Source organism: Mixophyes fleayi, chromosome 8, assembly GCF_038048845.1.
Source record: "Mixophyes fleayi isolate aMixFle1 chromosome 8, aMixFle1.hap1, whole genome shotgun sequence".
Classification (NCBI taxonomy): domain Eukaryota; kingdom Metazoa; phylum Chordata; class Amphibia; order Anura; family Limnodynastidae; genus Mixophyes; species Mixophyes fleayi.
Genome location: NC_134409.1, coordinates 107,547,586 through 108,412,166, shown reverse-complemented (window position 1 = coordinate 108,412,166; position 864,581 = coordinate 107,547,586). Strand labels below are relative to the sequence as shown.

The 864,581-nt window shown below is 40.3% G+C and overlaps 5 protein-coding genes and 1 long non-coding RNA gene across 21 annotated transcripts in view; 1 reads left to right on the top strand and 5 right to left on the bottom strand.

Annotated features, from left to right (window-relative positions):
* Positions 1–25,205, bottom strand: part of ACAD9 (acyl-CoA dehydrogenase family member 9) — a 39,677-nt gene extending 14,472 nt beyond the window's left edge. The window contains exons 1-7 of the mRNA XM_075183136.1: positions 24,954–25,205; positions 13,209–13,302; positions 10,907–11,008; positions 7,810–7,916; positions 5,545–5,645; positions 2,944–3,022; positions 1,928–2,102 (exon numbers count right to left, since the gene is read on the bottom strand). Of these exons, the coding sequence (XP_075039237.1) occupies positions 1,928–2,102; positions 2,944–3,022; positions 5,545–5,645; positions 7,810–7,916; positions 10,907–11,008; positions 13,209–13,302; positions 24,954–25,112 (817 nt within the window). The 5' untranslated portion in view covers positions 25,113–25,205. The remainder of the gene's footprint in view (positions 1–1,927; positions 2,103–2,943; positions 3,023–5,544; positions 5,646–7,809; positions 7,917–10,906; positions 11,009–13,208; positions 13,303–24,953) is intronic.
* Positions 25,206–77,305: 52,100 nt separating this feature from the next.
* Positions 77,306–570,022, bottom strand: IQSEC1 (IQ motif and Sec7 domain ArfGEF 1). Of its 15 annotated transcripts, none has more exons than XM_075183120.1 (16): positions 569,171–570,009; positions 473,872–473,901; positions 286,389–286,445; positions 136,263–136,542; positions 128,360–129,618; positions 114,348–114,509; positions 106,170–106,292; positions 103,013–103,179; positions 100,393–100,532; positions 98,636–98,665; positions 96,089–96,214; positions 94,009–94,108; positions 87,413–87,586; positions 86,428–86,604; positions 80,330–80,379; positions 77,306–79,475 (listed from the first exon to the last, which is right to left on the bottom strand). In XM_075183120.1, the coding sequence occupies exons 1-16, from the start codon at positions 569,419–569,421 to the stop codon at positions 78,918–78,920; spliced, it is 3,684 nt and encodes a 1,227-aa protein (XP_075039221.1). In that variant the 5' UTR covers positions 569,422–570,009; the 3' UTR covers positions 77,306–78,917. The 15 variants fall into 15 exon arrangements, with proteins under 15 accessions (XP_075039221.1, XP_075039222.1, XP_075039223.1 ...); XM_075183121.1 differs by having other exon boundaries at positions 87,425–87,586; positions 569,171–570,007; XM_075183134.1 differs by lacking the exon at positions 80,330–80,379 and adding an exon at positions 86,198–86,241 and having other exon boundaries at positions 79,340–79,475; positions 569,171–570,022.
* Positions 570,023–595,284: 25,262 nt separating this feature from the next.
* On the bottom strand, positions 595,285–665,904 carry NUP210 (nucleoporin 210). Its single transcript, XM_075183118.1, has 40 exons — positions 665,458–665,904; positions 661,932–662,068; positions 657,376–657,507; positions 657,201–657,297; positions 655,338–655,492; positions 653,556–653,684; positions 652,043–652,201; positions 650,941–651,009; positions 650,163–650,269; positions 649,524–649,664; positions 645,214–645,351; positions 644,318–644,473; positions 635,056–635,251; positions 634,673–634,818; positions 631,504–631,725; positions 630,845–631,018; positions 629,735–629,927; positions 629,420–629,526; positions 627,797–627,901; positions 626,067–626,168; positions 622,645–622,773; positions 622,153–622,280; positions 621,895–622,030; positions 621,388–621,450; positions 620,910–621,089; positions 620,560–620,640; positions 620,093–620,224; positions 617,806–617,964; positions 617,490–617,581; positions 617,020–617,194; positions 615,513–615,688; positions 613,690–613,910; positions 609,701–609,837; positions 607,975–608,098; positions 602,719–602,865; positions 601,461–601,711; positions 600,143–600,350; positions 599,813–599,920; positions 599,656–599,727; positions 595,285–597,789 (listed from the first exon to the last, which is right to left on the bottom strand). The coding sequence occupies exons 1-40, from the start codon at positions 665,616–665,618 to the stop codon at positions 597,683–597,685; spliced, it is 5,652 nt and encodes a 1,883-aa protein (XP_075039219.1). The 5' UTR covers positions 665,619–665,904; the 3' UTR covers positions 595,285–597,682.
* A 5,817-nt stretch (positions 665,905–671,721) lies between these two features.
* LOC142099566 (uncharacterized) lies at positions 671,722–675,875 on the bottom strand. Of its 2 annotated transcripts, none has more exons than XR_012678573.1 (4): positions 675,349–675,875; positions 672,100–672,658; positions 671,932–672,012; positions 671,722–671,845 (listed from the first exon to the last, which is right to left on the bottom strand). It is a non-coding gene; the product is annotated as an uncharacterized LOC142099566 (long non-coding RNA). The 2 variants fall into 2 exon arrangements; XR_012678574.1 differs by having other exon boundaries at positions 675,477–675,875.
* HDAC11 (histone deacetylase 11) lies at positions 675,824–702,430 on the top strand. Its single transcript, XM_075183117.1, has 10 exons — positions 675,824–675,917; positions 688,976–689,124; positions 690,472–690,572; positions 694,552–694,668; positions 695,574–695,616; positions 697,128–697,204; positions 697,908–697,970; positions 698,753–698,849; positions 699,909–700,087; positions 701,156–702,430. Coding segments are annotated over exons 1-10 (990 nt in total). The 5' UTR covers positions 675,824–675,915; the 3' UTR covers positions 701,318–702,430.
* A 12,666-nt stretch (positions 702,431–715,096) lies between these two features.
* LOC142100260 (inter-alpha-trypsin inhibitor heavy chain H3-like) lies at positions 715,097–798,384 on the bottom strand. Its single transcript, XM_075184191.1, has 18 exons — positions 798,335–798,384; positions 792,580–792,742; positions 791,849–791,959; positions 785,643–785,768; positions 780,107–780,217; positions 776,984–777,152; positions 773,225–773,341; positions 766,361–766,542; positions 765,220–765,405; positions 761,030–761,169; positions 754,308–754,450; positions 741,915–741,953; positions 740,719–740,757; positions 730,573–730,686; positions 725,890–726,094; positions 724,858–725,030; positions 721,522–721,624; positions 715,097–715,235 (listed from the first exon to the last, which is right to left on the bottom strand). Exons 1-18 carry the CDS (start codon positions 798,382–798,384, stop codon positions 715,097–715,099), a joined length of 2,310 nt encoding a protein of 769 aa, XP_075040292.1.
* Between the last annotated feature and the right edge of the window lie 66,197 nt (positions 798,385–864,581).

Genomic DNA, 864,581 nt, shown 5'->3' with positions numbered 1-864,581 from the left:
AAGTTCAAAGATAATTATAAATTAACATATGGAAGACTTTTTTTATGCTGATAGATCCCAGGAAGAAAAGGTCTGAAATTTATTAAAATAAATAATTTTTTGACCCTCACATAAAACGAGAGGTGTGATAGGGCGACAAGTAAAGGGATAAATAGAATTCATGCCAAACGGTCTCAATTTTGGATCTCTATTCGAATCAGAACTCAACATTGAGCCAAAGGGTTTAAATTAAGTTTTCAGGAATTGGAGACGTTCTTGTGAATAATGACCTTGACTAGCAGAAAACATGCAGAGGAAAGTTATATGACATAAAACTGGTCTCCGATAGGACATAAGTAATTATCACTGAGAAGCAGTTTACACAAATGTAGCATAAGAAGACTGAAAACTAAATATGAAAACTAAACTAAAAATAATTTTTTTTCATTGTTTTAATTTAAAAAGAGGTGTATAACGCAACTTATTATGAAGGAACACTAACTATGCACACACATGTAACCTGGTGATTCTGTTGGTAGTGAAAAATGTTCTTTTATCGAGCACATATAGACAGAAAAACTGGTAGGGAAGGGGGGGGGGGGGTTCTTGTCTTTGGTAAACCACAAATGAAAAGTCAGCCCAACGTTGCAATTATACATATATTATTATTATGTTTTAATCAGAATATTCTATTTCAGTTACAAGTCAGCTAGCTTATGACTCAAGCAGCAGATAGGGGAGGTCAAAAGCACCCAATGGGGGGTGCAATTAGCACCCAAACATATCATTCAGGTATACTGGAACTGTGCCTCCTGGTGACTCATGTTCTATTATAGCTACAGATACAGAGCTTGTTATAAACTTAGCCGCTGATATGACAAACCTGCAGTATTCTGTACATTCACTAGCACAATGAATCTTCTGACTCTCAGGCATGGTTTGTCTATCACAGACTCCTCACACATTATATGAACACACAAGTGCTCTCACAGCACTAAATACCTTCCCATTGAGAGATTAACAGTGTGAAATCAAACATACAAAAACAATATTATACTTCATTAACCTTCCAAGGTTATTGAACAAGTTCAGCCCGGCAGACTGCACGTCACACAGATCTTGGAGCAATTAACAAGCGGATCACGTGGCTATAGGAATGAATATCAGTGCAGTGGGGGCAGAACTATTGGAATTTCAGAATAAAATATTAAACTAATGAATAATTCTATTTGTTACTGAAGTACATTTTCAAAAGGAAGCAACATCTCATTTAATATCAGCCCTCAGCCTTATCCAGCCAGTAGCAGCCATTCACAAGTAATATAATCTTCTGGTGTATTCTAAAGTCCAGACATGAATTCTTTTACTGCTGTCTCCATATTTTAATTGATAATGAAGGTTTATACAATGCAAATACATTGTTAACCCCACTGAGCTTGAATCCCCAAGCAATAGGACTGCCAGGGTCCTGTGGCCTGCAAGACCCTCACCACATCCAATTATCACCTGACAACACTGCACACACCTGTTCATCTTCTCCAGACTAGCAACATCATGGAATAGAAGGTCCCAGCAGGGGAGAGACTCTCCCAATTCCTGGGGCCCCATATCCATTACTCCCACTAATACTTGGAATGAAAAAATATTGCAAGGGGTTCACCATTACTTTTAACACCAGGGGGTATATTTACTAAACAGCAGGTTTGAAAAAGTGGAGATGTTGCCTATAGCAACCAATCAGATTCTAACTAATTAATCACTTTGTAGAAAGCATTAAATAAATGACAGCTTGAATCTGATTGGTTGCTATAGGCAACAGCTCCACTTTTTCAAACCTGCAGTTCAGTAAATATACCCCCAGGTATTAGTCCATTTAAGTCTGAGCATTCATCTGACATGAACATAAGGAGAAGTATACCAATATAAAGGGCACATCTAAGCTCCTTACTGTTTGATCCTCTGATTCCTAACTTATCCTCAGGTTTTCCATGAGTAACACCACCGAAGGCTCGTTCCACTATGAAGGCTGTTATTTTATCCTTTGTGACGCCATCTTTATCCACCACGTCTGTCCGTGCAAACACTGTGAATATATCCGCCAGGCCCCCGTTTGATATCCAGATCTGGAAGGAGGATACATTTTGTTCCCTTTTAGATTACATACACACATAGGGCCTGAGTCATTAAGGAGAGCAAAGCATAAAAAAGGAGTCACTTTGAACCTGGGCAAAACCATGTTGCATTGGAGGGGGAGGTAAATTTAAAATGTGGGGACAGATTTATTGTTGGGCTAGGACATGTCCTAGATCAACTTTAAATTTCAGTGTAAAAATAAAGCTATTAAGTATTTGTGTGCTAGATGAAAAAAAAAAAGCCACTATTTTCTTATGTGCAAAATAATAAACTAATTTGCACCCCTTGTATTGTAACATGGTTTGTCCTGGAGAACATTTACTTCTTTTTTTTGCCTTACTTTCCTTAATGACTCAGGCTTATTTAGTATATACCATGTGATGTCATGCTATACATCATGTCATTATTCACATCATTTAGAACTCCACAAATAAAATAATGTGCTTAATTTGCCATTTCATTCTGACTCAAAGATAATGGATAATAATAAATGAAGTGTTATAACGCTTAGTCACTGTGAAAAGGCGTCCTCCCAATTTAAACAGAGGACCCATCACTAAGTAAGGACAAATAAAAGTAGAAGTGGGTGTGGTTCTGAGCAATGTCAAATAGATCACACTCCTAACCGGCCTGTAAGACGTGGACAGCATCCAATAGCTGGACACCTGCATTACAAATCTGCCCAAATCTATCATTGGTAAATAACGGTCAGACAGAAATTCCCCAGGAAAAAAAATATATACCGGTATATTTAATGTTTGAGTCAAGTGTCACAATATTTCCACCCTCTATTAAAATCAAGTACACGAAACAAAAAGGATATTTTTATACCTTTGAACCATTCAGAACATAGTGTTTGCCATCAGCACTCAGGGTGGCTTTAGACTTTATTGATGCAGCATCGCTCCCGCTGGGAAGAGAACACACATTAGTACGGAGGAAACTTTACATACTTCATGGTCTGACATGAAATGCTGTATTGTGCCCAGGCAGGATGTGACAATCTGTCACCCTTCAACTGTTGGTGGAGTACAAGCTACACAACATCAGTTATCTACTTCTGTACTAAGCACTGAACAAAATAACAAATCTGTCCGTCTACAATAAAACGGGCAAAGCACTTAAGTAAAAGGCCAGAAGTGTCCAGAAGAATTCAGTGGTTATCAGTTATCAGTGACATAGAGCTCAAGAGACCAAGGATAAAAGGAACCTGAAAAATGTTGAGACAAAACCCAACATCATTTACACCACACAACTTACATTGGTATAGGGCAACATATATTTAGACTCATTGGGCCTGATTCATTAAGGATCTTAACTTAAGAAACTTCTTATTTAAGTCTCCTGGACAAAACCATGTTACATTGCAAAGGGTTCAAATTAGTATTCTGTTTTGCACATAAGTTAAATACTGACTGTTTTTTCATGTAGCACACAAATACTTGATAGCTTATTTGTACACTGAAATTTAAAGTTGATATTTGTGTGTTACATGAAAAAACAGTCAGTATTTAACTTATGTGCAAAACAGAATACTAATTTGCACCCCTGACATTGTAACATGGTTTTGTCCAGGAGACTTAAATAAGAAACTTCTTAAGTTAAGATCCTTAATGAATCAGGCCCCTTATCTTAGGCAATTTCAGTATTAACTCTACAGTTACAGGGATCTGTAGCAATTGGAGCCCAATAGCCTAAGATAAGTAAATCTAAATTACTATAAAACAACTAAATGGGGAGTCTTCATTTGATATAATGAAGTTAGTAAAAGTCACTTAGTAAAACTCTGTCTCCCAAGACAAACCAAGACTAACGTGCAGCTGATCTCACAGTAAGTAGCAGCACAATTTATAAATGCACAACCCTACATCACTGTCCCCATCCAGTAACACACAAGTGTGTGTAGAGCACTGAGGCTGATCGCACCCACTTACAGAGGTTGTGTGGCTTTGTACAATACCTGCTATTTATACACCTTTCTCCCACATTTGTACTGTTTTTCCTTTAAATAAACTCATCTCTAAGTTAGCTGCTGATGACAGAAACAGAGGGCAGCTCATAAGACATGAAGGACTCTTGATCTGACTCTACACCCCTAACGGTGATTCTCTGCTGCCTAATTGGCAGCATCATGCAACACACAGATTCATTACCAGGATAGAAAACAGTAACCCGCAGAGCACTGCTAAAAATAGTCCTCTCTCCTGGATGCATATAGATCTCCAGGGTAACATGAACATTTACATATCCACTGCAGAGAAGCTCTGAATGGTCTGAGTAAAATGTACGTCCACCCGCAAACAGCAAGTCAAACCCCCCAACATGCAGCCACATTCCAAGAAATGCGCTTTCTGGAAAGCATGTAAAGCTACAGAGGGCCATGTTGGCAAAAGAAAGACCAGCCACAGTGCTCACTTCATGGCCAATAATATAATTTACAGAATTTCATTTTCAAATGGAAAAAGTTCTAAATTTAGATGCATTTCTCATCTGACTCAAATGTTCCTAATGCTTTATTAGGATTCAGGTTGAGGTGACACAGGCATTTTACAGATCAGTTTGTGTTTCATGTGGAAAGAGAACATATTTCATTATTTTGTGCCTGGAATAAATAGTTAATGGAACAAGTTTCATTATTCATCATAATTTGTGCACATTGCAAATTCAAACAAACAAACCTTATTTTAAAGTATTGAGGAAAAACAAAGCTCGACAAGAGAAAGCTGAAAGTTACAATCCAATCCTCATTACCCATCTCCTAGTATACGTTATTGTGACTTAATCCGAATTATATATTCGCTCCCACTTATACTTATCTGGCGCACCCATCATCGCACTCTCTCTTCCTGCACCAAGATCTCCACCACTTTCATCTGTCCGACACCTCCAAGCTTCATACAGACCTTCCCATCTCCATGTCCATTGTGCTTCAACATTTCTAGGTCCTAATCGCATCTCTTCCAACAAACTCTCCACTTCCTTTGTGGATCCCCAAGATCTCTTTAGTCCTGTTTCCCCTGTTCCCCATCCAAACGTTCATATTTTTTCTTCTCTCACTCATCAATTGCAGTTCCTCAAGCTTCCTACGGTCATCTTTCTTCCTGCACCATCTTTTCACCTCCTATTTTTACTATACCCCATTCCAAAATTCCTCTACCCACTTTCTCCTGCCCATTCAGATTTCCACCATACATCTTTGACCTTAACCCTCAGTACTATACCAACATAGTTTATCCTGCCCACTCTGACCTCTAACATTATTTTGTCCCTATTCACCCCAAATGGCCACATAAATCCAACATAGGCACCTCACTCCCACCCTAAATTTTCCAAGGTCCTCTACTTTCTGTTGAGCATCGTTCCTATTTTGACATGAAAGCATTCACATCAAACAGAAAATAGATTTTAAAGTAGAATTAAACGTTACTTTACCTCCCAGGCTCTGTGAGGCAAAATGCAGCAATGTGTTCACCGGATGCCAGTTTAGGCAAATATTTGGCTTTTTGCTCATCATTACCAGCAATCAGTATTCCCTGAATACAACCACAATAAAAGAGAAGTAAATTGTACAAATCTTCACACTGAATAACCTCCCATCTCTCAATGGATCATAATAAAATCATGTGTCCATGTTATTAGGGAACACGATTTAGAGGACTATTACTTTTTGGAACTAGCTTAACAACCTCTCATCATAAACCAAACACATGAAGGATAAACAGAACACAAAATATATAATAACACCGTTGTGGTTAATGTAACAAGCAAGACTCCTTTCATAGATTTTTTTAGAGAAATTTGTATATGATCATTCTACATAATTGAGGTTTAATGACACAAAAGTAATTCAATTTCCCCTGAATCCTGAAGGTCTGGGTTAAGAGATAAATGTATGTAAACATAAATACACACGTATATACACACACACACACACAAAAAGAAAACTAAATATAAAAAGCAACTTATTCCCCGATTAAAAATAAATAAAAATAAAATCTACTGTAATAATAAATAACATAATAATATTTTTTAAGTGCACAATATACCTTCAAGGCATCGAAACACAGCCAAACAAACCACTACAAACCAGACACATCATCGGGGGTATATTTATTAAACTGCAGGTTTAAAAAAAGTGCAGATGTTGCCTATAGCAACCAATCAGATTCTAGTTATTTATTTAGCACATTATACAAAATAACAGCTAGAATCTGATTGGTTGCTATAGGCAACATCTCCACTTTTTCAAACCCACAGTTTAGTAAATATACCCCATTGAATAACTTTGTGCCTGCGTTCTCAATCATTGGTTCATTTCACTATACGGCTACTTCCGCAGTGTGTAGGCAACAGACGCACTTTAAGTTTGAAGCAGTTGGTTAATACATTCTGACAAGTCAGACACTTCACACATTCCCAAAAGTGTTAAAACATCAATGAAATACTGTTAACCAGCATCTATACCGATAGAACATTCCCTATTGCACCATAATAAAAAAAATAAAGAAATGTAACGCTATTATTTTTTTTATTAACAATGCAGCCCACAAGTAATCGAGTGGACAACACCCTAAAGCTACACTGACAGCTACGTAAAATATCTTACCAAGGTGAACCTCACCCTAGACAGAGCCCCGGGGGCTGCTACACGCTGCTGCTTTTACCGGGACTCCACAGTTCAGTAAAACAGATCTGACACATCGGTTTAGATAACCAACTTTAAATGATGGTGGTGGGGAGATGTGAGCGTGAGGCCAATCACACTGCAGTAAAACCTTTCAGTAGCTGGTAGCGCAGTTTTAAACAGGGAAAAGAAACAGAATGGAAATCGGAGGTCTGTCATTTTTCTAAACCCCAGGAGGATGTTAAGTGTGCGCGTCTTCCATCCATATGCCCAATACTACAGTATTTTGAGGACAATCTTTATTGCCTATGCCAGTATTTGAAAAGACTTCATTGTATATTAAATGAAGCTAAATTTTAAAAATTTTCGGTTTAGATGTGAGCCAGAGTCTATACACACTGGAAAGGAAAAACGTTTATGCTTTCTCATTAAAATAGCAAGCAGCTACATAAGCCACCCCACAACCCCATGAAATGATTGACTCCACAATGTATAAGAACCAGAGCCGGATTAACAATAGGGCTAAAGGGGCTTCAGCCCAGGGGCCTCAGGCAGCTGGGGGGCCCGTCTACATTTATCGGGTCTCTGACTGTCACTTGTTCAAGGAAAATGGTAGGCAGCTAACAGCAAATGTTATGCTGTTAACTGCCTGCTGTCGCTGTAGGACTTACCGTGTAATTGCTACAGGGAGTGGAACAACAGAAGGAGGTAAGTTCACGGGGGGCCTCATGGGGGGGGGGGGGGCCTCACAGTATCCTTAGCCCGGGGGCCTCCCTTCCCTTAATTTGGCCCTGATAAGAACAGAAGATGAAGGGGGAATCCATTCAAATAATAATAATAATCACTGCAAAGTAACAATCTTTAATAATGTTAACAAAAAAAAAAACACACACACACACACACAAATTGTAACATAATGCATTCCACATGAAGTGTATAAATTGAGGAGTAAAACAACATTATATTATAGTATGTACTTTTCACTATTGCTAAACCATACCGGCACAGTCCGTATGTCCACTTATTATATTAACACAGTGGATTCCGTAACGAGGTGTCTCATGACCTTGTACCTTTAGTCCTATGGCTTGGTGAGCGGCTAAAGTGACAGCAATCGCACCATCCAGTGAAGTGATCTCTCCCAGTCGGGCGTACATAGTGTTTGATAGTCCGAGTCCTCCTGCAGGGAACAATGATTCCTTCTCATCATGCCTAGGAATTAACTGAGCTGAGACCTTACAGATTTACTTCCTAGAGAACATGTATTTGAACATTTACTGCTGCAGAGAATCCGTTCTATAGTGACCCAGCAGTCATGACATCACATAAGAGTGGCTGTGGTTCCAATAACGGCACAGCCTTCAATGACAGTGCCTAAGGGTGTAGGGCAGCCAACACTCTGCCTGGGGAACAGGTTCAACAATGACTTTAGCAGGAAGCATAACCACTGTAAGCATCTTACAGCTGTCCTACAAGTACGGAATCACAACAGATCCTACGGGGGAGATTCAATTGCTCATTTCGCCTCACACCTCTATGGGGTGTGAGGAAAAATGAGACACCTGCGGATAAATGAATTTAACCCTTAGAATGGCATTAAGAGAAGATAAGTGACACAGTGCATGTGACCATACATACATAATCAGAATTACCTTCAAGTGATAAGGTGGGAGTAGTATTGTACAGTTGTAAAGATGTGCAGAATAAGAACAGATTCTGAGAATTACACCCAGCATACGCATTAAAAATAAAGTTATACTGTGCAGTTAAGTGGAGTTAAAGACCTTGCAAAGTTCTGCACCAGGGTCCCGGATTCATTAAGGATCTTACATTAAGAGGATCCTTATTTCAGTCTCCTGGACAAAACCATGTTACATTGCAAGGGGTGCAAACTAGTATTCTGTTTTGCACATAAGTTAAATACTGACTGTTTTTTCATGTAGCACACAAATACTTGATTGCTTATTTGTATACTGAAATTTAAAGTTGATATGTGTGTGCTATATGAAAAAACAATCAGTATTTAACTTATGTGCAAAACAGAAAACTAATTTGCACCCCTTGCATTGTAACATGGTTTTGTCCAGGAGACTGAAATAAGGATCCTCTTCATTTAAGATCCTTAATGAATCAGGCCCCACGTTTGTAAACCAATACACTGTTAGCCCGAAATATTTTATTTGGAGGATGTCCATATTTACGTCATTGTTTGTAGAATGTTTCACTGGTATACCGTAGTATTGATGCACAAGACAGATTGTTACACAGGGGGGATTCCTCCACCTGTTTTTGTTCTTGAGGGGGGCCTATGCTTGGGGGGTTAATAGAGGTCAGGAGGTGGTGATAGTATTTAGAAAGAGGAGAATATTGCCAGCTGCTGAGCTGCTTTTATGCTGTATATAGAGAACTCCAGCATCTCCCGGTAGTTATCTGCTACTGTTAGCAAAGTTAGTTTTACACAAAACGATGCCCTTGGCAAAAATCATGGTGGGGGCCCCACACAGACTACAACTGGACCGGTCACATTATACAGACTATAATATATATCATCTGGGCAGCATGTGGAGAGGCATGTCAGGAGATGTCAGCGGAATGTGTTGAGGTCTGAGTGGCATATGGTGGAGTTTTGGAGTACATGTAGGATCTGAGGGCATATGTGGGCATTTTATGGCAAGTGGTGGTATTTTGTGACAAGTGGGGTCTGAGGGCATTGGGGGAATTTTGGAGTAAGTTGGGGGCATGCGAGTGCATTTTTAACTGATAGTGGGTGCAGAGGTTGTTTTTGGGGCTGTTTTTACATTCAGAAATTAAGATTGTTGTGTGTCTCATTTGAAGGGTGGAGGGCCACACTACCCTGAAGTATATACCAGGATGCCCCTCACTGACCTGCCCCATCCCCTGGAGAAGACTGTGACACATTTCAATAGGTCTTTTTGTTTATTGTTCTGTACTGTTATACCCTGTATAGTCTACTGTTTGTACTATGTGCGGCGCTGCGGAAACCTTGTGGCGCCTAACAAATAAAAAATAATAATAATAATAATAATAATAATAGGGTAGACAGTAAAGTAGAAAAAGTTGAGTGCAACTAGCCCTTGGCTAGTTTTATTGTGAAGGATACAAATAAGCAATAGTGAATCCTAAGCTCATGTGGTTAGAACATGTAGAATTCTCCCTCTCTCTAATTAAAGCGGGACCAAGCGTCCAGCACACACTAAATAACCTTCGCAATAAGCAACATTTCCCAACTTCCAGGTTAGAGATCTCTAACTAAGGTTTACCTTCTCTAATTTCCCACAAGCCGAGAGACACCACAAACTAGAACTGCCTAATGGAATGTTGTGCAAAAAGCAAATCACGCCATCATTGTCTTAATGTGCTAATAAAATAATTCAATGTCTTTGCAAAAGTGAGAAATCTGTCAATAACTGTAGTTGAACCAAATAATTGTGTTGGAAGTGTTAACATGTTAAAATGCGCTTATTGTATTAAAAACAAGATGGAGACAGTGACTAACAAATATTCATTCGGTATGGCAATTTGTGTTAAGCAAGATGGAGGATAAATAAAATTGTTTTTCATAAAAACTTAATAAAATCTAACACTCATATTTGTAGTGTACATATTCACATTTATATTGAAAGAAGAGGTGGCTAGTTTGTACCCTTCAAAAATATATTGAGTCTTGGAATCATTGATCCTAATATGATGTTATAGTATGTTATCAAATGGTCTTTAGCGAACAAAATCTATGGGTAAATAGTTATGTTATCAATAGTCCAAGTTGTGTGTTACTAATGTCATCCTGTTCTTGATCTGATTATTGGCTGCTATCTGTATCATTGAAATCAGCTTCCAACAAAAATTTTATTGGTTAATTAGGATATGAAGATTCTATTGTGAGTTTAATGACATGTGAACACTAAAGCATGTGCTCTGGAGACCAGGACAAGTTCTAGATCACATTAAGACATATCAGGGGGGAATTCAATTGGCCTGCGCACTATTACTGATATTACGGTAATAGTGTGCATAATTACCGTTAATACGGTAGTTTCAACGCCGGCTTTGTGCAACTGAATTCCCCCCATAGATTCAATATATATCAGTGCATTCATTGCCCAGAGATGTAAGAAAGCAGTGTATCCTGGAACAAAGTCAAACGCTTACCATACTCTTCAGGAATCTGCATGCCAAACAGGCCCAGGTCCTTTAACCCTTTCAATGTTTCAGGAGGGATTTTTGCATTTTGATCAATTACTTTAGAATCAACTGAAAATACAAGATATTTTGTGTAAAAATGCAGAGAATTTAACCATGTTTTAAATACAAAAAGTTTTTTTCTACATTTGTGTATATTTAAGGCATGCTAATACGTGTACAAATAAAAATAGACATAGTCCCATTTTTCTTTAAAAGGATGGACAAGTCTAATGTTTATATTGTAATTTGGGTTTCTCTAAGTAGCCCTGGCAGAGATGCATAATACAAATCGTAAGAGAAGAAGGGAGGACACATTTCCATATTAAGGACACCACATAATAAGCAAAAGGTCCTTAGAGGACAAAAGAGCCGTGAAGAAGTTGGGCTTTGATATTAAACTAGAACGATGTAACACAGCAAACCATTTACAGTTAATATAAGTTGAAGATATGAAATTTGGATTAAATGTGAACTGTATTTTAAGAACCATCCGCGTTTAATCAAATTCTTTTGACATCTATTATGGGATCACGAAACACAAATGTGTTGGAAATCACTGCATATTTATTACTGTAGATTCATAGAGCACCAATCACATTACGTAGAGTTGTACAGAGAATATTTATCATTCACTTCAGAATTTGGGAGGAAATCGGAGCACCCTGATGAATCCCATGCAAAATGGGCAGAACATACAAACTCCTCACAAAAAGTGCTCTGGTGCTAATGGAACCCATAGCCCCAGCAATGTGAGGCAGCCATTCTAACCAGTGTGTAATATCTACTTATGGAACATCTGAGGGCCTTACTAAGAATCTCTGCTTCCATATTACTTGGATGTAAGCCGTCTCCTATGGGCAACGTTATAACCTTCCAATCCTGCGTGACCCCAAAGTACAAACCATTCCTCCTTGCACCACTTTGTTAAACAAATTATTAAAGTGTATGATGTGAAGCACCTCATCCTCCTCCTTCTTATGACCAGGCAAAGCATCCAAGGACACTGTCTGTCCAAGGTCCATTCCTAACAGACAAAAAGATCTCTGTACTGTTCCAACACTACTGGTAGATAAATCATTGGTACCAACATGTACAACAACATCTTCCTTTCCGCCTTGACTCACCAATTCCACAATATCTACCATGCTCTTCCTCTCACATGGGTTAGGTGCCGGCTCAGTTTCCTTCATGACCAACTCCCTAGTCAATACCTCCTATGATAGAGTTCCCTGTGAAAAGCTTCCTAGATTCAATGGACTTTTTTTGGAGACATCATTATTTCTCAATATCACTTATGCTCGGTGAGAACACATATATTCTATAAGAGGTACAGTCACTGGGACATGACTACAATTCACAGTCCTATCTGTTCCTGATCCTAACGGCTCTTATACTAGGTGCTCTCTGTGGGAGTGGAAAAAATTGAGACAGAGAGTGTATTACAATTTACAACTGTAACCTAATGGTCTCCCTGTGCAAATATGAAAAGTACATATAGATTGGACAATCCTTACATCTCCAGAATGTTGCACGATATATACAAATGTCAAACAGCCATTGAACTGTTGGTGTTCTCCCCAGAAATTTTGCCAGCCGGGTGGCATTAAGAAACAGCCGGGTGGGGGCAGTTGTAATACTATGCAATAATAATGAAAAATGTTGGAGGTTACTTCCCACACCTGCCAGGACTGGTGGTCAGTGGTCTAACACACACTGCTGGCTGTAGTGCTCACATAGTGCCTGTTATAATCGGAGAAACAATGGTTTATTCTATTATAACAGGACTCTGTTGGGCTCCAAGATCCGGGTGGCAAATAAAGCCAGCCGGTTGGTGGGGAGATCCCTGACTGTTCTAAACCTGGCATACTAACAATAACCATGATATTACAGATGGGTAAAGTCATAACTCTTCTTAAAAGAAAAGGAAACTGCAGTAAATAATGTAATAAATGTATTATATACAAAACTTTTCCTTTGTCCTTTGTAGGCTCAAGACAAAAGGCAGGCAAATGGCAAAACACTAATAAAGTGGTGATGAATGGTGGACAATCCTGGCTGGTAACATCTGATCTGTAACTCACATGACAAAGTTTGGACCATAAATCTCCAAACTATACTAAACCATTAAACACAAGTTTTGCTTTCGGAATTTTCACTGATATGAGGACACTTGTCGGCATCCTTCATAAGGAGACATATACATAGACAGCCGTGCAGTGGTCTTAATGTCATCTCTGATTCCTAATGGACAGGCTGCTGAATATCTCACCTTCCTCACTGAAGAACTTATCCACGGGGCCTACAAGCTGATTAATTTCTTCCAGTTCGTCCTTACTGATCTCTGGATATGGAAACACTTCTTCCTGGTACACAAAAAACATTCAGATGAGCAAAGTCACAGCAACGTAAACATTAATCTGATCAATGTGCCAAGAAATACAAGCGAAGAGTCCACTTATTGGCCTTAGGAAGTGTCCACTGTAGGCTATTGAAAGACACAGAGTCGCCTATAAGGTTTCATGCAGGAAATTTGGATTGCGCATAAAAGAAAAAAAAAATTCTTACCCCTATGATCCCATTTCTCAAATATTGCATCTTAGGCTTTAACAAGTTTCTTAATGTCCATGTTTATTAGCAGCTCTTTACTATAAAGCAAGTAGCAACACTGGTTTAGGGGTTCTTTATTATACAAAAATCTAGGACATGCACACCCCGTTGTGCCCAGATTAACATACAAATCTAATCTAGTATGTATCTGATTTACTCGCATATACTAGGGCAGTGATGGCTAACCTGTGACACTCCAGGTGTTGTGAAACTACAAGCCCCAGCATGCTTTGCCAGTAGATAGCTAGCTGATAGCTGGCAAAGCATGCTGGGTCTTGTAGTTTTACAACACCTGGAGTGTCACAGGTTAGCCATCACTGTACTAGGGGGAACTCAATTGGCGCATTACTTGAAAAACGAACGCGGTCTGCGCACTATTACCGCTATTACGGTAATAGTGCTCGTAAATACCGTTATTACGGTAGTTTTAACGCCGACTTTTTGCTTGCAGCTCAGGGAGCCGGGTTAATATTACCGTTATTACGGTAATAGTTATTATGCGGCGGTACTTCGAGGGGAATTGAATTCCCCCTTAACCATCATTTTGTTTGACTCGGCAGATATACTGATAAAACCTTCATATATTATGTGACACTTCTAGAATGTCGTGTGTGTAAGAAACCGAAGTACTCTGTAGTGCTGGAAAAGTCATACATCAGTGTGAAAATGATGACCTTCGCTTTAACTGTACCCTGAACTACAGTCAAGAATCCTATGATCCCTACAATATACTGAATTGCTCCCTCCATGTGATACAAACACAACATGGAACCATATACTGCACAGAGCAGCATGACAACACAAAAGACCAAGGGCACAAAGAAACAGGAACAAGGCAGGAAGGTGTGTGATGGATTTCAGTGATTTGCTTAATCAAAAGGTGGTTGTCTACACTCTCCGCACCAACGTCCCCACTGGCTACTGTGGGGACACAACCAACTTTAAATTAGGTTCTTGACTCTCTACAGTGGTATATGCAAGACACTCTATATACATCTTACAAGTCACACATTACAAAATATCCCACATTGGTCAAGGTTACACTAGCTTCTCCCCACACATCAAACTACGCCCCTCCCCGAAACACCCGTTTGCTATATTAAATACCAATACACTAAAACCTGAAGACCCACTCATTACACTGCTACCCTCACTCTGCACTAACATGATGCAGTGCAATATACTGTATGTTTGATCTAGCTGTGTAGAAACAGTTATATCAAACATACATTGCACTACATCATTTCTTCTCTTTTACACACCAAACACTGGTTTTCATCCACAAACCTCTCAATTGTATATCTGTACTGCCTCCAACATCACGCCTTCCACAATCAGCAATAACCATTCATGGGGGGAACTTCAACTAGTCGCGTTACTGTAAAAAGTAATGCGGCCTGCGCAGTATTACGGTAATAGTGAGCTTAAATTCCGTTATTACAGTAGATTCAACGTCGGCTTTTTGCTCGCAGCTCCCTGAGCTGCGAGCAAAAAGTGGAGATAAATTTACCGTAATAACGGTAATAGATTTAATGCTGTGCTAATTCGGAGGCAATTGAATTCCCCCCCATAGGGGCAGATTCAATTCCGCCATGTTAGTCTAGGAATAATGCAGCGTTAACTGTAGTGACGGCAATACTGCACACTTTTACCGTAGTGACGGCAATACTGCGCACTTTTACCTTAGTGACGGCAATACTGCGCACTTTTACCTTAGTGACGGCAATACTGCGCACTTTTACCTTAGTGACGGCAATACTGCGCACTTTTACCGTAGTGACGGCAATACTGCGCACTTTTACCGTAGTGACGGCAATACTGCGCACTTTTACCTTAGTGACGGCAATACTGCGCACTTTTACCGTAGTGACGGCAATACTGCGCACTTTTACCGTAGTGACGGCAATACTGCGCACTTTTACCGTAGTGACGGCAATACTGCGCACTTTTACCGTAGTGACGGCAATACTGCGCACTTTTACCGTAGTGACGGCAATACTGCGCACTTTTACCGTAGTGACGGCAATACTGCGCACTTTTACCGTAGTGACGGCAATACTGCGCACTTTTACCGTAGTGACGGCAATACTGCGCACTTTTACCGTAGTGACGGCAATACTGCGCACTTTTACCGTAGTGACGGCAATACTGCGCACTTTTACCGTAGTGACGGCAATACTGCGCACTTTTACCGTAGTGACGGCAATACTGCGCACTTTTACCGTAGTGAAGGCAATACTGCGCACTTTTACCGTAGTGACGGCAATACTGCGCACTTTTACCGTAGTGACGGCAATACTGCGCACTTTTACCGTAGTGACGGCAATACTGCGCACTTTTACCATAGTGACGGCAATAGTGCGCAGACCGCGTTATTCCTAGAATAGCGCAGCCGAATTGAATCAGCATCATAGTGTCCTTATTCTAAGACCTTTCTCAATAGCTGCTTTATACCATGTAACCTTCACAGCATTTTGGTAATGCTGTCTAACTGCTAACACCTGTGTACACAACTAAAGACATCCAAGGTCACTTTTGCTGTTCAATAAGATGTAGACCAGTCTTATCCAGACCCCAGCATGTCCCATGAAGGCTACACACAGGAATAAGGAAACATATGGCTCTCTAGCTCCAGCAAATCCCATTGATACATTGGGATTTGTAGTTCTACATTAATGGTAGAGACACGGACCACATAAACCTGTTAAGGATTACAATGCTTACAATAACAGCAAGACAACAAATTAAGCTGCTTAAAATATTAAATTAAAACGTTCTTTTCCCATTCATTTCACACCGAGATACCACCCCAAACCCAATCCATTATATATAGGTTAGTGGATATCAGTGCTGTGCCTGCTAGTAAGTCATTAATCTCACAGCATGTGATCAGTCTTCTCATGATTACAGTGCCCATGACCTGCATATCTACCTGAATCACACACGGATATCAACACTTTATTAGCCTAACATACTCTGCACGATGCAGAACAATATGTCCCTAACCTGAATCCAACAGCTGCCACTGAGAGTGTACAAGCCACAGACCATATCAAACATTACTAGCATGTTATGTACTGCATGAGACATAGACTTCTTCAAAGGCTAGTAGCTCGTAATTAAACAAAAGCAAACAGAACACACAAATTTACAGAATATTTACAATGATGTCAATGTTCTCCCCAGCACTTATTTTACGGGTGCTACACCCCGTTGTTTTTACTTGCCACCCGGCTTTTGTAGCCCAACAGAGTCCTATTATAATAGAATAAACTATTGTTTCTCTTATTATAACGAACACTACAGCCAGCAGTGCTGGCAGGTGTGGGCAATAACCTCCAACATTTTTCATTATATTTGCAAAGTATTACAAAGTATTACAACTGCCCCCACCGGGCTGCTTCTTAATGCCCCCCTGCTGGCAAAGTTTTCTGGGGAGAACACTGGGTGTTCTAATTTAAGCAGTTTAAATCAAGTAATGACCTTAAACCTCTGCCAACAACGATTCCTCATATTACCAGTCAGCAATCAATGTTTTTTTCACATACATTTCCCAGTATGCTGCGTCAGTGTTCCAGACAGACTGTGGGAATATTGTTTTTGTTAATATGTGCAGCTTAGTTGATGGACAAATCCAGCAGACCATGTCAGCATGCTCCGTAGGCAACGCAAGGCTGCTGGACTACATATCCAAGGATGCCCTGCAGCCCTCCCTCTCTCTAGTGCACATTCCTATAGCTATTAATGAGCTTCTAAGGGGAAATGCCACCACTACATCACAACAGCCAGCTATGTTGTTATGGTCCATTGGGTAGGCTTCATCAAGAAAGGGATGGAATAAAGACGCAACCCTTTTAACAAGAGACTACTGAGACCACATCATGCCCATTTAATACAATATGGCTTGATTTATAATGTTACAGAAAGACGGAGTGCAAATCGAATTACAGCAATTTAATAGGTGGTGGTAAGCGATTTCATTGAGCTTGTGGTTTCCACTGCTGTTTGCTTTCAAGTGCTGTTTGTTTAAAGTGTGGAGTTAGATCCAGTAAGGATTGCTGTGCTGTGTTGAGAGAGTGATATACATTGTGGAATTATTTTGAGTGTTTATTGAAGGGGATTTGTTTTTCTGTGTGTTTATTAAGTGTTTTTTTTGGTTAGAACATTAGTTGATACAGCTGGTTAGTGAAAGCTCTATTTAACAGGTGGTGGCAAATGATTTCATTGAGCTTGTGATTTCCACTGCTGTTTGATTTCAAGTGTGGAGTTAGATCCAGTAAGAAGTTGAATCCAGGAAGGGGTTTAATCTGGTAAGTGGCTAGCAAAGGTTAGTACTCAAGTTCACTGTAGGCAATAAGAAGTTAGATTAGCCATAATAAGATGAGTGGTAGCAGGCTTAATGATCTCACTCAATGCATATATTGTCATATGTATGCACACTTGGAGCAATTGTTCCAAGGTTTATGCCTCTATGACAAATGCGAGAAATTGGTCTCTTTGGAAGCTCAGGTAACTGATCTAAAGCAGACCATTGCAACATTGAGAGAGATTGCCAACCTGGAGCAGAGTTTACAGCTCACCGTTGATGCGTTAGCTGAGCAGGGTGGAGCAGAGACAGAGGATGATGCACAGGAAGGCAGCTGGGTAACAGTTACTAGGGGTAGCAGAGGGAGGAAGAGGCAGGCCAGTTCTGAGCTAAGCAATCCCAGCAGATTTGCCTGATTGGATGAAGATACTGTGGAAGGCAGTTCAGAATTGGTAGAGTTGGGTGAGACTGCTTCCTCTAGCAACCAGGGGAACGGTCTCTCCAGCATAGAGGGGACCAAAGTTACTCAGGGACCCAGGCAGATTGTGGTGGTAGGGGATTCAATTATTAGGAAGGTAGATAGGGCAATCTGTTACCAAGATTGTGCATGCCTAACAGTGTGTTGTCTCCCGGGTGCTCGGGCTCGGCATATTGCGGTTTGGGTGGACAGATTGTTGGGAGGGGCTGGGAATGACCCAGCGGTTTTGGTGCATGTTGGCACCAATGACCGAATTAGAGGAAGAAGGGGTGTCCTAAAGAATGATTTCAGGGACACAGGTTGCAAACTTAAGGCAAGGACATCCAAGCTAGTATTTTCAAAATACTACCTGTGCCACGCGCTAGTCCAGGAAGGCAGCGGGATATTAGGGAGGTTAATGCGTGGCTAAAAGATTGGTGTAGGAAGGAAGGTTTTGGATTCTTAGGGCACTGGGCTAATTTCTCAGTCAGTGGCCATCTTTATTGTCAAGATGGATTGCACCTGAATGAGTAGGGGGCTGCAGTGCTAGGGGAGTGGATGGTTAGAAGATTGGAGGAGATTTTAAACTAGGCTTCGGGGGGGGGGGCGGGGCAAGCAATTATTTATGGGATAGACATTTAGAGTAGTAAGGAGGAATTTAACAAAAATCAAGAGGGTGGAGAGGGGGGAAAGGGAAGCATAGCCGATAAGGAGAGGCCCTTTTTAAAGCAAAAATAAATACCTAAGGGAGGCAATAGACTTAAGTGTATGCTTGCAAATGCAAGAAGCCCGACAGGTAAAATGGGGGAGTTAGAACTAGTAGCAATGAATGAGCAGTATGATATTATAGGTTTTACGGAGACCTAGAGGAATGATACACATGACTGGGCAGTCAACTAGGAAGGTTATACTCTCTTCAGGAGGGATAGGGTAAGAAAAGGGGAGGAGGAGTATGTCTTTATATTAAGCCAGAGTTAAAAACAAGAATTCAGGAAGTTATTTAAGAGAATATTGGTGATAATATAGAGGCATTGTGGGTGGAAATATCCAGCGGAGGAAAAAGTTCAAGGGAGTTGCTGATACGGATATGCTATAAACTGCCAGATATTAGTACGAGTGAGGAAGACCAACTTCTACAGCAAATTGAAAATATTCAAGTAAGGGAACACTTGGGAATTAGAGATCATAATTTGGTCTCATTTGAAATTAGTTTCCAGAAGCAACAGTACAAGGGATCAACTAGGACTTTAAACTTTAGTAAAGCAAATTTTAATATGCTAAAGGAGTCTATAAAGTGCATAGACTGGGACAAAGCCTTTGAAGGAAAAAATACGGAAGAAAAGTGGGCTGTCTTTAAAAGGTTGTTGGAAACAAACACGTATAAGTTCAGTCCTATGGGAAATAAATGTAAAAGAATTAAGTCTAAACCAATGTGGCTAAATAAAAAGGTAAGGGAAGAAATGCAAAGTAAAAAGCGTGCATTTAAATTGTTTAAGTCTGAAGGGTCTGAGGAGTCCTTCCGTAGGTACAAGGAATGTAATAAAACATGCAAAAAGGAAATTAGATTGGCTACATTAGAAAATGAAAAACAAGTTGCAAAAGAAAGTAAGACAAACCCCAAAAAGTTTTTTAAATATAAATGGTAAAATGATTAAAAAAGATAATATAGGACCCCTAAGAAGTGAGATGGGTGAATTGATAAATGATACTAAGGAAAAAGCAGGAGGTATTAAACACTTTCTTTACTTCAGTATTTACTACAGAGGAACAAATAGTAGGAATAAAACATAAAAATGGAAATGAAACCGTGCCATTAATTAATACTTGGTTGACAGAGGAAGAAGTCCAAAGGCAACTGAAGAACATTAAGATAAATAAAGCTCCAGGTCCAGATGGCATACACCCAAGTGTTCTTATGGAGCTAAACTCAGAAATAGCTAGATCGCTATTCTTAATTTTCATAGATTCAATTTCATCAGGCTCAGTACCAAGGGATTGGCGAAAAGCAGATGTGGTGCCGTTGTTTAAAAAGGGGACGAGATCACAACCAGGGAATTATAGACCTGTAAGCCTGACATCAATAGTGGGGAAACTACTGGAATGTATATTAAGGGATAGTATTCAGGATTACTTGGTACGCAATAAAATTATTAGTGGGAATCAGCATGGATTTGTGAGGGATAGGTCATGTCAAACTAATCTAATTAGTTTCTACGAGGAAGTTAGTGGGAACTTAGACCAGGGCAGCACAGTAGATGTGGTCTACTTAGATTTTGCAAAGGCCTTTGATACAGTGCCACATAAGAGGTTGGTTTACAAAATAAGGGAACTGGGTCTAGGAAACAACATTTGTACTTTGATCAAAAACTGGTTAGAGAATAGGGAACAGAGAGTTGTGATAAATGGAACATTTTCTAATTGGTCAAAAGTCATAAGTGGAGTACCTCAAGGTTCCGTGCTGGGGCCACTGCTTTTTAATATATTTATTAATGACCTTTGTGATGGTTTAGAGAGTAAAGTTTCTATTTTTGCAGATGACACTAAACTCTGTAAGGTAATAAAATCAGAGCAAGATGTAGTTTCTCTACAGAGGGACTTAAATAAACTGGAGGATTGGGCGGCCAAATGGAATATGAGGTTTAACATAGATAAATGTAAAGTTATGCATTTAGGGATCAAAAACAAGAACGCAATATATAAATTAAATGGAATTAATTTAGGAGAATCTATAATGGAAAAGGATTTGGGAGTGCTCGTAGACCGTAGACTTAGCAATAGTGCTCAATGTCAAGCAGCAGCTGCAAGGGCAAATAAAGTATTGGCATGCATAAAAAGGGGTATAGATGCAAGGGAAGACAGTGTAATTTTCCCACTGTATAAATCGTTGGTAAGATCTCATCTTGAATATGCAGAACAGTTCTGGGCACCACTCTATAAAAAAGATAATCTGGAACTAGAAAGGGTTCAGAGAAGGGTGACAAAATTGATAAAGGGTATGGAGTCATTAAGTTATGAGGAAAGGTTAGCCAGTTTAGGCATGTTTACTTTAGAAAAGAGGCGTCTAAGAGGAGATATGATTACTATGTACAAATACATTAAGGGTCAATACAGAGAGCTTTCATGGGAACATTTTACCCAAAGGACTATACACAGGACACGCGGTCACCCCCTAAGGTTAGAGGAGAGGAAATCTCACAACCAGCAATAGAAGGGGTTCTTTACTGTAAGGGCAGTAAAGATATGGAATTCACTGCCAGGGAAGGTTGTGATGGCAGATTCAATAGATATGTTTAAGAAAGGGTTGGACAAATTTTTAGCGGAAAAGTGTATCCAGGGATACGACCGTTAATTAAAATGAAGGATAGTAGTGGATATAGGGTAAAAATAGGACTGCAATATTGGGTCTGGGGGAATTTTCACAATTGAAACAGACTGGCAGTTGCTTACTCTGGATCAATTTTAAATATAAATGCAGGATCGCAGCAGATCCAAAATAGGTTGAACTTGATGGACTGGTGTCTTTTTTCAACCTCATTAACTATGTTACTATGTTAATATTCCCTAAAGAGTTTAATTCCCATCTGTGATTAAGACATGGGTCATTTTACACTAGGGAAACAATGGAAGGATCTACTATTTTGCACGTAATATTTGAAGGTATATTTTGTATGCCAGTGATAGACAACTTGTTATATATACTTCATGGGCAGCAGACGTGGCCCCCTGACCTTCTAAAGGGCCGCACATTACCCTTAATTTCAAGAGTTAAAGAACAGTCCAAAATGCCCTCACTTGCTCTAAAATTCCACCACATGCCACAAAATGCTAAAGTAATATTACTGCATTCATTACCTGCCTTATGCACAGATTTAGAGGACTTTAATTCATTAGCTTTTACATGCCTGCATTTATTTATTTTTCATTCTTCTACATCAGGAGGAGTTGTTTCTTCCTATGGGCCTAAGAAATGACACATAACTGACCTCAGGACGGAATTGGACACAATACAAAGAAGATGTGCCGTCTATACAGGGGCAACAAAATTCCACAATATAAAAAAAAAAATATATATATCCGGATAGATTATATATAGATATATATATATATATATATATATATATATATATATATATATATATATATATATATCTATTACTAAAAATCAGGCAGATGCAGCTATGTAGTTAGCAACAGTTGCAGGAGGGTCTACGAAGGTGAAAACAACAATGTAAACTGCTCCTCTCACATCTTTAAGACCAAAAGCAGAGAAACTTAGTTGAGCAGCAATGACATCACTGGTAAAGTCACTATTCCATACAGTGCAAAATGCATTAGCTTCCAAACTCATTCATAAATACATGTCATATACGTACCATGTACTGACAGAAAATTGTAACGGAAACAAGAAATTAAGAACCCTCAACAGCTAATACATGAATGGGCACACTGCTCATAATCTGCATGCATTGTACCACAGCCAGAGTTTAAGTAACGTTGTTATATAAAAAACACTACTTTACTTAAATTTAAATGGGGGGGATGAGGAGATGGAGGTGGGAGTACCCATCCACACACTACCACTGACTGAATCAAAACCCTTACTGCCAGCCAATCACACATAACCAGCACAACACACACACTTAGATCACAGCATCGATTTGGGCTATGTCAGATCAAGAAATAATAAAAGAAAGTTTCTTTTTTCAATATAGTAAAGTGGTGAACACATTTTTTGGGAGGTTTGCAACTGTTGCATTACTCTTAAACAAACCAATTACATTACTCAACAAATGTGAGGTAGGCCTATTGTTCATATCAGTAATGCAGCTAAAATCCTAATCACTCAGGAATGGAAGAAGCAACTTTCCCCTTGTCTCCCGCAAATAGAGATGCTCCACTTAACCTCATATGCCATGTCTCCTCGTTGGAATATCAATCCAGCCTGCTTGGTGATAGTGTGCCTGCCTTATACAAAACATGGAATCTTTGGTACCAATCCACACTTCCACGCTTCTGGGTACCATTGGAGAACTCAGTCTCCCCCTATTCACTTATGCACCCTCCCATTGGACTTTTCCTATAAGTAAAAAACTAAATATATTTAAAAAACTAATTTGGATAATCAAATAAGTGAATAGTAACCAAGGCAGTATGCCACCTGTAACTACCTCTCAGCCGCTAGTAATTTAACACGTGTTACAAACTATTAATTCATCTGTCAGGTTTGCTGTTATTTTGTTTTGTTCAATTGCAAGTTGTAATTTTTACTTCCATTTATTGTACTCACCTATTAAATAAATAAACTATATTATTAATTTATGGTTTTTTTTTCTCCTGTTGGTATAATGGACACAAGTTATCACATCACAGGCCCCACTCTTGTTAAGTACTTCAGCAGCAACAATTCTAGTACTTTTCATGCAAGTGGACACTGTTTTTGAGCTGGTTCAAAATTCAAGTTCTCTTATGGAGGGGGAATGACCATGTACACAATGGATGGGCAATATCTTGTTCTTCGAGGGCCGGACTTACGACATCCAGACTTCAAGGGGGCCGTACAGAGGAGGGAGTGTGACCTCCCTGCGTTGTGCAGACAAAGTCACCTCATGCGAAAGTCATTTGCCCCGAAACTTTGATTATTTTCTGCTTTAACAAAGCACAGATTAAGGTGGGGAGCAGCAGTCTGGTGGTCATAGTTAAAGCATACTTGCCAACTTTTCCCCGTTGGCTTCAGGGAGATCCCGGGGGAGGTGGGCGAGCGGGGCTTGATGAGTCGCATCATTTTGGCCCCACTTCCTAAACGATTGGCACAATTTTGGTCAATAACAGAAGGGGAGGGGCTAAGATGATGCGATATTTGCGTCATTAAGCCCCGTCACTTATCTATTGCGGGGGCGAGAACCGGGACGTTGCCCTGCTCTCCTGGGAGGTCTCCCAGAAATACGGGAGTCTCCAGGACATTCCGAGAGAGTAAGCAACTATGCGTTATAGAAAAGCAGCTAATGAATCTCTAGAGACTGAAGTGTCTTTTACATTTCTGTCTCCATTACTGAAGTCATGTTGTCTTATCTGTCAGTCTTTGATTAAATCTTGGTCTCCATGAAAATGGCCACCTCCATAGGCATCAATACTTGGACATAGGACACAATTTCTGAACTGTGTCATCATGACACAGATGGCGACGCCAACCACTGGCTGAGCATCAGGGAGAATGCCAGACTCTTCAGGGAGTGAGGGAGATCACCCCTATTTCAGGGTGTCTCCCTGACATTCAGGGAGAGTTGGCAAGTATGAGTTAAAGGCTCAGCGGGCCGCTTGCTTCCCACCACTGATGTATACCAAGAATCAGCCCTGAAAATTCACCTTCTCTCCTCTTTTATCTTATTAAAATAAACTCACTCCATCATATGGAATCTTGTTTCCACACTGCACAGAAGTTTCACAATTGTACTACTCCATACTTTGCTAGGGATTATCAGGTTCTATGCACTAGTGTAATGTATTATCTGTGCCCTATTGTTATTGGAATATTACCTGGTTAATAGAAACCAAGGCATTAAGTTCCCTACTATGAGGGTAATGGGGTATTATCATGTTGATGAATTATTACTAGGCTCCCCATAGAGGGGACACTGAGGTCTTACCTTGCTAATAGACCCCAGGAAGAGCTGCTTGGCGAAGGCTAGGTTCCGTGGGTCAGTATGGAAGTGTCGCCGTATTCCTACCGGAGTGACCCGGACAGGCGCCCCCCAATAGCGGGCAACCCGCCCCAGCCGGACACACAGTCTATTCACCCCACTCATGTCAATGTCAAGACCGGCAACCTATCAGCCCTATCATCAGCAGGCGACCCATAGACTCACTGCGCAGCCGGGGCGTCACGTGACACCGGTGTCACAGGGAAATCTGCATCCCTGCCAGTCACACCTAATACTGCGCATGCGCATTAGGGGACTGCATATGTCACTGGTTGGTGTTACTTTCGTTTCGTGAAATTGTCAATCACATTACAGCAGCCATCAGCCAAACCCTGATAGTTATCGCGTCCATTGCTGCCTATTCAAACGTCGTCTGTGTGTATTAATTCGTATATAATCTAAATATTTAAATAAATCTGTATTTATTTAATTTCACCTTATTTAATTTACATTTTTTATTGTATATATATATATATATATATATATATATATATATATATATATATATATATATATATATATATGTGTGTGTAGGGATTAAAAAGCAAAATGGATATGATTTTTAACCACAAGTGCAATGGTAGCATTGTGGTCTTGACCACTACAGTCAATAGGACCATGTAGGCACAATTTATTAAAGGAAGTGTACATAAACTAATATATATGATTTATTAACGTATTAGTAGGTATTAGTGTGTCAGCCCCCTCCACCTTCATCCTACGTACCTCTTGTTCATGCTTCTGTTCTGTTAAACAGTTCTGATTATAATGAAAGCTAAACGAGTGACAAAGATTGCTGTGACCAGGGCCGCCGAGAGGGGGGGGGGCCGAGCCCTCACTGCTAATTTTTAATTATTATTTTTTTATTTTTTTACTTGCGATCTTTACTTTTTATTTTTTTTCCGTGAAGGAAGGGGGGGGTGTGTCTCGTTCATTGGTGGGGGGAGCTGCTGGAACAAAAAAAAAAACCATACTCACGTGATCGCGGCGCCGGCGTTCGTCCTCTCCTCTCTGCTCCATTCACACTGACTGTCAGGTGTGACGTCATCAAGTCACGCCCGACAGTCAGTGAGGAGCGCCGCAGCATGAAGAAAGAAGAGAAGACAGAAGAGAAGAAAAGAAAAGAAAGACGCTAACAAAAGGTAAGTAAACAAACGGAGAGGCAAGGGGAGGAAAGGGCCAATGCTATAAAGAAGGGGAGAGAGAGGCACAGAGTAATAAAGGAGAGAGGCACAGAGTAAAAAAAAGGGGGCAAGCAGCATGTGTGTGTGATGTGTGTGTGATGGCACAGGGCTTGTTGCAATGTAGTGTGTGTGAGGTAGGTGGTGGCTAATTAATGGGCGCTATTTTGTTTGTAGGGTGATGGTGAGGCAATTTAATAGTGGGGACTATTAATTTAGGGTGAGGGTGAGTTGCTGTTTGCAGAAAGGGAAATAGGTTTATATATTAAATGTGAATACTATTATTTTAATGTTGGGGCTGGAGGAAGACCTAATTATTAATCGTGGGTCCTATTGATTTAACGCCGGGGCTGGCTGTAATTTTCTAAATATAGCCATTTATTTTCCAAATAGGTCCTCCAACATTCCAGGATACGGACAAGCCGCAAATAAAGAAACCAGCAGCCACAGGTGGTGAAAGTGAGAAGAACAGGTAGGACAGAGCAGCATAGTGTGTGAAATGTTGTGATTCTAGTAGGGACAATGCCAATGTTTGGTGAGCCCAATGTAAGGCGCAGGGCAAGACTGAACTCTTTCTGTACACACTGCATTCTTTCTATACTACATAGTGGTGCTAGATGTCCTGAAAGTCAGGAGTGCTTGGACAAATGTCACGCTCCGGTGAATTCAGGACCTTATTTTTTATGTGCTAGCCACGCCCCAATGGTGCATTGCCACGCCCCCAATTGTGTGACCACACCCCTGAAAAAAATTGTGCCGCCTGCCGGCGGAGCAAAATATTTTAACTTACTCAACTGTAAGGGAGGCCCCATGAATTTGTTGTACTGGGGCCCTGAATTCCTCTTGGCAGCCCTGGCTGTGACCCTTTTAAAAAGCCAAGTGGTGATGAGATGGAGCTTCCCATTCACAACTCAGGCGCTGTCTCTGGTACTCGAGTTTATCTCTCATCACAGCAAAGTCCTGGAGTCTCCCTCTTGGAACCTATACTCACACTTGACACTCAGCAACTAGCACTACTTTTCACCCCCCCCCCTCTGGGGGTCTCCCTGTCTTCTGCGTCCTCCTTTTGGGCCCCGTCATTTGCGGATACTCCCCCCACCCTCACTAGCTGTGTATTGAGCTTACTGAGTTACTGTGCTTTATGTTTACTGTACTGTGCTGTCTCACCTTGTATTGTAATTCCTTTTTGTCCCTGTACGGCGCCACGGACACCTTGTGGCGCCCTATAAATAAAAATTAATAATAATAATAACCCCAAAGTCTATCGGCAGAGCATTGAGATAGAATGGACCAAAAGAAAACTTAAAATCTGAACTAAAAAGATTTGAACTCAAACTAAAAGGATTTTAAATGGAATGCCCCGTGCCGTACACAGGAGTGTTAGTTGTAAAAAATTAAAGGGTTGTATAAAAATGATAGTAGACAGTAATTTTAGGTGATGTTTATACTTTTGGCAAAATGCGCCTTCCTATCACAGACCATTTAGCAGAAAGTATATTTACAGACAAGACTGAAAGGATGGATACTGGTGTGCACCAGTGCATGTGCTGTGGACAAATAGGCACTTCTTTCGTGTTTTGCAACAGCGCTTCATAAAACAGCTTTCTTTACCTTTTCTGAGGGTAGGACATGTGGTACAAATAGATTAATATACATTCTCAGTATACATAATTGTGATAGATCATGGCAGCTTACCCGCCTGCTGTTGCCTAGAAAGTAACAGTTGGTTAGATATTTAAAATTCTATTTAGACTATGCTTTATTTTTGAATCAGGTGTGAAGGATCTATCTGGAGGCCGTAGCTGCAATTAGTGAATACTTTCTGCCCCATCTAGCTGGTGGGTATGGGAAAGCAATTCCAGAGGAGCCCCCACCCCCCTGAATACAGAGGTGTGTGAGGGTCTATGGACCCGTAATAATAAATAGCTAAACAATTATACAGAATTTGCAGAACAAGATGCATGAACTTGATATGACCTTCTTTGTGGTTTGCAGTAGTCTACAAATTTACCATTCTCTGAGTAGAAATAGTTATTTTAATATGCAAGCTAGGCAGAAAAAAAGCTAAATGATATATAACTTTGATATATTAAGAAGATAAGTTCACACCCACCTACAGCACTGGAACAAAAGTTTTACCGCAGAATAATAAGAAAAGGTTAAAGAAATATCACACCTTTTTCAGACATGCTTTTAGATTTCCAGAAATATCTTTGAAAATAATTTTCTGCTTTGTATGCAATATTGTTAAATCTCAAATATAATTTGTTGATGATGCTGTACACCTTATAGGATTTTTCCTTTAAATAAACACGCCAAGAGTCCTCTAATCAGAACAGAATCATAACTGCTTGGCTTCATTCAACCAATGTGTCAAGTCGTATTTCCGTTCTCCAGTTAACTGAGCTAACATCTGAATGGTCAACATTGAAGGTGATTAATAGAAGTATCAGTGCACCCGGATACCCCAACATTTCTGGGTGTTTGTCCGGGATGATCCAGCATCTGTGCATCTGGCAAGAAACCTCTACAGATCGGTAAATACTACTGTACCAAAATCCGTACGGTGAGTAAGTGAAAGTTGTAGATTTCTACCTCCTTACTCTGTTCAGCATTTCATTTTCTGCCATAAGGAGGTCCAGCTATGTTAGATGAAAAAGATCTTTTCTTGAACCCAATGTTTGATCATTTAATTTAAAAGTATATGGCCACATTAGATAATAGAAAGGGGATTTGTAACTACTGTACTCGCTGTGTGATTTTAAGAAAATATTGTATATTTAGAGGACCTAATTTAGAGGCTGAAATAAGAAGAAATAGACAATTTGGTTATGTATAAAACAGACCAGAGTATTACACAATATATGAGAGCTGTCTCCACAGAAGATGAAGATTTCCCATATAACCCATCAGTGTACTCCCAGGACCAAGCTCAGAATATACCCCCGCCCTATGCAGAGGCAGCTCCCCTCTAACCCAAACTCTTCCTAGTACCAGGTTAAGAAGAACTGACCCCACCACACATAGATGGGAGATAGTGCCTCATCAAAGTCAGCAACCCTAAGTGCACTGTTCAGATAGGAAATGCCCAGTGTGTGTGAGAAATATTTCTGGAGAAAGTCTATACTGCACATACTGTGGTAATAAAGTCCCTCAGGGATTTGCAGGATGGAACACCCCTCAGAACCTCACATTTACAATGCCCACTGATGAGGAGACTCTAACTTCTCCATTGAATCACCTCACGAGAGCAAAGTATACAGTTTGCAAGTGTGGCCGTGTGAGACCCAAAGGCCATGAATGCCCAAGCAGAAAAACTACTATATACCCAGTACAGGACTTACATGCCCTCCAACACAAGACAAAGAAAGATGTAGAATACTGTCAAGCATTCCCAGTACAGGTGAATAGAATTATGAATTATGCTGGAGATGAAGTAAGACAGCTTCAAGAAGTACACAGAGCATGGTCATCTTCAGACATGCATAATATAGTTACTAAAGCTCCTGATCCCAGAAAGAATCCCACAGCATTTGGTCAGTATATTACAAGAATTCATGTCATATGGACACCCAGTTGGGTATAGAATACAACCCAACTGGTATCAAATTCTCCAGTCAACAGCACCATTGCAAGAACAATTGACAGCTGCCATTTTGATGCTTGAGATGCACAAGAAACAACCAGTTCATACCAAACTTATACCACAATGGTTGGAAGAAGTACCAGCCAAACTATGGTCCAAAGGTAAACAAGATGTAGGGCTGCTCAAGATAGAACCAGTAAAATTGACTTTGAAGCCAAATATACACCCTGTATCGATTAAGCAGTATCCTTTGGCGCAAGCACAAACCAAGGCTATAATAGAGCAAATAAAACAATAGGGGTACTAAAGAAGTGTCGATCATCCTATAGCACCCCACTCTTCCCAGTCAGGAAGAAGGACACGGACAATGGGGTACAATACAGAATGGTTCATGATCTAAGGGAAATCAATAAGAGCTTATTGATCAATACCCCTATTGTACCTAATACCCATACCCTGCTAAATCAGATTCCACCTAATGCAAAATGGTTTTCAGTAATTGACTTGGCAAATGCCTTCCTCTCTGTTCCTATCACCGAAGACAGCCAGCTTCTTCTAGCCTTCACCCATGATGGAAACCAATACTGTATAAATGCAGTAGCAGCAGCAGCAATACTAAAAGAAAAAGAAGCAGACATGGTCTTGGATCATGCACTTGTCATTCAAGTTCCACATGCGGTCACAGAAATTCTCAATCAAGCAAGAACAAAACATTTGTCAGTAGCAAGATTAGCCTTGCTTAGTGCATCGCATGTCACAGTCATTAGATGCACAGTCCTTAATCCAGCAACCCTCCTCCCCATTGATGATTCAAAAGAGGGGAGTAAGGGCCCCCCCCTTACAATAGAGACGAATCATCAGATAGGAGGTATGAGCATTTGAGTGAAGTAACTGAAAGGTCTGAAGAGGAAACTAAAGTACCTGAAGAAATGCACACACAAAAATTTTCACATGATTGTTTTGAACTCATGAAATCAGAAACTTCAGCTTTGCATAATGTGACTGACACATTTCTTTTGGATGCAACCTTAACCCTTTATGTAGATGGGTCCATATATTATGTGGATGGAGTTCCATATACAGGGTATGCCATCACCACTGAAGATAAAGTACTCGAGTCAGGAACACTATCTGCCGGATCATCTGCACAAGAAGCAGAATTAATAGCTCTAACCAAGGCCTGCATACATGCAGAAGGTCAAACAGCCAATATATATACAGACAGAGTTTTTCAGGGGTCAAATGGAAAACCTATTAAACATGCAAACCTGATTAATGAACTATTTAGAGCACTGGAACTCCCAAAACAAGTAGGAATTATAAAGATACAAGACCATACCAAAGAGCAAACTCCAGAAGCAAAAGGAAATCACTTGGCTGACCAAGCTGAAAAAATGGCAACTGTGGTACAGAAGGATACTATATTCCCTATGGATATAGATGAAGAGAAAGGAAAAATAACATTCCCAGATCTACAAAGCTTCAAGATTTTTCAAACTCAAGCATCAGAAGAAGAAGAAAAAGAGAAATGGCAGAAAGAAGAAGCACAACTCAATGATCAAGGAATATGGTCAAAAGAAGATAAGTGGTGTCTACCAAAAGCTTTATACCCAGTAATGACTCAGATTGCACATGGACAGGTACATCACTCCAAGGAAGCCATGACCAATAGAGTATGGAAGCATTGGATAGCTCCAGGATTCAACACAGCTGCCACCAATTATGTAGCTGCTTGTTGGACATGTGGGATACACAATCCAGGACAAAGAGCGGAGACACCTGGGGGAACATTTCCAAGGGCTCTATATCCCTTTCAGAGATTGCAGATTGACTATATACAACTTATACAACCTATGAATATGTTTTAGTGGCCACAGATATCTTCAGTCATTGGCCAAAGGCCTGGCCAGTAGGAAAGGCAACTGCCAAAAATACAGCAAAGAAACGAATCTCTGAAATTATATGTAGATATGGAATGCCTGAAGTTATTGAATCAGATAGAGGTACAACCTTTACAGGGGAAGTGATGCAGCATATAATGAAAGACCTAGGGATATCACAGGCTTTTCACACCCCTTATAGCCCGCAAACCAGTGGGCGGGTAGAGAGACTTAATGGAGACATTAAATTAAAGTTACAGAAAGTTATACAGGAAACAAAGAGAACGTGGTTAGAATGCCTGCCAATAGTGCTATTCAATATCAGAACAACACCTATGAAAGGGCACAGGCTAACACCTTATGAATTATTATTTACCAGTGTTCCCAGGACAGGTTGTTATTTCCTACAAAAGTTACAGCATAGCCATGGGGATTTGACAGGCTATATGCAGGAAATATGTAAAACCATGACTAACATCCATCGGCAGGTCTTCTCTTCCATTTCAGATCCTGATTCAATTAGTAATACTCATTGCTTGGTTTCAGGAGATTGGGTGTATCTAAAAAGACACTTCAGGAAAACCTTTGATCCCAGATACAACGGTCCTTATCAGGTTTTGTTAACCACGCCCACAGCAGTTAAGATACTTGGATACACGCTTCTCACTGCAAGAAACTGACTGTGTCCATAAAGGAAGCAAACAAAGCACATCCCAAGGGGAGTGAATTGAAAATGTATATGTTAATAATTATACCATTGATTGCTTTTGCATATCTTGATTGTAACCAAGCAGCTTTCATGGAAAAATGTGCATAGGGATAAAAGGGAGCTGCATGATACTCTTACAGACCCATGGAATAATGCACTCTTACAGATGCATTATCTGATGGCTGATGCAGGGAAATTAAGTGATTGTTGGATATGTACTCACTCATCCATCTCCTCTCAAACCATGCTTTTCCTTGCTAACACCTGCAGACTTTGATGAAGGTAGACTAGACCAGTCAGTAAGTAATTTAACACTGGGAAGGTTTAATAATACTAATGTAGCATTGTACATGTTAGGGTGGACAGCTGCACCATGGTTTGTGGTAAAGAGATTGGGGAACTAGATCAACTTAAAGGTAATGGAATATAGTCTTGAACACAGTGACTACAGTCAGTTCATTAAACACAAAGCCAAAGACTCACATTTAGGAGAGACACCAATAACTTCTGACACTATTATAATGCACAGTAATTTAAGTGGACAAACGGGCTTAAAAGGACAGGTGGGCATCAATATCACAGGAGATTCCATCCTTCGAATATGGAACAAAACAAGATTTGTAACAAGATGTGGGAATGACAATAACAACTGTGACAACTCTTCAATGTGCCAAGAGCTAATGAAAGGTTTTTGTGTTCTAAACAGTTTGGCAATACGGCGGTGGTATATATGGGACATGGCTATGGGAGGCCATCTCAAATTACCAGGCAAACTATACTATGTGTGTGGAAATCAAGCCTATAAATTTTTACCAGATGGAGGAGCTGGGACTTGTACTTTAGCAGAATTATCACTTGCTATGTGGACAGTAGATACCATAGATCTGTCTCACAGTTCTGTCAGATATCCAGAAATATCTTTGAAAATAATTTTCTGCTTTGTATGCAATATTGTTAAATCTCAAATATGATTTGTTGATGATGCTGTACCCCTTATAAGATTTTTCCTTTAAATAAACATGCCAAGAGTCCTCTAATCAGAACAGAATCATAGCTGCTTGGCTTCATTCAACCAATGTATCAAGTTGTATTTCCGTTCTCGAGTTAACTGAGCTGATATCTGAATGGTCAACATTGAAGGTGATTATCAGAAGTATCAGTGCACCCCGATACCCCCAACAGGTGTTTGATACAATAACATGTGGGCAGACTCTAGTGCAATGGTGTGGTGGAGTGCAAATGAAATATTGGGCGACAGGTCATCTCAGTTCAAACAGAAGCAAACTTTATTGGACTCCTCTTTCCCTCCCGCATAAAAGAACATAACAGAACATAACAGTTGCAGGTAAAGGTTATATGACCACTTCAACTCCTCCAACACACACTTTGCAGCAATAAAATATTTCTGACAGTTCACGCACCTGATGTTGTAGGAACAGTCATTACACAGCATCAGTAGAGCCAATAATTTTCACAGTCAGACAGTAGGCACGGTCCAGAAGTTCTTGCACTACGCTCGTGCGCACAATCCCCTCCATCAGGATACCTTTTTTCCAACTTATAGCCACGTACCATCAAACAGCGACCCCCCATCAAGGTATGGGGTACTTTCCAACGGTGCACCTACTCCTACTGTATGGAGCAATTCCCCTCTATCCAGGGACCTCCCTTCATCCCTCTGCTGAAGCTACATTTAACTATTTGGGGGAACACTTCCGGAATATTTTATAGATGTCACACATCCCGATCTTCAGGGATTTCTGCTCTAAATGCTTGTAGTTACACACAGATTCACAGTACTCCCCTGAATGCAGGTTGCTACTGTACTGTATAATACTTGCCAACTCTCCCGGAATGTCCGGGAGTATGGCAGCCTCCCACATATGCCGACTTCCTAGTGAAGTGGGCAGAATTAAATCCAAAATGCCACGATTCCCTGAGAATCGCTGCATTTGACACCGCCCCCCACTGTAAAATGACATGTTTGTGTCATTACATCACAGGGCCAAAATGATGCGATTTTCTGGCAATGGTTGTAAATAATCTTGGCAGGTAGCAAGGCTGAAGTAGCTGGATATTCTGGCAGTGTTTGTTAATTAGTGATGCAGGTAACAAGGCTGAAGTGGCTGGCTTTTCTGGCAATTCTCGTAAAATAAGCAGTACAGGTAATAAGGTTAAGTAGCTAGATATTCTGCTAACGTTTAGAAATATAGCTATGCAGGTAACAAGGCTGAAGTAACTGGAAATTCTAACAATGGTTTAAAATATACTATGCATGTAAGAATGCTAAAGTAACTGGATATTCTGCCAATACTTGTAAATAAGCTCTGCAGGTCAGAGCCGTAACAAGGGTGGTGCGGGCGGTGCCATCGCCCAGGGCGCAAGCCCAAGGGGGCGCAGCAGCCGCCCGCTACCTAGCCCTATCTTCTGCCTTTTACCTCCGAAGTGGTGACTGCGGTGACACCGAGTATGTGAAAGAAGTACATCTCCCATAAGTTCCCACTGTTATTGTTGGAGCTATAGCCTGGAAGTGTGCGACTGTCGCGGATTATTGACCCTGGTGGTTGCAGGGAATAATTCTCTACTTCCCGGCATGGACTCATTATGGATGTCGGGCTGGCGGGGAGAGACCCGCTTTAAATCGCGCCGCGGAGGATCACGGGAGATGTAGTTCCCGCTGCAGCATGTTGTCCGAGTGTTGTGTTGAATACACAGAACTTTATTGTTCCCGCGCACAGCGAGATGGCAGGGTCGGAGAGCCGGCTGGTGTTTTTGCTGCTGTCCCGTGTCAAAGTGATCATGAGGAGCTTGCCTGTATCAACCAGGACGCGCTGATCCTCACCACTAATGCCACGGTACCTGGGGATGACGTCATTACGTGATGTTATATGAATGTGATAGTAATGGGACAGGTCATGTGATGTCACCGGGTGGAAGGGGTAGTATGAGGTTTGGGCAAGTAATGTGATGTTCCCCTTCTAAAAAAAACTAGTACCATGGTTATCCTAACAATAACAAGTTACTATGGCAAACAACCAAACGAGTGGTACTAGTATTGTCAGTGCCAGGATGGGGCATGTTATGTCATATTGCCCAGTACATAAGATAGGGGTGGGGAGAAATTATTTACTCTGCCTAGACTGTTTTCTAGTTCTACATGCAGACCAAAAATTGTCCACCTAGAATTTTTTTTTAGGAGGGGGGCGATTTGGGCTACTACCCTTTTTTTGCTGAGAGAAGCAGTGGGCATCCAGTGGCAGCTTACTATACCCGTGTTACCGGTGGCTGACAGACAGGCACAGTATGCTGCTCGGCCGCGTTGATTGTGTTAAAACACTAATCAGAGCGTCCAGACAGGATTCTCTGCCTGCCTGTCAGCCACAGGGACCATGAGTATAGTGAGCAGAGCTGTAACTAGGGTGGTGCGGGCGGTGCCGTTGATTGTTGATAAAGGTCGGTTTGCCCTTCCATACAGTCATCAATACAGTTAATTTATTTGAATCCCACCACAATATATGTAAATATATATGTGTGTGTGTGTGTGTGTAATCATGCATTTGCAAATATGTGTAACTAAAATGTCTAGTTACGGCACTGCTGCATGTAACAGGTTTGGAGCAAGACAAAACCAGGGACAGCAGAGTCCAAAAACAAGCAGAGGTCAGGGGTTCTATTTTCCAAAAATGGTTGTCTTGAATCCCCTTCAATGCAAAACATTGATGACATTTTTTTAACAGCAGATTTTGGCAACTGCTTAAAACCCAACCATCAAGGTTTCCATCTCAGCTACAGCCATATTTACAGCATTGAACTTATCAAGTAATCCTTTAGTGAGACTTTTATATAGGCAAATTCAGAAGCTCAGGACCAGAGTCCATGACCTAGTTCCAAAGTGGGATTTAAGTCCTTTAAAGAATACGTGACCAGTTATTTTAGCTGTTGTTTGAAGCAGAGATGAAAATGTTGTTGTTAAAAATGTGTTTACCATTGCTCCTGTAAAGTAATTAGGGAGGCTGCAAGCTCTAGCAGTTGAGAAACTGAATCTATCTTTTCCCCAGACAGAACCAGGCCATTCTTCCTTCCAAAAGTTTCTTGCTTTGTCTACATCAATCAGGAAGTTGTATTACCATCTTTCCTGCACCATCAACAATAGAAGAACTGATATGTCACAACTTTTCTATCAGTGTCTGAAAATGTATGAAAAGAAAACATGTCATGTGGTTCTAAAGTATCTGGGCCTGAGTCATTAAGGAGAGTAAAGCACAACAAAGGAGTAACCTTGCACCTGGGCAAAACCATGTTGCATTGGAGGGGGAGATAAATTTGAAATGTGGGGACAGATTTATAGTTGGGGTAGGACATGTCCTAGATCAACTTTAAACTTCAGTGTAAAGCTATCAAGTATGTGTGTGCTACATGAATAAACAGCCAGTATTTTCCTTTTGTGCAAAATAAATAGCTAATTTGCACCCCTTGCATTGTAACATGGTTTGTTCCAGAGAACATTTACTACTTTTGCCTTACTTTCCTCAATGACTGTACTACAACTCAAATTAATACAGAGATTCAAAGTGCCAGTTTGGCCCAGTTAGAAAGCTCCCCAGTGCAATGTAATCTTTGTTAGGGGCTAATTTTGTTCCCACTCAACACTGTCGTCTGTATTTCTATTTCACATTTCTTAGTAATTTATATAAAAGCAAACCAGCCTCTAAAACCACTTTAGCCAGGTAGATTAAAGGTGCTATTTAAGTCTGTTAATTAGCCGAAAGGAAATCTCTGCATATACTGGTCCAAATCAGATTGTTAGGGCTGCCTCTTGGAGCAATCCTCAAACATTCAAAAGACATTATAGGTACATGCCTGGGCCTCGGATGAAACAGGTTTTGGGATGTCGGTACCACAATGAACAACTATCCTTCAAGTGATTTCTTTCTAACCCCCTTATGCAGTGTTGTTGCAGGATGTAAAATAAAACGTTAATTTATCTTAGAAAATGTTTATATCTTTCAGTCCTAGCAGCAGCACAGGCTGCGCCCTACTATAACAGTTTGTTCTGCATCAATGAATCCTGTTGTTTTTAATATAATAACATGAGGAGCTGGTGGAAAAGGGACTGATTAATGACGCACATCATTAATCCATTTGTACCAACTGTGCTACCTGAAGAAAGACAAAGGAAGATCTCTTATGTAGTGCTGCTGCTTAGACTGAAGTAAAGAACATTTTGCACTTTTTAAAAAATGCACTGAATTTTCAGTGTTGTCTGATCTTCCAAATTATTATTTTTATATGCATTTGCAAATATTAACTGTCACAAACTCCCAGCATGCCTCAGATACAGCAATCTGAAATAGCTAGCCATGACTGGAGTCACCTTAGTCACTTACCGATGAATGCACCTTTTCTGCCACCACAAAGGATTTACAATGGAGTCCTTACATTCTCCAAAACCACTTATAATGTTTCACACTTAAATCACATACACATGTAGCATGAGCCTCACTTGGCTCTGTAAATTCACAAAGAGTCACAGAGAATATGCTAGATTGAATGTTTTAACCCGAAAAATGTTTTCAAGGCTTAAGTACAAAACAGTTGATAACAAGATATACAAAATAAGTTGCACAAATAAGTTTCAGAAATAAAATAGGACATAAAACCAGAGTCACTAACTTACTAGTTTAAGACTTGGCTTGAGAGGAGTACACTTTGGGAAAAATGGCACACTCTAACCCAGGCAAGTCTTTTAATAGATTGAACAACATTACTGGGTAGGCAGCTGATTTTTAACCTCACACTGCTCTCACTCCCACCTTTGGAAATTAACTTTCCCAATGTGAATTCAAAATGAGTTATTTATTTCCTATAGGTCTGGCATCTCAAAGGGCAGGATTTCTCACCTCTTTGCTTTGCCTGGCTGGTCAGACTGTTTGCACAAACTCTGTAAAGCCTCAGAGATGTTACTTGTCTGGCCTGGTTACTTTCAAAAAGACTCTTGACACTTGCACAGGTCAAAATCATGTCATTCAGCAATGCACACTTTGATATACAAAATACATAGGGGTATACATGAATATTCAGGGTAAAGTAACAATCAGTGATTAGGTGCAATACATAATCGCCACACACTTTATAAATCCAAACATACAGATAGCACTATATATATATCCTACATTGATTCCTCATGTTACTTCACTTAAACTGTATTCCTAAATGTTAAATAAATTGGGCAGCACGGTGGCCTAGTGGTTAGCACTTTTGCCTCACAGCACTGGGGTCATGAGTTCAATTCCCGACCATGGCCTTATCTGTGTGGAGTTTGTATGTTCTTCCTGTGTTTACGTGGGTTTCCTCCGGGTGCTCCGGTTTCCTCCCACACTCCAAAAACATACTGGTAGGTTAATTGGCTGCTATCGAAATTGACCCTAGTCTCTGTCTGTCTGTGTGTATGTATATTAGGAAATTTAGACTGTGAGCTCCAATGGGGCAGGGACTGATGTGAATGACTTCTCTGTACAGCACTGCGGAATCAGTGGCGCTGTATAAATAAATGGTGATGGTGATGATGAATTTGGAAAGCTCTAGATAATCTGAACTCTTATGGGAACACTAAGGACCGGATTTATCAAGGTACACATATTGAGCGCATACTGCATTTAGTATTAAATGCACATATTTAGCCTTTGTGCACTCCTGAATTCATCAAGGCACGGATCTCAAAATACGTGCTCTGTTAAAATCGGGTGTAGGTCTGCTTTGCTCTACTACACAAGATGCTGCAGGATGCATCCAATCAGAGGTTGGAACTAGCGAGCTGTGGGCCCCGGTGCAGGTAGGCGGGCAGGAGGGAACCAAAGCCCCCGACCCTCTATATTTGCCATGCAACAGGCCCCATTATATCTATGGGCCCCGGTGCACGGCACCTGCCAAACTAATGGTAGTTCCGCCACTGCGTCTAATAAATATGTGGATAATAAATTCCAAAAAGAAAAAAAGAGTTTGTCACCTGTTAATAATATAGGCATTAATGATAAAACAGTTATACTGTAGAAAAGTGTTTTTTTTTTAAGTTTTTTCATGAAATACATCTATTAGGATGTTGCCAATATCTACTGAGCATAAAATACATTTTTACAGTTGCTAGTGATTGCAAACACATGTTATAGCATGCATATGAGACTGTCATCACTACTGATCAGGACGTAGATTAGCCCTATAGATAGAGCAAGTGATACGGCAGAAAAACAAATAACTTTGAGATGGCCAGACCTGGAATCGGAAGTGGCTTTAATTTGGCATGCCCTTACTGTACACGACTACAGCAAAATGCCTCTTACCTTCCCCATTCACTCCCCAAAATCATAGGCTGTAGTCAGTGTCCTTTGCGTTGGAAGACGGAGTTGACGTTCAAGTCCGTATGTCCCGGATCTGGGCATGCGCAGAGTGATTTTGCATGTGACATGCTCAAAATCGGCAGATACATGCCTTAATGAATCAGGCCCAAATAATCTGTGGATATTTTTTTAAAAAATGTAAATGTTTAATTATTGTCTGATGTTGTATGGTATGATGTTTTATGTTTTACATTATAAACATACTATGCTGTCACAAAATGTAACTTTGGGCCCACAAAATCCTTACTAGAGAAATGGGGATGTTATGGGACAGAGTCAAGGAAGAGAGATGTACAGCTTATAAAACCACTCTTCTCCCGACTCTCTCCAAAGGGTTTGCTGGTGTCCAATATTTGAAATAGCAAAACTTTAGATTTAGACACTTCCACACGACTCAGCAGACTTCTGGGTAAAATGTACCATAAAATACAGCTTACTACTAAACCCAACTACAAACAGCATACAGCACTAACTAGATACTAACTTTATATATGATGCTGTAACAAGTTTAGAAGTCAGGTAGCCACAGTTGGAAGCCAGTGGATGAGTGTTTTCTTTCTGCCTAATACAGCAGTGACCATTTGAAGTTAAAAGAGAGTAGTATCATGTGGTGGTAGGATAAGCTATTATGACAAGGAGGGTTTTAACAGAGTGCTTGAAAGTTTGAAGGTTGGGGGTGAGTTTTGTCAGGCAGGGAGCTAGTTTCATAAGAGGGAAGCAACACAAGAGAATTATCAGTGGTAGGAATGAAAGATAGTAATTAGAGAGGAGATGAAGAGCAAAACAGAAGCAGATATAAGACAGGAGAATATCTTGTAACAGGGTCAGAGATTATGAGCTGGGATGTTGGCAGAGCCTTACCAAGAAATGTTAGCACCTGGTGCAAGAAGAAAATGTGACACCCCCCCAAACTCTCAGTTGTAACCAAATTAACATAAAATATTAATTCCCTGGGCCCACCTTCGCATTTGCAACCTGGACGGCTGCTTCTCTAGCTCAGCCCTAATTATGGTCCTGGGTGTTGGTAAGGGTTTTAAAGGTGAGGTTGAATATCTTGTAATGGATTCTAGAGGATAATGGGAGTCAGTGTAGGGTTTTGCAGAGTGGTGTAGTGTATGTAGATCAGTGAAAGAGGAAGATGAGTCTCGTCGCTGCATTTAGAAAAGAATGGAGCAGAAATTAATGGGTGAGCGGAAGTTCAGAAAGGGGGACTTGCAGTAGTCAAGGTGGCACAAAATTGATATGAGTTATGGTTATGTCCTGTGGGAGAAAGAGACATATTCTAGCAATGTTTCGAAGGAGGAGGTGACAAGACAGCGAAAAGGACTATATTGTGTGTATGGAGTGAAGCAGAAGGCAGATTCAAGGGTGATACCAAGACAGAAGGCGTGGGGAACTGGGGAGTGTGTCATGTTGCCAATGGTGAGGGAGACTAGAGATGGGTAAATACCCTATATAGACAAAAGTATTTGGCCACACCTGTTAATTATTGAATTGAGGAGTTTCAATCAGCCCCGTTGCCAGAGGTGTATAAAATCAAGCACCTAGCTATGTAGTCTCCATTTGCAAACATTTGTGATACAATATGGGTTGTTCTGAAGAGCTCAGTGACTTCAAGCATGGTACTGTGATAGGATGCCAGCTTTACAATAAGACGGTTTGTGAAATTTCACCCCTGCTGGATATTCCATGATCAACTATAAGTGATGTTATTAGAACATGGAAGCATTTAGGAACAACAGCAACTCAGCCACGAAGCGGAAGACTGCGTAAAATCAGAATGGGGTCAACGACTGCTTAGGCGCATACGGTGTAAAAGTCGCCAACGCTCCGCTGATTCTATAACTGAAGAGTTCTGATCTTCCACTGGCATTAAAGTAAGCACAAAAATTGTGCGGTGGGAGCTTAATAGAATGGGTTTCCATGACCCGAGCAGCTGCATGAAAGCCTCACCAAGACCAATGCCAAGTGTCAGATGGAGTGGTGTAAAGCACACAGACACTGGACTGTGGAGCAGTGGAAACGTGTTCTGTGGAGTGACGAACCATGCTTATCCGTTTGGTAGTCACATGGGCGAATCTGGATTTGATGGATACCAGGAGAATGTTACCTGCCTGACTGCACTATACCAACTGTGATGTTTGGTGGAGGAGGGATAATGGTAGGGGGCTGTATTTTAGGGTGTGGGCTAGGCCCCTTGTATCCTGTGAAGGCCCTTTTCTATTCCAACATCACTGTGCCCCAGTGCACAAAGCGAGGACTGCAAAGATAATAGTCAATGCAGGAGATGATGAATTAAAGTTTTTGCAGTGTCTTGTGTGAGACATGTGCGTATTCTGGAAAGGTTGTTTAGATGTATGTAACATGATTTAGATATAGAGTCGATGTGGGAAACAAAGGATAGTCCTGAGTCAAGGATCACACCTAGGCAGCGAGCTTGTGGGGTGGGATTTATGGTCATGTTGTCTTCAAAAATAGAAATGTAGGTAACTTCTCTTTTGGTTTTTAAAGATTGAGTTTGAGTTGGCGAGAGGACATCTAAGATGAAATGGCAGAAAGACAGTCAGTAATGCGGGGATGGTAAGAGATGATACTAAAATCCAAAGGAGCTTATTAGTTTTGCAAGAGAAGTGGTGTAGATAGAGGAGAGCAGAGGACCTAGTACAAAGCCTTGTGTACTTCAACTGACAAAAGAAGTGGAGCAGAGGTGAATCCAAAGAAATTAACAATGAAAAAGCAATTAGATAGGTAGGATGAGAACCAGGACAGGACAGTGTGTTGAAGACCTAGGAATTGTAGCATTTGTATGAGAAGAGAGCGGTCAACAGTGTCAAATGCAGCAGAGAGATCCAGGAGAATTAGAAGCACGTAATGGTCTTTAGATAAATCTTAGTGTCACTCACCGGACCGTGAGTGCCTCTGCGCTGGTGCGTGGTTCTCTAGCCTTCCTGCCGGCGCCTGTCCTGAGCCGCGGCCGTCCGCCATCTTGATGGACTGCGCATGCGCAGCATCCAAGAACTTATGACCTTTGCTTTTAATCTAATTGGTGGATCAGGCACCTCTCCATATTTAAGACACCTGTGCTCATTACATCGTTGCCTGATCTTGAGTCTCATTCCCTGTGAGTCTCTGAAGGTGTTTCCTGTGTTCTCCTAGTGTCTTCAGCTTCCTGCTGATTACCTGTGCTACTCATCGGTGGTTTCCATACCCGCTACAGTCTCCTGTATCCTACTCGTGTCCTCAGCTGGCTTCTGGATTACCTGCTCTGCTCATCAGCGGTTCTCATACTCGCTACAGACTCCTGTATCCTGCTGGTGTCCTTAGCTGGCTTCTGATTACCTACTCTGCTCACCTGTGGTTCCCATACCCGCTACAGTCGTTCAGCGTCCCTGCTGTGCCTGCATATTCTCGTGGACAAGCTTCTCTACTCATCAGCGGTATGCTTACTTATTATTGACTATCAACTGTTACCTTGCATATCCGCTTAGGACAAGCCTTTCTACTCAGCAGTGGTATCCATACCCGCTATAGACTATTGTTGTTACGCTGCATATCTGTTTAGAACAAGCCACTCTACTCAGCAGTGATATGCATACTTGTGATTGACTATCAGTTATTATCCTGCATATCCGCTCTGTGCAAGCCTCTCTACTCAGCAGCGATAAACATACCGTTATAGACTATTGTTGTTACGCTGCATATCTGTTTGGAACAAGCCACTCTACTCAGCAGTGATATGCACACTTGTGATTGACTATCAGTTATTATCCGCATATCCGCTTGTGCAAGTCCCTCTACTCAGCAGCGGTATCCATACCCGCTATAGTCTATTAGCTGTAACGCTGCATATTTGTTTGGATCAAGTTCCTCTGTGCTCTCAGTGTCTTCATACCGTTATTGACTTTTTGCTGTAACGCTGCATATCAGTTTGGATCAAGTTTCCCTGTGCTCTCAGTGTCCTCATACCGTTATTGACTTTTTACATGTTTCCACTCATCCGCACCTGAACTTCTCACTTACTAGCAGTGGTACAACTTGCTGTACGCAGACCACTGACTTCCCTGCTTCCTACCTGCACTTGGACAAGTCTTCTCACCATAGCAGTGGTACAACTTGCTGTACGCAGACCACTGACTCTCCTGTTACCTCCTTTCACCTGCTCACGTCCAACCTGGTCTCCATGGTTCAAACCTGCCTTTCCACTATAGATGCAAGTCGCTGACTCATCTACCAATATAGCTGCAAGTCACTGACTATCTACATTTGCATTGGCATCCTCTCTCCATCTGCTGTTATATACGTTCCTCTATTCACCCTGCTGCCAGAGGACCGCTGTGCAAACTCTGCCTATCTGGTAAGCATAGTCAACTGGTGAAATCCTGGGCAAGACTCCTAGTGCCCGTGACACTTAGCAGCAGCAGACAGAATTGCAGATTATAAGAAAGTATTACTTTGTGTTAAAAATTATTTGTAAAGATTTGGTTATCCTTTTTTATAGGAATTGAATATCCCAGGGAAGGTTCTATTTGCTTTCTATTTATAAGAAAATATACTTGTATTGGAAGCTTGTTGTCACTGTATGCACATTTTTAATTATTATTGGGGTTCCCTCTCTCTCATCTTCTCTCACTCTTTCCTTCTCTCCCTTTCTCTCTCTTTCACTTTCTCTCTCTTTATCCCCGTCTCTCTCTATCTGTCTCTCTCCCTTCACCTCTTTCATTCTCTCTCTCTCTCTCGTCAATCTCTCCCCTCCTCACAACCCCACCATTTCTCAGATAAATGCATTTCCAGCTGTATGGATAATACTTTAAACTTATAACTTACAATGAAACCAGAAACCCACAGTAGATTAATCCTCTAACCACAATCATAAATTAGGCTTTACCACGCACTCAGTGAATAATTTTACTATAGAGCCATTTTAAAACAAATTACACAACTGCAGTGAAATAAAAGGACATATTGATTTTCTGGGAGCATTTAGAAGGTCTTTCAGATGTGCTATTAGCAATATGTCTTTCATTCATTACCCAAGAGCAAGGGGTAACCAACCCTTTCTCTTTGAATCTGGTGCCACAGTAACTTGGTCGGCTCATTATAGAAAGAATGGTTACTAGACAAATAAATTCAAGGATAAGAGTGGCCTGAAAATGATAGATTTATATATTACCAAGCTAAACATTCTATTAATTCATAAACTCTGCAAACAGTACCACCAGGACAATTTACTCAAGTAACATTGCTAATGTATTGCATACTAATAATTAAGTACCTGCTGCAGTCAATAAATGATCGTGTCTCTATAAGGTATCCATGCACTTTTACTTATAGTATGGAAGTGCATTAAACATAAAATTAGTATATTTAATGTGGTTGTTCATTTCATAACAATGGATTGTGTTCCTTTTAAGCAGCTTTATTAAAATGTCATCATATTTGATGTATTACTGTGTGTAGGCCACTGGATGTTAAAAAAAGAATCAAACTAATTACAATTGCACAAACAAAACAAGTAAAATGCAACATTTTATAATAGAAAACCAAAAGGTGAGGGGTGTCCAAAAGTAGAGTTGTATAATAAAAATATCTTTATTTATTTTCTGCTTATTAAAACAAGATGCCTCTTATTTCTGGGAGATGCTCCACCTAAAATGAAAGATATGTAGTTTTTGGTGGTATTCAAGGACTAAGATGAAAAGAGTCTTAGTACATTGGAACTTCCGGAGGCCTGATGACTGTAATGGTCCCATGCTATTCTTCTCATTTTCGAAGGTAAGTAAGAGTGTATTTTATTTTAACTTATTGAACTCACAAAAGCCTACGTTTTAAGTTCTTTAAATTATTTAAGGATTTGTTTGCAAGTGAATGTACACTCCCTCTGCAGCCATCTTGAACTACCACCATTATCTATATTTGGCTCCAAGTCTAGCCATTGGGACAGAGAAGAGAGCTGTGTGGAAACACATACACTGCACACATCCAGTCTTACTACTTAAGTACTTGAATGTTTGGAACATTAAGGGGTATATTTACTAAACTGCGGGTTTGAAAAAGTGGAGATGGGGAGCAACAATCAGATTCTAGCTGTCATTTTATAGAATGTACTAAACAAATGCTAACTGCAATTTGATTTGTTGCTATAGGCAACATCTCCACTTTTTCAAACCCGCATTTTAGTAAATCTAGCCCAAAGTGCTTTTGCGTCAATTCTATTAGGATGCAGTTCATAAAGTAACCAGCAGATGGTGTCAGAGAAATTCCAGAATACATTTTGACAGTGGCAAAATTACTCTTAGTGCAAAATAATACATAGAATCAGACAACAGATTTTTATAACCTTTTATTTACATTAACACAATGTGTTTCAATCCTATTTTAAAGACTCATTTTTCAGAATAGTGTATACACTGTACAAACAAAATAAGGAAAACAAGAGGGCGAACCAAATTTCCGGTGACACAGAGGATAACGGTGCCACCTAACTTGCTCTTTTATACAATGTTAATCAGGGTATATACCCACAATGCAGCTAAGGGAGGTTCGTGGTCATACCCCATGTTTGCTTATCTAAGGCACTTGTCCTCTTTGGTTAATTGGTTAATCAAATGTTGAGTTAGCAAATGAACACACAGGTGAAACAACACTAATATATGAGAGCTAAGCTTACTTTTCTTCTGTGTAGTGTGATCACTCAGACATATCATGTACAGAAAGACCACACAACCTTTATGGTGGAACAAGTCACATACAAGAACAGCTGAGCTGAACTGAAGACAATCGGATATATAGCACTGACCAATATAATAGAAGTCATTTTGCAGTTTTACCTGTAAGCCAGTAAGGAAGCCAGTGGTTCGGATTTTGCTGCCATTTAAAAACTAAAAAGCACTGTACACTAATTTAGAAACAATCATGGTTACACACCCAGACGTTGGACACTTCTGGTGAACAATCCTTTAACGCATCAGTTTAACAATCAACCTGACAAGCGGAGTCATAGGCGACTGGGCCGACTCCCAATTACATGTATTACTTGAAGTTTTAGCTACATGGATTCAGTTCTTTCTACTTTGTTCAGAGTGGATTGATGTGCAGTTCTGCCCTAAATGCTGCCCCAGTTTTATGTAACTTGTCAGCTTGTGACAGCGCTGAGTTAGTCCAGTAGGAGAGAGAAAAATGCTGGAAAGAAGCATTTACTGCTAACGGAAAGTATAATGACTTAAAAGAAGCAGTCATATTATTTTAGCCATAATTGTTTTAGGAAAATTCCTGGTATTATAGAAATGTAATATTTATGATATGCAACAATGGTAAGGATGAAACAATATGATGTGACATAGATGTTTTGTACCATGTACAGGATGTTTTCAACTCCATAATAACAGCGATTAGAACAGTTGATACCCATATGGCTAGGTTTACTAAAGGTTCTAAAAAGGAAAAGATGTTACCCATGGCAACCAATCAGATGCTATCTATTATTTTGTAGAATGTACTAAATAAAAGATAACTAGAATCTGATTGGTTGCTATAGGCAACATCTCCACTCTTCAAACCCGCCTGAAATTCACAGCTTGATACATTTACCCTCAGGTATTGGAACAAGTGCATGGGTATAGGGAACTGACGCCTACACCAACATTTTCTAGAATGTACTAGAAGGTATATTATAGCTATAATCTTTTCCTTTTCAGAAATGTTAGTAAAGATTCCCCTTATTCTCTAATAAGGGGAAGGTATTGAGCTCCAATAATATATTATATATTATATATATTAGAGACCATATCATAGAGTCAGAAGCTACTGCAGCCTTATTGAGGGACCTTATAGCAATTCACTATATTAAGATCGAAAAGGAATCCTTGGGGAATTGAATATTCATTGTGAGTGACCCTATTAGAGGGACAAATAATGGCTGCCGCAGTAGATCATGGTGGATGAATATGAATGTAGAGCAGCACATTTGCCAGTGAATGAAAAAGATTTCCACCCAGCTTGAACAATAACGTTTATATATCAGTATAAGGGGATAATGATTGCAGGTTGTATGGAGTCTGTTCAACTTTACTATGCGTCATTTTTAGTTTATTCCATTTCAATTTTGAAAGATGGACAATTAGCGTGTGTACAGAAGAGCATTAATAAAATCTACTGACCAAATCTATAAAATCATTTTTAACACAAAGTAATAATTTTACCCCAAAATAACAGCAATATACAATAGAATGTGAAGATACTGGTGCTTAACTGTGTTGTGCTCTATAATAGTCCATGGTTAAGAAGTCTCCCCTAAAGTCCATATACAATTCCAACAGTGGTAGTCACTCCTCTGTTAAGGTATACTAAACTCCTAAGTATTGTAAAAAAAGCAAAAACAAAAAACGAATATAGTGTAGTCAATAGATACAAAACCCTATTTTACAAAAATAATACACTTCATGCAGATAGATATAAGACGTACATACCCAATGCAAAACGAGTATTCTTCCTTCAATTCCGCTGTGGTTTCCAATGCCCAAAGTAAATAAAGGACATATATGCAGGCCCATTTTCAGTGATCACCGCTCCCAAATAGAATCAAACTTGCAAAGGATTCAGATTAATACGAGCATGAAACACCTAAAATTTTTCATTGTAAACAGAGATATTCAGCAAATTATGTTCTTTATGCAAGCAAATGTAATGTGTTTATGTACAACTTAAAATGAGTATTCTTCCTCCAATTCCTCTGACCAGTGCTCAAAGAAAACAAGGACACAGAACACATGTCTATAACCAGTGACCACCGCACCCAAATAAGAATTGTACTTAAAAATTATCTATGTGGGTGAGAGAGTGAAACATCTAATATTCTTCAGCATAAACAGGAATATTCAGATATGCTATAATAAGCTATGTTCCTCAGAAAGAACATACAGAGAAACACATCCATAGTGTATTAACTTTAAATCATATATAGTATCCTTATTACAATGGGGCATTTTCAATATAAATTTAAATTAAATAACCAACTCCCTACCGGGGTGGTCACAATCCCTTACTAGACTTACTAAAAAAGTATGGAGTCCAATCTTTTATAACTCCACATTGTCACACTTCAGGGTCCTCCACTGAAGTGTTTCAACTCTTTCATCCTCAATCATTGGTCCTGTCCAAGTAGGATTGTAACTAAGGGGTATATTTACTAAACTGTGGTTTTGAAAAAGTAGAGCTGTTGCCTATAGCAACCAATCAGATTCTAGTTATCATTTATTTAGTACATTCTACAAAATGACAGCTAGAATCTGATTGGTTGCTATAGGCAACAACTCCACTTTTTCAAACCCGCTGTTTAGTATATACCCCAAGGTGTATACATTTGTATCTAAAATTACTCTGCACTCAGGATGTAAAACTTTGCATTAAAAAATCCATTTAATGTCTATATTGTCCAGTAAGTTATCAATTTTATTATTTCTCCAATGATTTCTAATTATTTGAATTCCACCAAAAATTTTTTAGATGCTATGTAGTTGTTATGTACGCTTCTGAAATGTGATGATAGTGAATGTTTGTCATAGCCTCTCTTTCTCTTCATAGTCTCTCTTTTAATGTGTAGGTAGTTTTATAAATGTATTGCATCCCACATTTGCATTACAAAACATACGTGCAATCTTAGCAGTTACAAATTTTTGCAGTGTAAGGAAAATCTTTCTTCTTTCACCGACAGCAAAATCTACACATCATACACATCCCACACCTGTGGAGGTCTGTAATATGAATATATCCTCCATCCATAGATGTAGGTACATTGCTCTTAACTAAATGGTCCATCAAATTAGCAGCTTCTCTGCATATACATTTTGTTTTTTCAGGTTTAATTTTTCACAATTTTTGGATCTTTAGAGAGACCATACCAATATATTTTGATTATTTTGTTTAACTTCCTTATATTGCTCATTAACCCGATAATAAATGGAAGGTTCATTTCCTGTTGTGTAGACTACTTTTGAATAAGTAGGATCTATCAATCAATATTTTCCATTTCTATAATGGTCTTATTAATGATATCTGCTTCATAGCCCTTATTGATGAACGTATCCTTTATCTTCTCTGTTGTGTTTAAACGATTTTCTTATCGGAACAGGTCTGTAATGGTTTTTGCAATTTATTTGCAATGTTCTTATATTCATTAATGAATTCCAATGACTGGTGGTCACATGACAATCAGCAACTATGGTCAGTAGAGTGAACACCAATTTGATGCACCAGTGAACCACTTGATGTCATAAACTAGTGTTTTGCAAGATGGATAAATCTCGGTGGCTGGAGGACACTAACATCCAGTACTAAGTCTCTGTACCAAACTCAAAAATGAAGTGTGGTAAACAGTATGAGCAAAAAATAAAGGCAGACCAGGTTCATTATTATTATTATTATTATTATTAATTTTTATTTATAGGGCGCCACAAAGTATCCGTAGCGCCGTACAAGGACAAACAATGGCACAGTACAAGGTGAAACAGCACAGTACAAGTAACAGTAAGCACTATAACTCTGGGGGCTCAGGCACAGCATGAAAGAGAGGGAGGGAGGGGAAAAGTGAGTATAGGCAGGTAACTATGGCCCAAGAGGGTGGGCACGGATGACAGGTTGAGAGTCACTGAGGGGAGCGGAGAGAAGCGTGAGGAGACAGAGGGCAGAGGGACTGAGAGGAGGTGAGCTGAGTAGCTGGAGAGCGCAGTTAAAAGTGATGGAAACAGAAGGTAGGAGAGCCCTGCTCAAAGGAGCGAACAATCTAAAGGGAGGGGAAGACAGACAGACACATGGATGAGATGGAGAGACAGGAGAAACGGAGACGGAGTCGAGGAAGGGGGAGAAGGGAAGAAGGGATGAGAAAGAGAGGTAGCCGACCGGTGGGAGTTTAGGCATGAGACTGGAAGGCTTTAAGGAAAAGGTGGGTTTTTAATGTTCGTTTGAAAGAGGACAGATTAGGGGAAGTTCTGATGGAGCGGGGGAGCTTGTTCCAATGGAGGGGAGCGGCGCGGGAGAAGTCTTGGATACGTGCATGAGAGGAGGTAATCAGAGGGGAAGAGAGGCGACGATCGTTGGACGATCGCAGTGAGCGGGAGGGAGTGTGAATAGAGATAAGGTTAGAGATGTAGGGAGCAGTGGAGTTGGCGAGGGCCTTGTAAGTCAGAGTGAGGAGCTTGAAAAGGATTCTGTAGGGGAAGGGGAGCCAGTGAAGGGCTTGGTAGAGTGGAGATACAGAGGTGGAACGGCGAGAGAGGAAAATAAGCCTAGCAGCGGCGTTAAGTACAGATCTAAGGGGAGCGAGATGAGAGAGGGGGAGGCCGATAAGGAGAAGGTTGCAGTAGTCCAAGCGGGAGATAATCAGAGAGTGGACGAGAGATTTGGTGGCATCCTGGGAGAGGAAGGGCCGAATGCGGGCAATGTTGCGAAGCTGGAAACGGCAGGATTTGGCGAGAGAGTGAATGTGAGGGGCAATGGAGAGAGAGGAGTCGAGAATGACACCTAGGCAGCGGAGTTGGGGAACAGGGGAGATAGATGAGTTGTCAACAGTGATGGAGAGGTCAGAGGGGAAGGAGGTACGAGAGGGAGGAAAGACAATGAGTTCAGTTTTAGCAAGATTGAGTTTAAGAAATCTAGAGGACATCCAGGAGGAGATGGCAGAGAGGCATGCGGATACCCTGGAAAGAAGGGTATCATGAATGAAGCTGGTATGTTCCTGTGATCTGTTCTATAGCTAGGTTGTCTGCAACATGGGTATCATTGTATAGTTGCTGTATAGAAGTTAAAATGTAGATAATGCACAGGTAGGTATATAAGCTGGAATCAAGATAGCAGACTAATGTCAGGTACACAGGTAACAACAAAGTGGTGGTCAGCGTCAATCCAGGGTTTGATATACAGGTAGCAGATAAGCAGTGGTTTAAGTTCCAGGCCAGGGTCTGGTACACAGTTAGCGATAAGCAGTTGTTAAAGTTCAAAACCAGGGTCTGTTACACAAGCAGTTTACGTACGTTGGTCAGAGTTATAGTCAAGGTCTGGTACACAAGCAGCAGATAAACGGATGACAGATTTATAGCTGAGGTCTGGCTCACAACAACATAGAAAGGGTGGTCACAGGTACAGCTAAGGTTAGGTCACCAGGAATCACATTGTCAGGAATGCTGGATGCTGGTCTGAATGAGACTCAAGCTGGCAACTGCATGCTCACATTGTCAGATATTTGTAGCTGCAGCCCTCTCCCGGCACCTGTAATGATGTCACCACCCATTCTTGTTAATCATTACCTCTGGGTTCTGTTACAGATCTCTGATCAGTGCAGACTATGTCAATCACACTCCGCATTACACCTGTAGCAGCCTGGACGCCAAATGAGCAAAAGCATGTGAGTTGTATCTCTTAGAAAGTAGTCCACAACACATAAATGTCTCTATGCTGCCAGATACTAAGAAAAGGTACTAATGACATAGTTTGTGACATCTGAAAGTAATAGCACTCTGAAGGTGGTTGGTAACTGTACCTAAGGCCAAGTTCAAATATTCTGTGTACAGGGATGACAAGGAATAATCAATAACTTGAAACAGGGTAAATGGCAAGAATTCATTAAGGTGTGAAGTTAAGAATTAACTTTAGCAGCCATCAAGGTTAATACTCAAGATTTGGCAACAGTTAGGCCAAGGGATTGTAACAGTTAATGCTAATAAATACTCAACATTTTCTTTGCTCCAATGGCATCTATAAATATATGCCAAGCTACTATGCTATTGGTAATATATTGTCAAGCATTACACACACATATAGATAGATAGATATCTTTCCAGTATCCCATAAACATGTTGGCATAGCTAGAGGCAAAATATGTGCCCATAGCTGTGCCAAATTGCTGCTGAAAGTACTGATTCCTCAATACTGCCATAAACTCAATACTGCCATATATGAAATTTTTCAGCCCCCTCTGTTACATCTCCCTGGTCAAGTTGGTACATAACGGCACCTAAGCCAACCGATTGCACTTATTACATTGATGTTTCCAGTACCCTATTGCGTAAGAAATATCTCAGGTGGTCAAATAAAACAGATAAGAAGGAATTGTTCTAATAAGAAAATTGTTTTAACACAAGCAGAGTAGATAAAAGATCAATTCATCAATAAGAGCTATGCAGAAGATATTATAAATAAGACCATTAAAGAGCAGTCTAGGAATACACAACAGGAAATTAACTTTCCTTTTATTAGTAGGTTTAATGATCAATATAAGAAAGTTGAAAAAATAATTTAAAAACACTGGTATGTTCTCTCTAAAGATCCAATAATAGGAAAAACTACCGGTTCTATAAAGAAGAGACTGATAAAAATATAAAAAAATATATAAAATAGGCTATGACAAACATTCAGTATCATCACTCTTCTCAGAGTACATAACACTGCCTACTAATGGACTTAATTCTGATTTTGAATTTAAATTGTTTTTAAATTGGTTCTTGAAAAATGTGTCATCTCCCATTGCAGAGGTGCCCAAACTCAGTCCTCAAAAGCACCAGCAGTTTATGTTTTCAGGATTTCTTTAATCATTCATAGAATGCAAACGTTTTTGTTATCATGTTTACATTACGGAGTGTTCTGAGTCACTTCTGCAGATATATATATATATATATATATATATATATATATATATTTATAGTTTCACGAAAATGAGGCTTGAATCGCAAATAAGGAGGCCTCTTCTCGTGAGAGCCAAAAGCATTAGTGAAATTTGAACTGCAATGTGGAAGTGGCTGCCTAATACCACCAAACTTGTTTTGATATTTTATGTACTGAGTGCTGAATAGTTTTTGATACAAATGTATGCACTTACAATCCTAAGTGGACAGGATCAATGATCGGTGATGAAAGATTAAAGTAGCAGAAAGTTAGGTCTTGGGTGGGGTACGACATATCAATGCCGAGTACCCCAACAACACTTACCCCGACAGGATGACTCCAAAGGGCTCCTTCCCAACGATCAGCGATGACGACTACTCTTCAAAGTGACTTTAACTAATGACAATAAAGTAAGACACGGGCTCCACTTCATGACGCCATTCACAATAGCGACGGTATTATCGCTGTTGTTAAGGGGGTATTGTAAGAATGCGTCCATGTACAATGTAGAAGGCTTTCTAAAGTACATTGTACATGGGCGCATACTTATACTTATGTAAACGGTCAATGAATAAATCTTTGTCAGCAGAAGTCACCTCCAATATGGGAGCATGCTGAGTGTTGTACCAACACTCACAGGATCGCAGGGGAGCCCTGCACTGCCGAACAGGTTTTCCAGGTGCTGCAGAGAGGAATCTCCAAAAGCTGGTCACAATGGACACCGAACAGATAAGTGAAGGGCCGCGCTAGGGACTCAGAGGAGTATGTAGGCAGGCTGGTAATCACATGTGGAATGAGCGGGCTCCTGCAAGAAGGCCCGAGCTGATGGAAGGCACACCGCAGACTTGGGAGGGAAGGTGGTTCAACTCAATCCCACCAGGGTCCAGGTGAGATGTGCAGGATTCCAGTGGTTGGCCAATGGTAAATTAGTCACTGAGGAGCTGTATAACCGGGAAAAGGTGTGGGAGCTCCATTACCATGTGTCCATGCTCAATGGTCACCAAACCATGCCCAAGGTTTGTTATTTACAAGGTGCAGTCAGCACAGGTGTTGGTGGACATGAAATTTAAGGTATAATGTCTCCTTCAGGCCGGTGGTCATTTAGTTTCTGCACAAATAATCAATAGCTGTAGTAATACACGTTTCTCAATCCTCACTCCCCTCTGTATCCGAGTTCCGAGTTTTGTCTGCCACTTATACACTTGTAATGTAATCTTTATTAGGGTGAGGAGTAATGCTCTGCAGGAAATTATTTACGGAAATTGGTGGGACTTTGTGTGCCTCTGGGGGCCTCCATTCTCTGCTGCAATTTGGTTCTAAGTTGCTGTCTCACTAGGGTTCCTGGGCATAGGAACTCACAATTCCAGCTGCTCAGTGTATCATTGCTGTAGCTAGGACTGATACTGCCCATATCTTAACAGAAGAACAGATACAACTTTTGGAATTGTGCATGGACTTTATGGGAGAACTCTTATACACAGACTTTTATAGAGAACAATATAGTTAAGTTCCAGTATCTTCACATTCTATTGTATATTGGCCTATGACTTAATTGATGACTTATTATGGCATGGACTAGAGACTATAGGGTAAATTTATGAGAGGTTACTTAAAACCACCCATTCTCTGCGACTTTCTGTCATTATTTAAACCGGCAATTTTATTGTAAACAAAGTCATTTGGGTTTTGCCTGTAATAAATTTGTCTTTTTACACCTATATCTGAGAAATACAATTTTTCCGACCATATCTTTTTGAATATGTCCAAGAGTGTTCTTTTATTTAGACAATTTTGAGGGCCGAACTGTTTAGACCTTTAACCAATGCGTTAGTATTCTCCAATGAGATGGGGTTATATATCTATTATGTAACAAAAGCGCCCTCCCTTGAGCACTTCTGAGACCTTCTGAACCCACTTGTTGCAAGAGCTCCCTGCAGATATCAGCAACATGGACAACTTCTTGTTGCAAATCCTTTGGTGGTTTATTGTTACATCACAATACAACATCACACGTGAGGACAACACCAAGCAACCTACATCTGGGTATACGGCTTTAACCTAACTACTAGTCGGCCACTAACTGGCATCGGTTGTAATGTACAATTACACTGTACAGATCTTTATAGTCGAGACTCCTCCCACAGCCTTGGCTTGATTGAAAGGAGGCACTCCCACTTTGCCTTTAAAAGGAAGTCTCCTCAGGTGCTCTGTAACTCCTATTCAGACACCCTCCGTCATTCTGCTGTAGCTGTGGAAGACACTTTTAAAGCATGTAAGTAAAATTACATTTCACATTTCAGCTTGTAACATATGTCTCAGAAATGTATGTAACTGAACATAAACACAGTGCTACACCTGTATATAGCTTGGCCTGCAGCCTTTTACCTGCAGACTTTCAGCTCCATAGTCAATTCCACCCTGAGAGGCCCATGGCAAGCCATACCCATTGCCACAATTATTATATTATGTTATAGTCTTTTTCTGTCCATCAAATTAGAATGATGTCCAGCTTTCACCTATTCATCACAGATCTTATTTTGGCTATTAATTAGCTCTACATGGTCTTTATGTACTATGTATCACAAAGTACTAAAATTATTTGGATTTAAACATTATTTTCCAGATTTCCCTAACTTTTGTTCTCCAGACATTTAATATTTTTTGTCTTCCGATATACTAGGGCAGCCTAAAGTCTACAAAATATTTTCACCAAATTTTAATCCTTGTTGGCTTTTGTGAATGTTCTACACTTATTTTCGTTTGAACAACTCTAAAATAATGTAACTCTGGACTAATGCCTTTGATAAATGACATTAAAGCATCTCTGTTACTATAGAAACTAACTTTATTTTGTTTCAACTGTAGTATGTATTTGCTTTTACTCATTTTCACTCAATTAAAAACCCCAGTATGAAAGTGTAAGCAACGGTTGCATACTGTGAGTTAATAGCTTAGCGTGTGGGAATTGAGCCTGTGAGTATTAACAAGTCCATTAACAAGAATATTCTTACACATGAAAATGATTTCGTAAAATAATATGGACAACAGGCAAGAAGATTTAACAACCTGACATGGTACACTTATAAATAATTCATGATAGGTTGTATTATATAGTATGCCGCACTATTTTATTTTTTATACAGGGAAATTGGTTAGGAATGTAATAAAACCAGTAGTCCTAGTTGTAACAGAATTGTCCTGTAATTGTCCTGTAATTTTGGACACATGCACGCAATTTTTACTACTATGCATGTGAATTAATTGCAGTGCAACCAGACTGCATGTATAATTAATATTTGTCAGGATTTACATGGCTGACCCCATCTTTCTACATGAATGAATGTATGTGAAGTGTAGCACATTGAAATTTGTGGAGGAGTCAAGGTCTTTTGAAGGACATTGAAAGAAAAGACTGCCCACAAGTTCAGGGCAATCAATATGTTGATTCTTACATCAGGAACAGGTACAACTATTACCCACTGCAAAAAGTTAAATAATACCTTCATTAAATTCCTAGGACCACAATAAATTTGTACTATAAACATCCTGTTAAATTTAGAAAATTTCTGGTTTTGGTTTTGGATTCCGATTTTTTTCTAAAATCCCTATTTTTTTTTTTGCTAAAATCACATATCTTTGCTTTTTTTCCCCGTACATTATTAATAACACTAATTTCAAGTCATTTGCAGTCAATTTTAAACATCTCATAGGGCACAATATTATTTTCATCCACTTTCAAACAAAGACTGCAGCGACCTGGCTGGATGCTAAGCAACAGAGCAATGACACATACACACGGCAGTTCATAGCACATCTAGGAAACATTGGCACACAGCAGTGGCAGAAAAGAAAAGATCTGCAAGATGGAATTGTCCTTGGGCCGTCCCACCAACCCTTATGTAATATATTGAAAAGGACATGTACAGTTTAAAAAAGCAAGTGCTCCAGCGACAAGCAGTGCCACTTTTGTGGCTGAAGTGCTTGGTTTGTTTGGGCCCCCACATAAAAAGCTAACAATGGGCTTAAGGCACCTAAGCAAACAGTGCTGGTAATGAACTCTACTGTGGCAAGTCCTGCACCAGTGGAAGCAGATCTTGCCAGTGATAAGAAGAAGGCCATTGTCATGCCAAAAAATTCACCTCTTGTGTGTGGAATTATTTTTACACAAATCCTGACAACAGTTGTCTAGCCATTTGTAGCAAAACCACAGTCAGTAGAGGTAGGGATCTTAACCAACTAGGAACCTCATCCATGTTACGCCATTTGAAGCGAGTTCATGGAAAGCTTTTGTGAAAATCAGAAACTTATGCTAAAAAATAATAGCAAGCAGTCCAGCATCAGCTACCTCCCTTCTCTCAGCTAGATCCCAACACCTGCAATCTACACCCCCAACACCTTCATCATCAATATCCTCACAAGTGATCGGAGTTAGTCCTGCATCCAAGTTTCTAAGGCGAGTTGACTCCTCCCCTATTCAGGACTCCTCAGAAGAATCCTTGAGCATTAGGCCCACTGCTTTTTCTCTTGCTGCTGGGGGTGGATCTTCAACTCAGAAGCAGACCAAGAAGAAGTCTACTAGTAGTTTACAACAATTGACTGTTAAACAATCCTTTGCAAGAGAAAGCAAGTATGAAAGTTGTCGCCCAGTCGCAAAGCGGATCCCAGATGCCATGGCGACTATGCTAGTATTAGATCTGTGTCCAATATCCACTATTAATGCAGCTGGTTTTAGACAGTTACTTGAGGTCTTCTGTCCCCGTTACCAAATTCCATCACAACACCATTTTACTAGAAAAGCTCTTTCTCACCTCTACCAGAAGGTTTATAAAAATGTAATTATAGGGCTACAAAATGCCTTTCTACCTACTGTACACTTAACCACAGATATGTGGACAAGCGGAACTGGGTAAACTAAAGATTATATGGTTGTGACAGCCCACTGGGTTGGTGATTCGCCTTCACCAGCAGCATGTGCCCAAGAATGTCACATTTTTCAGAGGCAGGCTACTCTGTGTATCATCTGCTTCACCAAAAGACGTATTATTATTATTATCGTAGATTTGTAAGGCACCACAGTACTCCACAGCACCGTACAGTAATGAAGACAAGGACATACATAAAACAGGACATACGTAAAACAAGAACAGACAAAATGAATGGAGACATGAGAACAAAGGGTATGGAAGACCCTGCTCATTCGAGAGCTTACATTCTAAAGGGAAGAGGGTACAGCTGAAACAAGAGGAGTGAGTGTGGCTCAGAGTGGAGATTGGGATAGTTGTGAGGGTGCATTAGTGTGAATAGTGTTATTGAGGATAAGGTCACCTCTAAAAAAGAGATGGGGTTTCAAAGAAAATCTAAAGATTTAAAGGCTGTGGGAAAATCTGATTGAGCGTGGTAGGGAATTCCATAAGTGGGGAGCAGCACGGGAGAAGTCTTGAAGGCAGAACTGAGAGGTGGTTATCAGAGACGAGACAAGGTGCAGGTCAGAGGTAATACAGCTGACGACCTGTTTGAAAAACTAAGGGATGTCATTGCAACATGGCTTATCCTGCTTGGACTCTCCTGAGGATATGTGATTTCTGATAATGCCATCAATATTGTTAGAGCATTACAACGGGGTGAATTACATCATATTCCCTGTTTTGCTCACAAAATCAACTTGGTGGTACAGAACTTTTGAAAAAATTACAATGACATGCAGGGGATGCTGTCTGTGTCCTGAAATATTTAGGGTCATTTTCGGGATACTGCAACAGCATGTAGGAGAATGCAGCAGCTGCAAGAAGAATAGAATTTAGGGGGAATGTACTTTAGTCCAGCGCAGTGGAGAATACTTTCAGTGTTGTGCAAGGTGCTGGAACAACTCAAACTAGTCACCTGTGAAGAGAGTGCAGACACTGTTACCTTGAGTCAAATGATTCCCCTAATAAGACTTTTTGTAAAAGCAGCAAGAGAAATTGAAAGAGGAAATGAAACAAAGCAATTCCACTAATTATGTAGGACTTGTAGATTAAGTACTTTATTCGCTTCGCCAGGATCCAAGAGTTATCAACATCTTGAAATCGGATCATTACTTTTTGGCAACTGTGCTTGATCCTAGGTTTAAGAGCTATGTCTTTTCTTTCTTTATAAGTGATTCAGATATCAAGAAATGCAATGAGCTCCTGGTCAGCAAGCTGACAGCTCAAGTGGTAAATGACACAATGACGTCTCCTCAATCAATTTCTCTGGAAATTGCTGCTATGAAAAAACTTAGCTTTCCCAAGACACCCAGTGGTGATGCAGATGAGTCTGCGCAACATTTTGACATTTGGTCTAGTCTAAAAGAATTACCCAAAAATCATGACAGCTCTTCCATAAAATGAACTACAAATTCCATGAGGAAGGCCATTACCAGCAATTACATCAAAGTACAGACTTCTGTGATGGTGGATTCTAGCAGGGATTAATTAGTATTGTTTGATGATGGTGTACACACTGATGAGGGTGAATATGATGACAGTGTAGATTGCAGGTGCTGAGATCTAGCTGAGAGAAGGGAGCTTGCTGATACTGGTATGCTTGGTAATATTTTGGGTAGAATGGCATGTTGGCAATTTTATGTTTTTCCACAGTAAACTTTCACCTTTATTAGAGAGGTGTTTTTTTCTTTAAAAAGGTACAAGCTTTTTATTTACATTTTTCTCTGACTTAAAACCACTATGCACTTGAACATAGGCTTTAGCGCATGAGGTAGAGGGATTAGAATCATCATGACTGAAACTGGAGAGTGACAAGAACAATGTGACTGAAGACTGGAGAGTGACAAGGACACTGCCACCCCTCCTGTTTCTGTGTGAGCTATGGCACAGTAAAATGTGACTGGAGACTTTTAATAACACTGCCAGTCCTATTATTTCAATTTCTGTTTCAGCACTAAACACTGTCACCTCTCCTATTTCTGGGTGGCTATGGTACAGTGCAATATAACTGTAGATTTTGAAGAACACTGCCAACCCTATTATTTCTATTTCAGCAATGGCAATTATCAATGGAGGTCTCCTGTTTGTGTGTTAGCTATATAACACTGTACAATTTGACTGCAGATTTAGACCGAGACTGCAAGCCCTATTATTTCTATTTCAGCAATGGCCATTAGCAATGGAGGTCTCCTGTTTGTGTGTTAGCTATATAACACTGTACAATTTGACTGCAGATTTAGACCAAGACTGCAAGCCCTATTATTTCTATTTCAGCAATCACGATTAGCAATTGAGCAATGGAAACCTTCTGTTTGTGTTTTACCTATATGACACAGTACAATGTGACTGCAGATTTAGAACACCAAGCCTACCAGCCCTATTATTTCTATTTCAGCAATGAGAATTAGCAATGGAGCAATGGAGCTCTCCTCTTTGTGTGTTACCTATATAGCACAGTACAATGTGACTGTAGATTTAGAAGACAAAGCCTGCCAGCCCTATTATTTGTATTTCTGTAGCGCCTGCGGGGAACAGGACAGACGCAACACAAAAGAACTTACCTTGTAAACGATGGTCACCTCCAGTCCGCCTCCGATATCCCAGCTGCGATCCGATCCCAGCAGATCCGTAGCCACAACCCTTGTCACCTCCAACCACGTCCCTCTAAGAAAGAGACAGAGATTACGGCCGTGCCTACCAGGTAAGGGCTATCCGAGAATCCGGCAATGAACAAGGACACTCTCAGTCCAAGCCCCCTTGCCGCCTCCTCACTTTGCTCTTGCCAAGGCACGGGGGACTACAGGCACTTGAGACCAGGACTAGTCCCGCCTCAAGAACCTCGCACACCACCTGGTGAGGGCCTAACCGAAAGGGGGAATCAAGCGTGATACTCACCGGGACACTCCCACTTACGATCCGGTTCTCCTGTACCTCCCTGACACCTGCGGATGACAAGGAACACACAGCCTCCCTCTGCGCTCTCAATGAGACTAAGATGGGCACCCACAAAACTAAACTGACTACAACAGCGACCCGACCCTAACAACGCTCTAATGGTCGACAACGCAACTAAGTCAAACAACTATGACTAACTAGGTGTGGTGCACTAACGGAACTGCTCACTAACCACTACGGGGAACACCAGCCGGTGTTCACGGACTAAACCGGAGGGCGGTTCCTAACCCCCTCACCCAGGCCGTACCAAGAAGCTGCCTTCTTGCTATGGGGTCACCCACGGATCCTAAGGACCGGCTGCACCAGGCCCGACTGAGGCTCACTGGAACCTGCGTACAGACTGCCGCCCCGGAACAGCCGATCGAAACTGAACCGCCCGACTGCCTGCACCCAGATATCAAACACGTATCCCACTCCGGAACCGCCAGGAAACCTGCACAGAACTGAGGACTGGGACACTCAACCAGAACCACAGGACGCCCCCTGGAACTGCGTTGAGCTGTGCTGCACTGCCACTGACTCACTCAGTCACCCCCTCTGGGAACCAGCGTGACCTCAGGGACCTAAGGGACGGGAAAACTATGTATGTTCTTCCCTGACTATGTGTAAGCTGGTAACTACACTTGTCCCCACAGCACGGGTTAGCACAGGAAAAACACAGGGAACAAGAGCCTACCTTTAATGGGGGCCTGACGTCTTGCCCCTGGACACAATTATGTAGCACACCCAAAGATACAGTAATACAGACAATACTCGCCGCACAGACAGAATACAGTAATACAGTATCTCGTACGCTACTCACCAGAGCACACCGCTGCTAGCCAACCAGCCGGTTGCTACAGCACCCACAGGAGCCTCCGCTCTACTGTACCTCCTAACTCTGTGTGCTCACCTCACACAGGACCGCGCCTATACTCACAAGGCTCTCACGCCTCTAACACACCACCAGGGCCTTATGCCCTACACACCATGTGCCTCGTGCACAGCTACTCACAGAGCCTTGTGCTCTACTTACGGGCATTAGCCCCCTCTCTAACTCAGGGCTCTGTGCCCACTAACTAGGGCCTTGTGCCCTGCTACCTAGGGGCACTAGCCCCTGCCTACTTAGGCCTTGTGGCCTCCCTATCTGACTAAGGGCCTTGTGCCCTTTTCAGCCTATGGGCTTCCAGCCCCTGCCAAGGCCCTGTGACCTTTCCTATGGCCTCTAGACCACTACCTAACTAAGGGCCTTGTGCCATTGCACCTGGGGCCCTCACGCCCCCTACCTATCCAACTAGCAGGGCCTTGTGCCCATTTATCACAACTGGGCTACTTGCCCAGTACCTAATAGGCACCTAGTGCCCAACGCCCTGGGCCTTGTGCCCTTTAATACTTGTGGCCTACTGGCCCACTACTTTATAGGGGCCTAGTGCCCAGTTCCCTGGGCCTTGTGCCCCTAATTTACTGCTCCACGGGCCTTGTGCCTGACCGTGGCCGCGGGCCTAGTGCCCGAGTTAACGCTGAGTCGACTTACCTGCTCTGCGCAGGAATCTCAGCTTGCCACGTCGTCTTCTGCCTTCTTTTCCGGGTCTTCCAGACCCTCCAGCCGGCGGCGCCTCTTCTCCTGTTCGACGCGGGTCTTCTCACTGTGGAGGCGGGGGCGCTCTCAGCCCTTACAAGGGCTCCCCACCGATGTTCTCTGCTTCGGCGGCTTTCTTGCAGTCTTCTTTCTCCGCCGCCGCTCCAGACGTCTGCTCCTTTCCTCCGCCGACGGACTTCTCTCAAAATGGCGCCGCCCGGCGACTTATATAGTCCCTGGCGTGACGTCATCAGCATGCGCCGCTGCCGCATGCGCTGATTGGCTCGCCACGGCTCCAATCTTTTCAACAGCCGGTTGCGAACCGCGATTGGCTCGCGTATCCGGCCGCTGATTGGCCAGCGGGGAAAGATGAGCCCTGATTGGCTCATCCTTCATCCGCTGCCAGAACCTGCAAGAAAGAAGCCATACTCACCGCCGCTGGAGCGCTGGATCGGTAAGTAACTTCTTTCTTCCTTTTTCACCCTCTTGCTGGGCACAGGAAGCAGGAACGTCTTCAGCCCCTCCAGGGGCGCAGCAATGCCGGGCGTCTTTGCCCTCTTCTCGGGCACCAGCTCCCGGGCACCCGGGAACTTCTTTACATTTCAGCAATGACTATTAGCAATGGAGCTCTCATCTTTGTGTTTTACCTATATAACACAGTACAATGTTACTGCAGATTTAGAAGACCAAGCCTGCCAGCCCTATTATTTCTATTTCAGTAATGACAACTAGCAATTGAGCTATGGAGCTCTCCTCTTTGTGTGTTACCTATATAAAACTGTATAATGCGACTGCAGATTTAGAAGACCAAGCCTGCCAGACCTATTATTTCTATTTCAGCAATGACAATTAGCAATGGAGCTCTCCTCTTTGTGTTTTACCTATATAACACATTACAATGTGACTGCAGATTTAGAAGACCAAGCCTGCCAGACTTATTATTTCAATTTCAGCATTGACAATCAGCAATGGAGCTCTCCTGAATGTCATTGGAGACTATGGAGAACACTGCTACCCCTCCTCTTTCTTTTCTAGCTTTGAAGATGCCCTACTACACTAGAGACTGCCAATAACTGTGCTACTCCTTCTTTGTCCCTCTGTGAAATGGCGCTGGATCGCCGTGGAGGATGGTAGTTATAGAATCCAAAACTCGTGAGATCCGACGACATAACAATGACGTTTTGCCTCGTTTTCAATTCCGAGGAAGCGGGAAAGTACTGAGCCGGCTCGGCTCAGTACTCGGATCTGCTAAGTTCGGGTGTGTTCGGTTCTCGGGGAACCGAACCTGAGCATCTCTACTTTAGATATGTCAGTTTTTAGTAATGGGACATGAAAGAGTACACTGGACAGATTTCATTGTGAATACCTTAGTTATTGTAAATGTATCCACAATACCTACAACTATACAACTACAATAAGAAAATCCTTATTCAGCCCACACCTCAGCTATAACTCATTACATAACTCCACTTACTCAGTTGTCATCCTCAGACCATCACAAACTATTACTTGTGCAAATTTGCTACTGTTTGTATTGCTGACTTAATTGATTTGACTATTACATATAACATTTTCAGTCACACTCTCTCACTTTTCACTTATACACATTTAACACTTTATTGCATTGAGGGTGGTCATGGTATTCCCTTCCTTGAAATGACGACGTTTATCTCCTTCATTGGGATGTTCTCCATATACTGCATAATCTGAAAATAACACTTTTCGAACCACCTTGGATTTTATACTCTACAAGAAAATGTTCTCTTTTGAAACTTCTGAATACCTGATCAATATAGCACAGTACATCTATAGCGTCATGAACACATAAATTACAAAACACGATTATAGAACAACACAACCACTGAAATGAATATGTCATACATCACACCCTCTTGACAGTGCATACAATTGGCTGTTAAGGTAAATGCAGTTTTGGCATTTAGCATTTTATCTACAGGAGTCCCTGGGTTATTCTCCACTACTGATTAATTGCTTTTTCTGAGTGACCCCAGATACACAGTATGTGTTCTAAAAACAAAGGAATTTATTGTATAAAGACATTGCTGCTGTGAGTAGGTCCAACAAATCTGTCGGGTGACCATGGCATTTTTTTTAAACTGGTGACTGTCGCAATTCTAAAATAAACTGGTGAGTTCACTTAATCTGATGAAAGAGGCTGCATTGCCCCCAATATAATTCAATAAGGAATTTAAAAAAAGAAATCGAGGTTGAACGGAAAATATATAAATCGGTGGTCGAAGAGGAAATCTCTGGATATAGTTGACTCCCACAGGATACCATAAAGAGTCAACTATATCCAGAGATTCTACTGGGAGGATCAAGTACACTCATTATACAGTGCTGTTGAGAAAGAATATACTCTGTAAGCATATAGAACACAAGGGAGTTGGTGGTGTGAGACACTATATTGAGAATAATTCATTCCCTTCTTTCACCGCTGGTTATTTGGAGGTCTTCAGTTTAATCTTGGGACATTCTTTGGGACTCATAGTGTATATTTGTGTACTTAACTTGATTGATCTGCACTATTATTTTGCCTTTTTATTTACATGGTGCTCTGGTATACCTGCGAGAATACGAGTGAGAATTTCTACTCATCTTTATGTACACATCCTTGAGCGCTTATTGTACGTATTATTTTCATTTGTTTATGTGTTTTTGGATTTAGTGGGATCCTGTGTATATGTACTTTGCAGCTCGGAAGGAGTGCTATTGTTGAACTGTATTTTGTTTTATTTTTTTAGTTTTACAATGACGCCAGTCAGAGAAGTGGCGGTATAGTATACCAACATATACACCAGTTGCGGACCTACCAGTGATGCAGCAGATGCGCTGTACTGGGGCCCATGGAGATAATGGGGCCCGCTGCACGAGGAACTAGCGAACTGTGGACCCCGGTTCCCTCCGCCCCATTTCCTTGCATCGGGGCCCACAGCTCACTGGTTCCACCTCTGATATACACCCCCCCACTTCGACCACTGTATGAAATGGTAAATATCTACACATTCTTTAAAGTAGAATAAAGTTTCTATTATCCAACTCCTGTTATGCTGAATACTACGCAGAGGCTTGTGTTGTTTGTCACTGTGTAATCCCCGAGAAAGCTCATACTAACAAATATGACATTTCTTGTACCATATTTAAAGTCTGTATAAATATTACTTTGTAGGGAAAGTCTATTTGTTGTGTGTTTATTTATTTTTCTATGGAAGAGTCGCATTAAACCTGTGAGTTGACAGCAGGAGCCGCCTGAGAAGTAAAAGGCTTTCTGTTCAAATAATTGATTTGGCCTTTTCCAGACACAACAGGAGACAGCAAAATATTTCTAACAAATGCAAAAAGCATCACCAAATGCGACACTAATGAAATGCAAAGTGTTTCATTCCCTCTTTCCTGAACCTTGAAGAACGCAGGAAGAAAAAGGTTTCTATTTGAATAAAATAATGCAATGAGGATTCTATAGAATTCTGCAAATCAGAGTGAATGAATATGAGAAAATGTTTTTACTCTTTAAATCTTTATTCAAAGAGTAAAAACATTTTCTCATATTCATTCACTCCGATTTGTAGACTGTACTAAATAAATGAAAGCTAGAATCTGATTGGTTGCTATAGGCAACATCTCCACTTTTTTAAACCCGTTTAGTAAATATACCCAAATGAATCACTGCTGCAGCATATTAAACACGACGTCCAAATGAACCGATAATGAGAAGAAAGAGTAAGAAATTTTCTGATTATAATTAGAACTGAGGTGCTGATTAATATTAGGTTTGGTTCCAGTTTAGCCTATTAAAGCACCGACATCCATGATCACCATAGCAGTAGCAAATCAGTTTATAATCATGCATCTGTTAAAGTACTTTAAAAAGAGGTGAAATAGCTTTTTCTGTTTTTATTTGTTCTGGCGGTGTGGTGGAAATAATAGATTTTGGTTGTGGAACACAAGCGTCATTGTAAATAGATAGTGCTCCCTCCATTTAGCTTCTATTCCAGTAAAACAAATTGTTCTATTTATTAAAAAGCAAATAGTCCTATTGCCAGCGAAGGCAGCCACATTTTTAATGCATTCATTTTTATAAAATGAAAAAAAAAATACTTTCCTTTTTTTAAAGCATTATAGTGTAACTGAAAGCCCAAATCTGTGCTTCTCGTTCCATTGTGCTTGCGTGAGCTAAACAAATGACTGCAGAGACTGGCCGGCAAACTCTTACTGCTCTGTGCCAGTATTGCTGGGCTTCTAAATAACACTCTGCTGCATGACAAAAATGCAAGAGACAATTGATCACAGAAGCTGCTCTACGGGCACTTTTAATAAATGTGTTGGATTACCCATTGTCTCTTCTGTCCTACCTGAGTTACAGATTCCTGCTTTCTATATCACAAACTCAATTCATAAAAAGTAGTCAGTAAAAATCAGACCCCGCCTGTTGCTACTAATAATAGACACAAAAGTGCTGCATCCTTTTGATATAGTATAATTGTAAACACTTTATTTAGATATACTATACAATTTTCTCTTACCAGAGGGACTTTAAGCGTAGCTAATTCATACTTGCCAACACTCCCTGAAATAGGGGTGATCTCCCTCACTCCCTGAAGAGTCTGGCATTCTCCCTGATGCTGAGCCAGTACAAGACGTGGTTGGCTTCGCCATCTGTGGCATGATGACACAGTTCAGAAATTGTGTCCTATGTCCATGTATTGATGCCTATGGAGGTGGCCATTTTCATGGAGACCAAGATTTAATCAAAGACTGACAGGTAAGACAACATGACTTAAGTAATGGAGACAGAAATGTAAAAGACACTTCAGTCTCTAGAGATTCATTAGCTGCTTTTCTTTAACGCATAGTTGCCTACTCTCCCGGAATGCCCAAGAGACTCCCACATTCTGGGAGACCTCCCGGGAGAGCAGGGCAACCTCCTGGTTCTCGCCCCCGCAATAGATAAGTGGCGGGGACGGGTCTTAATGACGCAAATATCGTGTCATCTTAGCCCCCCCCCCCTGCTGTAATTGGCCAAAATTGTGATAATCCCTGAAGCCAACGAGGAAAAGTTGGCAAGTATGAGCTAATTTCTTTTTTTCTAACCTCTATTTAAAGTTCCTGATCTTATTTTCTTTAATCAGCTTTTTATTGGATAATTTAGAAATTAACAAAGGTAAATTAACAATATCGAACAATATAAGGGGGAAAGAGGGAGAACATAAGCTACGCGTCTAAGGGAAGGTCAGAAGGCGATTGGGAAGGGTAACTGTATACAATCTTTTGGAAGACTAATACAGTACAGGATACACGTTCATGTGAGTGAATGGTGTGATTCAGATAGTGGATAACAGTGGTTGGGCCTCACAGTGGTCGATCCAGGGTGCTCAGGTGGTTGCGAAGCCGTTGGGAGTATTATGTACAATGGCCGTGACTTGTTCCCTGCAATACATTAACCAGATGCTATTGATTGTTGGGCAGCACGTGGCTTACTGGTTAGCAATTCTGCCTTACAGCACTAGGGTCATAAGATTGATTTCCGATTATTATTGTTCGATTATCTGTGTGGAGTTTGTATGTTCTCCCTGTGTTTGCGTGGGTTTCCTCCGGGTGCTCCGGTTTCCTCCCACTCTCCAAATAAAACATACTAGTAGGTTAATTAGCTGCTATTAAATTGACCTTAGTCTCTCAGTCTGTGTGTGTGTATGTTAGGGAATTTAGACTGTAAGCTCCAATGGGGGTGGGACTAATGGGAATTTAGACTGTAAGCTCCAATGGGGGTGGGACTAATGTGAGTTCTCTGTACAGCGCTGCAGAATTAGTGGCGCTATAGAAATAGCTGATGATGATTGTAGCAGATAGGGGAGGTGGTTCTATCTCTCTCCAGTTGGAAGCAATTTGACATTTTGCTGCGTTTAGGATGTGCTACGTAGTGTTCAATATGGGTTCGGGTTAAACAGAGTAGAGAGGGGACTCGGGTAGTTGGACACTGGTTCTGATCTCATATTGTTATAGATACTGCTTGTGCTTTTAGCTTTAACTATTAAAACAGTATATTAAAATGTCAGTAAATTCTTTATAAAATAGCTAGTAAAAATATTAGCAACCCTGTTAGTTATTGTAAAAACAAAATGATGTTTATTAAATTGTTTCACGTTCCTGTTGTTTTAACAAAGAGAGCGACCTGGGACAACTTATACACAGGCATGCTTGCTTTCGTACATTCAGCATCAGCTTTCAAACTAGAGATCATTGATCTTTATGGTGACAGCTGATCTCTATAGTGAACGCAATGCCAGTACATACTGACAGTTTTCCGAATGCTTGACGGATGATGAAAGCTGCTTTTTGTGTACCGACCATGCATTCACTAGAGTGATCAATAATCTCTATTTTGACATCCATCAAAGCTGCAGTGGCTGAAGATCAGACTGACGCATCTCTGGTGCATTGCAAGTGTCTGTATTCATCCTTCCGCTGATTGATCTTTTCTTACCTGTGATCCTTGTGTTTCACTGGATCCTGCTGGGCTGTCTGTGGCTGGAATGAATTGACCATTGCTGGAATTATTGATACAGTTACCATATTTATCTAATTACATTTATTTTATTTGACTGTATTGAAATTATGTTGAAATGCATGCTTATTTTGACTTAAACTTTACATAAACAGTTAAGATAGCCCCTTATGTTGCTATGGTTAAAGTGGAACACTTTATGATTAATTAGTGGGAGCCATGATGGCACATTAGTAAGCATTGCTTTCCTAGAATGGCTTCTGGTTCAATTCCGTCCAGGGTGTTATATGCACGGAACTGGTATGATTTCCCTCTGTGTGCCGTGACATTCTCTTATAGTCTAAACCAGGGTTTCCCAAACCCAGTCCTTAGGGCTCCCCAACAGTGCAGGTTTTCCATATCTTCTTGCTGGAGCACAGGTGTATTCATTACTGACTGATACATTGTAACAGATCCACAGGTGGTGCTAATTATGTCACATGTGATCCAGAAAACCTGCACTGTTGGGGAGCCCTGAGGACTGGGTTTGGGAAACCCTGGTCTAAACATATACTGGTAGATTAATTAGCTTCTCATCAAATTGGTCCTAGTGTGTGTGTGCATCTATGAGCCTGTGGTAGGGAATTAGATTGTAAGCTCTGTGAATGAATGATTGTATAATATTGGTGCTATAGTAATAAAGGTTTCTACTAATACAACAATTGCAATATGGCATGCTTATTTAGTATGTTATTAACTTTTATCTGTTCTCTTTTTTGCTGACAGATCTCACTAATACAGAAGTGGAAGTTGCTCAATCAATTTATAGGCTCATAGCAGGTGCTTGAAAGGGTGGGGTTATCCTAAAGGTACAAACAGCTACATCTGTCTGATGAAATGGAGGAAACAAATGCAACAGGCTTTCTGGTGCTATAAAAAGAAATAGATATTAACAGGGAGTTAACTTGTTACTTTAGCTATTCTAAATGTTAATGTTACATAAATTAGTTATAACCTCTAACGATTTATATTGCACAGAAAGTCAAAGTCTTTTTCATTTAAAAAATACATTTACTTTTTTCACTTTTTTATTTTTGTCACTGAAATTCCCCCCAAAGTTCTCATTGCATCAAAATAGCTTGCGCCTGCAGACTCATTTCCACCTTGATTGTCTCCACAGCCTGTAAAGTGCTTTATGGGCTAGATCTCTTTCTGTGTGTCCTCCTTTCTCCCTAATATTTGCTCATTTCAGCAGTGTCCTGATAACTTACAATCAGTGGAACTTCTGTAACTGTTGTGAGTGCAGAACTCAGAGATGTTTACAGAAGCTCCCTAGCAGAAGATCCTGCTGATTGTAAGTATAGGGAATACTAACCAAGATAGTTTAAAAATATATGCTAATTTAACATGGAAAACACTTAAAAGATATGTGCTCGAGTGTGATTTAAATGTCTCCACTGGGGGAGAGAGATGGAGAGATTCCTATGTAGCGCACATGGTTGTCTTAACAACGGACCATATGACGGAACAGAACCATGACATATAGAACATGCTCTATTTTCCCGACCTTGTTTGGTCATCCTGTACAGAGTAAGGATGGATGTAACTAAGCTGTGCAGAAGCCCTAATACAATGTTATTTTCATGTTGTTTAAATTTACAGTGTACAGATTGTCTACAACTGAAATATATTTGAGGCTTAAATTGAACAAAAATTAAATAAAACACAGGTCCTGTACTTTAATGGTTAAAAATGTTCCTAGTGAATAAAACCATGAGAATGATAAGGATTGTGGTCATCAGTGATATATATATATATATAGATATAGATAAATATATATATATATATATATAGATATATAGATATAGATATCGATATATAGATATAGATATAAATAGATATATATATATATATATATATCACCAAATGTAAAAGATCTTAGAATGAAATCTCCATTCAGCGAGCAGGAGGATCAATCTCACATTCTGGTGTTTCTCCAGCTGTGAAGTCACTGGACACAGCAGTACATAAAGGTTTCCATGACGATACATGATGTCAGTGGATGTGACTGACAGCAAAACAACATGTATACGATCCAATGCAGATCTCTCTGTAGGTCTATATTATACAGGCTTAATAATTACTTGGAAACCAGGGCAGAGTAAAAAAGTAAATAATTGCTACTGCTGGGAGATAATCATGGCATGAATACAGACACTATCACCACGTTACTCTCCTAACACAGTCACTGTGAAGAGCCCTGATTATCAGCAACACTTGTCACATAGACTTGGTGGACCTCCCAGCAGTACAATCTTCATCCCCACAATTTACTGAATTTGACTGTAATGTAACTTTTTGCTGTTTAAATACCCAATTTATACTTACAACAGCTAGAACATAATAATAGTTGGTAAAATTTGTATCTAGTATTCTGCAGTCAGTACTGAAAAAGGGACATTTCCATGTACATTTCTAATCTCTAAAACTATGCAGGAATAGTATGAGGAAAGAAGGGGTCATTTTTAAATGTAATATAGTATATTTTAGGCATAGTATTCCAAATTATGGATAATCCATTTATACAGAAAACAAACACATATATGAACGGGCAATGAGGAAAACACAGCTGCAGAGGTGAATTCGCAATCAGCCAATCTGAAGCGGCTGATTGGCTGGATCCGGGGCTTGTTGCCGGCGTCTGCAAATAGTCTGTTCGGCAGAGACAGTGTGCTGCCCGGCTGCTCTGATTGTGTTTAAAATGAGACAAACTCGTAGGGCCTGAGACATTAAGGAGAGCAAGGCATAAAAATGAGTAACTTTGCACTCGGGCAAAACCATGCTGCTTTGAAGGGAGGTAAATTTAAAATGTGGGGACAGATTTATAGTTGGGATAGGACATGTCCTAGATCAACTTTCAATTTCAGTGTAAAAAATAAAGCTATCCAGTATTTGTGTGCTAGATGAAAAAACAGCCAGTATTTATCTTATGTGCAAAGTAATAAACTAATATACACCCCTTGCATTGTAACATGGTTTGTCCCAGAGAACATTTACTACTTTTTTTTGCCTTACTTTCCTTAAAGACTCAGGCCTGTAATGTTTAAAGTAGCAATTTTCAGCAACAGATAATTGCTGTAGAAAAATTTCTCATAAAAAAAAATGTGGAAAAACGCAGCTGAAAAATTGCCAACATGACACTGTCCTAAATGTACATAAAAAGGATAGTAAAATCCACTGTTTCTTTAATGTATAGTAAGGACGCTTTCTTCCATTGATTTCCAATGTTTTTCACATTTCATTATTTATTTGTCTAGTGACATATCTGTATCACAATATTGTTATAAATTAAACTGGATTCACCAAAATATGAGAAACCATATTTTGATGAATACAGTTTAATTTCTAGAAACACATCACCTATCACACATACATTCTTGGGACACATATGGCCTAGCACAAATGTATCACGTGGGAATCACAGTTTTATGCACTAGGAAAATATATATTGTACATTGTTAATGTGTATGTTGCCACTTGAGCAACAGGATCTATTATCTGTAATACTGGGAACTAAGGCATTTTTCTGTTTGGAGCACCATGCCACAAATATGCTAAATTACATTTACAATTAACTCTGCTTTCTCCACATTGTCCTCTATCACCCCTACCTGATCAAATTGTTAGCAACGCTCCCTGAAATGGGTGTAGAGGGAAAGACAATTGGGGCTGGATTTATCAAACTTTCTAAAAAGGAAAAGGGGAGATGATGCCCGTAGCAACCAATCAGATTCCAGCTATCATTTTCTAGAATGTAGTAGATAAATGATAGCTAGAATCTTATTGGTTGCTACGGGTGACACCTCTAATATATATTAGATATATTAGAGGTGTTTTTATATATATATATATATATATATATATATATATATATATATATATATATATATATAGTACATAATACAAAATAACCACCTGCTGATCAACAAATGCCTTGATTGGCTGGCTAAGCATTATGGGGGATCCGCAATAAATGGGATCCAGCAACAGGCAGAGCACCTCAGATTAACTTGTCCAGGTCTGTTTACCTTATTTAAACTTGCGTCAAGCATGGAATGTCACAGAAATACATAACACTGTCATCTTTTATGGTTTATTGAGTTAGTCCACATGATCACAGTTATAGTTGTACATCGATAGGGTTTGTTACTACTTACAAACAGAATGCATATTAAAATGAAAGCACTCCTCTCTTTCCATTAGTTACAAAATGCATCTTGTGCCCCATCAGAAACCGATCCATCTAATGGGGTTCTAACAGTCTACTTTCAGGAACTAATCTTCAGATTGTTCTAGAATGCAATGTTTATGTCAGGATTCTAGTAAGAGATAGGTACTGTATGCAACCTCAGTATAACTGCAGACGGAATTGTAATATACACACTATGTACAATGTTCAGTCACCTATAGCTCCTACTTGGTCCTATATCCACAATCCCACCTTTGTAATCTTGCAGTTAGTTCCTTTTTTGTATATATACAGAGCAGTCGCTTCTTTATTTGCAGGCAAGAAGTGCAATGATATTTTACAATGAAAACATAACAAATTCATGCGGAACTTCAGGAGACACAGCAAGTCAACAAGTAGAGATTCAATATACATATATGTATAAATATTGGCTGCCAATTTCAGCTTATGTTAAGAAACCAGAGGTCTCCGCTACATGCAGCACCATGGGGAGTGTCATTCTACAATACATGTACAGTATATTATTATTTTGTTATTGTTTACAGTGTACATTTCATTCTTAACTTAAAAAATACATATACATTATTTGGTCATTCCAGGAAAGATGAAGCTTTTTTTTTTCTTTTTTTTTCATTTTGTTGTTTTGCTTTAAAAATAACTTTATTGATACCTTTTTGTAGCAGCCTGTCAAATGTTTTTAATGTATGCCAATTTGTAGGTATATTACTATAGAAGTAAGCGACAGAACAGTTAATAAGTATAGACCAAACGAACAACACAGTGACTACGGGGGAGATTCACGCAAGGTGTCTATGGAACGTCCCCAGGACACCTCGGAGGTGTGTGAGGAAAAATGAGTAGAGATTCCTACCGTAATTGTGGCAATGTGCTCAGCACAATGTCTGCACACCACATTGCCGGCAATTATATCTCTTACTAAATCATACTTACTTTTGAAGGCAGCTAGTCCGGGAGGGGCGTGGCCATGTGTGGTGTGCCGTTAGGCTCCGCCCCATCAATCCTATGCAAGTTCGGCCAATCACAGCAGGGGGTGGGGCCACGATGCAGTGTTTAGCCCCGCCCCCACCTATCTTCAACAACGGAGACAGCTTTTTGCCTGCTCTCTCGGGAGTCCGGGAGAGCTCACAAAAATTCGGGAGTGTCCCGGACATTCCGGGAAAGTAGGCAATTATGTCCTAAATTTCAAGTGCCATGGAAATTTTTCTTGGTATTTGCAATAGCTTTTTAGTACTATACATTAATACCATCTACTCCATTTTTAAAAGGACCAGAGGACCACTCTGTACATTTCAACAGCAATGACATCACTTATAACATCACGTTGTGCCATTCTGATTTGCAGTCGATTACTAAGAGGCGGGGCTTCTCTCACCAAGTACCCTCAATAGTGTTTACCTATTATCCCCTTGTGCGTACAAAATTGTTTAAATATCTAGTTACGTGTATATATTTTTAATCAATAAACCAATGACTTTTGTAAATATTTTATTATTTTCTAATACACAGAGTTATATGTACCACACTGACATACTTCTAGAGGCACCAAGGCTGGTACACCTACCACAGGCTGTTGTAAGGCAAATATCTGCAGAATACAACCAATGTGCTCATGGGCAATGTGATCTCTATACAATAGCAAAGTGTTGCTATGATATCAGACTGGCTGTTGTGCCAATTATGTTTGAACATAATAAGTTAGCAAAAGGTATATTTGGGATAGTGTACAAATTTTAAATAAAACAAGCATGTGAAGATTGATCTTTCCTGGAATAACACATAAATTACATATAATGTCTACTATAAAGTACAGAGGTAAGAAGGAAAGGCTACATATTTTAATATGTTAAAACCTTACCTCGGCTAATATGAACAATAATACTGATATATTTTGCAATATACACTATTTAGAATGTAGTATCAGAATATTTACTGTAGATGACATGCAAAACAGATGTTCTTTCCCTTACTAGTGAGTTCTATATACTATGTAGAACAGAACTGAGCCTCTGAGAGCTTTAAACAACAAAAAAACAATTTGTGCAACTATGATATCTGCAGTTTACAAGAACATTTTATAACCCACAAGGAACACTGTCCATGCAGAATACAAGAACACTTTATAATCTGCAAATAACAGTTTCTAAGAACACTCAATAAATAACAAAAAACAGAGTCTCTACAGTTTACAAGAATATTCTATAGTGTCAAGGAACAGAAGGATGTTGTGGTGGGAATTTTCTATAGCCTGCAAGCAACAGAGACTCTATACATCAAGAACATTCTATAGCTTGCAAGCAACATAAACCTTATACCTCTAAAGCATTCTATAGCCTGCAAGCAACAGATGTCCTATACATCAGGAGCATTCTATAACCTGTAAGCAACAGATGTCCTATACATCAGGAGCATTCTATAGCTTGCAAGCAACAGATGTCCTATACATCAGGAGCATTCTATAACCTGCAAGCAACAGATGTCCTATACATCAGGAGCTTTCTATAGCATGCAAGCAACAGATGTCCTATACATCAGGAGCATTCTATAGCCTGCAAGCAACAGAGACCATATGGCTAAAGCAGTAGTCGAAGTGGAAATTTAGAAGCAGCAGTATGGACATTTAGAAATGGTGGTATGAAAACTGTAATGGGAATGTAAGTGAATGGAATTTTATAATTTTACAATGAAGGTAGTAAGATAAGTGGCATGGCCTACCACTGTCTACACCCCCACTTCGACCACTGAGCAAAAGAGCATTCTATAGCCTGCGAGGAATAGAGGCCATATACATCAGGAGTATTCTAAAAGCTGCAAGCTACAGCCGAGGAGCATTCTATAGCCTGCAAGCAACAGAGGCTCTATACATCAGGAGTATTCTAGAGGCTGCAAGCTACAGACGAGGAGCATTCTATAGCATGCAAGCAACAGAGGCTCTATACATCAGGAGTATTCTAAAGGCTGCACGCTACAGACGAGAAGCATTCTATAGCCTGCAAGCAACAGAGACCCTATACATCAGGAGAATCTTGGAATCTATACTGATTGTTTTGCTTCTCACATCATGACATAGTTGCCAACATTTGAAAAAAATCAGGGCCATTTTACTAATGGTAATGGGCATCTATGAAGACAAAATGTTAAGCATGTATGCAAGAAGTTGATCAAACCACTGGACAAGATTCTAAAAATTCTAGTGTATTTTAAATAATCATATTCACTGGGGGAGATTCAATACGAAAAAAGTACGCGCAATGTGTCTCCAGAACGTCCGTAAAGACACCTCACGCGTATATTTTTATATAGCAAAATATCCGCTCATTTTTCCTCACGCCCCATAGAGCTGCCAGCAGAAATGAGCGGATATTTTAACCGTACTAACGCTAAAAAACGCGTAGCTGCGATTTTCTCGGGAACATTGCGGAAAATTGAATCTCCCCCATTAAATCTTAAGGTGGACAGCACATGGAATAAGAGCAGACACTGCAGTTAGTCAATATTAAAAAAATAACTGGTAATATACACTAACAGGGACAAATCTTCAAATCTTAGTAAAGGACATTTGGCAACTATGGCATTCTGTAATCTGCAAAGTTGCACAGTATGTATGACACAGTCTCTGATTCTTGCAGGTACAGAAAGTAGACACAAACTGTTCCATGAGTCAACCTTTTACTGGCATGTGTCTCAGCAACATACGTGTTTGCTGTACGTTGCTCATTACTCTGAAAGCTTAGGGAACAAAGACAGAAAACAATGTTGGGACATATATTTTCTTGCAGATTCAAAGGTAAAGAGTAATGATGCATGTTTTATATATATATATATATATATATATATATATATATATATATATATATATAGACGTATTCAGAAACAATGGTAAACTCTGTTCTAATCGGCCTACTCAGAGACACACAAAGTGTTTAGTTACTGTTCTGCTGGTATTACTGAGATATATGCAATGGGGGATGGTACAAAAAAGAAATGCATTGATTCGGTTATTCATCCTTGCTACAATGAAGAGCATCCTTCATACCGGTTTTAACCTTAATCTCCTGGGAATTGTTATTTTAAATGCAATTTACATCCTGGAGAGTCAATGAAAAGCAAGAAATTTAACATGATTACATTACACCAAGAACAACTCTGGGTACAGTTACGATGACAATTGATGGATAACAGAGAGAAGAGCAGAAACTCTCCGGGACTGAGATCTCCGGCTTCGGGAGGGTAAACCATTATACTGAAATCTCCAGTGAGTAGCACTTGCCAACAGAAAATAAAGTCAACTTGGAAAAAAGAATGAAAAACACTGCTAAAAAAGTTTGAAAATACATTCTCTGCTATAAAAAGGTTTCAAATGTCACGATCATAGTTTGAAAATCAAAATGAATGGTGGCAGCAGGACACTGCAGACAATGGTTCCGTGACTTTTGGGTTATGTGAGTACATGAAACACACATCTAGTTCTATGTGTTTACAAACCGTATGTATATATATATTTATATATATATGTATATAAAAAGGTAGATAATGAAAATTCACAGTTCTTACAGCCATTAAAGTGTCCGAGAATTTGTATGATCAATGGTCAGTTACTATATAAACTGCATGTTCTCCCTAGCTAGCTTGCTTACCTGAAATACGACAGCATAATACTGATGTGTATAAGATTAAGTTTTAAAATAAGAATAAATTTATCCTTTGTACAAGCAAAGTGTAACCAGGACAGTTACAGAGAATGCTATGATAATTGGCACATTTAATTACAGATTGCTTGATTTTAGGAAAATACTGTAACCTCTTCATATATTTACTCTCCCGTCTAACTACAATAAGTGAAAATGCTTGTGAGTCCATATTGCTAGAATTGAAAATAAAATATTTGTCTTTTTCAAGTACGATTATTTAAGGTACTAATGTGTACACGCAACGCAGTATATTATTAGGATGCTAAATGTCTCTGTGTACACGCACGCAGTATAACTAAGAGCATTGTATAAATAGTATTATAAACCACACTAAAGCTGGGTTTTTGTTTATTGTCTACACAGCAACTAGGTCGTTCCCTTGTATACTTACTAATTCTATATTGTAATCAAATAATAAATAATGGTCAGTTTTTTTTACTAAAACTTTATTTATACCATGAAATTGTCTTTCTCAGTATGAAAGCAATGTATGTTCTCACATGTTAAGGAGACATAATTCTTATTTTCACCGACTCTTAACTCCCTGCTGGAAGTTCTATTATAATGACACGTCTAAACTATTGTGCTAATTCCACTGTGTTTAGGTTTCGTGCTTGTGGATGTAGAAGGAACCTGCTGAGTGTGATGCTGCGGTGCATGCTGGGAATGAGCTGAGTGGCCGGAGTGAGTAGGCAATGGTTGGTGGCTGGAGTGGGGGTGCTGTGTGTGAGGGTGCTGGATGTAGGAGGCGTGGGAAGAATGTTGCCCGTGTGGGTGGTATTGGTGCTGCTGGATGTGTTGGGGAGGGTGGTAGTGATGATGATGGTGATATGGGGGTGGGTTTTGCTGCATGTGGCAATACTGTGAGTGTTGTGCGTGCACTTGTGCCTGTGTCTGCCCCTCAGCTTGTCCCGCGTGATGACTTGTCGAGTGTTGTTGATGTGAAATCAATGTAGGATGTTGCTGTTGTGGCGGTCCAGCTACCAGGTGGCCTTGGGAAGATGGCTTCCCCCTCTTACTACCAAACAAAGAACCTAGGAGGGAGGAAGAGTTAGGTATACTCTGACGAGAAGCACATTCCCGAGTTGAGGTGGCTCGTCTGCGCATGTGAGGACTGCTAATGATGGACCCCTGAAAAGAAAGTATAGAAAACAATTACTAGATGTGCGAAAAGCTTTTAAAATTTAAGAACAAAAAACACCCACGACTAGAACTACAGCTACATACCTAATCTAACACAATCCCACTAAATAACACTTGTTTGTTACACTGTAGCTTTAAGCAGCTCTGGGAATAAGCTGAACCAATCATTACAATCGTATTTTACCATTTGCACTGCTAGACCTTATCTACAGGATGACTAAACTCGCACTAGAAATTAGCTAAACCTAATGTACTACGTCTAGGCATGGGCTTAAGGGGATGGTCATTAGGCAGTCATGGGACACAAGTTACCGGAGGTGAACACACAAAGATAGGCGGCTGAACACATGACCAGTGTAAATTAATGGCTTCAAGATGAATGAAATCTCATGAAATCCACATTGAGTTAATTATTATATTGATGTTTTTCTGTCTACCTAGGTACAATCTCTGCTATCCTGTAAATATAGTTGCTTAATTAACAGCTTTATAGTATTCATCATTAAACTGACAGATAGGCATGAAACAGTCAAGAGCTTCATTAAAAGTATAAGATAGTGAGGAAAGAGTGTTAGCAGCCAGCTAATGGTCCAGAACCACTATGAGAAGGAAGCAGATAGTCATGTGTGGTGAAGTCATGCTACAAGGAGCTAGTAGGATTACAAGGAGCCGGAAGCAGCCATAGTGTCCCCACAAATCATAAGTGTTTGTTTGGAAGATACAGAGTGAGAATCCCAGGCATGCAATATCTGAGGCAAGCAGAATACAGAGGAACAAAAAAGTGTTCAAGTGAAAGGAAAGGTTTCAAATGCATATCACATCCAGCTAGGCATCCTACTTACTTCCATATTGCTGTCTAGCGATCCTGCACTGCTGCGCCGCCCACGCTTGCCTGCCCAGGACATGCAATACCATAGATTAGAGATCAACACAAGATCTGGGTAACACAAGCCCCTGACTGACAACCTGCTTATTACTCACTAAGCAAGAACACTAAACAGAAATGCTCCCCTACGTCTGTCTAAGGAACATGGCCTCACGTTTCACAAGATGTGTAATGCCAACTGTTTACCCACGAGTGCTGTGGTAGGCACACCAAGATCTCCAGCTATTGCTGAATTCCAGCTTCAATCATGCTCACCAGAGCTGTTGGCAGGGCATGCTGAAAGTTGTAGTTCCACAACGGGTGGAGAGCCACACGATGGCCAACTGCACACCAGAAGGTTATGGGTTAATTGTTTTTTTTTGGCATAAGACCATCTAGTAAATGTGACCTTTCAGAATGACCCAATGGAATGAGCCACTAAGTGGACGGACACTGCAATGATCCTAACTATTTACATAAATACATAGAAAGATAATGCCACATCTCTTGCTCTAGAATCTTAATGGTTCATTTTCTTTATGTGATTCATTAGACATTGTATCCACTGTAACTACTGTCAAGTCTGAAATATATTCTCAGACGGCAGCAGATTGATTTTGAGACAAGAGGATGAGATAGTCACACACAGAAATCTATTAGAATATGAGAAATGAAATGTCGGCTTGTTATCTAGCATCTCTACGTCAGCAGAATAAGAGCTATGAGCACAGTCCGGGGCACAGGCTATGGGTGAGGCAGCTAAGCTAGCGATGTCAACACAAAGTAGCTTACTTGCACGGAATTTGCCGTTTCTGAACAAGAAAATAAAGGCTGCAAAACGACACTGGGTGATTAGTGATGCAATGAATGGAAATGAAACATCTTTTCTCATAAACAATATGTTTTCTTTATAACGTTCATTCGTTCATTTCATTTCAGGGTGTTATTTGTTTATTGGTCCTTTCAATTTTGCCATAGTTGTACTGATGAAATGAGTAAGATAATACCGAGGTGTATTTATGTGTCTGTGGAAAGGATAACTATTTTTCTGCCTTTCATTGTAGCTTCATAGAATATTCTGAGATTGTAGTCTTACACATTCACTGTAGAATGAGGAAAGGAGGAATTGCCTAGTGTACAAGGCCCCCGAGACGTTATAGATAAACGTTATAGTCTTGGATTACACTTACTGAAAAAGATACTTATAATCCACAACTTTAAGAAATTCATATCACTATTGTAAATGGCTGGAGATCCTGGGCCTGATTCATTAAGGATCTTAACTTAAGAAGTTTCTTATTTAAGTCTCCTGGACAAAACCATGTTACAATGCAAGGGGTGCAAACTAGTTTTCTGTTTTGCACATAAGTTAAATACTGACTGTTTTTTCATGTAGCACACAAATACTTGCTAGCTTATTTGTACACTGAAATTCAAAGTTGATATTTGTGTGCTACATGAAAAAACAGTCAGTATTTAACTTATGTTGAAAACATAATACTAATTTGCACCCCTTGCATTGTAACATGGTTTTGTCCTGGAGACTTAAATAAGAAGTTTCTTAAGTTAAGATCCTTAATGAATCAGGCCCCCTAGGTCTGATCATTTTACATTCAAGAAAAATAAAACATTCATGCCCACCGATGCCAAAGACTAACACATCTCTAATTTTAGATTTTAGAAAGAAAGAAAAAATATATATATATTCATTTCAGTTAGCTGGTTGGTTTTGAATAAATGCCAATGCCAAGATATCTCTAGAAGAACAGTCATATTCTGTATTCTGGAATACACCCCTGTAGAAGAATTATATGTATTCTAATCCAAACCTAGATCCATTTCCAGTAACACAAGCCCGTGACCAAGTACGTCAGTCTACTATGAATATATTAACGGAATATTAAAAATCAAACTATAGACCTAAAACTCTCATATGTTACATAAACACTAAAATATATTCCTGCTGTAATGACGCTGATGAACTACAACAGTATTTTACACCATATTCCACATATACAATACCAAAAACACTCTTAACACGAATGCATTCAAAACCAATAATACACATTGTATCTATAGTCCTATACTTGCAATGATGTCATGGGTGTGTCCATGTAGATGTAGGTACTGAACAGAACTGGCAAGTGCAGCCAAACAAATCAAAACAAAGAACAATAATATTCCAATAACTTAGCACTAACAAATGCAATAAATGATAATAAATTAAAATGTAATTTATTTCTAGGGCAGTAAATATTTTTCAACCAATTCAACCAATATATCACTTTCAACAGCTATGATTATCCTTGAATAGCCCACACTCACATAGCAAATTAATGGACAGAGTTGAACTCCACATTTGATTTAACTTTACTGCACATTATATAGGACTGTTCATCCCAAGGTTTGCCTGTAGCCTCTTTTTTTAGGACTGGACATGGCATGGCAATCATTTGTTTCTGCAGTCCCCATGTACTGTCCTCAAGTTCTCCCCTTGCTCTAACAGATGGGGGGGAAAGTGGTTATTTTATCTGGGTGCTTCGGGACAGGTACCTTTCCTCTCTTTCACAGCCCAGCATTATTTTGGATAGAACCCTATCTCAGGCTGAATTAGTCAAGTTGAGTATAAAGCCTGATTGCTCTGATCATGAAGGGAGGAATAACTGGGCTACAAAGGGACTGTGGCAGGGACATTCATTTTACCAGACACAAAAACAGCACAGAGACAGGTCATTAGGTTCCTGGCAGGGATTTCAACTCAGTAATATTTCTGCTATGTCAGTTCCCTCGTGTCAGGTGTGGGGAGTTTCATCTGCTCCAAATAGGCAAACAAATATTTAATGATAATGAGTGGTACTAGTGGAGAGTAGCATAACTTCCTTGAATGAATTAACTAATTATGCACACAATGGATGTTCTGAAGATAATAATTCTACAGCCTAATTATTTCAGTGACTCACGGTGCAGTTACCTTAGTATTGGAAGAGATGTGTAGTGAAGACAGACCCTGATTGTACTGGTACTGCAGCATCCAATCAGGTGCAGCCTTCACTAAACCCCATCTCAGACAAAAATCTAACCCCATGTTTTTCCAGTGGTTGAAATCCACCAGCCATCTGTCTCCAGTCCTCCAGCACAACATACAGTGGGCCGCTGCAGCTATATAAGGAGAATAGTGGAAGTCACAGGGGAGAGACCTTCACTTTACTGCAACATGCACTGTGGGTTCAGAAAACTACCTAAGGAGACATACTGTCTAATCTGCTATGTGTGCGCATCGTATGTAGAATTCAAACCCCAATAATAAAATGGTGCAAACTGTTAGGCTGTAAGGCACATAACAGAGACTCTTGTTAGTCTTTCAGGAGGTTATTTCATGCTGCACATTCTGAATGCAGTTACTTTAGATGATTTTTGCTGAAGGAGAACTACCATACTGGAATGTCATTTATTGTCTCACAACTATCTACATAATGTAAAATCATCATATATGTAAACCTCTTGGTAGGACAGTTATCATTAGCTTGTTGCCTCTTCAAAAGACTTTAAGTGGCGTGTCTCATTAAATGAATTCCATATACTAAAGGAGAAGACAAATACCACTAGAACTTGGGTCCAATACATGGGAACCTATGGTTCAAGAGACAGTTAACCCCACTGGTGTCGGCACAAAGGGTGGGGTACGTGTTCCCGAACATGACAATGGCAACAACGATGGGCATCTAAATTATAGTATGTCTTTATTTCATCTATGTCGTATTCTAGTCATCGCCATTTTGAAGTTGGTGTCGGCATTGTCATGTTCGGTAAATCGACTACCACGGGCACAAAAGCCTGGAGGTGTGTGAAAGTATACAACCTGAACTTAGCGGTTGACATGGCTTCAGTTCAATGTGTGTATTATCCAACTTGTCCGTGCTTATACTGGCGGGAGCAGGTCTTTCCTGAAGCACAACTAACATGACCCCCAAGGTTCTACTAGTGGTCAGAAAAGGTATATCCCTGCAAAATGCTATATTCCCCTGCAGCTCTACTTTAAGTCACAGAAGATGTGTTGCCATTCCAACATGTTGCATATGATCAATGCAACCAGGGAAGATAAGTTCATCTTACATTTATATGTATTTTGATGGAAACATTGAATGGGTTGACCTAACATGGTGCAGGCTTTTAAGAAAGAACAACTAGCTCCCTGATTTGAACAAATTTGCAACCAATAGCAGGGGGTAAATGTATGCATCTGCGGGTTTGAAAAATGGAGATGTTGCTATAGCAACCAATCAGATTCTAGTTATCATTTTGTAGAATGTACTAAATAAATGATAACTAGAATCTCCACTTTTCAAACCCACCAGAAACTCTGAGCTTGATACATTTACCCCCAGATCTGCTTTGTACAGATGGATATAAATTAATCTGATAAAGAAAACAAGAAAAAGGTTCTGTAAGTTATGAAATATTTAAACCCATTTGCCTTATTCCTTGGTCTGCTTGTCTTGTATTTATTCAGATATCTAATTTATTTAACTTAAATAACCAAAATATCCTCTATGTGAATCTGCGTCACTTAAGGTAAATAGTGAAGAGAATAGATATTAGACTGGGATGACAGGGACTATTAGGGACATTTAAACTTCGACTATAAGGTAGAAGGAAATATACAGCGCATGGGGAAGGGATAGGACTGGGAATATAATGAAGATAAATTACGTCATGAAGGTATAGATGGGATAATGTCATACTCCAGCACAAAAGGTGATAGTGTGTGGAGGATACAATGATCTATGGTGGACAGGATAATTTGGTAGAAAGGCAAGATAACAATCTGGTTGGTTAGCACGGAGGAGGGGATAATTATGTGCTATAGGGGACCAGATAAGGCTGTGAAGGTGTTGACAAGCAATGACATCTCAACAAAACCTAGTAATGGATATTACAAGATGACTACACTGAAAATGGTGCTGTGAAGAAGTAACAGAGATGTAGATGGATATAGTGGATTAATACACATGTCCGGTTCATAGGAAGATCAACTAAATAGTTTAAAACTATTTGGGTTGGTAAAAGTATGCAAAAAACACAAAAAAAAAACATGGTTGGGTAAGGTGTATGGGTGGAATAAAGACATACAGCAGTATAGAGAAAATAGCTCTTCAAATATACTGTATTTTAGATATATGCAGATAAATGAAGGCGCTTCTACTGCTCCTCTGAGTTCTGCTGTATTGTAATTACTTTCCTACGTAGAGTATGAGGCAACTACAGCCATATGTTTTACATTACAGAATAAAATAATCACTATTTCAAAACAGGGTATGTTGTTTAGCTATCTTGCTTGAAAACAGACAAGCAAAATAATAAATACACCTGTCATTAGAGCCATATAATTGTTGCAGTATTATGACATTTCTATTTGTATGTGCAATAATTACTATTTGTCTCTCTGTGTTCAGTATTCTTGCATATATATGCCTTGAGCAGAACGTATACAGTATAGTGCTATCCTGATGACAGGGTGTAATCGGGCAGTTTTACGATGGATAACTCCATCAACAGATTATTAATGTTGATAAAAGATCATGGTCCACTTTTCAGCAGTCATGTGACTTGCAGTCAGCTCAATGTCAATCTGCTGCGCTAGGCGCAATTGATGTAAGACAGAAGACATTAGAAAAATGGGCCAGTATCTAGTACAGCTTTGGGTGGCAATTGTGAATTTAGACGGGCTTCACTCCATTTCATTCATCGAATGTAATGCACGGGTACACGAAAGCACAGGATACACATGAAGCGATCGTTACATGGACCTGGGTCTGTCTGCATCTAAATCTACAAATCCACTTACGCTTTCCACTGTCTTCACTCTCCGTTACATGTATACATAGTAATCTACAATAGTTCATTTTTTAAAATAATTAAACAAAAAAAAAAAAGGAAAAAAAAAAGGAAATAAACCAAATAAATACTCATTTCAGGGTTACGGCTGTATACAGCACAAATTATGGTATATTTAGATTGAATATACATATTTGTGTATATTAAGCTCATAACCAGGTATAATATGAGGAATCTTACCTGCTTCTGAGAGGTCTCTAAGGGAGCTGCTGAGAGCGCTGCGTTTTAGGCCCTCGCTGGTGGCATAACTGTCATCTAGACATGTCCGGTTCAACGTGCCGTTACCAGATTCTTTTTTCAAACTTGAGCACTGAGACATACTCGGACGCACCACTCCTTTCTGCTTCTCTAGCTCCGCTGAAGCAAACAGAATGGGCATATGGGAGATATTAGCTGGATTACAGACACTTCCCACCAAATGGATTGTCATTTCGAAACAAGAGAATGAGACAATTTTCAAATCCTGATTTCAGGAACTCATTGTTTAGTGCTTCACTGACTTGAGTTGACCAAGTCATTCTTAAATAACATGACCTGTACACTGGGGTGGGCTTATGGGGCAGACTAGCACAGGTATCTTAAATAGGCAAAAATATTTTAAAAACTGTGGCTTAGTTTCTACTTGTTGCATTACTACTTGTATTACACAAGGCTGACATGTTCAATCTTATAAACATCTAGTTATAGGGTCTCAGTGCCACAAATCCACCAATAGGAGGCTCTCTGCCCTATAAACCTATTGGCACAATGTCCAAAAGAATGCAGATTTAGGGGGTTTGCATCACAGGAACAATAAAAATAGTAGACTATTGTGCTAGGGAAAATAAAAAAAAATATTTTGACTATATATATGTGATTAATACATATGAAAAATCCCTTTAATGATGATGAGGAGAAAATAAAGTGATTTGAATATAGAGTGATCATTAACTTCTGTTCAGATTGTTAATGTGTAGAAAGGTAATAAAATTGCTATATATTATTCACTTTGCACTGTAGTCCTTTTTCATCTGTGGTTTTATTGACAATATGATTAAGACTATATTGACTATATGACCTATAGTCACTTTCTTACTGATTACATCATTAGAATACACAATATTTCCACTATACTCTTTGTGGCAGGTGAGGTTAGTTTTCTTGAATAAAGTCATAGGTTATATACCTTTGTACTTACACTCTATTCTGTACTTTTCCATTTCTTGAACTTCTGCAATGGATTCTCTCAAATCGTCGGTAAACTTCTTGCGATCTTGTGGATTTGGTGCATTGAAGTTTATCAGAACTTTTATATCAGCTCCCGGGATTGCCGATGTGAGTCGGATGCCATTTGGGTAGTCTGAAATTGATAAGGGATTATAGCCAATAGAGTTACGTTTGTGGTCACGTTCTATGACTATTGTTTGTGTAGCCTAAGAGGAAATATCGCATTTTTAGACTACTGTTTCTTAAAGCAATACCACCACCAGATGAGTGCACTGCAGAAACAAACCCTCTTTATAACACTTCACCACTCTTACAATTGGGTATATACGCTTTAAAAAGTGCATTAAAATATTAATATCATTGTGTTACGCTCTTTATAATGTCACAATACAAAGTAATTTTTGATTGAAAATACAGAGCAGGACCAATGTGGAAGTTATACAAGAGAAAGTGAAAGAAAAAGAGGACAGGTTGGGAGTGGAAAGGAAAACATTTTTCAGCACTAAAACCAGGATTAGTAAATGGTGACAAACAATTGAAAGTTCACTATAATTTTTTTTCTTCTGCTAGTGACCTGGGGCCTGATTCATTAAGGATCTTAACTTAAGAAACTTCTTATTTCAGTCTCCTGGACAAAACCATGTTACAATGCAAGGGGTGCCAATTAGTATTCAGTTTTGCACATAAGTTAAATACTGACGGTTTTTAATGTAGCACACAAATACTTGATAGCTTATTTGTACACTGAAATTTAAAGTTGATATTTGTGTGCTACATGAAAAAACAGTCAGTATTTAACTTATGTGCAAAACAGAATAGTAATTTGCACCCCTTGCATTGTAACATGGTTTTGTCCAGGAGACTGAAATAAGAAGTTTCTCGAGTTAAGATCCTTAATGAATCAGTCCCCTGGTTAGGAATAAGGAGACTTATTTTATGCTGGGTAAAATGTGCCACATGAATATTTAGCAAACTAGTAGTCCCCATTTCTCCAACCTCATGCAATTTTCAATATTTGTTCTTACTCTATATATACAGATCTTATCTCTAATTTTCTATGCTGGATGCAATAATCATTATCTGTTCTTATACTATATATACACAGATCTTATCCCTTATTCTTTGTGCTGGGTGCAATTCTCATTATCTGTTCTTACACTATATATACATATATTACCCCTTATTCCATTTGCTAGATGCAATTCTCAGTATCTTTTCTTTCACTATATATACAGATCTTATCCCGTTTTCTGTGTGCTGGGTGCAATTCTCAATATCTGTTCTTACGCTATATATACAGATCTTATCCCTTTTTTCTGTATGCAGGGTGCAATTCTCAGTATCTATTTCAACACTATATATACAAATCTTAACCATGTGACAATGCAAGGGGTGCAAATGAGTTTATTATTTTGCACATAAGGAAAATACTGGCTATTTATAATGTAGGACACAAATACTTGATCGCTTTATTTTTACACTGACATTAAAAGTTTAATTAGAACATGCCCTACCCCAACTATAAATCTGTCCCCACATTTTAAATTTACCCCCCCCCCCCTCCAAAACAACATGGTTTTGCCAAGGTTCAAAGTTACTCATTTTTTTGCTTTATTTTCCTTAATGAATGATGCCCCTTATCTCTTATTCTGTATGCTGGGTGCAATTCTCAATATCTGTTCTTACGCTATATGTACAGATCTTATCTCTTATTCTGTATGCTGGGTGCAATTCTCAGTACCAGTTTATATTGTTGGGGTGTTTAATGTAATTTTATTTTTGATTTATTGACATAAAATATAATAGATGTGCACCATAATAAAGTTGAAGTATATTGTCACTGTGCTGTGTACAGATAGACTTACTCAGCGACATTTTATTGGATAAGTTAGATAAATGAGTTGTATTAGCTATAGCTGTCCTGGCATTTGGCCCAATGTCCGGCCTAAGGTGGCATACATTGTCACTACTATACATCCCTCCATAGTGTCAGTGCCACCTATTTCCATGTTTATTTCTGCCTCCATACCAAGGCTGGACATATTACCCTGTACAGTAAGTGGCACAGCGGCCCTGTGTGATAGTGGGCCCAGAAGGACGGGGAATACGACACAAAAGCTCTTTTCCCATCCCACCCCAATATTAGTATTGTGTTAGGAAGACCAGAGGTTGAATGCATGAGTCTCAGGTAGTATTATGCCATGGAGATATGCTGGTGGCAGTGATGTAAGCCATGACTGGTGCATGTGCTCCAGACTGCTATTTATCACCGCTGTTTCTCAAGTTTAGTGTGGAGTTAGGACTCCAGGGGGCAGTGTCTCCAGAACGTCTCAAAGGCACTCCGTGGTGATATAACCATAGGGGCACGAGGAGAAATCTGCGATGTTAAGGTACCATAGTACCACAAAAAGTCCACAGCCACGATGTTTGGAGGAACATTGCGGCTAATTGAACTCCCTCCAGGTATCTTTATTTCTGTCCTGGGTACAGGAAAGTTAAGAACTGGCTGAGAGGAGTTATGGGTCCCTGTAGGCGCTGTGTTCTGCTGGTTATGTGGGCTGCCTAAACCACTGGTCTGCTTCTATTATAAAGCCACAAAACACCCAAACAGTATTTATGATCAGGGATCCTCTTCAGTTCATGTACTCTGTCCTGTGTAATTCATGAGCCTTTTGGAGAAACGGCAACTCCTCAAATCTGCTTTTATTGTCTATGGCTACAAGGAAACTGTAATCTTCACGTCCTGCTTTTGCTTCCCCATTCAGTAGATGCTGAGTGGATTGGTTTTGAAAATGTTGCTCATGTCTGGTCTGTAGTATATACACAAGAGGCACCAATTGACCTATAATAATAGCTTATAGTGTCACCCTGACTTCAACATCCCAAAAGAGAGATAGAACGGGAACATAATTAACATAGTCTCATGAATAATCTGAAAGGCGGAGATAATTCTCTATTCAAGAGAGACCAGGGACTCCGTGTTGTGCAAAATAAACAGGGATAGTGGGTCATTTGTGCTACACCAAGGTCACAAACAACATATAATAGTTATGAGCATGGACAAGAATATGAATGTAAGCATTGTGACAGTGAATTAGAATATAATAATAGCAAGGCCTATTGAGGAATACTACTGTGTACTACCCTGAGATCCCTTTGCCTGCCAGACGAATGTGATATCTGTGGTCTAACAGACTGCAGAAACATTTTGCAGAGACCCCGCTGCAGCTTTTGTGAATAATGTTTAGGATTGTAGCGTAACCTGACATTTCCAGAAACATTTACTGCACTCACACTTCAGGCTTCTTCAGGATTCATCTCAATGTTATAGTAGCCATGCTTCAACAACCAGAGGTCAGAGACCCAACAGTTGCCTGGCAACTACTTCCTCTCTATACTGGTGGTTTCTGCGCCTAAGTATATCAGCTACAGGAACCCGGTGTTTCTCTGCTTCACCTGCCTATATATGTCACAAGCCCTGGCAGTAGTACCTCATGTGCCTGTACAATGGCATAGGGACACTTATGTGGTTAAGACCAGTCTTACAGAAAACTGTCCAGAAGGTGTAAGTCAGATTGCTGCATTAGCTTCCAGGCTGGGAAAGATTAACAGAGAGATTCCTGGGGCAAGAAATAAACCACAACATTTCATGGACCAATTTGAGAATGGACAGGAGATGGAAACTTCTACACGTTCCGATTGTGACTGACATGGGTTCCTCTACCAGTGACAGGTATAGTGGATTTAGCTTTTTCCTATTTTTTCACACACATTGATCATTGTATAATACATTCCTTTTTTCCATACTGCTATTTCTACAGTTTACTAGCACAAGACTAAGCTATCCCTGGTGTCAGCGTGCACTGTGCTTATTTATAATGCTGCACTTACCGGGCACTGTACTCACCCTTGTACTGTTGCTAGAGTGCACTGTGCCTATTTATAATGCTGCACTTACCAGGCACTGTACTCAACCTTGGACTGTTCCTAGAGTGCGCTGTGCTTATATATAATGCTGCCTTTACCGGGCACTGTACTCAACCTTGTACTGTTGCTAGAGTGCACTGTGCCTATTTATAATGCTGCACTTACCGGGCACTGTACTCAACCTTGGACTGTTTCTAGAGTGCGCTGTGCTTATATATAATGCTGCCTTTACCGGGCACTGTACTCAACCTTGTACTGTTGCTAGAGTGCACTGTGTCTATTTATAATGCTGCACTTACTGGGCTGTACTCACCCTTGTACTGTTCCTAGAGTGGACTATGCCTATTTATAATGCTGCCTTTACCGGGCACTGTACTCAACCTTGTACTGTTGCTAGAGTGCACTGTGTCTATTTATAATGCTGCACTTACTGGGCTGTACTCACCCTTGTACTGTTCCTAGAGTGCACTATGCCTATTTATAATTGTGCACTTACCGGGCACTGTACTCACCCTTGTACTGTGTGCAGACCAGGTCAAACACAAATTCTTATTTCCCTAAGCCAGTCCAGTACCAATATAACAGGTCAGGTGATAAAGAAAATCTCCTTTCTTCTATTGTTATCACATACTGTACCACCTGTACTTAGTATTAAATATACTGATAAATCTACATGATATTTGCTCTGATATTCTAAGAAAACAATTGGCATTAGTCAATATGGAAGCATACGCCTACCCTTCCCGGGAAGAATTCATCATTTGATAAAGGTCTAAAATTAGCTGAAAACAATAAAACATTTCTCGGATATTCTATCCTGTACAACTTGCAGCTCCATCTCAGCTGAAACATGCAATGCTGCCTCCAAATGAAAAATTAATCATTAAGCCCACAGTTGATACATCATTTGTCTTGGGGGAAAATGAGTCTGCTCCATCATTGTCATCCCAACCCACAAAACAGGTATCATCAGCGGCAGAACAGCAGAATTAAGGGCATGGAGCCCAAACTAAATTGTCTTTGCCACAAACCACTGTGCACAGAGGCTACAACGCTCAGCCTAGTCCTCAGCTAACAGGTGCCAAGGTCATTGTTCTGAGGAACACAGCAAATGAAATACAGCCCATTGGTCATTTGAGCTCTGTCAGGACTATTAGCTCATGGGCTGCACATCTTACAAGCTCGGCCATTAACAAGTACTTAAGTAAGGATGCACTCTATTAACAAGTCATAAGATGACTTATTTTGCATATCTGAACAATAAGGTGTCCCATTCCAATATTATAGTGTTTTTAAGGGTGCTGAGCAAGGACAACATTATTGCAATCTACATTAATGCATAAATAACTGCAATTAAAACAGCACCAAGTATAAGCAAATGACAAATATGATATAACTAGACCACTGTGATGGGTATACTCTCTAAATGACTAGTACAATGTATTGTTAATGAACCTAATTATGTTAGGAATGGCCATTTAATTAAGTAATTAAAGACAGCCTGTCACATCTGACTTAACACCTGTTTTCTATTGTGCCTAGTGTAACAGGTACAGGAGTCCTGTATTATACACTATACTCAATCTAAGCTGTTGACTTCCTCCAGCTTGCGAGTGGTGATATAGGCCTCTCAGGCAGTCATCATATTGACGTATATGGTATGCTTTCTCCTGAGAGAAGGAAGAGTAGGAAAATGCTGTCTATATTGTACACATGCATAGTGCACTAGGCACAAAGTAAACCAGGGGCTGGCTAGATTTACTAAACGGCGGGTTTGAAAAAGTAGAGATGTTGCCTATGGCAACCAATCAGATTCTAGCTTTTATTTATTTAGTGCATTCTACAAAATGACAGCTAGAATCTGATTGGTTGCCATAGGCAACATCTCCACTTTTTCAAACCCGCAGTTTAGTAAATATACCCCCAGGTGTTAAGCCAGACATGGTCCTCTGTAAACGCATGGCTGCAGATGGGAAGTGTCTTCCAGGAGCAAGAAAGAAGGTCAAATATAAACGGAGGCAGAGGGAGTGCAACAATCCTCTCTTCCCCCAGCACAGGCCTGGCCAACTTCTGGCTCTCCAGGTGTTGTTTAACTACAAGCCCCAGCATGCTTTGCCAGCAGATAGCCAGTCCAGCGTTGGCAAGGTATTTTGGGACTTGTAGTTTTACAACACCTGGAGAGCCACAGGTTGGCCAGGCCTGTCTCAGCACATCTTTCTCTGGTATTTACACACAAACTTCATATAGTTTAAATATTAATTCCCATTGTGATTTTACCTTTCTAAGATAAAATACAGCACTGTGGCTATTTACAAACAATGTTCATGCACGTGTCAACAGAGCCCTACATTAATCCTTATACCATTTATTTGCATTCTTAGTGAAACAAATGACGAAAAATTTTCTTTTTCTTTTCAGTATAATGCAAATGAACTGAAGACTGAAATAAACAATTACGTGCTTAGATATATTTGTGTGCTTTGCATTTATCAGATTGTATTATACACTGGCATACTACAGTAATAGTAAACAAATATTGGGATAATGTTAGTATTCTATTCAGAATCAGATCGCTCTAAAAATGTATTCTGCCCATCTACAACCCGCCGGAGCCACTATAACACTTACACTGATTTTCAAACAGGATGACTTGCATTCCGTACAGGGAAAATGACTGTCTGAAGCTGTAGGTTACAGAGTTTTTTTTCTTTTGGAAGATTTTTGTTACCTGGAATGTTAAAGATAATGGTACAATTAGTGTTACTTGAGGAAACAGCTCTTGGACTACAGATAATCTCAGACTGAAATCAGCCCCATAAATTCTTATCAACAACTCATACCTACATTAGTGAGCAATGTGACATGTGCTGTGACATAATAGGTCCTAGCTTCCAGCATGGCGTGTACCACGTCGTCAGAGCATATACCGCTGTTACATTTAGTGGTCAGAATCTCTAGCCAGAATTACTCTATAAAACCTCTATGTCCAGTACTGCTCTGTCTGATAAGGATGTGTCCTATCACATAATCCATTGAGCTACTTTGGAGAGAGCTGATAAATTCCAAAGAGTCCATGACTTGACAGCCACCTGAAAGGATTTATTAACCTGCTCGCCTGTTATCACTCAAAAAGTCTTTAGTCCAGCAACAGGCAATGTGTTCACACCAGATACCTTGTATGTAGTTCAGTGACAGCTGGAAAGTCTGATGTTGCCTCAGTCTCCTACCCAGAATTATTCTGACATTATTTTTTGTAAGAGAGATTTTATATCCCATAGATTGTAGACTTGCGAGCAGAGTCCTCTTACCTATCTGTCTGCATGTATTACCCAGTAGTGTCTTATAAATGTTTGTTCCCAATTGTAAAGCGCTACGGAATTTGCTGGCGCTATATAAATAAATGATGATGATGATAACCAGTGTCTTCACAGAACACATTGTTTCTGCCAAAACTAATGAAACAGTCAAAATGAAGTTGTAACAGCAACGTGTCACAGATCACTTATGTTATCATTAATATATCTGTTATTATGTCTCCTTCATTTAATTTGTGTAACATACCCCTGGAAGACAGCCAGTAAAGGAGTAGATGACACATGATATAACAAATAAACAAGTTGGATTTATCAATTCTGTTTCATATAAAGATGTGTTTGACACCACAATCTCAAACTACTAAAATGTGCTGTTTGGAGGTCACTGCTCCTTCCACTATCCAATTCTCAGTCTGTGGCTTCCTGCTTACCACATATTGTGACACTGCCTCAGCTACATTGTGTCCTGATTAAAATAATCGCACAAGTGAGCAGGCCATTGTCTCATACAAGATCCATACACTCACTCCTTAAATAATCTGTGCTGCTTTTACTATGCGTTTGGGCACAAAACAACAACCAGGAGATGACACATAATAACAAACATCTGCTCTGACCCTAATCAAAAGTACCATTAGCTAAATTTACCAAAGTGATGTTTTATATACATATTGATAATTACTCAGTACAGGTAACACGATTAATCTTACATTGATATAATTACAACAAGTAAATGCCACTAGTAATGCTCAATGTCTGAAACTGCGTCTTTCCAGATTTAAGAAATAAAATAAGAAGGCTAAAAATAAATGAAAAATAGAAAAAGGTAGAAAAAAAATGCTTTATTTAATTAAGAAAGCATTTTTGTCTGATGGTAAAACAAGCTAGGAGGACCGCGGTGATACTTGTACTTGGAAAGCTTTGGCGGACAGGGAGGGATTCACAAAGGGGGAGAATCCCTGAATCTGGTGAAATAATTTTTGCAGGATTTAGGGATTTTCCCTATTATATAAATAGACGGCACAGTCTCCTGCCTTTTCTATTTATCTGCAGCATTTACAAAGCTATATTTGCAATGCCGGCAGCATGAGTCTGTCGTAAGTGTATAGATTAAGACGAAGAGGCATCTCTTTGATCTCTAAATCTATTTTCAGGAAAGGGATGAAAGCACCAAAGTGATGGTGATAAAACTTTTAGCAGTTGCGGAATGCTGCGAGCTGTATAAATAATATGTCACATGATTCCTCTGCCGTTTCTTTCCATCATAATAATGCGAACGCGCGGCTCTTTTCTCGAGCGCTACTGGCAAACAATATTAATAATAAAATACCCTAACTAAATTATGCCTGAAACTGACATTTCCTCTGATAAACTCATTTTAATCCAATACATACCACTAGCAGGTCGTTGAACAGGAAGATTTCTCTCTGATGTAAACCAAGCTTCTGCGGTTTGTTTGGATCAGGGACTTCAAAGAGACGACAGTAACAGACCAGTCTTCGGTGTGGTAAAGAGAGGACCTATAGGAAGACACATTGTATGTTGCACATCAAACTGTCACAGTACAGGAGGAGGTGTATATAATATATATATATATATATATATATATATATATATATATAGTCAATGTAGATTATCTCTTAAATCACTTTATCGTAAATGGTCAACCACCAGAAAGTTATTCAAGTACGTCATCCATGATACTCCCACAGGCAGCAAAGATTTTACTTTAGCTAAAGGTTATCTGTACTTGTTTTACCCACAAAATCAAATGATAATCAGTAAGTTCTGCATAGGAATATCATTATTAGCTGTCCTCGAAAACTGGATGAAATTGGTCTCATTGGTCTCATAGCCTTGTCTTCTCTCTTTTGGTTCTTCAGCGCTTGAGGTGAAATAACTTCACAAAAAAGAGTTACTGAGTAATGGGAGTACTTCTCTTCATTCCCCATAGAAAAGTCTCAATTATGTGATGTATTCCAGCGATATCTCCATTCTGTTTATTTAGTGCAACACAAATACATTAAAGCAATCCTTGCCATAGCCAACCAGCTGTGAGACTGCATACACACGGTATGTCTCAGTGTTCTTATACACTAACTTTCCGCTCCGCCCAGCTGCTTCCTGAATGTAGCTCAGGGCAGGAGTCAAATTGCACCTACTGTCCTGTATGAGGAATGCACCTGTAATGCTGTAATTAGTGCTGGCCATAAAAAAAGACGGACAAGTGTATTTTTAACAGTCAAAGTCAATTACAACATTCTTTTTGCACGTCCTCATAGAGGACAATTACTTCTTTTTGACTTGTAAATGGAAGAACACTACTCAAAGACACTGAGAAGGGCTGTGTGTGCGTAGCCTATAGCTAGTCACTAGCTACTTTGTTTCTAGCAATGTGGTGGCTTTGAACACGTTTGTCCGAAATTGACAGGTGTAAACTATCATCTTAAATTCTGTTGGCCAATGGATGAATCAGCCCATGCATGGTTTTCAACAGCTAACAAAAGGCCCTTTGAGATCTGTTTTTCAGCCCACTGGACAAAAACATTAGATCAATGTAACATGGCTCTCCTTGCATGTGGCCAGTTTGACCACAGATCTAGAGTAACAAAGGACAAATTAACAGATGCCCACACATGTGGCTAACTGTAGAAACACAAATGTAAATTCCATCTGTATATTGCATACATTAGTACTCGATACTGAATGTCAAGGGGAGTCACACAGCACAAAATACATAGATACAAAACACAACATTCATATGTACTAAACAGGGTATCTGAGGACCTGGAAGAGGTGTACATTCAAAACAACATTAAAACATCATTCACTAACAACAGAAGCACCCGTTTGAATGGTATAATTGAATTTAATATAAGTAAAGGGGAACAGCATGGTTTTAATGTTCGTATTGTTCAGTAGTTTGTGAAATAATTCTCGCAGCTGTAATAGCGAATTTACACCTAGAGTTTACAGCAAGACACTACACTCTCTCACACTGTATAGACATTTCAACATTTCTTTATAACATCTAAAGAATACATCGCTTTGGCGTGGTAAGATTGTTGCTTACAAGGTACATAGACCCATCCAAAACTACAGTGGAGGCATCCATTCTTGAGCATGGAGCCTATCAATTCATTACAAATCAGTGTCAGTGACATTACTAAGGCCCAGAGGACAAACAATGTCACTGTAACATACCAAAATAAAAATTATGTAATTATATATATATATAATTATTTTTATTGATAACTATCATACATCATCTAATAATATATAATCATCTAAGATATTTTGTATATTGATATACAGTAACGCTCAATAAAAGCTCTTAGTCTATACAAAGCATAGCTATTGCTTTGGGGAATAATTATTTCTAATCAGATACGTGTCATTCTATGCCTGCAAAATACTGCTTGATCTCGGCATAAAAATTCATTCATTTCTTGAATTTAAAAATGCATTAATATTGCAGTTTTTTAATGGGGTTGCAAGTAGATGTGTTTGCATACACATGCTCACTGACCCATATAGGCGAGATGTTCCCTGGCTGAGGTATGAAATTCTGTATTGTTCCTTCCAAAGGTGCCTTTTGCCAGCTTTACCTGACATATATTAATACATTTTAGATAGAACCCGGTATAACCTCAAAATGTAACTTATTTTGTGTTCTTACTGCGCATTTGTAATTATTAATAGAACTCTGTGTCTACACATTTTTTCTTATCTCCTTCACTACTTATTTAGCATGCTCTTGGCCAAACAATGATGAGATTATAGATCTGTGTTCTAGGTGGTGGTTTGCAGGTGCACAGATGCGGAACGTTGGCGTGAAAGCTACAAATTCAAGTATGTGAGGATGCAGGAACAGAACTGAGAGACATTAAATGAGTTCTAGAGAAGATTAACTAGGAAGTGTTAAGGAAACGAATACCTACACAGCCAAGTCCATGGTGTAGGGATCCGATCTACAGTAAAAAGACACACATAAATTAATTAGCAGTAAAAACATGGTAAACACAGAATATACAGTGACAACACAAATAACTCTGCTAAATAACTCCAACAAACGTTATGAAGGATTGGACGAGAAAACACTAATCTCAAAAACTCTTAACGACACATGTAAGAAATGAACAAGTTTGACTATATTGCTCTACTACTTTTCAGACTGAGAACTCATATTTGTTATTTTTTTTAGGGAACTGGTGAATTCCATTGGTAATCTCTAGCTGTGAGGAACAAGACCATGGTATTTCCAAATCTGGTCTGTAGGTTTCTCGAAAAAACACCCCAACTTTAGCCAACTTCCTGGCTAATTTTGCTGCAGTAAATGGATTCAGGTTTCCACCCTAAGTATGGAGCCCCAGGAAGAGGTCATCTCTGATGTCATTGGTTAATTATTCTCTGTAAAGAGCTTTTTAATATGTAGGTGCAATATAAATGACAATAAAAATCTCACCTACACTGTGAAATGACCAGATGTAGCAATAATATGGAAGAAGTAAATGACCACATAACTATATTTCTTTAATAGGTGGAGATACTGATCATTAGAAATATTACACAGTTCTAAACTCTCATGTATTAAAAGGGAAATAACACAAACAAGTGAACTGCTTGAACAGGTAAAAAACATGACCGTAACAAAGGCCATCACTTTATCCAGGTATAGCAAGACTTTCTGGCGCAGTGTTGAGGGGACTTACATTGCGTTTGAGAGGATAGTGTGAAATGTTTGTAACAAGATTTCATGGGAATCACAATATAAGAGCGCGTATTAGTTGTGCTACAACAGTTACAACACACTGAAGTAAGACTGTATCACATGCTGTAAAGAACTGAGAAAACCAGCAACACACAGCGGGAACACAGCTACTAGGTAGTGACCACTGGAAGGTTGGTTAATACATAGGATGATGCACTCTACAGCAGTAAAGGATGTGGAATTGGTAAATATCGTTTGGGAGTTGAGAAACCTCTTGATTTAGAGACGTGTCTATAGTGAGCATAGTACATTATAACGTCATATAACACTCAACCTTTTCAAAATGGATTCGAAAACAATATAAAATATTTTATTAGCCACGTAATATTGTGGAAATAATATACTGACATCTAATCATGACCCTATTCTAAACAATATTTGTCTAATTAAAGTCAAATTGTACTGAAATTAAATTGTGTTGAGTAAAATCAGGATGTTTCCACTATTTAAAATGTATTACAGGGCAAAATATAATGACTTGTACGGCACTGCTACATAGTCTTCCAGTAAGATGAGATAAAATAATGAAAGATAGAGCACTCATTCTCTACCTACCTCCCAACTGCCCCCATCTAGGTGGGCTTGACATCACCATGATGAGCAGGTACCACGAGCACCTGCCACTGGTGCATGTGTCAAAACTTTTGTTAAGGGGACTGGAGGAGGGTTGGGGGCAGCCTAGTGCTTTGGGGGGCATGGAATGAACTCAACATGGTGTGACCATGGAGTGCTTATGTTGTCCTGATTACTTGCAGGACAATGTTGAGCGGTATGCCCCTACACAAACTTTTAAATGACACTTTAAATGGAATACCCTTTCTCAATCAAAGGGAACAGTCCATTAAAATATATACTTTTCAATCACATCACTTTTGGTTACTATTACTATGTACTGCTAAGGCAAATAAATAACTTTCAATAACTTACCGGTTTCTTGCCTACAATAAGTTTTTCAACCTTCTGAACTTGGGAGACGTGATCTTCATTCGTCTTGAGTTCACGCTTACGGATGCGCTCGTAAATGCCTATTAGCATCTCCCGTGGGATGTCCTCACCATCGTCTACACCTGCAGAGCGACAGTTCTCATTACTAAATGTACGCAAACATTACAGCTTGATGCTACTGGTGTCTGTGCAAGGTCACAGCCAAGGACAACATACACATCATTGGCTGTAAGATAGGTGCATCAGTGTGAAAATTATATTCACATGGCTTCCATCACTTACTTGTTATACATTAATTACCAATCTTTCCAGTCTTCAATATTTAATTACAAAGAGATGTATATGTATTTAACACAGGCATGCCCTTCCTTGGGACCAGACACTGATCTACAAATCCGTTCTGCCCCCACCAACAGTATGCGTCCCACCCGGGCAGCAGGTCATAGTCCAGGAAATAGGAGAGGCAGGCAGAAGAGTCTGCCTCTGAAGTGTACAGATACAATGGAAGAAGGTACATGAGGGCTCTCTTACTGTAATAAGCGGGTAATCTTGCAGTATCTCCCTGTAATTTGCAATATTCATCCGTCCTTCAATTTTAACAAGATGCCCAGTCCCCACTGAGGAAAACCATCCTCACAACATGATGCTTCTACTCCCATACTTCACTGCTGGAATGGTGTTTGCTGAGGAATGGACAGTGATAGATTTGTGCCACACGTAATGTTTGGAATTGGGGCCAAAAAGCTCAACTTTTGCAGCATCTGAGCACAAAACCTTATCCAAAATTTTAGCTGGGTTACTCTGATGTTTTGAGGTAAACTTCAGAGGGTAGACATATTAAAGGGCGATTTTTGGAAATCTACGATATTCAGCGACTTTGACAGCTAAATTTAAACACGTGGCCATTTTAAATTTAGCTGTCAACGTCGTTGAATATTGTTGATTTGTAAAAATTGCTCTTTAATACATTTACCACAGATGTGCTTTGATGGGGCTTTTTTCTAGCCACTCTCCCATATAGCCAGATCTTTTGCAGAGCTCTTGAAATGGGTGATTGGCAGTCATGCACTTAGAGGGTGTTTCAAATTGTCCCTAGATAGGCAGGTCCCATCCTCAAGACCAGCCACTTTAGTGCCGTGGCTCTACAGATCTGTCCTGCCACTCCCATCTACAGTGTGCATCCCACCCCCTTTTGTTGCAGAATTCCATAACGCAGTGTGCAGAAAATAGAAGAGTCTGCAGAGCCAGATGGAAGAAGATACGTGTGGGGAGAGGAGTGGAAGAAAAGAGAGCTATTACTGTAACAGGAGTGGAAGCTGGGTATTAATTTAAAGCTGAGAGTGGGTGATAATCATTTAATAGTGGGTAGGAAATATTAATTAATTGGTGTGGGTAATTTATTTCATAGTGATAACTTTATAGTGGTTTCATAGTAATGACTATTATTTAATTAATACTAGGGTAATTTGGGGCTTGTTAATTTAATGTGGGGTTGAGCTTAGGGAGAAGGAGGGCTGTTTATTAATTGTGAATTTCCATTATTTAATATTGGGAAAATTTGGGTGTTATAGGTTTACTTATTAAATGGGAATACTTATTATTTAATATTGGGGCTGTTTGATGGGAAATATATGTATTTATTAACTCTGAATGCTATTATTTTAATTTTGGGGCTAATTGGGGGGAGGGATAGATCTATTTATTAAATGTGGATACTATTAATTCAATGTCAGGGCTGATAGGGAGAAAATAGTATATTTATTAAATGTGAATACTATTAATTTAATATTTTGCTGGTTTTAGAGAGGGAGGCCTAATTATTAAACGTAGATGCTACTGATTTAACATAAAGGCTAGCTGGGGGGCGGGAGGCTTAAATGGTTTGCTCACTGCTAGACTTTCCATATTTTATGTATCTCCTTTTTTTCCAAACAGGGCCCCAACATTCCAGGATCCAGACAAGCAGCAATTGAGCTTAAGAGATCAGCAGCCGCAGGTAGTAAAATCTACAGGAACAGGTAGCAGAGAGCAGCACAGTCTGCCAACTGTCCTGATTTTGTATGACTACCTCGCTCAGTCAGGACTTTGTCCCAAATGCAACAACAGTTAGGATGTATGTCTTGCTTCACACTGAACTGCTCGTTAAAGGCAAGCAACATGCACTACAGTTAGGTGCAAGCAGCTCGCCCTTAACACGCAGTACAGTGTGAAACAGAACATACATCCCAACTATCATTGCAGTCACAAATGCAAGTTTGGACTGAGCGGGACAGTCACGTAAAATTGGGACTGTCACACTGGAATCAGGACAGTTGGCTATCACTGGCCATGTATTTGAAGTGGATGGGAAGAGTTGGAGAGCAGCCTGGCACTGTCTCAAATAATAGCCACACCCCTTTAATACACTCTGGTGGTGTTGAAGTTTTTGTCATTACCGAGGTGATCTGTCGGACTATTTTCAGGCATAGTTTTCATGCAAGACATTTTAGCTACAGCTCTGTGTTTAAACTATGAATATAACAATGCACTCAGTTTAGTGCTACTTGGAGTGTTAAATAATAGTATTTGTGAGGAAAATTTAGAGGAACAGAGTGTTCTTTACCTCTTAAATTCTTCACAAAATCCTCTAGTTTCATCTTACGCTCGGGCTTGACATTTGGACTGTACATGTCGGTGTTCAGGAGGATGATTGCAAATGCCAAAATGAAGATGGTGTCAGGGTTCCGGAACTGTCTGACAACACCTGGGTTACAGATGCAGTACCGCTGGCTGAAACACAAGATCATAACATTAAGTACATGTCAATACAATTCTACTAGAGTATTAGATGAGCTGACTTTGCTCACAAAACCACATTCCATGAATAACAAATAATGTTCAACTTTCTCTAACCAGACTCTCTGCTCTCACGCCCTTTAAACAATATTGTCTTACCATTTTCTCACCTAAGGGCCTCGTATACTCACTGTACCACTCACTGCTAACAATGAGTGATGCTCCTAAATCCTTTCACAAAACAAACTGGGAAAGAAACTTAGGTGAGGACCTGGATGATGAGGACTGGTCAGACATATGGGAAGGAGTAACCAAATTCTCCATTAGTGTCAGAGTCAAAGAAAAACGCATATAAGCTCTTGTACCGATCGTTCCTTGTTCCGACCAGGCTTCAAAAATTCTATCCTAATTCCTCACTTCTTTGTTGGAGAGACTTCTTTTTTCATAAATGGTGATCCTGTCCATCCATAGAGGATTTCTGGTTGGGGGTTCGAAATCTTGTTACTTCTTTAATCGCCACCAACCCTGCCTTCCAGCCGAAATATGTACTACTTCCATTTCCTGATCTTTCCAAACATCCCAATAAGTTTATGAGACACATCCTATGTGCAGCCACCTGCTTGATAGCCAGTGTCTAGAAGAGGCAGAATCCCCCAACTATAGATGCTCTTATGAAAAGAATCTGGTCCATCCACGAAATGGAACAAATGACTAGTATCCTGTGATATTCATTAGTCTCTTTCTATAAAACATGGACCGCATGGATCCTGTTTAACAATGCCCCCCTCCCTCACTTTTAGCTCTCCCCCATTCATTATTGAAATACATTTTACATACTTAATTTTCCACTGATCTCTTGTTGCCCGGGAGGCCGCCACACCCTCTTCTCTTTTTTTTTTCTCCTCCCCCCACCTTCCCCCCCTCTCCCTTTTATTTTTATCTAAAACAAAAAACAGGCATCAAAACATCACAACCCTTCTTTGTGATCATCGTGCACTTGAAGATAGCTATTTTCACTGTCTACTGCACATTGTACTATTGTTTTCTGTCTTCTTTGTGTAAGATAGCCAAAGGGTTTTTGTACAAATTTGATGCTATTAATAAACTGTTATTTTCAAACATTAACAAAATATACAACTTGTTGTACATTATAGTGTTGGTGTAGACAATGTAAGCAGCCCACCCCATGACAGGCAAATTGTTAATGAACTCTCTGTAAGATCACTGAGTGAGGAGCTTCTGCAAATTTGAATCAGGAGAGCGATGTCCTACATCAGGGTTGGCTAACCTGTGACACTCCAGGTGTTGTGAAACTACAAGTCCCAGCATGCTTTGCCAATATATAGCAGCTTATTGCTGGAAGGGTATGCTGGGACTTGTAGTTTCACAACACCTGGAGTGTCACAGGTTAGTCAACACTGTCCTACATAATCATTACAGGCTTGGACTCTGTAGACATCAGGTGAATGGTGTCACCAAAGAAAATAATACATGATGGGTATACTTGCTATAGCAAATTCCCTTTTCCAGGTTTTTGAGTTAATCTGGAGAACGTTTCTCTGCCTTCACATCCCCATATTAAATTTAAGAAAAATGAATGGAACTGGTCTAGAAGAGCTGGCACTCTGATTATTGCACCACAAATACTATCCTGTCACAGATGGTGGGAACTGTCTACCCAACTAGACGGACAGGTATGAGGGCTCCATATGGTTGTTTATCAACTGGAAATAGATACTGGTAGTTGTCTGACAATAGCGGGGAAGCACACATTGCCCAAGGTTGCTGGAATGGTTTCTCATATGTTGTTATCACTGATTTTCATTTCCATATTAACTTCAACACAAATTAAAGATACACAGCTAGGTTTTCTTTCAGCTTTGGGAGAGTATTATCAATACTAAATCAAAAAGTGGGGTATGGTTATGTGTTTAATCTTCTCCTATCAAATACATATATATTTTAAAATTAGTTCCTGGTAGGAGACTCTGTTACTTGTGAATGATCCTCCTATTGTCCTTGATGAAAATGAATTATGATAAATTAGATTTCTGTCACAATTTGTGTCTCTATATATACATTTTTTGCGTGGTACAATTTAATTTTATTGTGTAATTTTTTTGGAATACATATACAGTAACGGGGCAGGGTACTTTACAGATTTATTGTTTCTGGATTGTTTTTCCTTGACTACCTCCTGGAGAGCAGTTCAAGTGTCAAGAGCAGGGGGGGTTGTGATGCACCAAATCGCTTCATTTCGGCGATTTGCGCCATTGATGGTAATGTTCACTAGGAAGTGGGTGGGTTCCAGGAAAAAGACCTCCCGGGGGTCTGGGAGAGGTTCATGAAATTCATGAGTCTCCTGGACATTCTGGGAGGGTAGGCAAGTATGCACAAGATATGTGACAGTACTTATAGACACAAATAATAGTTTCTCAGGTATTCTTGATTGAATTATTGGAAATAATACTGTCAGTGTAATAAAAACAGTTTGTAATAACTTCAACACAAAAGAAAAAACAATGTATTCCCCAGTCAGTGTTACCAACGCACCTCTCTACATTAGAGCATACTTCAGCTGCTGATGAGATGTATTTCTCATGCCTGACCTTCACCCGCAGACACTTTATTTCCAGAGAGAGCTCATCTCTCCCCAGTGTTTTCACACATGCTGTTTAAATTCCAAGTGACCGAGCTCTGACCATCTGACTCTGCTTAAGTCAAACTGCAAGAGCTTAGGAAAGCTTAAATCTTTTATTAACTGTATGCAGCTCAAAATATTACGCATTCCTGCTAGGCTGCTCTCCTGCTACCCTTGGGAACTAGCTCTAAAAATGTCAAAACATATAAGCGTTTTACCTGTACATGTATTTTCTAAAATATATACAACGCTATTCACTGTGACAATTATTTTATGTATGCAGCCTACAGTTGGTGCGATTGAAACAGAAAACACAGGTATGAGATAAATGCTGAATACATACCTAAATGCTTCAATGAGTCGCTCTACTTTCTGAGCTTCTCCCTGGACCCGTATATGAGCCTGGAACTTCCTTAGCGCTTCGTCTAACTCCATTGCTGAGAAATCCATCTCATCAACCACACAGCTGGAAGACAGAATTACAATTGCTTAGTTCAGCCTCCCAACTGAGAAAAATATAACTGTTGGAAATCATAAAAAATAATAATATTAAACACAGTATAAAATATTATAATATTACTTGTTATAATTCAATTATAGAACATAATTGTAAAAAAAAATCATAAGGATACACAATTAATGCTACCGGTACCTAATATAAATGGCATGAGGACAACTACAAATAGCATAAACACCCATCATAAATAGCATGGGGGACTACCATATTATTGAAATGTGGAGACACCATAAATGACATGAGATCTACCATAGTTATTGGAATGTGGCAACACCATAAATTACATGGAGATCTATCGTAATTATTGGAATGTGGAGACACCATAGATGACATGGTGATCTACCACAGGTATTGGAATGTGGAGATACCATAAATGACATGGAGATCTCTCATAGCTATTGGAATGTGGAGACACCATAAATAACATGGAGATCTACCATAGTTATTGGAATGTGGCGACACCATAAATTACATGGAGATCTATCATAATTATTGGAATGTGGAGACACCATAGATGACATGGTGATCTACCACAGTTATTGGAATGTGGAGATACATAAATGACATGGAGATCTCTCATAGTTATTGGAATGTGGAGACACCATAAATGACATGGAGATCTATCATAGTTATTGGAATGTGGAGACACCACAAATGACATGGAGATCTCTCATAGCTATTGGAATGTGAAGACACCATAAATAACATGGAGATCTACCATAGTTATTGGAATGTGGCGACACCATAAATTACATGGAGATCTATCATAATTATTGGAATGTGGAGACACCATAGATGACATGGTGATCTACCACAGTTATTGGAATGTGGAGATACATAAATGACATGGAGATCTCTCATAGTTATTGGAATGTGGAGACACCATAAATGACATGGAGATCTACCATAGTTATTGGAATGTGGAGACACCATAAATGACATGGAGATCTCTCATAGCTATTGGAATGTGGAGACACCATAAATAACATGGAGATCTACCATAGTTATTGGAATGTGGCGACACCATAAATTACATGGAGATCTATCATAATTATTGGAATGTGGAGACACCATAGATGACATGGTGATCTACCACAGTTATTGGAATGTGGAGATACATAAATGACATGGAGATCTCTCATAGTTATTGGAATGTGGAGACACCATAAATGACATGGAGATCTATCATAGTTATTGGAATGTGGAGACACCACAAATGACATGGAGATCTCTCATAGCTATTGGAATGTGAAGACACCATAAATAACATGGAGATCTACCATAGTTATTGGAATGTGGCGACACCATAAATTACATGGAGATCTATCATAATTATTGGAATGTGGAGACACCATAGATGACATGGTGATCTACCACAGTTATTGGAATGTGGAGATACATAAATGACATGGAGATCTCTCATAGTTATTGGAATGTGGAGACACCATAAATGACATGGAGATCTACCATAGTTATTGGAATGTGGAGACACCATAAATGACATGGAGATCTATCATAGTTATTGGAATGTGGAGACACCACAAATGACATGGAGATCTACCATAGTTATTGGAACAGGGAGGCACCATAAATGGCATGAAGACCCGCCATACAGAAAATGTAAGGTCGAACCACCACAAATGACATTGAGATTCACCATAATTAGCATAGGAAACCACTGTCTGTAGTGGTCCAATATCCCCTTGTCCAAACAAGCACTTTAGAAATAAACCCAACAGCGTCATTTTGAACATTCTGAGCATCATCAACTGCACCAGATTGGAAATCATCAATTAAATTAGTAATTTAGTCCCTATTACCAGTACAAAGATATTTTGCTTACTGTTATACATTTACAACTAACGTATCACCTTACAATTGTCTTAAGTTTCACTGGACCAAGAAAAATCTCTTTAGCTGAATTAATGTACAGAGTTTTTTTTCTAGCAGAGAAAAAGATTGGATCTAATTATACGTAGCTCTGTCATCCAACATTGAGCAATAATCTCAACAATAATTTCACATGAACGGTTTCTAATCTTCTCAGAGTGGTCATTTCATTTGTAATGAGATCATAAAACACTAGTTCACCTGCAGAATTGGTTATTTCCTACCAAAATATAATTTTATATTGTTTAATAACACACTACACTTAAGACAGTATCAAATAGCCAAGTTAATACAACGCACCTTAGAAACAAAATGTTTCATTTAAGTTCATCTAAGCAAAAATAAAAGTATGTCAATATATTTTCTAGGTCAGTCCACTATAAGGCAAAGAATTAAGGGAGGGAGGAAAGGAAGAAAGATGGTAGATGCACAGAGTCTGTTATGTTCAGGTCAGTGATGAAGTCAGTTCTGTGGGATCCGGACAATGTGAAGTATTAGCAGTTTAAGTGTTTGGGTGATAGAAGTTCCTGAAGGGATTGCAATATGTCTGTATACTTTAGTGTGCAAGAATTTATGTTCCCACTGCCTTGGTGCAGGTTTTAGAAAAGGGACAATTGAATAAAGCAATGTTAAGTGCTGTGACTCACAGTAACCAATCAGATGCTCGCTGTCTTTTTTCAGTTTGGAAAATAGAAGCAAATATATGATTTGTTGCTATAGGTTACAACAGATTTGTGCATATAGCAACATTTCATTACAGAATCCCCTAAATGAGAAACCTGGCAAGAGAGAAAAGCCTTATCTCCTGTGAAAACACTGGGCTTTCCCCTATGTACCGAACGCTACTTAAATATAGCTGATGGTAGGGATTGCTGGGGTACGTGTGCCACTGTAATCCACCTTTCGCTATCGCCATCTCAGGATGGTGATAGCAAAAGATATCAAAAGAAAAAAATTATTTGTTTGAATATTTTTATTGAACAATTTTATCCCCAAATCACGGCTTCCAGTTCCAGAATGTGTCAACCGGCAAGCCAGGGTCAGATGCACCAAGACTGGCTGGTGAAGCGGTAAGACTACTCTAACTGCTGCCAGCCAGTATTGCCAGGCAGCTGAGTAGATTTCTTGACAAATCATGGAGACAAGAAAATTGTCCCTAATGCCACCTTTTAGTAAATAGACCGGCTAGTGTGTATTCTTACAGAATCCTTCTTGGGTGGGACACTTGGTGGTAGCATTTTTATCTGGACTTCACCCCTGGGAGTATATTTACCAAGCTGCGGGTTTGAAAAAGTAGAGATGTTGAGATATTATAGTTATCATTTATTTAGTACATTCTACAAAATGATAACTAGAATCTGATTGGTTGCTATAGGCAACATCTCCACTTTTTCAAACCCGCAGTTTAGTAAATATACCCCTAGGTATTCATACCTTCCTCAGTTATTGCATCAGTTTTGTTCTGAAACATCCACCTTAAAATTAATAGAGAAAAAGTATTCTCTTGGATTGTGGTGGTAAATGGACGTTTAAAATATATTCAGATTAGGAGAATGTTTTGCACACTGCTTTGCCTGCAACAAATGCATGTGAAATGAAGCAACACTGGCGGCTACCATTTGTGCTAAGCAAAGCTGATGTGTTTCACAGGGAGATATGGTCATGCTTCTATAGCAGACACAGGAATGATCAGCTCCTTTGCCTTTAGCAATGACTTAAAATGAATGTGTTTTTTTATGACTGTAAAAATACCCGAGAATCAGGCAAAGAAGTAAGAAAGTATTTTATGAACTTCATTTTGTCTTTGATTGATAACTGTTAGTATATTTGCTCCCTGCTTTATACTTGGCAGGCATATATTATAAAGAGGCTTTGGACAGGCACTGATCTGTATTTTAACTTTCTTTGATGCTCTAAGACAGAAGTAAAGATAAGGAAGTAAAGGTGTAAATGCTGACAAATCTCCTTGTATAATAAATATGAATTGATTGTCTGCAGATAAGTAAAAGGTATGGTTTTATATATATATATATATATATATATATATATATATATACACACACACACACACACACACACACGTATATATCTACTATATAAAAGCCTAGTAGGCGTGTGTCTGTGTGTGAAAAAAAAAAACCAAGCTGCAGCGCCACCTGCTGGGCAGAGTTATACACTGACCTACTAAATTCTTAGTGTGTGTGGGAAAAAAAACTCAGAAAGGGCTGAAATTTGGTATACTAAGATGTTTTTAATTTGTTACTTTAATTTGTTAATTGTTAAAAGTGTTTATAAAGATTTTAAAAAAATATATATATATTTCTTGAAGGAGAAGTGACATTTGGGAGTGGTTGGTGGTTGCCGGGGGTGACAGTTGGGAGTGGTTGGTGGTTGCCGGGGGTGACAGTTGGGAGTGGTTGGTGGTTGCCGGGGGTGACAGAGCGAGAGGAGTGTGATACTCAGGACCACTGAGAGAGATCCCTGTGTCTGGATAGACATCTGGATAAATGTGGCGATAAAGATGAAGGATGAGGTGATGGACAAAAATGATGAGGTGGTGACATGTGGACAAAACCACATTAAAAAAGGACGCTTACGTCGGGAAGTAACGCTCTTCCCCTGAGGAGGCCTGGCCTAGCCCCAAATGCATGACAAGAACCTTTTTAGCACCTTAAGTAGCTTGATTTGACTAGAATGCATGAGTATCATGCACGGGTTAACTTGTATATATATATATATATATATATATATATATATATATATATATATATACAAACACACACACACACACACACACACACATATATCATACTTACCACATACTTACCTACTTTCTTCAGCTCTCTTCCGGGAGCCAGCCAGTGGAGGGGGGCGTGAGGGGGCGGGGCGGCCAAAATCGCGTCATTTCGGCCCCGCCCCCTGTGACGTCATGACGCAAATTGCGTCATTTGACAGCGGGGGGCGGGGCTAAACGCCGCGATTCATCGGGAATCGCGGCGTTTGGGATCTAATTCTGCCCACTTCACTAGGAAGTGGGCACTTCCTAGTGAAGTGGGCAGAATTCGGGAGATTGCCACACTCGCCCGGGAGTCCGGGAGACTCTCGCAAAATGCGGGAGTCTCCCGGACATTCCGGGAGAGTTGGCAAGTATGACTTACCAACTTTCGAAAGTTGGTTTCCGGGAGCCTGCCGGGGCAGGTGGGCGTGATGGGGGGGCGGGGCTCCAAAGTGTGCGTCACTGGGAATCGCAGCGTTTGGGACCTAATTTTGCCCGTGGGCACTTCCTAGAGAAGTGGGCAGATCCGGGAGATTGCCACACTCTCCCGGGAGTCCGTGAGACTCTTGCAAAATGCGGGAGTCTCCTGGACATTCCGGGAGAGTTGGCAAGTATGATATATATATATATATATATATATATATATATATATACACATACATAAATACATAAATATATATATTCAACCATAGCTATTACTTATCTTTACTTAACTATGTATGTATATTTATATAGTTAGATATAGATATAGAGGTACAATAACCAACAGTCATGCAGGTTAGTATGTGTAAGCTTTAGTGAGACAATCATTATTGCCACACTAGGGTAGTAGGATTGTTTGTGACTTCTTTGGCTCCCAGCTTCAAGTAAATCCAGCCCATTATTTCAGTGGTTGATCCAGCTGTCCATTAGTCACAGATACTTGTATACAGATCTCTCATAATGGAATAAATAAAGGTGCTATACCTTCACTATCCCTGGAAGAAAAGGAAGAGGTGGAGTGGAATGTGAATAGTCGGAGGAGTATTTTGATTATCAAAGGAAATCTAAAAGAACAAATGCAGTAATTGATGCCTTCCCCAAGCTTATGTGAGCTTTAAAAGCAGATATCTTTCCAGTCCTATTACTCTACATGTACAGTATTGCTGTAATCCTTCTTGTCTTTTGTCTGATGCCGTTGTCACAGTTACAATCATCTGCAGAGCTCCGAAGAAAGAAAGATCATTTAACCATAGTGTCTATTTTACTGAAATGTCTCCAAGAATAGCTAAACACCAGCAGAACAGGGAAAAGACAACACATTTTATATCTAATAGATCTTTTTAAAAGCCATATTTGTCAGAATATTCTGCATTGTATCAACACCTGACAAAGAGGCCATTCAACATGTCTCATAAATTGGAAAAAAATAGCTGATGTACCAAACAGCAATGTACGGTGGAATTATGGGGCACAGCGGGGCACAGTGGAGCAGGTTGGGAGAGAGCTTTAGAAAGGATTGGATTATTGGTGATTCTGTAAATTAGTTATCTCCTCAAAGGCGACAAGGTAATTAGACTGTTCTTGGGACTCAGTGGTCATCCTGGAATGAGCCTGCAGGAGATTGACAGCCCGCTAAAAGCCATTTAACAGCACAAATCCTTGCTAAATGCCAGAGCTGGGAGAACTCTACAAATTAAGTTATAAAATAATAAGACAGTGAGATGCAGTTCAAGGACCCAGAGCATCAATTGCAGCAAGCTGAGATTTGTTCTTGATGGTTAAATATGGTTCTGAGATGTTTACTGTCAGCGGTTTGATGTGTATCAAATAATTGTCAATGTCTGAATCAGGGGCAGGCTGGGCTGGGGGGCAAGGGGGTATCTGCCCCCTTTGCCAGTCCCATAGTGGGCTACCTTGGACTGGGTCACCTGCATTTTTTCCCTTTAAAATGTTCCTAATAGGCTTTTGATCGAGTCTTGCACCCCGGACTAAAATTTGCCAGCCCTCTCCTGATCTGAATGTAACTTGAAGGTACGCCTCACTCATATATATGTGCCATAGAACAAGATGAATATTAGGCAGGATGAACACTAACAGCATTGATCATGGTGACTGCTTCTGGAAATCAGGGTGTTGGAGAAGCTTTTTTTTTAATTGAACCAGGTTAAATTGATTTTATATACTACATAAAATGTGATTAGATTGATGAGATTGTACTGACTGCTTAATAAGGAGTCAGCGGGTCTTTAAATCACTCCCCAGCTGAAATAAATATATCCATCGAGTAGTTCTCATGATAATGAACACCATGCATAGGATGCTGGCTGCTTTGTACAGCTGGATCAATTCTCCACAGCACGGACAGGAGAGCCTGCAGGGCTTAAGGCAGCAGCAGCTCTTACTGAACTATATCTCCCATAATGACCAGCGACTCAATGGCTACTTTCTGATATAATAAAACTATTAATATAAAAACATGTTCCTGTAATCTATAGTTGTTCTTCTGCAATCATCTATCAGTAGTGGATATAATAGGCCTAATTCATTAAGGAAACTAAAGCAAAAAAAATTGTAACTTTGCACTTTGGCAAAACCATGTTACATTGGAGGGGGAGCAAAATTTAAAATGTGATGTCAAATTTATATTTGGGGTAAGCCATGTCCGAGTTCAACTTTAAATGTCATTGTAAAAATAAAGCTATCAAGTATTTGTGTGCTACATGAAAAAAATATCTAGTATTTATCTTATGTGCAAAATAATAAACTAATTTGCACCCCTTGTATTGTAACATGGTTTTGTCCAGGAGAAAACCTACTCATTTTTTTGCCTAACTCTCCTTAATGAATGTTCAATAACATGTATAGGAACCTTGAAATAATGAATATGTGAAGACACCACAAATTAATAAATAAGACAATTCACAAAAATCTAATTTAGAAAATGGATAACTTATAATGAATACATTATTATAATGAATACCTCCCGGTAACAGTCTCTATTTTGGTGGGACAGTCAAATATTAATATACTAAAGCCTACAAACGTACCAGACCTATCAGGGTGAGTCACAACAACTGCCCACCACTGCACATATTGGTAGACTAATTATAGCAAATCTAGTTTGAACCCCCTCAATGAAGTGTTCAAAGTCTACAAAAATAAGGGAAAACAAAAACATTTTTACTTAAGTTATGCCAAGGTATGGAATACTTCCCTTATATATATATATGAACGTTACAAAATGCCCTTTCACAAAACAGCTAATTGTGATAACTGTTAGTTTATTGTACGGCCCCAAAGAATTGCAACATGATATTGAAAAACCCATGGCAGCTCATTGGTACAATAATACTCACTCGAGGACATCTCTGTTGAACTGTTTCTGCCTGTTGCCCAGAAACTCTCCAATCATCTGTCGGCTGAGTCCCTTTCTCTGCAGGAGAAAATGAGCCACTCCAACTGGGGTGTCTGGTACAAACCCTCGTTCAATAAGATACTGTACCCCCTTTTCTGGTTTCCTATGAGAATAAAAATATCCAAAATAATTAATTGGAGAGGAATACATTGCTATTTAACATTTTATGTGACAGTTATTGTTCTGGTTTAATTAAAATATATAAGAGTATGCTGGATTAAAATGTAATATTTTTATCTTGTTTGAATAATATATTCTGAGTGACTGTACAACCTATACAAGTACACAGATAAAACATCATAAAAGTATATTAGTAAAAATACATGCCGTCAGTGCTGGGTGGATGTGGACCCATTGTGCTCCAGCTAACCTACTGCTGTACACTTTTAATAAATGTTCACAATCTTTCATTCCTGATCATTATGATTATGATACTTTAAATGCATACTTGCCAACTCCCGGAAACTTGCTTCCTGGAGTTGGGGGCGTGACTGGAGGGCGGGGCAAGGCCAAGCGCGCCATTTTGCCCCCCCGCAAAACCGTGCTGTACATCGCGGGAGGCGGGGCCCCCTCCCGCCCTCCAAAATGGCGTGATTCACCGAGAATCACGTCAAATGACGCGATTCTCGGTGAAATCTTGGAGCCCGGGAGACTGACCCGAATTTCGGGAGTCTCCCGGACTTTCCAGGAGAGTTGGCAAGTATGTTTAAATGGTGATAGAAAATCAGCACTATCGCCACATTTTAGTAAATGGACCCGTGAGTCAGAGGGAGTAACAGCGTCAAAACCAATAGATAATCACAACTGAAGTGCATGCCTGCACTTATGGTATAGTGTAATCATCAGCTATGTATATAGCACCACTAAATCTGCAGCATTGTACAGAGATCTCACTCACATCAGTCACATTAAGGGTCATTTTTAACGGTGTCCCAAAAACCCAGTATGGAGGAGTACATGACAATAAATAAATAAATATAAGTATTTATTTCTGGTGCAGAGGAATGTAAGATCACCATGATGAAGCAGGTCTAGCTAGGCCAGTGGCTCAGGGCAAATTTTTCTCCTGCCCTTTTATTTAACCAGCTGAACATACATATGAAGCCTTTGCAGTTCATGTACAACACATACAAAGCCATTAATGTAACATACACACATGGCATTGCATAGTTTAAATAAGCTTGGCCCTGTCACAATATAATTGAGGAATGACAACAAAGTCATTTTTGTGTTAGCCCTATATCATAAACGGATTTTCTCATAGTGACTCAAATATCATTGTCCTGTTTAAAAGGAAATAGTAAAAATATTTTGTAATCTGTAACTTGATAATTAGAATCCTAAATTTGGCCACTTATACAATAAGCACCGTTTGCAAATCACAAAAATGTGGATCTGCTTCTTTAATGCCAGAAGTGCACTTTCTTGTCCGTCAAGTGAATTTTAGAGATTTCTCTAGTTGTTTGAACCATAAAAAGGAAATGCAGCAAGTTCTGAGGGTTTACAGATCCACCAAATAATCCACAGGGTGGAAAGAGTGAAACTTCACTTCAAAGTCCAAACTACTAGTGCTTTACTACTACTACTACTGCATTACTACTACCACCACCACTTTACTACTACTACTATTACTGCTTTACTACTACTACTACTACAGCTTTAGTACTACTACTACCACCACCACTTTACTACTACCAATACTGCTTTACTGCTATCTACCACTTTACTACTACCACTACATTACTACTACTAACAGCGCTTTACTGCTACCTAATGCTTTACTACTACTACAGCTTTACTACTACTACTGCTATAGCTTTACTACTATTACAGCTTTACTACTACTACCACCGCTTTACTGCTACCTAATGCTTTACTACTATTACAGCTTTAATTTTACTACAGCTTTACTACTATTACTACCACCATCACCACTGCTTTATGGCTACCTATCGCTTTACTTCTACTACTGCTTAATTACTACTGCTTTACTACTACCATTACTGCTTTACTACTACCACTAGCGCTTTACTGCTACCTAATGCTTTACTACTACTACAGTATTACCCCTACTAACACCATCACCGCCTCTTTACTACTACTACTAACATCTCCACTGCTTTACTACTACAGCTTTACTACTACTACCACCACCATCACCACCGCTTTACTGATACCTATCACTTTACTACTACTGCTTAATTACTACTGCTTTACTAATACCACTGCTTTACTGCTACCTAATGCTTTACTACTACTACTACTACTACAGCTTTACTACTACCACCATCACCACTGCTTTACTGCTACCTATCACTGTACTACTACTACTGCTTTACTACTACTAACAGCGCTTTACTACTACCTAATGCTTTACTACTACAGCTTTACTACTACTGCTACTACTACTACCAACATCACCACCGCTTTACTGCTACCTATCGCTTTACTTCTACTACTGCTTAATTACTACTGCTTTACTAATACCACTGCTTTACTGCTACCTAATGCTTTACTACTACTACTACTACTACTACTACTACAGCTTTACTACTACTACTACCACCATCACCACTGCTTTACTGCTACCTATCACTGTAGTACTACTACTACTGCTTTACTACTACTAACAGCACTTTACTGCTACCTAATGTTTTACTACTACAGCTTTACTACTACTGCTACTACTTCTACCACCATCACCACCGCTTTACTGCTACCTATCGCTTTACTTCTACTACTGCTTAATTACTACTGCTTTACTACTACCATTACTGCTTTACTACTACCACTAGCGCTTTACTGCTACTAACAGCGCTTTACTGCTACCTAATGCTTTACTACTATTACAGCTTTAATTTTACTACAGCTTTACTACTATTACTACCACCATCACCACTGCTTTATGGCTACCTATCGCTTTACTTCTACTACTGCTTAATTACTACTGCTTTACTACTACCATTACTGCTTTACTACTACTACTAACAGCGCTTTACTGCTACCTAATGCTTTACTACTACTACTACTACTACTACTACAGCTTTACTACTACTACTACCACCATCACCACTGCTTTACTGCTACCTATCACTGTAGTACTACTACTACTGCTTTACTACTACTAACAGCACTTTACTGCTACCTAATGTTTTACTACTACAGCTTTACTACTACTGCTACTACTTCTACCACCATCACCACCGCTTTACTGCTACCTATCGCTTTACTTCTACTACTGCTTAATTACTACTGCTTTACTACTACCATTACTGCTTTACTACTACCACTGCTTTACTACTACTAACAGCGCTTTACTGCTACCTAATGCTTTACTACTATTACAGCTTTAATTTTACTACAGCTTTACTACTATTACTACCACCATCACCACTGCTTTATGGCTACCTATCGCTTTACTTCTACTACTGCTTAATTACTACTGCTTTACTACTACCATTACTGCTTTACTACTACTACTAACAGCGCTTTACTGCTACCTAATGCTTTACTACTACTACTACAGCGTTACCCCTACTAACACCATCACCGCCTCTTTACTACTACTACCAACATCACCACCACTTTACTGCTACCTATCGCTTTACTTCTACTACTGCTTAATTACTACTGCTTTACTACTACCACTGCTTTACTACTACTATCAGCGCTTTACAGCTACCTACCGCTTTACTACTACTGCTTAATTACTATTGCTTTACTAATACCACTGCTTTACTGCTACCTAATGCTTTACTACTACTACTACTACTACAGCTTTACTACTACCACCATCACCACTGCTTTACTGCTACCTATCACTGTACTACTACTACTACTGCTTTACTACTACTAACAGCGCTTTACTACTACCTAATGCTTTACTACTACAGCTTTACCACTACTGCTACTACTACTACCAACATCACCACCGCTTTACTGCTACCTACCGCTTTACTACTACTGCTTAATTACTACTGCTTTACTAATACCACTGCTTTACTGCTACCTAATGCTTTACTACTACTACTACTACTACAGCTTTACTACTACTACTACCACCATCACCACTGCTTTACTGCTACCTATCACTGTAGTACTACTACTACTGCTTTACTACTACTAACAGCACTTTACTGCTACCTAATGTTTTACTACTACAGCTTTACTACTACTGCTACTACTTCTACCACCATCACCACCGCTTTACTGCTACCTATCGCTTTACTTCTACTACTGCTTAATTACTACTGCTTTACTACTACCATTACTGCTTTACTACTACCACTGCTTTACTACTACTAACAGCGCTTTACTGCTACCTAATGCTTTACTACTATTACAGCTTTAATTTTACTACAGCTTTACTACTATTACTACCACCATCACCACTGCTTTATGGCTACCTATCGCTTTACTTCTACTACTGCTTAATTACTACTGCTTTACTACTACCATTACTGCTTTACTACTACTAACAGCGCTTTACTGCTACCTAATGCTTTACTACTACTACTACAGCTTTACTACTACCACCATCACCACTGCTTTACTGCTACCTATCACTGTAGTACTACTACTACTGCTTTACTACTACTAACAGCACTTTACTGCTACCTAATGTTTTACTACTACAGCTTTACTACTACTGCTACTACTTCTACCACCATCACCACCGCTTTACTGCTACCTATTGCTTTACTTCTACTACTGCTTAATTACTACTGCTTTACTACTACCATTACTGCTTTACTACTACCACTGCTTTACTACTACTAACAGCGCTTTACTGCTACCTAATGCTTTACTACTATTACAGCTTTAATTTTACTACAGCTTTACTACTATTACTACCACCATCACCACTGCTTTATGGCTACCTATCGCTTTACTTCTACTACTGCTTAATTACTACTGCTTTACTACTACCATTACTGCTTTACTACTACTACTAACAGCGCTTTACTGCTACCTAATGCTTTACTACTACTACTACTACTACAGCGTTACCCCTACTAACACCATCACCGCCTCTTTACTACTACTACTAACATCTCCACTGCTTTACTACTACTACTACAGCTTTACTACTACTACCACCATCACCACCGCTTTACTGATACCTATCACTTTACTACTACTGCTTAATTACTAATGCTTTACTAATACCACTGCTTTACTGCTACCTAATGCTTAACTACTACTACTACTACTACAGCTTTACTACCACTACTACAGCTTTACTACTACCACCATCACCACTGCTTTACTGCTACCTATCACTGTACTACTACTGCTTTACTACTACTAACAGCACTTTACTACTACAGCTTTACTACTACTACCACCATCACCACCACTTTACTGATACCTATCGCTTTACAACTACTGTTTACTTACTACTGCTTTACTACTACCACTGCTTTACTACTACTAACAGCGCTATACAGCTACCTACCGCTTTACTACTACTACTACTACTACAGCGTTACCCCTACTAACACCATCACCACCTCTTTACTACTACTACCACCGCTTCACTGCTACCTGTCACTTTACTACTACCACTTTACTACTACTACTACCCCCACCTTACAGCATCACCTTCCTCTTTACTACTATTACTGCTTTACTACTACTACCACCATTGCTGTACTACTACTTATACTACCACTTTACTGCTACCTACCACTTTACTACTACTGCTTTAGTACTACTACCACTTTACTACTACTACAGCTTCACCACAGCTTTACTACTAGTACTACTAATGCTTTACCGCTACCTATCACTTTACTATTACTACCACAGTGACCACCTTACTGCTCTACCTATCGCTTTATTACTACTACCGCATTACTACTACTAGCGCGTTATACTACTACCACTTTAATAGTACTTTTACTGCTTTATTATTATTACAGCTTTACTACCACCACAACTTTACTACTACCATCACTGTACTACTGCTTTATTGCAATTTACCGCTTTACTACTACTACTACAGCTTTACTACTACCACCATCTCCACTGCTTTACTACTACCTATCACTTTACTACTACTATCACTTTACTACTACTACCACCACCACCTTCTACCTACTGCTTTAGTACTACTACTGCTTTACTACTACTACCACCACTTTACTGCTACTACCTCTTTACTATTACAGCTTTACTACTACAACCTCTTTACTAGTACAGATTTACTGCTACTACTGCTTTACTACCACCACTTTACTATTACATATTTACTACTACTACAGCTTTTCGACTACTGTTTTACTACTACTACCTCTTTACTGCTACTACCTCTTTACTACTACCTCTTTACTGCTACTACCTCTTTACTACTATTACCATTTTTTGACTACTACCACCACTGCTTTACTACTACTACCGCTTTACTACTACCGCTTTAATTCTACTACCGCTTTAATTCTACTACCACCGCTTTAGAACCACCCCATTCATTAACTTCAACTTCTACAATTTTCTCTAAAGTAGAACAATGACAGGCAATAGGGGTAATGCGCCTTGGTAAAATTATTCAAGAAATCCCAATAGATGGTGCGTGGACGTGATTTTGCCTCATATACAGTATATGGACTGCTTGGTTTCGCCATCTTAAATGAACCAAAAAGAAACTAAATGGGACATAAATACTGTTTTTATTACATGTGTCACTTTTGTATTCATAAAAGATTTTATTACATTGGTTGAAGTGCAGACTGACATGTAATTGTCAATTGAAGTGCAGCTGGAAAGTGCACAATGTATAGAACAAGGCCCAATCTCAGCCACTTAAGAGGTTGTGGAAAAATCAAGTCTTAGTGAGTGCAGAAACAAAGCTGTGAACCCTGCTGCAAAACAGGAGCCAGCTGCCCCCCAAATACACTTTCTATATCCCTTTCTCTCTGTTACATAATCTTGTCCCACAAAATAAAATATTGTTTATGTGTGTGGGTGCCACTCAAACAAAGCATTTCTTCATACTGCCAACCAATAATTTGTTTATTTTATTAATATTTATATTATTATTATTATATATTATTATTATTCTAACAAGTGGATCTTGAAGCCAAATTATGGACTTCCAGTTCCACTGCGCATGCGTAATCCAGCAAGCTGGCTCACGCATGCACAGATCCCCCTATACTGGCCCAGTGAAACGCTGTACAATTCTCAACTATTCATATTCTCTGAGCATTTAAAATCCTGTACAAATAAATTGTATCCTAACCATGTTCAGTGGTACAATGTCTGCCTAGACTGCACCATAGATGATGTGGTCATCAGGTATCCCTGGAAATGCAATTGACATATTGACATGGCACCTGTGATTTGCTGCATCTGTGGAAAACTATCTTTTAACCTCTGAATATTACACTGACCATGACACTTATGGACTTGTGTAGCAGAATGATTCATTGGTGTGAAAAGATGGAAATAGCTGTTACAACCCACCAGGGCTAGCGCTAACATTAGATGACCCTAGGCGGTTCCCTGGGAAACCAAAGGTCAGGAAGCACCTAAAAAAATTAATCATTGACATACTGTCACTGATCCTTTGTTTGTCATGCCCCCACGGCGCCCCCACATAGTGCGCTGACCGCTGACCTGTGAAGTTGTCAGCTGCTGCTCCGCCATGTCAATGATACCTTAAGAGTGTGGCGCTGGGCTATGATGTCACAGCCAAGAGCCGCACTCCCAGTCTGAGGAGCAGAAGATACATCCCGCCTGCTAAGGTAAGAAGCAGAGTGGGTGAAGGCGCAACTCAAGAGTGGTGCCACTGCCGTTAGTGGCATCTCCTCCAAGGGGGGTGGAATTGGTTACCGGGTAGGGTGCCTACAGAGCTTCTACCGTACAGAGCTTTTATCAGCATACCTCCCAACATTTACAAAAAACAACATTGGGATAAAATAATGGCTGCCTAAACCACAACCCACATTGCCATGTAGCTCCACCCACTTCCTAGTAAGTCACAATGGAACAGTGCAGAGCGTTTCTCTATAAAATATGCATTGCATTCTACAGCATTAATGTAGAGTGACATTAAAGGGCTGCTGGGGGGAATAACACATATAAAAGTAAATAAACTAACTACAAAAAGGAAATAAGGACCAATACTTTTTTACAGGCATAAATGGCAGCAAATGATGAACGCGACATTCACACACCACAGAGCAGCCTCTATAGAGCCATCTTCTGTGTTTAGCACCAGTTAAATTAACCATCAGTTCTTCTCTCTGCGGTTAATGCAGCTGATTTCTGTATTAGATGCACGGGTTTGTAGAGAACAAGTAACATTAGGAATATCATTTCCAGGCGCACAGGCAATTGATTTTCAAGGACAAGGTGACCTACAAACATCCTCAGACTACACAGAAAACAATTTCACCAATGAGGATAGATAACTAGAGATTAAAAGCTTTTCTTTTTCATTAAAGCGCTGCTTCTCCAAAAGGTTTCAGCTTGATGTTAAAGCACAGATATATTTTCATATGTTACAGAGGGTGAGCTGTATTGTATATTGCAGTGACTATGGTTATTTCTTGTTTCTATACTTTGCTTTCAGTGTACACAGGACAGTACATCTGATATTAAGAGCATAGTTGCCTACTCTCTAGGAATTTCCGGGAGGCTCCTGGACTTCCGGGAGCGCAGGCATTCTTCAGGAAGTGATGAGGGAGGGACTTAATGACACGATGTGCGCCATCAAGCCCCGTCCCCTGCTTGAAAATACGTGAAATTTAGCATTTCTCAGGGGGCGGTGCTATGCCTCCTCCTACCCCGTCACATGACCTCTGCTCCAGGATCAGATCTCCCGAAACAGAGGTTTAAAATGTTGGCAAGTAAGATTAATACAGCTGTCATACTGCCGCCCCAGCAATATCTTGGGTATATGAACCTGGGATATTGTCGGGGCGGCAGAGGCTCTTGCTTGTCAAATTCCCGGGTAGACCCTGTTCATACTGAACACGGGTCTACTCGGGTGTCCATGGCAACATCACAAGAGGAGTTTTGATTGGCTCCTCTTGTGAAGGTTTTTTTTCCCCCCCAAACTTTAACATTATGTCTGGTGAAACCCGGGTTGAAAAACCCGGGTCTCACTATTCATAGTGCGGGCGACCTGGGTCGGATCCGAGAATACCCCAACAAAAGTCCAAGGTCTAATTCCCGGGTCAGCCGACCCAGGAAATAGACCTGGAGTCAGTCATACTGCAGCCTCAACCCAGGTAAAAACCTGGGTCAAGGCTGCAGTATGAAAGGGGTATAAGAGACATCATCATGGATTGTAGGTCTGCCTTCAGAATCATTGCGCTGCAGGATACCTGCCAGACTGTATTTGCTCTTATTAGAGAACATCAGTGTAGGACAGATATTCCTGCTCAGCCTGTGAAGTACTATAGAGAGAGCCACAATTAAAAATGCGGGAGAGTTTAAGGAAACTCTCTAAGCGGCTACGGAATATGTTGGTGCTATATAAATAAATGATGATGATAATGATGATGGGTAAATTTGCAAATTATCCTGTCCTTTTCTGGATTGCTTGTTTACCATTTACCATGTAATGCCAGTTACAATTTCATTCAAATTTTCAGTACATTCTACAATACATAATAATGTTATAAAGCTGCAATAACAATATGTCCTTTTAGAATTAATAATTGCTCTTTTTAAAGCAGCAGTCATACATAGATGATTTTTTTTTATTTTAAACAACACGTTAAGTATCTTTTAAGCATGCACCTGAGCTATCCTTCTACAAATCATTATCTCTTTCTCAAAAGCTCTCTGGTTGACAAATTTTATTGGACGAAAAGGTGGTGACAGCTTTGGGGGCGGAGCTAATGGTACAATTCTTCAAGCCCCGCCCCCACACACCTGACCCCCGGACCTCCCGGAACTTAACCTGCCAATGTTGGCAACTATGTCATACCGGTTGTTAACAACCAAAAAAAACAAACAAAACACCAGCCCAAAATATACCACCAGGAGGATAAAAGATTAAAAAACAGAAAAAACAAACTGGCAAGTAAAAGCAATTAAATTTATTTAGGACAAATATTCCATGGCTCTACATAAAATAACAAATAAGGGATAAATATGAATTTATCCCTTTGTATATTACCTTCCACATAAATTGATTAACACACTAAATTGTAGGTGTAGTGTTTCGGCTCCCACAGTGGGTTTGTTATCATTCTTTTAAATACATCTTTATTCACTAGTTTTCTTACTTATTACATCTATTTCATTTTAATATTTCGCCTAACAACCGGTATGATCAAGTATTCAATAACCATTCATACTTTTTTAAATTGTTTATAATAAAGTTCTTCTTTTAAAAAAATAGAATTAATAAAATTTACAAAAAAAAAAATAGAAAGTATTATTTTACTGGAACAGAAGCGCTCATGTAACCATCCTTGACTCGTGGATATCCTCCATGATAATCCATTCTTTTGTGTTTACTAATATAATGTACGCAGCACTGTACCATTATATACTCTCATATCATACAGTGACCGCAGAAAACTAATTGCACCATAGTAAGTGAATGCATTACTTCTTTTTTCACAACTAATAATGCAAAATGTACAATAAGCACCTAGTAGTATTAAGTGATAGCACAGAACAGGGGAAAAAGATTCACATCATCCCAGACTAACTGGAAAATAAGATATAATGTACCCAGTTGCATCCAATGTGCGATATAACATAATATTAACATAGGATCACTTCACTCCTGTTACTTCCCACTATCTGAGTCAACAGCATGGATTTTCCTAATCTAACTGAATATCTAAAAGCATAACATGAGCATGACAATAAAGTGTACTTGAGAAAGGGTTGATTGATGTGAGGACCTGAACTGACCGGGACAGGCTCTGCTGGGGAGTGTGACAACAGCAGATGGTGAAGATCCTCTTTAATCTGCCTTTCATGTTAATATCTAATTGATCTTGTCATCGTCAGGTAAGGCTGGTTGGAGTATTCAGCTTAGCAAGAGAGTCTCATGAGACGCCGTGTGTGCAAGGAGATGCAAAATCTGCTACCCATAACAAACATTATGTTGCATGCACAGACTTTTCATATAGTGTTGCTCTCTATGAACTATGCATCAAAGCACAGTGGCTAGTATTGCAGTCTCACAGTGCTAGGGTCATGACCAAACCTATGTGGAGTTTGTATGTTATCTACAATATTGCGTAGATTTCCTCTGGGTACTCCAGTTTCCTCCCACACAGTCCAAAAACATGCTTGTAAGATAATTGGCTTCCAACAAAATTGAACCCTAGTGTCTGTACGTGTGGCAGGGAATTTAGACTGTAAGCTCCAATGGGAGAGGGACATGTGAATTATTCCATACAATAGCCTAGCGGTTCCCAGGGAGCCGCGGCGCTGTCACAGGGGTGCCGTGATCGCCCTCGAAAAAAAAAGAAGAAAAAAGAAAAGAAAAAAACTTATCAATTCAGCGCCGGATCCTCCTCCTCACTGGTCTCTGGGTGTGACGCCATCATGTCCGACAATGTCAGTGAGGAGCAGCAGCAGGGGGACATCAGGACAGAAGACAGCAGAAAATGAGGAAAGAAAGTAAAGGAACGGAGAGTGAAGGGGGACAGAGAGAGACACACTGAAGGAGGGGGACAGAGAGAGACGCTGAAGGAGTGTGACAGAGAGAGATGCTGAAGGGGGGGACAGAGAGATGTTGAAGGGGGGGGGACAGAGAGAGATGCTGAAGGGGGAGGACAGAGAGAGATGCTGAAGGGGGGGACAGAGAGAGATGCTGAAGGGGGGGACAGAGAGAAATGCTGAAGGGGGGGGGACAGAGAAAGATGCTGAAGGGGGGGACAGAGAGAGATGCTGAAGGGGGGGACAGAGAGAGATGCTGAAAGGGGGGGGACCGAGAGAGGTGCTGAAGGGGGGGACAGAGAGAGATGCTGAAGGGGGGGACAGAGAGAGATGCTGAAGGGGGGGACAGAGAGAGATGCTGAAGGGGGGGCAGAGAGAGATGCTGAAGGGGGGGGCAGAGAGAGATGCTGAAGGGGGGACAGAGAGAGATGCTGAAGGGGGGACAGAGAGAGATGCTGAAGGGGGGCAGAGAGAGATGCTGAAGGGGGGGGACAGAGAGATACTGAAGGGGGGGACACATAGAGATGTTGAAGTGGGGGACAGAGAGATGCTGAAAGGGGGGACAGAGAGAGATGCAAAAGTGGGTGACAGAGAGATGCTGAAGGGGGGGACAGAGAGAGATGCTAAAGGGGGGGGACATAGAGATGCTGAAGGAGGGGGCACAGAGAGAGACACTGAAGGAGGAGGGCAGAGAGAGACACTGAAGGAGGAGGGCAGAGAGAGACACTGAAGGAGGAGGGCAGAGAGAGACACTGAAGGAGGAGGGCAGAGAGAGACACTGAAGGAGGGGGACAGAGAGAGACACTGAAGGAGGGGGACAGAGAGATGCTGAAGGGGGGGACAGAGAGAGATGCTGAAGAGGGGGACAGAGAGAGATGCTGAATGGGGGGACAGTGAGATGCTGAAGACGGGGGACAGAGTGAGATGCTGAAGGAGGGACAGAGTGAGATGCTGAAGGGGGGACAGAGTGAGGTACTGAAGGGGGGACAGAGTGAGAGCTGATGAAGATGGGGACACAGAGTGTGAGATGGTGAAGATGGGGACACAGAGTGATATGATGAAGGGGTGTAGTGATATGATGAAGGGGCACAATGTGATGGTGAAGGGGGTCTAAATACATCTTACGTCATTTTGACTCAACTACTTAAAAAACAGGACTACCCGGTAATTATTTTGGCTTAGGGGTGCCTTGGAAAAATTATGGTGACCCTTAGGATGCCTCGAACTGAGAAAGCTTGGGACCCACTTCAATAGCCTATTCCAAACCTCTATATGCCAGCCACATCTCACTTGTAACCTCCAGTTTTATAGCCCTGTTGTTACAGATAAATTACCTCTGTCCCCTCTCCCCCTGACTCATATAACTGAGCCCAGCAGTGTTTAATAACAACCGCACAATATCAGACTGCAAAAACAAAATTCAACAGCTATATGCCGGGGGGTGTAGTTCTGGAACCATGCAGCCCTGGGAAAAATTTACCAAGTATGGGGACCAGACTATCAGGGAAAAACCCCCTTCAGCTGCACTCTGAAAACTCTTCGTTGGCATGACATGAGATTGGCCCACCTTCATTTGGGATAACAGGGAGGGGCCAGAGATAAATTTATGATGCAAAGGGAGACAAAATATTATGCCAGTCTTTACTAGTCTACTGTGCTCCCATTGGGATTTATAGGGAATATTCTTGTGAGTTAGGAGCCTGTGGATGCTCAGGCTGATGGCAGACTCGATGATGTGCATTTTAGACTGGTGAACTCAGCATTTACTTACTGTACTTTACAAAGTAGGAGGCATAATTACAGAGTTCCTGGAGGACATATAAACTCTGAAGGATGCAGGCAGCTTTGACTGTATTAACTTTTTTGCCACTTTAGGTAAGTATAACATGACAATTTATTAATCACATGTAGATTCTCCTGCTCAGCCCCAGTCTTCAGTGAGTCAAAGTCTTCACACCTTTCCTTCAGCACTGAGTGAATGATGTGTCCCCCAAGGTGATTATCACCAATGTGCTATACAGTGGTAGCACTGAGAAAAGCGAGATGGGTAGCTGTCCCATCCTCTATAAGAGCCAAACATTTGATAGCCTGACTAAAAAGCCAAACACATGATTATTTCATTGAAATAGTGTTAGAAAGAGGGACAGAAGTATTAAGTGTATACACCTGTTTTTTTTAAGTGTTTGGGTTTAAATATTACCTAAAATCACAAATAGCTTAAATTTGATAACCAAGGTTCAGGAGGTGATGACCTGTAATCACAGTGATCACAATGAATATGTTACATAAGCAATTCACGTCATGTATACTCACTTATTGAAAAGATTCAGCCCGATCCTATAATGACGTTTCCTGATCACATCGTTACTGAATGCGGGTGAATCCCAGCTGTTCCGGGTTTCTTTGTGATACGTCTGCTTGCTAAGGGTCTGCTCTCGAAGACTGTCTCTTGAAGACTCTGAGCTGCAGTTTATGGTATCATTGGAGTTCGAAGTACTATTTATGCTGTCGTTATCACCATCTGAATAATCAGATTCAGATTTACTCTGTCGGTTTACGGTGCCATTAATTATCAGCTGTGCATCAATAGGCCTTGGCCGATGACGGGTTTGTTCATCTTCCCTAGTGATTATTTTGGTAGGAATATGGGGGATATGTTTAGGACTTCCTTGCTGACTGTGAATCCCTCTTTCATACACATTTTGTCTTTTGATGGATCCTCTTTCAGAACGATCACTAAGGTCTACCGAACTGTCGCTAGGTGGCTCAATAGTAAGTAAAGGGAGATGGTCTATTCTTGACCTGTGGTCCTGGCACTCCAGTGATGGGGTGCTGCGACAGCTGGTATCCGTGTCTAACTTATCATCCTTGTGGGTCATGGACCAGTACTCTTGAGAAGAGTTCCTTGATCTAAGTCTCAAATCCGATTCAGTGCTGGACGGTCTGTCCACGGAGTGGGAGAGAGGAAGAGGAGGAGAGAGTTCTTCCTCGTCAATATATAGTGTAACATCGCTGTACGATGCCGTCATTTCATCGAGTTTCCTGTGATCCAGATTATGTGCTGGCTTAATCTGACTACAGCTACTTCTTTCTAGTTCCCGACCTCTAACTTTATCAGATGCTTGCACTTCATCTGCATGTAAACTACGGCAATTTAAAGCATCATCAATGGATTCGGCAAGGGATTTAACTTGCCTGGAGAAGGCATCCTCTAGTTCTGTGATAGCATCAGCAAAGTCACTGGATGGCGCAGGAGATTTTAGCGAAGTCGGTTCACCAAGATCCCCACAGTCAGATTGCACAAGACGGTGCCCTAGTTTCGCCCCATCATTAGACAGCGACACCTGCTTTCCTTCAAAATAGGAACTGTGGACTTTCTCTGGTCCTTCAAAGGAGAACTGCATTCTCATATTGGATAACACAATCCGTCTTGACATACGATTTTCTGACATGGAACTTCGAAGCCTCTCGAAATTCTTGTTCATCTGATATTGCCGGAACGCTGTCTGTATGGTGCGCGCAGCATGTCTGGTTATGAGACGGCCTCCATATTTGCGCTCCAGCATTTCCACCTAAAAGAAACACAGAAAAAATGAATGTTGTGCGGTTCTAACACATACAAATTCACTCTTTATCCATTTAGAATTATCAGCCAATATAAGTGCACTACATACAGTGGCTACAGCCATCTTTTGGACTGAACCAAAACGCTTTATAATGTGAACTATTCATTTTTTATGAGCAGGAACGGGCTGTCTTAGAGCTGTTACTATGCGCAGGAAAGGGCTGTCTTACAGATTTTACTATGAGCAGGAACGAGCTGTCTTAGAGATGTTACTATGCGCAGGAACGGGCTGTCTTAGAGATGTTACTATGCGCAGGAATGGGCTGTCTTACAGATGTTACTATGCGCAGGAACGGGCTGTCTTACAGATGTTACTATGAGCAGGAACGGGCTGTCTTACAGATGTTACTATGAGCAGGAACGGGCTGTCTTACAAATGTTACTATGAGCAGGAACGGGCTGTCTTACAGATGTTACTATGAGCAGGAACGGGCTGTCTTACAGATGTTACTATGAGCAGGAACGGGCTGTCTTACAGATGTTACTATGCGCAGGAACGGGCTGTCTTACAGATGTTACTATGCGCAGGAACGGGCTGTCTTAGAGATGTTACTATGAGCAGGAACGGGCTGTCTTACAGATGTTACTATGAGCAGGAACGGGCTGTCTTACAGATGTTACTATGAGCAGGAACGGGCTGTCTTACAGATGTTACTATGAGCAGGAACGTGCTGTCTTAGAGATGTTACTGTGAGCAGGAACGGGCTGTCTTAGAGATGTTACTATGAACAGGAACAGGCTGTCTTACAGATGTTACTATGAGCAGGAACAGGCTGTCTTACAGATGTTACTTTGAGCAGGAACGGGCTGTCTTACAGATGTTACTCTGAGCAGGAACGGGCTGTCTTACAGATGTTACTTGTTAGTGAAGGGATAGGTACATTGGATCAGACTATCTTTGTGATGTCACTGGTTACTTGTGAATTGATAGGCTGCATTCTTAGGAAAATTTGGTTTAGTGTACAAATTAGACGCCTCCACTGTGTGTAGGTAACAGATCCACTTTAGACATGACACAGAAAATAATTTGTACTGTGCAATGCAGTATTCATTTAATACAACATTTTACACCAGTATCAATAAAAATTAATTAACACACATGGATGAAAGGATGCTATTGGCAAAAGGTGAGAATATATTGAATATTTGAGAAAAACAATTCACTGAACGCTGCCTTATTGATGCCATTGTAAAAAAGAGAAAGTGCAAAATAATGTGATTAAATCACCACGTAATGGTGAATTTGGAAAACAGAGAAATCTTTTAACAGTCTATTTAGATTAGTACTATGGGCAAAAATAGATTGCTCAATGCCAGCCTCCAGCTATACAAGCCAGGAAGGCCATATGATGATTTATATTAAAAACATGTCGGGTCTGCCCGTTTTTTAAAACATTAGCTGAAGAACACTTACACAATTTCCCCAATATATTTGGATAAAATAAATTTCAAACTGCTATATATGAAACATTTATCCCTAACACTCACAAATAAAACTTTGCAGATTACAGGTGAGGGCATAATTCTGGCCAAATGAGAAGGCAAGCACAGGAGGAGATCTGGGGCCGGATTCATTAAGGAAATGAAAGCAAAAAAATTAGTAACTTTGCACATTAGCAAAACCACGTTGCATTGGAAGGGGGTGGTAAATTTAAAATGTGATGGCAGATATCTAGTTGGGATAGGGCATGTCCTAGATCAACTTTAAATTTCAGTGTACAAATAAATCTATCAAGTATTTGTGTGCTACATGAAAACACAGCCAGTATTTATCTTATGTGCAAAATAATAAACTAATTTGCTCCCTTTGCAATTTTAACATGGTTTGTCCAGGAGAAAACCTAAGCTGGGTACAGACTACACTGTTTTCATCCAATAATCGGCTCAAACAGCCGACATACGACCGCTCGTTCAAAAGTCGGGTCAGTGTGTGCAGTGACACGATGGTCAAAAGTCTGTCCAAATGGACGATTATCGCCTCATTTGGTTGGTCATACCGTTAAATATTTTCGTTCCAATCTCGTTTCCATTGTGTAGTGTGTATAAACTTCCGACCCATCCACAACAGTGAGTACGAAATTACAGTCATTGCTCACGACAACATGGCTGTAAAAAGTCGCTAAAGGGACGTCCGTTCCCTTTATCGTCCTAAACAAGGCTAGTGTGTATGCAGTCCATGGACCGAGCGATCGGATCATCGATCGCATGTAAAATCGCTCTGCATAAAAAGTTGGTCGAAATCTCTGTAGTGTGTACCCAGCTTTACTCATTTTTCTGCCTTACTTTCCTTAATGAATCAGACCCCTAGTGTTCTGTTAATATCTAAATCAAGGTAAAAAAAGGCCATAATTAAAAAATTTTTTTAAATATAAGAGATTTGGTTGCTAGTAATACAACATCATTAATGTGTTTATAACATAGAAGTATTCACTGTGTTACATAATTGGGGGATCTTCTATTTCTGTTGCAGCGTCTTTGCTCCTGCCGGGTCTTTTTTGGACAACTTCATCCTGTGTGAATGTGCCGGAGTGGAGAGCACCGACTGACCTGTGCAGGACAATGAGGTACCCACCGCAGTGCCTGATAGTGGGACCCTAAGTATGTTTAATTTTCAATTTAGGATGGAATTAAATGTTATGGGGCCTTATCATATGTTTGCTGTGTGGTGTTAGGCTGTAAAGGTTATAAGTTCACTGTCCTCCTTATCACCGCATCACAGAAGCATTGTAACATAACCGCACAGCAAAAGAATCTGATTAATTTAGATTTGCTAATCAACAAATGGACACTGACCACCATCTAATTATGGATTCAATAAGAAGTGACCTCAAGTAAGAAATTAAATCTGGTCAAGACTGCCACAGGTGAACCTCCACTGTTGTACTTCTTTTTAAGCTCTAAACCCCAAAAATACTCGAAAGTGATAACTTCACTTTTCAAGCTGGGGAGTTTCTGTGATAATCAGTGGCGCTATTTAAATAAATGATGATGATGATGATAACCACCTGCTGTTTTACTTAGCTACAGGTTGCTTGTGATGTGCTATTCGATTCCAAAATGGTCTATCCAAAATACTACATCACTAAACTTTGTTGGCCTTCACCGGAAAGTCTTATTCTTATTTTATGCTGATACAAAAATGTTGATACCGATAGTAAAGTCGTTGAAGAGAGTCAATAACTTCTCTGCGCTGTGATGAGAAGCAGGAAGATAGTAATACAGTGAATAGTTTCTACTAGTCTGGCACAGATATTTGTCTGGATATTTCTTCATTTTAAACAGAAAATAGAGACACTATGGGGCCTATTTATCAACCATTTTAAAGCCTTAAATACTGTGAAAACTGCACTTTTTGGTAGGCAATTTTAAATCTAGGAGCAATTTATAAACCTTATGATGACCTTAACTAAGTGGTGGGAAAAATTGGGCCGCTGAGCCTTCACCTGCAGCCCAGCTGCTCCTGATCTTATCAGAACAGGGGCAGCAGTAAGATCACATGACATACATGGAGAATAAGGGAGTGTACGGTCATCTTCTTTCCATCTTTGTGGTCCCTTTGAAGCCTGGAGGGCCAAACATGAAGCCCTCCATCTCTTTCATGTTACCTCTCACTGCCTTAACCTGACTCCTCTTAGTTTTCCATCCTCCTCACACTTTCTATTCACTACAAATTCAAGTCGCTTGCCCACAACTTGTGTTTCACTTGTTCACCTTAACATTGTGAGCACTGACGCGTTTCACCCTTTTAATATCGTTCTCTATGGGATCGGCGAAATGGAACAATTTATCAAGCTCTGAAAAGCTTAGCTTTTCACAGCTTGTCTTGCCTTGCAAACGCCATCTGAGGATGGTACTAGAAGATATTACCTATGGTTAAAGCTCCACCAGAGATAAGGATAGCAATCTGCACATACACAAGAGTTTAAGCCATGCATACACAGTTCTCATATACAGGGCGGGAGCAGATTTCTCTCTGAGAAAGACTTTTTACACTGGACACTCGGGGGTAAATGTATCAAGCTGAGAGTTTTTCGTGCAGGTTTGAAAAACAAATCAGATTTTAGCTATCATTTATTTAGTATATTCTACAAAATGATGGCTAGAATATGATTGGTTGCTATAGGCAACATCTCCACTTTTCAAACCCGCCGGAAAACTCTCAGCTTGATGCATTTACCCCCGGGGCGGATATGTGTTTCCAGGGACAGCCAGGAAAGGGTGATATAGTTCACTGAAAAAATAATATCATATTGCTGCAATAAGCGACACAAGAAATGATAATTAATGGGCAGAAAATGCAAAATATGATAAATAGAGCTCTTAGTAATTTAAAGCAAAAATGTAGAATTGCAGTCTTTTGTTGGTATAACACATGTACATGACTCTGTAACACATTTTCCACTATCAGAATTCTAAAATGTGACAGAAATTAACTCTAATGTCTGCAAATGCGACATCACCTTAAAGTACTGTTTATTATGACATTTTGAGCGCCTGCATCATTGGTTTGACCTTTTACCATTTTCTCTTAAAACACCATTTCGCACACCCACTATTGTTATTATCATTCAATATTTATTAAGTACCAACAAGGTAAGTAGCATTGTAAAATTTCTAACAGGTACACAGATGTTACTGAAAACTAATACAACCCAATATAAAAAGAATTAAGTGGTGAAACTAGTGAAACACATGGTGTGGGCAAGCGGGATGTAACTATGGTGATTAGAAAGTGTGAGGAGGCTGGTAAACTAACAAGAGTTAGGTTAGGGTTAATAAAAGATGAGCTTTCAAGTACTCTCTACAAAATAATAGCTAGAATCTGATTGGTTGCTATAGGCAACATCTCCACTTTTCAAACCCGCCGGAGAACTCTCAGCTTGATACATTTACCCCCTAGAGACGTAGGTGAGGAGGTAACAAGAAGTGATGAGCAACAGGTCTTGGAATGAGCAAAGTGTGCGGTCGGATGAATGGTTAGAGATGAGGTTGCATAAATAACATGGGGCAAAAATATGGATGACCTCATAGGTTAGTGATAACACTTTGAATTTCATCCTTAGGATTGGAGGGTGCCAGTGTAAGGATTGGCTGCGGGGAACAGCTGAGATGGTACAGTTGGTGAGGTGGGTAAGCCTGGCAAATACATAGTGGACGGCAGTGGAGACCGACTGCAGACGCTAGATAATAGAGAGTACAGTAGTAACATTGTGATGTGAATGCATGGTGGAAGTGTTTATCAGAAAGGGATGTGATTCCAAGATCACTTGCATGCATAAGTTTCAGTTCACGATTGTACAGTACAAAATTCTGTTCAGAATGTAGAGGTATAATGGAAATGTATTGATAGAATAAAAACAATACAGTACAATTATAGTGCTCCTCCCGAGCGACCCAGCCCTTATATATAGAATTCCACTGATTCCCAATATTAGAATATTTTGTAAAACTTATACGTACATTAGGCGCTCATGGATGTACACATAGATGTTGACGGAAATCTTCTCTTATATTCCTACAAATTCAATGGTTTACATGTAAACCATTCAATTTGTGGGAATATAAGATAAGATTCCGTCAACATCTATGTTCACATCCATGAGCGCCTGATGTACGTATAGGAAATGTATTGCTGCTTAGCACTGGCTCACAGTGAAACTAAGGAGGCTGTCTTCCTTCTCCGAGATACATTCATGGGGCTTCATTTAGGGTTATGAGTAAACCGAGCATGAAGCAATTTTGCACCTTCTCAAGCCCATGTTGTGCTGCGGGGGCATACTTAAAATGTGTGGACAGATATAGAGTTGAAAGGGGAGGTGCCCTAGCTCAACTCTAAATCGCAATGTTAAATTACAACTGCCCAATATTAGTGTGCTCTATGCAAAAGCGGGCAGGATTTTCCCTAAATTCCAAAACAAAATGACATTGCACCCACATTCCACATGGTTATCCTGGTGTAAATTTCCCCCTTTAGCACCATTTACTCGTTAAATGAGACCCATGGTGTAGATAGTAACCAAAATGCGCTTCCATCATATCGCTAGTGCAAATAAATTGTACACCTGAAGTTATTATCAGGCAGACAGCTACTGCATCGATTGTACAAACATTAACTAAAAGATAAACATGTTACAGTATAGTGAATAACAACACACAATATTATGCAGTAACAAAGAGAAGCAGCAGACCCGAAGGCCTCGTACACACGGGTGTTAATTTTAAGCTTATTAGATATATTTTATCACTGATAGTCCAAGAAATATCAAAGCAAATAGACCTAAGCACACATCATTTTTGAAAAGCACTTGCTTCGTGTCAATTTCAACGCTGCCTGCGGTGTTCGTTATGCTGCAGGGAGCCTTTCATACCAATTCATAAAAATGCTTTTAACACTCTGTTAAAGCGAGGACAAAGTACACGGTTTTAGCTATGCTTTTAACAAGTGTCGTTTTTTAACAGCCATGTGTACGAGACTTCATATAGTATTTTACAAGCGTGGAGTAGATTATAAAATTTAATTTTTCATCTACTGAAAGTCGTTCTGTTGGGTACTTTTCCCCTGTATAACATCATTTGTTAATAGTGTATTACCTGCTTGTCCTGTAGGTCTGAAGACAGCTCATAGCTCTCGGACAGTGATCTAGAGCGTTTAATGGCCTCCTCCTCAGCTTGCTTGCGCAGAATAGATGTGGAATGCTGTAGTTTGGGCCTTCGCGACCGCTGTCCTGGAGACACGGAATAAATCCCGTAGGAAGGATGGTCGTACTGGTCAGGACTTATGGATGAGCTGTGTGTTATTGCTCCTTGGTGGTAACTTGATGAGCCGTCTAAGGAAGCGCCTGTTTCATTTCCAGGGACCTCTCCTTCAACACTAGACACAAATAAATAAAACAGGCAACCGTAAGTCTCAGTAACAACAAGACTGCTTTATAATCACACATGGCATAAACAGTCCTAAGACATCCTGAACAAGGCTTTGGAACAGTTAGATCTAACCTGTTTAGCCTCCCCTGTTCTGATCACAATAAAGATCCCCACACTGCTACTTGTTTTTAAGACTGTATAAAAGTACAAGTTAAGAAGCATTTTAAACGGAACAACCATTATCTCACCTGTTACCTCAACATGACGTAAAATATGTTTCTTATTTCGCTTCACTGTTAAATGGAACAAATTTAACACAATGACACAGAAAGCAAGAATGTATTGGGTGTGTTAGCGGACACTTGTCTTATCCTGAGGTCAAAGTACTGACTGATCCAACAATGAACTAATTACTTTCTATACTCGTGGACTTAAAGGAACACTGTCATGAAAGTCTGAGTTATTTTAAGTATAGCATATCATCCTTTAATCAATATTACACAAACAATATAGGAAGTTAATGTTTTCTTTGTTTTATTGATTTAAAGTCACTGCATGTGTAGTTTGACTGTGTAGTCAGTCTCACTTGGAGATGTTCTATGCTCCTTCCTGAGTTACCTAAAGTTTTATAGCGCAGTGAGCTTGAGGGAGAAAAGCAACAGGAAGAACAACTATAGCTATGCACTGTAAAGGACAAAATCTATGTTTAAGCCTAAAGGGCCTATTTATCAAACATTTTTAGTCTTAAATCATGTGAAAATGGCATTAGTACCTATAATCCTTATGAAAAGCCCCGCTGCCCAGGGCACAGAAATGGTGCATGCGTAGTCTTACTGGCAAGCATGCACACTATATTCAGCAGGGGAGAGAACCTGGAAATTAGTCTTTCACAGCTTGGATCAGAAAGCAGCAACAGGTATCCCACTGGGATCCGCAAGCAGTGACAGGTGTCACACTGGGATCAGCAAGTAGTGACAGGTGTCACACTGGGATCAGTAAGCAGTGACAGATGTCACACTGGGATCAGTAAGCAGTGACAGGTATCACATTGGGATCAGTAAGCAGTGACAGGTGTCACATTGGGATCAGTAAGCAGTGACAGGTGTCACATGGGGATCAGTAAGTAATGACAGATATCACATTGGGATCAGCAAGCAGTGACAGGTATCACATTGGGATCAGCAAGCAGTGACAGGTATCACATTGGGATCAGTAAGCAGTGACAGATATCACATTGGGATCAGCAACCAGTGACAGATATCACATTGGGATCAGCAACCAGTGACAGGTGTCACATTGGGATCAGCAAGCAGTGACAGATATCACATTAGGATTAGCAACCAGTGACAGGTGTCCCATGGGGATCAGTAAGTAATGACAGATATCACATTGGGATCAGCAACCAGTGACAGGTATCCCACTGGGATCAGCAAGCAGTGACAGTTGTCCCATTGGAATCAGTAAGCAGTGACAGGTGTCACAGTGGGATCAGTAAGCAGTGACAGTTGTCACATTGGAATCAGTAAGCAGTGACAGGTGTCACATTGGGATCAGCAACCAGTGACAGGTATCCCACTGGGATCAGCAAGCAGTGACAGGTGTCACATTGGGATCAGCAAGCAGTGACAGGTATCCCACTGGGATCAGCAAGCAGTGACAGGTGTCACACTGGGATCAGCAAGCAGTGACAGGTGTCACATTGGGATCAGCAAGCAGTGACAGTTGTCACATTGGAATCAGTAAGCAGTGACAGGTGTCACAGTGGGATCAGTAAGCAGCAACAGGTGTCACATTGGGATCAGTAAGCAGTGACAGGTGTCACAGTGGGATCAGTAAGCAGCAACAGGTGTCACTTTGGGATCAGTAAGCAGTGACAGGTGTCACATTGGGATCAGTAAGCAGCGACAGGTATCACATTGTTAGGCAGTCTTTGCCGGAAACAACTACTTATCGGATGCAATGTCTTGGCAGGAGTTAATTGATAAATTACTATGGTAATGTATCTTTTATTACTGCAATTTTTTTTTAGTAAGATATGTTATTTAATGGCCTTTTTTGGGAATTCTTCATAAATAGACCCCTAAATGTAAATGACACAAAGTAAATAACTCCATTACACATGTATTTGTTGGATATTGTGTAACATTTAGCAATATTAGCTCAAAATCTATTCAAGTGTGCGGAAACATTTGTAGTTGTATTTATAACATATACAAGTGAGGGGGGAAAAAAATCACGGAAATACATTTTTATTTAGCACAGGAAACATACAATGAATTGGCCAACAATACAAAACAAACATAAGTAGAACTCTTAAGAAACAATTGTCTTTGTCATAATAAAATGAAAGGTCAAACTTCCATCTCACCTTCCTGAAGTAATAAATATCATAAAAGTAAATTTGTCACTTATGCCCACCATTGTCGCTGGACAATGGTCCTCTACATCAGGCTTTACTGATAATCGTTTCTTACCTTAAACATTATTGGGTAAATTTATCAAGCTGCAGATTTGAAAAGTGGAGATGTGATCTATAGGCGCAAGTATCAAATTCAAGCTGTCATTTTGTAGGGGTTGGGTACGTTACACCGACTAACATATAACCGACAAGGAGTAGACACACCGATTACTAAAACAGTGGCATGCTTTAAATCTCCACTTACATTAACACAGACAGATGGCAGTTCCGAAGATACTGCTATGCAGAGTGCTATAAATTGCGGAAATCTAGTATGCCGACACGTTAGTTTTACGTCAGAAAACACACCGACATTTAGACTAGTAAATTTAAAGCGGCAATGGGTGGACCCTAACCCTAACTGTAATGGTAACCCTAACCCTAATCCTAAACGTAATCCTTACCCTAACCCTGAGATGAAATAGTGTATTTTGCATTGCCACTTTAAGTTTAGAAATGTTAATGTGGCTTTGTTTTCTGAGGAAAAACTAACAAACTCTCATCTATCTGTGTTAATGTAAGTGGAGATTTAAAGCATGTCGCTGTTTTAGTAATCAGTATTTATTTGTCTATCCGCTCCTTGCCGGTTATATGTTAGTCGGAATTACCACTGATTTTGTAGAATATACTAAATAAATGATAACTAGAATCTGATTGGTTTCTATAGGCAACATCTCCACTTTTCCAAACCAGCAACTTGATACATTTACCCCTATATCTGCTAAGAGAAGATTATGGAAGTTGTGTTGCTGCATTTAGGAGTCACAGATACAAAGAACTGAGTAGTTCTCAAAGGCAATATTACAACATTCAGCAGCACATGCAAATTGAGGCAGGAGGCACTACAGGTCAGGGTTTGATGCAGGTTTCTTTGTGTAACCTGCTCGTTTCTAAGAATTGCCTTTTATACAATGTGTTTTGTTTTCTGAGGTAGATTTGTAAGAGATCAGTCCCATTGACGTTTTATAAATGTATTTCTGAAAGCAAAGAAGCTGTTTGATGCCTTCTCCTGCACATTATTGATCCGTTATGGATTACCCCATTACAAAAATGCCTTTCATCCTGTGGTACTGTACTTCAGCTATAACCAAATCTTTTCATCTCCAGTACTACAGCATCCTCGGAAATTGAAAAAAATGAATGTGTTATCGCGGCATGAAAGTACAATACTGACATCAAAGAGCATGGAAGCCCTACTCATTTCAGTAATAGCTGACAGCATGTGGAGGTCAAGATCCCTACTTGAATTTATATTTATATATACACATCTATATATATATATATATATATATATACACACACACACACACATACATGTACACTGTAACCGTATATGTGTGTGTTTGTTACTACACTGTAACGGTATGTGTGTGTTATTACACTGTAACTGTAAATGTGTGTGTTAGTTATTACACTGTAACTGTATATGTGTGTGTTATTACACTGTAACTGTATATGTGTTTGTTATTACACTGTAACTGTATATGTGTGTGTTTGCTACTATACTGTAACTGTATGTGTGTTTGTTATTACACTGTTACTGTATGTGTGTGTCATTACACTGTAACTGTGTATGTGTGTTTGCTACTACACTGTAACTGTATATGTGTGTGTTATTACACTGTAACCGTATATGTGTGTGTTTGTTACTACACTGTAATTGTATGTGTTTGTGTGTTATTACACTGTAACTGTATATGTGTGTGTTATTACACTGTAACTGTGTATGTGTGTTTGCTACTACACTGTAACTGTATGTGTGTGTGTTATTACACTGTAACTGTGTGTGTGTGTGTTATTACGTATTTTAGGTTGTAGGACAATCTATTTTATTATCCGTCAACTTATTATATGTATTATATATGTTTGGAGTAACTTTGGGCTTATAACACCTATGTTTATTTACATATTTGAAACACGTTCTACCTATCACCCACGCTAACCCTTTTTATAGGAAATTATTTAAATCGCAATATTGTTGGATGCGTTGCAAACAACCATACTGACAGCACAATAAACCTGTCAGCCCTTCTGGATATAAATGAAGTAAAAACACAATTAAATATGAAAAGCACCACCATATGCAATAACACAGTTATTGGAGTGCAGGCAATTCTCTGCATTACCCTGTACGCAGCACCCTGTGCTTGCAATAATAGAGATATTAAATGCCAGACTAGAGAATGATTGTAGCTCTGTACTGCTTTGAATTTCTATGAAAAACGGCTCAGATTTATGTCTTTCCTCTTGGCTGAATTCTCATTTCTGGGCTAGCTAGTGCCTGGGGGATTCACACAGCCTGATAATGAAAACTCCACCACAAATATTTAATTCTTTTATCACTCTACAGCTACAGAATGTATCATTTTTCTTCCAGAAAACATTACTGGGACAGTTAAGTTTTCTGTGCAGTCACCTTCCTACTTCCCTGTTGTCTCTTTCACTAGTGGAGAATGGGGGACGAGGCAACATAAAGTGTAACAGTCATCAATTTAGAGACAAAGTAAATGTTTTTGTTCCAGCGAACCACAGAAGGGAAATAAAACAAAACAACCTTTGAAAACTAGACAACTGTAAGAGACTTAACATATCTTTATCACATGTAATACAGAGTACATAGTAGAGTACAAACAGAGGTGGAGTATTTCTATCCATAAAGTAGATTATAACAGTGTCTATTTATAGATGCATATACAACCTGACATTCTTTATAGGTACATTCACTAATGTTCTTCGATTACTCCATTCCCGCCATACTCACTCTTTCCGCTGCTTATCTTCCAGTGTGTAATGACACTACCTGCAATAACTGCTTGGTTACACTACTCTCCTATCACCTGTCACAGACATAGGAGGGCCTGTGGGTAGTGCTAAGTACACAAGTACGGACACAACACCAGGCACTGTACTGGGATAGGTCTGGTTACAGGTTACGTGGTGTGACATCATGAGACACTTGTGATAGATAAACTTATAGGGTGATTTGGGAATTCCATAGAGGATACAGGATATACATAATACTACTGCAGATAATGCACATGGATGACAAAAACAACATATTGTTCTGTGGGAGGAGATATTACAGGGAATACACACATCAACAGCTGCATGCTGTTTAACCCATGCAGTGGACTTTAAGGGGTATATTTATCAAACTTAAAAAGGAAGGGTGGATGCGTTGTCCATAACAACCAATTAGATTATAGTTATCATTTATTTAGTACAGTCCAGAAAATGATAGATAGAATATGATTGGTGGCTGCGGGCAACACTTTCGTGTTTCCTTTTTAGAAGGTTTGATAAATCTACTCCCAAGTCTTCTTCATACATGTGTCCGTTTCATTCATATTCAATGCATTTTGTACACATGAAAACCACATAAAAACTGCATCAAAATTTCAAAACATTTATTCCTATAGCTCCATTCACATCTTCACATGGACAACACAGAGTGCTGGGATAGCCTTTTTTATATGAAGAGGAAGCTAACAAGGGAGAGAGCGTAGTGGAAAATGACCCTGTACTCGGAAGCCAGGTCAACTTACTAGCAAAGAGGCTCTTTACTGGGTGAGAAGTGTACAAGGCACTATACAATGTACTAACAAAGAGACCTGGTCGTCACCTGGTGGAAATGTTTGGTTTTGAGAGGAAGCTTTAAAAAATCACAAGAAAATAAATATTTCTACAATGTCTTTTAACATAATGTTGTGTCTCCTCTATAGTAGTAATTAAGCAGCCTGGTACACAATGTTGCTTTAGAATTATTGTATAGTATGTTTCAGTAAAGTGTAGGTTGTAGATGAGTATAGATATCCATACTTTGTACTGTTGGTGTAGCACTGTTTAAGTATCAGTACTGTGTGTGGGTGTAGTGTACTGTAGTTATAGCATTGCGTAAGTATCAGTACTGTGTGTGGCGTTAGTGTACTGTAGCTATAGCATTGTGTAAGTATCAGTACTGTGGGTGGCGTTAGTGTACTGTAGTTATAGCATTGTGTAAGTATCAGTACTGTGGGTGGCGTTAGTGTACTGTAGCTATAGCATTGTGTAAGTATCAGTACTGTGTGTGGTGGTAGCGTACTGTAGCTATAGCATTGTGTAAGTATAAGTACTATGTGTGGGTGTAGTGTATAGTAGGTGTAGCACTGTGTAAGTATCAGTACTGTGTGTGGTGGTAATGTATTGTAGGTATAGCACTGTGTAAGTATCAGTACAGTGTGTGGAGGTAGTGTACTGTAGGTGTAGCACTGTGTAAGTATCAGTACTGTGTGTGGTGGTAGTGTATTGTAGGTATAGCACTGTGCAAGTATCAGTACAGTGTGTGGAGGTAGTGTACTGTAGGTGTAGCACTGTGTAAGTATCAGTACTGTGCGTGGAGGTAGTGTACTGTAGGTGTAGCACTGTGTAAGTATCAGTACTGTGTGTGGTGGTAGTGTACTGTAGGTGTAGCATTGTGTAAGTATCAGTACTGTGTGTGGAGGTAGTGTACTGTAGGTGTAGCACTGTGTAAATGTCAGTACTGTGTGTGGAGGTAGTGTACTGTAGGTGTAGTACTGTGTAAGTATCAGTACTGTGTGTGGAGGTAGTGTACTGTAGGTATAGCATTGTGTAAGTATCAGTACTGTGTGTGGAGGTAGTGTACTGTAGGTATAGCACTGTGTAAGTATCAGTACTGTGTGTGAAGGTAGTGTACAGTAGGTGTAGCACTGTGTAAGTATCAGTACTGTGTGTGGAGGTAGTGTACTGTAGGTGTAGCACTGTGTAAGTATCAGTACTGTGTGTGGTGGTAGTGTACTGTAGGTGTAGCATTGTGTAAGTATCAGTACTGTGTGTGGAGGTAGTGTACTGTAGGTGTAGCACTGTGTAAGTATCAGTACTGTGTGTGGAGGTAGTGTACTGTAGGTATAGCACTATGTAAGTGTTAGTACTGTGTGTGGAGGTAGTGTACTGTAGGTGTAGCACTCTGTAAGTATCAGTACTGTGTGTGGAGGTAGTGTACTGTAGGTGTAGCATTGTGTAAGTATCAGTACTGTGTGTGGGGGTAGTGTACTGTAGGTGTAGCACTGTGTAAGTATCAGTACTGTGTGTGGAGGTAGTGTACTGTAGGTGTAGCACTGTGTAAGTATCAGTACTGTGTGTGGAGGTAGTGTACTGTAGGTGTATCATTGTGTAAGTATCAGTACTGTGTGTGGAGGTAGTGTACTGTAGGTGTAGCACTGTGTAAGTATCAGTACTGTGTGTGGAGGTAGTGTACTGTAGGTGTAGAATTGTGTAAGTGTCAGTACTGTGTGTGGAGGTAGTGTACTGTAGGTGTAGCATTGTGTAAGTATCAGTACTGTGTGTGGAGTTAGTGTACTGTATGTGCAGCACTGTGTAAGTGTCAGTACTGTGTGTGGAGGTAGTGTACTGTAGGTGTAGCATTGTGTAAGTATCAGTACTGTGTGTGGAGTTAGTGTACTGTATGTGCAGCACTGTGTAAGTGTCAGTACTGTGTGTGGAGGTAGTGTACTGTAGGTGTAGCATTGTGTAAGTATCAGTACTGTGTGTGGAGGTAGTGCATTCTTGCCTACTTTCAGGTAGTGCAGTCCGGGAGAGGGGCATGACTTGTGGGAAGGAGGGGCGGGGGGGGGTACAGTGAATCGCATCATTTTGGCCCCACCACCCGCGACGGAAATGTTTTGTCGCCTGGGCGGGCCAAAATGACGCGATTCACCGCGAATCGCGCCATTTTGGCCAGGGAATTGCGGGATGCAGGAAACTTGCCTGCTCTCCCGGGAGTCTGGGAGACCGACCCGGAATTCAGGAGATTCCCAGACATTCTGGGAGAGTTGGCAAGTATGAGGTAGTGTACTGTAGGTGTAGCATAATTGTCAGCCTAGGGGCTGATGATGACGAGAGCCAGCACTTGCCAACTGCTTCTGATTGGCTGATTCCACTTCTAAAGCTGCTGGGTGCTTTCTTCAATGATTGTAAACATACCATAGCCATACTTACCAACATTCTGAACTTCAAATCCGGGAGCCTGCGTAGGAGGTGGGCGTAACGGGGGGCGGGGCTCCAAAATGCACGTCATTTTGGACCCGCTCCCATGACGTGATGACGCAGAACGCGTCATATGACAGCGGGGGGCGGGGCCAAACACCACGATTCACCGGGAATCGCGGCGTTTGGGACTTAATTCTGCCCACTTCACTAGGTCCAGATGCGGGAGATTGCCACACTTGCCCGGGAGTCTGGGAGACTCTCGCAAAATGCAGTATTCTCCCGGACATTCCGGGATAGTTGGCAAGTATGACCATAGCATTTTGTGTTTTCTTTTTAAAAGAACAAACATTTTCCTTACTTTCATGCATATGTGAGAAGGGAGGTTATATCTGCTGTATATTATATGAAGCCTAACAGCAAATGCGCTCATCCTTATGGAAAAAAATGTTTACAAAGTTTTATTGAGCTTACAAGCTGGTTCTGTGTGTGTGAGTGTAAGTACACCTGCCATAAACCTGGTACATATACTACAGTGCAGAGCTGGAAGCATTGTCCAGCTCAGCTTATGGGCTGAAATACTCTTTTTTTTGCGTGCATATTTTGGACTTTAAAATGCATCCCATTTGCATTCAACTCTGTATCAGGACCATTATGACTATTAAAGTCATACATTGTCTGTTTATTTTGTATGTATTGTTATTCTCAGCGTACAGTCACATATAGGTATCATTGAATATATACAAAGAAATGCAGCCATGAGATCTATTATCCAGAAACTCATTAAAACCAGAGAAAGTAAATAAATACTGCTTTTCGGTGACAATATAATTCATTCAGAAATGATCAACAAGTCACTGTGAGGACGGTAGAAGGTAACATGAGGAGGGGTTGCTTTGCACAATACAAGGAAATACTGTATTTTATTGTTAATCATGACTTACGGAAAAACCCTTCATCTGGGAAACCCAGTAACTTAAGCATTCTGGATAACAAATCTCATAACTGTATGCAATAGATATTTATGACACTTTTGTTATACAACAGAAATGTGTTTCAGTGTCACGTAGGAATCTTATGTGGATTAGCCATATAATTTCATATACAATTGATTGTCTCTTGAAGTAGTGATTATAATAAGCTACATTTGATATTGTATTAAAATTAAAATAGTAGAAAGTAACCACAAAAAAAAAGAAAAATAATAATGTTAGTCTTAGCATTTATATCATAAGTTGGTTAGGTCCAGTGGTTAATCCCAACTAATACAGAAGTCTGTAGGACCAATTCAATTCGGCTGCGTTATTCTAGGATTAATTCGGCCTGTGCACAAACGGTAATACAATTAGCAGTGCGTTATTCCTACACTAACGTGGCTCTGAATGTAATACTTGAATAATAATCAATCGGAACATCCCCTGGCAGGGGCGCACGCAGGGGGGGTTTCTGGGACTCCAGAAACCCCTCCCCTCCATTAAAGAAGTGCTCTACATATTGGCACTGTACTATATAGCAGCTGCGGCGCTGTCAAAGAAGCGTCCGCTGCGGTGCTGTATTGTATACAGGGCCGCCGAGAGGGGGGGGGAGCGGGTACATTTTACCCGGGCCCGGCCATGCCAGGGGGCCCGGGCCGGGCCCTCTCCGCTAATTAAATTTTTTTTTTTTTTTATAATTTTCTTTTTTGCGATTTTTATTTATTTTTATTTTTTTTCCCGCGGGGGGGGGGGGGGTTATTCGTTGGTGGGGGGAGCTGGAAGAAAAAAAGAAAAAGAAAAAAAACGATACTCACGTGATCGCGCGGCGCCGTGTCCCTCCTCTCCTCTTCTCCATTCACACTGACTGCCGGGCGTGACGTCATCAAGTCACGCCCGTCAGTCAGTGAGGAACGCTGCAGCCAGCATGAAGAAAGAAGACAGAAGAGGAGATAGAAGAAAAGAAAGGAAAGAAGTTGACAGAAGAGAAGAAAAGAAAGGAAAGAAGTTGACAAAAGGTAAGTAAAGAAACGGAGAGGCAAGGGGAGGAAAACAGAGATGGACAGTACTATAAAGAAAGGGGAGAGAAAAACAGAGGAGGGAAAAAAAGCAGAGAGCCACAGAGGAATTAAAAAAAAAGTGGGAAAGAGGAACAGAGGAGAAAAAAAAGGAGAGAGGAACAGAGGAGAAAAAAAAGGAGAGAGGAACAGAGGAGAAAAAAATGTGGGAAAGAGGAACAGTGGAGGGAAAAAAAGGAGAGAGGAACAGATGAGAAAAAAAAGTAGGAAAGAGGAAGAGTGGAGGAAAAAATAGTGGGAAAGAGGAACAGAGGAGAAAAAAAAGTGGGAAAGAGGAACAGATGAGGAAAAAAAGTGGGAAAGAGGAGAAAAAAAAGGAGAGAGGAACAGAGGAGAAAAAAATGTGGGAAAGAGGAACAGTGGAGGAAAAAAAGGAGAGAGGAACAGATGAGAAAAAAAGTAGGAAAGAGGAAGAGTGGAGGAAAAAATAGTGGGAAAGAGGAACAGAGGAGAAAAAAAAGTGGGAAAGAGGAACAGATGAGGAAAAAAAGTGGGAAAGAGGAACAGAGGAGAAAAAAAAGGAGAGAGGAACAGAGGAGAAAAAAATGTGGGAAAGAGGAACAGTGGAGGAAAAAAAGGAGAGAGGAACAGATGAGAAAAAAAAGTAGGAAAGAGGAAGAGTGGAGGAAAAAATAGTGGGAAAGAGGAACAGAGGAGGAAAAAAAGTGGGAAAGAGGAACAGTGGAGGAAAAAAAGGAGAGAGGAACAGAGGAGAAAAAAAGTTTTGGGGGCTATTGAATGTTGGGGTGAGTTTAGGGAGAATGAGGTCTATTTATTAAATGTGACTGAATTATTTAATGGCAGTGATGGTTGCAAGAAATAGGTACTGCTGGGGCTGTTTGCAGGAAGTTTATTTATTAAATGTGAATAGTATTATTTTAATGTTGGGGCTGGAGGAAGGCCTAATTATTAATTGTGGGTGCTATTGATTTAACGCCGGGGCTGGCTGTAATTTTCTAAATGTAGCCATTTTTTTTTCAAAATAGGTCCTTCAACATTCCTGGATCCAGACAAGCCACAACTAAAGAAACCAGCAGCCACAGGTGGAGAAAGTGAGAAGAACAGGTAGGAGAGAGCAGCACAGTGTGTGAAATGTTGTGATTCTAGTAGGGACAATACCAATTTTTGGTGAATGTTGTGCCCAATGTAAGGTGTAGGCCAAGACTGAACTGTTTGTGTACACACTGCATTGTTTGTATACTACACTGTGGTGGTAGATGTCCTGAAAGTCAGGAGTGCTTGAACATATGTGACGCTCCGGCGAATTGAGAGCCTAGTGGTTTTTATGTTAGCCACGCCCCAATGGCACGTTTGCCACGCCCCCAAATGCATGACCACACCTCCCAAAATTTTTGCACCGCCGTTTGGCTAGCCACGCCCCTGAATGTATGATCATACACCTAAATTGTATGGCGGCGCAAAAAAATTTTGGGGCTTACTTGAATATGAGGGGGGCCCCATGAATTTGTTGTACCCGGGCCCTGAATTCTTCTTGGCAGCCCTGATTGTATACAGCACCGGCGCGGACGCTTTTTTGGCAGCGCTGCGGCTGCTGTATAGTACAGTGCTGCCTAAACAGAGCTGCTGCACATGCGCAGCAGCTCTCTCACTTTTTTTTTTTTTTTTTTCGGTGGAGGGGAAACCCCCCCATTAAAAATCCTCCTTGAGCCCCTGCCTGAGATTGTCCTTTCTAGGGCACAAATGCTATCACCAGCTTGCATATACAGTGATTTACCCTGCCAGTAAAGTACCTGGCACAGTCCAAAGATATTACACAGTACTGAGTGTCACGGAGAAAGAAAAGTTTTATTATACTGATTTAATGTGCTAAACAGAATTAGCGAAGCTTCCTTCAGGCGCAGTGCCCCCCACAGTCATGACAAAGTATTGCTGCTGTCAGTGTCAGTTCCACTTGCATGAATCACCATTTGCTGGCACTTAGCTTGCTGTGAATATCTGATCATCTGCGTTCTTAGGCCACTGAGCTGTGAAATGAAGCTCAATGAAAAACACTGCATGTTCGTCTAATATTTCCCAATAGATAATGTTACAATACTTCTGCCTGATATATGGTTATACATATTTTCTTCTTATTGAAAATAAACCTAATCTTTGAAATAAAACTAAAAGCAATACATGTGTACTAAAACTCCACGTAAGAGCTATTTAAGCCGCTGGAAGTGAGAAATGGGCACATACCGTCTCAATCACTAAAATGTGATTGATTTAAAACTAATCAAATAAAATTACTTTTGGATGCAGTTTCCCTGACCATGTGACCACTCATTTTGTCCAATGCAGAAATGCCTTTCTGTATGTGTGTGTGTGTGTGTGTGTGTGTGTGTGTGTTTGTGTGTGTGTGTGTGTGTGTCTTCACCCAAACGGAGTATCAGAAATCAATTGATCTATGTTTTTGTAGGAAATTTTTATTCTGTAGGTGTCAGTCCAATACTGTGATTCTTATTGTCCCTTCTAGATAAATGTCCATACACCATAAATAAAAGCCTCATCATATAGAGTGATATATATACCCTGTAATCCTGCAAGACTAATTTATCAGCAGGAGCTCAGCCATAGTGTAAACAGAGGGAAGACTGTTCCAGCACCTTATGAATAAATGTCTGACAGCAAGAAAAATATTTCCATCCTAGCTCATATGGTTAAATCATTAAATCCCAGACTCCCAACACAGAGCTCATTTCATAGAAAACCCAGCAATTTGACAGCGGGGCTAAGTCTTAGCAGGAGTTGCCAGGAAATGTAATCTAGACTCCAATATGTCTGCAAGCCTGGTATAGAAACCGAACCCTATGAAAGCTAAGGGTTACGTCTTCATTCTTACAGTACACTTAGGCCATAAAAACCTGCAGCTGGCAGGAATTAAAAATCTGTCTAATGAGCTTCCCAAATCTCTAGTTTTAGAATGAAAGCTCAAAGTGGAAGCTAATTCTGGAATAGTGCAGAGTAACATTCCTCGAAGCCTCCTACAGTTCTTCCAACAGCTGAGCCATGGAATGCCAGCATTCCTCCTAAATAAAGTAGCAGACTGATAAAGCAACACATCCATCAGCTAGAGCTGTAAGCAAGTGTGCTGGCAGCTGGCAGCCAATGAGACCTAATATAGTATTACTGCTTTTACAACATATTTAAACATACATTATCTCTCCCCCTGTCATTATACTGGTTGTGTTTGAAATACTGTCAAATTAAATAGGTACTTTTTTTGGGAATATTTCTGATGATTTATTGCAAACTTCATTCATATATTTTTGTAGCTCAAGAAAAATTTCATCATAGGATAATTAAGGAAAACAATGAAAACTTGTAGAGGATAATTATAAAATGTCATTTATATGCAGAATCATATAATTAGGAATAGAAGAAACCTATTTTGATGGTACAGGTACTGTCATTATTTGTACTAATATTTTGTATAGTCTATTTATGAACAAGTGGCGAGAATGGGGATTTTTTTCTTATTGTGGTTTATTTCAGTGATAAAAAAACTTATCTCCACAATTTATCATTAAAACCTCATCAAGGCAGATACTGACCAGTGATAACTTCATACTTGCCAACTCGCCCGGAATGTCCGGGAGACTCCCAAAATTCGGGTATGTCTCCAGGACTCCCGTGAGAGCGGGCAAGTATCCCGCATATGGAACTCACGCATCAAAATGACGCGATTCGCAGTGAATCGCATCATTTTGGCCCCGCCCCCACAACGAAATGATGTTTTCTCGCAGGGGGCGGGGCCAAAATTACGCAATTCACCGCGCCCCGCCCTCCAACCACACCGCCTGACCGGGATCTCCCGGAATTGCCTTCTCAAAGGTTGGCAAGTATGAATAACTTTCCACTTCTCCGTGTCAGGCTGTGAAGATTTTGGTATGTGTGATCACCATAGCCAGATCACGCATACACAGCGGAACTTATTATTTTAAATAAGTTAAAAAAATAATTTTAAAAATATTGATGATTGAAAAAAAAAAAATCTTTATTAACAAAGCAGTTTTCATTCATTGTCTTTATCTCAAGATGGTGATAACAGCTTAGCATGGGGAAGCTTGTTTCGGGCAGTGACCTCTTGTTGTATTGGGCTTTTTGCTATATCATCACCATCATTTATTTATATAGCGCCAGCTAACTCCATCGCGCTTTACGATTGGGAACAAACAGTAATAAAACAATACTGGGTAATACAGACAGACAGAGAGGTAAGAGGGTTCAGCCCGCAAGCTTACAATCTATTGCACTATGATGAATAAGCCCCGTAGAAGTCACAAATATGTTATTTTGACCCTATCATTCCTGAATATCAGTAGATTTTACAATGACTTTTCTCCTGCAAGTAATTTCTTTCTCTCCTAACTTTATCTGCTACTTTGAGTGCAGACTGAATGGAAAAGAAAGATGTTGCACTCCATATTGCAAAGGTTTCCAATACAAAGGACACCAATGCTGTGTTATCTTACTTTCACCACTGCTACTGCACTTGGTCATCACTGGGATGTCACTGAAATCTCACCAAATACCACCTTTAGAAGTCAACTATGCAAAATGACTTAGACATTGGATATGACTGTAATACAATCTGGTTGTATTTTACGTACTTGGAATAAATCTTAGTCATAGTTGCCTACTCTCCCGGAATGTCCAGGAGACTCCCGAATTTTTAGGAGTTCTCCGGGACTCCCGAGAGTGCAGGCAAAAATCCCGGATCCTGGTTTCGGCGTTGTTGAAGATGGCGGGTGGGGAGGGGGGGGCTAAATGCGTAATCGTGACCCCGCCCCCTGCAGCGATTGGCTAAAATTGCCTGAGATTGACAGGGGCGGATGCTAACGGTGCACCGTTCGTGGCCTAGTCCCCCTCGAAGGACCCCCTCCCGGAAAGCTGCCTGCAAAAGTAGGTAAGTATGATCTTAGTTTTTACAGTATGTAGAACAAGAAAAGTTAAGTTGTGCTGTTGCTGATTTATAAACAAGCACATTGTGCAAGGACTACAGTTTCCAGGGACAAAGCTTTAAAATGAACATTTGGGTCAGCTGATAGCTATTCTAATCATGTTTCTATATAGTTATATAAGTACAGTCATTTCAGAAGCACTTTCTAATATCTTCCATGGGAGCTACATATGCTGAAACTTTATTGGTATTGTCAGATAATTGCCTTGTAAAGCCTGCCTGCAGCCCCAGGCTTACAGTTGGCAGCACCCCGATACCTTATTATGGAAAAAAAAGTATGGTGTTTTCTGCTTGCAATCATTGTATTTAAAAAAGAGCAGTAGCTTATTGGTTATTTATTCCTTTTTATTTGAGCTTGAGGAGTCAGTGTACCGGACATTTGGCTGTTAGGCTCAGGTCACAAACATCTATGGAAACTCTGCCCTGTTTATTCAAACCAGGAACATTTTTCATGTTTATTTCAGAGCAGGATGAATGATTGGGGAGATTTGCATAGAGAAACACAGGATGCTTTGTGACCCGAGCCTGGCAAGTGGATGGAAGCGCTGTGGATGGATGGTTCAGATGCAAATATCTGACTTTAGATACAGAGACAGCAGTTCTGCAGCCACATCATTGGTACACAAAACTGTAATAAAGCAGACATACAGTAAAGGTGTCTATACTACAATACTGCGGAGCACTGTGGCATAACAAATCTGCATTAATAATAATAATAATATTGATGGTCAGTTAGGCCATTTTACCATTCTGGCCACAAATGGATATGTGTATACAGGCACGCCATCAGGGGGGTACAGGGGGTACTGTTGTACCACGCCTGGGCTCACCAGGGGGCCCGGTACAACAGCGCAACACAAACTTACCTGGGGGCCCGCTGTCTTGCAGTCCGCTGGTCTCCGCTACTCTGCGCTGATGTCTTCAGCCTGGCTGTCAGCCAGACACCAGAATGCGATCGCAGGGGTGGAGGAATCATTCCCCTGCGATCATGTGATCTGGCTGTCACGGTGACCGCTAGGCTGAAGACATCAGCGCAGAGTAGCGGAAACCAGCGGACTGCAAAACAGCGGGCCCCCAGGTAAGTTTGTGTTGCGCTGTTGCTCATGGGGGGGGGGGCCTCTCTAGGAAGGGGGGGGGGGGCATACTGGGCCCCATGATTTCTGATGGCAGCCCTGTGTGTATACGCCCATAAAGGCTGCTATCCTCATGGACGTTTGATCAGGATCTATCAAATGTTGTTTGGGACAGAAGGTAAATGTGATTGTGCACTAATGGTGCCATGTTGGATTTGGGCCAAATGCTGAATAGTCAGCTCTTTAAGGCTTGGATATGTATTGAATAATATGAGATGTGGTGTGTCATGAAACTTAATGTCCCTTATATCCCCCATATTGAGCACGCTCCAGATCATGGCTGTCTTTATTTCTTTAAAAGGTAACAGCTGTGAAAATTGGATCTCCCCAGCTTTACTGCAGCTCCCTCTCCATGGGTGCTGATTTCAGTTTTTAAATAAAATCATGTTTTTACTTTTCATTGAATTATCCATTGAAAGAAGAACCACGCCTCCTGGTGTCATATCAATACGATATTTCAGGGTTAACATGAGCCTGGTTTGTTAAGGAAAATGGCACCCTTCCAAAAAAAGTCAAATTTATATCCACCCTCCCTGTATGGGGTGGACACCTTGGTAAATGGGTCAGTTGTTTCCAGCCTGACCTAACTTAACTCACAAGATCACAGGTAGGGAGCAGCCAAAGAGGAACAAAGATGTAAAGGATGGCAGGAGGAGAGGTGACAACAGGGCAGAAAGACACAATGGGAGGTGGAGCTGGTCAAGGTTCCGGACAAACTTCTCCAGGACTACAGCGATAGAAGGATCATGCATTGGTATATGATGTCACTAGTTTGCCTCACTGAGGCAATCATGCATGACACATAAATAGAAACACTGCAATACAAGCACTCCATCAAACAAAACTAAAGAATTGTTAAATAATTCAATATTGTTCTGTAAGTGAGGGTCTAAGCAACTGGAAGACACAATGCTACATAGCATCACAAACATAGTAACAAAGTAACCAGAAACAGTCCTCATATAACACACCCTGCTGTATAGTACACATGCACAATACACCAAAAGACACTTCCAAACATAGCAGGTACATAAAAGACATTCTAGACTTCTTGTTAACCAGAGATACAACCAACAATATTAGTGATCACTAAAGCTTCCAGTGGCTATAAAACATTGCAGAATACATGACTTGCTCTTGGTCGGAAGATGCTGAGAAACATTAGTCTGATCCAACTGCAGGAACCGAAGTGGCCGAACACTCTTTCAGAGCTATGTAACTGGTGATAAATCTGAACCTGTCTCGCACTGAAACCACTACAAGCACTGACAGGCATTGTCGGGCAGCACTAAATATTTTTGTCAGGTGGCAATATGTTTAGACTAGTTGGATGTATGCAACTTCCCTTCATGTAGCTTACCTCTCAATATTTGAATTGTAACAGTCAGAGTCGATTGAAAAGAGGGTATGAACATGTCACACTAGGTGCATGGCTGTGTCACGTTGGGGGATACCACGTCCGCTGGAGGGGTGCCTAGCCGTTCTGTAGAGCTAGGCCTCCCTCAAGCACTCTCCCCTCCCGTAAAACATGCGTATGTGTACGTGGTGAGCGAGACATCCTGGCTGAAGAAACATTGGGATATAGGTATGATATAGGTGCATACAACACCACAGTCTTCCTGCATCATTATGACAGGAAAATCACATCAATACTCTGTTATTGGGGACCCTGCTCTTCCACTAACTAACTCGCAGTCGGGGTCTTCTTGTCTTTACTAGAATTTAACACTCGTAAAAACATGCTCTGTGAATGTAAGCCATTGGTTCTAATAAAATCATATCCATTAGAATTTGCAACTCTGAAGCATTTTTCTGACACTGACTGCCTTATTTATGTGCATTCACTACAAGGGACCTCCATTGACTCCCCTCACCCCCACGATCATGGCATTTAACTCAACAGCAGTGGGTAAGGTTCATACATGCCAACTTTTATGCGCTCCCGTCAAGGAGATCCTGCCAATATGCGGCTTCACAAGGAAGTGACGAGGGAATCCGGGAGGGTGGGCAAGTATGGTAAGGGGCCTTAGGATCTATTCTGCACATTAAGAGAAAAAGCTCCAGGAAGTTGGAGTTAGTCTTTAAGTGTCCTATATGGGTATTTAAAGTACTGAAGATATGAAAAAGTCTATAATCATCTCATTAAGTCAATTGTTGTGTGTTATTTTTAATTGGCTTCTTAATGAGGATAAACCTTAGGGCCCCCAGGCTGTTTTTTTGTTTTTTTTTTGCCCTGTGCACCTACCCTGTAGATATACAAAAAGTACTATATATATTTTGTGTATAGTCTAAACAGGGTTGACAACTGTTAGTACATTTGGTGACAGTCAGGGCCGGATAAAGGGAAGGGAGGCCCCGGGCTAAGGATACTGTGAGGGGTTCCCCGTGAACTTACCTCCTTCTGTTGTTCCACTCCCTGTAGCAATTACATGGTAAGTTCTACAGTGACAGCAGGCAGTTAACATCAAAACATTTGCTGTTAGCTGCCTACCATTTTCCTTGAACAAGAGACAGTCAGAGACCCGATAAATGCCGGCGGGCCCCCCAGCTGCCCGAGGCCCCTGGGCTGTAGCCCCTTTAGCCCTATTGTTAATCCGGCTCTGGTGACAGTCAATAAAAATGTACTAACAATCTCATCAGTCAGTACTGTAAAAGAATGAGTCAATAAAAGTCTGACCTGCCATAGACACTGCTATCCTACTGTATGCTTGTGAGCTCTCTACCTACAGTCTCTAACGCTTCCTACTTAGATGGTGATTTTGCGTTTGTTACATTTTTTACGTAATATTGAGTCAGTAACAAAAGTTTAAATGTTAGAAAATATTGATAATGTCAAATATAAAAATATCTGCAAAAGCTGTTGTATTGTGAAAGGTAACTGTATCTTAACAATAACTATACAGTCAACTGTGGTTAAGAAAGCAAGAGATCCCTATGTACATCGGTGTCAGACTCTTTAAATTCACCAAACCAGTGACAACTGCCAGGGAGGAGTAAATATATATAAATATATATATATATATATATATTATATATGTGACATTTTTCAGCAGGACCGCACATGTAAATTTAGTTTCCTCCCTGAAGGTCAAGTGCATGAAATCTTGTTTAGTAAATGTCTGTGGCCTTCAGACTCCTTTTAATAACCATAATCTTGACAGCTGCAAGAGGAATGGACGTTGTTTCCATTAAAGTTAACTTTCGTGGGAGTTATATGACTATCTTCAGGAAATCATACCCTGGACACATTTTCCATTTTAAGGGACTTTCTGTAATGTGAACCACAGACGCAGGGTGATTTTACTGACATTCTTTGGAGAAGTGAAATATAGGACATAATGGTTTCTGTCAATTGTTTTAATTTGGACGTTACCACTGTAAAACCAATGCCAGGGTTTCAGCATCAATAGAGCAGTTCTACAATTAATCTCTTTAACTTTTTTTTTATGGTCTTCCCAGGTCTTCTGATGAAATATTTGCATTATGTATATTCCCTTAGGATTTAACTTTCCATTCTGTTTTAGGGGCTTTGAGAAAGGTGGCTCTATGCTTAATACATAAGGTTTACAGATTTTGGAGTAGACTGCACAGTATGTAACATACATGTATGTAACATTCCTCTATCCATCCATCTATCCTGCAAAAGTAGCAACTTCAGAAAAACATGCACGGTGTATTGTCATTGGACAAAAACAAAATGAGCCAACTGGATCATGACCAATGAATATAATCCAGTATTTGCCAATAGGGTTATTCATTTGCTAAAGAATATCTATTTAACTACCGCCTGACTGTTTTCTTTGTGCAGTACTTCACTAAATAAGCTGGACATTTTTAGAGAGTTTGGTAGCCCGGACACACACATCTTGCCATACAAACGTTTCTATTGAAATGCAGATCTTTGGGGCAGCACGGTGGCTAAGTGGTTAGCACTTCTGCCTCACAGCACTGGGGTCATGAGTTCAATTCCCGACCATGGCCTTATCTGTGTGGAGTTTGTATGTTCTCCCCGTGTTTGCATGGGTTTCCTCCGGATGCTCCGGTTTCCTCCCACACTCCAAAAATTTCTCTGTACAGCGCTGCGGAATTAGTGGCGCTATATAAATAGCTGATGAAGGGATGTCAACGTTTTCTTAAAGGGTTATTTTTTTTAACTCGAAATACATTTTTTACCATCCCTTCTCCAAATAGCAGAAAGGTGCGAGTACCCTGCTCCACCACCACAAAACCGTTCTTTGTCCAGCTGTAGACACTTGTAGGGGGGAAGGTTCAAACAGATCTGTGATAGCTACTAACACGATAACGGACTGAAAAAGTCAGCGCTGCTTGAATTACAGTAATATGCTGAAGGAACTGTTTAAAGGCAATACAAATCCAATGAAACAGAAATATTTATATCCCTTGTTAGTGCCTTGCTATTTTCAGCATTTTACCTTGGCAATACATACTTAATATCTTAGATGTAACAGTGTGCTGTGCTTACAGAGAAAAGATCAAATGGCTGAATAATCCGGGAGATCACACGGCTCCCTGTAATGGCCACTTCAGTTCTGGGTGCCAAAAACAATACATCAATTATTGGAACCTATATACTACAATCAGTGTTGATCTAGGTACATCAGGCGTGTAGAATTCTAGAGAAATTGGTTTGCTGAATTACAGTTTTAATGTGCAATAAAAATGGAACTGCTCTGAATAAACCTTATACTTTGGAACCTTTCTCTATCACCAGCCCACCATACCGTTATGTGGTAATCATAATTACACTCAGTCTTCTGCAATCACACAATAACTATGCAGATCTAACTTGCCTATTTTCCAGGAACATCGGGGAGTCTCCCAAATTTCGGGGAGTCCAGGAGAGAAGGCCAATCACCCTGATTATGCCTCTCCTTCATTTACAGAGGCCAAGCGGGGCGTTGATGATGCTATTTGCATCATCAGGCCTCGCTGGGCAGGTTTTGACAAGGGATTCGCATAAGACGGCATGCATGGTTGGCTTAGGGGTTAGCACTTCTGCCTCACAGCACTGGGGTCATGAGTTCAATTCCCGACCATGGCCTTATTTGTCTGGAGTTTGTATGTCCTCCCTGTGTTTTCGTGGGTCTCCTCTGGGTGCTCCGGTTTCCTCCCACACTCCAAAAACATACTGGTAGGTTAATTGGCTACTATCAAAATTGACCCTAATCTCTCTGTCTCTGTCTGTCTGAGTGTGTATGTTAGGAAATTTAGACTGTAAGCTCCAATGGGGCAGGGACTGATGTGAGTTCTCTGTACAGCGCTGCGGAATTAGTGGCGCTATATAAATAAATGGTGATGATGATGATGAAGACGGCCCCAGCCCCCTTGTGCAGAAAAAAGCTGGGTCATGGCCCTCACACTTGCACTTTGGATCTCCCCTAAGTATTTTACTGTGCTTTTTAGTTACTAGTACATGTTCTCTTTATAAATCTTTTTAATTGCAAGTTCATTTGGGCATGGCCGTCTTTACCTTCACCTTCATCTCATTTGTATGTAACTTTTTTTGTATCAATGTACAGCGCTACATAATATCTAAGAACCTTAAAAATAAAAATAATAATTACAACAATATTAATAATAAATAATCAAATAAATGTGCTTGTAGCCTGCAGCCTTTATCTTTATGGCATCTGTAGAGTAGGCACGTGAGGTGCTCAGTTCTCACTGGGGTGATGTCTGGGATAATGTGAGATTGATGATTTAAAGTATTACCCCTTGACTATCAGAGCACCATTATTATGTGTCTAAAAAAACAAAAACTATTTTACCGACTTGTCGTTTTCCTCTAACTTAGCGGCCAACTGTCCCTGGTTTAAAACATTTGTCCCTGGAATTGTTTGTCCTTAAAAATTTCCTTATTTTCGATTCTGAATGACTGTCCAATTATACTCTACTTATCATCATCAGCTATTTATAAAGCGCCACTAATTCCGCAGCGCTGTACAGAGAACTAATTCACATCAGTTCGTGCCCCCCTGGAACTTACAGTCTGATGTCCCTAACACACACACACACACACACACACACACACAGAGACTAGGGTCAATTTTGATAGCAGCCAATTAACCTACTGGTATGTTTCAGTGTGGGGGGAAACCGGAGCACCCGGAGGAAACCCACGCAAACACAGGGAGGAACTCCACACAGATAAGGCCATGGTTGGGAATCGAACTCATGACCCCAGTGCTGTGAGGCAGAAGTGCTAACCACTAAGCCACCATGCTGTATAATTAATTCAGTTCTCACTATATTTATTACCTGGGATTAAATTTCGGAATATTTATTAAAGATGAACATTTAAAATGCAACAAACTGCATTATTGTCAAGTTTAGTAAGTGACAGGCTCACATAAAAATAAAAGCAGGTCAGTAACTAGTATTTTATTTGCTGCTAAACAAATGCGGATTCATTTACAATATATTTTAACAAGGTCATATAGACTATAGTAAAATACATTTGGAAACGCCAACTTTGCTCCGCACAATTCCTGGATGAAAAAAAGATAACAATAAAGCAACTTGATTTATTTAAGAAAAACAAGTCTGAAAACTTCCACAGTCTCAAGGTCACCTACTATGACCTTGTATGACCTACTATGACCTTCTTGTAGTACAAAAAACTCTAGAGCTTTCCAATCTTCTCACCACCCATAAAGACCACAAAATTTAAGGGGATGGTCAGCAAATTCCGTTTTAATCTGAACAGAAGGGATGGCTCAGCAGCTGCTCTGGATTACTCAATCCCCGGCTATGCCGACGTTTCAAATTTTCCACCATAATACACATAAAAAGCTATTTACTGTGTGATATACCTGGAATATTGCCGGCTGAGTCATGGAAATGATCAATGCATAGTTTTGTACACTATATTAAATTTAACGCTGGCTGTGGAGCAGGCAGACAGTGAATACACAGTTTGAACCTAATGGTAGGGAGCTTAGAGTGAGGATTCAGCCCCTGGACGAACACTTCCTGCTCTCACCCCCAGCACAGACCCTGGCACAGTTTACACAGACTTCTAATTGTCGTCACCAGAATGAGTTCACTTCTGAGTAACATACTCAATTAGACTTAATTAAGAAAAATAGAATATCTTCAACTACAGATGGGAAACCTGTTCACTGAAATCCACAACAACATTTACTTATAGTTTTAGGTGTGTTAGGGGACAGAAGTTGATCCCAAACTGTTATAAAGTAGAATTATATCATTCATAATGTAAGAGAAGCAGATTGGCGTAGGAGTTATTCCTTCTCATCCCCTTTAAATGGATGTGAAGGGCGGTGTGAGTTGGGGGACCAATCAGAAGCTGCAAGCTCCATAATGTGTCACGAGATTGCGACTTTGGACTTCCCGCTCACAACTCAAACATCCTCCGTTTTAGGCCAAGATTGTGAGATGAACTATGGACCCCACTATGGGCTGTAGTGAATGGTGCCTTGGGTAGGGTGAAATTCTCACCCTACCTGGGAGAACTGTTTTGAATACAAACAGGCCCTCCTCCTTCTTGAAAAACACTACAGGCATTTTGGCATGTTGCCGTGATAATTAGGCATGTATTAGATGGCTGTAGATGTGTTCTATTCCTGTCGATGGCGTGTAATAATAACCAAAAGAACAATAACTTTCCTAGATGTCTTGGAAGTTTTGAAATGTATTTTACAAGCATCTTAAGTGTCCTCATGCTTCATATATGCTCAAAACATGCCTGCTGGTCGTAGCTTAAAAGTAGCAGGAGCCTGTTAAAACTGAGTATACATGTGATAAAGCTGTGACTATGGAGAACATATTTTCCTATGTGCATCTATCTATGGAATGACACTGTGGGGAGCCATAAATGGCTAATAAAAGACAAATATGCACTAAGATGCATAATAAATATAAATACAACACTCAACATTGCAACTTCTACCAAACCATGGGAACATTTACATAAGGGCTCATCCACAACAGCAGAATACTTGCTTTGCAATCCAAGCAGAACACAACATCAGAATACCACTGAGAGAATACCGCTGGCGATGGCTCTATGGATCCCGCACTGGGAGCACCGGTTTGCCACATGGCTAGCAATGAAATATGCGGCAAGAAATTAACCTTGAGAAAATGATACAGAAACTATGTTTTCACTTCCATGCAGGCCCGGCGCTCCCATTAGGCAAGGTTAGGCACTTGCCTAGGGCGCCGGGCTCTGGAGGGGGCCTGGAGGGCGCCACAGAACTGGAAATTAATTTTAAAACTGTGCGGCGACCGCTGACCACACCTGTCACGGCCGCCGCACAGCATTCAGATGCATGGGGAGGGGGGAAGAGGCTATTGCTCACCACCGCCGCCTCTCAGCTCCGTATCCTCCCCTCCACTCACTAGTGTCAGTGAGTGGAGGGGAGGAGACGGAGCAGAGAGGCGGCGGTGGTGAGACAAGGTAAGAAAAGACGGGGTGAGGGGGGAGGAGGGAGGAGAGAGGAGGGCGCCGATTTTTGGGGGGGGGGGGGTGGAGGGAGAGGGCGCCAAATTTTGCGGGGAGGAGGGGGGGGGAGGGCGCCGATTTTGCCTAGGGCGCCACGGACCCTAGCACCGGCCCTGCTTCCATGCCACACATTTTATGACAAGGCACAGCATAGATCAGTATAGACTGAACAAATGAACCCTAAATATTTGCATTCATATGGGCTGACACTTATAAATACTGAACTGATGACATCATTAGGTACCAATAATAAGTGCTGACATGAATAGGGATAGCTTAAACAAATATAATTAAAAGGCATTTATCTCTGTCCGCAGGGTATAAGCTTTATAAGTGATGTATTTTCACAGCAAGGCTTTTGTCATTTATACTGAACTCCAGACTGAGACTAAATAAGTAATAGGATTTAATGTAATTGAAAGAGCGTAATATTTTATTTATCCCTCTATTTCTGAATGTCAGCAGCAGGAGGGTCACACGTCAGTTATTTGTCTGTTTGGTTTATTTAATGGAAATGAATTATTTATTGTTGACATGTTACTTAGCTGTTGCTGTATGCCCATCAAGTCATGAAGACTTCCAAACATAAACTGACAAGTCTCTCCAGTGTGCACCATTCCGCTATAACACCCGATCCTATACTGGACGTGTGGGAAGGGCGTATTTAGATCACTTGTGCCGACCGACGGACAGATTAAGAGATCTTTAGGAATTCTGTTGGGTCAGTACAGGTATGGGGGATCTTTTATCCAGAAAGTTAAAAAACAAACAAATAAGCAGAAAAAAAGTAAATAATTATTGTTGCTTCGTGATCAAGTCTGACACAGACATTATCCCCAACTGCTTGTACCATCTACAGTTACTGTGAGGAGCACTGCCACAATGCGGAGAGCAATGCAAGGGCAATGTTTGAAAATACACTGATTTTCAAATGTGTTTTATTAGATCTTAAGCATGGTGGCCCTAATCCATAAAACCCAAAGGCCCAATAATTCTGGATACACCTCCACCCCATATTCTACAAATATACTTGTCCCACACCCAAGACAAGTTAAGAGTAAGCACTGTACATTGCAGATGTAGCTAAAAAAAAGTATTGAAACACACTATCATCATACAAATTGATACATTTAGGGGTTATAGGGGGCATATTCAATTAGCCACATTACTCACAAAAGTAACGCAGCGTTAAATTTATTACCATTATTATGGTAACTCTAACCCGGATTTGATCAGAAAGCCGGCGTCAAAGGTACCGTAATAACGATAATTACGTGCACTATTACTGTAATAACGGTAATAGTGCGCATGCAGGGTTACTTTTGACAGTAACACGGCCAATTGAATATGCCCCTAAGAATATTTTACTGCAGTCACATTTATCAAACAAAACTGGTTGCAATAAACTACAAATTCTATGAGTTCAAAGTCCACATAAGTAAAGTTATAAGACACATAAATGACATTACTATAGAAATATGAACAAATATATTGTAATACTCAGAAAGCCATATGTAAAAGCTTGTACACCATTATAGGACATACTATAATTGACATTGTATGTAATCTTCTTTTATACCGTACTATAAATTACAGCCTTCTGCTATCAGCCATATTAAACTCTTAAAGACTCCTCATAGTGTCCTGTAGTTGGTTTGCATACAGAACATATGAGCGCAGAGTGGGATGTACACCAGTGTGCCTAGTATATCACTCACGTGTGCCCAGAAGTGGGAGCACACATGTACTAATATGCAGCGTTGTGCGATTCTGGAACTTACACCTCTCTGTACATGAAGAGGCAGGATAGGGGAGGAATGGGAGTGCAAACACAGGCAGGGTACACTAAAGGTGCAAAATTAGTGGCGGTATACAGATGATGATGATGATGATGGTGTGTTCATGCAATTGCGGCTCAATTAATTGCCTATAAACGCCTATATGCCAAGTCTCGGTGCTCTCAGCAGACTGTCACTGTCACATATCAGCAGTTATCCGCTAATCAGTAGTGGGTGTGTTTCTCTGCCAATGACTAACAGTTACCTTTACTCAGACCACAGATGTTGGAGATTCATTAACTGATGCATGGACACAAACAAATTAATTTGATGCACAAAGGATGTGTGCATGTGTTACCTGCTTTTCATTTATCCGTATGATTATGTCAAGGAGGCATAAAAATGTATTGCAGATAATTTTAATAATACTCTTTGGGAAGCGCAAACAACACAATGCAACCGCACACGGAAAAGTAATGTGACACTTGTTACATATGTAACTGTATATAGTGTACGTTTTCTTAGCATGGCAATTTCAAAATATAAGTTGCAGTAATAAAATACTTATTCTAATTCCATCCTGAAACATGCCATGCCCATACTGGGATTTCTCGTGGTATCAATGATTCTTTCATGTTTCACAATCTTGTGACTCACCAGAATGCAGCTATTTTCCTCTGACAATAAGCGTTTAATCACGGAATGTAACTTCATCCCTATGCATTGTCTGTATCAGTGCCTCTAGTGCTTCTTCCTAAGTTATGATGTTTCTATGGCTTTCCATTTGGGTTCTTACTGGAAGGTGCGCTATAATGTTGCGCACTTGTTCTTTTCCTTACGGTAGCTAAGTGGTTAGCACTTCTGCCTCACAGCACTGGGGTCATGAGTTTAATTCCTGATCATAGCCTTATCTGTGAGGAGTTTGTATATTCTCCCAGTGTTTCAGTGGGTTTCCTCTGGGTGCTCCGGTTTCCTCCCACACTCCAAAAACATACTGGTAGGTTAATTGGCTGCTAACAAAATTGACCCTATTCTTTGTGTGTGTGTGTTATGGAATTTAGACTGAAAGCCCCAATGGTGCAGGGACTGAAGTGAATGAGTTCTCTGTACAGCGCTGCGGAATTAGTGGCGCTATATAAATAAATGGTGATGATGATTGTTCATCATTTCGATGTGTATATTTGTAATCTCAGCATCCTCCTTTGCAGATGTGGCAGTGCTGCCATCAGGGTTTTCCAGTATGTGTTCCAGTGGCTTATGGTCGGTTTTCACCCACAACCATAAATATAACAATAGAATTTCTCTTATCCCACTTTCCTTCTCAATCTGTGTTGGTGTCATGACAGATGATGTATAGCCTGTTGACTGGCCTTCCCCTCAGTACCTTATTTAAAAAACTTTATATTTTCCCTAAGACCCCTGTCCATTATATCAAAAGTGTACACCAATAAAATAAAAACACAACATTTTAAATTAACTTTCATTCACTACTTTAATACATATTAAGATTTGTTCTTTCTTAATATTTCACAGTCTAAGTTAAAAAAAAAAAATCCTCATAAATAAATACAAATAAAAAAATGACCATAGCCGGAGCAATCGGGGCTCCCTTCACCGCCCAACCAATAGCAAGTGTTTTCCTACGCTAGCCAGTTGTGATTGATTACCCAGGGTCCCCTTCACCAGACAGCCAAACAAAAGCGTCAGCGTGGGAAAACACTTGGCCGGGCCGTGAAGGGGAGTCCCGATTACTCCTCGGGTCCAGATTAATTCTGGCTATTGTAATTTCTTGTCAGTCTGTCACCTTCCCCCATTGGTGCTATGACAGATCAAGAAAAGTACATTTTATTTTCCATTTTGAATACAAAGAGTGAAGAAAGGAGAAAATAAAGTTTTTTACATAGTTAATAAAAGTGCAGAACAAGGGTTTTGGGGACACATTTATTCTATTAGACTTTATTAAACTTTTATTTTAAAATTCCATATTTTCTCCTACTATTTTGGTATAATGGGCCGTATGTCTTATGGCTCCCTGTCCATTATACTAGTATGCATAATAGCATAGCATATATATATATATATATATATATGCATATATATATATATATATATATATATATATATATATATATATATATATCTATATATATATATATATATATATATATATCTATCTATTGATATATGTATATATACACACACACACACACACACATATACCCCCCCCCCCCCCAAATCTCTAATCATTTCAGAGATGTAAAAAGCAGTAAACAAACAATAAATTATTTTAATCCACGGTCTCCTTTGTGAAGAACGGATACTGTAGCGCTACTTGATAAATAAACTCCCTCATGCCAAAACGTGGGGGAGGATCCGTCGGCTGTAGCAAGCAATACTTATTACTGGCGGTAACCTCTTTAATATACAGGGTGAAGCAAAAACAAGCCCTTTGATAAATTGGCCCCCAAGGGTCTTTAGTCACAGTAAAAAGCCTGCAGTGAGCAGCCAGAGCGTGAAGCTATTTATGATCTGTGTGTAAAATGAAGAACAGTCGCACATAAAAAAAAGTGGGCAGATACTATTTTTGACTGTAAATAGCTTCCAGCATTTGCCTGTAGCTCTAAATAGCAAGAGGAAAAATAGTTTTAATAAATTATGTATCTAGATACAGTTGATTTTTATTTACTTAATAATGGAATCAATACCCTGTGTGGGTTTATACTGTATATTATTATTATTATTATTATTATTATTACCATTTATTTATTTATATAGCGCCACTAATTCGGCAGCGCTGTACAGAGAACTCACTCACATCAACTCTTCCCACGACATCCATATACACACATGTTCTGACACCAGGGAGGAGTGATACATGTGCCTAGTCAAAACCAAAAACAAATGGCAGCTTTGTCAGCTTAATATTTATTTGTGCAAAGGTGGAGTTGTCTGGTCAGTCTTACAAGGGTGCTCTGTGAGGACACCACCCTTCCCAGTAAACGCTCTGAATTTCTACAGTTGGTCTGTGTGTGTGGTGTACACACAGAGATATTCTATGTCAATGTGCATACAAGCCTTAGGCATGCAGATGTACCACTGGGAAGACAATGTGATGAAAAGATTGAAACTGACAGACCAGACGTGAGGACCATCAGCCCTATTCTCTCTCACTCTCCCCTTGTTTACTTACGGTCAATCAAGCAGTTTAGATAATGACAGTCACTTGGGAATGTAGGCTTAATAAGGATGGTGGACCACGGGTAGCTGGTGCTTAAACATGACTCTGAAAGAGCCCCTTACCATTGGTTGCACTCTAGTAATGTGTGCAAAGACACAATAATCCCGTCTCAAAACACCAGGGGGTAAATGTATCAAGCTGAGAGTTTTCCGGCGGGTTTGAAAAGTGGAGATGTTGCCTATAGCAACCAATCAGATTCTAGATATCATTTTGTAGAATGTACTAAATAAATGATAGCTAGAACCTGATTGGTTTTTCAAACCCGCCGGAAAACTCTCAGCTTGATACATTTACCCCCAGGCAAATGCACATAGTGGGAGAGTAACCATGTCTGTAAGTGTCATGCAATATTACACAGGCACATTTGCTGACATTTAATAAGTCACTAACTCTAACATACAGAACTTTTTTCAAACCAACAACCCAACACTGCTGCACTGTATATAATTAGTTACAAATACATTTTTGCCTGAGAATCCTGGAGAACAAGAGCATCAATGCTAAGAGTGGAGTCCAATTAAGTACTTTTCTCTCTCTGTTGAATACTGATTACATGATACAATTAGACTTCTTGTAAAAGCTCCAGAGAAAACAGTATTTCCACAGCAACCACAGTCCATCCACTGCCACCCGTCTTTCTCTCACAATCCTTTAATATGTCTTCAGGAAGTTGAGATCAATCAAAGTTTCAGCTTTGCTGTTAAAATCTCCTGGTAAAAAGTATACCCCAGCCAGAGCTGCAATCACTGGCAGCAACGTTTTAGGAAATGTTTAGAGAGACTGAGATCATGATGCAAAGAAAAACAAGGCAGATTTGGAAAATGTTAGCTAGTTGTTAGGTAGGGACGTCATACTGAAATAAAAATATTGTGCTAGTTAGTTGTATTTATAGCCTGTGCCCATTACTGAAAGATAATTCATTCAAGCTTTAGCCACAGGTTTGGTTTGGAAACTGCGGGGAAGATATCCTTTTTAAAATGGTGTTTCCAATTGGCAACTAAAATACACCATTCCAAAAGTACAGGGCGATCTCATCGGGAGTCTAACACTGGAGACCAACTCCACGAAAGAACATCTTGGGATGAGGCTTTCTACACAATTAATATCAGTTTGGGGACCGGCGCATGAGCAGTGAAGCCCCATTTGGTGTTCCAATGCAAGTTGGTGGCCTTCATAGTGGATTGACCAGCCTCATTGGACACCATAGCAGCTGCAAGGGCTGCATTGGTGGTAGTTTTAGCAACATTTTTAGAAGTTATAAAACGAATAAAGTTATAAGGCTGCACTGGCAAGTATTTGCCTGAGCTTTCTCGTTCTATTAAGTGGTTTATAATTGTCTGTGATCTGTCCCTGGGAGCATTCTCATTTTTAAAGGGATTGTTTTAAACATTTACTGTAAATGATTGGTTGGCTTGCACTCAATCATACGCTGCCCTCTACAGCAGTATATGCATTCTCTCTTTCAAATATATCGAAGCTGATCATTGTTAAAAAGAACGATCAGCAATTCTCAATAATATAATATTAAAGTATAAGTAACAGTAACGGTACAATCATATTTAATTGTAGTCCTGTTTGCCAGTACGACAGTGTGCGACAGGATGTTCAGTAATGCAACGTCCCTGAACACTATTTTAAAATGTTGGCGGCTGCTCTCCAAGGCAATGTTTGTGGGCAGCACAGTGGCGTAGTGGTTAGCACTTCTGCCTCTCAGCACTGGGGTCATGAGTTAGATTCCTGACCATGGCCTTATCTGTGTGGAGTTTGTATGTTCTCCCCGTGTTTACCAGGGTTTCCTCCAGGTGCTCTTGTTTCCTCCCACACTCCAAAAACATACCAGTAGGTTAATTATCTGCTATCAAAATTAACCTTAGTGTCTGTGTGTGTGTGTGTGTGTCTATGTTAGGGAATTTAGACTGTAAGCTCCAATGGGGGCAGGGACTGATGTGAATGTGTTCTCTGTACAGCGCTGCGGAATTAGTGGCGCTATATAAATAACTGATGATGATGATGGTTCCCAGCCTTCAATTGACTCTGTATAAATCGTATATTGAAAGGTAGTTGACAGATACAATTATCCTTTGTATCACGTCACTGCAATAAATCAGCTTTGTCAGCTGTATCATACCCACAATAATTCTAAACGTGGTTACTAAAGTTCCTGCAGCGGTTTAGAAGAAAGGAGAACTTCAACTTCCTCAACACCCATCCAAATAGCTGTGTTCACTGAAATCATGAACCAAAGTAAAACCATTGTTCAATACCATATGATCGGGAAAACCACAAACCTAAGTTCAACATATTTGCAAAGAATGGGTTCTAGGGGTGAATCACTAGAAATAGCTTTTCCACCTGCTTGTGTCTGTGTCCCAGGTGTTCACTAACTGACTGGCTGTTGGATGCGGTACACATCAGCCAAGCGAAAGTTACACCTTCAGTAAATAATCCTCTATGTTGTTATCAGAAATAACCTTTATTGCGTAACACATTTTGCTGTATTAACCATATAAAAGACAAAATATCGCACAGGTAGATACAAAAATCACACAGCAGGAAATGTCAGAGACAACACATACCAAACAACTAAACTTTAGATTCTTTGGTCTCAGCAACGCGTACAAGAGTAACACAACATTCCTAAACTTTAAAAAATAATTTCCCAGAGGATATTTCATAGGTATTTACACATTTATGTCTATTCATAATTCATTTTACAATATACAAATTATTCATAGATGTGATATCTGCGGCTGTTTTACTTAAAACTGAGAAGTAATCATTACCTTGATAATATTTTGCAGCATATAGTCCTACATACAATAAGTAATGAATGGTTGCATTGGATAGACATACAGTATAATTGAATCCAGACTGAAGAGTGTCAAACACGCACACTAATAATCTTTAGGAAGTTTCAGGACACAACCAACAGTGTGTTATTAATAGAGCAAAGTTATACAGAGGCATCAATTATACATTCCAATGCGCACACAGACAACTGTAGTCTAATATACAGTGCACAGTGTCTTATAACAGCGTAATGTTATAGAAATGATCATCCCAATGTGTACAGTGACATGCTTGTTTGTTATGTGCAACAGATTACATTCTGTAGTGTTTATCTTAGATACATTGTATACTTTGTACAGATAAATAAAATGTGCTTTATGCAACAATATTATGTAGTGTTCAGTGGTTATGTATACAGAAGTGTTATACATTATAATTTTGTGACAATTTGTAAATAGTGCTGTGTCTTATATACAAAGCTGCTCTGTACTACGTAGTTTTATAACTGTATTAAAATGAGTTGAATATATTTATGTAGTGCTGTGTTATTGTGTCTTGGTTCTGTGTGTGTATATATAGTGTATTATCAGTGAAGACTGGGTTTCCTGAGTGCACTGTGTGTGGTGTGTAGTATTGTATACATTATTTTGGTTTGTATCTATGTATAAATATAGTATATTACCAGCTGTCCAGCTCCAGCTCCAGCAGAGACTGGGTCCTCTCGGAATTACACTGCAGGCACCACATGGCTCGGTGCAGGGACAGTACAAGGTGACAGTGTCACATCACCCCGGCTGGGACCCCAACATCCTGTATCCCCCTGACCCTCCTCTTACTGCTACTGCAGTGATCCGGAAGAATCAGCTGAGAGGTCCACCCTTCCAGTCCAGGGGAGGATGGGGGGATGGCTGGAGAGCTGGGATAGGGGGGAGAGGGGGAGGAGAGACACAGGATTAAACTGCTCTCATTTGCTGCCCATCGCTTGTGCTTGTGTTTTCCTAGTGAAGGAACAGGAAACTGCTACATAGAGTAGTTTGTACTGGGAGAGCCAGGAACACCGCAGTATACACTGGGAGAACAGAGTAGTGAATGAAGTTCTGAAAAAACTATATGTAGGGACTGAATTCCCTTAACTGCAGAAGCTGGGAATCAAAATAAATTCAATTCTGGGACTATGTCTAGTTTCAGGCAACAGGTTGCTGGCATTGTGTGTGTGTGTGTGTGTGTGTGTGTGTTAGGGAATTTAGACAGTAAGCTACAATGGAGCAGGGACTGATGTGAGTGAGTTCTCTGTACAGCGCTGCGAAATTAGTGGTGCTATATAAATAACTGATGATGATGATAGGGAAATGTTCTGCAGATCTCAAGAAATCAGCAGTTTAATAATCTTTGTAAAAGTGAAACTATGAGGCTGTTACAGAATTATTAGTCAATACATTTAGTTTCTGTAAAATTCAATCTATTAACACTATAGTGTATGCTGGTGGAGATATTATACTGGAAGATGACTGCATATTCTGGGAAAACAATTAATACTGGGAGATAAGAGATGTGTATACTGGAGTAGCAGAGCATGGTGTACAGTGAGAAGAGAGCACGATGCACTCACAGAACACTGCGTGTTGAACTGGGAGCAAATAAGAACACATCCGAGCAAATTTGCTCCTGGACAAACCATGTTGCAGTTTAACGCTGGGTAAAAAAATGAGTGATTTATCATGTAGCACAGAAATACTGGTCACATTGTACAGATAGAGAAAAGCACATTAACCCTGCCTGCTCTGAGAGAGCAGAGCATGTTACACTGATATATAAGTAGAGCCAAGCAGTTTGTATTGGGAGAGGTGAATTACAAAGCATGCTGTTCTGAGAAAGTGGGCCACATTACCTTGAATGCTTAAGGAAAGAAAATGACTTTGTACTGGGAGAGCAGACATTGTTGTATTGGGAGAGTAGAGCAAACTGTAATGGCTGCACTTGGAGAGTAGAGCCCATTGTACCAGGACAGAAGAGCACATTACGAGAACATACTTGGTGAGGTCTTTGCGTTACCGTAGTTCCGCCGACACTATAAAATGGTAAAATTCACAACATTGAATGGTGGGGGGCGGGGCTTATTGATGCGATTAAGCCTCCCTGGTATTCAAAGCCGTGAATTTCTGAATTTTTAAAGATCTGGGAGGTTTGCCTACTCGTCCGGGAGTACTCCCCTGAAAATTTGGGAGCCTCACAGAAATTGTGGGAGAGTAGGCAAGTATGCAAGAATAGCACAGGGAGAGCAGAGTACATTGTACAGGAACATGTTACATTGGATGATGTTCTGGGAGAGCAGAGTACGTTGTACAGGAACATGTTCTATTGGGTGCTCTGGGAGAGCAGAGTACATTGTACAGGAACATGTTACACTGCCTGCTCTGGGACAGCAGAGTACATTGTACAGGAACATGTTCCATTGGATGCTCTGGGAGAGCAGAGTACATTGTACAGGAACATGTTCCACTGGATGCTCTGGGAGAGCAGAGTACATTGTACATAAACATGTTCCATTGGCTGCACTGGGAGAGCAGAGTACATTGTACAGGGACATGTTCCATTGGCTGCACTGGGAGAGCAGAGTACATTGTACAGGAACATGTTCCATTGGCTGCACTGGGAGAGCAGAGTACATTGTACAGAAACATGTTCCATTGGCTGCACTGGGAGAGCAGAGTACATTGTACAGGAACATGTTCCATTGGTTGCACTGGGAGAGCAGAGTACATTGTACAGAAACATGTTCCATTGGCTGCACTGGGAGAGCAGAGTACATTGTACAGGAACATGTTCCATTGGCTGCACTGGGAGAGCAGAGTACATTGTACAGAAACATGTTCCATTGGCTGCACTGGGAGAGCAGAGTATATTGTACAGTAACATGTTCCATTGGTTGCACTGGGAGAGCAGAGTACATTGTACAGGAACATGTTCCATTGGCTGCACTGGGAGAGCAGAGTACATTGTACAGGAACATGTTCCATTGGCTGCACTGGGAGAGCAGAGTACGTTATACTGTCAAAGTGCAACTGATTTTAATATGGATTCTAATTAATTAATTTTTGTACTCTCTATTTAACCGCCGACATCCTGGAATACAGTCTTTGTTTATTCTATTTGGAGGTGAGGCGTTAACCAGCATCTTTCACATTAAACAGCTTCAGGCCTTGAATTTTTGTTTTGTGTAGTGAAAAGCACATGAAACATGTGAGCAGAACATGCTATGCTGGAAGTGTGGTGCACATGTTACTGTTCGATAAGATATGTTGCACCGGCTGCACAAGCAGAGCAAACATGGACCAAATTGTTTGAGCAGAAAGGGTGTTATAAGGTTCCATCTCTGGACATTCTATTAATATCTTTGCTCAGACTCTGAAAGACAGCAAGAGAGATTTGCTTCATTGCTATTCCGCTCCAGCCACCACTGTATTACTGCAGCATGTTCTACCTTGGAACTGTTCCCCCCTGACCCACTAGCTTTTGCCCTCCTTTCCCACCCACCCTACTGCAGAACAAGCTTTTATCTGCTGCATATGTGTGGTCACAGCATTCCGAATTATAAGGGGTAAAACAGTCAGAGAAACATTATCATGAGACCGAGCACTGGAGGCAGAATTACATCATTTTTGCAAGCTAAATTTAGTAACCAGACTCTCATGTGTACACTGGTCTGAAATATTATTGCAATAGGCTGGCTAGACGTTCTTTGTATATTCTGTCCATCTTAACACTTAAAGCTCCATCCTGTTCTCCTGAAAGGCAATAAAACATGAAGACATACTTCCAAATGTCTTTCATATTTAAAATGATTACAGAATCATCTTCTTAGCTGCTTTATGGTGGTTAGTGATTGCTGCATGTGCAGTAGTCTGGAATTATTCACTACACAGGGATAGATTCATCAAACTTTCTAAAAAAGGAAAAGTGAAGGTGTTGCCCATAGTAAATAATTAGAATTTAGCACATTTTCTAGCATGTACTAGATAAATGATAGCTAGAATCTGATTGGCTGCCGTGGACAACACCTCCACTTTTCCTTGTTAGAAGATTTGATAAATCTATACTTAGCAACTTTAATAATTAAAGGTCTGGAAGATCCCGATCAGGGGGAGTCTCGGGAGGGCGCAGGACACAGTCAGTCACGTCATCCCTGCGATGGAAATGTCATTTTGTCATGGGGACGCGGCCAAAATTACACAATTCGCTGCAAATCACGTCATTAAGCCTCCCATTCTGCCCACTTCACTAGGAAGTGGGCTGGATGCGGAAGAATTGCCTGCTCTCCAGGAAGTTCGGGAGACATATCTGGAGAGTTGGCAAGTATGGATAAATCTACATAAATCTGCTCCAGGCATTTTGTGCAATATGGTTCTATTTCTGCCTAGAAAAAGGATCTTTCAACACTGGGAAGTGTCCCTGGGGAAAGTTTTGGATCACCACCCTTAATTTCAACTGATATATTTTAATACTATAATACTACTTGTTTAAGTCCCATTTATGTCTCCAATAAGCCACAAGAGTAAGGTGACACAAGAGTAGGGGAAGGGGAGTGTGTAACATTTGTACATCTTTTTGTACATTGCACCATTCAGTCCTTGAAGTGCATCAGCTTTGCCATCACTGGAATAGGCACACATCTATGTCTGCCACCTTTAAGGAATTTTAAATATGATGTTGTTTTGCAGAGGGGGAAAAGTGTCTCTGCAGCCATCCACTAAGGTGGGAACTCCCCCCTAAAAGCCCAACCTCCATTCCATTTAGTTATCTCCTCACACAGCATAAAATCTAATTTTTTATGTACGTACAGAGTACATGTTATGCTGGGTACACACTACAGGTTTTTCACCCAACTATTGTGCCAATCACACGATAAACGACTGTTAGGTCCGATATTGCATTACTGTGTAGGCTCCAACGATCATGTTTTATTGTACCAAAGCAGATCGTATCGTTTCATTTGATTTTATAACCGGACTAAAAATCTTTTTAAACCATGGAACGAAATCTGCCAAATTCTGCACTGAGTATGCACTCACGACCAGCAGTGTAGGCAGATCTTCATAGAGTTTACAGAGTCACAATCTTGTCAGCTGATGGTTACGACAGATGAAGAGAACAGATCTGAAGGTAAATTGTGTAAGTGTGAACGTATGAATCGGCATACTGATCAGGACATTCAGTCGTTGGTAAAATCATTAACGATATTGTATCAGGAGATATTTTCTGTAGTGTGTATCTAGCCTGTGCTTTACTGCAATTAACCTTCATTCAACAAGGAATGCACAGATCAACCCAGCTCCCATCAGGGGTGAAATTGTGCCCCCAACAGTCTCCGACAACTTATTGTGCTAAGCTATAAACGAACGAGAAAATAATTAGTAACGAAACATCATAAAAGCAGAATAAAATAATGTGACACAATTACAGATAATATCCTTGTCAAGTAAGCAGCTCTGAAGGATGAACAGATCAAATCTACCAATCTTCTAACTTCCAAAGTCGTGTAAACAAATCAGGTTCTACAGACCTGAGGCAGGTTATCAATCCAACCAGGGGCACTGACTGGTTCCCCTGTAATCGTTTCTATTTTACATCACACAGCCACAATGGTATAACCCAAGGAACCGTGTCATTTATTTATGTCAGAGTTTTTTACTTGCAGTTTTATCATATAATTTAACTGCAACATTAACTTCAGAAATACAGAGGAAAATACTGAACAGGTGATCAAGAAACCCGATATTGTAGCAAATTAAAATCACACTTACCTACTCTCCTGGAATGTACGGGAGGCTGCCGAGTTTGGGATGTCCTCACGGAAGAGCAGGCACTCTCCCGGACAGAGGCGGCACTTAAAGCACCACGTCCCCTCCAACACTATCCTGCTGACCTCCACAATTTCGTAGGCTAAACCATACCTTCCAACTGCCCCTATTTAGGTGATTTGTGGGGACTGTCACGCGGATCAGGACTTTTAGGAAGTTTCACGCCCACACTCTGCCAGTGCATGTGTTGGTAACAGGTGCCCCTTCAATGTCACCCATACTGAAGAGCTGGGCACACCTGGAGGGGGGTACTCCTCAACGTGATATGGCCATAACTCCTTTCCCTAGTTGAGAGACTTGCCTAAAGAAATATTCATGAGAATGAAGCTGCACTAAATGCTAGTGACTAATAGATTTTAATTAGACCTCATAATTATTAGAAAGAACCTTATTTTGTGATGTCACTATTTTCAAGTGAACTAATGAATCTTGTTTTACCCCTTGTGTAAATGACAGATGTCAGGGGATTTACAGGGCACACAGAGCATTTAAACTTGCTATCTAGACCTGCTCTTCTCTCCTTGCAACCCACATCTCTAACCTGGTCCCCAGTCTGATAGTTGACCAGTCTGAAAATGCCCTCTCTCCTGTCATCAGGTTCACTGACAGCCAGCAAGACTAATACAAACTGTTCCCAGGTAGTTAGCTATGACATGAGAGAGCCCACAGGACAGTTGCGGTCATATCATTCATTACACTGTACAGGAAACCCAGGGGAGCCGGATCTGTATAATTAAATAGAATTTAATTAGTATGGAAAATCATGGACATGGACAACTTTAGCATTTTCTCCCAGCTACCAGATCTCTCTCCTCTGTGATTGTAGTCAGTCATATCACTAACAGAATATTCCATTTCCCTGGACTTTAAATATATGTAGATATCATATCTGAAGTACATATTGTGTTTACATATCTTTTTTTGGGATTATAATAATCAAATCTATAAACAGACATTTCCATAAATGTCATCTTGTGGCCAGTGATACAGAGGTGGAACCGACCCCCGCTGAACCATTACACTGACATGCATAAAACATGTGACTATTGATGGATTTTACCAGCTAAGAAAAATGCTTTACTTTTTGCAGCTAAACTATGTTCATGAATATGTAACAGCTGCTCATAAATATGTAATATCTGTATACGGAGTGTAGGAGAAATCTAGTGACTTCAGGACATTCATTAAAGCTAGTTGATTGATAATAATTTGACTAGCTTCACAATCTTTTTAGCATTGAGTTTAGCTGCAAGAGCTACAAAACTATTTATTTTGGTTGCTTTTCCCAGATTGTCCAAACGTATATTTTACAGTGGAAATGTCAGTTTTAATTTATTTCCCAGTTCACTGCATATCCAAGAAAGCTTGTACCTCTTCACTGGGGCATATTCAATTGTTGGTGTTACAGCCAAATTTAACGCGCCGCGCGCACTATTACCGTCATTACGGTTATAGTGCACGTAAATACCGCTATTACGGTACTTTTCTCGCTGGATTTCAGTTGCACAGGGAGCTGCGAGCTGAAATCCAGCTTATTATTACCATAATAACGGTAATATTTTTTTCGCGGCGGAAAACGCTGAGAATTGAATATGCCCCATTAATTGCTAGCAAATCTGTAGGTGGAGTCATGGCTGATAGAGGCGTGGTCTGGGTGGTTCATGGCTCAGCCTTGGAGCCAAAACCAAAAGCGTAAGGATTTTTCAATTTGTAACACCTGCATATGCCCCAACAGTTGCAATTATTAAGAAACAATGTAACTCTTTATGTGGTCAAAATGGGTAAACTATACCAATAGCCGGGTGAGGCTTTGCGAAAAATTGGGTTGCATGGACAGCTCAGGGTTGTGGCTTAATTTGCCTGTTCTATCATAAGTTTTTGGAAGCAGGATCCTAATTCTTTTTGCATGTCCGACTGCCAAGAAATAAAAATATTTTTACTGATTTTTTTTTTTTTACTTATCAACGGCCTTATTAGCAATATAAAATGAAAATATATCAAAATGTGAAAATACAAATCTAAAAGACAATTGGGCTAGACAATAGAACATACAGGGGGACATTTTTTGATCAGTTTATAAAAACCACAGATGTATGAAAGTGTGAACTGATAGAATAGCGGTAGTAAAGCACAGTTTTCAAAAGTGCTACATTACAATCGCCCTCCTGACTTTTAGCCATGTTTAGATGACAGAGTGTGACATGTATCAAGCAGCGGAAGACCCGTCAAAGAAATAGATGTGGTTAGGAGAGGTGAGATTGCTGTTTGAGCTATCTTGCCATTCAAAACAAGAGGAAGCACCACTTAATTACGGGGCAATCATTATTTATTGATCATTATATTAAGACACAACATTATTTTTCATAATATTATTTGATTGCTAACAGGGGGAAACACTTATTATTTAATCATTGGAGCACTATTTATACTGCAGACTTGTGGCACTACAAGTACTACCATGCACTTATGCTCATGTGCACATTGGGCAGATTTGGAGAAGTGACCTGTTAGCAAGGGCATGCCCAGGTTTTTAGACTAACAAACAAGCTACAAGGTTGTACTTTTGAAGTGCCCTTACGTTTCTGGACAGCACCTGGTCACATGATCTTAGCATGTGATGTTGTTATATTTGTATAGTGCAGAGGTTGACAGGACTGGACTCTGTTTGGGTGTTACTTATTATATCATGTTAAGCCTTAAATAAAGTGTTCTCTTTACAAACACAGTTCCAGTGTCTGTTATTCCTCGATTGACTATTACCCCCAAACTGCAGAATATACTTCAAGAGACTATGTGAGGGACCACAAACAGTCAATAGCAAGACTAGACCCGGTGTGACAAGTGGGAGTGCAAACAAATATCTGCAAGTAACAGAGCTAAGAATTGTGAGTAGACCTTAGAATTGTGAGTCACTTTAAGGAGAACATAGTGTTTACTATACAGGACAGTTGCACTGATAGAAAGTCACACTTCCTAACTGTCCCAATTTCAGTGGGACAGACCCGAAATGTATGTCTCTCTCCTGCTATCCTGCCCGGGGACATGTTTGTCATGTGGGTGAGAACGTTGGGAGAAGGGGCAATAGCTGCCTAATGGGCAGCTTACCCCCTTCCCCCCACCACATTGATATGTGGCCATGACCCCTGCCTCGCTACTGGGGACTTGCACGTTGGGAAGTATGGAAAGTGTGTGTTAACAATGGAGCAGTTTAAACCTCCAAATCATTTAAACCTCCAAACTATTTAATATTCTCTGGCAACCTCAGCAGAAGCTGGGGGAGATGAGAACAGAAACCACAATTATGTTTTACTGGAACTGGTGCTTCCAAATTCCCTGGAGATCAGAAAATAGCCATTTTATTACACACGGCCTGGAGTTATACAACACTATGTAAATACAGTAGTATATGATAATCCTTAAGTGCCCATAATGAATAATTGTTAGTATAATTCAAATTCCCTGCAATCATGGTCATGGAAATAGTGTGTTATAAAGCATACTTGCAACTTTATAGCTCTCTGCTCCTGGAGATCCAAGAGGGAAGGTCAAGTGGCAAAAGCAAGAGAGTCGTCCCGCCGCAAATTAGGTAATTTTGGCCCAGACCATATGGCACAATTATTATGGCACACATCACTGATTGAGCTGAAGCTGACAGCTAAAAAACTGTGTTTTAAGACACTGAAGATCTTATACAGAGACAAAACTGTATCCAGCATTACCAACCCGCTTTGAAAGAAAAGCTGCTAGCTGACCCTGACTTAACATTAGCTGTATCCATCTGCAGAATTAAAGAGACTACTGATGCCCAAGTAGAAGCTATGGGTGCATGTGAGTGGCCAGTACCAGCTAAAGCAAAGTATGCCGAAATCAGCCAATACACGCAGAGGCGGAACTAGCTATGGGCCCCAATGCAGGGAAGCAGGGAGGAGGGAACAGCTCGCTAGTTCCGATCCTCTGCATCTGCCGTACAGCGGGCCCCATTATCTCCATGGGCCCCAATGCACTGTACCTGCCACACCAATGGTGGCTCCTCCACTGAATACACGTCAACAACTGCAGCCAAAGCAGTGTTCAGCTTATAGAGTAACATGTCATAAAAGTGGAGGAAAGCATCACTTTGCAATACGTTGCAGATCCAAACTGCTTATGTGCATATTAAACAAAGGACATGCAAATAAGTCTCTCTCTTTATTGGTGTTTCACAGACAGTAAACTAATTTACACACCACAAATAACTAGATAATACTCCTAGACACTCTTCTGTACCGGCACAACTATCGCCATCCTGTGATAGTTCTAAGAAAGCGGCGGTATTTGTTCTGCATCAGGAAGCCTTCACTGATGATACTCAGCGATAGCCACCGGCAGCGGAAGTCTTTAGTAAGTCTGCTAGAGAGGTGTATCAGCAGACCCATGCTGAGGCAGTTGGAGACGCTGAAGACATTTACATAATAGCAGATCACATGATTGTAGCTGTTTCAACCAAGCAGGATCATGACGACATTTTGATGTCAGGAAACGCAATAAAAAGTTCAACAAGGATAAAATACAATACTTTGTGTAAGAAGTGAAATACATGACCTGAGGGGGTCAAGCCTTATAATAGCAAAATTGCAGCAATTTTGAACATCCCTTCCCTCAAGACAAAAAAAGTTTAATGTGTTTCCTGGGTATGGCCGGTATTTAGCACAATATAATCCCCTTGAAGCATCTTTGTCTGCTCCTTTGAGAAAAACACATATGGTAGTTATTTTGGCGCACTCAAAAACCTAAAAATACAATATCACAAATCAAAATATGGCCTTAAGATATGTCTATAAAGAAGAAAGTAACAACTTTGTATGCATTCAGAATAAAAAATGCAAAAGAATACAGGACAGCATTACTGAAAGATAACTACTTGCTGTAGTGTTTGCAACAAAAAATTCCATCAATGAGTTTGTGAAGCCAGTGTGAAATATAGTCAGGTCACTGACCTCCGTTCTCTCAAGGTCATAAGTCAGTCATCTGCCTGACTACAAAGGGTGTTGCTGCAGCTGTAGAAGGGTGATTAGTTTATTTCTTATACTTTAGGCAAATTGATTTTTATTGCTGACAAACTGTAATCAGCAGGTAATACCAAAAGCATAGATAACAGAAAAGAACTTTTCCACAGAAGCATTAAGTTCTGAATGACAAAAATCAATAAAAACACAAAAAGGATGATATTCTAACAGCAGTTACGGAGATGTATGAGAAGAGGTGGCTAGTTTAGAAAAAGCAAGTGCCCCCTAACTTACAGACATATTCGCCACTGTTGCCGTATCTGACAACCTACTTATATCAGGTGATCGAGTTACGATTCCAAAATGCTCCAGGCCTAAAATGTTAAAACAACTTGACACTGTTCGTCATGGCTTGACTATATGGTGCTATGACCAAGGACCAGTGGCTGAAGTGTGGGTGTATACGATGGTATGCCCGGTGGTAGTCATTTACTCGGCTGACAGAATGCCGACACACCTTACCACGTCGTAAAAATAGCCATGACTATAAAGGCAACAAGCACTAAATCTACACTTACCATATAACAGACAGACATTATTTCCCCCACAATTAATTACCGGCACTTGTAAAATGCAACTTTCACAAATGTCTCCAGGAAGAAATTACGTCAGTTCTAAAGGCCAGAGTGAAATTGGCGGTTTTAAAGCAGCAATGGCCAGACCTGCCGACTGTATAATGTAATCCAGGCAGCGGGTCCGTCCATTGCCGCTTTAAAACCGCCAATATCACTTTGAACATTACAACTGATGCGACACCGTCACAGTTTCTATACTGACACTTTTAAATATCCATACCGCTAAATTTCCACCCCGAACCCTGTCAAGGACATTGAACAAATGGTGAAAAAAATGTGCAATTTGTCAAGAAAACATACCAACGAACCAACGAACCAACCAACCAACCAACCAAGCAATCAAGAAGTCACATGGGATACCCAAATTTCTCTTGTACAAGTTAGCAACTGACATTTTTTATTTTAACGGAGACATGCATTTTTGTTGATTGTTGGCTATCTCTCTAAATAGCCAGAAACTACCAGATAAAGCATCCCATATGATCTGATGAATTGAAGTCTGTCTTTACAAGACATGGCATTCCAAGGGAGATGGTTTTCGACAACATGCTTTTGCATTCCGATGGGGAAATCAACTAGTTCACTCTATACCTGGATACCCTTAGTAAAACGGGCAAGCTAAAAGGATGATTCAGATTGTAAAACACCTTTCCACGAAATCACTCAACAATGGTGTTGACTTACATTTAACATGTCTACATCTAAGGAATATACCAAACTCTGGTACAAATTGTACTCTTATTTAACTACTGTTGGAAGGAGTGCTGAGAAGCACTTATCCATGAATTGGCTTAGACTCTTCACAAATCCAAGGATGTCGTTACATTACGGTGCCAAAGATCTGTCAATCTTTCAACCAGGAGACAGAGAAGGATGCTCACTACCAATGGATGGCAGCCAGCTGTAACTGTAGGACCTACAGCACAGTCACAGTGATATAAGATAGTCACACCAAGTAGAGCTTATTACCTGAGGAACAGATGTCATTTGAGACGTGACACAACTATTTCTCTGATGTGGAAGAGGAACATGTACCAGAAGGATGCAAGCAGTACATCCAGTGTGAAACTGCATACGAACGCCTCAAGAAAAGTGTTCAATCTACAGAACATACTTCAAGTGCCTATATAAGGGACTGCAAACAGTCTATAGCAAGACTGAAAAATTAAAATACCTGACACACTGTGAAACAAAGCCCTGTTACCTCCTTACTGTCAATAATTGTTTAATAAATACAAATCAGGACCAGACAAATAATAGAACGTCAATATAGCCAACTGATCAGTTTGGAGTCAGCCAATTTATGGTCCAAATTAATATTCATGTAGACTATGAATTTACTAGGAAGCTGTGACATCATTAAGGCACGTCACGTACAATGTTTACAACGCAAGGGAAATTAATTGATAGGCTGCCTTCTTGTGAACATGGGATCAGTCCACATAATGTCTGAAAACACCATGTGACAAATTATCTTTAACAGGGGCAAACGCAGGATTTGTAGAGGGGGGTTTCCACACCACGCCACCACTGGGCGTGATCAGCATGCATGGGGGCGTGGCTATGATTTTAGACAGTGCTTGGCTGCTCTCCAACTCTCCCTATCCCTATAATATACATAGGCAATGCAGCGTGCACTACTGTTAGGTGCATGCACCTCTCTCTTTTTTCGAGCAGAGCCCTGTGAAGTGGGGGCAGGGTCCAGCCACCTCAATTATACAGTGTCCCAGGCTTGGAGGGGGGTTCCCAGGTACTAGGAATCACCCCCCTCGGTTTGCCTATGCTTTAACAAGGGGGGTTGTCAATAGTAATAATAAACATGCAAGAACTCCTAATCATAACTTTAAACCTTTGCTAGGGATTGTATGATGCCATAGTGACATAAAATTCCAGGCGAATGTACAAACTTTGTACATTCATTTTTGCACTGTGGCCATGTCCTAAAAGTGTATTTCAGTGTAAAACAATGACATTTCTGACTGCAGATTGCCTCCAACCAGTCTCTAAAATGTCATTGTTTTACACTTAGCTTAAGTAATTACTAAACAACAAGGAGCTAAATATGACTGTCAGTGCGACACTTATTCTTCCATAAAAAGTACCACGTACTCAAATACAGCTGTAACCCATCCAGAAACAAATAACATCCCAATATGAGGAACACCCAAATGTGAAGACTCCATATTTACCCCCCTCCTTCAGTTCTCATCACAGCACAATCCTTTATAGTGGTGGATTCCATATACGGTTACCACCTTTTGTGGAAGAAACACCGGCCTCTCTCTGTTATGCTTATGCCCTATTAATAACATTGGCGCAGAGCCACATTTTTCTGGCCAGGTGGCAATCCTAATTCTATATTATATTCCAATCAATATCAGAACTTTCTACCAGTTGTACATTATTCCGGAATCTCTTAACATATTTACACTGCACTGTAGGATTCAATAATTCCCTTATTATGGTATAACAGTGAAGTAATCAGTAATTTGGGGTCTTCAGTTGATTAAAAAGAGGGAGGGTACAGAGCAGAGACCCAGTTAAAGGATAATGGTTATTTAAAAAAAAAAAATTGTTTATATGTTATAATTAAATGAGGATCCTCTGATTTCTAGATGTATGATTTAAAAGTTATTACAAGTTCCATGAATACTGTTATTATCTGCTGTTATAAATAAAAAGAGAAAAAAAAATGAGTACAAGAGTTTGTAAAAGAAAAAATGAATCTTCCTTTTAAGTCAGACTGCCTTGACATTTTATGCATACATCCATTTACAGTGAAACACTGAAATATTTCAGACAATGCATAACTTTTTTTTGCTGATGCAAGGTTTTGACAATACAGCAAGTCAGGAAGGAAGATGTGCTGTGTTCTAGGAATGCGAAAACACAACAACTGTAATCAGCGAAATACATGTGTTACTAATCTACGCCTGATATATTTGTTGCAGTTTAATAACTATTTGTGTCGCTTCTCTCACCTGCGCTCCAGTTACTGTTAACGGATCTCCATTCTTGCATTGTGATATCTTGCTTTACTCAGGATTGACATTTGGGTGCAGCACAATCCTTTGTGAGTATAGTCTGTGTTGCATTGCGAGCAATGGGAATTTCTCATATCTGCTGACACTATCAGTTCACTGCCCAGAGTCAACAAGCCATCCAACATCCAATCTCTTAATCACGCTGCTCCAAATGGTAATATTCCAGTACAAACCATAGTGTTTGCAGAAGTCTGGGGGGGTTTGTGTAACAGCAGGAAAATGTAAAGAAATGCAAGATACATAAGATATATACAATGTAATATATATAGAGAATTTGTTTCAGCCTGATGTTGAACTGCTACAAGTTGTTAAACACCAATTTTCTCATTGCTGCATGGAAACTGCACAGGACAGAGACACTGAAATAATCTAACAAGAATCAGGGTACAGATTAGTACCATGTTTGTAGAGCCCATCTCTCTACAAACACTATGCTAACCTGCTGCAGTTTCCTTAATACCTCTATTATATTACAAGGAAAACGTAACACAACTAAATGAAAACCATTTATCCTGATTATGTTATTTAATATTTGGCCAGCTGTGTAGTTCTCTTAATAAAATCCATATCCTGCATAGACAATATACAGATAGAGTGGAGTTTATCGCAATGAATGACACACAATTACATTTTATTTTTTTCTATAATTAACTTAAATATCCTAAGCTAGTCACAGCAACACTAGTCAGGTCTGTCACAAGATAGCACACATTCTCCACTTAAGCCTTAAGGTGTCTATATACACTGTGATTTGGACGACCAATTAGGCTGTTTTAGACATGTCTATGGGCATAACAAAACCGCCAATCCCAATCAACATTGATGGGGAGCTGTCAGAGATTGAAGAGGAAGGATAGTAGATACACAACTGCATACGGTCATTGTCCACCCGTTCTAATGTAGCTCCTTCAGACCCAGATGATCATCCCCAATGCTGCACGTCGGGGGTCTTTCAAATTTGGCAAGAAATGCCTATGCACGTGAATGGCCAAAACTGACAGAGACATGACAAGCTCTACAGATGGAGAGCTCTGCCTCTGATAATCACCAGTTCTTCAAATCTATTGACTAAGACAGCGCTGTTGACATTTTATATGGACGCATAATAGTTGTAGCTACAGATTCATTAGCCAAAACCTGACCTCACCAAGTGAACTAATTCCAATGTGGAAACCGTTTGGTGACTTATAATTAATGCACAGTCAGTTCTAAAAACATTTTTAATTTTAGGTTTCCCTAAAGTCAAATTGCTCAAATTTCCGTTCTGTTTCTGTCCTGCTTTTAAGGACCTTGTATCAAGCAGCGGCGGCGTTGTCTAAGCCTGTGATAATGTTACATGGGTACTTTGTGTACTTGCATGTTTTATTCTAAATGAACTTGGAATTTACACTCTATATTTTCCTGCACAAAAAGACTAGTGTAAGTCCCTGTCACATGAGCATTCCTGCACGCCAAGAACCTTCTTCTATGGCTTTTTATTTAAATAACAAGTTGGGTCTGTAAAATAATGAATATGATGACCAGGTCTAGAAGACATAGGGCTAGATTTACTAAGCTGCGGGTTTGAAAAAGTGGGGATGTTGCCTATAGCAACCAATCAGATTCTAGCTTTCATTTATTTAGTACCTTCTACAAAATGACAGCTAGAACCTGATTGGTTGCTATAGGCAACATCCCCACTTTTTCAAACCCGCAGCTTAGTAAATCTAGCCCATAGAGTGCAAACTTTGCATTTTAGTTTGCCCATAAAAACGTTGCAAACTCAGAATGACATTATGTGTTGTGAAAAGTGTATTGGTGTACGGCTTTAAAACAGGTCTAGCAGGTGAAATATTTACAAAATAGTCTTTATAAATATGGTTTCATATGTATAGATTTTATTTACCACTACTGTTTATTTTCACTTCAATATTCTCTAACCTTTTCCCTACTTGTATATCACTGAGGGTATTTTTCAGCAGACCTATCACTCCCTGTACTGTACATAGTATTATCCCAAAGTTCCAGTCCATTTACCATGGATACAACCACTACCATCTTGAACTAAACTAATATAACTGAGCCTAGAACTTCTGCCAGAATAAAACGCTACCATTTTGTACGGTTCTGCACAGGACAGGTTACTATTTAACCCTCTTTCCAAAGTGAATGATCTTGCTCTAAAAATATAGTTAGTGAAGTCCCTCAGAACTCATCAAAAGTCCAACAGTTGGGGAATCACAGATGGACCAACATTGTTTTTTTGCCATCTGATCTGAAGTATATAGATGTCTGCTGGGAATCATATAGACTATATGTATTACACACAATGGTCATGGTTCCATTGTGGCTGAGTCTGGGAAGCATAGTCTACAGTCCTTGGGTGTACCGGCTACATTTGCATTTACTAATATGTGAGGGGCTGTGTCATAAAGTTTACTCAAATAAAACCAAATATAAACAACAGACAGCAGCAGAGTAGTGTCACGTAGTATGCAAATTATGAAGAATCATATACATCTTGCTTATCTTTACAACAGCATCACAAAAAGCATCCTTTAGACTATTGGTGACTTACGATTCAACCACTAATATACAAACACCATTCTAAACATATCACAGTTGTGAACATAGTCCGCCCACTTCCTCACCTATATACCTGACATATAGCAGTAAACCCTTGACCATCATCATTATTTATTTATATAGCGCCACTGATTCCACAGCGCTGTACAGAGAACTCATTCACATCAGTCCCTGCCCCATTGGAGCTTACAGTCTAAATTCCCTAATATACACACATAAAGACAGACAGAGAATAAGGTCAATTTTGATAGCAGCCAATTAACCTACCAGTATGTTTTTGGAGTGTGGGAGGTAACCCGAGCACCCGGAGGAAACCCACGCAAACACGGGGAGAACATACAAACTCCAGACAGATAAGGCCATAGACGGGAATTGAACTCATGACCCCATCGCTGAGAGGCAGAAGTGCTAACCACTAAGCCACCGTGTGACTGTCATTCCTCTCCTAACCTTCCCACCAATGTCTGTCTCCCCCAGTAAACAAGCTATAATGTTGAAAACACCTCTGAATGTTTATAATATTTTGACTCTTTTGTTATTTAATATTTGTTTTATTTATATTTAATAATGTCAAATGAATACAATCCAATGTTTGTGATTTACCCGTTAACTTTGAAAAACAATAAAACTAACTGTTCAAGAAAAAACAAAAAATCATTTGGAGATGAGAGTAATATGATTTTACCAACACAAGTTCCCCCACCCCAAGAAATATAAAGAGACCAGCAGAATACCACAGATAGCTGTTTACTCCTCTTCGCCCCTTTCTGCACATACAGCCCTCATCTACTCCTCAGAAATCTGACTTCTCTGACCAGTAAGTACGTGAACATTAATTGTTATGATATATTTGCGGAAATTATTTGTTAGGCACATTCCTGAACAATGACAGCAACCAGCCACAACATCTCCCAACTGAAATTGCATTATTTTCACGTCTAGCTTTACAGAACCTGTTTTCCAAGGTACAATGTACATCAAGCTATTAAATGGTTTTACCGTGTGTTATTCCACCAAAAATTATGTTTTCGACTTCTTTGCTTGTTTATGAACCTGTGAATTATTCATTTTTTCATGGATTATGTTGTTTTACATCCCTTTTTGCTGTCACTGGGGAACCACATCAGCAGATTTTCTCATGTTTTTTCAGCTTTTCATTCATGTATAAGAAGCATATGTAGTGTTCTCCCCAAAACCTATTTCCTGGGTGCTCCACCTGGCTGGTTTTATTTGCCACCCGGCCCTTGGAGCCCAACAGAGTCCTATTATAATAGAATAAACCACTGTTTCTCCTATTAGAACAGGCACTATGTGAGCACTACAGACAGCAGTGTGTGTAAGACCACTGACCACCAGTCTGACCAGTCCTGGCAACTGCGGGTAATAACCTCCATCATTTTTCATTATTATTGCATAGTATTACAAATGCCCCCACCCAGCTGCTTCTTAATGCCACCCGGCTGTCAAAATTTTCTGGGGAAAACACTGATATGAAAGACAAGTAGAGTTTTACATGACAAAGTCAATCGCTAAATGTATGCAGATTATTTCAGGGTTTCTATAATATATATACTGCTCAATAACTATCAAGAATTACTCATATGAACAAACCATTACTGCGATCTTCTGGCACAAAGATGAACATGAGTCTCTAGCTACGCTCTACCCCACTCAGTTGACAAACATCCAGTGGATAACCTCAAGCTATGAATTATAGTGTGTGTGTGTGTGTGTGTGTATGTGTGTGTATGTGTGTGGCTGCCCACTGGCAAATACACCAGAACGGGATGTACTCTGCACTGTACATGGAAAATCATTTCTCAAGAGCTGGCAGCAGCAGCTGGGAGGAAATGAGGAAGCAATGACTGTGTTATTATCTGGGCGAGGAGGAAATGCTGACCATCAGATCAGCCTGGAGCACGTGTACAGGCAGCAGAAGTGCTTACTAGAGAAATATTACATTATCAGTGCTTTTGCAAGGACAAGTCATTTTCAAAGTTATTTATCATGGTCTCCTGGCCTGAATATAAAAGCAGGGTAATAAACTAGCACACTGTTATTTGTTGTAAGAACCTATTCACTGACTAGATCTCATTAATACTGCAATGTAAAACGGTTTGTCTTGGCAATGGGAGGAGCGAGGAATCCTTGTAGGTCTGTTTCCAGCGAAGGTAGCCATCGGCCAGGAATACTAGGGAAAATAATTGAAGATGTACTAGGTGTGCCACATGTTTATTGGTTATGAAGGATGCTAGTTTGTAATGTACAAAGCCATTGTTCAAATCAGGGATCAAAAAGAAAAATCTTAACACTATGCAAAATGGAGAAACTGAAAAACAGTTGTAGATTATTTATTATTGTAATTCTATGATTATCTCTCCTTACTAGAACAATAAAGCAGAACCCACCTGAGGGACCTTACCATAACCAATATGTAGGTTCAGCCAGTAGAGAGAGCTGATGATGTCACGCATACACTCAGGAGACTATCACATTGGCATAGATTACCTGGGCCTGATTATCCAATAGGCTGACTAGGCTGCAGCCTATGGCGCAAGGCTTTTGGGAGGAGGGGGGGTTGCAACATTTTTTAGAGTGCAAAATTGCAACAGGGAAAGGTATAAACTTAAATTAATTTTAAAATATAAGAGAATATTTGCTCCCCAAGTAAAGAGAGAACTTGATGTATTCCCATGATACAGGCTGGAGACAATGGGTCATCCTTAGGCAGGTGCTTGAGCGAGTAAAAGAAAAAAGGATGGCGACAGGCGTAGGCCACCATCAGTTGTGCTTATTCACCCCTCCATTCTGCTATACTGTTCTGATATTAATGTTAATTAAATAAGTGACAGATATTGCGATTACTCTTTTAAAAAAGCCAAGAGGATCTAAGTTTCAAAAACACAAGAACATAATCATTGGTAGGGGTGGGGTGAAGGAAGTCAGATTTTAAATTAAGGACAAGTTCCACATATTAGTCTAGTGTGGAAGGCGAGGGGGCACTACAAGCGTATTAGCCAAAGGGAATGTATCTTGGTAATCCTCTGGTTTCAATATCCGTGATCTCCAAAATTCCTCTTGTTAGCAAAAATATTTTAAAAAAAAAAGGTTCCTTGTTCATTCACAGTATTTGCTTCTGTTCCGAAAATAAAGATAAGAACAGAGACTTTTGGGAGCCGGCATTATTCATATAACAGCATAACAAAGACAATGGGGAAGGAAAGAGGCGTTGGGTCCAAAAGATAAATTGTCCCAGTGAGCGAGGGACAGTTGGGAGCTGAAATAATTTCATAAATAACTGATCAATGGCATTATAGATGTGATATACAGCACCTAGCAGTCTGGCGAGCAGCACATCCTGCTGTAGCAGAGGGATTAGACCCTTTTCAATGGCCAGCGACTGAAGGTAACAGCTGAAATAACAGTCTCATTATGCTGGTCAAACAAAGAGACGCAGCGCAGGACCAGGACACTTTATCTGCATTGTGCTTTCTTTGATCTGACATTTTCAGCACACAAATGTCTGAAATAGTCAATCAATCTTTTCTGAACAACTAACAAACATACCTACCTGTTATCCTGCATAATGGGAACCAATTATCTGCTCTGTAATGCTTTTTATTGTTATTTTCAAATTACATTTCATTTTCAGGAGTCAATTGGCCTTTTGCAAAGTAAGGAAGAAACGCAGCTAAAGGAAATTGTTAGCTTTGTGTATGTAGTGAATGCAAATAAAATCCGATAAAACTAGGTTCCGCTAACGCGATTATTTCCTTGTTACTTCCTTGTTCATGTCCTCTGTGAATAAAGAATTCACTGTCATTAGAATACATAAGTTTAAAGTGCATTCTAATATAAAAAAATATATATATAAATCACATAACAATACCTATACGCATCAAAGAGACTTTCTAATCAACCTGTGCTATGAATTATTTAATGTCAGTACAACCAGCAACTTAAATATTCAATGAGCTGCAATAAAGGTGTGTGATACAGAAAGAGGTTTTAAGGGGCTTCTTACTTTCATCGTTTAAGTCTGCTGAAGTTATCTGCAAGAATTTACTCTGGTCTTGGAAAATAAGATTCTTTTCTCCCTTGATATATTAGGAACATACATAATCTAGTGTGGTTGGTGACTAAACATGTAAGATATTTGCACACAGTAACCAGAAAGACGTGATGAATGTGACTGCCATATAATTCCTCCTACTGTACAGCAGAAATAACACAGTTGTGTTGTGAGCTGTGATATCACCTTCAGATGAGCACGACTTATAATGGACAAAATAAGCTGGCTAAATAAGTTGCAACATGGTTGGGCAATCTAATAGTTTTTTAAACAAATTTGTCATCAATTGTTCTGTATGTGAGGCAGGGCCGGTGCTAGGGTCCATGGCGCCCTAGGCACTTTGTCAAAATCGGCGACCCCCCCCCTGCAAAAATCTTCATTCTGTGGTGCCCTCCAGGCGCCCTCCAGAGCCCGGCGCCCTAGGCAAGTGCCTAACCTTGCCTAATGGGAGCGCCGGGCCTGATGTGAGGTCAAAAGCAACACAATCTTCTTTGAGGATAATAAAAAAAGAGGTTAAACAAAGACCCAATCTGCCATGTGTGGGGTAATATGACCCAGAAGTGTAGGAGCACATGCTTTGTACTTTGATTCACTTGTTTGGCCCTTTACCTGAACATCAGGATAAGTAAAATATAGGCACTGGACTGATTCAACCAATTAGCAGTCATGTTGAACGGTCAGTTCAGAGTGTGTGTGTTGGCGCACTTAGAGGTATATTTACTAAACTGCGGGTTTGAAAAAGTGGAGATGTTGCCTACAGCAACCAAACAGATTCTAGGTGACATTTGGTAAAATGTATTAAATAAATGATAGCTAGAATCTGATTGGTTGCTATAGGCAACATTTCCACTTTTTCAAACCTGCAGTTTAGTAAATATACCCCTTAGTGTTATGTTACAGAGGGACATTTTTTTTTATCTAGCCCCCAAATATCAATCTCTTACAATAATCACACCTCCTAAATGATGATCAAGTTCATTAGGGTTTCTTAGAATGCTAATAAAAAGTGTAATTTTAACCCAATTTTTCGGATCTCACTGGATCTTTTGTCAAGGTTGGATCAGAGTATCAGCTGTATTCTGCATCTAAAAAGTCCCCTGAGTGCTGAATTTGCTAGTTAGTAATTGTGAATAATCGTGAGTAAATCTATTTGCTGAATGTAATAAACAGAAAAATATAAAACAGTAAATTTGGCATGTGCAAAAGCTAAAAGGTATAAGTATACATACAGACACATATAAAACACAATATATTTTGCCAGAATATGAAGTTCACCTTATATAAGTAACTTGATTTGTTTCAAATGGAAACTATATTACAGGAGGATGATTCATTATTCCTTATAATATATATGATTATTACTAGTCTCTTTGTGGTTCAGTTTTTACAGCTCTGCTTAAAAAGGTGGGGTACATAATTCCAAATATTATTATTATTATCATTACCGATAATAAACAAGTTTCAGTGATCATCATATCCAGCCAGGTGTGTTTCCACCAACATGTATGCAGTACAACACTTTCAAAATAAGCCATGTGACTAAAGTGTCATCACTACTCTCCAAATATAAGCAATTACATAACTGGTCATCAAATATACAGATATTACAGTATACAAAATACTTTACATATACTATTTACAAAAGACAATACCACGCACACACAGACACTGATGGCTCCACAGTAGTCAGTATATAGCCACAAGTTCTATGCTTGCAGCATCCTATTGGTCCATGCGGCCTCTTAGCAGGGTCACACAGCCGGTACTGTAAGACAAATGGCTGCATGGCAAAGACAACAGGGCTTAGGTGAGTGGAGCACTAGGTAGGCCAATGTCCCTGATGTTACTGAAAGCCTACCTGCCAGGGACTGCTGTTTTAGCTCACATGCAGATCTGTCTGCCAGCACCTTATTTGGCAACATTGTTATAGATCAGCAATAAGGCAGGATATTATGATACAGGTTAGTTATAAGATCTAGGTAAGCTGACAATGAAAGTAGGTTTCACATACAGGAAATATTAACTTACAGATCTAACTTTTTTTGTACAAAAATGATTTATTGCCAGATCAGCAAATCAATAGAGCAGACAATGGACAAAATGCTCATAATGCGGAAAAATATCGCACAGTAGGAAATATCATGTAGTATGTATGATCATATGTCTAGAACTGAAACTGATCTGGGAGTAGGAGAAGGAAGGAACCAAGGAAGGTCAAGCATGGTGGCAGACCGCTGGAGGGTTTTTTGTTCCAAGAGAACTTGCAAGGGAGATAGGTACCTGGCCGTGAGCTACACACTCTTCAGTTACAGCGAGAGCGGGAGGCAAATATTGAAGCATCACTGCCCAAGATTCCCATTCTAACCGTAATAAAACTTCTTTCAGACACATTAACTATAGACATAAATGGGGTCTTATCCAGAAGCCAATGATCAGGTCTTAAAAAAACAAAAAGGAAACAATTTAGTTATATATACAGACATATTTACTAAGTGTTTCCAGCTACAGTTACTATGAGGAGACTTCCTAAACAATGTAATAAGGAGAAAGCTAGAGGCATTGTGTGGGGAATTCCAGAGAATTACAGAGAATAGATCCCATATACATACTGGGATTTCCTGCTCTTACATAGGAAGTATACTGTAGGTGGAACATCAGGGTTCTAGGACTCTGGCTTAGGACCTTCACTAAATGGAATAAATAGAAATATTTCAGCTCTGGCAGAATACAGAAGCCAGTGACATCACTGTATCAGACCACGTAACTAGCTCACAACAATGTTCCCCAGAGTGCTTTGTGCTTTATACTGTGCTGTCCCACAGTTAGGAATACTATAGTTTTTTCCCCTGCACGCATGTTCTATCTTGTATAAAAAAAAGCATGTGTACTGTATACAACGTGCATCTGAATTTATTTTGCCAGCCTGGTAAGATTAGAACAAGTCATACTTGCCAACTCTCCCGGAATGTCCGGGAGACTCCCTAAATTTGGGCAGATCTCCCGGACTCCCGGGAGATTAGGCAAATATCCCGCAAACGGCCTCTTGCCGTCAAAATGATGTGATTCACGGTGAATCGTGTCATTTTGCCCCCTCCCCCCCCCCCGCGGCAAAACCAGTATTTTATCGCAGGGGGGGGGGCAAAATGACGCGATTCACCGCGCCCCGCCCCTCCCGCCCCCCTGCCTGGGATCTCCCGGAAAGACCTCTTAAAAGGTTGGCAAGTATGGAATAAGTTGTTTAAATAAATTGATATCTGGTTGGGTGGGCAGTTTCCATTATAGTTGGTCTAGTCTGGTACAGGTGGTGGAGCTGGTTTTGTAAATACTTAAAAAAGAAGGAACTATTTTTGCTTTTGGCAAAATACATCTAAAAATTATTTAACAATGACAGATCTCTAAAGTAAGGATGCACACAAACAATATGTTATTTATAGCAAAACCAGGTACATTTTAGTTTCAAGGCTCCTTTTGAAGCTGTTAAGTACTATTACTGTTCTGGTCTGTATCCACCTACAGTATTAGGAGTCCATGGACTATTGCTATAAAAAATGTTTATTTTTCTGAGACCTCTCTCATCATACAGTACAACGACCCTAAACAACACAGAGTGAGTAGCCAAAGTCTACTGGCTTGTCTTTTCTATATAAAACAACACTGTTTATATAACATTGATGTAATTAATTACTTGAAATAGCACAATAAAAAATCCAAACTGAGAAACACATTACTCGGATACCAATAATGACCCATTAATAAGAACAGTCTAATACATACCTCTTTAATAGTAATGCTAGTTATTTTGTTACACTATGCATATTAGCAAAATAATATATATATATATATATATATATATATATATATATATATATATATATATATATATATATATATATATATATAACTAATGCCACAGAGCAGGAATCCCTAAGAATCTGCACAATGACAGAAAGCAATAGGCCTAATACATGGGATTTAATGAATCAAATCGCATCTTAATATTTCTTTTTTGATTTACACCATCACAGATACTTTACAGATATCAGACCCTACTTATAATGGCTTGAGAGCAGTCAGACAAGGGTTAACAGACAAACAACAATACTCCGCATTCATACAGAGTCTCCTCCACAACATGCAAAACAGCAGACATTGCAGACGCTCACTGCTGCTAAACTGCTCTGCTAAATCATTGTGTCTCCTGCGGCACAGTGTCCTGCACTGCATTAGTCACCTACCTCTGACTCCATCCTTGGGAAGGCTGGCGACAAAGAGAGAGAATCAGCCGCTCAGGTGGAACAGAGCCTGTGTCACTTTGCAGTGGATATTCCGTAATGACACAGGAAAAACAACGCTTTGTGCTTGAATAGGAGGATGCTGCTAGGTCAGTCCCAGATTGTCGAGCAACGTGCAAGATGCTCCATTCTGTACTGATCAGCACATTTACCATGTAACATTGTGGCGATGGGCAGGACTGTATAGAGTCTTCTGCTCAACCGCTCGTCCACTATAACCAGGGTAATTCCCAATCCTTATGATGCTTGCAGACACTAAGCAACCTTATTGCAAGGTCAGAGGCCTTTTTCATCCTTGCAAGACATATTCCGGAGCTTAAGAGATTGGAGCTGAACTGTACATAACGGATGATTTAAGTCACATCACGTGACTTAATGGAATTAAATGAGTCTTTGCTTCACGAGGATGGTTACTTAATGGAAATAAACTGCTATCTGTGCCTCAAGTGTTTACAAAACCAGGTGTAAGGACACCAAAAAGTTTAATTTTGGAAATACAGAAATAATGTCTTGGTGTGAGAAATGCCCTACTGACAAAAATAAGTAAATTGTAAAGTGATAGGTACAGCTTATTAACATAAATAATTAACACTATGACAGCCAGGGCACATTGTAACAGTGAATGTTGATTATATATGTAGATAATGATATCTAATTTACAATAATACTCTGTGACACTTACCGAATCTTGCCATCGATCCACATTCTAGGGTGCTATCTGTCTGTGCTCCGTGAATTAGGAAAATCCCATTAAATATGCAGCAGTGTGATATGCAAAGAGATCCTTTGTAGCTTTGAGTTCATCTGATTTTGCTGTACTTGACAGATAAGACTTCCACCTGGGTGTTGTGTCTGACTTCTTTCCAGAGCTCAGTGTTTGTGTTGTAGAGTTGTGAGAAGTTCACAGATATGGAATTCTATAAATGTCGTTGGCTCAGTCTGGACTTCCTTATAACAGGTTTAGCTACACAGGACGTTATCAACAGCAGCCCTGACAGTGTCATGCACCTAAGTGCAAATTCAGCTTTGTATTCATAACCAGTGTTGTAAAGCTGTCAACTTGTGTTTATAAATAATGCATGCAATGTCTTTACAAGCCCAAGTAACACCTATCATTGGTATATATGATGCTAAATAGATTGGTGTTATTGCCACTAGTTTATGTGACATCAATATGATCATATTGCTATAGTTAGGGACAGGCTAGAAGAAATATATAAATTAATCTGGAACAAAGTATTAGTGCCTCAACGCTTATTATGGTGATAAAAAAACTTACTAATAGCCACAATATAACAAAAAAATAATACTGGAGCAGCTGAATGAGCGACCCTCAGCAGCTTTGGTGATAGGGGCCAGAGAGGTAAGGGTTAACTTACAAGTCTTTGCAGATATTTTTGCTAATGACTTTAATCCATACTTGCCCACTCTCCCGGAATTCCCGTGAGGCTCCCGAATTTCGTGGAGTCCTCCCGGAAGAGTAGGCAAAGCTCCCGCATTTGTCGAAATTCACGGCATTGAATGGAGGGGCGGGGCTTAATCGTATCATTAAGCCCCACCCCCGCTATTCAATGCCGTGAATTGCAGCATTTTATAGTGGGGGCGGGGTTATGGTGACGCGACGATGTCACATTGCCCCCTACCACCCCTTGTCACATGACTTTTCCCCCGGGGGAGAAATCTTAAAAGTTGGCATGTATGATGTAATCTGTTATCGCCATCATGAGATGGAATTAACAGAACATGTATTGCACCCCTGGATGTATAGACCGAAACTAAAAGGCAACTAGGCCGTCCTGCTTTCCGACCACAACATTGTTTCCATCAGGTTACCTTACCTCACCCCCCTCCCCTGAACCCAAATACACATGCACATGCACATAGTGAAATGTAAATACTCTCAACTCGATCCACTTCACCAATCAGATTCTAGTTATCATTTATTTAGTACATTCTACAAAATGACAGCTAGAATCTCACTGGTTGCTATAGGCAACATCTCCACTCTTTCAAACCTGCAGTTTAATAAATATACCCCATGTGTTGAGCAGTATGCTCTTTAAGATCCGTGCAGGTGAGCACCACTAGTATATGTGCCCAGTTTAGGACAGGCACACGTCACAGACCCTTAAAACTTAAAAAACCTCTCTAACACAGCAAAAACAACTCTCCGTCCAGTAGATGAAAAACAATTTTGATTAAGCATGTACACAAAAGCATAATATATATCCGATGGACAAAAATTGCACCAATGGGCATTCAATCAATCAAAAGTGGTTCAGTAGTGCTGGAGACTCATCATCATCATCATCCGCTATTTGCTCCTACCCCAGACCACCAATAAATAATTTGGCTTTCTCAGGAGTATCTATGCATCTTTTCCCGATCTGCATCCATTCACAATTATGTGAACACGCACCTACTGCAATCAGCCTACAATGAGAATGATTTCACACACGATGGGCTATGTCAGTGTTGGCTAACCTGTGACACTCCAAAAGTCCCAGCATACCCTTCTAGCAATAAGCTGCTATATACTGGCAAAGCATGCTGGGACTTGTAGTTTCACAACACCTGGAGTGTCACAGGTTAGCCAACACTGGGCTATGCAAACTGGTGTAGTATTTACTCTGTATCAGCCCAACAGTCTCAAAAGATTCAAACCTCAACCACGGACACTGAGCAGACCTGACACCTGCAAAAGTGTTCCTGCAATAACAGAACATGCATTGCAGTTGTGTAAGTCCTGCCGCAATACTTGTCCAATAGCCTATATCAGCATTGGATAACAACGGCATTAGCAGTGGTAATACTTAAACAAAACTACAAAAAGCTCCTGCAATTATTAACGGCATTCTGGCTTTTCACCCATTGATCAGCCTTTGTGTTTTACTGTACAATAAAATGTCCACTATAAATAGTTACATTATTCCTTGTCATATTTTGAAACATTTGGCATTTCACAATAATCCTGAAAGTTATACACCTAACAGAATATATTTATAAAGTGTTGGGAAAGATATCCCTATATTCTGACGTCAGATAACACTATATTATGTTTAATGTCTTTCAGTTGTAACATGCTGACCTCCCAGTCCGGGCACTGGTCCATTTATTGAATGAATTGCTGCATTTACTGCATCCAGAAGCACTATGTGGTATATTACAGAAATACAAATGGCTAATGACTACAGGCATCACTGAGTGTTGCAATCGGAACCAGAGGTCAAATAAATACAGCTATTAATTTAATAACTGGACTGGAGACCATAGGGGCACAGCAGGCTGCAGACGTCTATGGGGTCTATGTGTTAAGGCACAGAGATTGCTTCTCTATCCTCCATATTTTGCCTCCCTCTGGCTAGTGAAGCAGGGGTAGAGGGAGGACACGCATGTATGGTAATGACATTTGTCATTACTGTGCAGTGTGCGGCACAGTTCTGTCCCCACCTCCTGGCAACAGAATCCACTGTCACCTCTGACATGGTGAGGCTCATCTCTACTCCGTTTTTGAGCAGTGCTATGTATTTGTAATAACTAAATGAGAGCCCTATGTATGTGTGTAAAGTTTATGTATGTGTGTAAAGATATGTTCTTGTATGTCTATTTCTGTGTTAAAAGTGTATTATGAGGAATAATGCACCTTGTACCGTGAAATATAAATGACTTGCAGCCTTGTGATTTTATACAGTCACTGAATTTCTCTGTCACACAGCGGCAGACGCAGGACTTCTAGAGAGGGATTTCCAGGCCATGCCGCCAATGGACATGACCAGTATGCATGGGGGCGTGGCTATAAATTTAGACAGTGCTGGGCTGCTCTCCAACTCTTCCTATCCCCATCATATACACTGGGCAATTCCTATCCCCATCATATACACAGGGAAATTCCTATCCCCATCATATACACGGGGAAATTCCTATCCCCATCATATACACGGGGCAATTCCTATCCCCATCATATACACGGGGCAATTCCTATCCCCATCATATACACGGGCAATTCCTATCCCCATCATATACACTGGGCAATTACTATCCCCATCATATACACGGGGTATTCCTATCCCCATCATATACACAGGCAATTTCTATCCCCATCATATACACAGGCAATTCCTATCCCCATCATATACATGGGGCAATTCCTATCCCCATCATATACACAGGCAATTCCTATCCCCATCATATACACACGGCAATTCCTATCCCCATCATATACACACGGCAATTCCTATCCCCATCATATACACACGGCAATTCCTATCCCCATCATATACACACGGCAATCCACTTCAAGCATACAGTGCACCAGCCAGGGAGGGGGTTTTCCAGACACACGAAACCCCCCTAGATGCATGCCTGCTGTGATTCTAAAATCATTATAGTTTACACCAGTGGATCCCAAACTTTCGCAGTTCAAGCACCCTTAGGGTCTCCATAATTTTTTTAATGCACCCCTAAGCCAAAATAATTGCCAAGTAGTCCACTGCCTCGCTTACCACCGGCCCTGCTGCGGCACCCCTGTGAGATCGCCGCGGCACCCGTACACAGTTTGGGAACCAGTGGTTTGCACTTTGCAGTCTATATTTTAAGGTCATGATATTAACAATAACACATTGTACAAAAACAGTTTTGCTGAAACATGTACACAAAAGCATAATGTATGCCCGATGGACAAAGAAAGCACCAATGGGCCTCAGCAGTGTGATCACAAACAGCCAATCAATCACATCATCTGCTATTTGAACCTACCCCAGAGCAGCAGTAAATAATACGGCTTTCTCAGGGGTATTTATGCACCTTTTCCCCGATCTGCATCCATTCACAATGGTGCAAACGCTGCAGGCCACAAAATCAATTTAGCTAAATTATAACAGGTCCTCTTTCTGGCAGTGAAACAAATAAAAGTTCTTTCTGTAAACAAATTAACTTAAAAGAACATGTTAGACGTTCATTTTAATCGCATGCAACACAGTTGTTCAGCCAGAGTTATGAGCATACAGCCATGTTTTTAATCTGTTAATCCTCTGTTCTGATTTTTTAGTTCTGATGGACAGAGGAGAGAGTGATACTCGCATAGAGATCATTGATCTCTATGGAGAGATGCCAGCACAGTACACACAAGAATTCTACCAACACGTAAGGCTGGGTACACACTACAGAAAATTTCTCCCGATATAATATCGTTACCAACGACAAAAAAAAAAAGTCCATATCACCATGCTGATTCATGTGTACACACTAAACACATTTTACACGATTTACCTTCAGATCTGTGCTCTTCATCTGTCATAACCATCGGCTGAAAAACTTGTAGCGTGTACCCAGCCTAAGACGAAGCTCCTCTGTTCTGTAATATGCTTTGGCAAATATGAATGTCTGCGCTCATTTTCATAATGTGATAGTGGTTGCCCATTGTTTATTTAAAAAGCTGTTACACACTCACATTGCACAAACCCAAGGGCCACTCTACATAACCCACTTTCAGTATGAAGTTTGCCATTCATATTTTGAAATCTAAGGCTGCTGGCAGTTTGGTTATTCAGCAACCATTGTTTAGGCCGAACAGCACCAACTATGTACAAGACTTCCCGAGTACAGTGGCGCACACAGGGGGGGTTTCTGGTTCTCTAGAAACCCCTCTTCTCCGCGAACCAACGGTACTGTACAGCAGCCGCGGCGCTGTCAAAGAAGCGTCCGCGGCAGTGCTGTATTGTAGTATAATACAGCACTGCCGCGGATGCTGCTTGATAGCGCCGCGGCTGCTGTAGAATTTGAACTCGCCGCAATATTTTTTTTTTTTCCGGGGGGGGGGGGGAGAAACCCCCCTTCTAAAATCCTGCGTTCGCCCCTGGGATATGTAATGAAACAACTCCTGTCCTGGGATGCTGCAATTGGAGAAAGAGTCATGTAACGTTTAATGCATGTTAATCTCTCTTAACCATCTCTAGGATTCACTGATTTCCATAACTACTCTGAAGCCCCAGGCACTGCTTGTGCTGCACTTGTTAGTGAAGTTTTCCTATAATTACAGGTCAGTTTCTATCACTTGTACATTACCTGAAAACAGCCATTCCACCGAATCATATGATAGTAATTACCAGCAATCTAGAAATAGGCAGGAATATGAGGTAAATATATCCCAATGAATGACAATAATAGTAATCCCATGAAATGTGAGAGGTGTATACAGAATATCATAAAGTACTCTTGCTTTCCTTGACATGTGTATTTTGCATTACATACATTTCAGCCTGAGGATGTGACACAAGTGCCATTGGGATATTATCTCAGGTCCAGTACAACTAAGAAATATAACCAAAGCAACAGCCCCTGTGTATATCTGCTCATCACCCGTCTTATGCATGGATGCTTATCACTCTTCTCACAGCTAAGCCTTAAACCCTTTCTGCTGTGTTTTTTCATGTAACACACAAATATGTACTTTAAATTTCAGTGTACAAATAAGCTATCAAGTATTTGTGTGCTACATGAAAAAACAGTCAGTATTTAACTTATGTGCAAAACAGAACTCTCATTTGCAGCCCTTGCATTGTAACATGGTTTTGTCCAGGAGACTGAAATAAGAAGTTTCTCAAGTTAAAATCCTTAATGAATCAGGCCCTAGATCCCTAAGTGAGACGTGTAGTGGCTCCCATGCGTCACGGTTTTTGCAGAGCAGTCCACTTATTTCCACACAAAATCGTTAACTGACAACGATTATTTTCCCATACTCCACCTCCTGATACAATTACGCTAAGAGGATAGGTTCCTATTATTGTTTCACATTCTTTGGAACATTAAATAGAATATAGAGTGGATGTTATCACCTTAGGTCACATACTTGCCCGTTTTTTAATTTCAAAATACTGTAAACCTTATTCAGGAGTGGCACAGGATGGCGGAGGGGCTGCATATAGATTATATATCGCATTAAGTACAAGCTGGATGCCATTCCAATTCCTTAGAGGCTCATTTACAGCCCTGGTACAATGTATTGATTGTCATTATCTGCACCAAGAGATGGATGAGTTGATGATTGATGTTCTAACATAAAAAGGTCATCTCATACCATTATATCAGTGTCTGTAAAGGACATTACTACATGCCACCCTCTACTGTTCTGTTGCTTTGAATAAAGTACGAATATCTTAGTGAATAGGGGCATGACATTTTTTGGGCATGGTTTTGGCGGATCAGGCATAGCCGAAAATGTTCTGGGAATTTTGGGAGGTATGTTACCATAATGCAGCTAAATCTGTCTCCCCCCTTTCACTTGGATAGAATGCCATAGGATTGGAGAAGAGATACAAAGAAAGTTAAAAGACAAAACCATTTATGTAGCAACAATAGACATAAGAAACATGTATTTTTGGATAAACATAAATAAACATTTAAACTCAACAATCTCTAACAAAATTTGGATTCTCATAATATATTGCAGCTATGGAAACCCACACTTTCTAAGGAGTAGCATATGAGATTTCTGTATCATTCAAGTCCTGGGGGATAAATGTATCAACTAGCGATTTTTGCAAATCGCCGATATCCTGAGACTTTGCATAGTAAATTTAAAGAGACAATGGCTTTAAAGGCAAAAAACTATTAATTTACCATGTAAGGTCACCCGGATATCAGCGATTTGCAAAAATCGCTATTTGATACATTTACCCCCTGGTATTTCTGATCCTTCAGCAACAAAGAACTAGCACCAGTGGCGCACGCAGAGAGGGTTTCTGAGTCTCTAGAAACCCCCCCTGCGCTAACTAAGTGGCCACTGTCCGATACAGCAGCCGCGGCGCTGTCAAAGAAGCGTCCGCGGCGGTGCTGTATTGTATACAGCACCGCCGCAGACGCTTCTTATACAGCGCCGCGGCTGCTGTATAGGACAGCGCTGGCGAAACGTGGTTTTTTTTTTCGGTCGGCGGGGAGAAACCCCCTTCCCCTCCGTACGCCCCTGAACAGATACAGAATAAGTCATTGTCCCAGTAATAATTTGATTTGCATTACCATGTTACCTGTGTCTGTGTATATATTTGTGTTCATTTTTGTTCTTTCTGTATCATACGTTTTATAGCATTTTAGTTGCAGATGGAAACGCACAGGGATTTTAAAACTCACAGTTTATAATGAGCACTTAAAACCCTCTTTGTGTCAGGCTCTCTCGAAATATATTTAAGTAGAGGAGCGTTTCTATTGCACACTTTGAGGAATGAAAAGTGTCTATGTGACACCACTGTAAATGGCATGGAATTGACTTCTCGAAAAGTCTTCTTCTCAAAGGAATCAAAACCATTATTCATAAACTAGTGAAATGGATATGTCAGGACAACAGTTCTCAGGGAGTATAATTATTATTGTTGATTTGTAGTAGGGAAAGCAGGACATACATAAAAGAGGGACATACAAGGAACACAAAATAAATGCAGACATGGAAGGCCGTGATCATGAACATACTTGTCAACGTCAAGAGGACTAACGCATTTCGAGACCCATTTTGTTGCACTTCCATATTCCACTTCACATAAGATAAGGACAGTGTCTATGTCACCTGACCCTTATGATATTTTAAGCCTCTAGAGCAGGGGTAGGCAACCTGCGGCTCTCCAGGTGTTGTGAAACTACAAGTCCCAGCATGCTTTGCCATTAGATAACCACCAGATAGGTGGCAAGGCATGCTGGGATTTGTAGTTTCACAACACCTGCAGAGCCGCAGGTTGCCTACCCCTGCTCTAGAGCATTACCCTCTTGCTCTTCTACATGTGTGCAGAATAGGCATGTACCTTGAAGAAGCCTGGGAGAATCACCCAGGCCCACCACTGTACATCCAATGTGTTTTGCAGTATGCTTCATAATTTACCTTCACGATCCTCTACAACATAGTCCCACTTTAATCATGTTAGTGCATTAGTTTTGCAAACTGCCGAAGGCTAAATGATTATAATTATGGAAGCTTAAGGGGCTCAAGGCACATACAAAAGGCTGGAACAACATAATTGTCCGTCTATTCTGAGCAAATGATCCTAAGCATCCAAAAGACAACTATTAACGTCTGCACAGATAGTCAACAATTATAAAATGCTCTTGTTTATTCATAATCTTATCACAATGGTCAAAAGTCATCAGCAAACACATACTATATGGTTGCAGTATGCAGGACACTGTTGGTTGTAATAAGGTCATGATTCCCTCTATATTAAAACCTGATGGGGACATGTGCAGGTCAGCACATGTAATATAAACTGTTCTCAGCATGAAACAGGTCACTGTAGCAAGTTGGTGATATCTCTGGCAATGTCATTTGTTACAACTTTCCACTGTTGCTCATTAAGGCATCACAGTCTGTATCAGGTGTATCACAGGAGATGACAGGTCAGTAGCACAGTGCGGTCCATTAGTCAGGTTTAAACTGCGCCTCTAACACATCAGTACTTCACTGAAATGATGAGATAAACCATTCTGCAGATAGACCTTCATTGTTCTGTTTATATTTCTCAACAGAACTTTGTATTTCTTATATCACAAACTGGTTTAGGGCATGTGGACATGGGTGTACAGACCGCATCCCCATCTGCTTGAGCTGTGTTCTGTTCAGGTGCTGTTAAACAGGACAGGTTGCAAGTCAAAATAAGCTTTAAAAAAAGGGATCATTGAACCTAATAAGGATTTAAAGGGCTGCTCACATGGCCAGTCATGGCATGGAAAGTGTGTCCTCAAGCATTGACACAGTGTACAGTATTTTCTAACCTATATTCCACCTTCAATCTGTGTGCCCATGTGAACAGCCCTTCTGATACCTAGAGGGATCAATCATCCCTTTTTACAGATTAGTTTTATTTTTCGAAATACAGATCAAGGAAAGGGGCAACACAGCCTACAGACATGCTTACAAACCGATTCCATGGATTTGCTTCTGAACATTACAAGAAAAACATTATTTAGCACATTGATGTTTTTTTGTTAGTTATTGTACATAAAGTCACAGTTCTGGTATCATATTTCAAATAGCAGTTCCAGATATTTTTTTAAAAAAAAGGCTTTAGGGGGAGCATATAGCATTCCTGGATAAGGTCAAAAATGTACGAAGTACTAATATGTATATGTACAGCAGGCAGTTGTGAGTTTGCAGAGTCTTTATATATTCCTTTAAATGAAATGAGTTGCCAATGTTTTGGCAATCCCACATCTTTATGTCCTGTATAGTAAATATCTGAAATGGTACATTCAGCACTCACTAGCTCAAACTGTAAAGGTCAGTTTTAGTATTCTATGGGGCATATTCAATTGTCGGCGAAAACGGTAATAGTGCGCTGAAAAACCATTATTACGGTAGTTTTCTCGCTGGATTTCAGCTCGCAGCTCCCTGAGCCACGAGCTGAAATCCAGCTAACTATTACAGTAATAACGGTGGTAGTTTTAACGCCGCGGAAAACGGCGACATATGAATATGTCCCAATATGTACGAGACAAATGCCTCATTATATAACACACAGTGATACGGTGTTAGTGGTACAATAGAGGAGAGACTAAAGCACCTTTACAAATAAAGCAACAAGTAATAGCCTTAACAGCTAAATGTGCAGCAAGTCATAATTAGGCTTAGTGCCTTGGAACCTGCTGATTGCTTCTCATAAAGATACCTATCAAACTGTATCACTTGTTTCTTTTCTTTTTAACAAAAGTTCCTCAATCTGTCATTATCCAATCCTTTACAGTAATGTGTTATTTAACTTAAGATTGCTGGGTCTTGGGGCTCACAGTGAGTACGATCTCCCTCAAGTTCAATTTTAAGCTCCCCCTATAATATAATTCTCCAGCATCCAAAGCCCAAATGGTCAATTACTCAGGGTACAGATATAGTCAGTGTAAATTTAGACTTAGATCCTCATTTGGGGCTATGGCGGTTCACTAGAACCGTGAATTCCCGGCGCTTTGAGGACCTATTTTTAAAACGGCACTTTCACTAAAGACAAAGGCCCATAAATTGCATCATTTTGGCCCCACCCCTACGGCAAAATCCAGCGATTGCGTCACTGTGCCACGGGGCGTTGCCGAAATGCCACGATTCGCAGCGAATCATCGAGGCCCTTGTCCAACCCACCTCACTTTAGGTATTATTGTGTTAAGTGCTGGGTTGAAAATCTCCACCTTGCCCACTTGTACATGTGAACACATTTACAGCATCATCATCATCATTTATTTATATAGCGCCACTGCTTCCGCAGCACTGTACAGAGAACTCATTCACATCAGTCCCTGCCCCATTGGAGCTTACAGTCTAAATTCCCTAATATACACACAAACAGACAGACAGAGAGAGAGAGACTAGGGTCAATTTTTGATAGCAGCCAATTAACCTACCAGTATGTTTTTTTTGGCGTGTGGGAGGAAACCGGAGCACCCGGAGGAAACCCACGCAAACACAGGGAGAACATACAAACTCCACACATGGTCGGGAATTGAACTCATGACCCCAGTGCTGTGAGGCAGAAGTTCTAAGCACTTCGCCACCATGCTGCCCCAGCAATAATACAGTCAAGTGGCAATCACCTCACATACTCACAAACAATGCACAACTATGATTTTGTATAACTATATAGTCAATTGTGCCCTTAAAGGTCATTTATGTTGTAAGAAGTAATTTTGCCTCCAAAATGGACAACCTGATATTTACAGCTCATCAGAGCTTATTATACCACTATAGTGTTGATATTGACATAATGTCACTTAAAAATACCAGTATCCAAATTTATCATGCTGGGACATTACAATTAATTGCCAAATAGAGCATAACGCAGTGGGGACAGGTCTGACAAATCACTAACCTGCACTGAGTTCTGTACATGAGATTCTTGCTGGTGGAGGCCTGATATCGCTACCAGAAGAAGAAGGGAATCCAAGAGGAGAGACGTTTCCAAAACTAGATATTTCCCTTAATCCCTTAATGAGGCCAGAAACTGGTCAGGCAGGTTCCACAGACAAAGACTGACACTAATGTGTTATATTGCGAGCATGAAAGATAGAATGGAATGACACATACAGGACTGTACATGAGTATGTATTATTATTATTATTATTATTATTATTATTAATAATCTTTATTTATAAAGCACCGACACATATTACGTAGTGCTGTGCATTGTGGGGATGATAAAACAAAAAAATATGTACCGAAAAATATGTACAGTGACATAAAACAGAAGGTACAGATGACACTGTCTACATGTGAGATGACTCACATGAGCTTACAATCCAACAGCTTTATAAGGATATGTAAGAAATACCAAATACACTGGGACAACTACAAAACAATCTTGTAAAGTACCAATCTCAGGCCACATCTAACAAAACCTAATTCCATCTTTGTACCTCCTGGCTGATCCCATTTCATACTCACAGAGTTCCTGGTGATGACTTGTCTCTCTTATCCTATCTTTTCAGTTTTGTGACTTGGTTATAATACAGACATTTCATTTCTGGCTGATGGATATGAAAATTCTGGTGCTCACATGACGGACATGTTGAAAATGCTTTGATTCTGTGCCTTGTTCGTCTATGTGATAATCTGAGATTTACTGATTTCCATCGCTGAGCACAGTCATCTTATGACTCATTAATAAAAACACATCCATGGAAACATGGAATTTTATTTTCAGTGCCTGGCGGCATCTATAATACCGCTTAGCTAAAGGCAATTTAGCCCTCATACGAATTGGTATAACAGAGTAATAATTATAATTAAATATGTCTAACTGTTCCATTACATTATAATTGGCATGAGATGCATCATGCTGTTAAAATGTCAGTCTTTCATAAAACGCCAACATGATTTCCATTATTTACAAGTGTCACAAATACCAGAATATCACTGTTATTACCAGGATGTTACAAGAGGGTCAAATCTGCTGTGTGTGTGGAGATGTGAGGGCTCGTAATTTGTGAATGAAAAATGATGATTGAATATACAAAGTTCAGAAATCACATCATATTATCAGAATATAAAGGGATCAGTTAACAAAACATGGATTTAATTTTAGTTAATCATGTAGTGGAGATTAATTAATGGCTAAATGCTACCATACTGGCTGAAACTTCAGGCAGTGGTTACAGTCGGTGGTGGCTGTAAACACCGACACTGTTTACTCCTAACCCTAACCCCTAACATAAAGGTAATACTTACCTGGGTCCGTGTGTTGCCACTTTAAAAGCCGAAATTTTCACACGCAACTGAAGTCATTTGGAAGTGTCGTGATGTCCTCTCATCGGATTTCCTCTGTGTCTTTTTACTGGTAAATAGTTAATTTTTCTATGTCACTCTGTTCATTATCGGAATAATTATATAGGAGTAAACAGTGGCGGTGTTTACAGCACCGATAACTCGTACTACACCCGTTACAGTACATAGTTATTAATGCTTGGTCTCATCAGCCTGACTGCGACTTCCACCGTCATCAAGGATTTACACAGTAAAGTGGACCTGTTGTCTTCACACTGTAGAGGCAGCCATTTTGTCGGTTCCATGAATATATTAAGGAGAATGTGGCCTACCAATTCAATAACAACCAGTGAGGTTCACTTCACAATTCCATGTCTGTTTAATGATTTCACTATTTTATTTCCCTAGAAATAAATATAGTGATAAAAATAAAAAAAATATTAATAGAAAAGAAGATGTCTACATTGCTGCACATGACTCTGTGACCTTTAAAAGGTTTGCAATCTTGTTTATAATCAGCGGAGAGCTCATCAGAGTTCTGCAATAGTTTTCCTGACGTTTTAATTGAACCTTCTGGGCGGCTGTTGGCCTTTTAGAGAAATATAAATCTGTCATTTCAAACTTGTGCAGAAGCCCAGATAAGTACCCTCAGGGACCTGCCACCCTGCAAGAGTTTTATAGGCCCAGTGGCAGAACAGATTTTCCCATAATGAACCAATTAAGCTGGTTACTGGCTAAGTGATGACATTCTGACCTGCTCCAAGCCCCTGGCATAAGGACATTAATATAGTCACTGGGGTTACTTCTTCTTTACCTGCCAGAGGGCTACCAGGAGCATGGATATGTTCCTAAATTCACTGGGCTAATTCCTACACCCACTGTACATTATATCTTACAACAGGAAGCCTAGAGGGACAAGTAATAGACTTCTGTTACACAGACCCATACATGTTATAGCTTTATTTTTCACATTCTGAAGAAATATAATTGCAGGACAGTCGCACCACTTAATGGCTTCACACTGACTGCTATACTGATAACCATCTGGGAATAACGGGGGACTGAACATCAGTTGGGAGACAGGTATGAATTGGAAATTATATCATTCAGTTCAAGAATTTGGTATTTACAGGTGCACCCATGAGTTGGATATAAGCATCTATAAATAATATGTCATTTGTGATGTTACATATTTATATAGTGCAATCGCTATTGTGAAAAGAGGCCATTAAGCCAAACGCATTTAAAACCATGTGTTTGTGTCTGACATGTACTTACCACTTCGGGGTTAAGTCTCCAGAAGGAACAGCCAATGGGATCCAATGAGCACTTTATATATTGGTAGATGTGGCCGAATGTCACCTCTTCCTTTCCTGGATCCGGATACCTCCCCCCCACCCCCCCCAGCAATTATGCTTTGGGTTGCGAGATATAATCTGTTTTTCTTCCCTTACAGATGAGGCGCAGTTTAATAGGGGAGCATCGCAGTCAGCTTTCAATTAGCAGATGGTACTTACTCGGCTTGGTCCCTTGGTCACTGTCCCCTTCGAAGTCATCAGACTCTTTGTTTGTCTAGTAAAGAAAACCCTGGGATGCCTAGTAAGGACATAACATTGTTGGGTCCAGAGGGGGTATTGTCAATTATTGCCGCATAATAGTACCAGTCAATAGATAAGGTATAACCAGGGTTGGTGGAAATGTGATCTTCCACCTTATTGGTTCATACAATTTTAGCTGACTGCCCTCCTCTCGCCGCCACCTCACTTGGTTCACTGATAATTGTAAATAAACTGTGACCTTCTTCCAAACTTATGTTGGTGTCAGTGTCATTATTTATTGGTTTAGAGTTTAAGTTACGTAGAGAGTGTAAGGTGAAGTGGATTGGGTACATGAAAGGAGGAATCAACACTATGCATTTTAAACGAAATACCAGAACATTTTGACTGACCCCAGACAACAGTGCTTGCATCCTGTACAGTGCTGAATATATTACTATTCCTATAATAACTAGCCTAAACACAGGTTAGCTGTAAGAAGAACAGTTCTCTTTCAGGCCAATCCCAATAAAGAGCGGCCCAGGTTGATATATCCTCTATATATGGCAAACTCTGCAGAGACCTCATTACATTTAAATAAATATATATATATATAATGGGGGCAGCAGATAGATGGAGGAAGGGGATAATAACACTCCAGTTGTTTTGTTACTACTGCTTGACTAACATAAATGACTGTTCAAGTTATTCTAACAAACGTCCACATTCGATTCATGAATTTAATCTTTTCTGTGCATCCCTGAGCACATATCCTGCATTGCAATGCAGAACATTGCTTAACACATGCACTTTCTCATATTGCCAGCAGGGGGAGAAAGGAGAATAGAACAGGCCAAGAGAGCTATACACGAATAAAGGAAATAAAATACAAAAGAAAAAAATATCTGTCTGTGACTGTAGTACTGTGGGGGTATCAGGACAGGCCATATCTGCAAACCCTTGGTGGTATCCGGACATTTATACCAGTGGGTATGTTAGGATACTTTAAAACAAAGATTATCAAGCGCTAGAGAACCAATAGTGAAAAAAAAATCTAACGTAAAATAAATATCAATATCAATAATGCAGGACTCCTTAATCAGTATTCAAATAGGGTTAATGCCAACTCTCAAACAAACAAATTGCAAAAAAGAGACTAGAACAGTACTACAAAGAGTAAACTGTAAATTGTTCCTAAAATATATAATATTAAAAACTAATTATCTATTCAAATATTAAAACTTTTATCCATTCTCTCATCATCTGGGCAGCACTGTTGACTAAGTGGTTAGCACTTCTGCCTCACAGTGCTGGGGTCATGAGTTCAATTCCTGACCATGGCCTTAGCTGTGTGGAGTTTGTATGTTCTCCCAGTGTTTGCGTGGGTTTAATCTGGATGCTCTGGTTTCCTCCCACACTCCAAAAACATACTGGTAGGTTAATTGGCTGCTATCAAATTGACTCTAATCTCTCTGTCTCTGTCTGAGTGTGTATGTTAGGAAATTTAGACTGTAAGCTCAAATTTGGCTGGGACTTATATAATTGAGTTCTCTGTACAGCGCTGCAGAATTTGCCGATTTTTGCGGGGGGAGGGGAGAGGGCGCCGATTTTGCCTAGGGCGCCATGGACCCTAGCACCGGCCCTGGTGGCGCTACATAAATAACTGATGATGATCTCCCTTCTTCACTATTGCAACCTCCTGATATCTAGCATTCCTGAAACCCATATATCCACACTTCAATCCATCTTAAATGATGCTGCAAGACTGATATTCCTCTCTCACCGCACCACATCTGCTGCACCACTTTGCAAATCCCTACACTGGCTTCCTGTGTCCTTCAGAATCAAATTCAAATTACTCACCTTTACCTATGTAGAGGACTTACCTGTCCGGGGCCGTCGTCATCCCTCGGGCGGCGGTCCCCTCCGTTCAGCCGGGACGGTGAGCCAATCAGGGCTCACCTCCCGGCCATTTCAAAAAGAAACATGGCGACGGACCAATCCGGGCCCGCCATGTCATCACGTGGCGTCGCGTCGACGCTACGTGATGACGCTAGCGCGGCGCCGACTATTTAAGTCGGCGCGCGCGCCGCCATGTTCAGTTCGACGGCGGAGAGAGTCAGAAGAGGACGTGTCGCGGAGAGCTGCGGGATCAAGACCAGAAGACAAGCCAGCGGAGACCAGCAGTGGCGGCAGAGAGCCCTTGTTAGGGCTAAGAGCGCCTCTGCTGCCTGAAGACCGGCGGGATCAAGAACCGAAGACAGCGGAGACCAGCAGTGGCGGCAGAGAGCCCTTGTTAGGGCTAAGAGCGCCTCTGCTGCCTGAAGACCGGCGGGATCAAAAGCAGAAGCCGGCGGCAGAGCAGAGAAGCAGCGGCAGGCGGGGAAGGAGTCCAGGAGAAGCTCCCCGAAGACAGCCCCAGGTAAGGCCTTGCCAGGCAACTCCTCTCCCGGGCCCACGCCCGCAGTACATACAATAAAGTCGGGCACAAGGCCCGTTGGCACTCTATAGTAGGGGCACAAGGCCCAGGGACCTGGGCACTAGGCCCCAACGTGGTAGTGGGCCAGTAGGCCATTAGTATATCTATATAAAGGGGACAAGCCCCTGTTAGTTAGAGAGGGGGACTCTGAGCCCCAGGTACAAGGGCACAAGGCCCTTAGGTAGTTAGTGGCCTAGAGGCCATAGGAAGGCCATAGGGCCTAGTTAGGGGCTGGTAGCCCATCTCCTATTAAGGGCACAAGGCCCTCAGTTAGTAAGGAAGGCCACAGGCCTCAGGCAGGGGCTAGGACCCCTAGGTAGTAGGGCATAAGGCCCTAGGGAGTGGGCTCAGAGCCCTGGGTTAGAGAGGGGGCTGAGGCCCATTAGTCAGAGCAGAAGGCTCTGTGTGTAGCTGGGCAGAGACCCATGGTGTGTAGGGCCTAAGGCCCTGGTGGTGTGAGGTAGAGGCGTGGGAGCCTCGTGAGAGTAGGCGCGGTCCTGTGTGAGGTGAGCACACGTGGTTAGGAGGTACGGTCGAGCGTAGGCTCCCGTGGTGCTGTAGCAACCTGCTGGTTGGCTAGCAGCGGTGTGTTCGGGTAAGTAGCGGCAAAGTACTGTAGACTGTATCTATTTATTCTGTCTGTGTGGCGAGTGTAGTTTACATTACAGTATTTTGGTGTGCTTTCTAACTGTGTCCAGGGGCAAGACGTCAGGCCCCCATTAAAGGTAGGCTCTTGTTTCCTGTGGTTTTCCTGTGCTAACCCGTGCTGTGTGGGGACAAGTGTAAGTAACAGCATACACATAGTCAGGGGAGAACACACGTAGTGTCCCTGTCCCTTAGGTCCCCGGGGTCACACTGGTACCCAGAGGGGGGTGGCTGAGTGAGTTGGTGGCAGTACAGCACACCTTGAGGCAGTTCCAGGGGCGGCCGTGGTTCTGATCAAGGGTCCTCAAGGCCGGTTCCGTGCAGGTGGACCTGTGGTTCCGGACGAAGGGACACGTGTGAGATACCCGAGTACAGGCAGTCGGGCGGTTCAGTTCGATCGGCTGTTCCGTGCGGCAGTCGGCCCGCGGGTTAGTGTGCTGTTTTACTGAGCCTCAGCCGGGCTTAAAGAACCCGTACTTAGGGCCTGTGTGTGACTCCATAGCAAGAAGGCAGCTTCTTGGTAAGACCTGGGTGAGGGGGTTAGGAACCGCCCTCCGGTTTAGGCTGTGAACACCGGCTGGTGTTCCCCGTAGCGTGTAACTATTAGTTCCGTTAGTGCACCACATTTAGTAGTCCTAGTGTTTGACGTAGTTGCGTTGCCGACCATTAGAACCTTGTTAGGGTCGGGTCGCCGTTTGTAGTTAGTCCAGTTTGTGGGTGCCATCTTAGTTCACGGAGAGCGTAGAGGGAGGCTGTGTGTCTTGTCATCCGCAGGAGTCGGGAAGGTGCAGGAGAACCGGATCGGAAGTGGGAGTGTCCCGGTGAGTATCACGCTCGATTCCTCCTTTCGGTTAGGCCCTCACCGGCAGGTGTGTGAGGCACTTGAGGCGGGACTAGTCCTCGGATTAGTCTTGGCCTTCAGTGCCTGAAGTCCCCCGCGTCTTGGCAAGAACAAAGTGAGGAGGCGGCAAGGAGCTTGGACTGACCGTGTCTTCGTCCCTTGCCGTAGTCTCGGACAGCCCTTACTTGGTAGACTCGGTTTAACTGTGTGTTTCCCTCTTAGGCGTTACTTGCGGGCGTCCGGAGAAAACCCAAACCGGGACCGAGGTGGGATCCAGTCATCCACGCGGATCGTGGTAAATTCGGAGGTATTAGGAGGTAGTCGCCCTGTGAGGCACATCTCCTTTAGGGACCTTACATTTTGGCGTAGTCGGCAGGATCCGCGTTCGTGATGACGGATTCACGACCAACCACGCCTCCCCCCGAGCGCAACCCGCCTAATGTGATGGCCGTGGGTGCCGCGTTGTCCCACCTGCCGAAGTTCGATGGAAAGAATCTTGCTTTCGCCGACTGGCAGGAACGGCTGCATGGCACAGCCCGGTTGTATCATATCACCGGTGCTATGAAGGTGGAGCTGGCTCTGAACGCCCTGGAAGGGGATGCCAGGAAGACGGTTCTTCTTCGACCCAAATCAGATAGGGACACCCTGGACGCCATCTTCAAAATCTTGGGAGGATTGTACGGTGACACCTCCTCTGCGGCAGTTCTGAGGAAGAGGTTCTTCGGGCGTGTGCAGAGAGAAGACGAGAGTCTAACCCAGTTTGGCAACGCTCTCCTAGAATTGGCGGGAGAACTCTGGCAGAGAGACCCACGGGGGTCGGCCGCCATGGGAGACTCGGATGTGCTACTGCGAGACCAATTTGCCCTGGGGCTCTGGAACGTGCCACTCCGGCACATTCTACTGGACAAGGTGCGGGACCAACCTCACCTGGCGTTCCAGGAAATACAAGCGGAGGCTGTGTCCCGGGACAGAGATGATCACTACGGGCCTTATGCGGTAGCGCCCCAGCAAGTCCTGCTCACCAGTAGCCCATCCGAAGCAGAGGCCCAACCGTTGGAGAGTTGTGTGAAAGATCTAAAGGAAGCTCTCTTAGCCATAAAGGAAGAAGTCGCCCAACTGCGGCAGGAAGTCCGTCGGCCGAGGGATCGCCGAAGTGAAGGGGGACCTATGGAGGAACGGCGAAGCGCCCCCAGGTCCCAGCAGGGCCCAAGACCGGGCGTTCGCTGCTGGAGATGTCAACGCGTGGGACATTATGCCCGAAACTGTCCCGAACCTCCAAACCAGGCACCGTTAAACTAGAGTCCCTCGCGGTGAAAGGGCCACCCGCGGGGGAGATGGGGGCAAACCCCAACTTCACCAACTCTGCTGATTTGGTGGGGGAGTGCCCTACCGTAGTAGCCACGTTAGGGGGTAAACCACAACAGTGTCTGCTGGATACGGGGTCTCAGGTGACCACTATGTCGGAGCGGTGTTTCCTGGAAAACTACGCTCACCTGCAGAAGAGCCGGGCCCAAACGTGGATTAAGCTGACCGCCGCCAACAATTTGCCCATCCCTGTCGTGGGAGTAGTCTGGTTGGAAATTGAAGTATGCGGACAGACCTTGGGAAAGAAGGGCATTCTGGTGGTTGGTGGAAAAGAGCTTCGTCATGGCCCGGTGATCCTGGGGATGAACGCCCTACAAAATTTGGATCAGGCCTTATTCCACGCCAAAGGGGCTCGATACTGGAGAGAGTTGGACGTACCCCGGCCCGTGCAGCAGGTTTTCCAGAGAATGGTACGACGGTATGATGAAGAACCGACTGAGTCGGGACTGGAGCTCCTTGGCTACCTACGGACCAACTATCGACAGACGGTCGAAGTACCCCCTGGTCAGGAGGTGCTGCAATATATGGAAGTGAGGACAAACCGGAGATTAGAGGGAAGAGTGGTGTTGGTGGAACCGATCAGTCCGGAACGAACGGCGGAAGGACCTCTTGTAGCCCGTGCGTTGGCCAGGGTACATCGAGGAAGGGTACCCGTGCGGTTATGTAATGTGCAGGACCATACTCAGACGATGGGGCCTGGTACGACTGTCGCTCGAGTTATCGCCGTAGAAGCAGAACAGATTGGAGATGACCGGCAGATACGTCTCAAACCCGCGTCAGGACAACAAGGGGGCCTGGCGGTCCAGGTGGAGGGTGACGATAGCCTGTCCCGCGAGTGGAACGGCAACACCATTTTGGAACAAATGGATGTTTCCTTGGAAGGGATCGAGCCTCGAGATGTTACCCGTTTACAGCAGATATTGTGGGCCAGACAGAAAGTGTTCTCCCGAAGTGAAGAGGATTTTGGGTACACGGAGGAACTGGAACATAATATCCGTACCGGAGACAGTCTGCCCATTAGGGAGAGATATCGGCCAATCCCGCCCAAGTTGTACCAAGAGGTCAAGCTGATGATTAGGCAGATGTTGGATAGCCACGTGATTACCGAAAGTAAGAGCCCGTGGGCAGCTCCTATCGTCTTAGTACGAAAAAAAGATGGCGCTATCAGGTTCTGTGTGGACTATCGGCGGTTGAATAGTTGTACTGTCCGCGACGCGTATCCATTGCCCAGGATTGAGGAGTCGCTAGCTGCGCTAGGAAAGGCGAGATATTTCTCCACTCTGGATCTTGCCAGCGGATACTGGCAAGTACCAGTGGCGGCAGAGGACCGGCCGAAGACGGCCTTCATCACACCAATGGGTCTGTTTGAGTTCTGTAGGATGCCGTTTGGGCTCACTAATGCTCCCGCCACCTTCCAACGGTTAATAGAGAGATGTCTGGGAAACCTGAACTTCGACGCTCTCCTGATCTATTTGGATGATATCATCATCTTCGCTCCCACGGTCAAGGAACATCTGGATCGTCTCGACGTCGTCCTACAGCGCTTGGAGAAGTTCGGCCTGAAGTTGAAGCCGCGAAAGTGTCATCTTCTGAAATCTCGGTTGGAATACCTGGGACATATTGTGTCCCGGGATGGGGTGAGCCCCACTCCGGATAAGGTTTCTGCGGTGTTGGACTGGAAGATCCCTCGAACGGTGACGGAACTGAGAGCATTTCTGGGGTTAGTGGGCTACTATCGGAGATTCATCAAAGACTTCGCGAAGGTGGCTGGCCCGCTACACGAATTATTGAGGGGCGTTGCCACTACGGCTAAGAATCAAGCCATAACCTGGGGAGACGCTCAGGAAAAGGCTTTCATGACGCTCAAAGAAGACCTGACGACGGCTCCAGTGCTGGCGTACGCTGACTTCGAAAAGCCCTTCGTTCTGTATACTGATGGAAGTCTCAAGGGCCTGGGGGCCGTGCTAGCACAAGTCCAAGACGGCAAAGAACGGGTCATTGCCTACGGAAGCCGGAGCCTGCGGGATTCAGAAAGAAACCCCGATAATTACAGTGCCTTTAAGCTGGAGTTGTTAGCAGTGGTTTGGGCAGTAACCGAAAAGTTCACGGAATACTTGACCGGCGCTGAGTTCGACATAGTGACCGATCACAATCCCTTGGCCTACTTGGGCACGGCCAAGTTAGGGGCGCTGGAACAGCGCTGGATGGCTCGGTTGGCCAAGTTCGGATATAAGATCCGGTATCGACCCGGAAAGGCTAATGGAAATGCGGATGCGTTGTCCCGTTATCCCCTGCAAGGGCCGGAGGGGCCTAGTGATGAGGACAGAGAAGGGGAGGAGATCCCGGATCTGACCCAGTTGACATCTCCTGTTTGTGCTCTGAGTGTGCCCAAGACGACCGTAGATTGGGCCGAACGGCAGGCTCAGGATGCTCCATTGCGGTGTGTCCGCCGATGGAAGCAACAGGGACATTGGCCCTCTAGTGAAGAACGGCGTCGACTGTCCATAGCCGGACGACGGCTATTGCACAGATGGGATCAACTGGCAGTGAGGGAAGGGGTGCTAGTTCGCCGAGCCTACCTGGAGCAAGAGCTCCGTCCTGTATGGCAGGTGGTGGTGCCTGAGTCCATGGCGCGGGACTTGGTACTGGAAGCCCATGAAAAAGGCGCTCATCTCGGGGCGGCCAAGACCCATCAATGGCTACGCAGACAGTACTGCGTACCTGGCGCCAAGGCGTTGGCGGAAGAGGTCTGCCGAGCCTGTCCACGATGTGGGGTAAGTAAGGCTGGAGAGCAGCATGCGCCCGTGCAAACCATTCAGACGGGGCGACCATTGGAGCTGCTTATGATTGATTACGTCCTGGTTGGGGAGTCAAGTAGTGGTCATAGCTACGCGTTGGTCATGACCGACCACTTTACAAAGTTCACCGTCGTTGTGCCCACACGAAATCAGACGGCGGAAGCAGCTACGCGCGCCATTGTGGAGCACTTCATTCGGAGGTATGGGTGCCCGGAGCGAATTCACTCGGATCAGGGAGCCTGTTTTCAGGGACGCCTCATGGAGGGTCTGTGTGACACTTATGGGGTACAGAAGTCCCGGACCACTCCTTATCACCCTCAAGGTAATGGCGCCTGTGAAAGGTTCAATCGGACCTTGCTGCAAATGCTCAGGGCTCTGGAGGCTGGGCAAAAGAACCGCTGGCCGGAGTACGTGCAGGACTTGGTGTGGGTATACAATAACCGGGTACATAGTACCACCGGTTATACCCCATACTTCCTTTTGTTTGGGCGGCCTGGAAGGGAGTGGCGTGATTTGGACTTGTCCGTCCCCGAAGAAGCGGACAGATGGACTCCCAGCGGCTGGGTGACCGAGCAGAAGAGGAAGCTGAAGATTGCCGGGGACGTGGTGAGGGGGCAGCTACGGTCCAAAGTCCATCACGGGCCAACCAACAGCACGGCTTCCCCCTTCGTAGTGGGTCAGCGGGTACTGGTAAGAGTTAAGAGGTTGGGAAATAAACTCAGCGATCGGTGGGAAGTGTTGCCACATGTAGTGCAACGGCGCATGGCTCCTGACCTTCCTTTGTATGAGGTGGTTCCTGCGGAAGGGACTGGAAGACCGCGGGTGCTACATCGGAATATGTTACGTCCCTGTGGTTTTCTGGATTTGCCTTCCGACGTCCAGGAGAGAAGTGAGCCAGATCCTATACCCGCCCCGACGGGGGTGGATTGGTGGGCACCAATGACCGCCAACGACGTTGTTACTCCAGATGCTACTCCAGTGGACCTGGACCTTCCGACACCGCCGCTTCAACCCAGAAGATCGCAGCGGCCAAACTTGGGCCAGCCTGGAGGACGTTATACTGACCCGGATTTCGTGTGGACCAGGGTTTTGTCGGCAGGGACTGCCGACATTAAAAACGGGGGAAATGTAGAGGACTTACCTGTCCGGGGCCGTCGTCATCCCTCGGGCGGCGGTCCCCTCCGTTCAGCCGGGACGGTGAGCCAATCAGGGCTCACCTCCCGGCCATTTCAAAAAGAAACATGGCGACGGACCAATCCGGGCCCGCCATGTCATCACGTGGCGTCGCGTCGACGCTACGTGATGACGCTAGCGCGGCGCCGACTATTTAAGTCGGCGCGCGCGCCGCCATGTTCAGTTCGACGGCGGAGAGAGTCAGAAGAGGACGTGTCGCGGAGAGCTGCGGGATCAAGACCAGAAGACAAGCCAGCGGAGACCAGCAGTGGCGGCAGAGAGCCCTTGTTAGGGCTAAGAGCGCCTCTGCTGCCTGAAGACCGGCGGGATCAAGAACCGAAGACAGCGGAGACCAGCAGTGGCGGCAGAGAGCCCTTGTTAGGGCTAAGAGCGCCTCTGCTGCCTGAAGACCGGCGGGATCAAAAGCAGAAGCCGGCGGCAGAGCAGAGAAGCAGCGGCAGGCGGGGAAGGAGTCCAGGAGAAGCTCCCCGAAGACAGCCCCAGGTAAGGCCTTGCCAGGCAACTCCTCTCCCGGGCCCACGCCCGCAGTACATACAATAAAGTCGGGCACAAGGCCCGTTGGCACTCTATAGTAGGGGCACAAGGCCCAGGGACCTGGGCACTAGGCCCCAACGTGGTAGTGGGCCAGTAGGCCATTAGTATATCTATATAAAGGGGACAAGCCCCTGTTAGTTAGAGAGGGGGACTCTGAGCCCCAGGTACAAGGGCACAAGGCCCTTAGGTAGTTAGTGGCCTAGAGGCCATAGGAAGGCCATAGGGCCTAGTTAGGGGCTGGTAGCCCATCTCCTATTAAGGGCACAAGGCCCTCAGTTAGTAAGGAAGGCCACAGGCCTCAGGCAGGGGCTAGGACCCCTAGGTAGTAGGGCATAAGGCCCTAGGGAGTGGGCTCAGAGCCCTGGGTTAGAGAGGGGGCTGAGGCCCATTAGTCAGAGCAGAAGGCTCTGTGTGTAGCTGGGCAGAGACCCATGGTGTGTAGGGCCTAAGGCCCTGGTGGTGTGAGGTAGAGGCGTGGGAGCCTCGTGAGAGTAGGCGCGGTCCTGTGTGAGGTGAGCACACGTGGTTAGGAGGTACGGTCGAGCGTAGGCTCCCGTGGTGCTGTAGCAACCTGCTGGTTGGCTAGCAGCGGTGTGTTCGGGTAAGTAGCGGCAAAGTACTGTAGACTGTATCTATTTATTCTGTCTGTGTGGCGAGTGTAGTTTACATTACAGTATTTTGGTGTGCTTTCTAACTGTGTCCAGGGGCAAGACGTCAGGCCCCCATTAAAGGTAGGCTCTTGTTTCCTGTGGTTTTCCTGTGCTAACCCGTGCTGTGTGGGGACAAGTGTAAGTAACAGCATACACATAGTCAGGGGAGAACACACGTAGTGTCCCTGTCCCTTAGGTCCCCGGGGTCACACTGGTACCCAGAGGGGGGTGGCTGAGTGAGTTGGTGGCAGTACAGCACACCTTGAGGCAGTTCCAGGGGCGGCCGTGGTTCTGATCAAGGGTCCTCAAGGCCGGTTCCGTGCAGGTGGACCTGTGGTTCCGGACGAAGGGACACGTGTGAGATACCCGAGTACAGGCAGTCGGGCGGTTCAGTTCGATCGGCTGTTCCGTGCGGCAGTCGGCCCGCGGGTTAGTGTGCTGTTTTACTGAGCCTCAGCCGGGCTTAAAGAACCCGTACTTAGGGCCTGTGTGTGACTCCATAGCAAGAAGGCAGCTTCTTGGTAAGACCTGGGTGAGGGGGTTAGGAACCGCCCTCCGGTTTAGGCTGTGAACACCGGCTGGTGTTCCCCGTAGCGTGTAACTATTAGTTCCGTTAGTGCACCACATTTAGTAGTCCTAGTGTTTGACGTAGTTGCGTTGCCGACCATTAGAACCTTGTTAGGGTCGGGTCGCCGTTTGTAGTTAGTCCAGTTTGTGGGTGCCATCTTAGTTCACGGAGAGCGTAGAGGGAGGCTGTGTGTCTTGTCATCCGCAGGAGTCGGGAAGGTGCAGGAGAACCGGATCGGAAGTGGGAGTGTCCCGGTGAGTATCACGCTCGATTCCTCCTTTCGGTTAGGCCCTCACCGGCAGGTGTGTGAGGCACTTGAGGCGGGACTAGTCCTCGGATTAGTCTTGGCCTTCAGTGCCTGAAGTCCCCCGCGTCTTGGCAAGAACAAAGTGAGGAGGCGGCAAGGAGCTTGGACTGACCGTGTCTTCGTCCCTTGCCGTAGTCTCGGACAGCCCTTACTTGGTAGACTCGGTTTAACTGTGTGTTTCCCTCTTAGGCGTTACTTGCGGGCGTCCGGAGAAAACCCAAACCGGGACCGAGGTGGGATCCAGTCATCCACGCGGATCGTGGTAAATTCGGAGGTATTAGGAGGTAGTCGCCCTGTGAGGCACATCTCCTTTAGGGACCTTACACCTACAAAGTCCTCAACAACACTACCCCTGCATGAATCTCAAATCTCATATCAAAATACTCTCCCTCCAGCCCTCTTAGGGCGGGAGGGAGATACTCTCCCTACCACGCTCAATCCTCAATCACACTTTCCCACAACCTTCATATCTTTAGACGCTCTTTGAAGGCCCATCTCTTTTCTAGTAGTGACCTTATCCCCAATAACACTATTCACATTACTACACCCTCACAACTGTCCCAATCTCCACTCTGTGCCACACCCGCCTCTCTTGTTTCAGCTGTGCCCTCTTCCACTTAGAATGTGAGCTCTCTAATGAGCAGGGTCCTCCATCCCCTTTGTCTTCATGTCTGCATTTTTGTCTACCTTGTATGTCCTTGTTTTATGTATGTCCTGTTTACTGTACGGCGCTGCAGAGCACTGTGGCACCTTACAAATATAAGATAATAATAATAATAGCTGGCTCAATAATATTTACAATTTATGAAAAACATTCCAATAGAAATAAATTTAAAATTAAACAGAAATCAAAATAACCACATTTAAACACACGATTCAACAACCTTCTGTAATACTGCTGAGTCCTATTGAATTCCATCCAAGCAGGGAAATCTGACTAACACAGACCTAGATTTACGTCATCTGCAAAACTCTCTCTTCATTGGCTCTATTCCATAAAGTGCTGCAAAGCTAATGTTGTAAAAACCTCTTTTCAAAAGACCTTTTTCCTTAGGAACATTCAGTAACACAGTCACACATTCATTTGTACGGCAGATCCTGTATTAAATGAGTTCCATATATCAAAACCAAATAGCAGAAGAAAATTATACTTCCAAAGTGCTACGAGTAGAAACAGTTAGTCATTTAAGCAAACGGATACAATTAACCTTTAAGTTATGTTTCTCCTTTTTAAATCACGGAGTTTCCTTGTACTTCTTTTAATTTCAATTATTTCTATTGGTATGTTTATAATAAATTGTAAATCTTAATGAGCCGGCTATTGTTAGTTCTTCATGTTATCTGTTATAGGAAGACTTTATAGCATACTCTTTGTAGCGCTGTTCTGGTATTGTTAGGACAACCGATGCTGTGGGGTAAGCGAAGTGGACGTGGTCAGGACACTGAGGGTATCAGGACCTCTATGTCTGGACTCTAGTGTACTGATGTGATGACAATTACTGAAATAATTAGGCCTCATTCGCAAGAGCGTTCGTTGTGTGTGTTAATTAATCATCTGGTTGTGCATATGTCTGAAAATTACATAAACACGTGCTGGGTCTCCATTTTGTACATTGACGCTCAACATGACCACACCCCTTTCCTTATCTTTCCATTTAAATTAATCAACAATCGCAGCCCAAAATTTTGTCCTCAAGCCACTGCGTCAATGTACAATAAACGCATTCACAACGGGTTAAAAACACATCATAGAGGTGTCAAAACACACACATCTGACTGTATTTTAGTGGAAATAAAATAAAGAATACTTAGCTATACAAAGGTGTTTTACAAACAGGTATGGTAAGTCAGTATTTTACAACATCTCAATGTATGTGTGAGGACTCGGTGCTCCTATTTTTGTGTCTGCCTGCCTGTAAGTTTGTGCCCTGGCATTTGGTATAATTTGGTATCACATAGTGAAGTTCACTAAGATAGCACTGCAAGGGTTATCCAATTATATAATGTTGCCCTTTCTTGGTGTATAGGACACCTTCCAAATGTCACATCATGGCAGTTAATGCACAGCCATCCCTCCGTTACAGATGAAGAAGCTTTGCTCAGTCACTTGGGTGAGTTGGACAATTGTGATTCTTCTTTCATAAAACAACCACAAAACACAGCTATCTTGCAAACTAATACATAGGGGCATATTCAATTCCCCGCATTGTTCTTTAGAACAACGCAGTCTGCACACTATTACTGTTACTACGGTAACAGATGCGCATTATTACCGTTAGTATGATAATGTCAACACTGAATTCTGCTTGCAGCTCTGTGAGCCATGGGCAAAAATCTGCGTTAAACTTGCCGTACTAGCTGTAATAATGCGCAGCTGCTACCGTAGTAATAATAATAGTGCTCAGCCTGCATTGTTCTAAAGAACAATGTGGGGAATTGAATTCCCTCCCATAGAATCCTATCTCTGGGATCATGTAACCATTGCAGTGCCATTGACAGAAAACCATATACAACATATTAAGACACGTGTCTAGATTCCCATCCTCTAATGTGTGTCTTTTGGAGTAAAAAGTGTTAGCACATGGTGTCAGAAATAAACATAAAACTGTCAGGAAACAAGTGTCAAGGGAGTATCCAGTGTCCTTTGCATCTAGCATTTCATGGGACACATTACTGAAATGATTCTGTAAAACCTCCAAATACAAACACGCCTCTAAAAAATAGATTTTATGGGAAAGCCGTCCAACAAGATCACATCCTGTACAGATCTTGTGTCTTAAAAGTTGGCTTTGATATTTCCTTTCTTAAAGGCATTCCTGAGGCAAACGTACCTCGTAAAAGTGGAAGTTATTTAACACACAGAAGCCTGACAACTTTCTGGATGCGTCCCCTTGAAAATACAGAGCACAGTATCTAATTAATGTAACAATAATTAGGAAAAGTGCAGCTGGGACCTGCTTGGATCTCCCAGTGCTACCAAAAGTTTAATACCGTATCCAGAACATAACATATTCCTTCCTTCAGATGAATTTAGCACTAAGACATCTCAACTAATACAAGCAGCATTGGGGATATACTATATATATATATATATATATATATATATATATATACATATAAATATATACATATATACAGACATACATACACGCAGTGCTTTTTTGTAAGAAAAAAGGTGCCGGAACTCACATCACTTAGTCAACCACTGTACACACACCCACACACGTCAGTTGTGTAACGAAACATAACGGTCGCCGCCCACAGTAAGCTCTCAGTGCGCGACCACACGACCAGTAACAAGCCGAGCAGCGCCACAAGCCGAGCAGCGCCACAAGCCGAGCAGTGCCATCACAACCAGCGCGGAGGAAGTACGCATGCATCAGACACGACACACAAGCAGCCCGCATGCACCATTTTAATGATTATGCTCAACAGAGTGATTCAAGTCCACATGGACTAAACATCAAATGTTCAAAAGTTTCTTGGAAAAACTTGAAAAATCCATTGAAAAAAGGTGCTGGAACTCAGTTCAGTGAGTTCTATGACAAAAAAAGCACTGCATACACATATATATGTATATACACATACACACACGTATATATGTAGATATAATATATATATATATATGTGTGTGTGTGTATGTGTATGTATATATACACACACATATATATTTATATATATATCAAGTTGTTTGAGATATATGAGCTGGTCCTCATATCTGTGTTGTACTATCAGTGGCTGTTAAGGTGCATGCATTGTACTCTTTTTGGCCATGCTGCGTCCAGGACTGTGGAATATGACGCAGTCCTCATTCTGCGCCTTTTTTTTTACCAGTTAGAATTCCATTAAAAAACAAGTGTATAGAGGGGCATTTTAGGAGCATCAGAGTGCTTCTCCTATGACCTCCCACCATGTATGGACAAATCCTAAGGACTTGTACACCCTGGGTAAACACTAGTGATTTACCACTGCTACAGTTAGCAGTGTTGATTGCTTGCTATGTTAGAGGTCATTACTCTTTATGGTATGAGCCTCCTCCACATGGTGCATTCCAGTTGGCCCTGTACATGTCTGAGACGTGGACACATTCATATAGAGATCAGTTGTCTCTACAATAACATGTCTGACTGCAGCAACATGAGGTAAAACTTCAGATGGTGAAACACTAGAATTACCCAGTGTGTAGAAGCCCTGAGGACTTGTCCATACATGGGGATGGGGAAGAAGGGGGTCATAGAATAAGCACTCTGATGCTCAAAAAATGCCCCTCCATACACTTGTTTTTGATTGGAATTCTGACTGGAAAAAACCACTCATACAGAAACATGGCTTATTTTCACTTCACCCAATTCATCAAACTAGTTACCGCGGTGGAACGCTTGTGGTGGTTCTTGTACCTCTGTAATATCTATTCTCTTATCAACTTCTCAACATTCTGAAAAAAAAGCATTTTTTAAATGGATTATTTTTTTTAATCAATTAAATCTATTTTTACATTTTTTTTATGTTTGTGGAACTAAAAATAAATAACTGCTGCTGCTGTTGATAATGAAGCCCAAATGGGGCTCTAGTCAGTGATTTACATACTGGAAGCACAATGTTGTGGTGATCTTCTATACCTATAGATTGTAAGCTTGCGGGCAGGGTCCTCTCACCTCTTTGTAAGTATTACCTAGTATTGTTTACTACTGTGTTTGTCCCCAATTGTAAAACGCTAGGGAATTTGCTGGTGCTATATAAATAAATGTTGATGATGATGATGTTGGTGATACACTTCAGCCACTGACATAGTGCAGTGTAGTTATTATTATTATTATTTTTTATTTATAGGGCGCCACTAGGTATCCGTAGCGCCGTACAGGGACAGACAGAAACACGATACAGGGTGAGACAGCACGGTACAGTTAACAAAAAGCACAGTAACTCCGAAGCTCAATGTACAGCTAGATGAGAGGTGAGAGCCCCCAGGAGTAGAGAGAAGGGTAGAAGGGCAGGAGGACCTCGTGGAAGGAGCTGAAGAGCAGAGTTAAGGTGGTGGAGAACAGAAGGAGAGGAGGCCCTGCTCGATGGAGCGTACAATCTAAGGGGAGGGTAGGACGGACAGAGACGCAAGGGTAGGAGGAGGGAATGGGGAGAACAGAGGCAGAGACGGAGAGGGGAGGAGAGGAGAATGAAAAGGAGGGAGGTAAGAGGGGGACAGGAGGGAGGGCAGGATTGGGGGGAGGGTAGGGGGAGACTGGGAGGAGGTCAATTAGGTGGGGGACTGAAGGGCTTTAAGGAAGAGGTGGGTTTTTAAGGCCCGTTTGAAGCTGGACAGGTTGGGGGAAGTTCTGATGGAGCGGGGGAGCTGGTTCCAGTGGAGTGGGGCAGTGCGGGAGAAGTCTTGGATGCGAGCATGGGAGGAGGTAACCAGGGGGCAAGAGAGGCGGCGGTCGTTAGTCGAGCGCAAAGGGTGGGATGGAGCATGAATGGAGATTAGGGGGTAAATGTATGAACCTCCGGATTCTTCATCTCCGGCGAGTTCAGCGTCTTCAGCGCTTAAATTTAAAGCGGCGCTGCCTTGTAAAGGGAGACTTCCTTTTACAAGGCAGTGCTGCTTTAAATTTAAGTGCTGAAGACGCTGAACTCGCCGGAGTTGAAGAATCCGGAGGTTCATACATTTACCCCTAGGTTGGTGATGTAGGGAGCAGTGGAGTTAGAGAGGGCCTTGAAAGTAAGAGTGAGGAGCTTGAACACGATTCTGTAGGGGATGGGGAGCCAGTGGAGGGATTGGTAAAGGGGGGAGACAGAAGAGGAGCGGCGAGAAAGGAAAATGAACCGAGCGGCAGCATTGAGTACGGAGCGAAGGTGAGCGAGATGAGAGCGGGGGAGGCCAGTAAGGAGGAGGTTACAGTAGTCCAAGCGGGATATAATAAGAGAGAGGACAAGAGCTTTAGTGGCATCTTGGGAGAGGAAGGGTCGAATGCGTGCGATGTTGCGCAGCTGGAAGCGGCAGAATTTAGCGAGAGAGAGAATATGAGGGGCAAAGGAGAGAGAGGAGTCCAGGGTGACGTCAAGGCAGCGAAGTTGAGGAACAGGGGAAATAGAGGAGTTGAGAACGGTGATAGAAACGTCGGAAGGGAATGGGGAATGAGCGGGGGGAAAGACAATAAGTTGGTTTTAGCGAGATTAAGTTTGAGGAATCTAGAGGACATCCAGGAGGAGATGGCGGAGAGGCAGGCGGACACCCTGGAAAGGAGGGAGGGAGAGAGATTGTGAGAGGAAAGGTAGAGTTGGGTGTCATCCGCATAAAGGTGGTACTTGAGACCAAAGGAGCTGATGAGTTCACCCAGGGAATAGGTGTAAAGAGAGAACAGTAGGGGTCCGAAAACAGAGCCTTGGGGGACCCCTACTGGAAGGGAGGAGGGGGGAGATAGATCCAGAGGTGGAGAAGGTACGGTCAGCAAGGTAAGAGGTGAACCAGGACAGGGCGGAGCCGAAGAGGCCAAAGGATTGAAGGGTGTGGAGCAAGAGTGGGTGGTCAACGGTGTCGAAGGCCGCTGAGAGATCCAAGAGAATGAGAAGGGAGAAGTGGCCCCTAGCTTTAGCAGAGAGGAGATCGTTGGTGACTATGGCCAGGGCAGTTTCAGTGGAGTGGAGGGGGCGGAAGCCAGATTGGAGAGGATCGAGGAGGGAGTGATCAGAGAGGTATAGTAGTGTAGTAATGTTTTTATGCTAGTGGATTTAAGTGATAATATGATGCATTGGGTTCTGCTCTGTGCAGACCTGTTACATCTGGAGTTCCCCAGGCACCGAGGAAGACTGATAGCCGCCATTTAGTCAAAGGCTGCACAATTTGAAAAGCAAATTTGTCCTTTAAAGATCACACATGCTTAGATGTTTCTATCACGACTACTATGTGTCACAAGGTTTTCAAACAGGTAATCAAGTAGTTAAAAGAATACAGTTAAAGCAATGTGGTTGTATTTATCATCCAACAGACATAACATAGATTTTCTATCACTGCTGATCACAGAAAATTTATTATCATCACAATTTGCCATTACATTTTCACTGGGGGCAGCTGAGTGATACACAGCTCCCTGACAAGGATGGTTACTTTGCCAGCCAGCCCAGTGCGTAGTTCCACTGTCAATAAAAATAAATAAAATAAAATAATAAAAATATTTTTAAAATATTACTAAATATTGCTCTGGGATAATTATCATTGAGAGAAGGGGGTTATCTCCTAATGAAAAACAGGCCTCTATTAGCCACTTGTTTAAGAGGTCTATATCAATCTATGGGGCCTAATTAACAAGCCCCTAGTCCCTCGAAAATTGCAATATTCGGGGCACCACCGCAAATTTAAATATCCCTTCTATTTATAACTAGGGGATCGCAGCAGATATCTATATGGACTGCTATTTTTCGTGATTTAACAACTTCTGCCTGATGGCTAACGCCATAGAAGCCTATAGGGAGAGCACTGCGGTAGAGGGATCTTCAGATCACTTACTGCATCTTACCTGCTCTCTCCTCCGATGAATATTGCACTTCCGATAGTGACCATAGAAGAGATAGGTGTTCTCCAGGACAGCCATTAATCGTGATTGCTGGTCACAATCTCTCATTCCTTATCATTGCGATAAGGAATAAAAAAAAGTTTATTGGTAAATATACCCTTATAAGCTTTAACATTTTCATTTTTGATATTTTAATGAATTGCAACACCAGCATTTATTTTTTTAAAGCATTGATTTGTAGATTTTGTCACACAATAGACAGATAAACAACTGTAGTCCAAGCGAATTGGATATCAGAGTAAAAAGCCCACTTGGGGCGGTTACAAAACATATTGTTGTGGAATTCTTCTACCTGTTTATATCAATGAAGAACCTTAAATGGATGTTGGACAGTGTGATGCTGTATGCAGTACTGAGGATGTGGGTAAAGTGGGAAAGAGGAGAGGTGGATGTGGAGGGGGGATTTTAAGACCAAGGGGTATATTTACTAAACTGCAGGTCTGAAAAAGTGGAGATGTTGCCTATAGCAACCAATCAGATTCTAGCTGTAGAATGTACTAAATAAATGAAAACTAGAAACTGATTGGTTGCTATAGGCAACATCTCCACTTTTTCAAAACTGCTGTTTAGTAAATCTAGCCCCAGGTCTGGGCTCCCCGGCAGTCAGAGGTCAGACCAAATTGAGCATTATGCGACTAACACCCTAGACTGCTGTTCACAGGAATAGGGCTGAAATATTCTGGGATTGGCCAAGTGGTCGATTGGGACTAGAGGGACCACTGTAGATGAACCAAATACCCAAAATTTGGGAGAATTCATGGGTTTTCTTATTAAAGTACGCTGAAATTTTCTCCATGGATGCTAAATGCAGGATTTTATTGAGAAGTTGTTGTCTGGGGAGAGGGTTGGGAACACCAGCATTTTTTAATGAGTTTATGATGCAGTAAACGCAAACAACACTGTACATTGACACACTAATTATTATTATTATTGAAACTAGAACAACTTGTTTAGTAGATGTTATGCTTTTACTGTGCAAAACTGTCTCCAATCTGCACAAGCAGTTATGTACCCTCAGGGTACGTACTCACTATGTAGCTCACTTCCGGTGGCTTATGGTAGATTTGAGCTGCAGTCAGCATATGTTGACCAGAGGGTGAACAAAGCTGATTATACAGATTATTGATCTATTTAAGAACCACAATGTTTGTGCCATCTGACATTTTAGCTATTTGGTGTTTTTAGGAGAGGGGAAGTAGCCTGGGGAAGACCCAGCGCTTGAGAAGCCCACCCCCGAGGGACATGTCTCTATATGACCACACCCCCTTCTCAGCACACTGCAGCAGTGTGCACACAATGTATATCTTTAAGCTAGGATGCTTGCAGCCCCTCAGTAGTAGTATCTATCTAAAGTCCTTCTTATGTGACAAGTAATTAGTGCTTCCCATAGGCAGCTAATAATCACCACAAGGTGGTCATTATTAGCTGCAGAACGCTGCATGAAAAAACTGAGTATTTTAAAACATCCACATAACACCAGCTCTCATAGAGGTATAGGTCAAGGTGTCACCCGTTCCAACTTAAGAGGTATGCTATTAATATAAAGAATAACTTAATGAGATGAATAATCTAATAAGACTGAAACAACTGTATATGAGTTTCAATGATAGATGAGCATTATTTCCACCTTTTTGGAAGGTTTTTGCTGCATAATTGATACTAGCGCGTGCATTTCATAATCTGCTTTTGATACAATATTTCAAATCTGTTGTCAAACTTTAATCACCGTAGGCTACGGTCACGATTTAGGCATCATTCTTTTGTCTCTTGCTCGTTCTTTAACAGTGCTTTTTCTTTTGGAATTTTAGGAATGGTACAACATTTCTGTAGGAACTTACTTTAAAAAACAAATAAACTGACAAGTGTATATGCATTTTATGTGCGTTTAAGTGCTATAGATGTTCTCCCCGTATTTGTGTGGGTTTCCTCCGGGTGCTCCAGTTTCCTCCCACACTCCAAAAACATGCTAGTAGGTTAATTGACTGCTATTAAAATTGACCCTAGTCTCTCTTTCTGTCTGTGTGTGTGTGTGTGTGTATGTTAGGGAATTTAGACTGTAAGCTCCAAAGGGGCAGGGACTGATGTGAGTGAGTTCTCTGTACAGCGCTGTGAAATCAGTGGCACTATATAAATAAATGGTGATGATGATGATGATGATGATATAGATGCGTACAGATGTGTAGAAAAAGAAGCAGACATTCTAAAAGCTCAAAGATGGCGCTGGAAAACACACAGACATGCACACACACACACACACACACACACACACACACGTGTCTCCACACATTTCCACGTCTGGAAAGGTCCCAATGCTGTGATTTGTCAGTGCTCAACTTCAAGACACCTACAAATCACCTGGAAAAGAATCATTGTGTATGTAGTTTTATTATTCACATATAACAAAATGGATTTTTTTTAGTTGTACATGGCACCAACAGGGTTAGTTGGTGCATATCTGCAATCTAATCTGAATGTTTACTATTTTGAAAATATATAGTTTTTTATTATTTGCTGAACGCTCACTTATTATCCCTAGATGCGTTTTTTCATCTCTGTGAGCATTTTGTTTTAAACTGGGGCAGATCCTGCTATAAATTTACTCCTGGAGGACAGATTGTTACATGGGGTCAGTGAGTGGGGGAAATGACATCGGTCTACCAGCTGCCCACTCAGTATGACGCTGCCCACCCTCCACATTCAGCTATCACTTTGATGACACATGAGCGACCAGCACGTTCTATGTGCCAAGTGCAAGCACACGAGACACCATCTGTACAGATGGCAATTCATCACAATCAGCTCATTACTCTGGGATCTCTTAATGAACTAGGTGTTGTTACTGCTACGTAAGGGACTCATTTAGGGGGATTTCAGGATGCTCATGTGGAATACATTTTACATAGTACAAAAGCAAATCTGTAAAATGAAAATATAATTTAGTTCTAGTTAGTTTATATTAGTTATATAAAAAGTTTTGTATTGTCTTAATTAATGTCAGGGGACTTTTCAATGCCATCGTTGACGGTAATAGTTCTAGTTAATTTAAGATGCTAGTTTGTTCTCTGAGAACAGAGTAACCATTAAGTAATCTTTCTCCTAGGTACAACTGTCCTGAGCTAGTTGTGCAATTTTATTATTATTATTATAAATTTTTATTTATAGGGCGCCACTAGGTGTCCACGGCGCCTTACAGGGACAAACGAAATTACAATACGAGGTGAGACAGCACAGAACAGTAAACAATAATTACAGTAACTCAGTGAGCTCAGGGCACAGCTAGAGGGGCGGGGAAGAGGAGAGGGGATGGTCTGCCAACAACGGCACCTAGGAGGGAGGGCACGGATGAGAGGGAGACCCCCAGGGGGAAGAGGAGGGAGCGAGAGGGGGCGGGGGAAGAGGGTCCTCGAGGAGGAGGCAGGGAAGCTGGAGAGCAGAGTTGAAAGTGGAGAAGACAGGAGGAGAGAAGACCCTGCTCAAAGGAGCGTACAATCTTACAATCTAAGCAATAGATTTCATCATCATCATCATCATCATCTATTTATTTATATAGCACCACTAATTCCGCAGTGCTGCACAGAGAACCCATTCATATCAGTCCCTGCCCCATTGGAGCTTACAGTCTAAATCCCCTAACAGACACACAGACAGAGAGAGACTAAGGATTTATAGTATTGTGCGTAGGCTACCATTATGAATGTTTATTGACTGAATGCTATCATACTGGTAGATTATATTATACTGCTATCTCTACTAAATAACATATTGGGACTTATTCATTAAAACTAACTTAAATTGCGTTTGTTTTTTTGTGAATGGATGTATACGCACTTCTGTATTATATGAAGAAACATCTCGTGTTGAATACGAGTGTAGGTCCGCTCTGCTCTGACAGACATAATACACTGCAGGATATGTCCAGTACCTATATGGAATGTAAAGTCCCAACAGAATGCACAGAAAAAAAAACCTGTCAATAAAATGTGTTTTTACAGTTGTTCCTGATTGCAAACACGTTCTAACATTCATACGCAACCTTCATCACTATCACTCAGCACTTACACCTGATCTGTAGTTGGGGCAAGTGATACGACTGAAAATCACGTACCTGAGAAATGCCCAGAGCTTGGATTGGACGATGCTGCGTGCGATCGAGCTTGGCACGCCCTTACTGTACATGACTATGTGCATGCGCCCAAAATCCCCCACCCCTTTCCACCCTGAAATTAAACCATAGCCTGTTGTAAGATTCCTTTGCGTTCTAAGGTGAATTGGATGTTCATGCGCTCACTGGTGTATAGTCTGGTTCTGGGAATGCGCAAAATACGGCACATATCGGCCTTTACGTTCCTTAATGAATCAGGCCCATTATGTATATGATGATATATTGTATGTTTGGTGAGTGAATAATATCAGGCTGTCAGCTTATACTGTTAGGTCTACACTCTTATTTATTATCTCAACAAGCAGTTGGCCTGTACCCTTGGTCTCTTTTGGTACAGCGCTCTCTACTAATTTATGGCTGGTTGATGCAGGGCTTTTCTAACTGCATATAATCTCTGCTTACATCTGGTTTCATTTGAAAATCTCTGATATGTTCTAATATTTGCATCTGTAGTGCCTCAATATTCAGCCACTGTGTAAACTCGGTTCTTAGTGGATGTCAGGTAATGATGTCACAGAGAGCACACCCACAGTACTGGCTATTAGACTGCAGTTTTAGATATCATTAAACTGTGCTTCCCCTTGATTATTTTGATTCATTTGCCATATGTAACACAATAGAAAGATAAGAGGATGAGCATGTTGTATCGGGTCGGTCGTATTGTTAAGGTCAGCATTTTGTAGTTCATGTTTTGGGCACACCAAGCATCATCATCCTTATATCAGCAAAGAGTTATATTGAAATAACTGTAATATAGTAATGGCAAGACACAGCCCAGTCCATGCAGGCTCAGATGTGCTTCCTGAATTAACAAGTGCACTGGTGTATGACAACATGTGTGAGACAACCCTTCCTAATTAATATCTGGAGATTGCGCTGTCTGCAAGAGGCAGCTCCCAGCTGTGCAGAAAACGAGGGTCCTGTATCTGTGCTCAGAGCCTGGGGTAAATAACCAATCTCCCAGGAAAACCACCATTGTCTTACACCCAGCTGAGACAGCAACTCAATCTGCTCTAATCTACAGTATGGCCCCAGATGTTCCACCTGCAGTGGGATAAAACTAAACAGATCTGAATTTATTTAACATACCCTGTTAATTGCAACCTGATCCCTAGTTTTATAACAAATAAAACAGAATATTTATTTTCTCTCCAACTTGTCCACACAATTGTAATTACCCGCCCCCTATTTTTCTAGAAGAGGAATGCTGGTGGGAAGTAAGTACATTTGTATGAGCGGATAATACTGTAGATCTGTATATGACCATGTTAATTGATATAGACATAAACAACATTTTTGAAGATAAAATGCCATGTGCATCTATCTGCTGCTTTGGCATTACAAAACAACAATAACATGCCTGTGATTATGCCCTGTGGTTTGTTTGTTGTTTTATCCAGGTGACATGTAAGTCTGAATGCACAAGATGACTGTGTTTCACATGCGGTAACGCGGGTATTTACTTAATGTTAGCGGCAACCAACCTAAACCCAGAATAAAAGTGTTGTGAAGGGGCCCTCCCACTATCATGCTTCAGTACATGCGCAATGTGCTGCTTTCTCCATCCACATTCGTACATTTAGGGCCTGATATAGAGTCGGACACAAGTCCTTGTAACCAGCGCAAAAAGCACTTTTGGCCAAAGATCCATCTCAGTTTGGACACCGACTGAGACGGATCTCCCCGTTGCACCCTCTCTGTGCCTGGAGAGGGGAGGCAGGGAAGGTAGGTAGTGGGCGAGCCTAGCAATATAAATGTGTGTTGACGCTCTTTACATGCTCTTTTGAATTGAAAGCAACCACAGATAGGTCTCTAGGAGACGTATCTTTAGCGGGTGCTTTCAGCTGGTGCAAGAGAGCTTGGTGTATTAAAAAACAAAGTTAAAAAAAAAAAAGAAGGTGTACACCCCCCTCCGAAACAGCTTTACCAACCCTTGTTCTTTTTTTGGGGGGAAACAGAACAATTTTAGTTTTTTTTACTTTATTTTTTTAAATTTAATTATCTGCTTTACAGGGCGCTGTGCATGATACACTTGCACGCCGCCCCATAAGGCAGATAAAGAGGGGTGTTTGTGCAATTTGCACAGTATTCTAAGTCGTACAGACCTAAAGATCCGTGCCACTTTAAATACTGTGTAAATTACGGGATGCAATTTACACTTATGATTTCAGTGTAAATTGCGCCCGACTATAAATGAGGTCCTTAGTATTATATTGAAACCTTCAGAAACATTAAAACAGCTGCCTATGTATTTGAAGGTTTTTAGTGTGTTTAGCATACAAAGAGCAAAACATATAAACAAAATAATAAAAAAGACATCTATAGATATAGAAGCCTAAACAACTGAGCTGTAATCTAACATATATAATACTGAGGCTGTCAGACCTTTTCCCTTAGCATGAAATTGACAAAGATCCCTCAATGGTCAGCAAGATCTCATTTTGTGTGAAGACCGTCCAAGAAAACAATACCCTTGGCAATGTGTCATGATTGCTCCAAATCATTGTTGGGATATTTAACTCTCCCCCATATTACAGGCTGACTAACGCTTGCAGCCTTGAACAGCTGTCTCAATTAGAGCCTGTAGTTTGGAAGACCCGTCCTGCTTCAATTTGTTCGGCTGCCAAGTTTCTAGTAAATTACTTTTAAACTTTTCGATTAATTTCCTTTGTTAGTAAAATGTGAGGCTTTTGGAGCGAAGCCGTTTTGTTGTCTATCTATGTTATGTCCACCCTTCAGTCTCTATGTTGGCTGGACTCAGACCCGCTAACATAAACCAATTCAATAATTTGATCAAGTTATTTTTTTTAACATCGAGTAACTACTTTAACTTATTCTAATGGGAAAAATAAATGGGTAATCAGAGCAAAACATTATCACACTTTTGACTTATGTTATTCAAGTCGTTGGAAGGTCTGCAATAAAACAGATAAGTCAGATGGCAGAAACTGTTATGTACACACAATGAAATATAGAATACTTTCCCCCTTACAATAGATTAAAGATTATAGTTTGAGATAAAACTAAATTCTTGCTTAGTGTAAGAACGACAGCCAGGGGGACTATTTAATAAAGGGCGAAAAGCCTGATCTAAAGCGAAAATGGTAAGATTCTATGGGTCTCGCCAGCGATAACGTCCCCGCGATAAACACAGGGAAGTCTGTTTAACAAGGATGGCCATAATCTTTCTTCTCTTATCGCCATCTCAGGATAAAATGGATGCAAACATTATTTATTATTTGGAAGAAAAAAAAGCATATTTTCATTTGGGAAATGTTTTTAAATAGATTTCCATTTTTAAATATTTGAATCTATTTTTTTTTTTTTTAGAAAGTGTGGACTTTCGGTTCCAGTGCTCATGCATGGTCCGGCATGGTCATAGATATTCAGATCCCCAACGGAGTTAGCTATTACCACTCTGGGCCAATACTGCAGCTAAAACCACACTTGCCAACTCCGGGAGACTCCCGTATTTCGCGAGAGTCTCACGGACTCCCGGGAGAGTGTGGCAATTAGGTCCAAAACGCAGCGATTCACAGGGAATCGCGGCGTTTGGCCCCGCCCCCTGCTGTAAAATGACATGTTTGCATCATTACGTCACGGGGACGGGTCCAAAATGACACAAATTTTGGAGCCCCCCCACCACGCCTACCTCTTCCGGCTGGCTCCCGGGAAGCCAACTTCAGAAAGTTGGTAAGTACAGCTTCCTCGCCGATATTTTTGACACCAGAGGTTATTTTCTAATGTCGCAATAGACTATCAGCCTTACTGCGGTATTCTAAGAAACAGACACCCACGTCAGTTACATTTCACTGTGCGCTTAATGCCTAGAAAGACTTAAAAATCAAAGAAACAATGAAATAGCCCTTTAAAATAGTTTGACACTGTCGGGATTAAAATATGTTTTAATCCAGAAGTATTATTTCTGGTTTTAGGATTTCAGTGAATAAATGTAAAAATGTTGCAATCACACACATAACCTTTATAAAGGGCTCACTGTGTATGTTCCCGTAAACTTTACATCAACCTTGGAATTCTAAACATTTGCATGCAAATAAACACACGGAGACATGTATAAATTATTAAAAAATTGCCAGAACTTTTATTATAATTTTAACTTTAACTAAACCACTGGTGGCGGAGAAAGGGCACTGCGACACAGCTCTCAAGCTGATAACACTAAATCACAAGTGGACTGGCGCAAACCGCCGTACGTCCACAACCACGGGGAACAAATCCCATCATAACTTGCGCTGAGTTGGCGTCAGAGTGACTGCCCCTTTAAAACTCACGCTGCCCTCCCTCACCGAGCCGGACAGGCAGAGCCGTAACTTAGAATTCTAGTGCCCTGGGCGAGAAAGACAAATGCCGCCCCCCTAGACCTCAATTTTAACCAAATAACCTAAAATATTCCTAAATTGCGCCCCCCTTCAGCATTGCGCCCTGGGCGGTCGCCCCTGTCGCACAGCCCTAGTTACGGCCCTGCGGACAGGGACCCTCCTCACCGAAAGGCCAAAAAGGAAGTTACTGGTGCCTCAAAGGGGGGCAGTGACCTACGACAACTACCTGTGCGCCCACAAATCAGCCGCTGAACGCAGTGCCTTCCTACCGCAACATTAACCCAGAAATACTCGCAACTAGGAGTGGGTGGGTGGGATCTCGTGCTGTGGAATGAGGCAGAACAGGAAGTACAGCCTTCTTTACCAATCAAGGTCCCTCCCACTGGAGCACACATTGGTCGGGCCAAAACCTATGTTAACCCCTTCAGGTAAGAGTTCAGCTTACTACAAACCCTGTCGCCCTTTAAGTGCATTCGTCCTATGCAGCCTCACTTGTCATTATGATCGATCCCCTACAATTGTATGATTTGGATGCAAACTGACATCGCTATGTAAATATGCAATATAATCAGAGTGTCAGTGACCCATTGCACAACACTTATATTTCTAATCTTATGCCCATAAATATTTCATGTACAAGCAAGTGAAGTTTCGCAAAATAAATAGGAGATAATTACAAGACGCAGCTGTTGTGGGACTCAGTCAGTCCCTGTGGGACTGCTCTATACAATCCCAGACATACTGTTTGTAGTCTATATGCCTGGCTGTCTTTTTTCGCTCTCCTTCTCATTAACCCTTCATGTGCCAATAACGTGCATGCAAATTCATTAGACTTGACCGTTACATTGTACAGCCTTTCAACATACCTCATCGTACTTAATAACTTTAATAATTACTACAAAAAAATAAGCTTTCTACCGGAGTTGTTCGAATACACTAATACAAAACAAGTAGCTAGAGAAAGGCAGGAATATATAGCTAAGATTTGCCATACATTGGTAGAATTTAAGATATTTCACATGTTATGCTTACAAGCTACTTGAGGGAATTTTTAACAATTACACTCTGAAAACACTTCCCAGTGTCGTTTTCAAACGACTTACAATGAAAATGTGGTTGTACGAAACAGGAAAATGGAAGTGAATGGGAAATGCTTTCCTCCATATATATGGAATTTTATTTTTGTGAATGATACAAATGACTATTTCATGCAGTACTAAGTACTGGTAATGTATTTACTAACCTATAGCTTTAGTGCATCTGGCAGAGAATTACAAACAAATTAGAATATAATGGTCTATTTTTAGAGTGTACTCGACTAGGTGTAGAGCACCTTTCTGCTACCAATCTACATTTTTAGCAGTTAACTGTATACTTTGTATTAAAGTGGGAAGTGTAGAACAATCTGTAGCATACCTCCCAACATTTAGAATCACGTAATCGGGACACAATAAGCCCTGCCCATTCCATCAAGCTCTGCCCACAAATTATTATTATTAACAATACTTCATAACCCCCACCCACTTATAATTAAGCCACACCCCTTTTGCAGCCGATAATCAGGATGTTCCGCAAAAATTGGACAGTTGGGAAGTATGCTGTAGCCAATCAGATCATCAGAATTCCCACAGCAGCTCACATGTGCTGATTTTGTAGGAGACAGTGACCTGTCCACCAGCGTGAGTGAGGGAAAGGCTCCCTGTAAGGAGGCTCTAACAGGGGTTGTCTCTGTCACAACTGGAAAGTAACAGACTGAATGTAATATTGCCTTAATATGCTGCCATATAGTATAAATGACCCATTATGGCAGAGTGTGTGGCCTCAAAATTACAATGATGCCAGATCATAAACTGATTGGAGCCAATTATTGTTGGACATTTTGGTAAATCCAATTGGAAGACGATATTTACCGGTGATTGTGTGTGTTCATCTTCTGACCAACCTAACAAGATCCAGTTTCACCTTTAGTGGTCAAATTAGACATTTATTCCATCTTTTGGCTCTAAGGCCAAGTGACAGATTGCCTCATATGCGGCTGCCTGTTGACAGTGGAAAGAGCAAGGTCTCCCAACAGCACAGTGTAGTGATGTGAGGCTCCTGTCACACTGTTGTAGCAAAATTGTGGTGTGTATGTGAAACAAATATCAAAAACCAACCTGATTTTTAATGTTTGAATACGTTACCTCACCTGCTGCTAAATCCATGATAAATATCATATTATATACACAATTTAATACTGCATGCTTTTATGACATTATATAAACAAATGCAGTAACTAGAAAATATGAATTCTAATTAAAGCTTAATACAGGGGTGGACAAAACAATGCATAATTCCGGACCCAATTGTAACTTTTAAGGAGACTAGGAAGGTATCAATAGAAATGATAGTTTTATGCCAACAGTAAGTTTTTAGATGAATTGACTACTTGGGTGCTGGGATTTGCCCAGCCATGTGTTAATGTCAGCCATTAAAAACACACAGGGTCACTTCAGCTGGTCATATATTGACCAGTGATTGGGTGGCTGGATATGTCGCAATTGAGCATTCACATACATAGACAAGCACAGAATGACTGAATCTGATGGATTACATTGGCCCGGTCAGCAGATGACCACATACATGGTCAGATGCGGTCAATGTCCGACTGCATCTTCCATCCATCCCGTTCAATATCTGTGTTGTCCAAATCACAGAGTGTATGGGCATCTTTAGCAAGTCAATCAGTGAAACTGCACTGGCTAACATACTATTCACAGGCTGTGAAGTCACAAGTCATGGATCCTGTCTATAGTGTGTGTAACCAGTTTTCTGAGCATACAGCCATGTTTTAATCTGTTAAGCCTCTGTTCTGATTTTTTAGTTCTGACGGGTGATACTTGCATAGAGCTCATTGATCTCTATGGAGAGATGCCAGCACAGTACACACAAGCATTCTACCAACATGTAAGACTGGGTACACACTACAGAAATTTTTTACTGATGCAACATCTTAACAATTTTACTAATGGCAGAAAAAAAGTCCCGAACAGCCTGTCGATTCATGTGTACATATTATACACATTGTACACGATTAACCTTCAGATCTGTGCTCTTCATCTGTCGTAACCATCGGCTGAAAAGATTGTGACTCTGCACACTCCATAGAGATACATGCAGTGGCGGATCCAGGGGGGGGCGATCGGGGCATTCGCCCCCCCAGCAGCAAAAAGCTAGGTCCCAGCCGCCGATTAAAACGGGAGGGGCAGGGCTAAGCGTGAGTGGGGGCGGGGCTAAGTGTGGGCCAACCAATCAGAGTGGTCCCAGCCAGCGACCACAACGGAAGGGGGCGGGGCAATTGCAGGCGGAAGGCGGGGTTAACGCAGGCCAGCCAATCAGAGCAAAGGAGGGGCGTGGTTATGCAAAATCGCCCCCCCTAAACATAAAGTCTAGATCCGCCCCTGGATACATGGAGATCTGGTCATGAGTGCATACGCACTGCAGAATTGGAACAACATTGTTCCACCGTTGAACAACATTTTTAATCTGGTTTAAAAATCAAATGAAACGATACGATGCGCTTTGGAACAATATTCGTTCATCTTTGGAGTGTGCACACTAATGTGATATCGGCCGAATGGTCGTTTAACGCGTGATTGGCAGGATAATCGGCTAAAAACCCTTTAGTGTGTACCCAGCCTTAGTCATCTTGAGAGACAGAGGGTGTTATCACCAAAATTAACCATTAAACATGTTTTAACAGTAATTTTAACTGACTGCCAGCAACATCGACACTGAGAGACTAGCATCAAAATGAACATTTTAAAAAGTTACAAAAAAATAATAATGAATTCTGTTGGGTTATTTTCAGTAGTGACAATTTACAAACTTTTGTTAGGACAGTATTGAATTTTCTGATGATGAGCCTGTGAATGTTAGTTTTTAGGGGGCATGTACTAATTAATATAACAAGAAAGTAAACACTTATCCCTAGAACACTGAGGGATGGACATTGTGCCCACAGCTAGAACTAAGAAATGACATAAAATCATAATTGACAGGTCAGGTTTTAAGCACACTGCTGCTTGTGCACAGGTGGTTAGTTAAAATAGGCATTGTCTATTTTCCCACCTGTGCCCACTCACTCACGCTATCATATGGGTGACCCTGAAGGCTCGTTCACACCAATCCGCTGCTAAAGCTCTTCTCACCTACTAATGCCTGAAAACCGCATTAAAAACATGAAAGATGGTTTCTTGCGTGTTTATTTTTACTATTGCATTCTAAAATTTTAACACTGTATTTGTCATTTTAGAATGGGGCCCCTCCTATTTCTGATGTATTTATGCACACTGTTAGTATAACAGACTGAATGGGAATACAGTACAACTCATCAAAAGCGAAGATATAATTTTAAATGCACCAACTATAACACAGAAATAAAATGCATATAAAGGAATATTGTCAGTGCTTAGTACATTACTGGTGCAGTGTTTTGGGAAGTGTCAGAAAATGCCATGCAGCTTTAATCGTTAACCCATATTTGGTTTTGGAGGCTAGTAAAGCTTTAATTTTTATAATTGTTTTATGCCAAATTAAAAATAACTCAATTTAAAGAAATCCGCTTTTCTAAAGTCCTAAAATTGGCTCAATCTTACAGTCTTATATGTAGTAGGATTTAAAAGACTTCATGAAAACACCAGACGAGACTTATAATCTATTAAAGAACTTGCAAACATCCTAAGTATAAATTAAATGGCTGTCAGAGCATGCTGGCAGTTATAGTTCAACATCAAGCATGCCTTGCCAGCTACAGTCTAACACAGTGGTCAGGGAACAGGGGTAAATTACCCCAAATGGGGTAAAAATGAAATTCCTGGGGGTAATGCTGCAGATTCACATGCTGTCAGTTAGATTGTAGACCCCTTTAAATGTGAAATTGCTGTTGTACCAGAAGAGCCTCAAGGGTTGTCAGAGGCACTTCTTGAGCTTCGATGCAATAATGAAGCACGTATTGCATTTGAAAACAAAGCAGATCTGTCATATTTTTGCATGTCAACAGTTGCAAAGGCATCAAAATTACACATGATCAGGCAGTCAAAAAGTTGCTGCCTTTTGCAACAACCTACCTTTGCGAACAAGGATTTTCCACTCTAACGAACATAAAAACAAAGCAGAGAAATCGATTGGACGCTGAAGACTGTATCCAAATTGCTCTGACATCAAAATGCCCCAATATTGATGCTCTCGTATCAAAAATGAAGCAACATCATTTCTCCAAAACCTAAAGTTGTGAAGTTGAAGCTTTCAAAGAAATTTTGAATAGATTCAATAAAATTCGAATTCCAATAATTAATAATATATGATTTCCTTCCTTTCAAATCAAGGGGGTAACGTCGGCGCATCTAAATATATTTGGGGGTAAAACGTAAAAAAGTTCCCTGACCCCTGGTCTAACAACTGGGGAAATCCTTGTCACCTTCCTTCTAATACCTATAACATACAATCATCACACCAATTATTACTAACATCTCTGGGACCTGCACTCTGAATAAACATGTCAAGCGCCTATGTGTACACAGACATGTCAGCCGTGTACAGTGATCTGTATCCCTCCGCTCTGTATACAGAAACACAACATGTTTTATGATTACAGAAATACTATACTTATTTCTCTACACTGAACAGACACATGAAGAGCACGCGACTATGTAAAGACTACTGGCCTGCACAAATAAAGACGGGGTTACTTTCATGTAATGTACTTACCAGTTGCCTGGATACTATCCCATAAAGTGTACAGCAGGCGGGGTGGATCCAGTTTAAATATTGACACTAAACATCTCTTCCCTCTCTCTCTCACTGTATCAATTAAATGCTGTTTCTCCAACTTCTTGATCCCTAAATTAACCTCCCTGAGAAGAGATTACTGTTTGCAGTGAGAAGAAAGGAGCTTTGAACATTCCGACCTTGAAAACAAAGCAAATCAGAAAAAAACAAGATAATCTGTGAGCTTGTTTGATATTGTGAGAGAGGAGAGCCCTGTGTCAGTGTCTGCTCAGCATCTTAATACTGAGGACAGAGAGATCATCTGCTGAGGATACAACACTTCAGAATGATCACGGGTATATGGAGAGATGCTTGTTGTGCACAGGGTCATACACATTAAACCAACCCAGGGAAGATCATATGTCTGAGGTCTAAGGTTTCACTGCATACCAGGACTTTGTTTCACAGGACAGCTAAACTTACCATCATGGGAAACTTCACATTTCCAGTTGTCTCAGAGTTTCCTTATATAAAGTGGTAACTGTGAATATTACGGGAAAAGCATTTCCAGAAGTGGACAGAGAGGAGACAGGAACACACGGCTGCCTGAGACTAAACACACAAGAAGGATAGAGCCTATTGCCGTCCTCTCCCATCATACACTACATTATTTAGTAGGTTGGAGAAAGGTGATAGGGGCTTAAAGTGCTGCCAACATGAGCGCTCAGTTCATGCCAACATATTGTTTACTCTCATTGATGTTTCTCTCTTCTACCTGAAGAGGTTTCTGCAAAAACAGGTTCTAAGTGTGACCAATCCGCATCCGTGACTTTACGACTAAGGACTGATTTAAGTTAATTTTCGAAGTTTTACTTGCTTCTTGGTCTGAAGAGAAAGGCACAAACATGTGGCTGATTTGGGGATTTATACTTTTAGGGAGTATATATTCATAATTGCTCAGAACAGCAAAAGCACAAAATAAAGTCCTAGAAGTGGAAAATAGTCAAACAAGCCATATTATAGCTAATAATAACATAACTAGCTCCATATCTAAATCAATGTTAGTCACACCAATTATCTGTCACTGATACACCTAATCCCAGTGCACTAGGGACTCACATGTGGAAACATGCAGTTATTCAGCTTCTGCTCCAAGTATACTTATGTAGAACTTAACTAAATATACACTCAGTTACCGGGAAATGTAAATGCAATACCTACTGAGAGTGCTACTTCTCCCTGTGTAAAGAAAAAGCATGTCTACTGTAGGCAACACCAGTAGGGGGTAATGTGCTTATCAGGGGCACACTGCATCACTGGGCCTTTGGGGTGTAAAGCCTGCATCCCGCTCGTCTGGGAATGCACATGGGTATATCCCATTCAGGCCTCATCATGCATGCTCTGAGCTATTAGTGGGTACATGCAGTGGCGGAAATACCACAGTGCAGCGGCTTCAGGCCCATCTTCACCTCCGGCCCTATAGCCGCTGCACTACCTGCAATGGCAGTAATTCTGCCACTGGGTTTTATGACAATTTCTCCATGTTGATTGCAGCTGACACCACAAACTGGTCATGCCGGAACTAGATTAAGAGACCAATGACCGAGTTTGGGCAGCACAGTGGCTTAGTGGTTAGCACTTCTGCCTCACAGCACTGGGGTCAAGAGTTCGATTCCCGACCATGGCCTTATCTGTGTGGAGTTTGTATGTTCTCCCTGTCTTTGCGTGGGTTTCCTCCGGGTGCTCCGGTTTCCTCCCACACTCCAAAAACATACTAGTAGGTTAATTGGCTGCTATCAAATTGACCCTAGTCTCTGTCTGTGTCTGTCTGTGTGTGTGTTTGTTAGGGAATTTAGATTGTAAGCTCCTATGGGGCAGGGACTGATGTGAGTGAGTTTTCTGTACAGCGCTGCAGAATTAGAAACGCTATATAAATAGCTGATGATGATGATGAAAGGCTCTCAATCAACCTCAGTTAAAATCACACTAAACCTTGCATGTATACGGTAATGGGCAAAAGTTTACAGAATGACACAAGTATTGGTTTTCTCAAAGTTTGCTGCTTCAGTGTTTTTAGACCTTTTGTCAGATGTTGCTACAGTAGACTGAAATAAAATTACAAGTATTTCATAAGTATCAAAGGCTTTTATTGACAATTACATTAAGTTTTTTTAAGACCTCTGCAATTCACCCTGGCATGCTGTCAATCAACTTCTGAGCCACATACTGACTGATGGCCGCCCATTCTTGCCTAATCAATGCTTGGAGTTTGTCAGAATTTGTGGGTTTTTGTTTGCCCACCAGCCTCTTGAGGATTGACCACAAGTTCTCAATGGGATTAAGGTCTGTGGAGTTTCCTGGCCCTGGACCCAAAATGTAGATGCTTTGGTCCCTGAGCCACTTAATTATCACTTTTGCCTTATGGCAAGGGGCTCCATCATGCTGGAAAAGGCATTGTTCATCATCAAACTGTTCTTGGATGGTTGGGAGAAGTTGCTCTTGGAGGATGTTTTGGTACCATTCTTTATTTATGGCTGTGTTCTTAGGCAAAATTGTAAGTGAGGCCATTCCCTTGGCTGAGAAGCAACCCCACACATGAATGGTCTTAGGAAGCTTTACTTGTGGAATGACACAGGACTGATGGTAGCACTCACCTTCCCTTCTCCGAACAAGCGTTTTTCCAAATGCCCCAAACAATCTGAAAGGGGATTCATCAGAGAAAATGACTTTACCCCAGTCCTCAGCAGTCCAATCCCTGTACTTTTTGTAGAATATTAGTCTGTCCCTGATGTTTTTACTTTTGAAAAGTGGCTTCTTTGCTGGCCTTCTTGACACCAGGCCATCCTCCAAAAGTCTTTGCCTCACTGTGCGTGCAGATGCACTCACAACTGCCTGCTGCCATTCCTGAGCAAGCTCTGCACTGGTGGTGCCCCGATCCCGCAGCTGAATCAACTTTAGCAGATGGTCATGGCGCTTGCTGGATGTTCTTGGGCACCCTGAAGCCTTCTTCACAACTATTGAACTTCTATCCGTGAAGTTCTTGATGATCCGATAAATGGTTGAATTAGGTGCAATCTTACTAACAGCAATATCCTTGCCTGTGATGCCCTTTTTCTGCAAATCAATGGTGACTGCACGTGTCCTTGCAAATAACCATGGTTAACAGAGGACGGACAATGATTTCAAGCATGACCCTACTTTTAAAGCTTCCAGTCTGTTATTCTAACTCAATAAGCATGCCAGAGTGATCTCCAGCCTTGTCCTTGTCAACACTCTCACTTGTGTTAACGAGAGAATCGCTGACCTGATGTCAGCTGGTCCTTATGTGGCAGGGCTGAAATGCAGTAGAAATGTTGTTTTTTGGGATAAAGTTCGTTGTCATGGCAAAGAGGGACTTTGAAATTAATTGTAAATAATCTGATCACTCTTCATGACATTCTGGAGTATATGCAAATTGCCATCATAAAAGCCGAGGCAGCAGACTTTGTGAAAAATAATATTTGTGTCATTCACAAAACTTTTGGCCATGTCTGTACTTTCAATAATTAACCAATAAGTACAACAGATGCAAAAACAATAACTGTACAATGTAATCTTAACAGTAGCCCCTGATTGCTGTGTCCAGGTGTTTATGCTCTCCCTGATCTACCATAAATCATACTTAAAGCTTATTGTTTCATTATCATGTCAGTGTTATCTGTGTCAAATTGTTTTAGAAATTATTATACAACTGTCTCATTAATAAAATATTACAGTAAAAAGTTAAATAGATTAGCATGTCTGTAACCACAGTATATCAGGTGATAAGACGTTCTATAATACCCAGTTCACTCACAGGCATAAAGACTTACTGTAGAAGTAGCTTAGAGAATCTATGTCTGTCTGAGTAGTTATATCATCTTGTGCCTTGAAATTTTAATAACTTATACCAAGAGAAATGTTCATGAATTGTAAAAGTTTTAGTGTGCGGTTAGTATAAAAGTGATAGCAAGTGGCACCAAAATAATGTTGAAAGTAATGTTAAATAGGTGTCTGCTTCCATCTTCGTAGCTGAAAGTGATGGGACTGTGTTACATATGAAGAGGGTGGATGGGAACAGAATAATGTTCCTCTATATGACATATGATAGAAAACCACTTTGATTTTCACAGTGCCTTATAATCTGATCCACTGGCAATCAAACTGAATGTGGTAATCATCTGCACATGTTTCACCCAGGGGTGAAGGGTACAAAAAAAAATTAGCCCGGAGAATTTTGCTGGTGCTGCACGCCCAGCCTACGGCGGTGTGATGGTCAATGACCAATAGAGAGCCACTTTACATTTTATTGGTTCACAAGGTTAAGGTAAGAATATCAATAGAGAAACCATTATCGGCAAGCATACGACCAAGGTACAGTTCCACTTTGTTTACCTTCACTGGCCCAAATACCAACAGACATGACATATCTCCCTACACTGCTTCTGAACAGGGCTAGCGGCACCATTAGGCCAGCCTAAGGCGCCAGTATTAAGGGCGTGGCTAAAACACAGAAGGAGTGGCCTAATATTTACCCTGTGATGCCCCCACGCTGATTGCCCTCCGCTAACATGAAGGGGCAGCAGCTGGCAGCTTCTTACCTGTGAAGCTGCTGACTGCTGCTTCTCCATGTCAGTGCTGGGCTGGGAACATAGCTGGGAACCATCATCATCATCATCATTTATTTATATAGCGCCACTGATTCCGCAGCGCTGTACAGAGAACTCCCTGCCTGATTGGAGCTTACAGTTTAAATTCCTAACATACACACACACAGATAGACACACAGACAGACACACACAGACTAGGGTCAATTTGTTAGCAGCCAATTAACCTACAGTATGTTTTTGGAGTGTGGGAGGAAACCGGAGCACCCGGAGGAAACCCACGCAAACACGGGGAGAACATACAAACTCCTCACAGATAAGGTCATGGGAATTGCACATTACTTTCTTATGAGTTGTGCTGTACTTTCCACATATAAAAATAATGCATAACAACCACAATGAGATCAAGCCCCAAGTCACATCAATGTAACCATAGCCAGGGTATTTTGTTGTTAACAGAACAATAACATGATCTTTCTGTATTAATTGCATAAAGGAAAATAACAAATGTTTCTGCAACGCCTGTTATTCCCCCTATAATTAGGGTTTTGCTGGAAGGATGCACTTTAATTATGAATAACATGTTGGTAATGCAGATTCCTCGGTGTAAAATAACAATTTCTCTAACTGGATTGATTGAATCTATTACTGCTTATATACTGGAAGGAGCAGTCATGCTAAAGTATTATTGTTTAAGTTATGCCAGTCAGTCTGTGAGACAACTCCAGCACAGCTCCTATGTAGAATAAACTGTTGATAAAAACATGTAACTGTCTATTTAAAGCCCCACTAAACCTACCACCTTATGTAAAATAACTAATAATAGCAGTCACACTCTTCCATGCACTGACAGACCTTGAGGTGTTCGTCAAATCCTAATTTTATACCCCTCATTTTATACTTTCCCAGATTGTATTGTTTTACCTCACATTTTTATTGCCGATGCCACCATTTTCCTGATTTTACACAACCTATTCCGGCATATTACACCATAAAATCTCCCAGCATACAGTATTTTGCAGTGTTTTAGTGCTGTATAGTGGTATTATCTCAAAGTGACAAACTATTGTGCTGTACTGTACATACAACATAGGCTGTTAGATATGTTTGCTCAAATAATAATCATTTTATTCCACTGTACAGATGTGTTTTTTTCATGGAAACTGCTCCATGTGTAGAGATTTCAACTACTGGAACAAACTGTTTAGCACCTAACACCACGTGATAAATTACAAATAGTCTTATGTGTTTCTCCCTGAACTTTGGGGTGTTATTAGACTTTTCCCTCATTTCATGCCAGGTTTTGCAATAGTTTTTCTGGGTCCCTTTAAAAATATAAAATGGAGGTTTGATTGTATTGATATTCACTCTGCAGTGGAGTAGAAGCTATTGTTCCCTTACTTGACATGTTCTGCAAAAGGTGACTCATGTGAACCACGCACGTTGTGATACCAGCAGCGATATAGAACATACTTGTCAACTCTCCCGGAATGTCCGGGAGACTGCCGAAATCCAGGTAGGTCGCCCGGACTCCCGGGAGACCAGGCAAGTATCCCGCATACTGCAATTTACTCGCCAAAATGAAGCGATTCGCTGTGAATTGGGTCATTTTGGGACCAAAATGATGCAATCCACCCCCTCCCGCCCTCCAACCACGCCCCTGTCCAGAATCTCCTGGAATTCATTCTTCAAAGGTTGGCAAGCATGATATAGAATGTGTGTACCCCTAAACAACCACTATGACTGATGATAATCCATTCAAAATTGATTGATCCAAGCAATCCGACTGCTTGGCCCAAGTGACAACACGCTGTATCTTGCCTAACTTGGGCATATATGTGTGTCAACAAATTGGTCAATCATTTTTCCACTTACGTCACAGACAATGAGATTACTGACAGGAAGTCTGCTAGGAAAAGACAGTCTCAAGCATCTTACACTCTAATAAACCCTTAAAACTTTTACATATATATTTGTGAATGTTATTAGTAGCTTTAATAAGGCAACATGGATTTTACGTTTAGTGTTCCTATAAATGATCTGTTTATATTGCTCTAAGGAAGCTTTGACCTCATTTCCTCTTATTGCAATGAGTGAACATTTTTGTTTGTACCTGGTAACCAAGTCTCTACATAACTTGGTTCCTTTATTCACTTTATAAATGCAGTTTATTTTATTCCATGACATTCCTCTGAAAGCCTGGTGTACAGACTTGTGTTGTGTATTTTAGACGGTGGTTCAACATACCCGGCACAAATGGGCTTTTACGGTTATCAGTGTTCATTATGTTCATATTGATTCTGTGACTTATCTTGAAGATTTCATTCATGGCTTGGCTTAGGCCTGCCCATAGGCTTATTTTGGCTTGTCGCCTTCTTGTGTGCTCAATAGACTCTATCTCATGACATACTTTTATTTTTTATTGAATGACGCTTACAAACGGATATAACGCGAACAGGAAATAAATCTCTGTATAGTACCTATTGTAGTTTATACTTTATGGTATAGCCTATAGTTCCATTTTTTTGTATAACTGTGCACTGGGTTTTGTCGTTAATAAGATTCCCATTTTAAAAAAATTATGGCAAAGCGTCAAGAGTCGGGGCATAGTCAAAACCATCGCTTACTAAATATAACCGTTTCTGCCTACAAGTGAATTGGATACAGATAGACTCATTGAGTCTGACATGGCCAAGGAAAGAGGGCAATAGCTTGCACCCAGCTGCACAGCAAAGGCAAATACAATATCAAACGTTTCAAGTTCTAAGTATAGCAAGTTTTCCATATATAATTGTGGCTGTTATAAGAAGTTATATCAAATGGCATTAGTTTGTATTTTAAGGTTAGCAGATCTTTATTTTGATTTTACCTTCAGTACAAATGGATATGGATGTTTGGGTATTCTCATGAAATATTGTCCCAGTTAATTCTTATCACTTACCAAGTCTGAATGATGTAGTTCTGTGCTTACATTACATAGATAAGAGGATAAAGTGCTCAATACTGATGGGAATTGAGTAATTAAGGTGTGTTTGACTATGGTCTGACCATCTTATTAACCTGTTAATTAATTACAGAATGTTACAGAAGCAGGAGGTGAGTGTTCTGATCTTGTTTGGAACAGTGACCTGTGCACCTCTGTGATTATATCAGTGAGGACAGGGTGCATGTGGCAGGGGCAGTGCCATGCTGTGAGGCGGCAAATGGGGCAAGTGAGAAGCCTGCGAGAGACTGGAAGGAGCAGGATTCCTTATAGTACCTAACCAACATCATACATTCTGGCCTGTATTGTGTAGCTACTGTGGCCAGCGTTAGGTAAGAGCCAACCGTGTGTAAAGGATATTTCAAGGGTCTATGCAATGTAAAAAGCTCATCACAGGGGGCTGAGTATTGTATAATGGACCTCATGGGGAAGGCTGTGCATTGTATAATGGAAATCAGATGAGGTCTCTGTGTGGTATAAAGTACATTGGAGGAAACTTGATGACTGTATGGCATTATTGCTCATTAAAATTGCACTTTTTCATAAATGTCATTGGTTAAGGAAATTATTCTTCCAGTAGCACCCTTTGCATAACCCAATAAACTTCGCTATTTCAGTGCTATCAAGTTGTTGATTTCATCCTTAAACTCTGCTCTGGACCCCATATTTCCCAGTCCTTAGCTGGTATTCAGACGATTATTTATGTATATATTAACGCTTATATGTATAATGCCACCGTATTATGCAGCACTGTACAGAGAATATCCATATCAGTCCTTGCACCATGGGAGCTTGCATTCTAAATTCTCCACTGCACAAACACACACACACTGACTAGGATCCATTATTGTCAGCAGACAATTAACAACTGGAGCACCCAGAGGTTACCCACACAGACAAGGGCAGAACATACAAACTGGGGGGCAGTGGCGCACGCAGGGGGGGTTTCTGGGTCTCCAGAAATCCCTCCCCTCCGCTAACGAAGTGCCCCAAGTACTGGCACTGTACTATACAGCAGCCGCAGCGCTGTCAAAGAAGCGTCCGCGGCTGTGCTGCATTGTATACAGCACCGCCGCGGAAGCTTCTTTGACAGCGCCGCGGCTCCTATATAGTACAGTGCCGCCGAAACGGAGCTGCTGCGCAAGTTTTTTTTTTTTCCCGTGTGCGCCCCTGGGGGGGGGGGGGGGGGGGAGGCTGGTCTGAATCGTACCCTCAGAAATTATTATCATAGATGTCTGAAGTGCCACAGTGCACCGCTGTGCTGCCTAAGTAGATATACTTTATAATACAGGGCAGGTTTACTTCTGATGCCTCCCTATTGTATTGTTACTGACTTACATTCTGTAGCATGTTTTATAAACATTATCTGAGGAGAAAATGTTGAAGCCTGATTTGGAAAAACTCAGCATTACTTATGTAAATGCTCCTCTGGCCGTGCTCTATCCTCTCCACGCTTATCAGCAGGCTGACGGGATAAAGGAAACCAGCAAAAAGACAATTTATATACAAAACACAAAGTGGAGCCTTCAAATGTAAATATAACATTATTAATGTACAACAAACCCTCTAAATACCCGATAGCTTATACAATGCAGATAATCCTGCACTTCTCTCAACCGCCTGGAACAACTCTTGCGTAGCAGTACAGTCATAATTACAGGCAAAGAATGGCCCGAACATGATGGCACTCTGGGAGTTGTATTGCATTTTTTAGTATTATGTAGTACAGTGTTGGCTAACCTGTGACACTCCAGGTGTTGTGAAACTACAAGTCCCAGCATGCTTTGCCAATATATAGCAGCTTATTGCTGGAAGGGTATGCTGGAACTTGTAGTTTCACAACACCTGGAGCGTCACAGGTTAGTAAACACTGATGTAGTATGTATTATGACTTACATTGAAAAAATCAGGACTGAATAAATCATACCCTGATCATTCCAAACAATACCCGCCATCCGCCAAAACCCCTCCCACCCTCTGCACAAAGCGTTTGCTCCACCAACCAATCACGTCTACAATAGGATGCAGCCACACCCGTTTTCAATAAGCCACACTTCTTACAGTCCTGCCAATATCTGGATTATTGTGTTGCATATATATATATATATATATTTATATAAGTGTTGTATATCATAAAATGTAGATATTAATCATAGAAAATAGAACAGAAGTACTGTATAATACAAATGTTGTGGCAATGGTCCTTATGAAAGCTTTTCAGAGTGTTTAGCTGGTAATCCTTTCATAGGTACTACAGTATAATGTCAGTGTGTTCTGACGTGTTGATCTCTCAAACAGAGTGGAACGGTGCTGTCTGTGCTGATAGTGTTTGGCTGACAATGTTAACCTTTTGCCAAATGAAATAATTTCTAACAATCTGTACTAACGCAGTGCAGCGACTTTAGGGTTTCACAGAAATGTCAGCATTCAGAAAGCAGAGAGATGAAATAAAAACAGAGTAAACAGATCTGGTGAAACAGCCTAAAAAAAAGTTATTTCAAATAACTTACCAGTACTACATTATAATCTCTTAGTTTCTATCGTCATATTTGCATACAATAAATCTGTTTGATATTGTTGATTGCTCACTGTGATAAAGTATGTAGAATTTTACAAACCTATTGTGTCACTTTTATATTTATAATACAGGCGGTAAAGCTTAACACAACCGAGGTTGATTATGAATTGTTAGGCGATAACAATATAGTTATATAGAGAGTCCCTTGCAGTGCCAGTTGGCTGAGGTATACGGTACAGTTTCATACACAGTAAGTGGCCGGTATACAGTAATTCAGCATCATGTCACATCACTATCACCAAGGACTCCACTGGCTGTACTTAATCCTGTTTACATTTATATTCCTGACATTAGCAAAGCCAACAGAATACACCAGAGAAAAAGCAGACAAACAAAGTTCTATAAAGATACTATATACAGGGGAGGGCTGGCAAATTTTAGCCCGGGGACAAAACTCCACTCAGCAGCCTATTTTAAAGGGGAAAAAAAACGCAGTTGGCCCAGTGACTAAGCCCAAGGTAGCTCACTATGGGACCAGCCCGGGGGACATATGCCCCCTGCCCCTGATTATATATGTTGATGTAAACATTTGCTATGATTTGCCCCCTATGCTCTATGTATCTCTTCTTGTAGAAAACACACAGCTAAAGAGTCACAAATAATACCTGCAGTCAATGGAAATACATTTACAATAAGCACATCAAACACTTAATGCACGGAGGACGTATCTGCAGGGACATCACTTACACTATATTGCTCTTTACGAAATGTGATTGACTGTCACTATAATAAGAATTATACATCTCATTCATAACATATGATCCTACCTTATAGTTCTGACAGAAAGGCAATATTTCCACATTAAATTCCACATCGCTTTGCCATCCCCCTTCATGATTGCTTGGAACGTGTTCTACAATACGCTTACACAACCGAACTGTGAGTTGCCACAAGCCCAGATTAGTCCTAGACACACGTAGATGCACTGGATTCCATAGCGCTTCAACTTGCAGAAATCCCCAGACTTCTGGGACCAAAAACTTCAGCTCAAAACTGCTCTCATGTTACCTCTTCATGGTTTACAGGAATCTGTGTTACATCGAACATTATGCACATTTTCCAAGGAAGGAAAAAACAGAGATCAACCTCAAAATTACTAGTTTGGATTTTTTTCCTCCAGTCAACAAGCTTTTCCACCAAAGGTTCCTTTATTAGGTTAGTTCAGTGTCTGTGCTTAGAACTGCACACACTCACATACTGCAAGTGAAATCATCTGCTTGAGGCTGCTCAAGACTCCAGCTGTCTGCAAAGTATCTGACTTGACGGCTGTGTAATAAACTCCTTCCCAGGCCAAACGCTCTAATGAATCATTTTCCAATAAGCAAACAAGGAGCCTGAAACTTAAATGAACCAGGAAAATGTGAGGCTTTGATGGCGTGTGCTAGACACAGTAAATCTGCTGTTAGTACTAGGAAATGAAGTTGTATTAAAAGCACACCAGTGAATTTCTGAAATGGAAAATTCAATGAAAATAACAGGTAGATTCACTTCCCGTAATGTATTTCGTTTCGTACAGGCTACGCTGTACTGGAGATATAGCAAATAATTATTACGTTATATTTGGCGCATTTTATTGTCAATATCGTGATTTTTTTCGGTGGAGCAACAACATTATGGAGCGTTGGCCATGATGGATAAAGATCTAGCTATGGAATCATATAATAACAGATACTTGCCAACTCTCCCGAAATTCGGGTCGGTCTCACGGACTCCTGGGAGAGCAACTGCAGGGCTAAAATGACGCGGTTCGCCGTGAATTGCGTCATTTTGGACCCGCCCCCATGACAAAATGGCATATTTCACGTGGGGGGGTGGGGCCAAAATGACACGATTCACTGTGCCCCTCCTGCCCTCTAGACACGCCCCTCTCCTGGATACAACTTGCCAAAGGTAGGCAAGTCTTTAATAACATAAACATACAATGGTGAGGATCCTGGGCGCCGGAGCTGACAAACTAAAGCTGGGTACACACTACAGAAATTTCGACCAACTTTTTATGCCGAGCAATTTTACATGCGATCGTTGGTCCGATCGCTCAGCCCATGGACTGCATACACACTAGCCTTGTTTAGGACGATAAAGGGAAGAGCGGACGTCCCTTTAGCGACTTTTTACAGCCATGTTGTCGTGAGCAATGACTGTAATTTCGTACTCACTGTTGTGGATCGGTGGGAAGTTTATACACACTACACAACGGAAACGAGATTGGAACAAAAATATTTAACGGTACGACCAACCAAATGAGGCGATAATAGTCCATTTGGGCAGACTTTCGACCATCGTGTCACTGCACACACTGACCCGACTTTTGAACGAGCGGTCGTATGTCGGCTGTTTGAGCCGATTATTGGACGAAAACAGTGTAGTGTGTACCCAGCTTTAGGCTGCATACTCATGGACAATTTTGATATGTGCAGCATAGTGTATTGAGTATTACCTGCCTTCGGCTACCCTTGCCATCCAGATAAATTGTCCAGAAATTGCCTTTTGTAATATGACTTCCATTATGTTAACCTTCTTGTTTTACTATTTGTATTTGTTACTATTGCTTTTAATGCTACTCATGCTATGTAAATTTATTTGAATTTTTGTTTATGTGACCTATGCCTACCTTGTTTGTACTATCTCCATGTACTGCTAACGCTAATAAAGTGTAAAACAGAGTGTGCACACCCACTGGAGTTTTACTACACAGATATTAGACTTTGAATACTAAATATGAAGCATGTTGCATTCAATCCACAAAAATAAAAATAGTAAATAGGCCAGCATTCACCAATCCAAATTAATGGGAAGTTAATATAATTCAAGCAAGGGGTAAAACTGCATCACCGCAGTGACCAGATGAATATGTCAAAAAGAAAGTATATCTTCTTTCAAATCTGTGTTATTACATACCATGACATAATTAATCATCTATGTGTCACCAAGTCCTAAAATGTGTTCAATCTAAACGTATGTGAGATATAGCCCATAAAAAATTTTACTTTATTATTTATGTGATGAAGGCATTTGTGAAAAGTTAAGTGCACCCTTCCTGTTTCACTATCAATAAAGTTGGTAAAATCAAAGTGCTGCTAATCAAGGGTACTTCATTATTTGACCATCAGGAAATGCTACCACCTCATTATAAAAGCAGAACCTTTGGCAGTTCGCTCTGGAGCGTTCATGTTTGTGTTATCACCATGCCAAGGAGAAAAGGCATCTGCAATGATCTCAGAGAAGCAATTGTTGCTGTTCATTAGTCTGGAAAGGGTTTTGAATGTAAAGTCCACATTGAAGACAGTTGACAATCTTCCCAAGAGTGTGTGTTCCAGCAAATTTAGGCAATGATCAGACCGTGTGGTACTTTGAGAAATCGCAAAGAACCCAAAAGCGAGATTTTCAGGCTTCTGTCAACATGGTAAATGTTAATGACATCAGAAAAGTATTCCTTCATATAAAGATAGCCAAGAGAAAGCCCTTTCTCTCCAAAAAAATACATTAGTGCAGTCAAGATTTGCAAAGTTGCATCTGAATGCAACACAAGACATCTATAACAATGTCCTCTGGACAGATGACACTGCAGTGTAGTTATTTGGTCTTGACACATATTGTCATATATGGCAAAACCAACAGCATATAAGAACAAGAATCTCATACCATAGATCACTGTTTCCCAACTCCAGTCCTCAGGGACCCCTAACAGTGCAGGTTTTCCAGGTCACAAGTGAAATAATTATACCACCTGTGGATCTTTCAAAATGTGTCAGTTAGTAATGAATACACCTGTGCTCCAGCAAAGAGATATGGAAAACATGCACTGTTAGGGGTCCTGAGAACTGGAGTTGGGAAACACTGCTATAGATTGTAGGCTTTCGGGCAGGGCCCTCTTACCTCTCTTTATGTATTACCCAGTATTTCCAATTATAAAGCTCTACGGAATCTGCTGGTGCTATATAAATGCTGATGATGATGTTGATGATACCAACCATCAAGCTAGAGGCACACCTCTTCTTCAATCGGAACAGGGGTGTGACACATCACAATGGGGGCATGCCAAGCACTTTTGAAGTGCCAGGCTGCTCCATAATCTCCTCCCGTCATGAATGAGACATAGCTCAAAAATTTCCCATCCACGGGACAAAGCTGTCCCAATTGGGATGTCGGGACAGAGTCATCAAATTGGGACTGTTCCGCCTCAATCGGGACAGTTGGGAGGTATGCGGTGGCAGAGGAATGATGACAATAGTCCTGATCACACTACAACATCTACAACTGAGGGGCTAAAAAATAAAACAATCAAGGTTTTGCAATGCTCAGGTCAAATCCAGAACCCAACCCCATTGAGGTGCTGTGGTGGGACCTTAAGGCAGCTGTGCATAAATGAATGCCCTCAAACATCATCATCGTCATCACCATTTATTTATATAGCCCACTAATTCCACAGCACTGTACAGAGAACTCTCTTACATCAGTCACTGCCCCATTGGGGCTTACAATCCAAATTCCCTAACACACACACACACACAAACAGACAGAGACTATGGTCAATTTTGTTAGCAGCCAATTAACCTACCAGTATGTTTTTTTTTAGTGTGGGAGGAAACCGGAGCACCCGGAGGAAACCCACGCAAACACGGGGAGAACATACAAACTCCAATGAACTGCAGCAGCGCTGTAAGGTGGAGCGGGACGGAATTCTTAAAATACCATGTAAGAAACTGATAAACTCTAAATTAAATAATATATTAACAGAGTCAAATCTGTTACTGGCTATTTGTATCATGAGATTACATTTATAATAAAAAATATATAAAATTGTCCTAAACACTTATGAAGCAATGATTTGCTTTGTCATGAAAAATATTGATTTATTCATGTAGTTTGCTTTTAAATTACCTTTCATTAAAATTCTGCTCCATTTAGGGTTTTAAAACTGACACTAATGGAACATCCGGCCTTTGGACCATAAATTATTGCTTACTTCTTTTTAAGATCTTCAAAGGACAAAAAAAGTGTAAAAAAAAATATGTATGCTTATGTAACAAATATGTAATAAGTATACCGTTCTCTTTGATAGCTCAATGTCTACAATGAATACACTCAAGACTCTTGAAAAACAGTATAATACTTTGTTGCATTTGACAAATAAGAGCAAAACAATAAACACTCTGAATCTGTGTATGAGATTCGGATCTAACGCTGGTGTTTTAGGTTTAAATAATTTACACAAGTGACTTCCCTGGACACATTCCCGAATTATGGTGTAAAGGGTAGATGACGTACATAGAGGTTTTAGGCTCTGCTACCACATGACGATGCAGTTTTATATTGCATGGAAGAAGAAAGAAAAAGGATTTTGTTGCAGGCAAAGATAACATATTTTATAAATATTGTAAGTCTGGAACTAATTAGGAATGAGCTCACCATGGGTGGAAACTGTAACTGTTATGACCCCCACAGCTTCACAAAAGTAAACACTAACTAACTAAATACCATATATTCCAACCATTGTGAAAATGCGTATGGCATATGTGACTAGGTGCTGAAATGGCTGTGGTTTGGCCAGTTAGGGGTGAGACGTATTTTGTTGTTTGCAAAATGCCATTACACTAATACTCCTGATCCTGGCTCTTGGATGAAGTCTAGCTACTGTTTGCCGCTTTATTAGGTACACCTGCTCATTAATGCAAATATCTAATCAGCCAATCATGTGGCAAAAACTCAATGTATAAAAGTATGCAGATGTGGTCAAGAGGTTCAGTTGTTGCTCAGACCAAACACCAGAAATGGGAAGAAATGTTATCTAAGTGACTTTGACCGTGGAATAATTGTTGGTATCAGACAGGATAGTTTTATTATCGAAGAAAAACTGCTAATCTCCAGGGATTTTTAGGCGCAGCAGTCTATAGAGTTTACAGAGAATGGTATGCAAATCAAAAAACATCCATTGAGGCAGCAGTTCTATAGGCGAAAATGCCTTGCTGATGGGAGAGGTCGGAGGAGAGTGTCCAGACTGTTACAAGCTGACAGGAAAGTACCAGTAACTCAGATCACCATGTGTTGCAACAGTAGTATGCAGGAGAGCATTCTGAATGCAGAGCACCTAAACACACTGGGTTCCACGCCTACCAGCTAAGACCAGGAAACCGAGAATACGGTGTGCAGCCGACAAACCTGCAGCAACTGCATGATGCTATCAGGTCAACATGGACCAGAATCTCTAAGGAATGTTTCCAGCACTTTATTGAATCCATGCCACAAAAAATGTACAAGTTATATAAGTTATATGAAACAAATTAATTACTGACATACAGCGTTAGCTGGCTTATTCCTCCCCATTGCAAAAATTCTAGAACATGGTAACAACATAATACAGCCCAGTGATGTTTAAAGATGATAGGCCCATCTGTGCCATCTGACCATAAGTCACCAATCATATGCTTACATCCATATTACTACAATATCATAGCTACAAAGGCAACTGTAGCTGAGAATACAAGTAGGTGAAAACTTCAGCGGAGGTTTATGTGTAATCAAATCAAACAGAGCGATTGGAAACTTTGGGACAATTTTAACAACCTCCTGCCAAATTACACTTCCGTCTGCCCGCGTCTTGAAGGGCAGAGCTGTGGTGTAAAGGGCACCTCTTAGGTATGTTTTATTTAGTCGTATTACTTGCACCTGCTATAGGGCAGGTGTAGGTGCCGACTGATAGCGATGACAACACATTTGCATGCCAGAATATGTGTTTGCAAGTAAGAGAAAATATACAAAAATGCATTGTATGTACCGTACACATTAAGAACATCTTGATTTATTTATTTCACGTAAAAAAAATACCTTTTTTTTTATTAATCATATATTTTATTAATGATTATAGTATTAAGAGTTTTATAAAAACATGTTTTGTTGCATGCGCTCTGATGGAACTTTATATTGCATACAGGGGAGGGCTGTCAAATTTTAGCCCTGGGGACAAGACTCGGCTTATCGGTCCATTAGGAACATTTTAAAGAATTAAAAATGCAGGTGGCCCAGTGACCCAGCCCAAGATAGCCCACTATGGGACAGGCGCAGTGGACAGATGCCCCCCAGTCCAGCCTGCCTCTTATTGCATGTATGCATGTGCCTATCCTGCACTGAATTCTGTCTGTCTGCATACGGCAAGTAACTTATTACCAGCTTGTACCTATACCCAAATTCAAATGGAAACGTTTCTTGATATCCGCTTTGAATATGGGCGTAGGAGCGTGCGAGTTACAAGCGTATTTTTAAACGCAATTTGCGTTCACATTGTGTTCCAAGATGAATCAGGCCCTGTATGTGTTACCTTGAGTTACCAAATGGGTCTCAATTGCTTCTTAGGTGATGGCTGATTCATTTCAACTTGTTTGTTTATATCTGGGGTGCTCATAAGAACAGAGCCTCTTCCTACTAGGGCTCATATTAAGGGGCCTATGTATCAAGCATCAACACCTGTGTTAATGCCAGTTTTCGCAGGAGAAAAAGCTATTCTGGAACAATTTATCAAAGCTATAACACAGGACAAATAATAGATTTCTCCGGCATACACAAACTTGGCGCTTACTGACACCATCCCCATACCAATATTTACCAATCTGCGAAAAACTGCTTTTTGGAAAATATTAATGACATCTGAAGATGGTGTTCTGCATATCCTACCTGATTTCATGACCACCGGTGAGTGATTCCCAGCAATAAGAACTGCCATGCACAGCTTTACCATAGAGTCGTTCTCTCTTATAGTGAAACTCCAGTCATGGCGTCTGGCAACTACAGGACCGTAGTTCTCTAATATCACGCCATGTCACCATGCTGTGCCTGTGAGCAATAGCTGCCGGTAACAAGTTGTAATGTAATGCAAATACACTGCAGAAAAGTTTGTCCCAGTTAAGTGAGGCACTAACTTTATTTCAACTGAAACACTTAGGCTAAAAGAAATGTCAAATTCTGAAAGAAAGGGATTTAACATCCTGGGGCTACTAGTGAGAGGCTGAGCCACTGGTCTAAATCATTGCTCACATAAACAGGTTCAACTCAACCTGCTTTCAGCAACAATACTGCAATGCAGCTCAATATCATATCCTGTAAATAGAAAACAAAGAAAGTAGATGAAAGCGATAAAAGCACAAAGCCGACAGTCACAACAACAAAATAGATCTTCCCTTCACTAGGCTCTAAAACAACCAGCAAACTTCCGTTTCAACAAGCTTATAACTGCCAAAACTATACAATTACAGATATAAATAGGATTATTCAAATTATTTCTCTATATCGGGTTTCTCAATCCATCCCTGGATTTGTTACAATATAATTTATTACAGGGTTGTGACAATACAAAACATATATAGCACTCAGAGCTTCCGCCTGTCTGTTTCATACCGATAATCTGTTTTTTTTTTTCACACTACAGATTGTGAAATTTATTAAACTGCGGTTTGCTGAAAAATCTGCCGGAAATCCCACCGGAAGAAAATAGATTGTTGTCAGATTGGAGGGGGGAAGATTATAAAATTAAACACCATTTATATTAATACATGTTTAGTTGCTTGTAGTGTTTTACATTGTGTATATTAAGTTGTGTTTATGCTAATGTATACCTGATAGTTCACTTGAGCTTGTCAACTGGATAAAAACTGTGTTTTCTCATTTGAAATGGTTCATGTAAAAAGTGCTTACAAGCAACTAGTATAGATATTGGGGCCAAATATCTGATTAAAATGAAAGGTGGATGTGTAGTGCAAAAATAAGCATCTATGATGATACCACACTGTGTGTGGAGGGAAACTGGAGACAGAAGGGTAAAGGTGGGATAGCGAGGGGGGAGAGTGGGAAAGAATGAGTGATACTTGACCAACATATGAACTTTCTCTTAGGAACACAAGAGATTTGCTAATACTTTCCACTAACCTAGAAACCAGCTGACTCGAGTATGTAGAATACATCCAAACTGGGTTTTACACTTGAAAGTGCCAGCGATCAATAGGGCAAATTAGTGAGAATAGAGAAAGACTTTGCTTCACATTAATTATAAACACTTTATAAAGGTTAAGATTGTAGCAGTCAATAATAAAATCTATTCAATATTCAGAATGCAATATAAATAGGCTATATCAGTATGCAGGCCCTTACAAAAACAAACTGCTTAATTCTCATTTATTCTGTATTCTTTCCCATGTTAGGGCATGTCCAGACAGACATTTAATTTTTTTTGCCTTTCGAACGGGAAAACGATTGAGGGTCCATTAATTTCTTTGACATACATGCCAACTATCCCGGAATGTCCGGGAGACTCACGAATTCTGGGTAGGTCTCCTGGAATCCCGGAAGAGCTGGCAATTTCTGCCGCATCTGCCGGCATGGAGGGGTATATGGGCGGAAGGGGGGCGGCCCGTCGCGATTCACTTCATTTTGGCCCCGCCCCCAGAGACGTAATGCCTGCATTGGGTCATTTTACCACTGTAAAAAGACCCCAAACAGGCATACATCACTGGGCGGTGGGGCCAAAATGATGCAAATCACAAAGCCCCGCTCCTTCCGCCCTCCCTTCACACCCCTCTCCAGTGATCTCCCGGAGGGAGCCTGTCAAAAGTAGGTAAGTATGCTCTTTGATGTGCTGTGTATGCTACATAGATTGCAGTGATATGTGTGGTAAGTAAATTATCACGAGGAAACGGTGTGCCTCCCGTACTGTGGTTTAAACAACAACAGCAACAACATAATGCTATAGTAAGAACAAAAAGCACACAAATAAATACTCTGGTTTAAAAAAAAAAAAAAAACCAGATAGGAACAGGATAGTTTCTCTTTAAAAAATATTTGTTATGATGACCTCCTTCTTGGTATTGTGTATTGTGTGTTCTATAGCCTGCCGGCATTTACAGCTATTAATGAAGAGGTTTAGCCAGTGACTAAAAACGCATTACAGATAGCAAACTATGAACAAGAACACTGGTTCGAAGAGCTTACAGTTTGTAGCATGAATGCGTTTGCTTGCAAGTAACACAGGACAAAAAACATTCATGATGTACCTAAAAGAAGAGCATCAGAACATTTAGTTTCAAAATACATTTTTTTTTTAAATGGTAATTTTCTTTCACGCTCCAGTGGTCTACATGTAATTAATACAACCCCCCAACCTTCAGCCTATCCCAGTTCAAAGAAATCACAGCATAAATCACAGAGAGCTACAGAGACGAGAGCTCAGCTAAACCTAAACACATCATTTATAATCTGTACAGAATTTAACGCAGGACAATCAACAATACACCATAAGCCCGGTCTTCACTTAATTCCTTATTATCCTAGTCGTAATATCCCGGCTTCTGCAGACCAGAACTCATTGGTAAGCAAATTGCAGAAAATTGTCTTGAAAGATTTGGTTTGGGAGTGAAAATGCCTAATTTTCTTCCCATGCTCTCAGAGCACTGTCTATTGTACACAAGTAATTCCTGGCCCTGCCGCAGAGCTTCACTCCAGAAACTTTTGATAAAGGAACAGTAACCAGTAACAGAGATTAATGTATAAACCGCCAGAAATGTAACTAGGCTCCCAGGAACTTTCAGCATATTTAAATTACATTTATATTTATTTTATGCTGTTAATGCAGATTTTCAATGCAATTTAACAAAAATATATTCAGCTCCCTGGCCATCCTAGCCCAGAGTCTTAAGAGTTTGGGCTTTCGGTTCTACTTGTAAAAAAATAAAAATAAAATAAAAAGATATAGAAAAAGAATTTATTATATATTATATATTTTATATATATTTTATAATATATAAGAATTTATTATATATTTAAATTTTTTTTAACATGAATTTGCAATACCTGTTGAATAGGTTCCCCATGCATAGGCATGGAATATTACCACTGGCAGGGTTATCACCGGCTATTAACAGTACAGTCGACGGGGGTAACCATTTTCATATATTGGGCAATATGATAACTGGCCCAATTGTCACCAAAAGAAGCCGATTTCCCCAGCAATAGGGCTGTACTGCCCTGATAAAGAAACCCCTTATGTCTGGGGATGTGGTCATATTTCAGATAATGGAAATGTCAGTTACGTTGTCTACATGACAGTGGCGGCTATACAGCCATACCTGCCGCCATTGCTCTTTTAATGTCGACATTGTGACTGTGGCAATTACACTGTCTACATTTTGACACTGTCTCAAGGAAAACTGCCAACATTTCCATTGTCTGAATTACCTACCCAACCCCTAGGTCTGTATTACCTCAGGATCAGCGTGTACTGCTGTATAAGGTTTATGTTCATTTTGACCTTGTTATTTTACTTAGAAAGACCTTTGGTCTGAAGATGTCTACGGTCTATTTACAAACCAACATGATAACACAATTATTATGGATGAGCATTCCACACTCATAAATAATGGATTTCTGTAATATGGACTGTGGAGACATTTATAAAACCTGGGGTTAAATTTACTATAGTGTGGTTTGCATTCTGCGTTTTTGGTGCTTTTCCCTCCACCAGATCTACTGGAGATAAAACCGCAGGAAAACTGCCAGAGAAAAGCCAGATTACAAGGCATCACTTTCAAAATCTCTGTTCAAAATCTTCAGACAAGCTTATAATATTCCTCAACCACCCTCTTAACCTCACTACCTTACCCTATTACCCAGGGCCGTAACGAGGGTGGTGCGGGCGGTGCCGTCGCCCAGGGCGCAAGGTCAAGGGGGCGCAGCAGCCACCCGCTACCTGCCTCCATACCTTCAGCCCTTAAGTTCCGCTTAAGGACTGAAGAGAGAGAGAGAGATATTAATTTACAAGAGTTTGATGGTTCCACTAACAGGAAGTCCGGCAAGTTTGCGTTCCAAATGCCGAACTTCCTGTCAGTGGAACGCACATGCGTTCCACTGTGGAACTTAAGGGCGGAAGCACCAAACTCTTGTAAGTTATTGTTTAAATCTCTCTCTCTCCCTCTCGTAAACCTACACATACTGCAGTATTTGAGTTACATTGAGCCATTATACGAATAAGACAGACAATTTAGTATCACAATTCGAATTAAGTATATGTGAACCCCCCTTAAATTCATACTCAGTACAGTTTATGTAAAATAAATATATACTTTGTCCTCTACATAAAACAACTAAACTTATGAATTTCTTCCGCACTGCTGTACAGAGAACTCATTTACATCAGTCCCTGCCAGATTGGGGCTTACAGTCTAAATTCCCTAACACACAGACACAGATAGTTGTGCTGTTCTTATTTGAGTATTAAGTGCATAAAATATTAGAATACAAATCGCTACATATTTTTTTTTAGATGGGGGGCGCCGATGCCCTGTCTCGCCCAGGGCTCCAAAATGTCTAGTTACAGCACTGCTATTACCACCCATTACACAATTTCACACAAGACAACTACCCCCTGACCAACATTGTTGTGTGACAGGATCATTTAGCTTATGAGTCACTTTTACCTTTGAAGCCTGGATGGGCCGAAATGCAAAATGTATACTTAGCCTTAGCCTCATGTGTCAAACTCCCATTGTCCCATAGATTGTAAGCTAGCGAGCAGGGCCTTCTAACCTCTTTGTCTGTTTTACCCAATTTGTTTCTTAGTTTACTATGTTTGTCCCCAATTGTAAAGCGCTACGGAATATGTTGGCGCTATATAAATAAATAATGATGATGTTCTGATTTTTACAAACCGCCAGGAAAAAGGCCAAAAATCCCCCTGGAAAAAAGAGGTTCCAGTCCTCCAGGTTAACAGATGATTGGCTGTCTGTGTAACAAATAAGCAGGCTTAACTGTCATAAGCTCATTTGTGACCGAGCTCCTAAGGAGCAGACCGCTTAGTCTCTATGGGCACAATAATTTAAAAAAGAAACAAAATATTTCTAACGTATTTAATATAAAGGACCTACTAGTAATAATGAATCAATATAAATGGGCACTATTATTTATTAATCAATATAAGGGGGCACTATTATTTATTAATTAATGTAAGATAACACAATCTGTTATAGATAGGGAGGGGAGTTTTTTTAACATTACTTATGGCAGGTTTCCCTAAACAGCAGGTAATTTAGGAGTTTTGAAACCAATGCACATCATCGACAATTTGACTTTTCAGCCTCCAAAGTTGGAGCCTGGAGGGCAAAGTTTCTGCCAATGTGCGGTGGTTGGTTTCAGAAAAATTACAGGTTAGTAAATTTCCCCACCCCTGGTGTACAGGTAACTGTGCACCAGAGGGGTTCTATTCCATACTTGCCAACTCTCCCTGAATGTCAGGGAGACTCCCTGAAATAGGGGTGATCTCCCTCACTCCCTGAAGAGTCTGGCATTCTCCCTGATGCTGAGCCAGTACAAGACGTGGTTGGCTTCACCATCTATGGCATGATGACACAGTTCAGAAATTGTGTCCTATGTCGATAAATTGATGCCTATGGAGGTGGCCATTTTCATGGAGACCAAGATTTAATCAAAGACTGACAGGTAAGACAACATGACTTTAGTAATGGAGACAGAAATGTAAAAGACACTTCAGTCTGTGAAGATTCATTAGCGGCTTTTCTTTAATGCATAGTTGCCTACCCTCCCGGAATGTCCGGGAGACTCCCACATTTCTGGGAGAACTCCTGGGAGAACAGGGCAACCTCCCGGTTCTTGCCCCTGCAATAGATAAGTGTGTGTGGGGGGGCTTAACAACGCAAATATCACATCATATTAACCCTGCTGTAATTGGCCAAAATTGTGACAATCGTTTAGGGGGCGGGGCAAAAATGATGTGATGCATCAAGCCCCACCCCCGGGATCTCCCTGAAGCCAACGAGGAAAAGTTGGCAAGTATGTTCTATTCTAATAAATAAATGTGGACACTATAGGTTACAGGACATTTTAGCACAGCAAGGGGTGAAATCTAATTATCGCAGCAAAAGAAAATCTAGGTCACCAACCCGGCATCATAAATGGGCCCCTAATTCTGAACCCACATGTTAATATCTGCAGTATCTTGATTCAAGTTTGTGCGTGTGTGTCTCTCTGTGTTTTCTTATGTATTTATATACATTTGAGCTGGCAGCAAATACATTAATAAATGACTTAAAACATAAAATAAAGTAGATCTCTGTGTTTTGCTGCCCTCTAAATAGTGCTGGTCAGTGATTCTCTAAGCCTCTATGGTAAATTCATGCATGCCGATGATGGAAACTTGGATATCCTACAGAATTAGATAAAAACCCTTCATGTTCCTCACTTCCTGTTATAATAACTGGCTCACAATAGACACAGACACAGTTTTATGTTTTATTTGCAGTACTGTCAAAATATTTACAGAAATCTGTCAGAACGAAAACATCAATGAGGAGCATAATGGATCATGAATATGCAAATATGCTAATAAGTTCACTGTAGTTCCCATTCAGCTGACACTTGTATTCTGGCCAAATTGTACCAATTCCTTGGGAATAATATGTCACTGCCAGATAAATCATATGGAGCTAATTCTGCCAGCTTCACCGGCATGTTGGTTATTCATTCATTCCTCATGGCAGTATAGGACTAAAATATTTAGTGACTTTGTAAATAAATGAAAATATGGTCAGAAAATTCTGTACATGTAGGAAAATTCAGAATACACAGCATCAGTTGGGGCTGTGTGACTCTGTACTAGACTTCTTATGAAATAATACTACTAAATGGTTTCCTACATACTATGATGTGGTTTGAATTTTTTTTTGTTACATTGTGTTAAAGGATAACCTTTATAGTGAAAACTTTAAAAAGTTACACATTGCCCATTTTGTTCCCAATATTTGAATGGGGGGGGGGGGGGGGGGGGCGGGACTACCTCCTTTGCAGTGTTAAGGTCTTTGATTTTAAAGGGGCACAAGAAGAGCCCTATGCTAGCCCTACCTCCCATGCCAGCTCAGGCTGCTGGAGCAATTGTCCCAGCATGAAAACTATCTTAACCCCTTTGCAGCTTTCTCACCCCCTGTGAAGAACCTATTTTGGCATTTTTTGGGTTGGTCACATGCCAACATCAACATCTGTAATTTGTTGCAATACCCAGACAAATTATACCATACTTGCCTACTTTTGAAGGCAGCTGTCCGGGAGGGGGCCCGTCGAAGGGGCGTGGCCACGCGTGGTGCGCCGTTAGGCTCCGCTCCATGTCAATCTTATGCAATTTCGGCCAATCGCAGCAGGGGGTGGGCCACGATGCCACATTTAGGCCCGCCCCACTCATCTTCAACAACGAAGACAGCTGGATCCGGGATTTTTGCCTGCTCTCTTGGGAGTCCGGGAGAACTCACAAAAATTTGGGAGTCTCCTGGACATTCCGGGAGAGTAGGCAACTATGATTATTCATTGTCCCGTACAAATTTGTGAGTTTATAGAATTTATTACATTTACAGTTTAAATCAGCCTAAAACTTTAGACACTCACTAAATTGAGAAAGTAGCAATAGTATTAGCCACAGTGGGCTGGTATACAGTGGTATGCCATACCGCCACTTCTCCTACTGCCTTCATTGTAAAACTATCAAATTTCATTCACTAACATTTTTCTAAATTTCCACTTCGACCACTTATCTATGTTAACAACACACAAAACCCTGGCCAGTTATCTGTGTGTCTATCTTAATAAACAGTATCCTCACAGTTTTAACAAGCGGTTTCAGAAGTCGTACAGTGATCCCGAAACAAAACCATCAGAAATGGTTATTCCATTTCCAATTCAACTCATTGTCCCATAGGTAGATGTGTACCTGCTGAGCAAATATTACCATCATATGCTGGAGAGTGAAGCAAAACAATAGGTGGGACAAAATAACATGAAATAACTTAATATAAATGTAAAATGAAACAATATAAACAAAAGGCGCACTTATAAAACAATTACAGCAGATCAGAGCACCCTAATTATGATCCAGGATCCACAATGCAAACAAGAGATGGAGTTTTAACAAAAGGTGGGTGAACCTTAGCTGCGGGAACCTGGTAAGGGGCAATCTGTTAAAAGAACCATTTATATAAAAAAAGTAAATACACTTTTTATAAGTGTTGGGCATTTTTGCAAATCGGTTTTCATCAGCTCTTACTTGTCACAGTTTCCATGTGGACATGTTTTTATAAATGTACCCAAGCGTGCATGAAAGCACCCAGGTGGTGGACAACAAAGGGTAATTGAGTTCCATCTCTGTAGAACAATGAGAGATGACACAACCAGCTGATGCCCTGGGAGTGAACAAATGAGGAGTTGTGTTAGCTGAGGAAACACAATATCATTTCTTCGGACCCAAAGGCCACGTTTAAGGCTATCTTTAAGGACATGATTGCCAGTGGATGTGCCACGTATGGATACACCTGTGTGTAAGCAGTGTTGTCCTGATAATCTAGCATCAGGGCCATCTTAACAACATTATGGGCCCCCGGGCAAAGCAGTGCACCGGGGCCCCTAGTATAGATATAGATATATACAGCTACAGATATAGATATAGATATATAGATGTATACAGAAACAGATATAGATATATAGAGATAGATAGATGTACTTGCTGAGTGACCCTTGTAGGTTTTTTTTGCAGGTTTTTTTTTTTTTGTAGGATTATTTATTCTCATTAAGAGCCGTGCCTATGGGGCCCCCTTACCCGTGGGGCCCCCGGGCAGCTGCCCATCGCACCCAATGGAAAAGATGGCCCTGTCTAGCATGTCAGAGCGCTATATATTGCCTTTTATCACAACAGGTTAGTGTTTTAAGCTATAGACCAGTGACATATCTGTGACACAAGTACTGCCATGTCAAGAAACCTTATCACATCTAAAGAAGGATGTAAATTATCACACATGGCACACGTGAGAACAAATCTACTATTGAATGTGTTTTCACACATTGAACGTCAGCTAAATTTAGTTTGGAGAGAAAAAATATTATATAATGATAACTTAACTAATAATTAAAGGCAAGCTGTGTAACTAACATATACATCAAAACACAGGCAGTAAGACAGGGTGTGTCAGCGTGATTATCTATTGTGTGAGTGGTGGGTTTGTAATCTGCTGATATAAAGCATGTATCGGTGCTCATGAATATGAATGACTCTGCCTTATACACCGTTCCCCTCTCCATAAATCACTGTTTGCTTTGTCACAGGACCTGAGCATCACACAGATGTATTACCGATCAGTGACCAATATCTCCATCTTGTCAGCATCCTCAGATCACCAGTCCTTCATCTCGTTGCTTTAAGCCTCTATCATTTCACAAGACACCATAACAAAGGACTATTTCACTGAAAGCATATTGGATACATAGAATATCCACCAGGCAGTTGTGGTAGGGACAAAGTCTACATTTATATATAACACATACTGGGCAACAGAGTAATACAACTGTTATAAGAGTGATATATGTCACATTTTAAAATAGTACACTATTGAGGCATATACTGAACATGTAATAATAATGTCGATAAACACATATGACCGTAGACAAGTCACATAAAGGTATCAGTGACAGCCTGGTGATATTGACATCTCGTACCTCTTATAGAGCCCATTGAGGGGCTGAAGACACAGAAACTGCCAGTAATCCAGACAGAAGGCTTTCAGCTTCATCATTTTGAAAGTGAGAGCTGAAGAGTGCCCAGCTGGCACCATCCAGAAGTAGCAGGTGCCTTGTTGCTCAGATGATTCATTTGCAAAGAAGGCTGGGAAAAATTCCGACTCCCCGACAACAAACTCCGGATAGATCCAGCAAGAGGAAAACGACACCTCCAAATCACTGCTTCAGCATCTTCCTCTCACTGGAAGTTACGGAGATCTTTGTCTCTGACAAGAAACTAATGCCCACAGCGTTTGGTGATCCTTAAGGTTATTTTTCCTTTTAATCCTCCCAAAATGCTTTCCAAAATATCGCCCAAATCTTCTTTGTAACAGAAAATCAGCAGGACGGCTCACTCTCCGGTCACCAGACAAGTCCAGGCTATTCTAACAGCACATGGGGACGTGGAACAAAAAGAAATGTCACGCTGCAGCCCTCCCTGCCTTAAAATAAATTATTCTTATCTTATTCCCAGCACACGTTGTCACTCAGGTTTGTGTGAACAGCTAATCATGGGAGCCACATGCTGCACAGAGGGACAGGCTCCCAGCCAGACAGAGGGGCCCTGGGATTGGCCCACTTTGGTTTCTAGGGAAACAGGAACACATTGATAACAGCTGAAAGGGGACCTGGATGACAGCCTTCCTCGCCTTTCAGGGGAATAATGTCTCTATAACAAGCAGTACAAGGCCTCATGGAAAGTCCCCAGCACAAAGCCAGGTCTGAGAAGGACTATTAACACAAATGCTAACCTGCAGACAACTATAGAAATCTTTTTGGCATAATAACAACAACATTAGACTACAAGTTTCGCCAAACTGAGTACGAATTTGAGGTAGAAATTAATTTACAACCATTGAAATATTATTTTATATCCTGACCATATCTTAATGTGGAAAACACATGGTATATTTTTCTGATGTTATCACTCGTATACAAACTAATATCATGTATCATGTTGGCTGCGTGGAGGACGTGCGACTGACAGAATCTTTGATTCCATGAGCTGGGAATATATTGTACACATAAGTGCTACGTAAGGTGTTTCAGATAGTAACACAACTGATTTAATCAACAGGGTTGCTGTTGCTGTATTAGAAGAAAAGGGGTGGCTCTAGAATTTTGGGGACCCTAAGCTTTAAAATGAGTACAAACACCCACTGCCGACACGGACACAATAGAAACAAAGACTTTTAGAATTGTGTAGAATCAAAAGAAAGTTACATGTGAAACTGCTTTAGCTAATGCTCGGTTGGAGAACATACGTTTTTGTTATGTTACTGGAATAAAATGTAAGTGTTGAAAGCCACCAACTAACTAATTATTCAAATATAAGCAGTGGTCGAAGTTTTGTGGTATACGGTGGTATAATTATATAACTATTACATTTCATTCACTTACATTCCCGTTACATTTTACATATTGTCCGTCTGTATGTGTGTGTCTGTATGTTAGGGAATTTAGACTGTAAGCTCCAATGGGGCAGGGACTGATGTGAGTGAGTTCTCTGTACAGCGCTGCGGAATTAGTGGTGCTATATAAATAAATGGTAATAATAATAATAATAATATTGCCACTTTTAAATTCCCACTTTGACCACTGGTTATAAGTATAGTACTTAGAAAGCTAATATATGCAATTACTTTGTAATTTTTGGTGGGATGGGAATAGGATAAATATAATGAAGATTGGGGGACAGCCTATTCAGCACAGGAGAAAGCAGCAGTCCTCTCGCTGAGTCTGTGAGTCATCAGTGTGGAGTGAGTGTGGAGTTAGGGAAGTGCAGGTGTCACCCCTCAGTACACTGTGTTACCTGATTGCCCATATAAAATTAGGCTGGGAAACATACTTCCCACACCCAGAATGATGTGGTGTGATACTGTACCATGCACATTGGCAGTGCTTCTGCTAGATCACCTGCCTTATAAGCACCTGTCAGATGAGCAGTTTGACGGCACAGGGAGAGCGCATGTTCTAGAGCGAGAGTGAGCATGTTGTACTTGGTGTGCTGGGCCTAATGTGAACATAAATTAGAAATACACATAAAATAAAATAAATGGTAGTGGATTAGGATGATCTGGGGGCCCTGTGTACCTACTCCGTGGGACCACACCCCATACACGAGTTTCAACTACATGTCAGTGCTCACACACACCTTCTTTCTACCATTCACCATGCAGTGCAGGGCAGCAATAGTTGGATGCCCCTAGGCGCAAGCCTTCAAATGGCAACAGTCTTATGTAACCAAAAACCAAAGAAATGTGGGGCAGAAATTTGAATTGCCACCTCGTTTCCTTTAAAAAGTCAGTAACAAATTCTATACAGTAAATACACACACAGACACACACATATACACTGTACTACCGGAAGGGATACTTGAAGTTGCCATTTCTGAAGGACACATTAAATAGCTCTAGCTCAGCAAACTAATGCACAGAAGTGATGACCTTACATTTATTTAAAGAAGGGCTTGCATTCCTGCAATAAAGTCACACAAGGTTTTCCTTGTATTTACAGACAGAGAGCTGATCAAGTATGTGCTTGCAGGCCAAATACACATATACATGCAGTGGATATAATATAAAGAAACTACAAACCCTTCTGGAAATTGCAGGTGTTTGTGATGTGAGGCCTGAACTCCAGATATATCATGTAACCAAGAAAACTGCAAGGAAATCCTACAGGAACAGCTGATCTTTATTTGGGTTTACTGCCCTTGCCATATGCTAATTACCTTCAACATGATTTTATATGTAATTGGTTAACTCTGAACACAGCTACAGCCAGGGGCGGATCTAGATAATTGGTGTACCGGGGGCGATTTAGGGGGGGGCGATATAGGCCCCGCCCCCTTTCTGCCTTCTGATGCTGCCGGCGGCTGCACACTATGTGCAGGTCCGTTCTGCAGTGACAGTGTGCTGCCCGAATGCTCTGATTGTGTTTAATCAGAGCATTCGGGCAGCACACTGTAATCAGAGCATTCGGGCAGCACACTGTCACTGCAGAACGGACCTGCACATAGTGTGCAGCCGTCGGCAGCAAGCCCCTGTTAGGGGGGGCGATCGGGGCCCCTGGATCCGCCACTGGCTACAGCTCCATTATGAAATTGTGCACACAGTTATGCGACCAGGGTATTGAAGATTTCTTATTTTCCCTTATTCTTTTTTTTTAATTGTCCTTTTGTTTTTCACTTGAATTTTATGGTTGCAAGGTCACATTAAAGGTATAAAAAGGTCTGACATAACTTATCTTGATGTGAAAGCTTTGCATCTCAAACACCTGCAATTTCCAGAAGTGTGTTTAGACTTTTAATATCCAATTAATATATAATTAGGGGGTACTTATTAGAGATATTCTAGGATACTTGGCATAAGTGTCAATATTTTACTGGTAACATTGTATTGCCAAAAAAACAGTGATCTAGGTTTTAAATATGTAATTATAATATAAATTCTAAGAATACGAATGATATAAAACCACAAAACATCATAATCAACTTCCAGATGTCCCATTTTTTATACCATTGTTCAATAAACATGACTTTCTCAATAATTTACGTAGCCCATTTCACTAATCAATAGTGCTAATGGGAAAGCACCATGTGGCACTGGTAATTAAGAAAGCCTGTTTTTTTAGTAAAATGTATGTCATGTTTGAATGACACAAATCTAACAGCAGAACGTGTAATATCAACACTGGCAGACGAGTTGCTAGTAATAGCTAATAAACATTGAACAATGATTCCTTCTAATACAGCTCAACAAAGAACATTTGAGAAGATATGAAAAGTGAGGTAAACTAAGTCAAAGCTCCTTTATAAAATACCCTCAAATGAGAAATAAGTATAAAATAAAGTAATTGATTCAGAGAGATCATGTCGGAAAGTTATCCTTAAGTATTTGGAGGAAAAGTTAATCTTTTTAGACCCAGTTCCCCATTCTGCTTTTTTCTTTTAAATGATGTACAGAACTGATGATTAAACTCCAATGGCTCCCAAAACGACATGGCTTTAATTCATAGATTTGATTTTAGATTAAGAATCCATCATGGTATCTATAAAATGATAAATTGTGTTCAAATGTCTGTGTGTGTGTGTTAGGGAATTTAGACTGTAAGCCCCAATGGGGCAGGGACTGATGTGAGTGAGTTCTCTGTACAGCGCTGTGGATTTAGTGGCACTATATAAATAGCTGATGATGATTATATAAGGCAAGAGGCTAATGAGTCAATTCTAGTTAATCTCAGCCCCAACCCCTAAGAGCTATTTTATTTCGTTCCTTCCTCTGCTAGCACTATCTCCAATCTCTATTTAATGAGACTGTTCAATCAGGAATGTTTCTGGATGAGAGAATCAGGACCTTAATTGTGACAATTCCACATTCTGATGATGATTTAATTATGCTGAAAGAATACATGACTCTGAAATATTCCTGTATCCTCTTGGTGGATATACAGAATAGTTTAAGCATTACGAGTTCACAGTGAGTGAAGGTCAAAAAACTTTGGTTCTTAAGATAGCGTTCACGGGACTCACAGGACATGCTTAGTGTACGGTTCTAGGACTCACAGACTGACAATGTTCTGAATGTCTAGAGTGGGATTCTTTGGTGGTTTGACTTGGCTGACATGTTACAGAGCCTCTGTTTGGACACATTGAGCCTGGGAGTACTAAGAGATAACCAAATGAACTGTGGAAATGACATTGGAAGAGCAAGCTTGACCAAAATGTATGAGCTGCATTTAAAATACTATTTAGGGGTGAAACTAATCAGATTAAAAATACATCCAGTGCACAACATACAATATAGCATATCATACATTACAATGGCAGCATGTAACCTTAGACAGTCATACATTATACAGCCTATATAGGCAACACACAATATATCAGAAGGGTGTCCCCACAGTTGATTTATCACCCTATGCCACTTGTACCTTGCACCAGCAAGTACACCTGTATATTGCACCAGCCAGTGCTATTCACACATCACACAACCATGAGCCCCTCCCCCAACATGGTGCCAGTCTGTGCCCTACAACAAGGTGCCAACTTATGCAGCTCATACACTGTTCTGACCAAAAACCTTTTCACACATTGTTTAGCCTCTGCTTATTATAACTGATAAATAAGCCTCTTCCTCCGTGCATTATATCAGTCTGAGCACTCCCATATAACAGCCTGTGCCCGTGATAAATCACCAGCTTGAGCCTCCAATGCATTGGCCACAAACTCTTTCCGGTGCACAGAATTAACCATGCCATGCTATTACTGTGATAACCAACACATCTCTACTATGATTGTGAAGTCACTGTGATTTCCTCTGAATGTCTAATGTAATAGCACAGGTTAATGTTATGCTGTACATGTGAGCTCTACACATCAGGAACAAGTTGTACTGTTTCCTGGTTGAAGGAATGAAGATCCTGATGCCATATTCTGGTCCAAGGGTTGGACATGGAGAAGTGGGAATGCTCCAACTGACAGAGCACATTTTAGTCGCCATGACAACATGGCAACCGGGATTTATCAAACCCTGATTTAGTGGTAATTTAGACTTTCCTACTACATTTAAATTTTAGAAAGTTGACCATTAGCCAATAATTGTGAAGCAATAGAAATCACGAGCAATAACATGATGTCTGAATAAAAGAGGCTTTAGTGCAGCACGGTGGTGAAGTGGTTAGCACTTCTGCCTCACAGCGCTGGGATCATGAGTTAAATTCCCGACCATGGCCTTATCTGTGTGGAGTTTGTATATTCTCCCTGTGTTTGCATGGGTTTCCTCCGGGTGCTCTGGTTTCCTCCCACACTCCAAAAAAAACATACTAGTAGGTTAATTGGCTGCTATTAAAAAAAATATTAAAAAAAAATTGACCCTAGTCTCTCTGTCTGTCTGTGTGTCTGTGTGTGTGTGTGTGTATTAGGGAATTTAGACTGTAAGCTCCAAAGGAGCAGGGACTGATGTGAATGAGATCTCTGTACAGCGCTGCGGAATCAGTGGCGCTATATAAATAAATGGTGATGATGATGATGCTATCTATGCCCCCTGGTTACGTAGGAAGACAGGAGACATCTTTCAAAGAGGCGGGTCTCATTTTTCACTGGACTTGATTAGTCAATGTCACCTTAAGATCTTCTGTACCAAAGGTATGAGTATTATTTTTTAAAAGCTCCTAACCATTGCATGTTTCTAGCATTAGTCCAATACCTAAATCTGAATCTACCCAAACGTTTACTCGAACTTTATCAAGAGTGCAAGTTCTAACACAAGTCTATGTCCAAAACAGGAAATCTAGCTCAAGTTTTAAAACTGTCCTAACAGAACTTTTATCTTCCCAAATTCCAAAATGGTAGGCAGCTCTCACACAGAACATTATATATCCGTAGAAACCTAAAGAATAACCATGTTGGTTTCCATCTTCTACCGCTCTCTTCTTTTGGTATACAGTTATATCTAATTCCTCCTGGTATCATAGGAGAATAAAGCCCTATGTAAACAATGACAGATTAAAACTACCATTGGACCGTGGCAATGTTGAAGACATGAGAAACACTTTTTCTTATAATACATTTATAAAGCCACAATTCTTTATATACTTATTATTTTTGTTTATATTTGCTCAGAAACATTTGTGGGTTTAATGGTGCTGTCCAATGAATATGTTAATTATGTACAGTATGGACCTTATTTAGAGTCGGACGCAAAGTCCATTTTAGGTGCATCCAACAAAAAACACTATCACGCATGTGCAGAAAGCACCAAATCCACCTGCATCTTGGACGCAATTAACACTTGCGACTCACTACGAGAGAATGGGAGGAATGTGGAATTGTAAAGGCGTGACCATGTAAATACATCCTAGCTGCAGTGAGGCGCAGACGCAACACACGTCAAAACAGGGCTAAAACTGTGCGGCAGGAATTAGGTGGCGCAAGCGTTAGCTAGCTGTGGGAAGTGCTGGCAGCTCGATAGGGTATTAAGAGTGGGACGCAACTGGGGTTGCTTGCCACTCTTAATACCCTACCAAGCTGCGGCACACTGCCACTCCTACACTTCTTAAACCCGACTCTAAATGAGGTCCTATATGTATAACTAGATAAAGATAAAAAGAGCCTGGAACATGCCCATTAGCTGAAGCCGAGAGCCTCTCTGTGCTGTCAGTTATGTATATCCAATAGGTTAAAATATAGCTCTACAAGCCTCATGCTCTGTATTGTGCTACAGGAAACTAGAACATCGCCCCAATTTCTTTGGAATTTACACAGAGTTCCTCAGTACAAGCTGAGTTTGAAGGGAAAGGTTTGGACTCCCTTACAGCCACCCCAAGTCTGAACCCACAAAGAGTAACACAAATATGCTTAGATGAAAAAACAAAACAATGTGGTTTATTTACATGAGAATAGAACAGGCATCTCAAAACTGATTATATGTGATGCTAATTACTGTGCAGCAGTAATGACAACAAAACTCCAGCAACGAAGCGCACACATATAATTAGGGTGGAAATGCGGCAAAACACTGATTATTTTAATGGAAAGATTTAAAGACATTCTCCCTGCTCCCGCCTTGGTTGTGTTTGCACTGTAATTTGGGTCTCCACTACACACGATCTTCCATACAGAAATGAGAGCACTTTATCGTCACCTACACATCTTGCAGTCTAGGACAGTTATTGTTAATCTGGGGGTGAATTAGCTGGCAGTCACTAATACTTAGACCTAATCTGCCTGCACAGGAATGCAAATGAAGACTTTTGTCAGCAGCCGTCGTTGAGTTTGAACATATTTTTCATTTCCTTCAAACAACTCAATAAAAAAGCATTAAGCTTCATCTCACGCTCTGAGACAAAATGAATCAAAGACTTTGAAAGGGATATTGGGATGCTACCTATTCTGTTCAAGGATTTACAATCCAGATTCTCTGTATGCTTATTAGATATATATCATTGTGCCTTCACAGTACATTGTAGAAACAAACGAAGAATAAGAACTAGCGTTCACTGTGCATAGATTAGTGTAGTTCTGATGACACGATAAGGATTATAGGAAAATCTGAATTCCAGTTTAAATACAACTTTAAAAAAAACTCCTTTCTAAAGCTTTCTGGATGTAAATCCGTATGCGTAAAATAAAATATGCAAAATGTAGCTCTGTGATCTCTGACATCAATTATGTTCCTGTGTATACAGTATTAGCAGGGGGTCAGCCAGTCAGCAGGTTACACAAGGCAGCGTTATACACTTATAGCATGCACACCTACCACATCACCATGCTCTGACTCGGCCCAACAGCCTATAAGAAACATTTAAAAGGGACAAAAATGCAGGTACCCCAGTGACACAGCCCAAGGTAGTCCATTATAGCCCACTATGTGACTGGCCCAAGGGGCAGACACCCCCTGCCCCCCAAGCCCCTGAATGGCATCTAATTGACATCCCAGAGTATTGTGGGCGACAACTGGCATTCTGGACTCTATATGTAATATATATATATATATATATATATATATATATATATATATACAGGCACACAATCTATATTATTATTATCTTTTATATATAAGGCACCACAAATGGTCCACAGCACCATACATACAGGGTCAATGGAACACACATTTAACAGCATTACATTATGCATAAACAGCTATAAATGATACATAATTGCACAATACAAAATCATACAATGACCAGTCAACAATGAAGTAGCAATTAGCAGAAACAGGGAACATAGAATTGCAGATCCAGTTATTGACGAGACAATGAGCATAAGTGATAAGTAGCACCCACATAGAGTAGGCGGCGCCCAGGAGCTTGGGCTCCAGAAACAGGGCTGGGAGACAGGCCTAGAGGCACAATGGTAGGGGGGAAAACACTTGGGGCTAGATTTACGAAGAATCGAGTTTAGTGGCAGTTTGAAACCGCCATCCATCGCCGGCGGTGGTCTAAACCGCCGCATTTACTATAGGGTGGATTGAGACTTCAATTTAAAATGAATGGCGATGTGTGGGGGATTGAACAATCTAAACCAGCAGCGGTTTGGTTAAAACCGCCATCCAAACCGCCATCCAAAAGACAGGACAGGACATTTTTAATACCTGCTTCAGAATGGCTTGATAGCTCAAACATGCTGTTTGAACTATTTTTCCATTCAGAACATAATTTGGGCAATCCTTATTTATTGATTAAGGCACAAAATGGATTTAATATTAACTTATGAGCGGGAAAAATAATTTTCATTATATTCAGAGCACAAAATTATCTAATTATTATATTATTCGGGCACTATGTAATGCCAACTTGAACTGTGCAACATAAATAATTATATCCACCATTAACAATCAGTCAATATTATTATATATTCACATTTCCCACCTAATATAATGCTATAATAGTGTCCCCTTTAAAATATATATATAAAAAAAATTCCCTCATAAGTTAATATGAAATTAATTTTGCCCTTTAATCAGAAAATAATGATTGCCCAAATAATGTCAATGGTTCTTTCTCTTATGTTCTAATCGGCAAAATAGCTCAAACAGCAGCAGTTTGAGCAATATCGCCACTCACAACCACCTCTTTCATTTTGGCCGTTTTGCGGCGGATTTGAAAACCCCAGTTTAGTAAATCCGGCTATTTGTATGTTCATCATTGTCAAAATCGGGATGCCGGTTTGTAAAGTGGTGGTTTTGTAAAATGTCAATTCTGGCCGTTTTAACGGCGGTTTGGGCTTTAGTAAGAAACCGCCGGAAAAATAGCCGAAAAGTGACAGTGTGAGGAAACCGCCCTTTAGTAAATCTAATCTTTGGAAAGAGAGCTCTGCTCGAGACAGCTTACATCCAAGAGGGAAGGGGAACACAGAACCAATGAGTAATAACGAAAATATTAGGATAGTTAAAATAAAACATAAAAGTCCAAATTACTAATACAAAACATGAATTGTCTACCGGAAGATAAATTGATTAAATGTTTGCCATATTCATGCACTTTCAATATTTAATTGTTAAACTTCATATCATTCATTTGCTTAATGATTTATGGCATCATTTTGATATTGTTTAATAATAACAAGTAAATGTTTCACTCTAATTGTACCAGATTACCGCTTCACTTTCACATTTATATAGAGAGCGATACAATTATCTTACCACATCTCGGTGGTGTTACAGGAGGTAGACTTCTATTGGTGGACACACGACAAACTCCTTGAAATAGAGGAGTAACTGACAGCTCCAGACAAGGTCACATCGCTTTTGCCCCCAAAAAGCAGGACAAATGGCAGGTTGGGACAAAGTTGTTTAATTTATATGTAACCAATGGCAATATGCAATCTTAGGGGTATATTTACTAAGCTGCGAAATTGAAAAAGTGGAGATGCTGCTTATGGCAACCAATCAGATTCTAGCTATCATTTATTTAGTACATTCTACAAAATGACAGCTAGAATCTGATTGGTTGCTATAGGCAACGTCTCCACTTTTTCAAACCCGCAGTTTAGTAATTCTAGCCCTAAGAAGAGAAAATCTCAAATATGCCATTTAAAAAAATGCAGAGAGAAAATCCAGGCTGCAGTATATTTAAAATGTAAATGACTTTAACACTGAAAGCTAAATTTAATACCATCTAAAACAGGTGGATTTTATTAACATGAGAGAAAGATGTGCCGCATACACTATGCATGCAAATTTTGCAAGCATGCCATACTAGCAGTCTCCAGCTAAATGTTCTAGAATTCCTCCCCTGATTTTTAATGAGATGATTTTAATGCATAGCAGCTTGCAATAAAGTGTTAGCATGGGTAACTCAGTATTACATACACATAAATATATGGATGGGACAGCACACATATCATTGGTTACAAGGCAGAAAATATACATTTTGGGTGTTTTAATACAATACTGATGGACCGACTTACTAACAAGCAGCAATAAGCATGATTTTTTTAATAATAGATTTTCACATCAATAAAAAAATCTGTTATTGCCGTAAATCACCAATAAATTATCTCCGAGGCTGCTGAGCAATACTGTCCCTCAGCAGTAAGGTTTAACTTACCGCTAAGCTAGCCCAGTTTTTACCGCTATGCTGAAAATCTCAGGAAATCTACGCATACGTGCCCAGCTAGCCGATTCACTCATGCTCAGTGGAACTGAAAACACAGACTAATAAAAAATAAAAATGAATTGTTCAAAAATAGAATAAAAATGAAAATAAAATCTTAAAATATAGGACTTTTCACCTAATGATAAATATGACCCTAGTTGTAAAATAATATTTTATCAAATTTCTGTATTCCATAACATCTGCTTCCTGTGGCTTATTCAAATGTCTGTTCTTCATAGGATGAGTGTTCTTTATTAGTGATCATTTTTCATTATAGTCTCACATATAGTAAAATCAGTCCTGGGGATTAATGTATCAAGCTGAGAGTTTTCCGGTGGGTTTGAAAAGTGGAGATGTTGCCTATAGCAACCAATCAGATTCTAGCTGTCATTTTGTAGAATGTACTAAATTAATGATAGCTAGAATCTGATTGGTTTTTCAAACCCGCCGGAAAACTCTCAGCTTGATACATTTACCCCCGATGTCTCTCATGAACAAGCTATGTAAAAAAGTATTTGAGGAGAAAGCCTGAAGTGTTATTTAAGGAAAGGCCTGATGCTAAAGTGGTGGAGTTGGACTGAGATGTGACATTGACACACCAGCATAGAGCGCTTCTTCAGAATTCTTCACCTTTCCAGAGAGCAGAGAGTAAGTGTCCACCTTGATGTGCGCAGGTTGGAACATGTAGCAGTGACTTTACAAGGACCAGGGCAGCACAGGAAAGATCTGCATCAGGTCACCCCTGCCTGAAGGCACTATAACACCCATGTAACCTGGATGAAACAGAAGCAGCTATGTGTTACGATAGAGGTGTTGGGAGGAGTGCTATTACAGAGGTGAGGTATACATTGTGCTGCTACATAGGTGAGGGTCAAGAAGGACCAACAACGACTGGCAGAGCACTTTTATATACGGTAACCTGTACTTCAGGTGTTGCTGTCTTTCTCTCTGACAGTTCATTACCTCTGAAACTCCATCCCTCTGGATTGGTGTCAAACTGTTACTGTCTGTCTTCAAAGCTAAACTGAAATCCCACCTTCTAGATCAGTGCTCCGCAACCTTTTCTCACCCTCGGCACAGCTAAGCCCTTCCCAGAATTCCGTGGCGCACCCAAAGCAAAAATATGGGAAAAAAAGCAGGAATTAGCGCTTGCGGGAACGTCACACGTACGCGATACATTCATAAGTGTCATCCCCATTACATAATAATAATAATTTACTCTTTACTCCACTAATATATTTTACAAAGAAAACATAAGGAACAAATGGTGAAATTATTTCCCTAAGGCAAGGTCTTCCAGTTAACCATAGTATGATGCATGTACCTACTGCCATAAATCTTGTGCTTTTTCTCCTGATGGAGGAATTGCGCCGCGGCACACTTAGCAACATCTCGGGGGAACATCGGTGTGCCGCGGCACACTTAGCAACATCTTGCGGCACACCGTTGTGCCACGGCACACTTAGCAACATCTCGTGGCACACCGGTGTACCGCGGCACACTTAGCAAACATCTCGTGGCACACCGTTGTGCCGCGGCACACTTAGCAACATCTCATGGTACACCGTTGTGCGACGGCACACTTAGCAACATCTCGTGGCACACCGGTGTGCTGCGGCACACTTAGCAACATCTCATGGCACACCGTTGTGCCACAGCACACTTAGCAACATCTCGTGGCACACCGGTGTACTGCGGCACACTTAGCAACATCTCGTGGCACACTGTTGTGCTGCGGCACACTTAGCAACATCTCGTGGCACACCGTTGTGCCACGGCACACTTAGCAACATCTCGTGGCACACCGGTGTACCGCGGCACACTTAGCAAACATCTCGTGGCACACCGTTGTGCCGCGGCACACTTAGCAACATCTCATGGTACACCGTTGTGCGACGGCACACTTAGCAACATCTCGTGGCACACCGGTGTGCTGCGGCACACTTAGCAACATCTCATGGCACACCGTTGTGCCACAGCACACGTAGCAACATCTCGTGGCACACCGGTGTACTGCGGCACACTTAGCAACATCTCGTGGCACACTGTTGTGCTGCGGCACACTTAGCAACATCTCGTGGCACACCGTTGTGCCACGGCACACTTAGCAACATCTCGTGGCACACCGGTGTACCGCGGCACACTTAGCAAACATCTCGTGGCACACCGTTGTGCCGCGGCACACTTAGCAACATCTCATGGTACACCGTTGTGCGACGGCACACTTAGCAACATCTCGTGGCACACCGGTGTGCTGCGGCACACTTAGCAACATCTCATGGCACACCGTTGTGCCACAGCACACTTAGCAACATCTCGTGGCACACCGGTGTACTGCGGCACACTTAGCAACATCTCGTGGCACACAGTTGTGCTGCGGCACACTTAGCAACATCTCGTGGCACACCGGTGTGCTGCGGCACACTTAGCAACATCTCGTGGCACACCGGGGTGCCACGGCACACTTAGCAACATCTCGTGGCACACCGGTTGAGGAGCACTGTTCTAGATCACTAGTACATTTGCAAAGCCCAAACAAGAAAACATTTTAGGGTTGGGGTTAATACCATGTTTACAGAAAACATCTGTTTGTGTATGTTTCCAACTGTCTTATTCAACAGCACACTCTTCATTGTAGGGGCCTGTTGCATTGTATTCAAGTGTACACTATGTGACTTCAATATACATTTTCCCTACAATACAGAAGAATGACTAATAATGTTCAATAATCATATTAAATACCAATATGACTTTACAAAATAGGAAAATATAGCACCATTTAAAATGGTAAAAGTGGCCAGATATTACAGGAAACTAAATACATATCTGTGCAATATGAATGCAACAGCCTGAATTAAGTAAAACATGTAGATGACAGTCTGCTTGTCATGTATATTACAGTTACATGTGAACACTATAGCTTAATTAAACTAAGCTCAACTTACTATGACAAATATGACATTAGCTGACAACATAACATCTGTAATGAGGAGCGTTTCACATTCTGAAATCTGAATTCACATATCTTTTGTATAGAGCTCATTATTACCTAATGAACCTTTAGTATATAATGTGAATAGATGTCTCTAATCATATTTCACATATCAAATAATCCATTGAGCTAAATGATTTTCTGTTCTTTAGAGAGGTTTGCAATCTTTCACAGCATAACAAATTCTAATAGACATTTGTAAAAACAATATTCATTTGCTGACTAAATATAGAACTATGACAATCCCATGAGTAAATGAGGTGTGTTTTTCTAACATAAATCACTGTGGCGGGCTATAAAAAGAAGCTTGGTAATTAACATATCCTTGGTTTGTTTCTTTGGCTGCCGTTTATGATTTTATAATTCTGCAGTTTCCACAGTGTCATGGGACTACCATGGCAACCACAGTCACATATCACATGATGTAGTAAGCAGGGAAGCCCTTCTAAGCTTTGTCTGCAATGTAAAATCCTCCCCCTTCTTCTCTCTGCTCTGCCTTCACATGACACCAGAGTCTAAGGGATATATTTAATAAACTACGGGTTTAAAAAAGAAATGTTGCCTATAGCAACCAATCAGATTCTAGTAATCATTTATTTAGTACATTCTACAAAATGACAACTAGAATCAGACTGGTTGCTATAGGCAACATCTCTAATTTTTCAAACACGCAGTTTAGTAAATATACCCTTGAGTCGATGAGTGTGGCTGACAGTCATACTTGTTATAAACCATCACACACTGACCTTATAATGCAGCCTTGTTAAAAAGTCAGTATGTAAGTAAAAGTAAGTACATGTGATAGAGTCCTCCTCCCATTACAGACTACAAAAGCCACATCCCACAGATCCTGGTTTATGGAAAGATACCGATATAGGACAATGCAAATGGTCACAAACTTCTGCAGGAATCCATCCTCACAGAACATTTCTGTTGACTCTGAGAGTGCAAGTCTGTCAGTTATGAATTTCTTCATTAATATCGAGTGATGCAAGATAGAGAAGCACTACATTCTGATATAATATTCTGGTCAGATAAATATTATAGTATAATTATAATCATTGCAGTTATGTTAGGTACATTATTTGAGTCAGTAATAGTCAAGCTTTGATACTATTTGCAGCAGTTGTTTTATTTTCTCTTTATAGAACACTTAGAATGAGCAGGTAAATGGACTTTGGTGGGGAAATATAATAATAGTTCTCTACCATATCATTCAAATTTGTATAGCGATAACTGTTTCTCTTGATATGCCTTTTATCCATCCCAGAAAGAATCCAAATCTTACACTGATGAGACAGATAAGGTGAAAACTGAAATGTACAAGTTGGATTGCAAACTCTGTATGTCTGCCTTGTTCATATGCTTCAAGACAGCCAACAGTCTGTATGAAACTCATAGGACACACAGGGAGAGCCTGGTAATTTGCCTATCCCTTGTCACAGCTCCTAGGTAAACAATTGTCTTTTGGTATTATGTAGGAATAACTCACAGGGAAAAATGTGAATGCCTTCTTTTCTAAAGACGTTCGCTACATTAGCAATCCAATGACTTCCAGTATAGTAGGAATCACACTACATTGGTAACAGTTTAAGAAAGTTAGATTATAAAAGCGCCCAAGATAAATCACAGTAGACAAATCTAATAAACTTTGTAATCATTCATGCCGAGCAGAGAATTCCCCTTGTTAATACAACGTATTTCACAGTACCTTAGTGGTTCTGTAGATAAACTGCTCCTGGTTTCCAAAGAGGTCCGTGGGTAATAGCTACATAATGAGAAGGAAAGAGAAATGAGAACTTGCTCAGAAGACTCCTAAGTCCATCAATAAATATTCACTAGGTGACAGTTCGTGGGGATTAATGTTACTTTAAGGCAGAAGCCACAGTTAAGAAAATGACACAGGGGATTCTGTTTTTTTGGAGACGCCATTAGTTTAGGTTTTGGACTTTAGGTTGTTTTTGTATCACATTACCACATGTTTAAAATTAGCCATCGCCTCTTTATTATTTCATTTCACCTGTAAATACATTACTGTAGTGGACATTAATGGCTGACTACTTTTAAAGGTTGCAGCTCCTCAAACACCACAGCTTGAGTTGTTCATTTTCTCCAAGTGTCTTCTCTAAGCCAACCTTAGGTGGTCTTTGCGTAATCTTACTTTCATACATACCTAAAGAGCTATAATTGTAGAACTGAATGTGTGTAATAAAGTCTTCTATATGCTGAACTGCTTCAGTTGCTCTGTTACTAGGCCTTATCAACAGGTTGCAGAGGCCTGTTCATTCTAGACAATAGGTGACACGGAATGTCTTATGTCAAGACTGTTCATAGCGTTTATTCATGTGGGACAGTAACGTAGATTTTGACGGCAGAAAAGAACCTACAGGTACATTTAATCTTCCCTTTTAATGCTCATTCACACCTGTCCAATGTTTGTGAACCTTAAAGTCACTAAAACTTTATTCAAAATAGGATAGATGTTTTCTTATGGACTCATTCCCAACATTGCGTTCTAAAATTCTAATGCTGCATTCAAGATTTTAGTTAGTAGCACGACCCATTCCTCATGGGTTAATTTATGCTACCAGCACAATAAATTCTATTGTTAAAATCACAACGGGTCAAAAGCACATGGAAAACATGTTAAAAACTGAATAGTAAACTGCGTCCCATTTTCCCAACGTATATGTGTGCACGAGCCCACCGCAACAGCTGGGATTTTACTCTATGAATTATTATCTATTATCTTGTCTATAAAAGGTTCTTCATTATGTTACCTGCTATTCTTCCTCCCTCCACCTTCAAGGTTCCCTAGTTCTAGATATCCTCTTATTTTAGAAATACAGCATTCCCGAACTCTATATTTGACATATTTGAATACTTCCTTCCTGTACCTTCTCTGTAACCTCTACATGTTCTCTGGAAGTCTTGATAATGTTTGGATAGTCCATGTGCTGTTTTAGTAACCCTTCTCTGATATTTCTCTATTAAATTAACATCGAGCCCCCAGAACTGCACAGAATACTCAAGATGAGGTCTAACCATTGACCTGTAAAGTGACAATATAACCTCTCAATTCCTGCTACCACTACCTCTTCAATACAACCAAATATTCTATTGGCTTTTTCCATTGCTTGACTACACTGCTTGTTTACCTTCATATGATCTGGAATTATAGCTACAAGTTCACTTTCCTCTGTTGTTTGACTTTCTGTGTTCCATAACAGTCCTTGACAGGTACATGTTACAGTACTCTTCAAAACATCTCATACCTTAACAGAGTAATAGGCCAAAATCTAGGTTAATTTTGATCTCTTATTTCAGTCTTTAGGGTAACTTTGTATGTGCACATTGGGATCTATATATTAAAATTAGGCCATAAGCTTAATTTTTTCACTGGCACTTATTGTGGCAATAAAAAATAATCTATGACCGCAATTTAGCAATAAATTATGGCCGGGGTAGTAGAGCCATAACCAGCTGTCTCGGCAATACTGGCCCGAAGCAGTAATGGTTATTGTACTGCTTTGCAAGGCCAAGCTGATGGAAAATGCACATGGATGATCTGGCAGTGGATGGTCTGGCATGACATGCCCAGTGGATGGGGGAAAAAATTGATCAAAAAATCTTTTTTTTTTTTAAAAAAAATAAATAAAAAATAAACCATTAAACATTGAAAAAATTCTTTATTGATTCTCGTCTGTTCTCACCATCCTGAGCTGGTGACAAAAGAACAAGGTTTGTACCACCACAATCTTTGTTAAATAGGTTTTACATGGAGAAGCTTAGACACCAGGGGAATCTTATCGCTGGCTGGGGCAACTGGTGGTGATATCAGTGATGTCTCCGGTGGTCATCCCTTGATGTAAAAGACGCCAGAACAGCCTTTTTTTTTTCCTACCATAGGGCCTTTCGCCCTATGATAAATATGTCCCATGATGCCTTTATGCAGCTTATGCTCATTTAAATTTACAAAAGTGCATATGAGATAAAGGCAGTGCCAATGTCCCCTCACTGCCTCAAGCAATAGTTGACAATAATAAATGAAAAGCCAAACGTTTACATTTAATAGAAGGGGTGGATGTAAACTAGTAGGAGGTTGGACTTTTGTGATACACTCTTCGCATGTGCACCAAAAATGCGTAGACCAGGGTTTCCCAAACCCAGTCCTCAGGGCTCCCAAACAGTGCAGGTTTTCCATATCTCCTTGCTGGAGCACAGGTGTATTCATTACTGACTGACACATTGTAACAGATCCACAGGTGGTCCTAATTATGTCACATCTGATCCAGAAAACCTGCACTGTTAGGGAGCCCTGAGGACTGGGTTTGGGAAACCCTGGCGTAGACATATGTCCCTGCATAATTTATTCATGTCTTGGACCTGTATCACCCTAAGCCTGGAGAGGCGGAACAAGGACGGACAAGCACATGCTGTGTACAGTAAAGTGTGTACACTTAACTGCAACACAATTAGACATATTACGAAGCCCCCTTAGAAGCTGCCTTCTAGCTCATTAACTTGTTTAAAACTCCAATAAACAATTTTAAAAAAATCACTGCTATGCCATCTAAGCAATGCAGCCAAGGCTGTAATCCCTACCCGATGGAAATGTTCCAACCTTCCAACACTTAAAGACTGGTATTCCCAAATAGACTACTGTGTGTTAATGGATGATTTACTTTCCTCTACAAATTAGAAAATTTCAGAATTTACTACCAGCTGGTTCCCCGAATTATAATTCAAGACTACGGACTGCTATATAAATTACATGTTTGTGGCAATTAGAGACGATTAAATATATATTTATTACATATAGACAGAATATACCTTATTTTATGTTGCTACTAAAACATCCTTCATAATAACCTACAAACAGACAAGATCACTATACTTCTATTAATATTGTATAGACCTCCTCCCTTCTTCCTTCCCCCATCTCAGCCTTCCCTTCTCCCCTCATTCCATTTTCATTTATCTTTATATTTCTTTATTACTAACTATGAAAATGGAAAGCCTTGAAATGTTTCTTGTTATGTCATAACTAATTATATTTCTTTATTTTATTATGAGCTGTCAGTAAACATGAGATTAAACACACAATTAGACATAGACCCCTCCACAGATACACCTTTTATATGGCATATCTCTTGTGGGTGCTGGAAGGCTAGTGCAATGATAATGATGACTATCATACTGCCCCCTGCAGAGCAGAGTACTTAAATCATTCGAGTTGCAGCGCTATCCAATATACTGAAACCGCGGCTGTCTGTTTGCTTTACTGATTTTACATTTACATTTGGACTACTGTAGGAAACCAGATTCCCATTTGATTTTTAAAGGGAAAACAAGAGATGGGTTCATTTAATTTACATTACATTACATTGTAGAGGGCAAATGTGACTTTGACATTTATTAATAACTGTCAAGACAATATTCTCACTTGTGTATATGGCACTTCATTATATTATTACAGTGTGTATAAATAGGGTAACGTGACTGTAGCATTTACTACTAACACTGTCAAGCCATGTCTGTACATTATCGATACACTAGTGTGAGGAATAAGTAGACATACTTGTGCGCCTGACATCGGTTTGACACAAATGCTACTGCTCTGTATCTTGAGATGAACTCAACATATGATCATTAATGAGCTTTCCATTGCATTATTATTATTATTATTATTATCGTTTATTTGTAAGGCGCAACAAGGTTTCCGCAGCGCCGTACACAGTATGAACAGTAGACTATACAGGGTAAAACAGTACAGAACAATAAACACAAAGTACCAGTACTCCAGAAACTCCAGGCAGGCAAATACTGTAGAGACGGAGCGGAAGAACAGGTATGGAGATAGAAAGGAAGGGGGGCCCTGCTCATACGAGCTAACATCCTAAGGGAGGGTAAACAATCAGGCACAGAAGGGAGCCAGTGAAGCAAAGGGGAGAGAAAAAAGGGGCCAGGGGAGAAACAGAAGAGATGAGAGGTTAAGTGAATGGTTGGTAGGCCTTGAGGAACAGGTGAGTTTTAAGTGCCCGCTTGAAGGAGCACAGATTGGATGAGAGACGGATGGAGCGAGGGAGGTCGTTCCAGTGAAGGGGGGCAGCGCGGGAGAAGTCTTGGATTCTGGAGTGGGAAGAGGTGATCAGAGTGTTTTACTACATACTGTCATGAGCTGCGGCTCTCTCCTGTCCTTCTCTAGGCGTCCCGGCCGTCACCATGAGGATCAGGACGTCACTTCCGCCCGCACGTCCCGGCAGTTGCCAGGACAACAGCCGGGACACTTTTCTCTTTCATCACCGCAGACCGGCTAATCTGACAGCCGGGCGTGTGCGCATCAGTGGGCCCATTAATTAGCAGCCTGCTGGGCTGATTCGGGCTGGTGTGGGTGCTGTTTTCCCATTGGTTCTCCTGTGTATAAAAGGCAGGGAGGACTTATCCTCCCTGCCGATTATAGTCTGCAGTTTCTGTTTCTGACCAGCTTCTGGGACCTGTATCTTTATTATTGGACTCCCGTGTTTGACCTTTGGCTTAGTTTTCTGGACCTTGATTCTCTGCCTGTACCCTCTGACCTCTGCTACGTTTCCAGGCTTTCCTTGTTTGCTGCCAACCCTGATATCTTGCCTGACCCTGACCACGGTATCTGCCTCGAACTTAAGACCTCTGCCTGCCTCCTGACTACGCACCTTCCATCTCCCGCTACTCATTGCTATGGTACGTTTCATCATCATCATCATCATTTATTTATATAGCGCCACTGATTCCGCAGCGCTGTACAGAGAACTCATTCACATCTGTCCCTGCCCCATTGGAGCTTACAGTCTAAATTCCCTAATATAGACACTCACTCACACACAGACAGACAGACAGAGAGGGAGACAGACAGGTAGAGACTAGGGTCAATTTTGATAGCAACCAATTAACCTACTAGTATGTTTTTGGAGTGTGGGAGGAAACCGGAGCACCTGGAGGAAACCCACGCAAACACAGGGAGAACATACAAACTCCACACAGATAAGGCCATGGTCAGGAATTGAACTCATGACCCCAGCGCTGTGAGGCAGAAGTGCTATCACTTCGCCACTGTGCTGCCAAACTTGTACTACTCTGATTATAAGACCTGGGGGCATCAGAGTACCTGTGAGCGCGGCTAGCTCTACGGGAAAGGCGGCTGCTATAGGTGAAGACCTTCTGATCTTACTGATAGACGTAACACGTACATTCAGGGGGCAAATGTATCTACCTCTAAACGACCCCTAAGTGTAAACTAACTTTGCTAAATAACCACTCATGTAACAGTACAGCCACTGATATGCTAAATATAAATTACATTTAATGTACTAATCTGTGACATATAACTAGAGAGATTTTGCATAAAATATGATATCAGGTTATTGAATAATCTCTATGCAATGTTCGGTACAACCATTGGTACTCTGGCTTCTGAAGATAACTAAATATACTGCTTGTATGACATATTCTTTATGGATAGGATAGAAAAACATGTATACGAAAATGTCATTATAATTAGCAGCATAATGTGTGAAAAATAAACTCCATTTAGTAACAACATTCACAGAGAAGCTTCTCTGACAAAATATAATTTAGTTTGACAAAATACAATAATGGGGTTATTGAGCTTTTCATTTATTTGCTTTTGGCACTGTCTAAGAATTATGAACATTTATGATTTTTTTTTTGCCTAGCAGTTTACATGTTTCTTTCTTTAGCGTCATTGTTTTTATGACAATGTAAAAGGGTAGGATTAATTTATTTCTAATTGGATGAACCGCTTAGCTAAATATTTGCATGTTAATGTCAGCTGAGATTGTTCTAGTTGTAATAGTGGAGGAAATAAATAGACTATATTAGCATATGTATTTTTTAAATTAATCATTTAATGAGACACATTTACTGCAGTATTGTAAAGGCCAGAGTTTCCCAACAGCACAGGATAGTGGTACAAGAAGCTTGGTAAATTATGGGGGTATTGTTGGACAAGCACTATATGAAACAAAGGCCACACATCCAACTTGTTAATGGTTTCTTCCATAAGTATAATTGTACTTATTTTAGCTTAGATTTTTCCAATCTTTATTTTCTCTGATTCCATGGTATACCTCATATAACTCATATCATCATCATTTATTTATTTAGCACCAGCAAATTCTGTAGCGCTTTACAATTGGGAACACAGAACTAAAACAATACTGGGTAATACATAAAGAGAGAGGTAGGAGGGACCTGCCCATAAGATTACAATCTATGATCTTTCAATGGTGCATGTAATCAAGACCTGAAGGATGCTGAGCTGTGTGACTAGAAAGGTAAATGTTGCATTTTGTGCTGATACCACCATTACCAGGTATCAACCATTAGACATTAGCTGGGGGCAGCAGGGTGGCTTAGTGGTTAGCACTTCTGCCTCACAGCACTGGGGTCATGAGTTTGATTCCTGACCATGGCCTTATCTGTGTGGAGTTTGTATGTTCTCCCTGTGTTTGCGTGGGTTTCCTCCAGGTGCTCCAGTTTCCTCCCACACTCCAAAAACATACTAGTAGTTTAATTGGTTGCCATTAAATTGATCTTAGTCTCTCTCGGTCTGTGTGAATGTATGTCAGGAGATTTAGACTGTAAGCTCCAATGGGGCAGGGACTTATGTGAGTGAGTTCTCTGTACAGCGCTGTGGAATTAGTGGCGCTATATAAATAGCTGCTGCTGATTAGACATGATAGAGCCTACAGAGCAGAGGTCATAGAAGAGCTGGTATCTCAGGCTTATTGTGACTAAACAAAAAGGAAAAATGGACAGTCTCCTCTTTCAATGTAATAAGATAATAACACCTTTGGTATCCAACATGCTGCACCAGTGCATGATGTAATAATATACAGACAGCCAAATTACTTGAGTTATAGTGAAGCAGCGCCTATGTTTTGTGTAATTTTACAAAGATATAGATATATATTGCATCTATATGTAGAGTTTTGCCCGGGTTATATCCCAGGACCTGTGCCCTTTCAGAGCTTGTTTCATAGCCTCTATTGCTAAGGTGTACCTCTCTCTGTGTTCGCTTGCTGTGTGAACTATCTTCTCTACCCTAATAAGCCTGACTGAAATCTTAGCAACCTACGGGATGATGTGGGGTTGTCAGTACTGTTAGTAGATTGGAGGTTGCTGCAGCATTTTATGCCCTGTCTTTAACATTTCTTTGTGTCTTTGTATCTATCTTAAAGAGCTGCATCCTTGTCCTAGGCTCAGTCCTTATCTTGGTTGGCCTGTGGCTTTGTGCCTTCTGGTTTTTACTTCTCTGGGTCTTGAGTATGTCATTTTCCCTGCCCCATTGTTTAGCCTGTGTTTGTTTTGTTCTATAATGTTGCTACCTTCCCTTAAATCTCTGTACTGGCCCTGTCCTCTCACTTTGCCTGCTATACGCCTAAAGTTTACTAAGTCCAGCGAGTACCCAAGGACCAAGGGCAATCCTAAGGGAAAGGAGGCAACTACAGGCACAAAGGCGCACTGTGAAGAGGAACCAGTAGTGTTTTATTGGCTGGCCTTCTCCCTTTTTGTGTCATCCTTGCCTTAATTATATCTGCTATATATTATTGTGTTTGTCCTGTTTGTTGCCCATTTCAGGTTGACCGTTTGCTAAAGAACTGCTGGCTCCGGACGGCTGACTCTGACTACTCTATTTCTGTTGTATCTCCTTCCATCAGTTGCTATATCTGTCTTGCTATGTCCATAACTCATGATGTCTCTCTGTAGAATCTCCCACCCTACACATCCTGTCCATTTATGTTAGTTCTTGCCTTTGGATTCTGTTACCCCTCAGTGCTACAATGTAATGACAACATGATTACCATGAAAGTTTCAGTGAAAATCAGTAATTGCGCATAATTCAGCTTTAAGGAATCACTGCATTCTTGACATATAGACAAATTACCCCCCCCCCCACCCCATTCACTACACTATAATCAATCACTTCTCATACATATAGTTATAATTTATTATTACCGGTATTTATTCTAGTTATTATTTATTATAATTGTTTCATGATCTAGAAATACAACGCCTCACAAACATATTCTGTTTAAATGCTAATAGTACTTCTTTTTCTGAACACATTTGGAGACATTGATGCTGATGATGCTGGTGCACAGAAGCGATGTCATGTAACTTATCTCAAGAAAACAATTATTCATTTTATAAACTATAGTAGAAAAATGTCAGAACTTAGTAGATTAGTTGCTACGGGTTACAGCACTTGTCCCAGCTTTGATGATCAGTGTTTCTCATAGTTCAGTTCCAGGTGCAGCTGATAGACAGTTTGGAACATGAAGAAAGCAATACAAGAGATATTTGCATTGATGTATAAGTGTGTGTTATGAACACAAAATACATTTTATATATATATATATATATATATATATATATATATATATATATATACACACACATTTATATATATATATATATATATATATATATATATATATATATCTATCACTGTAATACACAAGTAATGTTAATATTCAGGATATATAAACTCCTTTAAATAAATAATATTAATAATAATAAATAATGTCTGTATATATAGAGTTCTGATGTAATCACTCATAATTAGTTAGTTATGATGTTACAGCTTTAATGCTCATCAGGAAATCCTGTGTATCATAAGGATTAATCCACTCCTACCCCCACACTTTGACCTCTATTATGGGACCCATGACCTTGTGCTTTTATACGTACACAAAACGCCTTTGTGACTTCTAAGAACCATATAAATACAGTAGGGAGTGTAATATCTCACATATATATAAACATATGTAAAATTATTTCTGGTTTCACAGTGCTTTTGTTTTTTTTTTCATTCTTTATTTATTATAAGACAATTTGATTTATCTCATGGAAATCCAATTCCACCACATAAACTTGTATTATTTCTCCATTATTCTGTGAGGTTGATGTGAGATTTGTTTAGAGAATGGTGAAATGATCCAATACTACATTAGTGGCTACAGAAATAAGCACACGTGGAAAAATAAATTGTATTACTGTGTCTAACACAAAATGCCTTATACTTCTTAATTGTTGCTAGTATTTTACTGGGTACAAGAAAAATAAACTATTTAATAATACAATCACATTCATGCATTACTTTATAGAGTAACAAAATACATGTATTCTGCTCACCTGCTTCTTGAATAATGCAAAGCCTGACTCAAACTACAGCTAAGCTCTGCATCTTTCACCTCAGTGCAATGACACCTACTGTCCAAAACTAGTACTGCATATCACTGGGAAAATGTCTCCTCTCCTCTGAGCAATAAAAGCAGACAGAAGCAGTATATGGGTTTTAATCTCTCCAGACATTCCAAAAACCATTCATATTTATATAATCTGCAGTATGGCACCACTCACTGAAATGAACACACAAGTATTACTGAGTGATTCCCTGGAAGAACTAACATTCCACACAAGGGCACAGCCAAATGTCATTGTAGAGTATATTCCATCCTTATACTAGTAACACAGGCTCCATCAGTTTTGTAATGAAAACATTAGTATTCGGTAGGAATAAATCACTCTCTCTCTCTCTGTCTCTCTCTCTAGAGAGAGGGAAAGGGGGGGGGGGGGGGATAATGAACATTCATACAATGACTAAGAAATACCATGATAACTGAAACAAAAGGTGACCCTTCTCACTAGAGTTTACAATCTACAGGAGATTATGTATATTATATTCTCCTGACTCTAGTACCATAATCATGAGCTTTACAGAACTCTGCATGAATGTTAGTAAATGAGAGGCAATTATCTCCCTGCAATGTGTGCATGTTACATTGAACACTTTGATCCTCTGCTGCTGGCAATGACGTGCTACAAAAGATGTGTCTACCTGTTTTCTGACATCTAGCATAATTAAACTTCAGTGATATAATTGATACTCGAGGGAACATGATGGAAAGGTAATTAATGACATGATTTAGTCTTCAATCAACATATATTACACATTTGCAAAACTCAAACACACATGAACCTAAAACACTACAGAGATACACACCTGCCCCTAACTTCCAGAACTAAATGGTCCAGTGCTAATATCCACCTATAAATATATACTGTAAACTAGACTAATCTCCCTAATGACACTAAGGTGCAGGACTGGTCCATACAGTCACATGGCACAGCTGCCGACCCTGCCTCAGTCATTGTACCCAGCAGTACTCCCCTGAGAAGCCTGGACACAACCAGCAGTTACATGCAGAAAGTTAAACTTTTTTTTACTTTTATAGATATTAACATATGACATCACACACAAGTTGCATATAATTGTGTTAAACTTAGAAGCCACACTGACATGTTTGAGAACCTGCAATAAAGAAGATAGTGGGTCCATAACTATGTATATAAACAGACCCAAAAGAGGGACAAGAGAAAATACTAGACATGAGGCCAAGATATGGGCTATCTGCTATATATTGGCAGTGGAAACCAGGTTTGGGAGGGTGACAGGAAAAAGAGCCTTTGTCAAACATTTCCATAAGAACTTCTGTAAGGCTTCTAATGAATGAAGCAGAAAATGAAAAAAATAACTATATAAACATAATATTGTAGAAATGTATAAATCATGTAAAATTACCTTTTTTAAAGCCACGAGTACCATTTAAGCATGCACCTTTTTTTATCCTCCTACAAATCATTATCTTCTTTTTAAAACCTCTCTGGAGAGAAAACAATTATGGCTGCCACTCAAATTCTCAGCATATCATGTGAAGGCAGAGGGGGAGAAAAGGAGGGGGGGGGGATCATAGTGAAAACAGAGCTCAGACAGAGAAGCACTCCAAAGCCTCTCTGCTAACTACATCATGTGTCATGTGACTGTGGTTGCCATGGTAGTCACATGATATAATGCAGAATTATAAATCGTGAATAGCCATCTGAGGAGACAAACCAAAGGAAAAAATAAATACCAAGCTGTTCCTTATAGCATGCTACAGTGATTTATATGAAAAACATCTCATTATTCCATAGGATTGATGCTTAAATCTGTGGACCAATAATGTGACACATTTATAGTTAAAAACTAAATTTGAAAAAAACCCCAGTTTTGATATACTCCTAATTTAATAGTAAACCAAATATCACAACATAATTGACCAAATCTGTATGATAACCTCCCAAATCCACAGCATACAAATACCAACAAATATGATATCCCTATGCCCAGTATAATAGCTCCGGTATGCTGCCAAATAACCCATATTGTAGCCTTAGGCCCAAGAAGCAGCAGTGTTCACTGGCCTCTACTGCAGCACATGCCATTTAACTGTGATCAATGGGAGAACAGGTGTCTTCTTGCCACTAGATAAAATAGCAATGACTGGTGTGCACACAGATCACTTGAGCAAAGTCAGGAGAGAAAGAAATGAAGGAAAGTGATCCAGGAAAAATGGGAGGTCTTCTCCCTATTTAACAAAGCCCCCGGCCAGTGAAGACTAGCTCACACATGTGCAGAAGGACCCTGCACTGGTCTGGTGAGCGGTGAGACTCCTCTTAAGTCTGCCAGCCAGTATAGATGGAAAGCTGAGGATCGCTCAGCTGCCCTGGTGGCATTTTCTTGTAAAAATGGGCGGTAGAAGATCTTCTATCTCTGCGATAAGCAATGATAGAAAGTCTTCCATATCACCCACTAATAATAAATAGAACCCTATGTATGTATAAACCCTATGAGTTGCTATTATTTATAACTATGACTGCATGGAATAAGCGCTTTGCATTCTTAAAAAAAACCCTGAACTCAACTAGTAACACCTACAATAAATGTACTTAGAAGTCTAGAGATTAGATATAGAATGTCAGGTCTCAGCTAGTTGGAGGAGCTGACTTGACCAATCAATCACGACCCAAAGCCCAGACACAGACCCACTAAATTTGAAAAATTCCTGTTCAGAACAGAGGAATAAACTAGTGCACAACAAGGCAACATAAACAAGCAGCATCCTGATAATAAATCAATTATCCACAGAATAAATTATTTACCAGTATTTAGAGATGTGTACAGGGATGGCACCAAGCCCATGAGGATTCTGAGCTGAGGAAAGTTGTAGTCTGTAACGCCTAAGGAAGCTGTATAATGTACACAGTGGGTAGCAGTTTATACTGGTCAATACTAGCTAACGTGGAGTCTTCTGAGGTTCTGACATTCAGCCCCACAAATTTATAATCTGAAAACTAGCCAAAAATTAGGGTCAAGTACAAGCATCATAGAAATATAGTTAGGTCACACATTAACCAAGGTATAAATAAAAACTATACCTGCAGGCCAGGGAAGGAGTCAGAGAAATCCAGGAAAGGAAACAGAGTAGCCCTGATGACAGCATGAAACGTGCACTCAAACAAGAGGAGTACCCTTTAGAGTGCACCAAATAATGGATCATTAAAGGAGAGACATAAGAGGTTGCTAAGGTGAAGTGTGGTCATGCAAGCCTCAGGGTCCAGACTACCATGAGGCAATAAGAGGCAGCGGTTTTAGGTAGGTTTTAGCGAAAAGCAAAATGAAAGATACTTATTTTACTATTCACCATTTTTTTAGCACTGTCAAAAATAGTAGTAGTTGCATTATTAGTAAATCTAATAATACTTAAAAATTCTAATAATATTTTTCTTTTAAAGAGCTTACAGGCCTTATACAAATATTTATGGTAGTTTGTATAGGTTATAGAAGGGAGCCACTTTAGTTGCCGCTTTAGGCAGGGAAATGGCAAAGACACACTCCTAGAAGGAGGACCAGGTGCCATAGAGGACAGAAAGTTGACTAACCAGAGACATCTCACTCATTGGCTGGAGCACACACAGAGGCTGCTCACTGATTGGTTCGAGCTCATAGAGCAGCCTATCATAGATTGACTGTGGCACTTGGAATGGCTGGTCGAATGGCTTGAAATAGATGCTTGATAATTGCCTGGAGCTGTATAGGTTATACAACAAAGGAAGGTATTGTGGGATGTGTCTCCTTTGTGCTACTGATCACTTGAGATCTGCTCCCAACTCTGTTGCCTGGCACCATTGAACATTATTAGAAAATGCTAGGCCACAGCGCTTAATGACAGTGCAAGCACAAATAAATATAGAAACATATTTAGTATATATGCTGTTTAGCTGTTTTCCTTGAAAATATATTTTTTCTCTCCATTGACTGATTAGAAACTTCATTAGAAATGTGGGAATCAGCTTCATTATTGTGCTCAGCTCCCGGCAGACTAAATCCTGATGAGAATGTATTTCTACTTTCATGTATATTTTTAATGAGGCAGGAACTGCACCCAATTCATGTGTATTCAAAGAGAAAACAGCATGACTGTGTTATTGTAACTTTCATCTCGCAGCTGTGAGCAAAACAGTAATATTCTTATACCTCGCCTTATTTTCTGTGTTTGGAGATACTATAATTATCCTCTGCCTCGGATTGGGTTTAATATGTATTTAAGAATATATGCGTGATGAAAGCATTAATTCACAATACCAAATGGAAACTAAACTACTGATTATACGCTGTGTGTCAGATCTTATGGGAACACTGCATATTAGGAAATGAAATTAGTAGATTTCTGCTGGGATAATGTAGCATATAGTCCTGATTTTTTAATCATGAATAAATCTTGCCATGAATAAATCTTCTCCGGATTCACATTCGGGTGTATTTATATCTAAATCATTTATAAACAGTATTACTGAAGAATGATGAGAAATTTTTTTGCATCCAACCATCATTCATCTGCTATCTCTACAGTCTTTTATTTACAGTATATAGATGTTGGGGCACCAAAGTCCATGTGTCATTGCATTTATAAGTTAAAAAAAAATGAAGTGAACACAATCTCTGCAGGTTACCTATTTAAACATTCTGCACATTTTAATGCACAATTATTATGTACTTGTTAAATTTAACAGATTGAAAAAATAAAGCAGTGAATGTGGCATGTGCAAAGGTCTGGGCACCCTTTCAGTTGATACATTAATACATGTTATAAGGTTTCAGAACTTGGGGGGCAATTTATCAAAGAGAGATCTCCCTATTTATCAAAGCTACTGGAAAGTTGCCTTGAGAAAGCTTATTTAGATTAGTGAAACGCGCGTCGGCGTCTCACGCGCCGTCTCTCCCCTCTCAGATTCTTTATGTAGATAGGAACTTAGCTATTTACAAACCGCTAAAACACTTTGATACTTATCTTATCACAGCCTATGACTAGCTTGTCTCTTATCATAGATACATGCCTATATCATTATTTCCGCAGTTTAGGAGATTAAGAGGAACAGCTGTGTATAATTGAGGTGGAGATGCATGATACTGTGTCTTACAAGATCTAAGGCTATTAAAAGCTGTATATACAACGTTACCACCTACAAATAATCTGTGGAAACTTCAAGGTGATGGGGATATTCAATGAATGGGATAAGCCTATTTAGACATTCAATGTCTAGATAGACTTGATATATTTTGTATATATGTAAATCTCCATACAGCCAGTGCAGATATTGCATTTTTGCATAAGACCATACATAAGGTCTCTCTCTCATGGTGTATTTAGCATCATATAATATATCTACTACTGTCTAAATATATTCTTAAATTCCTATCGATATGTTTATATATGATTATACATACAGGGGGGACAGCGCGTTCTAGCAGTGTTTCTGCTGGTTTTATCAGTGGATATTTATTCAGGTCATTTTGTTCATTTACACTTTTTAATATTTCGCTACTCTACATGTGACTATATGTTAAAAAATTTTTTAATGTATATTAATAAAATTTAAGTATGTTTTATACTATCTCCTTATCCTTCGAGTGCCCTAGCCAAAGACTACTTTGTTCTTTATCAATTTGTTGTATATCTGTAATAACATCAGCGGACATTTAAGTGTTGCAAGCTATATGAAAGAAATCTGATAATAAAGCAGGAAGGAGCTGGGCCTTACAGGTGAAGGCTCAGAGGGCCGTCTGTTGCTTATCACTGTTATATAGGCAGTTGTATCTGATGTGCACAGAATTAGCTTTTTTGGTATACAGTGTATTCCAAGTATTTACTTTTTACTGCATTGAGCACTGTTTATAGTACAGTACACAAAATATATCCTGTTACAGAGCCATATGTATATACATATTAGGCATGTTAGTCACACTAACAGCGATATATTTAGAGGTCACGGTGCCCTAGGCACATGTGAATGATTTCATCCCTTAGTAGAGAGCTTAATAATTACATACCATTTTCTTTTTCTAGTCGGTAATGAGATACTCATGGTGAGATGGTGTTTAGTGAGTTATACCCGATGTCAGGGCCTGATCAACCATTAGGCTGATCAGGATGCAGCCTGGGGCGCTAGGTCCTGGAGGGTGCAGTGCTGGGACAATTCATAAGCATTTTGTTTTGATTATTTTTTTTTTTAATGTTTCTTTTTTTTCAACCTAAAATGTCTTTTGCTCGCCTCCTCAGTGATCGGGGCCGGCCCTGTACTCAAGGGGACGGCCCCGACTATCACTGTATACAATGTGGCTTATGCAGGCAGCTAACAGCACATCCGATACTGTTAGCTGCCCTGTCAGTGCGGCTGCGGTGCTTAGTGAGGAAGCTTAGTGTGGTCATGTGAGATGATCACATGACCACACTAATCACTGAGCCCGTGCCTGCACTCAAAAGGCAGCTAACAGCATCGAATGTGCTGTTAGCTACCTGTCAAGCAGACAGAAGTCCCAGAGCCTGGAGAGAAGAGGAGCAGAGTGAGGCAAGAGCAGTTTCTTAGATATCAGGGGGAGCAAGAAGGAGATGGCTGGGGGGTAGGGGAGTGATTAACAGGCTGCTTGACAGTTAGGGGAGAGAGTTAATGAAGTTGCTAGGGGGGAGACAATGAAGTGGCTAGGGGGGAGACAATGAAGTGGCTAGGGGGGAGACAATGAAATGGCTAGGGGGGAGTTAATGAAGTGGCTAGGGAGGGCAGACAATGAATTGGCTGGGGGTGAAATGAATTAACTGAGGGGGTAATGAATTGACTGGGGGTGATGAATTGGTTGGCGGGGAGAGGTGATGAAATAGCTTGTGGGGGGCATGATCTCTGTATTGTATGGTGGTTACTAGAATGCTAAATATTAGACAGTCAGGGCTGATAGATGTTAATGTATAATTGTAAATAATTTTCATATATTTTATTGTCTATGTCTGTACTAGGGGGTTGTTTTATGTGGTTATGATGGAGTGTTGTGTTTAATTCATTCGGCGGTTTGTTAACATTTTGCACTATAATAAAAGTTTTGCATATTTTCAATACAGGACTCCAAATTTCCAGAAGCGAACTGACAACGCTCCAAGAACAAGCAAGCGAGAACGACGGGTAGTCTACACTGCAAGATCAGGTACGAGAGAATGACACAATTTGTCTTTCTTTGAATGCGTAATTTTACTGTAATGACATTTTAATATGTTTGCAGAATGAAGTGTGTTTTATGTATTAATATTTTACAACTGTGATTGTGTATGTGCATATGTATATATATATATATATACACATAGGGGGGGCAACAAGTGTATTAGCCTAGGGCGGCTGGATCCCTTAATCAGGCCTGCTTGATGTATATCTTTTTATATGAACAAATATCAGTCCAAATTATTGAAATGGAAATATAATTGGGAGATAATGGGAGGACAATTATTACACCCTGAAATGGTTCAGGTTGGCAGCTAAGAACATAACTGCTGACATCAGAATGTGATTTGCAGAGACATTTTGCTAATGGGCATGTTCATGCAAGGATGTCACAGTTTGCAGAGTCTTGGAGGACATTAAATCAATGTGATATAATATCATGTAGTTTTACTGTATTTTAAATGGTTTACTACTACAAATATTAGTTAATAAAACATACAGAATAATAACAGTTACTGATAATTGTATTAAGAGCAAAACAACTGGTATGATAAGTATTACTAAAAGGGAACATTGGTCCTGATTCATTAAGGAAAGTTAAGCACAAAATTGAGCAAGTTTTCTTACTCAAGTGTTCTGGACAAAACCATGGTGCAATGCAAGGGATGCAAATGAGTTTATTATTTTGCACATAAGGAAAATACTGTCTGTTTTTTCATGTAGCACACAAATACTTGATAGCTTATTCGTACACTGAAATTTAAGGTTATTCTAGGACATGCCCTACCCCAACTATAAATCTGCCATCATATTTTAAATTTACGTCCCCCTCCAATGCAACATGGTTTTGCCTTGCTTGCTTATTTTTGCTTAATTTTCCTTAATGAATCAGGCCCTATGATACTACCGGAAACAAACAGTCTCCCCAGCGGAATGCATCCTTTATTGAGAGAGAGCAGGACCCACTTACAGACAAGTCTGCACCCCATTCTAGTTTTTGTGTCCCTGAACCCAGAAATACCCATGATCTTATCTTCACATTTTTATAGTCTCTCATATAATATATATATATATATATATATATATATATATATATATATATAAATAAAAAAAAAATCTCCAGTGTATGGTTCACATATCCATTGTGAATTTGTCAGTAATCCTTGGACATTCCAAGATTGGAAGATCTAACTCCTATTTATTCTGTCTTTCATTTTATTAGCTTATCCAATGAAATGTTTTGGGCAGCTAAGCCACCTATGCTAAGTGATCAGCCCCTAGAGAATGCAATATGCATCCATCAAAACACCCTGACTGATCATCCCATTGGGAGTAAAAATGTTGCTTTCTGGCAGTATGGATTGAAGTGATCTGCATTTTAGTGCTCCACAACCAGTTCCATTCCTTATGGAAATTACCAACAATTAGCTGTGCCCTATGTGTGGGGAAGGAGAAACAAGCACACATTAACAATAGCAAAAAAGGAAAAATAATCTAATACCACTTTCATACTGCTGCCCCGGCAATATCCCGGGTTGTTAACCCGGGAGATTGCCGGGGCACAGGGCAGTATAGATAAGAAGAATCCCGGGTCGGGCGGGTTCATACTGCACCTGCCCGACCCGGGTTTTAGAAAAAAAAAAGATTTTAATTACTAAAAAATACAAAATAAATGTTTACTTAACTTATTTTCAGCCAGCGGTGTCTCCGGTGCATTGCCGGCTGTCAGGGGGACCTCTGGGTACTAAAATGACGTCATTTCTAGTCCATTAGAAATTACGTCATTTTAGTACCCAGAGGTCCCCCTGACAGCCGTCAACGCACCGGAGACACCGCTGGCTGAAAATAAGTTAAGTAAACATTTGTTTTGTATTTTTTTAGTAATTAAAATCTTTTTTTTTTACTTTCTTTTTAGTTCCCAATTTTTTTTTTACAGTATGAATGGTGAGACCCGGGAATTACACGGGTTGCACCATTCATACTGCAGGTGAGAGGGGTGCAACACGGGAATTATCCCTCGCAAAATCCCGGGTCTAAGTCCCGGGATTTTAGACCCGGGATTTTGTGGTTGGACTATTCATACTGCACCAAGACCCGGGTTTTTCAGCGTGCCTCTGCAAAAACCCGGGTTTTTGGTGCAGTATGAATGTGGTATTATAGAAGTTCCTCTTTTGTAATACTCCTATCACCTGCTGGACTAGGCACATGTTCCACTGTGCCTATAAATTAAACAACAGCCTAAGTATTACTGAAAAGAGCTCTATGTTTCTAATATCTCTCTCAGGGCATTAAAGAAGAACTCCAGATGCAAAGTTGTAGCGGAATACCCCTACACCCAACAAACATAACTGCAGTACCAGAATCCATTGAGAGACGCCACTCAGTGACTGCTCAATGATTAATGTTTCTGCTGGGGGTAGAAGAAGTTTGCAATTTAAGCATTCACCATCTCAGCACGTCATAAGTTGAAGCCATGAAATCACCAGAGGTGATGGAGAACTGAAGGTTGAGCAGGCTCCCGGGATGTGAGCCTCACAAATGTCTGTGACCCTAGATACAGATCCCCACAATCCTGTGAATTGAGGGGAGTGGATATTCCTCTACTATTTTATTTCTGGGTGGAGTTCTTCTTCAGTGCAAGATTATCTTGTGTTTAGGACTCTTCGGTCTCCTGCAGTCATGTGCAGCCCGTGTTCCGTTTTTGCATGATATATTTTTATATTTTATCTTGAATGTTGCTTTAATTTTTTTGTATTTAAGTCACTGTATAATATACCCTTATATGATGTTATTTCATCATAACCTTTCATTACATGTTTCTTTGGTTGCTCATTTGTGATGTTAATTACCTGTTTAAAAATATTAACACTGAATAAAAATTTAATGAAGAATGAATTATGGAACACAAAGTTTATTATGAAGGAGAAACAACTGTATAGTTGCACTGTATAATATAAAATGATATTTTCCTTAGCATTCCATTACCGTTTTCCAGCCATTATATACATGAAAGATGAACAAGAGCTCCTGCAGAATACCTAAACACTAAGGAGTGTATTACCTTAAATGTATAATACAAATGGTGAATTGTCTTAAATTATTGTTGCGTATGTCTCACTAGATCTATATCTGACTGTAGCAACATGTTGAAACTCCTCAGTAGACATACTTTTATTTTGTCTATTTATCAATATAGAATAAAGAGAAAAATGAAGGTTAGTGATGGGCACTGGTCATCTTAGGTGTGGTGCTATAGTTACAGATACACTACATATATCACATGGGCATGTTATACATTTAAATTTGCCCAAATGCAATGTTGACTACACCATACATCTGTCTAGATTTAGGCAGGACAGTCCCAATTTGAGGGGCATTTGGGAATAGAGGCAGCACTAGTGATCTGTAGGCCCCGATGCAGGAAAGCGGAGAGGAGGGAACCGGGACCCCCAGCTTGCTAGTTCTCCGTGCAGTGTCCCCCATTATCTCCATGGGCCCAGGTGCAATGGTAGTTCCGCCACTGGTTGGGAGGTGTATCACACTGATGGATGCATGTGGTATTGAAGGGGTGTTTTTTGGGGGTAGAGAAGAGAGCTGATGCGGCCTAGTGCTGCAGACGTGGTAGACACATCCCTGGGGGGCCTAACGTCACCGTGCATTGTGAAAGCGCGCACACTGTACCGCTTAGGGACAATTAAAAGTTGTAAGGTATGCACAACATCCATAACAAATAGCACATCGTAGTATGTCTTCATTCCAGAGATTGGAACTGCTCCTATAAAAGTGCTCTGCGTAATATTTTACATATCCGGCTGGAAATGTGCAAAAAGTATAAACATCCCTTTACATCAAATCCTACATTTTGTGTTTCTCCTAAAAGTCGGATTGATTTAGTCCAACTTATATTGTAGACTAATTATGAGCGTAAAGGGACTTCAGCCTGTTTGACTTATTTGCACACATGTATGTATGTTGGAATGTTTTTGCTACATTGGTCAAAATGCACTTTGCCATGTTAAATGCACCCGGAAGATGCAAAGGGGGTTACATTTACAGAGATTAGGACAATTTTGGCAAAAAGCAAAGGAAGAACCTCCTCTATGATTTCATGGCAAATTAAGGTATAAAATATTCATAGAAGTGTTTAAAACTTATGAATAAAAAAACTTGTGATTAGAAGTGTATTTATTTGTAATTTATTTTATTTATTAACAGAATATTTACTCATTTACATCAAATCTTGCCACAGTGGAGACTACAATTTATATTCCCTACAACATGACACACTAGAGTTCCTCTTTGACTGAAGCCAATTAACCTACCAGCATGTCTTTGGATTGTGGGAGGAAACCTGGGCAAACACGGGGAGAACATACAAACTCCTCACATATAGGGCCCTGGTTGGAATCGAACACCTGACCCCAGTGCTGTGAGAGAGCAATGCTATCCACTGTGTAACGGTACTGCCCAGTTACTGTGCCACCGAGCTGCCTAAAGTTGGCTTGTTATTTTCCCCAATACATTCCAAAGTAATTATGATTGTACAATACACTGACATATTCACTGGAAATAGGAAAAGCTAGATAAACAGTATTTGTAGATAACTTACACTTCAAGATTAATAAATGGACCCCATTGTACATCAAATAATAAAAATATTAAACTGATGATAATTCTCATGGCATGGGGAATTACTACACAGGAAATATTCCTACTACTTCTAGATCGCACAACACACTAGTGAGTGGATACTGTAGCTGTGAGCATATATATTTATTTATATAATGGCGCAATCAAGGGCACGTTGCGCAGTTTATAAAAAAGAAATGTGCCCCATACGAATAACTAGATCTATTGTACATGTAATTGAGCGTCTCTATCTAATGACACCAATCTTCTTGCATTTCACAAGCTGACATGTAGTGCTGCTCCAAGACAAGGTAATTGTGGTTATAGGTAAGCAAGCCATTTAATAAATTTCAAAACTAATCAGTTATTTTATGATTGTATGGAAGTGGATGAATCCACTGTCAGACTTAGTGATGAAGTAAGTGAATATTCCTTTTGCAGAGTTATACATCAGCCCAGGGCTGACAGTTACTAGCCAGGCCATTTTATCCAAAAAGCCGACATTTCAGATGACGGGGCTGCGCTACCAAGTAGATACTTAGGGCCCCCAGAGACCAGCTTGGTGTATCAATCCTTTATTTCAATTTCTAGGTATTTGTGTTCATAGTTCAATAAGGGGGCACTATTAAGGGATTTATTCAATAATATAAGCACAATTATTTTATCATTACTATAAAGGGGGACGGTTCTTTAATTTACTATGGGGCCAACACTTATAGTGCAGTCACTACAAGGGAACAAGCCCCAGCATGTAAGAACAGTCATAGGCTGTGAGTGCATGCTGGAGATCCGGGCCGGATGATGGGTAGCACTGGGCTCTTACATAATGCAAGGGGAAACATGTATCTCATCTGATTTAACCAGGTGATTTGGCCTAAACCATATGTGCTTTAGGGATATGCAAACTGCCAAACATCGCATATGGATTCAGGTTTCAGCCTCCAAATCACAGAATAGTAATGACCTCATCCTATATGTGGCAGTTCACAAATCATATATCAAACTGTACTTTAGGAAATGTACTATATTATAATATACTAACATTGCAGTCATGTGTTACATTTGCACTGAACCATAGCAACCAATTAGATACTTGCTTTCATTGTCCCACTTACATTAGACAGATAACACCTAGTTGCTGATTGATTGCTATATTTCAGTGCAAATTGTGCATCTATGTAATGTTAGTAAAACAGCCATTCAGAGTCTACTAAGACACAGCGCAGATCTCTCACAGTGTCCCTAGTTCCAAAGCTGTTTTATTGCATCTTAGTGGTAAGTCAGGTTTTCTTCTATAGTGTATAAAAAAGAAAAGGAAAAAAGTTTTAAAAAACAAAAAAAACACACACAAAGCAAAAACAAAGTATACTTAAATACACCCACGTAAAATTCAACCTCATAACCTAATAAATTACGTTGGTTAAATAATTGAGTAAAAGTTACTAAGAGAGGAATCATGGAAATTGTATGTTTATGAGTATATAATACTCATAAATGAAAAAGAGAATTGGACAACTAAGTACCAAAAGAAAGTCCTTTACATCTTCAGAAAATAACTAAAATTCACTTGGGTGGAGAAAACCCCCCAAAAAACATGGTAGTCCAGTCAATGCTGACACAGTGCTAAATAGTGAAGATTGGCTCATCCTCCTAAGGCAGGTGAGTCCTTAGGGGGGTTCCTGTTGTCCAAGCCCACCGAAGTGTTGATCTTGTTTGTGGTTCCCTCCCCCTCATGTCAATATTGTGTGCATGTATAAATATATATATATATATATATATATATATATATATATATATATATATATATATATATATATATATATCTTTGCATGTACTATGTCTTTGGACATTGGATTTCCTCCAAGCACACACTGGTAAACTAATTGCCATCTGCATTACCTGACCCTGGTATGTGTGTGTTTGTATGCCTGTGGCTATGAAATTAAATGATTTGATATAAAAAAAAAAGTCTGTTGCAGGCTTATTTTGGCAACTATCTATTTTTTTTTGCTTTATTCAGAAACTAAGCAATCCTACAGTTGCCACTGAAGTGAGCAGAACAGTTGAAACCTCTGGCATTGAAAGGGTTAAAACAGACATAAAAAGTAAAAGAAAACCATAATAATTTACTATTAAAAGTTCTGAATTAGCGTACAAGAGCTATGGAAATAAGGCACGACAAATAAAGAAAAACAAAAGGGAAAAGGAAAAGAACCAGGACAAAAACTGAACAGCTTAAGTCAAAAAGCCTCATCAGAAGGAAGAAGCACCCCCAGATTTGGAGAATGTTGCAGCATATGTTATTGCGGTAAAAGGCAGAGGTAAAGGACCACCCAACAAGATAGTGGCTGGGGTGGTAGAATGGATCCCAGCTGTAATCAACTCTATAGTCTCCAGTGTAAATCAGTAATTCCTCAGCCAACTGGGTTTAATAGCCAATTATTTATGTGACACATTGGCGAAATTCAGCCTATAAAAGACAATTCAAGTAATATGATTTTATAAAGTGAATACGAGCCAATGACTCAGTGACTTAACATTGTACTTTTCCAGTAATGGGAACCATCTATGACAGCTGTGTACTGCTTGTCAACATTTTCAAATCATTTCCACGTTGTAGCTAAGCCGGTGGCTCTAAGCACCACTCAATGTCTGTCTCAGATGACCATGGAGACCTACAATCCCCATCATGTCATTAGCAGAAGTTGACAATTATGGTCCTGCTGGCAATGTAACCTGCCTGTCCAGTCCTCATGGCTTTGTCACGTGTAACCTGTACTCCTGTTATCACACTATACATTTGGGGTCTGATAAATGAAGGCAGCAAAACGAACATAAATTGCATTTTTTTCTTTTAAATGCACAGGAGTCTGGCATACGCACGTCTGTATTTAACTAGAAGCGGAGCTGAAGCAACGTCTACTATGGGTCTAGGTGCGCTCTGCTCAAACAGACAGCACACTGCAGGATATGTCCTATACATATGGAAAATAAAGTCTCAGCAGAGCGCACAGAAAAAAAGTATTCAATGATTACCACCCATTAATAATATTATCATTAATGAAAAAAAAAACATTTTTTTTCCCTTATGAAATACATTTATCAGGATGTTATTAATGTCCACTGTACATAAAATGCATTTTTACAGTCCATCCTTACTGCAAACACATGTTCTAGCAGCATATGTGACCGTCATCATTATCACTCGGCACTTACACCTGACCTATAGTTGGTGCAGGAGATACACCAGAAAAAGAAATACCTTTGAGATGGTTAAAGCTTGAATCGGGTGCTGCTGCGTGCCCTCAGGCTTGTACACCCTTACTGTACATCGACTATGTGCCTACGCCCCTTCCCTTGCCCACCCCATTCCACACTTGAAATTGTAGGCTGTAGTAAGTGTCCTTTGCGCTCAAAGATGAATTGGATGTTCTTGCGTTATCTGGCGTACAGGCCGTTTCTGGGCATGCGCACAGCGATTTTACGCAACATACGGCACATATCGGCATTTACGTTCCTTAATGAATCAAGCCAACTGTTGTTTATATTTGTGTACTTATATTCTTGTGTTTCCATGTATTTTACCAAGGTGTCATGCTATGGTTGGCTGACAGAGAATTAGCAAGATCTACTGTACTTTGGATGGGATAAAGAAAATGGAATAATATTATGTTATAATAGAGCAGGCGTGGACAACTATCGGTACTCCATATATAGCTACACTTCATCTCCAAATCTGCTCACTGGGCTTTCTATTGTTTTTCTAAAGTGAAATATCTCCCAACTCTCTGAACAATACAAATGCAGACTATAAAGATTTTAGTGTAGTTTTTATATGACTGGGATTGCACATCTGCTATATTCTAATTAAACTGAGTCATTATTTAAATTGCTATTGTTCCTCGATGAAAACCAAAACCAGCCAAACCAAAGTACTGCAGGACCCATAGGATTCTGCAGAGATTATATGTGTGATTACTTTGTGATTACTATCTACTTCTAAATTTAGAACACATTGCTTCTTGGTACATTCTTAAATTGTGTCACTACCGTTATGTGCTTACATAAATATGGTTCACCAGCAAAACACCATACAGTATCCTAAATATAGATTTTCCATAGCGCAATAAACAATGAATTACATAAAAAACATATTACACACTTAAAATTAGTATAAAGCACTTAGCTGTGTGAATCTACAACATAATAATAAAAAAGAAGTGTGTAGTATGGATCTTATTGCATTGATATACTTATAACAGCCCTTATAACAAGATGACTTTAGATTTGCAATGCTGGTGAGTGGAAGGTACTGTTCTCTTTATCTGCCATTTTCAGACTGAACAAGGCTCACCCTCTGCCATTCAATAACAGACAGAAAGTCATCTGCATAGTAACAACATATAGTATTACTACAGTATCATACCTTTATCTGAAATGGTCTCAGTTCTCTTAAGCTCCTGAGACAAATACAATAAATAGTTGTGAATGACATTATTTTGCCATTTTAAACATAGAGCAAGTATTTTGGAATATTTTTCATACTTGCCTACCTTTTAAATCTGTACTCCGGGAGATTGGAGTACAGATCATGTGACAGAGGGTAGGAGGGGTAGTGACGATGTAATTACGCCACTATAGCCCCATCCCTACTAAAAATACATAAATTCAAGGTATTGAATAGCGGGGCGGGGCTTAATGACGCTATTATGCCCCCCCCCCGCTATTCAATGCCGTGATTTTCGGCATGTTACAGGGTCCAGGAGATTTGCCTACTCTTACGAATTCCCGGGAGTGCTCCCTGAAATTCGGAAGCCTCCTGTGAATTCCGGGACAGTGGCCAAGTATGATGTATTTCTTTTAACAAACACTATGCATATATCAAGTAAGTAATTAGTTGTAAAATCCCTTTTTTACTTATTTACTTTTTATACGGTCTCTCTCCCTTATTTACTGGCAGTACATCACTAATGTCAGTTACATTCTATGAAAGTGAGAGGATAGGCATCAAGTTCAGACAACATTCTAGTAGTGTAAAAATAACACCGGCTCCTGAAACAGTGGCTTTGGGGGAAGTAATAAAAAAGGAATAGTTATAGCTACTAACTGATTGCTGGCTCCTAGATTCTGTACAGATATGTACAGATCCACATATAATACATATAAGCAGTATTACTAGCTAAAAAATGTATTTGTTTAGAAGTTGGTTCCGCACTACAAAAATCGGACCATCCTCATATCTATATAGTATGGATAACACCATTAATCCTTTTGAGGGGGGTGCTCTACTCTAATAGGTATATCAGGAAAAAGAGAATTTGAACAGGGTTCAAAGAAAAAAGTTGTAGAGCACTTCAGTCCACATCTGCATAACAGTTATACAACTTTTATTTATATCTCAAAAATAAAATATTCACCAGGACGTAAAGAGGGTACTGTATAAGCACGGCTATCTACTACATCATGGGTAGGAGATAAATGTGGATGGATTAAGAGGTAATGAAGGGACAAATAAAGACTGTACCAATGTATCTGAGGTTTATGTGGTTGTATAATACTAATTATGTTCTCCAATTATAATTGATTGGTAGAGATAAATTTGTCAAAAACATATACATTATGTCAGCTAACTCATGTATCGTCCTTCTGTCCTGTGTCTAAAACACCACTATGTTGTCTGTCTGTTTGGTCACTTAATGGTCATATATCACACACAGGTCGCAGGGGTCATCTCATAACCCCACAGTCTTATGTCTAGAAAGCCTGTCCACAATCCTATAATCAATACCTCTAATGGTCTATTTGCTCGTTCAGTGTTCATATAGTATCATGAATAGACAGGCAGCTGGCACTTAAATGGTGTTATCGCCATCATATTAATGGCGTGACGGTCTAGAGCCGCAATAAGATTATCCTTATGTTCGCAATTCAGCGTATATATTACAAATATATAGAATCACCATCTACCTAAATAAGTACATAAGCCCACTATGCGACAGCCGGCAAACGCGGCTCAGCCGCCGCCAAAGCTCCCACGTCCAGGTATCGACGTCACAATGATGTCTACCCTGACGTACGTTTCACCGGGGTTTCTTCTGAGGGAAATCACCAGGTATGGTATAGTCACACTGGCCAATCATTCGCATTTTCACATTGATTGACATCTTCAACAGCCAATAGCGTCTTCCATATTCCAAAATGCTGAAAATAATCCACTGATTTATCATGGTAAACTAAATATAAATCTAAATCAAAAAGAAGGGTAGCTACATGGGTTGAAATATACATTACAACAATAGAGGGGAAAGTATATATAGAGAATAAAACTAAGAGCAGATGTGAGGAGAAGATCTATGTGGAATGTATATAGATAAATTCACACACCATGGATCACATCCACAGATCCATATATAATAAGATAAAGGTATAACAAGGAATGGGAGAGACAGAGAAAAAGAGATTACCCTGCATAAACTAAAATAAAAAATATATAATAAAATGTTTGGAAGAGTCACTGATCTGAGTGACATAAATAGCATGCATATACATAATAAATCACAGAAAACAGACATAACTGCTGCTTTAATACAAATCTGCAGGATGCAGGGAATTCATGAGAAATATCCACCAAGACTCCTTCTGAAGAAGAATTTGGTCTCCACCTCTAATCCCCATTCTGACGCGTTCTATGCCAGAAGTTCTCAAGCTTCGGGGATCTCCCTTGTGGACTCTTAAGTACTGTTTTGCAACCGGTGATAAGATCCTGAATCTTTCTCTGTCTTTTGGTGCATTCCTAATACACCCCACATGTTCCAATACACGTTGTTTTAAAGTTCTTCCCATCTTACCGATATAGCTTGCCACATGTATTCATTAATCTGATGTTTGTTACCATATCTATCCGTAATCCCCTGTAATTTATATATATATATATATATATATATATATATATATATATATATATATATATATATGAGCAGGCTTTACATTTGCCCTAGGGGTAGAAGCCTTTGATTCTGTTCTCACTCCACTTCTCAACAAAATTACTCCTCACAAGTCTAACCCTTAGATTCCTAGCTCTTCGCCAGCTGACATTTACTCTACTACCTAAATTCTTAGTATGGTATTCGAAAGGAGTATAGACCAATTTCTTTGAAGGATAGCCTGACACTCCCTCCAATCCTCACAAAAGTCTGTAATAAATCTTACCACTCCATCTCCACTCTTACTGTTCGTTGGGTAGATAAGTTCTTTATGTTCTTTTAGCTCAACTTCTCTGTGGGCCTTCTTAATCTACCTCTTACTATAGCCCCGTTCTTGTACTCTTGTACTAAGCTCATAACTCTCCTTTTTTGATGTTGCTCACCACTGGGTGAAAATGGAAGCTATCCTTATCAAGGATGCTATTAGTGGCTGTCTGTTTTCTGAAGAGATCCATCTCCAGAAAGTCTCCCTGACTTTTTTGATTGTGATATCAAGAAAGTCAATGCTTGTCCGACTCATAGTATAGGTCAATTTGAGATTATTCTCATTAGTGTTGAGGACTGTAATACATTGTTTAAAGCCTTCTTTATCACCCTTCCATAAAATGAAGATATCATCGATGTATCTTGACCAGATGAGGACCCGGTCAGTGAACATTCGAAGATTATCATAAAATACTATTTCTTGTTCCCATTTCTCAAGGTACAAGTTAGCAAAGGTCGGGGCACAAGCTGCTCCCATTGCTGTGCCCCAGAACCTGGAGACAGAATCTGTCTACAAACATAAAAACATTCTTCTTTGGAACAAATGCAAGCAATTGTATTATAAAGCAGTTGAACGGAGACTCTCCCTATGTTTGTAGAAAATATGCAACTGATTGAATACCTATCTCGTGTCCTATACTGAAGTAAGCACCCCCCCCCCGTGCTTATACAGTTATTATATGGAGTCCTGCAGATACTAAAATAAAAGAGTCCTAGATAGGAATACATCTAGTACATATGAGATATGACATATAATTTTACAAGGCAGGTACCAATGATAAACATGAGAAGCTCCCACTAATCGGTATAATCATTATTAATTTTTTAATTACACGTGTCCCTGTGTAAATGTGATAAATCACAAAATATGTTTATGGTTTTTATATTTCACCTTCTTTACGTCCTGGTGAATATTTTATTTTTGAGATATAAATAAAAGTTAAGTTTTATAACTGTTATGCAGATGTGGACTGAAGTGCTCTAAAACTTTTTTTTTGATCCATGTTCAAATACTCATTTCTTTAATCTAAGAAATGTAGCAAGTGTGACCAGGGCCGCTATCAGGTGGGTATGGCCGGTACAGCTGTTAGGGGCCCGGACAGACCTGTTTGTCTATCTTTGCCCCCTGGACTCTCTGGGACCCTTAGACTAAATGACCATGCCACTTCTCCTCTACGATGTGGCAGCTACCAGGCTCTAATAGGCTGGGAGCGTGTGGCGCAGTGACATCATCACAGTGTGCGCCGCACTCCCAGTCTATCAGTGACTTGGAGCCGTAGCATCGTGGAGGAGAAGGTTAGTTAATTGGGCATTAATATGATAGTGGAGGGGAAGACAGGAGAGGGGAACATTTACTGTGATGGGGAAGGAGAACGTGTGCTGTGATGAGATGGGGGAAGGGAACATTTACTGTGATGGGATGGGTGGAGGGGAACATTTACTGTGATGTGATGGGAGGAGGGGTACATTTAGTGTGATGTGATTGTGGGAAGGAGAACATTTACTGTGATGGAGAGAGAACATTTACTGTGATGGGATGGGTGGAGGGGAACATTTACTGTGATGTGATGGGAGGAGGGAAACATTTACTGTGATGTGAGTGGGGAAAAAGAACATTTACTGTGATGGAGAGAGGAGAACATTTACTGTGATGGGATGGGTGGAGGGGAACATTTACTGTGATGGGATGGGAGGAGGGGAACATTTACTGTGATGTGATTGGGGGAAGGAGAACATTTACTGTGATGGAGAGAGGAGAACATTTACTGTGATGGGATGGGTGGAGGGGAACATTTACTGTGATGGGAAGGGAGGAGGGGAACATTTACTGTGATGTGATTGGGGGAAGGAGAACATTTACTCTGATGGAGAGAGAACATTTACTGTGATGGGATGGGAGGAGGAGAACATTTACTGTAATTGGATGGGTGGAGGAGAACATTTACTGTGATGGGATGGAGGAGAACATTTACTGTGATGGGATGGAGGCAGGGGAACATTTACTGTGATGGGGAGAGGAGAACATGTACTGTGATGAGATGGGAGAGGAGAACATGTACTGTGATGTGATTGGGGGGAGGAGAAAATTTACTGTGATGTAATTGAGGGGAGGGGAGAGGGGGACATTTACTGTGATTGGATGGGGGGAGAGGGGAACATTTACTGTGATGTGATTCGGAGAAGGGGAGAGGGGGACATTTATTGTGATAGGGTGAGGGAGAGGGGAACATTTAATGTGATGTGATCGGATGCAGGGAGAGGGGAACATTTACTGTGATGTGATGGGATGAGGGGGAGAAGGGAACATTTACTGTGATGTGATGGGATGAGGGGGACATTTAATGTAATTGGGGGAGGGGAGAGGAGAACATTTACTGTGATGGGATGGGGGGAGAAGGGAACATTTACTGTGATTGGGGGAGGGGAGTGGAGAACATTTACTGTGATTGGGGGAGGGGAGTGGAGAACATTTACTGTGATGGGATGCGGGGAAGAGGGGAACATTTACTGTGATGTGATGAGATGAGGGGGAGAGGGGAACATTCACTGTGATGGGATGAGATGCGGGGGAGAGGGGAACATTTACTGTGATTGGGGGGAGAGGGGTTGCATTTACTGTGATGAGGGGGGTCAAAGCATTTACTATGTGAGAGGAGGCATCTGATGAAGGGAAGAGGGTGCTTGTACAGCGAAGAGGTAGGAGGTGCATGTATGGGGAAGAGGGAGGAGGCATGTATGGGGGGTTGCCTGATTAATTAGTACTGGGCCTCACAGTTTCTGATGGCAGCCCTGAGTGTGTTATTGCACACTCAGGCTCACAAATATACAAAAAATGTATTTGAGTCAATCTGTAGACAAGTTTAAGGTGGAAATTGAGCAATGTATAACATACCTGTTAGATTGATATGCTATGTATCCAACCAAACAGCATTTCCAGCAACAATGAATAGAAGAATTAAGTGCACACCCTCTGCTGTTGCCCGATGTCCATCTACTATCAGCCAATACAATCCACTGTCCCCATCAGTACTCTTCATCATTATCTCAGGAGTTGGTATTCTTTCTCTGCTGAAAACATTGCATGCCTCACTCCTCCCGTACCCAGTCAATGAATTCTCCCTATGACACCCTGGTAACTTTACAATCTCCCCTACACAGCTTACCAATGATTCTTCCGTAACTTGTTTGTGAAGTTCCCCACAGCACACATTTCCCCACTGGACACTGCTGCATACGGCCTTCACGCTGTTGAAATCACTCATCCTGTTCAAGCTCTGCTGCGATGGCTTTCCCCACTATCATCCGCAACTGGTAGCTGGTGGTGAAGCTGCAGACTGCAGGAGTCGATCAGATATTTCATCAACCATGTACATTTCCAGCACCTGCAGTCTGTGTGGTATCAACTCCCGCAAGTAGGAATAGGCGATAGTGGTGAAAATCATTGGAGATGAGCGGCTTCATTAGGGCAACGCATGAAGTCTGTGGGTGTTCACAGACAGATCACTGAAGAATCACTAGTAGGATAAGTAGGAGAGATTGCCAGGGGATCATAAGGAGATGGGGGACCAGGCAATGGCTCAGGGTCTGGGTAAGGGAACAATATGCATTTAAGGCATGGGGGTGTTTTAGGGGGGGGAATAAAAGAAAAAATAACAACTGCACAACACAATACATACAACTGTGCAATATTAGATCCTACACTATGATGCCACCATATTCAATCTATACTATACTGCCAACACACACAGTACAGACTCCTACACTTTCTACAACCTACAACACATTACAACTGCATACAATACTGATACTATTCTATGCCGCCACCTTGCTGACATTGTTTTATCTACCCGCTGTCCATAATTTCAAGGGACAGTCACAAATTTTAAGTTGTGTCCATGTAAATTGTTGTTCCTCAAAAATACCTATTTTAATATTAACCAAATGCACAATAAAGTTCCTCTTGCCTGTATGCTGAATGCAATTCTAAATGCAAATTAGTGGCGCTATATAAATAAATGATGATGATGATAGTTGCCTACTTATTGGACTTGCCCTCCAGCACTAGGCTACAAACATCAATCTCCTTCATATACCAAGCTGCTTAATTACTGCTGTGGAAGGAATAAAAACTAAAATAATTTTCTATACTTTATTACAACTTTTAACTCTTCCTTTTAAAATGAAAACTTCCCACCCTGCAAGAACCAAGTCACCTTTGCTAGTCAGTTTGCTAAATATTGTCCACATACATTTTACTGAGCATCCACAGTGGTTGAAGTAGGGGGGGGGGTGGTATACGGAGTATTTTTATTAATGACTGTGCAGATGGCCTAGAAAGTAAGCTTTGCTGATGACATTAAGCTATGTAAGGTTATCAAAACAGAGCAAGATAGTAGCTTGATACCAAACGAATTGAACAATATAGCAAACTGGGTTTCAAAATAGTCTACTACATTTCATATAAATAAAGAAAAGGTTATGCAGATAAGCCGTGGTAATAGCGAAGCTGCTTACACATTATATGAAAAATGATTGATAGAGAGAGGTTAGAAAAACTAGGCTTGTTTACTTTGAAAAAAGAATCCTTAGAGGTGACCTAATTAATATGTATAAATATGTTCAAGGTCAATACTAAGAAGCCGACAAGGGCTCATCAATTCAGAATTAAAGCAAGCTGGTTTAAAGTCAGCATAGGAAAGGGTCCTTAATGTTCAAAGACACACAATCCTTTATAGACAAATGGATACAAATAGTCATAAAATACAGATTCCTATATACCGCCATAGAAAGCATAAAACACTAGAGCATATGATAATATTCAAAGTGGATATTATTATAAATTTAGGAGCCAAACAGTCACTCTTAGGAGCCAACAGATGAGTTTACCCAAGGAAGCATTTGCACTATAAGTAGAGACAATTAGGGTGAACGATGGACAGGATGATCCGTATCTAAAAGAGGGACTGACACTCCAAAAGGGAATGTTTTTGAGATCTGAAATTACACGTTTACTTTTATAATGAACTCCAGTTCGCCATGCAATAAAGTAAGGTCATATAAGGACATAATTAAATATCATCAAGTTCTAAAATTTTATAAATCTTATCTCATGTGACAAATAACACATAACAATTTTCTTTGTCATTATTTATGCAATACAACATTTATACACAAAAAAATAAGAGTACAGGAAGAAACAATGAGTGAAAAAGTAAGTACAAGCCATGACTTGGTAGCTTTTAGCACCTTTAGCAGCTTGAAGCAATCATTTTATTTATTAGTCTCTTACATCACATTTGAGGAATTTTAGCCCGCTCCTTAAAGCACTGCTTCAGTACATTAGTATTTGAGTGCATTCGTTTATGTACAGCTCTCTTAAGGTCCCAATGTGTTTGAGGTCTGGATTTGACTTGGCCATTCCACAACTTTCATTTTTTTTCAGCTATTTACTTGTAGATTTTGTTGTAGGTGTTTTTATGATCATTGTCCTGTTTCATTATCCAGTCTCAGCAACGCTTTTTTTTGCTGGACAGATGGCCTCACATTTCTTCTAAAATACTCTATTATGAAGGTGAGTTCATGGTGGACACAATGATTATGAGGCCTTTGGGGCCTGTTGCCACAAAACAACCTCAAATCATCACCTTTCTTGAAAATTGATAAGAGGTTCTTGCGGTTGTAAGATGTAAGATGACATTGAACACTAAGATCAAACAACTCCACTTTGGTCTTATCTGTCCAGAGGACCTCAGAAGTCTTTTACAGAAGCCTTGTTATGTGTTCAGATACATCTTTGCAATCCTACACTGCACTGTAGTTTTACGGAAGAGAAGGGGCTTTTTCCTGGATACCCATCTTTGAAAGCCATGTTTGTGCTAATCGTTGTGTGAATGTGCTAGAACGCTCACTCCTGGGAAGATTAGCAACGGTCTTAAATATGTTCAATTTGTAAATAATCTTTCTCACTGTAGAATAGTGAGCTTCAAATAGTCAGGAAATTACCTTTAATCCTTTTCAGGCTGATGAGCAGAAACAATTTCTAAGTTCATTGCAGATACCTTTTTTACAGGCGTGGTGTTAACACAAATCTGAATGTTCCAACTGATCTTCCAAATGTTCTGCTTTTTACAGAGGTGGGAACACTTCCTGGAGATAAAATAATTATGTGGTCTTGATTAGTAGCACCTACCTCAAGTTACCTTCTTTATTGATATGGAAGCAGTTAGGGTGTACTCAATTTTCCACACATGGCTTCTTCATGTTGGCTTATTTTTTATTCCGTAAATAATGACAAAGTAAAATATGCTCTGGCTTATTTGTCACATGAGATATCTCTCCTTCTTGCAGAATCTATCTATCTGTCTGATAACTCGCTGCCCCCAAAAAAAACCACCAGTCTCTTACTACCAATGGACTTTATTATAAGTTTGGGACTCAGTAGAACTGTTATTGAATCAAGATCATAAATCCCCTACAGACTCATCAATGTATAGGGCCTATATGAATAATCGTCCATGATTGTCCCATGAGATCATATGTGTTCATCGGTTCTGAACAGACCAGGTAACAAAGCAAAAAAGAGAAAAAAGTGAAGAAAATTAAATTAAGCTAATGCTGCCCCATGTTCAGCCTTATTTACATGTATGTATGTATGTATGTATGTATGTATGTATGTATGAATTCGATATGTGAAGCACATCTTATGAAATGTGTGAAAGCATTGGTCTGGTAAGTGCTTAGGCTGTGGCTTTATTAAAATACATAAATATCTGTTTATGAAACAGAAATAATTTCATATATTTTATCATGTAACTGAGCAATAGGCTTGAATTCCGGGGTAAAAATATCAGACAAACTCGCTTGCCAAAATATTAGTCCATATCTCACAAGACCCTCAGTAATTAGCACAGGTCATCCTCCAAAAGCAATACTGTCTAAAGTGATTACAGCATAGAATCTGAATGGAAGACATATAAGAGCATCCAAAATGCATCCAAATTACAAAATGACAAATGCAGATAAATGGGCTACAGAATATCAAACTGCAGAGCTAGCAATTATCTGAATCTAGAGCACAAATACCAGCTATGAGTAAGTTGTGGCTCTAAACATACCAAGTGCCCAGTACCACCTATGTAGCTTCTGCTAAACTTACCTTTGCCCAAATAAATAACCAAGCTCTACATGCTGTATACATTGTTATGGACATATCTAAATACGTAAAACACTACTAGCGTTCCTAAATTAATTTTATACATGTATCATTTCTGTTCCTATTCTTCAACATGTACAGAGAAACACAACTTTTTCAATGAAAGTTTAACTGAAAAATACAATTACAAATACAATTTTACTGTGTGATTTATATACATATACATTTACATTGACATATAAAAAGCTGATGGTAAAATGATTAAAGAATCAAATATATTTATTATAAAAACATGTTGGCTTAACATCAGACTAGTATCGAGTTTGTGGAGTGTTAAACATTGTTAATAGATAGAGCTGGTGTTCCGATGCCTTATGGGAATTCCTCTGTGTTCCAATCCTGACATAGACAGATTAATAAGAATGTGTATGTGTATGATTAGAAATGGCAGCAAGTTGTAGTGACCTTTAACAGTCAAGTAACCCTCAGTGCTATATTAATATTCATGGGGTGAATATTGGAACAGTGATAGATACATAAATAGATATTTCTGGGTGAAAAATTATGGATAACTACATATAATTCAATATTTGTAGGAACGCAGAACTAGCTTTATATTTATAAATACTTTTATATATATTTAATATATATAAGTAAACACTTGTAGGTGACTGTATCCAGGTAACTGACCGCCATGTTATCATAAAGACGTCTGGATGATTACTGGCAAGTACTAAATTAATATTTGATGAATGGTCCATTTTAACCACCTAATTGCAGCTCAGAGTTAACAAAAAGGGTTAGCCCTGACTTACTGTCTCCTATATGTGACTGTTGTTTCAAAATGGCTGCATATAGAGCTTAAAAATGAATATTCCCATTTACTAATGCAATGTCTGACATCAACATTGTATCACATCTGTACGAGCGTACACATCCCAAATGCACATTATTCAGTTACAGTATAGATTTCTATGCTGAGATGGTGTTTATTAGATAATGCTGCTGTCCGGATATTAACGGCTCTGTATATAAAACAGAGTTTGTTTTCTAAGCAAGTTACTCTTCGTCTAGATGTAAGCGCATTGATCACCTATACAATGTATAGATCCATATGTGTATACAATAGATAAACCTGAAACTGGAAGCTTACACTTATTAGGAATGCACTCATGGACTATTCAATATTTTCATTAAATAACTGACAAATAATCAATTAATCTTGTCATTAGGTACAATAATACAATCATACCATGTGCGGTCATTGCATTATTTAGCTCCCAGCTTCAACCTATAGCGCTCTATATATATATACATACACACACATACACACACATATACACACACACACACACACACACACACACACACACAGAGGATATTTCCTGTTTATTATGACAAAGCATTTTCTCCACCTTAACTAACAGTAGAAACCAAGCCCAATAATGCTATCAATAAACACTTTCTAGTTTCCTTCCATTGCAAAATCACTTTCCCATATAGGCAATTTCTTTCCACAATTAAGATGCGCAGCATGGTGATTCGCTTGACCATCGACTAACATTGTTTAACTCTGTCCGTTTGTTTACCCTCCATGAAACAGCTAGAAAATGTCAATGGTATGTGTCATGCATCTATTTCATGGAGGCAGAGATACAAAACCACAGCCATACTTACAAATAACACCTTCTGCATGCCATGTTCAATGTCGTCAGGGCGGACAGATGAGTTAGTTATAAAGCTAAGAGCTCTTTTAGTCAGTACGTGTGCAGAGATCTACAGCCCCAGTCTGCTCATTCAGCCTTATCCTCAGTGGAGAGACACACACCAGTCAGCCTGTGATGTAACCATCTTCAAGGGCTCCGTGCTATCAACCCTCTTTGGGGACTTGTTATGGAAAGCAAAAATAATTTAAAAGAACCAATGCAATCTATCAAAAATAATCAAGGCAAAATAAACAAACATCAAAAAGACTAAAGGAAGAGGGGCAGGCTTTTGGTCTTGTATAGCTGCTAGAAAAGCTTTCATTGACAAGATGCCCTACACCCTGTGTGCGTATTTTGCCTCAGCTGCAAGGAATGAATGAGAGGCAGAGGTAGAATTCACCATCTTGTCTCAGCATCATAGTACAGTCCAGAGCATCGGCAGCTGATTGGCTCCCACATCCCCATGGTAACAGCAGCATCTGTGCTGGAGAATATTCACTCTTATCTGCAATTTATGCTTGTACACAATGCAATGAACTGATAAGGCAGCAGGATTTAGCTTCAGCCAAGAAAAATTATATACATTAAAAAAAAAGCAGAAGCCAACATAAATTATATAAATAAAATCACAACACATTCTAACCTTCTGCAGCAGCAAAATAAAAACAACTGCAGCCCGACAGATGCAAGCTGATGCGACCACAGCCCTGTTTAATAATTCATCTGATGTGCTATTTCTAGTCTGCATATTGACAAAGCTGGGGTCATGTCAGTAGTGCACTAGTCAGCATGACATTAGGGGTGACACAAGAAACTAGGTCACAAGATAACTGCATTGAGCAAGGTGTTTCACTACACCTATATATATTTACCATCCTACAGGGTATGGGAAGAGACATTTGTATCCATGATGTCGGTGGTTTAGTCCGTGCTCCAGTAATATGTGGCAGACCTATTCACTGACAGTAATTAAAACTCATATAGTCAAGTAGTTCCAAGGTTGCCAACCATCTGTAAATTACAGACCGACTATAAAAAAACGTAATCAAGTTATTGCCCATCAGTAAGGAATAAAAGAGAGATCTGTAAAATATTTTACCTTTTGACATTGTTAAAGGATAAGTTAACCTTGGTGGACATATTTTTACATACGTAAATGTAAAAGACCTGCAGGGTCTTGATTCTAAATGTATTTATGTCTGCATGAAGGTAGCTATCTTCTGGGCAGGTTCAGTATTCATGTGTATTAGTACCAGAGTAGATACTGCATCTACTGGCCGAAGGGGCGTTTTATGAGATTAGTGGACCTGTATGTAAGACAAGCTCACGAGTCAGGGGGGCCATGTGCTGACAATCCCGCGCCCAGAGTTTATAGTACTGCTAGAATTATATTTTTTCAAAGTATAAGAGCTTTGCTCCATTATGCTTTTGTGACACTGTCCCTCCCCCTCCCACACAGCACCAGTCAACCGCACTTAGAAAGATAATTCTTCCTCCTCCCTTCCTGGCTACCCAACCAGGCCTGATGTGTCACCTTACTGAGTTATTTCCATTCTGGCCATTTTAATGGAACCACAAATATACCAAAATAAATAACGTATCTATGCAGCTGCACAGTTATGTATTTTGTGGTTCTTCTCTTTGGTCCATACGGTTTGTGAGATATATCCAGACACAATATTCCCCACGCTGAGTTTGGTGTACACTAGTATGTATAGCATAAAATACACAAGTCTGCCCTGCGCATGCCCACAAAAAAGGGGTTCACTTGGAGAGGCAGGACGGGGGAGGGAAGTGGCAGTCTAACGTAGGCCAAGTACAATAAGGGCATATTTGTGTAATTGCAAACTGAGGCAGACCTGTACATAGACACATATACGACGTCATTAGCAATATCTCTTGTGGCCACTGAAGGACAGGTGCAAATGAACAATGATGATAATGACAGTTGGCAGCATTAGATATTCACTTCTGATTGGATGATTGCAGATTCACGTTTCCGGCTGATAGTGATTCCTTCATTGCTCTGCCCATATAATATACGCTTTAACAGCCGATTACTAATGCAAGGTTTTCTTTGCCATTTGTGGTCATACAAACATAGAACTGAAATTCTCTACAGGTTTGCTATTTGTTTGGCAAATTGCAAATTATATTACTGCTTAGGACTACGATGCCGTTGCATCTAATACCAGCAACAGCAACAACAAAGGAGCTTTGAAACATGTTTAAAACACTCCCTACAACTTTGAACACTTCTACATAGTATGAACTATTTTTATTACTATTTACTTTATTATTTCCAATATATTATTTTTCCTTTTATGTTATCTTTACTGCCCATTTTATTTTTCCATTAACATTCTATCCACTATCTTTTGCCTACAACAAATCTACACAGTTTGAGATATTTATTTCCTCCTGATGACTTATCGTTTTTAATACATTACCCTTCCAGCTTATAACACTTGCACTGCTCTTTTCCAATTTTCAATTTTCTCATTATCTACTATCTGCTGCTTATTCCATCACTACCGTCCTACAAAAACTACACTACTTAACCACCTCCATCTCACCACCCCATAACCAACATCTTTTACCCCATCTTGGTCTGCACTTTGCCCCCCAACAAATTATCACAGGCTCTCACACTTTCTATTAGCTTATATTTTCCCCACTTCATGATTTGCTCATACACGCTTATTTACTACATCTATCTATCTACCATATCCTAATATACACTTCACTAACCACAACATCGTTTCTATACACTTATAAATTTCAGTCGCCCTCATTTAACCCTATTTTCTAGTCATTCATAATTCTATGAGTTCTCTTTAGTTGGTTCACCTCAATCCCTGCTTCTTTCTTGATTACTCCCATTTTAATTCCTATTTGCACATCTATTCTATATATAGCCACTCTCTGTCCTTTCTACTGCATTCCACTATACTCAATCCACACTAGACAACTTTCATTCTTCTTCCCCCACCACTAAATCTTCCTCTCTTCAGCTCCATCTTGTATACCCCAATATCCACTCATCTCTATCCTGACTCTCTCCCCTACCATTTACCCCTGTCCTTCCCTCTCCATTTCCTTGTCCGTATTATACCTATTCGCAAAAGCATTTCTGCACTTCACCTAACACTGTTTTCCTGCAGCACTACAAATTATTCCCATCGTTGTGACAGTTTCTCACCACCACACCCTACAACAACCATATGAACCAAAAGCACTAGCTCTACATCACCACAGAAATCCATCTACATGATATATGACACCGCACAGTGTTTCACAGAGACAATAATCTAAGTAACTTTATTTTTTCAAGTGTAACTAAGTGGACGACAACATGTTGTTATTGCACACAAAGTGCATACAAACACTACCCGCTACTATACTACTCAGATCATTAGTACATTCTCTATAAGAAGAAGGCAGATGAAGCATTTGTACAGATCACATGTTGGTTCTGGCTCCCACCTCATTTCATACTGGATACTCTGAAGTCTATGCAGAGTGACCTAGAGCCTATAATTGGCATCATCAAAGCAAAACCACCACTGACTAAATTGTTGTCTGCTTTACATTTCTGTGTGTCTTACTCATTCCAAAAAATGGAAAAGGCTGCGCTCAACCCCAGATTAGGCAAGAGCAGCAATACTCAGGAATCCCTTCCTGTAAACGATCAATTTATATACTTATATCTTACTCATTCCAGTCCACAGTATCTGTGGTGGCAGAAATTTTATAGACTGCTTTTTAGTCAGATACTGAAACAAGTACTATAGGCATTCCTATCATGCGTTAATCAATTTATTTACCATTGAATGAGAAATCAGTTTTGGTGATAAAGCAGCAATTTTACTCCATTGATCAATTTCCACATATCATCGAGGCAGTGGATAGTACTGATGTAACCCTGGAACCACCAGGCGAATATTAATAATTTTTTTTAGAATCTGAAGCATTTTCATTCCATCAATGTCCAAGCTATGTGTGATGTAACTCTCATCCGTAACACTGTTACCAAATTTCCTTCATTAGTAATATGGCATAGATTATAACAGACTAACACTCTAGTTACCAGAATGATCCATGTATTTCAATTGCATTTTCACAACTACACATCAAATTTTCTTTTTCTAAAGTGTGTTTGTTCTACTTTCAGGAGACAGTGCCTACCCTTTCTGACCATGGCTTCTCTCTCATATTTTAAATCCAGCCACAAATTAACATGTTGCATACTTTCAATACATGCCTCCACCAGGTTGGCCAATGAATAAACATTTGGCCTTTTCAAAGCCCATTTTGTTGCATTGACCGGTCTGGAGGAGCCCTCATGTATGAAAGTATGCACCAAATGATGGGTGCAACATTAATGCCATCAAGAACGAAGTGCCTCTGAAAAAGAGTTGGAGATTGTTGTGGAGGAACCAGAACTTTATGATATGGATCCCAAACTGAGGAAAACTAGAGGTTTCAAGATTATCTTGTTCAACAAACTGCAAACTAAAAATACATCTTGTGAAACACAACAAATATTTTATTTTTATTTCTGTCCATTTTTAATAGTGAAGGTAAACAAGTTTTCACTGGTTACAAATGGGACAGTCACGTGACACTGTCAATGGCCAAAACATAGACAATCAATACACACATACATAGTAACATCTTAATAATCATGTTCCATATAAACCCAAATAGTTCCTAATGGGGAATGTGGCAGTTCACCACAAACACACATTGTATTGTAACTTTGATGCATTTATGTAGAATATGATATAAAGTGTACTTTTTTTAATTGCTAGCATTGTAAATTCAGAAATACAAGGCACTCTACATTTTATAATGAGTGTAATTTAAGCTATCTCAGATAAACAAAATTATGACTTAGATATAGACAGTACTCTAAAAATACTATTTATCAATTAATCACTAAATAGACCAATAAAAATACATACTGCCCTGAGGAAGCCCGCAAGACGGGTGAAACGCGTTGGCTACAAGCTTTATATATTTTTTCTACGTTAATTTTTGTTTTATACACATACTTTCTGTATGAACGAGCTCGTTTACTACATCTATCTTCACAAGTACCATCTACGCATGCGCAACTACAGAGAAAGAGTGTGATGCGCATCCGCCCACTGAGAAGCTTAGAGACAGGCTATAGTGCACGACATACTGGATAGTATGAGCACAGCGGAATGTCAATAGCGAACACCAGTACACCACTGAGAAGATCGTGATGCACATCCGCCCACTGAGAAGCTCAGAGACAGATCACAGTGCACGGCATACTGGATACTGGTGCACTGGATAGTATGAGCACAGCGGTATATCAATAGCGGATACAAACATACTATTGGTAAGATCTTCCTTCAATATACTATTGATAGTGGGGATATATCTCATTGGACATTCAACAAATAGGAAACACCGCTATCGCCACTGTATTTATAAATCAGTTAACAAGCGGGATAGCGCCACCAAATGTTGGCGCAGTATTGACATTGTCCCCCGTTCAACACATTACTAACTGACTGTGTGGATCAATAACAACTGTTATTTTGTTATTTTTTTTATAAATTTTTATATATTTTTCTGGATGACATTTATTTTATGCTTATCAGAGCAGTATTTAGGCAACACTACGCTGTTGTGCCATTTACCTGCTAATAAATATTCTATTTTTATCTGGTTTATACCAGCCACTCCTTGGAATGTTTTTATATCCATTTACGGAATGACTATCTACATGTTATAGAGAACATCCTCTTATTTTTTCATCTTTTTTGATGTATACCATATAAGGTTCTGCTACCGATTTACATGCACTCCTAATTAACAGGATTACTTGCCACAGCTTGGTTATAACCATCTCACTAGTCTACCAACATTTTATTGTTTTCTGATTCATGATTGGCAATTTTGATATATATTTTGATTTGTACCAGTGCACTGGTTACTGTATGTATGTAATTTTTTTAGCTGTTTATTATACATATTTTTATCCATTTATGTTTCCTTTTTTCTTTGTACATCTTGACTTCACTTCTATCATACTTATTTCTAACATCTTAGTCTTGTTTTGCGCCAGTTACTTTTGTGTATATTGTGCTTTGTAGGGGTGGGGCATCCCCTGCCACTTTGAGCAGCATCTTAGACTTTCGCTAGAGTCGCGCCTTTTGAATTGTTGCCAATAAAAATACATATGTGCTCAATAATACGTATAAAATAATAATAAGATTAGTCAAATACAGGGGGCAGAACCAGAAGTTGCAAATGAGTATCAAGTCAATTCTTTATTTTAACACATAAAACCCACATATATAAATCAGGTATATAAATATTAAACAATAATAACACTTAAACATAGATATATATTAATCATAATAACATGATTCTGGAGCTCTAGCTACAACCCCAACACAAATCACTTCTGTGAAAATGCTCATACATATGGTGTATAATCTTATTACAATTGTTTTAATTGATTCCGTTGTTTTGGTTATTTTTGTTTTTGTTGTTGTTAAACTTAAACTTATTCAGCTCTACGGAAAATAAAACATATGCAGTCTCTTTGAAAATGTTATCATACAGTAAACACTTGTTTATCCTTCAAATATCAGGAAAATTACATAACAATAAACTCATTTCAAATTTGGTGATTATAATAAAAAAAAAATAAGTATTTTCCTTTCAGTTAGTAGAAAATAATATCAATCCTTACCAAGATTTTGGGTAATCAACTTATTTCCAAAGTACTGAAGAGTCTGCTCCTTTCCGACAGCTATGATTACCCAGTGTCACACACCAGGCTCTCAGGTCCTGTTACTTACCCCTCCGCTGTCTTTCTAAGCTGTCCCTGCGGTCCGCAGGCTCTGCTGGTCTCAGGTCTCTCTGCAGGATGCTGCCCAGTTTGTCTACACTCCATAGATTCCTCCAAAACCAGTGTATGGGCGCTGCCATCATGGATTCGGTCACGTGATCTCTCTCAGCCAGCCAGAGTGCTGATCAGCTCAGCTGACCGCAGCCTAAAATCAAGGGATAGCATTCTCCACTCCAGGTTTTCCTCCAAAACCAGTTCCTGGGACCTGCCATCTTGGATCTAGTCACCTGATCCATCTCAGCAGCACAGAGTGCTGCTTCAGCCCAGCTGAATGCAGTCTCCAATCAGGTAACAACAGCTAGTATAAAAGGACTTCCTGGACTTCCTGGTTCCCAGCAGTCTGCAGTCTTTTCTATTGGTCCAGCTCAGACAGTGCAGCCTGCATTCCGGCTCCAGTCCGATTACATCACTCCAGATGCTGTCCGGTTCAGCAATCCAGTTCCTGCCTGGTCTCCTCTGCTAGTCTATCACCACCTGTACCATTTGTTGATTTTGACAGGTTTGGGAATTTTCAAGGAAATTCTCACAGGCCAGGGTACCCCGTTTATGTCCAAGGTAATGAAGGACATGTGTCAGCTGGGTGTTGACGTTTAATAATTGGACGAAGGTTGTAATCAATACTTTCTGTACACTACAATCAGTTGCAATGCGATTCATATGCAACATAATTATTATTAGCAACACTTAACTATGTTTATGTTTAATGTATGTTCTATCTTTTACTATAAAAATATCAAATGGTGAAAAGACTAATTAATGTTTACAACATTTAAATTACATCAAGTTTGGTATAATTTTATTCGCAATTACTAAAAGCTCACATGGTGGAAGCTGAAGCCTCTAGGTGTAAGTATGACCAGGAAAGCTACGGAGCAAAAAAAAATGGCTGCAATCCGACCTGGAAAGATTCACGGCTTCTGATATCCATTATCCATTAGATTTTTCTTAAATATTGTCAGGTGAAAAAGTACATATGAATGCTAATTTAATGTACATGATGAATGACTGAGAATGATGTTATCAAGGTCATTTCTATTGCAAAAATAATGTCAGGCTACAGACTATGTAATTATAGCAGTGATATCCCCTGCACCTATTTCCCGAGTGCTCCATCCGGCTGTTTTTAGTTGCCAACCGGCTATTGGAGCCCAACAGAGTCCTATTATAATAGAATAAACCGTTGTTTCTCCTATTAGAACAGGCACTATGTGAGCACTACAGCCAGCAGTGTGTGTTAGACCACTGACCACCAGTCTGACCAGTCCTGGCAGGTGTGGGCAATATCCTCCAACATTTTGCAATAGTATTACAAAGAATAGCGCTGTCCACACCCTGTTATGTCTTAATGCCACCCGACTGGCAAAATTTTCTAGGGAGAACACTGTATAACAAGACTATTTGAACTAATATTCTGATGGATGACTGGATATCATCATGACTGGACCATTTTTTACTGCTATCAAAACAATTTGGTGCTCCATAGCACATAACCAAGGGTGATTTGTTGCGCTAAAATAATGATTATGATGTGCGACCTGGACCTTTGCCAGTCTTGCTTTAAACCAGCTGCCAGAATCCATACCTCCCAATTGTCCAGATTTGGATGGGGGAATCCCGATTGAGGTGACTGTTCAACCGCGCCAGGTGTCAGGACTTTTGTGCTGAATTGAGGACAGTTGGCAGACTGAGTGGTGCCTCTTCAATGCTGTGTATACCAGTGGTAGGTGCTCACAACAATGAAATTATGATTTTAGGGAAGACCCAGGGAAGTTGGGATGGAGAGAAAATACTGGGAGAAGTAGGAGAAAGGAGGGATATAGCAAATTCAGTATGATGGCATCATACAGTTTACCTCAGTAGTGGGCATCAATGGAATTAACATCACAATTACATATGAAACAAAGTCTGTTAACTGTCGATTGTCCCATTCTCTCTTTGTGTACCTCATCTGCACTATATAAAGCTGGTAACTTTATTATATATTTTAGTGGTTTCAGGATCTAGTGAGAGCAGGAGCAGGAACAAGTGAAGATAGTGTAGAAGGTGGTACTTTATATTAATTGATTACTGATAGTTGTCTTGTCTATTTGTATAGTCTTGTTATTTTTTTGTCACTATATTTTTTATTTAATTGTTGTCTGAGTGATTTGTGTGTTAGTGTGGTGTGAGTGTCAGTGTTGTCTGTCTTTACTTTCCTGTGTTTTGTGTTATAGTTGACTAGTTATGGCCAGTTGGAGGAGAGGTGATGAGCAGGGCCATCTTTTCCATTGGGCACGATGGGCAGGTGCCCGGGGGCCCCACGGGCAAGGGGGCCCCATAGGCAGGGCTATTAATTAGAATAAATAATCCTGCAAAAGAGAAAACCTGCAAAAAAACCTTCAAGGGTCACTGAGCAAGTCTATCTATCTATATCTATATATATATATATATATATATATATATATATATATATATATATATAGGGGCCCCGATGCACGACTTTGCCCGGGGGCCCATAATGTTGTTAAGATGGCCCTGGTAATGAGGCCTGAGATAGTGGTGAGGAGGAAGAGGCTTGCTTATTGCAGGAGGTAGGAGAGGAAGGTGAGGAGAAGAAAATGGCATGGAGAGTAGAAAGGCACTAAAAGACTAAGGGCTAGATTTACTAAGCTGCGGTTTTGAAAAAGTGGGGATGTTGCTTATAGCAACCAATCAGGTTCTAGCTGTCATTTTCTAGAAGGTACTAAATAAATGAAAGCTAGAATCTGATTGGTTGCTATAGGCAACATCCCCACTTTTTCAAACCTGCAGCTTAGTAAATCTAGCCCTAAGTGCCTGATTCATTAAGGATCTTAACTCAAGAAACTTCTTATTTCAGTCTCCTGGACAAAACCATGTTACAATGCAAAGGGTGCAAATGAGTTTTCTGTTTTGCACATAAGTTAAATACTGACAGTTTTTTCATGTAGCACACAAATATCAACTTTAAATTTCAGTGTACAAATAAGTTATCAAGTATTTGTGTGCTACATGAAAAAACAGTCAGTTGTTATGTGCAAAACAGAAAACTCATTTGCACCCTTTGCATTGTAACATGGTTTTGTCCAGGAGACTGAAATAAGAAGTTTCTTCAGTTAAGATCCTCAGTGAATCAGGCCCTAAATCTGGCAGAAATGTCGGGTTTAGTCATGATGTGAATTGTGCCCTAATTACAGCAATTATCCCTTGCTATGATCGCATTTTAGGCAGCCTAGTTGCAAAACTTCAATTGTATGTAAAAAAGAGCTTTGGGCATGAGTTTGCACAGCTGTTAATGCAGTTGACCCTCTTAAGAGAAGTGTTGAAAATTGTTGCAAATGCCAGTCAGGTATAAAGAGGTTCAGAAACTTTTCATTGACAGAAAAAAGCCCCCCACAGATTTCTAGCATGAGTCAAATGCGGAATGGTCTGGAGATGATGACATATTGAAATAGCGCATAATAAAAATTCAAATACCCTATACCAAATAGATAGGCGTTTTGGTCCAGATGACTACAGCTATTAGTCCAGATGACTACAGCTATAGATTCTTTAGCAAAAGTATCATCTTTTGGGGAAACCTTGTCAGTCGAAAGCAGCGCTAATTGGTGACGTGGCGGATGAGCTCTCCCCGACTGTCGGTGAGGATATGGAATGGTCTGCAATAAAAACTTTATTTCTTTTGCAGGACCTTACTCGCGACCAGCTTAATGATGGAACTTAAGAACATGCATTTAAACATATGATTGAGGTAATTGGTGTAGCAAAAGCCGCCCAGACTGCAGAAGGTATACCATCATTTTACTGCATAGAATTGGTGTTGCACAAGAGGGAAAGGAAGAACATTTAATGGTACCTCAGGTACATGTACCTCTAGTGCTAAAAGCAGCATATACACATTTCTGTGAGGGACAACTGGGGGAGGATTAAACATGGGAGTTCTGCTCAGGTTTTACTGGCCCGGGGTACATATGTCAGTGAAAAACTATTGCCAGTCTTGTCTCATTTGTCAGAGAACTTGCCCCAAACCCTTGTATTGGGCACCTCTCATACCAACACCAGTAGTTCAGGTCCCCTTTGAGCGTATAGCTATGGACCTTGTGAGGCCACCGGAAAAGTCTGCTTGTAGGCATCAAAATATATTAGAGGTGCTTGACTATGCTACCCGATATCCAGAGGCAGTTCCCTTTGGAATATAAAGTCCAGCACCATAGTTAAAGACATAGTGTTGATTTTAACAGGTTTGGGAATTTTCAAATATTTTCTGTCTTTTACTATAAAAAGATAAAATGGTGAAGAGGCTGATTAATGTTTCCACCATTACATCAAGTTTGGTATCATTTTATTCGCAATTGCATGAGAATGTTTCCGGTATTATTTATGTAGCCTTTACACATTGTGAACGCTAGTTATAAATAATATCACTTTCATATACCAAATAGAGTTCTTGGGAGGTCATTACCCATCGACCTAGGAATGTGGACCTTAATACTGTAACTCTGTATCTTTGTGATGTCACTACTTTTTACAACTGTACAGTATATAAATTGTTCACCTCTGGCTTTGGAAAGCAGTGCGTTCTGATAGTAGCTTGTGTTAGTGGTAACGGCTCAAGCGTATGCATGCCAAACTTTGCCTTGTAATATATTACGAATAAAACCTTTGTGCTTTGGAACTACAGCGATCACATCAGAGAATCTTTATTGGAAACGATACATACGAATGTAACAGGAGTGACGGCTCTTCATAACCCATGTACCATCCATAAACGGGCGCCTTGGTGGAGCGCTTTAACCACACATTAATGTACATGATGAGGAAAGCACTGGTGCAAGAGAAAAAAGATTGGGACACTCTTATTCCTTATTTGCTTTTTGCCATCCGTGAGATACCTCAAGTTTTACCGGGTTTAGTCCTTTTGAGTTATTGTTTGGAAGACAGCCAAGGGATATCTTGGATGTGTTGAAAGAAGGGTGGGAGCAGTAAGGGCCCAGAGAGCCAAATCTACTACAATTTGTGGCCCAAATATATGAGAGGTTGGGAAAGATAGGGCCCATTGTACAATAACATACAATAGCCTTAGGAACAGGAAAAAAAGAGAAGTTATGATAAAACGGCTGTAGTGCAATCCTTCAAACCTGGCAACAAGGTCTTGGTCCTGGTCCCAACCCAAGGTATGTAAGAAGTCCTAGAGGTGGTCGGTCCTGTCAATTGCAGGGTCCGTTAATTGGGGAGGAGAAGGGAGGAACAAAGATACCACGCCAACATCTTTAAACTTTGGTATGTGGACCCCTCTACTCAAGTAGTGAGCACTGTCATTGAAAAGTCTGAAGTTCCCATACAGCCAGCTTTATCTGTTAGGCAAAAACAGCAGACTGAGGAAATTATTTGCCGGAACAGGGATGTTTTATCTCCCATTCTTGGGTGCACTACATGATAATGTCACTCCGCTGAGAGTTTTTTCTGCTGTGTTTTTTTTTTTTTAATTTGTCTCAGAAGTCCATTCCACATTTTGCTGAATATCATAGTTATTGTGCGACTGCTGCTGAGCAACCATACTCATTTTGTTTGCTGAGCTGCTAACAAGGATTCCATATTGCTAGACTTTTCACTGCTCATAACTTAACAGCTGAGCAGTCATCACTCTCTGCCCACATGCTTTCTACACAGCAGCTGATCAATCTCAAGTGCTGCTCACATGATTCCGACCCAGCAGCTGATTGGTCAGGACCTACATAAATACTAGAGATGGTCACTGACCCCCGTGTTTTGATTTTGGATTCGGTTTTGGATCTGGATTACCGTGGTGTTTTGGTTTTGGTTTTGCAAAACCGCCATTGCGTGTTTTGGTTTTGTTTTGCTATTTTGTTGGAAAATCCATGTTTTTGTGCCTAAAATAACCCAATTTAGTGCTCCAACTGTTTTAGAGATAAGTAATCTAATTGTTGAGGTAATAAATCATCCAAAAAAACAGTTTAATTCTTTGTTGGTAGGCCTTCATTTATTCTACACACAAAACAGATTGTCTTCCTCTCCATCTATGCATATTGGCAATGCAGCCATCGTCTTTGGATGTATATTACACCCTACACTTATACTTAAATATGTAAAGAAATGGAAAAAGACAGTTTGCTTTCTGTCTCTATAGGCCCCCCTCCACTTTTTAAAAAAAAAAAAAAAAATTCAGCCATTATAGACTGTACAATATTAATTGACATGGAGAAAGCCAGTTTGGTTTCCGTCTCTCTAGGCCCCCCTCCACTTGTATAAAATACTAATAAATTCAGCCGTTATAGACTGTACAATAAAAATTGAAATGGACAAAGGCAGTTTGGTATCTGTCTGCATCAGATTCTCTCTCCACTAGGAGTAAAATAGAAAACTATTCAGCCGTTATATAATCTAGAATATAAATAGAAATTGAGAAAGGCAATTTGGTATCTGTCTGCATCATAATCATCAACATCATCATTAGCGCCCTCGTCGCCTACACAAATCTCCCCCTCATCCTCTTCTAATTCCAAAGTGGCATCCTCAATTTGGGTATCACCGGCTACACTCAGGCTATTAAGGCACACATCAGCAGAATGCTCACGATTAGACATCCCATTGTTGGATGGACTCTCTACAGGGATTGTTGTCATTTGTGAATCAGAGCAAACATTCTCCTCTAATGCCTTACTGTTATCTTGCAGCTCGGCTTTGACGCGTAACAGTAGTTGTGCACCAATTGTAGGCTGGGTAACTTTTTGGGATCTGCCACTAATAGCCAAAGGTAAAGGCTTCATTCTCTCTTTGCCACTGCGTGTGTAGAATGGCATGCTTGCAATTTTTTTTTTTATTGTCACTTAACTTTTGCTCAGTTACACTTCTTTTTCGCTTCAATACAGTAAAAAAAATTTTGTTTTTTGTTTTTTGCACTAATTTGGAAACACTCTGTTGTTTGACATCGCCTTGGCCAGATGACGTACTGGGAACACTAACATCAGAACTGGTGACAGTACCTGGTTGCTCATTCTGATCATATGTGGACTGCTTTGAATCCATTCTGAGCGCAAAGCACTGGGGAGTGCTAAAAATTATTTGGTAGATACTGCTGACAGGTATGACTTTTGACAGCCAGAAATATTTATGCACAATTATGGGAGACACCCCAAAAACACAGAGGAGTGCTAAAAATTATTTGGTAGCCAGAAATATTAATGCACAATTAGGGAGGACACCCCAAAAGCACTGAGGAGTGCTAAAAATTATTTAGTAGATACTGCTGACAGATATGACTTTTGACAGCCAGAAATATTAATGCACAAATAGGGAGGACACCCCAAAAGCACTGAGGAGTGCTAAAAATTATTTAGTAGATACTGCTGACAGATATGACTTTTGACAGCCAGAAATATTAATGCACAATTAGGGAGGACACCCCAAAAGCACTGAGGAGTGCTAAAAATTATTTAGTAGATACTGCTGACAGATATGACTTTTGACAGCCAGAAATATTAATGCACAATTAGGGAGGACACCCCAAAAGCACTGAGGAGTGCTAAAAAATATTTAGTAGATACTGCTGACAGATATGACTTTTGACAGCCAGAAATATTAATGCACAATTAGGGAGGACACCCCAAAAGCAATGAGGAGTGCTAAAAATTATTTAGTAGATACTGCTGACAGATATGACTTTTGACAGCCAGAAATATTAATGCACAAATAGGGAGGACACCCCAAAAGCACTGAGGAGTGCTAAAAATTATTTAGTAGATACTGCTGACAGATATGACTTTTGACAGCCAGAAATATTAATGCATAATTAGGGAGGACACCCCAAAAGCACTGAGGTGTGCTAAAAATTATTTAGTAGATACTGCTGACAGAAATGACTTTTGACAGCCAGAAATATTAATGCACAATTATGGGGGACACCCCAAAAGCGCTGGGGAGTGCCAAATATGAAGAAAAAATAATAAACCTCTATCCTCCTCTCTGCACTAGCGATTTTGGTTAGAGCAATTGCAAGAACAATATTGTATTCTCTGTCCCTGCTCTAATTAGCCTATGACTACACCCTGCTCTCTCCCTCTGTCAAATGGCGATGGATTGCTGTGGAGGCGTGTATTTATAAAGTTGAAGTATCGCGAGAACCGAGCCCCGAGATCCGACGACGTCACAATGACGTTCGGCCTCGATTTGGATTCGGAACGGGCGGGAGAGTACCGAGCTGCTCAGCTCGGTACTCGGATACCCAAAGTTCGGGTGGGTTCGGTTCTCGGAGAACCGGACCCGCCCATCTCTAATAAATACACTCATTGCCATTATTGCCTTGCTGGTGTTAGGATTATCTAGGCTAGCTCCTGCATCTTTAGCCTGGGATTTGATTATCTTCTGCTGCTGGATTTCTGTGTTTGACCTTGGCTTTGTTTACTGGACCTTGATGTTGAATCTCTGTCTGCCTTTGAACTCCTGGCCTATTTCTTCATATACCTCTCCTGTCCTCTGACCCGATTTGCCTATTGACCATTCTCTTTTGTGTCCTGTTTGTCTTATTTTGTCTGCATGTTGCTGCATAGTTGCGAGTCTCCCAGACTACCTCACTCACAACCAATAACAACTATACACTCCTGGGATCAACTCCAGAGGGCATCCAAGTACCAGTGAACAGTGTGGTTCTGGGAAAGGCAGCTGCTAATAGTGAAAAATATCCCACACCATTGCTTCTGTATAGAGGTTACTGGTTGCTGATTGTGGGGTTCACAACAAAGTCATATCACATTCCTTAAGCTAGAATGGTTGCAGTGTGAAAGGAGGTTGAAAGGATGGTCCACCTGTATATGACTCAGGAATCCACTAGTGAGTGTAACAGTCCTATTGTGCTTGTCTCAAAGCCAAAAGGGAGTATTCGGTTCTGCAGTGACTTTATACGGTTAAACAGCGTATCACAGTTCGATAACTACTGTCACTCACCGGACTGTGAGTGCCATTTCTCCTGTGTTCAGGAACCGTGGCCGTCCGCCATCCTGAGGGTCTGCGCATGTGCAGCCCTTATGAAACCTTCAGTACCTGTTGCTTTTAATTGATTGGATGATCAGGCAACCCTCCCTATTTAAACCACCTGTGATCATTACGTGGTTGCCTGATCTTGGAGTCTCATTCCCCATGAGCCTCTGAAGGTGTTCCTGTGTTTCCTCGTGTATTCAGCTCCAGCTGATTCCTGTTTACTTCGATTGTGGTTTCCAGGCCACTTCAACTCTCCTGTGTTCCTCGTGCCTGCACTCAGCTGATTCCTATCTGCTACTGCTGCCGGATTCCAGTCCGCCTCAACTCTCCTGTGTTCAGCGTGTCTGCTCTCCGCTGCCTCCGTTACTACTGCCGGGTTCCAGACGGTCTCAACTCTCCTGTGTTCATCGTGTCAGCTCTCCACTGATTCCTATCTGCTACTGCTGCCGGATTCCAGACCGTCTCTACTCTCCTGTGTTCAGCGTGTCTCCCCTCCGCTGCCTTCGCTACTACTGCCGAATACCAGACAGCCTCAACTCTCCCGTGTTCATCATGTTTCCAGTTTTACTTACTACTGCTTCCTGAGTATTGCTCCGTTGATTACTGGCTACCTTCCGTGCGCTGCACCAACCTGATTACCGCTTCCATCCTCCAGTGGTCTCTCCTCCTGCCGGCGTTCAGCCGTTCAGGTATCCCTGCACGTCTCCTTGACAGCCTGCTCTCCTGAACCGTGGTATGCATACTTTCCATTGACTTTGCTATTGTATTGCATATCCGTCTGTTGTGTTCATCTCCGGAGTCTTCCATCTACTGAAGCTATTGTTACTATTGACTTTGTTTCCTATTACCTGGATCTCTATAGTGACTTTGTATACTTCAAGCAGCGCTTGTCAGTTATTATTGTATTGTGGTTATCATCGTGGGATCAAGCTCCGTGTGCCCGTATATCCTCAGTATTCCATTCATCTCCTCGTGCCCCTCCTCACATATATATAGCAGTGGTACAACTTGCTGAACGCAGACCACTGACTCCTATTTCCCATTGGCACCAGTTTCAAGTATCCTCTCACATAAGCAGTGGTACAACTTGCTGTACGCAGACCACTGACTTCCCCGTTACCTACTTGCACCTGGAATCCATTCCTTCACTATAGACAGTGGTACAACTTGCTATACGCAGACCACTGACTCTCACTACCTCCTCTCTACTCCTGGACATTCCTCCTCACTATAGCAGTGGTACAACTTGCTGTACGCATACCACTGACTCTCCTCACGTTTACTTGTCCATCTGGTTCCTCGTGTACATACATCTAGTCATAGACTTTCCTTGAGCATTCTCTCACCATCTGCTGATTCTCCTGTTCCGTTGTAACCCTGCTACCAGAGGACCATAGTACCAGCTATATTACTCTGGTAAGAACATCATCTGGTGATATCCTGGGCAAAGACTCCTAGTGCCCGTGACAACTACCCTATGCCATGGGTGGACGAATTGAATCTATCTGGTAGCAACTACTTGACTACTCTTGACCAATCAAAGGGGTATTGGCAAGTTTCCCTTATTTTCTCAGTCAAGCCAAAGACAGCATTTTCCACACCTGATGGTCTCTTCCAGTATAAGCTTCTACCCTTTGGGTTACATGGGGCACCTTCCAAAGGGCCACATATAAATTGCCTATGTAGCCGCTTATATAGATGACATAGTGATTTACATCCCAGACTGGAAGTCAAAGTCGAAGCGGTCTTAGCATCCTTGAGGTGCATGGGCTTGGCAGATAATCCCGAAAATATGCCATAGCTATGAGAGAAGCCAAAAATTTGGAGCACAATGTCAGACAAGGACAAGTGAAACCCCAACTAGACAAGGTGGAAGCAGTAAAAAACTGTCCAAGAGCAGAAAATAAATCGCATTTAGGAACCTTCCTAGGTCTTGTAGGTTACTATAGGCGAGTCTTAAGCCATTTTGTCACTAGAGCTGCTCCACTTATGGGCATGCTAAGGAAAAGCTGTCTAGCATAGTTAGCCTGGTCTGACTCTGCACAGTCTGCTTGGTCAGATTTTCACTTAGCCCATTGTTCCTCTTCTTTACTTAGAGGTTCTTCCTCCAAACCGATGTCTCCGGTGTCGACTTAGGTGTAGTTTTGCCACAGAAAAAGAATGTAATAGAGAATCCAGTCCTGTATCCAAGTCAGAAGTTACTTCCAAGGGAACATAAATATGTTAATTTGGAGAAAGAATGGCTCGGCATAAAATGGGCCACCGAAGCTTTGCGTTATTACCTTTTAGGCAGAAAATTCTCATTAATTACTGATCATGCACCATTACGGTGGATGCAGAAGAACCGAGATGTAAATGCCAAGGTAACCCGCTGGTTCTTGGCACTGCAACCTTTCAGTTACACAGTAGGACATAGACCGGTTTGTACATAAAAAGCAGATGCATTGTCTTAAAAATCCTCACAAAGTCCACACCCTCTACTTGGTGATGCTAGGGGGAAAGATATGTAATAAATATTTGCACAAAAGTGCAACTAGTTTAAAGGGAAGCAGGTGGAGGACATATGTGTGATTTAAACTTACATGTTTTGTAGTGGTTTAGAGGGATATTTTTCCACAACTAACAGCAAGCTGACAGGGTGTGTCTGCAGTGACAGTAATCAAACAGAACACCTGCAAAGAATTCCTTTTTGAAGGCAAGGTAGGAGTGTCACCTGCCCATCAAGCTAGAGCTGTGGGAGGAGTTTAAATGAATTAAACTTGTCTTTTTAATTTTGACAGGGTAACGGATGCCAGATAGTGGCCGGTGTCTAGATAGTTGGTCTCTGTCTATTTAGCATTAGGGTCATAAGAAAGTGTGTGGAGCTTCATGTTGTTAATCACTTTGCCATCTGGACAATATATCAAAGTAACCAAGCAAAAAGTTGTTTGTGTATGCATCACCAGAAGGCTGCCAGTGCTAAAACCCACACTAAAACACTTTACACATATCTGCACTCCACACCTATCACTCAACTATATAACTCAACTATATACTGCACTCTGCCCATCACTGCACTCTATTGTATTTGTGTAATTTAAATAGAATGTTCATCTTTCTTATCAGATCAAATCTGTGAGTCAGCTGTATGACTAATGGTACAGCTTTGAATAAAACATGTATTTCCTTTTAATTGCTTTATAGTTTGTTTACAAATTAGGTATATTGTTGTTATTAAAACATAACTAGTGATTAAGACATAAGGTGCTTATGTAAATTAGGTTAACTGAGTGCAGATGATTCAGCACACTTCAATCCATCACACCGCCCTCCTGAGCAGTTTTTGTCTGCCTTTCCAATGCATACCATAGACAGGATGCTGAGCAAGTTTAGTTAAGTCTATTTCTAGTTTATTATGTAGCTTAGCACACAGGCGTTGGCATACATTTATTAATAGTGTCTTTATTTTCTCTTTAAACATTCACAATTGCATTTGATTTTGGTACAGCGTAGACTCCTGTGTCCTATCTTTTACTGTTTGTATTATATTGCTAACTGTTCTGGCTGGAGTTATTTTACATTCTATGTAAATTAAAACAGAAAATGTGAGTTTCTCTTGACAGTGTAAATCTGACCACAAAGACATATTTTACATCATCCCAACTGTCCCGATTCAGACAGGTCATTCCTGATTTAAGGGCCCTGTCCTGATCAGGACATCAATGTCACGTGGGCCATATGGTATGTTCTGTTCACCTGGTGCCATGCACACTTGCCACTGGTGCAGACCGCATTCAATGGGTGTTTTTAGGGGAGGGGAAGGGGTTTGTGGCAACCCTGAGTTTCAAAATTGACCACATCCCATGATGCATGACCACACCCCTTACTTGTGCAGTCACATTTTCCTCATTCCTCAACCAAAAAGTTGGAATATATGCTTGTTATAATTTTGCTATCATTAAAACTGTCTTGTTAAACCACAATGAAGAAAGTTAATCTGATAGCAAGTACATAGTTTATTAGAGAGCAATGTGAATTTAATTAACGACAAAAATACAATCTCTAATTTTTTGTTTTGTGTAGAGAAAAAAGTTACACCACGTCATACCGATTTAGGTAGGACAGTAGCAATTTGAGGACATGGCAGAGCTGTGAACGGGTGCCATCGTGGCCACGCTTTTATCTTGACATGGTCACACCCACATCCTGATGCCACCTACCCAAAGGATGGGAGTTATGCAACAGAATTTACTCACAGACTGAGGGATATGTACTAACACTACATTTTGGTGCAAATGTGCATTAAACCATAGCAAAAATATCATCAATTAGGTTCTGATCTGTTTATTGCAAGTTAGATATTGGAACCAAATATCTGATAAGTTGCTATGGCTCAGCGCAAATTTGCACTAAAATGCAATGCTAAAACTTAACCCTTCAGGGGCGCACGCAGGATTGTCAGGGGGGGTTTCCCCCCCCCCCAAAAAAAAACGCAGCAGCTCCGTTTCGGCAGCGCTGACCTATACAGCAGCCGCGGCTCTGTCAAAGCGTCCACAATACAATACAGCACCACCGCGGACGCTTCTTTGACAGCGCCGCGGCTGCTGTATAGGACAGTGCCAATATGGTTAGCTGAGGGGGGGGGGGGTTTCTGGAGACCCAGAAACCCCCCCTGCGTGCGCCACTGCCCTCTTTCTGTGGAGTGTTTGTACTAGATTTGGTGTCACAGAAGTGCTGTGCCTTCAATTGAACAATGCGTCATGAGTGACTCAATTAGCAAAGTGCTGTTGAGACTGTATTGCAGAGAACAGGCACACTGCCAAAAAGACTAATTACTCATAGAAAACCTGCATTTAAAAGCTGATTTGAGCATCAGCTCCAGGTGCAGCTAACATGTAAGGTTTATTTGCAATTCCATACTGAAGTGGGCAATTCACCCACTAGATCATTCATATTAACATGATATCACCTAAACAGTTATATATTTTTTTCAAACTATGAAACAGACCAGTCACAATGACATAATGTAAAGGTGGTAAAATCTTCTGGTCCTGGTTTTCCTTAATTTCCAATCCCAATAACCTTTGCTAAATTAATGTAAATAAAATTCAGTTAAAGGGAAACAAACACTACTTTTTATTTATTTATTTCCATTTGTATTTGTGTAACATATATTTTAAACCAAGAATGTATAATAATATGCTTTGGAAAGCCACTATTTTCATCTGTTCTACAATCCTCCTTATCTAATTATTGTGATAGTCATTTATTTATAAAATCTCCAGGTGAAAAGTTTCTGCCTGTTTAAATACATTCTTACCTTAACTATCCTGACAGACGGTATTGCATACGACTGTCTTCCCTCTGACCTCACAACAACTATAGTGGCCCTAAAAACAATATAAAGGTATACAGATGTTAACCGATATGTGTAAACATATGTTGCGATTAACATAGAAAATTATATCATCCATATTACAGGAACAATGAGGTTCACAAACATGTTTTGTGGAATCAAAACACAATCAACATATAAGTGCATACTTGCCAACATTTCATTTTTTTTTTCCGGGAGCTGCTAGTAGGAAGCAGGCGTGTAGGGGGCGGGGCCCCGAAAATCGCGTCATTTTAGCCCCGTTACGTAACGACGCAAATCTCGTCATTTTACAGTGGGGGCGGGGCCAAATGCTGCGATTCCCGGTGAATCGCGGCGTTTGAGCCGTATTCTGCCCACTTCAGGGCAGATCAGGGAGATTGCCACACTCTCTCGGGAGTCCGGGAAACTCACGCAAAATGCGGGAGTCTCCCGGACGTTCCGGGAGTGTTGGCAAGTATGTATAAGTGTATACATGATCCACAGGCAAAGGCGGTCCTTTATCAGCAATTAAAAGCCAGATCTCGTGTATTGGGGCCCTGCAGTGAATATGAACGGGGCTCACAAATTAAATGACAGCTTTTTATTCACTTACACAGAATGGTGGTGCAGTCGTATCACCATCTGTATTGTCAGCACTTGATGAATGTACATTCATTACAGGCCCCCGATATACGAGATCTGGCATTCAATTGCCATTAAAGGATTGTGTTTGCCTGGGATCATGCATGGACTTGTGTTTTCATTGTATTTTTATTCCACAATACATATTTTTGAAAATCACTGTTCCTCTAATGTGGTTGATCGCAACATATGTTTACATTAAAATTGGTTATCATTTGTATATCTTTAGATTTATTTCCACTGTTGCTAACATTGTTGTAGTTGCAGGTGCTGCTATACCTACACTCACATCCTTGCTTGGTAGAAAGTTACAGTTATATCATTTGAAGCAGAAATGAAAAGCCCCAAAAAATAAGATAATTAAATTCTGATGAGCCATCTTACATTTAACCTGAAACGCATTTCAATATATTCTGCAATCTGTGTTTTGATTTTGTTCAGAATGTTGTTTGTTTTAAAATGAATTTCCATCTGCTCTTGTTAATTGCATTATAAAAGCTCAACACTCTATTCGAGATATCTGGAGATGTCAACTTCTTGGTAAAGAAATCAGGGACATAGGTGCAAAAATATGGGGCGTGGCTTGTTTGGCTGTGTCTTTCCAGTTTGTGGGTTTGTAGACATGCTAATACAACTCAGTCCCATATGACAACCAATACATACTGCAGAGCCCCATCTACTGTGAGTGATGACTAGTATTCATTACAGTGGTCACTGTACAGATCATGCTACAATAAAGATCCCCATCTGAGGTCCAATATACACAACAGCACCCAATATAATGACCACTATACAGAACAACACACTCTGATGATCAGCTCCATTGCTACAAACATTTAGATGTCATTTTGTTTTCTAGGTGTACTACACGGAGGATACTGTGTTTATAGCACATACACCAATGTTTTCCTACGAAAGCTAAGTGAATTTGTGTTACTGGGTTATCAATCTGGACTAGTGCAAAAAAGCTTGAATGATGTGCAATGCCATCGCCAAGCAGTACTAACAATGCTCTATACTATAAACTATATTTACTTGTTTTTCTGCCATTACTGATTATTTTTCACGTACAGCTGATCAGTTTAGTATGTACCACCTGGGTTACGCGTACCACTGGTTGGGAACCAATGCTCTATATGATGGCTAAACTGGACATAGATCTAGGCCACTCTGGATGACCTGCCAGATCTGTCCATTTAGAAAAGTGTACAACATTTTTAGTGCACGTGTACTGTTGGTGAAATTTCCATAATGTCTAATGATCCCTGTGTGAACTATTAGTTATCATTATCATCACCATTTATTTATATAGCGCCACTGATTCCGCAGCACTGTACAGAGAACTCATTCACATCAGTCCCTGCCCCATTGGAGCTTACAGTCTAATTTCCCTAATATACACACAGACACACACACACACACACAGACAGAGACAGAGAGAGAGAGAGAGAGAGAGAGAGAGAGAGAGAGAGAGAGAGAGAGAGAGAGAGAGAGAGAGAGAAAGACTAGGGTCAATTTTGCTAGCAGCCAATTAACCTACCAGTATGTTTTTGGAGTGTGGGAGGAAACCGGAGCACCCAGAGGAAACCCACGCAAACACAGAGAGAACATTCAAACTCCTCACAGATAAGGTATGGTCGGGAATTGAACTCATGACCCCAGCGCTGTGAGGCAGAAGTGCTAACCACTATGCCACCGTGCTGCCCATAGTTATGTTGTGTTTACTAAATGGTGAAGGCAGCTCAGATAGGACTGACCACAGGCACATTTTGGGTGTCTCCCAGGACAGCAGGACACCCTCTCGCGTCCTGCCCACTTCCTAGCGAAGTGGGTGGAATGTGGGGTCTCAATGAAGTGTTTTGCGGTGAATTGTGTCCCCTCCCCATGGTGCGATGACACAATAGCGACTTGCACCATAGGGGGCAGTGTCAAATTACATGAATCGCCATGTCACGCTCCCCACTGCAGCTGTCACATGACCTCCCCTCCGGGGTCTCCCGGAGAGTAATAGAAAAAGGACAAATATGGTCAGACAACTGAGAACAGGAGCTCAGGTGTTACAGTAAAAATAGAGAATTGGCTGAATCCACAAACTAGAGACAACTGGAGAGGAAGACCAAAAAAGAAGATAGATAAAACTACAAGGGGCCCAGTGTGATATTTGCGTATATAGCTAGATAGGGATATGGGAAATTTGCTGGTTTAACAGGGATAATATTTACAGTTTGCAGGAAACTAGGTCAAATAAAACAGTAAATATTCTCTAAAGTTGTGTATTTGCTGTGTAAAAAAACTCTCTGCCTAACTTCAGGGTTTTGGAAAAAATATGCATTTTAGCACTGAAAAAAAATCAATTGACAGTTCTATGCTGATGTGCAGCATTAGTGTCTTTCCTCCTACGCATTTCTAATGTACCGTGTACAAGATGACAGATACCAAACCTTTAATAAAATACTTAAACTTGGATTTCTACTTCCTAATTGTCCTGTAAGATTTCAAATGTATTTTTTTGTCTCTCTCTCTTAGCTCCAGGGAAGCTCTTGTGAACTGGGTGCACAGCAGGATAAGAGAGAATCCCCTTCCAAATCAAACAAGACTAATTAACCGCAAGTCACACAGTCAGGAACAGATAAGAAGCACAAATAAAGTGTAACTCAGGAATAAGTGACAGTAAGCGTCATTAATGAAGCACAAACTGAAACCCATGATGCTTCTTTAAATGCATGAATGAGCTTGTACTTGGCTACTTGTAAGCCAAAGGCATTATCAGGTGAATTCCCACTTCCCTGTCTTTGGAAACACGGTAATATAGTCAATCTGGGCTAATTTTGTGGGTTGCTGAATGCAAACCTATTTTCACTTTAGTATCACCACATTAATTTTCAAAACTTTTAATTTTTCATACTTAATTTATTTCTGCAATGTATGTTATAATTTAATCAGGGGATATCGGGACGGTCTTTATTACATGTTACACTTGTCACTTTTTTTTTTTATCAGAGAAGGGCAAAAATGAATCAATTTGCCGCAAATTGCACCATAGAGGCTCCCTTCCTGCTCACTTCACTAGGAAATGGAGTGCTCTCCCGGGAATACAGGAGACCTACCTAGAATTTGGGAGTTTTCCGGACATTCCAGAAGAGTGAGCAAGTATAAGGTACAATATGAGGGACAACTCCTGATTCTTGGAGATTACGGGAAAACAAGACCCTTTAAGGTTAAGGAGTTTGGAGTTAAAGGTAGTGAGCCCGCCCACAAGCAGGGAACATATGTGCATGTGCTCGGTCCACCGATTCTTCTCATTTAATCCCAATTTTTCCACCAGGAACACTTGTGTGCCTAATCTGCACCCAGAAAATAACACCTCATATCCAGCCATCTTCTCCCATTGTACCATCTCAGAGGCCACCATCTTGGCCTGTAAACCCACTCACTACCTGGTAAAATCAGGTACAGCTATGCAAAATTAAGCACATAACATCACAAAAGACAGATCTGGATGGCACACTAACTGCTTGAAAATTATAATGTGTATAATCAAGGAAGGCTGTATTATTTTTGTCTAATTTAGGTTTTATAAACCTATTAAAAATGCATGTAAAAGAAAACAGTATATGTCTCGAAAAAGAATACAATATTCACTCTGATACCCTAACATATTATTGTCATTTAACCAACACATAGCAAACCTGCTAAAAGTGCCTGGTCACAGAGTTACAAGGTACCCCGGATACTAAAGGGTTAAAGATTTTTCATTGTAAACAATCCTGTTTCTTTCATTAATTCAAACCTCCAGATCCTCTAAAGACTTTCTTAAGTTAGGACAATTAAGAGGCACCTTACTCAGCAAGGCAAGAGATGTTAAAAAATGTAGCTAGGCTAAATTAAAAGGATCTACCCTACATAATGTCTCTTACTTAAACGCTTCAGTGTTCTTAAGGTTTACCACAGTTGCGGAACGGAATAAGTAGCACCCTGGCGTTCCTTGAATAATCAGTTCTGCAGCACATGTAGAACTCTTTATATATTCAGTGTGTTACTTAAGGAGAAAATAAATTGTGCTCATCAGCAGAACTGATTTCCTCTGCCCGAGTACTATGTGATAGCGCTCAATGAGAAGGGGTGTGATGTTCCCTGCAGCTCAATAACTCTCAGCTGTTACCATTGACATCACATGTCCTTTTGGCGCCCCAAAGGCCATTGCGACCGGCATTCTGGAATTCAATATACAAAGTGTTTAGAGGTGAACTGAGCACTACGTAGCGGATCCACTTCCCTGAGCTCTGCACTTAGGGGTATATACATCATTACAATGCGGTGCCACTAAATATGCATCTCTGCACATCACAGTGATGCATATTTAGGCACCGCTGGAATGCACCATGCTGGAGCTACTCTGGGAGCCCCGGCGAAGTGTCCCCTCTGCTGCAATCTATTTTTCTTATTTACCAGCAGCTTAATGCTGGTGGTTACAGGAAGAAGTGCTGTGTGCACGGTAAGGAATTCGGTGAAGCTGGTGAGGGACCAGCAGAATCCCATAGAAAAAGGTAATGCCTTATTGAGATGGCGTTATCTGTTTGCGCAATGCAAAGCTTCATGCATTGCAGAACTTCCAGTCCCCATATTAATGTATGTTGATTACGAATATAAACGTAAAGTGGGTTATGGTAGGAGAAAACTTTGATTCCTCCTGTCATAAGCCCTTGATACATTCTGCAATGGCCATTTAACTACTGCTTTCTCCATTTTAATGGCTCATCACAGTTTGATGCATAGACCACTTAGAGAGGACTGATGAGTGATCATTTTTTAAAAGTGGAACTGAAGCTCAAATCTGGGCTCACTTAAGCAGACTTATCCATTACCGCTCCGGGCCAGTATCACCAGGGTAACTGAGTAATGCTCAGCTGCCTTGGCAATACTTTTTTGTTAAATGAATTGTGTCAATAAGTGATTACCAAATCCTAATTGAGTCCAGGATTGTGGCTTTAATTGGACAGCACGGGAAAATACCCTGATGTAACTAGTGTTTCAGAAAGAGTACTTGGATGAATTGGAAAAACTAGAACTCAAAGAATGTAAACTCCACATAGTGGCAGCATATATAACATAGGGCTAAATGTCCTATGGCTGGTCTGAGCTTCACCGTATACATCAAGGGGTTGGCGATAAAACATTATTTTCTTCCGTTCTACCCATTCTACTTTTTAAATAGCCTTCCTCGTGCAGGGACGGTGCTACCATTATGGAGAACTAGGCGCTTGTCTAGGGTGCCAGGGTTTAGGGGGTGCCTAAAACCTGAACGACTGACATAATTTCACTCTCAATGATCTTATTTACCCTGTGGTTTCCTCACACTGAGTGCTGACAGATGATATGGAGGGGCAGCTGCTGGCAGTTTATAAGCTGTGAAGCTGCTGGCTGCTTATCCTCCATGTTGATGTGTAGGCAATGGATATGGAGTGCGGGGCTGGTGTCTAGGGCAGCCAGGGAGCGTGTACCGAACATACTGCAGTTCTTATCCTGGCAGTAAGGGGGCGCCTTGGAGATAAGTACACAGAAATGATACAGACAATTGGGATCATGGGTTAGACTGTGGTTTAGCACTAGAAATTTAATTGCACATGAATTTACTGTATATAATAATATCAATTTACATAGTGCTGGCGGTTCTCACAACAAAGTAACAGCAATACCCTTCTCAATAGTAATGTTGAAATATATGCTGTACTTACATTTGTACATATTCTATCCAGATGGTGGCTGGTTGGCAAGATAATATAAATCTGCTAATCTGAAGTCTTGATAAACTGGATTTCCCTCTATTGTCAAATCCTCTGAGAATGCTTGGCTGAGCCTTGTTTGTGGTTAGCGCTGATTTCAATGTTTTACACCATTGGTTAGTGGATCCGTACTCATATGACCCACATTCACAACAAACAATATCTTCATTTTGCACACAACCATCAGCTGTATTTAGTCTGACATGTGCAAATGAAGCTAACTGTTCCTTAGTTCTCACAATTCCGTGACAAATTCAATTGACCTAAAGTGTACAGTCTTGTACGCTGATCAGAAGACTGCTGTAAACAACTGTCTGAGTTGTGAAAACAAAGGTACGCAAATTACTTCAATTCATGCTTCTTGCATTATATGATCTTAACAGTATTTGTAATAGTTATTTTTCTTTCCCAGTGCACCTTTAATACAATAAAGACATCTTGCAAAAATAGATATATTTATTGTGACAATTTCTGCCAAAAATTATTTAATCCAACTATTATTATCCACAAAAAGTACCCTGGTTTAATTAAATTTTTCTGTTCAGTTCAGCATCCCCGCTGCACAGCTATGCTAAGAACCTATAGATCATTGAACAGAATAAACTGTAGACCTACCAAAATATATAAAAGAGAAAGCAACTGTACCCATGATAGGGATTGACCCAGCATCCATTCGACCAAACTCAACTCAAGTCCACCCAACTAAGTCCAAATTATTGTGAAGCAACACTTACGGTCCAACAGGACACAGCCCTTGGAGTCAGAGCTTTGGAATATTCATGCTAAAATCTGGAATATTGGGAGTAATGATCTACTGTACACCACTTAGGTGACTTGTACCAATCTGTTCCTAGTTTAAGACAGACATGTCATACTTGTATATTGGGAGGCACATGTGGTTTTCTTCCCCTACGCTGTAGTTCACTGCCCCTTCTCTATCATTTAAATGCAGGCACCACCTGTTCTTTTTCACCTGTTTTTGGTGATTTTATGTTATCAGATCAAATTGTTTTCTGAGGTTTTAAACAAGACTGGAGATGAAATGCAGCATATAGTACTGTCATTAGAAATGACAAAACCAATCATTAAAAATGTACATTATATAAAAAAATCAACAACATAGCGGTTTGTTGAAACCATAAATTTTGTGGCATTTATTTCCTTGCGTCAAAAGTGAAGGTGAACTCAACCTTCATCTCACCACTAATGACTAATGGCCAATGTTACATACATAGTTACATAAGTAATATGGTTGCATTTAGACAAAGGTCCATCTAGTTCAACTTTTCATAGTGGATGATTTTTATGCAGCATAAATACTGTTAAAAAATGATCTGCGCCAATTTTTTGGCAATCTGGATTCCTGATAAACTGAACCATGTTTAGTGCTTGGTGTGCATTCTCCATTAACTTTAACGCTACTCTCACTGAGCGAATTATCTCTTTAGAATGTTACTGTTTCCAGGTCAGAATATCACCATCACTGTGACAGGATGGACCTCCCATGCCACCCTGTCTGTGTTGCTAGGGAGCGGCTGGGCTTGCCTTGACATTGTCCCTTTCTTTATCACAAATGCACCCCTCCTGTCGCAGTAGGAGAAGCCTGTACAACCACTAGGCTGCTACACCGCCGTCTAGAACCGCTTCCTTCTGGGTAACTTCTGCTGCTGGTGTACTCCCTCACTGGGCACCTGGACTGGTACCACTGTTCTCTTTCTTTAGATCAGGGTAGCTGTGGATGATTCCTTATGGCCTATCACACTGGCCAGAGTTGCAAAGTAACAGGCCGAGCGTTGGTACTGGAATGCTGGGTCCCAACCTCAGAACAGCCAGATAACGGATTAGATTAGTTTAATCTGTAGGTCACAGGAATTGCCGCAGGAAAGTAGACGTCAAAGCAGGATCTTGAAGCAGTGATGTTTTATTAGATCAAGCAGTTCTAATAAGGACAGTTGAACATCCCAGTTTGTGGTACAAGCGATCTTTCCATAAGTTACAGATGGCATGATGATACATTACATGGTAAAACAGAGCTTCATTTATACACATGTTGTCAGGGGGTAGCCCAGCCCCCTGATCCGACCAGGCACCGACACGACTGATATCACATTAGATAATTTAACATCAGGATATAATCTAATCTTGCATCTAACACAGTTTAACTTGATTTCACCCTGATTTCTTCAGATTTGCTGTCTATTTTGTTAGGAGGTTTCCTGTCTGTCAAGACATGCTAACAGGTAACACCCCCTGCCGGACCTTCAGACCAAAGCAGGTGTTTGTCACTTCTGAGATGAAAAGAATTAATTAACTTAATTTAAGATTTTCTTTCACGCTTTCTTACACAAACACATTTCCTCCACCAGGGCTACAGTACATTTCCAATACGCAAATATATCACAGTATCAAAATCAGTACATTTGCAATGCTATAAATTGGCGTACTGCGTTAATAATTTAAATATATTTAAACAATAACTTATTTATCCAGCCACAACCACATTCTAAAATGCCCATTTGACACTGCCCTTACATATACAATGCTACTCATCCCCATACCATATGACTCTATACAAATAGGGTCCTTAAGAGTCCAATACCATAATCCATGTATACAGCTTCAAAAGCAAGGAGAAGGGTGACATTTTGAAGGCCATCCTATGTCCAGGAGAGTGGACCCCCCTATGAACCGGATACTATGTACAATTTTAAGTCTAGCATATATACTTATAAAGCTACTGATATACATTTTACAGGTATCTTGCAAACATTAGCAATGCCGTAGTCTATACTCTCCTCAATTGTATTACAAGTGCTCTGCAGTACCTCATTTATGAATAATACAAATATAGTGCATAAAAGATGTGGCAGGTATGCACCAGGGAGACTTGTCTTGTTAGGGTGGCTGCACTCTTGAGTTATATAATGAGACTTCAGTGAAGCATATTGACCTCCTTGAGTTATGTGCAATTCTAAGGCAGTTAGAATAACTAAAATTGCCAAAGGATTTTTATTTTCCTGTTCTTTAGTATTGTATATTTAATGGAGATTGTGTAGCCGTAGTAACTTAGGGATGAAGCACAGTTGTAAGGTTCATGGTAGCGCCATGTTTAATGTGATTGAACTTACTGCTATAGATTTTAATTCTTTCATTTCTTTTACCTTTATTCTTATACTAGATGTATGCACGAGAAGTTCTGATATCCATTGCCTAAACATCAGTAATTGCAAATCTGCGTATGCACATGTCCTGGGGGAGTAAGCAAATCTCCCAGGAGCTCTTATCTTTGCCATGATATGAACCACATCATCAGGCCTCACCCACATCAGTAAACACCTAGGAGTATATTTACTAAACTGCAGGTTTGAAAAAGTGGAGATGTTGCCTATAGCAACCTATCAGATTCTAGTTATTTATTTAGGACATCCTACAAAATGACAGCTAGAATCTAATTGGTTGCTATAGGCAACATCTCCTCTTTTTCAAACCCACAGTTTACTAAATATACCCCTAGGGCTTCAACAGAACCAGCAACAACATAATGCTTAACAATGCAGCAAAATGCAAAAATGGGTGTCCACTATTGAACAACTTCCTGAATCTCCCTTGCCCCCTCATGTAACAAATAGAGGGGATCCTTGGTGCCCCCTTTACCTGAAGACACAGGTTTACCAGGTTCCAGCTTACAATACTGGAGGACTCAATCCAACCATTCTTACCATGGAGCAGATTGTATTAAGGGAGGTTGTCCAAACACAAAAACATTTTAAGTAAAGGAGAGCGTGCCACTTTCAACAAGTAAAACTGATAACATCAGGAAGGTTAATGGTATCCTTATCCCATATTTTATTTCAATTTCACTCTCCATGTACATTACTAATCAGTTCCATCCTTATAGCTCTTATCTCTACCCATCCATTTGAACTTATCCTAACATCATGAAATCCCAGGCATTGCCTCACAACTAATCATTTCATCCTTTCCTTTTTAATTTCCACACATCCTCTTAACTCACCTTCTTCTCCTACTATCCTCAGTGTTCTGATTCCCTCACATCTTCTTGTTTTTCCTAAGAGTAAGAGTAAGTGTGGGTACTCGGCTAAGAAAACACCAATGACACTGTGTCAAACATGTGTTACCAGTTACCACCGCTGACACCAGTGGTCACAGGTGTCAATGGAAGTGATAGAGTGAGCAATGTCTAAAAGACACTGGGCTACTGCCACTGCTCCCAACCACAGGTGCAAGCAGAAGTGGGTATGGGATCATTGGAACCAATAAGTTCCAGCCACATACCTGTTTACATGCTTTATTAGCATTACAAATCCTACTAACAGTATCATTTTTAACATCAGGAGGTAACTGGCATAGACTTTGCTCCTATCTCTCTACATCAGCACCTGGCGAAAAAAAACAAGGGCTATCCCTGCAAGTTACAGACAGAGGGCAAATGTACACTATTGTGAAAGCTTCACACAGGCCACATTTGTGCATCAAAATAGAATTAAGCTCAGAAATGTTACAGCAGTTATGGAGTAGTATAATGTGCAGTGAGTTGTGTATTTTGTAAATGAGAATTAATCTGCAAGCAAATGTGTTTTTCTGGATTTTGTACTTTTTGTCCACTTCACAGATAAATTAAAACATCTGCTACATCAGCACTCATTTTCCAGGTGCTCAGATTATAGCACCATTTTACTATTACTCTTTATCTCCTGTCCATCCGTAGGTACCCTGTTTGTAAGTGGTGTTCTTATTCAATCCGCTAATCAGGCTGTGAGCAGAGTATTTCAGGGGATGAGTTTGATCAGTTTGCGGGATGAAGTGACATGTCCACTTGTTTCATTGTATAAGTGAGAACAGAACTGCATATGCCAATGTCAGCATCATGATATGTGAACGTGATTGCAGGTATGCAAGAAGCCCCAGACCGAGGGACCTATTTATCAAGCCATAAACCCTGGGGAAACGGCTTTAACCACATGGGTTAGGCATTTTTAAGTAGTCACAATTCACCAAAAGCCTAATGCAGGGGATACGATATCTCCTGCATTAGGCAAAGTACTGCACGATTCTGCAGTCCCATTTACTCAATGGGGAGTACGGGGTGGACATAAGTTCAAGTTACGAAAAGCTTAACTTTTGAAGCATGATCCCGATGGCTAATGCCATCTTCAGATGGTGTTAGCCATACAAACCTATGAGGAAAGCATCGCAGGAGCGGGATCTTCAGATCCCTCCCTGGCAGCCTCCCTGCTCTCCCCTACGTTAGTTAATGGAAATTACCTTTGTGCATGTGTGACCCTAGGACGTACATGCGCAGTAAAGACTACGGATCAGAACCTAGATATTTAATTATAACAGAGGCATCGCCGAGACAGCCTCCTGTCTGACGCGCTGCCCTGACATGACTTTAATAGTAAATTGCTCCATTAAGTCATCTGTCATCGCCACAATGACAAATGATACTTAAAGGAGCAAAAGTGTCGAAAAACGTTAAATAGGCCCCTGAGAGTTAGATAATGGAAGGAGCAGTACTTCCCAGAATAACAGATTAGTGATGTGAGGTGATAAACAGATGTTGGAATAGTGTGGGGTCAAGTATACCTCTATATAAAAAAGATCATACATCCAACTTGTTAGTTTCCACTTGATATTAGAAAAGTTCTGCCATGTGCTAGATTTTTTTAAAAACAATCTTATGAAGTTAGTGAGGGATAAACTTAAAACACTTAAAAATGCAGCTCTTGCTTAATTGGTTCTATATTGATGATTACCGAGTAGATTTTTCCTTTATTTGCATTGCAGAAAAAGGTATCAATACAAGTAGCATGACTTCAAAGGATTAAGGATGGAACTTCATCCTAGGACTGGTGTACAGAGACTTGCAAATAGCTTGTTCCACTTCATGGCACCCAAGCATCAAGAGCCACACAGATTTATAAGCATGGCTATACATCCAGCTCACAAACAACTGTTTTGTTATTGTTAGATCTCAGCAGTGCAATACATGGATCAATGGTTACTGCTGTGTAGGGCTTGGATAGCACCAGAATATTCCAGACCTAAAAAAAGATTAAGCCCTCTAATATAAATAACTTAAAAGCTATTTGCATACTCTTAACATGATTATGGCAGCCAACATTATGTAAAACAATAAGGATTTACCTGTTTTATAGATATTTCCAGCTGTGTTAACCTCTCTCTCTATCTCTCGTTCGACAGCTTACAGAGAAATATCTAATTTTGGTAATGGGGAAAGTTTTTAATTAAGATATCTTCCTTTTAACTTTAGCTATTGTCGAACTAGCCAGAGTTAGTTTGGTTTGTTTATTTTCACACACTCCTGTGGGTATATTTACTAAACTGTGGGTTTGAACAAATGGAGATGTTGCCTATAGGAACCAATCAGATTTTAGCTGTCATTTTGTAGAATGTACTAAATAAATGATACCTAGAATCTGATTGGCTGCTATAGGCAACATTTCCACTTTTTCAAACCCGCAGTTTAGTACATCTAGCCCCTGGTGTACTTGTTTATGCCAGTGCATGATAAATCTACTTAAAGCTGCACTACTAAAAAAAAATCACGCTACAGACTGCCCCCTCACCGAACCCCCGGGTAGTTCTCCATGTTTTCCCTGGTCGCCATAGTTCGGCTTACAGCACAAATGGGAAAAACTGTGAAGGCAGCTTTATAGTGAGAGTGTCATCCTGTCATCCATACATGACCTTACATTTGGTGGTATGAGAAGGAAGGCCTATAGTGTATCTTTATGCCTGGTGGCAATATTTCTTCAGTCAAAATGTGGTGACAAAGAAAAACTACATTAACAGCTTTAAGCATAAAGTTCATGTCAGATCATGTTCATTGGAAACAAAGGTCAACGTGTTGCAAAATGCCAGTGACAACTTAATTTACCATGCAATGAGATCAGCTAAATTCACATAGCAACAACCTGAAACCATGGGGCATGTTGCACACAGCTTATAAGGAAGCTGTACCCTCACTAATGAGAAATTAACCACCATTTATAACAAATACCTCTGACATCCTCTTGTCTGAGCCTCAACTTGCCTTGGGTTCTGTAGTGTCAATGACAGTAATTTAACCCTAAGGAAATGCATACATTCAGCAATATTTATCAGTCTTGTGACTTTGCATTGTCATGTGTCTGAAAATAAAATCTTGCTGTATTGTGGGATACGTAGTGTTACCTGTTATAAATAAGGCATCAAATAGTTTGATAATAAGATCTCATCTATTATATCGTGTTCAGTTGGGGAGGTCCTGCTACAAGAAACACATTAAAAAACAGATAATTGTATTTGCAAGTAAAACAAATATATATATATATATATATATATATATATATAGAGAGAGAGAGAGAGAGAGAGAGAGAGAGAGAGAGAGAGAGAGAGAGGAGAGCACATCTAATTTTAACTGCATTTTGATGGTGTTTAAAGCATATATGTCAGTGTAGAACCTGCATACAACGAGGTGCCCTTGGCGCTGGGGTGCAGGCTTAAATGTTTTGATCAAAACATGAACTAATACCTCATGTTTTCATTTTGCTAGATACATACAGATATGCAGTGTTAAGGATAAGCGCTGACAACAACCATATGTATATATATATATATATATATATATATATATATATATACACACATATATATATACACACATATATATATATATATATATATATAGATAGATATATCATAGCACTAGACCAGGGTGCACACTAATGTGATGCATTCTGCTAGTTTGAAGCCTATGTGGCCAAGGTGATATGATCATGTATTTATATTTTAAAAACTGGTTTTACCATCAGGTTAACCAACACTGAACAACCATTTCTGTCAATTTTACTGATCTTTATTCTGTGTAATTCATGTATGTTGTGAATAATACTTCACTTATTTGACATAGTTTTACTAGCTTGGTTAAGACTTCTCCGTTCAGTTTGTGAGCTATTTAACAAGATTGCAACATTTCTGCTACATTTTTCAGCTACAATAAATTTAAATTAACATTTGTACAAATGTAGCTTATAGCAGGAATAGGAAAAAAGGAAAAAAATCTATGGAAACTGTTGAAAAACATTTCTATAAATGTCGTACAAGAAAAATCAAAGAAAAGTCAGTTTGCCGTATTTCTTGCTATACCCCAGGCTTTAATAAATTCCCCCCTTAGCCTCACAGTGAATTGACCATGCCCATTGGAGCTTACATTTTAAAGGAGAGACAGATAATGAAACACAAGGCAGAAGTGCTGGTTTTGCACGATGGATTGGCCACATGCTGTATCTGTGCAGGTTTAACCTAGTAATACAGTTTTGTTGTTCCCCCAAATATAACTGTACAGTCCCTTCTTTTTTCAGGCACAGCCAATAAGCCCTTTCCCCTTGTTTTGATTATCGAAGAGTGGAAATGTCAATGGTAGAAAGTGGAATAGGGATTAGTTTCATTCAGGAAGTCTTGGTAAACAGCAAGGCCGGGTACACACTACAATAGCATATTTACTTGCGACTGCAAAAAAGAATAACTAGTCCCAATCAGCATGCCGATTCATGTGTTGAAGTTTTCCTTGATTTACCATCAGACCTGTGCTCTTCATCTGTCATAACCATCGGCTGAAAATAGACTGTTTGAAGTCACCTATACTGGGTGTTAGATTCAGTCTTTTTTTTGTATCCAGGGCATCTAGTAGTTCCCCAGTCATTGCTTACAGTTCAACCCCTATGCTGCAATGCTTTGCAGGTCCATGTGGCATAACATGGGTTAATTTACAAGGTCTTCATCCACCCCTGAGTTATTTAATATGTAAACAATGCATAATATAACCATAGGGTGTCATATATCAGCTAACATATAACTTGCTGATACTCGTGAATTCCTGGTAATTGTCCTGGTGGAGGTATGAATGCAACAATAAGGGCTGCAAAAAACTAATTTTAGTGTGTTCCAAAGTAAATTGCTCAGAGCTAGTGTTTTCATTTTAACCACCCAAGGATCCTGCTGAGATGTGCCAGATGGTGCCCGCACGATATAACCAGTGGTTTAACTCTCTTCTTGCTGAGTGCTTGAGTGTCCTGTGGCAGTGAAAGGGTCAAACTGTTGAGAGCGCTGTATGAACTTAAATGAGGATTCCAGCATTTCCAGTAACCCTCTAAATGCATGACTACCTTCACACTGTGTTCTGTGAGCGTAAGCATTTTACTGTAGCATAATTAAACGGTGGTAGTCATTAACACTCATTAGAGAAGCAATTTATATGTATTGAAAAAAGGAGTCAGGTGCTGCTCACGGCTCTTTCCCACTGCCTGGATCATGGCTGGATTGTCTGCTACTCTTAGAGGATAAGATAATTAAGTAACAGGATTTGGATGAAGTTAAAGTGTGACAAGTGAGTACGAGCAGGTAGTTCTGGGTTCACGATAGTTGGAAAGTCACTGCAAACGGGATAAACCGCTGAGGTGATGCCTTGTAATGTGTTGCTGTCTGAATCCTATTACTGGTAAAATAATTGCTAAGGGTGGGCTGGTCAGGTAACACTGGGGGGGCTGGTTAGATAACACAGGGGGGCTGGTCGGTCCGCACCAGGACCACTCTGTACGAAGGATGTCACTATGTAAACTAAATTTTCGTTCCAATTCTGCAGAGTGCATGCACACTGCAGAATTGGAACGACATTGTTCTTTCAGTGAACAAGATTTTAAGTTCAGTTTAAAGATCTCAATCAATGATAAGATGTCCTTTGGAAAGATAATTGTTCATCATTCTAGGGTACACACTACTGTAATATTGGGCCAAATCAGTCGTTTATTGTCTGATTGGCCCGATAATTAGCTGAAAAGACAGTAGTGTGTACCCAGCTTTAATCAGTGTCTAAGATATCTGAGAGTAAATATGTTGGCTATATTTTGGGTGGAAATGAGGTTGAGCCATAGATAGGTAATGTTGAGAAATGCCCAGTCTGTAAAACATAACAGAGCAGGGATCATGCTTTGAAAATGCACTTTACAAAAATAAAAATTATTGTATGGTCTTGCAGTCTCTAAGCACATTTCAATAAATAATACAATAAAAAGAAAGTTGTGTATCAAATCTATTTTACACATAGTTTAATACAGGAGGTGATATTACAGACTGATGTATCATTTGTGTTGTGCCTCTTTTGCCACAAGAGAGTCATGGGTAAAAGCATCCCATCTTACAACTAAGCAGTTATTCCTGGAGAAAACTGGAGGAATTCAGCAATTGATAAATAATGTTGTTAAAATTACCAATAAACTCATTGCGATAAATCCTACTGAGAAACACATTTACTTTTAGGGGTAATAGCTCCGACACTGAGGCCTATATCCTCCCATTCTGCACAATACTCATTGCACAAATATTCAGAATTTCTGCTTTCTGATAGCTGCTTGCTTTCTGTCTGCTATATCCTGACTTCTCTGGCAATTAACCCAGCTTGGCTGGCATCGACCTGGCTACTGCAACTGGCTCATAATCCTGGCTCTGTTGGGCTTGTAGGTGAGCTGAACGCTCTCTGCTATCTGGTGTCTCTCATTCCTCTACAATTTCAATTGGAAGTTCTCTGACAGCTGCTGCCACAAACGGCTGTATCTCCATACCTCTGTGCTGACACCTATATGACTCGATACAGCGTTTGACTTAATCAATAGCTACCGACTCCTGCTCTGCCAGTCCTGGATGTAGTTATACTTTTAGCCGAGAGACTTGTTCCTCCAGTTTAACAATCTTTGAGACATCATTTCATTCTCAGCATCTTTGAGATGTACTGCAGTCCTACCTACCCACTGTCTTAGAAGCAACTCAGCCAGAAAAATCCCCCTGTTTATAGTGCCTGTCTCACACTTACACTAATACCTGACCATGAACCACTCGAATGACTACATTCCATGAAATGTTAAAGAACACACAAATTACAAGGTGGTATTTAGTCATAACCCTATTTGTTCAAGGGGAAACATAAAGAAAGTGAATGCAAATTTTGTTATCAGATGATGAGAGCAGCGCAAAGTGTAGAGTACCTATGGCTACACTCAGAGGAAGGACATATGTGTAGGAGCCTACAAATCTATCAACAGAAAGAGAACTGAAAGGGTTAAATTCTCCCCCATGAATGGAAAAGTAGACAGGTGTCCAATAAGGTACTGTAAAAACATTTGCTAGGGTCCGCCAGCCTAAACCAGTGAGGGGCAACTTGAAATAGGTGGAAGGAGGGACAGCAGAGTGCACTCCTTCCTCCTCCGGATATGCCGCGTAATCTCCCTGCACTATACAGAAGAGTTAACGTAATGTGGAAGTTGGCTGCTTATTAAGCAGAGAATAAGATCAGAAGCAGCTGGCTGGGGGGGCTGCAGGTCAAGGCCACCTGTTGCCCACCGCTGGTCTACACTTTGGCGGCATTCCTGAAAACTTAGGTTATCTTTCAGGCAAGGGAAGAATATCAATGAAGCGTCATTTGCACTTCATCACGATCTCACAAGCGTTGCCAATGAACACATTATAGGGAGCCATACCTTTTTATTGAAGACTTGCTACAGCTAATTATATTTTAGGTAATTCTATGCTTCATAGGGTAAACATAGTTTTTTTTAATGTAACCAAGACATCATGTCTAAAAGTCTACTGAAGCAGACATCATTCTGATTACAGTGGGCACAATCTAGATGTCCAGTAGACATAACTTTTTTATAACAACTTATGCTCTGCCGTGATACAAGAATTTACAATTGACATCAACTATGGTTTATTGAGCATCCTTAAGGGGATGGATATATGAGTAGTTTGTATCTTTGACCAGGTACAGGACTCTCCACCAAATTGCATTACTTAACCATATCCATCTACTAGGTTCTGTCATGGTATAAGAAATCTTAAATATATACTGATGAATAATACAATGACGTTTCATGTTGCAGCAAATATCATTTTACATTTCATGCCTCATTAAGAGGAAAATAACAATTTTGCAAGCCTGACTTTCACTTTGACTAATATAATATTGCCTTAAATGCTGTTATAAATAACTGTCTGTGGTGCAATACACAGTAGCTCTCTGCCTATTTAACTCTATAAACTCATTGGTAGCATTAAACTAGGCATTTTCCACTGAAAACTTCATACATTAATACTATATTCAGTAAACATATTAATAAATGTTAATCTGCATGTTTTGTTTTCCCCCCAAAAAACTTTTAATTGATTTTGATAATAATATAATAAAATAAATAATAAAAAAATGAAAATAAAAAATGCCAATTATAGATATTTGTCAGTTATAAAGGATAGCCAGCATGCCATTGAACATGACTTTTCAAAATTATAAAATGACATTGCAGACATTTTGCTCAGTGTTGATAGTGGAGCGTCAGTAACTATATAATTTACATACCTACTGGAATGTAACAATTCCAGACTAGGTAAAATAGAAATATAGGTTTTAAGAATAACACCAGATAAAGACAGAGAAGTGGAACAGGAGAAAATACAAGGTATCAGAGTAAATAGAGAGAGGCAGTCAATTATCAGGGCTAGAAACAGAGAAGAATCTTCCATAAGAGACATTTTAGCACACTTGCCTTCTCTCATGGAATGTTAGGGAGATTCCAGAATTTCAGGGAGTGCTCCCCGGCTCCCGTAAGAGTAAGACACCCTCCCAGATTCAGCCCAATCTTTTTCCGAAGTGATGACATAACCGCTGAGGAAAACGCCATTGTGGCCCCACCCCCTACTACACAATAATGCAAATATTATAAAATAGGTAAGTATGCACTTTAGTCAAAAAAAATAGCTAAAAGGAAGAGGAATTAGTGGCACAGAGAAAAAAAGCGATTTGCAGATTACAAATTATCAGCAGTAAACAACTGACACTTAAAGAAGAGAGCATATAATAGGTAGAGTGGAGCATAGACAACAGGGGCAGCAATCAGCAACCCTACTCTAGAGGCAACCTCTACCTGACAACTTGCCAGCATTGAGGGAGAAAGGTACACTGTCCTCAATTTTTCCTGGACAGGAGGATAAAGGCTATGGGATCTTTCGTAAATCAAGGGCAGGCCAGAACAGATCACATGCAGAGACTCCCATTTTAGAAATTGCATTTCTTAATCTTAAGCCATGGCCAGGTGAACAACCCTAACTGTGATCGCATTAAGACTGTCAAAAAGGAACCAGGCAAATTATAAGGAAAGAAAACTAAAAAAGAAACTGAACTCAGTAATAAGAATTTCCCTCCTCTATTGGTACTATGCAGTCGGTGATTGTTGTCTTGTTTTTGGTTGTGATTTTTCGACTAGAGTACCAGAACTGCAAACAAATTATATTTATTGTATTTACAATAAACAATCTAGAGTACTGGTAACCATTTGCAACACACTATGAGATGAATGGGCGTTTACTAAGCTATAATATTAAATTCTATACATGTTTATCTGCCCTTGAAGTCCGATTTAATTGTAATTGCGGTAGAATGACTTACAACACCTCTGGCATTGGTAGAGTATATGCGGAGGTTTTAAACACTCAGTTCTCTTGGTTGAATGAGTGAAAGTACATTACACCACAATAGTGTCGGAGGGCCGAGTTGCTTATTACGAGAGACAGAAGAATGCATATTAGATTAGCGGGTTAGCAAAGAGATGTTTGTGAAATATATAACTGAATGCGAGACAGTGTAACAAGTGGGGAAAACGTTCAGCTCTTTAACATGATGCTTGAAACATCAACGCTGAATGCATTTGAGAAATAACATAATTCTTTCAATAGGCTATTTAGGTACTACCAATAATGAAATATGAAATGTAGGAGTTGCATCTATGTCTGAGGATAATAAACTAATGATTTAACTGCTGTAACACTGAATGCGATTCTGGAAGTGTTTAACCTCTCATTTAGTTTATTGCTGTGTCATGATGAAATTGGTATAAAATATCAGGGATGCAGTTTTCAAAAACAGAATTTATATTGTGGATTTAACTTAAAATGATAATAAATAACAAGAGAGGATGACGGAAACTAAATAAATATAAAAGAGTTTCGACCAAAGGATGAAAAAAAACAGTCAGTATTTAACTTATGTGCAAAATATAAAACTGCTTTTCACCCCTTGCATGTTAACATGGTTTTGTCCAGGAGACTAAAGTAAGAAATTTCTTGCCTAAGTTCCTTAATGAATCAGGCCCATTAAGTTTAAAATCAGAAGGAATACAGTTATTGATATTTTCCTGTGCAGATTGAAATTGCATTGTTGAGAGAATGTAGAGTGGTACAGTGGTGCACGCAGGGGGGGTTTCTGAGTCTCTAGAAACCCCCCCCCCCTGCGCTAACTAAGTGGCCACTGTCCTATACAGCAGCCGCGGCGCTGTCAAAGAAGCGTCCGCGGCGGTGCTGTAGTGTATACAGCACCGCCGCGGACGCTTCTTAGACAGCGCCGCGGCTGCTGTAAAGGACAGAGCTGACGAAACGGAGTTGCTGCGCATGTGCCCGCGCAGCAGCTCTCTCTCCTCCGTGCGCCCCTGTGGTAAATACAGCCCACACATGCTATTTTGAGCGGTGGTAGAGGTGTCATCGGCACAGACAATGCCAACAAAGTTTAGAACTACAAAATAACCCCGAAAAAATCAATAGTGGCAAGATGATAATATGGACCTACCATATAGCAGCCACTTATTATGTCCGGCAGATTTAATGATCGACACATGGAAAATGCGACTGTCATCAATATCTACATAAAGAAATCACGTCATTTCTAATAGACATCGTGCAAATGACGCTTTTAAAGCGGCAATGGGAGACCCACCGCCTGTATAATAAAATCCAGGCAGTTATCTGTCATTTAGGACTTGTACATTCCAGAAAATTAGTTGGATGATTGGAATACACATAACGGAAATATAGCAGTTACATTACTAATCAAATGTATCCGTTTTTACTAAATTATCAATGTTAGCATGTGCTATATTGTCAGACCAGTCAATCAACTTGTAAAGATTGTTAAACTCCTGTCTCCCACCCACCCCCCTACTTCTCCCCCACAGCTGGAAGATGCCTAAGTCCTTAACTTCAAACCTATATGGGGTGTTGCACAGAACTTATAACTTATTTTAACTTTAGCTATCTTTCACTGTCGCCACCTTTTCAGTATTAGACATTGTTTTCTCATCCTTCTGAATTAAGTATGAAACAGTCATGTTCCAACACTATACCTGACAGTGACATAAAATAATCTTCTCAAATGGATATATGGCTATTAGTCTCATCTACAAACCACCCTTCATAAATATCAAACATCGTCTTGATATGTACTTTCCCTCATGCCGTTCCTCGTCTCTGATAACAGCGTCTTACCTGCCTGCAAGACATCTCCCACGCTGGTACCCACTTATGGTATTCCCTACCATACCAGATCAGACTCTCCAGCCAGCTTTAAAATCTTTAAACTGAAAGCGCACCTCTATACTAGAGCTTACCTTACTTCCACCTATACTACTCCTATTGTCTCAATCTCCACTCTGAGCTACACAAGCTCCTCTTGCCTCAACTGTTCCTTTTTTCCACTAGAATGTTAGATCTCTTATGAGCAGGGTCCTCCATTCCCTTTGTTTTCGCTACTGTATTTAGTTTGTCTACCATGTATGTCCCAGTGTTATGTATGCATGGAGAAATCAGGATAAAACCCGAAGTTGGCATTCTAGTACTGGATCCGGCATCTTTCCTGTACCTACATAAGGATTTAATCCCTTTCTCAATGAATGCCCCTGTTTGTTTGGAATTCTGTGGATTTCTCCACCATAAATGGTTTAGAAAAGTCTTCAGCGCCACATATTTCCATCAATAGAAGCTCTAGAAAGTCCTCAGACTTTGGAAAAGCCCTCAGAGCCACACATTTCTACCAGTAGAGACTCAATTCATCAGCCTTTGTCTTCTCCTTGCTTTCGGGTAATTCCACCAAACAGATATAGTTTCTGAGAAGCCTGCTGTCCAGGTCATTTAGTTTATCATGAATTGACAATTTTATGCCAGCTTGTAGCTTATGACTTCTACCTAGGACACTGACCCTGTTTTCCACTTTATTGCTTGGTTTCTCAGGGTTTGTATGTTCTGCTTATATGTGGTAAGGCCTCTGTGGAGCTGCCCAATTTTATCAGTGAGAGTTGACTGACTGCTTGAAGCAAGTCAGCTAACTGTGGTCACTACATATCTCTGGGCTCATTTCATCTTGTGTCTGAGGTGGTGTCCATATGGCCACCATGGTCTGACATCCTAGCTGTCACCTTCGATCAGTGGTGACAATGTGCAGCCAGGCACTTTAGACAGGATTCTCTAGGCTTCTCTAGCCTGTCTTCTCTATCACTGTTCTGGCTTACTAAGCTTCATGCTGGCCACAGTAGGGGTGATTCTGCCACACATGTTGGTTCTACATGCTTTATATGAGCACTGACCTCTTCAGTATTACTGACAGATGTATCTTTCATTTCACTCACCCTCCCTTTACTTGTCTCTGTGTATTCTCTAATTGTTTGAGGGGTCAGGTCTTAAACTTTCTATTTTGCCCATCAGGGGACTATAACACACACTAATGGCTTACAGTACATGTTGCACATGCAGATCAGAAGATGGACCATCTGCTGGCTTACCCTGGAAATTTACAGAGACTGCCATTTCAGACTACTTGTCCCTAGGATTGTTTTAGGCATAACTGTGTATCAGGTCTAATGTGTTCAGCTTGCTTAATTTAGGGAAATAGTGTTGAATATTACTCATTAGAGCTCCAGAGCTTGGATAAGATTAAATGTAGATTTTCAACCATGAGCCAGTAAAAAACAAAACAAAACAAAGATCGGACATCAATGTTTGGCAATCATATATCATCAGCTGGGGAATATGGTTGCTAGCAATTAGGTTTGGACATTTTCTTTAATCACTTTTTCACTAAAATATAATTTTAACAAATTCAGTTGCAAATGTATTTCTTTTAATTAATCTACTATTAATTTTCTTTTAGTGTCGATATCTCTCCCTTTTCAATTTGCAGTTGTTACAATCGAAGATTACCTTAGCTGGTATTTGTGCCGGCCTTCCCAGGGCAGGATGGGTTTTGCTGCCGGAGAACCGCAGATCGCGGCCCCCAGGTTAGCCTACCAACGTAAGGATAAGGGTCTATGAGATGGACAGCAGGGTAACAGTAGCAAACACGATGTAAGTATGACACACTAACCGTGATATCAGCGAGGTAATTCCGGGTAGTAGACAGAAGACACTCCGATACGCTATACCAGGGTTAACGAGAGGATAGTCAGGGAACTTGCCAGGTCGGTACACAGGAGAATCCAAACTGGAGTGCCAGGAAACAACCAGTAGAGTAGTCAGGGAACTTGCCAAGTCGGTACACAGGATAATCCAGCAGATACAGAGGACTCACAGAGAAGGCTCACAGAGAAGACAGCCAGGCGCGAATAACTCGTTGCTCTGACACAGATCGTGATCGCCGCCGGGACTACCCGGAAGTGCGGCGCTACGGGTAAGTGTGACAGCAGTATTGTATGGTACTAGAATATACCAGAACATTATACACATGCTACAGGTTGTTCCTGGCTGGTCCCTGAATTTAATCTTTCTCTACTTGTACCTCTGTGAATCTTTTAATCAACTCAGGCAGAACCTAGAATGCACATTTAAAATAAAATCTTCCCTTACTACACGAAGACTTTATATGCTAATTATCCTTCTTTCCTTCTTGACAAAGACAATAAAGCCTTTATTACGCCTCTAGCCTTTTCTCAACTAAATCTCTCAAACCTTTTTTTTTTCTTCTTTCACAGGCCTACCAATGAAATACGCAATCCACCCAATTAAGGAACAATTTAAAATTTACATTCATTAAGTATTAATTTCCTACTTTGCATATCTAATAAAGCAAAGCATGTTTCAGAATTATAGATGATTGGTTTAATTATTTGTGCCTAATTTAAATATTAAACTGGATACAAGATGAGAGCCTTAATGTTGTGCAGTGTCACAAAATCATGATCGACTCTCATCCTGAAGATGTCTCTCGCAGGGGTTCAACTATCTGCACTGGGGCCCAGAATTCAAATGGAGACCAGTTCTCTTTTCCTTTATCACCCCTATACTATTAATATATATATATATATATATATATATATATATATATATATACACAAATATATATAGTAGGAAAAAACTATAATAAACAATGGCGCTCAAATCAGAATATAGTAGGAAAAATCTATAATAACCAATGGCGCTCAAATTGTAAGTCAATAATCAAATGTCCAAATCCACCATAACACTTCCTCCATAAGAGATGGCAGCCTTCCTTCAAAATTCCAGATGGTACCCCGAACAAAAAAAACAATCTGTAAAATCAAGCAGAAGGAACAAAAGGGCGCCAAATAGTGCAGTATCATCTGCGAAGTATCCCCAAATCACCAATATTGTGGTATATGCTTACCAAATGTAAGAAGACTTAAGGCTCATCACATAATGCTGTGTATATCAATGCCACATAACTTCCATCATCTCCAACCATATGCGAACATAAAGACAGAGGGAAAAGACCAAAGAATAATGTAGTACTGTCAGGCACCGTCTCCGCACCTCCGCTGGGTGCCGGAGACAGACGCCCTCTGGCCACAAGTCACGTCCCGTTGCTAGGCAACACAGTGATCACATGGTTGCGGCGCTCACGCTTCGGTTGCTAGACAACCCAGTCGCTTCCCGGCGATCAGCTGAGACTGATCGCCAGAACCTCCCTTCTCCTGGGCTTCCTGTTGGGTTCTATATAAACTCACTCTGGCCCCATTAGGGTGCAGGGTATTGGTTCCCACCAGCCCCAGCATTATTCCCATTTATTCAGATTGCTCTCCTGTGTTTGACCTCCTCGGCTTGCTTGACTTCTGTTTCCGGATCTCCCTGTGTACTTCGTTGCCCGCACTGGCATGTTGACCTTGGACTGTTCCTGATTACTCTCTGCCTTCTCCCCGTGGTACTGCGTTTCTCTGGTTTCGACTCGGCCTGTCTGACTACTCTCCAATCGTTGCTCTGGTAACTATCTGGAAGAACCGCGACCTGCGCATCACACGCAGCAAAGCCAAAACCTCCTTGCGGGGGTCCCTGGTGAACACCGGTGGTGCGTTAGACTCCGCGCCTCCCAGTTTAGTAGCGCCAATACCGGTCAGTGATATTCCTAGTGAAGACGTGACAAGTATAATTATGACACTGGTGATAATTCTATATAAAACACCATGTAGCAGCGTACCAGAAGAAATAAGAAATGCAGCTTATATGTATAATAGCTTTGTGTAAACAGCATCAACTCCTTCTGGTAAATGCAATGTAGATATAAAGGCAGTATATCTTTGTACGTTGCTTCTCGGTCATCCAAAACAGCTCCACTGTTGTTACAGCTTTCCTGCTCCACTCAACAGGTATAAAATAAGGGAATAGAAATACCATATGGTGTAGTATATTTGCACAAAGAAATTTATTCAACATAAACCGTAAAATGCACACTCACAATACATAAGATAATATATGCTTATCTGTGATTCATAAATATTGGGTATACCGTTAGCAGTACTTAATCTTTAGTAGGTCCATACAGTAGTTTCCAATGGTCTCCGCACAAAAGTCCATAAAAGAATTCCACTCAGTATAGCCAATGGGACAATCAGTAAACTCACAATGATATGAATATGTGAACTGGATAGCCTCAACGCGTTTTATCATAAAGACTTCATCAGGAGGGTAAAAATGATTTACAAAAGTGAAATCTTATATAGCGGAGCCGGCCGCCATCGTGAGCATGCACAGTGCGCAACAACTACTGCGCATGCGCGCTATATGAAAGTCGCTTCCTGTTAAGTGATTTCAGTATATTCGGAGGGAACATCAAGGACCTAATATAGGCTCAACAATTGCACTAAATAGGTAGAGTAAGGCTCACTTACTGCTTTTCATACATTAATAACTATGTCAATAGCTTCTGCCATTTTTCTTAAGGGCACATGATAAGTGTCTATATTAAATAGAAGGGCTGTGGCCATCTTTAGAAGGGGCACAAATTAAATATATAAGACAATAAATATATTCAGTATAAAATAGACCAACACATATAAAAATAATAAAAAGCTATTAAGAAGCTATATCAAGAGGGTAAGTATTATGTCTAAAAGTGAAATCTTATCTTGTACATGCGCAGTGCACAACATCTACTGCGCATGCGCGCTATACAAAAATCGCTACCTATTTAGCGATATCAGTGTATTTGGAGGGAACATGAGGGACCTATTACCTATTCAGCGATAGCGCTGAATAGGTAGAAAAGGACACACATAGCTTTTTATACATTACTGACTATGTCAGTTATGTTGCCCATTTTTCTTGAGGGCACATAATAAGTGTCTATATTAAATAGAGGAGCAGCGGCCATCTTTAGAAAGGGCACAAAATAAATATATTAAGATAGACCATCACATATAAAAAGTAAAAGCATCTGTAGGTGTAAAACATATATACAGTATATATACACAAGTACAAATCACAACTTAATGACAAGGTAAAATTATCAATAAAACCCATTATATAATCTGATATCATATACGAAATATATATAAAAGACTCATGCTGAGTTAACCATAGCAATATAGGTAACTTTTAAAACCATACAATTTTCCAGACACATAGTAAAATCTGCTATTGTCTAATTAATATAGCCTATCAGGCTACCAAGGACTAAAATATAATACTGTGAAAATCTCTCATTCAAAGAAAGGGGGCAATCTCATAACCCTCATTAAAACCATATGGACTCAAAGTGTTAAGTTGAAAAATCCAAAACATTTCTCTTTGGGATAGTTTGGTTTGAATGTACCCCCCTCTAGGTCCTAACTGAACATGCTCGATTGCTTTAAAAGTGATTAAACGTGGATCTGAGTTGCGTCTATTAATAAAATGTTTAGACACCGAATGACTTTCGATTTTATTTTTTATATTACGAATATGTACTTGGATCCTCTGTGTTAGTGGGGGTTTTGTCTTGCCCACGTATTTTAAACCGCAAGTACATTCTCGTAGATATATCCCAGATGTTGTTTGACAATTGATGAACTGTTTAATGTAACTGTTTAATTTAGTACTACTATCATGGTTGTAGAAAACCTTCTTTTCATCATTAACATATTGACAAACATTACAGCGGTTGCATTTTTTTAACCCATTTAAATACAAGAGAGTTTTCCTAATAGTCTCTTTATTGTCTTTCAACATGCTGGGGGCTAAGATGTCTTTAAGATTTTTATTTTTTCTGATAATAATTTCAGGTTTCTCAGGTAAGATATCCATTAGCATTGGGTCCATTCTTAAAATCTCCCAGTGTTTCAGGATGGAGGTTCTGATTTTGTATTCACAATTATAATTAGTGATAAACTCTACCAATGTTGTGTGGTTTAATCGTATATTGTAGCAGACTAGGGGGTAAATGTATGAATCTCCGGATTCTTCATCTCCGGCGTGTTCAGCCTCTTCAGCGCTTAAATTTAAAGCGGCGCTGCATTGTAAAGGGAAACTTCCCTTTACAATGCAGCGCCGCTTTAAATTTAAGCGCTGAAGAGGCTGAACGCGCCGGAGATGAAGAATCCGGAGATTCATACATTTACCCCTAGGTCTTTCCACCTGGTTAACTCTAGTGATAGCATCATTGATAAGTGTGTCTGGATAGACTCTACATTTAAAATGTTCAGCATAGATAGATAATTGTTTGTTACACTGCAATTCATTACTTCAATTTTTTTTAATTCTGTAAAATTGTGAGTAAGGGATGTTATTCTTCCATTTTCTGACATGGCCACTATTGTAATGAAGGTAACTATTTGTATCTACCGTTTTTATGTAATTCTTTGATTCCACTCTAGTGTTTACACCTGAGAGCACCAAAACTAGATACTCAATACTATTAACATTATAATTCGCTGTAAATTTCAAATTATAATCATTGGATCCAATATATGATAAAAAGTGTTTTTTTATAGATTACTCATCACCTTCCCACACCATTAGTATATCATCAATATATCTTTTGTATACTTTGATGTGATTAGAGTAGGGGTTGGGGTTTAAAACAAACTCTGTCTCCCAACATCCTATTACTAGGATAGTGAAACTCGTCACGAAAATAGTTCCCATGGTCGTCCCGCATATCTGAAGATAAAATGTGTACAGGAATTTAACATAGGTATGGGTCAAAATGAATAAAATGAAATCACATATGAAGTTTTTATGTTCCGCAGTAAGAGAGGGGTCTGTATCTAGAAAATGTTTACACTCATTAATCCCTGTCTGACGTTCTATGGCCGTCGTGTACAGGGATTGGACATCTATAGGTAACCATGTATATTTTGGGCACCGTACAAAGTCCTTAAATATGTTCAAAACACTTGTGGTATCCTTCAGATAAGATTCTAATTCTATTACATATCTCCTTAAAAATACATCCACATATTCAGAGATGTGTGAAGTGAGAGAGTCGATACCTTCCACAATGGGCCTACCCGGTGGCTTTTCTAAATTCTTATGTATCATTGGGTGATAGTAAAAGATAGGAATAATCGGATTTGAGACCAACAAATATTGATATTCATCTTAGATAGGAAATATAATCCATCGTGGGGTCCTTAGACACTTTCCAGTATGAATTGTCATCATTAAGAAGTCTTAGAGCTTCTTCTATGTAATTGGTTCTGTCCAATAACACTACTCCACCTCTTTTGTCCGCTTGTTTAATAACTATTTCTTTGTTATCCTTTAATTTTTTCATGGCAGTCATTTCCTGCTTAGAAAGGTTACTGCCAAAAATATTTTTGTGTTTTGTTTGGCATAAATCTTTAATTACCAATTCTTGGAATAAGTCTATTTGACTAATTCTTGATTCAATGTGATAGAACTTGCATGGTGCTTTTAAACCTGATTTTGAAGAATTTTCATAGTTAGATATAATAGATGTTTCTTTCCTTGCAAAATGTCGTTTTAAAGTAAGTTTTCTAGTGTATTTGTTAATACCAATATACATTTGAAATTTGTTAGGTCTCTGGGTCGGGGCAAAGGTCAGCCCTTTGCTTAATAGATTTAATTCTGATTTATCTATTATATGTTTAGATAGGTTACGTATACCATTATCTCTTAATGTGTCATTACTTATTATATGTGGTTTCTTCTCTTTTTTTTTGTTGGCCCCTCTCTTGCCTCTCCTTCTCCATGTCTGCGTTTCATTGGTGAGGCAATCTGAATATTCGATGTGCCCCTTTTTTATATGGTGTGTGGACCGGAGACACCATATGCTATCACTAGCATCAGTTTGTTCTGGTGCTTTAAATCTATTCCTAATAGACAGAGGGGGGTATTCAATTGTTCGGCTTGACGGCCGAAAAACTCGCGCTCTAAAACTATTACCGTTAATACGGTAAAGTTGCGCTTAAAAACCGTTCATACGGTAATTTACTCGCTGAATCTCAGGGAGCTGCGAGCTGAAATTCAGCGAGTAATTACCGTAATAACGGTAATAGTTTTAGGGCGCGAGTTTTTCGGCCGTCAAGCCGAACAATTGAATACCCCCTAGAGTCTCAGTACGAGGAAATCTAGCTAGCATGTGGTATAGCTGAAGTCTCATTACGCTGTACTATTTTCCACCTATCTGTGGACACGTAATCTGAATCAAAGTATTGTCTGAAAGTATGGCGGGAGTTGGTCTTAATCCATTGTTTAATATTGTTACTTTTATAATCATGTTTATCTCTAAAAAATTTCCTTTCCTTAACTTTGATTATCTCTGTTTCTATTGCGTTCATTTTTTATTAAGGACTTAATGGTATAGTCTTCTTTATTTTTATGGGGTTATAATAATTTATCCTTATTGGTAAGTTCTTCTTCTATTTAATTAAATGTTTTTCTCTTTTCCTGTACAATAAGTTTCATCAATTTTATGGAACAATCATGTAAAATAGGGTCCCATTCCTTAAAAAAATCTGGGTCATCCAACCCAAAAGTAGGATTTTTGTTAATGCGCAAACCTCTTGGGATTCTATCAACCTCGATATTTTGCTCTAGACCTTATGTCCCTCCATATTCTAGTTTCCTTAGTTATTAGTTTCTCCACATCCCAAAAGAGATTAGCTAAATCAGTGCAAGGTTCATTGTTAGTCATGTTTTCATTAAACACCTTATGACAAGGGTCTATTCTTTGGTTAATTCTATCTGCATTTCTCCACATCTTGTGTTAGTATGTGGAGAACTATCATCATCTTCAACATTTATTTATATAGCGCCAGCAAATTCCGTAGCGCTTTACAATTGGGAACAAAAATTAATAAGACAATACTGGGTAATACATACAGACAGAGAGGTAAGAGAACCCTGCCCGAAAGCTTACAATCTATAGGACAATGGGAGTTAGAAACACAAGGGCATGTGCTACATCATATTGCACAATGGACCAGCCAGACTGCAAAGGTAAAAGTACTGAGTGGGATATGTGTGTTGCAATGTTGGTCAGAAGGTTGTTGTCTTGCGTTAGCAGTGTAGAGGATGGTAATAGGGTAATCTAGGGAAATTAAGATAATGGTTGAGGAATACCATAACCTTGTCTGAAGAGGTGGGTTTTCAGTGAACGCTTGAAGGTTTGAAGACTAGAGGAAAGTCTTACTGTGCGTGGGAGGGAATTCCACTATCTCAACAATTTGATTGTGCTGCCGATTTATTAAACGTAACAAAAATAGGAATAGTAGGGAAAAACTATAATAAACAATGGCGCTCAAATCAGAATTGTAAGTAATCAAATGTTTAAATCCACCATAAACGCTTCCTCCATAAGAGATGGCAGCATTCCTTCAAAATTCCGGATGATAGCCCGAACTAAAAACAATCTGTAAAATCAAGCAGAAGGAACAAAAGGGCGCCAAATAATGCAGTATCCTCTGGGAAGTATCCCCAAATCACCAATATTGTTATATATTCATACCAAATGTAAGAATACTTAAGGCTCATCACATAATGCTGGGTGTATCAATGCCACATCTCCTACCAAATGCGAACATAAAGACAGAGAGAAAAGACCAAAGAATAGTGTAGTATAATTATGACACTGGAGATAATTCTATATAGAACACCGTGTAACAGCATCAACTCATCCTGGTAAATTCAATGTAGATATAAAGGCAGCTTATCACTGAGCCTGTAATAGGTTCCTCATGTTCCCTCCAAATACACTGAAATCGCTAAATAGGTAGCGATTTTTGTATAGAGCGCATGCGCAGTAGAAGTTGCGCACTCCACATGCACAAGATAAGATTTCACTTTTAGACATAATACTTACCCTCTTGATATAGCTTTTTATTAGTTTTTTATTCTTTTTATATGTGTTGGTCTATTTTATACTGAATATATTTATTGTTTTATATATTTAATCTGCTCTCAGATGTCCTTTCTATTTAATATAGACACTTATCATGTGCCCTTAAGAGAAATGGGCGATGCAATTGACATAGTTATTAATAGATAAAAAGCAATAAGTGAGCCTTACTCTACCTATTTAGTGTTATTGTTGAGCCTATATTAGGTCCCTGATGTTCCCTCCGAATATACTGAAATCGCTAAACAGGAAGCGACTTTCATAGAGCGCACATGTGCAGTAGTTGTTGCGCACTGCTCATGCGCAATATGGCGGCTGCTACTGCTTTATAAGATTTCACTTTTGGAAATAATATTTACCCTCCTGATGAAGTCTTTATGACGAAATGCGTTGAGTCTATCCAGTTCACATATCCATTTCATAGCGAGTTTACTGACTGTCCTATTGACTATACTGGGTGAAATTCTTTTATGGACTTTTGTGCGGAGACCATTATAAACTACTGTATGGACCTACTGGAGATTAAGTACTGCTAACAGTATACCTAATATTTATTGATCACAGATAAGCACATATTATCTCATGTAGTGTGAGTGTACATTTTATTGTTTATGATGAATAAATTTCTCTGTGCAAAAATATTACACCATACGGTATTTCTATTCCTTTATTTTATACCTGTTGAGTGGAGCAGGTAAGCTGTAACAACAGTGGAGTAGAGCCGTAACGAGGCAGGTGCGGGCGGTGCGGTCGCCCAGGGCGCAGTCCCAAGGAGGCGCAGTGGCCGCCCGCACCTGCCGCTGTGTGAGGAGTAAAAAAAAAAAAATTAAACAAACCTCAGATTCAGACTGCCGGCCGCCCGGCTCATCCAAGATGGCGGCCGGCACCCGACTCCTCCTACTTTTTAACTCTGCCCTCTGTCCCTGCAGAGTCAGAGGTCATGATGCTGCTGGGAGCAGAGATTTACACAGAGGGCTGGGCTGGACACCAGGTGCACACAGCAACGACTGTCTGAGCTGGCTGGAATTTTAGCCTAAATGTTTTAGGAACAAGAAATTGAAGAAAAAGCAGCAGTGAGCAGGAAAGAAGAATAAGTGAAAAGAAAAGCTGACAAGAAGCTGACTGCTGAAAAGGTAAATAATTTAAGACAGAAGAGAGAGTGGTAGGGGGGAGGAGGGGTCTGGTCACATGTGTTGAGGGGGTCTTTTAACAATTTATTTAATGTTAACATGCTTTCACCAGAGCGTAACTAGGGTGGTGCGGGCGGTGCCGTCGCCCAGGGCGCAAGCCCAAGGGGGCGCAGCAGCCGCCCTCTACCTGGCTCTGTATTTGTCTTTTACTTTCCCGCAGTGGAATCTGCGTTCCAAATGCCGAACTTCCTGTCATTGGAATGCATATAAGTTGTATTCCCAATAGTAAGAGTGTAAAATTTGTAAATTACATCATATTTGGGGCACTTGACTGACTTGGTGGATACTGGTATCATATACATCTTTGATTAATAAATGCTAGAAATATTAGGTTTTAATATTTATAGCAGATTATAACAAACTACACTTAATGTGCTGTAAATGTAAATCACATAATAATTAGGGTATAATGTGGTCACCTTCACTCTACATATTTTCTTTTAGCGAGTTTCAAAATATATGACACTGGGCCTGATTCATAAAGGAAAGTTAAGCAAACAATTGAGTAAGCTTTCTTACTCAAGTTTTCTAGACAAAAGCATGTTACAATGCAACGGGTGCAAATTAGTTTATTATTTTGCACATAAGGAAAATACTGTCTGTTTATTCATGTCGCACACAAATACTTGATAGGTTATTTGTACACTTACATTTAAAGTTGATCTAGGATATGCCCTACCCTAAATATAAATCTGCCATCACATTTTAAATTTACCTCCCCCTCCAATGCAACATGATTTTGTTTTACTTACTTTTGCTTAACTTTCCTTAATGAACTATTATTTATTACCTATAATTATCAGGTAACATTAATAGTTTGTGTTTTTGTGTGCGTTCTTCTAAGACTTTATATCGTACTTGCCAACTTTTCCTCGTTGGTTTCAGGGAGATCCCGGGGAAGGTGGGCGTGCGGGCGCATCATTTTTGGCCCTGTCCCCTAAACGACTGTCACAATTTTGACCAATTGCAGAAAGAAGGGGGGTTAAGATGACCCGATATTTGCATCATTAAGCCCCGCCCCGTGAATTATTTATTGCTGGAGCGAGAACTGGGAGGTTGCCCTGCTCTCCTGGGAGATCTCTCAGAGATGCGGGAGTCTCTAGGACATTCTAGGAGAGTAGGCAACTATGTGTTAAAGAAAAGCAGATAATGAAGCTCTAGAGACTGAAGTTTATTTTACATTTCTGTCTCCATTACTGAAGTCATGTTGTCTTACCTGTCAGTCTTTGATTAAATCTTGGTCTCCGTGAAAATGGCCACCTCCATAGGCATCAATACATGGACATAGGACACAATCTCTGAACTGTGTCATCATGCCACAGATGGCGAAGCCAACCACGTCTTGTACTGGCTCAGCATCAGGGAGAATGCCAGACTCTTCAGGGAATGAGGGAGTTCACCCCTATTTCAGGGAGTCTCCCTCACATTCAGGAAGAGTTGGCAAGTATGCTTTATATACCACATACATATTGGATGTATCCTGCAGTGTATTATCTGATAGTGCAGAGCGGACATACACCCGTATTAATCAACAGATGTATCTTCACATCCACTCCTTGTTGAATACAGATGTGTGTATGCCGATTTACATGCGTTTTAAATAAAAACACACAAAATCTTTGCTTTGCGTGCCTTAATGAACAAGCCCACAATGAAGCAAATGGAAAAGATGTAAGTAAACACTCCCACTGGCGTGGATAAAAGAACATTCTACAGCGCTCAACTTCCTGGAGAAGATTAAATACATCCCAGTGCAGTGATTTGAGGACATTGATCACACTGCTGTTGCAGTCACTGCAGCCATTCAATCAGCATTATGAAAACATTGTACCAAGCGCTGTATTCACTTAATAGTGCCAGCAAGGTTGATTTTCTGAACAACTGCAATAACTCAGACATGGGCTCCCAGAAGTTATGCAGTTTGGGGTGAGAGGATATAACCCACAAAATAAAGAAAAAAGAATTAGAGTACTTCTTGATGTCTTCAGGAACTAATCAGAATGCACCCCATTTAGTACGAAGGAACACTGTAATCAGGAATTAGGGCTTCAGTAACTAAATTATTCTGTTCCTGGATTGCCAGCCTGTCATTGATATATTATATAATATGTAAAGGGATTAACAAAAATCAACATATCAACTTCTATAAGAGTAACCTTTATACACAAAGCAAATACAGTCTTGTTTGGAAAACACTATCACTAGTGCAGTTATACAATATATCTGCTTTTGTACACAATGACAAGTCCTATTAATCATGACTCAGTCCATGCTATCATTAACTGGCACCAGAGGAGACAGAACTGCAGTTCTCAGAAGCAGGATTTAAACATAATAACATCTGCTTCAAGCTGACCATCGCCCAAAGCACCTGTGAAGAGATATATATTTATTTTATGTGATGTTTAGATCCTTTGAGCCAGTCATGCTGCTCTCCGCTGGCTCCCTAACCTGGCAACTGTGCACAACAAAGATAAGTTTGTTACGTGATATGAAGTCCTAGTACAGGACTCTGAAGATAATAAACGTCTCCAATTCTTTATGCACCCAGCAAGGGCTTAGAAAATAGGCAATACAAAAATAAATACAAATAAAGAGGTTACTGCAGTTTGTTGATGGTAAAAGACAAAACTTTGTTGTGTTATTAAAGTATCCACACACATATCAATGTCATTGACTAAACTGAAAGAAGAAAAGTCAAACTAAACAGAACCAAGGATATATCACTGAATGTGGAGAACCAAATGGGCCAACAAACTCATTTACAAACTGCACGATCGTGATATTGTTTCTTTATAATTAAAGATTCAAGTTTTATGGAAAAGATAGCAAACTGTTACACAACAGAATAAAATAATCACTAAGGGGTATATTCACTAAACTGCGGGTTTGAAAAAGTGGAGATGTTTCCCATAGCAACCAATCAGACTCTAGCTGTCATTTTGTAGAATGTACTAAATAAATGATAACTAGAATCTGATTGTTTGCTATAGGCAATACCTCCATTTTTTCAAACCCGCAGTTTAGTAAATATACCACATATAATTAAATAATTTAAGGGGTATCATAATATATTTTTTTTAAAAGTACAAATATTTCTTCGTCATCACCACCATCATCTATTTATATAACGCCACTAATTCTGCAGCGCTGTACAAAGAACTCACATCAGTCCCTGCCCCATGATTGGAGCTAACAGTCTAAATTCCTTAGCATACACACAGATGAATAGAGACAAAGGTCAATTTAATAGCAGCCAATTAACCTACCAGTATGTTTTCGGAGTGTGTGAGGAAACTGAAGCACCCAGAGGAAACCCACAGAAACACGGGTGGAACATACAAACTCCACACAGATAAGGCCATGGTCAGGAATCAAACTCATGACCCCAGTGCTGTGAGGCAGAAGTGCTAACCACTAAGTCACTGTGTCACTGTGCGAACCCATGCAGGTGGATCAATTTAATCTCTCTGAAGAATTGAAACTTAGAGGATCATTGAGCTTGTGTATGTACTGTGGCATCAAGGACTACTCTGTCAGTTACTGTTTTCCGAAAATGGGAGCTTAGGTGTTTTGGGGGGAGGCTACCTTAGACAAAGCTAACAGCTCTCCAAGTAATAAAATATCCTCCACACCAATTCTTTCATTTTTGCTTTCACCTATGAGGTATCCTTTCATTTTGTTGCTTTCCTGGATTCAGGGGCAGCTGGTAACTCCATTACACAAGATCTAGCTAAAAAATTCCAGCCACTTGATGTTCCTCTTGAGAAGTTACTTGTCATAACTGCTGTCGGTGAACTGCGATTCTGGGTCTTTTGATTTAAAACTGTACTTCTCAACCATCAGATTGTGGTCCTATCTTCAATACTACCTAGTCATATGGATCTTCAATACTACCTTCCTTCACAGTATTCACAATTTGCTGACATTTTCAATAGACGCAATTCACCAACACACCACCCCTTCAACTGTGCAATTTAATCCCTAGAATTACTCCTGGGTGTCGTCTGTTCCAAACGTCTCAAGGAAAACGGTTTATGCCAAAACACAGATACAAAAAAGTTCCATTCTTTGGACATATTATTTTAGATTGTTCTGATTATTTCTGACCTACAAATAGACCCAGGGAAAGTATCTACAATCATGAATTGGCTGCAATAAGGTCCGAAAGCTACGCAACATAGTCAGGGATTTGCCAACTACTCATCATAAACTACTTCTCTATTATTTCTCCTATTAGAGTTCTCACCAAAAAGCAGAGTGAATTTAAAGATCTGGCCACATTGTCTGCCTTCCAGTTATTGAAGTAAGCAGTCTCCACAGCTCCAATGTTAGAACATCTCAATGTTTCTTTAGCTTTCTTCCTTGAGGTAGATGACACTTCAATCAGTGTGTGGGCAGTCCTATGCCAGCATAATAAACTTGCCAAACATCACCCCTATGAATTCTATTACCAAAAAAATGTTTTGCTGCAGAACAAACTACTCCATCAGATACTGAAAACTTTGTACTACAAAGCTTGCCTGGAAAGAATGGAGAAATCCACCATTTCATGGGTCATATAAAATGACCAGTATTATTAGATAGCTCAGAGGCTGAATCTTCAACAAGCCCAATGGTCACTCTATTCCTGATTTGACTTCATCTTCACCTATCGCCAATGTTCTAAATATGTTACAGCTGATGCCCTCTGAAAATGTTTTGTTGAAGAGCAAACACATGTCATAGATGCTTGTGGCTCTATATCCATGATTACCTATATAATTTCTCACCAAAAAACATTGTTGTGGCATGTCTTCATCCTAGGCTTCTTACCTTGGCAGACACCTTCAAGCTTCCAAGTCATCCTTGCATTAAAAAGACGTTGTACACTGAAACAAACCGTACTTGCCTCTGCTTGTACCTTATTATTACATGATGGGCAGTGACACATTGGGCTGGCACCTGCTCCCATCATCAACATTTATTTGTATATTGCCAGCAAATTCCGTAGCACTTTACCATTGAGATCAAACACAGTAATAAAACAATATTGGCTAATACAGACATACAGAGAGGTAAGAAAGCCCTGCCCGCAACCTTACAGTCTGCCGGTACCAAGTTAAAAATGTTCTCATTGCATGTGTGTGTGTATATATATATATATATATATATATATATATATATATATATATATATATATATATCTATAATATAAATGTCTAGTGGCGTGTGTTAGTCTGTCTGCGTGTGTGTAGAAAAAATAAAACCAAGCTGCAGCGCCACCTGCTGGGCGGAGTTATACACTGACCTACTAAATTCTTAGTGTGTGTGGAATTTTTTTTTTTAGAAAGGGCTGAAATTTGGTATACTAAGATGTTTTTAATTTGTTAAATTAATTTGTTAATTGTTAAAAGTGTTTATAAAGATTTTTAAAAAATATATATATATATTTCTTGAAGGAGAAGTGACAGTTGGGAGTGGTTGGTGGTTGCCGGGGGTGACAGTGGGGAGTGGTTGGTGGTTGCCGGGGGTGACAGTGGGGAGTGGTTGGTGGTTGAGGCCTGGGCTATGGCCCAAATGCATGACAAGAACCTTTTTAACACCTTAAGTAGCTTGATTTGACTAGAATGCATGAGTATCATGCACGGGTTAACTTGTATATATATATATATATATATATATATATATATATATATATATATATATATATATATATATATATATATGTGTACATATATATTTTCTCTGATCACCCGCTTCTGGCCTGTCTTCTGCCTGCATGTGATCCTTCACTTCAGCTCATTTTCTGACTTCTGAACCTGCGCTTCTCAACCTGTTGCCGGACTTTGTTTGTGTCTTACCCAGGGGCGGATTGGGAACTTAAAGTGGCCCTGGAAAAAAATATTGAAGTGGCCTCATGTCGGCGGGACCAAAATAACTGTAGGTGGGGCCAACACAAAAGTAGGCGGGATTTAGAACTACAGGAATATAATTGTAGTAACATTTAGGAAAACCTAGATGTGATGACTTTACACACAGTGAGTCATCTCTAAAGCCATGCAGGGCAAATGTATAGTATACTATAGGCAGCCCCCTCTTAGTATAGTATAGTATAGTATAGGTAGCCCCCCTTAGTATAGTATAGGTTGCCCCCCTTAGTATAGTATAGTATAGGTAACCCACCTTAGTATAGTATAGGTAGCTCCCCTTAGTATAGTATAGGTAGCTCCCCTTAGTATAGTATAGGTAGCTCCCCTTAATATAGTATAGGCAGCCCCCCTTAGTTTAGCATAGTATAGGTAGTCCCCCTTAGTATAGTATAGTATAGGTAGCTCCCCTTAGTATAGTATAGGCAGCCCCCCCTTAGTATAGTATAGGCAGCCCCCACTTAGTATAGCATAGTATAGGTAGTCCCCCTTAGTATAGTATAGGACCCCCCTTAGTATAGTATAGTATAGGTAGCTCCCCTTAGTATAGTATAGGTAGCTCCCCTTAGTATAGTATAGGCAGCCCCCCTTAGTATAGCATAGTATAGATAGTCCCCCTTAGTATAGTATAGTATAGGTAGCTCCCCTTAGTATAGTATAGGCAGCCCCCCCTTAGTATAGTATAGGCAGCCCCCCTTAGTATAGTAAAGGCAGCCCCCCTTAGTATAGCATAGTATAGGTAGTCCCCCTTAGTATAGTATAGGACCCCCCTTAGTATAGTATAGGCAGCCCCCCCTTAATATAGTATAGGCAGCCCCCCCTTAGTATAGTATAGGCAGCCCCCCTTAGTATAGCATAGTATAGGTAGTCCCCCTTAGTATAGTATAGGACCCCCCTTAGTATAGTATAGGCAGCCCCCCCTTAATATAGTATAGGCAGCCCCCCTTAGTTTAGCATAGTATAGGTAGTCCCCCTTAGTATAGTATAGTATAGGTAGCTCCCCTTAGTATAGTATAGGCAGCCCCCCCTTAGTATAGTATAGGCAGCCCCCCTTAGTATAGTAAAGGCAGCCCCCCTTAGTATAGTATAGTATAGGCAGCCCCCCTTAGTATAGTATAGTATAGGTAGCACCCCTTAGTATAGTATAGGCAGCCCCCCCTTAATATAGTAAAGGCAGCCATCCCTTAGTATAGTATAGGCAGCCCCCCTTAGTATAGCATAGTATAGGTAGTCCCCCTTAGTATAGTATAGGACCCCCCTTAGAATAGTATAGTATACTAAGCCCCCCTCACTTACCTTCAGTTGCTCTGAGCAGCGTCTCTTCTCACATCAGGCAGACAGGAAGTGAAGTCAGACTTCCTGTCTGCCGAATAGCACCGTGGGAGCCTAGCAATTGGCTGCCTGTTGCTGCCCACTGAACACCAATATTTTAGATTGCTTTCCTGTACGTGCCCCCCCCCCCCCCCCACCGCATCCAAACGTGCCCCCCGGGAAAATCTGAGGTGGTCTCCAGGTGGCCTCGTTAGGCCATCGGCCTACCGGGAAACTTCCCTGTAAGGTCTATGGCCAATCCGCCCCTGGTCTTACCCCAATCCTTGTATTTTGGAATTTGACGCCTCTTGTGCTGAGAGCTCTGATTGTACAGCTACCAAAACATGACTCATGTTCAATGCTCATAACAAACAAAAAAGGTGAGGTGTGGGCAGCACTAGAGAATCGGTCTCCTTAAGTAGTAGAAAACATTCCTGTGTGGTTCTACTAGCTTTACCTGCTCAGTTACAGAAACATGTACTATGTAATATTTTTTTTATGTTTTAGACCCTTTAGTTAGGTTTATGTACAGCTTCCTGTGGTCTGTATATTAAAGACTTATAGACTTAGTAGATATGCTGCATCACACAGTGCAATTTGTTTTCTGCACTTTGATGATATATTATCCAGTAGTAGAGTGACAATACAGATTGATACAAAGGTTCTGCTTATCTGCAGCTTCCACAAAACAGTTTGATATACGACATAGTCATATTTTTAAGGAATCACAGACTCTGAGGCAATGTGTAATAGCTTTGCTGTCTGCAGTGATTTCCAGCACAAGGGGATCTTAGATAAGAATTTTTGGCTTCACAGAATCATAGAGAGCTTTCTACATTTAATGTAGGAAGCGACAAAATGCTGGAACACTATGAGATCACAGGTTAGCAGCTGGTGCACTTTACCTTTCCAAAGAATAAGCAATAAAAGAACTAAATAAAATAATTCTACTAAACAACAGCTTCAAATTGTTAAATACAAACAGTGTACAGCTTATCTGCAAAGTAAAGCATATGACACATCAATCAACTGAATTCTTATCAACCTTTGAAACATAAACTTTGGGCTACACAATAAAGCTAGGAAAACTAACACTCCACCAGGGCCGGTGCTAGGGTCCTCGGCGCCCTAGGCACAATTTCAAAATCCGCCCCCCCTCCCTCCCCCGACACAATTTCAAAATCCACCAAACACCCCCATTTTTCCTTACCTTAAACTGCCAGGTCCCGTCCCTCACTGACACTGCCGGGCCATGATGATGATGTCACACCCGACAGTCAGTGAGTGAAGGAAGGAGACGGAGGGACTGTGCGCCCCATCCGCTGTTGGTGGGGATGGTGATCCATAGCCCCTACCCCCTCCCCGTGGATCTACCTGAAGCTGTGCAGCAGGTGTGGAAGGTATGCTCAGCGGTCACTGCACAGTATTAAAGTACAATAGTAAATGCATTTTACTTCTGTGGCGCCCACCAGAGCCCGGCGCCCTAGGCAACTGCCTAACGTTGCCTAATGGGAGCACCGGGCCTGCACTCCACACAAGTTGTGTCCAGTTGTTGGAAATGCTTAAAATTTCCTATTGTAGCCAGAGGCTCCTTTATGAAAGACCACAGTTCACACTCTTTATAGTCCCAACAGAGGGCAGCTGACAATGAAAAGTCTGAAGATCAAAGGTCCTGGAAAAACAGAATAGCTTCAAGATGAAATGATTAGCTGAGGTCAGGCTTAACAAATACAGGAGTTGTTAAAAACGTGGTGGAGGGCACTACCTTGCAGGTAGTATATAGAGACAAGCCTGGTGGCGATGCCTGTGAAATGCACAAGTAAGCAAGAAGCTCCTAGATAGGGGCACATGAATTGTGACTGGAAAGAGGAGCATATACCTAGGACTCAGGAATTAATGCAGGCACAAAAGCAAAGAGACCAGGATGCCAGATCCATGAGAAAAGTTGAATATTGCCTAAATTTAGTTTGGCAATGAAGGGACAGATCTATGAGAAATGCCGTATATTGCCTAGCTTTAGTTTGGTGATGAAAGGGCAAACCCCCTTAGGCATGAAGTAGTTGAAAGAAGCATCATCATCATCATCACCATCACCATTTATTTATATAGCGCCACTGATTCCGCAGAGCTGTACAGAGAACTCGCTTACATCGGTCCCTGCCCCATTGGAGCTTACAGTCTAAATTCCCTAACATACACACAGACATATTTTTATTTAGGCAATGAATAAACATTAACAGTGTTGGTATTGAGAAGTCTAGTATTTAACTTATCAATATGCTCAGTTGATTGCAGCAAGTACATTATTTTATAAAGCATAGTTATTTAATAAATACAATATTTCTTATCATTATATGTTCTTATCATTTACTCATTGAAATTCAATTTTGATGAACACAAAGACACAAAGAATCACTAATTGCGGATATGTTTTGAACTATCATTGTTTCACCCACAGCAACGTGAGATTTATTTTTTTGTGTCATTTAATTATTTATTTATTCTTGATATTATTTTTGCATATTAGTATTTACACTCAAGTTATGAATTTTTTATGCAGATTTAAACCTTAGATGGTTTACAAGTATGCTCATTCAGTTTGATTGCGTATAAGCCTACCGTGTATATCATAAGTGCCAATTTCTTCTCTAAATCTTTGTTTGGACATAGTTATATAATGAATAACATATATTACACCCACGCTGTAATAGTGGTATCAACTCTGGTGAACCAGTTCAGTTAGCGATTTTCAGCTTTGGGTGGAATACCGTTAATATCCCTGGTCCCCAAAGTGTATTAACCTAGGGTCCAGGGTTTGGGATATCCAGTGGACAATATACTGTCTGTCCAAAGATAGGTCAAGTTGGAAAGAACAAGAAGAATGAGCTAGTCCTCCATGGAGTTTCCTCAATCTAGGGTCCGGGGTTTGGGATGAACACACTAAATACAGTACCTGCTCAAATAATGAGCTGTGTAAAGAGACATTTATCAATATAAAGTTGTCATATGAACTGCCATTAGGTAGACATTATTAGACTGCAAACCTAGAGAACGGATTTGGGAGAGGCCGATACGGCCCCTGTATAGCTGGAAGAGCGGTGTGACTGTTAGTATATCTATGTTCTCATCTCCCCGTTGGTTATATTCCAGTGTCAGCTGCAGCATACCGTTGTTATCCTGAGAACACAGTGCCACACATTGTATACAACTGGAAGACGTTTGGTAGATGTAGAATAGTTCAGAAAGTCGTTATAAAAATGATCTGTTTGGTTTTACTTTGGGGCAGGTTGAGAAACCCTAGCCTGGGGCTGACATTTCTTGACATATAACAGAGCATTGCATGGTTTCCTGGGTGGCGGAGAGATATCTCATAACAGATAAATCTCCTCTCTCTGTCATCAGCATTGCTGCACATGCCTCACTCTTCTTACTACCATTAGTATTATCTATGCTCTCGGAAAGAATGAAAAATGGAGAACTCATGTTGCCCAGATTTACTATGGGTAGGGATAGTACCATTAATCATGGTTGAAGTCTATTGATTCTGATCTGTTTAATACAGCTGATGCAGTAAAGGGAAATATATGTAGGGGATATTTCCTTCTCATTATACTTCCCTATGAAAATGACTTCTTATATTATACATGTAAATCATTAATATGGCTATAAATGTCTGTGCTACCTTATAATCAATAAATTCTGACATTAGCTCTGCAATATATACGGGATAATGTACACCCTACTGTAAGTTTTAAATATATTAGAAGTTACCAAGAAGGTCAATGATCATTTCTACAGATCACAGACCTCTGATGTAACTTTTAATAGTCGAATTAATTTAAAGTAGGAAGTACATTATTCCTTATAAAATATCTGTTTTAATTTAAAAGACAATCAGTTTCTTCACTCATGGATCACAATAGACAGACTGACATACACACTTACATTTACATGCTCACATGACAATGACTGATACACACTGACAATGATTGCACACAGATACAAAATGACACACAGACACACAATGACAGTGGCTGTTGCGTATACAAACAATGACACCCAGACAGACAATGACAAATTTCCTTCTTCTACCTAGCATTCTGATTGCCAAAAGCTCCATTACCTCCATCATCTATAATCTATAATATAAATGTCTAGTGGCGTGTGTTAGTCTGTCTGTGTGTGGAAAAAATAAAACCAAGCTGCAGCGCCACCTGCTGGGCAGAGTTATACACTGACCTATATATTTCTTGAAGGAGAAGTGACAGTTGGGAGTGGTTGGTGGTTGCCGGGGGTGACAGTGGGGAGTTTTTAACACCTTAAGTAGCTTGATTTGACTAGAATGCATGAGTATCATGCACGGGTTAACTTGTAAATTAATGTGAAGCTGAACTAGTAAATAAAATATCAGATAAGTAGTGTGAAAAATTCTTGAAGTTATCACATGTCTCATCAGTTAATTTCAGGATACAACACTGTAACTTTAAATTGTTATCTAGCAGGTACCTGGCTCTACAGTTTTTACCTTGTATGTTCCCAGTTTTGATGATTGAGGCACTTTTTCCCAGGAATGTTGTCGGTGTTAGCGAATCTAAAGGCAGAATTTGATGCCTATGTAAACTCATTGTGATGTATTCTACACGGTAGACAGCGAGTACATCCATTACACTGTACTGAGCCCAACAGGGCCTTATAAGAGGTATCTTCTGTCTAAAGCCATTAAAAAGCCCAGTTGTATGATAGTGGAATACAAGTACATTACTCTTATCTTTTATTTATACAGCACCATCATATTACACAACACTGAACATTGATACATTTTACAAACAAAATATATAAAATGACATGAAACGGAAGGTAACAATCACCATGGCAAAACCACATCAGTAGTGTGGGGAACATTGATATATAAGGTACTGGAATAACAACACATGTTCATTTAATTTTTCTTTTTTTTTTCTTTTTTTATCTTGCAATCTTTTCTTTTTTTTTCCGCAAGTGTCCCTTCTCTCCTCTCTTCTCCATTCACACTGACTGTCAGGCGTGACGTCATCAAGTCACGCCCGACAGTCAGTGAGGAGCGCCGCAGACAGGACAAAGCGTGAAGAAAGAAGAGAAGACAGAAGAGAAGAAAAGAAAAGAAAGAAAGAAGCTAACAAAAGGTAAGTAAAGAAACGGAGAGGCAAGGGGAGGAAAGGGACAGTGCTATAAAGAAGGGGGAGAGAGGCACAGAGTAACAAAGAAGGGGGAGAGAGGCACAGAGTTAAAAAGGGGGAGAGGGGCACAGAGTGAAAAAGGGGGAGAGAGGCACAGAGTGAAAATAGGGGGAGAGTGGCAAAGAGTGAAAAATAGGGGGAGAGAGGCACAGAGTGAAAAAGAAGGGGGAGAGAGGCACAGAGTGAAAAATAGGGGGAGAGAGGCACAGAGTGAAAAAGAAGGGGGACAGAGGCACAGAGTGAAAAAGAAGGGGGAGAGAGGCACAGAATGAGAAAGCAGCATGGAGGGCGCAGTGTGAGCATAAGGGGGCACAGTGTAGTTGTGATGAAGGGGCACAGTAATGTGTGTGTGATGGCACAGGGCTTGTTGCAATGTAGTGTGTGTGAGGTAGGTGGTGGCTAATTAATGGATGCTATTTTGTGTGTAGGATGATGGTGAGGCAATTTAATAGTGGGGACTATTCATTTAAGATGTGGGTGAGTTTGGGTAGAATGAGGTCTATTTATTAAATGTGACTATGAATTATTTAATGGCAGTGATGGTTGCGGGAAATAGGTATTGCTGGGGCTTTTTGCAGGAAGGGAAATAGGTTTATTTATTAAATGTGAATACTATTATTTTAATGTTGGGGCTGGAGGAAGGCCTAATTATTAATCATGGGTGCTATTGATTTAACGCTGGGGCTTGCTGTAATTTTCTAAATGTAGCCATTTTTTTCCCCAAATAGGTCCTCCAACATTCCAGGATCCGGACAAGCCACAACTAAAGAAACCAGCAGCCACAGGTGGTGAAAGTGAGAAGAACAGGTAGGAGAGAGCAGCATAGTGTGTGAAATGTTGTGATTCTAGTAGGGACAATGGCAATTTTTGGTGAGTGTTGTGCCCAATGTAAGGTGCAGGCCAAGACTGAACTCTTTCTGTACACACTGCATTCTTTCTATACTACACAGTGGTGCTAGATGTCCTGAAAGTCAGAAGTGCTTGGACATATGTCACGCTCCGGTGAATTCAGGACCTAGTGATTTTGATGTGATAGCCACGCCCCAATTGTGCATTGCCGTGCCCCCAATTGTATGACCACACCCCGGCGGCGCAATTTTTTTTTAGCTTACTCAACTATAAGGGGGGCCCCATGAATTTGTTGTACCGGGGCCCTGAATTCCGCTTGGCAGCCCTGTTGGTCCCTGTATTATCTTCTAATGCTTTTCCTGCACACCTCTGCCCCTGCCATCCGTTACTTTCTTTGAACATTGTAGGTTTGTTGGTTTTCTTTTTTGTCCCTGTTATATTAATCTATGGTGCTCTGTACTGTTCAACATCTGCACATGTATTGACAGAGGACTTGATCACTGTGCAGAGAGAGCTCTCAGGACCCTAGTCTGCTACTGGCTGGGCTCCCTCTGTCATGCATTTGTTTGCAATAACCTCCACCATGCTTCTCTGCCACTTGTTTGACTGACTGAATATTACTGTGAGAATTACAGAAAACAAGCACAGTGGGTGACAGCAAGCAGGGTGTAAAGGGAACTCCACAAACACACGTTTAGTATGCCCTTCTAGCCAAAACACACACCTTCGCTAGTCTACTAATAACGTTTGTTGTTTTTTTGTCTTTACAACCCATTTCATATTAATAGTATGTTTCTGTAAGAAAATAATCTTTTCAATGCTACAACTGTGTGATATAAATTCATTTTGTACATTCTGAACAGTAAGACTCCAATTTGCAGTCAAAGCAAATCACTACTGTACATTCAACAGGTGTATTCATCAGATGCAGCCATTCCAAGGTGATATTTTATGTATTCATGAAAACAATGTCTACGCAATCAGATTCTTTTAATGGACCATAATTGTCAGTGAACACATTTTTAGAATGACTTTGTATAATGCTGTGTTCTATATGTACTGTATAATCTGCATAAACATTGCATCTGTATGAATACAATGTGCAGCTGATTAGCCAGAATAATATGCAATCAGGGCCATCATACAGATAGAGCTAAGTATTTAGAACGACCATAATAGAATGTTATATAGAAAATTATAAATCTTTTTTCCCAATGCTTGAAATCGTTTAACGTACCGTGGTGACAGAGACAAAAGATATATTAGGAAAAGAAACACAAATAGTGTTGTGTTAAATTGACACCATTAACAGCCAATTTAATTATCTATCTATCTATCTATGTATCTATATCTATCTGTTTTTTTTATACATCATCATCATCATGAGCTATTAATACAGCGCCACTAAGTCCGCAGCGCTGTACAGAGAACTCATTCACATCAGTCCCTGTCCCATTGGAGCTTACAGTCTAAATTCCCTAACATACACACTGACAGACATACACACACACACACACACACACACACAGATAGCGATACTAAGGTCATTTTTGATAGCAGCCAATTAACCTACTAATATGTCCTTTCCTAACCTTTATATATAATTATTTTCTGATTTTTGATGGAGATTTTTAAGTTAGATTTTTGATTTTCAAAAGGAACAATACAGTGCATTGCCAGACATGGATTCTGGGTCCGAAGAGGACTACAGCAAAAGGGCAGCTGCATGGGGAGAACTGAACCTCTTGCTGGCAGCCAAAGCTGAAAACTCCCTTAAGTGGCTTAATCAGATCTTTACGAAAAAGGCGACAAAGCGGACAGATTAGTTGCTTCTAGACTGAGGCCAATATTGGAGCAGAGTAATATTCTGGCAGTGAACTGCACATCAGACAAACTAGGTCTGTTCTCCCAATTAGATCACAGGCAAGTTTCTAAAATCTTATAATAAGCTCTACATCATTGCACAAACCACTAATTCACCACCCCAGCCATAGACACATTTCTAGGATTTCTTAGCTCAATGCCACCTGCCCAGGTTAACTACAAATGCACTGGAGGGGCTAAGTGCAGCAATCATAGAGAACGAAGTATCAAGTATCATTAAAAACTTCCCTTTTAATGACATTTTTCATAATGAAGGGTCCAGACTGAGCTGCGTTCTAGTAGTTTAAAATTAATTGTAGCTTTATGGAGAATTGTGAAAGGGTTAAAAACTAGGTCCGTACCTGCCAATAAAATGGTATTTTTCCAGTACTTATATTCACTATCACTAAATTTTAATCAATTAATCTCATCATCCTGGATTATCCTTGAGCCCTTTACTACTATATATGCATGTGTACCAGGAGTTAAATAATTATTTAAAATCAAACATATTAATAACAGCATGAAATGTTTTTATTAAAACCAAGTTTAGGTATATTCAGTTGCAGATGGTTACACTAAGGCTGAGCGATCACACTCTTGATTGTGTGGTCACCTCATATAGTGGAATCCATATAGCATGATGAGAAGAACTGTTTAATAATTCTGCTCCAGTTAAACGTCTGCTAGTTGTGTATCAATGTTGCAGCATTTATACCTTATCTCTACTGCCACCTAGTGGTTGCTTAATAGTATTATGTTCCAATTACAGCATTAAGAGGGTACAGAATTACATCTGTAGCATATTCTCATATATAACCAGATATTGCACTTTTTTAAAAATATTGCTTTCTAAACTAAGGTCTGACAGTTCATCATTGTACAGTATGTCTCAGAAAGGTCATGCTTTCACCATTCATTAATAAAACAATTATCTATTTTCTATTACCTCTTTTTGCTGCACTTCCTAGTTTACCAGGTACTGGTGACCTTATATTATGCTTGTTTATCTATCCTACTTACAGTACATCCATGTAAAAATAAATAGATTACAGCTGAACTGCAATTTGTTATATCCACAATGTTTATGTTCTTCTTAAAGACGATGTCTATTCATCCACTAGAAAATCACATGAAGCCTCATTAAACCCCATCCATACAAATCATCTTGCAGTGCGGAACAGTCATATTGTATTTGCTGACAATATACTAGCAGAGGGGTCTATCACATTATACAGATAAAGGGGTAAAGGTGTCCACTACGTTATACCATCAGAGATGCCAGTTACATTATCAGGGCAGTAGTACTTATCACATTATACAAGCAGAGGTGCCCATCACAATATAGAAGCAGAGGTGTGCATCATATAACACCATCTGCAAAATATATTGTACCAAGAGAGCTTCCCATTAAAGAGTATCAATGGGGATGCTCATTACAGTATACCAGCAGTGGTGCCCTCTTCAGTATACCAGCAGTGGTGCCCTCCTCAGTATACCAGCAGTGGCATTTACTACATTATACATAGGCTTCGGTGTTCATTACAGAAAACTAGTAAAGATGTCAACTGCATCATACCAAGTCCATTGTGCAGTACCCACAGGGGTGCCTATCATATTATATCAGCATATATGGCCATCACTTCATACCAGCAGAAGTGCCCATCTTATTACTATGCAGAGGTGCCCATCACATTATACCAGCAGACTCTTTTATCCTATTACAACACAGGGGTGCCTATCACTTTATATTAGCTGAGCAGGGTTACCAATTACACTATACCAGTAAAGGTGCCCATCCCATTATACCAAAAGTGAAGCCCATCACATTATAATAACTGTAATACCAGCAGGGAGGAGTAAATTATCATATACCCATTACACTATATTAGGAGGAGTGCCTATCAAATTATGGAACTCTTTTAGAGCTGGACATAAGTCCATTATTGTTGCACAAAAGATAAGCATCTCCATCTTTAATACAGATGCATGTTGGCACTCATGTGTACCAAGAAACATTGGTATTAAAGTTGAGTGCATGTTAGACTTGTGGCCCCTCGGGCCAAGACAGTCATAATGGGGGTGAGCAGGTGTAAGCTTAGAAAAGTAAGGTTCTTTACACCCCCCCTTCAGGTGAGGTCCAATCAGACTTGGTCACATCTCTAGAGAAGCTTCTTAGTGTCTCCTGTGGGTACCGGAGGCCTGGTGTAAAGATACATGCTGACGACGATGACCAGCAGCGCTATCTAATCACGTCTGATTAGATGCTTGCATATTGACCCCACCAGCTAACAGCACTTTATTCATTAGTACTGCGGCTATATTATGTCAATTTGCAGCAATCTATTCAGATTTCTTATTTGTCATTTTCTTTTATTCTAATAAAGGAAAGTTGATGCCCATTGAAATTCTAAAGCGGATGTGGGAGTCTTTATGTTTAATTTTATGTGGAAAATGCTTATTTCACATTATTAATGTGAACACAATATATTGTGTACGGATAGGCTAACGCTGCTTTGGCTGTTATAACTAACACTGTCAAGCCGCATCTCTATGCTAAAGTAGGGAGTGTATAGACATTTGTATGCCTTACATAGAAATACTGCTGTGTTTCAGTTGAACTTATCTTGACATGGAACTTAAAACACACATAAGACCGCGATTTTGGCGACATCATTTAATGCATGCATTCATGCCTTATGTGCCCATTAGTGACCATAACAAATTAGCAGCAAGGGAACATGATACTGATGGATTTGTGACATTGTCATCAGATCTCAGGCTTCGGTTGTAGACATCAGCTGACGCCTATTACAGGAGCTTAAGACAGGCTGAAGAGTTTGTTTCGTAAGTATGAGGACCATGAGAAGAGTCCAAGGGCTTAATGAGGTTTTCCACCTAGAAAAAAAAATCTATTTTACTAAATAGTTTCCTTAAATAAATGTGTATTTTGGTGGGAGTATTTAAAAAAATCTCTGAATAATTAATTCTAGTGTAATGTCCCTAAAAATGTAAAGAAACATCTGCACAGTCAATCAGAGTGCATAGTAATAGCACCAATCACTGTCTTTATTCTGGATATTTCACGTCTGATCTTACTTGCCAATCCATGTTTCATTTTCCATTACTTTTCCTATTGCTACAGAACAGAAACAACATTTCACTGCATGATTTATAATCTTGCATTGGGGAGTCAAAATATAGATGTATTAGGACTGTGCTGCATAGGTGTTTTAGAACATTGCTGTTTTCAAACCAAGTATCAAAAGGTATTAAACATTCCAATAGTGAAATATAATATGAATGAGAAACTTGGCTTCTCTGTCACGCAGGAAAACAATCTGCTTGGACCTCAGTAGCCAATTGGAATCCATTGTTCAAGCAGCTTCCTGTCTGTTAACAAATCGGAGTGCCTGGAGCTGTTTACTGATTGTTAATTACAGCCCCTAACAGCGGAAGCCACCAATATAGGGGACTGTTTTATGTACTAGCCACCAAATTAGCTATACTAATTTTCCAGCTACTAGACTTGAGGCCTGCTCCCACATTTGGAGACTACATTGCATACTAGCCATCTGATTAAGGTTGTACTTTATTTATTAGCCATCCGATCAGTGGTCTGATTTATTTACTAACCACCAGATAAGGGGACTGTTTTATATACTAGCCCACACATTGATTTATTAAGGCATGCGAAATGAACGTAATGGTTTTTTTTTTAGTTTTTCATTTAAAGTTACGGAAATCGGGCAAACACATCTCCATATTCAACTACAAGTGGACTGGATCAAACGTCTCTTGTTGAACACGGGGGTAGGTACTCTCTCCCTATACGGCACTTGCAGTATTGAAACAGACACAACACACTGCAGGATACGTATAATACATATGTGCAATATAAAGTCCCATCAGAAAGCACAGAAAAAAAACCTATTCAATTATTGTCATGGGGTTAATATATAGTCATTAATGAAAAAACATAGTGAAAAAAAGTTTTTTTCCATTCCCCCCCAAAAACAAAAATTACGTTAATATCTACTGTACATAAAATGCATTTGTACAGCTGCTCCTACTTGCAAACACATGTTCTAGCATGCACATACGCAACCGTCATCACTTTCAACCGGCGCTTACGCCTGACCTGTAGCAGGTGCACTGAAAATCACGTACCTAAGAGATGGCCAGAGCTTTAGACAGCGCTCGACCTTGGCACGCCCCTACTGTACATTGACTAAGTGCAATACGCCCCTTCCTACCCTTATTCTACCCATGAAATCGTAGGCTATCAGAAGCGCAATTTACGTGTGAACTGAATTGCATTCTTTAGCATATGTTTCGGTTTTGTGCATGCGCAGAGTCTGTGTTGTATATGGGTGAACAGAACTGACTCTGTTCTCTTTTGTATTTTTGCCGTAAAAAAGGGCTGATCCGTATACCTACCAGAATTGTCTTTCTATATTTGACCTCAGAATGGTCCCTTTAAGTTTCAGTATTTAACGGTAAATAATTTTTGTGACTTGTTATATGCGGGTCTAACAAAGGGGTGTCCCATCACTGCCCTGAGAGAGTCCATGTACTCTTTGGGGAGAGGAAATGGGGAGTTTGAAGGCCCTCTAATAATCAAGTTGAGGATCCCTAAGGTTTCTGACAGGACCCAGCTGCTACTGCATTTATAGATCTGTAAGTATTATGCTAACTTAACATTTAACTTTTGAGTGCAGATACCTTTGAATGTTCTGAAGAATCATTTGCTCACCAATCCTGTCTTTTCACTCCTCTAAGCCTTCTTATTAAACTTTGGTTTGACCCAGCATCTTAAATGTAGCCTTTCTTTGGATCCTCTTAAACAGTTTAACTTCTACTGGAATTTCTTAAAAGATAATATTGGTATATTATGTTATTAACCAAGGGCACTAAGGAGCCTCCTGTAATGGAATATCGTAGTGGAACAGTGACATTAATATCCATCTATGTATGTCAATCACTGCCAAATATATACATAATAACTATTACTCAGAGACCCGAATGTGGAGTCACAGTTAAATTAAAATTGGGTGTAAAAGCAAATAAGGGAGAAAATAATTGCTAAGTTGAAGTGTCTTCTATTTCTCTATGTGCAATTTCAGCATATACTCTATACTGCAGTATTTTAAGCACTACAACTATTCTATTTATTTCTTGAAAAGGGGCAGAGTTTATGTTCTTACTTTGAGTGCTATGTTTCATAATGAACTGTATTATTTTTCATGTGACAGCAGGGGCTTACGTGCGTACCTAATTTCTCTGGCTGCCGATACATGCATATATATTACAGACATCTATCTAAAGGAATGCTCTCCTCCATGATATATTATTTCAGTTATACCTTCATTAGGGACATATATTTCAAGCCAAGTCTGAATAGTCAGAGACTGAAAATGTTAGCGGTCTAACACGGCCATAAAGCAAATAATAAATATTTAATGGTTAGCTGATTAGATTATAGGCTTTGCTCCCTTAGGTGGCCATAGGACAGTCATGTAATTGGGAATGGAACCAGTCAATGACTGTGGGTGAGAAGCTCACATACTGGGCAGACCCAAAGGGTCGAGTTGGTTGATATTTTGAGACAAGAGAAGAAATTGCAATTTTTTAAATGGCTTTGAATGTTATTAGAAGTATTTTCTATTTGATTCAGTAAAATACAGGCAACAAATGTAGGGGCTGACAGGGCGGAACAGCAATAGAAGAACATCTTGCAAGGAGAATGAGTCTAGCCACTGCATTCAAAATAGATTATAGGGGGAAAAGTCTAATTAGAGGAAGACTGGTAACAAAGGAATTGCAGTAGTCAATGTGGGAGATATAAAGTACATGAATTAAAATGATTGCAGTAGCTTGTGTGAGATATGAGCGTATGCTAGAAATGTTTCTTAGATCTAGGTAACAAGATTTGAATACTTACTGTATATTGGAAATAAAGGACAATTATACGTCAAATACTTAAAGTGGAGAGGATGATGGATTGGGGGCAGAGCAGAAAGACAATGAAAGGAAAAGGGAGCTGTATTGCATTAGAAATATTCAAGCTCTTCATTTAGGAGTAAGAGGGAGCAGAGATCATCATCATCATCACCAGTTATTTATATAGCGCCACTAATTCCGCAGCGCTGTACAGGGAACTCACTCACATCAGTACCTGCCCCATTGGAGCTTACAGTCTAAATTTCCTAACACACATACACACAGAGAGAGAGAGAGAAACTAGGGTCAATTTGATATCAGCCAATTATCCTACCAGTATGTTTTTGGAGTGTGGGAGGAAACCGGAGCACCCAGGAGAAAACTAGGGATGTGCACCGGCGACTTTTGAGGTCTCGTGTTTTGTGTTTTGGATCCGGATTTTCGTTATTTTTGAGGTTCGGATTTGTCTCGCAAAACACTTGCCGAAAGGTCTCGGTTCGGATTTAAGGTTTTGGATTCGGATTTTTTTTGAAAAAAACATAAAAAGTTTAAAAATCAAGTTTTTGGGCTTATTTTCACTCCTAGGCTATTATTAACCTCAATAACATTCAATAACAAGCATTTCCACTAATTTACAGTGTATTCTGAACACCTCACAATATAGTTATTAGTCCAAAACGTTGCAACAAGGTATCTTTCTGGACTGCGTAGAGGAGTGGGTCACCACAATATCTTAAAAACCCTGAACTTTTATGATTCGCACCAATAAATGTACCTGGACTGCGTAGAGGAGTGGGTCACCACAATATCTTAAAAACCCTGAACTTTTATGATTCGCACCAATAAATGTACCTGGACTGCGTAGAGGAGTGGGTCACCACAATATATATTAAAAACCCTGAACTTTTATGAATCGCACCAATAAATGTACCTGGACTGCGTAGAGGAGTGGGTCACCACAATATATATTAAAAACCCTGAACTTTTATGATTCGCACCAATAAATGTACCTGGACTGCGTAGAGGAGTGGGTCACCACAATATATTAAAAACCCTGAACTTTTATGATTCGCACCAATAAATGTACCTGGACTGCGTAGAGGAGTGGGTCACCACAATATATATTAAAAACCCTGAACTTTTATGATTCGCACCAATAAATGTACCTGGACTGCGTAGAGGAGTGGGTCACCACAATATCTTAAAAACCCTGAACTTTTATGATTCGCACCAATAAATGTACCTGGACTGCGTAGAGGAGTGGGTCACCACAATATATATTAAAAACCCTGAACTTTTATGATTCGCACCAATAATTGTACCTGGACTGCGTAGAGGAGTGGGTCACCACAATATATTAAAAACCCTGAACTTTTATGATTCGCACCAATAAATGTACCTGGACTGCGTAGAGGAGTGGGTCACCACAATATATATTAAAAACCCTGAACTTTTATGATTCGCACCAATAAATGTACCTGGACTGCGTAGAGGAGTGGGTCACCACAATATCTTAAAAACCCTGAACTTTTATGATTCGCACCAATAAATGTACCTGGACTGCGTAGAGGAGTGGGTCACCACAATATATATTAAAAACCCTGAACTTTTATGATTCGCACCAATAAATGTACCTGGACTGCGTAGAGGAGTGGGTCACCACAATATATTAAAAACCCTGAACTTTTATGAATCGCACCAATAAATGTACCTGGACTGCGTAGAGGAGTGGGTCACCACAATATCTTAAAAACCCCGAACTTTTATAATTCGCACCAATAATTGTACCTGGACTGCGTAGAGGAGTGGGTCACCACAATATCTTAAAAACCCTGAACTTTTATGATTCGCACCAATAAATGTACCTGGACTGCGTAGAGGAGTGGGTCACCACAATATATATTAAAAACCCTGAACTTTTATGATTCGCACCAATAAATGTACCTGGACTGCGTAGAGGAGTGGGTCACCACAATATATATTAAAAACCCTGAACTTTTATGATTCGCACCAATAAATGTACCTGGACTGCGTAGAGGAGTGGGCACTGGGCACCACAATAAAATATATAAAAAACCTTCAACAGATCTGCATTACACTACACATACGGCTGCTCCTCCATCCTCTCCATCATATACATGTTGGAGTTTTAGCGTGTGACAACCTCTTGTTTTTGATAATGTCAGTGCATTTTGAATATTTTTCAATTTGCCCCACACCACTGAATGTACTTTATCTATGATACGCATCTATCTATCTTGACTGCGTAGTGTGGTGGCCCCGGTACACAATTTGGTACCGAGGCCACAATATAATTAAAAAACCCTCCACGTGTCAGAATTCCACCAAACAAGTATCTGGACTGCATAGTGGGGTGGCCCCGGTACCCAATTTTATACCGGGGCCACAATACCTCCTCCAAACATGGTACAGACAATTCGTCATTGAGATCCCAGACAGACAGGGTCAAAGTGTTATTGTTTGACTTTGTAAACCCAAAAAACTGTCCCTGTTGCACATAGTCGTGCAATGAAGACTGACTTTTTCATTTAAAGGCACGATCTTTCAAGTGTAGTGTTTGTAAGTCTAAGTCATATTATACTTTTGGTAAAATTGGTTTATTTTGTTCCTCTTTATGGTAATTAGTCATAGAATTAAAGTATGAAATAGAATTAAAGTATGAAATAGAATTAAAGTATGAAATAGAATTAAAGTATGAAATAGAATTAAAGTATGAAATAGAATTAAAGTATGAAATAGAGTGGTATAGAGTTGTAGTGTGGTATAGATAGAGTGGTCCACACAATATAATAATAAAACCCTCAACTGGTCTGAATTCCACCAAACAAGTATCTGGACTGCGTAGTGTGGTGGCCCCGGTACACAATTTGGTACCGAGGCCACAATATAATTAAAAAATTGGGCATCAACTGTCACCGTTGTTTAATATCTGATACACCTAAATATGGACTGCACAGTGGAGTGGCCCCGGTAGTAAATTTGGTGCCGGGGCAACAATACCTCCATCAACCCTCTAAATCCCACTCCACTGATGGCGGACACCGGGCGCACGTCTAACACCAACATTGCAGTTACAGCCGCAGTTATACGCTTTGCAATAGGGTGACTACTATCGTATTTTGTGGTCATGGCAAACGACTGTTGGACGGTCAATTGTTTTGTGAAAGACTTAGCGGTCTTACGACTTCCCCTCTGGGAAGATGACCGACTAACAGCAGCAACAGCAGCAGTGGCAGTAGTAGGCGTACCGCTGCAGGATTCCTCGGATGAATCCCGTATTGAGGAGGACTCAGTCTGGCTGCTGACTTGGGCTGCAGGACTGAATCTGATGGAGATTGTGGAGGAAGTTGACGAGGAGGGTGTTGCTGGTGTGTATCCAACTGGACCACGGGATTTAGGTGTCCCTGTACCGATGAGGGTCCTAGCCCCAGTTCCTGAACTAACCACTGAACTATGAAGGTTATTCAGGTGACGTATAAGGGAGGATGTTCCTAGGTGGGCAAGATCCTTACCCCTGCTTATTTGAGCTTTACATAAGCTACATATGGCCATACATTGGTTGTCTGGATTTGGATAAAAATAACTCCAGACCGAAGAGGTGCATTTTTTGGTCTTCTGACCAGGCATGACGATGGGCTTTTTCATCCCATGGACATCAGCTGTTTCCCCCCCTGGTGCCTCATTTACAATAACTACATCACCATCCTCATCATCAAGTTCCTCCACAGCGCCAGCTACATCATCAATAGCCTCCTCCCGAGCCACCTCTTCCCGTACAGTGATGGGAAGGTCAGGCTTGACAACCACCAACACCCTTGGACTCGCCTTGGGGATTTGTGATAATTTCTCTTTAGAAGGCAGAGTTGTTTGCTGTTTTGTTGCTGACAGCATAACTCTCTTCAATTTTTTGTAGGGGGGGGGAGGAGGAGGAGGGCTAAGATCCGTGGGTGAAGCTGAACCACTAGTCATGAACACGGGCCAGGGCCTAAGCCGTTCCTTGCCACTCCGTGTCGTAAATGGCATATTGGCAACTTTACGTTTCTCCTCAGATGATTTTAAGTTTCTCTTTTTGCTACTTTTTCTTAACTTGGGCTTTTTGGATTTTACATGCCCGGTACTACGAGATTAGGCATCGGGCTTGGAAGACGACGTTGATGGCATTTCATCGTCTATGTCATGACTAGTGGCAGCAGCTTCAGCATTAGGAGGAAGTGGGTCTTGATCTTTCCCTACTTTATCCTCCAAATTTTTGGTCTCCATTATATGTAGCACAAGATACTGCAGAATGTGTGAACTTGGTAATATTGCAGTACCAATGGACTTATACTGCTGGATTGGTTTTGCAAATTTGGTTATAATTATTATATATTTATTTATTTATTTTTAAAATTTTTATTTTTTTTTACTTTTTTTTTATTTTTTAACAACTTGGGAATAATGGGGAAATAACTATGCCCTTAGAAGCACAGAGCACAGGACACAGCACCACTGGACTGAACAGGACACGGCACAGGACCCAGCAGCACTACGGAACTCAGCAGGACAGAGCACAGGACACAGCACCACTGGACTGATACTGCAGAATGTGTGAACTTGGTAATATTGCAGTACCAATGGACTTATACTGCTGGATTGGTTTTGCAAATTTGGTTATAATTATTATATATTTTTATTTTTTTTTAAATTTTTTATTTTTTTTTACTTTTTTTTTATTTTTTAAAAACTTGGGAATAATGGGGAAATAACTATGCCCTTAGAAGCACAGAGCACAGGACACAGCACCACTGGACTGAACAGGACACAGCACAGGACCCAGCAGCACCACTGACCTCAGAAGGACAGAGCACAGCACACAGCACCACTGGACTGATACTGCAGAACACAGCACAGCACAGCACAGCACAGCACAGCACAGCACTGCACAGCACAGCACAGCACAGCACAGAACTAAACAGCACAGAACTAAACAGCACAGAGGACCACCTAACACACCCTCCCTCTACCCTGATCAATGCCCGAGTGAAGATGGCGGCGACTAGCGGGGAATTTATAGGATCCGAGTATCGCGAGATCCGACAACGGGATTATGAGTCAGAGCCTCAGTTTCACTTTTGAATTTGGCGCCAATACCCGGATCTGTCTCGGATCCGACTCGGATCCGCAACGTTCGGGTGGGCTCGGATTTCATAAATCCGAGTGCGCTCATCCCTAGAGAAAACCCAAACAAACACAGGGAGAACATATAAACTCCACACAGATAAGGCCATGGTCAGGAATTGAACTCATGAACCCAGTGCTGTAAAGCAGAAGTGCTAACCACTTAGCCACCGTGCTGCTCTGATCCATGATTCTCAAATTTGTGGATGCCTCAGAAATAAACCTATGTCATAACTACCATGATCTCCATTAAATAGAATTTATGGACTTGTACAACTAGGCTGCTCGTGTGATCTCCATTTCCAAGCAATGACTAAATGTTGCAGAACTAATTAATCTAACTAACATACCCTGGTCAATATCAATCCCCTTCACTTCAGCCTTGAAAAGATAATGTATTGATGATTTAATAGTTCAAAATCAATGAATACCTTGAGTAATTTTAAAGGGGTAGGGAGGATCTACCAACCTCCCATCAGTATGTACTGAAGTTGTTGAGTTTGCACTTATCTGGATATTTATTTTTTATTGTTTTTGAATTCATTACTACAATTCCAGGATCACAAAGGTTTAATATCTTTCTAAAATATCAAAGGCCACTCCATTTGGAATTTTCAAAAGATGGAAGAGTTTACTAGGATTGGAAACTTGATTCGGGCGTCATCTTCTGAAATATTAAGTCTAACTCTGCTAATAGCCAACAAAATGAACAAGGGTTAATGGGGGAGTGGGCCTCCTCCTATCCCCTAACTGCACCTTTCGGGTCATGCCCACTTTACCTTCCCTCTCCTTCTCCTCCTTTGAAGTCCACTCCATTCGGCTCTTCTCCCCCATCAACCTCCGCATCTCCGTCATCTACCGTCCCCCTGGCCCTACCTCTCTTTTTCTTGACAACTTCGCCGCCTGGCTCCCCCACTATCTTTCCTCTGACCTGCCCTCCATCATACTGGGTGACTTTAACATCCCTATTGACAACCGTTCTGACCCCGCCACCATCAAACTTCTCACTCTTTCCTCCTCCCTTGGCCTCACTCAGTGGACCTCCTCCCTCACCCACTGTCTTGGTCACTCCCTCGACCTCGTCTTCTCTCACCTCTGTGATCTCTCTGACTTCTCCAACTCTCCCTTCCCACTCTCTGACCACCATCTCCTCTCCTTCACTCTATCCACCCTCACCAGGCGCAACCTTGACGCCATCGACCCCATCTCCTTCTCCTCCTCTCTGGATACTCTCCTATCACCCCTTCTCTCTCTGGCCTGCCCTGATCAGGCGTCCTCTCTCTACAACCTATCTCTCGCTACTGCCCTGGACACCGTTGCCCCGGCCTCTTCTATCCGCCGTCGTCGCCTTATTCCCTAACCACACAGGTTAGGGAATGAACGCCTCTGGAGGAAATCTCGCTCCCTGGCTGACTTCCTTCCCTTCAAATTCATCCTCTCCTCTTTCTGCTCTGCCCTGTCCCTCGCTAAACAATCCTTCTTTAAGTCCCTTATCTCTTCTCAGTCCTCTAATCCCCGCCGCCTCTTTGCCACATTCAACTCACTCCTCTATCCTCAAGAAACCCAATCTTGACCCCACCTCTCTTCCTAACTACCGCCCTATCTCTCTTCTCCCTTATGCCTCCAAATTACTTGAGCGGATTGTCTGCAGCCGCCTCACCAGACACCTCTCTGACAACTCCCTCCTTGACCCTCTCCAATCCGGCTAATGCCCCCTCCACTCCACCGAAACAGCCCTGGCTAAAGTTACTAATGATCTCCTATCAGCCAAATCCAAGGGTCACTACTCCATACTTATCCTCCTCGACCTCTCCGCGGCCTTCGACACCGTGGACCACCCCCTCCTGCTGCATACTCTTCTCTCTCTCGGCCTCTCTGGCTCTGTTCATGCCTGGTTCACCTCATACCTTGCTAACCGCTCCTTCTCTGTATCCATGTCTGGTTCTTCCTCCACCCCCTCCGCTCTCCCTGTTGGAGTCCCTCAGGGCTCTGTTCATGGCCCTTTACTCTTTTCGCTCTATACTTCCTCCCTTGGAGCTCTCATCTCTTTGTTCGGTCTTCAGTATCACCTATATGCTGACAATATTCAACTCTACTTCTCTTCTCCTGATCTTTCCTCCTCCCTCCTCTCTCGTGTAACGGACTGCCTCTCAGCCATCTCCTCCTGGATGTCTTCATGCTTTCTTAAAATTAACATCTCCAAAACTGAACTCATTGTCTTTCCCCCACCCAGACGCCCTTCCCACTATGACCTCTCTATAACTGTTAACAACTCCACTATCTCCTCTGTCACCCAACTCCGCTGCCTAGGAGTCACTCTGGACTCCTCTCTCTCTTTTGCCCCCCACATTCAATCCCTTGCCCAAGCCTGTCGCTTCCAACTCCGTAACATTGCCCGCATCCGTCCTTTCTTCTCTCAAGATGCCACCAAAACTGTCATCCATGCTCTCATCATCTCCCGCCTCGACTACTGCAATCTCCTCCTTACTGGCCTCCCCTGCTCCCACCTCGCCCCCCTCCGCTCTATACTTAATGCGGCTGCGAGACTCATCTTTCTCACATGCCGCTCCTCCTCTGCCTCTCCTCTCTATCTTGCCTTACACTGGCTCCCCTTCCCCTACAGAATCCTTTTCAAACTCCTCACCACCACCTACAAGGCTCTCTCCCAGTCTACTGCCCCTTATATCTCTAACCTCCTCTCCATCCACACTCCCGCCCGCTCCCTGCGCTCAGCCAATGATTGCCGCCTCTCCTCCACTCTGATTACTTCTTCCCACTCTAGAATACAAGACTTCTCCCGAGCTGCCCCCCTTCACTGGAACGACCTCCCTCGCTCCATCCGTCTATCACCCAATCTGTGCTCCTTCAAGCGGGCACTTAAAACTCACCTGTTCCTTAAGGCCTACCAACCATCCACTTAACCTCTCACCTCTTCTGTTTCTCACTGGCTCCTTTTTCTCTCCCCTTTGCTTCACTGGCTCCCTCTTGTGCCTGATTTTGTCTACCCTCCCTTAGGATGTAAGCTCGTATGAGCAGGGCCCCTCTCCCCTCCTGTCTCCACACCTGTTATTCCGCTCCGTCTTTACAGTATTTGCCTGCCTGGAGTTTCTGAAGTTCTGGTACTTTGTGTTTATTGTTCTGTATTGTTTTACCCTATATAGTCTACTGTTTGTACCATGTACGGCGCTGCGGATACCTTGTGGCGCCCAACAAATAAACGATAATAATAATAATAATAATAATAATAATAATAATAATAATAAGAGGAGACTGTTCTACAGATCATGTATATTCCTTGAAGGCAGATGGCACATGATAGAGTGAGAGAAATGGGTCACTCTGTATAGGCTCTGCTAACGGACACAGAAATTTATGTGAGTGTGACGTGATCGATGCTCAGTGTAATAAGTGCTTTGCCAAGCCATCTGTCTCAAAGGAACATTTTCCATCTGTAGAGCATGTAGCAATATTGGTACAATGTATGACTTGGTGCTTGAGATCTATAGTTCAGCAAAATTATTATGGTAATAACGTTTATCGCAACAAAATCTTTTGATCACGGTTAAAGCTATTGGTTGTATGACTGAAGACATCAATGACAAGGTAATAAGTACTTGCTCTTGGACTTTGAAGTCACAGTGGAGTGCAGGCCTGACAGAAGGCTCTGCACACAGTGTCCTACTTTTTGTACTCTTAATTTCTTCGTAAATTGCCTCTGGAGCAAATACAATGAGGATCCCACAGCACGGGCTCCTAATAAACATACAGGAGGTGGGAGAATGCATCTTTAAGGTATTTTTCATAAAGGTGAAATATGTTTTATGATTCCATTGGTCATTACAAGATTCTATTAATTCTAAGGCCAATTTAGTTGCTATTAAGTTTTAGATGGTTTTATAGATCCCATTGTTTGGTGTAGAATTTGCTTAGCTTTTCATTATATTAGACTTTACATCATTATTATACTGCACCATAAATATCAATGTGCAATAACTTTGGTTTGACATCTGCACTAAATTATTGTACAGATATGGGATCTGTAAACCTGTTATCTAAAAACCAAAATGAAATAATTGTTGTTGCTGGACAATACAATGTTATGCATATACACAAAATCACTGAATGCCCGCTGATATAGTCACTTGGCTTGATTCATTAAGGAAAGTAAGGCAAAAAAAGGAGCAAGATTTCTCCTGGACAAACCATGTTACAATGCAAGGGGTGCACATTAGTTTATTATTTTGCACATAAGTTAAATACTGGCTGCATTTCATGTAGCACAGAAATACTTGATAGCTTTATTTTTACACTGGAATTTAAAGTTGATCTAGGACATGTCCTACCCCAACTATAAATCTGCCACCACATTTTAATTTTACCTCCTCCTCCAATGCAGCATGGTTTTGCCAAGGTGCAAAGTTACTAATTTTTTTGCTTTACATGAATCAGGCCAACTGTGAGGAGACCTACTACACCAGCAAATTAGACGAGGAATGCCAGGCACAGCAAGCCGATAGATAGGGGCCAATTTTAATTGTAGTTTAGCAGATTTCAGATACGGTGTCCATCTTATGCAGAAGCCCATTTCCCAGAACACCCTGTCCCAAGCAATTTGGATAAAAAATTCCTTACTTTTGTTTAAGTGATCAAGGACTACGATTATGCATGGTTGACTGAATGGAGTGATCAATATTCCAGTATTTCTGTAATCTTCTGTTGTCTAAGGGCATCTGACAAAGAACATACATACACATAATTGGAGTACACAGGGTAACTCTCACAGGATTAGCAAGAAATACAGTTAGAGCAATTAGTAGGAAAAATAAAGGATGTCATAAAACTGCCTCTTGGTGAACATATTTTGTCCATTTATAATTAATCCATCACATGTTTCAAATGAGAGAACAACATTTTATTTAGAAATTGACAATTTCCCCAAGTTACAGTAAACAAGACGTTTAATTTATGTCCCATTCCCATCTTCTGGAAGATTTCCATTAATGAGGGTTACAGAATATTACTTTGGGCATATTTTTCAGGGAAACTTTGCTGCTAAGTTAGTAAGTCACACAGGTTATTCTCAATATAGTCTCACTGAACATTAAAGCACTGCAATCCCCACCATACTGTGATTACTGAATGTAATACAGTACACTTTAATGCATTCTAAATATTTCTTTTCAATAAATATTCATTTCTAACTATAGAATAGAGTGTAAGAACTGCACCTAACAAGCAGAAAAATAATAATGTTATTTAGTACATTTCTATGGACAAATCTTTAAAACCTTGGACTGTCAATGAAAATTAGGGACAATTAGCAATTATGATTTAGGTGATATATGAGATTGCTTTAACTGATATGTCTCCATCTGCAAATAATTGTTCTTTCATGCAGAAAGGATAAAAATGAATAATGTGTAATAACTGTCTGACAGATGCATTGTATGTTTAATCATTACGATATGAATAAAATATTCTCTTCTAAAACAGAACAGTACGATTTCTGGTTGGCCAGGTTCTCATTATAATAATGCTACCATTGGGCAGTGGAGACATCTGCCTCCTAACCTGATTATAGATTCTACTTGCGTTATCAGCCCAGAGCAGTCACACTTCAAACACGCTCTTCTCACCCTGATCAATTATTCTGGATGGATGGGATGGTGCCGGCTTAGTGTTATTCCTCCAATATAACCATCATCACAACATCATTTCTTTCTGTGTAATGGAGTCTTAATATTGTCCATTAAAATATTTAGATTAAAAATAGATTTTATTGTCAAATTGGTCTGTTATAATAACCCTTCTCTACATACAATGTGAAGGTGTCACCATCCCTATGTGTTTATACAGAGGTTGACTTAATAGCTAACTATTATTATCCTTATTGATACACGACCAACTAATTGAACACAAATGTTGTGTTGAATAGGTTTAGCACAACTGCCAATAAGGGGGCCCCAGCAAAACTGGTCCATCAGCTACAGAGGCCCCTTGTTCTTGCTCTGAGCCCCTCTACATGCTTTAAAGAGCAGGGTAAGGGCCTCTGAAGCAGGTTGCGATGCCCCACCGAATTTTGCTAGGGGCTGAGCAATTGAGTGTTACGCCCCTGTACAGGTACAAAACAGTTTTTCAATTATTTATATAACTCCCCTCTGTACAAAAAAGCAGCTACATGTAAAAACTAGTGAGGACAGCGTAAAAAACAGGAAGAAGGGGATACAATGACATAGTGTGAATACTACAGTGTGAAACTGGAGATATCAATTAAAATCTAAAACTACAATAATATATAACTGACACATATATTTAAGGTTCAAATGACTAGGTAGTAGAGCCCCAATTAATTTAGAGAAAATGAGTTCTGTCTATTATACAAAATAAATAAATAAAATGAAGCAAAAAAAATTAAATAAATCATATTGAAAATTGATCAAAGGTCCAATAATTACAGGCATGTATAGAATTAATATTGTGATTATTTGCCTAGAGGAATAATTAGTACAGGACTCAATCCCAAAGATGACTCTTAATCCAATAGTCCAATTTTCAACATGATAAATTATTAAAAAGTAGTGTCAATTTGTAAGTAGGAAAACTGAGGAATCAAAGGTCCAGCAACAGCCACTGCACTGGGCCCTTATGTCAATGTTATGGGAGGCTTAACAAGCTAACTTAGTGTTGTACGTTCCTCCAGGCTGTCCTTGTGTGCAGTGACCACTCAGCATTCTTAAAAATATCCCTGCTAGAAAACATCAGATAGCTCTAATCAGCAGCTTCCCAGCTTCTGTAATGATTCACCTAATAAGGCAGCGAGGTCATGATGGAAATCCCAAGCAACCATGTGATCTGGAGGAACAAATCCAGTTTTTCAAGGACAGGGCTAAACATCAAGACCACAATGCATTGGATGGGTGTTTGGCTTTCAGGTCAAAGGTTATGAGGTCATTGTTCACCCTGTCTTTCTAGCACACCCAATCAAATTGAATTTGGACACTAAGGGGGGTATTCAATTGTTAGCGTTAACGCTCTCAAACGAGCGCTCAAAAAATCTTAGTGTTAATACGGTAATTACTCGCGGAATTTCAGCTCGCTGCTCCCTGAGCGGCGAGCTGAAATTCCGCGAGTAAACTACCGTATTAACGCTTTTCGCGCGCAATATTACCATATAAACGATAATATTTTTTGAGCGCTCGTTTTTTTGCGTTAACGCTAACAATTGAATACCCCCCTAAGGACAGTATTTAACTTATGTGCAAAACAGAAAACTAATTTTCACCCCTTGCATTGTAACATGGTTTTGTCTAGGAGACTTAAATAAGAAACTTCTTAATTTAAGTTCCTTAATGAATCAGGCCCTAAATGTTTTTTCCTGTTGCCCATACATGGTACAGGGCGTCACTCAGGCCATAAAATGGATGATAACAAAAAACAAAGAAATCACAAAAGAAGATTTGGTTGCCAGGAAAACACATGCACCGATTCATGGGGACCTGTGGATATGAAAATTAAAACGGATATGAATGGAAACGATTTATCATGAAATGGAGCAAATAAACTCCGCTTGTGATAACCTCAATAACTGTTTAGTATACAACTCTACATGTCATTGCTTTTCACTACTGTCACATTGGCTTTATGTTTTGGGTTCACTTAATACTGTTTTCCTGGCAACCATTTAACCTCTATGTACAATCGTATCCTGCTGCATAAAATATTCTATTCTTTGGACATTTAAATGAGAACACATCTGCTAAGTCTGTAGGGAATGAGGATAGGATTATAAAAGTAACTCAGGAATATGGGGGATGCTATGTTATGTAAAAAGAATAGGAGAGTTCTCCTTTAAGTGTGTTGAGTCCACAAAAGAAAATATTTACCGCAATAGTAAACGGTTCATGTAGCATAAATGTCTGACCTTCAAACTACCCCATTTTACACACAACTCTCCACCGCAAGGACCATTTAACATTCACATCTCATTGTGCTGATAGATCAATTTACTTCTCAAAGCGAACACATCAACTCTGTTTCCAAACTTTGTCAGGAAAAGACCTGTCGATAATCCTGTGGATGAATCCGGAGATCAATGAAGTGTTTAAAGCAGGTGGACACTTTCCTTTTGTGTCTGTGATCTCATGTTTATGTGTCAGCGCTGGTAATACCATACACTGAAATGTATTGGCAATTTAAGTGTCTGTCACGGATGGTAAGTACAGGACACTGCATTTAATCAAAGCCTTACCTTATAACTGTTTTGTAAATTAATCAGAAAACCGACTAGGTGCCTAAGCAGAAAAAAAACAAAATCAAAACCTATACACTACAGGACAAATATAGCTGCATAAAACAAACAAATATATTAATAGGTGCCAATAGACAAACCTCAAAAACACAATTTAGCATAAAGCCTAAACAAACTGGTGCATGTATGTAAAGCTGAAACAAACCACCTTTAATAAAACACAAACGCTTTCATGTCTTCAGACAAAACGAGAAAACATAACCTACATACACAATTTTAACACAGTTTTAATATATTTTCCCCATACACATGTTTAATTTTTCTCAACTGTATACACATATCATTACAGTGGTATGCAATTGTATTTACTTAAAGGGCTGTGGAAACCGTGCTGTGAGTTTGGACTCGAGCAAATAAGACACAAGGACATTTGCGTTCCATCGCCTCTTTCTGCATACTGAACTGTCCTTATCTGTGTTAGTTTATCGTAATTTGTGTTCATATGTGTTTGCTAACATATGCTATTATATTCCATGTGTAATTTAGGCTATTGGATATATGTCAGACAGATGTGTACTTAAATGTTGCCAGGTGGAATAGTTACTCAGAGATAAACAAACTCCATATCATCCACTTTGTGTTACGAGCCGCAGGGGGTTTTGGGCACCGCCGCGACTCGCTCCCCTCTGTCTCCCGGCGTCCCGGTCGTCATGACGAGAGGCAATCCTCCCCTGCCGGTTATAGTTCCTGCTTGCTGCTACTAGCCTGCTATAGTTCTTGCTCTTGTTACTATTGGATTTGATTTATTGTTGCCGACCATTGCCTGTTACCTGACTTCGTTTGATTGCCTGTGCCCCTAGACCCTTTTGCCTGGACTCCTACGTTGCTGATTAGCCTGTGACCTCTGACCTCGGTTTTGTTTACTGGATATTCTGTCTGCTGCCGGCCCTCGACCCTTGCCTGGATTTCACTCTGCTATTTACTCCTTTACGCTATCGCTGGGTTCTCCCCAGTCAGTGCACAACTCACGACCCTCAGCTGTCTGCGGCCAAGTCTGTCCCCACCACTAGGGGCTCCAGCGAAAACCTGACTTCGGAGTAGACTCCGGGTTTTGTGTTGCTGGCTGTTGGGGTTCCGAACACTTTGTCATCTGGCGAACAAGGTGATTGCATAATAGTTCTCTGGGCCAGACTCCTAGGCACCCTCTCCCCAGGGGGAGGACACTGGGGAGAGCCCTATCATCTTACCACCTATCACAAGCTAGATACCACCTTAATATGCTCCATTCCACCCTATTAGCTCCATCACCGAGGGAATAATAAGGGTTATATAACCAGTGCCTTTGGGCTATAATGAGAGATCATGGTTTTATTGCGGTGACTAGGAACTGTACTCCCGTCACGCCACTATGCCATGCTTGTAACTAATTCTGCTGCCTTGTATCTGCACATTGACTTGCTTGTTCTGCCATCTGCTGAATAGTGTACGGTTTGCCTAAGTGATTTTCAACCCACCAGGACGCACGGTGGTCACAGGGGCTTTCCACCTAAAGATTCAAAATGAATTTATCCTGTTTATATGCTAATGAATATCAAATGCATTCAACTAATTATAAAAACCTGTTTTAAATATCTCATGGTCCTGCCAATGATGGTTAAAATTTATGTATTTTTCCAAATGTACACTTTGGTGGGCACCACACAAGGAGGAGCTGTGTACAGCACTCTGTAGTAAACTTGGCTAAACAAAACTACATATAGAAGTGTTAAGATGCACTGAAGATATTCAAGTGCAACCTGTGTGTTCAGGGTGCAAACCAAAGGGGAGCAGGCTGATGTGAGTGAGAAGTGACTCCCTTGTCACAAACCCCCGGGACTCCCTCATTCTATGTCCTGCAATCAGAGATCCCTTCCCTCTCTCCTCCCCCACTCTCTTTCCTGGACACCCCTCCGTTCTCTCCTCCCCCACTCTATTTCCAGGACATCCCTCTGCTCTATCCTCCACTTTTCCCTTCCTCTCTCTCTCCTACCTTAACACTTCTGAGACCAAAGTGAGCTGTTGGAGGAAGAGCTTGCCCCTACATATATTGACAATATTATCTAGAGACCAGGATTATTATTATTTTTTGAGGGCATTATTAATGTTATGTGAGGGCTGTTGGGATATTTAAATGGGAGCTGGTCAAGGTATTAATGTAATGTGGGGCTTATTAACATATTGTAAGCCTTCTCAATACATTCAAAAGAATAATAATGGCGCTCAGCTCAAATTTGTAGTCAAGTGAATATATGTATATAGTTCCAACATTAAAGAATACAACTTATGATAGGCAGCTGCCAACTTTCGGATGCCTGGTGGCATGCTAGAGGAAGGGGATTAATCTGTAACTGATGATAAAGAACAAGGCACCAAATAGTGTAGTGTATTTAGTATATATTAGTGTAGTACTTACAGGTAAAATGTCCAGACATAAGGTGTTCAATTATATGTGTACCATATTTGTGAATATGCAAGGCTTATGTGTATATGTAATACCTATATCTAGGTAGAGATCAAAATCACCGTGCCCCCAGACACCAAGCAGTAGAGAAGAAACCAAATATAGAGTAGTACTTCTACTATAATATATATATAAATATAAAACACACAAAATAGTGAATCTAGATAGATGTGTGGAGTTTGTATGTTCTCCCCGTGTTTGCTTGGGTTTTCTCCAGGTGCTCCAGTTTCCTCCCACACTCCAAAAACATACTAGTAGATTAATTGGTTGCTATTAAATCACCCTTAGTCTCTTTCGGTTTGTGTGTATGTAAGGGAATTTAGACTGTAAGCTCCAATTGGGCAGGGACTGATGTGAGTGAGTTCTCTGTACAACGCTGCGGAATTAGTGGCGCTATATAAATAAATAGATAATGATGATGTATAGGAGAGGTAGAAGGCTTTTCTGATGAGATCCTGTTGCTGATTTAGTTCCTCTTCAACGTCACTGCATATAGCTCAGAAATTGATTACAAAGAAAAAACTATATAGTGTATTATTTTTACAGAATCATTTTAATACATAATAATAAAATGCACTCACAAACTACGCTTATCTGTATCATGGGTACCACAAGACTGCCTATGTTTGCTCCTGGAAAAGTCCTAGTCCCTGTATCAGGTCTCCTTTATACAGCCAGATCTGGATGCTGGAGAGGGGCTCCAGCTTCAGGGAAGATGTCATTGGTCAGCAGGATCACAAGAGGAATGTTCCTCTACACGTTTAGTCTAGATAAGACTTCATTAGGAGCATAAAGCTGCTGATAGTCCTATCAATTATTTATAGTACCTCGTTGTATGAGGAGCACCATGTCTGATGTTACCATCATCAACATCATCATCATTTATTCATATAGCACCACTAATTCCGCAGCGCTGTACAGAGAACTCAGTCACATCAGTCCCTGCCCCATTGGAGCTTACAGTCTAAATTCCCTAACACGATGTCCAAATAGAATTATTTGTACTGCATATTCACCAAAAGTGTGCCCAGGAATATACAGTACAAGCCACTAAACAAGTGTATTTAGAGGGAGGATGATAAATGAATAAGAATGTTGCTGTTGTTTAGGGCTTCCAATTAATTATATATAGAGAAATGGTGGCCATCATTAATGAGGGCAAACCTGTCCAGATGAACGATGATGTCACTAATCCAAAGTACATAAAGTAATCATTGCAGCATAATTCCACTTTGTGGCAACCCCACAAAGGGTTAACAGAGATAAAATCAACATTAAGATTTAACAATAGGATCAATATATATATATATATATATATATACATATATATATATATAAGTTAACCCGTGCATGATACTCATGCATTCTAGTCAAATCAAGCTACTTAAGGTGTTAAAAAGGTTCTTGTCATGCATTTGGGCCATAGCCCAGGCCTCAACCACCAACCACTCCCCACTGTCACCCCCGGCAGCCACCAACCACTCCCAACTGTCACTTCTCCTTCAAGAAATATATATATATTTTTTTTAAATCTTTATAAACACTTTTAACAATTAACAAATTAAATTAACAAATTAAAAACATCTTAGTATACCAAATTTCAGCCCTTTCTGAATTTTTTTTCCCACACACACTAAAGGCTAGATTTACTAAGCTGCGGGTTTGAAAAAGTGGGGACGTTGCCTATAGCAACCAATCAGATTCTAGCTTTCATTTATTTAGTACCTTCTACAAAATGACAGCTAGAATCTGATTGGTTGCCATAGGCAACATCCCCACTTTCTCAAACCCGCAGCTTAGTAAATCTAGCCCTAAGAATTTAGTAGGTCAGTGTATAACTCCGCCCAGCAGGTGGCGCTGCAGCTTGGTTTTATTTTTCCCACACACAGACAGACTAACACATGCCACTAGACATTTATATTATATATATATATATATATATATATATATATATATATATATATATAAAACGTGTTTTCATAATCCATGGTGTAAAGTGAAACACAAAATATACTAACTGTACATGATTAAAGATACAAAATATAAATGAATGATGGTAAGAATTACACAACTATAATATACAAAGTCTAAATCAGCTTCAACTGAATAAACATTGAATAAGATTGGCATATAATAATTAAATAGTTATATGCAATAAATGAATCCTATAAAAGAAAGACGTTTGGAGGAGATGTTAAAACATATCTTGCAAGATAATAACACTCCTAATGAGACTGAACCCATGGACTTCAAGAAGGTAAAAGGGGTTGTTTTCACAGAGCATAGAGAAAAAGGTGAAATTACATAGCCTTCGTTCAGGCCCCAGGGGGATGGAGTGTTGAGTTGATAAACCCAGAACATCTCATGTTGTGAGAGCTTTTTCTGGATATACCCACCTCTAGGGCCCAATTGTACATGTTCAATTGCTTTAAAAGTGATGGATTGTGGATCTGAATTGTGGTTTGTGATAAAGTGCTTAGAAATTGAGTGACTTTCAACCTTGTTCTTTATATTTCTTTTGTGTTCATGTATTCCCAGTTTCAATAATGTTTAGTTTTACCTACATATTTGTAGCCTCATGTACACTGCAACAGATATATAACCGAACCCGTTTGACAGTTCATCAATTGTTTGATTTCAAATCTTTTACTTGTCAAAATTGTGGAAGCATTTTCTGACTGGGTTGGCGTACATTGGTTACATTTAATGAATCCAATGCTACTCAGAAAGGTATCTTTGTTCTTATTAGTTTCCATAAGCATACTCTGGGTCAGAACATCTGTAAGGTTCTTAGTTCCCTGAATATTATATCTGGCTTATCTGGGATAATATTAGCTAGAACTTTAAGAATATCCCAGTGATTGGAAAGTGTATATTTTATTCTTGTTACACAACAATTAAAATAGTGTGAAAAAAGGGATACTCTCTTTCTTGGCCGCTTTGTTGGAGTAGTTAAACAGATATCAATACATTTTGCTTTGTAATGGCATCTTCAATGTTCCTTTCGGGATATCCCCTGCTTCTAAAGCAAATAGCATAAATAGCCACTGGTTCATCACAATGGTTTCTATGCTACAGTTTATTATGTCCCATAAATTGTGAGAAGGAATTTTAGTTTTACAGCTTTTTACCTATCTGCTCTTAAAGTGGAGGTAGATGTTCGTATCCACAGCTTTAATGTGTTTTTTTTGTCAACACTTTGTTGTCATTTTGCATGAGTATTAGATCAAAATACTCACTTTATCAGCCTCAGATGTGAACTTAAGATTATAGGGCCTGATTCATTAACGGAAGTAAGTCAAAAATGTGAGTAAGTTTTCTCCTCGACAAAACCATGTTACAATGCAAGGGCAAATTAGTTTATTATTTTCCACAAAAGGAAAATACTGGCTGTTTTTTCATGTAGGATGCAAATACTTGATAGCTTGTTTGTACACTGAAATTTGAAGTTGATCTAGGACATGCTCTACCCCAACTATAAATCTGTCCTAACATTTTAAATGTACCTCCCCCTCCAAAACAACATGGTTTTGCCAAGGTTCAAAGTTACTCAATTTTTTTTTTGCTTTACTTTCCTTAATGAATCAGCCCCATAGTTATACATTATTGTATGGCCTATTAATGCAATGAATGCTCAGCTTTCCAGGGAGTGAATACCGCATATCTCCTTTCCAAAAAGGGCTCCAACATTCCAGGACTCAGATTTCCTAGAGATGCAACTTTGTCAGGGGATTCTTGAAACGTCTACTATAACTTGTGAGTGCACTGAGTTTTTTTTTCTGTTTTTAACATTAATAGTTGCAATATTTCAACCGTGTATGCCTGTTTCTATTTTTTTGCATGTGATAGGCACAATCTCAGAATGAACGCTATATGGGAGACTTTTTCCTGTGATGAGGGAATGCTGATTCAACTGATTGTGGGATTGAGAACACTAGCATTGATTTGACACACTGTGGGGGAAATTAGATTAATTTCTCCTGTGAATTTTAGATTGATATGTGGGCAGCACGGTGACTTAGTGGTTAGCACTTCTGCCTCACAGCACTGGGGGTCATGAGTTCAATTCCCAACCATGGCCTTATCTGTGTGGAGTTTGTATGTTCTACCCGTGTTTGCGCGGGTTTCCTCTGGGGGCTCCGGTTTCCTCCCACACTCCAAAAACATACTGGTAGGTTAACTGTCTGCTATTGAATTGCCCTTAGTCTCTCTCGGTCTGTGTGTATGTTAGGGGATTTAGATTGCAAGCTCCAATGAGGCAGGGACTGATGTGAATGAGTTCTCTGTGCAGCGCTGCAGAATTAGTGGCGCTAAATAAATAAATAGGTGATGATGATATGATAAAGGACCTTTCTCTGTAAAGTCTGCTAGTTATGACTATAGAAAGCGAACAAACATTGGGGGAAGAAATAAGCAGCAGGTTTTATCGAGAACACTCTGAATGATGACTCTTTGGGCCTGATTAATCCTTGAACATAAATCCCTTTGCATGCTGTATCTTGTGGGAAACAGCTCTACGCATTCTCAGAAACAGACCTTGTGCTAATGAACACATTTCCTTGCAGTTAGTAAATGACACTTATGACTGCCTATGACTTGAAAGGTGGAACGGGGGAGGAAAGGGGCAGATGAACAAAGACAATGTACATTTAGAGAGTGCCAACGCAAATGCAGCCAATTCAAGTCCTGGATTTCTCTTAAGAATGTGTTTTTTAGCCATATCACTTTCACCAGCTACAGGGCAGGTGTAAGAGTGGTAGTGATGAGTAACACAGCATAGTCTTTATTTTAAAAACTACACGTATGTGTGGCACTAGCTGGCATAGAACACCTGTAAGGGACTATAAAAATGCATTGTATATAAATTATGCATTAAGAACACCCTGATTTATGTGTTTACTGTTAAAAAAATGAAAAGAAAGAAATGTTTTAACAGATATTGGTATTAATGATTATAGTATTAAGAGTTGCTGATTTATTTTACAAAAAAAAATTGTGCAAGATGAATAAGGCTTTTTATTTTTAAGACGCTGATATTTATATCAAAATTACTGCATGTCATGTGTAGGACAATTTAGACATTGTAAAACTCAGCATTATGCTTTCCTCAGAGACTACGTACTTTATGGCACAGATCGTTGATTTGCACCTGACCTTTTGCGTATTAAACTTAGGTTTAATTCAGGGTGCGACACTTCCTTAATATTTAAGTCTATTGGTAGCAATTCAAGGAGCTCTACATTATATAAGTGACAGAGCACTGGTCCTTAACCACCCTTTTCTGTTGTAGGAAAGTAAATAAACATATTTTTTTATCATATTTTACATCTAAGAAAACGAAAACAAACATGTATTATAACAAGGACAATAAGTCCAATAAAAAAGGAACTGACCTATAAATTACTGAAATAAACACAATAACACAAAACAATAAAAAGAAAGCATAATTAACTTAAGAGTAACACGACTATGAGATAAAGGAGAAAGAGGGAAGGGAAGGATACTGGACTCCAAAATCAATATCTTTGTCAATTTATATTAAGGGAACTTAAAAGATCTCTGATAGTGATGGGCTAAAGAGAGGGAACTCTATGCGGTGAGGGGGAGAGGGGATGTGTAAGGAGAACTTGCCCACCACGCATGGGACAAAAAGTAAGCTCAATAGGCAGAAGGGGAGAGCATTGTGATCTGCTTTCGGAAATCTGATAGAAAATGATTTCTTATCTAGGCAACCCCTTAAACTAATTTAATAAGAGAAAGTTACATTTTGCATAGTATGTGGATGCTATTGGAGAACATTGCAGACTTCTATGGTCACAGCTTAAGCCCAAATTTAAACAGTTTTTACATTCAATTTCATTGAAAAACAGGATGGGACTAAGTAGGATCCAGCCATTAATTGGTTGGCATAGACTAATGAATTATATGATCTGCTTGTGGTCTGAAATAAACATTTGTATTATAAACTGTATGGATATATGAAATCACCAAGGAATGATGTAACCTTATCAAAGCACAAGGCTGTAGGCCGAGTGTTTTTATACAGGTCACAGAAATTTGAGAGGACATCAGAAAGTGATTATAAGCCATGACATTAGATCTCACTGTATATACAAGTACTATAGTACTATTATATACATAAATCTACGCATACAGTGGTCAATGTGGGTGTATACGGTGGGATGTCATACCGTTGCTTCTCCTTCTGCCTTCATTGTAAAACTATTAAATTCCATTCAATACATTCTTGTTACATTTTTTAACACTTCCACTTCTAGACTTCCATTTTGAGCCATATATATATATATATATATATATATATATATATATATATATATATTTATTTATATATATATATATATAGTGGTCAAAGTGGAAATGTAGAAGTTTCGGTATGGAAAGTGTAAGTGGATGGAATACCATAGTTTTACAAGGCAGTAGTAGAAGTGGTGGTATGGCATACCAGTGTATATAAGCCCACTGTGTTCACTGTATACATATAAACAAACAAAGAAAAAAGGTAAGCGCTGAAAGCAGTCTGAAAATCAAATAATCACCCACATGGATAAATACAATAAGATTAATACAGTTATTAATAAACCTTAAATATGTATACAATGATATTCAATACCCTAAAGAATGTTCACTCAATGTCATAAGCTCTACCATTGGTTGGGGAAACACGTAAACAGCTTGCTGGGGGTCAGGAATGAAAAAAAATAATATGTATATAGTCATGTTGGAATAGAAAAGGGCCTTCCCCAAACTGTTGCCACAAGTTGGAAGCATAGCATTGTCCAAAATGACTTGGTATGCTGAAGCATTAAGATTGCCCTTCACTGGAGACAAGAGGCCTAGACCAAACCCTGAAAAACAGCCCGATACCATTATCCCTCCTCCAGCAACCTTCACAGTTGACATAATGCAGTCAGGCAGGTAACATACTCCCAGCATCCACCAAACCCAGACTTGCAAATCTGACTGCCAAACAGAGAAGCGTGATTCGTCACTCAACTGAACACGTTTCCACTGCTCCACAGTCCAGTGTTGGTGTGCTTTATACTACTCCATATGATGCTTGGCATTGGTCTTGGTGATGTGAGGCTTGCGTGCAGCTGCTCAGCCATAGAAATCCATTCCATTAAGCTCCCACCGCACAGTTTTTGTGCTTACATTAACGCCAGTGGAAGTTCGGAACTCTTAGCTATCAAACAGCAGAGCATGGGCGACTTTTACGCACGCTCCATGATTTTATGTGGTCTTCCGCTTCATGGCTGAGTTGCAGTTCCTCCTAAACGCTTCCACCTTCTAATAATATCACTTACAGTTGACCGTGGAATATGCAATAGGGATGAAATTTCACTAAACTGCCTTATTGAAAAGGTGGCATCCTATCACAGTACCACGCTTGAAGTCACTGAGCTCTTCAGAACGACCCATTTTGCATAAAAAATGTTTGCAAAGGGAAACTGGTAGGCGCTTGATTTCATACACCTCTGGCAACGGGTCTGATTGAAACACCTGAATTCAATATCTATGGGGCCAAATACTTTTGTCAGTATAGTGTATATGTACATATATATATATATATATATATATATATATATATATATATATATATATATATATATATATATATATATATGATATTTTAGTCTACCAATTGATCCATAAATAAGAATCAATGTTCAGGCCACCTGCAAAAAATTAAAAATTAAACATTTTTGCCACCTAAGGTTAATTATAAATACAGACACTAGAGGTCATTTACAAACTGTAAAAAGTTGCAGACGCAGAGGATTTATTAGGCATATTCTGCTTTGTATGCATGTCTGCGCAAAAGCATTGCAGATTTGTTGTTGTTTGCAACAGAAATGCCCATAACAGTAAAACTAAAAAGGTCACCTCGAAACGCTGCCTACTAACACATGTGGACCAACCCCTTAATTAATTATAGTTTTATTTATAGGTTTTGCTTATTTGACCCTCTGTAATGTAGTATACAACTCGAAACATTTGAACATTTATGTAACTTCAACTACACCTAATACATTATGTAACAGCAAAACTGTAGAGCAGAAGGTAAAGAATAACACCTGATGTAGTTGCCTTGGGTGATAAATGACGAGCCCTTGAAAGGGATCAAGACATTCAGTGGAGGAGGGGTGGAGTGACTCACTCAGCTCCCCTGGCACTCAAAATTACTGAATCCTGCCTGCAATGACAGGGGGGAGTCAATGTTTCAAGTGGTGCCCATTTAATTAACAAGTACTGTGATTGGTTTATAGAGTTTGAGCTAATTTCAGAATTACTGTATTATTACTATTTTTTATATCCCAGTGTTAATGAATGCAACACTCACACCTTAATATATTCTGTTTGGGCAGCACGATGGCTTAGTGGTCAGCACTTCTGCCTCACAGCACTGGGGTCATGAGTTCAATTCCCAATCATGACCTTATCTGTGTGGAGTTTGTATGTTCTCCCTGTGTTTGCGTGGGTTTCCTCTGGGTGCTCCGGTTTCCTCCCACACTCCAAAAATATACTAGTAGGTTAATTGGCTGCTACTAAATTGCCCTTAGTCTCTCTCAGTCTGTGTGTGTGTATGTTAGGGGATTTAGATTGTAAGCTCCAATGGGGCAGAGACTGATGTGAGTTCTCTGTATAGAGCTGCGGAATTAGTGGCGCTATATAATTAAATGGTGACGATGATGTTTATACTTTTATGGAATACACCTCATACTAAAATAATACGATAAGTTACGCTATTAAGGCTGTTATTTCCCAAAGGCTGTCTTATGAGTTCTCTAACTATGGAGATCATATTTGTGATTGCTTGTAGATTATTCTGTTGGTCATGTCACCTAGTAATCACACGTGACGTCTGAATAGTTTCAATGGTTTGTGTACAGGAATGTCACACCGCTATTGTGAAGCTATGTGTATGGCTCCTCCTAACCATATGCCAGATACTAACATGGTTTGGTATTTGTCTTATCCAGCTGTGGGGTTTCCCAAGCACATCATGCAGATTTAACACTAAATGTGTATTGTTAGTGGGCACATCCATCAGAAACGCCTTGATTCATGTATAAGAAGAAAAACATCACTCAAATCCTCATACCTGTACACTGACAATTAAATCCCACTTAAGGAAAGACCTAGAATGCATGGCAGTGTAATAAATCTGATTTCAGTACCATTTGCAGTGTTTTATCATTTGTAGGTGTTTGGAGACAAGGACAAAAAGATGAAGAATGGTAGAATAAGTGGAATTAAATAAAAAAAAAAATGGAGAGCATATGCTTAATAGGTATCCAAGCCAAATTTTAGACAAGCCTAACACCACTTGGAGACTTAAAAATAATACTAAAATGAAAAAATGTTTTATTAATGGACATATGCACAACATTTTAAAGGTACAATGAGAAATAGTCAATGTGTGATTAAAGACATGAGATAAAACTATGTCCCTGATATTACTAAATCATTAAACAATGCCTTTAACACTGATTGTATAAACATGTAATACATAAAAAGGCAGCCAATGTTACTTATTATTGTAATGTGCTAGTGGTGGGTGATCCTGTATGGCCTCTTTCATGATATTTATATTTAAATATTTGCTGTATGCACGTTTATATTACTTAAGATTCAAGTTATTTGTATTATTCCCGTGATTTACTAAACTGCCGGTTTGAAAAAGTGGAGTTGTTGCCTATAGCAACTGATTCTAGCTGTCATTTGTTGAGTACATTTTGCAAAATGAAAGCTAGAATCTGATTGGTTACCATAGGCAATATCTCCACTTTTCAAACCTGCAGTTTAGTAAATATACCCCTCGGTGTCATTTACAAAGCACTAGTCATCTGATGCACAGTTCAAAGCTTTCTGGACCCACAGTATATCTAGATTTCTGACGAGGTGCATGGCTTTATGGAGAAAGATGCCGATGTTGGTGGAAGAGCAGAAGTGTGCACCGCCACAGGGGAGGAGTCAGGCAGATTTAAGATGTTTCTAGCAAAGTATGGAATAAGCGCATTGATGAGCTTTGCAGAAGCAATATACTCTGTTAGGGAGTCAGATTATTGAAACTTGATAAAGGGGTGGAGAGTGCACATTTTAAAGGCAGTTCCCTGACGTGGACAGCCAAATTCACCTCTGCAAAAGGACTTGAATGTTGCACCAGTTTAGATCTGGTTGAATGTCAGTTAATGGTGTTCCCGAGGTTGGCGAGGAGGCATGCAACTTGATGTGTGCTAGGTGAGCTATATAGCCCACTGGTGTAAACCAAGATTTTTGTGGTGCAGGGGCAAACGCAGGATTTGCAGAGGGGGGGGGGGGGGGGGGGTTTCCACACCACGCCACTAGTGGGCGTGACCAGCATGCACAGGGGCGTAGCTATAATTTTAGAGAGTGCTTGGCTGCTCTCCAACTCTTCCTATGCCCATAATATACATGGGCAATGCTGCGTGCAGTACTGTTAGATGCATGCAGCTCTCTCTTTTCGAGCAGAGCTGTGTGAAGCAGGGGCAGGGTCCAGCCACCTCAATTATACAGTGCCCCAGGTTTGGTGGGGGGTTTCCAGGCACTAGGAGCCCCCCCCCTCCTCGGTTTGCCCATGTGGTGCCTATCAGGTGCCCTTGGTAAAAGGCTTCCAGCATCATCATGTCACAGGCTTGTAGCCATAGCAATGATTCTAGAGAAAGTAGACAAATTTGTTCCTCTAACCCTCCCTTCTTCTTGGTTTACTTGGTTTTTTTTTCCTACTGTGTGACAAAAATAATTTATTTTTAACAGAATTGTGCCATAACTATGTACCGCGGTTGAAAATCAGTTTCTTTGCTCTGGTTTGCTAACCAGTAATCTAAGATGAGTCATTTTGTTTCAAGTCATAAATTGATGAGAAAATAATGCACTCTGAGCAAGCCCAAGTTTTACATTGAGGATGACGTGCACACTGGGTTAGATAAGGGTCAAAGGTTAAAAATATTATGCAAATGAACTCCAGCTGTAAGTCCGAACATTGTGAGCAAACCTGACTCAGAGAGAAAATAGAGAAAACAGTTCCAGGAGTAGAAAATACATTTATTTTTAGCCTTATAGTAGATCTGCAATCTGACAGGTTTATATCAATGTTAACTGTTCAATTGTCCACACAATTAACCTGCAATAAAATGGTTCTGATTTTTTAAGCATTTGCCCTGAAAGAGCCAAAACTGACGATTTCAGTTTCACAAATTCACACATCCTTTCACAGACAAAAAAAACTCATTAACTTCTTACTTTGATTGCGGGAAGAAACAGTGGGGTTATTTTGTATTTGCAAGCAATTATCAATGCAATGGTTGATGGAAGTGATGTGGAGGTTTCTGTGGTCAACTGAAAATTGTTGACAGTCTCCCTTCAACATTTTTTAATAAATATATATTTGACTACAGCGGGGAGATTTCTACTGGGTCTCAATGCTGCTCATTGTCTGGCAGGGGAATTCTAGTTGGCAGGCCTGTGAGACTTCCCCTGAGTTTTGATACAAAAAAATACTTTGGGCTAGGCTAAAAGAGCAAGAGGAGGGGGAAGAGGGGCAGAGTGGTATCATATCCGGCCGTTGGGAACTATATAGCTGGCTGGCACACTCCTCCTCATTCCAGGTATTAACAGGAAGGCACTAGGAACCACGTCCAACATAAGGTTTTTCTTTTTTGTGTTGCAGGTACTCGTACTATATATTTGAGATTGAAGACAGCCACAGGAGCCAGAAATCCATCTTCTGGAACCATGTTATCCATATCAGATGTGAGTTGTGCATCAGTGTTGAATATCCTTCAGACTGGCGCTCAAGAAAATGGTCCAAACTGGCCCCTGTCCAGGCTGTTTCCTTAGGAAGATTCTTCTAGTGCACATGTAATGACTGGGTTTAGGCACGTGACTCAAGACCTCATGGGCAGAGTGAGCAGGCCCTTCGGTCTCTTTAAAAGCTGACAAGAGTGGAGGCACGTGGTGCAGTGGATTAAAGATAAATGGGATGCACCCAGGTTTTTTTAAGGAGAATTTGTTCCCCTCTTACAGGTACTTCTCTACTGATTCAGCTGATGTCAAGTAAATCACTTTCATGCAAAAAGACTGCCGAAAGCAGGATTGGGGCTACGAAAAGAGGTCAGCAGCATTGCTACAGCAAGGCAACATAAAATGGCCAACTAAATGGAGCACATAGACCCTTTTGGCAACAGATGAGCATCAGGATTCCATAAGAGGATGGGGGTTGTAAGTGCCCAGGAAATGTAGACTAATGTGAAGTGTTTCTGTCTTTTTTACATATGTAGACGTCTCTAACTATGGCGGAAGTTGGTGTTCTTGCTACAGAAGACAAAAAAAACAAGTCAGATACTCCTAGGTGAGAGACAGGACAGAAAGGGTTGTCATTGGCAGTGACTGATAGGTGGCTTTCTGTCCCTTCAACAATGACATATCACAAAGCAGCTGAGATACTATGGCGCTTAGTTGCACCATCGACATGTTCACAAATTAATTGCTAGTATTGTTGGTGCAGCACAGGTTTGTAGGCTAGACGGCCATCAGATCTAAGAGCCTTCATCTGTGGAGGTGCTACCTCAAGCTGGTATAGGTAATATTGCAGGCATTCAGGGGGAATGTTTTTTTAAACACCTTAGGTAGGATAGAAAGAACTATGCCATTGGGAAGAAAGGGCTAACAACTGGGAGCCAAACCATTCGATAAATGGTTACAAGCTTTTGTCATACTAGATTGATTATTGAAGATAAGGTCCCCCAGAACACCTTTGTATACCTTTTTAAATATGTTATTACCATAGCCAAATCTTACAGGGATTTCAGGGGCTTAGCATGATGGCCCTACAAAGAGGCTTTTAGAGCTGAAGTGTCAAAAGTTAGCAAGCTTTCATGCTGTCTTTTCAGCTGACAATATGGCAGTGGTAGGGGCTTTAAATGTGTTGTTCACCTGATCCCCTCTGGTAGTTTCACTTCTTTGGGCATTAGTTGTCTGAAACTTAATATTCTGGTTCGCTCTTCATATTCCAAGGGATAGCAATGAGATAGCAGATGCACCAGGTTCAGGTTCTCTAGGTTTTGCATCTTGGCCAAATAAGACAGATGCCCTACTCAATTTTGGGAGTTAGCCACCACAGGAGAGTGTACATAGCCCACCAACTGCAGACACTGGGATTCCAGATTAGCTTTTGCACAAGCTTGTAAGCTGTGGTCTCCGGGGTCACCTCAGGTTAGTTCTCTCAAACTATTTTAGCTTGTTTTGAAATTGAGGGGTTATGCATTCAGCTCAACAGAGAGAACCTTGGTAGGGATTTTTTCTTTAAGCAGTCATTAGAATGACAGGATGTTCCAGGCACTTTAACATGCCTTGGTTGGTGGCTCACTTGAGCCCGGGACATCATGCGATCATTTACTCAAGAACTTTTGGGCAGGTCAGAGTATAAGCTGGTTTTGTTTTGCACAGCCTTTACTTTGGCCTTTTGTTGGGGCTATGAACGTGGGTGAGTAAGTTTAGCCTAACAAGGTAACAGAAAGGACGGCTAGGAGTGTCAGACAACAAGTTAGGCGGTGCTAGCAGATGGGTTACACTGCAGGCTCTGCACAACTCACTCTTATGTCCCATTTCTAATCTTCATCCCTTAGTCACACAGACTCTTCCTCATTCACTTGGCATTAATTGTCCAGTAATCTTAAAGTAAGCCTAAGAGCAGCAGTTGTAGATTCCTCGTGCTTCACCAAAGACTCTCTTCGCATTGGGGCTCACACAGGGACAGCTTCAGTGGGTTTGGAAAGCACAGCCATTCTCAAATTAGAGAGTTGAGAGTCTGACTGGTATAAACTGTATATTCAAACTGGGGGTGTAATATATGATTCAGTTACTTTTTAATTGTTAGGTTATTAAGTAAGCCAGTCATTGCTTAAATATGTGGGGATTCTTATGTGAACTGTGCTGGAAAAAAGAGCAATAGGTCCTTCACTTGGACAAGCCCTGTGAATCCCTGTGAATAAGCCCATACTGAAATGGTTTGGAATGAGCAACATGTAACAAGTTGTTCCTGAGATTGCAAAGGTCTGCCAATGTTCCTAGTGCCTGGTATAAGCCTGCTTTTTGTTGGTGCAAATTACTTAGTTTATGTACACTTTTTTTGAGTTGTCCGTTAATATCTTTAGGAACCAAGTAGAGTGCAGCTATATTTTAGTTGGCTACATGGGCATTTGATCTGGAATGATCACCCGCTTGACATGGAAGAAGCTCAAACCAGTAGGAGGGTATGGTATCCATTATGCTGGTGTATGTGAATTGGGCATGATATCTGTCTGGAGCTAGGCATGGTATCTGTGACCCACATTGAGTTGGATAGTATGCTACTTCCTTTAAAATGCTATATAATAAAGGTGGTGGCCATTGCTCCCCTATTAAAGGTAAATAACTGGATGTTCGAGGAGGTTGTGGTTCCAAAGCACATAAAGCATTTTATTAAAAATAGATTTGGGTTCAAAATTAAGTACAGAGATAACATTCAAAAATACCGCCAAAATCCTGAGGGTAAAGCACATGTGCAGCCAGTACCAGCACCAAACTTCAATAATAAATGCTTTGCTGTCTAAAGGACAGAGCTGAGTTATTTATGCACAAGAGGATGCAGGGGATTGTATAACAGGAGTTGCAGTCAAAATTATACTGGTCAATTTCCTATAGGTTACAGGCTAGAGACAGTCCAATAACATGGTTCACTATAGGTCAGCTCTTCGGTTCTTTGTCCTGGAGGGTTGGGTCTATCTACGTGGTAACTGTACATGTGACCAACTGCTCATCCCCCCCAACCCGCCAGGAGATACTGGTTACACAAGTATTTCCCCTCAGGCGCTCTCCATTAAAGAGTTCCATTAGTGTACTTAGTATATAATGTTATGTCTGATTTTATACACAATGAAACAATAATATTAATAAATCATATGTGATCACAACAGTGTACGATACGATAGAAACTAACAGTAATTGTGTACATTTAATTGAGTTCACATTGTACACAACATAATCATAAATATACATTGATTCGGATATCATTCATACAATTTTAATAATTTAAATGTAACACCCCAATTCAACATGTTATGTTGATATTGTCTAGTGGTGCCAGTTCTCACTAATGGGGTACTTAGTTATTGAGGGACAAGAAGCATAAAATATTTATAGTCATGCAGGTCAGTTAAAGCATAACTCCACTTTTAAACTATGTTTGCCAACACATTACTTATGTCCTAAAAGGTATTTTCACAATTATTTTTTTGTGTAACATTTACAGACAGCTGGGGGAGCACCCACAGACAGCAGTTTACTGGAGGTATTAGTTACCCGAGAAAAAAAAGCAAACTAATAATACCAACAAAGCTATTTTCTACTAGATCATACATTATTAAGGCATATGCATTGTGGGTTGAAATCCTGGTTAATAGTCAAATAACCAGATATGTAGCAATAACAAGCTATTATGACATCACTGGTTCTGACCCTCTGAATTCACCAATCAGTACAGAACATTTATGATGAGCAACTCTGCAAGCCAGTCAGTCATACTGCTAGTTCAGACTGATATAAAACAGAGGAGCACCTCCATTGTACTTTAAATAGGCAGCTAAATTGACAGTGCTAGCAATAATTGCTAAAGTTGCATCACCCTTTTTTTACATAATATAATAATGTAGTGAAGTGATATATACACAAGAAATAATATTGTCTTGACTGTTATTAATAAATGCAAAAGTTGCATTTTCCATATGAGATGTAATTAAATACAAACACCTCCATGTCTGTTGTTTACGCCTTTAAAAATAAAATTGGAGCCTTCCCTGCAGTAGTTCTAATGGAAAATGCAAATAAGTAATACAAAATGCAATGAATTAAGCACTATCAGCTGGAGGGGTCAATACACAATGAGTCAATCAGAAGCGGCTAGATAGTGCTGCTAATAATAGTCAGCAACATTGTTTATAGTTGCACCAGCCGTTCAGTACCCACAAGGCATACACTTACTAACAGGTGTATCTGCAGATGTGTCCATGTCTAAGTGTACCACAGTTTACGTGAACATGCCCTTTTAGCACTCAGCCTACACTTGCCTGTCCCCATTCTGCCTCTCCAGACATAAGTGGGATGCAAGTCAATAATACGCAAATGTCCTCATATGGATATGCATACGCATTTTCTATGCTCATGCTCAGGACAGAAATGCATATCTTATGCTTAAAAGTTGACATTCATCCAACTCTAAATGAGGCCCTAGGTGTTCACTGATGTGGATGGGGCTTGATGATGTGGTTGATATCATGGCCAGGGTAAGAGCTCCTGGGAGATTTGCTTACTCCCTCAGGAGTCTGAGAGATCTCCACCTAATGTATGACATAAAGAACAATAAAGGTTTGTATGACAACAACACCTAGAATTGTGTCAGAAAAGAGGACACAACCACAAATGATTTCGGTCAATACACTGAATAACATTTCAGGCAAGCAAGTATTGGCATAAGTTCATAGTTAACTACCCTCCCAGAATGTCCAGGAGACTCCCGAATTTCTAGGAGAAATATTTGTGAAGCAGGTATCGTGTTACGTTCTTTTTTTTGGAGCCATAGTTGATTCCACATTCGTGAGATAAATGTTGCGTAGAATTTAACAGTTATCAAAAAAGGGTCCAACGTGATCTTACTTATTTGTTTCCAGCATTTTTACTGGCTTTTAAACAGCAATTAAATAAATACATGTGACATTTTATGAAGCTAGATGAGGAAACACAGAACAATTAGGGCTTAAACAGGCTGGTATGAAATCAGGTATTCAACGCACATACAGTCCTTTAAGGCTGATGGAATAAAAATAATGTAAGTGAATGGACATGTACACACGTTTTCTTACAAGTGATTGACTTGCTGTGTGTGATCACGGTGACATAGTGGTTAGCACTTCTGCCTTACAGCACTGGGGTCATGAGTTCAATTCCCGACCATGGCCTTATCTGTGAGGAGTTTGTATGTTTTCCCTGTGTTTGCGTGGGTTTCCTCCGGGTGCACCGGTTTCCTCCCACACTCCAAAAACATACTGGTAGGTTAATTGGATGCTAACAAAATTGACCCTTGTCTGTCTGTGTGTGTGTATTTGGGTGTGTGTGTGTATGTTAGGGAATTTAGACTATAAACCCCAAAGGGGCAGGGACTGATGTAAATGAGTTCTCTGTAGAGCGCTGCGGAATTAGTGGCGCTATAAAAATAAATGGTGATGATGGATGTTGCCTACAGCGTGCACAAGTGTTAATGCTCATTACAGTCACTGCCTATGTGTACAGGGTCTTACAGATAAAGCAGACAATCTAATATGTGGTATGTACCATATAGTAGAACATGGAGGAAGAGCAAAATTACAGATCTGGTTGTGGTGTTTAAATTGCAGAGTGCAACAAATCTGCCTTTCCCCACATAAGTAGCACTGCCAATTAAAAAGCAAATTTTAGACAAAAAATGTTCAGACACAGAGTGGCAAAATGAGAGACAATTAAGCATTTAATTACAGAGCTTCTAACACAAGTTAAAACCTGTGGAGGGGTTCATTAGGCATGGTCGTTATGTCTGGTAAGTAAAAAATGGTAATTTCAATGTAACTAATCACATTGGGCTTAAGTCATTAAGGAGAGCAAAGCAAAAAAACGGAGTAACTTTGCACCTTGGCAAAACCGTGTTGCATTGGAGGGGGAGGTCAATTTAAAATGTGGGGACAGATTTACAATTGGGGTAAGGCATGTCCTAGATCAACTTTAAATTACAATGTAAAAATAAAGCTATCAAGTATTTGTGTGCTAGATGAAAAAGCAGACGGTATTTTCCTTACGTGCAAAATAATAAACTAATTTGCACCCCTTGCATTGTAACATGGTTTGTCCAGGAGCAAACCTACTCCTTTATTTTGTTTTGCTCTCCTTAATGACTCAGGCCCATTAACTGTATGTACAATATATTATAAACTTTACAGAACTATATTTTTTTTAAACATAAAGATGAGCATCTGAATATTTTGTCCTGTTTATTGTTTATTTTTAACGTATGTTTTTATTATTACATTTTAATAAAAACAAATAATTAAGTATATAAGCAGGAATTAACATTTATATATATATTATATATATATACACAATAGATCCTAATTTGCTAAACATTGTATATTTATATGTTACCACATACAGTTGAGTAATTAGGTTGGTCCCATCTTTCCCAGGAGAGAAACAGACGGCCAATGTTTTAATTGAGTGGACTACATGTGATAAAAAGTGTATTTTTAAATGTGACAAGGTAAACAGGTTTACAGCCCATAGTATTTATTATTATTATTATTATTTATTTATAGGGCACCACTAGGTATCCGTAGCGCCGTACAGGGACAGACAGTATCACAGTACAGGGTGAGACATCACGGAACAGTTAACAAAAAGCACAGTAACTCGGAAGCTCAAAGTACAGCTAGATGACAGGCGAGAGCCCCAGCGGGGTAGGTAGATTGGTAGAAGGGCCTCACGGAAAAGACAAGGAGCTGGAGAGCAGAGTTAAGGTGGTGGAGAACAGGAGGAGAGGAGGCAAATAGTACATGTTGTACTGTTTGCAAAAAAGGGACTGTAAATTGGCCGTATATAAAAGCTGTTATAATGCCTATGTGGAACACATTAGGACCCTATCTGAGCTTATTTCCATGAACACTAGCAACATATTAAAATTCAAAGTACTACACATGCTATATATAGGCACTCACATGAGCAGAATAGTGCTGTATAGCAAGATCTCATCATGTTGATTGAATCACCAACTGGGGTTTCTATTTAAATTGGTTTTGCACTACTGGTCCCTTATAGTGATTTTCCTGTTTAAGGGGATCATTTCCAAAATGGGTAGCAGGAGGGCACAGAGAGGGTTAACCCACTACATGCTTGTTTTACTACTGATTTTGCAAGAGCAATTTGTATTATTATTTCTATTTAATCTGTTCTTAATCTGTTGCACTTATGTGAACAGTACTCGGCTTACACTTGTTAACCCCTATTACACCTGTCCAGGCATTAGGGGGCTCAAGTCTACAATCTGCAAAAATGTAGGCAGAGATGCATTTTTGGTGTGCATGCGTAGTACAAAAATGAGCATAATATGCAAATAAAATTGGTGTAGCCGTTAGAGGCCGTTAATGGCTTTAATTTTGTGCATTGTACTAGTGTTAATGCATGTAAATGGGGCTGTTAATCTCGTGTGGGTGTGTTCTGCTTTTTCGGAACACAGTTTGCTCCATTCACATGCAGTAAATGCATTGGAGAAGCATAAGTCACCTCAACGACCTCCCAAAAGCACTAAACATGGCAGTAACAACCATACTTCAAATGTGTTTGATCTGTGTTTTCACTTGCGCAGCTAAAAATTTAAAGGGGCGATGGCTTGTAAAGGCAAACTTGCCTTTACAAGCCATCGCCCCTTTAAATTTTAGCTGCGAAGACGCCGATCTCCCGCGAGATGGAAAAACTGGGGTATGATACATTTACCCCCAGGTCTTAACTAGTAAGTAGTAACTCTGATTTTGTTTCCTATTTTATTTTCTGAAACTCATTTGTGTAACATATTGTATGTCTTGTTATTAATTTTTGTAAATCAGCCTTGGAAACATTTTTCAGATTAAATACATTTAATCTAGTGTATTCTCCATGATTCTTTGTGAACTTACGAAGCCCAGGCAGGCTCATACTACATGTATATATGGTTTAAGTGTGAAACATTAATAAGTGGTTCTGGTGAACATAAGGACACCATAATAAATCCTTTGTGGTGGCAGAAAAGGTGTATTCATTGCTAAGTGACTAAAGTGACGCCAGTCACAGCCAGCTGTACAGATTGCTGAATCTGGGACAGCCTGGGCATTCGTGACACACCACATCAGAGTATGTGTAATATTCAATTATTTTTGAGGAGAGAAACATAAACTAAGCCTTCTTCAAATACAGGGAGCACCCCCTAAATGTACCCTTTCTGAAAAACAACATCATCAATCACTTCTTTTAAATCTAAACCCTCCTGTACCCATCCTTTTAAATTGTTCTTCTTTTGGGACAGATGTATAGCGTTAGTAAACTCCTCCATTGCTCCCTAAAGTGCAAGTTTCTCTACTAAACGTACAAAAGCCCCACCTCTGTATTTTGGTTTTGTTTATTTATTTTGGCTGTTTATACTGTGTGTAGTTAGCTGCATTTTATGAGAATTTGTAAAACATAAGAAAAATGATCTTTTCATAAGAACGCCTTTTTGGGGTTCTTCTTCACTCCTGTGACAAGATGAAAGATTTACAACTACTTCCTTCACATGGAAAATGTACCAATCTAGCACTCCAGTTAAACTAGCAGACAAATGACAACAAATGGCTAATACTAATCAGAGAGGGTAAACAGTTATATGGTGCTTTTAAATGGTAAACATGAAATGTAGAAAAACCTACAGTATGGTGAGAAGTTTTCCATAGGCAAACCGAGGGGGAAGGGGAGGTTTCTAGTGCCTGGAAACCCCCCATCCAAGCCTGGGGCAGTGTATAATTGAGGTGGCTGGACCCTGCCCCTGCTTCACACTGCTCTGCTTGAAAAGGGAGAGCTGCGTGCACCTAACAGTAGTGCACGCAGCATTGCCCATGTATATTATGGGGATAGGAAGAGTTGGAGAGCAGCCAAGCACTGTCTAACATTATAGCCACGCCCCCATGTATGCTGGTCACTCCCACTGGTGGCGTGGTGTGGAAACCCCCCTCTACAAATCCTGCGTTTGCCCCTGTTTTCAGTGACACTTTTTAAATCTTTATTAAACAAAAATAACATATCTATATAACTTTGCCCCTTGCTTTGCGTACAGGAAGACAGGTAGGTAAATTTTATAAAAGTGTCTTTGGAATGCTCTAGTGAGCATTTTCTCTTTCATCATAGGTACCAAGTATCCTGATGTGCCCCATTGGACATATGAAAGAGCTACAATATCGAATTGATGATTTGGATAACAGAGGTTGCTGTAGTAACTTGCACATACATGATATCCCTGAAGGTATCCCCCTGCAGGGAATAATATATGTTAACCAAAAAATTCAAGAAAATACATGACCAAGGACCTAGCGCACATTAATTTGGACAGAGCACATAGAACACTAAGTCCAAGGGGACTTCAGACGGAGGAGCTTAGAGACATCATATGATGTCTCCATTAAAATACCTAAAAATATGAAATTCTGAAACAGGTTAGGTGACTGGACGGGATAAATTTTAATGGTAACAGGGTGCAGATATTCCTGGACCTCTAATCAGCTACGGAATTTGTAAAACATTTGGTTTAGGTCACTTGAATATAAAGGATCTAATGACTACAAAACCCACGTGACCAAGTAGGAGGGAAGATTTCAAGAGTGAAGACAGTAAAGAATTTACCCTCTTAAAATTTGGTAATCCCAATTCCCCCCTCCGCTCTCCTTTTCTTTATCTTTCTCCCCATCGCACTTTGTATTCCCCCCAAGCTTAAGACTTAACATTGAGGATTTCTTCTTCTCACACATTTACATCCATTCTTTAAACTCTGGCCTTTTGTCTGATATTTAAGATTGGATTTCTTATCTCAACGAAAGGTCGATTAATGCTAACACGTGTTTGAAATGTTTGAAATGTTATACTTCTGTTTATTGTATTTTGATTTTTTTTTTCTAATAAAAAGGGATTACACAAACAAAGAACATTGTGTTTTGCCTCAGATAGACAGAAAAATCTGTTGACAAACAAATAAAAGACCAGGACACCTGTAGCATACATTGATATTTGAAAAGAAAAAAAAGGACACTTCTGACAGCTGTCACATGATCTCTAAGCACCAAACATTCACACTTATATAGGTCTGTAGAAAATGTGATTGTATATATTGTAGATAACTTTTACATTGATGAAATATCCCATGTAATTGTTAAGAGTGTCTGGCAGACACAGAAACTGCTGTAATAACCAGAATTGTAGAAGTGAGAATGACACATCACTTATGGTTCCATTGTATAATGCTGACCTCTTTTAGTTCGGACAATTCATAATGTGACATGCTACAACTTACAAAGTATTACATTTATTATAAAGATCCCATTCCTGCCACGGTCAGCTGACCTCTGTACAACTCAGTGCCCTCAATTGGAGCGCAGATGTTTCTTATCCTATATAGTTTATCAACTCCAAGCAGTCAGGGGCTACTAAACATGTACTTCTAAATGCAGCACAATAATGTGTTCTATGAAAGAACATTAATCCCCCTCAACAGGCCTTAAAGGAATAAGTCATTAAAAATAAATGTCTCTAATATACTCAAACTTAATTACTTTTTTTCTGCCAGTACCTATTTAAGAATGGCAGTAATCCAGATTTCTGAAAATCATGTGTTAGAAGCGGATACAGCCATCTGTGCACTGCCCCGCGAGGGATGGACTCTTATAGTCTGGATAATCTGGTACTTCATTTACCTGATCATATGCACCGTCACATCTCAACAGGTAGAGTGTGATCTATGTAGCCCACTATGTACACAATACTGCAATCTTGGGATAGGTTACAGATTTAAATCTGTAAAAATCACTTAATTCTGTAACCATCCTTTCAAATAAACGTATTGAATTTTACTATTTGTTGGTACTTTCTGTTTTGAATATCTTTTTTCTACAAAAAAACATTTGCCAGATTTGCGTTACCTTTGCAGAGGGGGGGGGGGGTTCTCTTTTAAAATAATTGAAATATTGGTGACTGTATTGAAATCATATCACTAAATAATACAGTCAGACAACAAAATGTAGCTTATGAGCAAGTAAATCCATTATGACAGCTTTGCAAACTTGCTCTGTGGAAAAGCCCTGTGTGGATTGGTGGATTAATACATGGGGGCAGTGTCAGTGATGTCACAGTCACTAAAATTGCTGCATTATTTTTGATCTGTATCCAGATTCCATTATGACACTGTCTTAGGGATGTTATTGTTATAAACCTGATTAACAGTTCATATCTGAAACTAAATCTCACTATTGAAATGTTCAAATATATTCAATATTATGCAGATAGAGGTTAAGTAATGTGGGCATATCTATGCAGAAACTAGTATTATAGATTGTATGCATACTTACAAACTTTTAAAAACTCGCCCGAGAGGGAAATCAAGTGGAAAGTGCATGAGCGGTGTGGCACCACAAGTCTCATATTTTGGCCCTGCCCCCAACAGTGAAATGTGCAATCCATACTTGCCAACTTTACAATGCTGGCCTCCAGAAGATCAGGGGGGGAGGTGGGCATGTGGGGGCGGGGCTCGGCGAATTGTGACATTTTGGCCCCGCTCCCCACAATACAATTATGCAAACATGCTATTTTACCACGGAGGTGGGCCAAAATGACGCGATTTCCAGAGAATCGCGACAGGAAGGCTCCAAATCCTGCCCACTTCAGTAGGAAGTGTGCAGATGCGGGAGGATCCCCTAATCTCCCAGGAGTGTGGGAGACCTTCCCGGATTCTGGGAGTCTCCCGGACATTATAGGAGAGTGGGCAAGTATGGTGCAATCACGTCACAGTGCCACAGGAGCGGGACCAAAAATTGCACAATTCACAAAGAATTGTGTCATTGTAGCCCCTGTCCTGCCTCCTTCACTGGGAAGTGTGCTGGGGTACAAGAGAACTACCCAAAATTCGAAAGCCGTCCAGACATTGTCCTGCCTTGAAGGTTATCTTAGGGCTGTGCTGAAAGCTCTACCTCTAACCTCTGCCCTCCTATTCTGAGTTAGTGCTATATAGCATTATGTCTTTGAAAAGCATTACATTACACTGATTTTGTATGTTTTAACTGACTGATTATTTCTGTGTGGAGATAATGTGTATTGTAATTATAATTGTTTTTTAGGGATTTTAACATTAATTAGAGGAAGGAGGAAGAGTAGTGGAATCACACTATAATTAGTAATTTTGTAATAGGCCTATTCACCGAAGTACCAAAAATAAAATCTTTAATAAGCCATCTCCTCCCATATCATTTATAATATTGCAAACAATATTTGACTAAGTCATTATTTAATAAATAATTAATATTTACTTTATTGCATTACACACATAATTATATATATGATGTGACTAGTACAATTAGCAAGCAGCTGAGATGTCTCAGTAGAAACAGACACTAATTAATGACATAATATTTAATGTCTTAGCTTGTGCTTTCCAGTGCAGGGAATATGCTATTTTATTTGCCATTCTAATCAGGCACATGGATACGATGTCAGCTCGCACTTCTGATCTCCTACTGTCTCTATCATCGGGGAAAAACAAGCAATATGGCGGTCATGCTGCTGCAAGCTGTGGCTCATACTTTATAACAATGAGACAAGTTTCCTGTGGTCAGTTTCCTAGTGCATTTGCTGAGTTACAAATTAATTACCTCACAATTTACATATATTTGTTAAGCCACATTAGCATCTGTCAAGATGGGATCTTTAAATCAATATTTTAAAACAGAATTTAAGTTTACAGTTGTGACGCTGGCGCCTGTCACAGGCAGGGGCGGATCTAGAAAACTACTGTACCCGGGGCGATTTAGGGAGGGCGATTTAGGCCCCGCCCCTTTCTAACCGTTTAGGCTGCCGACGGCTGCACAGTATGTGCAGGTCCGTCCAGCCGTGACAGGCAGGGACAGTGTGCTGCCCGGCTGCTCTGATTAACACAATCAGAGCAGCCGGGCAGCACACTGTCCCTGCCTGTCACGGCTGGACGGACCTGCACATACTGTGCAGCCGTCGGCAGCAAGTGTCTGCTAGGGGGGCAGACACTCGCCCCGATCGCCCCCCCTGGATCCGCCACTGGTCACAGGCAGAACAGAACACAGGGACTCTACTTGGAAACAACATCCCACAAACTGCATTGGGACGGGACAGAGCTCAGAGAGTCACGCAGAGGCTGGCTCGGGCAGGAAAACTGTATATAAAGCCATGAAAGCAGAGGAAGGAGGAGCTATAGAACAGAGAGGAGGTTGTGTCAGGGAAGCTGGGAGCCAGAAACCAGAGCCGTTAAGAGGGAGAACTGGAGAAAGCTGTTCTGTGGAAGCAGGAGTCAGGTTCATTAATCAGAGGCACAGTCAAGGAGAGGGGGGGGGGGACAAGAGGAGAATTTAAAGAGCGTAAAGAAACCAGCATTGAAGAAGAGTGGTTCAGACAAACAGCCACCATTTCTAAGAGGAGCCGTGCTGAAGGCGACAGTTGGAGAAGTGTGGGATAAGTACTCATTATTTATTGGATTATCTATGTGAGTGAGACTGAGGTTTGTGGCTACAGTGTAAACAGGGAATTGGTCGGGAGACCCGAAAATATTAATTTAAAACCCTTTTGTGTGACTGTGTTTTAGTTTTAAGGGTAATAGTGCAAGGAGAGACAACCAGGGATTCTGGGACTGAGATATCTAGAAGAAATATCTTGTTAACTGCAAAGGAGAAGCATTTCAGTGAGTAAACCGCTAAAGTGACATACTCTTTGAGCTACGGTAGAAGAACGAAAGTGGTGGAGTTTAATCAGTACAGCCAATAGAAAAGAACAGCCACCATTTTGTCTGCACCAGTTTCTACCACCATTCTGAGAAATATCAAGTGAGGGAGAAAGAGTGTTGGATGTTATATTCATGAGAAATATATTTCTTTTTGGAGGAAAGATTCTGCAAGTTGTATGTTATTACTGCTAGTGTTTTATGCTCTGCCAAGCCCAGGGATTCAAGTGAGCTGTGTTATTTCTGTATTCATCTGAGTTGCATACACCTTCCTAAAGTCTTGGATTAAGCGAGCAAGGATCTGTGCCTTTTATGCTACAGGATACTATCAAAGTAACATAGGGATGTGGTCGCACACAGGTGGGACTCGTTATCTATTTATTTGTGACAAAATTAGTCCAAAGATAGATATGGTGCACTCTCAATAATTTTAAGCATAGAGCATATAGGGAGAGAAAAAAGAAAACATAAGAGGCACTCCAGTCCCTTATCAGTAAATTCCATATATGAAATAAAACTTGACTTTTATTGTATACATTTAAAAATGCGAAATATTAAAAAGTGGTAAATTGTGTGTATGTATTGTGTTAAAACAAACACCCGACAACAGCACAGGGAAAAAGAAAGAAATTCCTTTAAACATATAATCTGGTAACCTGTTTCTTAGCTATCCTCCTACAAATCATTATCACCTTTTCAAAAGCTCTTTGGTTGGCAAAAGCCAATGGCTGATAAACAGAGGCACAGTTAGTATGCTACAGAGGCACAGGCTCACAATGCCATGTGATGGCAAAGGGGGGAGAAGCAGGATATCACAGTGCAGACAGAGCTCAGAGGGGCGATTCAAAGCCTCTCTGCTCATTACATCATAGGTTGTGTCACTGTGGTTACCATGGTAGTCTAGAATCGTAAATCATTAAAACATTTCTTTTTTCTGGATTTTAATTTTTGGATACCATTCTTCATATTTAGGACATTTTGTTTTTTTGGAAAGTTTTTTTCTGTTTTAAGGACAATAGCACTGTCATTTCCCTGTCTTTTATCGACCGGCACACATTTACTATTGTACAAACAGCCCACACAAACTGGAAAAATATGGCAATTACACGCGTTTATGAAATCACTTCAATACAAACAGCACGACACCTGACAAAATCCACTCTATTAAACAATCTATTGCAAAATACTCACCCCAGGATGTATGCTATAGTATTGTAATTGTTAATGCGTTAAAATGCATTTATTGTTTAAACATCTCCTATGATAACCAAATATGCTAGGAATTTTGAAAGAAAGATATTTCACAGGAAACACGAGATTATATAGACTCATGTCGGAAGCCACACTGTGAGAAAATTGATCCAAATGCCCTCTATTCATTCATTGAATTATTTATTACTTTTCCAAACTGTTTAAAAGTAAAGCACTCAGGAAGCAAAACTGGCATCTTTTGTACTCAGACAAAATGCAGTATTACAGATATATTATAATTCTATAACTGTTTGTTACAATGTGCCCACTAAGTGATAGGTACATGTACAGAAGACCATTTGTGGGTGACAATGCATAGATCCTCGTGTCATCTTCCACAGCACTACTGACACAGGTATCTGTCTCTCCATGATCACTGGAAATTATATATATAACGGAATATGGACTTGGGTCTTAATGTAAAAAGTTTCTGGGGGGTGTTACGAGCCACGCCGCGAACCTCTCACCTGCGTCCCGGCCATCGCTACGACGACCGGGACGTCACTTCCGGGTCTCGTCCTGGCCGATGCCTAAGCAACGGTCGGGACGCTGTAGTAGATAGCGCTGCGTCCCGGCATTAGGTGCAGCCGGGCGCGCGCGCAAATCATGCAGGTGGCAGCTATTATTACATCTCTTAGGGCTGATTACATACCTGCCCTCATTGGCCAGTGTCTGTTTATAAGGCAGGGAGGGCTTAGCCTACCTGCCGGCTATAGTTCTCAGCCCTGTGTACTTGCCTGCTCCTTTGCCTTATTGTACCTGCTTTGGTTGGATTTTCTGTGCATGACCCTTGGCTTCGTTTATTAGATTGGATAATTTGCTTGTGACCCTGACCCTTGGCGCTTTTATTGACCATTCTGCTTGCCTGTGACCCTGGACCCCGGCTATCGTCTGACCATCCGCTGCCTTCTGTTGTGATCTCCTGGCCTGCTGCTACGGGCCTGTATTACCAACTCACACTACTCCTGGAGTTAAGTCCTGGGGGCATCCGAGTACCGGTGAGCATATAAAGCTCTAAGGTAAAGGCGGCTGCTAAAGGTGAAGACCTCCACCATCTGGTTCTGTCAGTTGGTGATCGGACCGTCAGCATAACAGGGAAGGAATGTTTTCCCTGCCATCTTTCAGATAATACCTGCAGGCTGACCCCTACTCCCCACTTAAAATACATGCCAGGATATGGATATGCTAATTACTGTAGTTCTCCACCTATTAAAAATCTGAAAAAATAAAACAATTTCTCATGTTCACATATTGCTTCCACATTTGTCTGATGTAAAACATGAATTTCACCCAAGCTGTTTTTTTACACCCTTTTTTAAAACCTTTCAAAAGAAAAATATCTTAAGAACTTTTTTGTAGTTTCACTATTAGGACAGTTACCCACTGGTTTCCATACACTGGATCTGACTTCAGTTTTCTAACCCAGGAGTAGTGCATGCATCAATAGAGATTCAATTAATCTGTACAGGACCACCAGCTGAGTAGCTGATTGGCTAAGGGTAGTCACAGTGAATTGTTTAGTCTCTCATTCCAACACGTGGCATTGAGCGGAGCACTTTGCATAGTTTCTTATGGTTTCCTAATTTTATTTCCAGTGGAGTCAAAGAAATTTTTACCTGAAATAACTTTCACTTTGCATTACAAAATAAGAACTTTTTCAACTGAATTACATTTTTTTTTTTATTTTGGATTAAAAGAAGATCAGTCTTGGACTTCTCTTTAGTTTACAAATTAAGGTCCATAAACTGCAATATACAATAAATCCCAGGCACTCTAACCCCATTTGTTGTTCCCCTGCTTCAGTGGTAACCACCCCAGACTGTCTAACACTGGGGCTGGCTGAGGAATCTTCGGGCTCGGATATGTTGCCCAGTTTTTTAAATGTTTATTTGTTTACTAAAGGAGCTTCTTGATACATCTGACTAGTCCATTCATTTCAATTATGTTTTGACGTGCTGAAAACTCTATTGAAATTCATTGGCGATGGATAAAAGGGGAGCAACTCTGTGTTGCTTGCGTCTGGATGCATTCACAAACTCATGCAAACACCTCCAGCACATATGAATAGCAGGTATACCAGGTGTGGACCACTTCTCAGGCACATGTGCAAACATTAATATGTATTTTCACATGCATTTTTCTATCACAAACACAATGTCACTGAGTAACTGACCTAATCATTTGTGCACAGCGCTAGATGTCAGATAGATGTGTAATACCCTGCAATTCACAGGTATATTACTGTAGGCACTCATTCATAAAACTATAGTTCCCAAGAGTGCCTCTGGGAAGTTAAATGTTAATTGTGTTGGCCATTTTTTGGGTGGACAGACTGCAAACTACAACCCAGGCTGCTCTCTAGAGCCTAAGAATGTAACTAGAAGGCTTCAGAGAGATTCTTTGGAAAAAGAGGAGGAGCCAAAAATGGACTGGCTAGAGAGAGAATGTGTGTGGCTGCTGGCTGAACTAATGAGGGATCTTCCAGGGCCATCTTAACAACATTATGGGCCCCTGGGCAAAGCAGTGCACCGTGGCCCCTAGATATAGATATATAGATGTATACAGATACAGATATAGATATAGATATATAGAGATAGAGATAGATAGATGTACTTGCTCAGTGACCTTTGAAGGTTTTTTTTCAGTTTTTTTTCTTTTGCAGGATTATTTATTCTCATTAAGAACCGTGCCTATGGGGCCCCCTTGCCCGTGGGGCCCCCAGGCACCTGCCCATCGTGCCCAATGGAAAAGATGGCCCTGGGATCTTCCCATAAAGAGCCATTGAATCTATGGTTAAATTGTTGTCCTGAGGGATGTTTGCAGCCACCCAGAAAAAAGCACCTTTGCATTATAGGAAAAGACCTAACTTGCCACCGCCCATGAGATGTCAGCAGGACTCATATGCAGACAGATACGTTTCTTTTGCTTTGCCAAGTTCAAGTTATTTAAGTGAGACATCAAACTGTGTTATTAAAACCTCTGACCTGGACTGTAATATTGCTATTAAGAGGTGTCATAGCACTGGCTAAAGGAAGCGTTATAGCTTACCCCACTAGGTTCTGTATGTCATAGAGTGAACTAGAAAGCATCTAACCAGGGCCACCTTAACTACTTTATGGGCCCCCGGGCAATGCAGTGTACTGGGCCCCTAAAATATATATATATATATATATATATATATATATAAATAGTGTGTGTGTGTGTGTGTAAAAAAAATATATATGTATGTAAAAAAAAACGTGATTATAAATATAATCACTTTTTTTTATATATATATATATATATATATATATATATATATATATATATATATATATATATATATATATATATATATATAGGGGCCCCCTTAACTTACCTTAAGTCCGATCCTCTTCTTTTTTCCGCGCCGCTGAGTCTCTTCTGCCCTCTTCCGTGCTGTGGTTGCAGTGAATGCTGGGCGTGACATCACGCCCAGCATTCACTGCGAGCACAGCACGGAAGAGGGGACCAGGGAGGGAGCCGGATCACCGCTGATGTGACCGCAAAGTAAGTATTTAAAAAAAAATATATATATATATTTTTTTTTTTTTTTTAAGGATTCGGACGGGCCCCCCTTGCCTGCAGGGCCCCCGGGCACCTGCCCATCGTGCCCAATGGAAGAGAAGGCCCTGCATCTAACCTGAACAAGCTGGATTGATCCTTGTTGCATCTCTGCTGATTTGTGTCTGATAAGTATAATCAGTATAATTGCACTAAAAGTATTGTGTTGATTTATGTTTGCATATTGTTAAACCAAGATTCCTAAAATGTGATTTATTTTGTGACATGTTGAATAACATTGCATGTTGATGGTATTGTGATATTACTTCTCTACACTAGCGCTACTGATCTGCTGCTGTGGTAAAGCCTTATGTCCTAAGCAAAGAGAATAAACCCACTAGTTTATGCAGTTTTAGCCCTGTGTTCCTTGTTTTATTCCAACACTACTGGGAGGACCTTCGCCTCTCTACCATAGCACCGGGCTTGTAGAATCTTTCCTTATACTACTTTTGGGGTGCCAACCATCTGCCCCGTTACAAATGTATATCACCCTCACCCGATCAATGAACAAGAGCTCCTAAAGTTTATAGCGTTAGGTTCCTTCCCACAACCAATCACTGAAGCCCACAGCGTGGCTCCTTAATATAATGCCCTGCATAGTCTGTGCATAAGTCAGATGCTTCATAAATCTGAGGAATTAGATTACAGTTCCTAAGTATTGAAAATGCCTAATTTAGTGAATTAATTAGCAGGGTACAGCCCATGTTTACACTACGGGCCTGATTCATCAAGGCCCGTATTTGCCGATTTTGAGCGTATCGTAAGCAAAATCACTCTGCACATCCCCAGAACCGGGACATATGCAGTAAACGTGGCCCTGTCTGTCCTCTGTTTTGCCATAGTCAGTGTACAGTAAGGGCGTGCCAAGTTCAAGCGCACACAGCCACGTCCGAATCAAGCTCTGGGCATCTCAAAGTTACCTGTTTTTCTTCCAGATATCTTGCTCCAGCTACAGGGCTAGTCTAAGTCCTGAGTACTACTGATGACAGTCTTGTATGCATGCTATAACATGTATTTGCAATCTAGAGAAACTGTAAAAATTAATTTTATGTTCAGTAGACATTAACAGCATCCTAATATGGGTATTTCACAGGAAAAAGATAAATAAAAAAACAAAACCTTTTTTATTTTTTATTTTCTGTTTGATCATTACTGCATTTATTATTATTTCTTTTGCTAATTTATAATCCACATAAACTTTGCACGTATTGTGCAGTGTCTTGTGTAGCAGAGCACAGCAGACCTACACTCAGATTCATCAGTGCATGTATCTTGAGATCCGTGCCTTGATGAATTCGGTGTCCGCAAAGCCGGAAAACATGCGTTTCATATCAAACTCAGGCTGCGCTCAGTATGAGTGCCTTGAGGTATCATGCCTACATGCAGTTTCGGACTGGCCCAGCAGGGTCCCAGGGAGATCCCCAGTGGGTCTCACTGCCTGATTGCCCGACCCCTTTCACTAGGGGGCGGGGCGGGGCAGTGATGCGCCCACCAGGGCCCCCACAGACATAGAGGTGTAGGAGCAGCCTGTGCTGCTCGGTAATGCAGAGGAGCCTCCTGCTCATGCAGGAACTCCTCACTGTCTTTGGATCCTTCTACCGCATCATCCTGCTCTCCCCTTCAGTTACCGGTGGCTACTTTGCGATAGTGACCATAGAGTAGATAGGAGACAGGTAAACTATAGTGTTTGCTGGGACAGCTGTTTATCGTGACTGCTGTTCCGGTAGAAGACTTTTAATAAATGGTCACAATCTTTCATTCCGTATCATTGCAATAAGGAATGAAAATGATCGTGCCAAAAAAACAGTTATTGTTTGCATTCTAGCTGGACAAATATGCAACATGATGTAACACTTATATCAAACTCCCATTGTCCCATAGATTGTAAGCTCGCAAGCAGGGCCCTCTGCTCAAGCGTATCATGTCCTTACTGTACACTGACTACGTGCATACCCTTATTTCCCTCCAAGTTCCACCCTGAAATCATAAGCTGTAGTAATGTAACGCCCCCTGCGGGGAAAGACAGGGACAGACGCAACAGAAAAGAACTCACCTTGTAAACGATGGTCACCTCCAGTCCGCTTCCGATTTCCCAGCTGCGATCTAATCCCAGCAGATCCGCAGCCGCAGTCACCTCCAATCACGTCCCTCTAAGATAGAGGCAGAGATTACGGCCGTGCCTACCAGGTAAGGGCTGTCCGAGACTACGGCAAAGGACAAGGACACGGTCAGTCCAAGCTCCTTGCCGCCTCCTCACTTTGTTCTTGCCAAGACGCGGGGGACTACAGGCACTGAAGGCCAAGACTAATCCGAGGACTAATCCCGCCTCAAGTACCTCACACACCTGCCGGTGAGGGCCTAACCGAAAGGGGGAATCGAGCGTGATACTCACCGGGACACTCCCACTTCCGATCCGGTTCTCCTGCACCTTCCCGACTCCTGCGGATGACAAGAACACACAGCCTCCCTCTACGCTCTCCGTGAGACTAAGATGGCACCCACAAAACTGAACTAACTACAACGGCGACCCGACCCTAACAACGTTCTACTGGTCGGCAACGCAACTAAGTCAACCAATATGACTAACTAGGTGTGGTGCACTAACGGGACTACTCAGTTACACGCTACGGGGAACACCAGCCGGTGTTCACAGCCTAAACCGGAGGGCGGTTCCTAACCCCCTCACCCAGGTCGTACCAAGAAGCTGCCTTCTTGCTATGGAGTCACACACAGGCCCCAAGTACGGGTTCTTTAAGCCCGGCTGAGGCTCAGTAAAACAGCACACTAACCCGCGGGCCGACTGCCGCACGGAACAGCCGATCGAACTGAACCGCCCGACTGCCTGTACTCGGGTATCTCACACGTGTCCCTACGTCCGGAACCACAGGTCCACCTGCACGGAACCGGCCTTGAGGACCCTTGATCAGAACCACGGCCGCCCCTGGAACTGCCTCAAGGTGTGCTGTGCTGCCACCAACTCACTCAGCCACCCCCCTTGGGTACCAGTGTGACCCCGGGGACCTAAGGGACAGGAAAACTACGTGTGTTCTCCCCTGACTATGTGTATGCTGTTACTTACACTTATCCCCACAGCACGGGTTAGCACAGGAAAACCACAGGAACAAGAGCCTACCTTTAATGGGGGCCTGACGTCTTGCCCCTGGACACAGTTATATAGCACACCAAAATACTGTAATGTAAACTACACTCGCCACACAGACAGAATAAATACAGTCTACAGTACTTTGCCCGCTACTTACCCGAACACACCGCTGCTAGCCAACCAGCAGGTTGCTACAGCACCACAGGAGCCTACGCTCGACCGTACCTCCTAACCACGTGTGCTCACCTCACACAGGACCGCGCCTACTCTCACGAGGCTCCCACGCCTCTACCTCACACCACCAGGGCCTTATGCCCTACACACCATGGGTCTCTGCCCAGCTACACACAGAGCCTTCTGCTCTGTTTCCTGGGCCTCAGCCCCCTCTCTACCTCAGGGCTCTGAGCCCACTCACTAGGGCCTTATGCCCTACTACCTAGGGGGTCCTAGCCCCTGCCTGAGGCCTGTGGCCTCCCTAACTAACTGAGGGCATTGTGCCCTTAATAGCCTACAGGCTACCAGCCTCTAACCAGGCCCTCTGGCCTTCCTATGGCCTCTAGGCCACTAACTACCTAAGGGCCTTGTGCCCTTGTACACCTGGGGCTCTGCGTCCCCCTCACTAACTAACAGGGGCTTGTCATCTTTATATAGATACTAATGGCCTACTGGCCCACTAAACTCGTTGGGGCCTAGTGCCCAGGTCCCTGGGCCTTGTGCCCCTAATTCACGTGCCACGGGCCTTGTGCCCGACTGTGCCCACGGGCCTAGTGCCCGAATTCAACGTTGAGTATACTTACCTGCTCTGCGCAGGATACTTAACTTGCCACGCCGTCTTCTTCCTTTCTTCTCCGGGTCTTCCAGACCCTCCAGCCGGCGGCGCCTCTTCTCCTCTTCGGCGCTGTTGAGGGCTGCTTGGCGGGGGCGCTCTCAGCCCTTACAAGGGCTCCCCGCCGACGATCTCCGCTCCGGCGGCTTGCTTGAAGTCTTCTGGCGGCAGGGTAGCTCACGGCCCTTACAAGGGCCCCCTGCCGCCGCTGCCGCTGGTCTTCTTGCTGGACGTCTTGCAGAGACGTCCTCTCTCTTCTCCGCCGACGGACTTCTGCCAAAATGGCGCCACCCGGCGACTTATATAGTCGCCGGCGTGACGTCATCAGCCGGCGCGAGCGCTGATTGGCTCGCGTCGGCGCCAATCTTTTGAATGGCCGGGCGCGAGCCGCGATTGGCTCGCGCATCCGGCCGCTGATTGGCCAGCGGGGAAAGATGAGCCCTGATTGGCTCATCCTTCCCCCGCGCACAGGACCTGCAAGAAAGAAGTTATACTCACCGCCGCTGGATCGATGGACGGGTAAGTTCTTCTTCTCTTCTTTCTTCCTGCTGGGCACCATCGGGGACCTCTTCAGCCCCTCCAGGGGCACAGCGCTGCCGGACATCTTCGCCCTCTTCACGGGCACCGGCTCCGGCATCTTCTGTCCCTCCACAGTAAGAGTCCTTTGTGCCCAAATATAAATTGGACCTTTCTGCGTTCTCTAGCATATGCTTTGCTTCTGGGCATATGCAGATCAATTTTACACAAAATACGGCATGTATTGGCATCTATTTACTTCCATTAATGGATCAGGCCCTATGTTGGCACAATGGCAGTGTCAGAACTATATATCTAAAATTTCAATATAAGGTATATCTATGATAAGAGGTACACAATGGATATACCATGATATTAACATTGAAAGACCATACACAGAAGCAATAGGAGAGAGGTCTCTACTCATTACAGCTTAAAATCTAATGGAATACTAATAGTGGTGTAATAAGGAAAAATGTGTTACAAGACATTATCTTTCTAAATTGCAGAGGTTCAATAAACAGATACTATCCCAGACAAGTGTGCAAGTTCAAATGTTCTCAAGCTGGCACACAGTTAGATTCAAATTTTTGTCTTACTTTGCTCATTGTAAATGATCCAAACACTATAGCTGAGTCTGCCTTCAAGCCAAACTGATTTTTGCACACCTTAAAAACATTGCTAGAATTATGGAGAGGGGATCATTTGTTTAAGCACATATACAGAATTATCAGGTTGCTATTATCACACAGCACACTACCATCTCTAAGTATAGGCAAACAAATACTAAATGTATATCATCATCAGCTATTTAAATAGCGACACTAATTCCGCAGCGCTGTACAGAGAACTCACTCACATCAGTCCCTGCCCAATTGAAGCTTACAGTCTAAATTCCCTAACACACACACACAGACAGACAGACAGAGACAGAGAGAGAGAATAGGGTCAATTAACCTACCAGTATGTTTTTGGAGTGTGAGAGGAAACCAGAGCACCCGGAGGAAACCCATGCAAACACGGGGAGAACATACAAACTCCACACAGATAAGGCCATGGTTGGCAATTGAACTCATGACCCCAGTGCTGTGAGGCAGAAGTGCTAACCACTAAGCCACAGTGCTGCCCACATCTATACTAAAACTAGATGTGGGAATATCCTCCATTATTCCGAGATTGTGTTTATTCGGCTTGGGTCTAAATAAGAACACGCATAGATTCATTAGGTTACTTATCAATATCTTATTTTTGTTAGTGAAAGTGACCATTGCCAGAAAATGGATGGCTCCAGAGGGCCCTATTCTAAAGGACTTGATTTATCTTGTAAATTATACTGTAGGACACGAATGGTTTATGTAAATTAGTTGGACATTGACTAATAAATATGAGAAAATTTGGTATTGGTGGAGAATTTCTCCTTATGTTACGGAGGGACTATGAAATATGGTTGGTACTATGCCCTATACAGATGCCACTTCTATTTTAATAACTATGTAGTCAGCGCTACACCTATGGTACTGGCAATGGTATATCACAGTATCTATGTACCATTGCCAGTACCACTCGTGCAGCGCTGACTACATAGGGCCTGAGACATTAAGGAGAGCAAAGCATAAAAAGGAGTACTTTGCACCCTGGGTAAAATCATGTTGCATTGGAGGGGATGTAAATTTAAAATGTAGGGACAGATTTATAGTTGGGGTAGGGTATGTCCTAGATCAACTTTAAATTTCAGTGTAAATATAAAGCTATCAAGTATTTGTGTGTTCCATGAAAAAACAGCCAGTATTTAACTTATGTGCAAAATAATAAATTAATATGCACCCCTTGCATTGTAATATAGTTTGTCCCGGAGAACATTTACTCCTTTTTTTTGCCTTACTCTCCTTAATGACTCAGGCCCATAGTTTTTATACGTTGAATCAGAGCTATGGAACTCTAATATCAGCAGCACGCTAGGTGCTTAGCCCTCCAATAGACACCGAGAAGGGAATACCAGTGCACAAGTTCATATATAGTATAACTACTATTTTAATATTTGGACATTATAGATATATATGCTTATTTTGAAATGATAAATAACATTTTTTGTGACTAAGGACAATTCACACATAAAAAAATAGAAAATCAAAATGTTTTCTTTATTTTTATATCGGATGTTTAACCACCAATATTTTCAGATTTACACTATGCTTAAATATTATAAGTTTGATTTTATGACACTGTTACTACCCCTGCGTAGGTTTAGCTTTAGTTTAATGTTGTTAAGGCTTTTTTAATAATGTAAAAATTTCAATAAAAAATTTGCTTAAATAAAAAAAAAAAGTATGGTCAAAAGAGTGGAAGGTGATGGATAAAATGAATGAAATAGCTTTTATATATATATATATATATATATATATATTCCTGTAAGAAACAGCTGGTTGTTTGTAATGGACTATTGGATCAGACAATTTTAATATTGACAGATATTCACAGGTCCGTTTTAATTAATAAAGTTAATTATTTATTTAATTAGCTGCATTTCCGCATTATTTCTTAATGTAATATATATTCAATAGATCACTGCATTTGTATTTTGCTTTGCATCATTTATATTTTCTGTGTGTCTCGGCTGCAGGGATGATACAAATATTGAACAGGACAGTTTATACAACATTTACCTGGATGAGAACTGGAGAATGGGCATTCTGGCAGGAAACCATGACAGGAGCTGAAATGCAGAGTTTATGTCACCGAGGCAGAAAAATAACTAATAGGAGCCTCAGGACAAATAAGTCTGCTAGTGACAGTCTGGCCTGCAAGTCTCATAATCCAGGACACAAATTTAGAATACGCTTAACTGAACTTCAGGATATCTGAAACATTCAAAACCATGCGACATTATTGTTTTGGACTTTTTGTTACAGTCCACTGGCAAAGCATGTAAATCCAGCATCTGCGCTATGTATAGCACATAGATAAATCTGCATATCTGGGAAATTTGCCAAACTGTTGAAGTGGACAAGGCCACCCACCTGTCACAGTGATCGTATCATCAGTCCAGAGCAAGGTCTTTTAATTATCAAGATTTATCGAGCACTTTCCACCTTGGAATATTGACATGGTTGTGAACTCACCAAACCACAACATTATGCACATGCCCCAAGGAGATTTCAGATATCAACATACAATTCCTCCAGGGTGATGTCACCTGAAATGCAATCCATGGGTGAAACCTGGAAATTCATGCAAGTGCAGATTGCAGAACATCAATGCTGTTTTTCCTATAAAGTTAGAGGTCAAGTTAATACCTGCGCTCAAAAGGCAGATTCAATTTTCTACGTTGTTCTCTCAGAACTGAATCTCCCCCAAAGCTTTACATTTCTGCACACATCAAGAGAGGTGAACAGCTACATAAATACCATATTTTTGAGATAGGAGAATGCACAATTTTCAAATAAACTCCCTAAGAGATAAAAAAAAAAAAAACAAAGAAAAAACACCTGGATTTCACCGTCAGCCAATCACAAGCAACCAATGTGAGAAACCGCTTGTGATTGGCTGGTGGTGAAGGGGAGTTCCATGGAATCCAAGCTTTTTATTATTTTGTATCCTTTGCGCGAGGTTTGTGGGTAGGTCTTTTATATGGGGATTTTTTTTCCCCCCCTATTGTTGTTGTATAACATAAAGCATAAATGCCCGCTAATTCAGTTTTTTAAAGCTTCACATATGACTTGATGAAGTTGTAAAGAGATCCGTTTATATAAAAAGTACACATAAACCCTTTCTGTACATTCCGTGACAGCAGTTACACAGTCCATTAGAAGCACTATCAATGTTCTTTTCTCTCTCTCTGTCTGTCTTTTTATATATACCATTTATAATATGGATCGTCCTAATTCCTAAGTGGTTTGCAATAAAAATGATATAAGTTACATTTAGTGAATATACTGCTGGACACAGAACAGTATTTTCTGTAAAACTATCATTTTTTCTGGAAAATTCATGTGAGGATATGGGGTTCTTAGACCACAACAACAGAAGATACAACGGTCCTTTTTTAAGTAACGATGTACGGCAATGGAATGATAACAGTTTTTAACAGATGGGTAACAGTTGTCCAACAAGTGACAAGCCCCAAGATGGTCTGGTCCCAATATAGTAACAAGACAGCCAAATCCAAGACAGCGTTAGTTGATCACTGTTCCCAGTTTTGAGATGACCTCTTCAGTCCGTCACTCTAAACTAGCGTGCTGCTGGTTTTGTGGGCTTTGGCGATGAAGCATCAGTTTCCAGTCTCACCACCACATCACACCCACTGACACCCATCAAGCTCTGGCATGCATATTTTTATAGGCAAATAAATAGCCTCCTTCTATCTGAGTAATCCCTCCGTTACTCCCAAGACTTTCCTTTACTATCAAAATGGGCATTTGGATAAAAGGATTAAACTCTTTTTACCCTGTCAAGGACTCACGCTTTAATGATTTCATGTATGTTGGTTCGCGGAGCCTCCCACAGCAATGCAGTGGCATTATGATTTTTAATATTGTGTCCTTAGCATCCTGCCTTCCTCACAATCCAGATCAGTGGATTTAAAGGAAAATATATGTATGACAGCCGAGCCCTAGTGGTTATGCATAACATTAGTGTGCACCAATTTCTGAAACAAGATACTGCACACTAAGGGCTAGATTTACTAAGCTGCGGGTTTGAAAAAGTGGGGATGTTGCCTATAGCAACCAATCAGATTCTAGCTTTCATTTAGTTAGTACTTTCTACAAAATGACAGCTAGAATCTGATTGGTTGCTATAGGCAACATCCCCACTTTTTCAAACCCGCAGCTTAGTAAATCTAGGCCTAAGTATTAACAAAATATTTAGGCTAACGCCTTCTACACAATTTAAAGTGTACTGCCTCTTTTTAACTAAACCATGTCTTCTTTTTTACCATCAAATATACATTTGCCAAGAATGTATTGCAACATCAGTTTTGACCAGTAACCAGCGCTTTTTGGCTAGCAGCCTTAGACCAGTAACTAGCACCCTTTCACCACCAACCATTAACAAGCCTTTCCTTGTGCCTCTACCTATGGATTCCATATGATGCCTAATCATACTCTCCACAGCCACATTTGCTCTTTTTGTCTCAGCTCGTCCCTTTGCCCAATAGATGGTAATCTCTACTCTTTGTTGGATGCCTGCATTTATTTTGTCACCTTTGTGTGTCCCTGTTTTATGTATGCTCTGTTGTTTCACCCGTCCGGTACTGTGCCACCTTACAAATCAACAATAAGAATAATAACTAGCACTCAGTCACCAGTAATTACCAGTCTTCATCAGCTTAAACACCTTTTCAACTGCCCTCAGCATCTGTGTCACCAGAACCATTTAGAATGCAGACATTCCATGATCCCATAACAATGGAGATCAGAGGAGATGCAACAAGCATTCTCACTGATCAATCCTCCTTCAATACCGCCAACAGGTTTTTGCTTTGGGTGCACAAAATTCCGGAAACTTTGCCCGCGCTTGAGATAATTGTTTTACATCATTCTGACATATTCCACTACCATTTTCTGGTAATAAATCCTTGGTAAATAATCATATTGGAAGCCAATTATTGTAGACAAAAAGGGGTAAATTTATCAAGCTGTGGGTTTGAAAAAGTGGAGATGTTGCCTATAGCAACCAATTAGATTCTAGTTATTTATTTAGTACAATGAACTATAAACTGTGACTGTTGTTACATTGCACAGACAATTTGCTGATTGTGTTGCTCACTTACATTATATATTGTTTTATGACCACATATACTTTCCTGTGATGCCCAGTACCAGTCTATAATGGTCAGTGAAATACATTTGCAGAATGGACTCAGAATGCACTAATTAAAGGTAAGCTTTTCCTACTGGCAAGTGATTCATAACTGTTGTGTTGAATGGTATCATTGTGTCTATGTTTTACAGCTTGCTTCAGAAGGAGACTTCATTAGTAAGTTATGTTGCAGCTCTTTGCAGCAGTGCTTGTTTAGAAAGATCCATTGTAAATCACATTTATGGCAATCTTTTCCAAAGTCTTTGTGTCATTTTTTTTACGTTACATAACAAATTCTGATCTGACTGATTAAAAGCTTATGGTGAGTAAACTGCACCATTAACAAAATGACTGTGTGTAGCAATCCTGTTATGCAGTGCCTCATTGCAGCGTGATGCTGCAGGATCATTTGGCATGGTACATGCCATGTTTTGCCAGCTGTTTTACTACTAATAGACTTTCTAACTAGTTTAATTTTTTTTCCTGCAGCAGTGACACAATGGAAGTAAATACAAAAGCCTAGTTCTCCACTTAGAAGTGAATAGCATGTTTCCACAGATCTGAGAATGGGTACATTTAATAACATACAGGAGGCTCAGGTGGGCAAAACACAGAAACACCTAGGTAAAGGTTTGACTGATGCTGACATTAAGCAAATATTATCCCGGCATATAAAAAAAAATTTGGACAGCCCTGGGCGCCTATCATTTTGGCTAGTACGGCTGCAAGAGGAGACTGCAGTGACTTTGAAAGAGGGGTTATGGCTCAACTTGCTAATGTTTCACAAGCAACAATGTCTAAGGTGAAGTTATATATTATAGCCCGAGAGAGTAACGTAAGCATGGGTCAACAGTGATTGGACGCACATACTCCGGGCTTGTGATATTGGCATTATTTTTCTGCGAGAAACTACGGATCAATTTACTGCAAATTTCTGCCTGTGAGGCAAGCAGATAGTTTTATCAAAATTGGTCTGACAAGAACGCCACATAGTATCACAGTCAGGTTGTAGTTCATAATTAAACCACTCCTGGCAATGCATGTTTGTGAGTTCGGTGGTTGAAAATACACAGGCAGCGAACTACCAAGCATTGGAGGAAGGTGATATGTTCATATGAATCATCTTTCACAATGTTATCAACAAACAGACAAGTGCGCAAGATGCCAACCTAAGGGCTTGTTTCAAACAATGAAGGGTTCTGATGGTTCCCTAAAGTTGTGAGGTGCATTTTCCTACCGTGCTTTTGGTGAAGTTTGGACTACTTCGGGAAAGAAGATTTCTGTTTAATTTTTTAATTACTTAATCTAATTTTGCATTTTAAGTGGAATATGCAGCATTCACATTTATTAATAACTCTCAAATCTCTTTTGTGTATATAACACATTATTACCTTTTTATATTGTGTACAAATAGGGTAATGCAACTTTCACATCTACTACTAACACTATCAAGCCACATCTCTACGCTATCGCTACACTATTACACTATCACTATATTACACTTCTACGCCTTATATACGTCTGTGCAAATGCTGCTGTTTTTGAGCTGTATGAATCTTGAGATGCATCCAACTGAACTTATGTAAGGAAATACGCTATTTCTTGCATGCAACTTGTCCTACATTCGTTCAGGGAGCAATTGAGTTCAACTCATACTAGTAGGTCAATTGGATGTTATCAATTTTACCCTAGTCTCTATCTCTTTGTCTGTGTGTGTGTGTGTGTTAGAGAATTAATACTTATTTAAGAAAAAAACATGTTTTTTGGGGCACTCGAAGGATAGTAAAGTAATATAAAACGTACTTTAAAGTTTATTAATATACATTAAAAATAATATCACATAATATATTCATGTTTAGAGTAGTGAAATATTAAAACGTGTGAATGAAATAAATAACCAAAATTGATAATAACTGTTAAAACTAGCAGAACTACTGCCAGAATGTGCCGTCCCTCCTATACTAAAATATAAGTTTCTTTATGGGCGTCTACTTTATATCAAATATATAGATGTCCTATATCTGTTATATAGTGAAAGGTTTAATACTCTGAGTTAATATCTACTATATAAATGCCTAGTGGCGTGTGTGGAAAAAAAAAAAACCAAGCTGCAGCGCCACCTGCTGGGCAGAGTTATACACTGACCTATATATTTCTTGAAGGAGAAGTGACAGTTGGGAGTGGTTGGTGGTTGCCGGAGGTGACAGTGGGGAGTTTTTAACACCTTAAGTAGCTTGATGAAGGATGTGGCGATGAAGATGAAGGATGAGGTGATGGAGAAAAATGATGAGGTGTTGACATGTGGACAAAACCATGTTAAAAAAGGGTGCTTGCGTCGGGCAGTAACTCTCTTCCCCTGAGGAGGCCTGGGCTAGGCCCAAATGCATGACAAGAACCTTTTTAACACCTTAAGTAGCTTGATTTGACTAGAATGCATGAGTATCATGCACGGGTTAACTTGTTTAAGAATCAGTTTTATCAGTAGGATTACTACACGTAACCATTTATGCAGCTAGGGAAAGTAAAAATATTGTACGGATTGGTAGATGAGTTGTAAAAATATAACTAGAGAGAAAAAGCTCTGTATATAGCTTCCTGTTATATTTATCAAAACTCAATACTGTTTTTACTATATATAAACTCTATTGAGTAGGTATATCTGTTCCCTCACTTGGAAAAGTGCTATATATTTTCCAATGATCTCTTATGTATACACATAGAGTTCTGTCTATAATCTCCCATTTAGCTGAAACAGCAGAGCAAAGTATTATGTGCATGGATTATACTGAATAGATACAGCTGCTGCAGATAGGTGAAACTGCCGTGTTTCCTCACTTCAGAGAAAATGCTATGGGATTTCCACAGATCTCTTGTGTGTAACCCTGAGCGTACTAGACACTCTAACACTAAATAAAGTGCTAAATCGGAGTTGAGATATATACCGGGATCAATCTGTTTTAAAATCTTTCCCTTATACTGCTAAATCCCTTAAACACCCATAATATAGAAAATAATTTAGATCGATGGAGAGACGGCACGTATGAAGCCGACGCGCGTTTCACTAGACTCAGCTTTTTCAAGGCAACAAAAGTGAAAAAAACACATGTTTTTTTCTCTGTAAATTCTTATATTCAGGGAATTTATACTGTAAGCTCCAATGGGGCAGGAACTGACATGAGTTCTCTGTATAGCGCTGCAGAATTAGTGCTGCTATATAAATAGCTGGTGATGATGATGAACTCTACATGAGCACCTTTGTGAGTACGATTAACACATCATTGAATATCTGCATATCATACATTATTAATATGTTCTTGATATACAAGGATAACAATATGACTTTTATTTTTGTCATAATAGACTCTATGGCCCAAAGTATTTGGCCACAACTGTTAATTATTGAATTGAGATGTTTCAATCAGGCCCATTGCCAGAGGTGTATAAAATCAAGCACCTAGCCATGCTATCTCCATTTGCAAACATTTGTGATTCAAAATGGGTCATTCTGAAGAGTTTAGTGACTTTAAGTGTGATACTATGATAGGATGCTACATTTGCAATAAGACTTTTTGTAAAATTTCATCCACGGTCAACTGTAAGTGATATTATTAGAAAATGGATCATTTAGGAACAACAATAACTCAGCCACGAAGCGGAAGACCATGTAAAATCATAGAGGGGGGTCAATGACTGCTAAGGCGCATGGTGCGTAAAAGTCGTCAATGCTCTGCTGATTCCATAGCTGAAGAGTTCCGAACCTCCACTGGCATTAATGTGAGCACAAAAACTGTGCGGTGGGAGCTTAATGGAATGGGTTTCCATGGCCGAGCATCTGCATGCAAGCCTCACATCACCAAGACAAATGCTAAGCGTTGGATGGAGTGGTGGAAACATGTTCTGTGGAGAGATGAATAACGCTTCTCTGTTTGGCAGTCAGATGAGCACGTCTGGATTTGGCGGATGCCGGGAGAACATTAACTGCCTTACTGCATTATGCCAACTGTGAATTTTGGTGCAGGAGGGATGATGGTATGGGGCTATATTTCAGGGTTTGGGCTAGGCCCCTTATCTTTAGTGAAGGGCAATCTTAATGCTTCAGCATACCAAGTCAGTTTGGACAATGCTTCCAACTTTGTGGCAACAGTTTAAGGAAGGCCCTTTTCTATTTCAACATGACTGTGCCCCAGTGCAAAAAGCAAGGACTACAAAGACATGGTTTAATGAGTTTGTTGTGGAAGAACTTGACGGGCCCGCACAGAGTCCTGACCTCAACCCCATCGAACACTTCTGGGATGAACTGGAATGGAGATTGTGAGCCAGGCCTTCTCATCCAACATCAGTGCCTGACCTCAAAAATGCTCTTCAGAGTGAATGGGCACAAATTCCCACAGAAGCAATCCAACATCTTCTGGAAAGCCTTCCAAGAAGAGTGGAAGCTGTTATCATTGCAAAATGGGGACCAACTCCATTTTAAAGTATATGTATTTGAATACAATGTCATTACAGTCCCTGTTGGTGTAATGGACAAGCGTCCAAATACTTTTGTCCATATAGTGTACATAAGTCTATTGTTAAGGTAATCCTTGAATTATATTCAATGTTTTTAACTGGTATCCAATAGCCCGATCAATGCTGCTGAGCACTTTCACTGCAGTCCTTCCCGGCACGCTCTAGTCTCCTTACTGAGGAGATCTCGTGAGTCTCACTCTCACGAGATCTCCTCAGTAAGCAGCGAACAGCGCACCGGAGAAGCACCGCAATGCCAGGAGAAGGAGGTAAGTGCCTTGGGGGTGGCTCGGCTCACAGGGGGGGGGGGGGGTGCTCTGATCACTTCTCTCCGGGGAGGGGGGGCCCTTAGCCCAGGGGCCTCCATTCCCTTAATCCAGCCCTGAGCGTAGCTCACACATCAGAAGGTACGTTTTAAACCTCTGCAGACGCCACCACCTTGGCCTGGAAATCATTGTCCTTCCCGTTACAAGCAGACGCATTTGGGCAAAAATGAGCCACTGATATCACAAAATGTACCCTTCATGGTTTGATAAACCCACACTGGAATTATTATAATTCAAATATTTTATAATGTATCACACTTTCGCATCTAACATAGCTGTTTTTAACCTTTGTAACAGGGTCCATTTGTCTGTTAAACCTGGTGAATGGACTGTAAATGACGGGGTAAATGAGGGGTATCACACCAAAGTACAGCAACAGTTGGAAATCCTGTGAAAACTATATGGAAGACAAAACCTAGTCTTACTACATCTCCTCCATACCACAGTTCCTTCTGATCCAAAATACATTAATCACAATTTTGCTACGGCTTACTGGCCTGCTCCCCAGACTCAAATATAGATAATATAAAAACATCATCTAATTTAGACAAAGCAGCAGTTGGGGATGTTTAAGACATATTGAGAGAAATTGAGAAAATGACAGTTCAAATAAAGGTGGAAGTTATGATTGTTTACAAGACACCACAACAGTCTGTTCATTTCATATGTCAATGATGGCGTAAAATTGACAACGACTAATTACTGTGTGTCATGGCATTCTGCATCAATAGCAGCAGGGGAGGAGACCAACATATTATGCAAAATTGTATGTATGGTCATACAAAATAGTGATACACAAGAAATCAGCGAGAAAGAAGTACAACTGTAAATGTATTCCAGTGAGTACAGGCAATTTACTCTGCAGCAACAATGGCCAGTGGTGCAGGTCAGCAAATTGTGCCAGACCTGACAGTAGCTGTGATAGAAAGTTACAGTTACAATGGGGTCTGTCCTCCACGTCCCTACTGCTCGCTTCAATGTTTGCATTTCTGTTGATTTTTATTGAATAAATAAATGTAATTTTTGCTATATTGTTAAATTGTACCAATGTAATCATCTGTTTTATTTGAAAAGAGTACCGGACAGTCACTTGTCCATTATGTAATATATATTCCTTTTACATATTTTCTTTCATGTCTGTATATACAGAACTCTTCATTAGGACAAAATTGCTATTTTACAGTATATACAAGTAATTTGTTTTTTTCTGTAATATAAGGCAACATATGTTTGTCTAAAAAATTTTAAAGACATATGTTCCATTCAAGACGATTAGCACTTTTGCGACCATTCCATTTCCGGTGAACATAAATATTGGGACTACTGGCTGGTAGGAGTTTCTGAGATGATGATATACAAATACAAGGGATCTATGCCAGGGCCATCTTAACAACATTATGGGCCCCCGGGCAAAGCAGTGCACCGGGGCCCCTAGATATAGATATAGAGATGTATACAGATACAGATATAGATATATAGAGATAGAGATAGAGATAGATAGATGTACTCTGACCCTTGTAGGTTTTTTTGCAGGTTTTTTTCTTTTGCAGGTTTATTTATTTTCATTAAGAGCCGTGCCTATGGGGCCCCCTTGCCCGTGGGGCCCCCGGGCAGCTGCCCATCTTGCCCAATGGAAAAGATGGCCCTAATCTATGCTGTTTGGTGTACTAAACCTGAAAAAACAATTATGTCCTTCTGTCCCTGAGAACATCAAAAGCACAGTGCATCCAGCTGGACTCTCCTTAGAACATCAGTACCACATATGTGTAGCTCTAGTAATACATACTGTACTTACCAATGTTTTACTCTTTTCCTCCGAGAGTTCCCAGAGGGAAGGTAAAGTATGAGGACGGGAGAGGGTAAGGCATGGTGAAGCTCGCAATTTTAGCCATGAGGACAGGGTGAAAATGACACGATTCACTAGAAATCGCGTCATGGAGGCTCCCAACTTCAATAGAAAGTGGGCAGGGTGCCGGAGAATTGCCTGCTTTCCTGGGAGTCCGGGGGAGACCTACCCAGAATTTGGGAGTTTCCTGGACATTCCAGGAGAGCACACCACTTTAATACAATAATCCTGATGTGCAAAATATGCATAGAAAATTGCACCTATCAAAAAAATGACAATGCTAACATAATACCCGCTGTACCCCAAAATCATACATATTCTGATACCACAAACTGAAGACGAAATCAAAAATATTTTAAGGCATTTGAAATTTTGGGACTAAAACGGTCCTATTTAAAAACATTTCTACAAAAAAAAATGTTTATGTCAATATTCAGATATAGCATATCTCAAACTGTCTGGTAACACTGGATGATTGTGCTGCCATCTTGTAGCCCTTGTACAACACACCAAACCATTGATAAGACTTACTTACTTCACCAGGGCTAACCAAATAGTTTGCTGTTTATTTTATATAAATATCTGAGGTCACAGTGGGAATTGCAGTTTACATTGAATGACAATAATCTTTATAATAAAGTGCAGTTTGTTTATAGTGTAATAAAAGACAAAAAAACATTTTTAAAACAGGTACCCTCGTCTCCCCATTATAGTGGAACCCAGCCTAGGATGTCTAGCGCAGGAGTCGGTTGAGGATTTAGGAAAAAAAGGTCACTGCTCTGCCTGGCTTTTAATGATTTATTTTTATTACATGGTGCTGTACGTGGGTTACAGATCTCAAACATTGCATCCACAAAACTTTGCACTTCCGCAAAAGGGTCAAATCCACTGCATGATTTGATTCACACTCAATTTTATAAAATATACTGGAGTTTCTGAAGCAAAGATGAAATCTGTAACAATTTAATCTGAGAGTTGAGCCTATTTCAATGTATTGGAAACCCTATTTGAAGCTCTGCTTTAGAGCATTAAATAAACAATTCTTTCTGATTTACTTCACCACAATGTTGAGTCAAGAACAGTCGTGATTTCTATTCTCACCTGTTCTCTAAGCACGTCAAGCATGACAATCAATTCTAAGGCATTGACATTAAGCCTATTGAAAGAACAAGATGCCGATCATGGCTCAAATCATGTACAATCCTTGAAAGCATCATTAAAAATATTCGTAACACAAATCTGCAGATTCAATATCCAAATATCAATTTTATTTCTCTATTATTTTGATGTGCACTGGTCGACATTGGGTTTTAAAATTGCAATAACATTAACTGTGACATTTGAAAGATATAAATATATTTGGAAATATAATATTAGAAACATTCACATTTCTTCCTCCAGCTTGTTTATAATTACTTTGCCGTAAGGAAATGCATATTTAAAAATGTATGAGGTTCCTATATCACAGATGCTAACAGCCACGGAAATATGTTACTCTGTGCGACCTTGGGAAGGTTACAGCATGTCAGCACTGACCACTAAAACTATTATTATGGCAGAAAGCGAGAACATAAACAAAGAAACATGCTAGTAGTAATAACGGAGTGCAGCTGTCCATGAATCACACTGGCTGCACAATAATGTTCCTTACCAAGATAACATGATGCCTTAAAAAAAATGGTAAGATCTTATTAACACGCACTACTCAAGAGAATTGGGTGATCCAATTAATTTGTAACTCAAGTTTCAATGATTGGCAGATTAATTCAGGAATCACACCTACTGGAGAATAAGGGCACCACAGTGTATAGAACATAGCATCAACAATTGTCACATACTATAGCCTTATAAAGTGAGTTTTACTTATCAAATAATAGCGTATGGGAGATATCTTATGTTTGCAGCCCTTATTCTAAAGGTTACCTCTAAATTCAACCAATAACAAACGGAATATAAAATAGAATAAGTATTATCGCAAACACTTAGAGCGAACAAAATGACTGCAATGTAAAGTTCTATTTCAAATAGTTTGCATCACTTTGAAAAATATCTTTTAGATATAAAGGGAGTTAACAGTCCATCGGCACAGATTCTACTTAGACTCTTCTAGGGGAAAACATCTGTGGATGCTATTTGTGACTTGTGACGTTCACTGTGACTATTAATGTTCTGGCCCTGACAGGAGTCATAACTAGAATTTCGTGGGCTCTATATAAAAATGTTGAAAGTTTCTAGGAAGAGAAACCCACCCCTCCCTTGCCTCCGCATTCTGTTCAAAAAGACTTGAATTTTGCCCCAGGTTAGAGCTGCCGGTCCTGGATTCCTCATCATACACTATTAATGGGAAGAACTTTACACTTTCGGGCCTTATTCATCAAGGCATGTGTCTGACGATTTTGTGCATATCGCACTCAAAATCCCTTGGCGTATGCCCAGAGCTGGGCCATATGCAACTAAAGGGTAATGAGAGACAGATGAAGCAAAAGGACACAAGTGGATGTGAAAGTCAGAAGAAGTAGAGGGAGTAGGTGTGAGGGCCTAGGAGGCGTAGGGTAGACAAGCATGAAGAGGTAGATTTTGAGTGAGAGTTTGAAGGATTGCAGGTTGGGGGAGAGTCTGGCAGGGAGAGGCAAGGAGTTCCCAAAAGGGGGTGCAGCATGGGAGAAGACTTGGAGACCGGAGTGAGAAGGGGTTATAAGAGGGGAGCGAGTTTAAGATCAGAGGTGGAGTGCAGTGGTCGAGCAATGGTGTATCTTGTGAAAAGGTCAAAAGACTTATGGAGGGCAAGCGAGTTAGGGATTTGTACTGGTGTGCAGCTTGAACTGAATTCTGGAAGGAATGGGGAGCCAGTGAAGGGATTTACACAGTGGGTCAGCAGAGGTGAAGCAGTAGGAGAGGAAAATTAGTCTAGCTGCAGTATTCAGGATATATTGTAGAGAGGGAAGCTGGCTTAGGGGAAGACCAATAAGGAAAAGGTTACAGTAGTCAGGCGTGGACCAGGGTTTTAGTTACTTCCTGAGTGAGGAATGGGAGTATTTTGCAATATTATGTAGAAGAAGACGACAAGACTGCAAGAGGGACTAGATGTGAGGCGTGAAGCTGAGGGTGGAGTCAAGGATTACACCAAGGCAATGGGCATGGGAAACAAGAAAGAGTGATGTTATTTCCTGTGAGGGAGCTATGGGAAGGGGCAGTGACATTAGCACAGGGAAAGATACCGAGCTCAGGTTTGAATATGTTAAGTTTGAGGAAGTGTTGGGTCATGCAATTGGAGATGGCAGAGTGACAGTTGGACACATGGGAGAGGAAATATCGGGGACACTGATAGAGAGAGGAAGAGGGGGGATCATAAGCCAGAAGAAGATACACTAAAGGATCAAATGTTAGTTTGAAGGCAAACCAGGAGAGGACAGTGTCAAGCAGGTCAAGAGATTGAAGGATGTTAAGAAGAAGAGCATGTCAAAAGCATCAGAGAGGTCAAGGAGAATAAGAAGGGAGACATGGCAACTTGTTGGTCATTGGTCACTTTTGTGAGAGCAGTTTTGGTAGAGTGAAGAACGTGGAAGCCAGACTAAAAAGGACCAACAACAGAGTGAGAGGAGAGAAAGTGGGTAAAATGACTGAAATAAAGTCGTTCAAGAATTTTGGAAGCAAAGGGGAGCAGATAATTGGAGGTGGTAGTTGGAGAAAGAGGAAGGCTCAAGAGAGGGTAGGGAGATAAGAATATGTTTGCAGGAGGCGGTAAGACAATGGTGGAAAGGCTAAAGAGGTGAGTAAGCACTAAGGAATAGAGAGCGGCAGTGTAGGAAACTGGGTGGAGGGGGCAGGTTGAGGAGAAGAGAAAGTGGAGAGTAAGGATCTGAACTTAGTTACAGGAACGAAGGAACTGATGGCAGCAAGGTGAGAGGTGGAGACCATAGGCATGGGGAGGTGGATCTGGCAAGAGGACAATTCATAGCTTTTCAGCTTCAAAGTACGGATTAATTCAAATAAATATAAAATAGATATATTATGATTGTTCTTACTTTTAATTTTATTTGGGGGGAGGTAGAGGGGGAGGGAGAGGGGGAGGGGGAGGGATGGTATCACTGTCTGCACTGTAGCATAGTACAATTATAGTGATTGAGTCACAATTTCACCCTTGTGCAAGCTATGAAAAATTCATAGCTTACACAAAATAAACTTGTGCATTGTTGTGCCCAGATGATTGTGCATCAAAATCTCAGTGGGTACATAAATACTAAGCTAAGACAAACAGCCCTTTGTTTTGGAGAGGCGGAAATTTATATGAATGATTGTGATCTACTTTAAATGAGGCGTACAAAAAATTGTTTCATCTGAAAATTCAGAAACAATTCCACATTTTGTAGAAAATGTTTTCATTAACTGGATCACCAAATGCTTGATCATTTCAGAAAATGTAATGTAATACCTATTTTGTGATGATACATAATAAACTCATTACATTTTTAATTACGAACATCTGTTCATATGTAGTGGCCAAAGGGTGGTAAATGACACCTGTTTCATATCTGTGGCCTCTATTCTTTTGATGCTACTTTAGCAGCAACATTTATTTTTATAGGGAAGGGTTTTCTTTTAAACAATACTATTAAAGAACAAAATAGACAAAGATTGGCACCTTAACATCTACTGGAAAATGTCCAACTGACTTTATATTAGTTGTGTTTGCAATTTAATATAACACTTTACTTTTGTTTCATTTCACAGAGGTGTGAGAGCCTATTGTATTAGTTTTTTTTTTCCAAACATGTCCATTTGTTAGTAAAGTCAAAGTTAAGGCTACACACACCAGAGGCAAATCAGAACTTGAGAAAAGTTTTAGTGGTATTGAGTACTTAAGGGGAGACTTCCTTAAAATCAGAGCTTTGAAAATAAATGTTGGTGGTGGCAGTTTTGGAATAATAGAGAGTTCAACATGTAATTTTGAGGGGTCCTTAATAACGTTTTGACAGACCAGGTATTCTTGTAGTGATCAACCCCTTGTCACATATATGTCATGCAGGCTCAGGTGAGTACTGGCTGTGACAGATAACTTTTAACAAATTCTTCTTTAATTAATTAGTTCAGTTTTTTGGTGGCTGGCACAGCTCTGGAGCCAAAGCAGGGGTTTCAGAAGCAGCCTTAAGAGTGAGCTATATAGGCTTGTCTTGGGTTTGGAGTCAACCAGGGAGAAGGACTATATACTTTGACAGATACAGTTCGGTCAACGCCAGAGGTACATTGTTTCCTGGACAGTGTTTTACAGGTTAGAAAGTGTTATTATACTTTACATTGTTTGGCCATCACTATTTAGTAAACTACATCCTGTGCAATGTGTACTCAGTGGTGATCAACAGTGAAGTGCAATAGATAGTGTTTATTTCCACTGGTTAGTAAGGGGACATACAATATAATTTTTGTTTCCTAATTTGAATAGTAACAACACAGGCTGGTTTGTGTCAGGTGTATCAGAAAATTAGCCACCCAATATGACAGAGGTGCTAAAATAAAGTCCTCAAGAACTATCACCATTTCATGTTTTCAGGATTTCCTTAATCATGCACAGGTGAGTTCATCTATGGGTCAGTAATTATCCCACCTGTTTCTGAAGGTGGAAATCCTGAAAACATGACCTGTTGGTAGTCCTAGGACTAGAGTTGAGCACCCCAGCAATATGGGTTGGTACAGGGTATCATATACTGTGTTATAGGGTGGGGTATGAGCTTGCGAATGACTGAATACTGACATTGACGTCAATTCAAAGGGCGACAGTTACATTGGTGCTATTAAGGGGGCAATGCGAGGACCTTGCGGCTGGATAATGTCCAACTCTTCCTAAAAAACATACAGCCGCCGGGTCCTGGCAGTGTCCCCTTAATAGCACCAATGTAACTGTTGCCCTTTGAATTGACGTCAATGTCAGTGTTGGGATGTTGTCTTGCCTGGATTCTCACCCGTCATTCTTTCATCAAGTCGATATTTGCTGCATGTCGTAATTACTACAGTCGTAATTCCTGTCGGAATTCAGCCATTAGCAAAAATGACTACCTCCGGTGTTATAGAATCAGCTTTTCTAACCAAGGCATCGCCACTCTGTAAAGATTGGTGAATTAAATCACATGGGTATGACCATTAATGCCTCTGCATGCTTTCCTTTGCTACAGTGCCATCTGACCTATCTCTATGTTGGTCACTACTAACGGGATAGTCATTCTGAAAAGAGAATAGTTGTGCAGTGCAACTTTTATTCCCTTACGATGGGTAAGCAGGAACTGTGTCAGAATTTGCACCAGGACACTTTAACAAGCTAATGCTTCCAATTAAAGTTTGGGCTCTTGACTTTAATCCCCATTCACCTCCAAATAGTCCTGATTTAAAAAAATTATATGTTGGTGTCAGGAGGCAATGACTGAGGCTAAGCTAGGGCTCAATCCACAAAGGCTACCACATGGTTTCCCTTGGGTACAACTTACAATAACATTATAATGATCCTTTCTAAACCTGTCACACAAAGTGATCAGAAGTCTGAATCCACAAAAATATATTCAGTTTTGCTAAAGTTATTCACTGGCAGAAACAAGACTGTATTGTGTAAACGCCTGATAAATTGGCATTATATTTTTTCAGGCACAGTAGTTTTGCCCAGTTAAGCATACAATATCATTTAGGTGGCTGAAGAATTGAGAATCACAGTAATGTGCAAGAGATTGCCAGTGAAAATAGAAGCAGAGGTCCGCAGAAATCTCAAAGTGCCATTGTTTCAGATACATATAAATGGTAATGTGCTGATTATGCTAATTTACTGATTACAATCAGTTTTGGGGACCTTTCACAAGCCAATTCCCAAATAACTTGACAGTACAGCAGCTATTACTGCCATGGAATGAAACCGCAGACAAGATCCCTTTAATGACTACTTTATTTCTGCCAGACATAACATTTGCTCAAATATATTTTTTTCCTGCTTTATATCATAGTGTAATTAATTCTTCAGCCAGACAGAATACAGTTAAAAGATTTATATTAATAACGTAACAGTTCAACAACTTTTCATTTCTTTCTCACACACAGATGTCATTATAAAAGCAAGCCATTGACAATATTTCACCATTTGCATCCACATAATGACACAGGACATTAAGCCATAATTGGACTAATAGAAACGGGTGAGATGTACACAAGTACTTTGGCATCTGCTGTCAATTTACATAGTCCATGCGTTCCAAACGTCGCTTATCTCGTTAGTTACAGTTGTGTGTTATTTAATCAGCACAAGTTTGGGCAGCACTAAATTTCATATATTAGATTGGTACCATGATAACCGGAATGGGTTTCATTTTGGTGTCCAGGTACAAATCACCAAAAAACTATGAAACTATGTTCTAAAGGCCTGTAAATGAGCACGGCTTTTATTCATCTGTGATTATATTGCTGAAAAATGACCTGTCACCAACTATCCTGCCCAAGCATATCACAGCAATGCAAGCATGCAACAACGTGTCACAGATAGCAATGTATTGCCTTATTACTGACCTTAATACAAATCCATTATTTAATAAAGGAACACACTGTTAATTCCCTAAAACTCCTTCATTCACTGTAGCAGAAAAAACAGGAACTAGCACTTCGCACCCCTGTATTTCAGCACAAGGTATGCTTTAGAGACACATTATTTAATCAGCCCAATAGCATGTAAAAGAACATCACTGTTGACGAGCACACGTAACTGAGCACAGTTCTGTTTCTAGGAACATGATGTTGGTGCAGTGGCCCTTGGCGAATATTTGCTCTTCCTCGTATAATTCGTACATGTAATAAAATATGCTATAGATAGCACAGTTGTAATATAACAGTACTGAAAATACATGTATAGGATGCAACAAAGGCACATATGTCAAAGAACAGGGCTGGACAGATCCTAGGCGTCAGGTAGCCGATACGCCTAACATATCACTGCTGATGCTAAGTTTCTGAGTGTCATTTCTATTGATGACAATAGATCCACATACTCCTTGCTTCCGAAAATATACTGCTGGCTCCAAGACTGGCTCCTGTATCCTATGTGCCGTCTGTGATACTATTTTACATATGTGCCTTTTGGGATATTGGGATATATATATATATATATATATATATATATATATATATATATATATATATATATGTATGTATAAGGGCATCATAGACGGCACATATGTATAATGACATCACAGAAGGCACATGTGTATAAGGGCATCACAGGAGGCACGTGTGTATAAGGGCATCACAGAAGGCACGTATGTATAAGGGCATCACAGAAGGCACGTATGTATAAGGGCATCACAGAAGGCACATATGTATAAGGGCATCACAGAAGGCACGTATGTATAAGGGCATCACAGAAGGCACGTATGTATAAGGGCATCACAGAAGGCACGTATGTATAAGGGCATCACAGAAGGCACGTATGTATAAGGGCATCACAGAAGGCACGTATGTATAAGGGCATCACAGAAGGCACATGTGTATAAGGGCATCACAGAAGGCACGTATGTATAAGGGCATCACAGAAGGCACATGTGTATAAGGGCATCACAGAAGGCACGTATGTATAAGGGCATCACAGAAGGCACGTATGTATAAGGGCATCACAGAAGGCACGTATGTATAAGGGCATCACAGAAGGCACGTATGTATAAGGGCATCACAGAAGGCACATGTGTATAAGGGCATCACAGAAGGCACGTATGTATAAGGGCATCACAGAAGGCACGTGTATAAGAGCATCACAGAAGGCACATGTGTATAAGGGCATCACAGAAGGCAAATATATAAAAGAACAGCATTATATAATGATAATAAACACAACAAAAGATTCAAGTTTTCAATAAACCAAATGTCTGGCACATTTTTAAACGGATACATTTTATTTCAAATTAAAACTAATAACAAACTACCGTATATACTCGAGTATAAGTCGACCCGAATATAAGCCGAGGCACCTAATTTTACTACATAAAACTGGGAAAACTTATTGACTCGAGTATAAGCCTAGGGTGGAAAAGAGCGCTAATTTAAAAACCTAAATAAAAATGATAGGTTCAATCTATGAAATCATTTTTAGCTAGATGACAAGGAACATTAATAAATGATGATAAAATCATTGGGTACAACCTAACCTAAATAAAGGGGTATATAAGGGGTAGGGATATAAATGTATGAACATGGTGGCTGTATTGTTTGTTTATTATGTAATTGCACTGTAAATTAAAGTTGTTTTTTTTTCACTTACCCGGCAGTGGAACGCATATGCGTTCCAACAACAGGAAGTTCGGCATTTGGAACGCAAGTTTGCGTTCCAAATGCCGAACTTCCTGTTGTTGGAACGCATATGCAGAAGTTGACAGCCGAGGGACCGCGGACACCAGGTAAGTTCACCCGTGTATAAGCCGGGTGCCCTTTTTCAGCATACAAAAGTATGCTGAAAAACTCGGCTTATACACGAGTATATACGGTACATTGAATATTTTGCATAATATAGATGTAATAGAATTATATGGCAGTTTATGCTGATGCCCTTCCACTTGCAGAAAGATCTATCTATCTATCTTTCTATCTCATACTTGCCCACTCTCCCGAAATGTCCGGGAGGCTCACAAATTCTAGGTAGGTCTCCCGGAAGATCATGCAATTCTCCCACATTATGCCTACTTCCTAGTGAAGTGGGCAGGATGGGAACCTCCATGATGTGATTTGAGAATCTCATAATTTTGCTGCCCCCCATGTCCATGCTTCTCGGGGCGGGGTCAAAATTACATGATTCTTTATGCCCCGTCCCTTCCATCCTCGCACTTCACCTCCCCTCCATGATCTATCTATCTATCCATCCATAATTAAAAACCATATTGTTTTAGGATAATTAGATCAAATGAGTATAATGTACCAAGGCAGCAGACATACGGGGGGGGGGGGGGGAATTCAATTGAAATTACTGTATTAATGGTAATTACGCACACTATTATCGCAATATCGGTAATAGTGCGCAGGCCGCGTTACTTTCGGAGGTAATGCGGCCAATTGAATTCCCCCTATGGAGCCATTTACAGACAGCACTATATCATTACACCTGACTGCACCCACTTTGGGCCAGGTACACACCTCTGCTTGCACCTATTTTATGCATATGTTCAACCAATTACGGCTGCTGGTATTTAACAATATATCACTGGTAACTTATATAACTTATACTCACCATTCTCATTATGTAACCCTTGCCTTAGCGTGAATATTATGCTCTTAAATTCTCCCTTGAGCATGTAAGATGAGAAGGTTTATATACATCATAAAAGTATGTATGGCTGAGTAAATTACACACAGCTTGACAATAAGAAAAAGAAGTTTGCTTTCTGCTCTAGACCAACTAGAAACATGACCATGTTTGCACCAGGCACAACCACACATGTAGCCAAATAACACTTCCATGTTTCCTTGTTCATCTCCATTTCAGTTCAGTTAAACAACAGATGGCTGCATTCCCATGACTATTTTTTTGAGTGTTTGTATAGTGCCGTGCACATTGGGCCTGATACATATTCGGACGTAAGACTGTTTGTGTGCCGTGTTTTGCGTGAAATAACTCTGCTCATGCACGGAAACAGACCATACTTCAATGAACGCATTTGCATACAAGTCATGTCTGAATGCAAATGACACGGCTGCCTACCACTCGAGATGTGGAATGGGGGGGGGGATTAATGTAGGTCGTTATGGTAAGGGTGTACCAAGGGGGATGCAACGCAGAAGCGGCATATCCATGTCCTGGATTTCTCGTAAGTACGCTTGGTTTCAACTGTAGCATTTGCACCAGCTACAGGACAGGTGTAAATGCCGACTAATAGTGATGACTGACAAGGCATAGTCTTTGATTGGAATATATTCGAAACTACACTCAAGTCCCATGCTCTTTTGTAAATGCAACTTATATGCAAGTTGCTTCCAAACATAAATCAGACCCATTGTGTGTTCTGTGCATAATAGCCCCCACATTCATCTTGCCCAGAATGGAAGACATTAGGATGCCCTAACACTGTGTGTTTCTTAAATGTGCAGAAAGTAACAGTAACCCATTGCAGCCAACCAATTGCTATCTATGCTATTTGATCCATGTTATTCGTGAAGCCTCATACACTGGTAATCAGGCATAGCAGAAAGACATTACATTAGCGTGAACAGTGATAAAGACATATTGCATCAACATGAAATCAGATATACACCTGTGTATATGATTTTAGTGCATGTGTGTATAAATAATTTGTAAGCAGGACGTGGGTGAAAGAAACATATCTATAAAAAGCAAAATGATAAATTACCTTACACTTCTTGTCACTTCTTCTTCATACCTGGAAAAGACAAATATTGGTTTATACAATATTGGATTATACTATTTTTAAATAAACATAATTTAAATGCTTTCTGATTCTTATCGTCCTTTCATACTCTACTAAGATTGTTCTATGGAGCCTTGTGGCAGAGACAGGGTACAAAGCATACAGGATGCACATATAACTGTTTCTGTCCAGTGGATTTTCTGGGTCCAAATGGAGCCAATGTTAATCTTGACTATGCAGAGATAATGAGGGCTAATAAGAAATGTGCAGTCCAGTGCGCCCTCTAGTGGCGGGCGCTTAGATATACTGTACCTAATATTCAATGTTATGGATGTAAAAGGACAACTGACATTTTATTTTATATTGACATCTAAGAGGAAACCAGGGGGTAAATGTATCAAGCTGAGAGTTTTTTCCGGCGGGTTTGAAAAACCAATCAGATTCCAGCTATCATTTATTTAGTACATTCTACAAAATGACAGCTAGAATCTGATTGGTTGCTATAGGCAACATCTCCAATTTTCAAACCCACCGAAAAACTCTCAGCTTGACACATTTAACCCCAGGAGCTAAAACTTTAAGATAAGTTAATTTCATTCAGTATCCATTAATGTTAGGGTAAGATGAGCTAAGATCAACTAAAAAGCCCCCATGGTAAAGACTTTACAGAACAATAGCCTTCCAAGGGATCTTATAGTGCTGGGGTACAAGAAGCCTATGAGCACTGAGGCACATAGAAAACACAATAGGAATCAGTCTCTGGCTTCTATTAAAATAACTGTATATATGTACTAATAACCTTCAGTTCTGGAGGCATAGTTGGCCAAAAGGGAGATATACAAACCAATTTGCACATCTACGTCCACAATTTCTTAAATGAAAATAAAAATATATATAAAAATGTTGGTGTATGTGAGGTAATGCTATTTTTTAGCAGTGATATTTAAATGGCTTCAGTTATAGAAAGGCTCCTGTTGTATGCCATCAAGCAACAGACAGATGCAAATTATAATGTAGATTATGGTAAATTCTGGGGATAAATGTTGAAAATAAAAGCATTGATCTTCCTTTGCAGGGTTGGTGAAAGTATGCAATAGCATTTGGCATCATGCAAATTATGGAAAGATCAGCTAAATGTACAATTTTGAACAAGAACTGTGGGATTGAATGACAGATAAAATACATAAAAATAGATAAATAAATGTTTAAAGAGAACCTGTCACTTTTGCGTTAAATTGTTTCCTACATAGTGCAATATTTATATGTTTAAAAAAAAAAAAGCCTGCATCTTTCTATGCTCCCCCTGCCCAGGAGAGAGCACAGAATAACAGGGCACGTTATATGAAAATCCCCTGGCCCAACGTCACAGTCGGACCACATACTGATCTGTCTCAGGTGGTCTCATTCCTACATCCCAGCTCTCCTGCCTCACGGGTGGAGGGAGCATCCAAAAATGTCCTTTTATTTCTAATGTAGTGAGAAAAGGCAATATGTAAAAACAAAATATTCTCAGAAGTGACAGGTCCTCCTTTAAAACATGTTTTATTTATTATATGGATAGATGGAAGGATTTGTGATAGGATTGAAAGGGAACTCCACCAAGGTTATCTGTATGCTGGAACTTTCTACATTTTCATAATTATTAATTTAAGCGAAAGTCTTTATTATATAATAATTGTTATTATTAATAACATTATAACATGTCATATTATTCTATAATATTATAGAATGTAGTCATATTTTATCATATATAATTATATTTATAGAATTATAGAATAATCTTTATAGAATTATAGAATTACTATGTAACCTTAAAATTGTAGATATTCTATCATAGATAAATATTAAATATTATATATTGTTAAATAAAATATAATAAAAATCTGAAACTTTGTGTCTATCGAAGAATCGAGCTCATATTATAGACAAAGTAATAGAAAAAAATAAGAATAAAATTGATATTCAAAGGTAGCATTAAATTAAGGGGGTGGTTGGTCAACATATGAAGAAAAGTACACATACATGGCCAATAACTGGGGTAAAGACATGAATGAATGAATGAATGATTGAATGAATGAAATGTATGTGTTTCTTACGCTTCTTACAAATAATAATAAATAAGAAATGCTTAGAAATAGCATCTTGAGTCTCCACTGCAATAGTGCCTTCAATGGGCAAATTATCATGAAAATGTTAATATTAACACGCTTACTAATGAGAAACTTGTGAACTATGCACCTCAGACAGACCCCTGGGGTACTATTAATTTGAGCAGCAAGAAGAAGAATTAAATAACATGTCTCATTCCTACATCCCAGCTCTCCTGCCTCACGGGTGGAGGGAGCATCCAAAAATGTCCTTTTATTTCTAATGTAGTGAGAAAAGGCAATATGTAAAAACAAAATATTCTCAGAAGTGACAGGTCCTCCTTTAAAACATGTTTTATTTATTATATGGATAGATGGAAGGATTTGTGATAGGATTGAAAGGGAACTCCACCAAGGTTATCTGTATGCTGGAACTTTCTACATTTTCATAATTATTAATTTAAGCGAAAGTCTTTATTATATAATAATTGTTATTATTAATAACATTATAACATGTCATATTATTCTATAATATTATAGAATGTAGTCATATTTTATCATATATCTATCTATCTATATATATATATATATATATATATATATATATATATATATATATCATATATAATTATATTTATAGAATTATAGAATAATATTTATAGAATTACTATGTAACCTTAAAATTGTAGATATTCTATCATAGATAAATATTAAATATTATATATTGTTAAATAAAATATAATAAAAATCTGAAACTTTGTGTCTATCGAAGAATCGAGCTCATATTATAGCCAAAGTAATAGAAAAAAATAAGAATAAAATTGATATTCAAAGGTAGCATTAAATTAAGGGGGTGGTTGGTCAACATATGAAGAAATACATGGCCAATAACTGGGGTAAAGATATGAATGAATGAATGAAATGTATGTGTTTCTTACGCTGCTTACAAATAATAATAAATATGAATTGCTTAGAAATAGCACCTTGAGTCTCCACTGCAATAGTGCCATCAATGGGCAAATTATGTAAAATGTTAATATTAACACGCTTGCTTCATATTACTAATGAGAAACTTGTGAACTATGCACCTCAGACAGACCTCTGGGGTACTATTAATTTAAGCAGCAAGAAGAAGATTTAAATAACATGTCTACCATAAACATAACTACAGAATGATCATATTCAAGGAAAAAAATATCATAACAGTTGGAGCAGCCTTTGTTGCATTGTTATAATTGAGCCTTGCAAATGATCTTGCAACAGTACTGCTCCATCTGTAAATAAAATCTTGTTAATGATGCATAATTGTGTAGACTTTGCAGCCTGTCACATTTTATCTAATTTTATATCATATATCTTGATGTGCAAAGAAATTTGGATTCTTGCTATCATCAACTGAACGTACACATCCCATCATGACACAAGCCGCCCATGCCAGGGCACAAACTGTTTCTAATAATACACAGCATATCATTTAACCAAAACTGTCATTTCCATCGGCATGTCAAAACATGAACAGCAAATACAAGGCAACAGGTTCCTCGTGAGTGCGGAACATGTAAAGTAATGGTGACACAATCACTGCATGCATTATTGTATTTCTATGTTGTTATATTTCTATGTAGCATCCACTGATTCAAAATGTAAACAAAGAAAATAAAAGAGACAGAGTATAGTCATAGTCCTTGAATTAAACAGTACACATATGATTCCAATAGCTACCACAGAACAACTGTATGCAACTAAGATTATAAAAACACATTGTATGGACAGTAGACATTAAAACAATTGTTATTAATGTAACTGATCTAAAAATTGCAAACCTCTTTTTATATAAATGATTATATTGTTAACAGAAGTTATGTAAAAGTTATTTAAAATTGTGGTCAAATAAATGTTTTAGGTGTTCTGACGTGAACTTTAATTGTACTTATGCATGTGCGTACCCTGCAGTCTGTTCTATGTGTCTACATACAGCAAGCACTGTTTAGGCAGGGCGTATTTCTACCCAGATTCAAACACATATCTTGAGATACACTTAGCTTTGGATATGGCACAACTATGCACAAGTTGCAAATTTATATCCAGCTTTCTTTAGGACATGAATCAGGTCCTCAGTTTGCATCAGAAGAAGCCATTCACAGAAATGAGCAAACAAAATGAGCAGTGACTATATCAAGTTCAATATTGAGGCCCTCTGCACATTTCTTCTCTTCCTGAGGCTGTGAATGCAGTACAAGACTGAACTAAGGCAGGATATGGGGACAAGTACAAATAAAACAGTGGTGGTAGAAGAAGCAGGAAACTCACATGCTGCACAGCTTTATAAGACTCTCATTAGAATTCACTCTGCACCTGGAAATATACCTATTGAGGATTACATACCTTGCTTTATTTCAAGCTTTATTAAGTATCAGAGATGCTCACGAGATGTTTATGTACAGAGAACAGAGACCTTGGCTCTTACGTGGACCACTTTTTGGTGATCAACAGTCCAAATTCTATAGATGTTCAATCCCAAGTTCAAGTGTTTGTTCAACTTGTCTCCTGTTGTTAACTAGTAGTGGATCCACTCACCAAGATTGTACATGAAAAAAAACGATCAGGAAGATATCAAAGTGCAACATGTATGATTCAATGTATTCAATGTCGCTCAAAACCCACTGAAACCCGTGCATGGAATAATGATATATGTAATCACCACGTGATACACTCCTTGATCCCTCTTGGATATGCACTTACAATCAGCAGATGAATATTGCGCATTTAATATCCAATGACCATATGACAATTTCTTCCCAAATCTGATTTTCCACTTCATCCAGAAGTGACTTAAATATGAAAGAAAGAATCTCTTATAGTGTAAAATCTTTATTATGGTAAAAATACAAAACTAAATAAAACGCGTGATCTCAAAAACATATGCAAATCCAAAGAGTTCAGTGAGGATGGACTCTTACCCTCAAGCTGATAATAACGGGCATATAGATAGATTGAAATTCCCGGAGAAACCCCAGAGCCGCCGGTTTAATATCAACAGGTCCCACAGAACCAGAGAAGATAAGAGAAAAATTCTCACTGTGCGCGTCTGACGTCACCTCCTCCTTGCCGACGCGTTTTGATTATCAAATTTTTATCAAAGCATGGTAGGTGAACACATGAACATAGCTAGATGCAATTATAACAACCAATCATTGGCTTACAAAGACATACCAATATGATGTACTAAAACTTTCACTCTTACATGAATGAAGTCTAGTAAGAAAAACATAATGGTCCCTTTGGAGTGGTTGTGACATCTGAAAAATATCCTAAATGAACTGGAAAATGTAAAATATAAATGGGTCACGCATATTCCTTAAGGATACATAAAGTCCTAAGCATGTACAAATGACATAATATATAAACAATAAATGACATATTACAAAAAATAAAGTACAATGCAATTCAATGCTGTCTAAGGGTGAATAAACAAGACCCATACTATAAGATCTTATAGTCCATATAAAAAACAAATGATCTCCTATAAATCCCAAACTGGCTAAAAATAAGATGAAATTTGAAAGGGTTCTTAGGGGAGAATTACCCTGAATAACTCTCCTACTAGTGATGATACTAAACGAACCAGCCCCTATCGCCCTATGAAAGATCCTCCCAGGAATACTTTCATATATGGGGAATGCCAACATATAAACAATAATTAGGAACATGTAACATAATTTACTTGTGTCTAATATATAAAATCTCCCCCTAATGGGGTGGAAAACGGAAGAAAAATAGGAGCATAAAAAAGAGGAATCCGGACCTAGCGCATTTATCTACAATCATTATTTACTCCAGGAACCCCTTTATTTCAAAGTCTGCATTTAAACCTTTCAGAACCAAAGTGTCCATAGAGTAAATCATTTTCATTTCTACCTTGGCTAGATCCCTTTTTGACTCTTTCTTCCTCCAATCCCCCCAAACTTTCTTTAGACCGCAAATTTTTTTAATATAGCTGACATCACATTCATGTGTGTCTTTAAAATGAGCTGACAATGTGTGCTGGTTATAACCTCTCTTAATATTTCTTATGTGTTCATTCCATCTATCTTTGAGTTTTCTTCCAGTCCTACCTATATACTGTTTACCACAAACACATTCAACCAAATACACACAATTTTTGGTATTACATGTTATATGGTCTTCCACTTTATATATCTGGCCATTAGAATTCGATTTAACCTCTGTAATTTTTGCGGAACAACACGCAGTATTTCTGCATGCTCCGCATGACTCACATCTGAAAAACCCTTTGGTTTTAACTAGATCTCTATACGGTTTGGTGGTCACACTTTTAACTAACGTATCCATGAAAGTAGGTGCTCTTCTATATATGAAACGTGGTTTCTCTGGGATAATATCTTGTAAATCCACATCACTCTTCAGAAGAGACCAATGGTGATTAATAATTCTCTTTATATCTTTATACTGTGTATTATATTGAGTTATAAATGGCAAATTTGATCTTAAATCATTGTTACCAAAATTTTACCTTTTGGGGATAAGTAGATCTTCCTTCTTCATATTCTGTACTTTATTGATCACCTCGTCTAATACTTCCTCCTGATACCCTTTTTCCACAAAGTTATCCTTTAAAGTTTGCGCTTGTATTTGAAATATTCCTACCTCTGTGCAATTGCAACTAATTCTTTGAAATTGACCCACGGGGATATTCTCAAGCCACTTTACATAATGGTTACTGTTCTTGGGGATAAAAGAATTGGAATCTGTAGGTTTATTGTAATTTTTGTGAACAGTCTACCATCCTCAATATAAATGTTCAAATCTAAAAAATGGACTTCATCTTTACTTATGTCAAATGTTAACTTGATATTAAAGGAGTTCTCATTTAATTTCTGACAGAAACTACATAAGGAAGCATCATCCCCCTTCCAAATGAAAAGATATTGTCGATAAAACGATGCCAGGAAACTAGATTCGCCACCACGGTGTTATCACTCGAGATAAAATTCTCTTCCCACCATCCCATAAACATATTGGCATAACTGGGGGCGAATCTGGTTCCCATTGCAGTGCCCTGTAATTGTAGATAAAAATTATCCGAATACCAAAAAAAATTATTCCTAAGGATGAACTCTATACCTTCCATCACAAAATCTTGCTCATCATTACTCATTTTGGAGAGGCTCAAAAAATATTTCACCGCCTCCATCCCTTTCTCATGGCTAATGATAGCATATAATGAGCCAACATCAGCAGTAACCAACGTGTACAAATTCTGCCATGTGATGGTGTCCAATATTTTCAAAATGTCTATCGTAACTTTTAGATATGATCTAATAGAAGTCATAAATGATTGAAGATAACGATCTAAAACTTGAGATATTTTTCCAAAAATGAATGTAACATTTTAACAATACTTTCTGATGGATTCCCCTTTAATAATTTGTTCGTGTCTGTATCACTAAGTTGTCTTAAAATTTCTTTGTGATATTTGATTTTATTCTGCACAACCATACTTCCTCCCTTATCTGCCGGTTTGACTACTATTTTGTTATTTAAATGAAGACCTTTCAATGCTTCCCTTTGCTTCTCATTCATGTTTAAACCCCTAGGATGTCTTCTAGGTTAAAGATTCTGCAGATCGTTGTTAACTAACCTTTCAAATGTTTATAGGTCCTTTCCAAAAAGTTGGAAAAAAAGTTGATTTCTTTTTGAAGCTACCCGCTCCTTTATTTCCAACATCTTATCTCTCACCTTTTTGAAAAAAATAATTTAAAGACAGTTTTCTACCAAACTACTGAAGATCAATGAATATATTGAAAGAGTCCGTTTTGTTACAGCGTGAAAATTTGAGTCCTTTCTTTAGCACATTATTTTCCTCCTCAGTAAGGAGATGAGAACTTAAATGGTAATTTTTTTATTATTATTATTAATCAAAGGTTCGGATCTCTTTATATTTGATCTCTTCTTTTTATCCGATCGGTCCTCCTTCCTATTTCGTTTGGTACCTCCCCTTTTTCACTCTTGATTCTATAGTTGTTCTTCCTGTGAATCAATCCGATTTTCCTAAACAAAAATTCCTGCTCATTAAGGGCCTCATATCTATTGTTATTTGTGATATGAAATCTCCTGGAGGAGAGACTTCTCCTATTGGTAATATGATTAACTTTTCTATTTTGGTACCTAGAACGTGTACTTCCCACAGTTCTCCATTCATTTCTTTCTACCTTATGATCATACCTTGGTAGGGTATATTTATCGTATGTAACCAAATGTCTCCTATTCCCCCTATCTTTATCCCTCATCAATTCCTGATGATATGATTCTCCCTTTTATTTCTCATTAACCCTCCAATGTGGTGTAGCGTATTGTCGCCTAACATAATTGTTCTCTATTGGAGTTTTTTCTCTTTTATAAACTCCTGCACGTGTCTTGGGAGTAACACATATATGGTTAACTACTTGAGCATCCTCTTTATCTCTTTTTAATTTTCTAAATTTCCTTTCCATAATTTCTTTCTTCTGTTTCCCTAGTTTTCAACAATAATTTCCTCCAATTCTTTAAAATCTTCCAAATCTGAAAACGGGGAAATAAGTGATTTCAATATGTCTATCTCTTCATTTACCAATGCCAATTCCTTCTTCCTTCCACTGACAATTAATTCCATCAAAGAAAAGGAACAGTTGTTTAAAATTATATGCCAATTATCAATGAATTCCTTAGAATCTGAATTAAAAGAAGGTACTTTAAGTAATTTTAAACCTCTTGGAATTATATGGTCTGCCAAATATTTCTCCAAAGTGACTATTTCCCACCACATTTTGCTCTCCTTAATCAGTTTCCTCTCTAACCTTAGCATCATGCCTTCTAAATTGTCTTCAAAATAATTAAAATCATCCTTATCATCATACATTTTCAGAAGATGTTCAAACTGAAACTTTCAATTTTCCTTATAACTAAACATGGTGACTGCTGCTAGCGTTACCAGATACGGATAAAATGTAAACAAATAATAAATAAACTGGATACACCTGCGCAATCAAACCTAATGCTGCCCTCAGATCTTCCCCACACAATCCCCTATGTGTCAGAAAAAGAAAAAAAACACAGAAAGAAAGAGACATCTCTTTCGTGGACCACTTTTTGTTGAGCAACAGTCCAAACAAATTCTATAGATGTTCAATCCCAAGTTCATGTGTTTGTTCTTGAACTTGTCTCCTGTTGTTGGGATTGAACATCTATAGAATTTGTTTGGACTGTTGATCACCAAAAAGTGGTCCACATAAGAGACTTCGTCCCATATTGTCTATAACCAGAAGTGCGTCTCTTTCTTTCCATTTTTTTTTTCTTTTTCAGATTATATAAATTGTTCTAATTGCCTTGACCTTTTCACTGAAGAGTTGAATCCAGAGTAGAGAAAGCTGTGCAGTAGCCCACATGAGGTAATTAGCTAGATTGTTGTTCTTAGCAGAGAGCTGCTTACAGGAAGTGAGTGGTGTTTGTAGCTGTCATTGTGAATAGTTTTCTGAAGTTAGTTTTGTGAATCCTCACAGTAATTATTTTTTGACAGCTGTCATCTGGAACTAGAGTTGTGAATCCTCACACCTATAACATTTGATAGTGTAATTCCACAGTTATTTCTTCTACACTTCAAAAACACCAATTTCTGTGACCATTATCAGAGGCTTTATGCTCTGCTGGCAAAAAATTACTGATGGTTCTTTTAAAATATTTTCCGACATGAATGAGGGCATGTTATATCACTTGCAGCATCTTCTTCACAGTGTAATACCTCATAGTAAGCAGACATTTCCTTGCTTTACCAGTTACTTACTCTCGATTGGTTGTTACAAGCTTATTTGGGACCTTCAATTTACAGATTTGTTCTGTTTAATTCTAGAGTTTCACTTTTTGTCTACCATATCATTAACTTTATGGTGTTTTCAACTAACTTTAGTCTACTGTGCCATCTATATTTGATTATCCTGATGACACCAGACACAAAAATCTCCTATACTATTTTGCATGACACCTGCTATATTTTTCCTCCCTTGAGACCCTCTAGAAACAAGATACTTCCAGTAGCTTAAATCCAGAGATTAATTTAAAGTGTGGTGCCTTAATGTTACCTATACTAATTTGAGCTATATTGCCTATCATGCCCATGTCTAAAAAATGTGCCCTTTTCTGGTGTTATTCCCTATGGTTTTTCAAACCATGTGGTTTGAGTTTTCAGCCTCTAAACAACAGATCAGTAAATCCTGTGTCTTGAAGCATATGATGTACTACTATTTGCAAACAATAGTACTATGTGTCAGTAGACAGACTTCCTGTGATCACCTGTCAAAGGTTATAGCAGTTTAAGCAGGCACTTTGGGGTAAAGTTGTCAAGCTGTGAGTTTCCAGTGGGTTTGAAAAGTGGACATATTGCCTATAGCAACCATATTCTAGTTATCATTTATTTAGTACATTCTACAAAATGATAGCTAGAATCTGGTTGCTATTAGGGATGCACAGGCTCGGTTTTTTGAAAACAGAGCCCCCCAAACTTCACCAATTCGAGTACCGAGACGGCTCGGCACTTTCCAGCGTTCTCGGAACTGAAATCAAGGCAAAACATCATCAGTGCGTCATGGGATCGTGCGAGTTTTGGATTCCATAAGTACCTCCCTCCACGGAGATCTGGCGCCATTTCTCAGGCAGAAACAGGAGGGGTATTGGAAGCATTATTGGCAGTCTCCAGTGCCATTACTCATTATCATTGCTCACACAGAAACAGGAGGGGTGGTAGTGTTCTTATCAGTCTCCAGTGACATTGCTCTGTGCCTTTGCGAACACAAAAAGAGGGGTTGCAGAAAGTGTTCTTTCCATTCTCCAATCTCCAGTGACATTGCAGAGTGCCCATTGCTCACACAGAAACAGAAGGGCATAGGAAATGGGAAAAGACCAGAAATGTGTAGTTGGGGCACTCATATGGTTATACTTTTTAAAATCTGCATATAAACTTTATTGATACAAATTCAAAACTTTACACAATACATAAGGATCAAAACAAAATTCAATTTTATTAGAAAAATAATAAAAAAAGTGTGTAGTTATCAAATGGCAAAAACTACAGTTGAATGTTAAAACTGCAGTTAACCACAGCATGTCACGCTGCTGTTATAAAAAATGTGCTCCTAAGAATAGATGCTAAATTACTCCTATCTAAAGTATAGCCTGTTTATCTGATTCTCAACACTACCAAAATATCTATCTAAATTAGGTCACTATGAACAACTGAGAAAAAAATAAGGTGCTAAACGACAATAAAATAATAAAAAATAGATCACCACCAGACCTTACTGCAGCTGTATAGGGAAAATGATCTTCCCACAAAAGATATAACCAAGAGAAAAGAACAGCGGAAAACAAGTACTGTGGGAAATAAAATAAAATCTACACTTAAATATTAAATTTAGGAGCAAACAGCAGCATATAATAAAAATAAAACAATATTTATTGTCCAAAATGAAAGTAATAAAACCAGCAAACACTCAAAGTGCTAGTGATGAATTGCAAAATCAGATCAACAATATACTTAAGATTAGATATATAAATATAAATAGTCGTAAATAAAAGAGTATACTCAGATCATAGATATATTCTTAATCACTGACATTCAAACTTTCCAGCATAAATATATAAAATGCAGTAATAGGAATACGCTCAGTTCTTTCCAAAAACCTGTGGCATAAAATCAACTGTATATTATATAACCTTATTAACGATCCAGACCCTCAAAAACTATGATTATAGCTGGAATTCATTAATTAGGGAAAATTGTCCCAAACTGTATTATTATTATTATATCGTAAATTTGTAAGTCACCACAGTGCTCCGCAGCGCCGTACAGTAGGGAAAACAGTACATACATAAAACAGGGACATACAATGTAGACAAAATAAATGCAGATATGAAAACAAAGCATATGAAGGACTCTGCTCCTTAGAGAGCTTACATTCTAAGTGGAAGAGGGCACAGCTGAAAGAAGAGGAGCAAATGTGGCTCAGAGTGGAGATTGGGACAGTTGTGAGGGTGCATTAGTGTCAATAGTGTTATTAAAGTAATTTTATCGTTTTCCAATAAGCATTGTCTAAGCGATTTCTTGTGTTTCCAAAGCACTAACAATTTATTTAACAGATGCAAAAGATTTAGCAGTTCAATACATAATTATAATACAGTACAGCCGATACCAAATACATACATACCGCCACGCCCATTGTGCTCGCTGCACTCCGCTGGTACCAGCTACAGTACTTCACTCCAGAAGACTGTGGTCAGAGATGACTCCAGCTGGTCCCAGGGAGCTTGTATATATATACTCAGTGTCACAGAGAAAACAATACAGATGATGTGGCTTGCTTCTATAGGTCCAGGCTTCAGGAGGGTCCAGTGTAAACAGGTCAGAGGCCAGTTCATACAACCCCCTCCAAGGGTGAGGGTCAATATTCCAGATGATTCTCCCGCCCAGAAACCAGTTTAAGCTAGTCTATTCACAATACACAGTCAGTAACATTTTAAACATTTATTCCCTAACTTTGCTAACTAGAGTATGCAACGTGCGATCCCTTCGGCGAATGAACATGACAACTGCGGATAAATAGGGGATTAAAATTATACTAATCATGACATCTTTCCTGTAACCTGAATCTTAAATATCACTAGAGTGTACATATAACCTTAATATATATATATATATATATCTATCTATAAACTAAATACCATCTGCTCATAAATCAATGTGGAATAGAACCATTATAAATATGAAATACATAAATAAATGAATGTGAAAGTGCAAGTGTAAGTGCGCATTTTATCGTGTGATCGCGCCATGCTACGTGTTACGTGCGTACTGATCGCAATCGCACGGTAAAACAATATTAACCAATATATTTTCGTTCATCCAATTATACGACTTCGACAGTGTTATCGGAGATAAGGTCACCTCTAAAAAAGAGATGGGTTTTCAAAGAGCATCTAAAGATTTGAAGGCTGTAAGAGAGTCTGATTGAGCGTGGCAGGAAATTCCATAAGTGGATAGCAGCACAGAAGAAGTCTTGTAGGCAGGCCCGGCGCTCCCATTAGGCAAGGTTAGGCACTTGCCTAGGGCGCCACAGATGATAAATTTCTTTAAAACTGCGGCGACCGCTGACCATACCTTTCACGGCCACCGCAAAGCTTCACATACATCCACAGGGAGGGGGGAGGGACTATTGCTCATCACCACTGCCGCCTCTCTGCTCCGTCTCCTCCCCTCCACTCACTGACAGTGAGTGGAGGGGAGCAGAGAGGAGGCAAGTTAAGGTAAGAAAAGACCGGGGGGGGGGGCGCCGATTTTGAAAATGTGCCTAGGGCGCCAAGGACCCTAGCACCGGCCCTGCTTGTAGGCAGGAGTGAGAGGTGGTTACCAGAGATGAGACAAGGCGATGGTTAGAGGTAGATCTAATAGGGCGGGAGGGAGAGTATTTTGATATGAGATTTGAGATGTATACAGGGGTAGTGTTGTTGAGTGCTTTGTAGGTAAGGGTGAGTATTTTGAATTTGATTCTGGAGGACACAGGGAGCTAGTGTAGGGATTTGCAAAGTGGTGCAGCAGATGTGGAGTGGTGAGAGAGGAATATCAGTCTTGCAACAGCATTTAGGATGGATTGAAGTATGGATATATGGGTGTCAGGTGTGCCAGATAGCAGGAGGTTGAAATAGTCAAGACGGGAGATGATGAGAGAATGAATAAGAGTTTTGGTAGCATGTTGAGTAAGAAAAGGCCCTATTCTAGCAATGTTTTTAAGGTGGAGTCAACAGGACTGGGAGAGAGTCTGAATGTGAGGAACAAAGCTGAGGGCGGAGTAAAGCGTGACACCAAGGCAGCGAGTTTGGGGGAATGAGGGAATTGTGGTGTTATTGACAGTGAGGGAGATTTGAGGGCAGGTGGAGACTCTGGCAGGAGGGAAGATAATGAGCTCTGTTTTGGACATGTTGAGCTTTAGGTAGAGTTGGGACATCCATGTGGAGATAGCAGAAAGACAGTTGGTTATACAAGATAGTACAAAAGGAGAGAGGTCAGGGTAAGAGATTGTCGAAGTCAGCAAATTGGATAAAGTCATTTCAATTAAAGTCTAGCAAACTTGGTTGTCTTTGTCTGAAAAGATGCGTACGGTACGCTATGACGTACAAGGGCACGCTACGGCGTGAAAGGGCGTACGCATCCACTACACGTGGCAGCAACAGTAATCGGTCTTTTACCATACATTCGCACAAACACGCATACTTATAAAATAGTACACATTAATGGTAATTGCAACACATAGTCAGTTATGTCGAAATATAGTAGTATTTATATGTTATATCAGAGTTACATGCATATTAGTGAAATACACGGAATGGGTTAAAGGAATAACATCATGAGTGGTATCATAATGAACCTTATTACATATCCTACTGTTTGGTTCACTCTGCGAGGGAATCGCAGAGTGCATACGCAAGTTATGAATGATAGGCAATTATGAATTACTTAAGACTAAGGAATCCGGGCGGGAAGAGCAGAGCATACCCCCTGCAGAGATGACCCCCACCTTTGGATTCCTTAGGATGAACCAGCCAATGATTGACGACCCCTTGGACATTCCTGAGACCCGGACCAATAGATGCAAGCTATACCATCTTCATTGTATTACTGTATTTGATTGTGTATATAAGCAGCAGCTTGTGATCCAGAGTGTAGACATCTTGTCCCCAGACTTCAGGATTGAATGACTGCACTGGATCCAGAGCGCCTGCGATAAGTAACGGCTGTATTTACTATTACTTCGCTTGAGCATATTATTCCACTTATTGCGAATAAATCTTTGTGCTTTGGAAACACAAATCGAGGTTCGACAATCGTTATTGGTTAGCGAAAATACGCACATAACAATTTGGGGGCTCGTGAGCTTTGGAGGTTTCGTTGCCGAAGATACGCAAGACCAACGGATTTCGGTTCCTCAACAAAGGGTGGAGACGCGTCATAAACGGGTAAGAACGCATGGTGTTCAAAACCTGAATTTTACTCTGTGTTGCGAAACCGAATGTCCGTTTTGCATTATCTAGGGCACGCTAACTAGAACCTAGGGACAAAAGAGAAAACTGTTTCTTTTTTCTGTCATTGTGCGTTTTAACTGTATTGCATTGCTTAGCGTATGTGTATTTCCTGCTGTGCGTACGCGAACTTCCGGTAGACTTACCACGTGGTTAAACAATCGTTTTGATAGTTATTGTACATGTATAGTATAATTACTTGTGAAAGCCTCTGAGATATTATTACTGTTGTTGGGAACTTTTGATTTTCTGCGCAGAAAAGGTGTATAGTGTGTGATGTTGTAACGTAGATACACTGTTTTATTGTGGATTGTGCTCAGTTGCTGTCTGACGAGGCGGATTGCCCAACTGAAGGACGGTATACAGGGCAGGTATACCGAATGCGAAAACCGGGTTTTCGCAAAGCGCTACCAATAGATCGCAAGGTTTGCTAATAATTAGTATTGGTAGGCAGTGCGATCCGATCGCACCGTTAGTGCGAATTGGTGAAGCAGCTAGGAGGAATTATACTGGAAAGGCAGGTTGATTGTATTAACTTGCGCTCCCAGCGATAATAAACTCAGCAGATTTTTGTGGTTGCGCCAGGGTATCAAGGAGCTGATAGCCCTTGGGGCCCACAGTGATATTTCTGTATTAGGGATCCTCGCCAGGGGCGAGAAAAGCGAGTGAACGCAGCTAAAGGAAATATGTTCACCGAGCATTATAGATCTCTAGCGGTGAGTATAGCAACAGAGTTGAAATTATTAGGTGGAAAGAACAGAGCATTGCGGTGTGTCTGTATTTCACATTTGGCCGGAAAGAACAGAGCATTGCGGTGTGTCTGTGTTCCGGGTAGAAGGTATATTGTTCAACATGGGTGCTAAGCATACGCTAGAGATGGTCAGTGTACTGCCTAAGGAAGGCCCTATTGGTTCAGCGAAATTTCTCATGTGTAAGAAATATGGTGCATACGCAACTGTGTATTGTGATACGTGGGTCAAGATGACCAAAACTTGTGATAGGCCTTTCCCAACAATAGGAAGTTTTAATGCAGAGGTACTAAATACCGTAAAAGATAAAGTATGGTTGATTACCTCAACGAAAGTGAGGAATAAACATAATGATTGTTTAAAATTGTGGCAAATGGAAAGTAACATGTGGCAGAGCAGCGAATGCAAACAGGAAGTAGGCGTGGCGAAAAGCGCGCGCAAGGCGGATGTAACCGTTGCGAAGCGTGGCGAACTCAGCGCAAGCGCGCCCCCGCCACCTTATGTGGCGGGAGGGGTAAGTACAGCCGTTGTTAAAACTGAAAATAGAATTGCTAAGTTGTATCCTGTTTTAAACCAGTTTAAATCAAGTGTATCTGAAAGTGAAGATGAACCCACTGTGATTTCGGCCATTGCCCATGCCGTTAGTGTACTAGAGGCTCAGCGCAAGTATGAGAAAATGGCTGAGATAGGTGAGAGTAGCGTGATCACTAGGAGTGAAAGCGTTCTAAATCTAGGACCAGTAAATCCTGTAGTGTCTCCTGAAGTCAGTGTACCAGAGGGTGCGTTCCCGGTCCGCACAATATCAGTTCCCAATGGGAAACCGGATAAGGATGGTGTAGTTCCTTTAAGAAATGTTACAATGCATTGTCCCTGGACTAGATCAGAATTACGTTCCATTATGACTGAATTCCCAGATCCTAGAAAAGAGTTAGCTAAATGTCAGAAATTTGTTAAAGACTTAGGAAATGCTCACGAACCAACCAGTAAGGATTGGCGGGTAGTGTTGAGGGCGTGTCTTCCTCCCAATACTAACATACAAAAATTTATTGAAGATTGTTTGTTGGAGGAAGATGACACCTTGACTGATGAGATTAACCAACGGAATATAGAACAAACTGTCAAACACTTAGCCATCTGTTTTCCAGTAGTAGTAAATTGGAGTAGGATTTTCACCATTAAACAAAAGGATAGTGAAACTGCCTCAGATTACTTTGCTAGAGCTATAACAGCGATCGCACGATTCACTGGGATATCCAACATAAGTGAGGATCCACATCACAGAGAGGTAGCTGTAGGGGTACTGATGGATGGCCTTAGAGAAAATTTAAAGACGAGAGTACAAACCACATTACCTAATTGGAGAGGCGTCACGGTAGACTCTCTTAGGGAGTCTGCTGTGGAGCATGACAAGAACCTTTTTAGAAAAAGGGAAGAGAAAAGTGATAGGTTAATGACGGTAAGTATACAGGCTCTAGAAGGGGTGCATACACGACCACCAGCATACAACCCATATAACAGGAAACCTAAAGTGATCAGGTGTTTCAACTGTAACGAGGAAGGACATTACGCTAGAGAGTGTAAAAAGGAAAGACTCAATACACAGAAAGGTGGGTCACATAGATATCCTCCAAGGAGGGATTCACATAGACTAGAAGACTCACATCTACCCGCGCATATTACGGCAGCAAATGCTGCGCGGGAAATCAATAGTCAGCGCTAGGGGTCAGGTCATACCTGTAGTCTACAGCCAGTGAGGTTAACTGAGAGTCAGAGTGAAGAACCAACAATGATAGTTGACATAGCTGGTAGGAAACAAACTTTTCTTGTAGATACAGGGGCGGCCCGATCTGTGATAACCTCTCCTTTCAACCTACAGGTGACCAGTAAAACTATTCCAGCTATGGGGGTAACGGGAAAAGTGTTACATTATCCTCTAACTAAACCCGCCGAAGTTACTATCGGGCCTCTGCATACTAAGCATTCGTTTCTCTTGGCTGCAGCGGCTCCTACTAACTTGCTAGGGAGAGACTTGTTATGTAAAATGGGATGTGTCATATACTGTACTTCTGATGGTGTGTTCTTAGATATGCCGGAGATGGTCGCACATGAGGTACAGGATATATTGGACACCCCTCAAAGGTTAATGTTACACTCTACTGTTATAGAACAAAGTCCATCTCAAGTAAAGGGGATGTTGCTGGGAATACCAGGTTCCCTATGGACCAGAGATGGACAGGACACTGGACTGATGTCAAACATAGCCCCTGTCATGGTCAATCTAAAAAGTGGTAGGATAGCTCCAAAAATCCCACAGTATCCATTAAAACCGGAGGTGGAACTAGGGGTATATCCTGTTATTGAGAGGCTGTTACAACAAGGGATTTTAATTCGTACAGTCAGTACAGCAAATAGTCCCATTTTCCCTGTGAAGACGAGTGGGGGGAGGGGCTATAGATTAGTCCAGGACTTAAGGGGAATTAACAAAGTTGTTGAGAGCCAATTCCCCGTAGTGCCGAATCCAGCTGTCATCCTCATGCAGATTCCACCGTCTGCCAGTCATTTTACTGTCATTGATCTATGTTCTGCTTTCTTTTCAGTCCCTCTTCACCCTGACTGCCAATACCTTTTTGCATTCTCCTACAGGGGAGTGCAATACACATGGACCAGACTAACCCAGGGGTTCATTGACAGCCCCAGTATTTTCTCCCAAGCCTTACATGACTGTTTGCAATCCTTTCAACCCCACAATGGGTCTGTTCTAATTCAATATGTGGACGATTTGTTGTTGTGCTCTGATTCTTTTATGTCATGTTTGCATGATACTAAATTGTTGTTGCTTCATCTTTCACAAACAGGGCACAAGGTGGCAAAGGATTAATTACAGCCATGTCAGACTAAGGTCAAATACTTAGGACACTGCCTCACTAAGGGGCTAAGACACCTGACAACCGACAGAATTGAGGCCATACAACACATGACCCTGCCGCAGAGCCAGAAGCAGATTCGTACTTTCTTGGGGATGTGTGGATACTGTAGGTCCTGGATCCCAGGTTTTTCTATTCTGGCATTACCATTGCAGGAGCTAGTCTCTTCCTCAAAACCAGAGCGTGTTGTACACACAGAAGAGTCAGAGCAAGCGTTCTTTAACCTTAAAGATAGTCTGACAAGAGCACCTGCATTGGGAATACCTGATTATGAAAAGCCTTTTGAGCTATTTTGTACAGAAGCTGATGGCTGTGCAGCAGGTGTCCTCGCACAGAAACATGGTGACGCTAGCAGACCGGTAGCATACTACAGTGCACAATTAGACAATGTGGCAAGGTCACTCCCAACATGTCTCAGAAGTGTAGCAGCAACGGCCCTTTTAGTAAGTAAGAGCGAAGATGTAGTATTAGGTCATAATTCAACCATCTATACACCCCATGCTGTATCAGCTCTGTTAAATTCAGCCCAAACCAGACATGTTTCTTCAGCTAGGTTCACAAAATGGGAACTAGCCCTGATGGCACCCTCAAACATCACCATCAAACGATGTAACACCTTAAATCCAGCTACATACCTTCCGTATGTGTCTCAAGAGACACAAAGGGTGGGAGGTGAGGAGACCCTGGTTGATGATGAGTTAGGCAAGAATACTGACACGCATGACTGTATGGAACACCTGAATCAGACCTTTACTGCAAGGCCCGACATACGTGACACCCCCTTAGAAAAAGTAGATTTTACGTTTTATACAGACGGAAGTTGCCATAGACAGACAGAGACAGGAGAGCTATGTACTGGTTACGCTGTTGTAGACGATCAGGATGTGGTAGAAGCTGAACCCCTTGGTCCACCTCACTCAGCCCAGGTGGCGGAACTAGTAGCACTAAAGAGAGCTTGTGAATTGGCAGAGGGTAAATCAGCCAATATATATACTGACTCTAGGTACGCCTTCGGGGTAGTGCACGATTTTAGGGCCCTTTGGCGTCTTAGAAACTTTACGACAGCAGCAGGTACACCAGTAGCACACTCACAACACATAAAAGAACTTCTGACAGCGATACAGTTACCCAGAACAGTAGCCGTCATAAAGTGCAAAGCCCATACCTTTGAAGAAGACCCAGTGTCATTGGGCAACAACAGGGCAGACGAAGCTGCTAAATGGGCAGCAGGGCAACCTATGACTGTATCGACCGAGACTATGATGGTTTTTCAGACATTAGACACGCAGAAATTAATTGAAATGCAAGATTTGTGTTCCCTGCAGGAGAAGGCGGTCTGGAAGGCGAAGGGATGTGGTCAAGAGTCCTCAGGACTCTGGAGGGATGGACAAGGTAAGCCTGTAGCTCCCCGAACATACTATCCAAGCCTGGCTGAAGCAGCACACGGCCTGACTCACCTGGGTAAAGAAGGTATGTGCAAACTGGTGAGAGCATACTGGTGTGCTCCCGGATTTTCCTCTCAAGCTGGTAAGAAAGCAATGTCATGTCTTACTTGTTTGAGGAAAAATGTTGGGAAAACTATTCCAACTGAGCCATCCCACATCCCTCCTACAGACGGACCTTTTCAGGTAATACAAATTGACTATATCCAATTACCACCGTGCAGGAATCTAAAGTATGTGTTAGTGTGTATTGATGTGTTTTCCGGTTGGGTAGAAGCATATCCGGCAGCCACTAATACTGCTGTGTTCACTGCAAAGAAAATTGTACAAGACTTTGTGTGTAGGTTCGGTATCCCTAGAATCATTGAAAGTGATAGGGGTACCCATTTTACTGGTGATATCTTCCAAAATATGTGTAAACTCATGGGAATCAGTAGCAGACTTCACACCCCTTACCGACCACAAGCCAGTGGTAAGGTGGAGAGAGTAAACGGTACTATCAAGAACAAACTAGGTAAGATAATGGCTGAAACTGGGTTGGCATGGCCTGAGGCTTTGCCGTTGGTCCTCCACAGCATTCGAACCACTCCTAGACCTCCTCTTAATCTGTCCCCCTTTGAGATACTGTTCGGACGACAACCTCATTTGATCGTGAGTCCACAAGACGACTTAAAGTGTAATAATGAAGTGACTGTACAATATCTTATAAGAATGAGTAGACAGCTGAAACAACAACAACAAAAACTAAAAATGCTGTCACCTGGTATGCCAGAGACGAACTGTCATGATGTTGAACCTGGAGACTATGTTATGATCCGCAATTTCTTACGTTCAGGTTGTTTAACAGACCGTTGGGAAGGCCCGTACCAAGTGCTGCTGACCAGTACTACATCACTGAAGGTTGCAGAGAGAGACACTTGGGTCCATTCCACCCACTGCAGGAGAGTCCATAATCCGGAGAAAGTGCAAGACAAGACTCAGACCGACGACATAGAGCTGTCACTTGTGAGCCTGTTCCGGGAGACCTAAAGCCTGCAGTTGAGACACCTGAACCAGAGACGTTGCCTCAGAACTATCTTTCCAGCGATGGAGTGGCAGTTTTTGTTTTTCTTTTGTTCCAGGATTTTCCTTGTTTTTACTTTTTCTAGGACATTCTATTTTTGTGAAGGAGGATGGAGGACGGAGGAGAGTTCTGGGAGTGATACGGATGAAATGGAGGCCGAAGAAAAGTTAATAGGATATCCTGAGCAGCCCATTATCAAACTTGGTCCAGGGGTTATGAAAAGGTCTGCTAGCTCAGGAACTCGGAGGCAGTGTGAGGGGCTATTGTCTGATGAGTATTGTATCTGCAAGTTCTGCAACTCCCCAGTTGAAGAGAGATGCATCCAACGATGCCAGTCCCCCAGTACTCTGAATATAGGCGGGCATCCTTTGGAGGATTATCACTCCCTGGTGGGTAAGGTGCTAAACCAAACCGAGTGTTGGGTGTGCTCTCACGTGCCTCAAGGGCAGCATAACATAGGACTAGTGCCATTCCCTTTAAACATATCCGAAGTACTCGAATTAAGGGGTGGGAGGCCCATAGAAGGGAGGTACAATAACACTAGGTCCCCTAGTCTGACGCTTCGACAATATTCCATAGGCAGATCTTTGCTGTGCCTAAACATATCTCATGCAAAGCGCCTGGAGAATTGGGAGGCTGACCTATCAGATCAGACAATGGCTCGCCACACTCATTTTAGAGAGAGACTCACAAGGTCACTACTAGGCAGGAATGTTGATGGAAGTCACAAGTTAGGGCGTATAACCAAACATAAGAAGGTATCTATTGGAAAAGTCTCTACAGATAAATGTGAAAATATCATTAATGCCGACACGTGTCTAGAGCAGATGGAGACACTAGGCATGGGTAGTTTTATCAAAACTCTGTGTGATATAATTCATGGGCATACTGTTCCTTATGTTCTCCCTGATGATGTGTATTTTGTTTGTGGAAGGAAAGCTTATTCCTGGGTGACTCCGAGTTCCAAGGGCTTGTGTTTCCTAGCTAAACTGGTTCCTGAAATCATGACTATTACTCATGAAGAAATGGTAGATATTCACAAGACTACATCACCACCATACATACACACACAGTATGAACACCGTGGCAAGAGAAATATGATTCCTGGTGAGGAACCCATAGCTACAAAATTGATTAGTGAAACTGCTGGTTTCCAAGTTATGGTTGCTCTAGATCTCACCAGGACCGCTCGGGGAACATTAAACTTTAAATATATCCAAGACCTAGCTAAATTAATAGATAATATCACCGAGATGTATGATGACACTTTCAGGTATACTGGAAGGGAGCTACAAGCGTACAAAAAGGAGTTGGTGCAACATAGACTGGTACTAAATTATCTCACCTCTATTACTGGTGGGTACTGTGTGACACTGGCCACCCAGTTCGGTGTCAAATGTTGCACGTACATTACTAATAATACTGAAGACCCTAAAGAGGTTATAGACCGGAAGATGGATGAAATTTTGCAGCTGAAATGGGAATTTCGAAAGAGCCATAATTCTTCGTTATATGAGGTCGGGGAAAAGGTGGCGGGTTGGTTTTCATGGTTGAACCCAGCAAAATGGTTCTCCGGTCTGGGGGAGTGGGTACAGGAAATGATTGCGAGTGTAGGTAAGCTCCTTCTCCTTATACTGGGTGTCATCTTAGCAATTGGTTTAGTTGTCAAATGTGTTCCTACTGTGTTGAAGTGTGGAAAACGGTCTCATGGGAGTAACACTGAGAAAGAGACTGAAAGGGTGGTACCAGATACTGAGATCATGGTCTGTGAAGAAGTATTGTATAATCCTGAACTTGAAACGGTGATTGGGTGATAGTTTATTACACTATCAAAGGGTGGAACTGTCGAAGTCAGCAAATTGGATAAAGTCATTTCAATTAAAGTCTAGCAAACTTGGTTGTCTTTGTCTGAAAAGATGCGTACGGTACGCTATGACGTACAAGGGCACGCTACAGCGTGAAAGGGCGTACGCATCCACTACACGTGGCAGCAACAGTAATCGGTCTTTTACCATACATTCGCACAAACACGCATACTTATAAAATAGTACACATTAATGGTAATTGCAACACATAGTCAGTTATGTCAAAATATAGTAGTATTTATATGTTATATCAGAGTTACATGCATATTAGTGAAATACACGGAATGGGTTAAAGGAATAACATCATGAGTGGTATCATAATGAACCTTATTACATATCCTACTGTTTGGTTCACTCTGCGAGGGAATCGCAGAGTGCATACGCAAGTTATGAATGATAGGGAATTATGAATTACTTAAGACTAAGGAATCCGGGCGGGAAGAGCAGAGCATACCCCCTGCAGAGATGACCCGCTCCTTTGGATTCCTTAGGATGAACCAGCCAATGATTGACGACCCCTTGGACATTCCTGAGACCCGGACCAATAGATGCAAGCTATACCATCTTCATTGTATTACTGTATTTGATTGTGTATATAAGCAGCAGCTTGTGATCCAGAGTGCAGACATCTTGTCCCCAGACTTCAGGATTGAATGACTGCACTGGATCCAGAGCGCCTGCGATAAGTAACGGCTGTATTTACTATTACTTCGCTTGAGCATATTATTCCACTTATTGCGAATAAATCTTTGTGCTTTGGAAACACAAATCGAGGTTCGACAATCGTTATTGGTTAGCGAAAATACGCACATAACCAGATATAGATTGAGGTGTCATCAGAGTAGAGGTGGCACTGGAGGCCGAATGAGCGAATTAGTGCCCCAAGTGAAGAGGTGTACAATGAAAAAATAAAGGGCCAAGAACAGAGCCTTGTGGGAACCCAACAGATAGTGGGAGTGGAGGGGGGGGATGTACAAAAGGTAGAAAAATTAAAGGAGCAGTTCGATAGGTAGGAAGTGAACCAGGAAAGAATTGTGTCACGAAGGCCAATGGAGTGATGGGTGTGTAGGAGAAGAGGGTGATCAACAGTATCAAAAGCAGCAGAGAGGTCCAGGAGAGTGAGCACTTTTTATTATAACAGAGGCGTGATATGCTGGGGTAAACTGCAGTTTTAACACCCCAATTGTACTTTCATCGCTACACATTTTTATAATTATTTCGCTAATAAAACTTAATTTTTGGTTTGATCATGACCTTATGTATTGTGGAATTTATAAAGTTTGGAATTTATATCAATAAAGTTTATAAGCAGATTTTAAAAAGTTTAACCATTTGAGTCGCCCACGCACACATTTCTGGTCTTTCCCCCTTTCCAATATGACTGCATTGTCTGTGTTGCCCCCTTGGAAATTTATTATAACCCTAATTAAGATCCAATTGTTATTGGAAAATATTATATAATTTAATTATTCAAGGGTTAAATGATTCACAATGTATTTTCTTTGCACAGAAACAGGGGTAGCAGACAGTGTTCTTGTCACTCTCCCATCTCCAATGCCATTGCTCACACAGAAACAGAAGAGGTATCAGTGTTGTCAGTCTTCAATGCCATAGCTCAGCGCCATCAATTTGGCAACCAGCTGCTGGCACCAGTCATGATTATACTAGTCCTTCTTCGTCATCTACTAAAGTCTATGTTCAAGGGCATAGTGGGTTTAAGCCAGGAAAACTGAAATAAAAAACAAGCTTTTACATTGGCAAAGAAAAAATCACCTCTCAATAACATGCAATTCTACCCAGAATATTAACAATCATGCCAGCATCAGCTAGCTCCCTTCTCTTAGGTAAATCCCAACACCTGCAATCTATACTGTCATAATCTACACTGTCATCATCTTCACTGTCATGCTCACCCTCATCAGTGTGTACATCATCCTCACACAATGAGGACAGAAGTCTGTGTACTTTGATGTAATTGCAGGAATTGGCCTTCCTCATAGAATTTGTAGTTCATTTTACGGCAGAGTTGTCACGATTTTTGGGCAATTATTTTAGACTAGACCAGATGTCAAAATGTTGTGTTGACTCATCTGCATCAACACTGGATGTCTTGGGAAAACAAAATTTTTTCATAGCACCAGTTGCCAGAGAAACTGAAGGAGGAGACTTCAACGTGTCGTGTACCACTTGAGCTGTTAGCTTGCTGACCTGGAGCTCATTGCATTGAGATCTGGGTCAGTTGAAAAGAAAGAGAAGACATAGCTCTTAAACCTAGGATCAAGCATAGTTGCCGGAATGTAGTGATCCGATTTCAAGATGCGGATACCTCTTGCATCCTGGTGAAGCAAATAAAGTACTTGATCTACAACTCCGACATACTTAGCGAAATTGCTTTGTTTCATCTCCTCCTTTTTATTTCTCGAGCTGCTTTTCTAAAAGTCTAATTAGGTGAATCACTTGACACAGGCTAGCAGTGCTTGAACTCACTTCACAAGTGACTACTTAGAGTGGTTTCAGCAACTTGCACAACACAGAAAGTAAATTCACCCTACAATTGTATTCTTATTATAGCTGCTGAAATCTCCTACATGCTGTTGCAGAATGCCGAAAATTACCCCGAAATATTTCGGGACACAGACAGCATGTCACTGTCATTTTTTAAAAAGCTCTCTACCACCAAGTTGATTGTGTGAGCAAACAAAGAATATGATGAAATTCTCCCTGCTGAAATGCTCTAACAATATTGGTGGCATTATCAGAAATAACATATCCTCATATCCTTGGACTCAGGAGAGTCCAAGCGGGATAAGCCATGTTGCAATGACATCCCTTAGTTTTTCAAATAGGTTGTCAGCGGTATACCTCTTAGTGAAGCATGTGATACACAGAGTAGCCTGCCTCTGCCAAGGACAATTCCATCTTGTACTACTTTTCCTTTCAGCTGCCGCTGTGTGGCAATGTTTCCTAGATGTGCTATAAACTGCTGTGTGCTTTGTAAAACTTAGCTTTCCCAAAAGACCCATTAGTGATGCAGGTTGAGTCAGAACAACATTTTGACATCTGGTCTGGTCTAAAAGAATTGCCTAAAATTTGCGACACCTCTTCTGTAACTTCACCTGATCCCACTATCAACATCCAAAGAATGGTGGAGGATTATTGTAATGAGAGCATACAAATAGACATGTCAGACAGTCCCTTTACATACTGGTATGAAAAAAAGACAATTTGGAGATCCATGTACAAACTTCCTTTGCAATACCTAAGCTGCTCACCCTCCAGTGTGTACTCAGAAAGAACTTTCAGCACAGTCTGGTGGGAACCTTGTCAGCAATCAGAGTAGGAGGCTACATCCTAAAAAATATGGAAAAGATGATGCTCATCAAAATGAACTACAAATTCCATGAGGAAGACCTTTGCTGCCAATTACATCATAATACAGAGATTTCTGTAATGGTGGATTCCAATAGGGATGAATTAATATTGTGTGAGGAGGATGTACACACTGATGAGAGTGAGGATAAGGGTGAGGGTGATGACAACAACATCCTGCAACTGTAAAGTTCATTGACAGCACTGTTGGGCTTAAGCAGCTAAGGTACTGGTAGCTTGATTTGTGGGGGCCCAAACAAACCAAGCACTTCAGCTATAAAAGTGCCACTCCTTGTCGCTGAAGTGCTTGGATTGTTAAACTGTACACGTCCTTTTTAATATCCAATCTAAGGGTGGGTGCGAGGCAGTGTTCCCTCTAAGCTGAGCAATCTGGAAAGGAAAGAGTTAAAAGGTCACTCTAATGAGGGTTCCACTCGAAAGGTTTGCATTCACAATCTGCAGGATGTTTCCTAGTAAGATAGCAGTTTAAGCAGGCACTTTGTATCAAGTTAACAGGCTCTATCACGGTGGCGAAGTGGTTAGCACTTCTGCCTTACAGCACTGGGGTAATGAGTTCAATTCCCGACTATGGCCTTATCTGTGAGGAGTTTGTATGTTATCCCTGTGTTTGCGTGGGTTTCCTCCGGGTGCTCCGGTTTCCTCTCACATTCCAAAAACATATTAGTAGGTTAATTGGCTGCTAACAAATTGACCCTAGTCTGTGTGTGTGTGTTAAGGAATATAGATTGTAAGCCCCAATGGGGGCAGGGACTGATGTGAGTGAGTTCTCTGTACAGCGCTGCAGAATTAGTGGCGCTATATAAATAAATGGTGATGATGATGATGATCTCTCATCAGCTGTTAGCCAGAGAAGTCATCAAGGTAAGTTTGGAAATTCAATTCACAAGATAGGAGACAGGGAACAATTTGAGTAATCAGAATGGTTCAGATGCACGAATAGGTGTACCTTGAGAGATTGTTTCCCCTCTTTTCTATCTTCCTTCTGAAGCATCTTTTGGGTTTTGCTCTGCTGTTTGTCTCTCCTCTCTCCCCTGTCTACTAGTCCTGATAGACTCTTATGCATGGTACTTTAAGAACATACCGGGCCTGAGTCATTAAGGAGAGCAAAGCACAAATAGAAGGAGTAAGTTTGCTCCTGCACAAACTATGTTACAATACAAGGGGCGCAAATGAGTTTATTATTTTGCACATAAGGAAAATACTGACTGCTTTTTCATGTGGCAGAATTACATTTAAAGTTGATCTAGACATGTCCTATCCCAACTATAAATCTGACCCCCCCCCCCCCTTCAATGCAACATGGTTTTGCCAAGGTGCAAAGTTACTCCTTGTTTATGCTTTGCTCTCCTTAATGACCCAGACCCACCATGTCTTTTGTGCAAATGTCTTGTTTATATAGGAGACTCATTTCTCTAAATATGTCTCAAGACATTATCCACTTGTCTAGTCTTCCAATTCTGATTCAAAATTTAAAGGTGTAGCAATTTTCTCTTATAAGTTTGCGCTGTTCACTATTGTTATAAGCACACCAATTGGAAGGCTGTAATGTAACTATAGTTGTCACATTATAAGGACACAATGTTATGTTGGCTTCAGTATACACAACAAAAGTCATAATTTAAAGCACATTCTTTCCGGTTTTACCTCAATATCATAAAAGGAAGACTACTGTGGCAAGGGACTTTATGTTTCATAACAACTTGGAGAGGTCCCAATCTCCAACTCCCTCTTCTGTACCTCAGACTGTTGGAGATGCTAAATCCTTGCTTTTGCATTTAAATAGACCTTCCTTGTAAGACACATGGCATAATCTTCACCCATTCAACTCTGACTACAGGTTCTTCTCACATACCCACCATTGTACTCATGAAATTACTGTATTTTTGCAGACAGACACAGATTCTTCTTTGTACTTAATCTCATTGCGTGTTGTATCTTGGGTAAAATTGCTCTGCGCATGCTCAGAAATAGACCTTACGCCAGTAAAAACAAATGCATCCAATACATGTCCAAAAGCAAATGACATTTACGACTGCCTACGACTTGAAGGGAAGGGGCGAATGCAAGTAGACAATGTAAAGTAAGGGCATGCCGAGGTTGAACACACGCACATTCATCCGATTCAAGCTCTGGCCATCTCTTAGCTACGGGGCAGGTGTAAGTGCCGACTGATAGTCATGACTGACTTGTATGCATGCCAGAACGTGTGTTTGCAAGTAAAACAAACTATAAAAATGCATTTTATGTACAGTATGCATTAAGAACATCCTAATTTATGTGTTTCATGGAAAAAAAAGTTTTTTAAACAAATATTTTTATTACTGATTATAGTATTATTTGTTCATTTGTTTAACAGAATTTTTTAATCTGCAGTCTATTGTGTCTGTCTGCATACTGTCTGAATACCTATATTCAAATGGAAACGTTGTTTGAGATCTGCTTGTACTTGAATACTGCTGTACATATGTGCAAGTTATGTGTGATTTTTTTTTTAAATAAAAACCGTGTTCACATTGCTTTCGAAGATGAGCCAGGCCCACAATCATCTAAGTCTTTGGTCTCCAGTAGGAAGGTGTGGGCGTGCCTGAATGCAAATGATTTCTAAATATGAAGGTTGTATCAGTTGTATCACAACTGCAGCAGTTGTGAGCATTTCTGGCTTCTATCTAACTTTGTGTATGTTAGCGTGCTTTTGTTAATTTGAGTGTTAAAGGTTATAGACGAGTAATGACTTGTTGCTGCTAATTCTTGTGATCTCTTCTATGTGGAGAGAATCAGGTGCATGCTGAAGGGCAGGGCCACCTTAACTACATTACGGGCCCCCGGGCAATGCAGTGCACCGGGGCCCCTAAATATATATATATATATGTGTGTGTGTGTGTGTGTGTGTGTGTGTGTGTGTGTGTGTGTGTGTGTGTTGCATATTCTGCAAATGATCCCATGTAGCCTCTCGTATACACGTGCAAACTGTAAAACCAGGTGTTCATGTAAGAAAAATAGGCACAAATAACTTTTGTGTCTGCATTTTTTTCAGTTCCCCGTGCAATATTATATATAAGCCGTGTGAATCCATTTGTATTCTGTAAGTATAGAAATGCTGATCAGCCAGGACAGGTGCTGAAAAGATATCCTGATCTTTGTGGTGTGATTTGCTGTATCTAGATGCCTGCTTATGCTGTAAGATGTAAGTTAATATAATTTGTGCTTTAAGCATAAATATATATGGGGCTCCCTTAACTTACCTTAAGTCCGATCCCATTCTCTTATTTTTTCTGCGCCGCTGAGTCTCTTCTGCGCTCCTCCGTGCTGTGCTTGCAGTGAATGTTGGGCATGACATCATGCCCAACATTCACTGCGAGCACAGCACGGAAGAGGGGACCAGGGAGGGAGCCGGATCGCCGCTGACGTGACCGCAAGGTAAGTATTTTTTTTTTCCAGGATTTTTTTTTTACAGCGCCTCCTCGGACGGGCCCCCTTGCCCGCAGGGCCCCCGGGCACCTGCCCATTGTGCACAATGGAAGAGATGGCCCTGCTGAAGGGGTGTGTCAGTTGTTCTCTGAGCCGAACAGCCTCCTCTTGTGTATTGTGGGAAGCAGGTTGTACTGTCCTGATGTGATCAGATCTGCTTGCACTGCGATGTGCGAATAGAATTCTGGTGTGATGTAACGAGGATGCTTTGTGTCTTTGTTTTTCAGTATTTAACCAACGCGTTTCATCTGTGTAGCTGAGGACTCAGTCAGAGAGTCTTCCCTGAATGGATCCTCGAACTAGCAGCATAAAATAGAGAGTTTCAAAATAAATATATTTATTTTCCTTATATATATATATATATATATATATATATCCCTTTCCTTTATTTCACGTAACCATTATTAAAACTGAGCCCATTCTGGTGGCCAACATATAAAAATGAATAGTACAAAAACCAGAGGATATAACTTATTGACTATTAAACTTTAGCCGCCGGATTTGTTTCTGTTTTGTGTAGCCGGTACTAATTAAAAAAAACATATCTGGTGCAAATTATAGAAAACTGAGCCACAGCTGGTGCCAATAATACAAATATCTAATTACACGATGAACCATATCTGGTGCCAAGAAAAATATACAGAGCCGTATCTGTTGCCAACAATAAAATGCTAAGCCATATCTGATGCCAACAGCAACAGGACGTGCTGCATGTGGTGCCAACATTGGGAGGGGTTGAATATGGACTTAAATTTATATATGTAATACTGATTAATTCAACAAAATGGATGCCTCCACTGTGTTAAGGTTACGGATCCGCTTTAAAAAGTGAGTGCTTGACACTACCAGGGTAATGGAGAGTGTATATTCAAAGAGGGGTACACAAAGTAAAAGTGATACTCTAAAATACATCTTAGCCAAGGTAGATTGAGGAATCAGCAACCCAGTAGGAAGATCTTGTGACAAAATGGTCCAGCATGACTCTAGGGGGCATATTTGCAGGTTTGAAAAAGTGGAGATGTTGCCTATAGCATCGAATCAGATTCTAGTTATCATTTATTTAGTACATTCTACAAAATGACAACTAGAATCTTATTGGTTGCTATAGTTAATAGCTCCACTTTTTCAAATCCACAGTTAAGTAAATATAACCCCTAGTTCTCCATATGTTGCCTGACTTTATCACATTTAACCTACGTTAGTGATATAATGACTGATAAGTAAACAATTACCATACAGAGATATGTTGTTTGTTACATCCACTAATCACATATAGAATATTACATATAATTTAATATTAATTTAAAGTTTGTTCATCACATGTCCCATAATGGTAAAAGACATGATATCTAAAAATGACAATAGCTGCTAAATCTTTTTTTTTTTTTACATAATTGTGTCATTTAAGTATACAAATATGATTTTTACTTGTAATACACTATAAAACAAACATTTGGTAGTAAATGCTTTGTTGCAAATCTGAATATCATTGGATACTTAAATGAACAAATAATATAATTTGATTCACTTATTTTGTTGCCAAGAGGAACAACAATAGTTATCCTTTTTAAGTAAAAATATCGCAGTTCTCTTCATATCATCTCCCCTAGCACAAAAACAACACTATATGTACTCATCTTTGACAGCATATTACTCGATCTGCGACAGCTGCTTATTGCCCTCCTGGGCAGCAAACCTTTTATGCTGAAACATGCAAATTAGTAATTTGCCTCCTAAAGTTGCAGAATGGTTTCTGTGGAATGGAAGTCTCAGCAATTAAATGTGTGAGCCTTCAAGACAGTTGTGATTGGAGATGGTCCCGCTAAAGGCAGTATCATAATTTTCCACTTAATACTACTTTGTTGTTAGTAAAGGCTTCAAGAGATTTTTATATAAGAGTTCACGCTCCATGAGAAGCTGTCAACATGCCCCAGTGATTAAGTATAAATGAGCCAGTTTAGCTACAGGGCTACATAACAGATAACAGGTAGAGGATAGCACAGTGTGCATATATATAAAACCCTTTTACTTAAAGGTGTAACCAGACATTGAATTTAATTTTAAACAGCAAATTTTGCACCTCTTTAACATGAATCTGTCACTTTTTTAGGACGTTCACTTATAACTCAGTGTTCCCTTTAAAAAAACGATCTGTGTGGCTGATTTATATGGCTGCCACTGTAAAGCAAAAGCCTCTCTCCTAAACAGTGAGTCAGGAAGCTCCTCAGTGGTCATGTGATGGCCGAACAAAAGGGGTGGAGGTCCAAAACATAGTTGCCTACCGTCCCAGAATGTCCTGGGAGACCTTCCAGACTCCAGGGGAGGTAGGCTGAGTTCCCTGATCCCGTTGCGCTAAAAAAAATGTGCACAACAAGAAAATGTCTGCTGTTCTCCAGCACACAGAAAGAAGTGTGCTACAAGAAAATGACTGCCGATCTCCTACACTGAGGACTGATGTCACAAAATATATCTCTCTCTCATAGTTGCCTATGCACCTGGAAAGTCTATGAAACCACCCAGGAATTTAGGCTGACCTCCAAGATTCATGCTGTGACTGTCAGCTTGTATGTGTGCCCACGTGCTGACACGATGTGGCGCGCAAGTCTGAGCTACCGCAGCACATGAGCCAGTATGTGACATATCAAGGACAGCGAGAAGAATTAAGATCATTGTGACAAGTCTTGTATTACAAGTAAGCACTTTTTCATTAGTCTTTTTTAGATTTTTTTTTCTCTTTCACTGTTGATAACACCACAATCTCTTCAGTTCCTCAAGTCCGCTGCCTGTCTCCATTGACACCTCTTTCTCATTCGCTTTCACACCTAATCTCTCTCCCACTCCTGCTGCTTCCATAACATTGCCAGGATTCGACTATTCCTCTCCCTTGATTCCACCAAAACATTTATCCGCTCTCTAATCATGTCTTGCCTCGACTATTGTAACCTTCTTCTATCTTGCCTACCTCTCACCAGCCTCTCCCTCTTCAATGTCTCCTTAACACTGCAGCAAGATGAATCTTTGTCTAACGCCGACGTTTCTGCTTCCACCCTCTGCTCCCCATTACTTACAGAATCTAATTCAAATTCTTCACCCTCATCTACAAAGCTCTGGCCTGTTTCTTTCACCACTACATCTCCAACCTCATCTCCTTCCACATTCCCTCACATCCCCTCCGCTTAGCAATGACCACTGCCTCTCCTCCCTTCTTATTGCTACTCCCACCTCATTACTTTTCTGTCCTGCTTTCAGTCTCTGGAAAGCACTCCGTGTCTCAGTCAGATTCTCCCCAGCCTTCAATGCTTCAAACACCAAAGCCTACCAGACTGCTGCCTAACCCCTCTCGACCGCCCTTCTTCTCCTTCCCTCTATGTGTCACCCACTTGTTCTTCCACTCACTCCAAACCCACCCCTTTAGATTGTAACCTCTCATGAGCAGAGCATTACCTCTTGTCTTTGTTACCCCTGCTTTTGAGTTATATTTGTGCTATGTAAATTTTTGTTTGCTAATGTGACCTATGTCTTGTTTGTACTATCACCAATATGAGGGAAGCGCAGTACCAGAAATTAATAGAGAAGGTTGTTCCACCCAATACCCGTTCCCTTCAGTGTCATTGCAATTATGTCCTATTTAGTCCTCTCATAAACTCTGTGTGGACCCTGATTGCACTGGTGGGAGATGTGTTAGAAACAGTACTATGGGTTTTAGGACTCGATATGTTCAAATTATGCTAAGTGGATGATCCATAACATGGCGATATTGATCCCCTTGACTGGAAGTATCAGTGAGTTTTTCTACACACAGACAGTAAAAAGCACTTCACGGGTTAATGTTCAGCACAGCTGGCGGCAATCATGTGATAACCCCGTTACTGGCCCATTGTTTCACCCCCAGTGGTCCCATTGTCCTACCTTGTCCCTCAGCAGACTTCCAGGAATCTTAACAGTGTGAGTTACCTAGCTCATATCATCTGGGAGAGGTGGTAAGGTTTGGCCAGGGACATGTTTTATCAGAGGAAACCACAGGACAGGGGGTCTGTCAGTTCCCATGTTCACACAGGTTGGGGGAAACAAAGGAGCTCTGAGAGTCCATACTAGGTGTATTTACTTTGGGAAAGACTGACCTAAGACGTGATGCTATGGTCAGAGTAAACTTGCCATCAGGACTCCATTGGAATTGCGTGCTGTTGGGACTTTGGTTAGTCATCTACTTTGGGGACTGTAATCCGTCATTTGCTGGACTCTGTTACCCCCTTGGTGATTGTATTTATCTCTGGTGTGTTTTGTTGATGTTACTGACTTCAAAGTATACCTACAAAACTTAAATACATTTCTTTGGATTTATACCTGGTGTTGGTCTGAGTGATATAAAGAACCCTAATCCTCAGACATGTCTGACACTGTGAAACTTTATGGCGCCTTATAAATAAATGCTAATAATAATATCTACAAAGGCTCTGGCTATTAAACGGAGGTCAAATAGCAATATCAGAAGTATGTCTCTTGGCCCAGTTACCAAGAATTTGGATCTATGCAGACAATGTAATATTAGTTCTAGAAGACTCTCTTCAGTCACGTTGCAGACAACTAGTTTGTTTGGATACCTTTTCATAAATATATATTACCTAGCAAAGATCAATAAGCTCTGAGAATCGTTTAACTTTGTAGACTGGAAAAGTGGACATTTAAATAAAAATAGAAATAAGAGCGAAACAATGTCCTTAAATAAGAAAATGTCAGGTTTGTTAAGGGGAAAAAAAGACAGTTTTTAAAGTGTTAAAACCAGAAGGGACTGAAAATTAATTATGAAAATACAAGCAATGTAGCAAAATGTGTAAAAAGGAAATCAGGTCAGTAATGATTGAAGCTGAAGTTCTTCAGAACAAAAGCAACAAACAAAAATAAAACTATAGTATTGGGGCACTAAATGAGAAGGTACAAAAAGTAATTGTAGAGGATACAGATACAGCTAATCTTTTTCTATATATTTTTTATTTAAGGTACTGGATATGACAGAGTTAATGGTACACAAACACATGAAACCATGTCCAATATTTATCATAATAAGATATATGGAAAACAGGAAATGGAATTGCCAAAAAGATACTCACATCCTTTTAACAAATGGGGAAGGGAGGGGACCAATGTAGGAAGAGGTCTAGGGGGTATATTTACTAACTTGCGGGTTCGAAAAAATGGCGATGTTGCCTATGCAACCAATCAGATTCTAGCTGTCATTTTGTAGAATGTAATAAATTAATAATTAGAATCTGATTGGTTGCTATAGACAACATCTCCACTCTTTCAAACCCGCAGTTTAGTAAATCTAGCCCTATAAGTTATTCATGGTATGAGAGGATTGGTAAATGGGGAATAAGGAAAGGGTTGTGCAGAGGCCATTGATGTTCAGCCACAGGAGCCAAACAAAACCCACCAGAGGTCCTGCTATCTTGCCTTGCCTTTTCTCTCATTAGCAGGGGTTAACCTGCTGCACCTGCTAATTATTATTATTATTATTATTTATTTATAAGGCGTCACAAGGTTTCCGCAGCACCGAACACAGTACAAACAATGGACAGTACAGGGAATAACAGTACAGAACAATAAACGAGTAATACCAAGACTTCAGAGACTCCAGGCAAAGCAAATATAATGGAGTTGGAGCAGAAGAGAAGGTAGAGAGACAGGAGGGAAAAGGGCCCTGCTCATAAGAGCTTACATCCTAAAAGGAGGGGAAACAGACAGCCGGCACAAAGGGAGTCAGAGGAGGGGAGAAAGCGCACACCTCTTACAGAGGAGGAGCCAGGAGATGAGTTTGAGCATGGAGAGAGGGTTAGGTGGAAGGCTGGTAGGCTTTAAGGAAGAGATGGGTTTTGAGTGCCCGTTTGAAGGAGCACAGGTTAGGGGACAAACGGATGGAGCGTGGGAGGTCATTCCAATGCAGGGGGGCAGTTAGGGAGAAGTCTTGAATTCTGGAGTGGGATGAGGTGATCAGAGTGGACGAGAGACAACGGTCATTGGCCGAACGGAGGGACCGGGCGGGAGTGTGGATGGAGAGGAGATTGGAGATATAGGGGGCAGTAGAGTGGGAGAGGGCCTTGTAGATGAGGGTAAGAAGTTTGAAAAGGATACGGTAGGGGAAGGGGAGCCAGTGAAGGGCAAGGCAGAGAGATGAGGCAGAAGAGGAGTGGCGGGAAAGGAAGATGAGCCTCGCTGCTGCATTGAGTATAGAACGAATGGGGGCGAGGCGAGAGCGGGGGAGGCCAGTGAGGAGAAGGTTGCAGTAGTCCAGCCGGGAGATGATAAGCGCGTGGACAATGGTTTTGGTTGCTTCATGAGAAAGGAAGGGCTGGATGGGGGCGATATTACGAAGTTGGAAGCGACAGGATTGGGCAAGGGATTGAATGTGGGGGCAAAAGTGAGAGAGGAGTCGAGGGTGACGCCCAGGCAGTGGAGTTGGGGAACAGAGGAGATGGTGAAGTTGTTAACAGTAATGGAGAGATCCAGATGGGATGAGGATTTAGACAGAGGGAAAACAATGAGTTCGGTTTTAGCGATGATAATTTTGAGAAAACGTGAGGACATCCAAGAGGTGATGGCAGAGAGGCAGTCAGATACACGAGAGAGGAGGGGGGGGAAGATCAGGAGAAGAGATGTAAAGTTGAATATCATCGGCGTATAGGTGATACTGAATGTCGAATGAGGTGATGAGAGCACAGAGGAAGGAAGTGTAGAGTGAGAAGAGTAGAGGGCCAATAACAGAGCCTAGAGGGACTCCTACTGGGAGGGGAGGATGAACCGGAAATGGATACAGAAAAAGAGCGGTTGGTGAGGTAAGAGGTGAACCAAGTAAGGACAGAACCAGAGAGGCCGAGAGAGTGAAGGGTCTGCAAGAGGAGGGTGTGGTCTATGGTGTCAAAGGCTGCAGATAGGTCCAGGAGGATGAGCAGGGAGAAGTGACCCTTGGATTTAGCAGAGAGGAGATCAATTGTTACACTGGTCAGGGTGGTTTCAGTAGAGTGGAGGGGGCGGAAGCCAGATTGGAGGGGGTCAAGGAGGGAATAGTCAGAGAGGTGACAGGTGAGGCGATTGTAAACAATTCACTCAAAGAGTTTGGAGGCGTAGGGGAGAAGAGAAATGGGGCGGTAATTGGCGAGTAAGGTGAGATCAAGATTAGGTTTTTTGAGAATAGGAGAGATAAGGGCATGTTTGAAGGAGGAGGGAACAGTGCCAGTGGAGAGAGACAAGTTGAAGAGGTGAGCTAAGTAGTCACAGACAGTGTGGGAGAGGGAGCGAAGAAGGTGAGAGGGGATGGGATCCAGGTGGCAGGTAGACGGGGGAGAGGAAAGAATGAGGGAGTGGACTTCATCCCCTGAAGTAGGGCGGAAGGAGCACCAGGGAGGGAAGCGGGGGAGGGAGGAGCGGAGAGGGGGGCAAGAGAGGAAAGGGAGGAGGAGATGTCAAGACGGATGGCCTCAATTTTGGAGGAGAAAAAGGAGGCAAAATTAGTAGCAGAGAGGGAGAGTGGGATAGGAGGAGGGGGAGGGGTGAGGAGAGAGGTGAATGTGGCAAAGAGGCGGCGGGGATTAGAGGACTGGGAAGAAATGAGGGACTTAAAGAAAGATTGTTTAGCAAGGGAGAGGGCGGAGCAGTAGGAGGAGAGAATGAACTTGAAGTGAAGGAAGTCAGCCAGGGAGCGAGATTTCCTCCAGAGGCGTTCAGCAGTATGGGTGCACTTCTGGAGGAAGCGGGTGAAGTTGGAGTGCCAGGGTTGGGGAATTAGGCGCCAGCGGTGGACAGAAGTGGCAGGGGCGACAGCGTCCAAGGCAGTGGTGAGAGAGTGGTTATAGAGAGAGGTGGCTTGGTCAGGGCAGACCAGGGAGGGAAGAGGGGATAGAAGAGCTTCAAGAGAGGAGGAAAAGGAACTAGGGTCAACAGCATCAAGATTGCGCCTAGTGAGGGTGGTTTTAGGGAGAGGGGAAGCAGAGGAAAAGGAAAGTTTGAAGGAGAGTAGATGGTGATCGGAGAGTGAAAAGGGAGAGTTGGAGAAGTCAGAGAGATCACATAGGTGAGAGGAGACAAGGTCAAGGGAGTGACCAAGGTAATGGGTGGGGGAGAAGGTCCACTGAGTGAGGCCAAGGGAGGAAGAAGGGGCGAGAAGTTTAATGGAGGTGGGGTCAGAGGGGAGGTCAATAGGGATATTAAAGCCTCCAAGTATGATGGAGGGGAGGTCAGAGGAGAGGTAGTGGGGAAGCCAGGCTGCAAAGTTGTCCAGAAAGAGGGAAGTGGGGCCAGGGGGGCGGTATAAGACTGAGACACGTAGGTGAATGGGAATGAAGAGGCGGATAGAGTGGACTTCGAAGGAGGAGAAAGAGAGGGAAGGTTCAGGGGAAATGACCTGAAAGGTGCAGCTAGGGGAAAGGAGGAGACCCACTCCCCCGCCTGGACGATCATCCGGTCTGGTGGAGTGGGTGAATGAAAGGCCACCATGGGAGAGAGTGGCGGGGGAAGCAGAGTCAGCAGCAGAGAGCCATGTTTCGGTGATAGCAAGGAGGTTAAGAGAGTTGGAGATGAAGAGGTCATGGATAGCTGGCAGTTTGTTGCGGATAGATCTGGAGTTCCAGAGGGCACAGGAGAAGGGGAGAGAGGGAAGAGGAGTGATGTGGAGGAGATTGGCAGGGTTGATAGAGCGAGGGGGAGCACTAAGGTAGGGACGGGGAGGGGGCTAGGGGAGAGGATGGGAATATGACAAGAGCGCGGAGGTGTGGGAGACAGGTGACAAGGGGAGTGGAGGGGGGAGAGAAAAAGAAAAGAGGTAAGAGGAGCAGGAGGAGGAGTCAGAGAGGAGAGGCAGAGGTGAGGACAACAATAGGCAAACGATGGTGCAGCAGATTGGAAGTACAATGAATAAAAGTGATAAAACGGTAATCAAATAAGTAGCAGTAAAAAATAAAATAAAAATTAAGGAGTAGTAAAATTTCAGTCAAAACAATTAGGTATCACTAGAGAAACAAGGACATGGTAAAATACTAAGCAAAACAGAAGGTAGCGCAAAGAAACAAGTAGGCAATGCTGGAGAACAATACCAGGCAGACACGGGTAGCCCAGATCAGGAGAGTCCACAGGAGCTGGTGCACTAAGACTCAGGGTGGTGAGCAGGAACACAGATGGAAAAGTTCCGGAGGGTCCAGAGAGGGTGCATAGTAGACCAGGAGAGAGTTCAGAGAGTCCAGGGGGTCCAGGAGGGTCCAAGAGTACTTGGGTGCAGACCGAGGGCTTAAGCCAACCCAGGGGGATGAAGCAAAGACCCAGGGACAGGGTAGGTGTAGAGCCTGGAGACTTCATAGGAGCAGCGGGGTGGAGAAGCCATCTGCCTGCTTGTGTGTCTCCTGTGTTAGGGAGCCTGTCCTAGGATGCCAATGCACAGAGTTGGTGCTCCAACAGATATAGTATAAGACCTTGTTCACTCGCAGGGGTGTTCAGGAAAGCAGTCAGCCAGTGTCCAGATGTTCCAAGGACCAGCCCAAGATGGAACTATGTTATTATAAGGACAGCTGTGTGTCCAACGCTAAAGCCATGGGAGGTGTGGAGCAAGGGAGAGGGAACTCTGTTTGGGGTCCCAGTCCTGGGAGTGCAGTTCTAATACCTCCCACTAGTGGCCCAGGTAAGGGTGAGTGAGGCAGAGAAAGATGGGTAGTTGCGCCGCTCACTTGGAGAATCAGGACCAGCCAATGCCTCAGTAATGAAACCGGAAGTGAGATGTTTGGTGGGAAGAAGGAGAATTTAGGCCGTGGTCTCGGCCGGAAGTAGGCCGCCGGTGTTGCCGTGGACGGTCAGCGGGTGGAGAGGCCGAACCGGGCCCTATCCCTCGACGGAGGAGACCGCAAGGATCACCAGAGGTGGCAAGTAGCTCTCCAGAACGACGGGTACAGTGGGCCACGGGCACCGATAGCAACGGGGACTGACGCTCAGAGTGCTGGAGTGCCGAAAACAAGCCCAGGAGGTCCGCAGGAGGTTTTGGTAAGGGAGCCTTCACTGGGGTCAGCGTAGCGGTTGTGGAAATCCATTTATTCAGTGGTATCTGTCCCTGTTCTCTCCTTATTTATACCTGCCTCCCTCACTTTCGCTGGTCATTGATTTTGCTGTTCCTGATATTGTTGTTCTCATCTGTTACTCCTTTTACTTCTCCTGTTTCCTGGGACTACTGCAAGCTGTTAGCCGACATCCTGGTTTCTTTCCACTCAGCCTGTTCACCTGCACCAGCTGTATTCTTTGTTACCTGCTTTCAACCTCACCCAGAGATCCATTCTTCAGTGTCTGCAATATTCGGTTTGTACCATTTTCTGCACTATCTGGATCATATCTGCTCAATAAATATTATATGCTTTCACCATACTCTGGGCTCCACAGCTGTCATTTCCAGCTCTCAGCATAGAAGTGTGACAAGCTGGTTGGAATATAAAGTTGCTGATATCTATAAACTTTATTCCTTGCCCACCCCCACTGCTGATTGTGGTGATTCTATTCTACTACCATGAATTCCTTGGCGTTGTTCCTACATCCCACACTTGTTCCTACTGTTTGAATCCCCCCTTTAACTCCCACATGGTCACATGCACACGTGACACCTAGGCGGGCTGGACTCGGGTCATACATGTCCCCTTGTTCACCCTTTGATAGACCAAAAGATGTTTTACTAAAACTCTGATTCTCTTATGTAACCACCCCCTACTTCCCCTCTTCCCTCCCTGTGTGTACCCAATACCCATTCATTGTTCTGTCTTCTTGACTTCCAAAGTTATTTTTCTCTCATATTTTCAGTTTACTGGTCATATGAAGATCATTTCTCTTTTTGTCTCTTAAGATAAGAGTTTTCTCTGTACTGCTATTTCTATCCAAACTGTAAGTTTTGCCATAGCCTAACTTGTATATAGATACGACTGTGGTGTTGCCCCTGATTTTACCTGTAAACTGATTCTCTGTCTTCAATAAAAACAGATTGCACAAAAAATATGCCAAATTTGTATGTCAGGTAACATATGCTGCACAACATATTCTAAAAATGTCCCCTTCTCAAGATAAGTCTTTTAAAATAGTACTTAAATTAATGTTATATAAATCTTTAGTTGTTTCAGCTAAAATATATCAAAGAAACCATATAATGTTGCAAAACATTCCTTTTGCTATTAATTTAGCATTTGCAAACCAAACATTAACTGAGTACAGTGATAGTTGTATTTTCTGGTATTGCTTGTTGGCATTACAAGGAAACTTAAGATATAAAGATGAAGTATTTAAGAGCTTCTTATCCTTACACAGTCAGTAATTTATTTGCAGAGAGATCTCTGCAGTGCCGGTGAGCCGTGGGGAGGAGAATTGTTATGACTACGGGGATGCGGCCGCTATGGGACCCGGAGCTGAGCAGGTATCAACAATGTATTTTCCCGTTACTCTGAGGCTCCCGCAGGTCCCCTGGATCCCACTCTGCTCTCAAAAGAGCAGAGTGTAGTCTTCTTCTGAATGGCTCACACGCAGTGGGTGCATCCCCTACACCATATATGATCAGAGGAGGTCCTCTACTCTGCTCTTTTTGCATCTTCAGGCCCCTACCCAAATTTTGACAAGGGGCCTGGTGAAGCACTGTTCCACCCCCGTTATGACCCTCTCTTTAGGCACAAAGAAGCTGCTGCTAAGTTCTCTATTCTGTATGTGATATTTTTCTAGAATCGTTAGGGAAACTGCTGTGCTGATCATTTTGTTCAATGAAACGATCCGTCTGATGCTCTGCTCCTTATAGATGTAAGCAGCATGGTCAGCCGATTTTCTGATCACTTAGTAGAAGGGTCCATATGGTGCCGGGTATCTAGCAGGTAATGCCAGTGTGTTATAAAAGCTGTGGCTTCACTTCACAAGGTGCAATTTTGCCAGGGGAGAGGCTTAATTTTTCTTAATAAAATACACAAGGCCACACACATACATTTATATTAGTTTGAACTCTTTCAGTAATAATCACACACAATATAATGGTTTTTGCCAGTATGCTATTGGAATAAAGGAAAATAAATACAATTACATTTTACTTATGGGTATTGGGCACAATGTAATAAATTGTATTATCCAATCACTGCTCATTTGTGACCCACAACCCTGTCCTGGTTTAGCATGTAACAAAATAAGCAAGTATAGTGGCAATACATGCAAGGAGTATGAGAGTATAGGTTACTGTATTACAACTTGTGAATTCTCAAGATGTAACCCAAAACCTGGATGGGACAACAAGATTTAAAGGCACAGTAAATAAATGGAACAACGCAGTGCTTTCTCATTAACTGTCAAATCAAATGAAAACTTAGGGGTAGATTTACTAAAAATTGTGTCTGATGGCGGTTTGCATCTGCTGCACTTCATCACAAATTTCCTATGGTTTTCCACGGTGCAAACCGCGGCATTTACTATAAGCAAACCCCCATCGATGTGTGACAAAGTCCAAAATTGCTGCAATTTTCCCCAAAGGAAAGGGCTGTGAGGATTTAGGATAGAGAACCCAGACGAGTAGGTCAGTAAATATGCTTGGAGTCATATTTACTGCGATTTCCTAGAGTTGCCTTGTCTAATTGTTTTCTCTGTTGTTCATTTTTTGTCTGTTTATATTACAGTCTCTTGTCTGGTTTTATTTAAGTCCTGTCTGTGGTTTTTGTGAGTGAGTGAGTGAGTGTGGTGTGAGTGGCATTTGTGTGTATGCTTAGTTTGTTGTGTTTATTTGTTGTTCTGTTTGTTGCATTTCTTTTTATTTGTTATGGACAGAGACAGGAGAGAGGGAGAGAGTGAGGAGAAGGAGAGGCAGGTAAAGCAGGAAGGGGCAGAGGAGGCAAAAGATGGATTAGAGGAGGCAGGAGAGGGGAGCCAGCTGCAGAAGACTAAAGCATGGTGTTTTCACACAATGAAAATTGTGTGATAGTGTAATTATACCCTGCTATGACCTTATTTTGGGCAGCCATACGGCCAGGACACCTAAGAAAACAACACTTATGGGCCCATATATGTGATACAGGAAGTTGGTTGGCCTGAGGAGCTGTGGCAGATAATGCCTCCTGAGCTCATTGAGTGAATAAATATCCATGACCCCAGTGCCCCTCCAGCACAGCAGCAGGCTGGTGAGTTGTATCATATATGGTTTCCAATATTACGTCATGCAGCATTTTTATTTTTATATGGAACCAGGCTAACATTATTATTTTGTTTCAATCAACAGGGTCATCAGACAGCCTTCCAACACCACCATCCATAAGACAGGCCGCCAATGAAGAGAGAGCCGCAGAGTGCACCTATTTTTTTAAAAAAAATATATATATATTTTTAAATTATTTGGATTTTTTTAATCATTAACAAACTGTTTTTTTATATAACATACAATTTCATATCATTGGTATCTTAACACTGCAATGAAGAGTTTATACACGACACAACCCCTACCAAATGCTTTATTTTTTCCTTCTCTCTAAACTCTGCCTCACATACCCATGTTTCATTCACTACACCTTCCAAAAAGGCATAAGTGGAGGAGTGATCCATAGGCAACAATCTCATTGTAGCTAACATGTTAAACAATTTAACTACTCTTAATTTATTTGCTATGTGCATCACCTACATTTGCTACATTGATAAGCTTGCCTAAATATACCCCTTAATGTTTGAAATACAATCAACTTACAAATTTCTTTTCACACAGCAACATCACATGAAGCTGTTGCAGGAGAGCGATCATCTGAGTATATAACAGCACCTGAGGAGAGAGCGGATGACACAGCATGGACCCATTTAATGAACAGTCTCTTCAACACTGCAACAAGCTGAAAGGCAAACAGGTGATGAGCCTCAGCAGCAGCCAATACAACCCTCCCCAATGATTCTGGACTTGAAATGGCTGATTCAATTGCCCAATTGCAAGTCAGGTAAGCAGAAAATATGGAGATCCAAACATGGCATATGGGGCAAATTGTGCAACGAGTGAAGTGTGGTTAAGTGCAATCACTAACAATGCCTTAAATAGAATGGCTGATCCAATGTGGCAGAAAAATGTCCAGAATGTGCAACTGGCTGCAGTTTTGCAGCATTTAACAAGCTCTGTTAGGCAGTTGAACTCCAATGTTATCTCAATGGGTGCACAAATGCAGCACCAAATAATCACACACGTACCTGTTCCATTTTCATCTGGTGAGACAAGTATTCCAGACACATCAGCAAGATCAGGACCTACAACTCCTCATATGCTTGTTGTGAGCACCAGCGGTGGGTGTGGAAGAGTCACGCTTAAGAGAGTGCACATGAAATACTTTATATTAGAGTAAAATATAAATTATCCAATATGTAGCTAAACACCTGTTTTTATTATAATTACTGGGCTCAACTGCCCTGTTGACATTTTTAATATTCTATTGCTCCTATTTTTCTACAATATATATATATATATATATATATATATATATATATATATATATATACACTCATAAATATATTCATGAGTATAATAATAGTCCAAAGGTATGGTCTATCAAACCTTTAGTGGCTATCTGTGCCTCATTATATTTGTGCTGGGCAGGATGCAGCAGAGGTGTTATTAGCCAGGATCGACACCCATACCCTGAATCTCCTGAAATGAGATACAAATGTTAGCTTAAATTGAATGCACATATACTGTACAGCGGTTATCTCATGTTAAGTGAAAATCTGACTTTTACATACCCAAAGACATCCCTCCGGAATGTCTCCACTCTCGTACTTGCCAAAGAAGACTGACTGCCTTAGGATATAGGCATCATGACATGACCCAGTATAGCCAGTCAAAACACTCAATATATGCATGTTAGCGTCACACACCACCTGCACATTCAGGGAGTGGTTGTGGTGGCGATTGGTGTAAACTCTCTTCCCTGTGGTGAGGTGGTTTCAGGCCAATACGAGTACAATCCATAGTCCCCACAACATTAGGTACACCTGAGAGCCTATAGAAAGCTACCTTTAGCTCATGTAACTGTGGCTACTGGCTGGGGAATCAGATATGTTTATACAACACTCTTTTTAGGGCACTTAACAATTCAGAAAAGTGCCTTGAAAATGTTGCATATGATATACCTACCACTCTTACATCACTGACCAAAAAGGAGCCTGTGGCCACAAGAAGGTAGTGCAGATGAACCATTTACAATACCTCCTGATCAGACAGGGAATCCAGGTTCAAACAACTGGATAAACACGTGGTCTGCAGGGCTTTCACGGTCAACAGGTATCTGTAGGATCCTTAAAGCCTGCTAGGTTCAGCGCCACTTACAGGGAGGATTGGGCTTAGCGGCTTTTGTCCACAAATTGCGGCCCTCCAATTGGGCACCCAGCGAGGCCCTGTGGAGAGTGCAGGATGGAAGATCTGTGGCAAGTATACATGCAGGTCTGAGTAGCAGCAAGCAGGAGACTGGATCAGGCAGATAGGTAATCTGCAGCAGGTATACACCAGGGTCTAGGTAGCTGCAGCAGGAGACTGGATCAGTAGGTGCAATGTTCAGCAGCAGGTATACACCAGAGTCCAGGTAGTGGCAGCAGGAGACTGGATCAGAAGGTGCAATGTTCTGCAGCAGTTATACACCAGGGTCCAGGTAGCAAGCAGGTAACAGAGACAGGAGTCCGGGAAGTCACGTCCACCCAGGGTGAAATAGACACAAGATCTGACAGAGAAAGAGAGCAGCCAGGTGTAATATACAGTATATCCTGCCCATTAGAGGACACTGTCCAATGGGAAGGAATGGGAACAGATAAAAGATGGATCTGCACATGTGCAGACCCAAATAAAAGATGGTGACTGCAAGAGGCTGCAGCAGGAGACTGGGCAGGGGAAGACCCAGGTAAGTGCACTGGGGCCCGTCGGTACAATCGTCAGGTCTGGTGCCTGATAAGAGCCTCCACAGAACCTGGGGGTGGTGTTCATCCTCATCCTTCTCTCAATCATAGCCTACATAGCATGCATGCTGTAGTATAAAAGACTCAAATCTCCAAATAACGCAATTATCAATCAAACCCCTGCCTGAAAACACATTTTTGGCCCCTTTTGTAGGCATCACCATTAACTTTAGCCCAATTGCATGTGATTTCATTGGTCTTGCCTCCAACAACCACCTGTTTAGTTTTGACTGTTTTGCCGGCGGTTTATCGAGCCGCAGCTTAGTAAATTTGACAGTTTGTATTTTTATCATGCTAAAAATTGGGATGGCAATATGTAAAGTGGTGCTTTGTTAAAGTGCAGTCTTCTGTCGGCAATTTAAATCTAGCAATTTATCAACTGCGAAGAAGAAACGCCCCAAAACCAGCAGTTTAATTAAAACCGTCCTTTAATAAATCTAATACCTTTGGCGGCACAAAAGGGTTGAATAATTTGGGGGGGGGGGGGGGGGAAAGAGTTTTGTAAGATCAGATGCCTGAACATAATCATGATATCTGTAGAGGATGTCCTTTCCACACAGTACACTATGGGGCGGATGCTAAGTAGGGCATACATCTGTTTGTTTAAAGTAAAAAATGCAAATTGGTACTGCGCATACTCACAAAAAAGTATATGACAGCGCTAGTACGCACGTTTGATCACATATTTCAATTGCAAATTCTTATGACTGGAGAGGCGGGAGGGAAGGAGCCGAAAGAATGCAGTCTGGGTACAGTCCTGGCTTATTTGTGTAATTGCGACTGGGGCATACCCACACGGAGACGCAGCATAGTTTACCATAACATTTTTCTGCTTTCATTGGCAAAGAAGGAGGAATATTATACCTGTGGGAGTAAAAAGTTTTTTTTCATTCAAATTAAACCTAATAGCGAATGTGTCTTTCACTATCAAAACAAATGTAAAAAAAATTGCATACAAATGAGGCAGTTGCAGAACATTCAGAATACACAAGTGGGTTGAGTTGGGTGTAAGCATATCTGATGTACACCTGACATAAACCTGGTACATATGATACTCGTGCAGAGCTGGACACATCCTGAGATGCGTCCGACTGAGCGTATGCGCATAAATATGCTATTTTTACATGCATCTCTTTATTTTAGCTTCTCTTTGGAGTTCAATGTACAAAACCACGAAAAATGTAAACAAGAAAAATGTAAATAAGCAATTACAGGGGACTTCAAATAAATTTATTTATGAGAAAATGTCAGCCTTAGGGTTATGAAATAAATTAAACACATTGGGGGAGATGTAGGAAAATAAGATTACAATTGTCATTTTTCTCACGCAGTTGAAAAAATAAAAGTAAACATCTGAGTGGTTGCTATGGAAAATACCATCCATTTTTCCTTACATCTTTAATATATATGTGACAGGATGGACCACCTATGTCACCCTGTCTGTTGCTGCTGGGAACAGGCTGGGCTTACTTTGCCACCGTTCCCTCTCGTTATCCCAAATGCGCACTCTTGCTGCAGTAGGAGGGGCTTACAAATGCAACCACCACTGGACTCCTTATCGGCATCCAGTACCGGGTTTCTTCTGGGTAACTGTCACTGCTGGGGCACCCCCTTGCTGGTGTACCTGGGCTGGTACTTTGTACCTCTTTCTATGGATCAGGGTTGGTGTGGATGGATCCCCCCTAGCCTATCACACTGACCAGAGCTGCAGGTTAGCAGGCAGAGCGGTGGTACTGGAAAATCTGGGTCCAACCTCAGAAACAGACGGAGAACGGATTAGATTCAGGGTCTAATCCGCAGGTCACAGGATTACAGCAATATTGAAGAAGTTGTCAAGCAGGGTCTTGAAGCAAGTGATGTTTATTTGCTCTCACACTGGTTGAAGGTACCAGGTGATCAGGTCACATTTCAGTGTACAAGACAGTGCCTTGTATACTGATTTGGACACAGGATATTTTTAGAATCAGGATGCAATGTGTTTACACAAACATGGATTTACATGCATTGCAAAGCTAACAATATTTACACTTATCTGTGAAATTCTAGAAAACGGTGTGATGTCCTGCATCTTGTTTTTAGACACAGGAAATCTAGCAAGTCAAAATGTCTAATTCACATGAATACTTTCTTCAGACAGTCGCAGAATACACATTCCCAAAGAAAGGTACAACCCCCAAACAAGTCATTTCCCCACATCACGATACTCAAAGACTTTCTAAACAAAGGCGCATTGTATCAGATATATACATCAGAAATAAGGGATTTTCTTTAGCAAGGTTAAAACAGACAAAACACATTTTCTACCCTGGTTTCAGAAGTAACGATTTCCTATATTAAAATATACAAAATATCAAAAATACGTGCATTGGCAATTATATAAATAAGCGTCCTGTGCTATTTCCTTTAAATAAATTTATACCATAAGTTATTTATAAGTGATCCAGTCACAATATATAAACAGCAGTTTTAGTGTTTTTGTTGGAATAAGGAAGGTGGTTCTGGCTATTTAAACCACTGCCGATCACAATAAAAAGCGTTCAATGTGAATGCTATCTGCTGCTTCCTCGTTCAAAAGGGTAAAATCCTGTGATGTCACTGCAGTGACATCACCACATCACCAGGACCTTCTCAACACAGGACAATGTAGGAGAAAGCTTGGTTCCATATAAACTGGATATAATGGAGACAGATCTATTATATCCCCTTTACACTGAAATATTTAGTGATAGAAAAAGAGAAAACTATCAAACAAACCAGGGTCTCTACAATGTAAAAGTTAAGACTTTAAGAATAATTTATAAAACAAAAAAATGTATATAATAAAAACTAAACATAAAATAACAAAATCCATAGCATGTATTTATGGCCCTAGCACTTGTTCGAAGTTAAAATAAACACATAATTTTGCAATAATGAGAGCTTGCTGATTACATTTTCCATAATTTTGCATATGTAATGGACTAAAAAAAATCCAATATCCTTCCAAAAGAAAGCTCCATCTCTTATGAGAAATATAAATATACATTTCACGTTGGTTAGAAAAGAAATAAACTAAATAAAGTTATTCCCAACAAAAATGCACTCACCCCAAACCTGACATATGACTTGGCCATGAAGGAAGTAGAACCCTACAGTCAAGAATATGGTTAAAAATGATGTGCGTTAGAACGGGTTCTAACTGCCTTATTATCTTTGGTTCTGCATTCTTAGAAGAGTTGCACTGTGATCTTATTAAATATCACTATCTGTAGACTGTTCTTTGATATCATTCCTGACTGGATTTTACACATTTGATGGTGAACTCATATCCTGATTTTTCAGGTGTTGCTATTTGTGTCTTGGATGTATTGAATGTAATGGTAATCTCCTTTAACGTATCAAATAGCAAGTTGGATGTATGATCCTCTGTTTGATATAGTGGTAAGTTTGACAATACAATCTTCCTGCATAAATTCCACCGGAGCGTGACATTACTTACCTGTTATTGGCTCATTTTATTATCTAATTCTGTATGTAACCTCCCAATTGCCTCCATTCTCCTCCTCACTTGCCCTTATCACATACAGCCCTGTCCTCACTCAATCACACATGCGGACAGGTCAGTGCCATCCACAAGATCAATGCACTAATCATCCAAAAATACTCTGTGCTGCTGTGAACAGTCCAATGATCTTATTGACCACACCTTGTCACACATTGCACCAGCTAACCTGTATTTTGGTCACTGTTCTTACCTGTTTCCTTTGGTTCTCACTCCCTGCATTCACTTGCTGGTCTGAACTGAGCATGCACACACATCTGGGGGTATATTTACTAAACTGCGGGTTTGAAAAAGTGGAGATGTTTGCCTATAGCAAAAAATCATATTCTAGTTAGCATTTATTTAGTACATTCTACAAAATGACAACTATAATCTGATTGGTTGCTATAGGCAACATCTCCACTTTTTCAAACCAGCAGTTTAGTAAATATACCCCCTGATCTTTTCAAAAATTCCTGTATTCTCTTGATTGGCTAATTGCCTGTCAGCTCTGTCTATTTAAAGCACCTGCTTCTCTCCCAAGTTGCCAGATCTTCAGGTCTCCTTACCTGCTAGAATGCTGTTCTCTCTGGCTCCTGTCTGCACATCAGTATCCTGTGTACCTGTTCCACAATCAAAACCTGTGGTATTATTGCAAGGACTTCGTGCCCCATCATTGGTCCCATCCTCATGCTATTCGCTTTCCAGGGATCTCAGTGCATCAGTTCTCTGCAGTTCACCACCTCCCAGTCAGTATCCTGTGCTACCTGTTCCACTATCAAGACCTGTGGTATTATTGCAAGAACCTTGTGCCTCATCATCGGTCCTGTTCTCAAGCCATTTGCTTTCCAGGGATCTCAGTGAATCAGTTCTCTGCAGTTCACCACTTCTCAGTTGACATCCTGTGTTACCTGTTCCACGATCAAGACCTGCGGTATTGTTGCAGGAATCTCGTGCCTCATAATCAGTCCTGTTCTCAGCTATTCGCTTTCTAAAGACCTTAACGCTTCAGTTCACTGACGTTCACCTGAGCCTCTGCATTCATCTTCCAGCAGGCCTGCTCCACTCCACGGTTCCATCTCACCCTGCTCTATCCCCCTTAGAGGACCGCGACCTGTGGCTAGAGAGAAGCTAAGTCCATATTCCCTAGCGGGGATCCCTGGTGAATACCTCTCTACCGTTAGACTCATCCCCAGAGAGGTGCGGAGTCTATCTAGAGTGGGGCTTCGAGGTGTATTCCAAACTCAGGCTCCATGACACACCACCCTTTTCAAAATAGGGCATGAATGGATAAACAAAAGGTGAAAATGATGGTGATCAGAATCATGTCAATGCACTTTAGAAATCTCAACACAAAATTTACAAATTTTAAAACCAAAAATAGAAATACATCCTTCAAACATAGGCTTGCCCTAGGGGTGATTCAGAGAATCCGACTGGTTTTATCAAATATTTGCTCATTTTGAGATATTATTTTATTCTAATTATATTGTGTAACTGCTAGGTAATTTTAATGCTGTGCAATTAATGTTAAACACACAGGACTATGAGGTAATGTTTAATGAACCACTCTGAAATAAATGCACAAAAGCTCAATTAATTACAAAACCCTGTGGATAAAATGTGCTTGTTTTGTCCAGCTACACATGGGTCAGAATTCACAAAGACATACATATCAGAAATTTGTGAGTGAGTGGCTGTAATGATTTTACAATAAAACTAGATTTTATGGCCTGGGGAAAAACATTGTGTTGCCAAAATAGCTTTCGAGACCTGGCTTTTCATGAAGTCTTTGTCCGTTGTAACAGTGTTCACAAACAGAACGCTTGAGGCACAGTGAACTCAGTGCTATATATTATATATTCGTCTTGAGATGAAGTTCATGTCCAGAATGAATAAAATTCTCAGTGCCTTGTAAACAGAAGATGTATCTTTGTGTATTTGGCTTTCCCATTTTGTTAAAGAAAGCTATATGACACATTTTTCAGAGATGCTCATTATTGTGTACAAAGCTTCCCTTTTAAAACATTACAAGTGATACAATGTTGGAAGAAAACATCTTCGCATTTGCTAAATCTTTCAGTTTCTTTTTACAGCACAAATATACATATACTGTACATACAGCTGTCGAAGTCAGCAAATTGGATAAAGTCATTTCAATTAATATCGAGCAGATTTGGTTGTCTATGTCTGAAATTATGCGTAGAGCACGCTACGGCGCGGAAGAGCGTATCCAGCCGCAACACGTGTCAATAACAAGTTTTACACTTTTACACACATTCACACAAACATACACATTTGTAATTAGTACACATTAATTGTAGTTGCAACACATAGTTATTTATGTCGAAATATAGCAGTGTTTATGTTTAGTATTATAAGTTATATACATGTTAGTGAAATCAAAGGTTCAGGTTGCAGAAACAATGTCATGTTTAGTATCATTTTAATTACCTATTCATCAGCAGTTGTCCGGTTCATTCGCCGAAGAGATTGCACATTGCATACTCTAGTTAGCGATGTTAGGGAATAAATGTTTAAAGTGATACAGACTGTAAAATGCAAATAGACTAGTTGAAACTGGAGTCTTGGCGGGAAAGTCGGAGTGCATCCTCTGGAGAGCTGACCCCCACCTTTGGATATTTTGGTTTGAACTGGCCTATGACCTGCAGTAAACTGGACCTTCCTGAAGCCTGGACCAATAGAAGAAGCCACATCATCTGCATTGTTTTACTGTATTCACTGACTGCATATAAGCAGGGTCTCTGGGCTTAGTGACCAGTCTTCTTTGACCACAGCCTTCAGACCTGAACGACTGTTCACTGGATCCAGAGCGCCTGCGATAAGTAACAGCTGTACTTGTTTCATTTCTGGTACTTTTGGCTAATAAATTACTTTGTGCTTTGGAAACACACATCGGGATTCGACAATCGTTATTGGATAGCGACAAAACGTGCATAACACTACCCAGCCTCCTCTAGATAAAATACATTGTGGTACTGGATGGAACATAGACAAACAGAGATTTTGTGGGATATTTGTACGACATTGTGTTAAATGTCAGTATAACCTTTTTATAATATTTTTAAACAATTTGACTACAATCTAGTGTATTCTCATGATTACACCAGATTGTCATATGTGTGATATAATGGGGCACAGTTATAAAAGTTAGTTATAGTTGTACATGTCAGCGATATATTTTTTCCTAAATGCTGTAACACTATTAATATTAATGAGAAGAGCTGGAACCAGGCCACAAGGCAGGTACAGACATGTTATAACGACAAAAGTTTGACAAATTCATGGAATGCACTATTTATATGTAATATATGTGCATCACAATGTACTCAGTTACTGAAGCACGAACTGGAAACTGTGTCAGCCAGGAATGGAATGTTAAAAGATGATTAAATGCGGATTAAACAAAACATTATTCAAAATTGAACATCGAGGGTGAACACTTCAATATTAATGGTATATTCCTAGGGTAGATCAGTGTTTATCCAAAGCATGTTTGTATTTCTTTGCTATTGTTTCCCCAACAACATCTACTATCTACAGGTTATACCAAGCATCTGCTACTCTTTCCGTATAAGAATATTTTTTAATATCACGCTTAAGAGAGTGTCTGCTTTCATAAGTATTAATCTTTATCATCATTGTTTATTCATGAGGCACCACAGAATCTGCAGTGTCGTACAGCCAGCATACAATAACACAAAACAAACACATACAGTAATAATATGTAAATACAATAACATTAGCATACAGCAAACATAGTAATGCAAATAGCTAACTTAGTAAATAGCACAATACAGCATACCATTTTCAGTGAACAATGTAAACAGGGACATACAGAAAAGACAGACAGGAGACAAAGGGATAGATTTACTAAGCTGCGGGTTTGAAAAAGGGGGGATGTTGCCTATAGCAACCAATCAGATTCTAGCTTTCATTAATTTAGTACCTTCTACAAAATGACAGCTAAAATCTGATTGGTTGCTATAAGCAACATCCCCACTTTTTCAAACCCACAGCTTAGTAAATCTAGCCCAAAGAGTAGAGAGCATCCTGCTTTATGATAGCCTCAAACATAAAAAAAAACGTCATAGGAACAACATAAACCAGGGAGATTGCAACAGTGAACCACAAAAAAACACAACACTCTTGGAGACATTTTTTTCTATCAACCAACTGTAAGTGCATAGTGGATCACTTGACTTCTATGCTAACAATTTAGACAGTGTCACACTATGCATTTCCTCCTATTGTCTCTGTTTCCCTGATATACGTCAATCAACAAGACTTTGCGGAAGCAAGAGATCAACCAACATACCACCCAGCCCTTGGGAGGTATCAGACCATGGACGATACACACAAGGTACAACAGCAATTCAAGACAGTGATCTTTGATCAAAGGTGCAGACTATTATTGACTTTGAACAACAGAGACTATTACTGACTTTGAACAACAGCTCATTTAAAAAGTTTAACATCACACAGACATTATAGTAAGAGAGAAAGTCTGAACGCCTTGGTTTGGAAACTGTAATATTTACATATCCAGCTTACATTGTACACATAGTCACCCACACCCACCAACAGCGAAATTACTTTAATATTGCATTATTAACATCAAAAAATAAAAAACATGTTGTTTGAGCACTGTGGTCTATTTATACTGTACACTTTGTAAATTAGGCCAAACAGCATCAGGATAAGTTTTTCCCTGGGTTTGCATTATATTGGTAGACTTTCTTTGACTCTACTCAAGTTATCACTATCTTCATGAAGATTTAGGATACATTTTGATATAAGTAGGGTTGGCTTATGTAAAAGCCAAATAACAGTGCAATTTGTGATACATTTTGCCATTAAAAATATAGTGAGTTCCAAAGAGAATACATGAATACACATGTATTTATTAAAAGGATACATATTGGTCTACACCCAACCACACATTCCTTCAACCTACAGAGTGACATCATTCTAAGAATAGTCAGTAAACAATGTTGGGGAGTTTTACTTCTGGAAATATCTAGGTACCATAAAACTAAAAACAAATAAACAAAATAAATAAAAAAAAACAAATTGTCTATTAAAATGTGTGGGGATGTACTTTAAATTACATTATAAGTAACTTTTACATTAAGAATGTCACCTACAAGCTCAAATAGTTGCTTACTATGAGCAATATTTACCTTGATCCGCCTATGTTTTCAGTACATCTACTGTACAAATAGAATTAGAACAAACAAAATAATTGTGCTATGTGTAAATTGGGCTTGGATGGAAAGGTCACATGAAAGGCATACATAATTTTCTTAAAAAGAATCCTGCTTTTATTTAGGATACATTAAGCATAGCCAAAATCCATTTTAAATATAATGGAAATGGTGTACAGTGGTGCGTACAGCAGTTTGCTTGAGAATCTTGCATGAAATTGCTCCCTGTTTGCCCAGAAAGTGAATGCACGCATATGCAGCTCTGCAGACTTATGTGATTCTGGCACTTACGTCCGCCTGCGCCAGGAGTCAGTGAAAGGAATGGGCAAGCAATGCTGGACGAGTACATTGAAGGTGTGTTAGCAAATGTGGCTCATGCACATCTGCAGAAACACACTCATACGCTTATTAAGAGGGGTGTATCTTTTGCAACTGCTACTCGCTGAGGATGACTTATCATAAACCAGGCCCGTATGATTGCCTTCTGTACTCTTTATTTGACAGTAAGTTACTCCCATTCAGTCTGGAAACACCTAAAATGAAAATATAAACTAGAGTATAAGTAATTAAACACTAGCATGGTGTATTTGCATTAGAAATTAAAAACAAAAAGCAGTGAATATATGAAGTTTCTTTTTTGATGTCACAAAGATTCAGATTAAGACAAGACAAAAATATAGTGGGAAAAAAGCACCATAGACTAATATGTTGCTCGTTCATGGGTCTCACTTAGAAGTGGACTTATGTCTGATTTTATCTGCATAAGATACGCATTTCTGTATTGAGCCAGGCAGTGTCGGACTGGGGCATGAAGGGCCCACCGGGGGAATTCAGTGATAGGGGCCCACTATATTGGGGTGTGGCCAACTTTAGGAGTGGGTGTGGCCAGTAAAGGGGGTGTGGTCAGGCTATGGAGGACAACTTATAGCACTATTTTAAATGTGCACCTTTTGCATTAGACCCTGCCCATTCTACTGGTAGGGAACTACATGGGACCCATTAATAAAACACTTGTGGTTTGGAAGAAACTCCAGTACCAGCTCCTGTCGTCTCCTAATGCACCAAGACAGTTACTTATGATAAGTGCATCATTTGGTTACCTCCAACCCTCGCCTCATATGTTGTTATTGCCCATCATGTATTGAGCTTATTAAAAGCCATTACAAGGGCTACACAAACCAAATAATAACATCATCAATTAGAAGACATAAACTGCACAATTAATTTTTTAGTACAATGGTTACCAACCTGTTGTTGCTGTGACATGTCCTGGAATAAAAGTCAATTCATAAAAAAACAAGTGATTGTAATTCTCAACTAATCTCAGTGAAATCCATCTAATTTCATTTTAAATACGGTTGATATATGCCTATAATACTTTCACTATATCACCCCTAAATTCTAAACAGGACAACCATCAAAAAGAATGCACAATAGGCAAAAGGAAAAATATATAAATATAATTATGTTCTCCTATGCATGTGCCTTTCTACACTAACATACAATATAGACCAACATATTATACAACCCTGAATGATTATATTTTCAACTGGATGCAATTGGAATACTAGACTACATGAAAAGCACCCTTCATTTGCCAGATCTTGTATACACAGTCTGATTATTAAAATGACTCTTTGTTATAATTATTTTTTAAGGACTCTTACAGAATATGCCACTCGTCAAAGACCATACACACAGCATCAGTGCTACTACGGTTGCGTACTTCACCAATGAATGCTTGTTGAGAAGGGAAATTTTAAAAAACAAAAAAATGAACAGAATACAGCCCATCCAAAGCCTGTCACATTTATTCCATATATGCTGGTATGCTGCCAGTGTTGTATGAAAGAGAATATAAATATCAAAGGACGGGCGCAAATGGGGGAAGGGTAAAGAAACACAAGGATTGGGTCAATGAATAAGTCAAGGGGAAAACGGTCCCAAAGTCATTAAAGGATGTTGGTCTTCTAGTTCCACCTATACCGATGTCCCAGATGGTAAACTTACATCAATGTGACCTTTTCTATTCCATACAGTATTTGAATAATGTGTCCTCTTGCTTCAAAAAGCACCACCACGATGTACTTTTACTCCCCTCTAAACCTGTTTCTTCTCCTCACCAGAGTGCACATATGGGAGACCAGGGAGAGAACAGAGAAAGATCTCATGGTGTTTTACGTTCTCTATTTATTAAGTTAAAACATGGGGTTAAAAACACTCACATTTTGTATGTTAAAAAGGTATCTTTCAGTCCATATGTTTCCTCGATCAAACGGCAGTATCCAGCTTCTGTATCCCAGCCACGATCAAACTGGCTGGGCTTCAGATAACCCGGGGAAACTCTGCAGCGTCAGAGGGGGCGTGGTCTATTGCGTCCAGTGTTGCATGAACCTATGATGACCAAACTGACCTTGGATCAGTATGTTGATATCAGGACGTCCTCCTCCCCTGCTCAAACTGCTGAAAAACACACTACCGCGCCTGGGCTCTCTGCATCTGCGCGGTAGTGTGGTTACAGGAGATGTGACCGCCGCCGCCATCTAAACAAAGTTCAACATCAAGCTCCGCCCTAACAACGGAGGGGGCGGAGCTTCAACCCCGCTGGGCCTACCGGTGGATTGACCGGCTGTCCGGCGGGCCAGTCCGAGGCTGGAGCCAGGAGAGATTCAGCAGGCAACAGAGGCTGAGTACAGTAAGGGAGTGTTCACATATCAGCAACACAATTAGATGTTTCCAATCTGCTGATATGCCTTTTAGGTGGTGTATGTGTTGTTGATGCTAGAGGGCTCATGCAAGAAAACGCAACTAAGATTATAACTATCAGCAGTACTGCCTAGTCCGGCAGTGGGCAACAGGCGGTCCACCAAAGCTTTCCCGGCGGTCCTACAGGTGGCTGCTCACGGTCTTATCAGAACAGATCTTATACCTGGAGAGGTGGAACGGGGGCTGGCAAGCATATATGTATGCAATGACGTAAACATGCTCTTATACCATAAGGGCATGGTCACGTTATGGCGACACCATTAAACAGGGATACATTCCCAGATATGCCTTTGAGGTGTATCTCTTGCTGGTGCAACGATACTCAATGATGGTGATGATAATCACCAGCATTATCTTCTGATTGGATCAGAGTAATATGGAGAAGTCAGTTAAGAGAGACACTGGTTGCCATGTTCCCTATTATTGGAAGGTATTGCAGTGTCATAGTATCATGGCATCCTTGTGCTATTTACCCGCATAGAGTATATCTGGAGTTAACCGCCACAACTCTCACTCTTAATCAGTGCTTAGTGGTCCAACTGACAGCCTATAACCTGCCCCAATACCACAGAGGTGGGTAGTAATTTTTTTCCAGGCAAATAACTGAATAAAAAGTGCAAGATTTAGTTTTTTTAGATCAGTTACACATCACACTATACCATATAACAAACCATTGAATAGGGAAAACAAAGAATAACAAATACATACTCAGAGAGTCAAATCCAGGGGGCATATTGTCATGGGTACTGGGTATACTCATCAAGACTGCCAGCAAGGCGGTGGTCCAGCTTAATGTCATCCCACTTTTGGTAGGCACACACTGAAGCACACATACACATAGTTTGGTGGAATGAAGCAAGCACTTCGTAATCGTCATGGATGCCACCACAGATTAATTGATCCTCTACAGTCCAGTAGAAATTGTAATCCCCAGCCAGTCCTGTCATTCAGGGCTCCCTAGATCTCCAGGGGCAGCTCTTTCATCCTGGCTCTGGATCCCAGGGTTGTGACCGCTGGCTACATGGAGGGAGCAATCTAATCTGGCCACCCATACTGGCGACCATTATCTCTCAGGGATTGGTCCAGGACCTAGTCTTTGCTTCCTTCTCTCCGAGACTCCTTGTTGATTACGGCTGTGTACCATGTAAAGATAAGGGATCCCAACAATGTTTCTTATTCATTAGGAACAAAAGCGGAAATTACAGTCGACTCCAGAATTAACCCGCTGTTGTGTTTTGTCTGCATTGCTCCAGCTGTTTAATTAAACCTGACCTGACAGGAATGGCCAAAGTTGCGGTACTAAGCACAACTCTAGTAAAACTCAGCTGCGCTGGAAACAGTTTTGCTAGGAACAACCTCCGCAGGGATGATTAGGTTGTTTCAGAGTCTACTGTAACCTATAACTAAGAATTCTTTAACATATAACAACCACATGGCAATATATAAGGAACATGGGGAATAGCCACTGGCATTCTTCCCGTGAAGAAGGATCTCAAGTGGGTTTAATGTTTATTGTTACTGTCTAGTTGCTGCCAGTCTCATCACACACAAATGTAGACAAACCTGCATCTCACGGCAGTAGGTTAGATTAACCCTTGTTTGTATAATCAAAACACATTACTATCAATAGAAATATTATACACAAGTTAACCCGTGCATGATACTCATGCATTCTAGTCAAATCAAGCTACTTAAGGTGTTAAAAAGGTTCTTGTCATGCATTTGGGCCATAGCCCAGGCCTCAACCACCAACCACTCCCCACTGTCACCCCCGGCAACCACCAACCACTCCCAACTGTCACTTCTCCCTCAAGAAATACATATATATTTTTTTTAAATCTTTATAAACACTTTTAACAATTAACAAATTAAATTAACAAATTAAAAACATCTTAGTATACCAAATTTCAGCCCTTTCTGAATTTTTTTTTCCACACACACTAAGAATTTAGTAGGTCAGTGTATAACTCCGCCCAGCAGGTGGCGCTGCAGCTTGGTTTTATATTTTCCACACACACACAGACAGACTAACACACGCCACTAGACATTTATATTATAGATACAGTAAATATTTTAATAGGTCAGATATGTACCATAGTATGAAATTCGTATGGGGATAGTCAAGCATCCATAGTTACCGTAGGTGTGTGGTACCTATCACCTGAGTTAAATACAGCATGGCCCATTCAGGTGTTGGATTTTCAAATATACCCATAATTATGTATCTGAGGTCTTTAGTGAGACTATAGTGTTTTAGTATCATTTATAGGCATGACAGGTTATTGTAAACACCTGCCTACAAGGAACCAGCTATTACCTGCAGCTCTCGGCTTAAGGTAACAGGGAGAAGCCAGGAGAGCCAGGGTAGGGCACTATTGGAAATACACAGAGGAAAGATTAGTTTGAGAAAGGGTTGTCTAAAAGTGGCTACTCTTATAGCTGAGTTTATATGATTATCATCCAATCACTGGTTAACATTAGAAAACCTTTTATGACAGATTAATGAGTCCTTTTTTTTTTTAAAACTCAGTTAATTTTTATCCTTGTCAATGTCATCATAGTCGAAGAAGAGGAGACTGTGATCTAGTTAAGTCACGTTCCATTTCCCTCTTTTTGCTCAGGAGGGGGCTATGGGGTCCATGCACATTATCTGCAATAAAGACATATTAAATTAACATAAAACATATAAGGAGACAATAACGAAAACTGGTGCACAAGAAAAAGGTGTAACTCAAACACCAATTTGATCATGTCAATGATGGAGTAATACCATGTTGTTAGGCAAGTTTTGAAAGCCGAGAGAAAAACATATTAAATTCATCGGATTGTCCTCCATGTGCTCAGGAAATAGGACATTAAGAATTCAGTAAATTTTAGAAAATTCACCCAGCTTTACTCCAATGACATTTCCTCCTGACCTCCGCACAGCCCATGACTATGCCACCTACTTTAAACACAAAACTCAACCCACCTTCTACTTCCTAATTCACCTTCAGTTCATTCTCCCCTGTAGGGTCTTCGTAAACATCTCATTGCTTTACCCTCCAATCTGCCCCTTTGACATTATTTCAACTCAACTTCTCCACTTCATTTTTTCCACCATTGCATGTTCGCCTCTAGGTTACCTCTTTAACCTACTTGCCTCCACTGGCACATTCCAAACCACCTCAACATATGCACATCTCTAATCCTATAAGAAGTCATGTCTTAACCCAAACCCTCTCTCTCTCCTACTGTCTTATTTCTCCCCTACTGTTTGCTTGCAAACTACTCGTGTACAACTGTCTATCTCACTTTCTCTCCTCTCACTCCCTTTTTGACTCTCTGCAGTTGGGTTTCCACCCCCAACACTCCACTGTCCTCACAAAAGTGATAAACAATCTACTTACAGCAATGCTCGGTATCATTTTTCCATACTTTTCCTCCTGGACCTCTCTGCCACTTTCGACACCGCTGGGCACTGTGTCCTGCTCCAGACCATGCACTACATTGGCCTGATTAACACAGTTCTTTCCTGGTCACTTCTTACCTATGCAATTGCTCCTTCAGAGTCTCTCTGGCACATCATCCCCTCCACTCCCATTATCTGTTTGGGTTCCACAAAGCTCTGTTCTTGGTCCTCTGTATTTCTAAATGTACACCTCTTTTGTTGGTGTAATAATTAACTTATTCACCTCCAGTGCCCGTTCTACGATGACACTCAAATCTACCTCTCCTCACTTGACCTCTCCCCTTCTCTACTATCTTGTATGATCAACTGTCTCTCTGCTGTTTCCACATGTATGTACTGAAGATACATAGAGCTCAACACATCCAAAACACAGCTTATTACCTTCCCTTCTTCCAAAGTCTGCTGTGTGCACTCAAGCTTGGCACGGTCTTACTATACATTGACTGACTACATACATACATACATCCTTTCCCCTCCCCGTTCTGACTCTGAAATCATAGGCTGCAGTAAGGGTCCTTTGTGCTCTAAGATTAATTGGATGCTGCTGCATTCTCTGGCTTAAGACTTCTCTTTGGGCATGCGCAGAGCAATTATACGCAAAATACGGCACTTCTTGGCATTTACGTGCCTTAATGAATGAGCCCCAGGATGTTTAGATTCCTGGAAGTGTCTAGAAGAATCAACAATTTGTCACTGAAAAGATTTCTTCAGTGCCACAGAATTGCTTGTCTGTTCAACAAAGGTTGAGAAACACTTGTGATAAAAAGGTTTTCAAGATAAGTCTTCGTAGCTCAAATAAAATGTTCATTTGCACTCTGATAAAGTAGATAAATACATACAGAGCAGGGCAGAATATCAAATGTACGAAAAAAATAACTCTTCTTTCTCATTTGAGTAAGGTTTTAACATCAATAAAAGCAAAACCCGAGCAGCATCATTGAGCAGCACATCTACAAGGTTTCCCAAGCACAGCAGCTGAATGCGTTCAGTTAGTCTGTTCAGAGTCCTCAAACATTTCATGCAAAAGCACTTTAATGGCCAATCATTATGTTAGTGTGACATTCCAGGGACTTTGTGTAATACGTATACGTCTGTTTCAAGGTAACCAGGTTTAAGTTATATAGTTTCATTACTGCAAATTGAATGCAAACGTTCAACTTTTTGCAGTTTGAAATGGTAAAGAGATAACTATTTTTTCCAAATTTAGTGAATGAAAGTTTTTTACAATATAGGTGTTATGGCCACCAGTGCGGCATAAACTCATAGAACAAGTAGAAGAGGTCTTCACCTTTAGCAGCCGCCTTTCCCGTAGAGACTGGTTATGCTCACAGGTACTCGGATTCCCCCAGGTCTTATGCTCAGAGTAGTATGAGTTTATGCTAACATGGCAGCGCACAGGTACAGGAGGTAGCGCACGGTATAGTGGCAGGCCATAGGTCAGCGGACTGGACCGAGCACCAGAGGGGATGTCAGGTACAGGCAGAAGGGTCAGAAGGGCACAGGTTCAGAATCCAAGGACAGGCGATAGGTTAGGGTCACTAGCAGAGGTTCAGAATCCAGGAACAGGCGATAGGTCAGGGTCACTAGCACAGGTTCAGAATCCAGGGAAAGGCAAAGGTCATACATCAATCACAGGTTCCACACCAAACAATAGAACAGGAGCAGGCAGCAGTACTGGAGACAGGACGCTATAACCGGCAGTGAGGCTCAGACCTCACTGCCTTAAATAGTACTAAGAGCCAATCAGGACAGAGGAGGACAGGGCTGACAATCAGTCTCAGGAGGCAGCTAGTTAATTACTAGCTAGAACTAGCATAGGTAATAACATAAACCAGGAAGCATGTATAAAAATATAAATGAACCAGTTTAAATCATATGAGAGCTCCCCCTGGTGTTGGAGGATGTCCTTACACCCTCCTGCATCTATGCCACAAGGATAATAACAGAGTACAGAAACTAAAGCACGCGCCGGCTGTTAGTTCACTCCAGGATGCCGCGTGCCGCCGCGGCTCGTGATGACTGCTGAGCAGGAAAGAGGCGATGTAACGTTCCTAATATTCCCTACATCAGAGGTGCTGGAACCCAGTTCTCAAGAGTTACCAACAGGTCTTGTTTTCAGGATTTCTGTTTGCAGAAACAGGTGGAATAATTACGGACACAGAAAAATAGATTAACACCTGTGCGTGATCCTGAAAACATGATCTGTTGGTAGCTCTTGAGGAGTTTGGGCGCCTCCGTCCCACATACTTGGTTACCTCCCCTAAAGTACACACAACGATCACTCAACACAACATTTGTTTTGTCAATCTCGTGCAAATATACACTATGATTTACAATTGGAAAAGCGATATTTGGAAGATCCGGTATATTAAAAATATCTTAGTATTCTAGAAAGCAATATATTACTGTTTACCGCTTACATTATTTCAAAAACATGTTTTGGCTAATGTAACTAAATGAAGAAGCTCTATGTATACTGTACTGAAATAAAAGATGGTATTGTTTTCACTACAATTAATTAATGTTGCCAATGACTAACAAAAGCCATTCATTTCTGAGGGACAAGCTTATGCATGCTTTCTCAGTGGAGACATTGTAATCTATACTACACATAGTGCATTTTTATTTTGTTTTTTTATTTTATTTTTTTCACTGTTGTTTGTGTAAGAATTCTGATTGCTCAATTAACTGAGGACAACATGAGATATCAGCAATAAATCTACAGTTAATCCTATGCAGGTAGTTTAGTACAAAGCAACCATTGTATTCATGATTATTTTCATCAGTAAAATTCTACAAAAGTAGAAAAATAAGAAACAACATAATTATAGCAGTGACATTCTTTGCAGCTCACCAGGTTAATGTGATGCTTTTTATGGCTCTGCATCTATAATAAATATAAATATAGAAGCACCTTAGCACGCCACCGGTGATGTCCATATATATGACATTTTTAACCCCCATATTTACTCCCCTTGACTGAGATTGGTGGGGCTCCTGGAATAATAGACGCACTATTCACAAAATAAGCCTCTCAAATAGATGTGTGAAAAAGACTGTAAGGTCTATTTTGAAAATCTAACTCCTATGTTATCTAATCATTTGCTAGATACACTCTACATAGGAGAATGTCTATCGCTTACCTTTCCTGCAGATTCTCTATATTAGAAGGGCTGGCTGTATGCATTTCAATAGGATTTCATCGCTACTTAAAGCATATTTCTCTCTGTGCAAAAATCCTTCCCCCTGTGATGTAGGATAAAGTCGGATCCTAAAGCTGATCAGACTTTGACAGGTTTATGATTCTTTATTTTGTGCTAGTCCTTTTCCCAACATATACCATAAACTCCTTTTGGAACATACCAGAAATATATAAAGATTATCACTGCATGGCTTAAGGATCAATAGATAGATATTACGATGATGGTCCATGATATGATATTTCTAGATCGCTGCTAGGAAAGGACACCTTTGCCATATTTGACCAAGCCAATGTATCCAACTAAGAATTTAAAACTTAAGAAAATTAATTAAAAAAATTAAACATGAATCTAAGTATATATACATATATATATACAAGTTAACCCGTGCATGATACTTATGCATTCTAGTCAAATCAAGCTACTTAAGGTGTTAAAAAGGTTCTTGTCATGCATTCGGGCCTAGCCCGGGCCTCCTCAGGGGAAGAGCGTTACTTCCCGACGCAAGCACCATTTTTTAACGTGGTTTTGTCCACATGTCACCACCTCATCATTTTTCTCCATCACCTCATCCTTCATCTTCATCGCCACATCCTTCATCAAGCTACTTAAGGTGTTAAAAACTCCCCACTGTCACCCCTGGCAACCACCAACCACTCCCAACTGTCACTTCTCCTTCAAGAAATATATAGGTCAGTGTATAACTCTGCCCAGCAGGTGGCGCAGCAGCTTGGTTTTCTTTTAACACACACGCCACTAGGCATTTATATAGTAGATATATATATATATATATATATATATATATATATATATATATATAAAACTGCATATTGTATGTATCTATATTGATAATAAGCTTTCTTTCTGCAAACAACCTAGTGGATCCTCTTCAGTCAGGCTTTTGTTCTCAACACTCCACAGAGACTGCCCTGACAAAGGTTGCCAATGATCTGATCACAGCTAAAACTAAAGGCCATTACACTCTTATAATTCTCCTGGATCTCTCTGCTGCATTTGACACTGTTGACCACTCTCTCCTCATACAAACGCTACAATCCCTAGGTCTTCAAGACACTGTCCTCTCCTGGTTCTCATCCTACCTATCTAATCGCTCTTTCAGTGTTAATGTCTCTGGATCCACCCTCCCACTCCACTTCCTTTATCAGTTGAAGTACCACAAGGCTCAGTCCTAGGTCCTATGCTATTCTCTATCTACACTGCTTCTTTTGAAAATCTAATACACTCCTTTGAATTTCAGTATCATCTCTACTATCTGTGTCTCTCGTTACTGACTGTCTTTCTGCCATTTCATCTTGGATGTCCTCACGCCAACTCAAACTCAATCTTTTAAAAACAGAATTAATAATATTCCCACCCACCAACAAAAGCATCTAGGCTGACATTTATATTTCTGTTGATAACACAACCATAAATCCCACCCCGCAAGCTCGCTGCCTAGGTGTAATCCTTGACTTGCAACTATCCTTTCTTCCCCACATCAACTCTATATTTACATCATGTAGCATACATCTAAAAAGCATTTCCAGAAAATGTACATATCTCACACAGGACACTGCAAAAACTTTAATTCATGCACTCATCATCTCCCGTGTCGACTATTGCCTCCTTACTGGTCATCCCAAAATCAGATTCAAACCCCTACAATCTATTTTGGACGCAGCGGCTAGATGGATTTTCCTTGAAAATCGCGCTTCTTTTGCTGAACCACTCTTTCAGTCTCTACATTGGTTGCCTCTAGTTTAACAAATGCAATATAAAATTCTTCTACAAACATACAAGACCATCAACAAAATTACATCTCCTCACTTGTTTCAAAATATCTCACAACTCGACATCTGCGTTCTGCACAAGATCTGCGTCTCTCTTCCACGCTTATCACATCCTCCCATTCCCAGTTACAGGACTATTTTCGTGCTGAACCCACTTTGAGGAATTCCCTTCATCAAAACAATAAGGGGCATATTCAATTGTTAGCGTTAACGCTAACAAACGAGCGCTCTAAAAATCTTACCGTTAATACGGTAATTACTCGCGGAATTTCAGCTCACTGGTCCCTGAGCGGCGAGCTGAAATTCCGCGAGTAAACTACCGTATTAACGGTTTTCGCGCGCAATATTACTGTATAAACGGTAATATTTTCCGAGCGCTCGTTTTGCAGCGTTAACGCTGACAATTGAATACGCCCCTAAGACTTTCAAACCTTATCCTCCTGGATCCCCACTGCCTCTGTGCCTGTCCCCCTCCTCCTGGATCCCTGCTGCTACTGTGCCTCTGTCCCCCTTCTCCTCGATGCGTGCATACCACTGGCCCCCTCCTCCTGGATCCCCACTGCCACTGTACCTTTCCCCCTCCTCCTGGATCCCCACCCCGCTGCCACTGTAACTCTGCCCCACTCCCCCTCGATCCCCCCCGCTGCCACTGTAACGCTGCCCTGCTCCCCCTCGATCCCCCCCGCTGCCAATGTAATGCTGCCCCCCCCTACATCCCCGCTACCCCTATATTAGACGCACCCAGGTTTTAGACCCAACAGTTTTGGGAAAAAGGTGTGTCTTATACATGGGGAAATACGGTGTGTGTATATATATATATATATATATATATATATACACACACACACACGTACGTACGTACGTACGTACGTACGTACGTACGTACGTACACACTCATTCATTGTCCACTTAGGTTTACCTGTAAACCTGCTAGTTAATGCAAATATATGATCAGCTACTCAAAAATTGTAGACCAAACACCAGAACAGAGAAGAAATGTGATCTAAGTGACTTTTACTGTGGAATGATAGTTGGTGCCATGTGGGTTGTTTCAGTACCTCAGAAACTGCTGATCTATTGGGATTTTTTACACCCAACAGTCTCTAGAGTTTACACAGAATGATGCTCAAAACCAAAACCAATACCATCCAGTGAGTGGCAGTTCTGTGGGTGGAAACACCTTGTTAATGAGAGCCAGCAGAAGATAATGGCCAGCCTGGTTCCAGCTGATACGAAGGCGACAGTAACTCAATTAACCATGGGTGGTATGCAGAAGAGCATCTCTGAATTCACCGCACAACCAACCGTGAAGTGGATGTAATACAGCAGCAGAAGACCACACAGCACTCTTGTGACCGACGCACAATACACAGCACCTTTGTGACCGCCACCAAATACAGAGCACCCTTGTGACCACCATACAACACATAGGTCAGCCATGAGACCGCCGCCCAATACAGAGTGCAAAATATGATTTTTATGGATAACTGTGCAGTTAATGTGTGAAAATGTGATGATCACTTGTTGGTCATTTTCATACCTCCTAACACCTCAAAATGCCAAACGGGAATGTATAAGAATTGTTATAGATAACTATTCTTTCTTCAAGTGTTCATACAGACTTCAAAATACAAATAGTCAAACACAGTTAACTGTCAGTGGCACCAGAGTATAATTACCATCTAATCTAATCTAATACCTACCATATAATCTCCATTGAAAAAGTTGGTCATTTTGTTGAAAGAAAAGGAACTGATCCCTATGCTAATACACATGGGCCATTGACACATGTATATTATATTTTCACATATACCCTGTTGGGCCTGTTGTCACATATCCCCTGTTAAAAATAAATTAATCCCACCTGTTCTGTTGAATGCCACTGACCTCCGTCTGGGACTCGGTGGAAGTTGCTACAGCACGAGTCACACAGCACAAGTCACACACAGCCTCTGTAGACGCAGCTCCAATCTGCCTCAGCAACAAGCAGCCTTGCGATTGGCTGCCTGTTGCTTTCCAATGACATGACTGCTCGCTATCAACCAGGGAAGCCTCACCACCCCCTCCCAATGCCAGGTGTACTCACAAACAAAATATTTATTTATTTTACTCCTAGCCTGCCTCGGCCTATATCTGTGAAGAGGCCTGGGGCTGCAGCCCCATCAGGCCCATTGTTAATCTGGCCCTGTATATTATGCTAATAAAAGAAAACATTTCAAAACCACACTTATATATAATTGGCTCATATAATTCTTTATTACTCATCAGCATAAATATAAATTAATAAGTAACTTATAACCAGGAAATTGAAGAGATGATCATGTTACATCACACAAATATATATCATAAAAAGATATATAATTAATCAAATAGGACTAAAGTTTATAGATCCCTCAAACATGTATGGCGGACATATATAAACTAAACTAGAGGTACCATACTGTGAATTCAATGTAAGAAACATCCATACTAAAACCTACTTAAGGCTGGAAAGCCTAAGATCAATAATTGTATGTATAAATGTATTGCATCTAAACACAATTTGTCTGAAAGTAATAGACCAGCATCCACAGTTCAAACGTTATTCAACTCTATGGTATCATTAAGACCTAGCGGCATCAATGTTTTTAGACAAAAATCCAGTATGCCTGATGTTTACAAAGAAAGTTGTATCTATCTCCCCCTCTTCTAGTAGTATTGACATGTTCTATAGCTCTTACTTTTATACCTTCTATATTCCCCTTCTGGCATATGGTGATATGTTGTGAAAGACTATGGGATATATTTACTAAACTGCGGGTTTGAAAAAGTGGAGATGTTGCCTATAGCAACCAATCAGATTCTAGCTCTCATTTTGCAGAATGTACTAAATAAATGACAGCTAGAATCTGATTGGTTGCTATAGGCAACATCTCCACTTTTTCAAACCCGCAGTTTAGTAAATCTAGCCCTATGTGTTTTCACCTTTTTGGATATATTGCGGTGTTCAAGAAAAAGAATATTTAAAGCTCTTATTGTAAGTCCAACGTACTGTATGCAATTAATAACATAAATTACATAAGAGGACTGACAATCCATTATTTTGTCAATCGGAAAAAATTCTCCCGATGCAAAAGAGAAGAAAACATTACATTTATGGTCCACATATCTACAAGTTACACATCTCATTTTACCACAGCCGTAAACAGGGGAACCAAAGATCCTGAACTGATACCCTTGAAGAAACTAGGTGCTAACCTTTCTTTCAGATTTTGTGATCTTCTAAAGATAATATTTTTGCCCTGTTTGACAATAGGGCACAATAAGTCATCTAGTTTGAGTAACGCAGAGTTCTTAGTAATATTTCTCTTAATCTCATTTGCATAACTGTTAAATTGTGTGATAATGACCACCGACTTATCTGCATGGCTGGTTATAAGATCGAAAGAGTTGGGCTCTATCAGTTTGTTCCACCCCATTTCAAGCTTTATTTAAAATAAATTCTGGATAACCCTGTTCCCGAAAGAATTTGACTAATAGAGTAGAATGTTTCCTATAATCTTCTACTGTGGAACAGTTCCTTTTGTTGCAGAGGAACTGTCCCTTTGGGATATTGTTTTTCCAACTACGTAAGTGACCACTCCTGTAGTGTAAAAAACGTTGTGCATCAATATCTTTAGAATAAGACTCAGAAAGAATAATAGTAGAATCTCCACTTACCTTAAGCGTGATGAACCGCAAACCAAAATCATTAGCGTTCAAGTGTCTTAAAAATGAAGAAATAGAGCTAGAATCTCCATGCCAAATAAAAAATAGATTATCAATGTATCTTCGCACCGAATGAGGAACACCAATTGTACCATTCCTCGAATAACCCCATGTAAATGTTCGCAAAACTCGGGGGGAACCTGGTCCCCATGGCTGTGCCCAGTGTCTGCAAATAAAATTAATAATCAGGAAATAATTGTGCTGTAATATAAACAAAATAGAAGACAAAATGAAGTCACACAGTAAGCGTTCCATGCCATCATTGATGGTTAAAAAATACCTAACAGCTTCAATTCCTTGTTGATGGGTAATATTAGAATACTCAAGCTCACACGTCAAAAAATGGTATGACGTCTTCCAATTGATGTTTTGTATTGATCTCAAAATATCTGTGTGACTTAACAAATTAGATATAATTTAACAAAATGGCCATGTTGTAGGATACACTGAATCATTTGTTGGCCTACTATGCGATGGGTATTTGAATATACAGTATTTCCATTGTCAATCAAATATGTCCCTCCTTCCCAGTAATTTAATTGAGACTGCTTCAATTTTGCCACTTTTTAACAATTAAATTTTATTAAAGCTATTAAACCAACACTTACATATTTGCCAATAGTACTTGCAAGCTTTAGTTTGGAATATACAGCAAAGCCCCTGACCGCTTGTGGAGCAATATTGCTTACTTAGGTTGCTCTGGGTAACAGGCAATGCTATGCAGTCTTACCACTCAGTGCCTGCCCTCTTCCACTTCAAACTCCATTTTGTGTTAACTTATCTGCAGCTGTTTGTCCTGTGCTGATCAAAACCTAGCTGGTCAAATCATGCTGCATGCAGTTTGGTGCTAATATCATCTGTAGAGACAGATAGTACAGTGCATGATTGTACATGTAGCTCATACTTACCTACTTTTGACAGGCTCCCTCCGGGAGATCACTGAAGAGGGGTGTGAAGGGAGGGCGGAAGGGGGCGGGGCTTCGTGATATGTGTCATTTTGGTCCCGCTCCCCAGTGATGTATGTCTGTTTGGGGTCTTTTTACAGGTAAAAAGACCAGCAGGCATTACCTCTCTGGGGGCGGGGCCAAAATGACGCAAATCGCTACGGTCCGCCCCCCTTACGGCCATACACCCCTCCATGTCTGCAGATGCAGGAAAATTGCCAGCTCTCCCGGGAGACTTACCCGGAATTCGGGAGTCTCCCGGACATTCCGGGAGAGTTGGCATGTATGATGTAGCTCTCTGCAGCAATCAGTACACACGGTGCTATAATGTCACTGCAATTTGTCCTTCACCCACCCCACCAGTATTTGCATTTTCAAAACATACATAGACAGAAAACTGGTAATGGGATTTCCAGAAGCAACTAAAAAAGGTATTTCTAGGGTCACAATAAAGAAAACAAAACAAGACAATTTATACTAGAATCAATACTTGGGGTATTGATTATAGACTTGTTGATACTATCACGTAAATAAAAGAAGGCAGTGAATGGATGGTTACTGATTAGGAATGAGTATGTTTTTGTTTTTAGCAATAATTTTATTTTTCAATGCAATATGAAATACATTTTGTATTTTCCTCAATGTATTCTATAAAAGGGTCTTTGTTTACTTTTGTAATATGGTTCATCTATTTATTCCCTCCTAGCTTATTTTACATACATTATTTTATATTACAATTTATTATATAATATAGCAATACCCCCCTTAGTCAGTTGATTTTATACTGGCACTATTTTTTTCTTTCTTGGTTAAATGTTATTTTCACTGTGATATGTGATCATTTGCCAAAGACCTCAGATCATTCATCACACGCGATTGAAAGCTTCCTACGGGTCTCTCACATAATTCATGGGATTACATTTTGTTAAGGCGTTTGTCACCTGGCAAGAGTATAAGTATAGAGTGTTGAATATCTTTAACATTTTAATTTTCATGTCTGTGATGAAGGAACAGTTTCTCACATAGTTGTTCGCACACAAACAATCATAACCCATAATGTAATACTTATAATAAGATGATTTGCTATTTATTGTTATTAACTACCCTGCTGCTTTGTTTATTATTTATGGGCAAGATCAATACAAGGATATTAGTTGTTCCATGACAACATAAAGGGCTAGGGGCTGAGCGTTTTTTGCTTTTTTTTTTTAAAGGTCACAAAAGTCAAAGGTGTCTTCATCATCATCATTTATTTATATAGCGCCACTAATTCTGCAGCGCTGTACAGAGAACTCACTCATATCAGTCCCTGCACCAACAGAGCTTACAGTCTAAATTACTTAACACACACACACAGATAGTCTAGGGTCAATATGATAGCAGCCAATTAACCTAGTAGTAAGTTTTTGGATTGTGTGAGGAAACCGCAGTGCCCGGAGGAAATCCACGCAATCACAGGGAGAAACTACAAACTCCACACACAGATAAGGCCATGTTTGGGAATTGAACTCATGACCCCAGTGCTAACCACTAAGCCACCTCTATTATCCATATAGTTGACAGCTGAGGCTGTATATTTCCTTATAATATACAAGTAGAAGTTTTAGGACAGTTGAACAAAGGGTACCTTAATTACCATCATAATAACCTATCGTTTGCTGTACTTAATCTTTTGGTTAATAATGTATGAGGTAAATTTGGTTGAGGAAGAGATGAAGGAAGTAGTTAAGCTGTAGATTTTATTCAAACACATTTTATGAAAAATTGTGAGGCATTTTTTTTATTGTTCCTCTTTGGCATTGATGAGGTAGTCCTAACATGCCCACCACAGTGAAATATATATTTAATGACTAATGACATCAGAAGATTATACACTGCTCACAGTACTTATGTGTCATAAGCTAATATTTAACATGGTTCTAAGTATTCAGTTTTGGAGACTTCAGCTGAAATGGTCTGTATCAATTTATTTTGAAAATATAATTAGCAGAAATCAAGATTCCCCCTGTCCCTCTCCACTACAAAATAATTTGTCAGGCAGTCAGGCTAACGTTGCAACTATATTATTGCTGTCTGCAACATAGTTATGTTATTATCAGATGATGAATATGTGGAATGCAAATTAAGAAAAATAGATCAATGGATATATTAAATGTAGTGGTCAAGTTTATTTGTGGGCAGTTCTTAACTGTTTGTAAATTTATGTGATGATAAAAGAAAAATCAGTCCACAATTAACCTCTGTTTTTCAGGACATTTTTTGTAAGGTATTTCCCATTTAACCTCGTTTGTTGATTTCTAAGTCGTCTGCTGTTCTTTCTAAACCGGTAACGCTGAAAAATCTTGTTACAGGATTTGGGGGCTTAGTAAAGTGTGGTGATTGATCTGCATAAACGTGAGAGTATTCAGTAGAGTGAACAAATATATATTAGAGAAATTGTGGAAACAATGATGAATGAGTGAATAATAATGTTCACTAGGGAAATATATTGATATTGTTATTGTTTTCAAGAATATCCTGGGACTTAAACATTAAGTACAGTGACATAAAAAGGTTAGGTATTACAGACAGAAATTATAGTTCAGACAATATTTACATTAATCACAGGATTAAAATTTGTCAGGCATTTTTATCACGGCTGTTGAACCTGTGAAGCATGAAAAGTGAAAAAGGTATTTTTTGGGCTTTCAAATTACTTGATGAGATAAGAACAAAGGGCCTGATTCATTAAGGATCTTAAATGAAGAGGTATCTTATTTCAGTCTCCTGGACAAAACCATGTTACAATGCAAGGAGTGCAAAATAGTTTTCTGTTTTGCATATAAGTTAAATACTGACTGTTTTTTCATGTACCACACAAATATCAACTTTAAATTTCAGTGTACAAATAAGCTATTAAGTATTTGTGTGCTACATGAAAAAACAGTCAGTATTTAACTTATGTAAAAAACAGAAAACTAGTTTGCACCCCTTGCATTGTAACATGGTTTTATCCAGGAGATTGAAATAAGATACCTCTTCATTTAAGATCCTTAACTAATCAGGCCAAAAGGGTGCAGTTGCCAAATTCAGATGGGATTAACAGGTCATCACTTAGGTAGTAGGGAAGCTCACTTTTAAAAATTGCTTCAAGACTAAACAGAAAGGTGAAATGTTCATCTATATTACTCAAATAGTCAATTTAATTCTGGAAGTATATTACAGTGGTGTGTCAAAAGCCCAATTTAGATAACAGCATCATAATTTAATATAGGTAATTGAGTCTGATTTGTACAGTATAATTGAAAAACTGAAATAATTGAATCTAGGAGAAGAGATGTAATATTTAATAATAAAAAAAACAACTTATGATACGAATGTGTGGTTGGTTTGGTGCTTTGTCCCATTTGATAAATAAAGTCTATCGAAGACCTGGGGGTCAATGTATCAAGCTGCAAGTCTCCGGTGGGTCTGAAAAGTGGAGATGTTGCCTATAGCAACCAGTCAGATTCTAGTTATCATTTTGTAGAATGTGCTAAATAAATTATTACTAGAATCTGATTGGTTGCTATAAGCAACATCTCCACTTTTCAAACCTGCCAGAAACTCGCAGCTTGATTCATTTACCCCCTGGACTGACTATTAGTCCTAATAGAAGTTTCACATTTGAACGTAGTTAATGACTTTTGAAGCCTTCAATATCTTATTTTAGTAGTAGTAGTATACCTTGCTTGTACATGGTCCACAGCTAGTTCATTTTTATACATCTGTAGTATTGCTAATACAACTGCAGACTATTTAAATATGATTCTATTTAAATTATTTTCATAATCTGCAGACGGCATTCCTGTCTCTCCAACTCGCACAAGCATGGATAAAGCGGTGTCCCATGCTAGATTGCATTTAAAAGGGACACAAAGCTGTATAAACCTCTATGATCTCTAAGGAAGCTCATTGTATAAATACCCATTAGAGGTTAACACAAGAGTTTTAACCTGTGTTAAGTTGTAGTGTTCCCATTTCTTCCTATGGCCCTATTCATTCCTATAGCCCATTCATTGAAATGGAATTGTGCTAGATGTAGAAATTGAAATTGGAATGATTGGGCTATAGTAATGAATGGAACACATACTTCAGTGGAACTACACAGCAATGGTAACAAAAAAATTATACCACATGAATAGAGATTAGGTTAATCTCTACTTATGTGTGATCAAAGCTGGGAGTTCCCGGGACTCCCCCTCACCTCCAACTAATGACATCCTAGTAAAGGTCAACTAATGACATCCTAGTAAGCCAAGGGTTTAGCAAAAAAAAAATTAATTTTTCAGCTCTGAGCCTTTAAAGTAAAATATATTGTTCAGTGTTAACCTGATGTTCCACTGTTAATGAGTACACCTCCCCCACGATACTACAGACAAACACAACTCCTCGCACAGTTAGGCATTAAAGCTACTACGACAGTACTGGACTTGCCCCTGTGTATGAATCCACCAATCCACACAGTGCTTTGTGACAGCAATGCACTCTTGAAAGCTGTCACTCAAACTCTGTCTGCTTAGAGAAACACCTACTTCCTCATAGCAACCGGCTGCAGAAGAATGAAAGTGATCCCGGTGTACATATTTATTTCAATATAAACACTCCAGTTATTTCATAAATATTATTCAGCTCATTGCCATTGATATACTGTATATTAAATGTAAAATAGCGGTTTTACTTACTCTTTGAAATGTGCAAACATTTTTAACATACAATGGCATGAAACAGAAGGTAAAGATGGCCTTGTCCAAATGAGCTTACAATCTAAGAGGTATGGGGTATACTTGAAACATGGATACATGCAAAGTGTAAAATCTTGGCTCCAGGCAATTGATAATTACAAGGATCTAATTTCTCGTATCAGGCAGGTGATTATTACACATACAGAGCTAATTTATGGCCCCAGGCAGTTGATTACAGGTAGAGCACTAGTTACTGGCTCTGGTCAGTTGGTGATTACAGTTAGAGCACTAGTTACTGGCTCTGGTCAGTTGGTGATTACAGGTAGAGCACTAATTACTGGTTCTGGACAGTTGGTGATTACAGGTAGAGCACTAATTACTGGCTCTGGACAGTTGGTGATTACAGGTAGAGCACTAGTTACTGGCTCTGGTCAGTTGGTGATTACAGGTAGAGCACTAATTACTGGCTCTGGACAGTTGGTGATTACAGGTAGAGCACTAATTACTGGCTCTGGTCAGTTGGTGATTACAGGTAGAGCACTAACTACTGGCTCTGGACAGGTGGTGATTACAGTTAGAGCACTAGTTACTGGCTCTGGTCAGTTGGTGATTACAGGTAGAGCACTAATTACTGGTTCTGGACAGGTGGTGATTACAGGTAGAGCACTAATTACTGGCTCTGGACAGTTGGTGATTACAGGTAGAGCACTAACTACTGGCTCTGGACAGTTGGTGATTACAGGTAGAACACTAATTACTGGCTCTGGTCAGTTGTTGATTACAGGTAGAGCACTAATTACTGGCTCTGGACAGTTGGTGATTACAGGTAGAGCACTAATTACTGGCTCTGGACAGTTGGTGATTACAGGTAGAGCACTAACTACTGGCTCTGGACAGTTGGTGATTACAGGTAGAACACTAATTACTGGCTCTGGTCAGTTGGTGATTACAGGTAGAGCACTAATTCCTGGCTCTGGTCAGTTGGTGATTACAGGTAGAGCACTAATTACTGGCTCTGGACAGTTGGTGATTACAGGTAGAGCACTAATTACTGGCTCTGGACAGTTGGTGATTACAGGTAGAGCACTAATTACTGGCTCTGGTCAGTTGGTGATTACAGGTAGAGCACTAACTACTGGCTCTGGACAGGTGGTGATTACAGGTAGAGCACTAATCCTGGCTCTGGTCAGTTGGTGATTACAGGTAGAGCACTAATTACTGGCTCTGGACAGTTGGTGATTACAGGTAGAGCACTAATTACTGGCTCTGGACAGTTGATTACAGGTAGAGCACTAATTACTGGCTCTGGTCAGTTGGTGATTACAGGTAGAGCACTAACTACTGGCTCTGGACAGGTGGTGATTACAGGTAGAGCACTAATTACTGGCTCTGGACAGTTAGTGCTCTACCTGTAATCACCAATTACTGGCTCTGGTCAGTTGGTGATTACAGGTAGAACACTAAATACTGGCTCTGGTCAGTTGGTGATTACAGGTAGAGCGCTAATTACTGGCTCTGGTCAGTTGGTGATTACAGATAGAGCGCTAATTACTGGCTCTGGACAGTTGGTGATTACAGGTAGAGCACTAATTACTGGCTCTGGTCAGTTGGTGATTACAGGTAGAGTACTAATTACTGGCTCTGGTAAGTTGGTGATTACAGGTAGAGCACTAGTACCTGGCTCTGGTCAGTTGGTGATTACAGGTAGAGCACTAGTTACTGGCTCTGGGCAGTTGGTGATTACAGGTAGAGCACTAATTACTGGCTCTGGACAGTTGGTGATTACAGGTAGAGCACTAATTACTGGCTCTGGACAGTTGGTGATTACAGGTAGAGCACTAATTACTGGCTCTGGTCAGTTGGTGATTACAGGTAGAGCACTAACTACTGGCTCTGGACAGGTGGTGATTACAGGTAGAGCACTAATTACTGGCTCTGGTCAGTTGGTGATTACAGGTAGAGCGCTAATTACTGGCTCTGTTCAGTTGGTGATTACAGGTAGAGCACTAATTACTGGCTCAGGTCAGTTGGTGATTACAGGTAGAGCACTAATTACTGGCTCTGGTCAGTTGGTGATTACAGGTAGAACACTAGTTACTGGCTCTGGTCAGTTGGTGATTACAGGTAGAGCACTAATTACTGGCTCTGGTCAGTTGGTGATTACAGGTAGAGCACTAATTACTGGCTCTGGTCAGTTGGTGATTACAGGTAGAACACTAGTTACTGGCTCTGGTCAGTTGGTGATTACAGGTAGAGCACTAATTACTGGCTCTGGTCAGTTGGTGATTACAGGTAGAGTGCTAATTACTGGCTCTGGTCAGTTGGTGATTACAGGTAGAGCGCTAATTACTGGCTCTGAACAGTTGGTGATTACAGGTAGAGCACTAATTACTGGCTCTGAACAGTTGGTGATTACAGGTAGAGCACTAATTACTGGCTCTGGTCAGTTGGTGATTACAGGTAGAGTACTAATTACTGGCTCTGGGCAGTTGGTGATTACAGGTAGAGCACTAGTACCTGGCTCTGGTCAGTTGGTGATTACATGTAGAGCACTAATTACTGTCTCTGGTCAGTTGGTGATTACAGGTAGAGCACTAGTACCTTGCTCTGGGCAGTTGGTGATTACAGGTAGAGCACTAATTACTGGCTCTGGACAGTTGGTGATTACAGTTAGAACACTATTTACTGGCTCTGGTCAGTTGGTGATTATTATTATTATTATTATCGTTTATTTGTTAGGCGCCACAAGGTATCCGCAGCGCCGTACATGGTACAAACAGTAGACTATACAGGGTAGAACAATACAGAACAATAAACACAAAGTACCAGAACTTCAGAAACTCCATGCAGGCAAATACTGTAAAGACGGAGCGGAATAACAGGTGTGGAGACAGGAGGGGAGAGGGGCCCTGCTCATACGAGCTTACATCTTAAGGGAGGGTAGACAAAATCAGGCACAAGAGGGAGCCAGTGAAGCAAATGGGAGAGTAAAAAGGAGCCAGGGGAGAAACAGAAGGGTGAGAGGTTAAGTGGATGGTTGGTAGGCCTTAAGGAACAGGTGAGTTTAAGTTTGATTACAGTTAGAGCACTAGTTACTGGCTCTGGGCAGTTGGTGATTACAGGTAGAGCACTAGTTACTGGCTCTGGGCAGTTGGTGATTACAGTTAGAGCACTAATTACTGGCTCTGGGCAGTTGGTGATTACAGGTAGAACACTAGTTACTGGCTCTGGGCAGTTGGTGATTACAGGTAGAGCACTAATTACTGGCTCTGGTCAGTTGGTGATTACAGGTAGAACACTATTTACTGGCTCTGGGCAGTTGGTGATTACAGGTAGAGCACTAGTTACTGGCTCTGGGCAGTTGGTGATTACAGGTAGAGCACTAGTTACTGGCTCTGGGCAGTTGGTGATTACAGTTAGAACACTAGTTACTGGCTCTGGGCAGTTGGTGATTACAGGTAGAGCACTAATTACTGGCTCTGGTCAGTTGGTGATTACAGGTAGAACACTATTTACTGGCTCTGGGCAGTTGGTGATTACAGGTAGAGCACTAGTTACTGGCTCTGGGCAGTTGGTGATTACAGGTAGAGCACTAGTTACTGGCTCTGGGCAGTTGGTGATTACAGTTAGAGCACTAGTTACTGGCTCTGGGCAGTTGGTGATTACAGGTAGAGCACTAATTACTGGCTCTGGTCAGTTGGTGATTACAGGTAGAGCACTAATTACTGGCTCTGGTCAGTTGGTGATTACAGGTAGAGCACTAATTACTGGCTCTGGTCAGTTGGTGATTACAGGTAGAACACTAATTACTGGCTCTGGTCAGTTGGTGATTACAGGTAGAACACTAGTTACTGGCTCTGGTCAGTTGGTGATTACAGGTAGAGCACTAGTACCTGGCTCTGGGCAGTTGGTGATTACAGGTAGAGTACTAATTACTGGCTCTGGTCAGTTGGTGATTACAGGTAAAGCACTAGTTACTGGCTCTGGTCAGTTGGTGATTACAGGTAGAGTACTAATTACTGGCTCTGGTCAGTTGGTGATTACAGGTAGAGCACTAATTACTGGCTCTGGTCAGTTGGTGATTACAGGTAGAACACTAGTACCTGGCTCTGGTCAGTGGGTGATTACAGGTAGAGTACTGGCGCTGAATGGCTGTTTGGAGGCTTCTGGGGTACCTCTTTGGTAAGTTAGCTCTCATTTTAAAAACATATATGTATGGCCCAAATATAAGGGACTCTCACTGTTTAGAGTTAGGGCCACTCTATTAGCAAAGCGCCGTGGAGTAGCGGGTGGCATTAACATACATTTGCAAACTTGTGCAACCAAGACTTTTGCATTTTTATCTGCAGTAGAAATGTCAGGAATTTTGTTGGCTATAGCAGTGTGCTGGGGGAATTTTTTATGTGTTTGTTACTTTTAGGATAACCCCACCCTTTCAAGCACCTGCTATGAGCCAATACATTGATTGAGCAACTTCCACTTCTGTATGTGATTACAGGTAGAGCACTAGTTACTGGCTCTGGTCAGTTGGCGATTACAGGTAGAGCGTTAGTACCTGGCTCTGGGCAGTTGGTTTTTACAGCTCCAGCACTAGTTAGTGGCTCTGGGCAGTTGGTGACTACAGGTAGATTGCTAGTTACTGGCTCTGGGCAGTTGGTGATTACAGACTGTGTCTGGTCTTGAGGCCAGGTAGTTACAGGCAATGCTCTAATTTCCCGCTACAAGAAGCTGTTGATCATAGGTACAGCATTATTTCCTGGAGGGCCAGAGTTTAGAACACACAATAAAATTAATATAACCAGCTAACTGTGGAACTATGGGAATATATATATATATATATATATATATATATATATATATATATATATATATATATATATATCTGCACTTAATGAAAAGCAATGTCCCAGTAAATACATGTTACTTTGAAATCTTGTAAACTTGTAAACTATCAATATTAGAAAATGTCCTAATAGAAAAAATATAGTTAAATAGGCACTGTATAAATACCCTTTTCAATAAACTGTTATTTAAAGACTACAAGAAATAAACCAATTCTATTCCTGCTGATCATCTAATGGGCTTCTCCTAAACAGCTGTTTGTCATTCATACTAAAGCACATCAATACAAACAATCTTCTGGGGCTATTGATCTTAACTCTCAAACACAAACAAATTACTTAGTAAGGCATTCATGCAAATTCTCCAGGTAGTAGAGGCTATAGCAACAAGACAGTGGTCTCTGAGAGCTTGGTGTGCTCAACAGTAACAGTCAGTATGTAGCTATTGCATTCCAAAACAAATGTAAACAATATATTGTGCTTTGTTGTTGACTGCATGACTGTGGTATAACACCAGTTATTACACTGCATTGGCAGTGTCAAAATGCATATCCAGAAATATTAACACAGGTAGCTAAGAAGATCTAACAAAAGCCATTATGATGACTAAAGCAAGCAAAAAAATCTAGAATAACAAGAATTTTCACACTTTAGCATAGTACCTTTACAATGTCTGTTTTCTTGGAACGTTTGCACTTTATAAATATAGCACTTTATAAAGACAGTTTAGTGCTAAGACTGTAGGCTTCTGTTGGTGAACTTTAACCAGAGAAGAAAGAAAATTGATGTGCCATTGATGCACGGTACAAGAATAGACTTGGGAATGTACCATAAATACATATGTTAATATTGATAATAAATGAAATGAACCAACTTGCTGCAAATGTAAACGTTTTCTTAATATATTTCTAAATAAATATATTAAAATACCAGGAAGTGTGACCTACTACTCATGCTGTCTAAACCATTATTATCCTTCCATAACCTGTTCAAATAGATTGAGATGTTTGGTAACCTGTCTAATTCCACAATCAACCAAGATAAATACCAGTCGTTAGGTCTAGGAATTCCTCCTGCTACCCAGAAAGTACTGTCCATTAACTTCGACTTTCAAAAAAAACAACAAAGACTTGCAATATCTGGGGGTAGTAATCGCAGAATCATTCTCAACTTTTAACAACAACAATAACAACAACAACAACGCACTATCACAACTGTCCCAATCTCCACTCAAAGCCACATTTGCTCCTCTTGTTTAGGCTGTGCCCTCTCCCACTTATAATGTAAGCTCTCTAATGAGCAGGGTCCTCCATACCAATTGTTTTCATGTCTGCATTTATTTTCTCTACCTTGTATGTCCCTGTTTTATGTATTTCCCGTTTCCTTACTGTACAGCGCTGCGGAGCACTGTGGCGTTTTACAAATCTACGATAATAATAATAATCCATGCGCTTCCCTGAAAAACTAGTTATACTTGTAGAAATTATGTGAAGTCACAAAAGCGGATTTTCGCTTCAGTTTTGTGCTGTGACCAGATGGGCTTACTCTGCCACTCAGCCTGTTGGGGGAAGAAGGATGAAGGAATGTTCTTCCTGAACAGCTTATTTGGGTTTCTCTATCACCGTCAGTAAACGACTGTTACTGACCACTACTACTAGTGTCACACTTGCTAACTGCGAATGCCAACTGAGCACTAGTTGTAGGAGAATTTGGCTGCCACCACTAGGCTCCTTCAACGGCACCTAGAACTGCTTACTTCTGGGTAGCTGGTATAGCTGCTACAGTGCCCTTTAAATGTTGGCTGGCTGGTACCTCCTCACTAAAGATCAGGTCTGCTGGATACAGGGGCAGAGCATTGATGCAGAGACGGTTGGTTCAACACAGGACAGCTGGAGAACAGATTAGAGTGTAATATCTTATCTGTTGGTCATAGAATACAGCAGGTAATAGGCCTCAGGCAAAATCTTCAAGCAGTGATGTTTTATTGCTCCAGAGTACTGACAAGGACATTTCCACACTAGTTAGTGATACTAGTGATCATCCAGAAGGACATATTGAATAATACATTACATGGTCAAACAGAGCTCTTTATATACGGTTTCTGATACACATGTTGGCATTGGGTAATCCAGCCCCATGTTCTCTAAACTTAGATTTAAAAGCAATTTAAACTTAACAAAATTGACATCAATCTGTGATATCCTAAATTACTTACTGTTAGGTTTCCTATCTCTCTAAGACACAGGATGAAAGTCTAACAACCCACTCCTGTGCATTCAGGCTAGAAGAGGTCTTGGTCACTCACAAATGAAAATTCCCAATTAGCATCTGATTTCCTTTCTTACAAAAACCAATTTCCTCCAACAGATGCCTACTTCGTCAGAAACCAATACATTTCTAATACAAAAATCAGTACATTTGCAATGATATACATAGGTGCAGGGTGCCACTAATTGAAATAAAGTTATACAATAACTTATTTATAAGTAATCCAGCCACATGTACTATTACAGATCCTAAATGATCTTTAATTACATTGCCGTGTTTTCATAGCAGCCCTAATGCAGAAGTTCAATTCTTCTGGGACACAGTACTCAACTTGTTAAACCATTCTTCCACCACAGTTCTACAATTTCTAAGAGTTACAAAACAGTTTTCATAGTTTTCATACACTGCTTTCAGACTAAACGATTTAGGAGGAAACTGAAGTGCAATATCTTAATGGTATACCCTGGAAAGCTAAGTTCCCTTCCCTTCCATAAATATCACAGATTAATTATCATCCCAAGACTAAATCCACTTAGAGGATTTCACAGCCTTGGCTCCAGCAGCCTCAGGCCTTAAGCTATGAAACAAAACAACAGAAATGTTTTATTATACACTCTACACAATAAATTGCACCGAACTATCGTATTGAAAAATCCTATATTCATTATTTAACAATAAAAACACTAGTAAAAAAAACAATAACTTTCAGCGTGTAATCATATAGCTTAATATTTGAACAAAATGGTATTATTCCATTTATTGACACAAGAAGCAATCAGTAATTAATAGAAATAAACCACAAAAAAGTGTATTACTAAAACTGTGCACTGACAACTGTACCTGCTGCGGACTGTTAGACATAAGCCCATTCCATTGTAAAGTTTACAAGTATTGCAATATATTTATTCCACAGCTGGTTTTAAAGTAAAACCATTATTTGACATAAATATCCAACCTCCCCAATTCCAGGGCCATAAATGGGGTGGAGTTTACTAAAATGGACGGAGTTTTAACCCAAACTGGGCATATCTGTGCCAGAAATGGTTGTTCCTTAGCAGGGTTTGTGCAGTTCAGAGCAGACTTATTTTGTCCATGTTGGGAGAAATACACAGATCTGCCACAACATAAAAACCACCTGTCTAATATTGTGTAGGTCCCCCTTGTGCTGCCAAAACAGCTCTGACCCTTTGAGGCATGGGCTCCACAAGACCTCTGAAGGTGTCCAGTCGTATCTGGCACCAATACGTTAGCAGCAGATCCCTTAAGTTCTGTAAGTTGCGAGGTGGGGCCTGCGTGGCTCAGATTTGTTTTTCCAGCACTTCCTACAGATGCTTGATTAGATTGAGATCTGGGGAATTTGGAGGCCAAGTCAACACTTTGAACTCTTTGCCATGTTCCTCAAACCATTGTTGAACAATTTTTGCAGTGTGGTAGGGTGCATTATCCTGCTGAAAAAGGCCACTGTCATCAGGGAATACCATTGCCATGAAGGGGTGGGCGTGGTCTGCAAAAATGTTTAGGTAGGTGGTACATGTCAGAGTAACATCCACATGAATGCCAGGACCCACGGTTTTCCAACAGAACATTGCATCACACTGCGGCAGTCTTTTCTTCTTCACATAGTGTATTCTGGTGCCATTTCTTCCCCAGGTAAACAAAGCACACAGCCGTCCACATGATGTAAAAAAGAATGTGATTCGTCAGACCAGGCCACCTTCTTCCATTGCTCCAGGATCCAGTTCTGGCACTCACATGCTCATTGACGGTGCACACGGTGTTGGACAGGGGTCAGTATGTGTACTCTGACCGGTTTGCGGCTATGCAGCAAACTGTGATGCACTGTGTGTTCTAACACCTTTCTATCATAGCCAGCATTAACTTTTCATAAATTTGTGCTACAGTAGCTCTTCTGTGGGATTGGACCAGACGGGCTACCCTGCGCTTATCACGCGCATCAGTGAGCCTTTGGTGCCCATGACCCTATCTCCCCCGTTCACCAGTTGTCCTCTCTTGGACCACTTTTGCAGGTACTAACAACTGCATACTGAGAACACCCCACAAGACCTGCCGTTTTGGAGATGATCTGACCCAGTCATGTAGTCATCACAATTTAGACTTCGTCAAAGTCACTCAGATCCTTACGCTTGCAAAATTTTCCTGCTTCCAACACATCAACTTCAAGAACTGACTGTTCACTTCCTGCCTAATATAACCCACCCCTTGACAGGTGTCATTGCAACAAGATAATTAATGTTACTCACTGCACTTGTCAGTGGTTTTAATGTTGTGGCTGATCTGTATATATAACTATTTGAAAGCACTACTCCAACTCACCCCAATCAGCAAGGAAGTTATCTAGAGATAGGGAAACAAATAGAGCTGGAGAGTGCTTATAGTGTGATAATGCTCATGCACCATGTATTATGTAAATCTCAAATATAAACTGTGTACAATTATTGAGTAAAAATAAGCTTATCTGAAGCTTGCTTATCCCACTTCAAACAATACTTGAAAACAGATGAATCTGAAGATGGGCCTGCCAAGATGTGAAAAATGCTAGGGACTCACCTACAGGAGATGCCTTAACGATGGCAGGCCCATCTTAATCTCCAGATTGGATCTGTTTTCAATTACTGATTGGAGCGGAATAAGCAAACTTCAGATAAGCTTAATTTTACTTATTAAATGTATGCAATGTAAATTTGAGATTTACATAATGCATTAGCATTATCAACCTATAGTGCTTTCTAAAATAAATATATATATATATATATTACAAAACTGGAGAGCCTATACTTCTATACTTAACTAAATATATCCATCGTGGTCTCTTTGACCCAGTGGGACAGGTTGCCAAGTTAGGAGGTTGGTGCTTTTCAACCAGACTATTGAAGAGGTGCTGCAGAAATGCTCCGTGTGGATTGATGGATTCATAAACAGTGGCAAGTCCAATAATGTCAGCATAACTTAGATGGCTGCATTACAGCTAGACCTGTATAAGATCCCACCAGGGCACTGTCCAAAAGATTTGGGAGCAACTTCAGCTGTGTGTAATGAAGTGGAAGGTAATACTTTTTAAACAGAGATACAATGGAGAGACAGTTTAACACTGAGCAATGTGTTTTACTTCCTTGGGCCTAGCACTAGTGCTGTGCCTTCAATTACAAACTGCCTGGGGCCAGACACTAGTACTGTACCTATAGTCAGCAACTGCCCAGAGCCAGGAACTATTGCTGTACCTGAAATTACCAGCTGTACTCTACCTGTGATTACCAACTGCTTGCAGAGTCAGATTAAACGGGTGAGGGGGTGCATGCAGCTTGCACCCCTCTCTCAGGGGGCCAACTGGCTCCAAGTGCAGGAGACAGTTACTTGCCTCGGCAGACTAAATAGATGTAACATGCTATTATGTGGAGGAGGCTGCAATGAAAGCTATATGGGGGGTTGTAATGAAGGTTATATGAAGGGGCTGTAGCGAGAGCTATGGGGAGGGGGCTGTAGCGAGAGCTCTATGGAGGGCAGTAATAGGAGTGGTATGGAGGGGACAATGAGAAAGGTATGGTTGGGCAATGGGAGAGGCAGGGAGGGAGCAAAGGGAGAGGTAATAATGGGGCAATGAGTGAGATATGAGGGTAAAATAAGACCATTTTTCTCTTTTTCATTAAAAATGGCCCCGCTCTCTTAAGCACCCTGGGCACCCCAAAGCTTTAATCAAGCTCTGACTGCTTGAGGCCAGAAGCTAGCACAGTCCTTGTAATTAGCACAGTGCCTGTGGTTACCAATGCCTGGCGCCAGAAACTAGCACTGTACCTATAATTACCAACTGCCGGGATCTGGTTCTCTTCCTGTGGTTATCACCAGCCACTGCCCTGGGCCACAGTGGCTATGTCAATGAACATGTATCCTCACCAACAGCATAACAATTGATACCCTGCTACCTTATGTATCAAGTGTTTCCCCCACCTCTTAGACTGTAAGCTATTTTGGGCAGGATCATCTTTACGTTTTGTTTTATGCCACTATATGTTATTTGCTTGTACCACAATCCCCTCAGTGTATAGTGTGAGCAATATGATGGAGCTTTATAAATAAACAATAATAATAATAATAGTTTATATATAATTGTATGATTTAGTGATTCTTTAATACATATTGAAACCTGAAGCTTGAAGTAACAAATCCCATGAAAAATTGAGGTTTGTTTTTTTACATACTGTGGCAGACTAGAGAATGTTGGTATTTACTATTATTCCTTAGTTTGTTCATCTGGGGTTGCTATTAATGATTTATGATAGTGCACATTGTCATTCACTTCCATGGCAACCACAGTCACATGATGTAGTGAGTAGAGAGGTTTTGGAGTGCCATCTGAGCTCTGTCTGCTCTGTGTACTGTAAAACCCTCCACTTCCTTCTCTCCCATCTGCCTTCACTTGACACACAGAGAGCTGTGTCTGTGTAACTGGCAGCCATATTTTTGCAACTTCCAGAGAGATTTTAAAAAAACAGATCATGATTTACAGAAGGACAACTCAAAGTAATGCATTCATGCTTAAAAGGTACTTGGCTAGCTATTTAAAGAAATACAACCTGTGATGTTGTTAGGGAATTTAGACTGTAAGCCCCAATGGGGCAGGGACTGATGTGAATAGGTTCTCTGTACAGCGCTGCGGAATCAGTGGCGCTATATAAATAAATGGTGATGATGCTGATGATGTTGTGGGGTAGTTGATTTAACTGCAGTCAGCGAGCCACACAATGCATATAGTGTATCAGATGTGCTGACATGGGTAATGAATCCTAAAGAGACCCAACTTACCAACAATTTTGTCCATCCCTCCAGGTGATCCCTTAAAGCACTGGGGTCATGAGTTCAATTCCCGACCATGGCCTTATCTGTGTGGAGTTTGTATGTTCTCCCCGTGTTGCGTGGTTTTCCTCCGGGTGCTCCAGTTTCCTGCCACACTCCAAAAACATACTGGTAGGTTAATTGGCTGCTAACAAATTGACTCTAGTCTGTGTGTGTGTCTGTATGTGTGTGTATGTCAGGGAATTTAGCCTGCAAGCTCCAATGGGGTAGGGACTGATGTGAGTACAGCGCTGCGCTATATAAATAAATGGTAATAATTATAATAAATAGCACGGTATGGCGATTCACGTCATTTGGGCTCCGGCCCCACGAATCAATGACGCGGAAGCATAATTTTGGGGAGCAGCGCCCAAATGACGCAATTCACCACAAATCTCATCATGGGGGCTCTCATCGGGAGAACAGCCTGCTCTCCCGAGAGTCTGGAAGATTTACCCAGTATTCGGAAGTCTCCCAGACATTCCGGGAGAGTAGACAAGTATGACATAGACATCCTGCTTAAAAAAAACATTGCTGCTCCACCTGTCTATATTTTCTCAATTTCAACAGTAACAATGATACTCACCCCTTTTCCTGGTCTATTTAAAAATATCAATAAAAACAAAACAAACAAGTAAACTATAGTTTATTTTGAATCATTCTGGGACTCTTCTGGGTATAGGCATTTAATAGAACATTAAATAAGGATATGTAATGTCCTTAGGAAAAGCCATTATTTTACATTGCATAGTATAAGCTCTGCCTCTGGGGATATGGGACCCAATAATAAAATGCTATACTCACCAGTAATTGATGAATATACACTACTTCAATGGTCTGTAAATGTCAAATACAGGTTAAATAGCACATCACAGTAATGTAAAGATCTGTACTGTATGCACATACTGAATACTAATCAATCCTTAGCAAGAATTTTAAAAGGACAATTCAGTATATTGCAGATCTCTGGTATTGTGGATGTCAGCCGAGTAAAGTGAGTGTGTTTATTATTCTTCTGAATGACAGTGATTGTATTGTATTATTCCTTAATCATATTTCTCAATCTTTCTCTTATGACATACCCATGCTTGTACATTTTCCAATCACTCCCTATTGTGTGTAAATATACAAAGAACCCTTTTATCTTGGATTCATAGATACATTTTGCATTGCTACTTTCAGTGGCATTTACAGGGCTGAAATGCACCTTGAATCTTATAGATGTAATCCTGGGTGTACAAATACCATAGGTTAATTAAGAGATGTATTGAATATTGGGGCAGCACGCGGTGGCTAAGTGGTTAGCACTTCTGCCTTACAGCACTGGGGCATGAGTTCAGTTCTCAACCATGGCCTTATCTGTGAGGAGTTTGTATGTTTCCCCGTGTATGCGTGGGTTTCCTCCGGGTGCTCCGGTTTCCTCCCACATCCCAAAAACATACTGGTGGGTTAATTGGCTGCTAACAAATTGACCCTAGTCTGGGTGCCTGTCTGTTTCTGTTCATTCTGTCTGTGTGTGTTAGGGAATTTAGACTGTAAGCCTCAATGGGGCAGGGACTGATGTGAGTGAGTTCTCTGTACAGCGCTGCGGAATTAGTGTGGCTATATAAATAAATGGTAATAATAATAATATGAATAATGAGCTATACGAGCATTCCACTAGGTATGTGTACACTGTATTATTCTAGACCAAGAACACTTAAGAAAAAACGTTCCCCTTAGTGACAGGCAGGGCCGCCGAGAGGGGGGGGGAGTGAGTACTAATTACCCGCCGATGATTTATTTATTTATTTTTGCGGGGGGGGGGGAGGTCGGTAGTTGGTGGGGGAGCGGAGTAGTTAAAAAAATAAATAAACATACTCACGTGATCGCAGCGCCGGCATCCCTCCTCTCTGCTCCATTCAGACTGTCTGAATGCCGGGTGTAACATCACCATGTCACGCCCAGCATTCAGACAGTCTGAATGGTGCAGAGAGGGGCAGAGAAGACAAAGAAAGAAAAGATAAGAAAAGGAAAAGGTAAGTAAAGGGAGGAAAACGGGAAGGGGGGCATGGCACAGAGGGGGTTAAAAAACGAGGGGGGGCTTGGCTCAGAGGGGTTAAAAAACAGGGGCAGCATGGCACAGTGGAGTAAAAAAAGGGTGGCAGCATGGCACAGTGGGGTTAAAAAACAGCGGGGAGCATGTCACAGTGGGGTTAAAAAACAGGGGGGCCAGCATGGCACAGTGGGATTGAAAAAGGGGGGGGGGGAGCAACATAGTATAGTGTGATGAAGGGGATCCAGGTGAATTGGCAAATGCAGCATGGAGGGCGCAGTGTGATTATAAGGCATGGCGATGATGAAGGGGCACATTATTGTAATGTTGGAGCTGGAGGAAGGCGTAAATATTAATCGTGGGTGGTATTAATTTAATGCCAGGGTTGTTTGGAATTATCTAAATGTATCCATTTTTTTCCAAATAGGGCCCCCAGCATTCCAGGATCCAGACAAGCCGCAACTAAAGAAACCTGCAGCCACAGGTGGTGAAAGTGAGAAGAACAGGTAGGAGAGAGCAGGACAGTATGTGAAATGTTGTGATTCTAGTAGGGACAATGGCAATTTTTGGTGAGTGTTCTGCCCAATGTAAGGTGCAGGCCAAGACTGAACTCTGTACACACTGCATTCTTTCTATACTACACTGTGGTGCTAGATGTCCTGAAAGTCTTGGACATATGTGACGCTCCGGCGAAGTCAGAGCCTAGTGATTTTGATGTGTTAGCCACGCCCCAATTGCGCATTTGCCATGCCCCCAAATGCATGACCACACCCCTGAAAAATTTTGCACCACCGTGAGGCCCCATGAATTTGTGGTACCCGGGCCCTGAATTCCTCTTGGCAGCCCTGGTGACAGGGTTTGCTCATTTATTCAAACTACATGTTGTTCCATTACTATCAATTCAATAATTTTATTGACAAGCTGTGCATTTACAGTGAACCAAACAGAGTAATATATTGTTAACTAACAAAGTATTTAAACACAGAGAAGTCAATATTGACTCGCTATTTGTTAGTTATGAAGGCGTCACTCGACTCCATCCACCTGTCGCTCAAGTGAGGATTTTATTCTCTTGAATGTTAATGAGGAACTGGTGCTGCTGAGCCCAATCCTCCCTTCACTTTACCCCACTGCTGCTTACCACCAGGAACTATGTACTGCCATATACGGGTGACACAGATAGGCAGCGGAAGGGGAGAGACCCATAAGACAGGCTGCATATCCATGATCTTTTGTAAGCCTTAACCGAGAAACATTCCCAGGTGGGCAGCTAGTGCACCTTCCCATCTGTGGGGCCAATATCCTTAACCCAAGCTTGAGATCAATTCATACTATGTGTTTGCCCTCTTCACATGCAAGAGTTGCCAAGCAGAGCCAGGTAACAAAGCACCTAATGCAATGTATGGCAAAATGGAGAGAACCACCAAGTGGATATAGATAAGTGGAGTAAAAAGAGACATATAAAGAATGTGCTTGTGTCTGTGTCTTCTTTTCATATTCTCATATTAAATTAAAAATATATGCCAAACTGGCTCTATTTCGGACTGGAAAGCACATATCCCTATTTCCTTATAAAACTATCACTGTTTTGGAACCAATGAATGTCAGGACCCAAGGTTTCCCAGCTGAACATTGCCCAGAATATGACTCTGCCTCCGCTGGCTTGCCTTCTTCCCATAATGCATCCTGGTGCAATCTCTTTCCCAGGTAAACGACGCACACGCACCCAGCCATCCAGATGATGTCATAGAAAATGTGATTCATCAGACCAGGCCACCTTCTTCCATAGCTCCATGGTCCAGGTCTGGCTCCCACAGTGGGCCGGTATAAGAATGGCCACTCAGACTGGTCTGCGGCTACCAGTTTGCTAGGTAACATGTGAATACCATAGCAACCACAGTCACATGGCGTATGATGTAGAGAGAAGAAGCAATGTATAATGCCCCTCATCTCAGCATGCATGCTCATAGCACCCCCAACCTTTCCTCTCCTAGCATGTATTTGGAAAGGAGGCTCACTTTATAAAAAAACAACTTTATAGCTGAAATCATATACTTTCAGGTAAGAAACACTTTCTTGCAGTGGCACTAATGTAAATATATCAAAAAATGGTGATTTTGCAAAAAGAAGATTGAGCTATAGGAGGACAACAGAGAAAAATGCACATCTTTAGCTTCTGTCAGGGGCTGGCTGGACTGGGGGCAGGGGGCATCTACCTGTCCCATAGTGGGGTACCTTGGGCTGGTTCAATAAGATACCTGCATTTTCTTTCCCTTTAAAATGTTCCTAATAGGCTGCTGAGCCAAGTCTCACCCCTACCCCCCTTCCCCCTCCTGGCAATTTGCCGTCCCCTGGCTTCTGTTTAATGTTATTGTATGTAATGTAATGTTATTATGATACCCTCATAATTTACAGCACTACATGCTCTTGTTGTTCAATAAAAAAATCATTTTATGTGGGATTCCAGCTTAAGTAAGCATTCTTAGGTTCATTCACAGAATAACAGTAAAACCCATACACAAACTGCCATTAATGAGTTTAAATATATTATGAATGAATGTAAATGTTAAAGGGACAATAGCAACTTTTCATAACAATCACAACAAATGCAAATAACACTTGTATGTGGTCTGTACCAGTGAGCACCTCAGAAGGGGTACTTTGGTCAGTTAAATATAACCTTATAATTAAATATTTTAGTAAATAATAAAACATTTAAAACATTAATCAGAAGGGGTGTATTAGTGAATATGTGAGTTTGTTTTCATTATCTAACTTGCAACAGACAGATAAATGTTAACTGCTGATTGCACTTAAATGTAATGTTAGTAGATGAGATCCAGTGTTGGTATAGGGACTGCTAGATTTGTGTATGGTACTGAACCAGAGGGGGCTGTAGCACACCGCTCCTGTCATAGCTACTTATCTATCTGTATCAAAAAAATTCTCAAGAATGTAGGACATCAAATAGTGGTCAGTGAAACAGGATTAAAACAAAGGGGTTTATTAATTGTAGGGAGAGAAGCCCTAGATCCAGCAAAAATGGGAGTTTTTAACGGACTTATGGATATTCTACCGAATTATGAACACCCCACGCTGGTGAAGATTATTGCTGGTGATAGCCTTCATCAGGGACCTCCAGCAAACCTTCCCCAGATTATATACCATGGACAGCAGCAGTTCAAGTACTGAGCTGTTCTCCTTCCACTATCGCCATCTCAGGATGAAGAACAAGAGGAATAAGAGGAATACTTTAAAAAAAAAACCCGGTTTATTTATTTACATAAAGCCTTTCTTTGAATCAGAATGGTCCAATGCAATTACATTTTTTAAAAAAACAATTTATTATTTCTTTTAAGTCATTATTTTTTTCTTGACGATTGTGTAACTGGAAGCCCAAGTCCAGTGTGCCTAAGCAAGCCGGCAAGCCAACTCATGCATGTGCAGATGTTAAATAGCGTTGAATCAGATGTTCCTACTGTACGGCGCTGCGGAGCACTGTGGCGCCTTATAAATCTACAATAATAATAATAATGTTCTATCACTGTGATGAACAGTGATAGAAAGTCTATGTTTTTGTCACTGGATCATAAATAGACCCACAAATGACTACTTAAAAGAACCACCACATGAATTAGTTAAATGGAATTGCCCTACGCATGTATAGCTGTAACAATATTAGGATTCCAATCTCAAACAAACAAAACAAACAATAAAACAGAGGAGTACAATGAAAAAGATACTAAACATTAAGGTCAAAGGTCTAAGAAAAGTACAAAACAAGCTCCTTGTCAAAACTATGTTTCATATTGACACCAAGATTGACAGTATTTTATCATATTAATACACAATTGAAACAAATTTGTTAAAGGAGGAAATATGTTGTTATCTTCTGACAGCATGTAGTATAGTCACATTCTTTCAATGATCAGTGTTAAAATAAATGTTCTCATCGGAAGATGATCAAGTACAAGCAGTGCATCTCTAGGGTCAGATGACTTATGAAATGGTGATTGCCATAACAAGTATCAAGCAGGAAGCATGAAATGTTTTAAAGCAAGATCAGAGTGAGAACATAAGAGACGTTTAATATTGAGTCTTATTTCTTGTTTGAACTGAAACACCTACCCACAATGGCTGTAACAAACCAGCCCCAGGGGTAAATTTATCAAGCTGAGGGTTTGGAAAAGTGGAGATGTTGCCTATAGCAACCAATCAGATTCTAGTTATCATTTACTTAGTACATTCTTCAAAATGACAGCTAGAATCTGATTAGTTGCTATAGGCAACATCTACACATTTTCAAATCTGCAGCTTCATAAATTTACCCCACTGTGTCACTTGCCAGGGAGCAAACATATTAGTCATAATGTATATTGTCACAAAGAGCTTGTTTATCCAAAATTATATCAAACGGATATCAAGTAGTTCATCAATCAATGTGGTTCCACGCCCACAAATGAGAATAAAATACTGAGGTTTCACTTGAAAAAATTAACAGACATCACTGTTCAGCCTCTATGTTTCTCTCCAGTGACCAAACTTATGATGCCTTCCATTTGTGTAACAAGCAGAAATATATAGAAGTAGGGCTTATGAGCAGAATATTTTGTTCATGCAATAGATATGTCTCTGTGAAGGTGAAATTACATTTTATCCACTCACTCTTATGTAAAAATGTTCTTAAGGGGCAACGTGAAGTCAATTATGTCAACAAATGTTTTGATTTAATAATTGCAATTTGAAAAAATATTTATGATGTATTAACTGTAGAAATATTGTAGACTATATATGGCTATTTCTGTGAGCTAACGCAACTTTTTACTACTATGTTCTCTAATTTTCACTATCCATTTGATACATTGCATTATTTTAGGTACAAATTGGAGGATAAGGAGCCAAATAATAGACGGCTATGGATAGCTTCAGGAAACCTCTAACCAACATACTCACGACCCATTGTGTTTAGCCACTGAATTCAAAAACAATCTAATTTGAAATGTTTCTGGAAGTGAATTAATCTGATTATTTTGATAGTTTCTGGTTGTTACATGTGATCTGAGCCTCTGTGTTTAGTAAAATATAAATTAATTGTAGAGCGTTAGATCCTTGAGAAAGAAGACTCTATCCTATGCCCACACCCACTGTGTGTATTTTATGGGTGTTGCCTGCTACATGTAGGAGTTTGTGGGTGGTTCTGTAAACTGGCCCAGTAGAGATACAACATTCATAGAAAACCAGATACTGTCTTCTTAATATCCATGTCATATATTTATTACCAGACATCACTTTATCACTGAACAGTCTTAACAGGGATAGTGAACTGGTGATACGTATTTGATTCAACATCTACTGAATACAACCAACACCAACTATCCATTTATACAATACAAACCCTACATTCTAAATAGTAAATATATAGGCCATGCCCTCTCTACTTCAGATCATAAAAAATATCCATTATTCCTTGCTGCTGTCAGCACTGAGTATTGAGAAACACAAACACCTCCTGTATTACATATATAACACACATCTCAACAAAGAGCATGCCACTTACACCTAACATAGTACATCGAGCACACATATTACAAGCAATAAGCAAGTTAGCACACTATGAGTACACATAATTTGCATCCAGTTAATACACACACTGTACAAACCACACTAATAGTAATAACACACCTGTCACATAACACAATAACCTGATTTCCCCTTACTCTGCCCCCTGGTGGAAGATCAGCTAATCAATTATAACTGCTGAAAACACACAAGCCAGAACCGACACGTTATCAACAACAGGTGTCATAGCGCCCCCTATCTCTACCCCTAGTTAAAATTCCAGCAGGTGGTACTGAACTAGGATGGGAAGTAATTAGGGCACTCACTTGTCATTTTCCTGGATAGAGCTCAGACAGGTAGCCCCAGGGCCTGTATGATGCAGTCTGCAGGTGGCCAGGTGCTTGTGGTGCTCCTCCTGCAGGCTGGTTTTCTCGCTGTACAGTGTGACCACTTGTTCCTCCAGCTCATCAATCCTCTTCTTCTGCTTCTCCAGGAGCTCCTGCTGCGTCTCAATGATCTTGTTCAGCTCCTTTAGGTATTCTGCAGCTCGGCATGGACTTTCTGCGGGGGGCTCCATGGCAGGACCTCAGCCCCCTCTAACGATCTCTATTCCTCTATGCTATGCCACATGCCTAGACTGGAGATGTCAAACAGTTTAGTGGGAGGCAGGTGCCGGAATAGGTGCGATGCGCCCCGATATTATTTAAATGCCTGCACATACATTTATTACTCCACCGGCTGCAGCCAAGTTTAATGTCAGTGATCCGCTAACCTAGCAGCAAAGCCCGATAGGAGGACATCAGAGCACCCCGAGCACATCAGTAGCGATCACCGAGTCCGGTTACAGAGCCCCCCGATACCAGCATATTCACGATATTTCCGCCATTGCCGATCTCAGTCCAGCAGAGTGACCGCAGACCCGGGGTCCAGGGCAGTGACGGATCCGGCTGCCGGTCACTGTCAGCGGAACGCGGTGCAGCGAGGTGTCCCTGCGCACCTGGAGCCCACACTTTGGCAGCCTGTCCCCCCTCACTGGAGTCCTGTCACTGGGAGGCTGCTGGTGGGGAACTGGGGTGTCACTGGGAGCTGTTGGTGGTCAATCGATTGTGACCAGAAGCCGCTGCTGGTGGACGGGATGTGACTGGGATCCGCTGGGATACTGTCCCCGGGATGATGGAGCTAAGGGCTGGGCTCATTAGCTGGGGGGCTGGGAGATGAGGAAGGCGGGAGAGAGCTGTGAGGCTGCTCGGGTCTGCTCCAGTCACTGGAAGACGGGCAGAGAGAAGGGAGACTGCTGAGAACTGGCACCATAGACACCATAAGGGGGACTTACAGTGACAGAGCAGAGGAAATGTGAACTGCGTGGAATAAAATAAAAACAGAACTATTTGTAGAAAGGGACCAGTGGAAGCAATGGGTGACTGACAATGGGAAAGAGGGACTTTGGAGCATTAAATGAGAACTAGTGACAGGAAATTGGAAATTGGGACTGTGTGTAAATAAATATGGACTTTGTTCATAAAATTGGGGAACTGAGGGGAATAAAGGATTACTGGCAGTTCTACAAACATAATCATGCACCAATGCCAAATATGGCTCCTTCAAACATAAAATTGGTGACTTGCAGGGGTGTGCCTAGGCATACTGCTGCTTGAGGTGGCAAGTGTTACACAAATCAACATGAACATTAATATAAGTGTAAGGGACATCTATTTTTCTCACCTTAGTTATCATTTCTTATCGCATTGATAACAAAATATATAACGTGCCTATTTATTAACTTTGTTCAGCCGGGACAGCAGCTCCAATAGGAGCCAGCCTGTTTATAGTAAAGTGATCACAATTGCAGGCTCCAATGGGCAGGCAGAATATGTGATGGGGAGAGCACGAAGTCTGCCAAGCAGGGCCGTAACTATGGCTGTGCGACAGGGGCGACCGCCCAGGGCGCAACGCTGAAGGGAGGCGTAATTTAGAAATATTTTAGGGTAATTTGGTTAAAATTGAGGGCTAGGAGGGCGGCATTTGTCTTTCTCGTCCCGGGTGCTAGAATTCTAAGTTACGGCTCTGCTGCCAGGGTGGGATCTCTAGATCCCTCTCCTTGGAGGCTCTGCCCAAAGACTACAACAGCTAACACCAAATTTCAGAACTTGATAAATAGTGCATATAAATAGTGCATAAAAACAGTTCCCATAAACACCTATGGAAATTGGATTTGCGAATGACAAGGCTGAGATTGCTGCAGATATCACAGATATATAGTGGTCCTATAATCATAAATAGCCTTACTAATTAATGCGGTTTAACCTCTTCAGCGGTTGATAAATAGGCTCCACAGAACCTCAGTTACAGAATACATTGGATGCACAACATAAAACACCTTAGTTTTGAACCTGTGCTCCTAGGTGGTAAACCCAGCGCATTTCAAGATGCACACCTACCATGCAAACTAGAAATGTGTGTTGTGGTTCGCAGGAAGGCTGAAAAATGCACACTATGTAAAAACTAAATATTACATCGCAGTCCATCCTCCTACCATTTAGACTTGCCTCACAATCATTAAAGTTTTCAGTTTTTATCTTAAATAGTGTTCAGTTTAACCTCATTTATGTCTTCAATTAATCATGTGAGGTTACTGCCTGTAAGTGTGCTTAGAAGTATGCTTCCCTGCCATAGTGCAACTGGAAAGTACAGAATGTGCTCTACTGATATTATAGGACGAGACCCGAGCTGGTACACAGTTCACATGATTTTGCAGAGTGGAAATGGCTGGGCACACTTCACAAAGCAAGGAGCTTTCTTAAACAGTGCCCACTCCACCACTTTATCTCATTGCCATACCGTCACTCTGCAAAACGAAATTCATGGCACTAGTGCACCTTAGAAAAAACCTGTGCAAATCAAGGAGCATTGTGCTATCAAAGAGAATTTTGCACTGTACACCGGCCATTTTTGCCTCGGAAATGACCTCCGTAGAGCGTCACAGAAGAGAATCCACAAATATAGACTTTTGCAGTGAGAACCGCACCATTTGTAAACTAATTTCTTAGATTTTTCTTTCCCTTAAAACCTGCTGCCTCCGTTTGCTTCATGATAGGCACACCCCTAAGTGACTAGAGAAAATGGGCTTTTACATAAAATTATTTGACAACAAGATTGGTTCTACAAAAATAAAATAGGGATCTAGGGGCACATTTATCAACCACCGCATAAAATGAAAAATAGTTTTCAATCCTTATCGCATTGATAATTATGAGAAATACTTCAACCCTTATGAAAAAGCAACACAGGAACAGCAGTTCCAAAAATCTGCTGTTCTTGTGAAGTGCAAAATTCACCACGGCCTCTGCACTTCCGAAGACATATGCGATCAGGGCCGGTGCTAGGGTCCTTGCCGCCCCAGGCACACTTTCAAAATGCGCGCCACCCCCCAGGCACACTTTCTGAATCCGCACCCCCCAGGCACACTTTCAAAATCCGCTCCCCCCCCCTCCCCACATCTTTCCTTACCTAAACTTGCCTCCATAAAGCTGCTCCTCTCTGCTCCGTCTCCTCCCCTCCACTCACTGACACTGTCGGGCCGTGATGGTGATGTCACGTCCGAACGTTGTTAAATTCCGATACATAGCAGTCACCATAGACATCTATGGGGACTGCTATGTATTTGAAAAAAAATGCAAAGCAGCAGATATCTATCATATGCAGTGTTGATAGATTAGATAAATACTTAAATATGCGTCCATTTCCCGAAAATAGCTGTTTTTGGGGAATTTACAAGTAAATTACCTATAATAAATAGGCCCCCTAGTAACTACAAAATGGTGTGTACAAACGTAAAATGGATGACTACTAACAAACAATTCATTCTTTAAACAGGAAATAGGATCTAACAACATATCAATGCAGACTAGTGACAGAAAATAAGTCCAACACATTAAAAATGGAGGAAAGGTGACAGGGAGCTGTGACAAATAAATGGAACATGTAATACAAAACTATACCAAAATAGGTAAATCAGTGAGTTGTGGAGAATTCTAGTGCTAAACTATTAATGGTAATTGGTTGAGTGAAAAGAAAATCAATGCAAAATGTCAATTATTGGGAAAAGTTATTGGTGACATTGTCAATGGTTTCTGTGTGGCCAGGAATTCTTGGAATAAAACAGTGCAAGATGTAGAAAAAATAGCGTTCATGTCAGGGCCCTCTTAAGAACCTCTTGTGCACCGGGGCCCCTATATATACAAAAATAAAAAAATAATGATTATATATATTATATATATATATATATATATATATATATATATATATAGGCCCTGCAGCCCAGGGGTCCCGTCTGAGGCAGGAAAAAGAAAACCCTGAAAAAAATAAGAAAATACTTACCGTGCTGTCAGCTGGCGATCCGGCTCCCTCCCTTGTCTCCTCCTCCGTCGCGCTCCGCAATGGATGTCGGGCGGGCGTGATGACGTCACGCCCGACATGCACTGCCAGCGCGACGGAGGAGGAGACCAGGGAGGGAGCCGGATCGCCAGCTGACAGCACGGTAAGTATTTTCTTATTTTTTTCAGGGTTTTCTTTTTCCTGCCTCTGACGGGCCCCCCTGGGCTGCAGGGCCCCCGGGCACCTGCTCAGCGTGCCCAATGGGAAAGACTGCCCTGGTTCATGTGTATTCATATACTGCTTAATATTCCTTGTAACAAGTGGAGATTTCTTGCCTGAAATTGTATTTACTTCTTTAAATAAGGATGTCAGCAATGTGAAATAGATACAAGTATAGAGGGTGAACAGGTAAGACACAAGGCTACCAATGGAACAACTTTTAATGAGGGGAGATTCATTACTGTAATGGCTGTCAATACCTCAGGGACAATTGAAACTCTCCCTTTGATTTAGAATTGCTATGTTCCACTTTGTTTTAACATGAGCTTTGCACAGCTTCTTGGCTTCACTTAGATATAACGCTTTTTGTACCAGACTGCCTGGTCCTAGACTACACATAAAAAAAAATAGTGATAATGAAGCTACATGTTTTCTCAGCACATTGAAAGGTGAGAATCCATTTAGATTGAGGGAGAAGAGATACAAAGACAACAATTTCAGTTCAATATTCAGTGACATTTATCCTAACATACCCTTTAAATGTACCTTGATAAGAACCAATACTTCAGTTTGATGCACAATATGGATGATCCTTGTTATTTATATGGGTTTGAAATATACTTTTATAAGAATCAAACCCAGAGCACCTTGACAAAATGACAGAAAATCAGCAGTAAATGAACATCAATGGAAGGTGTATCTTGTGATTGTTGGCAGTGGGTGCAGTAAATAGGATACACCCAAATATATTGAAACATTCTCTATCATCAACTAAATGGACTCTTTGTGATCCTTGTTTTTATAAGAATAATTTGTGGCAAAGCACTGTGAAAACAAAAGGTACTGAACAATAATAAATACTTTATTACAAATAACCAGAAAGGTTAGAAAGGAAAATAACAAGCATATATCGTATATGAAACTGTGCTTCAAACTCCTCTGGGAAGTTTCTGTAACATTCCTTGGATTATCAGCTGACGTAGGAGTAACTGCACTTTGATGTTATGAGGAGAGCATTTTAATGACTCCTGGGTGTCTATTTTTCTGCTTACTATGTACATATCACATGGCATGCCAGCGATTTACTGATCTACACGTGACCTATTGCCATATAATTGAGGTGACATGATGAGATGCAAGGGAAATCCTTTGAGATTTAAAGTGATGCTGGCATTTCCAAACGTAGTGTTTCTACCATAATGAGGTAAAGTTAGGAATGCACTTGTGATTGAAAGCCTCAGTTTTTAAACATTTTCCTTTAAAAAAAAAAAAAAAAAAAAAAAAAAAGCTTAAAAAGAGGAATTAATCTGATTTTTAATGCTAAACAGATTCGGTAAACTAGTAACTTTCCTTGGATTTCAGAACAGTTTTATTATTTCTGCTCATCTTCCCAAGTCACTAGTTGGGTAAGTAAATAAACTGTCCTGTTAATGTCAATGTATACCACAACAGAACTTTATTTCCTTCATGATGCGTACACACAGCTATTTTAGTGCAGGTCTCCTTCAGCCACAGCTGCTCAATGCAGTGAACGCAGATTGACTAGATTTAATCATAGAGATCATTGATCTCTATGGTAATCACTCTGTCGTTTATTTTTTCAAGCACCAGACACATATTGAATATTTAGAACTGAGAGCATGTTTACCATAAAGATCACAGACCACAGTGCAACAGGCCCATCACTGGAGTCTGTTCTGTAAATGCCAGTTAACATGTAATATTTTTGTTTTTCATCTCATCATACAGTTGCAAAAGAAAGTTTAAGAACCGTAGAACTTTCTGTATTAATACATTAATTTGACCGAAGTTATTTTTGTTTTTTTATATAGAGCCACCATATTACGGAGTGTTGGCAGAGAATATATTAATCAATTCCTACCTCATTATTATTATTATTATTATCTTTTATTTGTTAGGCGCCACAAGGTATCCGTAGCGCCGTACACAGTACAAACAGTGGACTATACAGGGTGAAACAGTACAGAACAATAAACAAAAATACCAATACTTCAGAAGCTCCACACAGGCTGATACAATAAGCATGGAGTAGAAGAACAGGTGAGGAGACAGGAGGGAAGACGGCCCTGCTCATGTGAGCTTACATCCTAAGGGAGGTTAGACAGAACAGGCACAAGGGGAGCCAGAAGAGAGACGGGAGAGCGAGTGGAGGAGGAGAGGTGGTTAAGTGGATGGTTGGTAGGCTTTACGGAAGAGGTGAGTTTTCAGTGCACGTTTGAAGGAGCACAGAGTAGGAGAGAGACGGATGGAACGAGGGAGGTCATTCCAGTGAAGGGGGGCTGCCCGGGAAAAGTACGTAGTCTAAATTATCTACCACACAAACACAAGCACACACTCCGGTCCCTTTTGTCAGCAGCCAGTTAACCTAATAGTATGTTTTTGGTCTGTAGGAGATACACCGAGCACTCAGTTGAAAACCATGCAAACTCGTGAAGAACATACAAATGCCACACAGATCATGTACTATTTGCTATCAGACACCCCAGTTGATCTTACCTCAAGTATTTCTGCCCATGTTACTGTAAGCATGTTAGGATGGGCTTTTGTACAAGAGCTGCTTGCCTCAGATCCAAACATTAAGGGGCATATTCAATTGTTGAATATGCCCGCGGCGTTAAAAGTATTACTGTTCTTACGGTAATACTAAGCCGGATTTCAGCTCGCAGCTCCCTGAACCGCGAGCTGAAATCCAGTGAGAAAAGTACCGTAATAACGGTATTTACGTGCACTATTACCGTAATGACGGTAATAGTGCGCACACCGCGTTACTTTAGGCAGTAACGGCAACAATTGAATATGCCCCTAAAAGCCATCCCACTACTTTATGTTTCAGACAGGTCATAAACATTGAGGGAACAATAAATTCAGATTGTCTCAGGAAATTCTTAAGGCAAATGACACAGTATCCAGCCATGAGCTGATGCTTAAACGTACATAGGTCATGCAGCACAACAATAGCCCAAAATACACAGATCTTCATCAGAATGCCGAAAATATATAATGTTGAAATGTCAGATCCAAAATACTGACTTGTTGTGTCATGACAATGTGAGCATGCAAGACAGCTCAAACATATCAATGAGTTGAAGCCATTCCATAAAATTGAATGTTCCAAAATACCTCCTGCCTAGTGTAAGGACTTGCCTAATGGGGTGTGATCAGAATTTCAAGATACACATTGTTCTCCAGCAAAGACAGTGAATTGTAGATCTACATGCTGAAAAAAGTGCAAAGTAATTTTTTAAATGTTGTTTAGTTTATCAGAATGTTTGTTATTTGTATTCTTTATATTTACATAATCCAATGATATAGGTCAAACAATGCAAGATTACCAAAATTTTGTATTTGTACATATGCACCTATATGTCCGTCTAGTGTGTTGTCTACATCAGGCTTTGGGTACCCCAGAAAATCTGTACCTACTATGGGTGAAAGTGGACTTGGACTGCATTTTAATAAGTCCATGAAGACAAACATGACGCACATTTTAAATTTCCTAAGGTGAAATTTCTCACAGTGAAAGATCAATTATATTTTTCATTTGTAGCAATCGTTTTATTTTATAAGTAATACAATAGTTTAATAAATGTCAGTAATGTACTACTCACATTAACTTTACCATATTTCATTGCAAGCGGATGCATTTCCATCAGTGATTTCATAGGAGTTGTACTTTACAAGTTAAGAACTTGAATTCTGTTATTGACTACTATCAGCTATGTGATGAGAGTGGGGTACCGGTCTATACTAACAATGCTTAAGCCTGCCTGGGACCCCCTCTCATCAGAGACACTTCCCACAGTTCTTATTATCGCCCTGTAGCTTATGTATTGTTAATATTACATGTTGGATATAGGTAAAATGTATATTTATATGGTTTCAAAAGTAGCACTGTTCTAGCCAAAACTGATCCAAGTGCACCCTGTTGTAAATGGGCGCAAAGTACCAGTGGGGAAGATGGCTGGGCAGATTTTACCAGAAGCGTCGGTCAGCTGGAGAAGGGCGAAACAGCCAAAATCCATCACCGGGTTAACGCAAAAAGAGTACAGCAACAATGTGCATCTGACCGATTATGCCTTTTTGTATATGCTATATGGTAATCCTGAGCCATTATTGGAACCCCTTATAAACAGACAGTACAGAGCTAGAACCAGCAAGGGGGCCCATGACTTGAGGGGCATAGTGCCTGTCCAGCCCCTTCAAGATAAGTTATACAAATAGGGCAATAGCAGTGTCTGGTTATCTCCCTACTACCCAGTACCCCGCAGTGTGGGAATGAGAGGGTGCATCAAAAGTGGCCTAGGTACAGAGAGATTTAAGTGTCCGTAGTAGCTGGGGATTAAGTTTCTTACTATACTATTGTCTACTAGAATCTTATAGACAACATTATGGAGGATCGAGGAGTGACTTCTTCAACCCACTGGAACTTTGTGGGTCTCTGCCCATCAAAAGCAGGATGATACTAGGCCTGATAACGCTGCCTTGTTGACAAGGTGAGAGACAAAGATCGGTGGACATCAGGATTCTGCGATTGGCAATATTATGTATCGATCTGGATTTGTTGCCCTGTATTGCAATTTTTATATGATTGATGTGTGAAAGCTAACTGTACTTGAAAGAGCTATAGCTTTGCTGATGAACCGGTGTTTAATAAACTCCATCTACTTTCAAAGGTTGATAGGTAGCCCGATATGTGCTGACTTGGTAAGGGGGAGGCGTTACCTCCCCCTACCTGTTCATTTTGGTATTTTGTTTATAGATTTCCATTCAAGAAAATAATCTTTCTGTACTCATTGTAGTGCAACTCATTTAATAAATAAATATTTTGTGGGCCAATTATGGTTATTATTTCAAAACATTTTAGAGGTAGAAATGACATACTATAACAATCTGAAAGAAAAGGGTGAAGAAGTTCCTGCTCGTGAGAGCCTACGATTTTTATCCTTAGGCAGCCAATGCAAGTATTAACTGAGAGGAGTAGCTGAGGTGAATAAGACTGACAGTGTTATACATAATGGACTGCAATGGGGATATTCTGTAAAGGGGGAGGCCGGTTTAACAGATTTATGGTATATAAGTATAAATATGAGTGCACTTGTAGGTTGCAGGATGTCCATATTTCAGAATGGTGTATTTTAGAGATATTGTGAAGGCATCAGGACTTGGTCAGTGACTAGAAGATAAGCTGTACCTGGTGTGATAATTATGTTGCTGACAAAAATGAAAAAGTCAGGGACGTGCATAGGAGGGTGGAAAGATAAACAGGATGAAGTGACCTGGGGAGATATAAATATATGTATGATCAGTCTAGGGGCAGTACAGAAAGTCATATTAGCAGGAAACCAAATCATTTCACCAGAGCTTGCAAACTCATTTCTCAGTTTATTAAATCAGTTTAAGTTGAGTGCTGTAAGTGGAAATCTGACTGTAAAGGGACAAGTAAGTTGTTTTCCGGTAGTAAGTTGGTTATTGATGTTATATACAAGGTGAAGGGGCATAATGAGATGGGTCACAGATTCCAACACATTTGGGGCCAAGTGAGATTTTTTTTTAGGCGAGGTTAACTAGAGCATGTTTTAAGGAGGAGGGAATTGTTTATACATTTATTTAAACAGGAAGAAATAAATTGAGAGAGTCACCACATGTATCCAAGTATGTTCTGAATACATCATATACAATTGTGGTTACAGACTAAAAGCATCAAGCATCACAATCACAAACAGGAATCAAGTGACAGGAGCTTTGATTGGCAGATATAAGTGACACAGAAATATTATTCTACCGAGCTCCACATTTCTGGAACAAGTCAGAGTAGCCAGATTAATTATTGAATTTAGGAACGATTAGCTGAATTCTGGAAGTAGATATTAGTTGATAAGTGATGTACTGCATATGTCAGGTATTTGGGTAATTTATCCACAAAGGAGAACCAGATAAAGTGTGTTGTATGTCTGGAGGGAACTAAACTGAAATACAACATATAGTGCTCATTGTAGAACATTTTCTGTTGATGTAATTTCTAAGCTCTTAATGTGTCCCTCTAACAGCAATCTAGAGCAGGATAGAGAATCTTCATTGTGTGCTGTCACTGTTACTACACATTAAATGGACTTATGTGTTGCCATCTACTGGCTGTTCTTAGTACGACAACTGTTCTAGGAGTAAATTCAGCTAAAAGGTGCAATTCTGCATCTTGTCAAAAAGAAATGTTGTGCTGCAAAGAGGGCAAATTTAAACTGTGTAGACATTCAGAATTGAGAGGGGAGCGGTCCTTGCACATCTCTAAATTGTACAGTCATGGCCAAAAGTTTTGAGAATGACACAAATATTAATTTTTCACAAAGTCTGCTGCCTCCGTTTTTATGATGGCAAATTGCATATAGTCCAGAATGTCATAAAGAGTGATCAGATGAATTGCAATTAATTTTAAATTCCCTCTCTGCCATGACAATAAACTTTATCCCAAAAAACATTTCCACTGCATTTCAGCCCTGCCACAAGAGGACCAGATGACATCAGGTCAGTGATTCTCTTATTAACAGAGGTGAGAGTGCTGATGAGGACAAGGCTGGAGATAACTCTGTCATGCTGATTGAGTTAGAATAACAGACTGGAAGCTTATAAAGGAGGGAGGTGCTTGAAATATTTGTTCTTCCTCTGTTAACCATGGTTAACTGCAAGGAAACACGTGCAGTTATCATTGCTTTTCACAAAAAGGGCTTCACAGGCAAGGATATTGCCCTCTAGTAAGATTGTACCTAAATCAACCATTTATCGGATCATCAAGAACTTCAAGGAGAGAGGTTCAATAGTTGTGAAGAAGGCTACAGAGCGCCCAAGAACGTACAGCAAGAGCCAGGACCGTCTCCTATAGTTGTTTCAGCTGTGGGATCAGGGCACCACCGGTGCAGAGCTTGCTCAGGAATGGCAGCAGGCAGGTGTGAGTGCCTCTGCATGCACAATGAGGTGAACACTTTTGGAGGATGGCCTGGTGTCAAGAAGGCCAGCAAAGAAGACACATATCTCCAGAAAAACATCAGGGACAGACTGATATTCTGCAAAAGGTACAGGGATTGGACTGCTGAGAACTGGGGTAAAGTCATTTTCTCTGATGAATCCCCTTTCCGATTGTTTGGGGCATCTGATAAAACGCTTGTCCGGAGAAGGAAAGAGGAGCGCTACCATCAGTCCTGTGTCATACCAACAGTAAAGCCTCCTTCTCAGCCAAGGAAGTGGGCTCACTTACAATTTGCCTAAGAACATAGCTATAAATAAAGAATGGTACCAAAACATCCTCCAAGAGCAACTTCTCTCAACCATCCAAGAACAGTTTGGTGACAAACAATGCCTTTTCCGGCATGATGGAGCACCTTGCCATAAGGTAAAAGTGATAACTTAGTGGCTCAGGGATCAAAACATCGAAATTTTGGGTTCATGGCCAGGAAACTCCCCAGACCTTAATCCCATTGAGAACTTGTGGTCAATCCCCAGGAGGTGGGTGGACAAACAAAAACTCACAAATTCGGACAAATTCCAAACATTGATTAGGCAAGAATGAGTGGCCATCAGCCAGAAGTTGATTGACAGCATGCCAGGGCGAATTGCAGAGGTCTTCAATAAGAAGGTTCAACACTGCAAATATTGACTCTCTGCATAAACTTAATGTAATTGTCAATAGAAGCCTTTGACACTTATATAATGCTTGTAATTTTACTTCAGTATACCATAGCAACATCTGACAAAAAGGTCTAAAACCATTGAAGCAGCAAACTTTGTGAAAACCAATAGTTGCGTCAGTCTCAAAACATTTGGCCATGACTGTAGTGTAAATATAAAACTACCTAGTATTTGTAAGCTGAATGCAAAAGGCATATACAAAAAGAAAGAAAAGAAAAAAAAAAAGCATCATCACCCCTTATATGCCCAGGTGCAAATGTTACACTCTTTAGTTGGATTTACTATAAATGAGGCCAGGGGTGTTTATATGCAAGAGTGTAATCTGTTCAACCATACATCAATCACATTAGGTAGTAATCAGGGGTGTAACACGGTCCCCATAGTAAGATGTGAGGGAGGGCCCGACCACCTTCCTCTGATGCCAGGAGAGCACAAAAGCTATTACTACCAGTGGCAGAAATACCACTACTGCAGGGGATAAGGCTGCAGCCCCGCTCAGAAGCAGAGTTGGGGACTTGGAAACAGACACTGCGGAGCCCCTCTCACCCCCATGCCCATAGTGCCCGCATACCCTGCAGCTGTTGTTCCGTCACAGGTAGAAATATCTTTTGTGCTGTTGGAATCATTGTCTGTGTTCTTCTGGCTAAAACATGTGTACCATGCTGCTACTGGTGCCCTCAGTGGGTGTATTACTCTCTAAGTCTACAGAGAGCCACAGACATTATGGAGTCAGAGCTGCAGCAAAAAATATACACTTGCAGATATTAAGACTATACACTTCACTGCAAAAATGCTGCAGTATAGGAAAGAAAATGAACAGCAGACCAAATAAAATCAGAGTATGTAGCTACTGTGACAACAAACAGCATTTGGGTAGAGATCATTGTTCAACATTTTTAGAAGACACCAAATCATTTCACCAGAGAACACACAGTAACAATTTACATATAGCAGAGAAGTATGAGACTAATCCCTCAGATAAATCAGTGTATACCATGGTATATCATATAGAATATGTAAGAGAAATTAAGGTTTATGCCAATAAACCTTTGTAGAAGCAGGCAAACAGAAAGAAATACTCTGTCAACTAGACTGCGGTGCTACCTGTAACCTCATGACATACAAAGACTATTGCAAAATAACTAATGATGTAAATCCACCTTTAGCATCATCATCATCATCATCATCATTTATTTATATAGCGCCAACATATTCCGTAGCGCTTTACAATTGGGGACAAACGTAATAAACTAATAAACAAACTGGGTAAAACAGACAAAGAGGTGAGAAGGCCCTGCTCGCAAGCTTACAATCTATGGGACAATGGGAGATTGACACATGAGGTTAAGTATACATTTTGCATCTTGGCCCAGCCAGACTGCAAAGGTAGGGTGACTCATAAGCTAAATGATCCTGTCACACAACAATGTTATTCCGGGGGTAGTTGTCTTGTGTGAAATTGTGTAACAGGCTAAAGGTAGTGAGGTTAAGATGGTGGTTGAGGAATATTATAAGCTTGTCTGAATAGGTAGGTTTTCAGAGAACGCTTGAAAGTTTGTAGAACAGAGGAGAGTCTTATTGTGCGAGGGAGAGAGTTCCATAGAGTGGGTGCAGCCCGAAAAAAGTCCTGTAACCGGGAATGGGAGGATGTAATGAGGGTGGATGAGAGACGCAGATCTTTTGCAGAACGGAGTTGCCGAGTTGGGAGATATTTTGAGACAAGAGAGGAGATGTATGTTGGTGCAGCTTTGTTGATGGCCTTGTAGGTTAGTAAAAGTATTTTATATTGGATTCGGTAGAAGACAGGCAGCCAGTGTAGAGACATACAGAGTGATTCAACAGAGGAATAGCTATTTGCAAGGAAAATCAGTCTTGCCGAAGCATGTAAAATAGATTTTAGGGGTTTGAGTCTGTTTTTGGGAAGACCAGTAAGGAGGGAATTGCAATAGTCAATGCGGGAGATGATTAGTGCATGAATTAAGGTTTTAGCAGTGTCTTGTGTGAGATATGTGCGGATTCTGGAAATGTTCTTTAGATGTATGTAACATGATTTAGATATAGAGTCAATGTGGGGAACAAAGGATAGGCGTGAATCAAGGATTACACCTAGGCAGCGAGCTTGTGGGGTGGGATTTATGGTCATGTTATCAACAGAGATAGAAATGTCAGGTATGCTCTTGTTGGCGGGTGGGAATATTATTAACTCTGTTTTAGAAAGATTAAGTTTGAGTTGACGAGAGGCCATCCAAGATGAAATGGCAGAAAGACAGTCAGTTACACGGGACAACACAGATGTCGAGATATCAGGAGAGGATAGATAGATTTGGGTATCATCCGCATAGAGATGATACTGAAAGCCAAAGGAACTTATTAGATTTCCAAGAGAAGCGGTATAGATAGAGAACAGCAGAGGACCTAGCACCGAGCCTTGTGGTACTCCAACTGATAGGGGAAGCGGAGCAGAGGTGGCTCCAGAGAAATTAACAGTGAAAGAGCGATTAGAGAGGTAAGATGAGAACCAGGATAGAACTGTGTCTTGAAGACCTAGGGATTGCAGTGTTTGTATGAGAAGAGAGTGGTCAACGGTGTCAAATGCAGCCGAGAGATCAAGGAGAATTAGGAGAGAGTAATGGCGTTCAGTCTTAGCAGTGATCAGATCATTAACAACCTTGGTCAGCGCAGTCTCTGTGGAGTGTTGAGAACGAAAGCCAGACTGAAGAGGATCCAACAGGTTGTTTGCGGAAAGAAAGCGTGTGAGGCGAGTGTAGGCAAGTCTCTCTAGAAGCTTGGAGGGGCAAGGGAGCTGAGAGATGGGACGGTAATTTGAGAGAGAGTTTGGGTCGGAGTTTTGTTTTTTTAGAATAGGAGTAATCACTGCATGCTTGTATAGTGATGGAAAGATGCCAGTAGAGAGTGAGAGATTACAGATTTGAGTTAGAGGTGAAATGAGCACAGAAGACAGGGATCTACCAATTTGCGAGGGAATAGGATCAAGAGGACAGGAGGTAGAGTAGGAAGATAAGAAGAGCGTAGAAATTTCCTCTTCATTTGTGGGGTCAAATGAAGAAAGGGTGTCAGAGGGTAGTGGGAAGGAAATGAGCTGATGGCTTGTTGAGGAAGAGGATACCATTTCTAGTCTGATCTTGTCAATCTTGTCCTTGAAGTAGGAAGCAAGATCCTGAGCACTGATAGTAGATGGAGGGTTCGGGGTGGGAGGATTGAGAAGATGATTAAATGTATTGAAAAGGCGTTTGGGGTTAGAAGCCTGAGCATAGATAAGAGATTGAAAGTATGTTTGTTTTGCAGTGTCCAGAGCATTTCGATAGGAGTGGTAGACAGAAGTATATGTGAAGAAGTCATTAGAGCTTCGAGATTTACGCCAGTGACGTTCTGCTTTACGGGACAGTTTTTGAAGATTTCGTGTTGCTTTGGTGTGCCACGGTTGACATCGAAGTCGACGTGTAGTATGAAGTGTCGCTGGAGCCACTTGATCAAGGGCCGTTGCTAAGGTTAGGTGAAAATGAGGTACTGCCATCTCAGGGGATGAGAATGTAGAGATAGGGGAGAGAAGGTGTTGGAGAGAGGTGGAAAATTGTTGAAGATTAATAGAATTCAGATTTCTACGAGTATGAGGAGGCTTGGTTGAGTCAGACAGTAGAGAGGTTAGAGCAGTGGGGGTGAGAGTGTAGCTGATAAGGTGATGATCCGAGAGGGGGAAGGGTGTATTAATAAAATTAGAAACTGAGCATAGTCTAGAGAAAACAAGATCAAGGCAGTGGCCATCCTTATGAGTAGATGATTCAATCCACTGGGAGAGGTCAAGTGAGGATGTTAGAGAGAGTAGTTTGGAAGCAGCTTTGGAAGGTGGGTTATCAATGGGGATGTTGAAGTCACCCATGATGATGGTGGGGATGTCTGAAGATAAGAAGTGAGGGAGCCATGCAGAGAAATCCTCAATAAATTGTTGGTGTGCTCCAGGGGGACGATAGATCACCGCAACACGTAGGGAGAATGGATTAAAAATGCGAATAGCATGTACTTCAAAAGATGTGAACGTGAGTGATGGGACATTTGGTAGAACTGTGTATGTGCACTGTGGGGAGAGAAGTAGTCCAACCCCACCTCCTTGTCTGCCTTCAGGTCTGGAGGTGTGGGTGAGATGGAGGCCACCATGTGAAAGTGCTGCAGGTGAGGCAGTGTCTGATTGCATAAGCCATGTTTCTGTTATTGCCAGTAAACAATGTAAACAATGTAAACTTTGAAGTGGTTCAATGACTCCTATATGCTGCCAATGGGGCAATGTACACTGAATTGCACGTACACAATAACATTCTGATGACTATTTTCGGTTTGGTTGGCACACAGCAGACGTGTGTTATAAAATGGGGCTTTGCAGTTAGATATAAGAGAAAAGCAATAAAAGTTAGCAAATTTGCATCTGGACAAGCCATGTTGTAATGCAAGGGGTGCAAATGCATTTTTTTATTTGCATGCAGGGAAAATACTGGCATGTAGCACACAAATACTGGGTAGATTTTTTTAAACTACAATTTAGAGTTGAGCTAGTGCACCCCCCTCCCAACTCTAAATTTGTCTCTACATTTCAAACTTGCCCTGTAGTGCAACATGGTTGTAGCAAATCTGCTAATTTATTGCTTTGCTCTTAACTCTAAAATAAGCCCTAAATGTAAAGAAGGCAGCTGAAATGTGTTCCCTGAAATATGAAAAATATTACACGCATAATGGGAGCCATTTCAAGGATTAGGATGTCTACCAGGAGAATATAATTTTGAGACAGAGCTTACTCCCGTCTACAAGACTTCTCCCGTGCTGCTCCCCACTTATGGAATTCCCTACCACACCCAGTCAGTCTTTCCCACAGCCTTCAAGTCTTTAGACACTCTCTGAAAAGCCATACTTTTTTTTTTTAGAGCTTACCTTATCCCCGATGATACTACTCACACTAATACACCCTCACAACTATACCAATCTCCACTCTGAGCCACACTCGTCCTCTTGTTTCAGCTGTGCCCTTCCACTTAGAATGTAAGCTCTCTAATGAGCAGGGCCTTCCATAACCTTTGTCTTCATGTCTCCAATTGTATGTCCCTGTTTTATGTATGTCCTGTTTTACCTACTCTACAGCTCTGCTGAGCACTGTGGCACCTTAAACATTTACGATAATATTAATAATAATAATAGCAATCAGACCAGTTCAGCATAAACCGTTCAAATTGGCAATCGCTCTGAAAGCTGATCTGCAGATGAAAAGAAACCATTTAGAAAACTCAGACTGGATGAGCAGCATGGTAGCAGTTAAGAAACCAGGCAAACTGTGGATCCTTATGTACTAAAACAATGCAATACAAAGTTCTCATTTTATTATTAACTGTCATTGATCTCACCTACATATTATGCAGAGCTTTACAGAAAATATTTATTAATTCACTTTAGTCCAGTGAAGCTTACAATCTTTATTCCATAACACACATTAATTTTGTCAGAAGCCCATTTAAACTAGCAGTATATTTTTGAACTGTGGGAGGAAATCGGTGCACCCACGATAAACCCATGCAGACACAGGAAGAACATACAAACTCCACACAGAGAGGGTCCTGGTTGAAATTAGCCCGATAACCTCAGCACTGTGATGCAGCAATGCTAACCACTGTGCCACTGTTCTCATTATCCAATGCTCACCAAAGTGGATTGTCTGCTCTGTGTTCACTGTGTTAGATACCGAGGATGTTGTCCGGCAAGTCAAACTGGAATCAAAGGCAGACCAAAAGCTTTCTGGACCCCATTTGAAGATACGGATTGAAAAGACACTGCTAGAGAATAACTCCAAATCAGACTGTCCAAAGTTACTATTAAACCCTCTAACGTTCCAATGTGATGCCTATGAATAAGGACTTAAAGCTACGGTCTTACAGCATGGTCACCAAGTGACTTTTGCAACACAATCACTGAAGAACAAAGGTATGCATAAATCAAAAAGGATTGTCTTGCCATTGTATTTGATCAATATTCATATGAAAAGACAGTGATCCATAATGACATTAATAATAACCACCAGAAAGCATTAAAAAAAAGTCTACTTGGACGTGCCAAAATATATACAGTGCATGATGGTGTGTCTGCAGAACACAAATTTAAGTTAACCAGAAAAAGGTTCTGATTTTATGTGAAAGGCGTCATTGCCTCACAAAATACATTGAAATTGAGACTGTAGATAATGAAATGTACAGCATAAAAGAATAAGAGTCTTTCAACAAGGAGTTAAAGCGGAACAATTTTGCAGAGTATTTGATGCCGACCAGTATCTGGTTTAAACCCAACAATACAACCAACTGGATGGCCAGATCACAAAGAGAACACACCTGTTTGTCAGAGAATACTGAGCGTACACAGATTGAATTAGTTTGCCAACTTATGGCAAGTATGATCCGGGAGCCTGCCGGGGAAGGTGGGCATGTAGGGGGCGGGACTATGAAAGTCGCGTAATTTTGGCCCCACCCCTGTGACTTAATGACGCCAAACACCGCGATTCCCGGTGAATAGCTGCGTTTTGGACCTAATTCTGCCCTCTTCACTAGGAAGTGGGCAGATCCGGGAGACTGCCACACTCTCCCGGGAGTCCGTGAGACTCTCGCGAAATGCGGGAGTCTTCCGGACATTCCGGGAGAGTTGGCAAGTATGCTCTAAAATCATACCAAAAACAATGCCCCAAGCCTTGGAGGGGGGACAGCGTGACAAAGGCCAGAGGAGGGGGACAGCGTGACAGAGGCCAGAGGAGGGGGACAGCATGACTGGATGCAGAGGGGGCATTTTTACATACAACTAAATAAGTATTTCTGTCCTGACCTAAACACTTATTAAATTTTTTTGACCCAACTACTTCTAAAACAGGACTGCTCTGTAATTATTTTGGAGGGGTGTCATGAAAAAATTATGGAGGCTCTAAGGGTGCCGCGAACTGCAAAAGCTTGGGAACCACTGTCCCAAGAGATCCCCAAGCAAGAACACATTAGCCATCTCTGGCCTCCTCAAAGCCAGAAACATGTTATTCAGGCCAAGATTGTAGTACATTAATGAATTCTTACACAACCAAGGGAATCTCTAATGAAACCCAAAATACCTGCCCTGCTATGGTAACGTTGACTTCTACACCACAGTTATTTAGAAAGGGGATCAGACAGTTCTGAAGGCAGTGGGAATTGGAACATGTTATGTTACTCCCTATCATAGCCAGACCAATGGGAAATGGAAACAGCGGTACAAATAGCAAATAAGCTTAAACATAAAATCACAAGAGATTATAAAGATCCTTAAAAAGTAATATTAGACAGCAGTCCAGTACAAAATGTAATGTCCAGAAGTAGACAATGCTTTCTATTACATAAAGTGATATAAAATGTGGTTGAATAGATTACACAAACTCCTGAACGTAAAGTCATACTATGATAAAGAAGCAAATGAGCCCCCAGAGTTGAACATTAGCTAAATAATACATTTTAACATCCGCAATGGACGGAAGGTGGAGGAATGAATGGCATAGGCTTGCAGAAAGTAGGACCCTGTACATAGATGAAGCTGATGGACTTCTACACGGAAGAAATAAGAAATTTATCAGAACTATGAACACAACCAGCCCAACAACTGAGGAGAGCCCAACAATTTTGAGCCCTGAAAGGAATAGTCATGTGTCAAAAGAAGCAGAGTCATATGCAGAATTTAAGAAAACCAAAAGAGCATCATGACACACAGGAAATCAAGATATCTTTAAGACACAAGAACCTTTTCTCCTACAGAATGGTTAATTAATTTAATAAACAATGTTACATTAGACAGAATGGAATGTTTTTATGGTCTTCATTCATAGGTAAAAGATAAAAAGACTCTTTAATATGGACTTATATGTTGCCATCTAGTGGCTGTTCTTATTATAACAACTTTTTTTTTAGATAGTGTGTTTCTATGATCACTGTTACATGAAGTTGGTCATATTCAGACAAATCGGCCTTGTGAAACAGTCACTAAATAGATCAGCGATGAAGATAATAATTATTTATATAGCGCCTCTCTCCCAATAGGATTTAAAGCATTACACATTGTTGCCGAGGGTGAGGCAGTCATTTTGGGTGCACTCAGCTGGTATTCTATGGACTTATTCACATCAGTTCCCATGGGAGCTTACAGTCTAAATCCCATACCACACACAAACACTAGGGTCATCAGAAGCCAATTAACCGGAGTACCTGTAGGAAACCCCACAAACATAGGGTGAACCTACAAACTACACATAGATAGGACCATAGTGGATAGCAAACCCATGACTCCAGGCAGCAATAGTAACCACTGGGTCATTGTGCTGCACCATTGTGCATTCCTACCAACATTTAAAACCTTGGGGAACAAGTAACTAATTAAGTTGTCAGTTCTAGTGGCATTTACAAAATTAAAGTTAATATCTAATTGGACAATGCCTCATTTCCCCTCAATTTTCATAAATGGCACCGTGATGTTGGCTGAATGAATGTTTTCTGGAACACTATGCACACCATGGACGCTACACATACGCAACATGAGAGGACTACCTGACATAACCGTAATGTAGTTCTATTCCATAGTAAATTATTTAATGCATCTGAACTCTTTTGGGACTAACTAACCTCATAGTACTTGAGTAGAATCTGTCCTTTGTCTCCTACCATCACCTATACTGCCTGGCTGGCAACTTGTAGAGAAGAAAAACTGTCAGTGCAACTGGCTGGGAAATTCAAAATTATAACTCTAGGTACTACCTGCAGGCAGCACAGGAACATCAGGGAGTCAAATCAGCTGCCACATACAGTGAACACCCCCATCATAGCCGATTGGATAGCTAGCAGGCATTCATTCCACCTCCGATAGCACTCTTGTCTGCATGCTGTCAAACATAGCAGTCTAGAAGCCTATTGCAGGCAACTGTGGCATTTCCATTGGTGAGTGAGGGGGCTACAAAGGACATGATTGGACATTCCAACAGTGGACAAAGCTTTTAACTTCTACAGCATACATAAGATCCCCAAGATCATCCTTCACTAACCAAAACAAGTGATAATACAACAGCAATAATTTACTTGGTAGGTACAAAAGAAAATTTCTGAAAAATTTTCAAAATTTGGGATTGTAGCAGTTACTTTTATACCAATGTCCCCCCTTTGTTTCTGTATTCCTTATTATTTGAACCCCCCCCCCCCCCCCAAAAAAAACAAAAACAAAAAAACCAGAGTTCGGAAGTTTGATAACAATACAAAGAAAACCATACTAATATCATATTGAATGCTAAAGCTTAAAATGTATGTTAATGATCAATTGTGGTAAAAGATGTAATCATTTAGCTACGTATATTTAATCAGTGGAAACCCAGGAAGAAATGTTCAATTATGTTTGACTTATTTATTACAAATACAGGGCTGCATCTAGGGAGTAACTCATTTTCTCAGGAAATAGAGCGGGTCCAAATTTGAGTTCACCATCCAATAAAACAGATCAAAATGTGGTTTTTTTTTTAATGTTTGATTCCACATTAAGATTCAATTAATGTTGTCACACTATAACAACATCACTGCTCTCTCTAACTGGCTATTATTATATGCTGCCCCTATTGATGAACTAGTATTGTGTATACCTAGTACTTTAAGAAGCCTCTACAACCTTCCCCCGGATCTCATCAAGGTTACCAGTTACCATAAAGTTAGTAGAGTCATGGGTACTACATTAGCTACACTGGAGGGTTTTCGAGCATAAACTGCCCATTAAGGTCCTGCCACAAGATCTCAGTTGGATTCAAGTTAGGACTTTAACTCGGCCACTACAAAACCTTTTGAGCCAAATCAGAGGTGGACTTGTTCTTGTACTGCAGATTGTTGTCCTGCTGCATAATTCAATTGCATTTGAGCTTCAGATCATAAACTGATGACTGGACATTCTCCTGCAGAATTTTCTGGTTGATAGCAGAATTCATGATTCCGTCAATTATGGCGTCTCCCAGGTTCTGAAGCAGCAAAACAACCCCACACCATCACACTACCACCTCCATGCTTCACAGCCTGTAGGAGGTCATTATGGAATGCTGGGTTTGCTTGATGCCAGATGTAACGGGACCCATGTTTTCTGAAAAGTTCCATTTTTTACTCACCAGTCCACAGAACATTAGCCTAAAAGGTTTGGAGGTCATCAATGTGTTTTGGCAAATGTGAGACGAGCCTTTATGTTCCTCTTTGCTAGCCGGGTTTTTCACCTTGCAAATCTCACATGTATACCATTTTTTGACCAGTCTCTTACATATGGTGGAATCATGAACGCTGACATTAACGGAGACGAGCAAGGCCTAAGATGTTCATCTGGGTGCTTTTTGTGACTTCCTGTATGAGTCATCTATGTACTCTTGGAGGAATTTTGGTAGGCCAACCTCTCCTAGGAAGATTCACCACTGTTCCAAGTTTTCTCCATTTGGAGATAATAGCTCTCACTATGCTTTGCTGGAGTCCCAGAGTATTAGATATGGTTTAGTTACCCTTTCCAGACTGAAATATTTCAATAATCTACTTTCTCAGCTCTTATGGAATTGTTTTTTTGATAGTGGCATACTGTGCTGCTTGTGGAGACCGTTTAGCCAACTTCACACCGCGGAAAAGGTTCTATTTAAGTGATGTTTAGATTCAACAGGACTAGCATTAAGAAGTCAAAAAGGGGGTAAAAACTTTCACACCACTGTATATCAGCAGTGTAAAGCGGAGTATGGCCAAACATTTTTTTTCTTATTTTGTAACAGGCCAAGGTTGTGCCAGCTACTATGGTTCATTTCTCCTATCTTCCTAAACACACACAAGGGGGTAAATGTATCAAGATGAGAGTTTTCCGGCGGGTTTAAAAAGTGGAGATGTTGCCTATAGCAACCAGATTCCAGATATTATTTTGTAGAATGTGCTAAATAAATGATAGCTAGAATCTGATTGGTTTTTCAAACCCGCCAGAAATCTCTCAGCTTGATATATAGTAGCAGTGGTTTAACTCTCCTTACTTTACCATTGGAACTGGACTGGTTCCCAAACTACCTGAACAGTAGCAGGGTCTAGTAGGGAATCATTAATGAAGACTGATTTGAAGCTATACTCACATTGCTCAGGTAGGAGGCCCTGATGATTCTCCTTTCACTGGATAGGTCATGCATGGCCAGATATCCTCTTCCTTACAGTATGGAGAAGTCAGTAGTTACCATTCGCTTCTTTCCTTGACTTTGCTGCACAGCCATTTAAATGGGTAAAAAATAATTTGCCAGTCCAGTGTTGCAGAGCTCCAGGAAAAAGTGTGCATGTAGTGGACCCTGATGCTTCAGATAGTGTGTGGTTCGGGGTAGGGGAGTTGATTAACTTATTAAGGCAAACCATTTTGTGCTATTACTAATATTTGCATGTATATTTTAATTTTCTAATAGTTGTGTGCAGATCTTCACATCACATGACAATAAGTATATGAGGTAGTTTGGAAGATGTTTTATGTCATTGGTGAAAAAAAATCTATATTGGGGAATAACATTTGTTTTCCAAGAACACAATGATACAAAGCACACATTACATCTGGTGAGAAAATATTTAAAAGAAATGTGTGCGCTAACCTTTGGATTTTACTTCCATTAAACATCTAATGGACGAGATGGAAAGATGTTACATTGATGTGAAAAAAAACATCAATTTTGCAACCAAATTGGTTCTGAAAAGCATCTGGATCTTTGTAGACCTCACACTCCATTAGTTACTAGTGGTTAAGGGCAAAAGGTGGACCACTCAAGTGCTATATTATATAAAAAATATGTATTACTCACTATATCATCTTTTTAGTTACCAGTTGCTACAAAGTTTATTTTTTTGCCAAAATACCATAGTTTTCCCATTAAAATTTGCTTCTTTTTTTTTTTTAATACCAATATAATTAGTTGTCAACAAAATGTGTTGATTAATATTATCAATGAAACAAGATTAAAGTAATTAATGGAATTATAATCAAACACTGTAAATGCAAAACTGCAAGTTTTTTAATATATTAAAATATTAATATAAAGCAATTCTTAATCAATAAGTTACTACACTTACAAAACCCCAAACTCAACACCCCATCTCCCTTTCTCCATTCTTTCATTTCCTCCCATCCTTTTTACATTCAATCACCCAAAATGACACATTCCATTTAACATAAATATCAAATCTCATCTCGCAAACCACAATCTCGTTTTTACTTGTAGGCACATGACCATTGTGCCTCAAAAATAAAACATAATAAAAATAATAATCTTAATAACAACTAGGTGAATACATGTGCTTACTCAGCATGCAGTAACGTTAACAATCCATCCCAATACTTCCATCAGTTGAACCACCACAGATTCCACAATTTTCACTTGTAAAATCCCCAAAACATGCCTATTGATCCTAAACAGGCTCAGGAGCATGTGCACCATGGGACCCGCATTTAGTTTTTTAAATGTAAATGAAGCGTAACATCTTATATGCTTACACCCATTTTAAACAACCCTTATTGCAAACAGATTACATTGCGACAAGCGTGGGAGATTTTCATGTGATTGGCTGAGCGTCCAAGGAGAGTCCTGGTCAATTAATTCTTCTTGCATTCTGTGGTCGGGTTCTGAGAGGAACCACTCGTGTCCTCTAACTGGTTTTGAATTACAAGAAGAAAATCTCATTTGGATTGTCCTTTAAATTAAAAAAAATCAATCTTTGTTTTCCTGTTGGATGAAAAGTAGATCTGACTTTGATTTCCCTTTGGAATACAGATCAAGGACATTTCTCTTTGAAATTCAAGTTTTTCCCTGTGGTTTAAATGGATGAAATGTCTTGGATTTCCTTTTGGATTATAAATTAAGTGTATTTTCAATTTGGATTCAATAGTGCAACAATTTTCATAAAATTTTCAAAGCAGGACTGGTATGCTCCGGGGGTAGGGCCAGACACTTTTTTTGTGGACTTTCCTATCCCCCTTCCCCCCCACACAAACCAGCCTGGGACTGGTTTCCACTATGACAAGAGGATAACACAATGAGTGTTTCACTGTTACTAGTGGCAGTCTAGCTTGGGACTATATTCAATTTAGCAGGTGGACTCCATAATCATTGCCCCTTGCTTTATTAGGAACCAGCTTGGGCTGTCTAGCACTACGGCTAATTGAGGAATGTAAGTGGCCACACTTGCCTTTTTTTTTTTTTGTTAAGCAATTTATCTACTAGCAGATCTTATCCCACTCATTTCAATAGCCCAAGCATTTTAATTGGTTTTCTACACACTGCAAGGCCACAACTACATGTGCAAATGTATAGTGTTTATATGCATTTTCACGTGGTGTTTACACTTGTGTATTTTGCATTTCAAAGAAGTAGTTTATAAGACTAATTATATATATATATTATATATATATATATATATATATATATATATATATATATATATATATATATATATACACACACACACACGTTAACCCGTGCATGATACTCATGCATTCTAGTCAAATCAAGCTACTTAAAGGTGTTAAAAAGGTTCTTGTCATGCATTTGGGCCATAGCCCAGGCCTCAACCACCAACCACTCCCCACTGTCACCCCCGGCAACCACCAACCACTCCCAACTGTCACTTCTCCTTCAAGAAATATATATATATTTTTTTTAAATCTTTATAAACACTTTTAAAAATTAACAAATTAAAAACATCTTAGTATACCAAATTTCAGCCCTTTCTGAATTTTTTTTTCCCACACACACTAAGAATTTAGTAGGTCAGTGCATAACTCCGCCCAGCAGGTGGCGCTGCAGCTTGGTTTTATTTTTTCCACACACACACACACAGACTAACACACGCCACTAGACATTTATATTATAGATATATATATATATATATATATATATATATATATATATATATATATATATATATATATATATATATATATAAAAAAATCTCCAAGCATTACTGATTTATTAGTGGAAACAGAGGTAAAAGCTTGACCTCTTCCACACCAACTTCTGCACGCAGTATTAAGAAAGGCTACTGCAGTATCACATCCCTGTCAATGTTCATCACACTACAAAACAGCAGGTATTTAAAAACAGTTTATTGTACAAACAAAATTTGCAATGTAGCCAACATGAGGGGAAAAAAATAAGGCACAAAAGGCATTTATAGAGCAGAAGAAAATAATGAGTATTAAAGTTCACTTCTGTAAAACTGAACAAATATGTTGAACGTACATTCAATGTGGTATAACTTCCAAGAAAAAAAAATAAAACCTTTCAACTTGAGGTATTTTAAAGACTTCCCTGGCTCTTGAGGACAAGTTTCATACTTTTCAGCAATTATCAGTGACACAGAAAACAAATTCACATTTTGCACATTGCATCCATCCAATTACACACACTTTGCACTTTCCCTCCACACTTGATTCCAAGACACAAGTGATGGTCATGAAATTTTGAACACCATGAAAACTGACACATTGAATTATTTAAGCAATTTTAACACACAGTACCATTGTGCTTCTTAAATCAATAATAGGACAGGAACTATGCATTAAAATTGTACCGCTCTATAAAGCCTTGTCATTAAATAGGCCAGTTTCACATGGCGCACACATTATAGAAGGGATGTCCCTGTGTACAAAACAAAACCATAGTCTATACTTAATATGGGTAATTATCATTTAAAAACATGAAAAACAGTGTATGTAAGTACAACAGTGATTAGAAGCAAACAGTGAATCTATGTGTAGTTTCTTTGCAGAATATAACTCATGCGCATACGTTCACATTTGGAACCATTCCTTATTAGCACATAGTATACATAGCATATACAGTTTGTATCTGTATGTCAAAGTAGAAAATGTGTAATTGGACCATACATCGTTATTAGCCTATTTTTTTAACCACAATTTCAAAACAATATAAATATGACAGATAGTGCAATTTCTCATGTCACAAAATATAGGAATATGATGGCTTGATTCTGGGACCATAACACTCAGCACAATACAAACACAGCAATTTATTTAGCATAGCAGGGAGATAGATGCAAGCTTGAATAGCAGCTCCCAAGTACCCAGTGTCTATAATTTGTACAGAATGCATTACCAGTGTCTGAGTCACCTGTGACTAAGCAGGGAGATGACGTTTGCTGGGGCTGAAGCTGGAATACAATGTTCTAAACAAAAGCTGAAGTATAAAACTATACAGAAACCGGAATGCAAATGAGATGAAAATAATTAGCTACAGGTATAGCCTTATTTATTAAGGCATACAAATCCTTAAATGACGCATGATCACATGCAAGAAGAAAAAAAACAGTACCTGTTCCTCTATTGTGAAAGGACTAGACCAACACAGTGACAATAGTGGATTATTGCTACTTTTGATTATCAATCAAGAATGGCTATGTTTAGCAAAAATATATCTTTCTAATAAAAAAGGCAACAAAATGTATGTCTCCTAGTTATAAGACTGTGATAATAATAAATAAATTCAAGTTAGAAAAACAAAGTAGCGATCAAATAATTTAAAATGTTATACTTCAAAAATACCAGATATATAACATAATAAAATACTAAATGATCAGAAGTGGTTTCTAAGAATTAGTAAAATGTGTGAAGCTCATAGAATACTTCATTTATCTAATGTCAAAGTCGGACTAGTTTACCATACAAGGACACTGAGAGACAATAAATTGTTTCAGTAAGCAGAAGTGTATATTGTTGTAACGCCAACAGTACAGTGCCGATACATCTCAACCAGTAGCGCTTCGTGGCAAACTGGTAATGATGTTAGTCATATCTGTGGGTAAAAACTACAGGTAAGAATTCACAGCTATCTATTTCCAATTGGCCGGGCTACAATTACCAATCAGTGCAAAATATTCCTGAGTTATACAGAAAGAGGTATAACAAACACACAAAGCATACCAAATTCTACAGCATCAAGCTCAACAAAAGCACTACTAAAATCTAGACTATGACATTGACCTGAGGGAAAAGTTGCTCTGAGTAGTATCATTTGATGTTCTAAGAAAATTACATTTTCTTGGCCCAGAAAAACAGGACAAGAACTGCATTAAAAACACATGCTTGAAGCCAGCAACTAAAACTGCAATAAAGCTGTATGTTTGTAAATGAGGAAAAACAAAAGAAACAAACCCTTCTGGTCTCAATAAACATTAAGTACCATACAATCAAAAGGATCATGCACACAAACACCATTGCACTCTATTAATAGTCCTGTGCATTAAATTACATTTTAAATGGATGTAGGTTTGTGAATTCGTGACTTGTTTCCTCCCAGGTCAAAGCCCATGTACACCAATGCAATGCAATGGATAATTAGCAGAGAACAGTGCTTGTGTGCATAAGCCCAAACATAAAAATATTAGTCTCACGCTGTATTGCATGACACATATTCTACAAGGCACGCAAATGAACTAGCTGAGGTCTTTGGTAAATCGCAGGTTTCTTTAATTGGATGCATAGTCTGGACTCCACAGTAGTCGCGATTGTGAATTGTTCTTCCAGTTTGGGGAGATTTTGCTGGAATAAATCACCGGTGATGTGGACATAAAACCTAAAAAGATGTCAAATGTTAATGAGGCATTTAGAAAGTTTTATTCATTCAGTACCACCCACTGAAGGCCTGATCCACCACCTCACTGAAGGCCTGATCCACCACCTCACTGAAGGCCTGATCCACCACCTCACTGAAGGCCTGATCCACCACCTCACTGAAGGCCTGATCCACCACCTCACTGAAGGCCTGATCCACCACCTCACTGAAGGCCTAATCTACCACCTCACTGAAGGCCTAATCTACCACCTCACTGAAGGCCTAATCTACCACCTCACTGAAGGCCTGATCCACCACCTCACTGAAGGCCTAATCTACCACCTCACTGAAGGCCTAATCTACCACCTCACTGAAGGCCTGATCCACCACCTCACTGAAGGCCTAATCTACCACCTCACTGAAGGCCTAATCTACCACCTCACTGAAGGCCTAATCTACCACCTCACTGAAGGCCTAATCTACCACCTCACTGAAGGCCTGATCCACCACCTCACTGAAGGCCTAATCTACCACCTCACTGAAGGCCTAATCTACCACCTCACTGAAGGCCTAATCTACCACCTCACTGAAGGCCTAATCTACCACCTCACTGAAGGCCTAATCTACCACCTCACTGAAGGCCTAATCTACCACCTCACTGGAGCCTTCAGGAGCAGAGCGTTTGAAAGCCAAAGCTCTGTCCCATCATTAGACACACTAATGTTTCTATAGGTTTCCCACAGCTGCACCGCTTTTCCAATCCATAGCATCTTTAATCCCCAGCAATTACAGTAGATTCATTTCTTCCATTTTCTATTTATATGCACCATAATTAATATAAAAGACATTCATCGAAAATATCACGCACTAAAATTGTCATGACCTTAATAAATGTGCCACAAATCCAGATATAGCCATGGTTGTGTGACATTTTCAACTAAACATGGTGCGCTGTACACGGAAGAATTACAATATCTTACCTGTTACCAGTTATTGTTCATATACTGCACAGGAGTAGTTAATTGTCAGATGACTTAAAAGCAGTGAAAGTCCCATATCTCAGTGGTTGTCTCCAGTCATTATACAAAGTTGTACATGGTCTTGTTCCCATTTTACTAGACAACCTTTCGCTGGATACAATGTCTACATTTTACAGCTAGTTCATCCTCAGACAACTATTATTACACCCAGAATATTTGCTAAATACATGGACAGAGCCAGTCACTTTTTCTGAGCGACGAACATCTAGATCTCACTGACGTAGATGAACATATTGGATTAAAATAAGTCACCTAGAACTCAGGTCAAGTGAACGGACCACATGCGGCCTGGTTATTGTACGTGTCCCGTCATTAGCTGTCCAGGACTCACAGCAGTTCTGACTGCTAACTTTAGCCCATACACAACTATTTGTGGCCAGCTTTGGTCGAAGTCTACCAAATCCCTTACAGCTGTCTAACATTGATGACCACCAAGGGTTCATAGGTATTTACATTTTCTTCTCTGACCATTGTCTATTTCTATGATGACCCAATATGGACAATACAATTTTGTGTCCGATTTTCAAAGCAATTCTAGGTACCATTTTTCACTTCAATTTTTGGAAAAAGACAAACGATATACAGACTATTAGTTTATATTACATAAACACATATCTTCACTGTAAATCAATAATACACATGTATTTCTAGTTTCACAACCCCAGACATTTCTGCGGTATAATTTATAATACAAGGATTCCATGCATTATTCATATATAACTAGATTGCACAAAAAGGTTTATGTTCACTAATTAAACAACACTATTTAAATTATACAGGACTCTAAGGCACCTGATGATTTTAGCAACCAGTTTAAGGCATATGTAAAAATGCTTTTAATACATACTATTATTAGCGGACTGAGGAGGTGACCTTGAATTAAACGCCGGGTGATTAACATTCTCCTTTGGTTTGAAAACTGGAAAGGAACACACAACATTTTTAGAATAATGAAATATCAGACAGGCAAATGTAAGTAGTGGAAATATCACAACACCATTTACCTATAATAGCAATTGCAGCCCCTGCTATTAGCGCAAACAGCACGAAAAAGAACATCTGGTAGGAGTGTAGGAAGTGTTGGACGAAGCCGCCCTCCCCGATTAAAGGCACTGGAAGAAAGACACAACCTGACATTGGAGGTAATGACACAAATCATTCAGGTCTAGGATAACGTTTTGCTGCATTGTAAATTAACGGATTGGTGGGGTCAGTGATCTTTACATTTACTTTTATTACTGTAGGGAATGTATTAGCAGCACTCCAAATCTCCAAGAGAGCTCTCAGAACAGTCTCCCAGTATAGAATGGCACAATAATGACAATACCCCATACCATTAACTGGCCCTGTCGCCGAGACGAGTGCAATGGGGACACTGATGGTTTGGTCAGATATGTAGCTGGAAATGGTAAGTGATGTAGATCGAGATCCCTGGTTTAAAACCCGCACGTCAGTAATGCTAACTTCGTATGTTACAGAGCTGGGCACCCCAGACGACTTTTCTTTTTGATAGACATTCACCACTGGGGATGCAGGCTTCACCTGTGGAAATAAATCAAAGCAGCTGAGAAAGACTAAAGTCCATGGAAATTTTTTCTCCTAATTTTATGCAGGCTGTGAGTGTATTTCTACAGAGTCTGACAAGAGCACAAAGTGAACAGATGGAACAGTTCTATAGCCTCATATCTACACATGTGCATTGAGTGGTGTACTCATGCTGTCTATTCCATGGTGTCCAGAGACCATTGCTGAAGAACTCATGAGCTAGATTCTCGGGAATTACAGAGGTCCCAGACACGTGGTTTTGCCCGTGGGAAGCAGAGCTGAAAGTAGCCTTTGGATTATTGACCTATATATACCACCCTGCAACTTTTACTAAATGTGGTGGTTCATATTTATAGCTTCCTTCTGATCTGCTATGAATTTAGATCACGCAAAATTGTTAATTTTCACAGCACTGGGGTACGACACAACATTGCTCTCTGGATACAAATGTATCACATGCAAAGACCGCTATAGTGCTCTTGTACCCCAGAGCAGCAGAAATACAGCTTTGCCTGATGATCTAATGATATAGCTTTAAAAAACAAAAACAAAAACAAAAAACCACCCCCTTCCCCCTCTTCAAAACACAGAATCAAGGTACAAATAAAGAGCTATGGATTAGAAAAAATTGCTACAGGGCCATTGACATGTGCATGTAATAACACATTAGCCTTCTGCATGCTCCCATAACGAAATGTGCCACCAATAAGAGGCCTGTGTTGAGAACAGATCGGGGGCCCTTCACTTTGGAGCCTGAAGCAGGCACATCCTCTGTAGTCCTCTGCATGGAGTTACCATACAGTAACTTTTGAACAAAGCATCTCTGACACTGCAATGCTTACTGTATCTCTCACTCAGCCAAACGTATTCTACAGAACATACACCACAATTTAAATAAGTCATGTTTCAGCAAAATGGCCCGTGAATAGATTGTGTAAACCTACTACACAGCACTAATATAGTAATGCCACCCCTTTATAAGAAATAACATTTTCAGAAACGCTCCAATGACAAAAAAATTTAAACACAAAAAGCAATTATCAAAGGAATTAAAGGTTCTACAACTAATACATTCGTTTTAACTAAAACAACAGTTTGAAATCTCACCTCAAGATTTCTAAGCACTTCCGCGGTTCCAAATATCTTAATGTCGGCCACTGTATAATGATTGCTCAAAATGATTTCTTTCTGATTGGTGTAAAAGCCAGGATTAATGGGAACATGTGCACTGATCTGCTCCTGGTACACATGATTCCCAAGTACGGACGCTGTTACGGTAAGAGATGTGCCCCCCATGCTGAGATGTTTTAGCTGGCTCTCTGAAAGCTTCTGTCTGGCGAGAGAACAGGTGTAATGACCTAGATATTACACAGGACGAGGGTTAGAAATGTGCTTGCTGTACTTCGATGAAACAGAAAGCCAACAAAGAATCGGAAACTGGTCTCTCAGTAATGACAGGTATATTCTGTATTTCAGCACTTCATTCAAAGAAACAGCTATAGAAAATGTACTCAAGCTTTTTATCAGAGAACCCGAACAGAAAACCCATAACAATAAAATGATGCTGCTTCCAGACTAAGTTAATGACTGCCTTCAATTTTCTGGACTTATTTCAAGAATTTTCATATTCTGAAGTAATGAAACCAGTCCTAGGCTACATGTTCTTTCTTTAAATAATACACGCATATTAGATCAGTAGATATGGCTTTCACATGACAAAAACTCCACATTTAAAGGGTACCAACCAGCTGAAAGTACCCATTATGTTTATTAAAGGGGTTCGCTTACCTTTTCTGATCAGTCAAAAAAATACAAAAAAAAATAAATATATCACCCCTTGACAAGTAACATTACACCCAGGTTACACAAAGCCTAAACAAAAAAAAAAAATCAAAAAAAAATCAGAGCCTTACTGTGCAAGGAGGATGGGGATAAGGAGGACAATGACCATGAACTCACAGTATGAGTATCGCAAGCACTCTATTACCTGCGGTGCAGCTCATTATAGTTTTTAATGCATTTGAAAGGGCTTAATGATTAAAATCGTTCAGGCAGCATAGAGAACTTTAGGTTTCCTGTTCATGATAGTTTTGCTTTAGCACCAGGGCTCCTCTACTGTCTTGTATATGGTGCAATCCTTCTTCCCATCGAGGCCAGACTTTGTGCTGCTTGCTATATTAAAAAAAAGCTGTCTTGCTCTGTAATACCTTGTACACAATGATGTACAATCATATACTATTATGTCTTGCGTATTGTCACTATACAGAAAACGTAAAACTTGGCTGGCATCGGCTATAATGAAGGAGCTGCCCCAGATGGGAAAGCCCCACTCACCATTCGTGAGCTCCCAAAATTAAGATTTTACCTGTCTCAACATCAAATTCTGTTTTAGTAGTGAAGATTTCAGGTGGAGATATTTCAGTATTCTGATGTGTAAAAAGCAAGTTGCAATGAATTAGATTTTCTGGGTGAAGATCTTCGATTGCTTCGATCTGAGCAGTTGAACATTCTCCTAAAAGTGAAATAATTTTTTTTTATTTTTTATTTTTAACTGCAGATCGTACAATCCTAAAGTACTAAGCAACTACAATTGCTTTAAATCATGGATTTTACACCATGCATAGTCCTTCCATATTCACTGCAGAAAGGAGAAGTAGTATGTGCTGAAGGAATATAGTGTCAGACCAGATTCACTAGGGTTTAGATTCTGCATGCTCTGCCTAATCTCTCTCACGTGCTAAGAATTGCAGCTGTAGCCCCACAAGTTGCCAAAGATTAGACTAAACTTGCGCTGTCATGACAAAATGTAGTTTAATTGGGTCATGTGATTAAATTTGCCAGTATTACAAAAAAATGACCAGTTGTATCGGTGATAAAAACAGTTAAATGTATTCTATAATGCTACAATATGTCAGAACTGGCACATGCAAGGATAAGGGATATAACGGCATTGTCAGCCCAGCATGTCAGGAGTTAAAATGAATGTCTTAAAACTTTGTTTCACCATTTGATCATAGCACCTGCCCTCATTGGAGTTCTGTCTATTAACCTGCTGTTTTGTTTAACTTCCTATAAAAGAGAGGAACTGTGAACTTTGATGTATAACGATGTAAGTCAATGTGTCTCCTCTGGATATAGCTGTTTATATGGTGAAGGAAGAGGTCTACGTACAGCTTCCTCTATTTAGCCCAACCACTAGATAACTGATCTGCCTTATTCGGCCGGATCTCATACGGCCATACAAAAGGTACATATTAAGTTGTTTATGCGACTGTCCCAAATCACCAGCAGCCAAGATCATATTTCGTCCTAATGTACAGACTGTCTCTGCTGAACGTATGTATGGCAGCTATATAAATCTCACATAATATGTATACATTTCTCTGCTATACTGATGGGTTTTTCAACAGAATATATGAAATGTCCCAGACATTTGAATTAACGTATATACAGGTATAGGAATTTTCGGTTATGTTCATTCACAAAAATATCCTCAGGCCTATGCAATTCAGTACAGAACAATTCTGAGTGTAAATCACCTATTGTCAGCAGTAAAGTTTTGCTGAAAATGAACTAACCTACAGCGGCCAGAAATACATTGCATCTCACCATATAATGATATAAATTAGGGGAGAAAGTTATTTTTCTAGTAGTAAGAAATAACTACTTAAATATATTTCTGACATAAATAGCAGCACAAATACTAATTTTCACCTCAACCCTGTTAAAATAAATTCTACTAAAGACCAACATTATTGGTACCAAAAAAATAATGGCAAATGCAATGTATCCTTTTATGAAGAGTTTCGTGTTCTGCAGACTCGTAGATCACATGGAAACAAGAACCATTTACATTACACTTATACGTCTAAATTATGAACCCTAGATATTAGCAGATTCATTTCTTCTACTAATGCATTGGAGAACTTCATAATATGCAAATATCTCTGTGTTAAAAGCATAATGAAACCACTGCTGAGATGTTGCAAGACTGTTTTAATTAAATGGTAAGGGTTAAATTAAACAAATATACACTCAGTGGCCACTTTATTAGGTAAACCTTTCTAGATCTAGGTACCCCCGTTTGCCCCAGAACAGTCTAAATTTGTTTTGACATGGATGCTCTTTGGCATATCACTTTTGAAACGCATGGTTATTTGAATTACTGTTGCCTTCCTGTCAGCTTGAACTAGTCTGTCCACTTTCCTCTGGCCTCTCTCATTAATAGGGGCCTTTTCACAGACATGACTGCCGCTCACTGGATGGTTTTTGCTTTGAGTACCATTCTCTGTTCACTCTAGAGACTGTTGTGTGTGAAAATCCCAGGAGATCAGCAGCCGCTGGCACCAACAATCATTCCACGGACAAAGTCACTAAGATCACATTTCTTTGCCATTCTGGTGTTTGATAAAAGGAAAGCCCTCACTAAAATATACAGTACATAAGAACACATCTGGCGTTTGGTCTGAACAACAATTGAACCTCTTGACCATGTCTGCATGCTTGTATGTATGGAGTTGCTGCCACATGATTGGCTGATTAGACATTTGCATTAATGAGCAGGTATACATGAGCACTTTATAAAGTGGTCACAGAGTGTGTGTGTAAATATATATATATATATATACACACACATACACATATCTATCTAATTTTTTTTATATACATATATACTCATACATGCATTATATATATATATATATATATATATATTTTTTTTTTTTTTTTTTTCTTTAAAGTTTTGAGTACTCATGTCTGTTAGTACATGGAAATCTAACAATGACAAATTAATACAGTAGCCTGACCTTGGTTATCAAGAGAAAATTTGTGCGTCATCTATGCTAAAACATCAGTAATGTGTGGGTAGTAAATAAAATACAGGTCCTTTGTCTTCTCTCTCTCTACCTCTTTGTATGACATGTGTTGTGCAATCTCTGCAATTTTGTTTTTGTTACATACTGCACGTCTATTTTTACTGTGTAGGCTAAAAGTTGGAAGAATATTTTATGCACATCAATAGTTCTGACAAACTATAAACCTTCTGCATTGTAAGAGGCGTCAGATCTCTCCAAGATAAATGTATCTGTGCTTTGCTTTTAATAAAGTAATCTTTGATTATTCAACATTTTAAATTGCCTCAGGTTTCCTAAATTTCCACAATAACTTTTTAAAAGTTTATTTTTCTCTAGTGGTTCAGAGAGTATTCTTTTAGTCCAACATCAGTTTTAATAAAACACATTTAGTGACCAAGGCAATAGTTGGGAAGAATTGGTTCCAGTGACAGGACAAATAGTTGTGACATCAAAGGTGAATTTGGTAAAATGCCAGTGTTGTATGCTAGTCACCAATGAATGGGCAAGGTATTGTACGGAGTCTTGTTGATTAGCATACAAGATGAAGGCTATTCTTTGGTTCAGTTACTAGTGTACAAGACAAAGCACAAACTATAGTACTAGTAAAGTACTAATTGACATTCATTCTTCTATTCAAAACTGCACTGACATCTGATAGTCAGTGTGACAGGATGGATCGCCTATGCCACCCTGTCTGTTGTTGCTGGGAACCAGCTGGGCTTACTTTGCCACCGTCCCCTGCCGCAGTAGGAGGAGCCTGCTGCCACCACTGGACTCCTTTATGGCATCTAGAACCACGTTCCTTCTGGGCAACTGTCGCTGCTAGTGTACTCTCGTGCTGGTACCCCTGACCGCTTACTATGGATCAGGGTGCAGTGGATGGATTCCCCCTGGCCTATCACAATGGGCAGAGCTGCTGGGTAGCAGCAGAGCGGTGGTACTGGAGGGCTGGGTCAAAAACTCAGACAGCCGGAAACAGATAAAATTTTGGGTCTAATCTGTAATTCACAGGATTACAGCAATATTGAAGAAGTTGTCAAGCAGGGTCTTGAAGCAGAAAGTGATGTTTATTTCGCTCAAGTGTCCCGACAAGGACAGTTCCACTGATTAAAGGCATCAGTGGTCAGGTCAGATGGAACATCAGAATGATACATTTCAGTGTACAAGGGATCTCTTTTTATACAGTTTTAGACACAGCCTCACAGGCTATTTTTAGAATCAGGATGCAATTTTTTTACCCAAACATGGATTTACATGCAACGCAAAGCTAACAATATTTACGCTTATCTGTGATATCCTAAAACTTTGCTGTGATATCCTGCATCTTATTTTAGACACAGTGGACATCTGACAGCAAAATCTCAAAAAAAGGTGCATGTGCAATTATATAAATAAGTGGCCTACAATATTTCCTTTAAATACATTTATACCATAAGTTACTTATAAGTGATCCAGTCACAGTCAGTGTGTGTGATTGCGTGTCTGACGGGAGAAGGGTGTTTCTTGAGGCAGCTGCCTGTTCTGTTTGGGTCTCCACAAGTTAGGTTAACATGTGGATGTTAACCTAACTCACCAGCTGCTCAGAAAGCATTCTGATTTAAAGGTTCAAGAACTGCTGGAGAGGTACAGTGTCTACTTTAAACATTGTAGTTGTTTAGTACTTTGATCACAAATATTAATGGAACAATATTGGCACCCTCTCTTACAAAATTAAGTTTTACATTCTTTTATTATTTTTTTTTTAAATGAGACATGATTACCTACTAACTATTGTTAAAAACAAATGTAATACAGACGTCTAAAATGTAGCTCTTTAATAATTTGTTCCCATAAACACAGTGCAAAGAAATAAAAATGAGTGCGTAATTACCTTAAGAGCTTGGTAAAGATATGAGATATAAAATGGATACAACAAGCATGACGATGTATGGATACACCATGTGCTTTTCATACTTTGCACATTAACCAATACAACCTATTCTACTGGTACAATTCATGAGAAAGAGGTGCACTTCAAAATTTTAAACGCAGCATTCCTTTTTTTAAAATGCAATAGTGTAACCAGGCCCGGCGCTCCCATTAGGCAAGGTTAGGCACTTGCCTAGGGCGCCGGGCTCTGGAGGGCGCCACAGAATGGTAAATGACTTTAAAACTGTGCGGTGACCACTGACCATACCTGTCACGGCCGCTGCACAGCATTCAGATGCATGGGGAGGGGGGGGGAGAGGCTATTGCTCACCACCGCCTCCTCTCTGCTCCATCTCCTCCCCTCCACTCACTAGTGTCAGTGAGTGAAGGGGAGGAGACGGAGCAGAGAGGCGGCGGTGGTGAGACAAGGTAAGGAAAGACGGGGTGAGGGGGGAGGAGGGCGCCGATTTTTGCGCGGTGGGGGGCGCCGATTTTGTAAAAATGCCTAGGGCGCCAATTTTGTAAAAATGCCTAGGGCGCCATGGACCCTAGCACCGGCCCTGAGTGTAACCAGTGTGACTCTTATTTCATCCTATTATTAATGCATTTATTAACAAATTAAAAGTGTGCACGAGCCCTTAAGTTAAAGGGCTGAATAAATCACGGCCATATACTGCACAGAAAATTAAAGTAGTTAATGAAAACAAATAAATCTAGCAAAGCACATATAGCACAAAGTGAAATCCTTTGACTAAAAACAGCGGGTTTTGACAGACAAAAGTAATTGTTATGTTGTTAGTGCTGCCTGCTAAAATAGCCAATTCAGCCAGAAAACTCTGTGAAACATTTGTTATACTTACCTTTCAAATTGTTGCCATTTCCCCCAATTTCAACAACAAATTTATGCGTGCTTGCAGCTTGCAAATTGATTTTCTCTCCATTTGCATCCACAGCTCGAGTTCTGTGTGGAGATCGTATTTGCACCTGAAATAGACAAGAAATTAGACTTGCATATTAGATATAGAAATATAATGCTGTATAATAGCATAAACATCACGTAACGTGCACACATTTATTATAATGTACATATAGTAATATACACCATGCAGAAATTATACCAGCAGTGAATATAACAACATTTTAAATAAAAGTCTAAAAATATCATGCGCTTTGCCTGATAAACAACAGTTTATGATAAACAGCAGATTCTTGACATTAAACATACATGTATATTTAGTGATATTTCCACTGGCCACACACACTAAGGGCTAGATTTACTAAGCTGCGGGTTTGAAAAAGTGGGGATGTTGCCTATAGCAACCAATCAGATTCTAGCTGTCATTTTGTAGAAAGTACTAAATAAATGAAAGCTAGAATCTGATTGGTTGCTATAGGCAACATCCCCACTTTTTCAAACGCGCAGCTTAGTAAATATGCCCTTAAGGGTTATGTCTCACTGCGATTATCCACTGTGGAAACCTGCAGGTAAGAAATAGTCAAAGTTTATTTTTATAAAGGGATATTTGAAAGGTTGCTGCGCTAACTATTGAGTGTTCTTTGGTTATTCTGAGGTTTGACATGTAGAGATACAAGCAGCTACAAATCGCCAGCTAACACCTGGTACACAGAGTATGTGAACAAGTAGCTATCAAATACTAAAGCTACATTCCAGAACAACAGTTTAATAGACAGCCTGACGACTACTAAAACATTAAGAATACCTACTGCTCACTAACCCTAGATCACACTATTCTCCAGGTTGCTAGTAAGAGGTGGTAACTCTACAATTGCAGCCCCGGTGGTAGTGGTGTCATGGGCACCACCAATGCCAACAGAGTTTAGAACTACGAAATAACCCCAAAAACAATAATAGCGGCAAGACGACAATATGGACTTACCATATAGCAGGCACTTATGTCCGACAGGTTTAATGATGTACAAATGGAAAATACGACTGCAATCCATATCTACATAAGGAAATTACATCATTTCTAATAGACACAGTGCAAATGGTGGTATACAGGCAGTGAGGCAGACCAATGCCGCTTTAAAAGCGCCATTTGCACTGTGTCTATTAGAAATGATGTAATTTCCTTATGTAGATATGGATTGCAGTCGTATTTTCCATTTGTACATCATTAAACCTGTCGGACATAAGTGCCTGCTATATGGTAAGTCCATATGGTCATCTTGCCGCTAATATTGTTTTTAGGGTTCTTTTATAGTGGTACACTCTGTCGGCATTGGTGGTGCCATTTATTTATACCACACCCGGGAGCCCTATGTACAATTGGGCGAATGGACTCTGAAGAATAAGACGCTTTAGAAAAAATTATGCAAGCTATGTGGCACTGGTGTAATAGAACTAATTTTAAACTTATTGATTTTATTTAAGAAGTGTTTATTTCATACAATTAAGTCAGCCAGCACATAGCAAGTGAAATATCTTTGACAAAAAGCATGGCTTAGGTATAAATGATCCCAACTACTGGACACAAAAACCAAACTTACAATAAATGCATATAAAGCGTGAGCTTTTAAATGTTGTCTAGATGCTTCATGGTAAGTTAATTGGTGTCTTATTACCTCTCTGTATGCCTTCAAGAGTCCAGGAGTTTCATAATACACAGTAACAAGTCCAGCGTCTTTTGCTAAAGCAGCACCTGTCCTAGGATCAATCTGAAGAACGGAGCTAGAGGAAGAACTCCACGTTCCAGCCAAACCTGTCAATATATAAAGTGCCTGTTATTTACTGCTGCTGGTATATACAACTTAAATAAAAAAAAAGTACAGTACAGTCATGGCAAAAGTTTTGAGAATGACACAAATATTTTTCACAAAGTCTGGCAATTTGCAAATACTCCAGAATGTCATGAAGAGTGATCAGATGAATTGCAATTAATTAATTTAAGTCCCTCTAGCCATGACAATGAATTATATCCCAAAAACAATATTTCCACTGCATTTCAGCCCTGCAACAAAAGGACCAGCTGACATCAGGTCAGTGATTCTCTCGTTAACACAGGTGAAAGTGTTGACGAGGACAAGGCTGGAGATCACTCTGTTATGCTGATTGAGTTAGAATAACAGACTGGAAGCTTTAAATGGAGGGTGATGGTTGAAATCATTGTTCTTCCTCTGTTAATCATGGTTAACTGCAAGGAAACACGTGCAGTCATCATTGCTTTGCACAAAAAAGGCTTCATAGGCAAGAATATTGCTGCTAGTAAGATTGCACCTACATCGACCATTTATCGGATCACCAAGAACTTCAAGGAGAAAGGTTCAATAGTTGTGAAGAAGGCTTCAGGGCGCCCAAGAACGTCCAGCAAGCGCCAGGACCGTTGATTCAGCTGAGGGATCGGGGCAACACCAGTGCAGAGCATGCTCAGGAGTGGCAGCAGGTAGGTGTGAGTGCATCTACACGCACAGTGAGACGAAGACTTTCGGAGGATGGCAAAAAAAGCCATCAAAGAAGCCTTTTCTCTTCAGGAAAAACCATCAGGGACAGACTGATATTCTGCAAAAGGTACAAGGAATGGACTGCTGAGGACTGGTGTAAAATAATTTTCTCTGATAAACCACTTTCAATTTGTCTGGAAAAACGCTTGTCCGGAGAAGGAAAGAGGAGCACTACCATCAGTCCTGTGCCATGCCAACAGTAAAAGATCCCGAGACCATTCATGTGTGAGGTTGCTTCTCAGCCAAGGGAGTGAGCTCAGTCACAATTTTGCCTAAGAACACAGCCATGAATAAAGAATGGTACCAAAACATCCTCCAAGAGCAACTTCTCCCAACCATCCAAGAACAGTTTGGTGGTGATGAACAATGCCTTTTCCAGCATGATGGAGCACCTTGCCTTAAGGCAAAAGTGATAACTAAGTGGCTCGGAGATCAATACATCAAAATTTTGGGTCCATGGCCAGGAAATTCCCAGTCAATCCTAAAGAGGCGGGTGGACAAACAAAAATCCACAAATTCTGAAATTCCAAGCATTGATTAGGCAAGAATGAGCAGCCATCAGTCAGTATGTGGCCCAGAAGTGGATTCACAGCATGCCAGAGCGAATTGCAGAGGTCTTCAAAAAGAAAAAACAATACTTGTCATTCTCAAAACTTCTAGCCATGACTGTATTTGCTGATTTTGTCTGCTCTGTGCTTCTACTCATTGTTCTTTAATCAATATTGCAAAAATCTGACATTCATATTTTTTTTCTTTTTAAACAAAGATGTTTATGGAAGTAGGAATACAACAAACCATCATACTACAGCAGTAAAAGTAGTATGGATAAAAGGAGGAGGAGAGAGAGGGGAAAAAAAAAAAAAAAAAAAGAGAAGAACAGGAAGAATAAAGATAATACCAGCAAGAAGTAGGCATAGCAATACACCCAGAAAAGTGTGACAGTGACGCATGTAGAGTTTTAAAATACGGATCCACCGACTTTTAGTAATTTACATCATAGAGGGCATTATAGTAATGCAGACTCTAGTAACGTTGTTTATCTGATGTACATAAAGACATGTCACGGTGGCTTAGTGGTTAGCACTTCTGCCTTACAGCACTGGTGTCATGAGTTCAATTCCCGAACATGGCCTTATCTGTGTGGAGTTTGTATGTTATCCCCGTGTTTGCGTGGGTTTCTTTTCCTCTGGGTGCTTCAGTTCCCTCCCACACTCCTAAAACAAACTGGTAGGTTAATGGCTGCTAGGGACTGATGTGAGTGAGTTCTCTGTACAGCGCTGCGGAATTAGTGGCGCTATATAAATAGCTGCTGCTGATGATGACATACTAATCTAAGATATCACCTATGTGGTTTCAGCTGTGAAAGTAGAGCACGGATGAACCAAACAGTTTGCTTAGTTTTTTAGGAGAGAGATACCAGTCAATCAATAAATATATAACCATTTAAATTAAGAATTATATTGTTAGAGGATGTGGCTATTGAATCCAACACTGGTTTCTAAATGTTGAATGTATGCCAATAAGACGTTTCTCTTATGTTAATAACAAGCTTTTAATTGGACTATAAAATAGTCTCAAGCAGGACCAGGTAATTGGGTAGTTCTGAACGCTGTGAAAAGGAGGCAGAGTTGCTGAGAAAGATAGTCTATGCAGCTGTAGAAAGCAGAAGGTGCTGAATAAAATGTGAATTTATAGTTCTGAAGGTGCAAGAGAAGCCAAGAACCAAACAAAAAGTGAGATTTCATGAGATTGTGTCTTTCGGGTATGTAGAGTTGAAGCTGCAGTAAAGCAGATTTATCCATATTAATATACGTAATTGTGTGTGGGGAAGGGTGTGAAGGTAGGAATGAGAGCGGGAGGTGAGGATGGACATGACTGGTGGGTGAAGCAACAGTAACTGAATACAAGAGACACATATCAATACAAGTTGGTTAAAAGAAAGAAATACAAATGATATATAGTGGCCTGTACAATATTAATAAACTCAACAGATACATATAACATTAACACCTATAGACCTTGTATAGCATCAATTCGAAAATAGCAGGTTGGGTAAACCAATAGCATAAGGACTTTAAATGTTGAAATTCCAAAGACAACAAAAGTATTTAGCATTAGACTTGTATAGGGAACCCATTGGACCAATTCTGGCAATCCAGAATGATCATAAATGGTACAGCAAGCTTGATTGACAGCTCGAATTATAATTATATTTAACAGGTGAACTATCCTTAAACCTGCATTTTAAGAAATACAAATTATATAAAAGTAAAAACGTACATATGTTGTGGACAGTGTTATGTGAATCGGTCTTGCAAACGTCTTTAATAACAATTCTAAAAAGGGCAAATGCCATTTTATTCTATATGCCAAGCTTCAATTTAGACAGCTGTGACACAATTTGTTTGCAGGTCTTTAGTGGTGTTTCAGAGGTCAATATTCATGGCATGCTTTCCTGTACTACAGGATAAGTAAAGGATCTTCAAAGAACTACATGCACGTCAAAGCTACACTTGGAAAGGGGAGAATATAGATTTGTTTTGCTACGGAGGGAGAAAGCTTTGATTATGCTGTTCATCTGCGGGATATTCCAAAGCTATCATTATTATGGGAATCTGAAGCAACTGCAAAGAGAACATCAGGACTTCCAGCAGGTGCACTGTGATTTTTGTCAGGTTACTATGACAGCAGAAAGTAGCTGACATATCTATATCTATCTGTCTATTGCTTTATCCTTATAGCTTCATACTCTGCTTTTCTAACTTGTTTTATAACACAAGGAAGAGTGATTTTTGTTTTCCTGGGACAGGACACTCACATTTCACACTTGGGAACCAAATATTGCTGATGACTTGGCGGTGGTAACAGGCATGCATTAAAACCTTCAGCTTACAGGTAGTTAGATACACTCTAGCAGAATGTATCCAATTATAAAAGATTGGCAAGCAACTTGATTTGCAAAAAACAAAGACCCTTTGTGTAATTAATGTACATATTTTTTTAAAAAAATGAAGAATTACAATATTTAGAAGATTAGTTTATTTAAATGTAAAAAAAATCAAAAACAAAAACAACAAAAAAAACCCCTCAAAAACTAGACTCAAATTTCTTACCTTCCTGATTATTTATTGTACACGCAAAGCAAATAACATCACCAACCACTGCTTCTTCCTTTACACTTGGGTATATGCTGTGTTTTATAGGCAGGGGAACATAATCTGAGATTCCAGGATTCTCAATGTCCCACACGCTAAATATTGTGAAACCAACATTGACTGTGCGAATAATGAAACTGTCATTTGTGGCCCCCTTTCCAATCTGTACAAAATCATCCCTGAAACAAACCAGAATAAATAAATAAAAAAAAATATTGACATTTCGAAACATATCAATATGCATGGGGAGTATTCAATTGTCAGAGAGTTATTTTTTTACTGCGTTAAGTCATTTTAATGCTGTTTTTTATCATTTTCGAGCGGGTTAACTTTATCCGCAATTCAATTCCATTTTTAAACGGTCCTCTCGCGCTCCAGTGAAGGTCTATTGAAAGTATAGGGTGTGCGAGAGGCAGCCGCGTTAAAAGCTACTCAATTGTTTTTTAACGCGGCGGTTAAAACAGGAAAATATGCTGTTTTATCTCGCACCTCCTTGGGGTGTGTTAAAAATAAAAAACCTCTGTGAAATCATGTAATTATGTGGGGGAAAAAAAAAGTTAAACGTATGTTTATCACTAATGCCTAAACTTGTTTAAAGTTCATTTTCTTGGGGGGAAAAAATGAAATAAAATAAACATAAAAAAATAAAATCACTAATTAATTATATTTATGTATGTTTTTGGTACAAATATGAATGTAGTAATGTGTTTTGACATGGTATAGATGATTGTATGGTAAAATATAGTTCAATTCAAAAATATGCTAAAGAAAGTACTGTAATGTAGATATTATATGAATGTATAATGCAATATAATTTATGGAAATGTATGCAAAACCTTTTTTTTGTGTTATACATGACCGTGTTAAAACTCCCCTTCACTCCCCTAAAATCTTGCAAACACAATTTTTAATGTGCGGGTGCAGCGTTCCCACTTTTCCAATTGAATTGCACGAGTTTTCCCGCTGTGCTAACTCAAAACCGTCGCTATTGACGTAAAAAAAACCCGGAGAGGATATTTTTTTATACACGGCGGGGGAAAAAAACAAAAAAAACTTGCTAACAATTGAATACCCCCCTGTGTATGTAAAATATATAATATCCACATACATATATTACACACACACAGTATATACATAAGATATATATACTTACACATACATACTGCAACACTGCCATCATGTGGCTAGAAACAGTACTGCATTGACTTTATTTAAAATGAGTTTAGAGTGAATATGCTTACATTACGCTTTAGTCAAAAATATTACTACTTAACTACTCACCTGGAGTCTGGTATTTGCCTGATTATGCAACAATGCTCTTCATGCTCCAGCTGAGGAGGCATCATCCAAACAAGCAGTGTGATCAGCCAGAGGAAGATGAGCATTGCCACTGCAATAGGACCAGATGGAATGCCAGACTCCAGGTGAGTAATCTAATGGATTAAGGTTTAATTTATGGAACTCCACCCAAAGCTAAATTTTCTGTTTTGAGTGGAGCTATCCTTTAAATTTTTTTTTTTTTTTACATACTTCTCCACTGAGGTTTTAATTACTGTAATGGCTCTATATACAATATAAGCTCAATGGAAAACCAAGAGATGACTAAATCTTAAAAAAAAAAAAAAAAAAAATACAGAGAGGAGACAATAATTAATATTAAAGTGTGAAACACATCTAATGCTCTATAATCAAATGTGAGAGATCCACAATAATTGTGATGGGTTTAGCTTACTCTATAATCAGACTATACCAACCAGAACATATACAGAAAATACCCCGACCTGTTAATTGCAAAGTTGAGAACAGAATTTTGTGCATGGAAAATCTCGCCAGTGTTGTCATGGAAACGAGCTGAGAAATGCAGCGTTACTCCCAGTGGAATGGCGACCAGTGGATGACCACTTCCCGCATGAAGGACAGGGCTGGTTACAATGCTCATATAAGATATTGGCGATACCTGTGTAAAACAAGACAGTTACTTCACATCAGTTGCTAATGACACAATGCTCACAAATTTACAACTAGCATTATCCCACACAGACAGACAATGAAGGATTAAAGTTAACCATAAGAAATGGGATCCTTAATTACTGCCTCATTTATGCTGGACTGCTCTTAGATTTCTTCTAACTCACCATGTCCCCATTCATGCACTCTTCAAGCAATCTCCAAGTTCTATGCAGCAAAAACCACTGATCCACATCTCTGACTAATAAATTCTAACACAATACAATCTGCAAGTTGGACGTTTGTCTTTGTATCTCTGGCTGTATCCATGTGAGGAAATGGCAGATCTGAATGCTTGTTTGGTCAATATTGGCAAATAGGAAGGGACTTGCATGTCTCCACCCAAAATTTCTAGGTTGTAGTTAAATCCTTTATAGTTGGGCTTATTGTGCCAGTGTTTCAATAACCTCTGTAATAACGTTACTACTAGCCCAATTCACTATAGCATTAAAATAGTGAATTCAACTCCATGCACACATTGCTTTTTCTATCAAAAACAACAACAGTCATTGTGATTGTGAGAGACTGCAATCAAAAACTTTTAACAGTGTAAATAATCTAATTGTACTTCTTGTAATTTATATAAACACCAAAAAATAGTTCCTTTCTGGCTAACTTTCCCTGCAAAAGAACCATCTACCTCCACTAGAACTATCTGCCCCACTAGGAGGTCCCGTACACGGCATAACACATCAAGGGGACAGCCGACATTGGCCGTGACACATCTTTAATCCAAATTTGTACCGCTATGAGCTTTTAAGAAACTCTCAGAGCTGGTTCTGCTCCAGCTCTATTGTTCCTTAGTAAATCAATCACAGCTACAGCCCAGCTATAAATAACGGTCTCTGCATCAGCTTTTACCGCAAGCCAGGAAACTAATACAATTTTAGCTATAACTTATGTCACTTTTCAACCTTTACACAAAATTGCAACTGTGCACTTGTTTGATTAAACTCCTAACACTGCATTATCTGCACCACGGCTGATGTAACTTATGTCTACTATAGAAGAGCCAGCCATAATTTACCATCTGTAACATGACGATTACAAGTTAGTGACATCTGGTTTAAAGAAAAATTAAACCACAATTAACCAGTTTGTAGTTTTAGTAGGACGTTAATATAAAACAAAAAATATTTCCATTGTAATTATTGGAAAACAAAATGCTGTGACATAATTTGTTTGCAGGTCTTTAGTGGTGTTTCAGAGGTCAATATTCATGGCATGCTTTCCTGTACTACAGGATAAGTAAAAGGATCTTCCCTGATTAAATTAATTTACCTTTACAGACACAATAATGGTCTGATTGATCCCAAAAGGTTCCTGCGAGTTAATTTCCATGGTGGAAACTCCAGTGAGAGAGCCTGATGTCAGCAGTCCACTATCATCCACCTGAACAATAGACAACTTGTTGGGGCTATTCAGTATCCGGTAACTAACCGTTGCTGTTCGATCCCTGTAACCGGAAAACATAAATGTGCAATAATCGCGGTACTATGTCTACCTAGGAAAAAAATATACAGCCATTATGTGGGGGTGGTAAGATCATGTAATGCTTGTTGAATATGGTTGGAATCAAAGGGGCAGATTCAATTGGCATTTGTTACCGGTAGCACCGTAAAAATGAACGCTCATTTTTGCTGACACCTCTATGGCACGCAAGCAAAACGGAGCGAGATTTTGGCCCAAAAAAAAAATCCATGCGAGATGTCTCGCGTCCCTAAGTACAACAAACATTTTAGTTGTGTTACCTGTTAGTTTGAAGCCTCAGGTTGGAGTTTGGAGACATTAATATCTGCTCAGCTTCCATATTCGGGTTTATTAAATGTAACCGATCAAATACCTGGCACATAAATTCGCAGTTTAATATTAGTATACTGGAAAAATTATTTAACATTCTTTAGATGTACAGTTAATAAACAAATATTATTATATAGGGAAATCCTAACAGTCTAACAATGAACAAGCCTTAGTCACATGATCATTTTGTATATATGTTCATACAATTCATTATTGCATGTGTGGAAGGTGGTCTATATTAAAATTATGTATTTTTGGATAAGTTACCTGGATCTGAATCTCATCTGATAGTTCATGTGCCTGGCCAGAGAACTGATCTGCCATAGGGTCAGTCACCCGAACGGTCACTTTGAGCCCAGTTCTCCCTTTCGTTTTGGCATAAACATTCATAGCAAAGTTGTATTGTTCAGGAAGCTCAACAGATGCCTGCATGATAAGTCAGAACAAAACAAATTACACTATAACAGCGCACATAACAGACTAGACCCTAGACATTAAAACTATAAACCATTGTAAAATGAAAAATGATAAAATTGTGAATGCAAACTAAATATTGCAGTACAAAAAAAATGCCCATTTTTGCCCGATTCTAATTAAAAAGCAACTGCTTGAAGATTTGGAGCTGGTGAGTGTCTCACTTTCATTTGTTTTCTGTGGAACAGTCTATTCTTTACATAGACGTCATCTCCATAACCAATAAAAACACACTATAGATTAGAGGTAAGATTGTCGTGTGTGTGTGTGTGTGTGTGTGTGTGTGTGTGTGTATGTATGTATGTGTGTGTGTGTGTATGTGTGTGTGTGTGTGTATGTGTATGTGTGTGTGTCCACACCTACAGCTCAACAACAGGGTATGTAGGTGCTTTGCCTAGAGCAGTGATGGGCAAACTACGGCCCGCGGGCCAGATCCGGCCCACTTAGAGGTTCTATCCGGCCCGCCAATATTTAAAAAAAAAAAATTCATTAAAATATGCATAAAATTATTAGGGCCGACCCTGTATGTCAGAACCTTAATTTTTATGCCTTCCCAGCTATTTCCTCCATTACACTTCATCCTCCTTCCTAAAAGGACATTTCGTATGTCAATCACTCAAACACCTGCCCGCCCCCTAATGGCTGAAAGTCATGTGAGAAGAGATGGGCTGGGCCATATACTAATGCAGATTTTGATTGGCTGCTGTGTTGTCAGTTAGTGGCTCACTAGGAAGACGGATCTGCAACAACCTGCTGAAATAAGTGCTGTGTCTGTACGATCGCTGCACTTATAGAGGTAACACTTCTATATAACACCCTCCCGTCCCATTCAAAAAATTTGTATTATAGATTTCGATATTTTAGTTTTTTAATAAATTATATTGGCCCGCCTAAAGTTTTTCTTTTTTATTTGGCCCGTTCCTGAAAAAACTTTGCCCATCACTGGCCTAGAGCATGGCTGTCCAACCTTTAAGCTCTTCTGGGCCGCATATATCTGTCTGGTGTGTGTGTTAGGGAATTTAGACTGTAAGCTCCAATGGGGCAGGGACTGATGTGAGCAAGTTCTCTGCACAGCGCTGCTGAATCAGTAGCGCTATATAAATAAATGGTGATGAGGATATAGAATTGAATATTTATTTAGGACTACAATGTAACCCATTTTACCAATGACTATAATAATAAAATTTAATAATGTAAAGAAGTACAGTATAATAAAAAAATAATGAGTATAAAAATAAAAAAAATTGATTTTTTTAAACATAAAAATAAGAACATGCCATTTTAATGTGAACACTTGAGTGTGCTCTTTTGATACCAGTGCATCTATATCTGGTTTGATAGAGGTTGTAGCAATGTGAAGAGTATTTTCAAGATGCTCCCCTGAAATTTTTGCAATATCTTTACTTTTTGTATGCTCCATACAGGAAAAAAGTTGCTCGCAAATCTACGTACTCCCCAAAAGAGACGTCATGAACAGGGCATGTTTGTGAAATAACGCATATTTTTATTTAGGCAGGTACATCTTATAAAAGTCCAATAAAGACATTCGAATACATTTTTCTTTTAGTTGCATATCTGATTGCAACTCTATAAATTCCATTTGCAAGTTTGCAGGCAACGTGTTGATGTCAACTGAGAATGGAGTAGCGAATGTACTGAAATGCGGTTGGTATTTTCTAAAATCTGGAAATCTATTTTCAAAGTCTGCAATCACGAGTCATAACGTTTTAAAATAAAGATCCTAATTTCTATGTGCATATCTTTTGCGGGAAAAAAAGCAAACTCAGGCGTTCTGCGAGACTGCACAATGTTAGTTATGTGAGAAAGTTGAGCCGTGTTAGCTAAGGGTTAAGCTGGTCTGTGATGAGGCAAAGCTGGCGCATGCGCTCACCCGTTCCTTCATTTTCCGGTTACGCAGCTCGGGCCACACGCATGGGCTTCAAGGGTCACAGCTTCATCACATTTGGTCTAGAGAATTGGGAGGGCCAAGCAAACCTACTGCCTATAGGAGAGCACTATATCCTGCTGAAGTACTTTCCCCGGGTTTTGAAGATATACACATACACTTTGTCCATCTCACCTCATCATGCCGGCTCTTCACCTCTATGAAATCCCGCTTCACCACAGACCATTGGAAAATGAGGCCAGGAACAGCATTGCCAAACGAGAATGGTGCTTGGTTACTGGAGATTCCCATTACATAAACTGGCATCTGTTGTGAAATAACACATTATTCTATACAACCATAACACAATATATTTGCACATTTCCTCATGTATAATATCTCTAACAGACAAGGGGAAATTCTACTACTCTCTAAAGGGTACACAATAGTACATTCGCAAATGGGTAAACATAGGAACAAACTATTAATTAGGGGCACCATGGGATATTTAAAACAGTGACTTTCAAGAGAGACTTACAGGATCAAACCACCATGTCTGATTTTGCCCAGTCAGTTGATCTGCTGTTAGACCTGTGGGCACGTGTGCCGATACGGCAGTTATTGGCACATAGCCTAGTACTGTGCTGCTCTAGTGGACTCACCTGTGTGCCACCTTTCATTCTGGTGACAGGTGCATGAATCCGAACACCTTTCAGCTGTATTACTTCAACCTCTACTTTATCCTGAAATAACAAGAGAAATTAATAAATACCGGCAAATCCTGGGTAAAGATTTATACATTTATTTTCCAGACAACACAACGTAAGTAGCAGTGGTATTCCAACAAGATATGTATACTGATTGTACATCTATCATCTGAGTATTCCCTTTATTTTATATGCTTGACCCACCTAATTATCCACAAAATCTCCTAGTCACCATGGGACCTTAATATAATGAAAGATTCACCCAATACCCACCTAGTAATATTCTGTATTTGAAAATGATTTACCTCCGACACAATCACCACTTTTCCAGATTCGGTATCTACAGCTTGAATGACTCCAGTTACCGTCCCATTGCCAACCATCGACCCTCTTACCAATCCATTACTGCCTACAGATGCAACATTGCCATCTGTGATGGAGAAAATGATGTTGGACTGAGGCTGAGGGCCCCCCTCTGATGTGATCTAGAAAACAGAGGAATTTACAACTAAGACGCAGTCACATCATGTTACTACATGCAATATTATACTATTAAATGTAACATTATATTACTACAAAATAATATCAGAAGCTTCCCTCAATCTACACGTATGTTTCCGTGACTGACACAGCTTACTGTAAATTTCTTCAAGTATACTCATGACTACAGATTGCTGTAGCCATAGTTGGGCCAGTGATCACCACCATTGAAATCACAGTAGGAATGGCAGGAAGTCACCCACCTATCTAAACCCTCGACATTACCACCCCCAAAATATTTACCTGCATTGTGGCACCAATGATGAGTGTAATCCGTCGGGGCAAAAGCCGGAATGGAGGGAATACCTGTGACACAGTAGAAAGACAAAGGGCATAAGCCAAAATAAAGCACAGGTACGTTGCACTGGCTGAACAACCTCACAGATATCGCAAGAGCTGCCATCTTATTCATGTGTTCCTACTTGTAGTGATTCTTCTTTGCACACTCTTGAAATTCATATTTAAAAATGTTTCACTACATTGACAGAAGTTAAGACATTTAAAATAAGTGTACTGTATTATACAAAGAGAAAATCAATTTCCATTGTACTATCTAGGCACTCAACTAAGATGGAGTAGGGGAAACTTGAGCAACTAAAAGTTAATGCACAGCATACAAAGAAGGGAGATCACGTCAGTTGTGCCAATGCTTGAATAAACTAACTGCGTTTCAAAATTCCAAGACTTGACTGATCTCATTTTCAATAATGGCAAGACCTAAAATATCAATGGGTGCACTACCCTAGTTACCTCCAGTGATCTTGGTGAAGAATCTAGTTTGTTACCAGCTTTGTCAATGGCAGATGCAGTGAGACTTGTTTGTCCTATGGCGAGACCATGGACAGTAAAGACAGCAGTGAACTCATCAACCTTCTCATTGAGGGCTCTGCAAGATGAAATCCCATTAGCTCTTGAAAAGACAAGGGAATTCTATATTCTGTTTTCACATGTAGTACATCAAAATATATTACAATGGGCTTTATTAAAATATCTAGAAAACATACTCACTTGATTGACACAATCTGTGAAGAAGATCCCAGCTCCAAGTCCATATAGGCAAAATATTTAGCAAGGAACGGCTTTTGAGAAGAGTCCAGGACCCTCACATAGGCTTTAACAGTCTTTCCAATTTCTACCTGTATAGCAATTGAACACATTATTTAGGGACCCCAAATGTTTTAGATTCACACAAATCAAGAAAATTTAGAATTAGTGCAACATTTCTATGGCACCTCCACTATTCGTGCCAGCTTTTTACAATGGGTTATTAAGGCCAGGTATTTCCAGATTTCTTGTAACTCAGATTGTAAACACATCACTATGCAGTATTTATTATATGCTAGTAATAAGGTGGTGTGATTAGACCAACACATTATAGCAATATTTGTAAAAATAAATGGACATTGCAGAAACGTCCCCGCTTCCCTTCTTATTCTGCCAGCAATTTAGTGCAGGACATGGTCACAGCTCCATGTTATGAATGCACATAAAAAACATTACCTTGTCAACCACTCTAACATCCACCTGGAGAATATCAGACACATAAACACTGACTGTAGCTGGGGCTGGGAAAGCCAGACAAAGATCATAAACCATGATTGATAACGTCCCTGGGCGCAGCGGATAGACCTGAGAGAGAGATGAAGTCATTACCAAGCAGAAAACTAATAACCACACACAGTAACACCAAACGTCATTACAACCTACCTGCATAGAAAGAGAATTCAGCCACAAAAGTACAATAATTTAGTAGGTTTAATAACACAATTATAGCTGTAGATAGAGATTAACCCAGTGATGAGCTAGTCCAATACTGTACTGAGCTGGGAGACAACAGGCAGCTTGAAGGTTAGACTACACGTAAGGAACAAACATCACAGTAAGAAGGTACACAGTGAGAAATTGGCAAAATGGTATATGAGGGAAGGGTGATCAGGAAAGAAAATTAAAGGGGACAGGTTAGTAACAGAACATATATTATATACATATTACAATTTACAAGTTGTCCATTTCTCAGAAGGATTGTTAACAAGCTACCACTTTAAGTCCTGTGACTTAAGCTGGGTATATACACTACAGAAATTTCGACCAACTTTTTATGCCAATCGATTTTACATGCGATCGATGGTCCAATCGCTCGGTCCATGGACTGCATACACTCTAGCCTTGTTTAGGACGATAAAGGGAAGAACGGACGTCCCTTTAGCGACTTTTTACAGCCATGTTGTCTTGAGCAATGACTGTAATTTTGTACTCACTGTTGTGGATCGGTCGGAAGTTTATACATACTACACAGCGGAAACGAGATTGGAACGAAAATATTAAACGGTACGACCAACCAAATGAGGCGATAATCGTCCATTTGGACAGACTTTCGACCATCGTGTCACTGCACACACTGTCCCGACTTTTGAACGAGCGGTCGTATGTCGGCTGTTTGATGAGACGATTATTGGACGAAAACAGTGTAGTGTGTACCCAGCTTTACTTAACTGCTTTATATGACAAGTCAACATAAGCTGCTCACATTACAGTTCAAGAGGACACAATACATCCAATTATAGTTAATAGAGATAAATAAATTGCTTCTGCTCTGCTCTATTGAATAGGTTTGGACTGATTGAGTACTGAAGTGAGAGTCACAGGGGTTGCTTTAACATACAGTCCAGTTTTTGCCAACAGGTGATAAGGAGTTATCTTGGGGAGGGATCATCTAACCATTTACTACATGGAAGGTCACCAATTCCTATTATGTTATTATTTTACTTTACTACATAGTGCCTCATGCCTTAACATTTTATTCAGCATGCTAGGCGGGCAGGCTTGTTCTAGTCTGCACAGGAGAGAGACGCGTACTTTAGAGAGAGCAGAGCACATAAATAACGCTCTGTATTAAATGGTCTCTCCTAGGTGGCTCTTTTATGCCTACTAAGTAATGTCTGCTTTCAAGGCCTGTCCACTGTCAGTGTATCTACTAACATAATTACTATTGAGTTTATTATTGCACATTGTGATTTCAAACTAAGTGGTTTATTTATCATTGAGATCTCCATGGGACCATAAGTCTGATTTTAAAAAAAATTCAGTTATCACAATTTAGCAAAAACACATAACAAAAACAGTCACCCGGGCCTCCAATCTCTATTGGAAAAACGTTGGTGCTCTACACTTTCATGCACATATAGTGGGCCCTCAAGTAGCCCAATTTTGGCACATGGTCCTCAACTTAATTTTTCAAATCACAAATATTCGAATACCAGTGGGACCATCTATCTTGCTATTGAAAAAAAAATAAAAAAATCAAAGCCAGGTAGTAAACACCTAGACAACCTTATGATACATATTAGTAAGAATGCAAAACTAAAAATAGAAAAAAAAAAAAAAAAAAAAAAAGTGACAGAAGCAGGCACTTCCTGCTAGAAATGTCTCGTTGAATGGGATATGGGTTGTATCCTCAGAAAATAACATTCCAGTTTGCTGTATAACACAATTCCCACTTGGAGTCCATAATACCAAAACTCTCCCTCTCCTGTAAGCATCTTAAATAACCCTGCTGCCCAAGCTTTTCCTTGTCGATGCCCTCCTACTCCCCCCACTTGTGACCTCTGGCTCCCCCACCTCCTAGTGTTCCTCCAATTCACACCCAAATCTAAAAAAAAGACAGATGCACAGATCTAATATTGTTACTTCTTCCATGTATCCTGGAATGTTCTGCTATAACTCTTTGGCATGTGTCATTGTTAAAATTTCTGCCTGTAGCCTCGATATATAAATATATAAACAATCACACCAGTGACGGCACTGCACATTAGGCGTGGCCCCCCCCATACGGCGCTGAACATTAGGCGTGGCCCCCCATACGGCACTGAACATTTGGCATGGCCCCCCCATACGGCGCTGAACATTAGGCGTGGCCCCCCATACGACGTTGAACATTAGGCGTGGCCCCCCCATACGGCGCTGAACATTAGGCGTGGCCCCCCATACTGCGCTGAACATTAGGCGTGACCCTCCCATACGGCGCTGAACATTAGGCGTGGCCCCCCCCATACGGCGCTGAACATTAGGCGTGGCCCCCCCCATACGGCGCTGAACATTAGGCGTGGCACTCCCATACGGCGCTGAACATTAGGCGTGTACCCAGATATGGCTCCTTAAAAAAGGGGCATATGTATAATATTTACTTTCCCAAAAATCTGATATATCCACCTGTGCATCCGAGGAGATCCACAAAACAGGTACTGCTGGTGAAGAGAGAGTACACATTTGAGAACCACTGCAATTTAGTATGCAACTTGCAGCCAAGAGTATTTTTTGTGCTTCAAGGAAAACTGGATGCATTTCTGTCCAACAGCTAGCACATACATGGAGCCATAGGAGAGATGCATGAGTTAGGTCAGTAGGCTTTGATCAGATGGTCCCACATGAAAGTAGTTTGTGCAGACAGAACTGTGTAACACAACACTGGGGCTCCCAGACTACCGGAACATAATGTTAATACCATCATCTATTGCAGTGGATTTGCAGACTACCCAGAAGGGCTTTTTGTTTTTTTGGGACGTAGCAATACACCACAGCACACAAACAGGCACTACCTTTGAAAAAGGGTTTAATTTTTTTACCACCCAATTATGTGGGCAGCCATATGTCTTTTAATTTACTTTATAACTGTAAACATTCTAACAGTATAAGTGCTCTTTTCTTCTTTTATCCAAGTTTATTATAGAGAGTTACAAATGTGGATACCTGATCCATAACCAGAAGGCAGTGAAGGAAGTAATTACTTTAAATTGTTTCTTGGTACAAGTCTTCATTACAATTCACATTATTCCATCACGTCGTCTACTGAAAAAACATGCACAACCTCAGGCTACACGTACATAGAGAGGAATTTCAATAATCAAATACAATTCTGCACTTACCGTCACAATTCCTTTTGTTTCTTGAAAAGCTGTATTAACAATGTTGGAAACACTGCTGTTAATGAAAAAATATCCGGATCCCTCCATAATTCTGAATTCAGCCTGAAATTTGAGGTGAAGTGTAAGTTTAAGTCATTTAAAGCGATAATTTTCCAAAAGAAAACAATCTTAGACGTTTATCAATACACTTTGTCATGAATGAATGCAGTTGCGTATATTAAGAAAAAATAAATAAATAAATAAATTTCTCAATTTATAACCAGCAATGGTATAAACAAGAGAAGGGGCAATTGATTACCATGGCACATACCAGAGGGTGCCCCTGCATTTGTCTGCCAGCTAACAGGAGATTCCTAGATTAAGACCTGTTAACATTCGGCAAGTTCAGAGACAGAGACAGAGTTGTTACAACAACATGAACTATGTATATAAATAATTCTGTATTAATGCATCCAAACTCACAGTTATTGTACAACGGCAATCTGCAGTAGCTTGATGAGAAATCACACATCTGAACGTCAGGTAAGTGTTTCATACCTTAAGAACTCCCAAAAAACTACAAATTTGGGAAATTCACGTGAGGGGCGTCAACATCCACCCTCTACCTTAGTATGGTGAGTGGTAAATGAGAGAGGAGTGCAGTGTGGGACTGTTACAGGTATTCTAGAACCAGGTGGATACTGGGAATGATGTCTGCAAAGCTTTTGTTTCTTATTTTAACTCATTCATATGTACACAAAACTACATTTATAGTTTTGAGTGGAGTTACCTTTTATTATCATTTTCCGAAAAAAAGTGATTGTATTTAGTAATTTTTTTGGCTGATTTATATTTCGAAACCGATCCATTTATCAGCATCTCTACGGCACTAGTTGTTAACTGTTATACAGCTTCTCTACAATACTGTGTATAAACAAAAAAAACAAAACTAAAAGAAGCAAAAAGTACTATTGTCATGCATACGGAACAGAGGGGATGCCAGAGCCCAGACTATGTTTTTCAAACTCCCACTTGGGAGGATATGAATTAGAGAGAAAAATGTGTTCAATTAATTTTAAACTAATGTAAAATTATTTGCTCCATGCCTCATATAATGTGATCCTCAGAGAACAAAGTATGCAACGTATTGTTAAAAAGTACTAATTAATTTTGTTACCAAGATAAAAGGAGCAAAACCCTGCTGTGATATCTGCTTCCGCTCCTAGTTTTATGTCAGTGCGTGGAGATTTGCACAGCAACATCGTGGTTTTTGCCAAGGAGCAGTCTTTTGCTATGGGTGTTGATTGGATCAATGTGTATAAGGGCATTAATTATCCACATGCTTGGGGCCTAAATCACTAAATCAAGATTTTGTTATGCACAAAACAAGTGGTGAAGCAGAAAGTTTTGTGGGATCTCGCTCAGCTTCTTCACCTTGTAAAATGAATTCAGTTTTACCTTACTTGATGTTAAAAGTCACATCATGATAACATCTGAAATAAAGACAGGCCCAATGTCCGCTTACGATTAGGAGGTAAAACCACAAGAGAAAAGAGCAGTACTTTGGGAGAATTTGGTAAAAGCTTTACTTAAGGTTAAATTTCAAACACACAGAGATAACTATACACACTTCACACCTCATTTTCTCCATAATTTAGTTTTTAACTCTTTTCAAGGTGCATAAAAACTATGAAATGTGTTTTTCAGCTGTTGCACCTAGCATGACACCACACAGACATACACAATCTCACCGTGACACCTGGATGATTGTAAATGGAAATTGATCCAGGATTTACTCTTACATCCTCCACAAGCAGAAGTTCTAGACTAGCAGAGACTGGTGTCAATGCTTTGACCTGGAACAAGAGAGACCATAAAATGTAACATACCTGCTAATAGATATCAATACACATGTACTTTTTATTTTTTTTTTTAAATAAAGAACTTAATTTTTACATATTTCCTTGATGTAATACATACATTTAGTATGAGGACAAGCTTGCCCTGAGTTAAGACAGGAATCCCTCATTCTACGTACATACCACTTCCTGCTGTCCTCTATGCTTTACCAGTGTGCTTGTGTTTTTTATTTTCATACAAAATATAAAACATTTTCATACAGCCAAAAACTAGTGCTTAAAGTCCAGACTGTGACATGGAAAGACTTTTCCATGATCACCCGCCGTGATTTCCTATATCCATCAGGCCTGGATTATCATTATGCTGGTAAGAGAAGGTTGCCTAGTGCTTGAGGTGCTTCCCTTCCACTGCTGGTGGGAATTACATGGCTGTGAAATAATGCAGTATTGGATTGACAACTATGTAACGGTGTAATATATTCCTCAATCAAGACTTTCCCCAAATTTGTGTAAAAATTACCCCTTCTATTAAAGTCATTGTTGGGGGGAAAGAGCTGCAGATAGTGGTCTTCAAAACATAACTTGTGTTCTCTATGATTGAAGAGGGTAACTTATGTTCCTTTCTATGGGATTTACCCCCTTCTGTTAAGTTTGTTTTCCCCATAACTGAAGTGGATTTTATTACGTCTTTACATCTTTTTATCCTAGGCCAAAATGGGACAAAGAATTTACAGCCCAAAAGACATGCTGAATTACGATGAATTTGCCCCTGATATATGTGTGTGTTTCTGGGCCTGTGGTAGGAAAAATAGATTATAAATGCCTATAAGGCAGGGACTGTATGAATTACGAATAATAATAATCTCAATCTTAAAATTCAATTAAGAATAATACTACATTTGCCGTTCTATTCATTTTATTGTACTATATAGCTAAATAAAATTATTTATTTCAGTTGTGAAAATCATGGCATTTATCATTCAGACATGGTGTTTCTTTTCATCTCTACCTTCACTACTGGTACTCAATACATTCCCCAATAGCATGAAGGGTCATTAATGGAAAAGCAGCAGGTACGGATTTGTTTTTATCACGTGGGTAGGTACTTATTACATATCAGGTGGGTAGGTACTTATTACATATCAGGTGGGTAGGTACTTATTACATATCAGGTGGGTAGGTACTTATTACATATCAGGTGGGTAGGTAATTATTACATATTTTAGGTCTTTGCTCCCCTTGAGTTTGGAGATAATTTTAATCTTACATTTCAGTCACTGGAAGAAAAGGAGAACACTTTGAAAATATGTAGGTCAATATGGTCAGTTTCCATAAGGAATAAAATACCATTTTTACTTGTTATAACATCAATACCATCAGCATGATAAACCTGCATCATCACCACACCCAATTCATATGGAGAAACTCGCTTCCTTTCTCAAAAACACATATCGAGGGCACCGCTTCTAACACTACTACTAATAGAAGCAGAGAAAGGAAGCTTTATACACATACCGGTGCTCTCACTTTGGCAGCTCTGTGGTGTGATTCCTGGTAATTGTTTGCTCTGGCAGTGATAACTGCTGTCCCCGATACATGATGAACATGAATAGTGTTCAAACCTAATAAACAATAATAATAATTAAATATATACTAAACAGTATAACATCAGACTATAGCATTTATTAATATAAGGATATATAATGTGCCAACATATTTCATCTAGTGCTACAGTGGACAAGAATGTAAGATTTTGCTAGTAATACCATTGCATTCAATGCACACAACTAATTATCTAAGAAATCTAAAAAACTTGAATTAATGTCATACCATGCAGTTTCTTTTGACCAGTTCCATCTTCCTGCTGAATATATTCCATGGGTTTGGAAGCATCGAAGCTGGCTAACAGCACCTTGGAAGTATCCCAATCAATAGCCAAAGAACTGAAATTATCAAACTTTCTTCCATGATGATCATAGGCTGATAGCTGCAGTAACTGGTTGCGGTAGTTTGAAACTGGAATCTAAAACAAAATAAATCAATCATATATACAGCCTAGGTCTACTCCTTAGCAGATCCAAACTCAGAAAGGTTTACAGCTTGCATGCAGGTTTTGCTCTCAAAGCCATTTAATGAAATGATATTTACACTCAGACTGTAAAAATTAAGTGCACTCATGTGCCTAATGCCTACTCTACACGGAACACCCCAAATCAGCCCATCTCCACCTAGTGGCTGATACAAACTTTTGCACCTTAAAGATGCTGCCATCCTGGCCCATAAATCCATGTGCTTCCTGTAAAACCAGGTGCAAAAGTAAGCAAATGACAAAATGGGTGCTGTGGTTTTGCACTTTTGTGGTATGTAAATTGTGCTTGCCAATTTTAAAAAAAACCCGTATTAAATGTAGCACCAGTCACAGGTATTTTCACAGATCAGCTGAGGCAAAATGTTAATTATTTTCACTAATGGGATTAAAAATTACCCAACAGGTTCAATTCTTTAAAAGGTCTTCAAATGAGCATCATCCAATCAGTGACAGATACTAATACCACCCCTGCCAAACCTCCAGTTTAAAGAAGATTTGAACGGAGGACTGCAAAGTCTGTCACTGGTGAACAGGTGACATTTGGAGTGTGCTCCTAAGTAGTCAACACCTGTAGAGCACCCATTTAAGTTTTAGCAAAACTGTCCAAAATTGTGAATGTGGGATCTGTCAATGCAAGCTTGTATAGGTTATAACAAAAAAAAAAAAAATTCAGACATTATCCACATCTCTGAGGTGATCTATAATAAATATACATTACTCTTTGTGCAGAAAATTGAATATGTGGTTATATCACCAGTAATGTAAAAACTGTATAAAAGAACAAGGTAGCCCACTATATGGTCCTACTTACAAGCCTGGAAGGAAGAAGAGGACTACTAAAGACCACCTACCACTTGCTTTTCTTGCTGCATCAGAGGACAGATGAGATCCATATGGGCATGTTTGTATACAGGGTTCATAGTAAATCGTGATGGAGGAGAACAGGTCAGCTTCACAACAACGCTTTCAACAGCTGGAAATGGATTTGTTTCTGTGGGGCGGTTTCCTACAGACAAAGAAATGACCTAACACAAAATAAAACAATTACTTTATTACTATTCTACTTCTCTCTGGGGGATTGTATGTCCCATAAGTAGAACAACATTGTGTTTTGACAAAAATATTAAAATAAAAAATATCTGTTTCAATAAATTAGTTTTTTTATGCATGTGTTCCATATTCTTCATAAACACCACAATATACTGCCTTAGAACCTCTTACAGTTTTCAACACTGACTACGCAACTTACAACAACAAAGGAAATGCTGTGAAGCCAAAAAACAACCATCTAATTGGCTCATATCACCCAAGTGTTCCGACCATCATCTAAACTAACTTATAAACAATTGTAACTCTACACTGTTTGCACACAAAAAAAAAAAAGAAAAAAAAAAAAAGGAGATTGAAAGTGTCTACGGTTTCAGAAGTATGCAAATGATTCCTAAAATAGCTTGTAGTAGAAGATTCACCGGTTATACATAACCCCCTCCTCCCAGACTGCGATAAGTACCTGTTCACCAAGGTCTCTGCAGATTGCTCTGACCCAGTGCTGGAAGTGGTTACGGGACAAAGACGTCTCAAGCAGGTGCAGGCCGATAGTTTCTTTATCATCAGCAGATACACTCCTATGAAATTTCAGAGGCTCAAGGACCCAAGGATTCGGTCCCCCTTCAAATAACATGTCTTTTGAAGAACCCAAGGTAACTAGAGCTACTGAAGATGGATCAATTGTCTAACAATAAAACAAAAATTATTTACGGATCTGGGTTTGATAAAAAGGTACAACCTAACACACAAATTTAGAAGAAAATAAATATAGTCAAAATATAAAATTCTTGACACACAAAGCTTTGGTAATTTCAGCCGCCTTTCACTTGCCAAAAAATGCATTATGTTCCATTTATATCAGATTCTGGAAGGCAAACAAAGGAGAAGATTCTATGTTGGCTGGATGACTGTATGCCAGGAGTGGTGCTTTCGGGTGTATCTATTTTAGTCTGTCATACTTATGAAGTATTGTCCCTAGTTTCCTATGGGTTGTAGGTCACAAATATTGGTATACTGTTTCTGCCTGTAATCCAGTAGCTGGTTTCTGGTTCTCTACTATCTGGGGAATGATAGTCTGTAGGTTTGCAGATTGCTGTATGTCATTTTATCTAAAGTATTAATGCAGGAAATGGAGTAGTTCAATTTTAGGGAGGCTGAATTTAATGAACCTTTTGTGGAATTGGATTAGGTATTGTTTACAACTAGTCCAAATAATCAATATATCCTTCATGTAATGGTTGTAATGCTAGGGGTCTGTGGTGATGGTGATCTCTTCCAGATGTGACCAAAAACCGATTGGAATGTAAGCCTCCACTAAAAACAACAATGAGTGAGAGAGACTTAAGGCTAAATTTATTAAACTGCGGGTTTGAAAAAGTGGAGATGTTGCCTATAGCAACCAATCAGATTCGAGCTGTTATTTTGTAGAACGTACTAAATAAATGACAGCTAGAATCTGACTGGTTGCTATAGGCAACATCTCCACTTTTTCAAACCCGCAGCTTGATATATTTACTCCTTAGTGTTAGAAACACGGTCATTAGTGCTTTCCTGCATGTGTACCATGGACTTAAAGAGGGTTCCTTACAGAGCTCCACTATATTTTACCTCTATTTTTATTGTTAAAGCTTTTGAGTGCTTGTCACAATGCGTACAGTTTTATGCATTTACATTTTCATTTTTTTTTTTAGCATATCAGCTTCAAAGAACTTTTAAAAGGTTTAAAAAAAAAAAGTTTTCAAAAACTTGCCTATGGGAGCAAAATATGCACTAGGAAAAACTATTCTGTGCTGTGGGGAGAAATGTAAAATGCTCAACCTGAGTAGGGTTGTAAGGGGATAGGGTGAGGCGCTGCGCAGCTCAAATCTAAAATGCAGAGTAAAAATAGAGCTCACCAGTATGTGTGCTGCAGTGAGCACCATTTACAATTTGTCTCCATTCAAAAAAGTTTGTATTTACACTCTTTGCAGAGTAACATGGTTTCCTTAACTGCACATTTTAGTAAAATATGCACCAGACTCTAATTTAGCCCCTAAATGCTTCAAATTAACTCCTGTTCGTATGCAAAGCAAAAAAAAGGAGCAAATTTGCACCTTGGCAAAACCACGTTGCATTTGAAGATATTTAATATGTAGGGAAATCTTTATAGTTGGAATAGGACATGTCCTAAATCAACTTTAAATTTCAGGGTAAAAAATAAAGCTATCAAGTATTTGTGTGCTACATGAAAAAGCAGGCAGTATTTTCCTTGTGTGCAAAAAAATAAAATCATTTGCACTCCTTTCATTGTAACATGCTTTGTCCGGGAGCAAATTTACTCCTTTTTTGCTGTTTTGCTTTGTTCCCAACTCAGCATCAGGTCCTTAGTGTGGAATTCAGCAGTGGTATCACTGTCCCTGTGGGTAGGCCATTTTGGGTCAGAACCTCCTGACATGCTGCAACAAAATCTTTATGCAGAATGTTTGGATATAATTATTCCAAGTCCATTATTGCCAGAATGACATCACTGTATGTATTTACAAAATTATTATACTCCTTTTTTATGATATATATGGTACCATTCTCCTTCAAAAATTAAAAATACCGTAAACATTACATCCCCCTTAAACTAGTTTGTGTTTTTCAAAAATATCCATAAGAATGTAGGCTATCAACTCACTAGGAAGATGTGGATCACAAAATACCAAAGTGGACAAACCCTTTAAATAGAGAGAGCACTGCAAAAATGATCACATGAATTCACCCAATGAAGTGAGGAGGTTCAGATCAATTATAGCATTTTTACTTCAAAGTCATATTCCAACCTATTGGTTAAACCAGTGAGACCGAACGATTTAAATATAGTCAAATAAAACTGCATCATGTGTAAACATGAGACGATCACTTAATATATTAGTTATACAAACAGTGTCTGGGATATCAGCCATAACACAGAATCATGTGACCGAGGGGTCATTCAAAGGCCTAACGTGAAATAGAAACCATCCTCTTAAAGGGTAAATGCAAGCTGAATTCACAGATCTATTTATTCTGCTTTAGTGGCTTTATCACCTGATGCTTATTCTACAGGACTAAAAAAAATCCTGGTGTACATCCCAGCAAGGTCAAACTGCTAATATTAATATTTGCAACATCAAAAGATTGTCAGCAACTCCGAGCCAGCACATTCCTTAATAAGCCATAGAGGTCACACTTGCTAGTAACTATAGAGCTGACCATGTTATGTTGCAGTGGATGGAGTTCACTGGACTATAGATATGATTAGGATCACTCTATCAGTACCCACTGTACTGACTTCAATAGCCAGACAGACCTTGGATACACCAGGCTGCATATTTGGTCTGTCTGTCACCCCGACAGGGTGGTCCTTATAGCAATTTATAGACCAAAATGTAAAAAAAAAGTTTTTACTTAAAATAACTACATTGAGATCCACTACAGCTGCATTCAGTTCAGCAGCAGCACATTGCAAACTACTGCAAACAGCACAATTCCCTTCTTGTGGAGACTTAAGAATTAACTTAAGCAGACAGGAAGTGCTATATTGTTATGTAGTGTACACTAGGCCTAACCTAGCACCAGCGCTAAGCAAGACCTTTGTGACTCTGTGGGTTGTTTGAATATATACCTACCTTCAAAGGCACATAGGCAGCAATAATGATTTTGGCCCTTAGATGTATATGACCATGAGTGTAGCTGACAAATATCGTTGTGTATCCAGGTGCATCTGCTTGTACTGTAATACCGCTACAATATTCAGCAGCTGGCTTGAGTCTTCCTAGTAACAAAACAAGAGGGAGAGTGTGAAAATGTCCAGAATTACAGGCAAAAAGACAGATTTGTAAAAGGAATGTAGAGTGAGCCCAGTAGAACAATGTGAAGTTTAAAAGTCCACTACAACAATTTGTGAAACACAAGAGATAGTACAGCTCTATATAAAATTTGGAGTAGACCAAGATTGCTACCTTAGATATAGATGGGAAATGGAAGCCAAATTTCCCACATATTTACATACCTGGTAGTATTTTAAATATCCCAGGAGTCTCCATTTCTACAGCCAATTCAAAGTGTGAACAGTCACTCAGTGTCACAACCTCACTGCCCCCATCCAGTACACCGAATATCCTGAGAGGCAGTTCAAGACGGTTTCCTATACGAGCTTCAACTGGACAAGGGATGAATTCCATGCCGGTGGGCTCAATGACGAAAACCTAAAACATTTGACATATTGAGTTTTGTGTGTCTTATTAATGACCTTAAAGTCACGCATTATTCACTTGCATTATGTATTGAGGATTACTAATCTGAAGGAACAGGGGAAAAAAAAAAAGTTTACTTTTTAACTTGCATTAAAAAACAAACAAAAAACATAATACATATGGCAATAGGCCATTTTGCACAAAAAAAAAAAAAAAAGAGAAGAAAAAAAGGAAGGAGAGTATTATACTTATCCGTTTCTCTGATTCCAACGGGGAACACTGCTACCATGGGTTAGATGAGGGGACCAGGAGTTGGCACTTCTACAGTTAATTGATTAATGTAACTTGTTGACACATCTCCACCCCTCTGCAACCCCCTGTAGCTCCTCGGTATAATTAAAAAGTCTCAAGAAAGGGGAACAAAACAAGCAACCAACTAACAGCAGTGTCCCTCAGATGAAATCAGAGAAACGGATTTATCGTACGTATAAAAATCCTCTTTTCTCTTTCATCCAATGTAGGGGACACTGCTACCATGCTGACGATCTAAAGCAGCCCCTTAAAGGAGGGTACACTATAACAACCCAGCGCACAAAACACAGGCTAAACACAGGAAACGCAAAAAACGTGAAAATGATAAATCCGGGTAAAGGGTGTGGACAGAGTACCAGGTAGCCACCCAATAGAGCTGATCACAGAGGGTGGAATGCTCAACAACATGACTAGGCATCGGAACTGACAAAGGCCTGCTTGATTGTGGACATAATCCACCTGTTGATGGTCTGTTTGGAAGCCAACCAACCCCTTTTATGGGCATAGAACAAAACAGACAGTCCGCTGAATGGCGGACATTCACTCCACACAAATGCAGGGAGCCCGGACAACATCCAAGGAAGCAGGGGAGCTGTGACCCGAAGAGGCAGCCGCCTCCTGGAAGACCGGAACCACAATTACCTGATTCAGGTGGAACCGTGAAACTATCTCGGTCTGGAAGGAGGGAACCGTACGTAACACAGCCATATCGTCATGAAAGAGGAGATAAGGAAAACGCAGGAACGAGGCCCAAGCTCCGAAACGTGCGTTACGGAAGCCATGGCCATAAAAAACACCACTTTCCATGTCAGGAACCGAAGTTCAGCAGAACCCAATGGTTCAAAAGGGGACATCTGAAGCAGCTCCAGGACCAAGCTCAGGTCCCAAGGTGCCATGGGTGGTACATAAGGGTTCTGGATGTGCAGAACCCCTTGAAGGAAGGTCCGCTTCTCAGGAATATCCACTAGTTTCTTTTGGAAAATGAGAGACAGGGCTGAAACCTATACCTTAAAAGGAACTAAAGCGAAGGCCCACATTCAAGACATCCTGTAGAAAAACTAGGAAACAGAAAAGCCCGGTGGTAAATGCGGACAGGGACTGGTTTCCTGGCCTGCAGCACAATATCCACTACTTTGGTGGACAAATTCCTGGACCGCCAGAGACTGGCATCAACAGTCACGCTGTTAAAGCCACCCGAGGCAGGTCCTGGTGTCAAAATGGACCCTGCAACTGGAGGTTGTCGCGAAGAGGCATCCGACACGCCAAACTGACTGGCATGGGTAGGACGTCCGTTAACCAAACCCGACAGGTGCAATCAGTAGCAACCAAAATCACTGAACTGACAGAAAACCAAAGAAAGCTTCAGGGTGGAAGGAAACCGGTATCCCAACTGCAACTCCCACCACATGGTCTTAACGTCCACCACAACTGCCAAAGGGTCCCTGACAATTTTGGCGAGACACCATGAGGTCCACATTCAAAAGCACCCACTTCTGGACCAACCATTGAAAAATCTCCAGATTTAGAGACCGGCAGTAATGTCTGTCTGCTGAGGCAGTTGACCTCCCTGTTTTTCTAGGATGAAAACGACAGAAATCACCAGAACGAAGAGTTCCACCTGGGCATATATCTGAGCAACAACCTGCATTGCTCTTCCACTGCTGGTGCCTCCTCGGTGGTTGACATATGCCACGGCCGTAGCATCGTCTGACTGAAGGTGGACTGGCCAAGTTTGATGAAGCAAGCGGATAACCCTAAAGGAGGGACTGAGCCCTCCCCTGAAGGGCAAGCAACATGACTCTTAGACAACAGTCGTCAGAAAGACCTCTCGAGCCAACAAAAGACCCTGTAGGCGGCGAGGGACCACTGCTCACAAGCCCAGAAGACTGGCATCCATGGTGACTGATCCAGGACCGTAGGGCAAAGGATCTGCCCACTAATAAGTGATCCTGCAACAGCCACCAACTGAGAGAGACGTGCCTTCAGTGATAATTGGAACGATTGGGAATCCAGGTTGAGACGAGTGCCCGACCATTTCTGCAAGAGTTCCCACTGAAAGATATGAAACTGCCTGTAAGGGAGCGTCTCGAAGCAGAAACCATCTATCCTAGCAGCCACATGCAGAGGAGCACTGAAGGGCGATGCTTTGCTAGAACCCTCCTCACGTGATTCTGGAGGGAGCACACCTTGCTCTCTGGAGGAAAGATCTTGTGTGCCTTGGTATCCAGGATAAGGGAAAAGAATAAAATGCAGTGAAAGGGAACAAACTGGGACAACATCTTCTATCCTGAACCTCAGCTCATTAATTTGTGCATTTCATCTATGCAAATGTCTTTTTTTAAAAAAGTATGTAACAGAAATTTGTTTTTGTTTATTATTTTTTGGGTTTTTTTCTTCGACTAGCTGATCAATTAGCACAGAGGTAGTGTATTCATAAATCAGCCTGACTATATCTTAGCATTGAGTCTATGGGGAGATGTATGTGGGGTCAGACGTGTGTTTTCTACGTTTTCTCACAAGTGTATGAGATTCACAGTTAGACAAACATTGGACAGCATCTGAAGACATTGAGGAATGAGCTAGATCTGCACTACTTCTCTAACTACAATGACCATTGCAAGTAGGTATTTCTTTAAATTCCCTCAACTTTATAGCTTTTTATTCTTGATTCACAATGTTTAACAAATTGCTTTTCCTACTCTCCTTTCATGGCATTATCTTTAGGACTATATCATTTGTCACTCTTCCTCAAACACAAACGTTTGACCACATTGCACCTTCATTACTCCGCTCACCTCTAGTTAACACCATGAACTTTTGTCCTATTTATTATCTTTAACTGGCACAGTCTCACCTGTTGCCAGAAAATAAAAGGTCACACATTTTACAAACATCTTACCTATCTTTTTCTCTTTCTGCTTCTATTTGCTGGCGATTTCTTACCTTATCCACGTCCCCCACACCCATCCCATACATATATCAGAACACTACCACAATAACACAAACCTCAATGCATCACCTGTCTCCACTCTCTTCCCAAGTCCTTTAAATGTGCCTTTTGAAATGCACGTTCTGTTTGTAACAAACTTAACTTCATACACAACCTCTTCCTCTCAAACAACCTCAACCTTCTGGCAATAACAGAAACATGGCTTATGGAATCAGACACTGCCTAACCTGCAACCCTTTCATGTGACTGCCTTAATTTCACCCACACCCCCAGACCTGGAGGCAGGCAAGGAGGTGGGGTTGGGACTACTCCCCTCAACAATGCACATTCACATCTCTACCACATCACTTACAATCACATCTTTTGAAGTACATGCTATTCAAAGTTTTGATCCATTCTCTATGCGTGTTGCGGTGATCTATCCCCCCTGGAGTGCACCAACAATTTCTGGAGGATTTCGCTGCATGGCTCCCTCACTTCTTATCTTCCGACATTCACATCATCATCCCTATTTGTAATTCATATTCGAATGCTACTTCCAAACTTCTATCTCTAACATCCTCCCTCGACCTCTCCCAGTGGGTTGAATCATACACTCTTCAGCATGGCCATTGCCTTGATCTTGTATTCTCTAGACTATGCGCAGTGTCTGATTTCCTTAACACACCTTTCCTCCTCTCTGATCATCACCTTATCAGCTACACGCTCACCCCCTCTGCTCTAACATCTCTGCTGTCAAACTCCACCAGACCTCGTCATACCCGCAGGAATATTAACTCTATTAATCTTTAACAATTTTCCACCTCTCTCCAACACCTTCTCTCACCTATCTCTACATTGTCCTCCCCTGAGATGGCAATACCTCATTTTCACCAAACCTTAGCAACAGCACTTGATCGAGTGGCTCCAGCGACTCTTCATACTATACGTCGACTTCAATGTCAGCCGTGGCACACTAAAGGAACACAAAATCTTCAAAAACTTTCCCATAAAACAGAACGTCAATGCCATAGATCTCATAGCTCTAATGATTTCTTCAAATATACTTCTATCATTCCTATCAAAATGATCTGGACACTGCAAAACATACTTCCAATCTCTCTATGCTCAGGCTTCTAACTCCAAGCACCTTTTTAATGCATGCAAATCTCTTCTCAATCCTCCCACCCCAAACCCTCCATCTACTATCAGTGACCAGGATCTTGCTTCCTACTTCAAGGACGAGATTGATAAAGTCAGACTAGAAATGGTGTCCAATTCCTCGACAAGCAATCAGCTAAATTCCTTCTCAGCACCCTATGACACCCTCTTCATTGTATCTCACAGATGAAGATAAAGTATCTACCATCTTCTAATCTTCCTACTCTACCTCCTCTTGATCCTATTCCCTAACAAATTAGTAGATCCCTGGCTCCTGTACTCATTCCACCTGTAACTAAAATCTGTAATCTCTCGCTCTCTACTGGTATCTTCCAGTCACTACAAAATCACACAGTGATTACTCCTATTCTGAAAAAACTAAATTCTGACCCAAACTCTCTCTCATATTACCATCCCAAAGCTCAACTCCCCTGCCCCTTCAAGCTTCTAGAGAGACTTGCCTACACTCGCCTCACACAAAACACATTTGACCATCTTTAATCTGGCTTTCGTTCTCAACACTCCACAGGAGACTGTGTTGACTAAGGTTGTCAATGATTTGAGCACTGCTAAAACTAAAGGCCAATACTCTCTTCTAATTCTCCTGGATCTCTCTGTTGTATTTGACACTGTTCTCATACAAACACTACAATCCTTAGGTCTTGAAGACACTGTCCTATCCTGGTTCTCATCCTACCTTTCTAATCGCTCTTTCAGTGTTAATTTCTTTGGATACACCTCTGTTCCGATTCCTTTATTAGCTGGAGTACCACGAGGCTCAGTACTAGGTCCTCTGGTGTTCTCCATCTATACCACTTCTCTAATAAGCTTCTTTGGATTTCAGTATAATCTCTATTCAGATGATACCCAAATTTATCTATCCTCTCCTGATCTCTCGACATCTGTGTTATCCCATGTTACCGACTGTCTTTCTGTCATTTCATTTTGGATGTCCTCTCGCCAACTCAAACTAAATCTTTCTAAAACAGTTGTTAATATTCCCACCCACCAACAGAAGCATACCTGAAATTTCTATTTCTATTGATAACACGACCTTAAACCCCCACCCCTCAAGCTTGCTGTCCAGGTGTGATTTTTGACTCAGAACTTTCCTTTGTTCCCCACATCGACTCTATATCTCAAAAACATTACCAGAATATGCACATCTCCCGCATTGACTATTGCAATACAAACTCTAACCCCTACAATCTATTTTGCACGCAGCGGCCAGATTGATTTTCCTTGCAAATCGATATCCCTCTGCTGAATCACTGTGTGTGTTTCTACACTGGTTGCCTGTTTTTTTTTTTTACCAAATCCAATATAAAATACTTTTATAAGTCAACAAGGCCATCAACAAAGCTGCACCAACATACATCTCCTCACTTGTCTCAAATTATCTCCCAACTTGACAACTTCGTTCTGCACAAGATGTGCGTCTCTCATCCACTCTCATTACATCCTCCCATTCCGGTTTACAAAAATTCCTTTGCACAATAAGTATTTCTTCTGGTCTACAAACCTTCAAGCGTTCTCTGAAAACGCACCTCTTCAGGCAAATTTAAAACATTCCTCAACCACCTTCCTAACCTCACTAGATTACCACCCGTTACACAATTCACACAAGACAACAACCCTCTGACAAACAGTGCTGTGTGACTGGATCATATATCATACTAATCCCTTTTGTTTATTTTTTACCTTTGTAATCTGGCTGGACCGAAATGAAAATACGTCGACTTAACCACATGTATTCAACTCTCATTGTCCCATAGATTGTAAACTTGTGAGCAGGGCCTTCTCACCTCTTTGTCTTTTTAACCCAGTTTGTTTATTACTTACTGTGTTTGTCCCCAATTGTAAAGCACTACGAAATTTGCAGGAGCTATATAAATAAATGTTGACGACGATGATTGATAATCCAACCATGTTGTTCCAGCACTGTGACGGTGAGGGAAAGATGGCATCTCAAGAGCTGATCTGAGTCTGCCTTGATCATCCAGGTAAGGGACCATGCTTACACGCATGGAACGCAACCGAGCAGCCATAACCGCTATGATCTTCATGAAGATCCGTGACGCCATGGAAAGGCCACACGGAAGCATCCAGAACTGAAAACAGGAGTCCCCTACTGCAAACCTGAGAAGGGACTGATGACCCTCCCAGACAAGCTCTTGGAGGTAAACATTGCAGATGTCGATGGAGGCCAGGAACTCCCATAACTCCAACCATTTATCACAGATCTCAGAGACTCCATATGCAGAACCTGTCCACTCAAAGATGCAGGTTCAGAACCTTGAAATTAAGGATAGGACAAAAAGATCCATCTGGCTTGGGGACCAGGAAGACGTAAGCCGTTCATTGGTCTCTGAATCGCAGTAGGCATCTCACTAACCATGCGGCCACAAAATGGCGAGGGACCGTGTCAGGCTGCAGGCTTATCAGGGAGCTTGGATACTGAATGACTTTATGAATAAGAAGACCTGCCCTCTGGGAGTGATTCCTAGCCGCAAAAAGGTCTACCTCTGGGAGATTAACCCCTGGTGGGCAAACCAAGGGCTGGCGAAAGGACCCAAACCAAGGCACACAGGATTTGGGGGCATTCTGTTACCTCCTGTCGACTGACAGATCATGTTATCCAATTCTAGGCCAAAGAGGACTGAACAGAATAGGCAAGAGCCTCCTGGCAGTTTTTTGACTCTGTGTAGTCGTCCCAGGTACACAACCAGAGTCCTCCTGGCCGCAACCTTAGATACTGAGATAGACACAGAAATGGAGACCACATTTTGAGCTGTCTCATAGATATCCCAAAGCCGCTTTTAAATGCAGAGCCAGGGGAAGTAATTCTGAGTCCTGCAAACCCTCTGTCAGCTGGTTGGACCAGGTCTCCAGCGCCCTAGCGACCTATGCCGAGGCCCTCTACCATGCAGTTGGTGCCATCTTTAAAGGGCTGTCGAATGGGCCACTGGAAGGGCCACCAGTGTATCAACTTTAGGCACCTATTACCAGTGGGCCTTCTCATTGGGATCGCAAGGGATAAAGACCAGGGAACCAGCAACGGATGACGAACTTTCGATCTGACTGTTTCCAGACCAACTCTAATAGACCTGCAAGTTCTGTAGATCACGGGAAAGAGACAACCTGCTCTTTTTGTCACTTGAAGAGACCCGGTCAGCCGACTGAGGTTTGTCTAAATCTAAAAAGGTCTAAGGCCTGACGCACCACCAGGGTCAGATCTTCTACACCCTGACTCCCGGAAGGTTCCTCCAAATCCCCAACCTGAAGGGAGCAGTACACACTTTTCCTTCCCGAGTCCAATGCTTTATGGAGGGGATGAGTTGACACATCTGATGTCCGGAGGATTTCAGGAACACATTTAACCGGTTCACACTCATTTTCTGTCAGGGAATTGATACTTTCCCTGCTTTGCTGCAGGTTCATTGCAGGCAGTTTTGCGATAGCCTATCAGCGTGAAACCCGCAAATCTGCGCATCCTCTTTCGCCCGAGTCCTGTATATGTACCCGAAGTTTGGTTCCTGTGGTACTCGCTCCACCTAGTCCCCCTCACCTATATTGAGAGGGGGACTTGTTAAAAACCGTGGAGATGGCGGCGCCGTCTTGGATTTGAAGCATTCCATGCCCAGGTGCAACGCTGATTATCCTGACCGCAGCGGTGACTAACAGTGGCTGAAAGGAAAAGGAACAGAGGGAGACTGTAGGGGCCAGTCCTTGTGAAACACGGATAGCAGACCCAGGTAACCAATGTTGTGTGTTGCCACACAGCACATATACCTAAATAAAGTAAAACTAAATAAAAAAGCTGAAAATTTATTAAATTAATAGACTGCAGAGTTTAAACTAAGCCCAACTTCTTGGGCACTTAAACACAGAGAATCTCCAGGGGGTTGCAGAGGGGTGGGAGTTCTGTCAACAAGTTACATTAAACAATTAAACTATTTAAGTGCCAACTCCTGGTCGCCTCATACAACACATGGTAGCAGTGTCTCCCAGATTGGATGAAAAAGAGACAATGTATATGTATATCTACATTTATTAATTTGAATGGGAGCACTGTTTGTTTAATTTATTTAAAATTAAAAACCTATTACACTTTCTACCACATCTTGCTTTGGAATAGTGCTCCAAAAGGTCAAATTATCAGGTAAAATTGTAAAATATTTATGTACAATAATAACTTAGAAAGAAACCATATCTCAAAACCTTGTTTTATTCATATTGTTTAATCTAATGACATCACTAATTTAAGAGACAACTAAACCACAGCATTTGAATTTCCATATATTCCCCTGCAGCTCTAGTAAACAAAATAAAAATATTAAAGTATTACTCTCCACCTTCTTCACAGACAGACTGACACCCCTCCCACTACCTTATTGTAGTGTCCTAAAGGAATTGGATACCAGTCCAAGCCAAGGCTGCAATCATTTGATCTGCAGTCACAATACTGGCCCTGCCCATGTATACAAATCCTCCAATCCACATTGTATAGTTATGCAGATCAAGTCTGCAAATACCTCCTAATATAGCCTCCTGCAGTAGGAAGAGAAGAGTATTGTATACATATTTAGCCATATAATCCCTTCATTTATTTAAAAACCAGACAGGGCCACTGATATAAAGCATGATATATTATTGAACATAAATGTTCTTTTCACCTTCATTTCTCCGAAATGTAGAAGATTTTGGACATCTCGAGCCTGTATGACACCAACACCAATGTCATCTCCAGTCGTCATCAGCCCTTTAACTGTGACAGTGGCCACTGCACTATTTGATGAGGACCATGTAAAATTGCCACTTCCACCTTGTACCTTGGAATTTCCAATTGGGAAAAAAATAAAAAATAAAAAAAAAGTTTTAAAATATTGTAAAAATGTTCATTTTCTACACAAAGCAACAGTAAATGAAGAAATAGGATAGAAAAATCCCTGCAAAGTGACTATTTAAAATATGGACAATAGTAAATGGGACTCTTAACAACAATTATTTCAATATGTGCAATTTCGGTTATTTGGTTATGTGTTTGCATAATATTGGAATATTGGAAGCACCCAGTAGAGATTCCATTTTAGAAAAGTGATTTGGTTTTGGAACTTTGGCAGGGTTCCTGGAACCTCTAGGCGACATCAAATTTGGAAGCGCTAAAGATCTATGTGATGTTAAATACTTTTGTCTTTTTCGACACAAAAGTATTATAGGAGTGAGATCTTTATTGGCTAACCAAAAAAAAAAATATTATATAATATTTTTTTGGGGTTAGCCAATAAAAGGTATCACTCCTAAAATATTTTTGTCTTTTTTGACACAAAAGTAATTAACATCACATAGATTTTTCTGGCTAACACAGTAGTGCAATAATAATAATAATAGAAAAAAATTTTTTGCTACACATTTTGAAGCGCTAAAGAGAAAGTAGTTTTATTTTACATTTTGAACTGTAACACATATGCCTCTGTAGTTTATACATTGTATCTATCTAGAACATGGATATAAAACATGTGTTAGTTGACCTAGAGAGTGGTATACAGCACCTGTATAGAACAGAAATTACCTGAATAATGTACTGATAGGCCCCCGGCTTTGGCTGCCAGGGAAAGGTTAGGATTTTTGGTGACAAGGTAATCGGTGTGTAGATCTCCACCTCCTGCTGATTCCTTACTGGATTTGGCAACACGTGAACGCCTCCATCCTGCAACACAACAATATATTGGTAAATCTTCTGACTACTGTTATTTTATTTATTATTTGCATTTTGTATTGTTGTAAATATGGAAGTACCGATTACCCTGTACATCTATTGATATACACTCTAGATACATTTTGTACATCCATGCCCAACTGCAATATAATCTCTCGCATACATTATGTAAGATTTTACTTAATTTATTCTTAAAGAGCAAGTTAGACCAACTTAATGCAAGTCCCTGTATTACCAAGCTCTGTATTGCCAGAAAAAAAATGATTATATTTAAATGCATTTATGTCTCAAGTATCATGCATGATCTCAAATTGGGGTAGGGGCACAAATCTATAGCATCATTGCAGTGCAGGATCCAAAGAAACAGGCCTGAAGTTCCTGGACAACATAAATGCTGGGCACAAAACTGATTAACAAACACAGCTAGTGCTAGCAGCCATAAACTGAAATACTATGCTTTTCAATGTTAACATTTTGCTATATATGTCAGCACCCTTTTCGCTGTTAACATAAACAGAAACATACATACTTGAAGGAGGAAATGTAAGAGGGCAAGGCTAAAAGGGCAATTCACAAACACCAAGTGCAAAATCTAGTAAGAGGGTGCAAATCCTAAAGCTAGGTACACACTACAGAAATTTCAACCAACTTTTTATGCTGAGCGATTTTACATGCGATCGATTTTCCGATCGCTCGGTCCATGGACTGCTTGTTTAGCGACTTTTTACAGCCATGTTGTCGTGAGCAATGACTAATTTCGTACTCACTGTTGTGAATCGGTCGGAAGTTTATACACACTACACAGCGGAACCGAGATTGGAACGAAAATATTAGACGGTACGACCAACCAAATGAGGCGACAATCGTCCATTTGGGCAGACTTTCGACCATCGTGTCACTGCACACACTGACCCGACTTTTGAACGAGCGGTCGTATGTCGGCTGATTGAGCCGATTATTGGACTAAAACCATGTAGTGTGTACCCAGCTTTATTAAGGCTTCTGCGTCTTGACTTGCAACTCGATCTTTAAATTTGAGCAATTTTGAAGTTCTCCTAATTTAGCCTGGAGAACATACACTCTTTAAATCTATCAGTTATTCTGCCCAGATGCAATTCAGATGTTTAGCATTTCTGCCAAAATATGCATGATTATCAGGTTGAACAGGCACTTGAAGGAACAACAAGATCACAAAGCTGACCACACGCAGCCACGGGATAGTCATGGATCGACACGTTTTTCCATCATATAAAAAAAAAATTAATCCAACCATTTTGATTATTCAGAACAATCGTTTTGGCGTCGACACACTATAGGATGTTTTGTTAGTAACTAGACACCCTAGAAAGCAATGTGTGCTAGGTATGTCTTTGTGTGGGAGCATAAAACAATTTACAAATGTCAGGGAATAATTATTTTACGAATGAAGGAGAGAGTAAGTAGAGACATGAAAAAGTCAGTTATATGAAGAAACATATATAATCTGAATCCAGAAAGGTCCAATGCTTTGGCAGTATGACCACATTAGACAGAAAGCACTAACGAGTATGATGCCTCTAACAAAGATCTCAAAATGAGCAGGCCATGAGCTTTAATCTATTATTATTTCATCTAAGTTGTGTCCTATTTCCTAATTTCAGGCCCTTGCTCACGCACTACAGAATGAATTTGTAAAGTACATGTGCCATTTATTTGTGCCAACCAGCCAAATTCCTCCTTGTTTGCGGATACAGCACAGATAGCAGCTCATTGTCGAATATACTGTAACCACACTATATTATAGGACAGTAATGCCAACTTCTACACTACAGGTCTATGGAATATTGTGCCGCTTATTTTGGGTGATATGACATCATAAAAACAGAAAGCAATGAGCAAGGTAAAGAAAGCAATTGTTTCCAGTACACTAGGGGGCCCGATTCAATTCTTAGCGATGTCCCATGAAGTGCCTGTGGAATGATCGTGAAAGCCCTCCATGGCTATACAACTTCACAGATTTTCTATGGGGTGTGAAAAAAAATCTGCGATGTTGGGGTACAGTAGAACCGATAAATGTGTATAGCCGGACATCTAAAAGTCTGGCGGCACATCACAAAGAACTAAATCGGCCCCTCTCAGTTTAATTTCACTTCACCCCCCAAAGTCTTCACCTTGCACTGTCTCTTTTTATTCCCACCCTACCGTGCCTCCTGTAAATGTCAAAAAAAACAGGGGCTAATGGCTGCTTTATTAGCGGAGGTTTAATATGATGCGGTCTCACAATAGACACACACACTTTGCACCCCCAGCAGTTACATTTGTTACTGCACCCTTATGTATCAAGAGTTCCTCATACCTCTTTGTTGCCGATTTGTAAAGCAGCACAATGCTGGACCTCTTTACTTTCTGTATCATGTCATTGAATATAATTTATGTCATGATCCCCTACATGTACAGTGCTGTGTAATATGTGTGCTTTATAAATAATTATACTATTAATACAAATAAGTACTAAAACACAGTGTCAGTCATTTTTAAGAGACTGTCACAGTATATTTCTGTTCAGCTGATCGCATTGCAATAACTATCACTGGATAGTGTTATCCCAGGGCCAAATTGTTAACCCTTCAACCCTATGGGTCAAATTTCCACCTTTTATAGTTTGAGAAATCTAATATCTGGGCAAATATAAGACACTCAAATGTACCGTTGTTGAAAGGAGGTCTACTCTTTCATCGGGGATATAATCCTTACCATCTAGTGCCTTACTGGACGTGTACAAGCCCAAAGTTTCTGGAGGACAGATCCTGACTTTTGAAACCACCCCACAACTCAGTTTTGAGTCTACAACGGTACATTTAAGTGTCTTATATTTGCCAAGATATTAGATTTCTCAAACTATAAAAGTGGGCTTATACATGTGTATGGAAATTACTACGAACATCATTTAAAAATTTAAAAGTTTCATTCAAATGTGTTGAGACATGTGTTGCACATTTGTGATTTGTATAGGTTTTTAAGTCATGTCGCTTTTTATGCCCTGGCACTGAGCGCTGTAGGATTAAACGTTTAGATCTGACATTTGCATGAGCCCAGTGTTGCTCAACTAGCTGGTGCTCACTCCTGCTGGTAATATATTAATATATTTTTGTTGATCAGACTCACTTCCTGAGAAACAAAATAAGGTCGGTATGAGTGAGGGGTGTCCCATGGTGCATTCTCCACTCTACTTGCTCACGCCAAATGTTAGTATATAGGAGCGATTTGCTCTGTCCCGTTGCTATAGTTGCCTGTTTCCCCGGTGGTCTCGGAGGAGAACAGGAAGTGAGGCATGACTCCAAATGCCTGCAATGCGCTACTACTCACATGCGGGTTCCGTACACCGGAAGTTCAACTTTGCGCCGTTACTTCCAGTCAGTACCCTGTACAGAACAGTCACAGCTATAGTAGCTGCATGTCATCTGTATATAAAGCTACCAAAAACCAATAGAAAGTGACCGGAGGCTCCCTATGAGTAATAGGAAAGTCTATATGCCCACAATAAGTTTCTGCACAGACGTGCAGTATAAGTGTGCATTACAAGCAAGCCTTCATCTGTATACCAGTTATATATAAGTGTGTACTGCATAAACCTATTGCCTAAATGCTGCAACTGTGAGTACCTGCATATATATATATATATATATACACACACACAAATTCAAAAAACAGAAAACTGTTTAAGTTCAAGAGTGTTGTGGCTTAACATCCACATTAACACCGCTGATACCTTTAATAACATCAGAAGGTATAACCAACACCAGACTGTACTTTTTCACCGCAGAAGTGGCCGGGGATCTTCCAAAGGTCAGAACCCAGGTAGAGTAAACTTTAGAGTTTGTGTTTTTCTTATGAAATTCCAACCAAAACTGAGCTTTTAGTTTTGGTAATAATTGTTGATTATATTTCAACATAATCTTTTTTTTTTTAAAAAAAAAAAGCAAATGTTTCATGTCTGATAAATATTGTACTATTGACATAACCATGTAGTTTACTGTACACTAAACAGGCCACTTTTTGCATTAACATGATTAGATGCCCTTGTTTGTCCTTATTAGTTTCTTTCATTTAGAAAAATAAATCTGTTTTAAAAAACAAAACGGAAACAAAATAAGGCAGACAATAATAGTGGGTTAGTCACATACCTCATCCACCATACACGTCAGAGCTGCATCAATGATGGTCTGACCACTCTTCAAGGCCTTCACACGATGGTACGACCCATTCAGTGATGTTGCCAGCACTTCAAAGTATTCCTTAGGCATTTTCGCTTCAATGCGTATATTCTAAAATCAATTATAATTACTCAGCAAAAAATAGGAAGCATCACAAAGATCAATTTCAAACCAGTCATTTAAACTATGAGACTAGGAGCGACCACTCTGTGTTCCACTTGTAATCTTGAAAACATGCCTCACTCCAGTTTATCAAGGTCAGACTTCCTGAATATCTGTAGTCAACCAATAAAAGTTTGTTGCCAGGGACTGTTTTTCACACGTCAGTCAATCAGTGGATCAGTTATTGAGACCTATGCCTGACAAGTAAAAGTCTACCTCGTTCATATAAGAGCGGCTCTAAGCTGTCATCACAGTGCCCCCGGGTGCCAGCTTTGGGAAAAGTCCCTTGTTCTATGTGCTACAGACAGGATAACCATTTCTCCCATACCTGTGGGGGCTATTAAAATTGGGGCATTATCATGTGCCAGTGTTTTCCCTAGCCCCGGGCACTAAACTTTCTAGTTCGGTCACTGGCCTAGCCTAACAAACACACAAAAATATACTCACATCTGATAAATAGACCTTGTTACTGGACTTGTCATACACATCAATGGTAATTTCATAATATCTCCCAGTTTCCAGAACCCATCGGTCACCAGGTTGAACTGTAAACCCTGGAAACATGAAAAGCAGAGATGTGTGCGCCATAAGACCTACATTTTCCTTTAGCAAGGAGACAAGATGATAAAGAAAGACATGGAAAGCAACTACAAATAATTTAGTCTAGCTTGACACAATAAATCTGTATATAAACATTTCATGATATGGACATCTGGTTCAAAAGTAATGTTGGATCGAGTGTGATCACTACATGAGCAAATTTGGTACAGACTGACGAGTATTTCATACAATAAAGAATAAGAAGCCTGATAAAATGTTACATAAAAACACTATAAGAACGAATATATTGTACGTTACACATATACATACAAAAAAAACACAACATAAGCAGAAGGTTTAGGCATTAACAAAGGAAGATTAGATGGATACTGTGCTTAGTTAGGGAGTGCTGAACTATGGTCTTTGCAATACTTGGTAAATGCTGGCCAGTAAAAGAGAAGAACAAGTGTAGCATAGAATACATTGCCAGTGCTTACAACATTACACTTAGCAGCTTACAATAGATTTAATACCCAAAGCTCAGTTTGAAGAACAAATGGAACATAAAGAAATTAGTTTAATGGTTATTTGCACACTGTGGGAGCTTCTGCATTTACAACAAGTAAATGAAAATAGGAAAAAAAAAAGGCTTTAGAAAACATGTTGCACGGTTGAATACAATTACCTAAATATCCAGGTTCCACCACAAAGATTGTGCCATTTGGCAGGCGTGATACACCTTGCATACGAATATGTTAAAAATAGCGTTAAGGATCTTTATACAGCATTCCAAAGTGAGAAGGGTGATAAGGGGACACAAACAGCTAAAGAGATCCCACCACTAGGGAGAATAAGGGCATAGGAAAGATAGGCCTTCAAAAAAGCGCTAAAGAAGCCAAAAAAACAAAACAATGCACCAATCTGACAGAAGCCTCCCATTATTACTACGCTGGCTTAGCCACTCCCACTTCAAACCTGATTACACAGGCATGCAAGAGTGGAAATATTCTGCGCTGCTGTTATCATTCTTATGCTCATGTTTGCTAGTCAAATGCACCAAAAAACAAGCAGAGAAAAATATAAAGCCAACAGAGAATAAATTAAAAAAAAGCCCCAAAAAAAAAAAAAGAGGATTATTTACTAACAGATCACAAGAGGGTAAACTAATTGTTTGCGCTGATGCAATTAACATAATAAATGTTTTGTTAGTAGTGGTAACTATACATGTAATCTTTGTCAGCAAATAATCCACAGTGTGTAAATCTAGAGCTGTGAAAATAAATTAAACCAGACTGCTATTCTGACCTAGATATAACGCACCATTTTAGTTTGGTAATATCCTTCTTTCTACCCACCATATTGCCCTGCCCTTGAGCATAGTAATAGGTACAGAACTAGGAGAGTAATTCTGCCATGTATTTTCTGCAAACAGTGGAATCATGGCATGATAATAACACGCTCTCTTGCAAACACTTGAAAAGCCCTTTCCTGCAGCTGGCCAGGCAATACACCCCCTGTGCATTCACACAGAGCCATTTGTCTACCCAGAGTGGGAGCGTGCAATGTAGATCCTGAAGGATATCATACTGTCCCAGGGGACACAGGCTTCTTACAACTGACGACAATCAGATATTGTTTACTATTGAGCACAACACAAACTTTACTTGCTGCTGCAGTTCTATTCTGTTCAGTACCAGTTACACAAACTGTACAGAATAAACCATCTCCTGCTAAGCATATGCACAACTTGAAAAAAAAAAGCACAGGTAATAATCACCAAAGGATATTTTTATGAAGCAAAACAATGTTTGTTTGACCCTGTTGCATTGCAGTGACAGTGGATGTACTCTGCTCCAGCTTAGCCACTGGATCATCTTTATTACCGCCGGGAGCAGCAATGTGGTTTTGAAGTTGGATTTTATATTGCTCAGATGGCATCACTAAATCTGGAGACACGAAAATACAAGAGATTGTTAAATGGTCATTGGTCCAACATTTTAATAGAACTATTTTTTATGGACAAAACACGTGAACATATATTTCAACATATCTCCAGTCCCAATAACTCTGTGTCATGTAGGTACCACAATCAGATAATAATAAATTTGTAGCTCAAATTCTCTACTTTAAGCTAGTTTTCTGTACTTTAATATTACTTGAAAAAGCCTAAACTTAACAGTAGTGCTTTTCGGTAATGGGGGAAAAAAAAACAAAAAATGTTCAGGAACAGAAATTCAACAGTTTCTGCTTTGGAAAACCGCCACTGAAAAGTCGCCGATGTTACACTAGCCTGGCAGACTGGTTAGCATGGGGTTTGTCTGTTGTCACCATGATAGCGTGCCTTTCCTCTGGGAGCTCCCATTTCCTCCCACACTCCAAAGACAAACTGATAGTTTAATTGGCTTCTAAGAGGTGCACTTTACCACTTATATGCGTGTATTATGACATCTCCAAACATTCTAAGCAGTCACCACTAAGATACATTTATATTATAAATAAGTGACAGACATGTATGCTCTTAACATGCAAAAGAATTTTGTCCACTGACCATTTAGGGGCATTCCATCTTCAGTTAATCCTATTGTCCAGGCAGATGATTATTTTCCTTGCCCCTTGATAAGACAACTGATAAGCCCAGGTCTGTGCTATAAATGCAACTGTATCTACACAGAATATCTGTTGCTGCAACAAAGGCCAACAAAAATAAATCTACCTGACCAATGGAGTTATCTGCAGAAGGTGTTCCTCTGTAAACCCAAGTTCCGAATAGGAAAAATTTCTCATTTTGAATTTAGGAAACATTCCAGTGCCTGAAGCTAGGTACACACTATACTGTTTTCATCTAATAATCGGCTCAAACAGCCGACATACGACCGCTCGTTCAAAAGTCGGGTCAGTGTGTGCAGTGACACGATGGTCGAAAGTCTGCCCAAATGGACGATTATCGCCTCATTTGTTTGGTCGTACCGTTTAATATTTTCGGTCCAATCTCGTTTCCGCTTTGTAGTGTGTATAAACTTCCGACCGATCCACAACAGTCAGTACGAAATTACAGTCATTGCTCACGACAACATGGCTGTAAAAAGTCGCTAAAGGGACGTCCGCTCTTCCCTTTATCGTCCTAAACAAGGCTAGTGTGTATGCAGTCCATGGACCGAGCGATCGGACCATCGATCGCATGTAAAATCACTCTGCATAAAAAGTTGGTCGAAATTTCTGTAGTGTGTACCCAGCTTGAGACACTTCGCTTATAAGCAAGACCAAGGAGTTTGGGATGGATATCACACAGCATAATCTCACCAGTGATCTTCCCTTGTTTGATCTTCTGGACTTTGTATACTATTGACGATCCCACAAGCAGATAAACATCAGATGCTGGATTGAGGAGAATGTTTTCTAGAATAAGAAGTCGGACTTCTGCTGGGTTCACTTTCTGAAAAACAAGATACCAGAACCGAAAGTCACAATTTTAAATCAACTGGAAAATGAGAAATTTACTTTGAAACAAATGCTTCAGAAATTACTACAAAATACCAACCTGAAGCCTGCCAGTCAAGCATGTACAGGAGAATAAGCTACATTACATTGTAGGGCAGTGCAGTGACAATTGCAGATATTTCATCTAATTGATCAATGGAAGTCACAAAATCAATTTAACATAAATCTGGACAGACTGCCTTCACAGTGCGTAAAGATCCAACACATAAAAGAATTAAAGGAACATTTAGCTCCAAAATTAAATGTTCAAATATGAACCAGGGAGAGTCCATATATTGTTCAGTGCATTCCACTGTCGTTATCTTAAAGTATTACTTCTTCATTTCCACACAGGCAGCTGAAGCCCCTCCCACAGCTTTAGGACAGTGTTCTGACACCGTGTCCCTGTGTACAAATCAACCAATCCACACAGTGCAGTTCTGCACAGCAAGTCTGCAAAACTGTCATACACACTCTGTCTACTTAATTAGACAACCCTACTAAGATGGCAGTGGAGGCCATCATTTTGTAGGCCGATATTGCAGATGATCAATTTGATGGGAAAAAGTATGTTGTGTAGATTTAGTGAGAACACACACACAATTATTATTAATATATATATATATATATATATATATATATATATATATATATATATATATATATATATATATATATAGCGCCACAGGTTCCGTAGTGCCGGGTAAAGAAGCCAGTATTAAATAGATGGTGTAATACACATAAGTAGCACAGATGAGTAAGTAATGCTATAGGGACTCACAGAGTTCAATAAAAGACATGATAGGACGTATGAGGGAGTCAGACAGTAGACCGACATGGGACAATAGGTAGAATGGACCCTGCCTGCAAGAGCTTACATTCTAGAGGGAGGGGTGGTGAGAGACACAGTAGGACCAACTGGGGGAAAATAGAAATGGCAGGCCAAGGAAAAGGAGGCGATGAATAGAATGGTTGGGAAGTGGTAGGATAGGCGAGCTGGAAAAGGTGAGTTTTAAGTGAGCGTTTGAAGGACTGACAGTTGGGAGAAAAGTGGTATGTATAAATATTTACAATTATTTAAGCAAAGGTACTGCAATGGACCAATATGCAATAGGATGTAGCACTTACCTTTGTGTATCAAACTCCCATTGTCCCTTAAATTGTAAGCTTGCAAGTACGGCCCTCTTACCTCTCTATGTATTAACCAGTATTGTTTTATTAATGTATGTTCCCAATTGTAAAGCGCTACGGAATTTTCTGGCGCTATATAAATGATGATGATGATGATGAATATAGAAAGCCTTTTCTCCAAATGATTCATACAGAAATCAATATAGATAAGTGTGCTTCATTAAACCATACCAATGAGTGGAAAATTATTAAATATAATCAAAATGATGCATTATATTCTAGTGAAAGAAATAAGAGTATATGTATTTAAATTTGACACAAATTCACATATGAATCATTCACAAAAATGTCTTTGTTCCTGGAATGGGGGAAATCCAGCAGGCAGTAACTTCCATCTGGAAAGCTGTATCTGCTTTGGAATGATTAGACATAAAAGTTATATCATACAAACATCAGAAGACCTTCCACAATCACTTGCCTCGTACACAGATTCCAACATTCTAGCTCTGAGTTTGGAGCTTCCGGTTTTCATTCCAGATACTAAAATCGTGTCACCTTGTTTTGCAACTTTCTCCATTTCAGTGATGTAGACTGGAGGTACATAGGTGGACTCCAAAAACTTAAGAATCCTACAAGAGAAACATTTAACATTAGTTGTCATAGACGGGAGTGACTGTGTTTTTTATTATATATTTCTTTTACTTTTTCCATGCTCGACACTTCACTGAAGCATATAAATGAAAATCGGGCAGACAGACAGGTAGAGTATGAGGACGTATCAGCCGGCAGAGGAGTACACAGACAGTTTGGTAAAAAAACAAACATGAAAAGTTGTTCTTAATAGGAGATTCAGACAAAGTGGGGACTAGGGCAGTAAATCAAAAGAAGAGGTCTAATGTCAATAAATAGGTTATTGCAGTTGTATATGAAATTTATACCTTAGAGCAGTGCTTCCCAAGTGACAGCCCTATAGATTGCTTCTAAGGCAGAGCTAGATTACGATTCCATGGGGCCCTAGGCAACATACTGGATGGGGCCATTCGCAAACCTCAATTTACAAGCAGTTTGCTAGTTTAGGTGTTTGTCATCATCATTATCCACCACTTACACCTATCCCTGATCACCCACAAATCAAAACCTTTTTTCAGCAGTATCTGCGACTACATCCCAGTCCAATACACAATTGCACGAACACACCCTCTCTGTACATGTTATAAGCACCCTTTCCTCCCCCAAGCACACATACAGATAGTGTGGTTACCTAGGAATTGTGAAGGAATGTCTAGAAAACTAACTATGAAAAGTCTAGACAAGCTTAAGACACTGAGCACCTTTTATTGGGTTATATCAGTGGCTCCCAAACTGTGCGCCGCGGCTCCCCAGGGTGCCTCGGCGATCTCACAGGGGTGTTGCAGCCAGGGACCTGGTAAGCAAGGCGGGGCACTACTTGGTAATTATTTTGGCTTAGGGGTGCCTTAAAAAAAATTAAGGAGACCCTAAGGGTGCCTCGAAAAGAGAAAGTTTGGGATCCACTGGATTATATAATATCTGAAAAAGAACAAGGCTAAAACACAAGTAAAGGTGATGGATAAATGCTATGCTATTTGAGGTTTTATGTCCTAGAATGGACACATTTTTCCTAATATCTACAGGTTAAAAAAAATAAACAAAAGACGAATGGGATTTTGTTTTTTTTATTATAAAGCATACAACTATTCATACACACTTCAACAAAATTTACAGTGCATTATGATTTGTATGGCATGATAAGAATTAGGTATTTTTGTATGATCGACATTTGATTCTATTCTTTTTATTGAGGATGTCCAATTACTCTGGTTTATCAGTGATGCATTTTTAGCAGCTATGAAATTCTGATCATTATGAATAATATTATCTTTTGCATTGTATTTATTAAACATTCTCTTTGAAGTTTTGCAACAAAAAGGCTGAGACTGTTACACCCCATGTATACCCTTATCTTCTTTTACGGATGTTATTAGTTTTTGGGGATTAGCATGTTGCATTAGGCTGCAACATTTGATTTACCCTGCACACTTGTTTGTACCTAATTAAATCACCCCTGGCAGCAACTAGCCTTATTTCATGTTTTCTAATGACAATAAATGCAGGGGTTGTCCGGTACCCTTTAACGTTCAATGAAACAATTGTGGAAAATAAAGGTAAAATTGCAATGCCTTCTACTTTCCTTCATGAAAATAACAAACTTTTGGTTTTGTTGCTCTTTACACAGAGATGGGACTATATATAGACTGATTTACCACTGGAACAGCAGCCAGTAATTTCAGGTCAGACAAGAATATCTGTCTCTCTTACCGCAATGTATTGTGGGAATCCGAGTAGCCTTCCACTTCTGCATCCTTCACCACTGCCCAGTCGAAGGCTATGCCGGCTAGCGTGCTGAATGTGTTGCCTGCAGTTAACCAGAACACGTTACCAACATTTGTGCATACAAATACATGTACAGATTATAGATCAGTCTGGTATTTACCTTCTGAGTCCAGAGCTTGTATTTTTAGCTCAAGTGGGGAATCCTCCAGATAAAGTTCCCTTGTGGTCGATACAATCTGAATCTCATTAATTATATCCACAATTGCATCGCACCGTAAGACCTGTCCCGTATCTGACACAAAAAGTAAAAAAGTAAGGAAAATTAATCGAAGCAGTAATAACAAATCTGCTCATTCACATGGTCATAAATAGATTGTAATGTTATTCAACTGTCTAACAAGAACATTACATAAGTTTCAGACATAACATGTGAGAGCCAGATTCCCCAGCAAGCTTGATTTGTGCTCTGCAAAGCATAAGACTAAAGTCCTACACTGTAGATGAGCACAAGAGGAGCCCAGCTTATACAGAGTAACAGCACTGCTGCCTCGTATAGTCCATCAGAATCCTAACCTTCTGACATCAGTCATCTAGCATTAGTTGTATGAGACCAGTGATGGTTAACTCCACCTGAAGAACTGTGCTTAGACACATTCAAACTGCTCCTTTTTGCGCTTATTGCCCAACCATGAAGTCAGAGCAGCTAGTTTACCAGTATGCAAAAAGGCCCGAATAAATCTTGTTGGCCATAGAGCCAAGTAATAAGGAATTTGCTTGTCTATACCCACAATTGCTCAGGTCAGTTTTCATCCTTCATGGTTCAATAGAATACAGTTATTATGGACAATCTGTGGGCATGTGAATGTCTCTTGTATAATAAGTCTCTGTGTTCTACCCAGAAAATTTTGCCAGCCAGGTGACTGCCAGGACAAGTCAGACTGGTGGTCAGTGGTCTAACACACTCTGCTGGCTGCAGTGCTCACACAGTGCCTATTATAATAGGACAAACCATTGTTTGCTCGATTATAATAGTTCTCCGTTGGACTCCAATAGCCGGTTTGGAAAAAAAATTCAGCCAGGTGGAGCACCCGGGAAATAGATCCTGGGAAGAACATGGAGGGCTAGATTTACTAAAGGGCAGTTTGGTAAAACTGACAGTTTTAAGCGATTTTTCCGGCGGTTTTAAAACCGCTGGATTTACTAAAGCCCAAACCGCCATTAAAATAGTCAGAATTGACGTTTTACAAAACCACCACTTTATAAATTGCCATCCCCATTTTAACATTGATGAACATACAAACCGCTGGATTTATTAATCTGAGGTTTGCAAAACCGCCACCCAAACGGCCAAAATGCAAGAGGTGGTTGTGTGTGGCGATATTGCTCAAACTGCACACTGTTTGAGCTATTTTGCCATTCAGAACATAAGAGGAAGCTCCATTCACATTTTCAATTATTGGAGGCAATCATTATTTAATTAAGGGGCAAAATTAATTTATATTTAACATACGGGCAATTTGTTTTTCTTTTTTAAAAGAGTATTGTATTATACATTCACATTTCTCCTATAATATAACAATATTAACCGATTGTTAATGGTCCATATAATTATTTATGTTGCACAATTTGGCATTACATGGTGCCCAAATAATATAATAATTCAATCAATATGCCCCCTTAATGTAATGAAAATTAAAATTTGCTGCCATAAGTTAAGTTTAAATTAATATTGCTCCTTCATCAATATTGATTGCCCCAATAAATTTAAATATCAATGGTGCCGATTATGTTCTGAAAGGCAAAATAACTAATACAGCATGTTTGAGCTATCAAGCCATTCAGAAGCGGGTATTAAAACTGTCCTGTCTTATGGATGGCGGTTTTGCTGTTTTAAACCTGCCACACGTCGCCAGCCATTGTGAATCGCAGCCTCAATCCACCCTACAGTAAATTTGGCGGTTTGGACCACTAAACCACTGGCGATTTCGAACCGCCACCAAACTCGAATCTTAGTAAATCTCGCCCTGAGTCTCTTAATGCTATTTCTACTTCCCTAAAGCAACATATTACTTCAGTCCAGAAAACTACTGAAATAAGTTTCCTGTTTGCTTTCTTGATTCTGTACTTTTAGCTCTACAGCAGTGGCCATGGGGACAACTGGGGAATGCCAAGTGATAAAACAGATGTCAGTGCACATGTTCACTCTTCATAGACTTCAATATCCCTGTCCCAGTTGCAACACCTTAATGCGGCGGTTCCCAAACTGTGCGCCGCGGCGCTGCCACTTGGGTGCCGCGGGCTAGACCTAAAAAGAAGAAAGAAAACAGGAACTTACCAATCCGACGGGCGCCGGGACCCAGCAGCCTCCTCTCTCCCGCAGCCTCCTCTCTCCCGCAGCTGTCACTGACGTCGATGTCAGTGACAGCTGCGGGACAGAGGAGGCTGCTGGGTCCCGGCGCCCGGCGGATTGGCAAGTTCCTGTTTTCTTTCTTCTTTCTGTGGCTGGCGCCTGGAAGAGTGTGAGAGGGATCGTGGCAGAGGAGGGGGACAGAATGATGGCAGAGGAGGGTTACAGATGGCAGAGGAGGGTGACAGAATGATGGCAGAGGAGGGGGACAGCGTGAGAGAGGGCAGAGGAGGGGGACAGCGTGAGAGAGGGCAGAGGAGGGGGACAGCGTGAGAGAGGGCAGAGGAGGGGGACAGCGTGAGAGAGGGCAGAGGAGGGGGACAGCGTGAGAGAGGGCAGAGGAGGGGGACAGCGTGAGAGAGGGCAGAGGAGGGGGACAGCGTGAGAGAGGGCAGAGGGGGCAACGTGAGAGAGGGCAGTGTGCCTGGATGCAGAGGCTGCAGTGTGCCTGGATGCAGAGGGGGCAGAGTGTCTGGATGCAGAGGGGCATTTTTGCATACAACTAAATAAGTATTTCTGTCGTGACCTAAATACTTATTACAATATTTTGACCCAACTTCTTCTAAAACAGGACTGCTCAGTAATTATTTTGGAGGGGTGCCTTGAAAAAAATTTGGAGACTAAGGGTGCCGCGAACTAAAAAAGTTTGGGAACCACTGCCTTTATCTGGGCTTCACTTTCCAGTTGGAATCACCTCTGCAATGTAAATTTATTTAAATTTTTCAGCCTATAGGAGTAGAAGAGAATATTTTACTTCATTTTTTTGGCAGAATTCCTATAGACAGTCCAAAATCTGTGGATACTCAATGGCCAACACATTTGTATATTAGAAACCAGTAATACAAAGTCATTTTGCACTGGTCCAGGCCTGTGAGGAAGACAAAATCCCGGTAAAAATAGTGACAAAGCCAAAGCTGGTTAATGTTTATAGGTGAATCTCAAAGTGATGAAATTAAAAAAATAGAAATGTCTTGGTGTTGAGCGTTTGGCTGTGTTCAGGCTCTAGGTTCCAGTTCTGCTGTACAGTGCCTAGTATTGAACCTTCGTAACCTCAGACTAACCAGTGAATTCCCAGAATGTAAAATAGAAAGCAACTCATACAGGGTTTATTTTGGGAACAGAGAGGTCAGTGTTTTGACACAAGCAACTGGCTTCCATAATATATACTCCAAATATCTGAATGTGAAAGAAAAAGCCGGTCTATATAATCATGGGGAGCAACTGGACATAAGCTTTAGAAAGCCCGCCCAACCAGCAACAATATGAGCAAGATATACAGGAAGGACAATTTTTATCAATACGAAATCAAAATTGCAACATGTTCTGCAGTTGTAACCTTATTATTTATCATCATTTATTTATGAGGCACCACAAAGGGTCCTCAGTGCCGTAAAAAGGGGGTAGATCAAACAATTAGAAATTAAACAGTGAACAAGCAGCAACACGTTAGGGTAGATACACACTGGCCCGATGATTGCTCAAAAAACCTCCAATCAGCCGACATCCAACCGTTTGGTCAGATATCGTGTGAGTGTGTATAGTGACATGATGATCTAAAGTCGTCCCAAAGTGCCTATCATCGTTTCATTTGGTTGCTCGTACTGTTTAATATTTTCCGACCAATCACCGACCGATCATGTAGTGTGTATAATACACTCATGCTCACGATCTCCATAGAGTTTACAGAGTCGGGCCCTTTTCAGCCAATGCTAGTGATGAATGTCCCGGTGAATAAATGTAGAGAGTGCTATAGAAGGAATAATTCATTTGTTTGTTCTGAGACAGAATGTTTTGTTTTAGAGTGACAGAAGCTAACGAAATTTGTTAGGACATGTGGATAGCTATAACAAGGCGTTTTAATCAGTATGACAATGTGACAATAATGAATGAATGAATATTGTGTTGTCATTCTCCAAAGACTAGAGGACCAGATGAACAGCACAGATCTGAAGGTAAATCGTGTCAGTGTGTATGCATGAATCGCCAGACTGATCGGACCTTCAGTCATAGGTACAATCGTTTGAGAGAACAGGTCGGTCAGAAAATTCTTCAGTGTGTACCTAGCCTTACAGGTTGTGCAAAACAACTACAAAATACACAACGAACAAACAGAAACAAGTTGCATAATAGGGGGATGGGGAGGTACAGAGGAGGAATTGAACAAAACAGGAGGGCATAACATCTTGAAGCAAGCTGGTGCCCAGGAGCATTGGTGTAACAGACAGGACTAGAGATGCTGAGGTTTATACAATTTATGTATCATGTAGAAACAAATTAGCCATCAATATCATGAAGGTGACATAACTTACATATATCTTCAGCAAAAATTATACTGGTTAGCCGTGTAGGATGAGACGAACGTGCCTGCACCACAGCCCGTTGGGAGCATTGCTGGTCATCAGTATTTGCAGGCACTATACTGGCAACTTCAGGTCTGGTTGAAGACCTAAAAGAAATATATATATTTTGGTATAATAAAGATAATTTACCATTTTAAAAATGGTTACATATAAGAACAATAAATGTCCATCCTGCTTGGTAAGTGGTCTTACAGATGTGAGTTTCTTGCACGTAAGTCCCCAGGTCACATCATAAACAATTATCTATAAAACCTGACTTCATGAAAATTGTTTAATCAGTAGCACAAATACCACCAGTGCAGCTGCTACAGGGCCAGCAGGTGACGGGGGCCCAGCAATACCTGACCACCCCCCTCCTGAGGCCCCTTCTGGGCAAGTGCATTGGCCGGAGCATGAGTAGACAGGCAGAGTAGGTGATTATTCTGAGCACGTGCAGACCCCACAAGGTGACAAGTGCAGAGTTGAGACCTTGGTATAGTGGACAAGCTTGCCAGGTTCCTCTCCCAAATTTTGCTATGGGGTTTGGGGGCGCCGTGTTCCGATCCCAGATTTGTGCATTTAAAAATCATTGCCATTTTAACAGATACACTATTTATTCCTGAATTATTTTTAAATGGATCATGTCCCATTGCATTCACGCTTTCTTCACCATATCACCTGTGCCCCTGAATATTTCTGCCTGGTTTATTAATACACATATTTTGTATAATCTGGCCAGAACGACCGTCCTTAACATTGTAATACAAAATATAACCTTTGTCATCTACAACCAGAACTATATTAAGACCCTAGGCAACCCTCCTCCGTTTCTGAAAGAAAAAAAGAAAATAAAATAGAACATAACAGACAAGTTAGGGTAATATGAGCCCCTAAGTGCCCATTGGGTCCTAGGCAAGAGCCTAGGTTGTCTAATGGATGATCTGGCTATGCCTAAAAAACAGAAGCAATTTCTTTATGACTTTGTTGTCTAGTTTGGAATATTAGGTTAAGGACACTCTAAAAATTGAGTATGTTTTCTCCAGGACAAAACCATGTTACAATGCAAGGGTGCAAATTAGTTTATTATTTTGCACATAAGATAAATACTGGCTGCGTTTCCATGTAGCACACAAATACTTGATAGCTTTATTTTTACACTGAAATTTAAAGTTGATCTAGGACATGTCCTATCCAACTATAAATGTGTCCTCACATTTTAAATGTACATCCCTCTCCAATGCAACATTGATTTGTTGAGGTGCAAAGCTACTGATTTTTTTGCTTTCATTTCCTTAATGAATCGGGCCCTACAGGTTCACCCCAAGATTCCTTCTTGTGAACTATACTACCAGGTGTGAAAGAATGTGCCCCTATCATTGCAAGCTTTCCTCTGCAAATGGTCTTTAATATGTAACCAATAATATAGGTTAATGCAAACAGGCAAAGGAAAAACCTTTACCAGAGAACTGTCAGATGGAATGTTTACTAAATCATTTGCCCCTGCAATAAATCAGATATAAAGAGGAGCCAGTAATAAGAACACAGGATGTACATTTGACACAGACATCCAGTATATCGTCATCACTGTTTATTTATATAATGCCACTACTGCCGCAGCGCTGTACAGAACTCATTCACATCAGTCCCTGCCCCATTGGAGCTTACAGTCTAAATTTCCTAACATACAGACACAGACTAGGGTCAATTTGATAGCAGCCATTTAACCTATTAGTATGTTTTTGGAGTGTTCGAGGAAACCCACACAAACACAGGGAGAACATACAAACTCCACACAGATAAGGCCATGGTCGGGAATCAAACTCATGACCCCATTGCTGTGAGGCAGAAGATCTAACCACTTAGCCGCCGTGCTTCCCACATAGACATAAAACTACATGATTTATCCAGAAACCGTATGAGAGTGATAAACACACATACCACCATCATAGCTATAATAAGTGAAAGTACATTTATGCAGTTACTTATAGCTTTTTGTGTTAATAGAGCTTTTGCATTTACATAGGTTTTTGACACTGTACAGACAGCACTTTTAAGGAGTTGCCCATTAGTTGACTAAGAAAAATCATTAGGCACTTAGGTAAAGACATTAATCCCTATGTAATGAGCAGCTGTCAAGGCACAATGAACATAAACAGACATGCTGTAACATAACTTAACAAGCATTAAAAGAGACTGCAAACAAAAATATGTTTGGTTTTTTCATATCCTTTCATTTCTAATAGAGAATTTCCACATTATTATTTATTGTTTTGCTGTTTTGTAGCTGGGAAACATCAATTAAATGGGCTATATCATGAACAGTTGAAAATCTCACTCTTTCGAGGGCAGATTATTTTATTTCAGTGTAACATACTGTGGGGTTTATTTATTAAACATGGAAAAGCCCCATCTCTGGTGGTAAAGGGTATCTTCCCTGGGGATAGGGACATCCCTTACTATCAAAGGCTACTGCCATCAGTAGCTGTGGAAGACTTTCACCTGCTTTCTGCAGAGAAAACTTTCCCATACAAAGCAGGATTGCCAGGCAGCTGAGCAACGCTCTTTTTTTTTTCTCGATATTTTAAAAATATATTGAGACAATAACAGATTTTCTATTGCTACAATAAGCTTGATGGAAGCAGATATAATATTGCTGCAGATTAATAAATAGTAGTATTCCAGATAGCCCCCCAAAATAAAAATAAGTGAGGAAAAAAAGTGTCCCCACCATTCTACTGCTAAAAGTCCAACCCACTGGGTGCAGATACCTGTGCCTAAATTGTTTGCAAACACATCTCATTTCGTTAACTCTAGCAGACAATATAAAAATTGCCCTTTCTCGGATTATGCATCATTGTCTAGAAAAGACACTTTTTACAGTATTTACACATAAGTTTACATAAAAATGCTATGGTTACTGCAGTGTTATGACTTGCTTCATACACTCAATCTGATTTTGTGCGCTGTGTAGGAGCAAAGAATTTCCTACATGAGTAAAATCTGCTTATCCTGACACTTCAAACATAGTGAAACTGGCCTATCACAATCAAAGTAAAACTTCCTGCCTGCAATACATGTTATTAATAATTAACTTAAACCACCCCACTTCCTAGTTCCCAACCAATCAGGGAATTCTGGAAAACCCCCATAGTTTCTGTCTATATTAGCATTACAAGAACCTAATAAACAGTTGCCAATATACTAGAAATTATTAAATAGTCTTTATTCACCTGGTACCACTCCTCTGGAGTGTATACTACACACTTATACTTTTACCCCTATACTATGTGCAATTGAAATAAATGTCACTGCTGGGCATAACTTGAGGATGATTCTGCATGAACACCTATTACTAGCACTGGATAATACATGTGTCTGACATGGGCGGCAATTTAAATGCATTTATCAGAATAGAGATGGTGCCACAGTGCTATCTCACCAGTGAGTGGGAGGTGGTTTCATTGACACACATGGGGGGTGGGAGAAGGTCACTTACCACTTGTAGCACCCTTCTGTCACCTCCAAGGTGAAGTTGATTCGGGTCCCTCGGGTGAAAGGCAGCAGAATTTTTGGTATGTTCAGTTTAGAGGAGTAGGAGAGGTGCAGCCCACTCAGGGTAATAAACGCTACCATGACCCACATATCCAAGTGTCCCATTGTGGCCTGCAGTATTTTTTTTTCGAGGGGGGCTTCAATTACCCACTTCTTGCAGGTACTTATCCGGATTACTCCAGGTGACCCGTTGTGTCTGAGCACGCGTTACAATGTGTCAGAGTGACTCGTCGTCCAAGGGGTTATAATATTCTGCTGTCTAGTTCTCCAACAGCGCTACAATGCCTGGGGTGACTTGTTTCCCGCAATGTCTGCACAGTTTAGGGTCTCCAGGAGGCCGGCTGGATATTATCTGCTCCCGCCATGTGTTTCATTGCTTGCACAGCTCCCCCTCCTCCACACACCGCTATCTGCTGAGAGGAAGCGCCGTAAAGAGAGGGAGGGGGGTGCTGTACATACACACACACCACTATTACTATAGGGCACCTATGTCTCCAGATAAAGGTCGTGTGTGTACTAAATGAAGGGTAAATGGCTCAATCCTGGGTGCATCTGCTGCATACATTAACTAATGCGGGTACATTGCAAAAGGCGTGTGGTAAATATAAATTCTGCCAAAAGATTAATGTGATTGGTACATGTATTCTATTCTATATGGTAGAGGTATCCTTTACAGCCAAACAATGACATATCTGCATCCAGAGAACAGGTGTGAGATGCACCTATTTCAACTACGTTACATACGCCCGGGGGTAGGTGAGGAGTTCATGTGCAACTCTGACAAGTGAGAATGTTTTAAGCCTCATAGCTTTTAAGGAAATTGCATAATATCAACATTATTCAGTACAATAGAGAAAAATTCAGACGTTTGTTAATCTTTTGAAGGTTTTAATAGGTGTTATAGGGGTCTATTTATTAAACAGCCATTTTATCTGTGAAATGACCATCGCACAATTTATGAAGAGATAATGGGCCTGATTCATTAAAGATCTTAAATGAAGAGGATCCTTATTTCAGTCTCCTGGACAAAACCATGGGTCTGATTCATTAAGGATCTTAACTTAAGAAACTCCTTATTTCAGTCTCCTGGACAAAACCATGTTACAATGCAAGGGGTGCAAATGAGTGTTCTGTTTTGCACATAAGTTAAATACTGACTGTTTTTTCATGTAGCACACACATATCAACTTTAAATTTCAGTGTACAAATAAGCTATCAAGTATTTGTGTGCTACATGAAAAAACAGTCAGTATTTAACTTATGTGCAAAACACAATGCTAATTTGCACCCCTTGCATTGTAACATGGTTTTGTCCAGGAGACAAATAAGAAGTTTCTTAAGTTAAGATCCTTAATGAATCTGGCCCAATGACAGGAGAAATCAAAGATTGTTTGCCAAATGGAACTCTGAGCTGGGAGTAACAACAAAATATAATCATGAACATTATTCAGCATATAGCTTATAGTAGAGACAGGTATTTCAAATAACAGTCTGTCCCAAAGAGAGATAAAGGAAATAAATCATGTTAAACAGGCTTATGGCTCCAAATATAACACAGATCAATAATTATCCACAATGGGGATCTAGACTGTGTGTAAATGATCATAGAGAGTGGTACAATTGTATAATTTGATTGAAGTGATGGCCACCAGTAAAGCGTATATCTTTAGAATGGAGATTGCAACTCGCATTAGCTTTGTAGCTTTTCAATATGCTGATACTTGATGATTAAGCTCTTCTGAGGAAGAAAAGTTCACAGTATTTTTATTAAATATATAAAAATACTGAATGTAAATTTATATTTACCTCAATGACCGCTTGTTTGTGCAGCCTGACGACTCAAAAGATATTTTATCAATGTATGTTCCCTGGCCACCTTATTAGGTACACCTGCTCGTTAATGCAAATATCTAATCAGCCAATCTTGTGTCAGCAACTCACTGCATAAAAGCATGCAGACATGGTCAAGAGGGTCAGTTGTTGTTCAGACTAAACACCATAATGGAGAAGAAACAGGACTGGCCATCTGGCAGTTCTGGCAATGCTAGATGGGCCGGCCCCATTACTTGACGCACAGACTGTCATGCTGGAACCCAGCATGACAGTCTGTGTGCCGAGTAATGGGGCTGGCCCTATAATGACTTCCTGGTGGCCGAGCGTCCCCCTTCCTCCCCTATGAATGGGTCTCCGGCGATCAGAGTCACATGCGACGTGCACCATGTGATAGACGCCGTCCCATGCGTGAAAAGAGTCTGCAGAGTGCGCCTTGGATCGAACAAGGTAAGGGGGGGGAGAGGAGGGGAGTAGTTTATGTGCTAGGGTATGAATATAGTGTGTGTGACAGTGTATGAATATAGTGTGTATGTGTGTTTGACAGGGTATGAATATAGTGTGTGTGACAGTGTAACTATAGTATGTGTGTGGGGGCCAGTGTATGTTTAATTTCTTGCTGGGGTTGTTTGGAGGGAGAGAAATAGATGTATTTATCAAATGTGCATATTATTATTTTAATGTTGGGGCTGGAGGGAGGCCTAATTTTAAAATGTTAGTGCTATATTGATTTAACATCAGGGCTGGTTGGAGTTTTCTAAATTTCATGTACTCATTTTTTTTCCATATAGGGCCCCCAACAATCCAGGACAAGCAGCAACTGATCTAAAGACACCAGCAGCCACAAGTGGTGAAAGTGACAAGACAGGCAGGAGAGACCAGGGCAATCTGTCAACTGACCTGAATTTAGTGGGTGACTGTCCCACAAGGATACTTGGGAGATATGTCCTGCTTCACTCTGTACTGCTTGTGAAGGTAGAGCTGCGTGCACCTAACAGTAGTGCTCATAGTATTGCCAGTGTATTTTTCAAAATTGTGTCTAATAACCATACTACATCAAGGGAGCCCCCTGTCTTAAGTGCCCTGGGCCCCACGAGCCTTTATCCAGCTCTAGTTAGCAGGAGGAATCAGATAGTTGCTCCCAGTTCCCGGACAGGACACAGCCTGCAGAGCAAGCCCAGAAGCTCTAAGCCTCATGAGATTTATTAATCTTGTAAGACTAAGAGCTTCCCTGCTCACTCTACAGGAAGTTCCCACCCTGATGGATGTCAGCAGCATCAGAAGCATAGATAAGTAGAGTGGACTGGGGGTGTCATAATGTGCTTGGGGGGATGTTGTGATGTGTCTGAGAGGGCATGATAAATGTAATGTTTTATTATAATGTATGTATCAATTCCCACACAACACAATATGGTCACGCCCTTTTCAGCGCTGCCGCTGTGCGGTGACACATAGTTTCTTTCCTGCTGGAACTGAGGTGGGCCTGTGTACTTTAAATGCCAGGGCTGATTTTTAGTCCCAGTACGGCCCTGGGAAGAAATGTGGTCTAAGTGACTGTGCAGTAATTTTTGGTGCCAGATGGGTTGGTTTGAGTATCTTGAAAGCTGCTGGTTTTATGGGAATTTCACACACATCAGTCTCGAAACGTTACAGAGAATGGTATGCAAAACTAAGAACATCCAGTGAGCAGACTTTTTAATGAGAGTGGTTAGAGGAGAATGGTCAGATTTGCTCAAGCAGGCAACAGTAACTCAAATAACCATGTGTTAAAACAGTGAAGCAGAAGAGCATCTCTGAATGCACAGTATGTCGAACCTTGAAGTGGATGGGCTACAATAGCAGAAGACTAACACCAAATCCACTCCTAACAGCTAAGAAGAGGATGCTGTAGCTACAGTTGGCACAAGCTCACAAAACTGAACAATTGGTTATTGGAAAAACCTCACCTGGTCTGATGAATCACGATTTCTGTTACAACATGCAGGTAGTAGGGTCAGAATTTGGTGCAAACAAATACAATCCATCCTGCCTTGTTGATAGTGCAGGCTGGCGGTGTTGGTGTGGGGAATGTTTTATTAACACACAGTATGTTCCTTGATACCAGTTGAACATTCTTTAAATGCCACAGTGTATTGTTGCTGACAATCTACATACTTTTATGACCAAAATCTACCCATCTTCTAATGCATTCTTCTAGCAGGATATCTTGCAATGGGGCCTATTTATGAAACTAAAAATTGTGTTCAATCCCCGAAAACGATTAACCGTAAAATTCTTATTTATTATCACTGCATCTCAGCAGATATAGATATCTGCTGCTTTGCATATCTCTTTGTTTTACTGAGCAGTCTCCATAACAGTGTATTCCTGTGTTGTTTTTTTAATTAAATATGAGAGAACTTTCAATCCTCATCTATGCGATGAGGATTAAAAAGTATCTTTCATAATAAGCAGAGCTTTGTAAACAGACAACCGTGTCACAAAGCACATGTCATCTCAGGCTGCATCCATAAGCATTTAATTCAATGTACCCCAACGGCCTCCAAAGTAAACAGATCTCAATCCATTTTGAGCACCTTTGGATGTGGTGGAATGGGAGATTTGCTGTATGAATTTGCATTTGACAAATCTACAGTAATACTGCTTTCATACTCCCGCCCCGGCAATGTCCCGGGTTTTTCAAGCCGGGTTTTTGCCGGGGCTCGGAGCGTCCCAGCTCAGAAACACCATTCATACTGCACCTCAGACCCAGGAATTTCCCGGGTTGACCCCATTCATACTGCACAAGTCTGTGCCCTGGCAATTTGTGGGAGTCATCACCAGAGCAGTTTTCATTGGCTGAAAAATGGTGATGTCATTGAAAGGTGACTGTTTTTTTTTTCTTCCACGGGCTCCCACCGATGACATCATCCTCCAGAGACAGGCAGACAGCCAATCAGCTTGTTTTCTGTGCAACCCGGGTTGAAAAACCCGGGTTGCACCATTCATAGTGCAGGCAACCCGGGCCTGACCCGGGAATTACCCCTCGATAAATCCCAGGTTGAAGACCCGGGTTTTTTGACTTGTACCATTTATACTGCACCAAGACCCGGGTCGTTTGAGCTCGCCCTGGCAAAAACCCGGGATTTTGGTGCAGTATGAATGGGGTATGACTGCATGATGCTATCATGTCAACATGGACCAGATTCTCTAAGGAATGTTTCCACCACCTTATTGAACCAATGCCAAAAATAATTCAGGCTGTTCAGGGAGCAAAGTGGGGCCCTACCCAATGCTAAAAAGGTGTACCTATTAAAGTGACCACTGAGTGTATATTATTAATTTTATTAGAAGATAATTAGAAACAAAATAAGATGCTTATGAGGTGAGGAGTATTTACTTTCACGTAAATATATTGCGTAACAGAACTCTTTAAGGAGTCATGCAATACAAAAGTTATCTCTACTCACCAAATCTAAGGATATATTTTAGAGATGTGACCACTACCTTCCAAATATACATCTTAAGGGTGTTTATACCTATAGAGGGACAATCTACTAGCATGGAGTTAAAGTTTGTCCTATTGGTTAAACATGTACTAGACTCATTAAGGCTTATTGTGGAATAGTTTCTATAGGTAACTTCCAATTTGCGCTTTTGCACAATGTTTGTTGATCACGCCTTTTGTGTATTATTCCAAAAAACGGATTTAGGTTAATTTATGCTCAATTACTCTAGTACTTGCAACACACACAGAAATAAATTGTTACATGACTATTGGATCTATTTATTAAACAGAGATTAGGCCTATTGCCGACAACAATGGGTGTTTTCACCAGAGATAGCGCTTCTCTCTAAAGCTAGGTACACACTACAGGGTTTTCGTCCAATAATCTGCTCAACCAGCCGACATACGACCACTCATTCAAAAGTCGGGTCAGTGTGTGTAGTGACACGATGGTCGAAAGTCTGCCCAAATGCACGATTGTCGCCTCATTTGGTTGGTCGTACTGTTAAATATTTTCGTTCCAATCTCGTTTCCGTTGCACAGTGTGTATAAACTTCCGACCAATCCATGACACTCCTCCGATACTTTCTCGACCTGGGGGGCGTGTGTCTGTAAATTTGTGATGTCTGTACCAGTCCCACGTGGTGCGGTATCCGCACATCACAGGCTTGTGTTTTGTATAGATGTATATTGCACCTGTCTGGCTGCAGACCATTACACATGTATAAAGCACGTGTGTTATTACCCTTTGCATCTATGTTGGCAATCTATTCACATTTAACCTTTTTAAACTATTAATGTTATAAAGTCATATTAACCTTTATTAACTAATATTTGTAAAATACCATGAATAAACCACAGTGTTCATGCAATAGTTTTATTGCAGGAAAAAAGTACAAAAAGTTTTGCAATATGACAGGTGAAAAAAATAGTATTACACTTTAAAGGTGCTACTGGTTTGTGGCAGAATAGGTCTTGATGTCGCTTGGGTTTCTATTCCCTTTGATTTCTTTACCTACGAAACAAGGAAATACATTTTTTTTACTATTAAACTTCTATATATTTATATATCCAATGCCAGAAATACTCTCATTTTCTCACCTTGCACACTGTTCGAGATCAGTTTACGTTTTGGTCCCTGTGGCGCAATCGCAATAATAGCGGGCTTAACCTCCATATATTCTGGAAAACAGGCACCATTTTGGTTATTATAATGGTACAGGTATGTGACCAAAGCATTTAGTTGTCTATACATGTTCACTGAAATACCTTCATGTCTAACTTGATATCTTTTTCTTTTTCAATTTTTTTCTTGTTTGATAACAGGTGTTACATTAGTGGTATCAGTGGTATCTAAACAGGCCTTCTCACCATTAATTCTTCGTTCTGACAAACAAAAAACTATGTTACAAATTAGGCGTTTACATTGCTTTGTGTGACACTAGAATGAAATAAAGTCCTTCAAACGGGTACACTACACGTGCTACTGACCTTTTTTAATGTCGTAGTCATCCTGGTCCAGTACTTTGACCATCATCTCCACCTCTCTTGGGCTCATTGGATTTGCTCTTTGCTCTTCTTGAGTATCTCCATCCCCCACCTTAACTTTTTCAACATTTTTTGGCCCTTCCAGCACCATCTCTGACTCTGTCTCCGTCTCCATAGCTGCAACCCCCACTGACATCTTCTCCTCACCCGCAACCCCCACTGACACCTTCTTCTCACTTGCCATCTTCTCACGCTCCTCGGCGCCAGACAGGTTCCTCTGTCATTTTATACACTCAGACATGGGCGTTCGTTTCTGCTGTGGACCAATCGGTGATGATGCCTGCAGAGAATGGAGCATTACATTACATACGAAGGGATTTTATTATTAGGGAATTATCATTGCACTGCACTTTACCAGTTAAATGTTTTTTCTAAATTGTATGTATGGTAATAAACTTCTATTTTATATGAATACAGTGTTGCCTTCTCTTTTTATGTGGCTTTGGGTGTTAACTATAGTGAACGCTCTGCCCCTTTCTGCTAATGTCTTTGGTATATCGTTACATGCCCCACAAATGATGCCTCAGTGTATACGAAATTAAAATTATTGTTAACGACAACTTGGCTGTAAAAAGTCGCTAAAGGGACTTCCGCTCTTCCCTTTATCGTCTAAAACAAGGCTAGTGTGTATGCAGTCCATGGACCGAGCGATCGAACTATCGATCGCATGTAAAATCGATCGGCATAAAAAGTCAGTGGAAAATTCTGTAGTGTGTACCCAGCTTTAAGCATATGTATTAACCCCCACATTTTCAACACGATTAATTTCAATCCTTATCGCAAAGATAAGGATTGAAATATTGTGACTATTTATTAAAATTCTTTACTAGGAACAGGAGTCACGAAAAACTGCTTGTCCTGCGAAGACCCGTTTCCTATCTCCTCTATGGTCACTGTCGCAGAGTGTTCACCTTTACGATAGTGACCAGAGGGGACAACAGGTAAATTGCGGTGAGAGATCCGAAGATCCCTCTACCTCAATGCTCTTCCCATAGGCTTCAATGGCCAACACCAGCTTCAGCTGGCATTAGTCATCGGGCACAAGTTCCGAAAATCTTAAATGGTGCAAAATAACTGTCCCATAGAAACCTATTGGGACTGCTTTTGCGTATGAAGTGATGCCCTAGTCTTAAATTAAGACGTTACTTTAATATGTGACTATCCCCGGAAGACAGCTGTTTTTAGAGGATTTCAAGGAAACATGTCTTTGGTAAATAGGCCCCTATCTATCAAAGGGTCACTGCCGGTGATAACTTTCCCATACAAAGCATAGACAAGTCTATTTAAATTAGAATCAATGCAATCCTTTTCAAGATGGAAATAAAGAGAACATGCTTTATTATTTGATTAACACTTTTTTCATGCTGTAATGATTTTAAAACTTATTTAAAAAATATTTTTTGTTATCTATTTTTAACTATTTATTATTGTTATTAAATTACTGGAACTGAAAGCCCAAGGGGGAATTGATTCCCCCCGAATTAATGCGGCGTTAAAGTTATTACCGTAATTAACCCCTTCACATAACTCCACTCGCTCTCCCCTTGCCTTACCTGGCTCCCCCTGTGCCGGTCTGTTTTCCCTCCCTTAGGATGTAGGCTCACATGAGCAGGGCCCTCTTCCCTCCTGTCTCCTTAACCTGTCTGCTGCTCCTTGTTTACTACATCAGCCAGCCTGGAGTTTCTGAAGTATTGGTATTTTTGTTTATTGTTTTGTACTGTTTTACCCTGTTTAGTCTACTGTTTGTACTATGTACGGTGCTGCGGAAACCTTTTGGCGCCTAACAAATAAAGGATAATAATAATTTTAACCTGGCTTTCTAGCCGCGAGCAAAAAGCCGTTGTTGAAACTATCGTAATAACGGTAACTAAGCGCATTATTACCATAATAACGGTAATGCGCAGGCCGCGTTACTTTTACCCAAAATGCGGCCAATTGAATCCCCCCCCCCCCCCCCCATGTGTGGGCTTTCCATTCCACTGAGCATACACAAACAGGCTAGACAGTTCACTTATGCACCTGAGATTGGCCCTGCGAAACGGTAAGTTAAGTCTTACATCTCCTGAGATTTTAATGATAAATCATACCGTTAGGTGCCAATAAAAAACAGCCAAATAGCCATATATTAATAAATAGGCCATTAGTGAGGTCAGGGATTTTTGTGACAATAATTTAATATCTGTCACAACTAACTCCACCTCCACACTGGTTGTTTTTTTTTTTACTTTGATGTCAATCCCTGCTTCCATTCCAGGAGGTATATTTACTAAACTGGGTTTGAAAAAGTGGAGAAGTTACCTATAGCAACCAATCGGATTCTAGCTGTCATTTTGTAGAATGTTCTAAATAGGTTATAGCTAGAATCTGGTTGCTATAAGCAATATCTTCACTTTTTCAAACCCACAGTTTAGTATATATACCCCCAGAAGTGCAATATGATCATCATCAGCAGTAGCCTGACAAACCTGTGGTTCTCCAGCTGTTGTGAAACTGCAAGTCCCAGGATGCCCTGCCAGCTATCAACTGGCAAAGCATGCTGAGACTTGTAGTTTCACAACACCTGGAGAGCCACAGGTTGGCCAGGCCTGATATTGCGCCACTAATTCCGCAGCACTGTACAGAGAACTCCCTCATATCAATCCCTGCCCCACTGGAGCTTACAGTCTAAATTCCCTAGGTCAGAAGTTTCAACCTATGGTATTATTTGTTTAAAACAGTGTTGATAAGTCTATCATGTCTAAATCAATAGCCATGATTTTTATTTACCTATCAATCTGAACAATGGAGGCCCATACTTGCTTTTTTTGTTTTTTTTTGAGTCCCTTCATTTTTAAGCCTAGCTCTGTGTCCTGGGAGCAGAGTGTTATTAGATTGAATATACGGTAAAACGGAAATCTCAACCCCCTGCAATTTACAAAGAAAAACAAAAGACCTAAAAAACCATAGGTTAAATAACATGCTCTTATTTACTTTTATGTTAAGATCTCCCTCTGTTATACACTGCTGATATCTGCGGGACAGATGTCCCCATCTATGACTATTATACACAATTCTAACAGAATATGAAACACATTGTAGAACAATCCCACACCACTAACATTATTTATGTCGGAGCCTTTATGTTATGTATATGATATCATGCTGGCGTCCTGTGCAGTCATATATGGCATATCACCGCAGCAATGCAGGCTCTTTAACCTTCCTTATGTTTGTCTACCTGAAAGCAACTATTGTGCAGTGTTCCCTCCCCAAGACACTCCCCAAACACATACACCCACCCTGCCTTCTATTTCCTAGTGTCATGAGCCTTTCATATATCTCACACTTCTCATTCTCACATAGCAATTAAGCTCGGAAAGGATCATTAAATACCAGACAACAATAACCCTTTATATTCATGTCATTCTCACACTCCGTTTAAAAAGTAGAGCAGATTCCCATGACGTCATTGTGACAAGTGCACAAGTCCCTCCTTTAGTCTGACGTCATTTGTCAGTCTAATTTCCTGAGCAGTGACTCGGCCCTGCGGAAGGAAATATGTGAGTAACCCAAGGGGGGCAATGTACTGTATGTTAGCAGGGGAATAGGAAGTGCAGCTGATTTACAGCATGTAGAGTAGACAGCATGATAGCGAGTGAAGGTTGCTGGTTTATGCAAACAGGGAGGGAATTCAGACTACTAGTCAGTGTATGGACAGAATAGCAGACAGTGCAGCTTATGATTGTTGTATATACAGAAGAGGGTACATTATGCTGGTCAGTTTATGGACAGGGCAAAGAGTGCAGGCTGCTGCTCAGTGTATAGACAGCAGAAGAGAGTGCAGGCTGCTGCTCGGTGTATAGACAGCAGAAGAGAGTGCAGGCTGCTGCTCAGTGTATAGACAGCATGAGAGAGTGCAGGCTGCTGTTTAGTGTATAGACAGCAGAAGAGAGTGCAAGCTGCTGCTCAGTGTATAGACAGCAGAAAAGGGTGCAGTCTGCTGCTCAGTGTATAGACAGCAGAAGAGAGTGTAGGCTGCTGCTCACTGTATAGACTGCAGAAGAGAGTGCAGGTTGCTGGTTAGTGTATATGTAGGAGGAGGGAGTGGAGGCTGCTGGTCAGTGTATGGGTGGGAAAAGTGGGAGTGCAATAGAATTGTTCGCAATGTCACCATAACCTAGGGGGTGACTAACCCTAGAGTAACATTCTGTGTCTGAGGGGTCTATTTATCAAGGATTTTTCCTGTGTTAAACACCCGAAAACAACAGTTTTCGGGTGTTTACCGTGAAATTGCTATGTAGTATTGAAGCATCGCAGCAGATATCTCAGATATCTGCTGCTTTGCATTTGCTATCGTTTTTCTGAGCACTCCCCATAACAGTGTATGGGAAGTCTAATTAGAGAAACTTTTCTCTTTTTTTACATGTTAATGTACGCCATCTGAAGCTGGCGCCATCTGAAGCTGGCGTACATTAACATATCTCTGAAGAGCAGAGCTGGACAGCGCATGTGTAGAGGGATCATGTGATCCCTCCCTGTCACTCATCCTACAGTTTGCCGTCCAGGATGCTAGTGCGCATGCACCAACTTTTCAGTCGGTGCATGCGCACTAACAAAAAAGGGAAAAAAAAAAGAAATGGTGGGAAAAGCATCTAGGATTGTTTGCTTTATCTTGCTATCACTGGTATGAGTAAGTTCTGAGAGGTATCATTTGGCATCCACTGGAGCTGCGTTTTGTGTCTCTGTCAGTGGATCCTGTGGCTTGTGATGGTACTGCTATTGTTGTTCACTTATGCTGTTCACTTAACCACTGGGAAGTCAAATTGGGGTGCAACAGTGACAGTAGTATGGTCCTTTTGTGATGAACGTGCACCATGTTGAGTACGCGATGCATTCAATTAGAACAGAGAGCACGGGCTCATAGAATATACTAGGAGCAGGTATGCCTTCAGATCATGTCTGTCCCACATTCCAGTAACCTGTTACTGCACACCAACAGTTATTCTAAAGCAGAAATATTAGAGTCGGACAGGAACAAAAACCGCACAAAAAATTAGTGGCAATATTTCCTGTGAGTAATTTTTTGGTTCAAGTTCGATAATGAACAAATGATTGCTGGTTATGTATTTAGTGCAGATTTGCACATTTGAGCAAAAGTCACACGTTCCTATTGAAGTTAACAGTTACCTTCTCACTCTTGTTGGTTTAACCAACAAACTGTCTGTGAAGGGGTGTGTTCACTTTAAATTTCTCACGTGAAGATGAGGTGGGCATACTTCACATAGCTTTAGACTTATTGGCCCTGACTTATATTTAAATCCAGTTAAAGGAGGCAAATTTTACACCTGTACCAACCACGTCCATATGCAATTATTTTTTTTGCACATGTGGAAAATACAGCCTGCTTTTGCATGCAGCACACAAATACTGATATTTTTACGCAGTGGTTTAGCGTTAAACTAGGACACACCCCATCTCAACTCTGCACATTTTCTAAAACTACTGCTACATTGCACCATGGTTTATTCCTAACCCGAAATAGGGCCCAAAATAGTTTTTTTGCCGAAGCACATTACTCTAGTCTCTCACATAAATGAGCCAATCCCTTTTACCGGCATCAATTTAGAAGAGTGCAGTGTTAGGAAATATTAGGACTAATTTATGATACGCATGGCAAAGTGCCTTGATTTTGCATCGGTGCACCTAGATCAGTGTTGGCTAACCTGTGACACTCCAGGTGTTGTGAAACTACAAGTCCCAGCATACCCTTCCAGCAATAAGCTGCTATATATTGGCAAAGCATGTTGGGACTTGTAGTTTCACAACACCTGGAGTGTCACAGGTTAGCCAACACTGACCTAGATGGTCTGCAAGAGCACATAAAGTTACATGCCAGTCCTCCATTCTCAGGATATGTCTCTGCAAGATAGCAGTGCTCCAGGAAACGTTTGAAGAAGTGTGCCTTGCGGAAGTGTAAACATCATATCAAAGTCCACCTCTTATTAGAGCCACCCATTTCAATACACTTTTCAGTTTTTCTCCTAAATTACTGCTCGGTTTAGGCTAGGTACACACTACAGAAAATTTCTCCCGATGCCATATCAGTAACGATTTGCCAACGACTGCAAAAAAAATAAGTCTTGGTCAGCATGCCAATTCATGTGTACACACTATACATGTTGTAAAAGATTTACACTCAAATCTGTCATAACCATTTGCTGGAAAGATCGTGACCCTGTAAACACTGGAGATCCTGAGCGCGAGTGCATACACACTGCAGGATTATAAGGACATCGTTGAACGAGATTTTTAGTCTGATTGAAAAATAAATTGAAATGATACAATGAACTTTGGAATGACCATCGTTCATTGTTTCAGTGTACACACTAGTTAGATATAGGGCCAAACAGTCATTTACTGTGTGATTGGCACAATAATCGGCTGAAAAACCTGTAGTGCGGTGGTTCCCAAAGTGTGCGCCGTGGCTCCCAGGGGTGCCGCGGCGCTGTCACTGGGGTGCCGCGGGCCAGCCATAAAAAAAATAAAGAACAGAAACTTACCAATCCGTCAGGCGCCGGGACCCAGCAGACTACTCTCTCCCGCAGCAGCTTGTCACTGATGTCAATATTCAGTGACAGCTGCGGGAGAGAGGAGTCTGCTGGGGCCCGACGGATAGGTAAGTTTCTGTTCTTTATTTTTTTTATGGCTGGCGCGGGGCAGAATGAAAGGATCTTGGCAGCAGAGGGGGACAGGGGGACAGAGTGACAGCAGAGGGGGACAGAGTGACGGGGACAGTGACAGCAGAGGGGGACAGAGTGACGGGGACAGAGCGACAGCAGAGGGGGACAGAGCGACAGCAGAGGGGGACAGAGTGACAGGGGGACAGAGTGACAGCAGAGGGGGACAGAGTGGCAGCAGAGGGGACAGAGTGACAGGGTGGCAGCAGAGGGGGACAGCGTGACAGAGGCCAGCAGAAGGGGGCAGTGTGACAGAGGGCTGCAGAGGAGGGCAGCGTGACAGGGGGCTGCAGAGGGGGGGCAGCTTGACAGAGGGGGGCAGCGTGGCAGAGGGGGGCAGCGTGCCTGGGGGCTGCAGAGGGGGCAGCGTGCCTGGGGGCTGCAGAGGGGGCAGAGTGTCTGGATGCAGAGGGGGCATTTTTGCATACAACTAAATAAGTATTTCTGTCCGGACCTAAATACTTATTAAAATTTTTTGACCCAACTACTTCTAAAACAGGACTGCTCAGTAATTATTTTGGAGGGGTGCCTTGAAAAAATTTGGAGACGCTAAGGGTGCCGCGAACTGCAAAAGTTTGGGAACCACTGCTGTAGCGTATACCCAGCCTTAGTCTTCTTTATGGCTGTAATTAATCATAATTTAGGGGGCAATGGGACCATTGTTATTACCTGTCACTTTGTGTGTGTTAAGTTTTTTATTATATTGCTTACATAGGACCCGAGTTATTAAAGAGAGCAAAGAAAAAAAGGAGTAAGTTTGATCCTGGACAAACCATGTTACAATGCAAATGGGTGCAAATTAGTTTATTATTTTGCACATAAAGAAGACACTGGCTGTTTTTTTCATGTAACACACAAATACTTGATAGCTTTGTTTTTCACTGAAATTTAAAGTTGATCTACCCCAACTATAAATCTGCCATCACATTTTAAATTTACCTCCCTCTCCAATGCAACATGGTTTTGCCAAGGAGCAAAGTTACTCCTTTTTTTCCCTCCTTAATGACTCAGGCCCATTATGTTTAGAAATGTGATGTGCGACATTTAGGCGAAAAATACAAAACACTTACCATTAAAAATATTGGATGAGACACGAAGGCCGCCACTTCTGAGCAGGTACAAAATCTAAGTCCTTTTGTTGAGTGAAAGTGACTACCTACCTGTACGCACAGCAAGAATGTCACTACTCAGCAAAAGTAGGGGCATTGGCGGTCCTTTCAGTCACGGAATAGTCTTAGTTCTGCAACAGATATTCCCGAATCACTCAAACCTGGCCCAGCAACTTATGCAATATCCATTTGTCCTGACAGCTGCAGAAGCCATCACCTAGACCACAAAGTGCGATAATCCTCCCAAGGGAACCACTGTGAACATTGACCTGCATCTTCCCGGTAGCCTAGGGTTCAAGGTTTGGTCTACTCGTGTAGTTAACGGCGTGGAGACCCCGCCAGCCTAATCAAGCTAGAAAAGTAATAACCGCCATCTGGGGATTTGACTGAACCCAGTATTTGAGAAAGAAGAATAGTTATTTTATATTTCAGGAGTTGTGATATTCTTTTTGTGGCGTACCCTCCACCATTCCGCCAACACTAGAGCCCTAACCTCTTTTTGCCTTTAACCATGTCACATGAATACAGACTTTAACACTTTTGATGCGGTATGCATGCTTGTGGAACCATTGAGGCATTGATAATGATGATGGCCAGGATGTGGTTCTGCCAGCTCCCTCCATTGAGCCAGTGGGTCCACCGCTATCAGAGACGCCCCATGACACCCCACTCCACTGGGTGTGAAAACCAGTGAACTGCAAGTCTGCCGCTTGTTCTGTTATGCTTCCCCCACATCACTCCCATGCTTCACCCTTCTTCTCAACCCCTGCCCTCCCACCTTCCTATCTTCCTCTAATTCTCAACTTACCTTTCCTCCTTCTCATTCACTACTCCCTCTTATCTGCTCTGAAAAATGCATATAAGGGCAATGGTCTGATGAGAAGGTTAAACTTGAGGCGTACATTGTACGGCACTAAATTGAGTACTTGTGAGAGCATGGATGAGTACATAGAGAAAATGCTGTCGATATCCCAGCAATTGGCATCTGTGGGAGCACAGGTGGGCGACGAGGAAGTGGCAATGGCGATGCTGCAGAATTTCGCACCAGAGTATGATTTCCTTGTAATAGCTTTTGAGTCCAATGATACCAAGTTAACAACAGAAAACGTGAGCGCAAAGCTGCTGCAGTTCAAAGAGAGAATTCCTGTTGAGACTGAGAGTACCGCTCTACTCACAGAAGGAGTGAAGTCCAAGAAGCCCAAGTAGAAATGCTTCATATGTCATAAGATGGGACACGAGGCATCTGAATGCAGACTAAAAGATGTGCGCAACAGAAGAAGCGTGAAAAAACGAATGAGTCAGCATTGAATGTAGCAGATCGGTGTAGGAATCGGTGGAAAGGTTTTTACTGCAACAAAAGTTGGGACTATCACAGTTCGCCTGAATATGAAAGGTGAAACCATCATTACAAATATCCAAGACGTCTTATATGTACCCATAGGCAAACAGGGGGGTTTCCTAGTGCCTGGAAACCCTCCTTCCCAGCCGGGGGTACTGTATGCTTGAGGTGGCTGGGACCAGCCACTTTGCAGTTTGTGTGCAGATTGTTTCTGTCTGCACTGTTCACAGCCATCTTTCTCAAACAAGTATTGAAAGCAGCAAGAACAGGTAGGAAAGAGCAGGGCAGTCTGTCAACTGTTCTGACGCACTCAATCAGGACAAAGTCCTGATTGTAGGGACCGTTGGAGGTATGTCTTGCTTCACACGGCTCTGCTCGAAAAGGGAGAGCTGTGTGCCCCTAACCGTAGTGCATGCAGCATTGCCTGTGTATATGATGGGGATAGGAAGAGTTGGAGAGCAGCCAAACACTGTCTAAAATTATAGCCACGTCCAAAGCACGCTTGCCACGCCCACTGGCGGTGTGGCATGGAAACCCCTCACTACAAATCCTGCGTTTGCCCCTGGTACCAGAGTTGGGAACCAACCTTATCACTATAAGCATCCTTGAGAGAAAAGGTTACAAAATCAAATTCGCAGAAGACAAATGTGTGGTCAAAAACCAGAAAAGTACTGTAATTGCAACAGCACCCGGTGTAACCAGCTTTATGTCCTAGACACCAAAGAATGTAATGCAATGGTGGCTTTAGATAACAGAAAATCAATAGAGTTATGGCATAAGCAATTGGGTCATCTGGGATATGGCAACTTCCAGAAGCTCGCTGATGGGATGGTGACAGGCATCACTGTGAGCAGTTCGGAGAGACCGACATGCGAGAGCTGCATTAAGGGTAAGCAAACTCGTTGCCCAAGTCAGCAACTAGAGCTGAAGTACCCCTATCTCTTGTGCATACTGATGTGTGTGGTCCAATGGAGGTGAAACCAGTCAGTGGCTACAGATATTTTCTCACACTCATTGATGACGCAACTAGGATGACACTTGTCTACTTCATAAGAGTGAAGTCGTGGAGAAAATTGCGGAATACAAGAGCCTTGTAGAGACTCAAAAGCGTCTGAAACTAAAAGTCTTGAGTCTTGAGAACAATGGCGGAGAGTACGACAACGGGACTTGCATTATTAAGAAAATATGGCAAACAGCACAAATTAACAATTGCCTACACACCAGAATAAAATGGTGTGAGTGAACGAGCTAACAGTGTCCACTGCAGTCTACCTTAAAAACCGAGCGCCCACAGTAGCTGTTAAAGGTCAAACGCCACTGGAGGCGCGGTCCGGTAAAAAAACCAAGTGTCAACCATCTTTGTGTATTCAACTGTAAGGCATATGCACATATTCCTAAAGAAAAGCGACGTAAGTTAGATATCAAGTCAGTGGAGTGTATCATGCTCGGGTACTGCCAACAGAGTAATGGATACAGACTTTGGGACATTAGCAACAAACGTCTTATCAAATTCAGACATGTGGTGTTTCACGAAAACACGCCACCTAGTGGAGATGGGGAACAACAACCACGAGAAAAGTTTGTGACACTATGTTCAGACAGCAGAAAGCGTAACTGAGACAGCAAATGTAATTGCGCATACCAACCGGAAAACAGAAGTTCTACAATATTCTCCCTAGGAGATATAGTGAGGAGTACGCTAAACTAGCCTTTTGTGAACCGCAAAACATTGAAGAGGCAAAATCAAGTGACAACTGGGAACAATGGAAAACAGCCATTGATACAGAGTTAAAAGCTCTGGATGACAATCATACATGGACTATAGTTGACAGGCCGAGTAACCAAAAAACTATCAGGAACAAGTGAGTCTTTTGTAAGAAAGTGAATGCGACGGTACCATTGCACACTATAAAGCCGCCTTGTTGCCAAGGGCTACACACAAAAGTCCAGGATTGATTACGAAGAGATCTTCTCGCTTGTTGCCAGATACAGCACCCTGAGGTGAGCGATTGGCATCTCCATTATCCATGATTTGTTGTTGTATCATCTTGAATTTGACTCTGCATTCTTGAATGGGGAATTGTTAGAGGAGATTTACATAGAGCCATCTGAACACTACAACGAGGGTGTCTACCAAGAAGGTAAAGTCCTACTCCTGAAGAAGTCACTTTACGGACTTAAGCAAAGTGGTCGATGTTAGTACGTAAAACTTGATGCTGTACTGCTAGACATGGACTTTAATAGGTCAGAGACCGATCATTGCTTGTTTCACAAAACCATAGAGGAAAAGATGTTCTTTGTAGTTGTGTATGTTGATGATCTGTTGCTAGCAGGACAAGAGAGACACATCACTGGTACCAAACACCTGTTGAAACAGAAAATCAAATGAAAAGATCTAGGTCTTGCAAGCAAGCTGTTAGGCAAGAGGATTGTGCAAAATTTGAATGATAGAACTGTTACAATTGATCAACAGACATACATCGAAAATATACTTAGCAAGTATGGGATGTTTGACGCAAAACCATCTAATACACCTCTGGATAAAAGCTTAAAAATGACAAAGGAAATGTCGCCAACAAACCGTGAAGAGATAGAGGATATGAGCAAAATCCCTCACAGAAATGCTGTTGGAAGCTTAATGTTTGCAAGTATTAAGACGCAGCCAGACGTTACATATGATGTGACTCGTGTGAGTCAATCTACAATCAATCTTGAGAAAAGACATTGACCTAAAATCAAAAGAATTCCAACAATAGATGACTTGCATTGTTTATTAACTCTTGATTTCTTGTTACAGGTAAAAGAAACTTTATTGAAAAATGTAATGTTTGAAAGTCAAATTGTTTTTCTTTGTGAGAGGAGACGTTGCTAAGCGAGGGGGAGTGTTAGTATTACGGAGCGCTTTCGCTCCGTCTCCAATTTCAGGTTGCTATGGCAGCCGATTGTTTTCTGGTGGTCTAAGAGGAAACAGGAAGTGGGGCAGGACTCCAATGTCCGATTTGCGCTACTGCGCATGCCCAGACCTCCGATACTGGAAGATTACCAGGGCCCAAGCTGCCTGGGGTGGCCCAGGCCTGGCAATCTAGTATTTTTTGTAAAAAATTAAATTCTACCAGGTCACCAGGGAATTGGAGGTGTGGGTAATGTTAAGGGGGAGGGAGGTAGCGAGCTGTTGTTATCTCCCAGTCCCGGACAGAGTGTGACATCACACACTGTGCAAAGCAGCAAGGAGGAGGAGTTCCTGCTCAACTTAGGTATGTGAGCTGGGCTGGGGTTGTGGGGGAGCTTATGATGTTAGGGGGGGTTAGGATGTGTCTGGGGGGGTTGTAATGTGGCAGTGGCATAATGTTTCTGTGGGTGTGGCGTGATGTGGCTGGTGGGAGGGCATGTTAAAAAGTTATGTTTTATTATAATGTATATCTTATATATTGCATGCTAAAAATTAAGAGACGCTCAAAAACCCTTAAATATATGTGTGTGTGTGTGTGTTTAAGGGTTTTTGAGCGCCTCTTAATTTTTATATAATACATACATTATAATAAAACATAATTTTATATATATAGTAAAGTCCACGGGACACCTTGCAGTGAAGATTCCAACTGTAATTGCCAGCAATGTCCGCGTGCCACTTCACTGGCAAAATCTCCCCCATATTGTTACTTTATGAATAAATTAGTGTGGAGTTATGTCATTTTCTCTCATTATTGAATTTATGTTTAAGGGTTTTTGAGCGCCTCTTAATTTTTATTGTGCGTTTATCTTTGTATGGGGCTGCAGAGCCCCTAGAGGCAGCCATTTCTCTTATACATTTACAATTGTGTTTCATTATCTGACCATTTCCAAACATATAGGTATCTGTGATTATTTTTATCACAAATATTTTGCTTGTTATATAATTATATACTGCGTGATCTGTGCTATGTACTGTGTTCACTAATTATTTTCCATATTTCATGTACCTATACATTTTCCAAACAGGTCCCAACATTCCAGGATCCAGACAAGAATCCAGTACCAGGTTGTGAAAGCTGCAATAGCAGGTAGGTGAGAGCAACACCATTTTAATACACAATGGGGCGACTTCAATTGCAAGTGATGTAGTGCGCGGACATTTCTGACAAAATCTCTGCCGCAAAGTGTCTTACAGACGTTCTAGTGACACTTTGTGGCTAATTGAATTCCCCCCATAATGTCATGAGTAAAGAGGCGCAGGCACAGTCCATGTTGGCCACGCAGCATCACTGTGACCACGCCCCATGCGCGGCGGCGACCATCCCTTCTTCTACTATGTGTGGAGGGGGGAGGGCCCAGAAAGTTGCTGTACCGGGGCCCCAAATTCTTCTTGGCAGCCCTGATGATGCCTCCGGCTCTGCACCAGTAGCTTATGTGCCAAGTTTACATCAGGTATTCTTACACCCAGATATACTTACACCAGACCAGGTCATAAACAAATAAACGATAATAATAATAAGCACAGGAAAAGTTTAACATTTGTTTTGATAGCGAAAAATGCAATTGCTATTAAGTGTGATTAAAATAAAAAAAACATTTATAATAAAGCAGGTATAATCTTCCTTCTCGTGCACTAATGAAAGTAGCAAACATTTATTTCAAAATATGGCCACAAATAATATAATATAGGAATGATCATTGAAGAAAGCAATATCAACTTCAGAAGGGAATTGGCAATCAGCCAATCAGAGGCAACTAGCTAGTCCTGGCAACCGTCACCAGTGTGTATGTTCATCAGCCCTCAGCACCCGCAATTCATACTCCGTGAGGATGATGATGAACACTCGAGTTAGCAAAACGATTCTAATTAGTTTGCAAATGATTTACAGACACATATTGAGGCATTAGTAGTCGCTTGTTTATAGATTAGGATTTCCAGAGCATGTTGTAGATAAGGTTAAAAATAAAAATGTTTTTTTTCCCACTTGGTGGAAAATTGTTCCTACTGTATTAGTTGGGTTATTGAAGGTTAAATCATCAGCAGCTATTTATCTAGCACCACTAATTCCACAGCACTGTACAGAGAACTCACTCACATCAGTCCCTGCCCCATTGGAGCTTACAGTCTAAATTCCCTAACAGAAAGAGACTTAGGTCAATTTAATAGCAGCCAATTAACCTACCAGTATATTTTTTGGTAGTGTGGGAGGAAACCGGAGCAATCCTACGCAAACATGGGGAGAACATACAAATTCCACACAGATAAGGCCATGGTCGGGAATCAAACTCATAACCCCAGTACTGTGAGGCAAAAGTGCTAACCACCAAGCCACCGTGCTGATGCTTCACAGCATTTGTGTTCGTAACATACATAATAAGAGGTTTTTATACATGTTTGCAAGTTGGGCATAAATCTCTGAGGGGTCTATCTATTGTCAAGCGGTCACATCTGCAACTCATCCAGACCTGGGGGTAAATGTATTAACCTCTGGTTTCTTCAACTCCCGCGAGTTCGGCGTCTTCGGTGCTTAAATTTAAAGCGGCGCTGCCTTGTAAAGGGAAACTTCCCTTTACAAGGCAGCGCCGCTTTAAATTTAAGCGCCGAAGACGCCGAACTCGCGGGAGTTGAAGAAATCGGAGGTTAATACATTTACCCCCTGGTTGCATCTTCAACTCAACACATACACTTAACGTTCAACTTTTTCAAGTGAAGCTTAAACTTGTGTTCCACTCTGAAGCAGGCCTTTGATCTTCATTTTTAGGATGAAATGAAACAGTGCAAGGGGGTGCTTGAAAGGAAGTGAGCAGGATGTTGGATTTCTATAGTGTTCTGAATCAGAATTGGGGGGTGTGACCGGGTCCCCGAGTGCCGACTTCCGCACGTGCCCCTGGCAGACAGGGTGGCATAGGTGGTCCTCCATCCTGTCATGGGGAGGGGGCGGGGATGCATTTGGTAATATATCACCAGTTTCTAGAAGGAGAGAATTTGTGAGGTAAAATAGATGAATTGTAAGGGGCATATGCAGTTAGCTCCGGCAATTGCGATTACGCGCGGCTTCACAAATCCCATTACTGCAACACCGCCGATATCTGTGCGCATCCCATAGGGTTGCGAAGGGAAATCCTCGATGTTGCATTACCGCATTGTCACTTTACACGCGCAGCCGCGTGTAATCGTGATCACCAAACCTAAGTGAATATGACCCTAAGACTTTAAAGGTTAGTTTGTTGTGAAAGGTTAAGTGCATTACAGCTAAAGAGCAAAGTTCATGAGTGTTAATCAGAAGTAAGTTTCCTTTTAAGTGAATGGCTGTTAGCTGGCATATTCAATTACTTATTCACCATAGTGTATTTCTAGAAGTGGAATGAAATCTACTCCATCTGTAAAATTAAAAAAACCTGCCATCCCTGTTTGTTGCCCAAAATCCTTCTATTCTTTTAAATAAAACATTATTTTATACCCTCCATCAAGCTGGGACAAAACGATACACACACCACTTACTTTTTATTTGTTTAAATTAAGTTTCATTGGAGAAGCAATAAAATACATAAACAATCTTATTAAAAAACAAAACAGTAACATGTCTTCAGGTCATTTTTAAATAATGTTTATAATAGTGAATAAAAAGGGACAAAAAGGAGAAAATAAGGATATAATCTGGGGAAAGGGGTGGGAAGGTGTGAAGAACATATTTCAGCCTGCTAAGGTGAGTAGTAAATGAAATCCGTATTCCCCTCCTAATTGTTGTCACTGCACCCTGATCTTCTTGAGTCTTCTTCAGTTGCAGCCCCAACGGCACATGCTATCACACATGACAGGTGGCTACTTATGATCACTGACGTTGGCCACTACTTACAAGCAAATGGTGCACTTTTGTCACATGAACTCACATAGGAATGCTCTTGAGCTACTCTGCAATCGCTGCCCCTTAAACTGCTAAAAATCATTCCAGATAATCACTTCACATGACGTGCACCATCTGGAGGTTCCTGTCAAGTGGTCGGAACAGGATGTATGATGATGCTAGTTGCACCATAATGCCCCTGCTGGAGTTTGTGTGGTCCCCCCTAACATGGGTGTTGCCTGGACATTCCAGGAGAGAAGGCAACTAAACATTATTGAAAATAAAATGTCTAGTAATCAAATATTTTAAACATGCTTTGGGTATAGCAAATAGCAATAGGAAAGCATAAGGTAAATGTAATTTTTTATAGGGATTTTTCACATTCATATTACTTTAATTCATTGTCCTGTTGATCCTGCAATCAATATGTTAATTTTTCTTTGTAAAGTCACAATGTTTTTCAATAAGCTCAACTGATAAAGTGATGTATTCAATAAAAATTGCTGCAGGTCATGTATACGCTAATAAATTAACTCATCTGAAAGTATGGACCAATTTCTGTCAAGTAGAACATTCTGAGCAATTGTATATCAATAGCTAACACCTAAAAATATTCTGTTTCTATATGTTTTATAGGCCTCACACAACAAAACTGTATCAAGACATCCCTTCAACTTGTTGGCCAATTGTGTATTCTAAAGATTACAACATCACGTTTATCGGACTTGAGAAACTCCATCCATTTGACTCTGGGAAATGGGGAAAAGTTATAAACTTTCTCAGAGGTAATTTCAGGTTCTAGAATATTCTATGGGTTATTTTCCTGATGATGTTTATACCATGAAACATTTAAGTATTATATAAGATAATATAAATAAAAATGTGCTACGTCAACTACAGTTGTCATCATCATCGTTAACATTTATTTATATAGTGCAAGCAGATTCCGTAGTGCTTTACATTTGGGAGCAAACAGTAATAAAACAATACTGGGTAATACATACATAAAGGTAAGAGGGCCCTGCTCGCAAGTTATAATCTATGGGATAGTGGCTTTATACACAAGGGTAAGTGCTACATCATATTGCATATTTGTCCAGCTAGAATGCAAAGGTTCAAAAGTATTTAGTGGGCTGTATGTCCAGTCACACAACTATGTCAGGGGGTTGAGCGCCATTTCAGGTAATTCATATCCGCACATATCTAAGATGACCACTTACGATTTGCGAGGTCTGATGAGGAGTTAGGAAAGGGGCAGACTAACATAGCCCATGTCAGGAGCAAACGCAGGATTTCTATAAGGGGGGGGTTCCCAAGGCTTGCATTGGGAAGCCTATTTAACAATACCGCCGCAATATCTGTTCTCCTGCTCTTTGATACATTGTAACAGTCAGCGTGCTCTTGCTCCAAGATCAAGGAACAGTTGCTTATTGACTATATACACTTCTGAAGTGGTGATTCAAGCATAGGTGTGTTTCTGGGGAACTGGAAACCCCTCTAGGAGCTCGCGTGCATGTACTGTAAGTGCGTGTTAACACAGATGCCGCCAAAAATCCTGCCTTTATCATAAGTACGTTTGTTTTCACGGCATAGTGTTTGAATAAAAAATTACACGTATGCGACTCCGTAGCTACCGCAGAACAACTGTATGAATTTAAGATTTATTTTCAAAACGCATTGTATGTTGTATACAATGTACTCATTGAAGAGTTCAATATTTAGTTAATGTAAAATAATGTATGAAAATAAAAAATAAAATATGGATAATATTTGAAACTTTTTTTTAACATATTGTTAGCAATTGTTATAAAAAAAATTGTTATTTTATTTTTTGATTAAATAAAAGTTGTGTGCATTCTGATGTGCAATTTTCATAGATACGCATATGTGTATACTTCATTTTGTTGTGAGCGTCTATGTATAGCAAGTTTATACAGAGCGTATTAACACCCATATCCAAATTGTAACATATTTTAAGATATGTTTAGATTTGAATATGGGCGGGACTACGCACAAGTTACATGCTCTTTTTAGACATCTCAATTATGGCCAAGTTGCGTTCCGACTTGAATCAGGCCCTTATTGTGTCCATCTAGCCAATTAATAGTAAATATTTCATTTTCCACTTATAGAAGAGAAATTAATTACAGATGATACCATTGTAGCTGCAAAGGAGGCGACCGAGGAAGATCTACTGGTTGTACATACTAGACGCTACTTAAACAAATTGAAGGTAACATGTTTTTATAGCAAAAAATCCACTTGGTTTCTGAAGTGTATGAGCTCTTCTTATAGTTTCTGTTAATGCAATGTTTCTGTAAGGCAAATATCTACTACATGGACAGTGTATAAAAACCAACTTAGTCCTTCAGCAGCCAGATACTCATCGGTCATGTTGATACACACACCTTTACTAAAAAAAACTAATCTAATAAAAGTCATCACTACAATGTAATAAAAGTCACTACTGCCGTGACTGGCTGTATAATCTACAAGCCAAAGCCTAGAACCACGCTTCAAGTACTAAAAAAATACTATGTAAAATTAATGTAAAGCATTCCCCACTGTAAAAGATATGGATATTAGAAGTCACTGTGACCATATTAAAGCATGAGGTTGTAGGTCGAGGGCTTTTACACAAGTCACAGAAATCCAAGGTGACTTCTAATAATGGGGTAAATATGGGGTACTGATATTTCCTGATCACTTTAGCTGTAGTTCCCTTAGTCCTCAGCATTTTCTTTTCAGGAACATTTTGTCCGCCTCTCTGAGCAATCTTAGATTAGTGCAGCATACTTGCTCAGCAAATCTAACATACATCTAACATGCCAAGACATCCCTTGGCTAGGGTCACTTTCTCAATAAGCCCTGTGAAAATCTAACATAAACATAATTTAGAACATGGCCATGCAATACTTTTCATTTTGCACAAGTGCACTTATTGGTCCACCTCCTGTATTGACCCATATAAATGCTCTCAATGGCCGTATGTGGGTCCTGTTGTAACAGAGCAAACTGGAGAGTAAAATTATCACTTCATAGTCCAGCCTACTGCCAATGTAGAACCTCCCATCTTATTGACTAAAACTTGAAAGGGGTCAAAAGTGAACAGTCTTATTACAGGGAATGGGGGGGGGGTACAGTATAGAGAAATACTAGACAAATTATACTTGTTTGCTTTAGAAGTGACAACAGCAGTATGTATAAATATGATCAAGGTCAATGCAAAAATTTTTCTAATGAGTTTTTCATACATAAGACTGTACAGGTGACAAGAAGTGCAGGTGAAAAGAAGTCAGCACCTTCCTTTTTAAGAAGGACCATTTCACTGTCAGCACAGAAAATGGTTCCTAAGTAAAAGGATAATCAGGTTAAGTAGTGCTTTACCTAGGAAATGGTGAAGCATTGAATACCTTTTTAACTAGAAATCGTTTCTCCAGCTATGATTATTTTAGTGCATTATTACAATAGTTGATCCAGGGAATTAGATCATATCCCATCTAAGCAGCCAAGGAAGGAATTTTTACCCCACAGTGAAGATAAATTGGCAGCTGCCTTGCTGTAGTTTTGTTTTACATTTCTCTAGATCAGCCTAACTAGTCCATATAAGACTAGTTTGAACTTGATGGAATATGTAAATCTTTAATAACTGTTTTGAATAGGAGGACTTCCAAACTGCCCCACCATGACAGACCTTATGATTTTAATAGGAGTACTTTAATTAGGAGGAATTCTAATGCTCTGGACTTTTTCTACAGGCATCTAATTTAAAGGAGATACTTAAACTGTATTGAAACTTGAATGATGTTGTCTTTGAATCTTTAACTAAGACACAGCAACAGCAGAGTATAGCAGGCAATTAAATCAGCATGAAGTCAGCATATAAGTTTTTTGATAGAACACAAATAAAGGCAATTTACAAGCTTCTTCTACATTCTAAAAAAAATTGTGAGGAGTGATATGTTTGGTTAAGCTGCTATCACTAAAACAAATGTATAGTCTTAAGTAACTATCTATTAAATGTATATCTTCATGTGTTTATGTTTATCTCTGCAGATCAATGGACTTTATGTTTCCATTGCATAACCATCTTCTAAAACTCCACAGGATGTGTCCCACCACAGATTTTTCACAAACACTTAAGACCTGTCTTAGACATGCTGCTTATTCAAGCAAAAGTAGGATTAATTATAAAAATGGAGTATAAATGGTGTATTCAAAAGCCATCCTCTGTCATTGTTGTCGGAAATGGTGCTGGAGCCACTTTCACTGACAATAGTTTTGAAGGACTCCACTGTTACTCTTGTTCTAGTACTTACATTAAAAGGGCTGGATTCTCTCATCACAATGAAATTATTTAATGCTTTCAGCCAGTCTGTCAAATCCACATCATGGGACCTCTATTGACCAATTATGCACTGCTGCACCTGAGCTAACCAGCCAATTGCTATTCAGCCAGGGATATCACACCCTTTAAGATTATGGTAGTAATCCATAGAGAGACTTCTAGCTGTCTGCTGCCATTTGTGGGGTGAAGGGAGTGACCATAGGGGCATAACTATTTTTATAATCGCAAATGAATAGGCTTATCACATGTCCTTCTAAATTTGCCCGCCAAAGTTGAGTACATTTTACATTGTGTGACACCCTGTATCTACCCATGAATAGAGCCAAACATACCAGTGCACTTAGGGGACCTCAGTTTTTATAGAATAAAAATAGCTTCTTTCATGTTTCGCCATATGATGTGGGAGAGAGAGCTCTGGTGGGCGCTTGTAGCATGTTCTTTGTATCTCTGACAACTAATCCAAATTCTTGACACAAAAATTAATTTATGGTTTATTCTGCAAACTGCCCTGTAGTGCTTAACAAAATCATTTTAATTTTCCTGACCCATATCACCTGTATGAAGCCATGTACTTTACTAATCTTTTTATGGATACAGATCCCTATCTCAGTGCTCCAACTACAGGATTAAACTCACTACAAGCAGTAATGTCCAATTGAAAATTGTTGGCAGCTCCATATATTCCACAATCCACTGTGGACAACTCTAAAAACAGATAAAATGTAGGAGACAGGAGCTCATATTGTACTATATTAGACACCATTAACCACGAGCTAATGATAAGCAGTGTACAGATATGCTTATCTGTAAGTGACTTCTTTAAAACCAATCTTTCTTCGCTGTATCAAGTATAGCAGGATGATGGTATCTTGCACTATAAACAAACACAGTCTGAAATTTGGCCACACATGTGTAAAATCTAACAAACAAACAAAATTTATTCTGAAATGCCAATTAAAAACCCTTGCAATGGATAAAAATATCAAAGACTTATCTGTGCAGGAGTCGGCTCTGGGTCCAATTGTGAGATCTCGTAATGTCTGGATAATATTGATTATCTGGACATTAATGATTCAACAAAGAAAGTTCAGCTTTAAAGACGTCACCTACAGTTAAGCATAATATCTTTGTAAAAATGTACACTGCTTTTTATCAAATCATAATTAATGGTGTGTAATATACTACACTGAGGGGCGTATTCAATTGTTCCTCCGGCCGCCGGAAAAACGAGCGCTCTAAAACTCTATTACCGTTAATACGGTAATTACCCGCTGAATTTCATCTCGCAGCTCCCTGAGCTGTGAGATGAAATTCAGCGAGTAAACTACCGTATTAACGGTTTTTACGCGCAATATTACTGTATAAACGGTAATAGTTTTAACGCGCTCGTTTTTCCGGCGGCCAGAGGAACAATTGAATACTCCCCTATGAGTACCCTTCTCTTACATTTTATCTGTTTGCTATTCCTTTGTTTGGGATAAATAGTCATTACTTAAATACATAATAATAATCTCTTATGTCTGACAACTTTTTTTCTCCAATGTTTTCTGTTTCTTCATAATACTCATCATCATCAACATTTATTTATATAGCGGCAGGAAATTCCATAGCGCTTTACAAATCGGAACAAACATTAATAAAACAATACTGGGTAATACATACAGACAGAGAAGTAAGAGAACCCTGCTCGCAAGCTTACAATCTATGGGACAATGGGAGTTTGAAACACAAGGGCATGTGCTAATACTTAAGTTATTCTGTCATCTCGGCATTTAAAGTGAGGTGCTTCTATATTATTCAATTTCACTAATTATCTTTGTCACGGAACGTGCTGTAATGGTTCAGAACAATGTTTGTCTTCTAGTGGTCATTTGTGGTTGCCACAATAACAGAGATCCCACCACTCTTCCTGCTCCCCAACTTCCTAGTACAAAGGAGAGTTTTAAAGCCCCTGAGGACACAGACAGGAGGCACCATAATGGTAAGATATCCTGTAAATGCCTTTATAGAGTTGTTCGATGTATGGTCTGCTGAATTGCTAGGATCTATTTATAATCTTCATGAGAACAATTGGAAGAAATTTGCTAAGAGATCTTGGTGGCTCAATATCTGGTTTATAATAGTTGTTTTGAACTTTGAAGTCTACCTTTATAAAATGTCAAATGTTGTTAATCACAAAAAGAGATATGCTCCATTTTTTTGATTTGCAGGCAAGTTTTTTAAGACGTGAGTTCTTATTGTTTTTGCTCCATAAAGTCTGTGTGCAATTCTGGCCACACAGGATGTAATCCAATTTGATTTTTCCACTGTATTTCAGTTGGTTCTGGTAGTAATTTGGCCACATATGTGGTGGGCCAAATTGTGCAGATATAATTTGATTGCAGTGATCAAATTGGATCTGAATGCAGTCAAAATGCACATGCTACCCTACTATATAAAGCATCCTTAGTCGCGTTCTTCATACCCTGTTTATTTCTTTATTATAAAGTGTCTTGTGCTCTATATATTTAGCAAATAAAACAAGGAAAAATTAGGCTCTTCTGTGACCCCCATGAGAAAGCATTTACTGTAGCACGTTCTGATCTCTCTATGCTCCATGGAGAGGTATGGAGTAATCCAGCCTGGGAAATAGCATTGTAAAGCTATCTGCATTGAGAGCACTGCATTACATGGAGGAACTCAGATTTTAATGCTAAATACATAGTTCACAGGGTACTATGTAGTAAACAAATGAAAATAAATTTGTCTATAAGGGTTGGCCAATGGCATCAATTAACTTGACTTTTCGTCCTTCTAGATTTAATTTTGTCCAATCAGATTCTATCATGTTGGATTTAGATTGTTATGGTTGGGCCGCAAATTAACATGTGTGCACTTTTCTTTTAGGCTGGAAAACTGGCTATGGACCGAGGATGGGCGATCAATATTGGTTAAGTATAAGATTTATCTTTTTTTTTCATGACATCTACTTGATGTTCCAGAATTCAAGTTTCAACATGTGTATTTATTATTATTTAATAGTGTTTGTTCACAGGGCACCACAAAGTTCTGCAGGGCTATACATGGCAGTAGTACTTACAAAGTAGAGAGTTCACATAAACAATCTAAAGTTCACAAAAAATTGCACCGCACAAGTCGAACTGAATAAAAGTAGTAATATAAGATGGATTACAAGAATTAAGTCACGTCACAAAAGGCAATTCCAGGGCAATTACAGGGATGGAAAGAGTAGCTGAAAGGGGCAAGGGAGGGGTAGGAAGCAAGTGGCGAAGAGGGTTGAGGAAGGGTACAAGACAAAGGAGGGCCCTGCTCATGACAGCTTACAAACTAGAGGGGAGGGATTGGAGTGGGAGAATAAGGAGGTGACATGTAGAGGGAGAGGAGGAGGATGGTAGGAGGGGGTTAGGCAATGGTCTAGCAGGCTATGGTGAACAGGTGAGTTGTGGGGTTACGTTTAAAACATTGGAGGCTGGGGGATTGTCTGATAAAGTGAGAGCCCATGTTCAAGAGAAGAGGCAGCGTGAGAAAAGACTTGGAGGCTGGAGCGAGAAGTGGTAATCAGAAGGGAGGCTAGGCGACGGTCATTGGCCAAGTGGAGGGAGTGAGGGGCTGTGTGGAGTGAGTTGAGTTTGGAGATGTAGGGGGGAGAGGAGTGGGCAAAAGATTTGTAGTTGAATGTGAAGAGTATTAATTGGATTGTATAGGGGGTGGGGAGCCAGTGGAGGGATTGGCAGAGGGGGGAGGCAGAAGCACAACAACGTTAGAGAAAGTCAATCTTGCTGTAGTGTTGAGGAGAGAATCAGGTGAGGGGGAGGCCAGAATGGAGAAGGTAGCAATAGTGTAATGTGTTTTTATAAGAGCTTTACGGATTATTTTCAGATCAAAGTATTCAGTTGTGCATGATGTGCCAGCCAACATTGCAGCTGCACACATTTCCAGGTACTACGGTAACCCAACATTGCGGATTTCCATGCGCATCTCTATGGAGTGAGAGGAGAAATCCACGGTGTTACATCGCCTTCTAGTGCCCCTGTGACCGTTCCAGAGGCATTCCGCTGACAGCTGAATTCCCTTAGGATTCAATCAGAAAAAACATTTTACCCCTATTTAATATTTCAGTCTCTTCTTGTAGCCTTTGTTGCACCTTTTATGGTTTAGTGGATATTTTGCACCTCCGTATATACAATGCTGTTCAATTAGCCCTTGTGCCAAAAATGTTTATGGACAATCGATTATAGAAAAACATATGTATCTATATAAAAATAAGATACAAATGACCATATTGTGAAATAGAAAAGCCCACCTGTTAACTCGGTGTTTAAGGCAATCAGTGAGGGAAATACGGAGTTGTATTGCATTGTATTGTTTGTGTGTGTACAGGGAAACTGTCCATCTTGTTTGAGTTATATTAACCTTGTATTTTTTATTTTTTTTTACAAGGTGGTGGCTTCCATCATTGTTCCAGTGATAAAGGAGGAGGATTCTGTGCATATGCTGACATAACATTAGCTATAAAGGTACAATTAAAGGGAAATTATACAAAACCCATAACTCCCAACGTTTTAGTAAGTGGCATCGGTATAGAGGACATGGTGATGTCATGGTATGGGCCTGGTCACATCACAATAAAGTCACGCCCCCAGTGGGCTGCTCAACGCTGTGAAGCACTAGGCTGTCTTTTAGAAACCTCCCTTCCCCTCCAAACACTGCAGCACGCACCAGAGCAGGTGTGTAGCACTCGTTCACCGCCGTGCAGGGCCCTTGTGAGCGGAACAAAACTCCCAACGTTCCCACCCACAACACAAACATGTCCCTGGGTGGGACAGCGGAATAGAGCCCTAAAATCGAGACTGTCTCGATTAAATCAGTACAGTGGAGGTATGCTAAAACATTATTTATTTAAATAAATATATAATCTGTAAAGTTATTGTTGCTGAAAGAAACCAAAGTGACCACATACCTGAGAGAATCATCTATCACAGATTAATAGGTGCAGCCAATCAAGTGTCTCTCGTGAACATATGGTCACAGGCCACTTTTTATTTGGCGTGTAGGGATTTTTATTTTTATTTCAGTCAAACAACCAGTATGGAAGCTCCCAATTGTGATAGAAGTATACATATGCATATAAATAATAGATAAACACAGTGATCTGTGCTAAATAATTGTGGAAAAATAAAGAAGTAAGATATTTTATATATTATTTATCTTCCTTTATAGTTCTTATTTGATCATGTTGACAGTGTATCCAAGGCAACGATAATAGACCTGGATGCCCATCAGGTACTGAACTATTTCTGTATATACATGTCATATAGGTCTCAAGGTTATAAAAAGTTAGACTATAACATCAAAAAGTGTATTTGCTTTTTTGTGCCTATTATAAGGGAATGTATATGCCAGACATAGGTTAACGCAATACTTCTTACCTGCCATGGTAAAATGTAGGGATTTGTGTTTAACACCTCATTCTCCACGTCCCCCAGTATTGTAAGAGGATTGTCACACTTGAATAATATTGACAGGTGGGCTCTGGATGGAGGTAAAAGGATTGTTGGGAAGGAGGGGCAAACAATAGCAGCTCTACTGAATGGTGAGATCTGCAAGCAGACTTACTTGCACCATAATAGAAAATAGGTAAAGATAATATTTTTATATATTACATTAGACAAATACAAAGAGAAAATAGAAATATACAGTTAGAGTGCCTAAAATGGTATATTCTGATGCAGGTAATAGTGCTGTGTTTGCAGGTATATTGTATCACTGTTTATTGTGACATGTTGGTGTGTCAGGAGACCAAATTAAGTGTTGCATATATCACACAGCTTGGTGCACTGTGCAGTCATAGCACTCATCCTGCACCATCTTCAACGTCGATGAACTTCAGCAGCCAATCAGAGTTCACTTTAGAAGGAGCAGCCTGCTCTATTTACCAAAGACAGTGCATAGCACACCTGGATTAATGCAGCACATAGGGCTGTACACAGGGTTCATCCTGAGCTATATATGTGGTACATGGTTTATTGCAGGAATTTCCAAAGTTTATATATTTTTTCCATTAGGGTAATGGACATGCAAGAGATTTCATGGATGATAAGAGGGTCTACATTATGGATGTGTACAATCGTCATATTTACCCTGGAGATACTTTTGCAAAGGGTACGTAATACAAATTATATAGCAAAGCCCATGTAAAGAGTTTAGTGTCCAGTGAATTAAACTTTGTTTTAATGTCATAATAGAAGTGCTTTGAAGAGACTGTGTTGCCACTAACAATCCAATCACATAGTATATTATGAAAATATGTACTTGCTAACTATAGTTATAGGAATGAGACACCCCAGAAGAGAATATATACAATTATTATTGTTTATTATTAAAGAACCACCATATTCTGCAGTCCTGCAGGTAATAGACTCTGTCAATAAAAGGTGGTGTTGACATGCATGAAGTGTCTGGAAACACCCAAAACATGTCCAGGAACCAAGAGTTTATTCAGGGTCACAGAGAGCAATAAATGGAGAATGCTTGACAGTAGTGGAGGGGCCCCAGAGCCTCAACAGGATGCCCTAGTAAACAGGTTTGTCACTGAACTTTAAGTGTCTGCCTGCCAGTTCTTTACTAACCCACTATTACATATTGGTCACCAAAAATTCTGATAATATTGTTAGCCCTTATTTCTTAAACACAATATTGATGTTACGCTAGTAATGTCACGTGTGTAGAAATAGGGGTTGACCTCAAAAACTAGAAAAATCCAGCAGAGGTACTCAGAGATAGACTATAAGGTTCTATTGATCCTCACTGTGTCCGGGTATTCTTTTTCTAGTTGTTCATATGTATACCAAGAGTATGTTTCGTTATTTCTGTTTGTACTGGAATGACAAACTGAAATGTACCTTCTAATCATATATCATATCTTGTACATTTTGAATGAAACAGAAGACATAGTAAATTGAGATCTTTCTTTTGGTGTAATCTTTCTGCTTTTATGAGCCTTTTTTATTTGTTTTTGTTATGTAAGCTCTTAATTGACTGATGTTGATCAATTGGTCAAAAAACTATGTAGTACTGATGTACTAAGAAAGTAAATACTTTTGTGGGTTTTAAACGTTTTGCAAAGCAGATTTGCAAAATACCATGAACTGATATTGTGTACGATGTCCATACAATCAGTAAATAGTTACTAATAATAAATGTACTTTATACACTATCTAGGAGCAATAAAACGGAGGATTGAACTAGACTGGGGGACTGAAGACAAAGAATATCTGGAAAAAGTGGAAACACATGTGAATGGGGCACTCAATGAGGTGACTCCAGATGTGATAGTCTATAATGCAGGTACAGATATATTGGATGGTGATCCACTTGGAGGTCTGTCCATTTCTCCTGAAGTAAGTAATATACATTGTGCTATATCTGCTATAGACTACATGTAAATGTTAAAAGATTAATAAATAACATGATGTAAATAGCACAAATGAGCTGTAAACTATATGAACCCATTTGCTTTCATTAACTATGGTGTGCCGCCTTGGGCACTTTGTACCATATTGTCCCTTCGTTGTACTAAGTCGGTCAAAATGATTATTTTACCCCTAAATCTGATTGCATGATGATTGCATCTGCAGGTGTGTGTGGTCATTGGCTGACAATACTACATGGTGCAGTTTGACCCAAAATGGCTACAGATCCAATCATTTTGCTTTAGTCACACACAGACAGGATCTGTCTGTGTGTGACCAGCATTAATAGTATTTTCACTAGGCTAATCAAAGCTAAATTTTCATTGGTTACTATGGGTTACAGAACTCGTTTGCAGTTTGCATAATATAAATACTAGTAAAATATATCATGTATGAATATAGTTGTTTTCACTTGATCAAGATAACTGATAGACTTTGCCATAGCATGTCTAGGGTTATTATTATTACTACTTTATTTATATTCCACCAATCTATTACACAACACTTTGCAATCAGTTCATTTTATTCACACACATCTGTATTTTTCCCTGCCACAGAGGAGCATTCAGTCTAATTTTCCTACCACAGGCACACAAACATACTCACGCCATGACCAATTTAGTCGGAAGCCATTTAACTTTAACCACTCATAGGAAATCTATGCAAACAAATGGTGAATGTACACACTTTACACATATAGCCTCATGGTCAGATTTGAACCAAGAATGAGGCTGCAAGTCCTAGTCAGCCACTGTGCGACCAGGAAAATCAAGGGTCTTATTTTTAGTTTTATGGTTCTTTAATCTCTCATAATGCATATTGTAATAGAAAAATACTGACTTGAGTAGTATATCAGCAAAAAGGCTTAATTTTGTAAAAAGTTAAAATACATTTCCAATAGATCGGACTCTGCAGTAGTCAATATGCTTTAAGCCTGATACCCTGTTGTTAGTTTGTACTGAGCATTTCCTCCTTATATTGTGTTTTTATGATTAGGGAATTATAAAGAGAGATGAGATTGTGTTCAAAATTGCTAGAAGCCGCTCAATCCCTATCCTGATGGTCACCTCTGGCGGATACCAAAAGAGAACAGCGCGAATAATTGCAGATTCCATCCTCAATCTGCACAACCTCGGCTTTATTGATAAAACTTTGTAGGAGTCACATGAACCTGGTATATCAGCTTTGATTTAAAAGCCGGACTGACATTTAATCTAACTGAATGTGGCTATCATTTACTCTCTATTTTTGTTTTAAAAAATGTAATATGATATCTAAAATACTATGTATTTATGTGGGCGAAAAAAAATGAAAAGTGAAGCAGAAAATGCTGGAGCACTTTGATTTTTATTAATTCTTACCAGAGTCATTGGTCTTGGTAATAAATATATAAATGCATTTAATTGCAGTTGAACGGGAAAGGTGATAACGCTATTTAACAATTGTATACAGGGGTTCTAGGAGTAAAAACAATATTCCTAGGGGCCAATTCAATTCAGCCATGTTAGTCTAGGATTAACGCGGCTCTAGTACTATTACCTTTAATGTGGTATTTTTATCCCGGATCTTTGCTCGAGGCCCCGAGAGGTGCAAGCAAAAATCAGCGTTAAAATTACCGTACTAACAGTAATACTGCGTATTTTTACCGTACTAGCAGTAATAGTGTGCAGGCCGCATTATTCTAGAATAACGCAGCCAAATGGAATTGGCCCCCTTGTGCATTGTTTTTCACTTATGAGACAGCAAATACATATTTATGGGCTCCTCTTTGGAGAAACTACTTTTTGTCTGGTAGTTGCCAGTCTATATCTGTGGTAATAGAATAGGGTAATCTCTGAAAGAGCGTCAATAATTATTTTTGTGGCTAGACTACAGCGTGTTTGGGAACCTACTCCTGGAGATTTGAGGTGCACGCTGAGCCAAACGTCATATGTATCATGTCATCACACAGGGAGATAAAGAGTTAGAATGCGCTTGGGAAGGATAATTGATTGCTCTAGTGCTGCGAATCAGAAGCAGTAACCCAAATCAGGTACCAATATTTTTAACTACTCAGCTCTAATGGACAACTAATGGCATCCCTAATAAAGAATATACATACACTACAAGGGTATTTTTAAGCAATAGGACTATACATGGGTTTCAATATTTTATCGTCAATAAATTATTACTGCAAGTATTATTCACTAAAAAAATACACCAATTGACTTATTTGTAATAGTCAAGTGATTTCACTGCTGTGACTTGTAAGTTAATAAATGGTTATTAATATTTCACATGTTCTGTCTTCTTACCTGGTCTGTTTCTTCGGTTTAATACTAGCGAATCACCCCTGATTGTTGCTGTACATTTTTTTTTGTGTATTTTTATTAATTTTTATTAAAGCATGTCTGAAGTGACATACAAATTCACGATAGAAAGGTACATATATTGCAGCATTAATCAAAAGAACCAAAATCAGCAAGTCAACAGTGGGTGCACATGTCAACAAGGACAAGGTACTGGAAGGAAGCTAAACAAAACAATGTAAACAGTAGTTAGAAAAACGAAATCAAAATTACATAGGTAAAGCGCAAGCATCAGCTGAACAAATAGCCAGATTTCAATAACACACAGCACGAGGGACCACCCCTAGAGACAATAAAGGTAATTCAGAAGATTAGAGAGGGTTAAAGAGTGATGGGTGGGTCGCTTGTACAAATCCGGGTCTCATACCAAATACTGTCCCTAAAACAGCCCCGGATACGTTCTTTGATCAGGTCGGATAGAGTTGCACTGAAGCTTTCCCATGTATCAATGAAGACCTGGGTACATTGTTCTTTCATCATGGAGGCTTCCACTCAGCCCATTCGGAAGACATGGAAGAGTTTATCTCGAAATAGTGAAGGGGACGGGGGAATGTTCTGGACCCACATTTGGAGAATACTTTTCCTTGCAGCTGCTGAGACTGCTGGTAGTCATTTCCTACAACCTTTTGAGACTTTCAGCCAATATTCCAAAGATGGCCCATTCCGCTGTTATGGGCAGATAATTATCTAGGTACTCATTAGCGAATCTTCAGAACCGGGTCCAGAAATATCTAACCAGGGGACAATTTAACAAGCAATGGGCAATATCAGTCATCAAACCTATTTTGAAACGACGCAATGGGGACAAGTATGCTATATAGTAAATATTAAGAGACATTTCGACATAAGCTGTTGCTGGGAGCAGTCTATTAGAAGTTGCCAGAGAGTGGAAAAAGGACTCATCAACTCGAGAAAGTGCTCCCTCCACTTTCCCAGTCAGGTCCTCAAAATAGCATAATCCTGGGGTGTGAACTGCTTGGGGACAGGAGATTTATCTGATAAGTGGTCCTCGACCTGGTTAGAGTCCCCCTCTACAATAAGGTCCAGCGTGTCTCTTTGTAGTAGCAAATGGGAGATCCACAGAAAGATGTCTCTGGCACAAATTTGGGGCATATAAATTAAGTAAAGTGTAGTTGGTGTCAAGGACATAAATCCAACAAGACATAGCGACCTTCAGGATCAATGACCGTGTCCAGGATGGTATATTGTAAGTAATGGGCTAGTACTATTGCTGCTCCCCTAGCCTTCATCCGAAAGGGCACCTATATGAGTTCCCCTATCCATCCAGCCTTAAGAGTAGGATCGTCTCCATCTCTCTAATGGGTCTTCTCCTGGAATGCTGTATCACTGCGAGCGTTTCAGGTAGGCTACTACCTGATTCCTTTTGACAGGCTTGTTCAACCCTCCTACATTCCAGAAAGCTAAGGTGAATTGAGTGGAGGGAACTGGTGCATAACAGTAACCCCTTCTAAGGGTGGACATAGATCACCCAATACAGGACTTATTTGGAAATTTCCCAATAAACTTTTCAGAAGAATGAGAGCATTGATACCCATAGCATCAATCCAGGCAGTCTGCTCTGGACCAAGTCCTTTCCAGTCAACTAGAAATTTTCTACAAGAGATTCTGGAATCAAGGGTTTCCTATATCTCAAATTCATCACCATGATAAATCTTGATACTATATAACAGAAAGTAAAGTGATACCATCAGGGCAAAAATATTAATATGTGTAATAAATAAATCAATAAAATTAAATCATATGTAAATGATCTTCAACCAGAAGGTGAGATATGACTCCCCCAGTGGTATCAAACTCAATACAATCCGAATGTAATCAGGCCTTAATCATATATCTTAAGTCCATTTGATTTAAAGAACTTCATATGAAACACTACTCTTTTTCACATTACTATCCCACGTATATAGGAAAAAAAAAAAGAATCTAGTGTAGTATGGGGAGGGGTACAATAGAAAGTCTCTATAAAGGTGGGTGAATTGAAAAAGAGTGAAAAAGACTTTCTATGTCAAAACGCGTTGGCGATGACAGAGTTATCACCATTCTAACCGGAATTTACATCTAGGATTTGGTGTAATAATCTAGCATCCATTTCCCATAAAATAACTTTTTTTTTATTCCTCTCCTATGGTATGAGTATTCTGGACATCAGTTATTGGATTTTTAACATGTCCATATAAGCTGTTTGTATGTGCGTGCATTATATTAATATTAAAAGTCCCTTTTTAAGAACATACTACACTAGATTCTTGTTCTTTTAATTTTTCCCTATGCGTACAGGATATTAATGAGAAAAAGAGTGGTGTTCCATATGAAGTCCTTTACATCAAATGGACTTAACATCTATGATTAAGGCCTGATTAAACTCCGATTCTGGTGAGTTTGATACCGTTGGGGGAGTCATATCTCACCTTCTGGAATATAAAGTTGAATCATTTACGTATGGATTTTATTGATTTATTTATTACAGATATGAATATTTTTTGCCTTGATGGTATCGCAGCCCTTCTGCTCCACAGGAGGTTTCTGTCCTCCCTGAGCTCGCCTTAGAACAGCTGCGTTACAGTTTGACAGGTGTTACTTTAAGTATTTACTTTTTAATAAGGTGTTACTACACAGGTTTTGGTGAGAGCCATCAAAAGCGCTTTAATCACTTTACTGTGTTAATTTCAACAAACAGTAAGAAGATTCCTGGCTTTTTGTACAGCAAACTTACATAGGTATTGCACAATAGAACAATGAATATCATGTTTGCTTAATTGTTTACTAATTTACAGTGGTATTGAAGAAACAACCTCTGTTTTCCTATTAAAGTGTGTTCTAAGAAACAAACACTACAAGCAGACTGTACACAGAAGTTCATGAAAATGGATATTATGAGCAAATTCTGCCAATGGAAGAAGGTCTACTCAATTATCCTGGTTGGCTGAGTTGTATATCTTGAGAAATGTTTTGAGATCTTGATTTGGTTATAGACTATAGCTGATATGCCGTGGAGAAGTTAAGACGAATATTCAGAATTTTACATAAGGAACTCCAGAATTTAGAAATTTATTGTAGCCCACGTCCAAGACAATCTACAAAGGACATCGATGTAGTCTACATATTTCCTATATGAACAACAAGATGGCCAAACTAGAGACATTAGGCAGACACATAAGTGGAAAAAGTGGACCATTTTAGAAAAACTACCACCATATTCTGTTTCTTAAAAGAGGGGAGATCAGTAATTGTGACGGCACAGACTACAGAGAACGCAACATCCTGCTGTCCTTCAGCTTATCTGAATCTTGTGGACTTATGTGCGTTCCCTGATTGTTTATTTTTACTTTGGGTTTTGGATGTTTAAAAGACTGATGATTCCCCTGCCGTTTTATATGGAATTGTACCACTCAGATTTTAAAATATAGCCAGGTGGATTAGCTTGTAGTATTGTGCATGTACAAAATGGTACTTTCCCTATTTCCTGGACCCCATCCCCATCATCATCATCATCATCATCATCAACATTTATTTATATAGCGCCAGCAAATTCCGTAGCGCTTTACAATTGGGAACAAACATTAATAAGACAATACTGGGTAATACATACAGACAGAGAGGTAAGAGAACGCTGCTCGCAAGCTTACAATCTATAGGACAATGGGAGTTTGAAACACAAGGGCATGTGCTACATCATATTGCACAATGGACCAGCTAGAATGCAAAGGTAAAAGTATTGAGTGGGCTGTGTGTGTGGCAATGTTGGTCAGAGGATTGTTGTCTTGCGTTAGCTGTGTAGAGGATGGTAATAGGGTAGTCTAGGGAAATTAAGATGCTGGTTGAGGAATATCATAACCTTGTCTGAAGAGGTGGGTTTTCAGTGAATGCTTGAAGGTTTGAAGACTAGGGGAAAGTCTTACTGTGCGAGGGAGGGAATTCGACAAAGTGGGTGCAGCCCGGAAAAAATCCTGTAACTGCCGTTGATGTAGTAACCAGTACACACTGGTGTGTATGTAGCAAACATGTTACAATGAAAATACACTGCCATTGATGTAGTAACAAGGACACACTAGTAACAAGGACACACTGATGAGAATGTAATAACCAGGACACACTGTAAAGCACAGGGATAATATACTGAACACACCAGGGAACCAGGAATCTATATTCTAACAAGACTTAATCTTCCGCATCCTCTGCATGTCAGAGGGGCCATATATGTACTAGAGGCAATAGGAGAGTGTGGGAGGCAGGAGCCAATCAGATAGGACCCTATTTAAATATTAGAGTGGGCATGCCCTGAAGAATCTAAGATGGCGTCTGCTATCTAACAGAACAGTGGCGGTACCAGAGAAGTGAATCCCCGGCTCCCCCTGGATCTGGGTAAGTAGCGTGTCGGACCTTGGAGAGTGAAGTGAGGGTTCCAGTGCATGACCTGTATCAAGAAACAATGAACATTGTAGGATGGTACGTGGTTTGCGCCGAAGAAAGTAAACTGAGAAGCCCCGGATACCACAAAGAAAACCAAATAGATACCACATTAGAGTGCAGATACTCTCCAGAATCTCGCAAAGAGACCCTTGAGAAAACTCCCAGGACCCAGCTTCCTCCAGCAATGGTGGAGTCTCTGGCACCTGAGGACTGATTTTAGCAGCTGGTGATTATTGACCCGGCCATCCTCCTTAGATATTGACTCTCCTCCATCCCAAAACACTGGTGACACGAGCACCCACCACATACCTCACATCCAGGCTATAGCACTGTCCAGGCACTGGTGTCACCTGATATCTTGAGTTAGAAGTCACCACTACATTCCTTGTGTGCTACTCCATAGCCTTGCTTTCATCCACATTTACCACCAGCCACAGGACAATGGGACTCAATATCAAATTGGATCCTGAAAGTTACAATGCCAAATACAATGTAATATATTTTACACAATAGATGCAAGCCCAAGAAATCTCTATAGGTAATTGCATTACTTTTACTTCTCACTTAATCCATTTTACTAAATCCTTGTATCTTTAGTGTTGGAGTTCTGCTGCCCTCTTATTTCCTTATAAGTGACAAGACAAGAATTTTTCAGACACAGTAAACTATTCAAACTTTTATATCCAGGTTATATATGTTCAGATGGTGTTGGTAGGGTAACTGTTTTGCACCAAAACAGCAGCTGCTCAACAGAACACATAAAAATTGAGAATGGCATCTCTCCCATAACAAAGGCTACTTAACTATTCCAGTGGTTACAGTGACTATCGGTACCTTTTGCTGCATGTTCTTTTTATCCAGTTCACTAGCATTGATGAAAAGCGATCACAAAAAGACTCTCTCCCTGATCATACATCATGAAGTTCTTAAAAATGAGCTCCGTGGCTGAAACCTACACAGAGTTCCCCAACCCATCCTGCATTTCCAGAGAGGTCAAGTCAGGCTGAAGGGTCAAAGCGCCAACTGTCTACTCATGTCAGAATCAAGATAACTGAGATCCTTTTACATTAAAAAAACTTCCAGTGAAATATGATTTTCAGGCACTCGAAAACAGATGCCAGGAAACCATGCAAAATAAAGTGACCTACATTCAGGGTGACATAGCCCATTTAACAGTGCAACTCACCACATTAAAAGAAGAAAAAGAGTCTGCAGATGTTATCTATTTGAAACTTAGAGAGGTCATCTCCTTGAAATCCAATGAATTAGGAGTATTAAAAAATAAAGTAAATTATTTGGACAATAGAGACCGCTGCAACAACATTCATGTGGGGGTGCTGCCAGAGGATATTCTGCAAAATGGCTTGGTTGACGTACTAACAATTTTTTTTAACAAGATTCTTGATCAGGACCCTAAAGACTAAATTAACTTCGACAGGGCCCACAGAGGTCTTAGACCTGTAGGCTTGCCAACCAATAAGCTGCGAGACATCATTTGCAGACTGCACTATTTCACACAGCATGAGGAAATACTCAAGAAGATGCAGTGACTTGACTGAACTGATTTTAGTGGGTACAGAATACAAATTTTCCAAGATTTGTCGTGGCACATACTACAGCAATGCAGGGCTTTCAAACCAGTCACCGATGGAACTACATAATCACAACATGAAATATCACTGAGGTTTACCATTCAACTTGTAAATAGCCCACAATGGAAACATAGAATATTGCTTATTCCCCCTTCCCCAACAATCTGGAAGCCTTTTGCTCAGTCTACCTACCTGATTCTAAAATTCTACCATGAACATTGTTGTCTCATCCACCGAGGAGAGATTACTACATACAGACTCTTGCTTATATGTCTGGCATAATAATCCTAGTAGATTCATATGGTTATATAATTTGCTGTTACATGACCTGATTAGAACTGTATATTAGACACTGAGACTTATAGTGACTAGCATGGCTATTTAGTTTAGCTTTCACTTACATAGTTTTTCAAGTTCATTTAATGTTCACTTAAAAGGTTGTCGATGTCACCACCCTTCAGTGGCCTCTACCGCAAGCAGTATATCTTGGACATAGGATCTGCTTTCCTCCCATGTACTATTGCCTTTTTTATTACACTGTATCTAATATGTTCACTTTGGTATTCTCAGTTTGTTCCTTCCCCTATTCCTTTCACCCATTTCCCCGCATTTCCTTTCCTGCTTCCTTTCTCAATACCCTATCTCTCCCCTGCATGGTAGATGCTCCTTTTAGGGGTCTATATTTCAGACCATAGACATAAGATCTATAAACAGATGGAGGCCCGGGTGATGGTATGGCTGTATTAATGGACAAATTATGTATAGACTCAATCAATGCTAAAAGGCCAAACATTCCCGAATAGAAGGTCAGAGCTTTGCAGGCATTCAGATAACTCATTTTAAACATGGCTCCTCTGCACTATCTTTACGCAGCCATTACTATCACAATGTATAATGCAATACCTTCAAATTAAAAGCAAAAAGAGTAGCCGTAGCTATTCTATTCGCTAGATGCCTCCCCTAGATGTGGAGACACACACATTGGTGTAGGGCCTTATGGTGAACTGTAGAATTTTTCAATAAGTCTTTCACATTTATCAATTTATATACTCCAAACCTGGGACAACCAGCATTCTATGTCAAGATGCTGGAGCAGGCAGAGTCTTTATAAAATGGCATAACAGAGCACCTTCCAGATCACCAGCTGGCAAAAAACTTAGAGACGTCTACACTCAGACGAGCGAAAATCTATTCTCATCCACAGCGTGTTTACTCCAGAATTACTTATATCTTTCTCAGTCATAGCCATCTTATTACAGAAAGCTAGACTAGGATCAGAACATGGTTTAATCACACTCCAGCTTTCATCATGCTTTCATTAGCACAATCTCCCTTTAAACATTGGACATGGAAGCTAAATGATCTTTAGATATGAGATCCATATTGTAAGGCACCACTATTATGGAATATATGGAATGCAACAACCTGCCTTACATTTCTAAAGTATTTGCTAGACAAGTGTAGAAATGTGTGTTAAGGGGTTAGTGCATCCAACTGGGGTCTTACATTTAGAAACAGAAGGAGGCATACAAGCAAACCATAAGTTCTTCCTGTCTAAGTGCAAGCTTGCAGAATTGGTGGAGCCACAAGCAAATTATTAAATGATAATGTAAAACTAGCATTTATAAAATGGTGCAACTGCTTCTAATGGAGGAACAAGCCAGCTACAATGCTTGCAAAAGCTCTACAAGTAAGGAGGGCTATTACATTTATTCACCCAACTAAGATGACAAAGATGCTGTGTTAATTGAGATGATGGAGAGAGACAATACTTTCCACTCCTATTTCTTAAACTTTATTACAATATTACTGGTGCATCTCCTCAAGTAGAGGAGAGTAGCAGACGGAGAGATATTGCTAAATATCTCCAGATGATTGAAGTATCTTGGCTTTAGGACGAGGACAGGAATTTTCTAGACCATTACACTCCCAAGAAGTTCAAGAGGCAATAGCTTCTAACCCCACAAGCAAGTATCCAGGCCCAGATGGCTTCGCAATCACTTATTACACAACTTTTAAACATACGCTCTGCCCTCTACTCCCACAGGAGTTTAATGCAGTTTCTGAAGAGACTAATTTTCAGAAGCAATCTTTATCCCCAAAAAGTAAACAATCCTTCCCAATGCTCAAGCAAAAGGCCAAGATCACTAAAATAATCCTAGAGGATAAAGTAAGGTTAATTCCTGGGCATGAAACACGACCGTGGGTCAAGACAACATAACCAAAATACTCAACCTAATTTACCACATTTCTTAAAGGGACTATCCTTTGATTCTCCTGTCATCAGAGGCCGAGAAGTTGTTTTACAGAGTAGGGTGGGGATTCATGGATGGCCTTTTTACATTTCTTGGACTAGAACCAACTTGCCTTATTAGAATCGTGGCTCTTTATGACTCACCTTCAGCCAAAATCAAAATACATAACTATTCCTCATGGATGTATTTGATATAAAATTGTCACCCAACAGGGCTCCTTCATCTCACCACTGATTTTTGTCCTCTCCATGACGACTTCAGTCAGGGCTAACCGGAACCACCAATAATTTGATAGCCTTGATCGCTAATCCAGTAATTGCAGTCCCTAACCTAATAGCAGGCTTTCAAGAATTTGGTTCACTATCAAATTTTAACATAAACTGCTCAAAATCTATAGCGATGGACCTCTCCACTCTCTCCCAGGTGTACACTGCTCGAAGCAGGCAGTTTCCTTCACTTGGCACCCTTCTCTACTCAAATACTTGAGGGTTTTGTAGCATTTCTGACAACTTGTGACTCTGACACCCCGCTGATATCAGACACCAACAACTTCTTGTTTGAAATCAAACGTACATTTATTGTATGCATCACAATAGACAGCATGCAGTCTTGTCAGGATGACACCAGTAAGCAGTCCCACGTTGTTTACACCTTCTAGTGACCCTTATGCTAACTAGACATTGAGCGGTAAATGTATTAAATTGTGGATTTTGCAATTTGCCGATATTCAGCGACTTTGCAGGGGAACTTTAAAATGGCAATGTCTTTAAAGGCAACTGTGCAATGAACAATTTAGTGGAGTATTAGCCTCTGATGAGTAGAGATGAGCATTACATATAATGGGGAATAGATAGTTGCTCTTTAAAAGTAAAACTATCTCAAATAGAGAAGACAAGGGACCAGTGCCTGCTGATGTTCCGTTTGTTACCTAACAGTTTGCAGAACTACCCTCTCATCATAAGGGGACAGACCTGGCTCCTCTCATACCCCACTCCCACTTTTCCAGTTCTATCTCTACGACCTGGTTCTGGTTTCTCTCTTATGTTTATGTTTTTATTTCCATATTTTATTCCACTCACAGTTCCTTGCTGAAGTACTAAGCAGTTATGATTAGCATTTGTAATAGCCTTTAGATTCTATTTCGGTTGTAAGCTAGTAAGATTTGTTAATACTTTCAATCCTCTTATGTATAATAAAATCTCAGATGTAACACTAGACATTTTCTCTAGACTCCTGGGGGTGAATGTATCAAGCTGAGAGTTTTTCAGTTTGAAAAGTTGAGATGTTGCCTAGTCAGATTCTAGATGTCATTTTGTAGAATGTACTAAATAAATGATAGCTAGAATCTGATTGGCTTTTCAAACACGCCGGAAAACTCTCAGATTGATACATTTACTCCCTGGAATGTACTTCTCATGGTTCTTTCACTAAAAACTGTTTGAATAAAAGGAAATAGAACCCATGACCCTACCACTAGGCAATGCCAACCACTATGCCAAAATGCCACCCAAGTTAGGCATTTTTGTAATTAGTTTATACCTTTATATATGTATTAAGGATTTATTTTTCCTGCAAGCTTAACAATTAGACCTATAGTATGTCTAAAAATATGACAGCACAGAGCAGAAGTTATAGTGGAACATAAATGTTCTATTTTGATTCTATTGAGAATATAATAATTTAAAGAGGAAGTTATGACAACCGTTGAGACAAATAAAATGTTGTGCAATCTCTCAAACTGCTATCTTACAGCCTCCAGCTATTGAGGAACTACTGGTACCAGCATGTTCGAAACATTTTAAAAAATAATCAGATTGGACTTATTTCAAAGCACTTCCAAATTCAGTTTGATAGAAAGACAAATAGTTTCAGCAAACTAAATTTTTATTGATTCTATGACTGTATAGGCAAACCAATTCTCTGGAATTTTACTTATCTCTAATAAAGAATTATAATACTTTAATATACTTTTTAAAAACTTACATTTTACATGTGTTTATTTAATACAGTGTTGAGAGCTCCAGGTTAATGAACTATACTAGGACATAATAACTATGATATAAAGATTAGTGACTGGACTTTGCCTGGGAACTCTGCTCACCAAATTACTGACAGCCACAGATCAAGCCAATGCTACGCTGTAAGCAAAGAGGAATGGGGTGTGTGCTCATTGCAGGGGCCTTCCAGCTATCTCTACAAAGTAACGACTACAAAACCCCTTTTTAAAGTACAAAAAACTGAGAAAGGTAGCAATAACAAAAAAGGCAACTTCCTTATTGTTTTATGTATACTTGATATCATAGGGCCTGATTCATTAAGGATCTTAACTTAAGAAACTTCTTATTTCAGTCTCCTGTACAAAACCATGTTACAATGCAAGGGGTGCAAATGAGTTTTCTGTTTTGCACATAAGTTAAATACTGACTTTTTTCATTTTTTTTTTAGGATTATTGAAATGTGTTAAATGGGTGATTTAGGGGCATTTCCTTGTCTTGTTGAGGGGAATATATTTCTCTCCATAAATGGATTTCATTTGGACAGAGCGTCCCGCTCTGTATTTTGGGACCCAATGTTCCCTCACTCTTATGACTAACTAGCTGAAGTACCCGGCGTGGCCTGGTTTAAATCTTCAAGTTAATAAGTTATCAATGAGTTGGATGTAACTCTCAACCTTTTAATAATAATTTGCAGCCTAGCAGCTTTTCCAACACACCCATGAGGTGGCTGTCCAGTGTCATTTTTGTTTTTTTATTAAATGTCCTCCAAATCCATGCAGTGGAAGGCCCAGAAGAAGCTCCCCGGGTCAAAGTTCTGCCAATGGTACACAAACAGGAGGTCCGACCGGGACTCTAACCCCCCCTAAAACCTGGACACGATCCAACTCGACCACCTCATGTTGCTTTCATCCCAGTTGGTGCAGGAGTGTCCAAATCCATAACCAGACAGACAAACAAACAGACCAATGATTTTTATATATAAGATATTAGGAGCAATCCTAAGAAAAAAGTTACACAGCAAACCTTTAGCACACATACTCATACATTTTCATGATGTTCATAATTGGACCATCGCATTAATACTATGTGGGTATTTAATTCATTAAACCTAACATATGTGGAAAATATCAACTTCATTTAAAAAAGAACAATATTCTCTTTATATAATAAATTGTAAGGTCTTGCAGGATTTTAATTAAATGTTTTAAGCTTTTTTTTCCCCCTGAAATAATATAATAATGCATATTTTCTCTAATTTAAATCTCTGTTTCTCTAATATTTGTTCAAAAGTTTTGTACCTTTGATTAATTACAATATTACACTGTGCTGATTTAATTTTTTTAAGGATACACAACAAGAAAGTTTATAGAAGAAAGCACACCGTAAGGTTGTAGAATTGCATGTGTTTGTTTCAAATGGATGTGTGTTTTTCTTAGTAATCACTTTTCCATTTGTGGAGGTGGGCTTGTGCACTTTATTGGAACTATAACATAACTAGTTTAATTTAATAATTTTATTTTTAAGTTACCCCAGTAAATGTGAGTTTCTTCTTTTTTTCCTGGTACTCTAAATGAGTTTGTGAAACAAATTAAGAAAATATATGAAATAGTGTCTCAACGACATTGGTACATTGTGAAAATCAAAGAACAGACTGTCTGTTTGAGCTGTGAATGCTTTGTGTCCCTTATTATTCTGGACTTTGGCACCATTGGCTTATCTGCTTGTGGACTACCTATATATTGGTTATGTTAGCCATTTGATCCAGACTTTATTCAGTTATTTATTTAGCCTTTTAGCTGACAGATCTCTTTTATTTGCTACTTGGCCACTCCCTAATCCCAGTGACTTCTTATGCAAATGAGCAAGTATTCTCATAGTTTAAAGTGGGTGTGTGATCTACACACAATGTAGGAATCCATTGTGTGGTCTGATTTAATATGCAGACTGTCTATTTACTAGGAACCAGTGACATCACTGAGGTATTGCATGATTAATATTCATGAGGCCTGACATTTCATGAGGTACTGGCTCCTTATTGATCGGCTGTATTCTGATGAACATTAGTTTAGTCCACAAGACGTATATGTCTCCGCTGTGTGTACATGACAGGTCCACTTCAAGAAGAAAGATGATATCTATAGATTTGGGGAGTGAAATAAAAATAGATATTTTTTCTGATTTTAGCATGTAGAGATCTACTTAAAGAAACGTTTGATTATATGTAAGATAAACAGATAGATTTCAACAAAGTTCATTGGATCACATCATTTTTTATTGGTTATTCAATAAGAAATAATTAATTATTCTGGATCACCTAATTGATGCTGAAGATATCAGGTACAATATAATCTTTTTTACTTCCGTCAATTAGTCCTTTTCCATTGGAATGGACAAACCAGCAAGGAACCTTACTGCCATTACTGGGGTCTTTTCTGTAGTCTTTTTGTGCACCTCTAAAATTAAAATAATAACAACTATTAATAAATGTTATTTTTGTAAAAATTCTTAACAACAAAAAAATGCAATGCCTGAAACATGGGAGATAAGAATCACTTTATTTTTATTTTCTGCTTTCATCTATTTCAGAATTATTTGCATTCTATAAAATATCAAAATCGTTGAAGATTCTTTTGTTACTGTCAAAGTTTTCTATAAAGACCTAGGTGCTGGGTTATCGGCAAGCCAACACAGGTTTGCTTGTATGCTAGGTAGAACTGAATGTAAGTTGAAGAGTGATATAGAAGGAAAGTAAGATGGGACCAATAGGTCCCTGTGAAGGTATTTATGTCTTCCTTGTGCTTACTGTTTGAATCCTCATACCTCATAGAATGTGAGACAGGTATATTAGATTCAGTGGATGAGAAATTTGGATTGCTCTTCGACCTAGTTATGTCTTCAATTATTTTATAAAAGTATGAGGAGGACGGAAGAGAGACTTGATCCTTCATGTAGTGTACAGTCATGGCCAAAAGTTTTGAAAATTACACAAATATTATTTTTCACAAAGTCTACTGCCTCAGTTTTTATAATGGCAATTTGATATCCTCCAGAATGTCATGAATAGTGATCAAATGAATTGCAATTAATTTCGAAGTCCCTCTTTGCCATGACAATGAACTTTATCCCAAAAACAACATTTCCACTGGATTTCAGCCCTGCCACAAAAGGACCAGCTGACATCAGGTCAGTGATTCTCTCGTTAGGTGAGAGTGTTGACGAGGACAAGGCTGGAGATCACTCTGTCATGCTGATTAGAATAACAAGTTAGAATAACAAACTGGAAGCTTTAAAAGGAGGGTGGTGCTTGAAAGCATTGTTCTTCCTGTTAGCCATGGTTATCTGCAAGGAAAAATGTGCAGTCATCATTGCTTTGCACAAAAAAGGGCTTCACAGGCAAGATATTGCTGCTAGTAAGATTGCACCTAAAGCAACCATTTATCAGATCATCAAGAACTTCAAGAATAGAGGTTCAATAGTTGTGAAGAAGGCTTCAGGGTACCTAAGAATATCCAGCAAGTGCCAGGGCCATCTCCTAAAGTTGTTTCAGCTGTGGGTTCAGTGCACAACCAGTGCAGAACTTGCTCAGGAACGGCAGCAGGCAGTTGTGAATGCATCTTCACCCACAGTGAGGCAGAAGACTTTTTAAGGATGGCCTGGTGTCAAGAAGGCCAGCAAAGAAGCCACTTCGCTCCAGGAAAAATATCAGGGACAGACTAATATTCTGCAAAAGATACAGGGATTGAGCTGATGAGGACTGGGTTTAAGTCATTTTCTCTGATGAATCCGCTTTCAGATTGTTTGGGGCATCTGGAAAAAACGCTTGTCCAGAGAAGGAAAGGTGAGCACTACCATCAATCCTGTGTCATGCCAACAGTAAAGCATCCTGAGACCATTCATGTGTGGGGTTGCTTCAGCCAAGGGAGTGGGCTCACTCTCAATTTTGCATAAGAACACAGTAATGGTACCAAAACATCCTCCAGAAGCAACTTCTCCCAACCTTTCAAGAACAGTTTGATGACAAACAATGCCTTTTCCAGCATGATGAGCACCTTGCCATAAGGTGAAAGTGATGACTAAGTGGCTCTGGGATGAAAACATCGAAATTTTGTGTCCATGGCTTGAAAACTCCCCAGCCTTAATTCCATTGAGAACTTGTGGTCAATCCTCAAGAGGCAGGTGGACAAACAAAAACCCACAAATTTTGACAAACTCCAAGCATTTATTAGGCAAGAATGGGCGCCCATCATTCAATATGTGCTCCAGAAGTTGATTGACAGCATGCCAGGGAAAATTGCAGAGGTCTTCAAAAAGAAGGGTCAGCATTACATAAACTTAATTTAATTGTCAATAAAAGCCTTTGACACTTATGAAATGCTTGTGATTTTACTTCAGCATACCATAGCAACATCTGACAAAAAGGTCTAAAACCACTGAAGCAGCAAACTTTGGAAAAAACTATACTTATGTCACTGCCCATAAGGTTATATAAAGACCTAGATAGTCTGTTTGTCACAAATCAGCCAAATTTCTGCTCAAAGTCATGAATTAAAGTGAAACACACTCAAAATGAAAAGACTGTCCCCAACCTAGGCCAAGTCCCGTTCTTCTCTACAACGTTTCGGCACATTGAGCGACTAGCCCAGGAATACATCATTATGGAGGGTCATGTTAATGTTATCTTAGATGCCACACTAGAGAGAACCTCCCCCTCTCCACAAACCCCAAATCTACCATGTCTACATCTAGGGACTCCTCAAGCTTGTCTGCCTTGTTGAATCAGCACTCCGAACACGACACATGGTGTCTTAAAAACTCCTTTACGAAGGACTATACCCACTACTCGGCTCCTCATCAAAAATACTCCCGCATTGACATACTCCATTTTTCTCAATCTCTAACATCCATGACTTCCCTACCCCATTCTCTTGGACTGACCATACGGGAGTATATATCATTCTTGATCTATTACAAAACTATCCTCGCACATTCAAATGGCACCTGGATGGTTCTCCCATGTTGAACACCACCACCTTTCCTGATATTAATACAGCGATATCCGATTACTTTCAAGAGAACTCCTCCCAGGAGGCCATCCTAGATGTTGTGTGAGAAGCTCACAAAGCCACCATTCATGGTCAAGTGAGTAAAACAGCCTCACCAGCTAAAAGTAAGGCTACCCTAGAATAATCCTCCCTTGAACAACATGTTTCCACCCTTCTAGCACAACACAAGCAACACCCCGACCGTGCCTTGCTGTTACAGATTGACTCTCTGGAGGGCCAATTGAACACTCTATTATTCTCCCTTTTACAGAAACTTCAACAGTGCTTTTATGACAAAGCAGACAAGGCAGACTATTTGCTCACCCATAAACTCTGACAGATATGGGCATATTGATAAATTACATCCGAAATCCTCTAACTCCATCACCTATGACCCCCTGACCATTGTTAATGAGTTCTGGGATTTTTACGCCTCTCTCAACAATCTTCTTGAACCTCCACCCCGAGGTCATAGGGTTTATTCTCACACCTTTCCCTGGTAGTCCCTATTTTTAAATTAACCGAAGTCCCCACCAGGTTTACTACCTTTTGGAGTTCTCCCCTTGTCACACCTGAGGTGTCAGGTATCTTAATGACCTCTCACGCGGTACCCCATCCCTCCAATTCTCAAAACATCCAAACTGCCAATGGCATACCGACACGGTCCTTCTATCAATATTTGTAGATACACAATCTTCACACCACGGTTAAATGCTGTGTTTCCTCCTGCCCACTCACCACTATTGAGACGTTGTGGCCCAGTCTTAACTCTACTATGTACTCCAAACTGACCTCCCCGACTACCCCATCCTGTGACCCCCACGAACTAGCAAGGGAACAGGACTTGGATGACCCTCTTAATGATGATGACTGGACTAAAATTCGAGACAATTCCTCCTTAAGTTCCATTTGTGTTAGGATAAAGGAAAATGTGTATAAACTCCTGTTCCTTTGGTACTATGTCCACACTTGTCTCTATAAGTTGTTACCTGACTTCTCTGACAGATGCTGCCGTGCATGCTCTGGCATAGGCAGGTTTCTCCATATATGGTTGGACTACCTGAATCTAACCAGGTTTTGGCTGGTCGTCAAGTCCCTAATGGAGTCCATACTCCAGATTGACCTCCCATTAGAGCCCAAATTTATTCTCCTGCCTCTTGAATTCCCATCTGTTACAAGACATAAAATAGAATAAATTGGCATGCCACATCATTTCAGCTGCCACCTGCCAAATTGCAGCTGACTGTAAATACACTGCCCTTCCTTCTCTTTCCACCACAATTGCCAGAGCGTGGCAATTCCATCACATGGAATTCATGACTATTATAATTAATAACACCTCCAAAACTTTTAATAAAGTGTGACAAAGAGAGTTTTTTTTTTACCACACCTCTCCTGCATAGGGACAGGTGAGCTTCCAGGGAGTCTTCAGGTACAGACTGCAGACAGGATTAAATTCTTTCTGAGTAAGACTCCTAGGCTAAACATACACAGGTGGAGGATAGGATCTAATGAGGTAATTAGACTGGGAGGGGTTTATTGCATTCAAACCTTTATTGTTCATTTGTGCAGTGCGACTGATGTCAGCTAGTTGGCCACTGACTAGGCAGGAGGTCTGCATCTAGCCAGAGCTAGGGTCGTCTGGTGTTATCCTGACAAAAGTCTTCTGTGCTGTTTGCGATGTGAACAATTAAAGCACCGTTTATTCAAGCAAGATGTTGTTCTGTCTGACATCGGCCAGGTGTCAGCGTCACAATTTATATTTTAACAGAATTTATTGAAAAGCCACCAAAGATTTGCAGGTCTGCATTATAAAATCACCAGAGATTTTGGATTCTGCACTGTATAGTGGCCTCCAGAAGAGGGTTGGTGTTGTATAATAGTATGCACCCTGTTTTGTATGGTAGTTATTAGAATGCTCTCTAAAATGTATATCAGTCACTAGGATTGTCTCTATATTGTATAGTGGTCACACAAATGCTCTCTGCATTGTATCAATCACTAGATTACTGAACGTAATGTATATAAATCACTAGAATGTTTTTTTTTATTGTACAGTGGTCACTAGAATGCCCTGTGTATTGTAAATTAAACATAATAAATCTCTATATATTGTACAGAGGTTACCAGAATGCTGTTTGTGTTGTATCTATGTCACTAGAACTCTCTGTGTAATAAGTTGGTAACTAGAATAGGCTCCTCATTGAATACAGGTCACATAGGTCTTCGTGGTATTTGATAACAGCTCTTTGAAATAAGGATATTTAATTTATTTCATTGGCTGTATGCCTACATGCCAACATTAGATAGACCACGCGCAAAATAGAAAAATCATGCATTGGTCACACAGAGTTTTCCATTGTTGTGTGCTGCTTGAATTTTGGGCCCACTTATCCATGTTTTCCGCCAGGTGTAAAAGTTGCCAACTTTCCCATAGGTTGGGATTACTGAATAACAAGGCAGCTAATAAAGAATACAACTACAGGGCATGCATAAAATGAGTACGTATGAGCTCACAATGATAAGATTAGAAGTCTTCAGGGGTACATTGAGACATAGAAATAGGAGCATAAAGAAATATGCTGCACGGTTTCATTTCGCATATTCATAAATAATCCTTATTAAGCTCATAAACAAGATGCATTCTCAGTGAATACACCAGGGGGTAAATGTATGAACCTCCGGATTCTTCAACTCCGGCGAGTTCAGCGTCTTCAGCGCTTACATTTAAAGCGGCGCTGCCTTGTAAAGGGAGTATAAGTCGACCCGAATATAAGCCGAGGCACCTAATTTTACCACATAAAACTGGGAAAACATATTGAATCGAGTATAAGCCTAGGGTGGAAAAGAGCGCTAATTTAAAAACCTAAATAAAAATGATAGGTTCAATCTATGAAATCATTTTTAGCTAAACCATAAATAACAGTACATGACAAGGAACATTCATAAATGATTATAAAATCATTGGGTACAACCTAACCTAAATAAAGGGGTATATAAGGGGTAGGGATATAAATGTATGAACATTTTCTCTAAAGTGCTACATAACATGGTGGCTGTATTGTTTGTTCATTATGTAATATAAGCTAATTTGATTTACCTTGAAGCAAAGTAGATAGTTTTGAAGTGTAACCTTATTTTGAAAATTTACAGTGCACTGTAAATTAAAAAAAAAAAAAGGAGAGAGAGAGAGAGAGAGAGTTAGTTTTTTTTTCACTTACCCCGCAGTGGCAATGGAACGCATATGCGTTCCAACAACAGGAAGTTCGGCATTTGGAACGCAAGTTTGCGTTCCAAATGCCGAACTTCCTGTTGTTGGAACGCATATGCAAAAGTTAACAGCCGAGGGACCGGACACCAGGTAAGTTCACCCGTGTGTAAGCCGAGTGGCCTTTTTCAGCATACAAAAATGTGCTGAAAAACTCGGCTTATACACGAGTATATACGGTAATATAAGCTTGGGAGAGATCCTTGTTAGGTCTGAAACTGTACTTGCCAATGTTCTCAGAATGAATAGATGTGAACTGTCACCACAATGCAAATTAGTAAGCTGGGATGGCCATAACTGGGCAGTGGACGTGTCTGCCTAAAGTAACTTAGTGAACTTGGTGGAGTGTGAAGTTGAAAGATGCAAATTAAATAATAAATATTATTTGCAAAATTACAGTGAACTATAAACAAGCAAATCATTCTGTACCTTGTCACTGTCAGCAGCTTATTCTTCACTAACATTGTTGCATCTGGTTTTTCAGTGTTGTCAGATTTGAAAATTTCATAATCAATTCCGTGAAAAAATTGTCCTTAAAAAAATATTATGTATTATGTTGAAACACATTACACATATGATAAAACCACAGGATAACTTGTGTTTGATTTTTAATACATAAAATAAGAATCTAAATATGTTGTAATTTTTCAAAACGTAATACATTCAAAGGCAGTGAAAATTCCCATCCTTTTAATGCTTTTTCAGATTCATTTGCGAGTGAACATACACAAACTCACACTACAGGAAAACATTATGTAATACATGATACCACACAAGAAAGAAAAGCAAAGTAGTTTTATACATTGCCCTCTCTCTGGAGGCGATGACTTCACTGTCTATGGCAGTTGTCCTCTTACATTTTGGGTCTGGACATGACCCATGTTTTATGTTTGTATTTGTTTTGCCATTAGCTGATTGCTTTTCATGCCCCCTTGTTCTCAAGACTATTTAAGGCACCTGTTCTGGCAATATGGTGCCAGATCTTCCTGTCATGCAGCATTTAGGTGCTGGATACTAGAATCTGCTAATTAAGAATGGACACAGGATACCAGGAATTCAGAGGAGCCAAACAATCCAGCAGTTTTGCAGGATTGTTTGGCTGGATTGTTTCGCTCCTCTGTATTCCTGGTATATCCTGGTATCCTGTGTCCATTCTTATTCAGCAGATTCTAGTATCCAGCGCTATATGCTTTTCAGTTAATCCTGGTATCCTGTATCCTTTCCTATTCACCAGATCCTGGTATCCAGAGCTATATGTTTCTCAGCTAATCCCAATATCCTGTATGTGTTCATATTCAGCAGATCCAGGTATTCAGTACTATATGATTCTCAGCTAATCCTGGTATCCTGGAAATCTGTATTTGTTCTTATTCAGCAGATGCTGGTATCCTGTGCTATGTGCTTCTCAACTAATCCTGGTAATCTGCTATGCTATATCCGTTCCTATTCTGGTCACTTGTCGCCTAATAACATCTTCTCCTATCAGTCTTGCCTGGTACCCATCAGGAGAACTGCGACTTGCAGGATGTAAGCAGCAAAGCTAAAACCCGCTTGCGGGGGTCTCTGGCAAAAACCTTCACCTCGTTAGACATGTCGCTGTGGTGGGTGGAGTCAAATCAGGCAGATTGCAAAGAATCCAATCAGCCCTGTGAATTCCATGGTTATACACTTGTCAATTTCTGGGGTGCAGCAGACATGTGAACAAGCCATAGCAAAACACTGTTGGTCTAACCGGGGACCACACATGACATCTGACAACGATTCTGTAGGGCAATTTCGGACAATATGTTGGGTCTAACACGGAATATTGGACAGTTTGCCCCAGGAAGTTACCCACTCAATGTGGGTCAGGAGAGCAGCAATTCACACTTGAAATTAGAGAACTAAATGTCTGCTGTCCAATATCAGAGATCGAGACCAGCATTACAAAGGGATCACAATCGTATTAATTAACCCTAGTTGTTCTATTGCATATTATAGAATAGGTCTACTGTCTTCTAGGGACTTTTATTAACAATTCATCTAATCATATATCGTACTATATTACAACCAATATGTGGATTGATTTGATATGATAGTCAGCAGAGACAAGCGTGGCTTTATCAGGGTACTTTGACACTCTAATACATGATTAAAATGTATGTAGATTCACAGTATATGCCTCAAGGTGGCAATGACTATAATGTGATTAAATTTAAAATATTATAAGTCCAATAAATCATACATAGCTTCGAATTGCAACTATATATACCTAAATATAGGTGACCATTTATATCACCATCACAATTGGAGAGCTTGACTCAATACATAGTATTAATATATGGACAAGCCAATATTGTCTAATACCTGTCAACATTGTTAAGTGGATAGATCTGTAAATTCAATGAGAAACTATTTAATGTAATATCAAAAGACATTAATACATCTAAACAAGCTAATATCTGAGACATTTCAATATACTATGCTGGATAGGAATATATATCAAAACTAAACTATATCCATCTATATCCATCATTAATCAATTCAGTCAATATGTGAGTAATTTACACCAGGAACAATAAGACATGATATCAAGGATTATGAACCTATCTGTTAATAGGTTATAAAAGCAATACTCTCCTATTCCCACCATTAATGAGACAGCGAGCCAAAAACAGAATTATTAATTTTCTATTATTGTGAAGCAGATTTTTGTTTTCTCAGGACATTTTTAATCCCATCCAGGTACATAGTGCCGCTGGTCTCCTGATTATTTTGATCACTTAATTTCTATCCTTTTCACTTTCTTCAGATCGTTTTAATAAATCACTCCTGTTCAACATTGTTTTAACAGAATTGAATAAAGATTAATAAAATACTAAAATGCAATTTATACCTTATCCCTAAGTGCATATATATATATATATATATATATATATATATATATATATATATATATATATATATATACATACAACTTGCTTTCTTTCTTGTGTGGTTACAGGTATAATACAGTAGCACCACCCCATACAATTAAGCTATATTATATAAGTGATAACCCAAATTTATATGTCAATCCTACCCTCCCTACATCTCCAATCTCATCTCTACCTACACTCCTAGCTGCCCCCTCCGCTCTGCCTGTGACCGCCGCCTCACTACTTCACTGATCACCTCTTCCCACTCCCGTCTCCAGGACTTTGCCCGGGCTGCTCCCCTGCTGTGGAACGATCTTCCACGTTCCATCAGGTTAACATCTACTTTCAAAGGCTTCAAGCGTGCCCTTAAGACTCATTTCTTTATTCAAGTCTATCAGTCCTCAACCTAACTCCCTTGTCCCGGCTCTCTCCCCCAGTTAGTACCACCCTATTTGTGTCTCCCCCTTTCCTTTAGGATGAAAGCTCTCAGGAGCAGGGCCCTCTATCCTTGTGTGCTCCTTCTACTATTCCATCACCCTCTGTACCTCTTGGCCTGTTCTCTTAAGCTTCGGCCTACTTCTCGCTGATTACTACCATCACTTTCACTCATTGTCCCAGAAATAATTTGATTTGCATTACCATGTTAACTGTGTGTTTGTGAGTGTATATATATATATTTTTTTTGGTTCTTCATATTTTGTTCTGTATGTTTCATGTTGTGTCATGGGTCACTGTTTTCTATATATGTCATGTACGGTGCTGCGGACTCCTTGTGGCGCCTTATAAATTAAAGATAATAATAATAATTCCTGTCTGTACGGTTACAATTCCTTCTTGTAACTATACAATACAGAATATAAATCCTTACCTAGTAGTCCATGAACATCTGCAGAAAATTTATGATCATCCAAAGTATAAAATCCTAAGAAATCCCTGTGAAGAGGGTGATTCTTCCAAACTTCGTGCAAAATAATAACAAATTTTGCCCCTTCCCCAAACGAAATGGTCACATTTTTTTTCTTGCTGATTAGCAAATTGAATCTGAAATAGTGAATACATAAGTGTATTGGAATAGCTTAATTTATTTTGAAATGCCATCCCTGCTACTTATTTACAGAATATGTGGCTCATTTACAAAATGATTAGACAGTGTAAATGTCCTGGGTGAGCCATTGTGATGTGACAAATGTTCATGTGAGCTATGCCCAATTGCATCTGGAAAGTGCAGTAGTCGTGGTATTGAAAGTATAGACCTAATGTTTCTTTTCCACCACTTACAAGGATATGTAAAAAAACAAATCCTTCTGTTGTGGAAAACGGTTCTGTGTCTCTCTCCTAAATCTCATTTAAATATCTCAACGTTGAACAACTTGTTCAACCCAGTACTCCTTAAGACACCATTATATAATTCATACTACATGATCGGGAGGTGATTTGAACAATATTATCAAACGGTACGACCAACCAAATTCAACGGCAATCGGCACTTTGGAACCACCTTTGTTCATCGAGAATGTATACACACTAACGCGATATCTGACCGTACAGTCGTTTATCGGGTGATTGGCCTGATACTTGGGTGCAAAACCTCCAGTGTGTACCTAGCTTTAGTAAGGAAGAGCTTGATCAACCCAGTACTCCTTAAAAAAACATTATTATCATGATCAAATTGGTAGCACATTGCACAAAGTCTGAAAAAATAGGCACATTAAGTCCCAAAACATTTTTTTAACTATGGACCTGCAGTTTTGCACTTCTGGATATGACGGTTGTGTATCACTGCACACTGGAGAGAAAGGTTGTGGGAGAGGCATAGTTCTCACATGGACATCACCTTATGAGCTAGTACAGATTTGTTAATTTAGTGACTATTGAATCAGAGTAACATTCAGTTCCTTACCCTTCCTTGCTTACAGATGTTATTTCTCCCCATGTGAACATTTCTGTGTTATCACCATTTAAGATAGTGATCATCTGAGTGGTCACCTCAATTTTCAGTCTCTTCTCTCTGTTTACAATCCCCAGTCTTCCAAAATAGGTTTCATTTGATATCACGTTGTTGTCCGTTTTCTTGTTTCCAATAAGTTCTGCGTTGACTGCAATGCCTAAGGAAGAAAATACACTGACACGATTATCAGAATAATTTTTTAAGGAGTGATGTGAGGATTTTATTACAAACATGTATGTGACTGTTTTATGCTATTACTTATTACTATTAGAAACCTGTTTTTATTTTATAAAGTATTGTAGTATTATAAAGTTATGTGATGCCCCAAGACTGTGAGAGTGTACTGGAATTATCTTATAGTTATGGTATGCTCCATATTTCTAGTGGTCTGTAGGTTTCTATTATAGAGCTATAACAAGCTGCAGGGCCTGTTAGGTGCAGGACTTAGGTTCTATTCAAAGTTACATTATACCAAACTCCCGATTTGTAGAAGATTTGTTGGTTTTCTTCTGTATTATAGATTTAGGTTATAGTCCATAATTATGCTGGTATTAGCCTAAGTGACCAGTTTGCTGCCCAGTTTGAAATGATTATTGAAAAAGATAATACTAATATAAAAATCTGTGAGGCCTATTTATAAACTCAGCCTGATTGCAGCAATATGGTTGTTTTTTTCCCGCTACTTATAGCAGAGATAAAACAAAAATCACTTATCACTGCAATTTAACAAATACTTATCCCCAGGACAATTCCACAGCAGTAAGTCATAGAACAGTCCCACTATTTGATATTGTCTGCATAAAGTACCTAAGTGGTCTATTCAACAAGGTTGGGGTGAAATGGACGATTTTCTATTTATCTATTTTACCGCAGCAATATAAAACTTCTGTCTCCCAATTTATTAATATAATTTTGGCAGGGCAGCTGAGCGATGCAATGTAAGTTTATACAGATAAAAAAAACTGCAAGTAAAATCATTTGCTTTGTCCTCATTTTCTGCCCAACAAACTTTTCAGTTCCCTTTACTTTCATCAGAGGTAAAGGGAACTGAAATGATCGTTGTGCAGGAAATGTTTTGTAATGTATTTTTTTCTTTGATTATTTTTGGACTTTTTTGTATCTTTCCATTACATTTTTCTTTTATTTTCTGTTCATTTTATTTGAACAATTGAGGATATGCAATTTACTATATGGACTGTGCACAGCACTTTTTTGTTATTTTGTTTGGTAGATATTTGAGTACATCCCCCTCCATCTATTTTTGTGTCATATATATATATATATATATATATATATATATATATATATAGATATGTATATAATAAACGTAGAAAAAAGAAATAAATATATATATATATATATATATATATATATATATATATATATATATATATATGTATATATATATACACACACGTTTATTTCATCCTTAATATTTTCTTTACTGATGCCTTGCATATGATAACCAAGGTCAAAGCCTAGATCTCATGCTGTTCCTCTTTACTTCTCTCATATCATCATCAGGGCCGGAGATCTCCTCAGTAAGGAGCTTACAGCGCACCGTGGAAAGACTACAGTGACTGGAGAAGGAGGTAAGCGCTTGGAGGGGGGTGGGGGCGGTGGGGGGCTCACAGGGGGCCTCATGGGGGGGGTCTCACAGGGGGAATGGACGGGCCCATTAGCCCATCATCATCATTTATTTATATAGCGCCAGAAAATTCCATAGCGCTTTACAATTGGGAGCAAACAGTAATAAAACAATACTGGGTAATACATACAGACAGAGAGGTAAGAAGACCCTGCTTGTAAGCTTACAATCCTATACACTTTCTCAGGCTTATGTTAGTCTCACTGTTTTATGTCCTTTAATTTGGTTGCTTAACGCAATGTCCATCTCATCTGTTAAATTATGTTTGCTTTTTCTCAAGTATCTAATACTTGAATGTTATTTAATCACTTTTCTCCTTTTCTCAGTCTCTCTGTCTCTCTCTTGTTCAAATGTTTTCTCTTTATTTTGAATATTTACTTTTAACTTTACTGTGTTTCTGGGCTTAGTTATTTGTCTTTCCTAAACTTTTTTCTTCTTTATCTGTTTCCCACTTTTTCTCTACCACTGTGTAACTCCTCTTTTCAAGATGGCCACCATCCAAAGCCCCCCACTCTTTTAAGGACAAAGGGTCCAGACATGACAGCTGGAGCCCACAGGACAAAATAAACTGTCCAATATGTGTGAATGCAGCACCCGGCACAATGTATTGGGGGGACTGAACTCTGTGCTCTGTGACATCCCACCTACTTAACAACTTGAGGAGCAGCAATAAAAACACACAGTTTTCCTACCATTAAGTCGCTCACCTATTCCCACTGCCAGTAATCACTACAAACCAATGCTATCTGTCCTATACCCTCATAGTCACTAACTGTACCTATTTTCCAGGTTCAGTACCAGGTTTTGTCTTTGAAATTTTTGGTACCTGGAAATGTCCTGTTTTTTTCAGTATGGACATAATAACATTCCCCTTTTCTGCATGTTAAATGCAAAATTGACTATCTTTTCTTCTTCTGTAGGCTTTAGACATTAATAGCTAATGAATAGGTGTATTTAAAATGAAAGAGTACGCTATTATCAAATTCAGTAAACCTAAAACCAATAAAATGGTATTGCTCCAATGTACACAGAAAGAGTTTCATGCGTATTCTGCATAAAGGCTCAGTCTCAGAAGCAAAGTGTCCTTGGAAAATATTTTAAAAATTGACAACTAAGGTAGAGCTATTGCACACATACATTTCAATGAGATTAATTATTACTATGTGGTGTCTTCACTGCTCCTTCCCTCCCTCTGGGTGCCAAGGTCTGCTCTGTTCTTACACATTCCTGTGTAGCTATTTATAGGAGCTGCATATGAATTTTTAGGAAGATCTAGTACATAAGTTATAAGATATAACATATTCGAGGAATGTCTATTAAAACACGAGACAGATTAAATAACTCACTTTTATTTGTATTACAAATTTAATGTTTGTCCCCTTCAATATATTCCCCATTTGTATACATTGCTGTATTCTTGTTTTCCACTGGTCGAAGGCAACATATCTGCCATTTTCTTCTTTACAGCATCAACTGTGTCCCTTTAAGCACTAATTTAACTTTTGGGAAAAGATAAACATCGCAGGGTGCTAAATCGGTTGAATATGGAGTATGTCCAAGTGTAGTAATGTGTTTGTTGGTCAAAAACTGCTTCACAGAAAGTGCTGTGTGAGCAGGCGCATTGTCCTGGTGAAGAAAGAAACCATTTTTCCATAGTTGCGGACGTTTCTTTCTGACTCTCTCTCAGCTTTTGCAAAACTTCCTTATAATAATGCTGATTAACTGTTGTGCCTTCTGGAGCCCATTCTTCCAAAATTACAAACTTGATATTGAAAAAAACAATGAGTATTGCTTTGAATTTTGACTTGCTTTGACAAGCTTTTTTCATTCTTGGTGATGACGGTGTTTTCCAGTGCATTGATTGTCTTTTTGTTTCAGGATCGTACTGGAAAATCCAGGTCTCATCACAAGTGATTACTTTATGAAACAGGTTTGGATCTGTGTCAAATTGCTGCAGAATGTCAGCACAACATTCCTTGCGACGTTCTTTTTGCTCTGATGTGAGAACCCTTGGGACCGTCTTAGCACAAACTTTCGTCATGTTAAGATCCTTGCGCAAAATTTTCCATACGGTGTCTTTGTCAATGTTCACGGTTTCAGCTATCCACTGAGTCGGCGGGCTTTTCGAACAATCTGACTGATTTTTTCTACATTTTCTTTGGTTCTTGAAGTGCAAGGGCGTCCAGGACGTTCATCATCTTCGACATTCTCACGTCCCTCGCTAAATCTTTTGTGCCACTCAAACACACGCGCACGAGACAGGCAGTCATTCCCATAGGTCGTAGTAAGCATTTGAAAACATTCTGTTGGTGTTTTGTGCAATTTTACAAAAAAATGTCAAATTGACACGTTGTTCAACTTTTAAACTTTTCGGCACTCTACAGAAAACACAACCAAACTAATTGGCGACTTACAATCAACTGAACGTCATAGAGTGTCAGGTTCAGACCGGTTCAAGGATACTACGTATGCAGTTATAACCGGTTCTGACTGCTTTGTTTACTAGGTGGAATCACAGTCTCATTATTTAATAGACATCCCTTGTACATTATAATATATAACCACTGAGATATAAAATATATGATATACTATATAAAAATAATATAATATAATATACCCTATAATATAATATATAGGAAATTACTTATAGGGTGTCACGCTGCGCTGGCCATTAATTGTGTTTTCAATATATGTTTTTTTACTTGAAGCATGCGCACAAGGTACTAGTTTTAGAACGCAGAAGTAAAACAGAATATTATACACTGAAAATGCAATTTGCATCCAACTCCACATGACCCCCATGATAAATAAGATATAAGTTATAAGATATAATATATAATTAATACTACTTATACCTAATAATTATATGTAGGTTTAAATCTAAAATGTATCTTTTTGACCTAGAGAAAACAAAAAGAGTATGACATAAAATCAGCCACAAGATGAGTGACAACTTAAATAAAATGTTACAGGACACAATGCCATACCTAGTTCTTGGTCCTTAATAAGATTCAGCACCACACCGGGCTCCTCTTGAATATTAAAGCAGACTGCGTCCTTCTTGTGTGGAACATTTATCACAAAGTGAGGGTCTGAATCAGCTGAAAATACACATAACATAAAACGTTCTCTCCTTCCTGATTTAATATGCAGCTACACACATGATTGCAGAGAAATGGACTCCATTATCTTTGCTAAAAATATTTAATATTATTATTTTAAAATGTATTTCCACTTTAAAGCAATAGAATTTGTCTATCTTCTATTACTCAGAAATCTAGTTCTTCATACGTATGTCTGGGTGACTGAATTCATCAATATGTACACAACATATGCCTTACCTAAGATAATTTTTGTTATGGGACTAAAGGAACAGTGTCCAAATACAAGCATAAAACATCTTCATCAGTGCCATATACATCAACTTGCAAAAGTATTCAACCCTCTAAAAAGTCAATAGATTTATCTGCATTAAAAATGACCCTTACACAGATTGATCCAGACATTATTTTTCATGTGAACCTGTATGCTCTTAAAGTAAAATTTCAAACTCATAATTCAGTATTTGTCTGCAGATTTATTTATCTGTTGGGGTCAGTTTCTACCAGGTTTGCAGAGTGTTTGGGAGTGATTTTTGCAGATTGGCTCCAGGTTGTTCAGGTTGATTGGATGATGCTTGTGGTCGTCAGTTTTCAAATAGTGTCACAGACTCTCAATTGAATTGAGATCTGGGGGTATATTAACTAAACTGTGGGTTTGAAAAGGTGGAGTTGTTGCCTATAGCAACCAATCAGATTACAAAATGAAAGCTAGAATCCGATTGGACATTGACTTGGCCATTGTAGATTTGCCTTTGTGATGTTCAACCAAGCCAGTGTTGCTTTGGCCTTGTGTTTGGGATTATTATCTGCTGAAAGGTGAACTTTCCCCCAAGCTTTAGTTTTCTAGCAGACTGAAGCAGGTTGTCTTGCAGTATCTCCCTGTATTTTGCACCATGCATCTGGCTCATATCTCTTGCCATATACTATTCTTATACAGAATAATAGCAGGTGCCTTGTCCTCAGCATCTCCCCATAATACTTCTGAGTAGCTGCAAATAGACCTATAGTGGAGTATGACCTACAGACTTATTTCATAACAGCACATAATTATATTACACATGTTCTCTAACCCATAGCAAACAATCATTCATAAGGTTTGATCTGTCTAGTGCAAATAAGACATTTGTGGCTGCTACTGGCATTCTGTTATTCAAAAGACCACAGAGTATAAACTTTGTTGTCCTAAAGGAAATAATAATAAACTTCATTGTCCAGGTCACACATAATTATAAACGTAAATAAAATAAATGACAATTGAAAAAGTTTGAAATACTTAACTATATTTTCCAGGTCTCTAATTAGCAGAAACTTTCCACTACTCAGATTCATGAGTAATAAATATGTTTTTTTTTTTTTTAACGAGTAAAATTTTTATTGGTTTTTTCAAGGTTTGTCAAAAGGGGTACAGAAAAAAAAAAGGGGAAAGGGTAAAGGGTACATAAAGGGGATGGAACACATACACAATATTTTTGAGAGAAAATACAGCGTCAAAGTTCAAAGCAATTGACTATACGTTGTGTACATTCGGCTTGATTAAGCGTCGTTATCATTAGAGGGTGAGGTAAGTGAGCGTGATGGATTTCCTTCCCCATCTGTCACATAATTATGCCAGGCTCTCCACTTAATCAGCGGGGACGATGTTGACGTGGAATATGGGACCCCCAGGGTTTCCATTTCAAAATTGAAATTAATTTTGGAGATTATCTTGGCCAGAGTAGGGGGAAGAGGCTGCTTCCAGGCCTGGGCTATAGCTGCTTTGGTTGCTATCAGTATCTGGCCTGTCACGTATCTATCCCAACTGGGAAGAGAGGGGGGATAATATTGCAATAGAGCTAACTCTGGTGTGGGGAGGACCGAGTGACGAAGGACAGAGCTTATCAATTGAAAGGCCTTATTCCATATAGGCCTTATTACCGGGCATGACCAAAATACATGGAAAATATCGCCACGCTCAGAACAATTACGCCAACATAGTGGGGATATAGAAGGCCAGATCTTATGAAGTGTGTCTGGAGTAACATATATTCTATTCAATAATTTTACCAACATCTCAGTGTGATTAAGGCACTTGGACATTTTAAAGGAGTTGGCAAAAATATGTTCCCAGTCTTCCTCCGACAAATCTAACTGAAGGTCTGATTCCCATTGGATCTGAGGTTTGGATTTGGGAGCGGCCTCAAGACTCAATAAGTTTATATACCAGAGGGTAATACTGGCTCTACTGCTACCTTTAGTTAATGGGGAATAATACCTGGCTAAAGGAGGGCCTATTGCCGGAATGCTCAACGGTAAGGAAGTTAATAGATGCCTGATTTGAAGGTATTTGTAAAAGTCACCTTTGGGCAACGAATATAGGTCACTGAGGTGTGAGTAGGAGCAGATCCCATCCGAGTCCATCAAATGTCCTAGGGTCCGAATACCCCTACCAATCCATCCAGAAAGATTCAAGTCTGGTATTTGGTTGGCGATTATTCGTAGAGACACACTCGTCGTGGGACGCAACAGTCCCTCGGTTCTCTGGCACAATCGATCCCACACAGTCAATGTATCTCTGATAAGAGCCGGCAAGGTCTCCACAGGGGGTCTCCACTGGACAGGTATCCATAAAAGATCTGTCAAGGGGAACTCTGGAATAGACGCTACCTCCAGATCTACCCAAGGCTTCACTCCTCCCGGGAGATACCAGTCTCGGATCTGAGATAAAATACAAGCCTCATGATATTTTGTCAAATGAGGAAGGGCCAGTCCCCCTTGCCGTTTCCCCCTAGTCATACGCTGCATAGCAATACGGGGGGGTTTGGACTTCCAGACATATGTTTTCAACAGGGAGGTCAATTTGGCCAGCAGACCCGAGGGAAGGCAAAATGGGAGCATACGAAATAAGTACATTAATTTAGGGAGAAGCATCATTTTGAACGCTGAGATCCTACCTAACCAGGAGACCTCGAAGCACATCCATGAGCCTATAAGCTTCAATAGTTGTTGATGTAATATAGAGAAATTATGTTCTATTATTAAAGCTAAATGAGGGGTTATTTGAATTCCAAGATAAGTTAGTCCAGTAGTTTTCCAAGAGTAATTAAATTTATCTTTTAAAGCCTGTAATACGTCTACCGGGACATTTATAGGGAGCACTTCTGTCTTTGAAGTATTCAATTTATAAAGGGAGGCTTTCCCAAACTGTGACAGCAGGTCCTGGATTGCTGACAGCGAGGTCTCCGGGTTAGTCACAAATAAGAGCACGTCATCAGCGAATAGACACACTTTATGAGATGTCTCTTTAACCTCTAAGCCTGAGCATCTTTGGTCCAGTCTTATCCGTGCCGCCAACGGTTCTATGGCCATCAGATATATTATAGGGGACATGGGGCAGCCCTGTCGGGTCCCGTTAGTAATTGAGAAATTTAGAGAAAGAAATCCATCACTATACACTCGCGCTGAAGGGTTTGAATATAGGGATAGTATGGCCTTTAAAATGTTGCCAGCAAATCCAAAGGTGTGAAGAACCTGAGTCATATAAGACCAATGTAACCTATCGAACGCCTTTTCAGCATCCAGGGATAACAGTAACATGCTATCATTATTCTTATGGCATTGTTCTATTAAGTGAAGTATACGTCTCAAATTATCGGGTCCCTGTCTACCTGTCACAAAGCCCACCTGATCTGGGTGGATCAGTTTCGGGATGATAGGAGCGAGTCTGTTAGCAATCAGTTTTGCGAATATTTTAACATCTGAATTTAAAAGGGCTATGGGACGATAGTTCTTGCAATCAGTAGGGTCTTTTCCAGGTTTGGGGATAACTACTATATGGGATTCTAACATCTCAGAAGGGAAGGAGCCGGAATGAGTCCCGGCCTCATATAATTGGAGAAGGATAGGTGACAGTACCTCTTGAAATGTGGAGAAGAATGAATTGCTGTATCCGTCAGGACCAGGCGCCTTATTCTTAGGGAGTTGTTTGATAACCCTATCTATCTCATCTAGGGACCAAGGGGCATTTAGTTTTTGTCTGAGAGAGGGGGATATGGTTGGCAGGGGGAGATCTCTCAGGAAGGTGGCAATGTCATGATCTGTCGGTTGGTGGGTAGAGGAGTCGGTGCGTAAATTATATAAGTCTGTATAGAAAACTGCAAAAGAGTCCGCAATGGCTTTAGGGTTAGTAATCTTAGCACCCTTGGGAGTCGTAATGGTTTTAATACGATTCCGTGCTTGCAGTCCCCTAAGTTTACGTGCCAGCAATCCGCTCGCTCTGTTACCCGCTACGTAATATTTTTGGCGTAGTTTAGATAATGCCATTTGGGTACGCTGCATAAGAAGTTTTTGTAATTCTGCTTTGACCTGTGTTCTCTCAAGGTTTAGCGCTTTGGACGGGTGTGTTTTGTTCTGGGTATCTAAAAGTTTAAGTTTCGCCTCTAGTTTCGTCTGCAGAAACAGGGTCGCCTTATGTAGTCTAGAAGCCACTTGAATAATCCTGCCCCTAACTACCGCCTTAAGGGCGCACCAGTAAGTAAAGACCGAGGTATCAGCTGGGTCATTAGTTTGTGTGAAGGAGTGAATAGCATCTTTTATCTCTAATTTTGCCTCAAGTGAGAGTAATAGGTGTTCTGGCAGCCGCCATGGCCGAAGAGCAAAGGGCGTTCGGTTCGATTTCCATGTCCATGTCACAGGGGCGTGGTCAGACCACGACATGGGGAGAATCTGCGTTTTTTGTGTATTTTGTAAGGACCATTTGTCTGAGAGGATGAGATCAATCCTGGAGTAGGTATTATGAACTGTAGAGAAGTAAGTGTAATCTCTGTCTTTAGGATTAACTGTTCTCCAGACGTCATACAATCCAAATTCAGCCAAAAGTCTACCCAGAGCCATATCCGAGATGGTAGGGGATTGTGACTGTTTAGATCCTGGTTTTAGAGATCTGTCTAATTTGGGTTCTACTACTAGATTGAAATCGCCCATTATCACCAAACTGCCTCTTTTAACCTTTTCAATCAATGCTAAAGTATTTTTCAGGAAGTGAAGTTGTCTGGAATTAGGGGCGTATAGTGACACTAAAGTTATCCATTTCTCATTCAATTGTCCTATAACTATCAGATATCTACCCATCTTGTCTTCCACTGTAGTAGAAAGTTTAAAAGAACAATTAGAGCTAAGTAGAATGGCAACCCCGCATTTTTTATGGGGCCCATTCGCAGTATAACAAGTAGGGAAACGCCGGTCCCTGAAGACAGGTGGGGCTTTGGCAGTAAAGTGTGTCTCTTGAATTGCTATTATGTCAGCTTTCGCTTTATGAAATGATGTTAACGCCAGTCTGCGTTTAGCAGGGGAGTTAAGCCCTCTAGCATTTTGAGACAGAAATGTAACCATCACTTAAGAGGAGGGATTCGAGGTAGTACAACTAGTAACCAATCTATGAGGCACCGATCAGATATGACCTGGCCTCTTAATTGAGTCAAAGTAATTGTCTTCAGGTGCTGTGTTCCAATGAGCAAGGGGGGGGGGGGTAAAAGAGGGGGGGCTATATATCCCCTCTGGGGGTGGGGAAACAGAAATAATCCCAAATATAGGATTAACATTTTTGCCGGAGAGGGGAAATACCGGCAAAATCACAAGCTTGGAGTGCGCGGCCTGGGCCAATCGGCACCCCCGCCCGCATGTACAACCCAAACCATGCTCTGTCTAAAGATGGATAATTAGATAAAGAGATATGAGCACACATCAGAAACTATCTCAAAGTATAGATATCATAACAAACACATATATAGCGTTTTTACACTCCATAAACACAACGAAATAACATGTATTGCATTATCAAGAGAGAAAATATTTATATCAGACCCCATATATTTATATATATGTACATATATACTTAGTAAGGGACAAGAATCGCTTTCCCTATGTATGAAAAGGCCCGGCTAATCATCTCGGTAAGAGGAAATATAAATGGTAAACAAATTTTATATAACTCAACTTTGTATTCAATTAATTAAATAAATGAAGCGCCCTCTTAACAATAATATGGCAAATATACAAAATATGAGGGAGAACAGAGGTGAATCAAGTAGAATCTTATCTGAAAGGTGGGTCAGCATGAAGTCATCCCTCCGATATAGTTCAGACTCTAGATACCGTGAAGGCGCTGCATCCATTAGATGAACCGTATTTGTAGAAAGAGGCCTTGACCGATCCGTACATACAGATGTGGAGGAGTACCCAACATTGAGCAATAACATAACTTTGCAACTGAGGGACCCTCTCTAAGTACTGTAGAAGGACCTAGAACCGTTCATCTAGGTCTCCCAAGTCATTGGATACAGCTTAAGGGCGCTCCTCTAGGGCCCAGAGATAGTCGGATGGACTTGATAGGTACTTGTTCCAACAGATCTTTCTGCGCTCACTTTAAGGAGAAGAGTCCCCGGAGAGTTTGTATAACTCTGACCGAATATTTTCGTTATCAGAGGAAGAATGTGTTCTTGGGTTTCAGATCGAATAAGAAAAAGCTCAAACAGAACTAGGGAGTTCCTCCCGAGGCGGAGATTCTTTACGTCTCGATCCCCCCTGAGTAGACCAATCGTTGGAGATGTGGGGTCTAGCTTTGGGATCAGACTGTATAACCGGAAGGTTCCAGGATGTTAAGAGCTTTGTCCCTTCATCCACTGAGTTTATGATATGTAGCACGTTGTGTCTGTGGATCAATAGCTTCACTGGGAACCCCCATCTGTAGGAAATATCATTATTTCTTAGAGCTCTAGTGACTGATTGGAAAGCTCTTCGTTTCGCCACCGTGTGTTGGGAGAAATCTGGGAACACTTGAATATCCTGAAGGAGATCTGTGCCCTCTGCTTCCCTGGCTGCCCGCAGGATACGATCCTTAATATGGTAGAAATGGACGCATAATAAGGTATCTCTGGGAACGGTGTCCGGAACTCTCTTATTTTTAGGGAGCCGGTGTATACGGTCGATGGTTAAGTCTAATATGGAAGCAGAAGGGAGAAGTTTCTGAAACAGATTTGTGGCAAAGGATGGTAAATCTGCATTTGAGATCTGCTCTGGTATTCCCCGAATTTTGAGGTTGTTGCGACGCGATCTATCCTCCATATCCGCCATCTTATCCCTCATGGTGGCAACCTCTGCCTCCAGTTGTTCATGAGATGTAATTAGCTCATTATGTGAGGAGACCACCTCTTCTGACTTGTTCTCTAGCTGGACCGTCCTGGAGCCCAATGCAGCCACCTCTGTTTGAATGGCTTTCATGGAGGCTCTCAGTTCCGATGATAAGTCGGCTTTCAAAGAAGCTAGTAAGGATTGCATTGATTTAAGCGAAATCGGAGCCTCAGGATCAGTCGTACGAATAGGGGACTCAGAAGATGGGATAGAAGTCGAGGCAACGTCCAGCTGTTCAGAGTCGTCACCCCGTTCACTCCCCATTTCCCGGAGGGGGGACATAGATCGCTGTTTGTTTTGTTTAAAGAAGGGGAGCTGCGCAGTTGCGTTAGTCGGGTTGAGCTTTTTAATCTTTTTGATCCTTTTCGGAGCCATCTGGGTGCGTTGTCTGGGCGTTTAGCTTAATGAGAATATCAAATAGATAAGCAGACTCAACTTGGCAGAATCTTTTCAGAGAAGTATCCAGACGGAGCTTTATGTTATTATAGATAAAGAGGTCAGTTAATTACTGGGTGGTCCTTCCAAACTATAGCGTTGACCTAACATGAGGCTTGATCCCATGGGTTAGACGTGCTCAATCTCGCAGAGTAGGGTACATGCGGGCGGTGGTCAGAGCATCTTGTATTTTACATGTGAATCTTTGCTGGAACTGGATTCAGTGTTATCCAGCAGCTGTCACCCAGCTATTACATAGCAATAAAACATATGGCCACTAGATGGCGGCAGGCCTCAACAGATGGGACTGATCGTGGATGTATAAAGAATTTACAGCTTGGACACTGAGAGTGTTGATATATCCGAGAGAAGCAGATGGCTTTAGCTGGTCCGAATCTGCAGCAGGTATTTAATTAGTTAATAGGGGCTGGAGTGGACAGTTTTACCCCCAGCTTGGTGTCAAACTATTTGGGCATTCAGCAAGTTTCTCAACTGTGGGGATCAGGCAGAATACATATTCCTCTCAGGAAGCCCCAAACTGACCTGAAGTGCAAATGGCAGATGATCAGTTAATTCTGACGTCAGATGTCCAGTGAGGTCAGATCTGATCCCCCGCTGCAGCCGACACTCCGGTCTCCGCTGTCAATCAGCTTTCAGATTGCTCCCAGGACGCTCCACTCCAGACTCCAAACCGGAAATGAAGCCTGTAATGGCGTCCCACGGCTTCCGGGCTAGCGTGACTCAGATCAAATCTGCAATTTAGAACGTGCAGAGAGACTCCCAGCGGGGGATCAGTACCCCTGGTAAGTTTCCCGTTACAGCGCTCCAGGTATTGCCGCGGAACGAGTGTCCCAGCACTTCTCAGTTGTTAGTAAGTTATTGCTGCTCACTCAGGGTTGCGACTAGCGCTACTAGCCGGCTGACAGGTCTACAGCTCTTCCGTCACCCAGCTTAGGCACTTAGGGTGGCCACGGGGGTTTAAATCAGCGGGTAAATTAACTATTTATCGGAGCTCCAGGAAAGCACGTCCAGCTCCGACGGCTACCAGACCACGCCCCCCAATAAATATGTTTTTAACCATTTCACACTACCTGCTTAACTATTGTAACAAATCTGTGACTCTTGGGGCCCGATTCATTAAGGATCTCAAATGAAGAGGATACTCATTTCAGTCTCCTGGACAAAACCATGTTACAATGGAAGGGGTGCAAATAAGTGTTCTGTTTTACACATAAGTTAAATACTGCCTTTTTTTTCATGTAACACACAAATATTTGATAGCTTATTTGTACACTGAAATTTAAAGTTGATATTTGTGTGTTACATGAAAAAACAGTCAGTATTTAACTTATGTGTAAAACAGAACACTTATTTACACCCCTTCCATTGTAACATGGTTTTGTCCAGGAGACTGAAATGAGTATCCTCTTCATTTAAGAACCTTAATGAATCAGGCCCTTGCAGTCTAGGTGCTTGGAATATGGCCATTTATTTCCTTTTTAAATCATTGGATTACATTTGAGAACAAAAGGCTTCAATCAGTTTTTTGTCTTTAGAAATTGGATTACAACTGAAGAAGATTGAGGACCAAGGCCTTTAATTAAGATTAAGATTTAATTAAGAATCGCTGGTTTATGACTAAAGAATAAGAATGAAGCATCAGTTATCCACACATAGAAGCAAAATCAATTCGGCATGAGGTGACACGATACGTCTCCGGAACAATCCACGGACACACATCGCATCAGAGCTCTAACACAAATTCCCACTAATTTTTCCTTGCGTCCCATAGAGGTGCGCAGAAAATGAGCCTAGAATACTAACTGCAATAACTGACAATCTATGCATCTGAACATTGAGGTGATGTTCAGTGGCACCTCACGCTGAATTGAATGTAGGGAGGGTTGGTGTATATTTTTTATTTTTTACACAGACATATTGGTCAGAGGATTCGATGACTCCTTTGCTTTACAAATATTCCAATCCCTGATAGCATGAGGGATGGGAACGACCCTGGAGGTGACATGGAGTCCTGCACTAGGCTTGGTGTATCCTTTTAGATCTAGTCTGGAATTATTATTGGGTGACATCGGCCTGCCCAGTTGCCTAGCCAGATCCAGCATTATTTTAGTGACGAAATAGGGAGTGGGAGGAATCCCACAGGAAGCATGAAACAGCTGGGGACCCTGTGATATCACAATGTAGTGGAAGTGGTTAACTTTAGGAGGGACTGAGTGCTATCTAAGATCTGGAGGTGGGGAATTATTACTCAATTATTACCCATTCACTTCTAGCAAACTACCACCATAGTAAGAGTCAAGTGGTTATTAATGTTTGTTATTATGAGGATACAAAACTTCTTTCAACAACCACAGAAACAAAATTAACATATAGAATTAAAAATGATTATTATAACTATAAGGAATACTTTACCCCAGTTTGGCACAGGAGAAAAATACGGATAGATGTCACCTGTTAAAATAAATATTAGAATTATTAAAATATATAACAATGTAAAAAGATTAGTTTGAATATATGCTTTGCTTTATAAATTCAATTCTATTGGGGGATTTTTAAGATGAATTAAAAGGGGAAGGCACAGGGGAGAGGTTGTTGTTGCTGGGGTATTCTGGACATAGAGAACTTAGACTGATGTCGAGTAGCCGTACTCTATCAGTGCCAGAGAGGATTGTTTGAACCAGGAACCTATGCAGCAAGAGTGGGTACTGACCCTCTAGGACTGATTTGTCATCATTCCATTGGTAGACACGCGTTGATTCGGGAGAATTGGTGAGCCTACATCAGTAGGGAGCTTGATACCCAGAGTCCCACCAAGCTGGTGGAGAGTTGGCTGAGCGGCTGGGATAAGCAAGACACACAGTCCCACCAAACGAATCAGGACCCCTCGCTGAACTGGATTACCAACTGTGGACTTTGTTGCTAGGAGTTTTTGTCTGTTAGGACTCTGAGCTGGGAGGAAACCTGCTGGGGACTTTGTTGAGGTTTTTTTTACTGACACTGGTGAATTTACTGACACCTGGTTATATTTGGTGGGGAACACGTTTCTCTTTGGGGAACACTGTTGCATTTACTTTGTTTAAATAAGGAGGTTATTATCTCTTTCTTGCTTCCTTACCTGTGTGATCTGTGAACGCCTAGAAGGCCGGGTACTTAAAGAAATATGGCTCCAACCCCGTTTCCTCACAGACTGGGGGCCATTTTATTGTGCCATAGCATATCGCACCAGGGTGAGCAGCAAAGTAAAACCATACCTTATCATGGAGCTAGGGGCAACTTAGAGTTGGCACCACTTGGCAGTTGGTTAATATTTATTTTAATTTGGTAGTTAGTTTATCTTAATGCTAGAGAGTTTAGTGAAAATCTTCAAGGCAACACCAATTCTCCATAATCATCTCATCTGCTTACACTGCACAACAGGATTTGAGCTCACCATCTCAATAGTCATCACTATTTTGGTCATTGCTATTTAGCAAACTACCACCATAGTAAGAGTCAAGTGGTTATTAATGTTTGTTATTATAAGGACACAAAACTTCTTTCAACAACCACAGACACAAAATTAAAATATAGATTAAATATGATTATTATAACTATAAGAAATACTTTACCCTCGTTTGGCACAGGAGAAATATACTGGTAGGTGTCACCTGTTAAAATAAATATTCCAATGAATAAAATCGATAACAATGTAAAATAAATAGTTTGAATAAATGTTTTGATTTATAAATTCAATGCTATCTTTTATGAGTTTCAAGACAATAATAACAACTAATGTAATATTAAAATTAATTGAAATCCTGGGTTAAAATTTGTCAAGCTGTGATTTGCTCAAATCTAACTTTTTTCAGCAATTTTAGCCAGCGATATGCCAACTGCTGATGAAAATGCGAATTAATAGAAAAATGCAGTAAAACCAATGTTTGCAAAAAGTTTGCAAAAGCGCCAGGTTGCAAATCACCATCCCAACGCTTACCCATTATTATAATGTATGAAGTTGCGATTTTGCAAAGTACCACTAACTCGCTCTGAAAAACACCAGATTAAAAACGCTGCAACGCTGAATCTCTGGTGAGATTACCAAAAACACATTTGTCTATTCTGGAGATCAAATACTGTTGTTAATTTTAACCTATGTTTAGAGGAAATTGTGAGTTATTTGAAAGAGTGCCTATAGTTTTGACCATGACGGTATATACAGTGGCTTATCACTGCAGAAGTTCCCCAGGCCTCCTCTTTGATTACGCACGTGTGGTCTGGCCTTCTTTACATCATCATCATCAACATTTATTTATATAGCGCCAGCAAATTCCGTAGTGCTTTACAATTGGGAAAAACATTAATAAAACAATACTGGGTAATACAGACATACAGAGAGGTAAGAGGGCCCTGCTCGCAAGCTTACAATCTATAGAGCAATGTAAGTTTGAAGCACAAGGACACGTGCTACATCATAATGCACATTGGAGCAACTAGAATGCAAAGGTAAAAATTATTGAGTGAGCTGTGTGATCAGTCACACAGCAATGTTGGTCAGACGGTTGTTGTCTTGTGTTAGCTGTGTAAAAGGTGGTAATAAGGTAACCTAGGAAGATTAAGATGCTGGTTGAGGAATATCATAACTTGTCTGAAGAGGTGGATCCAGGTAATCCAAATCTCCATGTTCCATTTCAGATGAATAGGTAGCTTAGAGGTCTATATATTAGAATGTGACTACAAGTCTGACTTTTTGTTGGCGCTGATTGTCGCAAAAATTTTTCACTGTTGCTGCAATTTATCAATAAAGCATCATCGGGGCAGTTGAGACAGTAAGAGGTGGGGAGACTGGCATGGCTTTAAGCAGAGGTGGTAGACAGTGATGCGTACAGTAAAGGATTGTGATCAGTAGTGGAAGGATGTGATGGGAATCATAAGTCAGAAGCTGTAGGGTTCATTATATTGTTGCTATGGAATGTAGAGCTGTTGTTGCTGGTCTGGAGATCACATTTGCTGAGTGATGTGGGAAGGCTCTGGAAAGACAAGTGTTTGTTTGTGCAATTTGTAATGGAATAAATTATGGTACAAATATATGTTGGATAAAATAATATTAATGTATATATATGTGTTTAAAAATCTGTATGATCAATGGTCTCTTTCTGTATTCTGTGCAATGGGTTAAATTCTTGTTGTATGTTATACCCTACAATGGGCCTCATTCAAGCCTAGGATGTACAAATTGATGCCAGATATGATGTTATGTGGACAAAGAACCAAGGATGTAAGAGGTCACATATGCCTCTTGACCTTTCAGACATAGAATTCTTTATGCAATGAGATGATTGTAAAAAGCATGTATAACTGACTTTGTCCTTATAAGGTATATTCTTTAAAAGTATGTGAAGTGATTAGTGACGTATGTAAGATTGGTGGGGTTACTTGAATATAAACCTGTGATCTTACGTGGAGAAAGCTGCCTGTTTAAATTTTTGAATACAGGCCATTGCATATGCAATATTGAAAGAATAAAAAGAACTTTGCTCTTTCCTACACTTACAATTCTTGAATCATTTTTACTTCGTCATTTTTGGAGGTCGCACCGAGATACATCTGTAAATAGCGATCAGCCAACACTTCTGGAAGAGGGGAGACGAAATTATATACTCAACTGTGGCCACAAAGGTAATATATTTTTATCTTACGATTATATATTTCTGTCTCCCACTCTCTGGGTTTGCTGAAAAGGTATTTATAGTTATCTCTGTAAGTGTGAAATTGCAAACGTATCTTTAATTGTTTGTCTATATGTTTTATATGTTTGTATAGATGTATAAGCATAGATTTGGAACCAATTAGAATTTCCATTTTCTGTTCATTGCTCAGAGACTGGTTTACCTTGTTAACCATAGTATGAATGGTCGCATGTATGTGAGTGTGAAAGAGTTTCCTTCATGGAACTTGATATCTGGTCAGTTGCCAAATTCAAAGTATCACTTCTGGTTAACGCTTGAAGGAGGCAAAGAATAGTCCCAAGTCACTTACTGTGAAACACAAAAAATACACTATAAGGCCTTAGAAAGCAGTGCATGTAACATGTGTGTGTGATAAGACCAATATTTATCTGACGAGATAAAGTGTGGTATCCCTAATAATGGTTGAAGCCGGTAAACAGGGAGTTGTATATTAATAGTGGTTGTAGCCCTATTACCATAACGCAGATTGACTGGAGTATAAAAACGATAAGCTGCGTCATGGGAGCATATGCAACCACACAGGAAAAGCCTATTGATAATAGGTTGGAATTTCCATTGGTTCTCCAGTAGCTGTTATGTTCCATAATAATGGAAAAATGTCTGTTCAATATGTGCATAAATGGTTAACAAGGTGTCCTGAATTTACAGAAAAAGGAAATTTTGATTTAAATGTCTTAGGAGAAATAGGAAAGGGTGTTTCTAAAAGTAAAGAAATGCAAGCTTTGCAATTATGGTTAAATGAGGCTACAATTCTGCCTCCATATATTGATCAATATATGCCAGTTAAAACTCCTAGAGCACCAGGAGAGCAAGATGACCCAATATCTGATTTCTTACCTATTGTAATGGGAGCACAAACAAGGTTGTATCCACAAGTGCCTCTCCATGTGGATCATCAAATAGATATACCACAGGGAGATAAAATTGTGGATAAAACAAAAAGGGATGATGAAATTGTTGTAAGGTCTGTTAAGTATCATAAATTAGATGAGGATAGTGAGGAAGAATTAAGGGAAGCAGTAGGAGGTCTGGTTACAGAGGTTAAAAAAACCCTTATGGTAAAGATTATGCAAATTGACACAAACTGAATTGAATTCAATTGTTACGGAATGTAAAGATTATAGAACTAAACCTGCAGAGGTAATAATTAAATTGCAGAGATTATACAAAACGCATAGTCCCACATTTTCAGATATACTGCAATTGTTTCATGCTCTGTTAACCTCAGATGATCTTACTACTTTAAATATCCAGTATAAGTGGAATGAGGCTAATTTTCAAACCCCTAGCAATAGTAGAAGAGCTGAAATTGATGTACAGTGGGATTTTGCTACGGCGAAATTTAAAGAAATGTTTCCCCTGGAAGTAGATTGGTCCAAAGTTTTTTTGATTAAACAGGGTGCAACTGAAGGGGTAAGAGAATATAATGCTAGATTCAGAAGGGAAGTTGTAAATTATTCGGGTGTTTCTGATGTGTTTGCAAAAGCAGATTTTTAAAGTATTTTGACTAGTGCTTTTGTGGAAGGGTTGAAAAATAATTTAAAAGTCAGTGTGCAAATTCATGACCGGGCTATAAAAGATATTGATGCTTTAGCTGCAATTGCTGCACATCATGAGGATAATATGGTAATTAAAAAAGTGCAAGCAGAAACAAAATTGATGAATTTGCAAATGCATGCGGCTAAAGCCACGATTAAAGAAATTCAACCTAAAGCAAGGGTTAATGTATATCCCAACAGAAGTAACAGATCACAAGTGATTTGTTATAATTGCCAGGAGAGGGGGCATTTTGCTAAGTATTGCAGAAAGCCTAGAAAGCAAAGAGACTATCGGGTAAGACCAGATCAAATAACCACTTCTCAAGATAATATTGATTGACGGTCTCCAGCAGCTCCTGTGCACATCTGTCCAGTATTAAGAACCGATGTAAAGGACCCCATTGTAAACATGACAGTTAATGGTAATAAGCATGAATTTCTGATTGATACAGGAGCTGCAAGATCAGTATTAAAAAATTTAATTTCATTTCCAATTACTGACAGAATTGTAAATGCTATAGGAGTCGCTGGTCACGTAATTTCTTTAAAAGAAACAAAGCCAGTTAAAGTCACTTTAGGTCCTATTACAGATAAACATTCTTTTTTATTGGCAGCAAATGGTCCTTCTAATTTATTGGTTAGAGATTTGTTGTGTAAATTAGGGTGTTCAATATATTGTACTCTGGATGGAGTGTTTTTAGACATACCTGAGAGAAATAGACATGAAGTGCAGATAGCTCTTGACATGGATGCTAATATGCCTTATCACGACACATATGACATTCAGCCTGTATGGTGCTACCAACCAGGGGTAAATAAAATGGTAGATGACATGCTAGAAAATGTACCTGGTCAGTTGTGGACTACAGATTTAAATGAGACTGGGAAAAAGAAGATTAGTCCAATCTCTGTTAAATTGAAACCAAATGTAAGACTTCCCTCAATACATCAATATCCATGGAGGCCAGAAGCTGAACAGGGTATTTTTCCTGTAATACAATTGTTATTACAGCAAGGAGTTTTGATTAAAACACAGAGTTCTTGTAACAGCCCGATTTATCCGATAAAGAAGCGCGGTGGGCGGGCTTATAAGCTAGTTCAGGACATACAGGCTTTTAATGCGATAGTTGAACCCTTACATCCTGTTCCAAATCCTGTAACTATTTTTATGCAAATACCAGCAGACGGCCAGGTTTTTTTAGTGATTAATTTATGTTCTGCTTACTTTTCTATTCCCATCCATGAAGATAGTCAATATCTGTTCGCATTTACTTATAAGAGTGAACAGTATACTTGGACTAGAATTCCCCAGGGTTTTGTGAACAGTGGTACTATATTCAGCCAAGCCTTAGCAGCTGATTTAAAGACTTTGAGATTTTCACAACATAGTACGCTTGTGCAGTATGTTGATGATTTGTTGTTATGTTCTGAATCTTTTGAAGCATCGGTTACAGACACTGGTGAATTGTTAACTCATTTGGCTTATTCAGGACACAAAGTGTCAAAGGATAGAATGCAGATGTGCAGTCCACAGGTACTGTACATAGGGCACTGTTTAACTAAAGGGAAAATACATTTATCCCCAGATCGCATACAAGCTATTCATAATTTAACTTTGTCATTGAATAAAAGGAAGTTACGTGGGTTTCTCGGATGTGCGGGATTCTGTCGTAATTTTATATCAAACTATTCAAGTTTAATTGCCCCTTTGTATGAACTTACAACTGATGGTGTTAACCTCTCATTCATACCGATATTACCAAAAGTTGTTTTGAGCAGCTTGAACAAGAGCTCTTAATGGCCCCTGCATTGGGTATACCAAATTATGAGTTATCCTTTACTTTGTTTTGTCATGAATATTCAGGTCATGCAGCTGGTCTTTTGACACAGCCCCATGGGAATATCCCCAGACCTGTACTACAGTAAGCAACTTGATCCCGTGGCTAGAGGGCTTCCAAATTGTTTCAAATCTGTTGCAGCCATAGCTATGTTGGTAGACAAATGTGCTGATATAGTTTTGGGAAATCCACTTACTGTTCAAGTGCCACATGCTGTAGCAGCGCTTTTAAATTGTCATATGACTAGACATGTTACAAATGCCAGACTAACAAAATGGGAATTGATTCTTCCCATGGCTCCAAATATTACACTCGTCAGATGTAATGTTTTTAACCCTGCTACTCTGTTGCCCATTGCTTCTGATATTGAATCTTATCAGATTCAAAAGGAGGGGAAGGTATATTTGAATACAGATGATAATGATTTGGCATTAAGTGAATCAGATGAGGAGAATACACACAAAAGTCAGAATTTTAAAAATTTTGCTCATGAACCACATGATTGTGTTGTATACATGCAGCAAACTACTGCATCATGACCAGATTTAAAAGAAATACCATTGCAAAATCCTGATTTGATTTTCTATGTAGATAGTAGTTGCCATAGGAGAAATGATACAGGAGCATTGCAGTCAGGATTTGCAATAGTGGATGATAATGTGACCGTATATTCTGAAAGCTTATCAGCTCCACATTCTGCCCAGATAGCAGAATTAAAAGCATTAATTAAAGCTTGTCAATTGGCAGAGGATAAAACAGTAAATATTTACACTGATAGTAAATATGGTTTCGGTGTTGTTCATGAATATGCTGATATATGGCAACAAAGAAATTTCATCACAGCTAATGGTACACCAGTCGGTCATCATGAAATTGTGAATGAATTATTGAATGCTATTCAGTTACCAAAACAGGTAGCAGTTATTAAATGCCAAGCGCATATGACAGGACATTATGAAGTACCAAAAGGAAATCATAGAGCTGACTTAGCTGCTAAGAAAGCAGCAGTAAAAGACATTGCACAGATTGTTGAAAATACTGAAATTCTAAATGTTGTAATACCTGATCAAACTGAACTAATTGAGATGCAAAAAGGTTGTGTTTCACAGGAAGAGGCCCGATGGGAAATGGCAGGATGTCAAATTGGTAAAGATGGACTGTGGCTTGGAAAGGGAGGTAAGCCTGTAGCTCCCAAAGCACTCTTGCCGGCACTGGCACAAATGAGTCATGGATTAACCCATGCAGGTAAGACTACTATGAAGAATATAGTCCATATGTATTGGTATGCACCTGGATTTGCAGCCATAGCTGCCAGGTACTGTGCTTCATGCATTATTTGTCTCCAAAGCTGTGACGAAATGAGTGGGATAACCCTGTGAGCATTCGGTGTCTCATTTCTCACATAATGTGAATTATAGTACTTTTTATAGCCCATGATTTGTTCCCTAGATCACCAGACTACAACTGTATTGTCCAATAACATGTGGCTAAGGGGATATTGTAGTTCAGTGTACATATGTATATTGTGTATTGTATATTGATGACTTGCAGTAAGGTTGCTATTCATTGTCTTTAAAGTGAAGCCAGGGGGATTGTGGGTAGGGATCAGGTTGCCATGTGCTGGAATAGGAAAACTAATTAGTGTCCATTGTTCTCACCAGGCTAGTCCAGAGAGGCCATCTAACAGGGGAGGTTCTCTGGAAGGACAGCTCGTCTTCACTCCCCTATCCAACCCCCCTAGTCCAGCACTGACCAATGGTTAAGTAGAATAGACCCAGGGGTTTGCCCAGGGAGGGGAAAGACTGTGGAAATTAGACCTGGGATATAAGGAACAACTCCAAAGGGGAGGGGTGTTCATGCTGGGATTTCATTCATGAAAGTGCTAGTTTTGAATTATCATTTTCTAACTAGTCTCTATATATGCAGCTGATAGAAAGCCATGGTTCGTGAAGTCTGGACAGCAGGTGACTATATCTCCTTAAGTTATTGGGGTAAGGGACAGATGATGTTGTAAATCTGCCTGGCATTTATTTACTGTGTGTACATAATATTCTAGTGTTGTTTGTATGACAATAAATATACTGTTGTATTTTTATAACTGCATTTTTGCCTGAGTGACCATACGAATCCTAGAAGGTACTGGGTAGACTTCCATGGCACAGGAAGGCAGCCGTGGGTGGCCAACCAGCGTGAAGTGGGTAGCATTGGGCCAGATACACCCAGTATCTTCACAAAAGCAATGCAGGGAAGGCAGTAAAAACAATACCTAATCACCTGCCACCAACTGACGACCCGTTTCAAATAATTCAAATTGATTTTATCCAACTTCCTTAGTGTAGGATGTTAGAATATGTATTAGAATGTGTTGATCAATTTTCTGGTTGGGTTGAAGGTTACGCATTTGCAAAAGCCACTGCTAATGTTACAGCTAAAAAGATTGTACAAGAATTTGTATGTAGATATGGCATAGCACAGGTACTTTCTTCTGATCGAGGTCCTCATTTTATTGGATCTGTTTATCAGCAAATGTGTGAATTGCTAGGTATAAAACAACAGCTTCATGTACCGTACCATCCACAAAGTAGTAGGAAGGTTGAGAGATACAATGGAATTATTAAAAATAAACTGTCTAAAGTATTCAAGGAAACGGGGATGCTATGGCCTGACGCATTGCCAATAGTTTAACATGCTATCAGATTAACCGCTCGAGGTCCTCTCAATTTATCACCATATGAGATTCTGTTTGGAAAAATTCCTAATTTAACTCTGAACTGCAATACCAGTCAAAGCCAAGTTAATGATGTGACTGTTAACTACATTCTATTGTTTACTAAACAGTTGAGACAGATTCAAGCTGCTGTGATAGGCTCAGTCAATCAGAATTGGTTCTGTGCCTGTCATAATTTGAATTGAGGAGATTGGGTGATGATAAGAAGTTTCTTAAGATCCGGATCGTTGACTGATCGGTGGGAGGGTCCATATCTCGTGCTACTGACAACGCCAACGGCGATAAAGGTCAAAGAAAAAAGCATTGGATACACGCTTCCCATTGTAAAAAAGCAGTCGATCCTGAACAAGTGAGAAGATAATTATCACTTTTATTCTACAATTAAGGGATATTTCTGAGACCATAATAATGTCTCAGCCCTTACAAAGGCAAGATGCTCTCCTCTTGATGAAATCAGAGGATGAAAATCTTGTGAAGAGGAGAAGACAAGAGACGGAAAGAAACTGGTATTCAGAGTTAACTGGTCCACAACAAAATTTGAAATTATGGACATTGCTATTTATTTTAACATTAGTCATGTTTGCAATTGGCATTTTTCTTGATCTGTATGTTTACAGCCCTGTAAATGGACAACAGAACAATAATGTAACAGTTTCAGAAAGGAAAGGTAAACGAGATACATCACAGGACCATTGTAAGGATTTATCTCCAACACAAGCATGTATTTGTAAATATTGTGAGCGTCATATGGAAAAACAATGAGTACAATGGTGTTCAGATGATCAAAATTTTTTTAGTGATCAACATCCAATAGATGTCTTTCATCACTTGATAGGAAATAAACTTAATACTAGTGAGTGTTAGGTTTGTACACAAGTACCTCGTAGGCGTCATAATGTTGGTCTTATACCATTTCTCATAAATGAAAGTAAATTAGGTGAAAAGAAATGTGGTAATAAAATGAAAGGAGTGTATAGTACTACAATGCCACCACATATAAAATTAATAAAGTATTATAATGTGATACATGAAAATATAACATGTTATAATAAAACTGCAAATCAACAGAAAGGAGTGAATTATAATGTACCAAAAATATATTTAGGAGCAATAAAGGAATGTTTGAGGATTGTACAATTTAATCCTTTAAAAATAATTGAAGAATTGATTGATATAACATTGAGTGGGAATATAACTAGGTGTACGATACATTCTGTTAATCAGACCACTTGTGAATTGGGCTATGAGGCAGCTCATAGTTTAATGTCTGATATACCATATACACTTCCTGAGAATTAGGAATTAGATATGTGGAAGGTGAGCATATAAATGGCTACCTCCAAATTCTGAAGGTATATGTTATATTGGAGAATTAATTCCTAGTACAATTATCATGGAACATCAAGATCTGGTTGACATGATTACTCAGAACTTAAACCACACAACGAGGAGATCTGTAAAAACTGTAAGTACTATAAATATAAACATCTTTTTAAAATAGAACATTCAGTCAAAGTAAGGGTAGGTTTTGAAAATTATTTCACTCATAGACATGTGGGATATTTAAATAATATTGAAGCAATTGAACAATTAGCTGATTTGTTAGATAACATTATAGAAATTTATGATGACACTTTTAGATATGTTTCCAAAGAGCTTCAAGTATATAAAACTGAATTAATCCAACATAGATTAATATTAGATTATTTAACTGCACAAAGTAGTGGATATTGTCACACTTTAGAAACTGTTTATGGTGTGCATTGCTGTACCTACATTTCCAATGATACATGAAACCCAGAGGAAGAAATAGATAAATATATGTTACATATTTCACAATTAAAAAAATAATTCAGAATAAGTCATAATAATATTGATACAGATAATGATGACTGGTGGGAGAGTTCCTGGTGGAATCCTTCTACTTGATTTACAGGTATATTCTCAGGAATATCAGGGTGGTGGAAAGGACTATTTTGGACATTAGGAAAATATGCTATTATCTTTTTAATAATATGTTCATTAATTTATCTTCTTTTAAAATGTGTTCCAGGAATGTTAGGAAAATTGTGCAAGGTTAGGACAAATGCTTTACAAATAAATGTAGTCTCGGATTCACAAAGGAATGTCTCAATTGCATTGAAGAATGTCAAGGAGAATAGAATATTTGTACCACCACTTAAATGAACATTTCTCTTTTGATAGTTAGTTTTTATAATAGAGGATATTAATATCTCTCCTTTGTTTAGATTATTTTTGTAGTTGATATGTTTTTTTTAGTTAAAGGTTATAGTGTGTGAATAGTTTTCACAAAGAGGGGAATGTAATGGAATAAATTATGGTACAAATATAAATTGGATAAAATAATATTAATGTATATATATGTGCTTAAAATCTGTATGGTTAATGGTCTCTTTCTGTATTTTGTGCAATGGGTTAAATTCTTTTTGTATGTTATACCCTACAATGGGCCTCATTCAAGCCTAGGATGTACAAATTGATGCCAGATGTGATGTTATGTGGACAAAGAACCAAGGATGTAAGAGGTCACCTTTCAGACATATAATTCTTTATACAATGAGGTGATTGTAAAAAGCATGTATAACTTTGTCCTTATAAGGTATATTCTTTAAAAGTATGTGACGTGATTAGTGATGTATGTAAGAGGGGTGGGGTTACTTGAATATAAACCTGTGAGCTTACGTGGAGAAAGCTGCCTGTTTCAATCTTTGAATACAGGCCATTGCATATGCAATATTGAAAGAATAAAGAGAACTTTGCTTTTTCCTACACTTACAATTCTTGAATCGTTTCGTCACAATGTTAGTTGTGATAGGATGAACTTGCCCAAGACATGCTGTCTGTGCACAAGCTTGTCCTCTCTCTGGAATGCAGCATTGCTTTATTATTATAGTATATGGGAGGCACCTATTTTTATACTAAGATATGTTATAAATAATTATCTATTTTTAATAGTGTTCATCAACCCCTTTTCTTATTATATATCCCCTTGCATCTATAAAAGATTAAGGTGGTGTGGTCAATTAATGAGCGGGGCTTAAAGCAGCAAAAGTTTATTTCTTACCTGGTTCCAGCATAGTAAATCTTGCACTATCTAATAGAATAAATCAGCGCTACCATGAGTCCTTGTTTTACCCAGGGCTGTGACCTCTTTTGTAGTCAAATCTCACAGTAGTGATTTTCCCATTATTAAGATCACCAAAGCACCCAAATTATTAGGATAACTGAGACTCTAAAGAAAGTATGAGTTGGAATTAATTTCTATGAAAAAAAGTGCAATCCTAGTGTGGACAGATGCTGTGTTGTCCCAATAGCGGGAGGGGGCTGCTTTATGCCAATATGGGCTGAGTGGGGTGTGGGGTGCTAAGAGAGGGTGTTAGGTTGCCGTGTAAAGCGACTGATCAATGTGTGCTAAGAAGCCTTGATGAGGGTTTCATGCAGTCTGACAGGATGAGGGAGGTATGTATGTGCAGTGTACCAAATGCGGGAGGGACTTGCAGTGTAAAAAGCTGACTGTATCAAGGGGATGAGGGTCTGTACAATAAGTCAATGGGGCTGTGTAATTCTTTTTTTCAAGTAATTTGTCTGTTCAATTAATGTAATGAAACTGCTGACATTTGCTATTATATTTAATAGGTGATAATTCAGATTTACACTAAAAACTGGCAGTACATGAAATAAAAAACACACAAATACAGAATGCAGTCTCACATACACACAAATTAATGTTTATTTAGAAAATGTAAGAAATGCCAACCCACAGGGTCAGGTGAGTTGTAACAGAAACATGTAGGGTGGTCTCCTGCACACTGTATCCATTAATTTTATAAACTGTCTACTAGTCGAACGTCTGGAGATGACACTACCAGTTCAGACACGATGTGGTGATCCACAGGCAGACTGTCTTCAGCATCCATTTATGGACCAGATAAGCAATATTACCTTCATTTTATTGTCTATTCTCCTTTTCACATTGGATTTGAGTTTAAGTGATATCATTCAAGCAGACTGAAGAGCATTAAGATAAATATATATTATTTCTGCATTTACATAGAAGCTTTGAAATATGATATTTAAATGAATATCCAGTTTTTTAAAAAGCCACTTAGTTGTTGCATTTTTCTGATACAGTCATAAGAAATGTTCTTACCTGCATAAAGTTTTTCCACAATTAATGTTGTAGCTGGCATTGTAACTATCAACGACGTTAGAGGAGTTACAAAGTTATACTTCAGAGAGAGATTAAGAGCCTGTGCTGTTAGATTTTCTCTTTCTGATTGGTCAGCATAAATCCTCGGATTAAAGAAAATAATGTTAGATAAACATATTAAACAAATATAATCAGATTTATTTATCTTGTACTGTATCCTCTTCAGCAAACAATGCATTATAAACTATTAATTTATCTACAGAAAGATTATCATTAAACAATTTTGTTTTACTTTTATGAGAGACAGGAAGTGAAAGTTATTTTAGTACAATTTAAATGAGATTAAAACCATATATAATTTTTAATCTTGTGTCAATGTATATTCCAAGTGCTTTTATAAGCAATACAATTACTAAATGTTAATTGTAAAATTATTTAATTTAATAACAAACTATGAATTTTGTATCAAAATCTAAATGTTAATATTATTTTATATATTGCAATCATCACGCAAAAAAAAACCTGTGGTTCTGTGCCTCTCCATGGCCGGTGGGTACCAGAGCAAAAAAATGAAAATCCAGTACAACCACTTGTGGCTTGTCAAGTGCCAGCATGCAGTGAATGGCCATGACTACCCATGATTGGATGAGTGGTGCGCAGCTAGTACTTTAATAAATGGATCCAAATGGCTAGTGGAAATACAGGGATCAGAAACTGTAGTGCACAAACAGAGAGATACTTGAGTATCCTCAGTTTTGATGGTCCGTAATAAGTTTTGTGCCACCAACACAGCACCAGAAATCCGGATACTGCTCCTTATCAAGCAGTGTGCTACGACGTCTGAAGAGGTGTCAGATATTGATGTTTGTGTTACTGTTCTCAGGAGTTTTCTATCAGTCAGTATTAGCGCTGGCTTTCCTAAGGCACGCAGTCTAACGAACCCCCCGGTTTTCACCAAAAAGAACCACCGCAAGGCGGGATGGACTTTGCTGCCTAGATTAGCCCACTGACATGATTGGAGACAGACGGTTGGTAAGAGGTCCGGCAGAAAAGGGGAATAGACTCTGTAGAGGTAGTGTAGCAATGCACAGAGGAGCAGGATCTGTTAGCTGAAGAAACACAGCACATGCAAAAGAATCCTAGCCATATGCAGTGGAACTCCGGGTCGCATACACTGAGAACACACCAAACTCAGGAGAGTCGCCGGGTCGGATACACAAGGGAGCAGGCAGAAGCGTAGTCGATAAGGATAGCCGGGTCAGATACACAGGTTCACAGGCAGCAGAGTAGTCAAAGGAGAGCCGGGACGGATACACAGGAAAACACCAGAATGCAGCACAGGATACACAGGGAGAGCCAGATGCTAAGTGGTAACTTGTTGCTCTGACAAATCTGCAGTGTTCAGGTGAGCTTAATATAGTCTGTAGATAGTAAAAGCCGCCTCCCAGCCACGATCATGTGACCACCCAAACCAGGAAGTGCTGCTGTAAACAGAGGCAGGAAAATCAGCAGCACGAAAGCAAGTTTGTGACAGTTTGAAAGTAACTTGTACTTGTAGTCAATTCATGAGCTAGGGATTTATAGATCCAAGTAGTCAGGGCAAACTCTAATATCAGAGCTGGTTACAGTGGTAGTAAATGCTGGCCACGATGTCTCTAGATTCAGCATACACAGAGTTAATGACATAGGTGCAATAATATTGAACAATATGAGAACTCAGACACGTAGTCAAGAACAGTTCAAGGATCTGGGACACAATGTAAAATCAGGAGCAGTGGAAATGCTAGAAATGGTGACAGGCACACAATAATCTGACAACCGATGGTAGCGGGTTAATATAGAGTCTGAAGCATGGCCAGTGATGACACAAGTCCCAGGGTAATAAAAAGCGTTCCTAGCATCTAAATGCTGTTTGCACATCAAATTCGAACCATCCACAGAGAGGCTGAACCTGGAAACCAGCATTCCCAGTCTGCAAAGCAATTGCCAAAATTCGCATGACCTATACTTCATGGCAGGATGTTTGAAATGGTAGGTTTAGAGAGTGAACCCTATATAGCCATGGCTGCTGAGTCTGATGCAAGGTTGTTGCGGCGTATGATTAAAGGGACACAAATAATTATTTATTTAGATAAAGGGTGCACAAATAAGTATTTTCTGTTATAAAGTAAAGCACATATAATTATTTATTTAGATAAAGGGGCCACTATAAAATATTTATTTAGAAAAAAATGGCACACTTAATTAGTTAATTTATTAGGGGGCTAACACTTGTAGTGTACAACTGTGGCTCTATAAATGTCCATGTGCACTGCTACCCATGTGCATGCTGGTACTTGTAGATTTGCGAGCAGGAGCATGTAAGAACAGATATAGGCTGTAGTACATGCTGGCATTTTATTTACATTTTTTTCCTGGTACCCACCGATCAGGGGTACCAGGAGGGGTCCAGTGCTACTCAGCATTAGGCCAGTCATCTGTAGGTGCGGGGACTCATTTATTTTTTAACCCAAACCCCAAGCCTGATGCTGAGAAAGTGTGACTCTTATAGAATGGAAGATGTAAAACCAGATGTTTCTCGTCTGGTTTTATCATGCAGTTTGACTTGAGCTGCATGCAGTTTAGGGGTTTGTAAACCACCACACACCGAATGAGGTTTGCCACCCATTACCCTTAAGTCTTTTATATATTTTCTGGGTGGATTGCTCTTTGATTGACATTAAGGATGTGTTTAACTTCTGATTTTTAATACCCCACATCTATTATGATAATTATATTATAATTTAAGACTGTAAAGACTTCTATGAGCATTTGTGGATTTTGATATTTCTAATATAATTCTAGGTCTACTGATATCATTTCGGGATTGGGTTCCCTCACTTCCAATTTATCCTTTTATGTTGATTATTATTTACAACCCTTGGTGTGCTCTCTAAAATCTTTTAAACGCGACTTAATGCATCTGCTTCATTTAATTAGAGATCTAGTTTGGCTTTCCTCATGCTTGATGTACAGGCATTATACACCAATATGCCACATAATCAAGGGATAAACATCATGAAGAAGATATTGAGTTGTCAAAGTACTTTGACAGAGAGCAACCAAAGAATTATTATTGATTCAATTACCTTTATTTTAACTCACAATTATTTTCTTTTTGAAGAGTCACATTATTTGCAGGTGATGTGAATGGCCATGGGTACCAGGTTTGCCCCATGCTACACCATTGGTGCATTCGAAAATGAGCACATCTGGGGCAGGAGGAAGTGCTTATTTTGTACTTGTGATGCTTTGAGGGAAATGACTAAAGCTTTTTATGGATTGTATTGGTGGTCTATGGTGATAGGTAGAACTTAATACATGTATTTTGTGTAGTCATTGGTGATTTCATAGATACTTTTCAATTTGGTAAAGGTTTTTCCGCTGTTTTTGAGTTATGTTTAGTCATGAGTTATTTGACCATTGTCAGGAATTGGATTTTTTTTAAATTGAAGATCTGAAATATATTTGCTATATTTTTTCCTCAATAATCATTTGCTTCACTTTTTTATCCTTTATATGAACCATAGTCTCAAATTTATTTTAGTCATTAACGTTTCCGGAGCCCTAATATAATGTATTTTTTTAGATGAGTCATTTATTTTTCTTATCATTGCAATTTAATTTTTCCACTATGATTTGTACTGTTTGTAAAGAAAGTTTGCAAAACATAAAGTCCAATTCTTTCAATGGGCCTGATTCATTTATGGAAAGTTAAGTAAATAAATTGAGTAAGTAGTCTCCTGAACGAAACCATGTTACAATGCAAGGGGTGCAAATTAGTTTTCTATTTTGCACATAAGTTAAATACTGTCTGTTTTTTCATGTAGCACACAAATATCAACTTCAAATTTCAATGTACAAATAAGCTATCAAGTATTTGTGTGCTACATGAAAAAACAGACATTTCATTTGTAGTTTTCTAAAGTGGGCATTCTGATTCTTCCACCTTTCCATTTCAGTAATTTACAGTATTAAAATGTAATTTTCACATTTAGTAATTTATATTGCTTTACATTTTATTATCCTTTTAGTAATCTAATGATATACATGAATAAATTTAGTCTGTGACTAAAAGTTTAACGTATCCCAAACAACGCATAAGTACTTTATAAAAAAAAATGTCTCCAAAAATGTACTTGTTTGACCTTCAGTTCCTTAGTTATCTTACTTGTTTGACCTTCAGTTCCTTAGTTATCTTACTTTAAAACACATGAACCAATCTGGGGATTAACATTAATATTTGTTTTATCAGCTAATTACCAATATTCAGAAATCCTATAGCTGGTTATACATGAGCTGATCATGTTGCTCAACCCACTGGATTATCATTGTATTTGGCCCCAAACATGGGTGATCAAATCAAACAAGTTTTGGCTGTTCAGCCCCTTTGAGTGACCATCAGATCACTTCCGGCTCCATCATAGACTGTAAGATAACTGCAAAATCACAGGTTATGTGGGCACCTTTAAAGAAAAGTCTATCTTTATAGGAGTTTCTTCTTGGTAAAGGTTGATGTTAATAGCTTATTGTCACTCAAAATACAATAGTGACATTATTTCAAAAGTAATATGTATACTAAAATCATTTAGTAATGTGACATAAATACATTGATTTTATATGGATACAATTTAACAATTTGTTAGAATCTTACAGTAGTCCAAACAATATATCACTTCTGTTATGTCAATTCTGTATACTCAACAGAAGTGTATCTAAACCAAGACTGCTCCAATAGGTTTGAGCTAAACTGTATCTAGGTTACTGAAGAGGGTCTATCCTTAATGTGTCTTCAAAATAGTGGGAAGTACAGTAGAAATTCAGTATGCCCAAAAAAGTCATTATATTAAATGTCATTATTTAACCCCTTCATTTCTAAGGACGTGCGGGACTCCTTAGCACACAGTGGTTCAAAGAAGTTAAAATTATACTTGCCTGTTCCACACAGCTATTTCCTGTCAATGTTAGATGGAGGAGGGACTTAATGGCATCATTTTGTCAATACCTGACATCATTAAGCCCCACCTCCTCACACACTGCCTACAGAGAAATAATGAAGGAAGGGGAGAGGGTATAAAAGTTTCATATTTCCCCACCTTGACACCTAGAAACTCAGGAGCACCCTCGTTTGAAACAAAGGAATCACCTTTTAAAATGAGGTGCCCCTTAACAGAAAATAATAAGATGTCCAGGGATAAGGGAAGAGAGCACAGATGTTCCCCATCTAGGCTTCAAAATAATCAGAGGTACTCTCATTTGGAATAGGGGATACATTTCTCAAATGATGTGGCCCTTTAGTAGTTATTATTTGATGATCACATGTGATCACCAGACAATAACATCCTACACTACAGAAAACATTAAGAGGCCAACTTGCAACTCAGTGGCAGCCTGGTTAGAATTGAGGTGCTAATTTAGTATGACAAGATAGTCCCATATAGACGAAACCACTTAAATGCATACATGTGTGCTTGTAGCTTTAAATCTTACCTTCAAGGAGTTAATGCTTCCTCATCCCAGGCCGGCCAATTAGAAGGAATGGGGGAGTGCCTGAAGTTTCTCTGTATAGGTCCCTGTATGTCACATATCTGGCCTCACTCTCTTCACAAGATCCCTCCCACCCACTCCTGTTTATGGACCAGCCTGCTTCTGTGCTTTATGTATTTTAACCAAATTCTTTCCCACCGCCACAAAACAGGCACAGTTGGTAGGAAGTGGCTGCAGGGCATTGCCCCCTTTGAGGAACGTGACTTGTGGTCCTTTATAGGGAGGATCCCTTGGCTGGCCTATAAGGCTCGCCAATGTGAGTCAAGAGGAGATGTAGGCACCTGACACCAGTTTTAGCACCCGCCGAGCAGTTAAGGATTTGCTCTGTTTTAAGTAGAGTCAGGCCGTTAGCCATCCACCTTTGGTTCAGATACCTGTTGGTTTAGCTGTCTCGCAGTGCACTTTCTCCGTCAATAAACTGTGACCTTCTTTGCCACTTGTAGAAGTCTCAGTGCCTTTTTTATTAGTTATGTTAAGTGTGGTTATGACAGTAGAAAGTTATGGTACAAAAGTAAGAAAGCATTAAGGTAATGCAGTTTAATTAATGTTTGGCGACCAGATAATAGCACCCTATACTACAGAAGTACAGAGAAGGGTCGGTATAATCCCTAGAGCTCCCCGATATTGGCTTCAGTAAACTCATACCTATATTGTTCCTACACATTTTATGCATTTGATTTTAAACCATAAAAAATAGCATAAAAAGTAGCATTATGATTTTCAAGTGCACATTGTATTATGAAAAACTGTGAAAAATATGGCATTTTGCTGATTTGGAAAGGATTCTAGATTAAAATCAACAAGCACAAAGAAATTATTGGTTTAGAAAAAAATACACACATTTGCCCTTAGTTTGCTTTCTTGCAATATCATTAAAAAAACTTTTTGGGCCATTTTTGGCAGATTTTTATTTTTGCTGTAACATGAGCTATAGGTAAACTAATGGAATTTTCTGAAAATTCTAAATCTTCTGGCAAGAAATGTATAATTTGTGTGGGTATCGCACAAACAAATTCTAGATTTTGATGTTGGGATGTGACTGGCCAAAAAGTGCCTCAGCGGCAAAGGGGTTAAACAAATCCAGCAGATAAATTTCAATGTATACTCAATAAGCAGCATTTCACTGATTTACATACCATTTCTTCAGCAATTGCTGTATAGTGAGGTAAGCCCAGAGTCTCTCTGTGAAGTCACCAAAATTGTGTTCCTGCTGTTTTTGCACACCTTCCTGTTCTTGTAGTGTAACATTTTCAGTGTATTTCAGGGATCTATCAGCCTATTAAAACAACAAAATTAAATTAGCAGAGAACACATCCATGAAACCAGTGGAGGGCAAAATTATGCATCTGAATGCTGAAGTTCAGTGATAGGCAGCAACCCAATACACTTCAGATGCTGCATGGGCGGCCCTCTAACCTTTAAAAGGGCCGCATAGTAACCTTAATCTCAGTAATAATTTAAAACAATATATCTATCTGTAATAACATATGAGCACCTATTTTAAACAAGTGTTACAAGCTATAACAAACAAATTTGACTATAAAGCATGAAGGAGCTGGGGGTCCACAGTTGAAGGTTCGGAGGGCTACATGTGGCCCTGCCGTAGTGTAACTCCTATACTTGTCCTCACACTTGGATCCATTCCTACATTGTGTATAGATTTTCTGGGTCACACTGTGTGCCTAAGCAATGTCATGTCATGTCTCTGTAATTCCTTATGCCTAAGCAAAATCATGTCTAAGCACTTCCCTTCTGAGGATCCACCGATCACCACTCTCATTTAGGGGTCAATTTATCAATCGGATCTCCGGCGAAAACAGGTATTTACCAAGCTGAGATAGGGCTTTTTTTGCTTAGCCCTATCTATCAAGGGGTTAACACCATGAGTTCAGTGATGACATTCGTAGGGTTTTCCCAGCTATAACTTCTCCAGATAAGGCGAGGATCTCAGGATGTCTTTGGCTTTCAAACGAGGGTGCCCACTTAGTAGTTATTATCTGGTGATCAGGGCCGGATTAACCCGAGGTCTAACTGGGCTATAGCCCAGGGGCCTCGGGCATCCAGGGGGCCCTTCAAAGTCCGCAGCAGCATTATTGATCGGTCCGGGGGCGGGGGCGCCCCCAGCCCGATCAATGCTGCTGAGCACAGTCAGTTCAGTCCTCCGTTCCCGGCGCTCAGTAATCTGTTTACTGAGGAGATCTCGCGAGTGAACTCTCGCGAGATCTCCTCAGTAAGGAGCTTACAGCACGACGGGGACGGAGGACTGGACTGACAGGTAAGCGCTTTGGGGGGGGCCCTCACGGGGAACGGGGGCGGCGGGCGGCTCACAATGGGGGCCTCACGGGGGAATGGAGGCGCCCTTAGCCCAGGGGCCTCCATTCCCTTAATCCGGCCCTGCTGGTGATCAACTGACAATAACTCCCTATTTACCAAAATAAAATGAATACCTTCTTTAAGAAAAGTTTGGATTTTGTTAGTATATTCTGTTTTATCTAGAAAGAAATTGATTGCTGATATTCCCTTTTCATGCTGAATGATTGTGCAATGTCCAGTGACATCATGCTGTAACTAAGTTTTCCTGCCAGTTCATATTGGCAAGTTTATTAAGGATGTCACATGTATCATTTATTCATTGTATTGTATTGTATTTATTGCAACACACATAGCCCAATCAGTACTTTTACCTATGCAGTCTGGCTGGTCCATTGTGCAATATGATGTAGCACATGCCCTTGTGTTTCTAACTCCTATTGTCCTATAGATTGTAAGCTTTCGAGCGAGCAGGGTTCTCTTACCTCTCTGTCTGTATGTATTACCCAGTATTGTCTTATTAATGTTTGTTCCCAATTGTAAAAAGCGCTACGGAATTTGCTGGCGCTATATAAATAAATGTTGATGATGATGATGATCATTTAGATATGATACAGTTTGTGCTACTATAGATTGTAAATATGAGTCAATTAATGATGACAAGTTAGTAGTAATGCTATTGACTCCCAAAATGATCGGTCTCCCAGGGGGATTGATAGTGCTTTTATGAATTTTGGGTAAGATATCAATGAATGCCGTAGTGGGTTGATAAATATTAAGATATATCTGCTTTATTTCATTTGGGATATTAATGTTTTATGGAGTTAGATGCCACACTATTCTTTTTAGCCTGTTTCGCGGCATAATGGTTGCCATAACAACCCAGCTCAGCATCAATGTGGACCGGAAGTATTCAATGTTTTATACAGCTCAACTTTCTTAATATTACTTCAATTGAATTGTTCATTAATACATCTGTACTTTTTATTTTATGTACACCCAGAAAGGATGTTTGCACAATTGTAATATGTACTATATTTTTGTTTGCTGTACAATGTTTGACCTCCGTACAATCTGATTGGCCCATATAAGTATAAAATGGAGCCAGTTTGGAGTTTGCCCTATCCTTGAAAAAGATCTATCCCTATAAGGTTGAAACGTGTTGGACAAAAGGGCAACATATCCTGTGTGAAAGACATTCCTAACATTAGTAATATTGTGGGGATTAACTTCAGAACTATTCGTATATCCTGGGGACTTTGACATCATGCTGTACATTGTGAATGTGCTATCCTACTTCTGGTAGGAAGTTTTTTGGCACATACTGTTAGGAACCCCTCCAGCCGGCACAACACAACCCGGAATCTACTCTGCCAGTCAGGTGTTCACTGGAGCCCCTGATGGTGGGGACAGACTGGGCCGCAGACTGACAGAGGGTCGTGAAGTGCGTACCAGCTGGGGAGAACCCAGGCAAGAGGAGTCAGGACAACGCAGAGGTCAAGGGCCGGCAGCAGACAACAGTATCGATGAACAAGCTGAGGTCAGGGGTCACAGGCAAATAGCAGAACGGGTAAACAGGCCAAAGATCAGGGTCACAGGAAACACAAGCAAGGTCCAAATCAAAGCCAAGGGTCATACACGGGGAGTCAAATAGAGATATCAGGATACAGGACAGGAACTAGCAGGTTAGCAGACTGGAACACAGGAGCTATAACCGGCAATGAGGCAGCAGACCTCATTGCCTTAAATACCAGTGGCCACCAATCAGAGCCTAGCTCTGAATTAGACACAGCCCCCAGCATAATTAATAGGCTGCATTAATTAGCCCACAGGCTAGAACATATGGTGAGCGCTGCGCCCGGCTTCCTCTCATTGCCGGGACGCAGCGCTGAAGCGTCTTCTCGTTGCCCCGGCAACGGCCGGGTCAGGGCCGGAAGTGACGTCCCGGTCGCCATAGCGACGGGCGGGACGCAGGTGAGTGAGTCGCGGCGGCTGGGCACCGCCGCGGCTCGTAACACATACTTTGTTGAATTTGCTTTTTATTTCTATGAAGAGAAAGGGAATATAACTACTGGAGAGTACACTTACATTCAAAGATCCTACTTAATGTTCAGTTTAAAGAACACTTCTAGTAAGTGTATTACCATCAGGGGCAGCACTATCTTGGGAAGAAAGACTTTCATCACATACAATTGTGGAACATTTATTTGGCAAGACTTTTTATGTGCACACTGACTTTTTGTTTGTTCAGTGATATGTGATGTTTTACACATTTTTATTCATTCTAGTAGCATTCATATGCCATACAGAATCACACTATATTACAAATTTGCTTCATATGATCACCTCTATTCGAGTTAATAAGAAGATATAAGAAGAAAAAAGGGAGAAAGAGTGAGAAAACGTCAGTGGTTTGCACTTATAAGGAAAGTATTTTTTGTCGATATATAATTTTATGTATTTTACATATCTCTTTGTATATTTTTTTGGGGAACACTAGTATCGCTGAGATTTCTTAAACTTTGTATTTTTTACAGATCCTTTTGAAATTCTGTGTGTGATTTCTTTAAGAAATCTGTGCTGCAATTGAATTGCACAGTTGAAAATGTATAAATCTTCACTTTAGTGTGCTGTACAGTACATTAGCCACTAGAAAGTGGGTATGTATTGTACACTTGCTACCAGATAATGGGATTTGTATTGTATCCTAACCACTAAACAATGGGGCTTCTTTTGTACACAAGACACCAGGGAAAAAAAACAAGCTATCCACTTTGGCATCAATTACTGTGAAAAACAAAAACATGACTTTTTATAGAGGAAGCACAGCCAACTAATTTGAATGCAGTGTTCCATTCTTTTCGTTATTTTTGTATAGTGCAAATTATTACAATTATAATGGAGAGAATTAATATAATTAATATATGTTATGTATATTATTGCTCTATGTATCTAGAGTATTTTGTCACATAGAGACAGGGTATGGTTTCGCCATCAAGAGCACATATGTACTTACCCCTTCTGCCTTTACATCTACAATAAATGAGTTCAAGTCATTGACAGTTAAGCGTCCGGCAACCACAATTTCATCCCCTTCAAAGTAATGCTTGAAGTTGCTCTGAGTGAGGGCAGCTGTGGCATTCTCAGGATAATGCATCTCAATATCCAGCAATGTTGGCATTGTGAATTCCCTAAGAAAGGTCTAAGGTCCAAAAACAAACAAATAATCAAGCAAAATAAATATTGGTTGGGTGACGGCATATATGTAATCTATGGTACATATCCAGCATGTGCTGTCTATTGATTTATATTCAGATACATTACCGGTTCTCAGTCTTATTACGTGCACTAACATTCTTTTTTATATTATGTGATTCTTCACCCAAGAAGCTATCTTTCCTGCTTAACCCTTGTCCTGGCCTTGCTTGGTGCCTTCTGCTATAGTCTTTGTCTAGGTCAAGGCTGTCTTATTCTTTATCAGTCATGTATTTATATTTGTACTCTGTTCATTATCTGATATTAGCTGCATTTAACTTCTTATACTCCTTGTTTTGCCTAGTCTGCAAAAATTATTTCCAGCTTCCCAGGCCTAGTCTTGTCAACCTAACTTATAGGTAAATGTAAAATTAAGATTTTATTTTGTGGAAAGGAACATGAAAATGAACTGCAAGTTTGAGAGTGCACATTTTATTTATCATGTATGATTTTGCTAATGCCAGTGGATCCTCTAAAGGTCGGCAAACTTATGCTCAGCTCAGAAGATATGATAATCGGTATTTGGCGCAAGTTACAGCACAAGCATATGGATATGCACACATCAACACATGTAATACAATACAAAAAATATAAAATTGAGACCCATGTCCACATTCTAATCATTTAAATCAATTCCATCATGTTGTGGATGTTTCTGCTCAGATAGACCATTAAATAGCATAATTGGGTTGTCCTTAATACACCTAAAGTTTTTTGCTGTGTTGTACAATGCTTCTGCTTCCTAAAGGACCACCGATGAGCAATGAAGTGGTGGCTACATATAGTATTTAGATGCAAAAACATCTTGGCCAATCACGGCACCCAGTTATAAACTTATAGACAAATACAGATAAACTTGTAGAAACATATGACAAACATATTACAAAATGTCAGGAACTTACCACCATCTGCAATTGAGTATTCGACCACACGTCAATGCGTTGAGCAACCCCTGAATTTTCCAAGGCCAACTTCTCATAAAAAGCATAATTATTTCCAGTGCTGAAATCAAGACAGTACAGGGTATATTTCCCTTGAATGGCTTTCTTTACATTCTCCTGGATTCGTGCAGGATCATATTCAGCTTAGAGGGGAAAAATGATTTTACATATCTTAGTACTATTGCATTTGTATGGAGAACGGATAGTGTTTTAGAATACATATATACTATTTAGAAAAGTACATTAGAGTGCTCGAGGCAATGATTTCAGTTATATAAAGTATAATATACCTTGTACTGTAGAATTAGCTAAAGTATGTAAGTGGTGAGATATCTGACCTGAAAGTGGAAACTGGTTGATAAAGTTGAAACTGAAATATGCAAATTTGTATTATTTGCTACCTACTAGGCAAATAAAAATATAATTTTGAGAGCTAAATGGATCTGCAGAAATACATTAAAAGGTTTCATGGTGTCAGAAACAATTGATTCATTATTGTTACTTTAGTGCCTTTTGTAGTTTCACTGCAGGCAAGAAGTAACAGTTTACTCTCCCAGTTGTTTTGCATGGATGAATTGCTGCTTCATTTGGCCATGATATTATCGATGTGTACTTTGCAGTACATCCCATTGTGCATGTTAATGAGATCGCTCACTTACACTAAAGTCCTAACACACAGACACCATGGTTAATTTTGTCAGCAGCCAATTAACCTGCATGTATTTTTTGGAGTGTGGGAGGAAACCAGAGCACCTGGAGGAAACCCGCGTAAACACGAAGAACATACAAATTCCACACAGATAAGGTCTTGGTCGTGAATCACTGTTTTAGATTCACTGTTAATTGTAGTTAGGTCTTTCCAACTTGAGGCAACAGTGGTCCAAGTAAGCAAGGCATATACAATCCTATGTCTATTGTCTATGTTTATTCTGTGGTCAAAGCATCCGGAACCGTTCAAAGGCAGTATATTAGCACTCCAGTGGATAGATTTATAAAACCTTCTACAAAAGAAAGTGAAAGTGTTGCCCATTTTAGAAGGTGTTGCCCATTTTGGAGGATTTGTTGGGAGACAACATAGAATTGTAATTTGGGATTTTTAATGTACAGAGATTTAAATGCAGATTTCTTAAAGATGTCCTCATTGGAGGCGTTCTTTAACAGAATCTCCAGTTCTTTGTTGTATGTGGAGGTGGGTGTTATAATCTTAAGGAAACCTGTGTCAATCCTAATTGGCACTAGCAGACCAGGGGAGCGGAGTTCCTCGGTTTTTACCAAGAACCGTTGCAAGGCAGGATGGGCTTTGCTAAAGCGAACACACAGGTCACGGCCCCCTGGACTGCCTTGGGGTGTAAGAACAGGAAAAATATAAGAGTGAAGTACCTTGGAGGTGCAGCGTAAACAGGAACAAGCCAGGACTGGTTCACGGAAGATCAGGCAGAGGATTGTCACACAGGAGGTCAGGCAACTCTTTGTCATACAGGCCAGGTACAGTACACAGGAGATCAGGCAGCGCTTGGCCAGACAGGCAAGGTTCAGTACACAGGAGATCAGGCAGCGCTTGGTCAGACAGGCAAGGTTCGGTACATAGAAGATCAGACAAAAGGAACTCACAGGGAGCAGCTCAGGATTCAGTAGTGCGGCAAAGAAGTTGCACTGACACTGTACAAGTATCAGTGCTAGCCTTAAGTAGAGAGGCAAGTTTAAAAAACCCGCCTCTGGAAACGAGTCATGTGACCTGCCTCCCGGAAGTGCCGCAGGTGGCATAGAGAAGCCGGCGCTGGAGCGAGGAGAGGTAAATTCCATTACGGTGGGATCCTTTCATAGTAACTCACAAGTGAATTTTTCCTCTAATTGTCTTCTTAGTTCTTTAATATATTCTGATCTATCCAGGATAGTTATACCGCCACCTTTAGCTGCTGGCTTAATTGTAATGTCTTGGTTGTCATAAGTAATTTTTTAATGTTTGTTACTTAGAGAAAGCTTCTCAATGTTCTTCTCCACCATTTTTTGAAACGGAGACTGGGACAAAGTAAAGAAGGGTTCTACTTTGAAACTGATGTCAGGCCTGCATGACAAAACACCCTTCATTTGAACCAGATATAACAAAGAAACATATAGAACACGGCACTACAGAAATGATAGGATCCTGAATTAGAGGCCGACAAATTTACCAGATCTCCACTTATTAAGCAGCTTCCAATACACAATCAGCGGAAAAGAATATACAAATCCTAATTGCAATTACTATAGGAAGCCCAAAATGAAAGAAGGAAAAACAAAGGAGATACGCTGAGATTGTGAGAGAAAGCTTTGAGAAAGGAGCCAGGAAAATTGATAAGGATGAATTAATTATAAGTTCCCTCTTGGATAATTTATTAGACACACAAGATCTGACCACACACACGATATTTCAGTTGAGAAACAAAAAAAAAAATCACCCGACTCCACAATACCCACTTGGAACACAGACACCCTTTTGGAGTTATAAAGGAAAACAAGACTAGTGTCACTAGAGGGGAATGAGGAGGAAAAAAAAATCAGGGGCAAGGCCAAAAATAAGGAGATGACAATAGATGGCATGTTTAATCTGAGTAGTACACAATTTATTGTCCTCCTAACAGAATTACTACATAAGGGACTGAAATTTGACCCAAACTCCAAGCTGAACAAATTAGATACCTATATTGACTTACACAAGTTTATCTGGGCTGGTACCTCTGACCTCTTCTTATAGATCAGGGTTGCTGTGGATGGATCTCCCCTAGCCTATCACACTGGCCAGAGCTGCTGGGTAGCGGGCAGATTGGTGGTACTGGAAAGCTGGGTTCAAACCTCAGAACAGCCGGAAACTGATTAAATTTGGGTCTAATCTGTAGGTCACACGAAGGAAGATGTTGTCAAAGCAGAATCTTAAAGCAAGTGATGTTTATTAACTCCAGTGTTCTGATAAGGACAGTTCACACTGGTTGAAGGTACCAGTTATCAGAAAGTCAGGAACAATTATGATACATTTCAGTAGAAACCAGTGCTGTTTTATACAGGTTTGGACACAGCCTAGCAGGGGGTAAGCTAGCCCCCTGAACTCTTTACTGGCCCCAAGAAGTCTGAGTTATTCCTAGAATCAAGATGCAATATGTTTCCCCAAACACGGATTTAAATGCAATTTATACAAAATTAACACTTATCTGTGATATCCTACATCACGTGCTGTTTACAATGTCCAGATAGATTCTAACACACTGGACAAAATGCCACTCAGGAACACCAGTAGCGACCTCCTGTGGTGCATTTAGACTAAAAAGTGCATGTTGGTTACTTGCATGAATAGACTTAATTAGCCTAAATGAGGACTTCCTCTCGAAGTTACACAACAGCCTTCCTCAACAAATGCTTATTACATCAGAAATCAAACCTCAGAAATGAATGTATTTCCTATACAAAGTGCCACACGATATAGTAAAATCAGTACATTGCAATGATATAAATAAGCACCCTGCGCTATTTTCTCTTATTAGCTCTTTTAGGGAAATTGACCAACCAAACTAACTTTCTGGACATAATAGATATGTTACGAGGTAGTCTAGTTCAGATACTAGATTTGCATGGACCTCTCCCACCCATGTGGTTTTGCCTGGCATTTGGCTTATTTGTTAATTAAAGAAGTTATATGTCGCAGCATGGGTTAGCGGGTTCTGGAGGATATCTGACAAACGAGGGAGGTGAGGGGGCCTGGGTGTTGTCATAGAGTTACCACCAAGAACATGGGGGCCTGATTCATTAAGGATCTTAAATGAAGAGGTATCTTATTACAGTCTCCTGGACAAAACCATGTGTGAGGATACCACCCTTAGCTGGGATGGAAGTTACCCTCTGTGGGATTCAACTCACTCGGGTAGACCAAGATATATGCAAAATAAGACTTTATTACGACAGCACAACACCACAAGACGTTCACAAGTTACAGGGTAAATGGTAGCACGTATCCTCCAGCAGCCTCCTGCAGTCAGCACTCCAAAGTCATAATCTCTGTCCCTTTCAGGGTCTTATCCTCCCGCAATATTACCACTACCGTTTAGCAAAACAGTTATGGTGTCTCCTAGCCTGGGTTACTAGCTCACACCAACCCTGTCCTGGTAGGGTTCCCTCCAGCGGCACCACAGTTCCTGGCCCAGAGTCCTTTTCACTGATGTCTTCTACACCAGGATCCTCCAAACTAGCATCCCCCCCTGGCATTCTCCTCGCCCTATATTATTTTCTCTCTACCCAGGAAATAGGGTCAAATGTCTCCAACCTCCCCTTTACAGAAGGGGCCTCCCAGTCAACAATTTAGCTGCTAGACATACTGTCCCTGTTACCTTGATTAGACAATAGAATGGCTTGACTCAATTAGCTGTTTTGGCTGGATACACTACACATGGGGTTACAATAGTACATCAAGGAATGACACTGCACGCTTACATGGAACAATAAGACTTTTGACACATGATATCAGCAGGGTTACACAATATAAGTCTGTGATACCTTTTGATACAATTACATTTATATTGACACATATTGATACATTTCCCCATGCTATTTCAACCAATATATTACTGTGGAGGCACATTGCATATGAGTAGAAGTTCTAACCTCATTACCTCTCAGGTTATCTGTTGACCTAGCTAATTAACATGGGCTGCCAGCTAGTTAACTCAGACATTGTTCTGATAACAAACCTCACCTCAGCTGCACCCCATACAATACACATTTGAGACAAATGGTAATTACATTAGCTACCACAAGCAAAATGACTGCTGTTGTTCTGATATTTTCACACAGTATGGCAATATTGTTTCTATTTATACTACATACAATATCACAGGTAATAGTATGGGCAAAATGTGTCTAATAACATGAAATAATAATACACATAATACACCAATGCTCTGGTGTATATACTTAGACTGGGCCAAGGATTAAAAAGTACAATAAACCGTGAGAAACGGGTGATGATTACATAGTTCTCAGTCCAGTAGTACCCCGTTTCCTCACACCATGTTACAATGGAAGGGGTGCAAACTAGTTTTCTGTTTTGCACATAAGTTAAATACTGGCTGCTTTTTCATGTAGCACACAAATATCACTTTAAATTTCAGTGTTCAGTGTATTTGTGTGCTACATGAAAAAACAGCCAGTATTTAACTTATGTGCAAAACAGAAAACTAGTTTGCACCCCTTCCATTGTAGCATGGTTTTGTCCAGGAGACCGAAATAAGATTATTATTATTATTATTAATTTTTATTTATAAGGTGCGACAAGGTGTCCGTAGCGCCGTACAGGGACAAACGAGTTACAGTACAAGGTGAGACAGCACAGTACAGTAAACAGTAAGCACAGTAACTCAGTAAGCTCAATGCACAGCTAGAGAGGGCGGGGGAAGGGGGAGGGAGGCTCCGCAAACAACGGAGCCCAAGAAGGAAAGCGTGGAAGACAGGGAGACCCCCAGAGGGGACGGGGGGTGGAGGGTCCTCGAGGAGCAGGGCTAAGTAGCTGGAGAGCAGAGTTAGGAGTGGTGGAAACAGGAGGAGAGATGGCCCTGCTCAGAGGAGCGTACAATCTAAGGGTACCTTAGATACCTCTTCATTTAAGATCCTTAATGAATCAGGCCCATGGTTATGTGGGGAGGAATATGACTGGCTCCTCAAGTTAGGTTATCTCCCTTCTGAGGGGCAACTGATTGTGTTAATATGTGAAATAAGTTAAGGTCAAGAAAAATTAGGTAATGTTTGTTTAATCAATGTTTGGTGTTTTAACTGCATTCCTAATGCTTTAATTAAAAAATGGGAACATTGGGGCTCATGTAGAGTTTAATGCATTTGCACCCTGAACGTAAGCAGGAAGAGACACATTTGCATATTATCAGTCACATGCATCTCAAGATGAATCCAGATGTACATCACTAGAATGTGTGCCAGTTTTACGTCAAGGGTAACAAGTGCGTATACTTACACTCCACAATAGTGTAGTAAAATTGTAGTAAAATTGTTCGGATATTGTACAGATAACATAGAGATGTGGCTTGATAGTGTTAGTAGTAAATGAAAAAGTTGTATTACCCTATTTGTACACAATATAATGTATTTATATTAGCCATCTTATTTAGTTTTAGTTTATATTAGTATCATTTTATTTTTTATTTTATATTATCATTTTTTCAGTTTTATTTTTATTTATTATTTATTATATTTTATTTTTATTTTTACATTTACTATTTTTTATTATGATTATTTTATTTCTATTTATTTCACATAATTTATGTTATTTTAGTGGTATCTGATTTAATTATGTATTTTTATTCTATATGTTGGTATTACTAGTTGTCTATATGGGAGAAGTCAAATTCAGTTTTAAAGTAGACAATATTTTCCCACCTGTTTCTGCAGACAGAAATCCTGAACACATGACCTGTTGGTAGCTCTTGAGTACTGGGTTTGAGAGCCTCTGAGTTAGAGGGTCAGTACGCAATCAGGTAATAGCACATCATCATCGTGTATTATTATTGTGTCGTAGACTTGTCTGGAGCCACAGTGCTCCACAACAATGTACACTTGAGAAAACAGAACATGCATATAACAGGGACATACATGCATTTCCACTTTTTTAGGACATGGTCCCAGGAGAGGCATCTGAAGAAGTTTCTTTGGAAGTTATATTTTAGAAGTAGGTTATAAAAATTGCTAGTTATCACTAGACCTACCATACATATCCATATTGTTAAGATACAGGAATTGGTAAACAGAAGGATTACACTTGAATTAGAAGAAACATTATAGTATTTTACATACATGTGTTATCAGTCAGCAGAATAATTCGTGAAACACTTCTCTCAGGAACCTCTTTAGATAGATGCGCTTTATTCAATAGCTCGACAGCCTTCAGCAGAGGATCATTAATGCTTGTTTCTAGAATAAAAAAATATTTTCAATAATTAACTACAAAAACTAGTTACTTCATACATGTTTTAACAACAGGGGGTGCCTTAGTGAAGCTGAAGTGTTGCATGAAATTGCATAACTGTGATTATAAGTACATGTATTTCAGAAAACATATTGAGGCTTATACACCGATCAGTCACAACATTAAAACCACCTGCCTAATATTGTGTAGGTCCCCCTCGTGCTGCCAGAACAGGTCTACCCCATTGAGGCATGGACTCTGCAAGACCTCTGAAGATGTCCTGTAGCATCTGGCTCAAAGATGAAATCAGCAGATCCTTTAAGTCCTGTAAGTTGTGAGGTGGGGCCTCCATGGCTCAGACTTGTTTTTCCAGCACATCCCACAGATGCTCGATCGGATTGAGATCTGGGGAATTTGGAGGCGAAGTTAACACCTTGAACTCTTTGTCATGTTCCTCAAACCATTTCTGAACAATTTTTGCAGTGTGGCAGGGCGCATTGTACTGCTGAAAAAGGCCATTGTCATGAAGGGGTGTGCTTGGTCTGCAACAATGTTTTGGCAGGTGGTATGTGTCAAAGTAGCATCCACATGAATACCAAAGGGTTCCCAGCAAAACATTGCCCAGACCATCACACTGCCTATGCCGGCTTGCCTTCTTCCCATAGTGCATCCTGGTGCAATCACTTCCCTGGAAAAACAACACACACGCACCTGGCCATACACATAATGTAAAAGAAAACGTTATTCATCAGACCAAGCCACCTACATCCATTGCTCCATGGTCCAGTTCTGGTGCTCATGTGTCCATTATAGGTGTATTTGGTGGTGAACAGGGGTCAGCATGGGCACTTGCAATGCAGCCCCATGCACAGCAAGCTGCATTGCACTGTGTGCTGACACCTTTCTATCATAGCCAGAATTAAAATTTTCAGCAATTTGTGCAACAGTAGCTCTTCTGTGAGACATGGACCAGTTGGGCTAGTCTTCGCTCCCCATGTCCATCAATGAGCCTTGGGCGCCCATGACCCTGTCGCCTGTTCACGGTTGTCCTTCCTTGGACCACTTTTGGTAGGTACTAACCACTGCATATTGGGAACACTCAACAAGACTTGCCGTTTTCGAGATGCTCTGACCCAGTCATCTAGCCATCACAATTTTGCCCCTTATCAACGTTGCTCAGATCCTTACAATTGCCCATTTCTCCTGCTTCTAATACATTAGCTTCAGGAACTGAGTGTTCATTTGCTGCCTAATATACCCCACCCCTTGACAGGTGCCATTGTAACAAGATAATCAATGTTATTCACTTCACTTGTCAGTGGTTTTAATGTTGTGGCTGATCATTGTATGATTCAATGTTATTTGTCCTGAGATTCTATAGATTTGCAATAAAAAGTAATAATGTCATGTGTGTTATTGATTGTATTTATTCATTGTTTGTTATAACTGGAAAAACATATGACTATATCCAGCGCTTGATATTGAGTGATGTATTCATTGACTAACTGATGTTGGTCAGCTCAGACGAGTATAAAATGACTCGATGCCTATTGTCAATGTGGTATATGAAAGACCGAACACTCATTCATAGAGTAATACATGAATTCATAGCTAAGTGTACTTGCAATGGATACATTCAATATACTCCTGATTTAAAAAGGATGACTTTCATTTAAAAAAGCAAACAAGATAAACATTTTCTTACCAAACAATTGCATATAGAATTGATATATAATCTCTATTTTACACATTTTTATTTTTAGTTATGTCATTTTAAGTCTAGTACTACATTATCAATACTGTTAGAGTTTAGAGTTTATTTCTTGCAAGAACTCCACTCTGAGGAGCTGCATTTATAATATACTGTTTAGAGCAGGCCCTCTTTCTCTGGCTCTTCGGGTACAATGAAATTACAATTTCCAGCATACCTTGCCAGCAATCAGCTGTCTATCTACTGGCAAACCATGCTGGGACATGTAGTTTCACAACACCTGTACAGCCACAGGTTGGCGAGGCCTTGTTTAGAGAAACCCCACGCAATGGCCATTTTCATTCAAGTTCATTTTTTAATACTAGAATTTCCATGTAGCATGGCTGATGTTCAATTGCAAATGTAATTGATTCTGACAGTCTGCAATCATTTTTGTGGTCACTTAAAATTTTATTGTAGGCAGTATCTCAAGCAGTGGAGGAAATATCATTGGTGCAGCAAGTGCGGTGCTATGGGGCCCATGGAGATAATGGGGTCAGCTGCATGGAAAACTAGCAAGCTGTGGGCCCCAGTTCCCTCCTCCCCGCTTCCCTGCACAGGGGCCCACAGCTCGCTAGTTCTGACTCTGATCTCAAAGTGTGTTTTGAAATTAGTAGTGATAGCGGAGTCTCATCTGATGTCTGTAAGTCCTTTGCTCTTCTATGAAGATTATCAGCAGTTCTAGCTATCCAGTAGGTCCCGAAAAGTCAGTAATAATCAGGTGTTAATGCTCAGGAGTCCAGGTAGGCTGTGCACTTGAAAAGGGGTCAGGTTGGTAAATACTGTATACTGATATACTACATCAAAGCCCTTGTCATTAAAGTCATCCCTGTAGGTAGCTAGTACATGATCTGTATTCACTTCAAAGGGCGTCCTCTTCCAGCCCCAGGTATAAAAGTGATTGTTGAAATGTTCTATTTCCTGCTACAATGGTGCATTTAGGAGGTATTACTGTTGCCCATGCCTCCTCGTAAAAGAGGACAATGTTCACCTCGAACTAAAAGGAACCCTCCTCAGGCCAGCTGTGTGCCTGAATCCTAATAACAGAGAAGGAAGACTCAGCAAAGACAGCTAGGTAACTACATTTTATACAAAAGAAAAAAGAAAACAGAACAAAAGAGGCACTCCAGTCCCTGGAGAGTAGTAAATATGTTAAGGAACCATATCCTGAATCTTAATCAAAATAAAATGAAAACCTAACTTTTATTGAATAGTTTAAAAAAGCAGCAAAATATTTAAAAAATGGTAGTGTGTTGTGAATTAAAACAGAAATACCCAATAGACGGTCGGCATACACAGTATCATATGATAGTGATACATATAATATTAAGGCAGATCATTTTCCTATGAGGTAAGGGGTCATAAAAAGAGGAACTATCTTGAAAGGTATGGTTTTGTCACATGTTGTCCTACAAATTCCTTCCAGATCCGTAATCCTCAGAAGGAAGATGTCTAATTCACAAGGACACTTGTACAATTCTAATGTGATAATCCTTTATGATGGACTTTCCCTATTGTGTGAAAGAATATGTTGGTCAATATTTAACCATAGGAAGTTAGTATGTTAGATACCACAATACACATCAGGATCCAATATAATTATCAGAATCCCACTATAATAGAACGTCTTACATTTTTAGTTATTATCATCCATTCACCAAGTATGGGTAAACGGTTGTAAATAGTCACTCATATATTGCGGGTGTACTATTTATTAATAGTTTTTTTTAGTAGTGTGGGCGGGGCTATGGTGACGTGACAATGTCACGCCGTTCTCCTAGCCCATGTCACATGACTTCTCCCCCGGATCTCCCGGGGGAGAAATCTTAAAAGTTGGCATATCTGTAATTAACAGTCACAGAAGGAATATTTTTTTTTAAAACTGAAATTTACTTACGACCACGCATAGTAATAGATTTGACAAATTGTTTGGCCTCTTCAATGTTCTTCGGAGTCGCTTTGACAAAAGAATCCTTCCAGATTTCAGTGTAATAGTGAAACAGTATGAAATTTATGTAATCATACTCCGCAGTATCCTTCAGAGTAGTAAACAGGGCTTTTTTTATCTAAATGTAGATACATTAGTTAATTTTTAATACAGTTATAATTATCTATATGCAAAGATTTATCAGGAAGTGAAGAATTACATTTACTCCTTGCAGGAACTGACCTTTTAAACTTGTACCATACAGAACCTCCTAGTTCACCACTATATATTGCAGAGTCTTCTTTTTACACTATTACTGATCAGCAGATTATTAGATTACTAACCTTTCTACTGAATATTGTTCTGCTCCTTCTACCCACTGAAAGGTATGTATTTAGTATATCATTGAGCATTGCATACTTTCATGTCTTATACATGGAATATATATCAAACTGTTTTAATGTGACCCCTCCACCTTCCTGATCAAAAACAATTCTCAAGGAGTCCCTTTTCGTGCAAATTATTTCTTATACAGTTTCCCTTTACCTGCACCAATAATTACATACTGAATAGTAGTTCACTAGGTACGAGAGGTGTACAAAGTTAGTTAAAGAGATAAAAAAATGCCTTTATTTAAATTAAAAAAATTAAAAATAAAAATATAAAAAGGAGGATGAATATGTGATTAAAGAATAACAAACTTTATTCTAACTACACACATCACATAATGGAATATAAACTATGATACATCAAAAAGGTACATCTATATGGATGCAGTAACTGAGTGCATACCCACTCAGTCTCTATTTCTTTATTAGTCAATAAAGACCCTAATTGCAGTCAGAAATAAAGTCTATCCTGTGCGGCAGCATGTGCACACTCTAGTTGATCCAAATGTCAGGAGTGGATGAAAGTGAAATCCGGCAATCGTGTTTAAATTGTTTAGTGAACCCAGAACCAGCTTCTTGCTGGTGTGTGGCGTGGGGGGGACGAAGATGCGTGGTCCGAAATGTTTTGTCACTGATGACCTGACTTCTTCAGGGAGGTGTGTGTGGAGGTCTGGCATGTCTCATGTTATTTATAGGTGCTCCGATTAATGTTGGGTGGGTATGTGGGCGGGACTTATGCATTTCAAGATTATGTTTAATAAGTGTACTATCTTGAGGAGTGTCCACTCTGGAAGGGGATCCACAAGTTTGCACGTTATGATGCTTTGGTTACAAGTTTATGTTTTGTAAGTTCACTCAAGAGAGGGAAAACACCACCTGGATGAACAATATTAACCACTTATTTTTTACATTGATTTGGACATTTAAGAATATGACATTTTTCTGGTTTATATAGTGTTGCACTATTATTGTTTATTCTGTATTTATATTTAGATCACATGGTTTAAAATCTACGGATAACATCCAGTCACCCAATTGAATATAAATATTTGCATTGCTATTATAATAGAGACTAAGGTCTATGAGAGATAGATAGCACTTTAATATTTCTATACATATTTTGGTTTCTGTGTAGCAGATTATCTGTGTCTGACAGCCATTTTTGTTTGCCAACCAGAGAGCTTTTGAAAAGGAGATAATATTTTGTAGGCTGATCGCTAAGAAAAAGAACACATGTTTAAAAGGTACCAAACTTACCATTTAAAGAACGAAAATGCGAAGAAAAAACATACTGTATATGTGGGGTTTGCGGGTCTAAAAACTAAGGCGCAACTATACTAAAACTTTTAAAAAAGAAAAGTGGAGGTGTTGCCCATAGCAACCAATCACATTCTGTCTATCTTTTATCTAGTACATTTTATAATAGCTAGAATCTGTTTGGTTGCTAAATTTTCATAATTTCACCCATACCGCCGTGTTAAAGCTATTACCGTTTTAACGGATGGTTTAACCCGGATTTCAGGGAGCTGTGAGCAAAAAGCCGACATTAAAACTACCGTAATAATGGTATTTACGCGCACTATTACCGTAATAACGGTAATAGTGTGTAGGCCACGTTAGTTTTTCAAGTAACGCAGCCAATTGAATTCCCCTCTCTGTGTGTTTAGTCTATATCACGGTTGCTAAATAAGGATCTAAATTTTCCATATTTATCAATTCCGAATGGTATTATCTGAACAATTAAATACTTATATTGCTAATTTAAATTTGAATTATACTATTCTTTCTTTCAACCACCAATCACAAACCTCATAATTTGCTTTTTGCTATTATGTATATGTTTTGTCTCTTAATTTAAATAGCAAAAGCTGTGTTAAACTCCAATTTATACATCTCACTTTTCTAGTGAAGTACTATCCTGTATATATTAGTTAGGGCTCTGCTTTGTGGTGAGCCAAAGGATTGAATATCACTGTTCAGTTATATTGCACCAATAGCTACAACCTCATTATAAGTGAAAAATATACAGAATAAACAAAATGTAGAAAGTTTATTAAAATGGTACTATAGCAATATACATATAAATATCTACAGTCCCACAAAAATTACAACAATCACATTTTTGGGGGAAACATTTAATTCTTCACTACTTCAACAACAGAGATTCTGCCTTCTAAAAATCCTGTTGCTTGTCAGATGTCAGTCTGTGAAATGTCTTAAATTGTAGTGTTAACAAAAGCCCAAATAAGGAAGCAATCAGATGTACATGGTATAAAGTCTATAGACCATTTAATAATACATGTACTTCTTATGGCCTTCTTACTTAAAAGATGAGATTATTGTTGGTGCTGCCATTACAGCAATTTGTAATTTTATACTCTGAGACATTTGTACACATAAGAACAGGAGATGGCTGGCAAGACTCGACTCAGCAGCCTATTTTAAAGGGAAAAAAAATGCAGGTGGCCCAGTGAACCAGCCCAAGGTAGCCCACCATGGGATCCCCCAAGCCCAGCCTGCCCCTGCAAAAGAAACAGTAGGAACACTAAAAGATACTTCATTATTTCGGCGCCTCTTTTGCACTTTTGTACAAAGCTATACAGAATAATACACAATCCCCAAAAAATATAAGAAAGAGTTCACTATACAGGTTAGCTTACTGTCAGCAAATGTATTGTAATTCCTGTAAAAATTATCACCTTACCTTTTGCATAAACCACATTGGTGTACCTGTGTCGATGACGTAAATGGTATTTTTTGGTATACCAGTCAATTTTATGGGTGCAAAAAAATGAACAAAATGTCCTTTGAAACCCTAAAATAAAAATAACCATAACAGAGATGTTATAAATATAAATAAATATATCATGTTAAAAAAGGTACACAGATTTTTACTTTAAATATGAGTCCAGACTAGTGAAAGTTTTGCAAAGTAATGGTCTACCTCTTTAAATTTGGAATATGGGGTGAATGCCTCTTGTAAAATACATTCTTTACAGGAGCAAAGGGCTACTTGAATGTCAATTGCTGCCTTTTTTGGGACATTCTGTTTTGTTTGTACACCAGGGGATAAATGTATTAATGTCCGGATTCTTCAACTCCGGCGTGTTCAGCGTCTTCGGCGATTAAATTTAAAGCGGCGCTGCATTGTAAAGGGAAGTTTCCCTTTACAAGGCAGCTCCACTTTAAATTTAATCGCCGAAGACGCTGAACACGCCGGAGTTGAAGAATCCGGACATTAATACATTTACCCCCAGGATGCAAGTTGCCAGTGTTCTAGTTCTGAATTTCAAGGGAAGTTAAGCAAAAGTAAGCAAGTAATGCAAAACCATGTTGCATTGGAGGGGGGAGAAGGCATGTCATAGATCAGCTTCAAATTTCAGTGTAGCTAACAAGTATTTGTGTGCTACATGAAAAAACAGCCAGTATTTTCCTTATGTGCAAAATTATAAATTCATTTGCACCCCTTGCATAGCAACATGGTTGTGTCCAGAAAACGTACTCAATTTTTTGCTTAGCATTCCTTAATGAATCAGGCCCATAGACAGTAATTTACAAAATGGATCTGCAGAGCATCAGAAGCACAAATTGGCAGTGCTCATTTATATGTTTGTGAATCTACTTGGGCAACAAGGTGGTTACTGTCACAGAATGAGCAAATCTTGAGCCTATCGATAGGCGCAGCAGGGGAGTGAGGGAATGTATGGGAGCAAGGTGTGCCTTTACATATTGAAGACCTGCAAACATGAGAATCATTTTATTGAATACGATATTTAACTGAGCTGATACTAGTGCAGATTCTATATGTCTGAAGTTATGTCTAAATGTACAGGATTCTGGAGTTCTGTTTGGACCATAAATGAGGCTGAAAAATCCACCACCAGAATTGACGGGTGCGTGCTGATTTAAAGTAAAAATTAAAACAAGTCCATGGGGTAAATGTATCAAGCTGAGGGTTTTCTGGCGGGTTTGAAAAACCAATCAGATTCTAGCTATCATTTATTTAGTATATTCTACAAAATGATAGCTAGAATCTGATTGGTTGCTATAGGCAACATCTCCACTTTTCAAACCCACCGGAAAACTCATAGTTAGATACATTTACCCCCAAATGTGCATTAACATGTAAATAGATTTAATTGCTCCAAGAAGCCGCAGGTATCCAATGCAGTAAAATATAGGCATTACATACATGTGTCATACAAAGGCACAAAATCTGATTAAGATCCCATGGGCTATATCATCCCTCACCCATCTTGCAATACACACCACATTGCCACTTTATTACTTCACTCACCTCTACTTAACACTCATGAACTCTTTTCCTATTTAAATTCAATAACGTTAACAGCCTCATCCTGTCACCAGAAACCAAAAGGCAACACATCTTACAATCATATTTCCTACCTTTCTTCCTCCCTGCTTCTATTAGCTGGTGATATATCATCTAATCCAGGTCCCCCTCACTTCTCCCACACAAATATATCTGAACACTACCGAAATCCAACAAACCTCAAACGCATGACCTGTCTCCCCTCTCTTCCAAAGTCCTTTAAATGTGCCCTTTGGAATGTACGTTCTGTTTGTAACAAACTTGAATACTTCTCTGTATGGCTCCCTAACTTCTTATCCTCTGACATCCCCACCATCACTCATGGATGATTTTAACATCTCTATTCGTAAGTCATGTTCCAATGCTGCTTCCAAACTACTCTCTCTATCATCATCACTTGATCTCTCCCAGTGGATTGAATCCGCTACTCATCAGGATGGCCACTGTCTTGATCTTGTGTTCTCTAGACTATGCTAAGGTTCAGATTTCCTTAACACGGCTTTCCCCCTCTCGGTTCATCACCTTATTAGCAACTCGCTCACCCCCCGTTCTTTACCCTCCCCAGTGTCAAACTCTTTCAAGCTTCCTCACAAGCGCAGGAATATCAACTCTATTGATCTTCAACAGTTTTCCACCTCTCTCCCCAATTTCTACTTTTTCCTCCCCTGATTGGAGAGTACCCCATTTTCACTAAACCCTACCAACTGCCCTTGAACAAGTGGCTCCAGCAACTCTACATACTACGCGTAGACTTCGTTGCCAACCATGGCACACTAAAGCAACTCAAACTCTACAAAAACTTTCTTGTAAAGCAGAACTTCACTGGCGTAAATCTTGTACCTTTAATGATTTCATCACATATACTGCTATTTACCACTCCTATAGAAATTCTCCTGACACTGCAAAAAAACTTACTTCTAATCTCTCATCTATCCTCAGGCTTTTATCCCCAAACGCCTTTTTAACACATTTAAATCTCTACTCAATCTTCCCACCCCAAACCCTCTGACTACCATCAGTGCCCAGGATCTTGCTTCCTATTTCAAGGACAAAATAGATAAGATCAGACTTGAAATGGTATCATCTCCCTCGACAAGAAATCAGCTCAATTCTTTTGTAGCACCCTCTGACACTCTCTCTTCATTTGATCCAACAAATGAAGAGGAAGTTTCTACTCTCTTCTCATCTTCCTACTCTACCTCTTGTTCTCTTGATCCCATACCCTCACAAATTGGTAGGTCCCTGTCTCCTGTGCTCATTCCATCTCTAATTAAAAGCTGTAATCTCTCTCTCTACTGGTATTTTTTCATTACTATTCAAGCATGCAGTGATTACTCCTGTTTTGAAAAACAAAATTCTGACACAAACTCTCTCTCAAATTACCACCCCATCTCCCAGCTCCCATACCCGACCAAGCTTTTCTAGAGAATTGCCTACACTCGCCTTACACACTTTCTTACAGGAAAAATCCTACTTGATTCTCGTCAGTCAGGCTTTCGATCTCAACACTTCACAGAGACTGCGCTGACCAAGGTTGTCAAAGATTTGATCACAAGAAAAACTGAAGGCCATTACTCTCTTATATTTCTCCTGGATCTCTCTGCTGCATTTGACACTGTTGACCACTCTCTCCTTATAGAAACACTACAATCCGTAAGTCTTGAAGGCACTGTCCTGTCCTGGTTCTCATCCTACTTAACAGTGTTAATTTCTCTGGATCCACCTCTGCTTCGCTTCCTTTATCAGTTGGAGTACCACAAGTCTCAGTCCTAGGACATCTGCTACTCTCTATCTACACCACATATCTTGGATAACTAATAAGCTCCTTTGGATTTCAGTATCATCTCTATGCGGATAATACACAAATCTATCTATCCTCTTCTGATCTTTCACCATCTGTGTTGTCTCACGTTACTGACTGTCTTTCTGCCATTTCATCTTTGATGTCTTTTTGACAACTCTATCTTTCAAAAACTGAATTAATAATATTCCCACCCAAAAACAGAAGCTTCCTGCCTGACATTTCTATTTCTGTTGATAACTTGACCATAAATCCCACCCCGCAAGCTCGCTGCCTAGGTATGATGCTTGACTCACAGCTATCCTTTGTTCCCCATATCGACTCTATAACTAAATCATGTTACATACATCTAAAGAACATTTCCAGAATACGCACATATCTCACACAAGACACTGCAAAAACCTTAATACATGCACTCATCAACTCCCGCATCGACTATTGCAATTCCCTCCTTACTGGTCCTCCCAAAATCAGACTTGAACTCATACAATCTATTTTGCACGCAGCGGCTAGATTGATTTTCCTTGCAAACCATTCTTCCACTGCTGAGCTACTCTGTCAGTCTCTACATTGGTTGCCTGCTTTTCAACGAATCCAATATAAAATTCTTCTACTAAAATACAAGGTCAACAAAATTGCACCGACATACATCTCCTCACTTGTCTCAAAATATTTCTCAACTCGACACCTCCGTTCTACACCAGATCTGCGTCTCTCTTTCACTCATATCATATCCTCCCATTCCCTGTTACAGGACTTTTTTCGGGCTGCACCCACTTTGTGGAATTCCCTCGCTCACACAGTTAGACTTTCCTCTTGTCTTCAAACTTTCAAGCGTTCTCGGAAAACCCACCTCTTCAGACAAGCTTATGAAATTCCTCCACAAGCATCTTAATCTCTGTAGATTACCCTATTACCACCCTCTACACAGCTAACACAAGACAACAACCCTCTTACAAACATTGCTGTGTGACTGATCACACAGCCCACTCAATACTTTTTACCTTTGTATTCTAGCTGGTCTAATGTGCAATATGATGTAGCACGTGCCCTTGTGTTTCAAACTCCCATTGTCCCATAGATTCTAAGCTTGCGAGCAGGCCCCTCTTACCTCTCTGTCTGTATGTATTACCCAGTATAGTTTTATTAATTTTTGTTCCCAATTGTAAAGCGCTACAGAATTTGCTGGCACTATATAAATAAGTGATGATGATGATGATGATGGACCCTAGGAACGATACTGGTCCTTTGCCCCTCCATTTGTAAAAAGACACACGCAAAATTCGTTAGAGTAATCTGGGCCCCTCCGTGCTCACTGTGCCCTAGGCAGGAGCCAAGTTGTCTAATAGATGATTATTTCCATGTAGTATTATATTTCACTATGTTGTATTAAACAAAAATAGCTTGAAACAAGCAGAATTTTTTTTAAGAAAATAAAACGCTAAAAATGATTGTGAGTTTACTCTGGTAATAACCAGTGTTTTGTGATATGGTTTTCAGTTTTAAGGTCATGCACATTGAAAGTTTCCATAAGTTCCTACAGTGTCCTGCAAAGCATTGAACTTGGTGAATATGGCAATGGTCATGCATTTGTACTTGCACTAACCTGTAAATCTTTCAGAAATTGGAAAAATAAAAATGCTATGCACCGTATAAATGATACATATAGTAAATGTATCTATATTAGGGAATTTAGACTGTAAGCTCCAATGGGGCAGGGACAGATGTGAATGAGTTCTCTGTACAGCGCTGCGGAGTCAGTGGCGCTATATAAATAAATGATGATGATGATGATGATGATAAATGACATTCACTGTTTCTATTGTTCAGAGGTTTAGCCATTTACTAAAATCTACCTCCTGGTAACACATGGCTGAAGTTGAGGATTATCATACAAAACACATATTAAAACATTTTTAAACTTAATTTGCTAAATATCATGTATTATTACTTTCAATGTCAAACTTTTTGTTTTTTTATTATTATAATATATTAGTATTTTTATTAGTTCTGCTTTAGTAATTACATTTTGTTGCTTTCTAGTTAACCTATTGACAGAATGTATTTTCATAAGAATCTGAAACTCCTTTAAACAATAAACCTCACCTGTATGTTTCCAGGGGAATCTCTATTAATATCATACGTCACAATAAAATCATCATTCAGCAAAGTATTTGGATTGTGACCACATTCACATTGCTGATCTATTGTGTGTTTAAAAGAAACATGGCCCTAAAAACAAAACAAAAAATAAATTATTACATTATCTACTTTTGTTCGGAACGCCATCAAAACCACAATATAGCACTTAGTATGGCCAATTTAGGGATTAAGAATATGATTTATCACAGTAAGATTTTAGGCAAAATGGTTACAGGGTGCAATAACAGGTAGGCAACTTTTGAGTCTCCAGATTTTGAAAATCTACAAGAACCAGCATCCACAACAGCTGCAGAGTCAGATTACCTATGTCATATGTCGGACCCGCTGACCTAATGCCCGGAGTCTGGCATACTCAACTACCCACGCTCCGTGAGCCTTTTGACGGCTCCGTGACACGATGACCCTCCTGACGCCGTCAGTCTGCTAACCACAGTGGTCTACATATCTGCTGCAGACTATCACTCCTTACTTCCGGAAACTATCCACAGTGGTCGCCATATCTGCCACAGCCTATCGCTCCTTGTGTCCAGCAGCTCCGCTGTTGTCCTCATTGGTTTTCATACCTCCTGCAGACCATCGCTCCTTGGGTTCTGGCAGACTCTGCAGCCATTTCCAAGTGGACTCTACTTCTGCCGTCCTCTAGTGCTCCTAATTTCCAGCAGCCACTTCAGACCATCAGGCTTTCTCCAGTCTCTATTGGATCATCATCTTTTCCCAGCCTCTGGGTTCTCCCTAGTGGTCTTCTCTGGCACACACTCAGAGGACCGCGACCTGTGGCCGCAAAGTCCATACCTTCTTGCAGGGGTCCCTGGTAAAAACCATCTGTCTTGTTAGACTCCGCTCCTCTGGGCTGAGTAGTGCGAAGCCAGACAGGCTTCAAGGATCTGACCATCATAGTGATTGTGACTGTAAGAACAGGCCATAATATAGATCCCTCAGGAGAACCACCCAGAAAGATTTACTGCAACACCTTGTGGGCAGAGTGCAGCAGCAGGCTGCCACCCAACGTAATTTTTTACAGTGCCGTAAAGCCTTGGCATCTCATTTGGAAATCCTCCAGTCTGCTCTCATTGATCTCTCTGCTCCACCGGCTGTCGAAGTTCATCCTCCTGTAGGGGATTCAACTGCCTCTTCTACTGTTCATTAACCTTTAGCCTCTAAGATTGACAGAGACCCCAAAAATTGTCAGGGTTTTGTGAACCAGTGTTCAATACAGTTTGAACTCCAACCACAAAATTTTCCTACTGACAGGGCAAAGGTGGCCTACATTATCTTGCTGTTATCAGGTCAAGCCTTAGCCTGACCCTCACCTCTCTGGGAGTGGAATGACCCCCTACTAAGTGATAGCACTTCCTTTATGTGGCTTTCGTAAAATTTTTGACAAGCATGCATGAGTCACTCGTAAGCTCTCAGGAAGATAAGCCAGTGCTAATCCCAAATGGCAGATCAGGGATGCAGAGTCTATCGAGTTCCCTGGTGTTCACCAAGAACCGCCGCAAGGTGGGAGGGTCTTTACTGCCAAAAACTCACAGATCGCTGCCTTCTGGCCTGTCTCAGGATTTAACACTAGGCCTAAAGGGTGAATGATGTACCCAGAAGATAGCGCAGAGATAGTGAAAGCACTGGGATCAGGAACACCGGATGAAGCACAGAATGAACATGCAGACAAGGATCTGGTACATGGAATCTGGCACAGCGAGTACTGACAGGTTAGGATCATGTACACGAGTAGTCAGGCATAGAATGGTCAGACAAGGCAAATTTGGTACACAGGTGATCCAGCAATGCATAGTCAGACAAGCTAACAACGGTGCACAAGTGATCCAGCAATGCGTAGTCGGACAAGCCAAGTTCGATACAAATGTGATCTAGCAATAGGTAATCAGATAAGCGAAGTTCGGTGCACAGGAGATCCAGCAGCTCAGGGTCAGACAGGCAGGGAACAGTACAAAGAAGGTCCAGCAGAGAAACACTCACAAGGAGCAAGGAAGAAGCAAGGCTAACTAGAAAGGAGAGTGAGACGCACAGCAACAACATATCATTGACACAGACAGAGTGTCAGTGCAGCGTCTCAATAGTGCAAGCATTCAATAGTGCAAGCATTCAAAATACCCACCTGACAGATGGGTCATTTGACCTGCTATGCGGAAGTGCCGGGATCCACACAAACGAGCAGCACTGGAGTGTGGAGCAGGTAAGTCTGTTAGTCACCTCTGCGGCATCCAGTATTTTAAGGCTTCACCAAGGATCCCAATCCATCACCCACTATGTCATTCAGTTCCACACATTCATCATCATCATCATCATTTATTTATATAGCGCCACTGATTCCGCAGCGCTGTACAGAGAAGTCATTCACGTCAGTCCCTGCCCCATTGGAGCTTACAGTCTAAATTCTCTAACATACACACATACACAGACAGAGCGAGAGACTAGGGTCAATTTTGATAGCAGCCAATTAACCTACCAGTATGTTTTTGGAGTGTTTGAGGAAACCGGAGCACCCAGAGGAAACCCACGCAAACACAGGGAGAACATACAAACTCCGCACAGATAAGGCCATGGTAGGGAATTGAACTCATGACCCCAGTGCTGTGAAGCAGAAGTGCTAACCACTACACCACCGTGCTGCCCCACATTGTCATCTAATCTCCAGTGGAACAACAATGCATTAGTAGCGCTGTTCTGGCAGGTTTTCTCTGACCGAATAAAGGAAGTCTTGGCATCCCAGGAGTTACCACCTGCCCTGGATGCCTTAATCTCTCTTTGAAATCGGGTAGATCTCCGCTTCTGAGAGAAATCGTCTGAGAAGGACACAACCCATTACCCTACTATCAAGCTGACAACTCACTTCCAACCTCTTGCTTCCTCCGATGAACCCATGCAACTGGTTCGCTCTTCCCTTACTCCGGAGGAACATGAAAGGAGACTAAAGATTAATATTTGCATTTACTATGCAGATCCTGGGCACTGGCTTAATTCCTGTCCTAAACGCTCGGGAAATGCCAGGCCCTAACCTACTCTGAAGAGGTGAGGCTGGGGTTGTCTAAATCCTCTCCTAATCCTTCCAATCAATCAATTTGTTCCTTTCCAGTCACACTCTACTGTCCCTCTGGTAAGCATGACTCCTCGGCTTTCTTGGACTTTGGCGTGGCCAGGAACTTTATTTCTCTTTCTCTAGTGTTCCAGTGGTCCCTGCCTACGGTTCCCTTGGAGATTCCAATGGTCGTCACTGCTATTGATGGCTCTCGCATTTGCAATAGTGTCATCCTGAGACAAACCACTTACTCTCCAAGTTGAGACTTTACACCAATAACAAATTACCTTTAGTGTTGTTCCAGACTACAAGTCTTATCATCCTGGTGCTCCCATGGCTTTAGTTACACTCCCCTCAAGTGGTTTGGTCCTCTTCCAAAATTCTTGTAGGTTGTGATGCCTTCTTCAGATCATACCTCTGCGCTTGGTGACCTCCTCGTCTGGCATGGGCAAATCTGTGCTCCCTCCTCAGTATGTAGCATTTACAGATTTCTTTGACAAACATCAGTCTGAACTACTTCCACCTCATCGGCCCTGGGATGTCCTGTCGACCTCCAGCCTGGCCAGGGGCCGGGTTTTTCCTCTTTCTCTCCCAGAAACCCAGGCCATGGTTGAACACATCAAGGAAAATCTTTAATGTGGGTTTATCAAACTATCTTCTTCACCTGCTGACGCAGGCTTCTTCTTTGTTAAGAAAAAGTTCGGTACCCTGTGCCGTGTATTTAATACTGTGGTCTCAATGCCATCACTATAAAGAATCTTTATCCTATCCTATTAATACAGAACTTTTTTACCGAATCAAGAGCGCTAAGATCTTCAATAAAATGAATCTCTGGGGAGCATATAACCTCATCCTTATCTGAAGTGGTAACGAGGGGAAGACCACATTTAACACTCATGACGGTCATTATGAGTCAGACTCTGTAATGCTCCGGTGTTGTTTCAACGTTTGTGAATTTCTTCACACCTGCATTGTGTTTTATCTGGATATTCTCATTTTCTCTCGATCTCTCTTACCCTATCCAGGTTTCTGAAGTGCTCTCCAGACATCAGAAAAATTGTCTCTTCTGCAAGCTTGGGTACATTGTCTCCGGTTCTGTGCTACAAAAGGATCCAGAAAAAAGTTTGGGTTATTTCGTTCCTAAGTTTTGGCGAGCTCTTTGCAAGTTTTTCAGCATCCAATTGAGCTTCTCCGTGACCTTTCATTCTTAGTCGAAAGGACAAATGGAGAGGGTCAATCAAGACCTGAGACCTTTATTAGAATGGAATGTACTCCTCCGCTAACCATGACAATTGGTTTGATCTTCTACCATGGGCTGAGTTCGCTCATAATAATTTATTTCATTTATCTTCCTCAGATATGCCTTCTTCTATTGTCTAAGCTCTCCATCCTTCTCTACCCAAATTCTGAGAAGGTACCTGTTGTGGATGCACTCCACCGTGACTTTATTTCCATCTGGTCCAAAGTATGTGGTTGCCTCAAGAAAACATCTGATTGCTATAAACTTTTAACTGATAAGAAGTGTCGAGCAGTTCTTGCGCTGAAGGTTGGAGATTGGGTTTGGTTTGCTACAAAAAACATTAACTTGAAGGTTCCCTGCATGAATTTCGCTCCATGCTTCATCAGTCTGTTTAAGATCCAGCAGTTCACCAATCACGATTCTTTTAAATGGAAGCTTCCATAATCTCTCAGTATTTCCAACACCTTTTATGTTTCCCTATTGAAGCCTCTGGTCATCAATCTTCTCTTCTCCTCCAAGGACAAGAATTTGAAATCAGCCAAATCCTTGACTCTAAAACTTCCCAGGGGGAGAATCAATTATTTAGTGGATTGGAAAGACTTCGGTCCAGAACAATATTCCTGGGTGAATTCCTCACACATCAAAGTTCCCTCTTTACGTAAGAGGTTCCATGCAAACTCCACAGGAAGCCCGGTCCTATGTGTACCCCCCCAAAACCTTTAAAGGGAGTGTACTGTCATGCGTGGGACCCACGGACGTATCACCCGGGGTCCAGCACACTCACCTACCCATGCTCCCTGGCTTTGTGGCACGGCGGCTTCCCCTGACACTGTCAGTCTACTTTCAACCCAGATTTTATCACCTCTCCTCCCATTCATTGGGAGGCTAATTATCCCTCAGCATATTTAAGGCACCTGTTCCACAGGTAAGATGCCTGTACTTTGATTTAGATCACTCCAGCATTCAGACGTGGCTCCATTTGCTCTGCTGCTCTTTGGATCACAGACTATCTGTATTTATCTGCAGAAACTCTGCCGTTATTCACAGTGATCTCCAGGCGCGGGCTGGGAGAGGGAAGCCCGGGGGACACACAGGCGGCAGCATCACATGACACGGGATGCGGCCACGTCATTGATGATGCAGCCGCCTGTGCACTGACGCGGCTGCATCTCATGTCATCAGATGTGGCTGCCGGTGAAAATGGGGTATATTGCATCCGGGGGGCGGCAGTCTGATTGAGCGGCCTGGCGGGGGCGCTTCCCCCCTGCCCCCCGGGCCAGCCCGCCCCTGGTGATCTCCATACCTCCTGCAGACCATTGCTCCTTTTGTTCAAGCAGACTCTGCATTAATTTCCAAGTGGACTCTACTTCTGCAGCCATCCAGTGCTCCTAATTTGCTGCAGCCAATTCATACCATCAGGCCTTCTCTAGTCTCTATTGGATCATCATCTTTTCCCAGCCTCTGGGTTCTCTGTACTGGTCTCGTCTGGCACTCACTTAGAGGACTGCGACCTGTGGACAAAAGCTGCAAAATCCATACATCCTTGCGGGGGTCCCTGGTGAACAACCATCTGCCTTGCTAGACACTGTATCCCTGGGCTGAGTAGCACATAGTCAGACAGACTTCAAGGATCTGAGCATTGTAGTGATAGTGACAACCTAGACCTGACCAAGAGTGTCACAAAATCATTTGAGATATTATGCACCATGACCCCTCTAGATCATTATGAACAAAGGTAAATTCTTTTAATGAATGACTAAGACTAAATGTAAAAAATTACACACTCAACAAAAGCAACCTTAAAGAAAGTTTCCAACAGGTAAATTGAATATGTATGATTTACTCTGCTTTCTCTAAATACTAAGATATTACCTTTCCTCCAGAAAAAGATTTATTCATAGCCGCTAGCATGTCATTCTTTATGAAGGAAGCTTGGGCATCTAGAAAGCTGATTCCTTGTGGCTCATATATATCAACTTTAATCTGAAATGTGAGATACAGACAAAAGAAATGTTACTTGTTTAAATAGGTTATCTATATAGATCTGAAGGGAAACTATATTGAAAAATTACTAATTTTGAATGTACAGGAATGGGGTTTATTTTCCAGTGCTTGATATTTTTCCAAATAAAGTTTTTGAAAGGACCCCTGTCTATACAAACACTACCCCAATCATCATCCTTCTCATTCAATAATTGATCCCTGCAGTAACTGTATAGCAAAACACTTGCTGATCATGCCTGTGTATGACAAAATCACCTTATAGCAGCAACAACTCACTATTTTCCTTTGTGGCTTTTAGAACTCTCTGGATCTCAGGGTTCTAGATTACATATTCCATAACTGTATTGTACACTTTGTAGTGTGACTTTTGTTGCATGCATGAGAAGTACATCTGAGATTGGAATGAATTTATAATAACTAATACAAACATCAAATAATGTTGCTTGAATATGTGCCGACTAGGAGACCATTGCAGTCTACCCTAGGGCTCACTCCTATTTATAAACGCAAAACATGGAGACGAATAATATTTTGTAAAGAAATAAAGTGGATTTAAACTTGCTATATATTTTATTTCTGAATTATTGCATATACTGTACCTGGAAGCTTTTGGGAATTTTTTGTTTCGGAACTTTGATGAGCATTTTGTATTTCTCAAGCTGTCGTTTCAGCATTTCTTCATAAGCCAACTCAAAAGTAACTTCACTTTGTGATGGCAAATTGACTGTCACACCAAATTTCTCTTCCTTTCTGTAGTCGATCCTATGAAAACCAACCCATAATCATTTAGTGATGTTATAATTCAAAAGTGACATTATCAGTCACCTAGTATCAATGAAGACAGTGCACTGCATTCCAGTGGAAGCCAATAGAGATAGTGGGTTAAAAGTAGCAAATTAGTGCTGAGTACCAGGTGTGTTTAGGGAGATTACAGTTGGCTGGAATCCCCCACCCAAAAAATATTACCCTTTAAAAGCTAAAAAAGGTTAAAAAAAAAAAAAGGACAAAATCGGCAATACCACAAAGACCACCAGAACGATGAAACAAATAGGGCAGTTTTAATAAATGGCAAAAATGTCAATTGCCCTTGGCCCACAAGGACAGGAGGTCCTCCATTACATTACATTTCCTAGCAATGGATGCTAAATAGGGAAACCCATAAAACAATTTCTATCTCAAACCCATGATGCCCTAGGCCTAGGCAGAGACCCCTTTAAGGAGAAAAAAAGCGGTAATTCACCTCTTTTTTAAATTGTTTGACAAATATAACAATAAGATCTCCTGAACCAAGTAATACAAATAAAAATGTTTTAAATAACTGTATTTAACTGCATTTAAGTATATCAACATATAACTTGGATAATAAATGGCAGCATGGTAGAATGTTTCACTAAAGTTATTTGGAAAAAAAAGGATGGTTTTTTTGGTTCCCAAAGCAGTGCCCTCAGTTTTATCCATAAGATGCATTGAACCTAAATGGAAAGTGTTCTGCTGTGCTGAGGGAGAAATATCTGAGGCAAGTGTTTAAACCCGCTGTGTGAGTGGAGGATAATATGTTAAAAAGATATGGGAAGAATTAGTTAAGTTGGGGGATAGGAACTGGGGGCGGGAGAGGGGACAGTTGCCACCCCATGATTTCTGTTGAGTGGGCAAAAACTTTTCTTTTGCCCCCATCAACTTCTACACAAAAGTGATTGGGGATGAATGAAATGGAGATGAAGGGATAATAGATGGTGGTAGGGTAGGCAATGGTTGCCTTCTATCATGGGTGATTTCAACATCCATATTGCTAATCCACATTCAAATATTGCTTCAAAACTACACTCTCTAACCTCCTCACTTGACCTCTCCCTGTGAATTGAATCCACAACTCATCAGGATGATTACTGTCTTGATCTTGTTTTCTCTAGACTATGTTCAGTTTCTAATTTCCTTAACACTCCTTTCCACCTCTCGGGTCATCACCTTATTAGTTACCCACACATTCCCAGTTCTTTAACCTACCTTGCTGTCAAACTCTTCCAAGCCTCCTCATACCCGCAGGAATACTAATTCTATAGATTTTCAACAGTTTTCCCCTCTCTCCAACACCTTCTCTCCCCAATTTCTACATTCTCCTCCCCTGATATGGTAGTTCCTCATTTTCACCATACTCTAGCAACTGGCCTTTATCAAGTGGTTCCAGCAACTCTACACACTCCGCGTAGACTTCGTTGTCAACCATGGCAAACTAAAGTAACACAAAATCTACAAAAAAGCAGAACGTCACTGGCGTAAATTTTGTATTTCTAATGATTTCAGCACATATACTGCTATCTACCACTCCTATCGAAATGCTCTGGACACTGCTAAACAAACATGCTTCCAATCTCTCATTTATGCTCAGGCTTCTAACCCCAAACACTATTTTAAAATATTTAAATCTCTTCTAAACCCTCCCAACCCAAACCCTCTGACTACCATTAGTACCCAGTATCTTGCTTCTTATTTCAAGGACAAGATTAATAAGATCCGACTTGAAATGGTATCATGGTATTGCAATTCCCTCATTACTGGTCCTCCTAAAATCAGACTCGAGACCCTACAATCTATTTTGAATGCAGCAGCTAGAATGTTTTTCCTTGCAAATCGTTCTTCCTCTGCTGAGCCACTGTTACGGTGCTGGTAGTTACAGGTCTGATAGTCAGAGCAGGCTTGTACACGACCAGATGCTGAGTCTACTAGGTTCAGAATAAGGAGGCAAGACACAATGTAGTTCTTCAAAACTTCAATGAAAAACATATATATATAAATATGCAGATGATGATATGCAGATGTCAATTAGCCACGGCGGAGCGTGACAAGATGGTAAACACAATAGCAGTCTATTCACAGCACAGATGATAATCTGCAGGTGTCCAATAGCCACGGCGGAGCGTGACAAGGTGGTAAACACAATAGCAGTCTATTCACAGCACAGATGATAATATGCAGGTGTCCAATAGCCACGGCAGAGCGTGACAAGGATAAACACAATAACAGTCTTGTAATATGCACATGAACAGACTTGCAGCAGGCTGTGAATCAGTAGAGGCACAATAGAGAAAAAACAAAGTCTTGGTAATATGCACAAGATGATACTTGCAGCAGGGAAATCCCAGTAGAAGTGCTAAAGCACTAGGTAGAGAACTGAAACTCATACACAGGAAGGCACAGGATACACAGGAGTCCAAGGAATCAGGCTAGCAACAAGTTGCACTGACAGTGAGCAGATGTCAGTGCTGAGTTTAAATAGAGCAGGTAAAGTGACCACGCCCTGAGGGTGATTCATGTGATGCACAGAAAAACAGAGCAGACAGGGAAAGTAACAAAACCTGGTCAGGATTGTTACAGTACCCCCCTCCCTAGGGGTGGACTCCGGACACTTACGATATTTTTTTAGGGAATCTTTTCCGAAACTGTTTGAGTAAACGAGGAGCATGAATGTCTGAAGCTTTAACCCAAGAACGTTCCTCAGGCCCATAGCCTTTCCAATCGACCAGGAATTGCAGTGATCCTCTGGATCTACGAGAGTCCAATAGTTGTTTAATCTCATATTCAGTTTGATCTTGAGAAGTAGCCGGAGGCGGAGAAGCTGTGACTCTTGAAAATTGACAAAAAAGTGTGAAGTACCAACAGCTTCATGGAAATGATTGTTATGGGCGAATTCAGCCCATGGGAGGAGTTCCAGCCAATCCGCTTGGTGAGCAGACACATACATTCGTAGGAATTTTTCGAGCTCTTGGTTAGTCAGTTCGGTCAGGCCATTAGACTGAGGATGGTATGCCGATGAAAAGTCCAATTTAATGCCTAACTGTGAACAAAAGGATCTCCAGAACCTTGAAACAAACTGTGAACCACGGTCTGACACGATATGGAGTGGACAGCCGTGGAGGCAAAATATTTCTTTGATAAAAAGTTCTGCCAACAATGCGGAAGAAGGGAGTCCTTTGAGAGGAATGAAATGAGCTGCTCTCGAAAAACGGTCTGTCACCACCCAGATAACTGTATGAGCTTTGGAAGGAGGCAGATCAGTAATAAAGTCCATAGATACTTGAGACCAGGGTACTTAAGGAACAGGTAGAGGAATAAGAGGACCGAAGGGTCTATGCCGAGGAATCTTATGTTGTGCACATTTAGAGCAGGCAGAAACAAATGATTTTACATCTTTCAGAAGGGATGGCCACCAATAGTACCGGGTCAGGAGTTCTCCAGTCTTCTTGGCTCCAGCATGACCCGAGAAGCGAGATAAATGGGCCCAGCATAACAACTTGAGACATAGATGTGGTAATATGAAGGTCCGGCCTGGAGGGCAAGTAGATTTATTCACAGTAGTAAGAGCCAAGACACAACTAGGGTCAAAGATGGGATGAATGTCCTCAGGAGAATCCTGGTCTTCGGAATGAAATGACCTAGAAAGTGCGTCTGCTTTTTTATTTTTTGATCCCGGACGGAAGGTAAGTCTAATATCAAATCTTGAAAAGAACAAGGACCATCTGGCTTGACGCGGATTCAGACATCGAGCCGAACGGAGATAAATTAGGTTCTTATGGTCTGTATATATTGTAATAGGAAACAAGGCCCCTTCCAACAGATGTCGCCATTCAGACAGGGCTAATTTAATAGCCAGTAATGGGGGCAATGATGGTAGAATACCCCTTGATGAATTGTCTGTAATAATTGGCGAAGCCAAGGAAGCGTTGGATAGCTTTCAACCCGGTGGGCAAGGGCCAATCCACAATTGCTCTTAGTTTAGCTAGGTCCATTTGAAGGGCTGTGCCCGAGAGGATGTAGCCTAAGAAAGGAATCTGAGGTTGCTCGAAAAGGCACTTTTCAAGTTTACAGAAGAGGTTGTGTTCTCTCAGACGAGTCAGGACTTGACCTACATGCTCCTTATGTTAAGGGAGGTCTCGAGAAAATATGAGAATATCGTCCAGGTAGATGATGACGAATTGATAGAGAAGGTCTTGGAAAATATCATTCATGAGGGTTTGGAATACAGCTGGAGCATTACAAAGCCCAAAGGGCATTACAAGATATTCAAAGTGCCCATCATGTGTGTTAAATGCTGTTTTCCATTCGTCACCTGCTTTAATATGAACGAGATTGTAGGCCCCTTGTAAATCTAATTTGGTGAACACAGTAGCGCCTTTAATGCGGTTGAACAGCTCGGAGATGAGGGGTAACGGATACCTATTCTTAACGGTAATAGCATTAAGTCCTCGAAAATCAATGCATGGCCGGAGGCCGCCATCCTTCTTTTTAACGAAAACGAATCCAGCGCCAGCTGGAGAGGTGTACTTCCGGATAAAACCTTTTTGCAGGTTTTCTTGAATATATGTAGACATTGCCTGGGTCTCAGGAAGAGAAAGGGGATATACACGACCACGAGGAATAGGTTTGTCAGGAAGAAGCTCGATTCCACAATCCCAAATGCGATGAGGGGGAAGCTTGGTTGCCTCCTTTTCACAGAAAACGTCTGCATACTGTTGGTATTGATGAGGTAAAGACGGTAATGACAATGCATTGGTTAAATGAAGAGGTACTACTTTCTTCAGACAGTGAGACTGACACCGTGATCCCCAGGACAAAATTTGAGCAGTATGCCAGTCCAGAGTTGGGGAGTGGAGACGTAACCATGGCAGACCTAACACAAGGGAATTGATGGTCTTTGGAAGAACTAGAAAGGATATTTTTTCCTGGTGCAGGATTTCAATTTGAAGGGTGAGAGGAACCGTCCGGAACTGAATGAAGCCTCCTGGAATATTACTGCCATTGATGGCTGTGAGGCGTACAGGACGTTCTAGTGGTGTAGTAAGAATATGATATTTTTCAACCACAGTGGTGGCAATAAAATTACCGGCTGCACCAGAATCCTGAAAAGCATCCAGCGGAATAGAGAGATTCCCAAAAAACAGAAAAACAGACAACAAGAGGTTCTCTTTGTGATGAGAACTGTTGAGGGAAAAATCAAACAGACCTAACGGGGTTCCCACTTGCTCTGTTTGGTCTGAACGTTCTCCTGGACATGTAGGACAACTACTGATGTGATGGGACTTCCCTCCACAATAGAGGCACAGATTATTTTTAAATCTTCTCTCTCTCTCACTTGGAGAAAGGCGGGACCTACCCACTTGCATGGGTTCTTTTGGGGGCTTAGCGGCCCCTAAGTTATGGAAAACAGGGCGATGATTAGGACACCGAATCTGTTCCTTTTCTTAAACCCTCTCCTTGAATCGAAGATCAATTTTGACACACAATGAGATCAGATCATCCAAGGAAGATGGGAGGTCACGGGAAGCCACCACGTCTTTTATTTGATCAGATAGGCCTTGCCAGAACGTGGCCACCAGCGCTTCATCATTCCAGCGCAGCTCGGAGGCCATTGTCCTAAATAAGATAGCATATTGTCCCACAGAATGAGAGCCTTGTCGTAAACGAAGAATTCCTGTAGCTGCACTGGAAAGCCGACCAGGTTCATCAAAAATGTTTTTGAAGGTTGTCCGAAATTCTGTATAATTTTGCAGCAAGGGGTCATTCTTCTCCCATAGGGGTGAGGCCCAGGCCAGGGCTTGACCAGAAAGAAGGGACAAAATGTAGGCAATTTTTGCCCTATCCGTAGGAAAGTTTCTGGGCAATAAATCAAAGTGAATTGCGCACTGATTCATGAATCCTCTACATGACTTGGGGTTCCCATCGTACATAGGAGGATTAGGAATTTGTGGGTACATGGTGGTTGTGTTAGCAGAAGACTCAGCAGATGTCTTAGATTTATGGGAGGATGCCAGAGTATCCTGAAAAGAATCCAGATGAGAGGATACATCCTGTAAGAACTGCATGAGACGATCTTGATTGGTCTCTTATTTTTCCACTCTCCCTATTAGGTGTTGAAATAGGTCCTTTGTAGTGGGATCGTCCATGGTGTTCATTTCCTTTTTTGGGTCAGTGCAAACTGTTACGGTGCTGGTAGTTGCAGGTCTGATAGTCAGAGCAGGCCTGTACACGACCAGATGCTGAGTCTACTAGGTTCAGAATAAGGAGGCAAGACACAATGTAGTTTTTCAAAACTTCAATGAAAAACATATATATATATATATATATAAATATGCAGATGATGATATGCAGATGTCAATTAGCCACGGCGGAGCGTGACAAGGTGGTAAACACAATAGCAGTCTATTCACAGCACAGATGATAATCTGCAGGTGTCCAATAGCCATGGCGGAGCGTGACAAGGTGGTAAACACAATAGCAGTCTAAAGGGGAAACTTGTAAAGGGAAACTGCTGCCTTGTAAAGGGAAACTTCCCTTTACAAGGCAGCACCGCTTTAAATTTAAGCTGCGAAGACGCCGAACTCCCGCGAGTTGAAGAAACCGGGGTATGATACATTTACCCATAGGTCTTTGTTGATAGCAGGGCAGCAGGCCCTTATAGTTGGATAGAAGGGCACTAGGCTCTGAGTGTAAGAGGGTGTTAGGCCCTAAGTAAGTCGGTGAAGTTGCAGAGAGTGGCATACAAAGCCCCCCTAGCTGTCCTGGAGGGCACCTAAAGTCCTGGACCCCAAGACAGTCAGGCTTAACAGCCGTGGTACAGGCAATGGGCGTAGGCCTGCTGAGCAGCTGAGTTTCAGCAGATATAGGTGGTCCAGATGGAAGACGCAGCCAGGCGGCATAGACCTGTGATCATTCGAGAGGTTGTCAAGGCAGGTAGGTTATAGTCCCATACATATATTTATTTATCTTGTGTGGCACCTGTCTGTTCTTTTCGGTATACTTCTCTGTAGGTATCAGTCACCAGCCACCGACAAAGACCTTTGGAAAGGGAGGAGCAAGTTGGGTGGGCCTGTGAGGGCTACCGAGGGTCCCCCGTATACCAGGTAGGACATTTTGTGAAACTGTGTGTCTTTATAGAGCGTAGTCGCCAGGATAACCATGCAACGATGTTGGACCCCAACAACAGCATGTCCAGCTCCACGGACATCTGGACCGCTGTGATTGCCGTTAGAGGAGCGTTGTCCCATCTGCCCAAATTTGATGGAAGGAATCTTCCATTGGTCGACTGGCAGGAACAGTTGCATGGTACTGGCCGCTTGTAATAAGTTATGAGAACCATGAAAGTTGAGCTTGCGCTGAATGTCCTAGAAGGTGACGCTAGGAGGACTGTTCTTCTCCAGCCAGAACATGACAGAAATACCCTAGACGAGACCTTCAGGATGTTTAATGCATTGCAAGGAGACACCTCATCAGTAGCGGTGCTGAGGAAGAAATTCTTCACCTGAGTGAAGAGGGAAGATGAGAGTTTGGAAACATCCTCCTGGAAGCTGTTGAGAGAACTACAGAAAAAATACGGGGGCTGGGTTCCTTGGGAATGCCGACCACCTACTAGTGACAAGTTCACCATGGGACTCCAGAATGTACCTCTTCAGTATACTCTACTGGATAAAGTGAGCGATAACAAAGATATGACGTTCCATGAGGTGTCCCGGGATCAGAACGACCATTATGGACCCTATGCTGCAGCCCCTCAGCAAATCCTCTCAGTTGGCAACACTTTTGGAGCGGAAGCCCATCTCTAGAGAGTTGCATGAGGGTTCTGAAAGAGGCACTACTGTCGATGAAGGAAGAAGTCTCTCAGCTAGGACAAAAGGGCCTCAGTATCGATGGAGTGAAGGAGAAGGCAGCGGAGGCTGAAGGAGTGCGACTGCAGCATGAAGAGGGCCGAGGCCCAGTGTCCGCTACTTGAGGTATCAACGTCTTAGACATTAAGCGTGTAATTGTCCCGAACCAGCTGCTCCGGATTCGTTAAGCTAGAATCCCTTGCGGCGATGGAGCAGCCCGTGGGGGATGGAGGGGTGGATCCTAGGATTACTAACTCTGCTGATTTGATTGGTGAGTGCCCCACGGTGATGGTCACGTTGGGTGGAAAACAGCATCAGTGTATGTTGGATACCGGGTCTCAGGTGACCATCATTATGGAACAATGCTTCCTGGAGAACTATGCTCACCTGCAGGAGGCTCGGGCCCAGACTTGGTTCAAACTGACGGCTGCCAATAATCTCCCTATCCCTTTGGTTGGAGTGGTCTGAATGGATGTCGAGGTCAGTGGGCCAGCACTAAAGAAGAAAGGCATGCTGGTGGTGGGTGGAGCAGAACTCAAACACGGCCCAGTCATACTGGAAATGAACGTTCTCAATAATCTGAATCAGGCCCGTTTTCATGCTAAGGGTCCTGATACTATAGGAACTGAATGTCCCCAAATTAGTGCAGCAGGCTCTCCAGAGGATGGTGCAGCAATGTGTCGAAGTCAGCAAATTGGATAAAGTCATTTCAATAAAAATCGAGCAAACTTGGTTGTCTTTGTCTGAAAAGATGCGTACGGTACGCTACGACGTACAAGGGCACGCTACGGAGTGGAAGGGCGTACGCAGCTGCAACATGTGGCAGCAACAGTATTTGGTCTTTTACCATACATTCGCACAAACACGCATACTTGTAAAATAGTACACATTAATGGTAGTTGCAACACATAGTCAGTTATGTCGAAATATAGTAGTATTTATGTGTTATAATATAAGTTATATGCACATTAGTGAAATATATGGAACAGGTTGAAGGAATCATATCATGTGTAGTATCGTAATAAACCTCTTAACATTTGCTACTGTTTGGTTTACTCTGCGAAGGAATCGCAGAGTGCATACACAAGTTATGAATGATAGGGAATTATGAAATACTTAAGACTAAGGAATCTTGGCGGGAAGAGCAGAGCATACCCCCTGGAGAGATGACCCCCTCCTTTGGATTCTTTAGGATGAACTAGCCAATGATTGACAACCCCTTGGACCTTCCTGAAACCTGGACCAATAGAAGCAAGCTATACCATCTTCATTGTATTACTGTATTTCTGTGTGCATATAAGCAGCAGCTTCACATCTAGTGTTCAGACATCTTGTCCCCAGACTTCAGGATTGAATGACTGCACACTGGATCCAGAGCGCCTGCGATAAGTAACGGCTGTACTTATTATTATTTCACTTGAATTATTCTGCTACTTTTTGAGAATAAATCTTTGTGCTTTGGAAACACAAATCGAGGTTCGACAATCGTTATTGGTTAGCGACAATACGCACTTAACAAATATGAACCAGAGAAGTGCAGACTGGAGGTGGAACCCCTGGGGTACATCCGTACTAACTACCGCCAGGTCATGGAGGTGCCCCCACTTGGAGGTACCGGAGTACATGGAAGTACGAACCAAACGGCTGTTAGAAGTGAAGATGGTGTTGGTGGAGCTGGTTGAACATGGGCTTGCAGCACAAAGACCCCTAGTCTTGGCCGTGGTATTTAGGGGAAGAGTAACGGTGCAGCTTTGCAATGTACAGGATAGTGTCCAGAAAATTGGCCCAGGCTCTACAGTTGGCCACATCATCCCCATTTAAGCAGATAACATTGGAGGGACCCAGCAAGTGCTTCTTAAGCTGGTCCCATGACAGACTGGGGTTCTAGTGGTCCAGATGGACGATTACCATTCCAGAGTGGAGTGGGCGCGTTATCCTAAAACAGATGGTTGCCTTCCTTTAAGAGATTGCACCCCCGGATGTTGTCTGTCTAGAGCGAATGTTGTGAGCCAGACAGAAGGTCTTTTCACACAATGTGAAGGTCTTCAGGTATACTGATCAGAAGGAGAACGAAATTCACATGGGAGACAGCACGCCCCTCCTGGAGAGGTATCAGCGGATTAGGCCAAAGCTATATCAAGAAGTCAAGATGATGTTGAAGCAGATGGTGGATAACCACGTGGTTACCAAAAGTAAGAGCCCTTGGGCAGCACCCATTGTGTTGGTATGAAAAAAGATGGTGTCATTTGGTTATCCATGGATTACCGATGCCTCAACAGCTGCACTGTTTTTGATGCTTATCCTCACTCGTGGATTGAGGAATCGTTGGCTGCACTGTGAAAGACGAGGTACTTCTCCACGTCGGACTTAGACCAGTAGCTATTGGCAAGTGCCGGTAGCAGAAGAGGACTGGGAGAAGATGGCCTTGATTACACCAATGAGTCTGTTCGTGTTTTGCCGGATGCCTTTCGGCCTCACGAATGCCCCCTGCGACCTTCCTAAGGCTCATGAAGAGATGACTGGGGAATCTGAACTTTGACGCCCTCCTGATTTACTTGGATGACATCATTGTTTTCGCCCCCACCATGGAAAAGCATCTGAATCAGCTAGACGTGGTACTGCAGTGCTTTGAGAGGTTCGGATTGAAATTAAAGCCTCGCAAATGTCATCTCCTGAAGCCCAGTCTAGAGTATCTGGGGCATGTGGTGTTCAGGAATGGAGTGAGCTCCACCCAGGATAAAGTGTCCGCTGTCTTGGAATGGGAAGTGTCTTGCACGGGGACTGAGTTGCAGGGCTTCCTGGGACTGGTTGGATATTACAGAAGATTCATCAAAGATTTTGTAAAGGTGGCTGGTCCGCTACATGAGCTGCTTCGAGAAGTCATCGCACCCATTAAGAATCAATCTGGGGTGTCACTCAGGAAGTGGCCTTTGCTCAGTTCAAAGAAGATCTGACCATGGCTCCGGTGTTGGCCTATGCCGACTTTGAGAAACCGTTAATCGAATATACTTATAGCAGCTTGAAGTCCAAGAAGGCCAGGAAAAAGTCATTGCTTATGGCAGATGGAGTTTACGTGACTCGGAGAGGAACCCCGAGAATTATAGTTCTTTCAAGCTGGAAACGTTGACTGTCCTTTGAGCAGTCACCGGGAAGTTCATGGAGTACTTTAACAACGGCACTGGAACAACAGTGGATGGCTCTGTTGGCCAAGTTCCACTACAGGATTCGGTATCGGCCAGGCAGGGCTAACGGTAACGCAGATGCCTTGTCCCGATACCTGATAGGAGTCCCTGGAGGAATTAATGAATTGGAGATCCAGGATCTTTCCCAAGTCATGTCTCCAGTGTGTGCACTGACTATGCCCTGGTCGGCTGAAGACTGGGCTGCGAGTCGAGAGCTGCATCCACAGCTCCGACTTATCTGACAGTGGAGGCAATGGGGGCACTGGTCCTCCACATGGTAGCGGCGATGCCTTTCAGGCTCCATCTAAAGGTGTTGCACAGCTGGGACCAGCTGACGGTGCAAGAGAAAGTCCTTTACCAACCGGCATACCTGGAACAAGAGCTCCGACCCATGAGGCAAGCTGTAGACCCTGAGATGATGGCATGAAGGGTGGTCGCAGAAGCCCATGTCCTAGGAGCCCACCTGGGAGCTGTCAAGACACATTAACAGCCCCACCGGCAGTAATTAATACCAAGTATGATGGAGTTGAGCCTGCCCAAAGTGTGGGGTGTCTAAGGCCAGTGAGCAACATGTCCCTGTCCAAACTATCATGACTGGACGGCCACTGGAGATCCTCATGGTGGATTATATCTTGATTGGGGAGTCAGTGGCCACTAATATGCTTTGGTAATGACAGATCACTTTACCAAGTTTACGGTAGTTGTACCTGTCACGAACATGCTCCCAGCTGCCGTGACTTTGGGGTGTTCGCTGTATGAGGTCACACACGATTTCAGCCCGCAGTCTCTCTCTACCTATCACATAGGTTATAGACTTACGGAATTGCCCCCAAACACAGCGCTCTCACACCCCCAGACACTTCAGGTTTCGCCAATACCTATTGAGTACGGGCAATAGGACCCCATTATACTGTTCCACACTGGCACACAGGCTTCTAGTTATCCATAAACTAACAAGACCCACACCAGCACACAAAGGGTTAATTCCTCACACCTCCAGACTGTTACACAAATGTAAATGCAAGCACACACAGCTTGTTAATCACATGTATCAACAAATCAGACACTGGCATTCCAAGGGTAAACAGGCTAATGGATTTGTTAGAGTATCAAGGACGCAACTTATAAAATTATAGATTTAATATACAAAAATACAGGGCATGCAGATAAAAAATAATGAATAACAATTAATAGACTGACATACAAGCAAAAACAGTTTTAAAATAAAAAGGGTTACATTCAGAATAGCACTTACTTGAGTTGCATAATCTGTACCATGGGGAATTGGCTAGGAAGATGGACAGTTTATCAATGTAACTTGATTTCCCCAAAAAGTCTGACAGTTTGTTCCTTCAGAACACAGGTTTTTAAGCAACATGAAATGGGATGGTCTTTACAGGGGCAGTGTTTAATGCTAATAGGGGGCAGGGATGTACCCTGGGTGTCACTATACTTTGCTAACAAATATTCCCAAAGTCTTGACCTGTGGGTAATTCTTCACAGACATTTCCCAGAGAAATAACTCCCCCTTCAATAAACCGGTCATAATCTCCTGCACATTTAAATACCAAACATGATGGATTTATGACCATGTGACATACCTTTTCCAATGATATGTGATTTTACCTGTTCATGGATACCACCCGAACCTGTCATTAACAACCCTGGTGTGATTTCTGCTCCTCGGTATGGAGAAACCCAGATTTCCCAAAATATGGAATATGGCAACATTTTCCTTTTGAAGGTGATATTTCTATATATACCTGTATAGGCTTTCACATGCTGCTTGCAAGGATCTCCAGCTGGGATTGGCCCCACACAGTCTATTCAAGTGTACAAAACTCCCTCCCAAGCCAGGCTGCCTCACAGTAGGAGCCATTTGAAGATGTCACAGGTGACCCACTTATCTTTTCACACTGGAATGTGCAAAGCCATCAAACACACTAACATCAGACTTTAAATTTTACACTTTAATTGAACTTATCAATGGATTCCTTTGATAACATCTATTTACACTGCAGTTATGAATTATCTCTTATAAATAACTGCAAGCTCTCTATGTTCTAGACAGTTCCCACACGGGATCAAACTGCAGACGCGGACGCGTCGTGGAGCATTTCATCTGGAGGTATGGATGTCCGGAATGAATTCACTCAGATCAAGGGGCTTGATTCCAGGGTCGCCTTATGGATGGCTTGTGTCACATCTACAGGATACAGAAGTCCCACACCCTTTCACCCCCAGGGAATGCGGCATGTGAGACGTTCAATAGAACACTGCTGCAAATGCTTAGGGCCCTAGAGAAAGAAGAGAAGGTGCATTGGCCAGAGTTTGTACAAGACGCGATATGGGTGTATAATAACCGAGTGCATTGTACTACAGGTTACACCCCTTACTTCTTGTTGTTTGGGCGACCTGGAGGGGAGAGGCATGTTCTAGAGCTATCTGTTCCCAAAGAGGAGGAGTTGTGGACGTCCAATGGTTGAGTGGTGGAGCAGAGAAGAAGACTGAAGATTGCCAGGAGCGTAGCCTTGGGTGCAGATACAGTCCAAGGTTCATCATGGGCCATCGAACAATACAGCTGCTCCTCTCACTGTGGGACAAAGAGTACTGGTTAGGGTAATGCGGCCGGATAATAAACTCAGTGATCACTGGGATGTGCTGCCCTATGTGGTGTGAAGACAACTGGCTCCTGAGATAGCCATGTATGAAGTAACTCCTGTAGAAGGATCTGGCTGTACTCATGTGCTCCATCGCAACATGTTCTGGATCTTAGATCTAGCAAACTGTTTTCTATGGAAGGGTCCACGAAACTCAAAGGTCTGTGTGATAAAGAAACATCACTTAGGACAACCCATACATGAAATTGGTGGAACAGTTAACATGGTTGTACACAAATGGCCAAAGGTCTCGCATAACACAGACCTTTAACCTATTGAATACAAATTCCCAGAGCTGTGGGCTCAAGGGAAGAATGATTGTGGAAAGATGATTGATGTTCAGGTGGACATACAAGGACCAGATCCACCACCTCAATGCCAATATCGTCTCCCCCTGAAGCTATGGAACCAGTGATAGAAGTTGTGACTGACTTAGAAGAAAGGGGGTTGGTCATAAAGGGAAATTCCAAGTGCAATAATCCCTTATGGCCTGTTAAGAAGAAGGAGACTAACACCTGGAGACTCACAATTGATCTCGGGGTTTTGAATAAATATACCCCCATGTCAGCACAGGTAGTAGTAGAGATGGCAGACATATTGGCAAGAATAAATGGCAAAAGTAAGGTATTCTCTGCCATTGATGTAGCCAATGGTTTGACACTCCTACAGGAATTGTTAGCCCTCCTTGTACGTGCAGGGCTCAAATTGAGTCCTCACAAAGCAAACCTGGCTAGGTCAGTGGTCATATTTATGGGCGTCAAGATCGCTCATGGGACAAAAGGTATAATCGCCGCCCGAGTTGAGGCAATGGTCAAATTACCTAGACCAAATACCCTACAAGATTTGCGAAAATTTCTTGGGGTTACAAACTTCATGAGGGAGTTCATAAAGGATTTTTCTACAAAAGTGAAACCTCTGTATAAATTGCTCAGAGGTGAGGAACCTTCATTGAAAGGATGGGCAGAAGCACAGGAAGAGACATTTTCTACTCTGAAAAGAGATCTCTTTTCTGCCCCAGTTTTGGCCACTCCACATCCAGAGGATGAACTGGCAATTCAGGCTCACGCCGGTCCAGAGTCCATATCATCAGTCTACAAGAAGTAGGATCTGTGACTAGACCACTAGGTTATTTCTCAAAACTTCTTTCTCCTGTGGAAAGAGGTTTTCATAAATGTGCAAAACAACTGGCTGCAATACATTATGCTGTCAAAATGACAGAACATATTGTGGGCTTTAGACCCCTTACTATACAGACCCCGTACTCTCCATTAACCCTTCTACTCCAGGACATGCTGCCTGGTGTCTCTCAACAGAGGTTTGGGAGATGGATAATGGATTTGAGTGAACACAATCACCAAGTAAGTCACAAGGCCAAATATGTATTGTCTCAACTGCTAAACACAGCAGGGACGGAACACGACTGTAGACAATTGTCATATGATGAAACAATGACTTTGTTTAGACAAACAACACATCCAGATGACAGAGTCATCTTTGTTGATTGGTCTTGGGTTCGCATGGATGGGAACTATGTGACAGGTTATGCAGTCTTGGATAATACTACAGGACTTCAGAGTCTTGTTAAATTACCTGTTCACCTGTCAGCTCAAAGGGCAGAATTGGAGGCAGTAAAGGAAGCCTTACTATTCCTTCAGGACCATGTACTATATATAGCGACAGCTCATATGTAGTTTGGTCCCTGACATTACACTTGGATACCTGGCACAGGTGCGGATTTGTGGACAGCCAGATTAAACCCCTGGCGCACATTTCAGTGCTCAAACAGTTATGGGAATGGGAAATGATGCATCCTGAAGAGGCTGCGATCGTTAAAGTTCCAGGGCAATGATCCCCTTGCCCTGGGTAATAACTCTGCAGACGAAGCAGCCAAACTGGCTGCTTTATCTGGGTTTTTCTTAGACCCAGATTACAAGAAGTATCATCTTATAAAGTGACGATACGAAACAAGACTCTGGATGAAAGCCCAGTGGCATTTGAAGAGGAACAAGCAAGGATCCTCTTCTTATAACCCACATTACCACGCCACAAGATCCCTGGTCAATCAAAGAGGGCATCCTGTGTTAAACGAACAATGAGGGTTTAGAATTCGTGCCAGTTGTTCCTGCACATCTTCAGGTAGAGCTGACAAGATTCAACCATCAGCTCCTCGGACACCCTGGCCAAGATAAACTCATGTCCCTCTTAAAGGACAAATTATACTGGTCAGGGATGTCAAAGACAGTGGAAATTGTCCCACAACAGTGTATTGTGTGTGCACAAGTGAACCCCAGAGCTCCAGCTCTCAAGCCATTTCTACAGTGTGTGCCCCCTGCTGAAGGACCATGGGCTGCCCTACAGATAGACTTTATAGGACCATTACCAGCTGGCAGTCACAATTGTCATTATGCCTTGGTAGTGGTGGATGTATCTGCTACTACTGCAAGGGTCTTATGGGAACAGATTCTGTCACGTTGGGGAGTTCCCAGGATCATTGAATCTGATCGGGGACACACACTTTACTGGCAAGGTCATGAAAGTGCTTTGTGAACTACTGGACATAAAACAGCGATTTCATGCGATTTCGTGTACCTTATCATCCCCAGTCAGCAGAAATAATAGAACGAATTAATAAAAAAATCAAATCTCGTTTGACTAAGACACTGTATCACTCACCAGACTGTGAGTGCTTCTTCCCGTGTGTTTAGGAACCGTGGCCGTCCACCATCCTGAGGGTCTGCGCATGTGCAGCCCTTTCAAACCTTCAGTTCATGTTCCTTTTAGTTAATTGGCTGATCAGGCAACACTCCCTATTTATAGCACCTGAGTTCCATACCTCGTTGCCTGATCTTGGAGTCTCATTCCCATGAGCCTCTGAAGGTGTTCCTGTGTTTCCTCGTGTATTCAGCTCTGCTGATTCCTGTGGTTTCCAGACCACTTCAACTCTCCTGTGTTTCATCGTGACTGTATTAGCTGATTCCTATCCGCTGCCTCAGTGCACTTCAGTTATCAACTCACTTCAACTCTCCTGTGTTTCATCGTGACTGTATTAGCTGAATCCTATCCGCTGCCTCCGTGCACTGCAGTTATCAACTCACTTCAACTCTCCTGAGTTTCATCGTGACTGTATTAGCTGATTCCTATCCGCTGCCTCCGTGCACTACAGCTTTCAGCTCTCTTCAACTCTCCTGTGTTTCATCGAGACTGCACCAGCTGATTCCTATCCGCTGTCTCCGTGCTCAACAGTTCCAGCTCATCTCAACTCTCCCGTGTTTCATCGAGACTGCACCTGCTGATTCCTATCCGCTGCCTCCGTGTACCTGCAGTGTCCTGCTTGCCGCTACCCTTCAGTTCTATTCGTGTCTGCAGCCAGCTGATCCGCTCTCCGTGCTTCTACAGTGTTCCTGCCTGTGTCAACTCGCCTGTCTGCATCGGATCAACTCCTCGCTGCTTTCATCTCGTCTAGACCATCTCTACACTTCAGCGTTCTCCAGGTGTCCAGTCCTATATACTACTACTTCCTGAGTATTTGTTCCCATCTCCGCTGGTCTACCTACCTGTGCGCTGCACCTACTTGATTACCGCTTCTACCCTCCTGGGACTTCGCATCCTGCCGGCCTCCAGCCGTTCAGGTATCTCTGCACTCCTGTCTGACAGCCTGCTCCTGAACCACGGTATGCATACTTCTCATTGACTGTGCTGGTGTATTGCATATCTTGCTGGACCGAGTTGTTCTCCCCTGGAGTTTACTATCCGCTGAGACTATTGCCATCATTTGACTGTGTTACCTTTTGCCTGGATAGTTCCTGTGACTTTGTATTATTGTGCAGTGCTGTTCAGTCATTATTATATTGTGCATATCATCGTGGGATCAAGTTCAGTGTGCCCGTGTATATTCTGCATTACATTTATCTCCCCGTGCTCCTCCTCACATATATATTTCAGTGGTACAACTTGCTAGAGGCAGACCACTGATTCCTGTTCCCTGTGTCACCTGTTTCTAGTATCCTTTCACATAGCAGTGGTACAACTTGCTAACGCAGACCACTGACTTCCCGGATACCTCCACCTGGATTCCATTCCTTCACATAGACAGCTGTACAACTTGCTTAACGCAGACCACTGACTCTCATCACCTCCTCGTTGCTGCTGGACATTCCTCCTCACTATAGCAGTGGTACAACTTGCTACCGCAGACCACTGACTACCCTCACGTTTCCTTTGTCCATTCAGTTCCTCGTGTACTACTACCTGTATATTACCAGTGCTGCTAGTCATAGACTTTCCACGAGCATTCTCTACCATCTGCTGTCTCCTGTTCCGTGATCACCCCGCTACCAGAGTACCATATTACCATCTATACTACTCTGGTAAGTCCATCACCTGGTGATCCCTGGGTAAAGACTCCTAGTGCCCGTGACACACTGTTAGAGAAGGGTTCCTCTTGGGTGACAGCTCTGCCCGCAATACTGATGGGTATTCGGGCAACTGAGGCAGCTACAACAGAGATCACCCCATTTGAGCTCATGACTGGTCGCAAAATGCCACTTTGCTTCCCCAATGAACCACAGTTGTTAAACCCCATCAAAGAGGCGATTGCCAGAGATGTGTTCTTACAACAGGTGAAAAATAACCTGAAAGAACTGCTGCCATACGCAGCCATCCGGCTGAACAAACCCTATCTACGGGGGAGACTCCCATGCCTCCAGTAGATAGTCTGGTAATGATCAAGACATTCCGAAAGGCAGGTCCCTGGGATGCAAACTAGGAGGGACCATATCAGGTCCTTGAAACCCTGGGTGATACAATGCTAAAAGTACAAAGGCTAACGACTACAAAGAAAGACTCTCGGAAAAGACGTAAAGTTCTCTGGGTCCACATTGATCAAGTGAAAACCACGCAAGCCTCCTTAACTCAATAGAGAGCTTCTGTGCTCATTGAGATGGGTAGATTGAGAAATAATACCGCTTCCAAATAATAGAAAAAAGGGGTTTTAACTGTTCATTGAGAACCAAAATGTAAGGAAAAGAAAATCCTAGAGTCCTACCCTGATTACATCTTGTACTATATATGCAACTAACAGCGCTCCAAGAGGGACACTCCTCTGAGGAGCATATTGTACTCTTTCTCCCACTGTAGGTATTGATGTAGCGGAGAAGATAGAAAGAAACCCAGTGACCCCAGGCTTCAGCAAATTCCGCTTGGTTTTGGTTCAGAACTCAAGAATTGGCTGCTTGATTTCGGGAAGGAAGAAGACATACTGCAGAAACTTTCTGGTAATCAAGCTACAATCAAGTTGGAACATGATGCCAAAGTATCATCCTCTCATTCATCCCATAATAGTTCTCATTATATTGGTATTAGTTACACATGAAGACTAAAGGACAAAAAATGATGAACTATTAAGGAAAGGGGGGGGTATGGACTATATGCATTATGGACTTAGCGGGCATTATGGACTTTGCGGGCATGGGATTTGCTTTACATGAATGTCTTTGGTTTTTTAATATTCCTATGTGCCTTTTCCATAGTTGGTAGGGAGAGGAAGAGAGAGTTGAAAATATTGTGGTCTCTCTCTCTCCCTCTCTCTTTATTTTTTTTTAGTTCACCACCAAATCTAGGGACAGGTAACTTCTAACTTGTAGTGTCGGGTTTCCGACAACAGGGGGAGTGTTGAAGAATCTTCTATGATATTATTCTCAAGCCATTTCATGCATTCTTCAAAGTATCTCCCCTCCTCCCAGCCACATGGCAACATTAGCTATTTTGCATGTGTTTGTAAAACCCCACACACAACTCAGGTTTCAAAGCTGTTATCTGAAACTTACCATAGACAAAGGAGGGTGTTGGGACACTGGGAGGCAACTTGCTTTTTACTGTTGGACACAAACACAGTGGGGAGAACCGACAGGGGTGATGACATCATCACCCCTGGACACAAGAAGCTCCACGTGTGTGTGGTGAATCACCACACACATGCTGCTGCTGGGGAGGCTGCGAGTTTCCAAGTCTGGATCATAAAAGTCTAAACCCGGGACTCCCCCCTCTCTCTTACTGCCTGCCTGCCCCTGGACAACGAGCTTTACACTGCACTGCACTACACTAGGGCCACACTATACTACAGAAAACATATAGGACACACTACACTACAGAAATTATGTAGATTCTCTACACTACAGTAAATACACATATTATACTACATTATACTACACTAGGTACACACTACACTACAGAAAATATACTACACTACAGGAAAGGGTTAATAGGAACACTACACTAATAGGGACACACTACACTACAGAAAAGTTATATATATATATATATATATATATATATATATATATATATATATGTATGTTACACTATACTATCACACTACACTACAGAAAAGATACATTACACTACACTACAGAAAATATATCTACATTATACTACAGAAAACCTACACTAAGCTACAAGAAAGGATTCTATGCTACAGCTACGCTCCCTACTCTGCAGATAATGAATCGGATCCAGGATACGAGAACTTGATAAGTATCATTAATATATATATATATATATATATATATATATATATCTATACATAAAGCTATATGTGTATTTGTAATGTGGATTTAACTATTTATATACATATATGTGTAGCTATTGTCTGATATCTGCGATAGTTAAATCAATATTATAAGTACTGATTCTTATCAAGGATACATATGTAAAGCTAGGATAGTGTAAGGAATAACGGTGGTGAACCTAGGGTTAATTGTATATTGATATACTAAGTTATGTTGAACAACGTTATGATATATGTGTGAACTGTGAATACAAGCCTTTCTGTGTTAACAGTAAAATGCTTTGATTTAAATACATACATATGTTGTGAGTATTGGTTATTTATAACGAATATATACTGTGAAGTACTGCTGAGATACACTAGTTATTGGATAAATAATTCTGTGAAGCTTAAGTTTTATTTAGTGTGGTCAAAAGACTGAGTAAGGCATCAAAGTGCGAGTTTAACAACAAGTGTATCTGAGAACAGAATAAGAGGATAGCGTGCGCATGTGAGATGCAACAACAGGTCCTTTTACAGAATGCCTATTAGACAAAGATGAATATGGATACTTCAGAAATGTATATCTTAGGAAATATATATTTTTTTTTGCAAAAGAGCTATAAAGATTTGCAGAAGCCGCCAGATTGACCTAATATATATTCTCAGCTGTCTCCAACAGCTAAGACCTTTATTGGAATAAATATATTTATAAATTACAATCATTTTTAAAATATTCCACAGGTATCCTAAAGTGGGTAGATAGTTTTGATTGTAGTCAAAGTTTTAAGTGGTGTACAATTAATGTGTATACTTTATATACCAGCATTCTCACATGAGAAATGTTAAGAATCCACTGACCATTATTTATTGTTCAATGCTGATATGGATGGGTGATGGAAATGTTTTATTTTGGAATGTATGAAATGCTTTAAAAAGTAATTATTTTAACTATAAGGATGACTTGTATCTACAGTCAAATGGTACAGTGATGGGGACTCCCTTCGCACCAAGTTTTGCTAATTTGTACATGGGTAAATGGGAAGATTAATATATTCTTCTTAATAATAATCTTTTTAAAGGGAATATTAAGGCATGTAAGAGATATGCAGATAATATTTTAGTATGGGAAGGATTGAATGAACAGTTTGATGAATTATATAAATATACAAACTAATGCATACATTTTGAGTTATATCTCTAAGTTTCAGGGCTGTAAAATAATGTTTTTAGACCTTATTTTGGATTCCACTGAATGGAGTACAGGGAAAGACACAGAGACAAGGGCATGTATTGAACCAGTGGATAGCAATAGCTTCTAGATCTTTTAATAGTTGTCATCTTATCGCTTAGAGACAAAATATTCAATTTTCACAATAATAAAATTAATGTGTGAAATTGTTATAAAGACAGTATCCTTTTGAATTGATTCAAAATATTAAAGCTAGACCTAAACCAATGAATCACCAGGATCTTTTAAAATCTAAAAAGAAACAAAATTCATAAGTTAATTTGTGGTTGGATCACTGATAAATAACTTATGGTATACATTCATTTAAAGGAAATAGCGCAGGGCGCTTATTTATATCATTGCAAATGTACTTTTTTTTTATATTGTGTATATTTTTTTATGGGAAATGTCTTTATTTCTGAGACCATGGGAGGAAATTCTTTTTTTGGAACTTTGCTAGAAAAATCTCCAATTAGGCATATGTGGGGATGGAGTCTGTTTTGTTGATAACAGGAAATGCTAAGTAAGTCTACTCAAAGCGAGTGACCAACACTTGAATACACAACATGGACTTGTTACCTGTGTGCAAGTCTTGTTAGACAGACAGAAAACCTAGGAAATATCCTCCTAAGAACTGGTGTACCTGAGTGGAGTTTTATCCATTGTGTTAGATTCTGTCTGGACATTGTAAACAGCATGTGATATAGGATATCACAGATAAGTGTAAATTTTGTTAAGTATAAATTGCATTTAAATCCATGTGTGGGAAAATATATTGCATCCTGATTCTAAAAATAACTCAGACTTTAGGGGGCTGCCTTACCCTGTGAGGCTGTGTCCAAAACTGTATAAAACAGAACTGGTTTGTACAGAAATGTATCATTCTTGTTTCTTCTGACCACTTGATCACTGGTACCTTCAACCAGTGTGAGCTGTCCTTGTTTGGACTACTGGAGTTACATAAACATGACTTGCTTCAAGATCCTGCATTGACAACTTCTTCCTTGCTGTATTTAATGTGACCTACAGACTAGGCCCAGATTTTCAGTACCACCACTCTGCCCGTTACCCAGCAGCTCTGGCCAGTGTGATAGGCTATGGGGAATCCATCCACAGCAACCCTGATCTATAGGAAGAGGTCAGGGGTACCAGCCCATATACACCAGCAACGGGGTGCACTAGCAGCAACAGAAGAACAGAAGAAAGGTAACGGTAGCAAAGTAAGCACAGCTGGTTCCCAGCAGCAACAGACAGGGTGGCATATGAGGTCCATCCTGTCACACCACTCATAGCATCTTTTAACAATAAAGAGTGGGAAATCAAACAAATACTAATCAATGTTTGGGAGGTGTTGAAATTTGACCCCCTTATGAAGGATATTCAGTTTGTAAAAGACCCTACTCCCCCTTTTTGTTTCTTTTATTTTCTAGATTGGACCCATAAAGAAGGGATTATGAGAAAGAGAGCAGAGGATTGATGCACCTATATTATTTGTTATAAAGACTTTACTATGTAAAGAATAAGACCATTGCACTACTATCATTGAATGGTGGGAGGATAGCACAGTGAAAGTTTCTTGTAATTTAATAAATGTTTCAAAGATCTTTAGAAAATGTTTCCCATACTCCATGCATTACATAGCAAAGAGCTTAGAGCTTCAATGACTGGTTGGTACAGAACTTTACAATATGTAACAGTAACGAAACAAAACAAATTATCCACCTCCAATAATCTAATAAAAATTTACCTGACAGGTCTGTCAACTTGTCCACTTGCAATGACAGCTCCCTTTTTGTTAATTTTCCCAGCATACTTTACTCCATCGGTTATCCTGCAGTACATTGAAATAGTCGGTGTTTACAGCATGCCCATTACTGGTAAAAATGACATTTTTATAAACCACTTTTCTGATAACAACTTTCTTAAAGTTTAAAGCTGCAATCCTATATGAACAGTTGCTGAAGTGGAAAATTATAAGTGGCACTATGGAAACTTAGAAATGCAATTTAATAGTTTAACAGTGAAGTTAGTGGAAGAACTGTCGGTATAAAATACCACCATATATACACTCCCACTTTTACCCTGTATAAAACAATATGTTTTTTTTTTTACCACAAATCGCTATGGTTTACTGTAAGAAGAAACATATGATAAAGTAATAGACCCTCTTCTCATCACGCTTATACTCAGGACACACACCCCCTTTCTTCCTTGGCAAACATGTACATCAGTGACGGATACAATGATACAACAATTCAAGGGCCACACACTCATTAATGTCAAGAGTGACAGTACGCCCACTCAGACATTCCAATTGCTACAAAATAATAGCCCCAAACCTTAGGACAAAATGCACCCGCAAGTCCTCAGATCCCTTTTCAAAAAGTCTCCCATATTCTCCTTAGACCTCCCTAAATGCTCCAAACATACAGAAGACCTACCCACATGCCCCTCAAACCTCTCCACATGCCCCTCAGACCTGACCATATGCACCCTAGACCATCCCATATGCCATTGACTGGCCATTCAGACCTGTCCACATACCGTTCACATGCCCATCAGACCTCCCCCCACATACCACTCACATCTTTCTCACATGCTGGCTAATCTACTGAAAATACCTTTACAGCTAGAGCTCGCAGAGGAAAGAGGGAGAAGACAGCACACCTTAAACTCACTCCTCCTCATCTGGTGTGCTGCATGACCTCCCTGCATTTTACATAGGAGGTCACGTGATGCGGAAGTCAGCTGCTACCATTCAGTTGTTCTTTCCTTTATAAGAAAATCAGATTGGGAGCAGCTAGGTGGAGGTCATAGGTAAAGCTTATGGGGTGCCAGTTGCCCACCACTGATGTACATGAAGAAAGAAGAAGCTTTAGTGCTGAAAAGCAAATGTGTTCCAGAGTCTCTTGAAGTAGCAAAAATATATTTATGGCAAAACCAGCAGATATGTCCATGTGAATTAACATTTCTTGACTTGGTATAATATAAATTGCCCATATAAGTTAGCTTTGCTGTTGAATTTTAGACATACAAGTGAGAGAGTATTATTTATTCTGGTACTGTGAAAAAAGATTTCCCACAATACACAAGCTTATCTCTATGGAATGAACACTACAGGATGTCTATGGAGTCATGCAACAAACTGTGAAATTTGCAAACAATGGGTGAATACTAGTGCTAATATTACCTGTCTAGCTATCTCAAAGGCAAATTTTTTTTGTTACCTGAGCCTGTCACGAAGCAAGTTTGATATACCCTTAACCAGCCTGTCCTTTGCTTCTCACAAAATGTAGAGCATAACAACATGTACCTTTTATAGCCCTGTAAATGTTCCCCAGCTCACTAAAGTACAAATGCAGTTTCTAACTACATATGGATAAGGGGCTATTGTAGCTATGCCTACATAGGAGGCTTTGTCATTATTTGTTACTCAATGTAAAAATGTATATTGTTTATTGTTTATTTGTGATATTACAGTGAAATTGTTATTCATTGCTCTTAAAATGAAGTCAGGTGGGATATGTGTAAGGATCAGGTTCCAGGATACATTCATTCCCCCCCTATTTTCTCTACAGGAATTCCTGAACAGCTGAAAGCTAGGTCCGGGTGAAAAAGCTTGTAAGGGATTAATTTCAGGAGGGGCTGATTGCTATTCTATATCTGGAGGTGGGGAAGGTCAATTAGTATCTAGAACAGGTATTCTCTTCAATACAGGGCACTATATGGTTCCTGGTGGCTCACCCCTCTGCCAGGACCAGTTTCCTATCTTTATGTGGACACGGATCTTATGATCCATTCCTCCCTCCCTTCTATGTATGTGCCCATCTCATCCTATCTTCCTCACTGACATTTGTTACAGGGGACACGCATCACATGACAGGTGCACCGTCCCATTTGTGCAGGCTGCAAGTGAGGCAGACAGGAGAGATTCTCCAACAAACAGTGGATGGAAGAAAGTAATTGTGAGGTAATGTCGGTGGGAGGTGGACTATTTCATTTAGTGGTGAAGTGTAGATGAAGGCTAATAATTTAATGGAAGGTGCTATAAATTTATTTGTGGGCTGATGGTGGGGCTATTTAATTCAATTGTGGAACCTACTAATTTAAAGCGAGGTGATGGGACCTATAAATTAATGCTGGTGGTTTAAATGCTATTGAATGAATATGGAGCTCAGTTTGGGGAGAAGGATGGCTATTTTTGAATTGTGAATACTAGTCATTTTATTTAATATTTGGAGCAGTTTGCAGGGAGGGAGGCCTAATTTTTAAATATGGGTGTTTAATGCCAGGGTTGGCTGGGGTTTCCCAACATTCCAGGCTCTAGACAAGCAGGAACTTAAGACACCAGCAACCGCAGGTAGTGAAAGATGCAAGAACAGGTAGGAGAGAATGGGACAACATGCTGACTATCCTGAATCTAGTGGAGCATTCCTGAAATTGGGTGACTGTCCCAATTTCAGGATTTTGTCTGACTGCAAGGAAGCTATACACTTTGCTCATGAAGGGAAAGCTGCGTGCAGCTAAAAGTAGTGCACATAGTATTGTCCGTGTATTTGTCTGATATGATAGCCAGATTAGAACATAGGGAGCTTCCCTAACGTCATATTTTTTTACCTTTTTATATATATATATATATATATATATATATATATATATATAATTTATATCTGTGCATTTAGCACAACAATAACTACCTTAAGATCTCGAACGCTTTAAATTGTGTACTCTGATACCACCAAAGGAAATAAGGAGACACGTGAAGACTGAGTAAGAGACACATTGTGTCTACCTTCTAATATATGTTAGACACGTTGTGTCCATTTTCCACATGCATCCGCTATAGACTTTTTACATACTTTTTCTCCTTTCTACATTTTTACATATGAGCTCCAACGACACAAATTGTTCCAGATCATTATATATTGGTACCATTAATAGATATATATATATTTTCTAATATATTTGTTTATTCTCACATGATACCTATATAACTCTTGTTTGGCATCTGTGGAATTTTGGTGTACTGGCCAGACACCTTTCTTTCCCTATTGTATCATATGTTACATACGTTTTTATTGTAAAACAGCATTGCTACTACTTTTATTACTTTTGTCATGTGTACAAATACAATAAAACATAAGTATTCATCATCTGCCATCTATTAGTAGTAATTTCTAATATAGATATATTGTGGCGCATCCCGCACGTTTTTTGTACATATACTAGGTTATTTCTTTTTTGAGCTTGGCAACCTCATTGTGGATAGCGACCGATATACCTATATCTATATCTATTGATACCGTTTTCAGGTTTCAGCATAGTGGTAACATTTTCTGTATAGAACATAGGGGCCTCTGTCTTACGTACCCCAGGCCCCCCAGAGTCTTAATCCAGCTATGAAAAATACACACGCACACACATTTGCAGTACTTACATGCTGAATTTAGTTATAAACGCTGATTTTGGCAGATCCACCTGAAAGACTGCAACTTTTGTTGTGATGGCTCGATTAACAACTCTGCTCATGATGACATTATGGGCAAAGTGAGATATCACTTTACTGTTGATATTTATACTTTTGACTTCTATGTCATCAACCGGCTGAAAAATACAATACAGGCAAATTTATGTGAACAATTCATTACCATATGTAGAATTAACAAAATAAACTTTGGGTTTTCTGTATGGAATAGGAAGGTTTTTACTATGCATGTGATTGTAACTTCAATTTCTTTAATTTTTTTGAATTAAGCTCCCCTACAGAATGACATCACAATGAATGAGTGCACATTTCTGAGTGACTTATAAAGAACAGGACTCTGCCTAACCAGTTATCTCTGATCCAAGATAAATTGAGAAAAAAATATTTCAATCAAAGTGGTGTTTCCACATGCTATCCACATAAAAGACATATCGCCGTTACTAACAAAGCACATTGCAATGTACTATGTAATCAATGACCAGGATTAGTACACGGACATGCTTTGCTTTTCAAACAATTTTTGCATGCTTAGTCTATGCAAAACATACTATTTTCTATTAAAATACTGTCGTTGAAGTTAGTGGAGTCATTGGCAATAAATTGTCATTATATCTATACCTTTTCTCCCCACACTATGCCCATCCTTGAAGCAGACAGAATTTACTTTTTTGCTCAGAGAAAGGAATGATTGTAGATAGGTAGGGTTTGTGATTTAGAAAAAATACTCTACTTTTTTTTACATTTAACAATGTTAAAAACTTAGCATATTCTTGAATATGTTTTAAAAAATGGCTGTGATAAAGATAATAGTATTCCATTTTCCATGCAGGAATTACCTGAATTCACAGAAGTAGATTTAATAATTAGAATTAACAAAATAAATAGTTTCCCTGGACAGAACTCCTCTCCCACCTCATGTGGCATGATGCCAGTCTTTGTCTAAACCAGTGGATTCCAAACTTTTTTCAGTTCAAGCCACCCTTAGGGTCTCCAAAAAATTTTCAAGGCACCCCTAAGCCAAAATAATTACCAAGTAGTCCACCTCCTTGCTTACCACTGGCCCTGGCCGAGACACCCCTGTGAGATCTCCAAGGCACCCAAGGGAGCCTAGGCGCAAAGTTTGGGAACCACTGGTCTCAACTGTAAGTTGTTAAATCCCTTTTAAACCTTTTGGATGCAGTTCCTGTGCAGGGGCTCCACCACAGGTGTGTGTAGTAAAAAAGATTGTGGGCCTCATTCATCAAGCAACACAAAGTGAATGTGATGTGCATTTATTTTTTAAACGTACGTACATTGGACATATGCACAGCCATATTCAGCAAGGAGTAATTCTGTAGAAACATCTTTTGTTGAACACGTACTCAGGCGTATAAGGGCAATACATTCCTTGATGAATATGGTACTAAGTCACTTACATTATGTAAAGACTGGCGCGAGTAGCATTGTGTTTTTATTTGCCCCTCCAGCTAATGAACTGGCAGACGTTCGTTTGTGTATGATATGCATTTGTCTTAACGATTGACAGAGAAACGCAGAAGCCTGCAATTCCTTCCTTATTCTCATTCACCTTATTGTACACACATTTCATAGCATCATTGTTATACTAACCCTGCATATTAACCCTGTGTATCATGAATTATCACAATAGCCCGTACTGTTGCAATGTGTAATTGTATGATATTGCATGATATCTAAAACCCATATAGAACATACCTTGATTACCTTACTATACCTTTGATTATAATAAATAAAACACACACTTTTTTTAAATAATAAGAAAATGAACTTTTATAAAACAAAAACAATATATTAATATTATAAGATTTTTTTTTAGTTCTATATATTTAATTTTTTTTTTGTCCTTTTTCAAATTTTGAAAAAATGTTTGGGGCGGGTGAATCTTCGCCACCTAAAAGAAAAAAAAAAGAAAAGCAATATTTTAAAATCACAATACTGTGACATTTTTTAAACATATCTTTAGCTTCATCACTGTAGTTTGATCCCACATTTTCTAGCTCATCAGAGCTCAGAGGTGCTAAGTTCTTAGCAAGGTTTAATTTATTCTGAACTCAGTACTAGCCAGAGGATTGCATTTTGGAGGCATATGCAGGTATATTTGGTGTGGAGGGGTGGGGGGGGGGGGGGGTGGATTGTTTCACTACAAACACTTATTAGGCCCATGATGTCAGACACCACTAGAAGACAGTTAGTAAAGAAAGGCTTTCAGAGGCCTACACTTTTATGCTGCAAAACATAATTAATCTAAATATTATACTAGATTATTAAATCAAGAAACTTACATTCTACAGGGGCCTGAGATGTCTTTGCCATACTTGCCAACTCTCCCAGAAAGTCCAGGAGACTCCCGAAATTCGGGTCAGTCTCCCGGGCTCCCGGGGGAGCTGGCATTGCTCCCGGATCCAAGATTTGACGCGATTCTCTGTGAATTATACCATTTTGGAGGGCGGGAAGGGCGGGGCGAGGCCAACCTCATCATTTTGGCCCCGCCCCCCACGACACACAGTACGGTTTCGCGGGGGCGGGGACCAAAATGACGCGATTGGCCTTGCCCCAATCGCGTCTTGCCCCGTGCCCGCGGCCGCCGCGACTACTAACACTCTTAGGGCTCCTCCCTAGCCCCCTCCTTCTAGGGCTCCTTCTTAGTCCCATCATTCTGGCAGCAGAGGTAGTGATCGAGATGTTGTATTGGAAGACATATGACACATTTGTTTTTTAATAAATATTATCCCTCTCTCGCACATATATAGATACATATATATAATCTTATGTTTAAATTTAAAATATTCAATAACTCACATAGACCATCACACCATCATTGGCCAAATAAATACACCTCTACAACACTTCATATGGACTTGACCTAGAGATTTATATTAATCGCGTACATCTGAAATTTCACGGTTACTTAACAGTACTTTGTCAAATGAAGGTTGTTACAAGCCATATTGCTTTGTAATGGGCTAGACAGTAATCATCATCATCACCATTTATTTATATAGCGCCACTAACTCTGCAGCGCTGTACAGAGAACTTATTCACATCAGTCCCTGCACCATTTGAGCTTACAGTCTAAATTCCCTAACATACACACAAAGACATAGAGAGAGAGACACTAGGTTTAATTTTGATAGCAGCCAATTAACCTACTAGTATGCTTTTGGAATGTGGGAGGAAACTGGAGCACCCGGAGGAAACCCACACAAACACAGGGAGAACATACAAACTCCCCACAGATAAGGCCATGGTTGGGAATTGAACTCATGACCCCAGTGCTGTGAGGTAGAAGTGCTAACCACTCAGCCACCGTGCTGCCCAGTAATATTTTCTTGAGAGATTAAAATTAAAAAAATTCATTAATTGTGAACTTTCACCTCCTAATATCTCTCCTCAATTCCGCAACGAGCTGCAATTGCTGCCTGCGTAGGTCGCTCCACCACCCCTACAGCGAATTAAAGCTTTTGAAGCCCTGCAGGCTGCGTTTTTCTCTAAAGTAAGGAGGAGTTGGGCCAAGAATGCTGTACATTGCCTGAGTTATGGCCCTCAGCTCCATTCTTGAGAATGTAGTATGCAAGTGAATGAGACTTTTCAAAATTCTCCTCACTGTTTAGCTTTCAGGCCACTTGTGGGCCTAGGCACATCGGTTGTGGATCCCTTGTATACCATATCTAAAAGGCTGACTTTCTTCTGTCAATCAATCTCAGTAATCATCCTTACCCAGGCAAATAGGAGCATGATGACGCCAAGCCGTTCACACATAAGCAAATGCAGGACAACCACCTGCATACCCTATGTGACAGCTGGAGAGGCAATTATTCACCCTGCCATTTTGCAATCACAACCTTTGTGTGATACAGGCTTTTGTGATACAATCAGTTATTTCAGTCTACCCTCCATTATATTCTATTGTTGAATACAAGGACATATGTGAGACAGTGTATATAGCATGAAATGCTTTTTAGTAATTACTGATTTTTTTTCCTGTTTAGAGTGATGAATGAGCCACAGCAACCGGTACAAAGCCAATGTTCTGGCTTCTCTACACCTGCCTCTAAATGGAGACAGCCACATTCTTTTACACGAGAGGTGGAAGTGCTGGTACAGCTGAAGGTGGAGAGGGTGCAAACTACCTACCGGCAGCTCTGCACCCAAGCTAAAAATGCAGATCTGGGAGGATATCGCTGTGCAGATCAATGCCGTGTCTCCAATTCGAAAAACGGTGACAGGTCAAAAAACGGTCAGCGTTTGTTAATTATATTGTGCTCTGCATACTTAGTACAGTTCTTTCAAAATGTGACAAAATATAAACATATTGTCCAAGGTATGGCAGCCCAACATCTTTAATAACTTGAAAAACTTGTACATAATCATCCTTACTTAACCACCTTTTTTTAAGCCTTCAAAATAAGTATTATTGTGACTTTCTGCTTTTAGTATGTGACCTTTAGGCCCAATACTTTTCTATGTATATGTATGTCTGCACAAATATTTTTAAAATATTTTGGATAATATACATTGCAACATTCTTATCTTTGAACATTCCACACAGTTGACAGACTTTAAGCATCACCTGAAGGACAAACTCAGAGACCACCGCAGGAATGCTAAGGGGACAGGCGGTGGGTCCCCCAGCTGCCTTGGACCTCAGTCCTCTTGGAGACCACAGCATTGGCCAGCTGGATGATCAGTTGGTGCAGGGCATGGAATGCATTGACACCGGAGATAGACCCCTAACCACACCACTATCCCCCAGAGGTAAATACATGCATAAGGAATTCCAAAGACTATTGTTTTATTTAAAGAAATTGAAATGCACCCAACAACACTAGTTATTTGTTCCCAAAAAATATACAATTCTACTTTTAGCACTTGACAATTTGAATGCAATTAAAACTTCTACATCCTTTGCACTTATACTGCAACCTAGCCAGCCTATTGTAGAAATTGGGTATGGTCTTCAAGATTACTAGGTATTTTCAGTGACAATCACTTAGAGATTTCAAATGGATGCCTAGCTAAAATTACACTCAATAGACAGATATGCTGGTACGTCAAGTTTTATACACTTTTATAAAATATGACCTCACATATATATACAGACTTTCATAAAAAAATTATAATAATAAAATTAAAAATGCTATGAAATCTAGTAATATAATGCAAAAATTTAGATTTTTTTCCATCAAGTATGTTAGCTGAAGATGCAGATAAAGTATCTTAGAAGGACATCATGGAGGACAGCCGTGATGTGGACACATGGATGAGGAAGCAGGGGACAGCCTTGACACCTCCAACAATTTCTAAACTGTGGAAAATAACACAGCTCTTACCCTTATCCTATACATTGACACTACCCTGACCTGTCACATGGACCTTGTTGATGCTCTCCTGCCCTGATGCCACATGTTTCCCCTCATGTCTCTATGCCACATGATACCACTCCTTCCCTTATGGCACACCTTGCCTCTCCTTCCCCTATGCAACATTTCCTCACTTTTGCCCCTCTGTTAAATGTCTCTCTTCAGGCACCTATGTCCGAAGTTTTCCCTCGTTATCCTTACCAAGTATACCTCACAGCCCCACTTCCATCTCTTGCCCCTCCAACCTCTGCTGCCCCACTGCTCTCTGTTGCAGTACCTGCTACTCCACACTGTTGCAATCCACATCAGGGGAAACACGGAGTCCAGTTAAGAGACTCACTCTGAAAAATGTTGGCCCAAGGGTCAAGCGTCGGTGAAAAACTAAATTTTTCCTCTATAGATTTGCATGTGTCGTTTAATTTGTCACTTTTTGTTGTTTTGTGTTCACACATTTACACAATTTTGAAAAAATATAAACATTTTTGTCCTTATCTTTTGTCCAATTACTTTAAGTATTACATTTAAAACAAGGACCAAAAGCTACTTACATGTAAAATTTGATGAAATTACATAATCTTTATTGCCGGAATAGTCTTGTGAATCTGGAGGGCTAGGATTTGATGTCATCCACCTCCTGGCCAGCAACCTCAGCCTCTTCCCATGGAACACCACTCCTGATACTGATGTTATGGAATACCGCACATAGAGCAATTATGTCGCATACACTATTGGGCGTATACATAACAGCTCAACCAGACTGGTAAAGGCTGTGGAATCTGGCCTTTAAATGTCCGCTCTATAGCCAATATAGTGAACATATGCGCTGAATTGTATGCAACTTCCTGCTGGATTTAATATGGGAGTGAGTAGCCAAGGGTGGAAAGGGTACACGCTGTCTCCTTTAAAGAGTAACAAGAGATGAAAAAGTAATGAGTAAGGAAGCATACAAATAATTAGGGAGAACATTTACCATGATTTGGTGCTATTGTAATGCCACAATACTCGACGGGACCAGGGCTACATGTATACCGGAAAGCTGGCTATGGTGGCATACTGATGCTTTATGGGCACAAGGACTCCTCATTGAGTGGCAGATGAATTAAGTGCCGGATAGTCAACCAGAAAATTCTTAGCACAAACTTCAGCATACGACTGAAGGTGGCTTGGGACATTCCGGCTGGAGCACTCACTGTGGTCTGGTAAGATCCAGATGCACAGAAATGCAATACTGCCAAGAGTTTGATTTGCGGTACAATTTCTGTTGGAATGTTGCTCAAAAGGTATAGGTAATTCTGCACAATGCGCAGGATGTCCATGATGACATGAGGTGGTGGATGTTAGCGATGGACCACCTCAGCATCAGAAATCCCAAGAGGCTGACACGTTGCCTGAAGGCAGGCTTTCTGGGCGGGCGACGGTGTACCAATCAGATTCTGGGCTTCCACCATGCCCATGCCTATTTATTTGTGAAAAAGATGGATGGAAAAAAAAAGTTATCCAATGCCTTGCAGATTTTGTAGTCTCTTTGCACATTAAACATTATAGACATACTTACAACTAGTTTGGATCTATTAATGCTCATCGCCAAAGCTCATCTGTAAATTAGTCCAAAATTATATAAAAGTAAGCATGCCATGAAATTTATGAAACATGACAATTTCATACAATTTAAAAAAGAAAGAAAAAAATCCAATAAAAATATTTACATACATAGTAGATGACACAGGCAACACTTTTAAAAGCTTTTATAGTGCACACAAGCGCAAAGCAAATGAATGCAAGCATCTAGCAACTATATGACAAACATATAACATTTTAAAACAGACAAGTAGGCAGGGGTGCACGCAGGGGGGGTTTCTGGTTCTCCAAAAACCCCTCCCCTCCGCGAAGATTGGGGGCTAAACAGTGCCCCTACATAGTACTGTACAACAGCCGCAGCGCTGTCAAAAAAGCGTCCGCGGCGGTGCTGTATTCTAGTACAATACAGCACCACCGTGGACGCTTACAATACAGTGCTGCCGAAATGGAGCTGCTGCGCGTGCTCTCTATTTTTTTTTCCGGGGAGGAAACCCCCCTTTTAAAATCCCGCAAGAGGGGAGGGCGGGTACAAATTACCCGAGCCCAGACCTTTCTGGGGGGCCCGGGGCCCCACTAGAGCTCTATAGCTCTTTTTTTTTTAAAGTAATTTTTATTTTTTGCTTATGGGTGTCACGTGCACATGCACACACCAGTGAGTGGGGGGAGGGGGGGTTGTGTACAGAGCTGGACCGGACACTATCAGAGCAATGGTCACACAGCAGGAAATCTTCCTTAACTGTGCAATGGAGAAGAAGGTAAGAAGATGTGATGAGGAGGAGGCATGTGTGATGAAAGGTGCTGGGCAGTGAGGGGCATGTGTGACTAAAGGTGCTGGGCAGTGAGGGGGCATGTGTGACTAAAGGTGATGGGCAGTGAGGGGGCATGTGTGACTAAAGGTGCTGGGCAGAGAGAGGACATGTGTGACTAAAGGTGCTGGGCAGTGAGGGGGCATGTGTGGCTAAAGGTTCTGGGCAGAGAGGGGGCATGTGTGACTAAAGGTGCTGGGCAGAGGGGGGCATGTGTTATTAAAGGTGCTGGGCCGATGGGGGCATGTGTGATGAAAGGTGCTGGGCAGAGAGGGGCATGTGTGACTAAGGGTGCTGGGCAGTGAGGGGTCATGTGTTACTAAAGATGCTGGGCAGAGAGAGGACATGTGTGACTAAAGGTGCTGGGCAGAAAGGGGGCATGTGTGGCTAAAGGTTCTGGGCAGAGAGGGGGCATGTGTGACTAAAGGTTCTGGGCAGAGGGGGGCATGTGTTATTAAAGGTGCTGGGTAGATGGGGACATGTGTGACTAAAGGTGCTGGGCAGATGGGGACATGTGTGACTTAAGGTGCTGGGCAGAGAGGGGGCATGTGTGACTAAAGTTGCTGGGCACAGGGGAGCATGTGTGACTAAAGGTGCTGGGCAGAGGGGTGCATGTGCAACTAAAGGTGCTGGGCAGAGATGGGGCATGTGTGACTAAAGCTGCTGGGCAGAGAGGGGCATGTGTGACTAAACCTGCTGGGCAGAGAGGGGGCATGTGTGACTAGAGTTGCTGAGCAGAGACGGGGCATGTGTGACTAAAGGTGCTGGGCAGAGAGGGGGCATGTGTGACTATAGCTGCTTGGCAGAGAGGAGGCATGAGTTTGAAGCATGTGGGCAAAGAGGTGCATGTATGATTAAAGTAATTGGGCAGAGGGAGTGCAAGTGTGATTAAAGCATGTGGGCAGAGAGGGGGCACATGTGATTAAAGCTGCTGGGAAGAGGGGGCATGTGTGTGTATTGCATTTTTCTGTAGGAGGGTGGCCTAGTGTTTTCACCTGCTAGACAAGCCCACAATGATGCACAACCAGGCCCCCAATGGTATAGCCAAACCCTCTTTGACGTCACAGTGGCGCATACGTTTATATACTAATCACCTATAGGGGGCCACATGAAGTTACTGTACTGGGGCCCAAAATTCCTCTTGGTGGCCCTGCAGACAAGCACTGATAATGTGTGACATTACTACATTAAAAATGTATGAAAATGGTTTGAAAAGCAGGGACAATTTCAAATATCAGCACAAGTATGCAGTGCTTGTAAAATATAAAAGAATGCACCTACCTCTTTGGTTTATTACAAACATATTATCCTCTGCAAATGATAAAATATAATAATCTGTTTGACAAAATAGCAACATAGTTATCTCCGTCCAACGTTCTTATATAGTGTTGTCTAACGAGATGAGTGTGTGCAGGTTTGCAGGTGTGTAGGTGAATAGTCAATTTTTCACATTAGTTGAGGAATACTGTGTTTGGTCATCACTATAATCCAAGAGTTAGACTTGACCTTAAACAGGTGCAAAACTTACGTCTGAAAAACAGCGCACTTCTGCATGCGCCGGAGCTTGAATCGCATATATCTGCCAGAGAACGCCTTTACTGTACGTTGACTATGTGCATCCACCCTTTCCCCACCCTGTTCTGCTCCTGAAATCATAAGCTTTTTTAAGTGTCATTTGCGACGAAGATGAATTGGGCGCTTGTGTTCTTTGAAATATGCTCCAAATCTGGGTGTGCACAGAGCGATTTTATGAAAAATACGCAATGTATTGGCATTTACTTTCCTTAATGAATCAGGCACAGTGTGTCTCTCATACTCTCTGTCATTCTCTTTTGTTACCTGGATGGATTCTGAAAAGACCACATCCATCTATTTCCCTCCCCTTTCTCCTTGCTTTACCACAGTGATTTACACAGAGTATTGGCTTCAAAAATGTTTTCCATAATAGATTAATGCCAGCTACAATATTGTGACCATTTGATTGATTATTTAAATCATGTGACTCAGACACCTTTGTGGGTGTGCCCCACTAATCGGCGTTCAAAGTGTGAGATCGTAGATGCGATCATGTGATGATAACAAAAGACTTAGTTAAGGATATGCCAGAGAGACTGAAACGTCATGTGATAAGAGCTGGATCACATGTCTTTTGTCTATGTTTTGTTAAGTGCGTATTGTCGCTAACCAATAACGATTGTTGAACCTCGATTTGTGTTTCCAACGCACAAAGCTTTATCCGCAAAAAGTAGTAATATATATTCAAGCGACGTGATAATAAGTACAGCCGTTACTTATCGCAGGCGCTCTGGATCCAGTGTACAGTCATTCAATCCTGAAGTCTGGGGACAAGATGTCTGAACACTAGATGTGAAGCTGCTGCTTATATGCACACAGGAATACAGTAAAACAATGAAGATGGTATAGCTTGCTTCTATTGGTCCAGGTTTCAGGAAGGTCCAAGGGGTTGTCAATCATTGGCTAGTTCATCCTAAAGAATATAAAGGAGGGGTTCATCTCTCCAGGGGGTATGCTCTGATCTTCCCGCCAAGATTCCTTAGTATTAAGTAGTTCATAATTCCCTATCATTTATAACTTTTGTATGCACACTGCGATTCTTTCGCAGAGTGAACCGAACAGTAGCAAATGTTAAGAGGTTTATTATGATACCACACATGATATGATTCCTTCAACCTGTTCCATATATTTCACTAATGTGCATATAACTTATAATATAAAACATAAATACTACTATATTTCGACATAAATGACTATGTGTCGCAACTACCATTAATGTGTACTATTTTACAAGTATGCGTGTTTGTGCGAATGTATGTAAAAGACTAAATACTGTTGCTGCCACGTGTTGCAGCTGTGTACGCCCTTCCACGCCGTAGCGTGCCCTTGTACGCCGTAGCGTAATGTACGCATCTTTTCAGACAAAGACAACCAAGTTTGCTCGATTTTAATTGAAATGACTTTATCCAATTTGCTGACTTCGACAGCTTGGATCAGTTACGTTTGTGTAGAAGATTCTTATCTTGTTATATTTGCAATTGAGAAGTAAAGTAGACAAATGCTTGTGTATCTTGTACAATCATATAAAAATATATAGGTGGTGGTTACAGTTATTATTGAATGAGAAGGTCTTATTAAGTTTAAAAGAAATTGGAGATGATTGGTTTATACAACACACTGAATGGTATTTAAGGGCTTCTGTATTGCCTCTGCATCTACCTCTGATGAAACCGCTCCCTTTAGAGGCGGAGAAACGCGTTAGAAATATTAGTGGCAACTTACTGAAATACTCAGCTCATCGTATATCGACAGCAAAGTGAATTTTTTGGTCTTTCCAACGCCTATGTGGACTGTATAAAGTTTGGAGCGCTCCATCTGAATTAAGGTAGGTATGACATTTATTACATCTGCTTACAGTGGAATTTGTCTTGGCTTCGAACTGTTGCCTCAATTTGATGGACTATGTCATATTTTGCAATGGGATTTTTTCATCCTAAATACCAGTTGTGAGCAGTTATTTAAACACTGACTGAACAGTCCTACTGACTTTTGGAATATTTTTGGATTGCTATATGGAATTTTTTTTGGACAATGCATTCTAACCATTAAGGGACACTGTTGTCCTGATTCTTTGAACAAACAATTGTTACAGAACTTTTATGCATGAAATTTCTGTGGCCATCTGTATTTGCATATATAAGGGTTACTAATTAATTGTAACCAGCAAAGTATTGGTGCTGAGGAGTTGGGATTTATCAATTACTGCTTTTGAATTTGCCACAATCAAGGAATATATATTTTATTGCATGATTTGCTTATGTTTATATATATATATATATTTTAATACATTTTTTTATTCTTAATAAATATGATAATTAATATAATTTTCCCCATAACCAGCGTTCTTCTATATTTTTGTAAATTTGTTTCTATATACATCTGGCCGAAACAGTATCTGCTGTATGTTGTAGCAGCGGTTGGTGAAGTAATTTATGATATTTTACCCGATAACACCTAATTATTTGTTCTTTGTGTTTCTTTGGCTTCAATATATGGCTGAGTATGAACTAATACTGTAAATATTGTTATGTGGAAATTGTAGATAATTATGTGGACATTAGTAATAGGAGTTGTAAATAGTTTGTGTGGATACGATGAAATGGGAAAGATTGTTATGTGATGTATACAATATAATAGAGAAGCAATAATGTGCCGCATTAGATTGTTCTAGAATGTGGTAAGTTATATACCAATCAGCCACAACATTAAAATCACTGACAAGTGAAGTGAATAACATTGATTATCTTGTAACATGAAATGTGTCAAGTAGTGGAATATATTAGTTAGCAAGTAAACAGTCTGTTCTTGAAGTTGATGTGTTGGAAGCAGGAAAAATGGGCAAGCTTAAGGATCTGAGTGACTTTGACATGAGCCAAATTGTGATAGCTAGATGACTGAGTCAGAGCATCTCCGAAATGACAGGTCTTGTGGGGTGTTCCCAGTATGGAGTGGTTTGTACCTACCAAAAGTGGTCCAAGGAAGGACAACTGGTGAACCAGAGACAGGGTCACGGGCATCCAAAGCTCATTGATGTGCATGGGGAGCGAAGGCTAGTACATCTGGTCCAATCCCACAGAGGTGCTACTGTAGCACAAATTTCTGAAAAAGTTAATGCTGGCTTTGATGGAAAGGGTTAGAACACACAGTACATTGCCACAGACTGGTTAGAGTGTCCATGCTGACCTCAGTCCACTGCCAAAAGTGCCTAAAGAGCACGTGAGTGTCAGAACTGGACCATGGAGCAATGGAAGAAGGTGGCCTGGTCTGATGAACAACGTTTTCTTTTACATCATGTGGACAGCCGGGTGCGGGTGCATTGTTTATCTCAGGAAGAGATCTTAACAGGATGCACTATAGGAAGAAGGCTCGGCCAGCGGAAGCAGTGTGATGCTCTGGGAAATGTTCTGCTGGGAAAACTTATGTCCTGGCATTCACATGGATGTTACTTTGACACCTACCGCCTACCTAAACAATGTTGTAGACCAAATATATTGCTTCATGACAAAGGTATTCTCTGATTGCAATAGCCTCTATCAGCAGGATAATGCACCCTGCCACACTTCAAAACTTGTCCAGGAATGGTTTGAGGAAAATGATAAAGAGTTCAAGATGTTGACTTGGCCTCCAAATTCCCCAGATCTCATTCTGAACGAGCATCTATGGGATGTGCTGGAAAAAAAGTCCAAGGCATGGCGCCAACACCAAGCAACTTACAGGACTTAAAGGATCTGCTGCTAATGTCTTGGTGCCAGATAACACAGGATACCGTCAGAGGTCTTGTGGAATCCATGCCTTTATTGGTCAGAGCTGTTTTGGGGGAACGAGGGGGCCTTACACCAACCAGCCACAACATTAAAACCACCTGCCTAATATTGTGTATATTTAAATGGTATTGATACATTGTACATGGGAGTAGATTGTTAAATTATAGGTTATATGACAATGTGATGTTCAGAATGAGAACTGTAGTTTAGATAGTGGAGATTATTTTGATATACTGTGGTTAATATGTGACAGTCTAGATTGTGTTCCATAAATAGGAATTGTATAAATAGGTGATTAGGGTTGAGCTGCATTTGTGGAGTAATTTTGCATAATCTCTGGGTTTGTTTTGGAACATGCATTTGAAAGCAGTCAGTAGACAAAAGGTTTATAGTGAGATACTTTGTACTGATAAAAGATTATATTTTGATCATAGAAGTAAATGGTGTGCTTAAGTATAGAAACTGGTTTGTAAATGATGTTGAATTTATAGAGATGAATGGTAATGCTGCTGTTCTGTGTTGAGAATAAGGAAAGTGTGTTTGATTTAATGCTTCCCTGCTTTCAAGATGGCCAAAATTGTGCAATGCGGTTTGTTAAACCCTGTGATGCTGTATGTAATATGCTGCATTGTACCCATTCCTAAATACATACATAATATCTTTCTTGTACTATTAAGAATATATAAAGGTTGTCATATGTAAAAGAACATTGCTGTGTATTTTGCATTTGTGATAAAGGAAGGATTTTGTGTTGATTGTATACAGCAATAGTGGTGCATTTATATTTATCTATATATTGGAAGCTATGTGTGATAATAGGAGTTTAATTGTATCTGGGACACACACATGTATACATACATCCACAGACATACTTAAACAAGATATTTACACAGTTATGAGCTACAGTCAGAAGTTAGTAATAGACGGTAATGTACCTACACATAAATTGTCATATGGTGAACTATTATATGTAATGTGTGTAAGATTATTATTAAATGTATATTTTAAAATTATTGTATAAATATTTATTTCATACATACAGTGGTTTCTGAAATTATTCAACCACCTATCAAAAGAATTGTCTGTATTACAAATGCAACTTATACATATTGTTGCAGACAGTAAATGTATTATTTTCTATTTGCAAACCAGTAGGCCCTTAAAACAAATTTTCAAACTACAACTCATTCAGATTTGATAATTAATAACTGAAAAATCTGCTTGTAAAAGTATTCAACCCCCTTGCTGTGGAAGCTCCAAGTTTACAAAGATAATGCCCTAACAATTGGCTTTCAATTACCCTCTACCTGTGAATCCTTAAAAATGTCAGCTTTTATGGATAAAAGACCCCCTAAATCAAATAACATTGGTCATACTGTAAATCTAGAGGAAAGCTGTGAAAAAGAGCAGTCTAAGAAAATGTAAATATATATATATATATATATATATATATATATATATATGCCCAAAACATGTGTTTTTAAGTGTATAGACTGTTTTCTTTTTTATTGAGTCAGAGAAAGCAAATGCAACAATGGCAAAGTTACAAAATCCTTCATTAAGACATCTCGATGCATACTTTGACCAAAATTGGTGAACATTTTGACAATTATCAAGGGATCATTAGAAAATAGACTGGAAATGAATGTTATAGGTAGAAATATAGGAGCAAAAACAACTTAACAACACATCATTCTCCCTATTCTTTGCCTATTTTTCACAATGTTTGTTTAATTAAATCCATAGCTAAAACCGTTCAGGATTTTGGGTTAAAGCAATAGCAAAATCAAAACACAAAGATGTTTTAGAACCGAAACCACATCCAAAACCAAAAGACTGGGGTCAGCGCACATCTCTAATAATAATACAACACTCTTTCACTCTTATAATTAAAATAAGGATTTAATGGGAAATAAATATAAATATTTATTTAACTAAAAGGGCTGGCACTAAAGGAATAGGAGACTGGACTTTGATGTGCCAATTTACATTACTGCACAGTGCACATGAGGAGTGGAAGCATGCGCTTTAATGTGTGCTGGTATTTTCATCAAGGCATACAGGTGCAAAATGCCACTGTATAGGTCACTGGTATGGCCTCATCTAGAATACTGTATTCTGTCCTAGAGGCCATATGTCCAGAAGGATAGAATTATATTAGACACTATACAAAAAAGGGCAAGTAAAATTGTGCATAGCCTACATCACAAAACTTTCCCAGATAGACTAAAAGATCTTCATATGTGTAGTTTGGAGCAGAGAATAGAAATGGGGGACATGATAGAAACTTTCAAATACACCAAGGGCTTTAACAAGGTACAAGGGGAAACATAGGAAGGAAGTAGGTTTAGAGGAAATTTGAAGTAAACTACTTCACAGAAAGGGTAGTGGATAAGTGGAATAACTTCCCATCAGAGGTGGTAGAGGCTAATAGAGTAGAGCAATTTAAACATGCTTGGGTTAGACTTAGTATATCCTAAAAAATAAATAAGGATTAAATAGGCTTGGAGGTTATCATAGGTCAAAAAATGGGCAGACTAGATGGACCAAGTGGTTCTTATCTGTCACCATATTCAAATTCTAAACTAAGGTACAAAAAGAAAACCACAAAATGCAGCACTGAAGACCCAAGATGTAAATTGAAATAAGCTATTAGAATACAAAAATATGAAAAAATATATCCAGAAAACTCATAGATCACTAGATAAAACGTATATAAGTTTAATCATAAAAGCTCAACATGAACAGATAATTAACAATACATATGTTAAAAGACATATATAAATGGATATAGAAAAGTAATAGTATACTAAAAACAGCACCAGATGAAAAATCAGAACATATCTGCTGTAATATGCGAACAAGTTCAATATCAGTGCAAGAAATAAAACAGAAAAATAGCCAGTTAACATATCAATTGTCTTTGCTTTCTGCAGTCCTGTACCCATTTTGTTAGTCACTAATCTCCTGTCTGCTTGCCTTTACCCCTTTGTCTTAATCCCAATGCCATATCTGTGTTAACCGTTCCATTGACCTTTCTACTGTGCCTACTCCAAGTGTTCACCTCTTCTACTTTACACTTACCCTCCAGGTTAACCACTCTGTTCTCTTTTTCCTCTGTGTTAACCACTTATGCTGTATTGTGCACCCTCCTTTCCCACTGTAAGCTTTTGTCCTCTGCTGTACTCTTTGCTTTTCTCTTCCTATATCTAATGTGATGTTTCATTCTTACATGAACATCTGCTGAAGCACATTTTTGGAGCTCAAATATTGATAACTATGTATACATATAACAACACATACTGACCTGGATGTTTGTCAGTCCTTCAGTCAGGTAGTTGCTATTTACCGAAGACAGAACATAAAAAAGCAAAGTATAAACCTGCAGGAAATGACCCATTTTGCAAATGTGCCTTGTCTGTCTGGCAGGAAAGTATTATATATAGTATTGGGTAGTAGGTTAATAATTAATGGAATGTCAAATATACTACATCCCCATCAACATATAGAAGTTGGTTGTACACCACTCTTCTGTTACATTTGTGATTGAGAACAGGATCTTGTGTTTTGTTTAATAGTAAGATATAATTTTCTGGCAGAAAATTTGGCACTGCTATTGCAGTTTTTTTTGTTGTTGTTTTTTTGTGGGAACTTTATATAAATAGGAACATACTAAAATATGTTTAATGGTAAGATTGTCTTGTTTGGAATAACAGTTCAGTAGCATATCCACCATGGATACAGGTAGTTCAGTGCACATGGCCCCATGAGTCAAGCAGGCTTCCTCTCTACTCATGGATGTCTTTAGAGTGACCACACACACTACCTGGGTTCTGAAAAGGTCAGCAACACCCTGCCTTGTAATATCTCTCAAGTTTACTCTGACTCTCCACAGCCTCTCCTTTCACACTGAGTTCCAGAGTCTACCTCTCAAGTCTTCCTCAATCACATAGCAGCCGAGTTAGCTTGAGCTTGTACATAATAGAAGAGGTTATATTTCAGATTCAGACAAACAGGTACAATCCCTAAAGTATAACCTCTGTTTTCCTTTTTTTCTATTTGCTCCTTTTCTTTTCTCTTGGCTCTTTTCAATTAAACACTTAAGTCCCATGAATGCTGTAACCACGACCCATTATGTGTCATGCTCATATGTCACTGGGCACCTCTCACACCCCTACTCAAGGGGATTTATAAGTAGATGAAATATATTTTTGGAACCCTATACATTTTGAGCTACTACATATAGAAATATTGTGTTTTTTGAAGAATCGCCTAATGCTATAGGAGTATTTTTAAAGTGTGGCTGATGCAGAAAGGTGCAAATATATTTAATAGTTTCACATCTTTTTCATGTAAACTAGGGTTCGGATGTATTTTTTTTATTCCAACAGGATTTAAGAGGAATTCCCATTTAGGTGAAGTTTGTTTGATGTTCATATGATAATAATTAAAATGTTAATATAGATTACATTCTAGTTGGGTTATTAAGTATAATGGAGTATGGTAATTGAAACTGTAAATATCTCATTCATATTGAATATATCATCTTATTAGGAAAGAATATTTGTTTCAAGTTGAGGACCCTGATATATATACTACTCTTGGTTTCAATGGTAAAATAAATGGATCCATTAATAAGATTTCCTATTGTTTCTTACGACATTTCTTAAATAAAAGTTGGCTACTGTAAATCATTTTTCTGTTTTGCATTCACTCTAGCTCAGCGATTGCCAACCTGTGGCTCTAAAGCTACATGAGCTTTGACATGCGGCTCCCGCCAGCAGGCGCAGATTGGAAAACATTCAGCTGCTAGACTGACAGAGAGCAGCCAAATCTTGTGAGCTTCTTTGTACAATGCTGGGAGGTTACAGTTTAACAGGCAATCCAATCAGGGAAGGATGAGGAGAGAGTGTAGTGTGCGCCTCTTCCTTCCTCTGCGCAGGCTCCAGCAGATAAGGGTAGGGGAGGTAAGTAAGGGGCATGTGAGATCTGATGGCATATGAAGAGGCTGATGAGCATGTAAGGACAGGTGATGGCATTTGAGGAGATTGATTGTGTGGATGTCTGTTGATATGTGGGGAGGTTTGATTGGCATGCATGAAGCATATGGGGAGGTCTGGTGACATGTAGGGGGCATATGTGAAGGTCTGATGGCATGTATGGGGAATTTGGATAGATCTGATGGCATGTGGGGAGGCCTGATGGGCATGTGGGGAGGATGTTGGGCATGTGGGGAGGTCTATTGGGCAAGTAAAGGACATGTGGGGGCCTTATGGCATGTGGAGAGGTCTGAGGAACATTTTGAGATGTTTGCATGCAAATTGCATTCATTAAGTTTTTTGATGTGGGGAGATCTGATGGCAGGTCCAGAGGTCTGATGAGCTTTTGAAGAGGTCTGATGGGCATGTGGGAATATCTGATGGGCATTTTTGGGTCATGTGGAGAGGTCTGATGACATCTGGGGAGGCTGATGTGCATATAAGGGGCATGTGGGGGGATCCAATGGGCATGTAAAAAGGTCAGAGGGGCATGGAAAGAGGTCAGTGGTATTGTGGATGCAGAAGCACTGTGAGCTACTGTGAAGATACTGTAAGTTTGAACCCTCCTCCGCTGGACACAGCAGTGAGGAAAGAGCTGTGCTGATTTGATGATTATTCTAAACATTTTGGCAATGTTGGATATTTTCTTATTCACTTGCCAAGATATTATAAATTATGTTATATTTTCAATGTACGTGTGTATGGTATGTATGTGCATGTTTATAATGTGTATATGTATATGCATTCACTTATAAAATGTAAAGTTAACTCTTTGCGGTACATATAGATATTTATTGGCTCTTGGTCTGTGACTGCTTGGCCAGCCCTGCTCCAGCTGCTTCAATTACAGCTTGCTCATGATATCCTTTTTCTAAAAGTGATTTTTAAGAAATTCAATTACCGTTTTTTTCATCCTTACAATTTCTCCCCAACTGCAAAAGTTGGCCAAAGTGAATGGTCATTACTCTACGCTTTAAAGTTTTTGCTATAGTGGGGGAAACGCATGTTTGTGTTCTCTATGCTATAATGGAAAAAGCCCATTCTGTATAATGCTGGAGCTATTAGAGTATTTGGGGGGAAAGTGGAAAGAGAAAGTGACAGTACACCTTTCCACCACTTATTTCAAGTCTCAAAACTAAATTCTGCCACATGCTTATTCTCCGCTGCTGTCAATCTGCCACTGTGATATCGCCATGTCATGAGACTTTACCAGTCATGTGCAACATTACGTGGGCTGCAGACCAGACTGAAAATATGACAAGCGGGTAAAGAGGGGGCATATGGGGCATAGACTGGTGAGGAGGAGGCATGTGGGACAAAGACTTGTGAGGAGGGGGCACAAACTTGTGTAGAAAGAGACATGTGAGACACAGATTGCAATTTAAAATGTAATAGACCTTGTAATAACATTGCTATTGCTTTTGTATAATGTTAAATATACATAGCAAAGAATCAAGACTGTCTTGAAACTGGGAGTTTGGCTTATTTACAGTTAATATTTAATTAAAATAAGGTAAGTTTATACTGATTATGTAGTTCTTTATCATGTATGATTAACATGTAAATATACCGCTGGCCTGATTTTGTTATAAGCCATAAACTGCATATCGCTTATTCTCCCTTTTCACTGCACAATCACTAAACCATAGAGACCCTCCCTTAATGAGTAGCCGGCACTAAATATGGCTTCACAGTGACTCAGTGGCGGATCCAGGGGGGGGGCGATCAGGGCATTCGCAGCAAAAAGCTAGGTCCCAGCCGCCGATTAAAACGGGAGGGGCGGGGCTAAGCGCGAGCTGGGGGCGGGGCTAAATGTGGGCCAGCCAATCAGAGTGGTCCCAGCCGGCGACCACAACGGGAGGGGGTGGGGCCAATTGCGGGCGGAAGGCGGGGTTAATGCAGGCCAGCCAATCAGAGCAAAGGAGGGGGCGTGATTATGCAAAATCGCCCCCCCTAAACATAAAGTCTAGATCCGCCCCTGCAGTGACTACACCCCCTCTAGACTCACAATAACATGCCCACACAAAGCAAGTCAAGGGGTCCCCCATAGAAAAGGTTCAAGAGACACCTTTCCTGATCACAGTGCTTCCCTACCACCACTGCAGCCCTTTAATGGACAAACAGCCGACAACCAAATGACTTAAGCCAGCCTCCAATAGATCTGTTCTATGAACAGTCACAAACCACCTTCAGTGAATTGAACCTTATCTTGTCTAAACAAGGGAGCCCGTTCCACCGTAATTAAGGGACGTTTAATTACCAATGCCCCGAGAGTCCTAATGATTTGTTCTCATCAAAGTGAAACGATTTCTATATCAGTAAAAAAACAAAACAGTGATAGACTGGGTTGGTCATAGTGCTTAGCTCGAAAGCAGTTGTCATATGGACGCCATACTAATTCCTACTCTTACATAAAATATCACTTCTCATATAGGGGTCTCTTTACCAATCACCGCAAGATATGAATGAAACTTTTCAATCCTCATCGCATAGATGCGGATTGAAATGTTTCTCATATATATTAAAAAATCAACACAGGAACAGCCGTTCCGATAAACGGCTGCTCCTGTGAAGATTAACACTTACCTTTCACTTGGGTCTTCTCTTCTCCTCCCTGTGCAGTGTTGCTCGCCCCTCTTTCAATCCTGTGCGCATGCGCCGACCGGTAAACACAGGCATGCGCACAGAGATCCCCAAATGAAGGAACGTGAGGCATGTGATCCCTCCACACATGCGCTGTGCAGCTCTGCTCTTCTGAGCAGAGCTATTTTCAGCGAAAGTTTTCAATCATGGTAATGTGCGCCAGTTACAGATGACGCCAGCTTCAGATGGCGTACATTAACATAATTGAAAACTTAGTTTTGGTCATTGGTACATAGCGTTACTGAGCACTTTCCATACACTGTTATGGAAAGTTCTCAGAAAAACGATGAGAGAAGCAAAGCAGCAGATATCTGAGATATCTGCTGCGATGCTAGAATAATACATAGTAATTTAGAGGTAAATCCCCGAAAACTATTGTTTTCGGGGATTTACCTCTAAATTACAGGGGGGAGATCTTTGATAAATAGGCCCCTTAGAGATAACAAAGCATGTTCTAGCTTGCCGTGGGTCCTGTTTCTATGGAAGCTGCCGTGACATATAAAAGGCCTGCCAGCCAATTTGGGCAGGACTTATAAGCCTCTACCTCGATAACTATCATCAGGGATAGAAATGTCCACTTTACCAACCTGTGCCTCAAACTAAGTGGCTGCGTGTAAAGACAGGTTTGCTGTTATCCAGCCAATATAGGTGTGTGAAATAGCCATATCAGATTTGCGGACCCTGGCCAGCATCAAAGAGCTGGCGCTGTAATAAATATGACTTGTTGATTTGTGTAAAGCAAATTCGGTGTATGGGTCACACACAATGAAGAAACATCGTCGCACCTGTGTCCATAGGGTCCCCTTGCTCATGTGCGTCAAGTTGAATGATGTCGTTCATCGGCCACTGCTTCGCTCAACCCACAGTGAAGCTCTGGTACAACACCTGAAATTCTTCCTCACCCAGTAGACTCTGTGGTACTGAAGTGAAAAACATGTTCGTACAGGGCAACCCGTGCTCCTCAAATCTGTTGGAACCCAAAAGAAGAGGATATAAAAACTGGACCCCCTAGGGGCAAAAACTGAGGGGCAGGGGCGGAAAGCCCTAGAAATCAAAGTCAAAAAGCAGGGAAGGGAAACTTGGAAAAAGGGTATGCGGGAACAGGTTAAAAATGAAAGGGAAAAGGGTGGAGTGATAGTGTTGGGAGGAAAGTGGCTGAATGGCGAGTGATTGGGATGGAGAGAGAGAAGGCTAGCAGGCCGTGGGCGGATTCATGAAAAGGGATTAGGGGAGGGAATACCATCGTCAGGATGGGTAGTTAGGAGGAAAATTAGGGGGGCTGAATTTAGGCAGGGGGGCGGTGTCACAAATCAACTCCTGGGGCATGGACCTGCGCACCCTCATATCCAGCCAGTGCCCTTCTGGCTTCAGGGTAGGAGTGCAGGGTAGCTTGGGTTAATAATTGGCTACCCTTATCTCCAGGGGTTCCCAAACCTGCGCCTACCAGGAAATTAGCCAGAAAGGGGCTTGGAGGTCTTGGGGCTGTGTCCCTGCTCGACCTCTTAGCTCAATGCTGACTTTATATTTTGATGGCAAGGGGGATTAATAAATCATAGGGATCCCACTCACTTTGACTTACCTAGAGCAGCATCCCCTGCTGGGCAGCTATTCTGATGCTGATGTTGGGTAGTCCTGCCCGCGGGGGGTTTACTTTTTTGTCCCCAACTGTAAACATTTACAGCCCTGGCACTGTGAGGGGATAACATCCCCTGACAGAAGCCAGTAACCAGCCCTCACAGTCCTCAATAGCTCACCCAAACTAGGAGAACTCAGGTCTTACTCTGCCAGTGGTGGATCCAGGGGGTACGATCGGGACAACAGCCCCCCTAGTAGGTGCAAACTGCTTGCCAGCCACACATTATATAAAGGTCCCCATTGGCTAAGAGTTAGACAGTGAATTCTGACCACCTGCCATAAAAGATAAAAGGGGCAGAGCTATAAATGGAACCCCCCCTGCCCCACAAGAAAAAAACTAGGTCTGTCCCTGGACTCTGCTGCTATTAAAGTAAAATTTATAGCATAAATTTACTAGTCACTAAAGATAAACTTTATATATACAAATATAAAAATCTATAAAGGTTTCCTTTCTGCTGGCTATGGACCTGACTTAAATAAAGGATTTCTCTCTTTTTCTTTTATTGTGTGCTGGCCTCTTGTGACGACCTGCAGTGAAGTCGCGGCTCGTGACAGTATACAATCAAGCACATAGCCATGCAGTCTCCATTTGCAAACATTTGTGATACAAAATGGGCCGTTCTGAAGAACTCAGTGACTTCAAGCATGGTACTGTGATAGGATGCCACCTTTGCAATAAGAGGGTTCGTGCAATTTCATCTCTGCTGGATATTCCATGGTCCAACTGTAAGTGATATTATTAGAAAGTAGAAGCATTTTTTTATGCTGTATTGACATAATCTGTAATACCACAAACATTAAAACGGCTGACATTTCAGAATCTCCATCTTTCATCAGGCGTGATAAAGTAGAGACAAACTGGAAAATGAAATGTAAGTGTATATAGCACTTTATTATTTTCAAAGACCCACTATTCGGGATGACATATATATATATATATATATATATATATATATATATATATATATATGTGTGCTCGGAAAAGGAGAGTCAGGAGTGTTAACATGTAAATGCTGTATAGTATGAGCGTGTAGATGCAACCCAATCACACCTCTTAGAGATGCATCCAATTTTTTGCATGTCCGATAGACCTGGTGCAAATCTCCTATCGCTGATGATAACAAACACATATTTTGTTGTGGACAATTCTAGAGATAACTCCTCAAAATCTAACCATAGGAACAAAAGTGTACAGATGGATTTTTCTGTGTACAGCTCTATGTGTATATATCTATAATATAAATGATTAGTGGCGTGTGTTAGTCTGTCTGTGTGTGGAAAAAATAAAACCAAGCTGCAGCGCCACCTGCTGGGCGGAGTTATACACTGACCTACTAAATTCTTAGTGTGTGTGGAAAAAAAAATTCAGAAAGGGCTGAAATTTGGTATACTAAGATGTTTTTAATTTGTTAATTTAATTTGTTAATTGTTAAAAGTGTTTATAAAGATTTAAAAAAAATATATATATATTTCTTGAAGGAGAAGTGACAGTTGGGAGTGGTTGGTGGTTGCCGGGGGTGACAGTGGGGAGTAGTTGGTGGTTGCCGGGGGTGACAGAGTGAGAGGAGTGTGATACTCAGGACCGCTGAGAGAGATCCCTGTGTCTGGATAGACATCTGGATAGATGTGGCGATGAAAATGAAGAATGAGGTGATGGAGAAGAATGATGAGGTGGTGACATGTGGACAAAACCACGTTAAAAAAGGGCGATTGTGTCGGGAAGTAACGCTCTTCCCCTGAGGAGGCCTGGGCTAGGCCCAAATGCATGACAAGAACCTTTTTAACATCTTAAGTAGCTTGATTTGACTAGAATGCATGAGTATCATGCACGGGTTAACTTGTATATATATATATATATATATATATATATATATATATATATATATAAATATATATATATTTCCATCAAATTTTTCAGGGGCATATAGAGGGGTATAGGGAAACTGGTGAGATGCAGGTGCAAGGACCACACCAACGAGGTATGATTGGACTGAGTGATGGGGAGAATTTTTAATGGAACTAGTAAGCTGTAGGGTTCACTTATCATACAGAATCATATCAATCCTGGAGTATGTGTCATGAATTGAGTGGTAGGTGTACTCCATTACCCGGGGGCACTTGACTTATCTAGCTTAGGGTCTGGCACAAAATTAAAATCTCCCAGCATGATCAAATGTACCTTGTGAACTTCTTCACAGAGTGATTTGAGGAATGGGACCTGACAGGAATTAGGTACTTAGAGGGAGACTAAGGTCACTAACTTGTCCTCTAAAAGGACAAGCAAAATCAGGAAGCGGCTGGACTTGTCCTCCACCTTAAGCTGGAGGTGAAATTGGATTCAGACGCTGAACAAATTGGTGACCCCATTTCTCCTAAAGGGTTCATTAGCTAAATATCCCACAGGGAAGCACGAGTCTTGAAAGATAGGTGGGGCATGACATGAAAAGTGGGTTTTCAGTAGGACTACAACATCTGTTCTGCATTTATGGAAGGTGTTGAGGGCCAGCCTTCGTTTATGAGGAGAGTTAAGTCCCTTGATGTTCAAAGAGTAAAACCTGACCTTTGATTGTGTTTCTGGAGCTGGACTGGTGACTACGTGGACAAAGCTGGGTGGCCTAATAATGTTCCTCTGCCTGTAGTGAATGGACGGGTGCAGATGGCGATTACACTAGCAGAGGAGAACAAACAGGAAATGGACTGCTGGACTGGACTGGAACCTGAATGCTGTAACCGGATCACTGTAACTGGAATGGAACCAGAATGGATGGAATTAGATTGCTGGAATCAGACTGGAGCCAGAATGCAGACTGCACTGTCTGATCTGGATTAATAGCAAGACTGCTGGGAACCAGATTGGTGTCTGAAATAAAGCATTGCACTGGCAACAGGTAAGGGCTCTAGGAAGTACTTTTATAGTTGATGCCTGATTGGAGACTGCAGTCAGCTGGGCAAAAGTAGCACTCTGAATTGCTGAGATGGATCAGGTGAATATATCCAAGATGGCAGCTCCCATGGACTGGTTTTGGAGGGAATCTGAAATGGATGCTGTTATCACCTGATTGGCTGAGAGGAATCATGTGACCGAATCCAAGATGACCACACCCATACTCTGATTCTAGAGGGATCTCTGGAGTGGAGACAGACTGGACAGCATCTTACAGAGAGATCTGAAACCAATAGAGCTTGAGGACTGCAGGGACAACTTGCAAAGGCAGCGAAGAGGTAAATGACAGAACCTGAGAGCTTGGTGTGTGACAGTTCTGGATGACACAAGTGTAAGTCAGAAAGACAAGATAAATACATTGGACTTGATTCATTAAGGAACTTAGGCAAGAATTTGAGTAGGTTGCAATGCAAGGGGTATAAATTAGATTATTATTTTGCACATAAGTTAAATACTGGCTGTTTTTTCATGTAATACACAAATGTCAACTTGAAATTTCAGTGCACAAATAAGCTATTAAGTATTTGCTTGGCTAAAGACTTTTGCATACTAGTGTATATATTTTTCACCCTGTTTATTCTTTCTTTTATATCACACTGGGCATTTGAAGAAGCATACCACATACATTCATAAATTTATACTTTAAGATTACTTAGAGGACTGTATACTAATTTCTAATCATTCTTTTACCATAACTGCATTTTATACAATAAGTCAGGGTCAAAGAAAAAAAAAGAACAGCAATTACGAGAACAATAATAACATTACAAAAAACAATAGGCAGCTAAGATGACTAAATCGGATATATTTCCTCACAAAACCAGAAGAAGATAAAGGATGTGAAGTCTGAATTTTGTTATCAGCTCCACCACTGGAACAGGTGACCTTTTCATAAAGAGTCAGAGGTGACTGACACTGAGTTATAGGTGACTGACACAGAGATGCAGGTTCAAAGTGTCATTATAGTGGAAAACAAACATAGACATACAGAATTGCAAAATGTGAAATGTTCAGTGATAATGGCTAGTTCCTGAGATAATATTTCCAGTAATATGCAGAATAATGGATTGTAAAAGGCAGGGAAGATTGCAGATTTTGCATGGTATTAAGGATATCATCATTATCACCATTTATTTATATAGCACCACCAATTCTGGAGTGCTGTACAGAGAATATTTGTCATTCACATCAGTCATTGCCACATTGGAGCTTACAATCTTAATTCCTTAACACACCCTCATAGTTGGAGTAGGGCATGTCCTAGATCAAATTTAAATTTCAGTGTAAAAATACTTATCTGTGTGTTATATGAAAAAAAACAGACAGTATTTAACTTATATGCAAAATAATAAACTTATTGCACCCCTTGCATTGTAGCATGGTTTGTCCAGTAGAAAACCTAACCTGTTTAGGTCCACAACCTAAACATCACTGGCCTGATTCATTAGGGCACGCTTTTTGAGTGCAACTCGCGCTCAGTATTCTATGCACTTATCCATGAGTTGCACACTCCCGAATTTATCAGGGGACGGATCTCGAGATACGTTCCCAGATGAATTCGGTCGTAAGCCGTTTCCATAACGTAAAATTGACGAGGTGTATCACTGCGTCTGACCACGTAACTGTGCCGTTTCCGACTACATGGCTCACGTACGTTAGAGCACGCTAGGCATTGGTATTGCTATAAATAGGGACGCTTGAATTTACTTGCAGGAGAGTTCTTAGGAGTTGATTTTGCATTATCTACCAGGGTTTTGGTTTTATTTAAATCACACAATGTATTACAGATGACACAACCTTCATGTAGGTGACCAATGTGCGTGTGTTTAATTTATGGCATTAAAAACAAAGTTTACACTTGTGTCTGTGTTGTAGTTACATGTTTCTTTGGGACACTACAGGTCCCAGCATGGACTTGCAGCTATGGAGTATGTTTGTGCTTGTAGTTATAGTGCTACTTAATGGCAGCATGGCCATCCTGGGACTTGTAGTGCACCAGGGACAAAATACTTTAATGCTTTATACTATTAATATTACCCCACATGCACCGCACAGGGCTGTGGAAAGGACCTTAGTGCTTTAAGCTCAGGGGTGAGTACTCCTAAGGAGGGTGTGGGGAGTGGAGGGCCACAGCTCACATGGGCAGCACAGTGGCTCAGTGGTTAGCACTTCTCCCTCACAGCACTGGTGCCATGAATTCAATTCCAGACCATGGCCTTATCTGTGTGGAGTTTGTATGTTCACCCCGTGTTTGCGTGGGTTTCCTCCCACACTCCAAAAACATACTAGCAGGTGAGTTGGCTGCTATCAAATTGGCCCTAGTCTCTGTGTGTGTGTGTGTGTGTGTGTGTGTGTATATTAGGGAATTTAAACTGTAAGCTCCAATGGGGCATGGACTGATGTGAGTAAGTTCTCTGTACAGCGCTGCGGAATTAGTGGCGCTATATAAATAAATAAATAAATGATGATGATGATGACATCTCCTTTGGGAATGGAGTCCAGTCCTGACTAATCTGAGGTTGGTTGCCATCATGGTAGGGGGACCCCATGCTGCAGGATTAACTGCTATTGTGCTACCACTCCAGGCAGGCAAAGCCTAGTGCTGGTAATAATGAAATGTTCTACTGTTTAGCCTTCATTCTTATGCTAGTTCCTGTCTAGGCTGGCAGCAATTGAGTTGGTTAAGCCGTTTTGGGGGGCCAATTTTTTTTTAAATTATTTTAAACTTTGCTAAAATATAATGATTTATGGCAATATTGTGACTGCATCCCATAGGATGATAATGGCTTTGGAGCCCTTATAGTAGTATATGTGTGAACAAACAATTACCTTGTTCAATACAGTAATAGGGGATGAAGTCTAATTTTTTGGAGCCCTACTACCCTCATCACCATCTCCCAATTTTTGGGAATTATTTGTTTTTGCTAAACCAAAAAATCACGAGAAAACAATCAAATGAATGAATATTTTTTTTTTCAATGAATGCAACTATTTTTATTGTTTGATATTTTTTTTTTTTGTAAAAGAGAAGCCAGGGATGGAGGATTTTCTGCTTGGTGAGGAGTGTGGGAATTAAGTTCAGGGGTGCTGGAAAGTAGGTTAGAGATGTGGTCAATATGGCTGTCTTCTTGAGCTGTAAACACTTATAAGGCCCATCATGTCAGAAACCTGTGGAATGGGTAACACTGCCTAAGTCTAAGCTAATTACATGTGTGAAATTAAGGCTTTGTGATGTCTACATTTTAATTCTGCCCCCCAACCTCACAAAATTTAAAGCATTATTAACTCAAGTAACTGAAATTCTTCTTGACATCCTCAGGACTCTCCTCCTCAGCTTCCTCCTTGTCCTCCTCATGGGCCTCCTCCCTGGCCCACCTCCTCCTGTTTCTTGGTTTCTGTGGTGGAGCAGTGTCAGGCGGTCTTTAGTAATAAATATGACACATTAGGTGTTTTCAAAATGTTTCTAAATTACATAGAGACAGACAGATAATATTAGGTTACATTGTCAAATATTCATTTCCACACATAGACAAATGAGTGGCTTTAAAAAAACACTACTATACACTTACAGATGGATTTGACCTGGGTGGGTAATGTGAATAAGAAATATCATTATTACAGGATATGGTTGATGACAGAATAATTGACAGGTGAGGCATATATTTTACATATGGTATTTTTATAAGGCCTTGCATCTTGTTAAATGAAGGCTATTACCAGTTATACCATTGCATAAGCCAGATCTAACTGTTAACCAATTATTTCAATTTAAACATTGCGATCACTAGAGAACTCACATCTTTGAATCACATCCCTGATATCCTCCAGAAGCTGCCTTCTAAGATCACTCCAACTAAGCTGGTGCTGCATTATACTTTGGTTTAGTTGCCATCGTATGGGCCGGTGAAAAGCAAAGCTTGTCTTCATTGGAAATATACCGACCCCTAGGCCGGTACAGGTCATCCATGCAGGGCCATCTTAACAACATTATGGGCCCCCGGGCAAAGCAGTGCACCGGGGCCCCTATATATATATATATATATGGATATATAGATAGATAGATATAGATATATAGAGATACAGATATAGATATATAGAGATAGAGATAGATGGATGTACTTGCTCAGTGACCCTTGAAGGGTTTTTTGCAGGTTTGTTTTTTTTGCAGGATTATTTATTCTAATTAAGAGCTCTGCCTATGGGGCCCCCTTGCCCATGGGGCCCCCGGGCAGCTGCCCATTGTGCCCAATGGAAAAGATGGCCCTGCATCCATGGTAGTTGTTAGAATCCGCAGCTCTGCCAGGATGAATGTTGCAGCCCTCATGTTTGCAAGTGAATGACTCTCCAACATTCAGCACAGTGATTGGTTATCAGTGCACATATGGGAGTAGACAAATCACTCATGGATCCTTTCAATACAGTATATAAGATGTCTGCCTCACCTGTCTTGGCAATCCTTAGTAATCAACTGCATCCAGGCAAATAGGGGTGTGACTGTCCCTTTGCTAATCGTACATAGCATTTGCAAGTGAATGCACCTGAATAGTATCATAGTACACCTCACCTGCATGTCCTATATAAGAACTGGTGAGATACCCATTCAGCCCTGCCATATTGTGACCTTTATTCATGAGTTTTTGTGAGATTTGTGAGATTTCTTGATTTCTTGGAGATTAGTGAAACTCTTTAATACTATTGGTGAGTACAACTGCCTGACCCTTACAGGGATTTTAAGTATACTTCATAATGCCTGTCTTTTGTCTTCTCTTCAGAACCAGAAACCATCATCTGTCATAACTCACATTATTATATACACCTTTGTCTGGGTGAATAAAAGGGTTTATATCTGACCCTTACAGGGCATTTAAGTATTCTTCCCAATGTCTGAGTATTGCCTTCTATTCAGAACCAGAAAAATATGTCTGACAAGGAGCAGGCAGGGCCCAGTCAGGCCTCTGGCTCCTCCGTACCTGCCACAAAATGGAGGTAGCCTAATTTCAGCATAGAGGAGCAGAGATCCTTGTGCAGCTGCTGGTGGAGAAGCAGCACTCCACCAACTGGCAGCTCTCCGCCCATACTAAAGCCAGGACCTTGGATGATATTACACTGCAAGTCAATGCTGTGGCTTCAATTCATTGCACAATGATGGAGTTTAAAAAAAAACCTGTATTTTTTTATCTTTGGCCAACTACTTTGTATATTGTTATCTGCAACCCTAGAACAGGTCAGGTTATTGTTAACAATAATTTAAAAATGTATATAAGCTTGAAAGGATTTTTGGTTTGTAGGAAAGGTCATTGTTACATTTTTTAAGTTGCTTACTTGTGGGAATTCTAATTTGAAAAAATGTTAAGCGAGGCCATTTTAGCTGAGGGCACTTAAAGTGCATGGGGTTATGTCTTTCAGGTCCTTACCCATTCTGGGTTAAAGTTGTATGATTCCCAGCCAATAGGTTCCATGGGGAGTGGCATAGTCACTTCAATAGTAACTCCCATGGATTGCTAGATCTTTCCTTCCCGCACTTTCACGGATGAAGGAGCTCCTTGGAAGGATAAGATAAGACTGTTATCTCACTGTCTAAAGCTCTTATCACACTGTTTCTGCTATTGTGACTTATATCTCCTTTAGCTCCTGTTTCCCATTTTCAGCTTTTCTCTCATTCTTCCTTCTCCTATTTCATTCCCCCTTCCACTCACCCCCTCCCTCTCCCTCGGTCATCTCCGTGTTTCACTCCCTGCCCGTGGCAGCGTTTCCCCATACCTCATAATCATGCCCAGACCAAGTAGGAATGCAGCTGTCCCAGCTCGCCTCTCCGACGGGACACAGCTCCTGGCTGAGAGTCTGCTCCCTCCCCCTATCCCAGTCAGCACTAAAGGGCAATCAGCGGGGGGTTTAGCAGCTGGTGAGTCCCGACGGAGCGACAGGCATGGGGGGTCGCCCGGAGATCACAGGCTCCGAAGAGGGCAGTGGCGCTGTGTGTCTCTGGAGTCAGCACCTCCTCTATGCAGAGGAGGAGATCCCCTTCTCCTACCTCTGCAAAAGCCAGTAATATAGTTGTGGACCCCCAGACCCCACCATCTGGAAGGGGAGTTCAGACCTCAACCAGTGGGGGAGGCTTGGAGTCCTTGGCAGCGTCATACTGCTCTCCTGTTGGGGCGCAGGCACAGGCAGCAAGGGAGGCCAATTTCACTGTGCAGCAGGAGGCAGGAGGGGTTATGCCTCACAGACCCTGGCTGCACACTAACATGGGAGACAACATGACACAATTGAACAGTATTCCCCCCCTCATGCCCGAGGGATGGATTAGGGGCAGAGCCCACCCTCCAGCCATACATAATGTTAGCTTTCAGCTCTTACACCCCCCTCAATTATATGCCCATACGGTTCCCTAAGCGGTGCTCCCCCCACAGTACACCTTTTCTACTCCAGTGCACGCAGCCGGGTTTGGTCAGCTGGGGTTGTCATATAGTGGCCTCAGCAGCGTTGGGGGTCATCCCCCAGAGCTGGTTTCTCAAGCCGGTAACACTCAATCTTTGCCACACACTCCGCCCATCCCTTTGTCACGTCCTCCACGAGCACCGGGAGACCTGTCCCATGGTATCATGCCCACCTGGTCGCTGCCATACCCCCCTCTCAGTGTATCAGGGGTTCATAGTTCTCCACAGAACTGGATTGCGCCATATCCACCACCATCCAGTGAGGGGTACTTTAATGCCTTTAATCCTGATAGATCAAGCCAGCCTAACATGCCTTTTGTAGATCAGGGTATGCCCCCCTGCTATGTAGGTCCCACCCAAAATTTGGTCCGCCCCCCAGCCCCAGGTTTCGCATTTAATACTACAGCTCATCCAGTTAACCCAATCAGTAATGTGGTAGGTAATGTGAACCATTCGGTCATTGCGGATGTATCTAACATTCATTCTGTTTCAGTGCCTGCTACATTTGGTGTCAGAGTAGGGTCGGTAGCGCAAGAAGTACCCGTGGTGGCAGGGAGCTCTGCTTTTCAAACGGAGTCAGCGGCTGCTTCGGCTGCGGGAGGAGAAACAGCAATCCAGCCACTCGTCTTGCCAGGGACATCTGCTCAAGGCTGTGAGTGTGAATCTGTTGTAACACATTACTCACATGCACGTAGCCCTCCACTAGCCAGCACTTGCGAGGATTCAGACGAAGAAGGGCAGGGTCCGCGCAAGCTTTTGAAGATTCTGACAGAACACTTAGTGAAGCCCACTAGGGTTACCCCTTCAGGAATAACGCCTCCAACAGCGCTAGGAGGTCCCATGGTACGATGTGACAATACAGCCTTGTTAAGGGGTGTGCGTCGCAGTTCAAGGGATAGGATAGAAAAAGGTTACTATGTCGATTTGTTTTGACTCACCTCTACAGCCAAAAAAGAACTGCTGGCTGCCTGTAGTAGGGGTGGCATAGGGGAAGAGCCTTACAGGACGTTCCCAAATTGGTTGAGGGGGTTTTGTATCTTTGCAGCCATCTACATGGAATTTAGGCCGGAGACTAGGGCGGATGTGTGGAGGTATCTGCACCTCATTAACGATCTAATGATTAATGCGGGTGGGACAATTTGGAGACGCTACGATGAGAGTTTTTGCAGCAAAGCGCACAAAATGCGTACCATCCCATTCAGGTGTAAGGACGTGGAGTCATGGATGGCGCTGATGCTGCCAACCGAAGACTCTATACCTCTGGCAGGACCTAGGTTTCAGGGTCCAGGGAGGTGTAGTACTCCCCAAAACAGCAAGAACAGATGCTTTGCATACAATAATGCCTCGTGAGGAAGGGGTGACTCGTGTAGAAACAGGCACGTTTGTTCCAAATGCCGGGGTAGTCACCCAGCAAAGGATTGTACCAGACAGTCAACAGGAGTTGGCAGGGGGCGTGGAGCACCAGGGGGTGCTAACTAAAGGGCCATCCCCAATTGATTTAAAAGTTCTAGATACTTGGCTTAGTTTTTTCCCAGATGTTTCACAAGCTGAGTGTCTAGCCCAAGGCTTTCATTATGGGTTTCAACTCCCAGTGGTAGGGGAAATTAGGTCATCTGCGGGCCGGAATCTGAAGTCAGAAATCATGCTCCCTGGTGTGCTGAAGGAGAAGGTTATGAAGGAGGTTAGCTTGGGTCGCATGATTGGGCCTTTTGATTCTCCCCCGATTCCCGGATTGATAATTTCTCCAGTAGGGGTTGTCCCTAAGAAGGCTGCGGGCAAGTATCATTTAATACAGCATTTGTCACATCCCCCCGGTTTTTCAGTTAACGACGCCATAGATGCTAGCCATAGCTCGGTTAATTATCAGTCCTTTGAGGAAGCCCTGGCTATAGTTAGGGACTTTGGTCAAGGGGCCTTACTAGCCAAGTTAGACATAGAATCAGCCTTCAGACTGCTTCCTCTTCCCCCAGAATCTTTTAGATTCATGGGTTTTAGGTTGCAGGACGGATTCTACATTGATCGCTGCCTCCCCATCGGGTGCTCAGTGTCATGTGCCTTTTTTGAGAGGTTTATTTTCTTCCTGCATTGGTGTGTACAAGTAGGAACGGGTCACCCAGGAATCGCCCATTATTTGGATGATTTCGTGTTCATAGGTCCTCCTTCATCCACGGTATGTGCAAATACGCTTTTTTCAGCTAAGGCATTGTTCACAGTAATAGGGGTCCCGGTGGCGCATGACAAGACTGAGGGTCCGAGCACGTTTGTCATTCTTGGGCATCGAGATAGACACTATTGCGGGTTGTTGTCTTTTGCCTGAGGAAAAGATAAATAAATTGGGGGCAGCAGTTTCTGAAGCGCTTAGTTCCCCGGGTAGCTCCTTGCGTCAGGTTCAGTCTCTCCTCGGGTCACTTAATTTCGCATGCAGGGTGATACCGACGGGACGTATTTTTTCTAGAAAATTGCAAATGGCCACAGCTGGTTTAAAGAGACCTCATGCCAGGGTACGCCTATCGGCTGAAATACAGGGAGATTTGAGAATTTGGGCTACATTCTTGCAGACTTTTAACGGAGTACGGATATGGCATAAGAAGCAGGTCTCTAATGTTTTGTTGGAATTACATACAGATGCCTCTGGGGCAAATGGTTTTGGGGCCATTTTTCAGGAAGAGTGGTGTGCAGCCCCTTGGCCGGAGAAGTGGCGTCACAACGCTCTGGTGTCAAATTTGCTAGTTCTAGAGTTATTTCTGATAGTCGTATCCATTGAGCTATGGTGCCATAGGTTAGCAGGCCAGAATGTCGTTTTCTGGTGTGATAACCTCGGGGTAGTGCAGGCGATCAATGGCCAGAGCGCAACATCATTGCCAGCAGTGAACCTGTTACGTAGGCTTGTTTTAAAGTGCTTGGAAAATGATATCATTTTCCAAGCCAGACATGTACCAGGAGAGGTGAATAAGGTGACAGATGCGCTCTCGCGTTTCCAATGGCGCCGCTTTAGGGAGCTAGCTCCTATGGCTCAATTAACCGGCATTCCATGTCCTTTTTCTGCATGGCAGTGAGTCGCGTTGGAATGATCGAGTTGGCGGAGTCATCTCTGGCACAATCCACAAGACGAGCGTATCAGGCAGCTTGGTGTCAGTGGGAAGCTTTCTTACAATCCAGGTCCCAAAGTACATCAGGTCAGGCGGAAGAAATTTTGAAGTTTATGTGGGAAAAATATAACATGGGTGTTAAAAAGTCGGCTATGGGCTCAGCATTAGCAGGCATTTCATTCATGGCCCAGTTACATTCCAAATTTGATCCCACAAGAGGTTTTTTCATTTCCAAGGCAATGAAAGGTTGGGCTAGAGCTCGCCCTTCTGTTCCTGATAGTAGTCGTCCTATCACGGTTCCACTGCTTAAGCAATTAATAATGTCGCTTGCGGAGGTTACTTCTAACTCCTACGAGACCACATTATTCAGCGCAGCTTTTTCAATGGCATTTCACGGAGCGTTTAGAATTGGGAAAATACACTCTGGTTTCCAGTACACAGGTCTCTGTTAAAATTGCAAGATCCAAAACAGATCAGTTTAGTAGAGGTCATTGGGTCACCCTGTCTCCTACCAATGATTCGATTATATGCCCGGTGGCTTGGTGTACTAAGTTTGCGGGAATTAGGCCTAAGGATAGCGAGGCTTGGCTAGTACACATTGATGGGTCACCCCTGTCTAGGTTTCAGTTTAATGACATTTTTAAAAGTGCGGTGTTAAAGATTGGTTTAAACCCAAAATTTTACAGAACCCATTCGTTCCGTATTGGAGCAGCTACAGCTGCTGCCATAGGTGGGGCCTCGGTACCCGATATTAAATTGTTGGGGCGATGGAAGTCCGATAATTACAAAAGGTACATTAGACCTTAATGATGTTATATGCTCATGTGTTTGCATATGGTTTTATTTCACTTTTTCTAACCTCTGCTCGATCTTCTTTACTCTTAACTTTTCTGGTTCTCGTCTCCCCCTCCTCCTGACACCTCCTCCCTCTTTCCTCGGTAATCCAGGGCGAGAGCTGCTTGCCGTGTTCAGCGGGGGCATGAAGGGATTTTTTCCCAATTTCTCCTACGGATACAAGGCCTGATTAGTGGTGAGCCTCCGGGGTTTTTTGGGTTCTTTACCTTCATCTGGGTTACCGTTTTTTTACCTTCTTTTTCATAATTAAACCTGTTTAGATTGGTACTGTTATTTTCTTAACATGGGGTGTTAAACCGAACAGGTTGGTACCTCATAGCTTATGTTAAACCACGATTGGTTGGTATACCTTGCCCGTTTGGGATATAAACCACGCAGTGGTTTTTGGGCCAGGCGTAAGAGCCGCGGAGTTGAATAACACAGTCAGGTTGGTGTGGCAAATCGTAAACCATGACTTAATTTTTCGCCTTTTAGTTAAACCTTGACAGGTTGGTATGTTTACAAGGCACAGATTAAGCTTCAATCGCATCCCTACTGAGCCTATAAATCCTTAAGTATCCCTCCTCCACATTCGGGTGGTCCAAATAATTCTTTTTAGGTTGGTGTCCCCGTTAACCATACCTGGACAGGTTGGTATTAATAGTCTCCCACAGATAGTTTCCCTCACTTTAGCTAAAACAATTTTAGTATCAATTGGACATGCTTAAGGCTTCTAAGTTTTAATACAAGTAGTTTTGCCCATTATAACATAGTGATTTAAACGTCTCTATGAGGTTCCACTTTTTGATAGTCGAGTAAACCAGTTGGTTGGTCCTTTCCCCTCCCCCCGCCCCACATTTCTTATTGATTTTGGTATTAAACCTTTATGGTTGGTTTCACTAATATGTATTGGCGATTGATTAAAGTATCCCGGGATCGTTTGAAATAGGTGTGCCTTGTATTGTTGCACACATAACGGGAAGTTAAAGGTACTGTATATGGGGCCTGTTTGATCCTGGTTTATAATCAGGGTTTTTGAATATTTTATGTTACTCAGGATGACCAATTCTCTCTATCTTCGGTTCACAGGCCAGAAGATAAACATTTGGATAATGGGACACTCATTTGTGTAGTGAGCTTCCAAACATCATTTGGCGAATGACTGGTCTAATTTTCCATGCTCGGTGGATATTAAATGGATGGGGAGGAGGGGTCTGTGTTGGCTATCCCTGGTGCCCTGGTTAGAGGAGGAATTGGCAAGATCACAACCTCCTGATATTTTTGTTTTACACCTTGGGGGTAATGATGTGGGTAAGACAAAATCACTGGCTCTCATCATAAGCATTAGAGAGGATTTACGTGCTATTCAGGCACGATGGCCTTCAATTAGTCTTTGTTGGTCCAACATTATACCTCGCCTATCCTGGAGGTTTCCCATTCGCCCTTCTACACTAACGAGATTACTGAGAAAAATTAATAGTGTCACGGGGAAAGTGGTCAGGGAATTGGGGGGAGTAGAGATTTTTCACCTATCCATTAAGATGGATAAAACACACCTGTTCCGGCCGGACGGTGTTCATTTAAATAGAGAGGGGATGGGGTTTTTCATTAGGGAGATTTACGAGCAATTAGGTTCGTGGTTTAGTTCTCGTGGTGGCGGGCTGGGAACCCGTTAAAGGGTACCAGCTATGGTAGGAGAGCAGTGCAGTCAACGACTAGTCACAACGGTGGTTATGGTATTTTGGCCGCACGTCACTGCCCCTTTCAAGTAACATTACTCTTGATCCTTCTGAGTGGAGGATCCCTTGGCGTGCTTGCGTGGCCTTCAATGTTGAGTCCAGAAGGGAGCAGTCATGCTGACGCCTGTTTAACACCGGCCAATGTTAAGGGAGTATTCCTTGGTTAGTTTGAATGCCATTTGGGCATTGCAGTATTTGGTTAGATGATTGGTTGCTTAGTTGACTGCAGTTTGCTCTTGCCACCACCAGGTGAATTTCATTTAATTGGTTTATAATTAATAAAACTGCGACCTTTTGCCAAAGAAGCTATATGTGTCCGTGTCTTTATTTGATTAGTTTAAGTTACACTCATTAAGGTACGAAGGTTGGTAAGATGCGTGAGGGAAGGGACATTAGCCATATGAATTTTAAAAGCCCTAGCACAAAATTTGTTATTGTGTAAATAACTTTAACAATTTAAAGCAAATATTAGTCATTTGTTTTTTTTAAAACATTATTATCTTTTCTCATTTCACACAGCTGGCAAGATTTTAAGCGCTGTCTGAAAGATAAGCTGAGGGACCAGCGCAGACATGTGCAGATGACTGTCGGTGGTCACCTAGCACTCCTGGAACTGACTCCCCTGGAGACCACGGCATTGGCCTGCAAAGATGAACATATGGTGCAAGGGGTGGGCTGCTAGAACTTTTCATAGGTACTTTTGTAACCATTTATACATTGATTAAAAAAATTGTATATTTTTGCTTGAACAATATAGTCCCTGCTCCCCAACATTAACTGGCTTATTGTTAAATTTCTAACATACATAACAAATCCTTTCCACTTCTCCTGCAACATAGTCAGCCTAGTGTACATTCAGTCCACAATGTTTAAGGAAATGTATAAGTATTATTTACTTTAAAAATATTTTTTTAGGATCCAAATGATGCTAGTTAATAATCCACCCATCATATATGCTGGTTGATAGAGTGATTTTTACTTTTGGCCTCCAAAATAGTAGGTAATATTTCAAACTTAGTACACTGCTAAATGGGATGCAAATAATTGCCATTGTTTTAGATGGTGCTAATGTTGTTATGTTTGGGCATAATTCTAAATTTGTCATTTTATTCTTTTTACAGCTGATGAGGGGGAGGAGGGCATTGAGGTGCAACTGGTGGAGGAGGCCAGTGATGTGGAGGAGCCTCAGAGGGAGGAAGCAGGGGACATTTGGCAGCAGACACTCCTTAATATATATCACGACCTTAATGATTCCAATACACAACTTAACCATGCTACCCTGGAGATCAGCACTATCCTCTCTGGAGGACAAGTTTGACACTTTCCTCACAGCAATGAATTTCACACTCAGACATCCACAACATAATTTCACATCTCACTGACCTAATTTCCAAATATGTCACTTTCAACCTTCCAACCCAAATGTCCCAAGTTCTCTCCTTCCACTTTAGCACTATTTCTCACTCCTATCCATCGCCCCAAATTAGCCACACCAGACACTCTGCCCTATCATGCACCATTTTCCTTTGTTTATAGTCCCTACTTTCAACAGCTGACCCACTACCTTCTCCAACACAGATGCATCATTCTGTCCCCAAACTATCTCAAGCCCCCAATACCCTTTGCATCACCATAAGCCACATCTCACCCCCCCAGCCCCCTCTGCATCCACACCTGGCACGTCTCACTCCCCAGCCCTCTCTACATCCCGACCAGTCACATCTCAACACCCAACCCCCTCTTCCTATCCATTAACCCCCATTTCATACACCCCAGTCTCCTCTGCATACCCACCAGACACATTTCCATCTAGTCCCCTATGCCCAGGTTCCAGGCCCTTTGGCACACCCTCTAGCCCAGGGGTCAGGGAACTTTTTTACTTTTTACCCCAAAATATATTAAGATACGCCGACGTTACCCCCCTTGATTTGAAAGAAAGGAAATCATATATTATTAATTATTGGAATTCAAAATATTTATTGAATCTTTTCAAAATTTCTTTGAAAGCTTCAACTTCAAAACTTCAGGTTTTGGAGAAATGATGTTGCTTTATTTTTGATACGAGAGCATCAATATTGGGGCATTTTGATGTCAGAGCAATTTGGATACTGTCTTCAGCATCCAATCGATTTCTCTGCTTTGTTTTTATGTTCGTTAGAGTGGAAAATCCTTGTTCGTAAAGGTTGGTTGTTGCAATAGGCAGCAACTTTTTGACTGTCTCCTCATGTGCAATTCTGAATGCCTTTGTAGCTGTTCACATCCAAAAATTTGACAGATCTGCTTTGTTTTCAAATGCAATACGTGCTTCATTATTGCATCGGAGCTCAAGAAGTGCCTCTGCCAACCCTTGAGGCTCTTCTGGTACAACAGCAATTTCACATTTAAAGGGGTCTACAATCCAACTGACAGCATGTGAATCGGCAGCATTACCCCCAGGAATTTCATTTTTACCCCATTTGGGGTAATTTACCCCTGTTCCCTGACCACTGCTCTAGCCAATTTGGCACACCCTTGGTCATTCTCATCTGATTTAATGACCTCTGCTTCTTCTACACAGCCTCCACATCGTAAGTACACAGAAGCCAGGTGCAAAAGCAAACCACACAGCCGTGGGGCAAGCGGAAAATAAAAACAGTTTAATTTTCTTGTTTTCTTTTTAATATATAATGTGTGGCTTTTTATATTATTTGTTCTTATTTATCTAATAAACTTGATTTGATTATGCACAAAACTAAGTATCTGTTTTTTATCTAATAGACTTTAAAAAGTGACATTTATACCAGATTGTAACAATTACTTGTATTAAAAATAGGTGGTTAATTCATACTGCCTGTAGTGGGCTGAGTGGGCTGTAGTCCTATATAGTCCTATATAGTCTTTTTTTAATCTTTTTGCCATTTATATACTTAAACAACCTTTTTAGGGTTTGTCTTACTTTCTTTTGCAACTTGTTTTTCATTTTCTAATTTAGATCATCTGAATTCCTTTTTGCATATTTTATTACATTCCTTGTAGATATGGAAGGTCCCTCAGACTTAAACAATTTAAATGCCCACCTCTTCCTTACTGTTTGTTCCCTTACTTTTTTATTTAGCTACATTGGTTTAGACTTAATTCTTTTATTTGTTGCCCATAGGAATTAACTTATACAACTATTTTTCGAACATTTTAAAGACAACCCACTTTTCTTTTGTATTTTTTAATACAAAAACAGCATCACAGTTTATGCACTTTATAGACTCCTTAAGCATATTAAAAATTGCCTTTCTAAAGTTTAAAGTCCTAGTTGATCCCTTATACTGTTGCTTCTGGAAAATAATTTCAAATGAGACCATATTATGATCACTATTTCTCATTTGCTCCCTTACTTGAATATTTGATATTATGTCTACATTATTTGTTATCACTAGGTCCAGTATATTCTGGTTTCTAGTTGGTTCCTTTACTATTTGGGACATGTAATGATCTTTAAACGTGCTCAGAAACCATTTACCCCTAGCTGTACCACAAGCCTCAGTTGTTCATTCAATGTCCGGATAATTAATATCCCCTGTAATTATAACTTTACCTAGTTGTGTAGCCTTTTCAATTTGCTGTAGAACTTCTCTGAACTTTTTCCTCCACTGGATATTTCCACCCACAAAGCCTCTTTACTTCACTCCTTGCCCCCTAGGAATTTCCATAATTGTTATACTATCTAGAGCATTCCAGTCTTAGAGAACAATAAGCATATAAGAGGATGAGAGAAGAAGTTAATGATAAATTACAGAATTTATTGAAATTTAATAACTGACTTGAATCTAACATAATGGCAAGGTGTATTATTAAGAATAAGTGATCATCGCTGTCTTTGCTGTCAGTACCCAGAACCAGAAGTGGATAATCAAAAAACACAAGTGATATCTGCAGTTTACCCTGTGTTCCAGTGACATCAACAAATAGACCTGCAGATGTAATATCTTTTCTCAAAGGTTCAAGGGATAGCTTTACAAAACCCTAATAGAGAATTTCATTGTCTGACAAACGCAGGCCTGCCTTCTCCATTGTCTATACTATACTAATACAACAATAAGTATGTTCTAGCCTATTACTGACTAGTAACAAAATAACAACAGTAGCATAGGTTGTTACAAATTATTTTTGTAAAGGTTTTTCATTTGTTATGAATATTTAAGTGTTTTTGTTCTATAATTTACATTGTTATAGAATAATATAAATAATATGAGATAAAATAGAAGACTATTGTGACAGGATGGACCGCCTATGCCACCCTGTCTGTTATTGCTGGGAACCGGCTGGGCTTACTTTGCCACCGTTCCCTTTCTTTATCCCAAATGCGCCCTCTAACTGTAGTAGGTGGCTGCTGCCACCTCTGGACTCCTTAACGGCATCCAGAACCAGGTTCCTTCTGGGTAACTGCTGCTGCTAGTGTACCCTTGCTGGTGCACCTGGGCTGGTACCCCTCACAAAGCTGCTGGGTAGCAGGCAGAATGGTGGTACTGGAAAGCTGGGTCCAAACCTCAGAACAGCCAGAAACAGATTCGTTTTTGGTCCGTAGGTCACCGAAAATACAGCAGGGAAGAAGTTGTCAATGCAGGATCTTAAAGCAAGTGATGTTTATTAGCTCCAGTGTCCTTATAAGAACAGTTCACACTAGTTGAAGGTACCAGTGATCAGAAAGTCAGATGGAACAATAATGATACATTTCAGTACAAACCAGTGCTGTTTTATACAGTTTTGGACACAGTCTAACAGGAGGTAAGCCAGCCCCCTAAACTCTTTGCTGCCTCAAGGCATTTGGGTTATTTTTAGTATCAGGATGCAATATATTTCCCCAAACATAGATTTAAATGCAATTTATACTTAACAAAATTTACAGTAAACTGAGATATCCTCAATCACATAGTTCAGACGTTTCCTTTCCTTTTATCCAGACAGGATACAGGTAATGACTCCCTGTTGTATATTCAAGTGTTGGTCACTCACATTAAATAGATTTAATTAGCCTAAATGAGGACTTCCTCTCGAAGTCGCACAACATACTCCTCAAATGCTTATTTCATCAGACATATAACTCATACATTTTCATGAAATCCATAATTGTGACTCATCACATTTAAAATATGTGGGTATTTAATTTACTAAACCGGACATATGTAGAATTTTTTTTTACTTTGTTTAAAAGAGAAGATTATTGGATTTAGATAATAAAAAGCAAGGCCCTGCAGGATTTTAATTAAATGTTTAATCTTTTATTTTTCTTCAAATAATGTAATAAAAATATTTTCTGTAATTTTCCCTTATATTGTTTGGCATTATTTGATGATAGTGTAGACTTATTTTTTGTTGGCTCCTAAATGTTTCTTTGTAATACTAACACATTTCATATGGCATCATATAAATAATTGATTTTATATATACAATTTACTTTTTTTTTTTTATAAATGCATATACATGATTTTTTCAGGTAATCAGTGCTATGAAAGCTTTTAAAAGTGTTGTCATTTGATTATATTGTAAATAAAGTCTATTGAAACATGTTTATTATTTATATAAATACATGTTTCTTGTGGGTAGCACAGTGGCTTAGTGGTAAGCACTTCTGCCTCACAGCACTGGGGTCATGAGTTCAATTCTCAACCATGGCCTTATCAGTGTGGAGTTTGTATGTTCTCCCTTTATTTGTGTGGGTTTCCTCCCCCACTCCAAAACCATGCTGGTAGGTTAATATTGGCTGCTATTAAATTGTCCTTAGTCTCTCTCAGCCTGTGTGTGTGTGTATGTTAAGGGATTTAGATTGTAAGCTCCAATCGGCAGGGACTGATGTGAATGAGTTCTCTGTACAGCGCTGCGAAATTAATAGCGCTATATAAATAAATAGGTGATGATGATGTTTCTGAATGTTTAAGTACGTTGTTATAATAATATTACAAAATAAAATAATATGTGTATGTCAGCCAATACAATCCTGTACCAGGATTCCATGTTGTGCCTCAATCCAACACCAAAATCCAGCTATACTATGAGCATTTGTCATGGCATAGATTGGGTAAAATGGTCTCAGTAGTAGCACAGCAATTTGGGTCATTATAACTCTAATCCATAGCTGTTCTAGTATCATTCATATTTTCTAGAATATACTTTTCCAAATAAAGAAAGGCCCAGGCTAAGGCTTCATCTATTTATAATGAATGCCACCTTCATCCTTTTGTATGTAAACTGATTTGGCTCCATCTGGATATACATGTGCAATTGATGGAAGAAACCTCCTTACTGACAATGGTTGCATTGAACATAGGAGGACACATGTGAACTTGACATGGCTTCACTATGATTAACGCATCATTCTTTTACCTGTTTATGTAATTCAGAAATGTTTTATGTTGCTTTCTTCAGTTGATTTGATGCTAGAGGCACAATAATCTGGCCAAAAGGCAGGATAGGATCAAGACTTACAAACAAAGGGCCTGATTCATTAAGGATCTTAACTTAAGAACTTCTTATTTAAGTATCCTGCACAAAACCATGTTACAATGCAAGGGGTGAAAATTAGTATTCTGTTTTACAAATAAGTTAAATACTGACTGTTTTTTCATGTTGCACCCAAATACTTGATAGCTTATTTGTACACTGAAATTTAAAGCTGATATTTGTGTGCTACATGAAAAAACAGTCAGTATTTAACTTATGTGCAAAACAGAATACTAATTTGCACCCCTTGCATTGTAACATGGTTTTGTCCAGGAGACTGAAATAAGAAGTTTTTAAGTTAAGATCCTTAATGAATCAGGCCCAAAGTCAAAGAATGGAGCCGGAGAGCTGGACCTTAGCAATAAACCAGGCATTACTGAATTTTGACATAAAACCTAGGAAAGCACCTGTCCATCATCCCACTTAGCTCAGCTAGAAGAGTTGCAGTCTGTGAAGAGTGGCATTTCTAGTTTTGAAGTTTGACAGATGGACAAGAACAGAGTTAGTGTAGGGGAGCCAGGGAAGTATAGGTAGGGCAGGGGAAAGAGAGGGAATATACAGTAAGTCCTTTTTTTCCATGGGGTTGTATTTTCTATGTATACAAATGTTTTAAAGTTTTGATTTTCTTACGTTTCTGGAATTTTATTGGTAATGATGAACTTTAAGGTCTGTCATGTTATCCATTCTCCTACACATTGATAAAGATACTTTCATATTGAAGCGATTTGGTGGTTATCGAATGATTAGGGGTCTCTCATACCAGCTGGATATCTTACCTGCCGCTGCAATTACCCAGGCTTTCATCAGCAGTTGACGAAGATATATAAGTTTGTTAAACCCCTAACATCGGCGACAGTGAACCTTCCAGATTTAAAGAGGCAATACCAGAACCCGTGTATAAAGTAAAAGGTAGATTGTCCAGTGATGGCAT

What these genes read in the sequence shown, in the direction of transcription:
- HDAC11 (XM_075183117.1), top strand. An exon ending in AGACAGGAGGCACCATAATG is followed by an intron (nt 694,669 to 695,573) that starts GTAAGATATCCT and finishes CTTTTCTTTTAG; the next exon opens with GCTGGAAAACTGGCTATGGA. An exon ending in AGGATGGGCGATCAATATTG is followed by an intron (nt 695,617 to 697,127) that starts GTTAAGTATAAG and finishes TTTTTTTACAAG; the next exon opens with GTGGTGGCTTCCATCATTGT.
- NUP210 (XM_075183118.1), bottom strand. Translation starts at nt 665,618, where the DNA reads ATGGGACACTTGGATATGTGGGTCATGGTAGCGTTTATTACCCTGAGT. An exon ending in ATGTTAGAGTGGTTGACAAG is followed by an intron (nt 622,281 to 622,644) that starts GTAATGTTTTTT and finishes ATTGCTATACAG; the next exon opens with GTAGAAATTGGAAAGACTGT. An exon ending in CCATTATTGTGTCTGTAAAG is followed by an intron (nt 615,689 to 617,019) that starts GTAAATTAATTT and finishes TGTTTTACACAG; the next exon opens with GTATCGCCAATATCTTATAT.
- LOC142100260 (XM_075184191.1), bottom strand. Translation starts at nt 798,384, where the DNA reads ATGGCCTCCGAGCTGCGCTGGAATGATGAAGCGCTGGTGGCCACGTTC. An exon ending in GCGCTGGTGGCCACGTTCTG is followed by an intron (nt 792,743 to 798,334) that starts GCAAGGCCTATC and finishes TGGTTTTCATAG; the next exon opens with GATCGACTACAGAAAGGAAG. An exon ending in AAATTCCCAAAAGCTTCCAG is followed by an intron (nt 791,960 to 792,579) that starts GTACAGTATATG and finishes CTCACATTTCAG; the next exon opens with ATTAAAGTTGATATATATGA.
- IQSEC1 (XM_075183120.1), bottom strand. Translation starts at nt 569,421, where the DNA reads ATGGAGCCCCCCGCAGAAAGTCCATGCCGAGCTGCAGAATACCTAAAG. An exon ending in GAAGTGACAAGAAGTGTAAG is followed by an intron (nt 286,446 to 473,871) that starts GTAATTTATCAT and finishes CTCATTATGTAG; the next exon opens with CTATTACCCACGGACCTCTT. An exon ending in AATAGAGTGTAAGTACAAAG is followed by an intron (nt 86,605 to 87,412) that starts GTATATAACCTA and finishes TGTTTGCTTCAG; the next exon opens with CGGAGCTAGAGAAGCAGAAA.